Source organism: Triturus cristatus, chromosome 4_2 (assembly GCF_964204655.1).
Source record: "Triturus cristatus chromosome 4_2, aTriCri1.1, whole genome shotgun sequence".
In the NCBI taxonomy this organism is placed as follows: domain Eukaryota; kingdom Metazoa; phylum Chordata; class Amphibia; order Caudata; family Salamandridae; genus Triturus; species Triturus cristatus.
In genome coordinates this window covers 257,260,573-258,414,005 of record NC_140586.1, presented here as the reverse complement: position 1 = coordinate 258,414,005, position 1,153,433 = coordinate 257,260,573, and positions in this window count along the sequence as shown.

The window sequence follows — 1,153,433 nt, the reverse complement described above, 5'->3', positions numbered from 1 at the left end:
AGAGTTACAAACTATAGTTTTGTCGACTCGAGTCACTTGACTATGCCTACAGTCTAACAGTTAGTGCTGTATATGAGGAATGACAACAAACAAATCCAATCAATGCCGGCAATTCATGCTGAGGTATATGTTCCTTTGTTAAATAAAATAACCTCTGAAATAACCTACTCATGGGTGGGCAAGCAGAAGAAGATCATCGCTCTGCATTGAAATTGAAGTAGTGTTGCTTTCACCACATCCGCCCCAGCAAGTGTGTGATTAAGTATTGGTGTACATTTAATTTAGTTACACCTCGACAATAAGTCACACAGCCCGGGGGAAGAGGGTTAGGGTTTGTTGAATGGATGGGAAGGGGGATTTTGGGAAAGGTTTGACATAGAAAAACAGTATGCATACATAGACAAACAAACGACAATCATTGAAGACTACCATACCATATCCATTCCATATGTTAAGGGAGAAAAAGGCAATGCATGCATGATGATGAGACCCGGATTACATACACTTCTGTTTCTTGTTCTGTTCCGGCCTTAATACTTTAACAGATAGCAAATAGAAATTTTAAATATTGGTAGTGAAGAATCGTAAACACAGAGCAAACGTAATGATGATTGATAATAACAACTCCAAGAACACACTGTTGTAAAGATTGTATACAAGATATTAATCAAATTATTTAAAAGAAGTTAAAAGTGGATACTGTTACTGTCTTATCCTGGTCAAAAATGTGGACTGGTTTTTTGCATCTCGGCATTCCTCTTGCTCCTCTCGTCCATCAATCTTGGGTGTGTCGCCTCGCCACTCGCCACTGCCCGGCTGGAAAAAAAAGGTGATTGATTGGTAAGGTAATTAATATGCATTGTAATGTTTTACAAAGTTTTGGCCAAGGCCCGGCCTGTAATTTTAAATTGAAAACCAAAGGGGATATTGAGAAAGAAAGTGAAAACAAATGCACAAGTGATGGTGTAGTGCAACAAGAACACTTTCCGAGGTGGCATGTATGCATCTGCATCATCTCTACTCTAGTCTGTTTCCAGCATTGACCTTCAACAGTAACAGGAGAGATCAGGCCCACAGTGCTTACCATTAGCACATCCTACGTTAACACTTTAGAGTCCTTTTTTTTCTCTCAAAGAGTTGGACAAACGCAAAGCACATTATCCATTCCAAACATAGCATTTTACAGTTAAAGTTAGTAAAATCAATGCACTGCAGTCATCCCACCGCTACACTCTATTCAACTTCTACACAGACATTTGGGTCTGCTGTGGTTGTTGTTGACGTGTTTACCTTTAGGCTTTTCCGTTTTATGCCACTCCTGAAACATCCTCCTCCTGACTTCATCATCATCTCTGATACTTTTACTGACTGAAGATCGGCCTGCAGTACAAGTATAATTTTTATGAATCACCCAGAGTAGAAAAATAAATATTACTGACTTGAGTCATTCTTTATTGTGTACAGAAAGATAGATTACTACTAGTACACTTTGACATCACTTTGTGCACAACAAACAACGCAAACACAAAGACCAATAGCTCAGAGTCAGGTGTCCAATGCATGCCATTAATTGTCATCATTCATTACCTGTTCCTTCTCATCTTAAGTTAACGGGCCGTCTCTTTCGCCATCATCATGATGGACGGTGCTGTTAAGTCACAGTCATTTGCATTGCCCAGATTGAGTGAGTCCCCTTCCTGTATTGAATTAAAAGCAATGTATCACCAAGATGCAGGAGAAGTACACATTTCTTGTTTGCAAGAAGGGGAAAATTAGTGTGTTCTGTAGAAAGTTGATTAGTGGCAGTGCACAATTACATCAATTCATGCGCAACACACACAACAAAATCTACATCATTCAGTCTGCCATTCTGCGGCCAATGCATGGCATCAATCATTACCTGTTGCATCTCATCTCGTTAACGATGCAGGCCGTCTCTTTCGCCATCATCATGATGGACGGTGCTGTTAAGTCACAGTCATTTGCATTGCGCAGATTGAGTGAGTCCCCTTCCTGTATTGAATTAAAAGCAATGTATCACCAAGATGCAGGAGAAGTACACATTTCTTGTTTGCAAGAAGGGGAAAATTAGTGTGTTCTGTAGAAAGTTGATTAGTGGCAGTGCACAATTACATCAATTCATGCGCAACACACACAACAAAATCTACATCATTCAGTCTGCCATTCTGCGGCCAATGCATGGCATCAATCATTACCTGTTGCATCTTATTTTCAGTTAATGGCCAGTCTCTCTCGGCTCTGAAGGAGGATAGCTATAGAAGTCATCAGATTCATGGTCCACTTGTTTTGGAATGACGAGGAAAGTTTGAATTTGTTGTTACCATCATCCAATCATCATTCATGAGGGAAATGGAATTGACCAGGAGATGCAGTATGATCGAGCGGAGGAGCTGGATTCTGATGACTGTAGTGTCAAATGGCAGACACCTGAAACTTGTATCTTAAATTAGAAGAGTAGAAGACGGTGATAATGCATTTGTTGCGATTCACAAGTTTATAACCGGAACGACAGACACAAACAAAGGGGGGAAAAAGGGAGGAAGACAGTAAGTGCGAGCCTAATTGTCAGGGAAGTATAGCTCGTCCTCAAACTCTGGGGGATCTTCCAGTAGTAGGTAATCATCTGACACAATACTTCCGTCACCTGAGCCGCTGTCCTCATCTTCCTCTGTTGATTCATGCATTGTGTAATTCGGTGGTATGAAGTGCTGATTCATTTTGATCATTGTTAACCTCTCCACGTTTTTGGGAGATAGACTGGTCCTTCTCAAGGTTACAATGGAACCAGCAGCACTGAAAACACGTTCGGAAGAGACACTTGCGACAGGGCAAGCCAGATAGCTTATCGCCAGCCTGCTGAGCTGTGGCCAATCAGACCTTTTCCTATACCAATACTGCACTGGGTTTTGATCAACGTACACCTCTGTTGGGTCGTCCAGATAGGCCTGGACCATCCGCTCAATGTTCAGGGTTGCTGCTGGTAAGCTTTTGTGCTGTTTTTTCTGTGCATCAGCACTGTGCTTAAGGCCCATCTTTACATAACAATCTGATAATGATTGTACTCGGCCGAATGATCCAGTTATTGTTTTTGTAGTCGATGGTGATGGTGAGTGTTGCGATTGTGAGCCAACCGCACTGCCCTCAGCCGACAAAGTTGCACTTGATTCTGCATGGCCTGCTTCAGTATCAGTACTTGTTGTGGGTTGATGTGGCGGGCATTTAATTAGCAGCCCTTCGTTTTCAAACTTGATGGCTGCTTCAGCTATACAACTTTTGTAGCGGGCAACATCATTGTCGGAAAAAGAAAGGAATAGTCCTAATTTTGCACGTGGATCCAGAATTGTGGCACAAATGTAATGTTCTTGTGACAAAATTTTATTTTGTATCCTTACATTTTCTGATAAGCGCCTGGATAAGCTCTCCACCAAGTCATGGGCTTGCCTTCTGTCCTCTACACCTTTGTAGGATTCAGACACATTATTCAGGTCATGCTCTAGCATTTGCAACAATGGGATAGCTTGGCCCAATGTACAGTCCTCCTTGCTGACTTCACGTGTGAAGACCTCAAAAGGAGACAGCATCTCAGTCAGGCATTGAATTAGGGTCCATTGCTCCCTCTGAAGGGTCATGCCTTTAACACTAGCATCACTGCTTCTGTACCAGACATATTCATTGAGTGACCTGTGCTGTTCGTACAGACGATCAAGCATGTAATACGTTGAGTTCCAACGTGTTGCCACCTCCTGGATGAGTGCCTTGACTGGCATCCTAAGTTCACGTTGGATGATCCTCAGCTGCTTCCGAGCTTTAAAAGAATGGCTGAAATGAGTGCATATTCTTCGGCAGATGGCCAGTAAATTGCTTACTATGGGTTCTTTTTTCAGAAAGTCTTACACTATAATGTTTATGCAGTGTGCCAAACACGGAACCCTGAAATAGGAACCAAGTTCCATGGCCTTCAATACATTACTGCCATTGTCTGTGGCAACAAAGCCAATACCAAGCCCTCTGGGCCGCAGCCATTCCAAAACCTTGGTGCAAAACTCTTCCAAAATGTTTTCAGCCGTATGAGATTTCTCCATGGCGAACATGGCTACAGTTGCATGTTTCCGAGTACCTTCAAAAATCGCAGCTGTGTCAACAACACCTCGTGCAGATAGTTGATCTCTAACCCCCACAAAAGAGATCCAGTGTGCAGTGATGCACATGTAATCTGTGGCTTGGCAACTGCTCCACATGTCTGTTGTCAGGTGGATATTGTGCACAGCACTCTGCCGCAAACCATGACCAACCAATTCCAGCACATCATGATGTAGTGCCGGAACAGCAATTCTTGCGAAATAGGACCGGCTGGGAACTTTCCATTTCGGGCAGATGGCAGACACAAATTCAAGGAAACCCATCCCTTCCACAAATGAAAAAGGAAGAAGGTCCAGCTCTAACATTTTAGCCAGCTTCGCATTGTACAATCGTGCCGTTGGGTGGTTGCGTTGGAACTGCCCCTCCAACCTAAACATGCTGTCAATGGTAGGCTGGCTTACTTTCCTTAGTGGTGCTGTTTTCATTAACCCACTAAGGCTCAACGACACAGATTGTCTCATTGAGGTACTCGCCGGTCGCCTTGGTGTCTCACCCACACTCTGAGTATGGCTCTTTCTGCGGTGCCACTCTGATGTTACTGAGGAGGATGTGGGCATTACCACTGCAGTGACTGCACTACTGGAGACAGGGCTAGAAATGCCTCCCTGTTCTTCACCTGCCACCACAATAATATCGCTCCCTGATTCCTGACCAACTTCAAAGGGTTTAGTTTTTCTACTTTCTTTTAACTTACGTAGGTGATCCTCCCACACGATATTGTGGTGTATTTTTAGATGACTTGCTTGTCCTCCGGTACCATAGTTTGTACCAAGCTTACCACGCCGAACACCTTGCCGACAAATTGCGCATATAGCAACGTTCTCCTCCTTGGCGCTAACAGAAAAGAAGTCCCAAACTGGGGAGGAGAAATTTCTGGCACTGCTGGATGTGCCACTTTCAACACCAGATGAACTTGAGGGGGTGCTTGAAAATATGTGACCCTGTCCACCTACACTGTGACTTTTACTACCACTTCCTACTGAGATGGTTGAGCTGGATGTAGGTCCCTGCCGGGCCTTGGAAAATATGGCAGCTGGAGGTAGTGGTGGTGTAACCTGTGTTGGTGAGATCCGTTCTACATCCCGCTCAGTAGCAGCCTTTCTGGATAGGGTGAGAATGTCGGTCTCCAATCCCTTTGGGGCGGGAGTAATGTGCGTGATGACTGGCTCCTCTTCATCAACATCATCACCCCCCTCTTCTACATCTACCTCCATAACTCTAAGTTTTTCTGGGACCTTCCTTTTCAGAAGCAATGTCTTGTGGCGTACTTCACTCTCAGACCGAGCTGGTGGAACCCAAGTGTCATCACGATCATCAGAAGCGGGGCTTGAAGAAGAAGATGATGGACTAAGCCTCCTTTTCCATGCTGGTGGTCTGGAAGACAATTGATCTTCTGAAACAGTGGTTTGACTTCGCTCCACTTTGTCTGCAGGAAGCTCGATTTCCTGAAATGCCCCTACGTCAGGAGCAACAACTACTATGGTGGGCTGTTGCGGCGGCTGCTGCTGTTCTGGTTGCGGCGGCTGCTGCTGTTCTGGTTGCGGCGGCTGCTGCTGTTCTGGTTGCGGCGGCTGCTGCTGTTCTGGTTGCAGCGGCTTGACACTGATCTGCTGAGTTTGCGCCTGCGTTGAACTTGATTGTGTACTACTTTGCGGTAATGACATTTCTTCAACATCGCTGCTCGTTAGTAGATTGGCTATCTCTGCGACACTAAAGCCCTTGGGCCTAGGTTGGTGGGGTTGGACCGCTGTGCTGCTCCCAGCTTGGTTCCCGGACAATGCTTTGGTGCCAAAAAAAACATTGGCCGGCACACCACCAGTCGTGGTTAATGGCACTTCCTTTTTCTGTTCCTTCTTCTCACCGGCAACTTTCTTGGTACTGGACCTGGTACCTTTCTTTGGGGCCATCTTCTTCAGATGTCAGGCAGGAGGCAGATGCACAACAAGTTCTGGTCACACGTGGGCGTGATGCGCAGCAGGACTTCTGTCTGGCTGGCAGTACAACGGGTAGCCAGGTGATGCCGATGACACCTCCTACTCTGTCTTTTGTGCACCTAAAAGCAAAGAAGACAGGAGAAGAACATCAGTGAAATGTTGCATTTGTTTTTGTGGTTCAGTTACTTAGTACTGTACTAGTGCAAACAAAAGATAGTCTAGCTATTTATGACTATTTTTTTTAACTAGAGCTATGTTATACTACTAGTACTGTGTACAGCCACACACTACACTCTCAGGAAGGATAGGAAAGTTAATAATAAACAACAAAATAAAAAACTAATGGAAGTGGGGTGGACCATTGCATTATTTGAGCATCTCAGTATCCATGGAGCTGCTGCTGGCAAAGGGGGTGGATGGATGGAAGCAGTAAGCCAATAGGAAAACCATGCAGGCCTATATGGCAAAAGCAGGACACTAATAACTCCCAACACAAAAAAAGGCCACCAGCCACATGGACACTCACAAATCACTAACAAGCAGGGGGCCTGGGAAACACCAGGAGCTGACAAAAGGCCTATGAAAGTCAGGTAAAGGATGCATTCTGAAGCACACTGCTCTGCCTTTTTAATGCAACAAAATGCAAATACGAACATTCACAGGCCCCAAAAAGGTCTGCAGGGAGCATGCATCGCACACCAACACTCACCAGACACACACAACAAAAGCATGTCTTTAAGACAACCAACATCAGCAAGGCCACCCCAAAAAACACACTTCCCCAATCCAATGCCATCCATGCCCTAAATGATGTCTAAATTCAACAGAGAACACAGAAAACAGTAGATTACTAAAGCTGTGGCTACCTGCTCTGGTCCTAGTGGATGAAAGCAGGCCTGTTGGCAGACAAGGCCAGGCAAGCTTGCAGGCCTAGGCCTCAAAATGTCCACCAGCCACATGGCCAGGCCCAACAACATCAGCAAGGCCACCCCAAAAAACACACTTCCCCAACTCAATCCAATGCCATCCATGCCCTAAATGATGTCTAAATTCAACAGAGCACACAGAAAACAGTAGATTACTAAAGCTGTGGCTACCTGCTCTGGTCCTAGTGGATGAAAGCAGGCCTGTTGGCAGACAAGGCCAGGCAAGCTTGCAGGCCTAGGCCTCAAAATGGCCACCAGCCACATTGCCAGGCCCAACAACATCAGCAAGGCCACCCTAAAAAACACACTTCCCCAACTCAATCCAATGCCATCCATGCCCTAAATGATGTCTAAATTCAACAGAGCACACAGAAAACAGTAGATTACTAAAGCTGTGGCTACCTGCTCTGGTCCTAGTGGATGAAAGCAGGCCTGTTGGCAGACAAGGCCAGGCAAGCTTGCAGGCCTAGGCCTCAAAATGGCCACCAGCCAAAAAACACACTTCCCCAACTCAATCCAATGCCTTCCATGCCCTAAATGTGCTTGAAAATGAAATATATTCAAAAAACAAAAGGAACAGTTGCTTCATCATGCACACACACACCCATGAGGCCATGCCCATGGCTAGCTCGGGCCTACTACTACAACCCACAAAATAAAAAAAATAAAAAAAAGGAATGATGATAATTAATTAATTATCAAAAATAAATTGTAGTTACAGAACAACTGCAATGCCCACAATCAAACACAACAACCACTTACTTGTAAAATATCCTATTCCAAAAATCCTGAAATCCAATTGCAATGATGCAGCAGACAAAAAGAGTGATCTTTCCAGCTCCAAATCCAAAGGCAGAATGAGCAGGAGATGGACAAAGCACTGGGAGGAGCCTGCTGGACAGGAGCAGGAAGTTGGAGATTCTGTGTCACTTCCTCCCTCTCTCCACCTTGTAAAAAAATGACTCCTTGCACAAAAAAGGAAAGCCAAATGTCAATGTAAGGAGTTCTTTTCATCCAAAATCAGTATTTGCAGATGGTTTCATGCTGCTAGAGCCGATATTCCTCTCCAAATTGTAAATTTTACGTTGTTGAGTTCTCGAGCTTCACATTACTTCCGCCGGCGTGTCGAAAACGATATGATCGCGTTCTCTTCTTTGTCCCTGTCGCGTTGGATATGACGTGTTCGCGGTCTCTTTCTCCTGTTCGCGTTCGATTTCACGTGCCCGCGTCCTCATCCTCTGGCTCGCGATGTAGAATGACATGTTCGAGATCTCAATCTTCTCATACTCGCGCGGTGCATGATCGCGAGAAGAAAGACGTGATCGCGCGACAAATGACGTGATCGCGTGAAAAATGACGTTAATGCGGCCGCGAGACAGCGCAAAATGGCTACCAAAATCCAACATCTCGTGAAGAACGCGACCGGGTCAAGAAAACTTGTCGGAGAACGCAGGGATTCAGGTAAGGCGATTGCGCGCGCGCGAGAATGTATTATTTTACAGCGCGAGCAAGAAAGAAATTATCGCTAAGCTGCGGAATGCGGAAATTTTGACATTTTCGTGCTTTCCGCGGAACGCGAAAATGCCAAAATATCGCAATTTCCGCGAACGGAACGGAATTTTGGCCCAGGCCTACTCACGAGTCACAGAAACGTAATTCAAGACTATGACAATAAAAACATTGCTTCACTGTACCACAGATGAGCAAATATGCAATCCACATGACTACTGCATTTCTACAGTTAACATACCATTTTCTAGGTATTAATTTAAATATATCTCAGTAATTGTTCTTACTCAGGCTAAATGCCCTGTGCCAAGTGTCCTGCCACGGGCCAGGCCAGCCACGGCACAGCAGTGATGTACTAACGATTTATAAAGGGGAGGAGTTCGTCCTCCCATTAATAAGAAACTTATCATTTTTCCATTGTAAAAATGTTCTGCACTGTATTAAGTGTATATATTTGATTATCGGCCAGCTATTAGCAACAACATCATTTATTACCACCGCAATGCAAGTTAACGATAGTAACATGATACTTGATAGAGAACTTGAATAACAACAGTTCAACAGCAGCGGCCAGTGCAGGTAAGCGCGGTAGGGCGGGCACTGTGGGGGGGGGGGGGGGGGGATGTTGACAGACGACGGACTAGGGCAAATTAAATAAATAAATAAATAACTCCTATTCCCTCGTCTGTCGACACCCCCCCTGCAGTGCCCCGCCCCGTACCTCACCGACCGCTGCTGCAGTTCAGTAGCAATGCCATCAACTATTCCTGCCACAATGCACGATTATTGACTGTAGAATGTGTATTATACTGTCTCTGTTCAGATGATATGCATGAGAGCTTGAACAGCAATAGGTCAGTAATAATGACATCAATCAGTCTTGTTGTAATGCAGATTTATTGGCTATATATGTCGTTCTGGTTTTGTTGAGATACAATGCATCAAGATGATCTAGCCCACTGCTACATTTGATTACTGTGGGACATTTTAACAAGGAATTTTGACAGTTGATGTTTGGTCTTATCTACAAGGTATTTTGCTGTGTGTATATTGATGTAATATTCTCGGCATATTAGTATGCCTGTATATAAAACATCTTTCCTTTTCACCATTAATCATTACACCAGTAATATGGGCTATAGATACTACACCTTTTCCCTTACCATGATAAGCTTTCTAACACTAATCATGGCCGCAGTCTCTGAAAACTGGGGTCCTGAATCCTAACCATGTAAGACATTAACCAATTTACTATTCTGCGGCACCAACCCGATTGCAAGGCTATGTTTGCCAGCACCACCTTTCAGCATTATTTTTGTCTTATAAACTATTTGCTTTGACTATATTAGATCTTAACTTGTCAGACCTGTTCAATACAGGCATATTAATTAACCAGACCACTAACATAAACTGGGATGTACCTATCTGGTACATCCCTATTTATCAGCACTCAAATATTTCACTTTTCATTTGCCCAATCTTCACTTTGCACTTGGTGATAGATTCTCTTGATCTCAGTTGCAATGTTATCACTCATTATATTTCATCATGTTTGCTGCAGCCTTGAGAAAGCCCCAGGCCAATGGGCCATTGGGGGAGGGGGTAACAAGTGTCAGCTGCCTTGGCATCTGTTACTTTTGGAATACTCCAATAATGATGGACTGTTTAAAAAAATTTCAATGTGAATAAAACACACAACTGAGAGGAGATACAAGAAGTGATGTCTATACTTATTACAGTGCAGAACATTTTTAAAACAGCCTAATGATACATTTCATATGAATGGGAAGATGAACTCATCCCCTTTATAAATCCTAATACAGAGGCATGGAAGGTCCAAACCTCAAGTAGCGTTCCGCCCACAACAAAAAGGGTATTACTTAACAGGAAGGGAGAGCTGGACCTTGCACTATATCATTACAAGCACTGAAGATGAAGGGACATTGACCTTTCAGCAAGCCTCAAACCCCAGCAGAGGTCAAAACCTAATGGTCTAAAAATTAAAAGAGATGGGATATTTTTACCAAATATTAACGCAATACAGTGATACTTTTTTCAACCCAGGACTTTTAATGGTGTGGGATTCAAAGAGCTTTTGATGTCATTCAAGCAAAGCTTTTAATTTTAGTGAAAGGTTGCTAAATTGACACCTAACAACACGACCAATGCTAAATAAAATTGAACACATTACACCAATGTCAGTGTGTGTATTTATCAGCATAATTTCACTGAGGACAATGCTATATCACTAGACCAATATTTTGAAGAAACCTAGGTGCTTATATTCATGTTTGTCTTCATGGCGTTGCTATCTGCCATTTCAGGTCTCACAGACAGAGAACCTTTTGCTGTTGTTTGTCGAAGCCCTATTTAGAACATCATGCTACATAAAGAGGGCTTTGGGTCACCCTCTTACTCGTGATTGCATGAATTTGTTCTCTATTTCATCTCTGCTCCTCATTTGATGGCTTTCATCACTTTTCTTGTGCGTGTCCCGCTCAAGGGGCATTTTGGTCTCACATGTTTAGCTTGGATGGCTTGTATCATTCCATTGCTGAGGTCAGACATTGCATTGCATTAAATAGTAGGGACTGATTCCTCTCTCTCCCTATTTTACTTACTTTCAACCAACCTAATTCTTTATTAAAAGCAACCGCCTTCCTCCCAGCACCCACTTGCCACCCAGCCTTCTCACCTGCTGCTATGCCAGCCTCCACCTTTAAAAAATAAATCACAATATAAGATGCGACCTATATGTGTTAGCACAAGTAGGCTCAGCTGGCATCTTGAAATTACTTTTGTAATTATTTCAGAATAGCCACTCAAAGATGGCCAATTCCAATGTGTGTGCATCCATGGCGGCCATCTTGTATATGGGTTTTAAAAACCCATGCACAGATGACAACCTCAGAATAGCTGTAGCAGACACACATGCATCCGTGTCAGCCATCTATGGGGAAAAACATAAATTGACAAAGTCATTCGTTTTCTCGGGTGAGACTTACTGTCTTTCCCAGTGTGTGTTTACAATTGTAACGGATGCATGCATTGTTTTCTTCTCCTTGGTTGTTGCCCTACATGCTGTTGAATTTTCTGACACCAATGCGAGATGCAATTGGAGATGCAGGGGCAGTAACACAGCAGTGTATCCCACTGTTTTTGTTATTTTTGTATCTGCTAATTTCCACCTTAACACAAGACATTCGGAAGATGATGTCATAACTCCAGTAAAGAATGGAAAAAACAAAACACAAAAATATATATTTTATTAGGTCAGAAGTTAGCAAAACACACTTGTAACTGGAAACAGTGATTTTGAAAAAAATGCTATTGAAAGAAAACGCTGTTTTAGCACAAAATCTTCTCCAACCCCATAATGTCACTGGGTGATGGCAATAAATGTCCCTTTTATGACGTCACTGAGAATGACATTAATGTCTTTTAAAATAGTGATAGAGCGCCATGTTATTCTGAAATTTGTAGGGGTGCATCATAATCACCGTTAGTCAGCACCCACATATGTTAATGGAATTTATTAACGTGTGACTTAAATGTATTACTAAAATCTGCTTATATTAGTGTGATCAGAAATGTAACCATGCCATTCATGAAGAGCAATGTCGTAGTTAATTTTAAACGTATTTTAGTCAGTGCATAATGATTGATTTTCGTGTAATGTGATGCAATAGGTTTAAACGTGCATCATATTAAAGTTTGCACGTGTAGTTTGCTTATTCATATGTGAAGTGTAATGAAATTAATGCTTATAGTGTGGTTCTAGAAGTGTGTGTTTAAATTGTGTAAAGGCCTGATCGCATATACGTTTAAAGAGAAAGGCCTGTTAGTTTCTTATGTTCGCTAATATTTTTAAGGCCGAAAATGATTTCCCTTGGTAAGGCTTTGAGTTTCAGAGATGTTAGAAAATCTCAGAGAAGTGGAAAGTTTCCCGTTCCCATGTTTCTGTTGCAGGTGCAAGGACACCTAGCTCGTTAGAGAAATTAACTCTTTGTTTCAGGAGCCAGGATTGCCTGAGAAGCCAATATGGGAGTTTACTGGAATGTAGGGATGATACTTTCGGCAGAGAAGGTGCCTGGGACCCAAGGACGAGTAAACCGTAGTTGGAAGGGAGACAAGTTTCACTGGAAAACTACTGGGAGAAGACCTGGCTGAAGAGGTGTGCCAGAGGGCGTGCTCTACATTTTGGGGATTTTGAATTAGGGACAGTGCCCCGTGGGTTGAGTAGTTGAGGTTTAGATGGGAAGCTAGAAGGAGTATCTTAGAACGAGCTCTGACTAAGTGAGTGCACTTCTAAGGAAGTCTTCACTTCTGACACCTTTTTATTCTCTTGCCTGGGAAAATGCTAAGTAGGGATGTCACCTTAGAGATAGAGTAGGGACAGACTAACTGATTTTCTTTTAAGGTTAATGACTTCTAATTTAGAGATTGGAGTGGTTATCACTTGCCTGATGTTACTAGAGCTGACTATTCTTCTTATTCTGAGTCGGATGAGACTCCTGCGTAGCATATTTTTTGTATTAGTGCCCATTTATGTTCTTAACCTCGTGTTGAGTTGCTTGTATGTGCAGTTATTTTTGTCTTTGTAATAAATCCCTAAAATTTGAGATTCGGAGTCAGTGATCCTTTAGAGTTCAAATTCTATTTTCTTTGATTATGTGTTAACATTGGATTTCCTCCCCTCTACACTATTTAGCAGATAAAAAGATCCTGGCAACCTGAGAGGATTCCTGGTGATGGTAAGGTAGATAAGAATCCGGCTTTATCAATAGCATGAGTCAATGAGTTGCATGTTCAGTAAAAAAGCAAGTAGCACTTGTTGGCTGCACGTACCGCATTCGTTTTTTTAAAAGACAGAGGTATTTGCATTACAGAGACTACAAACACAGCAGAGGGGCTAAAATAATTTGCTTTAAGTTTCAATAAAAAAGAAAATAAACTAACATTCAAGAACAAAAAAATATTAAGGAAGACGCCAACAAAACATCTGTAATACTTGGACCTATAACGCACGTTGGCTGAGACATTGCCATATCTATAGGAATGAGAAAAATACCTCATGTATGTCCAAGTTAGCACACCGAAATGAAGCGAGACACATACTAAATGAATGAATGGCTAAAAAAGCAACCCACCAAGCAGTCGGGCACAGCAAACCTGCAAAGTTTGAAAAGGATTTTATAGTGTTGGAACAGCGTAATTTTGACTCCACCCTCTCATATTTCATTAGTCCACATATATGTGTAATTATGGCCTTGTACTTGTATGATGTAACATTATTAATGTAATGCTGTGCACTTGAACAGTTACAGAAAGTGCATCTACTGTGTAATCTCAGCATTTATATGAGTGTGCATATTAAAGTCTTTTTTACAGTAAAAACGAGTTGCATTTCTCACATATATCTACACTTGTGTGCTTTGAATAAGATAGTAATTCTTATATGTTCATGTAATCATTTCAAGAATACTCTGCATTTATTTTATAACTGAAAATGTATCCATTTGAATGGTGCTCTACATCTATATTGTAACCTTATATGTATCTGTAATCATGCATTTAAACGTGTATTGAAAGGCTTGCTGCACTAAGCTGACCAAGCGCCTTAAGCATTTGGATTTCTTAATGTTTAATTTTAATGTGAACGTTTGCTTTGGATGCAATGTTTTTCTCTCCTCTGCGGGTGCAGTTGCATGAGCTCATTGCTAAAGGAGGGCACATTATGTGAAAACAATAGTGAAGCTTGAACTGAGTATCTTTTGGCAAGGATAAGAAGATTTAACAAATGAAGGGAGGACTACTGTCTGTGCGGAATAGAGAGACAGGAGGAATCCAAGGACATTGAAATGTGTGGATCAAAGGAGAGAAATCTCGAGTGTAGTTGCAAGTTTTAGAGTTTGAAGATGGAAAATTATGAGACATGTGACATGGGATTCACAAAGGTTCTGTTGTTGGTATAATTGAGGATCACACTTTATCTTTACTGAGATTCCCTTTAGACTCTGAGAGGTACAGACCACTTTGCGACATCTCTGTTGTTTTGGTGTCATGCTATTCAATATGTTTCCCTTGAGAGAACTTCTACAGAAGTTCTGCTAGGCTGACTCATTTCTCTGCTTCCATTGACTTAAATAGGGTTTTCCTGATTGCTAGTTCAGAAAAGGTCTTCGTAGATTTACTTAGACAACCTCATGTATAGCCAGGAGGGTCAAGACTTTCAATCTGCATCCCAGACTTTGTTTCCCATCCTTTGTATTGCAGCTACAGAATTCCTCATTTGCTTTCTGTTATTGAGGAAAAACTTTGTAAGGCATTTCAGCTATCGTTTAGTGATTCTATATTTTTATAATATCTTTCTGAGACTGATTTATATCTGCTTGGCTTTGAATTAGTATTGAATCCATACTTAATCCTATCTTGTGACGCAGAGTTTTACAGTGGGGCCAATTGAGTTACACTGTAACTGTTAAATTGTAGTTGATCATAAATCCTTTTATTTCTCAGGTACCTATAACCTCCAATTGCAGGGGTCCAGGAAAAAGGAGTCCAAATTCTACGTGTTGTTATTGTAACAGTGGTTGGTGGTGCCTTGAAAGGACTGGGTTTTGTACTCAGCACCATCTAGCCAATAATGGTGTGACCTATAGCATATAAATACCTAAGCAGACCTTTCCACTTTCTCCAAATAACAAAGGCTTCTAAGTCTGTCACCTAACTCTTGGGAAGGTTGCTAACCTCATGATGAACGTCAGCAGCCACAGCCTCCAAACATGAGCTGGAAACAAACCTACTCTCTGCTTGGGTTCCGTGTGATATTGGCTCATGTGAAAAAGGAGCAGACTTTGTCGAAGACAACATCAGATCTTGCCTCACTAAGGTGTTCAACTGGCTCAAAATAAATCAGTTAAAAAGCAACCCGGACAAATCGGAGATTGTCTTTTTTGGTCAACCAACAGGGAGTGACTGGAGCACTTGGTGGCCAATGGAGTTGTCTTCCCTACAGTTGGCCCAAGAAAGGGTCAAAAACCTGGGCATTGTCATTGGCAACGCCCTTTCCATGGGCCCCGAGATTCAAACACTGATTGGCTCCTGTTTTGGTACACTTTGCATGCTATATAAATTCCTCCCTCTGTTGTCGGTGGACACGAGGACACGAGGAGGATCGTTGGTTCTGGCTTTAGTGACATCAAAATTGGACTACACTAATAGCCTGTACCTAGGACTACCTGACTATCTCACTCAGTGCCTACAAGTAGTGCAGAGAGCAGCGGCCAGAGCAATCCTTAGACCGAAGCCTAGATCACTTATGATTTCCATCCTCAAATGTCTGCACTGGCTTCGAATGAAAGAAAGAATCAAGTTGAAAGCCATGGTGATAATTTTTAGAGATCTCCATGGCTTAGGCTCTAAGTACCCTAAGAAGCGTGTCAACTGCTATATTCCGACTAGGTCCTTAATATACTCTACTGCAGATCATGCACACATCCCCTAAATACGCCTAACACGCATAGGGGTAAGATACTTCGGATTTCTACGTTGCACAAACATGGAACAGTCTACCTGCCTCATTGAGAGCCTCAGCTGACCTGCCAAGGTTCAGGAAACATCTTGAAACTTGGCTTTTCAAGAATTAGTCTCACCTCATTGACCTGCCACCAGTGTCCACCTCAGCACCAGGAAACTCTAGTTTGAGTAGCTGTGCGCTATTTCAAGTCCTTTTCATTCATTCATTCACAAGCAGGCCGTGTGTAGAGAGATGATAGTGTATAACACATAGTGGTACTGTATGAATTGGCACTTTGAGGACCCATCTAGACAATCTCTATACAATTGACTGAAAAATGATGTCCACAGGGCGGATGGGAAAAGAGCAGAATAGAAATATCAGCTGTTTTAAGGTTAGGGCATTGTCGGGTGTGGGACTGGTGAAATTAATTTATGCCAAGTCAAAAACAGTATTTTTTCATAAAGATATTGAAGACTTGCAAACATGTACATGGCATAAATTGAAACACAGGACTGACCTTTAGCATGGACGAACCTGGCCCAAGTGCAGGGTGTCAACGTTCACAGGGGCAAACAGATCAAGTACTAATCGCCCTCTAATTTGGATCAAGTGAAAACTGGTAGTAAAGCATTTTGCCTCCAACCACTGGTGCTGTGCTGATAAATCCCCAATCTTCGACTGTCCTCTCTTCCCCCCTTTTTATACCCAAACCTCCCATTGGATCCCTCAAGTAATTTTTGGTGCTGGTGTGAAACAGCTAATAGGAAGTTCATTTAAGGTGGGGTAGATGCATGCTCACAGAAGGCCAGTAGCTGCTCTGAGCCAGAGTCTGACCTGTGCACACAAAATGACCCATAGAAAGAACATCAGACATAGGGTGGCAGAGTGGGACAATCAGCATACTACTAAGGAGTCAGGGAAGTCATTGGGCACAGGGAAATGTCCAAGTTCAGTCAGCAAACAGACCGGGTGAGTGGAGTTAGGGACAAGGAGAGTGTGTTGGTAATGCCCTATTACTTACCAGTAATCTTCATTACTCCTGGTTCTCTTGTCCTCATCCCATTCATTACTTTAATGAGCTATATACCAATGCACAGAAAGAAAAAGAAAAAAGGAATGCTGGAATGCCCTGCCCCACCCCTCCCACTGGGAGTACTTAAGTCATACTTACCGAGCATTCCTTCTGATCCACAAAGCCCCACATATGAGAGACGGCCATCTGGAAGGGACAGGGGAAAAAGGGCCAATATAAATGTGATGAGAACTACAGAACAAGGAGTAATGAAGATGAACGGTAAGTAATAGGACATTACCCTCTAGGTACCCCTTGTCCTTGTCACATTCACTACATATTGGGAATACCCAAGCCGAGAACCTGGCATTCATATAGAAAGACAGCAGATAAAAATCACAAACACCATATCTGCAGCACACAAAAGTGATTTATTCAGACAGACAACAAAGGAAAAGGGGGATCGTAGCACACTGCCTCACCTCCAAGCATAGTTCGCCCCTTGGCATTGTGGTAAATGCATTTACAGTAAGTGCTTACTTGAATATTAGGTGTAGTGTTTCACCAACGTTAGTGGAGGTTAGTGCTGTAAATCTTCAGACATGTGTGTTTCTGAATATTAAACTATATCTGTAGAGAAAAAAACAAATTTGATCAGGGGTTGCTAAGAAAGCTGCCACAATCCTCTCAGGTCTCAGTGCCTCTCACTGGCGCAGAGGTGCATCTCCAAAAACCCATAAGTTCAATGGCTCAAGGGAGCATTTTCAAACAGAAGGGGGGGCGGGAGCACACTGCCTCACCACCCAGCACAGTTCACCCCTTAGCATTGAGGTAAACGCAGTTCAAGGTAAATGCTTACTTGCATATTAGCTGTAGTGTTTCACCAAAATTGGTGCAGGTTATTGCTGTAAATCTCTGGACACGTGTTTCTGGATATTACCCTTCATCAGTTAAGAAACAAAACGAATTTCATCAGGGGTTGCTGAGAAAGCTGCCACAAACCTCCGAGGTCTCAGTACCTCTGACTGGTACACAGGTGCATCTCCAAAAGCTCATCAGACAACAAAGCAAGTCAGGATATCACAGAATGCAATGCTCTCAACCCAAAATTGGTATCACTACACAAAGCATTCTGGAGATGATATTGCCTGACAAAGGTATTAGAGGGCGGCCAAGTAGCAGCTCTGCAAATCTCAGCGAGGGACACCCTTTCAACTCACCCCAAGTAGCAGCCACCCTCAGGTTGATCATCTGAACCCCAGCAGGAGGAGGAGACCCTGACAGAGAGTAAGCAAGAGCAATCAACTGCTTGCTCCACCGACTGATGGACAGAGAAGAAGACTTTTCTCCTCGGGAGGAAGACCCAAACAAAACAAAGAATCCATCTTCCAGAATTAATTCATCCACTCCAAACAGACCAACCAAGCACGCTTCATATCCAACAAGGATCACTGGTTTTCCTCAGAAGAACCGGGCTCAGACACCAGCGCAGGGAGAATCATCTCTTGAGTCTTATGAAACTGAGATGCCACCTTTGGCGCAAAGGTGGAATACAGCCTCAGTATGTCCCCATACTCTGAAAAAGACAAAAATGGTTCCCTAGCCATCAGGGCTACCAATTCACCAATGCAGCTAGCAGATGCGATCGCCAGAAGTTTGAGCCTGGGAAACCAAAAGCATTGTGCCAAAATAGCACCACAATCACCACTACCCTGGACTTTCCCAACAGCTGAGCCAGAAACTTTTGAATCAGATGAATCAAAACAAATGCATACAGCAGCTGGTCCGACCAAGGAAAGGCAAACGGATCCACTTCCCCAGCCCCCCTCTTGACTGCTGTGGGCACAAAATCTGGTAACCTGCGCATTGAGCCGGGAATCAAAGAGGTCTGGAAAGGAACACCAAACCTCACTCACACCTGGTGAGAGGCATTTCTTGGGAGGAAGGTAAAACCAGACTCAGAGAATCCACCAACCCACGGTCCACCCCCCTGATTTTGACCCCCACCAGAGACAACAGATGACCCACTCACCACTGAAAAAGCCGGACAGCCACAGCATTCAGGGAACTGGAACAGATGCCTCCTTGATGATTCAGATTTGCCACCGTCACCTTGTTGTCTGCCAAAGAACAAGAAGAGGAAGACTCCTGCATGTTATCCCCATGGGCCGGCATAAGTAGTTGTCCCAAATTATATTGAACAAACTGCAAAAGACAGCACTGGCTCACACAGATGCCCACTGCCAGTTCATTGTGCCTGGCAGAGCATGACATGTCCTCACAGGAAGCCAGGCACCTCAGGGTACATGCACCACGTCTCACTCCATCCTGCCAAAACACTGCCATTATCACATGCATCTCCCTGCAAGTCCTGCAGTCAAGGAGACTAGGCCTGGGTGGTAAATTCCGTTCTGCTCGCAGAATTTGCGGAATTTGGGAAATATCGTGTTCTGCGTAGAACGCGGAATAGCTAAAAATATTTTGCTTGTTCGCGCTTTCAAATTGCGTGTTTGCGAGATATTTCCCCCCGAGCATGCAAACAGTGTTCGCACACAGGAAAAAAGCATCGCGAACGGGCAGAACAAGCAATTCCATGTGTTCGCAGAACTCTGCGTGCTCGCGGAGATTTTTTACCGTTTCGCGGAGTTTTGCGTAGCGCGACTATGTAAATTCTGCCAACCCTATAAGGAGACGCGTCATTCCGATGGCTGTTACAGTCAGCCTGCTGCTATGACGGGTGAAAAACAAACCAAACACTGCTACTCCCGTCCCGCAGGAGCAGCTTCACTATCCTCATCCCTTCATTCTGTCAGCAGACAGAAAAAAGCACAGAAGGAATGCCTGGTAAGTACGACTTAATACTCTGGTGGGAGGGGGTGGCGCGAGGCATTCCAGTATTTCTGTTTTCTGTCAGTGAGATAGTATATATCTCAATATGTAGTGAATGGGACGAGTACAAGGAGGGCTTGGAGTAAATGTGGCCTAGGACCTGTACAAGGTCACACCTCTAAAGGTACTGAATGTTAGGTGTAGGCATAGATTTATTTCTCTTTGCATTCTGGTGCTTGAAGTTTTGCTTCTCCACATCATAAATGCAGGACAAAACGTACCAGGATGCAAATTAATAAAAGATTACCAAAGCCATTAGGTATGGCTGTGGCAAGTTGGTGTGGTGTTTATTTATTTGTATTTATTTATTGCAAGCATATGAAAGAAAAAGAAAACCAAACAAGAATGCCACTGCTGTTTATACATGGTGATTATTTCTTGCAATAAACAATGAAAACAAAAAATAATTACCATTGCATATAATTTCAATTGAACAAGATGGTGCTTCAGTTGGCAGACCAATGTGCTTAGAAAAGACAAATAACCTATTTTAGTTTCAATGCACATTCCAGAAAAATATGATTCTTAATGGAGCAAAATGAATTTTTGTTTTTCTGCTGCTTTTATCCTGAAGGCATAATTTAAACACACAAGGATTAAAACAAATAAAAGGACAACGGATGAAAGAAAGGGGTATTGGTAGAATAAAGTAGAAGTCCACGAGCCCTGGCGTGCTTTTTTTTAGGTGAATGTAAACAGATGATCAGAAAAAAATGCCAGCAGTCAAAGTCCCAGACAGAGGATAGCCGTAGTGAGCTAACCCACTGCCCCATGCTGTATGCCGTGGTAGGCAGATGCAAAATCTGAATGACACTTGAATACAGCAATGGATTAAGACGGCTAGATGAAGAAGCCTGACCAAAGAACCCTGTATGCATGTGTGTATGCATGTATGTAAGCATGTATTTTTGATTTATAGCTTTTTAATTGGATGAGGCTGGTGAGACAGTTAAAGCTGTACTTGGCCCAGACCTAAAAAAAGTATTTACTAAGATGGTGGTTCGCTCTTTCTGTTACCTCTCAGGCATGTGATAGCTATAGGCCATAGCAAGTACAGCAGCTAAGCCTAACTCCCTCATGCAGGCATAATGGTTACAACATAAGCAGGCAGCAGGCCATCTTTGTGGTACACACAGAAAACTTAAAGCACTCCAGCAGCAGTGGAAGCATTTTTAGCTTTATGAATACCTCAGTGAGTTGAATGCTAGTTACTGGCATATAAGGTGATGTGAAGATCACCAGTTCAAATCCTAACAACGCCCACTCAGCCTTCCACCCTTCTGAAGTTGGAATATTGAGGACCACAAAGTGGATAATAGTAGCTTCAGCTATTTACAGTGCTTAGAAATGGCAGAAGTACAGTGTGAATCGCTATACAAGAAACAAGTTATGATTATTCTACACACAACTGCAGAGGCAACAACAATGCACACATTGTACACACAGGACACACCGCACAGGCGGCAATAATATAGCCACTTTTGGATATAGGTAAATACCCAAAGGCAGCAGTGTAACTGTAACAGACAGATGTGCTACAGCACAGGTAGCATCATTATAGGTTTCCCTCGCACACAGGCCAGGCACACCCAAGGCAGCAGATGCACACAACGTACAATAAGCACGGACAAGTGGAAGCAAGCTTGCCTCTGCCTCAGATTGCAATGCAACCCTACAGGTGGCTAGACGCGTATCACACAAGCCCAGGCTGAGATATATGGATCCTGGGTATCAAGCTACAGTATCCCCTTCTCAGGTGAACTTGTACATAAGTTGATAAGAGACCTCAAAAGATTGAAAGTCGCGTATGTATTACCTGTAGGTTGCAAATCCTGATCGCAGCATGACGAAGGGCTTAAGAGGCTTGCGTCAAAATGTGTGTGCGCTACCTGATGGCCACATGTTTGTATTTCAATCCAAAGTAGTTACTATGATGATTCAATCACCCACTGCAGAGGGCCATCTGTGGATAAACTTAAGTTATAGGTTCTAATTCCCATGGGGTCAAAGAAGTCTCATATTACCCCAAGATTGACACATAAAAGGATTAGTAAATCAGTTTGGTAAGTGGCTATTGTGTCAAACAGCTCCCAGAGACAACTACGAAATGAGTGTAGTATTTTACACAAACTATAAAACATAAAGTAGGACCAGAGATGGACTGGCCTATAGGCCAATGGGCTGGTGTGACAGATCGGTGTGTGGGCTGTTTTTTTAGCAGGCTGGTTTTTACTGTTGATTTCCCTGATATTACCACAAGTATTGCTTGCAGCAAACACAAACGCATGGAGTCTTCCATACCTTGCAAAATACACATATAGTGTTCTAGGTCAACAAAAGAGAGATTGGAAGGTGCACTCGTTTCGGAGTCAAAAAATGAAGTAAATCACTTATTCCATACAAAAGTCCTTTTATTCAACAAGTTGTCCGAAACTGGCACACAGCCAACGCGTTTCGTTCCCAATTTTTTGCCAGTGGGAACTTCATCAGGGCTATAACATTATAGATAATAGACGACATAAATAACACATAATATTAAACGAATTAAACAATCATAATAAAACTGACACACATGTATAATATACATAGATGACCCAACGAGAAAAAAAATAAACACAATTAAACCAACCAACAAAACTAGACAGAAAAACTCTGGTGTAAGAAAAATCTCACCCTTAGGGTAGGATAATACAAACATCATATGGGACAAAGAATTATATTTTCATTTTGCTTTCATACGTCTTTTGAAATGTTATTTTTATGTATGCATATATTGTTGCTCATTCTTTGTGGTTGGTTTAATTGTGCTTTTTTTTTTTCTCGTTGGGTCATCTATGTATATTATACATGTATGTCAGTTTTATTATGATTGTTTCATTCGTTTAATATTATGTGTTATTTATGTCGTCTATTATCTATAATGTTACAGCCCTGATGAAGTTCCCACTGGCAAAAAATTGGGAACGAAACGCGATGGCTGTGTGCCAGTTTTGACAACTTGTTGAATAAAAGAACTTTTGTATGGAATAAGTGATTTACTTCATTTTTTGACTCCGAAACGAGTGCACCTTCCAATCTCTCTTTTGTTGACCTTGATACAACACCCTTGGACGGCGGGTGTGGGAAGAGTCTGCACCATCACATGAATCACAACTACATATGGACTGGAAGTGCTTGACCTTGGTTTGCCGCTTGCTTCTTTTAGTTTAACATATAGTGTTCTTTACAAGCTCAAAGCTAGCCTGATTTGCAAATGTGGGCTACTTATTTAGCTATCTGGTTCTCTGATTGAGGTCACTTTTTTTTTGGAGCCCGAGCCTATGTTTTTTTTGTCCCAGTCCAACCCTGTATGTTAATAGTGCTTCTTGGCCCATCTAGCATGGCTTAGTTTGCCTGCTTTATATGCATAGACAATGCTTGGTCACTGAATGTACCCCAACTAACTAAATGCTTCTAATTTGTGTATCTACCCCTCGAGATCAGGGTCTGCTACAGAACAGTTGCCCGCTCTACACACCTCACAGGAAGCACTGGCACAATCCCTCACCTACTTTCTATGGAAAGGCAATAGCCACTCCAAGCAGCATGAAGTCAGACAAGACGACAAATGACGCGCCACGTAACATCAGCTGACGCACTTTTAATTCACTTGGCGTCTGAAGCGCATTCCTCGTTGTCCTCTCTACAAAGAGTGCACCTAGGGGCATATCAACAACAACCGGTGATAATTATCGCTAAGCGCACTTAGCGCTAGGATAATTATCGCACGCTAGCGTGGATTTTTATCGCTGAGATAGCGTGCTATTAGCAACGCTTATCTCAAAAGCGATAAAAATCCTAGTGCTAACTGCCTAACGTGAGATTATCGCTGTAAACCCAGCGATAATCTCACAAAATGTGGCGTTAGCTTGTTGATAGGGCCCCACAAACTTAGCCATGATATCCACCCTCCATTGGATATCATGGCTAAATCAGTCCTGAAGCAGGCGTAAGGAAAGTAGCGATAACAGGGGTTATCGCTACTTTTCTTGCCGCTATGCTTCATAGCGTGGGGCTTGATGATAGGAGAAATGTCGCTTAGCGACATTTCTCCTGTCATGGCAGGTCAGGAACGCCCACTTTGCATCTCATTAGAGATGCAAAGTTGGGCGTTAAGAATTTGTGCACTAATGCAAGGTTTCACGCGTTAGCCTGACCTTGCTAATTAGGCGATAAAATTATCGCCGCTTTTCGGCCGAAAACGGCCGCAAAAGCAGCGATAATTTTTTATCGCCGCCTTGTAAATAACCCCCTAGTGCTTTGATACAAATACCTGTAATGAGGTGGATTACAATAAATTCATCATCTTACGTTTGCTATTTAACGCTTCATTTTCAGCAGCCGTGTAATGCCAAACGACGGTGCCCCCCTGTAGAAAGTAATGAGGGGCCGCAAGTATCCCATATGTCACAGATAGTCAATGGACTTGGCCTGAACGGTGGCCCCCTGAAGATTTTGGGGGCCTCCGAAAGGTTGGGGTGCCCCCTGCGCCACTGGGTATGCAAGTGCTTAGGTTACACCCCTGACTTTCTGTGTTTTCAACCATGTTAGAGGTTTATATTTTATTCTAAAACTCTCGTTGCTTTTGTGACAGACTACGATGATGTCACCCAACCTAACGGAAACGATGCTCGTGCACAGCAATGCTGCACAGGAAGGAATGCTCCGTGTTGGCATTTCCTCGCGCCTGAAGGCTTCCACGGGTTTCCCTGCATGCCCATTAGTGAGCTGTTAAGTATGAAAACAAACATTTCCATAGAGGACTTCGGATGTACGTTTCGGTTATTTATTTGTCCTGTCTGCCGAGTGCTAAATTCTTACCTGATTGTTATGTATTTCCCATATGTTTGTCACTGCAGATATTCAATGCTTATCGAATCACTACACATGTCCGAGTTCCTCACGATAAGGAAATGCCACCAGCATAACAACATCTTAATTATTGTGACACATGACGGAGAATGTAAAACTACTCTACAATCCTCCTTAATTAAGCACAGACACCTAATTGTTTAACCGTTACTATGTCCGAGATTATGAAATGTCTGTGTATAAAAAACAAGGCCTGACAGAAAATCGAAAAGAACACCCCAAATATTCGGGCCAAACCATCAGCGCTTTCTATGTTGCGAACTATAGCTTTGCTCCCACCATTGTGAATAAGTGTCAACAATTCCCCGCATGCAAGCTGCTTTGGTTAAAAAGTCGGCACTAGATAACAGCACTCTGGAGTAGTTACAGGATTCCTCTTTCTGAGGGTGGCGGAGTTTCCAATATTTTTGCTTAGAAGTTTTCGTAAAGTTTGCTTTTAATATCAGTTCGCTTAGTTGTGGTAAGACAAATGTAAATTGAACTACAGAACAAAAAGATGCCAACGGCTTTGAAACTTTTGTTAATTTTACCGGTGTTTGAAAATTTGTTTTGCACAGTACATAAAAATGTGTTTTTGTATTATACCTCATGTGTGCTGTTCCTAACTGCTTTAAATAGCAGGAGTTACTATTACTCAATGTAATGGTATTTAATTTATTGATCTGGTTCTTTGAAGGTCTTTATAGCGCCTGATATTTTCTTCTGTTTTTTTGAGTGAGTTAATTCAGGTCACCTTCTTCGTTACTTTGCCTTTGACTTTAGTTGTCCACCGTGGCATCAACTGAAAGTGTGGTTTGTGTCCACCCATAAGTTCAAAAAGTGTTACATCCGAGCAGGGCACAAGTCCTAAAAAAGGAAGTGGGGGGACGCTGACGTCACAACAGGAAGTGACGTCACGAAAGGTGGCTTGCACCATCAGACTCATTGCTTCCCCTCGCTCACCCCTTAGATGCGATTGCATCAGAGAAGCCAGCGCGTGAGCAGCGTTCTGAATGAGCTCCGATCTCGCCCCAGAGAGGCCAAAGAGTGAATGTGTGGCTCCATTTGCTCCAGTTATCGAGCTCCCGGTAAAATAAGTGGGGGGACGCCGCCCACCCGCGTGGTACCCCGACTCGAGCCGTGCATCCGAGCACTCCCTTGATGTTCTTCTATGTGCTTTCAGTATTTTCTTGACTGATTTTTCTACATCCATATAATTGGCTACATCCGTCTGTCTTGTCCCTTTCCACCATTCCGTTGTTCTCTAGGTGGTAAGGAGGAGTCCTTTGCTATCTGAATGGTAGGGAGTCGATTTTCTATGTTTTATATTGTTTCTTTTTAGAGAATTTCTGAGATTGCGCAGCATAAATTGAACTTGTTATTTCTTTAAGAAACTTTACTTCAATCCACAAATCTCTGATTCAGGGGAAGAGCATTCACTGGTCCAGTAAAGTCAATCTTTAACTTTTGCCACACATATTTTGGGATCTTCAAAATGCTGTGTATTTTTTATGTGTACAGAACATCTTTTCACTCTTGAAGCATGATAAGCACTACTCAATCCACTGCTACACTTCTCTATCTATTCCAGGCCATCAACAGTTCTCTTTTAGTCTCTGTTTGGTCAATGTTTAACCAAAGTGACCTTGGTGTGCAACTGTACCAATGTTCCCTTTAGCATTGTTGGAGGAACTAACTTGTATCCTCTTAAAACAAAATCATCATGCACTGATAATTCCTCTTGGACTTTCTAATATGGCTGGATGCTGAAGTCTGTGTGTTTCTTTCCAGATAGCCAGGTGCGTTCTATTTTTGTCTGCTAATGCTTACATGGTCTATTTTTTATTTCTGTTCCTGATGGCTTCCTTTCATCCCTTCCAAGGTCTCCCAGACACATCACAACTGTTTTGTAGTCTCTTTCGTTCTCCTTCTCGTCTCCTTCTGTAGAGTCCAGCAAACATGGCAGGAAATCTGCTAATTTGTTTTTCCATCCTGATAGGTAGTCTGTACTATATATAAATTCCTGCAGTCTTTACTTATGTAAATTTGATTTATTGGATTTTGCAGGTGATATGTAAATCCAGTGCTGCTTGCTCAATGATATTGGCAGAGTTAATTACTAATACACTCAGATACAGTTAACTATTATAACACCGGAAGCCGGGCTCAGAGTGTATAATAATGGAGTGCTCCAATCACTATCTCTCAGCTCGATTCATATATCTACCATTTCAGCCACCATGGTGGATTGTAACCATTTACCAAGCTCCCCCCTTCCACCGCAACAAATCAATAGGCAATCAGTTCGGAGCCCCCACGTGTCCAAAGTGGTAATAAATGTACATGCGATTGCAGAGGCGGGTATTTTCCCCACGGCACTCAGAAAACTTGGCACAACATGTTCCTAGATTGGCTATGTAGACCCCGGCCCATCAGTCCCCCTCTCCATGGAAGCGCTTAGAAGAGATGCCCAGTCTTCTGCCCTTGGGCGCCTACAGAGACTCCTGCCCTTATCCGCTCCCAACACTGTTTCCTGTGCTCTAGCCCAGCACTTCACCTCAGCCTGCCACCTGCAAATAAATTCCTGCATTTCTAATGCTAATCTTTTTTGTCTGGGTGAGACTTTATTTTGTTCCTGCAGTTAAATGTACCCTAAGCATGGGTTTGTGATCAGTGCAATATTAAATCTTCTACCCAAAATGTATACTGTGAAATGAGTTGCTCCCTCTCTTTGTCTACCATTGACCATTAATACTGTGTTTTTTTGACTGAAACGTGCCCTCTAAAGTTACAAAAGCTGTGCTGTTTTTCAATTCTCTGTGTAGTAGTACTTGGTGATAGGCTGGTTTTAAGAGTAGCATGATATACACAGTTATTCTTTCAATAGAGGATAACATCTCATTTATGTTTGGAAGTGGATAGGGGCCCAATATAATGTTCTTGTGCACTGCACAGAATTGCAAAGTCCAGCCCCTTCTCTTAGAGACTACTACCAGTGAAAGCCACTCCATTGTTTTCACTGGCACTGTGATGTCTTCTTCCATTCTCTGCAGCATTTCTTTCACTACTTACCTGATGCAGGAACAGGTCTAATGCAATGCATACTGGCACACAACCGGCTCTCATCTTCATCTTGTGCACTAAGCCCATCTGCATTCCAATTCTACTGTCAAACAGTCCCTGGTATTTCTTTCCATGTATTCCTTTCATCATGATCAACAAATGTTCAACATATCCAGGTTTTTTTCAACATGTTTCCTTGAGAGTTATGGCATATAGTGATGGGGTATCCACTCCTAATATCACTAGTTTATCATTTATTTTTACTTCAGCTTGGCTTCATGATTGTTGCACAGTCCTATTTTTAATCAACTGCATCAACAATACTGAGAACTATGGGGTATATTTACAACCCACTAACACCATCGGAGTGTCACTTTTTCTACCGCTCCAGTGGCGTTGCTCCATACCCCATATTTACAAGGTGGTGTTAAGCCCCTTAACATGGTTTAATGCCACCTTGTAAATATGCCCCTTTCCACAGCAGTCTGCTGCGGAAATGTCGCAGGCAATGGGTGTTGCTGTAGGCATTCCATCGCAACACCCATTGCTTTGTGACGCTGCCCCATATTTACAAGGATGGGGCAGCGGCAAAAACTAAGGCCAGCTAAAACCCGGTCCTAGGATGGTGATAGGACGAGAAATTATTATGTTCTCCTCTTATTTTGCTCTTTCTATGTGTGCTGCAGCACACATAGAAACAGCAAATTGCCTTTAAAGATTGTTTATGTGCAGGAAGGTGTCCCTTCCTGCACAATAACAATCGCCCCTGTAGCACAGGCACCCTTGCCACATGGCCCCAGGATGCCTGCACTGGCGCTAGGCAGCTTTTTTAGCGCCAGCGTTAGGGAAAATGCAGGGGTGCGCCGTATTTTTGTAAATACGGCACATTCCAGGATTTTGAAAATGTTAGAGTGTAGCATTGCCAAAGTTGACGTTACACCGCACAAAAACATTTTGTTGTATGTATCCCCCTATGTTCTGTATCTCTGGTACAATCTCCTTACCCTCACAATCCTTCATTTAGTTCAGTTTTTTGTATGATCTTGTTGATGGCCTATACTTACATGCAAAATAGCCTCTGCCATTTACTTTGTTACATCTTTTATCCTGTGCAGTACAAGCTTTACTATATGCTAGATGGTGTGCACTTCTATAACTATAGCAGCAAATGTTTTCCTGTCTCTCATTCTGTCTTTGTTTACTGCTCAATTACTTTCTTTCTTTAAAAGTTTCCTTCCTGGAATAATCAGTCCTCCTTTTAGTATGTTAACTTCAACCATAGCTTCCTCTTTATTTGTCTTTAGTTCTCTTACACACATTGAAAATGTTCTTGAATTTTGGGTATAGCAATCAGTTTTCTTAGTGTAGGATTTCTGTTTAAGAATAGTTGCTCTTGTGCTGTTGGATCTTTTCATTCTACAATTAATTGGTCTCATGCCAGCTGGTCAGTAAAATCACATGCTGCAGCTAGTTCCTTCAATATGTTCACAAATTGTTCTATATTTTTAATTGATTTATTTTGTAGCTTTGTATATTTTTGTTACAAAAGTTTCTGTGCCCCTTTATAAAGATCAAGTATTACATTGCCTACCATGTCTTTAACTGCACTTACTTTATTCAGATGTCCTTACTTTATTCAGATATTTTAGAACCATAAAATACATGAATAAATATAGAATTACACAGATAAATCGATTAAAAAAATCCACAACAAGTATATTAGTGAACAGTGAAATGTGCAAATACAAATTAGACTCTCACACATGAGCTACTGGTTGGTCACATTTTTTTTCCAAGGAAACGTCTTTTTCTTTTTTCTTACGGGAGGGTAAGAAATACCCTCCTTCTCAGGGAGTTGTATTCACCTCTGCAGTACCCACAGATGTAGGGATATCCAAAGATATTGGAGTAGACACCTCACTCACTTATCGTGACATGCTTCAGCATCAGCGCCTATCCACACCCTGTTAAGATGGTACCACCAGGGCGGACTCAACCATAGATAAACTGGGAGTTCTTAGATAAAGTCAAGCTGGACATGCAGAGATCCTGAAGAGTGATTATTTAAAAAATACCTCTAGGTATACCCAAAGATGCTTCTTTATTATTAGGGTACCTGGGGTATGAGTAAAAACATAAAGTTAGGGTTCTATTGAATGTAATCGTTCAGTATACCCTTGTTGCCAACATGTTTTGGCCCACTCAAAGAACCCGTTCGGGTGTGGAGCCTTCGTTAGGGCTAGGGTGACCAACCATCTGTAAATTTCATGGACCGTCTGTTATTTTATTATGATGTCTGTAAGGCATCCGTAATATGGGGACCCCAAATTACGGATGCCTTACAGACATCATACTATAATAAAATTGGGGAATTTCAGGAAGGTATGCTGATCCCCTGCGAGATGCCCCATGAGTTTAAAGGTTTTCACTCGGGCCTCTCGCACTTAGCTTTTTATCTGTAGACTGAGGCTACCCACAGCAGCCCCACCCGGAGCTTGCAAAGACTGTGGACTGGACAATTGTCATTCTGAGACTGCAAACGATTATCACAGAAAGAATTAAAATTGGCCCTATTATAGTGACAGCATGTGGTGCTCCTGCACAAATCTTGATTGCAAAAAGGGCCTTATGTCACTTTGCAAAGCTGTGCTCATACTGAAAAACTGTGAAGTGCACAATTGTCTCAACCTTATATAATCTTATTTTGACTTGTACTTATTTTGGTTGTCTATTTACTTATATACTATTGTGCGACCTCCTCAGATATGTCTATACAACGTATGTTTTGTCCTAAATTTTTGTCTTGAATTTTGACATTCTGTCCTGAAATTTTGTCCTGAATTTTGACCCTTTGTCCTGAGTTTTTACACTGACCGTCCTGAATTTGCACCTATGCCAGTTGGTCACACTAATCAGGGCTGAATTTGTGTATAAGAAAACTATGGCATATGGAAAAGGCTTCTCCTATGCCGTAAGGGCCGAGAGGTGGTTTTTAATGGGAGTACACCTTCCCGTGTAACTCTATTCCACATACAGTACCCCACAAGTTCGCAAACTCCGTTCGCGTGCCTAATTTAAACTCGGTTAGTTGAATAAGGGAAGATGGATATGAAGCTATTTAGTTGTTACCCACTAGATGGTGGGGAAGGAAATCATTCCTTTTGTTCTAATTACCCTCACAAACTCTAGTAGTGTCATGCTTCATCATCGGGTCACCCTGACCCCTAAAAGACAGGGTGGGCTCGACCGTATCCCAGTGAGCTCTTGAAAAGATATGGCAAGGGGGTATTTGAAGATTAAAAATCCTCAGACAGGTCTTCTAGCTTTTAAAAGGAGCAGCTATCTGCCCTTTTGAGGAACCAGGGATGAACCACCCCCCTTTTCTGCCCTGAAGAAAGTTCTGGACCATTAAGGCCATTAGTTGACTCAAAAACGTTGGCACTAGGGTCTTAGGACCATAATATTCCTATTGACCCCCTCTAGTTTAATATTTTAATATCCCTGACAATTCCATGAATAAAGGGATACTGGGATCTGTCTGAGGATTTTTAATCTTTAAATACCCCCTGGCCATATCTTTTTAAGAGCTCCCTGGCATACAGTCGAGCCCACCCTGACTTTTAGGGGTCAGGATGACCCGATGGTGAAGCATGACACTACTAGAGTATGTGAGGATAATTATAACAGAAATAATGATTTCCTTTCCCACCATCTAGTGGGTAACAACTAAATAGCTTCATATCAGCACCTTTTTCCACCACAAAATCAAGAGCATCTATGACAACTTCGACAAAGACAACCAACACACTGAACCCTCACCAACCACCCGACACCCGAAATCCAGCGATTGACAACTGGACAGCCCTCACCACCGAAGACACACTGAAAACAATGAAGTCAATCTAATCAGGGGCCCCCACGGACCCCTGCCCCCACCACATCTTCAACAGAGCCACCAACACCTTCACACCCATGCTCCGCCACACCATCAACTGCTCCCTGGCAACCGCCTCGTTCCCCGATGACTGGAAACACGCCGAGGTCAACCCCCTCCTAAAGAAACCCTCAGCGGACCCCACCGACCTAAAAAACTACAGACCCATCTCCCTGCTCCCGTTCCCAGCGAAAGTCATTGAGAAAGCCATCAACAGCCAACTCACTACATTCATTGAAGAACACAACATCCTTGACTCCTCACAATCTGGCTTCAGAAAAAAACACAGTACGGAAACCGCCCTCCTCACCACAACAGACGACATCCGCACCCTACTGCACAAAGGAGAAACTGTAGCCCTCATCCTCCTCGACCTCTCAGCATCGTTCGACACAGTCTCCCACCTCAACCCTAATACACAGACTCTATGACACAGGAACCCAGGACAGGGCCCTCGACTGGATCCGCTCCTTCCTCTCCAGCAGGACGCAGCGGGTCAGACTCCCCCCTTTCCTCTCTGACCCCACACCTACCACCTGCGGAGTCCCCCAGGCCTCCTCCCTCAGCCCGACGCTCTACAATGTCTACATGGCTCCACTCGCCCCATCGTCAGAACCTATGGACTCAACATTGTGTCATACGCAGACGACGCCCAACTCATCCTCTCCCTATCCAATGAGCCCAACACTGCCAGAGGCAACTTTTGAGAAGGCATGGAAGCCGTCGCCAAATGGATGAAAAACAGCTGCCTACAACTAAATACCAACAAAACAGAAGTACTCATCATGGGCCCAAACCCCGACGCCTGGAGCAACACCTGGTGGCCCCCAGCCCTTGGAAACCCGCCAACCCCCACAAGGACCATGCACGCAACCTGGGAATCATCCTGGACTCTGAGCTCAAAATGGACCACCAGATCAACTCCGTCTCATCTTCCTGCTTCCACACCCTCCGCCTCCTTCGTAAGACCTTCAAATGGATCCCCCTCAAACACCGAAAGACCGCCACCTACGCCCTGGTCCCCAGCTGACTAGACTACTGCAACAAACTCTATGCCGTAATAAACAAAAACCTCCCCCGCAAGCAACAGAACATCCAGAACGCCGCCGCAAGACTGGTCCTCAACCTGCCAAAATGCTGCCACATCTCCCAGCACCTGTGCACACTCCACTGGCTCCCCTTCGAGGCGAGAATCACCTTCAAAATACTCACCCACTCACACAAGGCCCTCCACGGCACCGGACCAGCATACCTGAAAAGCCGACTCAATTTCCACGCACCCCAAAGGACCCTACGATCAGCCCAGCTCTCCTACGCTGGTGTCCCCCACACCAGAACGACCAGATCGGGAGGCCACTCCTTCTCCTTCCTCGCGGCCAAAGCATGGAACGCCTTTCCGCTCCACCTCAGACAGACAACATCGCTCCCCATCTTCGCAAGAAACCTCAAAACATGCCTCTTCGACAGACCCCCTCCTTGATGGAATGGACCTGCACGACCCCCCCACCCCTAGCGCCTTGAGACCCTTACAGGTGAGTAGTCGCGCTCTAACAAACCCTTGGTTGATTGATTGATTGATTAATTGATTGATTGATTGATTGATTGATTGATATCCATCTTCCCTTATTAAACTATCTGAGTTTAATTTAGGCAAGCAAACGGAGTTTGCAAACTCGTGGAGTACTTTATATGGAACTGAATTTGTTTATCCCTGCTCTCTCGCCAAGCAAAAGTCTTTGGGGTCTTTGAGCAGTTTGAATTGCTTTGAGGGTATAAAATCAAAAAAAAAGAAAACAGAAATAATCCAGTGTGGATGCAAGCCCAATGTGTTACATTCTGACTTTTTGTCCTGTCTAAATTCTAAAACAAAAAGATATCTGGGGGTCTATTTTTCGTCTTAAATTATTGATTTAAATTATGCCCCGCGTCTGCTGAAAGTACAAGATTTACTGCCTCTGTGGAACTTGCTCCTGTTAACTATTATGGAAAGGGTCCCACTGATTAGGATGTCTGTTCTCCCACTATTTAGTTTTTTATTTTTGACAATTCCATGTGTTTTAACAGCCCCCTTTTTGCCAAATTAAAGTCCATGTTTATATCCTTTCTTTGGGGAATGAAAACTCCCCAAATTGCACTAAGTACTTTATATGAGGAGGTGGAGAATGGTGGGTTAGCTCCCCCTAATCTCAGGGATCACTATTTTGCATATTTTGCACAATATATGTCTAGGTTTGATTCAGATTTGAATACAGAACTATTCGTAAATTATTTTATAAATTTAATCTGTAAAGAGCATCAGATACGCTGTCCATTAAATTTTTTGAAATCCCCTTAATTAGTGCGTTATAAGTGCATGCAGTGGTTCTTTTATAAACATCAAGGCTTTTATAGAAGAAATACAATTCCAGTTATTAACTCGTCATCCCCGCTATCCGAATTCACTTCAGTATTTGGGGCCAGAGAATCAGCAGAAATTTTTCAAAAATTGACTAAGGCCGGTTTCCGGAAGATCTCAGATTTTATAAGGATCGATGAACATTTCTGAAATGTACAATCTAATTCTGAATGATTTCCTTCTTCTTGGGTCATTTAATATTCTTAGCAAGTTCTTTAAAAATCTGGATCTGATACAGATCAATGAACGTAAAAATCTGGCATATGCTCTTTTTGAAGAAATCACAGTTAGTAAACCGGGGGAGTGGACATTTTTTTAGCCCCTATCAGGGGTGCGGATCCCTCTGAGAAAGCAATAACAAAATGGGAAAAACATGAAGGCTTGGAGGTCACTGCGAAAATGTGGTCCGATTTAAATAAACGTAACTTTACAACATTAAGGGGAGCGAAATGGCGCCGGATGCTATTCTTCAGCAAATGGCTTCTACATAGAACCTCACATTTTTTAACCAAGGTTTACCCCAGCCAATCCGGTTAGTGTTTTTGCTGTTTAAATCATCACATAGCCAATTGGATGCATATTATATCAAAGTGCCCTTTATTTCAGGGGTTCTGGAATGAGATTTCTCTTCATCTGGAGGCTGAATGTTTTCATCATAATCGACTCCAATAATTAGCTAAGAGTACTTGGCTATGACCCTTCTTTGCATCTCTCCGATAACTTGGCTAAATAAATATTTATTACAATGGTGGTCGCCAGGTTACTCTTGCTTCAGAGATGGCAATCAGACCTGGTACCAACAAAAATGTGAATGGGTTAGAGAAATTAAACAGGTTAAAAATAGTGAGCGCTTGTATGCATTATGTATTGGAGGAATTAAGAAGTTTGAAAAAGTCTGGGCGGCCCATTTTAACTGAATTTTAAATAAGAGCTTACATTTTTGAATGGTTGCCCTAATATGCAGAAATTTTAACTAATGTTATATGTGTTGGCATGTTAGTATACTCGTTTGTCCTTTATTGCACTATAGACTCCTATTTTACAGCACTTTATTGCACAATAAACACTTTAGTCTCTCTGTTTCAAAAATGTTTTTTGTCAACAGGACAAAAACATGAATTATGACATATATGTTGATATTTTTGCATAAATTATTGGTTCTAATTCACAAGCTCATGATATGGCAGGCGACGTGGCAAAACACTATTAGTAGCCTTAATTTCAGCAATATTTCCACCTTTATCCAGCATTATATTTTACTGCTTTATGGACACTCTAATGAATATCTAGTTATTGATGAAAGAATATTGTATCTGATCTCTAATATTTTGTTTATTCTAAGGTCATTCTTTTTTCTTCTAACTATGGAACCTGTTCTCAACTGACTCTTTATCATTAATATGGCTATTGTGAAAGGTTTTTTGTATTGTGTTATTTGGATGAATTTGTAAACTCTTGATGGATCTCAATTTAAAAATAAATAAATGATTGCTCTTTCTCTGTAAGAAACTCAGAAAAACATCCCTCCCTGACCTTGTTTTTCACTGAAAAAGATCTGTACAGGGAGAGAAACAAATTAAAACCCTTACAGAGATCACAGATGTTATAGATCTTTGGCCAAATCTTAGCTCTGAAATGAATCTCTATGATAGACATGAAGCAGGGCAGTTTTGTCACCAGTGTTGATGGTAAAGAAGTCAACAAAAGATAGTTTCTACCCCAGTCTTTGCTCTTCTCTCAGTAACACAAATAGCTTTAGTACCTAAAAAAGTGAGATCGCAGAAATGTGGCCCCACCCCCAAACAGCAGTTTCTAAAGAATCATCAGACGTTATGTCCAAATCAAGTTTTTATTCCCTCAAATTCATGACGAATGAATACATGAAGTGAAAATACTCTCACGGAAGCAAAGGATAATTATAGATTTGTAGCCTGTACAAAGCTTCGATCTCAACAGGACCATTTTCATGTCTAGAAAATACATGGCTTCATGAATGGAATGGTTTCAATATGAGTAACATTGATTAATATGAGAGATCTTCTCACAGCCTCCATCTCCTGTGCTGAAATGCGCATAGTCTTAAAAGTGCTTTAAATTATATATATGTGAATGAGGTTTTTAGACAAAATAATGAATTTAAAGGAAACGTGGTTCTGTGAAGACCATTACCATGTAAGACCTGCCAGAAATAATAAAGAGAGTCCATTTGAGGGTTCACTAATGTTAACCACAAGTAGGGAGAAGAAAAGTGACCAGAATTTCTCAAAAGTATGAATTGAAATGAGAAACAGTTGGAACACCGCAGTCTCAACCATGCGTGTTTTCCGACTACGCAAGTGCTACATCGCTTGCCTTAACCACACATATGCATGGTTAAGGCTGTGTGTGGTCTAGCTGCTGGCTGATGCTCGGCGGAAGCAGGAAGATGCAGGAAGTAGTTTTAGAGCTGGTGGGGGGTTGGGGTAGCTTTTTTAAATTAGGGGTTAGGGAGGAGGGGGTTCGGGTTGGTGTTAGGGAAGTTTTAGGGACAGCGCAGGGTTGGAGGGGTTTAGGGTAATGTATTTAAAGAGGCAGGGTTTTAAGCCCCTGGGCAGGGGGGTAATAGGTAGTCAGGACAGTTTCTAGGGCTTAGGAAAGGGCAGGTAGTGTTTAGGGCTCAGGGGCGTCAGGGTAGTTTTTTAATTAGAGGTTAGGGTTTTAGGCCTTGGGGCAGCAGTTGAGGTGGGGGTAGTTTTAGGGACAGCGCGGAGGGTGGGAGGGGGCCAGGGTGGGAAGGTTTGGGGCGGCCTCAGGGCAGGGGTGGCAAGTAGGGGGGTTGTAGCTTAGGGCGGGGGAGGGAGGTCAGAGTAGTGGCAAACTTAGCCAAGCATACCCCTGTACCATTCATGCCTTTACCACGAAATTAAAGACTTGCATGGTAAAGGAATGCGTGGTTAAGACACATTCGTGGTTTGAGCTTCGTGGTAGACGCACGCGTGGTTTAGCTATGCGTGCCTCCATCATACAACCAATTGAAATTGCTATGTAAAATTGAATCATACCCTAATGTGGCAGAGGTCATTTTTCGAATTCTGATAAATGTTTATTTTGGGCAGGTAGGTCAAAGGGAAGGAATTAAATTGTATAAAAAATGATAGAGGTTTATGTGGTATTATTCCCAATTTCGTGAATTATGTGATCTTTTTAAAAAATCATTTTAATTTTCTCTTAATTGCAAATAGCATAACCATTACGTATGATGATGCATTGCTAGTGAATCAAATCCTTGTTGCAGTTTTTCCAAAATGTTAATCACCTAAGTGTGCTTTGGAATAGTTGGATTAAATGGTCGATTTATGCAGAAACCTGCAATACATACTTCTGGAATGGGTAATCAGCAAAGACCAATTGATTATATATTTATGTCAAGATGGTTCTTCCAATTAGTCTCTGTATTTAGGATTTTTAATCAAGAGGGGATTGACCATTGGACATTTCAAATTACAATTAACTGAAGCTTTGATTTAGCCCATCCAAAGGTTTCAACCTAATATTTTACATTTCCCTCATTGACTCATGACCCATTTAGTTGAAAAGTATCTTCAGCTACGGCCCCAGTAATATAATTGTATAAATAAAGATATAGATATGCGGATTGATTGTGGAACATCTGGTATACAGGAAAAATAAAATAGGTGGTTGCATGTCTAAGGATCAATATGAAGAAAACATATCTAAACAATGTAGGATAAATATATTAAAAAGAATGGCTGGTATGATGGACGGAGACAAGAGTCAAAAGGAAAGTTAAAGTAGAAACACTTAAAAAGAAAAAATAACTGGGTTCAAAATGTCCACAGAAACCAATTGATTCTTTAACTCCTAATATTCATATATGCAATATAGTTGTATATTATATTTTTGCCCTGGAAAGGGATTTTGGTGGTTGACTGAGAAGTGTTGAGGTGAGCAGATGCAGATGAGTAAATAACATACTATCCGTTTGTAAGCACAATTGGTTGAGGTTGGCATCTCGATTGGCCCATAGCAATATCCACAGGTAAGCAAGGCTGTTTAGGTCCAAACGCAAGCAAGATAAAAGTGCGTTTTCACATGGGGCACTTCTGACATTTTTAAGCACTGCAATCTACAGGTGTTACTATTACTCAATTTAACAGTGCTTAATTTACAGACTAGAGTAGAATTGTGGGCTATATCTAACTTACTGGTATTAAATCTCTTGACTTCTGGTCACCATTGATGTCAACAGCGAGCCTTAGCTCAGTGGCTAACTTGTCTGCAACTTCATAGAGATGTAGAACCCAGGGTGAGGGAGCAGCCCTTACTCATTCGCTGGGTCTCCCTAAAAGAAACCAGTATACCCCTGCCATGCTGCGAATGATAGTAGAAACACAGCTACTAACCGTCACACTGCTAAAAGTGTGATAATTCAGATCATTCCAGGCCCCCAGAGCTATAAGAATGGCTTGAACAGCAGGTAATAGTCATTTTAGTGTATATTAAATTAAAAATTAACTGTGTTTGTGGTCTTCTTTAAATTAGCCAGACTGTCACAAGCACTGGAGAAATTAAGTTCCGGTTAGGAGCGCGGGAAACCACCGGCTCGAATTAAGCACTGCCAGTACCATGCAACAGTAATTTTACAAATCAAAAGTGAGACGGGTAACATGTGGTGCAGTGATTTAACACTACTGCTTCATAATTTAACACTACTGCTTCATAATTTAACACTACTGCTTCATTTTATTATATCTGTTTTATTCTATCTGAGATATGGGTAACAATAATTTGTAAGAAACTGACAATTGGTTCCTTCACGAAATATTTCTTTTATCAGCTTTTAAAATCACCTAACTGCAGGGCTTTAAGTGCCCCGGGTCTCACCTGGTCTGAGCACCGGCAGTTTTTTAAGGGGGCCTCGAAACGGGTCTCTATCGGGCTCTGTTTTGTGTCCTGGCACAGGCGGTCCGTTTTTTTCCGGACTTCAGTGACAGCAGGCACATCAATGTGCGTTATTCACACTGCTCACTTCTCACTAGTGGAGAAGTTACAGCATGACATCATGCCAGGTGAGCTGTTGTAGGGGAAGGGAAATCCTTTAAAAAGAATCATTTTCTCTCTGGATTTCCCTTCTCTTTTTGAAACTCGGGAGCAGCAACATTGTCGTGGTGTCACCAGGGATTTAAGTGGAAGCTTTTTCAATATTATATACACGCTATATAGTTACTGCTTAGTTATCTTATGCAACTAACAACCATTGACAAAGCTAATATGTCCTGACTTGTTGTAAGTATGAGGGGGCATATTATCAAGAAACGGTGTTAAAATAATCGCCGCTTTAGCGGCAGAAAACTGCCGCTAAAGCGGCGATAATGGGCTTGATAATATGTCCTTGAAAATTCCAATAGAAGCCCATGTTCTTGTGTCAACATGGGCTTCTATTGGAATTCTCACGGGCATATTATCAAGCCCATTATCGCCGCTTTAGCGGCAGTTTTCTGCCGCTAAAGCGGCGATAATTTTAACGCCGTACTTGATAATATGCCCCGATGTTACTTGTATCATATATCTGGATGCAATGACAAAAAAGGCAAAATGCAAGACGGGCTTTTAGCTTAAGTGTTTTTAAGCTACGCCCTTAATTACATTGGCCACGCCCCTTTGAGAGACTCCTCAGTTTTTTCATCCCATTTAAAGCCCTGCCTAAATGTATATATCTCATATTATTTTCCAACCAAGTGCAGACATATTCATGCTGTCTAACAAAGTGTTTTCATAAATTATTTTTGATAAACATAGATTCATTTCCACCTGAGGAACGTTTTCAATTAACATGATTTAGAGACGCACATCTTATACTGAAGCTATTTCGAAAAATAATGTATTTTTTTCGAACATTTATTGAGGAATCACAACTTGCTTACAAACTTTGGGGCATATTATCAAGAAACGGTGTTCAAATTATCGCCGCTTTTGTGGCAGAAAACTGCTGCTAAGGCGGCGATAATGGGCTTGATAATATGCCCTTGAGAATTCCCATAGAAGTCCATGTTCTGGTGTCAACATGGGATTCCATTGGAAATCTCTGTGGCATATTATCAAGCCCATTATCGCCGCTTTAGCGGCAGTTTTCTGCCGCTAAAGAGGCGATAATTTTAATGCCGTGCTTGATAATATGCCCCTTTGTCATTATTTATAAACGATTAAAACCACAATCCACAAGTCCCCTAACCATGCCCACGTTATGGAGAAAATTAGGGGCAGATTTATGTTAGACTTGCGCCACTTTTACGCCGCCGTTGCGTCACTTTTGTGACGCAGCAGCGGCGTAAACCCTGCGCCACGTTGCGCACTATTTACATTGTGACGCATCTCTGGAGATGCGTCACGGTGTAAAGCCCTGCGCCACATTAAACCTGCGTCAGGTTTAATGTATGCAGGGTGGGCGTTCCATCGGAAAAAGCCTCGGAAAAGTAAAGCAGTGAAATCTACAAGATTTCACTCAGTCACTTTTCCGACGCTGCTGCGTCAAAACCTTGTGCCTGCTTGAAGCAGGCGTAAGGCATGACGCAGCATGTTAGGTATGGGCAGCCACTAAACATTGCTGGAGTTGCGTCGACTCCAGCAATGCGCCGCCCTTACGCCATCAGATGCGTCACGCATCTGTTTATCCTTGCGCCACGATGCGCTGCATTGTAAATGCGGCGCATCTGTGGTGGCGCAAGGGTAAACTTGCGTGACACATCTTTCCTGGCGCATCCCTGCTGATTTGCAGGGATGCGCCAGGAAACATAAATCTGCCCCTCAGTGCGCCGTTTCTGTGGTTATTTTTGGATGAATTAAGTCACATGCGCTTACTATAGCTACAGCGCGTAAACATCTTAAGAGGGCATTGCGTTGGGAAAGGCTAGGAACCCTTAGCCCCGGAGGAGGTAAAGTGGTACTCAAGGCCGGTCCAAAGGGAGGCAAAGTGACATCTGGTGCTTCTGAGACCTGGCACCTCAGCCATTTTATGCTACGGTGCGGTTAAATGTCTGTGCTAGTAATATGCATTTGTAAAACAAGTGGCCAAACACACGTAATCGTTTTTAATGTAATTATAGATTTGTAATAAAAATACCCGTACGGAAAAAAATGGTTAGGATAAGGATACTAACTTAAACATGGAATACAGGTTTGCATTTAACCGGCTTGGAAATTTCAGTTGAAGTTTTTTTTTCCCTGTGTTTTAAAAATAAAACATAGAAAGAAAATATAATAGTTCAACTGGAACATAGCGTAAACTTGCCCCATAGGCATCAAATGAGAACCAGAATATACAACACGTGTTTTTAAAAATATTTTTAAGGTCTGGGGAGATTAAGTAATTCGCTAAGACTCATACATAGGATGTTAAGAAGACGTTGGGATTCAAGCCTGGTCCTATAGTTCTAAAGTCAGTAGCTCTAGCCGCTAGGCCACATCTAATTAGAAGACGCCAGTGGTTGGTCTTTGAACTACATCTATCCGTTACATAAAGTGGAAATTACACTCGTTAAATAAAAATAACTGTCAGCAAAAATCACCAACGAGACACCAAACACCACTGCAGCAAGTACATGTACTACTGGAATTTTCTCCAAAGCACCCCAGTGGATGTCCAGATCCACATTTAAAAATCTGGGCCCAGCAGAAACCATTTGTAACTGGTCAACTGGAATTGCTAAAAGGCTAGGCAACGGTGGGGGTCACAGGTAGGGCACTGCGGGGCGTGGTGCACAGCTGCTGGCTCTAAAACCGATAGATGACGAGAAGGGCACTTTAGTGCAGACAATGGAGACAAATATTTAGACATAGAAGCTATCCAGTTTGCCTTTAATAGCAGTATTGCCGGTTCACAGAATGCACACTTTGAGGAGAATGAAATAAAAGAATGAAATGGGCAATGAAGGCGCGCGAGCGTACTTTCAGGTGACCCCAGAGCTTCAAGAATTACTGCCCTCCTGTTTTATTACCATTTAAAGTAACTAAGCGCACGAGGCGTGTTTGCATGTTGAATAAGTCAATGGAGTTAGTTACACCTCTGCTTTTACTGCCTTACCCCGGAGTATTATTAACTTTTTACACTCCTCATAAAATATGTTTTATCACCGGAACCATTTGCTTTGTGTCAGTGTGTAGCATGCTCTAGTGTCCCCTGCTCATTAAATGAGATATTTTTACTTAATGAGGCAGGGATGTTCTCTGCCTTTACCACTAAAATTGATTTCAGCGGGTCGATTTTTCAGCACTCTACCGGCAGCCCTGGCACGTGCACCACGTTCCCTTTGATAGGATAGGAGAGAGCACATTGTAGATAGGCCCACAAGAGCTATATTTACAGTATTGAGGAGGGAGGAGGCCGGTAACTAGAATGACGATCATTTGACATCTCTTTATGGTTACTAGGAACCCTTAAGGAAGTGCATACCTCGTGAGAATAATTAACTTTTAGAGTGTGTGAGCTTAGAAGCATGTGTGAGTGGCAAGTGGAACATAAAGAAATGTGGCCGGAAAATGGCAGATCAAAAGGGTGGCCAAAAGCAAGCGTTCATACGTGGTTAGCCATGTTTAAGCCAAAGATAGACATGGCGTGTCCATCAACTTGAAATAATTAGGGTGCACTATATGTACATGGGTTACCATTTGGTTAAAACCCTGGAAAAACTCTTCAAATGGATATCCAGCATCAATTATACTGTTGATAAGTCGTATCATAGCTGATATAATAACCATATTTGTTGGAGGAGGTGTATCCGAAGATTGGAAACATCCAAGTCGAAAAATTAAGAGCTACATTGGATACCAATAGGAAGGTGAAAGAACTGGGAATACATAGAAATGGGGTGATGGTGGTCACAATTGTAAATTTGTGGAAAGTGAGTATGGCAGAGTGAAAATCAGAACTGCATAAGAGACTGCCTCACTTGTGATTTTTTTTTGTGAAAACTCTATTTTAATATTTTATCTACTCAATACATTATCCATCTATATTTTGTACACTGGCTTACGTACAAAGACATTTCGTCCGACATCTCTACTAATGTATTTTTTTGTTTTTTGAAGGGGTATATTATACCTCCTGATACCTTCTCATAACAAAGTAGAATTTATCCGCTTTCACTGTTGTGCTATTTGGAGTTAACCAGCAGCAAATGAATAACAGTGCAGTCACAGAAGGAAAGCAACAACAATAAAAAGGTTGAATAATTCAACAACTTGCAGTTAACTTAATAAAAACATTTGTTCCGGTACCTATCTGAGTATTCGCTATTGTTAATATGTGTGCTGTTTTATACTGTTTTTCACATTCCTATTACATATTGTTGTAGTGCAACTCGTTGTTCCCCCCCCCCTCCTATTGTTTGTTGTTCCCTCTGGTTCACGCTGGTTTCCCCGTCTTTTTCTCCCGTCGCTCCAGCCCCCGGCCCTTTTGCCTCCCGGACAGACCTCCCACCTCTCAGGGCTACATAATAGAGGGCGCTATGCGGCCACGCAGCCGGTGAGCAGAGGTGCGTCACAGGCAAGCCCATCTGCACCTGTCTGATTCTGGACCGCGCCTACTGCCAGGAACCCTGGCCCATCGCACTCCCACAGATATTCCATCACAGAGCTCCATGCCCTGCACACAATAACAACTCGCCGTTGAATTTGAACACTACGTCTTTCTGGGCAACCTAAACTTCCCCCTGGATTACTCCACTGATATCAACACCACTGAGCTCTTAGAAAGACTAGACAACATCGGCCTAAATAGATTTTCACCAAACCCACAACAGAGCAGGACACATGCTAGACCCCATCTTCATGTCCAGCAACAGAATCAGATATAGCCACACCTCAGAACTCACCTGGACGGACCACTCTATCATGCATTTCACCCTCATCAGTCCGCCTCACACTGCCCCCAACCTACACAGCTCTCCCTACCACAGCTGGACGAAGGTAACTCACCAGCAATGGACCAACGGCCTCAGCACCGCTCATCCCAGCATCACCATCAACCTGGACCAGACAGTAGAGAAATTCAAGTCCTGGATCACCAGTGCTGCCAACCAAATCACCCCCACCAAACTAGTTACAACTAACAGACCCATCAAGTAAGCCAGCAGGTACAAGCCAGAACTCAGCACATCAAAACGCAGGTGTAAGCTACTGGAAAGAAGATGGCGAAACAGCAAGAATGACACCGACCAAGCCACCTACAAATCATCCTTCGACAAATACCACTGCCAGCTCAAAGCCACAAAAAAGGAGGCCCTGACATGCCGGATCGAAAACAGCGACAACCAAACAAACCAAGGTTCACCTGCCCTTCAGCAACAGAAAACTCTATCCATCCCTCACAAGAACTCTTCAACTCCCTCCCTGATCATTTCCACAACAAGATTGCAACCATCTAGAGAAACTTCAAACCCCAACCCTCTGAACTTTTCTGCAACCCCACAACCACTAACCACCCGTTCACCTCATGGAAGCAAATGAGTGCACCAACAACTGCCATCCTGATGAACTTCATCAACTCAGGATCACCCACCAACTCATGCCCCATTGATTATTCAAACTGAGAAGCAACGTGATCAGACACCAGCTCACCTCCATCCTCAATGTCTCCATAACTACAGCCAACTTTCAAGATGCATGGAAATGCACGGAGGTCAGAACCCTCCTCAAGAAACCTTCAGCAGACCCCAGAGAGCTCCAGAAGTACTTTCCTACCTCCCTCCTCTTATTACGACCAAAGTCCTGGAGAAGTCCATCTACCTCCAACTCACAGATCATCTCAAAAGAAACAAACTACCGGACCCACCCCAATCAGGCTTCAAAGCCAACCAAAGCACAGAGACAGCCCTGATTGCAGCAACAGATTACATCTGAGCCCTACTTGACAGAAGAGAATCAGCTGCCCTCATCTTCCCTGATCTCTCCACAGACTTCAACACCGTCTCCCACCACACACTCATTGAACGACTATGCCAGATTGGAATCACAAACAATGCACTCAGATGGGTGGCATCCTTCATCGCAGGACGAACTCAGAGAGATCGCCTCCTTTCCTTCACCTCGCAAACCAAGCACACCATCTGCGGAGTACCCCAAGGCTCATCCCGCATTCCTACCCTCTTCAACATCTACTTGATACCACTCACAGCCATCGTCATATTGCATGACATCAACATCATCTCCTACGTCAACAACACTCAGCTCGTCCTCTCACTCTCAGTGAACCCCACCCTAACAAAGACCAACTTCCACAACTCCATGAAGAACATTGCCATGTGGATAAAACGAAACTACCTCAAATTCAATACTGACAAAACTGAAGTTCTGATCTTCTGCGGACACACCGCCCTTTGGAACGACTCCTGGTGGCCAACGGAGCTCGGACCTTCCCCCACCCTGAAAGACCACACCCGCAACCTAGGCATCACACTGAACAGTGAGCTTTCCATGAACCGCCAGGTCAACACTGTCACCTCAACCTGCTTCCACATGATCCACATGCTCTCCAAAATCTTCAGATGGCTCCCCATCTGCACAAGGAAAACTGATGCAGTTCCTTCCTCACCAGCCGGCTCGACTACTGCAAACCACTCTATGCCGGCACCACCACCAAACTCACACAAAGACTCCAAACAATCCAGAACGCAGCAGCCAGACTGATTGTCTACCTGCCCAAGAGGACTCACATCACCCAACACCTAAAAGACCTCCACTAGCTCCACATCCAGAAAAGATGCCAGTTCAAGCTCCTGACTCACGCCTACAAAGCCCTCCACAACCAAGGACCACACTACATGAACTATTGCCTGATCTTCCACTGGCCGCCTAAGCTCTGCACATCACTCCTTTGCTCAGACTCCGAGCATACACTGCAGCCGTGCCAGAGGATGCTCCTTCACCCATCTCGCTGCCAAAGCCTGGAACACCCTCCAACTCTGCACCTTACCCTCGCTTAACCACTTCAGGAAGGTGCTCAAGACTTGGCTCTTAAACTGATACAAGCAGCACAGTGCCTGGATACCCCAGGGGTGATTTGCTGCACTATACAAATACTACTTGATTGATTGATTGATTCCCTCTAACCATAATATTATACCCGCAGCAAGCATTTCCCATTCTAGACGAAAAAAGGGAGAAAATCACAGCCAAAAAGAACAGACCCAGTGTCAATCTGCTCATGGCTAGTGGTTCCAACTAAACAATCATACTCTTCTGTTGGTCACTGGAAGTTATGACCCAGAAGTTATAAACCCCTAGTGGTTGCCCCTGACTGGATTGTATATCCTGGTGGTCTCCTCCTCCTCTTCTTGTCTCTCCATCTTCTAGTTCAACTCTTATCCTCCTGATCCTCTCCTCATCATCTCCCATCCCCCTCTCTTCACCCTTCTACCCCTCTTCCCTCTTTCTTTTCTTCATTCCCCTGACCCTCCTCTTACACCTACTTACCGTGTATTTACATCCATAAATGCTAAGATACCACCTCAAAAGTCCAGGCACAGACTCAGATGTCCAGACACAGCTTCTATATGCACAGATATACCCACATTCTCTGAAGCATAGGCAAATTCACATATGCTTGATGATAGCAAAATACGTCAAGTACAGCCTCCTAGTTAATAAATCCTTCTAATATGCAATGCAGAAATTCAGACCCATAGTGCATATTGCAGTCGTTCATGGTAAGCGCATACCACAACTAAACCACACTCAGAGAGATGTCAGTGGAAGGTTACAGCATCTAAACCCCTATGAGACTCCCTTTCAGGGATCTTGGAAAATGCAACAGAGAGCAACTTGCATTTGAGAATATACTGCTACTTTCAAAATAACCTAATCCCTGTCAATGGCCTTTGACATAGTGGTGTTTGCTCTACTGATCCTTTGACTGTTCAGGCATAGTCAAAGCACTGGCAAGTGGTAACGTGACCTTCGTATGAGTGGGGTGAAGAGTTTAGAGGTGTTTTGAAGCTGTTAACACAACTCAAGCTCCCCAGTTTCTCTGCAGTCTCCTCACTCTGGCCTGCATCCACCACCAACAATCAGAGTGAGCAAGGTGGTAAGGAACAGGGATTGCAGCCGATCCCAAGGAGGCTCTTGAGGGTCATGAGCAAAAGACCAGGCTTCCCTACCACAGCCATACTCCATATTGTGCTAGGCAAATGCTCTGTTAAGAGCACCCCCCCCCGATGGTCCTCAAGGAGCTGGATGGATTTTTTTTTATTTTTTTTTGTAATTTTTTTTTATTGAGCAGAGCAGAGCAACGACATAGCATCCATATACAGAGTACAATTTATGATGACAAGATGTTATAAATACAAAAATACAATAATTGAGACCTCTAAAAAGTCTTATATAGCCTTCCCAACTAGGTTCCTTCCTTTATGTTACTAAAAGTAATAATCCGAGATCTCATCCATATTGAGGAAGTAGCCTTAGATACACAACAGCAAACATGGATTATTGAAAGAGGGTAATTAAAGGTGCTTCCAGTGCCTGCACAATGTATTTCACAGGCTGCTACAGTGAAAGAGAGGGGGCACAACTTGAAGAAACGCAATATTTATTGAATCCACGAAAAACAGTCAAGATAATTTCAATACCATTATACTTCGAAAGCCAGTACATTATCAACTGTAGAAATTAGTGGGAATAATTGGGAACCTGTGTCCACAAAACCTTTGTACGTGGCTACATTTACCCACAGAGACCAAGTAGGCATGTGGGACACACACATTCTTTCATGAAGCAGGGTTTTAAAGTGAGTTTTCTCCGAAACCGCTGGGCAAATTTAGAAGAAGGTTATGGAGACTTACTCAACATAGTCTCAACTAGCAACCCCATTGATCACATTCAGGCTAGGATAGAGAATTGAATAATCTCACTGTCTTTTTGAGGGCTTCTAGGGGCATACTGAGGGTTATAGACAGAGGGTGATATCAAAAGAGTCCCCCTTCAGTCCACATGCAGAATTGATGTTCGCTGAATAGTTAATTCTCCTTCCTGCACACCAGAGCTATCCTATTCTAGACAGTTTCCTTCTGCAGTGGCACAGCTCAAACCTCCCCCCTCCCCCAGCAAATTGGCTTCTTCCTTCAGGGCAGCTCCAGACACCATTTCTCACAGGATTCCAGTTCAAAGATCTTTGCACAGTTTATTAGTTACCATGCCGCTTGGCTGAGAGCTGCACAAGGCAGATACTCTATTGGGGATACATTTCAGCGATCCCCTTTCATCAGCAACATCACTCCTTTTCTCAGGTAGGCTACAGCTCCCACTACAAGGATCTTGATCCGGATTTAGCCTCAACCTGGGGGCAAGTCAGCAATCAAAGATAATGGCTCTGGTACACAGATGCACAGAGGGTTTCTTAGTCACATGGGTATGTATCTCCTATTCATTGTCATGAAAAACTATGACACACTGAGCATGCATCTGCCCAGTATTTTTGCTTAGGTTTGCCAATCAGACATGCACATTTTACATTTTGGGCAACTCTTTCAATCACATCCTGCATGTCACTTGCATAAGTAGTGCTTGATATGGCCATGTCAAGGGTGTCTTTCACAAGAGCTCTCCAAATCTAGTTTCAGGCAGTTCCTGCTCTTTTGCTTATTAAACTCAGTCTGGTTCAACTACAGTGTTCATTGAAACGATACAGTCGAAAGAGGGTTCAAAGTTGGAAGTGCTGTACAGAGCGCAGGCGACTACATTTCAAAGTGAGACATGTGGTATCCTTACACATAGACTATAGAAATCTGACTACAGCGCAGTAAAAATCTGACTACAGCGAAGCTTCTGGGAAAAGGGGAAAGAGAGTTCCAGGGGCTATTTTCTCATCAACAAAGGAGCTGGGCAACAATATCTTGGCTTTTGTGTTTAGGTAGTCATCCACACAAAAGAATTTCAAGATAGATTCCAGTACCATCTCTTTAGAAAACACACTCAAATAGGCTCCACACTCCTGCCATACATATGCCAGGTGTACATATATTCATTCTCATACCAGTGGAGTGAAGTGCCTGGGTTAGTGGGACTAGAAGAACTTCCAATTGGAGAGGCCGGTAATCATCCCTCCCTGGAAGACGACCGGTAATATTGTCTATGACTTACACTATAAATCATTGCAGCCACCACTGCAGTTCCACCTCAGTCTGGTAACAAGACGGTAGTCACAGTTTCTGTGAGGGAGCACTTTTGGCACCACTGAGACCTCAGAGTCATGCAATTGGTCTCAGTACATTTAGAAGGGAGGCCTTCAACAAACATGCATTATTTTTCTGCTCACTAAGGCAGAAATCTAAAAAGCTGTGGGAGGCTCTGTCACTTTATCAGTAGCCTAGCATAGGGAAGGGGGGCATTTTCTCCGGAACTATGCAGGGGGTACTTTCAGTACCCCATATGAGGAGAACAAGTAAATGTGCAATTCATATCCTGACCAAAATGTCCACTTCACACAATCCTAGGTCATGCCCACGGGCATTCCAGTCCACTTTTACAAGACGCTGGAAAACACAGCATTGATTATTGAACTTGATACTTTACTGCTGAAGGAGGCAGCAAAGCCTTGGGATGGCTGGGGAAATGTGGTCAAGTTTCGTTTGCAGCTTCAGGATCTCTTTCTTCAGAGTCCCTGGATAGACTACAATGCAATAGCCCAAGGGTAAACCCAGAGCACTAATACATTTGATCCAGGATTTAGCATGGAAGATAGGAAGTACTCTCCTCACCCTCAAAGTCTGAAATTGGTATTCTTCATGACCGCCATGATGTGGTGTAAGGAGGGGAGACTCAGGCTCAACCAGAGCACACATTTGTTTCACTTTCACTTTCTGGGTTATTACCCAGTTCTTGAGTCGAGTTCTCAGATGATCTGCTAGTGCCGTTGTCTTTGGTTAGGGCACAATTTGATTCAGGTAGTTTTACTTTCTCCAAAATATGTCCCTTGTGCAATTTGAGATTTTCTTACTATTATTGTGAGAATTCCCACTGGAATATAGACCATCTGTATTATCTTCAGGAATTAGGAATTGCAACTGACGTTGTAAGATTATCACTACCATACAGCACATAAACATGTTGAACAGTGGAGGAGATAGTGAGGACCCCCGTGGGTGAAACATTTAATGGATGACGAGGCATTCCGAAATCTAATTTGTTTGCTTCAGTTTGATAAGGAGAAGAGTCCCTGCAAGCCAAGCATGTGGCATTGGCCCATGTTACCAGATGATCCAGAGGTTTCTTTTATCTGCTATGTCATAGTCTGCAAACAGATCAAAGATGATCCTAACATTTATCTATAATCAATCATATGCTCAGAATAAACTTAGCTATCCTAGTCGAAAGTGAGTAGGCTTAAGGGCAGGTAAGTACCTCGTAGAAAATCTAAGACTTTCTTAAATATCTAGAATTCTGACCAAACATATATCATACAAGCATGTTTATATTAAAAAAAAGTCCTCTACTAAAGAAAAAACAAATAAGAAAATACCTAAGCAAAAACCCTTTCTTGAGCGAAAACTGTATTAAAGAGACTGGATAACTCATAAATAGCAATATGAACAGCATCACGGGTGAAAAAAATGAAAACGATCTTTTGCAGAAAACTCAGTCTAGCCTTGTGCATTCTGGGCCACATTGCAGTCAACTACATTACTATAGATCAGAGCTGCACCGCCAGCCTACTGATGAATACAGGCCCCAGCTAGGCCCGCAGGACACAAGGGTTCGCTCTCCTGTAATGGAATCTATAAGGAAGTTGGCACGGAAACTGCAAAGTACAAAGACAGCATTTATTAACCCTTAAGGGTGGTCCTACAATCCACACAACACTCTTCAGTATTGCATAGAGTAGCACAAAGAACCTTCGTACATGGTCCCCTTTTATACACAGTAGAGGGGCTCATAAGTGGGTGGATACAACATGAGGCCGAAGAACATTACCATTTATGGTCATTTTCGATACTGAATCAATATGTGGGCGGAGCTAACACACTCCTTGAGCCCGCGAAAACATGGTCAAGCAAGGCTAACTGATAACAGATGTGGTCAAGTCTGGGCATATGCCAGATGGATAAAGGAGCTATTTATAGACTGTTACTAGGCAGATTACAAGAGCAACTAACACAGAGGTTGGACTCTTCTCGTGGGGAACACGTGGAAGCATGACAATACAAAATGGAGTCCAAGCTTCGGCCAACATAACAGAGAAAACACGATCTATAAAAGGGGAATTAATGTCTTTAGTAAATGCTTAATCACATCGTTGTTTCAATTTACAACAGACGACCCTTTCAGCATTTACTGAAGACATCCGGTTTATTAGGATAATCATCGTGCATGTCAATTGTCATCATTCCTTCAACTTCTTTAGCTAAACGTTTTTGGTGGGCAACATCGGCAATAACTTTCTTATCAGGGATACAGAATGATACACATAATGAGCAGAGCAAGGGACCACATTGAACGCAGATACAGCACGAAAGCAGAACCACTACAATAATGCAGAGACCAGTTAGAACCTTCCATCCCCAGGCGGTAATTAACGCCCAAAACCATCCAGAAAAGGACCAAGTGCCGTTTTCTGTATGGATCTCAGCTGCAATTTTATGCAGTTTATTGATGGCATTATAAACTGATGGCGTATGATCAGGGATAAACACACAACAGCTACTTCCAATAATTTTACATGCTCCTCCTCTGTCTGCTAGCATAACGTCTAATACCATACGATTCTGTAATGCAACAATTCTAGTAATTTGCAATTCCTCCGTAAGATTCCCAAGAGCAGCAGCAGTCTGATTTGTCACAGCTTCTACCACTCTTGTTAATCTTCGGATCTTCCTACTGTTCAGGGCAGCTCCAACAAAGAAAAACAGTCCTAAGTTAAAATCAATATACTGCTGCAGACTGGTGTCAGTCTGATCTACATCGTCAATTGATAAAGTACGTTTATACCTATTTACAGTCACATTATTCAATAATTTCAGATCCTTATGATAAGATGCGGGTGCTAGGAATACAGGAGGTAATAGAAATGATACATAGCATACCCCAGACCACCCAGCCGGCAGACGGTAATAACCTTTATTTCCACACACAAAGTACGTATTATGGGAGGCTAAGAAGGTACTATTGTTCAACCCATCAATATTCAGAACAGTAATGCAATCACTAACACCAACAGGGATGAAACCCACACTCTGGACACACAGGTCCGCCTGAGCTTGTGCTACTTGAATCACGAATTTGTCCTTTCCCATAGTGTCTCTTGTGTTCGTGAAGATGTAGGGAATGGATTCATTGTCTGGTCGGTACTCTTCCCACTCCCAAATTGTCCCATTCGCTTGTGGATACCCATTCTTGTCTTGATGACATTCTTTATTGAGTCTGAAGAGCAATCGTCCCACTGTCGGTTTCCGAGTGGCAAAAAGCAAAGTATACCATGCTCTACAAGAGCCATTATGAGAGAAAGGAAGTGGTATAAATGGCGTTCCTCCTTTCTTCTGATGAGCTGGCATCATCCCACATATCCAACAGTTCGTAGCATTCGTAGCAACGTGGGTATGATGCAGCATCTGGATAAAAGTGTTATTCAAGTAAGATTGTCGATGCTTCAACTCTTGATACGGTAATGTATAAAAGTAGTGCTCCTCAGGCACCGGAGTTGTCAACACAAGAATCTTCCGAGCGGGAGTTACATCCTCCACGAACCATGTGGTTATCCCAACAATGGCTACTGTCAACATGAACCCTAATGCACAAAGGATTTTCTTTTTCTCCATATCAAAGCAAAAATAAAACCCAATATCTTCCTGAAACTAAAAGTCTGTCAGAACTCTTCCCCTTGGGCAGCGGTTGATTTCTTCACCAGCGGGCCAAGACGGGTGTCGCTACACTAATGCAGGGCTGATCCCCCCCCCTTGCCTCATCGGCTCTCCGTTTCACTAACCCAAGGGCCGTTCTGACAGTATGTCCCGGTACTGGAGAACTCACTTCCTTGGTCGAAGATGATATCGCCTTCCTCCAGGAGTCGTGTGGTCCGGAAAGAGCTCCTCAGTGGCGTTTGGCTCCGCAGCACGGCCTGTCTCTGCAGCCAAGATTTCTCGTTGATCGGTCAGCACGGCAGGTTCCACCAATCCGGGCGGCACCTTCCTGCAGTGCAGAGAGTGGATCCAATTCTTTCTGTTGGAGACTCGCACAGCCGTCCTCGTTGCGAGGAGGACCTGCTCAGGGCCCACCCATCTCGGCTCCAAACTGTTCGTTCTGTCAAAGACTTTCACCATGACATGGTCACCAGGCCGGAGACCATGTCCTTCGCCGGTAGACCGATCAGGGAGCGCCTCCCGGACCTGTTGATGAATAGAAACCAAGTTATCCGTTAACTGTGCCAGATAATCACTCATCATCACACAAGGTACATCATACACAGCCTTAGGTTTTGGCGGACCCCAAATATTCATTGGGCGTCCGAAGACAACCTCATATGGTGTAAGGCCAGTTCGAGAGTGCGGTACTGATCTAATTGACAATAACGCCAGTGGCAGAGCGTCTGGCCAAGTCAAAGACGTCGAAGCTTGAATTTTGGCGATCTTAAGCTTCAGTGTACCATTATACTTCTCAACTAGGCCTGCAGACTGAGGGTGAAACACGGCGTGGAACTTCTGAGTGATGCCTAGGCCCTTCAAGACATACTTTATAACATCCGCTACAAAGTGAGGGCCATTATCACTCCACAGAAGTCTACAGACGCCATATCGAGGGAAGAACTCTTTCAGCAGCAGCTTCGCAGTAGTCATTGCAGTATTGTCTTTCGTAGGGTACGCTTCAACCCATTTGCTGAAAGCGCAGACCACTACTAGAACATACTTCAGATTATTACAGCGCTCCAGCTGGATGTAATCCATCTGCAGAACCTCAAAGGGTGCAGTGGGTGTCACAAATCCTCCTGCTGGAGTTCGAGTACCTTTTCCAGGGTTATACCTCAGGCAGATCATACAGGTCTGCACCACCCTCTTTGCTGTGCTAGCAATCTCTGGATGCTCCCAGACTTGGGTAAGCAATTTTACAATTGCGGAAGCTCCAACATGTGCTAGCCCATGTGCCATCTGAACCATCGGTTGTACAAAAGCCGTGGGTAATTTCCATCTATCCATCTGCTTATTTCTCCAGCAACCCTCATCATCCAATTCTCCCTCGCTAGCCCATTGTTCCCGCTCTTTGTCAGAAGCGGTCCTTTGCATTTCTCGCACTTCCTCCTTTGCATCATGCCATCTCTCCACCTGTGACTTCACTACATACATGGCAGTAGTACCGGGCTGCATCGCAGTCTCCCGTGCTACTCGATCCGCTAACGCATTCCCTTCTCCAACTTTATCAACCACTTTCCTATGGGCGCTACACTTAACGATGGCAATTTTCTTCGGGTATGTCAGTGCAGTTAAAAGGTTGTGAACTAACTCTCCATGCATTATCTGAACTCCATGTGACGTTAAAAACCCTCTCTCCTTCCAGAGTAGGCCGAAGTCATGCGCTACTCCGAAGGCATAGCGGCTATCTGTATAAACATTCACACATAGTCCTGTACTGAGCTCACATGCTCGTGTTAATGCTATCAGTTCCGCTGCTTGAGCTGATTTCTGTGGTATTCGTGCTGTCTCCACTATCGTTTGTAGTGTGGTAATTGCATATGCTGCTGAAGTCGTACCATCTGGTAGCTTCAAACAGGATCCATCCACCCACAGTTCTCCATCTACATCTGGAAAGGGCGTATCCTGGAGATCAATACGACCCTTTGTTTGTTCCTCAGTCACGAGAATACAATCATGCGCTTTCCGCGCCTCAGGCTGGGTTTCGGGGTATGGCAACAATGTTGCCGGGTTTAACGTTACGCACCTTTTCAACGTAATATGAGGAGCCAAAAGCGTCAACTCATATCCCGTTAAACGGGCGCTGGTCAAATGCTGCGTCTTCGTTTGATTGAGCAGGGCATCGACAGCATGGGGGACTAATACCAACAGCTTATGAGATAACACAATTCCCTCGCTTTGGCGTATTGACACAGCTGTCGCCGCAACCGAGCGAAAACACCCTGGTAATGCTCGAGCGACAGGATCAAGTACAGCCGAAAAATATGCACATGGGCGCTGCTTATCGCCGTGCATCTGCACTAAAACTGACAATGCACATCCATTTTTCTCATGCACATACAACGAAAAGGGTTTTGCATAATCCGGGGTCCCTAACACTGGTGCTGAACAAAGGGCCTGTCGTAGTTGCTGAAAAGCAGTATCACACTCGTCTGACCAAGGGATTGGGATAGGCGTGTCCTTTGTCAAGAGGGCTAACAATGGCTTAGCTATGTGCGAAAACCCCAATATCCACTGTCTACAAAAAGAAACAAGGCCCAAAAATGCACACACATCCTTCTGTGTGGACGGTCTCGGTGTATCCAAAATTACTTGGATACGATCCGGTGTGAGTGCACGTCCCTCCTTAGACAAAAGGTGACCCAAATAAGTCACCTTTGGTCTACAGAATTGCAATTTCTTCCTAGATACCTTATGATTGTGGGACGCTAAAAAGGAGAGTAAGGATAACGTACTTTTTTCACACAACTCTAGGGTGTCAGCCGCCAGCAAGATGTCATCAACATATTGAATGAGGGCGACCCCCTCGAGCAGAACAAAGGAATCCAATTGTCGTTTCAAAGCCTGACTGTAAATGCTAGGGCTTTCTGTATAGCCCTGGGGAATCCTACAGAAACGATAAGATCTATTATTCAATGTAAACCCAAAAAGATATCGGCTATCAGGGTGAATGGGAATGGAAAAGAAGGCATTCTTCAAATCAATCACTGAGAACATGGTCGCCGTAGGTGGGACCAAGGTAAGCAACGTCGTGATATCGGAAACCACTGGGTATTGAGGTATCACGATTTTGTTCACTTCTCTCAAATCAATTATAAACCGATAAACTCTGGCATCCGTATCCTTTTTCAGTATGGGAAGAATCGGACTGTTACAAATGTTGTAGGGGACTTCCTCGACTACCCCAACCGTTATCAAATCCTGCACTATCTGTATGAGAGCCTCCTCACCCTCCTGGGAAATACGGTACTGTGGGAGGCGTGGTAACACCGCCCCCTCCTGGACGCTAATGTGGACCGGTGGAATCACCATTTGTCCTACATCAGTATCCGAAGTTGCCCACAAAGCACGAGGGAGGGTAGATAACAGCGCATCCTCTGACATCGCACACATCCGTTCAGACCGGGGGTAGTTGTCATTCAATATTACCCGCACACCAGCAGGGGAGCAGCGGATAGTAGCCCTAAAATGCTTTAACATATCAAGACCCATAATATTGTCCGGTGTGTACGGGGCAAGCAGAAACGGACAGGGTGCAGAAAAAGAATCAACCTTAAACATGAGGGGCTGTGAAAGAGGGCTTCGGGAGAGTGTACCGTCAAACCCTACCGATGTGACCATTAAGCCGGATGGGGGAGCCCCCGGAACCAATTGCTTAGATAGCGCACTACGTGTCGCTCCTGTATCCACGAGGAACTGATCAGTAGAGCCCAAAACTTCAGCCGATACATAAGGGCCCTTCTGATCGACCGGCACCTCAACTGATTCTAACCCCCATCCAACGCATTCCTATGCATGCTGAGAGTCATGGTACCCCGACCGGTCAATCCCTGACGCTTGATACTGATGCTGGCGATCGAAAACATTTGATCTATCTCGGTGCTGCCCAGCAGAGTCAAAACGAGCCTGTTCGTTAGAGTTCCCTCGAAAGTTCGAGAAACCCCCTCTACCTCGCGGGCCACCGGGGGTATGCCCCTGACGCGATGCATGCAACACCGGGCAGTCCCTAGCCCAATGACCCAATTGCTTACAATACGCACATTGATTCCTATTCAAATCAGACCGGCCCGAGAGAGGACCATAAGTTCCTCCCCTACCTCTATTACTACCCCGTCGGGGCGGGCCATAGACTTGCGCCAACATCACCTTTGTTTTCAAATCTTTCGACTTCTTTTCCTCCTGGCCCTTTGCTTCTTGCTCCTGACGCTCATAATACTGGGCGATAGTCAGGAGGGCCGTCGGTGTAGCGGAGGACCAAGAACTTTCACTCGCTTTTAGACGGGCCGCAACTGCCGGCAGCAGATTAGCTACATATTTATCCGCAAAAAGGTGGCGTCCCGTATCGTCGGTAAGCGACTGTCCACTAAAATCATGAAACGTCTCCTCAAAGCGCGTAAAGAAGTCCGCAACTGACTCGTCAACTTTCTGTTTACATGCAGCTAACATATTCCAGTCAATCTTTTTAGGGGGGATAATTGTCTTCAACTTAGCCACAATAGCAGCAGGGAGATCTAAAATATTCTGGGGCGGTTTCTGCGCAGGCTTCCTCTCCCTATCCTCATCCTCCAGCTCAGACCATCGAGCCTTAAAAGTGGCAACATCATCTACCTTTCGCACAGATCGCCACATGTCTGGTGGTAGAATAAGCCCAAAGAACAAATCTATATCTGCTAAAGTCATAACGCAAGAATTCAAGGCCCCCTCAACTTCTTCATAGAAGGCCGCTGGATTCTTGCGGGGGTCGGGCAGCGCATTCTTCAATGCCATAACATCAGCCCTATGCCATGGAGTGTAAACCCAATTATACACAAAATATCCCTTAGCATCGGCGGAGGTAATATCCGAGCTAGTCCCCGCTCCTTTAGGAGGAACATACAAAGGCGCCGCCTCCCGCATTGGTTTAACATGCACTATGTCATCCTTATGTGACTGGGAGGTGGATGAGTGGCCCTCTGTTGTGCACGAATCCGACTGCTTCTCCTCCCCTGCTCGCTGACGCGCTTTCTCTTTAAAGACCAGCACCTCGTCCCGCAAGGGGAACAGCCGCCGAGCCGTATCTGGAGCCTTAGAAAAAGAGAAAACACCATTACGCAATGCTTTAGCATCCGATGACACTTCGTCGGGCTCAAAAACACCAGAACGTTTCCGAAAAGCATCAATCACTTCCTCCGCAAAATGACCCAGAAAATACAATTTATCTCTCTCCTGCCACGGCCCCCAAGTATGGAATAATTCCTCTATGGATATCTTGCCTTTAAGTGCACGGAAGGAAAGTTGCCGAAGCTCAGCCATTTGTTCGGCTGATAACATGGACCGCGTATCTACCTTACCCGGACCCGGGACAGAATCTTGCGGCCTTGGAGCAGATGCGCCGACATAAGGGGGCGGAGAACGATCTAGTAAATAAAAATCATCATCAAGATTATTAAGGACAGGATAAAGTGGCTGCCGAACAGCGTATTGACCCGAAACTTGTAGCCTACGCTCCTTCTCTTGCCTGTCCGTCTGCTCTCTGTCCTCCCGACGCTTCGCTTCCTGTGCTCGCACATGATCATTCTTCCGTTGTTCTTTATCAAACAGCGCTTTCTCACGCTTCTCTCGCTCACGCACCTCCTTCACCCACAACCGCACACACTCAAACATATCCTGACGAGCACGCCGTTTACACATACACTGTTCCACATACTCAATCTTACGTATATCAAACGATCCATACAAAGGCCATCGCAACTCAGGATCTTTTTTTGTATATTTCCTCCATACTGTGCTGTACATTATGGAAGAAAGACCATGCTTCACATACATATCCCTATTAGGAGTCCCCTCTGGGGGAGCTGGAGCAGATTCCTCGAGGTTCAACCGGTTCCCAAAACAGCAACACCACTTACGGAGTGCGCTGAAAGCAGGCATGCTCAGAAATAATGCAAAATATGCAATATTATAGAAAAATGGCACTTAATCGTTGCGCCGTTCAAAGTTACACAGCTCCGGAGAAATCTCTCCACATTACCTGCCTATATGTGTTGCAACGCATATATATTCACAAAGACAAATACAAAATATGACTAGTCATCACAAATCAAACTCAAATAGCCAGATCAGGCTTCAAAAACTCGGAGCAAGTACCGTACACCGGTTCTTACCAATCAAGAGTCCAGGTTCCAACTGCCAAGCTCCACAATCGCCCAAACGGCTTTCACGGCAAGACCGACAGAAGAGGTCTCAGTCGAGGACCGGCGCCACCCAGACGGTCAGCTCGGAAGGGAAGGAAGAAAAACCTCGGGATGCCAGGGCTAAGACGCCGCTGGCAGTGATCACGTCCCCGGCCAAATTCCTCACCTTCGTCGCGACCAGTCCTTCGAGCATCCGAGTCGCCGATGAGCCCCACGTGACGGGCGCCAATTGATGAATACAGGCCCCAGCTAGGCCCGCAGGACACAAGGGTTCGCTCTCCTGTAATGGAATCTATAAGGAAGTTGGCACGGAAACTGCAAAGTACAAAGACAGCATTTATTAACCCTTAAGGGTGGTCCTACAATCCACACAACACTCTTCAGTATTGCATAGAGTAGCACAAAGAACCTTCGTACATGGTCCCCTTTTATACACAGTAGAGGGGCTCATAAGTGGGTGGATACAACATGAGGCCGAAGAACATTACCATTTATGGTCATTTTCGATACTGAATCAATATGTGGGCGGAGCTAACACACTCCTTGAGCCCGCGAAAACATGGTCAAGCAAGGCTAACTGATAACAGATGTGGTCAAGTCTGGGCATATGCCAGATGGATAAAGGAGCTATTTATAGACTGTTACTAGGCAGATTACAAGAGCAACTAACACAGAGGTTGGACTCTTCTCGTGGGGAACACGTGGAAGCATGACAATACAAAATGGAGTCCAAGCTTCGGCCAACATAACAGAGAAAACACGATCTATAAAAGGGGAATTAATGTCTTTAGTAAATGCTTAATCACATCGTTGTTTCAATTTACAACACTACAATCCCCCCAGAAAACTAGATATAAAGTGTAGTTGGCTCAAAACTCTTTGACATCGACATAGAACCCAAATCCATGAAGAAAGAAGACACCCTGTACCAACAGTAGACACCACAAGTTGCCAGACAAACCCCAGTGTTGTTTTGATGAAAATTGCCTTCAAGAAAGCTGTGTATTGCAGCACAAAATATTTTGAGGCTCATGCTACTAATCTCCATTCACTGCCTTAACATTGTCCACTTGGCTGACCATGAGAACCTTGAGATGTAATAGAAAGCCCACAGTCTGATAGTTGATTGTAACAAGCATCACTGCTCAATAATGGGACACTACAGGTTAGCAGTTTGTTTGCGCACCACCTCTCTCACCACCATCCTGCACCTGGGCCTCTGTAGGACAATTAATGACACCACACTCTACATGGACCTCTTGGAAGACAGCAAGAGCGATAACAGGGCCCAGGCCTTGGTCTCTGATCCTCAAGCTACAACTGCCTTTCTCTTGAGTGATTAAAATTACTTAGAGATGGTAGGAAAAGGTTTTAGCCCTCAGAATGAGCTTACACATGCTGTGCTCACTGCATTTCTAGATTTGTGACCATCCACAGGGCTTCAAGAGAGTTAGAATAAGGTAAAGGAGTGAGTCCCTTGTAGCTAGAAAACAAGAAGCAGGAGATCAAACTCCATAGAATCCAATGGCCAGTGTCAGAAAAAATTAGACCATATGGCAACATCCCAAAAAATCACTCGCCAGAAGCCTGGCTAAGTCTTTAATTACTCAAATTCAATGACCTAAAGTAATTTGGACACCAAATAAAATGAAATACCTATGAAACAAAAGAATGTATTAACTCAAGATCTAATGCTATCACATACATTGAAACCTAAAATAAGGCCAGCCGTTCCACTGTAAAACTTTTCACACTATCTATGAACAGACAAACATAACCTGTAAACCCGCATTCTGATCTTCAGTTTCTAATACTAAACAGTGCCTTATACAGTCCTAAGTAATGCGCCATCCACATTAGTAGAGGACTTCATAAGGCTTAAACATGCAACTACTTGTCTTAGATCACAGTTAGGAGCAATTCCAAAATCAAAACTACTGCATTGAAGGGAAAAGATATTCTTTTTTAAAAGAACCCTACAATCTTGTGCATACATTAATCCGCTGGAATCGGGTACTTTCAAACTCAAACTCACGGCATATGCTGACGATATAGCGGTCTATGCAACTAATCCAAGTGAGGCTGTGATGAGGATTAAGCAAGAAGCTGAGAAATATGGTAATGTTTCAGGCTATAAACTGAATGTTAATAAAACTCAAGTGCTTACTACAGCCGGGATCTACAAATCTATTCCTGGGGCATATACAACCGTGACCTATCTAGGGGTAAAGATAACAGCTAAAGTTAATCAGATTATTGATCTTAATTATGTACCACTCTTACAGGCGACTACTAAGTTGTTCAAAGTCTGGCATAGGCTTCCCTTGGGACTGATTGGCAGATGTAACTTAATTAAAATGAAAATACTTCCCAAATTTTTATATCTATTTCCTTCAATTCGTTTGAAAATTCCTAATACTTTTTTTAAAAAACTTGAGGGTATCTGTAGTAGTTTTATATGGGGCTATAAGAAACCTAGGAGGGCAATTGAGCTACTTAAATCCTCATATGAACAAGGCGGACTAGGTTTCCCAGACTTCAAAATGTATTTTTGGGCCTCATTTACCGGACGTTTTCGTTGTTTGTTGGGTTTGGACCAGACAGATTCATTCTTTAAGTTTATTTTAGGTAATCAACGGGATATGTTTTTGTATGGAATAAATGACCCTAACTACTTCAAAAGAGTTAAGTTTAAGACTGTGAGGGACTCTGTGTATATTTGGAGAGATATGTCTTCTAAGTGTAAACTATCAATATTTCATAACAAATGTCCATTGTGGGGGAATCCTCTTTTTCCCGAGGTTTTTCAGGATCAGGCTGGTAAATCTTGGGCTAAGTATGGAATTACATGTTTGGGCGAGATTTATAATGAGAAAGGAATCAAATCATTTGAAAATTTGTGTCTAATTTATAACTTACCATCACATTTTTTAAAAAAATATTTGCAAGTAAGAGACTACTTGACTTCAAATCTTGGGACAACTGAGTTTATGCAGTCAAACGTTTGGGATTGTATATATGGAAGAAAGACCAAATCTCTAATAGGGCTGATGTATACACATTTACATGGTTTTAAATTAGATGGTAGCAAAAAATTAGCCGAATGTTGGAGTCAAACTTTGGGCATAGCGGTCTCACCCAGCATGATCAAACAAGCATTAGGGAATTTGATAGAGTCGGTCCATTCTGTTAATCTGCAACTTCAGCAATTACGTACTGTTTGTATGTTGTATTATACGCCGGCTAAAATAGCTAAATGGGCCCAAGGAAATGTGATGGGTGATAAAAAATACTGCCCTAAATGTGGATTATATGCTGCTAATTTACTACACATGTTCATATCATGCCCAGCATTGACGGTTTTCTGGCAGAAAATGGAACAACTATTACAGTCTAAACTTGGGTTGGATCAACCACTTACTGACTTAGAAATTATGTTGGGATATAGGGAGAATAATCCAGCTATAGCACGTCTTTTTTCAATTCTGATGGCTTCTGCTAGATTAACTATAGCCAGGTTATGGATTTCTCCCACACCTCCGTTGGTTGAGGATTGTTGGGTCATAATTAAAGAAACTTATGGTTTAGAGGCTGCCCTAGCAAAGGCAAGGGGAACTCGTTCTTTAGTCAAATTTGAAGTACTGTGGCGACCTATGTCTTTTTGATTATATAACTCTATATTACTCAAGTATTATATGAAACTTTGTTTATATCGTCCTCTTTGACTAATTTATGACTGTCACTCTCCTTCTCCTTGTAATTCTCTTTGTTCTTTTGATCTATTATTAAGGTGATGTAAAATTCTTTCTTTTTTTATGTTCTTGTATTATAGTACTTATGTGTCACTTGTGATGATGAAAATAAAAAAATTATTTAAAAATAAAAATAAAAGAACCCTCACTCACCAACCTAGTTGATAGCATGCTTCATCAACTCGGCGTCCCAGGTGGGAACCCAATGATGGAGAATGCCACCAACTAGGTTGGTGGGTGAGGGTTATTTTGCAAATATATATATTTTCCCTTCAATGCAGTAATTTTGATTTTGGAATTGCTCCTCCTTTGTTTATATTGGTATTCATTTGGGGACTAGGAGTAGTTCCTTTAATTCCCTTTCTCTCCTTGTGTTTTTCTTATATCACAGTTGACCACAGAACCCTACCAATACACTTCTATTTATCTTGTTATTCTACAACCCATGTGAGCACACAACCTTTGTGCCTTTATCACCACTACCAGTGATGCTAGTTGCTCTATTACACACATTTTACAAACCCCTTCCCCTGTGCTGAAACAACACACTGTCATTAGGCATAAATAAGCTCACCTTCAGTACGTTCCCAGGGCTTCTCTACAGACCAGGTTGCCCTCAACCATCACTCTCAACCATTCTAAACCAATTTGTTGTGCATTTAAAAAAATACAGAGAATCCCATACCCATGCTACCAATCTCCAAAAGACACATTCAACCCTTAATCAAGATCTGGCAATGCTGGTGTGAGAAAAATGTATTTCAAATAAAAAAAAGTCCTAGGCCAAACATTATGCCTCCCTAAAACACAAGTCATGCTAATGTACACCTGATCTACCCAAGCACACAAAGGTGACAGTACAGACCTCATACCACTTCACAATTTATATTTAATATTCATCAGTGAAACAGGCTTCATCAATATTGCCCTACTTTTGCTTAACATTGTAATAGCAAATAGCTACCCCATACTCCATTAAGGCAGACCTAAGAAAAAAGGAGGAGGCTTAGCCATTATGCACAAGATTGAGTAACACTTTATGGGAAGTGGTTCTTCACATTCCTTCAAACTGATGTCTATATCGACCAAACCAACACTGAACAAACCATCTATTTACCATAATATCTACCATCTTCTTGGGAATATTTCACCTTATTCTAGCACTATCGTCATTGGGTGCTCAAGCATTCTATTGAATATTGTGTAAATGTTGACTTCATGGCCTCTCCAAACACATATTTTCCTGAGACACAGCAAAAAGTACCTTTGGTCAAATTGTTTCCTCCCAACTTTCAGCAGTATTGAAGAGCTCATTGAGCTCAACTGACATACTACCATACCCATCCACATCTGCATTAGTTTCCTGAAGTTCTACAAAAAACAAGCAAAACCAAGGAAAACTAGCAAAAGATCAGTAAAAGACATTACTGTTCAAGAAATACCTGAAGATACCAAATTAATCGCATCAGATAGTTAAATATCTAAATTTATATAGGATCATGTTAGTTATTGTATTCTAACTAGGCCTGGGCAGTGAACTTCGCTCCGTTCACAGAGTTTGCGGAGTTTTCTGTACTACGCACTCTGCGGAACTCGCGGAGTGCAGAAAACTCCGCTTCGCGATGTGCAGCGGAATTCTTTCCTTGCTCGCGATCGCGAACAGTAAGTTCGCCATTGCGAACGGTAAGTTCATGAGCGCGAGCTGTCGCTGGGGTAGAATTTTTACACGAGGGGCAGGAATACCAGCACAGACTGCAGTTCACACTGCACTCCGCCACTCACGGAACTTCATGGAGTTTTTTTGTAACTTTGCGGAGTTCCGCGTAGCAAAACTCTGCAAACTACACCCAGGCATGATTCTGATCAGCCTAAATATGAATAAAAAATTGTCTCTCCGTACATGAAAACCCATAAGTAGATCCCTCAACATATGGTACTTCAGAGAATGTAACATCACAGAAAGGAGAACTACAAGTTTTGGAAAAACATGGAGAAAACTCAAAATATTTTAAAGCACTACAATCTCACTGAGACTAATGAGAAAAGCAACATTTCCATCATCACTATTACACAGTGAGATCACATCATTGATAAAGTAACCAAACCTACATTCTATGGATTTCTAAAACCAAAGACCAGTCTTTAGGTTGCGAAAATATAGAAAAACCAGTGCTGCAATAGCTCCTTCCACATGTATCCAATAAAGAGAACCTGAACTCTTTCTGGACTGAATTTCAACAGAAACAGTGGCTCTCCAAGTATTAGATCCCATTTTCATGATATGGGTTATAGTGATGTATCTTTCACAATAATGCTTGACTTATCAGCAGCATTTGAAACCACAAAACATTTCTCCTGATCCTGTCCAACTAGAATTAAAACTGAGCTTTAAGCGCTGATCTACTTCTCACCCGTCTTCTCATCAGGTCTCCTGCGTGCCCTTAAAATGTGGAGTTCAAAAAGGTTAAATCCAGCTCCCATTCCATTTAATATATACATGGAACCATGTGGTCAAATGCTCCAAGACAAGGGATTCAACATCCATCAATATGCTGAAAATACCCAACCAAGAGGTTCCAATCCATCAGACATCACAAACCTGGCAACTAGACAGAACAAACTATAAACTGAATGAACTTTTTCTCACTAGAAAGAAATCTAGCATAAATGAATTCGTCCATCTCTTTTCTAAAGAATCTTCTCACCATTTAAAAAATGACTTGAACAACTGTCATTAGCAGGCATATCCGCGCGAAGGTCCTCTCTGCAAATTTGCTAGGTTTCATAATTGACCCACATTTTTTTATTATTGCACATATAAAAGTGTGCTAAAACTTTATCCTCCTACTCAGTTAGCTTAAAAACTTGTCTGACCTAGTGACGTAATTGTAAGTCGTATATATGTGCAACCAATATGTCCTGATGATATATTAAATATATTATGGGGATGAGGAATACATGTCAAAAGAAGTCTCCCCTCCCCCAATTGCATGACAATCTATATGCACCCCATCTAGAGAGTGTTACTAACAGGAGTTCAAAGAAATACCCACTGTCAAGTTATTAAAACAGATCTTTCTCCAGGTGACTTCAGGACTGTGGTACAAGCTCTGGTACTTCATTACCTCATTGATTACAGTGCTCTATTTGCTCACCATTCCATAACCTATCTAGCACTGCTCCAGGACATTATCCATGTTGCAGCATTTCTCAGTAAAAGTGACTGGAAGGGAGGGTGTCCAAGATGGCGGCCGAGTAGGAGCTTCACTGCTCAGCTCAGCAGCCCAGGTCCATCAACTAGCAGTTCCAACCGCCATCTCTTACCAACAAACAATGTTCCTGTTATCCTACCCTCCTGACACCACCGGGAATCATTTTGGACCCGGTGCGGGTCCCAACAGAGTGGATTAGAGCCTCATAGTGACTGCAGAGGCTGCAGCCCACCCTCACAAATCTGCAGCAGTAGCCTAATGTGTGGGTGCCCCGCTCTGTGGCGATCTCAGTGATCCTTGGGGAGAGCATAGTGGAGAGAACTCCAGACCAAGGGACTGCCATTGAAGTTTACCCAGAAGCCTGGGAGCTTGTTGCAATGCAACTGAGTAGCGGGCGTGGGCCGGCCCGGAAAATAGGACCGGCATGCGGCGCAAACATGGACGGAGTGGGAGAGGGGTGCTGGCCCAGCCTTGACAGGAGACTGTTGGTGCCAGCAAGAGACAGCATATCCCCAAACTCCCTAGCGGATTCTACATTGACTGGTGGGAGACTCCCTAATTGCTTCTGCGGGGCTGAGAGGGGTCAATGCAGCGATGGAAAAAGAGAGCAACCCGACTGCCTGCGAAGTCACTGCGGGTGAGGAGGACCCCTCTCTTGCAGGTGGGTGATCCCCACAGAGGCAACTTCTGGAAAAGACTTGTGCCACACCGTCTTTGGGTGGGAGTGTTGGCGGCCACTTGCCCTTTCCAGAAGGATGCTCTTACAATCTGCAGAGTTGTGGAGGGGGTCCACTGAGGGGGCCACAACGCAGTCATTCCCAGCTCATGACAACACAGTGTGGGAGAAAAGACTCCATGCTATGAGACATGGTATCCAAGGCCGTGGCCAAAAAGGCGGACTCACTCAGGGTCCCGGGGTCTGGTGATACAGCATCTTCCCCCGCCACTCCACGCGACGCACAAGAGGAGGGCCCTGACATGCCCTTCAAGTGGTACTTCATGGAATCCCTCTTCCATATGTTGAGAGATGACTGCACTGCCCTGAGGTAAGAAGTAGCTCTGTATGAGGATGATGCCACAGTAACCCTCACTTCATGGTAACCCTCACGTCCCCAAGAATATCGGTCCCCCCCCCCCCACCCCCAGCATTTGGCATTTGGACAGGTGTCGAGCTTTAAGGCCATCATCCAGAGGTCCGTGATCTTGAATCTCTACACCCCACTGGACGACAGGGAATATCTGGAGCAGTTGTTTCCCCTACCATGGCCCACCATTGGGTATCTTACCTCAGCCTCAATATATGCTCCTCCTTAAAAAGGATGGCTGAGCGCAACAATACAGGCCTCCTTGCCATGATCCAGGCAGAACTACAATCCTAGTGCAACAGTGGCCTCTCCTGGCTGGGGAAATTGCAGCTGTCAAAACGGCCCTCCTTCCTCAAATCTTATATGTAATGCAAATGCAGCCATTACGGCCATCCCCTAATGTATTGGCCCAGCGGCAACATCTACTAGAGGGCTTTGTATGGGAGGGCAAGAGACCACGGATGGCAAAGAAAAGATCCTACCAATCAATGGCAGAGGGCGGCCTTGGCATCGCCCCTTCTCCACAACTGCTACATAGCAGCACAGCTGCGTTATATGGTGGAGTTGCTTTGAGCCCTTTCAGAGATGAACTGATGCTTCATTGATCAAGCTGTAGCTGTTATACACATCTGGAAAATTCAGTGGCTTCCTAAGAAACACAGGCCCTCAGCAGTGTATATATCGCGAGTGGTGAGAGCGACAGTGTAGACTTGGTACACTGCCACTTTCAAGAAATGCTTAACATCGCAGCTGTCCCTACTCACACTGACTATAGGAAAATTGCTTTCCTGCCAGCCTGTAGAGGCACAGAGTACATGGTCTGGCAAGAGGCGAACTGCAAAAAGCTAGGAGATCTGTTCGATCACGACGGCCTCCAGTCGTTCACCCAACTACAAACCTCGTATGGCCTTCCAGACCGGGAGGAGTGGCATTACTCTACTATTGTGCACTGGGCTACCGACCCAAGCATCCGTCCTCAAGCTAGTAGACAGCTGACGCCCTTCAAGAAATGGATTATAACATGCTCAAATGACAAATGACTCTTGTCCAATATCTGTGGCTCCCTGAATTCGGCTTAGTCCCCAATTAAGTCGATGACACAGAAAAGATGGGAATCAAAGACGGACCTCTCTTTTACAGCTAAAGAGTGGTTGGACATTCTTAAGAGGACTTGCACCTCTGCCCATTGTGCAGCTGGTCGGGAGACCCTTCTGACGATCACTCACTATTGTTACTATACCCCTGACAAGGTCATGAAATGGAGAGCCCCTTCCTCAGATAAATACTGATGCAACTGTGATGAGACTTCCACATTATTCCACCTTCTCTGGTGCTGCCCTAAATTGAAACCATACTGGAACAAGGTCCTCTGGCATATTAATAGCATCTTTGGCTCTGGCCTCCCACATTTCACTAGCAACAAATGCCCTGACCTACCCACTGCATTCCTGTCAAGGGAAAACCATTACATTGCCTCTCTGTGCAGCCAAGCAAGTCCTGCTTTCGGCCTGGGTTTTAAACAGAATTCTCACCCACCTTGAGTGGCTCCATAAAATGTGGGACTTAGTGGCACTAGAAAATCTGGCTGCCTCCCTTGAGAACAAACTTCCACCGTTCGATAAGACTTGGGAACCCTGCATACGCTTTCTGGTGAATTAATTCAGAGAACTCACATGTCCTATATACTGCGAGTGCAGCAACTTACGCCACCCACGGCCCCTACTGCTGCACATCGAGCTGATCCACCCTTGGACGCAGTGACCTAAGATACGAAGCACCACTGTTCTTCTCTACACCTAGATGGAGATGCACTCATTGAGGCACCGTACTTCTCCCTCCCTGCCAAGTTTCACTCCCTCCGCTCATCTCAACCTTCCTTTCCATCTCTTACCTGCCTTTCCTCCTCTCAATTGCCCCTTCCTGAATCCCCCTGCTCACTGACCTCCAGGATGTAGGTGAGCTTCTTTGTTCAATGTTAAACTTCAATAAAAAGATATGAACCATAAAGGTGACAAGAAATGTGACAAAAAGGCATCACTCCTGAAAGACCTTCGCTGACTTCTCTATGAAGCCAGAATTATTTCAAAATAGTCTATATCATACAGTGGCGTAATGCAGGATGACGGTGCTACCCATGCAGAATGTGATGAGAGGACCCCTAATCTGCCATTTGTAATGTATCCTTTGGATGGATCGGCCAAGGTTTCGGAAGCACATCGATAACCAGACAACAGTTAATAGAGGCCTTGCTTGATTCTTTTATTTCTTTGTATATAACTAGCTAGAGGAGCCTACTCACGAGGACCCTCTACACGTCTCTTCCTGTCCCCTTCCTGCAGGCCAGTCACCAACTTCCTGTCCCTTTGTTACTTGTCCAGGAAGTTTCAGTTAGTGGACAGCTAGAGGGCTAATTTGCCTTGCAGTCATGTCCTGCTATGAAGGACATTACATCACATCTCGCAGATATCAATAGTCCTTAAATATAATGGCAGCTCGATGAGGGTGTGACCCCCAGTGCACCATAGGGTCTGCGGGGGGCCTACGGTATTCCCCTACCATCATGATTATGGCTCTTCTTATGGCCTACTCAGCTGACTGATAGTACCCGACGTATTGCAGACGAATACACACAATCATCTGGACTGCCTGACTCAAGATGGATAGCCAGAACTTTAAATAATATTGAATGACAAACCGGCCTCAAGCCAAGGGAGGGCGCTCACGACTCACTGAGAATATGTTCATGGAACATTAATGGCTTGGCCTCCAAAATAATAGAACCAGAATTTATGACCTATATTAGAAACTTTGATGTCGTGGCATTTCAAGAAACATGGCTTGTAGATCCCCCGCACCTTCATGGCTACTTACGCTTCTACTCCACTGCAAAAAGGACAGCTAAATATGGGCACCCTCAAGGTGGCCTAGCAACTTACATATCGGCCATAAGCATCTTGACAGGAAAAGAAGTTGGACCAACTCCTACAGCCTCGTTGGCTATAAATATTCACCTGCCACAACTTAAAACAGGTACCGCTGAAACCGATTTTACCCTAATTAACGACTATATCCATCCGAGAAGGAAAAGAAAAGCAGCCAACGACCTTTGTAGCTTTATGGAGACTTCCATAAGGGAAAGACCCACAACAAATATTGTTCTTACTGGGGACTTCAATCTCAACCAAATGGGTGCTACGCAAGAAGATGAGTCACTAATCCAAAATGCAATCTGGGAAATCCCTTTACAAACGACTTCACAAATCTCCAAGCACACAAAACTAGGTAACAAGATTCTAGAAGATCTGGTACATTTTAACATCAGGGCCCTAAATGGAAGGACCTCTGGAGATAACCCCCCAGTGCAACTTTTCATTCAACAAGAACAAGCAGCATCTTAGATTATACCTTTATCTCATTACCACTATTCCAGTTCTTAAAATCATATCGGATAGGCCGCAGCGGAGACAACGATCACTGCCCCCAAGAAACCATCTTTAAGATTGTAAAACCTAACTTTGAGATATCGAAAGAACCAAAAGAGTCAATCCACACCGTCAACTTCAAAAAAATTAAATACTCAACAGCAATAGACGGAACTTTAGTGGAAAGGGCAAAACAGCATTTTTGGAGCTGCTCTGGATACAGCGAAATCACAAAATGGGAACAATTTACAAATACTATGTCCACGTATGCTACAAGATCCAAGCCACAGTCACAATTAGGCAATGAAAGACTGAGCAAATTCTCTCAAGAATATAAAGGAAAAATTAGAGGCATAAAAACCTCAATCTATTGTACAATGAGAGAACTTCAACAGAAACCCATGGACATAGCAAAACGCGACCAACTACGGAAATTAAAATTAACACTGAAAAAATCAAAATGGGAAGCAAATAAATCCGCTGAGGATAATCTATGGGCAAGACTTCACTCTGACATTAACTGGAACGATGGGGCAAGGTTCTGGAAATCAATAAACTCATTTATAAGACCTACGCACCATGGGGTCTCATCTAACATCTCAGAGGACACATGGGCAAACTATCTTGGTACCCATTTTAACCAGGCTGTGGGAAATAACCAGGACCACGAGTTTGCCACTTACAAAAAACTTCCAACGAGCAATGATATAAGCTCCACAGAATGGCACATTCCGAGCGAAAGAGAGAATCTGCCGAATTTACAAAACATCATTCAGCGCCTAATTAAGAAGGGAAGAAGTGAGGGAGCACCAGGGCCGAATGGAATCCCGACAATTCTCTACAAACAAGATGTGGTAGGCTGGGCAGCAGCCCTGGAACCCCTTTTTTTGGAGATAAGACATTTCAACATCCTGCCAAGCTCCTGGAAGGGCTCAATTATCTCCCCAATTTATAAGGCAGGAGACAAGGCTTCCCCTCAAAACTATCGATTGGTGGCTTTAATCGACAACGAGGCAAAATATTTTGCAGGTATCCTTTTAGAAGAGCTGATGGCCTGGGCAACAGAGAGATCCTTAATCCCGGCCAACCAGACAGGTTTCGCCAAAGCAGTAGGCACAATGACTAATATTTTGAGTATGGGCATGCTAATAGACAAGGCAGAATCTAACAAAATGCCCATTCACTTCTGCTTCATTGACTACAAGGCTGCTTTTGACCACATAAACCGGAACCTCTTATGGTCTAAACTGAACGACTGGGGGATATCGAGACCCCTTTTGGACCTGCTAATTAACCTCCATACAGAGACGTGGGTACAGATAAAGGTGGGGGATGGATCCGTTTTGTCCAGGCGCATACCGACCAACAAGGGCCTGAAACAAGGCTGCGTCCTGGCCCCCACCCTTTTTAACCTGTTGCTAAGCGATCTTGTCCCCATTTTAAACGGTTGCAACTCCCACGCTCCCAAGCTAGGAGGACTGCAACTACCTTGTCTACTATATGCTGACGATATCGTCCTTATAATCTATACCAAGGTAGGACTTCAGCACCTCCTGAATGCAACACAATGCTACTCAAATAAAAATGAGCTTACAATAAATCTTGAGAAAACCCAGACAATGACCATCAGCAAGAAAAAAAGGAAACTAACATCATGGTACTGGGACAAGACAAGAATTGGAGATACACCAATATATAAATACTTAGGAGTGAAGATCGACAACGGTGGGCAGTTCTCTGCCCAGAGAACGAGTATACGAGGGAAAGGGTTATCTTTGGCAATCTCGCTGAAGTCTCTAAATCGCAATCTTTCTGGCCCCTCTCTTCTGCCCTTGATGCAAGTAATCCGCGCTAAACTTCTCCCAACAATTACCTACGGGAGCGAGGCACTTAGAGGAAAGGATGCCAAGATCCTTGATAACACAATCACAGCTGCCTATAGAATCATCTTCAGCCTGCCCAAGCAAACCTCACCAGCTCAAATCAGGCTCAAATTTGGCATCGATCAACAGCTCCTGGCAAGGCAGGGAGCCTACATGATAGCCTGGGACAAAGTGAGGAAATCGAAACAAGGAACATTAAATGAACATTTGTGGATGGAGTTAGCACAATACCCGTCCTCAGCAGCAGCTAAGTTCCTAGGGAAAAGCCTGACAAACACGGGATTAGAGCAGCTCTGGGATACCCCAGTAAATCATATAACATTCAAAAAATTGGTCAAGAAATCGATCAAACAACTATCATGGGTCCAAGATAAGGCAGCCCTCTCTAAAAGAACGAATGGCTGGGTGACCCTAAACTCGTATACAAAGAAGGCACCACAGAGCTACTTTGGCGAGGGATACTCCAAATCCGTCAAAATGTGCTTCTTAAAGCACAGGCTGGGCCTGTTACCCTGTATTCAAAACCTTCCAAACTGGATTAAAATAAAAGCTGATCCCCTTTGTCGGCTCTGTGGCTTGGGGCAAGAGGATATGTTGCACCTGATATGTTCTTTCGAGAAACTACGTGATGAACAGAAACACTTGTTGATACACCACTTCAATCAGCAAGGGATCCGCACACGAAGGAAGGCAGTTCTCGCTTGTTTTTCTCCCCATGACCCTCGCTTGAACTGCAGCTTCGTAAAATTTATGAAGGCAGTGGGAAAAAAGATGCCAAAAATCAATCTATAACGGTCCCTGTATTATCGATTTAATATTGCTTTGTCGATTGACATTACTGACCCCATGAGCTCATGAGGATATTGGGAAAGAAGAAATATCTTACAAACACAAACTTGAACTATCCTTTTTAAAAACTTTATTGCTCATGAAGTTGTCGCGCGTACATTCAAACTTAGGAAATGTGAATGTTTTATTTTGATTTTATTAGAATTGTACTTTTATTACTCTCTGCTCTTAATCTATTTTGTATAGCAATGGTTTTAAGTAACTATGCTAAATAAATTACTTACTTACTCAGCTGACTGAAAAATAAATTCAGAACTCCAGGAGTAAAAAGAGAGACCTGGGGCAAATCCAGCCCTATTGGAAATCCCGAAGACCACAAAGTCCAAACACCACAGACAAGACTTTCCCTGTAATGTTCCCTGAATTTGGAACCGCTTACTTAAAGAACTTAGATGCCATAAAAACCTGCTCTTATACTACAAAGTCCTAAGAATACAGCTTTTCAAACGACACAGAGAGTTTGGATTGATTGCCCTTGTTCCACCTATCTTTTTGTTCTTCTTTTATGATACTTTAATTGTATTTTCTTGTTACTAGTAAAGCGCAGTGTTGTCCCAGTGACTAGGTTATCACTGGATAAGTATCGCAATATAAAGAATAATAATAATAAAATGCTAAATAAGATAGAACTCAAAAATTTCGTTTTGCAATTTAACTTCTAAGTTGTGGAATATCCGTCCTTTGACCATGTCTAATGCTTGTATTTTCGTAAGCAGCTAAAATCGGTTTTATTCCTACAACAACTGGTGGGACAAATGGACTTCTGTTGGCTTGTTTAGGTCTCGCCTACGCAGCGCGCATGCGCTGCTTAGAAAAAGACCTGTAGCAATCAATTCAGTTTGTGTCCCAAAAACGTGCACACGTTGCATTGCCTTCAATGGCAACGCGTGCAAGTTTGGCGATTCCCTTGCGGGAGCGATCTTTGACACCATATGTTTGTAATTAACTTGCAAACACATTGTGTCCCTGGCTCGCTCCCGCAAGGGAAACTCTTTGTGTGCTCTAGGCCACACTACCCTAAACCCTCCCACTTTTAGCGCGAGGTGAGCAATTTTATCTCACCGGTACTTTCAGATCCCTCCCGCCTCCCAACACAAGGGAAAGCGCCTTTATGTATTTATCATCACAGGCTTTTTTAGACCCCCTCCCGCCTCCCAAAACAGCATGGCAAAGCGCCTTTATTTATTTAATATTACCTGCGCTTTCAGACCCCCTCAGCCGGTCTCATAAAGCACACACTCAGGCGCCATGGGTGTGGCAGGAACCGCTCTGGCTTTGGACACGCGCAGCGGGTGCTGTTTTCATTTGGCTTTGATGGATCAGACCGCTGCTCGCTCCCCTAAGGGAAAGGCTTTTGATGGACTTTAACTTTTGCGGCCGCGTAGCCGCGTTTGTCTTTTTTATTTTTAAGTTGGCATGTCTGAGTATGCTGTCCTTTTTTTCCTCTTCTTTTTCTCTTCTCTTTCATGGTCTTAATCCACAGGGCAAATATTTACTCGCCGTTGTCTCCTCGGCTTGCCTCTACTTCGCCCTGGCACTGGCAGCCTGTCCCTGCCCCTCCTTTGAGGCTGTGTTGCCAACGGCCCTATGTGAAACCGAAAGTGAAAAGTGTCTCACACGCAGCGCAGCCGTGCTGGCGGCCGAGGGGCAGGGGGCGGGGGTGGAGGAGGCAGGCTTGTGTTACAAGGCAGCTCCCAGAGGAGGTGGAGGGACAGTTAAGGGGGAAGAGCAGGCTGGTGCATGTTAAAAGAAACAGCACCCAACTAGTAGATGTCAGAATAAAGGAAATGTGTGCACATGAGCTCTTGATATCTCACCGTCGCCCAGAGGCCAAAAAGGACATGTCCACAGTTTACATTCCTTTTGCGTTTAATACTGTTTGCTTGCCAGGTTGCCTGTATGACCAGGCGCTGGTAACAAAAAATTTGTGCCCAACAGTACCTGGTACTGTCAGCAGGTGGGGGCCTCTCTCTTGTTTGCTAATATGGTCACAGGCTTAAATTGCACTGTAAGTTTGTTAGACAGCGCCTGAACCCCATTTCAGGTGAAATCTGACAGGGGAAGGTTTCGCTCTGAGAGACAATTTAGGTATTATGTACCGACTGGATCCTTTGGTGCGTATTTGTACTTGGTGAGGTGAAATGCCAGCTTGGGTGGCACGCGTAACACCACTATAGCAAGAATTTAATAACGGAGAATTCTTCCAGCGTTAAGAAACTATTTACTTAGTAGAAAGGCAAAGGGAACTATCAAGACTGAGCGTTAGACTGAACAGCATCCGAATTTCAGCTGCTGCAATTTGGATCCAGAGCACAGGCTGAAAATAAGGACCTTGTATGATCACAGCTACGACATCATGCCACAAATCTTCACCGTTGATTTTGCTAATTACGCTATCGAATGACCATTATAAAGAAACTAAATGTACTTGTGTTCTGATATTGACATTTATGGGACAAACACTAAAAGTTTAAAAAAATACCAAAATTCTCTCAATTTATCAACGCTTTCTACACATATAATTCGAGTTTATATAACCACCATTTCCAGAAATCAAAGCGGCATCTATTTTTCCCAAAACACCTGCTGAAAGTCTGCTTCTTGGTCACCTGCACAAGCACTTGTGACTTGTTCCACCATCCTCCCCCCTTATAACTACAAATTGCTATAACATCTACAGGGACAAAGTTTGCATATAAACACCAACATTGTATTGTATTGTAATTGCATTTATATAGCACTTACTACCCCTGACAAGGCGTCCAAGCGCTTTTCTTAATTCTTGTCAAATAACCAGATTATGCTTTTATGTAGCTGGGGTTTGCTACATTTATGTAGCAAGAAAAGGCAAGCTCATCCTCATCATGTGGCACATTAAGTGACAGTACTATCTTGCTGTGTTTTAAAAATAATCTTTTATTTTTTATTTCAGCACACTAATACAAACATTTTCAAGTACATGTGAAACAGATTGACCACAATAACAAATTCCCACTCCATTACAACTAAATTTAAACTTTGTAGAAATACTGAAGTTCTCTGAGTAGAGAGATTTCGTTTGGTTCATCTAAAATCTACCCTTCATCACAACAAATTCTTCACACATACTCTCCCATACATTCTCGGTCTCTGGTGTATTCTTCTGTATGCACATGCCACCATACTCTGATCACATTTACATCATGCAAACTCAAAAGATGTCAAACTTTGTCGGTCCTCATTTAAAATAAAAAAAACCTGTTACCCCCTAGATGTTTTAAACTGTTCAAAACCCCAAGAACAAGCAGGCATTACTGCTCTCAATAGTCAAATAATTAGGCACTGCACTTTCCAATAAATGTGAGAAAAGTACTGGGATCTTTGTTCCTCCCGTACAATCAGTATTATTGGTATTGCATACTTCTAGAGGTCAAGGGATCCCTATTATTAAAGGTTGTCAAATCTTCTACCCTTCCATGGACTCGGTGGGCTCAAAGCATCCCCTGGACCATGCACTTCTAATCAATTTCTACTAGTCTTTCGGTGAAACAGGCAGGGGTCTGAGCTGTGCGTCCTCTTAAACAAAAACCCTCTAACAGCTATTCTGCCAAATGCATATTGTCACCAGAGTAGTGTTGTGGCAATCTCGGGAAAAGTCTTAAGCTCTAGAAGCCTTGCCATGGCCCACCTTGCTTTGGTGAGAGCCAGATGCAAAAGAAACAAAAGATGGATGGAATGCTGAACAATGCAAATATTCACCTCCGTCACAATGATCCGGGTTTAATCTATCGTTCTTTAGCTCACTTCGCCACCTCAGTTTGGACCCAGCCATATGCAAATCAGTCTTGACCCTGTTCCTCATGGGAAGAGTCCAGCCCAAACTGCCAAGCCAGGTCCTCCCTGGACCAGAGACAAGCGTACTGGGACCGGTTTCGTTGCATCACCCCTCATCAGCCAGACTAGCTTGATTCCAGTGGTGCAGTGAGCGCAGGACCCACATCTGGGCCATGACCATGAAACCAATGATTGATGGAATGCTGAACAATGCAAACATTCACACCCAGTCACAAAGATCTGGGTTTAATCCATCACATTTTTTCATAAGTACTTTTTTTTTAAAGTACTCTTAGCGGCGTCTGCCACCTTTGATTGGTAATGAAAATTAAAAATGGCACCTGCACCATTCAACAACAGCCATCGCATTGTGCCCCTCTCTATCAGCAAAAAGCATAGCTAATAGGTCTGCAAGGCAAGACCTGTTGGCTGTACCAGTGCTTGTTATGGTTGTGGGTGGACTGCTGATGGGTTCTTTCGTGGGGCAAGAGTGTGACAAGGTAATATATTAGAATCCAGGCATTTTCAGTGTCACAATATCCAACAAACCCTTGCCTATGTGTATCACTCAACATTTTTTGTAAATCTTCTTGAGCACACATTTTTTACTTCGCACATCAAACTTTATACAGCTTCTGATATTTAATTGGGCCCTATTTCTTCATGCTAATAATCTTCTTTTATAAGTTTATCTAAATCCACACTGCATTAATTATTGTAAGAATATGCTTACTTCCGTGTATGTCACACCTCACACAAGTATTTTAAACAAGCATTGGCATAGCCAATAGGTCTCGCTTTTGGGACCTTCTAAGTATTTAGTTATGCAGCACAATCTCCATGCAACAACATCAACTGTTGCATGGCTAAACACTTATAAGGTCCCAAAGGCGAGACCTATTGGCTATGCCAATGCTTGTTTATCACTGGGGTTCCCCGACCTGTGGTATTTTGGGGTTAGCCCTGAACATTTAAATGAAATATTTAGCAAAAGTGATATTAAAATATACTAATTTTGAGTGTTGACTTTCTATAGATATGTACTACAGCGCTCAAAACAGGATAACGTTTACGCTTTAACAGTCTCTTAAACATTACAAAGAAGTGCCCCAGTAAAGTGTCAGTTACACCACCCCTCCATCTCCTCAAAATATGGCTTTTTGCCTTCTGGTCTCGTGCGTTGATAATGGTTAACTCATATTTTATTCAGGCCAAACACTTTCAATACTGCACTCCTACGTGCGCTATTTCCTGTAAAGATATTAGTAACACGTCCTAAAATATAATCGAAGGGCACAGAGCATTTTTTGCTTGTCAATATCTGACTAAATTCGATGCCTTTGGCAATTACTGCCTTCTTAAACCATTTTTAGACGTCAACAATATTTCACTTAAATGCAGCGCGAAGTGCACTTATTTTGCGTTACGTCCTTCAGGAAAGGTGTTTTATCTCAAAGATATTGCCACCCTTTCCGTGTATAGCAAAGAATTAACGCAAAATCAATAAGCTTTTTTATTCGAACACAATTGATGCATAGCATTCTTCTTTGCAAAAGAGTGTAATATGTCGTGAATTAATGACCTGGAGTGACTGCTGGGTCAATGGACCTTGATATGACCAGGACGTGAGGCTAAAATGCTCCATTTGCTCCACCCAACAGGCCTCTTCCTATGTATTTTATTTGTGTCTGTTATCCCATCTTCTACAGTACAGTTCCTATAGAGCACTTAGTGCCCCACTGGCCATGAGTTGAAAACTAAGGCTTTGATTCACAAAGCAGTTTTCGCCAGTTACGCTATGGCCGTCAGTGGTTCCATTTTTGCGTATCTACAGCAGTACTGTGCAAAGTGCTGTGGGGGTGCAACGGGCGTTTGAGCCTGCTTTGCACTGCCCCAGGGCACTTTGGCATTACTAAAGGGGCTGCAAATGATTGGGAGGCCCCTTGTGTAATACAGATAGTGCTGGTGCACATATAATATCAGCGCCAACATCAGAGGGCGTACCCTCATTTGCGCATGGGGGCATGGCCCTATGCAAATGAGGAAATTTCTTTGTCTCCGCACCCGCACAGTAATGTAGACGGGGACAAAAAAGGGAAAGAAGCAGTCAGGAGGGGCTCTGACAGTGCGCTACCTAATAGGTGGCGTACTGTCAGTGTGCCCCCTGATGGCATCCCTCTGGAGTGGGTGAAGGGGATTCTATAAACCCCATAAACATCCTTTTACAGGTGGGTGCAGTCACTCACTACACCTGCCTGCAAGGGGATCTCTCAACCTCTTAAAAGTGCAGGCAGGTTGCAGCCTGCACAGTGAAACACAGAGTGGCTGCTTCAAAGCCGCATCGTATTTTACTTGAATGCGCTACCCCCAGGGCAGCGCGAGTTCACGGCTTTCCCTGGGGGCAGCGCATTCATCTTAATATGGCGCATTCTCCTTGTTTGCGCAGGGCGCACATTTTGAAAGATGTGACCAGAGCAAACAAGGAAAATGTGGCGCACTGTGTAATACGGTCCCTGGTAGCCGCAAAAAACATACCTAGCAGATGTAAATGGCTCTACTACTGTGTAATTGTAGCCATGACTGCATAGAATTACATAGTAGAAAACTTGCTTAACTAGTCCTTTACTGCAGCTGCGGAAGAGTGTAGTAAAGTACATGAAATGAAATTGCTAAAGTCCCAGATTTTCTGCCAGAGTAATACGGATCACATAAGTCAAAAGCAGCACCTGCTTCCTTTTATATACTTTTCTATGTAATTTAAATTTTTGTAATGATTTGCAATTATTTTTTTCTAGGCATATGGTAGAAATGAAGTTCTTGGTTGGCTGAGGTATGCACACAGGCAAGGCAGGAATCCTCACTCTAGTCAGGATAAGCTGATGAACATTAAAAGATAGCTTGTGCTCACCCTCTGCACGGAGCAGTCAGGCTTATCTAAAGAAGGAATATGTAAAGTATTTGACGCAGATTTAAATCAGAGAGGGGGTCACCATTCCCTAAAGCAGCCCATCACCCCTGGCAGAGGACTACACCGCTCAGCAGCAGCGCTGCATTGACTCATCACCGGAGGGGCGGGATCGCCCACAGCTAAGGCACACTAAGGGGCATCTGGGGTTAATGTAAAAAAAAAAAAAAAAAACGTGCTAAGAACACTCTACCTGACATGTTTAAGAAGAAACCCCAGGGCCATGTTCCCCCTGCTATTGAAACCACTATCCTAAAGAATACACATGTGGCATCCATTAAAGAGCACTCCACTCAATCAGCTCCACCACACAATATTCCCCTAGAGTCTGCTATATTTTGCAATAATAGCTTTCAGCCTCTGCAGGCTGTTCCCTCCATGGTAGGCAACACTGGTGATCCTGGACTGCCCTCTGAGCGTACTAGCAGTGGGGCAACTGCAGGGCTGACAGAAGTAGCTTCCGATCATTGTCTATAACCCTCTTTGAGATCGAGAGAGGAGGTAGGGTAAATGAAGGCCTTGTTTACAAATACTCTGAATGCAATGAATCACTTGACACAAGTTTTCATGGAGTTGCAAAAGGGAGGGAGATGCTCTAACACCCTAATAGGACAACTTTGTCAAATGCTGAGGAGAGGCTCAGCATTTTAAACATGAGACATGATCCTAGGAACCTTATAGTCAACATAAGCACACCGTCCCTGAAGCAGGCCCATCCTCACTCGCAGCCATGGACCTGTTTTAATTCACACAACCTACAAGAACCCTTGGGTGGCTGCCAGGGAGGCACAGCAGGGACCCCTTGTCAAGCCATTGCATGTTGTACCTGAGCATGTGTCTCAGATAAAGAGGAAGCCCACCACTACTAATCTAGGCCCGAACCTACTACGGCCTGGCAAGATCCACTTGATAAATGTTCAGAAGCTTTCTCTTTCCTCTAGCAATGAAGGCGAGAAGTCCCTGAATAACAAGGCAATTCATTGGATCCGGCATGTAAGAGGGTGTAGATCTGTAATCAGAGAAGACATCACCTATGAAAGGAGAAACCTCAGCCAAACACCAGGCTTTGATTCTATCAAACTGATATTTGCTGATAGTAAGATTGCAGACAGATATCTTAAAGGCAAAATCATGTCCAGGTCCCTTTCCACCCATACTCCCCCGAACTGAAACACATGTGCCAACACTAAACCCAACTCCAAATCGTCCCTCTGATTATGATTCTATCCGGGGTGATATCAATTGACTAAAGAGAGCACAAATACCCCTCAAATCACCTTTATCCGGGGAACATTTGTTACCCCTAAGCTCCACCTTGACCACATCCGAATCAACTTCCAAAGGTAATAACCAACTCGAAAATGCTCAAGGCACCACCTAACACTAGTCTCCTAGAATGTGGTAGGTGTAAAATCCATGCTACCTTTACCTGATTAGAACAACTTTATAAAAAGCTTTGACATCTGCCTACTCCAGGAGACTTGGAGTCTGAATCCCATATTCAGAGCCAGTTATTTTAATGACTGTGGTGTGTTATTAAAACAAAAAGCTAAAATTACTTGTAATATAGTTTTGAAGTCTCGTATGGATCTGCGGTTCCGTCACTTACGGTGCACGGTCCAGGCGCGACTCCAGAAAATTCCCAAAGCAATTTCGGTTCAGTTGGAGGTCAGTTGGCAAGGATTGATATGTGTAACCAATAGAAATGTGTTTTAGAATTTGAATTAACCTGGAAAGCAATGTGATTTGATATTTACATGTATATGTGTTGAGAATGAGAGGGAAACTTTGCCATTTTTTGGTTTTGCTAAGAGCAGTGCACTATATTAATTGTGTGCATAAGAAAATCTTGTGTGTGATTCTGATACTTCATAATCTACAAAGCAATTTGAAAGGTGAGTTATCAATGTGTGAGGTGTACTATGTGGTGCCTTTGTTTTTAAACATAAAAATAAATTATAACATTTGAAGTTTGAGATATGTTTTGTTATGAAGAAATATTTATTGCAGTTTTTTGTAATGTATTTAAATGTTGTTTAATATACATTTTGTATAGTATTATCTGTGTTTTTGGATAGGGATTGCTGATTATGACAGATTGTTTTAATGTGTGGATATGTACATTAGTAGTATACTGCATAACTTTAGGTGTTGATTTCAAATTGGAAATGTACATGTTGAGTTAAGGAATTAGTGATGAGACTAGTTTTTAGAAGTCTCTAAAGAGGTACCGTTAGAATATGCGACATAACTTTTGGTGTTTCGTTTCAATCGGAAGTTTGTTCTGTGAATTTATATGGTGTAGATAGTGTGGTGGTAGAGAGACACTCATTTATGTTTTTCAGTGATATGGTGAGAGTTATAGCAGAGAAATGTGAATGGTTTCTGTTTTGTATTTGACTAGGTATAATATTAAAAGTAGTTGTAGAAAAGTAAAGTATCAGTAGAGATGTATGCAGTAATTTCATGCTATAAGGAGTGTGCTTGCAGAGCAGTTATTGCACTGTTATTACTGAGACACTCCTCCAATCAACCATCGAGTATCATACACATATTCATTGAGTGCACTAATACCAGAGTACATATAAATTCACTATGCACTCTGTTTGCTGTTCTGTAATTATTCAAGTTTCTTGTCATGTACTTATAGAATGGTCTAGCCAGTAACAGTACTACAGGTATGTTATTCTGTGAACTATGCATGCACATGTCTAACCAGCTACATACTATTGATACACTCTTGTAAATACCCAGTTATTACTCATGCAAACTAGGAATGTCTCTGTCAGTGCCATGCAATTCTTCAATTACCCATTCACCCTATCTATTTATCCTCTCACTGCAGCAATACCTAAGCACTTATAAATTCACCATGCACTCTGTTTGTAGCACTGTAATTATTCCAGTTACTAGTTATGTAATTATGGAATGGTATAGACAGTAACACTACTACAGCTTAGATATTCTGTGCACTATGCATGCAGACCTCTAACCAGCTACATACTATTGATAAACTCCTATAAATACCCAGTAAATATCCAGTCACTGTCCATGCACTTGTACAATGACTCAGGCATTAAGATACACAGTGCTGCAGTCAAATGTGCACAATCTATGTGGTCCCATAACCCCCTATAGACTACTGATTCATTGCTGCAAAAATCCAAGTAGTAGCCATGCAAGTCAGCAATCACACTGTCACTTTCTGTCTACTCCTGCAATCATCCTGACAGAACCATGTTCTTATGTAATCACTGTGGTGAAACACAAGCACTTTTAAACTCACCTTGCTGTAAATTACCAGCACTCTAACTATCCAGTCACTGTCCATGCACTTGTACAATGACTGAGGCATTAAGATATGCAGTGCTACCATCAAATGTCCACAACCTATGCGGTTTCCTAACCCCCTGCAGAGTACTGATTCACTCCTGCCAAAATCAAGGTAGTAGACATGCAGGTCAGCAATCACACTGTCACTCTCTGTCCACTCCTGCAATCATTCTTACAGAACCCTGTCCTTATCTAATCTCTGTGCCAAAACACAAGCACTAATAAACTCACTCTGCTGTGAACTACCAGCACTCTACCTACCCAGTCACTGTCCATGTACTTGTACAACGACTCAGGCATTAAGATACACAGTGCTTCAGTCAAATGTGCACAATGTATGTGGTCCCATAACTCCCTGCAGACTACTGATTCACTTCTGCAAAAATCCAGGTAGTAGCCATCCAAGTCATCAATCACACTGTCACTCTCTGTCTACTCCTGCAATCATCCTGACAGAACCATGTCCGCATCTAATCACTGTGGTGAAACACAAGCACTTTTAAACCCACCCTGCTGTCAACTGCCAGCACTTTAACTATCCAGTCACTGTCCATGCACTTGTACAATGACTGAGGCATTAAGATACGCAGTGCTACCGTCAAATGTCCACAATCTATGCGGTTTCCAAACCCCCTGCAGACTACTGATTCACTCCTGCCAAAATCCAGGTAGTAGACATGCAAGTCATCAATCACACTGTCACTCTCTGTCTACTCCTGCAATCATCCTGACAGAACCATGTCCGCATCTAATCACTGTGGTGAAACACAAGCACTTTTAAACTCACCCTGCTGTCAACTGCCAGCACTTTAACTATCCAGTCACTGTCCATGCACTTGTACAATGACTGAGGCATTAAGATACGCAGTGCTACCGTCAAATGTCCACAATCTATGCGGTTTCCAAACCCCCTGCAGACTACTGATTCACTCCTGCCAAAATCCAGGTAGTAGACATGCAAGTCAGCAATCACACTGTCACTCTCTGTCCACTCCTGCAATCATCCTGACAGAAACCTGTCCTTATCTAATCTCTGTGATGAAATACAAGCACTTATAAACTCACCCTCCTGTTAACTACCAGCACTCTAACTATCCAGTCACTGTCCATGCACTTGTAGAATGACTCAGACATTAAGACACACAGTGCTACAGTCAAATGTGCATAATCTATGCAGGCTCCTAATCCCCTGCAGACTACTGATTCACTACTGCAATAACACAGGTAGTACTCTTGTAGTGCCCCATTCACATTGTCACTCTCTGCCCACTCTTGCATTCATCCTGACAGAACCTTGTCATTATCTAATCTCTGTACCAAAACACAAGCACGTATAAACACACCCTGCTGTCAACTACCAGCACTGTAACTATCCAGTCTCTGTCCATGCACTTGTAAAATGTCTCAGCAATAAACACACAGTGCTACTTTCAAATGTGCACAATCTATGCAGGCCCCTAAGCCCCTGCAGACTACTGATTCACTCCTGCAATAACCTCGGTAGCACTCATGGTGTGCCCAAATCACACTGTCACTCTCTGTCCACTCCTGCTATCATCCTGACAGAATCATGTCCTTATCTAATCTCTGTGCCAAAACACAACCCCTTATAAACTCCCCCTCCTGTCAACTACCAGCACTCTAACTATCCAGTCACTGTCCATGCACTTGTAGAATGACTCAAGCATTAAGACACACAGTGTTTCTGTCAAATGTGCACAATGTATGCGGTCCCCTAACTCCCTGCAGACTACTGATTCACTTCTGTAAAAATCCAGGTAGTAGCCATGCAAGTCAGCAATTACAATGTCACTCTCTGTCCACTCCTGCAATCATCCTGACAGAACCCGGTCCTTATCTAATTTCTGTGCTGAAACACAAGCACTTATAAACTCACCCTGCTGTCAACTACCAGCACTCTACCTACCCTGTCACTCTCCATGCACTTATACAATGACTCAGGCATTAGGATAAGCAGTGCTTCAGTCAAATGTCCACAACCAATGCGGTTTCCTAACCCCCTGCAGACCACTGATTCACTCCTGCCAAAATCCAGGTAGTAGACCTGGAAGTCAGCAATCACACTGTCACTCTCTGTCTACTCCTGCAATCAATGTGACAGAACCATGTCCTTATCTAATCACTGCACGAAAACCCAAGCATTTATAAATTCACCATTCTATTTCGCTGCAGTACTGTAATGATCCAGTCAGTATCCATGTACTCAGATAATGACCCAGGTACTAATACATCTAGTATTAGAATCATCTATCCACTATTGATGCAGTACTGTAAATACATAAACACTACTTATTCAGTTCTACAATTATCCAGTTAGTATCTGTGGTGCAGTAAATGGATTGTGATTTTAAAACAAAGTTTTTAAATGGTTTTTATACAGGTGTTTCTTTACTAATACAATAGTATTTTTTATAACTTTATTTTAATAATGTCAGAAATATATATATATTTTTACAGGTATTGTTGATCATCATGAAAAAATCTTACCATGACTAGAATAACACAAAAGAGGAAACAACAAAAAAATGAGTATTATTTGAAGAAAAAACAATAACAAGAAGTAGATGAAGTTCAACGTGTGGGAAAAAAGAAAAAGTCTTGCGGTAAGAGAACAAAAGAATTTATTTAAAAACTTTATAAGGCTACGAACAGTATGCACATTGTGGAAAGTATAAAGAATGCCTCAACAACAAAAAAGAATAAAAGAAACGAAAATAATGGAAAATAATGTTCTAAAGAAACAATGTATGGTAAAAGAAGAAAGAAGCAGTAGAAAGAAATTAGAAAGAGTATGTTTTACAATAGAGTTGTCTTTAATTTGTTGAAAAATGTGAAGAAATATAAAAGATCAGTATTTTATAAAAAGAAGAAACAGATTGAAACTATTGTTGAGAAGATTTTTGAATTAAAAAGGAAATTATTCATTTTAGTTTTAAACAGAATTCGATCACTAGATAAGCCAATACATTTTATGAAGGCCAAAAGTAAGAAGAAGAGAGTATTAACAAAACTAACTTTTGTGATATTTCTTTGGGTGAATGGAAACATAGTTCAAATTCAGAGCCTTTTTTTTATGAAGAGAGTTATTTTCAAACCAATATATTATTGCTTGAAGTTGATACCAGTGGTCGTGCTTATGAGGTTAGAAATGGGTGTCCAATTGAGAAAGAGAAGATGGTTCCCAGAAATGTAGAAGAAGTGATAGCTGATGAAGTTCTAGGGAAACGTACTAAAGCACCAGTGTATACTTGGGATTGTAGTAGTATTTGAAGTATACAACAGAAATCTATTGATATTTTACGGAATGTTTTACGAGTATATAGTAAAAAAAGTGTTAAACAAAAGATTAAGATGTTGCAAGGACTAGATCCTTGCAGAGTGAGAAAAAATACTGGTTTGCAAGGTCATCTTCTGGCTTGTCTTCCTAGAAAAGTATGTCAAAGTGTTTTTCGTCATTTAAGAATGTTAGCAGTACATTATTCTCAAATGCGGAATTTACTCAGAAGATTGTATTATGCAAAATGTCCAGCAATAATCTTAAATGACTTAAACAGTGCTCTTATGCATGGGTCAGTATCAGATGTTAAAAAAGTTTGTGATGAAATAGAGGTTCATTACTTTGGTCCTGAAGAAAAGAGTGGAGAAAGTGAGACATTGATAGAAGTAGGTGTTGAAGAAATTGTGGAAAATAGTAGTATAGAGAAGTTTGAAGAACAAATTACAAAGTTTAAGGTAATTTCGTGTGAGAGGCCAAATTATACTTGTATTTGTTGTCGACGATCTCACTATAAAAATCAGACTAGGACTGTTGATCTGTATTTAAATAGTGAAAGAGAAAATAATGATAAGTGGAAGGAATTTGTAACTTATTTGTTGGTAGAGGATTGCTTTCATTTGGGTACTGATCAGCGTATTTGTAAATATTGTTATAACAAATTAGACGATAATAAAATGCCTGCTAGAGCTGTCTATAATAATCTTGAGTTGGTAACTATTCCTTCAGAACTGATAGATTTAAACACATGTGAGTCTATTCTGATTCAATGTGTGCACCCATTTCAGGCTATTCTTCGAATGGAGTCTAAAACAGGTAAATTGCCTCCTACAGATTTACAAAGAGGATTAAAAGGTAGAGTTGTATATTTACCTCTAGATTTAAAGAAAAATATTGAAACTATTGGTGTACAGAAAGAAGAAAGTGAACCACTAATTCTTCTAGTTAATGGTGTTCCTACTAAGGGGCCGATTCCGATCCGGGTCTGAAAGCACTCTGACCGAGTCAGATCCGGAGTGTTTTCTGACCGAGCCGGACCCCTACTGTCCGACCGAGCGATGTGCACGTATGCTGTCGGACTCGGTTCGGTCAGACTCCCATAGAAGTCAATGGGAGCCAGTTGTACAACGCGTACATGTGCTCCCATTGACAGAATTGGTACGTCTCGAACAAGTGTGCCCCCTACAGTGGGTACCCGTCGGTGCCATCCGCGCCATACATGCCTGTGTTGGGGAGACCCATAGGTCTCCCCCTGTGTCTGAGTCGTAGGTCTGCGGATGTCAGGGGTCCGACGCGGACTCCCGAAGTCCAACTCTGGGAGCTTTTTTGAGCCGGACACTCCGGCTTGCACAGGCTGTCCGACGTGTGCATCGTACTGGCTCGGTTTTAAATCGCATCTATTGCACGCCACGGTTAGCTTCCGACCGAGACGTACGGAGCAGTTCGGACCCGGAAACGACTCGGTCGGTGAATCTCACGTAGCTCGGATCGTACTTGCTCGCTCGTACAGCTGTACAAGTCGGCCGGAAAACACGCATAAAGCTTGTAGTTTTTCCGGCTGGATCGCGTTCGGCGCCCTTCCGACCCGGATAGGAATCGGCCCCTAAGAGTAAGAAAATCTGGCAGGAATTAGTGGATGTCAGGAAAGTGCAAAAGGCAACATTATATCTTATAAAAAACATTGATTACTACAAAAATGTGTATGTGGAAGAAGAACAAATACTTTTAGGAGATGATAGTGAAATGTCAAGTGGTCAAATTGAGAAAGTGGACATGTCCAAAAGTGGAGAAATTTATGAACATTATAGTGTAATACCACTTCATTCAAAAGAAGTGATGGGGAATACTATTGAATTATTCCAAATGAAGAAAGCGAAGGGGACTCCCATGAGTGTTTGGAAATAAAGTTTGGAAGCTCGTTGTTTTCCGCAGCTGTTCCCAACTGGAAAAGGTGGACGATATGATGAACGATCAGTACAGATTCCTGCATTAGAATATCGGACAACAAGATTGTATGCAGGAGATGCAAGATTTCGACAATGTATCCCATATATACTTCATCTTTTGTTTGAGAGTGACTTGTCTGGACTTTCATGTGCAGTCAACTAGGGGTGGGCGGAATTTGCGAAATCCACTTTCGCAAATTATCGCGAAAATGTTAAAAATTATCGCAAGCACACGGAAATATCGCGAAGATGCGGACGTTTTTTTCCCGCATGTTCGCGAGATTTTATGCATGGTTGCGGCTTGCCAACTTACCCATGTGGTTGCTCGCGGGCACGGCCATCTTGTTTTCAGTTGTCTCGCGGTGCATGATCGCGAGAAGAAAGACGTGATCGCGCGACCCATGATGTCACTGCGGGCGCGAACTGTCGCGAGACAGCGCAAATGGCTAAACACAATACAACATCACATGGAGAACGCGACCGGATCAAGAAAACTTGTCGGCGAACGCAGGGATTCAGGTAAGGCGATCGCGCGCAAAAATGTATTATTTTACAGTGCGAGCAAGAACCAAATTATCGCTAAGCTGTGGAATACGGAAATTTTGACATATTCGCGCTTTCCGCGGAATGCGAAAATGTAAAATTTTCGCAATTTCCGCGAACGGAACGAAATTTTCGCCTAGGCCTACAGTCAACCACATATTAAAAACAGGAGTACATCTTCAAAATGTTTCTGCAAAGAAATGTATGGATAAAGTACATCAGAGAGACAATCATTTAGAATATCCACTGTTTAATTTGATGGCATGTCAGCGTGGTACTAATGAGTATTGGTATCGTCATCATGGAGAACTTAAATGCAGGCTAAGGAACTTAGGAACTCCTACGTGGTTTGTTACCCTAAGCTGTGCTGAATACGCTTGGGATGATTTACTTGAATTTCTTCGAGAGGCAAATTCAAATATTAAAAATATTGAACACAAGACATCTGGAGAATTGTGCTCTTTGGATCCTGTAAATGTAGGCAGATATTTCAATCATAGATTTGAAGCTATGATGTCTTTTATCTGCAATAAAAAGAATGCTTCTCTTGGAGAAGTTATTGATTTCTTTTGGAGAAAGGAGTATCAAGCTAGAGGTGCTCCTCATATACATATGCTATTATGGATCAAGGATGCACCCAAATTTGGAACTGATTCGGATTACACTGCTTTATCTTTCACTGAAGATTATATCACATGTGCTATACCAAAAAGAACAGAAGAAAACACCTTAAGGCAACAAGTGTTACGATTCTAAAGTCATCGATATGGCAAATATTGTCAATGAAAATACAAGTCGAAGGAAAAGTTTTATACCAAATGTCATTTTGGATTTTCATGTCCAGTAATATCCAGAGGAAGAGTAAACAGTTTCATGTCAGCAGTGAGACATACCATCACTAGAAAATCTCCCCCAAAAATGTACAATTTGAGAAGAAGTGAAGAATCAAAGTATATCAATAATTATAATCCAGTTATTCTCTCAATATGGAATGCTAATATGGATATCCAGTATGTTGCGGACAATTCCATTGCTGTTGCTTGGTATGTAACATCATACATAACAAAATCAGAAAAGACGGAGTTGAAAGAAATGTGGGAAGAAATTTCCCACGAGAAGAGCCTTAGTAAGAAATTGTACAGTTTTAGTTTGAAGATGTTATCCCATCAAGAGATTGTAGCGTACGAATGCTTGGATCGGTTGTGGTCTGCAAGTTTATATTCAAAGTCAAGAGGGATCATTTGGGTGCGTCTAGGTCTTGTTGCAGCGCGAAATCAAGTACTTAAATCTATACAAGCAATCAAATATTTATCAGTGATTGAACCAGAAAGCACAGATATTGTGAAAACGAAAATGTTGGATACTATCCAAATAGAAGTCCTCATCTTGAAAACATATGTCTCTATGAAGTGCTGGAATATTACAGTTTTAAGAGAAATACTACAGAGAACATAAATGAAGAAAAATATGCAGTAATTGGTTCAGAAGGATGTTTGGTGAAACATAGTACAGGAAATCTGATTAATCACAGGAAACTGAGTTGTGATACTTTTGATAAAAGAGAAATTTACTATTTAGCACTTTTGCAACTCTTCAAGCCTTGGCATACTGAACTGGAATTACTTGGAGATTTTCTGTGCTATGAAGATTCTTTCAATGCATGTAAAGATAGCATTAACCCTTTCGATGCGCATAACGGAGCGGTTCCGTCATGCGCATCGGTTGCGCTGTGCGCATGATGGAACCGCTCCGTCATGGCCCTGCCCGCGCACAGAACCTTCAGCACAGCGCGGAAATCCACGCCACGCTGAAGGGGTTAAATGCACAGTTTTTGCAAATTATCTCAAAATGTTGAATGAAGAAATTGATCAAGAAGCTACTATTGCAGCTGAGATTGCTAGAGACAGTTCTCAAGACAGTCAAAGTTCTGCTTCACTGAGTCAAGATCCACTAGGACAACCAATTCTTGAAAATGAAGCAGCAATCGCTATGAGTGAAGTGGAAACAGCAATGAATCAAGCTCAAGAAGATATTATGGACTTAGAAAACTTGGAAGAACAACTAAATATTGAACAGAAAGAAATATATCAGCAAGTTAGACAACAGATCGACCATGGTTTTCTTCATGAAAAGAAAGAATGCACATGCACATCATTTCAACCTATCCAAATGGATGTCAGTGGTCAAGCTGGTACAGGAAAAAAGTTTCTTGATTAAAGTTTTGAACCACTTATCTACGGAAAACAACTGACTCACATTTGTCTTGTGTTGTAACTGCTCCAACTGGGTTGGCAGCACACAACATTAAAGGAATTACATTACATTGTCTACTAATGCTACCTGTAGAACATGAAAAAAAATTGGAATATCACAAGCTATCTGTAGAAGGTTGTTATGAAGGTTCAAGAGTGCTAAAGAAAATTAAACTTCTGATTATTGATGAGGTGAGCTTGGTCTCAAACTTAATGCTTGCCTTTGTGCATTTAAGAATGCAGCAAATTTTAAAAACAGAATACGATGTCTTATTTGGAGGAAAATATGTGAAGTTTTTGGTGATCTACTGCAACTTACTCCTGTAAAAGGGCAACCAGTATTTAAAACGCTTGTGCATGAAGAAACCAGAAAGTCTTTGGGAAGTGTTGGAATCGTTAACATTTGGTCATATTTTGAATACAATGAACTCATTAAAAATATGTGACAAGCAAGTGATGAAGATTATGGAACCATTCTTCAAGATATAAGAATTGGAGTATTGACAGAACATGGCAAACAAGCTTTGCAAAGTTGGCTACTTACCAACTTGTTTCCAAATGAAAATATAGTTCCTGCAAAAATATACAAAAAAATTGCAGAAAATAAATCTATAATCTGCCTAATGCCAACAGTGTGCGAGTGTTATACATTCAATGAAGAACTTTTAAAGCTGGAAAATGAACAAATAATAAAAATGGAAGCCATTGATAAATTAGAGCATGAAGGAATTACTATTATTTTGACAGAAAAATTGAAAACAAAATTGGATTCTTTAGAAAAATCTATATCTAAAGCTGCTGGTTTAGAAAAGAATTTATATGTATGTGCAAACTGTCGGGTTATTGTACGGCGTAATTTGGATGTGGAAAAAGGTTTATTAAATGGAGCAATGGGAAAAGTTGTTGATTTTGTTAATTATCAAAAAAAGATGGAATTGAATGTTTGAAAATCAAATTTGATCTGATTAAAAAAGTAAAATAATTGCTCATTGTTCTGCTTGTTTTTTGCTTGTTAAAGATTTGTATGTTCGTAGAAAACAGTTTCCTCTTTCTTTGGCATATGCGGTGACTATTCATAAATCTCAAGGTTTAAGTGTAGACAGTGCTTTGGTAAACATTGGAAGTACTGTATTTAAAGAGGGTATGGCATATGTTGCTTTGTCCTGAGTCAGAACTTTATCTGGATTGCATTTGATTGATTTGGATGAGAGAAAGATTAGTGCAGATGTAAATTGTATAAGAGAGTATAATCGGCTAAGGAGACTGTATGCTCCCAATTTAGGTGAATATCCTGTATATGAAAAGCATGTAGAAGGTCGAAAAAGAAGGTATGAGAATATCTGTAGTGAAGTTAAAGAGAAGAAAAGAATCAAGGTAATGTTGAGATTCCAAGCAAAAAGAAAAAGGACACTACTGAAGAGATTGTCGGATATCAGTTAGAAAATAGTTCAGGTATCAACTGCTATGCTAATGTAGTGGTAAATATTGTATTTTTTCTAGAAAATCAGCAACAGCAAATTATGGAGAATCAAGAAAAAAGGTTTTGTTCCTTGTTGCATTCTATTTTTGAAAAATTATAAACTGATAAAAGTAAAATCCAAAGTGTTTCTGATATTCAGAATCTTCTGGATATATGTTCTGGTTCTACGCAATTTACACAGAATGTGCAACACGATGCTCAGGAATTTCTAATGTATATGCTTGTAGTATTAGAAGATGAAGGAATACAAATTCAAAATCTATTTGGACTTCGTTATAAATGGGAACATGAATGTGAAAATTGTAGGTTTACTTCTACCACTAACATAGACACTGAAAGATTCATATATTTAACAATACTAGACTGTAAAACAGTGTCTTTCAACAAATTAGTTAAAGCAGCAAATCAAAACATGGAGTGTAGCCAATGCAAATCAGAAATGTTATCAACCCTATTTATACAAAAAATGTGGACAATATATAATTTTAATGATATAACGTTGTACAGCTGATGGAAGAAAATTGGAAACTTTATTTAAAAATGTTGTAGCAAGTCAACTATCAATATCAGGAAGAACTTTTGTAGCAGTAGCAATTATTTTTCACGATGGTCCTTCTACAACATCTGGACATTACACTGTCTATTTAAAATGTAATAAAGGATGGACATATTGTAATGATACTCATTTTGTTTTTAGATATCGTTTGCCGAACAAATTACCAAATTCATCCCTAATATTTTTAAAGCCAAAGTTCTAAGAACATAATTTGGCCTATTGGGAATATGTTAAAATGTATTAATACAATTACTTTGAACAATTTCAGTATAAAGGATTTCAGGAATATCATTTGGCCTAGAGGAAAGATATTCATATGAATTAAGCACTTTTTCTGGGATATTCTGACAGCATATATTTTAAAGAACATCATTTAGAGTATATAGAAATTATAAAGAATTGTTGATTGAATTATTGTTTCGGTTCTTTCATATTGTAGTAACAAAATCCTCTTACAAAGAAGCATTTTATATATGTGTGATTTGTATTATATGCTATGTTATTGAAGATGTTATTTTTATGCAATGTGCAGAGATAGTTGACTCTGTTGAAAATATTTTTGACACAGATTTGTTTTTTTAAACGATCTTCTTGATTTTTTTGTTTTTTGCCCGCTGTTATGTGATGAGTAACATTGAAATCCCTATTTATAGTGAAATTCAATATATTCTGAGAACAGCAAAAAAGGCAAACAAAATAATTTATATTATGCTTAAATTATGTTGTGTTTATAAAATTATAATATTATATATTTTTCTTCTCTTTCACAGATCCTAATTCTAAAGTTCGAAATTTAAAAAAAATTTTTTTATAAAAAACAACTGCAAAAAATGTTTAGACTGTTTGGATATCTACTACTGTAATGGTAAGATTTAAAAATTCTAACACTATCCATGCACTACTACATTCAGCTGTGCACTATCTATATAAACCTGTAACCAGCTATTCACTAAGGTACTACCCATGCAGCCTTGGAATCTTCATGTCTGTCCCATGCACTTCTCCAATCACCCACCCAGCACTATCTACTTATGCTATCACTTTGACAATATCTATCCATATATAAATTCACCAGACACCCTGTTTGTAGCACTGTAATTATTCCACTTACTAGTCATGTACTTATGGAACGGCCTAGCTACTAACACAAGTACACCTACAATATTCTGTGCAGAATGCATGTAGACCTCTAATCAGATACATACTATTGGTACAGTGTACTAAATACCCAAATAGTACCCATGCAACAATGGATTTTTCCTGTCAATCCCATGCACTTCTCCAATCACCCATCCACTACTATCTACTTATCCTATCACTACACAAATGCCGAAGCACTTATAAATTCACCATGCACTCTGTTTGCACCACTGTAATCATTCCAGTTACTAGTTAAGTACTTATGGAATGGCCGAGCCACTAACACAAGTACAGGTACAATATTCTGTGCAGTATACATACGGAACTGTAACCACATACATACTATTGATACACTCTTGCAAACACCCAGTTAGTACCCATGCAGGCTAGGAATCCTCCTGTCAGTCCCATGCACTTCTCCAATCACCCATCCAGCACTATCTACTTATCCTATCACTCTGCCAATACCTAAGCACTTATACATTCACCATGCACTCTGTTTGTACCACTGTAATCATTCCACTTACTACTCATGTACTTATGGAATGGCCGAGCCACTAACACAAGTACAGGTACAATATTTTGTGCAGTATACATACAGACCTGTAACCACATGCATACTATTGATACACTTTTGCAAACGCCCAGTTAGCACCCATGCAGGCTAGGAATCCTCCTGTGCAGCCTTGCAATCCACCTGTCAGTCCCATGCACTTCTCCAATCACCCATCCAGCACTATCTACTTATCCTATCACTCCGCCAATACCTAAGTACTTATAAATTCACCATGCACTCTGTTTGCACCACTGTAATCATTCCAGTTACTACTCATGTACTTATGGAATGGCCGAGCCACTAACACAAGTACAGGTACAATATTCTGTGCAGTATACATACAGAGATGTAACCACATACATACTATTGATACACTCTTGCAAACCCCCAGTTAGTACCCATGCAGGCTAGGAATCCTCCTGTCAGTCCCATGGACTTCTCCAATCACCCATCCAGCACTATCTACTTATCCTATCACTCCGCCAATACCTAAGCACTTATAAATTCACCATGCACTCTGTTTGCACCACTGCAATCATTCCACTTACTACTCATGTTCTTATGGAATGGCCGAGCCACTAACACAAGTACAAGTACACTATCCTGTGCAGTATACAGACAGACCTGTAACCACATGCATACTATTGATACACTCTTGCAAACACCCAGTTAGTACCCATGCAGGCTAGCAATCCTCCTGTGCAGCCTAGCAATCCACCTGTCAGTCCCATGCACTTCTCCATTCACCCATCCAGCACTATCTACTTATCCTATCACTCCGCCAATACCTAAGCACTTATAAATTCACTATGCACTCTGTTTGCACCACTGTAATCATTCCAGTTACTACCCATGTACTTATGGAATGGCCGAGCCACTAACACAAGTACAGGTACAATATTTTGTGCAGTATACATACAGACCTGTAACCACATACATACTATTGATACACTCTTGCAAACACCCAGTTAGTACCCATGCAGCCTAGCAATCCACCTGTCACTCCCATGCATTTCCTCAATCACCATCCACTACTATCTTTTTATCCTATCACTCCACCAACTCCTAAGCACTTATAAATTCACCATACACTACTAATAAATTCTTGCAGTCAATCATGCTCTACACATGTATTCAAGAAAACTTTCAGACATTACCATGCAATTCTTTTTCTTTTTTTAACCAGATAAGGTCGTTCTGACAAGAACTTGTATTTCCTTCTTTTTTCTTTTGTATTTTTTGAACAATTTTGTATTTTTTGGTGTTTTTTAAAAAACTGAACAAAAAAGGAACAAAGTAAACAGGTAACTTTTGGAATTAGTTATCATTCCAAAAACAACAAAAAACAAAATAAGTAACAGCAGTGGTTGCCTTAGGGCAGCACAAACAGCATCCACCGACTGCTCGCCATAGCTGATGATTTTTTTGCCCTTCACACAGTGCTGCTCCAAAAAGGCAAATTCCGCCCTTATGTCCATAGCAGGTGTAGGTTGTGAGGCTTCAGAGGTGCTTGCAACTGCTGGTGCTGGATTTTCTGCAGCTCTCCTCATTTCCTCCCGAGCAAGATTGCGAGGAAGTACGGTACGCAAATGTTTGTACATGCTGGCAGTGCCGCATGAATACTTTTTGTTAGATCCTCTTGAGAGGACCCTCCCGCAAATCATGCATGTCACTTTTGTTGCATGAACTTTTTTTTCACCTTCGGGAAAAGTGAAGAACTTCCAGACTACAGATTCTGGTCTCTTTTTGGGTGGGTCTTCCTCCAACAGTTCTTCTTCTGAAGATAGTTGCACCTGCTGCTGCTCTCCAGATGCCATTTTTGTTCACAGTTCTCAAAAAACACCAAAAAAACAAACAGGTTCAAGTTGGAGAAGAGATGTTTCTCTGAAGATGCTCCAAGAAGAATGATTAAAATGGGTGGGGTCCTTAATAGTTGCTGTGGCAAATGTTATGAACCAATCAAATCCTTTTTTTGAGGTCACATGGGAATTCGCACCCAGCGCGCATGGAGAACGCACCCGACGCAACTTCACGAAAACATATTTAACAATATAAGTTTATTACAAGTAGAAATATATTATTTTTATGAATAGTTTAGGTAATCTCTTGCCCTAATATGTACATTAAAGACACATACATATCATTTTAGAATATAAAAACTTTTATGGGAATCGCACACCCAGCGTGCCCCAGCACGTATATGACGTCATGCGGGGCCCGCCACCACGCAAGCGTCGTGTACCGTAATGCGCAAGTCTCGCGAATACGCGGGAGAAAGAGTCGCGCATGCATAGCAATCGAGCACCATACATATATGAAGTAACTAAAAGCCACGCACCCGTTGCACACCGTACACGGATCCGTCACGACTTTTCCAAAATGGCAGCTAGGATACGCGCAACAGCCGTGTTAGGTGCGCTTTGGGTGCACGAATCCCACATTTAAAAAAATATATATATATATAATTTGTTAAAAAACAACATTTCATAATTATATTAAATAAAAAAAAAAAAAAATAATAATTATAAAATATTACACTTTAAAAAAAAAACATTGCAATTTCGAGAAAAGTATATAATATTGTTTAATAAATATTACATTTACAAATTAACAGCTACAAAACCATTACATATTCAGTGAAAAAAAAAGGTATAACAACTATTATACTAAAAATTAGCATTTAAAAAACCTTTGAAATTCACTTAAACAACTATAGATTTCAGATACGTTATAGTTAGAAATTAGCATTTAAAAAACCGTTGAACTTCACTGAAAAAACCATAGGTTTCAGGCACATTATAGTTAGAAATTAACATTTAAAAAACCTTAGTAATTCACTGAAAAAACCATAGGTTTCATGGGCGTTATAGTTAGTTGGACATTTCACTCATACAAAACCAATGAAATTCCCCCGTTAAAGTTAGTTCAGCTAACTATAACTTCCGCCCCCGCAATGCACTGCTGATGACATCACATATTACATCACTCATGACATGGTCAGTGACATCACTGATGACATCTAAAATGACATCACTCATGACATTACTGATGACATCATCCATGTGATAATTTCATGTATCTTCTCACACCCTAATATAACTTTTGATACACCCACTCTAAATTACAGACTGCCAAGTCCCGTGGGCAATATTTTTTTATGTAATGGGGGGCCCAGATGAGCCCCCCAGCCCCGGGGACCGCCACCCCCCTGGGCTTTTTGCAAATATGTGGGGGGGGCTCTCAGCCCCCCCAGCCCCGGGTACCACCAGCCGGGGCTTCAAATAGAAATGGGTGGAGGGGCTCAAAGGCCCCCCAAGCCCCAGGGACCGCCAGCCCCCGGGGCTTTAAAGTTTAACATGGGGGGCATCCAAGCCCCCCAAGCCCTGAGGACCGCTACCCCCGGGGCTTAAAATAAATTATTGTAAAGCAGGGGCCACACAGCCACCCGCTGCCCCGGGGACTGCCACCCCCCAGGGCTTTTTTTATTAAATAAACCTGTGGGGGGGGCTAGAGCCCCCCCACATGCCCCAGGGACCGCCACCTCCCCGAGGCACTAACTCTTTAAATTTGGGGGACCGTTAAGGACCCCCAAGCCCTGGGGACCACCACCCCCCAGGGCTTTAAAAATGTTGGGAGAGGGGCCGTGTGGCCCCCCTCCTGGAGCCCTTGAAGGCCCTGGGGACCGCCACCCCCAGGGCCAGCTCCTGCAGTGTCCCGGGGTGCCCGTCCCCAGGACACTGTAGTTTGCTATGGCAGGGCCTATCAGGTACCTCCAGTAAGCACCACCGAGCTGCGTTGCTGAGTGTTGTAAAAAGGGGCATGGCCTCTGAACACCTCTCTGCAACGCAGCTCTCTGGCGCATACTGGAGGTACCTGGTGGGCTAGTTGGCGCCCAGGGACCATCAAGATTGAGGAGGAATTCATTCTCCAACTTAAAACGCGCCACAGGGCATGTTTGCATACATGTCACATCAGGCCACGCCCCCTTCCTTCACCATTGTGCAAATGCGCCCGGTGGTGAGTTGTATGTTGGGGAATTAATTATCTTTCAATACTGAGGGTCCCTGAGGGCCAACTAGCCCAACAGGTATCTCCAGTATGTGCCAGAGAGCTGCGTTGCAGACAGGTGTTCAGAGGCCACGCCCCTTTTTACACCTCTCTGCAACACAGCTCTGTGGCGCTTACTGGAGGTCCCTAGTGGGCTAGTTTGACCCTAGGGTCCCTTAGGTTTCAAGGGGACTTAATCTCTCAATTTAGAACAGCCACAGGGCACGTTTACACAGTTGTGAAGGGAGGGGACGAAGCCTGAGGTGACGTGTGCAAACACGCCCTGTGGCGCCTTTTAAGTTGGGGAAATAATTCCCCTTCAATCCTGAGGGATCCTGGGGGCCAATTAGCCCACTAGGTGCTTCAGTAAGTGCCACTGCGCTGCTTTGCACAGAGGTGGTGCAGGCCGTGCCCCCTTTTACACCTCTCTGCAACGCAGCTCTGTGGCGCTTATTGGAGGTACCTAGTGGGCTAGTTGGACCCCAGGGACCATCATGATTCAAGGGGACTTTATCCCCAACTTAAAACGCCCACAGGGCTTGTTTGCACATATGTTAACTCAGGCTCCCCCCTCCCTTCACCAGTGTGCAAACGCACCCCGTGGCACGTTTTAGGAGGCAGTTTTAATCCCCATGCCGTATTATATACTAGGGGCTTACAGAGGAGGTCATGCTAATCACAGGGGCACCCCAACGCATAGTGTTCCCAAGTGTATGTAGGTGTTTTCACTGTATTCTAAGTGTCTTTTAACATAGTACTAGCTCCAGGACTGGTTAGTCAGACTCAGTTACCACCAGTATCTGTCTGAAAAAGTTGAGGGTACAGGATGATTTTGCAACAAGGCTTATTTCTGCTCTTCTGTTTGTTCTTTCTGCACGTTTTCCTTCTTCCTGCACTTTTCTTCGTCTTTGAGGACTTTTGTTGCTTCTTTCTGCATTTTCTTTTCTTTCTGTGCGTTTTTTCTTCTTTCTTCACATGTCCTATCTCTGTAGGCAAAGTTAGAAATTAGCATTTAAAACACCTTTGAAATTCACTGAAAAAAACATAGGTTTCTGGCACATTATAGTTAGGAATTGGCACTTAAAAAACCTTAGAAATTTACTAAAAAAAACATAGGTTTCAGGGGCGTTATAGTTAGCTGGACATTTCACTCGTACAAAACCACAGAAAATCCCCAGTTATAGTTAGTTCAGCTAACTATAACTAGCCCGCCCACAATGCACTGCTGATGATGTCACATATTACATCACTCATGACATGGTCAGTGACATCACTCATGACATCACTGATGACATCTCAAGAGGAGGATGAGACGGATGACAATGAGGAGCACATTCAGAGGAGGAAGAGGAGGAGGGAGAGTACACAACCCAGGGTCCTGAGCTGCCAAGAGGTCCAACTCGAACCCAGAAGATCTCTTGGATGCCCTAGATGACCAGGGAGCAGTATGTCTACCAGGGGCCTTACCCAACAGGAGGTAGAGGATAAGAAAGAAGAGAGAAAGCTCAAACTCAAGCTAGCTAAATTGAGACTAGAGAAGTAGAAAGCTGAGAGACCCTTAGAAGAGAAGAAACTGACTATGGAGGAAAGAAGGATGGCCCATGAGCTACGTCTCAGAGAGCTGGTTTTCAAAGCTAATCAGATTGATTCCAGTATTAATGGTGGCAGCATACCTGCAGTGTCCACTGGAGAAAGAAGGTGCCCAGTTATGCGGTCGGGATGACATTGACATGTGATTCTCAGCACAGGAAGTGGCTCTAAGGGTGCACAAAGTTCCTGAGGAATCCTGGGGAGGTAGCTTGTGGAAGTACATGCACATGATGGGGAGGGACACACTCCTAACACTAGCAGTAGTAGAACAGACACGGTACCCTCACATGAAGCCAATACTTGTTAATAAAGTTCCGTTGACCCCTGAGAAATACAGACAGAAGTCAGAGGCAGTCACACACTTCCAACACTGACCTGGGTGAACTTCCTAGATTATTCCAGTAAGGCACTGAAGGGCTGGGTGAAGGGAAGGAAAATAGGAGGCTATACTGAGCTGTACAATATAATTCTGATGGAGCACATGCTTGATATTTGTTTTACAGAGCGGTGCCAACACCTGTTTGATAGCACACTGATTGATCCCAAGGAAGCTTGCTAAGGAGATGGACATCTGGGTCAGCAGCAGAACGTCCGAGAAGGCATCTGGGTGGGCTACCAAAGGGGTGGTCAGGGTTCCCACCAGTAGAAGGGGGGAAGCAAAAAGAAGGGGTATTCCAAAGGCCCCCAAAACAGTTCTCAGGGGAAAGGGTCCCAGTTCCAATCTGGCCATCAGAAGATGATAAGAATCAGAACAAAACTCCCCCTGAGTGCTAGGAGTATGGACATTTCAAGCATAATCCCAAGTGCCCTTAGAGGCTACAGCCTCCCACTGGAGGAAAGACATCAGGTTTTGCTAGTATTGTGCTTGCGGAGGAGTTTGTCCCAGTCAGTGAAGTTATCCTAGGGTCCCTGGGTGATGTGGAGATGGTGCCCAAAGCCCATAAGCCTTCCAATACTGAAAAGTATAGGCAGTGGGTCACCATCAATGGGCAGCGAGTGGAGGTTCCGAGGGACACAGGAGCTACTATTACTACAGTAAGGTGTCTGCTGGTGGCCCCAAAGCAGACTATGCCCAATACATTCCACCAGGTTGAAGTAGCAGACAACCAGGAGGGTCACTACTCAGTGACTCTTGTTCCATTTGAGTGGTGGGGGAGTTTCAGGTCTTCTGAAAGTTGCTGTGAGCCCTGCCATGCCTGTGGATTGTGTGCTAGGGAATGATTTTGAGCACACTACCTGGAAGGAAGTGGATCTAAGAACACACCTAGAGATGTTAGGGTTGCCTTCATGAACTTGTGCAACCACCAGGTCTATGGCTACCCAGGAAGGGAGTCAAGTCAATCCGGAGCCTGGAACAATGGCCCAGACAGATGCCAAAAGAGGAAAGGGCAGGGGGAGCAAAGACCCAGCCACTGACTGTCTCCCAGTTGAGGTGGATGGGGCACCAGAGAAGAGTTACCTCGGAGCCCACCGGAGAGGACGTTCCCTACCTTGGTGACCTGCCTGAACTTGCTGAATGGCAGGCAGAAGGAAGATCTACCAGGGAGGAGTTCTGTAAAGAACAGGAGTTACCAACCCTGGAGGGCATTATGCAGCAGGTCCAAGTCCAGGCAGCTGCTAATGCCTCTGGAAATCATCACACCTATTGGGAGAAAGGCCTCCTATATAGTGAGCCTACGGTATCTGTGCATGGGGCGACAAGTGCACTGGAAGTTCTTCAATGCTACAAGGCCTTTTCTGATGGAACTGGCTCATAAAATTCCCCTGTCAGGACATCTGGGGCAGGAAAAGACCTTTGCCAGGCTTGTCCCTGACTTTTTTGGGGAATGAAGATTTCCTCTGGTACTTTCTGTAGGACTTGCTTGACCTATCAGGCCAGAGGGAAGACAGAACAGTAGCTGAAAGCTCCACATCCTGTGATTGGCCACTTGTTTGAAAGGGTGGGCATCAACATTGTATGGCCCACGGATCCTCTGCAACAGGTTTATACTAGTATTTGGTGGACCATGCCACAAGATACCCTGAGGCCAAACCTTCTGAGGACTGCAACTGCACCTGCTTGACTAGGGCCCTAATGGGGATTTTTACCTGAGTGGGTTTCCGCAAGGAAGTTGTGTCTAACGGGGCAGCAACTTCATGACTGCTTATATGCAGTCAACGTGGAAGGAGTGTGGTTACTTTTAAGATTTCCTCCCCGTACCATCCCAAAACCAATGGGCTAGTTGAGAGATTCAACAAGACCCTAAAGGGCATGATCAAGGGCCTGCCTGAGCCCATGAGGCATAAGTGGGACGTTCTCTTACCATGCCTGCTCTAAGCTTACAGAGAGGTATCACAGAAGTGGGTTGGATTTCGCCCCTTTGAGCTTCTGTATCATCAACCTGTCAGGGGACCTCTAGTCTGGTTAGGGGACAGTGCCATGGAGCCCAGGGAACTCCAACACCATTGAACTGGGCCGTATGAGATTGTTCAGAGGAAGGGGGAGGCCCCCTAGTTGGTGGACCTCAAGACCCTCAGACACCACAAAAGGGTTCTCCATATCAATCCTCTCAAACCACACTTTGAAAGGTCTGAGGTTACTATGTTGTTGGACCCAGATGGTAGGGAGGAAGAAGAGAGTGAATCTCTCCCTGAGCTCCAAGCCTCCAAAGAGAAGGATGGATCAGTGGAAGGTGTGAGCCTCTCCCCTACCCTGACTTCAGGGTCGCAGTCGGCGCCTAGCCCAAGTGAGGAAACGCTGGCAGGACATCCGGTGCTGGACCCGGAGGATCGCCCGGTGCCAACTGAAGGACTCACCTCCACGCAAGCACGGCGGGCGCCGACGCCTGACCCTCCAGATGAAGCATGTCCTGGCGGTGGTCTTCCCTGACTTGGATAGGCGGTTACAGGAGTTGCAGCAGCAGGTACATGTGGGTTTGTTGTGTGTCACCAGCTTTTGGAAGTGCTCAGTCGCCTGGATACACTGCAAGGGTTAATATGTGCAGTGCATATTATGTTCCCCAAAGTCAACCGGTGCTGTTCTTCCTCCCTTCCCCTCCTTGACATGTGTTCCCTGGTCTATGTGTAATCACTATTGCACTTGGTCATCTAGGCTGCCAGTTAATCCAAGTGCACATTGCTTTCTGCATCATGTGGGGGGGCGGGGGGGGGGGGTCTGAGACATGTGTTGTTACCTTGCCTATGCCCTGTTCAGTCATTTGGGGGTCCATATTAGTTGGCACTGATGCTGAGTCTCAACATAGGAGTGTGAGTTTTCAAATGAACAGACTTGCAGCATGCATGACCGATGTTGTGGCCTCAGACATGATGTGCATGAGTGGGAGATATGCATAGTGCCGGGATGGTAGCTCATGTTACAGTCAGATCATTCCAGGACCATGGAGCAGTGTGCCCACTACAGTCCCCTAAAACACCCTTGCAATCATGTGTGTCATCCAACACTGTGCCCATTCTCTGTGTGTTCAGCATAGGTTGGCCTCTGTGGCATTGTTTCCTGGCCTCATTTGTAATTATCTAAAGTGTGCTACATGTGCCCATTGTACAGGCTGACCCCATTTGGCTTGTGCATCCTCACACTGGGCAGTGCCTGTGTGTCTATGTACAACTATCTGTTGATGGTTGCTTGTCACAAATATGTGTTGGCAGCCTCACGAGGTGATATGGAGTACATTTAGGAATTCTTGATGCACATTTTAGTAAACCCAGATTCAGAGGTGTAACTTCTTTATCTGTCTCAATCACATTGTCTCAGGTATGGGGGGTTTTTGCGGGCAAAGCCTACATGTCCAAACCTTATGTCTCCTTGCCAGGTCTGACCTGTGTGTCATAATTGTCTGGACAGACACTCAACATGCAGTGACCCAGTCATGTTGTGCAGGGTTTAATGTTTGTGCTTTGCAGCATGTGTCAAAATTTAAAATACATGGGTCATGCTCATCCATTTTTGCCACCAGTGTGTGGTCAGATGCTACGTAGTTTGGTCTGTGTGTGCTGACATCTGTGTGGACATTCTTGGTTCCCATGAGGGTGTCTCCTCAGTGCAGGTGCTCCTTATCCCGACATAATTGCATGCCCATTAGCTAATGCATTGTCCTGTGTTTGGACATGTGTGCCACTCCACATGACAGGCAGTGGGTCAGATGTGTTGCCAACTGTGTCATCATGGTACGGAAGGCCATGTGACAGGTGGCATGATTCAAGTTGTTAGTCAAGAAGTATTGTACCTAGGCACTCACTACACTTGTCAACATGTCTCAATTTTTCATATGCTTGACTTTGCTGTTTTGTTGTGAAGGACAATAATGTGCCTGCATGACAGATGTCTCCCAAGGAAGTGCAAAAGAAAGTACCTTTACACTTTCCGGAGACACACTGGCACATTTTAAAGAAAGGCACAGTTCGATTACCACTTGTTTTCTGATTATACATATCCATGTTCCCACAGTGTGTTTGCATTTGGGTAAGTCCTTGGCTGTTGCTCATACCATATTACGAGTGTCAAGTCATCCAGACCACCGTGGTGCCATGTATATGTACTTACTGATACCCCATTTCTTCTTTACAGTAGCTTATTTGAATTCGGCAGGCAGCTCATACAATGACTGTGTAAATGTAGTTTTGTGTGCACCTCCTTGTGTGACTTCTGTTATACAGGCACATGTGTGTTCTGTTCACAAAGTGGCACATTCACACATTCTAAACATGTAGATTGTGTAAAGTGTTGTGAGTCCCAAGGCATCGCAATGTTTTTCGTTTGGGTTTCAGGTCTCTGAGTGTGGGGACACCTTCAGCATTGAGGTCTGTTATTTGGCCTTGGGTGCACCAATAGTGTTTCGTTCACAGTGAACAAGAGGTGGCATGCCTTCATAGTCTTGCTGTGCTCAACTGTTCCCAGACACTAGCTTCTCAGTATAATTCGGTATCAAGTTATTTGCTGTTGTGTCATAATCTCCATTGTTTCCAAGTGGCATGGTGGGTCAACCAACTGGGGAGTGCAGGGTTACATATGTGTGGAGTATTCTAGATGTTACTCATGATGCATTTCCTGATATGCACTGTGACATTTTTTGTTTGGACTCATGTGTCAGATGTATACAGGTGACTGATTATTTTCTGTATCTTCACCTTGCCCGCAGCATCATTGGAGGACACGGAGGGAGACACCTGCACGGACCTGGAGGAGGGATCCAGCACCGCTGCCACCACTGCTGGCGAGTCTGCGGGAGCAAGTGGCACGGAGGGCGAGGGGAGTCAGGCGGAGGACCTGTCTAGTGGCAACACTGACTACGACGCTGACGGGTCCGAGGCTGAACTCCTCGAGGGGGTGGAGGCTGCTACAACACCTGGCAGCAGCACTACATCTGTAACCGCCCCCTCCATTCCCATCACCGCCCTCCCAGTTGCTCCGGTCCCTTCTGTCCGTGCTAGGCAACACCGTGTCTCGTTCGTGCCAGGCACCGCACCCCCTGCCCCTGTCCCCCCTGCTGCCCTCACTGCAGAGTTTGTGGACATTCTGCGGCAGTTGCAGGTTGGCCAGACATCGATGCTGAATGTCCTCCATGGCCACACCAGACTGATGACACAGATGGTGTCGTACATGGAGGGTATGTCATCAGCGATGTCTGACCAACGGATGTTGCTGAGGTCCATGGACTCTTCACTGACAGCAGCAGTGAGTTTCCTGCAGCGCTTCATCCCCCCTACACCTGCAGCATCCACACTTCCCACTCCCATGCCTGTCCCAAGCACACCCAGACATTCCCAAGCACGCACCCCACCAGACACAGGCAGCACACCAACACGTAAGGGCAAACACACACCTCCTGGCACGCACACTCAGGGGGATGAAGGCACACCCACTGGGTCTGGGGCACATAGGCATACACGCAGCCACAGTCCGCGTCCGCATGCCGCACTACCCAGTCCCTCCAATGGCACTCCCCTCGGCTCCCCTGCCACACAATCTGACAAGGAGGCCTACTTGGCTGTGCTGGGCCTCAGACCCTCTGGCTCACCAGCCCGCAAACGGGAACGGCACTCCACGGGTAGGGGAGTTGAGTCCCCCCCCCCATCCACCCCCTTCCCCAGTAGCGCTGCAACCTATCCCTCCGACCCCCCCCTCCTTTGAGCCTGTGTTTTCTTCGGGTGCAGGGGATACGCTGGATGACCTGGCAGCAGTGTGCAGCGCCGAGCTGACCTCCACCTTTGGCGCTGCCCCACCCCCTGTGGTGGAGGCGTCAGTCCCTGCACCCACCACACCTACCCTTACACCTCCTGTCCCTGCGGTGCCTGGTCCTTCCCCACATGATGCCCCCCCCACAGTCGACGAACCTGAGGGTTCTAATGTGCAGGCAAGCTAGGGGAGACGCGTGGCCATGTGTCCCCCCCCAAGGACTTCTGATCTGGACTGGCCATGTGCCTTTGTAAATAGTGTCCTTTTATAATTTTGATTTTAATGCTGAATAAAGCATTTTCTTTTCACTTTGAACACTATTTCAATTTCAGGTATTGATGTGGGTGCTGATGCTCCAGGAGTTGGGGTTGTGGTAATGTGTTATGTTTCCGGAAAATTTTGTAGTCTGATGCTCATGGGGTGGACCATGGTATCTGCATGCCATCACAAGGTCTCTGCAAAGAATCTTTGGTTGTGTGTGCTATTTGTGTTTGGAGACATTGTCCCAAGGAGTGTTCCTTTCTCTGTGGCACCTGACATCTTCCCTGCAGGGAGTTGCACAATTGTTGTGCTGACCTCTGTCTACATTTCCTTTGTTGGTGATGGATCCCTTCAACTATGGTCATGCCTGCTCAGCAATGTCTCCGGCTGCATCGTCTGTGCCATCCTTGCTAGTCACTGTACTTGTGTATTGAGTATGTTGTAAGGCCTTAATGGCGAAATTCACCATTTTCCGCACTATGCATGTGTGTTATCCCAGCCTAGCACACAATTGGTACTTGTTCTGCAGGGTATTTGGGCAACTGACTGACAATTGTTTGTGAGCATTGTATCTGTGGGAACTCCACCCTATTCCTTCCATGAGAGGCAATATCTTGGTGGCTGTCCCAGCACCTGTACATTCCTAACAGTCCTGGGATGTGCGTGACAGTGTGTGTGCCCTTTGGCTCTCTTAGTTTAGTAGGCATTGACATGACTATACAGTCTTGTGGCATGATCTCTGTGTGTGTATTGTGCTGCATCCACCAGGGGTGGGTATGCATTTGTCCTCACACCCACATGTGGTGTGTCATGCAGTGGGAGAAAGACATCCATCCTCATGGGAGTGGGACACTGCTGTCAGTGATGTGTTGTTATGGCACTATCAACATAGTCGAACATTAGGGATGCGTACATACACCCATGGAGTTGTGGTCATCTGATCATGATGTACACACCCCCATGTCTCTGTCCACTGCTGGTATTCCTCTGCACCCACCCCTCACATGTCTCTGTCCACTGCTGGGATTGATAGGCACCCACCCCCATGTCTCTGGCCACTGCTGGGAGTGATAGGCACCCACACCTCACATGTCTTTGTCCACTGCTGGGACTCCTAGGCAGACACCCACCCACCCGCACCCTTGGTGCTGTACACTGTTGTCCTGGCCATGAACACACCCCAATATACTGGTTATATGCTGCACCAGGCCCTAAGCCAACATTTGTGGCGTGTGTACGCCTTGTATCACTAATGTACTGGTGCCCTAGGGGTACGGGTGATGCAGTCCGTACCCCCGCATTCATAGGTTGGGTACGGTCCGTACCACGCGTACCCCTACATCACCACTACAATGGTGGCACGGGCCATGCCCACGCCCTCAGAGCGTGTGTACGGCCCGTACCACGCGTACCCCTACATCACCACTACAATGGTGGTACGGGCCATGCCCACGTCCTTAAAGCGTGGGTACGGCCCGTACCAGCATTGTAGTGGTGATGTAGGGGTACGCGTGGTACGGGCCGTACACACACTCTGAGGGCGTGGGTACGGCCCGTACCACAATTGTAGTGGTGACGGGTACGCGTACGCGGGGATTGGTGGACACGCCCCCCGAAGTGATCAGACCCTGGAGGTAATGTATGGACAGTATATGGTATTTTTAAAATTAGGTAGAGGTTATGTTTCCTGCCCCTCGCCCCCCCTTTGCCCCTGGGTGTTGTGCTGACCTTCTGCGGCGTGCATGGCTGTTTTGGTGCACCAGGTCGTAGGCTAGGAGGCCCGGGATGACACGTAGGATGGGGTCCATGGCTGTCCGTTGTGTACCGCTGCTCCTTCTTCGCGTCGTCCTCAATTTCCCGGGAGTTTTTGGCTGCCGTAAAAAATGATCCGTGCGGAGTGACGTAGGTACGAATCGTACTTGCTGGTCCATAGAATGCTGCCTGACTCTGTCCGGACATCACGTACGCGATGTCCCGGATCGGAATTGTGGGTATTTTTTCGCCGCACATAGTTTTTTACGATTCGTACGGAAAAGGTATTTCTGTACGCATCGTACTTGCTGGTTTGTAAGTAGGATTTCCCGGTTACGAGTCGTACGGAGAATACGCTCCGTACGACCATTTGTACCCGGGTTTTACAGGATCGGAATCGGCACCTTAATAGTCTTTGGAGACCTGCTACAACTAACTCTAGTAAATGGACAACCTTTGTTCAAGAAACTACTACATAATGAAATTGGAAATTCCCTTGGGAGTATTGGATAACGACAGACTAACCAGTATTTACCAAAGAGAAGAGGCTATGCCCTCTGAGCGAAGAGTGGTAAAATGGGAGGACTCATTGGCGCCAACTTTGGTTGGCACCTGAAGTTATAGCTTCAGAAAATAGCTTTCTAATCAGACCACATTGCTTGAGGTCATACAACTCTGCCTGCTCACGGCTCCGTGGAATATCGCAGAGTTTTTTGGTAACTTCCTGGAATTCCCCAGAGTGCAACTCCACGAGCTCCGCCCAGGCCTAGTAATATGTGAGGCCATGAGCAGCGCATTGCAAAAACGTAAGTAATAGTTAGCTCAGTCAAATATAACTGCCTAATTTCACTGGTTTTGTGCATGTGAACTCTTAGCCTAACTATAACGTCCCTGTAACCTTTTTTTGTGTGAAAGTAAATAATAACATATACATATAAATATATATGTGTGTGTATATATATATATATATATTCACTGAAAAACCATAGGTTTCAGAGGCGTTATAGTTAGCTGGACTTTTCACTCGTACAAAACCATTGAAATTCCCCCGTTAGAGTTAGTTCAGCTAACTATAACACGCGTGCCCGCAATGCACTGCTGATGACGTCACATATTACATCACTCATGACATGGTCAGTGACATCAGTCATGACATCACTGATGACATCTCAAATGCCATCACTGATGACATCACTGATGACATCATCCAGTGAATGTGTGTTTTTCTGAAAATTACATATGTTTTATATAGGTCAATGGAAGAATAAATGGGTATAGAAGTGTCTAAATGGATGATTTGTTTTTGAGAAATATATTTTATAACTGACTGATTAAGTGTATCTTAGTGAATACATGGCTTAGTGAGTAATGTTTAAATATGTAAATATCTGTATCAGTCTCTCACTTTGTGTATAAGTAGCTGCATGGGTTGGTGAGTAGCTACATGAGTGTCTATATAGGTTATTAGTTGGTTTTTTGAGTATCAGTATGAGTGTCTGTCTGTATGGTTCGGTGGGGGGTATTACGTAGTGCATAGGTGCATGAATGAGTGACTCACTGTTTGTATGTGTTGAAGACAGCATGTGTGCAGGACTGTATGGGTGGATGAGTGTGTGCATGGGTGTGTTAGTGAGTGAATGACTGTCTCAATAGTATCTTTATGAGTAACTACATATGTTTTAAACTAGTATATGTGACTATTGGTGTATATAAGTGAGTATATGTGAGAGTGAGAGATTGAAAGAGTTCCTGTATGAATAAGTATGTGTTTCTATAAGTGATTGTTTAAAAGACTAAGTATGTGTAAGTTTCTGTAGAAGTAAGTGTGATGGTGTGTGTTTAACTGTATATGCAAGTAAATGGATATTTGATTCTTTATTATCATGAGTGACTATGTGTGTGAGTAACTCTATGGATGAGTGGCGTTGTGTAACAGGATGTATAGGTGTATGAGTACATATGATGAGTGAGTACATGTATGAGTGACTGTATAGGACTGTTGGTGAATGAGTGGATGTGTATGTGGATCTTAGAATTGCTGAATAGGTTGATGTAACTGGTATTGGTATGTCCATTGTTTTGAAAATTTTTGTTTCAATTTTGAATGTGTGTATCAAAGGTTATATTAGCGGGAGAGGAGGTCTGCCACTCTATCACAAGGATGGTGTCATCAATGATGTCATCAGTGATGTCATTTGAGATGTCATCAGTGATGTCATGAGTAATGTCACTGACCATGTCATGAGTGATGTAATATGTGACATCATCAGCAGTGAATTGCGGGCGCGCGAGTTATAGTTAGCTGAACTAACTATAAATGGGAAATTCAAATGGTTTTGTATGAGTGAAAAGTCCAGCTAACTATAACGCCCCTGAAACCTATGTTTTTTCAGTGAATTTCTAAGGTTTTTAAATGCTAATTCCTAACTATAACGTGCCTGAAACCTATGGTTTTTCAGTGAATTTCAAAGGTTTTTTAAATGCTAATTTCTCACTATGCCTACAGAGATAGGGCATGTGAAGAAAGAAGAAAAAACGCACAGAAAGAAAAAAAGAAATGCAGAAAGAAGCAACAGAAGTCCTCAAAGACAAAGAAAAGTGCAGGAAGAAGGATAACGTGCAGAAAGAACAAACAGAAGAGCAGAAAGAAGCCTTGTTGCAAAATCATCCTGTACCCTCAACTTTTTCAGACGGATACTGGTGGTAACAGAGTCTGACTAACCAGTCCTAGAGCCAGTGCTATGTTAAAAGACACTCAGAATACAGTGAAAACACCTACATACACTAGGAAACACTATGCGTTAGGGTCCCCCTGTGATTAGCATGACCTCCTCTCTAAGCCCCTAGTATATAATAGGGCAGGGGATTAAAACTACCTCTTAAAACGTGCCACAGGGCGTGATTGCACACGACACCTCAGGCCCCGTCCCCTCCCGTCCCCACTGTCTAAACACTAACCCTGGGCGAGACACTACGCTTCGCCCACGTAGTGTACGTAGCGCTGCCTGCTTCGCAGTTTTCGAAGTAGGCGAAGCAGGCTAGCGCTACGCACACCCAGGGCGAAGCGTAGCTGCCTGCCGCCGCCTCCCGCCTTTTAAATCAACCTGCATTTTAAAATAAATACCAAGTAAAGAGACTTACCTGGAGCGCCGCATCTCCAGGGCTCCCTCTTCATTATTTCCGACGTCTTCTAACAAATGCGCATGCGCGGACGCCCGCGCATGCGCATTTCTTTTGAGAAATGCGCATGCGCGGGCGTCCGCGCATGCGCATTTGTTAGAAGACGTCGGAAATAATGAAGAGGGAGCCCTGGAGACGCGGCGCTCCAGGTAAGTTTCTTTACTTGGTATTTATTTTAAAATGCAGGTTTGATTTAAAAGGAGGGCAGGCGGGAGGGCAGGCGGGTGGCGCGTAGTGGGGGCTACGCGAAGCACGTAGTGCGCGTAGATTTGGGCACACTACGCGCTGCTTCACGTAGCCCCACTACGCCCACTACGCCCAGCCTTAATAAACACGTCCTGTAGCCGTTTTTAGTTGGGAGATTAAGTTCATTTGAATCCTGAGGGTCCCTAGGGTCCAACTAGCCCACTAGGTACCTCCAGTAAGCGCCACAGAGCTGCGTTGCAGTGAGGTGTAAAAAGTGGCACGGCCTGGACCACCTCTCTGCAACGCAGCTCAGTGGAGCTTACTGGAAGCTTCTGGCGGGCTAGTTAGCCCCCAGGGGCCCTCAGGATTGAAGGGGAATTATTTCCCCAACTTAAAACGCGCCATAGGGCGTGTTTGCACACATCACCTCAGGCCCCGTCCCCTCCCTTCCCCACTGTGTAAACACGCCCTGTGGCCGTTTTTTAAGTTGGGAGATTAAATCCCCTTGAATCCTAAGGGTCCCTAGGGTCAAACTAGCCCATTAGGTACTTCCAGTAAGCGCCAGAGAGCTGCATTGCATAGAGGTGTAAAAAGGGGCGTGGCCTCAGAACACCTGTCCCCTTGAATCTTGACGGTCCCTAGGGGCAAAATAGCCCACTAGGTACGTCCAGTAAGCGCCATTGCAGAGAGGTGTAAAAAGGGGCACGGCCTGCACCACCTCTCTGCAACGCAGAGCAGTGGCACTTACTGGAAGCACCTGGTGGGCTAGTTGGCCCCCAGGGTCCCTCAGGATTGAAAGGGAATTATTTCCCCAACTTAAAAGGCGCCACAGGGCGTGTTTGCACACTTCACCTCAGGCCCCGTCCCCTCCCTTCACCACTGTGTAAACGCGCCCTGTGGCCGTTCTAAGTTGAGAGATTAAGTCCCCTTGAATCCTAAGGGTCCCTAGGGTCAAACTAGCCCATTAGGTACCTCCAGTAAGCACCAGAGAGCTGCATTGCATAGAGGTGTAAAAAGGGGCGTGGCCTCAGAACACCTGTGTCCATGCTGGACAAACCGTATGTACCTATCACCATGACGATTTGCGTGATATTCATTAAAAGGCGACTATGCATACAATGAATCCACGTGGAATGTATTTACACCGCTTGTGAAGCTCTGACGTTTCTGATGCCCTACCGTGCCTAATCCTGGCGCCCCCGCCTGTGGGTACTCTCCAAGTAGACACCCTTGTCGTTTATTTATACAAACATGGGTAGCTATTGATGGGCACATTTAATACACACGCACACCAAGCCATTCAAAGGGGATTCGACAAAAATTCGACCAAACTATGCAAGAAACCCCCCTCACGGTTAATAAAACACACATCTACAGCCGGATGTGTAATACTTTTTATTTTACTCTCTGGAAAGGAGACAAACTTCACTTGAGAGTCACAGCATGCTCCTGGCTGAGCCCAATGCTGTGTTACACCCACCAGTGCCTGCCGAGTGCCACACACCTCTGTGTTGTATTTCACCAGCTACTGCGTATGCTATGACACTCTTTAGCCCATTTGCACTGTAACACCACCCCGTGAATATGTCATGCCACACTTGCCTTCGCACGGGTTATATTGCCCCATCTAATGTGCCTTCCCCAATGCCTATGTTATAACGCACAGCGCTATGCCATACATATTATAATCTGGGATCCATATCTTTGTCACAGTGCATATGCAATGTTACACTCCCAGCACATATTTTATATTACAACTTTAGAGACTAGTTAGGTTACACAACACTGCCCTGTGCATATTACACTCCAAGGCGCATATCGCAGAGCACGCGCTAGTGCCTGTGCTATCTCGCGCTCTCCAATGAATCTGTCATTGCGCACAATGTATTGCATATTATATTTCACGCCCGGTTCATCTTATATCACACTTTTTGGTGCATAGTTTATACCATATACTATATCTAGTTTTCATTTTCAATAGTGCTCTCAGGACTATGTTCTATATAACACTGCGTCCACCTATTATTTTCATGGGCATTACATTTTGCGATGGGGGGTGGTGGGTCATGGGGTGTTTCTGCCAAGTGAGCCCGGAGTCAGAGTCACAAACGTCCTCTTCTTCCTGAATAAAAGTGAGATTATGCTGCATACTTGTTCATATTTTAAGTAGTTCGCACAGACACACATTTTAAAAACAATAAAGTTCCTAATACCCACCTTCTCTTAACAGTTAGCTTGCTGCCCCATCCACCTCCTCCCTATCCTCTGTTGTCTGAATCCATGGACTAGCCTCCTCCCTCCTGCCATGCATGGTCTGATGTGCTGCCACAGCCCTCCATTTAGCATGATGTACCAGTCCACTCCTCCTGCCCTCCATTGCCCAATTCTATGGCCCATTACTGACCTCCTGCTTAGCCTCTGTGCTTAGCTGGCTGCCCCTATTCTCTTTCCCCCTGCCCTCCGATGTCTTTGTGCATGCCCCTGCTCCATCTTTTTTACCCACCATGTTCCATGGACCTGCCACTCCTATCTACTCTGAGTGTTCTGTTGAGCTGCCACTCCCCTCCCACCTGCCTAGCATTGTCAGATGACTGTAACCTGTCCCTGCCACCTCCACCCTGCCTGTCCAAATGCCATGCCCCTAGCCCCTTCCTCCTGTCCTCCATGGTCCATTTTACTGACACACCCTTCTGCCCTCCCTGGTCTGTTGTGCTGCAACTGCTCCTCCTGCCTGCCCCGCGCGGTCTGTTGTGAGGCCCCTTCCCTTGAACTCTCTTGTCTGTGCCCAGGTCCTGACCCTCCCTTCTATCCTCCATGGTCCTTTGTGCATGCCCCTGCACCCTCCTTCTTGCCCATCATAGCCATTGTGCTGCCACTAACCCTCCCGCTTTCCATGCATGGTCTTCTGTGCTGCCATGGCCCCTCCCATCTTCCCTGTGTGGTCAGCTAGCTGCCCCTGATCCCCTCCCACCTTCGCTCCAAGGTCTGTGTGTATGCCTTCATAGTCTCATTGTTGCTCTCCATGGTGTGTCTTGTTTCTAGTACCCATCCTGCCTGACCTCCATGGTCATCTTGCTGCTCCTGCCCTGCCACCTTGCCCCCAGCCATCTGTTTCCATGTGCAGACCCCTATTCCCTCACTCCTGGCTTTTCTGTTCCATTGTAATGCCCCTGATCCGTCCCTCCTGCCCTTTATGGTCTGTTATGCTGCAGCTTTCTCTCCTGTCTGTCCATTATGGTCAGCTAGCTACAATTTCCTCTTTCCCCTCTGTTCTCTGTTGTCCATGTGCATGGTCCTGTCCCCTCCCTATTGCTTTCTATGGATTGTTGTGCTGCACTCCCATCCCGCATGCCCTGTGTGGTGTATTGTGCTGCTGCAAACCCTGATGCCTGCCCTGTAGGGTCAGTTTGGTGCACCTCTCCATGTCCCTCCTGTCCTCTGTTATCCGAGTCCATGTCCCTACACCAATTCCTCCTGCCTACCATGATCCAATGTACCATACTTGCGAACATTTTGAACTTGGTAAGAGGGAGATTTTGGAAAAAAACTGGGGTATTGATTTTCCCCTTTGAGTTACATTGAAAAAGAGGAGATTGTAGACAGGAGACAGATCAAATAAAGCCCATTTGAGCTTAGAAACATTGGATGTTTCCTGGCGGAAACGGGTCTGTTGGCATGTATGGTTGTACTACAACTGCCTCTTTCTTCTGCCCACAATGGTCTATTATATTGCCACAGCGTCTCTTGCCAGTCCTGTATTGTTGGTTTGTTGCCCCTGCCGCCCTTTCCACTGCCCTCCATAGTCTGTTGTGCTGCCACTGCCCTTCCTGCCTGCCAAGTGTGGTCAAATTGTTGCCTCTGCACTCTCCTACCTGCCTTCAATTTTCAGAGTCCGTGCCCCTGGCCTCTGCCTCTCAACAGTATCCCAATGTACAACTAGATTGCTAACATTCTATATTTATTACAAAAGTGTGGAACGCCTGACGTCATCTTGATGTAATCAAAACTGTAATACCTAGAGCATTTCCTTTAGAAATTACATATATGAGAGGGTCTTATTTGCATCAAAATTATGGTTAGTGCTCTAAAAAACTAAAATGAGGACATATTTTCTGAGTTTTCAAATAGCAACAAAGAACTTTTAAATTATTTGTAATCTTTATGTTTTTTTATCCAGTTGACCACTTGATTAAATGTTGCACCTAGGGGAGAGGATGTGGTGTTACTTCCAGAGCTGCAGACTTTGCAACTGGGGAACCAGGTTGGAGTTTCTGCTTCAGCTCAACATTCTGTGATTCTGGTCAAATCACTTAATCTCCCCATGTCTACAACCAAAATGAATTTGATCTTGTGTGATGTAACCAATGCTCATGTAAAGCACTCCAATACCTGACAAGTCTGCACTATATAAAACTGCAAATACACAAACAATAAGTGTTTTGCACACTTCTGTCATTGGGCTACATGTGGGATACATCTGGGTGACATTTGTTCTGCATTTGGGCTCTTTTGTTTCTGGTGGCCATCTTCGGAGATTTATTTGTTATGAAGTTTCCTAATTTCCTCATTTACTGCAGTCTCCTCAGTAGGAAATGCTTTCAGTTTTTTACTTTGATTCCATCAAGAAGGTATTCAGATATGTCACACATTTGCCATAAATTCTGAATGTTAGCACTCTAGTTGCTCATTAGATCACTGTAGTAAAGCTACTGCTCACCACGGAAGTCTGCTGCTGGTATTAAAAGTGCATGTTTCAGTCTGCATATCAGAATTTTTTTATGAAATAGAAGAGGATTTGAGAAGTCACTCAAACTGTGCCCTAATTTTTCTTTCTTCAGCCCTAATCATAATTTCTATGGCAAAATGAACCCCCTCATTGTGTTCCTTTTTAAATTAAATGTTTTAAGTGTTACCAGTTTAGTCCAATCAAGATGGCTTCAGGTGTGCCATACTTTTGTCATAAGTAAGACAGTAAGCGCTCTAGTAGTTCTTAAGAACACTCTGGAACATTCTGCCATTGGGCTATACTTGGGCTACATCTGGGTGATATTTGGGCTACATTTGTGCTCTTTTGTCTCTGGTGGCCATCTTGGGAGATTTATTTGTTATGAAGTTTCCTAATTTCCTCATTTACTGCAGTCTCCTCAGTAGGAAATACTTTCCGTTTTTTACTTTGGTTCCATCAAGAAGGCATTCAGATGTGTCACACATTTTCCATAAATTCTGAATGTTAGCACTCTAGTTGCTCATTAGATCACTGTAGTAAAGCTACTGCTCATCAGGGAAGTCTGCTGCTGGTATTCAAAGTTCATGTTTCAGTCTGCATGTCAGCATTTGTTTATGAAATAGAAGAGGATTTGAGAAGTCAAAATGTGCCCTAATTTTTCTTTCTGCAGCACTAATCATAATTTCTATGGCAAAATGAACCCCCTCATTTTGTTCCTTTGTAAATTAAATGTTTTAAGTGTTACCACTTTATTCCAATCAAGATGGCTTCAGGTGTGCCATACTTTTGTCATAAGTAAGACTGTTAGCGCTCTAGTTGTTCGTTAGAACACTCTGGGACATTCTGTCATTGGGCTATACTTGGGCTACATCTGGGTGATATTTGGGCTACATTTGGGCTCTTTTGTCTCTGGTGGCCATTTTATGAGACTTATTTGTTATGAAGTTTCCTAATTTTCTCATTTACTACAGTCTTCTCAGTAGGAAACACTTTCAGTTTTTTACTTTGATTCCATCAAGAAGGCATTCAGATGTGTCACACATTTGCCATAAATTCAGAATGTTAGCACTCTAGTTGCTTATTAGATCACTGTAGTAAAGCTACTGCTCAGCAGGGAAGTCTGCTGCTGGTATTGAAAGTGCATCTTTCAGTCTGCATGTCAGAATTGTTTAATGAAATAGAAGAGGATTTGAGAAGTCACTCAAAATGTGCCCTAATTTTTCTTTCTGCAGCACTGATCATACTTTCTATGGCAAAATGAACCCCCTCATTTTGTTCCTTTTTAAATTAAATGTTTTAAGAGTTACTACTTTATTCCAATCAAGAAGATGGCTTCAGGTGTGCAATACGTTTGTCAGAAGTAGGACTGTTAGCGCTCTATTTGTTCTTTAGAACACTCTGGGAAGCTGCAGTAGAACACAAAGGAATCAACTGACAGTCTCTGCCCTTGTTGGATGTACATGTTTTACTGAGAATGTCAGACCTCATTCTCACATGACTGAGAAAGATAATGAGAATTTACAGAAAATATGCTCTCAGTTTAGCCTATAGATCACCTAACCACACATCTCATCGTGAGATCTGATTGGCTATCAGCACTTCATCCAAGAAGTGTTGGCAGCCATCTTGGGACCAATATACATGATAGCACCTCATTAAAAAGCATTGCAGTTAATAGAAGGTTTTAAGACTTTAGTTACATTATCAATCATTTGTTGATGGTACCATACTCATTTTAGGAATTGTGGTGTGTTCTAAGGTGATTTTACCATGTGAAAAAGCCTTCTGTTGTGATATCATGAATCATGTTTGAGAGAAAACTATTTTCTCATGCTTTTCCCACAGAGGTTTGGAAGGTGATCTATAAGCTATCTGAGAGCATATTGTCTGTAAATTCACATTATCTTTCTCAGTCATGTGAGAATGAAGTCTGACATTCTCAGTAAAACATGTACATCCAACAAGGGCAGAGAATGTCAGTTGATTCCTTTGTGTTCTACTGCAGCTTCCCAGAGTGTTCTAAAGAACAACTAGAGCGCTAACAGTCCTACTTATGACAAACGTATGGCACACCTGAAGCCATCTTGGTTGGAATAAAGTGGTAATTCTTAAAACATTTAATTTAAAAAGGAACAAAATGAGGGGGTTAATTTTGCCATAGAAAGTATGATTAGTGCTGCAGAAAGAAAAATTAGGGCACATTTTGAGTGACTTCTCAAATCCTCTTCTATTTCATTAAAAAATTCTGACATGCAGACTGAAACATGCACTTTCAATACCAGCAGCAGACTTCCCTGGTGAGCAGTAGCTTTACTACAGTGATCTAATAAGCAACTAGAGTGCTAACATTCTGAACTTATGGCAAATTTGTGACACATCTGAATGCCTTCTTGTTTGAATCAAAGTAAAAAACTTAAAGTATTTCAAACTGAGGAGACTGTAGTAAATGAGGAAATTAGGGAACATCATAACAAATAAGTCTACCAAAATGGCCAACAGAGACAAAAGAGCCCAAATGTAGCCCAAATATCACCCAGATGTAGCCCAAGTATAGCCCAATGACAGAATGTCCCAGAGTGTTCTAACGAACAACTAGAGCGCTAACAGTCTTACTTATGACAAAAGTATGGCACACCTGAAGCCATCTTGATTGGAATAAAGTGGTAACACTTAAAACATTTAATTTACAAAGGAAAACAATGAGGGGATTCATTTTGCCATAGAAATCATGATTAGTTCTGCAGAAAGAAAAATTAGGGCACATTTTGACTTCTCAAATCCTCTTCTATTTCATAAACAAATTCTGACATGCAGACTGAAACATGCACTTTGAATACCAGCAGCAGACTTCCGTGGTGAGCAGTAGCTTTACTACAGTGATCTAATGAGCAACTAGAGTGCTAACATTCAGAATTTATGGCAAATGTGTGACATATCTGAATACCTTCTTGATGGAATCAAAGTAAAAAACTGAAAGCATTTCCTACTGAGGAGACTGCAGTAAATGAGGAAATCAGGAAACTTCATAACAAATAAGTCTCCCAAGATGGCCACCGTACACAAAAGAGCCTAAATGCAGCACAAATATCACCCAGATGTAGCCCACATGTATCCCAATGACAGAAGTGTGCAAAACACTTATTTTTTGTGTATTTGCAGTTTTATATAGTGCAGACTTGTCAGGTATTGGAATGCTTTACATGAGCATTGGTTACATCACACAAGATCAAATTCATTTTGGTTGTAGACATGGGGAGATTAAGTGATTTGACCACAATCACAGAATGTTGAGCTGAAGCAGAAACTCCAACCTGGTTCCCCAGTTGCAAAGTCTGCAGCTCTGGAAGTAACACCACATCCTCTCGCCAAGGTGCAACATTTAATCAAGTGGTCAACTGGATAAAAAAACATAAAGATTACAAATAATTTAAAAGTTCTTTGTTGCTATTTGAAAACTCAGAAAATATGTCCTCATTTTAGTTTTTTAGAGCACTAACCATAATTTTGATGCAAATAAGACCCTCTCATATATGTAATTTCTAAAGGAAATACTCTAGGTATTACAGTTTTGATCACATCAAGATGACGTCAGGCGTTCCACACTTTTGTAATAAATATAGAATGTTAGCAATCTAGTTGTTCATTGGGATACTTTTGAGAGGCACAGGCCAGGGGCACGGACTCTGAAAATTGAAGGCAGGTAGGAGAGTGCAGAGGCAACAATTTGACCACACTTGGCAGGCAGGAAGGGCAGTGGCAGCACAACAGACTATGGAGGGCAGTGGAAAGGGGGGCAGGGGCAACAAACCAACAATACAAGACTGGCAAGAGAGGCTGTGGCAATATAATAGACCATTGTGGGCAGAAGGAAGAGGCAGTGGTAGTACAACCATATATGCCAACAGACCCGTTTCAGCCAGGAAACGTCCAATGTTTTTAAGCTCAAATGGGCTTTATTTGATCTGTCGCCTGTCTACAATCTCCTCTTTTTCAATGTAACTCAAAGGAGAAAATCAATACCCCAGTTGTTTTTCAAAATCTCCCTCTTACCAAGTTCAAAATGTTCGCAAGTATGGTACATTGAATCATGGTAGGCAGGAGGAATTGGGGTAGGGACATGGACTCGGATAACAGAGGACAGGAGGGACATGGAGAGGTGCAACAAACTGACCCTACAGGGCAGGCATCAGGGTTTGCAGCAGCACAATACACCACACAGGGCATGCGGGACGGGAGTGCAGCACAACAATCCATAGAAATCAATAGGGAGGGGACAGGACCATGCACATGGTCAACAGAAAACGGGGAACAACCTTTACAACGCAACTTTTACAACGCACTACCATTACAACGCATTTTTTACAACGCATAATCCATTACAACGCATGACATTACAACGCATGACACTACAACGCATTTTTAAAAACTACCTTTACAACGCATTCCATTACAACGCATACTACCATTACAACGCATACCATTACAACGCATAATATTACACTATACTATCCAACACTTACCCTACTGATGCACCCCCTGGAGTTAGAATAGTAATTTTTACCCCTACACTATCCAACACTTACCCTACTGTTGCACCCCCTGGAGTTAGAATAGTAATTTTTACCCCTACACTATCCAACACTTACCCTACTGATGCACCCCCTGGAGTTAGAATAGTAATTTTTACCCCTATACTATCCAACACTTACCCTACTGATGCACCCCCTGGAGTTAGAATAGTAATTTTTACCCCTATACTATCCAACACTTACCCTACTGATGCACCCCCTGGAGTTAGAATAGTAATTTTTACCCCTATACTATCCAACACTTACCCTACTGATGCACCCCCTGGAGTTAGAATAGTAATTTTTACCCCTATACTATCCAACACTTACCCTACTGTTGCACCCCCTGGAGTTAGAATAGTAATTTTTACCCCTATACTATCCAACACTTACCCTACTGATGCACCCCCTGGAGTTAGAATAGTAATTTTTACCCCTATACTATCCAACACTTACCCTACTGATGCACCCCCTGGAGTTAGAATAGTAATTTTTACCCCTATACTATCCAACACTTACCCTACTGATGCACCCCCTGGAGTTAGAATAGTAATTTTTACCCCTATACTATCCAACACTTACCCTACTGATGCACCCCCTGGAGTTAGAATAGTAATTTTTACCCCTATACTATCCAACACTTACCCTACTGATGCACCCCCTGGAGTTAGAATAGTAATTTTTACCCCTACACTATCCAACACTTACCCTACTGTTGCACCCCCTGGAGTTAGAATAGTAATTTTTACCCCTACACTATCCAACACTTACCCTACTGTTGCACCCCCTGGAGTTAGAATAGTAATTTTTACCCCTACACTATCCAACACTTACCCTACTGTTGCACCCCCTGGAGTTAGAATAGTAATTTTTACCCCTATACTATCTAATACTTACCTTAAATGTAATTTAATATTATGCATTGTAATGGTATGCGTTGTAAAGGTAGTATGCGTTGTAATGGTAATGCGTTGTAAAGGTATTTTTTAAAAATGCGTTGTAGTGTCCTGCGTTGTAAAGTCATGCGTTGTAATGGATTATGCGTTGTAAAAAATGCGTTGTAAGTGCATGCGTTGTAAAAGTGTGCGTTGTAACGTCATACATCCACAGAAAACAGATGGGAAAGAGGCAATGGTAGCTAGCTGACCATAATGGACAGAGAGGCAAGAAAGCTGCAGCATAACAGACCATAAAGGGCAGGAGGGATGGATCAGGGGCATTTCAATGGAACAGACAAGCCAGGAGGGAGGGAATAGGGGGTCTGCACATGGAAACAGAGGGCTGGGGGCAAGGTGGCAGGGCAGGAGCAGCAAGATGACCATGGAGGTCAGGCAGGATGGGCACTAGAAACAAGACACACCATGGAGAGCAACAATGAGACTATGGTGGCATACACACAGACCATGGAGGGAAGGTGGGAGGGGGTCAGGGGCAGCTAGCTGACCACACAGGGAAGGTGGGAGGGGCCTTGGCAGCACAGAAGACCATGCATGGCAAGTGGGAGGGTCAGTGGCAGCACAATGGCTATGATGGGCAAGAAGGAGGGTGCAGGGGCATGCACAAAGGATGATGGAGGATAGAAGGGAGGGTCAGGACCTGTGCACAGCCAAGAAAGTTCAGGGGAAGGGGCCTCACAACAGACCGCACGGGTCAGGCAGGAGGAGCAGTTGCAGCACAACAGACCAGGGAGGGCAGAAGGGTGTGGCAGTACAATGGACCATGTGGACAGGAGGAAGAGGATAGGGGCATGGCATGTGGACAGGCAGGGTGGAGGTGGCAGGGACAGGTTACAGTCATCTGACAATGCTAGGCAGGTGGGAGGGGAGTGGCAGCTCAACAGAACACTCAGAGTAGATAGGAGTGGCAGGTCCATGGAACATAGTGGGCAAAAAGGATGGAGCAGGGGCATGCACAAAGACATCGGAGGGCAGGGGGAAGGAGAATAGGGGCAGCAAGCTAAGCACAGAGGCTAAGCCGGAGGTCAATGATGGGCCATAGAATTGGGCAATGGAGGGCAGGAGGAGTCGACTGGTACATCATGCTAAATGGAGGGCAGTGGCAGCACATCAGACAATGCATGGCAGGAGTGAGGAGGCTAGTCCATGGATTCAGACAACAGAGGATAGGGAGGAGGTGGATGGGGCAGCAAGCTAACTGTTCAGAGAAGGTGGGTATTAGGAACTTTATTGTTTTTAAAATGTGTGTCTGTGCGAACTGCTTAAAATATGAACAAGTATGCAGCATAATCTCACTTTTATTCAGGAAGAAGAGGACGTTTGTGACTGTGACTCCGGGCTCACTTTGGCAGAAACACCCCCTGACCCTCCACCCCCATCGCAAAATGTAATGCCCGTGAAAAGGGTAGGTGGACGCAGTGTTATATAGAACGTAGTCCTGAGAGCACGATTGAAAATGAAAACTAGATGTAGTATATGGTATAAACTATGCACCAAAAAGTGTGATATAAGATGAACCGGGGCGTGAAATATAATATGCAATACATTGTGCGCAATGACAGATTCATTGGAGAGCGCGAGATAGCACAGGCACTAGCGCGTGCTATGCGATATGCGCCTTGGAGTGTAATATGCACAGGGCAGTGTTGTGTAACATAACTAGTCTCTAAAGTTGTAATATAAAATATGTGCTGGGGAGTGTAACGTTGCATATGCACTGTGACAAAGATATGGATCCCAGATTGTAAAATGTATGGCATAGCGCTGTGCGTTATAATATACACATCGAGGAAGGCTCGTTAGATCGGGCAATATAACCCGTGCGAAGGCAAGTGTGGCATGACATATTCACGGGGTCGTGTTACAGTGCACATGGGCTAGAGAGTGTCATAGCATACGCACTAGCTGGTGGAATACAACACAGAGGTGTAAGGCAATCGGCGGGCACTGGTGGGTGTAACACAGCATTGGGCTCAGCCAGGAGCACGCTGTGACTCTCAAGTGAGGTTTGTCTCCTTTCCAGAGAGTAAAATAAAAAGTATTACACATCCGGCGGTGGATGTCTTTTTTATTAACCGTTAGGGGGATTTCTTGCATAGTTTGGTCAAAATTTTGTTGAATCCCCTTTGAATGGCTTGGTGTGCGTGCATATTAAATGTGCCCGTCAATAGCTACCCATGTTTGTATAAATAAACGGCAAGGGTGTCTACTTGGAGAGTACCCACCGGCGGGGGCGCCGGAATTAGGCACGGTAGGGCGTCAGACACATCAAGCCTTCACTAGTAAATACATTCCATGTGGATTCAATCTATGAATAGTCGCCTTTTAATGAATATCACGCAAATCGTCATGGTGATAGGTACATACGGTTTGTCCAGCATGTCCTAGGTGTTTCTATAAATATATATATTTTTAAAATAATAAAAAACAAAGGCCGGACCCGGGGGATGGGTTACCCGGAGCCATAAGTGGCCTGAGGAGGAGGGCAACGCAGCCCCCTCCTAAAGAATTTAAATAAAAAAAAGACCATGACCCGGGGGTTGGGGTCCCCGGGGCCGATTAAGGCCTTGGGAGGGCCAAATTAATTTTTTTCAACAAAAAAAATTAGGGTGCAGGCCCTGGGGGATAGGGTCCCCAGGGCCAGTAAATTAGAAAAAGAAGGGGGGCCACACTGCCCTCCTTCTTAAAAAAAATAAATAAATAAAAGACCGGCATCATGCTGGAGGCCACGCCCCCTCCTTGCAGCACTCTGCAAACGCGCCCCCTGGCCAGTTGTAAGTTGGGGAATTAATTCCCCTTCAATACTGAGGGTCCCTGAGGGCCAACTAGCCCAACAGGTATCTCCAGTGTGCGCCAGGGAGCTGCGTTGCAGACAGGTGTTCTGAGGCCATGCCCCTTTTTACACCTCTATGCAACGCAGCCCTGTGGCGCTTACTGGAGGTACCTAGAGGGCTAGTTTGACCCTAGGGACCCTTCGGATTCAAGGGGACTTAATCTCTCAACTGAGAACGGCCACAGGGCGCGTTTACACAGTGGTGAAGGGAGGGGACGGGGCCTGAGGTGACGTGTGCAAACACGCCCTGTGGCACGTTTTAAGTTGGGGAAATAATTCCCTTTCAATCCTGAGGGACCCTGGGGGCCAACTAGCCCACCAGGTGCTTCCAGTAAGTGCCACTGCTCTGCGTTGCAGAGAGGTGATGCAGGCCGTGCCCCTTTTTACACCTCTCTGCAATGGCGCTTACTGGACGTACCTAGTGGGCTATTTTGCCCCTAGGGATCCTCAGGATTCAAGGGGACTTAATCTCCCACCTTAAAAAACGGCCAGAGGGCATGTTTACACAGTGGGGAAGGAAGGGGACGAGACCTGAGATGACGTGTGCAAACACGCCCTATGGCGCGTTTTAAGTTGGGGAAATAATTCCCCTTCAATCCTGAGGGCCCCTGGGGGCTAACTAGCCCACCAGGTGCTTCCAGTAAGCGCCACTGAGCTGCGTTGCAGAGAGGTGGTCCAGGCCGTGCCACTTTTTACACCTCTCTGCAACGCAGGTCTGTGGCACATACTGGAGGTACCTAGTGGGCTAGTTGGACCCTAGGGACCCTCAGGATTCAAATTAACTTAATCTCCCAACTAAAAACGGCCACAGAACGTGTTTACACAGTGGTGAAGGGAGGGGACGGGGCCTGAGTTAACGTGTGCAAACAAGCCCTGTGGCGCGTTTTAAGTTGGGGAAATAATTCCCCTTCAATCCTGAGTGCCCCTGGGGGCTAACTAGCCCACCAGGTGCTTCCAGTAAGTGCCACTGAGCTGCGTTGCAGAGAGGTGGTCCAGGCCGTGCCACTTTTTACACCTCTCTGCAACGCAGCTCTGTGGCGCATACTGGAGGTACCTAGTGGGCTAGTTGGACCCTAGGGATCCTCAGGATTCAAGGGGACTTAATCTCCCAACTTAAAACGGCCCCAGAGCGTGTTTACACAGTGGGGAAGTGAGGGGACGGGGCCTGAGGTGACGTGTGCAAACACGCCCTGTGGCGCGTTTTAAGAGGTAGTTTTAATCCCCTGCCCTATTATATACTAGGGGCTTACAGAGGAGGTCATGCTGATCACAGGGGGACCCCAACGCATAGTGTTCACTAGTGTATGTAGGTGTTTTCACTGTATTCTGAGTGTCTTTTAACATAGCACTGGCTCTAGGACTGGTTAGTCAGACTCAGTGACCACCAGTATCCGTCTGAAAAAGTTGAGGGTACAGGATGATTTTGCAACAAGGCTTCTTTCTGCTCTTCTGTTTGTTCGTTCTGCACGTTATCCTTCTTCCTGCATTTTTCTTCATCTTTGAGGACTTCTGTTGCTTCTTTCTGCATTTCTTTTTTTTCTTTCTGTGCCTTTTTTCTTCTTTCTTCACATGTCCTATCTCTGTAGGCTTAGTTAGAAATTAGCATTTAAAAAACCTTTGAAATTCACTGAAAAACCATAGGTTTCAGGCACATTATAGTTAGGAATTAGCATTTAAAAGACCTTAGAAATTCACTGAAAAAACCATAGGTTTCAGGGGCGTTATAGTTAGCTGGACTTTTCACTCATACAAAACCATTGAAATTCCCCCGTTATAGTTAGTTCAGCTAACTATAACTCGCATGCCCGCAATGCACTGCTGATGACGTCACATATTACATCACTCATGACATGGTCAGTGACATCACTCATGACATCACTGATGACATCTCAAATGATATCACTAATGACATTACTGATGACATCATCCTTGTGATAGAGTGGCAGACCTCCTCTTCCCCTAATATAACCTTTGATACACACATTCAAAAATACAATGTTCAAAACAATGGACATACCAATACCAGTTACAACAACCTATTCAGTAATTCTAAGATCCACATACACATCCACTCATTCACCAACAGTCCTATACAGTCACTCATACATGTACTCACTCACCATATGTACTCACACAGTTATACATCCTGTTACCCAACGCCACTCATCCATAGATTTACTCACACACATAGTCACTCATGCTAATAAAGAATCAAACATCCATTTAATTGCATATACAGTTATACACACACCACCACACTTACTTCTACAGAAACTTACACATACTTAGTCTTTTAAACAATCACTTATAGAAACACATACTTATTCATACAGGAACTCTTTCAATCTCTCACTCTCACATATACTCACTTATATACACCAATAGTCACATATACTAGTTTAAAACATATGTAGTTACTCATAAAGATACTATTGAGACAGTCTATCACTCACTAACACACCCATGCACACACTCATCCACCCATACAGTCCTGCACACATGCTGTCTTCAACACATACAAACAGTGAGTCACTCATTCATGCACCTATGCACTACGTAATACCCCCCACCGAACCATACAGACACTCAGACACTCATACTGATACTCAAAAAACCAACTAATAACCTATATAGACACTCATGTAGCTACTCACCAACCCATGCAGCCACTTATACACAAAGTGAGAGACTGATACAGATATTTACACATTTAAACAATACTCACTAAGCCATGTATTCACTAAGATACACTTAATCAGTCAGTTATACAATCAATTTTTCAAAAACAAATCATCCATTTAGACACTTATATACCCATTTATTCTTCCATCCACCTTGAGATATACATATATAAAACATATGTAATTTTCTGAAAAACACACATTCACTGGATGATGTCATCAATGATGTCATTTGAGATGTCATCAGTGATGTCACTGACCATGTCATGAGTGATGCAATATGTGATGTCATCAGCAGTGCATTGCGGGGGCGGAAGTTATAGTTAGCTGAACTAACTATAACGGGGGAATTTCAATGGTTTTGTAAGAGTGAAAAGTCCAGCTAACTATAATGCCCCTGAAACCTATGGTTTTTTCAGTGAATATATATATATATATATATATATATATATATATATATATATATATATATATATATATATATATATATTACCTACTGGCGGTCGCCAGTAGGTAGTTATAGTTAGGACCACGTTTCCATAGGAAAACCTCAACATTCTATTTTGAATAACTTTGGCGCCGGTCGACGAATCCTCGCGAATTTCTCAAAATAGGTGGGGCGCTACGCTCCGCTCCTACCCTGAAAGTCTCGGGGGGATTCGTCAAGCGGGGGCTGAGATAAAAGGGGGGTCCCAAAACGCGTTTTTCCCATGCATTTTTCCATAGGACCTTTAGAACGAGCTACAGCCCGAACGGCTGAACAGAATTACTAGAAATTTGGCAGAGAGGTAGTCCCTAGGTCAAGGAAGTGCCTTTTGTAGGTTTGGTGTAAATCTGTTCAGTAGATTCTGAGAAAATAGCCTTTAAATCAATATATATATCTGAGCCCGCTTACGGTACGCTTACCGTACGCTTACCGTACGCTTACCGTAAGCTTACGGTGGCGTGCGCGAGCGCGATTCTGATTGGCTCTTAGATCTTAGTAAACATTCGAATCGGCCGAAACCAGGAAGCGGCGTCCGCCATTTTGTCTCTCGCACTGAGTGTTGTTTATCAAACATGATGGCCAAAAACATGTTACGGGGCTGTTTTGACAACTCCCTCCCACATAGTCATGTTGAGGGAGTCCCCAAACATCCCCCAAGTGCAAAAACGGTTTTATTTTTTTTTCGGCAATTTCGCGGGGTACGCTTACCGTACGCTTACCGTACGCTTACCGTACGCTTACGGTAAAAAAATAAAAATAAAAAAAACACTATCCATACTTACCCCACCCCCTGTGCTTTTGGTGGCCGCAGGCCACCAAATGTGCAGGGCTTATTAATAGAGAAAAAAAACGTAATTTTGGCAACATGAAATTATAAAATCGAAATAAAAAAAACACTATCCACATTGACCTCACCCCCTGTGCTTTTGGTGGCCGAAGGCCACCAAATGTACAGGGCTTATTAAAGTTGATAAAAACCGTGCACGGAACGAACTGCGTTAAGTGGGCGCGCACGCCACAAATGGCGTAAAGTAACTTAGCATTTAAAAAACCGTACAAATTCACTGAAAAAACCATAGGTTTCACACACGTTATAGTTAGGAAATAGCATTTAAAAAACCTTGCTAATTCACTGAAAAAACCATAGGTTTCACACATGTTATAGTTAGCTGGACATTTTACTGATAAAAAACCAATGAAATTCCCCCGTTATAGTTACTGTAGGCAACTATAACTCACGCGACCGTAATCCTCTGCTGATGACATATGTGTCTTTATGAAAAAAAAATATTTGTAATATATGTATAGCTAAAATTTAATGGAAGAAGATATGGGCAAATAAGTGTCTAAATACAGTATTAGCATCAGCAGAGGATTGCGGTCGCGTGAGTTATAGTTGCCTACAGTAACTATAACGGGGGAATTTCATTGGTTTTTTATCAGTAAAATGTCCAGCTAACTATAACATGTGTGAAACCTATGGTTTTTTCAGTGAATATATATATATATATATATCAAAGAAATACCCTTGCAGGCATAGAGTGACGAATAAATTATGCAAAAAAGAAGCAGAGAACTCTGGGTAGTTCTCAAGTTTAGGTGGAAAGCAGCTCCTGTATGGAGCACTCTCAACACCAGCGACACTCTAGATCTGCTCACCTCAAATGTCTGTTTTTCTATCAAAATCTTTAAGCATAGGATTAGCACAGTGCCATCCACGCCGAGATAGAAAAGGACAAAGTCTTTTGCCATTTGTACAGCAAAGTCTTTAGGCATAGGACTAGCACAGTGCTGTCCTTGCCGAGTTGTAAAATGACAAAAGCCAATTACCACTCCAGGCACAGTATTACAGCTTTGAATTGGTAAAATACCAATCAAGCCAACCTGAAATGAGTAAAAGCAACTCCTGACACAGTGTTTCGCTCTAATGATAGCTCTTCAGAGAGGTATAGCTTTGTCCAGACACAAGGAAGCACCCTGTATAAGTCAAAGAAATACCCTTTCAGGCATAGAGTGACGAATAAATTATGCAAAAAAGAAGCAGAGAACTCTGGGTAGTTCTCAAGTTTAGGTGGAAAGCAGCTCCTGTATGGAACACTCTCAACACCAGCGACACTCTAGATCTGCTCACCTTAAATGTCTGTTTTTCTATCAAAATATTTAAGCATACGATTAGCACAGTGCCATCCACGCCGAGATGGAAAAGGACAAAGTCTTTTGCCATTTGTACAGCAAAGTCTTTAAGCATAGGACTAGCACAGTGTTGTCCTTGCCGAGCTGTAAAATGACAAAAGCCAATTACCACTCCAGGCACAGTATTACAGCTTTGAATTGGTAAAATACCAATCAAGCCAACCTGAAATAAGTAAAAGCAACCCCAGACACAGTGTGACACATTTGAGGTGAGCAGATCTAGAGTGTCGCTGGTGTTGAGAGTGCTCCATACAGGAGCTGCTTTCCACCTAAACTTGAGAACTACCCAGAGTTCTCTGCTTCTTTTTTGCATATATATATCTATCTATATATCTATATATATATCTATCTATCTATCTATATATAGGAAATCCGCAACATTCTATTTTCTATTTTGAATAACTTTGGCGCCGGTTGACGAATCCTCGCGAATTTTTCAAAATAGGTGGGGCGCTACGCTCCGCTCCTACCCTGAAAGTCTCGGGGGGATTCGTCAAGCGGGGGCTGAGATAAAAGGGGGGTCCCAAAACGCGTTTTTCCCATGCATTTTTCCATAGGACCTTTAGACACAGCTACAGCCCGAACGGCTGAACAGAATTACTTGAAATTTGGCAGAGAGGTAGTCCTCAGGTCAAGGAAGTGCCTTTTGTAGGTTTGGTGTAAATCTGTTCAGTAAATTCTGAGAAAATAGCCTTTAAATCAATATATATATCTGAGCCAGCTTACGGTGCGCTTAAGGTGCGCTTACCGTACGCGTACGGTGGCGTGCGCGAGCGCGATTCTGATTGGCCCTTAGATCTTAGTAAACATTCGAATCGGTCGAAACCAGGAAGCGGCGGCCGCCATTTTCTCTCTCGCACTCTGACAGGGGGTTGAAAAACAAAGTGCAAATCATGTAAAGGGGCTGTTTACACAGCTCCCAAGCACCTAGCCATGTCGAGGGAGTCCCCAACGATCCCCCAAGTGAAAAAAGGCAATTTTAATTTTTTTGAAAATTTCGCCGATTACGCTTACCGTACGCGTACGGTAAGAAATAATAATAATAAAAAAATATATCCACATTCTCCCCACCCCGTGTGCAAACGGTGCCCGAAGGGCACATTTTGTGCATGGCTCATCAGAGATAAACAAAACATATATTTTACCTGTCACAACGATGCTCATCATATGACCTCCATGTGCGCACGGTGCGCGAAGCGCATCGTGCGTTCATGGCCCATCTAGCGCAACGTGGGCACGCGGTGCGCGAAGCGCACCGCGTGCTTACTGTGCGCGCACGGTGCGCGAAGCGCACCGTGCGCGCACGGAATGAACTGCGTTAAGTGGGCGCGCACGCCACAAATGGCGTAAAGTAACTTAGCATTTAAAAAACCGTACAAATTCACTGAAAAAACCATAGGTTTCACACATGTTATAGTTAGCTGGACATTTTACTGATAAAAAACCAATGAAATTCCCCCGTTATAGTTACTGTAGGCAACTATAACTCACGCGACCGTAATCCTCTGCTGATGACATATGTGTCTTTATGAAAAAAAAATATTTGTAATATATGTATAGCTAAAATTTAATGGAAGAAGACATGGGCAAATAAGTGTCTAAATACAGTATTAGCATCAGCAGAGGATTGCGGTCGCGTGAGTTATAGTAACTATAACGGGGGAATTTCATTGGTTTTTTATCAGTAAAATGTCCAGCTAACTATAACATGTGTGAAACCTATGGTTTTTTCAGTGAATATATATATATGTATATATATATATATATAAACACAAAGCTGGCTCCGTGTTGCGGACCCCTGGCGCTTCTATTATCCGGTGCGGAACCTCGGCAGAGCCACGCCGTCATAAATTCAACATCTCATCTCCATTGGAAATAAATGGCACGCACTCACAGGTTCTGAAATTAATATCCCCAATATTCTTTAATCAGCTCACAGCTTCAAAATTTGAGGGACAATCCAACGCGTTTCGCTATCAGCCGATAGCTTGATCACGGTCAGTGTATCTCATTCAAAACAACCAATAAAAACAAGGTGATGCAAGGTCATATGATTAATGATGTCATGTGTCCCACTTTCTTTTCCCAATGACTTATGGTCCCTGTAGTTAACACAAATTTATACTGTAATTCATACAGGTTGCTCATCTGTTTTTACAAACTGCTGTCTTTGTGTCATAAAAGATTCCCAAAAAGTCCGGTTCTTTCATATACAAAAATATCCTGTTTAGAACTTAAAAAACAAGTAATCAAATGGCAGACATATTGCTTAACTAGCGAAAATGATTCTCTTCCACAAGTATACGTTTCCGTCTACAACGGATTTTAACGTGTCTTGACAACAATAGGTTTTTACAAGATTTAAACTGTGTAGTTAGTTACTGTTAGTTGTTAGAATCTTTTGTCTGTTTAATTATCAGTAATATGCCCTCCGGTGGGCTTATGTTACTCATGTCAATTGTGACACCAACCGTATGAATTGTTAACTCTTGGACTTCATTACAGGGACACAATGGTTCTTAGCAGCCTAGGGCATAAGGGATGTGGGCTACAAACCATTACAGTTGACATTCTGGTATATACACCTGCCTACCCCTCTTCAAACCAGACTGTCACACAACATAGACACCGATCATTCGAAATTCTTACAGATGAACATATAATTCTTCACTTTGGTTTAAACCCCATGGGGTATAAGTCCTAAAGTTCAGGATTTGACGTGATTCACGGCGTCTTAAATTTTTTCACGGTCTCCTCCTCTAACATGTGCAGGAATTGTCTCCAAAGCATAAAAACTCGGTGATTTCCAGTCGCTTCCATGGTGGCTGTCCATGTGTTTGGCAACGGCGTTGCTCCTATCTTTGTTAACCGTAGCTCTCACATGTTCTAGTGTCCTCTTTTTTAGCTCACACTTAGTGCTGCCAATGTACTTGAGTGAGCACGGGCATTCGATAACATAAACCACGAACTGGCTTTTGCAGGTGATTAGTTCTTTTATTAGCCATTTTTTGTTACCATCCTGGAATGCGACCTCTGTTACATTTCTAGCTATTTGGCAAACTTTACACGAGTGGCACTTTTTGAAACCCTTGGTTGTTAACCATTGTGTTCCCTTCTTTTTGATGTTGTCCTGATGATGACTGTGCACAAGTTTGTCTCGTAAGTTCTTAGCGCGACGGAACGTGATATTGGGGTGTTTCCCCATAATTTCACTTACTACTGGGTCTAGTTGTAGAAGCTTCCAGTTCTTGCGTAAGATATCTCCTATTTGTTTTGCATCCTTAGAATGAGCCAAGATTAGTCTTATAGGTGTCGATTGGTTCATCTCTGTGCTTCTTCCTTTATTTTTTGAATTTAGGATAGTGAGTCTCTTCTTTTCATTGGCACGCCTCCAGCATCTTTGGATAATCCCTTTTTTATATCCACGGTGTTTGAATCTCATTGCTGAGTTTTTGCTGTGTTGTTCCCACTCATGTTGTTCCGAGCAGATACGGCGTAGCCTCAAAAACTCCCCGTATGGAATATTATCTTTTACTGCTGTTTGGTGGAAGCTATTTGCATGCAGGGTTGCATTGGTGGATGTTTCTTTTCTATGTAGTGTGGTTTCTAACTTGTTATTGGCAACATATATCTCTGTGTCAAGAAAAACAATTATTTTATTACTGATGTTATATGTGAATTTGATATTCGCATCCGTGGAATTTAAGATTTTAAAATATTCCTCAAATTCTTGTGCCGTGCCATCCCACACTATGAATAAGTCGTCGATATATCTCAACCACTTCATGATCTTCTCCACATATTTGTCATTGTTCGGATGCCATGCTACCTGCTGCTCCCACCAACCCATAGTGAGACATGCATATCCCGGACTGAAGGAGAAACCCATCGCACATCCCTTAATTTGTAGATAGATTTCTTCTCCAAAAAGAAACACATTTTGAGTAAGGCACATCTGGATCATGTCTATCAACATCTGGTTATGGTGTTTGAATTTGATGTCCCTTTCTTTTAGAAAAAAGCTACATGCAGTCAGACCAATGTTGTTGTCAATGTTAGTGTATAGTGATATCACGTCCATCGTGATTAACATGTATGAAGCTTGCCAAGGTAGTTCCTGCAGATGTCTCAGGAGATCAGTTGTATCTTGTATGTATGAGTTTAAATTGAGCACAAAAGGCATAAAAAAATGGTCGATATAACTGGCTACGGGTTCTAAAAGTGATCCCTTTGCTGTCACTATCGGACGGCCCGGTGGTTTCTGAGGATTTTTATGCACTTTGGGTAGGAAGTATATTGTTGCCGTAATTGGGTGTTCGGTGATCAGAAATCTTTTCTCATCCTCATCAATTAGATTTTGTTTTTGCCATTGGAAAATTCTTTTATCCAAATTTTCTTTAAAGGTTTTTGTTGGATTCCTATCTAATTTGGTATAATATTCCTTGTTTTCCAATTGAGAATGTGCTTCCATTACGTAGTCTTCGGTGTTTTGGATGACAATATTTCCACCCTTATCAGCCATTTTTATGGTAATGGTTTTATCCTCCATTAATGTTTTTAGGGCCATTCTTTCTTCTTTCTTCAAGTTGTCCTTGTACTTTGATCCGCTGATGTTGTAAATTTCCTGAACCACTGACTCTTGAAAAATGTCAATTTTATTACCAGGTGGTAATTGTGGATAAAAGCGTGAGGATGGTTTTTTCCCACTGAGACCAGCTCCCAATTGTGGGCATGCTGTAGATTCACCAACCATATCTGATTCTTCCATCACGTCCAAATTAATCAAGGTCAGGAGTGCCGGCATGTCGGTGGTTTTTAAGGATGATTTTTTAGAACTTAATTCAGTTCTCTCCTTATTTTGTTTCTCAATAAAGTTTGCCATTTCTTGATTTTCTTTAAAGATTTTTGCCAGTTTGATCTTTCTAACATATTTATAGAGGTCAATTCTGGTCTGTGCCAGGTCCATCGATTGTATAGGACAGAAGTTGATGCCATGTTTCAACAGGGATATTGTGTCATTTGTTAGTACGTGGTTGGATAGGTTCATTATTACCAGTTCTTCCTTATCCTCTGGGACATCCATCCAATCTATTTCGAGGTCTTCTGTCGCATGCTCCTGGTTTTGGTACCTGTCTCCTCGAATCCACTTTTTTCTTTTTCCTCTCCTTGTTGTTTTCTTATTTCTGATGTCGGTGTTCGCTGTACCCATTTTCGCCCTCTGCCTCTTCCTCTTGCGCCTTGAAATTGGTGTTGGTTCTGTTCCCAGAGTCTTTGTTGTAGGACCAATCTCATGTCCCCTAAAAAATTCCTCGTTGTTTGTTCCTCACTTGATTCACACTCCACGTCACTTGCTCCTGTTGATGTCAATGATGTTAGGTTTGTGGAGCTTTGTGCTCCTATTTCTCCTTGTCCTCGTTCCTTGAAGATGTCAAACTTCCTGGCATAAGTGAATATGCGTCCCTGCGCATAATCCTTCTTGTCCCTCTGGAATTTGGACTGCTTCCTAGTCTTCACCATCTCCTCATGTTTGTCAACATATTTGTCAAGATCTTCTTTTAGTTTGGCCATTTCAGGGTTCATTTCCATTGTCGCCAATTCCTTTCCAAGTTTGATAATTCCTCTTTAATTTTTGTTAATGAGATTTCAATGTGTTTGACCAAAATGGCTATCAAGCCCAATGACGAGTTTAACAGAAAATCCCCCCATTCTTGTAATAGTTCATTGCTGGCGTCTTGTTGAATTGGCCTGAGGGATATACGAAGTCCCCTTGGGACCCTTTGAACCTCCTAATATTTATTTAATGTTGTGAGTTCCCACCACTTATTGATTTCCTTTTTGCTCAATTTTCCCATATTTTAAGTTTGCTGCGTACGTCTGTTTTTTTAGACTCTGAATTTCGTTCTCTACGATTGGTGTCCTTTAATGATGCGTCCTGGTCAAAGAAAGAGGCCAGGTGTTCGTTACGTTTTGCATCACGTTTTTCCATTTCTTAACTCCCTCAAAATAATTTAAGCTGCAGACAGTTTCTTTAGCTGTTCCCACCGTGTAACAAACAATTGTATTGTCAATGACGGAGGCAGTTTTGTTTGGGGATTTTCAGAGCCGTCCGTAGGAAAGAAAGCGCTGCTATTGCCTCCTAACACCCGCTGCTTCCAATCAATGAATTATATTGCGGTATTGATACCAATGCAGACTTCTTCCTTAGAACGGGAATAACCAGTTATACGGACAATGTTGTCCCGAAGTTATTGGTGAATTGCTGAAACCTACTGACCACATACAGCATAGAAGGCTTACCTCCACCCTCCGATGTCAGCTCGCCGTCCTCCGCTGTTATGGGTTCTTCGGTTATCTTCCGCACATCCACACGCGTTGGATTGTCCCTCAAATTTTGAAGCTGTGAGCTGATTAAAGAATATTGGGGATATTAATTTCAGAACCTGTGAGTGCGTGCCATTTATTTCCAATGGAGATGAGATGTTGAATATATATATATATATATATGTATATATATATATATATATATATATATATACATATATATATATATATATATATATATATATATATATATATATATATATATATATATTCACTGAAAAAAACATAGGTTTCAGGGGCGTTATAGTTAGCTGGACATTTCCCTCGTACAAAACCCTAGAAATTATAGTTATAGTTAGTTCAGCTAACTATAACTTGCGCCCCCGCAATGCACTGCTGATGACATCACATATTACATCACTCATGACATGGTCAGTGACATCACTGATGACATCACTGATGACATCTCAAATGACATCACTGATGACATCACTGATGACATCATCCATTGAGTATGTGTTTCTGAACAGTTTTATTATGTTTAATATATATAGGGAAAGGCCTGTTGAAGAATAAGTGGGTGTACAAGTGTGCGAATGGATGATTTTCTAGGTGCGTAACTGACTCTATAAGTGGGTCATTAAATTTATCTTACTGCAGACTAGTAACTAAACTGTGTGAATGTCTGTATGTGTCTGTGTGTTGGTGTATAAGTGGCTGCATGGTTTTGTGAATAGCTATATGAGTGTCTATATGGGTTATTGATTGGTTGTCTGAGTATCTGTATGGGTGCCTGAGTGTTTGTGTGGGTAGGGTGTGTGTGACTCTGTGACTAGATGTGTGAGTGGGTGATTCAGTGGGTGCATGGTTTTAAGAGTGCATCTGTGATGGACTGTATGGTTGGGTGAGTGTACATATGGGTGTGTTAGTGATTGAATGTATATCTCAGTTCTACATGTGTCAGTAATTACATATGTGAAACGCAGTGTATATGTGTGTAAGAGTATATAACTATCTATATGTGAGAGTGTGTGATTTTGGGAGTGGCTGTATGCGCCATAGTGCAATGATATCTGTGTCATGTGCTGTTTATTTTTCTGCAGGAAGACACAGAATTTGTTAGTATTTTTGTGAGTAAGTGAACTTGAGTGTGTTTAACTGTATAGGTGAGTAAATTGGACTGTAATTAATTATTTGCATGACTGACTAGATGTGTCAGTACCTCAATGGATGATTGGCGGTGTGTGAGTGTCTATATAGGTATATAAATGCACAGAGTGACTGTAAGTATGAGTGACTGTACAGGTGAGTGAGTGGCCATGTATGTAGACCTAAAAGTCAATGAGTGGGTGTGTAGTTATTGGTATCGGAGTATCTATGGCTGTCAAAATGGCCTTTTGAAATTTTGAGTCGGTGTATCAAAGGTTATATTAGGGTGTGAGAAGATGTACTAATTTATCACATGGATGACGTCATCTGTGATGTCATCAGTGATGTCATTTGAGATGTCATCAGTGATATTATCAGTGATGTCACTGACCATGTCATGAGTGATGTAATATGTGACGTCATCAGCAGTGCATTGCGGGGGCTCGAGTTATAGTTAGCTGAATTACCTATAACAGGGGAATTTCTAGGGTTTTGTATGAGGGAAATGTCCAGCTAACTATAACGCCCCTGAAACCTATGGTTTTTTTCAGTGAATTTCTAAGGTTTTTTAAATGCTAATTCCTAACTATAACATGCCTGAAACCTATGTTTTTTTCAGTGAATTTCAAAGGTTTTGTAAATGCCAATTCCCAACTATAACGTGCATGAAACCTATGGTTTTTTCAGTGAATTTCAAAGGTTTTTTAAATGTTAATTCCTATCTATAACCTATCTCTAAAGATATTATGAAAAGCATTATTTTTTAAAAGTAGGGTGCACATTAGTTTTGTGGAAAAGCATCTTTGTGATTGGTTAAGAAAAAGCAGTTTCAACGTGGAGTACATATCATAGGATAAAATTTGCGCAGCTCAACCACACCTGCTACTTGCATTTGGAAGGCACTGTTCGAACTTAAAACAATCGTGAACTTTTAACCTGCACGTGTCGTTAAATGTTCAAGAAAATGTTACAAAAAAATATCGTTAAGTTTTAAAAAATTGATGAACTTTTAACCTGCACGTGTTGTAGAATGTTCTAGAAAGTGTGTTGATAGAATACGTTGCACTTCTGACTTCTATGTGTTGTTGCATATTAAAAAAATGGTTCATATGGAAAATTAAAAAGAAACCAATAGAGAAGTTTTGAAACCTAAAAGAATCAAGGAACTATTCTAATTTATTCTTTACTTGTATTTATGTGTGCAGCAACAAAATTAAGACACAACAGCACTAGGAAGAGGAAGAAGCAGGGAGTGGGGTGAGGGGGGAGATGGGCAGAATGGCACACATGCACAATTAAGTACAACACACATATAGACTAACAATGGCCACAATGAAACACACCAACAAGGAGCACAAGTCACACAACCCACCAACATTACAACACTGAACGAGCATAGAAGAGAAAACCACGCTGCATTCATACAGGATGTGTACAAAGGCCAGTCGTTGGTGTTGTGGGATGTCTGCAACCGAGGTCATCATGGATGAGATGCCCAGCATGTGGCACATGGTCGAGTTCACTGTGTGTTATGTTGCCCAACGGCTGCTCTTCCCTCCCACGAGCCCCCACACTTTTGTACGGTGCTCTGTTGTATCTCGTGCACTCGTACGGCACACCATTGTAATGCCTATTTGCGCGTGTCCTGCTACATTCCAACCACAACATCACAGTGCCGTTTGGAGGTGGTGCATGCCACTTTACAACATCGACTGCTGCGGCTCTTGTAGCAGGCCACACCAGAACACAGAGACACACTTACCGCACTTCCTGTACACGGACATGTCCGAGACACCCCGTTCCCCTTGCCGGTTAGGCACACCCCTGCACTGACCTGTGAACCCCAGACCAGCACACGCCAGTTGTGCATGCAGGAGGATGCGTATGTAGCTACACATCCAGGCTCACTGCCAACGCTGAGGTGACAGCACACTGTGATGTTGCAGGGCTCGTGCTTATCATGCTAAGACAATGACCACAGGGACACACTTACTAAGATGTGGGTTTGGGGGGCATTGGCGGTCCTGGAGTTGTTAAGATGAGTCTTCTGGCCCTCATGGGTATCCCTGTATCATGCTCATTGACTCTATGGCACCTGTGGGTGTTCTGGTGTGGCTCTTGGCTGTGTTCCCTTTCATGGTGCAGGTAGTTGTCCTGCTTAACACCAGCAGAAAGCAGGTGTAAAATCCCTGGTGCTAACGTGTCTTATCGCCGGAATTTGTTTTGCATTGTAATTGGTGTGAAAGTTGTGATGTGATTTTTTCCGTGTGCAGAACAATATATGAGCTGAGCAGTGTATCTCGTCAAGATCCAGCACCTGACGCACTATTCCCAATCAATATAAATACAATGAGATTTCTTAATAGATTTTGGTGCCAATTACGATCCTGTAAAAACCGGGTACGAACCGTCGGACGGAGCATATTCTCCGTCCGACGCATACCCGGTCGTAAAAAAATACAAACATGGAAGTACGATTCGCACGGGAACACCATTTCCGTACGAATCATAAAAAACCCCGACCGAACAAAATAAACCTACAAATGCGATCCGGGAAAGCGCCGACCTGACGTCGGGACGCTCGCAGCCTGCCATTCACGAACCAGGAATTACGATTCGCACCGACGTCATCCCGCACGGTGAATATTTTCCGGCTGCCAAAAACTGCCGGGAAATCAGGACGACGCGAACAAGGACCACCAGTACGCGACGGACAGAAAGGACGACGCAAACAAGGAGAACCAGTACGCGACGGACACACAGGACGACGCGAACAAGGAGGACCAGTACGCGACGGACACACAGGACGACGCGAACAAGGAGGACCAGTACGCGACGGACACACAGGACGAGGCGAACAAGGAGGACCCGTACGCGACGGACAGACATGGACCCGAACCAACGTGTAATCCCGGCCCTCATAGCAGTCGACCTCCTCTACAGGTTCCGACGCAGACGCCGCAGAAGGTCAGAACAACTAAGGGAGGGGGGAAAGTGGGGTGGGGGGGGTGGCAGGACCAGGGCAGGCCACAAACCCGCCACCAAAGTCACACAGCACACATGCCCTGGACATACCTGACTCCCAGGCCCTGGTCACTACGAGGGGGTGGGGGCGTGTCCAGCTAAGCCAGCGACCGCCACAACGGAAGTCCGTCACGACGCGAACCAGCAACACAACCAGACATGTACGTCCCGTACCCACGCCTGAAGAGCGTGGGTACGAGTTGTACCACGCCCACACCCACATCACCCCAACAATGGCGGGACGACTCGTACCCACGTGGCAAAGGCCTGGGTACGGGCCGCACAAGCATCACATAGCGTGGGGACGGACATGTACGGACCGTACCCCCACCCCGTATGCATGGAACGTACCCCCACCCCAACAGTATAAGTACGACCCGTACCCACACCCGCGTACGTATGGAGCGTACCCCCACCCCAACAGTGTAAGTACGACCCGTACCCACACCCGCGTACATATGGGGCGTACCCCCACCCCAACAGTGTAAGTACGACCCGTACCCTCACCTCGAATGCATGGAGCGTACCCCCACCCCAACAGTGTATGTACGACCTATACCCTCAGCCGCGTACGTATGGAGCGTACCCCCACCCCAACAGTGTAAGTACGACACGTACCCTCACCTCGAATGCATGGAGCGTACCCCCACCCCAACAGTGTAAGTACGACACGTACCCTCAGCCGCGTACGTATGGAGTGTACCCCCACCCCAACAGTGTAAGTACGACACGTACCCTCACCTCGAATGCATGGAGCGTACCCCAACCCCAACAGTGTAAGTACGACCCATACCCACACCCGCGTATGTATGGGGCGTACCCCCACCCCAACAGTGTAAGTACGACCCGTACCCTCACCTCGAATGCATGGAGCGTACCCCCACCCCAACAGTGTATGTACGACCCCTACCCTCAGCCGCGTACGTATGGAGCGTACCCCCACCCCAACAGTGTAAGTACGACCCCTACCCTCAGCCGCGTACGTATGGGGCGTACCCCCACCCCAACAGTGTAAGTACGACACATACCCTCACCTCGAATGCATGGAGCGTACCCCCACCCCAACAGTGTAAGTACGACCCGTACCCACACCCGCGTACGTATGGGGCGTACCCCCACCCCAACAGTGTAAGTACGACACGTACCCCCACCTCGAATGCATGGAGCGTACCCACATCCGTGCATGTCATGAGCGTACATATTGTGAAATTGGAGAGGTGGGTGCAGAGTCCTCCCAGCAGTGCCCTGAGACAGGAGGGGTGTGTGCAGAGACCTCCCAGCAGTGCCCTGAGACAGGAGGGGTGTGTGCAGAGTCCTTCCAGCAGTGCCCAGACACAGGAGGGGTGTGTGCAGAGTCCTCCCAGCAGTGCCCAGACACAGGAGGGGTGGGTGCCTATCACTCCCAGCAGTGCCCAGACACAGGAGGGGTGGGTGCAGAGTCCTCCCAGCAGTGCCCAGATGCAGGAGGGGTGTGTGCAGAGTCCTCCCAGCAGTGCCCAGACACAGGAGGGGTGGGTGCCTAACACTCCCAGCAGTGCCCAGACACAGGAGGGGTGGGTGCCTAACACTCCCAGTAGTGCCCAGACGCAGGAGGGGTGGGTGCAGAGTCCTCCCAGCAGTGCCCAGACGCAGGAGGGGTGTGTGCAGAGTCCTCCCAGCAGTGCCCAGACACAGGAGGGGTGGGTGCAGAGTCCTCCCAGCAGTGCCCTGAGACAGGAGGGGTGTGTGCAGAGACCTCCCAGCAGTGCCCTGAGACAGGAGGGGTGTGTGCAGAGTCCTTCCAGCAGTGCCCAGACACAGGAGGGGTGTGTGCAGAGTCCTCCCAGCAGTGCCCAGACACAGGAGGGGTGGGTGCCTATCACTCCCAGCAGTGCCCAGACACAGGAGGGGTGGGTGCAGAGTCCTCCCAGCAGTGCCCAGACGCAGGAGGGGTGTGTGCAGAGTCCTCCCAGCAGTGCCCAGACACAGGAGGGGTGGGTGCCTAACACTCCCAGCAGTGCCCAGACACAGGAGGGGTGGGTGCCTAACACTCCCAGCAGTGCCCAGACGCAGGAGGGGTGGGTGCAGAGTCCTCCCAGCAGTGCCCAGATGCAGGAGGGGTGTGTGCAGAGTCCTCCCAGCAGTGCCCAGACACAGGAGGGGTGGGTGCCTAACACTCCCAGCAGTGCCCAGACACAGGAGGGGTGGGTGCCTAACACTCCCAGCAGTACCCAGACGCAGGAGGGGTGGGTGCCTAACACTCCCAGCAGTGCCCAGACGCAGGAGGGGTGTGTGCCTATCACTCCCAGCAGTGCCCAGACACAGGAGGGGTGGGTGCCTATCACTCCCAGCAGTGCCCAGACACAGGAGGGGTGGGTGCCTAACACTCCCAGCAGTGCCCAGACACAGGAGGGGTGGGTGCCTAACACTCCCAGCAGTACCCAGACGCAGGAGGGGTGGGTGCCTAACACTCCCAGCAGTGCCCAGACGCAGGAGGGGTGGGTGCCTATCACTCCCAGCAGTGCCCAGACACAGGAGGGGTGGGTGCAGAGTCCTCCCAGCAGTGCCCAGACGCAGGAGGGGTGTGTGCAGAGTCCTCCCAGTAGTGCCCAGACACAGGAGGGGTGGGTGCCTAACACTCCCAGCAGTGCCCAGACGCAGGAGGGGTGGGTGCCTAACACTCCCAGCAGTGCCCAGACGCAGGAGGGGTGGGTGCAGAGTCCTCCCAGCAGTGCCCTGAGACAGGAGGGGTGGGTGCAGAGTCCTCCCAGCAGTGCCCAGACACAGGAGGGGTGGGTGCCTAACACTCCCAGCAGTGCCCTGAGACAGGAGGGGTGGGGGCCTATCACTCCCAGCAGTGCCCTGAGACAGGAGGGGTGGGGGCCTATCACTCCCAGAAGTGCCCTGAGACAGGAGGGGTGTGTGCAGAGACCTCCCAGCAGTGCCCTGAGACAGGAGGGGTGGGGGCCTATCACTCCCAGCAGTGCCCTGAGACAGGAGGGGTGGGTGCCTATCACTCCCAGCAGTGCCCAGAGACAGGAGGGGTGTGTGCAGAGTCCTCCCAGCAGTGCCCAGACACAGGAGGGGTGGGTGCCTATCACTCCCAGCAGTGCCCAGACACAGGAGGGGTGGGTGCAGAGTCCTCCCAGCAGTGCCCAGACGCAGGAGGGGTGTGTGCAGAGTCCTCCCAGCAGTGCCCAGACACAGGAGGGGTGGGTGCCTAACACTCCCAGCAGTGCCCTGAGACAGGAGGGGTGGGGGGCTATCACTCCCAGCAGTGCCCTGAGACAGGAGGGGTGGGGGCCTATCACTCCCAGCAGTGCTCTGAGACAGGAGGGGTGTGTGCAGAGACCTCCCAGCAGTGCCCTGAGACAGGAGGGGTGGGGGCCTATCACTCCCAGCAGTGCCCTGAGACAGGAGGGGTGGGTGCCTATCACTCCCAGCAGTGCCCTGAGACAGGAGGGGTGTGTGCAGAGTCCTCCCAGCAGTGCCCAGACACAGGAGGGGTGGGTGCCTAACACTCCCAGCAGTGCCCTGAGACAGGAGGGGTGTGTGCAGAGACCTCCCAGCAGTGCCCTGAGACAGGAGGGGTGGGGGCCTATCACTCCCAGCAGTGCCCTGAGACAGGAGGGGTGGGTGCCTATCACTCCCAGCAGTGCCCATGGAACGCAAAGGGTGGAGTAGTCACATATAGCATGCCCACAAATGTCAGTCAGGTGCACAAAGACCCTGCAGTAAATGTACCACATGTGTGCGAGGCTGGAAGTATACGCATGCATAGGGCCAAAAACAAAACATTTACACATGAAGTCATGTCAATAGTCCACATACACAAGTACAATGACTACCAAGGATGCCACGAATGATGCAGGTGGAGAATGGCTCAGCATGCATGTGCAAAGTTGAAGGAGTCCGTCACACACCCAGCTAATGTACTCACAGCTCTGCACTAAATATTGGGAACACCCTGCAGGGAAGAAGTCAGGGTACACAGAGGAAGGAAAACACCTTGGGACAATTGCAACATGCAGCAACTGCTTACATGAATGGAGAAAGGTAGCTAACACCGTGTGAGGCACACTGATCCCAGGGTCCCCCCTATGAGCAGCACACCACTACATTTCCCACACACCCAACACATGACCAACACCCACAACCATGTAGCAGCCCCACCAACAGCAATGCCAGCAATGCAGGAGTGTTCCAAGGGCAAAAAATAAATAGCTTTATTCAGCATGAGCAAAAAACTAGTATGACGTAAGTCCAATAATAACAAAGGCCATAGGGCAGTCCAGGAGACCCAGCTGGATGGGGGACACAGTGGGATGCGTGTCCCCTAGCTTGCCTGCACAGTTACAAGTCGTCGTCTTCCACAGGGGTGAGGGCATCATGTGGGGGGGAAGGAACAGGCACCGCAGGGACAGGAGGGCAAAAGGGTAGGCGAATTGGGTGCAGGGATGGAGGACTCCACCACAGGGGGTGGGGCAGGGCCAAAGGTGGATTCTAGGATCTCACTGCACACCTTGGCAAGGTCCTCCAGGGACTCCCCTGCACCCGAAGGAACCACAGGCCCCAAGGAGGGGGGGGTCAGAGGGATGGGTCGCAGCACCACTGGGGGAGGATGTGGACAGGGGGGGGGACTCAAGCACCCTGACCGGGGACCTCCTTGACCGCTTGCGGGGTGGTGTCAATGTGGGGCTCAGGGACAGAGCGGCCATGAACGAGTCTTTGGGGGAGATGTGGCCAGGAGAGCTGAGAGGAGGGGATTTGGAGGGAGTGGATTGGGTGGAATGCGGACTCCCACTCTGGCTGCGTGTCACACGTTTGCCCCCCGACCCAGTGGGTGTGCCTACTGCACCCTGTGTGTGCGTGTCAGGAGGTGTGCGGCGGACCTTCCCTGCTGGTGTGGTGCCTGTGTCTGTTGTGGTGGGTGCATGCTTACGTCTGGGTGTATGTGGGACAGGCATGGGAGTGGGAATTGTGGAAGGAGCAGGGGTAGGGGGTGGGACATAGCGCTGCAGGAGACCCACTGCTGCAGTCAGTGTGGAGTCTATGGACCTCAGCAAGTTGCGTTGGTCAGCCTGCGATGAATGAATGCCCTCCAAGTATGCCTCCATGTTGTTGAGGACCTGGCTGTGGCCATGGAGGACATTAAGGATCGCAGTCTGACCAATCTGCAACTGCCGCTGGATGTCCACAGACTCAGCATTGGCGGCAGCAGTGGAGACAGGGGCAGGGGGTGCGGTGCCTGGCAGGAAGGAGACATGTGGGGACCGGGCACGCTGGGAAGGGACACGAGCACGTGGGAGGCGGCTGATGCCAATGGAGGGGGCGGTGCCAGATGTAGGGCTGCTGTCAGATGGTGGTGCAGCCACCGCCCACTCGGAGTGATCCTCCTCGGACCCGTCGGCTTCATACTCTGTTGTGCCAGTCGACAGGTCCCCGGGTTCACTCTCCACCGCCTCAGTCCCACTCGAAGTGCCAGCCCCGATGTTACCGCTGGCACTGGTGCTCCGTCCCTCCGCGCCGTCTGTGTCCATGTCTCCCTCCGTGTCCCCCGACGATGCTGTGGGCAGGGTGAAGAGACAGAAAGTAATCATACACCTGTATACATATGTCACATGAGTCAAATCTACGTAGGTTACAGTGCATACCCTGATACAAAGGAAGAGTTACATCTACAAAACAAGGTACATATGTAGGGCATGCAAGACACAGTTTTTCGACCCACCATGCCATGGAATAACTATGGAGAGCATGACACACTAGCAAATGAGATGATATGGAATTTTGACTGAGGAGCAAGGCCCTGGGGACAATCCAGCACTGCATCTGCACCACACAGCGTGGCAGCAAATAGGGATGAGCAGGGACCATAGGCAGGAACAAGAGGCACATGCAGCATAGGTAATACTGATAACATGCCCACCCTGACTGGCACACTGCACCTTGAGTGTATGTCCAGGCAAACATCACACACTGGCCAGTCCTAGCAAGGAGATATCAGGTTGTGACATGAAGGCCATGCCCGCACCACCCACCCCCTACATGAGACTATTATTTGGAGACACAGGAAGCACTTACATCCCTTAGTCTGGGTGAAATACACATGGGATGCAACAAATCAAGGTTGCACACAAAATACCCAAGGTGCGCCTGTCCAAATAATCATGTACAAATGGGCATCATCAGATGATTGTAACAAGACACACAGGAAATGTCCACCGTGAGTATGAACAAGGAAAATCAGGTCAGTCTGTACAGTGGACACTTGTACTACATTTCACGTCAATATACATTTGGCCAGGGGACAATGGCACAGAGCACAACCTATGCTGTAGACACAGAGATTGTCAACATAATCGGATTACACACATGATACCTAAGAAAATATGCCCCTGGGGACAGTAGTGGCCACACAACTCCATGCTCCTGAATGGGAATGACTGCAACACACGCTAACATCCCTGCACTATGCGTATCGCACACTCATGCACATCATGTCACAGGCCACCACATAGGACATGCGTGCTGTAAGGCCTCACACTTGAGAGACTAACTCCCATGTCTGGACTCAGCATTAGTGCCAACTGACATGGATCCCACAAGTCCAGAACTGGACAGGGCACAGGCAAGGTCCCAAATCCTGTTACACACCACCCCCACACATGATGCTGCAGGCATTGTACACTTGAAGAAGGTGTCAGGCTACATGACCTTGTGATCGAGCGACTACACACAGACCAGGGAACACATTGCAAGGAGGGGAAGGGAGGCAGGAGAGCACTGCAATTCTGTGGGGAATAGGATCAGCACAGCACCATAAACCCTGGAAGTGTATCCATGGAACATTGCACTTACAAATGCTGGTGAAACACAACAAACACACACATGTACCTACCCCCTTCCGGCTGCTGCATGTCCTGTAGACGCCTGTCCAAGTCAGGAAAGACCACCACCAGCACACGTTTCTGGATGTGGGAGAGACGGCGGCGTCCGCGGTTCTTGTGGCTCTCAGGTGAGTCCCCCAGTAGGACCCGTGCGATCCTCCGCGTCCAGCACCGGATATCCTGCCAGCGTTTCCTCACCTGGGACATGCGCCGCCTCCGACCTTCCGCACTCCTCACGGCACTGACGGCGTCCAGCCATATCTGCTCCTTGGCAGAGGCGTCTACCTGTGAGGATGGACAAGTGACACTACATCAATACACCTGGCACATGTCACAGGGACACAGATTAGAACACATTCGCTGTTTACAACAAGGCCTAGTATGCATCCAACGCATTGCACCTTTGTCATAGGGACATGATCCTCTGGGGAAGGGCAAAATCAGTACGTGCCATTGAAAGGACACAGGTGGAATGAGGGCAACGACACAATCAAAGATCCAGCCTCACACTGTGCATCACACCCACCCCTCCTGTCTCAGGGCACTGCTGGGAGTGATAGGCCCCCACCCCTCCTGTCTCAGGGCACTGCTGGGAGGTCTCTGCACACACCCCTCCTGTCTCAGGGCACTGCTGGGAGTGTTAGGCACCCACCCATCCTGTCTCAGGGCACTGCTGGGAGTGATAGGCCCCCACCCCTCCTGTCTCAGGGCACTACAGGGAGGTCTCTGCACACACCCCTCCTGTCTCAGGGCACTGCTGGGAGTGTTAGGCACCCACCCCTCCTGTGTCTGGGCACTGCTGGGAGTGATAGGCACCCACCCCTCCTGTGTCTGGGCACTGCTGGGAGGACTCTGCACCCACCCCTCCTGTCTCTAGGCACTGCTGGGAGGACTCTGCACCCATCCCTCCTGTGTCTGGGCACTGCTGGGAGTGTTAGGCACCCACCCCTCCTGTCTCAGGGCACTGCTGGGAGTGTTAGGCACCCACCCCTCCTGTGTCTGGGCACTGCTGGGAGTGATAGGCACCCATCCCTCCTGTGTCTGGGCACTGCTGGGAGTGATAGGCTCCCACCCCTCCTGTCTCAGGGCACTGCTGGGAGTGTTAGGCACCCACCCCTCCTGTGTCTGGGCACTGCTGGGAGTGATAGGCACCCATCCCTCCTGTGTCTGGGCACTGCTGGGAGTGATAGGCACCCACCCCTCCTGTCTCAGGGCACTGCTGGGAGTGTTAGGCACCCACCCCTCCTGTGTCTGGGCACTGCTGGGAGTGATAGGCCCCCACCCCTCCTGTCTCAGGGCACTGCTGGGAGACATCAGGCATTCCCCCCCCTTGGGACCCCCCCTACAGTACATAGCATGTGTGTCACACCTGGACACAATGGCAGAAGTCACAGTCACAAAAAAGGGACACAGTCTGTGGCAGTGGACACTGCACTCACCTGATAACCTGGTCGCCCATACAGCATGGGGTACCGTGGGAGGATCACATCCACCAAAGCCATGTTCTCCTCCAGGGTGAATGGCTGTGACCTCTCCACAGCCCTTGACATGGTTCCAGGGAATCAGTAGCAGCAGCTGGGTCGTGGAATACAGAGATGTGCAGGCAAGTGCTCCCTCATGGGACCTGGCTGCCTTATATCTGCCTTGCTGGCCCATCTCATGCACAGGAGTACAGAGTGATTCGTCACTCACATTTGCATCCTATGTTTCCTCCAATCCCTTCAAACCTAGCAGTCTGTGGGTTCTCTATCGGTTTCATTCTCCTGCATGATGTCAGCCCCACAAACACATTGCAACAAAGTAGAAGAATTCCAACTGACTTCTGCTGTGCACCTTCCAGAACAATTTCGAAATTTGAACTTGGTCTCCATGACAACCAGCATGCATGTAGGCCTTAATACTTGTCCCCTATGTAATTTGGAGCGTCACACACAGGTACGGTGCGTTTCGGGGCCCTAGGGCACCCCAAATGCATTGCAACGGCCCGTACACGCGTGCCTACGTTCACTATCACTATGGGTGTCCTCGCGTATGCGTACTCGTAGTGATAGTGAGAGTACATGCGAGTGTACGGCCCGTACCACTACGAGTACGCATACGCGAGGAGACCCATAGTGATAGTGAGCGTACATGCGAGTGTACGGCCCGTACCACTACGAGTACGCATACGCGAGGAGACCCATAGTGATAGTGAGCGTACATGCGAGTGTACGGCCCGTACCACTACGAGTACGCATACGCGAGGAGACCCATAGTGATAGTGAGCGTACATGCGAGTGTACGGCCCGTACCACTACGAGTACGCATACGCGAGGAGACCCATAGTGATAGTGAGCGTACATGCGTGTGTACGGCCCGTACCACTACGAGTACGCATACGCGAGGAGACCCATAGTGATAGTGAGCGTACATGCGTGCGTACGGCCCTATCACTATGGGTGTACTCGCGTATGCGTACTCGTAGTGGTACGGGCCGTACACACGCATCTACGCTCACTATCAGTATGGGTCTGCTCGCGTATGCGTACTCGTAGTGGTACGGACCGTACAAATGCCTGTACGCTCGCCATCACGATGGGTACACATACGGCAGCACTCCCATAGTGATTTGGGAACGTACACAGGCCCTCTTAGCAGCAGCACGGCGGTTTTTACACATCACAGTGGTGATAGGCGGCACACAGGTAGGAATAGGGCGGACATACTTGTCCATGGATGGACATACTTGTCCATGGATGGACATACTTGTCCATGGATGGACATACTTGTCCATGGATGGACATACTTGTCCAGGAATGGACATCAAGCCATCGTCTGTGCATTACTACATGTGTGGGGCACAGGTGTGACAGGCTGTGATGTGGAACATTACTCCTGAGTGGAGAAGGCACCGGATGTATGATGAGATGTGTACAGGTGTGCTGTGTGACGGTGCAATGTGTGCCAGGCATGACCTTGACTCCTTTGACATGTGTGCATGTCGTACTGCACACTTGGGGTGAGCGTCACTGGAATGGCACGGACACCAACACACGGAAGTGTCCCCTGATGCCCGGTACAGGGGTTACCACACCTGCCTTGACACTACACACGGTGCACAATGTGACTATGTCATGTATGTGTGGGGGCTTCCCATCAGGTTGATGTTGGAGCACCCTCAAAAGCTGCAGCTGTTGCGGCAACCAACATGTGTCTGTGTGTAGATGGACATTGCACACTGTTCCGCACACCATGCCACATGTGGTATCGGATGTGAGGTGCACATGTATGCATGGGACACGGAGTAGCGTGACAAGGACATGTCTGCATCCTCACAATGATTGTGTGGTGAGTCATGACATGTGCACCTTCATGGCAAGGTGTGTGGGCTGTCCTAGTGTAATGTCATGTGACCTGTGGCTCTAGTGTTCCGCTACCAGTCTCTGCAATCGGCATCCTACTTCTGCTGATGTGTGGGCGTATGTCACTCCTGTGTTGCGTCTGGCTGTTCACATGCAATGGGACACAGCTATTCCCATGGCATGGCATGGGGCGGTTCTCAATCTCCGTGTGTAGCTGGGTCTTGGTAGGAGTGTCACCTGGCACCCATACGTGTCCTGGGCATGTAGCACATACCTGACTCCCTATGTAGCATATGTGTATTGACAGATTAACATGTGCTCAGTACATATGAATTGTTGTCGTAGTGCACTAACTCTTCCTTGTCACTTCCTAATTACTGCAGAGCGCCGCCTCTTGCCCGACCAATTCCGGACTTGGCTGACATGCGGGAGAATGACAGCATCCGTTGCTACCGCTTCCCCCAACCGTTGATTCTGGAGTTGACGGCGAGACTGGCACCACACCTGCAACCGCTGCACAGGTATCCTACGGCACTGACACCCCAGCTGAAGGTAATGGCTGCCCTACATTTTCTTGCCACGGGTACCTTTCAATATACCATAGCTCATGTTGGTGGCATGTCCCAGAGCATGTTCTGCCGTGTGCTGCATGATTTCTTAGAGGCCATGTTGATTCACCTGGATGACTTCATCAAGTTCCCAACCCCTGAACAGTTGACTGCGGTCAAGCGTGGATTCTATGCCCTGGGAGGGATGCCCCATGTCATTGGGTCCATAGATGGGACACATGTAGCTTTGGTACCACCACACGCACGGGAGGTAGCGTACCGCAATCGGAAGCACTACCACTCCATCAATGCCCTTGTGGTGTGTCAGTCCAACATGGTGATTTCACATGTCTGTGCTCGTTTTCCAGGATCAGCACACGATGCCTACATCATGAGGTGTAGCAGGATGCCTGAAATGATGATGCAGCTGCGCAACGAAAGAGCATGTGTTGTTGGTGGGTACAGTCTGTCTGTCCTGTATTTTGCATAGCCTACCAGCACGACCGCTTCACCAGTTCTAACGATGTCCATGTGCTTTCCATGTAGGGGACGCTGGCTATCCCAACATGCCTTGGCTGCTCACACCTCTCCGCAACCCCATCACGCTGGCCCAGCTCCGCTACAACTCCGCCCATGGCCGGACAAGGCGAGTGATAGAGAGGACGTTTGGCCTGCTGAAGAGCCGCTTTCGGTGCCTCCACAAGACAGGCGGCGCCCTCCCATATGCCCCTGCGAAGGTCTGCAAAATCTTCATGGTCTGCTGTATGCTGCACAACATGGCAGTTGAGAAAGCTGTGCCACTCATCCTGGATCAACATGACGAGGACCATCCACCCGTGGAGGACGAAGGGCTTGGCAATGGGGCTAGTGATGTGGAGGATGTGGAGCCGCAGGAGGACATCCGGACTCAGCTCATACGCGACTTCTTTGCTTAGTGGTGAGTACCAGTGTCTGAGTGTGCACGCATTTGTCCCCGTGTGGCATGTGTTGTGATGTGTGTGTCCACCTGCATGTATGGCACGTGAGTCAGAGGTGTGTGTGGGCGTGTCACTGGAGTGATGGTGGCAGTGATGTTTGTATTTCCCCAGTCATAATTGTGACCTAGCATGTTGTCATCCATACATGTGTCGAGTAAATGCACATGCAAGTGGCTGTGCTTTTTGTGGCTGACTTCTTGTGTGTCTCTCTTCCCCAGGTACTTGCGCATGACGTCTGCTGCTTGCATTGTTGTGGCACTGCTATTCCTCATGGACACGTCATCGTGGGCTGACTCAGCGTTACAGGCACGGACACGTTTGGAAGTCTCCATAGGGTAAGGGATGCATCAGGGGTGTATTGGGTGTGGGAGTTGGTCACGATGTATGCACACTGCCCCTGTCGATGTTTGGTTCCTCTGCAGCCATGTAGCATCACCATGGGACACGACATGCAGCTGTTTACACCTGAATAGATGGTCTGACTGGTTGACAGTCATCAGTGATGGGATAGTGGATTGTGATGATGGCATCAATGTGTGTGACACTGCCCTCGGACACATACGGTTAGCATTGGCTTGACATGGTGTGGGACTTCCACATCAGCGGATCTATGGTGTATGGCAGGCTCTCCGTGTGCAGCTGTGGGTGTTTAGCTGTTAGCCGACGCTTGTGTGCCAGTTCCATGGCTATCACGCATTTGTGCTGCAGAAGGGGGGTGCCAGTGTAGGACCCACATGTTACTCCACAAGATGTGTTCATGTGTACTTCAAGTTGCCTCTGCAATCCCGAAAACATGACTAATAAAGGTGTCCCTATGCCTCCAAGGTGCCTCTTCTCAGTCAATGCTGGTGTGTTGCCACGGTGCATCCAGCATGTCTGGCATGGTATTCCCTGATTGTGGCTATGTGTCAATGTGTCGAGTAGCAAGATGCAAGCTGTGTGTGTGGGCTGAGACTGTGTAGTGGGCATGATGTCCATGAGTGTGTGGGTATTGTGACATGTGCCATCCCCATTCATCCAACGTTGGCCAGGCCCCCATTCTCTGCATCCACCGGACTCAAGCTTGCAGGACATGGGTCTGCCACCTGTCTACACATACCTGGGTGCCCCCCAGGACACTCCACATGATCCCTGACCTCTGCGCATGACTGTTGCTGTACTCAATGTGTCTGTCGGCACGGTTGTGCGGCCACCCCCTCAGCTGGTTGGGCCCATCACGGGTGTGTATGGTGCTCCATGTCTGTCCTGCCTAATACACTGTGACCCGTGTGTCCTGTGCCAGACTCAGGCCCCAGGGTGTGGATGGTTGGAGTCAAAAGATAACTCAGGCATGTTTAGACTTTACAAGACACATGTAAGGTAATAATGCAACCAGCAGGCATCTTCTCTTCATGGTGTTATTTTTTATTTTCGTGGGGGGGTGGAGGGGGGTATAACGTGAGGGGCTTTCCGGGAGTTTGGAATCCAAAGTTCAGTAGGGGAGTTGGTGTCCTTGCCATTGGGAATCCTCATAGTCCATGCCACAGTCTTTGTCAACATTGGTCAGACAGTGACCAGCAGGGCCATGTGGCAGAGAATGTCTCGTGATGCTGTGATGCTGTTGCTCCAGTGGGCCAGGTGCCAGGCCAGGTGTCCTGGGAGATGGTGATGTTGCGCCGACCCTCACGGTCTTTTCCGTGGACGACCCGCCCTCTTGCGGGGACCCTCAGAAGCAGGCCGTGACGACGTCTGGGATGCTCCATCGGATGTTTCCTCCTCCTCCTCCTGATCCCTCCCTGTGGTGGTGATGTTCTCCGCCTTCTGGCACAGGGAGGGTCGGCCATGTTGTCGGCCATCCGACGGAGTGTATCGTGAATCCCCTGGAACACCGTCACTTGCTCAGCCTGTCTGTCCTCCATTCGTCCTTGGTGTCGCTGTAGACAGGCATGTTGCTGGGCCTGCTGGGTCTTTATCTCATCGAGGGTCCCCTTGATCTCATTGAGGGTGGACACAACCTGGGCCATGCCCGTGGTGTCCTGCCGGTATGTGTCCATGATGTTACGGACATGGCCAAATACCGGTTCCCCAGCCAACTGGTCAGGCTCGCGCCTCCGCCATCCTCCACTCCCACCACCCCTGCCCACTTGCACCTGGCCTGCCCTTGTGGGTACATCGGGTCTCCGGGACCCCTGAGGGGTGGCTTTGGCGTTGTCGGCTGCCTCCTCCTGGGTGCCCGGGACACCGTGTCCCTCCTGGCCAGCCTGGCTGCATTGTGGTGGTGGGGCAGGGATCCTGGGTGTCTCCTGGGATGTGGCAGGAGTGGGGGTGGTGGTTGGCACAGTTGTACCTGATGCAGGTGCTGCAGGTGGTTGGACACCAGAGGGGCCAGGTTGGTTGGGGTCGTCCACAGAGTGGTGAGAGTGGTCGCTGCCGGTGGGATCGGGCTCCTGCAGATCCGGGTCCTGTGAGTCTTCCCCCCCAGTGTTGGGGGGTGAACCACGACGTTGACCTGTGTGTGAGAGAGACAATGTTAATTTTGGTGCATGCTACATCCATGTTTCATCAGTTTCAAAGTTGGCACTTTTCCTCTTGGAATTAGGATCTGTCTTGCATTCCACTCACAGTGCACTTGTGCATGGGTGTGTCCCTTGGGCACCACTTTGGCCCCTTTAGCTATGTGTGGCACTGTCTCACTTGCTGCGTCAAGTGTGACTGCAGTCAGCAGTGGAGTGGGCAGGTGTGGCGGCCATGCATTGGCGCCTTCTGTGTAGCACTGTACATGTGCACATGGAGTGGATCCACACACTTATATGATGCAGGTAGCTGTTGTTGTGCTCGTGAACAGGTTGTGACATGGCCCTGTGTTTTGCCATGGAGAAGAGGGGGGGTTCTGGCACTGGCCACCCTTGTCTACATGCACGCAGTCTACCTGCTGACGAGCAGACATTCCCACACGCCACACGGCTGATTTGCTCTCCCTGTGTCTCGCTCCCTCTCTGTCCCCCTCTCCCTCCCTCCGTGTGTCAGCCTCCTCCCTCTGTCCGTGTCCCTGTGTCTCCCTCCCTCTCTGTCCCCCTCTCCCTCCCTCTCTGCCCCCCTCTCCCTCCCTCTCTGTCCCCCTCTCCCTCCCTCCGTGTGTCAGCCTCCTCCCTCTGTCCGTGTCCCTGTGTCTCCCACCCTCTCTGTCCCCCTCTCCCTCCCTCCGTGTGTCAGCCTCCTCCCTCTGTCCCACTCTCCCTCCCTCTCTGTCCCCCTCTCCCTCCCTCTGTGTCCCCCTCTCCCTCCCTCTGTGTGTCACCCTCTGTCACCTCAGGCCAGCTTCCTAGGCACACACTGTTAGCAGATCATTGAATGGCCCTTGGCTTGTTGAAGTGAGTTTGTTTCTGATCTCCAGACACCCATTGGGTGTAGTGTCTGTGTGTGCGCTGCTGCTGTGGTGGTGTGTGCTGCCACTCTTTCACAGTGTTGGCTGTTCATTAGCTGCTGTCATGTGCGAAACAGTGCCTTCACCCCCATGTGTTGATGTAAGGCATCCGCCATTTGCTGGCAAGTCTTTCCTGTGTGGGGACACACTGTTTGTCTGGCTGTGACCTAGGCCATATGGGCAGAGGGCATTGTTGTCTGCTTCTGAGTTGCACTATGTGAATTTTGGGGCCCACCCTCCCGCCATCCGGGTTACCGTGTCATGTGTTGGTGTCATCGGTGGCCTGTGACTTGACTTTGTCCAGCTGGGTGCATGGGGCATGGTGGCGGCAGTGGCATGTGCGTGTTCATGGAGTGTGGTTGAGTCATGCGATAGGTTGGGGTGGTTGCGTGCCTGTTAGTGATTTTGGTTGTGGATGACGTTCCCCCCATGTGAGGTGCGTAGTTTGTGTACTCACCCGGGTCTCGACTGCCTCCACCGGCAGTATGGCCATCACCCTCTCCTCCCAGGGCTGGTAGTGTACGGGTCTGCGGGAGGGCCCTCCTCCAGTGGCGTTGGCCTGGTTGTGTTCCTCCTGCATCTTGGCTCGGACCCTCCTCCGCAGATCGTACCACCTGGATTGGCATTCCTGCCTGGTCCTTCTGGTGTCCCCAACAGCATTGACAGCATCGATGATGGTCTGCCACATGGCTGTTTTTGCTGCCATGCTGGTGTTTCTGACCAATGTTCCAAAGAGCTGTGGCTCGACTCTGAGGATTTCATCGACAAGAACCTCCAACTCTCGGTTACTGAACTTTGGATTCTTGGTAGTGGGCATGGTGAGGGGTGTGGGTGTGGATGGTGGGGGGTGTGTGTGGATGGTGGGGGGGGTGTGTGGATGGTTGTGGGTGTGTGGGTGTGGTTGTGCAGGTGTGTGTGTGTGTGAATGTGATGAGGGAGTGTTTGTGAAGGTGGTTGTGTGAAGGTGTGCAAGTGTAGGGTGTGGTGAAGCTTGTAGTAAGGTGCTGTAAGTTGTCTGTGGTGTCTGGCAGCAGTGAGTCTGTTGCAAAGGCTCATGGTTTGTGTGTGTGGGCCCTTTTTATTGGTCCATTGGTGGGTGTGGCTGTGTTTGAAGTTTGGGTGGGTGTGTTATAAGGAGTGGTGGTGTTTAGGGCCTCTGTTTGTTTTTGGCAGTTGCAGGTCAGTGTATGTGTTTTTTTAGTGTTTGTTGGCCATGTTTAGTGGCTTTGTGCCATTCGAATAGTGTATTCTTGTGTTGTTTTGTTTTGTCCTGGTTGTGTACGTGCGTTTTGAGCGTGTGTACGGTGTGTACATGGGCCATTTGGTTGTAGGGTGCTGTCCTTGTGTGTGGCTTGGTACGACTCGTACATGCGGTAGTGATGTTGGGGCCTGGGGTGCGCTCCGTACTTAGGAGGTTGTGTTGGGTGTGCGACTGGAACGTACTGGGGTGTACATAGACGGTGGTACGACACGTACAGGGGTGGGGGGGTGTACATAGACGGTGGTACGACACGTACAGGGGTGGGGGTACGACTCGAAAGTACTGGGGTGTAGGTACACGGGGGTACGACACGTACAGGGGTGGGGGTACGACTCGAACGTACTGGGGTGTAGGTACACGGGGGTACGACACGTACAGGGGTGGGGGTACGACTCAAACGTACTGGGGTGTAGGTACACGGGGGTACGACACGTACAGGGGTGGGGGTACGACTCGAACGTACTGGGGTGTAGGTACACGGGGGTACGACACGTATAGGGGTGGGGGTACGACTCGAACGTACTGGGGTGTAGGTACGCGGTGGTACGACACGTACAGGGGTGGGGGTACGACTCGAACGTACTGGGGTGTACATAGACGGTGGTACGACACGTACAGGGGTGGGGGTACGACTCGAACGTACTGGGGTGTACATAGACGGTGGTACGACACGTACAGGGGTGGGGCGGTGTACATTGAAGGTGGTACGACACGTACATGGGTGGGGGTATGACTCGAACGTACTGGGGTGTAGGTACACGGGGGTACGACACGTACAGGGGTGGGGGTACGACTCGAACGTACTGGGGTGTAGGTACATGGGGGTACGACACGTACAGGGGTGGGGGTACGACTCGAACGTACTGGGGTGTAGGTACACGGGGGTACGACACGTACAGGGGTGGGGGTACGACTCGAACGTATTGGGGTGTAGGTACGCGGTGGTACGACACGTACAGGGGTGGGGGCACGACTTGAACGTACTGGGGTGTACATAGACGGTGGTACGACACGTACAGGGGTGGGGGTACGACTCGAACGTACTGGGGTGTACATAGACAGTGGTACGACACGTACAGGGGTGGGGGGGTGTACATTGACGGTGGTACGACACGTACAGGGGTGGGGGTACGACTCGAACGTACTGGGGTGTAGGTACGCGGTGGTACGACACGTACAGGGGTGGGGGTACGACTCGAACGTACTGGGGTGTACATGGACGGTGGTACGACATGTACAGGGGTGGGGGTACGACTCGAACGTACTGGGGTGTAGGTACACGGGGGTACGACACGTACAGGGGTGGGGGTACGACTCGAACGTACTGGGGTGTAGGTACACGGGGGTACGACACGTACAGGGGTGGGGGTACGACTCGAACGTACTGGGGTGTAGGTACACGGGGTATGACACGTACAGGGGTGGGGGTACGACTCGAACGTACTGGGGTGTACATGCACGGGTGGGGGTTCGACACGTACACGGGTGTAGATACAGGGGGGGGTGTGTACATTAACGGGGAGTGCGACTCGAACGTATGGGTGCTGGGGGGAGTGTTGGGCGCGTATGCGGGGACATGTCTCCATGGTTGCAATGGGAGTTTGGTGCGGACGGTGTTTTTACCATACGGTTGTGAGATCGGACGCACGGGTGGAATCGTGATTCCTCGGTCAGACTTCACTTTTCACGTTTGTACGGTAAATCGTCCGAGGACGTGTCGGACACATTTTCCAACCCGAGGACGTGTGGGGAATGATTCCCAATGCGGTTCGTATGGACTTTTTACCATGCGAATCGTGATTGCCAGTTCGTACGGCACTTGTACGATTCGTACGGTAAAAAGACCGGATACGAGTCGCACGGGGAATTTTTTTACCGGATCGTAATTGCCACCCAAGTGTGTACACTGTAAGTGCAGCCAATACCTCAGTGCAATTCAATACAGGATTTTAGTATTTAGAATAAATCGGAAAGGTGCACCTTGTGTCTTTTTGCACGGGAACGGCTACTCTCCATTTCATTATCAGCACTTTAACGGAAGTAAAGTTGAGATAAATCTAACACACTATTCAGAAGTTGGTTCAAACTGCAGATATCACCAGTATTCCAGCGATAAGTGCCCCAAAATGTAACACCATGGTGGACTCCATCAAATATCAGTAATAGGAACAAGAAAGAGTCACACAGCAGTTAAGAGAACAACCAAAAACGTTATTAATTTTTTTTTCAAGCTTTATTTTTTATAATAATAAATATATAAACGATAAACTATTTTCAAACTTTATTTTTGTATTAACATATATATGAACAATAAACTAATAAACAAAATGTAACAACATTAATACAAAACAACAAGGCAGAACACACCTGTGGGGACCATGGATGTCGACGACAGACCTGGAAAATCAGAAAGATTGTTAAAAAATAAACAACATGGTATTCTCAACAAAATACCACAAGAAACAAATCACAGATATATAAAATGCATACAGCTAACAAAATGTTATAAGTTTAACTTACAAAAACTGTAAATGTTGCCGCTTTAAAATATTTACCGAATCTGAGGATTTTTTTTTGCAGAAGGCACCACGCCCACAACGTTTTTCTTCAGTGGTGAGGACATTTTTTACTTTTCCCAAGGTGCAAACAAAGACCAATGCCACCTTCGTCACTCGCAAGATTTGCCAAAGAGTTCTGTTACGAGGGGATCCTAACAAAAAATACTCGTGCGGCACAGCAAGTATGATGAAACACCTAAGGACCCTTCATCCAAACAATCTTGCACAAGAAGAGCGCAAACAGATGAGAAACACTCCTGTATCTGTAAAAAAGAATCACAAATAAATGTATATTAATAACTTTCAAATGTATATTATTCCATTACTGTACAAACACATTTTATATAAAAACTGACTAAGAAACTATAGCCCTGAACCACAAGTGTGACGATCGGTAAAACACTACATGCATAGTGCATACTACTTTGAAGCAGTTCATGCCCTAAAGCCTACCTCACTAAAAGACTACATGCTAACTTACTAAATGATTACAGTACTTTAAGGAGACACACTGGGTGAGTGACAGGGTGTTTGCTAGAAGAGTATGAATACTAACTAGGGAATAGAAGGTGTGAAACACAACTGTGTAGGTGATTAGAGGACTGCATCCATACTGCATAGGAATTTAAAGCAGTCCATGTGTTAAGGCCTGGCTCACTGTATGACTACTTGGGTACTGACTGAATGATTAGAGTACAGCAAGGAGAGTGCCTAGGTGAATTTATAAGTGCTAGGCTTTTCGCACAGGGAATGGATTAGTGCTTGGTACTGAATGGGTCACTAGAGGAGTGCAAAGGCAGTGACAAGTGCTGGACTGCATGGATACTGACTAGGAAATTGAAAATGTGAAAGACAAGTGTCTAGGTGGTTAGAAGACTGCATGCATAGTGCATAGGGGCTTGAAGCAGTCCATGTGCTAAGGCCTGGCTCAGTGTATGAATACTTAGGCTCTGACTGAATGATTAGAGTACTGCAAAGATAGTATCTTGGTGAATTTATAAGTGTTTGGGTTTTAGCACAGTGAATGGATTAGTACATGGTGCTGAATGGGTCACTAGAGGACTGCAAAGGGAGTGACAGGGTATTTCCTGGAAGTGTATGGATACTGACTAGGGAATTGAAGGTGTGAAAGGCAATTGTGTAGGTGGTTAGAGGACTGCATGCATAGTGGATAAGGGTTTGGAGCAGTCCATATACTAAGGCCTGGGTCACTGGATGAGTACTTGGGTACTGACTGAATGATTAGAGTACTGCAAGGAGAGTGCCTGGGTGAATTTATTAGGGTTTGGCGCAGTAAATGGATTAGTACATGATGCTGAATGGGTCACTAGAGGAGTGCAACGGCAGTGACAGGGTGTTTGCTGGAAGTGAACGGATACTGACTGGGGAATTGAAGGTGTGAAAGACAAGTGTGTAGGTGGTTAGAGGACTGCATGCATAGTGGATAGGGGTTTGAAGAAGTCCATGTGCTAAGACCTGGCTAAGTGCATGAATACTTAGGCAGTGACTGAATCATTAGAGTACTGGAAAGAGAGTGTCTTGGTGAATTTATAAGTGTTTGGGTTTTGGCACAGTGAATGGATTAGTACATGCTGTTGAATGGGTCTCTAGAGGACTGCAAAGGAAGTGACAGGATGTTTCCTGGAAGTGTATGGACACTCACTAGGGAATTGAAGGTTTAAAACACAAGTGTATAGTATGTTAGAACACTACATGCATACTGCATAGACATTTGAAGCAATCTATTTGGTACTTAGAAACTGACTAAATAATCAGACTACTTCTAGGACAGTGCTTAGGTAAAACTTTTCAGTTCTGCCACAGTGAACAGAATAGTACATGGTACTGCACCTTAGTGTCAAACCCTGACTCATTTTATCAATGCATAGGCAAAGACTAGCTTCTAATGCTACTAAAACTTGACAACATGAGAATTTTTAAATTAGTTATCTGTCAGCAAATACACGATGTTACCAAATGCTTCTCTCACAGTGGTTCCCAAATGCACACAGACTCAAAGTGTGGTTCTAGAAAACAACCACTATACCTAGGAGTTTACCAAAAATCATTCACTACTGTGGAAGTGGTAAGGGAACTGCACACAATCTTCATATTTCAGGACTGCACTTTTATGTCAAAGCCTGACTCATATAATCAAAGCATAAGCAAAGACTGGCTTCTAATGCTACTAAAACTTGACATCATGACCGGTTTTAAAATAGTTATCTGTCAGCAAATACACAATGTTACCAAATGCTTCTCTCACAATCCTTACCCAAATGCACACAGACTCACAGTGTGATTTTAGACAAGCAACACTATCCTAGGAGTTTACCAAAACTCATTCACTAGTCTGGAAGAGTTAATGGAACTGCACACAATCTACATATTTAAGTACACCACATCAGTGTCAAAGCATGACTCATTTAATCAACGCATAAGCCATAACTGTCTTCTAATGCTACTAAAACTTGACAACATGACATGTTTTAAAACAGTTATCTGTCAGCAAATACACGATGTTACCAAACACTTCTCTCACAGTGGTTCCCAAATGCACACAGACTCACAGTGTGATTCTAGACAAACAACACTATCCCTAGCAGATTACCAAAACTCATCCACTACAGTGGAAGTGGTAAGGGAACTGCACACAATCTACATATTTCACGACTGCACTTTAGTGTCAATGCCTGACTCATTTAATCAACGCATAAGCAATGCCTAGCTTCTAATGCTACTAAAACTTGAAAACATGACAGGTTTTAAAAGTTATCTGTCAGCAAATACACAATGTTACCAAATGCTTCTCTCACAGTGGTTCCCAAATGCACACACACTCACAGTGTGATTCTAGACAACAACCACTATACCCAGGAGTTTACCAAAAATCATTCACTACTGTGGAAGTGGTAAGAGAACTGCACACAATCTTCATATTTCAGGACTGCACTTTTGTGTCAAAGCATGACTCATTTAATCAACGCATAAGCAAAGACTGGATTCTAATGCTACTAAAACTTCACAACATGACATGTTTTAAAACAGTTATCTGTCAGCAAATACACGATGTTACCAAACACTTCTCTCACAGTGGTTCCCAAATGCACACAGACTCACAGTGTGATTCTAGACAAACAACACTATCCCTAGCAGATTACCAAAACTCATTCACTACAGTGGAAGTGGTAAGGGAACTACACACAATCTACATATTTCACGACTGCACTTTACTGTCAATGCCTGACTCATTTAATCAACGCATAAGCAATGACTGGCTTCTAATGCTACTAAAACTTGACAACATGACAGGTTTTAAATTAGTTATCTGTCAGCAAATACACAATGTTACCAAATGCTTCTCTCACCGTGGTTCCTGAATGCACACAGACTCAACTCACAGTGTGATTCTAGACAACAACCACTATACCTAGGAGTTTACCAAAAATCATTCACTACTGTGGAAGTGATAAGGGAACTGCACACAATCTTCATATTTCAGGACTGCACTTTTGTATCAAAGCCTGACTCATTTAATCAAAGCATAAGCAAAGACTGGCTTCTAATGCTACTAAAACTTGACAACATGACCGGTTTTAAAACAGTTATCTGTCAGCAAATACACGATGTTACCAAATGCTTCTCTCACAATCCTTACCCAAATGCAAACAGACTCACAGTGTGATTTTAGACAATCAACACTATCCTAGGAGTTTACCAAAACTCATTCACTAGTCTAGAAGAGTTAATGGTACTGAACACAATCTACATATTTAAGTACAGCACATCAGTGTCAAAGCATGACTCATTTAATCAACGCATGAGCAAAAACTGGATTCTAATGCTACTAAAACTTTACAACATGACAGGTTTTAAAAAAGTTATCTGTCAGCAAATACACGATGTTACCAAACGCTTCTCTCACAGTGGTTCCCAAATGCACACAGACTCACAGTGTGATTCTAGACAAGCACCACTATCCCTAGGAGTTTACCAAAACTCATTTACTACAGTGCAAGTGGTAAGGGAACTGCACACAATCTACATATTTCAGGACTGCACTTTTCTGTCAAAGCCTGACTCATTTAATCAAATCATAAGCCATAACTGTCTTCTAATGCTACTAAAACTTCACAACATGACAAGTTAAAACAGTTATCCGTCAGCAAATACACAATGTTACCAAATGCTTCTCTCACAGTGGTTCCCAAATGCACACAGACTCACAGTGTGATTCTAGACAAACAACACTATCCCTTGCACTATACCAAAACACATTTCTTCATCTAGAAGTAGTACTACATTTTAGTATAGAAACATAACATAACTCATTTCACAAATTCATAAACAATGACTGGCTTCTAAATCTACCAAAATATAAAAACAGCACAGTTAACTGTCTACAAACACATGAAAAACACAAATGCTTATCGCAGAATGGTTTCTACATGCACACACATTGTAGAGAAAAAAAGTACTCCCTACACTTTAGCAGGAGAAATACATTAGTCTGATTAAAATCAAAATAGTCTACATACATCCCTTCACAAGTAAATAACTAATCTTTCAAGTTCTTTTGTAGATTAAGAAGTATATCAATCACTCACCATATTTTCTATTACAGAATCTCTGCACTGGTCACCTCTCAGCAAAAACAAAGAATGGAAAAGTTTCACTTTCATTTTGCACACATATACATGTAAACATCAAATCACAATCCTTCACACATAAACTCAAAAGCAAACAAACATTTCTATTGGTTAAACATTTCAACCCTTTCCAACTGAAATACATTTCAACCCTTACCCCAATCTGCCTTCTGCCTGTTACCATAGAAACAGGTCATGGAACACTGCACTGAGCTCACAGGTCACAAGTTCAGCACACAATATTACTAAACAAGACAGGAAGTGTGCTTGACTTTTCAACATATCAGCTTATCATATATAATGTTCCTTACAATCTGTTTTTGTTCACCAATAAGAATCATTCCTTTAAAAAACAGAAATATACACCCTACCTTTCAGTGTAGAAAGTAGTCATACAACCAATGATTTCTTGTCTTTTTTAAAAAAACATTGCCGTGGATCCGCGCACCCAACGCGTGAGAATCCGTGCACCCAACGCGTTAGGATGCGCGCACCGTGCGCGTATTTCACCGTTAAAAAAAAAACAAAAAGGGGGCCCCAGGGGGTCCTTCTGGGACCTCCTAAGCACCTCTAGAGGGTCAGAGTATTTCCACCCTGCCCCCTTTATATGTTTTACACACTTATTCCCCTTGCTTCTTCAGCCTCGCTCCTACCGAGGCAGAAAATGGCCACCAACAGTTCCTGGTTTCGCATGTAGAGAGACACTCGACAGCCAATTAGCATTCAGCGCGCGATTGGGAGGGTGCGCTTACGGTGCGGGTAGGGTCCGCGGATCCTCCCCGGCCATAGATATCACTAACTTTTTTTACCCTAATTTTCTCAGGAACTACTGAACAGATTCACACCATTTATGCAAAAGGCACGAGTCTGAACTGAGGACTACCTCTTTGCCAAATTTGGTGTTATTCCGTTCAGCGGTTCGGGCTGTAGCTGCGACAACAGATCCTATGGGAAATTGCATGGGGAAAACACGTTTTGGGACCCCCCTTTTTTCTCGGCCCCCGCTTGACGAATCACCACAAAACTTTCATGGTAGGAGCGGAGCGGAGCTGGCCAAAAGTTTGGAAAATTTCGCGAAGATTCATCAATCGGCGCCAGACTTATTGGGAATAGAATGTTGCGGATTTCCTATGGAAAATAGGTCCTAACTATAACTATCTACTGGCGTCCGCCAGTAGATAATATATATATATATATATTCACTTAAAAAACCATAGGTTTCACACATGTTATAGTTAGCTGGACATTTCACTCGTAAAAAACCAATTAAATTCCCCCGTTATAGTTAGTGCAGGCAACTATAACTCACGCGACAGCAATCATCTGCTGATGACGTCAGATATTACATCACTGTATTTAGACACTTATTTACCCATGTCTTCTTCCATTAATCTTTAGCTATACATATATTACAAATATTTATTTTTCATAAAGACACATATGTCATCAGTGATGTAATATCTGACGTCATCAGCAGAGGATTGCGGTCGCGTGAGTTATAGTTGCCTGCACTAACTATAACGGGGGAATTTCATTGGTTTTTTACGAGTGAAATGTCCAGCTAACTATAACATGTGTGAAACCTATGGTTTTTTAAGTGAATTTGCAAGGTTTTTTAAATGCTAATTCGTAACTATAACATGTGTGAAACCTATGGTTTTTTCAGTGAATTTGTACGGTTTTTTAAATGCTAAGTTATGTATTTATTAATTTTTTTGTTTTTTCCTGTTTTTCACCGTGCGCGCGCTCTGGGCACACGGTGCGCTTCGCGCACCGAGCACCCACAGTTCACAGTGCGTGGCGTACGCGCACTGTGCAAGCACCACGCGATTTTTTTAAACAAAAAAAATTGTTTTTTTCTCCCTTGGGGGTCCTTCTGTGACCCCCTGACCAAGGCTAGGGGGTCAGGAACTGTTCACTCTGCCCCCTTTTCACGTTCTCCGCCTTTTTTTTTCACCCCCTCAGACTGCGAGAGACAAAATGGCGGCCGACACTTCCTGGTTTTGACCGATTCGAATGTTTACCGACATCTAACAACCAATCAGAATTGCGCTCGCGCACGGCAGGGTGCGCGCACGGTGCGCGCACGGTGCGCGCGTATAGATATTGATATGCTTTTAAATGCTATTTTCTCAGGAAATACTGAACAGATTTACACCAGACCTGCAAAAGGCACTTCCTTGACCTTATGGCTACCTCTCTGCCAAATGTCACGTAATTTTGTTCAGCCGTTCGGGCTGTAGCTTGGACTAAAGGTCCTATGGAAAAATGCATGGGGAAAACGCGTTTTGGGACCCCCCCATTTTCTCAGCCCCCGCTTGATGAATCCCCCCGAGACTTTCAGGGAAGGAGCGGAGCGGAGCGCCCCACCTATTTTGAAACTTTTGTGAGGATTCGTCAATCGGCGCCAAAGTTATTCCAAATAGAATGTTGCGGATTTCCTATGGAAACACGATCCTAACTATAACTATGTCCCTGCAGGAGGAGCACTGAATAGCTGGTGCCGGCGGCGGGGTAAGGACAACCTCGCAAATGTATCAAAAGCAAGCTTTGAAAGTACAAAAACGCCGCACTCTTCCTGAATAGTTGAAGTTAGAGTTTTATTTTCTCTTCACCTACGCGTTTCGAACTATGGCAGTTCTTGGTCACGGTAGTATACATAAGTCCCTTTTCACTTTCAATATTTATACCAATTCTCCACTTTACCGACAATGAGGCATTATGGGTTTGGTAGTTTGTTATACAAAAAATGTATGAATTACATTAGGATTTAGATCGAGTCTGAGTGACTGTGTGGGCACTGATGTCATAATGTGATTAATGGTCCAAAATTGCATAACAATATGTTCTATGCTTAGGTTGACAATTAGAAACACTCAATAAGTGTCTAAATTTTGCGTTCAGTCGCAATTTGTATACACGAATCCTACGTGTATATTGTCAACAACCAAGGACTTACAATCTGGTCTTATGGCTAAGTGCCCTATATACCTCTATTTACCCTTTCATGACAAAATGACCACACAGCGGATCGGACAACGACAGCAATCCATTTCTATATACAAAAGTAATGATCTTAGTGACCAAATACACATTGAAATATTGCTCAATTGATTCTAATATGTTACAAAGAAACTGTTTTGATCAAGTTTTTAGTCTGAAATGTATCACCAATTGTACTTAATGTTCTTATAAGTGTACATAAAGTTCATCATCTCCGTTCAATCCTCCAGGGATTCTGGTTTTGAAACGGATTATTAATTTTGATTCCAGTCGTCTCAATTTTTGAGTCCTGTTCCCACCTCTTTCATGTTCCTTAATGCATGCAATGCCTGAGTACTTGATATCTTGCCAAGTTTTACCAGTATGACTCTGTAGGTGTTTTGTCATTGCATATGTCATATCTTCATTTTGGATTGCGCGTATGTGTTCTAAAATGCGCTTTTTCAGTGGGCAGATTGTGGACCCTATATATCTTTTGCCACAGAAACATTCAATCATGTAGACCACAAATTGGGTTTCACAAGTGATCTTATTTTGAATTACAAATGTTCGATCTCGTGAGTCTTTGATGGTTTTTAGATTTCTGCCTATTTTACACGCTTTGCATGTCATGCATTTTGTAAATCCTTGTTGTCTTGTTTCAAGCCAAGTCTTGGTTGTTTTGTTTTCAAAATGGCTATTCACCAGTGTGTCTTGAAGTGACGGTGCCTTCCTGTACGATATTAGTGGTTGACTCCCAATTGTAGGTCCAATATCTGGATCCTTCTTGATGATGTTCCAATATTTCAATAGGACCCCTCCACGGTCCCCAACGGAGAGGGCCAGCCCCGGGGGATGGCGTCCCCGGGGCTAGAAGGGGCCCAGGAAGGGGACCATGCAGCCCCCCTCCTCAAAAAGTAAAAAAAAAAAAAAGCAAAGGACGGCCCTGGGGGGGGGGGGGGGGTGGGGGGGGGCACTGACCATGTCATGAGTGATGTAATATGTGACGTCATCAGCAGTGCATTGCCGGGGCGCGAGTTATAGTTAGCTGAACTAACTATAAAGGGGGAATTTCAATAGTTTTCTACGAGTGAAATGTCCAACTAACTATAACGCCACTGAAACCTATGGTTTTTTCAGTGAATTTCTAAGGGTTTTTAAATGCTAATTTCTAACTATAACGTGCCTGAAACCTTTGGTGTTTTCAGTGAATATATATATACACTTGCCTTCCTTCAATATTTTTGTCCACAATAGTTTTACAGTCACAATATTTTGGGTTGAACAACCCCTACTCGGAAAATATGCAGGATACTACTCTGCAACATTATACTATATGAAGCTGTTCCATATACTACGGAAATATGGATAAAAGGAACAATAATTGTTCTCTGCATAGTATAGCTCTTCAAAAGCATTTTTTTTAAACTAAACAATGACATATACCTCATAAAGTAACATCCAGGTCTCAATTTCCATGCAAATATCTGAATTGAAAATCTTTGCAAGCTGCACATTTACACTGTTTTCAATAGATCTTTGTGAAGGTTGAAAAAGCAGAAACTTTGTTAAAACTTGGAGTTTTGTTTTACAAAGAAGTTTACTATAGAAAAGATTTCCGAGCAAAAGAGGAGCGGATGTGACTCCATGACATCCACAAGAGGACAAAGCAACTGTCAAATCACCGCGAACCTTACGGTGATCTATGTCCTCACGGAGATGATGTGAACCAACTTCCCTGTCCCTTTCCTCTTACTGACATATGTGTGTCAATAGAAAAAGGAAAAAGGCTGAGGAACGGGGGAGGAGGTCCTGGACATTCGGAAGTGGCATTCTGTCTATGTGTATGCTGTTGCACCTGAAAACAAAGAGGGGCATGTGGATATGCATCTGTTGGGGTGTTGGATGCTGACTGAGGTGACAAAGGTAGCAGGGTCTTAAAACCAACCAGGATGAAGGATTCTTGGTATGATAGACTTTCTCCTAAGTCCAAGAACCCAAAGGTATGACTCAGTTTGGACTTCCCTGAGTGTTGTACTCCCAATGTCACGCACTTCACTTGCATTTGTGATAAAAAATAAAAAGAAAGTGCAGTGAAGAAAAATATGAATGCTCTGATCTGTGCCAAGACCTTGTGCATCAGTTATGTTCACACTGATGTGTGTCTTGTCCAGCGTAGTGCACTTCTTGTGGTATGGGGCTCAGGCATGTCGCGTCATGCTGGGCAGGCTTTCCTCCTCCCCCGGGACAGACTGTGGCAGGCAATGCATCTTGTGGGCACCTCAGCAAACAAGGTAAACTGCATGCACAGTCACAGTCTCTGCCGTACCTTGAGAGTTGTCCTGGGCTTGTTTGCTAGCCAGTGGGGACCCCATGTCACGCTGTCCTCCTGTTCATGCCACCACTACACAGGCAGGTGACAGCTGGGGCATCCAACTTTGGGGGACAATCAGTCTCTCCTCTCTCTCTCTCTGCAGGGTCGATCAGCACTGCAGACAGCTACAGATAAGGCTGGTGGATGCCATTGTGATTACCCTTTAAGTGGCCTAATTCCTGCCCTGCTTCGGGTGCCGTCGTTCAGGCAGCAAGGCTGGGAGTTCCTCAAGCTCTGGCCATTACTCCCCATTCACTGCTCTCAGCTGCTGGCAGCAAGTCCAAAAGGTCCCCTAGACGAGGACTACACTTCCCCCCATGAAACGGAAAGGCAGCTGCAGCACACATGCAGATTTGGCCCGCTTGTTGTCATTGTAAGGGTTGGGGCCCTAGGCCCTCATGCAGTAATACAAAGACACATATAGTTACTGTTGCGAACTTGCCCAGGGCACGTCCGCCTGGCCCCTTTCATTAGCAGGGTCACCTTACCGGTGACAACCGTGATGGATGGGTGTGGGGTGAGTATGGAAGCCAGCCCTTAAGGAGTGGCTGGTGGAAACACATTATTGTGGAATCACTTGACCATGGCCAACCAGTCACTACATAAGGAGGTACCTGTATGTGGCTGTGCGGAAGCCACAGAAGACTGATCTCACAGAGAGTGGGCGGGATCCAGCGCCGAACGCTAAAAGGGAAACTCCTCAGTTTCCAGAGACAACATCAAGTAACGGTTTCTGCAGGTTGTGTCAGAGGGGAAGCAGCGTTGGGTCAGTGGACGTGGGTTAAATACATGTTCTGACGCGCCAGAACCCAGAAGTTTACTAAAACCAGCCTAGACCTCGCAGGATCTTGCCAAAGAGTGAACCGCTAACTTGGGAACAGTTTTGGATTCAACTAAACAGGTCCTATACAATCACAAGGTACTGCAATGCCAAGGAAGAAATTAATTCAAAGGAAATCGACTGCCGCCACACGCACATCATGCATACCATTCAACACATGCTAAACTTGAGGGGCCGGACAGGGTAGATCGCGGGTCAAGTTCAGAACCCTGACAACACATGCCTGATGGCTATCATACAATGGATTGTTACTTTAGTTGATTTCTTGTAGGAGTGTTTTAACTCAGTTCAGTTTCATGTTGTTGCAGGAAGCACAAACCCACCCTTTCATTTTGGTGACTTTCATGTTAGAGCTGCAAATTGCATCTAAATTCTCATCTTTATACAGAGTCGGTAAAGGGAAATTACATGAAACATTAGGTCAATTAGTTGGCAGATGGTATGTGTTTCAAATTTGTTATTATTACATCAGGTATTTTTTTTTTCTCCAAGAGATCCAGCTCAGCTGATGAGAAACCAGCACACTCATCCCTTGTGAATTAAAGCAATTTCTCTAAGAAAAAAAAATCTGAATTAAAACTCCAAAGATTATTAAAATCTTCAATTGAAAAGGGTAATGGATTTTTTAAGAAGTGCTGGGTCAAGATGTTTTCTTAAACTTTCCCATTCGGGGCTGCATTAGTAGCCCTGGGTTTGCATCAGCAGACAGCTGAGGCAGTCCCTCTGCAGCCGCCCAGTTCCAACGGTCCCAGACAATGATCAAACAACCAGCCGGGCTGCTATACATTGCTAATAGAGCTGGCCACTTATTGCTGATAGAGGCGGCTTGGATCCAGACAGAAAAGAGCTACTATTCGAGTCGAAATAGAGGAAAACTTGAAGGTAAACAACTGCTCAGGAAATGCCTTCCTGCAAATAGAATTCATTGCCCTCCGTGTGGCTATTGGGTTTCCTTTGGACCATGGTTTCACTGGATCGAAAGTTGCTATAGAAATTTTAGTAAACTGTACTTCTAGGGGCATATTATCAAGAAACGGCGTTAATATTATCCCAGAAAGCTGCCGCTAAAGCGGCGATAATGGGCTTGATAATATGCCCTTGAGAATTCCCATAGAAGTCCATGTTTTGGTGTCAACCTGGGCTTCTATTGGAATTCTCTGCGGCATATTATGAAGCCCATTATCGCCGCTTTAGCGGCAGTTTTCTGCCGCTAAAGCGGCGATAATTTTAACGCCGTTCCTTGATAATATGCCCCCTAGTGTTTTAAAATATGCAGAATTTATGACTGCTCAGAGCAAACAGATTCCCACAGTGTGCAAATTGCAACCTGTTTTTTAGAGTCGTAAGTGTGATGTATGTGTGGAAAAAGCAAGAATTTACAAATGCATATATTGTGCGGCATTCTCAAAACTTGAAGTATGCTAATTTTTGTGTGCAAGGAGAATCAGAATGAATACATGTGAGACACATGCATTAAACAGTCAGAATGCACATTTGTATAAATGTTGTGGATTGTCAAAGCATGACAGCTGTGTGATACATGTGGGATTCCACGTGCCGGTGGCTCATACATTCTCCGTGCACAAGTATTTCGAATGTTAGATAGGATGGGTGGGTGTTCCATGGGTATTATTGCTCCAGTGGTCCAGGCAATGCAGTCCACTGCAAATAAGGTGAAATTACACAGAAGTAGCCATGTTTATATTCACAAACAGATTGCAATACATTTCAGACAGCTTCCCCCTTTCACCAAAATGGTTAATGCATGGGTTTTACATGGAGCCAGAAAGTGCACAAACCTATGTTCTATTTACAGAGGTATGTCTATGAACGAGAAATATTAAATTTTCGTGCTACATTAATGGTCTAGGAGGTATTTACTCCACAGTGCCAACACAACAGTGTGCCATATTGTAAAAGATAGCCTGAATTGGCATTGCGGCCAGGGGAGACTAGCAAACTGCCGTTTTGAAAGAGGTTTTGGATTTGCTTGAACTGGGGTTGGAGATATGTATTGTAAATCAGGTCCAGCGAATACAAATAATTGTAAAAAAAAAAAACACGCGGCGGCTCCTCCTCTATGGCAGAGGATTTACGCTATGGCAGAGGAGCGTCGCCCTACCTGCTGAGTGCCAGGCAGCAGACAGAAATGGGAAAAATAAAATGATAATGAAACCATTTTATTATCATTTTATTTGCCTTTCCGCTGCAGGCAGCCACGTCAGAGTGGGGCGGGGCCATGAGGAGTGCAGGGGGTGGAGTAGTGCGCATGTCAGTTTGGCCGGCTGCCTAAGGTCTTCCAAACCGTCATGCGCACTTTGAGCTCCCTCCACTTGAGCTGTGTTGTACTGCCGAGGGAGTAGAAGCACAAGCTCCTAGGACCTGAGTGAGCCTTAAACAAGCCCACTCACACCAATCAGGGCCAGGCTGGGGGAGTAGAGGCACAGACTTCTAAGACCTGAGTGAGCTTTTCCCTCTACCCCAGCCCACCGCTTCCATTTCCCCGTCCCATCACTTGTACTGAAAGAGAGCCGCAACTTGTAAAAATAACAGCAATGCAACAATTTTCCTAACTTTACGTATACTACAGTTACAGTATGAAGTGCATTGAATGCAGATAAGTAGGGTTAGGAAACTAGGAGCAAGACATCAATGTATATAATTTTTTCCTCCCTTTAACATCCGACACTGAGCAATAGCTTTATTGTTTTCAGTATGAGCCATAACAATAAAAAGTAAATAACAATGGAATTAGAAAAAATAACAATAACAGCCCAATTGATATCCTTGACCCCTTCTATGCGCCGGACGGTTGGCAGCCGTCCAACGCTACAGTGCTCAGTTGTGTAGAACGACTCCTGGCCATCCGCGCACATGGCACCAGAGGGATTTCCTTCCTCCCCAAACAGCCTTAGGAGCTGGGGAAGCTTCCCCAGCTCCAGAAGGCTGTTCAGTTTTCTTTCACTGAAATGATGATCAGCGCAGACATCGGGCTGACATCATTCAGTGAAACTGAAGTGAGCCGATCGGCTTGTTTCAGTTTCACTGCATCGGTCCTCAGGGGGCTATCTCAGCCCAACTGAGCACTGAGGTAGATGGGAGTGGTATCATTGGAAACAGGAGAATCTCCCCTTTCCAATGGAGCCCCTCCCTAGTGGATACCTGCTTGGGGATCGCCGCAGGAGAGCGATCCACAAGCAGGGATCCACCACTAGACAGCAGGGGGGTGGCCCCAGTGGGCAAGGGCCTTTGCTCCCACAAAATACATTTGGGCAAATTCAGTCTTTCTGCTCCTAAATCTGCCCCCCACAGGGTGTAGCCAGCACACTAGATACCAGGGATTATATGTTTTATAGTAGTTAGGGGTGAGGGCTGCCCCAAATGGGCATGCCAGTGCCCCCCCAAACAACCTCCACAGACTAGGGGCAAATGAGGGGTATTACCCCGATCCGCCCCCCGGGGGGCAGAAAGCCCACTGGACAGCAGGGATTGGTTTTATTTTTTATAAAAGAGGGGTGGAGCCTGCTCACAAAGGGCAAGAACATGCTCCCCCCAAAATATTATTTGGAAACAATCGTTCACCCCTCGGGGGGGGGGGTTGAAAGAAAACTAGTCACCAGGGATTTTTATTTATGTACATTTAGGGGTGGGGCTGTCCAAAATGGGCATGCTAAAGCCCCCACTCCCCTAAAACAATTGCCACAGTATTTCTGCTCACCTGTGAGGCAGATGGGGCAGTAGTCCCTGATCTGTCCCCCCGGCAGGACGGAAAGCTTACTAAGCACCAGGGATGATGGTGGCACTATCATGCCCATTTTTGGCAGCCCCCTTCCCTACTAATTGGACAGTCTATCTGCCCCCTTTGCGGGCAGATGGGGAAATAGCCCCCAATCTATCCCCCGGGGGTGCAGAAAGCCCACTAGGTAGCCCAGGATAATTTGTTTTGTAGTTGACAGGTGGGGGCTGCCCAGAATGAGCATGTGAGTGCCCCCACCCCTCCAAAACTAATTGGACAGTCGTTCTTCCCCCTTGGGGGCAGATGGGGCAATATCCGTATTCGGGGTAGTAAAATGTTGGGAGATGTATGCAAGCCGCACCCCCCTGGACTCTACTGGGTATCTAGTTTACAGAAACGTCTGGGTTTGGTAGGTTTCCGTAGATGGCCGCTGAGCACGAGACCAAAAATATAGTTGACTCCCTCGTAAAATCAGGTTGTTTTGCAATCAATAATTTTGAAGTCTCCACAGTACGTTTTGGGCCACTTCCTGTTGTGGGCACTAGGCCTACCCTCACAAGTGAGGTACCATTTTTATCAAGAGACCTGTGGGAACGCTGGTTGTTAGGAAATTTGTAGCGGCCAGTGATCCCACAATTTCTCACAGAAAAAAGTAAAGAATGTAGCTAAATTTGAGGTTTGTAGGGGACTCTGGGTAGGAAAATGTTGGGACATCCACACAAGTCACACATCCCTGGACTCTCCTGGGTATCTAGTTTTCATAACTGTCTAGGTTTGGTAGGTTTCCATAGATGGCCGCGGAGCCTGGGACCAAAAAAACTGGCGACTCCCTAGCAAAACCAGGTAGTTTTGCGCTCAATAATTTTGAAGTCTCCACAGTACATTTTGGGCCATTTCCTGTCACAGGCAGTATGTCTGCCCACACAAGTGAGGTACCATTTTTATTGGGAGACCTGTATGAATGCAGGAAAGATGTGATAGGTCCATGTTGCATTTAGTGCCATTTCCTGTCGCCAGCATTAGATCTACCCACACAAATGAGGTACTATGTTCATCAGGAGACTTAGGGGAACACAGCATTGTAGAAGTGTTACTGCCAATTAACATTCTATGCATTTCTGCCTTCCAAATGTAAGACACTGTGTAAAAAAAAGTCACTGTGGAAACTGTCCTCTAGTTCACATGCTAGTATGGGTACCCACAATTTTCGAGATGTGCAAATACCTACTGCTTCTAAACTCTATATTTTGTTCTTATTCCGTAAATACATAGGTGTCCTTGAAACCTATTTTTCAGTCTTTATATTTTAACAAATGAATTGTCGGTATACGATGAAAACCCATTGCAAGGCACAGTTCAGTTATTGGCTCTGGTTACCTCGGGTTCTTGGTGAACCTACAAGTCCTATATATCACCACAACTAGAAGAGTCCAGCAAACGTAACAGTATATTGCTTTAAACAATCTGCCACACTTAAAAGAAGTTACAGATGAAAACTTTGGCACACATGATTCAACTGTCAGTGCCTATAGGAAAACCTTGAAGGATCTACATAAATGACCCCTTGCCCAATTCAAGAAATTGTCTAATTTCCAGAACTGTATAGCTTTCCAGGATCCATTATTGCTTTTATTCCCATTTCTACCACTAACTGGAAGGAGGTTGAAAGCACAAATAATTGTAAAATGCCAAAACTGTGTAGAAAATGTTGGGTTTCTGACAAAGTTCTGGGAAGATGGTGATTTCAGCACCATTAACCCTTTGTTGATACCATTTGCAGGGGGAAAAACAGATGCTTCCTTCTGCAGCACTTTGCTTCCATATTTCCTCCAAAAAAAACAAACTGTTGCTCTTATTTGGCTAATTTCTAGGTCCCCTCCAGGAGAATCCACTAACCCTGGATATCTTTAGAATCCTCAGGGTCTTGAAAGAAAAGGACACAATTTTGGCGTGAATACCTTATGTGGACAAAAAGTTACAGGGGCCTAAGCGCGAACTACCCTAAATAGCCAAAAAAGGCTTAGTACACGGGTGAAAAGGCCTAGCAGCAAAAGGGTTAAAATACATACATGAATTATCTTTTAAGTTTAAAAGCTTTGGTATTTATAATGAAGTACACACAGGTAAAACAGTGTCTATACTCATAGTACATGTTAGTTGCATGAGCTTCGTCCACAATAGTCTCAGAATGAACCACTCGTCCCAGGGATGAATAGTGCAGAATTGTCTGTTCTATAACACAGGTCAGTACATTCATGTTTGGTTTTATATGGAAATTTTTAAACAGCAGAACAAGCCATTTAGGATGGGCAGAACTTATCTTTGTGCAGAAATTCTTAAAGTGCATTGTTGTGCCTCATCTACCTTTTTGTAATTTCAAAATTTAAATCCCATGGGACCTCTGTTCCACATTGACAAATAATCTGCAGTTGGAAGGTGCCTTATCTAAATTTAAAATATAAGGTGCAACGAGGCAGAGGCTGGATACAATCAAAATAGTGCTCAAACCCATGTCGTCGTTTTATTAAAACATTACTTGAGGCCAACGTAGCTGACTTGGAGTACGGGTTCATGATTTTGAAGTTGTGTGACCACTTGCTTCTTTATCTATTGTGTTCACACCCAGAATGATTTTAGCTTCTACAAATGTCTGAACCCTGGGTCTGTAAGGGTGTGTTTTTTACCATGTGCTGTCCAATGACAGTCAACCACGTTACCCTGGGGAAATACTTCTGCTATAAAGTTTAGATATATTTCCCCATAGGGGTTGCTAGTCAGTCGTAGCCAGTGCAACAGTGATTTCAGTGCAATGACGTCAGAGAGAAGTGTGATGCATGTATTGATGTACAGGGTGCAAATGGAGTACCAGAGCCCACTTTAGTGAAGACCCTAATAATCCACTTTTGATTATTTGTAATCCCTGGTTTTAGTGTAACCCCAAGGTTCAGCACCATAGTTGCTACAGCTTCCTGCATGTCAACTCGTATCATTACACTAAGGGCCTGTTTACAAGGGGGTCGGTTAATATCCGACCCATGAGTAAATCCCTGTTCACACATGGGTTGGAATTACGAGTTTGAAGGAATTTAATGCATTCAATAATTATTGGATGCATTAAATAGCTCAACCTTTGTTAAAATTAGGCAGGCCAAAGCTGCCAACATTTAACAGGGGAAAAGGATATGGTATTGACCGTTTCATGGGGATTTTCGTGTGCTAAACACCCAAAATCTGCATGTTATTCCCCAAAAACTCATAATAAGTGTCATGTATCGCACCTGATAAATAGCACACCCTGTGGTATCGTTATTCGTCGGGTGCGTTAAGTAACACCTAAACTAGTAATCATGCCCTAAGAGATTGGCGCCTAATTTTGAGTTTAAGCCTCCATACAGCATTAGTTTGTTTTAGTACAATCACAACCATTTCTATGGTGAGCATGCCAGTCTACTTTGTGATTGAAGCGTATGCCAAGACATTCGAAGCTAATACGGACCTGAGGTGTTGACCATTTACCATGGGGTGCCATCTGAAGCATGAGGCTGGCCTCAGTACCATTAGACTGGTTTTGGCAGAATTAATGATCAGATCTGTCTCTTTAAAATAATTTTAAAATTCACACAAAATACTTATGGCTAGCGTTCTGTGTCTGTATAAACACAACGGCTTCATCTGCAAAGAGAAGTACTGGTATTGTCTTTTTGCACAGTTTAGGTACACCAAGGATGCCTTTATCTCAGTGCCTTTTAAAATCATTAAGAAAGATGCTAAATAAAGACAGAGCTAAGAAACCCTAGCCATGTGCCTTAGGGGATTGAGAAGGTGTTACTACAGTCTCCAGATGCACAGTAACAAACACAAGCATTAGTTTCCATGCGTAGGCCTTTCACTGACTACAGTAATGCTTTGCCAGATCCATGCCATGGTTTGGATCTATCGACTAAGTCAAATGTCGATTTTAGATCGATAAAAGACATATATAAGGGGTCTTTCTTTATGTTGGTGTATTTAATTTAAATCGCATGCAGCCAAATTGCATGATCAACCGGCTGTGTTCCCTTACGAATGCTAGCTTGTGTATCGGTGAGGATAGCGTGATGTGAACCCGGCTCTGCAGCCTGGGAAGCAAAGCTCAGCCAAATATTTTTCAAAACACCAAGTGAAAGAGATTCTGACCTGTAGTTTGGCTGGGTCCATTCATCATCCTTCTTGTGCAGGGGACTAGGATACCCGGCACGCCAAGATGCAGCTGTGGAGGTCGTTAACAGACTACATCCACTGGGTTAAAGTCTGGGCCCATGGGCTTTTTCATGTTCACTCTCTCTGTCTTGGGGCGAAGGATTGTCAGAGTAGGGATTGATTTTGCATCACTAATCTTGTCATGATGACATTTTGAGGTATCACTAAAAGGACTTGCGACAGTGCTGCTTTCACCATAGAACTTCTACAGTGCTGCAAAGCCGGCCCCCAGTACCGAAAGCAGCAGAGCTGGGGGGGTGGTTTAGTTAAGCAGCATGGCTTCATACTAGCACCCTCGACCTCCCCCCCCCCGCCCCCCCCCTTGTGTGGGATAGAATTGCCAGGGCTGCTTTGTGTTCTCCGTCCGGCCCCGCATATATTCCCTCTCATTGATGACCTCTTCCCAAATTCATGTGGGCAGTGCAGTATTAAAATCACCAAATATATATATTCAGTGAATGTTAGTTCATTGGATTTGCATTTAATGTTATGTCATTTGTCAGGCCTTCCAAAATTCTCACTTATTGGTGACCACCCGAAATGCGACCCGCTGGAATATAGATGTTCACGCAATCAATGATGTGTTTGGGCAATTTACACTTGCTAATCTAACATGTAGGTTGTTTGTTGGTACATTTGGAACAAGAAACCGCTGTGCTTAGCAGACTAATTTTTACTGAGATCCAAGTTGTTAGACACCTTCCCCTATAGGTTTCACTTTTGAGGATTTTATTGCTCAACCTGTGAATTCAGAAACGTTTTCTAGGGTGAGGTCAGTATCTATTTGTGATTCAACCCATATCAGGATTATCAAATTTGTATTTAAGCCAGCAATGTTTCAGGAATGAGTTGTCATATGATAGACCGATGCTTCTATAGGTATCCCATGGCCCATGCAATTGTTTCCTTCAACTGGCATGCGAGATAGAGATCCTGGAATGCTATAATTGGTGGTGGCTTCATCTTGTCTTTGGTTCTAGGGGCATAGTTTATAACTTCATGTCCACACATTTTCCACTGTATAAATTTGATTGCGATAGAAGTATTTTATATATAATAACTGCATTGCTTATACATTCATGGAGCAGGAATGTATGCCAATGCTTCAAACACTGACAAACTACAAGCATACATAGATGTAAGGTATTCATATTGTGGCTTGCAAGAATTTTTCCATCTTGCTGTGAAGAAGCCCACCCGTCTATACTTGAGACCTATGATGAAATAATTCCAGCCCTGATACCTCTACAAAGCAGTCTGTTTTCTCAAGCCTTATTTAATTAGGTAATTTCTATTAAATTCTTTAGAATGGTACTAAATCACACAATACAATGCAAGACGTCTTAGCATACACAAAGGGGTCAATTACAATGTGGGTCGGAAATCCTCCGAATGGGATTCGGTTCATCCAAATCTGATTCGGAACCCGTCTTTCTGACCAATTCAGAAAGCTTTCCGACTGACCGATTACAATAATCGGAAAGGGTTTGGACTTTCTGACTCGGTTCCGAACGGCAGTTGGAGGAACCGAGTCGGTCTGAGCCAACTCGTACAGGCCTTTTGACCGCGTTTCTGACCGAACGATCACAATGTCTGATTCGGAAAGCCTTTCCAAATCAGTTGTTCTGACACGGATAGGCTGCCAGAATCTGACTTTGGGGGATCATAGCAGGCCCCCTTCAGCCAGGGGGCTCTGAATGGGGCCCGTGATCGTACCCATGGGTCCCCCCTTTCTAAAAATGCACAGTTTGCCAGGCACCATGGGGTGCCTGCCACAGGGTGCACAATTTTCCGCAACCACCCCTTTTTTCAATGGGAACCTGTGTTGGTGGTCGGAACACAGGCTCCCATTGAAGTCAATGGGAGTCCGACCAAAAGGCATTTGGAAGCATTGTAATCGGTAGGTTGGACTCTCCGATTCCGATTCGGTTGGAAACCATTCCGAGACCGATTCGGTCGGAATGCTTTTCGACCGACATCGTAATTGGCCTCTGAGACGTAAAGGCTAGTGATTGTAATTAATGTACTCTCTGTTGACGCCTTGGTGGCATGATCTAAAAACTGTGTTGTTCAGAGATTTTGTACATTTGAGAAGGTTCTGCCTAGAACAGAAACAGGAGAATTTGAAGGGAATTGGGAAATTTTGCGATCGTCTGAAAGAGCATCTGATTGTAGGGCTAAGCAGTAGATTTTGCTTGACTGAGTAGAGTGGTCTGTTGGGTCGTGCAATGGATCTAAACAGGTGGACAAGGCTTAGGGGTCGATTCAGATCCGGGTCGGACAGCCCGACGAAAGCTGTTCGTAGCCTTACCTTGCGACTGACACGTCCCGGGAGCCGGTCCATCAGGGCAATGAAGTACGATGCGCATAACTGGCACAATTCCGTCCGACACGTAGGCTTCGATTCCAGCAGCATTTCCCGTACAAGCCGTACCTCCGAACGCCGATTTGAGTCGCCCAGAAGCAGTTCCCACAGCAGATTCTGGCTGGACAAGTACGATGCGCAGATCATTTGCGCCGGACGGGTCGCCACTAGCAGCACGTCACAGCATCAGGGAGAGCTGCATATCAGCTCCGATTCGCGCCACAACACGATCCACGGCTATTAGACGGAACAATTCACAACGTGTACGAGATGGAACAACGAGCAGCAAGTACGAGATGAACCAACGATGAATCCCATCACGCAGGTCATCCCAGTACTGTACATCTATGACCGGATCAGGAACAGACGCCTACAACGCAGACGGTCAGTCAGACACCCCCACAAACAAACGTCACGAACACGCGAAATGCTACACACACATGGGGGTTCAAATCCCGTACACCAGCAACAGCAAAACCACAGGGGTAGCATGGTCCCCACTACCAGCAGTCACCAAACCTAGGGGGGGGCCCATCACCACTCCCCTCCCCACTCATAGGGGGATGTATGCCCTGTATCACTACCCTCCCCACTCATAGGGGGCTGTATGCCCTGCACCACTCCCCACAACTCATAGGGGGATGTATGCCCTGCACCACTACCCACAACTCATAGGGGGATGTATGCCCTGCACCACTACCCTCCCCACTCGGGGAACAACCTTTACAACGCAACTTTTACAACGCACTACACTTACAACGCATTTTTTACAACGCAAAATCCATTACAACGCATTCCATTAAAACGCATGACACTACAACGCATTTTTTAAAACTACCTTTACAACGCATTCCATTACAACGCATACTACCTTTACAACGCATACCATTACAACGCATAATATTACACTAGACTATCCAACACTTACCCTACTGTTGCACCCCCTGGAGTTAGAATAGTAATTTTTACCCCTATACTATCCAACACTTACCCTACTGTTGCACCCCCTGGAGTTAGAATAGTAATTTTTACCCCTATACTATCCAACACTTACCCTACTGTTGCACCCCCTGGAGTTAGAATAGTAATTTTTACCCCTATACTATCCAACACTTACCCTACTGTTGCACCCCCTGGAGTTAGAATAGTAATTTTTACCCCTATACTATCCAACACTTATCCTACTGTTGCACCCCCTGGAGTTAGAATAGTAATTTTTACCCCTATACTATCCAACACTTACCCTACTGTTGCACCCCCTGGAGTTAGAATAGTAATTTTTACCCCTATACTATCCAACACTTACCCTACTGTTGCACCCCCTGGAGTTAGAATAGTAATTTTTACCCCTATACTATCCAACACTTACCCTACTGTTGCACCCCCTGGAGTTAGAATAGCAATTTTTACCCCTATACTATCCAACACTTACCCTACTGTTGCACCCCCTGGAGTTAGAATAGTAATTTTTACCCCTATACTATCCAACACTTATCCTACTGTTGCACCCCCTGGAGTTAGAATAGTAATTCTTACCCCTATACTATCCAACACTTACCCTACTGTTGCAACCCCTGGAGTTAGAATAGCAATTTTTACCCCTATACTATCCAACACTTACCCTACTGTTGCACCCCCTGGAGTTAGAATAGTAATTTTTACCCCTATACTATCCAACACTTACCCTACTGTTGCACCCCCTGGAGTTAGAATAGTAATGTTTACCCCTATACTATCTAATACTTACCTTAAATGCAATTTAATATTATGCGTTGTAATGGTATGCGTTGTAAAGGTAGTAGGCGTTGTAATGGAATGCGTTGTAAAGGTAGTTTTTAGAAATGCGTTGTAGTGTCATGCGTTGTAATGCAATGCGTTGTAATGGATTTTGCGTTGTAAAAAATGCGTTGTAAGTGCATGCGTTGTAAAAGTGTGCGTTGTAACGACATACATCCTCCCCACTCATAGGGGGTTGTATGCCCTGCACCACTCCCCACAACTCATAGGGGGCTGTATGCCCGGCACCACTCCCCTCCCCACTCATAGGGGGATGTATGCCCTGTACCACTACCCTCCCCACTCATAGGGGGCTGTATGCTCTGCACCACTCCCCACAACTCATAGGGGCATGTATGCCCTGCACCACTACCCTCCGCACTCTTAGGGGGATGTATGCTCTGTACCACTGCCCTCCCCACTCATAGGGGGATGTATGTCCTGCACCACTCCCCACAACTCATAGGGGGATGTATGCCCTGCACCACTACCCTCCCCACTCATAGGGGATGTATGCCCTGTACCACTACCCTCCCCACTCATAGGGGGCTGTATGCTCTGCACCACTCCCCACAACTCATAGGGGGATGTATGCCCTGCACCACTACCCTCCCCACTCATAGGGGGATGTATGCCCTGTACCACTACCCTCCCCACTCATAGGGGGCTGTATGCTCTGCACCACTCCCCACAACTCATAGGGGGATGTATGCCCTGCACCACTACCCTCCGCACTCATAGGGGGATGTATGCCCTGCACCACTCCCTACAGCTCATAGGGGGATGTATGCCCTGCACCACTACCCTCCCCACTCATAGGGGGATGTATGTCCTGTACCACTACCCTCCCCACAACTCATAGGGGGATGTATGCCCTGCACCACTACCCTCCCCACTCATAGGGGCTGTACGCCCTGCACCACTCCCCACATCTCATAGGGGGCTTTATGCCCTGCACCACTACCCTCCCCCCTCATAGGGGGATGTATGCCCTGTACCACTACCCTCCCCACTCATAGGGAGTTGTATGCCCTGCACCACTACCCTCCCCACAACTCATAGGGAGATGTATGCCCTGCACCACTACCCCCCACTCATAGGGGGCTGTATGCCCTTCACCACTCCCCACAACTCATAGGGGGCTGTATGCCCTGCACCACTACCCTCATAGGGGGATGTATGCCCTGTACCACTACCCTCCCCACTCATATGGGGCTGTATGACCTGCACCACTCTCCACAACACATAGGGGGCTGTATGCCCTGCACCACTCCCCACAACTCATAGGGGGATGTATGCCCATCACCACTACCCTCCCCACTCATAGGGGGTTGTATGCCCTGCACCACTACCGTCCCCACAACTCATAGGGGGATGTATGCCCTGCACCACTCTCCACAACTCATAAGGGGATGTATGCCCTGCACCACTACCCTCCCCACAGCTCATAGGAGGATGTATGCCCTGTACCACTACCCTCCCCACTCATAGGGGGATGTATGCCCTGTACCACTCCCCATAACTCATAGGTGGATGTATGCCCTGCACCACTACCCTCCCCCCTCATAATGGGATGTATGCCCTGTACCACTACCCTCCCCACTCATAGGGGGATGAATGCTCTGCACCACTACCCTCCCCACTCATAGGGGGATGTATGTCCTGTACCACTACCCTCCCCACTCATAGGGGGCTGTATGCTGTGCACCACTCCCCACAACTCATAGGGGGCTGTATCACCAGACCAGCATTTGTGACTACTGCACCCAACACCACAACCAATGTTTTGGCAATGTGGTGGTTGTGCCACTTACAAACATAGACATGAGAGGCAAAGAATGCTGTGTATCACAAGAACCCCCTCTGCCATGTGCAGACAAGCATTGGCCATGACCCCTGACAATGCCAACAGTGTACAATTAGACTGTGTGAAAATGGAGCATCAAGATGCATAGACATATGTCTACAAACAGACACACAAACTGCGGAATCCTATGGAGACTGTAGATGTTAGATGACAAAGTCACATACCATGACAGCAATGGGACATACAAAACATGATCAATGTGCAGGATGATGACCTACAAGACGCTTGGACAATAGGGACAATCACACAAACAACATCCCCCCCATTGGAACGCAAAAGCCACACCAATGCAGAGGCACAGATGCACAAACACAGACAGGCAGCCACTCACTGCATATCATACACAACACGTGTGTGTGTCACAGTCTCCCCAGGCTACTGCACAACACATGATGGTGGGCTGAACTACAATGACACACATGTGTTCACTTTGCCATACAAAAGTAAGTCTTTGACTGGGCACACCTGGGGGGGCAAGCAGGCATTGTCAGGTAAGCGGGATCCCAAAGGATTCATGTGACACAAGGTGGGTGGAACAGCTACCAACATAGCAAGAGACAGACCCAACACAGCACTACCCTTTAGTCCCCTATATTTGTGGTGACATTAGCCTGTACGCCAATCCCACTGTGATGATAAAGCTAGGTTTTCCCCATACTGCATACCACAGTCAGATGTGCGTCCTGGGTCATGTGTCCGGGACCACAAACTCATATCACACCTCCATAAACACAAATCACTGGCCATGGCCTGTAAACAATGGGCAAAAAGTAGTTATAGGCCTAGACATGAAACAACTCCCATTTTGCCAACAACAACACCACACACCTTGATCTGCAAGAATGTGCATCAGCTAGGCACACAGGGACCGGTGATATTGGTCATGCACACATGACAATCCAAGAGGGGGATCAAAGGTACCCACAAATCCTCTCACATGGGCTGACAACAACACCTGTGAAGGTCTGCCACACTGCACAGCATGCGGCACATCGACATTATGTGAAAACTACACAAGTCATTCCGAACCCTGCCAGACACCTACACCAATGTTGAACCACAGGATAGCCACAACGCACAAATGTCGACACCTTCCAACATAGCAGCAATGACCCTGATGATAGGGAGTAGTCACACACACACACACACAAGTGAGCTTGTCAATGACACATACCACATAGGGAAAACAACATAATGTTGCTAACACATAAGTGCCAATGGTAATCCAGAATGTGTCCCACGTGCGTAGGACAACAACCCTGGAATTTACTAATGAAACAGTCAGGGATGACAGCCCAATTACCAGTAGCGTGTCATGCACCTACATCCCAGAAAAGGCAGGGCAAAGAAGTTATATGAACACAGACCGAGTCAGCAAGTCCACAAAACAGGTACATCTGTCTGGAACACAGGCTGCATCCAGAAAAGGGAAGTGAACACACACAGACATGCTCACACAACACACACCATGTGCCCAGGCAATGTCATGGAATGACACAATGCCATGAAGGGACTTCACTCCTGGGGAAGGTCAGCTGTGTCACATTTTGTCTGTGCAGGCTCCTGTCATGCCAGCACAAGACTTGCCCAGTGATCCAACTATTACAACTCAAGAAAAGCAATGGTCACAGAAGCTTGTGTACGGGAGTCCTCCCTCAGTCATCTGCACATATGCAATACACATGTAGGCCAAGTTGGACCGATGACACAGATGACTTGTGTAACATGGATGCACAAACATGCCTGTCCAGTGGAGATTTTCCAAGTCAGGGTATCTTTCCATGTGCCTAAATGTAGGCACAACCTATGTGCAACAGTGTATGCCAAAGATGTCAAGTAGCAAACACAAAGATAAAATCCTGGTCAAAACATTTTGCCATCATTACACCCTGAAATTGCAGCTAAGGATGCCATGGATACATAGCAGAAAAGTACACATAACCCATAGACCACATGTAGTACATCACATCAACAACTCATTCTGTTATACCTTTAAAACACCGGTACAACAGCAAGTCCATGACGCCCATCATCAACATCATGTACATTTGAAGCAACACCACTGAATAACAAAAATTGGCTTTATTAGGCACATAACACATTGAAACTGTTAAGTCCACAATATCAAAATGCCAATGACCAGTCCATGTTAGAAGTTCTCACAGGGTGAAATGTGACAAGTTGTCACCCATTACTTGCCTGCACTGCTACGGGCAGGGGAAATCTCCCCTTGGAGGGGCATGCACAGGGGCAGTCCAGGCACTGCAGGGACAGGATCAGGGAACAGCGGAATGGGGCAGGGGAGGGCTGGTGGGTGCAGGAGTGTCACTGGCAACTGCAGTGGAGGCGTCTGACACTGTGGGCGCCATCACCACGGCAGGGCCCAAGTCCAATGTGGTGTGTGCTGACATCAATGCAGCGCCCAAGTCAGACGGGGTTGTTACCGGCACCACTTCAGTGGGCAGGTCAGATGGTTGGGAAGGGGCCTCCACTGCAGTGCAAAACTCCAAGGGAGTGTCATGGGGCTCAGGTGAGGTTGCCAGGACAGAGGGGGTGAAACGATCCCCACATCAGTGGTAGGAACAGGCTGAGCATGTGAGGTGGGGGTGGAAGTGCATGTGGTAGGAGCGGATTGCCTAATCATTTTGGGGATGCGGTATTGGTGTGTTCGGGAAGCAGGGGCAGGGTGTGGCGGGGGACCTGTGGAGTGATGGCCTGGGGGCTGCAAGAAGGAGAATGTGACTTTGACCTGCGGGATTGGGGGGGTCTCCTGCTCCGGGGGGACTTGCGGATGGGGGTCTCAGTGTCTGGGCGCCTGGGGGAGGGTGGCTGTGTGGCAGGGGCACTCCCCCCTGTGCGTGGTGACATCCTCTTCCCCATGTGCATCTGAGCAGAAGGATCGGTGGGGAAGAGGCCAAGGTCACAGAGGAAGAGCTGCTTGGCAGGTGAGGCAGGGGAAGTGCTTTTGGAGGGAGAGGCATCTGAGGTCTACGGAGTGCTTGTGGATGCCTGTTTGTGCGTCTGTGACCCATCCCCTGTGTGTGTGCCATCAGTCCCTGGAGTGTGCATGCCTGTGGATTTTGTTTTGGACTTGCGTGATTGTGTGCTGCCTGTGTCTGTTGTGGTGCATGCTGGTGCCAGTGTGTGTGTGCGTTGGTCAGGTAGGGTAGTGGGGACTGTGGGTGGTGCAGAGGTAGGAGGTGTGAGGGACTGTTGGAGGAGGGACACTGCTGCCGTCTGTGTGGAGGCCATGGACTGAATGATCCGATGTAGGGCAGACAGGTTGGATGAGATGCCCTCCATGAAGGACACCAGTTGAGTCAACAGAGTGGTGTGGGAATGAAGGACACTTAGCATCGCTGTCTGCCCTACATGGATCTGGTTCAGTACGTCCACAGACTCCACACTGAGGGCAACAGGGGAGACAGGGGCAGAGGGTGCGGTACCTGGACCAAAGGAGGCATTTTCCCTCACACTGGGGCCTCCACGGACATCTGGGATGGCGGCAGATGGGAGGGTGGAGATGGAGGTGGTGGCAGAGACAGACTCGCTAGGTGTTGTCTGGGGTCTGCTGACACCCGCCTCCACAAGGGAGTTCTCTCTGGAGATGCTGTGTTCCTCAGCAGAGGTGTTTGTAGCTTAGGTCTCCTCTGTGTGGCTCCCCTCACCCTCTGTGCCACTGGGTCCCTCCAACTCCTCTAAAGCTGACCCAGTCTGGCTCTGCGGCTCCTCTTGGTCCATGGAGCTGTCTCCTCCAGTAGCCGTCGATGTATCTGCAATCAGTCGGGATAAACAGATCCACATCAGTCACCTGTTTCACCTGACACATTACAGTCAGTACAGCACATCACAGAGTACGGCTTAGCATCAAGTGCCAGATATTGTGAACAGTGGAGACATCATTTGGAAATGACACCTGTCAGTCTGCAAGTCAACCATGCCCCACAGATCCTGCCCCTCCATGGACCCACCTGCCTGGGACATGTTGTCTGCCACTTCTCATATGTGTGCACAAGCACCACATAGACATATCTCTGAACTGCAGGACTTGTGATTTAAATCTGCCTGGACTAACACATGCCATCTCCTGCCACTGACTCAGTACATGTGTCATGAGAAGGGATGGCAAAAATCATTGTCAGTAAAATGGATAGGCTTCACTCCCAAGACACCATGATGTGCACATGTCTTGATGGTCAATACCACAATAGAGTGCATGCTGTACAACTGACATCACTGCGGGATACAGATCAGCAAGTGGGATACCATGCTACGGCCCAGTATGGCTAAGCAGCCAGCACTGGCTTCAGTCTCAGGGATAGTGCAGCCAAAATTAAACACTCTGCACTGTGTCACAACCATTAAAATGTATGAGAGTTTAAGCCCTGCAGATTTCAAGTGCACAGGGACACCCAGTGCTAACCACATCTTCAGGCATCTGATGATCACACGTAATAAAAATGCAATAGATGACTGACTGGAAGCACCAATCTGTAAGCATGATGACATCACAGCATGATGGCAATGATTTGAGACTGCCTGCACTGTGATGTACTATACAACATAATGCACCGTCAAGTGATTCGACACCTATGCATGAACCCATTGTGATGATCCATTTCCCACACCCCAGCTAGCTGCACAAACCAAAATGACCAACACCACAGGAGTCTAAGAGGCTAGACCACTTCACAATGACACCGATGCAGACACCATATAGCACACTTCACAATGCACTAATGTTCGGCTGACACACAGGAGTAGAAGAACAGAGTGTACTTCATGTCCGGAGTAGGGATACCTGTCCAGGAACATATGCAAAATGGGATTACCCTGGACACCAGGCATGTGTCCATGCATGTGTGAAACACATGATGTACATTTTTCTGAGGCCCATTAATTCTCGTTGCTGATACATGGCTGTGTGTCAAATACCCCTGACACATATGGTGTGCTAAAACATCAATTGGAACACATATCAATTGCCCACAAAGAGTACTTGTCTTTTTTTCAGGCAATGGGCAGACACATGGAAATCATGTGCATCACTCATGAAGACAAAACAATGCACTGGTCGCAGATGCTGTTCACAACGTTAGGTTTGTACAACAGCAGGGACACACAACCCAAGTTACACAAGTCACAGCATTAAAGGGGCACACTTGTGTATCAGCTGAGGATGGGACATGACGTAGTTTTGCCACATGACTCCTGTGCAAGCAGACAGGAGATCTGTGGAAGTATAACCAGGATGTGGGCGTGCAAAGGCCATGTGATACATTGGACACAGAGAATGCATGCACTTACCCCCTCCTTGCTGCTGTCTGGCCTTTAACTGCCCATCCAGGTCCGGGAAGACCACCACCAGAATCCTGAGCATGTGGGGAGTCAGTGTACATCGTCCGCCCCTTCGGCGAGGAGGGGGCAGCTTCAGCCGGACTCTGGCAATCCTCTGGGTCCAGCCATGAAGGTCCTGCCACCTCTTCTGGCAGTTGTGGATGCGGCGTCTGTGGCCCCCCACAGCACGAACAGCCTGGGCAATGGTCAGCCAGATCTCCTGCTTCTGGTAGGCATCAACCTGTGAGGATGACAAGGGTAGAAAAAGTCCGTTACCACACAAGCCACATGCTTGCGCATCACACAGTTGGATATACATGTCTTTCTCACAAGGGAATATGATGGACACAGGTAGTGCAGATATGGTGATTGACAGTTGTCCTGAATTTTCTTCAGGGAAACATTGCCTGAGTATTACAACCGTGTGAAAATGCAGTTTTCATGCACAGTACCTGTCCACTACAGGGACCTACACACCTTGGGGGTATGAACTACTCAGTGAGCATGCTAGACACTGTTGAACCCAATTTCATTGGTGCCAGTCAGACAACATACACAATGAATAAGGGATGTGAAGTGCACACTCACCTGCTTCCCTGGTGTCCCATATAGCTTGCTGTACTGTGGAAGGAGTCTGTCTAGCAGGGCCTTGTTCTCCTCCTCTGTGAAGGCTGGGGCCCTCTACACAGTACGTGCCATTCTTGGAGCCAGAGGATGCAGAGACAGCAGCAGTGGTAGCAGAGATGTCAATCGGGAGCATGTAGTGCAGGCAAGTGAGGTCACAGGTGAACAGACAGACTTATATCTGTACTGCAGAGGCAGATTCCGTCCCATGTGTCAAAAGCGATAGGTCCGACACGTTTGCATCCTATGAATCTTGCCAATCCATCGCATTGCACACCTCGTACACACCTTCCGCATCGTTTGAAATATTCAAAAGCATTACATTGACGACTCTGAAACATTGTTGCAGGCAGCCAACGGATTTTCAAGAAACCGATTCGTACCAAGCTCAAATCCACGTCTGTTCCTATTGAAGACATTGTGCGAGGTGTGTGTGCAAGGCGTGCGTGCGGCTCAGTCCACCCGCGTCAGTCCACATTGGTGACATTGTGCAATGCGTGCGTGCAAGGCGTGTGTGCAGCTCGGTCCACCCGCGTCAGACCACATTGGTGACATTGTGCAAGGCATGCGTGCAAGGCATGTGTGCAGCTCGGTCCACCCACGTCAGTCCACATTGGTGACATTGTGCAAGGCATGCGTGGGGCTCGGTCCACCGGCGTCAGTCCACATTGGTGACATTGTGCAAGCCATGTGTGCAAGGCGTGCGTGCGGATCGGTCCACCCGTGTCAGTCCACATTGGTGACATTGTGCAAGGCGTGCGTGCAAGGCGTACGTGCGGCTCCTTCCCTAGGTGTTCAACGCATCTTTCGCATTGGTCACCTGCGTCAGTCACCATAGAAGTAACTGTTTAAGGTGTGAAACACACCATAGCTTTCCATTGACCCATGGGCACAACAACAATGCACTCTGTAACACAGTAACTCAAAGTGCATGTCAGGCTGCATTACCTGTGTGTGTATGTGGGTAAACATGTGAATTTGTATGTTTCACTTAGTGGCACCCACTCCCAGGCAGGGCAGGTTGTCATGGGGACAGATCCAATTGTTGGCTGGACACATAACCACTGTTTTTCACGACAGAACATTTCAGTGCATGAGGCATGTACACAGTTCCCGGTGTACATTGTGTATTTCATGTGGCATACACCCTGACTCTTCAGTGGAATGGTGGGTGCCTCACAGGGGGTCACAGTGCCACATATGTGATGTTCATCCACAGTATGTGTGCATTGCCATGCAGAGATGACTCAGATTTCATGTGCTCAATGTCAAATGTTCACAACATCCCAGTCTATTGTCAATGTGAGTGGATGTTGCATCTGTGTGTCACAGACATCCATGTGTGAGCTGGCATGAAATCAGAGGGCACTTCATGTGTGTGTCATGTGTGCATTGTGTTGTGCACATGGTACGCCACATCATGATGGTGTCCATGTTGCGACACAAGGTTCCTGTGTGTCTGTCAGGAACCTGTGATGTGGGGTAGACATCTGTTCTCACTAGTCACTGTGGTGTGTGTCTGGTATGTGACACTCGTACTGATGTACTTTGACGGGGCCCATTGATTGCTCACAGCACAACAGGGACCTTGCTGTATGGCCCTGCAGAGCTGAGATGTCAGATGATGGGCATATATCTGATATGTGTGTCCATACCCAACAGCACACACATCATGTTCCTGTGTCCTGTAATGTGGTATCATGTGCTATTTGTCATGTACACTGGCACATAGATGGGGGAATGACAAACTGTCTTTGCTCTCCTATGTACTGCAGGAGACCAAATGTTCACAGACCGTTCCCAGACCTGGAGACCATGGCTTCACCAGGTGGGATGTCACCGACTATGTTCAGCCGTGTGCTTTGGGATGTGTTGACGGCAATGTTGCATTTCCAGGACCAGTACATTCATTTCCCCAAAGCACAACAACTAGCTGACATCAAGGGGAACTTCTGCTCCTGGGCAGGATGCCGCGTGTCTTTGGCTCTATCGATGGGACACTTGTGGCTTTGGTACCACCGCAGGCACATGAGCAGACGTACCGGAACAGGAAGCATTTCCACTCTATAAATGTTCTTGTGGTTTGTTTTGCCGACATGACCATTTCCAATGTGTGTGTAAGGTTCCCGGGCTCCGCGCACGACACCTACATAATGAGGAGTAGTCGCATCCCAATGATGATGGCACAGATGCAGTACCAGCATTCCTGGCTTGTCGGTGTGTACTGACTGCTTAGCATTCTGCGTGTTTGCTAAAGTTGATTTGCACACTATTTTCACGCTCAACTAATGTGCAATTGTCGCCCTGTAGGTGACTCCGGATACCCCAACATGCCATGGTTGCTGACACCCCTCAGGAACCCTGTGACACCAGCGGAGATGCGCTACAATGAGGCACATGGTCGTACCAGGAGAGTGATTGAGCGGACATTTGGCCTCCTGAAAAGCAGATTCCGATGCCTGGACAAGACAGGACCCTCCCATATGCACCTGCGAAGGTGTGCAGGATCATCATTGTGTGCTGCATGCTACACAACCTGGTAGTGCGGAAGCGGTTGCCTCTCATCCTGGATGACGATGGCCAACCTCCGCCAGCCATGGAGGATTCTGGTCTGGGGCATGATGCCAGTGATGATGAGGGTGATGCTGATGTTCGGAGCCAGCTGATCCATAACTTCTTCTCATGAATGTCAGTATACAGGTATGTGTTGTCAAAGTATTGTGTCGGCATGACCTATGTTGGTGGTGCACTGGTGCTGATTGAGTGTGGCTATATGCTTCTTGTCAGTATGCTTGCTGTGATGTGTCCTTTCTGGTAGTCTGTACTCCCAGTGTTTACCTAATTGTTAGGTTGTGTCTGGGTAGTTATTATTTTGTTTTGGGCATGTATATTGTTGTTGTTTGCTGTAAATCTGTGTTTTTGAGTGTGTTTTCTGTCTGTCCTTCACAGGGCACTTTGGATGCTGTGTGGTGCTGTCTGAACCCCAAGACATAGATCCTTGTTCCAGAGTGCAAGTATTCGTTGTCCCAACCAATGATGTGCCACACACCCCTGGACTTTCATCGTTCACCACATGTTTAATTTTCTGATCACTGTCACGTGAGGTTAACGTGCATTAGATGGAGAATTCTCACAATGTGAATATTTAATAAAACAGCCCTACACTTTGAGATGTGCTCCGTGTGTCCACACATCCAACAGTAATTTTCATCCTGTACCTGTGGGCTGCTTGCCAATGACCCAGGATGGGTGTTGTGTGTGCATTCCACTGTATCTCCTGTTGACATCAGTGTTGACGATGAGTTAGGGGCCCTGGTGAGTATGTGTTGTGTTGTCCTAGTGGTGTGTCTCCCTCATATGTGTCACATTCACATGACTCACATAACGGTGTTCGCATTGCTGTAATAGTTTGCATGCACGGTGTTCCTTAGCAGCTCATCTTCGCCATGGCACAAAGCAAGTAGAAATCACGACAGAGGCAAGTATTGTGTGATTGTGGATTTATTTACAAACATGTGTAAGGATAGTGAACGGATTTTGTAGTGCTTTGTACAATGTGATGGTAATCCAAAGTTCACAGGTGAGTTGGTAGTCTTGGTAATTGAAATATCCAGAGTAGAATCCACAGTCATTTGGTGCATTGTCACAACTTTGACCCTCCATGTCAAGTGGGTGATTTTGAGGTAGGTCGACAAGGTCCACTGGTTTGCACACAAAAGATGTTAACAGGAGCAGGTGTTGGGTGCCTGGGGGATACTCATGGCCGTCAGCGTTTCAATTGCCCTTCTTTGGACGACCGCTCTTCTTTCTCGGGGGACCCTCATGTGCAGGCTGCTGCGGTGCCGAGGACTCTCCACAAGAGTCCTCCTCCCTCCCTGTGGCTGTTGCGGATGTTGTGGCAACAGAAGTTGTGGGCGCACAGGGAGGTGTGGTCAGGTTGTTGCTGATCTGGTGGAGGCATGTCAGTATGTTCCTATGCACCACTGTTAGTTCATCCAATTTGTCCCACTTGGACTCCACCCAGGACATGTGGGAGTCCAAGCGGGCATGATGGGAAACCTGCTATTCTTTCAGTTCCTTGAGGATCCCCACGACCTGTCCAAACCCTCCGGTGCTTTCCTGGTATGGTATCTATGATGCGTTCCAGGTGTGGCTCATCATGCAGTCTAGCCCCCTCTGCAGGCCGTGTCCTCTGCCTGCCCACCCTCCCACCGACCTGACCCAAACAAGCAGGCCCTGACGTGGCCGGCCCAGCCGACACTGGGCCCCCTTGAGTGTTAGCACCGGTGATGTTGTCCCTTGCTTACGGGGGACCCTGTGCACCTGGTCCATTGTTGTTCTGGGGCCTGGGCCTGGTGTCCGATGTGGCAGGAGTGGTTGAGGGGGGTGGTGATGTTACTGCTGCTGGGGCTGCACGATGGCTGACGCTGGAGGGGCCAGGTCGGTCAAGGTCGTCGTCCGAAGAGGACGTAGAGTGATCCACACCCGGGAGATCAGGGTCCACCAGAGTCTGGAACTGGGACTGTTCCTCAGGACCTGCTGTGTCCCCAGCATCACCTGTGTTTGGAGGAGACACACAATGTATGTTATGTTTCTACAGACCTCAATGTTTCACACACATGACATTTGACACTGAACATCATTATGAGGGTCTGTACATTGCAGTGTCCTAAGTTGTGACAGACACAGGTTTATATTGTTGGAGCACTTTATAATGGCAAACTGGAGCATTTTGATGTGCACGTCAAGCTGTGTGCATGACCAGCTCATGTATTGATCAATTGTCTGTAGATGCCCATTGCCACTCAGGTCCCATCACATGCCTCACACTGCTGTATTGTTCCTGTCCACATTTGTGCTTTAACAATGACATACGTACTAATAGACTTGGGGTATGTTGCGAGGTTGGGGCATGTGTTGTGTGATTCTTTTATTTCCTCTATGCGTCACATTTGTGTGTCTGTGCAACATGGTTGCCGTACGGTATGCTTGAGATCCATTGTGAGATACTAATTAGTTGTCTGTGTTCCTAGTTCACATCTCTTTTCATACAAGTCATGGGGTTAGCATAGCTAATGAAGTTGGCGCTGAGTTTTGTATGTGCTAACACTTTCTATCTTGTCAAATTCATCAACAGTGAGAGGGATTGGGCACAGGTGCTCTCTTGCTTTTCAATGCTCATTACAGTGATGGGCAGAGGTGTGTGTGTTACAGTTCAGCTGCTGTAAGTTGCATGCCTCCTCAGATACAGTCCAGGTTAATCATTGTGTTTGGGGTCTCCATGACAGTAAATGATGTGTTGTATGAATGATGTGTACAACACAGGCCGATGTGGGATTGAACTGCATCTCACAACTGCGATTTTTTGGATGACACCATGCTACAGTGTCAGCTATGTGTGTGTCCATTCTAGTCACCGTCAGGTGTCCACTGTCAATGATGTATGGGTGACATTGTGTGTGCTTGTTGCTATGTACTATGCCTACATCTCCCCAATTGTCATCTACAAGACACACCTTCACAGCCAGGTCAGGAGACACCCCAGGGACACTGCATCTCCAGAGGGCGGGAGGATACCTACAGTTCCAATGGCTGTGAGTGTAAATGTGTTTGAGTTGGCCAGTGGTGTGACTTGCAGCCAATTCATACATCAGGACCATGTGTCAGCCATCTTGCCAAGGCATTTACTTTTGGAGTGACTGGTCCCAAGGGTGCACTTTGTTCTGGCTGAGAAGGTGTGTTTTGAGGCGGCCTTGATGGCAATTTGAGTCATTGCAAGACCTCCTTCACCCACAGAGGCCAGGTACTCCCCCATGTGGCATGCTTCCATTGCAGGGAGTCACAATTTAGGTTCAGGCTGTCAGGCATTGGTGTCCTGTTGTTAGTTTGAGCCCAAGTCCCAGCAGGGCCTTGTGCTCCCCACAGTAGGGCCTAGTGCCAGCCATCTTGGCAGTACTTTTGCACTCCCTGTGAGGTGAGCATGGTTCAGTGTGAGCTTGCTGAGACATGTGGGTGGGGGCCTGTTGGCTGTGACTGCAACTCCCATCATGCTTTTGGCTCCACCCACCTTTCCACAATACCTGGACTTCCTTCCTGTGACTCTGCTACCATGTGAGTGATTGAGACAGCAATGGCAAGATGACTGACAACGGTATCCAGTTGTTTGTGCACAATTTCAAGGCATAGCCTTGTGCTCCCCACAGCGGAGCACATTGTCAGGGTTCTTGGTAGAGACTTTTTACTGACTCTCTTGTGGAGCATGATCCCAGGTGTGTATTTTGGTGTAGGTGGGAGGGGTGTGTGTGACAGGGGCTGCTGGTAGATGTAGTCAGAGCTGGCAGTCCTCCTGCCCCAGTCCAGACATCCCACCATGCTGCATGCTTCAATTGCAGGGAGTAGTAGTCACCTTTCAGGCTGTCAGGCATTGGTGTCCTGTTGTTTGCTTGAGCCCAAGTCCCAGCAGGGCCTTGTGCTCCCCACAGCAGGGCCTACTGTCAGCCCTCTTGGCAGTACTTTTGCACTCCCTGTGAGGTGAGCATGGTTCATTGTGAGCTTGCTGAGACATGTGGGTGGGGGACTGTAGGCTGTGACTGCAACTCCCATCATGCTTTCTGCTACATGCACATTCCCAGCAGCCCAACCTTCCTTCATTTTGACTCAGCTTTCCTGTGAGGTGGTGTGACAGTGGTTGCAAAATGGGTGACAGTGTTTGATGGTTATTTCTGGTCATGCCTTGCAGTATTGGTCTTTAGGTTTGTACATGTTAGGACGCAGTTACTGGTTACTGTGGGATGGCAGGTATTGTGTTTGTGTTACTGATATACACATCACAGGATAGTTGTCTTTCCGTTGCTATGGCTTTGCTGGCGGTAATTTGTTTCACAGTGCTATATGTGTGTTGCCACACAATGTTGAGTGAATTGGTTGTGTACTCACCAGGCTCTGGCATTCCTGTTATTCAATGTATGCTCTCCGTTGGTAGGATGGCCAGTACCTTCTCCTCCCAGGTCCTGAAGTGTGTTGGTTTGGCAGGAGGGCCACCGCCAGTCATCCTGCTCAGAGTGTGTTCCCTGTCAATGAGCTTCTTGACCCTTCTGCTCACATCATAATACCTGCTCTGTATGTCGTTCTTTCTGCACACACAAGGTGCTTGTGTGTTGACCTTGTCGACAATCCTCTCCCACATCTTGGTTTTCTGTGACATGGAGGTCTGTTGGACCAATGTGCCAAACAACTGTGGCTCTACCCTGAGTATTTCGTCAATCATGACTTCCAACTCACTATCTGTGAACTTTGGATTCTTATTGGGGGGCATGGTGCTGGGTGCTTGTGGGGATTGATGGGAGGGGTGTATGTGTGTTCGGTGGGTGTGAGTTTGTCAGTGAATATGTGATTTAGTTTTAAGTGGTGCAAATGGTGTAATTGTGTGTTGTGTGAGTTGTGGTGTGTCTCTGAAATGTGGTAGTGGTGTCTGCTGTACTAAGCCTGTAGTTTGCAAAAGATCATGGTAGGGCTTTCTTGCCATTATATAGGTGGAGTTGTGGGTGTGTCTTTGTTCTTCCATTTTGTTATTTATTTATTGGCTTTGTCATTTGTTTTTTGGGCTTTTTTGTGACGTTTCCTTTGCTTTTGTTGTGCATGATGGAGACGTTTGTTTGACCGTGTCGGACGCTGGATGTGGCTCGCGCGGGCTAACCCGAGTCTGTCACACTGACATTCTGCTTTTTTTGGTGTTGTCGTACGCGTCGGACACAGAGGGGTCTGTTATTTGCTAGTCACTATTTGCTGTGCGTCTCGGTTTTCATGTTCCCGCTCCGTGCGAGTCGGTCTCAATTCACACGTTTGGCATCGTACTGCGCGGCTCGTGCATCGCAGGTACGTTTCGGTCAAGTTTATTCCTGGTGCGTGTCGGTGGGTAGGATTCCCGGTCATTTTACGAGTGACTCACTGATTTTTGTACAGGTCTGTCGTTCGGCTTGTGTTCCATGCGAGTGGGTTGTAATTCACACGCGTTGCATCGTACTGCACGGGTCCTACGGTGCCGGTCTGTGTCGGTCGGTCTCCGTCCCCGGTCCGTGTCGGTCTGTATGTTTTACGGCCGGAATCGGAATCGGCCTCTTTGTGTCTGGAAGAGAAACAATGTTTGTAATGGGAGCCAGAGTAACACTCTCATAATACATCTAGGTAATTTCCAGCGTTTCTTTACATTTTAAAATTTTCCATCTGTTTCTTGGAAGAGTTAGGTAAAAAGAAAGCAAATTCCATATGTATCACTAACAATTTATAGCAATAACTTGGATACATCTAAAATGATCCCCACCACTTCTCAAATATTAAAACCTGCTCCACCAATATACATAATTGTTGATGGATAAAAGTGAATTACACAGATGTTTTTCACCAAGGGGTTTTGAGTGACATCAAATAGAGAACGTGAGTGATTTGGGATTTGTCAAAGCGTGATGTTTGCAAAAATAATGGAACTGAAATTGGAATAAGAGCTTTCAGAAATAAAATAATAAAGTGTAAACATGAGAAATGATTTGGTAGACAACTTAGCCAGAGTTGGCTGAAAGAATCATTCTAGGAAAGAAGAGGGATCTCATTGTATGTGTAAAGTTTGAATAGCCCTATGAAGACACAGCAACCCTGCATTCCAAATGGAACCTTGGTACAACAGCAAAATAGCCATCAAAAGATGATTACAATATCCCATATGAAATTATTGTAAAAGAGCGTTTAAAAAAATAATATTAGTAGAAAACCATAAACTATTGAAAAATCAGTAGGAAGACTGACCAGGATGGAAGAAAGCAAACTTTAAACCTACCTACACCCATGAACAGGACAACATAATTTCAAGATAAGTACAGAAACAATCTGTTGGCAAAAATGACAAAAACTACAAACCGCTCAATAATCAGTGTTTGAGCGAGTGAATAGCAGAGCAGAATACAAATGATATTAAAATGACCCATGGTACAAAAAAGACCATTACTTGCGAGCTACAAATGCATGAACATCATTGTTAACAATCTGATTGTGAAGAGTTGTTAACGTTTTGTTCTACCTTTGGTCGGCAATTATTAGGGGCCATCTTCAAGGTAAGATGATACATAGAGGTACATTTTCACAATTCATCTCAACACATAAGAGAGTTAACAATAACAGAGACTTAAGCTTCAAAGATGTAGAAGCAGCAAACTTGATCAGTTTCAAAACTGACAATATATATATTACTTACTGGGGATTTGCCACCATCGAAAAACAGTGATTCAAACATTCGCCAAGACAATATTATTTCAAAATCCATCATCAGGACAAAACAATGCTGAGAGGTAAAGTTGCTAACATTCAGTTCATATGTGGTAGAGAGCTATCAAAAATGGACTGTTGACCCTGAAAGAGCTACTAGTAATGACCCCAATTAGTTACAAGAATGATTTTATCTGTAAATTCAGGGAGTTGGGCTGAGGGATTGCAGGCACCAACCAGCCGTGATTCAATGAACTTGCAACTATCAAATGATTGAGTCACTGGTGTTCTTTGCCCACATGCCTGCAGCCATCTTCCTTCAAATTATTGATAATATAAATATGTATTGACTTAACATTGATTATGTCCATACTTTAAGAGAGATAGGTTGTACGAAGCAGGTGCCATATAGTAACTATTCAATCCTTTGAGGGCTAGTTGATGTGTGCTTTCTGAACTTAAGCCTACTGGGTCCAAATCAGTTTGACAGAGGTCTTTATAGGCCTTTTGGAACCTTGATGGTGATCCAGCCGATTACTAATATAATAGTATTTTCTCCCAGTATCCAAAACAACATCTGACAGACCAATTAAATGTATTAACTTCAATGCAAATATGTTTACTGACATATTGACTAGGTAGTTAAAACTTTGGGCTCAGGAGGGTGTATATTTTTTATTACACCTGTGTAGTCAGCAAACCCATCTAAGAAGCAAATGGTGAATAAGCAGACTAGATTAGCCTACACTTGTTCATCATCACTGGTAGTTCCTGGTAAGTGTAGTTGCCAGGGACATGTTTAGTACATGCAAGGTGGTGACAGATGGGCCTTGTGAGCCTGGCAGTAGTGGAAGTGGGATTCAGAGCTAGACCAGAAGGAACTTGGCTTGCGGAAAGGTGCAGTCTTAGAGCATGGAACTGTAGGTGGCTTTTGGTTGGTACAGTCAACCCATTTCCCTGAGTAGCTACATGCAGCATCAGGTTTTGTTTGCTGTTGCCACAAAGGACCACTGACATTGCCTGTTATTTTTGAAACCATGGAAAGCTATACACTTTGGGTACTTAAAATAAATATGTGCATTGTGTGAGGTGGGACATTGCACAACCTTAGTTTCAACCCACCTGACCACAGTGAGTGAGCCTAGAATAATTGAGATTTGTGGAATGGAGACACACTCATAATATTAAAAGTGTAATTGACCTAGAGGCAAAAGCAGAAAGTATGGGCTACAATACTTTTACAGTGTCCTGGGATGTTAAAAAAGGCTTTTACCAAGTACCCCAAAAAATGAGTTTTGGAACTAGCTATAGGAAATAAGTATTAGCTAACTACACTGTAATATTTAAAGCAATGGGATGACATCAGGTAGAATTTGAGTTACTAAAGGAACAAGAAAGGGATGTTACTTATTATCTCTGTTATTGAGTCTGTCAGTTGAACCCCATCAAGTAACAATTGAGAGACAACAAAGTACTACACAAACTAAGTTTAGGTGGTATGTGGCACAAATATTTCATGTTTTCTGTTGATATTCTTGTGACATTGAGCTGCTCTTAGATTTCATTTCTGGCTTTGCTCAAGAAATCAGACCATTATGGGCATTTGTAAAGTGCACTGTCACCCGCAAGGGTATCCTGGCACTGAGCAGGTATGTGTGCCTAGCTCTAACTATGGTAGGTTGGTTAATTGAAAAGTCAGGTCTTCAGCTTCTTGCAGAATTCAAGAAGAGAGAAGGAACATTTTATATAAAAGGAGGGTTTCAAAGTGATCTTTGAAAAATCCAACTATTAAACCATTTTTTTATCTTTCTCCTATACCAGTAGGATGAAAGTACCAGGGTTCCAGAGAGTGCTTTGTACCTTGTTTCATCTAACAAATTGTACTATAATTGTGAACTGTGTACCATGGTTTTCAGCGTATATTAGGTAGTGCTAGGCCTTCATCACGTTAGGTTCATATAGCAATTTTATTAGGAGTTTTGCCTTCTCTCCTCTCCATTTCAATTTAATGTTCCATGTTTCTGAAAGGCCAAAGGGCATGAAACGTGCAATAACTGAGGCAATAATGTTACCTAAATTATTTCAAATCATTCATATCAAGAGATGAAGAGATAACACAACATATTAAGGTCAGCCCTTGTGACTTTACATAGGTGTGGAATGTTAGCTTCAATCATTCTGGATACGGGCAATTTGTACCACCAAATATGTAACATTCTGTGGTACCAATCAAAATAGTCAGTGTCTTCATCCAGCGGGGATAGCACAGTAGTGTGAAATGAATCAGCAATTCCAAACCACATCCCTGCCTTTCACAGCACTGGTGTGATTGTGAGGAACGGGACAGGGATCCAGCATAGGAATACGTTATATGTGACTTCATAAACCTCAGGATAGTGTCTGCGGGGTGTCTCTTTTTGTATGCCATATCCTGAATTGATGAATTACCTAGGTGAATCTCCTTCACCACCGTTTTGGTTAATGGTCATTCTGAGGATGTAAATCTAGATCCTGACAGACAGATTCACAAACGAAACATATACTTTTGAGTAATTAACACTTTAGAGTGAGTTTACCACTTTTTGCTTATTTGCAAAATATGAGTGTAAGTTACTATTTAAAAAAAAGCTCTATGTCCAGGACCATATATGGCCACTCCTGGTACTGCAACACCATCCCACAGAAACTATCATCTTTTGAGCTGAGGGAGAGAAAAAAGGCATCACTTTCATCACACTCAGTAACAAATCGAATCAGCAGCAGGTGAATGTCTTGACTTGAGGCCCACCGGACAATTATATACAAACACTCCCAGATTTTTTACCTCCGACTAGGATTCAAGGGGTGACACTAAAATTGTCGGCCACCATTGGAGCCCCCAAATCCCAAGTTGTTTGCATGCAGAAGAATTTTTGTCTTATAGGTATTTAGTTTCAGAAAGTTCGAGTGAATACAATTGGGTACCACTTCCACACAGATTTTAAAGTACACCAATGCCTTCCCAGCAGAGGACAGCAATAGACTAAGTTCAATTATAAATGTAAACTCTGTTCCTCTCATCTAAAACACAATTAAGGTTGTTATCGTACCTGTGAATTGCACTCAGGATTAAAATTCGATGTTTTCTAAACAGAGCTGCCTTCAATATTTCTGAATTTATATTTTGTACCTGGTTTATGTTCAAAGTAATACGTGAACAGCTATAGCATTAAAAGCAGTTGTTAGTACTGCATGTTTTATTTTCACCCCTGGCTAACATATATTTACTAACTTTGATATTAGCATTCTATACATTAATAATTGGGTGCCCATACACGTTCATTGCAATTATTAAAATAGTTCATAACTCACATGGTTAACTCATAGTGGATTCCTAAGTCATGACTCCTTTTAAAAACAAGCAAGTGTAGTAGGGTATGCAATCCTAATGAAAAACTATCTGAACACACAATCAAGTGCTAATAAATTCATAATCCTAATGGATGACTTCTTATGAACACAACAAGTGCAAGACTATATTCTTACAATATAATTCAAAATGTTTTTTATCGTCTTCACAGAAGAATAAGTGACAATATTACAAATATCAATTTCACCTGCAGCAACTGTCTGTCACGATTGCCAAGCAAGGATTCTATGGCCCACCAGAAACCTATGTACTCTGTGCTTTCAAGATGGATGCCACCATTGACATGGCTTGTGAGAATTCGGCAGGCTCATGGGACATGTGGTCCTTCTTGTATATACTCGGGTGTTTCCAAAAACTAGTTATTTTGACATGTGAGGCATCTGGTCAAGCAGTGTCCACACCTGGGGCACTCTTCTGTCCTCTTCTACTCCTGAAGACAAATATGTGCAGGAACCTCGGAGTAGTACGTCATGTGGAACCAACGCACATGGGTAAGGGCATCCCTCAATGCATCATGACACTATCAGTTGTTCACATGGGGCAGTTCATATCCCTGCTTTCATGGACTTGGATACTGTTATGATGACAATCCCATACACGCATCCATATCTCCATATGTCAACTCCACCTGGCCCAATAGAGCTCAGTTTCTTCATCCCCAATGCATAGCTAGATCACTGTTACACAATGTCATCAGTAGTTGTTTTCCTTTACCCAGGGACGTGCTGGTCCAGGGTGCTTCTACTTACTATATGGTCGATTGTGGTGATCTATTTGAAATATTGTTACATGGTGTGAAGGTGCATAGGGTAATGTGCATTGCATAGCAGTGGTAGCAATAACATGAGAATGTAGAGAAAGGTGATGGTTGAGAGGCATGTGCAAATGGGATGATTAAGAGGAAGGCATAAAGAGGAAAAGAGATATTCCTTTTTTCATTCTAGCAAGATAGAAGAAACCTGTAAGGGATGACCAAGGGGCAGAAAGTAAGCTAGAAAAGAAAGACATTGGTGAAGTCACAACACAGGTACTTACACTCTGTAGAAACCTGCGATAAACTTCTGTGATCCAACTAATGAAAGAATGCCCTGGAGAATCAGAAGGCCTTTTAATCACTGACAAGGATACATAATTAGCAAGACAACCTTACAGTAAAGAAGGTGTTAGGAATAGTTGCACCCTAGAGAAATGGTGACAAATACAGATTTTTTTAATATATGAGACATACAAATCCCAGCCATTAAGACCTGTGTCATTGTCCTTTATAATTTTGGGACACAATACAAAAGCAAAGACATACATAAAACAAGCATTGGCAAAACCATTAGTTTGCCTTATTTTAGGCATATTTGTCGCCTAGTGTAACAGCTGTTTGTGGCTATGGGACATGTTTGAAAGCAGATGGGATTCAAAATGGGTAGTAGATCTGCAATATGGTGCAAAGACTATTAATGGTTCTATGTTTAATCTGAGAGTGGACATAACAATTGGTCCTATTTTGAAAATGTGTGGAAATGAAAACTTTCTCTTAGAAAACATTCTCATTGGAAAATCTCACTTAAATGTTTAAGTGTAAATAACATGACTTCAGACTTGTTCAAAATTGTAAAAGTAAAAATTAAAAAACGGAATTTATTTTCTTCTTTGCTTAAATCATTTGGTGTAAATCATAGGTACTTGCAAACATTTACCCAGGGGCCAAAAAATTATGGTCTCCGGTGTGCCCGAGGGCTGCATTGATGCCAGCAGGGTGGGAGTGAGGCTTTGCTGGAGGGGGTGTGGGTTGGAGGCAAGGTTGGTGTTGGGGAAGCAAAGCATGTACTTGGTGTAGTCAGTGTGCCATAGAGCTATTTTGAGGTTTTTATTCCATGCTGCCATCTAAATTAAGCCCCTAGTCTCTAGAAGAGTCATAGATTTTAAAATACTGTGTTATGCTATATTTGAGATGCGCTGTCTCTACTACACATAAGGGTAAACCATATCAACTTGCTAGCACTACCTTGGGAGAGTTAAGTAACTAGTAAAAGACCTGACTGCATTATTGATTAGAATGAAATAGAATTGCACAATGTTAAAGCAAAAAAATTAAATCCCGGCTTCCCCACCTGGCCAAATTATGTGATCCTTGTCAGTTGTTTTGTTTCTCTTTGCCTCCATTTTCCTCATTATCACAAGTAAGATCACCATGAAATATATGCGTTCAGGTTATGCACTGTACAAAAACTTCTCTTGTGTTTGGTTTAAGAAAGTATAATGTTGTCCTTGTATAACAGCAACCCGGGTCACCCAGGGGGTTTGACATGACAACTGACTTGCATCTAAGTTCACTGTTGGCATTGTTGTAGGGTGGGAGTAGGCATGAATGTTTCTTTGTTCATTTTTTAAAACTATCACTTCTCAATGCACTTATGTAATCTTGTGGACTAAGGTGAAATACTTCTGCATGATAATTAAATACACTTTTTTGCATTTTGGAGAGAATTGTACATATTTTTAATCGTTTGTTGAAAGATGCCTTAATAAACGAATGAGTTTCTAAAGTTATGTGGTGCAGCATACCTTATTCGCTTCTTTTTTCTTACTTTTGCTAGCCTGAAAATGAACGCTTCCCCGTCTACTTAATATATTGCTGAGTATTTTTTTGTGTTTCAATTTTTTATTGAAATTTACAAAAGAATACATATAGTATAATAACTGTTTGCATTATCATACAATAAATATATAAGAACATTGTTATAATTAAGCATATAATAAAACTTTCTGAATAATTAATCATATTATATAATTTAATAAATACATAAACAGATCCATGCAAAGACAAATATTTGACTTTATATTGAGGCCATAAAAGAAGGAATTACGGGAAGGGGGGGAGGAGAGAGAAAGGGAAGGTAAAGAAGGGATCATAAAAGAAAACGATAAATGAAAATGTACACAAATATAAGACATAATGCCATATAAAGCTATATAAATATGTTCCTGAGAAAAGAAGACACTCTAGAAAACCAATAAGTATAGAGAAAAGATGAATATAAGGGATAATAATTTCACTTGATGTATAAATATATATATTAAAAGATACAGAATTATATGTAAGTGTTCTGGTGAGTAGCTATTAAAAACAACAACAAATAATAGGTAGACACAATATGTATTAGGATTTATTATCACCAATAATGAATAATGAATGAGAATGAAAAAGGATAAGAATTAAATTACTGCGTAGATTGGTCATTAACGTTAGCATCGGTATTTAAAGCTTGAAAAGGTGACCATACTCGAAGAAAGAGATCAGATTGATCCAGTATGTTGTATATAATACGTTCGTAGGAAGCTGTTTGAATCATGGTCACCATCCATATTTCTTGTGATGGTGGTTGAGGCGACTTCCATTGCCGTAGTATACAAATTTTGGCTGTAGCTAAGGCTGTGTGTAAGAGTCGGGCTTGTGGTTTAGAAAGTGATTGTGATTGACGTGTATCATGCAGAAGAATGGTAGCATGCGAAAGTGGAGTTTGTAGAGGCATTGTGGAATGTAAGGTTTTACCTATATAATTCCAAAAGGGTTGGATCACTGGACATCCGCAAATATTATGAGAAATGTTACAAGACGTACTATCACATCTCCAGCAGTTAGAATGGGGAAGCAAGCCAGCTTTATGCAGTTTTGTTGGTGACCAATGCCAATCATGTAAAATCTTGAATATGCAAAATTTCAATCGTGCTTCACGTGCACCCTTGTTGAGATTGTTAAGAATGTCAGACCATTCATTTTCAGTATAAGAGACTGATAATAAGGTTTGCCATTTAGTACGTAAAGTTTGCGATAAGGGTTGAGAAAAAAGATGCGAAGTGAGAGTTTGGTAAAAGCCAGATGTAGCTCCTTTCATCTTACCCCAAGTGTGGAGATATGTTACAATTGGTGAGTCAGGCAAGAGCCATGGTGGAGGTCCTAGACTCCTCCGTAAGGATTGTCGTAACTGGTTGTATTTTGAGACTTGTATATCAGGCAAATGGAATTCTTCCTGCAGGTGGGCAAATGATTTAATATCTCCGTTTGAAAAAAGTTGATCTAAGGTGGAAACACCTGCTGTTTCCCAAATAGGCCAAGATATTGATTGTCTATTAATACGAATTGCAGAATTATTCCATAATGGGGCTTTTCTATGAAGACGAGGATGTGAGCCCAGTAAGCGGTGTGCCCTTTGCCAAGCAGCACGCATAGCCGACAAAATAGGATTAGTGGTGGAGTCTCGGGGATGAAATTCCGAGCCGTATAAAACAGAAAGACCTGCGTTTGTTAACCCTTTCGCTGCCAGGCCTTTTCCCCTCCTGTGCCACGCCCTTTTTTGGCTATTTGGGGTAGTGTGCGCTGAGGCCCCTGTAACTTTTTGACCACATAAGGTATCCACGCCAAATTTGCGTCCTTTTCTTCCAACATCATGGGGATTCTAAAGGTACTCAGGGTTTGTGGATTCTCCTAGAGGGGTTACAGAAATGAGCCAAAATACAGCAACATTTTGGGTTTTTTCGGAAAAATGGGAAAAACAGGCTGCAAATGAAAGCATTTGGGTTTTTCCCTGCCAATGTTATCAAAAAAAGGTTTGTGGGGTTGAAATCACCATTTTCCCAGCTTTTCGGGGATACCAGACTTTTGTCAGAAACCCAACATTTTTTACACAGTTTTGGCATTTTTCTGGGACATGGCCTATTTTTGCTATTTTTTGTGCTTTTGACCTCATTCCAGTTAACGGCTGAAATGGGTACAAAAGCAATAATGGATCCTGGAAAGGTTTGCAGGGCATTCTGGGTAAGGAAACTTTGGGGGATCCACGCAAGCCATACCTCCCTGGAATCTCCCGGGTGTCTAGTTTTCAGAAATGTGTGGGTTTGGTAGGTTCCCCTAGGTGGCCGCTGAGCACCGGGCCAAAAACCCAGGTGACCCCCCTTGCAAAACCAGGTCGTTTTGAGGTAGGCAATTTTCATGTCGCCTCACTACGTTTTGGGACTTGCCTGTCGCGTGTACTTGGGCCTCCCACACGAGTGAGGCACCGTTTTTATCGGGAGACCCGGGGGAACACTGGGTGGTAGGAAATTTGTGTCAGCCCGGTGATGCCTCAACTTTCCCACACAAAAATGTGTGAAAAAGGTGATTTTTTCAGCTAAATTTGAGGTTTGCAGGGCATTCTGGGTAAGGAAACGTTGGGGGATCCACGCAAGCCATACCTCCCTGGAATCCCCCGGGTGTCTAGTTTTCAGAAATGTGTGGGTTTGGTAGGTTCCCCTAGGTGGCCGCTGAGCACCGGGCCAAAAACCCAGGTGACCCCCCTTGCAAAACCAGGTCATTTTGAGGTAGGCAATTTTCATATCGCCTCAATACGTTTTGGGCCCTTGCCTGTCACGGGTACTTGGGCCTCCCACACGAGTGAGGCACCGTTTTTATCGGGAGACCCGGGGGAACACTGGGTGGTAGGAAATTTGTGCCAGCCCGGTGATGCCTCAACTTTCCCACACAAAAATGTGTGAAAAAGGTGATTTTTTCAGCTAAATTTGAGGTTTGCAGGGCATTCTGGGTAAGGAAACTTTGGGGGATCCACGCAAGCCATACCTCCCTGGAATCTCCCGGGTGTCTAGTTTTCAGAAATGTGTGGGTTTGGTAGGTTCCCCTAGGTGGCCGCTGAGCACCGGGCCAAAAACCCAGGTGACCCCCCTTGCAAAACCAGGTCGTTTTGAGGTAGGCAATTTTCATATCGCCTCAATACGTTTTGGGCCCTTGCCTGTCACGGGTACTTGGGCCTCCCACACAAGGGAGGCACCGTTTTTATCGGGAGACCCGGGGGAACGCTGGGTGGTAGGAAATTTGTGTCAGCCCGGTGATGCCACAACTTTCCCACACAAAAATGTGTGAAAAAGGTGATTTTTTCAGCTAAATTTGAGGTTTGCAGGGCATTCTGGGTAAGGAAACGTTGGGGGATCCATGCAAGCCATACCTCCCTGGAATCCCCCGGGTGTCTAGTTTTACCAGAAATATGTGGGTTTGGTAGGTTTCCCTAGGTGGCCGCCGAGCACCGGGCCAAAAACCCAAGTGACCCCCCATGCAAAACCAGGTCGTTTTGAGATGGGCAATTTTCATGTCGCCTCACTACGTTGTGGGCCCTTGCCTGTCGCGGGTACTTGAGCCTCCCACACGAGTGAGGCACCGTTTTTATCGGGAGACCCGGGGGAACGCTGGGCGGTAGGAAATTTGTGTCAGCCCAGTGATGCCACAACTTTCCCACACAAAAATGTGTGAAAAAAGTGATTTTTTCAGCTAAATGTGAGGTTTGCAGGGCATTCTGGGTAAGGAAACGTTGGGGGATCCACGCAAGCCATACCTCCCTGGAATCCCCCGGGTGTCTCATTTTCAGAAATGTGTGGGTTTGGTAGGTTTCCCTAGATAGCTGCCAAGCCCGGGGCCAAAAACTCATGGGACCCCCGTTGCAAAACCAGGTTGTTTTGTGATAGGTAATTTTGATGTCTCCTCAATTGCTTTTGGGCCCTTGCCTGACGCAGACACTAGGCCTACCCACACAAGTTAGGTACCATTTTTCTCGGAAGACTTTGGGGAACGCGGGGTGGGTGGAATTTTGTGGACCCACGCAGATTCCAGAACTTTCCACCACAGAAATGTGAAGAAAATGTGTTATTTTGGACACATTTTTAGGTTTGCAATGGATTCTGGGTAACAGAACCTGGTGAGAGCCAGTCAAGTCACCCCATCCTGGATTCCCCTCGGTGTCTAGTTTTAAAAAATGTACAGGTTTGCTAGGTTTGCCTACGTGCAAACTGCGCTAGGGCCCAAAATCCACAGGTATGCACATTGATAAAAAATAGGCGGCGCCCAGTGGGCTTTCTGCCGCCCTGGGGGTAAATCGGGGAAGGGGGTTTCATCCCGATATGCCCCTAAAGGGGCAGAAAGACTGTGGCTATTTTTTGTGGGGGTGGGGGTGGGGGCATTGGTATGACCATTTTGGGCAGCCCCCACCGCCACGCATAAAAAAAGCCTGCATACTCGCTGGCGCCTAGTGGGGGGGCAGATCAGGGGCCGCTGCCACCAACTACCCTCCCAGGGGGGCTGAAAGACTGGAGTTTCTCTGGGGGTGGGGTGGGGGGATTGTCATGCCCATTTTGGGGAGCCCTACCACCAACACTAATAAAACAAAAAATCCATGGTTTCTAGTGGCCTTTCTGCGCCCCCCAGGGGGGCCAGATTGGGGGCTACAGCTCCCATCTGCCTCCTGGGGGGCAGAAAGACTGTCATTTTTGTGGGGAGGGAGGTTGGGGGCATTGGCATGCCCGTTTCGGGCAGCCCCCACCCTAAAAAAAAAACTAGAAAGTAATCCCTGGTATTTAGTGGGCTTTCTGCCCCCCCGAAGGGGCAGATTAGGGGCCAATGCCCCATCTGCCCCCCGGGGGGGCAGAAAGACTGTAGTAATTGGGGGGTGGGGTGGGGGCATGGGCCTGCCCGTTTTGGGCAGCCCCCACCTCTATTTTTTTATTTTTTTTATTCCCTGGTGTCTAGTGGGCTTTCTGCCCCCCCGGGGGGGCAGATTTGGGGCCGATGCCCCATCTGCCCCCCAGGGGGGGCAGAAAGGCTGTAATGGTGGTGGGTGGGTGGCAGCATTGGCGTGCCCCTTGCGGGCAGCCCCCACCCTAAAAAAAAAGTAGAAACGAATCCCTGGTTGTTAGTGGGCTTTCTGCCCCCCGAAGGGGCAGATTAGGGGCCAATGCCCCATCTGCTCCCCGGGGGGCAGAAAGACTGTAGTAATTGGGGGGGTAGGGTGGGGGCATGGGCCTGCCCGTTTCGGGCTGCCCCCACCCCTATTTTTATTGCTAAAAAACTTCCCTGGGGTCTAGTGGGCTTTCTGCCCCCCCGGGGGGGCAGATTGGGGGCTAATGCCCCCATCTGCTCCCCAGGGGGGTCAAAAAGACTAAATTTGGCCAAACTTACATGGGGGAGCAAAGGCCCTTGCCCAAGGGGCCGCTCCCCCCTCCCTGGTGTCTAGTGGGTGGATCCCTGCTTGGGGATCGCCCTCCTGTGGTGATCCCCAAGCAGGGATCCACTGGGGAGGGGTACCATTGGAAAGGGGAGATTCTCCCCTTTCCAACGATACCTCTCCTGTCTTTGTACGTGCTCAGGGCGCTGAGATAGCCCCCTGAGCACGTAGAGAGTGAAAGCTGAAATGAGCCTCTTGGCTCATTTCAGTTTCACTTTCACTGTAATGACGTCGGCTCGAAGTGCGCGCCGATCGTCATTACAGTGAAAGGGGGGGGGGGGGCCTCGGGAGCTGGGGAAGCTCTTCCTCAGCTCCCGAGGCTATTTTGGTTGAAAGGGAATCCCTCTGGTGCCCGCACCAGAGGGATTCCCTAGGGAATGCCTCATGACGAGCTGGACTCGTCATGGGCACAGCGCGACTGTGCTCCATGACGAGTCCAGCTCGTCATAGGCATAGAAGGGGTTAATGAAAGGTGGCGTTCAAGATGTACCCACTGTGGCGTATCCGATGAATGTGAAAGCATATATGACATTTGAGAAAGCTGTAATGCCAAAGCATAATGCTCCACTGAGGGTAGACCTATTCCTCCATAGGAGCGATGAGCCTTTAGTTTTGAAGCTGAGACACGGGGTTTGGCAGAGTTCCATATAAAGGATTTTATCTTAGAATCAATTGAACGTAGCGTGGTTAAAGGGATTTGAATGGGAAGCATCCCGAGGACATAAAGAAAACGGGAAAGAGTAACTATTGCTGAGTATTAGCACTCTCTCTCAACTAAATTGCAGATCAGTGCGGTCGTTCAGCAGGGGGACGCATGTGAAGGTCAGGAGGGCCGCATGCGTCCCCCAGGCCCTACTTTGAGTATCACTGGTGTAAATAATATCTGAATGCTATTTATGAAGCAGTAGTGGGTTAAGCATATTATCAAATGGATTAAGGCCTTAATTACAACTTTGATGCTCATTCCGTTTCAGGTGCAAAATCCTTTTTTTTAAAGTTTGAGTTTATTGAAAATCGAGAGAGAATGAACAGCATATATATTTAAGCTTAGAGAATCACAATTAATACAAGAAATATTAAAGAATACGAAAAAAATAACTAATATAACAATCATGCGGTATGTAGGAAAGTATTAAAACCAAGAGGGGAAGAAAAGGGGGCGAAAGGAGGAGGGAAAAAGGGGTAAAACATATTCTGACTCTACAGAAATTTTTAGAGAAAGAACAACAAGGTATCAGGTGCAAACTCCTATGCTGGACAATGTTTGCAAATACACTAGTTGCACATGCTATATTAACCCATGTGCAAATTAGCTACCTCATACTATTTGGCCACAAGCTTTCAGCAGAAATAACTGGTGTGAATCTTATTGGAAAATTTCATTTTATGCACCCTGGACTACGCAAAGGCATTCCAGGCTGAGCAAATCAGAACAACCGAAATTTCACGCTATTCGCCAATAAGATTCTCACCAACGTTTACCTGCCTTAAATCAGTAGGCAAATGTCACAGGTTAGGCAATTTGCACACCACCAATTAGCACATGGGCAAATACCATAGGACTTTGCATCTGAAATGGAATTAACTAGTTCATGGACAGCAGCAAAGCAAGAGTACCATGCATAGAAGTGTTGCACAGTGCAAAGGTCCTTCACACACACACATACACACTGAGCAGGTATAGCATAAGCAGGAATAGTGCACAATTAGTTTTAGTGTAAGCTCCACACACACATACACACACACACACACACAGACACACACACACACACACAGATAGACATTAACTAGATACTGTGAATGCAAGGATGGCACAAGCTTTTGTCACTCACACTAATACGTTACAACATAAGAAACGTATGTTCATATGTTTGTCTCTCGCTCTCTCTCAATATCTGCTTCATACACACACACACAGATATATGCACAACAGGTACAGCACAGGATACAGAGTCATACAGCAATGATGCACTGCAGCCCAATTTACTATATAATCTAGCATTCTCCAAAGCTCTATGAACAAGCATTTGCAATGCAATTGGTCTTGCCTTTGGGACCTTATATGTATTTAGCTATGCAGCACATTAGCCTGGGAGCTGAAACATCTACTGTTCTTTAACATGGAGGAAAAGTAAGCACCAAACTGTATGACATGCCAGGTATGGGAACACATGGAGAGAAATATTGCCTTTCAGCGGGAAATGGTATAGTCCAAAGATCTGTTTTTGCTATAAAATCAGGGCCTTTGGTGTTCATATCACTGAAAATACAAGATTTGAAAAAAATATTGTCTTCCAGGAGCAATAATTTATATGGCCTGGAATCTAGAGAATGCTAAAGTAATTCTAGTATTTTACTGACCTCTGCTGGACGTTTTCTATCAAGAAAGTTAAATAGAGGCAGTTGAACAGGGAAAAAAGTCCCTAAGCGGAAGCAGACAAGTCCTAGGGCTTATCTCCAGAGGCCACAAAGTACATACACATATAAGTATATACTAAAGTATATACTAAAGTATATACAAGAGGTCTCGAATACTCGACCTAAAAAGGGGACATTACTATTTGAATATTGAGCGCTCTAAAGATAGTGTCCATCCAGCATCTCACAAATTTATGCAAATTCTAGGAGTACACCTCCAGAGAAATGATTTCAGACTTTTAAAAATAGATTCGTTAATCAAGCGCTGTATTTTAAGACATAGAGAAAATTAAGCAAAATTAAGAGAATGGCGTTACTTAATGAGTACACACACAATTTAGATGGCCTTTTCATAGCTGCATGTTGTTCATCTGATTATAGCTGGCCCATCAGCAAGTCCCGGAGCAAAATTAATGGAAACACCTCTTCCTAGAAGACCATTGGGCACGTAAATGGCCATAGATGGACCTAAAATGTCTTCCCGCTCAAAATAACTTATCACAGAATAGCTGCGCAGTTGCAGCCCACCCAAAAGAGATGCTCACAGAAATGTTAGCTATTTCTTGGTGCCCTCCATGATAACTCCCTAAACTACCCTCCCACCCTTATTTTTTTATCCAAATGTGAATTCTGTAGTACCAAGGCAGCCCAAGACAAGCAATAAAGGATTACACCACAGACAGGGTAGGTGAATCAAACTAAAGGAAAGGAGTGTACACTGCTGAGTTAGATAACAAATATATTTCTATACTCATCGTAATCTTGTTAAAATAATATTTGAACAAGAAAAGCTTTTATCGGTGCAAAAAGTGTGACGTCACAGCGGCCAAATGATCCTTCTGATGTAAATGGATCTTCATGGACAAGGAAAAAAAAAACTTATTTTCAATTAAAAACAATGCGCTTAAGGACTGGTAGAGCGCATATTCCCTGAAGGCATTTCCCTTCTTTAAAGGAATGAAAGCCTAAGTAGGTTTCTCACTCCACATTAGTGATATTATACCATCAGCAGGAACGAAAGACAAGAAGTAATTTTGTGATTATAGCTCAAGTGTGAATTCCCCTCCAGTGCCCACAAACCATCCTACAGCGACAATAGAAGTGTCGCCTTACAGTAAGATTCAGTATGAGGCAATGCACCTCATCATGTTTCAAAGATGAGCGCTGTTGTGCCATGCATACCTCAGAGGAATTATTTATTCAAAGTCATAATTGTCAACTACAACCTCAGATAAATGTACCTTAGCTATGCCATCTGAGTATAAAGAAACTGAGTCTGGCCATACAGTTGTGTCCGACTTATCTTTCCAGAGGGGACTAAGGTTCTTGTAAAACAAGCGTTGGCAAAGCCAATAGATATTGCCTGTGGGATCTACTGGCTTTGCCAATGCTTTTTGCCTTCAAGGTGCTGGATAGCATGTCGAAAAGAAAATAAATAATAACAATGCCCTGCAACTGCATCATTTTGTAGATGTGATTTGAGATGGATCAATGAATACAAAAAACGTAGTAAAGTAGCGCTTTTAAGACAGATGGGCTAGTCCTCTGTCAAAAATAAAATTAAAAAATGATCAGAGTGGAGGAGGGGGCAGCAATGGGCGCAGGAGGGTGTGAGGGGTACAGCAACGAGAGCAGGTGGGGGAAGTAGAAGCAATAGGGAGCAGGCAGGTAAGAGAGGGAAACAGTACTTCAGGGAAAGGACACAGAGAGAAGAAATTCCAGTCGGGAGAGGCATATGAGGGCGAGCGCAGCACGGAAGGGTCCGGGGAAAGAACACTGGTGAGAGTGCAAGATAGAGCGTGGTGGAGTGTGGGGAAAGAGAAGCACACAAGGGGGCAGTTTGAAAACACATGCACACTCTTTGAGTGATTCACGTGTACCAGTGAACCCCCTCCCCCTTCCACCCAAAGTGTAATTGTAATCATGAGATAAAAAATAAAAAAATAATTCACTGAAAAAACCATAGGTTTCAGGGGTGTTTTAGTTAGCTGGACTTTTTACTCATACAAAACCATTGAAATTCCCCCGTTATAGTTAGTTCAGCTAACTATAACTCGCGCGCCCGCAATGCACTGCTGATGACGTCACATATTACATCACTCATGGGGGCGTGGTTTGGACGCTGGAGAAGATGGCGGCTTAGAGCGACGCTCCTCCCGTGGCAGGGAAATACGGAGTGATTTAGGAATTAATACCTGTCAAATAGGTGACAAAAATGAAGATTTCATCGATCGGAGGTTGAGCCCTACCTCTGGGTTGAATTTGAGTCGGTGAGGTGATCCTGGAAACAAGTTTGAGCGCGGTGCTCTGGAGACCGAACACGAGCGGTGTGCAGCGGTTGGAGCCTGCCGGTCCCGGACGGGCACTGATGCTGCCGCTACCTCACCGGAGTGCTGGAGAAGATCGGAAGAAGCACGTTGCCACAACATCAACAGTGAGTGGATCTGAGTGCGCATAGATCATTCCCGACACGCTTGGATACCGCCGATGTGTGGAGTGTGCAAGATGGCGCAAGATGGCGGATGTAGGAATTCGCTGAGAGTCTCTGTATGTCCCGAAGTGTGACGAAGATACGAAGACAGTCGAGGAGAGGCCAGCGCAAGATTATTGCTAAGCGCTTGAGATGGAAAGCGGATAATATTTTATATCACCCCAAACGTGCTGAGCAGGGCCAATAAACAGCGAGGTATGGAGGGGCAAAATGGCGGCTACAGGAGTCTCCGTAGCCCCTGTGTGTGATCGGGACGCGAGGGCTGCCGCCGGAGTGTAAGAGGGGCGACATACCCCACGACTAAAGCGGCATGAATACAGAGGCAGCTGGGTGCAGCAGCGTATCACAGGTAAAGCGTATCACAGGCAAAAGTGGTGTAAGCGGTGAAAGCGGTTTTGGTGCACACGATCACTCCCCTGCTCCTTGCAAAATGGCGGCTGTGACGGCGACTATTGAGGCTGTTGAGGCTCCTCTCGGAACATTGTAATAAGCTAATTAGCGTTTAACAATCACAGAGTCAACACATGGAGGGCCCATAGTATGTCTATATTTGAAGGCAAGATATACTGCAAAGGGGATGGATGGAGGCGTGGGTGCCATGGCTCTTCCCATATATGTATGATCACCGCCATTACTCTACGCTGCTGATCTGAGAGACCTGAGGGTCCTGGGGTTCTGAGCGAGCTGGAGGATCTGGAAATCTGAGAGAGCTGAGAGATCGGAGAGGGCTGAGAGATCTGAGAGAGGCTGCAGTGCCATATCCGAGTTTTGTGACACGTGGGAGTGGTGCAGTTGTACAGCGATGAAGCATATGCCCAACGACATGCTGACTACAGGTGATCACAAGTGACACAAGAGATCACAAGTGAAATTCTGAGGGGGACTCTGCAATTTTAAGTCGCTGATTACGCCACTGGCAGCGGTGGGAGGAGTTCAGGTGGAAACTCTCTTGCTGTGGTAATATCTTGTCCGTGTGCCATATTGTGTCTGGTGTCCTAGCCAAAAGTTATTTGGGTCTGGTTAGAATCATCAGTCTTAATGACCGTATCAAGTGACTTCCAACAGTGAGTACAAAATGGGGGACAAAGATACAAAGAACCTGAAAAGACTTAAGGCTGAACCTCCGGCTCCAATCTCACCTATCAAGGGTAAAAAGGATGTGACCGACACGATGGACATAATACTGAACAAACTAGAAGAGGTGAAGGAGATTGCAAGGTCTACAAAGGAAGAAATTGTAGCTATCCGTAAAGACATCAGAGACACTAATGCCAGACTTACAGAGTCAGAATCAAGAATCAGCTGACTGGAAGACTCAGAGACCAAAACTTGTAGTTCTCTTAAACACCTACACATCTCCACAGATCAAATGTCAAGGAAGCTGTCGGAATTGGAGGATAGAAACCGAAGAGGGAATCTACGCATTTTTGGAATACCGGAGGGGTCAGAAGAGCCATACGAGTCATGTGTCCAATTTATGGAGGCTTGGTTCTCACAGGCAACCAACCTTAACTTCCATCACCCACTGGAATTTGATAGAGCCCATAGGGTCCCGGGCAGGATCGTGCCGGGCCAAAAGGGTCCGCGACCTATTGTATGTAAGCCATTACGTTACCAACATGTGGAACAAATACTGTCATTTGTGCGCAAAAATAACCATGTACTCTGGAAATCTAGTAAAGTGTACATTTCACAGGATTACAGTAAAGAAACTGTCGACACAAGGAAAGCCTTTCTTGCTTTGCGACCACAGCTGAAGTCACTGGGCTACCAATTTGGTTTTGGGGGTCCAGCAAAGTTCCGTGTCTTTATTAAGGGTTCTCCGCAGGTCTTCGCAGATCTGTTAAAACTCAGGAAATGTCTGGAAGGAGGCGAGGAGCTACACATGGATACTTCATCGGCGGCCTTTACTTCCTCCACTAAACAGGATTCTTTGTTTCCGTAGCAGACTGTTATGTCGCTGTGTCATTGGTGGCCATATAATGTTGGGTCCTGATGTATGGCTGTGGTGTTGCAATGTTGGGCTCTGTTGTGGAATAGAGGGGGACGCAAGTCTTATCTTCTGTGCTCTTGGGTGGCTTGTGCCTTGTTCGAGTGTTGATTACTAGTCATGAATCGTTACTAACTACTATGCGTTTATTGGTCTGCAGTAGCGGTTCCCAACCAGTCAAAGAAGTAGGGAGGCGTATTTAATGCATACATCTAATGCAAGCATATAGGGGGATCTTGCATCGTATGGTGTTGATTTGTTTGAGGAAAGATTGATAGAGAGGAGGGCTACTCGGTGCGCCTTTTGTTAAAACAGGTTAAGGGCGGTAAAGGTGGGTAGCTAATGTTGATAACCCCACTGGAGGTGGCACAGCGGCAGCTCTATCTGTATATGTTAATCGCTACCTGGACGGGTTCTGCTGCCTTATGGGTGCACAGGTTTATGTTGTTTTATGTGTTGGGTTAATTCCCGAATTACTAACATGGATACGAGTTGAGGCCATGGGAGGGACACTCATTTTTCCGTGTCACCATGCCTACTAGCTTATCTCGGGGTGGAGGGGTGGGGGAGGGTGACCGGGAGGGAGAGGGGGAGGTGGGAGGTTGGGAGAGGGAGAGAGGGTGGGGTACGTGTTTGATCTCTGTGTTATTTTTTCTTTTTGTCGTTGTTTATGTCATGTTCCAATGCACGCCAGGTCCATCATCATCTTACTGCCAATGCCTATGCCGGTTGCACTGCCGCGACCCTGCTGGGGTTTATGTCATGTTCCAATGCATACCAGGTCCACACTCATTCCGCTGTCAATGCCTCTGCCGATTGTGCTGTCAGGATCCGAATGGTGTTTATGTCAAGTTCCAATGTACACCAGGTCTAACATCATTCTCCTGTCAATGCCTATGCCGATTGTACTTTTACCTTCATACTAGTGCTGTGAGAGCTGGGGTGTTCTGGGAGAGAATGAAGGAGGTCCAAGTAAATACATTTAAGTGTCGTTTATTAACAATTCACCATGTTAGCTATTGAGTGGCTATGTCGTTATCCGCAATTGACACTCCTATAGGTGTAACAAGAGTGAATAACTTGAAAATACTCTCTCTCAACGTCAAGGGTCTCAATCAGCCAGTCAAGCGTCAGAAGGTCCTGGAGTATTTACGTAGACAGAAAGGTGATATTGTATTATTGCAAGAATCTAAACTTGAGGCCTCACAATTTCATACTCTCAGGAACAAATTCTTTGTTGAGGTCGTAGGGTCAGAGGCGATAGGAAAGAAAAATGGGGTCCTGACATTGATTGCAAAAAATCTAACGTAGATTTGCTCTCCTACGCTTCTGACTCCAAAGGGCGGTGGGCTACGACCAAGCTGACTAAAGACGACACTGAATTTTATGTGACGAATGTCTATGCCCCTAATACATGTAACCTAACCTTTTGGTCCGATCTGTCCAAGCAACTAGAGACTATCCCTGATTCAGCCATACATATTCTGGCAGGAGACTTTAATCTACCATTAGATCCAGTATTGGATAGGGATTCCAGATGCTCCTATCGTAGTAATATATCCCATAAGGCCTTCACTAATCTATGTACTCGATTCCATTTGGTAGACACATGGAGGCTACAGAACCCTGATGGGAGGGATTATACCTTTTATTCTCCTCCACATGATTCATTTTCCAGGATTGACTATTTATTTATAACAAAGAATGGCATCCCTCGAATGGAAGGAACATCTATAGAACCAAGGGTTTTATCCGATCACTCATGTATTTCCCTATCCATCGCCAACGTCAAATCTTCTACTCAGCAAACAATCTGGAGGTTTAATGAGGAGGTCCTCGAAAAAGAACAACATAGGGTAGCGATCGAGACCGCGATTAGAGAGTACTTAGAACATAACGGCAGGGGAGACACTACTGATTTGATTCGTTGGGAGGCGCTAAAGAGTACGATAAGAGGGGTCGTTATTAAAATAAAATCTGCCATAAACAAAAACCACAATAAAGCTCTGGAGATTTTAGAGGGAGAAATTGCAGCGCTAGAGAAGAAACATTTGTCTGATAGAAAGGAAGAAAATATGAATAAATTAGCAAATAAGAAGTATGAATATAACAAAATAGTAAGTGAAAGAGCGGGGATTTGGTTAACTAAGAGGAAACAATTCAAACTCTGTGCATCCAACAAGGCGGGGAAGAGCCTTGCGGCATACCTCAAATTTAAAATACAGAAAAATACGATCAATTCCATCAAAGACCAGGGGGGAACAACACACTCGGACCCGGTCAAGATAGCGGAGGTATTCAAACAATTTTATGAGCAACTTTTTGCCAAGAATACAGAGGTAGTCGACTCCAAAATTGACGGTTATTTGGATGAGTGCAATCTTCCCTCCCTCTCCACTGTGGATCGTGATGACCTTAATGGTCCGATCACGCTTCAGGAAGTTGAGATGGTCATTAAGTCGTTGAAGTGTGGTAAGGCTCCCGGACCGGACGGGTTCACTGCTAGATTCTACAAGGGCTTTTCATCACTTTTATCGCAACCACGCTTGCACTTATTCCAGGAAATCAGTGCTATAGGGGAGGTGAAAGGTACGTTGTCGGAAGCCATTATTGCGGTGTTGCCAAAAGAAGGGAAAGACCCGGCGCTACCAAAGAATTATAGGCCTATCTCGCTCATTAATCTTGACTGTAAGCTTCTAGCCATGATTCTGGCTAACCGACTTCAAAAGGTCCTGCCCAAATTGATACATGCTTCACAGGCGGGTTTTTCAAAGCATAGACTGTCTAGTGATAACACCAGAATACTGGCACATGTACTTGAAAGAGCAAAACTGTTATCTACCCCTACTGTTGCAATCACACTTGACGCCGAAAAGGGGTTCGACAGAGTCGATTGGAACTATTTGAATGCGGTCCTACATAAGTTCAACCTGGGTCACTTTTTCACAAAGATGGTGATGTCTCTATATTCTTGTCCCTCTGCGAGAGTTAGAGCTGGCGGCTCATTTTCCTCAGCGTTTCAACTGCACCAAGGCACCAGACAGGGATGTCCTCTCTCGCCCTCATTGTTTTTGCTGGCCATTGAGCCATTTCTCTATCACTTGAGAACTAACGATGGTATTGCTGGAATCCCATTTGAAGATTGTGTAATAAAGTTGACCGTATATGCGGATGATGTCCTAATAGTATCAGAAAGGGCAGAAGAAGCTATACCGGCCCTCATGTCTACCATTGATGATTTCTCCAGGGTGTCGGGATACAAGTTGAATAAAGATAAAACAGAGGTTAAACTGTTGAATAATTTGGGTAACAGAGAGATTATGGGGGACTCTGGCTTGACGTGGCAGCCAGGCTGCTTTAAGTATTTGGGACTGGAATTTGATAAAGATCTAATCACAACTTTGTGGGTTAATGAAAGTTTGACTCTGAAGAAAATATCTAAATTACTAGAGGGATGGTCCCCGAAATTCCTTTCATGGTGGGGAAGGGCGGAAACCTTAAAGATGATGGTGACCCCGTTGGTAACTTATCTGGCAAGTATGTTGCCAATGACATTCTCGGAGGCCTTCTTGAAAAAGGTGGATGGGCTATTTGGTGGATTCTTGTGGCAGGGGAAGAAGCCCAGGATATCTATGAAGAAGCTACAGCTATCAAAAGGGAAAGGCGGCTTGGGTCTCCCTAGCTTCAGGAACTACCAGACGGCCTTTCTATGTAAACAAGGGGCACAGTGGTTGAATGAGGATGTGGATTATACTCCGCTGTGGATCGCAATTGAGAAATCACTGATTGGTAATGCCCCTCTAATAGCATTACTCTCAATGGATCTATCCCATCTCCCCCACTCCAAATACATCCTACTAAACACTAGAACAGCACTTCTGAGACTAGATCAAGCTCATAAAGTTGGTTTGCTGTGGAGGAAATCTACTATGGTATCTTTATGGTATAATCCATCGCTTAAGCTGGAAGGGAAACCTCTGCAGTGGGGGGGTTGGTCTAAGAAGGGCATTAACCTGGTGAAAGACTTATTTGAAGGAGGACATCCATTGCCGTTCTCCTCGCTCCAAGCCAGCCACAACCTGTCACCAATGGATTTCTATGACTTTTTGAAACTCAAGGTTACCCTGTCTACTCGCTCCCTCAACTTGAGTGACCCCTGGCTTAAGACCCAGGTTCCACGACTTTTGAAGTCAGGTCACTTTGTTTCTAAAATTTATAAGTTGCTTCTCCCTGCCCCAAGGAAGGCGTACAAGAAAAATGAATCCAAGTGGGAATCTGAGCCTAACTCTACCGGTTTAGTATTTGACTGGGATTTGATACACGCTGCTGCCCTAACGAATAAGATTTCCCCGATTCTAGCCCAAACCAAATATATGCTCATTAATAGGACATACTGGACGCCAGAAAAACTCCATAGACTCAATCTGAGGGATAGCCCCCTATGTTGGAATTGTGTTTCAGAGGTGGGAGACTTAGCTCATATGCTCTTTGGGTGTTCTGCGCTGGGATTATTCTGGGGGAAAGTGTTTGATTGCATAGATCATATCTTCAAGGTCAAGTCTAAACGAGAATTTGTCTATGTTATATTGGGGGCGCTGGACCAGGAGCTTCATAATGACAATGATCGCCAATTGTTACATATTTTGCTTACTCTAGCTTGCAAGGTGGTACTATGCAAATGGAAAAGCGCCTCTGAGGTCTCATTCAAGGTTTGGCAGGAATGGCTATCGTTTCTAAGAGGAGCTGACAACCCAGCTCTGCACTCATCCCCGTGGCGCGCTTCCCATAAGAGGCTCTGGAAATCCCTGGACAGATCTTCGTTCTTATTTGACCCGCCCTGAACGGAAGTGGCGGAGTTATGGCTGATAGGCTATAGAGTAAAGGGCGAGGTGGGGTAGGACAGGTAACACACATGAGATAAGGCATTGGCAGTCATGGCGCTCATTCACCATAGCGCAATCGGAGTTTGGGGGCTGAACTTGGTTTCATGACATATTTTAATTTAATTTAATTTGTTTTAAGTTCCTCCATGTTACTCGGACGTGAGGATCAGACTTATAGTCCGGACTTACGGATCTTATTACTATGTGTAGGAGGAATAGGACTTCATATATGTCTGTGTTGGGGGCGACTCCCCTATAGACTTGCCAGTTTTTAGGTCCTTTGGGTCTGTTTGTCGGGGATCGCACATGTCATTTATTGTCACTTATTGTCATGTATTGTATGTTTTGTCATTTTTCTATTTCTTTATCAATAAAAAAGATTTGAAATAAAAAAAAAAATACATCACTCATGACATGGTCAGTGACATCACTCATGACATCACTGATGACATCTCAAATGACATCATCCAGTGAATGTGTGTTTTTCTGAAAATTACATGTGTTTTATATATGTATATCTCAAGGTCGATGGAAGAATAAATGGGTATATAAGTGTCTAAATGGATGATTTGTTTTTGAAAAATTGATTGTATAACTGACTGATTAAGTGTATCTTAGTAAATACATGGCTTAGTGAGTAATGTTTAAATATGTAAATATCTGTATCAGTCTCTCACTTTGTGTATAAGTGGCTGCATGGGTTGGTGAGTAGCTACATGAGTGTCTATATAGGTTATTAGTTGGTTTTTTGAGTATCAGTATGAGTGTCTGAGTGTCTGTATGGTTCGGTGGGGGGTATTACGTAGTGCATAGGTGCATGAATGATTGACTCACTGTTTGTATGTGTTGAAGACAGCATGTGTGCAGGACTGTATGGGTGGATGAGTGTGTGCATGGGTGTGTTAGTGAGTGAATGACTGTCTCAATAGTGTCTTTATGAGTAACTACATATGTTTTAAACTAGTATATGTGACTATTGGAGTATATGAGTGAGTATATGTGAGAGTGAGAGATTGGAAGAGTTCCTGTATGAATAAGTATGTGTTTCTATAAGTGATTGCTTAAAAGACTAAGTATGTGTAAGTTTCTGTAAAAAAGAAGTGTGGTGGTGTGTGTATAACTGTATATGCAAGTAAATGGATGTTTGATTCTTTATTAGCATGAGTGACTATGTGTGTGAGTAACTCTATGGATGAGTGGCGTTGTGTAACAGGATGTATAGGTGTATGAGTACATCTGATGAGTGAGTACATGTATGAGTGACTGTATAGGACTGTTGGTGAATGAGTGGATGTGCATGTGGATCTTAGAATTACTGTATAGGTTGTTGTATCTGGTATTGGTATGTCCATTGTTTTGAAAATTTTAGTTTCTATTTTTGAATGTGTGTATCAAAGGTTATATTAGGGGGAGAGGAGGTCTGCCACTCTATCACAAGGATGATGTCATCAGTGATGTCATCAGTGATGTCATTTGAGATGTCATCAGTGATGTCATGAGTGATGTCACTGACCATTTCATGAGTTATGTAATATGTGACGTCATCAGCAGTGCATTGCGGGCACGCGAGTTATAGTTAGCTGAAGTTACTATAACGGGGGAATTTCAATGGTTTTGTATGAGTGAAAAGTCCAGCTAACTATAACGCCCCTGAAACCTAGGGTTTTTTCAGTGAATTTTTAAGGTTTTTTAAATGCTAATTCCTAACTATAACGTGCCTGAAACCTATGGTTTTTCAGTGAATTTCATAGGTTTTTTAAATGCTAATTTCCAACTATGCCCACAGAGATAGGACATGTGAAGGAAGAAGAAAAAACGTACAGAAAGAAAAAAAAGAAATGCAGAAAGAAGCGACAGAAGTCCTCAAAGACGAAGAAAAGTGTAGGAAGAAGGATAACGTGCAGAAAGAACAAACAGAAGAGCAGAAAGAAGCCTTGTTGCAAAATCATCCTGTACCCTCAACTTTTTCAGATGGATACTGGTGGTAACTGAGTCTGACTAACCAGTTCTAGAGCCAGTGCTATGTTAAAAGACACTCAGAATACAGTGAATACACCTACATACACTAGGAAACACTATGCGTTGGGGTCCCCCTGTGATTAGCATGACCTCCTGTGTAAGCCCCTAGTATATAATAGGGCAGGGGATTAAAACTACCTCTTAAAACGCGCCACAGGGCGTGTTTGCACACGTCACCTCAGGCCCCGTCCCCTCCCTTCCCCACTGTGTAAACACGCCCTGTGGCCGTTTTAAGTTGGGAGATTAAGTCCCCTTGAATCCTGAGGGTCCCTAGGGTCCAACTAGACCACTAGGTACCTCCAGTAAGTCAAGTCAAGTCAAGTCAGAGAATTTATATAGCGCACTACCTACCCAGAGGGTCTCAAGGCGCTTAGAAAGGGGAGGAGGATTACTTGTCAAATATCCACGTTTTAAGTTGCTTTCTGAATGCTAGGTGGTTCTGGGTGAGGCGAAGGTAAGCGGGGAGTGAGTTCCATGTTTTAGCAGCCAGGTATGAGAAGGATCTGCCTCCCATGGTGGTCTTGTTGATGCGAGGTACAGTGGTGAGGGCTTGGCTGGAAGAACGTAGTTGGCGGGAGGGGGTGTAGAAGGACAGTCGTGAGTTGAGGCATTCTGGTCTGATGTCGTAGAGTGATTTGTGTGCGTGGGTTAGTAGTCGAAAAGTGATTCTCTTATTGACGGGTAGCCAGTGGAGGTCTTTCAGGTGACCAGAGATGTGTTCGTTGCGCGGGATGTCTAATATGATCCTGGCTGAGGCGTTTTGGATTCGTTGGAGTTTCTTCTGGAGTTTAGCGGTAGTACCTGCGTAGAGGGTGTTTCCGTAGTCCAGTCGGCTCGTGACTAGAGCATGGGTGACTGTTTTCCTTGTTTCGGTGGGGATCCAGCGAAATGTTTTCCTGAGCATGCGGAGAATGTTGAAGCAGGATGAGGATACGGCGCTGACTTGTCTGTTCATTGAAAGTGAAGAATCCAGGATCACGCCTAGGTTCCGTGCGTGGTCTGTCGGGATGGGTGCTTTTCCAAGGGCTTCCGGCCACCAAGAGTCGTCCCATGCAGAGGGGGATGTACCTAAGATGAGGACTTCTGTTTTGTCTGAGTTCAGTTTCAGACGGCTTTGTTTCATCCATTCGGCAACCTCTTTCATTCCTTCGTGTAGGTTAGTTTTGGCGGTGCTGGGGTCATTGGTGAGAGAAAGGATTAGTTGAGTGTCATCCGCGTAAGAGATGATGTTGAGGTTGTGTTGGCGGGCGATGGCCGCGAGGGGGCTCATGTATACGTTGAAGAGGGTGGGGCTGAGTGATGATCCTTGTGGTACGCCACAGATGACTTCAGTGGCCTCGGACTTGAATGGTGGGAGGCGGACTCTCTGGGTTCTTCCGGTGAGGAACGAGGTGATCCATTCAAGTGCTTTTCCTTGTATTCCGATGTTATTGAGGCGTTGTAACAGGGTGCTGTGGCAGACTGTGTCGAAGGCTGCAGAAAGGTCGAGGAGGATGAGGGCGACTGTGTCTCCATTGTCCAGTAGAGTTCGAATGTCGTCTGTTGCTGCGATGAGGGCGGTCTCAGTGCTGTGTTTTGCTCGGAAGCCAGATTGTGAGGAGTCGAGGGATTTGTTTGCTTCGAGGAAAGCGGCGAGCTGGTTGTTGACGGCTTTCTCGATGACTTTGGCCGGGAATGGAAGGAGCGAAATGGGGCGGTAATTTTTGAGTTCGGTGGGGTCCGCTGTGGGTTTTTTCAGAAGGGCGGTGAGTTCAGCGTGTTTCCAGTCTTCCCGGAAGGTGGCGGAGTTGAAGGAGCAGTTGATGACGTCTCGGAGGTGCGGTGCTATGATGGAGTCTGCTTTGTTGAAGATGTGATGAGGACATGGGTCTGTGGGGGATCCTGAGTGGATGGAGTTCATCAGGCGGATTGTGTCCTCAGTGGAGATTGGGTTCCAGTCGTTAAGGGTGTTCACGGGGGGAGAATGTTCAGCAAATGGTTGGGTGGGTTGGTCTCTGGGTTGGTTGTCGAAGCTGTTGTGGATGTCTGCAATCTTGTTGTGGAAGAATGAGGCTAGGGAGTCGCAGAGGGCTTGAGAGGGGGTGATGTCGTTGGAGTTGGCCGAGGGGTTGGAGAATTCCTTGACGATGTTGAAAAGTTCTTTGCTGTTGTGGGCGTTGTTGTCGAGTCGATCCTTGAATGCTGTTTTCTTGGCTTTTCGGATTAGTTGGTGGTGAGTGCGGGTGGCGTTTTTGAAGGCGTCCTTGGTGCTAGTGGTTGGGTCTTTTTTCCAGGCCTTTTCAAGGGAGCGGCAGAGTTTCTTGGACTTCTTAAGATCATCGTTGAACCATGAGGCCTTCTTGCTGCCAGGTTTGCTTTGACGTTTTTTCAGTGGTGCTAAGGTGTCGGCGGTGTTGGATAACCATAGGGTGAGGTTAGCGGCGGCTTGGTTTGGGTTAGAGGAGTGGGCTGGGGTGTTTAGAAGGAGCGATGCGGAGATCTGGTCGGTGGTGATTTTGTTCCAGTTTCTTTGCAGAGTTGGTTGGAGGTGGTTGGTGGGTTTTGGCTTGTTGTAGGTGAAGTGAACGGAGCTGTGGTCAGTCCAGAGGAGATCCGTAGTGTGGCTGAAGGAGACGTGATTGCTGGAGGTGAAGATGGGGTCGAGTGTGTGACCTGCGATGTGGGTGGGGGAAGTGACTAGTTGTTTAAGTCCGAGGTTGGTGAGGTTGTCCAAGAGGGTGGTGGTGTTGCGGTCGTTGATCTTTTCAAGGTGAAAGTTGAGGTCTCCCAGAAGGATGTAGTCTTTGGAGGGGAGCGCGTGTGGAGTGACGAAGTCCGTGATGTCTTCACTGAATTTTGCGCGGGGTCCTGGTGGTCTGTAGAGGAGGGTGCCTCTGAGTGTGGTCTTGGGGTCGATGTGTATTTGGAAGTGAAGGTGTTCGGAGTTGGCGAGGTTGGCGTCAGAGCTGGTTGAGATGCGGATAGATTTCGTATGGACGATAGCGATTCCTCCTCCTGTGTGGCCGATGCGGTCCTTGCGTGTGATCTTATAGTCTTCAGGGATGGCAATGGTGATGTCTGGGGCGGAGGAAGCGTTCATCCATGTTTCCGTTAGGAAGGCGACGTCTGGAGAGATGGTGTCTAGTAGATTCCATAGGTCAATGGCGTGTCTGTGGACCGAGCGGGTGTTGAGAAGGATGCATTGTAGGTGGGTGGGGTCGGGAATCTGTGGTGTGGTCGTAGCGGAGATGCAGTTGGTGCCGCTAAATTTGCAGGAGTAGCAAGAGAAAGGTCCATGGGTGTGTCCAGGAGCGGCTTGGACGCAGTTGGGGGCGCGACCGGGGTTAAGGGCTAGGAGGGTGGCGGCATCGTAGGTGATGCGGGAGGGCAAAGCAGCGCGAGGGGCAGGGGGTCTGGCGCTGGGCGCGGTCCAGGCGCGGACGGGCGTAGACGGGCTTACCTTTGGCGCACCTTCGGCGTGGCCGTAGCGCGTGGACGCTGCGCGTGGGGACATCAGACATAAATGGAGCGAGGAAGGGGCTGCAGGGAGGTGTGATCGTGGTGGAGGGGCGGGCTGGCAGGCAGAACAACAAACAAAATGGCCGGAAGTAAATCACAGCAAATATTTTAAGATCGGCAGCCAGGGAAAAGAAACGTGCGAGTGGGCAGAGGCACAGTTAGACTTGAAAGCGGGCTGACACAACAATAGGCACAAGCGCTGCAGGCAATATGCAATTAGCTTTCAAAATCGCGCAGTTTCAAAGGTAATGAGCATGAGAGAATGTAAATCAAAATGCGGAGCAAAAATGCCAAGGGTGCAATCAGGAAGCTAGCGCTACGATACCCAGAGTTCAGGGAGCCTGGGGGAGCGACCGGAGCTGCGCGAGGCAGGAGAGTCACAGAGCGCCACAGAGCTGCGTTGCAGAGTGATGTTAAAAGGGGCACGGCCTAGACCACCTCTCTGCAACGCAGCGCAGTGGCGCATACTGGAAGCACCTGGTGGGCTAGTTGGCCCCCAGGGTCCCTCAGGATTGAAGGGGAATTATTTCCCCAACTTAAAACGCGCCACAGGGCGTGTTTGCACACGTTAACTCAGGCACCGTCCCTTCCCTTCACCACTGTGTAAACACGCCCTGTGGCCGTTTTTAGTTGGGAGATTAAGTTCATTTGAATTCTGAGGGACCCTATGGTCCAACTAGCCCACTAGGTAACTCCAGTAAGCACCACAGAGCTGCGTTGCAGAGAGGTGTAAAAAGTGGCACGGTCTGGACCACCTCTCTGCAACGCAGCTCAGTGGCGCTTACTGGAAGCACCTGGTGGGCTAGTTAGCCCCCAAGGGCCCTCAGGATTGAAGGGGAATTATTTCCCCAACTTAAAACGCGCCATAGGGCGTGTTTGCACATGTCACCTCAGGCCCCGTCCCCTCCCTTCCCCACTGTGTACACACGCCCTGTGGCCGTTTTAGGTTGGGAGATTAAGTCCCCTTGAATCCTGAGGGTCCATAGGGGCAATATAGCCCACTAGGTACATCCAGTAAGTGCCATTGCAGAGAGGTGTAAAAAAGGGGCACGGCCTGCACCACCTCTCTGCAACGCAGAGCAGTGGCGCTTACTGGAAGCACCTGGTGGGCTAGTTGGCCCCCAGGGTCCCTCAGGATCGAAAGGGAATTATTTCCCCAACTTAAAACGCGCCACAGGGCGTGTTTGCACACGTCACCTCAGGCCCTGTCCCCTCCCTTCACCACTGTGCAAACACGCCCTGTGGCCGTTCTAAGTTGAGAGATTAAGTCCCCTCGAATCCTTAGGGTCCCTAGGGTCAAACTAGCCCAATAGGTACCTCCAGTAAGCGCCACAGAGCTGCGTTTCATAGAGGTGTAAAAAGGGGCGTGACCTCAGAACACCTGTCTGCAACGCAGCTCCCTGGCGCATACTGGAGATACCTGTTGGGCTAGTTGGCCCTCAGGGACCCTCAGTATTGAAGGGGAATTAATTCCCCAACTTACAACTGGCCAGGGGGCGCGTTTGCAGAGTGCTGCAAGGAGGGGGCGTGGCCTCCGGTGCGATGCCGGTCTTTTATTTATTTAATTTGTTTAAGAAGGAGGGCTGTGTGGCCCCCCTTCTTTTTCTAATTTATTGGCCCTGGGGACCTCATCCCCCGGGGCATGCACCCTAATTTTTTTTGTTGAAAAAATTAATTTGGCCCTCCCAAGGCCTTAATTGGCCCCGGGGACCCCAACCCCTGGGTCATGGCCTTTTTTTTTTTAACTCTTTAGGAGGGGGGCTGCGTTGCCCCCCTCCTCAGGCCACTTATGGCCCTGGGGACCCCATCCCCCGGGGCCGGCCTTTGTTTTTTATTATTTAAAAAATATATATATTTATAGAAACACCTAGGACATGCTGGACAAACCGTATGTACCTATCACCATGACGATTTGCGTGATATTCATTAAAAGGCGACTATGCATACAATGAATCCACGTGGAATGTATTTACACCGCTAGTGAAGCTCTGACGTGTCTGCCGCCCTACCGTGCCTAATTCCGGCGCCCCCGCCGGTGGGTACTCTCCAAGTAGACACCCTTGTTGTTTATTTATACAAACATGGGTAGCTATTGACGGGCACATTTAATACACACGCACACCAAGCCATTCAAAGGGGATTCGACAAAAATTCGACCAAACTATGCAAGAAACCCCCCTCACGGTTAATAAAACACACATCCACCGCCGGATGCGTAATACTTTTTATTTTACTCTCTGGAAAGGAGACAAACCTCACTTGAGAGTCACAGTGTGCTCCTGGCTGAGCCCAATGCTGTGTTACACCCACCAGTGCCCGCCGAGTGCCACACACCTCTATGTTGTTTTCCACCAGCTAGTGCGTATGCTATGACACTCTCTAGCCCATGTGCACTGTAACACCACCCCGTGAATATGTCATGCCACACTTACCTTCACACGGGTTATATTGCCCCATCTAACGTGCCTTCCTCGATGCCTATGTTATAACGCACAGCGCTATGCCATACATATTACAATCTGGGATCCATATCTTTGTCACAGTGCATATGCAACGTTACACTCCCCAGCAAACACATATTTTAAATTACAACTTTAGAGACTAGTTAGGTTACACAACACTGCCCTGTGCAATTCACACTCCAAGGCGCATATCGCATAGCATGCACTAGTGCCTGTGCTATCTCGCGCTCTCCAATGAATCTGTAATTGCGCACAATGTATTGCATATTATATTTCATGCCCGGTTTATCTTATATCACACTTTTTGGTGCATAGTATATACCATATACTATATCTAGTTTTCATTTTCAATATACCACTGCGTCCTCCTGCCCTTTTCACGGGCATTACATTTTGCGATGGGGGGTGGAGGGTCAGGGGGTGTTTCTGCCAAGTGAGCCTGGAGTCACAGTCACAAACGTCCTCTTCTTCCTGAATAAAAGTGAGATTATGCTGCATACTTGTTCATATTTTAAGTAGTTCGCACAGACCCACATTTTAAAAACAATAAAGTTCCTAATACACGCCTTCTCTGAACAGTTAGCTTGCTGCCCCATCCACCTCCTCCCTATCCTCTGTTGTCTGAATCCATGGACTAGCCTCCTCCCACCTGCCATGCATGATCTGATGTGCTGCCACTGCCCTCCATTTAGCATGATGTACCAGTCCACTCCTCCTGCCCTCCATTGCCCAATTCTATAGCCCATCATTGACCTCCTGTTTAGCCTCTGTGCTTAGCTTGCTGCCCCTATTCTCCTTCCCCCTGCTCTCCGATGTGTTTGTGCATGCCCCTGCTCCATCCTTTTTGCCCACCATGTTCCATGGACCTGCCACTCCTATCTACTCTGAGTGTTCTGTTGAGCTGCCACTCCCCTCCCACCTGCCTAGCATTGTCAGATGACTGTAACCTGTCCCTGCCACCTCCACCCTTCCTGTCCACATGCCATGCCCCTATCCCCTTCCTCCTGTCCTCCATGGCCCATTTTACTGCCACACCCTTCTGCCCTCCGTGGTCTGTTGTGCTGCAACTGCTCCTCCTGTTGTGAGGCCCCTTCCCCTGAACTCTCTTGTCTGTGCCGAGATCCTGACCCTCTCTTCTATCCTCCATGGTCCTTTGTGCATGCCCCTGCACCCTCCTTCTTGCCCACCATAGCCATTGTGCTGCCACTAACCCTCCCGCTTGCCATGCATGGTCTTCTAGGCTGCCATGGCCCCTCCCACCTTCCCTGTGTGGTCAGCTAGCTGCCCCCGACCCCCTCCCACCTCCCCTCCATGGTCTGTGTGTATGCCATCATAGTCTCACTGTTGCTCTCCATGGTGTGTCTTGTTTCTAGTGCCCATCCTGCCTGACCTCGATGGTCATCTTGCTGCTCCTGCCCTGCCCCCTTGCCCCCAGCCCTCTGTTTCCATGTGCAGACCCCTATTCCCTCCCTCCTGGCTTGTCTGTTCCATTGTAATGCCCCTGATCCGTCCCTCCTGCCCTTTATGGTCTGTTATGCAGCAGCTTTCTCTCCTGCCTGTCCATTATGGTCAGCTAGCTACCATTGCCTCTTTCTCCTCTGTTCTCTGTTGTCCATGTGCATGCTCCTGTCCCCTCCCTACTGCTTTCTATGGATTGTTGCGCTGCACTCCCGTCCCGCATGCCCTGTGTGATGTATTGTGCTGCTGTAAACCCTGATGCCTGCCCTGTAGGGTCAGTTTGGTGCACCTCTCCATGTCCCTCCTGTCCTCTGTTATCCGAGTCCATGTCCCTACCCCAATTCCTCCTGCCTACCATGATCCAATGTACCATACTTGCGAACATTTTGAACTTGGTAAGAGGGAGATTTTGAAAAAAACTGGGGTATTGATTTTACCCTTTGGGTTACATTGAAAAAGAGGAGATTGTAGACAGGAGACAGATCAAATATAGCCCATTTGAGCTTAAAAAAGTTGGACGTTTCCTGGCTGAAACGGGTCTGTTGGCATGTATGGTTGCACTACCACTGCCTCTTCCTTCTGCCCACAATGGTCTATTATATTGCCACAGCCTCTCTTGCCAGTCCTGTATTGTTGGTTTGTTGCCCCTGCCCCCCTTTCTACTGCCCTCCATAGTCGGTTGTGCTGCCACTGCCCTTCCTGCCTGCCCAGTGTGGTCAAATTGTTGCCTCTGCACTCTCCTACCTGCCTTCAATTTTCAGAGTCCATGCCCCTGGCCTCTGCCTCTCAACAGTATCCCAATGAACAGCTAGATTGCTAACATTCTATATTTATTACAAAAGTGTGGAACGCCTGCCTTCATCTTGATGTAATCAAAACTGTAATACCTAGAGCATTTCCTTTAGAAATTACATATATGAGAGGGTCTTATTTGCATCAAAATTATGGTTAGTGCTCTAAAAAACTAAAATGAGGACATATTTTCTGAGTTTTCAGATAGCGACAAAGAACGTTTAAATTATTTGTAATCTTTATGTTTTTTATCCAGTTGACCACTTGATTAAATGTTGGACTTAGGGGAGAGGATGTGGTGTTACTTCCAGAGCTGCAGACTTTGCAACTGGAGAACCAGGTTGGAGTTGCTGCTTCAGCTCAACATTCTGTGATTCTTTTCAAATCACTTAATCTCCCCATGTCTTCAACCAAAATGAATTTGATCTTGTGTGATGTAACCAATTCTCATGTAAAGCACTCCAATACCTGACAAGTGTGCACTATATAAAACTGCAAATCCACAAAAAATAAGTGTTTTGCACACTTCTGTCATTGAGCTACATGTGGGCTACATCTGGGTGATATTTGTGCTGCAATTGGGCTCTTTTGTCTCTGGTGGCCATCTTGGGAGATTTATTTGTTATGAATTTTCCTAATTTGCTCATTTACTACAGTCTCCTCAGTAGGAAATACTTTCAGTTTTTTACTTTGATTCCATCAAGAAGGCATTCATATGTGTCACACATTTGCCATAAATTCAGAATGTTAGCACTCTAGTTGCTTATTAGATCACTATAGTAAAGCTACTACTCACCAGGGAAGTCTGCTGCTGGTATTGAAAGTGCATGTAGCAGTGTGCATGTCAGAATTCTTTAATGAAATAGAAGAGGATTTGAGAAGTCACTCAAAATGTGCCCTAATTTTTCTTTCTGCAGCACTAATCATACTTTCTATGGCAAAATTAACCCCCTCATTTTGTTCCTTTTTAAATTAAATGTTTTAAGAGTTACCACTTTATTCCAATCAAGATGGCTTCAGGTGTGCAATACGTTTGTCATAAGTAGGACTGTTAGCGCTCTAGTTGTTCTTTAGAACCCTCTGGGAAGCTGCAGTAGAACACAAAGGCATCAACTGACAGTCTCTGCCCTTGTTGGATGTACATGTTTTACTGAGAATGTCAGACTTCATTCTCACATGACTGAGAAAGATAATGTGAATTTACAGAAAATATCCTCACAGTTTAGCTTATAGATCACCTTCCAAACCTCTGTGGGAAAAGCATGAGAAAATAGTTTTCTCTCAAACATGATTCATGATATCACAGCAGAAGGCTTTTTCACATGGTAAAATCACCTTAGAACACACCACAATTCCTAAAATGAGTACGGTACCATCAACAAATGATTTATAATGTAACTAAAGTCTTAAAACCTTCTATTAACTGCAATGCTTTTTAATAAGGCGCTATCATGTATATTGGTCACAAGATGGCTGCCAACACTTCTTGGATGAAGTACTGACAGTAAGCCTGGGCATAGTACTACGCTTCGCTGACGGAACATGCATAGTTTGCATTACTACGCACAATGCACATAGCACAGTGCAAAAACTGTACTACAACACGTAGTGTAGCAGCAATATCAACAATACCCTCAAATGCTTTGCTAAAACAATTTTACATGCTATAAAACATATAACCAATTCACAAAAGTGAACTGTGAATGAAAATACTAGGCAATGAGAGAGGTGAAGATTTTGGGGTCCCCCATAAACTAGGGGAACGACCAAGCAGATGCCTTGAACACAAAGAGCATTTCATGCTGGTGAACGATTCTGTGGTTTTCCCTTCCTCCTAGGTCCACCCCAAGCACAGTTATGGGCAAAAATACAATCCCAACCAAAGGCCCTGCAAAGCATTATGGGACGAGATTAGCAGTGGGCAGTGAATAGTCGTTACTAGATGTCCCTCACGAGTCAAATGCAAAAGCATTGAAACCCTTTCATGAAGCTTTTGCATTTGACTCGTGTCGTGAGGGACATCTAGTAACGACGAGTGGAACTGCAGCTTGATGTAACAATAATTTCAATGCTTTTGCATTTGACTCGTGAGGGACATCTAGTAACGACTAGTTGAACTGCAGCTCTTTGTAGAATGATTTTAATATTGGATACTCTAATATTCACTGCCCACTGCTAATCTTGTCCCATAATGCTTTGCAGGGCCTTTGGTTGGGATTGTATTTTTGCCAATAACTGTGCTTGGGGTGGTCCTCAGAGGATGGGACCACCGCCGAATCGTTCAACAAGATGTGCTTTTTGTTTTCAAGGCATCTGCTTGGTTCTCTCCCTAGGTTAGGGAGGATCCCAAAATGATCACCTCTCTCACTGCTTGCTAATTTATCATTTTCACTTTTGTGAAATGACTATATGCATTTTAGTATATCAATCATAAATGCTTGTTTTATTGTAATTTGCAGTGTGCAAGATGCTGTTTGCAATTATTGCTCAGTGCAGAGAAGCACACAGTGCTATCAGCTACGCACTATGCAGTTTGAGGAGTAGCTGAACGTAGATCAAAGTGTACTTCGCGTAGCTACGTGTAGTGCTACTACACAAACTACGCCCAGGGTTAACTGACAGCCAATCAGATCTCACGATGAGATGTGTGGTTAGGCTCCGCCCAGATATATCTATCTTTTTAACTCTAATTTTCTCAGGAACTGCTGAACGGATTTACACCATTTAAGCAAAACGCACGAGTACTACTGAGGACTACCTCTTTGCCAAATTTGGTGTAATTCCGTTCAGCAGTTCGGGCTGTAGCTGCGTCAACAGGTCCTATGGGAAAATGCATGGGGAAAACGCGTTTTGGGACCCCCTTTTTTCTCGGCCCCGGCTTGACAAATCACCGTGAACTTTTCAGGATAGGAGCGGACCGGAGCTGGCCAAAAGTTTGCAAAATTTCGCGAAGATTCGTCAATCGGGGCCAACGTTATTCCAAATAGAATGTTGCAGATTTCCTATAGAAAATAGGTCCTAACTATAACTACCTACTGGCGACTGCCAGTAGGTAATGTATATATATATATTTAAATCATGAATGAACGTTAGAAACAACCTGACTAAGGAGAGCAAGACACACTTTGCACCCTTTACATATAGCTTGTTTCATCGTCAGACACCAACCCACCTCCAAAAGATCAAAAAAATGCCTGCTTTATAATCAAGTACTAAATGGTTTGATACCAATAACAATGCCCAAAATTTAAGCCACCCCATCACTTCATACCTTTACGGTACTGTAACTGGTCCTGATCTTTTCTTCTCTTTTCATCTGCTAGTCATTATTTTACAGAAGCCATCGGATGAACGTGGCTACATCGGAAAACCAAAGGAGACTTCAAAGAAAGGAAAAGGCCCCTTGTTGGGGGATTGTTCGAGATGCAGGACTGGGTAAGAGCTGATTTTTCAAAATGGCCCCAGTAGGTGTGCTAGTCCGATGAGTTAAATGGAGTCTAAAGAAAGAAGACTACAACTCCCAGAATTCATTTAGTTTTACGCGAAGGTTAGGGACTGGAAACAGCCTCCGCCATTGTGTTCCTTTTGCACCTGCGGCTCAGATTAAGCCATTTGCACATCGGCGAAGCATTCCAAGAACCGTTTTAGGGCGGTCACATACAATTCTGAAAGCGTGGGACAGGGTGGACTTTGGGGATAAAGGACAGTATAATGATCCTGAATCAACTACATTATTTTGCTTATCACTTCAAATGCTCGATTTGACCACCTCTTCCCAATTGGGTACCTACCAATGAGTTGAAAAATCTCCATTTTAAAGCAAACCACCACTAAAACGAATGTGCTGCTCGGACAGGGTATGCTATCCTCTTCACATAAGAAAACAAGAGGAAAACAAAGTGAAATACTTGCTGCCCCAGGAGTCGGCTTGGAGGACTTAGCGCACAACATGCGTGCAGCGTGAGTCTTTACAAAACATGCCGGTCCACACGGATTTCCCCAACAACAAAGGCACAATGGAGTGGATGCCTGCTTGTGCCCTGGGGGGACCGTAGAGTGTGTGCTAAAACAGGAACACTCTAGTAGGTCCCTGCTTGTGCCCGAGGGGCACTGTAAAAAGCACGCTGCGTGACCGGAATGCCGAAGACATGAATCGCGCTGTAAATGGAACCAACATACTCACTAAGTGAAAACGCCACAAGCAGGGAGGGACAGTTGCTCAACACCACCAATAAAAGGCCTGCATTTAGCCGGCATTTCTTAATGGCAAAAGCAACAGCCAATAGAAACCACTTTAAACCATATAGAATACAATACAACAGGTCTTGCAGACAGCGCAAGCGCTGTCGAGGCTCAACCTAAAAATTTATTCTGCACCTCATACATGGCTGAAGTTCCTAAGCTGGCTTACATTAGCTCATTGTGATTCCCCAATGGATAGGTCTATCACAAAAGTGACAGCTGGCAGCTTAGAATCTAGTCACTAAGCTCTATCTTCACATACAAACCAGTTATAAAGCAAGATCCATCATGCTTCAGATTTAGCTCTCGGCATGTCGATTGCTGCAGGTGGACGAAGAGAAGTCTCCTTCTTCCCAATATTGATGCATCATGTGTGCCAAGGACCTTCCTATCTCTGATCTAAAGTATTGTTTGTTATGCTCCTCACCTGCTCCCATTCCCCATCTAGGGCGAAAAGTGTTACAGCAAACAAATGATGGACGGAATGCTGAAAATGCAAACATTCTCCCCCAGTCAAGAGATCTGGGTTAAATCCATTGTTCTTTTGCCCACTATGCCACCCCTGTTTGGACCAGCCATATGCAAATCAGTCTTGACCCTGTGCCCCATGGGAACAGTCCAGACCAAACTGCCAGGCCAGGTCCTCCCTGGACCAGAAACAAGCATCCTGGGACCGGTTTCAGGGTATGTCACCCTTCTTCAGCCAGGCTAGCTTGAATCCAGTGGCACAGTGAGCAAGGGACCCACGTCTGGGCATATCCATCCCACTTAGGGCGAAAAGTGTTACAGCAAACAAATGATGGACGGAATGCTGACAATGCAAACATTCTCCCCCAGTCAAAAGGTCTGGGTTAAATCCATCGTTCTTTTGCCCACTAAGCCAACCCAGTTTAGACCCAGCCATATGCAAATCAGTCTTGACCCTGTGCCCCATGGGAACAGTCCAGACCGAACTGCCAGGCCAGGTCCTCCCTGGACCGGAAACAAGCTGGCTGGGTCCAGTCTTGACCCTGTGCCCCAAACTGGGGTGGTGTGGTGAGCAAAAGAATTATGGATTTAACCCAGATCCTTGTGACTGGGGGTGAATGTTTGCATTGACCAGCATTCCGTTCATCAATTGTTTCTTTTGCATATGTCTCCCATTCCCCATCAGCATTCCCGCAGGCTTTACACCAAGCCTGAGCTCAGGGGCCAGTCTGCCTCTCAAAGTGTTCAAGAGACTCACCAGGTATTCATGAATAACTTAGCAATTTAATCTCACCAGGTGGAAAAGATAGTATCGGCTCTCCCAATATGCAGAGCCTATCACTGATGCCTTGGAAGGAATATGGTTTTGGTAATGAGAGAGTACTGAGCACAAATAATCAGGTACACTCAAGAATGCAGGGGCTCAACCAGCAGTGTAGCAGCACCCATGTAACATGCACAGAATCTCTTATGATGTGTCTATATTTTGGGTGCGAGGTAGTGGGGTGTTTATTGGACCTCTACTTCAGCATCTGCAATTTGGGTAAGTTGCGTAGATACCCATGCAACCCCATGATATACAGACAAAGCTAGATGGCTAAGCAGAAGCTCTGGATCCCTAAGTAAATGCTGACTGTTTCCATTGATTCCCCATCAGGGGAGTCCAAGGCACGTGCACCCTTCCCACCAATCACTGAACCCTTCCTAGTCATGAAATCAGTGGGAAAGCAAGGTGCAGATCCAAGTACACAGTCTTCATGGTGATATTATATGGGGCCATCCTGTAGGAAAGGAGAGATTCAAAACTATGTGTAGGGTGGCCAGGATGTTTCAAGACTATTAGACATGTGTGGCTCTGACCATACAGCCTGGAAGCAGTAGCTCCTTCACAGTTGTGGTTAAGACAGAGAAACTGCTGAGATAGAGACTCTTTCAGCATGACCATTGGCTCATGCATATTGGGATGAGCCATGCGTTGCAGTGGCAGGCTCCATTTTCCAATCGCAGCTGCAAAATGTAAAACTGCACAATACTCAATGGGCTGACACAATGTTGCAAATGGCTAAAGGAATAATTCCAACCTTTATTAAAAAACAAAGATTCACAAGCATAGAAACCTCACAAACAACTCTCCAAGGTGGACAACTGGAAACCTATTGAACATTGACAATAATTGTAAGAGATAACTGTAATTTGCATTCAAAGTAGTAACATATGAAATGTTCACTATGCATGATTACCATCATAAATGAAGACACATAGAGCACATGGCATAAATATATACGCTGATATTTGAAATCAAAGTTGAAATAAAGGTGGCAGGCACGAGTGATGGGAAAACAGGAGTTGAAAGCTACTAATCTGTAATATGACGAGTATTGCCCTCTAATGCGTTTATGTATGCAATCACTTGTAACTCGGGAAAAGTTGGAAAATTTGCAATAAAGATATTTAAAAAACAAAATGCATGATTACCATCATAAATATATAAATAAATAGATACATAAATAAAGGATTACAAAAAGTTGTAATGGTCCATTGGATGTACTCTCAGGTATTCTTTGAACTTTCTGTTTTTGTCAAGCTACCAAAAAATAAGGATGATTGGTGGATTGCTTGCTGTAAGATACAGGGTACCAGAGCCCTTTACATCCAGGTTGTGGAAGACATAGTATGATAGCTGTGGGGAAAAAAAAAGAAACGCAATACACAACGGGAACAAGAACATCAATATACAACAGGAACAAAATGACATATTGGCGGGCTACATGGGCCGTAACAAAGGTCAGGTAGTAGCTAAAACAGCTAAACAAGATCAGAGGCACGAGGACAAAAACTTCTAGTTCAGCGCATTGTTCATTAAGAGAGCCTTAACTTCCCGTTTGAAGGCAAATGTTAAGGGAATCAGTCTTGTTTGCACGAGTAAGGAGTTCCACATTCTCGGGGCAATGCCAGAGAATGTACGATTGTAGGTTTTCTGTTTTTTAAATTTCTTCGGCTTAAGCAGCAGTGTGCTGGTGCTCCTTGAGGGCCGGTTGCAGCCGGAGAGTACAAGCTTATTTTTCAGGTGGAGTGGGGTATTGAAGTGTAGGGCTCCATGGGTGATATGCTTAAAATCCCCTAGAAGTTTTTTTATTTTTGACCCCATGTGTTTGGGGCTCTGCTGTGAATGAGGCTCACTGAATCTCAGTCAATTAAAGCTTATATAAAAAGGAATGGAGTGCTACCAAACAGTGGTATCAACCAGTGGCCGTCTTTGAAAATAGGGTCTGCGTTTACGCTACTGGAGTTAGAAGCTCCAAAAAAGAACATTGCTATTTCTTTTTGGCTACGTTACTGTGAGACCTTGATGTTTAGCTCTAAGTCTCTTCTGTTTTACTGTATGCAAATTTTGCATTAAATTGGCATTGGCTCAACATAGTGAAAAGCTTAAAGTCTTTTAACATATGTTTTAAAAGGTCCAGAGTGCAAATATAATATTCATTTGGCCATACTCACACTCCCTCATTTATTTTTGGGTATGCAGCATTTCCTCAGTCAGCCTTAATGAGAATTGGGCTTTGATCTACCCTTCTGGGCCAAGTTACTTCATCTGCAGACTAGTAGGTCAGTCAAAGCCTTCCTCAGACAATAGGTCCATTTGTTAGAGTTAGCCTTCTCCTGGCAGAGGAAGAGGGTGGGGAAAAATCTGCACAAGTTAATTAATTTTCAGTTACTGGTAAGGTTGGGCATGTCTTTTCTCATAGAGACAAATCACTCACTCCAGTGGCTTTCTTTTGAAGTTTTGGAAGTAAGGAACCAGTTTGCAGTGTCAGGTGGAGGAGTTTTGGGTTCTAGAGGAGAAGTTACTGACCAAAGCTTGATTTCAACATTTTGGAAAATCTCAGGATGCTATACAGGTAAGATGCATAGGATGGAGGTCTGAGGCTTGAGTCACAAAGGAAAAGTTACACCAAAAGTATAACTTAGACCAAAAGTATAACTTTACTACTTTTCGGTATTCACAAAGGTAAGTTACCACTAGTAACTTTATTATTAGTAACTTTACTAGTAGTAACTTACCTTTGTGAATACGGAAACGTTGCAAAGTTGGACTTTTGATCTAAGTTAGAATTTTGGTCTAACTTCACCTTTCTTAATCCAGCCCATGATATGGCATCTCTGGATCGGTCAGAGATGTTCGCCTCCTAGAACTCTCCACCTCTAATTATAAACCCATCTACAAGGGAAGGACTTTGAGAACTGAGAACTACAGAGGCAGGAGAATTCACCAGCTTGCTGATTAACCCATGCTTGGCAAGTACTTCAGGCTTGTACTTCTAAGGAATTTAGCAAATTCTTATATCTAGGGCCAGTGACTTTGTTATCCCCAATCCCTCTGGGACACAGTAGAAAATGGAGTTGCTGTGGTCCCTGGAGGAGAAGGTTCCCCTGGAAAGTTTGTAGATAGGTTCTCTGATGGATACCCCCAAGTGGATACCCCTACTTTGGCTGGACACGCAGACACCACGCGGGTAGAAAGGATTCAATGGAGTGTGGTGAGTGCAGGCAGGCAATGTAATCAACCTCTAGAGGCCCTGCGTGCTGCTGAAGGAAGAACCCAAGAAAACAGATTACCAGGAACCCAAACAGGACAGCAGGTGTTGAGCTCTTTGCAATTCCCTGATGTTGGAAAGAGGCCGCTGGGTTGTGAAGCTGCAAAAGGGGTCTTGTATATGCAAATAATCACTGCTGAAAATGTAGAGGCCAATAGGCTCTGAAAGATAGATTCTGGTGGCTAGAGAATGCCAACAGAAGCAGAATACAAAAATCCGTTAAACAAAGCCCAACTACACTGAAGACATCAGCATTTGTGCTGATCCTTCCGGCTGTGCCTACCAGTCATGTCCCATTTCTGTTCTTTCACCCCAAGGAGGGCTACTTTCATGGGGGTACTGGTGCCTGGAGCTCTCTCGCATTCCACTATTGAGAGCTCTCTGGTAGGTCTGGCACCACCTGAGGACTCTTTGTGCCTCCTTCAGTTCCTCAGTCCTGTGTCTGAGGGTAGCAGGGAGCACAGAGCCGTTCACATCCACCTGCATTGATAACAAGCAAATGAGGTGACAGTGGAGCCCTCACCAGCCCAAACAGTGCTGGTAGGTGGCAAATTGTTGAGACTTCATTTCCTTGAATTTCTGAGTGCCTCCTTTCCCTGACGTTGGTGCCCCACATGTGGGGTAAAAACACCAGAACTTCCAAGGAGAAACTCACACCAGCATTAAAAAAAAAAAAAGCTGAACAAAAAAGGAAAAATTCACAATCCTATAAGGGTCTATTCAAAGGGCTTATCATAGGTGGCAAGACTCGCCCCATAGGATATAAAGGCTATATAAAAATGTGTATACTTGTCCTAAGTGGTGCTCCAGGAGGGGCAAGGACACCTTCAACAAGCTGCATTCACTCTGGGGGCAGCCGTGAGAGCAATAGACTCCCACAGGAGCCTCACCTTAAGGTTTGAAATTCATAACTCTAAGGGGCATATTTACAAGCCCCTATCAACACCACAACGTCACTTTTAGTGATGATGTGAGGGTGATAGGAGCATTGCCCTAATGCTGCCTTGTAAATAAGGCCCCCTTTCATGCTACACTTAGGTGCCGATTCCGATCCGGGTCGGAAAACACTCCGACCGAGCCGGATCCGGAATGTTTTCCGACCGAGCCGGAGTCCTGCAGTCCGACCGAGCGAGTACGATGCGGCCGTATGCTGCCAGACTCAGTTCGGTCGGACTCCCATTGAAGTCAATGGGAGCCGGTCGTACGACGCGTACATGGGCTCCCATTGACTGAATGGGTATGTCTCGCACAAGGGCGCCCCCTACAGTGGGTATGCGTCGGTGCCATCCGCACTGTACATGCCTGTGTTGGGGGTACCCTTGGGTCTCCCCATGTGTCCGAGTCATAGGGCTGCGGGTGACAGGGGGTCCGACGCAGACCCCCAAAGGCAACCACCCGGACGTTTTGCGAGCCGGACACTCTGGCTCGCACAGGCTGTCCGACGCGTGCATCGTACTGGCTCGGTCGTAAATCGCATCCATTGTACGCCACGGTTAGCTTCCAACCAAGACGTACGGAGTGGTTCGGACCCAGAAACGACTCGGTCGGTGAATTTCACGTAGCTCGCATCGTACTTGCCCGCTCCTACAGCTGTACGAGTGAGGCTGAAAACACGGGTACGGCTCGTAGTTTTTCCAGCCGGATCGCGTTCAGTGCCCTTCCGACCCGGATCGGAATCAGCCACTTAGCGTGAAAGGGCCGGGCAATGGGTGTTGTAGTGGGCATTCCACTGCAACACCCATTGATTTTGACACTGTCCCCTATTTACAAGAGCAGCGTAAATAGGGGGCAGCGCCAAAATTCAGACCAGGGAAAACCTGGTCTTCAACAGGCGATACGAGGAGAAATGCTTTATTTCTCCTCGTTTTTGTTGTTTCCATGTGTGCTGCCTTGGGCATCACACTTAGAAACAGCAAAACGCCAATGATTGTTTATGTGCCGGAAGATCCCCCTTCCTGCACATAAACAATGATTTTTTTTAAATGCCGATTTGCAACTTTTATGAGTGCTGATTAAGCAGCACACATAGAAGTTACAAAACGGCATTTAAAGATTGTTTATGTGCAGGAAGGGGGACCTTTCTGCACATAAACAATCTTCCCCTCAACACAGGCACACTTGCACTTTGGTGGAAGGGTGCCTGCATTGGCGCTAGGCAGCTTAATTTAGTGCCAGTGCAGGGGGAAACGCAGGGCTGCACCATATTCTAGTAAATGTGGTGCAGCCCTGCATTTCTAAAGTGACACAGCATGTTGTTAGCCTTCTTGGCTTAACGACACGCTTCACCACTTTCTTGTACATATGCCCCTAAGACTCCCAGGTCATTGGAAGAGAGACCTGGAGAGAGTTTTTGATATCAAATCAAGCACTCATGGTGGTGGCACTTTTGTCCAGAGAAAAAGTTGTTGGGTAAGGGAGAACATAATTGCTTGGTTTTTGCATGTCTTGCAGACACAGTAAAGTTAGAAGAAAAGCTGTCACACTGCAATGTACATAAATATTGAGAAACGATTTGGAAAATACATTATTGATGCTAAATCACTGCCTATATTGTTTTCTGTCTATGAAAGGTTGTAACATCATGAAGGACTTCGAATAATGTTTTTTGTTGTGTTTGACTCTTTATTTTCCTGTACTTATTGTGGTAACACATTGACAAAGCCAGTAGGCTAGGAAACCCTTTTTGGTAGCTGCGCGCTTTACAAGACTATAAATCAAATAAAATTAAAGAAATAAATAGGCCTAATCAATGCATTCCTCATCTTGTGTCAGGCTTGTGTGGAGGGTGGGGGAGGGGGTCTTATTTTTTAGAGTGCAGGGCCTGCTGGTGTGCAGACTGTTACAGGTGTCTCCAGCTCATGGTTCCAGGGCACTGTTAGGCGGATACATGACCTGTTAGACCATTCTTTAATATGAAGCCACTATTGGTTGTGAGTCTCTTTGGAGGGTGTCACCAGGGCATTTCCATTTCCCTGATTTAGGAATGCATCCAATTCCTACTCCTCCCACGGGGAGGCATAAGGATGCACAACGTGGAGAAATACCTTTATTTCTCCTTGTTTTCCTTTTTCTATGTGTGATGCAATCTGCAGCACACATAGAAAGAGGAAATCACCTCTAATTATTGTTTTCGTGCATGAAAGTGTCCCTTCCTGCACAAAAACAATCACCTCTAGAACACAGCCCTCTTGCACCATGGTGCAAGGGGGGCTGCATTGGCACATGGCAACTCATTGTCCACCAGTGCCTGGGAAAAGGTCAAGAATGCTCTGTATCTTGTAGATACAGCACATTCCTACCTTCTTCTTTTGATGCTCGGCAGTGCAGCAGGGAGCCTTGTTCAGCTGCCATGAGGCAAATGAGGCCCTGAGTTTCTAGCCCACAACATCCCCAACACAAAACCTGGATTCCTCTGCATCACTGTCTTGATTGTCAAGTGCTAAAAGTGGTGCTTGGTCACCAGTTGGGAGTTCACAATAAAGTGTCCCCAGGATACCAATGCAGAGAAATCCTCAGTTGTTACAGTTGGGTCTCAGTATCTGCTGTCTGTCTGGCACCGTCCTACTCTGATTTCTTCCTCTTAACCCTCCATTTTCTTGAGGGATGCGAAAGAACAACATGGAGAGAGGTGGTATAATAAAGTGATCATCATTGAGTTCAAGCCTTTAACAAGGTCACTGATGGAAATAAATGTTTTGGAGGCCTATTTCTTAAAAATGTAGCTGTTATAGACTTTACAGACCTTGTGCTAGTATCTAAAATATGCGTTAACCTGCTCCCGGATACAGAATACTCATAACATGGTTTTCAAACATATCTTGTATAACATTTGACAATAGCAGATTGGGGGCCATGGTTATCCTTATTAACTGAAGGCATGGACGCGCATTGTAACGGGCATGGACCACATGTTCTGTTTTTTTTAAGTGATAATTATTAACAACATCAACCTTATGCAAGAAGGCTTTAATCGATTATTTTGGGACCATCTTTTTGGGGAGATTGCCTCAATTGAGGGTGTAACAGATGTTTTATGAATACCCACTAATTATGCAAGCAGCGCTTTTTAAGAGTGAAATTAGAAAGGAACTTGATCTATACCCACTGTTTAACATATAGCAAGGCAATTCGACTTCATTGATGTCATAAAACGCTGACATTTTGCTCTCTTATTCCTATATGCTGCTCACTTCTGAGCCCTCTTTAGGTCTCGCCTACGCAGTGCGCATGCTCTGCATAGGAGGACCTTTAGCCGTCGTGCAGCTTATTTTCAAAGCACCTACTCGTGCTTGTGGCGGCATACAGCTTGCGGGAGTGCGCAGCGGCGCGCCACAAGCACGAGTATGTGCTTTGAAAAACAGCAGACTACGTGCGCACAAGTACTCGTTAATTAACTTTCGCGGCCGCAGGGCTGCGCTTGTGTTTCAGCGCTTTTGTTTTGCTTTCAGCGCGTGATTGTTTTCAGCTGCTTGGACGGGCTGTCCATTAAAGCCATGGCCTTTTATAGAAGCTTCCCTTGTCCAAAGACTTCAAGAAGTAGTGTTGCACTCTCTTTAATCTCCATCTCTGCTGCTCCCAGTGCTCGCTTGCAGGACTGTCATTGCTTCTGGTCTTCTGCTTTACTCACTTTTCCTTTCCTTTTCCACAGTTCCCTGGCAACACTTGCTTTTTTCCACATGATTGGCGTTCCTTCAGTTCTGCTGGCACAGAGCATTACCCAGGTCATGGAGTGCTTCTCTATTCCCACTTTCCCCAACCATCATTGTTTGCTGCTCCTTCCCCCACTCAGCGTCATGTCGCGATGTGGGTTGTGCAGTATCTGATTCCCCATATCAAGCTTGGAGTGACTGGTTTCTACAAAGCTCCTCTGCCTCTACCACTGTTCTCCTTTCATTCTTAAGAATATGGAGCGATCAAACCACATGTTTGTGGTTGTCAGGTGTACACAGTGTCTTGCCAGGCACACCATGGTGAATTGCTGACTGCAGCAAAAGTCCCATTTTGCGACCATGAATATATCTGCATGATGTCATATGAGATGACGCTCTGTCAGTCACTCATGTGCCACCTTCCTTTGGGGCATATTATCAAGCCAGGCGATAAAATTATCGCCGCTTTAGCGGCAGAAAACTGCTGCTAAAACGGCGATAATGGGCTTGATAATATGCTCTATGGAATTCCATTTGAAGCTCAGGTTAGATGTCCTTCACATCTAACATGGGCTTCAATTGGAATTCCATAGAGCATATTAGCAAGCCCATTACTGCTGTTTTAGCGGCAGTTTTCTGCCGCTAAAGCGGCGATAATTTTATCGCTTGGCTTGGTAATATGCCCCCAAATCCTTTGTGTTCTCGAACCTTGCAGTTGCCTAATGCCCTGAAATCTTCCGTTCCACTTCTGCTTTTGCTCGCTGTGGGCCTGTTAGATCCAGTTTTGCGGGGTGCTGAGCTAGTGGGTGACAGTATATCTGCATCACCTCTGCTATATGTGTAACACTAATCAACAGATTTTTTTGTAAGACAGCTTTAATATTAAATCTGCAATTTTCCTTTTGTTTGAAATACAATTTATTAGACCACATTTGATCTACTTCAGAAAGGCTAGAGGCCGTCAGCAGTTCAAGCAAAATAGAGCTCCAAATCACTTGCCAGCAGGTTACGACCTCTTGGTGTTGGTCAGAGAAGCTCTTTCCTGAAGGTTTGGTCAAAGCTGGTATCCCATGCAAAGTGTGTATCACCTAATTATTATTTACAGGAAGCTATTTTGTGCACTGTGAGAAGAAATAGACAAATCGATGCAAATGAGACAAGGTTTTCACACATCCATGGCAGGCGACCTAGATGTATTTCAGGAGGTCTTGGAAGAGAAGGCACTTGAACTCCGCAGTTTGCGGTGGGACACCTGATTGAACTTCATGGGACCAGGCTCTTCTGGTCACACCGCTCTGAGGCCTTTACCTGTGCTCCATCATCCCCAAACAAACCAGAAGCCTAGTCCACTTCTCCTCCTTCCACACTGTCTACATAGCTTACTGTCTCAGTCTGTAGCCATCAGCTGCTTCCCCACATATACTTCGCACCCATTGCTTATGTTCACAGACCCTCATTCTTTATAAGAATTGTCAGGGTATGATTTCAGAACTCGGCTAATTCTTAGTTCTAAACATGATAACTGCATGACTAGAAATTGCATATCTTGATGTTTGAATCAAATCTAATAAGTCACCCATGCAAATTTCCCATGCAAACACCTTAAATCTAAATCATACTAATCAGCCCCTTGTGCTGATGGCATCAAAATTTAATGAAAAGACTCCCACATCAGGTATGTACGTCTCACAGTTAGTAACTTTCTTCTCTGTACTCTCAAATGACAGTTATGTAGCACCGCACTCAGAAGGTAGCCTGCTTCCATGCACACTAAAACTACAGCTCAATAGCACACTATGGAAGTAAAACCCTGCATCCATTCTCTCCCAAACCATAGCAGTAATTCATTATTTTTTATTGTGCTATTTAATACAGGCATTTCACAAAAGGGAAACACTTATTATTAATACAATTGAGTTAAAAAACAAAGTAGTCTGGCCCTCAAATACAAAAATGATAAACGGTTTAAACACAGGACCATCGTGATATATAACATAATAACAACTCAATATAGTCAGTTAAAATGCATATAGTCTTAAATTATAATCGTCCTATATCGCTCGTGCCTTACCCTATAAAGATCATAGAGCGGTGGGTCAGCAGATCCCTTACACTCTTCCTAGAAACCAACAACATCCTGGAAGAGGAGCAATTCGGTTTCAGACCAGCTCATGGAACCGAGTCAGCTCTGCTGACAGTTCTGGATGACCTGCGAATGAGGGCGGACAGGGGGGAATCAGCAATCATGATTCTGCTGGACCTGTCCGCCGCTTTCGATACGGTGAGCCACGACATCCTGCTGACAAGACTAAAAAACATTGGAATCGGCGGAGTGGCGCTTGATTGGTTTCACTCGTATTTAAAAGACAGATGGCAGGCAGTAGCCATCCCCCCATATCAGTCGGAATTTATTAAAGTCCCACATGGCGTCCCACAAGGGTCCGCAATCAGCCCAATACTTTTTAATATATATATGCAACCCCTGTTGGGCATTATCAAGGCCCACGGTATTAGCGTGATCAACTATGCGGATGACACGCAGCTGATGATTTCCCTTGATGGTGCCCAGGCCAACCCACTCACGGCTTTCCATACCTGTATGGCAGAAATGACACTCTGGCTAAACCAGAACTCACTACAATTTAATAGTGATAAAACGGAAATAATGCACTGCGCAGTTGGCAGAATTACCAGAAGTCTACCCACCGATTTTTGGCCCATGGACTTGGGGGAGTCATTAGCCCCAGTGAAATCAGTGAAGAATCTCGGAGTCAGCTTTAACGACCGTCTGAGCTTAGAGACCAATGTCAACAAGCAGATGAGTAGCTGCTTCGCCTTGATGAGAGGACTGCGAAAGCTGCTACCCCTCTTACCAGCGCAGGTCAGAACCACCATAGTTAGGAGCACCATTCTCAGCCGCCTGGACTACTGTAATGCTCTGCTTCTGGAATCCCCGGCCTATTTGATCTCCAGACTGCAAAGCATCCAGGCGGCAGCAGCGAAGCTGGCACTCTCCCGAGAGCGAAGATCCTCTACCACCCTCGCTCTAGCCGATCTTCACTGGCTACCTGTACATCAAAGGATCTGCTTTAAATCCCTCTGCATTGTCTTTAGGGCAGTACACGGAATGGGCCCCCGACCACTTCAAAAGAAATTCAAATGGTATATACCCACACGGTCCCTCTGTTCCTCATCTTCCAACCTGATAAGCATACCCAGAATCAGGAAAGCCACTTATGGCGGCAGAGCTTTCAGCTTAGCCGCAGCCCATCTGTGGAACAAATTGCCTATCGACATCAGGAAAACAGACGAACTGATGGCTTTCCGTAAAAAGGTGAAAACATGGCTTTTCCCCAAATTCTAATTTCACCAGAACTTTATACTCCCCCCTCCTCTGTTGCACAGTATTTTCAGCAATATGTACACAGCGCCAGGATGCCCGTAGGGTTACAGTAGCGCTCTACAAATGCTATAAATAAATAAATAAATAAACTCCAAGAGAACGTTTAACAGGCATTTGCAAAGCCACTAGAAAAATAAAGAAAATTTAGTAAACCGAAAGCAATTTTTTTAAAGACGAGGGATTAGCAGGAATTTGCAGCATGGTTCCTTCCCCCACCCCAAACATACATTTAAAACAAGTATTTGCAATGCAATAGGTCCCGCATTTGCAGAGTTTAAGCTGTTGGCATTGTAAATGACAATGCATTTTATTTATCTGTTTAAAAACAACACATAACTAAATGGCATTGTCATTTGCAATGCCAATAGCTCAAACTCTCGTAAATGCGAGACCTATTGCATTGCAAATGCTTGTTATCTTGAGGGAGGGTGACCAGGAGAAAAGAGTTGTGGTCAAACAAACTTTCCAGTATTGTGCAAGGCTAGTTTGATCAACTAGTGTCACTCCCCAGTACAACAAACTATGAAAAAAAGTTACTTTCACTCCCGAGATAAATGGCTGATTTAGAAAAGGGCAGGAATGGGTCTTCTGTTCAAATGGCAGGAGTGTGCCCACCCTCCTCTAGGTTTCTTGGACCTACTAAGAGCGTAATGGGTGCCCTCCACTTCTTGTGAAGCAGCCTCTATTGGTTGTCCCATTAGGAACATCATGAAAATGGTGTTACATCGGCCAACTTAAGCTGGCTCTATTTTGCCACTATTTTTGGCAGCACCTACTCGTACATGATTGATGTGTAAATCATATAAATCTTACACCAAATGCCAATGTGTTAAATGGTAGCGGCAATTTCAGTCGATAACCCTTCAAGTATTGCCCGGCGGTAATCGCCTCTCATACCACTCGATAATTTACCAATGAAAGAGGCAGGCGCCGGAGACTGGAAGGCAGGAAACAAAGTTTTATTCCGTCGGAGCAGAACACATCAGATCAGACAGCAAGGTATCGTCACGAGGTGCTCTAACTGCATCTCTGAGGCCTGGCCTCTTATACACAGGTTTATTGCTTTATTACACATGGTACATTCTTATTGAGACTTTGATGTACGGAAAGACATTCCTTGGAACCCCCACTTCAAACTCGTTCCCACACATATCTACAGTAGAAGTCCCCACCCCACCCATAGTAGGAGATGGCTATCACGCAGCTGGATATTCCGCCAATTCCCGGGGGTGTGTGCGACCGGCCGGGTCTCAGGGGGGTAGGGGCTTTGATCCACTGTAATCCCTTTGATGTGGGGTGTTTCCCTTACAGTAGGGGTAATAAACTGCATCCGCAGGGCTAGGTGATGGCCTGGGATCGGTTCGGACAATGGGGCGCAGAGGAAGGGGGTTTATCAAAGAGAGGCATGACCATGTATGGGATGTCGGTCAGGTGTGGGATGTGGTTCCATGGCAGGGTCGCGCAGAATGAGAGGGTTTATGGCCCGTGTATGAGAGAGCGGGGGTGGCCGGCGCGCGGGGGATGCTCGCAGCGCCAGGGGAAAGCGCTGGCGATCGAGAATGAGCGGGGAGAGAGTGGGGTGCCTAAAATGGCGGCCGTGCATTCGCTGTGCGTGGCGCTGGGGAGAGGCAAGATGGCGCAGATAATGTTCAGTTTGCAAGCTAAATTTCCACAGTCCTCCCTTTTAACATATCTCGCCAGCTTGCCTGGCCGACATTTACCTTCGTTAACCTTCAGCTATAATATCGTTAATGTCTTTCGTACATTCCTTAAAGATACAGAGTTTTTAGGGCAGGCAGGAGTAATCTGACACATTTGCACATAGTTACATACAGGTGATAAAGTAGGCGAGAAGGAAGTACATTCAAAATTACATTAGCTGCGCCGCATGTCAGGTCCAGGGATAGGAGGAGGGGAGTTCGTTTGAGCACAAATAGGATACTGTAAAGCAAACAGGATGTTTCTGGCAAAACAAGGGATATTTCGTACATTACTTAAGGCCCAGACTTCGTGTGGATCGAAAATAGTCAGTATAGTCGTGTACATGGCTGGTGTTGTATGAATGTCACTATACAAAGTTACATTTTCTTAACTTCTCAGTGTACAGTCGGAAGTGATTGATGCAACATCATGAAAACTTGATAGGAAGATAGTTAATATAAAAAGGTGGTTGGGAGAGGATTTTCAACTTGACATGGGTTCTTCTTTCCAGTGTCCTTTTTTTATAAAGAGCCTTCACTGGTAAGCTCTTATTGTTGTTCTTCTTTCGTTGGCACTGTTGAGCACCGGCGGTGGAGCTAAGGTCCAGCTCAAATCCAATTTCTCACGTGGCAGGGTGAGACCATTCACTGTTCTCCGATCACAGTCCTGTTCCTTAACACAGTTCGCCATAGGTACTTTGAGACAGGGTACCTGCTTTCTGTTCTTCTGTAGGTAAGTCAGATTCGTAATCCATATAAAAGAGGGAGAGAGAGAGAAGGGCGTGACGTGCTTCGGGATGCCGAGGGAAGAGGGGGTGGAGTGGGATCGGATCAAAAATGTGGACCAAGGGGAGCAGAAACTTCCAGCACTGGGCCCATCAATCGGGCCCGACGGGTTGAGACTTCAGGCACGCTGGTCAGTGAGCAGGGGGCCTCGATGTAGCCCTTCGCGCTTATCATCCTGATAATGGTGTCTCGTCTCACGCCCTTTTTGCTTCGTAGCTTCCCCCTTGGTCGATGTCATAGATGTTCCATGGTCTGCAGCCAGGCTGTGCGTCACGTCCGACCCCTCCCTTCCGATGGCAGCACGTTATCTTTAAATGAGTACAAGAAACAAAATCTTAGAGAGTTGGCAGGGAAGACATTTACATACTTCATCCTCTCTCCCAACCACCGAGTAGTTGCGGACATGCTTTTATCGGTTGCCGTATGATTGATGTCTGTTAACTCTGATGTTAGTGTGTGCCTTACTAATCTATTAATCATTGCTGTGGTGCAAGTTTCTGTGGGTGTCCCTGTCCATCGTCTGGCCTTCTAGGTGCTGATTCCTGTGCCCGATACTTGTTGCAGGGAGCCTGACATCCGTCAACCTTCTAGTCTATTAAAAATTCAAACCGGCTTCTCCGGTAAAGACTCGTTCATCTCAACATAAGTTTTGGTAATACACATTTTCCTCCGAGGACTACTAAGTTTATGAAAAAGTAAGCGCGAGGTGCTACTGTCATGCGTTCACGAGTATCCATTTCGGGGAGGAACATAAGCTAAGCATTATTTTTGCAGGGGACAATAGGTAACCCTTTATCAGTTTAGGCGATGTATTATTAGAAAATAGGGTCATCAGCTGTTTCGTTCAAAATACTCTGAGACGGCTAGTATAGGGCTGGGGTTATCTTTGGGAGAACAGGGTGCTTTAGACAATTCTATTTCGGGGTAATTGGTCAGGGGTAATTCTGGGTGGTGGAGATGGTGTCTTTAAAAACAAAAAACCACTGACATACAGTCCCCGTGTTGAGGGCCAGATTGGGAGACATCAGTCGTCTTACCTGTCCTTTCTTTCTCAGTCGATTAAGCTCAACATTTGCAAAAAGGAGAGGTAGTAACGTGGTAAAGTATGGTCGTTTTGTTTCTGTCAATTTGTTCGAACACCACCGTGTTTCAGGTCAATTATATACTTATCGGAGAGGTATGTGTCGTTAATTTATTCAAAAAGAAAGAGGGAAAGAAAGTCTTTGGTGGGGGAGGGGAGAGAGAGAGAGAGAGAGAGAGAGAGAGAGAGAGAGAGAGAGAGAGAGAGATGTGCATCAAGTAGGCTATCTGGCATACGTACGATACAAAACGAGAGAGAGAGAGACATGGGTAGGATAATAGGCCACTTGGTGCACACACAACATGGAGTAGCATGGGTCTGTTCTATGTAGGAAACACAAGCGGGGAAAAGACATAAATTCGGTGATCACGTACACACAAATGTGACAGTACATGCATCATGCGCAGAGACTTAAGACGGAGATTCAGGGCTACGTTGAGCATGGGGACCTCTCCTTTCCTGTTCTTTCCTATGCATGCTGCATATTTTCAGTATTTTGTAGTTTATCTTGGGGGGGGTGTCGGACCTTCTACTCTCCTCCCTTTGATCGATGGACGAGCACTTCAATCATACAGTGGCGCTCTCTTCAAGTGACCTAAGAATGAGATGCATACACATTCATACCGTATAATCATAGCACACACGCACAATCATGCCATACAGTTTCTCATGTTCTCAATGGTGGTCTGCACTTCACGCACTATCTCACAACGTTTGTCTATGTTTTCCCTGATATTGAACTCGGTGCGGTCCATGTCCACTCCATTCTTCAGTCTGAACTTCGTCGTGACCTATAGAGGGGAGAAAAGAGGGGAGGGGATATGCAGGATTCAAAGTACCTTAGCGCGCGTAGACACGAAAAAGTTCTACTTACCACGTACCAGGCTAGCCGCAGGAGTGGGTAATACCACAGACCTATTATTCCTTTTGTCCGAGATAAAGACGTTCTATTTCATTCATTTCCTAAATTCGGGTTCCCTGGTCGTACATGCATTTCTCAATAGGTCGTGTATTATGGTGCAAGGTACCATACCTTGCATTCGGCATACACCTTAAGCTATGGTTGACCATTTTCCGACAACTCTTAGAAAAGGACAGGCGTGATGGGTACAAATTCTGTTAAACAAAAAGATTTTAGGCAAATTGAGTCTGTATTATCTGTATTCTTTCGCCTAGGAGTAACAATCATTTATTCAAAAGAAAAACCTTCAATCAACCTAGATGATTTGTCATGACACTGATTCCGTAATTCCTTTTAAGAAGCCCTTTATTTAAGACAATGTCAGTATACAAATACGGGCCTACAACCGCTATAGGCCGGCCACGGCGTGAGAGGTGTCGAGCATCATGAGCAACACTATTTTAGCATCTAAAAATAAGAACGCTAAGTAAAAATGGGTAGGTCAGCAATCAGTAAGGTTGTACGTACGTTTGGTCAGTACCCTTCCTGTCCCTCCGCTCATCATGTGTGGAAATATCACATACATATCCTTTTAACACAAATGCCACGTGACTGGAATGCCACAAGGAGTTGTAGGCCTCTCCTACATCGGCGCCATTTTGGGGCGAGGTTGGGCCAGTGTACAGTCTAAGTCTTTCCATGAATTAGCTGTTGGACCAGAATTCCTTTCGGTAGTTCGAGAACTTTCGTTAGCGTCAGCTTGCGTCAACATGGCGTCACCGCGATCCTGTAGCAATGTCGTGGCCCGTTCTTGGGGCGGGGCAGCAGGCGGGTTCTTCCGCCGACGTCTTGAATCAGTCTTTCTAACTGCACCAAGCGGAGGCAAGGTGGCTGCTGTCCGGTGCAAAGGACGATGGCGGCGGTTTGTTCTTACCGGAAGTCCGCGGGAGTCGAGTGCCAATGACTCCCGCAGACCCTGCAAAGCTGAGGGGGCGCCTTGTCAAGGGAGGGGCCCACGCCCGAGCAGACAAGCTTTCGAGTCCAGAATCACCTCATGGTGGGCTAGGCCTGGATCCGGAGAACCGACCGCCGGAGTCCAGGGGCAGCAGTAGCAGCAGCTCTTCGGTACGGCCATCGGAGAGGAGCCAATAGCAGCAACAACAGCAGTTCAGATGGTATCGCCACCGGAGTGGGTCCAGTAGCAGCAACGACAGCAGTTCGGATGGTATCGCCACCGGAGTGGGTCCCCGATTACTTGGCTGCGGGGGCCCACTCCTCGCGTCGGGTGCTAGCGGCAGTCCTGGTGAACCCTGTGCTTGGGTGGTTGTCCGGCGGCCGCGTGCAGGGGCGCCAACTCGGCTGGCCGGTGAAAGAGACGGTTGGGGTGCCCTCATCTGCTGGTGAGCCTCCACCTGGGGAGGTGGGGGAGGCCCGTCCGCGTCGCCTCCCCCTGTCAGGGCACCCTCCGTTATTGAAGGAAGAAGAGAATGGGAAGATCCGCACAGCGTGTCAGGGTGCAACTCAGCAGACCGATGAAAAAGACGGCTGGGGTGCCCGCATCTGCTGGTGAGCCTCCACCTGGGGAGGCGGGGGAGGCCCGTCCGCGTCGCCTCCCCCCCCCACCAGGGCACCCGCCGTTATTGAAGAAAGAAGAAGAGAATGGGGGGTCCGCACAGCGTGGCAGACTCCGCCTTGGCGCTGCCAGAACTTCGGTGCTTCGTGTAGCCTCCGGCCTATTCGCACAGTCGTCCGCCACTGATGTCAATGGATTTTTGCATGGCTTTTATAGCCCAAAGTCGACTAAAAGGACCGCCCAAAACAGGCTAATGTTGCAATTTTGAGGAAGGAGAGGCGAGGGCGGTGTCACGTGGACGTTAAGGCTTTGGGATGGAGGTTGCAGCAGACTGTCATGTAAATAGTTGTTTAAAAACGTGTTTTAACCTGTTTACCCTGTTGGTGTGTTTGTTATATCTTTAAGTTATTAAAATGTTATAACTATACTACTTCGTTGGAGCGTTTGTACATATTTGCAATCTGGCGACGAACACAAGGATGTTACTGCGTAATCGGAAAAATAACATAGCCCAATTGTGCGCGATCTAGCCCTAGTTTGGTGACGTCGATGGTGGGTGTCAGCAGGCTTCCGTTTGTGCAGGATTTTGTCATGCTTATTGGGCGGGGTGGGCAGTGAGGCAGACATGTTTAGGTAGCGAGAGTAATGGAGTCGGGCTACCTCGTGGCCGTCTCGACTGTGAGCTTGGCTCCTTCCCTTGGTTTCATATTTCCCACAAAGGGCTATCTCCTAGCGTTACTTTAGTTTTTTTGTAAGGTCAAAAAGGATTCCACCAGTGCCTTTACTATTTTGTCGATTCCTGTTCGTTCATCCTTCGTTAGTCGATTCATTCTGGTGGACTCTTTCTTTCTCATCTCAGGGTCATCCAACGTCATTGCCGACGTTGTGTTCAGTACAAGAGGCTCGGCCGGCGCGGAGGCCGTGAGGGCCGAGGCCCCTGTACTGCTTTCGCTCGTGTTTGGCGGTTGTGGGTGTTGCACTACCGATTGGGAGGGTGCGTATGGAGGGGGCATGTAAATGATCGGGGGACCTAACAGTAATTCATCATTCGTTCGTTGCTTAGAGGACAACTCAGGGTAGAGCATAGAGGGGGTCCTAAACAGCGTACTGGCCTGAGGTTTCGGGCTCCTGTCTTAGTTTAGTTTCCCTTCTCTCCTTTATTTCTTCTTCTAACTTTCTAGCGGCAAGGTGAGCTGCCTTTCGTAATTCCTTTTCTGCTTTTACTTCTTCCCTCTTTTTCCGTTGCGTTGCTTCTTTGCGCCACATGCCGATACTATCAAGCATAGTAGGCGTCGTCTTATTGCTACGCAGAGCCATTTCTAGCACTTCTATCTTATGGTCGTCGAAGGATCCCATCAGTGGCCACTGACTCTCGGGGTCCTTCCTTGTATATTTATGCCATAGCTTGCTATAAGCTACGGCGACTAGTCCATATTTAGTGAACATGTCCTTATTAGGGGTGCCTTCCAGTGGAGCTGGATGGTCCACCTCTAATAAGCGGTCCGGGCAGAACCAACTACCAATCAGTGGGGAGAAGATAGGCATGACGGGTTTCAACGGGGACAAAAGTCAGCACTACCTATCTTTTCACTGCTTGCAAAGACTAGACAGAATATCTCTATTCCTCGTTATTTGTAAGCAGAGAATACCTCCAAAGAACCAATATCGAACAACTAGTGTTCGGACAATCAATCAATCAATCAATGGGGAGATAAAGATAGGCACGACGGGTTACAATGGGGACAAAAGTCTGCGTTACCTACCCTTCACTATTTGCAAAGACTAGACAGAATATTTCTATTCTACGTTATTTGCAAACAGAGAATATCTCAAAGAGCACTATTCTTCAAAACAATCAATGTTCGGACAATCAATCAGTGGGGAGATAAAGATAGGCACGACGGGTTACAACGGGGACAAAAGTCTGCGTTACCTACCCTTCACTATCTGCAAAGGGAGAGAGAGAGAGTATTTCTACTCCTCCCCGTTTGTAGACAGCGAATATCTCAAAGAGAACAATCAATGAGCACAATCAATGAGCAATACTAGTATTCCAAAACTTCAAACAATCAATCAATTATTTCGCAATTTGTCGTGTATCACGACCTTACCCGGACCGCGTGGACAGTTTCTCGTCTTCCGCCTCCAGCGCCCGATCGTCCTCTACTCTCCGTATTTGCCGCGGCACTCCTGATGGTTTCCAGTCAGGACCGTAGATCACTCGAGAGAGGTCTGCTCGGAACCAGTGAAGTTCGGATGATCGGCTGCCAGACGAGGGTCTATTGGGCAGGAGCTCTCCCGATCGTTGCAGTCGTTCACTCTGTCGTCAGGACCTCTCCCACTGGATCCACGTGTCTCTGATGGGCTCCACGCTTGGGACGCCAATTGTTAAATGGTAGCGGCAATTTCAGTCGATAACCCTTCAAGTATTGCCCGGCGGTAATCGCCTCTCATACCACTCGATAATTTACCAATAAAAGAGGCAGGCGCCGGAGACTGGAAGGCAGGAAACAAAGTTTTATTCCGTCGGAGCAGAACACATCAGATCAGACAGCAAGGTATCGTCACGAGGTGCTCTAACTGCATCTCTGAGGCCTGGCCTCTTATACACAGGTTTATTGCTTTATTACACATGGTACATTCTTATTGAGACTTTGATGTACGGAAAGACATTCCTTGGAACCCCCACTTCGAACTCGTTCCCACACATATCTACAGTAGAAGTCCCCACCCCACCCATAGTAGGAGATGGCTATCACGCAGCTGGATATTCCGCCAATTCCCGGGGGTGTGTGCGACCGGCCGGGTCTCAGGGGGGTAGGGGCTTTGATCCACTGTAATCCCTTTGATGTGGGGTGTTTCCCTTACAGTAGGGGTAATAAACTGCATCCGCAGGGCTAGGTGATGGCCTGGGATCGGTTCGGACAATGGGGCGCAGAGGAAGGGGGTTTATCAAAGAGAGGCATGACCATGTATGGGATGTCGGTCAGGTGTGGGATGTGGTTCCATGGCAGGGTTGCGCAGAATGAGAGGGTTTATGGCCCGTGTATGAGAGAGCGGGGGTGGCCGGCGCGCGGGGGATGCTCGCAGCACCAGGGGAAAGCGCTGGCGATCGAGAATGAGCGGGGAGAGAGTGGGGTGCCTAAAATGGCGGCCGTGCATTCGCTGTGCGTGGCGCTGGGGAGAGGCAAGATGGCGCAGATAATGTTCAGTTTGCAAGCTAAATTTCCACAAATGCGTGTGTGTCTGATGTGCCCGGAGGTGGCTACACATTGTGGGTACTGGTTATGTGTGTGTTGGCAATTTCACTTTGCCAAAAGGGCTGTAGAGAATCTCTCATAAGGTCACTCGCCCTGCAGTGTTAGAGGTTAATTTGGAGGTTAAACATGTGCTATTGTGGAAGCCCCTCACAATACTGATGGGCGTTGAGGAAATTCGATTTTCGATCTCAATCGTATTGAGCCGCCATTTTGTGTTCCGCTGCCATTTTGTGTTGCCCTCACTCAGGCAGCACGGCGAACGAGGTCTTTTCTGCTTTTCCTGCGGCATTGTGTCAAAATAGCCTTCTGCCTCTGTTTACGAACTGGTGTCAGGGACTGGCCGAGTCCACTAATCCCTGTCTGGTTTGACTAATCCCTGTCTCAACTATCTGTTGGTTCACACTATTCTCTCCTGACTTTATATTATCTTCTGGCCTTCGCTGTTCTCTGCTCGTATTCTCTCGTTTCACAACTGTCCTCCAAAGCACACAAATGTATCTTGCCATCTGCAAGTCAGTTACAGACACGTTAATGAATTAACCTGTGGGGAGGGGTGACAAACACAGTTGGAGGAGAGGCTTCTTCGGGTTACTCGATATCTTATTTCCCAAGCTCTTTCCATTGGTAATGTCTTGTTTTCGAACTTTTCTTATTGGCTCTTTATGTATGTATTGGGAGTGTTCTTGGTTAATCTGTATGTCATCCATGTACTATAAAAGATTGTGCGCCACGGAGTGAAGTGGCAGTCTCCTAAAAACATACCGAGTGTACTTCTGGGACAACTGTACTTAGCTGCAGCTAATAAACCTGATCTTCTACGCCCAACAGAGTGTCCTGTGTCTCTGTTAGATAAAGCAGGTGAACCCAGGAGATTAAGGCTTACCCTGCGCCGCCAGGTCCATAAGGTTCTGGTTCTTCACCGTTGTTTGAGGTGTGTGGGGGCACTGGGGGGTGTACTCGCCACTCAGGCTTCAGGAATGTTTGCATAGTAAGTTTTAAATGATGTTGTAAGTCTAATGGGATGAAATATTAGTAACTGACTAAAATGCTCCAAGGCATGATTTCAACAAGAGCGCCCAATGATCACTTCCAATAGAGCCAAGGGAAACATGTGTAGTCCCAGTAAGGTATAGTATAGCCACAATTGCTGATATCAGCAATACTTAATTTGTGAAAAAAAGGTATGCTTGCCCGACACAATGGACGTGCTGAATATTGCGCTTGCGACCCTGCACTGTGGAGAATGCCAGACCGATCTTGTAGCGCGGCGGGGCCACGTGGGTACTGGGCCGCTGCAGCGCTTAACAAAAGGTGAGACACACTACTTTGGCTATCTTGGCCGGAAGACCCCGAGCGGTCTTCCTCTGTTTATTTATCCCCTCGGGTCAAGCCCGCCCGAGGGGTGTATGCATGCGTGTTAGTCGACACATTGTAGGAGAGAGCCCGGGTGCCTCTCTACATCCCTCCTTTCTTTTAGTACCCGATCAGCAGGCCCTCCGGCTTCATGGAGAGGTGCATACAAAGTCTTTTAGTCTTTGACTTGGTGCAGGGTTCGGCCAGAGACCATACTTCTGGCTCCGGGTGCTGGAACTGGCTACTGCACTGGATGGGGTGTTCATGGGTAACTCTGTTGCTTCATCAGGACGAGCCGACCCCGTCAGGGGCACAGCCTCTTTGCTCACTCATCGTGAGCTCCTCGGCGACAGACTCAGTGTTCCTGGCGAGGCTGGTGGGGAGAGACCCAGGGTGTTCTCTGGATAGTCTCACATCTCTTGGCCAGAGTCACCATCGCAAAACTTCTTGAAACTTGGCACATTTCTTGTAATGGACTGCTGTCCCCGTTGGGCAGTGACCATGGTTCCTTGAATGCCAACGATGGTCCACTCTTCCGGCTCGTAGGGTGTCCGGAACTTCCAGCCGGGGTGTCTATCCTTGATCACTACACAATCTCCCACTCTCAGCTGGCCTTGCAGTTCGTCTTCTTCCTTCTTGCCTGAACCGCTTTGTTATCTCGTTCCAAGGGCTCCAACATCGGGTCCGACGGGATACTGTCTCACGGGGGCCACTTGAACAGTAGGTGAGACGGTGCGCACTTGGTGGTGCTGTGGGGCGTCTGTCGATAGGCACCAAAGAATTGGTCCAGAGCTGCCTCAGCGTCTTCTCCTGGGTCTACGGCAATACGCAGTGCTCGGTTAAGTGTTCGCATAAGACATTCCACCTCCCCGTTGGCTTGAGGCCACAACGGCGTGATCTTCCGGTAATGAATCGCCTTGTTCTCGAGGTGTTCTTGGAATTCCCGGCCCTGGTACGGAAGACCGTTGTCCGACTTGATTTCCTCGGGCAGTCCCATCATTGCAAACGTCTTGTCCAGAACTCTTTTTACATGTGTGAATGCTGTCGACGCCACCGCCTCCACAACAGGAAACTTCGAGAAAGAGTCAACCATTACCAGCATGTGATGCCCATCGGGGAAACTCCCGAAGTCAAGGCTGACTTTTGCTCAGGGGGTATCACTGGGTTCTTCGGTGATCACTGGCAACAGCGCCGGATCTCCCGCTGTGATTGTGCAGGCATGGCACTGTTTTACCATTTCTCACACCATGGAGTCCATTGCTGGGAACCAAACCTTGTTCCGCAGCCTGGCCTTTGTCTTGGCCATCCCCTGGAGTCCGACGTGTGCCAGTGTGAGAATCTGTTTTTGCAGCCTTTCTGGGATTATGATCAGATGTCCTCTTAAGATGACCCCTTGCTCCCCTACACTGAGTTTGTGGCGCACTTCCCAGAGCTGTTGTCGAGCGTGGCTGACTTCCGTCCTGAGAGTGCGGATTCCATCCATGAAATGTGCCCATCCACTGTTCTCCAGAGCGATTTTCACCCGGAATAGTGTCTCATCTTCGGTAGTGGCACGGCCGATCTCTTCGAGCGTCATGGCGGTGGGGCACGCTCCTTGCGACACCATCTTCACGAATGCCTCCACATTGCATGCCTCCGTTGAGGTTCCTGGAGACGACATGGACTCAGGGTAGCGCGATAGGTAGTAAGCCGGGTTGTGTGCCCCGGGATGTAATATGACCGTAAAATTGTATGACTGCAGCTGCACCGCCCATCGCTCAATCCTCAGGGGTGCCAGTCTGGACGATCCTGCAAAGAGCGGGAGTAGAGGCTTGTGGTCGGTCACCATGTGGAATTCTTGGCCGCACAAGTAAAGGTGAAAATGTTGACACGCCCATTTAATGGCCAGGGCCTCCCTCTCGATTTGGGCATATCTTGTTTCAGTGTCAGTGAGGGCCTTGCTTGCGTAGGCCACCGACCTCCAGAATTCATGGCTGTGCTCCTGAAGAAGGACCGCTACCAGGCCCACTGGGCTGGCATCAACGATCAGTTAAGTGCACCGCCCCGGATGGAAGTACGCCATTACTGTTTTGTGAAGCAGTCCTGCCTTGATTTCGTTGAACGCTTTATTGGTGGCCCCAGTCCACTCCCACTTGTGATCATTGCGTGTGAGAGCCCTGAGCGGCTCTGACATGGCAGCAAGGGTTGGAATAAATCTTCCACAGTATGTGGCCATGCCGAGAAAACTTCTTACTTCTGTGGTGTTCTTCGTGTGCTGGCTGCTCGGATGGCCGCAGCCTTCTTGGGGTCCACTAAGAGTCCCTCTCTGGTGAAGGTGTACCCGAAGAAATCGACGGATTCTTGGTAGAACGAGCACTTTGACTTGTGAAGGGTTAGCCCGCAGTCTTCCAGTCTCTTCAGGTGGAGATGAGTATGATGGTCTTCTAATGTGTCTGAAAACACCAGGATGTCATCACTGAGGTTGCTCATGCACTGCAGACCCAACAGTGCTTCTCTGATGGCGTTTTGGAAAACTTTGGCTGCCGACGACACCCCAAAACTGAGTCTCTTATACCTCCGGAGGCCAACGTGCGTCCAGAAGGTGGTGATGTACCTAGACTCGGGTTCAAGTTCTAATTGATGGTATCCTGCCCCTATGTCGTCCATGGTGGGTGTAATGTGGCGTTCTCTTTTGACAGCAGTGTTCCGTAGCCTCATGTCCACGCAGAGCCGGATGGCTCCAGGCTGCTTGGGTTTGGGAGCCACGACCAGCGGGGACACCCACGGGATGTGGCCAGAGACCTTCTCAATTACGTCGAGATCTTTGAGCTTTTTCAGCTCTTCCTTCACCTGCAGGTGAAGATTGAACGGCACTCGCCGGTGCCTTAGGGAGACTGGCCTCACTGTGGGGTCAATGTGGAGTTTGAACTTCTTCCCTTTGAGTTTCCCCAGTCCAGTGAATAGTGATGGAAACTCCTTCAGGATGGCTTTAGTGTGGGAGTCGTGGATCTGGTTGGCAAAGAAGATGAGCCCCAGGTCTTCAGCGGTATGGCAGCTGAGCAGTGTCCTCTTCCGTCCTTCTGTGATGTGGAACCTGGTTTCCGTGCTGTACTTCCCACTGGCTACTTCGGCATGGATAACTCCTCGGAGAGGAAGTGGATCCATCCCTCCGTAGCTATAAATCCGGGCCCTGGACGGTGCAAGCGGGGGCCGCGGCAACAGGCGATCATATTACTCAGAGTCCATCACGTTAACAGATGCACCGGTGTCGATAAGGGCCTGAACCGCCGTTCCTTCCACTGAGATGGAGCACATTGGTCGTGGCCTTCGGCGATGGTCAGTCCTGCTGACATACGACACGACAAACACCTCATCATCCTCATCATCAAGAGCGAGGCACCGTTCCTGCTGCGGGACTTCCCTTGACAATGGCGAGTCGTCGATGGAGACCTGGCGAAGGCGTTGTGACATACCTCGTGGCTTCGAAGGAGGTTGCCTGGACCATCCGCTGCAGCACACTTTGGTGTAGTGGTTGAGCTTGCCGCAAGGGGAGCATGTCTTCCCCTTAGCCCCGCGGATGGCAGTTGCTGCGTGATCCTCACCACAGTACCCACCCAGTCCACCAGGTGGCATTCATGGTGCTTGGCGGGTTGTGTTAGGGTGTCGTTGGATTGCTTTGACCTTCTCTTCTCTGATGGGCGCGTGTCTGGACGCATGAGACATGGCAACCGGCGTGTGTAGTGCAGCCTCCATTTCATCAGCTCACACATCCGACAGCTCGTAGGAGCGGGCTAGGACAAGGATCTCGTCCAGCGAGATCCCAGGTTGACGAAGGATCAGTTTTCGCAGGAGTTTGGACAACACCCCAGGATGATTTGATCTCGTATCTCCTCCCTATTCTCCGTAGCCCCACGTAGAACATGTCGACTGCGACGCCCTCCGGAACTTGAACTTCTCGAAGTCGGGGTTAAGCTGGGGGTCAAAGTGCCTGTTGAGCGCGGCAACCGCTGCATCGTAGTCGTCTTCGTTGCCTGTGTTGGGGAGTGTCTCAAAAAGGTCATATATCTCTGGTTCCACATAGTAGATGAGAAGCAACCGTTTCACAGTGCCATCGGTCTCCCTGGTACCTTTAAAGTAATGGTTGAGCTGTCCAACCCACGCTTTCCATCGTGGTGCAGCCGTGGCAGGGTCTGAGGCTTTGCTGAAAGGTGGCAGCGGCGCAACGGCCGTGTGGCTGTACCCTAGGGGTGGTGTGTTAGCCCCTCTGTTCGGATTGCTTCCCCCGGCCTGCTGGCTCACAGCGCCAGTCGGTGGTGGATTGCTCATGGCTACCGTGCGTCTGCGCACCGGTGTGAAAACGTTGCTTTGGTGCTGAGAGTCCGTGGGTGGATGTGCGCACTAGTGCGTGGCTACGCGCGACGAAGTGGTCTGGGGCCGTGATGGCACAGAAGAGGCGTCTTCTCTCTTTGGCGCTGACTGGGGTGACTGGCGTCTTCTAGTTGCGCTTGCAGGGAGGGAAACAGTCCAGGCGCCAAACCCTTGTTGGAGCAGGTGAGCCCTGATGAAACTCTGGTGTGCTTTCCCCTTTCCTTATTCTCCTCCTTGTTACTGTCATCAATGTCCTTGCCCTGCCAACTGAGAAATCCTCCTTTCACACCCTCTTTTGCTTCTCTGCCCCCTTGGCAGTTGCAGGCAGCAGGCTGGGCAGTCTCAGATTGTGGAGGCCTTGCAAACGGGCCCAGGCGCTGGCAGACAGAGGTGGGGGGGCTGAGGGCAGGAGCACGACCTCCAATGCGGGGCCAGCCAAACACAGTGAACGTGAGAGGCATCCACACGCACCACCGCGAGGTAGCCCAGCGGGAAAGACCTCATGCGGCAGGCACTCACCCCAGCAGACTTCGGCTGCAGCAAGCGCCGCCAGATGAATGCGATCCCGCTTGCTAGGGAGACGCGTGGGCAGGCGCAAGGCACAGCGGGCAGGGAAGTCGGAGCCGGTCTTCGTGGACGCCGGACCTGCAGTCGCGGTGTGGGCGGGCGAAGCAGGCCTCAGACACCAATGGAGGCCCATGGGGGTGCCAGGCAGCTCCATTTACTGCAGGCAGGAGCGGAGCGGTGTGGGTGGGCTCTGCAAGCTCACAGCTGATCACCAGGCAGAAGGCGATATACACGCGAGGCACGACCGGCCTCGTGGCCAATGTAGCGTGGCGGGGCCACGTGGGTATTGGGCCACTGCAGCGCTTAACAAAAGGTGAGACACACTACTTTGGCTATCTTGGCAGGAAGACCCCGAGCGGTCTTCCTCCGTTTATTTATCCCCTCGGGTCGAGCCCACCCGAGGGGTGTATGCATGCGTGTTAGTCTACACATTGTAGGAGAGAGCCCGGGTGGCTCTCTACAGATCTGTCTGCTCCAAACCCTGTGTGCCGATCATTCGAACAGCCCACCTCTTCTCCACTCCTTGAGGCAGTCGCTCATCTTGGTCAGGTTCTAATGCAAATAGTATCGAGTCCCAGCCCATCATGTAGGCAGCTTGCCTAGCCTGCCAACATGGTAGTTGTAGCACGTCATACTCCGTTTTCACCCAGTGGCGCACAACCACTCTACCAAGCTGCAAGCGGCGGCACCGAACTCGGACTCTAGTGCACAGCTATTGCACGTCTCGCCAGTGCTATGAGTCTGTTTCCCATCTTATCCGTCTTGGGGCGGGGCATCAGGCCGAGCAGGCATGTTTTAGGTGTGCTGATGTGTTATCAGCCCATGTCGCATGTGATATATGTGCGCACTGCAGCCCAGAGCAGTTGCAATACCTCACATTGCCATGCCATGTGGTAAAAGTCCTCTGGCGCATTTGTGTGGCACTGTGTCGAACATCCGATGAAGGTGTAGCGGGCGGGGTGAGGTACATGCAGTGGACATAGTTAAACTGCAACAGCTTCAACTGTGCATTTCTCAAGACTCTCGGAAAGTAGCTCAGGACTTTGCTTCAGTCTGCCTCTGTTAGTGCGATATGAAGGTCCAGGCTCTAACACTCCCTTAAGTGGCTGAGGGTTCCTTCCACCCCTCTCCTGAATCAGAGCCTTTTATATATATTAGTGATCCTGCAACTCTCATCAAGAGTGGTAACTTTTTGACCTTAGGGGCCTGTCCCCATATATCCATAATCATGCCCTCCCTTATCTTTCGGAGCAGTGGTTGGTCGTCTCGGGATGCCGCAGGAGTTATCCACGACATGAGCGATTGCAGTTGGTACGCAGGTAGTCTGGCCCTCCCAGACCGCCCACGGCAATTGGTAAACACAGTCTGCCCAGTGCCAAGCTGCGGTACACAGCAGATCAGCTCGGATAGACAGCTGTTCAAATTGGAAACACTTTGCGGGATAGTATTAGTCGCCCTCACAAATTTCCCCCGAATCCCGCTAGCCCTGAACGCCGAGAAACTGGAAAGTACATGTAGCTATGGGGACATCATATGGTCTAGCGTCCACCATCAGGGTCGAGCATCGGTCAGACAGTGAGAAAAGGTATAACTTGTACACATTCATCGGCAGTCCAGACAGTGTTCCAAGAGCCCAATAGTTGCAGTGTGGGTGTTAATTTGGAGTCTACATCATGCATAGTCACTCGCATAAAGGGAAACAGCAAGTGTACTGCCGGTTATTCATACCCATGACTCTGCCCCTGCATTTGCAGTCTGTGTGCCAGCAACTCCATGGCGAGTACAAACAACAGAGGCGACATCAGGTAGCCTTGGAGGGTTCCTCTGTGTATCAGCTATTGGTCCGAGTATTAGCACCCCACTCTGACCACGCTTCGAAAAGCAGTATTTTCCGTTATCAGTGTTGTGCAAGGAGAGAAACCTTAGCATAACATGCCAGGATCTCCTAGGTGTCTTGCAAACTCACATCATACTTTTGTAGGAAGCCTTACATGAAAAAATGTATGTGTGCAAAGCACATGTTTAAAAAGTGAACACAAAATAGGAAGCCTAAAACGAAACTGAGAAAGGCCAAAACCTAACAAGTGACATACGTAAAAAGTCTGCCCTTCACTGACTGTTGATATGGAACAATGATGTAAAATGCCATAATTGATAGTACAACTAACTTAAACTTTATCACAGCCCCAAAAAATGGGGGCATTTTAGTATGTATATGCATCCTGCCCACACTAAAACAAATATAATGCCATACTTCTTAAATAAGGACTTTTCTACCCTATCATCACTTCAAGGTTCAGTAAATACCTTTATTTAAACCCACTGTAATTACATTCAATTTTTATTTTCATCAGTCGTTGCACTAAATGACTTCACATTACAATTACTTTACAGCATACCTGCTTCTTTTCTGCAATGTGACATTTTAACCATCTTTCCATCTCCTCAATTTTCTTCTTGTGTACAGCAAGTTCAGCCTGTCATTACAAAAAGTCATCGATTAATGATACAGTTTACTCAGATCCCGGTCATTCCAAATGACTTTCTTTGAATTGGTAGCACCTTGCCCTTATTAAACTAGGACATTCAAAAGCATGTGAAAATGTCCAACAGCTTCACTACTCAATAAGGCATAACATCTGAAGTATTTGTTTTATTTGTATAATCAAACAGAGAAGCACAGAAACCAACCATATGCACATTACATTTACATACAAGATCTTGAAATGAAATACAGCATTAAAACATGAATACCAACAGTGCATTTTAAATATTTATGCAAGATAATAAGACCAAACATTACTCACCAATTGACTCTAAGGGGTTTATGGGCTAGTAGGGTGATTTCATTGAATTAAATCACTTATTTAAGAAAACAAATGCTAACCACTTTATTCACATTTTGGCCAAATGAGAGAGCTACCCTCATCACCATGTTCAGATTTAAGTTGCCTGAAACAATAGGCTTACACCTGGGTTTCTCTGTACAACCCAATATATCGACTGTACTTATGGACAGAGTCTTATCACCTCTTAGTACAAAATACATCAACATAATGCATATACAATACAAGTTAGAGACAAGTTTGTAATTCATGTTTTGAATCTTTTATTCAACACAAAGGTATGTATGAATGTAACAATAAATCGAGGGTTATTACTAGCGAGAAGAGAAATTTGTGTGAAATGGGTGAGTCAAGTCCCTCCCCTTCTTGGAGAATGGCTAGCTTCAATATTAAGAACCTATAATTTGGATAAAAGGAAAATGACTAGTAAAAAGTATACATTTTGGGAGATATGGGAAAATTATCAAAGAAACTAAGGCTGTCTACACTTCTGGCAATTCTAAAATAAAAATGGTCGGTACAACCTCTCTTTCAGTCCAATGATTATGCGATAGCAATAAGAAATCTACTGAAGGTTATCTAGAGTAGCCAGGATGGCTAGCTCGACTCCATCCCGATTTAACACCTTCAGAAGAGTATTGGAAATAAGGGGTGTCAGTCTTCCTTAAATCCGCAGGGGAACTGCCTAAACCCAGATCCAAAGGCAGAGATAGTCCAGGACTAGGGAGAAATGGGCCCCCGAATTCCTCTATACTAATACTATTGCTAAATGAGGACAAAAAACCCCCCAAAAAACAATAAATCGAGGGTCAAACAGAATTGCCACAAATCCGTCTCTGCATCAGCTCGCCCCATGATAACCAGGTTTCAGAGAAGCCTAATGGAGGATCAACAACCAATCAGCAAGAAGGAAGGGCTGGAGGTTTAAAAAGATAGGCACGCCCAGCTGGCAGCACCTGCCACCACTGCTGCTACACCAGAGCCGCCAAATATACATCAATAGTGCACTGTGCCTGCAAAAGAAGGATTTAAATTCTGGTACGTTCAATGATGACGTGCTTGTGTGCAGCAGTTCTGTTCTTTAAACATCACAACTACCATAATCATTATGTAAACCTCCAGCATCAGGAGATTTTTTAGGGTGTAGAAAAACACAGTCCAGGGTGGAGGTGAAGAAAGACCAAAATATCGTTTTTAACAGTTTCACAAATCAAGCGTGGAATAAATAAACAACAAAAGAACACAGCTGTCATACTTCCTAAATGCATCACTCCCACACTCATGTGGGAAAAGAGAATCAGAAAGGCCAGGACGATTTAATACTTTATAAAGAAAAATATCCTTATGAAATGGGTGAGTTCAGGTCAGGCAGAATCCCCTCTGTTGAATTCCCCCGAAGCTCCTCAAATCTTCAGATATCCTCATCTGACATCCGTTGGAGAACATGCAAGCCCTGGGTGATCAACTCTTTTATGATGAATTACAGATCCTGCTTTCTCACTAAAGATAAATGGCTCAGGGGCAGGAAAATGTGGATTCCTGCACCCCATTACCTTGTAGGTCCCTCTTTCTTATAGCCAATTCGCCAACCATTTCCCATTGCTTTGATCTGCCCAGTTACACAATTTAATAACAAGAACAATGGTTCATTTGGAAGAGATCTGTGGTTCACGGAGGGCTTGAGAAACCCACTCAAATTTATATATTTTATATACATCTATTGCTTGGAATCTAGACTCGTCTTATGGTCAAGCCACAATATTCACATCTATCTTTGTTTCAGAAGAGGCAACAGTCAAACATGATTTCTTAAGTGCTTGTGTTTCACCTTTTTGCACAGTGGTGAAGGGAGGGGGCGGGGCCTGAGGTGACAGGTGTGCAAACACGCCCTGTGGCGTGTTTTAAGTTGGGGAATTAATTCCTCTTCAATCCTGAGGGCCCCTGGGGGCCAACTAGCCCACCAGGTACCTCCAGTAAGCGCCACAGGCCTGCGTTGCAGAGAGGTGGTCCAGGCCAAGCCCCTTTTAACACCTCTCTGCAATGTGGCGCTTACTGGAGGTACCTGGTGAGCTAGTTGGACCCCAGGGATCCTCAGGATTCAAGGTGACTTAATCCCCCAAGTTACAACGTGCCAAGAGGCGCGTTTGCAGAGTGGTGGAGGAAGGGGACAGGGCCTTTGTCTACCTCTCACCAATCCCACTGCGTGGGGCTTACAGGAGGTAAAAGGTAGGCTAGTTGGCCCCTAATGGACCCCCAGCAGTGAAGGGGACTTCAATCCCCATCCAAGAGCATGCCAGGGAGCGCGCTTGTAGAGTGGTGGTTGAAGAGGGCGTGGCCTAGTACGAGTAGTTACCAATGCTGGTGTGTGGGACTGACTGGAGGTAATGGTTTGGGAAGTTGGCCCCCAAGGATGTCCTTGGGGGCCAACTACCCCTCTTGTTACCTCCAGTAAGTTCCACACAGTAGGATTGCTAAGACTTCTTCGGAAGGCCATGGCCCCCTTTCTCTACCACTCGGCAAACGTGCCTCCTGGCAGACTACGGGATGGGGGATGAAGTCCAATTTAGTCCTGAGGGAGTTTGGGGGCCAATAATCCCTCCTGGTACCTCCTGTAAGTCCTATGCAGCGGAATTCCTGAGCGATGGTTGGACGCCCAGCACCCTTTCTCCACCACTCTGCAAATGAGACTACTAGTTAAAGTAGCATATTTCTGCACCTCTGACTTAGAGGTAGTTTTAATCCCCCTGCCCTATTATGTACTAGGGCCTTACAGAGGAGGTCAAGCTAATCACATGGGTACCCCAACGCATAGTGTTCCCTAGTGTATGTAGGTGTTTTCACTGTATTCTAAGTGTCTTTTAGCATAGCACTGGCTCTAGGCCTGTTTAGTCAGAGTCAGATACCACCAGTACCCATCTGAAAGAGTTGTGGGCACAGGATGATTTTGCAACAAGGCGTCTTTCTGCTCCTCTGTTGGTTCTTTCTGCACATCTCTTCTTCTTCCTGCACTTTTCTTCATCTTTCTGGACTTCTGTTGCCTCTTTCTGCATTTGTCTTGCTTCTTTTTGCACTTTTCTTCCTCTTTTTTCACATGTCCTACCTTTGTAGGCATAGTTAGAAATTAGCATTTTAAAAACCTTTGAAATTCACTGAAAAAACCATAGGTTTCAGGCACGTTATAGTTAGAAATTAGCATTTAAAAAACCTTTGAAATTCACTGAAAAAACCATAGGTTTCAGGCACGTTATAGTTAGAAATGAGCATTTAAAAAACCTTAGAAATTCACTGAAAAAACCATAGGTTTCAGGGACGTTGTAGTTTGCTGGACATTTCACTCGTACAAAACCATAGAAATTCCACCGTTATAGTAAGTTCAGCTAACTATAACTTGCGCCCCCACAATGCACTGCTGATGACGTCACATATTACATTACTCATGACATGGTCAGTGACATCACTGATGACATCACTGATGACATCTCAAATGACATCACTGATGACATCATCCAGTGACTGTGTGTTTCTCTAAAGTTTAAATATGTGTAATATATATAGGGAAAGGCGTATTGAAGAATGAGTGGGTGTATAAGTGTCGGAATGGATGATTTAGTAGGTGCGTGACTGACTCTGTAAGTGAGTGATTAAAAATATCTTACTGAATGCATGGGTTAGTGACTAAACTGTGTGAATGTCTGTATCCGTCTGTCTGTTGGTGTGTAAGCAGCTGCATGGGTTTGTGAATAGCTACATGAGTGTCTATATGGGTTATTGATTGGATGTCTGAGTATCTGTATCGGTGCCTGAGTGTTTGTGTGGGTGGGGTGTGTGTGACTCTGTGCATAGATGTGTGTGTGGGTGATTCACTGGGTGCACGGTTTCAAGAGTGCATCTGTGATGTACTGCATGGGTGGGTGAGTGTGTGTATGGGTGTGTTAGTGAGTGAATGTATATCTCAGTGGTACATGTGTGAGTAACTACATATGTGAAAGGTAGTATATATGTGTGTTGGAGCATATAAATGGCTATAAGTGAGAGTGTGTGATTGTGAGAGTGGCTGTGTGGATGAGTGTGTGCTTGTATCAGTGATTGGATAAGAGCGTAAGAATGTGCTAGTATATATATGAGTAAGTGAGCTGGTGTGTGTATAAATGTATAGGTGAGTAAATGGCAGTGTGATTAATTATTTGCATGACTGACTAGGTGTGTGAGTACCTCTATGGATTAGTGGCGGTGTTTGAGTGTCTATATAGGTGTATGAGTGCATATGATAGTCCTATACTGAGTGACCATAAGTATGAGTGACTGTACAGGTGAGTGAGTGGATGTCTGTGTAAACCTAAGAATCAGTGCGTGGGTATTTAGTTATTGGTGTTGGAGTGTCTACGGTTTTGAGAATGGCAGTCTGTAATTTAGAGTGGGTGTATCAAAGGTTATTTTAGGGTGTGAGAAGATGGATTAAATTATCGCATGGATGATGTTATCAGTGATGTAATATGTGACGTCATCAGCCGTGCATTGCGGGGGCGCAAGTTATAGTTAGCTGAACTAACTATAACGGTGGAATTTCTATGGTCTTGTACGAGTGAAATGTCCAGCTGCCTATAACGTCCCTGAATCCTATGGTTTTTTCAGTGCATTCCTAAGGTTTTTTAAATGCTAATTTCTAACTATACAATGCCTGAAACCTATGGCTTTTTCAGTGTATATTACCTACTGGCGGTCGCCAGTAGGTAGTTATAGTTAGGACCTATTATCCATAGGAAATCCGCAACATTCTATTTGGAATAACATTGGCGCCGGTTGACAAATCTTCGCGAAATTTTCCAAACTCGTGGCCCGCTCCGGTCCGCTCCTATCCTGAAAGTCTCGGGGTGATTTGTCAAGCGGGGCCGAGAAAAAAGGGGGGTCCCAAAACATGTTTTCCACATGCAATTTTCCATAGGGACCGTTTAGTCGCAGCTACAGCCCGAACTGCTGAACGGAATTACACCAAATTTGGCAGAAAGGTAGACCTTGGTTCAGAGTCGTGCCTTTTGCTTAAATGGTGTAAATCCGTTCAGTAGTTCCTGAGAAAATCAAAATCAAAATTACATGTATATCTGGGCGGAGCCTAACCACACATCTCATCGTGAGATCTAATTGGCTGTCAGCACTTCATCCAAGAAGTGTTGGCAGCCATCTTGGGACCAGTATACATGATAGCACCTCATTAAAAAGCATTGCAGTTAATAGAAGGTTTTAAGACTTTAGTTACATTATAAATCATTTGTTGATGGTACCATACTCATTTTAGGAATTGTGGTGTGTTCTAAGGTGATTTTACCATGTGAAAAAGCCTTCTGCTGTGATATCATGAATCATGTTTGAGAGAAAACTATTTTCTTATGCTTTTCCCACAGAGGTTTGGAAGGTGATCTATAAGCTAAACTGAGAGCATATTTTCTGTAAATTCACATTATCTTTCTCAGTCAAGTGAGAATGAAGTCTGACATTCTCAGTAAAACATGTACATCCAACAAGGGCAGAGACTGTCAGTTGATTCCTTTGTGTTCTACTGCAGCTTCCCAGAGAGTTCTAAAGAACAACTAGAGCACTAACAGTCCTACTTATTACAAACGTATTGCACACCTGAAGCCATCTTGATTGGAATAATGTGGTAACTCTTCAAACATTTAATTTAAAAAGGAACACAATGAGGGGGTTCATTTTGCCATAGAAAGTATGATTAGTGCTGCAGAAAGAAAAATTAGGGCACATTTTGAGTGACTTCTCAAATCCTCTTCTATTTCATAAAAATATTCTGACATGCAGACTGGAACATGCACTTTCAATACCAGCAGCAGACTTCCCTGTTGAGCAGTAGCTTTACTACAGTGATCAAATGAGCAACTAGAGTGCTAACATTCTGAATTTATGGCAAATGTGTGACACATCTGAATGCCTTCTTGATGGAATCAAAGTAAAAAACTGAAAGTATTTCCTACTGAGGAAACTGTAGTAAATGAGCAAATTAGGAAACTTCATAACACATAAGTCTCCCAAGATGGCCACCAGAGACAAAAGAGCCCAAATGTAGCACAGATATCACCCCGATGTAGCCCAAGTATAGCCCAATGACAAAATATCCCAGAGTGTTCTAACGAACAACTAGAGCGCTAACAGTCTTACTTATGACAAAAGTATGGCACACCTGAAGCCATCTTGATTGGAATCAAGTGGTAACACTTAAAACATTTAATTTGCAAAGGAACAAAATGAGGGGGTTCATTTTGCCATAGAAATTATGATTAGTGCTGCAGAAAGAAAAATTAGGGCACATTTTGACTTCTAAAATCCTCTTCTATTTCATTAAAAAATACTGACATGCAGACTGAAACATGCACTTTGAATACCAGCAGCAGACTTCCCTGGTGAGCAGTAGCTTTACTACAGTGATCTAATGAGCAACTAGAGTGCTAACATTCAGAATGTATGGCAAACGTGTGACACATCTAAATGCCATCTTGATGGAACCAAAGTAAAAAACTGAAAGTATTTCCTACTGAGGAGACTGCAGTAAATGAGGAAATTAGGAAACTTCATAACAAATAAGTCTCCCAAGATGGCCACCAGAGACAAAAGAGCCCAAATGTAGCACGAATATCACCCAGATGTAGCCCAAGTATAGCCCAATAACAGAATGTCCCAGAGTGTTCTTAAGAACAACTAGAGCGTTTACTGACTTACTTATGACAAAAGCATGGCACACCTGAAGCCATCTTGATTGGAATAAACTGGTAACACTTAAAACATTTAATTTAAAAAGGAACACAATGAGGGGGTTCATTTTGCCATAGAAATTATGATTAGTGCTGAAGAAATAAAAATTAGGGCACATTTTGAGTGACTTCTCAACTCCTCTTCTATTTCATTAAAAAATTCTGACATGCAGATTGAAACATGCACTTTTAATACCAGCAGCAGACTACCATGGTGAGCAGCAGCTTTACTACAGTGATCTAATGAGCAACTAGAGTGCTAACACTCAGAATTTATGGCAAATGTGTGACATATCTGAATACCTTCTTGATGGAATCAAAGTAAAAAACTGAAAGCATTTCCTACTGAGGAGACTGCAGTAAATGAGGAAATTAGGAAACTTCATAACAAATAAATATCCCAAGATAGCCACCAGAGACAAAAGAGCCCAAATGCAGCACAAATATCACCCAGATGTAGCCCACATGTAGCCCAATGACAGAAGTGCGCAAAGCACTTTTTATTTTTTGTGTTTTTGCAGTTTTATATAGTGAAGACTTGTCAGGTATTGGAGTGCTTTACATGAGCATTGGTTACATCACACAAGAACAAATTCATTTTGGTTTTAGACATGGGGAGATTAAGTTGTTTGACCAGAATCACAGAATGTCGAGCTGAAGCAGAAACTCCAACCTGGTTCCCCAGTTGCAAAGTCTGCAGCTCTGGAAGTAACACCACATCCTCTCCCCTAAGTGCAACATTTAATTAAGTGTTCAACTGGATAAAAAAAACATAAAGATAACAAATAATTTAAAAGTGCTTTGTCGCTATTTGAAAACTCAGAAAATATGTCCTCATTTTAGTTTTTTAGAGCACTAACCATAATTTTAATGCAAATAAGACCCTCTCATATATGTAATTTCTAAAGGAAATGCTCTAGGTATTACAGTGTTGATTACATCAAGATGACTTTTGTAATAAATTAGAATGTTAGCAATCTAGTTGTTCATTAGGATACTGTTGAGAGGCAGAGGCCAGGGGCACGGACTCTGAAAATTGAAGGCAGGTTGGAGGTTGCAGAGGCAACAATTTGACCACACTGGGCAGGCAGGAAGGGCAGTGGCAGCACAACAGACATCTGGAGGGCAGTGGAAAGGAGGGCAGGGGCAACAAACCAACAATACAGCACTGGCTGTGACAATATAATAGATCATTGTGGGCAGAAGGAAGAGGCAGTGGTAGTACAACCATACATGCCAACAGACCCGATTCAGCCAGGAAACGTCCAATGTTTTTAAGCTCAAATGGGCTTTATTTGATCTGTCTCCTGTCTACAATCTCCTCTTTTTCAATGTAACTCAAAGGGGAAAATCAATACCCCAGTTTTTTTTCAAAATCTCCCTCTTACCAATTTTGAAATGTTCACAAGTATGGTGCATTGGATCGTGGAAGGCAGGAGGAATTGGGGTAGGGACATGGACTTAGATAACAGAGGACAGGAGGGACATGGAGAGGTGCACCAAACTGACCCTACAGGGCAGGCATCAGGGTTTGCAGCAGCACAATACACCACACAGGGCATGCGGGACGGGAGTGCAGCACAACAATCCATAGAAAGCAATAGGAAGGGGACAGGACCATGCACATGGACAACAGAGAACAGAGGGGAAAGAGGCAATGGTAGCTAGCTGACCATAATGGACAGACAGGGGAGAAAGCTGCAGCATAACAGACCACAAAGGGCAGGAGGGACGGATCAGGGGCATTACATTGGAACAGGCAAGCCAGGAGGGAGGGAATAGGGGTCTGCACATGGAAACAGAGGGCTGGGGGCAAGGGGGCAGAGCAGGAGCAGCAAGATGACCATGGAGGTCAGGCAGGATGGGCACTAGAAACAAGACACACAATGGAGAGCAACAGTAAGACTATGATGGCATACACACAGACCATGGAAGGAAGGTGGGAGGGGGTCAGGGGCAGCTAGCTGACCACAGAGGGAAGGTGGGAGGGGCCGCGGCAGCACAGAAGACCATGCATTGCAAGCGGGAGGATTAGTGGCAGTACAATGGCTATGATGGGCAAGAAGGAGGGTACAGGGGCATGCACAAGGACCATGGAGGATCGAAGGGAGGGTCAGGACCTGGGCACAGACAAGAGAGTTCAGGGGAAGGGGCCTCACAACAGACCGCGCTGGGCAGGCTGGAGGGTGTGGCAGTAAAATGGACCATGGAGGACAGGAGGAAGGGGATAGGGGCATGGAATGTGGACAGGCAGGGTGGAGGTGGCAGGGACAGGTTACAGTCATCTGACAATGCTAGGCAGGTGGGAGGAGAGTGGCAGCTCAACAGAACACTCAGAGTAGATAGGAGTGGCAGGTCCATGGAACATGGTGGGCAAAAAGGATGGAGCAGGGGCATGCACAAAGACATCAGAGGGCAGGGGGAAGGGGAATAGGGGCAGCAAGCTAAGCACGGAGGCTAAGCAGGAGGTCAATGATGGGGCATAGAATTGGGCAATGGAGGGCAGGAGGAGTGGACTGGTACATCATGCTAAGTGGAGGGCAGTGGCAGCACATCAGACCATGCATGATAAGAGGGAGGAGGCTAGTCCATGGATTCAGACAATAGAGGATAGGGAGGAGGTGGATGGGGCAGCAAGCTAACTGTTCAGAGAAGGTGGGTATTAGGAACTTTATTGTTTTTAAAATGTGTGTCTGTGTGAACTACTTAAAATCTGAACAGTATGCAGCATAATCTCACTTTTATTCAGGAAGAAGAAGATGTTTGTGACTGTGACTCTGGGCTCACTTGGCAGAAACACCCCCTGACCCTCCACCCCCCATTGCAAAATGTAATACCCATGAAAAGGGTAGGTGAACGCAGTGTTATATAGAACATAGTCCTGAGAGCACGATTGAAAATGAAAACTAGATATAGTGTAGGGTATCAACTATGCACCAAAAAGTGTGATATAAGATGAACCGGTGCAAAAACAACAATTGATGGACAGAATGCAGAACAATGTCATACATTCACCCCAGTACAGAGATCTGGGCCTAAATCCATCGTTTTTTTGCTCACCATGCCATTCCAGTTTGAACCCAGCCATATGCAAATCAGTCTTGACCCTGTGCCCCATGGGAACAGTCCAGCCCGAACTGCCAAGCCAGGTCCTCCCTGGACTGGAAACAAGCATCCTAGGACCGGTTTCGGGCTTTCAGTCCTCGTCAGCCAGGATAGCTTGATTCCAGTGGCATGGAGAGCAAGGGACTCACGTCTGAGCATACCCTTCCCACTCGGGGTGACAAATGCAAAAACAAAAATTGATGGACAGAATGCAGAACAATGTCATACATTCACCCCAGTACAGAGATCTGGGCCTAAATCCATCGTTTTTTTGCTCACCATGCCATTCCAGTTTGAACCCAGCCATATGCAAATCAGTCTTGACCCTGTGCCCCATGGGAACAGTCCAGCCCGAACTGCCAAACCAGGTCCTCCCTGGACTGGAAACAAGCATCCTAGGACCGGTTTCGGGCTTTCAGCCCTCGTCAGCCAGGATAGCTTGATTCCAGTGGCATGGAGAGCAAGGGACTCACGTCTGAGCATACCCTTCCCACTCGGGGTGACAAATGCAAAAACAACAATTGATGGACAGAATGCAGAACAATGTCATACATTCACCCCAGTACAGAGATCTGGGCCTAAATCCATCGTTTTTTTGCTCACCATGCCATTCCAGTTTGAACCCAGCCATATGCAAATCAGTCTTGACCCTGTGCCCCATGGGAACAGTCCAGCCCGAACTGCCAAGCCAGGTCCTCCCTGGACTGGAAACAAGCATCCTAGGACCGGTTTCGGGCTTTCAGCCCTCGTCAGCCAGGATAGCTTGATTCCAGTGGCATGGAGAGCAAGGGACTCACGTCTGAGCATACCCTTCCCACTCGGGGTGACAAATACAAAAACAACAATTGATGGACAGAATGCAGAACAATGTCATATATTCATCCCAGTACAGAGATCTGGGCGTAAATCCATCGTTTTTTTGCTTACCATGCCATTCCAGTTTGAACCCAGCCATATGCAAATCAGACTTGACCCTGTGCCCCATGGGAACAGTCCAGCCCGAACTGCCAAGCCAGGTCCTCCCTGGACTGGAAACAAGCATCCTAGGACCGGTTTCGGGCTTTCAGCCCTCGTCAGACAGGATAGCTTGATTCCAGTGGCATGGAGAGCAAGGGACTCACGTCTGAGCATACCCTTCCCACTCGGGGTGACAAATGCAAAAACAACAATTGATGGACAGAATGCAGAACAATGTCATACATTCACCCCAGTACAGAGATCTGGGCCTAAATCCATCGTTTTTTTGCTCACCATGCCATTCCAGTTTGAACCCAGCCGTATGCAAATCAGTCTTGACCCTGTGCCCCATGGGAACAGTCCAGCCCGAACTGCCAAGCCAGGTCCTCCCTGGACTGGAAACAAGCATCCTAGGACCGGTTTCGGGCTTTCAGCCCTCGTCAGCCAGGATAGCTTGATTCCAGTGGCATGGAGAGCAAGGGACTCACGTCTGAGCATACCCTTCCCACTCGGGGTGACAAATGCAAAAACAACAATTGATGGACAGAATGCAGAACAATGTCATACATTCACCCCAGTACAGAGATCTGGGGGAGAATGTATGCATTGTCAGCATTCCGTCCATCATTTGTTTGTTGTAACGCTTTTTGCCCTAAGTGGGATGGGTATTCCCAGACGTGGAACCCGTGCTCACTACGCCACTGGAGTCAAGCTATCCTGGCTGATGACGGCTGATAGCCAGAAACCGGTCCTAGGATGCTTGATTCCGGTCCAGGGAAGACATGGCTTGGCAGTTCGGGCTGGACTGTTCCCATGAGGCACAGGGTCAAGACTGATTTGCATATGTCCATGTCTAAACTGGGGTGGTGTAGTGGGCAAAAGAACGATGGATTTAACCCAGATCTCTTGACTGGGGGAGAATGTATGCATTGTCAGCATTCCGTCCATCATTTGTTTGTTGTAACGCTTTTCGCCCTAAGTGGGATGGGTATTCCCAGACGTGGAACCCGTGCTCACTACGCCACTGGAGTCAAGCTATCCTGGCTGATGACGGCTGTTAGCCAGAAACCGGTCCTAGGATGCTTGATTCCGGTCCAGGGAAGACATGGCTTGGCAGTTCGGGCTGGACTGTTCCCATGAGGCACAGGGTCAAGACTGATTTGCATATGGCCATGTCTAAACTGGGGTGGTGTAGTGGGCAAAAGAACGATGGATTTAACCCAGATCTCTTGACTGGGGGAGAATGTATGCATTGTCAGCATTCCGTCCATCATTTGTTTGTTGTAACGCTTTTCGCCCTAAGTGGGATGGGTATTCCCAGACGTGGAACCCGTGCTCACTACGCCACTGGAGTCAAGCTATCCTGGCTGATGACGGCTGATAGCCAGAAACCGGTCCTAGGATGCTTGATTCCGGTCCAGGGAAGACATGGCTTGGCAGTTAGGGCTGGACTGTTCCCATGAGGCACAGGGTCAAGACTGATTTGCATATGGCCATGTCTAAACTGGGGTGGTGTAGTGGGCAAAAGAACGATGGATTTAACCCAGATCTCTTGACTGGGGGAGAATGTATGCATTGTCAGCATTCCGTCCATCATTTGTTTGTTGTAACGCTTTTCGCCCTAAGTGGGATGGGTATTCCCAGACGTGGAACCCGTGCTCACTACGCCTGGAGTCAAGCTATCCTGGCTGATGACGGCTGATAGCCAGAAACCGGTCCTAGGATGCTTGATTCCGGTCCAGGGAAGACATGGCTTGGCAGTTCGGGCTGGACTGTTCCCATGAGGCACAGGGTCAAGACTGATTTGCATATGGCCATGTCTAAACTGGGGTGGTGTAGTGGGCAAAAGAACGATGGATTTAACCCAGATCTCTTGACTGGGGGAGAATGTATGCATTGTCAGCATTCCGTCCATCATTTGTTTGTTGTAACGCTTTTCGCCCTAAGTGGGATGGGAATTCCCAGACGTGGAACCCGTGCTCACTACGCCACTGGAGTCAAGCTATCCTGGCTGATGACGGCTGATAGCCAGAAACCGGTCCTAGAATGCTTGATTCCGGTCCAGGGAAGACATGGCTTGGCAGTTCGGGCTGGACTGTTCCCATGAGGCACAGGGTCAAGACTGATTTGCATATGGCCATGTCTAAACTGGGGTGGTGTAGTGTGCAAAAGAACGATGGATTTAACCCAGATCTCTTGACTGGGGGAGAATGTATGCATTGTCAGCATTCCGTCCATCATTTGTTTGTTGTAACGCTTTTCGCCCTAAGTGGGATGGGTATTCCCAGACGTGGAACCCGTGCTCACTACGCCACTGGAGTCAAGCTATCCTGGCTGATGACGGCTGATAGCCAGAAACCGGTCCTAGGATGCTTGATTCCGGTCCAGGGAAGACATGGCTTGGCAGTTCGGGCTGGACTGTTCCCATGAGGCACAGGGTCAAGACTGATTTACATATGGCCATGTCTAAACTGGGGTGGTGTAGTGGGCAAAAGAACGATGGATTTAACCCAGATCTCTTGACTGGGGGAGAATGTATGCATTGTCAGCATTCCGTCCATCATTTGTTTGTTGTAACGCTTTTCGCCCTAAGTGGGATGGGTATTCCCAGACGTGGAACCCGTGCTCACTACGCCACTGGAGTCAAGCTATCCTGGCTGATGACGGCTGATAGCCAGAAACCGGTCCTAGGATGCTTGATTCCGGTCCAGGGAAGACATGGCTTGGCAGTTCGGGCTGGACTGTTCCCATGAGGCACAGGGTCAAGACTGATTTGCATATGGCCATGTCTAAACTGGGGTGGTGTAGTGGGGAAAAGAACAATGGATTTAACCCAGATCTCTTGACTGGGGGAGAATGTATGCATTGTCAGCATTCCGTCCATCATTTGTTTGTTGTAACGCTTTTCGCCCTAAGTGGGATGGGTATTCCCAGACGTGGAACCCGTGCTCACTACGGCACTGGAGTCAAGCTATCCTGGCTGATGACGGCTGATAGCCAGAAACCGGTCCTAGGATGCTTGATTCCGGTCCAGGGAAGACATGGCTTGGCAGTTCGGGCTGGACTGTTCCCATGAGGCACAGGGTCAAGACTGATTTGCATATGGCCATGTCTAAACTAGGGGTGGTGTAGTGGGCAAAAGAACGATGGATTTAACCCAGATCTCTTGACTGGGGGAGAATGTATGCATTGTCAGCATTCCGTCCATCATTTGTTTGTTGTAACGCTTTTCGCCCTATGTGGGATGGGTATTCCCAGACGTGGAACCCGTGCTCACTACGCCACTGGAGTCAAGCTATCCTGGCTGATGACGGCTGATAGCCAGAAAGCGGTCCTAGGATGCTTGATTCCGGTCCAGGGAAGACATGGCTTGGCAGTTCGGGCTGGACTGTTCCCATGAGGCACAGGGTCAAGACTGATTTGCATATGGCCATGTCTAAACTGGGGTGGTGTAGTGGGCAAAAGAACGATGGATTTAACCCAGATCTCTTGACTGGGGGAGAATGTATGCATTTTCAGCATTCCGTCCATCATTTTGTAGTGAGTTCTCTCTGAATACGTACAGGCATTGTTAAGTTAGCATAACCACGTTAGATGTTAGAAAGCCATCTTTTTGCTTTTGCACACGGCACTGCGTTTACATGTTATTTCTTAAAACAAACTGCTGACTCGAGACTTGCTTCACACAAGCGCGATCTGTTGTTACTATCCCAAGCTCTGCGCAGCGACCTTGGTCTGTACATGGTGTGACAAACAGTCTGGGTTATTACACAATGCATGTTTTTCACTCTAGGTTGATCGGCCCACTATTTAGCCATAACACACGCGCAGCTGCAAATGCCTGAAAATTAGTGCTTTTAGTATCACAGACATCATTTTTATTATTCAGACCGAAGACGAGCCTTCCTGCGAGAAGACTCCTGATGCTCTTGTGATGTGATTTCACTAAGCTGATCTTTGAGGTATGGGGTCCCCTATTCAAGCCTAAGAGACCTTCTATTAGCATAATAATAATATTAGCTTCTTAGTAAAGGGAAGGTGGTAGTATCCACTGTCATTATAATATGATCACCCCTTTTATATTCTATGGTATTGTAACTATGTTGCTGGTTTTGATATTAATCATTTGTCTGCTTGTATTAGCCAAAGTACTGCATCTTAGGACACGTGGTCTATAAAAATAAATCCCTTTTATTTACAACGTGTCTCTGTTGATTATTGTTGTGGACTGATGTGAGAATAATATACGAACAGGTATTTCCGATTCCCACCATTCCTGAGTATGTACTGAGTCGCTTGTTCTGGGTTGTCTACACATTGGGACCGCCGAGCTAAATCTCGGATAACGAATGGGACACTTATGCTAGCCGGATACTGGGTTCTGGGTTCTGAGGTGAGTTTCTGGTACACCACAATTCACTGAGGTCCTGGGGTTCTTCGCATAGTTCTGTGTATCAGCAGAATCCCTGCAACATGGCGCACCTAACGTTTGGTCTATGAGTGGAAACGCCTTAGTAGTGCTTACATTTAGTCCACAGCACCCTCATTCTTGTTTCCGGATAACAAGTCTGACGGATTTTAAACCTACCTAGTTCTATTGATATAGGTTCCTTCAAGCTTGATTATTAAAAAGGTTATTGAACCCTTGTGCTACTGAATACTTGAAGTGTAGCTTGTCCTTATGGCAATTAATATTGCGGCGCATAGCCGTGCGGCCCTGAAACGTCACTTGACGCAGTATGGGGTGCCGGACGCGGGCATGGACGTCATCTTTGTGGTGGGAGCCGATGCGGCTCACCCCTTTGAGTTGTTCTACTCTTGGGTGACGATTCCGGCAGTCAGTGGTAATGATAATACATTTCATTCTTACACTGCCACTGCCGTGCCTGCCGCCTATGCGCCTTATAGGACACAGGAGATACCAATATCTGCTTGGCAACATCAGATTTGGTTTAATGGCGCCCTCCCCCATGTGGTTATACCGCCGAGAATGGGCCCTTTATCAATTGCGGGGGCCACTTGGCCGGTACTAGCCGGATTTACGCCTCATCCCCGTTACCTCACGGTGACGGTGGATGAATTGCGTGTACTACACACTGCCCTTATAACAGTATATAGGGCGTTAGTGCAGTATGTGTCGCGCACTGTACAGGCGGGGGCGCCTGTTAGTGCGGGACAACCTAGTGATCGTCACGCGGTGGTCATTAGTCCTGTTATGGTCAATTCTGTTGTGGGCAAGCGCCCCCTCACAAGGGATGATTATCCTTTTTGGCTTGCTGAAAAATTTGACCAAATAGAGGCGGTTTATCCGCATACAACTCCTGTGGAAAAACACAGGATCCTCACCATTAGTTTGCCTAAAGACTTGGTTCCCCATATAGATGACTGTGTATCCTGGGGTAAGATTTTTGCTGCGACGTACGCGCAGTGCTTCGGCACTCCATCTATGTTACAGCTGCCCTCCATCATTAAACAGGTTCAAGAGGACCATGGAGCGGAGTCTGCGATAGAATTGGGGATGCGGCTCCTCGGAGATTTTGGCCTGGTGGCTACCATGATAATGGGAAACCTTAAGGGTGATGCGTTGCACTTTCAGGTTCGTAATGAACTGAAGAAAGTTGCTGAAGAGGACAAGCCGCAGGAATTTGCTAAAATAATCGCAGAAGCATATCGTGATTTGGGTCGTAGCTCTTTAGGAGTTAAGCCTGTGATCAAGAATCCCGATTCTAAGCAGCAGGGTAAGGCAGGAACTTCTGGTAAGGATGAACGACCCTTTTTTCCAAAACAAAAGTGGCCGTTTAAACAACAGGGCAAGCAGCAGCAGAAACAGGGCTCTCGGCCTGCCTCTCCCGTACAGTCAAGTAGTGAACGCACTTATGATCTGCGAGATCGTGCTACTATTAAGTCTCCTGATAGATTTCAGGTTTCTGAACCGCGTTCTCCTCGTTCTTCACAGGAAACATCGGCTACACAGTCTGGTGGCGGAGGCGGTGGCAAAGGTCGGGGTGCTCCACAACAGCGTGACCAACCCCGACAGACTGAGGGTAAAGGCAAGCAGGACGAGTTTGCTCGACAAAGACCCCCGTTTCAGAAGAAGAAAGTGGCGGCTCTGACGGCAAAATATGCCTCAGATAGTGCGGACACAGCTTCAGAACCGGACATGGGCGCTGACGCTACTAGACAGCGCGGCGGAAATTACCATAGTCCGTCAAGCTCTGCGTCCATTTCTGGCGGCGACAGCAACTGATGTATTGGTTACTGTTGAAACAGCTGACACCAGAGTGGCTCCCCCTGATAGACTTTTTGAAATAGTCTTATTAATAGAGGGTGACATACAACGTACTATAAAAGGGATTTTTTGGGATAATCTGACCACCACCTATGATATCCTCCTAGCGGAGGCAGATTGGCCCCCGGCCTTCATTTTGGAAGCTCCTAGAGGGGAGGAGAAAATCCTCCCGTCCTTTGCGCACACGGTGCCTAAGGACCAAGCTGAAATGTACGCTGGTGAGTGGGCGCTGGCACTTGCGCCAGCGGTGTATCGTACTCAGGTGGGTTGGGACCGGTTGTCCCCCTGCCATGAGATTCCATTGCGGTCTATGCCCCAGCCACAGCCCCAATATCCCATGCGTCGTGAAGCTAGACCTCACGTCGCGGCGATCCTTGAACAATTGGAATATCAGGGTGTAATTGAAACATGTGTGTCCCCTATGAATAACCCTTTATTCACTGTAACGAAGCCTGACGGCTCGTACCGTTTAGTTTTGGATTACCGGCACCTAAACTCTCATTGCCGGACCTGCGCGGTACAAAATACACATAGCTCGGCTCTAGTCGACAGTCTCGTGCGTAAACGGTTTAAAACGACACTTGACATTTCCAATGGCTTTTTTAGCCATAACCTGTCCACACTGAGTAGCCAGTGGACAGCGTTTACTTCGGGCGGTAAACAAAAACAGTTTACGAGATTAGCCATGGGCTACAAAAATAGCCCTGGCGTCTTTTCCGCTCGCGTGGTTTCTCTCTTAGAAAGAATAGACCCCGAGGCATACTCCTATGTTGACGATATCTACCTCACGGATGACGAGCTGTTGCCGCATCTGTCTCGAGTCGACAATATTGTAGTGAGTTTTGCTGACTATGGCTACAAATTCAATTTTGCGAAGTCTCACATCGCGGAATATACAGTGTTGTTTTTGGGCTACGAGCTCAATAATGAAGGAAAGGGGTTAGCTCCCCACTTTCTGGAGAAGTGCGCATGCTTGAGTGCGCCAACGACACTAAAGAAATTACAATCTCTACTGGGCTTTCTGAATTTCGGCCGTACGTACATTCCTGATTATGCCCAGCGTATCAAGCCGCTTTACGCCTTGGTACAACCCACATTTTCGAAGTCTAGCTGGCAGCTGGAACATTCTAAAATTTTACAGTCTTTACAGGCTGACCTTCTTGCTTCACAATATTTGCTGACACGTGATAACCGCACCAACCTGGTAATAAGAATAGTGCCAGGCGCCGTGGGTTTCACGTATTTGACGTTTAATGAGGGCGATACAGTCCCCATTGCGTACAAATCCCACTAGTACACCTCTGCTGAATTACGTTTTTCCGCGGTCGAAAAAGTTCTGACTGCTGTACAGATGGCGATCCTTAAAGAACGCGCACTGTCACATGGGAAACAGATTCTGGTTGTAACACCCTATCCCGCCTTAGAAGCGGTGACAAAGGCAAGTGTACCAAATTCTAAAGCTTTGCATCCTCGGTGGATACAATGGGCCACAACACTGACGTCGCCAGACGTCACCTACATCTTTGATGCCTCATTACAGACTCAAGAGTTCTTGCAGTATGAATTCATTCATCCGGCTCCTCTGTCTTTGCGCCCGCTCGAAGAATACCATTGTGTCATATACACTGACGGGTCTGCGCAGCCCGCAATTGGATCAAAGCACGCCTACTCAGCGGCTTGCGCAATTGTCGTAGGTACTTTCGTAAATGGTGAATTCCAATCTGATGTAGTGCATACGCAGTCATTGGGCGATTGTACCGCGCAATTGGCGGAGCTTCGGGCTCTAGTGCTTGCACTGGAGTTTGCCGATCCCCGAGTCACTACTCTAATTGTGAGTGATTCTTTCTACTGTGTCCAGTCCTATAATGACAATTTACACTTCTGGTCTCAGAATGATTATCGAGACACAAAAGGTGGCACAATTAAGCATAAAACGCTTTGGGTTCGAGTGGCAGACTTTAAAGAACGTCTCCCACTCGTGAATGTAATTCACACTCTTGGTCACCAACGACTTGGTGTCCATGCTGTCGGCAACGGCTTGGCTGACGAGGCAGCAAAAACAGCAGTGGCTACATACTTAGTGGCAGCAGTAACCAGATCAAAGAGTAAGATTGATGATGACATCTTGGCAGCTATTGCTGCTACAGAAAAGGGAGGCGATTACCCGAAGGGTTTTCCTTCTCGTTACATTTACCATTTAAGTCCTGATAATGTCCCATTAGTGAGGATTAACGACGTTGGTGACAGAATTATTCCCAACGCGGACTGCAGACCCGCACTGATTCTGGCTGCTCATGAGGGGTTGGCGTCAGCCCACGCCGGAGTGTCAGCCACTATATCTCTGCTACAACAACGTTACTGGTGGTTCGGTTTATATAAACAAGCGCGCGCTTATGTTCTCGATTGTGACATTTGCCAACAGATTAAACCTTCTACTGTTGCGCGCCCATCACAAACACAGTTGTACATATCCAATAAACCATTTGGTTGTGTTTATTTGGATCGCTGCGGTCCTTTTTCTTCTGATACTGCGTACAAGTACATCTTGGTTGCAGTGGATTCGTGCACACGTTTTCTGTGGGTATGGCCACAAAGGAGTGCTGACTCGCGGACTGTCATCAGAGATTTGCGTGTCTTTGTGGGAACTTTTGCGTGTGGTACCTTCCATTCTGATCAGGGCCCTGCGTTTGCCTCTAAGGCTTACAAGGAGGCTATGAGAAATTTGGGGGTCCTGGTCAAATTTTCGTCCCCCTACCGACCTGAGGGTAATAGTGTGGTGGAGCGAATGAACCGTGACTTAAAGCAATCATTGACAGCCCGTGTTTTAGGCACAGGCCGGAACTGGCTAGCCCATTTGTATAACGTCCAACGTGCACTTAATAATCTCCCTAGAAGGTCTCTGGGTGGGCGGACCCCGTACATGATGCTCTTCGGAATCAGAATGTTTGTACCAGACCTTGATGGTCTAGACATGGCGGCGTCGACCGCACCCTTTGACGTAGATGATCACTGTGCTGTTTTACAGACTCTACAAGAAGCCAGAGACACTCTATCGAAGGAACACTTGCCCTCCACATCTGAAGTTGAAGTTCAGGTTCCGGTAGTCGGCTGGCTACCCCGAGTTGGAGATCTGGTCCGTGAGAAGGTGGAGAACAAGAAGGAGTTCGGCCCCTCTTATCGTGCACCAGTTCCAGTGCTTGGAGTGCAGGGTACAAGAACAGTCATTTTACCTCCACTTCCTGGTCGCAAAGAAAACAGGTACATCTCTATTGACAATGTCAAACTTCAGCGAGTGGCCGATACTTCTTAGCATGACTCCAGCAGTTTCATGCCAGACGATGCAAAGAAATTCAATGTTGACTCTTGCTTCTAACACCTTGCCTGATGTTGCCATCGAGATGCAATCGGTTACTGATCCCTTGTTGATACCATCGGCTGGTGGTTTGCCCGAAGAGACTGAGTATGCTTATCCTACACGTGGTCCCTCGCCTGTTTTACAATCTACGGCGCTTGGACAGTCCCGTTTCTCCTTTGACTCTAACTCATTGCCCTCAAGCCCCCCATCGAACATTGCAGTTTTTTTCAGCTGGTTTAAGAGACATTTTTTGATTGCCCCTTGGACATACATTTGGCTGTTGCTTTTCAGTGTTTTTTTGTTTATGTCCATTGGATTTGTGATAGTTTTTTTCCGTCTTGTGGATGGCCACTATCTGAGTGAGAGATCGACAATTAGACTTATCAATGGAACTTTGGCCCCCCACTCCTCGTCCCACATCATGAAGAGGGACCAGACTTTTGTGAATATTACTGCCTGGCCCGTCTTGGATGGAATCGCATGGGATGCTGTTAAATTCCAAATTCATGGGCCTACAGAGGTCATTAATGTACCTAATGTATTTCGTGTTTCTATGGGTGATGTGGTTAGGCAGAACATACGTTCTGATGATTGGGATGTACACGCCATTGAATCACTGTTTTCTGATTTGAAATATTATGCCGCTTTTGATGCTGAAGATTTATACGAAAATGCGGCTAATTATGCGGAACAGTATTGTTTTCAACATTATGGCAATCATTTCCTGCATAAAGCAAATACATTTAGAAATTTTGTAAATTTTACCCAATGGGAACACTGTCCTACTCCCGAATTCGGAAGTTCACAAACACTAGTTAACAAGTATTCATATTTTACCGATTTCAGTGTTTCCAACCCGGCAGCGTTTTATTTTAAGGTGCTGCCTGAGTCTGCCGCAAAGGTTAGACTGACACACACGAAGCTACTTTATTCTAAGTCCTTTATGGACGAGTTGTCAATCAAAGGTTATGATGTATGGAAGGCTACTATTGATCTAAAGTCGGTTTGGGGTTCCAGGCCGTGGCAGGTACAGGGTACAGAGGCTTTACATCGTGCCTGTCTTATACCAAATCATATTTTATTTTTAAATTCATCCATCTTCCAAACCACCTGTTTTGGATTGGCTACTTCTAAACAATTAAAGTCACCTTCTGTGCCAGATCTGGGCGCTTATCCCAATTGGGATAACCACACAGATCTGTCCCTTGCTGCTTTGCAATCCTTAGTTTCAAATACATCTTTCAATATTTCGAAAGTTAATAGTGAGGGTTGGTTAATTTGGCAAAGCAGTTCAGATATCTGTCAACGACGTTTTCTGGGGCTGACACCGGGGTATACTCAAGAACGCGTAGACCCTCGGTTTGAGTCGTCACATACTGTCACTACATACTCTGTGGGCAAGTTATGTCAATCTTGGCTGCGACATTCCACTTTGGCGTCTGTCAAAGTTCATTTATCACAATTACATGACAAAATAGATTTGAATGATTTTGTTAAGGGTCCTGTGGGTGGCAGAACCAAGAGGTGGGCGTATGCTATTTACAACGAAGTCTGGAAGTTGTCACAGATTGAGGCGGCTTCCAGATTGCGAGCTATTGACCAAGCAAACATGGAGAAGGTTTTGGCCGTTATAGATAATAGCATTAGCACTCTCTCTTCTAGGATTTATACATTAGATAATATTGTTTCATCAGTAGTTGATATTGTGCATGATGATATGTCTGTGTTATATCATGGTCAAAACCAGTTGCGTTCTGTTATGCAGTTTGCTTGGACATTGCAGACTTTAAAGGCAGGGAGAGTCCCTTGGGACTATCTTAACACTACATCGTTATTCCTTCCCTTTAACCTTACTGACAAGCAGCGATTTATGTCCATGAAGGATGCTACATATTCATTGTTACATATTGAAAAATTAGAACCGTTGCCTTTTTCTGTAGCGGAGATCAATTCGGCTACGTGGTTAGTCCACGGATTGATAACTCTACCTTTTGCGCTTTTTAAGTTTACGTCTTGTATGAAACACTATGCTTTGGGTAGATATGAACCGCTGGGCACCACTTTCATACATGAGGTTTGGTCCCTCCCCTTTACGTATAGATGTACTAGGGACGGGACTGAGGTTTATTTGAAGGGCGAGGAATGTACCGCGTCACCTGACCATTCCTTGGTATGTAGGCACATTCAATTACACGGCGCATGCAATGTACAAGCACCGAATTTAGCATGCATCCTACGGGGTGTCCCAGTGCCTGTGATTACGCCTTCTTTCACACTGCTTGCTAACGGTAGTTATTTGATTTTGAATAGTGAAGCTTGCTGTGGGATGTTAGTGGGAATCCCGTATATTGTAACTGTCTCGCAGAAAGTGGTCTGCTGCAATAATGTTCTCTTTCCACCCCCGCATGGGCGGCTGGATGCTTCCATCTGGCCTTCGATTCCAACCTTGAAAGCAGAGTGCAACAAGTTGAGCAGAATAAGAGCCCTATTGTCCCAAAAAGAGGTGTCTTTGACTTCATCACGTGAAACATTCGACCTTCACGTTGCTAATACGCGCACTGAGGTACAGGCGCTTCTGAATACTGACCTCCCCCTGCATTTCGGCTCTTTGATCCAAACTATTTTCAATGCCTCGTCCACGACCGGCCTGGCTCATTTTTTTAAACTTGTGGGCTCGGGTCTCGTGACCTCTTTCCAAACTATTTTTGGTGTGGTTCCGGGCTTTTTTCATTCACTTTTTTCGAGCATCTTTGGAGGTGTTCCGCTGCTTCTGGCACTAGTGGCGGGTGTGCTGCTTTTCCTTTTCATACTACGGAATGGCTGCTCCTTCTGTGCCACACGTGCACCTGTCCCGCCTGCATCTTCTTCGAGATAGGATGCTTGACTTTTATGGAACTCTGCCATTGGCGACCTTAAGCCTGGCATATGGATTGTCTTTCCGATATTGCTACTTCACCTGCGTGCAGCCTGTGCTTCACTGCCTGGATTGTCCCTTTGAATGGCCTTTGGATTTGTGCTTGACCAGCCTGGTGTCTCCGGTGCCGGATTTCGATCGACTAATGAGGCCCTTAGTGTCTCACGAGTTGACCTGTTCTGGTGTCCGGATAATGGCTTGTGGAGCAGCACATGGGATCCTGGGTAATTGGGACATCTCTACAGCTGCCTACAACTTCTTGGCTATGAGCTATTTGGAGGAACATTCCGGGTGCCCTCTGATCGTGCTGGAAGCTCCGCTGATTGAAGAACACGTGTGTTCCTTTTCGTTGATGGATTGGATGGCTGAGACTTTCACTGGCCCTGCAAATGATTTTTTGTTGGAAGCGGTTGCCACATATGCTGCCTATACATTCATGGATTGACTGAACTATCGTCCTTGGCGCCTGTCGCTCCTGGACAGCACCCTGCCGCGGCATTTCCCTTTTTTTTTTTTTTTTTGTTTTTTGCTTTCTCCCTGATGGTTGTTTTGAGTTTTTTTAATTGATTATATTTTTTTTTCCGGACACCACAGTTTCCCCTTTTGCTTTTCAATTTTTTTTCGTTTCAGACTTTAACTCATTCTGAACCTTTGGATTGGTTACGCCTTGTTCTGCTCTGACGAAACTGAACTCTGCGTTCTCTCTTTTCTTGCCTACTAAATAGTGCTTCGATCAAGGGGGCGTGTAGTGAGTTCTCTCTGAATACGTACAGGCATTGTTAAGTTAGCATAACCACGTTAGATGTTAGAAAGCCATCTTTTTGCTTTTGCACACGGCACTGCGTTTACATGTTATTTCTTAAAACAAACTGCTGACTCGAGACTTGCTTCACACAAGCGCGATCTGTTGTTACTATCCCAAGCTCTGCGCAGCGACCTTGGTCTGTACATGGTGTGACAAACAGTCTGGGTTATTACACAATGCATGTTTTTCACTCTAGGTTGATCGGCCCACTATTTAGCCATAACACACGCGCAGCTGCAAATGCCTGAAAATTAGTGCTTTTAGTATCACAGACATCATTTTTATTATTCAGACCGAAGACGAGCCTTCCTGCGAGAAGACTCCTGATGCTCTTGTGATGTGATTTCACTAAGCTGATCTTTGAGGTATGGGGTCCCCTATTCAAGCCTAAGAGACCTTCTATTAGCATAATAATAATATTAGCTTCTTAGTAAAGGGAAGGTGGTAGTATCCACTGTCATTATAATATGATCACCCCTTTTATATTCTATGGTATTGTAACTATGTTGCTGGTTTTGATATTAATCATTTGTCTGCTTGTATTAGCCAAAGTACTGCATCTTAGGACACGTGGTCTATAAAAATAAATCCCTTTTATTTACAACGTGTCTCTGTTGATTATTGTTGTGGACTGATGTGAGAATAATATACGAACAGGTATTTCCGATTCCCACCATTCCTGAGTATGTACTGAGTCGCTTGTTCTGGGTTGTCTACACATTGGGACCGCCGAGCTAAATCTCGGATAACGAATGGGACACTTATGCTAGCCGGATACTGGGTTCTGGGTTCTGAGGTGAGTTTCTGGTACACCACAATTCACTGAGGTCCTGGGGTTCTTCGCATAGTTCTGTGTATCAGCAGAATCCCTGCAACAATTTGTTTGCTGTAACGCTTTTCGCCCTAAGTGGGATGGGTATTCCCGGACGTGGAACCCGTGCTCACTACGCCACTGGAGTCAAGCTATCCTGGCTGATGACGGCTGATAGCCAGAAACCGGTCCTAGGATGCTTGATTCCGGTCCAGGGAAGACATGGCTTGGCAGTTCGGGCTGGACTGTTCCCATGAGGCACAGGGTCAAGACTGATTTGCATATGGCCATGTCTAAACTGGGGTGGTGTAGTGGGCAAAAGAACGATGGATTTAACCCAGATCTCTTGACTGGGGGAGAATGTATGCATTGTCAGCATTCCGTCCATCATTTGTTTGTTGTAACGCTTTTCGCCCTAAGTGGGATGGGTATTCCCAGACGTGGAACCCGAGCTCACTACGCCACTGGAGTCAAGCTATCCTGGCTGATGACGGCTGATAGCCAGAAACCGGTCCTAGGATGCTTGATTCCGGTCCAGGGAAGACATGGCTTGGCAGTTCGGGCTGGACTGTTCCCATGAGGCACAGGGTCAAGACTGATTTGCATATGGCCATGTCTAAACTGGGGTGGTGTAGTGGGCAAAAGAACGATGGATTTAACCCAGATCTCTTGACTGGGGGAGAATGTATGCATTGTCAGCATTCCGTCCATCATTTGTTTGCTGTAACGCTTTTCGCCCTAAGTGGGATGGGTATTCCCGGACGTGGAACCCGTGCTCACTACGCCACTGGAGTCAAGCTATCCTGGCTGATGACGGCTGATAGCCAGAAACCGGTCCTAGGATGCTTGATTCCGGTCCAGGGAAGACATGGCTTGGCAGTTCGGGCTGGACTGTTCCCATGAGGCACAGGGTCAAGACTGATTTGCATATGGCCATGTCTAAACTGGGGTGGTGTAGTGGGCAAAAGAACGATGGATTTAACCCAGATCTCTTGACTGGGGGAGAATGTATGCATTGTCAGCATTCCGTCCATCATTTGTTTGTTGTAACGCTTTTCGCCCTAAGTGGGATGGGTATTCCCAGACGTGGAACCCGAGCTCACTACGCCACTGGAGTCAAGCTATCCTGGCTGATGACGGCTGATAGCCAGAAACCGGTCCTAGGATGCTTGATTCCGGTCCAGGGAAGACATGGCTTGGCAGTTCGGGCTGGACTGTTCCCATGAGGCACAGGGTCAAGACTGATTTGCATATGGCCATGTCTAAACTGGGGTGGTGTAGTGGGCAAAAGAACAATGGATTTAACCCAGATCGCTTGACTGGGGGAGAGTGTATGCATTGTCAGCATTCCGTCCATCATTTGTTTGTTGTAACGTAATAAGATGAACCGGGGCATGAAATATAATATGCAATACATTGTGCGCAATGACAGATTCATTGGAGAGCGCGAGATAGCACAGGCACTATCGCGTGCTATGCGATATGTGCTTTGGAGTGTAATATGCACAGGGCAGTGTTGTGTAACCTAACTAGTCTCTAAAGTTGTAATATAAAATATGTGTTTGCTGGGGAGTGTAACGTTGCATATGCACTGTGACAAAGATATGGATCCCAGCTTGTAATATGTATGGCATAGCGCTGTGCGTTATAACATAGGCATCGAAGAAGGCACGTTAGATGGGGCAATATGACCTGTGCGAAGGCAAGTGTGGCATGACATATTCACGGGGTCGTGTTACAGTGCACATGGGCTAGAGAGTGTCATAGCATACGCTTACGCACTAGCTGGTGGAATACAACACAGAGGTGTGTGGCACTCAGCGGGCACTGGTGGGTGTAACACAGCATTGGGCTCAGCCAGGAGCGCGCTGTGACTCTCAAGTGAGGTTTGTCTTCTTTCCAGAGAGTAAAATAAAAACTATTACACATTTTGTGTTGGATGTGTGTTTTATAACCATGAGGGGGGTTTCTTGCATAGTTTTTGTCGAATTTTTGTCGAATCCCGTTTGAATGGCTTGGTGTGCGTGTGTCAATAGCTACCCATGTTTGTATAAATAAACGACAAGGGTGTCTACTTGGAGAGTACCCACCGGCGGGGGCGCCGGGATTAGGCACGGTAGGGCGTCAGACACGTCAGAGCTTCACTAGCGGTGTAAATACATTTCAAGTGGATTCATTGTCTGCATGGTTGCCTTTTAATGAATATCAAGCAAATCGTCATGGTGATAGGTACGTACAGTTTGTCCAGCATGTCCTAGGTGTTTCTATAAATATATTTTTTCTAAAAAATTATAAAAAAAAAAGGCTGGCCCCGGGGGATGGGCAACGCAGCCACCCTCCTAAAGATTTTTTTTTTTTAAAAAGGCCATGCCCCTGGGGTTGAGGTCCATGGGGCCGATTAAGGCCTTGGGAGGGGGGCCATGTGGCTCCCTTCCAAATTTTTTTTTCTAAAAAAAAAATTAGGGGGAAGGCCCTTGGGGATGGGGTCCCCAGGGCCAATAAATTATAAAAAGAAGGGGGCCACACAGCCCCCTTCTTAACAAAATAAATAAATAAAAGACCGGCATCGCCCCGGAGGCCACGCCCCCTCCTTGAGGGGGCGTGGCCTCCGGGGCACGCCCGCAATGCACTGCGCCCGCAATGCACTGCGCCCGCAATGCACTGCGCCCGCAATGCACTGCGCCCGCAATGCACTGCTGATGACGTCAGCAGTGCATTGCGGCGCGCGAGTTATAGTTAGCTGAACTAACTATAACAGGGGAAATTTAATGGTTTTGTATGAGTGAAAAGTCCAGCTAACTATAACGCCCCTGAAACCTATGTTTTTTTCAGTGAATTTATATATATATATATATATATATATATATATATATATATATATATATATATATATATATCTATATGTTCAAACAGGATTTCCTTCTTCAACCTCCCACCGGCGATGACGAAGGTACGAACTCCTCTTATATTTGGCGTGATATATTTTATTGCTCACTTACAAAGTCATACACGTTTCGGCCGGTAAGACCGGCCTTGCTCACATACATACATACATACATAAATACATATATATATATATATGTATATATATATCTTTGGGTGCAATAATTCATTATTGAATTTTCAAACCTTTAAGAGAATGCATGTTTTCCGAGCTAACCAAACAATAATTCACATTATAGTACACTTGACACTTCCATGTACGAATGTAAGAAAAATGTTCATTAAGAATGTTTGGTCTTTCCCAATGATTTTTTTGGAGCCTGCTGCTAAAGTTGCTAAATGCTGTGGTAGCCAAATACCAAGGCTGTCTAATGTTGATATCTCTGTCTTCCACCACCACACATTTCGTTTCTTTGTACTCCACTCTTGTAGGTTCTTTTTCATCTTTTTCTCCTCATTTTGCCACTACTTTACTATGTTTCCCTTCGTCCACCTTTCTCACTTTTCACCCTTTCTCTCTGTCACTCTGTATCAAAATCGGATAATGAAAAATGTCATGGTTCCCAAAAACGAGTGCTGCTGCCACCTGCACAAATTAAGAACTGACATCAAGGACCTGTCAGGGAATAACATGACTGATGTCCCTGGATATTTTAACAATCTGAAGGTATTGGAGCGCTTTATATGAACACCAGTTACGTTACATGAGGACACATTTATTTTTTGGTAGGTACGGGAAGATTAAGTGATTTGCCAAAAAATCACAAGTTGCTGGGCCGACGCCGAGGCTAGAACCTGGTTCCCCAGATCCCAGGTCGGCAGCTCTGGCTGTGAGGCCACATCTTCTCCCCAATGACCCCCATAAGCAAGGAGAAGCATTTCTGCATCTCACCACCACTGATTTTTTTCAGTAAAAAAAGCTTCCCTCTTGGTTATTGGCTTACTGAAAACTAAAAAAACTTTGCAGTGCAGCCTCAACAAAATGGTGCCCACTCAGCAGAGTTCAGTGACTAAAGCGGAACAGCTGCAATTTTAGCTCCACTGAAGGCAAGGATATCCGCCTGCTGGTGGGGGTCTCTACAGATCGAGTGGGTTGTACACTAAGGGTTGAAGGCCAGAGCCGCCACTGACCCGGTGAGTGGGAACACCGCTACCAGGTACTGAATGACCATGTAATGACTCCTGAAACCCACCATCCACAGTTGACTACTGCAAACGGTTTACATATGTTGTGTGGGGGTGGGACTACTACAAGGAGTTCTTCCAGACAATCATGTCATTATTAATAATTGCTACCCAAGCAATCAAACAATATATGAAAATGTTTGCAGTGGTGTATCCTTTATATATTTTTATTTCCTCTCCTCGGCAGTAGAGTTATTTTTATTGACAATTGTCTTTTTCAACCACACAGAAACTCAAGCTATTAAGATGTTTTAATTTTGAAAGTGTTTACTCTGGCTTAAATCGTTTTATTTTACCTGTTGCACTTTACTGTGGCCCCTCCTTCTGTAAAAAAATGCGACTCCGCCTTCTAGCACAAACTGAACATCTTGGTGAATTTATAGTAGCCTTAGCTCTACCTATATATCGTTTTGTTTGTACGAAACTGGGACTTTTTGCATGCTTAGTGCATATAATTCTTGCAAGAATTATACATAATATTCGATTTTTGCTCAAGTATTTGGTTGAAAGTTGTTCACAATTGTACACAAGACATACCCTTGCAAATAAAGATACACAGGAGATATTATGTAACATTGAGTTGGGTAACAATAAACATCTGTTATTCAGCGCCAAGATACCCTTGGGTAAAGGGGTGCTTTACAAATACAGGTAATGTTATGTTTACAAATGATATTTTCTCATTCTGCCCTTTAGGGAACCCTTAACTGGGTGTGCTGATCATGGTAGGTGCAGAGTGGGAAAATGCCCCTAATTAGGCGTAGTGTGCTGTTCAGAGGGCAGACAGGAACAGGCGTCTTCACTGTAAACAGCACCCAATGTGGTCCATCTTGGAGTGGGACATGGACCTGAATGTATGTTGCACACTGATACCACTGCAGGCCATACCGCTGGATTGCGTCAATCACCAGTGTAATGTTCATATCGAACAAAAGTGATGACAGCAAACCTCCCAGGGACCAAAAAGCATCCGGTCCACAAGTCAGATATGGGAACTTCCTAATCAAAGAGATTTCTGTCATGAATGTGGAGAGTTTGGGACTCTTGAAGGAGAGTGATTTGAAGGATGGATGTCATCAACCTCAACGTGGGATGTGTGCGCCCCTCTTTCCACACACTCAGATGACCAGGAAACTTTGCAGCCATGCTCTGGGGAGGATTCTGAGCAGAGGCGTTAAAAGGATTTATGTCACTTTTAAAGGAGATTTGAAACAAGGCGAAAAAAGCAATGGTTTGGGCCAATTACCAAAGCTTTTTCTATGAGCAGGTGTGACTCACTTCTGGAAATTCAGAAATGGGTTGGGCGCCTTCTATGTGAATAAGACCTTTTATTTTCAGCCATAAAAAGGCTTTGTAGATTTGAACGTATTACTTGTGCATAGGCCTTCACATATAGCTCCCAAGTTGTAGAACAGTCTGGGTTTGGAAAGAGATTCGAGCAATAACTTTTGCCTAAACTTCTAAAACATTTACTGACTATGTCCATCTAATTGTCTCAAACTGCCCACCACCATCGTAAGGCTGGTTTACATTCTGCATGGCTGGGGAAAAATGTGGACAGTTCAAAATCACACAATGGTCGTGACTGCTTCTATGGGATATTGATACCTGTCCTATGTTATAGTTGTACAGTGTCCATGAGAGTGGCTCCAGCGTTAGAAATTTATAACACCAAGATATTGGGAGGAGTCCTCTATGTGGCGGAATTGTGGGGAACTGGGAATACTAACTCCCTCGCACAGGCTGAAAATAGGTTAATTCGATCAATGGTAAACCTCCCCACTAGTACTCCCCTGGCTCTTTTGTTTTTAGACCTCGGCCAGAAAGCGTTAGAGCATAAATTGGGTTATAAGCAGATTATGTTTTGGCACCGCCTGTGGTCTGTAGACAAACTTATCCCATATAGAGCGGAGACGAATGACCTATTAAAGCGCCCCCATGTCAATTCTATCCCATGGTTTACACGTTTAAAGAAATTACTGATGGGCCTTGGGATGGATGAGTATTGGTCTACCCCCGAAAACTTGTGTGAAATCCCAAAATGCAAACTCAAAAAGATATACCGGGATAGTATCATGGAGAAAGAAGCAATCAAACAGGCGGGTTCTCTGACCGAAGTTTTTACAAATTTTAAATCTGTACCTTTTTATGAGGACGCTATTGATGAAATCGTACCGCCGTTGGCTCGGAAATTATTGATCTAATACCATTTTAAAACTTTGCCAACAAAAGTATTTTGTAAAACGTGGTGCAGTAATTTCTCTGTTGACGACAATTGCCCTGCATGTAACACTTGCTCAGAGACAATAGTCCACTTGTTATTTTTCTGCCCCTATTATAAAACCCTGCGAGCCAAGTGGATTGTGCCCTTATGTAGACTGGTAGGACCTGGGCATTATTTGGAGGTTAAGAGAATCGTACCCTCCGATACGCGCAGGGTGGTGCTCTTTGGACATATGCATTATGGATCAAGCGTTCCAAATGTTTTATTCTGCTCTTATAAACCGCTGCATTGGGCTATTTTTATCGAATTTTATCTTTGTATTTTATGTTTTTTAACCATTGCTGTATATTGATCTGTGTATCATTTTGACTGTGTATATCATTTTTATTATGTATGGCACTTTGCACTTTATAAGATCCTTGTGATCGAAAATAAAGTATTTGATGATGTTGATGATGGTTATAGTTGTATAGCCATTATTTTTAAAACTATGCAAACTGCCACAAAAAAGCACTTGTATCTACATGTTTCAGAAAGCAATGAGGGACAGCTGTTGTGCACTTTGATAACTTGTGCAAGCTATCAATGTAGAGTTGCACAAGTATTCTTAGTTTTTCAATAAGACAGCTTTATCTGCCTAGCAGAGCACATGGCTTCAGTATTATTTTCAGCTACTTTAACCATGAAGACACTAATTACGGAAAACAATGCCCTGCCATTTGTAGGCCAGATTCACAAAGGTAAACTTAGAGTTTGGTCTAAACTTAGACCAAACGTCTACGTTTACGACTTTGGGAATTCACAAAGGGCATTTACGAGTACTATCTTTAAGTCTGCACTCGGGGCAGAGATCCACCCCAAGTGTGGACATAAAGATACTACTCGTAAATGACCTTTGTGAATTCCCAAAGTCATAAAAGTAGATGTTTGGTCTAAGTTTACACCAAACTCTAAGTTTACATTTATGAATCTGGCCCCAAGTGTTTTATACAAATAGAACGTTCCAATAGGCAAAAGTGGGGGTTCTTGTGAAGATAAAACTTATTCATTATATACCTATTCGCAATGGAATTCCACCAAAATATTGTTTAAAAAATATTGTGAAACAAGAATATCATGTCAAAAATATTGTGCTGTGAAAAATATCATGGAACAGTATATAGAAGTTAAGGATATTGTTTTTCAAGTCTTTAATATTGAGTGAGCTTTATTTGCTTTTGTCTTATAAGTTATTATTTTAAGATTTAGCAAGTTTAATTATTTTTAGTGTGTTTTTTTATTTTACGGCACCTTCTTTTTGGTGGGTTGTTGGCCTTGAAGGATATTAAGTATTTATTTTTTAATTTATTATAAAATTTTGTTTACAAGTATGAAGTTGGTAATTAGGTAATTACATATATTTTTAGTTATTTAATATATATTTGTAACAATATAGCACTAATTATTTTTATTTGTTATTTATTTATTTATTTGTGCTATTTCTAGAGCGCAGTAGACCAGAAGGCATCAAAGCGCTATGAACGGAGTATAACAGAGTGAACCATGGCAACCCGAAACAGACATACCCACTGTAATACAAACCCTAACAAAGCCTAATCCACAAAAAGCCACATTTTAATTAGCTTAAAGAACAGCAGGTGCGAGCTCAGGCTCCTGATATGTTCAGGGCAGGAGTTCCACAGCCTGGCAGCAGCCACTGTGAAAGCACATTCCCCCACCTGGCTTTCTTGCATTGTGGAACCACTACCTTATGGCATCCCGCTGATCTAGAGGTCTCCTGGGAACGTAACAATTCATAGTTGTCCTAAGATAGCTCATAGCTCTATCCCTGAGAGCGGAAGACTCTATGCGTTAAGCAAAGTGTTTTAAAGCACACCTGTTTCTTTATTGGCAGCCAGTGAAGGGATCTCAAACTTTCCCTGACCGAGGAGTGTTTGAGTGCTCCCAGGACGAAGTGTGCGGCCGCATTCTAAATGATTTTGAGCTTGTTTAATGAAAGTTGGTTGATGTTTAAATACATGGCATTGCAGTAGTTTAGGTGGGAGGTGATAATTGCAATGACAACTGGTACCCTGAGCTCATTCGGAAGAAGAGGCAGTATTCTCTTCAAAATCCTAATCACGCAAAAACGAGAACTCACTGTTCTGTTGACCTGGGAGTCGAAGGACAAAGTGTTGTCAATCATCACACCCACAGCCGCTGCTGGGGCAGGTAAGGTACCACAAGTATCTGGCCACTAGAGGTCAGTCCATATTGAACTGTCCACTCCACACACCATGATCTCAGTTTTCTCCCCATTCATTTTGAGCCATCCACCTGCTAATCTCCATCATACAGGCCCTAAGCCTGTCCGCTACCTCTTCCCAGTCATCGGAGATGAGAATGATAATCTGGGTGTTTTCCGATACGATACTTGGAAATAGAGCCTAACAGTTTTGCTAGAGGTGTGACATATAAGGTAATTAGTGTAGGGTTTATGGACAACCCTTGGGGAACCCCACAAGGAAGCTGAAAGAGGCCGGCTGCTCTGAAGTCACTGCAACTAATAGTGATCGATCTGTCACACTGGAAAGACTCCAACAACTTAAGAGCCATGCCCTTCAACCTGGCCTGTTGCAGCCTTGCACCAACAGCGATGGAGATATGATGTCAAAGGCTGCTGACAGGTCTAGCACAACCAGCATAGCCGCTCATCCCTGACCCACTTGCCTGTGAATAGAATCTGCGGTGGCAATAAGCACTGATTCGGTGCTATGATTCTTCCTGAACCCATTTTGCGTAGGGTCCAGGAGTTCATGATCAAGGAGATATTTGGCTAGTTTCTGGTTTATATGCTTCTCCAAAATCTGTGTGGGAGCAGCCAACAATGAGATTGGGCGCACGTTTTACAGATCGCTAGAGTCTCCATCAGGCTTCTTCAGAGGGATGATAACTGCCTTCTTCCAACCCTGTGGGTACATCCAGGTTTAAAGAACCTCCAAGTAGATCTTTTCCATAGCCTCAGCCATAAGGTCCGGAACCAAATGCAGAACCCTAGGCAGACAAGGGTCGTCCGGAGAGCCTGAGGTGGTAAACACTAACAGAGTCTTGATCTTAGACAGAGGCAGTGGGTTGAGCCTGGCTAAACAACTGGGGATGAGATGTTCTAAAGCTGCCCGTCCGTACAACAGAACGACTGAATCCCAGAATCGGTGGTAGCTGGGGAATCTGCATGGATCTTCACAATGTTCTCTTTAAAAAACTCGGCTACCTTTTTGCAAAATGTTTGTGAGTACTCAACCTCCTGAAACATTGGAGGTGGCATAAGTGTGCACACTGTATTGAAGAGTTCTTTTGGGACATTAATGGCCTTATCCTCTGGGAGAAGTATGCTACTTTCGCTTCTTTAATTGCCCTTATGTATTGGAGAGTGAGCTCCATAAGTTTGATTTTCTCTTCCGGCTCAGTGGCAAATATCAATTTCTACACCTCCGTTCTGCACTGCCTTTGGAGCTCTGTTGGACTTGGCCTTTTTTGCAGGGTTATCCCCAAACCTTTTACTTCTTCCTCCTATTTTTTCCTGACCTGGTGTTGTTAGTTTTAGGACTCTGGGCACTTTACCACTGCTGATCAGTGCTAAAGTGCATATGCTCTCTGTGTAAATTGTGAACATGATTGGTTAACCATGATTGGCATATTTGATTTACTGATAAGCCCCTAGTAAATTGCTCAGAGTGTACCAGGGCCTGTAAATCAAATACTACTAGTGGTCCTGCAGCACTGATTATGCCACCCACATGAGTAGCCCTGAAAAGGTGTCTCAGACCTGCCACTGCAGTGTCTGCACGCAGGTTTAAACTGCCATGTCAACCTGGCAAGTGCATCCACTTGCCAGGCCCTACCCTTCCCTTTTGTGATATGTAAGGCACCCCTATGGTAGGCCCAAGGTACCCCCCTGGGCAGGGTGCAGTGTATGTGAAAGGTAAGACATGTACTGGTGTGTGTGACATGTCCTGATAGTGAAATACTGCCAATTTCATTTTTTACTATTGAAAGGCTATCCTGCCCCATAGGATAGAATGGAAAATGCTTTGTAATATATTCCAAGCATAACTTCCCATTGGGACAAGATAGAGAAATAATGTTTAGGCTCTCTTTAGTAAAGTTGGTTTTTAAATTGTCTGTTTAAAAATGCCACTTTTAGAAAGTAGGCATTTTCTTGTTTAACTATTGTGTGTGCCTCTGCCTATTTGTGTATTGATTGTCTGGTCTTGGAGTGACAGGACTGGGGATTTGTATTCTCTCAGATGGCCACAGGGGAGGGTGATGTGTGTGCTGCCTTTCCTGAATGAGTCAGGGCTGGGCTCAATAGACCTGGGCTGCATTCAGAGTATTGGGAGGAGTTTTCACTAGCACCAGAATAGGACTGCTCTTTATTTAGAGTGGTGGGCGGAGATTTCCCTTGCACCTGAATAGGGCCTGTCTCCCTTGCACAATGCTGTCTCTACCCCTATGGTCATACTGCACCACTGAGGACAGAACTGGTTTGGACAAGGCTCAGAGACACTTTCACAAAGAGAACAAAGACATTTTGGGGTATAAATATTAGACCTAAAACGCCAGAACTTTAGACTACTTCTGGAATCAAGAGGATCCTTTTCAATTAGAAGAGCTGGAGAACCTGGAGGAAGAGTACTGCCCCTTTGCTGTGTGCTGTCTGGGGTTGGCCTGCAGTAGCTGTTTCAGTCAAGGAAAGGAGAAGGACTTTGCTGTGTGCTGTGTCCCCCTGCTTGAGGAAGATCTCCAAGGGCTTGAGTAGAGCTTGTCTGCTGTACTCAAGTCTCAGCGACACAAAGCCTTCACCCCCAGCTCCCCTGAACTTCCTTGCTGGGAGATCTGACCTGCCAAGAGGGGCCTGTGTCTGTGTTGGGCCTCTGGAGCTTGTTCCTGCTGGAGAGTGCTGGAAAAGCAACGCAACTACAACTGAATCAACGCATCCCTCTTCTTGCGGCTGTTTTTCTGACACAACACCTCTGTGCGAGAAATATCTCCATGCATTGCCGCACCGCTGCCAAAACTGACGTAGCGTCTGTCGCCGCTGCAAGAACTGACGTATCGAGGGATCACGGCTAAAGAAACCGACGCAGTGTTGCTCGATGCCGCCTCATCGATCGCCGACGCATTCCGGATTTCCACGCACCGTACCTGTGCTGCAAGTTTTACCGACGCATCACCTGCGGACCAGAACCGTCTCAGAATCGAGGCATCACTTCCCCCTACAGACTGGATTCGATGCATCACTTCTCCTGCGTGCAGCAGAACTGACGCATCGCCTCCCCATGGTCTCAGGAACTGACCCATCTCTTTGTTTTCCGACGCTTTCCATCTCTGCGGCAGTTTGGCCTTGTAGATTTTGTCGCAACTACAGGTACTTTGAGAGAAATCACGCATCCATAGTTTTCTATGGGTCAATTTGTTTGAAACAGTTTTAAAGTCAAAGTCTTATTACATGTATGTTGGATTTTTGTCATTTTGGTCTTGTTGAGTTTAGATAAATGTTATTTTACGCCATTTTATATAGCGCAAACTTGACCCGAAGGTATCGGGTAGCAGAGCGCTTTACACGAGCAGCAGTCGCATTACATGAGGACACATTCATTTTTGTTAGGCACAGGGAGATTAAGTGATTTGCCCAGAATCACAGGATGTTGTGCGTCCTTGCCACGACACAAACCCGGTTCCCCAGATTCGAGGTCGACTTCCCTAACCATTAGGCCAACTCCTTTTTTTTTCTAAACTGGTATGGTGTCTATTTGTGGTGTTATCACTGTATTACTGTGTGTTTTGAGTACAAATACTTTACACATTGCCTTTGGGATAAGTCTGTCTGCTCTTGCTAAGCTACCCAGAGGATGAGCAGGGGTTATCTAAAGTGTGCATCCCCCTTACCCTGTCTAGAATCAAGGGTCCCTATTTGGACAAAGGTACCTACCTTTGCCAACTAGAGACCCCCATTTCTGACAAGCTCCTTAAGCTCCTCTGAAAACCACAGGGCAAATGGTTTCCTCTTACCCTATGAGCTCACTCTCGTCAGGGGGGCAACCTCTTCTATTGCCGCCGTAACCCAATTATTAAATATTTTTACAGGTGTGCCTGGACCGAAAAGGTCCTTCTATTTAAATTGATCCAGTTCATGAGTGAAATCCCCAACTACAATTTTCCCCCAGTTGCTATTGTTCTTAGCGGTGCTCTGCGTGCATTCCACCGCACATACGTCATGGACCTTAAATGAAACCAGTCTATAATCAGTCCACTCTAAATGTGAGCACTCGCTTGTAATCAAGGTCTCGTGACTGGAAAAAAAAACATCTAGTAGGTGTCCGGCTGTATGAGTCAAGAACTTTACCTGTTGGGTCAAGCCAAAACTGAGCATGAAATACGGAAAAGCCCTTGTGTGCCAGTCCAGCTCTACATGTAAGTGAAGATTGAAATACCTCAGAATAGTAAGGTTCTTACAAGAAATGAAGGGCTGGTGCAGTTGGTGCCAATTACATATGAATTGCTTTTTGGGCCCAGATGGGCGATAGATCAACTAACTTCCAACATAACTGCATTCTTATTTTTAATTTTGGTGTCCTACCTCACAGCCTCAATGGAAGTGTTAATGAGCTCCAGCATGCAACTCAGCTGGTCTCCAAAAATAATGGCAAGCCCTCCCCCCCCTGCGAGCAGTTCTGTCCAGTCTCACCAGCCCATAACCTGGTGGTGTGGCGATAGCAAAATCGGGGCCTGTGACCTCCTTGGCCCAGGTCTACGTGACGAACAGACAGTCCAACTGGGCTGTCTCTATCCTCTCGCTAATTTCAAGGCTGAGTTTAATCAGAGAGCGGGCATTTACCAAAGCACAGCAAAACGTTTACTTGGTCCCTAACACTCCCAACGTGCCCTTCACAAGAATTCCTAGGGGGAGCTGTATCTGAAAACAGCATTTCCCCGCCCTTGGCACTTCCAAATGTCCAGTTACAACAAGCGCAACACCACCGTCTCGCCCACCTTGGATCTATTCCACTCCCCCATATCTCACCTTAAGTTCTCGGTTCTTAAGGGCTTGCCTGGAGTAGGACAGGTGGTGCTTCCCTGCATTGAAACTGACAGCGTCCCTGGCCCCTTGGTTAATTAAATAATATATATTGTATTACAGATTTATGCTGGAGTGGAATTAGTAGTTCTGACACCTCCAAAATCCAACACTTTTGCTTACATTGGAGTGGAAATAGTAAATCTAACCTCTCCAAAGTCCAGCACTTTCCATAACCTCTCCAAAGTCTAACATGTTTCCTGCTGGTGCTCAGATTGGAGTGAGAATAGTAAATCTGCCCCGTCCAAAGTCTCACATTTTCTCTAGTGTTGCTCAGATTAGAGTGGGAATAGTAAATCTGACCCCTTGAATGTCCAACACTTTTCCTACATTTGCCGAGGCTGGAGTGGAAATAGTAAATCTAACCCTCCAAAGTCTAACTCTTTTCCTAATGCTGCTTACTCTGGAGTGCGAACTGTGAATCTGGCCCCCACTAAAGTCCAACATTTTCCTTATTGTTGCTTAGGTTGGGAGGGAATAGCACATATAACCCCTCATAGTCAAGCACTTTCTCCGCTTTTGCACACGGTGGAGTGGCAATGGAAAATCTGATGCCTCCAAAGTCTAACACTTTCCCTACTGTTGCTCAGTTTTGAGTGTGAATAGTAAATCCGACCCCTCCAGAGACCATCACTTTCCCTACTGTTGCTAACATCCAAGTAGGAACAATAAATTTAACCTCTCCAAAGTCCTACACGTTCCCTAGGGTTGCTTACATCTTAGTGGGAATAGTAAAATTAACCCTTCCATAGTCAAATACTCCCCCAATTGTTTCTTAGTTTAGAGTAGGAATAGTAAATCTGACCTCTTCAGAGTTCAACATTTTCAGTACCGTTAATCAAGTTGGAGTGAGAGCATTGAATTTCACTGCTGCCAATTTAGTTTTTTTAATCAGATTTTTTAAAGTTGTTTTAATATATATTTTTGTGTGTAAATATAAATAATGTGCATTAGTAATTTTACTTTTTTATGTTTAAATGTGATTTTTAGGTAGACATTTTTAATTCATATTTGCATGTCATGCGTTTTTGTATATTCTTCATAAGTATATTTTTATGTTTTATTATTTTTAAAGTTAAGGATGTTTTAAATTTAATATGGTGTGCAATGGTTGAAATTCAATATTACTTAACTAGCCTCAATATTTTTGGGGCTATATTTTTGTGACCGATATTTTTGTCACTGATAGCTGATCAAATAAGCTAAGCAATGTTTGAAGTACAGTGAAGTCATAATAAGCTGGTATCTTCTTTGGCTAATAAGTTCAGCAAGTATGAATCCACCTTCATGTGGCAGAACATAAAGAACATCAAAATACAACCTACCTCAAGTCATACATATTTCCTATATAGATTGATCTTTATGTACATCAGCAATAATATATGATAACCAAACAAAAATGGTCCCACTCTTGATAACAATACACCATGGAGCAGTGATACTCAATGTACGGCCCGCGGGCAGCCCTCCTGACATTTACATGCAGGCCCCTGGTCAACAGCAGCACTGGGCTGCTTTTTCTCGACTCGGCAATAAGGGTGAGAAATATGTTAAATTTACAGCTTAACTGACATTAAAGGAAGTAATTAAGGTGTCGAGCACCACTTAAATTTAGGAACACCTTCATTTTAAAGACATATTGCAATTGTAAAAAATTCTAAAAGTGTATTTCATTACCATGCAGACATGTTAATGAAACATTCGAATATATCAGTGCATTGAGAATTGTATTTCTTTAAAGTGATAGTTAGCAAAAATGAATTTAGAACCATTCATACTTCCCCTCTACCCTGGCAACACTGCAATAAGTGAACTAAGAGGCAAGTCATTTGTTTTGTTTATCATCTGAGTGGCCAGTGTTCCTATTATACATGGATAACATTATAGTTTAGCAAATAAAATGCAAGAGAAGGTTTCGTACAGTGCTCATCCTGTAGAAAAAAGTATTTCAGGGTCCTCTTATATGTGATAATGAAGAAAAAGAAGGTAAAATAAAATAAAAACAAATGTCTAGGATCACACAAGTGGGGAAGCCGGCATTTCTCCCAAGTTTTCTTTCTTCATAATGTGCAATTCAGCCTTTATATGTACACTCTTTGCTTCCCCCATGCCCACCTTACAACCCCCACCCGCCATCAATGCGGCCCTCGATCACACGACAGGCAAACATTTTGGCCCCCTGGAACATGTTTTCAAATACCCATGACATAGAACAAGATAAAGAGTTTGAGTCCTACAGGTGCAGCACTGGTGCACTAGCAGTGCCCATGGTAGCTTAAAGAAGAAAATCATTGGGTCTTGCTCCTCCCCCTGGTGGCAGACTCTGATGGATTCCTTGCATCACACTCCCAGCCAGTTCTCAAGGACACATGCCTCTGACTGACCATTAATGGGAGCCAGACATATCTCACGTGACTATGTAATCCGTTAAATAGTTTCACTAAGGGAGAAGCTATTGGTGAAGATGAACAACACCCTACAATTGAAGTGCGCCGACTGTAAGGGCACTTTGGAGATGCGCTCCTCCACCAGGAGAAAGAGTGCAAGACACGTGCTCTCACTCTCTGATGGCCCTCGAGTAAAGGGAATACCTTTTACTTGAGGGTACTTAGAGAATGAGAGCATAGAGGGTACTTTGGAGATGGGCCACATCACCAGGAGGAACTGTGCAAGACACCAGTGGCCTTACTCTTCGGTGACCCTCAACTAAAAGGAGTACCCATTTCTCAAGAGTGACAACAGCCCATCACAAAATAAAAGACATTTTTTTCCTCTTCTCTCTGTATAACCCAATGCAAGGGTGCATCTCAGGTAATGTTTATTGTCAAGGATTTCCTCTTTAAAAATAATGTCTTTCAGATGTGTACACTTTCATTTGAATGATGTGCTGAATGTAAACAACAATGCATTCCTTTCACCGTGCTTTTTTCAGTTTTGAAAAAGCAACTCTAATTCAGGTGCATAGTTGGGATTGGGGAATTTGCATCATTTTATTTTTCTTACCCTTAGGGTCTTCATGCAACTTTTTTTTCATCTGGAGATTAGGTCACAGCAGAGATTATCTCGCTGATACTGGGAAACATGGTGGGTTTTGTGGTCATAGGTGCTGTCAGCTCCCACAGAGGACTCTAGCAGCTGTTAGCTCGCCATATGCTGTATTACACTAGCAGCCCCAAGTGCACAACAGGTGCACACACACCCTTTTTGTGCTCCCAGGGCACTTTGTATTATAACAGGGGTCCTCAGTTCTTGCAGTTCAGATCAAGCCAGCGCTACACATGCGCCAATGTGATCTTGAGGGCACAATGAAAGACTTAGGGCCTAATTATGAGCACAGCGGTCCTCAGGACTGCTGTATTCATGCTGGTAGCCCAACCACCACAATCCTGGCGGTTCAACCACCGTATTAGGATTGTGGCGGCGGGACCACCACTTGACCACCGCCTCCGCCGGGATCAAGGATCCCACAGTGGCCTGTCAGCAGTAGGAATATGCAGGCAGTGTTGATGCTGGCACCGCCGAGCATATTCCGAGTTGCATTTCCACCAACCATTTCATGGTGGTGAACCCGCCATGAAAAGGATGGTGGACATGCAAGTAAGGGGGCCCTAATAGGGTCACCTTTCTCTTTAGGGTCTGGAGGGTGCAAGCTTGGGGTGGCACATGTAGTGCCCCCCTGGAATTGCTCCCGGTTCTTGCACAGTGTGGCATACATGACAAGTTGCATGCCACACCGTGCAGTAACATGCTGCAGGTGCTGTCACTGCAGCAGTCTGCTGATAAGGTTCTACAATGAGCATAACACAGCCGCCACTGTGAGACCACTGCAGCATCGCCGGCCCGTCCTGGATTCAAGTTGGAATCCGGCAGAAGGGTGCACCATGGGCTTGGCAGTCCTCCTGGTAGAGCAGCTGTGGCAGTACTGCAGGAGGACTGCCAAACACATAATAAGGCCCTTAGCCTCTATACCTATGTCTTACTACAGGCATGAGTACAGAGGCAAAGGAACTTTCAGAGGCAGCACTGACTGTGCACCACGTGGAGGTGGAACAGTCAGGGCTACCCCCCGCCCCCCATGACAGTGCCCCTAGAAGAGGGCAAAAAAAGACCCGAAGTGCTCTCAGACATCCCCCTGCAGATGGGTGTAGGCACTCACTGAACCCATTGGCAGCGGGGTCACCATCCTCCTCTGAAAAACATGCTGGGGTGCTGCTTGTAGTGAATGGCAAACCAGCAGCTTCAAATACCCAGTCTGTCTTTTAGTAATGTGCTGTTTACAACAAAGGCACATTTGTTGTGTCTGCTCTCTAAATGGTGCACTTACCGTGATAAGGTTCGCCGCCTGCACTTAGCTCTAGCGCACCCATTTAAGGGTGCACTATGACTGAGAGTGGGAAAATGCACCCTATACATAATACGGTCCAAAGTCAAATGTATGTCTTTTAAACGCAAAGGCATAACTTGTGCACAATTTTCAAACAGACGAATACCTGAGCAAAGTTCGGGTAACATTGATAATTCTAGCAAGAATTATACACATTATGCATGGAAAAAATCACAATTTTGCCCACCCACCGTCGGTGCAAACAGAGTACTTTACTACATTTGGACACATTCATCCCCAGCCAGGGCTTTAAATGGGGGGGTCTGTGGGGGTCTGAGCACCCCCAGTTTTTTTGGGGGGGCCTCTAAAGGGGTCTCTAGGGGTCTCTATTTTCGGGCCTCAAAGGTCAAAGGTAGGGTGACCAGACGTCCCGGTTTTTATTGGTGTTTCGGGTGAGCATGCGCGCATACTGCTTAAGGAGTGACATCATTGTAGCAGGAAGGGAAATCCTTTAAAGAGAGACACTTTCTCTCTGGATTTTCCTTCTCTCTGAACATGCAGCGCCACCTACGTCATCGTGCCAGCCATTGGCACAGCAACAGCTGCTTAGAACCGGCGCGACCCTGCATTTACGGCCTGCAGCAAGATTTCTCCAGCAACCAGTGTGACCCTGCCCTGCCTTAAAGCAAGCGAGGGACGAGGGTCTACAACAGAATCCAGCAGCAGTGAAAAGGAAACTGACCTTTGTGATGGCTCCCCAGCCCTACCAGCACCGTCGGGACCCTGCCTCTGCATCAGAACTGCCTCAGACAGGATCCTTCTAAAGCCACACAAGACTTGCCCTTCCAGCCTGCAAGCCCGCAACGTGAGTATTTTAATGGCCATTTTTTTAATTCCCTTCAACACAGCTTTCTCATTCTGCCGCAAAGCGCCATTCACCTTTTTCTAAACACTCTCACTGCCAATGCTGACTTGTTCAGAATATTGATTTATATATGCGATGGTAAAGCACCATCATAGAAAGCACTGAGTATGCGTAGAAAAGATTGAACAGCCCTCCGAAGGGAAATCAAGGCAAATATTGAGCGCCACTGGTTCCCCAGAATTCGAAAATATTGTTGCAATTGAGAATTTTAGTTTTACTTGTGGCTGCATTGAAAATGTTCAGGCACAATTCAGAAGTAAGTAGATATCTCAAGTCAATAGTAAAGCCGACCCAGACTGACCCCTTTGAGTTTAATTTTCATCTACTTTCACATTGCTCTGCTCTTCAAATGTTTAATATAGCCTTATAGCCCGCCGTAGCGGGCTATACCGGCTGTTAAAGGCCCGCTGCAGCGTTAAAGGCCCGAGCCGAAGGCGAGGGACTTTAACAAAGCAGAGGGACTTTAAAAGCCGGTATAGCCCTGCTACGAAGGGCTATAAGGCTATTAGAACATTCTGCCACTAGAGGGCAGAATGTTCTAACAAAACAAAGCCTTCAGGGAGCGCGAGGGGATTGAAATCCCCTCAGGCTCCCTTAAGCCTTTGTTCACAGCCAGAGCTGTGAACAAAGACACATTGGAATGTTGGTGCTCCGGGCTTATACCAGCCATTATAAGCCCGGAGCGCTCCATTGTTTTCAATGGAGCTTCCAACATTCCAATGTTCTAATAACACTGATATAATTAAGTTCTGTGTGACACTCTACACAGATGGGGAATATACAATCACACTGACTGGTACGAGGTATAAGGCTGATGTGTAACTGCGCTTCGACTCGTGATTTGACAAATCCATTACACTTGAGTTTCTCAGTGAGGGAAAAGTGATAGGTGGAATGCTTGAAATATACCATATTTTATGTTTTTGAAAAATGACATCAAACATCTTAAAGGAAACCATTAGTCAGCATCAAGTGCCTTTGTTAACTATGCAGTCTCAGCGAAATTGCTTAGTTACTACTGGGATACCAAATAACACTTACTTGAAATTAGACCGTTTCCCTTAAGTGTGTAATAAGAGAATAATTAAAGCAAAATGGGAAGGAATGAACCGCAAGTGCTCACTTAAAGCCTGCTCAACAAACTTTGGGCAAATTTGCACCGATTACGGTGGAATTTCTCTCTGGTGATGGTTAAGTTTGCTCCAGTCTTGAATTGGCATTTTCTCCAAACAACTGTTGGGAAATATCCTCTCCTAAGTACACTGTTAGTTTTTTTTTAACGGAGTTTTATATAGAGTGAACTTGACCCAAATCGGGTAACAGAGCGCTTTACATAATAGCACCAGTTGCGTTACATGACGATACAAGCATTTTTTTGTAGTTGGTACTTAATAAATATACCTTTTTGCCTATGTTATTATCCTTTGCTGGATGTGACTTTATGATTTTCTTAAGCACACAGTGCTAGTTATCTTGATTTAGACCACACACCTATTCGGATAGGCCACACCCCTTAAAGAAATTTTCCACGCCCCTTTTAGAGCACCCCCAGTTTTTTTTCCCACTTAAAGCCCTGTCCCCAGCTCACTTTCCTTTCCCAAAATATATATTGTTCCTTTCACCGTGCGTCTTTTTGCAATTGCGTCTTTCTGGCTTTAGCCAAGGCAAGTTTCTTCAGTTTTCTTTCATCCTGTTTCAAGTGTTTTGAGAGGGGATATCTTTCTGTCAGCTCGGCACGCAAGTGCCCCTGGGACATGAGCCTAATTTAGAAATACAGAGGGAAACAAAGGAGCCTGCTAATGGATTTGTGTGCGCTCACCTGTTGTTGTCGTTCAGTGCTTCGGTGCCAGGAAATGCCAAACGTCTTGCGTGCCTTGTTGGGGTATTCCAGGCCTCGGGAATGATTTGCATTCTACATTTGCAAATTGTTTTCATTTAACTTATACAGAGTCTCGTATCTAATTGTCATAGCAGAGCACACATGCATTTAACTGAAAAATATAAATGCACTTCCTGCAATAAAAGAATAAGAAGACGCATTTGCTATGTCTCAACGTTGCATTATTTGTTTTTTAAATGTCAACACATAAGTCATAGCTGATGAAATAACGGTGGCACTTTCAAGTCAATTGCCTGTCCTAGTTTTACAAATATATTTTGCAGGTTTCAGAATGTTTGAAAGGCCAATTCTATATCAAAAAGGGATGACACGGGGGCATAAGTGAGAGTGGAACATTTTTCTGGCCTGTGCAATTGGTACAGCCTGATGCAAATAACACCCGCAGCAGCGCTTGTCGATCCTGAAGCACGTCAGGCAGTGTGGCGACAGGTATGCCTTTAAGAACAGATGCACAAAGGCTGCCCCCTTTAGGCATGCAGCATATTAAAAAATAACATAGTTGGGGACCAATCACTATTGACTCGCAAAATGTGAGTACAGATTATGCAAATTTGCGTTATCGAGGGTTGCAGAGCTTGCAGCTAATTGCACGTTAAACGGATCAGAATGGGGATTAATTGGTTAGTCGCAGCAGTGCATGCACTATACCTGTGAATTCTGAGGGGCAGATTTACAAGCCCCATGCGCCACTTTTGCGCCGCCGTTGCGTCACTTTTGTGATGCAGCGGCGGCGCAAAGCAAGCGCCATGCTGCACCAGATTTACAACGTGACGCATCTAGGGAGATGCGTCACGTTGTAAAGCCCTGCGCCACATTAAACCTGCGTCAGGTTTAATGTATGCAGGGTGAGCGTTACGTCAGAAAAAGCCTCGGAAAAGTGACGCAGTGAAATCTACAAGATTTCACGCAGTCACTTTCCCGACGCTGGTGCGTCAAATCCTTACGCGTGCTTCAAGCAGGCGTAAGGCGTGATGCACCATGTTAGGGATATGGTAGATTGGAACAGTGCTGGAGTTGCGTCACGCTTGCGACACATCTTCAGCACTGCGCCAACCTTACGCCGGCAGATGCGTCATGCATCTGCTTGTCCTTGCGCCACGATGCACCGCATTGTAAATGCGGCGCATCTGCGGTGGCGCAAGGGTAAACTTGCGTGACGCATCTTCCCTGGCGCATCCCTGCTGTTTTGCAGGGATGCGCCAGGGAACGTAAATCTGCCCCTGAGAGTTTTGTAACCTGGGTTTGGGTGCACGCTAAAGTTTGCAAACAAAAAGCGATCTGTGGCCCAGTTGGTGGTCCTCTGTGAAAAAGTGCCAGCATTTTTTTGCCTAAAACCTGGTAGCGCAGATTCACAAAGCTTTCTTCAGGGGTAGTTGGGTCTTTTGCATATTGTATCCTTCCGCACACTGTACATGATTCACAAAACATGAAGCACGCAATGTGCAAGATTAAGCAATATATAGGTGGTCCTGATGCCTGGAAGCCAGTTGGCAACGCTTTATGATCTTTTTTGAAGTTGCTTATACAACAGATTTGAAGCATTCTCTAGTCTAGATCAACACCCACCCCACCCTTTACCCCCACCCGAACTTTCCAGACATCATTTTTAACATTTAAATCTCATGCAATCCCAGAGGGTGTGCACCATTTACACTGGTAAAGCATATCTTTTTTCACTCCAAAAACACTCTTCATATGACTGTCTCCTCGTAAATAAGCAACATTACACAAAATATATATTTGTGAAAGAGAAAAAGGTGCATTTCCAAACATCAACTCAGCAGCAGCACCCCACTGCGCCTGGATACCCCCACGGGTGAAAAGCAGCGCTCTACATATCCTGATTGTTTGATTGATTGATTGATGGCTCAGTGACTTAAATGCTCACCACTGAGATACACTGTGGCCTGTAGGTCATGAGTGTGAATCCGGGCATAACCAGCTCTTCTTTCCATTCTGCCAAGGTTAGTGAATCAAGTATCATTTATCCTTCTATTCTGCCAAGGTTAGTGAATCAAGTATCATTAAATTCGGGTAACAGCATTGCGAGCTATTTAAAGCGCTTAGAAACAGCAGGCGTTCTATAGAAAAATCAAGAAGTCGTATACAGCACACGTTATTATACGTTTCTTGACTTAATTGAGACTCGTTGATTCAATCTATGTCACGTAAGTTGAATAAAGCAAAGGAACGAGAGAGAAACAGTGTCCTTCAGAACTCAAAATGCTGATCCATAAATAAGAGTTCGTCTAGAACACTTGCCTGACCTGACAACTACAGCAGGCTAATTGAATTTCCAGCATGAATTGGCCTGAATACGAGTTTGGTGTTGCAGGAGCGGGACTGTCACGTTGCCGCCCGCTCCCGCACCGCCAAACCCGTGTGCTCACCATTCGCAAGATTATGACTTTTCTGGCAGGCGGTTCTTTGGCGTTCCCACAGCTGTGCCTATGAAATAGCACTGCAATGGGAACATCAAAGGTAGTCCCTGCACAGCATGAAGCATGGACTGGTGCAGCCCATGCTGTGCAGGTACTGAGGTGCATGAACAAAGGGGGCGCAACATGTGCCCCGCTGCATGCACCCCATGGCCCAGAGGAAACAGGGGGACCTGTAGGCCCCATTTGTTTCCTCTCTGCCACAGTTTTCATGGAGGAGGAACCGCCATGAAAACCGTGGGGAAGAGGAAACTCGAAAATATGCTCAGTGGTACCGCAGCGGTCTGTGGAACACCAGACTCATAATCAGGCCCTAAGTGTTAGCTGGAAGGGTATAACAGAGCAGGGACAGGGCCTTATTTTTCTTTGCATTAGCGCATGAGTGCCTCCGGAGCCAGTGTTGCCAAGTTTCTCTACGCTATAGTCCTAGCTTTTCTCTGCATGCTCAAAATTGCAGTTTTTCTCTTCTTGTTATGGATACAGACTCAAGTCCGCTGCTCACACTTGGCACATGAAAATATGATATCCTGGTCACCATGCTCACAAGTTACTATCTACTGGGTTGAGGTTCGGTTGATGACATTTTGATTCTTTTTTTTTAGAATGGTCTTCCACTGAAGCTTCTACTTGGTCCCTGCTGTGAAATATGCTTCAAATATTTTCTGCTCAGGTATGTTTCTGGTTCTCCTACAATTCCTACCTCTGAGTCTATAGTCAGGATTAATAGAATTTCTAGTAGATATTTGCAATTTTGAATGTATTCAGTACCTGTTTGGTAGTAAAAATTTGAATAGTAAGGTCCACAATTGCAGGGATTGGTTTTAACCCATCTAGTCTTGGGCAGTATAACCAAAAGTGAGCACTGGAAGTTCTAATGTAAGACAGGCCTCAGTTTGGGACTGACTTGTGTCTTAAATAGCAGCAGGATATTACCACCTTGGACAGTGGTAAATTGTTGTTTGTCACTGGAACTCTGAAGGAATGTACTGCTTTTGTCTGGAGAAAGTATCAGTATTTGTTAGCATCTCTAAAGTAAATTCGGCGCACAGTAGAACACAACACAATAACGTAACACAAAGCAAATTTAAAACACAACAAAAACACAGCAGGGCACAATGCAACAAAACAGTCTAAACAAAATGCAAGACAGCAACTACAGTTCAACACAACAATAATGCAATGCAATAACGCAGCACAAGAATACCTCCACAAATCTGCTTTCATAATTCGGTGGTAAAATGTGTTTGCCCCATGCACTGACTTCCTGACTACCAAGGATATGTAAAAGCATAATTCACTTTTTTTTTGATCCTCCTGTATCAGTGATATATTTTTTATTCGGTATCATATATTCAACTCAGGCAGATTTGACACCAAACCATCAGATTGGATCTTGACATTTACTTAGAGAGACATGAGAATATCAGGCTATCTTAGCATACACAAAGAAGATATATTGAGGCTTCATTGAACATTTTTTGTTTAAGCTTTCCATCTCCAAATTTCTCCTTGTAGAGCAGACCTAAAACATGCTGCCTTCTGAAATCAGGTGCAAAGTGTATTGTTTCAATCAAATGTATGAATTAATTCTATGGTAAGAATAGAAACTAGCAATAGGCTTGACTTTCTCGCTGACAGCAGCAAACAAAATTAACAATCAACCATGTGTAGTTGTAGGTCACAATATCCTATACAAAAATATCAACTAACAGAAATATTGTGCCCTGAATATTGTTTACAAAAAAATTATCCCATTGGGTGTAGATTTCATATTATTAACTTTAATATGGTAATATTGTGTAAACAATATTTATGTCAGATGATACTCTAAAAATGATATTATGGTACCACACCAAGGGCCGACCTAATTACATTACTCAGAAACATTTGGAAGTGATTGGCAGCCAGAAGTACAACACGAGAACCCTCCCAACCCCAGCCATAGAACAGTCTGTGACTCATTGTCCCTCACAGCAACTTTCCTTTCTTTGCTGCAGAAAGGAGGAGCTCAGTACTGCTGATCAAACAGTGTGTGTGAAAAATTGTTAATAATATGTGATAGATTTTGCTGATATAATATATGTTACACGTGCGGTTCTGTGGATAGGCCATTTTTATCCTCGCCCACTGTGACCCACCAATGCCATCCCCCTTGTACCAGAATAGAAGTCAGATTTTCATTTATGATAGACAATAAGTAGGAAATTCTAGATTCTAAACATTTCTGAAATCACGTGCCAGTGGAGAAACACAAGCCTACTTGGGCGAGAAAGAAAACTACGTTTTCTGCAGAGCATTTAAATAAAAAAATCTGTTAACGTTTACTTGAAGACAACAGAATGAAACTGCTGTGTAATTTTATGGGGTCATCATTCAAGCCATTCTTCAGATGCCACATAAAGTTTTCTCTCCACCTCTCCTGAGTGGTTGCTATACCGTCTCCACCTGTAAGATTTTATGTGTGGAAATGTTAAACCGCACGACTTTGGAAATCCATACCTTTGGCCCTGAAAAAAGAAACAGGCTGGTTCATCCCTAGGGGTTTCTTGACTCCAGATACGCATAGCTATAGGCACATACACCTACACATCCAGGTTAGGCCCGGTACATTTAGGCAAATTACTTAGGGTGTGCATTTTAGGAATATGCAAGTGCTACTGCTTGTATCTGAACTGCTTCTGTTTATCTTATTAGCACTATGGTAGAAATGTACCTACTATTTTTGATATTGGTACTGGCAATCTCTTTTGTATGCCTATGTCTTCTGATTGTCGCAGCACTTATGTGTCAATGGACCAATAAATACTTATTGAAACGTAGTAATCTCCATCCTGTGTATTTTCTGGGAGAAAGCAAGCACGAGTTTCTGAGCGAAACACACTATACTGTTTCCCATGATCCCTGAGGAATCAGGGTTGTCATGTTCAGTGGTTACCAGAAACTACCTACACCACTGTAGAATACAGGGGGGTGGTAGTGGCACTGTAGAGCTAGCTGGTCTAACGGCTGGCATATCATGTGGGGGTGTCCGGAAGCAGTTGGGACACTAAGCCCTCAGTTGAGGTCATCCAAAACGCGCAGGTCCTGGGGGACTCCTAGGAACTACACGACATGGCGCCTCCAACGCTGGTTTGGTTCTTATATTAACAGTGAAAATCTGAGTAGTTCAGTGGTGCTTTCTCAGAAAAGCTCTACTCACGTCTTTTCAGAGAAGTCTAAAGTGGGAAGGGAAATCCGCCTCAGCTGGGGAGATAAACTCTGTGTATTGGCTGAAGGTTTAGCAAGCTTGTAAGGATAAAAGGCTCCCCACAATGTGCAAAACCCAAAATTTGGAAAAACATTTAGGGGCATATCTGCAAGGAGGCGATATAAAATTAACACAGCTTTTGCGTCCGTTTTCGGACGAAAAGCGGCAATAATTTTATCGCCTTATCAGCAAGGTCACGCTATTGCGTGAATCCTTACATTAGCTCCCTTTCCCGTAACGCCCACCTTTGCATCTCTAATGAGATGCAAAGTGGGCATTCCGTCCCAAAATAACTGGAGAAATGTCGCTAACTGACATTTCTCCAATTATCAATGGGCACGCTAACAAGCACAGTGATAAGAAAAGTAGCGCTAACCTTTGTTATCGCTACTTTCCTTATGCCTGCTTTTAGTTTGACTTAGCCATTATATCCAATGTAAGGTGGATATCATGGCTAAGTCTGCCCTGCCCGTTCAACAACAAGCTATCGCCAAACTTTGTGAGATTATCGCTGGATTTCCAGCGATAATCTCACATTTGGCAGTTAGCGCTTGGAATTTTATCGCTTTTGAGATAAGCGTTGCTGATAGCACGCTATCTCAGCGATAAAATTCAACGTTAGCCGGCGATAATAATCCTAGCGCTAAGTGCACTTAGCGATAATTATCACCGGTCCTTGATGATATGTCCCTTAGTCTTCTCCATTTGAGAATGATTAAGTCCATGAGCAGTTGTTCAGGGAATGGGGAGGAAGAGTTGGCTAACGCTCTTAACATTACAGAAAACTGCAGACATGCAGTTACTATGAAATTGCTAGAGCGCGGCGTAGCAGCAACTGGTGGCTGTGTTACCTTCGTGATTGAGGCACACAAAGTTTTCGGATCAGAGGTATTCTATTCTTGGGTTCAGTTCCCACCTGCAGATCTGGTGACTAAATAGTTCCACACATACACTGTAGCGGAACCACCGGAAGAATACAATCCATACAAAGACATTGACATCCTGTTAATTTACCAGCAACATAAAAGCTGGTTTAAAGTAACCGTGGGCATAGTTTGCCTAGTAGCAGTACACGTAGCTACACGAAGTACACTTTGAACTACGCTCAGCTACTCCCCAAACTGCACATAGTGCATAGCTGATAGCACTGTGTGCTTGTTTGCTCTGAGCAATAATTGCAAACAGAATCTTGCACAGTGCAAGTTATGATAAAATAAGTAGTTCTGTCTTTATATGCTAAATTACATGTAGTCATTTCACAAAAGTGAAAATGATAAACTAGCAAGCAGTGAGAGAGGTGATGATTTTGGGATCCTCCCTAACCTAGAGAGAGAACCAAGCAGATGCCGTGAAAACAAAAAGCACATCTTCTTGAACGATTCGGTGGTGGTCCCATCCTCTTAGGACCACCCCAAGCACAGTTATTGGCAAAAATACAATCACAACCAAAGGCCCTGCAAAGCATTATGGGACGAGATTACCAGTGGGCAGTGAATATTATAGTATCCAATATCAAAATAATTCTACAAAGAGCTGCAGTTCAACTAGTCGTTACTAGATGTCGCTCACAATTAAGTCAAATACAAAAGCATTGAAATTATTATTACATCAAGCTGCAGTTCCACTCGTCGTTACTATATGTCCCTCACAAGTCAAATGTAAAAGCTTCATGAAAGGGTTTCAATGCTTTTGCATTTGACTCGTGAAGGACATCTAGTAACGACTAGTGGAACTGCAGCTTGATGTAATAATAATTTCAATGCTTTTGCATTTGACTCGTGAGGGACATCTAGTAACGACTAGTTGAACTGCAGCCCTTTGTAGAATTATTTTTATATTGGAAACTATAATATTCACTGCCCACTGATAATCTCGTCCCATAATGCTTTGCAGGGCCTTTGGTCTGGATTGTATTTTTGCCCATAACTGTGCTTGGGGTGGTCCTAGGAGGAAGGGACCACCACTAAATCGTTCACCAGCATGATATGCTCTTTGTGTTCAAGGCATCTGCTTGGTCCTCCCCCTAGGTTAGGGGGGACCCCAAAATCATCACCCCTCTCAATGCCTAATATTTTCATTTCCAGTTCACTTTTGTGAATTGGTCATATGCTTTTTAGCATGTAAAATTGCTTTATTAAAGCATTTGTGGGTTTTGTTGATATTGCTGCTATGCTACGTGTTTTGCACAGTTTTTGCACTGTGCTATGCGCATTTTGTGTAGTACTGCAAACTACACATGCTCCGTGAGCGAAGCGTAGTACTATGCCCAGGGTTAGTTTAAAGGTGCTCTCCCACACACAACATCTGTCGTGAGACTTCGTCCGCTCAGCATAGAAGGAGTGATCTGGCCTTTCTTAGCTACATAGACTCCACGTCCCGAGATAGATACACTACCAGTGGATGAAATCTGTGCAATATATGAAGACATAGTCAGGCTATACAGACACATTGTCCAGTTTGTCATGCAAACATTAACAGTCAAACCTGAGAGAAATGCTCCAACTGGTCCACACCATACCACACCTACGATTAACCCACAAACACTGAAATCAGTAAAACGGGAGTAAATTCCGTTCTGGAAAGCACAGAAAATTGCACAAAAAATTTCACAGTTGGAAGCAGTATTTCCCCGTACGAGTTCGCAGGAAAAACATAGAATGCTAACAATTTGCTTGCCAATGTGGATGGTTCTCTCGATGGAGGATTGTACCACTTGGGGAACAATATTTGCTGCTGTTTACATCAGAATACACGGTACTCCTTCCTTAGCAGTCGTTCCAGATGTATTGAAACAAATACAGAATGGGGACAGGGCAGGACCTGCTGTGGACGGTAGTGACAAGTAGGGGGACATCATGTAAAAATCTGAAAATTGCCATGATGCTAGGAGTGTGACTTTACACTATAAGTAGTACAATAGCCCATGCGGAAGCCCCTGCACACTACAAGTTAAGCATACACATATTCTCTTGTACTGTCTCAACGGTTCCTCAAAGTGGATTTTTAATACTCATTTTCAAGAGTGAATATTAAATACTGAATCACTCCCATCTTTTTTTTAAATTATGAATATAAATTAAGTATTTGTGAAAGTGCGAAGTTGAGTAAAATGTCAATTCAGTGCTTAACTTTCATTTCACCCATTTCATTTTTTCCAACAGAATGAAATCTGCTCAGATGGGGTAGACATGAGCATTCAACCAACAATAGGGACACAAAAGCAAAAAGCAAACTAGCGAACAACCGCACATCTTCCAAAGATGTTCACTCTGATCATTGCAGGAGGCCATCGAAGGGCCTGATGAACAAGGGTAAACGTACACTTTTATATAGGTTTTTTTTTTTTTTGATATTCACAAACTATGAGTTAAATGCAACTCCACACATAAAAAGTTAGACTTTTCCTATCTCTTTACATGCAAAGTTCTCCGCCCCGACTGAGTAGTTTCCACACTTGTAAACCTACTAAAATCTTATAGTTTGAAAATACTAAAAAAAACAGAAACTTATACAAAAATATAAGTTTACATTTGTGAACCAGGCCCTGAGTGTCTATGTATGGATCTTATATTTCTGTTTCATTAATCTAGCCTCAATGCTGCAGAGCATTGTACAGGACCGAAGGCAAAGATACCGTCAATGAGTGATTGGAGGGAAAGTTGGGTTCTACATAGCTGTTGAGTTTCCCAGGTCCATTTGCGATGTGCTGCTCTAGTCCAGGTTTTTTGTTTTGAACTCTGTGGCTTGTAATCCTGTTTTATAATGGAATAAAGAAGAATAAAAGTCCCAGAATTCCAAGAAAAAAAACGTTATTACATCACTCATGGGAATCTTGGTATGGCTTGTTCTGAGAGCAGAAGTGGATAGTTAATGCATCTTGATGTAGTGTTCTCTAAAAATGGGTATCTTTAGCTCATTCCTAAATTGGAGCAGGGTTGGAGCAGTCCTGATTTGTAGGGAGATATTGTTGCACATGCTTTGTGCTTATAGGGAGAACGTCTGGTGCCCTGTTCATTTTCTTTTTTGCATTTCCTTGTCTCCAATCTGAGGGCCCGATTCACAGAACTAACTTAAGACAAAATCCTAAACTTACTACCATTTTGATATTCACAGAAGGCACTTACTCATTTTGGTATTCACAGAAGGCACTTACTCATTTCGGTATTCACAGAAGTTAGGACTCCTAACTTTAGGACTCCTAAATGCCTTCTGTGAATACCGAAAGTCTTAAAATTAGGATTTTTCTCAGTTTAGTAGTAGTATAGTTAGGACTCCTAACTTTAGGACTCCTAAATGCCTTCTGTGAATACCGAAATTCTTAAAATTAGGATTTTTCTCAATTTAGTAGTCCTAAATTTAGGACTCCTAAGTTTAGGACTCCTAAATGCCTTCTGTGACTACCGAAAGCCTTAAAATTAGGATTTTTCTCAGTTTAGTAGTAGTATAGTTAGGACTCCTAACTTTAGGACTCCTAAATGCCTTCTGTGAATACCGAAATTCTTAAAATTAGGATTTTTCTCAATTTAGTAGTCCTAAGTCTAAACTTAGGACTACTAAATTGAGAAAAATCCTAATTTTAAGGCTTTCGGTATTCACAGAAGGCATTTAGGAGTCCTAAAGTTAGGAGTCCTAACTATACTACTACTAAACTGCGAAAAATCCTAATTTTAAGACTTTCGGTATTCACAGAAGGCATTTAGGAGTCCTAAAGTTAGGACTCCTAACTTCTGTGAATACCGAAATGAGTAAGTGCCTTCTGTGAATACCAAAATGGTAGTAAGTTTAGGATTTTGTCTTAAGTTATTTCTGTGAATCGGGCCCTGAGTGTCTTGCCTGCAGGTGCATTGTGGTTCACTGGAGACAATGAGCTTGGCATCCTAATGAACAGTGATGCAGGTCATGATGACTTTTTGTATACGCAGCTGGATTTGAACCTGGCAGCTATCATATCCATACTTTTACAAACTTAAAATGAGGCCCAAAGAATGCTCACCCTAGATGGAAAGAAGAGGACAGTTTTGTGGCCTACCCCGTATGCTTTCCCAAACTCCTCAGTTCCTTAGTTCCTCTGCCGCTAGTTCCCTCGCTGACCCCCTCAAACCTCCTTGCCGTCCCAGAGTGCACCTGATCCTTCTGTAGTATTTCTCCTCTTAGGTCCTCCTGTCCCGTCTACTTCATTAGAGTTCTTCTTGTTGCCTTACTGAGCTGAAAATTGCCTCTTTAAGCCCTTCCGTCCCACCTACATCACAATAGGGTCTTAGTTTTGCCATAATAGGCTGCACACATGCCCTCTATCGTTGTGCTCGTGTGATGGAAGCATCTATTATTAATACTCAAAATTTCATGAGATTTCACCGCCATCATGGTTGTGGCCACTTGGCGTGGCCAAAAATACTGCTCCCAGTCCACACATCTTTGCTTGGCTGCAAGGATTTCTCCCCAAGTAGGAGCTCACAGGTTTACAAAACTCAGAAGAACTTACCTGCCTGAAGCTCGCTGTGTCTTCGCGCTGGGACTCCCTTTTCACCAGCCCTCCTGGAGACTTTACTGGGCTAATCCTCCGTTTGGCATCTGAAAGAAAGAAGCAAAGGAATTTTAAAACAGAATGTAACTTTGATCTTACGTAAATAGATCCCGGAGTTGAGAAAGGTCAATCCTAGAGTAAGCCAGTCCTCCATGTTGGTAAGGAGGGCCAGATTCAACTCCCATTGGACAAGGACGAACCAGAGCTGCAACCAAATCCGTACATTCCCAGAACCCCCTTTCTTCTGGGAAGCAACCGCCAGTACCCATAGTAATTCTTGTGTTGAGGGTTGCTTAAGCAGGGACAGGGTGGACTCTCTTTTCTCCTGCAGACGCCAGCCATTCAGGTGAGTAGGTATTGACAGGAGAGAGATGTAATGATATTTCACGAGCTAACATTAAGAAAAGTCAATATCTTCGCCGAAGGAACAGGTGTAAATGCAGGTGCCATAAATCTGCTGCATGATAGCAATCCCTATCCCCATACAACAAATGGTTTATAGACCAAGTGTTGCTAAGGGGAACTGCTGCAGTCCTGTTTTACAAATTTGAAATGACCAGGCACTGAAAACAACAAGTTGCCTCATAGTTGCAGATACACTGTAAGGTCTGCACGCTGTCGCTAACATGTAAATAAGGTCCTTCATGTTTAAGCGGTGCATTGGAGATCCACACATCCAGCAAAAAGAGATCAGTGGCATTGTCATGTGGAGGTGCAATGCATAGTCAAATAACTTCCTAAAGATGGTGGAGATAGATACGTCCATTTGAGTGTCACCTGCATCTTTATGTTAGGAATCACCTTCATAAGACTGAACATCCAAAACTGAAAGAATAAAATCTAAGCAATTGAACAAGGTAAAAAGCCACCAAATATTCTGACACAGAAAGAGTCTTGCTGGTGTGTATAACTTTATCTATAGATTGCCCAGTCCAGCACTGTGCACATAGTGCTATTATTGTGCACGCCTTTTGGAGAGCATACAGTAGTGAGCTACCAGTCATGCTTAGACCCCAAAGGCCTGGCTACAACAACTGCACTGGTAGCATTAGGTCATGCCCAAAGAAAAAAATCACTGATGTGTGCCATTTTTAAAATTTCGCAAGCATTTTGAGGTTTCTGAAAATGTAGGACTGAATGTGTCTATGGAGATTTAATTCTGGTGAATTAAAAAGTCAGTGGTTCAGATGGGGTCACTTGTGCTGTGGACATACCCCATTAAGAAAGGTGCATCAGGACAATTGCCCATCCAAAAATGTAGATTACTCTTGTATAGAAGGAGGTTCTCTTCCCCTGCTATTTGGTAATACACAATGTTTACATGCATCACCCCTCTCTTACTTATAGCGAGTTGTGAATGATGGATAGGGCTTCTAGTGGCACTGAGTATGGGGTGAGTAATCACTCCTCATCATACACTCTGTCATCCAACAAAAGTAAATGCATGCCATAACCTAGTATATCCTATTCATCTTACAGCTGAGAAACGGTAGAATGTTTATATTAGGCAAGAATTTGTGGTTGAGAGAAGTTTGACATAGAGCAGGGTTTACACAACAACTAGGGGTTTGTGGTTGAGAAAGATTTATGAATGAGTAGGGTTTTGAAACTAAGCTGAATTTTGACACTGAATAAACATTTTTACAAGAACACAAGGGCAACACTGGGGTCGCTAGGGACCTAGGGTGTCAGAATATGTACCAAAGAACAATGGTTCCTATTTCAACAATAATGAAGCAAAATAAAGCAATACACAAAGTTTAATAAAAAATCCTAACAAAATAAAAGTATCAACAGAAATTGGAATCAATAGGTGGCAGTGAAAACAAATGTGCTCAATGCTAAAAAGGTGACACACAGTTAATATAGCAGCATTAGAGTGTGTCACAAAACATAAGCGGTGACTCGAGCCACCTGTGTATTAAGGAATTGCTTGTTCGGGTCCTTGACCATAGTCGATGGTGTTTCGATTTCTTTAGAGATACTGGATCATTAAACAGGTGCAAATGGAAGGGAGCCCAACAGCCGCGAGGCACTTGGGGTGGGAGCGAGCACAAATGAAGAATCAACCTGGGAGAATGTGTAAGGTAGTGTTTTGTTTACTTGCATTTCTAGGCTCAACCTCTCATCAATTATTACTCCCAGATTACGTACAGCCTCAGATGCTAACAGTGGCTTGTCCACTGGGATTGGCCAGAAATTTGCTGGGAGCTGACATGAGATTGGCTGGGCTGCACAGCATAAGATCTCAGTCTTATCACTGTTGAATTGTAAAGAGTTACCTTTAGGCCAACATACTGTGTCCTGCATACATATATGAAAGTTTTCCAGTGATAGTGATTGGTCCCCTTCTAGTGACAAGATGAACTGAGTGTCATCTGCACAGGTCACCAAACTAGCAATATGGGACTTGATGACAGAGATCAGGGAGCTTATGTAGATGTTAAACAGTGTTGGACTAATTGCTGATCCCTGAGGTACACCATGCTGAGTGTTAGTTAAATCTGATTGATATGGGGGTAGTGCGACTGCCTGTTGTCTATTTGACAGATAAGATTGAAACCATTTTAAGGCCGTGCCCGTTACCCCCATTTCCTTAAGTCATGCCAGGAGAATTTTATGGTTTACCGTATCAAATGACGCGGACAGGTCCAATAGAATCAGTATGACTTACTGTCCCTTGTCCGCTCACATTCGAAGTTCATCCAAGACTGTCACCAGGGCAGTCTCTGTTCTATGTCCCGTCCGAAAGCCAAATTGTACATCATCTAGCTTGTTATTGTCTTCCAAGAACAGTGAAAGTGTTTTGCTGACCAGACGTTCAATGATCTTCACAGGATATGGTAGAAGGGAGATGGGTCTATAATTTTTTGGACGCAAGGGGTCTTGATGAGCTTTTTTCAGAAGTGATGTTACTATCGCTTGTTTACAACTGGTCGGTACTATCCCGCTGCTCAGTGATTGTCCACAGATCTGTCGGAGAAGTGAAAAGAGCTCTATGCCCAATTCTTTCCAGATCCTGTGTGGTAGAGGATCCATTGCGGAACCCGAGGAAACGCTTAAAGCTAATCTGTAAACTCCTCCTCTGACGGGATCTCAAAATGGTCAAGAGTTACCAATTCATCCCTATCTACCCATTCCTCCTTCTGAGTTAGTATTGGTGGCCCTTCACTCATTGCTAAGGTCCTCCCCTTTGTCAAGATTGTCCACTCTTAGGCGTCAATGATTTTACTAATCTTTTCCTCAAAGAAGATCGCTAGGCTGTCACAGATGTCCTGTGTGGTGTTAATCCTATTTATTGTACAATCAGGATTAGCGAGATCCTTCACTATTTTAAATACACTTCTGGTACTATTAGATGCTTTTAAAAAGTGTCCGCATAGTATTCTGCTTGTAACTATAGAGATTTATTTTTTGTAGTTACTTCTTACTTTTTTTCAGGGAAAATTTGTCCTCATCTATATATTTTTTTCTCAACTTTCGTTCTGCCTGCATGCAATCCATTTTAAAGTGTTTTGTTAACTTTTCATTGTTTCACGGGGCAGCCAGTCTACAGGATTTTAAAAAAAAATTCATAGGAGCGATCTGGTCTAATATATTGCTTATTTGTTCACAGAGTGTCATATCATTTTCATCTACCTGTTCACTAATATCCAGAGGACTTTGCACAGGAAATATCGGGGATAGTTTTGCTTTTTTCAAAAGTCCTTTCCAGTCCCTACCAAGGTGAATATTTTCCTTAGTGGTGGCAAAGTCACTCTTTCTAGGATTGAATACCACAAACTTGATCAAATAATGATCAGACCAATCTATGGGTAGAGTATCCTTCAGTCCAATAACATTTTCCGCAGAGAAGATTAAGTCCAGTGTATGTCCTCCCCTATGCATTGGTTCTGTTACCCACTGTTGTTTTTGACCAATTTTTCATTGGTTTTAGGACTCTGGGCACTTCACCACCTATAATCAGTGCTAAAGTGCATATTCGCTCTGTGTACATTTTAGTATTGATTGGTGTATCCATGATTGACATATTTGATTTACCAATTTGTCCTTAGTAAAGTGCACAGGTGTGCCAAGGGTCTATACATCAAATGCTACTAGTGGACCTGCAGCAATAATTGTGCCACCCACACAAGTAGCTTTTAAAAGGTATCTCAGACCTGCCACTTCAGTGTTGCATGCACATTTTTAAACAGCCATGTCAACCTGGCTAGTGCACCCACTTGCCAGGCCCTAACCTTCCCTAACCCCTAAGGTGGGCCCAAGGTACCCCCATGGGCAGGGTCCAGTGTATGTGAAAGGTAGGACATGTGCTGGTGTGTTTTACATGTCTGAAATACTGTGCATTTTGTTTTTCACTATTGAAAGGCTATCTCTTCCATAGGATGACTATGGAATCCTGCCTGGCTCCTTCCTCCTGTATGCCTCACTTATTCGGCACTTATATAGAGTTTGGCTTACAACACACAGTGAACCGGAAACATCCTGACTCCTTCAAATCATAATTATACATGGGACTGGGCATCAAGCTATAACAATTTTATGTTATTCCATATGTGGGGACAGGGGCATCCCCCTTACTGCTCTCTGGTCTTATTTGGATGGGACGCTATCTACTACGCTCACCGATAAGCAGTCAGGGCTATGCCTGGGGGTACCAAAATGCATCTCTATGAACAATAGGCTTAAGTACACTCAATTTAATTATCTTCGTCATACATACCTTACGCCCCACAGACTTGCTTGTATGTACCAGAGCTCTCCAGACTCCTGTCCACGCTGCCACAATACTGAAGCAAATTTCATTCACATGGTATGGTCATGCCCACATTTGACATCTTATTGGGCAACAATAGCAGCAGTATTTTCTGAAGCTGCAGGTGACACTGTACACATAGAAGGTCCTAATTTTCTTTTGGGGATCACTTCCCGTATGGCAGAGCTAAAGGCCCCTAGCAAGTTTCTAGACCTGGCACTGGTGGTGGCCAAACGCAGGATAGCAATGAGTTGGAAATCAGCAGTATCACCGCCCATCAAGTTATAGATCTCTGATTTACATACTGGTATTATAACGGAACAGGAGATATTGCATGGCGCTTTGACAGGACACTCGGTCACACCCAACCCTCTAAATTGGCAGAAATATTTAGAGGTGGTAGAGGCCAGACTAGTAGGTGCTCATTCCTAAATAATTACAGGATACTGGGGGCTCACGCAGACCAGGGAAACGTGCAAACTGACCATGTCATGCCCTACTAGTGAGGCAAATCTATCCTTTCCCCCCGCACACCGCCTCCGATGACAATGGTTTGCCTCAACGTTTCTGCACTTGTTAACCTTCTCCTCGATCCGAATCATTGTCCCTGGCACTTTACTGCACTCAGTCAAGGTCACATAGTTGTTTCTTCCACATGTTAAATGTTGTGGGTACTACTTGAAATCTGTAATATCCAGTATTAGTTCTTGCTACTGTAAATCCATGTAAATAAGTAGATTGTGATGCAGTATACAACGTATTAATAATATAAACTGTGATAATCCTATCATTGGCAAATGGCAACCATTATGATGGCATTGTATGCATCTAGACTCTCTACTGAATATTATTTTCCCTATGGTTAGTCAAATAGTCAATATAAGAAATATCCAACAAAAAAAATATGTTGCAGTTTGGGATCTCTGAACTCAAAATTTAAAAATACATCCTTTAGTGAGGATGATTTTTAAATTGTGTGTTTGAAAATGCCACTTTTTAAAAAGTGGGCATTTTCTTGCTTAACCATCCTGTGCCCCTGCCTGCCTGTGTAATCAACATCTGTTTTTAGATTGACAGGGGCTTTTTTTTGCATTCCCTCCAGACACTCACACAAAGGGAGCTGAGGTGTGACGTGAATATGCTGATGGGCCATCCTGGGTTAGAATGGTGGGAGGAGTTGTCACTGACACCTGAATAGGTTGTGGCTGTTCTGCACAATGCTGTCTCCACCCCCTGTAGCGTGGATGGACAAGGGAGGACAGAACTGGCTTTGCTGAGCAAGAGAGACTTTCTGAACTAAGGCTTCAAAGAGAAAAAGGGATATAAGTATTAGACCTAAAAACCCAGAACTTTAGATCTCTTTTGGACTAAAGGACCTGCCAAGAAGAAGAGCTGGAAGAGCTGTCAGGAGGAGTACTGGCCCTTTGGTGTGTGTTGGTTTGTTGGGTTGGCCTGTAGGTGCTGCTTTTGTCTTGGGAAGTGAAAGGAATGGACTGAACTTTCTGCAACTTATTTCCTGAGTATCTCCAAGGGCTTGAAGTAGACCATGCCTCCTGTTAGAAGTCTCAGGTACACCAAAGACTTCATCTTCATCTGCCAACAGCACTGGGAACTGTGTGTTTTGTGCTGCAACATAAGAAAAAGTAACCTGATGCAGTCGATGATGCCGCTGCTGGCTCTGTGAACTGTGGCTACCGCCTCGCTTCATACCGCCACTCTGGTCTCATCGACTTCGCTGCTCCAAGCTGACCTCGATGCCGCTGCCTGCACCATGGCCTGGGAGCACCACTCGGAAGTTACATGACGCACCACCCAGTCCCACACCGCAGCCTTGTTCCACTGCCGCCAACTACCGATGACAGCGATTCAGCAAGGATGCTGCCGATGCTTGCACCGTGACCTGTCAGCACCACAATGAGCACCGCCCCACTTGGCACCACAGCCCTAGTCTCACCAACACCACTGGATGCTGTCACCGAGCCGCTGCCTACACCGTGGCTTGAGGGCACCACATGCTGCACAGCTCCACTTTACACCACAGCCCTGATGCCTGTCGACGCCAAGCGCTTCTGACTTCAACCTCATGGAGTTCAATCTGCAACATATGTGACTTCAAGGGCCTGACAACCCCTGCACTGATCTCCAAAACTGACGCCTGCCGATGCTGCCTCCTCTTCGGAGCTCATCGCAGGGTTCTCAACACTCTTCATTTCCAAGGTACTCTTTACAGGTCTTCCCAACACTGTAGCCGGCCCGCGACCTCGCAGTCAGCCTGAACTGCTGGATTTGTTTGTTCACAACAACGTGATAGCCCCAGACAGAGCTATCAACCTCAAGGAACTGTCTTTTAAGATTATCCTTGCTAAATTCATATCTCTATTACTGTATGTTGGATTTTTATTGCTTTGGTCTTGTTTTACACAGATAAATATTAGCTATTTTTCTAAAACTGGTTTGGTGTCTTTTTGTAGTGTTTTCACTGTGTGTTATGTGCAAATGCTTTATACATCGCTTCTGAGATAAGCCTGACTGGTAATGAGTCATGACACGCTACCAAGGGGTGAGCAGGGATTATTTTAGAAGTGTAAATCCCCTTACCCTTACTAGAAGGGAGGGTCCCTTCTTGGAGAAGGTGCACACCTGCCAACCTGAAAACCCCCATTTCTAACAAAGTGTGTTGTTGTTCTCTGTACAACTACAATATAATGTGTGATACTTTTCAATCTTGTCCAATTATTAGACTTAGTGTATTTTAGAAGAAAACCAATTTCATAGCTAAGCCAAACTTTTTTGATTTATTTAATTGATAATTAGTCATTTTGGAAACCCTGTAAATATCTTAACACTGATCTAGTCCTTAACAGTTATTTATAAAATGTACACTTCATCTTATTACATGTGGGTTTACACAAGAGAAGTTCTATACTTTATATTCATTGGGGAAAAATTCATTAAAATAAATTAGTGGATAAGTACTGTATGCTGCATGTTTATCATGGTCTGCATGCATTTTTGATGTGCTCTCTAGAGTAATAGCTAATAGCAATATTTAAAGAAATGAAAAATATTTCTGAGAAATTCCATACACAGCATAGGAGAACGTGGGCTCTTGTTGCATGTAGTAGCCCCCGTATGTGCTCACCCTTGAAGTGATGAACAACTGTATTATGCTTTTGAAGAAGACATCAGTTTTCCATGGAATAGTCCAAACTGGATGACTGGGTATTACATGGCCGTCAACCAAATGCAAACCATCAACAAACATACATGCAACCTCACCCCAGAAACAGCCAAACAACGTTAACAGCTAGTTCTTAGCTGATGAAAGATGTATTTCCTTAGCGACAACATCCTTTACATTTCTGGCAGATCTGAGCTTTGCACTCTAAGGGGCAGACTTACAAGCCCCTTGCGCCTCTTTTACGCCCCCAATGCGTCACTTTTGTGACACAGCGGCGGCGCAAAGCCAGCGCCATGGTGCTGGGTACTTACAACGTGACGCATCTGGGAGATGCGTCATGTTGTAAAGCCCTGTGCCACATGTAGGCGTTTCGCGCAAAGGGGATGTTCCGGCGCAGGAACGCCTGCTAAAAGTGGCTGAGTGAAATCTACAAGATTTCACTCAGCCACTTTTAAAGCCATGCTGCGTCAAAACCCTGCGCCTGCTTGAAGCAGGCGTAAGGATTGACGCAGCATTTTAAAGATAGGACCCCCCGAGCCTTGCTGGAGCTGTGTCGCGCTTGCGATGCAACTCCAGCAATCGCATCACGCATCGTCCATTTCTGCCCCATGGTGCGCCGCATTGTAAATGCGGGGCATCCATGGTGGCGGAGCCGTGGCGTACAATAACTGGCGCATCCCTGCTGATATGCAGGGATGAGTCAGTTATTGTAAATATGCCCCTAAATATTTTTTTACGTGTGTAATTATATGACATTGAAAAATAGGCCTGGGCCAAATTATAATTCTGCTCGTGGAGTTGGCGGAATTCGGGATCTCCACGCTACTTGTGTAACATAGAGTTCATGCTAAATTCCGCCATCGGCACATGGCAGTTATAATTCTGATGGCACTTGCGAGGCTTGTATATATATATATATATATTTATATATATATATCCAAGCTACCACTTCCACCAGCCTTGAAACTTCTTCAACTGCTTGCGAAGTAAGTACACGAGCCAGAATCAAGTGCAAATTTCATTTATTTGCCCAGAGCGACGGCCATAACGTTTCGGCTCCTCAAAGCCTTGCTCATATATATTATTCCAAAAACCCTGGCCTGTACCCCCTGTCTGCCATAGGTCTTTTATACCATGTAAGCATACCAATATTCACCTTTTTAAGGATTATTCTTTTGCCCCTGGCCTGCAACCCTTGCCTGCCATAGGCTTCGTAGGCCCTGGATGCCAATCAGCATTCACCTTTTTAAGAATCATTCAGTTTTTCCCTGTACCCGCCTGCCTGCCACAGGTTTCTCACCTTAGAGGCACATTGAGCTTACTTTTAAATGTGTATGTTGCTGTTATCCTGATATGAAATATTATGTAACGGTTTGGATTGGAATGGTGAATGGATACACTATTGTTGCAAATTATTTGGGAATGGGACAATCTCAGTAAATTATATTGTCTGTATGAATAATTCAAACTGCAAAAATGCACATTTGCAGCTAAGTGCCAACTGATAGGACTTGAAGATGACCCCAAAGAAAGGTGTTACTATCTGGCAAGTGGTTAGTGAGGAGGAGAAGAAGTGGTGGGTTGCCACCACTGGTGTACTGCTCTCCACCCTTTTCAGGAATTGTGGTGTGACTGCTGCACCGCCCTCGGGAGCAAGCCTGGAGCAGCACCCCCACATCAATGGCACCATCCCAACCTATGCCATGCTTCTCAGTGAGGCAGCCACTGCAATCATGGTGGCGGGCAGTGAGTCTGAATTGAATGTGTTTCAGCTACAAGGTATCTAATTGTTGCAAGAAACTGAGCAAAGTGGAAAACAGGAGCCCGGCCACGGACAGTTCATGTGGAAGTAGGAGCAGAACAGGAGGTCGAGGTTCCTGCTGAGCAGGATGTAGCTCTTAATGAACCATTGGCTTCCCGATCTCCAGCAAGAAAGGATTCTCTACCATGTTCTGCAAGCCTCCCGTCTGATGATCTGGACAAGGACTGGACCTCAGCCAAGAGCTTCCATAAGAGACAAAGAAAAAGGAAAGTTCCTGAAAGCCCTGCAATTATGAAAAGGGACAGTGATGAGGATGATCCAGTGATTGACAGTATGGAAGCCGGCTTAGAGGACAATGATATTGCACCTCCTATTCATGCTGCTCAAAGGGATGTGGCACTGGTTCCACCACCACCACAGCCAGCTTTCATATTTGTAAGGCCAAAGCTGAAACCTGCATACACCACTACCCCAGTCGAAGTACACACTGCAGAGAGGCAATCGTCACACCGACCTACCTCGAATTCTTCTTCAGGCACTGGCAGTGGCATACTAAATGGTTCTCCTCCTCAGTTTGGGACTTCTTTACGATTAGCAAGCAGGAGGATAACATTGCAATATACTTCATTTGTCATGCTAGTGTTTGCCGAGGTAAGCCTGGTTCACACAATGGTACTGGAGGCCCAGCTATCCATATTAAAAAACATCATGTATTCCGATGGGAGGAGCACCTAAAAAAATGATGGTGGTGGTGGGGATAAGTGCGGGAGATCAGGTCCAATCAAGGTGATTGGAAGTGATGAGGAAGATGTGGATGACAGCTTTACACCAAGCAGCCCTGTCCCCAGAAGTGTGCCAGCATCACCCTTATCAGCAACCTCCAAATGGCACAAGACTTAGATGCAGACACCACCACATACAGTGATGATTCCCCCAAGACGCACATTGAGTCTACTACCTCCTGGATCTCCCCAGAAGTCACCTGTGTCAGTGGCACCACAAAAGAAAGCAATACAAGCTACAGGCATGTTTAGTTAGGAGAGGCATTATGAACGCAACCACCCAGTGGCACGTTGTACAATAGGAATCTTGCCAAAATGTTAGCGCTGGACCTCCTTCCTTTTTTCCTTTGTGGAAGGAGTGGTATTTTTAGAATTTGTAGCGGCCATCTGCTGAAATTGAAGGTTCCCAGCCGGACGTATTTTGCCAGAGTTGCTGTTCCAGCGCTCCATCACAATGTGCTGCAATTGGTTGGACATGCTTTGCAGCAGAGTACAGTTCACACTCTCTACCTGACAACTGGCATGTTGTCCAGTTGTCAAGCAACTGATTATATGTGTATAACTACACACTGGCTCTCTTTTATGGGGGGTAGGCAACAGCTATCTACAGATCTCAATGCTGAAGAAAGTTTTAAGGGTGTCCAACGGCAGGCAGGTGTAGCGATGTGTGCCATGGAGAAATGTTCATCACAAAAGAGCTGCTCCTAGTGTGATAACCCAAACGAGTTACAAGAACGTTGTGAGTGTGGGCATCTCACAAAAAGATACGGACTGGTCTCACACACCACCTGGTGTCATGCTTCATCATTGACCAGTCCTCGCCCTCCAAAACCTTCGTTTGATGGAGGACGGGCATACACTTGACGACAAGGATGCACTTCTAAGTGATGGAGTGGGGGCCCGTGACTATGTGAGTGAAGTTAAAAATCATTATAGTAGTCAGTAGCAATTCTTTAATGTGAGATGAACACTATATGATATTAAAATATAAGTGTGACGGTGATTGGGATGTTTATTGTTCCCAACCGTCTAGTGAATGATCTTGTGGATGGTCGACATGTTTCTGCCTGGGTGGCCCCGAAGGGTCCGCGGCATTCATCAGGACCTAGATAGAAGAATAATGGGCTCCGTTCTTACCACAATTGGTAATGTGTCACCACTGCGGGAGTGTGGTATAGGTCACACTTCACCGTCTAAGGGCTGCTTCCAATAGTGAAGCCTGAAATAGAGTTTTATTAAGAAACAATGTAACTCGCTGGGTCATTTGTACCTGTAAAGAAAGAAGGAAGGAAAAAAAAAAAAAAAGAAAGAAAGGACAAAACAATGCATGCATTGGGTGTCGTGCGTGACACAAGTGTGTGCGTGACTTAGTGGCACTCTATTTGTGGACACTAGTGCGAAAATGTGGTGGCAGACAATGCTGCCACCAGGCTTACCCTAATAGTTTGGACAAGTTGCCTCATGGGAGAAGAGGCGGAGAAGAAAACCACAGTTGTGTTTCCTCTGTAAGAGAAAACATGACAAAACAATTCTTTAGAAAAAGCGTTATGTTAAAAGGGGATATGTCGTCATGTTTAGCCAGACTCATGAGGCGAGTCAGTATAGTTCCACCTTTTCACATACCCATGCTGTCTTGCTCACTCTACCATCAATCACTTCAGACACACTCTTACTGTAACTCGTGATCAGCGCGTCCTGCAACCTATGCGTCCGCTCCCGGTCCTCCCGAATGTGAGAATGTCAGGGAGCGGGCGGGGTATATAACGGTGACACCCCGGTGCTTAATTGGGAAGGGCGGAACAATTAGCGTGAATAGACTTCGCGTGGATGATTCCCGGTGTCCCCGGCTGCTGCTGCCTGGAGCAAGGATGTCGGACAGGGGCGTGTGAGAGCCTCAGGAGACGCACGTGAATCGAAGAGAGGAGGCTGGGTGTTAACGGCCAATAATTGGCGTAGAGAGATCTGTGCAGGCGATAGTGCGCCGATGGAGAGGTGCTCTCATAGGATGCACTGTAGAGGAAATTCTAAGACCCGCTCTGATAGGAGGAACTGAGGCGGGGGGCGTGGCCGAATAACAAAAGCGGTGTAGCCATGGATATTTTGTTGGCATGGAAACGCACAAGTGGTGATTGCTCATGGAGTGGTGGCGCGATCCTCCCGAAGTTGGACTCGGAGTGGAGGTAGCTCTGTGCTGGGTATGTGATATTGATGCAGACGATCATTGTGAGGGTCTCATGCTGGACACGTGCGAAGCAGATTCTATACCATGCAGTTGAGTGATGACTATACTTCATGCAGGGTCATGGGTGGCGAGCGCAACTCTTGGGTCCATAGAAATTTATATGGTCATACACAGAAGCGACCTCACGTACAGTGGACTCCTATGGTTTTTAAGGATCGCTCCCATACATACAGCAGTCAGGTGGCGCTGTGGTGAATAAAGTCTTAACAATAGTGTCTCAGTCATCATAGGTTAAGCCAGAGTGTGCACGTCCCATACACACTGATGCTCACACTGGGTGTTACGTATGGGAGGGGGTGCTAGAGTGTTGTGTAAGAGTCAAGACCATGGTGTGGCATGAGTTTATAGAAACACGTATGCATCATTGGAGAATGATAGTGTATACTAAGTACATTCATCCTTCTATCGTGTCAGTTGTAGCCATGGAATATCGTCGTTAAGACACCTCTCATGGGTACGGAGGCGGTAAACCCATCGTTGTTCTCTAAAAAGGAGGTTGGTTGTAAGGTCAGATTTCCCTTTTCTCATGACTTCAAGTACAGTCCAACTAAGGTCTGTTTCTTTATGGTTTGCTTCGGAGAAATGGCGAGTCAGCTTAGTATTGGTCTTTTTGCACCTGATAGTGCTTCGGTGTTCGTTGATACGGGTTCTTATCTTCCTAGTAGTCATACCTACATACTGGAGCATGCAGGGACAAGTTAGGAGATAGACAACATTCTCCGTATTACAATTTCTGAATGTATTGAGTTTCCAGGGTTTTCCCGTACCTATGTCAACCTCTTTGGTGTTTTTTGTGAGGTTACAAGAGTTGCACATGCCACAGGCAAAATGACCCACTACACGTGGTTGGTCCCAGAGTCTAGGTTGTTCAGTCTCCTCCAATGTAGTGATCTGGGCGTGTACCAGTTCATCCCTTAGATTTCTGTTGCGTTTGTATGCAAACAGGGGTGCTTCCCATTGTTTCCCAGCGCTGTTCAGTATATGCCATCTTTTTCTGATGATTTTCTGTATAGAGTTTGATGCTGGTGTAAATGTAGTGACACACACTTGTCTGTTCATTTTCACTTGTTCGGTGTCTTCCAGTAGGGCTTCCCTGGGGTTATTGCTTGCTCTTTTGTTGGCCCTCTTAACCATTTTTCTGGGGTAGTTCCGTGCGATGAGTTTGTTCTCAAGGTGTTTCGCTTGTTCTGTATAGGTTTCTTTTTCAGAACAGTTTCTTCTTATCCGTAGAAACTGGCCGACCGGAAGGTTCTGTCTGAGGGCTCTTGGGTGGTAACTTTCATATAAGAGTAAGCTGTTTTTGTCTGTGGGTTTATTATGGACTTTGGTTGAAAACCCTCTACCAGTGAATGTGATGTCTAGGTCCAGGAAGATAGCGTGGTCCTTGTGGATGGAATGAGTAAACTTTAGGTGTCGGTCTTGGGAGTTTACCCAATGTACAAAAGCAGTTGCATTTTCTTCTGTTCCATTCCACACAATCAGTACGTCGTCTATATACCGTTTCCAAATCTTGAGATGACTTAGAAACGGGTTCACCGGATTGTTAACAAAGTCATCCTCAAATTGTTGGACGTACAGACAGGCCCTACTAGGGGCAAAGGTGCTCCCCATCGAAGTTCCTGTTATTTGATGGTAGATGGTTTGTTCATATTGGAAAAAGTTGTCTGTGAGGGCCAGTTCGGCACATTCCATGACAAAGTGTTGGGGGGTGATGAAATCCCATTGCCTGCGTAGAATGATGTTTTCTACGACTTCCAGTGTTTTTTGTTGAGGTATGCTCGTGTACAGGGCTTCGATGTCCATAGTTATAAGCCAGTCACTGACGGGATCTATCTCCAGATCTCTTAGGAGGCAGAGGACATCTTTAGTATCCCTTAGATAGGACGCGGCCTCCTTCACAATTGGCCACAGGAACCAATCACAAAATTGTGATAGGGGTTCCAGCACGGATCCAATCCCTGATACGATGGGTCTCCCCGGGGGGGGGCATCCGATTCTTGTGGATTTTTGGGAGGATGTAGAATCTTGGCATCCTAGGTTCCGTATTGGTCAAGAAATCAGCTTCTTGTCTCGTAACCCAATCGTTACTGAGTCCTTCTTCCACTATGTTCTTTATTCTGTTCATAATGTGTTTAGTGGGATCTGTTTGATGTATAGCATAGCTGTTGGTATCCGCTAGCAGTCGTAGGCACTCTTCATGGTACATTGAGCGATCCAGGATGACAGTGGCGCCCCCTTTGTCCGCCGGTTTTATAACGATGTTATGGTTATTTTTGAGTTTTTGTAGGGCCAAACGTTCTCTCCCCGTTAGATTGTCAAACCCTTTGGTGTTCTGGAAATCTATTTTCTCAATGTCTCTGAGCACAACACGTTCAAATGCTAGTACTTCACACGAGATACTCTGCATAGGAGGTTGGAAAGTTGATTTTTTACGTAGCCCTGTTGATTTCCTGCCGTCTTCACTGGTTTCTGTTGTTTCGCCAAAGAAGTCGAGGAGTTTAAGTTTGCGAAAGAATTGGGCCAATTCCATATTAAGGCCAAAGGGGTCGTTTCTTGGTGTGGGAACAAAGCCCAGACCCTTCTCAAGAACGGACTTTTCTTCGGTTGTGAGGGTGTATGTACTAATGTTAACAATATTTGTTAATCCCTGCTGGTTGAGGGCATCTCCGTTCTCCCTCTGCTCCTGGTTGTCATCCCTTGTGGTTGTTGTTGTTGGTCTTCCCATTGGACCCTTGCGTTTCTTCTTTTTTGTCGGCCTCTCCCTCTGCCCCTGCCCTGGAATAAAAAAGAAGGGGGGCCGGGGGGATAGCCAAACCCTGGTGGGAAATACGGTTGTTGCCAGTAGCCGAAGGGCGGGTGTTGCGGTTGTTGGATTTGCATCAGAGGTTGATAGTGGGGTTGTCTTCCGAAAGGTGGTCCTGAACCTTCGTCACCGCTGGAATCGCTTCTTTCATCTCCTGAACTGAATGTCCAATTCTGTGGGGTAGGTCTGAAACGTTGTTTTCTCCCTGTTTGTTGGGGGGTTGGTTTATCGTAATGTTCATCCGTTATATATGGATAGACCGTTTCCTTACTGAATTTCAGTACATCTTTCTTCAGTTTCGTCAATTTGGATTGGGTCAGATATTCCTTGTATTCTGAGTGGTCTTTATTAATCTCATCCAACTTTTTCTTGAAGGTTGATAGTTGTACTGTAGTTTTTAGCCTACTTTCGCTCTGCTGGATTTCAACTAGGAGAGCATCGGCCAATTGTCTCGCGGTGTTAATAATCAGGATAAGCCAATCTTTCGTACATTTCCAAGCGATGCTGGACCAGTTAATTCTGAACTCTTTGTTGTTAAGGAAGAGTCTAGGCTCATTAGTGACAATCAATCCTCTCGGGCGGTGTTTTTCCGGAGGTATTCTGTCATGAATGCCCCATGGAGAGCTGTTCGTATTTGCTCTTTTTTCTTAGTGGATAACGCTTCCCATTCGTCTGAGTTTTGTACTGTTTGTGTAACAATAGTTTCCGCTAGTAGAGATGGTGTGTTCAAAATCTCTGCTAGAACTTCATCCCCAAATGAGAGTTCGGTGTCCATCTTGAAATTAGGGTAGTTATAGATGCGACCTTTAGTCAGATCTTAGGACTCGGACCTTGGTGCCCAAGCTCAGACACACGGTTTGTCTGGTGTGATAGTTCTATTTACAGAACGCTGTATAATAGAACAGATCCCTTATTATAGGGAAAGTACCCCTTGATTTGTTCCCACAGCCATCAGCTGTACATAATCCAATCACAAGAAAACTCCACTGGATGTGTGGAGGGGGGAACTAGAGGCATGGGGTTCTAGGAGCAGCAGCCTCCAATATTAAATGTTCATCACAAAAGAGCTGCTCCTAGTGTGATAACCCAAACGAGTTACAAGAACGTCGTGAGTGTGGGCATCTCACAAAAAGATACGGACTGGTCTCACACACCACCTGGTGTCATGCTTCATCATTGACCAGTCCTCGCCCTCCAAAACCTTCGTTTGATGGAGGACGGGCATACACTTGACGACAAGGATGCACTTCTAAGTGATGGAGTGGGGGCCCGTGACTATGTGAGTGAAGTTAAAAATCATTATAGTAGTCAGTAGCAATTCTTTAATGTGAGATGAAAACTATATGATATTAAAATATAAGTGCGACGGTGATTGGGATGTTTATTGTTCCCAACCGTCTAGTGAATGATCTTGTGGATGGTCGACATGTTTCTGCCTGGGTGGCCCCGAAGGGTCCGCTGCATTCATCAGGACCTAGATAGAAGAATAATGGGCTCCGTTCTTACCACAATTGGTAATGTGTCACCACTGCGGGAGTGTGGTATAGGTCACACTTCACCGTCTAAGGGCTGCTTCCAATAGTGAAGCCTGAAATAGAGTTTTATTAAGAAACAATGTAACTCGCTGGGTCATTTGTACCTGTAAAGAAAGAAGGAAGGAAAAAAAAAAAAAAAAAAGAAAGGACAAAACAATGCATGCATTGGGTGTCGGCGTGACACAAGTGTGTGCGTGACTTAGTGGCACTCTATTTGTGGACACTAGTGCGAAAATGTGGTGGCAGACAATGCTGCCACCAGGCTTACCCTAATAGTTTGGACAAGTTGCCTCATGGGAGAAGAGGCAGAGAAGAAAACCACAGTTGTGTTTCCTCTGTAAGAGAAAACATGACAAAACAATTCTTTAGAAAAAGCGTTATGTTAAAAGGGGATATGTCATCATGTTTAGCCAGACTCATGAGGCGAGTCAGTATAGTTCCACCTTTTCACATACCCATGCTGTCTTGCTCACTCTACCATCAATCACTTCAGACACACTCTTACTGTAACTCGTGATCAGCGCGTCCTGCAACCTATGCGTCCGCTCTCGGTCCTCCCGAATGTGAGAATGTCAGGGAGCGGGCGGGGTATATAACGGTGACCCCCCGGTGCTTAATTGGGAAGGGCGGAACAATTAGCGTGAATAGACTTCGCGTGGATGATTCCCGGTGTCCCCGGCTGCTGCTGCCTGGAGCAAGGATGTCGGACAGGGGCGTGTGAGAGCCTCAGGAGAATCACGTGAATCAAAGAGAGGAGGCTGGGTGTTAACGGCCAATAATTGGCGTCGAGAGATCTGTGCAGGTGATAGTGCGCCGATGGAGAGGTGCTCTCATAGGATGCACTGTAGAGGAAATTCTAAGACCCGCTCTGATAGGAGGAACTGAGGCGGGGGGCGTGGCCGAATAGCAAAAGTGGTGTAGCCATGGATATTTTGTTGGCATGGAAACGCACAAGTGGTGATTGCTCATGGAGTGGTGGCGCGATCCTCCCGAAGTTGGACTCGGAGTGGAGGTAGCTCTGTGCTGGGTATGTGATATTGATGCAGACGATCATTGTGAGGGTCTCATGCTGGACACGTGCGAAGCAGATTCTATACCATGCAGTTGAGTGATGACTATACTTCATGCAGGGTCATGGGTGGCGAGCGCAACTCTTGGGTCCATAGAAATTTATATGGTCATACACAGAAGCGACCTCACGTACAGTGGACTCCTATGGTTTTTAAGGATCGCTCCCATACATACAGCAGTCAGGTGGCGCTGTGGTGAATAAAGTCTTAACAATAGTGTCTCAGTCATCATAGGTTAAGCCAGAGTGTGCACGTCCCATACACACTGATGCTCACACTGGGTGTTACGTATGGGAGGGGGTGCTAGAGTGTTGTGTAAGAGTCAAGACCATGGTGTGGCATGAGTTTATAGAAACACGTATGCATCATTGGAGAATGATAGTGTATACTAAGTACATTCATCCTTCTATCGTGTCAGTTGTAGCCATGGAATATCGTCGTTAAGACCCCTCTCATGGGTACGGAGGCGGTAAACCCATCAATGTTCTCTAAAAAGGAGGTTGGTTGTAAGGTCAGATTTCCCTTTTCTCATGACTTCAAGTACAGTCCAACTAAGGTCTGTTTCTTTATGGTTTGCTTCGGAGAAATGGCGAGTCAGCTTAGTATTGGTCTTTTTGCACCTGATAGTGCTTCGGTGTTCGTTGATACGGGTTCTTATCTTCCTAGTAGTCATACCTACATACTGGAGCATGCAGGGACAAGTTAGGAGATAGACAACATTCTCCGTATTACAATTGCTGAATGTATTGAGTTTCCAGGGTTTTCCCGTACCTATGTCAACCTCTTTGGTGTTTTTTGTGAGGTTACAAGAGTTGCACATGCCACAGGCAAAATGACCCACTACACGTGGTTGGTCCCAGAGTCTAGGTTGTTCAGTCTCCTCCAATGTAGTGATCTGGGCGTGTACCAGTTCATCCCTTAGATTTCTGTTGCGTTTGTATGCAAACAGGGGTGCTTCCCATTGTTTCCCAGCGCTGTTCAGTATATGCCATCTTTTTCTGATGATTTTCTGTATAGAGTTTGATGCTGGTGTAAATGTAGTGACACACACTTGTCTGTTCATTTTCACTTGTTCGGTGTCTTCCAGTAGGGCTTCCCTGGGGTTATTGCTTGCTCTTTTGTTGGCCCTCTTAACCATTTTTCTGGGGTAGTTCCGTGCGATGAGTTTGTTCTCAAGGTGTTTCGCTTGTTCTGTATAGGTTTCTTTTTCAGAACAGTTTCTTCTTATCCGTAGAAACTGGCCGACCGGAAGGTTCTGTCTGAGGGCTCTTGGGTGGTAACTTTCATATAAGAGTAAGCTGTTTTTGTCTGTGGGTTTATTATGGACTTTGGTTGAAAACCCTCTACCAGTGATTGTGATGTCTAGGTCCAGGAAGATAGCGTGGTCCTTGTGGATGGAATGAGTAAACTTTAGGTGTCGGTCTTGGGAGTTTACCCAATGTACAAAAGCGGTTGCATTTTCTTCTGTTCCATTCCACACAATCAGTACGTCGTCTATATACCGTTTCCAAATCTTGAGATGACTTAGAAACGGGTTCACCGGATTGTTAACAAAGTCATCCTCAAATTGTTGGACGTACAGACAGGCCATACTAGGGGCAAAGGTGCTCCCCATCGAAGTTGCTGTTATTTGATGGTAGATGGTTTGTTCATATTGGAAAAAGTTGTCTGTGAGGGCCAGTTCGGCACATTCCATGACAAAGTGTTGGGGGGTGATGAAATCCCATTGCCTGCGTAGAATGATGTTTTCTACGACTTCCAGTGTTCTTTGTTGAGGTATGCTCGTGTACAGGGCTTCGATGTCCATAGTTATAAGCCAGTCACTGACGGGATCTATCTCCTGATCTCTTAGGAGGCAGAGGACATCTTTAGTATCCCTTAGATAGGACGAGGCCTCCTTCACAATTGGCCGCAGGAACCAATCACAAAATTGTGATAGGGGTTCCAGCACGGATCCAATCCCTGATACGATGGGTCTCCCCGGGGGGGGGGCATCCGATTCTTGTGGATTTTTGGGAGGATGTAGAATCTTGGCATCCTAGGTTCCGTATTGGTCAAGAATGGAGAAATCCCATACAGCTGCAAACATCTTGGAAGACTTTAACAGCAAGGTTTTTGAATGGCCGTCTTCTCAGAATTGGATTTGTTGCCACAGACAATGGCAGTAATATAGTCACCCCCTCCAAGCTTGGAGAAAAGACTACTTAAATAATGGGGTCCTTGGGTAAGGTTAAAAATACAGGTGGATGTTTTTTGTGATTAAATTGATCTCAAACATGTTTGAGATCAATGAGCATGTAGACTTTTCTCCAGGCTTGGAAGGGGGTCCTTGTTAGAATTTTAGAAAAACTCACTTCTCACCACTCTGCACTATGAACACCCGCTCTGCTGTAATCAGGCGTAGAAGCACACCTGGAATGCACTTGGCGTCCTAGGTGGGAACCCGATGATAAAGAATGCTACCAACTAGGCTGGTGGGTGAAGGTTCTGCTAAAAAAACGAAGAGTTTTCCCCAAAATACTAAACAAGTTTCTCATATTTTCAGTACTTTCTGTATGTGGTAGATTCAGTTAGGAGCTGTCCGCATTTGCTACAGGACCAGTTAAATAAGGTGTCAAAAAGGTTCACGGGTGTGAATGAAGAAGCATATTTTTAGCTTAATCCTTCGCTTGGCTGTTAATCCAAGGCTGCAAAGAGACATTGTGTCCTCCAAAGAGTTCATCTGTGCCACAATACTTGATCCAACAAAATACTGTCCGCTTTCCTTACTATTTTTTAGAAGAGGGTGTGTCACTCCACAAGATGTAGAATTTTGAGCAAGCAAGAGACCTGGGGAAGAACAGCAGGATGTTAGAGTCCAGAAGTTCTGGCGTGCAGCCTTCAACCTCCAGAGAGGGCAGTGCTTTTGTCTCAGAGCATCCAACAACAGCAACAATGAGGTTGGCAACAACAACACCAGCAACAGAAGAATCGGACCCAACGTCTGCAATGGCTTGGTTTCAAGTGGCAGGGCTTAAGTCGAGTGCAGAGTCAAAGGCAACAGAGGTCGAGCGAGTGACAGCATCAATAAGCATTCAGAGGATGGTCCAAGACTATCTGGATGACCCAAAAGAGTTCTTCATGGACCAAAATCCATTGGTCAATTGGCATAGGAAGATGCACCAATAGCCAGGGTTCAGCACACTGGTAATAAAGTATCTAGCTTGTCCAGTAGTCAGTGTGTCTGCTGACCAAGTGTTAAGTGTAGCTGGAGCAGTTATCACAGTCAGAAGGACCAGTCTCTCTCCTCAAAACAAGGAGAGATTGACCATGATTAAAATGAAACAATATTTCATACCACACAGATACACTGTTCCTGAAACACCACAGGAGGAGGATGAGAACGATTGGTCAGGCTCAAGTGCATTAGCTGACCAACATCTTGGTGAACCTTCTGAGTCTGAGGAGGAACTCTACTTCCCTGACCGAGTAGCCCACCATAGACCTTTCAGATTATCTTCGAACATCTTTGCCAACACAAAAAAATGGATATGTTTAGAGGACCTTTATTGAGATTGTGTCTGACTTAAGCTACACCACTATTTATTCATATGTATGGCTGGTTGGAGTGGGACCTGTGTGTAGTAAAGAAGCCTCTCCATTCCCTTCTAAGACATTGGAGACAATGTCTGCCTCTGTCCCATGTCTATCCTTCTTTTTTCCTTTAACTAGCTGGGCTGTCCCAGTAAAGATCATTCATTTACAGGACTTCCAATGTGTTGCTTCCATGGGAAAACAGGAGATACAATATAACAATTGTGTACCACCCTGCTTGGATTAGAACAGATCATTATTGCAACAATGAGTGACATATTATGGAGTAAGTGTGAGTGATGACTAATTTGCAAACTGTATTTCGATGATTTGCTATGTCTGGGGGCTAATAGGTGATTTTGCCTGAATGGGATTGGCCCTTTCACACTTGGCTAGATTCACTTGCTTGATCCACTCCTTGCTGTACTTTGTTTCTGGTTCCCCAGAGACCAGACCAGTTAGTTTAGTTAACAAATACAAATCTACACAAAATGTTAAAATGTTTTTGCTCTTCTTGTTTATCAACAGTGCACTACAGGGCTATCTTTCTCAATCTCATTTGGGTCAGAAGCCCGATTGATTTGTCACTCTGAGTCAGGACTCAGGGTGGAAGTACCTGAACAGCTAGAAGAAGGACATTGTCTACTTTAATGGGAAACCAACATGATGATGACTCTAAGAGGCCTACTCAGCCCTGTGGACTAGAGGGAGGTGAGTAGATTTGGGAAATGGCTCAAATGTCAGACTCCTCTATTATGTGGTTGTGGTCAGGGACAGGCTGTATGTACACTAAATATTTTAAATGCAATGTCGATAGAAATTGACTTTGGGAACATCTGAAATGGATACAATAAGTAATGTGCATGGGTTTCCAAGTAATACATTTAAACCATTCCACACGGGTGAAATAACATAGTTTTTGCACTCACATCAAAATGTCTGAACTATGAAATTCTGTATGTTCATGATATATCTAAAATATAGCAACAGTGGTTATTCGTATTGCTTTAATCCTTGATGAAGTCGTAGGGACACTTTCCGCAAATGGCAAAACACATGTTGGCTAAAGTTGTAAGGAGGTCTAAAGAAATTAAAAGGCAGAAATAAACAGGTAAGTCAAGAAATTAAGTTTTTCTGTTTTTTATACTGTATACCGTAATGAATTTGTTGATATTGATTGTGTGTGCCTCTTGAGGTTAATTACACTCTGCCAAATGTTAGGACAGCTCTGAGATTGATCAGCCAGGTACATGCATTTACTTGAATGGGATTGGTTATAAAATTGCTCTTTCTCAGTTAATCGCACATGAGTCATCATGAATGATTGCAGCAGTCTAATCTCTTGCTCTGCCTTTTGGGCCACTAATCATGAAGCTTACCTTCTCTGTCCATCTCCTTGACTCTAAAATAATGTTACTGTTTTACAATTCACAGGCCTGCTCTTCTACTGGCCGAAAGCTGCTTACTTTACTGGACCGGTTAAGCCAGGCACCCAAGACAGAAATTCTGAGAAGAATGCAGATTCACCACCTAATCTGGCATTTATAACCAGCATCATTTTGCTTTTAACAATCATAATTGTCAGAACTGTTTGGGTTCATGTCTCCATAAATTTGTATTCTTCAAATCTAGATGACAGAACATTCAGATATATAATAACTTCTGCCTCTTGGGCTGAAGGGCTGTTTTGATGCATTTAATGGAACTGTCATTCCTTCATTTCCAGATTTTATGATGATGTGCTGCTCATCTACCTGATAATAATTGTTGTTGTGTAGTGTTTGTATTTGCCACACCTTTCTCCAACTACCCATTCCCATCCATTCGTCAAGCCCCTAACTCTCTTCTCCCAGGTGAAAGCAACGCCAACTCACTGCGGGATCGTCTCTTACCTCGGCAATAGCACACGCCAGCCCCACTCACCCACCCACGCATAAAAGGGATACATAATTTACATACAAACATAATTCATCAACAATTTCATCTAGGCCGTGTGTTACATAAACGCTTAACTTTCTCCTGCATCCATTTCTCCTGACTCAAGTATTTCGTAAGTTTAGTTTTAATTGTTTAAATAAATTAATTAAATGCTAGCTCCCTGTTGGTCAGAAGAAGTTACTACGGCTAGTTTTTAATTTTGTAATAATATTAGGTCTTTTTATCATGGTGGTAGTCTGGTCATAGTCTTTAATAAGTTCTGATATAAATAACTCACTAAGTCTGTGCTTTCTTTCACTCTAGTTGCCTGTGATGGATAAATGTTCTGATTAATACTACAGTTGAAGTCCACCTAGGTTGGAGTGGACCTTGTTTATGATGTCTTCTCTTTTAGCACACTAACCTGCAACTACTAGTACCACCATTAAGAAGTCACCTTGGGAAACGCTGCAATAAGGTTTTGGAAGATTGAGAGAGATAGCAGCCTTTGCTTCATCTATTCCGGTAAGAGAACTAAGAAGTAAAGTGAACTAGTTTAGTTAATAACTTCTACTGAAGATTAATATTTTTTTTATGTATGTTGTAGTCATAGGTATACCCCCCAGTGGTCCATATAGTTACAGAGGGTAGTAGGACATGGGTATAACTAACTGGTATACATTTTGATAAGTGGCTGAGTACTGCAAAAGTGACAAAAGTTAACATCCTCAAGCAGCAAGACAGGCCTAGTCTGTGTCGTCACAAATCTGGCAGCTGGATATTGTTTGGATATAAGTAAAGTATGTGACCTCGCAAACAAATAATTATATGGCAAGGGAATTCAGAATTGGCTACGGAAAGTCTTGAGAGAAAAGTCGATGTACAGTATGTAACCGGTCAGAGGGCAACTTTTCGTCAATTAAAAAAAAAAAAGACTGTGCTAAAAGCAGTGCAAAGACAAAAGACAGATTTGCATTATATGAAGAAACAATTCCCATTTTCTTTTTTACAAATAAACCCACCCTCTCCATCTACAACAGACCCACCCTACTCCCGAAACAAATAAATAAATTGCCCCAACCAATGTCCAAAGTACGTCCAACTTCCTTGCCCCAAATGCCCTTCCCAATTCTTGCCCTCTCTACCCACAACAAAAATCCATCCCGCCAAAGAGATTATATCAAAAGAAAGCAGTGGTGGATCCTGACTGCTAGCAGGGCTGGCGATGGGACTGCGGTAAGCGGCACATTACTCTGCCTCCTCCAAAGCCACCAGCCAGAGCTATACAGCCTGGATGACCTCCAACCGGTGGTGCCGCAGCCGGTCTGCTAGCTCCTGCCATGATGGTGGACCAGCAAGACTAGGTATATCAAGAAAGAAAAAGAAAAAAGACACATTTTAAATAATGCTCAGTGCAAACACTTGTTTATATAGTGGCACAGTAGCAGAACATTGCAGGTCCCTTAGGAACATTGGAGTGTTTGATGTGATTAGTCACAGGACCAAGTTTTCCCTGCACATGCAACACATAAAGCACTGACTGCTAGGATTTAAGGCAGAATACCACCAAAATAAAAGTAGTTTTTTTTTTGTTTAAATGATTTCATAGTAAAAACTAAACAGACATGTTGTGTGTAAAAAGAAAACATTACCTCTTATTAATGAGTAAGGTATATTTGTAGTACAATCAATAGTATTCTTGTTGTGCAACATTAATGGAGGCATGCTAGCGTCTGCTACTCTATGCAGTTTGCTGCTGGGGCAGCTATAATACACTATTTATTATCTTACTTTAATTTCAATGGCTCTGCTCTTCCCTGACTGCCTTTGAATTGTACTCTGACTCCAAAGAGGCACATGAATAATAATACTATGTCACACACGTCAAATATAATGTGGATATCCTGTCTGCAGTAAATAGACAGTGGAAAAAACGATGCACTGCAGTACAGGGAAAGGAACTGGATATATATTTTATTTGGCACGTTCATCACAGAGTATCCCATCTGCCAAACTCTACACCAGGCACTTCCTGCCCTTACCCTCCACCACAAATTATTTCAACAAATACCTTCACTTGGCAGTAAGGACAGTTACTCTAATGCAAGGTAAATTACAGGGAATAAGCTGGGTAGAGGGTTTGCTATATTATAGTGTAGTGTCACTGATCATCATCTGCTAAGCTTTTGCTTAGTCAGTCACTGTAGATGATAAATGACTAAAAGGAAAAATTTGACCAAGTGTAAATCCGTCATGGAAGCCATGAAATATATAGACATAAATACTTGGCCAGAAAAATGTGGCACATGCCAAGAATGGATTTTTCAATTTTTAGTTAGGCTGGGTCAGAACTTAGGAGAGAATAATGACGTTAAGTACTAGCAGGAGGTGACTGAGTGGGCACTGGAAAAAACATCTTACTTTCGGTTTGTAATGCATTGAAAGCTTCATAATGCTCCATTAACTAAAGGAGACCCACATTGCAGATCCAACACTACAGTGCAAAATTGAACAATGCTGCAGTTAGCCCATGGGTGATGAAATGCCATGGGGAGGGAGGTAATGATGCTGGGTGGAATATCCGCCTCGCTTAACAAATACAGTATAATTAATTTGTCAATAAGCAAGCAATGTGGCTTACCACCATTCGTCACTGCCACTGCTGGGACTCCTCCGCTTCCAACCTCCTGGCCCACCTCCATCACACTGGTGCTGCCACTGGCCCCAGGACTGGTGTTCTGTGCCGCTAGAAAAACAATTACCCATTTAGATGCCAGATTCACCTCCTAAGCAATTGTTAATTTTTTTATAAACTACAACAGCAATACCTCACTACATTTCGGCTAACAGTCTCTCCTATTGAAACTAACACTGTGGCAGGTTTGTTGGCTGACATCTTAGAAAAGCCAGGTTGTCAAGCCAACCAACAAATGTTTTCTCTTAATGGAGGGACAGAGCTATGATGAGTCATTGAAGTGCAATGAAGGAGCAGAATGGGCAATGAAGGACATATGATCTTGGTTTGCAAGTGCAATGTGATCTCATTACTTTCCTGCCAAGCTGTACTGTCATGAAAACTGCTGCTAAACTGTATAAATGAACGTTAACACAACATTGGGGGGGAGGGTCCATGACCATGGCCACTCTCTTGTTTTGACTGTTTGAGCATGAGCATGAGCAAGAAGGCCTGCTCAACAAAAATGAGCGGTGAATAATAGCTTACTTGGGGCTGCAGTTGTCACAGTACTAAACGTCTGTTTTCTTAGTCGTACAGTACCACAAAACATATAAGAGGAGAGGGAAAGCTCACTAAAAAAGTAGAAGAAAGCTACAGAAATATGAAATATAGAAAAAAAGGATAATGCAAGGATGAGAAAAATTTAACAAATATTAGGTAAAGGAAGTTGGCAAAAAGGAGACAGTATGAAAAAATAAAGAAGGCAAAATCATTCTACTAGTGGAAAGAGATAAAAGTTAGGGAAATAATAATAACAGGACTTACTGGGGCCAGCAGAACCATCTGCAGTGGCCATGGCGTTTGTTTTGGTGGTTCCACCTGCTGTGGCGCTAGCAGCCCCTTCACCCTGCGCTGATGATGCCCTCCTACCCTTGGGTGCGGATGTAAGAAATACAGAAGATAAAACAAAGTTTACTGCTACAGTTAAACTCTAAAAATAATGTTTACAGGCAGACACAGTAGCATTGTACTTTTCTAAACCAGATAGCCAATTGCCCTCTTCCTAGTTTCCTAAACTTAAACCCTATTCCGAATTTCCAAAACCTAAACTACATTTTGAACTACTAATGCATTGCAATGAACGATCTTTCCTTCTCCACCCACTTTGATGGGCCGACTCAGTCTTCCTTTTCAATGCATCCTGCACATCACTAGGAGATTAGGACTGTATGAGCTGCATAAGGAAAGGTACAAAGAACTTTTACTCCCTGATATACTACTATCTTAGTGATACGACAGAGGAGTCTACATCACTTCTTTAAATTATCAGCCCAAGCAAGCGCCTGAGTAGGTAGTGCTGAGCACCTGGTTAGCTCAAACTGGTTCAGATATTATTCATAACATAAATTTAACTTACCTCTTAGTGTGAGCAGCATGCTATTTGAAAAACGATATTAGTATTTTTAGAAAACAAAAATAATTACATGCTGAGCCCTGCAACCTTGAAACACAGCAGGTCCTGTTCCGTGTCGATTATGTCCACCCATTGGTGCATCAGCTGTTTTGTTTGGTGTGCTGCACACCTGTTATAAGGTGCATGCACCAATGCACTCTCTCCCACAGCAGCCAACGCTCCCGCAGGGCGTACCCTTCCCCAGGCTCTGCCGCCTGCTGTCAGAATGGAGGGGAGGTGGCTCTGGACCCAAAAGAACAGTGCTGCCACCTATGCCTCAGTTAAAATGGGGCATGGCTGCAACACTGAGAAGCGCTTACAGGGTGTGCGACTAGTGGCACTAGTGCAGCTGTTTGCTGCTTGTTCTACCATGGGGCCAGGTAAAAAAAAGAAGTAGGACAACATAAAGCCTAATGGAAGAACTGAAAGAAGTGAAAACTCAACAAAAGGGAAAACAAACAAAAGTACAAAAAGTCACAAAAAGTGAAAATACATAAAATACATACACAGAAAGACAGACACAGATAAAAAATAAGTAAATGAGGGGTGGATGAGTGGGATACGGGGAAGATTGGCACAGATTCAACAGATTCAAAAATAGACCCAGAACCATGCACAGAACAGCAGAGAAAGCAGTTGAAACAAAATTGCCACACCCATGCGCACTGATTTTCAGCGTGAAATGCACTACTGGGGTGAAAAAACAGCACAAAGAGCTGGACAACTGTTATTCTGCCAGTTCGTACAGTTCCATGAAATCTCGCTGAGTTTTTTTGTAACTCTGCAGAATTCTGCGGAGCACAACTCCTCGAGTGCCGCCCAGGCCTATTGAAAACCCCAATCAGCAAAACATAAACACTAACAAATGTGTGTAAATACTATTGCTTTTTGATAATTTGATACATTAATTGTTCAGAGGAGTACGGTATAGAGGAGCTGCACTGACAAAATGCTATTAATGCAAAATAAGAAAAGAACTGTAAATAAAAAAATACAGAGAGAGTAGTAAAGCCACAGAGAAGGCAGGTTGTTGGTTTTTGGGCAGTGGGGGTCTCTCAATTGACAAAAAAGCATTGAAGTCTGTGAAATTTATTTCTAGCAAAGGAGCAAAAGCTGGTCACCTCTGATCTCAACCTTGACTGGCTTACTACAGATTGTTAAGCGCCACAAAATATAGATGGCAAGCCCAGCACAAAATAATCTGATGCACATCGTGAGGATTTATTGAAGATACACTAACCCTCCCACTCCCCACAGTCCACCATGTTCATCCACCATTGACTGCTAGAACTCTTTGTGTTGCATCTGCCTCCAATAATGGGATCATGCTCGAAGCATACATTCTCAATTCCATTCCTAAATTGCTAAGTGCTCCATCAAGAGCCAGGGCTGGCTCATCACCTGGATGGCATCCAGGACTTGAGGTTACACTGGAAAGCCAGCTCCTATCCCTTGCGGTTCACACATTGGGCAAACAGCTTTCCATAAAATTCTGATTTTAGCCTCACTGATAACCAAGATGGGACATCTAATGCTCAGTTAAATCTCAAATTGTCAGAGGGCCTGTATGGTGGAGTTGAATGAGCAATGTTCATTCATAAACTTGTATGTAATCGCAGCACAAAGGTGAAATGTTGCCAGACACTTGAACAGTACCCTCCCTGAGCACCACTGCCTCTTTACAGGTTAACAGGAATATGCTCCCAGCCCCAAGATGGCTCCTAAACAAATCCACTAGGCCCAACTAATGTACCTAATTAGGACAAACAAACTGCATCTTCTGAAGTAAATTTACTAGTTACTGCACAGGCAATTATCAAAGACTTTTTTTCACTGTCTGACATCCCCGACATGGGTTCTGACGTGGAAGATATTACAGACTCAGACTCTGAATTTGAAATTGATAATTAATCGCAGGGTCATGGACAGAATTAATAAAGCTCAAATGTTGTTAAATCAATCTAACAGCACACTCTCTGACAATAACTGATGATCAATGGGTGATTCATGGAAGGAGATGTACTTACCTTGAACTCTTGATCTATGGGAAAGATTTTCTTTCTCCCCCTTTTTTTCTTTTCCTTCTCGATGTCTTGAAACCTACGGAGGGGTAGTGGCTGGAAGTAGGGGCGCACACATAAACACATCATATAGTATATCAATATTAGAGATTGCAACATATTGAGATTAGGGTTGAATTTTACCCCTCCTTGGGATGACTCTTTAGTCTTCACTAAACACTCCATTATACAATCTTTGAAAAAGGGTAGGGTAGGTTTCATTGGGTCTTCCACCCATACAGGCCTACTAGGAGAGGATCAAGCGATTGGGGCACAAGGAGTGCTAGGGTCTTGAGGGTGTTTGAGTGGGAATGTGAAGAATGGGGAGGAGGTGTCAAAGGGTGAAAAAAGAGAGAAAACGCACACTAATAAGAGTTAGCACCTTCAGCAATAATGCATATTCCATTGAGTAGCCTAGATGGGCAGGGAATTAGCATCCTCACTTGGAATTTCAACAGTTTGTGCAGCCCAGCTGACCCATCCTTGTTTCAATAACTTTGCTTAGAGTTGGCCAGATGGGAAAGTCCATTAATCCTTCACTGAGATTTCAATTTAACTCTTGACCCATGGATTAAGTCTACTAATATTAACAAAGGTCAGTGGATGCACTCTTCATGCACTGCAATCTTGCACATTCTGAACGTATATGTTTTATTGAAAGCCATACTAGGCCTTGCATTTCTCAATCATTATCATCTTATGTTGCAGTTACTTTTTTCCTTGCAACTTATCTGATTATAACCCTATTGCTTTATTTATTAGAGATGGGAGTAACTCATGTAATTACGGGAAATTACAGCACGGTTACATAGAATTACACAAGGAGCTTAACCCAATGTTTAGCGCTATTTTTGAATTTCAAAATTCACTCTTGCATCCAGAATGGACCAGAGAATGCATTTTGGGCTAAGAAAATAGCTCTAAATGCAACAGAGCATGAACAGCATTAACTTTTCAAAAACTTTCCTCCTTGCGAATCAGAGGGGAGAGGGTACTGAGAGCTGGATTAGAAGGTCCAGAGTCCATGCTCCTAATGGTGAATTGAAGACTCAACTAATAGGGCAGCTGTTCCTAAGAAAGGAGAAAGATGATTTCCAGACAGGTATTTTCAGACCAAGATAATAGAGACAGGCAGTGTGATTGTCTAACGTTGGCCTAATACACCCCCAAGGGGATGTCTTCATCATATGGCAGTGCTCCTTATTGGGCTGGCGCAGCAATGCCCTACAGGTGCCCCGAAAGGTCACTTGGGTGGAGATCTTTTTAAGAGAAATGCCGTGTGATGAGGCCAACTGAGGTATGAATGGAGGAGTGAACGTGGTTGGAGATTAAAACTGAACAGGGAGGTCGTGGACAATCCTTTAATAAGTGGACCACCCATCAGGGATAAAAGGGCCTACAACAGGCAGGTGCTACCCTTAAGGTTTTTGAAGGAACCTGGGTAGTCCGTGTGTGAGGACTAGGAGGGAAAAGGTTCCTATAGTTGCGAGTTGGACACCTAGCTCGGGTCGTGTGCTCAATAGTTTGTCAACATTTTTTGCGCCTTACAAGTGGTCCTAAGGATTAGTGGCTCTTCTTCAGGACAATAAAACATATAGTGATAAACTCTGCCACACAAATATGGTGCCCCCTAGAGTGCTACCTAGTTTGTGTGTGGATCGAGGTTCAACTTTGTGTGTGGATCGAGGTCCTATCCAGAGTTATGTGGTTATTGCCACTTCAGTTGGTGTGGAGATGCCGTGTACAAACATGCCCCAAGTTAGTGGGTGCAGACCGTGTGCCTACACCTACCCTCTCATCTCCGCATCTCTAGTACTGAGTCTTCATAAACAGCAGTAGCCATCAGCTGCTTGGGCTCGCTAAGTTAATTATTCCTGTGCTGATGCAGTAGGATTTTTGTGCCAAATTACTCTCTTGGCGTACTGACCTATTTGATCCAGTATAGACTTAGAATGTGCAATGATTCTGCCTCTTACGCATGATTAAATGGCTTTCTTGTCTATTTCAGGCCCAAGAATCATTTTGGTGTCACTCTGTTTCTAATGGATGTGATGTAATGTTCCACTGCTGACTTCAGGACCTTACATTGCAGTGTATGAGGGATTATTTTCTCTAACTCTCTCTCAGTACATGCTTTCACAGACACTCTCTCCTCTTTACCACCCATGCTCTATATTTTTAAAGTGCTATCCCTCCCTCAATTTCTGCTTGCCCCCTGCTCTCCATCCACCACTCTATTAACGGAGGGCTACTGTTGAATAATTATTAAACCATTCCAAGATGTCTTGCCATGCGTTTGCATGCGTAGTCATGTGGATTTGCATGGTAGTTAGTCTGTCAATCTGTATCCCCCTTCCAATTATGAGAAATGGATACTCATTGTATTCAGTTATGTAAGATCCCTTGTTTTAATTGATAACGCTACAATGGGACTTTACCTTTCATGACCCAGATTAGGTTGGATGAGATTATTCTCCATAAATTACTGCATGCTGTAATACAGATAATTCTGGACAAATCTGCATGCACCACATTTAACTACACAAAGAATTCACTTCTCACAGTACTAGGAATACTAAAAGTGGTATACTTGTTAATTGGAATCACACATAAATGCAAATTTAGGGCAAAGATTAGCACATTTTATCAGTAATATGCACAATTCAGAAGTCACATTTTTAGGTCTCGCTGAGCCCCAGCGCTTGCGCTGGCTCGGAGAGACATTTTATAGTTGGGATTTTTACAGTGCTGCCTGCGGCCTAAAGCTTGAGTGCACGCAAGCGTGCACGCGCGCAGCCGCCAATCACTGCTGCGCGCGCACCACTCGCGTGCTTGCCACACAGCGCACCCGTCCAAGCGATCGCGATCACTTTAGCTTTGATCGCGATCGCTATTACTTTCGTTTTCACGGCCGCGTTACTTTTACGGCCCTGCGGCCGTGAAAACGAAAGTAATTGCTTGTTTTTTATGTCATTCAGGGAACACAGACTCCGTGCCTTTCTTCTAGAGGTGGGCGGAATTTGCGGAGTTAACCTTCGCAAATTATCGCGAGAATGTTTAAAATTATCGCAAACAAGCAGAAATATCGCGAAGATGCGGAAGTTTTTTTACGGCATGTTCGCGAGATTTTCTGCATGGTTGCGGGTCGCCAACTTACCCATGTGGTTGCTTGCGGGCGCGGCCATCTTGTTTTGAGTTGTTCTCGCGGTGCATGATCGCGAGAAGAAAGACGTGATCGCGCGACGCATGACGTCACTGCGGGCGCGAACTGTCGCGAGACAGCGCAAATGGCTAAAAACAATACAACATCTCATGGAGAACGCGACCGGATCAAGAAAACTTGTCGGCGAACGCAGGGATTCAGGTAAGGCGATCGCGCGCGCGCGAGAATGTATCATTTTACAGCGCGAGCAAGAAACAAATTATCGCCAAGCTGCGGAAACCGGAATTTTTGACATTTTCGCGCTCTCCGCGGAACGCAAAAATGTCAAATTATCGCAATTTCCGCGAACGGAACAAAATTTTTGCCCAGGCCTACTTTCTTCCCGCTGCTCATTTTTCTTTTTTTCTCCTTCTTACATTTACTTTCTTACGTCACTCTCGTTCCCTTCTAATATTTGCACCCCCACTCCCTCCACTGTCAAAATTTCTTTCATTTTTTTCTTTACCGTTCTAGAGGCTCGTCTGGCCGTCCACGAGAAAGTCCCGCTAGCCCATTTAAAGCACTGGTGCTTAGAGCTCGGGTTCGGTTGCTGCTTAGTATGTACCTGTGCTCTCTGGGAGAGATGCTCGAGTTGTAACTGGCCTGTAATGGAGGGAAGCTTACACCATTGCATTTGCTACCTGTGGTGTGTGCGCGTTTGGCAGAACTATTTCCGGTTCCTCTTGCTACTGTCACCGTTCCTGCACTGATTCTTTGTGTTAGGGAAGATTTCACTGCTGCCATCCATCTTGTCACAAGTCGTGTGTGTGTGAAGCTTGGTGTAAATATGACTACTGTATAGAAGCCAAACATTTGCCACTCTCAGTGCTTGTTTTAATGCATGATGTGAAGGAAAAAGTGAACCCTAATAAAATATGTTAACAGTTTACTTTTGGGTTGCGGTTAAACAAGCGGTTAAACAAGCATCCATCCATCTTGTCACAAGTCCTGCTAGCCCATTTAAAGCACTGGTTCACAGCTATTCCGCTTCAAGCCTTAAAGGCAGGACAGTGATGCGTTTCGGGTTTCACAGAGGACCGTGTTGCAGTTGTTTGTTCATTGCTGCTCTGAGGACATCTCTATAACGCCGGTGTGTCAGTCTGCAACCCTGTGGGCTTTGCAAAGATTCCCCGTCATCTAACATTTCAGACCTTCTTCTGAACTGTGACATCACTGCTGACGCCACAGTGCCACTCATTATTAGCAGGGGTTGAGGTATTGACTGTTATGTTCATTGTAGTGTTTTGTCTCGTGCTTGCAAGCACGAGTTCATGTGGTGTTGTGTTATGAACTCTTGGTTCTTGGCACGATCAGGATGTTCTAGATTAGAACACCTGATCGGGTCCAAGAATCAAGAGTTGGCAGTTGAGGAAAACCAGCCGGAGCTTGAAGACGTGTAACCGCTGGTGCTTCCTTTATTTCTTCATTGGAAATAAACTTATTTCTAAGTTTACCCAACTCGAGTACATCATCTTTACTCAACAAACTTGGCGACGATTTTTTTTAAAGGAAGCACTATTTCTAAGAACCTACGTGGAATAGGAAAACCTACAAGAATCTAACCCGGATATTTGAGGATTAAAATCTGTGGTATTACGTAGTTCTGCTCTAAGGTTATTAATTCGTCAATTTTTTGATTTTTTTTCTTCGCTGGATTTACTTCGAGTGGCCAGATTTCGTTTCATGCATCACAGAAGGATTTCGAATTGTTTGTGTAAAGAGGTCCTTTGAACTGTTGCGAGGAACTGGCTGAGTGCATCTGGATTCGTCATTTTATTTACTACGGGTGTGCTGACTAACGGAGGAGCTGTCAAGTTCCGGAGTTCTTGCCGTTGCAAGCATCGGAGTCAAAGTGTTCTTTTGAAAATTTTACTCAACGACTTCACTCACCTATTCCAACGGGGCATCTCGTTCTCATTCCTTAGTGGATTCTTCGAGTGGAGTGTTCCGTCTTCTCCTGCTGGCAAATGACGCGCGTGTGACGTGTGCTGTCCCACGTTTACGTTCAACGACGCAACACGCCCATTCACGTTTGATTTCATCTGTGGTCATCACATTTCCGTGTTTAAGTCAAGAACGAGGCATCTATTTTTCAAAGGTACAATCTATTTCTGTTTTCGTTTTTTTTTTTTTTTTCTTTCTTTTCTTTTATCATCCTGAAGATTTCTTGTGCTGGTTTAATGTACTAATTTCTGAGCAAAGTCTTCAGCGCGTTTTCAAGACTGCTTCGTTATTTGAAAAAACTTGTCCTTCATTTGTCTCTTCGGACAGTAATTCAGTGACACCTATCTACACATCAAACTGTGTTTGGATTCCGTGTTTTTTTTTACATGTTTTTTTTCTCTTCAAGAAAGACTTTCTCGTTATTTCAACATGATGGTGTGCCATCTAGTGGATATAATTTTTTCATAATTATTCTTATGCTATTCTAACCTTTTCCTTTCAGGTGCATTCTGCAAATTTCTATTTTGTGATAATATATGTGTAATTGATTTGTGGGCAATGTATAATTCGAATTGAATTTCTATTTCAGGCATTGTTTAAGGTAAATTCTTTTGTGTAGCTCGTTTTTTTTTGTGTTAAAAAAAAAAAGCATGAGTGCACAAGGTTATACTCTTTCTCCCCCGCAAGCGTACTGGCCTGCCGGAGGTTCACCATGTATGCCATGGGTAGAATGGAAAGGGTATTTTTTGAACTACATAGATACTTTAGATGCCAACGGTAAAATGAAACCTCATGAAAAAAAAGGTATTTTCTTACATTCTCTGGGTCCTGAAGGACTTAAAGCATACAATGAACTACCGAGTATTGAGTCTAGTGGTGACGGGAATGTTTTTGAAAAGGCTATTTCAGATTTTGATCGCTATTCTTCACCTAAAGTGTGTGTAGGTATTTCTAGGTATAAGTTTTTTCAAAGGAAACAGAGTTCTAATGAATCTGTTGACTCTTATGTTTCCGTGCTCAAAACTTTGTCGTTAGATTGTAAATTTGGAAGTTTACAAGAGGATTTCATTAGGGACCAAGTAGTGATGCATGCTAATAATTCCACTATTCAAGAAAGGTTATGGGTCAATGGTGATTCTAATCTTGAAAGCATATTAGCCATTGTGAGGAAATCAGAAATGTCTTGCAGAAGTGCAAAACAAGTCAAAGGCGAGTCTAACAGTAATAAGAATGATGTTGTTGCTAAAATTAATCCCAATAGTAAGTCACAGGATATTAAAAAAAAGAAGTCTTCTGGTGCCTATACAGGGAAAAGAGAAGATCAAAAAGATAATTTAAGGTGTTTTAGGTGTACAAGTAAAACTCACCTGGCCAACTACAAATTTTGTCCGGCCATTAAACAGAAATGCTCTAATTGTGGGGTTATTGGTCATTTCATGAAAGCATGTAACAGAAAGAATACTAATAATAAGGTTAAATGTATAGGTCAAACTGATGACAGCGATGATGAAGAACCTAATTCTGATTGCGGTGGTGCAAATTCGTATGTTCTAAATATAAGGGGTTCTGAGCTTGCTATATTGAACATTGACAGTTCTTTCATAAGAAAGAAACCTATATGTGACATGATTATTGGTGGTGTTGATACTAAAATGTATGCGGATTCTGGTTCACCATACTCCATTGTGAATGAGATGATCTGGAATTCACAATTTGTACCTAAATTAGGTAACGTTTTGAATCCTCCTGACATAAGTCCGGAAGGCTATTCTGGTGAGAGAATTGATATCTTAGGATACAGAACCCTTGTTTTCAGATTTAAGAATCGTGAATGCACTGCTAAGCTTTATGTGTCAAAAAAAGGACCTTCTGTTTTGAGCTGGTATGATCAGGGTAAATTGGACATTATGTTAAACCCAAACAGTTCCAATCCTGTCATGGTTATTGATGAGGTTAATGGTCTCAGCGAGTTGTTACTTCATAAATTCCCCAATGCTTTTAAGCCTGACATTGGCAAATTAATTGGCTTCAAACATGAAATCAAGCTTAAGAAAGATTCATGTCCTAAAATTCACAAAGCACGTAACATTCCTTTAGCTGTTCGCGAAGAAGTAAAGAATGAACTTGACTCCTTAATGAAAGATGGCATTATTGAAAAGATTGAATCTTCAGAGTGGGTTTCACCCATTGTCGTTGCTAAACGAGCCAATAGAAAAATTAGGTTATGCATTGACCTCCGCCATCTTAATAACAACATTGTCATTGACCAGTTTCCTCTACCTCGCATCTCAGAGATGTTAACCACTGTTAGGAATGCTAAAATTTTCTCAACAATTGATCTTTCCGCTGCTTATCACCAAGTTGAATTACATGAGGATAGCAAGGACTACACTGCTTTCATTACCCCGTTTGGGTGTTTTAGGTACAACAGAATGCCTTTCGGGTTAGCTTCTGCAGCAGCCATTTTCCAACGGGTAATGCAAGATATTTTAAAGAATTGTGATAATGCCATTTGTTTCCAAGATGACATTCTTATATTTGGAAGCAATCCTCAGATTCATTTAGCAGCACTTGAGAAGGTACTCAAAGTACTTTCGGATCATGGTCTGACTATAAAACATTCAAAATGTAAATTTGGCGTGAAGTCAGTGAACTATCTGGGTCATGAGTTATGCGAAGAGGGGATTAAACCAAAAAATGATTTAGTTGAAGCTATTCGATCTGCTCCTCATCCCAAATCCAAAGATGATGTTAGGTCTTTTTTGGGTCTTACCGAGTTTTACTCAAAATACGTGCCAAATTTTTCTTGTCGCATGTTCAACATCAGACAGTTGATCAAGGACAAGAACAAGTTTATGTGGTCTGAAGAGTGCGAAGCGGAGTTTGCAGATGTAAAAAAGGCGATTTGTTCAGCTACTGCTCTTTCTAGTTTTGATCCGTCATTATTTTGCATTATCACCACAGATGCTAGTGCAAGAGGTTTGGGAGCAGTTCTTGCTCAAAGATTAGATTCTGGTAAAGAATGCATAATTGCCCATGCATCCAGGGCGCTTACTCCTGCAGAAGAAAAGTATTCCACTATAGAAAGGGAAACCTTAGCTTGTGTTTGGGCGCTTGAGCACTTCAGGGTGTTCGTGTGGGGTAAGGAGTGTTTAATCAGGAGCGACCACAAACCTTTGGTACGGTTATTGACCACAGAGGGCATGTTGAAAGCTTCTGCACGCATAGCACGTATGTCTATGCGTCTTCAGGATTTCATTTATAAGATAGTTTATGTGCCTGGCAAAGAAAATGTTACTGCTGATTTTTTATCTAGGATGCCTTTACCACTTAAGGAATGTACCCACAATGAGTGGGATGATTTCCATGTTGCTCTACTTCATGATGAAGAGTCTGCACCTATTGATCGTGATGTTTGGTTTAAGGAGTTTAATAATGATCTAGTTTTAAAAGACGTGGAGAAGCACATTTTAGAAGGGTGGCCTAATAAAAAGAACATCAGTACTGAATTAAGGGGTTTTTGGGAAATCAAGGATGAACTTTTAGTAGCTGATGGTATTCTTAAAAGAAATGATCGTGCCATTCCTCCAGTTAGGTTGCGACAAGATATTGTGTCACATGGTCATGAGGGTCATTGTGGTATTGTGAGAACAAAACAAAGAGTCAAAAAAAATTTTTGGTGGCCCGGAATGGACATGTTCATAGAACGTAGTGTCAGGGATTGCATCATGTGTGCCAATGCTGATAAAACATTGATTACCCTCAAACCTAATCTTAGTGAGCATACCTTTCCTGATTTTCCGTGGCATCGCCATGGATATATTGGGTCCTGTAGGTCCCAATCAAAAATATGTTCTTGCCACCATTGATGTTTTTTCTAAATGGCCAGCAATTAAAATTGTGGGTAAGGTAGACACTGATGCAGTACTTTCTTTTTTGGATGAAACTTTCACAGAGGAAGGGTTACCGGTACGCTTAATTACTGATAATGGTGTCCAGTTTCTTTCTAACAAGGCAAAAGAGTATTTCAAAAGAGTGGGTATAATTCATTGTACCACTTCTTTATACAATCCCAGTGGTAATGGTGTAATAGAGAGATTCAACAGAGTTCTCAAGAGTGCTATTCAAGCCACGGGAATTAATAATGACAAGTGGGAGCTACAGATTTTTAAAACAGTGTGGATGTATAGAACGTCTACAAATGCTATGACTGGTTATTCACCATTTGAGATTATGAGAGGAAGACTTCCTAGAACTAAAAGTAACCCTGCTTGGTTGGCTCCTTCTACCAAATCAGATGTGAATTTAGAATCAGTGAAAGAAAATCTCATCATGAATCGTGCTGTCAGTAAAGAACAATTTGACAGGAAGAAGGGTTCTCCGCATGACCCGATTGTCAGTGTAGGAATGTTGGTTAAAGTTTAAAAACCGTGGAAAGTCAAGAAAGGGGAAAGTCAATTTATGGGTCCTTTTGAAATAAAAGAAGTTCTTAAAAATTCTGTTAGGCTTACTAACGATAAAGTTTGGAACCTTAGCAGAATTGCTGTTTTAAAAGGTGATAAGAGTGTATATTTAAATCTTGAAGAAGAACCTGAGTCTTTTAATGTATGTGATGAGGATGATTTTGTTGATTGTTCCAGCAGTAGTGTCAATGTTCCAAAAGAGTTGGATCTTAATGTAGATTCAAGAAAACGTCAAACAAGGAAACCTGGTTGGATGTCTGACTTTGTTTCCTTTATCAAAAACAAAATTGTTTTTTAAGTTTTTTTTATTTATTTATTTATTTATTATTTTTTTCATGGAAATGTGTTTTTTTTTGTTTTTATTTAAGGGAGGAAGATGTGTTATGTTCATTGTAGTGTTTTGTCTCGTGCTTGCAAGCACGAGTTCATGTGGTGTTGTGTTATGAACTCTTGGTTCTTGGCACGATCAGGATGTTCTAGATTAGAACACCTGATCGGGTCCAAGAATCAAGAGTTGGCAGTTGAGGAAAACCAGCCGGAGCTTGAAGACGTGTAACCGCTGGTGCTTCCTTTATTTCTTCATTGGAAATAAACTTATTTCTAAGTTTACCCAACTCGAGTACATCATCTTTACTCAACATTGACTACATCTTAACTAAGCAGCGGTTTCCGAAGAACGCCACTGTCACCTCAGCAACCAAGTGTTCTGTGCTAGTCATCTTTTTACACATTAATCACAGCTGAGGGCGAGAGTGACATTCTTATTTTAAGGGCGAGTCTGTGTCTTCTGACATCGCTCTGACTGGTACTTTTTGTCACGACACAAGATGCTTATTTCCTTTATTCTTTGATCTCATCAGGTACCGCCACTTATGCAAAGTGGAAACTGTGGCAGCTAGGTCTAGGTCCCACTCTCTGGGGTTAGCTGTTGGCATTGGGGTGCGGTGGGGCCAACTCCCACTGTGTCACTCTTCATGGTATTGAAACAAGCTCATTTAGCACAAAGTTGCAGTTTCAGTGCCTAGACGCGCAAAAGCGGGCACGAAGTGCTTCAGTCTGATGCACGCCTCCATTCCTTCTTTCAATTCCTTGTCCAATGAGCTGGACCGCGCTCCGTCCCACAACATTAATTTTGATTTGTAGGGAGCTGTGCCAACAGAATCTTTGCACCGTGCTTTATTAACCCCCTAATGCAAGACAATATACCGGCGCGTTCCATAGTGCAGTGCAGCGCTGCGCAAAGGTAGCACCGCATTGCTGGAGGCCCCATTCATCGATGCACGAGAGCTAAGACGTGATGTTTCCCAACAATTGCCTTCCTATAAATGGATGGAATGAAAGAAAAAAACACGCAAGCACATTGAATGCCAAGCTGATAGCAAACGGGAGTGAACTCCAGCCATCCTTGGCTCAGCTGGCAGTGAAACAAGGTGCATGCAGCTGGCAGACAGGGCGCGAGGAGGTGGCAAGGGGGTGTGGCTCTCCAACACTCGGTCGGGTGATAATGGGTCTCCTTGCCACCAGGTACGTCTGGATATTAGCTCCCAGCCAGCACACATAAATTTGCAGCAATCAGGAACAGTCTGCAGCTCTGGGATGAAAGAGCCCTTTCACATCACTCTTAAAAGCAAATAGTTACTGATGAACTAAGCCACAAATTTGCACAAAAGCTAGAAACCCGCTGCATGAAGCTACGCTTTAACTTTTCTGTGCCACCAATTGTGAATTGTTCATTGCAAAAGAACATATGGGGAGCACGTGGAGGCAATGGTGCCGTCCAGGGGGCTAAGCCAGACAAATGTTAATAGACTTAGCTCTTAAAAACAATCTCATTTTAGTTATGCATAATCTAACAACACCAGCTGTCAGGTATGCCTGTCTGCTCTCTCCCGCCTTCCTGCCATATTTCAATTGAACGTTAAAAAGGAAAGAAACACAAGTCTCAGCACGAGCAAGAAATGATTCCTACAAACCTGGCTGTGGGCTAGGGGCCCCCACATGCTAATGCAATAATATGGCATGCAAACACATACACTGCTGCCAGCCGCCTTACACGTTGCAATATACCCAGCAGGAGATAAATAGTAAGGTTTATATTATAAAATGTCTAATAAAACACATACAATTATTGCTTAGATACACTGGGTGCAAGTTTAAAAAACATACACTATATGGTCTACATTTTAATGAAAAATATACTTTACTAAGTGGTAGTAATAATGTCTACAATCTTAGACGCAAATTTTGTTGGTTTGTATTTGTCCCTCAATAAACTTTTGCCTTGCACTTTGGCCATTCCAGAGCTCAACTGATAGCGTGCTTAACAATTTAGTACAAAGAATATAAAGCTTCTTGGCTACTCTGTCTGTGCATTACTGTCTCTGTATCTCTGTGTAAGCGTCTTTGTATGGCCATCTCTGTTTTAGTGTGTGTGTCTCTGTCTCTGCGTCTCAGTCTGTGTATTACTGTCTCTGTATGTGCCTCACTGTCTTTGTGTTTCGTTTCCGTCTCAGTGTGTGCATCACTGTCTCTGTATGTGCATTACTGACTCTCTGTGTACATGACTGTCTTAGCATGTGGATCACTGTCTCTATGTTTGCATCTAGTTGTGTTTGTGTATCACTGTTTTTGTGAGCTTCTTTATCTTTGTCTTTTTTAACTGTCTTTGTGTGTGCCCTCTGTCTCTGTTTGTGCTTCCCTGTCGCACTGTGTGCCTTTCTGTCTCTAGGTGTGTTCGTTTGTCTCTGTGTGTGCGTCACTGTCTCTGTGTGTGCACCATTGTCTTTTTGTGTGCGCCTCTGTATGTGCGTCTCTGACTCTGTGTAAGGGCCTCTATCTCTATGTGTACGTCACTGTATTTTTGTGTGCATCAGTGTATGCGTGTGCGTTTCTGCCTCTGTGTGTACATCACTGTTTCTAGATGTAATTCCAGTCTTCATAATCTTTATTACTTTCCAGCCTTTTTTTGTCGATGCCAACTCCTCAATACCCCATACCATTTCTCTTCTTGCACTACTGAACCCTTAACTTTCCTACCCCTTTTTTTGTGCTACCTACCTATAAACAACTAAACACTTAAAAGCATACACTAATAATAATCTCCTTCCCCAAAGAAACAAAAACGACACTTTTTAACATGCCGAACAATAAAAATAAATTCTTACTTGCACATAACAACTCCTTTGTTTCACCATGCCAGTCTCACTTGACATGTGCCGACCTTTTTACCCCTACGCCCATTTACTCAAACTAATATAAACATTCTCTATTCTGCACAATAAATGCAAATAATATTTGGCAACAGATATTGACCAAAGCTTTACGACGATACAAAACATATTTCGGTACATTTTGCATGCAATTGCAACTACATAATTTTCATGCACAGTTGCATAACAACAAACTTGCATACCTGCATTAATATCTTACTTACATTACATGCTTCACAGTTTGCAATGTATAAACATTATCTTTGCATTTGGTAAAACTTATATTGCTAATGCCTCCAGCTCAACAAGTGTACAATATTCCAGTAGCAAACAACAATAAAGTTTTTGCGCCACTTACTATAATACCACTAACAAAATAATCATCCTCAGGAAATAGGTGTATTTTTATAGCATCCATCTACCTAGCTATACGCTGTTAATGGCATATTATTTAATACACAAAAAAAATACACTAAGTCCCACAGCAAGTATTAAAAACAAGCATTTGCAATGCAATGGGTCTCGCATTTACGCGAGTTTGAGCTATTGACATTGCAAATGACAATGCCTTTTATTTTTGTTTTTTTAACATAAATAAAAGGCATTGTCATTTACATTGCCAATTGCTTAAACTTGTGTAAATGCGAGACCTATTGCATTGCAAATACTTGTTATTCATGGTGCCATTTGAGAGTTTGCCAGCTGCATGGCAAGACTCACTTCAGAGGAGAGGAGCTAACAGGAAACCACAGGAAAACTGAGGTAACCCCTACAGCTTGTTCCAGAGCACAAACAGAGCTACAAACAAGTGTGCACCATTTTGTCAACAGAGTAGCTCAACCACCAGCATCTTCCTTCTGCAGCTATCTCCACACTGGGAGCTGTTAAGCTGGACACTAAGGTAGCATCAGGACAAGATAGGTGATATTTTTTGAGAGGGAGCTCAACGTGATTGCCGAGGTGGTGCAAAAGTAGACCAAACTCTTTGAGAATGTTATGGGGAAAAGTTCCCCAAGGCGTATGACACATTGTGATAGCACTTGACTGATAGGGTCAATGCTATGACCTCTGACCTCACAAGTTGAAGACATTAAGTTGAGATCGATTGGCCTCAAGAAGCGGCTACATGACCATCTGTCATGACACTGAAGAAGCAGCCTGTCCACAGATTGTTCCCCTGAACCCTGCCTGTCACCTGTGGAGGAGAGTGGAGGATCAAAACCATTGCAGGCATTAAGGAAGTCATCAGCAGAATGGAGGCTGATGGGATCACACAGCGAAGTGGACAGCAAATATACCACATTACACTACCATGTAGATGTGATATGGCAGTGGGAACAGTGCAGGCAGAGCAGTATCAGCCAAGGGCCAGTATCCAATCAGAGGGATACCAACTGCTAATAACTTACTAGGGGCTTTCCTTCATATTCTGGTGCACAATGTAAGCCTCATGCAGAGCATATGATGTGGTGTTAAAGTGTAACACACAACACCAATCACTTACCATGTACAAATGTTGCAGCCATCATCTAGACAAATGACATGTGCATGTGGGAAAGAGTGGACATTGGGAAATGTGGACATAACTTCAAATGTGCAAGTTAGTGTATTGTTTTTCCAATATTAGATTTATTTCACATATTTAAAACATAACACAAGTAGGTGAGTCAGACGGCACAAACTCATCAATGTAGTTTACTCCAAGGGTTACAGTAGGGAAGGAGGGGTGGGGCATCTGGTGAATTACAAAGGGAACTCAGAGGATTTATTAGGACGTAATGATGCAAATAGTGTATGAAAGAAGGGTGGTGAGCATACAGGAGGGGCAAGAATGTGTCAGAAACAAAATTACTCTGCCTAAGAAGCAATGGTGTCCCTTATCAGTCGGTGTAGGCTGTGAATACTGAATCACGAATATTGAAGGGACAGAATATCATTACAACAATATTGAGAGATGAAATATTGAAAGGCAAGTTTCTATACATTTTCTATACCTAAATCCACATATACATATCTTGGTAATGTTCAAGTTCATAGAAGTGCAGTTAAAAATAGTGAACCCATATCTCCCTCTGTGCACTTACATTTTCAGTATTTTGTCCCTCAATGTTGTAATGATAATTCTGTCCTGTTGGTATTCAGGGCTCAATATTCCCAGCCAAAATCGTCAGTCGGGACACCATGTGGGCAATGCTATTAAATTTAAGGGAATATTCAGAGTAAATATATTATTATACAAGCAACTGGGTGACATAATCTTGGGTAATGCCTGATGTCGCATTAGTAAGACCGGAAGTAAGGAGAAAGGCGAGTAAAGCAGTGGTAGTGTATGAGTCACCACCCAAAGTCATTCCAAACTTAATGACTCCCATTGGCTATCTGTTGACAATATTTCAATATCTGAATGGAAGAATTAATGGATTGGAAATGAAAATTTCCCCAAATGATATCTTCATTGTGCATTAAGGTATCATGCCCTGTATTATTTGAACCCAATGTAAAATGTCACTATGTGTGGGTCTTATATTTGTAATACCCAAACAGTAATACGCACCTCTCTTTGCAGGGCATTAAAGTCTGGGGGCTCTTTTATTAATAAATATTTAGAACACAGTTTTTTTGCAATTCACTATTGCTTGTTAAAGTGTCTGCCTCTGAAAGAAAACCATCAAAATACAAACCCCATATCTAATAACAAAAGAGTGTTGCATGTCTTGTTAAGGTAAATTACACCAAAATGAGCTTGTATTGGCTAGTTTGTCCACTGTCAAAGTAAGATGTAAGGATCTACTTAAAGGAAAAAAAAATCAGTTTTCAGTTAATTCCTAGGTTGCAGCAGCTAATAATTACAGGTTATTTTAGAACCATGATAGTTCTGAACCTGGCTGGTTACTTTAGAATCTGGCTGCCTCCAGTTCAAACTACGGGGCTATCTATATTGAAAGTATTTTTACCACCAACAGGCGAGCAAAATATTTTTCACAGTTAGATCTCAACCAAAGGCCACCCTTGTTGGGGTATGGATGGAAGTGATACTGACAACATGACTCTTTTTATCCTATGAGGGTTTATGCTGTCCCTGGAATAAAAAATCGAATGAATGACCTCGGCTTGATCCAGCCCCACTAGATATTTTGTTGTCTAAATTGCTTTTTTGGTTCCGACATTAATGCAGATCATAAATCGGGTACTTTTTAGAATCCAAGATCTGATTGTATAAGATTACAGCGATTAGTAGTCCAATATATATACAAATGAGAATAAAAGTGAACTATCTAATTACAGACCTGGATGCAACAGCCAAGATTTTAAAAGGACAAAAGGCGAATGTTTTTAAATGTATATGAACTTTTCATGGTGCTTGTAGACTTAAACAGCATCTTTGATCTAACCAACAGAGCAACTATGGCCATCAATAATAAATACTCCACTTCTACCTTCCTTAACACCCTTGGTTGCAGCAGCTATATTTCAAAATGTGTCCCATTGCTGCTGCCAGGAAAAAACAAAGGGGGAGGGCGGAAATAGAGGGGTACGTCCTTATCCCCAGATAAACAATCGAACAACAAAAGGGACAGACCATATGGGGGAATTCAAAGCACTGCAGCACTGTGCCAGGGAAAAATGGGAAGAAAAGCCATTAGGTTTTAAAAAGAACCCTCACCCACCAACCTAGCTGGTGGCATGCTTCTTTATTGGGTTCCCACCTGGGCTGTCGAATGCAACCCAGGTGTGCTAAAATGCCTGATTACAGCGGAGCAGGTGGTTTTTGTGAAGGGGGTGAGATCAAGGTGCAGAATAAAAATGCCTCTAGGATCCACCATCGAGGTAGAACATCTTTATTCTTGAGGTCCCTGGACAAAATTTAAAAAACAAAGGTGGATACTTTAAAGAAATTTATGATCTTTAATATCCAAAATAGTGGTTGTGGTCTACATGTTTCAGACTAACAATACACTCAAAAGGCTTTCATCAGGAGCAGGAAGTGGAGTGGGGCCAGATTAGGAGGCCACGTGAAATATCATCACACACTAAGGTGTGCTGTGAGTGCAAGGTTATTGCCGCACTTACGGTTCACACCGACAAGTTTAACTTCTGAAAAAACAAAGCAGAGCATGAAAAACATTCAATATTAGAGTATCCTGAGTCAATAATGGTCAGTGAGACAAATAAACCTCAATTGCTCTGTTCGATCCTGCCCATATTCCCATAGTCAAGTGCAGGCCAAACAAATAGATTCCCAATAATTGCCTCAAAGGCGAGCATGTGTAAAATGTGGATTAAAGTACACAAACTCAGTGCAATCGTATGATAAACCAAATGAACCATGTGCAAAAATAAATCCGACTCCTAGTAAAGATAAAGAGAAAGAGCCTCCTCACCCATCAATAGTGGGGGGGGTTCCATAGGTCCCAGAAGGCACTAGTATTGTCTTATGGAACCCAGAAAACCCATAAAAGTAAAGAAGAAAAAGCTAGAGAAAACTGTCACATCAAAGAAAAAGGATCTTACTAAGGCATAACAATTATGCAGTTACATTGTTCCCGGCCGGGGGCGGACATATGTAGTCACACACTATGAAAAAAATGTTTAAGAATTAAACAGGGTCCATATGTTAGCAAATGCCCGGGACCCCTAACCGCATTCGAGATAAAAAAGCTTACTTTGTCAAGGTAGTCCGTCCAAGTTGTAACCTACTTGGTCCAGCACGGGATCCCTGCGGTGCAGGAGCATTGAGGTGTGCCGATTTAAAGGCACAAAACCCGGAACGCGCCAAAAGTGGCGTAGCGTGCGTCGAATCTAGCGTCATAAGTTGCAATGACGTCAGACACGCTCCATAAGGGAGGCTAAATGGAAAAAGGAAAAAGGTGATTTTGAAATGCGGTATGTATGTAAAAATAATGTAGAGCCCTTCATAGGACCACATAACCGCAGCCGTAATTAGCAGTGCGCTATGTATATAAAATAGTGCAGAGACCTCCATATGGCTACATGTTAGGCCTAAAGGAGAAACATGAGTGGCAAAAGAAGAAAGGGGATGGGCGTTTCCCGCACCTAATTAGTATGTAGCAGTAATGCCACCTACAACAAAATAAAACATGGGCCGATGAACTCGATGAGACGTGTAAGAATGTCTAGGGAGCTCAAAAAACAGACCAGGGACTCGTAAAATTATTATAGCATATTGAAGGGTAGGGTTAATTAAGTGCATTCGATGTAAATTTCAAAGGGAAATAACCAAGACAGAATAGCTGGGGTGGAAGAAATTCCTACCCAAAGGTATCACAGGACCTAGATTAAGTGGGGCAGTAGTACCACTCTAATCAGGTATAAATGTACGGGAATTAAAACGTGCTATTTGAGGAACAGGTATTTAACCATTGTTGAGTACGTTCCAGGGAATGTTGTCATTCAGTCCATGCTTATGGGTTGACAGGCGGCTGCTCTTTCTCAAGTAGATGACTCTGTAAGTTGGCGAGGCCTTTGTCCAACTGTTCAGTGACCACCCAATGTAGGTCATTGGTCGTATGTCCGATGGTAAAAAAATGATTGGTCATTTTTGTGGTACGGCACCTGCATCTGATGTTACTGCGATGCTCTCAAACTCTCACTTTAATTTTCGGCTTGTCATGCCGATGCAGTGCAGTCCACATGGGTAGGTAATTAGATAGATCACATTGCATGGGTTGCAATTAGTATGTTTTGTTGGGTGCCACATCTTCCCAGGGTGAGTGTTTTTTCTGCCTTTGTCAGGTGACACACACTACTGTTACCGTAAGGGAAATGTCCTGTGACATTTGGCAGTCCCCATGCATTAAGAACTATGTGGGTCTGTTGTTCTTGTATTCTTGGTCGTGTCGACACTAAGCTGTCTTTCAGACTTCACGCTTTCTTGTAGGAAAACAGCGTTTTTTCCCAGTCTAATTTACCTGTTTGTAGGATCTTCCAATGTTTTTGAATGATTTTAGACACCTGGTTGGAAATGGTGCTGTTGGTGGTAACACAGGTAAGTGGTGTCACAGTGTCAGTCCTTGGTGTCTCTTCTAAAAGGTCCTCCCTGTTTTGATTTCTGGCCCGTTTTTGGGCAGTTCTAAGGATTTTCTCCGGGCACCCACGTTCTCTCAGTTTGGAAGAGAGGGATGATGCTTGCTCTTTAAAATCCTCAACATCACTACAGTTCCTCCGAATTCGAAGGTATTGACCAAAAGGCTGGTTCTCTCTTAGCGACCTAGGTTGGAATCTATCAAATTGCAGAAGAGAGTTTCTTGCTGCAGGTTTAAAATATGTTTTCGTCCTGAGTTTGCCATTTTCAGCTGTGATTTCCACATCCAAAAAGGAGATCCTCTTTTTATCCACAATGTTTGTGAATTTGAGATTCTTATCATGGTCATTGATCCAGTTCAGAAAGGGGGTAAGGGTCTCTTCCTGTCCTTCCCAGATCAAAAGGATGTCATCAATGTTTGTAGAAAATAATATTCTCTTTGAATGGCATGTTGGAATTGAGGATTGCATTTTTACTCGAATTCAAACACATACAGACCTGCCACACTCAGGGCGAAAGTACTGCCCATCCAAGTGCCGTAGGTCTGTAGGAACAGGTCACCTTTAAATTCATTTTTTTTGTTTCAGTGCCATTTCTGCACAATCTAGCACAATCTAGTACACATGACATTGGGGTGTTGTATTCCCATGTTGTTGCCTCCAGGGCTGTTTTAGAACCCTCATTGTATCGTCTTGTTGGAGGCTAGTGTATAGGCTCTCGATGCCAAGACTGGCCAGCAGTGAAGTTTCAGGGTTAAAGGTGAGTGAGTTCAGTTGTCTCAACAGATATTTTGTGTCCTTCAAGTAGGTGGAAGTAGCTTGAACTATTGGTTTTAGAAAGAAATCGCAGAAGCGAGAAAGGGGTTCTAAGAGGGAACCAATACCCGAAACTAAGGTTTTAAGTGTTTTTGGGAGTGTGTAGAAATAGGGAATTTTGGCATCACCTGCTGTCAAGAACTCAGCTTCACGTTTACTAATATCTCCCAGGGTTTGAGCGTTCTCAACTAGGAGTTTGATTTTCTCTTTCAAGCTCTCGTGGGATTGCTCTGTAGACGTCGGTAGTGATCATCTAGTAGGCGCCAGCACTCAACTTGATAATCTTTTTTGTTTTGGAGAACTACTCCACCCCCTTTGTCAGCTTGTTTTATGACAATATTGTTGTTGTTACGTAGGGTCCCTAGTGCTGCAAATTCTACTCCAATGGTGTTCTTGAAAATCTCTGCCTCCGTTGTTCTTTTAACCTCGTTAAAGACTGCTTGTTCAATCATAATCAGTTCCACTGGTATTGTGCTGGGAGGTGGACTGAACGTTGATGTGAGTCTCAGGTTGGTATTGCCTGTATTCTCTGTCTCATCTCCCGGAATATGGTTCTCAAAAAATGCTTTCACCTTGAGCTTTCTAAATAATTCTGTTAGTTCACAATGCAGCCTGAATTTATCCAGTTGTGCGGTGGGCACGAAGCCCAGGCCTTTGTTCAGTAGGTTTTCTTCTGCTTGAGTCAGAGTATGGGACGACAGGTTGGTCACTAGACTCTGTGAGAGCTTGGTCCTGCTTGGGGGTCCCTTGCTTTGCTCCGAGTGTTGGCCCCCGTATTTTGTTCTTTTAACAGGAGTATTATCTGGATCCGCATATGGATATGTTTTCGTATATGAAAACTTTTTCAGGTCTTTCTGGAATTTGTTTATCTTAGATTGAGTGGGATTTTCTTTATATTCTACCATTTCCTTATTCACCTCATCTAGCTTTTTCTTAAAGGCCGTTATCGTCGTCTTGAAATGGTTCTCCGTGGCTTGAATTTCTATTAACATTGCCTCTGACAACCTTTTAGCAGTCTGAATGATCAAAATTATCCAGTCCCGAGTGCAGTGCCACGCTATCTGTGCTCAGTCTTTCCTGAAGGCAGCATCTTCCATGTTCGGTTCCATTGCTAGTGGCGACTTAACAAAGGCATGGCTGTATGCTGACTCCAGCGTTGTTCAGTCTCTTTTTGAATGTCTGAGAATCTGTCTTAAGGTTAGAATGTTCGGGAATCTATCTTAAGGTGGTGGTGCTGGACACCACAAGAATCAGAAGGGAATCAGGGTCAATCCTATTATTTGGAAATAACATTACAATTTCTCTTCCTGACTCATCTCTCAAATCACAATATGCTTTGAGTAATCCTTTAGACTAGGAAAGAAGGTTCAGGTATTCACAAGTCTAAAACTAAGATTACAGACAAGGAGACGTTTTTTGGGCTATTTAGGAGTAATGTATTCACCTCATGCACACTGATGTGATCAGACTGAAACAGCTATAATTGGACACAAAGACGTCAGCACTCAGAATATGTATAAAGCAATGTCTGGCTCTCAGTTGGGAGACTAGGACTTTATGTGTGACATGTCAATCTCCTGAGGATCCGCCTTTGCAAGTAGTTCTGATGTCAGATCACTGTTCGTCTTATACACGTCCTGGATTCCAAATGTGTGTTCTTAAGACACAGCTCACAAACATCTCTTGTCCCCATTATGTAGGCAGATGCCATTATCTCTGTGTATATCACTCTCTACTTTTCAGTCATGGTCTAGCCTACTATTAGCCCCCTTTCCATAGTGTGACGCCCTAAAATCAAAATCACATCTAAAATTATGGAAAAAGAAAAGCAGGCATTGAAAAGGCATTTTCCTATCCCGGTTGTTATGGAAGAGCCCTTTCTATGTATTTCATTCAATTTTATTTATATAGCACAGCTACACCTAAAAGGCTTTAGCTCACATTTTATCAGCATCTCTGAGATGCAGGAATATAAAGAATTGTGCAGCACCGTATGTATTCACACATATTGACAACAACGTTGGCCTTTCTCATCCTTGTGCTGAAAAAGCTGTTGCAGTGTGATACTGAGCACTACACAATGACTTAAAAGTGGATAAGTGGTGTGTTGCAAAAAAATTGTAGTCAAGGCACACTCTTCAAAGCAAATTTGATGCTGCAGTTACCTGAAGATAAAATGTGTAATTTTATGGTGGTTCCAAATCTTGTGCGGAAGAATAGCCTGTTGTTTGTGGATCCTGAACATTGAATACAGAATATCCTGGGACACTAATATAGAGGACAAAATATCAAGGGCCAAAATATCAAAAGGTAAGTATGTATAGGTTTTCTATATCTAACTCCACGTGTATGTATCTTGTCAATTTATATTGTCAAGGTACATAGATGTGTAGAAAAGAATAGCAAATTTGCACTTATCTTTCGATATTTTGTCCATTGATATTTTGGCTATGATATTAGTGTGCTCTGATATTCTTCTACTCGATATTTCAAAGTACAATTGGCCATGAGATTCTGCTTGCCGATGGCTTGTGCCTTGCTTCATTTTGATCAAGATTTGTTTGCAAAGCCGGATCATGATATTTTAGTAGATCTAGCTTTGGAGGTGTTCCTCCTGAATACCAAATCTCCAATATCAAAGACATAATATTAAAAACAATATATAGACAGGTAAATCTAAATATTCCATACCTAATTCGACGTGTGTACCTACACAGTTCACATATATTCAATGTACACAAATGTAGATTTAGGAATAGCAAATCTATACTTGCCTTTTGATATTTTGGGGCATATTTACAATAAAGTGACGGAGCGCGTGTTAGCTCTAAAATAGCTAATCCCATGCTACGTCACTTTAGAAATGCGGGTATGCGCTGTATTTACAATAGGACGGGGCACAACTGCATTTCATCCAGCAAAGGCGCTAAATTCAGTTGCCTATCGCCAATGCAGGCACCCTTGCACATAAACAAACACAAATGGTGAATTGTAACTTCTATATGTGCTGTATTGTGCAGCACACATAGTAGTTGCAAATAGTCATTATTGTAATGATTGTTTATGGGCAGGTATGGACACCTTCCAGCACATAAGCAATCATTCATGGCGGTTTGATGTTTCTATGTGTGCAGCACAATGTAGCCCACATAGTAACAGCAAAAACGCGGAGAAATGCTTTATTTCTCCTCGTTTCGCCATGTTAAGACCAGGTTTTCCCTGGTCATAATTTTAGCGCTACCTCCTATTTACGTCACCCTTGTAAATAGGGGGCAGCGTCAAATCAATGGGTGTTGCGGTGGAACCCCACAGCAACACCCATTGCCCACCCCTTTCATGCTAAGCATAACGTGGAAGGTTGTCTTATTTACGAGGCAGCTTTAGGCCTCATTAAGGGCCATATGAAGGTAATTTCTATTTACCGATTCCTAAATACCGAATTTTACCGATTCGGTATTTAAGAATCGGTAAATAGAATGTAGGTAAACAATCGGTAAATTTTACCGATTCGGTAATATTCGTTATTACCGATTCGGTATTTACCGAATCGGTAATAAGAAATACATTCCCATTCATTCCTATGGGTCTGGAGGTCCATAGGTATGAATGGGAAGCCATTCACAATTACCGATTCAGTAAATACCGAATCGGTAATAGGGGGAGCATATTCAAGGGTGGCAGGGTGTCACATTGACACCCTGTTGCACCCCTGAATCGTGCATGTGTGCACATGTGGCGCACATACATGCCCTAAGGGCATGTATGTCTGCCACAAGGCACTTTTAACAAAGCACAAAATTGCTTTTGGAAAGGTATTCGGTATTTATCATTGTAGTTGGTGGTAAATAACAAATCCTTAAACCAAAAATGCACTCACTTGAGTGCTCCCTACATAGGATTTAAGGATTCGGTAATTTACCGATTCCTTAAAATAAACAATCGGTAAATTGTACCGATTCAGTAATATTCGTTATTACCGATTCGGTATTTACCGAATCGGTAATAAAAAATACATTCCCATTCATTCCTATGGGCCTGGAGGTCCATAGGTATGAATGGGAAGCCATTCACTATTACCGATTCGGTAAATACCGAATCGGTAATAGGGGGAGCATATTCAAGGGTGGCAGGGTGTCACATTGACACCCTGTTGCACCCCTGAATCGTGCATGTGTGCACATGTGGCGCACATACATGCCCTAAGGGCATGTATGTCTGCCACATGGCACTTTTAACAAAGCACAAAATTGCTTGTGGAAAGGTATTCGGTATTTATCGTTGTAGTTGGTGGTAAATAACGAATCCTTAAACCAAAAATGCACTCACTTGAGTGCTCCCTACATAGGATTTAAGGATTCGGTAATTTACCGATTCCTTAAAATACCGAATCGGTAAATTATAGAATCCTTAAATCCAGCCTCCTACATCGCAAAGGGCTAAATACCGGTCGGTAACAGGAAATTTACCGATTTTCGGCCGTTACCGACCGGTATTAGCCCACCTACATATGGCCCCAAGTGGCTTAACGCCGCCTTGTAAATAAGGCGAAGCCCCTATCACCATAGGAAAGTCGTAAAAAGCGACGTTTCTGTGGCAAAAGGGGCTTGTAAATATGCCCCTTTGTCTCTCAACATCCTAGTCTCGGTATTAGTGTACCACAATATTGTTGGTGTCGTTATTCAATAGTACAATTAGCTATGGGTGAAAACCTATAGGTGTTTACTCATAACACTCCCTGTTATACCCAATTTGTGTTGATAATTAGGGAGATTTAAGCTCTTCCAGACAAAGCCATTTTGTGCTGTGCTCGCAACAACTTTTCAAAGCAAAATAAATGTAATATTTTCAATCAGAAAGTTGATTGGCACTACCTTTTATAACTCTTTGCATCATGAAGCACCACTTAGTTTGATATGAGCAGCCGCCCTAAATAATATTAAATCTGTGTCCTAATTAAGTTCAGATGGAGATGGAAGAGATGCATTTTCAGACGTTTTTAACCCTGGACCTTTGACTGATGCCCTAAGTAAAGGCTGGGGTTAAAGGCTGAGGTATTTACAGGCGCCCGGTACATGTCGATACGCTGGGGTACAATATTTATGTGGTGCAGTAAATACATCAGGCATATTTACAAGCCCTTTGCACCGCCGATGCATCACTTTTTTTGACGCATCGGTGGCGCAGTTTGGTGCTCCATATTTACAAGGCCACGTAAGCCACCCTGAGTGGCTTTTTCGTGGCCTTGTAAATACGGCACCTTTTAATGCAGCACTTTGCGTGAAAGGGGCGTGCCATGAGTGGTTCTGTGGGTGTTTCCACGTTACATCCTTGGATTCTGCCGCATTCCCAGATTAACAATGTTTTGTAAACCTGGGAATGCGTCAAGGGAGGCGCAGGGAGGCGCGACGAGGAGAAATACTTTATTTCTTCTCGTTTTTTCCTCTTTCTATGCATGCTGCGTTCTGCAGCACGCATAGAAAGAGGAAAACACCTCTTGTGACAATCATCACCGTAACACAGGCACCTGCGTTGGCGCAGGGTAGCCAAAATATTCATCAGCACAGGGGAGAGCGCAGAGATCTGTTATATTGTTGTAAATATGACACTTCCCCTGTGCTTTGAAAGTAACGCAGTACAAAAAACAATGGTCCTGGACCAATTATTCATATAACGTAAAGATCCTCTTCAATTAAATCATTCTCCCCGGTGATTCCCTTAAGAACACCACGGTGAACGCGCTCCAGGTTCCTCTTGGCGAGACGCGACGTGAAGCGCGGAACCACACGAACCGAGGTAAACTCCCTGCGAAACCCCCCCCCCCCCGTTTTCATTCTATGACCCTGGGCATCACGGGACTTCGTCCTCATATATCCTTCATCTGTTCCCTTACAGTTCGGTGGAACTAACTGCACGCGAGACGATTAATTGATCTCAGCGTTCAAGTCCATGACATTGCAGAATTGATTGACCATGACGACTGCAGGTAATCTTTACGATACGCACACTGTCCTTGCAGTTTGGATATGTCTTCCAGGGCCCACCCAACCCCCTTCCCCTAACTTCCAATTTTGCTCATTTTAGCTTGACAGTTGTTGATCATACGACGACAGCACTACATGTATGCGAATCGTCCCTTACATATAACCAATCGGAATAGGACACCTGGACTTAGACCAGGTAAGCCAAATTCTTCACCTGTTGATGTCCAACAGTAGTAAATTCTACCATGCAACATCCTTATCACATCCTCCCTTCTTAATTCTTGACACACAGTCGAGGACCACGTCAGGTTGCCCCACCCCTCCCCTGTCCTGAAGAAGACCCGCACGGTCAAGGGTTCAAATTACCTCTGTACCATTAGACGGGTCGAAACGTCGACGCCCCTTTCTGGAAAGCCTGGGACACGTAACCCTTTAACGTGCTTTGTCAAGAATTTATTTCTGGTTGTAAAATATTCAAATGTTTGGTGATATTATTACCGTGACCAGGCTTGCTCTAAACGGTGATTGACAACCGTTTTCATTGTAAAGTATATTAATGTTCTTTCTACTGTCCTTCATACCACTCCCTCATCATTTACTTTTTCCTTAGCACCTTTACTTCATGCACGTTCCCTCTGGAGCAACCATGTGCCAAATACTAATGAATATAAGAATTTTTGTAATAAATATATGGTGATTTAAGAGTTGGATGTTGCACTTTTTCTCTGTTACTATGTTATATTGGATATCATGAGCTATTCCAAATTATTTCTGTTTTAATTAGCTCTCAATTGGAGAATGATTTAATTGAAGAGGATCTTTACGTTATATGAATAATTGGTCCAGGACCATTGTTTTTTGTACTGAGTTTACACCCAGGTCCTTGACTTTTGGGTTACCCCATTTTTGAAAGTAACGCAGCACTGCGCAGCAAAATGGTTTGCAGCACCGCACTGCGTTACTTTCTTGTAAATAAGTCCAATCAAATTCTGATAAGGACCAAATTGTACACACTTCTTGGCAGTGGTGTAACACAAAAGTATGAGGCCTCCTTGCAGAATGTGATGAGGGGCCACGAAACTCCCAAATCTAACAGATGTACATTGGTCTTTGGCTGAATGGGGTGCCCTGAAGGTTTAGGGGCCCCTTGAAAGGTTGGGGGCCCTCTGTGCCACAAAGGCTGCAGGAGCCTGCCTTACACCCCTGCTTCTTGGTTTTGAGTGAATGAAGCGAGACCTCTTCCTGACACTGTTTTTGCCCTGTGATGCTCAAGAGAGACGCTGTTCATGTAAATTACTTGTGTCATCATGGCTGCTGGCCTAATTAGACAGCTGCCGCTGCTGCTCCTGTTACCTGGCTCAAGCCGGTCACCCTTTCTTTGTGTAAATGCTTCACACTGCTTCACTACATGCACTCTGTGTCGCTGATCTGAAAAAGAAAGTCTGTACTAATTTAAAAACAATATCTGCAGGTTGCTTTAAAACATCTGTGCCCATTTTAAAATTAGGAATCTGGCAATAAAAATCCACATTATTAATATCCACATAGCAGTTGAATTGGCTTCCTCGTCACGTGTCTCCTAATTTTCAAATTCTATAAATGATACTTATGTTTAACAGCTAGTTCAGTTTGTGCTGATCTTCTGTTACTGTTTTGCATGCATAAAAAATCTCCATTATGTACTTCAGCAAATATATGCTCTAGCTGCTGGCTAAGTGTGGCGCTTAATGTGTATGAAAAACAGCTTGTTAATCAGTTCAATATACGTTTTTCCTGAAGAGATACTACCGAATTAATTGCAGTCTTTTGGTGACTTTAGCTGTGTGTGATCTGTTGCTTTTCTCATAAACTGTGTCATGAGGCAACCAGCTTGGTGTCTTCTTAATTATGCAAGACCACCTACTGTGCTGGGAACGTTGGAAAGATCAAGGGTAGAGCAAATATTGAAGATCTGAACTTGGTGTCCAGCTGTTTCAGCTTTCGGGGGTTGTATAGCACAAATACAAGGGTAATTAATTAGATTTTTCTTCTACAGCAAGTCACTTGTTGGTTTTAATAAATGGTGTAGTACACCAAGCATTTATTTATAAGTGTTTGAGGCATGCTTGCTGATCAGCATGCCATCTTTAAATAACCAGTTTTACTCGAACTATGACACAAAAAATGATGATGTGCTCTACAGCTTAAAAATACAATACACAGTTCAATTGCTGGTGGCTGAGTTAAAGTTCATAGGTCCTTATGGGTGAGGGCTGTCACAAGGGCGACCAGTGAGGGCTGTTTGCCCCAGGGCCCAATAGTTTCAAGGCCCCATTCTGCCAATACTAAATGCATTAATGTCATTAAAGCTGTTTATAGTGAGGAAGGCAAACTTAGCAACCGCTAGGTAGCGCCTTATGCTGGTATTGTTTTCAAATGTGTCCCAGAATTTGTTTTATTTTTTATTTTGACCTAACTGCTTGTGTTATTAGGAAACTAGAGAGGATTCACACATTGGGTTTGTGACCCAGGCCCCACAACGTTTTCTGACATGTATTTTGCACCTTCTTATACATGTAGGGGCAGATTTACAAGCCCCTTGCACCACTTTTGCGTCATTTTCAACATGGGGAAAATGACGCAAAAGTGGCACAAGGGGCTTGTAAATCTGCCCCGTAGTTTCCAATTACAGACTGGCCATTTTGTAAAGCTAACATTTTCATAGCTGGTTTCGGAGCAAGATTGGCTGCTATGACCCAACCAGGTCTAAGACATTCTAGTAGCCATGGCCTCCTGCAGTGTGGAGCTGGTTTGAACATTTTTACTAGAGGAGATTTTCGTTTCCTATCTGGCCCTGTCTCCATATCAAAGAAATTGCTCAAGTTGTTCGAGAACATGATAAAAGTGAGCAAAGATACAATGAAAGAAACAGGTCTGTAGTGATACAAAGAGGAGGACCTTTTCATAAAAATACAGTAAAACAACATAGCCAACCCTTGTAAGAAATTGGGTTACAGTTCGAGAGGGGATTAAACCCTTCTCGCACAGCAACCGCAATCCTTGTCAGAGTGAGGCACAAGCAAAAAACCCAAATTAACCTGTGCTCATGCCTCTGGCAGCTCGGCAAAGAGCAGTCAGGCTTAACTGAGAGGAATGTGTCAAGTATTATGCAGAATTTCAAACAGTAATAAAGTGAAAACACAAGAGGAATCCCCATCATTTTAGAAACATAATGTAAAATGTAATAAATAATTTAAGACAAAAGCGTAAAAAATGTCATCAGTAGAACCGGAGATATGCAATTTTAAAGATTTAAGTGAAAATAGCGCCAAAAAGCAAAAAACACTAACTGTAGTTATCTGGTCGCACAGAACTGGGACAAAGTCACAAGTTCGGGCTGACTGCAATGTAAGACAGGCCAACTACAGGGACTCAGTTAAACCCAGTAATCAAAAGTACCTTAAATCCTGGATGCAGTATCCTGTGCAGAGGATGCATCTCACTGCGGCAATTCCTAGGAGCTGCGAAGCAGAGATGCGAGGTCATGCGTAGTCGTCGAGGATGCTGTTGATGTGGGGCTTGCAGTGTGAATGTTGCACAGTCAACCAGTGCCCTGGGCACCCCCAGCTTTTTTGCTGACTGGTGCTGGTGGTAACTGACTCTGACTGACCCTGGGCTCTGCCTAGCCAGGACCAGGGCCAGTGCTTTGCTGAAAGAGACACCTGGAATATAATTTGAAAACACCTACATACCCTAGGGTACACAATGGGTTAGGGTACCCCTATGATTGGCATGACCTCCCCTATAAGGCCTTTGTACATAATAGGGCAGGGGGATTGAAACTGCCTTTACGCCCCTAGTATATAATAGGGCATGGCAATTTAGAGGCCAACAGCCCTTTCTGCAATTGCATGTGTGCACTGTTGAAGCCTGAGGTCAGTTGAAAAGCAGCCCATGTTGCAGAACTGCTTTTAAAATGCAAATTGTGCCCAAACCCGACTTTGGTGTTTGGGGCACTTAAAAATTGATAAACTACAATTTGGTACCCCAGGGTCTCCCCTAGGCGTCCCAGGGTGTAGTGCTAGAGGCACTCTTATGGTCTGACACCACGTGATGACCTTTGACTACCATCATTTTAATTGACTTTGGAGTGTTATTTTTTCCAAGCCTGAATGTACGACATCCTGCATATGCCTTGTTTCTCTTGAAGATTTATTCTCATAGTTGGGAGCTGTCACAGTAGAACAGCCTTGCCAAGAACAGGACATGTGGAATGTGCATTTGAAAGCATGAGAGATAGAGGTGTGGAATGTACTTTTTAGTCTCTAAGTGCAGTTTTATGAGCAGTGGTGCACAAATGTGCACTGTGTTGTACATTGGGAGATGAAGTATATGATTCTATAAGCAGTGGGGCACAAATGTGCCCTATGTTGTATATTCTGAGGTCAAGTATGTCATTCTATAGACAGTGGTGCAAAAATGTGCTTTGTGTTGTACATTGGGAAGTATTATGAAGTTCTTACTATTGGCTTTGACATGACCTCATGTCATCATGATTTCTGACTCTGCCTTGCTTGAGCTTTTCTGCGGGCATACACAGGCTTGCAAGTTGTCAGGGTTAATCACGTTCAAGGTTTGTTTTGGGAGAGATTGTTTAATGTACCTTGGAAGGCTTTCGTAAACTTCATCAAGATAAAGGCTGGAACATGTGAGAATGTAGAGGGAACGTGGGAACTCCTTCTTGACGTAGAATGCTTGCCTGAAAACTGGCCAGTTCCAGTAAGTTTCTTGGTACAGAGAAAAAGACTCTCGATCCTTCTAGTGTGTTTTGAGACTATAAAGCTGAGAGTTGTTGACAGCCAGCTTGGGAGTTCATTTGTAGAGTAGACGTACTGTCACAAGAATCTGGATTTGAGTCCTGATCGTGAGTCCATTGCCTGGCTGTTACAGGCTTCTCCAGCATGAGTTGGCAAGGATGTTGAGTGAACTATCAGGTAAGGTGATTTGTTTCTGACTAGTACCATTGTGATGCATGGTTCTAGTGGCTGTGGTCATTTAAGGTGTTTTCTTTGTGATGTGTGAGTGACTCAAAGTGCACATCCAAAGTAATCATTTAAAGTATTTAGTGTATATATATCTCACTGATCTCTTGCAGGACGCCCAGTATATTTTCTTGAGCTTTATCTCTTATTATTTGCTGCTTGTATTTTATATTATTAGCCATGCATTTAAAAGTTGAATTTACCAAGTGTGTTATACATATATATATTCACTGAAAAAACCATAGGTTTCAGGGGGGTTATAGTTAGCTGGACTTTTCACTCGTACAAAACCATTGAAATTCCCTCGTTATAGTTAGTTCAGCTAACTATAACTCGCGCGCCCGCAATGCACTGCTGATGATGTCACATATTACATCACTCATGACATGGTCAGTGACATCACTCATGACATCACTGATGACATCTCAAATGATATCACTGATGACATCATCCAGTGAATGTGTGTTTTTCTGAAAATTACATATGTTTTATATATGTATATCTCAAGGTCGATGGAAGAATAAATGGGTATATAAGTGTCTAAATGGAAGATTTGTTTTTGAAAATTGATTGTATAACTACTGATTAAGTGTATCTTAGTGAATACATGGCTTAGTGAGTAATGTTTAAATGTGTAAATATCTGTATCAGTCAATCACTTTGTGTATAAGTGGCTGCATGGGTTGGTGAGTAGCTACATGTGTGTCTATATAGGTTATTAGTTGGTTTTTTGAGTATCAGTATGAGTGTCTAAGTGTCTGTATGGTTTGGTGGGGGTATTACGTAGTGCATAGGTGCATGAATGAGTGACTCGCTGTTTGTATGTGTTGAAGACAGCATATGTGCAGGACTGTATGGGTGGATGAGTGTGTGCATGGGTGTGTTAGTGAGTGATAGACTGTCTCAATAGTATCTTTATGAGTAACTACATATGTTTTAAACTAGTATATGTGACTATTGGTGTATATAAGTGAGTATATGTGAGAGTGAGAGATTGAAAGAGTTCCTGTATGAATAAGTATGTGTTTCTATAAGTGATTGTTTAAAAGACTAAGTATGTGTAAGTTTCTGTAGAAGTAGGTGTGGTGGTGTGTGTATAACTGTATATGCAAGTAAATGGATGTTTGATTCTTTATTAGCATGAGTGACTATGTGTGTGAGTAACTCTATGGATGAGTGGCGTTGTGTAACAGGATGTATAGGTGTGTGAGTACATATGATGAGTGAGTACATGTATGAGTGACTGTATAGGACTGTTGGTGAATGAGCGGATGTGTATGTGGATCTTAGAATTACTGAATAGGTTGTTGTAACTGGTATTGGTATGTCCATTGTTTGGAACATTGTAGTTTCTATTTTTGAATGTGTGTATCAAAGGTTATATTAGGGGAAGAGGAGGTCTGCCACTCTATCACAAGGATGATGTCATCAGTGATGTCATTAGTGATGTCATTTGAGATGTCATGAGTGATGTCATGAGTGATGTCACTGACCATGTCATGAGTGCTGTAATATGTGACGTCATCAGCAGTGCATTGCGGGCGCGCGAGTTATAGTTAGCTGAACTAACTATAACGGGGGAATTTCAATGGTTTTGTACGAGTGAAAAGTCCAGCTAACTATAACGCCCTGAAACCTATGGTTTTTTCAGTGAATTTCTAAGGTTTTTTAAATGTTAATTCCTAAATATAACGTGCCTGAAACCTAGGGTTTTTTCAGTGAATTTCAAAGGTTTTTTAAATGCTAATTTCTAACTATGCCTACAGAGATAGGACATGTGAAGAAAGAAGAAAAAACGCACAGAAAGAAAAAAAAGAAATGCAGAAAGAAGCAACAGAAGTCCTCAAAGACGAAGAAAAGTGCAGGAAGAAGGATAACGTGCAGAAAGAACGAACAGAAGAGCAGAAAAAAGCCTTGTTGCAAAATCATCCTGTACCCTCAACTTTTCAGACGGATACTGGTGGTAACTGAGTCTGACTAACCAGTCCTAGAGCCAGTGCTATGTTAAAAGACACTCAGAATACAGTGAAAACACCTACATACACTAGGGAACACTATGCGTTGGGGTCCCCCTGTGATCAGCATGACCTCCTCTGTAAGCCCCTAGTATATAATAGGGCAGGGGATTAAAACTACCTCTTAAAATGCGCCACAGGGCGTGTTTGCACACGTCACCTCAGGCCCCGTCCCCTCACTTCCCCACTGTGTAAACACACCCTGTGGCCGTTTTAAGTTGGGAGATTAAGTCCCCTTGAATCCTGAGGGTCCCTAGGGTCCAACTAGACCACTAGGTACCTCCAGTAAGCGCCACAGAGCTGTGTTGCAGAGAGATGTAAAAAGGGGCACGGCCTAGACCACCTCTCTGCAACGCAGCTCAGTGGCGCTTACTGGAAGCACCTGGTGGGCTAGTTGGCCCCCAGGGTCCCTCAGGATTGAAGGGGAATTATTTCCCCAACTTAAAACGCGCCACAGGGCTTGTTTGCACACGTTAACTCAGGCCCCGTCCCCTCCCTTCACCACTGTGTAAACACGCCCTGTGGCCGATTTTAGTTGGGAGATTAAGTTCATTTGAATCCTGAGGGTCCCTAGGGACCAACTAGCCCACTAGGGACCTCCAGTATGCGCCACAGAGCTGCGTTGCAGAGAGGTGTAAAAAGTGGCACGGCCTGGACCACCTCTCTGCAACGCAGCTCAGTGGCGCTTACTGGAAGCACCTGGTCGGCTAGTTAGCCCCCAGGGGCCCTCAGGATTGAAGGGGAATTATTTCCCCAACTTAAAACGCACCACAGGGCTTGTTTGCACACGTTAACTTAGGCCCCGTCCCCTCCCTTCACCACTGTGTAAACACGCCCTGTGGCCATTTTTAGTTGGGAGAATTTGAATCCTGAGGGTCCTTAGGGTCCAACTAGCCCACTAGGTACCTCCAGTATGCGCCACAGAGCTGCGTCGCAGAGAGGTGTAAAAAGTGGCACGGCCTGGACCACCGCTCTGCAACGCAGCTCAGTGGCACTTACTGGAAGCACCTGGTGGGCTAGTTAGCCCCCAGGAGCCCTCAGGATTGAAGGGGAATTATTTCCCCAACTTAAAATGCACCATAGGGCGTGTTTGCACACGTCACCTCAGGCCCGTCCCCTTCCTTCCCCACTGTGTAAACATGCCCTGTGGCCGTTTTTTAAGTTGGGAGATTAAGTCCCCTTGAATCCTGAGGATCCCTAGGGGCAAAATAGCCCACTAGGTACGTCCAGTAAGCGCCATTGCAGAGAGGTGTAAAAAGGGGCACGGCCTGCACCACCTCTCTGCAACGCAGAGCAGTGACACTTACTGGAAGCACCTGGTGGGCTAGTTGGCAACCAGGGTCCCTCAGGATTGAAAGGGAATTATTTCCCCAACTTAAAACGCGCCACAGGGCGTGTTTGCACACGTCACCTCAGGCCCCGTCCCCTCCCTTCACCACTGTGTAAACGCGCCCTGTGGCCGTTCTAAGTTGAGAGATTAAGTCCCCTTGAATCCTAAGGGTCCCTAGGGTCAAACTAGCCCACTAGGTACCTCCAGTAAGCGCCACAGAGCTGCGTTGCATAGAGGTTTAAAAAGGGGCATGGCCTCAGAAAACCTGTCTGCAACGCAGCTCCCTTGTGCACACTGGAGATACCTGTTGGGCTAGTTGGCCCTCAGGGACCCTCAGTATTAAAGGGGAATTAATTCCCCAACTTACAACTGGCCAGGGGGCGCGTTTGCAGAGTGCTGCAAGGAGGGGGCGTGGCCTCCAGCGCGATGCCGGTCTTTTATTTATTTTATTTTTTTAAGAAGGAGGGCTGTGTGCCCCCCCCTTCTTTTTCTAATTTACTGGCCCTGGGGACCCCATCCCCCAGGGCCTGCACCCTAATTTTTTTTGTTGAAAAAAATAAATTTGGCCCTCCCAAGGCCTTAATCGGCCCCGGGGACCCCAAACCCCGGGTCATGGCCTTTTTTTAATTTAAATTCTTTAGGAGGGGGCTGCGTTGCCCCCCTCCTCAGGCCACTTATGGCTCCGGGGACCCTATCCCTCAGGGCCTGCCTTTGTTTTTTATTATTTTAAAAATATATATATTTATAGAAACACCTAGGACGTGCTGGACAAACCGTATGTACCCATCACCATGACGATTTGCGTGATATTCATTAAAAGGCGACTATGCAAAGAATGAATCCACATGGAATGTATTTACACCGCTAGTGAAGCTCTGACGTGTCTGACGCCCTACCGTGCCTAATCCCGGAGCCCCCGCCGGTGGGTATTCTCCAAGTAGACACCCTTGTCGTTTATTTATACAAACATGGGTAGCTATTGACAGGTACATTTAATACACACGCACACCAAGCCATTCAAAGGGGATTCGACAAAAATTCGACCAAACTATGCTAGAAACCCCCCTCACGGTTAATAAAAAACACATCCAACGCCGGATGTGTAATACTTTTTATTTTACTCTCTGGAAAGGAGACGAACCTCACTTGAGAGTCACAGCGTGCTCCTGGCTGAGCCCAATGCTGTGTTACACCCACCAGTGCCCGCCGATTGCCTCACACCTCTGTGTTGTATTCCACCAGCTAGTGCGTATGCTATGACACTCTCTAGCCCATGTGCACTGTAACACCACCCCGTGAATATGTCATGCCACACTTGCCTTCGCACGGGTTATATTGCCCCATCTAACGTGCCTTCCTCGATGTGTATGTTATAACGCACAGCGCTATGCCATACATATTACAATCTGGGATCCATATCTTTGTCACAGTGCATATGCAACATTACACTCCCCAGCACATATTTTATATTACAACTTTAGAGACTAGTTATGTTACACAACACTGCCCTGTGCATATTACACTCCAAGGCGCATATCGCATAGCACGCGCTAGTGCCTGTGCTATCTCGCGCTCGCCAATGAATCTGTCATTGCGCACAATGTATTGCATATTATGTTTCACGCCCCGGTTCATCTTATATCACACTTTTTGGTGCATAGTTTATACCATATACTACATCTAGTTTTCATTTTCAATCGTGCTCTCAGGACTATGTTCTATATAACACTGCGTCCACCTACCCTTTTCACGGGCATTACATTTTGCGATGGGGGTAGAGGGTCAGGGCGTGTTTTTGCCAAGTGAGCCCGGAGTCACAGTCACAAACGTCCTCTTCTTCTTGAATAAACGTGAGATTATGCTGCATACTTGTTCATATTTTAAGTAGTTCGCACAGACACACATTTTAAAAACAATAAAGTTCCAAATACCCACCTTCTCTGAACAGTTAGCTTGCTGCCCCATCCCCCTCCTCCCTATCTCTGTTGTGTGAATCCATGGACTAGCCTCCTCCCTCCTGCCATGCATGGTCTGATGTGCTGCCACTGCCCTCCTTTTAGTATGATGTACCAGTCCACTCCTCCTGTCCTCCATTGCCCAATTCTATGCCCCATCATTGACCTCCTGCTTAAACTCTGTGCTTAGCTTGCTGCCCCTATTCTCCTTCCCCCTGCCCTCCGATGTCTTTGTGCATGCCCCTGCTCCATCCTTTTTGCCCACCATGTCCCATGGACCTGCCACTCCTATCTACTCTGAGTGTTCTGTTGAGCTGCCACTCCCCTCCCACCTGCCTAGCAATGTCAGATGACTGTAACCTGTCCCTGCCACCTCCACCCTGCCTGTCCACATGCCATGCCCCTATCCTCTTCCTCCTGTCCTACATGGTCCATTGTACTGCCACACCCTTCTGCCCTCCCTGATCTGTTGTGCTGCAACTGCTCCTCCTGCCTGCCCCGCGCGGTCTGTTGTGAGGCCCCTTCCCCTGAACTCCCTTGTCTGTGCCCAGGTCCTGACCCTCCCTTCTATCCTCCATGGTCCTTTGTGCATGCCCCTGCACCCTCCTTCTTGCCCATCATAGCCATTGTGCTGCCACTAACCCTCCCGCTTGCCATGCATGGTCTTCTGTGCTGCCATGGCCCCTCCCACCTTCCCTGTGTGGTCAGCTAGCTGCCCCTGACCCCCTCCCACCTTCCCTCCATGGTCTGTGTGTATGCCACCATAGTCTCATTGTTGCTCTCCATGGTGTGTCTTGTTTCTAGTGCCCATTCTGCCTGACCTCCATGGTCATCTTGCTGCTCCTGCCCTGCCACCTTGCCCCCAGCCCTCTGTTTCCATGTGCAGACCCCCTATTCCCTCCCTCCTGGCTTGTCTGTTCCATTGTAATGCCCCTGATCCGTCCCTCCTGCCCTTTATGGTCTGTTATGCTGCAGCTTTCTCTACTGTCTGTCCATTATGGTCAGCTAGCTACCATTGCCTCTTTCCCATCTGATCTCTGTTGTCCATGTGCATGGTCCTGTCCCCTCCCTATTGCTTTCTATGGATTGTTGTGCTGCACTCCCGTCCCGCATGCGCTGTGTGGTGTATTGTGCTGCTGCAAACCCTGATGCCTGCCCTGTAGGGTCAGTTTGGTGCACCTCTCCATGTCCCTCCTGTCCTCTGTTATCCGAGTCCATGTCCCTACCCCAATTCCTCCTGCCTGCCATAATTCAATGTACCATACTTGCGAACATTTTGAACTTGGTAAGAGGGAGATTTTGAAAAAAAACTGGGGTACTGATTTTCCCCTTTGAGTTACATTGAAAAAGAGAAGATTGTAGACAGGAGACAGATCAAATAAAGCCCATTTGAGCTTAAAAACATTGGACGTTTCCTGGCTGAAACGGGTCTGTTGGCATGTATGGTTGTACTACCACTGCCTCTTCCTTCTGCCCACAATGGTCTATTATATTGCCACAGCCTCTCTTGCCAGTCCTGTATTGTTGGTTTGTTGCCCCTGCCCCCCTTTCCACTGCCCTCCATAGTCTGTTGTGCTGCCACTGCCCTTCCTGCCTGCCCAGTGTGGTCAAATTGTTGCCTCTGCACTCTCCTACCTGCCTTCAATTTTCAGAGTCCGTGCCCCTGGCCTCTGCCTCTCAACAGTATCCCAATGAACAACTAGATTGCTAACATTCTATATTTATTACAAACGTGTGGAAGGCCTGAAGTCATCTTGATGTAATCAAACTGTAATACCTAGAGTATTTCCTTTAGAAATTACATATATGACAGGGTCTTATTTGCATCAAAATTATGGTTAGTGCTCTAAAAAACTAAAATGAGGACATATTTTCTGAGTTTTCAAATAGCGAGAAAGAACTTTTAAATTATTTGTAATCTTTATGTTTTTTTATCCAGTTGACCACTTGATTAAATGTTGCACCTTGGCGAGAGGATGTGGTGTTACTTCCAGAGCTGCAGACTTTGCAACTGGGGAACCAGGTTGGAGTTTCTGTTTCAGCTCAACATTCTGTGATTGTGGTCAAATCACTTAATCTCCCCATGTCTACAACCAAAATGAATTTGATCTTGTGTGATGTAACCAATGCTCATGTAAAGCATTCCAATACCTGACAAGTCTGCACTATATAAAACTGCAAATACACAAAAAATAGGTGTTTTGCACACTTCTGTCATTGGACTACATGTGGGCTACATCTGGGTGATATGTGTGCTGCATTTAGGCTATTTTGGGTCTGGTGGCCATCTTGGGAGATTTATTTGTTATGAAGTTTCCTAATTTCCTCATTTACTGCAGTCTCCTCAGTAGGAAATGCTTTCAGTTTTTTACTTTGATTCCATCAAGAAGGTATTCAGATATGTCACACATTTGCCATAAATTCTGAATGTTAGCACTCTAGTTGCTCATTAGATCACTGTAGTAAAGCTACTGCTCACCACGGAAGTCTGCTGCTGGTATTAAAAGTGCATGTTTCAGTCTGCATATCAGAATTGTTTAATGAAATAGAAGAGGATTTGAGAAGTCACTCAAAATGTGCCCTGACTTTTTCTTTCTTCAGCACTAATCATAATTTCTATGGCAAAATGAACCCCCTCATTGTGTTCCTTTTTAAATTAAATGTTTTAAGTGTTACCAGTTTATTCCAATCAAGATGGCTTCAGGTGTGCCATACTTTTGTCATAAGTAAGACAGTAAGCGCTCTAGTTGTTCTTAAGAACACTCTGGAACATTCTGTCACTAGGCTATACTTGGGCTACATCTGGGTGATATTTGGGCTACATTTGGGCTCTTTTGTCTCTGGTGGCCATCTTGGGAGATTTATTTGTTATGACGTTTCCTAATTTCCTCATTTACTGCAGTCTCCTCAGTGGGAATACTTTCAGTTTTTTATTTTGGTTCCATCAAGAAGGCATTCAGATGTGTCACACATTTGCCATAAATTCTGAATGTTAGCACTCTAGTTGCTCATTAGATCACTGTAGTAAAACTACTGCTCACCAGGGACGTCTGCTGCTGGTAGTCAAAGTGCATGTTTCAGTCTGCATGTCATAATTTGTTTATGAAATAGAAGAGGATTTGAGAAGTCAAAATGAGCCCTAATTTTTCTTTCTGCAGAACTAATCATAATTTCTATGGCAAAATGAACCCCCTCATTTTGTTCCTTTGTAAATTAAATGTTTTAAGTGTTACCACTTTATTCCAATCAAGATGGCTTCAGGTGTGCCATACTTTTGTCATAAGTAAGACTGTTAGCGCTCTAGTTGTTCGTTAGAACACTCTGGGACATTCTGTCATTGGGCTATACTTGGGCTACATCTGGGTGATATTTGGGCTACATTTGGGCTTTTTTGTCTCTGGTGGCCATCTTGGGAGATTTATTTGTTATGAAGTTTCCTAATTTCCTTATTTACTGCAGTCTCCTCAGTAGGAAATACTTTCAGTTTTTTACTTGGTTCCATCAAGAAGGCATTCAGATGTGTCACACATTTGCCATAAATTCTGAATGTTAGCACTCTAGTTGCTAATTAGATCACTCTAGTAAAGCTACTGCTCTCCAGGGAAGTCTGCTGCTGGTATTCAAAGTGCATGTTTCAGTCTGCATGTCAGAATTTTTTTATGACATAGAAGAGGATTTGAGAAGTCAAAATGTGCCCTAATTTTTCTTTTTGCAGCACTAATCATAATTTCTATGGCAAAATGAATCCCCTCATTGTGTTCCTTTGTAAATTAAATGTTTTAAGTGTTACCACTTTATTCCATTCAAGATGGCTTCAGGTGTGCCATACTTTTGTCATAAGTAAGACTGTTAGCGCTCTAGTTGTTCGTTAGAACACTCTGGGACATTCTGTCATTGAGCTATACTCGGGCTACATCTGGGTGATATGTGGGCTACATTTGGGCTCTTTTGTCTCTGGTGGCCATTTTGGGAGACTTATTTGTTATGATGTTTCCTAATTTCCTCATTTACTACAGTTTCCTCAGTAGGAAATGCTTTCAGTTTTTTACTTTGATTCCATCAAGAAGGCATTCAGATGTGTCACAAATTTGCCATAAATTCAGAATGTTAGCACTCTAGTTGCTTATTAGATCACTGTAGTAAAGCTACTGCTCACCAGGGAAGTCTACTACTGATGTTGAAAGTGCATGTTTCAGTCTGCATGTCAGAATGTTTTAATGAAATAGAAGAGGATTTGAGAAGTCACTCAAAATGTGCCCTAATTTTTCTTTCTGCAGCACTAGTCATACTTTCTATGGCAAAATGAACCCCCTCATTTTGTTCCTTTTTAAATTAAATGTTTTGAGAATTACCCCTTTATTCCAACCAAGATGGCTTCAGGTGTGCCGTACGTTTGTCATAAGTAGGATTGTTAGCGCTCTAGTTGTTCTTTAGAACACTCTGTGAAGCTGCAGTAGAACACAAAGGAATCAACTGACAGTCTCTGCCCTTGTTGGATGTACATGTTTTACTGAGAATGTCAGACTTCATTCTCACATGACTGAGAAAGATAATGTGAATTTACAGAAAATATGCTCTCAGTTAGCTTATAGATCACCTTCCAAACCTCTGTGGGAAAAGCATGAGAAAATATTTTTCTCTCAAACATGATTCATGAAATCACAGCAGAAGGCTTTTTCACATGGAAAAATCACCTTAGAACACACCACAATTCCTAAAATGAGTATGGTACCATCAACGATCAATAATTTATAATGTAACTAAAGTCTTAAAACCTTCTATTAACTGCAATGCTTTTTAATGAGGTGCTATCCTGTATATTGGTCCCAAGATGGCTGCCAACACTTCTTGGATGAAGTGCTGACAGCCAATCAGATCTCACGATGAGATGTGTGGTTAGGCTCCGCCCAGATATATATGTGATTTTACTTTTGATTTTCTGAGGAACTACTGAACGGATTTACACCATTTAAGCAAAAGGCACATGCCTGACCTGAGGACTACCTCTTTGCCAAATTTCAAGTAATTCTGTTCAGCCGTTCGGGCTGTACCTTCGACTAAAGGTCCTATGGGGAAATGCATGGGGAAAACGCGTTTTGGGACCCCCCTTTTTTCTCGGCCCCGCTTGACGAATCACCCCGAGACTTTCAGGGTAGGAGCTGAGCGGAGCGCCCCATTAGTTTTGAAAATTTCGCGAGGATTCGTCAACCGGCGCCAAAGTTATTCAGTAGATAATATATATATATACATATATGTATATATATATATTATCTATCTATCTATCTATAACTATCTACTGGCGGTCGCCAGTAGATAGTTATAGTTAGGACCGTGTTTCCATAGGAAATCTCAAAATTCTATTTTGAATAACTTTGGCGCCGGTTGACGAATCCTCGCGAAATTTTCAAAACTAATGGGGCGCGCCGCTCAGCTCCTACCCTAAAAGTCTCGGGGTGATTCGTCAAGCAGGGGCCAAGAAAAAAGGGGGGTCCCAAAACGCGTTTTCCCCATGCATTTTCCCATAGGACCTTTAGTCGAAGGTACAGCCCGAACAGCTGAACAGAATTACTTGAAATTTGGCAAAGTGGTAGTCCTCAGGTCAGGGATGTGCCTTTTGCATATATGGAGTCAATCTGTTCAGTAGTTCCTGAGAAAATTGCAGTTAAAGTACATAAATATCTATAGCTGCGCACCGTGCGCGCACCGTAACGTGCGCGAGCATAATTCTGATTGGTGGTTACATGTCAGTCAACGTTCGAATCGGTCAAAATCAGGAAGTGTCGGCCGCCATTTTGTTTGTTTTGAGTGCGAGAGTGAAAAAGGAAGGTGGCGAACGTGAAAAGGGTGCAGGGTAGAGAGTTCCTTACCCCCTAGTCTTTGTCAGGGGGTCCCTGAAGGACCCCGAAGGCAGCAAAAAACATTTTAATTTTTTTTTTTTTAAATCGCGGGGTGCGCGCACCGTGCGCGCACGGTGAAAAACTTCCCAAAAAATATTGTCTAATACGTAGTTTATTGTAAAATAAATATAATAATAAATACATAACTTAGCATTTAAAAAAATGTACAAATTCACTCAAAAAACCATAGGTTTCACACACGTTATAGTTAGGAATTAGCATTTAAAAAACCTTGCAAATTCACTTAAAAAACCATAGGTTTCACACATGTTATAGTTAGGTGGACATTTCACTCGTAAAAAAACAATGAAATTCCCCCGTTATAGTTAGTTCAGGAAACTATAACTCGCGCGACCGCCACTCTATCAAAAGGATGATGTCATGAGTGATGTCATGAGTGATGACACCGACCATGTCATGAGTGATGTAATATGTGACGTCATCAGCAGTGGATTGCGGTCGCGCGAGTTATAGTTATCTGAACTAACTATAACGGGGGAATTTCATTGGTTTTTTACAAGTGAAATGTCCACCTAACTATAACATGTGTGAAACTTATGGTTTTTTAAGTGAATTTGCAAGGTTTTTCAAATGCTAATTCCTAACTATAACGTGTGTGAAACCTATGGTTTTTTCAGTGAATATATATATATATATACAAATATATATATATATATATATATATATATATATATATATTACCTACTGGCGGTCGCCAGTAGGTAGTTATAGTTAGGACCACGTTTCCATAGGAAATCCGCAACATTCTATTTTGAATAACTTTGGCGCCGGTCGACGAATCCTCGCGAATTTTTCAAAATAGGTGGGGCGCTACGCTCCGCTCCTACCCTGAAAGTCTCGGGGGGATTCGTCAAGCGGGGGCTGAGATAAAAGGGGGGTCCCAAAACGCGTTTTTCCCATGCATTTTTCCATAGGACCTTTAGACAGGGCTACAGCCCGAACGGCTGAACAGAATTTAATGAAATTTGGCAGAGAGGTAGTCCCCAGGTCAAGGAAGTGCCTTTTGTAGGTTTGGTGTAAATCTGTTCAGTAGATTCTGAGAAAATAGCCTTCAAATCAATATAAATATCTGAGCCAGCTTACGGTACGCTTACGGTACGCTTACCGTACGCGTACGGTGGCGTGCGCGAGCGCGATTCTGATTGGCTCTTAGATCTTAGTAAACATTCGAATCGGTCGAAACCAGGAAGCGGCGGCCGCCATTTTCTCTCTCGATTCCTGAGTTGGGCAGCAAAAACGAACCCCAAAAATGTGTAAAGACGCAGTTTCATGAGATCCGAACCACCCAGCATTGATACAGGGGTCCCCAAACAACCCCCAAGCCCAAAAATTTAAAAAAATTATTTTTCGGAAAATCGCCGATTACGCTTACCGTACGCTTACGGTAAAAATTAAAAAAAAAAAAAATTATCCACATTCTCCCCACCCCGTGTGCAAATAGTGCCCGAAGGGCACCATTTGTGCATGGCATATGACAGTTAACAAGTTAACAAATAATAAATTTCACAACGATGCGCAAAATATGTCCCCCATGTGCGCACGGTGCGCGAAGCGCATCGTGCGTACATGGCCCATCCCGCTTAACGTGGGCACGCGGTGCGCGCAGCGCACCGCGTGACCACTGTGCGTGCACGGAGCTAACTGCGTAAAGTGGGTGCGCGGTGCGCGAAGCGCACCGCGTGCTCACTGTGCGCGCACGGTGCGCGAAGCGCACCGTGCGCGCACGGAACGAACTGCGTTAACTGGGTGCGCACGCCACGAATGGCGTAAAGTAACTTAGCATTTAAAAAACCTTGCAAATTCACTGAAAAAACCATAGGTTTCACACATGTTATAGTTAGCTGGACATTTTACTGATAAAAAAGCAATGAAATTCCCCCGTTATAGTTACTGCAGGCAACTATAACTCACGCGACCGCAATCTTCTGCTGATGACATATGTGTCTTTATGAAAAAAAAATATTTGTAATATATGTAAAGCTAAAATTTAATGGAAGAAGACATGGGCAAATAAGTGTCTAAATACAGTATTAGCATCAGCAGAGGATTGCGGTCGCGTGAGTTATAGTTGCCTGCAGTAACTATAATGGGGGAATTTCATTGCTTTTTTATCAGTAAAATGTCCAGCTAACTATAACATGTGTGAAACCTATGGTTTTTTCAGTGAATATATATATATATATATATATATATATATATATATATATATATATATATTATCTACTGGCGGTCGCCAGTAGATAGTTATAGTTACAACCTAGTTTCCATAGGAAATCTCAAAATTCTATTTTGAATAACTTTGGCGCCGGTTGACGAATCCTCGCGAAATTTTCAAAACTAATGGGGCGCTCGGTTCAGCTCCTACCCTGAAAGTCTCGGGGTGATTCGTCAAGCAGGGGCCGAGAAAAAAGGGGGGTCCCAAAACACGTTTTCCCCATGCATTTTTCCATAGGACCTTTAGACACAGCTACAGCCCGAACGGCTGAACAGAATTACTTGAAATTTGGCAGAGAGGTAGCCATAAGGTCAAGGAAGTGCCTTTTGCAGGTCTGGTGTAAATCTGTTCAGTATTTCCTGAGCAAATAGCATTTAAAAGCATATATATATGTGGGCGGAGCCTAACCACACATCTCATCCTGAGATCTGATTGGCTGTCAGCACTTCATCCAAGAAATGTTGGCAGCCATCTTGGGACCAATATACATGATAGCACCTCATTAAAAAGCATTGCAGTTAATAGAAGGTTTAAGACTTTAGTTACATTATAAATCATTTGTTGATGGTACCATTCTCATTTTAGGAATTGTGGTATGTTCTAAGGTGATTTCACCATGTGAAAAAGCCTTCTGCTGGGATATCATGATTGAGAGAAAAATATTTTCTCATGCTTTTACCACAGAGGTTTGGAAGGTGATCTATAAGCTAAACTGAGAGCTTATTTTCTGTAAATTCACATTATCTTTCTCAGTCATGTGAGAATGAAGTCTGACATTCTCAGTAAAACATGTACATCCAACAAGGGCAGAGACTGTCAGTTGATTCCTTTGTGTTCTACTGCAGCTTCCCAGAGTGTTCCAAAGAACTACTAGAGCGCTAACAGTCCTACTTATGATAAACGTATGCACACCTGAAGCCATCTTGCTTGGATTAAAGTGGTAACTCTTAAAACATTTAATTTAAAAAGGAACAAAATGAGGGGGTTCATTTTTCCATAAAAAGTATGATTAGTGCTGCAGAAAGAAAAATTAGGGCACATTTTGAGTGACTTCTCAAATCCTTTTCTATTTCATTAAAAAATTCTGACATGCAGACTGAAACATGCACTTTCAATACCAGCAGCAGTTTTCCCTGGTGAGCAGTAGCTTTACTACAGTGATCTAATGAGCAAAAAGAGTGCTAACATTCTGAATTTATGGCAAATGTGTGACACATCTGAATGCCTTCTTGATGGAATCAAAGAAAAAAACTGAAAGTATTTCCTACTGAGGAGACTGCAGTAAATGAGGAAATTAGGAAACTTCATAACAAATAAGTCTCCCAAGATGGCCACCAGAGACAAAAGAGCCCAAATGTAGCCCAAATATCACCCAGATGTAGCCCAAGTATAGCCCAATGACAGAATGTCCCAGAATGTTCTTAAAAACAACTAGAGCGCTTACTGTCTTCATTATGACAAAAGTATGGCACACCTGAAGCCATCTTGATTGGAATAAACTGGTAACACTTAAAACATTTAATTTAAAAAGGAACACAATGAGGGGGTTCATTTTGCCATAGAAATTATGATTAATGCTGAAGAAAGAAAACAAGGGCACATTTTGAGTGACTTCTCAAATCCTCTTCTATTTCATTAAAACATTCTGACATGCAGACTGAAACATGCACTTTTAATACCAGTAGCAGACTTCCATGGTGAACAGTAGTTTTACTACAGTGATCTAATTAGCAACTAGAGTGCTAACATTCAGAATTTATGGCAAATGTGTGACATATCTGAATACCTTCATGATGGAATCAAAGTAAAAAAAACTGAAAGCATTTCCTACTGAGGAGACTGCAGTAAATGAGGAAATTAGGAAACTTCATAACAAATAAATCTCCCAAGATGGCCACCGGAGTCAAAAGAGCCCAAATGTAGCCCAAAATCACCCAGATATAGCCCAAATATAGCCCAATGACAGAAGTGTGCAAAACACTTATTATTTTGTGTTTTTGCAGTGTTATATAGTGCAGACTTGTCAGGTATTGGAGTGCTTTACATGAGCATTGGTTACATCACACAAGAACAAATTCATTTTGGTTGTAGACATGGGGAGACTAAGTGATTTGACCAGAATCACAGAATGTCGAGCTGAAGCAGAAACTTCAACCTGGTTCCCCAGTTGCAAAGTCTGCAGTTCTGGAAGTAACACCACATCCTCTCCCCTAAGTGCAACATTTAATCAAGTGGTCAACTGGATAAAAAAACATAAAGATAACAAATAATTTAAAAGTGCTTTGTCGCTATTTGAAAACTCAGAAAATATGTCCTTATTTTAGTCTTTTAGAGCACTAACCATAATTTTGATGCCAATAAGACCCTCTCATATATGTAATTTCTAAAGGAAATGCTCTAGGTATTACAGTTTTGATTACATCAAGATGATGTCAGGCGTTCCACACTTTTGTAATAAATATAGAATGTTAGCAATCTAGTTGTTCATTAGGATACTGTAGAGAGGCAGAGGCCAGGGGCACGGACTCTGAAAATTGAAGGCAGGTAGGAGGGTGCAAAGGCAACAATTTAACCACACTGAGCAGGCAGGAAGGGCCGTGGAAGCACAACAGACTATGGAGGGCAGTGGAAAGGGGGGCAGGTACAACAAACCAACAACACAGGACTTGCAAGAGAGGCTGTGGCAATGTAATAGACCATTGTGGGCAGAAGGAAGAGGCAATGGTAGTACAACCATACATGCCAACAGACCCGATTCAGCCAGGAAACGTCCAATGTTTTTAAGCTCAAATGGGCTTTATTTGATCTGTCTCCTGTCTACAATCTCCTCTTTTTCAATGTAACTCAAAGGGGAAAATCAATACCCCAGTTTTTTTTCAAAATCTCCCTCTTACCAAGTTCAAAATGTTCGCAAGTATGGTACATTGGATCATGGAAGGAAATGGGATAGGGACATGGACTTGGATAACAGAGGACAGGAGGGACATGGAGAGGTGCACCAAACTGACCCTGCAGGGCAGGCATCAGGGTTTGCAGCAGCACAATACACCACACAGGGCATGCAGGACGGGAGTGCAGCACAACAATTCATAGAAAGCAAGAGGGAGGGGACAGGACCATGCACATGGACAACAGAGAACAGAGGGGCAAGAGGCAATGGTAGCTAGCTGACCATAATGGACAGACAGGAGAGAAAGCTGCAGCATAACAGACCATGAAGGGCAGGAGGGACGGATCAGGGGCATTACAATGGAACAGACAAGCCAGGAGGGAGGGAGTAGGGGGTCTGCACATGTAAACAGAGGGCTGGGGGCAAGGGGGCAGGGCAGGAGCAGCAAGATAGCCATGGAGGTCAGGCAGGATGGACACTAGAAGCAAGACACACCATGAAGAGCAACAGTGAGACTTTGATGGTATACACACAGACCATGGAGGGAAGGTGGGAGGGGGTCAGGGGCAGCTAACTGACCACACAGGGAAGGTAGGAGGGGCCATGGCAGCATAGAAGACCATGCATGGCAAGTGGGAGGGTTAGTGGCAGCACAATGGCTATGATGGGCAAGAAGGAGGGTGCAGGGGCATGCACAAAGGACGATGGAGGATAGAAGGGAGGGTCAGGACCTGGGCACAGACAAGAAAGTTCAGGGGAAGGGGCCTCACAACAGACCACACAGGGCAGGCAGGCGGAGCAGTTGCAGCACAACAGACCAGGGAGGGCAGAAGGGTGTGGCAGTACAATGGACCATGTAGGACAGGAGGAAGAGGATAGGGGCATGGCATGTGGACAGGCAGGGTGGAGGTGGCAGGGACAGGTTACAGTCATCTGACAATGCTAGGCAGGTGGGAGGGGAGTGGCAGCTCAACAGAACACTCAGAGTAGATAGGAGTGGCAGGTCCATGGGACATGGTGGGCAAAAAGGATGGAGCAGGGGCATGCACAAAGACATCGGAGGGCAGGGGGAGGAGAATAGGGGCAGCAAGCTAAGCACAGAGTTTAAGCAGGAGGTCAATGATGGGGCATAGAATTGGACAATGGAGGACAGGAGGAGTGGACTGGTACATCATACTAAAAGGAGGGCAGTGGCAGCACATCAGACCATGCATGACAGGAGGGAGGAGGCTAGTCCATGGATTCACACAACAGAGATAGGGAGGAGGGGGATGGGGCAGCAAGCTAACTGTTCAGAGAAGGCGGGTATTAGGAACTTTATTGTTTTTAAAACATTGCGTCTGTTCGAACTACTTAAAATATGAACAAGTATGCAGCATAATCTCACTTTTATTCAGGAAGAAGAGGACGTTTGTGACTGTGACTCCGGGCTCACTTGGCAGAAACACCCCCTGACCCTCCACCCCCTATCGCAAAATGTAATGCCCGTGAAAAGGGTAGGTGAACACAGTGTTATATAGAACATAGTCCTGAGAGCACGATTGAAAATGAAAACTAGATATAGTGTATGGTATAAACTATGCACCAAAAAGTGTGATATAAGATGAACCGGGCGTGAAATATAATATGCAATACATTGTGCGCAATGACAGATTCATTGGAGAGCGCGAGATAGCACAGGCACTAGCGCGTGCTATGCGATATGCGCCTTGGAGTGTAATATGCACAGGGCAGTGTTGTGTAACCTAACTAGTCTCTAAAGTTGTAATATAAAATATGTGCTGGGGAGTGTAACGTTGCATATGCACTGTGACAAAGATATGGATCCCAGATTGTAATATGTATGGCATAGCACTGTGCGTTATAACATAGGCATCGAGGAAGGCACGTTAGATGGGGCAATATAACCCGTGCGAAGACAAGTGTGGCATGACATATTCACGGGGTGGTGTTACAGTGCACATGGGCTAGAGAGTGTCATAGCATATGCACTAGCTAGTGGAATACAACACAGAGGTGTGTGGCACTCGGCAGGCAATGGTGGGTGTAACACAGCATTGGGCTCTGTCAGGAGCGCGCTGTGACTCTCAAGTGATGTTCATCCCCTTTCCAGAGAGTAAAATAAAAAGTATTACACATCCGGCAGTGGATGTGTGTTTTATTAACCGTGAGGGGGGTTTCTTGCATAGTTTTGGTCGAATTTTTGTCGAATCCCCTTTGAATGGCTTGGTGTGCATGTGTATTAAATGTGCCCGTCAATAGCTACCCATGTTTGTATAAATAAACGACAAGGGTGTCTACCGGGATTAGGCACGGTAGGGCATCAGACATGTCAGAGCTTCACTAGTGGTGTAAATACATTCCACGTAGATTCATTGTATGCATAGTCGCCTTTTAATGAATATTACGCAAATCGTCATGGTGATAGGTACATATGGTTTGTCCAGCATGTCCTAGGTGTGTCTATAAATATATATTTTTTTAAAATAATAAAAAACAGTGGCCGGCCCTGGGGATTGGGGTCAAAAAAATATAATTAGGAGACAGGCCCTGGGGGATGGGGTCATCAGGGCCAATAAATTAGAATAAGAAGGGGAACCACACAGCCCCCCTTCTTAAAAAATTAAAAAAAATAAAAGACTGGCATCGTGCCGGAGGCCATGGCCCCTCCGTGCAGCACTCTGCAAACGCGCCCCCAACAGGCATCTCCAGTATGCGCCAAGGAGCTGCGCTGCAGACAGGTGTTCTGAGGCCAAGCCCCTTTTTACACCTCTCTGCAACGCAGCTCTGTGGCGCTTACTGGAGTTACCAAGTGGTCTATTTTGACCCTAGGGACTCTTAGGATTCAAGGGGACTTAATCTCTCAACTTAGAACAGCCACAGGGCGCGTTTACACAGTGGTGAAGGGAGGGGACGGGGCCTGAGGTGACGTGTGCAAACACGCACTATGGCACGTTTTAAATTGGGGATATAATTTCCCTTCAATACTGAGGGCCCCTGGGGGCTAACTAGCCCTCCAAGTGCTTCCAGTAAGCGCCACTGAGCTGCATTGCAGAGAGGTGGTCCAGGCCGTGCCACTTTTTACACCTCTCTGCAACGCAGCTCTGTGGCACTTACTGGAGGTACCTAGTGGGCTAGTTGGACCCTAGGGACCCTCAGGATTCAAATGAACTTAATCTCCCAACTAAAAAAGGACACAGGGCGTGTTTACACAGTGGTGAAGGGAGGGGACGGGGCCTGAGTTAACGTGTGCAAAAACGCCCTGTGGCCTGTTTTAAGAGGTAGTTTTAATCCCCATGCCCTATTATATACTAGGGGTTTACAGAGGCGGTCATGCTAATCACAGGGGGACCCCAACGCATAATGTTCCCTAGTGTATGAAGGTGTTTTCACTGTATTCTAAGTGTCTTTTAACATAGCACTGGCTCTAGGACTGGTTAGTCAGACTCAGTTACCACCAGCATCCGTCTGAAAAAGTTGAGGGTACAGGATGATTTTGCAACAAGGCTTCTTTCTACTCTTCTTTTTGTTCTTTCTGCACGTTATCCTTCTTCCTGCACTTATCTTCGTATTTGAGGACTTCTGTTACTTCTTTCTGCACTTCTTTTGTTTCTTTCTGTGCATATTTTCTTCTTTCTTCACATGTCCTATCTCTGTAGGCATAGTTAGAAATTAGCATTTAAAAAACCTTTGAAATTCACAGAAAAAACCATAGGTTTCAGGCACGTTATAGTTAGGAATTAGCATTTAAAAAACCTCAGAAATTCACAGAAAAAAACCATAGGTTTCAGGGGTGTTATAGTTAGCTGGACTTTTCACTTGTACAAAACCATTGAAATTCCCCCGTTATAGTTAGTTCAGCTAACTATAACTCGCACGCCCGCAATGCACTGCTGATGACATCACATATTACATCACTCATGACATGGTCAGTGACATCACTCATGACATCACTGATGACATCTCAAATGACATCACTGATGACATCACTGATGACATCATCCTTGTGATAGAGTGGCAGACCTCCTCTCACCCTAATATAACCTTTGATACACACATTCAAAAATAGGGACTAAAATTTTCAAAACAATGGACATACCAATACCAGTTACAACAACCTCTTCAGTAATTCTAAGATCCACATACACATACACTCATTCACCAACAGTCCTATACAGTCACTCATACATATACTCAATCATCATATGTACTCATACACCTATACATCCTGTTACACAATGCCACTCATCCATAGAGTTACTCACACACATAGTCACTCATGCTAATAAAGAATCAAACATACATTTACTTGCATATACAGTTATACACACACCACCACACTTACTTCTACGGAAACTTACACATACTTAGTCTTTTAAACAATCACTTATAGAAACACATACTTATTCATACAGGAACTCTTTCAATCTCTCACTCTCACATATACTCACATATATACACCAATAGTCACATATACTAGTTTAAAACATATGTAGTTACTCATAAAGACACTATTGAGACAGTCATTCACTCACTAACACACCCATACACACACTCATCCACCCATACAGTCCTGCACACATGCTGTGTTCAACACATACAAACAGTGAGTCACTCATTCATGCACCTATGCACTACGTAATACCCCCCACCGAACCATGCAGACACTCAGACTGATACCCAAAAAAACAACTAATAACCTATATAGACACCCATGTAGCTACTCACCAACCCATGCAGCCACTTATTCACAAAGTGAGAGACTGATACAGATATTTACATATTTAATTAATATTACTCACTAAGCCATGTATTCACTATGATACACTTAATCAGTCAGTTACACAATCAATTTTTCAAAAACAAATCATCCATTTAGACACTTATATACCCATTTATTCTTCCATCGACCTTGAGATATACATATATAAAACATATTTAATTTTCAGAAAAACACACATTCACTGGATGATGTCATCAGTGATGTCATTTGAGATGTCATCAGTGATGTCATGAGTGATGTCACTGACCATGTCATGAGTGATGTAATATGTGACGTCATCAGCAGTGGATTGCGGGCGCGCGAGTTATAGTTAGCTGAACTAACTATAACGGGGGAATTTCAATGGTTTTGTACAAGTGAAAAGTCCAGCTAACTATAACACCCCTGAAACCTATGGTTTTTTCAGTGAATATATATATATATATATATATATATATATATATATATATATATATATATATATATATATATATATATTCAAAAACTTGCTCCTTCCAACTGCAGGGGCCCCATGGGAGGTGGCGCATACGCCGGCGGAGCACTCCGGTTATTAATCCTCAAGCGCAACTCTTCCAATAACATGCGCTCTCAGCAACACAGAATCCGCCAGATTTGCAAAGTCCAAGGGTGTTTATTCACTTACAACATGTTTCGGCTTACACAGAAGCCTTGTTCACGTAAATGAATGTGTTGGAAAACAAAACTAATAAAGCATCAGGCAAGTGTTAAACACAAACATAAACGAAGGACTAGCATAAAGTACATAGGAGCAGATTTATGTTGCACTTGCGCCTCATTTACGCCGCCGTTGCGTCCCTTTTGTGACGCAGCAGTGGCGCAAATCCTGCGCCATGGTGTGGGGCATTTACAAACGTGACGCATCTCCCAGATGCGTCACGTTGTAAAGCCCTGCGCCACATGTAGGCGTTCCAGGGCAGGTGGGGGCGTTCCGGCGCAGGAACGCCTCCTAAAAGTGGCTGAGTGAAATCTACAAGATTTCACTCAGTCACTTTTAGGCCCATGCTGCGTCAATACCCTGCGCCTGCTTGAAGGAGGCGTAAGGATTGATGCAGCATTGTACAGATAGGGCCCCCCAGATCATTGCTGGAGCTGCGTCGCGCTTGCGACGCAACTCCAGCAATGCGCCACTTTTCGGCACAGATGCGTCACGCATCTGTGCCGTTTTTGCCCCATGGTGCGCCACATTATAAATGCGGCGCATCCATGGTGGCGCAGCTGTGGCGCATAATAACTGGCGCATCCCTGCTGATATGCAGGGATGCGCCAGTCGTCATAAATCTGCCCCTTAGTTTTCAACGTATGTGGCAGACATGTTGGTATGTTCGCAGAATATGTGAATGAGATGGCTCATATATGTATGCAGATCGTAAACTTTGCCACAGTTTTGTCACAAAAGAAAAAGAAACATGGTTAAACATTATCATCATGTAAGTCTTGTACTCGTAGATGAAGTGTTTAGAAATACAGCTGAAATGCAAATGCTTCAGGCGAATGCTAAACATAGACGGAGGACTGAAATCAGATACCTTCTACCAAAACGTATGGCAGACATACTATATTATGCAAAAAGCTGTATAAAAGCAAAATAGCTCATACATGCATATGGACAAAAACTGTTAACACATTAAGGTCCCAGAGACGACCTAATGCCACGTTCAACTGCTGTCATCAATACACTCAATAAGGTTTCCACAGTTGAAAATGTTTATGCTATAGACATAACGATGTAAAATGCAAAGTAAAATACATCAGTATACCCTTACAAGCATAACAACTAAAAGAGTGCCACACATTGTAATAGTGACAAATGTCACATCACATACATCACCCCACGTCAATGTTATTTGGCTGATACCCAAATAAATATATAAAGGCCGGACGGATGCCTGTTTGTCGTGTAATACGTCACTTGTGAACATGGGTCCATTCTAATGTGACAGACACAAAGTTGCCTACTCTCGAACAATTGCCAATTCGCAACTACGAGGACAAGGTCAAAAATAATAATGCGTTTGAGTTGCCACGTAAAATACGTCAGATGCGAAAGTTAAAATACACATGGAAATAATCCAATAAGACCAATTTGTCCAAGGGTTCACAAAGTCCAAGCTCGATTGATAGAAGGGATATATATATATATGAAAAAAGCCACTCACAATTTATCCTCCACAGGAAGTGAATGTCCTCAGCACGTGAAATATACTACTGACTAAATGTGCACATGATCAGAATCGCATGGCGTGGGTGAAAAGTGGTAATGACCATATCACATAATGGAATGCTTGTAAGAAATTGGAGACATCAGGTGGTACTTGCCAAAGATGCCCATCAGTGAAGAAGTGCTCGGTGATAGGATGGTGGAAAGGGTAGGTTGCTCGTGAGAAGTGAGTGTCGTGGTTGGGCCCCTTCCTTTCCTCCTGTTAGAAGAAACATAATAAAACAACGTCAATTATTATAAACTGGAATTAAAAACAATACAACAGAATAAAATTATTCTATGCTTTAAAATAAATGGTGAGGGAGAGACGAAAGAAAAGAGCAGACAAGGAGCAAACAGGTATACAATAAACCCGTAGGTAAAATGCAATGGAAACAAAAGGAGTTAGCATGAGGTCACGGTTACTCCCTAAAATGCACTGCTAGTTCCTCGTCTTGTTTAAGCCCCCCCGGTTCTTTAGACTGAAAATCAACAATATACTTAGACTCTCTCTGCCTGAGTTCTAACACCCTGTTGCCCCCTCTGGGGTTCCTGGTGATTTGTTCTAAAATAAAGAATCTAAGTAATGAGGTATTGGAGAAATGTTTGTCCCTAAAGTGCCGGGCCATCGGATATTTCTCATATTTATGTGTGATGGCTCGACAATGTTCAAGAACACGTTTCTTGGCTAGAAGGGTGGTACTCCCTATGTACCAAAGTTTACAAGGACATTCAATCACATAAATCACGTAGGTGGAGCTGCATGTGAGACTTTGTTTGATGTCTTTCTTAATCCCATTGTAGTTGACCATGTTGGTAAACGTGCTGTTATTACAAGCCTTACAATGGCCACAGGGCAAAAATCCCTTGAGGCCATGCTCGTGCCCAGTTGAATAGATGTTCAGATGTTCAGTCCTCCGTTTATGTTTAGCATTCGCCTGAAGCATTTGCATTTCAGCTGTATTTCCAAACACTTCATCTACGCGTAAAAGACAGATGATGATAATGTTTAACCATGTTTCTTTTTCTTTTGTGACAAACCTGTGGCAAAGTTTACGATCTGCATGCATATATGAGCCATCTCATTCGCATATTCTGCGTACATAACAACATGTCTGCCACGTACCTTGAAAACTAAGGGGCAGATTTATGTTGCACTTGCGCCACTTTTGCGCCGCCGTTGCGTCACTTTTGTGACGCAGCAGCGGCGCAAATCCTGCGCCATGGTGCGGGGTATTTACAACGTGACGCATCTGGGAGATGCGTCACGTTGTAAAGCCCTGCGCCACATGTAGGCGTTCCAGGGCAGGTGGGGGCGTTCCGGCGCAGGAACGCCTCCTAAAAGTGGCTGAGTGAAATCTACAAGATTTCACTCAGTCACTTTTAAGGCCATGCTGCATCAAAACCCTGCGCCTGCTTGAAGCAGGCGTAAGGATTGACGCAGCATTGTACAGATAGGGCCCCCCAAAACATTGCTGGAGCTGCGTCGCGCTTGCGACGCAACTCCAGCAATGCGCCACTTTTACGGCACAGATGCGTCACGCATCTGTGCCGTTTTTGCCCCATGGTGCGCCGCATTATAAATGCGGCGCATCCATGGTGGCGCAGCTGTGGCACATAATAATTGCCGCATCCCTGCTGATATGCAGGGATGCGCCAGTTAACATAAATCTGCCCCACAGTGCTTTATGCTAGTCCTTCATTTATGTTTGTGTTTAACACTTGCCTGATGCTTTATTAGTTTTGTTTTCGAACACATTCATTTACGTGAACAAGGCTTCTGTGTAAGCCGAAACATGTTGTAAGTGAATAAACACCCTTGGACTTTGCAAATCTGGCGGATTCTGTGTTGCTGAGAGCGCATGTTATTGGAAGAATTTCGTTTGAGGATTAATTACCGGCGTGCTCCGCCGGCGTATGCGCCACCTCCCATGGGGCCCCTGCAGTTGGAAGGAGCAAGTTTTTGGATACTGTGATTTGAGACCGCAATTGGACCAGCGGAACGTTTCTACAATTGAGAAGTACACTAGAGTTACACTGCATACACCAGAGGTGAGAACAAAAAGAGTGGGGTCCCGAGTGTCCGCCCTGATGGGTTGAGAGACGGAGTGACCTACCGATGGTTGGGTTTCCCGCCTGCTCCCCAGGGTAACGGCACGGAGACATGTGCACTCTCTTGTTATTTTTTTGACTCCCTCTGTGTGGACTCTGGAATTAAGCTGCGCGTTTACTGCAGGTTTTGCAGGCTTATTATTTCCTTAGCAGCAAAAATATTTGTGTAACTTCTGTGTGTGTTTTTTTCGGGATGATATCAAGTCCCGATGATGCCTTTGGACAGTAAGGTTTAAACCAGTATTTTTTCGGGCCACTGAAGCATTACGCAGGAGGAACTTGTCATTTTATACAGGGGCAACACAGCCTTGGCCAGACATATTTAGAGCAACAAGGGAATAGTGCATAATGGAGGAGGAGGAGGAGAGAAGAGCGGCAGCTCAGGTAATTTTTACCAGGAAGAAAAAACCTCAGGCAGTAACCGAGATCAGGACTGAACTCTCACAAACTGTGAGCGATAAAATCAACAAATTGGAGAAATTAAAGAAATTAAAGAAAGGCGAAATCTCGAAATGGCGGGAAGCCATTTCACTACAAAATTATATCGATCAGGAAATGGTTCCCAGGGGTCTTAGGATCTTTACCACACCAACGTACGAAACACCCAATCCTGCCATGCTCACGGAGTGGTCAGAGAATTCTGCTTTAAGTTCCAGAAGAATGTTGGAAATTCTAGTCAAGTATGCATGGATAGATAGAGATTTGCTTCTAAAACAAATACATGACATGATGGAAGATCTTAAAAAACAACCAGATGGTGATGCAGTAGAAAAACTCATCAATGCCATGAAAGAACGTTTAAAAAAGTTTGAAGAAAACATCAAGGCACGTAAAGAAAGGAAACTGGACCGTGACTACAATGACTACGAGAGTGGTAGAATTTTGACCTTTAGTCATAAATATGACCACCTGTATAATCGTAAAGAAACATCACTGACCATCCTTGAAGACAACGATGAAAACCAACAAGCCACTCTGTCTACAACAAGTGAGACCGAATCGGATATTTCCACAGAGGGGGCAACCTTGGGGGACAATATCTCACGTCCTGTGAATTTTTTAGAGGAATATCGTCATCTACGCCGGAGCAGACGGGCGATGAAAGAAACTCCAGCAACAGTGACAAGGGGACAGAGAGGCCGAGGACGCGGCAGAGGACGGGGAAACGTAGAAATCGAAGAAAAAGATTACAACAGAGATGGCAATAGAGGCAGAGCAAGGGGAGGCATGGGAAACAGAAGGAAGCGCCCCAGAAGAGGACATTAATGGATACTGATATGGTAAATAAGACTGTCATCAATCTATCCAGAAGAGATATGAGTGAGACAGAAAAAATTACATTATGTTTGGGGCTCTCATTTTGTCCGTCAATGCTTTTTGATTATACAGAGTCTAGAATAGATTTATTTAAATTTATTTGTAAATTGAAGTTAAAAAAGTGGCATAAGCTAAAAAGGCTAGGGGGTCCCAAGAAAACTAAATCCCCACATGCAATAATTTGGATAACATCGTCATTGGTGATGTAGACACCCTCATTAATATGTTACAACTTGAACAGGAGGGTGAAATTAATTCTGATGCTATCGATGACTATTGGTCAGAATTTGGAGAGGATGAATCTGTCTCTACCAACAGCACACAGATGTTGCAGAATGCAGATCTTGTCACTGACAGCAGTGCCGCCTCGGGTTTTAAACCTAAATCTACATTTTTTTCCACACTTCCCCATGATTCCATTGACACGTTTCATGACAGTGTCAGTACAGACTTTGGTAAATACAGGTGCAAGAAGAAAAACTACAGGTCCATTAACAACAATCTCTCGCTCCCCCAAAGACAGGCCATCAAATCTTTGATGGAGGACAACAGCATTGTCATCCGTCTGGCAGACAAGGGTGGCAATGTTGTTGTCATGGATAGGGACAAATATGTTGCTGAAGCACATAGGCAACTTGATGACCGGAAGTTCTACATGCCCATTACTTCAGATGCCTATAATAACAGTATCACTGATATGTGGGAAAAATTAACTACATGGAAGGACAAGGGGATTTTAGAGTGGGAAGAATTTAGGTACCTCAAAAATGACCACCCAGTCTTGCCTGTTCTCTATTTGTTGCCTAAATTACATAAAGACCAAGACAATCCACCCGGACGGCCCATTGTTTCTTCCAGGGGTAGTGTGTCTGAACATGTTTCTAAATATGTAGACCACTACCTCCGGGAATGGGTTAGTAATTTGCCCAGTCATATCAAAGACACTAAGGATTTTCTAACCAAAATTCAGGAGATACAGTGGGATGAGGATTGTCTCCTCATAACACTGGATTTCCAGTCATTATACACAATCATAGATCACCGTCAGGGCTTGGAAGCTTGTGATCATTTTCTCACATTTCGGCCCTTACGTTTCAGAGAACACAACAGAATGTTGTTGAGCATGATGGAATTCTGTCTTACCAATAAAAACATTTTATTTGATGGTGTCTTCTACAGACAGTTGGTTGGTACCGCGATGGGTTTGTGCTTTGCTCCCAGTTTTGTTAACCTCTTCTTGGGATGCTGGGAGCAAGAGATCTTTGCCAGCCCTGCTTATGCAGAGCATCTCATACACATCACCACTTGGTGGCGTTATATTGACGACCTTTTCGTCATTTGGAAGGGGAGCGAAGTGGAAGCTACGCGGTTCATTGATGAACTGAACATCAATCAAAACAACATTATGTTGACCAGCCATATCAGTAGAACCTCTGCTGAATATTTAGATGTCAGAATAGACATTAAGGACAATCAACTGCACACAACACTCTTTAGGAAAACCACTGCTGGCAACAGTATCCTGCATGCCCTCAGCAGCCATCCGGATACTCTTAAATGGAGTATCCTGTATGGGGAAATGCTGAGGGCCAACAGGAACTGCAATACAGAATTAGCATACCAGCAAGAATGCAGTGAAATGCTAGCACGTTTCAAAATCAGGGGCTACCCTAATTGGGTGCTTTGTAAAGCTAAAGATAGAGCTGATGATGTCCCTAGATCCCTGACTCTATCTGACAAATCTTCTGAAGCTGCAGATGATAAAGATTGTAACACCCGCCTGATTATGACTTACAATGTGGAATCAAAAAACATTTACAGGATATTGTCCAAAAATTGGGACATTCTCAAGTGTGACAACATAATTGGGGAATGTATTTCTAATAGACCTAGAGTGACCTACAGGAAAGGTAGAAGTATCAGGTACATGCTGGTACAGAGTGATGTTACAATCTATTCAACTGAGCACGAGCATGGCCTCAAGGGATTTTTCCCTTGTGGCCATTGTAAGACTTCCAAGAATGGTATCCATAAATGCTGGTATTGTTACATTTCTTCTAAAGTGTACATACAAGATGTTATAAGACTTTCTTGTTTGTAAGCCAAAAATCAGCCTTCCAGTCGTCTGTCCTGATTGGTCAGAATTCAGTGGATTAGCCAGGCTCCTTTTCATGAAGTGATAAATAGCCCCTGGAGTTAGACAGCTCTTCTGGGAAGGCAGGGTTCTGCTACATAGGAATGCCAGAGCATGGATAGGGGTTTAAACTATATTCTTCAATGGAAAGAGGGGGCAGGTCGAAGAAGTCAGTTTCAATTTACACCTCTCCTCTTTGAACCCAGACAGATGGTGGGATTAAGGACAAATGAGCAGAGACAAGAGGAAGAGACTATGGAGATTAACCATCCTGGCGGTGTGTTTATCTAGCTCTTCTCTACCTGCAGGAAAATCAGCCATTATGAATTTTGGAGAAGTGGTGCTCTCTGGGAGAAAATAGTGCCACACAAGGACTGAAATCCTTCTTTAATGACAACCTTACACCTGAGCGAGGAGATTTAGGGCTCAGACCTCCCTCTAGATTCACCCCTACAGCAGACATGGCACCAAGCGAGGTACCCTGGGTCGAACTGTAAGCTCCCTCTCCTGATCTGTGTTACCACCTTCTTATGACCCTACAATTTTTAGACTCCATTCTTGGCCACACCTAGGTCTTGTAAGGGCTGCATTAGGGTACAACTTCCCCCGACAGTCTTAGGCCCAGACCTCTCCCATGCACAGTCTTAGGCCCCGGCCTGCTCGCACCACTCCATATATACTTATAATATAACTGGGCCCTTCAGATCTTACGAGTGTGGGGACACCCTACTCCTTACAGGGCCTAGTTTACCTCCCTGCTGGAGAGTTAAGCTTATTTTCACATCACGACCTAGGCACTAGGTTAAATACTAGGTGATAGTCTTTCGTGACACCCGGGCACATTATGCTGTCATTTATGCTAATCTAGGGTGTTTCGCTCTCTCTATTTCCACATCATTTAACATCTCATGCCCCACTCCATCGGCCTTAGAAATCCATGACAACCACAACTGCACGCTTATGTGCGCAGGTCACTAAGAAATGTAGGCTTCTCCTTGTGCATGCACACTGCCTACAAATTACAACACTAGACGCCGGCACATGCACTCTAATCGTCTCCTTGACTCAGCATTCCGGAAGAAGTAACCGCCCCCAGCTATAATCATCGCTACTATATCTGGGCTCCCTGAGCCCAAGCCTGTTCACATTCGGGCAGGTGTCAGACGTGGTAGGTGCTTGTGTGCCGGCACCCTAGCAATATTGTAAGTAGCAAAAGGAGATATGGATCCAGGACTTTGCACAGTAAGTTGCTGTAGGACACTGGTTTTGGGACCTGCCTGTCTCCTTCTCACAATTTTCTCTATTATGTTGTTTTTTCCTCTTTAGCCAGGTAAGGTGCGGGCATCCTACGCCATTAGCCCTTGGAGCATTACTCCTTTTGATATTAGGTAAGGGTTTCCTACCTAACTGCTGACCGTTAAATGTCCTTTTTGAGCACATGTATTTTAAAGCATCATATCATTTGTCACACAATGCTGTTCCAGATATTGGGCAGCTTGGTTTACGACACGTGTCTGCTTCATCTGCGGTTACTGCTTTCAACATATATGTGCCAGCTGACCTTTTATGCTTATATGCCTCACTCTATGCATTTCCTGTGCGATTCTGACCTCTTATGCTGGGCATTCACTTACAAGGTGCCTTCACCAACAAAGGTTAATCCGGGGGAGCCGACAGTGCCACAGACGTGATCACCAGCTTTCTGGTATATCCTCCTGGTGGCCTGTTGCTCACTCCTGGGGAACCACCACGTTGGGTACCTGTCCCCATGGTACTATCATTCAGTCAGTCTCTTCTTTTAATGCACTAAGTGCCCTCGTTTGATGTACATTACTGAGGCAGATCTTGACGCCTCGTTCTATATGTCTGATGTATGTCTTGTTGTTTCTTTGTTTCCTAGGTTACATCAGGAGCATTTCGACTATTTAGTTACAGCCAATCTGTAGGGTTCACAGTTTTGGCCCGCCCTGATTCCACAGAGGGTTTTTATCCCTTTTACCTACCACTCACGTGCACTGTTCACATCACGCTCTATCTTCTGGTCCTGATGAAGCGCCACGGATCTTCATGACCACCTAGGCATGAAACATGCTGACCTCCTTTTTACCTAGGCACAGTGCGCCGATTGGGGTAACACTTAACCGTCAGGTTTTTTACTCTGACAAGGGTACCGTCACAAAAAACACATTTTTATGGTAACCCTTAGCCAGTTTTATCCTTGCACGCACTGACTCCCCCTCTATATAGTACTCACCCCACATACCTGCATGCATCATATCGCATTTTGCAAAAGATCTCCGCTAAAGCGACCCTTCAGGGGACCCATATGGCATTGCAGCGCCTCCCTGACGAGGAGCAAATGCCAGAAGATGAAGCATGACATCCTTCAGGGTGTATGAGGGCAACAAGAGGCAAGACTTGTTCTTCCTTCTTACTAGTGGGTTCTAGGCCTAGAACACCTCTTTCGATCTTCTTAACACTCTTGTTTACTCCTTTGAGTGAGGGGGTGACACGCTGCACCCCTCCCCTGGAACAGTGTCTCCCGTTTTTGATGTATTTGAATAAGCCTCCAGGGCCTGCAATCGCTCGAATACTCTATCTGGTGATTAGCCACGTTTTATAAATCTTGGTTAATTGATTGAAAAACACCAGCCATATATTAATTTCTTTTACAGTACCGTCTCCGGACTGGGAATCTAGGGAAACCTCAAAATGGACACTTTATTTGCTATAGCTCATGGGCCTTACAGCCATGTCTGCCACACTGGTTGTGGGCTTTCCCTAGCGAGTGGATGCACACAAGGTGAAATATGCAAAATCATCAATCTGAAAAGCACAACCGTGTGGAGCAGCGATACTCAAAGTACGGCCCAGGTCAGCATGCGGCCCTCCTGGCCTTTACAGCCCGCCCCGGTTGATCAGCAACATTCGGCTGCTGTTTACTTTGCAAAGCACTAACATTCATAAAGATATTAAATACAATAAAAAAAGTGTTTTTCATTAACATGCAGAAGCGTTTCACCCTAGTACATCAGATGTACTCACTGCATTGAGGAGTTTTCTTTTAAAAAATGTGACAGTTTACAAATATCAATTTAGAAACATTCATGCCTCTTGCCAACCTGACAACAATGCCAATAGTGTACTACGAGGTAAGTCCGTTGTTATGTGCACCCTCTGGCTGGCCTGCTTCCTTATTATGCATGAACATTATAGTTTATGAAATCAAACACTAGAGACTATTTTGTAAAGGGCACATCCTGGAGTCATGCATTTCGAGGTCCTCCTAGAAGTGAAATATAACAATTGCTTAGGATCACAGAATGTTGTCTATTGGGGAATCCGAGATTGATCCCAGGTGCAATTCTGCCACTAGATGTACTTGCGTCACTTCCCCTGCACCCACCTTATGCTTCCTCTGCCCCTGCCCTCCACCCTGCTAACATCAATGCGGCCATTGGTCGCATCACAGACTGAACTTTGTGGCCCCTGGGAAATTGTTTGTCAGCACCCATGCTGTGGAGGAATCAAAATTCGGATAAGCATCACTGAATATTAGACCCCCTTAAAGGTGCTTGGACATGCATCGGACAGAGTGAGGGAGAGAGAGAGAGAGAGAGAGAGAGAGAGAGATAGAAAGGGGGGAAGGGTACCTCTTCCAGACTAGAAATTATATATCTAAATGCCGGCTTTAGTCATCAAGCAATAACTCGTTAAATATCGCCAACAAGCTCTTATGACAAATAGGGCTTTTGACGTATTTGCCTTATTACGAGTATCCTATTTACAACTGAGATCAATTTACTTAACTTATGCTTTTTTTCGAGCTGTCCCCTGGGTAAAACACGAGTCGGATAATTGGCTGTGGGTCCATGGGTTTTTTATTAATAAATGCTGGTATAAATGTATGAGGAAGAACGGAGTAATGCAAAACAAATATAGCATCAGGCAGTATACACTGCTTCATTTGAAACCATCACTTCTCGCTATTTTAACAAAATATATATATATTCACTGAAAAAACCATATGTTTTAGGGAAAGTTATAGTTAGTTGGACATTTCACTCGTACAAAACCATAGAAATTCCCCTGTGATAGTTAGTTCAGCTAACTATGACTCGCGCCCCCGCAATGCACTGCTGATGACGTCACATATTACATCACTCATGACATGGTCAGTGACATCACTGATGACATCACGGATGACATCTAAAATGACATCACTGATGACATCACTGATGACATCATCCAGTGACTGTGTTTCTGTAAAGTTTAAATATATTTAATATATATAGGGAAAGGCTTATTGAAGAATGAGTGGGTGTATAAGTGTCTGAATGGATGATTTAGTAGGCGTGTGACTGACTCTATAAGTGAGTGATTAAACGTATCTTACTGAATGCATGGGTTAGTGACTAAACTGTGTGAATGTCTGTATCCGTCTCTCTGTTGGTGTGTAAGAGGCTGCATGGGTTTGCAATAGCTACATGAGTGTCTATATGGGTTAGTGATTGCTTGTCTGAGTATCTGTATGGGTGCCTGAGTGTTTGTGTGGGTGGGGTGTGTGTGACTCTGTGTATAGATGGGTGAGTGGATGATTCACTGGGTGCATGGTTTCAAGAGTGCATCTGTGATGGACTGTATGGGTGGGTGAGTGTATGTATGGGTGTGTTAGTGAGTGAATGTATATTTCAGTGGTACATGTGTGAGTAACTATATATGTGAAAAGCAGTATATATGTGTGTTGGAGTACATAAATGGCTATAAGTGAGAGTGTGTGAGTGTGTGATTGTGAGAGTGGCTGTATGGATGAGTGTGTGCTCATATCAGTGATTGTATACGAGCGTAAGAATGTGGTAGTATTTGTATGAGTAAGTGAGATGGTGTGTGTATAACTGTATTGGTGAGTAAATGGCAGTGTGATTAATTATTTGCATGACTGACTAGGTGAGTACCTCTATGGATGAGTGGTGGTGTGTGAGTGTCTATATAGGTATATGAGTGCATAGGTTAGTCCTGTACTGAGTGACCGTAAGTATGAGTGACTGTAAGGGTGAGGGAGTGGAAATGTGTGTAAACCTAAGAATCAGTGAGTGGGTATGTAGTTATTGGTGTTGGTGTGTCTATGGTTTTGAGAATGGCAGTCTGTAATTTAGAGTGGGTGTATCAAAGGTTATATTAGGGTGTGAGAAGATACATCAATTTATCACATGGATGATGCCATAAGTGATGTCACTGACCATGTCATGAGTGATGTAATATGTGACGTCATCAGCAGTGCATAGCGGGGGCGCGACTTATAGTTAGCTGAACTAACTATAACTGGGGAATTTCTATGGTTTTGTTTGAGTGAAATGTCCAACTAACTATAACTTTCCCTAAAACCTATGGTTTTTTCAGTGAATTTCTAAGGTTTTTTAAATGCTAATTTCTAACTATAACGTGCCTGAAACCTATGGTTTTTTCAGTGAATTTCAAAGGTTTTTTAAATACTAACTTCTAACTATAACGTGCCTGAAACCTATGTTTTTTTAAGTGAATTTCAAAGGTTTTTTTAATGCTAGTTTCTAACTATGCCTACAGAGGTAGGACATGTGAAGAAAGAAGAAAAACGCACAGAAAGAAGCAAATGAAATACAGAAAGAAGCAACAGAAGTCCACAATGACGAAGAAAAGTGCAGGAAAAAGCAAGACATGTGCAGAAAGAACCAACAGAGGAGCAGAAAGAGGCCTTGTTGCTAAATCATCCTGTGCCCACAACTTTTTCAGACGGGTACTGGTGGTAACTGACTCTGACTAACCAGGCCTAGATCCAGTGCATGCTAAAAGACACTTAGAATACAGAGAAAACACCTGCAAACACTAGGAAACACTATGCGTTGGGGTACCCCTGTGATTAGCATGACCTCCTCTGTAAGTCTCTAGTACATAATAGGGCAGGGGGACTAAAACTACCTCTTAAAATGCGCTACGGGAGCGTTTGCACAGTGGTGAAGGTAGGTGGGGGCCTGAAGTGAGATGTGTGCAAACACGCCCTGTGGCCGTTTTAAGTTGGGAGATTAAGTCTCATTGAATCCTGATGGTCCCTGGGGTCCAACTAGCCAACCAGGTACCTCCAATAAGCGCCACAGATCTGCATCCCTGGGGCTTGGGGGGGCCTTATCGGGCCCCCACACATTAAAAATAAGAAGCCCCGGGGGTGGCAGTCCGGCAAATATTTATAGAAAGGGGTGGTGGTCCCCAGGGGTGTGGGGGCCTCCCTGGGCCCCCGCAATTATATTAGTGAATGCCCCCGGGACTTGGCTAAAGAATAACGAAGCGCGGGAGTCCGCGCTTTGCTTTTTAAAAAAAAAAAATTCTGCCGAAAATCACGCTGGGTGCGCAAATCTCGCTGATTTGTTTTTTTTTTAAATGCTTTTTTGGGCCCTGGGGGTCCTTGTGGGAGGCCTAGGGGTTCAGGGTGTTTCTGCCCTGCCCCCTTTTCTTTTTTTTTTGCGTTTTTAGGTCTCGCCTGACCCAGCGCATGTGCTGGTCTGGCGAGACTTTTTGTGAGGGCTAAAAAAATGCTACCATGGCCAGCCTAGAGCTACAGTGCATGTGCGCGGGGGCGCGCTTAGGAGCAGAGGCTGGCAAACCTCGTCATGCTCATTATGCATCCGCGATCACTTTCACTTTCGCCCGCGATCCCTTTCGCGACGCCCCTTTGATGTTCTCTTCAAAGAACATCAAACATCATATATAACGTGTTGTTGTGTTAATGCTTTGCTGCGCCCGTTTGACTTACAATGTGCTTTCTCTTTCCACAAACTCGATGTTTGTGTTCCTTTATTTTGAGATGCTTTTAGTATTACTGTTTTGTGACTTAAAGAACATTAAGGAAATGTTACTGTGAAACTGGACAACGTTCACAGTGTTTATTTCTGATCACAGAGGCTGCTTCATGTCCGTTGCACCATTCAGGGAGTCCTTTCGTTGGCGCTTTCATGAGGACATGATGAGGAATCTGGAACTTTTTGGCACATTCTCTTTAAAAGCACAGCATGTTGGCGACTGCTTAATCGATTAGACCTATGTAGCGCTTTAGATCTCAAAGCGCTACAAAACAAAACACATTGGCTGCAATCGAACTCTTGAGATGATGGGCTATGTGTATCCATTATCAGCACTCAGTCTTTGCTAAGTGATCTTGTCTGTTTTGTTGTTGTGTTAATGCTTTGCTGCACCCGTTTGACTTACAACGTGCTTTCTCTTTCCACAAACTCGATGTTTGTGTTCCTTTATTTTGAGATGCTTTTAGTATTACTGTCACACACACAACCACACACACACACACACAAACACAACCACACACACACAACCACACACACTGAACCACACACAAACACAACCACACACACAACCACACACAACCACACCAAGCATTGGCATAGCCAATAGGTCTCGCCTTTGGAACCAAGGATATTGTGCTGCCTAACTAAATACTTAGAAGGTCCCAAAAGTGAGACCTATTGGCTATGCTAATGCTTGTTTTTTCTGTTTTCTTGTGCCTTGGTTACCAAGGCACAAGATGGCTGCCAACACTTCCTGGTTTGGATTGTTGACAGCCAATTAGAATCAAGCTCACGATCTGGAGGGTGCACGGATCCTCCGTGCCACTAAATATTAAAAAAAATATTTTTTGATTTTCTCTGCAACTACTGAACGGATATATACCATTTAAAAAAAGGATGCTTTCTGAAGCAAGCACTACCTTTTTGCCAAATTTGGTGTAATTCCGTTCAGCAGTTTCGGCTATAACAGTGTCAAAAGTTTCCTATGGGAAAAATGATTTTCCTACCTCTATTTTTTGAATTTCTCAGAAACTACTGAACAGATTTCCACCATTTAAAACAAGCATTGGCATAGCCAATAGGTCTCGCTTTCGGGACCGTATAAGTATTTAGTTATGCAGCACAATATCCTTGGTGCAACAACATCAACTGTTGCATGGCTAAACACTTGTAAGGTCCAAAAGGCGAGACCTATTGGCTTTGGCAATGCTTGTTTCTTCTTCTATTCCCCAGGGCTTTTGCTTGAGGCTCATGACACGTGGCTGATGCTGGCATTTCTTAGCTATTTAAAAAGCCTGTATTTAAAACTCCATGATCCAATTTAAACCCCTTCTCAGTTAGGCAACTGGAATTCGAAAATCAATATCTTGTTACTTGTGAATGTTCTCTGGACAGATATGCAAGTTTAACGTCTTCAGCAATACTTTTTCAACACATTATTAGATAGGCAATATGCGGTTAGGTTTGACACTCATAAAAAAAAAATGAGCACTCCTCCAGATACTCTAGTTTGGTGAAGTGCAATGACGCTTACTGATGATTGGATGAGGCGCATCACTTTGCTGACCGGAAACATTTAGCCTCTGATTTTTCCCCCACCCAGCTTTAATGTTCTTGTGTGCTGTCTAGTCCCAGCAAAGGTCAGTGAACTGATGGGCATTACAGAGACCAACACATCAATCATCTATGTTAACCATTGTCAGCATTGGGGAGAGCTTTCTGCTAAACTAAATATTTTATTTGTGAAAGAACAACAACTTTAGATCACTGCCACCCACATGGCCTACTCCCCACCTCCGCAGTCTTTTACGGGAACACAAATGTTAGACTAAACCCTTGTGAATCTGTGCTGCAATTTTAGCTGGGATCACTGTATGTAATACACCCCACACTCTCCCTTTGTTATTGTTGTAAATGCCCGCTCGAGCCCAAGGAAAAAAAAAATGAGCACTCCACCGAGTCTTCCTCTGGTTTGGTGAAGTGCAGTGACGCTTACTGATGGTTGGATGAGGAGCATCGCTTTACTGACCGGAAACATGTAGCCTCGGATTTTTCCCCACCCAGCTTTAATGTTCTTGTGTGCTGTCTGACTCACAAATGTGTGTGTCCAAGTCAAAAACAAAATTGAAGTTCTGTTAGCCCAATTTTTTAAAGAGCGCCTGTATGTCGCTTATGGTGTGGTAGGCTCACACAGAAACTGAAACCACTTGCACACTTCTGCAATTGGAGTGAGTTAGAGGGTGTTTCGAGTGCTTCTTTGTGTAAATCCTTAAGCCATCGTTGGTTTCAACACAATTAATTCAAACACAGATGTGAATCGTCGAGCCGCCTGTCTTCGGAAGTGGCCATACCATAGGAAGGCTGACCAGTGAGCACAAGTGCCAAGCTCATCCGCCCTCCAACAATAGCTACCAGGCACGCGCACAACATCTCGTCATTCATTTGTACCATCACCCACGTGGGTGAAGGGGTTGCATTCGTTAACTGTAGCAGTCCCCTCCAGTGAAAGTGGTGATATGAGCACAGGGAAGACGAAGGGCGCTAAAGTGCGCATCTCAAGCAGAGTATTTAATCCATACCAGCATTGGCCAAAAGCGAGACCTATTGGCTATGCCAAGCGGCCGTGCGGCCGCGAGGCCGCGAAAGTGAAAGTAATCGCGGTAAAACGCGGTGCGCGCGCCCGCCCACATGCACTGTAGCTCTAGGCTGGCCTGGTAGCACTTTTTGGAGCCCTCTCAATAAGTCTCGCCAGACCAGCGCATGCCCTGGGTGAGGCGAGACCTAAAAAGGCTTTGTAGAAAAATATATTTGCCTAGGATCACAAAATTTGGTCAAGATGACAATCCAGGACTGGTCCCAGGTTGTATGGTTTCATATTATACAATTCACCTATTTCTCTTCTTTTTAAAACCAAAGGTTTATGCTAGGTTTTTTAATCATGGCTCATAATTGTAGAGTGTGGGCGGCAGACAGAAGCCACATTAAAGCTTGGCTCGTTTTGGGCTGAAGTGTCCAACAGGACCTTGAGCTGAGCCAGAGCCATGCCTCTGGCTCGAGCCATAAGCGACTCACCAATTTATAGCTGTTGCTGTACGGTATACAACCTTTACAACGCAACTTTTACAACGCACTACACTTACAACGCATTTTTTACAACGCAACATCCACTACAACGCATTCCATTACATCGCAGGACACTACAACGCATTTTTAAAAACTACCTTTACAACGCATTCCATTACATCACATACTACCTTTACAACGCATACCATTACAACGCATAATATTACATTAAAACCGCTACACTATCCAACACTTACCCTACTGTTGCACCCCCTGGAGTTAGAATAGTAATTTTTACCCCTATACTATCCAACACTTACCCTACTGTTGCACCCCCTGGAGTTAGAATAGTAATTTTTACCCCTATACTATCCAACACTTACTCTACTGTTGCACCCCCTGGAGTTAGAATAGTAATTTTTACCCCTATACTATCCAACACTTACACTACTGTTGCACCCCCTGGAGTTAGAATAGTAATTTTTAACCCTATACTTTCCAACACTTACCCTACTGTTGCACCCCCGGAGTTAGAATAGTAATTTTTACCCCTATACTATCCAACACTTGCCCTACTGTTGCACCCCCTGGAGTTAGAATAGTAATTTTTACCCCTATACTATCCAACACTTACCCTACTGTTGCACCCCCTGGAGTAAGAATAGTAATTTGTACCACTATACTATCCAACACTTACCCTACTGTTGCACCCCCTGGAGTAAGAAAAGTAATTTTTACCCCTTTATTATCCAACAATTACTCTACTGTTGCATCCCCTGGAGTAAGATTAGTAATTTTTACCCCTAAACTATCCAATACTTACCTTAACTGCAATGTAATATTATGCGTTGTAATGGTATGCGTTGTAAAGGTAGTATGCGATGTAATGGAATGCGTTGTAAAGGTAGTTTTTAAAAATGCGTTGTAGTGTCCTGCGATGTAATGGAATGCGTTGTAGTGGATGTTGCGTTGTAAAAAATGCGTTGTAAGTGCATGCGTTGTAAAAGTGTGCGTTGTAACGACATACATCCTTGCTGTACAGCATTGCCAAAAGGCTGGTTCCAAAGGCGAGACCTATAGGCTTTGCCATTGCTTTTTGCCTTCCAGTTTAGGGTTTCTTAATAACGTAAACTTTAACATCTGGCAACCCCGAAGTGCTAACGATACCTGGGCAATAGCTCAAATCCAAAGGATGACAGATCTTGGCACTGGACAGTGTCGGACAGCATTCTCTCTCTGAGGGGAGAATTGGAGTTGCAAGAAATGCCTCTTCCCTCTCAAGGCAAAGGATGCACACATGAACCACGCACCTGTGAGTGGTCACGGCACTGTATGACAGGCGGTACCAAGAAAGCTCAAGATGGACAAGTCCTAGGAAGGTGAAACAAGCTAACAAACATAGACCCTGGGAAAGTGAGTGCATGTAAAGCCGAATCTCTCCTCCGCTCAACTGCATTGCAAATTCAACTTAGGCAACCCTCCTCTGGTCTTTGCTATGGATTTTGTGCTTGCACAAAGGTGAAAAGGTACATTTCCCAGAGGGTTGCTGTCGTGGAAATCATTGTGTGTCCCTCTCCAGGTGAAGGGTGGGGTCACAGAAGCAAGATTGAACAAGAAGTGGCGGGTGACTTGTGTTTCTCCGATGGCAGTAACCATCCTCCAGTCTTTTGTTACAGGTGCTGTGCGTGGACAACATTTTGTGGTAATACGGCAACTTCTAAATTCAGTACTGTTGTTATTGCATGCAAATATTACTCTACATGATTGACGCTTTATATTAAATATGCAAAACAAGGAAAAGTAGCTGGGAGTTCTGGGAGACTAGGAAAACTTCCCAGGTGAAATACAGCGACTTACCAGTGGCACTTTCATTTGGCAACTCGAATGCCTGTTTTCTGTCAACGTTCTAAAGCCTTTTGTTTGGAAAGTGCCATCCAGCACGAGTTGCCAACATGTTAGGCTCGCAGTGAAGTGGGTGGTGTTAGAATGTGCCCCAGTGGCAGCCGGGCAGATGAACGCATCTCATGTCTGCATAACTGAATTATCTCACAGGATGACGGGGACTCACAGCTGACCCTGGACATGACCTCTGCCCTGGGATACTCTGCCAGCACAGACAGGCCCAGCTGCTTCTGGCTCAAAGGTTGACATTAATTGTGACAGTTCACAGCTATTTCGCCACCCTGCTCTTTTCCCAGAAGGCAGGCCCCGCCACGTAGCACCCAAGGCTGGCAGAACACAAGGATGGATAAGGCGTCCTTAGACTCCACTTCATATGTGAAGATACTCGCCGCAGGGCAGCAAAGACCACCTCAGGTCTAGTGGTCAGTCAACTACAACGTTTTCAAATCTGATGTCAAATAAATGCGTTAACGGCAGTCACTTGACAAACTAGATGACAGCGCGGCTGCCGTCTTACACTGGTCATCCGTAGGCGGGAGCTACACGCCATATTGTAAACTCGGGTGGTGACATTCGGTGCCTCACCACAGCAGCAGGCCTCGACTTCGAGTAGACTGACAGGTGACGTGATTTGACCCCGCCACATTTGTATGCTTAGTGGGATCGACAGCCTGACAGTCTCCGCACGGAATGTGTTTGGCCCTTACCTCCATGGCTGGCGTGAATATACTGCATTTGTGAAATCTTTCCACTGTTCAGGGATTGGGACCCTGCAGATACAATGTGTAAAAAGCCAGGTTACAGCAGAAGATAGGTGGACCAGTTGTGACCCAGGTGACAATACAGTGACTATTCGCAGTACGAGAGCCCTGGGATGCGCACAGCTAAAATACAATTCCATTTCTAGGCTCAGAAAACCGCAGGAAAGTAAATCGTGCAGCCCTTGCTGGGACTGGACAGCAGTGCCAAAATGCAAAGTCAAAACAATAGTATCAAGGTCAGATTGAAATTGAATTAAAAGTTCAAAAACACTATATACAAGTGCACACATCTCACATTTTAGTGTTCACTTTTCAGTTATCTGTGTATAGTGCACCCCGAGCTTCTGGGACTGATCGCGATCAAGCTTCAAAGCGGCCGCGAAAGTGAAAGTAATCGCGGTAAAGCGCGGCGCGCGCGCCCGCCACATGCACTGTAGCTCTAGGCTGGCCTGGTAGCACTTTTTGGAGCCCTCTCAATAAGTCTTGCCAGACCAGCGCATGCGCTGGGTCAGGCGAGACCTAAAAAGGTCTCTTTCTGAACCATGGGCTACCTTCTTGCCAAATTTGGTGTAATTCCGTTCAGCAGTTCGGGCTGTAGTCGTGTCTAAAATTTCCTACTTGAATTGATATGGAGAAAACATGTTTTGGGACCCCCCTTTTTTCTCAGCCTCCACTTACCGAATCACCCCGAAACTTTTAAGATAGGAGCCGACCGGAGCGGACCATAAGTTTTGAAAATTTCACGAAGATTCGTCAACCGACGCCAAAGTTATTGGGAAAACAAAATCTTTTTGAATGGAAACAAGGTCCTAACTATAACTACCTACTGGCGACCGCCAGTAGGTAATATAACACAGCTGTGTTTCCAACGTTGCTATCAAGTGAGCACATGAAACAGATGTTGTGGGTGAGATGATGCTAATTTGTCTTACAAGATGATAATCACAAGGTGTAGATGATATTCTTTGATGGCCCACGATCCTATTTCTGTAAAGTGTACACCTCACTACCCAAGTGCAACCCAAACCACACATACACATAGGACCAGCAGCAACATGACCTGTTTAAAATGAATCCTATTGTTTTCTAATTAAAGGAGCACTCGCTTGAGATGCATCATTTCATAGACTAAGGGGCATATTTACAATAACTGGCGCATCCCTGCATATCAGCAGGGATGCGCCAATTATTGTGCGCCACAGCTCCGCCACCATGGATGCGCCGCATTTACAATGCTTCGCACCATGGGGCAAAAACGGCACAGATGCGTCACAAGCGCGACGCAACTCCAGCAATGCTCTGGGCGGCCCTATCTGGTTAATGCTGCGTCAATCCTTACGCCTGCTTCAGGCAGGCACAGGGTTTTGATGCAGCATGGCCCTAAAAGTGACTGAGTGAAATCTTGTAGATTTCACTCAGCCACTTTTAGGAGGCGTTCCTGCGCCGGAATGCCCCCCCTGCGCAGGAACACCTACATGTGGCGCAGGGCTTTACATCTCCCAGATGCGTCACGTTGTAAGTACCCTGCACCATGGCGCAGGATTTGCACCGCCGCTGCGTCACAAACGCAACAACGGCGTAAATGAGGCACAAGGGGCTTGTAAATCTGCCCCTAAATGTCCAACACAGAAGATTTCAGAAAGCATTTTGATAATAAAACAATGAAACTATTATAAACTACACAAATGACCATTCATAAAGCATTCGGTTTTACAAGTTACATTTGATTACAAATATCTTTTATCAGGATTTAACGTCCCTAGATGTGACGGCCTTTTTTCAGATTTCTTAAATATATATATAAATATTTTTATAAGATCTTTAATGGTATGTTTTATGTGCAGTATTATGTGCATCAGAATTAAGCTTCAGAAATGAACAGAAGTACATGAATAATGTTTATTTCGAGGGTGTGGGTAATACAAAATGGCTGTAAAATTGGAGAGTCACTTAACCAATGGTTGCTTGAATTCATCTTTTCCCAAGTACACAAAACTGTTGTGTATCAACTTTCCATTGAAATTGGTGACGTGACGTCTATCTGTAAAAGAAGATGGATCTTTAATGAGTCCTACCTTCTATGACATCGCCAGCCAATTAAAACCTCAACTGAATAAAATTGAAGTTTATAGTTCAGCATGATTGGAAAAACTGCAGAGGGCTTGTGACCACATTTGTCAGGCACAAATAGATTGACACTTGTGCAGAACACCCTATTAGTTTAGCACTCAGACCTATACTTTGACATTCACATGCTACTGTGCCAAGGAATCTGTTCTTGGTGTTGGCTTTGCCTGGGTCGTTCACTCAGGATCTGACCCAAGAACTCTTCGAGTTGGTTGGGATAACTTCCAAAGATTTAGGAGTCACTAGGGCACCTGAATCCCTCTGTGAGAGATTGTGGGGTGTTTGTCACCCCACTCCCCCAGCTTCCAATACAAATCACAGTTTACAACACTGATAGGAAGAACCTGCGCCCTACTGCGAAGTACGGGGCTCATACAGCCCCTGCATCACTTTTGCGCCGCCGGTGCATCACTTTTTGTGACGCACCAGTGGCGTAAAACATGCGCCACGATGCGTCATATTTACAAAGTGACGCATCTACCTAGATGCGTCACTTTGTAAACCCCTGCGCTACATTATACCTGCGTCAGGTATAATGTATGCAGGGTGGGCATTCCCACGTAAGTAAGCATCGTAGAAGTGACGCAGTGAAATCTACGAGATTTCACTGCGCCACTTCTAGGGTGCAAATGCGTCAATATCTTGCGCCTGCCTCACAGCAGGCGTAAGACTGACGCAGGCCCTTTCACATGGGGCTTGTGAAAGGACACATTGCTGGAGTTGCGTCACTTTTGTGACACACTCCAGCAATGCGTCATTTTTGCGCCTACAGATACGTCAGAAATACTGACGTATCTGTAACTCCTTGCGACATGATGCTTCATACTTTAAATATGACGCATCATTGGTGTCGCAAGGAGGGCGCAGTGAAAAGTGACGCATCGCTGTTTTCTCGCAGCGATGCGTCACTTCTCATAAATGAGGCCATACATATTTATTTATGGTTCAAAGCTCTGAACGAATGCCTGGTTTGAGTTGCCCACGGAACAAGTACAACCTCAATTTATATAAAAAATAAAATTATATTGACATTGTAACAGACACAAGCTCATGAATAGCTAGCTGTTTCTAGAGTGTTTCATACTGTACTCTTTCTAAGTGCTGTAAATAACCAACTTTACCATTATCCACCTAAGTATAGTCAATTTCCCGAACTACGGAAAAATAGAAGACTGAGTCAACTTGGTCAGGATTTCAACTCAAGACCTTCAGATCACTACCTTCACGGGGAGAATATGTACACACTGTAACGCCCTGCCTATTTGGCTGCTGTATATGCGTAGCACAAATATGTTTATAGTTTGCAAGTGAATGGTACTCATTTTGTCAAGCTTTAGCACTTATGGCGTCCGGTGCAACAATCATTTTTGGTGCTGAAGGGTGATAACCAGTTTCTTCAACCAGTGGCAGCAAGGGAGATGGGGGAGACACTCCATCTCATGTGATATATCACATGACAAATGTTTGTGTCTACTACATCAACTATTAGAACTTCGGAATGTGGAGCACTCCGTTGAATACAATTGAGTGCTCCCTGCTTGTACGGGCCGGTAAAAGCCCGCAGGCACAAAAGTGACGCAACGGCGGTGTAAAAGTGGTGCAAGTCCAATATAAATCTGCCCCCATATTTTCAAGAACACCGAGGAGCAGATTTACAAGCCTCTTGCGCCACTCTTGCGTCACTTTTCCCATGTTAAAAGTGATGCAAAAGTGGCGTAAGGGGCTTGTAAATCTCCCCCCTAGTATACAAATGTCGATCAAATACGTCCTTACCGTTACGTGTTTGTTTGGTCGTGTTAATGTGGTAACAGCAGAGCAGAAACTATCAATGAGAACACGCGGGAAAACGTCCGCTCTCTTTGTGTATCTGCTGTGTGGTAGTGCCTTTGCTTATTGAATAGTCTATATTTATCAAGAACCAAAACAAACGCCCAACTCCTGCTGGCAGAGAGTCCCAGTCAGCACAGCAGGTATCTATAACAGAAACGAACCCATTGCTTGTGAGATGGTGGCACCTGAAATACTTTTTTCACGTAAAAAATGCGATCGTGCTTTTCAAATTACAATTTTAAACAACATGGCTGACATCTAGTGGCTGTCTGCCAGATCTACTGTTACAAGTGTAACTCAGAAGTGCAGTCTGTTGGCAGGCACACAAATTATTTTACCGCAGACAGGCAAACAAGGAAGTGTGAGTGTTCGCCCCATTGAAGAAATGGTCCCTCTGTCTCATAAAAAAGTCTGAGATTTAGGGTTCAAAAGTCCAATCATTAGTGTCAGGCGATTTAACAAATAGCTCCTTGCTTCAAAAAATGGCCCACTTTCGCGAATCATGATTGGAGACCTTTCACAACATACAGGGTGGGAATTGTAGGAAAGTTTGTAGTTTAAAGTCTGTTATGGGCCAGTAGTGTTGGCCCAGTGCAGACATTTATCACACAACTATTTCAAGGTAGTAGCCAGAACATTTAAATTCCCCCTTCTCCCTGCCCCCACACTTTGAACCCAGGGCCATATTTACGGCCAAGTCACACGGTGCAGCGCAGCAAGTCACGTGTTTGATTGGTAACAAGAGATCAAATTTAACAGAGATTAAACCTACATTTTCATGATAGTAACAATTTGTCTGAGAATGCTTTTTGAGAGAAATGCGTGGCCCAGTTATTTGTGTTGATTCCGAATTTTCTTGAAGGGAGCAAGGATGGCATATAAAAGTAAGGCAAGTCTGACCATCTCAGGCAACAGAGAAAAAAGAACTAGTCAGACGTTACAAGCTCAGGCCAAGAGTTACCACTCAGGTTAAGGATAACTCACAGGTTCAGATTGCAGGTGACTCACACCAATTTTGCAGGATCAGGACCTAGACATCAGGAAAGAAAATGCCATAAAGATCCTTATCCGTATAGATGATGAAATGCATCTACACCAGTCATGAAAAACAGACATAGCAGTCGGTGCCACAAGGCTACTAGGAAACAGAATCAGCATCACATCTTTTGAGTTTCGCATGAATAGTCACTCAAATGTCGGTGGTAAATACATTCTAAAAACATAATAATTTTGTCTGCAAACATCAGCTTGCCAGATTCATTAAATATGGAAAGCAATATTTTTTAAAGGGGAGGACACTTCCAGGTAGTTATTGACTAGAGCTAAGCTGTGGGTCCTACTTTCCACCGGTCATTAACTACTTGGGAGTGCCTTTACACGCAGACAATATCGCTGTTGTAAATTAGTCAAGTAAATTATGTGGTAAAATTCACAAACTAGCTTGCAATAGTATGGCTTTCATGGTACTCTTTAGGTGGAAGCTAACAAGAAGCATACCTATTACATTTTTTTGGTAACAAGGCTCTGCCATTCTCACCTACTAAAATGCACTGCAGGTAATGTGTATTCTTGGGAATCACAAAAAGGAGCACGTAGAAAGTGTGATAACAGATTTTAACCGCGGTTTAAATAATGTATTGGTGGGTGCATTTTACTTTTAGGAATTGTGGTGAGTTCTAAGGTGATAATTCAGATCCTAAAATAAGGACACGTTCTCTAAATTCTCTATTATCACTCCCATCCATATGAGGCAAAAAGTCTCTATGTTCATGACAACAGTGAGCCAGTCCTGAACATGATGCTGCTGCATTAGGTATAAAATGTAAAGCCTTTCCTATATCCCTACTACAGACTGATAAAGGCGGCAGACTCCTGCAGTGTGTGGCCTATAGTCATGCAGACAGGAGTTTGTGTACTGGGCCTGGCATATGGCCAATGCCTAAGGATAATCCCAGAGCGACAGGCTGGGATTCATGAATCTTAAAAAGTATTTGGGAATCCAGTACAAGCTTTACATTCTAAATCCTCCATCTGAATTATGAGTCAGATTTCTGTCTAGCGAATCTCCAAAATCTAAAATGGCGGCCAGGGTGTGCAGTAATGAGACAGGTATCACGGTCGTTGCCCACCATTATAGGAGTCCTGCAACTTTTTACCGCTTTTAAGGTCCCCCCCCAGTGTGACAGGAGTGGGGCAGGGTGTGCCTTATCTTCCCTCTTATAAGCCATTTAAAAAAAAAAACTACAGGGCACAGGGACATTGCCCTGAATCCTATAATGGCTGCAGCAAGAGAAATATTCTGCTAGTGACAACCAATCAGATCTCTCAGATCCACAGTATTGATCTGAAAGAGACAATAAGAAAACATTCACCCATGGACGTCGATTCACCAAAAGGCCAGGGGTAGTGGAAGTGACATCATATACCCTTTGAGCTTAATGATATCATAGCAAGTGACATCATATGACCTTTGACCATGAATCTTCTAAGAAGTGATGTCACATGCCCTTAGTCTTGATGACATCACAGAAATCAACACTGCTGGACTTACATAATAATTGCAGAATTAATATAAGAACACAGCTCAAACAAATGTCTATTGTAGATATCATCTATGTAAAGGTGCAGACATGATATGTGAAGGGAACAGTTAGTTGAATTGTAGTAAGCAAGAAAAGTGAGCTGACGTCTTCTAGGGGAGATCGAAGGGTGGGTGTTTCTCTCCCCTGAGAAAAGTTTGAAAAAAATGGCCTCTAACACTGCATTTTTAGGCACAATTTTCACATAAATGTGCTAAAAGGCCATAAGCTTTGAAAAGACACATATCAAATATTCAAGTCCTTTCCTAATGTGCCAGGCTAACGAAAGCTGAGAGTCTGCATGAGTTTAACCAATTGTGCTTTTAAAATGTGCTATGGCTGCCCCCAAGCATTACATTCAATATCCCAGTGCCGTAATTTTGCTAATACTGCTATCTATATGCTTTGGAGGACAATTATGTCAATAGTTACATCTAATATGTCAAGGACCGCATTTTGTAATGGATGGCCCCATTACATTGTCACTGTTTTCCTCCCATATGCCATGAATTTCCTCCAAGGTGCTGGGACAAGCAATTTGCCAAAGGTGCCACCTATGCCAAGAATTTCCTCCAGTACGCCAGCCCTAGCATTTATTCATGGGTGCCCCATACCAAAATGTACCTACAGTGTGCCGCCACTAGCATTTTGCCATAGGTATCCCATAAGCCAGTATTGCCCCAGTATACCTGTGCCAGCATTTTGCCGAGGGTGCTTGCATAAGCCAAGAAGCATGCCAGGTCCATCAGCAGATTTGCAAGCTGAACAACACATTCTTACTCATGCTCACTTACATTCACTTACTCACACTCATTCTCATTCACTCATTAGTCTTCACTTGCACTCATTCAAATTCGCTCACTCTCTTACATTCGCTCTTACCCTGACTCAATCATTTGCACTCTCTCAGAAGCTAACGCACTTATATTTACTCACTAACTTTCACACACACACACAATCGACATACAAACATACATGCTCACACATACACACGTTCTCTCACACAAACTCACTTTCACCCACATGCAATCATACAACATACATTTAAAGCCATTTTATGATTCTCACCTAAGATGCCAGTGAAGGGCCTGATCCAGATCTTGCTGCTCCACTTTTTATTACACTGATAGTGAGTGATAGTCTATTATTCACTATGAATAGAATAAAAAGGAGCAGAAAACGAGTATGCAGCCTGACTCTGATAATGCAAGACACCCTTGTGTTTTTGGCACCAGTTTTATCACGACTGAGGTTAGGGGTTGCAAAGGCAGTGTCAGGGGTCGCAAGGGACAAGCCAGGGGTCACAAATATGACCCCTAAATACTGTCCATGCGGTCTCAATCCTCCAATCCCTAATCAATTGACCCTCCCATTTAACGTTGTACCAGACTTTGATCTAATGAAAGTTATAAGTGAATGATGTATTTATCCCCCCAGCCCCTCTTTATCCCCGCCCTCCCTTGATGGATCTTGTCTAAGCTGAACATTCCAAGAGGAAGCTAATTCTGATAAATATTTTCCTTTCTATAGAAACAGGGCCAGGAGCTTTAACAGCAGTTACACGAAGGTAGGTTAGGTACTTCAAATACAGTGCCAGTATACATCTGTGAAAGGTCCCCCCGGAGCTATGGTGTTAGTTTCACTCAGAAGACACTTATAGAGCTTAACAGCTATACAACATCGTGCAATCAATGCTCCACAGGGAAAGGAATACCACAAAGCCTAAAGTCAGAAGAGACAATACACCTTTATCAGGGATTCAGCTATTGAAAGACCTGTACATCACTTTATTGACTCTGAACCATCTGTTAGTGATCACGTTAAATGCATAGAGGTATTTGAAAAGGGGGGTGTGGCCCATTGAGATTACTGAAGATGTTTCCAGCAGAGGCCTAGTAAAGATGCCTTTGGTCATAAGCCTAGCAAGGAAACTGGAACCTCAGCCAACCGGTGGGTGGGAAAAGACAACCATAATTGTGGCCATCACATCCCTGGTCCCTGGAAGTTATGTGACTTTATAAACGATGTAGAAAAAGACTGATTAAAACAATTGCTAAATTTTGCTGCCTACTCCCCCTAAGGGGTCTCTGCGAATTTGACCAATTTCCCAAGGAAGACTGCGGCAAAAATAAATTCCAACCCCTCTTTTAGCTAACCCAGCAGATGCAAAAAACACATGCGAAAAAAACCTGGGGAGATATAATTTAGGAAAATTAGTTTTCAAATGGGTTTCCTGGAAAAACAATACCTGGAGCATACAGGATACTAGCCACCTTATTAAAGCTCCGTATTTAGATTTATTTAATAACCCATTAGCATTAATAGAGATAATGCAACACTTACTACTCATTTTACCCTGATTGTGGATAAATAGAAGTCAAAAAATCCAAAAAAAAGCATACCAGAATTGAAACATTTCAACACTCCCACTTTCTTAAAAACTTTTACTATCATGCCCATACTTCTGCTCTTTTTACTGCTATTCTTTTTAACCCTCCCTAACCCCCCCTAGACCTCTCAACCCAACCTAGCAATTTTACTGGGTGCCATGGATCTGCACCCTGGGTAACCAACCCCCCCCCCCCCCCCCGAACCAGCACACGGATACTATACACTAACTAACTGCCAAAAAAAAAAAAATAGAAAAAGCAAACAAGCAATAAGAAGTATGAAAATACAAACAATAGCTCGCTTTTAAACTCTAAAAAAAAGAAAGACTATCAAAAAGAAGAAAAACATTCTTAGTCGAGGCCAAATTAAACGGGACGACTTTACATTTTTTAAACTATTATGGCCTGATAGTAGATAGTTAGATAGATAGATAGTAGATGATATTAAAGCCCTACTTAAAATCAGTGAGCTACTCAGAGGGGCCCCGGGAAAAATAATCCTGGGCGGGGATTTCAATTTTATTCAAGAGCTGAAAAAAGACACCTCAAATAAAAATAAAAAAGAACTTAAACCCCAAACAAAGAAAGTCTTGGAAGCCTTAAAACAGGAACATCTACTCGTGGATCAATGGCGTCAACATAATTCGACTATTGTGAAATTTACCTGTTATTCTAAACAATTTCATACGGCTTCTCGGATTGATTTTTTTCTTATATCACGATCTCTTAAGGTCATAGATACCAATATAGGTGCTAGATTCAGATCATTCTCTAATTTCTCTAGAGTTTGAGATCGAAGGGGGAGCTAAGACTCAATCCAGGTGGCAGATGGATCGTCTACTCCTCCAAGATCCCAACTGGATAGTTCAAACCAAAGAGTGGATACTAGAGTATTTTTATTTAAATGAAGGCTCAGCAGAAATTTTTTCAGTCTGGGGCGGGTTTAAGGCAGCCATTAGAGGGCAGATGATTGCACGTTCAGTTGCTAAGTCAAGAGAAAGAAGGGAAAAGATCAAACAACTCCAACAGGCTGTAGATCATGCTACTAATCTGAGAGATACTTTATCGGTGGGGAGGGGAGATTCTGATTTACAGTTAGAAAGGGCGAAGGTAGCCTTAAAAGAGTTTTTTTTAATTGAGGAAATCAACAGTTCTAAAACTTTCCAACAAAAAGTATACGAGGAGAGTCAAATGGTGGGCAAAATGTTAGCGGGTCAAACAAAAACTAAACAGGAAAAAGCTTTAATAACAGAGATCGTTGACCCCAAGACTCAAAATATTATTAAAGATCAAGAAGGTATAGCTTAAGTATTTATGGATCACTACTCTCAGCTTTACTCCACTAAATACGAGGTAGGGGTTGATCTCATTCATAAATACCTTGATGAAGTTAATCTTCCTGTTTTACCTCCCTCGTTAGTTGATCAACTTGAGAGTGATATTCGGGATACAGAAATTTTAGATACAGTTAAATCTATAGCTGGGGCGAAAGCCTGTGGAGCAGACGGGCTCCCAATTGAATTTTACAAAATCTTTTCTAAAGAACTGACTCCTTTTCTGGTCAAATTATTTAATGTTGTTAAATTGGGAGGCATTGTCCCCCCCCCCCCTCCCCGAGGTTTAAGGAGTCTATCATCGTTAGTTTTGTTAAAAAAGGGAAAGATCATAAAGATGTAAACTCGTACAGGCCAATCAGCCTTCTTAATGTGGATTTCAAGATTTTGATGAAAATATGGGCCCAACGTTTTACCCCGATGGCCCACGCTTTAATCCACCCTGACCAGTCTGGCTTTGTATCTGGGAGGTCGATGTCGTCAAATACCGGGTTTTTAATCCAGGCACTTGATTATGTTTCTACCAACAAAATTCCAATTTTGGTTTCAATGGTCGATGCCGAAAAGGCATTCGACCTGGTAAACTGGGATGCTTTATTCCTCGGTATGCAAAATTTGGTTTCCCGGCCCAGATCACTACTATGTTGAAAAATATTTATCAAGGTGCCCAAGCCAGGGTGCTAGTTAATGCTAATGCAATAGGGACAATTAATATTAATCGAGGAACCAGACAAGGGTTTCCGATGTCCCCCGTTTTGTTTACTTTTTTTATTGAGCCTCTAGCAATAAGAATTCATGAAAATCCTGAAATCAAAGCACCAACAGAAGGAATGGCGAAATTAAAATTATTCGCCGATGATATAATTTTATATCTACGTCCTGATAAATCTAATTTTGATCAAGTTTTATTTGAATTTGGCCAATTTGAACAGATCGGTGGATATAAAATTAATCAAAACAAAACGGAGATTCTAGTATTGAACGCTGATTGTCATTTTTTGCCTTTAAATCTCAGATCTCAAGCACTAAAAACAGAACCGATTAGATACATGGGTATCTATGTTTCTAATCAGTTTGATCAACTATTCAGCTTGAACTATTTATTCATGCGCAATAAAATAAAAATTCTGCTTGATAGACAGACTCTTCTTCCTTTAAACTTAATTGGCCGTGTAGCATTAATTAAAATGTCAATACTCCCCTTATTAATTTTTCTTTTTATAAATGTTCCGTTAAAGATCAACTCCAATTTCTTTTGAAAAATTGAGTCATTGATCAGGGATTTTGTTTGGAATAAGAAAGCATCCAGGGTTAAGTTGTCAGTATTGCAGTTGGGAACCGCTTAAGGGGGTTTAGCATTGCCAAATATTCGTTTATATTATATGGCAGCGATTATGGATCTCGCAGCACGTTTATTAGATCCTAATGGGCTGCTTGATATGTTTTTTTATCATAGAATGATACAAGAAGCAGGTTCGCAAGTTCCGATTTTTTTAAAAACAGTCAAACTATCCAAAAAGATTAGGTATAAGACCATCCGGGAATTCTCCGATAGATTACAGTCTTGTTTTAAACTGGTAGGGTCCGGTGGTTTTTATTACTTAAAATTGGACGAGTGTAAGATCTTTGGGTTGCAAATTCATTCTAGTAAGCTCAAAATATGGAGAGATTCTGGATTGGGTGATTTGGGCTCGTTTTTTCTAAACCGGAAACTTATCACCTGGCAAGAGGTCCAGGTCAGGTCTAGTAATCAATTAAAGACGGGGTTTTTGGAATACTTGCAGATTGTAAATTTAATAAATAAATACAGTCTTTTGGAATGCGGGTCACCATCATCTCTGGCTAATGCCCTTTATAAAGCGAAATTGAAAGGAGTGGGGAACTGGTGTACCTTACTGAGTAAGGGCGAAGAGTCGTCTTTGGTTGAAGGTATCTTGGCCAAAATAACTAATGAAACTAACTGCTCCTTCTCGAGGCAGAAAGGGGAGCAGATCGCCCAGTTAGGAGGCAAGGCTCTTAGAGCTGCTAATTTCAAAAGGATGTCGTTTCTATCCCATTGGCTGGCTTATTTTACTCCAAAAGCTTTAAATAAATGCTTTCCGGGAGTCGAAAATAAACGCTTCCGATGCCAGCTTCAAGAGGGGGTGACTGGCTTCACATTTTTTTTACTTGCCCGAAACTCGAAATGTTTTGGCGTAAAAATTTTTTTATCAATAAGTCAGGCCATTGACAAAACGCTTGATCCTGAAGCTGAGGTTGCTTTATTTGGTATCTCAACAAAAAGATCTGATTTGTCCAAAGCCGAAGAGTTTTATACGGCGATTTGTTCTTTAGTAGCCCACTCCTTAATCCTTCAAAATTGGAGATCAGAGGAGATTCCTTCTTATCTAAAATGGGTGAATAAAATGAAAAGGACAACAAAGTTTGAAGAGGCCTACGCCAAAAGAGTTGGGGCAATGAACAAGTTTACTAGAAACTGGAAATTTTGTAATAGTGATTAATTAACGACCGGCACCTAGCACCTTGGCACAGGACACTTTATTTATGTCAGAAGTCCAGGATTAATAAATATGCACTTCTTTTTTGGGTTGGTAAAGGGTAACAATAAGAACTATAATATAGGGTTATCTATATATCCCTTGTTTAAGTATTTTGCACCATCTGTATCCTTCCGGAACTGTGATTTTAGAAACGACTGCATGTTGCACTTTTTGTATCGGTTTCCTGCTCTGTATCAACTTTAACTGCTAAATGTCATTAATTAATTAAGGATTTTATAAGATCTTGTTTGATGTTTTCATAAGTTTTACTATCCCCGATCATTGATTATTGTATAATGTTTTTTATGCCCATGTCAGCTGCTCAATAAAATTTAAAAAAAAATAAAAATAATTTTTGCAGCCTACTCAATCACCCAACTTAGTATGTATTGTAGGCCAACATTTGCTAACATGGGAAAATGGCTGCAGCATACAGGGAACCATTGTTAACTGGTCCTAACCATATTCTATGGCTATTGGAGCCTCAGATAGCCTCAAGAGGGTGCCAAGGGTCAACGACTAACAGCCAAAGAAGCCTTGGTGCTGGAGAAAAGGCTCCTTATAAAAGCAAAATATAATTTTTCCTGGGCTCCAAACAATCGTTGAGCCTTAATTGTTCATATGTATAGCCTTGAGAATGTCAGCAGTGATGTGCATCAGTTTCGTGGCTTGAAGAAATCATGTCTTTCCTGTCTTTGAATCATAAGGCCCCTATAAGTGGGGTGCTGACAAATTGTAGGTTAGATATTGCTAGTTCGCTGTATCTAGAGCTCCTTAAGTCGCTCCTACACTCAGAGCCGGACTGGTCGTAGCGGGCCTCGGGCGTTTGCTCTAAAGGTGGGGGCAGGTTCCGATGAAGCAATATCGGCCCCCAGTAACAAAAGCAGTAGTGCTAGGGGCTGGTTTTGTCAAGCAGCAGTACCTCACACTCACCCCCCATACTCCCTGCCCTCCTGGGGTGGGGGGGCGGCCCGACAAAATTGCCTGGGCTGCTATGGGTTCCCAGTCTGGCCCTGCCTACACAGACATCAGTTGGCCTAAAGTGAAACTGTCCATTTGGTGTCCAGCTTGAGTAAGCGACTTATGTTTCTGGCCCACATGGGACACTTCAATAGCGCCTGGTTAAGGACTGAATCATACTTAAGGTTGCCTGCCTGGCACTCAAGTGTGTGGTCGGAGCGGCACTCTCTGATCTCTCCTCCAAGTTCGAAGCACATACCTACTCTCCTTTCCATACCCAAGAGGCGCTGGTAAATCAGTGACATAGCCGGTGTGCCATGGGACCTAGTTCAAGGAAGGAAATGGGCCCCCTGGCTGCTATTTTAACTGTGAAATACAGCAATAATCAAGGTCCAATGGGCCTCTTTGGCCTCTGGGCCCGGTACCACTGTACCTGCTGCACCACCAATGGAGGCTACACGCCTGAGGCAAATCCCTTCTCTCTGTAGTGCCCTTCAAATTGGCTTCTTAGGAGAGAAGACCTCCCTCTACCCAGGATGCTCTGACTGCGACACCTGTTCTAGTCGATTGTCCAAGGCATTAGCGCCTTGAGATCTTTTTGGCGAAAACGTTGCTATACAGGTTCCTCTAATCAGACAGCATCCTGGCGTGATTCTGGAACAATTGCATTATTCATGTTCTCTTGAATCATAAAATATAACCGTCCTGAATGTTTTTGGAAATTTTACATCATGAATAATGCACCGAAGGATAAACCAGCCCTCAACACATATGTCATAAGACTTGGCTGAGTCTCCTAACTCAAATCACATCTTCCTAAATGCTATTTTTGGATTATTGCTCCTAGTCCAGCTCCTTTTAGAGCGCTCCGCAGGCACGAGGCTGGCGTCATCTCCCCTATTATTTCGGTTTCAATTTCCTAATTTCATAGCACCCACAACAACATTGATCCCCCGTGGTGGACATTGTTGAGTTTACAACATATCAGTTACAAATATGATTATGGGCGCCATTCTTCAGGGCTGACACCGGTTTCAAATTAGAAACTGACAGGCCTCACCTGCTCCTGGGTTCAGCCACAGGTCAGCCCGCTGTCATCTCAGCCCCTCTCCCATGAAAGTGACATCTGTGTTAATAAACAGTCAGAGGGACACTTCGAGCGGGTCGAGTTGTTGGGGAATAAGAAGTCCGTGTCACCTTCGCGCGTGATGTAGGGCTCGGTGGTGGGCTCTCTCGACGCCTCGCGCGCACCTGCCTTTGTTTCCAGGCTCAAAAATGGGTAAACGAGAGGGTTTACCAGTTGCTCGTTGTGTAACTCGAGCCTATACAGTAGTGCGCAATGCATATGTCTACCGATGAACTAAACTAAGGGTAGCCCTATAAAAAGCCAAGTACAGAAGAGCAGACTGCCAAAGCTACGAGCAAAATACCTTTAAGTACGGATGAATAAATAAATATATAAATTCATACATACATGCATACATACATACATACATGCATGCATGCATACATACATGAATACAATTCAACTTCTAACGTTTAAGTTCCGTCTTTCTCTAATTCACCACCCGTCACGCAATGCGATCATTTAAGAACAAAAAGTAAAGTAGTCTAAGCTCCTCTGAAGCTTTTGTGAGCTTGAGAGGGGCTTAAAGCGTGAAACCCTGCTCAAAATGGTGGCGTCCTGGGGCCTAGCAGGGGTAGGTGAAATCTGGAACCTTTGAAGTTAGTGTAATTCTTGCTCAGAGAGCCATCTGTCATCCCACTTCCTTCCTCTTTTATGGGATGCATTTGATCAGCAGTAGGAGAAAGAAAGAAAGAAAGAAAGAAAGAAAGAAAGAAAGAAAGAAAGAAAGAAAGAAAGAAAGAAAGAAAGAAAGAAAGAAAGAAAGAAAGAAAGAAAGAAAGAAAGAAAGAAAATCAAACAATCAATCAATCAATCAACATATAAAATTACATATGGCCACTGGTTATGTCACCAATTCCCCTTTATGTGTACTTTTACTCCTTCAACAGTTTTTTTGCCTGGCACATGTAGCATGGATCACTGGGCCTTCTTTGATTCCCCCTTTTTGGTGTACGGGCACACAACCTTCCTCTGTCCCTGTGCCTAAATTGGTTAGTCCCTATTACAAATATTTTTAGAATATATTGTTCATTCATTAAGAGCTTGGTGGCGTGGGATGTCCACCATAAACTGGTAAAGCACCAAACTCATGGGCCCCCACCCCATTTAGGCCCATGAGTGACTTATCCCCTCAGACCCTGTCCCCAAGCGGGACAGGGTCTTAGGGGATATGCCACTCTGTGTAGCTACACATGTTCTGGTTTCTTCTGGCCTGTAACTATCGGGTCCACAAATCTAGGACCAGATAATCCCAGGCCAAAGAAGTTGGTCCCGACTTTGATGATGCAGGGGTAGTGGCTGTGGGCAGTAGCACAGTCCAGACCCTCTCTGATCTCTGCAGCAGTACTTAGGGAGCAGACAATGGCCCACAGACAGACAACAGCCTATTCAGACCTCCCCAGATCCCCAAACCCCTCAGCCTTCTGCAGCTCTTTGCTGACTTTTTCCGCTTGCTTAGAGCAGGTGGAAAACGCCAGTGGTTCTTTTGCTGGAATGGGTAAAAATTGCTCAGTAAAGTGCTCAGTATATCTTTGTCTGAGCATTTATTACCCATTATGGGGAATTAACTCAGAATATTTTGAATTTTTGAGGCGTAGCAGACAGAATCGGATAGTCTTACCTCCTGATATCCCTGCATCAATTCCAGCCAACTAAAAATGAGGCTCTTAAAGGTGTGGGTACCCCCAGGTTTCAGATGGCATGTGTCTCTGACATTAGAAAACTTCGACCTGCTGCCTAACTGCTTTAGTACTGACACTGATTTTCATGAAAACAATGTACTTGACATGCATGGGAAATCTCCTTGCATGTGAGGGCCATTGTTATGCTGCTTTTCAGAATCAATCATCCAAATTCTAGGAGGAGTAATATAATATGCAAAGTTTCCTAAAAACAAGGGCAGTCAGTTCAGCTCTAAGTCATGAGAAACACACACACACCAATGCAGCAGATGCACTTTCGCCACTGAAATCCCCACCAGATCCCCACCAGTTAGGGGGGATCTCTACATGTGGCCGACAGCCCTCTGCTAGGGGTAGCAGAGGCGAGGATCTACATGACCTCATAGTCTGTTTATAGAACAAAGCTTTACGATGAAGCTTTTTTCACTAATATCATATTAATGACGAATGTGCACAATCATGTTAGCAGAGATTACATACATGATTTAGGAAAGCATTTGGACTTTTTCTTCAACAAGATGTTTTTTGCATGTGAAACAGTGGTTCATAGGCCCTGTTTGTCAACCAGCAGTACAGTGAAAATGACTGCTAGATGAAGCAAGGTCACCAAAGTCATCTATTTTCTTCAAAGAATACTCAGCCCAAAACACTCTCCCATCTATCACATTCTTATCCTGAGTTTTTGCTGTTTATTTTATTGCTTTATAGAAATCTTCAATTTCTAATAAATATTGACTGATTGATAATTGGGTGGTTCCTTCTTCATGCTGGAGTGAACTTGTTCCTTAGCACTCCCCAAAGGGAGAATGCACAGATTCCTTCGGTCGAAGATCAGTGGGGTTTTATGGGTAGTACCAAAAAACAAGGAGTTACCCTATAATACAACAATAGGGACAGGGTAATATAAACCAAGGAAAGATAGACAGGTATATTAGATTAGGGACCTGTCTGTCTTTCCTTGTTTTATGGGTAGTGTCCGCTGTGTCATGAGCTATGCAACTTTCTAACTCGGAATTGCAGCAGATTCTATTGTGGTTTTCCGAGATCCTTAAAGACCTATGGTCTGGATACTAACCTAGAATTAGATCCAACAAATGACTACTTGTTTTTCCTATATGAGAAATGCGGACATAGGAGAATCATTTGTGCAGAAAGACAAGGTGTGGGAAATGACAGTACTAGATACCCCACCGACCTTAGTGTGAAACAACAAAACATTCTATGCGCATTGGTGTCATGGAAGGACAAAGCTATGCCTAAGAGATAGGTGTGATTGACTCAAAGACATAGAGAACTACAATATATAAATATAAACCCTATTCAATCTCAAAATTAGGATATAACTTGAATCAATCCACAGTTCTCCATAATTGGTAAAGAGGACGCATACTAAAAATAACAATGTGTTTTCTACAACGTGCTATGATCTTAAAATTAAATAACACTATTAGTCCTCTTCTTGTTAAAAACAAGTGGGCAGATTTATGTTTCCTGGCGCATCCCTGCGAATCAGCAGGGATGCGCCAGGAAAGATGCGTCACGCAAGTTTACCCTTGCGCCACCACAGATGCGCCGCATTTACAATGCAGCGCATCATGGTGCAAGGATAAACAGATGCGTGACGCATCTGATGGCATAAGGGCGGCGCATTGCTGGAGTTGTGTCGCAAGCACGACGCAACTCCAGCAATGCTCAGGGGCTGCCCATACTGAACATGCTGCGTCATGCCTTACGCCTGCTTCAAGCAGGCGCAGGGTTTTGTCGCAGCAGCGTCGGAAAAGTGACTCAGTGAAATCTTGTAGATTTCACTGCGTCACTTTTCCGAGGCTTTTTCCGAAGGAACGCCCACCCTGCATACATTAAACCTGATGCAGGTTTAATGTAGCGCAGGGCTTTACAACGTGACGCATCTCCCTAGATGCGTCACGTTGTAAATAAGGCGCAACATGGCGCATGGTTTACGCCGCCGCTGCGTCACAGAAGTGACGCAACGGCGGCGTAAATGTCTCGCAAGGGGCTTGTAAATCTGCCCCAAGGTCCCTGCTTATCCAAAGCAGTTTAAACATTGAGAAAGGAATCTGTTCAAGTGTAATCCTTCCTGCGTTGGCCAAATAGTGGACCTTTAAAAATGGTTGATGCATGTTTCCTTTTGGTTTCTGTGTATTTTGTAGTTTAAAACTACAGTTTGTTTCTGCCTGTGATGGTTTTATTTTCTCTCCTAGTTTCCCCCTATACTGTGCTAAGGCCTGTAAAAGGCAATCCACATCCGTCATGATACAAGGTAAAATAGGCAAGATAGACCACAGAGGGTAACCATAGTGTGATTAAGAGACTGCTTAATCTCTTTCATTGTTTAAAATGTGTTTGGAAAATGTATGTAGCACTTGTTTCTGGCTAGAAACTGGATTTGTTGAACTGCCCAAAAAGCAGTATTTTTAGTGTCTTTAGAATTGGGCTTTACCTGTAGTGAAATGGAACTACAAATTGCGGCTTGAGCCTGTCTGTATCCACAGAGATTCAGAATTCAGGAGCACCTCCCTGCCCCCTACCCACCAGCCTGTGCTTTTCCGATTGGTCCTCCAGCTCCTAAGGAATTCTGAGTCCTCCTCTCACACCTGCACAGTCCCTTAAAGTTTATGAAGGGAACCCCAAGACAGCCACCTCCATTTTGTGGCCCCAGCTTCTCCGTGCCCTATATAGCCCAGTGAGCAAAGAAAAAGAAGGTGGTAAGTACACAAGCTTTGTGCTGTGGATTACTGAACCTTTAAACCTGCTGTTCCCTCTACCCTGTTTACATTTATCTTTTGGTTTCTGTGCATTTTGTACCTTAAAACTGCTGTTAATCCTGCAAGGTACTGTTTAAAATTATGTCCTAGTTTCCCCCTATAATGTGCTCAGGCCTGTGAAAGGCAATCCACCTCTTGTCTTGCAAGGAAAACAAGGCAAAATACACCGCAGAGGCTAACCCGAGTGTGTTTGAGAGACTGCTTAATCTGCTTTATGATTTTGACTGTGTTTGGAAAGTGTTTGTAGCACTCGTTTTTGGCTAGAAAAAGTGATTTGTTGAAGTGAGCGAAAAGCAGTTTTTAGTGACTTTAGAATTGTGCCTCACCTGCAGAGTTGAACAGAAACTACAAAGTATGGATTAGGCTTGTCAATATCCAAGGAGATTCTGACTTCAGAGCACCTCCCTGCCCCTGGCCCACCAGCCTGTGCATTAGGTCATTTACCCCTTATATAAGTTTCTTACATCCAAATATCCCTCAACTTAGTCTTCTTGGTCACTCTTTCTATTCTTGATGTTCTATGTCTTAGTGTTTAGGTCCGCTCTCTGATGCTGGCAGCGCCGGGACGCCCCTTTGCTGGGGCAGCTGTGCGCTATAGAAATCCGAGTAACATAACATAACATTACTGGTTGTTGCATCTGTGCTCTGATTGGCTCCTAGGGCTTGGGGTTCTATTAGACTTAGGACTTAGGGTAGGAGTTGTGATTTGCTGTTAGGGCTATGGTTCTGATTAGTTCCTAGGGCTACGTTTTCTATTGGACTTAGTGTTTGAGTTCTGATTGGCTGCTAGGGCTAGGGTACTGATTGGCTCCTAGGGCTGGGGTTACTATTGGACTTTATGCTTAGGGTTTGAGTTCTGATTGGCTGTTATGGCTAGGACTGTGATTGGTTCCTAGGGCCAGGTCTCCCATTGGCTCTCAGGTTTAGCTAGGGCTAGGTTTTCCATTGGTCAAGGGTCACTTGACCTAGAGCTATTTAAGCTTAGGGCTTAGGGTGTCTCAGCCTGAGCGTCGAGGCTAAGGGCAGCGAGGACAAGGGCAGTTGTCTGTTTGGGCCTGCTTGGGACAGCTCAGGCATATGGCTAGAAATGCAGGCATTTTTTCATTCACCAGCAACCACCTTAAGCCATCCACATCCACAAACATAGTAACACTCTCTCAGCAATGCACACTACTCACTAACCACAAACAAACACTTCGCACATTTCAATGCTTCAACAACCACTACAAAACTCAACAAACAAAACCTATACACCCTTTTACCCCAACTACCTGCCAATTGAACCTTCACTCTTACACAAAACACCACTCTGTCCTATACCACTAACAAATCCACATATCACCAACACAACACAAAGCTACATTATACATAACTTTAATTCATCCAGACACACACTCCCCATTCATACAAAATGCCATCTCTACCCTCTATCACCTCCTAGAAGACCCCTTTCTGTCACTACCAAACCTATACTCAGCCTTCCATCATATCATCCACCAACACCCTCTAGCTTATTTTTACCAAATACACACAATCAATCCTTAGACTCCACTCCACCACACAAATTACCTCTCCCAGACATCAAGTCTAACACTAACACTAACACTCATAACTCTTGTACATCTCCTCTCACACACCACATACACTCTTTTCCAAAACACATCACCACCCCTTTACCATTCAACTTCCACTCAAGAACAGTAGCTTTTCACTGACAACATTTTCATACAAGGGTGTAAGGTCCTCATCACCAGATGCAACTCTACTCAAACTTATAGTTTAGTTTCCCTCTTTAGCCTGTTCCCCTTGCTGCATTTATAGGTGTACACTACAACTGCTCTCTTCACTGTAGTTCCTCTCACCCACCCCTTCCCAAAAGCTAGGACCTCTCACCTAGAGCAAACCGTGATGCACTGTTCCCAGTGCCAGGCAATCACCAATGAACTCAACAGTCCCATCCTAGGGCCCAGCCCCACTTATGCATTGGTTCAGGCACCTATAGTTGTTAAGACAGTACATCCCTTCTCCTTGTTGGCCCCTGTCCACCTTCGTTCTTCACATTCACTCCTGCAGCACCCACTCTTAAGGAGCTGTCTGGGGTTGTTGTTGACGATACTCTCCTTGAATGTGAATGCCTATCCCATTACGTTAAACATAAGAAAAGCCTTCATTTTCTACACACAAAACTGACTGACATAGTGCTCCTCCAAGAAACCCATTTATCCCCCAAAAAATCGCTGAACAACTGCAAACTGGAGTGGGTGGGCACGGTCATTACCAGCAGTAGGTCAGTTAATGCGCTAGATAAATGTTCATACTCGCAAGGCTGCTCTAAGAAATGAAGGGCTGCCTTGCTTATTTGAAAAAACAAACCATGCAAAATTCTTAACACCTTGGCAGATGAGGAGGGCTGATGAATCTTTGCAAAGATACGTATCCTTGACAGAATCATGTAATGGACTCTATATATGCCCTCCCCCAACACATACGACTCCGGTCTTTGAGCACCTCTCTCGACTCTTAACCTCCTTCGGGAGGACAGCTGCCCTTCTGGGGGCAACTGTAATCTGGCTTCAGATCAGGTTCTTGATAGAATAGGGCATGCAATCTTCACAATTAGAGCTCAGCTCATGGACCTGTGAGTTGATCACACCATAATTTTCATCGGGCGTCTACTACACCCATCAGATAGGGACAACTCTTTTTTCTCTCTCCCCCAAGGCACTCAGTCATGCATAGACTTTTTTCCTCACATACTGGAGACTGCTGTTGGATCAGGGACATCGTAAGGATTTTGGGGGCCCTGGGCCAAATGTATTTTGGGGTTCCCTTTTCAGAACACCATTGAAATTTATGTTCCAATTTCAGCTCTTTCATTTCGATCTTTGGTCACACATGTCCAAATTCTAAATCTGTTTACATCTAATATTCAGGGATGGTGACGTGTGTTTTCAATCTTGTAACTAGGGGTGGGCGGAATTTGCAAAATTCACTTTCGCAAATTATCGCGAAAATGTTAAAAATCTCCGCAAACACGCGGAAATATCGCGAAGATGCGGAAGTTTTTTTCTCGCCCGTTCGCGGTATTTTCTGCGTGGTCGCAGTTTGCCAACTTACCCATGCGGTTGCTCGCGGGCGCGGCCATCTTGTTTTCACTTGTCTCGCGGTGCATGATCGTGAGAAGAAAGATGTGATCGTGCGATGAATGACGTTACTGCGGGCGTGTACTGTCGCGAGACAGCGCAAATGGCTACCAACAATCCAACATCTCGTGGAGAACGCGACCGGATCAGGAAAACTTGTCGGCGAACGCGGGGATTCAGGTAAGGCAATCGCGCGCGCGCACGCGAGAATGTATCATTTTACAGCGCGAGCAAGCAAAAATGTTCCGGTAAAATGCGGATTGCGGAAATTTTGACATTTTCGCGCGCTCTCCGCGGAACGCGAAAATGTCAAATTATCGCAATTTCCGCGAGCGGAACGGATTTTTAGCCCAGGCCTACTTGTAACACAGCAGCAGCTCACTAATATTACTGCAAAGAATCTCTGTGACACCCTCCCATTTTCTCATATGTGAGGTCTTGTTTTGATCTAAAAGAACTATTTTGATGAATGTTGCATGAAACATAAACACAACATTTCTCTGCAAAATGGCTGTAATAGAGCAACACATCTGCATTAAAAATGAGTTAAAGGAAAACGTTATTTAAAACAATCTGTTTAAACATTATTCAAGGTCATCAGGGCAAGACTCTGCAGAACAGAGCTGGCTCTTTCATGGGGCCCCCTGAAAGGCTGATGCCTCGGGCCAGAGCCCACTTTGCCCATGCCGTAAAACATCTCTATATCTGCTGTCAGGTTTTGTGATATACACAGTCCAGTGGTTTTGGGATTGGATTTGGGACTTACCCTATCTCCCCCTCCCAGATGGCACTTACCTCTAAATTCCCAGAGGATAAAGAAAAACTTTGAGACACACATCCAGTCATATCTCTGGGACAATGAGGTCCCGGTTAGCTCTAATAGTGTACTGCTGGTTGAAGGCAAGGTAATGTTATGAGGGAGTCTGATGAAGGACTCAGCAAATAGCAAAACATACAACTTGCACAGTTGCTGGAGGCAACTGCCGGAGACCTTACAGCCAAATACACAGCCACGCCAACCTCTGCACTGCAGGAGGAGCATGAGCAGGCAAAAATACACCAGAAGTCATTCTTTATATTGGAGTCAGAGAAAGCCTTGGTCAAGCTGTAGGTACATATATTAGCACAGAGATAAAGCTGGGAGTATCCTAGCCATGCAACTCCGGCAGAGAGACTTGCAATTGGACATCCTAGTGATATGCGATTCTGGAGGACTGCTGCTTACCTATTCCCTGGACATTGCGGCCCGATTGCCTCCTACTACTCTAATATTTGCATGCCAGTTCCCAAAACTATTCTGGCACAGATAGATGCTTTCCTGGCCCAACTGTGCCTCCCAAACAGGGTTGGATTGGGGTCACAATTCGGCCCAGGCAGCCAAAAAAAAGTGGCCCACATTCGCAAATCGCAACCTTTTGCAATACACTGATTAGTTAGGATAAGGGAAGCTAAATGATGACAAACATTGGCGGTAATAAAAGTATTTTAAGGCTTATAGAGCCACTACTACTTCAACAGGAAATTAACAATCCAATGAAAAATATATATTTTAGAAGCAAAGAATTATCAAAAATACTAGGAACTCACTTCTAATTGTGTTTTTTTTATCCCTGAGGAACATGCTATGGCATAGACCTAAACTGCCTTTTACACTCACTTTTTTATGATATTTCTTTTATTTTTTGCAGTACCTAAGAGAGGCCCTTCAATGTTCAGCGACTGGTGAAAGGTGCATCTGGGTTTTTTGTTTTACTTGCGGCTAGCATCACATGTACGTCCTGAGAAAGGAAATGATGCAAGTGTGTAAATACAAAAAGAAACAGAAAATAATGTTGTTTTCCCTACATGCAGTTTATATAGCATGAACTAGACCCGGAGGCATTGGAGCGCTTTACATGAGCACCAGATAACATTACATAGGGTCATTTTGTTTTATTTCAGGCAGATTAACCCCTTCGACGCGCATGACGGAACGGTTCCGTCATGCACGTCGGTTGCGCTGTGCGCATGACGGAACCGTTCAGTCATGGCCCCGCCCGCGCACGGAATCTTCAGCGTGGCGCGGAAATCCGCGCCGCGCTGAAGAGGTTAAGTGATTTGCCTAGAATCACAGGATGTCCAACTGACACTGGAACTTGAACCTGGTTTCCCAGTTTCAAAGTCAACTACAACCTGTCCCTGTTTATGGCAGTAGATTTATATCTGGTAGACAAAGAAGAAGAGCAGAGACTGATTTATCTCCAACTCTTGCATGGAGTGGAGGAGGACAGAAATAAACAGAGGAGCTCCCTTGCTGGCCCTCACCAACCCCCACCACCTGATGCTGCAGTCCTCTCCACTGCTGCAGTCCCCTAAAAAGTAAGTGCTAATGGCTTCCCATCAGCAGCTCCTTGCAGACTCTGCCGCACCTGGAGGGAGGTAGGCACGCCTCATGCTGTAACCGTCAGAGTGGAGCATCACTTTGTCATTCTGCCACTGACATTAGCCAGCTGGCCTGACTTCACATGCATGGTGTGGCAATTCCTGAGCCCCTGGATAGTGCTGTGAAGCATGTGCAGATTGACGGGCTGGAGCAAGGAGCCAGGAACAGGAGCAAGGAGTATGCATGAAGTGACGTCAGACGCTGACACTGAGGCACGGAGGCGCTCCAGGCTGTGTGCGGGCGGACAGAGGAGCTACGGCGGCAGAGTTACTGTGCTTCTCAATGGGTCATGAAGCCTGTGAAGCTGCGCAGCCACCGCGAGCCACAGGAGACGCGGGAGCACAAGACTCCCGATCAGACTCCCGACTGCCAACGAGGCCGCCTGCCGTGACGAGGCTACGGCAGGAGCGGCGGGAGCGGCAGGAGCAGAACGGTTCATTCGTCACTGAGAGCCACGAGATCCTCTGCATGCTAGGGGCCCTCAGTGTGTATTGATCGCAGTGGTGCTGTTGAAGAACGCACTGCTATACCACTGCTAAATGCAGTCAAGAAGTTAAATCCTTTTTTTTAAGAAGGGGGCCGTAATTCACTTATTTAATGTGACAGTGGGACAGTGGGAGCAGGGAGCTACGCAAAAGTATATTACAGAAAACTGTTGGAAAACTGTTGGACCCCCACCAGACCCTCTCAGCACACAGGGGGGTCACAAATTATTTGCAAGACAACCTGGAAGTTTTTTTTTCAACACTGCAAAACAACAAAACTTTTGAGGCAGGAGTTAAAATGTTGGACTCTATTTAACTCCTATTTAACTCCTATTGCTCCTTCTCCCCTCTTTGCCCCCCCTGGCCCCCTTGCCCTCGTGGAAGCGGCTAGGCTGTCCCCCAGTGAGTTTGAGACGGAACACAGCTTGTAGTGCGGCTTGCTGTGTGGCTTGCGGTGTGGCTTGTGGTGTGGTTCAGGGGTCATGGGGTAAATTGAGTGGCAGAACTGTGACAGAGCTGTGACAGAGCTGTGCAAAAAGGGATTGTAAATAAGCTGCGCAAAATAAAGTTTAATGTATGCTTTACTTGTACAACATGGGAAATTGAAAGCTGAAACTGAAAAAATTAAAATTTGAAAAGTCTTAGTCATAGTTGAACTTGGAGAACACGGAGGGTGCTGCGCTGTTTAAAACTTAAGTATTCTCTCCAAGAACAGCTCAGTATCATCCCTCTTGGGATATATTTATTAATTAAATTGTGACACACACGCAACATACCAGTGGTGCAAAGTATAAAGTACTAAGATATAACTGACCTCAATACGAGTAAACAACAGAGACATTGGGAAAGCGCTCAGGGAAGGAAAGAACACTGGGCCCTCCTACAAGATGAGCACGTAAAAAGCAAGTACCTAAAGTGTTAAAAAAAGCTAAAGCACAGATAAAGGGAGCAAATCAAACTTTAATTTCACCAATAGCACTGATGTTTGAAAAACCTGCAAAAATACCATAGAAATTTGATTTTATGAAAGATCCAACAGGAGCGATTATGTCAATGGAATCGGATGTAGAAAAAAACAGTTACAGACTCCAATTAAACCAACTAACATCTTGGAAAAAAATATACTAGCAGTTGGTGCAGAGTGGGAGTGCAACTATGTTAGCAATACACAAAATAAGGATCTAGAGGGCCAGATATTGGATCTAGAGAGCCAAATATTGGAACAAAGGGTGGATTTGGAATTACAAAACCCAGTATTGATATCTCAAACAGAAGAGACGGATATGGTTAAGAATGGGATGGAAACATCAACAAAAGATCTATCACAAGTCGATAAGTCTAAGAGCCAGATGGCTGCAGGGGTTCCATTACCACTAGAAGTTAAAGTCGAAATAAGGCAAAAAGGTGAACTAGCTAAAATCTATACATTACATAGTAAGTCACTAACTCACGAGCACATATTAAATAATGCCGACGAAGTCATACAAGAAAAGCAATTCAGAAATACTGATATAATGAATTTTGTATTGGTGACAACTATGCCAATAGGAAAGACTGGAGAAAGAAATATGGAATTGAGTTATGAAAATCAAGATTGTGACATTCCTAACCAGCTAAAAACAATGATTATCAAGGAAAAAATATGGGAAGCAATGAGCAAGTGGTATTTAAAACTGAATACACCGGTAAACATATTAACTCAGTTCAATCGAAAATTCAAATTAAAAATCAAGAAATCGCCAGGCTGACACTACACCCCCCCCCATTAGAAATAATGAAACACACATTGATAAAAATGCTAAAAATGTAGGCAATCACAACCTAGGCTCAATATGGGATATAATTGATCATACTTCAACACTAACTCTAGAAGCACTGACATATCAGTCGAATAAAATGAATACTCAAATTGAAATACTTGGAGTCATAGCCAATGCAGTCGCCGGAATCGATCATAAATTAGCTGAGTTAAACAGTCTAAAAATCAAAGCTCAAAAAGAAGCAGCCTCAAATTATTTTGATTGTACATGCGCACCTATAATTAACAAACTGGCAACTATCCCGGATGTAGTAACCACCATATTGGAAGATGTTAAAGACATCGTGCTAAAAAACAAGAAGATCAAAAAGAGGAGCTGTGTTACTCTGACAAATATCCATCTGCTTCTGTAGAAGAAGAAAAAATGAAGCAAATTGGTGACATAATAAACCAAACTTAGAAATAATGCAGAGGACACAACAAGAAACAAATAGGTTAAAAATTAAAGAAATACTGCTTGATTTCCCAGTACAGTTGAGTGAAGAAGGAAAGGATAATGAAGATCTAATAGCCTTTGAAATTACAAAGAGACAAAGGAAAAAATTACCTAAAGCAAGAAATAAGGCAAAAAGGGATAATGAAGTAAAAACATATTCCAAACCTGAAACACCTGCAGATATGACAAAAGAGGGGAAAAAAACTAAGGAAAATAGGTAAACAAGATAGTAATGTATCCGGGAGTCAGTCTGCAAAATTATTGGAAAAAAATAAAAGATACTATGATATATTTATAAAGCCTGGGAAACACCCTGCAGATTTAAAACAATTCCCGACCAATACGATTATATTAGCGGATAATATTGATCGACAAGCTGACGTAGTAAACCTAGAGGGGAAGAAAGCCCAAGATAAAGAAGAAAAACATGGACTAAAAGGAAATGGTTGTGTATTAACAAACAAAATTATGTGTGATATTCAAAGCAACCCGATTAAAGAAACGAGATCCTTAACCTCCCTTGATCCTAAAACCTCACTAAATAGCCAAAATGAAGAACAAAGGTATGTAAACAAAAAGGTAATCTAGTTACACAAAAACAATGGATAGAGGAAACTGAGAATAACTCTAGGATATCAAAAGAAACGATAGAGGATATGAGGCATAAACTTATAAGGGATGACCTAGTTATTATAAGAAATGGTCAAGATAAACAAATTATATGTAAGGAACACCAAACTTGTGAGGATAAAAATGGAGAAGTGTTGTTTTCTGAAAGGTCTGCCCAAATTACTCTTACACCAATATATGACTCACACGGCAACCATGATACTTTAAATAGAGGAAATATCCTTCGGTTGTTGAAATCAATATCATCACTGGAAAAAGTGACAACAGAATATATTGAATGTGTAGGATTTTTACAAAATCCTGAAGGCAGACAACCAATAACATTGCTAACTGTAAATACTGATTCCCTAGTGGGTCAAATCCTGCAGGAACAAGAACTCTTTCGTAGTTGGGGGATAAATATTAGGCAACCAGCTCCAAAGGTTTATCCAACTCCACTTACAAAAGAAGAAAGTCCAATGAAAAGGTCAAAAGGGATAAAAGACGATCTAGTCTATTCTATACTAAAAAATCCCCTGGGTAAAATATACTGTGATGACGAAAAGTCCACGGATGAAAAATAAGTTGGGAAAATAAAAGGAATAAACGAAAAAAGGATTCTGACAGCATTACACGGTAACAATGAACAATGACAGAATAGAGCACAAGATAAAACAGAAGAACTGAATACGGAAACTTTAACAATAGGAATATGCTCATGGAACATAAAGGGTTTATGTAAAAAGATGAAAATTCCCAAATAGATACATTATCTAATATCTTTCAAATTATATTATTGCAGGAAACATGGGCAATGGACCCTCTTTTGTTACAAAGATACAAAGGATACTTTGTCAGAACTAATTAAAGAATGTTTCAAAGATAACATCATGCGGTCTGCAATTGACCAATGGGAAACCTTTACACAGAAAATAGTTAAACTGTATGATACCTCTTTTCGGGTAGAGAAAAAACAAATGACTCAAATGGAGAAAGGAATACCAAGATCAACCTCCCACATACTATAAAAAAAATCAGGCGGACCCATAATAGACTTAGGAAACAGCTAATTAAGCTCCCAAATAATGAAGATATCCAAATAAAACTAAAACATTTCAATAATAATTTGAGGAATCTAATTTGGAGCGAAAAAAAATAAAGTCCGGCAGATTATGGACAAAAATCTTCTATGCTTGTTATCAAACTAACTCAAGGGAGTTCTGGAAAGTGATTAATGGCCTAACCAGGCCAAATAAATCTGTGGTAGCATCCGCCTTAACTGAAGATGAATGGTTTGCATTTCTCATCACAATCCTTAACCCTGTTACCAAAGCAAATATTGAGGAAGCCAAGCAGACAATGATGACTAAAACAGACTTAGAATGTGATGCTGAAATCTATATTACAGAAGCCCAAGTCGTTAAATTAATAAAGAAGCAAAAAGACGGAGCACCAGGACCCAATGGCATCCCACTTGCTCTCTACAAGGAAGATCCAGACTTTTGGGCTACATATTTAACAAAGGTTTTCAACAAAGCCATACAAACTGGGCTGATTCCAAAATCGTGGAGAGGGTCATTAATATCTCCTATCTTTAAGAAAGGAAATTGGCAATTACCGGAGAACTATTGTTTGATTACCCTCCAAGATACTGACGCAAAACCCTTTGCAGGGCTTTTATTATCAAGCTTAACAGACTGGGTAAAGGAGAAACGGATATTGCCCCTGAATCAAACTGGGTTTATCAAAGGTTTAGGAACCTCTACAAATATACTGATCTTATCGATATTAATGGACAAGGCACTTTTAACTAAACAGCCCTTGTATTTTTGTTGTGTTGATTTTAAATCTGCCTTCGATTGTGTGAATAGGTATCGTCTGTGAATAAAACTCAAAGACCAAGGAATTCCAAACTCACTATTAAAAATGATACAACTATTGTATACTGACAATTGGATCAGGTTGAGAATTGGGGATGGCCGAACACTAACTAATGAAATACCTACGGCTGGAGGATTAAAACAAGGGTGCATCCTTGCCCCACTGCTTTTTAATTTATTTTTAGAAGATCTCTCTACCGCATTGAATGAAGTAAATGCACATCCACCTAGGTTAGCAGATAAGCAACTATCTAATCTGTTGTACGTAGATGATGTTATGCTATTCAAGTCAAACTAAAGTTGGGTTGCAAAGGTTAATTGATCGTATAACACTGTACGCAAAAGAAAATGATATGGTAATAAATGAAACAAAGACCAAAGTAATGGTAGTTACAAAAAATAGAAGACTTAAAAATAAATACAAATGGATGTTGGAAGAAACTCGATTAGAATAGGTTGATTCCTACCGGTATCTTTATATTTAATGACAGTGGGAATTTCCTTCCGCAAAAAAAGATATTACAAGAAAAGCTAATACTTTGGTTGCAGCATTCAGGATTATTCAGAAATCATTAAGTAACTTGTCTTATCGTCCTTTGCTAAAGATCATTTCGGCAAAATTATTACCTACCCTGACATACGGCTGTGAGGTATTAAACAGGAGAGATGCAGAGATTATTAATAACGCAGTTGCAAAAACGTATAAAATCATGTTCTGCCTGCCAAATAATGCCTAACAAGCGCAGGTGAGGCTGGAATTTGGGATAAATAACCAGCTATATGCAAGAAAGGGACAAGCTCTTAAAGTGTGGAACCGAATAAAAAACGATCAAGAAAACCAAATGTCCCAGCTATTATGGCAAGAAGTCAAAAACAATAGGAAACTGCAGACCTGGTCTTATCTAAATAAAGCGAAGGATGAATTTGGTGTAATACCAATTTGGGAGAATACTATTACCCAGGCAAGTTTAAAAAAAACAATTAACAAACTTACTAATCAAGTGTCGCTGATAAAAGACAAAGATATTCTTGTAAAAAGAAAACATGCATAGCCAATTATAAACGGAATTATGAAAAAAAAAGTCCAAGAATATCTTCATCATGGTTACAGAAAAACAAACAAATCTTTATCAGAGCACGTTTTGGCTTAATGCCGGGTTTATGTCATTTACCGACATGGAAGAACACTGCAGAGAACACTGAGGTGCCGATTACGATCCTGTAAAAAAATTCCCCGTACGACTTGCATCCGGTCTTTTTACCGTACGAATCGTACAAGTGCCGTACAAACTTCCAAGTACGATTCGCATGGGAAAAAGTCCATACGAATCGCATTGGGAATAATTCCCCACACGTCCTCGGGTCGGAAAATGTGTCCGACACGTCCCCGGACGATTCACCGTACAAATGTGAAAAGTGAAGTCCGACCGCACAAGTACGATCCATCCCGTGCGTCCGATGTTACAACCGTATGGAAAAAACACCGTCCGCACCGAACTCCCATAGCAACCATGGAGACATGTGTCCACATATGCGCCGAGCCCCCCTCCAGACCCCGTGAGTACGCGCCGTACCCCCCCAGACCCCGTGAGTACGCGCCGTACCCCCCCCAGACCCCGTGAGTACGCGCCGGACCCCCCCCAGCCCCCGTGAGTACGCGCCGAACCCCCACCCGTGTATGTACACCTGTGTACGTACGAGTCATACCCCCACCCGTGTATGTACGAGTCAAACCCCCACCCGTGTATGTACACCCGTGTACGTACGAGTCGTACCCCCACCTGTGTATGTACGAGTCGAACCCCCACCCGTGTATGTACACCCGTGTATGTACGAGTCGAACCCCCACCCCGTGTACGTACGAGTCGTACCCCCACCCGTGTATGTACGGTGCGTACCCCCAGCGTGTAGCGCTGGGGGTACACACCGTACATACATGGGTTGGGGTACGACTCGTACGTACACGGGTGTACATACACGGGTGGGGGTTCGACTCGTACATACACGTGTGGGGGTCCGACTCGTACATACACGGGTGTACATACACGGGTGGGGGTTCGACTCGTACATACATGGGTGGGGGTACGACTCGTACGTACATGGGTGTACATACACGGGTGGGGGTACGACTCGTACGTACACGGGTGTACATACACGGGTGGGGGTACGACTCGTACATACACGGGTGTATATACACGGGTGGGGGTTCAACTCGTACATACACGGGTGGGGGTACGACTCGTACGTACATGGGTGTACATACACGGGTGGGGGTACGACTCGTACGTACACGGGTGGGGGTACGACTCGTACGTACACGGGTGTACATACACGGGTGGGGGTACGACTCGTACGTACACGGGTGTACATACACGGGTGGGGGTTCGGCGCGTACTCACGGGGGCTGGGGGGGGTACGGCGTGTACCGGGCCCCCTAATCTGCTCGTTTCGCGGCTTCGCTTTTCCGGCACTTTTTGGGTGCCGTAAAAATATTGCCGTCCGGACTGCTGTCGGTTCGATTCGTACTTCCTGGGTCGTGAAACGCTGCCTGAATGCGTCCCGACTTCACGTCGGAGCATTCCCGGATCACATTCGTATGTATATTTTCGTCGGTCGGTGTTTTGTACGACTCGTACGGAAATGGTGTTTCCGTGCGAATAGTACTTCCATGTTTGTGAAGTTTTACAACCGGGTACGAGTCGGACGGAGAAAAGCCTCCATCCGACGGTTCGTACCCGGTTTCTCCAGGATCATAATCGGCACCTATATGTAGGGTATGTAAATGCGGACAAGAAAACATTATACACTTATTATGTCTTTGCCCCGAATTAGAAATTGAAAGAGATTATTTAAGGACCGTGGAGTAAGGACATGTAGGCAAGCATTGATGGCATGCCTAAACTCTAAAGATATCTTCATGAACTCTGCATTTGTAAAATTTGCATGCGTTGTTAGAAAAAAATTAGGGAAGTAACATTTGAATTAATTATTCACTGTATCCTAAAATATACTGTGTATTGTATTTTAGTATAAGACATGATAATAATTGTGCATATAGTGTTTTAACCTTTATTTTACTTGGTGACATTTTAGCAATTCTTTTTTTTTGGTAAGATTTTAATTAATCAAACAAATAAATAAACTTGAACTTGAACGTGCATGGTGTCATGTTTTTGATGGCTGTAACAACAGCCTTTCATACTGTGCAATAGGGGTGGAGTCCTTGGTAGACCCAAAAACCATCCCAACAACTGGCATCAGCCAGAGGCCCATTGGCCGATGCGCGATCACCTGCCTTGCCAGTCCGTGGCTGCTCCTGGTCTTATCAGAAGAATGCTGAGACCTGCTAACAGGGAAGTGGCAGAGGAAATATCAGTTTCCCTACATGTAATCCCTCAGGGGAGTTTTAGAAGACTGGCAATCCCCTACTTGTACATATTTTCATGCATATTTATCAAGAGACAACTGAGACGGGACTCCCTGGGGGCCAACTCAAATAAAACTACTATTACACTTCTCCTTAAGAAAAACACTGATCCGTTGGAGTGTGCCAGCTACCACTCAATATCACTGCGCAATGATGATCTCAAGATCATGACGAAAACTTTGGCAACAAAATTGTGTATGGTGATACCTCTGCTCATTGAACCAAAAACGGGGGTCACTGTTCCAAAGGTGTGGGTGCTAAGTAGTCACCCTCACATAGAGAAGAGAAAAAGAGGAAGGAAAAAACGTGTTAGGACTGAAAGAGAGGTAGGTTAGTGGGGTAAATCCATTTCTATGGGGATGTCAGGGGACTATACACTGTAGTGGGTGAGGTGAATGCCTTATTATATGCAACCAATGTGTTACTCCTGCTATACCATCCAAAAGTTTCAATTGTTGCAGTAATGTCTTTTAATAATGATTTATCCCAGTTCTTGGGCTATAGGATTAATTGGATGAAGTGTGAGGCGGAGCCTGTGTCCAGAAGCACCACTAACGTAAGTTACCTCTCTGTGTAAGTATTTATTCAGCGTGCTACCCCTATGGAATTTCAGGTAACTCATGACTAGAATTGAAATGGACATTAACCCCTACCCCTGGACTAGATGGAAGACTCAGTTGAGGATATTTTGGTTATCGGCAGACACCACGGCCAGAGTCCTATGAGATCCCCCATATGTCACAAAACTACCTCTCCTTCTAACTCGCACAACTGGTCTCCTAAATGAGAACCCGCGCTGAAGTGCCACTCTGGACACAATAGGAATAGCATCTCCTGAGTTGCTTAAACCTACCTCTACCAGTTTATCTTGGCAAACTAGTTATTCTGTCGCTGCAAATTGGATCCTGAGTGCTATTGAGGGGAGGTGGGGCAGGGCTGGTGAGAGGCCCACAAACATGAATATTCACCCGTTCTTGCACCACAGGGCCCCACTGTGGGGCGATTGGGCATAGAGGATAGATGGCAAGTCAATTTATTGGTTGGCCTAGCAGGTGAAAGGTCTGCAAGAGGTAGATCAACTCCTTGATGATTAAGCCATTAAATTGTTCCCAGCAAGGCACTTAGAGTATGGTCTTGGGACAGCAGATCACTGGCGATTCCGACAGCTATCGTACACCTTGCACACTTCTATGGGGACCTCACCGGTGTTTATCTTGACCTACCTCATCCTCCATTACCTACAGATACGGGGCCAGTTTCAGTGACTGGTCTTCGGATTGTCTGGGTTGTATAGCATCCTCATAAATTCAGTATTCTCCAGCCCCAATAACAACTCCACCAGATGGCAGAACGCATTGGTAAAGAGTACTCCCTGGAAGATTGGACAACGCTAGTCCTTGATGATTATAGGGTCCTTCAGGACTCCAGGTTTAAGTATTATACTTCAGGCTATTGAATGACTGGTACTAGCCCCCTGGAAGTTATACAGTGCTGATCTTCTATATTATGATCTCTGATTACATTATACACCATATCCCCTGGACCTGCCTGACTCTGGTAGATTTGTGGGCCAGCTTGAGTTGGTCCAACTTTTTCCCAATGACTCTCCACCTCTCTGTAGGCCATCCTCCGGGACACATTCTAAATCCTGGACTTAACTCACACACATCGCTGGCTGGCCACATCACTCGCAGTAGCATTCTACTACACTGGCAACAGCTTTCCACCCTAACCTGCTCTGTATGGCTGATTAAGCTCAACCGAGTGGTCAGCCATCAACAAGACACAAATAAGCTTATTGACAATCTCAAAGTCTTTCCCTTGTCTTGGGACTTCCCCTCGCTCCCTATGGCCTCCCCCTAATAGCGGTGGTTTGACTCACTAATTGTTACAGCATGCATACTATGAAAGTGTTGGGGAGCTTCGATAAGTTCATGTCTCAGTTCTCGATGAGGTGGCACCTAACCTGGCCTGATGGAATATATTCATTGCCCCCTGAACCTCCTTCGACTCTCTACTTAGTACTCACACTCCCCCACTGATCGCTTCCCAGACTTGCAGTGGGCTCCATAGAATCTTTATATACATTTGCATGCTGTGCATACCCGGTTGGGAGCTCAATTTCGACTCTCAAGTGGATATTTGTTTTCTTTTATTGAGATACTGTACTATAATGACCCACTGGCCTGTGTACATTTGGGTTTCAAACACTGGTGCCGATTACGATCCGGTAGAAAAAATCCCCGTGCGACTCGTATCCGGTCTTTTTACCGTACGAATCGTGCAAGTTCCGTACGAACTGGAAATCACGATTCGCATGGTAAAAAGTCCATACGAACCGCATTTGGAATCCTTCCCCACACGTCCTCGGGTCGGAAAATGTGTCCGACACGTCCTCGGACGATTTACCGTACAAACGTGAAAAGTCAAGTCCGACCGAGGAATCACGATCCCACCCGTGCGTCCGAACTCACAACCGTATGGTAAAAACACCGTCCACACCGAACTCCCAGTGCAACCATGGAGATATGTGCCCGTATACGCGCCAAACACTCCCCCCAGCACCCATACGTTCGAGTCGTACTCCCCGTTAATGTACACCCCCCCTGTATGTACACCCATGTACGTGTCGAACCCCCACCCGTGTATGTACGCCCCAGTACGTTCGAGTCGTACCCCCACCCCTGTTCGTGTCATACCCCCGTGTATCTACACCCCAGTACGTTCGAGTCGTACCCCCACCCCTGTACGTGTCATACCCCCGTGTACCTACACCCCAGTACGTTCGAGTCATACCCCCACCCCTGTACGTGTCATACCCCCGTGTACCCACACCCCAGTACGTTCGAGTCGTACCCCCACCCCTGTACGTGTCATACCCCCGTGTACCCACACCCCAGTACATTCGAGTCGTACCCCCACCCCTGTACGTGTCGTACCACCGTGTACCCACACCCCAGTACGTTCGAGTCGTACCCCCACCCCTGTACGTGTCGTACCACCGTGTACCCACACCCCAGTACGTTCGAGTCGTACCCCCACCCTTGTACGTGTCATACCCCCGTGTACCTACACCCCAGTACGTTCGAGTCGTACCCCCACCCCTGTACGTGTCATACCCCCGTGTACCCACACCCCAGTACGTTCGAGTCGTACCCCCACCCCTGTACGTGTCGTACCACTGTGTACCCACACCCCAGTACGTTCGAGTCGTACCCCCACCCCTGTACGTGTCGTACCACCGTGTACCCACACCCCAGTACGTTCGAGTCGTACCCCCACCCCTGTACGTGTCATACCCCCGTGTACCTACACCCCAGTACGTTCGAGTCATACCCCCACCCCTGTACGTGTCGTACCACCGTGTACCCACACCCCAGTACGTTCGAGTCGCACCCCCACCCCTGTACGTGTCGTACCACCGTGTACCCACACCCCAGTACGTTCGAGTCGTACCCCCACCCCTGTATGTGTCGTACCACTGTGTACCCACACCCCAGTACGTTCGAGTCGTACCCCCACCCCTGTACGTGTCGTACCACCGTGTACCCACACCCCAGTACGTTCGAGTCGTACCCCCACCCCTGTACGTGTCATACCCCCGTGTACCTACACCCCAGTACGTTCGAGTCATACCCCCACCCCTGTACGTGTCATACCCCCGTGTACCTACACCCCAGTACCTTCGAGTCGTACCCCCAACCCTGTACGTGTCGTACCTCCGTGTACCCACACCCCAGTACGTTCGAGTCGCACCCCCACCCCTGTACGTGTCGTACCACCGTGTACCCACACCCCAGTACGTTCGAGTCGTACCCCCACCCCTGTACGTGTCATACCCCCGTGTACCTACACCCCAGTACGTTCGAGTCGTACCCCCACCCCTGTACGTGTCGTACCACCGTGTACCCACACCCCAGTACGTTCGAGTCGCACCCCCACCCCTGTACATGTCGTACCACTGTGTACCCACACCCCAGTACGTTCGAGTCGTACCCCCACCCCTGTACGTGTCGTACCACCGTGTACCCACACCCCAGTACGTTCGAGTCATACCCCCACCCCTGTACGTGTCGTACCACCGTGTACCCACACCCCAGTATGTTCGAGTCATACCCCCACCCCTGTACGTGTCGTACCACCGTGTACCCACACCCCAGTACGTTCGAGTCGTACCCCCACCTCTGTACGTGTCGTACCACCGTCTAAGTACACCCCAGTACGTTCGAGTCGCACCCCCACCCCTGTACGTGTCGTACCACCGTGTACCCACACCCCAGTACGTTCGAGTCGTACCCCCACCCCTGTACGTGTCGTACCACCGTGTACCCACACCCCAGTACGTTCGAGTCGTACCCCCACCCCTGTACGTGTCGTACCACCGTGTACCCACACCCCAGTACGTTCGAGTCGTACCCCCACCTCTGTACGTGTCGTACCACCGTCTAAGTACACCCCAGTATGTTCGAGTCGCACCCCCACCCCTGTACGTGTCGTACCACCGTGTACCCACACCCCAGTACGTTCGAGTCGTACCCTCACCCCTGTACGTGTCACACCCCCGTGTACCTACACCCCAGTACGTTCGAGTCGTACCCCCACCCCTGTACGTGTCGTACCACCGTCTAAGTACACCCCAGTACGATCGAGTCCTACCCCCACCTCTGTACGTGTTGTACCACCGTCTAAGTACACCCCAGTACGTTCGAGTCGCACCCCCACCCCTGTACGTGTCGTACCACCGTGTACCCACACCCCAGTACGTTCGAGTCGTACCCCCACCCCTGTACGTGTCACACCCCCGTGTACCTACACCCCAGTACGTTCGAGTCGTACCCCCACCCCTGTACGTGTCGTACCACCGTCTAAGTACACCCCAGTACATTCGAGTCCTACCCCCACCTCTGGACGTGTCGTACCACCGTCTAAGTACACCCCAGTACGTTCGAGTCGTACCCCCACCCCTGTACGTGTCGTACCACCATCTAAGTACACCCCAGTATGTTCGAGTCGTACCCCCACCCCTGTACGTGTCGTACCCCCGTGTACCTACACCCCAGTACGTTCCAGTCGCACCCCCACCACAACCTCCTAAGTACGGAGCGCACCCCATGCCCCAACATCACAACCGCATGTACGAGTCGTGCCAAGCCACACACAAGGACAGCACCGTACAACCAAATGGCCCATGTACACACCGTACACAAGCTCAAAACGCACGTACACAACCAGGACAAAACAAAACAACACAAGAATACACTATTCGAATGGCACAAAGCCACTAAACATGGCCAACAAACACTCAAAAAACACACATTCACTGACCTGCAACTGCCAAAAACAAACAGAGGCCCTAAACACCACCACTCCTTATAACACACCCACCCAAACTTCAAACACAGCCACACCCACCAATGGACCAATAAAAAGGGCCCACACACACAAACCATGAGCCTTTGCAACAGACTCACTGCTGCCAGACACCACAGACAACTTACAGCACCTTACTACAAGCTTCACCACACCTTACACTTGCACATCTCCACACAACCACCTTCACAAACACACCCTCATCACATTCACACACACACCTGGACAACCACACCCACACACCCACAACCATCCACACCCCCTCCACCATCCACACCCCCCCCACCATCCACACCCACACCCCTCACCATGCCCACTACCAAGAATCCAAAGTTCAGTAACCGAGAGTTGGAGGTTCTTGTCGATGAAATCCTCAGAGTCGAGCCACAGCTCTTTGGAACATTGGTCAGAAACACCAGCATGGCAGCTAAAACAGCCATGTGGCAGACCATCGTCGATGCTGTGAATGCTGTTGCGGACACCAGAAGGACCAGGCAGGAATGCCAGAACAGGTGGTACGATCTGCGGAGGAGGGTCCGAGCCAAGAGGCAGGAGGAACACAACCAGGCCAACGCCACAGGAGGAGGGCCCTCCCGCAGACCCGTACACTACCAGCCCTGGGAGGAGAGGGTGATGGCCATACTGCCGGTGGAGGCAGTCGAAGGATTAGAAGGACCCCGAGACCCGGGTGAGTACACAAACAACGCACCTCACATGGGGGGAACGGCATCCACAACCAAAATCACTAACAGGCACGCAACCACCCCAAGCCATCGCATGACTCAACCACACTCCATGAGCACGCACATGCCACTGCTGCCACCATGCCCCATGCACCCAGCTGGACAATGTCAAGTCACAGGCCACAGAAGACACCAACACATGACACGGTAACCCGGATGGCGGGAGGCTGGGCCCCAAAAATCACATAGTGCAACTCCGAAGCAGACAACAATGCCCTCTGCCCATATGGCCTAGGTCACAGCCAGATAAACAGTGTGTCCCAACACAGGAATGACTTGCCAGCAAATGGCGGATGCCTTGCATCAACACATGGGGGTGAAGGCACTGTTTTGCACATGACAGCAGCTAATGAACAGCCAACATTGTGAAAGAGTGGCAGCACACACCACCACAGCAGCAGCGCACAGACACACATCACACCCAATGGGTGCCTGGAGATCAGAAACAAACTCACATCAACAAGCCAAGGGCCACTCAAAGATCTGCTAACAGTGTGTGCCCAGGAAGCTGGGCTGAGGTGACAGAGGGTGACACACAGAGGGAGGGAGAGGGGGACAGAGAGGGAGGGAGACGGACAGAGGGAGGAGGCTGACACACGGAGGGAGGGAAAGGGGGACAGAGAGGGAGGGAGACGGACAGAGGGAGGAGGCTGACACACGGAGGGAGGGAGAGGGGGACAGAGAGGGAGGGAGAGGGGGACAGAGAGGGAGGGAGACGGACCGAGGGAGGAGGCTGACACACGGAGGGAGGGAGAGGGGGACAGAGAGGGAGGGAGAGGGGGACAGAGAGGGAGGGAGACACAGGGAGACGGACAGAGGGAGGAGGCTGACACACAGATGGAGGGAGAGGGGGACACAGAGGGAGGGAGACACAGGGAGACGGACAGAGGGAGGAGGCTGACACACGGAGGGAGGGAAAGGGGGACAGAGAGGGAGGGAGACGGACAGAGGGAGGAGGCTGACACACAGATGGAGGGAGAGGGGGACACAGAGGGAGGGAGACACAGGGAGACGGACAGAGGGAGGAGGCTGACACACGGAGGGAGGGAAAGGGGGACAGAGAGGGAGCGAGACACAGGGAGAGCAAATCAGCCGTGTGGCGTGTGCGAATGTCTGCTCGTCAGCAGGTAGACTGCGTGCATGTAGACAAGGGTGGCCAGTCCCAGAACCCCCCCTCTTCCCCATGGCAAAACACAGGGCCATGTCACAACCTGTTCACGAGCACAACAACAGCTACCTGGATCATATAAGTGTGTGGATCCACTCCATGTGCACATGTACAGTGCTACACGGAAGGCGCCAATGCATGGCTCGCCACACCTGCCCACTCCACTGCTGACTGCAGTCACACTTGACGCAGCAAGTAAGACCGTGCCACACATAGTTAAAGGGGCCAAAGTGGTGCCCAAGGGACACACCCATGCACAAGTGCACTGTGAGTGGAATGCAAGACAGATCCCAATTCCAAGAGGAAATGTCCCAACTTTGAAACAGATGAAACATGGATGTTGCATGGACCAAAATTAACATTGTCTCTCTCACACACAGGTCAATGTCGTGGTTCACCCCCCAACACTGGGGGGGAAGACTCACAGGACCCGGATCTGCGGGAGCCCGATCCCACCGGCAGCGACCACTCTCACCACTCTGTGGACGACCCCGACCGACCTGGCCCCTCTGGTGTCCAACCACCTGCAGCACCTGCGTCAGGTACAACTGTGCCAACCACCACCCCCACTCCTGCCACATCCCAGGAGACACTCAGGATCCCTGCCCCAACACCACAATGCAGCCAGGCTGGCCAGGAGGGACACGGTGTCCCGGGCACCCAGGAGGAGGCAGGCGACAACGCCAATGCCACCCCTCAGGGGTCCCGGAGACCCGATGTACCCACAAGGGCAGGCCAGGTGCAAGTGGGCAGGGGTGGTGGGAGTGGAGGACGGCGGAGGCGCGAGCCTGACCAGTTGGCTGGGGAACCGGTATTTGCCCATGTCCGAAACATCATGGACACATACCGGCAGGACACCACTGGCATGGCCCAGGTTGTGTCCACCCTCAATGAGATCAAGGGGACCCTCGATGAGATAAAGACCCAGCAGGCCCAGTAACATGCGGAGCAACATGCCTGTCTACTGCGACACCAACGGAGGATGGAGGACAGACAGGCTGAGCAAGTGACGGCGTTCCAGGGGATTCACGATACACTCCGTCGGATGGCCAACAACATGGCCGACCCTCCCTGTGCCAGAAGGCGGAGAACATCACCACCCACAGGGAGGGATCAGGAGGAGGAGGAGGAAACATCCGATGGAGCATCCCAGACGTCGTCACGGCCTGCTGCTGAGGGTCCCCGCAGGAGGCCGGGTCGTCCACGGAAAGGACCGTGAGGGTTGGCGCTACATCACCATCTCCCAGGACACCTGGCCTGGCACCTGGCCCACTGGAGCAACAGCATCACAGCATCAAGAGACATTCTCTGCCACATGGCCCTGCTGGTCACTGGCTGACCAATGTTGACAAAGACTGTGGCATGGACTCTGAGGATTTCAAATGGCAAGGACACCAACTCCCCTACTGAACTTTGGATTCCAAAATCCCGGAAAGCCCCTCACTTTGTCCCCCCCCCCCAATAATAAATCACACTATGAAGAGTAGATGCCTGCCATGTGTCTTGTAAAGTCTAAACATGCCTGAGTCATCCACACCCTGGGGCCTGAGTCTGGCACAGGACACATGGGTCACAGTGTATTAGGCAAGACAGACATGGAGCACCATACACACCCGTGATGGGCCCAACCAGCTGAGGGGGTGGCCGAACAACCGTGCTGACAGACACATTGAGTACAGCAACAGTCATGCGCAGAGGTCAGGGATCCAGTCCAGTGTCCTGGGGGGCACCCAGGTATGTGTAGACAGGTGGCAGAACCATGTCCTGCAAGCTTGAGTCCGGTGGATGCAGAGAATGGGGTCCTGGACAACCTTGGATGCATGGGGATGGCACATGTCACAATACCCACACAGTCATGGACATCATGCCCAATACACAGTCTCAGCCCACACACACAGCTTGCATCTTGCTACTCGACACATTGACACATTGACACATAGCCACAATCAGGGAATACCATGCCAGACATGCTGGATGCACCGTGGCAACACACCAGCATTGACTGAGAAGAGGCACCTTGGAGGCATAGGGACACCTTTATTAGTCATGTTTTCGGGATTGCAGAGGCAACTTGAAGTACACATGAACACATCATGTGGAGTAACATGTGGGTCCAACACTGGCACCCCCCTTCTGCAGCACAAACACCCACAGATGCTCACGGAGAGCCTGCCATACACCATAGATCCGCTGATGTGGAAGTCCCACACCATGTCAAGCCAATGCTAACCGTATGTGTCCGAGGGCAGTGTCACACACATTGATGTCATCATCACAATCCCCTATCCCATCACTGATGACTGTCAACCAGGCAGACCATCTATTCAGGTGTACACAGCTGCATGTCGTGTCCCATGGTGATGCTACATGGCTGCAGAGGAATCAAACATCGACAGGGGCAGTGTGCATACATCGTGAACAACTGCCACACCCAATACACCCCAGATGCATCCCTAACCCTATGGAGACTTCCAAACGTGTCCGTGCCTGTAACGCTGAGTCAGCCCACGATGTCATGTCCATGAGGAATAGCAGTGCCACAACAATGCAAGCAGCAGACGGCATGCGCAAGTACCTGGGGAAGAGAGACACACAAGAAGTCAGCCACAAAAAGCACAGCCACTTGCATGTGCATTTACTCGACACATGTATGGATGACAACATGCTAGGTCACAATTATGACTGGGGAAATACAACCATCACTGGCACCATCACTCCAGTGACACACCCACACACACCTCTGACTCACGTGCCATACATGCAGGTGGAGACACACATCACAACACATGCCACACGGGGACCAATGCGTGCACACTCAGACACTGGTACTCACCACTAAGCAAAGAAGACGCGTATGAGCCGAGTCCGGATGTCCTCTTGCGGCTCCACATCCTCCACATCACTAGCCCCATTGCCAAGCCCTTCGTCCTCCACGGGTGGATGGTCCTCGTCATGTTGATCCAGGATGAGTGGCACAGCTCTTTCAACTGCCATGTTGTGCAGCATGCAGCAGACCATGAAGATCTTGCAGACCTTCGCCGGGGCATATGGGAGTGCGCCGCCGGTCTTGTGTAGGCACCTGAATCGGCTCTTCAGCAGGCCAAACGTCCTCTCTATCACTCGCCTTGTCCGGCCATGGGCGGTGTTGTAGCGGAGCTGGGCCGGCGTGATGGGGTTGCGGAGAGGTGTGAGCAGCCAAGGCATGTTGGGATAGCCAGCGTCCCCTACATGGGAAGCACATGGACATCATTAGAAGTGGTGAAGCGGTCGTGCTGGTAGACTATGCAAAATACAGGACAGACAGACTGTACCCACCAACAACACATGCCCGTTCGTTGCGCAGCTGCATCATCATTTCAGGCATCCTGCTACGCCTCATGATGTAGGCATCGTGTGCTGATCCTGGAAAATGAGCACAGACATGTGAAATCACCATGTTGGACTGACACACCACAAGGGCATTGATGGAGTGGTAGTGCTTTCGATTGCGGTACGCCACCTCCCGTCCGTGTGGTGGTACCAAAGCTACATGTGTCCCATCTATGGACCCAATGACATGGGGCATCCCTCCCAGGGCATAGAATCCACGCTTGACCGCAGTCATCTGTTCAGGGGTTGGGAACTTGATGAAGTCATCCAGGTGAATCAACATGGCCTCTAAGAAATCATGCAGCACACGGCAGAACATGCTCTGGGACATGCCACCAACATGAGCTATGGTATATTGAAAGGTACCCGTGGCAAGAAAATGTAGGGCAGCCATTACCTTCAGCTGGGGTGTCAGTGCCGTAGGATACCTGTGCTGCGGTTGCAGGTGTGGTGCCAGTCTCGCCGTCAACTCCAGAATCAACGGTTGGGTGAAGCGGTAGAGCCGGATGCTGTCATTCTCCTGCATGGCAGCCAAGTCCGGAATTGGTCGGGCAAGAGGCGGCGCTCTGCAGTAATTTGGAAGTGACAAGGAAGAGTGAGTGCACTACGACAACAAATCATGTGTACTGAGCACATGTTAATCTGTCAATACACATATGCTACATAGGGAGTCAGGTATGTGCTACATGCCCAGGACACGTATGGATGCAAGGTGACACTCCTACCAAGACCCAGCTACACACGGAGATTGAGAACCTCCCCATGCCACGCCATGGGAATAGCTGTGTCCCAGTGCAAGTGAACAGCCAGACGCAAGACAGGAGTGACATACGCCCACACATCAGCAGCAGTAGGATGCCGATTGCAGAGACTGGTAGCGGAACACTGGAAAAACAACAATTGATGGACAGAATGCAGAACAATGTCATACATTCACCCCAGTACAGAGATCTGGGCCTAAATCCATCGTTTTTTTGCTCACCATGCCATTCCAGTTTGAACCCAGCCATATGCAAATCAGTCTTGACCCTGTGCCCCATGGGAACAGTCCAGCCCGAACTGCCAAGCCAGGTCCTCCCTGGACTGGAAACAAGCATCCTAGGACCGGTTTCGGGCTTTCAGCCCTCGTCAGCCAGGATAGCTTGATTCCAGTGGCATGGAGAGCAAGGGACTCACGTCTGAGCATACCCTTCCCACTCGGGGTGACAAATGCAAAAACAACAATTGATGGACAGAATGCAGAACAATGTCATACATTCACCCCAGTACAGAGATCTGGGCCTAAATCCATCGTTTTTTTGCTCACCATGCCATTCCAGTTTGAACCCAGCCATATGCAAATCAGTCTTGACACTGGAGCCACAGGTCACATGACATTACACTAGGACAGCCCACACACCTTGCCATGAAGGTGCACATGTCATGACTCACCACACATTCCTTGTGAGGATGCTGACATGTCCTTGTCACGCTACTCCGTGTCCCATGCATACATGTGCACCTCACATCCGATACCACATGTGGCATGGTGTGCGGAACAGTGTGCAATGACAATCTACACACAGACACATGTTGGTTGCTGCAACGGCTGCAGCTTTTGAGGGTGCTCCAACATCAACCTGATGGGAAGCCCCCACACATACATGACATAGTCACATTGTGCACCGTGGGTAGTGACAAGTCAGGTGTGATAACCCCTGTACCGGGCATCAGGGGACACTTCTGTGTGTTGGTGTCCGTGCCATGCCAGTGACGCTCACCCCAAGTGTGCAGTACGACATGCACACATGTCAAAGGAGTCAAGGGCATGCCTGGCACACATTGCACCATCACACAGTACATCTGTACACATCTCATCATACATCTGGTGCCTTCTCGACTCAGGAGTAATGTTCCACATCACAGGCCGTCACACCTGTGCCCCACACATGTAGTAATGCACAGACGATGCCTTGATGTCAATTAATGGACAAGTATGTCCATCCATGGACAAGTATGTCCGCCCTATCCCTACCTGTGTGCTGCCTGTCACCACTGTGATGTGTGAAAACTGCTGTACTGCTGCGAAGAGGGCCTGTGTACGTTCCCATATCACTATGGGAGTGCTGCCGTATGTGTACCCATCGTGATGGCGAGCGTACAGGCATGTGTACGGCCCGTACCACTATGGGTGTTCTTGCGTATGCGTACACGTAGTGGTACGGGCCGTACACACGCCTGTACGCTCCCTATCACTATGGGTGGCCTCGCGTATGCGTACTCGTAGTGGTACGGGCCTTACACACGCCTGTACGCTCCCTATCACTATGGGTGTTCTTGCGTATGCGTACACGTAGTGGTACGGGCCGTACACACGCCTGTATGCTTCCTATCACTACGTGTACGCATACGCGAGGCCACCCATAGTGATAGGGAGCATACAGGCGTGTGTACGGCCCGTACTACTACGTGTACGCATACGCAAGAACACCCATAGTGATAGGGAGCATACAGGCGTGTGTACGGCCCGTACCACTACGAGTACGCATACGCGAGGACACCCATAGTGATAGTGAACGTAGGCACGCGTGTACGGTCCGTTGCAATGCATTTGGGGTGCCCTAGGGCCCCGGAACGCACCGTACCTGTGTGTGGAGCTCCAAATTACATAGGGGACACATGAGGGACAAGTATTAAGGCCTACATGCATGCTGGTTGTCATGGAGACCAAGTTCAAAATTTGAATGTGTTCTGGAAGGTGCACAGCAGTAGTCAGTTGGAATTCTTCTACTTTGTTGCAATGTGTTTGTGGGGCTGACATCATGCAGGAGAATGAAACCGATAGAGAACCCACAGACTGCTAGGTTTGAAGGGATTGGAGGAAACATAGGATGCAAATGTGAGTGACCAATCACTCTGTACTCCTGTGCATGAGATGGGCCAGCAAGGCAGATATAAGGCAGCCAGGTCCCATGAGGGAGCACTTGCCTGCACATCTCTGTATTCCACGACCCAGCTGCTGCTACTGATTCCCTGGAACCATGTCAAGGGCTGTGGAGAGGTCACAGCCATTCACCCTGGAGGAGAACATGGCTTTGGTGGATGTGATTCTCCCACGGTACCCCATGCTGTATGGGCGACCAGGTTATCAGGTGAGTTCAGTGTCCACTGGCACAGACTGTGTCCCTTTTTAGTGACTGTGACTTCTGCCATTGTGTCCAGGTGTGACACACATGCTTTGTACTGCAGGGGGGGTCCCAGGGGGGGGGATGCCTGATGTCTCCCAGCAGTGCCCTGAGACAGGAGGGGTGGGGGCCTATCACTCCCAGCAGTGCCCTGAGACAGGAGGGGTGTGTGCAGAGTCCTCCCAGCAGTGCCCTGAGACAGGAGGGGTGGGTGCAAAGTCCTCCCAGCAGTGCCCTGAGACAGGAGGGGTGTGTGCAGAGTCCTCCCAGCAGTGCCCTGAGACAGGAGGGGTGTGTTCAGAGTCCTCCCAGCAGTGCCCAGACACAGGAGGGGTGGGTGCAGAGTCCTCCCAGCAGTGCCCTGAGACAGGAGGGGTGTGTGCAGAGTCCTCCCAGCAGTGCCCTGAGACAGGAGGGGTGGGTGCAGAGTCCTCCCAGCAGTGCCCTGAGACAGGAGGGGTGGGTGTGATGCACTGTGTGAGCCAGGATCATTGATTGTGTAGTTGTCCTCATTCCACCTGTGTCCTTCCAATGGCACGTACTGCTTTTGGCCTTCCCCCACAGGATCATGTCCCTATGACAAAGTTGCAATGCGTTGGATGCATACTATGCCTTGTTGTAAACTGCAAATGTGTTCTAATCTGTGTCCCCGTGACATGTGCAAGGTGTATTGATGTAGTGTCACTTGTTCATCCTCACAGGTAGACGCCTCTGCCAAGGAGCAGATATGGCTGGACGCCGTCAGCGCCGTGAGGAGTGCGGATGGTCGGAGGCGGCACCTGTCCCAGGTGAGGAAACGCTGGCAGGATATCTGGTGCTGGACGCGGAGGATCGCACGGCTCCTGCTGGGGGACTCACCTGAGAGCCACAAGAACCACGGGCGCCGCCTTCTCTCCCACATCCAGAAACGTGTGCTGGCGGTGGTCTTTCCTGACTTGGACAGCCGTCTACAGGACATGCAGCAGCTGGAAGGGGGTAGGTACATGTGTGTGTTTGTTGTGTTTCACCAGCATTTGTAAGTGAACTGTTCCATGGATACACTTCCAGGGTTTATGGTGTTGTGACGATCCTGTTACCCACAGTGTTGCAGGCCTCACCTGCCTCCCTTCCCAACCTTGCAATGTGTTCCCTGGTCTCTGTGTAGTCACTCCATCACAAAGTAATGTAGCCTGACACCTTCTCCAAGTGTACAATGCCTGCAGCGTCATGTGTGGGGGTGGTGTGTAAGAGGTTTAGTGACCTTGCCTGTGCCCTGTCCAGTTCTGGACTTGTGGGTTCCATGTCAGTTGGCACTAATGCTGATTTCAGACATGGGAGTTAATCTTTTGAGTGCGAGGCCTTCCAGCAGGCATGTCCCATGTGGTGGCCTGTGACATGATGTGCATGAGTGTGCGTTACGCATAGTGCAGGGATGTTAGCGTGTGTTGCAGTCATTTCCATTCAGGAGCATGGAGTTGTGTGGCCACTACTGTCCCCAGGGGCATCTTTTCCTAGGTATCATGTGTGTAATCCGAGAATGTCGACAATCTCTGTGTCTACAGCATCGCTTGTGCTCTGTGCCATTGTCCCCTGGCACCATGTTTATTGACGTGAGATGTATTACAAGTGTCCACTGTCCAGCCTGACATGATTTTCCAAGTTCATACTCACGGTGGCCATTGCCTGTGTGTCTTGTAGCAATCATCTGATGATGGCCATTTGTACATGATTCTTTGGACAGCCGCACCTTGGGTATTTGGTGTGCAATCTTGAATTATTGCATCCCATGTGTATTTCACCCAGACTAAGAGATGTAAGTGCTTCCTGTGTCTCCACAGATGTGTCTCATGTAGGGGGTGGGTGGGGCGGCCATGGCCTACATGTCAAGACCTGTCATCTCCTTGCTCGGACTGGCCAGTGTGTGATGTTTGTCTGGACATACACTCAAGGTGCAGCGTGCCAGTCAGGGTGGGCATGTTCTCAGTATTACCTATGCTGCATGTGCCTCTAGTTCCTGGATTTGGTCCCTGCTCATACCAATTTCCTGCCACGCTGTGTGGTGCAGATGCAGTGCTGTATTGTCCCCAGGGCCTTGCTCCTCAGTCAGAATGCCATGTCATCTCATTTGCTATTGTGTCATGCTCTCCATAGTTTTTCCATGCCATGGTGGGTCACACAACTGTGTCTTGCAGGGCCTACGTATGTACCTTGTTTTGTAGTTGTAACTCATCCTTTGTTTCAGGCTATGCACTGTAACCTACGTAGATTGTACTCATGTGACATATGTATACAGGTGTATGATTACTTTCTGTCTCTTCACCCTGCCCACAGCATCGTCGGGGGACACGGTGGGAGACATGGACACAGACGGCGCGGAGGGACCGAGCACCAGTGCCAGCGGTGACATCGGGGCTGGCACTTCGAGTGGGACAGAGGCGGTGGAGAGTGACCCCGGGGACCTGTCGACTGGCACAACAGACTATGAAGCGGACGGGTCCGAGGATGATCACTCCGAGTGGGCGGTGGCTGCACCACCATCTGACAGCAGCCCTACATCTGGCACCGCCCCCTCCATTGGCATCAGCCGCCTCCCACGTGCTCGTGTCCCTTCCCAACGTGCCCGGTCACCACATGTCTCCTTCCTGCCAGGCACCGCACCCCCTGCCCCTGTCTCCACTGCTGCCGCCAATGCTGAGTCTGTGGACATCCAGCGGCAGTTGCAGATTGGTCAGACTGCGATCCTTAATGTCCTCCATGGCCACAGCCAGGTCCTCAACAACATGGAGGCATACTTCGAGGGCATTCATTCATCGCAGGCTGACCAACGCAACTTGCTGAGGTCCATAGACTCCACACTGACTGCAGCAGTGGGTCTCCTGCAGCGCTACGTCCCACCCCCTACCCCTGCTCCTTCCACACTTCCCACTCCCATGCCTGTCCAACATACACCCAGACGTAAGCATGCAACCACCACAACAGACACAGGCACCACACCAGCAGGGAAGGTCCGCCACACACCTCCTGACACGCACACACAGGGTGCAGTAGGCACACCCACTGGGTCGGGGGGCAAACGTGTGACACGCAGCCAGAGTGGGAGTCCGCATTCCACCCAATCCACTCCCTCCAAATCCCCTCCCCTCAGCTCTCCTGGCCACATCTCCCCCAAAGACTCCTTCATGGCCGCTCTGTCCCTGAGCCCCACAGTGACACCACCCCGCAAGCGGTCAAGGAGGTCCCCAGTCATGGTGCTTGATTCCCCCCCCCGTCCACACCCTCCCACAGTGGCGCTGCGACCCATCCCTCTGACCCCCCCCCTCCTTGGGGCCTGTGGTTCCTTCGGGTGCAGGGGAGTCCCTGGAATGTAAATGTAAATGTATGTGTCTTGTAAAGCGCACTGCTGCCCTGAGGCGTCGTGGCACTGTAGACCGCTGGGGAACCCGTCCTGGCTATCCCTGTGAGATGGTCCCTCCTGGGTATCTCCAAGGTGAACCCAGGCATCCCTGGCGAATGTGGGGGGCCGTTGTGGAGATGAGGCAAGCTAATGCCCAGAGTTGCCGAGTGTGTTCCTGGTTAGAGTAGGTACCGAGGCGAGAATTATCGAGTCCGTTTTGACCCTAGTCCACGACCCTGCCGCGTCGGGAATTGAACCCTGGTCCCTGGCCGATTCTCTGCTTGCGGATCTGCCGCCTCTAACCAGTGAGCCACACCTCTCCTGGAGGACCTTGCTAAGGTGTGCAGCGAGATCCTGGCCTCCGCCTTTGGCCCTGCCCCACCCCCTGTGGTGGAGTCCTCCATCCCTGCACCCACAACACCTACCCTTCACCCTCCTGTCCCTGCGGTGCCTGTTTCTTCCCCCCCACATGATGCCCTGACCCCTGTGGAAGACGACGGATTGTAACTGTGCAGGCAAGCTAGGGGACACGCATCCCACTGTGTCCCCCATCCAGTTGGGACTCCTGGACTGCCCTATGGCCTTTGTTGAAATTGGACTCACGTCATACTAGTTTTTTTCTCATGCTGAATAAAGCTATTTATTTTTGCCCTTGGAACACTCCTGCATTGCTGGCCTTGCTGTTGGTGGGGCTGCTACATGGTTGTGGGTGTTGGTCATGTGTTGGGTGTGTGGGAAATGTAGTAGTGTGCTGCTCATAGGGGGGACCCTGGGATCTGTGTGCCATCACACGGTGTTAGCTACCTTTCTCCATTCATGAATGCAGTTGCTGCATGTTGCAATTGTCCCAAGGTGTATTCCTTCCTCTGTGTACCCTGACTTCTTCCCTGCAGGGTGTCCCCTGACTTTGGCACAGAGCTGTGTGTCCATTAGCTGGGTGTGTGACGTAGTCCTTCACCTTTGCACATGCATGCTGAGCGATGTCTCCACCTGCGTCATTCGTGGCATCCTTGGTAGTCATTGTACTTGTGTATGTGGCCTATTGACATGACTTCATGTGTACATGTTTTCTTTTCTGCGCTATGCATGCGTATACTCCCAGCCTCGAACACATGTGGTACATGTACTGCAGGGTCTTTGTGCACCTGACTGACATTTGTGGGCATGGTATCTGTGATTACTCCCCCCTTTGCGTTCCATGGGCACTGCTGGGAGTGATAGGCACCCACCCCTCCTGTGTCTGGGCACTGCTGGGAGGACTCTGCACCCACCCCTCCTGTGTCAGGGCACTGCTGGGAGGACTCTGCACACACCCCTCCTGTCTCAGGGCACTGCTGGGAGTGATAGGCACCCACCCCTCCTGTCTCAGGGCACTGCTGGGAGGACTCTGCACCCACCCCTCCTGTGTCAGGGCACTGCTGGGAGGACTCTGCACACACCCCTCCTGTCTCAGGGCACTGCTGGGAGGACTCTGCACACACCCCTCCTGTGTCTGGGCACTGCTGGGAGGACTCTGCACACACCCCTCCTGTCTCTGGGCACTGCTGGGAGGACTCTGCACCCACCCCTCCTGTGTCTGGGCACTGCTGGGAGGACTCTGCACCCACCCCTCCTTTCTCAGGGCACTGCTGGGAGGACTCTACACCCACCCCTCCTGTCTCAGGGCACTGCTGGGAGTGATAGGCACCCACCCCTCCTGTCTCAGGGCACTGCTGGGAGGACTCTGCACCCACCCCTCCTGTGTCAGGGCACTGCTGGGAGGACTCTGCACACACCCCTCCTGTCTCAGGGCACTGCTGGGAGGACTCTGCACACACCCCTCCTGTGTCTGGGCACTGCTGGGAGGACTCTGCACACACCCCTCCTGTCTCAGGGCACTGCTGGGAGGACTCTGCACCCACCCCTCCTGTGTCTGGGCACTGCTGGGAGGACTCTGCACCCACCCCTCCTGTCTCAGGGCATTGCTGGGAGTGATAGGCACCCACCCCTCCTGTTTTAGGGCACTGCTGGGAGGACTCTGCACACACCCCTCCTGTCTCAGGGCACTGCTGGGAGGACTCTGCACCCACCCCTCCTGTGTCTGGGCACTGCTGGGAGTGATAGGCACACACCCCTCCTGTCTCAGGGCACTGCTGGGAGGACTCTGCACCCACCCCTCCTGTCTCAGGGCACTGCTGTGAGTGTTAGGCACCCACCCCTCCTGTCTCAGGGCACTGCTGGGAGGACTCTGCACCCACCCCTCCTGTGTCAGGGCACTGCTGGGAGGACTCTGCACACACCCCTCCTGTCTCAGGGCACTGCTGGGAGGACTCTGCACCCACCTCTCCAATTTCACAATATGTACGCTCATGACATACACGGATGTGGGTACGCTCCATGCATTCGAGGTGGGGGTACGTGTCGTACTTACACTGTTGTGGTGGGGCTACGCTCCATGCATTCGAGGTGAGGGTACGTGTCTTACTTACACTGTTGGGGTGGGGCTACGCTCCATGCATTCGAGGTGGGGGTACGTGTTGTACTTACACTGTTGGGGTGGGGCTACGCTCCATGCATTCGAGGTGAGGGTACGTGTCTTACTTACACTGTTGGGGTGGGGCTACACTCCATGCATTCGAGGTGAGGGTACGTGTCTTACTTACACTGTTGGGGTGGGGGTACGCTCCATACGTACGCGGGTGGGTACGGGTCGTACTTACACTGTTGGGGTGGGGGTACGCTCCATACGTACGCGGGTGGGTACGGGTCGTACTTACACTGTTGGGGTGGGGGTACGCTCCATACGTACGCGGGTGTGGGTACGGGTCGTACTTACACTGTTGGGGTGGGGGTACGCTCCATACGTACGCGGGTGTGGGTACGGGTCGTACTTACACTGTTGGGGTGGGGGTACGCTCCATACGTACGCGGGTGTGGGTACGGGTCGTACTTACACTGTTGGGGTGGGGCTACGCTCCATACGTACACGGGTGTGGGTACGGGTCGTACTTACACTGTTGGGGTGGGGGTACGCTCCATACGTACGCGGGTGTGGGTACGGGTCGTACTTACACTGTTGGGGTGGGGGTACGCTCCATACGTACACGGGTGTGGGTACGGGTCGTACTTACACTGTTGGGGTGGGGGTACGCTCCATACGTACGCGGGTGTGGGTACGGGTCGTACTTACACTGTTGGGGTGGGGCTACGCTCCATACGTACGCGGGTGTGGGTACGGGTCGTACTTACATTGTTGGGGTGGGGCTACGCTCCATACGTACGCGGGTGTGGGTACGGGTCGTACTTACGCTGTTGGGGTGGGGGTACGCTCCATACGTACGCGGGTGTGGGTACGGGTCGTACTTACGCTGTTGGGGTGGGGGTATGCTCCATATGTACGCGGGTGGGTACGGGTCGTACTTACACTGTTGGGGTGGGGGTACGCTCCATGCATACGGGTGGGGGTAGGGTCCGTACATATCCGTCCCCACGCTATGTGATGCTTGTGCGGGCCGTACCCAGGCCTTTGCCACGTGGGTACGAGCCGACCCGCCATTGTTGGGGTGACGTGGGTGTGGGCGTGGTTCGACTCGTACCCACGCTCTTCAGGCGTGGGTACGGGACGTACCTGTCTGGTTGTGTTGCCTGTTCGCGTCGTGACGGACTTCCGTTGTGGCGGTCGATGGCTTATCTGGACACGCTCCCACCCCCTCGTAGTGACCAGGGCATGGGAGTCAGGTATGTCCAGGGCATGTGTGCTGTGTGACTTTGGTGGGGGGTTTGTGGCCTGCCCTGGTCCTGCCACCCCCACCCCACCCCACTTTCCCCCCTCCCTTAGTTGTTCTGACCTTCTGCGGCGTCTGCGTCGGAACCTGTAGAGGAGGTCGACTCCTATGAGGGCCGGGATGACTCGTAGGTTCGGGTCCATGTCTGTCCGTCGCGTACTGGTCCTCCTTGTTCGCGTCGTCCTGTCGCGTACTGGTCCTCCTTGTTCGCATCGTCCTGTCTGTCCGTCGCGTACTGGTACTCCTTGTTCGCGTCGTCCTGTCGCGTACTGGTCCTCCTTGTTCGCGTCGTCCTGTCTGTCCGTCACGTACTGGTCCTCCTTGTTCGCGTCGTCCTGTCTGTCCGTCGCGTACTGGTAGTCCTTGTTCGCGTCGTCCTGATTTCCCGGCAGTTTTTGGCAGCCGGAAAATATTCACCGTGCGGGATGACGTCGGTGCGAATCGTAATTCCTGGTTCGTGAATGGCAGGCTGCGTGCGTCCCGACGTCAGGTCAGCGCTTTCCCGGTTCGCATTTGTATGTTTATTTTGTTCGGTCGGGGTTTTTTACGATTCGTACGGAAATGGTGTTCCCGTGCGAATCGTAATTCCATGTTTGTATTTTTGTATGACCGGGTACGCGTCGGACGGAGAATATGCTCCGTCCGACGGTTCGTACCCGGTTTTTACAGGATCGTAATCGGCACCAGATTATATTACTCAATACATAAATAATTGTATCCAGTTGGATGTGAAGATTAGCCTCTATGCGAGTGTTTTTGATGTAGTCTGCATGTGAATGGTTCTACGCCCATGGCAAATATCAGTGGGGGGCAGGAGACATCCCTGTTGTATGTCCCAAGACAAAGCCAGTGGAGTGGAAAGTGCATTATTTACAAGAACCCAGGTTGTGGACTCTGTGTACTCTGTGTTGACAATTTACCCTTTCTGCATTGCCACCCAAAGTTTTATTTTTCCTTTTTGTTGAACCCAGATTTTGCTGGCTATAGAACTCTGTGCACTTTACTCCTGCTAACCAGTGGTAAAGTGCTTGTGCTCCTTCTACCATGGCAAAAGTGACATACTCCTGATTGGCACATTTGATTTACTCATAAGTCCCTGGGAGCAGATTTACAATAAACTGACACATCTGTAGAGATGCATCCAGTTCCCTGCGCTAGCCTGTGATAGCCTTGCACCACGATGGATGCGTCGTATTTACAATACAACGCACCATGGCGCAAGGATTGACAGATGAGTCTGAAATTCTGATGCGTCTGTTGGGGCAAAAGTCACGCAGTGCTGGAGTCATGTCACAAGCACAACGCAACTCCAGCAATGCACGGGAGGCCCATAATTATTGTACTGTGTCACTCCGTACGCATGCTTCAAGCAGGCATAAGGTTTTGACGCAGTGGCATCCTAGAAGTGGATCAGTGAAATCTTGTAGATTTCACTGTGTCACTTCTATGAGGCTTTCCTGCGTGGGAACACCCACCCTGCACACATTATACCTGACGCAGGTATAATGTGACGCAGGGCTTTACAACGTGACGCATCTACCTAGATGCATCACGTTGTGGAAAATAGGCTGCAATGTGGCGCATTGTTTACGCCACCGTTGCATCACAAAAAGTAATGCAACGGTGGCGCAAAAGTGTCACGACGGGCTTGTAAATCTGCCCCCTAGTATTTATCCCAAGTGTACCCTGGACTTGTAAATTAAATGCTACCAGTGGGTTGCAGTACTCATTGTGCAACCCACTACAGAAGCACTGTAAAACCTACAGCCAAGCCTACTATTGTTGCCTGACTGTGTAGTTGTAAACCTGCAAATTCGACCTGTCAAAGTAACTCCTTTTTTACAATCCTACACCTTCCTTTTAAATATTATTAAGTCACCCTTCTGTAGTCCTTATTATTCACAAGCTAGGGTGCATGGTATTTAAAAATAGGACATGTAAAAGTTTAATATTAAAAATGTCCATACAGTGAAAATACCCTGAAAGCTATTTTCACTGTAACAGGGTTGGCTGTTCCATAGGAAAACATTGGGATACAATATTAGGTTAAATAAATGTTATCTCTGCTTGGGAAGCAGCTACAAATTACATTTTTGGGACATTTTGAAGTATTTCCTACCAGTCCAATTCACTGGTGAAGTTAGATTTCTAATACATCTTTTGGAAAGGAGGCTTTTAAGAACTCACATTTGCCCTGCCTGCAGTCCCTGGAAGCCAAAGCTGCATTCTGTTCTTCCTCATCTGCCAGTCAGTAATTAGCATTTCAGTAGGTGTAACTGAGGTGTGAACTTGATCCCACGATAGGGGCAAAAGCTCTTGGGCATGTGGAGGTATTGCTGTGCCCTTTACAGGATGGCCTGTGGTCTGAGCCAAGAACGTGATTAACTTCATGGCATCCTGCCATGTCTCAAGCAGATATAGCTAACACCCAGTCCTGCACCCTTTTTTGTCACTCCAACCAGACTGGCCCCCACCACAGTGGTCCTCTTGTTGATATCACAGTGTCAGATTCTGCTGGAATGTCAAGATCTGCTTGACAGGTCTGCTTTGGTTTTACATATCACAATTAGAAAGCACTTCAAAGGGCAAAACAGGATGGAAGAACAATTCTTGTGTATCCTCCCAGCTGGTGGTAAAGCTTTGTCCTACTACCCTTCTGATGGTGTTCTGTGTCCAGGGACTGCTTCAAGATGGATTTTCATGATAGATGGGGGAAAACACTATTATTTCCATAGTACACTCCCCAGACACACCCCGAGCCTTCAGAGCACAGGTTTAGTGTGGCCAAATACTTCAGCCACCTTGACAGTGCCCAAAGTGAGTAGGGGTATCCTTGGGAACCTATACCTCATTGGTTAGGGCATTCTGGGGACAGCTGCAGGTAAGACCAGTGGGGCCAGGTGAGTGGGGATTTCAAGAGACGACCACGAGGGAAAATGTATTATTTATTTAATTTTCCCTTGTGGTCGTCTCTCAAAATCCCCCCTCTCCCGGCCCCACTGGCCCAGAACTCTTACCTGCAGTGGCCGCGCTGCTCAGGGGTCAGGACACAGCTTATTCAAGTGTAAGTAGGGTTGTGCCCAGGTTCTCCCTCCCATCCTGCAAGGGATGGCCCATCCAGTCACATGCATTCTCCCATTGTATGTGGCTGTCTTGTAGGAATACACAAAGCCCAACTGTCCCCCACATCCAGTCATTTGACCAAGAGATGGACTGCAGGTACTCAATGGCAAGAAAATGCCAACTTTCTAAACGCGAATACAAAAAGGAGAACCTGGCTCCGTTTGACGTTATGCTCTTATTATTTTTGAGCAACAAACAGACCACTATCTTTTCTGTTTGAATGGCATTTTTATTATGCCATTCCTTTCTTTGCAATTGTTTGTATTTACCAAAAAGATTTTAGTTGCATGAGAAGTGAAGAGACACACATTTTTCAAATTAACATACAAAGTATGGAAAATACTTATGACAATTCAAAATAGACAGTGCATGAAATACTTATATACAAACACATTTATATACAACAACGTTGGACTTTTGCATTATAAGATCAGAAACTATAATACTCTTATCGCTATCTTGTTTTTGGGGCCAAACATGTGCCAAACACGGAAAAATGTTAAGAGTGTGTGCGTGGTGCATACAATTCAATACAAATCCCTCACGTCACAATAAGTTTATTCAAATTCCTCCGTGTTGAAAAAAGTGCAGACGCGTTTCAAGACCCAGTCCTCTGGTACCGGGACTCTCATCAGGTCTTCATGCTAATGGTCAGCAATTTCTAAAAAACATAAATGAATGATGCAAACTCCGCATCAGTGAAAATGAAAACTAAACACTACTCTCCTTAAATATGCTTAATTCAATTTTTCTGTACCTGATTGCCTGATTCTCGGACAGAGCTGCAGCTCTGACTCCTACTTGCGTGGTAACCAGAATCTCTCAACGGAAATTACTTCAGTGCGCTTCGTAGTTTATGCCGGGGGGAATTTCTACAGGACATTAAAATTATTGTGTCTATTTTAGTATATTTAAATACATGGACATAAGTCTACTCTGTGCTATAGCTAACAAGGTTTGAAGTTTAGGTTTATTTAGGTCCCCTCTCAACTAATAACCCAATTTCTTACAATGTAGCTTCATTCAAGACAAGAATTTCGACACCGAGGTCCATCGTTTCTAATAGTTCGAACATATAATTCCACCGAAGGGAGCCAAATGTTTTGGTTGCGCCTAAAAATACTGCCACCATCAGTAAATCTAGGTCCAACTGATGCAGCATTGCAAACGGTGTTCACGGGTTATATGAGGTCAATTTCCAGGGTATGAATCCAGCCTGTTCCGATAGCACCAACTGAGGCATCAGTGGCATCAGACATCCCGCCAGTATAATGGCTTGGATTTTGCTATCCAAATGTATCAAGGGTAAACAGACATAATATCGAATAAAAAATATCGACTGGACAGAATATCGAGTTTTTAATATAGAATGGACAGAATATCGAATTGCCAAAATATAGTGGTGAAGAATATCGAAAGTCAGGTAAGTAATATCGATTTAAATAATATAGAAGTAAGTAATATCGACAGTCATAATATAGTTGTTAAAAATATCGATTTTTTTTATAGTGTTTTAAGTGTTAGAATATGTGTTAAAAGTATGTATTAATTTTGGAATGTATCTTTGAATATGTTTAAAGTAATTACATTTATGTTACTTAATTTTTGTGTAATTTAATTCCATAGCGGGTTGTGGGTTTATAGGGGATTAGGGTGGGAAGTAATTTAATTATAGTACATTAAATAATAATATTTAGGAATTATTAATTATTTTAATTTTAATTTTGCGTTTTACTTCTGTAGCGGGTTGTGGGTTTATAGGGGAATAGGGTGGGAAGTAATGTAATTGTTATTAGGTAATTATTAATTGGTATTGAAAATTAATTGGTTGTTGATTAATTATTAATTGGTAAATAATTTGTATTAATTGGTAATTCATTTGTATTAATTGTTTAATTGATAATTATGTTAATTGTATTAATTTATTTTTTGTAGCGGGTTGTGGGTTTATAGGGGAATATGGTGGGAAGTAATTTAATTGTAAATAATTAATTATTGAAATAATTTTTGGATATTGTTAATTAATTTATTATTAATTAATTATTAATTGGTATTATTTGTATTTATTAATTTTTGGCATAGAAAATTAATTGGTTGTTAATTAATTATTAATAGGTAATTAATTAAAAATATATATATTGGTATTACCTACTGGCGGTCGCCAGTAGGTAGTTATAGTTAGGACCCCTTTTCCATAGGAAATTCGCAACATTCTATTTTGAATAACTTTGGCGCCGGTCGACGAATCCTCGCGAATTTCTCAAAATAGGTGGGGCGCTCCGCTCAGCTCCTTCCCTGAAAGTCTCGGGGGGATTCGTCAAGCGGGGGCTGAGATAAAAGGGGGTCCCAAAACGCGTTTTTCCCATGCATTTTTCCTTAGGACCTTTAGACAGGGCTACAGCCCGAACGGCTGAAAAGAATTACTAGAAATTTGGCAGAGAGGTAGTCCCTAGGTCAAGGAAGTGCCTTTTGTAGGTTTGGTGTAAATCTGCTCAGTAGATTCTGAGAAAATAGCCTTTAAATCAATATATATATCTGAGCCAGCTTACGGTACGCTTACCGTAAGCTTACCGTACGCGTACGGTGGCGTGCGCGAGCGCGATTCTGATTGGCTGTTAGATCTTAGTAAACATTCGAATCGGCCGAAACCAGGAAGCGGCGGCCGCCATTTTGTGTGTTTCACTCAGAAAAAAAAGAGTGAAAACAAGAAAAGGGGGCAAGGAGGAGAGTTACAGACCCCCTTACATTTGTGAGGGGGTCAAAGAAGGACAGAAAAGTACAAAGAAAACATTTATTGATTTTTAAAAAAATCACGGGGTACGCGTACGGTAAGCTTACGGTAAGCGTACGGAAGAAAAAAAAAATTAAAAAAGAAATGAAATGCAGATTTAAGAGTTTAGATATTAGGGGGCTCTAAAAAGAGCCGTTGTGTTTATGAAGTGATTTTTTAAGTGGTACCTACAAGTAAGTACCGATGCAGAGTCTAAGGTTCAAGAGGAAGACTCTGTTCCCTTCATCATTGAAGTGCACACCATCTCCTCTATAAATGTCTTGCATGTCATAACGCAAGTTGTTGTGGTAAATGGCACCCATACCATAGTCACGGAGGAAAGCAGAAACAGATTTGTTGACGTGCTTTCTTGCTTTGTCAATTTGCGGACAGAAATGATTGGACCAGTTCCATTTTTGCCTTTGGCATATGTTGGAAAACACAAAGGCAGTTTTAGGGAAAAGTGAAAACAGTTGTGCAAAGATGTCCTTCATAAGCATTTCCAGACCTACCCCAGTCAAAGTGCCTAGGTCATTGCCACCACAGTGCACTATTATGAGGTCAGGGTGTTGGATTTGCATGAAGGATTTCACCAATGGCATCAATTGGTGCCACTTTAACCCTCTCTGACCAATCCATTTAATGTCTACATTTGGCAAAGCAAGGTCTCTCACCATACCTGTTTTCTCTGCAAACTTTTCACTCCAGAAGACATAGCTGTGCCCTACAATCCATACTGTGAACATCTTCAAAGGAGAACTGGATGCACTCAGGAGGTGTCTTTCAGTAGAATGGCAATATGAAAAGAAAGACAGTTTGGAAATGGAGGCATACATATTTTTTTCAAAACAAAAAGAACTGATTGGCTGTTTCATACCATTCTAGAATAAAAACTAGGCTGTATGTGTAAATTAATAGAAGCATGTTTTGTATTGGTACAGAAAAATGTGTTACCAAAGAACAGTACTATGGAATTTCTGTTAGGTTTGAAAAGTCAAGCACTCTTGCTCTGTGGAATTGAAACATTGTGTGGCGAACTTCTGACCTAACTCCACACAGCAGTGTTCCATGAGCTGTTGCTATGGTAGCAGGCAGAAGTCAAGTTGGGGGAAGGGTACTAGGCAGAAGTCAAGTTGGGGGCAGGGTACTTTTGGAAAAGGGTTGGTTTTCAACCAATAGAAATGTGTGATTACATTTGAAAAAAAGGGGGAAGCACTGAGATTTGAAACTTACATGTATATGTGTGGAAAAATAGAGGGAAAGTTTGCCATTATCTGGTTCTGCTGAGAGGAGAGAGGTGTAGAGAACAGAGATCCTGGCTCTGATAATCTGCTGTTTGAGTGCCACATTTCTTTCACAACTAACTAATTTTAAAGGTGAGTTTAGAGTTTGAGAGGGGATGTATATGGTAAATTAAGAAATGAATAATAGAATTGGAATTCCTTTTGTAGAAGTTGTGTTTATTATTTTCTGTTTTGGGAGAAATTTAAATGTGAGGAACATGTAAAATAATATGGACTATTGTTTCATGATAAATTAAGGTGTACTGGTAAAAATAAGGAATACTTTAAGGGTTTGAGGTTGCAGTCAGTAATGCAAATACATTCAGCATCACTAAGGCTGGTTGCCCTTGCTGGAGTGTAGGCAGTCACCAAGGATACACATGGTGGTGGTCTGAAAAAGCAGTCTGGACATGTGCAATTAAAAAAATCTGAAAAGTGGTTTCATAATGTGTCAGTCTGTAAAAGTGATTTTCACTTGCCAAAAAAAAAGAGCAGTAAGTGTGCATTCAAATTGGCAAAGAAATTTCGTTTTGGGACTAATGTGAAAACATGACTCTGTGTGCAAATAGGAATTACAGGCAGAGATTTATTGCGTTTTGCTCTGGTGATTTCACAGTTGCATTAGTAGGAAAAAGGGGGAACGATTTTTTGGGGGAAGAAGCAGACTCTTAGCACACACCCAGCTCCTTTCCATGTATAATCATGCACAGTATTTAGAAGCGAGTGGGGTTTTGAGGTTTCAGTCTGTAATGCAAATACATTCAGCATCACTAAGGCTGGTTGCCCTTGCTGGAGTGAAGGCAGTCACCGAGGATACACATGGTGGTGGTCTGAAAAAGCAGTCTGGACATGGGCTTTTTTAAAAAAATCTGAAAAGTGGATTCATAATGTGTCAGTCTGTAAAAGTGATTTTCACTTGCCAAAAAAAAAGAGCAGTAAGTGTGCATTTAAATTGGCAAAGAAATTTAGTTTTGGGACTAATGTGAAAACATGACTCTGTGTGCAAATAGGAATTACAGGCAGAGATTTATTGCGTTTTGCTCTGGTGATTTCACAGTTGCATTAGTAGGAAAAAGGGGGAGCGATTTTTTGGGGGAAGAAGCAGACTCTTAGCACACACCCAGCTGCTTACCATGTGGAATCATGCACAGTATTTAGAAGCGAGTGGGGTTTTGAGGTTTCAGTCTGTAATGCAAATACATTCAGCATCACTAAGGCTGGTTGCCCTTGCTGGAGTGAAGGCAGTCACCGAGGATACACATGGTGGTGGTCTGAAAAAGCAGTCTGGACATGGGCTTTTTTAAAAAAATCTGAAAAGTGGTTTCATAATGTGTCAGTCTGTAAAAGTGATTTTCACTTGCCAAAAAAAAAGAGCAGTAAGTGTGCTTTCAAATTGGCAAAGAAATTACGTTTTGGGACTAATGTGAAAACATGACTCTGTGTGGAAATAGGAATTACAGGCAGAGATTTATTGCGTTTTGCTCTGGTGATTTCACAGTTGCACTAAAGGAAATGGAATCAGTTATTTGAGATATAATATTGTGATTATACTTCTGAAACAAAAATATCAGACGGTATTTTAAAGAAATAAGTATTGTTTTTTGATGACATTTTTTTAGAATATAATGCATTTCTGTAATGTTAAGTTTAAGTGAGAAGAGATTCTGGGCTTTTTTAATACAATCTTTGAGATTGTTATTTTTTTTTTGCCCGCTGTTAAATGATGAATGCAATTGCTTTCACAATTTAAAGTGATATGCAATATATTCTGAAAACAGCAAAAATAAGGCAAAAATATTTTTTGGTAAATATGTAAATACGAGTACTGTATTTTAAAATGTTTAAAAAATATTAATACTTTTTTCTTTTTTTTCAGATTGATATAGAAAATTTTCGAAAACTAGAACCATTTTTAAAGCAATTTTTTTTAAAAAAAACAAATGAATAAATATTTTTTTGAGTGGGTATGGTAAGTCAATAATAATAATTGTAGTGTTTCAAAGTCCTTGTAATGTGATTATTGATTCTTAGTGTTTTTAAAAAAAAAAAAAAATTACGCGCACCGTACGCGTACGGTAAAAAAAAAAAAAAAAGTTTTTAAAAACATCTATAAAAAAAAGATGAAAGATAAGGTTGGCTCTTAAAAGAGCCGTTGTGTTCATGCAGGGAGAGAGGAAAGAAAGAATGGGAAAATTAGTCTCTGTGACAAGTGTGCTGATCTATTTTGAGGTTCACTAGGGAAACACTGGTCTCCCTATGACAAATTAGATCATGACAAGAGGCACATCGAATATCAACCCTCAGAAATCGAGGGTTAATTTCCAGAGGGCCAGCAAAAGGAGATGCTCCCCCCACAGATGAAGGGCTCACCTGACCTGCAGAAGAAGGAGTCAGCCCTGCAGATGATGGTCCAGGCTGAGCTGCTGTGGATGTGCTTGGTTGACTTTCTGAAGGGTTACCTCCAAAAAGTCGAGCATGTGTCCTTCTGTGTACATCCCTGAGGTGCCTCATCATGGTATGATTCCCAAAGGAATACTTCCTGTCAGGATTACCTCTGGAAAGTACACGCTTACACAGCTTGCAAGTCACTAAGGGTGCATTTACCTTTAGCTGGCCTTCAGGAAAAGTAAAATAATCCCATACATAAGAGGTCTTTTGTTTCCTCGCTCTCTGCCTCAAGGTAGTGCTGCTAGTGCTAGCCTCACTCTCAGAAGAGCTCTGCTGTTCTGCCATCGTATCACAAAGACAACCCAGCTCCTTCTCCTAAGGGATCACAAGCAGAAATGAGGGGAATGGGTGTGGTGTAGGAGAGTTCTAGAACTGAAAGTAGTTTCAACCAATCAAAAGTTGTGTTTCATGATCACATGACCTACCGTACGCTTACGGTACGCTTACGGCAAAAGTGCGCATGCGCGTAAAAAAGACACGCGCTTGCGCGCATGCGCATAACAGTCACTACCCGACACCTCCGCGTAACGTGCGCGTGTAGCGTACACGCGTACGCGTCCCACGCGGAGTACGCGCGGCTACGCAAATTGCGTAACTATACGCAAACAGCGTAGATAAATTACGGGCATTGCGTAAACCGTACGCTTACCGTAAGCTTACGGTACGCGTACTAAAAAAAAAAGGAAAAAATGTACTGGAAAAAATTATAACATGTTTATTTTATGAAATATATTTAAAAAAACATAGTAAAGAATTTTAAAAATTTAACCATAGTCTTTATAAAAGGTTAGAACATTAAATTAAAAATATGTTTAAAAAAATAGAAGAAAAAAAAAAATTAGCATTTAAAAAACCTTGCAAATTCACTGAAAAAACCATGGGTTTCACACACGTTATAGTTAGGAATTAGCATTTAAAAAACCTTGCAAATTCAATGAAAAAACCATAGGTTTCACACACGTTATAGTTAGGAATTAGCATTTAAAAAACCTTAGAAATTCAATGAAAAAACCAAAGGTTTCACACACGTTATAGTTAGCTGGACATTTTACTCGTAAAAAACCATTGAAATTCCCCCGTTATAGTTAGTTAAGCTAACTATAACTCGCGCGCCCGCAATGCACTGCTGATGACGTCACATATTACATCACTCATGACATGGTCAGTGACATCACTCATGACATCACTGATGACATCTCAAATGACATCACTGATGACATCACTGATGACATCATCCTTGTGATAGAGTGGCAGACCTCCTCTCACCCTAATATAACCTTTGATACACACATTTATAAATAGAGACTAAACTTTTCAAAACAATGGACATACCAATACCAGTTACAACAACCTCTTCAGTAATTCTAAGATCCACATACACATCCACTCATTCACCAACCGTCCTATACAGTCACTCATACATGTACTCACTCATCATATGTACTCATACACCTATACATCCTGTTACACAATGCCACTCATCCGTAGAGTTACTCACACACATAGTCACTCATGCTAATAAAGAATCAAACATCCATTTACTTGCATATACAGTTATACACACACCACCACACTTACTTCTACGGAAACTTGCACATACTTAGTCTTTTAAACAATCATTTATAGAAACACATACTTATTCACACAGGAACTCTTTCAATCTCTCACTCTCACATCTACTCACTTATATACACCAATAGTCACATATACTAGTTTAAAACATATGTAGTTACTCATAAAGACACTGTAGAGACAGTCATTCACTCACTAACACACCCATACACACACTCATCCACCCATGCAGTCCTGCATACATACTATCTTCAACACATACAAACAGTGAGTCAATCATTCATGCACCTATGCACTACGTAATACCCCCCACCGAACCATACAGACACTCAGACTCATACTCAAAAAAACAACTAATAACCCATATAAACACTCATGTAGCTGCTCGCCAACCCATGCAGCCATTTATACACAAAGTGAAAGACTGATACAGATATATACATATTTAAACATTACTCACTAAGCCATGTATTCACTATGATACACCTAATCAGTCAGTTACACAATCAATTTTTCAAAAACAAATATTCCATTTAGACACTTATATACCCATTTATTCTTCCATCGACCTTGAGATATACATATATAAAACATATTTAATTTTCAGAAAAACACACATTCACAGGATGATGTCATCAGTGATGTCATCAGTGATGTCATTTGAGATGTCATCAGTGATGTCATGAGTGATGTCACTGACCATGTCATGAGTGATGTAATATGTGACGTCATCAGCAGTGCATTGCGGGCGCGCGAGTTATAGTTAGCTTAACTAACTATAACGGGGGAATTTCAATGGTTTTTTACGAGTAAAATGTCCAGCTAACTATAACGTGTGTGAAACCTTTGGTTTTTTCATTGAATTTATAATTAGTTAATTATTAAATATTGTATGATTGGTCGATAATTGTAATATTTTTTGGGGGGTATTAATAATTAATTTATGTTTAATAAAATCTTCAATTATTATTTTCCCTACTAGTGCACTCACTGGAGTGGGAATAGTAATTTTTACCCCTACGCTATCCAACGCTTTCCCTACTGTTGCACTCTTTGCAGTGGGAATAGTAATTTTTACCCCTATGCTATCCAACGTTTTCCCTACAGATGCACTCACTGGAGGGGAATGGTTAATTTTACCCTCCCGCTATCCAACGCTTTCCCTACTGTTGCACTCTCTGGAGTGGGAATAGGAATTTTTACCCCTACGCTATCCAACGGTTTCCCTACTGTTGCACTCTTTGGAGTGGGAATAGTAATTTTTACCCCTACTCCATCTGACGTTTTCCCTACTGTTGCACTCACTGGAGTGGGAATAGTAAATTTTGCCCTCCCACTATCCAACGCTTTCCCTACTGTTGCACTCCCTGGAGTGGGAATAGTAATTTTTACCCCTACGCTATCCAACTCTTTCCCTACTGTGGCACTCTCTGGAGTGGGAATAGTAATTTTTACCCCTACGCAGTCCAACGCTTTCCCTACTGTTGCACTCTCTGGAGTGGGAATAGTAATTTTTACCCCTACTCTATCCAATGCTTTCCCTACTGTTGCACTCTTTGGAGTGGGAATAGTAATTTTTACCCCTACGCTATCCAACGCTTTCTCTACTGTTGCACTCACTGGAGTGGGAATAGTAAATTTTACCCTCACGCTATCCAACGCTTTCCCTACTGTTGCACTCTCTGGAGTGGGAATAGTAATTTTTACCACTACGCTATCTAATGCTTTCCCTATTATTGCACTCTCTGGAGTGGGAATAGTCATTTTTACCCTCTCACTATCCAACGCTTTCCCTATTGTTGCACTCTCTGGAGTGGGAATAGTAATTTTTACCCTCCCGCTATCCAACGCTTTCCCTACTATTGCACTTACTGGAGTGGTAATAGTAAATTTTACCCGCCCGCTATCCGACGGAAAAAATATTGAATATTTTTAATTAATATTACGTTAATATATATGTATTAAAAAATTGTTTTCTTTACTTACATTAATTATTTATTACTTTTAAAGTTATTTAAGTATTTTTAAGTATGTTTTAGTTAATTATATGTATTATTTCCTTAATTTTACATTATTTTTTAGACATGTAAAAAATTCGATATTTTGACCAACTATATTTTTTACAATGATATTTTGGATTCTATATTTTTGTACTTACCTGTTTGGAGATAGGCATTCGATATTTTGGCATTCTATATTTTTTCCTCGATATTTTTGTAGGTCGATATTCTCCTCGATATTTTGTCAGTGATCCGTATCAAGAACAACAGCGAGAATGAGGATCATTTTGTAGGGCCTTTGGTTTAATATATGCTATTTACCGGGTTTTTTGCATCTTGGGTAGTAAAACTCCCACCTTTCCTGCATCTTCATAAGTGGACAAAAAATGCAGAGCAAGAGTGTCAGCCTATCAGCCGCGGTCCATGCAGGTAACATCGGTGAGGCGGTGGGGCCTTCTACGGGGGGATTTCAGGGGACGTTGCCTTTGCATCGTCCCTCGAAATCCCAACTTAAGAGGCCCCACCTCTGTTACCTGCACGGACCGCGGCTGCAGCCTATTCTTTGTAGAACTGTCACTTCCTGGAGACTTACTTGCAGGTAGATTTTTAATTGTCTGTTTAATATCCTCTTTCAGGATTTGTTGTGCCAAGTACTCTCTGTACAAGCTCTCTAACCAGAAAAGGCCTATATCCTCCAGGTATTTCCTCCAATCTCTCTCTCAGTGCACAGTAAGTGCAATGTATAGAGATCAGTGTAAAAGCTTGTAAATTCACAATGTGTTTACAGTGTCATATATTTTCTTTACACTACTATCACACAGTTCTGCAACAAATGTTTGTGAATTGGCACTGCAAATCAATCCCGCTACAACCTACTGAGTCTCTTCCACTGGCCATACTTGTGAGCAGTAGCATACTTGCCCATATCTCATTTCTTCTTGTCTACTATGTGCGCATAGTCCCATTTGAACTCCAGTATCTGTTTTGTGAGGAATGAACCAGGTTTAGCTAAGATATAGCACCTCTCTTTTGTAGTAATTACTCAAACTTGGCTTACGATTATCTTAGTGATTTAAGAATCCCTTCATGTTTAGCAATACAGTTACCTCGCATGTATGCCTTAAAAGCATCCCACACCACCGCTGGTCCGTGTCTTGATGGTGCATTTATTTTGAAGAATTCTACAATGGCTTTCTGCACCTCGCATCTAAATACTCAGTCTAGTAGTGCCTCTAATGGAAATCAACAGGGTCTAAGCTGCACTTCTACATCTAGCAGTCAAAAAGAAATACTCATCGGATCAACATCCAATAAAGTACGAGACAGATGTTTTTTGGGACGTAGTAGAGAGTAGCCACAATTCGAGTCCAGAAACATATTATACCTGGTGGAATAGCAGGTATAATTCCTTCTGTCTAGGTACCTAGTGCGTCAAACATCTATAAGTCAATGTTCCTGGATTATGTGTTGCAGTGTCTTAGCAGCAGTTTGAAACAGCTCATGTGTCAAAGAGTGTCTACCAAAGAGTGGGTTCACTGTGAGATTCTCTGCTTCCCCACATGATCTATTGTCATATCTTCTCCCGCCGTGCTCCCACACATGTTCCCAATCACCATAGGCCCAAAAACATTAGTTCCATCTGTCTAGTTAGTTGGGTCTCTTGGATGATTGCAATTGAAGCACCACATGCATTTTGCAAGGGTTATTTAGCCCTCTAATATTCCAAGTGAAAAAGTTTACCAGCATCTTAGATAGCTGTGCCATAGCTGAGGTCTATTAGTAGCTACGTGTCTATCATGCATCGCACCATTATGGCATCTCTGTATTTCTGTATTTTGCTGTTATACAGTGTTATTTACATATAAGCAAAATAGATAGACTAAACCATTGCTGCGTCCTCTCCTTACTCACTCCCACACAGGTTCCCAATCTGCCCATGAAATTCTTCACCCCTCATTGAAGTCCCAACAAAATATCAATATGACAACTTCAAAGTGAGGTTGCTAACCTTTAGGACGCCAGCAGATCGCTCCCCACTCAACTGCAGATTTCAGTGTCCACAGGAGACAGCATGGGGCTGATTCACAGAACTAACTTAAGACAAAATCCTAAACTTACTACTTTTGGTATTCACAGAAGTTAGGATTTTGTCTTAAGTTTGTCTTAAGACAAACTTAAGACAGACTTAAGAAAGTCTTAAGACAGACTTAAGACAGTCTTAAGACAGACTTAAGACAAACTTAAGACAGACTTAAGACAGACTTAAGACAAACTTAAGACAAACTTAAGACAAAATCCTAACTCAAGTCTGTCTTAAGTCTGTCTTAAGTCTGTCTTAAGTCTGTCTTAAGTTTGTCTTAAGTCTGTCTTAAGACTGTCTTAAGTCTGTCTTAAGACTGTCTTAAGTCTGTCTTAAGTTTGTCTGAAGACAAACTTAAGACAAAATCCTAACTTCTGTGAATACCAAAAGTAGTAAGTTTAGGATTTGGTCTTAAGTTAGTTCTGTGAATCGGGCCCCATATGTTTATAACACTCCATTGCAGTCAATCTTATCATGCTACAGTGTCCAACACTCTAGGACACATCATGTAATATATAATTATCATTAAGCAATCGCTGCATATCATTCTGTATTATAGTATGGTTCATAGAACAGACCCCGTTGAGTTCCTAGCCTGTGGTTTCTTTGGTTGTTGTTCTGCTTGTGAGCCCAATATGGGTGGTGATGGACAAGAGGTTCTGTTGTCCCTTCTGGTTGGTTTCAGTTTGTTAACAAAACAGCAGCACTTTGCGCCTCCTTAAAGAGGTAATGCTTGCTTGTCAGTTAATCGTGAGTAACTCTGGGTATAACATTGCTGACAGCTGAAGTTTTTACTAAACTGACAGGAAGGTGCAGTTTGCCTCTTGTACTGTTTGTGTAAAGATAGGATGTAGTGCAATTTTAGCACCATAGTGGAACAATGCTTGTCTTTCTCATGACATCTAGGGGGAGATTTACAAAAAAGTGACACAAAGCAGTGCACCCCCCCCCCCCGCGCGCGAGGCTGCGCTGTGTTGGGCGACAGGGAGGGAGCAGGAGAGCACTATATCTTCAGAGATATGGCTGATAGTAACACTGAACCACCATCAAAAAATAGAAAGGGTCGGGGACCGCAGAAACAAGAACAAAAATCGTCAATAGCCATGAATCATGGAGCCATAACCAGAGGTGGAGACCGTGAACTGGGGGCCAATCTAACAGGGATGGCTAATGAATCTGTTACTCTACCCCCTACGATGAATGATGTGGAGTTCTGGAAAGGGTTTGAGACTATGGTGTCTGTTCTGATCGATACTCTGTCACAAAAAGAAACTCAAATCGAAGCTCTGGGGCCTCGGAAAGCTTGGGAATGGGAACTAGGCCCGTTTAACTGTAACCAACCCTGAGGGTGGTCAACAACATTATGTAAACACCAATGACATTGTTGTTGAAGCTTCAGCTCAATCACATTGGCAAATGCCCTACCCACAACCCTTAGAACCTACTAGGCATTTGTCTAGTATAGTAGGCCCTACTATCCCGTGTACACAGGATGGTAATACCGTTAACAGGACCGCCCCAAACAGACGGGTACCACTGTTGGGTGATATAGGGAGAGATGCCAACCCACAGAACCCACATAGGCCTAACCTGAGTCATACTATCAACCGAAATCAGCCCCTGCACCTCCTGCCATAAGATACCCCTTATATGATTGTGTTGGCAAACGTCCCTCCTCTCCTTCCCCATGCCCTAGAACATTGGACAACTTTGAGGAATAAGTCATTATACCTGTTGAGCACCATAACTGGCCTAACTGACATTCTCTTTTCGGAATTTAAAATGGTTAGAAGAATAGGATGGGTCGGTAAAACAAATAAACACCTAGCAGGTGATTGTGATTTAGATCCCCCAAGGATGACCCCGGCAGCTATCGCTAATGAGATGCAGAGTAGGCATCCCGAGCAAAAAGCTGCGACAACACCACACCACAACATTCACAACGACCAGCCACATCACCGATAAGATCACAAAACATGCGATAAGGCGCGTTAGCACCAGGAAACTAACACCTGCTCAGACCTGGTGCAAAGTCAGACCACAGCCTGCACCACAAAAGCGAGCCCAGCCCAGAGCCACACCTGAAGACCAACAGATGCCATGGAGCCACTGAACATGCGTGCTGGACACCCAAGAGGGCCACAACACCCACCGCCACCACCCCCAGGAGCCCAACCCCCAAAAGGCCCCCCCCGGACCACCACAGAGGCAGTGCAGACAAAGACAGTGGACCCCAGGAAATGCACCAGCCTCGCAAACCCAACACCTGACAATGTCATTAACCACTACAGGCCCAAATAGACAACCATCCTAAGCATCTTGACCATCATCGCCCAACAGGCTGACGGCACTAGCACAGCGGACAACCGACATCCCACCTCACACAAAGCTGCTGGCTGTGCTGCACCTGTTGGCCTCTGGCACCCCCCAACCAACACATGCCAGAGTCGGAGGAGTCTTACAGCCAGCCCCATCCAAGTCCCTCACACCTGTCCTGGACATCACCATCAGCCTGCTACCCCAGTCGCTATATGTCCAACACAATGTGCAGGATCCGCTGGATATCAAGCAAGGACCATACACCATAGCTGGATTCACGCACATGTTGGGGGCAATCCACAGCACACATGTCATACCTGTGATCCCTGGTGACACAGCACACAATCACCTCAACAGAAAGCACACATCTCACATCAATGTGCAGGCAACATACGAACAACATGGAATCTCCACAAATGTCGTCGCCAAATACCCAGCCAGTGTGCATGATTCCATCATCCTCCTACAGTCCAACTTCAACCCGCGCTCCCAGGATGGCACAAAGGGAAATGCACAGACCCTTGGCAAGACCCAAATGAACACCCCACACACCTCAACTCCACAACCATGCAACTCACAACTCTGGTAATGCATATGTCACAAAATCACAAACAACATGCTAAAACAACATGCCTACCCACCAGACACGACAGACCAACTTACTATGGTAACCTGGTCAAGCCGTGAACATGAGCCATCAACGGCATGGCACCTCAGCCACACAATAGCGGAATGAGGGGAGTGGTGGGAACCAGGCATGTGTGAAGGAGGCAGAAGAACCATGATTGAGAAAGCACACAATGCCAAGAGTGGCGAAGATGTGCTGGACAGACCGCAGTATGCATAACACACCCATATCCATGGCGACATACACCGCTGGTTTATGGAGTGTAGTGGACAGTGGACGCAACCATGTCACCCCAGCCAGTGGGGGAGTTCACGGAAATGTTGCCTGTTACGCCCCCCCCCGTAAGCATGAGCAGAGTGGCCAGCGTATGGGTGTGAATAAAAAGCATGTAGCCCTGGGCGTGCTCCTCTTCCGGAATGCCCAACGTCTCTGCCAGGGCGGCACATCTCACCCCGCCACGAGGCCTACGCCATACTTGTGAGCGGATTTGCCTGCGATCCGGTGCGCCTGCTGTACCCTGGCCTGCTGGACCCCGAACCCACAGGCCCTCCCCTGCGCAGACAGGCCACACTGATCACCTGCCAACACCGGCGTGTGTCAAGGAGGGCCCACCACGTGCTGGCGCAAGCTCCAAGCCCGAGGCCCACGACCTTGGCAGCCTCCTCAGACCATCAGGCCTCCATGACACAGGCCCGCTTTAGTCCTTTCTCGATGACGTACTCTACTGCTGCCTCCGGCCTACACTACGGTCAAGTAGGTCACACATTTGGAACTGGGTCTTGATTACACAATGGCAGAGTACATATGTTCATTGCAGATTTTACATCAGTGTACTCCCTTCGACGTGGTACCACCAACTCTGTGCAAGGCATGCTCACGACACATGTCTCCTGCTGACTACTGCTTCCGGCCTTCACTACGGACAATTAGGTCACACATTCAGAACTGAGTCTTGATCATACATTGTCCATGTACGCACAACAATGAAGATTCTACTTCACTGTACTCCCTACGATCAGGTGGCAGCAACCATGTGGCTGGCCTCCCAACCACACGTGTCTGTGGGCCCTTGATGACTACCCCTTAGGCCTACACTGCGGTCCAGCAGGCCTCAGGCCAATCCAATCCAGTACGTACCAGGCAGGACACGTCATCGTCGCTGACTGAACACCTGATCGGTTCTGGTGCTTTTGCCTACGTCAACCACAAGTCACCCCCAAATGTCATCTCAACGTCGTGTGTTAGAGTTCCAGGAGGGGCTAGCTGAAACGCGTCTGGCCCTTGCTGATCGCTGCCTCTGGCCTACACTGCGGTCAAGTAGGTCACACACAATTTTGAATTCAGCCTTGATTTATTTATGCAAACACAATAGTTGATGGACAGAATGCAGAACAATGTCATACATTCACCCCAGTACAGAGATTTGGGCCTAAATCCATTGTTTTTTTGCTCACCATGCTATTCCAGTTTTAACCCAGCCATACGCAAATCAGTCTTGACCCTGTGCCTCATGGGAACAGTCCAGCCCGAACTGCCAAGCCAGGTCCTCCCTGGACTGGAAACAAGCATCCTAGGACTGGTTTCAGGGTTTCACCCCTCTTCAGCCAGGATAGCTTGATTCCAGTGGCATGGAGAGCACGGGACTCGCGTCTGAGCATACCCGTCCCACTCGGGGTGACAAATGCAAAAACAACAGCTGATGGACAGAATGCAGAACAATGTCATACATTCACCACTGTACAGAGATCTGGGCCTAAATCCATTGTTTTTTTGCTCACCATGCCCTTCCAGTTTGAACCCAGCCATACGCAAATCAGTCTTGACCCTGTGCTTCATGAGAACAGTCCAGCCCGAACTGCCAAGCCTGGTCCTCCCTGGACTGGAAACAAGCATCCTAGGACTGGTTTCGGGGTTTCACCCCTCTTCAGCCAGGATAGCTTGATTCCAGTGGCATGGAGAGCACGGGACTCACGTCTGAGCATACCCATCTCACTCGGGGTGACAAATGCAAAAACAACAGTTGATAGACAGACTACAGAACAATGTCATACATTCACCCCAGGACAGAGATCTGGGCCTAAATCCATCGTTTTTTTGCTCACCATGCCATTCCAGTTTGAACCCAGCCACATGCAAATCAGTCTTGAGGCGATGGCCTTGAGGTCATCAATGCCATGTGTCTGTGGCCCTGCACTGTCCGCTGACTCCGGACTCAACTGTGGCCAACCAGGGCTCACACATCAAATCAAGTCCTAACCAGCCCGGACGTGGCATCACTGCAGGAGGCACACGCCACCACCCCAAGGACCACTTCCAACTGCCATCTGCCAGAGTCGAAACGGTGATCCTGACAGACTTACAGAGTTGCTCATACCTGTCGTGGATGCCATCATCGGCCTGATACCCTGCTCAGCACTCCAGGTGCCACTAACTCAGTGCACCGCAAGCCATCGTCTGTTACTGGTTGAGTTTTGTGCTATGGAGAGGTCGCGCAGCAATGTCATCTCAAGCAGTGTGGGTGACCTGGGACGTTGATGAGGAAGATGATGCAGACCTGACACACCCCACTGCATCTGCATCAGGAATATCTCGAAGGGACACAATCAGAAACTTTTTCTTCACATGAGCGCACTCATCTCTAGTGCCCCAACCACAGTGCACTGCAACTCACGGACACTTCTGTTTGCATGTTGGGTGTCCTCTGGACTGTCTCCGGCTCCCTCCATGTTGCTCAGCAGTTGACTCTGTTATGCAGGTGTTTTCAGTTTCCATTGCACTGGTGTCCACTGTTCAAGTGGTTGCCAGCACCAAGCATTCTGTGCGTGCTGGCTTACTCTCACCCCACACACATCCAGCACAGGCGTCACTGTACATGTGGCCCTGCCAATAAAGGGGTAGGGCGCACGTGCCCGTAGCTAGTTCAACATGATATATGCGAGTGTCCCTTTGGTCTTGTTGTATGCATGAGGGCCCTGGGCCCTACGACATTGTATTGTGCTGTGTACAGCGGACGCAGACATGTCACCGCAGGCAGAGGGTTAGAGCTTGGACATGTAGCTTTGTCGTCACCCACTCAATTCGTTAGGGGAGCGGCCTGGGCCGTCGTACGCAGAGCCAACGTTGGTGTGTGACTGCTATTTGCATGCCCCTAGACGTGGTTCTGTACTATGAATGTGCATCTGCATGTGTCTATGGCAGTGTGGGTCTCCTTTGTGGGGTGTAGGTGGTCCCTGAAGGGTAATAGACACCAGCATATGTGATCTAGTTCACCTTCCATGGGTTCGGAGCCCACCCACACCTGTTCGGCCACCTCTTTTTGGTGTGCTGACACATGGAATAGGGGTGCCATGGGTGGGTGAAGTTTTGTGAGCCAGCTGTGCATTCGGGTGCTTCCTGCTGTGTGGTCTGTTGCAGGCTCTGTGTTGACATGTATGTTGGCGCATTGTTCTGGTTTACATGCAGACTGTTTGACAATGTATATTGTGACTGTTTGGGAGGTGCTGAGTACTGCTGTGGGACAGTGTACATTTGGACTACATGACGGATGTGAGGTCGTACGCGTACTTTTCCATTGCATAGTTTCCTGCCCTGTCAGATGTAGTATTTATCAAAAACAACAGGGTTATACCCAAATCACCCTATGATACCTGGGTATGGGAGACAATATATATATGTATGAAGAAAAGTATCACGGAAAAAATATATCTAACAATCGTTCATGAAAAAGGCACATTTAATTACCCCTTCAAAAATATCAAATAATCATATAGAATACATCTGGCATCATTTACAATATATCACATGTCAGATGTAGTAGGCATGTTTCTGTGCGTGTGCGGAGCCAGTTGTGTCCTCTGTTCTGCAGTGTCGGCTTTGTGCATTGTACCACGTTGTCATCAATGTGGGTGTGCTGTTCTTGCTATGTGTGTGTGCTGCAGTGTGCCAAGGGGATCAGGGACATCATCCAGGGTAATTCTGGGTGTGCAGTGTGCTACACCTCGTTGGGCATGTGTGCCATTGTGTCCATCTCTCCCCGTCCCTGTTCGTTACTCGCCCTGTTGATGTTGTGTCCAGTCCTCTCAGGCTGTGTCCGTACTCCCTACTCCTTGCACCATCTCCACACTGATGACTGGGGCCTAGCTTTCTTCCAGCTCCTCCTGTGGTGCTGGAATGCCACCTCCTGTCGCCGTTGCAGCCTTCCTGTTTGTTGTGAGTTTGTGCCTGATTTAGGTTGTCACATCATGCCAGCGCCTCTTGGCCTCCTCGATTGGCCTCCTCGGCACGCCAACTGCATTCCAGTTGGTGTACTTGTGGGTCAGTTGATGGTAGTGTTCTGTCACCTTCGTGACGCTGATCTGGGTTTGCTGTGGACTGCACCCAGTCTTCCTCTCCCTCTTCTCAACGGCCGTCCCCGTCCCCGTTTCTCCTTGCTGGTGGTCTGTGGGGGTTGTAGGGTTCGCATTGGCCTCTACGCTGGGTCAGGGTGCATCCATGGTGCTGCGCACTTTGGATTGTTTCTGGAGTGTTTTTCTTGTTCTTCTTTTATAGTGCATTTTACCGCCAGACGTGTGGGATTTGTAGGCCTGTGACTGGTTTTTGCAGCTTTTTGTATCGCGCTTTGCCTCATCGCAGCTTTTTAGGCGTTCTTGTTTCGCATTTTTGTGGCGTGGCGTTAATTTTAACGCGACCATGTGGCGCGTTATCCGGTGACTATCGCATGGTACTGCCATGTTGTGAATACTTAGTTAACACGGTGCAAATTTCCTGCGATAGACTGTGATGTTGTAGGTTGCGCTAAGTAACTTTTGCGATGGTTGTCACACGTTCTTGAGAATATGCCCCACAATGTTTCTTGTAACCTGGTTTTCTGGAACATCTCAGGTATAAGGTCAAAGTTGGATAACCCTCTATGGTGTGACTTTATATCAAATTTTGATATAATGTGTCTACAAGAAACCTGGGTAAAAGATGCAGTTCACATCAATGGTTTTAAGACATTTCATACTGCAGCTGTTGATGTTATATGTGGGAGGGAAAAGGTAGGGCTGTGTACCTACTTATCCAACAGGGTAAAAGTGAGAAAAATAGAGCTGTATATAGAAGAGATCTATTATCAACTGATTTTAATCCATGTTGATAGGAAGCACTGCATCGCCCTGATACATTTCGATAATAACATCCCCCTGGATCAAATTGGAGTAGTGGTCAAGAAATTGGGCAATGATTTGAAAACAATCTATAGTGACAACGCAAATTATATATTTATAATCTTGTGAGGTGATTTTAATGCCAAAACGATGGAGGGAAATTATGTGGATTTATAGATGAGGACGGGACCAGTCATACACACTTTCAACATTCAAATTTCTTAAGAAAGTGATGTTTAGTCTTGATTTGGGGTTTGCAAATGAGTTGTGTAATATACCTACCCAGATGAGTTACACTTTTAATTTGCAGAGGATGCCTTACCACTATAGACAATACACTGTTGTCAAATAGTCACTTGAGTAGACTTCAATCATTCGCTACTCATGACAATTCATTGAGTGATCATTTTCCACTGAGTATCACAGTCTTACTGACGAAAAGACAATTTGGTACAGGGGATGGAAATGTACATGTCGCACAAAATCGAACCATTGATAAAACAGATGGTTATTCACTGCGTTGGTTGATCCCCTAGTAATTTTAAAACATGTGATAACTAGATGTAAAGTAGCTTTTGAAGTGTGTTTGAGTGATATAGCTCCACCTGACAGTGTTTTAACTTCTTTCCAAGAAATATCGGGAGTCTTAAGGAGGCTGTAGTTGTCCAGAATAGTAAACAAGCATTTGCAATGCAACAGGTCTCGCATTTACCTGAGCATGAGCTATTGGCATTGTAAATAAAAAGGCCTTTTATTTATGTTTTGTTTTTTGAAATATAAATAAAACGCATTGTCATTTACAATGCTAATAGCTTAAACTCGCGTAAATGTGAGACATATTGCATTGCAAATGCTTGTTGTTACCAGTCATTGGTACATGCTTTTTCATCCTTGCCTCATCTGTCGACGTTCCATTTATAACCAAAAATTATTCCACCAGTTTATCTACTCATGATCTGTATTTTCTGTTAACTTAGCTATCTGACACATGCTGGTGATCCAACATCCTTAAAATTATTAGCTGATTTTGCCTCAACCACAACCATAAATGTTTTCTTAATGAGCATTACTAACCCTAATGCTGACTAGGCGAGACCTAAAAAAATATGTTTTGTGGTGCTAAGAAAGCAGTTTATATTCACTTTATGCTGTGTAAAAAGCATATTTGAGGAAGGTTGTTAGCAATGTATGGTTTACCACATTTTGGAAATCAAGCATTGGTTTTGTAGCCATGAATACAAATTAGAGACTGAATATTTTTTACATTTTGCATTTTTTCCATCAGGGAGCAATCACAAGGAGGCAGTGCCACCTATCGCACCACCATAAGTTTAAGATGTGGTTATAAATATATGGATCTCGGGAAAAAGAGTGTGTGTGTGTGTGCGAGAGAGAGAGAAAGAGCGAAAGAAAGAGAGAGGGGGAGGGAGAGAGAGAGGGAGAGAGAGAGGGACAGAAAAAGTGAGAGGGATATAAAGAGATGGAGAGAAAGAGAGAGGGAGAAAGAGAGAGGGAGAGAGAGAGAGGGGAGAGAGATAGAGAAAGAAAGAAAGAGAGAGAGGGGGAGAGAGAGAGAGAGTAGAGCGAGAGGGAACGAAAGAGAGAGAAAGAGAGAGGGAGAGAGATAGAGGGGGAGAGAGAAAGGGAGAGAGAGAGGGAAAGAGAGAGGGAAAGAGAGAGGGGGGAAAGAAAGCTAGAGTGGGAGAGAGAAATAGAGAGAGAGAAAGAGAAACAGAATGAGAGAGGGAATGAAAGGGAGGGGGGAGAGAGGGAGAGAAAGAGAGGGAGAGAGAGGGAGAGAGAGAGAGAGGGGGACAGAGAAAGAGAAAAAGAGAGGGAGAGGGAGAAAGGGAGAGAGAGGGAGAGAAAGAGAAAGAGAGAGAGTGAAAGAAAGAAAGAGAGAGAGAGGGAGGGAGAGGGGAGGAGAGAGACAAAGCACAGTGGGACAGCAAGAAAGATGGAGAAAAGTCATCATGGAAGAAGCGAGGGGGGAGAGAGAGAAAGAGAGTGGGAGAGAGAAAGAGCGAGAGAGAGGGAAGGAAAGAGCGAGAGAGAGGGAAGGAAAGGAAAGAGAGAGAGAGAGAGAGGGGGGAGAGAGAGAGAGAGAGAGAGAGAGAGAGAGAGAGAGAGAGAGAGAGAGAGAGAGAGAGAGAGAGAGCAATCACAAGGAGGCAGTGCCACCTATCGCACCACCATAAGTTTAAGATGTGGTTATAAATATATGGATCTCGGGAAAAAGAGTGTGTGTGTGTGTGCGAGAGAGAGAGAAAGAGCGAAAGAAAGAGAGAGGGGGAGGGAGAGAGAGAGGGAGAGAGAGAGGGACAGAAAAAGTGAGAGGGATATAAAGAGATGGAGAGAAAGAGAGAGGGAGAAAGAGAGAGGGAGAGAGAGAGAGGGGAGAGAGATAGAGAAAGAAAGAAAGAGAGAGAGGGGGAGTGAGAGAGAGAGTAGAGCGAGAGGGAACGAAAGAGAGAGAAAGAGAGAGGGAGAGAGATAGAGGGGGAGAGAGAAAGGGAGAGAGAGAGGGAAAGAGAGAGGGAAAGAGAGAGGGGGGAAAGAAAGCTAGAGTGGGAGAGAGAAATAGAGAGAGAGAAAGAGAAACAGAATGAGAGAGGGAATGAAAGGGAGGGGAGAGAGAGGGAGAGAAAGAGAGGGAGAGAGAGGGAGAGAGAGAGAGAGAGAGGGGGACAGAGAAAGAGAAAAAGAGAGGGAGAGGGAGAAAGGGAGAGAGAGGGAGAGAAAGAGAAAGAGAGAGAGTGAAAGAAAGAAAGAGAGAGGGAGGGAGAGGGGAGGAGAGAGACAAAGCACAGTGGGACAGCAAGAAAGATGGAGAAAAGTCATCATGGAAGAAGCGAGGGGGGAGAGAGAGAAAGAGAGTGGGAGAGAGAAAGAGCGAGAGAGAGGGAAGGAAAGAGCGAGAGAGAGGGAAGGAAAGGAAAGAGAGAGAGAGGGGGGAGAGAGAGAGAGAGAGAGAGAGAGAGAGAGAGAGAGAGAGAGAGAGAGAGAGAGAGAGAGAGAGAGAGAGAGAGAGAGAGAGAAGAGAGAGACACTGACAGGGAAAGAAGAGGGAGAGAGAGAGGGGTAGAGAGAGTGACAGGGAAAGAAGAGGGAGAGAGAGAGGGGTAGAGAGAGTGACAGGGAAAGAAGAGGGAGAGAGAGAGGGGTAGAGAGAGAGGGCGAGAAACTGACAGGGAAAGAAGAGGGAGAGAGAGAGGGGTAGAGAGAGAGCGAGAGAGAGAGGAGAGCTAGAGGGAAAGAAAGAGAGAGAAATGAAGGGAGAGAGAGAAAGAGAGTGAGAGAGAGAGAGGGAGAGAGAGGGGGAGAGAGAAAGAGAGAGGGAAAGAAAGAGAGAGGGAGCGGGAAAGAAAGAGAGAGGGAGCGAGAGAGAGAGACAGAGACAAAGGGAGAGAGAGAGAGAGACAGAGAGAGAGAGAGAGCGCAGTGGGACTGCAAGAAAGAAGGGGAAAAGTTATCATGGAAGAAGAGGCTGAGATAGGCAAAGAGAATGAAAGGTAATAAAAGTGGAGAGAGAGAATGGCGGGAAAAAAAGATTTGCCTATTAGCTGAAAATATAGACTAGCATAGGGTCTAAAAATTCCATCTAATCCCGCGTGAGCCGTTTGTGTGCCTGTCTGGCTGATCGTATGCGTGTGTCTGTGTGAGCGATCACGTGTTTTGATCTGTGCCGCCGTTGCTGTAGACGTCATGATTAATGTTCCTATTCCAAAGTGTGTTTCAGCAGATGCTGGTCGCAGACTGACCACTGGCCCAATGGTGCTAACAGTGCTGTTGCCAGGCAGGCTTGGTACTTTAAAGGCTTCTTTCTTCCCCTGTGTGACCCCTCTCTCCCCTGCACGTCTTCGCACTGCTCTTCATTAGAATAATTAAAGGTTACTGTCTTCTCCATGTCACCTTGTAGAGAAAGGCTGGCCTCTCAAAGACACCCCTTCCACACCATACTCCCAGTGTGCAGCTGCCTCCAGCCTGGGCCTCTTCGTGTGTTTTGGTCCTCTGCTGCTGTCGGCTTTGAAATTCAGCAGCCAGAGAGAGAGGAAAACTGGAGATGCACTTTCAGTTTATTTAATAAACGGACTCAGTATTATGCCAGTTGCAGTGTAACGTCATAACAATCACATATGCATTCTTTACATCTGGCTAACTGTGAAAAGTTTTCTGTCTTGTCATCAAGACATACATGCCTCTACATCTGATGCCATCACATTTAGTGATCAGCGAGGCTGGTAAATACTTAATGAGACATGCACTCAATTCCCCGTACATAATGTTGGTGCAGTAGAAGCCCTTGTCTCTTCATATAGTTTTTCTTAACAAAAGTGATCAGCAATCACTATTTATTCTTTTACAGAAATTATTGTACATTCCAGAAGTTAACCGCGAAGTGACAGAATCTTGCCAAATTGCATAACGGGAGCTTGTTAAAGTGCGGCCCCGAAAGTGAAAGTGATCAAACATCAAAGCGGCCGCGAAAGTGAAAGACAACGAGTGCTTTCAGGCTGCCAAATGGTGCGCGCGCCCGGAGCACATGCACTGTAGTTGGCGGCCTGAAAGCACTCGTTTGCACTTCCAAAAGTGCTTACTATAAGTCTCGCCAGAGCAGCGCTAAAGCGCTGTCTCAGGCGAGACCTAAAAAGGAAAACACAAAGGGTGGTTTGACTCTAAGGTGCCGATTCCGATCCTTTAAAATAATTTACCATCCGACTCGAATCCGTATATTTTTACGTACGAATCGTACAAGTCCCGTACAAACGGTGAAGTACGATTCGTACGTGAAAAATACATACGAATGACCTCGGGAAAAGTCTACGAGACGTCCCCGGACAGTTTTCCGTACGAGTTGTAAAACTGAAGTCCGAGCGCACAAGTCCGATCCGTACCGGCGTACCGAATACACAAGCGTATGGGAAACGTCCCGTGCGGAGCGAACTGTGCACGACCCCTACCCCGGGTACACTTGTGCCCGGGGTACGAGTCGTACGGCCCCCCCAGCCTCCCACCCCTCCCGCGTACGTCCGCACTGTACCCCCAGCCCCCCGTATGTACGCACCATACCCCCAACCCCCCGTATGTATGCACCGTACCCCCAGCCCCGTATGTACGCACTGTACCACCAGCCCCCCGTATGTACGCACTGTACCCTCAGCCCCCCCGTATGTACGCACCGTACCCCCTGGCTCCCGTATGTACGCACCGTACCCCCAGCCCCCCGTATGTACACGCCGTACCCCCAGCACGTAGCGCTGGGGGTACGGTGCGAACATACGGGGGGCTGGGGGTACGGTGCGTACATACAGGGGCTGGGGGGTATGGTGCATACATACGGGGGGCTGGGGGTACGGTGCATACATACGGGGGGCTGGGGGGTACGGTGCGTACATACGGGGGTGGGGGTACAGTGCATACATACGGGGAGCTGGGGGGTACGGTGGGTACATACGGGGGGCTGGGGGTACGGTTCATACATACGGGGGGCTGGGGGGTACGGTGCGTACATACGGGGGCTGGGGGTACGGTGCGTACATACGGGGGTCTGGGGGTACGGTGCATAGATACGGGGGGCTGGGGGTACGGTGCGTATATACGGGGGCTGGGGGGTACGGTGCATACATATGGGGGGCTGGGGGGTACGGTGCGTACATACGGGGGTCTGGGGGTACAGTGCGTACATACGGGGGGCTGGGGGGTACGGTGCATACATACGGGGGCTGGGGGTATGGTGCGTACATACGGGGGCTGGGGGGTACGGTGTGTACATACAGGTGGCTGGGGGTACGGTGCGTACATACGGGGGGCTGGGGGTATGGTGCATACGTACGGGGACTGGGGGGTACGGTGCGTACATACAGGGGGCTGGGGGTACGGTGCATACATACGGGGTCCTGGGGGGTACGGTTCGTACATACAGGGGGCTGGGGGTACGGTGCGTACATACGGGGGCTGGGGGTTACGGTGCGTACCGGGCCCCCTTTTTCTTGTGCATCGCGGCGTACTTAGCTTTTCCGGCACTTTTTGACTCCCGTAAAAATATAGCCGTGTGGAGTGCTGTGGGTACGAATCGTACTTGCTGGTCCGTAAAACGCTGCCTGACTCCGTGCGGACGTCGCGTACGTGCTGTCCAGGATCAGAATTGTATGTATTTTTTAGCCGCACAGTGTTTTTTACGATTCGTACGGAAATTGTGTTTCTGTACGATTCGTACTTGCTGGTTTGTACGGCGGAATTCCCGGGTACGAGTCATATGGAGAAAACGCTCCATACGACCATTTGTACCCGGGTTTTACAGGATCGGAATCGGCACCTAAGTGTACGCGAGCCTATGCCAATCTAAAGCATGAAATATATAAGACTCCAAGGAATCCAAGTAATATCAGACAGGGCAGAGGGGATTACAGGCTAGCACTCAAGGAACATAAAGTATCTTTGAGAAATGACGCTTGGATAGCATTGCAAAACTCCTCTCTATCCAAAGATAGCTCGGCCTTTTGGAAAGCAGGGAAAACCCCCTTTTTGACACCCGAGGATGGCCCTACCATTGAAATAGCCATTACAGAAGAACAATGGATTGAGCACTTCTCCACGATGTATAATGGTGACGCCAGTGCCGATTCTTTTGGTACCCAAATTTATGGGGAGGATGCCCTGGTACTCCAGATACAAAATACTGATCTCCATTTTTCTCTGGATGAAGTAAATCGAGACATCTTAGCAAGTTTAGGGGGTAAGGCTCCGCGGCCTGACTGGGTCCCAGTAGACTTATATAAGTCAAATATGACATTATGGGGCTCGTTCATAACCCAGGTAATCACTGCAAGTTGTTGTTCTTCTTTTTTAACAAGCTGGTTGGAATCGATCATAGGGCCTATTTTTTTAAAAAGGAGACCGTCAGGATCCTGGCAGTTACAGGACAATATCATTATTAGATTCCCTTGTAAATGTGTCAGTCAGAAATTTTATTAGAACAACTACAGGACTGGGCCCAGGATAATGTTAACTCTGATATTCAGTACGGTTTTCGTGAGGGCTTAGGAACAGTCGAACAGAGTCTAAAATTAACCATCATTAAAGGGAAGTATGTTCGGGCCAAGACGGGTAGGATGTTCTTAGCATTTGTGGACCTCACAGCAGCTTTTGACTGCATCAGGCATAGTAAGCTCTGGAAGATCCTCGAGGATCTGGGAGTGGATAAACAAATTATCCATTTTCTTAGATGGTTATAGTGTTGCGAAGGCCGGTTCGGTGTAAATGGTGAATGCTCTGCCCCGTTTTCAATAAGGAGGGGGCAAGGTAAGGTTGCGTGCTAGGCGCCTTTCTTTTCAAACTTTATATCAATGGATTGGGTGAAGCTTTGGTTAAGGATTGTCAAGATCTCCCACAAATTGGCGGACGCCCAATACCAGCTCTTTTATATGCGGATGACGCAGTCCTGATGTCGCGGACCCAAGTGGGATTGCAAAGGGTTATAAACAGTTTTTCAGCTTTTATGTGCAACTTGGGACTTATGGTGAACACGTCAAAAACTTATATTATGAGATGTGGTAATGGCAGCAAAAAGTGCAGGGAAATTTATATCGTTAAAAAAAGATAGAGTTTGCTAAGAGATTCTCATATCTTGGTAAAATTTTTGATCAGAATGACTCCTGGTCCCAAGCATTGTTAGCTAAAAAACTGGCTTTTCTGAAGACCCCAGCTGCCCTTGCTAACTTTTCAAGAAAGTTGGGTAGGTGGCCGCCGGTGGAGCTTATACAGAGTTATAAGGCAAAATGAGTCTCCACTGCGATGTATCGGGCAGGGGCAGGGGTTTGGGGTTTTGTTGACATGTACCCCCTACAAATTGTGGAAAATGTGTTTTTAAGGTACATCTTTGCAGTCCTGAATAGCATGTCATCGCACGTTTGCCATTCTGAATTGGGCATGCCATATATTGCAGATCTTTTAAAAATGGAACCCATTCTTTTATGGCATAGGATATGGTCATCGGCAAAAACTATGCTTAATCAGGATATTTTAAAGGACAGCTTAAAACTGGAGAGGGCTCTGACTATTCCCTGGTTAGGATAAGCTCAGGATTTTATGTGTGATCTAGGCCATTTAAACTATTAGACTGAGCCTAATACTATGTCTACCATTACAAGAAAAGAGTTAAAAAAGAGGGCCTAATGTTATTAGAAACACTTAGATTATGGGCAGGGATCACAAAGCTCACTGTGCTGTCCAAACAACTGATTTTAACAACTTTTAGCATTCAACCATATCTAAAAACGGTACCTGGTGGCTATGATAGGTTTCTATTGACCAGATTCAGACTTGGGATTCGTCATAGACTTGTAAGTTTCCCAAAAATGAATGACGGGTCGCGAGTAATGCATTTGTGTCCTTGCGATAATCACTCAGAACAATCCACCATACATGATTTTCTATTGTAGATTTTATGTCGAATTGAGGAAAATGTGGATTGTTCCAATTTTAAAATCTTTGGATATCAGGCAATGTCATCCTGCGCTCGTTGTGTTACAATTTCTGGAAAACTATCACATAGTTTGGAGGGTAGACTTTCATGAACAAGCAGACACCCTGGAAATGAAACTCAGAGCAAGAAATTACCCCAAAAAATTGGTCAAGAATGCCAAAAAAAGAGCTCGAAACAACCGGGCAGCTCTTTTAGAAAATACGCCAAAGGAGCCGGCGAACCGGATGGTGTGTGTCACCACCTTTACCCCAGCGTCCAACAAAATTCAGAACATTATTCAAAAGAAATGGCGCATATTAAACACCAGCGACAAAGTCTGGACCCAACCCCTATTTGCGTACAAACGCAGTAGGAACATCAAGGATGAACTAGTCCATACAAAACCACCAGCCGCTACAGATGACAACCAACTGACACTATGGGGCCACCAACGACCAACTGGACATTACCCCTGTGGCGATTGCGTATCATGCCAATTCACGGCCACCACAAAAGAAGTGGACATAGGTACTGAGCGGCCATGGACTCAGAAGAACTTCTCTAACTGCAACACAGAAAATGTAGTGTACCTACTCAAATGCCCTTGCCAACTCATGTATGTTGGCATGACTACTAGGCGTGTAAAGATCAGAATTAGTGAGCACCGGAGCACTATCAGAAGGAAGAAAGATAACACCAAATTAACAAAACACTTCCTTGAGAAAGAACACTCTGATAAAGATCTAAGATGGACGGTACTGGAAGTAGTACAGAAGCGCAATGGCTGCCTCTCACATGTCTTACATGTTAGAGAACAGCGTTGGGTGTTTCGCCTTGGGACATGGAAAAACGGATTGAACGATGATATCCCATGGCTACAAATGAAGTAACTTCCCTTAGCGCTCACTAAAACATACACTTTAACAGTACCCATTATAAAGACAAAAACACAAACAATAGACACAGTAATACATGTGAATAGAGCTACACGCAGTTTCCCTTACTCCCTAAAACTAGAATCATCTTGATCAACAATCATGCGGTATCTGTAAAATCAACTTGTGCACTAATTGTAGGTTTAACCACACCGCCACCCTGACTGTAAACAATCTGGGTTTGTTTTCTCTTCCTTTCTTCTGTGTAAATACTCGTAACTGCTCCCGTCATGAAATAATACTCATGAGCAGGGCACATGTTCCCCATATTTCTATATAACTTGTCTACACACGTTAAATATCTCCAGAAACTATGGCAGGCGCTCTCATTGGACCACAGCTGGTCCCGCCCCACCCCAGGCAATCATCTGAGGTAATGACGGGACACAGGAAGCGGCGTGTCATAGAGCAGCGCCATGTGCTGACACACCCCAACGAGGGTCAGGCAACAAACAGGCAACGTGCAGTCCTTTCTGCATGCTTCGCTCAGGACACAGGAAATGCAGCATCATCACTGTGCGCCACGCTCACCTGAAACCCATATCACATGCCACGACCCCACCCAACAGTATAAAAGCTTGCTGCGCACTACACTTAATGTCACCGGGGAGGAGGCTGGACGCATGCAGCACTAGGTTTTCTAGCGGGGAGTACGCCTTGAACTGTAAGTCATTGTTCTGATTTCTTCTTCCAACAGGTTGAAACTATAGTAGACCAAGCATGCCCTGACGGTTTTTTCTGCTAACTAATTCAGTATCTTTGATATACCTTCCCAACCAGTCTGGTTTTTAACCCTTTTGTCTTCATCCTTTATCGTCTCCCACCAGAATGTGGCCACAAGGATTTCCCCCCTACCCCTCCCATGGGGCAAATAGGTTTTTCCAATAGGGTAAGACTTCTATATTTGTTTCACATGAATGTCAGAGTGAACACAGATGCCTGACACTCATATACATATTTCACCTTTTCACTTTAGGAGAGAGCAGTAAGTATGGAGCGTGACTGTGACACATCAAGGTCTACCGAATGACAACCATTTTGAGTATTTTATGTTTGTCTCACCCCCTCTCTCTTACAGGTTTCTCTAAACAGGTGGCAGCTGGCTATAGGCCTACGCCCCCAGTGGTAAGATTGGAGCCCAATATTTAAGGTCCTGACGAATGCCACGTACCCAAGTGGACAATACAGGCAGAAACATGTTGACCCCCTATTAACAATCACTGATTCACAGCGGCGACGGGATGATAAGGTCCCCACTCACCGCACTTATATATTTTAATCCCACATAGTAACCCCATAGAATAAAAATTGTTCAGGTATACTATGATGGTTTTTAAATTCACTCACTCCTTTTTTGTTTGGGCCCCCACTTAGTCTAGAAGTGCATCCCTGTCTTCAGGTGTATGCCCGCCCTCTATCAAACGCGGTTTTTAGAGGGCGAGGACTGGCAGATGATGAAGCATGACACCTGGTGGTGTGTGATGCCAGTCCGTCAATTTTTGTGATTTGCCCCCACTAAATTGGGCATCTCTTAAGACACAACTAGGGACGGTCCTTTCTGTGGTTCATAGCTTTGGTTGGAGGCTGACCGTTCTCTAGTGCCCTAACGCCTCTAGTTCCCTCCCCGGGCCAGACCCTGGGTGTAACTGTGGTTCTTTGGCTATTAGCAGGGCCATTAGAATTATGTGGCAGGGGAGCACCAAATGTTCCGGCAAAGTTAACTAAAAAATGCAGCAACAAAAGGCAAATTATTCACCATAAAGCAGCAAATTATTTTGATAGTATTACTTCATCATTTGTTCATTTTTACATATGGTACAACTGCCTGGGCAAAGATTTGACCTCATTAGTATCGGTTTTACAACCAAATACAGCAATAAGCAACTGAAAGATAAACAGTTATCCTCTGTGAAGAGCCTTCCACTGCACGAGAACCCGTCGCCACATTGTTAGTAACTTTCCATCTGTTTGAGCTAGACACCTTTTTTTGTTAAAATATGAAGTTTATGCAGCAGATGATGGATTGTGTGGTAAATCCATAACTATGCAAAAATGTCAAAATTGCAGAATCACATAATTGCAGTGGCCCTAGCAATAAGTGTATGTACAGATGAAAAACCAGAGATGCTCCAATAGACCTCTCTGAAATGGGCCATACAATGTAACCAACAACAATGTTCTAAAGAGGGTTAACTTTTAGGATTATTTTTGATTATTAAACACAGTGATGATTCATTAACTTAACTAATAGATTAGTTATCAGAGTAAAGTAAGTGTGTAATCCCGTCTTGAAGATGACCCTTTACTTGATTTGGGGGCGAAAAGCCATTGTTGTTGTTACAGAGGATTTTTCCTCAACAATATTTAAATAAATTTGTGCATATGTGAACTAGTTTTCTGAAACACCATTGACAGCAATACTCAAGTTGTTTTATCTTGCAATTGTGCAATCACAAAAAAACCAGAACACTGTCACTGTACAGGTTTTTTATAGTAGTTTATAGCTCCTTTTAAATTGGACTGTTTTCATTAGACTTTTTCCTATTGTTGAACAATAACAATGCAAAATATGTCAACATTATGGTACTGCATGTGCTGTATTTATTAGTTACCGTTTCTCCCTACATAATTAGTCCACTGTTTTTTTTCCATGAACCATACCAGTCTTCAGCTAAAGAAATCTTTAAATTAATCCTCCTTTTACAACATTTTTGTTCTTTACATAGGTCTATATCCAGTGTAGTGGCTGAAAAGCTCCTGTTGCATTAATACCTTCTCCCCCTCTCTGAAGCACTCCATTTCTATTTGTAGCTAGGTCTTAGATATAGGATGCACCTTAAGTAAGTAAATAAAATAGTTAAAGTATGCGACTCAGCTTGTGCAGTATAGTCTATGCCAGCCGCGGTCGGTAGTAGGAGTGACTGCAGGGCGGTGACGTGGGGAGGGGCAGGGTGGGGGGTAGTAAACTATGGATTACGGAGGTTTACAGGTAAATTAACATATAAATTAATAAAAACAAATTTTGTTGCGTGCACTGCATCCCCAAATGCGATGCAGTGCACGCAACGAAATTCGTTTTAATAATTTATATGTTAATTTACCTGTAAACCTCCATAATCCATAGTTTACTACCCCCCACCCTGCCCCTCCCCCTCCCCACATCACCGCCCTGTAGTTACTCCTACTACCGACCGCGGCTCGTCTATGCAAGTTATTACAGAATCAGCCACAGGGCCTCGAAAAGACTTGGACGAAACCTCAGAAACACGTGCCGCCTACAAAGCAGCCACCACCTCACACCACCAGCTCATCAAATCCAGAAGGAAGAATTCCTTCCAAGACATAATCCTCACCAACGCTCACAGCACCAAAGAACTCTTCTCCATCATCAAGGAATTTGCCAAACCCTGTAGCCAAACAACAGACATCCCACCTTCCCAAGACCTCTGCATGAGACTCAGCACCTTCTTCCACCATGAGATTATGATGATCCACAACAACTTCGACAACCAAGACCTCCTCATGGCTCCAGCCCCCCCTCCATGCAACGCCACCCAACAGACCCTGCTCAAATGGACCCCCCTCACGCCAGAAGGCACCTTGAAGACCATGGAAAGCATCCACTCCGAAGCACCCCTGCCCACACCACATCTTCCACAGAGTCACCTCCGTCATTGAACCTGAAGTATGACACACGATCAACTGCTCCTTCGAGACCACCACCTTCCCGAATGACTTGAAACACGCCAAAGTCAACACCCTCCTGAAGATACCCTCCGCAGACCCGACGGACCTCAAGAATTTCTGGCCAATCTTCCTGCTTCTATTCGCAGCCAAGGTCATCGAAAAGGTCGTCAACAGCCTGCTAGCTAACTTCATCAAAGCTAACAATGTCCTGGACATCTCCCAATCTAGATTCTGCAGAAGCCAAAGCACCGAGAAACCCCTACTCACCACCACCGATGACATCCTCAACCAGGGCAAAATGGAAGCTCTTATCGTCCCAGACCCCTCAGTGGCCATTGACACCATCGCCCACCGCACTCTAGCCAGCAGACTTCATGAAGCCGGCATCCAAGGCAAGGCCCTCAACTGGATACCTCTCCACCTGTCGGAACCAACAAAGACCAACGGTGGAGTGTCCCAGGGCATCTCCCTCAGCCCAACCCTCTTCAACATCTACATAGCCCCCCACGCAACCATCATCAGGAACCACAGGCTTAACATCATCTCCTATGCTGACGACACCCAGTTGATCCTCTCCCTCACCAACGAACCCAACATCACCAAACACAACTTCCAAGACGGGATGAAGCCATTACCACCTGGATGAAGAACAGCTGCCTGAAACAACTCCAAGAAAACAGAGGTCCTCATCCTTGGCTCCAACCCTCAGCTTGGGACGACTCCTGGTAGCCCCCTGCCCTCAGAAATCCCACCACCCGATGGACCACACACAAAACCTTGGCATCAAACTAGACTAATCACTCACGATATCCGCTTGGTCAACACTGTATCCTCAACCTGCTTCAACGCCCTCCACCTACTACAAAAGACATTCAGATGAATCCCACCGGAATACAGAAAAACTGTCACTCACGCGCTTATCAGCAGCAGACTGGACTACAGCAACACTCTCTATGGTGGAATCAAGAAGAAACTCTTTCACAAATGCCAGAATGTCCAGAACGCTGCAGCCAGACTAATCCTCGACATCTCCTGTCGCAGTCATATCACCCAACACCTCCGCAACCTCCAATGGCTCCCAGTCAAAAGAAGAATAACCTTCAAACTCCTCACCCACGCAAACAAGGCCCTTCACAACACCGGACCACTTACCTGAACAACTACCTCTCCCTCCATGCACCCAAAAGACACCTCCGTTCAGCCGAGCTCTCTATGACCACCGTCGCACGCATCTGCAAAACCGGAACGGGAGGGAAGTCCTTCTCCTACCTCGCAGCCAAAGCCTTGAATGACCTCACCCTCAACCACCGACAAGCTCCAGCATTTCCCCAGTTCAGGAAAGACCTCAAGTCCTGTCTCTTTGGATTACCCCAGCACTCAGCGGAGCCCCTCCCTTCTCCCCAGCACCTTGAGACCCTCACCGGTGAATAGTTGCACTTTACCAACCCTGATTGATTGATTGAGGGACTGCTCTGTAATGCTGAATGTGTGACAGTTCTAGCAACCCACAATCAACAGGGGCATACCTCATTTGCATGGGGTTGCTTCACTACTTTTCAGTCTTCTCTGTGGGTCTATACCACGCAGGAGCACCTCAAGTACTTCTGCTTTTTAGATAGAATCAGGGGTGTAACGCAAGGTCCTGGAGTCCCTGCAGTGCGTGTGTGTGTGTGGGGGGGGGCATTTAGCCCAAGGCCAGTTAATGTCTGCGAGATATGGGAGACGCGTGGCCTCTCATCACATTCTACAGTGGGGCCCATTCACTTTTGCGTTAGCCACAGGATAGCTTCTTTGTGGAACAAAGCTTGTGTGTGCAAAATGTTGTGCCACTCCATGAAAAAAATTGATAAAGTACCCTAAATTACATTTGCTTTTTGCTCAATTGGTCATTTTTAAATTTGATTTCCCACAGCATTATTTTCTATGTAATGTTTTTACAAATCACAGTAGTACTCAGAGAGACATAGGCACTTTGGGGCAGATTTACTAGCCCCTTGCAACACTTTTGTACTGCCATTGCGTCACATTTTTTGTGACGCAGCAGCGGCGTAAAGAGTGCGCCACATTGCGGCCCATTTGCAACGTGATGCATCTAGGGAGATGCGTCATGTTGCAAAGCCCTGTGCCACATTATACATGCGTCAGGTATAATGTATGCAGGGTGGGCATTCCCATGCAAAAAGCCATGTAGAACTGACGCAGTGAAATTTACAACATTTCACTGCGTTACTCTACGCCTTCACTGCGTCAAAATCCTTACGCCTGCTAAGACCTGGCATAAGGAATGACGCAGAGCTTTGAGAATGGTACTCAACTATCTGTTGTGGCGCAGTGCTGGAGTTGCATCACTTTCATGCGCAACTCAAGCAATGCGTCACTTTTGTGCCAACAGATGGGTCAGAATTTTAGACGCATCTGTTAATCCTTGCGCCATGGAGCACTGTAATGTAAATAGAGTGGGGCAGATTTACAAGCCCCTTGCGCCACTTTTGCATCACTTTTCCCATGTTAAAAGTGGGGCAAGGGGCTTGTAAATCTGCCCCAGTGCATCCATGGTGGCGCAAGGACATTTGGCGCTGGCGCAAGGAAACTGACGCATCCATGCAGATGCGTCAGTTCCTTGTAAATGAGGCCCTTTGTATTTAAAGAGAATATCAATACTTGGTGTAGAGTAACATAGGTTTATCGGTATCCACCCCACTTGTACTCATTTCATGGACCTCACGACGACGAAAGGATGAGTGGACCGGCCAGTATTCACACGTGACTATGGGGTCAGACGTAAATCCCTGCCGTAAATGTATTAGTTTACTGAGTCACCAGAGCTACCGCTCAGTCCAATACATTGGAAACCCCGGGCTTAGGGCACACACGATGTCTATGCAGAATCCTAGTTATTTTTCATACCTGCACTTTGCAGTTGCATTTTCTCTCTGATCAATTGTTTATGACCTATACGAGGATTTGTAAAAATCGCAAAGTTACCGAATATATTACAGGAAGAAATAATTACACATTGCACTCATTGATAAATTGGATTCCCACAAAATGTTTATTTATTAAACGTTCTTATGTAGCACAGTTGCACTCAGAGAGACTTAGGCACTTTACATTTAAACACAATAGCAGTCCCGGAAATGGTGTCATATCCCCCTGCGCTTTTATATCCGAAAGGAAAAAAATACCGCGAGCCTTTTTTTTTTCCTAAAGAAGTAGTTTGGTCAGAAAGGACAAGAGCGGGAATAAATGTATTAAACTTAAACCCGTTTGCGATTTGTATATTGATCATTTTTAATCTTGGTCTCAGTTCAGCCCGGAGATGTATTATGATGTGAGCCGCGGTGAGAAGCGGGTCTGTTCCTTAAGCTGCTTCAATTCACTTGGACAGATCCGCTATCTCCGGGGATTCACCCGCAAAGTCCATTACAGCCTCCGCGTAGTCAGGTCAAATCAATTGTCCGCACGGCAGACAGGCCGACCATCACTTACTGTAATTCACCCCGTCACGGCTGAGGGGAGGGAAGGTTACAAGCTGTATTACGGCGAGGAGGCCTCATCTGTCTTTCAGTATACTGGGAAGACCTAAACATTGCTTAATGAACAGATTTGTACGTGTTTTATGACCTCAGACCGCTTGATACTGGATGTGGAGAGCGGTGGTTGCTTGTGGGGCTACAAGTTGTTTGGATGTGGTGTGTGAGCCATCCCATAGCTCGCCTTTTAGTCCTCAGTTGCGAGTGCCCTATAGGGGGTGGGGCAAGGGAGTAGCCAGAAAGTTAAAATGCCCCCACTTTGATCCTTACCTTGAATGCCATCAGATGAGCAAAGCAAGTACGCCCTACCGAGCCTAGATGGGGTCCCTTCAGCCCACCTTCCTCTATCTAACTCTCCATTCTTCAACACTTTCATGCATCCATCCATCTATCCATCTTTTCATGCTTCCATCCTTTCAACCTTCCAACCATCCCCTCACTTTAACATCTGTCTAGCTACCCTTTCTTCATTACACTTTTCCATCAATCATTCGATCTTTTCACTCACACTTCCAGTCGTTCATCCATACTTTTTCCATCCATACATACATTCTTTTTCATACATCATTTCACCCTCCTTTTATCAATTCACCCATCCATCCACACTTCCATCCATTTATTCATCCACTCGTTGATCCAGCCTTTCATCATTCCAGCCAATCTTCTTTTCACCCACCGATGCAAATATCGTGTTACACTTCCAACCATTAGTCCTTTCACACTTGTTTGCATCTTTTCATGGGTATTGGACTTCCTTCTTGTCAGTTTCTCTTCTCTTTTATATGCCCTTCATTTCACTCTCTGTCATAGTCTCAGTAGAGTGGCCAGTGTGTTGCTGCACCTGCTACACCTTCGGAAGCTGCGCCTCTCCAAACTCTTTTCCTCTCTTTCCCTCATCATTTCACATCTTGGGCCTCTTTTTCTATGACTGGCTTTGCATCCTGGACCTCTTTTACAGTTTCCCCATACTTTGTTTGCTTAAGAGCTTCTCTCTGCAGAGCTGCAGACAGGACAGGCTCCTAAATAGTTATATGCAAACCCCACACCCGCTTAAGCTTTGAAAGCTGGGGCTCACCGGGTGGGGGTATTCACTGCATCAGGCAACTACAAACCCTGGAGTAAGGAATGTACTGAGGGGCATATTTTAGAAATTGTCATTCAGTACAGCGCAGCAGGTCACCTTGCTGCGCTGCACTGCATGACAGGAAAAGGGCAGAAATGTGTTGTATTTAAGTCAACACAGCGCATTCCTGCCTTATCCCCTGTGCTGGCGCCCTTTTGGCCACTTAGCGCTAACACAGGCACGCTTGCACCATAGTGCAAGGGTGTCTCCATTCCATGCAGGATTATTTTTATGCAGTAGGGGGGACCTTCCCTTGCAAAAACAATCCCCTGAGGCATATTCCTCTTTCTATGTGTAATGCAAAATGCAGCACACATAGAAAGAGGAAAAAACTAGGAGAAATAAATATATTTCTTCTCATTACCCTCCCCTGGGGAGACGTATCTTTTGGGCGTATTCTGCCAAATCTGGCAAATCTGTGATTGCGTCAAAATCCATGGGAGTTCCGTGGAAACACCCTTGCAACACCCATGGGATGCCTTTCCAGAGCAGAGTAAAGCAAAGCAGCGATTTGTGCTGTGTTACTTTACTCCAGATTTATGGAGCGACTCAGGGCCACACGAGGTAGCATTGCATGGTTTTATAAATGTTAAATAAGGCTTGCATCATCGATGTGCCATGATACGCGGTGCAAATGCTACGCAAACCAGGTCATCAATATGCCCCTGAGACTGATAAATATATCCTATTCGAGTAGTCCCCAGAGAAAATGATTACATAAGACTTTGGTGCATTCGCCATGAAATTTCTCACGCATTAGAATTTATCCTACATTCTGCCCTCTAGTAAAAACCATCAGGTTTGATCTGACAACATTTACTAGGGTAAAAATGCAGTGAGGAGGCAGCATTTCCTTTTAAGCTTGGAATTTCGCTCAATGTTTTACCTGTAGTTACCACAAATTTAGTAATTCAGCCCAATGACCTTCAGGATTAGATTAGAGAAGCAGCTCATATGGGCAACACCCAACAGAGCCCTTCACTGTACAGACAAACGTAGCAAGGTCATAAAGGAGAAGGTTATGCACAGGGCTTTAAGTTTGGAAGAAAAAGTGAGTGGTCTCTAAAGGAGGCATGGCCTATGTAAATAAGGGCATGACTTCAACATGTAAACTAACGCCAGATGTATGAACACATTTTCCCATAAACACAGAATGGGTAAAACTGTTTGATACACCTGGGCCTAAGTTTCTGTAATTTCCAGTGTGCCACCCGACTGGCATTTTGGTGCCTCTCTGAGCTTTCTATTATTGCATCCAGATATATGACACTACAGTTGACATACACCTAAAAACAGGGCTAATAGCATTGTCAATGATTTTATTGTAAAAATAAATATAGAAAAAGTTTTCTTTATGGCACGGTGAATTAAACATTACTGAGACATGTGGAAGGGGTAGTGGTCTTTGAAGTGCCTCAATCACTCCTGTCCTGTCATGTTCACTCAGTGTTAGACATTTACATCCTTTTCCTCTCCACATCTTTTCCATCCATATGTTACACCTCATCTCTCTACTCTTCAACACCCTTTTTTAATTCTCTCCTTAATGCACTTCCTCTCATCTCCTTCACTTCATCACTCCCAAACACCCAAAGCACCCACTCACCAATAAGCTCTGCATTTTCTTTTACTTTTGCCTTGTCAATATTGTGACATTTGTGAATCTCCTTCACACATATTTGCACAGAACACAATTGCATTTAGAATACATGATCAGTACGCTGTGCGCTCTGCAGAGAGGCCAAGGACTGGATGACCATCTATGATGAATACCTTTCAAATCCACTGACCGGCACTGTGTGGAACTCTCAGTGCCTTCAACCTCAACTCTAAAGTGCTCAGTTGTGGCCCATTAAAAACACCTGGGGGTGACTTCAAATTATGCGCTACTCAGTAGCAATAAGCTAAATGCAACAAATAAAGAAATACATCCTCCTGGAAATACAAACACTCTTAAAAAAATGCAAGATTAAGTAAAACGTGAAACATAAACCGGAATTAAATTGCTGACATATTACCTTAACGTTTTTCACATTTATTTGTCAGAAATCAGTCAGTGTTATTGCCTGTAAAGTTCAAGACATGGATGTTGGGCCTTATAGGGACCCGTTTCGCTCTCTATTTTTAATTACTACAGAGTCTGTGACCTGGGCGGACTGGGCCCACTTAAAGCCCTGGTTATGCATGGAATTAAGCGGAAGCATTCACGAGGCGACATAAAGGCTATTTTAATTAAGCCTGGGCAAAGCACTACACTACGCTCGCGTAGTTTGCGCTACTTCGCACTACGCGAATTGCACGTAGCACAGTGCGAACACGCGTAGCGTAGTGTTGCGTAGTGCAGCATTCATTTTTCGCTTGCTCGCGGTCCTCAACGTCAAGTTGGCGACCGCGAGCAAACAAAATGACATCCCGACGAGACTTTTTCCTCGTTCGCGATCAGCAACATCAAGTTGGCGATCGCGAGCATGTAAAATAAACCTCCCGGCGAGATTCTCAACGCGAGGAGGTCAGGTTTCTCATTGCGAGTGGTCGCGTATGCTCGCGACCGCTCGCGATTAGAAACTACCAGTCTGCGTTGAGAAAGCTGCCGCTCGAGTAAAAATCTACTCGAGCAGCAGAAAACTACAGCTCGCACTGTGCAAGATGCCGTTTTCAATGATTGCACAGTGCCAGTTGCTTGTCCGCACTGTGCAATCATTGAAAACGACATCTTGCACAGTGCGAACAGGGTACTACGCAGTTCGCGAAGTGCTACGCGTAGCTCGTGTAGTGCGAAGTGCACTTTGCGTAGCTTCGCGTAGTGCTACTTTGCAAACTACGCCCAGGGTTAATTTTAATCAGAGCCCTACTGAGCACATCCAGGTAAACGCACAACTGTCAAGATTCTATTCTGCAACTAAAAACAGAAAAGAAAGGACTTGCCAGGACCAGACTGTCCATCTTGCCACTCACATATTGCCATGGTAGGCGACAGGCCAGAAGGCTGATTAAGAACGGGATAGGCTGCCATGACCCAACCATGCCCCCGTTGGCCCATTCTAGCCCCAACCCCCTGCCATGAGGGACTGGTCTGCACCTTTTTGTCAGAGCTGTTTTACCAGACTCCATTTCCAACCCGGAGAGTCGAGTGCACAGTGTAGAAAAAAACATTTTACAGAGCCTACAGCTCATAAACACAGGGCAGTGACTGCCACTCTATGTATTTGAGATGTGATGTCTAGTATAGTTGTTTTAACTCACAGAGTTCCAAAAATAAAGTCTGTGTTTCATTTCCACAGTGCATCGGTCTTCCTGGGTGTAGTTTGTGAAGGTTCGGTACGCAGAACTCTGCAAAGTGACAAAAAAAACTCTGTTGCACTACGCGGAGTTCCGGGAGCAGTGGAAAGCATAAGGGTCATGCCGTTCGCGGTGATTTTGAGTGCCGGGTGTTTGTCCTGCGCTGCAAAAGCATCGCGAACAGCACCATGAACAGCGCAAGAGGGCGCAGCTTCCTTTCTACCGCTGGAGTAGATTTTCCACTCGAGCGGCATCTTTCTCAACATGAACGGAAGGTCTCTCAACGCAAGTGGTGGTGACCTGCCGCGACTACTCGCATAGAGAAATCTGACCTCCGGCGTTGAGAAATCTCACCAGGAAGTTGATTTTCCTTGCTCACGCTTGCCAACTAGACCTTGGCAAGCGCAAACAAGGAAAAATCTCACTGGGAGGTGAATTTTCCTCAATCGCGCAAGGAAAAAAACTCAGCAGAGTGGAGTTTTTGGGAACTCTGCATGCTCCACGGAGCGTGGAGTGCAGCAAACTCCACAAATTCCACGAACGGAGTGGAGTTCACTGCCTAGGGTTACTTTATATATCAGCAATTCAGTACATTGATGTTAATGGGTCACCGTTTCAAAGTTGCCTCAAGTGTACTGCACCATTTCCTCCCTCATCTTTCCAGATTGTTTTCAAGTAAGATCTAAATACTGGCCAATTGTTTTTGTGTATGAACTTAGCAATGAGCACTTCAGCCCTCATTACAAGAGAGATGAAAGGGGTGAGGTATTTATCACAACCAATAAATACTATTTACCCTGAGTAAGGTTTTCACCGGTTGCAGTAAATGCCTTCTTTGCAAAATGTTTCACTTGGAAATGAGGCATAACGTGCCAATTTGGTATTTGAAGGATAACATTTTACGTAGTGTCCTTTTTACCGGGACTTTTAAAACTATACATTCCAGCAGGTTTGCCACAGGGAAATCTGTCAGGTGCAAACAGGTGGGTGGGATCATTATCACACACTTCAGAATCTGCACAACATCCGAATTTACACCTCTCTTCCGATCGGGGCCTATGTTGAAGGAATCCTCGACTTCCATAAAATGCCCCCCATTTCTTCATTCCAATGCCCCTCACCTGTATCCAAGGTAACACGAATTGTTCAGGGCCTAATACTGTGGCTCTTGAAGAAATTGTGAGCTCAGTTAAATAGTTTGCACCAGAGCTGGTTCAACGGTGGCACCAACATTTCCAGATTACAAACGTTGCAGTAGACCTAGTACACATTCGCACTGATATTTGCACCGTAAACAAGCGCGCAAAATTAAATTTTAAGGGGCATATTATCAAGCCAGGAGATAAAATTATCGCTGCTTTAGCGGCAGAAAACTGCCGCTGAAACGGCGATAATGGGCTTGATAATCTGCTCTATGGAATTCCAATTGAAGCCCATGTTAGATGTGAAGGACATCTAATTGGAATTCCATAGAGTGTATTATCAAGCCCATTATCGCCGCTAAAGCAGCGATAATTTTATCGCCTGGCTTGATAATATGCCCCTTAGTGACAGCATAATGCAAAAAGAAAATTCTGCACTGGTCTTCCCAACTGTTGGTGTAAATTTCACCCTTATAAATCCAATAAATGTAACCAACAAAAGACAGTGTCAAATTGCCATGACGCTGGTGCAGTCCGTGTAACATCTCCGGCCAACAGTTTCAAAATAAACCGGCAGGCATCCGAATGAAAGCAGGGATTAGGTTCCTGTTTAATGTTTGAGATAGCATTGTCATTACTCCAACCTACAAACTATGAATAGCACGTCAGCAATACGCCAGATGCAAAGTCAGCAGTTGAATGGGTATGCAGTTTACATTTACATTGATAGATGGCGTTACATTTACTGGCCTTAGCGGGTGTAATTTATAGATTGTGCACATAGTTGGATTATTAAATTACTTATCATTTGTATAGCGCTATCTCTGTCCAAAGGCCATTCTGGGCACTTCCCAAGGCAAAGGAAGGACATAGGTTCATCAACCAGAACGTGACTGGTCACCGGAACCAAGGACAGGCAACTCTAATGTGGTCTAAAGGACTGTCAGAGTAGGTGCATATTTTCAGGACTTTCCTGATTTTCAGAAAGTTGTCTTTTTTGCAATATAATAGGTCTCGCATTTACCAGAGTTAAAGCTATTGGCGTTGTAAATGACAACACCTTTTATTTATGTGTTGGTTTTAAAAAAGATAGATAACAAGCATCGGCATAGCCAATTTCTGGCAGGCTAATAAGCTGCAGAACTCCATCACAAGCGTAAACAAAAATACTGCCGCTGCAAATTTAGAGGAAAAGAATTGGCCTCGGTGCCCATTCACAAGCATCTGTTGCAGAGTCAGATGAAAATAATTTATGCTAGTAGTTCCCAGTCTAAAACACTACTAAGAAATTACTTCCCTACAGTCTGAAACAATGAAAACATTGTACGTTGGAAGGTATATCTGCAACAACTAAAATAAAATGTCCTCCACAAGTTTATTTTAACAGCAATGCATCATTTAATGTGACTGATATGCCACCCACCTTTCTCGACCTTCCTCACTCTCCTGGTTACTCTCATAGAGCCTGAAAATACCTCAGTCCACTAAAAACACCGGAGAGCTCAGTTGGGATATGATGGGCTGCTGAAAGTCAGGGTGTTGGAGGGGCTGGGCTACTCTCTGCCAGCCCAATGTATTCTGGATTCACCGTCGTGTTGGCAGCAGTTTTTAATTTGTAAAATAATAAGTGTCAGGGCTCAAGTTATTTCTCAGGAGCCCACTGCTGCTTGTGCCACTTCAGGTCCCTTCCAGCACTGCCAGGTACCAGTACCGGCAGCCACTTGCTATTAAACTACTCCAAGTGTTAGAAGTTGGACTGCACCACGTGACTCAAAGCTGTAACAATGGCCTGAACACGCTGGTGTTATTATTTTAATCGGATAGTTTATCGTTACAGTTTGCTCATGTTGTTGTTTTTTTAAGAGAGTGAATGAACCACAATGTGGTGGACTGACTTAAATATGTGGCGGTTTTAAGATAAAAGTGTCGGCATCGAGCACCGGAAAACACCGGCACAAATTAAGCCCTGGCTAGAAGGGGTTTCATCGCCAAAGAGACTCTTGCCTGCATGGTGTGAGCTGCTTTGGTGAAAATAAAAGTGGTGGCATGTGGGACATGTCACCCCTTGTGTTTGTTCTTCAAAGTCTGAACCGCCCCTAGTGAGGGCCTTTCTTTGGGAAAATAAAAAGCAGATGTCCCAGTCAGCTCATTGGTTGTCCAGTGACGCAACGCAAAATTATGCTCCCCCCTGCAGAATGAAATGTGAAGAGGGTCCCCGAGTCTTCAAAATCCCACAGATATTAATTGACCTGAATGTAGGCTCCTTGAAGGGTTGGGGCCCCTGAAAGGTTGGAGGCCCCCTGCACCGCAGTCCACAGAGGCTGCAGGGGCTGCTTGCGCTTGTCCTCTCCAGGAACACCATAGTGCTTACGGCACATCTACATAGGCAAAATGCTGTCAGACATAGTGTTGGAAAGCTGCTCTATGTCGATGATGGATTTGCCTGGCAAAAAGGAGTTTCCTGATGTAGGAACTGATGGTGGCCCCATCGGTGGGAAATCTGTGATCCTGAAATCTATATAAGACTGTGGAGTGATAAGGTGGTGGTCGTGAAAACTGCCAATTTTTGGCAATGTTCTGTTACTGCCCAGCTCTAAATAAGGCATTTGATCTGTCAAGAAAGGCAATTAATACAAGACCGCTGCAAACCGTTCACTAATGCCACCCACGACCTTCCATATTGCGCGTGCTCTTTTGCATTATGCTTGGCTAACAGATAGCATATCTCGCATCATGAACTGAGCCAGCTCTAAATGCTTCCTATAAGATTAGGCATAGCACAGGACATTATTTGTCCAGGATCACACACATTTGGTATAGTGGAGAAGCAGAGATTCAAAGAAAATGCCTTCATGCTGAAAATTGCAACTTAGCCAATAACCCACATCTAGACCACATCTCCTCCTCAGCTACCTTTGCTCACATTTGGTTACACGGTGACGTCAAAAGTATATGCACATTATTCCTCATTTCAAAGTGTTCTGAGGAGCACTGTCTCTCACTTGCTGTATTAGCACTGTATCTAAAAGTAATACCTGAGACCTGTGTGGTACAGAGTAGAAAAATATCTGATAACCCAAGTACGGCACACTCTTCCTCTCTGCAGAGTTACCAGCACCTTCATGAGGGCCGTAGTTGGGAGATCTTTATGTCAAATGGACCATTTGCCACTGTTTTAAAATCAGGGTTATTGTGCTAGGGAGAGTTCCAAAATCCCTTTGCGTGGCCAGGCATGTACGCTGCAAATGCTCCCTCAGTGACACACAGATGATGGGTCCCCCAAATTTGCCAGATACAAATTAGAAGAAAACACAACAATGTAGTGCACATATTTCGACTTCAGTTCCACAGAAGCAGATGGGAAACAACCAAAGCAGTCTTGGTTACTAAAGCACCTTTTTTATGCTGTTAGGAGGGCGATTGAAGGGGAAACAGTACACGAGAGGTTGGGGGAAAACCAAAGCAACATGGGGAAGAATGTGTGGGGGCGCAAGGTGAAGCGAATGAGGAGGGAATGCCAACACAAAGCAGGTGGGGATGAGAAAGCAACAGGTGGGAGGGAAAGCAAAACAGGGATTTGGGGAAACACGAATGGGATGGATGGCGAAGTAATTAGTAGAAGCAGTCAGGCATCAGATAGTAACATATTGAGTCCACGGGGAGAGACATGCATGAGCGAGTCGGCTTGAAAACACATGCACTCCAATGGAGTCAAAAGAAACAAGCATTTGGCGAAAGTGACGCGGCCTCGAAAGTGAAAGTCATCGCAATCGCGGGCTGATGGCTGCTGCGCGCGTGCGGCCGTGAAAGTGCGAGTGGTGCACGCGGCAAAGGAAAGCCAAAAAGGAAAGCCAGGGCGTTAAAAGCTGGCGACAGCACGCGCGCATGAACGCAAGCGCTAGGCCGTGTAGCAGCACTTTTAAAAGCCCTAACTAAATGTCTCGCAGGGCAGCGCATGCGCTGGCTCAGGCGAGACCTAAAAAGCAATGTCATTTACAATGCCAATAGCTTAAACTCTCACAAATGTGAGACCTTTTGCATTGCAAATGCGTTCGGCTCCCGTGCTATATACAATGAGCATTGGCATAGCCAATGGGTCTCGCCTTTGGGACCTTATAAGTGTTTAGTTATCCAGCACAATATCCTTGGTGCAACAACATCAACTGTTGCATGGCTAAACACTTATAAGGTCCCAAAGGCGAGACCTACAAAAAGTTATTAATGAATTTGAAAACTGAGTAGTTCTGTGTTCTTCTGTGAAAGGCTAATGAATGGCTCAATACATTTAAACTGTATACCTTATGTAACTAATGTCAAGAAGCATTAAAGCGCCTGCAGGAACAATGGGTCTAAAAACGTCATCTATTGCAGAATAAGGAATTCTCCATTCACTGTATCTTTTGTTATCAAGACCCATAAGTGCCACTCTACACATTGATTTTTGCAACGAAACTCTTAATTGAGACTGGAATGGGAAGAATACTTTGTGGGTATGTTCTCATGAACTATTTGTGTTCCTTTTCTGTGGCACACAAAGCAATCGTTTACTCTTCGTTTGGATATTTGCATATGCCGTTTGCCTACTTTCAATAGTTATGGGAGTAATCGGTATCTGTTGCCCTGGAGGTATGTTGTGCTTTTTTTATATAAAAGATTTATTGCAGCTGCGTCTCATCTTTAGGATACAAGCAATGCACTGAATCAACACTAGAATAATACCTAATCCTGCCAGTACAAAATGCTCCCACTCATGGGTTGAAGCCTTCGAGAATATTCTGTGTCAGCTGTGCGCCCTTAACTAACCTCCTTACTCACACTCACACTCCAAATGCGTGAGGCACACTTTTACTTCAGCGTTGTGCTGTTTCTCAATCCTCAAAATGGCAAAAGGATTTAATGATGATTCTGTAACGGAACTAAAATTAGTAAGTGTCCGACTTGAACCCCGAACCTAGAATTACCATGCTTCTCTGGAAATCCTTGGGAAGGAGTCATGATTCTAAGTGGCCACCATATAAAATGATGCTTGACGGTGGTTCTAGACATGTTTCGAAACACTTTGTGTTGCTGCCAAATACGGGACTAATGGATGCACAGTGAATTGAGCTGCTTTGCCCATATTAGATGGTGTGGTCAGGAATAGAGCACATTAAACAAGACAAAAAAGAGAGACAGGCCTTACCATTGTGTCCTTGTCTGCATGAGAAGGCGATGATTAATGCCGTAATCGCTGCAAAACTCCGCGCCATGGGCCATTTCAGGCCCGACATGGATTTAGCATAGCAATTTGACGCTCAGTTTTTAAGCCAAAATGTACTGTTCTTTTCTCAGCTGATGATGCCACTGAGCGAACATTGTGAGTGGATGGGAGAAGGTGCGCGGGGTGAATGAGGCGAGAGGTGGCACGCACTCCAGGCCGGGGCGCGCGAGGCATCGCTGCTTCAGAAGCAAAGTGCCGCCGGGGGAGAGGTAAGCCGGGCGGATGATTGCTGGCGATTTTTCTGATGATTTTCCACGGTGTTAAAGCAACTGCGAGCAGGCACATGCCAACACCTCTTTTCAAGCACTCGTGCTTGTGCTGGCATCCACCTTGCGGGAGCGAGCAGCGGCGCGCGGGCCATATGTTTTCAATTAGCGGGCGTGCCGCTGCTCGCTCACGCAAGGTGGATGCCAGCACAAGCACGAGTGCTTGAAAAGAGCTGACCGATTCCTAAAGGTCATTCCTTGTGCAGCGCTGCATGCTACGCTCTAGGCGAGACCTAAAAAAGCATTATGAGAGAGTGTGTCCTGCCTGCAACAGCAAGCAGGAGCAAGCTATTTAAGAAAATAGTGCACGGAGGCTGTAATTAAAGCCTACCGAGTAACAACACCTGTAATGGGGGTGTCACCAAGGAGGTATTAAGGAGGGACTACAAAGCCTATTGACCAATGAACAACCACAGTTTACAGTGGACAGTGACATAAGTCAACAAAAAATATGGGCGGAGAGTGGGTGGAGAATCAAGTCCCTACCTGAATACAGCATGTCTCGCAGCGCAGAGCATGCACTGCCCCGGCGCGGCCTAAAAAGGAGCGTCTTTCAGAGGATGGGGCCATGTACAGGCAAGATTCCGCCCCAAGAGTGTCATATCTCATTGCATGTACTTCAAGTCTGATCTTACCGGAATGGCCAAAGGCATATTAATTGTAGTTTTGCTCCAGAAGCAGAAATCCTAGAAATGCCAGTTATTCATTTGAAGGGAAATTAGGTGTCTATTTTACAGGCGCTGTGTAGGACTCTTTATACAGCAGAAAAAGGGGTGTCAGTGGGGATTTTGACTGTGTTCCCCATTTTGGAATCACTTGTTAGGAGAGCAGTTTAGTCAGGGCTTTTAGTGGGCCGGGTCCTGCCAGGTGCTCAGCACCAGCAGTTCTAAAAAGCAGGTGCTGAGACGGGTCCCTAGCGCTCTCATCATTTTTCCCTCACCCTCAGGGTTCTTAATATTAAAAGCTGACAGTGCCATCTGAAGGTGTGCCCGCTGCTCCGGTATCAACATGAAAATAGAGAGCAGGCGTCGCTCCACAATATGTTTTGATATAGTGAGCAAAGTTTTGTTTCAGTTGCAACAACAGGAACTCATTTGTGTGCATCATGAAAGGAATTGGGAATAAATATAAATGTAGAACGTGTTTGCAAAATAATACCCAATTCAATGACATAAAAAATTATGTTTTACAAAGATACATCATGGTTACTAGCAAGATAATGCCCTACAAAATCATTTTTGCTCGTGGAAAAACTGAAACTAACATTGTATGTGGTTAGAGAAGGGAAGGGAGCAAGGCTCCTTATATGCATGCATGTGTGGTACAATAAAAAAAAAATAATGACCAATAACAGACTTAAAAATATATGTGAATATTTGTGACCATCAACACAGAAGAAAAGATTGATACAAAAGAATATGCATGAAAATGGAAATGTCCGTTTTGTTTAGGTAAGACAGCATACATCGTGTTTATGATGATCTAAAAAAGAAGCATATAGGTAAATAATATTACATCACAAGGCTATTTTTCAAGGCGCATCTCCAAGCTGTATTTCAGGTACAATCTCCTGATGCACTAGGCATGTGTTAGAAATGGGGGTCTCCAGTTGGTAGAGGTTTGTACCCTGTCCAAGTAGGGACCCTTGTTCTAGTCAAGGTGAGGGAGTCACACAGTTGAGATAACTCCTGCTCACCCCTTTGATAGCTCGGCACAAGCAGTCAGGCTTATATCAGAGGCAATGTGTAAATCATTTTTACAAACACACACAGTAACACAGTGAAAACACTACAAATGGACACCACATCAGTTTAGAAAAATAGCCAATACTTATCTGAATCAAAATCAAACAAGACAAAAACAACAAAAATCCAACAAACAGAAGTAGAGCTATCACTTTTAAAAGGTTCAAAACAGTTCAGTTCATAGAAATCTATGAATGCGTAACTTTTAGCATCAAAATCAAAGATGAAAACAGGCGCATAGGAGGTGAGGCGCCGGAAAAGCAAAGAGATACATCGGTACCTTACTCCCAGAGGAGGCGAGGTGATGCGTTGGTTCCTTACTGTCAGGGAAAGTGATGCATCACTTCCTTATTGTCAGGGGAGGTGATGCATCGATATTTGGGCATGTGGCCTCGGTTCCTTACTGTAGCAAAGTCGATGAAGAACTTGACACCCAGGGATGATGCAACAAAAATCCACGCACGCGGTGGCGGTGGAACAGGCGCTGCATCGATTTAACAGCCGCAAAGCAGGGTCTGCATCAGAGTCGAAGTGGGTGCCATGGACATCAGCGACATCATGCTCGGGACTCAAGATGTGGCGGTTCTTAGCAGCGAAGCTGAGGGCTCAGGAACTGAATTTGGCACCACTTGACCGGTCAGAACTCCTAGCAGAGGAGTTCAGGGGCTGCAGATGAAGTCTTTGATGATCCTGAAAGTTTTTAACAGGCAGCAAGCACACACAAGCCCTGGGAGAACCTTGGAATTAGGATACAGAAAGAAAAGTCCAGTCCTTTCACTGCCCAAGGCAGAAACAGCAAGCAGCGAACAGCACAAAAAAAGCAACCAGCAGTGTCAGTCCCTCCTACAGCATCCACCTCTTCTTCCTGGCAGAATTTCCTTTGTTCCAGAAGTATTCCTAAGCTATGGTGTCACAGCTCCAGTACTTATACCAATTTCAGCCTTTGAAGTAGGCAAACTTTAAAATAAAAGTCTCTGTAGTACACCAGACCCTGCCTTACCCTGACCTGGCTCCAAACACACTACAGGAGGGTGGAGACAGCTTTGTGTGAGGACAGGCACAGCCCTATTTAGGTGTCAGGGAGAACTCTTCCCACCACTCTAGCTCAGGAAGACCCATCAGCCTGGTGATGGGCCCTCAAAATGTGCATGGCCCACCTCAGCTCCCTCTGTGTGACTGTCTAGAATGAATGAACACATAGCCCAACTGTCGCCCTCCTTCAGAAGTGGATTCCACATACAGACAGAGGCACATAATGGTAAAGCAAGAGAATTAAAAATCTAAACGTGGCATTTTCAAACACACAATTTAAAAACCAACTTCACTAAAAGTTGTATTTTTAAATTATGAGCTCAGAGACCACAAACTCCAAATCTCAATCTCTTCCCGTTTGGAAGTTATACTTGCAAGATGTTACAAGGCCGCTGCAGTGAAAACCTAGGGGAAAGATGGACCTTGGAATAGTGAGAACGAAATTAGCAGTATTTCACTATCAGGACATGCGAAACACACCAGTACATGTCCTACCTTTGAAATACACTGTACTCTGCCCATGGGGCTACCTTGGGCCTACCTTAGGGGTGCCTTACATGTAGAAAAAGGGAAGGTTTTAGGCCTGGCAAGTGCTTGCCAGGTCGACATGGCAGCTTCAAACTGCCTACACAAACACTGCAGCGGCAGGTCTGAGACATGTTTGCTGTGCTACTCATGTGGGTGGCACAATCAGTGCTTCAGGCCCACTAGTAGCATTTGATTTACAGGCACTGGGCACCCCTCGTGCACTTTTCTAGGGACTTACTAGTGTGTCAAATATGACAATCATGGATAAACCAATTACAGATAAATTTTACACAAGGAGCTCTTGCACTTTAACACTGTTCAGCAGTGGTAAAGTGCCCAGAGTTCTAAAACCAGCAAACATGAAATCAGAAAAGCCAGGAGGAAGGTCAAAAGTTTAGGGATAGCCCTACAAAAAGGGTCAGGTCCAACAGCATGGTATTAATTTATTTTGGACATGTAAAAGATGCAGAGCTTTTATTTTGGGTATTTAAAAAATGCGGAGCTTGTTGCCAGGTGGCCCCTTTAGAGAGTGAGCCTTTCAATGTTACTTATTGTATTATATATCTGGATGCAATGACAGAAGCAGCAAAATACCAGCCGGGCAGCACTCTAGGCTAAGAACAGATTTTTTGCATACGTGTTTTTAAGTCACGCCCTTAATTACATCGGCCACACCCCTTTGAGAGATCCCCCAGTTTTTGCATACCCACTTAAAGCCTTGAGTTTAGTGTTGTTTTCCTCTTTAATGGAGGATTTCAGTGCAAAGACATATTGTGCTTGGCAGATGTTTTGTCTACTTGGGAAACCTTAGTTTCTGAGCCACGTATGAGTATAATTATGAGGAGGTTTGCATCGTGTTTGCACCAAGCAACGTGGCACACACGCGGCTCAAACCTAAAGTAAGATTTATGAATCCACACAAAGCCACTTTGCGCGGCTCTGAGTGGCTTCAGAAATCAGGAGTAAATTGCTGCATTGTGTTACTCTGTCCTAGGAAGGCATTCCATGGGCGGGGATGTTCCCACACAATTCCCATAGTTTTTGACGCATTACCAGATATCTCTATTTCTTCTTGTTTCTTCCTCCTTCTATGTGTGTAGCATTCAGCAGCACACATAGAAAGAGAAATATGCCTCCCAGGATTGTTTTTGTGCAGGATGGTGCCCCTTCCTGCTCAAAAACAATCATGCATGTTACACAGGCACCCGTGCACTATGGTGCAAGGGAGCCTGCGTTAGCACTAGACAGCCCATTGTGTGTCAGAGTATTGGAAAGGACAGAAATGCTCTGTATTGCCTTAAATACAGCACATTCCTGCCCTTTTCCTGTCACACAGTGCAGCGCAACAAGGCGACTGGTTGTGCTTCACTGCTTGACTATTTTTTCGGAAATAGCCCCGGTGTTTAGTGTTTGTGGGTAAAGCTTTATAGATTGCAGGTAGCTCGGAGATGGCAGCCATCTTGGAAGGACGACATGCTGCTAGAGGGCGATATTCGCGGGGAGTCAAAAGAGTGGACAAATGTTATTGTATAAGAGACAAGGCAGTCATTAGAATATAGTATGAGAGGTACAAAAGATAGTTTGGGAATAATGATAAAGAAAATATTATCACATTCTTTGAGTGAAATACTGTGAACTGTACTGCTAACTTAAAATTTGATTTAGGAATGAGTTGTCTAATGTTATGTACCAGTCTTAGAGCCTGACCACGGGTTGCACGATGAAAGGGGCACAGGAACAACTGGACTGGAATTACCATTTCTAGGTGGTATTCCCACCATGGTACTGTGCAAATATGAGTTTCAGGCTCGGAATGGAGAAGAACATATGAGTCTTGGAGTATCTGAGCCTTTTCCATATGCGATTTCCGAATTGCAGACATAGTCCTCATATTCCTCATACAAATTACACAAACTTTCAGCAGCTGGAATTTGTGAGTAAAAGACTAGTGGGGTGCTATCAGGTGTATGTACACCCCGGGTAAACTGATAATCATGTGGTATGGAATTTCTCCATCACTCATTATCCACTACTTTGTGGAGATCTGGCGCATGTGAGTCATGACATAGGGTAGAGTACGGGATAAAAACACGTGATTTTGAGGTATATACAATTTTGTGGCAATGACATGGCTTTTGTTTGAAGGGACCAGCTTGACAAACCTTTCCCACTATTTTTAGGGTACAGCAAATGCAGAGGGGAGAGCAGGAGAAACTATGGGGCTCATTTACAATATTTTGCCATATGGCGGCACCGTAAGTATTCTCGCTGTGCTGCCCTACTGCAAAAGAAAGGGTCAGGACTGCGCCGTATCAGATACACTGCATTCCTGTCCTCTTTCCCTGTGCTGGCCTTCAGTTGGCTGCCTTGCGCCAATGCAGGCACCCATGCACCATAGTGCAAGGGTGCCTGCATTTTAGGGATCATTGTTTTTGTGCTGGAAGGGACACCTTCTTACACAAAAACAGTCAGTGGGGGAGATTTCCTATTTTCAGCATTTAGCAGCACACATAGAAAGAGGAAAAAATGAGGTGAAAGAAAGTTATATCTTCTTGTTACACCTCCCCTGGGGAGGCGTAGGCTGTTGGCGCATTCACAGGTTTACAGCTTATTTTAAATCTGGGAATGTGTCAAATGCCATGGGTGTTATATGGGGACACGCACTGTAACACCCATGGCATGCCTCCCCATTGTAATGTGAGGCAACACAGTGACTTGCGCTGCGTTGTCTACACTCCATACCTACAAGGCCATGAAAAGCCACACAAAGCGGCTTCACGTGGACTTGTAGATATGGCTACGACCTGTGCACCAGTGGAACGTCACAAACAGTGATTTTCTAGTGATGCACAGGGCTTGTGAATGAGTCCCTATGAACTTTTGGGGGTTTCATTGAAGTTTTATTGGGCCATCCACAATTATATCATTTTGAGACTTGAGGTCAAAGCGTAGAGTCTAAGTGGAATTCATCTGGAAATATAACTGATTGTAATCTTTGTGCCACAGAAAAGTGACACCTACCTTCTGCAGTTAGGTATTCAACATATACTTTGAACATGTAGAAGGGCCATTGGGAAGGACAAAGACATTACTACTATAAGTACTGGTGCTGTGACCCCATGTCTGCTGAGCTTGCTTGGAACAGCTTGAACTGGAAATTGAAGAGAAGACACTGCGTGGGACCTGGAGCCAGCCGCTGCTGGCTCCACAGACTGTACCTGAGGAGAAGCTATTAGGTTACCAGGAGGAACCGCCACTGTGACCTTTCCTGGTGTGCTGGCCTGTTGCCTCTCTTCCTGAATCTGTGTACCCCGAGTGCTCTCAAAGGACCTCAGTGCAGAGTGAGTGCTGTGGACTGCTCCCAGTTGTTCCCCACAGCTGGGAATTCATTACCTTGCCGGTAGAAGAAGCAGCGCAGGGATATCCTTTCCAACCTTGTCCATGATCAGTGCGTGTGAGCGCTTTATTGCCGGCTTCGAGGGTGAGGTCTGCTACTGTGTCCTCCCCTGTGGCAGCGGGGAGAATTCCCCTCAGTGCACATTTGACGGGGGTGCTCTCCTGAGTGCAGGCAGCACTCCCCCTTTGGCCGCCTTTGTGCCACAAGCTATGTGGCTTGATTTCCTCCTACGCCCCCCCCTTTGGTAAAGGGGGCCGCGACTTGTGACGGCACTGTGACTGGTTGCCGGGAACTGCGACACCATCGGTCAGGGATCCACCCTGGTAGGGCCTCACCTCATTTTCCAGGAGGGAAAGACCAGTGCTGACTCGTGAGGGGAATCTGAAGAGCTCTGCATCCTGCTGTGGGTGGGATGGAAGGCATGCCAGTCGTCTAGGGTAACCGGGAGCCAGTGAGAGCTCCGGGCTTATGAGCGACTAATATCAAAACGCTGGTGAGAAGTACCAGTAACTGCAGCATCTGCCCGAGGTAACGTGCGGCCACACTTCCTCGTTTCCTCAGCAGGGGACCCAGGGCGGTCTCCCCCCCCTCAGGGGCATTTCATGGAGGAGAATACGGAATTGCTCTTGTTAGGGGCATGGCCGGCCACATTGGCCTGAGCATTCTCTGTGGTAGGCGGGCAGCTCGCCCAGAAGCCTATGTTGGGGGGGGGGAGATGGCTGCATCATTTTCTGTATTCTGCGGATTAGGCACTGATGTGGATATATGTAATGATGCTGTTTACGCCTATTGCCTGAAGTGATGTTGTGTCATACTGCACAGTTTATGCCCTGAGGCATACATTTATGTGGGTTTGCATTACCAAGGAAGGCACCCAGATGTGCAGTATTGGTGATCTGCATATGTCTAAGGTGGGCATGAGGTGCTCTTGATATGGGTACTGTGGCAAGTGTTTACTATGGTGCACTGCTAATTACATTCATGCATAATGTGTGATGCTAAGTACAGTCCCTACCAGTAATTACTGGTTGCCCTAACTGTAATGTTTATGACAGTGGCCCGATTGGCCTAGTGATTTATGTTATCCCTGTGGAGCTATGACAAGTGCCTAGTGGCACCGTAATATATGTGATTGTGATCTAATGTGTTTTAATGGGTAATACAAAGGCTATTTTTATATTATAACGTTGTGTGGAGTTTAATTTGTGGTGTGCCTATTGTGTCGTTGCTATATGAGTGTGTTGCGCAAACCCTTTACACATTGCCTGTGGGATAAGCCTGACTGCTGTGCCAAGCTACCAAGGGAGTGAGCAGGGGTTATCTTCAGCGTGTAACTCCTTTGCCCTGACTAGAGTGGTGGGTTCTGCTTGGCTTAGGCGCACACCCTTGCCAACCAGGAACCCCATTTCTAACACAGGGGTATATCGTCATCAGGTTGTAAGGGACATACAGAATAGCCTCTTACTCAACATCTGACTGCCTATCACCTTTGTCCCTGGTCTGTGGCCAAGGAGGATTTGAGGACAAAGGAGAAAGACAACAATTCTTTTACATTCTGATGTCGACGTGGCCACACATAACAATTAGTAGTAATGCACGCTTCAAATTAACATAGAGGGCATATTAATTAAAGAGTTGCCTCACCCTTACAAAATGCAAAGGGGCACAAGAGCGACGCAACTCTTAAGTTAGATTTATTAAGCCACGCAAGGTCACCTTGCGTGGCACTACATGGCTTGATAAATTAAGAGCAACACAACGCATCGCAAATCACTGTGTTACGTTACTCTGCCCCAGGGAGATGTTAATTAGGTGGAGTGCGGTTGTTCCCACGCATCTAGTAATGGATTTTGGAGCATTCCTAGATTTACCAACACTGGTAGACCTGTGAATGTGTCAAAATGCTACACCTCCATATTTTACTTACTCTTTCTATGTGTGCTACATTCTGTAGCACACTTAGAAAGAGGAAAATGCCTCAGGGGATTGTTTTTGTACAAAAAGGTGCCGCTTCCTGCCCAAAAAGCAATCCTGCTTACAATACAGGCACACCTGCTTTATGGCGCAAGGGAGCCTGCGTTGGTGCAAGGCAGCACATTGTGCATCAGTGCAGGGAAAGACATAAATGCTCTATAATGTTAGATACAATGCATTCTTGCCCTTTCCCTATCACGCAACAAACAACAATGTCTCAACAGGTATTATTTTCAAAAGACAATTAGATAGGGTGCAAAATCAATTGCAAATGAACAGAAATGGGAAACAACATCAAGGTTGGATAATGTGGTCTGTATCAAAGCTCTTAATACAGTACGTTTAGTTATGTCAGCAATATTACATCATATGCAAGTGTAATCTAAACCTTTAGTGCACACAAAGTGCTTGTCAAAAGGTGATCGGCCAAGTGAGACACATGATATAGTGGAATAAGCAGCAAAATGACTCAATATTTTAAAATGGATACATAATATGAGCAGTGAAAGAACAGTTAGTTAGGAACATGTTAGGAACCAAGAAGGCCAAGAGTACGTTAAGTAGTTGACGGCGTTTCGACCTCTATGAGTTCAGGTCATCATCAAGACAGGATTACACATTGAATCAGCAGTTGCTGAAGGGCCTATCCATGAAAGGACTCCTAATTGAATCAATATAACTCCAGGGGGGCGATTCAACCCAGTAGTTGATTAGAAGGAAATCTGGTAGGGTGCGCCATTGGCTGCACCTGTGGAAAGAGGCACAGGCTGTGCTAATTGAAATGTATTCAAGGAGGCTAAGAGCGATGAACCCAAGGCACCCAGAGCTCAATAGGCAGGTGAGTGGAGGGATACAGTGGTGTTAATCCAAGACAGAAGATGCAACAAAATCATCCGGAGTCGCAGGCTCGTTATTAAGTTACTTCATCAGAGCTTTTCCAGGAAGGGAAAATGCTTGAGGGTAAACTCCCAAATCACAAGCATTCAATTTAAACCGTATTGCAGCAAGGTGACTGGCTGCGCTGTGTGATTCTTTAATAAATGGGACCCTGAATGACAATCTTTGAGCTCGCAGCAATGAACTAAATGAGCGGTCACGCATTCCATACCAACGTGAGATTCACACCAGGTTCTGTTACAACCTAGGCAGGTTAGCATTGGGATCTTATATCAAATCACTTTGCCACACCAGTAATACGCTTTCTTTGATGACATCTAGCTGGTGGACATGTGAGAGCTGTTATCCTTTATCCACTTTAATTGTTTGAGAAACTGGGCCTATGCTAACATGAATCCATATTTTCTCTGTCCTCCATCTTGAATCACTGTTGTAGTATACCATGTGATGTTTAGTATTACTGTTTCTTGTTCTAAATAAAGAAGTGCAAATCTATTCTAATAAATGAAAAACGTTCCCAGAGATTCCCCCCAGCATCATGCCTAACCAAGGCTATTCTAACTGTTTCAGGTTATTAGTTTACAATATATCAACCAGTATGGTTGAATAAAATTGTAAGAACAACCGAATCCCATGCAAGACTACTGTGAGAGAATACTCAAATATTGTAACTGTATGGTAATTGTATTTATATAGCACTTACTACCCATGATGAGGCGTCAAAGCACTTTTTGGTGAGGAGCACACTACTCCGGAACCCAAAGAGGCTTAGTGATGAATTAGTATAGGGTGATATGAAATTAATTTGAGCAGTGGACATGCACGTTTGGTATTTGGATTGAAAAAGGATAGTGGAGGGATAGAAGAGGGAAGTGTTTGCATTCAGTCCAAAACACATGACACCAACTGGATCCAGTAGACTCATTTCCACTGATTAATGGATTTTCAGACAGTGCTCTTTGCAAACCTGCATGTTTTATTAAGCATGCAAGCCTGGTCGTTAGGACAACATGTCATAAGCAGAATATGGTGGAGCTCAACCAATCTAAATGAGACAGATACAGGAGGAGTAAACAGTGCGTGCAGTAATTAGCTCACAGGGAAGGGTGGGGAGAACTTGTTTTCCATGCAGCGTTAGTAAGTTCAGACAAGTGACAATGGAGACAGGTTACCGATGGGCACAACATGTTTATACTAAATGCTAAGGGGAGAGGATGTAGCCTTACGGCTAGAGCGGTCGACCTCAAACCTGGGGAACCAGTTTTGAGTCTCAACATCCTGTGATTTTGGGCAAATCACTTAATCTCCCCGCGCCTAACAAAAATAAATGTGTCCTTGTGTAATGTAACTGGTGCTCATGTAAAGTGCTCTGATACCTGATATCTTCGGTCGAGTACGCACTATATAAAACTCTAAAAATAAATAAATAAGACACGGTGTGAAAATTGACAGGGTGCACTTGCTGAGCGAGAGGCAGCTGGAAGCATTAATAAAGTTTGGATGCTGGCTGAAACAATGTTTTCTGAGCCAACACCTGGCTCTTACGCAGCAGTCTTGGCCAGCGTAAACGCAGGGTTAACAAAATAATATTAATAATAAAGAACATGTCTGTTTTCAGTCCGTAAACCACCCTGTCCCCTTCAAAATCCTCAGGCTCATACACACATCTTATAGACCAAACAGACATAGCCCCTAAACTAGTATCAGACCACTCTTGCATTAACACCAAGCTAGCAGGTACTCATTCCATTCTTCCTCCTAAAAGGTGGCGTTTTAACGATGAGGTACTCTCTGACACAGCAGAGAAAGGAAAGATCGATTCTGCTATTCAGGATTACATTAAATATAACGATCTCCCAAACACAGACACATTCACATTGTGGGATGCACTAAAGGCGACCATCAGGGGGGTCATCATTGGAATTAAAGCAAAAATCAATAAAAAAACTAAATTTAGAATTGGATACACTGGAGAAAGAAATCAAACTCCTAGAGACATCACACGCCGAGGTGTTAGACAGCAAAGTTACCCTAGACCAACTCGTTAAGAAAAAATATGAATATAATAAAATAGTGAGTAAGCCGGAGGGAGTGTGGATCAACAAATTCAAGGCACTCAAGCTCTGCGAAGGGAACAGAGCGGGCAAACTATTAGCCTCTTACCTCAAACACAAACAGAGACAGATTACTGTTTCCTCAATTAAAGACTCTAATAATAACATCCAAACAAAACAAAAAGAGATCCTGTGCGCCTTCCATTCCTTCTATGAGGATCTATATACAAGTAAACAAACAATAAACTCGGAAGAATGTACCAGTTACTTAGACTCACTAAACCTACCGAGATTGTCAGAATCAGAAAATGCAGCGCTAGGGAAAACCATCTCTGAAAAGGAATTAACCAACTCTATCAAATTTCTCAAATGCAACAAAGCCCCGGGCCCAGACGGCTTCTCAGCCTCCTTCTACAAGGCGTTCGGTGGATCCATTCAACCAACCTTATTAAAAGTATTCAATACAATTGCTAGAGAGGGATGTACATCAACATCAATGAGAGAAGCCAATATTATCGCCATACCAAAGGAAGGGAAAGAAGCTCTTCTACCAAAAAACTATAGGCCAATCTCACTGATCAATGTGGACTGTAAAATATATGCAAAACTCCTAGCTGTGAGACTGAATGAGATTCTCCCTAAATTGATCAGTAACTCCCAGGTTGGCTTCCTCAAATACCGAATATTAAATTATAACACTAGGCTTTTGTGTCACATACTTGAGCAGGCAAAGATGACATCTGTCCCCTCTATCGCCATCACCTTGGACGCTGAAAAAGCATTTGACAGGGTGTCATGGTCATTCTTGAGACACTGCATGTTGTCCTTTAATCTAGGTAGTCCTTACATAGACATGGTTATGGCTATGTATTCAGATCCCACCGTCCGTATTGCGAATAATGGGACCCGTTCGGATGCCTTCACACTAGAACAAGGAACCAGGCAGGGTTGCCCTCTCTCCCACTCCCTTTTTCTCCTAGCTCTAGAACCACTAATCCAAGACATCAAGCGCAATAATCAAATAAAAGGAGTAACTTTTGGAGATTCTCAAGTGAAACTTGCCGCGTATGCGGATGATATTCTTATAGTTACGGAGGACCCGAGCTTGTCCATTAAGGCCCTGGTGCATACCATAGAAATGTACTCAACCCATTCTGGGTATAAGTTAAACCGGGACAAATCCGTAGTTAAACCCCTGACCATCCACTGCACCCGGGAGGTACTGGGAGATTCAGGTCTTACATGGCAGCCGGAATTTATCAAATATCTGGGGATGGAATTCGGTAGCAAAATCTTAGAGTCACTCCAACGTAATAAAACAAACACCCTGGGGAAAATCAAAGCTCTCCTCGAGGCATGGTCCCCAAGATTCATCACATGGTGGGGGAGGATAGAGACCATCAAGATGATGATTATGCCCCTAGTGAATTATTTAATTACTATGCTTCCCCTCACACTGTCGGACGAATTCCACCACAAGTTGGACGCCCTGCTCTCAAATTGTTTATGGAAAGGGAAAAGAGCCAGAATTGGTCTGAAGAAACTCAGATTAGACAAATCCATGGGGGGGGGGGGTCAACCTAGCGGACTTCAAACTTTATCAAACAGCATTTCTAGCAAAACAGGTTCGTATTGGCTCATCCCACCGAAGGAGTATACCCCAGTCTGGCTAGAAATAGAAAAATAACTACTTAAAAACCTCTCCCCAGCAGCCCTTCTAACCTCAAACTTCACCAACGTCATGTGCTCAAAGTCCATTTTTAAAAACACAAAGGCTGCGCTACTGAAAGTGGACAAACAACTAGAAACCAGCATTCGAAGATCTAATCTTGAGTCCCATTGGGATAATCATAAAATAATATATAAAGGGAATACACTGCACAATGAAACCTGGATTGACAGAGGTATTTTTTTTCCATACCAACTGTTCGACTCAGCTTACCCCTTAACATTCAAGGAAATTCTGACTAGATATAACCTAGACCCCTTAGAGTTTTATAACGTTTTGAAAATAAAGGCAGCACTGACGAAAGCTAAACCTTTGCCCTTATCACCCTCCCTGCCACAATACATGGCGAGAATACATACATTAGGGCATCAGGTTTCTTGGATCTACAATTTAATCCGTCCACAACACTCTGCCCTCAACAAGAAGATTATATCCTTCTGGGAATCACACTCCTCTTCCCCGATCTCTGATGCCGACTGGTCCAAAACTTGGAACTCTGTCTCGAGGAATAAAATCTTACCAGCCCTGTCCCAGACTAAGTTCTGGCTTCTAAATAAGGCCTACTTGACACCAGCCCGATTACATTCACACAAGATTCGTGATGACCCTACCTGCTGGAATTGTAGTGAAGAGATAGGAGACCTAGCCCATTTATTACTATTTTGCAAATGTGTGGAACCCTTTTGGGACAGAATTTTTGACTTCATCTCTAATCTCTATTCATGCTCCCTCAAAAGGGAACTATCCACGCTGACATTTGGCTTCCTCAGGATAGAATCTCTGAATGACAAAGATAGGGCGCTTCTAGACCTACTCCTGACAGCAGCGATTAAGATCATCCTAAATAATTGGAAAGACACGCGAAAAGCGTCTTTCAAATGCTGGTTGAACTGGGTCTCCAACACAAGGGGTGCTGACAACGTTGCTCTCCAGAACTCTCCATGGAAACCCCCCCTCAGACACATGTGGGATAGCCTTGATTGATACTTCAAATCACATAAACCGCCATGATTTGCAAAACACGGAGGTCTGACCAACTAACCACTTTACTGTGATGCTCTCGCACTGGATCACTGTATTTTAAAAGTGTATAAATACTGTCAACGCATACCTTAGTCCAGTAGATACCTATCGTTAGCTATATATTTTGCTTTACTGTACTTTCTCAATTTTTCACCACACAGAATATGTTTTTGTACATTATTGTATGTCGGAGGTTATATAAGGTGACTCCTACAGCCATATGTCTATTTTAACTTGTAACTGACATTTTACCCTGCTTGTTGCTCCTAGATTGCCATGTTGTCACCTTTAATTCAATCATCATTGTATTATATCTTTATTGATTTTATATTGCTTATATTCATTTGTCTTTTCATATGTGCTTATTGTCTGTTCTGATCTGGCTAAAAACAACCATTAAAAAAACTATTGAAATAAAAAAATAAAAAAAATCCTCTATAGACATCCCACACAGCAGACACCAGTCACACTCCAGCAGGGAAATACAAATATACAAATTAATCGCCCACATCTTGAGGTCAAAACAAGCCCCCTCACCAAATACCCCTCCTGTGACTGGGGTCAGGCTGTCGTCAGCTGTCCCGTTAAGAAAGATAATGTGACAAGGATGGTCCAAGCAGCAGAAGCAAACAGGATAATGACCAACACGAAATCACTCCAGTAAGGGCTAACTGTACGTCCCGGGGTAGCCGCAGTGGGACGGGGCGCACTGCCTACGCGAGTCCCCGGCTCAGGTGGGGCATTAAGCCCCTCACGCTCAGCTGTCCTCCAATGGGCAGAGGGTCCAAGTGATAGGGAAAGGCTACCTGTATCAGGGAGAGATTGGCAGCCATGTGGTTTCGTGCCCCCATGAAGCCCATCATGCACTGTGAAGGAGGAGGAAGGTTCGCAGAGTAACAAAAGTTCAACAACTTCTCCTCCCCCAGGAGGCGATTATAAATCTGTGCAAGGCTTCATGTAGAAACCACAGAGGCATGCAGTGCAAGTGCATTCCAAAAAAAGAGAAAGAGAAGATGCACTAACCAGCTGAAGTGTCATTAATTAGCTGTAAATGAGTGGAGCGAAAAGAATCCAAGTCTCCATGTTTTCGCTGCGCTGCTAATTGGCAGGGAAGCATACCTTTCATGTTGCATCTCAAGACCATGACAGTTATTTTAACATGCGGCTTATCTGTGTGTAAAGTGGCGAAAGCTTGATTGCTTTGTTCTCTAGGCCGTACTGGGAACCGAAACCGGCCCTGCCAAACTGCTCGGCCGGCCCCCCCATTGGGAGAGGGGTGGTGCAGCTGAGCTGTTTGCGAGGGTCGTTTTTTGGCCGATTTTGTTACAGGGGGCCGGTATTGCCGACCCTCGGTAACAGAAATGGCCCCCCAGGGACTCAAAACCGGCCCCCACCCTGGCGGCCCACCAGGGAAATGCCCGGTGTCCACAACGGCCAGTCCGGCCCTGACTGCCGGTCGATGTCCACAGTCCAGCATAAATTGCTAGCTGCAAAGTTAATAATCCCAGTAGCTACCTTCCTTATGTGCCGGTGTGCAGAGAGCACTCCAGGACTGCAGCCACTCCTGTTCTAGCAGTCCCTTTGCAACGGCTTTAAGAAACAACCTAGTGACAGGTGTGGCCATGACCTCCACCAAGTTGGCCGCATACTTGTGAGGCTTCAGCCCGGCCGTTCCCTACCTGCTGTTTGCCACTGCTGAGGCCCTCAATTCTCGGCATGCACGCTTAGCTGGGGAAGCCATGGACCCGGAGACCACGGAAATGGTGTCTGGCCGTAGGTTTTATGCCATATTTGAAGGAAGAAGGGGAGGCGAGCCTGTGCAGCCGACGAGGCGTCGGAAGCCCCGCAGCAACAGGGGCCGCGGGTGAGTCTGAGCCTCCTCTGTTTCCACATCGTGCTGCAGGAACAGGCATCCTCTCCCCACGGGATCCACTAATCGCTCCCCCCAGACCGGGAGCAGCGAAGTTGTGGATTGCTGCAGCCTGGAGGAAAGAAGCGTGCCCGATGAGACCGGGGCCCGTCTGGGTGTGGTGGGCTGCTCAATATCAGCCGGACTATGATTGAGGCCGAGGCCTGCTACCTGCCGGCACGCCTGGCCTCAAGGAGATTACAGTGTGCCTGGGCTGCAGCTACCAAACTGGGGTGAGTGCTCTGCCCATGCAGGTATCGACCCTGACTGCACCACCGCCCCGGCGCCAAGGATGAAGATAGAATCGTGGTGTGCCGCCATTGCTCGCCGGGGCCTATATAGAGCTACTAGGCCCGCAGAGACCCAACAACCAAGCTGTGGCATTGGCTGTGAGTGATCGTTTCGTAGACTGCCATTACCTTAACTTTACTGTCCAGTGCCCTACCTGCTACACCCATCTGCTGCCTACTCTTCATTGACACCCTCCAACTAGGAACACAGGACTATTGTGCCACCCGGTGCGATAGGTACTCCCTGTTAGTGTGCTTCCCTGAACAACGAGGTCTGGGTCTACTGCCTGGTTCCCTTTTTCCATCTGCGCAGGCAAAAGCGGGGGAAGAGAGGACAGTAAAAACTAATTAAAAAAACAGGCACCACCCTTGGACTATTGACTGCACTGCGGGGGTGCTACATCACTGGGACCCCACCATGGGCCGCTCGGACCCTAAACAGAGAAGACTCACTTTTGATCATGCTGGCCCTGCTGGGAGCCGATGCTCCCAGTCTGACTCTGAAGAGGCCCCTGGCAGCAATACGGAAGAGGCCCCCGTGTGACATTTCCGCTGTAATGGCTGAACTCAGGGCTGGCTTTGGTGCTATGGAAGCGTGGTTTGACACACTGGCAGGCTGCATAGACAAGATGGGTGAGCGAATGGACAGACAGGGGGCCCGGATCAATGCGCGTAAGAAAGAATCTCCAGCCTAAAAGACAACACTGCAACAATGTAAAAGCACCTGGATAAAAAGGAGCGGATACTAAAACAGATGGCAATCAAGAATGAAGACCTAGAGGCTCGCTACCAAAGGAATAACTTCCACATCTCTGGTATAGCGGAAACCACCATTGGGCGGCCCGAGGACTTCATGGAGCAACTCCTAACAACTCTCTTTGAGCACTCCAGCTTCTCGACGACCTTTGAGGTGGAGTGGGCACATCGCTCCTTGGGACAGCGCCCCCCTGAATACGCCACACAACGATATCTTATAGCCCGTCTCCTCAACTATAGAGACAGAGATACCACACTTCGGATGGCCCGGAAAAAGGGGCCCTTGCAGTATCAAGGCTCAAACATCTCCATGTTCCCAGACTTCACTCCAACTGTACAAGAAGCTAGGCGGAAATACAACCGTGTGAAAAACACACTTTGCAAGCTGGACGTTCACTACTCCATGCTTTTCCTAGCTCACTTGAGGGTGGACCACGAGGGACACCTTAAGATCTTTGATACCCCAGCACCTGCAGAGGAATTCTGTAAAACTGTTCGTGTGGGATCCCCCGTGGTCATCCCACCAATCCTGGGCCGTGACGGACCAGGGGGTGTGAGCACCCACCATCGACCTCTCACGATGGAGCTATATGAAATGGCCTGACTCTAAATGGAGAAATTGCAGCTGTTGAAACTACAGACATGTATGCCGGGCACTGCTGTTCCTGATATTGCACCAAGCCAAATTTATTGTACCCAATAACGGCGAGTGCACCACACTAGTATGTATAACTGTTCTTTATGGGACTGCCGGTGTCAGAGTTTTCACCACACCTTCATGGTGTTCACCAACTTTTTATTACTTGGGATTATGTTTTTTTTTTCTTACTGGTTCAATGGGATTAACTGGATGTTCTTAAATCTGGTGTGGTTGAGGGGTGGAGATTTTTTTTTTTCCATTGGGGTTGAAATGTTTACTGACAATGCACATCACGCTCTTATTCATAATGCCCTCATCTTCACATATTGTCTGGGCATCATGCCTGAGCTTCATCCCTATACCTGCTCCATAGCACGGCTAAAACAGTTGATCTATCGGCCATTTCATGGAACATACATAGTATCAATAACCCGCGTAAAAGGACGCAAAGGGTTGTCATATCTTAATAGACACTCCACTAAAATTGCCTTCCTTTAGGCAACACATCTTCTCCCATGCTCTGAGCATGTCTTAACCAAGAACTGGGGCACACACTGCTATTTTTCATGTTACAGCTCCTATTCCAGAGATACCTGTATTCTTATTCACAGGACACTACCAGGAGGCTGGTATTTGTTATTGCACAGAACGCTCATGGACAGAAGCATTTTGTTAGTATACATTTATGCTCCAAACATTGATGACCCTGACTTTTTTTCGGGACCTCTATTTATTTGGCGCTACACTCCGTTTGATCACGGTTAGATTATTGATTTCTCTCAGCTACAGTGGGTGTCTGAGGTCATTGTGCTCCCACGGACACTTTTAGATCACAAACCCATCCTTTTGAAACTCCGGATCCCACACGGATGTGGCCTTGAATACAGCTGGCAATTCCATGTCGATGCGCTCCAGAACCAGGTGTTCCCAAGCAAGCTGCAAGGCTCAATCCTTGAATATTTCAAGTTCAACGCCGGAACCATGCCCACAGAGGCCACCCTGTGGGGGGCCTTCAAGGCATAAGTCCGGGGTGTATGTATTTCCAAGCATGTGGGTATCCTTCGGGATATCCGCACACAACTGGGCCTGGTAGAGGAAGAAATACAGGACCTGGAGCTTTAAACAATAGCCGACGGGGATCTTCGTTGCATACACGGGCGGAGCTTTTGCCTGAATATCGGGATTTAGCAGAGAGAGAATTTGCGCACATGGGTAAACAATACATACTCAGGCACGTCGCTATAGAGAGGGAGAGAGACCAGGTCACACCCTTGCATGTATACTGCGTCCCATTAGGTCGCTTAATTTCGTGGCGGAGATCCGAACTGAGGACGGGGAGACTGTCACGGGTGGGGAGCTCATCATTACCAGGATTTGTACGCTTCTCATACCTCTCATGACCCTGATACAATATCTTCATATCTCGCAGACATTGCAATGGAATGGCTTCCAGACAGCCAGAGGCAGTATCTGGGTGAACCACTAACTTTGAAAGAAGTGACACAGGCCATTGATGCTTGGATTGGTCTTAAGCCCCTGGCCTCGACGGACTAACTGGGGCCTTTTATAAAGCTTTTAAGCAACATATCCCCCGCACCTTCTGGCATTATTTAACGAGGTCATACAACTGGCACCCTACCTCCCACACTCCGTGAGGCAGTTCTGACCCTGCTGTTGACATCCAGCAAGAACCCTGGCTATTGTGCTTCATACCATCCCCTGTCATTACTAAACTTAGATAATAACATTTTGGCTAAAGTACTCGCAACCCGACTAGACCTGCAAATGGAACAGCTTATCTCCCCTGCCCAGTCTGGCTTTGTTCCACATAGATCCACTTCCCTAAATCTTAGAAGAGTCTTTGCGGTGCTCAAAAAAATCTCCTCCTCCATTCCCCCGGAAGTAGCCCTGTTGGATGCAGAAAAGGCTTTTGAGTCTCTTGAGTGGCCTTTCCTCAGGGCAGTTCTGAGTAAACTTGGTGTCCCCCCTGTTCATTGCACTAATCATACTCTTATACACCAACACAATGGCCCGGATATAGGTAAACGGCGCCCTGTCGGATGCGTTTCCGATTCTACGCCGCATGAGACAGGTATGTCCGTAATCTCCCCTCCTATTCATCATGGCAATGGATCCCCTAGTCTGGGCAATGCAGGAGAGTCATCTGCATCGTGGACTGCAGCTCACTCATGGGCCCATTTTGATGTCACAATCCACGCATGACATCCTGTTATTTATTCGGCACCCCTAACTCAATCTCCCCCCACCTATGCAGGAGATAGCGTGATTTGGTGAACTTTCTGGCCTTGGCATAAACTGGGCTAAGTCAGAACTGTTTCCGCGGACGGAGGCACCTCATCCACCACCAGCGGAATTCCCCCTAAATTGGGCTGTGGATGGTACAAAATACTTGAGCATACATAACTATAGAGACAAGGAACAAGACTTACAATGTAATTATGGCCCAGCACTGGCTGATTTTAGCATGCAGGTGGATCGCTGGATCCGACTCCCCTTTCTATGGAGGGACGAGTGGACATACTAAAAATTGTTGTCCTGCCCTGTTTCTTGTACCTGCTCTCCAATATCCCTTTACCCCTGTCCCAACACTTTTTCTGTACACTGTGTGGAGTTCTAATACGGCTGATGTTTTTCCCATGAACGTGGAGGCCTTGGGGTCCCAGATCTACACCTTTATTACTCAGCAGCCCAGTGCCACTATTCATATCGCTGGCACCATCCAGATGCCTGGATGCCTAATCTGCGCCCGGAATGTGCGCTGTTGGAGTGAATTCTAGATTTTCAGTTCCTACCCAAGGGCATACCACTAGACACCGAAGACATACAGATGGTATCCACCACGTGCTGCGGAGTGACCCTCTCTACTTCAATGCTATCCTGGTACATGATAACCCTTGGCTCCCGCTCACCCGGAAGAAATGAGTACAACGTACATTACATCGGCATAATATACACACTATGGGGGACCTGTTTGCATCCTTGGTAGATGGCAGGTGGGTGAGGTCCCACTCGTTGAACATACTAGCTCGACTAATGCCTTATGCGAGATGTACACGTAAGCTCCAAGACTACTACTTCTATGGCCTGGCAACACATGTATATTTGAGATGCTCAACTGACTATGGAAAATGTAGCCATTTAATTTGTTGGTGATATAAATATGTCTATTTTTCCTTTTCCTCCGGGATGATATGCAAACGTCTTGGTTGTTAATTTGTAAAAAATAATCAATAAAGAAATGTAAAAAAAATAAAGCTAATATGACACAAAAAAAGAAGTCTAGTGGGAGGAGCCACCTGGCACTATAGCCCTGCTCCAGAGCGGCATCCGAGGATGAGAACTCACAGGCGCTACACAAATAACATTACCTGTAAAGAGACATAAAAATCTGTCGGAGGAGCGGTACAGGAGGTGAAGCTGCATCGCCAGTGAAAAATGTCAGAGGAGGAGGGGACAAGCAGGGGTACAGCACTGTAATTTTAACAAGCACACTGCAAATAGTTCCACAAAAGCTGAGGGAAACAGAATGTCAGTGCAGGAAAACTGATAAGAAAAGTACAAGGAACAACACAACGGAACAACAGAAAACAGTATGCCACTACCAATGGACGCAGAGGAAAAGTATGTGGCAAGCATAGATGCTAATGAAAAGCAAGGAAAGCAAGGGGGTGGGATGCAAGCTCCTTTTAAGATTTATATTAAATACAATAGATTTCACAAGCACAGCGCAAGCGCTGTTCAGGAGAAACCTGATCATGACCACAGGGCAAGCACTGTGCAGGCGAAACCCAAAAAGGGCATTACTGTGATGTTGCAAATAGATTTTATGTTTATGACAAGTCAAGTGAGACCTGATCCTCCACACCTAGAACATAAATTCAGAAATCAATAAATCATTAAACAGAAAAAAAGTGTGAAGAAAAATGAAAAATTGATTTTTCCACCAAAAAAACAGGTGACCAGAATTGTGATCACCTGTAGATCACACAATAATATCATTGAATTTATCAGAATCACATTCATTTTAACTCTGGATCTGTGTATCTGCTTTTAAAGCCACACCAGGACCTGATGGATAATATGTAGTATCTTGCTTGTTCCTCACTGGTGCAGATCCTGAGAACCTTGTACTCGTACAGAATTGTATAAAAAACATTTTCTAAAGTCCTATAAAAGTACATGCATTTCTCTGCACCCCAGAGACCCCTACTTCCTACCTTTATTAGGCAAATCTATGCTGGATTTCATTCAGAACTTTACTGAGTTCTTTGTACTTATGAATTGAATGCTTTGATGCTAAACCCATTGATGGCATATTTAATGTATTTTGCCTATTAAGTCTATAAATATTCAAATGACAATTGCTGTCTGTCATTTTATTTAGAATGCCTCAGTACTGATTGCTCGAAATTGATCCTAATGCATTATCGACTGATCCAATCTGGGACCACCAAAGTCCGCATCAGGGGTCTACACTGCCCCAGATCTTAGCCGTTGGCACGGTTTTGGTATGATCATTTAGTATAGATTAGCACACCGACCGATCTGGTAGCAAGGGTGATAGTTCCTATTGGAGCAATCAATAATTGACAAATCAAATGTCTATAGAACCTACTACTGCACCTTCTTTCTCCACGCGGTTTCCCCCTATATTTAAATTGTCCCAGTCCCAACCTGATCCTGGTTCAGGGAGACAAGGTGGCTAAACGAGGAATGACACAAGTATGTGAAAAATGAGTTGGTTGCAGAGCAGCATATATTGGTAGTTGTAATAGGAGCATTGTGGTGAAATGCAGTGGACAGATATTGAGAGTAATTATTATGTGGCTTTGATCTTTGAAATCACTGGAGCGATAGTTGTTGTGTTCTTGATGATGTTCTGTGATTTTTTTTTAAATTGACCAGTTTTATATGCATTTGGTATAGAGCTAATGAGAGGTACCTCAAGTTTGAGTATTGAACTGTTACACTTGCCTGCTAAGGTGAGGTGGACTGTGAAGCACTGTCAGGTACACGAAGCTAGGGAAGTATTATTTTCAGATATGATGGTATTAGTTGAACTCGGTGGTAGTTCAATCCTTTGTGAATGGGAGTGAACGCACCAGGTACAGTGACTTTCTTAGGTTGAGGGTCCATTGTTGGATCACAGTGGGTAGCATTCTTTCTATTGTAGAGATTTCTGCCTAGTTGGAGCAGGTAAATGGTGAAACATTTGTGAAAATTGGTTCAGAAGAAGTCTGACAGTATTCGAATGCTGCGTCACCAAGGTGCCGTGCAGGGATTGGCTGGCGGATGCAGTAGCAGCTCTGTGATAGGGTGACCTTTGACAGAGATGTGCTGGTATTGGTGGACAGATCGTTAACCCATTAGTTTAGAGTTAGTGAGTGACTGATACAGAGAATAACTGAGGGCTTGTCAGAATGGGAAATCCCTTACCAAAGAAGGAGAAAGACGTAAATAAGGTTGATATGTTTCCCCCTGAAAGTACCCCGGCTAAGGCAATGGTGGTCAAGAAAGGGTTACACACGTGTATGTGGCTTAGCCAGTGACACAAATATAAATCCAAGGATGAGGAACTATGATTCCCACTGAGCCTGTCCCTCAAATAGAAAATCCGAGGAGGAGAATGCATGCCTTAAAAACACAGCTTAGACCCACACAATTTAAAGCCTTAAACCTTTGGGAGCAAATGACAAGTGAAAAGAAAAGAAAGAAGTTTGAATTGAAAGTACGTAGTAGGGCTCATGCATGGAGAACCACACAGGATGAAAAAAGACAGAGAAAGTGGAAGGAAAAAGTCTTTGAGACCATTTGGACTTATCCCTGAATTGAAAGTGAAGAGAGGAAAAAGGAAAAATCAAAATGGGAGAAAGAAAGTGAGGAGGAAGACGCCTTCATAGATGAGCTCCTCAGCATAAGGCCACCTCCATACAGTGAAGCAGGAGCTGCTCCGAGCACTGCTGCCCCAGCGGTAACCAAGACTGACACAGTTTCAGAGTCCCCTATAGAAGCTTGTGCACCCCCAAGCTACTCAGACACTGCTGTCTTATTCCATGAACACAGGCAAGGCAGCAGGTCCCTTGCCTGTGTTGAGCACTTTATTTGCTTCCCTAGTCCAGGCACTTACCAAGTCAACCAATCCCAAGTATACCTTAGTACTCTGCACTGAGGCCTGGAGGGATGGCGTTAGAACTCCCGCAAGGAGAGAGCTGGGTCGGCATTGGGACGGGAGGTCAGACAACTAATACAGGCTTACCACATAATTCACCAAGCACAGGGCCAACCTCACAGCGACTTAATGTCGCTCAGCTGAGAGCAGAATTTGAAGAAATTGTTCATGAAAATGTGGGAATGGACTACCTTAGGCAATACAGTGAAAGAAAATTGGTGTACATGAGCAAGGAAGGAGCAAGAGTGGAGAGAGAGATAAGTGCAAGGACGGAAAAAGTGGCAGATGACAGTGGGATTGGTATAACCCAGAGAAAGAAGTTTTGAAAGAACAAGAAGGAGTTAAAACTGTCGAAGTTGAGCGTTTTGAGGACACGTAGGGGAATTGATTGAGAACATTAGAAAATGGAGTGAGACTGAGAAGTTTAGGAAGTTGTGGTACAGGAAGGAGAAGGTCAAGATGAAACATGAGAAAGAGAGCATGAAGAAAGATGGGGTAAGAGCCAAGGGGGAATGATGAAGGAGTATCTCTTGAGAAAAGAACAGGGAGGAGCATATGTACATGTCCCATAGTCACCATCGGCCCTTTTTCATTTGAAAAAGTCCCTTCCCAAACTCAGGGAGAATCCTGATACGTGGTATATACAGATGGAACAGATTGTGACCATCAGCAATGTCCAGTGGAAAGATATGGATGTATTATTTGAGGTGGTGGTCTTAAAGGACCTGTGGACAGGATGCATAAGGGCAGTTGTTTGGCCCATGCATGAACCTCCTAGGGTAGCAGGGAAGAATGCCCCTTTGCCCATAGCCAAAACCGAATATGACAAAGTCATAAAGCATGTAAGAGGAAAGTCCCCCAAAAGGAGATGAGTTGGTCTAAGATTTTTTTAATCTCTCAAGAACAGAAAGAATCAGTGCAGGCCTACTTTGAGAGGTTGATGCGGGTGTATATGCAGCACAGCGGAATGAACAACCTGCTGGGGGATAATATATGGGAGGGTTTCTTGACTCCTTTGTGCAAGGACTAAGACCCGAGATCAGCAATCAGATCATCCAAGGTGTCCTCTACTGGCAAAGCAAACCCACTGATAAGATTTAGCAGTACGCAAAATATTGCAGTGACAAGATGGAGACAAAGTGAAAGGGGCTTTAGGAGAAGTATATAATAGCCCAGACACAGGTGGCACAGAGTGGGGGGACAAAGGAACTTAAAGTTCTGCTACAAGGACCCAAAATACACTCCAGCAGTGGGATTGCAATGCAAGATGTTTCCATGACCTACAGCGGGAGCATCCCCAGAATGGGGAAAGGCCAAGGTAACATGTCAGGGACCAGCATAAGTGACCTAAAGAAGGTTACCCCATGTCACATTTGCAACAAAGTGGGGAATTGGAACCGGAAGCATTGTTACAATCCAGACTGAGTCATTACCGAACCCCAAGCTATGAGTCCTGTAGCACAGGAAGAACTTCTCTCAATACCTAGACCCTCTTATTTAGCCCTGAAGGTCCCTAAGTCTGGCATGCTGACAAGTTATTTTAACCCAATTATTTTAACCCAATGGAGATACAGGGAGGGATTCAACATTCCCAGGTGAGCAATAGGGTACCACAAAACCCGATGATGTTTCAGAGCTGCCCAATCTCCATGATGTTTGACACTTCCACAGACTTTAATCCGGACAATAATGGTGTCTGAGTCGGGAGGAGGAGAGTGTCCTATGCACAATCTCTGGATAGAATTAAAGGCATCCTGTATCTTTCATAATAGACACAGGAGCCACTCGTACTATGGTTGAGGTGCCTAAAATACCACTCTCAAAAAAGGAAGTCTAAGATGTAGTTATCACCAACCCACAGTGTACCAATCAAATTACCGCCCCTGTTCCTGTAAAAATAGGAGATATCAAGGAGCAACATCAGTTTGTGACCTGTTATTCTAGTCATAAACTTGTTTGGAAGAGACCTTTATTGTAAACTCTGCTGCATCATCTATTGTATGCAGGACAGAGTCAGGATTGAAACCCAGGCAGCAGATGCTGAGTTCAAGTTACAGTCACTAGACCCTATCATCAGATTATACCTGGTTTTACAAAAGAGGACCTATCAACTGATTTGAGAGAGACAACTAAAGAGAATGTATGGGATTTCAGAGGGAGCGAAATTGGTTTTTATAAAAGGCTCCAAACCCCTAAGGATCACTCTCTGACCCAATGATGTTTTTCCACAGACCCATCCTTATTAAATGGCTCCAGATACCATTGCAGGAATTACCCCTATCATTGAGAGCATGATAGAGCAGGGCATTTTGAAGAAAGTTATGAGGAGTCCATGCAACTAACTGATCATGGCTTTACAAAAAGCAAACAAAAAATGGAGGCTAGTTCAGTACCTTCGAAAAATTAACTAATTTGTAATTCCATGCTATACTGTGGTACCAAACTCTGCTGTGATCTTGTTCCTAATTCCCCCTGAGGCTAAGTCGTTTATGGTCATTGACTTCTGCAAGCCTTCTTCTCGGTTGCCTCACACGAAGAGAGTCAGTTTCTCTTTGTGTTCTGGTTCCAATAGAATACCCTTGTGTGGTGTCATGCCCCACAATGGTTTACTGAAAGTCCTTCCTATTTCAATCAGATACTCAAAAAGCATCTAGAATACTCTGCAGCTAACATGTAGGTCAACCCTTGTACAATACGTCAATGATCTCCGGATTGTATCGATGACCAAAGAAGCTTGCAAACAAGACACCATTGCTCTGCTCAACCATTTGACTGAAAATCGAGCAGAAGGTCTCTCCTGAGAAATTACAATACTGCCTAAGAGAAGTCATGTAACTGGGACATCAGATATTTAAGGGAGTGTCTCATGAATGCACAGAGACAGTTCTTAAGATATAGTTCCCAATCACACAGAGAGAAGTGTGAATGTTCTTGGGCATTGTTGGCTATTGCTGTCAATAGATCCCAAACTTTTCTACTGTGTCAAAGCCTTTACTGAGGCTGACACACACCGAGGTCAATGACCCATTACGAACGGGTAATGAAAGCCCGAAAGCCTTCAAGGAGCTCAAAAACGCACTTTGCAATGCACTTGCTCTTGGATTGACAGACTATACGAAAGAAGTTGTACTCTTTTGTCATGTAAGAGATGAGTGTGCACTGTCGAGGTTTATTTTCCAAGCTTGCGATCGGCAACTTGATGTTGCTGATCGCGAACGAGGAAAAAGTCTCACCGGGATGTCATTTTGCTTGCTCGCGGTCGCCAACTTGATGTTGAGGACCGCGAGCAAGCAAAAAATGACCGCTGCACTACGCGTGTTTGCACTGTGCTATGTGCAATTCGCATAGTGCGGAGTAGTGCAAACTTTGAAAACTACGCGAGCGTAGCGTTGTGCTTTGCCCAGGGTTATTTAAGATTAGACTTGGCTATTTGGGGCCCCCAGTCCATATTTTTAGTAAGTGTAAGGCCCAGGTAGTCAAATGTAGATGCCAGGTCAAGAGGGGTGACATTCATGCATGGGTTAGGGCGGGTTGATCTATTGGGGTTGAAGACCATAAATTTGGATTTTTGAATGTTGATCTCCAGCTCCCTAGACCTGCAGAACACACAAAACCCGTCTAAAATTGTCTGAATTCCCATAGGAGATTTGGAGAGGAGTAAAGTATCGTCAGCAAACATTATGGCCGGAATTTGCTTGTGTGCTAGTTTGGGGACGTTTATATCCTTGAGTTCTCTCAGCGCACTTACCGGTCCATTGATGTAAATGCAGAACAGGGTAGGGGCGAGCACACATCCCTGTCTTACCCCCCTGTTAATGGGGATGGGCGGCGTGAGTTTCTCATTTTTCCCATACCGGATTTGAGCATAATTGCCAGTATGTAACCTTCTCAGGATGTCTAAAAGATAGTAGGGTAGCCCAAGTTCACTCAAATCCCCCCACAGGGCATCTCTGGGTACCAGATCAAATGTACTCTTGAGGTCCACGAAGACCAGATACAGGCTACCCACTTCAGAATGTACTGATTTCCAATAAAGAAGGGTCTTGATTTTGCCCTAGGAAGAAATTCTTCTGAAGTACGAGCTAAACCAAACCATGGTTCTGAAAATGAGGGTTAGTAACATTGCAGTCATTTTACACTGATTTCTGGTCTATACACTGCGAATCAGCCTTTACATTTGATAATTTCAGCTACAGAGTAATTGTGACACTGTGGTATCAAAAGTAATGTTAACAAGCCTTGACTCTGTTTCAGGAGCGTAAGAGTGCCTCTCTTATATTGCAGCCTTTCCCCTCTTCTTAGTTTCAGTAAAGACATCTATAGCAGCCTGTAATTCACTGGAAAGCCCCAAAATGAAATTCCTTCAGTGGAAAACCTACATTTTGTCTTCAATTCATTTATTTAAGGGCATATCGTTTCTGACTTTAATAGTGCTGTACTACACACTTACGTCTCCATGTCCATCAATTTCCTGCCATTACCGGAGAAAAAATGTGTTCATACAATCGGTCTGATGCCATAAGCTGAGTATCACTGTACCAGATGGCGCTCTTGTGTGTGGAGTATAAACTAAAAGTTATTAGCATTTATGTTTCCTTTGTTCCCACTGCTCAAAGCAGTGGGGCGACCTTCCTCCGCCATAGTGGAGGAGCCGCCCCTGGTTTCACACCGTTATCATAAGGTCCTTCAAACTGACTTTTGTGGAATGAATGTATATATATATATATATATATATATTCACTGAAAAAACCATAGGTTTCACACATGTTATAGTTAGCGGAAATTTTACTGATAAAAAACCAGTGAAATTCCCCCGTTATAGTTAGTGCTGGCAACTATAACTCACGCGACCGCAATCCTCTGCTGATGCTAATACTGTATTTAGACACTTATTTGCCCATGTCTTCTTCCAAACATTTTTAGCTATACATATATTACAATTATTTTTTTTTCATAAAGACACATATGTCATCAGCAGAAGATTGCGGTCGCGTGAGTTATAGTTGCCAGCACTAACTATAACGGGGGAATTTCACTGGTTTTTTATCAGTAAAATTTCCGCTAACTATAACATGTGTGAAACCTATGGTTTTTTCAGTGAATTTGCAAGGTTTTTTAAATGCTAATTCCTAACTATAACGTGTGTGAAACCTATGGTTTTTTCAGTGAATTTGTACGTTTTTTTTAATGCTAAGTTACTTTACGCCATTCGTGGCGTGCGCGCCCACTTAACGCAGTTCGTTCCGTGCACGGTAATATTTTAATTTTTCGTAATTTTTATAGTTAGGAATTAGCATTTAAAAAACCTTGCAAATTCACTTAAAAAACCATAGGTTTCACACATGTTATAGTTAGGTGGATATTTCACTCGTAAAAATCAATGAAATTCCCCCGTTATAGTTAGTTGAGATAACTATAACTCGCGCGACCGCCACTCTATCACACGGATGATGTCATCAGTGATGTCATGAGTGATGCCACTGACCATGTCATGAGTGATGTAATATGTGACGTCATGAGCAGAGGATTGCGGACGCAAGAGTTATAGTTATCTCAACTAACTATAACGGGGGAATTTCATTGGTTTTTTACGAGTGACATATCCACCTAACTAGGTGTGAAACCTATGTTTTTTTAAGTGAATATATATATATATATATATATATATATATATATATATATATATATATCTCAATCAATCAGGGAATTGTAAGCGCGCTACTCATCCGAGAGGGTCTCAAGGCACTGAGGGGGGGGGTCCGCAGATCTGTTTAGCCGAAGAGCCAGGTCTTGAGGGTCTTCCTGAAGGTGTTCAGGGAGGGGATGCGTCTGATGTCTGCCGGTAGCTTGTTCTAGGTCTTGGCTGCAATGTGAGAGAAGTATCTTCCGCCTGCTCTGGATCTGTGGATGTGCGGGTTTCAGCCAGTGCTAGGTTGGAAGATCGGAGGTTTCGTTTGGGTACGTGGAAGTTGATTCTGTCGTTGAGGTATTCGGGTCCGTTGTTGTGTAGGCATTTGTAGGTGTGAGTGAGGATTTTGAAAGTGACTCTTTTCTCCACGGGGAGCCATCGGAGATTCTGTAGGTGTTGGCTGATGTGTTCGTGTCGGGGGATGCCGAGGATGCGTTTGGTAGCTGTGTTCTGTATTGTCTGGAGTTTGCGGAGTAGGGACTTGTTGATGCCGGCGTAGAGTGCATTTCCATAGTCCAGTCTGCTGGTGATGAGTGCGTGGGTGTCTGTCTTCCTTGACTCAGGGGGGATCCACTTGAAGGTCTTGTGGAGGATGCAGAGGGTGTTGAAGCAGCTGGAGGTGACGGCGTTGACCTGTCGGTTCATGGTGAGTGGTGAGTCCAGTACAATGTCGAGGTTTTTGGCGTGGTCTGAGGTGGTAGGTGAGCTTCCGAGAGCAGTCGGCCGCCAGGTGCTGTGCCATGCAGAAAGGGTGGTACTGAGGAAGAGGACTTCTGTATTCTCGGCGTTGAGCTACAGGCTGCTGTTGGTCATCCAGACTGCGATGTCTTGCATTCCTTTCTGGAAGTTGAGTTTGACAGTAGTGGGGTCTTTGTTGAGGGAGAGGATGAGCTGGGCGTCGTCGGCGTAGGACACGATGTTGAGGCCATGTTGTTGGACGATGGCTGCGAGGGGGCCATGTGGATGTTGAAGAGGGTAGGGCTCAGGGATGAACCCTATAGGACTCCACAGGTGATTTTTGTGGGGTCGGAGAGGAAGGGTGGGAGTCTGATGCTTTGGCTTCATCTGGTGAGGAATGATCGGATCCAGTCCAGGGCTGTACCTTGTATGCCTGCGTCGTGTAGTTTGGCGACTAGTGTGTGGTGGGAGACGGTGTCGAAGGCCGCTGATAGGTCGAGTAGGATGAGGGCTGTGGAGTGGCCTTGGTCCAGGAGGGTGCGGATGTCGTTTGTGGTGCCGAGTAGGGAGGTCTCTGTGCTGTGGTTGTGTGGTTGCTTTGGAATCCGGCTTGGGACGGGTCGAGGACGGCGTGCTCTTCAATGAATCGTGTCAGTTTCCTGTTGACTGTTTTCTCTGCAACTTTGACTACGAAGGGGAGGAGCGAGATGGGCTGATAGTTCTTGAGGTTGATGGGGTCAGCTGTGGGCTTCTTGAGCAGGGGTCTGACTTGTGCGCGCTTCCAGTCGTCTGGGAAGGTGCCTATTTTGAAGGTGGTGTTGATGGTGCGTTGTAGTTCGGTTGCGATGGAGGCCGCGGCTAGCTATATATCTATATATATATATATTCACTTAAAAAACCATAGGTTTCACACATGTTATAGTTAGCTGGGCATTTCACTCGTGAAAAACCAATGAAATTCCCCCGTTATAGTTAGTGCAGGCAACTATAACTCACGCGACTGCAATCCTCTGCTGATGACGTCAAATATTACATCACTGATGACATATGTGTTTTTCTGAAAAAAAAATATTTGTAATATATGTATAGCTAAAAATTAATGGAAGACGACATGGGTAAATAAGTGTCTAAATACAGTATTAGCATCAACAGAGTATTGCGGTCGCGTGAGTTATAGTTGCCTGCACTAACTATAACGGGGGAATTTCATTGGTTTTTCACGAGTGAAATGCCCAGCTAACTATAATATGTGTGAAACCTATGGTTTTTTAAGTGAATTTGCAAGGTTTTTTAAATGCTAATTCCTAGCTATAACGTGTGTGAAACCTATGGTTTTTTCAGTGAATTTGTACGGTTTTTTAAATGCTAAGTTATGTATTTATTTATTTATTTATTTATTTGAAGGTTTTTCACCGTGCGAGTACCGTGCGGGCACGGTGCGCTGCGCGCACCGTGCGTGCGCTGTGGGCGCTCGGTGCGCTTCGCGCACCGAGCGCCCACGTTACATAGTTCGCGTAATTTTTTCGTTTCTACCGTGCGCGTACGCTACGCGCACTCCGTGATTTTTCATAAAAAATTAAAAATACATTTTTGCCCTTGGGGTCCTTCTGGGACCCCCTGACCAAGGCTAGGGGGTCAGGAACTGTCCAGCCTGCCCTCTTTACACGTTATCCACCTTTGTTTTTCACCCCCTCAGACTGCGAGAGACAAAATGGCGGCCGACATTTCCTGGTTTCGACCGATTTGAATGTTTACTAAGATCTAACAACCAATCAGAATCGCGCTCGCGCACGGCGGCGTGCGCGTACGGTAAGCTTACGGTACGCGCTCGGAGCGCGCCTATAGATATATATATTGATTTAAATGCTATTTTCTCAGGAAATACTGAACAGATTTACACAAGACCTTCAAAAGGCACATCCCTGACCTGAGGGCTACCTCTCTGCCAAATTTCAAGTAATTCTGTTCAGCCGTTCGGGCTGTAGCTCGGACTAAAGGTCCTATAGAAAAATGCATGGGGAAAACGCGTTTTGGGACCCCCCTTTTTCTCAGCCCCCGCTTGACGAATCCCCCCGAGACTTTCAGGGAAGGAGCGGAGCGCCCCACCTATTTTGAGAATTACGCGAGGATTCGTCATTCGGCGCCAAAGTTATTCAAAATAGAATGTTGCGGATTTCCTATGGAAACACGGTCCTAACTATAACTATCTACTGGCGACCGCCAGTAGATAATATATATATATATATTACGGTACGGTACGCGCACGGTGAAAAACCTTAAAATAAATAAATAAATAAATAAATAAATACATAACTTAGCATTTAAAAAACCGTACAAATTCACTGAAAAAACCATAGGTTTCACACACGTTATAGTTAGGAATTAGCATTTAAAAAACCTTGCAAATTCACTTAAACAACCATAGGTTTCACACATGTTATAGTTAGCTGGGCATTTCACTCGTGAAAAACCAATGAAATTCCCCCGTTATAGTTAGTGCAGGCAACTATAACTCACGCGACCGCAATCCTCTGCTGATGACGTCAGATATTACATCACTGATGACATATGTGTCTTTCGGAAAAAATAATATTTGTAATATATGTATAGCTAAAAATTAATGGAAGAAGACATGGGTAAATAGGTGTCTAAATACAGTGATGTAATATCTGACGTCATCAGCAGAGGATTGCGGTCGTGTGAGTTATAGTTGCCTGCACTAACTATAACGGGGGAATTTCATTGGTTTTTTACGAGTGAAATGTCCAGCTAACTATAACATGTGTGAAACCTATGGTTTTTTCAGTGAATTTATATATATATATATATATATATTATCTACTGGCGGTCGTCAGTAGATAGTTATAGTTAGGACCGTGTTTCCATAGGAAATCTCAAAATTCTATTTTGAATAACTTTGGCGCCGGTTGACGAATCTTCGCGAAATTTTCAAAACTAATGGGGCGCTCCGCTCAGCTCCTACCTTGAAAGTCTCGGGGGGATTCGTCAAGCGAGGGCCGAGAAAAAAGGGGGGTCCCAAAACGCGTTTTCCCCATGCATTTTCCTATATGACCTTTAGTCGAAGGTACAGCCCGAACGGCTGAACAGAATTACTTGAAATTTGGCAGAGAGGTAGTCCTCAGGTCAGGGATGTGCCTTTTGCATATATGGAGTCAATCTGTTTAGTAGTTCCAGAGAAAATTGCAGTAAAAAGCACATACATATCTATAGCCGCGCACCGTGCGCGCACCGTGCGCGCACCCTAGCGTGCGCAAGCATAATTCTGATTGGTTGTTACATGTCAGTCAACGTTCGAATCGGTCGAAATCAGGAAGTGTCGGCTGCCATTTTGTTTGTTTTCAGTGCGAGAGTGGCAAAGGAAGGTGGCGAACGTGAAAAGGGGGCAGGGTAGAGAGTTCCTGACCCCCTAGCCTTGGTCAGGGGATCGTGGGGATGCGCGCACCATGCGCACACGGTCAAAAACCATATAAAAAAAATTTCAAAAATTGAATACGTAGTTTATTGAAAAATTCATATATAAAAAAAATAATAATACATACATAACTTAGCATTTAAAAAAAACATACAAATTCACTTAAAAAACCACAGGTTTCACACACGTTACAGTTAGGAATTAGCATTTAAAAAACCTTGCAAATTCACTTAAAAAACCATAGGTTTCACACATGTTACAGTTAGGTGGATATTTCACTCGTAAAAATCAATGAAATTCCCCCGTTATAGTAAGTTGAGATAACTATAACTCGCGGGACCGCCACTCTATCACAAGGATGATGTCATCAGTGATGTCATGAGTGATGCCACTGACCATGTCATGAGTGATGCAATATGTGACGTCATGAGCAGAGGATTGCGGTCGGGTGAGTTATAGTTGCCTGCACTAACTATAACAGGGGAATTTCATTGGTTTTTCACGAGTGAAATGCCCAGCTAACTATAACATGTGTGAAACCTATGGTTTTTTAAGTGAATATATATATATATAGATATATAGCTAGCCGCGGCCTCCATCGCAACCGAACTACAACGCACCATCAACACCACCTTCAAAATAGGCACCTTCCCAGACGACTGGAAGCGCGCACAAGTCAGACCCCTGCTCAAGAAGCCCACAGCTGACCCCACCAACCTCAAGAACTATCAGCCCATCTCGCTCCTCCCCTTCGCAGTCAAAGTTGCAGAGAAAACAGTCAACAGGAAACTGACACGATTCATTGAAGAGCACGCCGTCCTCGACCCGTCCCAAGCCGGATTCCAAAGCAACCACAGCACAGTGACCTCCCTACTCGGCACCACAAACGACATCCGCACCCTACTGGACCAAGGCCACTCCACAGCCCTCATCCTACTCGACCTATCAGCGGCCTTCGACACCGTCTCCCACCACACACTAGTCGCCAAACTACACGGCACAGGCATACAAGGTAAAGCCCTGGACTGGATCCGATCATTCCTCACCAGATGAAGCCAAAGCATCAGACTCCCACCCTTCCTCTCCGACCCCACAAAAATCACCTGTGGAGTCCCATAGGGTTCATCCCTGAGCCCTACCCTCTTCAACATCCACATGGCCCCCTCGCAGCCGTCGTCCAACAACATGGCCTCAACATCGTGTCCTACGCCGACGACGCCCAGCTCATCCTCTCCCTCAACAAAGACCCCACTACTGTCAAACTCAACTTCCAGAAAGGAATGCAAGACATCGCAGTCTGGATGACCAACAGCTGCCTGTAGCTCAACGCCGAGAAGACAGAAGTCCTCTTCCTCAGTACCACCCTTTCTGCATGGCACAGCACCTGGCAGCCGACTGCTCGCGGAAGCTCACCTACCCCCTCAGACGACGCCAAAAACCTCGGCATTGTACTGGACTCACCACTCACCATGAACCGACAGGTCAACGCCGTCACCTCCAGCTGCTTCAACACCCTCTGCATCCTCCACAAGACCTTCAAGTGGATCCCCCCTGAGTCAAGGAAGACAGACACCCACACACTCATCACCAGCAGACTGGACTATGGAAATGCACTCTACGCCGGCATCAACAAGTCCCTACTCCGCAAACTCCAGACAATACAGAACACAGCTGCCAAACGCGTCCTCGGCATCCCCCGACACGAACACATCAGCCAACACCTACAGAGTCTCCGATGGCTCCCCTTGGAGAAAAGAGTCACTTTCAAAATCCTCACTCACACCTACAAATGCCTACACAACAACGGACCCGAATACCTCAACGACAGAATCAACTTCCACGTACCCAAACGAAACCTCCGATCTTCCAACCTAGCACTGGCCGAAACCCGCACATCCACAGAGCCAGAGCAGGCGGAAGATACTTCTCTCACATTGCAGCCAAGACCTAGAACAAGCTACCGGCAGACATCAGACGCATCCCCTCCCTGAACACCTTCAGGAAGACCCTCAAGACCTGGCTCTTCGGCTAAACAGATCTGCGGACCCCCCCCTCAGTGCCTTGAGACCCTCTCGGATGAGTAGCGCGCTTACAATTCCCTGATTGATTGATATATATATATATATATATATATATATTCACTTAAAAAACCATAGGTTTCACACATGTTATAGTTAGGTGGATATGTCACTCGTAAAAAACCAATGAAATTCCCCTGTTATAGTTAGTTGAGATAACTATAACTCTTGCGTCCGCAATCCTCTGCTCATGACGTCACATATTACATCACTCATGACATGGTCAGTGGCATCACTCATGACATCACTGATGACATTATCCTTGTGATAGAGTGGCGGTCGCGCGAGTTATCGTTATCTCAACTAACTATAACGGGGGAATTTCATTGATTTTTACGAGTGAAATATCCACCTAACTATAACATGTGTGAAACCTATGGTTTTTTAAGTGAATTTGCAAGGTTTTTTAAATGCTAATTCCTAACTATAACGTGTGTGAAACCTATGGTTTTTTAAGTGAATTTGTATGGTTTTTTAAATGCTAAGTTATGTATGTATTATTATTTTTTTTATATATTAATTTTTCAATAAACTACGTATTACATTTTTGAATTTTTTTTTATATGGTTTTTGACCGTGCCCGCATGGTGCGCGCACCCCCACGATCCCCTGACCAAGGCTAGGGGGTCAGGAACTCTCTACCCTGCCCCCTTTTCACGTTCGCCACCTTCCTTTGCCACTCTCGCACTGAAAACAAACAAAATGGCAGCCGACACATCCTGATTTCGACCGATTCGAACGTTGACTGACATGTAACAACCAATCAGAATTACGCTTGCGCACGCTAGGGTGCGCGCACGGTGCGCGCACGGTGCGCGGCTATAGATATGTATGTGCTTTTTACTGCAATTTTCTCTGGAACTACTAAACAGATTGACTCCATATATGCAAAAGGCACATCCCTGACCTGAGGACTACCTCTCTGCCAAATTTCAAGTAATTCTGTTCAGCCGTTCGGGCTGTACCTTCGACTAAAGGTCATATAGGAAAATGCATGGGGAAAACGCGTTTTGGAACCCCCCTTTTTTCTCGGCCCTCGCTTGACGAATCCCCCCGAGACTTTCAGGGTAGGAGCTGAGCGGAGCGCCCCATTAGTTTTGAAAATTTCGCGAAGATTCGTCAACCGGCGCCAAAGTTATTCAAAATAGAATTTTGAGATTTCCTATGGAAACACGGTCCTAACTATAACTATCTACTGGCGACCGCCAGTAGATAATATATATATATATATATATATAAATTCACTGAAAAAACCATAGGTTTCACACATGTTATAGTTAGCTGGACATTTCACTCGTAAAAAACCAATGAAATTCCACTGTTATAGTTAGTGCAGGCAACTATAACTCACGCGACCGCAATCCTCTGCTGATGACGTCAGATATTACATCACTGTATTTAGACACCTATTTACCCATGTCTTCTTCCATTAATTTTTAGCTATACATATATTACAAATATTATTTTTTCTGAAAGACACATATGTCATCAGTGATGTAATATCTGACATCATCAGCAGAGGATTGCGGTCGCGTGAGTTATAGTTGCCTGCACTAACTATAACGGGGGAATTTCATTGGTTTTTTACGAGTGAAATGTCCAGCTAACTATAACATGTGTGAAACCTATGGTTTTTTCAGTGAATTTGCAAGGTTTTTTAAATGCTAATTCCTAACTATAACGTGTGTGAAACCTATGGTTTTTTCAGTGAATTTGTACGGTTTTTTAAATGCAAATTTTTTTTTGAGATTTTTGGTAAACCTATGTATAAAATAATATATGTACTATATCCTGCATTATGGAATGGTTAATTTTTTTTTTTATGCATTTTTTTCCGTGCGCGTACGGTAAGCCCTCCGTACGTCATAAGTACGGTGCGCTTACGTGATACGAAGCGCGTACGGTAAGCTGACGCTACGCGCTCCGTACGTCATAAGTACAGCGCGCTTACGTGATACGTACGTGACGTACGCGTACACGCGGAAGCAACGTTGCGGTTACGCAGGGGCGTGTAATGCGCATGCGCGAGTGCATTTTACGTACGCGCTCCGTAAGCGCTCCGTAAGCGTCACGTTCGCGCATGCGTACTTGTTTCCGAGCACGTACCGTAAGCTTACGGAGCGCGCACGGTAGGTCATGTGATCCACAAAGAACACTTTTCATTGGTTGAAACTACTTTCAGTTCCAGAAACTTCCCACACCACACCCATTCCCCTCATTACTGCTTGAGATCCCCTAGGAGAAGGAGCTGAATTGACATTGAGATACAATGGCAGAACAGCAGACCTCTTCTGAGAGTGAGGCTAGCAGCACCACCATCATCCAGAGAAGGAGGAAACAAAAGAATTCTTTTGTATGGGAGTATTTTACTTTTCCAGAGGGGGAGAAAAAGGTCAATGCTCCATTGGTCACTTGCACACTTTGTGACCGTGTTTTATCTAGAGGAAATCCAAGGAAGAAGTATTCCTTTGGAAATCACTCTATGATGAGACACCTTAGGGATAGACATCCCAGGACCTTGGCTCGACATACTGGAGAAAACTCTTCAGTAAGTCACCAGAGCCCAACCTCAGAAGCTCAGCCGAGTACATCATCGGCAGCTCAGCTGAGCCCTTCCTCTGAGGTGGGAGCATCACCTTCTTCTGCTCCTCTGGACGTTAACCCTCGATTTGGGAGGGTTGCAATAAGGTGTACAACGTGTTGTGGTCTTATTGTTTTTGGTGAGACCAGTGTTTCCCTTATTAACAATAAGATAGACCAGCACGTTTGTAGACGCTCATAATATTCCCATTCTTTCTTTCCTCCATCCCTGTATGAACCCAACGGCTCTTTTAAGAGCCAACCTTACCTCACAATTTTTTTTTATTTTTTTTTTAATCTTTCCTTTTTGAAAACATTTTTTTGCCGTGCGCGTACGGTACGCGTATTTACGCGAAGTTCGCGGAATTTCTCCGTTTACGCCGTGCGCGTACGCTACGCGCATTCGCCGATTTTTCGAAAAAAAATTTAAATTAATTTTTGCCCTTGGGGGTCCTTCTGGGACCCCCTGACAAAGGCTAGGGGGTCAGGAACTGTCCAGCCTGCCCCCTTTTCACGTTATCCACCTTTGTTTTTCACCCCCTCAGACTGCGAGAGACAAAATGGCGGCCGACACTTCCTGGTTTCGACCGATTTGAATGTTTACTGAGATCTAACAACCAATCAGAATCGCGCTCGCGCACGGCAGCGTGCGCGTACGGTAAGCTTACGGTACGCACTCGGAGCGCACCCATAGATATATATATTGATTTAAATGCTATTTTCTCAGGAAATACTGAACAGATTTACACGAGACCTTCAAAAGGCACATCCCTGACCTGAGGGATACCTCTCTGCCAAATTTCAACTAATTCTGTTCAGCCGTTCGGGCTGTAGCTCGGACTAAAGGTCCTATGGAAAAATGCATGGGGAAAACGCGTTTTGGGACCCCCCCTTTTTCTCAGTCCCCGCTTGACGAATCCCCCCGAGACTTTCAGGGTAGGAGCGGAGAGGAGCGCCCCACCTATTTTGAGAATTTCACGAGGATTCGTCAATCGGCGCCAAAGTTATTCCAAATAGAATGTTGCGGATTTCCTATGGAAACACGGTCCTAACTATAACTATCTACTGGCGACCGCCAGTAGATAATATATATATATATATATATATATATATATATATATATATATATATATATATATATATATATATATATATATATATATATATATATATATATATATATGTGTGTTAGTTTCTGATTTTAGCAGCCAACTATACCATCCTTTCATTAAATATTTCAGTGGCGTATAGAGGTAAAGTGTCAAAGAAGGATATAGGTATAAAAAGAGATATAGCTTAATGGATATATGGATGGACGATCGTAAAGGCAGACTAATTTCCTTAAAATATGTTTTAACATTTAGTGGTGCTGAATACTAGTATTTTTCCATTTTATTGTTTAATTAGTAGTTTTAAAAACAAACTTGATCCAAAGAAGCTAACAACAGTGTAATACTTTTGTTCATATATTCAACATCCTAAATAGTGTCACACAGGATTCTATTTTTAATGTATTTTGGAGCTTTATTGGTGAAAGGAGGAAGTCCCTGTAGGGTGACCAGGCGTCCCGGATTTGCCCGAACAGTCCCGGTTTTCCGCTAGCTGTCCCGGCAGATTTCAGGAAATTAATTAAGCTCATGTCCCAGTTTTCAGAGAGGGTCGACTGAAAACGGCGGGAGGGATCTTTTTATGTTTTGCAAAGCGGGAATAATTAAAAGCTGTTATAAGAAAGCAATTTAATTTACAGGCATGCTACTGGCTTTAAAAATGGCATTTTATGTATGTTCTTACTGCCTCTTCTGTAATTCTCTGCTAAGGAGCACTGTCATTCTGTGCACTGGGTTGAAGTAAAAATGTAGTCCTTTTCTTCTATTTTTGGGAAATGTCCCGGTTTTTGGCTTTAAAATTCTGGTCACGCTATCCTTAATGACTTTAGAAATCTGCTTTCCTGGATATTCGTTCTTTTCGGTCTGCTTTTATGCTGTGTATTGCTTTGGCCTTCATTAGCCTGTGACCGAGGACAGAGCGCCCTCTGATGGCTATCGTTAAGAATAGACTATTACACAGAGAGACTTCTAAGTCTTAAAGCATTCTTCTCCAGCATTAGTCATTTTTTAGACAAATGTTATTCAGAGATACCTAAAAGGAACAATGCAGCGTACCTATAAGAATCATTCCCAGGTGCCACTGCACCTGCTGCATCACTGATAGAAGCGCCCTGCAATAAAGGATTGCCAAGGTTTCATTGTCTTTGCAATGAAATGCAGAATGGGCTTTAAATAAGGTTGAGTACCAATAAATTAGGCAATAGTAACGCCGCTTTTTTGCATCCTTAGGGGCATATTTACAAGGGCTTTATCTCCGCTTTTTTGGCTTAAAAAGCCAAAAAAGCGGAGATAAAACTATCACCCTATTTACAAGAGGGTGCTAACATGCATAATCGCTTGTTAGCACCCTTTTACCCAACGCCTCCATCTGCATCTCTAATGAGATGCAAAGTGGGCGTCACTGGGCGTACCCCAGATGGACAACCTTGTAAATATCGCTGGTGATCACATTGCGATATTTACAAGGCTGCCCCAGCATTTTAGCAGACGTTAGTTTTTGGAGAAAACAGCTGTTTTCTCCAAAAACTAACATCTGCTAAAATGCAGATTTACCTATCCCCAGCATTGGGGTGGAATATGCTGATACGACCCTGTGGGTCGTATCAGCAAGGTTATTGCCGTTTTGCAGGGAACATCGCTGGAAAACCATCGATTTTCCCTGCAAAACAACGATAACCTTGCTATCGCTGGAATTTTTATCGCCCTGGAGTAACGTGTTGTCAATAACGCGCTACCAGGGCGATACATTTCAGAGATAGCCTGCGATAATATATTTATTGCAAAGCACGGCCAGCGATAATTATCGCTGGCCGTTGTTAATATGCCCCTTAGATATTGCACTAGCGTAGTATGAAGCAGTGTGCACATAGAGGGGCATATTTGCAAAACATTCACGCAGCGCAGCATGTCAGCTTGCTGCGCTGCACCATAGCATGGGTTGCCAGCACCTGGGGCAAGACAAGTATTGCTCTCCCAACCCGTGGACCATTAGCAGTTCCTGGTGCAAAATTTGAAAAGAAAAAAGAATTGGTAGTACGAATTCTTTTTTTTCTTTTAAAATTTTGTTCCCCCTAACAATTTTGCACCTGGGGAAACTGCCCCTGTGGACACCCCCACACTACGCCACTGGCCCTGCATGACAGGAAAAGAGCAGGAATGCCCGAATTTAAAAGAATGCGACTCACTCCTGTCATTGTCCCTGCACTGGCGCTGTTTTGGTTTCCTAGCGCCAACGCAGGCACCCTTGAACCATGGTGCAACGGTGCCTGCGTTGCAGACAGGGTTGTTTTCCCACAGGAAGGGCACCTTCCTGCACAAAAATAATCCTGGGAGGCAAATTTCTCGTGTGCTGAAGAAGTAACAAGGAGAAATAAAAGTATCTCTCCTCATTACACCTCCCCTTAGAACACGTAAGATTTTGGTGCATTCCCAAGTTTATAAGTTCTTGTTAATCTGTGAATGCGTCAAAATACATAGGAGTTGTGTGGGAACACCCACCGCAACACCTATGGGACTCCTACCCACGGCAGAGTAGCGCAACGGAGCAATTTTCTCTGTGCTGCGTTGTGCTACTCGAGATTTATGAAGCTACTCAGAGCCAAGCAAAGTGACTTTGCGTAGTTTCATAAATCTGTCGGAGAGTTCTGCTTCGCTCATGCACCACGTTGCATAGTGCAAACGCGACGCAAGTATCTCATAAAATATACCCCCGAATATCGAAACCAGAATATCGAGGGAGGTAAATATTGAGGACAAAAATATGGAAAGGTAAGTAAGTTTATCTGTTCTATACCTAACTTCCCATATGTGTACCTTGACAGTATATATATGTGTGTGTGTGTGTGTGTGTATATATATATATATATATATATATATATTATTTTTTTTAGGTGCATAGATGTGGCCTTAGGGACAGTGAATCTATTCTTCGTCAGTATGCACTTGCCTTTTGATATTTTGGTCTTCGACATTTTGTCCACGATATTCTTGTAACACGGTATTTATGGCCTCCATCTTTAGTAGTACTATCGCATGAAGTACTATATTAAAAACAACTCTCACTAATAGTAGTATTAAGATAATGCCAATGATTGTTATTATATAACTATATGAAATCATTTGCTGCAAACATGCTCAGGGATGGAGTCAGAACAATTTGATTCTGTGTGGACGATAACTGTGTCCAGACAATTACAACAATGTTATTGTTCAGGCTGTTTGATTGCCATCTTGAGCCTCTTTCTCTTTAGGATCATTTAATATTAAAGGCCAGTCTTTGCTCGTCTCAGGTGCATTAATGGCGGAGTTCCCCTGGTATCCCCTCTTGCTGAATCTATTTAAATTGCTTTTACCAGGCACTATGGCGGACAGGCAGACTCTGAGTGCTGTTACCTTGGAGCCAATACGTCGTGCATATGTAAAGAGCGAAAGTGCAGTGGGTTCAGTGGTGCAGCTAGCAGTGGTGCAGCAGGTGCAGTGGCACCGGGTCCACAGATGTTAGGAAGGACCCTGTCTGCCCTGCATCAGCTGCACTTAGAAAAAGTTCACCAGCTCTAAATAGTTTAAATAAAGAGCATACCTGGGACCTGACGCCTACTCTTGGGAGAGGGGGCAGAGAGGAAGGGTTAGGTGGAGAGAATAAAGGATAAGTAAGAAATGGAGAAGAATTACGAAAGGAATAATATCAAAGGAAACTGTAAAAGATAAACTTAGAGGAAATTGGTTCATAAAGGGAGAATGAGATATGGATGAGGAAAGGGGACAGAGAAGAGTAAGAGGGCTGTAGGGGAACACGCAGAATGAAGCTGATGGAAGATAGAGAAAGAAGATAAAATATAGATATGTGAGAAAAGGAGGAGATAGAACAATTAGATCAAGGGGAGACCAGAGATCAAAGTAAAAAGCAGGCAGACTTGGGGAAGAGGGGAAGAATTGGCACGACCGTCAGGGAGATTTTGGGGGTGTGAATCTCAAATTTCCCAACTTAAAAAACAGTAGACTGCATTGTAAATTAGTGAGAAGACCAGCGCTCAGAATGGACTGTTCCAAGGAGGAGCAGGGTCATTACTGATTTGCATTAGATCGTCCTCTATGGCTGATTTAGAGTTTGACTGAAAGATACTCCATTGAAACGACAAGAGAGTACCTGTCCGTCAAAGTTAAGGTCCGCCTGTGCAGTTTACTCCATTGGTGTAAAACTTCCTCTGATGACCTGACAGATTAGGTGACGTGGCTGTGGTGCCAGCGATGGACAGTAAAATAAAGAAAAATGAATGCCACACTAGCAGTGGTGGCCGGGACAGGTAAGAGCGGTAGGGGGTGGCAGGGCGGGGGGGGGGGGGGGGGGGGAAAGTCAACAGACAACGGGTTAGTTAAAATTAAATAAAAAATAAATAAAACCCCACCTTGCGCTCACTGAAACGCCGACTCAGCGATGTGGTGAGTGCAAGGTAAGTGTTTTATTTTATTTTTTCATTTAATTTTAACTTACCCTTCGTCGGCCAACTTTCCCCTGCACCACCCCACAGCCCTATCATTCTTACCTGTGCTGACCGCCACTGCACACCATGGGAGCAGACTCCACAGTGTGATGGTGTGGGGGTCATTACTTCTTTTTTTTTCTGAAAACAAACTCCCACTTTGGGAGGTTGTTTTTGAAAAATAAAACACCTTTCTACATTGACTGTAACCACCATGACAGTAGTACCTGCCAATGTATAGAGATGTCTTCTGAGCCAGTGGACATGTCTAAATTCAGTGGGCAGAGTAAGGGCTGGGTGGCAGATGTAAAGTCTTCCACCTTCTTGTCTGCCTTTACTCTGTCTGACACACCCAAAATTGATTCCTCTGTCTAGTGGCAGTGAGTGAAAAACAATAGTGAGGAATGCTGGACTGTTTGTGGCTAAACTATTTTCAAACATTTGTCTCATCCCCTCTTTTGGTGTTTCATTGACAGTAGGATGCCTGGAAAACTGAGACTGCCGCAGTTTTTTATGCCTACTACTGTAAATGTTTGTGAACTCTAATTAGGAGTATATTTACATCCATTCAAGGAATACTTCTATGGCTGCAGGTTTGCTCCTTTTTTGGTAAACCAGTCACTATATATATTTAAGTGCTGACCCAAAAAATGAAGGCTTCTTAGTGAAATCAGGATAATGAGAAAAATCTATACAGACATAGCAGACCCATTTCCTAACTATAACTTCCCTTTAACCTTTGGTTTTTACAGTATATTTTTGAGGTTTTTCAAATTCAATTTCCTAACTATAATGTCTCTGTAACCTTTAGTTTTTTTGTTTTCTTTTTTTTTACCAATCTTTTTATTAAACAATAACCGGTGAATGGTACAGTACAGTGGAGCCATGCAGTTAACACTTTGCACAATGTATGAATGGAAGGATATACAGACAGTACATATGAGAGGAACATCACGGCAAAATAGGGTCATCATGATCATTTCGAGGTGGTGCGCATATCTCTCCTCTAAAAGTGTTCCATGGGTTCCAAATAAGTGACCACTTCCTAGGGCACCCTCTTGCCAGATACACTGTCTTTTCTCTAAACATACACCAATCGAGATTTTTTTCCCAACCTTCCAATGTGGGTGGGTGAGCTGCCCCCCACGGTTGAGCGATATTTCGTTTTGCCAGCATGTACCCCAGAGTGGCCCACTGGGTCTGTGAAGTGTTTAAGTCCGTGGGCTCCCAGATATTCAGGAGGCACCGTCTCACCTCGGGGCGGAGGGAGACATGTAATACTTTGTTAATTGTGTCATTCACCTGGCGCAAAAAAAAGGCTGATATGTGAGCATTCCCAGATGATGTGCATAAATGTTCCGGTAAGGCCACATCGCCGTCTGCATTCCCCTGCATCCGACCACCCCATATGCACTAATCTAGGTCCTGTTATGTAGGTTCTATGGAGGATCTTAAGCTGAACCAGTCGCAAACGTGCCGGGATGGCCACCACTTTGGGGGAGGAAACCGCTGCCTGCCAATCTTCATCGTTAAGCTCTACCCCATCCTGCACCCAGTTATCTCACAATAGTGTGAGGGGGTCTGCCATATGGTTAATTAACTTTTTGTATATTAATGATATCGTTTTATCTGGGAGGTAATCATCTAAGACTCTGTCCTCCAGGGTGGAGGCCTCCGGGGGATCGGCTCCTCTAGGCAATGAAGACTGAAGTGAATGTGAGACCTGTATCTAGCGAAAGCGCTCAGTATCTGCCAAATCATATTCACTCTGAAGCGCGCTGAAGGTCTCAATTTCCCCCCTTCCCCAAACATCTTTAATCGCCGAGATCCCAATAAGGTCCCACTTATCGAACCCCTTCGTCCTCCACAGGTCGCCCAACTTCTCTGAATCCCAAAAAGGGGTGGCTAATGTTAGTCTGTTTTTCCACCCAAGAGAGTTAGTAACATTGTGCCAGATTTGAACCGAATGCTTCGTGGGGCCTGTTAGCCTAAACCGCTGAGGGCGGGAGTATAGCGCCCTACCATATGTGCCGCCCGAAAGGAGCCATCTGTCCATGGCATAACCTGGGTCATCCGCCCGACCATATGTGCCATGGTTGATAGCTGCCATATGAGAGGCCCAATAGTATTTCTTAATATCCGGGAGGCTAATGCCTCCATCATACCAATGTAACATTAGCTTATTCAAGGCGATTCGAGGCCTTCCGTCCCATAATAAGTCCCTCTGTAGGTTCGCAACCTCCCTGAAATATCGTGCTGGAACTAGATCTAGGGTATTTTGCAGGGCACACAAGAACCATGGTAATACCATCATTTCGAACAGAGTAGCTCTGCCCAAAAGAGAAATGGGGAGAGTCTTCCAGCTAGCAATGTCACTTTTAAGTCTACGAAGAGGGGGAAGGAGATTCTGGGCATAGCAGACCGAGGGGTCCAGCGAGACAAAAATCCCCAAATACTTAAATCCATCCAAGTTGATTTGTATTGGGCAGTTCCGTGGAGGGACGGGAGGGTCCCCACTAAGAACAGACAACAAGGATTTACCCCAATTAATGGAAAATCCTGAAAATCTACCAAAAACTGCGAGAATGTCCAGCACCACTGCAAGCGACCTCATGGGGGAGGCCAAATAGAGTAAGACGTCGTCTGCATATAAGGATATGCGGTCCTCCCAGCCGGGTGACCACAGCAAACCCCTTATCATTGGGTCCCAACGAATCCAGGCGGCTAGGAGTTCCAAGGCCAGAGAAAAGAGAAGGGGGATAGTGGGCAACCCTGACGAGTTCCCCGACCAAGCACAAAGGAGGCTGAAACCTTATTGTTTACCACAACTTTAGCCAGTGGTTCTGAGTATAAAAGACGTACCCACTGAATGTACTTCGGGCCAAGTCCCAGTTTTGCCAGAACCGCCCACAAGTACGGCCACTCGATGGTATCGAAGGCCATGGTTGCGTCCAACGACACGATCACGGCCGGCTCCCGAAGGGTATGGGCTCTGGCTATCACCTCATGAACTCTACGCAAGTTCAAGGCTGTATTTCGATGCGGCAAAAAGCCGGATTGGTCCGGGTGTACTAAGCCACCAATCACCTTCACTAAACAGTTAGCTAAGAGTTTGGCCAAAATCTTAGGTTCAGCGTTTAAAAGAGAGATGGGCCTATACGAGGCACAGTCGGATTTGGCCTTCCCTTCCTTGTGGATGGTGACAATAGTTGCTATTCTTTGTTCCCGGGGCATCATTCCCACTTCTCTAGATTCTTCAAACATAGACTTTAAATAGGGGGCTAGCTTATCCGGTTTTAGCTTGTAGAGCTCAATGGGAAGCCCATTTGGGCCCAACGCTTTACCAGAATTCAGGGAGCGGATCGCTTGTGCGATCTCATCGGTTGTAAGAGGGCTATCCATAAAATTCTGGTCATCAAGGGAGAGACAAGGAAGCTTGATATCTCACAGTAGGTTCTGAGAGTCCTCTACAGTGTGGGAGGACACCGCTGTATATACTGAGTGGAAATGTTCCGCAAACCGGTCCACTATGTCCTGTGGCTCTGTGATTGAGACACCTCCCTGCACCCTGAGCTCCGGGACCAATCGACTCGCCCATTCCTTTCTGTCTATCCACGCTATGAGCTTCCCGGCGTTGTCTCCCAAATCATAAAGTCTGCCTTGCTGCTCTCTACTCAGGGCCTTGGCTATTTCTGAGGTCAATGCTTTATAGTTGTGCTGTTTCAGACTCAGCAGATGGAGCTTTTCCGGCGTGACACCCGACTCCAAGTCCCTTTCCAGTCTATATATGTCTGCTTCAATCTCGAAGACCGCTTTTTGTCTGTCCTTCTTGGAGCCAGATATCAATGACAGGGCTTGTCCCCGAATTACAGTTTTAAATGCTTCCCATAGGGACCGCGAAGAGGACACTGACCCTTCATTTTCTGAAAAATAGTTGTCAATAGCTTTGAATAGCTCTTTACGGATCTTGGGATTACGAAGATACCAAGGGTTGATTGGGGCCAATCTACCGACTCCACTCATACTTATGTGCAAGCGGACCCAATTAGGCGAGTGGTCTGAGATACCTCTGGCCAAGTGCTTAATTTCGTTGATATATGTGGCTTGTGCCGCTGGCCCCAGGTAATAGTCTAGGCGAGAGAGACTGTTGTGCGCCCCAGAGTGAAAGGTGTGCTGAACCTGATCTGGATGATATACTCTCCAGCCATCAACCAGTCCCATCACCTCAAGGAAGTCCGGCAGCCAACGGGCAGACGGTCGCACCTCTCGAGGGGGATATCTATCCAATATACCTGAGACCACTACATTAAAGTCCCCCCCCAAGACCAGGAGCCCGTCCAGAAGTGTGAGCAAGGCTGCGCCAAGATCGGCAGACGTTGTACCCTGTAGGCCTGGTGGAACATGGACAGACATAAAGGTGGTGAGCCGTCCCTCCCATACCCCGGATATACCAACATATCTGCCTCTATCATCAACCCATGTGGAGTTGATTGTCAATGGGAAGGTGTTCTTCATCATAATACCTACGCCCCTAGATCCTGATGTGAAACCAGAGTGCGCAATGAGTTTGTATCCTCCCCTGTGCATCGCCCTACATAAATTTCCGACCAGATGTGTCTCCTGGAGTAGGACTATGTCCGGAGAGTGCCTCTTAATGTATTGGAGAACCAAGCTTCGTTTGATTTTATCACCTAAGCCGTTAACATTCCAACTCAAACTTTTTACGTTTTATCCCCCATCCTGCCTCCAATGCAAACCGTAAGTCAAAAAGCCCTTGGCTTGTATTCTTTCTGCGACTCCTCTGCACATGCACCCAAACATTGCACCGACAAAATAACTGTAACAAATAACAAATAACCAACTACCCCTGTCCAACAACCCCCCACCCCGCTGCCCTGCACTTTGGGCTCAGAACTGCCCATTGGGAACCTGCAGAGTGCCTGTCGCCCTAACGAGAAGTTCAAAGGAAGAAAAAAATGGGGGAATAGCGTGCTCCGTGTCCCTGCCCCTACTTATGTGAAGTGTGACACCCCTGATAGAAAGGGAACTCAAAACATAGATCATATAACCTTTCGTTTTTTAAGTGAATTTCTTTGGTTTTTTAACTAGTAGTCGCATTTACAGAGTGGTGGAGAAAGGGGACAGGGCCTCCGACTAACTCTCAAGAATCCTACTGTGTCAGACTTACTGGAGCTAACATGAGGGCTTCTGGGTCCACAAAAACCCTCAGCATCCAAAAGGACTACATTCCCCAACCAGTAGTGCTCCAGGAGGCGCATTTGCAGATTGGTGGAAAAAGAGGGTGGGGCCTCCGACCAGCTCTCAGCAATCGAACTGTGAGGGACATACTGGAGGTAACGGGAGGGGATTTTTGGACCCAAAGGGCCCTTAGCTTCCAAGGGAACTTCATCCCCCAACCAGCAGTGCTCCAGGAGGCACGTTTACTGAGAGGTGGAGAAAGGCTGCGTGGCCTCCAAAGTTCTCTCAGCAATCGCGCTATATGGGACTTACTGGAGGTAACAAGAGGTTTTGTTGGCCTCCAAGGACCCTTGGCAACCAAGGGGACTTCATCCCCAACCAGCAGTGTGCCAGGAGACACGTTTGCAGAGTGGTGGATAAAGGGGGCGTGGCATCTGATGACCTCTCAGCAATCCCACTATCTTGGACTTGCTACAGGTAACAAGGAGGCTTGCTGCCCTCCAAAGACCATCTCAAACCAGTGGGACTGCAAGCCCCTAATAGTAGTGTGCCAGGAGGCATTTTTGCAGAGTGGTGGTGAAAGGGGATGGTGCCTCTGTGCATTGCCAGGGGCTTTTTTTAAATGTATTTATTTTTATTAGTGGAGGGGGCCCACGTGCCTCCCTTTCCTGGGCTGAATTCGGGGACCCCATCTCCCTGGGCTAGGCCTTTTAAAAAAAACTATTTGGGGGAGTGGGGCCACGGGGCCCCCCTCCACAGGCTGATTTTGGCCAATGGACCCCATCCCCCGGGTCCCGGCCTACCTGTAATAGGGGCGAAGGCCATGCCTCCACACTCCCTGGGCTGATTTCGGCCCTGGGGACCCCACCCACTGGAGCCCGGCCTAGCTGTAATTGGGAGGTGGCTGCACAGCGTCCCTCCCTGGGCTGATTTCGGCCCCGGGGACCCCCATCACCTGGGGCCTAGACTTTTTTTATTTTTTAAATATTTTAGTGGGGCTGCACAGCCCCTCTCCCCAAACCAATTTTGTCCCTGGGGACCCCATTCCCAGCAGCCCAGCCTTTCACAAATGGTGAAAGCGAGCATTGCGGCCCCTCTCCATGGGCTGATTTTGACCCCAGGGACCCCATACCCCGGGCCCTGACATGTCTGCTGGATGCCCCTAGGGCACCCTGTCTCCACAGGGACGGCAAGTGGAGCCTGAAGGCCCCCGCTGTCCCTGCTGGCTCCTGTGGGGAGCCGACATTGCTTTTAGACAGAGGGAGCTGCTGAACATGCCGCTCCCTCTGTCAAAAGTAATTCTGCTCTGCTTCCAGAAAGCAAGAGCATTTTTTATGCTCTTGCTTGCTGGAAGAGGATTATTTGCTGTGGCTTGGCTGTAGCAGTAAAGCTCCTGCAAAACCACAGAATACAGCTATGTCCCAGGGTGGGCACCCTGGGGAATACCAGGAGGTGGCCCTGGCGGGTGACAGTCCCCAGGCCATCTATGGTTCCAGGAGGGGGGCCACGCAGCCCCCTCCATTCCATTACTTAGCCCCAGGGAGGTGGTGATCCCTGGAGCTGCAGGGGGGCAGCCCCTGCATTAATGTTATGTTTAGCCCCAGGGGAGGTGGCGGTCACTGGAGTTGTGGGGTGGCCGCACACTCCCCATTAGTGTTATTTTTAGCCCCAGGGAGGTGCCAGTCCCCAAGACAGTGCAGATTTGCCCTGGGGGGGTAGCGGTCCCCAGGACATGTGGGTTGTCGAGCAGACAACCCCGCATAGATTAAAAACAGTGCCTTGGGTAGGTGGCAGTCCACTGGGCTTTATGAGCCCTAGGAGGTGGGCCCCATTCACCCCCTTCCTACATATAATGTGCATGCCCACAGGGCCTGGCCCACCCAGAGGCTCAGGATTATAGAAGCGCGGGAGCCCACGGGAGCATGCGCGGACGCCCGCGCATGAGCATTTCTCGTGAGAAATGCACATGCGCGGGCGTCCGCGCATGCGAATTGGTGAGAAGAAGTTGCCGTCAAGCTGCAAGAGGGAGCCCTGGGACGCCGCACCACAGGTAAGGCATTTTATTTACTTTTAAAATACTTTAACTTATTTTAAAATGAGGGCGGGCGGGAGGCGGGCGGCGCGCAGTGGGGCTACGCGGAGCGCGTGAGTGTGCGTAGATTTGGCCACACTACGTGATGCTCCACGTAGCCCCACTACGCCCAGGGTTAATTAGCATGAGTGACTATGTGGGTGAGTAACTCTATGGATGAGTGGCATTGTGTAACAGGATGTATAGGTGTATGAGAACATATGATGAGTGAGTACATGTATGAGTGACTGTATAGGACTGTTGGTGAATGAGTGGATGTGTATGAGGATCTTAGAATTACTGAATAGGTTGTTGTAACTGGTATTGGTATGTCCATTGTTTTGAACATTTTAGTTTCTATTTTTGAATGTGTGTATCAAAGGTTATTTTAGGGTGAGAGGAGGTCTGACACTCTATCACAAGGATGATGTCATCAGTGACGCGGGCGCACGAGTTATAGTTAGCTGAACTAAATATAAGGGGGGAATTTCAATGGTTTTGTACGAGTGAAAAGTCCAGCTAACTATAACGCCCCTGAAAACTATGGTTTTTTCAGTGAATTTCTAAGGTTTTTTAAATGCTAATTCTTAACTATATCATGCCTGAAACCTATGGTTTTTTCAGTGAATTTCAAAGGTTTTTTAAATGCTAATTTCTAACTATGCCTACAGAGATAGGACTTGTAAAGAAAGAAGAAAAAACGCACAGAAAGAAAAAAAAGAAATGCAGAAAGAAGCAACAGAAGTCCTCAAAGATGAAGAAAAGTGCAGGAAGAAGGATAACGTGCAGAAAGAACAAACAGAAGAGCAGAAAGAAGCCTTGTTGCAAAATCATCCTGTACCCTCAACTTTTTCAGATGGATACTGGTGGTAACTGAGTCTGACTAACCAGTCCTAGAGCCAGTGCTATGTTAAAAGACACTCAGAATACAGTGAAAACACCTACATACACTAGAGAACACTATGCGTTGGGGTCCCCCTGTGATTAGCATGACCTCCTCTGTAAGCCCCTAGTATATAACAGGGCAGGGGGATTAAAACTACCTCTTAAAACGCGCCACAGGGCGTGTTTGTACACGTCACCTCAGGCCCTGTCCCCTCCCTTCCCCACTGTGTAAACACACCCTGTGGCCATTTTAAGTTGGGAGATTAAGTCCCCTTGAATCCTGAGGGTCCCTAGGGTCCAACTAGCCCACTAGGTACCTCCAGTAAGCGCCACAGAGCTGCGTTGCAGAGAGATGTGAAAAGGGGCATGGCCTAGACCACCTCACTGCAACGCAGTGCAGTGGCACTTACTGGAAGCACCTGGTTGGCTAGTTGGCCCCCAGGGTCCCTCAAGATTAAAGGTGAATAATTTCCCCAACTTAAAATGCGCAATAGGGCGTGTTTGCACACATCACCTCAGGCCCCGCCCCCTCCCTTCCCCACTGTGTAAATGCGCCCTGTGGCCGTTTTATTTCAGAGATTAAGTCCCCTTGAATCCTGAGGGTCCCTAGGGGCAAAATAGCCCACTAGGTACGTCCAGTAAGCGCCATTGCAGAGAGGTGTAAAAAGGGGCACGGCCTGCACAACCTCTCTGCAATGCAGCGCAGTGGCGCTTACTGGATGCACCTGGTGGGCTAGTTGGCCCCAATGGTCCATCAGGATTGAAAGGGAATTATTTCCCCAACTCAAAACGTGCCACAGGGCGTGTTTGCACACGTCACCTCAGGCCCCGTCCCCTCCCTTCACCACTGTGTAAACACGCCATGTGGCCGTTCTAAGTTGTGAGATTAAGTCCCCTTGAATCCTAAGGGTCCCTAGGGTCAAACTAGCCCACTAGGTACCTCCAGTAAGCGCCACAGAGCTGCGTTGCAGATTGCTGCAAGGAGGGGGCGTGGCCTCCTGCACGATGCCGGTCTTTTATTTATTTTTTGTTTTTTAAGAAGGGGGGCTGTGTGGCCCCCCTTCTTTTTCTACTTTATTGGCCCTGGGGACCCCATCTCCCTAGACCTGCCCCCTAATTTTTTTTTTAGAAAGAAAATTAATTTGGAAGGGGGCCACGTGGCCCCCCTCCTGAGGCCTAAATCGGCCCCGGGGACCCCAACCACCGGGGCATGGCCTCTGTTTTTTATTTTTTTTATATATTAATAGAAACACCTAGGACATGCTGGACAAACCGTACGTACCTTTCACCATGACGATTTGCGTGATATTCATTAAAATGTGACTGCACACAATGAATCCATGTGGAATGCATTTACACCACTAGTGAAGTTCTGACGTGGCTGACGCCCTACCATGCCTAATCCCAGGGCCCCCGCCGGTGGGTACTCTCCAAGTAGACACCCTTGTTGTTTATTTATACAAACATGGGTAGCTATTGACGGGCACATTTAATACACACGCACACCAAGCCATTCAAAGGGGATTCGTCAAAAATCCGACCAAAACTATGCAAGAAACCCCCCTCACGGTTAATAAAACACACATCCACCGCCGGATGTGTAATACTTTTTATTTTACTCTCTGGAAAGGAGACAAACCTCACTTGAGAGTCACAGCGTGCTCCTGGCTGAGCCCAATGCTGTGTTACACCCACCAGTGCCCGCCGAGTGCCACACACCTCTGTGTTGTATTCCACCAGCTAGTGCGTATGCTATGACACTCTCTAGCCCATGTGCACTGTAACACCACCCCATGAATATGTCATGCCACACTTGCCTTCGCACGGGTTATATTGCCCCATCTAATGTGCCTTTCTCGATGTCTATGTAATAACGCATAGCGCTATGCCATACATATACAATCTGGGATCCATATATTTGTCACAGTGCATATGCAACGTCACACTCCCCAGCACATATTTTATATTACAACTTTAGAGACTAGTTAGGTTACACAACACTGCCCTGTGCATATTACACTCCAAGGTGCATATCGCATAGCACGCGCTAGTGCCTGTGTTATCTCGCGCTCTCCAATGAATCTGTCACTGCGCACAATGTATTGCATATTATATTTCACGCCTCGGTTCATCTTATATCACACTTTTTGGTGCATAGTTTATACCACACGCTATATCTAGTTTTCATTTTCAATCGTGCTCTCGGGACTATATTCTATATAACACTGCGTTCACCTACCCTTTTCACGGGCATTACATTTTGCGATGGGGGTGGAGGGTCAAGGGGTGTTTCTGCCAAATGAGCCCGGAGTCACAGTCACAAACGTCCTCTTCTTCCTGAATAAAAGTGAGATTATGCTGCATACTTGTTCATATTTTAAGTAGTTCGCACAGACACACATTTTAACCCCTTGTGTGCCCCGTCCTTTCCCCGCCCTGTGCCGGGCGTTGAATTAGCGGGCGGGGTTCATGACGAGATAGTCTCGTCATGGGCACAGCGCAACCGCGGCCCATGACGAGACCATCTCGTCATGGGCACTCAAGGGGTTAAAGACAATAAAGTTCCTAATACACGCCTTCTCTGAACAGTTAGCTTGCTGCCCCAGCCACCTCCACCCTATCCTCTGTTGTCTGAATCCATGGACTAGCCTCCTCCCTCCTGCCATGCATGGTCTGTTGTGCTGCCACTGCCCTCCATTTAGCATGATGTACCAGTCCACTCCCCCTGCCCTCCATTGCCCAATTCTATGCCCCATCATTGACCTCCTGCTTAGCCTCTGTGCTTAGCTTGCTGCCCCTATTCTCAATCCCCCTGCCCTCTGATATCTTTGTGCATGCCCCTGCTCCATCCTTTTTGCCCACCATGTTCCATGGACCTGCCACTCCTATCTACTCTGAGTGTTCTGTTGAGCTGCCACTCCCCTCCCACCTGCCTAGCATTGTCAGATGACTGTAACCTGTCCCTGCCACCTCCACCCTGCCTGTCCACATTCCATGCCCCTATACCCTTCCTCCTGTCCTCCATGTTCCATTTTACTGCCACACCCTTCTGCCCTCCCTGGTCTGTTGTGAGGACCCTTCCCCTGAACTCTCTTGTCTGTGCCCAGGTCCTGACCCTCCCTTCTATCCTCCATGGCCCTTTGTGCATTCCCCTGCACCCTCCTTCTTGCCCATCATAGCCATTGTGCTGCCACTAACCCGCCCGCTTGCCATGCATGGTCTTCTGTGCTGCCACGGCCCCTCCCACCTTCCCTGTGTGGTCAGCTAGCTGCCCCTGACCCCCTCCCACCTTCCCTCCATGGCCTGTGTGTATGCCATCATAGTCTCACTGTTGCTCTCCATGGTGTGTCTTGCTTCTAGTGCCTCCATGGTCATCTTGCTGCTCCTGCCCTGCCCCCTTGCCCCCAGCCCTCTGTTTCCATGTGTAGACCCCTATTCCCTCCCTCCTGGCTTGTCTGTTCCATTGTAATGCCCCTGATCCGTCCCCCCTGCCCTTTATGGTCTGTTATGCTGCAGCTTTCTCTCCTGTCTGTCCATTATGGTCAGCTAGCTACCATTTCCTCTTTCCCCTCTGTTCTCTGTTGTCCATGTGCATGGTCCTGTCCCCTCCCTATTTCTTTCTATGGATTGTTGTGCTGCACTCCCGTCCTGCATGCCCTGTGTGGTGTATTGTACTGCTGCAAACCCTGATGCCTGCCCTGTAGGGTCAGTTTGGTGCACCTCTCCATGTCCCTCCTGTCCTCTGTTATCCGAGTCCATGTCCCTACCCCAATTCCTCCTGCCTTCCATGATCCAATGTACCATACTTGCGAACATTTTGAACTTGGTAAGAGGGAGATTAAAATAAAAAACTGGGGTATTGATTTTCCCCTTTGAGTTACATTGAAAAAGAGGAGATTGTAGACCGGAGACAGATCAAATAAAGCCCATTTGAGCTTAAAAACATTGGACATTTTCTGGCTGAATCGGGTCTGTTGGCATGTATGGTTGTACCACTGCCTCTTCCTTCTGCCCACAATGGTCTATTATATTGCCACAGCCTCTCTTACCAGTCCTGTATTGTTGGTTTGTTGGCCCTGCCCCCCTTTCCACTGCCCTCCATAGTCTGTTGTGCTGCCACTGCCCTTCCTGCCTGCCCAGTGTGGTCAAATTGTTGCCTCTGCACCCTCCTACCTGCCTTCAATTTTCAGAGTCCGTGCCCCTGGCCTCTGCCTTTCAACAGTATCCTAATGAACAACTAGATTGCTAACATTCTTAATTTATTACAAAAGTGTGGAACACCTGACGTCATCTTGATGTAATCAAAACTGTAATTCCTAGAGCATTTCCTTTTAGAAATTACATATATGAGAGGGTCTTATTTGCATCAAAATTATGGTTAGTTCCCTAAAAAACTAAAATGAGTTTTCAAATAGCGACAAAGCACTTTTAAATTATTTGTTATCTTTATGATTTTTTATCCAGTTGACCACTTGATTAAATGTTGCACTTAGGGGAGAGGATGTGCTGTTACTTCCCGAGCTGCAGACTTTGCAACTGGAGAACCAGGCTGGAGTTTCTGCTTCAGCTCGACATTCTGTGATTCTGGTCAAATTACTTAATCTCCCCATGTCTACAACCAAAATGAATTTGTTCTTGTGTGATGTAACCAATGCTCATGTAAAGCACTCCAATACCTGACAAGTCTGCAGACTTGGCAGGTATTGGAGTGCTTTACAGTAAGCGCTCTAGCTGTCCTTAAGAACACTCTGGGACATTCTGTCATTGGGCTATACTTGGGCTACATCAGGGTGATATTTGTGCTACATATTTTGTCTCTGGTGGCTATCTTGGGAGACTTATTTGTTATGAAGTTTCCTATTTTCCTCATTTACTACAGTCTCCTCAGTAGGAATTACTTTAAATTTTTTACTTTGATTCTATCAAGAAGGCATTCAGATATGTCACATATTTGCCATAAATTCAGAATGTTAGCACTCTAGTTGCTCATTAGATCACTGTAGTAAAGCTACTGCTCACCAGGGAAGTCTGCTGCTGGTATTCAAAGTGCATGTTTCAGTCTGCATGTCAGAATTTTTTAATGAAATAGAAGAGGATTTGAGAAGTCAAAATTTGCCCTAATTTTTCTTTCTGCAGCACTAATCATACTTTCTATGGCAAAATGAACCCCCTCATTGTGTTCCTTTTTAAATTAAATGTTTTAAGAGTTACCACTTTATTCCAATCAAGATGGCTGCACGTGTGCAATACGTTTGTCATAAGTAGTACTGTTAGCACTCTAGTTGTTCTTTAGAACACTCTGGGAAGCTGTAGTTGAACACAAAGGAGTCAATTGACAGTCTCTGCCCTTGTTGGATGTACATGTTTTACTGAGAATGTCAGACTTCATTCTCACATGACTGAGAAAGATAATGTGAATTGACAGAAAATATGCTCTCAGTTTAGCTTATAAATCACCTTCCAAACCTCTGTGGGAAAAGCATAAGAAAATAGTTTTCTCTCAAACATGATTCATGATATCCAAGCAGAAGGCTTTTTCACATGGTAAAATCACTTTAGAACACACATCAAGAAATGATTTATAATGTAACTAAAGTCTCAAAACCTTCTATTAACTGCAATGCTTTTTAATGAGGTGCTATCATGTATATTGGTCCCAAGATGGCTGCTAACACTTCTTGGATGAAGTGCGGACAGCCAATCAGATCTCACGATGAGATGTGTGGTTAGGCTCCGCCCAGATATATATGTGATTTTACTTTTGATTTTCTCAGGAATTAATCAACGGATTTACACCATTTAAGCAAAAGGCACAACTCTGAACCAAGGGCTACCTTTTTGCCAAATTTGGTGTAATTCCGTTCAGCAGTTCCGGCTGTAGCTGCGATTAAAGGTTCCTATGGAAAATTGCATGGGGAAAACACGTTTTGGGACACCCCTTTTTTCTCGGCCCCCGCTTGATGAATCACCCCGAGACTTTCAGGATAGGAGTGGACCGGAGCGCCCCACCAGTTTTGAAAATTTTGCGAAGATTCGTCAACCGGCGCCAAAGTTATTCCAAATAGAATGTTGCGGATTTCCTATGGATAATAGGTCCTAACTATAACTACCTACTGGCGACCGCCAGTAAGTAATATATATATATATTATTATTTTTTTTTTTTCACTAAAAAAACAAAGATAACAGGGACGTTATGGTTAGGAAGTACAATTTAAAAAACTTAGATATTCACAAAAAAAAGTTAAAGTTAGAGGGACATTATAGTTAGGTTCATATTTTACATGCACAAAACCATAGAAATTCAACAGTTATAGTTATACTTATCTCAAAAAACTTGTGCTCTAACGCAACTATTACTTGTGACCCCACCATGCATAATTATCTCATCAATAATTTTATTGCAGATGCTGCAGTTATATTATAAAGGATGTCATAGAAGGTCGCATTACTGATGTAATATGTGTAGTAAGTAGCAGTGCATGGGGAGGGTGTGAGTTATAGTTAAATAAGAGCACGAGTGGGGCCCTGTGGTGGGAACCCAGGAGGGACCCCACAGGCTAAAAATAAATAAAAAATAAGCAATTGATGTGGGATTGCAGCAAAAAACAAAACAAAATGGTGGCCACCATATTTTATATTTATATATGTATATGGGAGGTGTGAGTAGGGGGCCCTCCTCCCCCAGACATATCGGACCCAAGGACCACATCCCCTTCGGCCCAATGCATTTATTAAGGGGAGAGGGGTGTGAGGTTCCCCTCCCTGAGCCTAAGGAGATACTAAAAAATAAAGGTGAGGGAGCCTCGTGGTCCCTTCCCCAAGTCTTAAAAGGTCTTGGGGACCCCATTCCCAGGGTTGTAACTTTAATTAAAGGGGGGAATGCCACGTGACACCCCTCCCTGGGCTTTTAATGGCCCCAGGGACCCACCTCTAGGAAACAGTAGCTTCCCTGCCTGCACTACAGCTGGCAGGGAAACGTGTTTGCTCCTATCTGGCAGAAGTATTTTTAAATATCCTGCCAAACTGGAGCAAACACTAAGGACTTGATTTAAATCTTGGTGGATGGGTTACTTAGTCAGAACGATGAAAGATATCCTGTCCTCCGAAATATACATCCCATAGGATATAATAGGGTTTATATATCGGCTGATGGGAAATCCATCACCGTAATGACAGAGTAACCCATCCTCCAAGATCTAAATCAAGCCCTAAATCTGCTCCCGGCTGGCAGGAGATTTAAAAATGCTCCTGCCGGCTGGGAGCAGACTTTTGTTCAAACACAACTGATATTGCTCCCGCCCGGAGGGAGAAGCATAGAGAGCTGGTCCCTCTGGTCATCGGTCATATGAGATGTCATCAGTGATGTCATAAATTATGTCAAATAACATGTCATGAGTGATGTAGTATGTGAGGTCATAAGCAGTGCAAGGGGGGTGCAAGTTATAGTTAGCTATGTTACATTCTTCTGCCAGCCTAATTTCTGGCAATAAGATTAAATATTTTAATCCCACACCAAAATCTCTACATTGGATGCCAGTTAGCCCCTATCCAGTTTAGGCTGACCTGTCTTATTTGCAAAGCTCCATCCTGCATCAGTCCTCATATTAACCTGGAAAGCTTCAGAACTCTAGAGGTATGTAAATCAGTTGCAGTGAAAACTTGGACTGACTCAAGATCCCTCAAGAAATCCTGCACTTTCAGTCAGGTGATTTTGTTTGCTATTCCCAAACACTTGATTCCTTTTTCTCCATCTATCAGAATTGCCTCAGTCTTTTGGGCATTTTGAAAAGAGATAACATTGTTTTATTTAACAAGTATTTGGCTTAAGTGTCTGAAATCTATCCCTTCTTGTCAATTTCCTTATGGTATAACAGAATATTGTTCTAGTTTTATGTTTATTTTCAGGGCTCTACCATCGATTGGCAAGGTAAGCCACAAATATAAATGACAGTAAAAGAAACTAAGGGGCTTATTTACAAGAAACTGATGCATCGCTGCGTTAAAGCGTCTTGCAAGAGAAACCATTGCGCCACCATGGATGCGCCATATTTACAATACGGCACACCATGGTGCAAGGATTGACAGATGCATCAGAAATTCGGACGTATCTGTCGGCTTAAAACCCTTGCATTGCTGGAGTTGTGTTGTAAGCCTGATGTGACTCCAGCAACGCATGGGGGAGGCCTATTCATATTGCACTGTGTCACTCCTCACGCCTGCTCCAAGCAGGCGTAAGGTTTTGATGCAGAGCCGTCCTAGAAGTGGCGCAGTGAAATCTTGTACATTTCACTGTGTCACTTCTATGAGGCTTTCTGGCGTGGGAATGCCCACCTTGCAAACATTATACCTGACGCAGGTATAATGTGGCGTAGGGGTTTACAAGGTGATGCATCTGCCTAGATGCGCCACTTTGTAAATAGGGCGCAACCTGGCGCATTGTTTACGCAGCCGCTGCATTGTAAAAAGTGATGCACGGTGCCGCAAAAGTGTTGCAAGGGGTTTGTAAACAAGCCCCTAAATGTTGTGCTTGAATGAGTCCACCAGTCCACTTATAACTGAATAAACGGTTCTGTGACTCCATTCCAGGGTGGGAGGAATATATGTGACTTGACACCTTGGGTTTTGGGTAAATTGACTCCACTCATTTTAGTATTGTTGTTCCACTAAAGAACACTTAACCCCTTCCCTGCTCATGACGGAACCGTTCCGTCATGAGCCACGGTTGCCGTGTGCTCATGACGGAACGGTTCCGTCATGACAATCCTGTCGGCGGCCGCTCCGCCTGCGCGGCGCTGTTTCCCCGCCTGTGCGGGGCGACAACGCAAATGGGCGGAGTCATGACGGAACCGTTCCGTCATGAGCACAGCTCAACTGTGGCTCATGACGGAGCGGCTCCGTCATGAGCACAGGCCCACCGCGCTGCCCCCCTGCCCCCCCCCCAGCGCTGCAGCGGAATGTCCGCAGCAGCGAAGGGGTTAAGGAGGACACGTAATAATATTTTGGTCAGATTCCATAGTAAAAATTAGCAGAAGGATGAGTTAGGAAGTAATAGTTAACAAAATATAATACTGAAATACAATGACTTGATATTTTTTAATCCCTATCCAGAATTTGATAACACAATGATTAGTAGTTTCATTAGCTTTTATTCTGTTGATAATATAGCACTTAATGTGAGAATAAATTCAGATTAATTTTACAGATGTATCTAAAGTCTTGATGTTTGATGTATTTGCTATGTTGCTTTACAGTTAAATTACCCAAAATAAACGTGATCATAATGATGATGGTGAAGTATTGTACATTCTTGGAGAGAAACAAGAGTGGATTCTGTCAGATTTTTGACCATTGCCACAATTTATGGCTTTAGATGTGTGCCAGTATGGGTGACCAAACCGTTGTTGCTGTGAAAGTTCAGGACTGACTTCTCTATGCTACTTCAAGATTACAAATGTGCTAGATATGGTGTGTTATGTGTCATCATTATCATCATCCTGTACATTCAGAGCTATCATCACTCCCCCTGTCCTAGGTCCTGCCATTCCCCACCCACACGTCCACACTGAGGCAAGCTTGTAGATACATCAACTGGTAAGTACCATATCTACCCAACTGCTTGCTTCCTCTCCTCTAGTCAAGCACTGGGAAGTACACTAGCAAGCAGGCAAAATCTGCTACGTTTGCACACTAGTCAAGTGCATCCTGGAGGCTAGTAGGGTTGAGTACCATTCCCAAGCCAATCACTAATCTGCTATTCATGAACATTAAATACTTTGAGTATCAACCAAGAGATCAAGGCCTATGTCCCACCTTTGCATCCTAAACAGATTACAAGAGTCAGCAAAATGTAATAATGCCAGATTTCTTCCTCATTTTCGCTTCTGAAGCTCATAACTATAATTTACCAACTGGCACATGCATCAACAAAGACTTTTGCGATTCCTAAATTGCGATTTTTAAGGAATCGCAATTAAGGAATTGCAAAAGCCTATGCATGTAGGAATCGCTATAAAAATAGCGATTCCTACAAATTCCTTAATTGCAACTCGCAAATTGCGAGTCGCAATTAAGGAATGCCGTCCCAATCATTCCTATGGGCCTCCAGGCCCATAGGAATGAATTGGAGATTGCGGGCCCGATTCACAGAACAAACTTAAGACAAAATCCTAAACTTAGTACCATTTTGGTATTCACAGAATGCACTTACTACTTCTGGTATTCACAGAATGAACTTACTACTTTTGCGATTCACAGAATAAACTTACTACTTTTGCTATTCACAGAATGGATTTAAGACTACTAACTTTACGTCCGCACTCGGGCCGGAAATTTCGGCCCGGAGGCGGAGCTTCCGGCCCGGAGGCGGAGCTTCCGGGCCGGAGGCAGGGCTTCCGGCCCGGAGGCGGAGCTTCCGGCCCGGAGGTGGGGATTCCGGCCAGTGGCGGAGCTCCACCTCTGGGCCGGAATCCCCACCTCCGGACCGGAAGCTCCGCCTCCGGGCCGGAAGCCCCGCCTCCGGGCCGGAAGCTCCGCCTCCGGGCCGGAATTTCCAGCCCGAGTGCGGACGTAAAGTTAGTAGTCTTAAATCCATTCTGTGAATCGCAAAAGTAGTAAGTTTATTCTGTGAATCGCAAAAGTAGTAAGTTCATTCTGTGAATACCAGAAGTAGTAAGTGCATTCTGTGAATACCAATATGGTACTAAGTTTAGGATTTTGTCTTAAGTTTGTTCTGTGAATCGGGCCCTGCATGAGCAAATTGCGAGTACCAGTAGGTACTCGCAAATTGCTCATGCAATTTCAAGGGTGCAAGGGTGTGAAAATGACACCCTATTGCACCCCTGAAATTGATCTGTGCACATATGTTGCACACACACATGCTCTAAGGGCATGTGTGTGCGCAACATGAAACTTTGAAAAATGCACAAAAGTGCATTTTTCAAAGTTTTTGCAAATTACCATGAAGTTCAACTTCTTGGTAATTTGCTCCCCCTATTAGCGAAATCACCACTTTTTTTCACTTTAATGCATTGCATTTAAGGAATCTCAATTTGGGATTCCTTAAATGCAATTGCAATTTAAGGAATCGCTATTTAGAGATTCCTTAGTTTGCGATTTTTGCATTTGGGATGATGCATCCCAAATGCAAAAATACCGGTCGCAAATGGGCAGATTCTGCTTATCTGCCCGTTTGCGAGCAGTTTTCTCGTTGATGCATGTGGCCCCAAGAGATGTAGAAAAAATATACTGACAGCCAGACTAATCTTTCGCAATGAGTCAAAATATTGTTTTTGGTGATAAGGGACCTATTCATCATACATAGACACAAGAGGAATAGATTATTCTTTTTGGAATCACTATTACTTTTATCATCATTATTATCATTATTATAATTAATAATTTTAAGGGGCATACACAACTTAGTTGCCTGTCATTGGTTACTTTACAGAGGCAGGCTCAAAACACTTAGGGGCCCATTAGGATGTCGGGCGGTGGCACCACCGCGGTGCTGGCGGTGCGGAAAAAAGTATGGCCAAACATAGGCCATTTCCCGACCGCCGCAGTGCGACGTGCACCGCCATCAAAGTGCGCCCGCCACCACGGTGGTGTGAGCCAATGGAGACTCTCCACCGTTCGGAATGACGTCCGCCCCGCTCCACAAATTAGGATGACTCAAACAAGCAGACGCACCGCAGTGGAGATACCGCCCAACCAGAGACGGTGGAAGCTCGACAGCGGAGCGCGAAACCAGAGTCCCGGTCACGACCGCCATGGACCCAGCTCTACACGTCTTTCCGGTGCTGCACCTGCTACATCACCAGGAAATCATGGACCACCGCGGACGCCACCGCAGGTATGCAACAATACAAACACAACACACAACACACGGGCAGACACAGGGTCCAAATCCACATCAGACACCCTGGGGCGGATCAGGGACACATCCACAAGGGCACCCACACATCACCCACCTGCCACAAAGTCACCCCTCTGCATCCTGGACACACAGCTACCGCCACCAGGCAGCAATGTCCTGGTCATGGTACCGCAGCGGCGAACACAAGAGAATGCATGCACACAATGCAGAAGGCAGTGCCAGGAATGGGCATGACACAAAGAGTACAGGGCCACACCCACAACCACCACACACTAGCAAAACGCCTGAAGGCACATGCCATGTGTCCCTCCAGGCCCCCCATGCACAACAACAAGCCAGGTCAATACACACTCTGCACCACACAACAAACAATCATTGAGACAGACATTGCAGGAGTGTCTGCACAGTAACACACAACACACAGCACAGCAGCACAGAGCCAGGGAAACACACACACCACCACCACACCACACTCAGGGAAATAAAAATGGGGACAAGCACCAAATGAACACATACAAGGAACCAACATCCAAATGGACACACAGCCTGCACAGTCACACATACATACCACAGACTGACACACAGACACATACACACCCCACATGCCAACAGCAATGAAGCACAACAAACAGGGAAACCAAAGTGGGCTGCACACAAATGGAAGGCCATGGAGACACACAACAAGCATGTGTACATCACATCAACACAAGGAACAGAGAACAACACTCTCACACCATCAAAGCACACATGGCTGGTACAGTGAGTGAATTTAAACCACAGACAGCTCAGTGCAACAACACAGGGAGACAGCAAGGCAAACCACGTATAGGCACACGGATGAAAGGAAGGCCCTGAAGTCAAACTATGAACAGCCACACATCCATACATCTACTTCACAGGAGTACACCAGCAGCACTACACACTGGGCCGATCTATACACCTCAGGACTGACAAACACCAGTAGAATCTACTCACATACCCCCCTCACACCAGCAGCACACAACACCAGTGCCAAACATACTGAAGGCTGGCAATACTTGCCAGTCAATACACACACAAACAACCACACACCGTGGGGTCAGCCACAAACATCACACACACACACAGGGATGCCACAACAAATGTCGAAACAAATACAACAGACAAACACATAACCCAACAGAAATACACACAGAACCACAACAACAACAGACATGCCCTGTGCAGCTAAACTGTGGAAAGGCAATGGGAACACAGACACAACAGGAGTGCATAACCTCATCACTCAGGAACAATGCACAGACAACATGCCACAACACACATAAGAAGTGCACCATCACAGAACAACACAGCCACAGCAGACAAACAGATGCACAGGCAGAACAATCACATAGCAAACACAGCAGGACATCAGGGAATGCACACCAGGCAATCACAATGCAACATACACACACAGCACTGCATGCACAACAAGCTTTGTGTGCACACCAAGCATACCAGCCACACACAGACATCAGTGACAGAACAGCAACCCACACAACACCATACAGCACAGCACAAAGACAACAGCACACCCAGGAAGTGAAGCAATAACAAAACCAACACACATACATCCAACACAACACCCAACAGATGCACAAGTCTGGGACACAAAGGTGGAAACAACTTTACCAGAGGACTGGGCAGCACACACAGTTGAACTGCATAGGAGCAACCATGACTGACAAACAGCACCAGAACATCACACATGACCCATTGGGGAAATGCCCTGAGTGACACATTGACCCTGGCCAAAGAACTGCACCACAAAGCACAGTGTCACAAATGAAGTCATGGGGAGGCACACACACATATAAACCAAGGGGACAGCTGACACCAAAGTGAAGTGTACTGCTTGTCAGTAGGGGACATGGCAGGAGTGGGAGTGCAGACCCACAATGGGTAGGCAGCTGAAGCAGAGATAGGGGATGGAATGACAACACACACAACATGCTACACTGGAGGCAAGAAGGCACCATGTGACAGCAATGCATGAGAAAACACAACCACAATGACAGTGTGGAGCAGCAGGTCTGCACATTCTCCACAAACAGCAACAAGACACATGGATGTGCAACACAACACAACACTGACTTGCCAGTAACACTCTCTGCATACACACAAGTGACAAAAACAACAAGTAGGAGTCAGACAGAACTGCAAGGACACACCAACACACTGCACAGTGCACAACATACAAATCACACATGGGCATACAACCACATCCACAGGGATGAATAATCAAAACAACAGGCACACAACTCCTGGGTGACACGTGTGTAGTTGACAGTGCAGAGGCATGTACACATCAACACTCCCCACAAACTCACCCCCTTCACACTACACACTACCTGGCTATCCAAGAGCACAAATGGAAAATAAGCCATGGGACTAGGATGACTGGCCATCACAAGATGACCACACACATACACCACTGGGCACACATAAAGGAAGAACACACATACATGATGACCCTGGCCAGCCTGTCTGCAATACTGTGTGCAGAAACCCACTCTGTGCTGGCAGTGCCCCCAGCCTGACATGTGACAATATAGCCAACATGAACTAATGAAGTAAATGACTACTGCTATCCACTGTAAATTGACACTATTGCCCACACAAATATCTGGGTCAAGAAGAACTGAAGACCCTGTCACCCCTGAAAAAAGAGAGTAAGTGATCCCAAAAATTGACTATGTTGAAGTGGCACACAGACCATGTGGCACAGTAAACCATATACACACAGCAAAATAACTTTATTCAGTAAGGACACTGACAAAATAGACAAAAGGAGCAACTGTCTTTATTCACATATTGCACAGATAGGTACCATGAGAAGAGAAGAGCAAGGCACAAGATGCAGAGCATGTCCATGAGAAGCTGCACAGGCAGGGGGCACACAGCAGTGAACGACAAGGCCAGTGGGCAGTCCAAGGTGCAGAGTGAGTCCATGAGAAGCTGCACAGGCAGGGGGCACACAGCAGTGAACGACAAGGCCAGTGGGCAGGGCAAAGTGCAGAGTGAGTCCACGAGAAGCTGCACAGGCAGGGGGCACACAGCAGTGAACGACAAGGCCAGTGGCCAGGACAAAGTGCAGAGTGAGTCCATGAGAAGCTTCACAGGCAGGGGGCACACAGCAGTGAACGACAAGGCCAGTGGCCAGTCCAAGGTGCAGAGTGAGTCCATGAGAAGCTGCACAGGCAGGGGGCACACAGCAGTAAACGACAAGGCCAGTGGCCAAGACAAAGTGCAGAGTGAGTCCATGAGAAGCTGCACAGGCAGGGGGCACACAGCAGTGAACGACAAGGCCAGTGGGCAGTCCAAGGTGCAGAGTGAGTCCATGAGAAGCTGCACAGGCGGGGGGCACCTAGCAGTGAACGACAAGGCCAGTGGGCAGGACAAAGTGCAGAGTGAGTCCATGAGAAGTTGCACAGGCAGGGGGGACACAGCAGTGAACGATATGGCCAGTGGCCAGGACAAAGTGCAGAGTGAGTCCATGAGAAGCTGCACAGGCAGGGGGCACACAGCAGTGAACGACAAGGCCAGTGGGCAGGACAAAGTGCAGAGTGAGTCCATGAGAAGCTGCACAGGCAGGGGGCACACAGCAGTGAACGACAAGGCCAGTGGGCAGGACAAAGTGCAGAGTGAGTCCATGAGAAGCTGCCCAGGGAATGTGTGCGACTGTACCATTCCATGGTCAGCAACACAGTCAGGGGGCAACAATGTGCAGTACAGGCCCACCTGTGTGAGAAACAGGTGTGTGAGGGTGACTACCACTCAGACTTGGCTGTCAGGCGGACTGGGAGCTGGCTGTGTCTCGGGGACTGTCGGGGCACTTGACCGGGGAGAGAGCGGACCAGCTGAGGTAGAGCAATCAGTGGCTTGGCAAGCCGGAGGGCTCCTTGGACCAGGTAGTGTAGTGGCACGTGGAGGTGGAGTCATGCAGACGGGAGACACGGTGGGGCTGGGAGATTGTGGATGGGTGCCCTTCCACTTCTTCGAGATCCTCAATGGCTTGCCTGACTTCGGATCAATGGGAAGTGGTGTGGGCACAACAGGCACACTCACCACCACAGCTGCAGCAGGTGCAGGCTCTGGCAGCCCCTCTGGTGATGTGCTGGACCCAGCGGAACTGTTTGCCTGGGTTCACCTCTGCCCCCCTTCCCCTGTTTACTAGGTGTTACCCCTACAGTGCCCTCCGGCCCCTGCTTCACTGGGCTTGGAATGGGAGTCGAGGTGTTTGGTGATTCTACCTTGGAGCAAGCAATGCATTACAAAAGATGACCAAATCTACATATTGCACACCAACATGTGCAATAACATCGTGCCAACTCACTATATTGACTCAAGCAGTGTGTGGAAACTGGAAACTCATACATGTGTGAGCCATGTGATGACCACACAGCACAATACCCTGCTTGTGGCTCTTTTCAAACAGAAAATAAGGTAAGCACACTCCTGGAGGGGAGGGTGTCACTCGTTGCACTCAAAGAGAGAATCAATTCTCCTTGTCCAAAGATTTATTTCCAAACACTGAAACGGTGATTCAGAATTAATTAAATTTATTTGTAAAGTTCATCCAAAGATGTAGAATTATCATCATTCTATCAATCTCGACTCGTATATCAAATATTCAAATATTCATTGATCAAATGCCCAATGCATTTCGGGCCATTCAAGCCCTTCATCAGGGGCGGCACTGTGGAGGAGACAAGGGAGCAGCACTCATTTATCACATTATACATAGGTTTAAATATGCATGACAAATTAAAACATGACTTGTGTAACAAGGTACGGTAAACAATAAAGTTATTTAAATCGAAAGTGAAAAAACTGGTAGTCCAAATCAGCGTGTTCAAATAACAGCGGGTTTCCATTGAGTTACAAACCACCGGGTGTGTTAGCGTTAGTAAATGAATTCAAATAGTGCTACTGGCTCTGAAACACGTGGTAAGATTAAGGAATTTCTTAATAACGAACAAACATGCTATGTCCGAAGGTGGTGATGCTAAATGGGTGTGTGTTACAAAGGTCGTAGAGTCAATATCCATTAGATTAAAGATCGTGGGTCGCTGGGGTAAAGAGTGGGTCGGTAGGGAGCTCTCATCAAGCGGTCTCAGCGCGAATGGTAAAGCGTTCACTTACGTTCGAATCTTAGAATCAAAGTCCCATCACTTAGCAAGACGACGCTCACGGGTGCTGCGGCAGTAGTGAGGTTAGTGAATCGTAATCATGTGATCAGGGAACGTGACCATTTGAAAGGGAGTAAATTGCACGTATGCGTGAACTACAACGGTAGACATAGAAAATAAATTTGTAGTTCGTGGAACGGACAGAGAAAATTAAATCACCTGTGTGAGTAGGAGGAGTCTATGAAAGGGCTGAAAAAATGTAAATAAGTGAACGATATGGAAACACAAAATATCTCATGGAGAAAACGTGATAAATGAAGTAGGGGAACATGAAATAAATTGAATTAAAGGGAAACCTTGTCACTTCAGGAAATTATAAATTGTAAGATAAGTTAACAGTGAATTCCAGAGGTACATATTAAATACAATCATCAGCTCATCGATGTAGGAGGTCGGATTACAAGTAGCAGCCTAAATCATAACGTTCATTCAAACCCTTAGGCTGGGTAGAATTCAATTTGTGGATCCAATAAATTTCTCTCTGTAACAGAAATCTGTTATTGTCTCGTCCTTTCAATATAGGAACCTGTTCAAGAATCAGGAAACGGAGTTGACATATGTTATGATGGTGTTCGTGAAAGTGAGTCGCAATGGGTGATTTGGCCTGTTGCGTTCTTATGTTGCTTTTATGTTCGTTTATTCGAATGCGGATTTTTCTTTCGGTTTTACCCACGTATGCAAGGCCACACGGGCATTTCAGTAGGTAACTGACATTTTGGCTGTTGCAGGTAGCACTGACTCTGAGCTTAATAGGGTAACCATGTAGTGGATGTTGGATTGTAGTTCCCTTAATGATGCAATTGCAGTTTCCACAATTGAGACAGGGTTGAGTACCTTTGTAAGGACTTATGGTAGAATCCCGAGTTTTGGAAAGGATTTGTTTAAGATTGCGTGATCGTTGATACGCAAATCTAGGAGGTGTCTCAAAAATGTTGTTGAAGTCCGCCTCAGTACTTAGCATGGGCCAGTATCTCAGTATAGTTTTCTTGATGGTAAAACTCTCGGTGGAGTATTTGGACACGAATGTCATTCTCTGTGGTGTGGACATCGGTCGTTTGGGTTGGAGGAGTGTCTGTCGGGAGAGTCTGTCTGTCTTCAGCACTGCTTTTTCCAGAATGTCACTCGGATATTTGCGTTGTTTGAATTTAGAAATGCACGTGTTTCTACTAGACTCATACAGTTCATTGGTACTGGAAATCCTTTTTAGTAGGAGCAATTGTGAATATGGCAGGTGATTTTTGAGTGATGGCTGGTGGAAACTATGAAAGTGAAGAAGGTTATTACGATCTGTTGGTTTTGTGTACACTTGAGTGGTAAGATTACCTTGTTGGATGGTAATGCAAGTGTCCAGAAAAGTTATAGATTCTGTATTGGTAAGATGGGTGAATTCAATGCGTTGGTCGATGGTATTGAGCGTGGTAATGAGAGATTCCAGTTGTTGAATTGGACCATTCCACTAAAGAAAAATGTCATCTATGTACCTTTTGTAGAGGGTCAGGTGTTCAGTCCAGTCGTTGTTAGTTAAGATGTTATCCAATTCAAATCTGTGCATGTAGAGATTCGCGTACGATGGGGCAGCGCAATTTCCCATGGAAGTGCCTGAGCATTGGATGTAGAAAGTGTTAGACCATTCGAAGTAGCTGTGATACAAAGTGAAATGCATCAGTTCCATAAGGAACACTTTAAGATCATTGGGTTTATCTGTGTTGATCAAAAAAGATTCAATAGCTTCAATCCCTTTGTCATGTGGAATGGAGGTGTAAAGTGATTTCACGTCGATTGTACATAAGATGATATCTGTAGTTATCGATCCGCGGATGGATTCCAAAATGTTAAGGAAGTCAGTGGTGTCCTTTATGTAGGTAGTCATAGATTGTACTGAAGCCTGAAGATGTTTATCCAAATATTTTCCAATGGGTTCATGGAGTGAATTGATGGTAGAAACAATAGGTCTGAACGGAGGTTTTGTGGCATGCTTATGGATCTTAGGCAGCATGTAGATGTAGGGAGTAGATGGATTGGTTTTGATGAGATATTTTTTATCTTCTTCTGAAATAGTCCCTTGTTCAAGAGCGGTGTTAATGATGGTTTTGAGAATGTCAAGAAAGTTATTTGTAGGGTCAGTAGGTACGGGCATATATGTTCGTGCGTCCTTGACATGTTCATCCACACTTTCAACATAGAAGGTTGTATCCATGATTACTAGTGCCCCTCCTTTGTCAGCTTGGCGTATGGTAATTTCAGACCTGTTGGCTAGTGTATTTAGAATTTGTTCTTCTTTTTTTGTGATGTTTTTGAATTTGTTTTTATTGTGGTAACCAATTTTTTGGAGCTCTTTTAAGACGATTGTCTCGAAGGCGTCAAGTACTTTATGACTAGTCGGTGCGTTGTAGGTACTTTTATTCCGAAGTCCTAACAAGGTGTTTTGTCTTGGAATATCCGGCAATTTCAGTATATTGTTGAAGTAGTGTTTGAGTCTGAGTACACGCAAAAACTTAAAGAGACTGATTTCAGTTTCCAATGCGTTTGAATGGTAGGTGGGAACAAAGGAAGTTCCTTTTTGGAGAGTCATAATTTCAAATTTGGTAAGATCATAACTAGAGATGTTGATCACAAGATTTTCTGGCTGCGTGTATTCTTCGCTACCGATTTTGTGTGTGTTTTTCCTCCTGGATCTTCTAGTGGTCTGGTGCCTGCCCCTAAAAAATGCGGTTGTCTAGGTACACTGGTGGTGGGTTCCTCGTTGGCTGCTGATTGCAGATCTCCTGTTTCAGTTGGTCTTTCTTTTGGCTGTGAGGTTGAGAAAGTTCTGGGAGCCCTGTCCCTGGAAGAAGAATCATCAGAAGACGTTGCATCTGTCTCAGATCTTTGTCCAGTTTGTTTGCGTTGATGTCTTTTGTAGGCGTAAGCCTCGGCCCAGGTGTATACCTCTCCTAATTTGTAATCCAAATTGTCGCGTTTGAATTTTCTTAGTTTTCTTTCGTTGATCTCTTTAGTATAGTCATCCAGTTGTTTATTAAGATCTGCTAAGGTGGCATTCCAATCTGTGTCTGACATTTTGTTAGAGATTTCTTGCCGAAGTTCATCAAGTTCTTTGTTGAGGTCTTCAAGTAGTATAGATAATTCTTCCACAATAAGTAGTATTAAATCCAAGGAGCATTTGTTGAGGATCGCTTCCCATTTTTCAGAAAAACGTGAATTGTTTTTACACAAGGTGGACTTTAGGGCAATTCTGAGTCCTCTTGGAATTCGCTGAACTTTATGGTATCGTATGAGAGTACTCGCGTGTAGTTTTTGGTTAATTGCTCGTTTAGACGTGTATAATAGTTGTTTGATGTTTGATTGAATGGATGTGATACTGGTGCTGGGTCCTGTGGTGTCCTCGAATAGTGCATAGATGCGTTGAGTTTCTTCGTTGGTATACATAAAGGTATTCGTTCTCCGGTCGGATATATTTTCAAATTCATCCATCGTGGTAGTGGTGCGCTTTCTGTGTTACTCAGGAAACGGGGTAATACACAATAAGAAAGAAACAGAAATGGGCGCACTCCGTGTGTTAAACAATGTAGTTGAGTTAATCAGGTCGCAGGTGCAAAACGAGTATGTCCCCCTGGGTTGGGACTCAATGAAAATAAGGTAAGCACACTCCTGGAGGGGAGGGTGTCACTCGTTGCACTCAAAGAGAGAATCAATTCTCCTTGTCCAAAGATTTATTTCCAAACACTGAAACGGTGATTCAGAATTAATTAAATTTATTTGTAAAGTTCATCCAAAGATGTAGAATTATCATCATTCTATCAATCTCGACTCGTATATCAAATATTCAAATATTCATTGATCAAATGCCCAATGCATTTCGGGCCATTCGAGCCCTTCATCAGGGGCGGCACTGTGGAGGAGACAAGGGAGCAGCACTCATTTATCACATTATACATAGGTTTAAATATGCATGACAAATTAAAACATGACTTGTGTAACAAGGTACGGTAAACAATAAAGTTATTTAAATCGAAAGTGAAAAAACTGGTAGTCCAAATCAGCGTGTTCAAATAACATTGGGTTTCCATTGAGTTACAAACCACCGGGTGTGTTAGCGTTAGTAAATGAATTCAAATAGTGCTACTGGCTCTGAAACACGTGGTAAGATTAAGGAATTTCTTAATAACGAACAAACATGCTATGTCCGAAGGTGGTGATGCTAAATGGGTGTGTGTTACAAAGGTCGTAGAGTCAATATCCATTAGATTAAAGATCGTGGGTCGCTGGGGTAAAGAGTGGGTCGGTAGGGAGCTCTCATCAAGCGGTCTCAGCGCGAATGGTAAAGCGTTCACTTACGTTCGAATCTTAGAATCAAAGTCCCATCACTTAGCAAGACGACGCTCACGGGTGCTGCGGCAGTAGTGAGGTTAGTGAATCGTAATCATGTGATCAGGGAACGTGACCATTTGAAAGGGAGTAAATTGCACGTATGCGTGAACTACAACGGTAGACATAGAAAATAAATTTGTAGTTCGTGGAACGGACAGAGAAAATTAAATCACCTGTGTGAGTAGGAGGAGTCCATGAAAGGGCTGAAAAAATGTAAATAAGTGAACGATATGGAAACACAAAATATCTCATGGAGAAAACGTGATAAATGAAGTAGGGGAACATGAAATAAATTGAATTAAAGGGAAACCTTGTCACTTCAGGAAATTATAAATTGTAAGATAAGTTAACAGTGAATTCCAGAGGTACATATTAAATACAATCATCAGCTCATCGATGTAGGAGGTCGGATTACAAGTAGCAGCCTAAATCATAACGTTCATTCAAACCCTTAGGCTGGGTAGAATTCAATTTGTGGATCCAATAAATTTCTCTCTGTAACAGAAATATGTTATTGTCTCGTCCTTTCAATATAGGAACCTGTTCAAGAATCAGGAAACGGAGTTGACATATGTTATGATGGTGTTCGTGAAAGTGAGTCGCAATGGGTGATTTGGCCTGTTGCGTTCTTCTGTTGCTTTTATGTTCGTTTATTCGAATGCGGATATTTCTTTCGGTTTTACCCACGTATGCAAGGCCACACGGGCATTTCAGTAGGTAAATGACATTTTGGCTGTTGCAGGTAGCACTGACTCTGAGCTTAATAGGGTAACCATGTAGTGGATGTTGGATTGTAGTTCCCTTAATGATGCAATTGCAGTTTCCACAATTGAGACAGGGTTGAGTACCTTTGTACCTTTGTAAGGACTTATGGTAGAATCCCGAGTTTTGGAAAGGATTTGTTTAAGATTGCGTGATCGTTTCTTTCTTATTGTGTATTACCCCGTTTCCTGAATAACACAGAAAGCGCACCACTACCACGATGGATGAATTTGAAAATATATCCGACCGGAGAACGAATACCTTTATGTATACCAACGAAGAAACTCAACGCATCTATGCACTATTCGAGGACACCACAGGACCCAGCACCAGTATCACATCCATTCAATCAAACATCAAACAACTATTATACACGTCTAAACGAGCAATTAACCAAAAACTACACGCGAGTACTCTCATACGATACCATAAAGTTCAGCGAATTCCAAGAGGACTCAGAATTGCCCTAAAGTCCACCTTGTGTAAAAACAATTCACGTTTTTCTGAAAAATGGGAAGCGATCCTCAACAAATGCTCCTTGGATTTAATACTACTTATTGTGGAAGAATTATCTATACTACTTGAAGACCTCAACAAAGAACTTGATGAACTTCGGCAAGAAATCTCTAACAAAATGTCAGACACAGATTGGAATGCCACCTTAGCAGATCTTAATAAACAACTGGATGACTATACTAAAGAGATCAACGAAAGAAAACTAAGAAAATTCAAACGCGACAATTTGGATTACAAATTAGGAGAGGTATACACCTGGGCCGAGGCTTACGCCTACAAAAGACATCAACGCAAACAAACTGGACAAAGATCTGAGACAGATGCAACGTCTTCTGATGATTCTTCTTCCAGGGACAGGGCTCCCAGAACTTTCTCAACCTCACAGCCAAAAGAAAGACCAACCAAAACAGGAGATCTACAATCAGCAGCCAACGAGGAACCCACCACCAGTGTACCTAGACAACCGCATTTTTTAGGGGCAGGCACCAGACCACTAGAAGATCCAGGAGGAAAAACACACACAAAATCGGTAGCGAAGAATACACGCAGCCAGAAAATCTTGTGATCAACATCTCTAGTTATGATCTTACCAAATTTGAAATTATGACTCTACAAAAAGGAACTTCCTTTGTTCCCACCTACCATTCAAACGCATTGGAAACTGAAATCAGTCTCTTTAAGTTTTTGCGTGTACTCAGACTCAAACACTACTTCAACAATATACTGAAATTGCCGGATATTCCAAGACAAAACACCTTGTTAGGACTTCGGAATAAAAGTACCTACAACGCACCGACTAGTCATAAAGTACTTGATGCCTTCGAGACAATCGTCTTAAAAAAACTCCCAAAAATTGGTTACCACAATAAAAACAAATTCAAAAACATCACAAAAAAAGAAGAACAAATTCTAAATACACTAGCCAACAGGTCTGAAATTACCATACGCCAAGCTGACAAAGGAGGGGCACTAGTAATCATGGATACAACCTTCTATGTTGAAAGTGTGGATGAACATGTCAAGGACGCACGAACATATATGCCCGTACCTACTGACCCTACAAATAACTTTCTTGACATTCTCAAAACCATCATTAACACCGCTCTTGAACAAGGGACTATTTCAGAAGAAGATAAAAAATATCTCATCAAAACCAATCCATCTACTCCCTACATCTACATGCTGCCTAAGATCCCTAAGCATGCCACAAAACCGCCGTTCAGACCTATTGTTTCTACCATCAATTCACTCCATGAACCCATTGGAAAATATTTGGATAAACATCTTCAGGCTTCAGTACAATCTATGACTACCTACATAAAGGACACCACTGACTTCCTTAACATTTTGGAATCCATCCGCGGATCGATAACTACAGATACCATCTTATGTACAATTGACGTGAAATCACTTTACACCTCCATTCCACATGACAAAGGGATTGAAGCTATTGAATCTTTTTTGATCAACACAGATAAACCCAATGATCTTAAAGTGTTCCTTATGGAACTGATGCATTTCACTTTGTATCACAGCTACTTCGAATGGTCTAACACTTTCTACATCCAATGCTCAGGCACTTCCATGGGAAATTGCGCTGCCCCATCGTACGCGAATCTCTACATGCACAGATTTGAATTGGATAACATCTTAACTAACAACGACTGGACTGAACACCTGACCCTCTACAAAAGGTACATAGATGACATTTTTCTTTTGTGGAATGGTCCAATTCAACAACTGGAATCTCTCATTACCACGCTCAATACCATCGACCAACGCATTGAATTCACCCATCTTACCAATACAGAATCTATAACTTTTCTGGACACTCGCATTACCATCCAACAAGGTAATCTTACCACTCAAGTGTACACAAAATCAACAGATCGTAATAACCTTCTTCACTTTCATAGTTTCCACCAGCCATCACTCAAAAATCACCTGCCATATTCACAATTGCTCCGACTAAAAAGGATTTCCAGTACCAATGAACTGTATGAGTCTAGTAGAAACACGTGCATTTCTAAATTCAAACAACGCAAATATCCGAGTGACATTCTGGAAAAAGCAGTGCTGAAGACAGACAGACTCTCCCGACAGACACTCCTCCAACCCAAACGACCGATGTCCACACCACAGAGAATGACATTCGTGTCCAAATACTCCACCGAGAGTTTTACCATCAAGAAAACTATACTGAGATACTGGCCCATGCTAAGTACTGAGGCGGACTTCAACAACATTTTTGAGACACCTCCTAGATTTGCGTATCAACGATCACGCAATCTTAAACAAATCCTTTCCAAAACTCGGGATTCTACCATAAGTCCTTACAAAGGTACTCAACCCTGTCTCAATTGTGGAAACTGCAATTGCATCATTAAGGGAACTACAATCCAACATCCACTACATGGTTACCCTATTAAGCTCAGAGTCAGTGCTACCTGCAACAGCCAAAATGTCATTTACCTACTGAAATGCCCGTGTGGCCTTGCATACGTGGGTAAAACCGAAAGAAAAATCCGCATTCGAATAAACGAACATAAAAGCAACATAAGAACGCAACAGGCCAAATCACCCATTGCGACTCACTTTCACGAACACCATCATAACATATGTCAACTCCGTTTCCTGATTCTTGAACAGGTTCCTATATTGAAAGGACGAGACAATAACATATTTCTGTTACAGAGAGAAATTTATTGGATCCACAAATTGAATTCTACCCAGCCTAAGGGTTTGAATGAACGTTATGATTTAGGCTGCTACTTGTAATCCGACCTCCTACATCGATGAGCTGATGATTGTATTTAATATTTGCCTCTGGAATTCACTGTTAACTTATCTTACAATTTATAATTTCATGAAGTGACAAGGTTTCCCTTTAATTCAATTTATTTCATGTTCCCCTACTTCATTTATCACGTTTTCTCCATGAGATATTTTGTGTTTCCATATCGTTCACTTATTTACATTTTTTCAGCCCTTTCATGGACTCCTCCTACTCACACAGGTGATTTAATTTTCTCTGTCCGTTCCACGAACTACAAATTTATTTTCTATGTCTACCGTTGTAGTTCACGCATACGTGCAATTTACTCCCTTTCAAATGGTCACGTTCCCTGATCACATGATTACGATTCACTAACCTCACTACTGCCGCAGCACCCGTGAGCGTCGTCTTGCTAAGTGATGGGACTTTGATTCTAAGATTCGAACGTAAGTGAACGCTTTACCATTCGCGCTGAGACCGCTTGATGAGAGCTCCCTACCGACCCACTCTTTACCCCAGCGACCCACGATCTTTAATCTAATGGATATTGACTCTACGACCTTTGTAACACACACCCATTTAGCATCACCACCTTCGGACATAGCATGTTTGTTCGTTATTAAGAAATTCCTTAATCTTACCACGTGTTTCAGAGCCAGTAGCACTATTTGAATTCATTTACTAACGCTAACACACCCGGTGGTTTGTAACTCAATGGAAACCCGCTGTTATTTGAACACGCTGATTTGGACTACCAGTTTTTTCACTTTCGATTTAAATAACTTTATTGTTTACCGTACCTTGTTACACAAGTCATGTTTTAATTTGTCATGCATATTTAAACCTATGTATAATGTGATAAATGAGTGCTGCTCCCTTGTCTCCTCCACAGTGCCGCCCCTGATGAAGGGCTCGAATGGCCCGAAATGCATTGGGCATTTGATCAATGAATATTTGAATATTTGATATACGAGTCGAGATTGATAGAATGATGATAATTCTACATCTTTGGATGAACTTTACAAATAAATTTAATTAATTCTGAATCACCGTTTCAGTGTTTGGAAATAAATCTTTGGACAAGGAGAATTGATTCTCTCTTTGAGTGCAACGAGTGACACCCTCCCCTCCAGGAGTGTGCTTACCTTATTTTCATTGAGTCCCAACCCAGGGGGACATACTCGTTTTGCACCTGCGACCTGATTAACTCAACTACATTGTTTAACACACGGAGTGCGCCCATTTCTGTTTCTTTCTTTTCAAACAGACACACAACTAGCTCTGAGCACACCTAGGGACATGATGGGGCACAGTACTTGTTGCCAATGACAGATCTGGATGGAACAGGAGGGGACAACACAGATCCAGACTACAACATGACAGTCCACAATGGACATTAGCCCATGCCACCCACCATGTCGTACCTTGGGGACAATAGAATGGTACACATTGTAGTCAGATGTGTAGGTCTCCCCAATCTGGGTGCATGCAATGGACGCATTGATGAAGGCACAGTCAGATCGGGCACACTGCCGTTCCCTCCCATGGGATTCCCAAGACTACCCCAATGCAGAAGAGCACAATCCAGAATGTAATATGAAGGCACAGCATCCAAATCACTGTTGTAAGTACAGGTAGGTCAAATGCATGCTACTGGCACCCAGGCAAGCAGCCACTTACATGCCACAGCATCACACTACCAACATCACATAGGCCAGCGCTGGCACAGGCTCTGTACACATGCAGCCACTCCCAGCCAAAGTCAGACTCCCCAAATGCTCACCCCTGGCTTGCTGCTGATGCTCCTTCAAACGTGCATCCAGCTCAGGCTGTGTCACCGCCAAGATGCACCCCATTAGTGGTGTCATGCTGTGCCGTGCCAAATGCCCAGTGCGAGGAAGCAGCCCCAAGGACATCTGCGCCACATTCTTTGCCAGCCGGCTGATGTCGTCCCATCTCTTGTGGCAGTGGGTGCGCCGTCGGTTTGAGACCCCCAGAGCTCGCACCTTACACTGGTGTACCTTGAGCTGCAGGCATGGGAGACAAGATGGGGAAATGATCAGTGACACAGTGTCATGTACCGACATCTATCAGTATAGCAGCAAGATACAAAATCATCACATATCCAACGATATGTCAATCAGAGACTATAGTACAGCTCACATGGGACACCTTCATGGGAAAAGCTGATGATAAAGCATGCAGGTGTGAGGGGGAACACAGTCCCTGCACATCTCATGCACATGTAGGATGCCAGCACTGAAACACCTATGTAGCCAGCCCACATCTCCAGTCCATTGTTGGCTTGAGCAACACATACATCACATGTCAACCTGTGTTTGGGGGTGGACTCACTGTGTCCAAGACTGCACAGCCATTAATGTCCCTGTCCTGTGGATAGATGAATGTGTCATGGTGGTCACATTGAGGGACATGATCTCACAAATACAAAATGCCATTCACAAGGGCAGTTGTGTGCAAACTACAGTGCTGAGATGGCCCATAGCTGGAGTGCAATGTGAAAAGACTGATGTCATACTCTGTAAGTTAAGTGAGGTGTCCTTGTCTTTGTAGGTGGGGACTGTGCAGGCCAGCTGGGCTCACACTGAGATGGACTACAGGGCACACACAGCCATCCAGCCAAGCAATCACTGTCCTGACTACAGCATGAACAACCTTCTGTGTCACTGTATGGCTGACAACACAACACAGGTCACTCATACATACATGTGCAAGGAGGCAAACCTGTGGCATTGGGTACACACACCCCCTGGAGACAGCATGTCAGGCAGTGCATGACACTACCCCACACTCCCAGGCACATACTGCATCAGTCCAACTACATGTGTGGCCCCCCTGCCCTACCCCACCACTGTCGAAGACTTACCACAGCATTTGGGGCACCATATATCCTTGGGTACTGTGTGAGCAACTCGTCCACCAGAACCTCCAGCTCCCCGCTCATGAAGGGACTGGCACGGATCTTCTCTGTCCTTGCCATCACTGTGGACATGAGATAACAGCAGCAGAATTGGGTGGTGAGGGGTCTCAGGCAGCAGTCTCTGGAGGCAGCAGCAGGTGAGTGGTCTCAGGCAGCAGTCCCTGGAGGCAGCAGCAGGTGAGGGGTCTCTGGCAGCAGGCTCTGGAAGCAGCAGCAGGTGAGGGGTCTCAGGCAGCAGGCTCTGGGAGCAGCAGCAGGTGAGGGGTCTCAGGCAGCAGTCCCTGGAGGCAGCAGCAGGTGAGGGGTCTCAGGCAGCAGGCTCTGGGAGCAGCAGCAGGTGAGGGGTCTCAGGCAGCAGTCCCTGGAGGCAGCAGCAGGGGAGGCGTCTCAGGCAGAAGTCTCTGGGAGCAGCAGTAGGCGAGGGGTCGCAGTCAGCAGTCCCTGGAGGCAGCAGCAAGTGAGGGGTCTCTGGCAGCAGGCTCTGGGAGCAGCAGCAGGTGAGGGGTCTCAGGCAGCAGGCACTGGGAGCAGTGGAAATGTGATGCTCACTCCCACACATATATGGCCCCCTGGGGATGTTTCAAAGGTGCCAAGCTGCAGCAATTGATGGTCCAGGTCTGCCTCTTTCAAATGCATCCAATGACCGCCTCCGCAGTGGCGGAGCACGCCTACCGTGATCTTCAAAATTGCATCATGCCACCGCAATCATGGCTCCCATTTGCTGTAAGGGCATGCTCCATGGTGGTGACACAACGCTGGGGCCCGGGGTGCGCTACCGCGATGGTGCATCTTTCAAATGCAGCCAATGACCGCATCTGCGGTGGTGGAGCACGCCTACCGCAATCTTCAAAATTGCATCATTCCACCGCTATCGAGCTTCGCATTGGCTCTAGGGCAAGTTCCATGGCGGTGACACACTGCTGGGGCCCGGTGTGCGCTACCGCGATATTAATGGCAGAGCATGCCATTAGCCATTTCCACATGTCTCCATGCCTATCAGTACTGAACTTGTGTGAATGGGGGTGCTGGTGACACACCGCCGGGGCCAGGTGGTGGTTTCCGCGATTTGGGTGCCATACATTGACATGAGGCTCCGCCATTCAGGTAGCAGAGCATACCAACCACTATTTCCACATGTCTCCATGCCTATCAGTACCGCACTTGTGTGAATGGGGGTGCTGGTGACACACCGCCGGGGCCAGGCGGTAGCTTCCGCGATTTGGGTGCCATACATTGAGACGAGGCAACGCCATTCAGGCAGTGGAGCATGCCAACCCCCATTTCCACATGTCTCCATACCTATCAGTACCGCACTTGTGTGAATGGGGGTGCTGGTGACACACTGCCGGGGCCAGGCGGTAGCTACCACGATTTGGGTGCCATACAATCGCAATGGCCATCTGTCAAACATCAACAGGGCACAGTGCCAACTTGGTCAATGGAACATCATCGTGCACACGATGCCAATGTTCTATTTACTCCACTGATGGCTACACATGCCATGTTTGTGTGTGTGTTTCGTAGATTGGCCTGTACCCAGTCACATGTCACTTATGGATTTGATGTTGGTGTAAGCAGGACAGTGTTGTTCTGGACTCTACAATGTGTACACATGTCAATGTGTTGAGGTGCAGTGACAATCACAGCGATGCTCATCTCAATGAATGATGAACTACGTTGTATTGCCTCTCATGTCTGCTCATGCACACATTCGTCATTCCAGCGCCGACTGTGGTCATTGTGTGGTGGATGTGTGCCAGGTTGTAATGACGCATTGAGGTGTGACAGGCGCAGCAGTTAGGTATGAGACAGTGGGTTTGATTAGTTACACATATGCTGAATACTATACTCCCAGGCGTGCCCATTTGAAATGTGGCCATATCCCTATGTGCATTCACATTGACCAAGGTGGTGTTTGAAGTACTTGTCTTGTGTAAGTTGACAGGTGTGGCCTTTGTATACATGAAAGTGTCCCTACATGTGAGCTGGTCTGTTAGTCAAGATTAATGTCAGTCATTGTTGTCGTTGTGTCATCCAGAACGTGATATGCTGTGCACATCTCATGATGTATTACATTGACAAGTGTTCCCTGTGATCTGAAATAGGAGGCCAATTTTGATTTGTCACTTGACGGTGCTGGGGGGACATGGAGGATGTTGCGATCATATGGAAATGCCGTCTGGACAGGTCCACCCTGAAAACCCTTTGTGATCTGTTGGAGCCCCACCTGCTGCCTCGCCGAACACATCCAACAGCTTTCACCCCTACTTATAAGGTGATGGCGGCCCTGCATTTTTTTGCCACTGGATCATTCCAAGAGACAGTGGCCAGCACTGGTGGGATGTCACAACCGATGTTCAGCATGGTGCTGCGTGATGTACTGTCCGCCATGATGCTATACAAGGACAGATACATCCATTTCCCCAGGGGTGCTGAATTGCCAGCTGTGAAGGGAGACTTCTATCCCCTTGGACACATCCCCAGTGTTGTTGGTGCCATTGATTGCACCCATGTCGGGCTTGTGCCACCACAGGCAAGTGAGCACATTTACCGCAATCGTAAGCATTACCACTCCATCAATGTGCAGGTGGTGTACCTGGCAGATATGACCATCTCCCATGTGTGTGCCAAATTCCCAGGCTCGGCCCATGACTCCTACATCCTGCGGAACAGAACTGTGCCCCAGCTGATGGCTAATCTGCTTCCCGAGCGTGCATGGATTGTGGTTGAGTATGCCTAGTCGTGTGGCGTGCTGGGTGTGTGACCTGCTGCCCTCAGCCTCTATGACATTGCAATGTCTATTTGTGTTTGTCATACCTAGGTGACTCTGCATATCCCAACCGTACCTGGTTGCTGAGCCCACTGAGGAATCCCAGGACCCCGGATGAAGTCCGCTACAATGAGGCCCATGGGAGGACACGTTGTGTGGTGGAGCGTACTTTTGGTCTGCTCAAGTCACGTTTCCGCTGCCTGGACAAGACCGGAGGTGCACTGGCATACTCGCCTGGGAAGGTGTGTCAGATTGTAGTGGCATGCTGAATGCTCCACAACCTAGCCATTCGCAAGGAGATTCCCCTGCTCCTGGATGATGGTGAGGACCCAAGGCCCCAGCCTGCAAACCAACCCATGTACAGTGATGAGGACAGTGGAGCGGAGGAAGGTGTTGACCTGCGTGAGCAGCTCATCACCCGCTACCTCACTTGAAGGTGGGTGACAATGTGCAACATACCCATTGTCTGCTGATATTGCTGTTGTCGTGAAGGGGCATGTGAGAATTGTAGCAGCAGCCAGTTGTAGACTTAGCGGTGTTTGGCACTGTTTCTGGGACAGGTCATTTGGGAACATCTACGGGACGTGTATGTTGACACTTGTTGCCCATTGTGACGTGTGCATGTTGGGTTATCCTGATGGTAGGGGTTGTGTGATGTCTGTGATGCCACACCCAGACCAGTGAAAGTAGTTCTGTTGTGTTTCCCTAGGTGCCTACAACTTCTCCTTGCCTACATACAGCCCATGCCCCTGGTACGTTGTGATCATGTTGAAGACTGTATATCCTGCAATAAAGACGGAGCAGACACGACAACATGTGTGTAAGGATATTTTATTTGCAGTGGTGAGATGCGAGGGGGAGTGTACATTTCCACTGTGGGGGGGTGGAGCAGTGAGTTTACTGTTGTGGTAAATGAGATAATTGAGTAGTCAGCACATTGATGTGGTGACCCAGTCCAACAGACAGATGTCATTCACAAGGCAGTGAGGGGAAGGACAGTCCAAAAAGTCAATGCAGTGGTGAAGAGGGTTGCCATCATGGCTGGCTCCGTGACTGGCGTCTGGCAGGTGCTTTGCCTCCAGATACTCCCAGGGTCTTCTTAGGACGGCCCCTTCGTCGTTTGGCAGGGGGGCCCTGCTGCAGGGCCACTGGGGTCTGAGGACTCACCCCTCTATGTGGGCGCAGGGGAGGATGGTGAACTGTAATCCTGTGGCCCACCAGAGGGAGGTGGAGGTGTTGTTTGTGGCGCAGGCCTGTCCCTCAGTACCGCCACTTTCTGGCCCAAGAGGTCAACTATTTGTCCCATGCGGGTGTCAATGGACCTCATCAGCAGGATGACCTTGTGTAACAGTTCGTCTGACCGGCCCGTTCGTCCCTGGGCCTGTTCGTATGCACCAAGGACTCTGGTGATGTGTAGGCCTGGGCCAAAATTCCGTTCCGTTCGCGGAAATTGCGATAATTTGGCATTTTCGCGTTCCGCGGAAAGCGCGAAAATGTCAAAATTTCCGCATTCCGCAGCTTAGCGATAACTTGTTTCTTGCTCGCGCTGTAAGAAAATACATTCTTGCGTGCGCGCGATCGCCTTATCTGAATCCCTGCGTTCGCTGACAAGTTTTCCTGACCCGGTCACGTTCTCCACGAGATATTGGATTGTTGGTAGCCATTTTGCGCTGTCTCGCAACAGTTTGCGCTCGCATTGTCGCACGATGACGTCATTTGTTGCGCGAACACATCATTCTTCTGCTTTCATCCACTAGGATCAGAGCAGGTAGCCACAGCTTTATTAATCAAGTGTTTTCTGTGTGGTCTGTTGAATTTAGACTCCATTTAGGGCATGGATGGCATTGGATTGAGTTGGGGAAGTGTGCTTTTTGGGGATGGCCTTTCTGATGTTGTTGGGCCTGGCCATGTGGATGGTGGCCATTTTGAAGCCTAGGCCTGCAAACTTGCCTGGCCTTGTCTGCCAACCGGCCTGCTTTCATCCACTAGGATCAGAGCAGGTAGCCACAGCTTTATTAATCAAGTGTTTTCTGTGTGGTCTGTTGAATTTAGACTTCATTTAGGGCATGGATGGCATTGGATTGAGTTGGGGAAGTGTGCTTTTTGGGGGTGGCCTTTCGGATGTGGTTGGGCCTGGCCATGTGGCTGGTGGCCATTTTGAAGCCTAGGCCTGCAAGCTTGCCTGGCCTTGTCTGCCAACAGGCCTGCTTTCATCCACTAGGATCAGAGCAGGTAGCCACAGCTTTATTAATCAAGTGTATTCTGTGTGGTCTGTTGAATTTAGACTTCATTTAGGTCATGGATGGCATTGGATTGAGTTGGGGAAGTGTGCTTTTTGGGGGTGGCCTTTCTCATGTTGTTGGGCCTGGCCATGTGGCTGGTGGCCATTTTGAAGCCTAGGCCTGCAAGCTTGCCTGGCCTTGTCTGCCAACAGGCCTGCTTTCATCCACTAGGATCAGAGCAGGTAGCCACAGCTTTATTAATCAAGTGTTTTCTGTGTGGTCTGTTGAATTTAGACTTCATTTAGGGCGTGGATGGCATTGGATTGAGTTGGGGAAGTGTGCTTTTTGGGGGTGGCCTTTCTGATGTTGTTGGGCCTGGCCATGTGGATGGTGGCCATTTTGAAGCCTAGGCCTGCAAGCTTGCCTGGCCTTGTCTGCCAACAGGCCTGCTTTCATCCATTAGGATCAGAGCAGGTAGCCACAGCTTTATTAATCTAGTGTTTTCTGTGTGGTCTGTTGAATTTAGACTTCATTTAGGGCATGGATGGCATTGGATTGAGTTGGGGAAGTGTGCTTTTTGGGGGTGGCCTTTCTGATGTTGTTGGGCCTGGCCATGTGGCTGGTGGCCATTTTGAAGCCTAGGCCTGCAAGCTTGCCTGGCCTTGTCTGCCAACAGGCCTGCTTTCATCCACTAGGATCAGAGAAGGTAGCCACAGCTTTATTAATCAAGTGTTTTCTGTGTGGTCTGTTGAATTTAAACTTCATTTAGGGCATGGATGGCATTGGATTGAGTTGGGGACGTGTGCTTTTTGGGGGTGGCCTTTCTGATGTTGGTTGTCTTAAAGACATGCTTTTGTTGTATGTGTCTGGTCACTGGTGTGTTGGTGTGCAATGCATGCACCCTGCAGACCTTTTTGGGGCCTGTGAATGTTCATATTTACATTTTGTTGCATTAAAAAGGCAGAGCAGTGTGCTTTAGCATGCATCCTTTACCTGGCTGTTATAGGCCTTTTGTCAGCTCAGGGTGTTTCCCAGGCTCCCGGCTTGTTTGTGATTTGTGAGTGTCCATGTGGGTGGTGGCCTTTTTTTGTGTTTGGACTGGGAGTTATTAGTATCCTGCTTTTGCCGTAGGCCTGCATGGTTTTCCTATTGGCTATTTAGCTTACTGCTTCCATCCATCCACCCCTTTGCCAGCAGCAGCTCCATGGATGCTGAGATGCTCAAATAATTTATTGGCAAATAGGGTCCACCCCACTTCCATTACATTTTTATTTTGGTGGTTATAATTAACTTTCCTATCCTTCCCGAGAGTGTAGTGTGTGGCTGTACACAGTAGTATAACATAGCCCTAGTTAAAAAAAAAGTCATAAATGGCTAGACTATCTTTTGTTTGGTAGTATGGAGGAAGCGCAGCGGACGAGCGCAGCGGGAGCACCGTCTTCGCGCCGAAGTCGCGCACAAGTCAAGCCCGTCTGCGCCCGTCCGCGGCCGACCAGGCCCAGGGCCCTGCCATAATGCCCAATTTTACTCATATTCCTCCTGTGATCTCCTGAGACTTAAATCTACAGGACCTATACCTGCCCGCGCTGCTAGTATGGCCCAGGCATGTGACATTTTTGTTCCCTCTGATTGTCCGATACTTGGTACTCCCCCCAATCCTTCTCTCCCAACACAGCAGACCACCTCCTCTTTACTCATTTACTACCTTAACACTCGTTCACTCATCTGCAATCAGCTTGAGATCTTTCAGTTACTGCATCAGAGCTCTATTGATGTCCTCCTACTAACAGAAACCTGGATCTCAGAAACTTCGGCCCCTGATATCCTTGCAGCAATCCCTACGGGATATTACATCATACAAGCTAACCGGCCTGCAGGGAAATCCGGTGGTGGAGTGGCGGCAATCATCCGCTCGACCCACATCTTTTCGGAGATTACTGTAACCCCGATTCCCAATATTGACTACTTAGCTTTAAAATTTACTTCTCCTAAGTTATCTTTTACTTGCCTTCTTGTTTACAGACCGCCTGATCATATGCCCTTTTTTCCTAAACTTTTCAGCGACTCCATCGCCCAATTAGCAATTAGCCATGCTAATATTATGGTAATTGGCGATTTTAACTATTGGCCTTCGGACATCCATGAAAGCCAATCATCGCTGGAATTCACAGACCTATTAAAAGGAATGAATCTCTCCCAACACATTCACACTCCTACCCACTACAAAGGTCACATACTAGACCAGGTCTGGATGTCTGACCTCGACATCTCACCCCCTTTAGTTTTTCCCTGTTCTTGGTCTGATCATCATTTTATTTCCTTTGTCCTTCACTTACACACTAGGTGTCCCCCCCCCGTATCAAGAATTTTAGGGCCCGAAACTGGAATCGAGCGAATCTAGCTGAATTCTACGCCTCACTAGCCTCTACTGCACCTACCTCTTCGACCACACTTAAAGTTCAGTCTGACAACCTCGATATTTGGTTACGTCAGGCCAGCGACAAAGTAGCCCCTTTCAAGAACATCAAAGTTAAGCGCCCTCACGACGCTCAACGCTGGTTCACGGACCAACTTAAAGTGGAGAAACTCGCCCTGCGGCAATTTGAACGCCGCTGGCGTCGCCACTATGACCCTCAGCTTAAATTAGTCTACACTGAGGCGTTGAAGTCGTACAAACTATCGATCCTGGCAGCCAAAACGGCATATTATTCTAAACTTATTTTGGACTCCAACAACAATTCGAAAACCATCTTTTCTGTTGTAAATGAGTTATCCCTGCCGGATAGGGTTACCCCCCAGCCTCTGCCAACTCAATCCCTCTGCGACTCACTTAACTCTTACTTCATAGAGAAAATCATCACAATAAAAAACAACATTCCGGCCCCGGCATCTCCCACTCCCCCTCTCCTTCCCCCAAAAAACACTAGTTCCTTGTCTAAGTTTCCCCCCATCTCTTCACAAGAATTCGTTTCCCTCCTTCTTAAAGTCAGATCGGGTTCCCCTAACGATTGCTGCCCCCCTCAGATCCTGAGAGAAGCCTTCCTCACATGTCCAGGCCCCCCCCTTGCTCTTCTCAATAACTCTCTCGCTACAGGGGAGGTCCCTCTCTCCTTTAAGCAAGCATCCATCGTTCCTATTTTAAAAAAACCTAACACTGATCCCTTAACACTTAGTAATTATAGACCCATTTCCCTTCTTCCTTACTTGGGAAAAATTTTGGAGACCCATGTTACCCGCTGTTTGAGTTCATTCATAGAGGAATCTGGTTTTTTGGACTCTCAGCAGGCGGGCTTCAGACCCCTCCACTCCACCGAGGCGGTCATAGTAGCAGTCATGGACACCCTTAGGAAGGGTGCCGACAATAACACCTCTCAGGCCCTTGTCCTTCTGGATCTCTCGGCGGCTTTTGACACGGTCGATCATACCATCTTGATCGACCGTGTCCACAATGCCGGAATCCAGGGAGTGGCCCTTGACTGGCTTAGATCCTTTCTTCACCAGCGATCACAGTCCGTCCATCTCTCCTCCTTCCCGGCCCCTTACACTTCCCTCACTTGCGGCGTCCCACAGGGCTCCGCATTATCTCCTCTTCTTTTTAATTTGTACCTCCAACCCCTCCTAGCTTCCCTCCGCAATTCGCCAGTTACAATTTTCAACTATGCTGACGACCTTCAGTTGATCTTTTCTATCGACTCTTCCCCTTCCTCCTGTCTTAACTTCCAGTTTACTATGTTGTCCATTGCGGAATGGATGTATCATAGTCACTTGAAGTTGAACCCTACCAAGACTGAGCTCGTCTTGGTAGGCAGCTCCAATCATCCTTGGAATTCCTCATTTTGGCCTTTATCTCTGGGGACTGCACCGGCTCCTGTGCGTTCAGTCAAAAGCCTGGGGGTGATTATCTCTGATGATCTTTCGATGAAGCCACAAATCAACTCGGTCACCTCAGCCTGTTTCTTCCATCTTAGACGGGTCCGTAAGATCAGTAGGTTTCTTACCAAAGAAGCCCTGACTTTAGTTGTTATGGCACTTATCACTTCCAGGCTCGACTACGCCAACTTACTGTACGCTGGCATCCCTGCCTGTCATCTTCACCGTTTACAGCTGGTGCAGAATCAAGCCTCCCGCCTGATCTTTCACCAGCCTAAATTCCAGCATGTCACTCCCCTCCTTCACAGCCTTCATTGGCTTCCTATCTCCAAACGCTGCATTTTCAAAATGGCATGTTCCACCTATAAGGCCCTCTCACTCGCAGCCCCGGCCTTTATTTCCTCAAGCCTGTCCCGTTACACTCCTTCTAGAACCCTCCGATCCTCTTCTCTCAACCTCCTTGAGATCCCCAAGTATAAAAGGAAAAAGCATGGTGGCCTATCCTTTTCTGTTTTGGCCCCCTCCACCTGGAACTCTCTGCCTTCTGCTCTTCGCATCTGCCCCAAGTATGACTGCTTCCGTAGACTCCTAAAAACCCTGCTCTTCCAATCTGCATACGGCTAATTATCTCATCCTGGCTCTCTGTCTTTTGTCATTCAGCGCCAAGAAACCGATGGTGAAAGTGCGCGGTACAAATATTTTAACATAACATAACATAACATTGTTTGCACTAGTACAGTACTAAGTAACCGAACCACAACAACAAACGCAACATTTCACTGATGTTCTTCTCCTGGCTTATTTGCTTTTAGGTGCACAAAAGACAGAGTAGGAGGTGTCATCAGCATCACCCGGCTACCCGTTGTACTGCCAGCCAGACAGAAGTCCTGCTGCGCATCACGTCCACGTGTGACCAGAACTTGTTGTGCATCTGCATCCTGCCTGACATCTGAAGAAGATGGCCCCAAAGAAAGGTACCAGGTCCAGTACCAAGAAAGTTGCCGGTGGGAAGAAGGAACAGAAAAAGGAAGTGCCGTTAACCACTGGTGGTGTGCCGGCCAATGTTTTTTTTGGCACCAAAAAAGTTACGCCTGCAGCAGCGTTGTCCGGGAACCAAGCTGGGAGCAGCACAGCGGTCCAACCCCACCAACCTAGGCCCAAGGGCTTTAGTGTCGCAGAGGTAGCCAGTCTACTAACTAGCAGCGATGTTGAAGAAATGTCATTACCGCAAAGTAGTACACAATCAAGTTCAACACAGGCGCAAACTCAGCAGATCAGTGTGCAGCCGCAACAAGAACAGCAGCAGCCGCCGCAGCAAGAACAGCAGCAGCCGCCGCAACAAGAACAGCAGCAGCCGCTGCAACAAGAACAGCAGCAGCCGCCGCAACAAGAACAGCAGCAGCAGCCGCCGCAACAAGAACAGCAGCAGCAGCCACCGCAACAAGAACAGCAGCAGCAGCCGCCGCAACAAGAAAAGCAGCAGCCGCCGCAACAGCCAACCATAGTAGTTGTTGCTCCTGACGTAGGGGCATTTCAGGAAATCGAGCTTCCTGCAGACAAAGTGGAGCAAAGTGAAACCACTGATTCAGAAGATCTATTGTCTTCCAGACCTTCAGCAAGGAAAAGGAGGCTTAGTCCATCATCTTCTTCTTCAAGCCCCGCTTCTGATGATCGTGATGCCACTTGGCTACCACCAGCTCAGTCTGAGAGTGATATACGCCACAAGACAATGCTTCTGAAAAGGAAAAACTTAGAGTTATGGAGGTAGATGTAGAAGAGGGGGGTGATGATGTTGATGAAGACGAGCCAGTCATCACGCACATTACTCCCGCCCCAAAGGGATTGGAGACCAACATTCTCACCCTATCCAGAAAGGCTGCTACTGAGCGGGATGTAGCACGGATATCACCAACACAGGTTACACCACCACTACCTCCAGCTGCCATATTTTCCAAGGCCCGGCAGGGACCTACATCCAGCTCAACCATCTCAGTAGGTAGTGGTAGTAAAAGTCACAGTCTAGGTGCACAGGGTCACATTTCAAGCACCCCCTCCAGTTCATCTGGTGTTGAAAGTGGAACATCCAGCAGTGCCAGAAAGTTCTCCTCCCCAGTTTGGGACTTCTTTGCTGTTAGCACCAAGGAGGAGAACGTTGCTACCTGCTCAATTTGTCATCAAGGTGTCCGGCGTGGTAAGCTTGGTACAAACTATGGTACCGGAGGACAAGCAAGTCATCTAAGAATACACCACACTATCATGTGGGAGGATCACCTACTTAAGTTAAAAGAAAGTAGAAAAACTCAACCCATTGAAGTTGGTCAGGATGAATCAGGGAGCAATATTATTGTGGTGGCAGGTGAAGAAGAGGGAGGCATTTCTAGCCCTGTCCCCAGTAGTGCAGTGGTAACGCCCACATCCTCCTCGGTAACATCAGAGTGGCACCACAGTAAGAGCCATACTCAGAGTCAGGGAGAGACACCAAGGCGACCGATTACCTCAATGAGACAATCTGTGTCGTTGAGCCTTAGTGGGTTAATGAAAACTGCACCACAAAGGAAAGTAATCCAGCCTACCATTGAGAGCATGTTTAGGTTGGAGGGGCAGTTCCAACGCAACCACCCAACGGCACGATTGTACAATGCGAAGCTGGCTAAAATGTTAGCGCTGGACCTTCTTCCTTTTTCATTTGTGGAAGGGGTGGGTTTCCTTGAATTTGTGTCTGCCATCTGCCCTAAATGGAAGGTTCCCAGCCGTTCCTATTTCGCAAGAATTGCTGTTCCGGCACTACATCATGATGTGCTGGAATTGGTTGGACAAGCTTTGCAGCAGAGTGCTGTGCACAATATTAACCTGACAACAGACATGTGGACCAGTTGCCAAGCCACAGATTACATGTGCATCACTGCACACTGGATCGCTTTTGTTGGGGTTAGAGATAAGCTATCTGCACAAGGTGTTGTTGACACAGCTGCGATTTTTGAAGGTACTCAGAAACATGCAACTGTAGCCATGTTCGCCATGGAGAAATCTCATACGGCTGAATCCGCACCAAGGTTTTGGAATGGCTGCGGCCCAGAGGGCTTGGTATTGGTTTTGTTGCCACAGACAATGGCAGTAATGTACTTAAGGCCATGGAACTTGGTTCCTATTTCAGGGTTCCGTGTTTGGCGCACTGCATAAACATTATAGTTCAAGACTTTCTTAAAAATAAAACCATAGTCAGCAATTTACTGGCCATCTGCCGAAGAATATGCACTCATTTCAGCCATTCTTTCAAAGCTCGGAAGCAGCTGAGGATCATCCAACGTGAACAAAGGATGCCAGTCAAGGCACTCATCCAGGAGGTGGCAACACGTTGGAACTCAATGTATTACATGCTTGATCGTCTGTACGAACAGTACAGGTCACTCCATGAATATGTCTGGAACAGAAGCGGGGATGCTAGTGTTAAAGGCATGAACCTTGAGATGGATCAATGGACCCTAATTAAATGCCTGACTGAGATGCTGTGTCCTTTTGAGGTCTTCACACGTGAAGTCAGCAAGGAGGACTGTACAATGGGCCAAGCTATCCCATTATTGCAAATGCTAGAGCATGAGCTGAATAATGTGTCTGAATCATACAAAGGTGTAGAGGACAGAAGGCAAGCCCATGACTTGGTGGAGAGCTTATCCCGGCGCTTAGCTGAAAATGTAAGGATACAAAATAAAATGTTGTCACAAGAACATTACATTTGTGCCACAATTCTGGATCCACATGCAAAATTTGCACTGAAGACATTCTTTGCTTTTTCCGACATTGATGTTGTCCGCTACAAAAGTTGTGAAGCTGAAGCAGCCAGTAAGTTGGAAAACGAACGGCAGCTAATTAAAAGCCCGCAAGATCAACCCACAAGAAGTACTGAAGCAGGCCATGCAGGATCAAGTGCAACTTCGTCGGCTGAGGGCAGTGCGTTTGTATCACAATCACAACACTCACCATCACTATCGACCACAGAAACAATAACTGGAGTACAATCATTATCATTACAGGATTGGTATCTAAAGTTAGGCCTTAATAAGCACAGTGCTGATGCACAGAAAAAACAGCACAAAAGCTTACCAGCAGCAACCCTGAACATTGAGCGGATGGTCCAGGCCTATCTGGACTACCCAAAAGAGGTGTACATTGATCAAAACCCATTGCAGTATTGGTATAGGAAAAGGTCTGAATGGCCACAGCTCAGCAGGCTGGCGATAAGCTATCTGGCTTGCCCTGTCGCAAGTGTCTCTTCCGAACGTGTTTTCAGTGCTGCTGGTTCCATTGTAACATTGAGAAGGACCAGTCTATCGCCAAAAAACGTGGAGAGGTTAACAGTGATCAAAATGAATCAGCACTTCATACCACCGAATTACACAATACATGAAGCAATGGAGGAAGATGAGGACAGCGGCTCAGGTGACGGAAGTATTGTGTCATATGATTACCTACTACTGGCTGAACCACCAGAGTTTGAGGACGAGCTATACTTCCCTGACAATTAGGCTCGCAGTTACTGTCTTCCTCCCTTTTTTCCCCCTTTGTTTATGTGTCTGTCGTTCCGGTTATAAACTTGTGAATCACAACAAATCCATTACCACCGTCTTCTACTCTTCTAATTTAATATACAAGTTTCAGGTGTCTGCTATTTGACAGTACAGTCCTCCGAATCCAGCTCCTCCGCTCCATCATACTGAATCTCCTGCTCAATTCCATTTCCCTCATGAATGATGATTGGATGATGGTAACAACAAATTCAAACTTTCCTAGTCCTTCCAAAAGAAGTGGAGCATGAATCAGATGACTACTATAGCTATCCTCCTTTCAGAGCCGAGAGAGACTGACCATTAACTGAAAATAAGATGGAACAGGTAATGATTGATGCCATGCATTTGAAGCAGAGTCGCAGACTGAATAATTTAGATTTTGTTGTGTTTGTTGTGCATGAATTTATGTAATTGTGCACTGCCACTAATCAACTTTCTACAGAACACACTAAACTTAACTCAAAGTAAATTCAATTGTCGCCTTATTGCAAATATTAAATTTGTACTTCTCCTACAGCTAGGTGATACATTGCTTTTAATTCAATACAGGAAGGGGACTCACTCAATCTGCTCAATGAGTATGATTGACACAACAGACCCGTCCATCATGATGATGGCGAAATATACGGCCCGTTAACTTAAGATGAGAAGGAACAGGTAATGACAATTATTGGCATGCATTGGACACCTGACTCTGAGCGATTGGTCTTTGTGTTTTCGTTGTTTGTTTGTTGTGCACAAAGTGAAGTCAAAGTGTACTAGTAATCTATCTTTCTGTACACAATAAAGAATGACTCAAGTCAGTAATATTTATATTTCTACTCTTGTTGTGTCATAATAATTTTATTTATACTGCAGGCCGATCTTCACAGTCAGTCAGTAAAAGTATCAGAGATGATGATGAAGTCAGGAGGACGTTTCATGAGTGACATAAAACGGAAAAGCATAAAGGTAAACATGTCAACAACAACCACAGCAGACACAAATGTCTGTGTAGAAGTGGAATAGAGTGTAGCGATGGGATGACTGCAGTGCATTGATTTTACTAACTGAAACTGTAAAATGCTATGTTTGGAATGGATAATGTGCTTTGCGTTTGTCCAACTCTTTGAGAGAAAAAAAAGGACTCTAAAGTGTTAACGTAGGATGTGCTACTGCTAAGCACTGTGGGCCTGCTCTCTCCTGTTACTGTTGAAGGTCAATGCTGGAAACATACTAGAGTAGTAGAGATGATGCATACATGCCACCTCGGAAAGTGTTCTTGTTGCACTACACCATAACTTGTGCATTTGTTTTAACTTTCTTTCTCAATATCCCCTTTGGTCTTCCATCTACAATTACAGGCCGGGCCTTGCCCTAAACTTTGTAAAACATTACAATGCATAATTACCTTACCAATAAATCACCTTTTTTTTCCCAGCCGGGCAGTGGCGAGTGGCGAGGCGACACACCCAAGATTGATGGACGAGAGGAGCAAGAGGAATGCCGAGATACAAATCCAGTCCACATTTTTGACCAGGATAATACAGTAACAGTATCCACTTTTATCTTCTTTTAAATAATTTGATTAATATTTTGTATACAATCTTTACAACAGTGTGTTCTTGGAGTTGTTATTATCATCATTAGGTTTGCTCTGTGTTTACGATTCTTCCCTACCAATATTTAAAATTTCTATTTGCTATCTGTAAAAGTATTAAGGCCGGAACAGAACAAGAACTAGAAGTGTATGTAATCCGGGTATCTCATCATCATGCATGCATTGCCTTTTTCTCCCTTAACATATGGATATGGTAATCTTCAATGATTGTCGTTTGTTTGTCTATGTATGCATACTGTTTTTCTATGTCAAACCTTTCACAAAAACCCCCTTCCCATCCATTCAACAAACCCTAACCCTCTTCCCCCGGGCTGTGTGACTTATTGTCGAGGTGTAACTAAATTAAAAATTAAATGTACACCAATACTTAATCACACACTTGCTGGGGCGGATGTGGTGAAAGCAACACTACTTCAATTTCAAGGCAGAGCGATGATCTTCTTCTGCTTGCCCACCCATGAGTAGGATATTTCAGAGGTTATTTTATTTAACAAAGGAACATATACCTCAGCATGAATTGCCGGCATTTATTGGATTTGTTTGTTGTCATTCCTCATACAGCACTAACTGTTAGGCTGTAGGCCTAGTCAAGTGACTCGACACAACTATAGTTTGTAACTCTGTCTAATAGGCTATCCCAACCACCATTATGTTTTTTTGTCAAATATTTGAGCATATTATTGTTGCTCGGTAAGTTCTGTACTGTACTTCATTCTACTACTCCTCTAACGGTCTCTCAAAGGCGATTGACTGTCTCCTTTATTTTTTTGGGAAATGCTGCCGCCCTGCCAGTGTCTACTACTACTACTATGCTACCACCACCACCACCCCAATCATGGCATGTATGAAAAAGGAAACCATCTTCACCATGCAGCCAGTGCTGTGCCACAGTTGAACATAAACATCAAGCACCGGTAAGAGAGAAGTTTGGGGGAGGCTGAATTAATAATGGACATGTTGTCAATGATTTCATTTTCACACACCAGTACAAAGAATGAATAGACTAGAGGACAGACTGAAAGTACTAGAAGGACAAGTCAATGAGTGAGGTGTGTCGCATCTATCTGTTTGTGTCTTATACAGGCAGCCAATTATTTAAATCAAACACAGGCTATGGGCGGTCATGCACCAGCAAGGAAACAGTGTGATGTAAAACAGTTACCCCACCTACAAAACATTAACAACATTGCATGTAACATAGAAAAATATATTTAATCTACCCTAACAAAAATAAACAAAACCCACAAAAGCTGACCCACCCCCTCCCTAACCCCAACCAATGTCCATAGGAGAAAAAAGTCCGTAACGCCCAAACAAGTTCCCACCCACCCACCCAAACAAGAATTAAAAAAGGGGAAGAACAGGATGACAGGGACTAAGTGGTGGGGCGGGACTTAAGGAGGACACGCATCTGGCGCATCTGGCACTCTAAAGAGGCGACGCGGCGTCTAAGGGTGCAGCAGTTACAGCCACAGTGGGGGGGGCACCGGAGATGGCACTACGGTGGCGGCGGGCAGCCGCCAGACGGTGGCGCCGTACCGCTGGAGGGCGGTGGCTGGGGCCCGGGGCACTGGAGGAGGCTTCAACAATTGCTGCCGCAGTCTCCTCCTCCACCTCGGCTAAGACCACCAGCCGCCGGTATTCCCACTGGATGGCCTCCAGCTTCCGGCGCCGTGCCTTGGCGGCCAACTCCTTTCGATTTTGTTTCGGAGTAGCTGTGTATCAAAAAGAAAAAAACAAGACAATTGTAAAATATACTCTTAGAAAAACAGTAAGACAAGTTAATTATTTATACACATAGTGGCATGGTAGAGTAGCACTATAAAACACAGTAGTACATAACATTTTAAATCTCGCCCGTCCTTCTTCCTTCCACCCGTCTTTCACTTTTTAGTTGAACAGTGCACCAGGTGCTCTTCTCCATAAAACCTTCAAAGCGGAGGTGAAATCAGATAGATGAGGCCATTGGTTACTCAATACTCCCGCTCCTATGCCAATTAAAGGGAATTCTAGTCTTCTAGTTCACTCTTCAAATGTCACCAACAACTCATACTTAGTTACGACATCGGATAGCGGGTGTACTTTGTCCGCCCGCCATCCTCACGCTAAAAAGGGTGGGGGTCCCGTGGGGACAATTAATTAGGATGATGCGCCCGGCAGAGTGGCGGGTGCATCCTATTTTTTTTACATTCTGGTTGGCGTTGCCGAAAGCAATGCTAAAAATACATGTTGTGCTGCTTTTGCAAGCACAACATGACGGGCCCCGCACGGAGCCTGTCACGTTTTGCTTTGAAAGGCGGGGGGGGTACCATAGCATAGGTACGTAACCTCCATGGGGGCCCCCAAGCATACCCTGCAATGTCTGCATGCCCACGCAAAGGCATTCCAAAATGCAGATTATATGGCTGGCGGTGTGTTCAGAGTGACACCACCGCCATATTGAACCCTTTTCCGCCTGGTCGACATGTGGGGGGTCTGAATTTTTTCTACAGGGATGGCGGGAAGTTTGCCCCTGCGGTGTCGGCAGTGAATTCCAGCCGGCCCAGGGGGGGCAATACGCCCACCATCCTAATGGGGCCCTAAGTCACAACTGTACAGTATACATATACATACAGTACACCCTTGCAGTGAGTGTACTATCAAGTTCAACAATAGTTAAGGATTATGAATCTAACTTACCACCGCCTGCCACTGGTGCTGCCCCTCCCCCCTACTGCTCCGTTGCTATCTGCAGCAACTGCCGCATCCTCGCCCTCCGCGTCGCCTTCGCTGGCCCCGGCAATGGTGGTCGGTAGTGCGCCTAGAAAACATTACACATTTATTAGGCGTCATATACACCTCCCCCCTATTGATCAGTAGCAAGGTTGAAACATGAGTTAATACTAACATACATCACTAGTACAAATCAGGTAGTAGTAGAGTAGACACTAATAGTTATATATGATCATTGTAGCCTTTGCTTAATTAGCCCTAGCCATGCTACCATTTTACCTTTGTGTCTTTTATTTTTGCACATGTGACGTTACCTTGCAGCTTCTTGTATAAGACACCTTTGAGCCCACATGACCTGCCTCACACTGCTACTGTCTAGTCTACGCGCTGCGTACAAGCTGTCAACAAAAACATTAACAAGCCACTTTTTTAGGAAGTATGGGTGTACTACTGTTACTGTTAGTCCATATTGCTTATCCATAAATGCTACACTTTTTGGCACGGCTGAGAAATGCTTGCAAGTTGCAATATACTAACGCACACCATTTCATTTTTCGCATTACAGACGGAAGATTCCCTTCTACGAACCAGAGCTTCTGAATGATGCAACAACTACCAGTACTAGGTTCTTCTAAGGTGAGGGGTCCCTTCACTCACATCTTCATTTATAAATTTATATAAACTAAATTCCTAGGGGATGGTGGTGCTGCCTTCCACCACTGTTCAGTTATCATGATTTAATCCCCAACTGTTTAAGTGTAACAATGTATATTGTTTTAATGTTATTGATTTTCCAGTTGGTGCTACATTTTATAATAAAACAGTGTACAGAGCTTCTCAATTTGAAATAAACATTTTGAACTTACATAGACTTGGTGGTATTTGGTGTGGACTAACTTACACGAGTGAGCAAATTAAAGTAAGGGTGTGCATGTGCATTGCTTCCACGACTGAGAGGTTGGGTGTGTTATGTTCTGGGTTGTCTACTTGTTGGGTATCTTGGGGGGAGGGTTCCAAGACCTAATAGTTATGACAAGACAGTACTATAGTCAAGCAGTGGAATTGTGGTGGGTGCGGAATTTCTGATTGAGGTGTGTGAGGAAGGTCAAACCTACCATCACCAACATCCTATTTTCTTGTGCAAAGGTCTGTGTATGTGCAAGTTCCCTACAACAGTAGTAGTATGTCCTATATGCTATCAAAATAGTAATAAATCTGGTTGGCCTGTTGTTGCTGTGAATTTTCAAAGCCTCAAGATTAACAAAGACTCAAGATCAATAAGAGTAAAAGTAGTACAAGACGACGACCCAAAGGATTGGACTCAATGGCTAGAGCTACTGGTGAATATATGAGTTTTATATTACAACCTTTCACATAAAGAGTGGCACTGGCCAACTGGGCAAGACTAGCTACTACAGTACAGACAGACTGATAGTATGTAGTAGTAGTAGTACTGAGAGTCATCATAGCGGAGGCAGGGATAAGATTTTTGAAACCGTACAGATAGAAGGATAATTTGTGGTAAAAAAATAGCATTTGGAAACAAACAATAGTTCGAGAAAAATATGGGGCAGTAAAAGTTATGAAATAAGAAATATTATTAAAAACAAGAAGACTTACTGGGGCCAGCAGAGGAGCCCTCAGCGGTGTCCTCCTGGTGGTGTTCTGACTGTCCCGCCGACTGCCCACTCCCTGTCTGTCTGCTCCTGGGTGCTGATGAACAGGAAAGATATAAGAAAGAGACAAACATTGATGGATGGTGTCAAACAAATACAATATTTTTCAACAACGGTCAAAAAACACTTATGTAAACAACAATTGCAATCACTAAATTGACCGATCTCATCTGGTCAACAAGTAATATCGGGGGATTCGCAGTTCGACTACTTAAGTTACTATTTATCAACAGTAATCCAGTCTGCCATTCTGATTCCAGAATACTAAGTTACAACTAAGCCTAAGTACGACGTACCACCCAACCTAGCCCACCTATTCCAGGCAGGCCAATTGTACATTAATTATGCATTTCCACTGTATTCCTCAGCAATGCATATGGTCAAATCATGGAGGACACATGACTACATTTTTTGTATACACCAAATTTTGGGTTGATTGATTGATGCTGATCTGCTAGTGCTAAGCCTACCACCACTCATTGAACAAACTAGAAAAGGTTCTAATAAAGACTGCCGTACCAGCAGCACGTCACGTAACTGAGTGAGGGGGCATCACGCATGCCACTAACAAATTAGAAGCTCATACAAAGTACCTAAACCTAAGTATCAATCCGCCCCTATCTATTAGTGACAGGACAAAGAAAGGAGTGGACTAGAGTCACTGTAGCATTACGTAACTTAATTTCTCTAAAATAAACTCGTAAAGAATCACGCTAAGCAAGCGCAAATGCAAAGCTGCAAACAAGTAAGATTAGTAGTAACGTAGAAGAGCACCTGTGTCATAATCACAGAAGACTTTTAAACGTAATTAACCTGGAATGTATTGTAAGCAGCAACATTCTAGCTGGTTGGAAGGAAAAAAAGATATTCGCAATATGTAACACAGAGCAGAAGAACAGACACAAAGTTGTAATAATTAAATAGGTACTCACCAAGCCCCGGGACCACCACTCCTAGCAGGTCCAGCAGGTCCTGCTCACAGTCCAGGATGTCGGACCACCGGTGCGTCAGCTGCGCCTGGGTGCGCCGGACCCCAGAGAAGTGCGACACTGCCCGGCGCACCTTCCCCCACCGCTGCCGATGCTCCCGGAGGCCGTACCCGGACCCAGGCCTGCCACCTGCTGCCAGGGTTGAGGGGAGGTGGCACTGCACAAAAGAAAATTAGTGCAGCCAACTCCACCTCCCCTAATAAGGCCCGTGCCTGCACCCCTTGTGGGCGCCGCCTTCCGCAAGGAAGGCGGTCGCGGCTCTGGCTGCGACGGCGAACAGCCCTACCCTTAGACATGGTTCTGGGGACGGGGCTGGAAAGAAAAGGTAAAAAAAATAAAGGAGTAAAGGAAATAAATAACAGGAAATAGAAAGAGAGAAAAAGTAGCTAAAAAACAAAAAAAAAGTAGACAAAAAACAAAACTATAGAAGCAGGAAAATAGTTAGAGAAATAATAAGTAAGAAAGATAAAAAAAAAGTGGCTATAAACAAAGGATTGAAAAGATTTTGGGAGGATTCCAAATCAGGCCCCAGAAAAATGCAATAGAGTGAAAAACAAGATGGCCGCGCCCATTGCGACCACGTGCGCAAGTTCGCGCGATATTTTGTCCCCGAGCAAGCAAAAAGCAACGCGATCAAGTAAAAGCGGTCGCGAACAGGAAATAACTACCGCGAACGGGAGCGAACATGCATTGTGCGACCCGGAACAGGAAGTAAGCATCACGAGAGGGCGGGACAAGTGAAAAGAAGATGGCCGCGCCCGTGAGCAACCGCATGGGTAAGTTGGTGACCCGCGATCACGCAAAAAATATCGCGAACAGGCGGGAAAAAACTTCCGCGTCCTCGCGATATTTCCGGCGTGTTTGTGGAGATTTTCAGCATTTTCGCGATAATTTGCAAAAGTTAATTTCGCAAATTCTGCCCACCCCTAGTGATGTGTTCCAGGGATTGGGTCCCAGCCTCCTGGTGTCTGTGGATGACCCTGCCCCTCCCACCTGCCGTGCTGCCACGGACCTGTTGCCTCACCACTGTGGGCACCCACATCCTCTCCCTGCCCTCCTCCGTCGGTGGTGTGTGCTGGTCATCTTCTGGGACAGGGAGTGTTGTTGCATGCAGCAGGGGTCTGCAGTGAAGTTGTTGTTGGTACAGATGTGTTGGGGGGACGATGGGGTCCTGGGACCTGCAGCTTCCTTCTTGGCACACCAGATGTGCCGGCTCCGAGCTCTTTGTCCATGGAATCTTGGGAGTCAACATCTGAGAGTCCATGTACCGGGAGGGGGGGGGGGGTAGACTGGCTCTGCAGGTTGCTGGTGTTGTCCTCTGCAGTGATTTCTTGGTCACCTGTGGGTCAGATGGGAAATGGTCGTTGTAGTGCACCTGGCAAGCTTTGTATTAGCTTTGTGTCATTCACTGCTGCTGCTCCCTGGCACACCAGATGGGCCGGCTCCGAGCTCATCGTCCATGGAATCCTGGGAGTCAACATCTGAGAGTCCATGTACCGGGGGGGGGGAGACTGGCTCTGTAGGCTGCTGGTGTTGTCCTCTGCAGTAAGTTCTTGGCCACCTGTGGGTCAGATGGGAAATGGTCATTGTAGTGCACCCGGCAAGCTTTGTATTAGCTGCGGTGGGCGGAATTTGCGAAATTCACTTTCGCAAACTATTGTGAAAATGTTGAAAATCTCCGCAAACACGCCGGAAATATCGCAAAGACGCTGAAGTTTTTTTCCTGCCTGTTCGCGGTATTTTTTGCGTGATCGCTGCTCGCCAACTTACCCATGCGGTTGCTCACAGGCGCGGCCATCTTGTTTTCACTTGTCCCGCCCGCTCGATATGACGTGCCCGCGTCCTCACGCTCTCGCTTGCGGTGGAGAATGACGTGTTCGAGATCTCAATCTTCTCATACTCTCGTGGAGCATGATCGCGAGAAGAAAGAAGTGATCGCGCGACAAATGACGTGATCGCGCGACAAATGACGTTAATGCGGGCGCGAACTGTCGCGAGACAGCGCAAATGGCTACCAACAATCCAACATCTCGTGGTGAACACGACCGGATCGGGAAAACTTGGCGGCGAACGCGGGGATTCAGGTAAGGCGATCGCGTGCACGCGAGAATGTATTTTTTTACAGCGCGATCAACAAAAAAATTATCGGTAAAATGCGGATTGCGGAAATGTTGACATTTTCACGCTTTCCGCGGACCGCGAAAATGCCAAATTATCGCAATTTCCGCGAGCGGAACAGAATTTTGGCCCAGGCCTAGTATTAGCTGTGTGTCATTAATTTTTTTAACACTGTACAATAGACAGATCATCACATTGTTTACTATGTGCACTACTGTGCTTTCTGACATGATGCAGTGGTACAGGCAATACTTGTCCATGGTGTGAGGTGTCAAAGCATACCATGCGACCCATGCACAATTAATGATTACAGGAACTTGTGTCCATCTAGGGCCTGGCACAACATGTTTTTAATTGAGGACTCATTGTTGATTTGGGTGACCTGGCAGGCATCACATCTGGCCATGGACTGGCCATTGTCATCTCCTGCATACCTTTGTCCAGTCATGTGCATATCTTGATTTGTACCACCACACATACTTTTGTATTTTGCAAATGGTCCTTGTTGCACTTGCCCCATGGCGATGCACATGTAAATAGGTGCTGTGCATGATTGTGCCCTGACTTGCTTCTACTTGTGCATTGGTGTGTCACACTTTGGTAGCTGTGACAGTTTCCTTAGTATACCTGTGTGCACATTGTGTTTGGCAATGGGGTAGGCGTGTCTTTTTGTGCAATGAGAGGGCTGGTGATGTCATATGGCAGCATTTAAATTGTGACAAATCGGTGGGTGCACGTACTGGCTACTTACCTGTAATGTGCCCACATTTGTGTTTGTGATGTCACACATGTGTGTGTGCATGGTGGCGGGTTACATCCTGCTCAGTGGGGTCACAGGACAGATTCATATGGCTACCTACCTGTAAGTTTACCTGTAAGTTTGATGAGAGTAATGTAATGGCTGAGACTTGCTTATGGGTGTGGTGGGGAGGGCTCCATCCTGCTGAGGTGTGGGCCAGGGGGTATGGTGGGAGTTGTAGTGCTGGCCTCCCACCCACAAACACCCTCATTGTGAAGATGGCTACCTACCTGTAAGTTTGATGAGGGTAATGTAATGGCTGAGACTTGCTTATGGGTGTGGTGGGGAGGGCTCCATCATGCAGAGGTGTTGGCCAAGGGGCAGGGTGGGAGTTGTAGTGCTGGCCTCCCACCCACAAACACCCTCACTATGAAGATGGCTACCTACCTGTAAGTTTGTTTGGTGTATTGCAATGGCTTCCAAATGCTTCTGGATGGGGTGGGGGGAGGGCTCCATCCTGCTAAGGTGTGGGCCAGGAGGTATGGTGGGAGTAGTGGTACAGGCCTCCCACCCCGGACACTCTCACTGTGAAGATGGCTACCTACCTGTAAGTTTGTTTGGTGTACTGCAATGGCTTCCAACTGCTTCTGGATGGGGTGGGGGGGAGGGCTCCATCCTGCTGAGGTGTGGGCCAGGAGGAATGGTGGGAGTGGTGGTACAGGCCTCCCACCCACAAACACCCTCACTGTGAAGATGGCTACCTACCTGTAAGTTTGATGAGGGTAATGCAATTGCTGACACTTGCCCCTGGGTGTGCTGGGGAGGGCTCCATCCTGCAGAGATGTGGGCCAGGGGGCATGGTGGGAGTTGCAGTGCTGACCTTCCACCCACAAAAACCCTTGTTGTGAAGATGGCTACCTACCTGTAAGTTTGTTTGGTGTACTGCAAAGGTTTCCAAATGCTTCTGGGTGGGGTGGGGGGAGGGCTCCATCCTACTGAGGTGTGGGCCAGGAGGTATGGTGGGAGTGGTGGTACAGGCCTTCCACCCACAAACACCCTTATTGTGAAGATGGCTACCTACCTGTAAGTTTGTTTGGTGTACTGCAATGTCTTCCAATTGCTTCTGGGTGGGGTGGGGAAGAGCTACATCCTGCTGAGGTGTGGGCCAGGAGGTATGGTGGGAGTGGTGGTACACGCCTCCCACCCACTAACACCCTCACTGTGAAGATGGCTACCTACCTGTAAGTTTGATGAGGGTAATGTAATAGCTGACACTTTGCCCTGGGTGTGGGGGGGAGGGCTCCATCCTGCAGAGGTGTGGGTCAGGGTGTATGGTGGGAGTGGTGGTGCTGGCCTCCCACCCACAAACACCCTCACTGTGAAGATGGCTACCTACCTGTAAGTTTTATGAGGGTAATGTAATGGCTGAGACTTGCTTATGGGTGTGGTGGGGAGGGCTTAATCCTGCTGAGGTGTGGGCCAGGGGGCATGGTGGGAGTTGTAGTGCTGGCCTCCCACCCACAAACACCCTCATTGTGAAGATGGCTACCTACCTCTAAGTTTGTTTGGTGTACTTCAGTGGCTTCCAAATGCTTCTGGATGGGTTGGGGGGAGGGCTCCATCATGCAGAGGTGTGGGCCAGGGGGCATGGTGGGAGTAGCGGTACAGGCCTCCCACCCCCAGACACCCTCACTGTGAAGATGGCTACCTACCTGTAAGTTTGTTTGGTGTACTGCAATGGCTTCCAACTGCTTCTGGATGGGGTGGGGGGGATCCATCCTGCTGAGGTGTGGGCCAGGAGGTATGGTGGGAGTGGTGGTACAGGCCTCGTACCCACAAACACCCTCACTGTGAAGATGGCTACCTACCTGTAAGTATGATGAGGGTATTGTAATGGCTGACACTTGCCTCTGGGCGTGGGGGGGAGGGTTCCATCTTGCAGAGGTGTGGGCCAGGGGGCATGGTGGGAGTGGTAGTGCTGGCCTTCCACCCACAAACACCCTCATTGTGAAGATGGCTACCTACCTGTAAGTTTGTTTGGTGTACTGCAATGGCTTCCACCTGCTTCTGGATGGGGTGGGGGGAGGGCTCCATCCTGCTGTGGTGTGGGCCAGGAGGTATGGTGGGAGTGGTGGTACAGGCCTCCCACCCACAAGCATCCTCACTGTGAAGATGGCTACCTACCTGTAAGTTTGATGAGGGTAATGTAATGGCTGATACTTGCCTCTGGGTGTGGGGGGGAGGGTTCCATCCTGCTGAGGTTTGGGCCAGGGGGCATGGTGGGAGTTGTAGTGCTGGCCTTCTACCCACAAACACCCTCATTGTGAAGATGGCTACCTACCTGTAGGTTTGTTTGCTGTACAGAAATTGCTTCCAAATGCTTCTGGGTGGGGTGGGGGAAGGGCTCCAACCTGCTGAGGTGTGGGCCAGGAGGTATGGTGGGAGTGGTGGTACAGGCATCCGCCCCCAAACACCCTCATTGTGAAGATGGCTACCTACCTGTAAGTTTGTTTGGTGTACTGCAATGGCTTCCAACTGCTTCTGGGTGGGGTAGGGGGAGGGCTCCATCCTGCTGAGGTGGTGGCCAGGAGGCATGGTGGGAGTGGTGGTACAGGCCTCCCACCCACAAACACCCTCACTGTGAAGATGGCTACCTACCTGTAAGTTTGTTTGGTGTACTTCAATGGCTTCCAAATGCTTCAGGGTGTGAGGGGGAGGGCTCCATCCTGCTGAGGTGTGGGCCAGGGGGCATGGTGGGAGTTGTAGTGCTGGCCTTCCACCCACAAACACCCTCATTGTGAAGATGGCTACCTACCTGTAAGTTTGTTTGGTGTACTTCAATGGCTTCCAAATGCTTCTGGGTGTGAGGGGGAGGGTTCCATCCTGCTGAGGTGTGGGCCAGGGAGCCTGGTTCAAGTTGTAGTGCTGTCTGTCTGTACACATGCCCCCATGCTAATGTTGGTAGCTACAGTTGGGGAGAATGGGAGTGGGTGAATGTTGGATCTGTGAGACATGTTATTGTGAGTGTTTGGTGCAGATGGATGGGATTTGTCCTAGATGGTGTAGCTTTGTAGTTGTGTGAGACAGTACATAACAGAGTGCTGGTAGTCATTTGTTTGTACTTACCAGCCTCCACTCCCCCGGCTACTCCTGTGAGACTCTCTGGATGCAGTATGGCAAGCACCTTCTCCTTTTTCCACACACTTGTATCCAAACCCAGAATAGCTCTATAAGCCTCTAACACTCCTATTGTTTGATAAACTCCGCTGTCGCAGGAAGGAAAAAATCCTTTTGTTAATTAACCCTCACACACCCTATTGGTGTCATGCTTCATCATCGGGTTCACCCAGACTCCTAAAGGTCTGGGTGGGCTCAACCATCTTTCAGGGAGCTCTTAGAAGATAGAGGCCAGGGGGGTTTTAAGATTAAAAATCCTATTGCTTCCCCAGGTATCCCTTTATTTGCGGGGATGCAATGGATATTAAAAAATGAAAAAACGGGTCTCTTCGGAATTGATGGCCCTAAGACCCTAAAGAGTTTGCCAACATGTTTCAGCCCTCTTGAAATCGCCAAAAAATGGTCAGGGGCTTTCGTCAGAGCTCAAAAATAGAGCTTTCCCTCCCTGTTTTTTTTAAATGTTGACGTATAGTTCAAACATTTGAAGGTACAGATAGCTGTTCCCTTCCAGACACACCAAAAATGTTGATGTTAATCACACAAATCTTCTTTTTTCAAAAGACATGCATAATTAGGAGAATACTTATCCTCCTGTCCTCTGTAGCATAAAAAATTCCACCTATTTGGAGAAAATGAAAGAAAAAGAAGAGAAAGAAAGCAGACAAAGAAAAACATCAAATTTCAACAGTAGTCTTATGGCGCCGCTTCAATCCATGCCTTTGTGCACATCGCAAAGTCATGCATGATCAATCATATTGTTAAATCGACCTTTTAGAGCCATAGTGAATTAAATTCATTCACATTACCCCAATTCGGGTGTAGTGCACAATATCACGTCGTAACCAGAAAACATAACCAAGAAAATCACTTGTTAAACCACCATCAACGTCATCATAGTTAAAACCACTGTATTGGTGATGATCATATCTCCCACAAAGGTGAATGTATAATCATTTTGCATTATTAGAAAACACACCCTGATGTTATCAGATGTTATCTTCACACATACGTTCTACATGCCCCGTTATTTCAAACAAATATCTGCATTATTAGAAAACACACCCTGATGTCATCAGATGTTATCTTCACACATACGTTCTTCATGCCCCGTTATTTCAAATAAATATCTGCACCCATACATATTCACATTTCCTTACCCAACTTCTCCTTCTCCACCCATGGTGTGAATGTTTTTTGTGGAATGGGAGGGTCCCCGCCAGTCCTCCGAGCCAGCTCACGGTTCTTGCTCCTCCTCTCCTTGACAACCCTCTTCAGATCATGCCACCCCTTCATGATCTCCCTTTTGGATCTTGGGGTGGTCCCTACTGCAGTGACCCTTTGGACTATCCTTGCCCACATAAGTGACCTTGTGGCTAATGGTGACTGTTGGACCAGGCTACCGAAACGCTGTGGTTCCACTCTGACTATCTCATCTACCATGACTGTCAACTCACTCTCTGCGAATTTAGGCCTTTTCTGTGTGGCCATGGTGTGTGGTGTGCAAAGTGGTTGTGGGTGCAGGAGTGTGAGTGGTGGGTGTGGTTGTGATTTGTATGGTGTGTGTTGTGCAGGGGGGTCAGTTGTGCAGGTGTGAAAGTGGTGGTGGTGCTGTGTGTGGTGTGGCCAGTGATGTTGTGTTGTTTGCCTCTCCTTTCAGCTGGGTGGTGTGTCCCTTCTCTCATGGAGTATTGCAAAGAATTGTGGTCAGGGAAGGAGCTGTTTTTATACTCAGCTATGTGGGTGTGTTGAATTGGGGTATTGCTGTCAGGTGTGTTGGTCTGGGATTTGTATATTTCTCTTTTGCCATGTGTTTATGTAAGTGGGGTGTGTTTTGTGTATTTGGGGGCCATGGCTAGTTTGCTGTGTTTACTTTTTGGTCTTGTTGTGGATTTTTTGCTTCGTCCGCCATATTTGTCACGGTGCATCCGCAGCGGTGGCTGTGCTGCAGCTCTTCCGCTGGCTCTCCTATTCATCCCATTGTGCGACCGCGGCAGTCGGAGACAGCGGTACATACCGCGGGACCGCCGAGGATATCCTAATTTCCCGTGCGGTGTCTCTGCTATACTTGCGGTGGGTTGGTGTTTTTCCGTTGAGGATCTGATCGCCACGGACGGATTTTGGCCATCTCCGCCCACTACGGGCAGTTTTTCTTGGCCCCGTTCCACCACGGTCGGTGCTTGTTGGCGGTTGATCCTAATTTGGCCGCCGGTTTTTCCATGGTGCCGGCGGGTGGTTGTTTTCTGCTTCCATGGCAGTCGGGGTGCTTTTCCGCCCACCATCCTAATAGACCCATAAGTGGTAAAAAATTGTATTAAATTTTATCAGGCCAGTTTCCAGTCTGATGAGGTTGCACACTGACCCACCAGCAAATTCCAAAGTATCTCCACCTGCGACCAGCCACTGTAGCTAGTTTATGATTAATTTGGTTTAGAACATTTCTGCTTCTCACTGATACCATTTTGAAGGGGTTGTATCATGTGATTTCATCAATTAAATGCCTAGGGGCTATACCTTTATTACATTTGAATGCTATGCAGAGACATTTACATTTTACCCTTACCTCCACGGCAGCATGACAAGAGCTTTTCTTTCTCTTTAAACATGATCCCTTTTATTTAAGCCAGCCTTCGTGTCAACTTCCTTATTCTGGACTTTTGGAAGAAATTCAAGCTTGACTTTGTAATTCCCAAGTATTGGGGAATTCCATAGTCTGGACTAGAGTTCACTACTGAAACAACTACCACCATGCGGAATGTAGAGGGAATACATTGAATAACTTTTAGGTATCAGTGAAAAAACTTGGTTGTACTGTGGTTTTAACCTTGGATTTCATCAAGAGGATATCGTCCAGAGAGCATCCTAGAATATTCACTTTCTCTTTGGGTTCAATGATTTGCCCAAGCACCTATGAGATCTGAGGGAGTATATTCTGTATCTGGGCCTAAAAACCAACAATTAGGAGAACAGACTGACTGCTACTGAACTGCAGAGTTCTTCTTCATCCTTACCTAGACAAAATTGAGCAAGTCCATTTATGAGTTGCTTTTGTCGAACCATGCGAAAATCTTCCTGTCACCAGTGAGTGGCTAGAACTACAGTATCATTTCCTCAGAATATCCTTTGGAGGGTTCACATAAATATTAAATACACCTGTTAATAAAGGTGATCCTTCTGGAGGACTACATGCAATGAGGGAGCCCTTGCACTTTCTTACCTCTGCCATGGAGGCAGAAGGTAGACCATCTAACAACTTTGGTGCCTACTCCTGCATCTTTAATCAGTGGGTGAGCCATGCTGTCTATACAGTAAAGTATGCAGTATATGTTTCCATAAGGGACAACCAAAAGAGAGGGCACTACCACACCTTTAAAACACCTAGAACATTGTTTCCATGTCTTTTGTTTATCATGACTTCTCAGTAGAGAATGGATCTCTTTTTAGATCAATGATAAGTTCTAAAACTTTCCTTCATAACATATGAATCTTGGTCATGTTAGAACCTTTACCTAAAGTCGTGTACAGGAACTCAATTTTTTTGGATGAGCTGAACTTTAAAGGAAACCCCTCAAAAGTATGATATACATGCATAGATTTCTTTCAAAACTTTTAATCTGTACACCTGAAGCTGACCCTTGAAGGCAGTTTAGAATGTTTCCATAGGAGACCTTCCAAAAAAGCAAGCTTAACAGTGGCGGCTGCCACTGGTAAGAGCGGTGATAAAGTGTGGTGGCGGCGGGCAGGGTGGGCGGATGGAACTTGATAGACAACGGGATAGGTAATATTGAATATAAAAAATTAAAAAAAACACTTACGACAATGCCACAATCACAAGTTAAGTGTTTTTTTTATTTTTTTATTTATTATTACCTATCCTCTTATCTGTCGAGTCCACCCGCCCACCCCTCCGCTCTTACCTGTGCCGGCCACCACTGATATCATGCCCCATTGCCTTGAGTTCATGAAAAACAGTGATAAGGAAAAAGAACATACAAACCAAAACATCTGCACATGCATAAGTTATCTTTGTTACTTGAACTTTTCCTTAGGAGTGTCCCTCCTATGTGCAACTATGCGCCAAAGTATACCTAATAGAAAGATTGCATGGAAGTCAATTAGGGGTAGTCATGAGTGAAAACTTCTCCCCCTGCCTGCATTTGGTAACCCTTACACCGCATTTGCTGTCTCTTATCTTATGCATCACGACAGCAGAAAATAAATATGCTTATAGGAGACCTTTCCGTTCTTAGGTTTTCACTACTTGCCATAGCCCCTCAGAAGCAAATAGAAGGATGTTTAGGGGTGAAGGACAGAGCAAAGGGTCAACCCTTTGATATCATAAGGTTTGAAAGAGTATGTGCTATTACTTGAGATTTTGATAAAGCAATTTCCATGTAATGATTAGTCCTACTACTGTTTTTATTACACTTAGGGAAGGAAAATTCAGTATTATAGAATCACCCATCTACAGTTTTCATTACACCAGTATGTCACGCTCACATTTGTTAAATTTGCGGTTGTGTTTTGCTTGTCAAGTTTGCTAAAACCTTCACAAATCCAACTGATGAAAACCAGAAAGAATCGCAAATGTGCTTAATGTAGTAATAATTGCATCACGAAGCTTAAAGGAGCAATTTTCAGTAGGCCTACACCGCAGATCAAAGGCTGTGTGCTGCAAATTGTGACTGGCCAAGATTCTGCCATTTTGGGATGTTGTTATACAGTCTGAGTCTTATGTGATTTTAAGTTCACAGCTAGACAGGGAAAATGCCTTTTGTTTTACTTAACACCGCTCCAGATTGCAGCTTGACAAAAGAAATAACCACTTCCCTTGCTAGATTTGCCAGATATTTATCCAGCACCACCTGTTAAGCTCTTAGCACTTAAAAAACATATAGTGTAGCAGAGGTCGAAAATTAGGGAAGGCACATTCCAGACATTCACAGCGCCAACAAAAACATAACGCATACTCTGCACTGAAACTCTTGGAAAGTGAATTGCAAACTGCTCACTGTAAAAGTTGAAGAAAGTCATATCTAATTATAAAAAAAGAAACGTGGGGGCATATTATCAAGAAACGGCGTTAAAATTATCGCCGCTTTAGCGGCAGCAAACTGCCGCTAAAGCGGCGATAATGAGCTTGATAATATGCCGCAGAGAATTCCCATAGAAGTCCATGTTCTGGTGTGAACCTGGGCTTCTATTGGAATTCTCTGCGGCATATTATCAAGCCCATTATCGGCGCTTTAGCGTCAGTTTTCTGCCGCTAAAGCGGCGATAATTTTAATGCCGTGCTTGATAATATGCCCCTAACCTGTTTTACAAAATGTAAGGGTAAAGAAGGGGGCAAATACAATTCATTCATGCAGTTATATTTTTGAGAAAACATTATGTGATAAAAACCAGGGGGCTTTTTTGCGAGGATGTCACGCAGCACAGTACAGCAGTCACCTTGCTGCACCACACTGCGTGACAGTGAAAGGGCAGGAATGCGCCATATTAAGGGCATTACGGCGAATTCCGGACTTTTCCCCTCTGCTGGCGCCCTTTTGGTGGCCTAGCGCCAATGCAGGCACCCTTGCACCATGGTGCAGGGGTGCCTGCGTTGCATGCAGGATTGTTTTCGTGAAAGAAGAAACACCTTCCTCCACAAAAACAATCCTGAGACGCATAGTCCTCTTTCTATGTGTGCTGCAGAATCCATAGAAAGAGGAAGTATCGAGGAGAAATAAAGATATTTCTCCGTGTTACCCCTCACCTGGGAAGGCGTATCATTTTGGCACATTCCCAGGTCTATCTGTCCTGGTAAATTTGTGAATGTGTTAAAAACCATGGTAGTTACGTGGGAACACCCACCACAATGCCCATGGAATGCCGTCCCAGGGCAGGGTAAGTCAACGCAGCGATTTGCACTGAGTTGCTTTACTCCAGATTTTTGGAGCCACTCAGGGTCATTCTAAGTGGCCTTTCGTGGCTTCATAAATCACATGTAAGTTTTGCATTGCTCTTGCACCACGTTGCCTAGTGTAAGAGAGATGCAAACCAGCAAAGGCGCCCAAGGGCATTGTTTAGGTAAACATTTGCATCTGTGATGAAGAAACTGTGCATTGTACATTAATGCCCAATGCGCCAAACACACATGCTCAGTATTAACAAAGAGGACCAGCGTATTGTGGGAAGCCTTAAAAGGGCTATACACCCCACATATGAAAAATGTCTGCGTGTGCTGGATACTTACATACAAAAAGCAAAAATACAAAAAGGTGGCAAAGCACTTGCTTTTCTTATAGTTCTTTCATGGGTTTCCGACGCAGGTTAATTCTACAAAACTGCCCTTTTTTAATCAGAGCACGGCACGCACCACATGTTCTTCTTTTTAAATGATCGCACATGTTCAGAAAATAAAAAGTAATGTTTCGTAAATCGTGGCCCTTATGTCCTATTCAATACATAATATTCACCTGCTGGGAGGGACCACTAAGGTCGCTGTTTTGAAATGATATTTTTCTGCAATTCAATTATTGTATTCATAAAGTCATGTATACCAATATATAATTATATATATTTAATCTTTATTTCGGCCAATTTGGCCATAAAAGATATACAAAAGAAACACATATGAAACATGTAAAACCATCAAGGAAAAATAATTAGGAAACACATCAGATAAAAGGCCATGCGATTAAAATTTTGACTTAAAATTAGGTGAGAGCCTGCGACTTTAGAATACGGGTGCGAATATACCAGACATTAGTAAGAAATTTGGCTAATGCAAACACAATTGGACCTGAAACGTCAGTTTTTAAAATTCTATACACCGGGAGGTACTCCCTAAAACCAAGGTTTCTAATGAGTGGTAGGAGCCAATATTTCCTGGCGGCCTTGTAAGTTGGACAAAACAAGACCACATGCAGATCGCTTTCCTCGGCACACACACATGCCGGGCATTGCTTGGTAGAGGGCGGTGTTGCCCAGGAGCAGGTGTAAGATCGCAGAGGCAATGTGCCATATCTCCATTGGAGAAATAGCTTCCTGGCCAACACAGTAGACATAGCGTCCAGAACCCTCTCCAGCCTGTATGAGTCCTTGCTTTGCGCGAATACAAATGTTAATGACCCCTCATCCTTGCAGTCTAGGGCCATAAATAATTTCTGCTTGTGATAAGCATTGACCAAAGCTCTTCGTGGGATCCTTAGTGAGGCGTTAGCTGGATCCGACCACAGGTCGGGGAGCCCCAGTCTCACACAGGACTTTTTTATATATTTTATCCACGGGATCTGTAGAGCTTTAGGGTGGGTTAGAAACTCCCTCAGTTCCGCCCTATAAGAAGAAAGTTCTTCACTGCTCCATAGCCTTCGCCAGAAGACTATGGGTCTGAGACCTAGTTCATCTGCTATTGGTCTCAGTCCCAGATCCATCCTCATGGGGAGGAGCGGAGTGCTGGACGGGAGTGCTACTATCTGTCTAATGAAGTTGTTCTCAGTTATAGACAAGCTGCAGGAGGCTGTATGACCCCACAGTTCCACCCCATACATCAGAGCTCCTCTAGCCTGTACCTTGTATATCTGGATAAGCGGCCCCAACGGTCGATATGTGGAGCTTTTCATCAACCGAGCAATGCCGCCAGTGGTCTGCACTAATTTAAGATTAACTCTAGTCTGGTGATTTCCCCAAGACATGGTTTCATTCAACGTTACACCTAGATATTCAAAGGTGGAGACTCTCTCTAAACGTGATGCTCCCAGTAGGGGGTTCGGGCGTGATCTTAGGGTTGGGTTCAGGACCATAAACTTGGTTTTGGTAGCATTGATTTCTAACCCCCTGTCTGTGCAGAAAGCCACAAAAGAATCAAGGATCCTCTGTATCCCCGTAGGGGTTTTGGGCAGCAGCAGGGTGTCATCTGCAAACATGATTGCAGGCACCCTGCTGCCATTCAATTTTGGGGCGTCAGTGTATTCAGTTCCATTGAGATGGGCGATTACCCCGTTGACAAAGAGGCAGAACAGGGTCGGTGCCAATACACAGCCCTGTCTAACCCCCCTGTCAACGGGGAATCTGTCCGTTAATTCCCCAAGTTTCCCGCACCTGACCCGGGCATAGTTATTATGATGCAATCTCTTTAAAATTATCAGGATATCTGGGGGGACCCCCATCTCAGCCAGAACACTCCAGAGTTTCCCTCTGGGCACGAGGTCAAAGGCGGCCCTCAGGTCCACAAATATGGTGTATAAACTGCCACCTTCCAATATCGCTGCCCTCCAATAGATAACGTTCAGACGAAAAACCTGATCCACTGTAGAAACTCCCTTCCTAAATCCCGCCTGGTACGGACTGAGGGCGCCCGTTTCCTCCACCCAGTCCTGGAGCCGATTCAGCAGTATCCTGCCAAACAGCTTCTGTGACACGTCAATTAAGCTGATTGGTCTATAGTTGGCTGGGAGCAGGGGCGAGCCCTTTTTAAATATAGGAACCACCTCTGCCCCCAGCCAAGTACTCGGGATTTCCATGCCATGCAAAACTCCATTAAACACAGCGGCCAGATAGGGGGCCCAAACATCGGGCTCCTGCTTAAACAGGTCCCCGGGCAGGCCATCCAATCCTGGCGCCTTTCCACCTTTAAGTCCTATTAATGCTACCTTCACCTCCCCCACTGTTATCAAGTCCCCGTCATACTCTGCCAATCCAGTACCGATGTCAATCTTAGTTTCTCCCAGCTCAGAACTGTAGAGAGACTGGAAGTGTGCCTGCCACACCCCTGCTGCAATATTTGGCTCTATTGCCGAATGGAGGTTCCCCGACCCCCCATTTACTACTCTCCAAAACATTCGGTGGTCTCTTATTGCGAGGGAAGTGGTGAGCTCCTCCCACTGGTTCTCCTCCCATTCGGTTTTAGCATGGGTGACTAGTTTTTTATAAGCCCGTCTACTTTCTCGCAGCTTCTCTCTGCCTGTTCCCTCCTTGATGCTTCTGAGGAGTTCTCCCTTTGCCTTCCTGCAGGCTGCATTGTACCATAAGGACTTGTGTTGCTGGGCCCTCCTCTGATTCTGGACCTTGCTAAAAAGCTCAGAGGCCGCTCCCTTTATAAGGTCCTCATGAGCCTGATATAATTTCTCATGGTGGTCTTTATTGCCCACATCGTTGGCTAGATCTCCCACTGTTTCCAAAATAGGAATTAAACCTGCGTAGAGCTTCGAGAGTTTCACTTGGCTCGTAGCTAGTTTATCCCACCTGATTCTTCTCCTGTTATTATCTAATAGAAGTTCAGGTTTGAACTCCTCAAAGGTTGTTATGGAGGCCTCTAGCCCGGGATGACTAAGATCGAGTTCAAGGGCGTTATGATCACTATCTAGTCTCTCCATAACCCTAAAGTCCAAGATAGAAGACCAGTTCACTATCTGTACAAGGGCATAGTCCAAGCGGGACTCTCTTCCCACTCTGTTATACGTCGTTTTGCTTGGTACATCAGACTTAATACGTCCATTGCAGGCTCTAATTCCATGCTTTAGGGTAAGGGCAGTAATCTGCAGTGCTACAGGCGTCCATGCCTTTGGGGAGGGTGCTACAACAGAGGGTACTGACCAACTGGACTCTTCTTCCATGGGGAATCCCTCTACGAGGCCGACCAGCGGCTCGAAATGGGAATTTAGATCCCCTCCCAATATATAATTAGACAAGCAACTGATCTAAAACATATCTATGTGTGCACATTTCCATGGTAACCGAATAACTCTTTTTATTTGATACAAGTAGGGAGGAAAATTAAGACGATGTGGAGTTTCAGAGTCACCCGAAATCTACTTTTTTGCTCTTGAAAGTTGTCCCAAGAGTAACGCACATGGCAGTTTGTACTGTTTTATGTTACTTTGCGTCAAGGGGGCGTTCATTGTTGGTACTCAGGCATTCCCATACTATCACTCATGGTTTTTGATGCAAAGCCCTATCTACTCAAAATAATAGGCAGGGGGCTTTGTGACAAAACAATGCCTCTTCGAGGCAGTTAAAATGGAGAAATGATTCAATTTCTCCTAACTTTTCCCACATTGCATGTGTACTGCACTGAATAGCACACATCCAATGTGTGAACAGCTTTTAAATGAGTCTAAGTACAGTGTTGTGGTCCCTTCCAGGACAAAACCTAAGTTAGAATTCATTCACGTCTACACCTTTGCATTATGGTGCAAAGGTGTGTGTGTGTGTGGGACTCAGCAGCCTGTTTGCGCTCCATAAAAGGAGAGAGCGGCAGCGCCATATATGTCTAAATATGGATCTGTGATGCGCTCTCTACCTAGCGCAATGCAGGGCAGCAACTTTGCTTGCTGCGCGGCACTATTTCATGATAAAGGCGCCCCTCAATATTCAATAGTTTACTTTGAAATTGATCTTTATCCACAAATTTGCATTAACGTTGTATGTTTGCTGGCGTGGGTAAAGATGCAAGACTTCCATCCTGTGCATTTTCTGAAATTGTCTTCATACCTTTTCTGCAAAATGAGTTTTCCTGGCGGAAAAAACCTGAAAATTGAATGTATTTATATTTATTTATTTAGGTATTTCAGCTATCTGTCTAGCACCTTAATTAAGATAAAATGCACAAGGGACATTTAAAAAGTGTACGTGGAACAGCGGGAATGGATGCCTGACTGTTTGCTTTACAGCCTGGACTACAGCTAGTTGTGGTAGTGGCGGGACAATGACATTAAGCAGATCCTGTGTGGGTCACCACATGCTAATGTAAGTGACCCGAAGGCGACAACCAATTCTTCTCTGTGGGCTTGAGTGATCCCCTCTTACAAATTGGAAAGGGGATTATTTGCTGAACCACTGCCTTGTTAGGGGATGGGGCTCAGCGATGGTTGACGTGTTCATTTTCTGCTCACTCACGGCCTGTGTAAATTGATCGATTACAAATACAATGATATAGAAAGACCTATGCCCATTTAAATAGTGGAAAACAAGTGCAAATAGAACAGTTTACTGGGATCCTCAGTGCTGCATTGTTAATTGCATGTTTATCACTTTCGAAGCCTTGGTGTTTCTTCTCGTTATGTCTTGATTCATCTTCCCGCCTTTTGGGATGCGTTCCTCTTGGTCTCACACCAGGGATCAGTGACCTCTTTCACTTAGGCTCTTTTTTAGGACTACTGCTTTCTTTGCAAGTCTTTTCTGATAACTGGTCTTTACTTATATTACTTATTTACTTATTTATATCCTGGCTTCTTATATTGGTTCTTTTTCATTGTCTTCGAGAGGTGTTGCTTCCTTAGTTCCTCAAGGTCGATTCAACAGAAGAGTATGTGCTCTAATGAATCATCTTAGCCAAGGCCACCAAGGTTATATGGGGAACTCTTCCCTGTGGTCTGTTTCCTCCAGTACTTTAGTGCCTTGGATTAGAGCAGATTCATTCTTGCTAGGGCAAAAGGTATTTTTTCTTTGGACGCAATTAATGAGTACAAAGATGAAGAATCAAGCCTTTGTGCCTTATAGATTTTCTTCCAAAGGAATTTCTCCTACCTGTCAAGCCTCTTGTGCGATTACTATTTTCTCTTTAATGTACTGTGTTTAGAACCATTAGCATTGCTTTTGTGGGATCAGTGGTTTCAGGGCAGAGTTTATTTTTAGGGTCTCATTCATTAGCCATTTTGGTGTTGTGTTGGTTCCTTCTTGACCAGGTTGGCACATAAGGGACTTGCAGGTTGTTGCCTTTTGATGAGGTTTCCTTGATTAAATTCCATAATAATGTTGTTGAAAGTTCTAGACGTGTCCTGGAGTCACAACCTGATGGTTCTTTTTCACAGCATGAAGGCGTAGAGGGGATAGAATTTGTCATTTCAGTCAATCAATTAAACAATAGTCCCTGTGGACATGTAGTAACCACAGACAACTAGAGTAAGGTTAGTTTGATTTATTACAAAGCCAAAAATAACTGAACATAGAGACACCTCGATATAAGAGTGTAGAAATACATCAGAATTAGCATAAAGCCAAATTTGCGTATCCAATTGAGACGATGAAGCATAAGCAAAACAATTAATTCAAGAAACAGAATGCAGAGGATCAGAAAGCATGAGTTCAAATTTTCCTGCATCGAGGACTGATGAGTGAAAAGCATTCATCTATCCCTACGCTAACACTAAAGTGATGTCCCTACTTAAGCATCCTCAGGAAGAAGGATAAAAGGTGTCAGCCTGTGGAGTCTTCCTAAGAAGTCTCTCCACAGTAATGGGTCATGTAGCACACAGCTACCAAGATAGAGCTTGCTCTAAGATGCTCTCTCTCCAAGGCAAAGAAGAAGTGGCCACTCTCCCTAATTCCATTGTCACATTATTGCAGGTAGCTTTCCCAAGATTCATTGCAGATCACGCTATCTGCTCTGGGTACAATCCGGAAGGTAGTTTTCCATGGACAGTGGTGTTCTTCTATTGCAACATTTTGTCCTAGATTCCCAGCCTTTCTCCTATTGGAAGCACAATGACCTTCCTTTATTGACTCAGGCCACACAATTGTAACTTCTTCTCTCCTTGCCTGACTAATAAAACAAAGACATTATTTTAGCTAACATGAAATTCAAACTGTTAATTCTAAAGCAAGAGTTTCCTGGGAATTTCATTTCAGGACCTACAAAGTTTGGTTAACATAAGAAAGCATCATAGGAACTTTACGAAATTGCATAGAAAATAAGGCACTTTCAATTAGCAGATTTACCTACCTGTAAAGCGGCACAAATAATAAAAATTTTTAGTTCATGATTAATTGTCAGTTTCACAAAACAAGTTCTTCACATTAATGTTTTCTGCTAGTTACATTCACTTTCTACGTTACTTCTCAATGTTACTTTCCAATTGCCTATCCACATCACGTTTCATATTAATACATTTAAAAATTCTAACTCTTCCTGTTAATACAAGGGATTATATGTGGGTGTGCTGTACGCATGTGATTATAATGCACCCCTACAAATAAAATGTGATTTCCTCTACATCACTCTCTTTCCCTATTTGGAGATGCGTGCACATCAACAGTCAGCACCGCCTGTCTGCCTGCTTGATGCAGACGTAGGGCCTTTTTTTCAGAAATGCCTCTGCACAATGGCTAATCTTTCCACTTGACTAGTACACACCCTAGATTTCTACTCCTCAGTGAGGATACTTCCCACAGAATGCATTTATTTCCGAACATGAGAAAAACAACAAGCATTGGCAAAATCAATACATCTCACCTTTGACACTTATTTGTTCCCCAAGTGCCTTTAGTTCACGCTGTACAGCATCTGTAAAATGCCAGTGCTGTACATCATGAACAAAGACAAAAAAGGTGTTATGACGCACATGACATTTTTTAGGCACACAAATGCATCATGACATATGCATGCACATGAATCATGACATATGCGCATGATGCAGGCACCTTTTTAGGTCTCACTGAGCCAGCGCATGCGCTGCTCTGCGAGAAATTTTGTAAACAGGCTTTTAAAAGTGCTACCAGAGGCTTTTTCTGGCCTCAAGCTTGCGTGCATGTGCACGCGCGCAGCCTTCATGTGGGTTTCTGTCAAGACTCATTAAGCCTTGTGTGCCTCTCTCTGCGCTTCAATTCCCTCCCCCTCCCCAGCACAGATCGCGTCACTCTGCTTTCATGGCCGCGCGGCCGCGTTACTTTTACGGCCGCGCGGCCAATGCTTGTTTTCATTTTATTCTTGCTTGCGCGATGCGCCATCTGGCTTTCCCTCGCAATCCCTGTGCACGCGCGAACCACTCGCGTTTTTTTCATTTTATTCCTGCTCGCGCACGCACACAACTCCCGGTCGCGGTCACATTCCCGTCGCGGCCGCACTCCCGGTCGCAGCCACACTTCCTGCGGCCGCCTCGGTGCTGCTCTGTGGCTCAGCATCCATCTGTGGCCCTAAATATATATTACGGTAAGAGAGTTTGCATCGGTACCTACGCAATGTCACAAGATGAATGACCAGTATGATACTGCAGAGGTGAGAAGTGGGTTACAGCATGGCACCCGTGCCTCATGTGCAATAACACCCAACGAAACCTCATAACATGCACTTGCACCATGAAAAGAGAATTACTTTGCTAAAGCTGAAGTATTTTGCTGTCTGATTTTCAGAAATGTGGCAATTCCCATTTCTTGCGTATGCACGTGCTGAAAACTGGTGGCCAAAATAGTATTTCCGCTGGCCGCCGTAGTACGGCATGCCTTTAAAAACAGGGCAGTGATACATTTTCTGTTGCCTGTTGCATGGTCCGCGTTTCGATAGTCAAATCCAGCCTTTCTATCTCACATCATTTTTGACAAAACTACAATCTTAATTGGCCCACCTGCTGACAGTCTCTCCAGAGAGGCCCAGGATTTCGAGCATGAAGGCTCCCTCGTATCTAGCAGCAGGAGTAAGGGGGAATGGCTGAGAGAGGCCGAGCCACAGAGGAGCTTTGCTACCGATGCACCAAAGCCAACCCCTCCTGCGTCGTGCGCTGTATGTGTAAAAAAAACTTCAAGCGAGCTGGTATCACGCGCCTATCTCAAAGGCTAATAAATGCCACATGTTCTGTTCCGGTCATTGATGCTGAGAAGGGCCAGCTGTTCCCAATCATAGAAGCACTGCCTTCCAAGTCTTATGTTTTCCCTGAAGGAGAATGTGAGTTTGGGGCCCGCTGGTAACCATTAGGAACTTCGGACTTGATAGGAGCTTCAGCCTGCGGAGTTTACCATTATCCTTGCCTAATCTAGCTAGGCACACCAACCCTCTTACATGGTGTTTGCTTGAATCTTTACTTGGTAACTTCTAGTGCATCCATGTATGTGTCCCTTGCATGTTTGAGTCGTTTACCATTTGTGTTTCCACTACTTGATCTGAGAGACTGTTTCATGCATTCTCTACCCATATTGTAAAAATATATTATCTAATGTTATCCCTAGTAAGCTCCCTTCTGCCACGTCAGGTCTAATTTCCCAATAGCTAGTTTTAGTTTATTGTATTTTTTTGTTTGCTCCGGAAATGTGCATATTCCTTTTAGGAGTTTGTCCTTCATACCTTCGTATCTTTCCGCTGGATATATGTATATACTATGTGACTCCTTTCCTTAAGGGGACTGCATTTTTAATTGTTTATCATTCTTTTCGACGGTCTCTGGGCGGCTCCATTCTATCTTTATCCTTCTTTATTCTATCATTATTCTCCTGAAGATTTCACCCTCCATAACCCAAATGTCACACTATACTCGAATTCAAGCCTCAGAGGTGAAATGTGCAGTGGTATCTCCCAGTCCCCCTTTTTGGGTGTTTCTGCTTTTCCATTTAACCACTAGTTAATCCTTTGTTCCCCCAATATATTGTCATATTTTATTTTATTTCCAGATTGAAGCTATCCAGTTTAATCAGTGCTTCATTTTTAATCTGTGTGATCACTTTAGATACCTCTCCTTCCATCTGTAGCTACTCCTCACAATGGGTTTGACGTAAATGCACGGTGCACCACTTTTCACTTGGCTGCTTCAGACTTAGGTTGCTACCTCAAAGTATAATATTTTAGCTGATCTAAATATCCTATACCTTTGGCTTTTAGCCCTGAAGTATCAATCCATTTACAGATTTTGCATCGTCTGCAATGAAGCAAGCTTCCATCTCTGCTCCTCCGCAATGTGCTTTTGTAAGGTCATTGAGCACACATACAAGGGTGATTGTGTGGCCCCACTTATCTTTCTTTCTCAAGGACAATGTTGAAGGGCCTCATATAGTTACACCCTGAAGATGATGAGGAAAGATATTCCGTCCAGCTCATTTCTCTTTACTTTCACCTCAGTGACTAGGTGGTGGACCACACCTTTTTAAAACACAAGAATGGGGTCCTGGACCGTCCTGCTTGCTTCTGGAGCAGTACAATGTGTTCACCTCCACAGAAGGAAAATGATGTTGTCTAGTAGAAAGTAAGATCCCTTAATTAACTTCCTATGTGGGTGTCATGCTCTTCATTTTCCGCTACAGTCATGAAATATGGTTATGCACCGTGTACCTAAATGTGAACTCATAGGAAGTAGGCAGTTTTTCTGTCCATGGAATCACATTAACGATTCAGTGCTTATCCATTTAACGTCATTTCCTTCTAAATAGATTGACAAATTAATAAACGAAGGCTCATTTCTCAGTTGAATAGTTGATTTCTCAAAGAACGCCCTTCATAGGTGGGCAGATAGTGGTACATATTCAACTACTTGACTACTTAACTTGAACAAACAGGGCACATATTTCTCTTTATGTATAGTGCTTTGATGACCTCCACATCCCCTATTTGGCGAAAGTTCTCCCCATTTCTTATTTGGAATGCTTTAATGTCCTTCACTTGCTATCTTCAGGCTACCCTGTGTTTATCCTGGAGTGAGTTGGACAGTCATATGAGTCTTGATGATGTTTCCATGTTGCTTTTAGTTTTAATGGACAGCAGAGCTGAGGGATGCAGCCAAAGTATACTCATTTTCTGAGTAATAGTGGCTACCACCCTGTTTGTATGCTGCAGAAAAAGGTGGTGTCCTCTTGTGTTATTTTGGCGATGCCGATCTTGGACTTCCAAGCCTGCATTCACACCCTTCCTGTCCTTCGACCAAAAGCCTATGTACCTGGTGGGTGTGGGAGTGCTTACATGCAACGGTTGATGTTGTTGCACTAAGGATATTGTGCTGCATAATTAAATACTTATAAGGTCCCAAAAGCGAGACCTATTGGCTATGCCAATGCTTGTTTTACTTCCGTGATGGATCAGCAAGTAAAATAATATGGAAATAAAGTAGTGCAAAGGCATTTTTACTTACAAAATGGAAGGCCTGGCAGCATTTTACTACTTGGTCCTCAAAAAAATACAACATTGTGGCAAAAGAAGAAGCACAGAGCATGGGGGGAAGAGAAGCACACAGGTAACAGAGAGCAACATGGAGTGTGAGGGGGAGAGAATCAAACAGATGAGAGACAGCAACACGGGGCAAGGAGGTAAGATGCACACACAGGAAACAGCTAGGAAACATGCACATGCTAATAGAATCCTTAATCAAAAAGAGAAAAGTAATTCCCTAAAACTGATCAAATGAAGGACACAAGTAATAAAGCAATGCTCCAAGAGAGGGAAAAACACATGATGGACATGGCTAGCCATTAAATAAGAAAGCAAATGAGAGTGACAATAAAGCCAACCAATGGAAAGAAATGGGCAGGCCTTAAGCCTCTGCTCGGCATAAAAAGGTGATGGTGAAGTGCTTGAATTTATCCGAGCCACTGATAATTAATCTGGGCCGCATTCCGGTCCATCATTTTTCCCACTGTGCCAATCCAGATAGGGACCAGCCATTTGGAAAACAGTCTTGGTCCTATACCAATAAAAGGAGTCCGGACGGGGAAACATCGTTTACAACGCATGCGATACATTGCATGCCATTACAACGCAAGTCGTTACAACAACGTGTTGTTATATCGCATGCCATTACAACGCAAGACGACTTGCTGTAGGGGGAAGAAGGTGTTGGATTTGTTGGATTTTTAATACAACACCTTCCCTACTGTTGCAAACACTGGTGTTGGAATAGTAAATTATACTATTCTAAACTCCTGCGTCCACCCTACAGCAAGTTGTTGTAACAACTTGCGTTGTAATTTCATGCGATGTAACAACGCGTCACTGTAACAACTTGCGTTGTAATTGCATGCGTAGAAAACACATGCATTGTAATGAGTGCTATTCGTCAAGACAAACTTCCAGGCCAGGCTGGTTGTCTACAGTGGCATAGGGGAAAAATAGAGGATCTCCAATGTAGTCTGAGAAAGTACCACTGCCGGAGTTTAATTAATTCTTTGCACGCATCACATTTTTTTAAAATTTGTTTAATTTTCTTGTTTTGTTTTTGATTCCAGATTTAGGAACAAAAAAAATCATACTCTTCACTAAATGTGCAGTGTTTCTAGGAGCCATGGCCATTCTAGACAGCAGAATGTTTGGGCTTCCTCCAAAGGAGACCCCTTCTTGACTTTTTAAAGTGACGCATTCTTAAGAGATTTTTACTCATTTTGCAGATCGTTTTTGTAGCAATATCTAGAGAATTTCATCAGGGGGATATTTAATAAAAGAAAACAGCAGTCTCTGCTGTACCTCGCAGACCCCGCCCAATCCCGTCCCAGGTGCCTGCAGATACTACACTCCTTTGAACAAGTTTCAGGTCTGCACCTGAACTTGGCCAAGTCGACCCTAATCCCTCTCCATCTCTCACGGGAGTGCTTCGACTGGCAGTCCACCATCCTCATTCAGAGGCAATCCTTCAAATACCTAGGTATTTGGGTTGCCCTTCTTCATGACCTAGCCTGGGCACTCAATGTTACTCGCCTAGTCACGAAAACTAAGCTGGACTTGCAGAAATGGCAACAACTACCACTTAATCCACTAGGGAGGATAGCACTATTTAAAATGATGATCCTCCCTCGATTCCTCAACATCATTCAGAATACTCTGCTTCACTTCCCGCGAACATGGTTCAGAGGAATAGACGGTCACATCACAAAATTCCTCTGGAGCGGATGACGACCGCGCTTGGCACTCACGTGCTGCCAGATCCATCCCTGTGACGGCAGAATGGGACTCACCAACCTCCACCTCTACTATCTTGCAACCCACCTTCTGGTCCTGCATGATTGGTTTAATGGGTGGTGGTCTGATCCCGTATACAGAATCAAACTAAAAGACTTGGATTTCTCACAAATTCAAGCCCTGATGTACGGATCACCCATTCCCCGAGATCTCTCCATGGTGACTCGGGCAATCCTGTCAGCATGGAATACTTCCCAGCGAGACACCACATGGAAAAGCAAATTGACACAGCAAACGCCCTTATGGCACAGCACATGGATGCGGGAGGTGAGCGGCCTAGAGGGTTTTAGGAGTTGAGACCTCATCGGTATCACCCTGCTTGTAGACAAGTGGGTCAGTGATCATATCCGCTCATTTGCAGATCTGCAACTCAGACACTCGATTCATTCATCCCAGTTTTACAGGTACTTGCAACTCCGTCATGCCCGAGACACACACATACAAACATGCACATCCCTGCCAGAACACAGCCCCCTTGAAGCTCAGATCACAATGGGTAACCTTGGCAGAGGAGGGGTCTCACGTATATACCGCTCTCTGACCAAAAACGGTCCAGCATCCCTTGACTTGTTGAGAGCCAGATGGGAGGTATGGCAGGGCCCTCTGGAGGAGGAGAACTGGAGGTATGCTCTGATGGCCCCCAGAAGTATCACAACCTTAGCCAGGCTTCGCCTGGTGCAGCTTTGCTATCTCCATGCCTCCTACCTCACCCACAACCTCCTATACAAGGCAGGCCTCACCTCGAGCCCCTCCTGTACAAGGTGAGGGACCGAACATGAAGACTTCTTCCACATGGTATGGTCTTGCCCACTTATAACTTTATACTGGAATACCCTGGAAACTGAGCTCACAGAGGTACTGGGGTGGGAAGTCCCACATAACCCACTAAATATATTACTGGGTGTCACAGATGGGTTAGACACATCAAGAGCAGACAAGATGTTCCTTGGCACTGCCCTGGTAGTAGCCAAGCACGATATAGCAATGGCTTGGAAATATCCCTCTCCACCCAAGGTCTCTCAATGGCGCAGGGGGGTGGACTGGTGTGCTACGCAGGAACTCCCTCTAAATGAAGCCAGGGGCTGCCCGGTCAAGCATCGCAGGGTGTGGGGTAAATGGCTAGACTTACCTAATTGATTATCACCCTTGTTTCCCCAAGACCATTCCGGGGGCTGTTGGAGTACAAATTAAAATGTATAATGTCACAAATGTGTTTGCTTACAAGATGTCACATGTTGTGGTGCTGTTCATACCATGTATTCACCTTGTTTTTCACAAAATCAATAAAATGGATTATCAAAAAAAAAACAGCAGTCTAGCATTTTCATTAAATTGTAAAATTACATTTTATACTTTTCAAACCTGTACAAATCTAACCCCAAAACGATTTACCTTTCCAATGGGAAAGCCTGACTGGTCTTCAGTGTACAGATGTTCTGCTTTCAAATGATAACATAAAATCTTGCAAAATAGATTGTATGTGAAATGAAAGATCCCAGCTCTGAAATCTGCAAGATTACCACTGGAAAAGACTTCGTTTTTCTTTTTAATGATAAATGTTAGCTAACTCTTTCTCTTTACACTAACACAATAACACTTGTTCTGCTGCACTGATATAAAACAATGTTTCCCATTTATGTCTGATTCATCAGGTTTGCTTTGAAATATTTGATGCTGAGATCCTGTCTTGCTTTTATAATAGTTTTATACTGTCATTTTTTCATACTGAGAGAAAAATAAGTGTTTCAAACTCATGGTGTTCAATTGCTTATATTTCACCACGGAATGCTTACAGGGAATGAAACATTTTCTTGATAACACCACATACCAGATGTAAGAAAATTGCTTTCTGTGAGTTCACCCTCACTATTCTGCTCCACATTTTGACTAACAAGAACTGGTGTAGTGGCTGCACCAAGCACTGCTGTCCATACCTCAGTACAAGTGCTCTAATCCTTAAAAGTGTATATTTAATTGGCTTACCCCTAACTGGCATGAGTTAAATTACTTATAAGTCCCTAGTATATGGTACCAGGAGTACCTAGGGCCTGGAAGTTAAACCCCACATGGACTGCAGCACTTATTGTGCAGACACAAGTGTGACAAATGAAAGCATGTCTCCGAGTCACTGCATACTGCCAGAGCAGCTTTATACTGCTAACTCGGCTTTGCCTTTCAAACATACAGCAAAGCCCAAACCTTCCCTTTTAATATATAATGTCACCTCTAACACAAACCTATTGAGCCCTAAAAAGAAGGAAATGTGATTTTGTAACTTTACTTGTCCTGACAGTAAAAACCCAGCATTGTTGTTTTTATGTTGAAAGGCTAGTAGCCCCATTGGCAAGTACGGGCTTACACGCGTCAACTCAGCAGTGCTAACTTCCAAATGGGACTACAAAATATGATTCTTCAAGGTATCAAATTAATCCTTGCATTAAACCCGACTTGATGCCCAAGATGAATTTAAAGTAACTTTTGCACAAATGGTAACTTTAAAAAGTTGCCACGTTGTTGCCCAATGTTTCCAATGATCGTTTACTGTTGCACACAAGCTGCTGTCCTCGAGACACCTTCTGCCCTCCTCGGGAGAGGTGTTAATGACTCTCAGGAAGGAACAAGGGAAGAGGTGTGACCTCCACATGGCAGGATGGCCAAACAGGGTGTGAGGTCAATAGTTGAGCTTGAAAGTGGAAGCCATCTTTGAGGGACAAATGGTAGTCACACACGGGAGGGACTAGTCTTTTGTTTTACAAGACAGCCTGGAATTTCAGACAGAGTGGGAGAAGCTGTTGCCAAACTGTTTCTTCCTTGCGTGTGTAGCCCCCAGGTAGCCACACCTCTATAATGGACTAGAGAGCTCCTCACACCAAGAGAAGGGGTTTGTGTTATTGAGATTGGACAGAATGGTACAATCTGGGCTAGCTATATGCTACACTTCACAGGAAGTCCTCATTAGGCGGGAGGGAGAGTGATGGCTAATTAGCTAGTAATCACCACAGCCCCCAAGTGCAAGATATGGTCAAAAAGTGGCACCCAGACCTCAGATCAAGTCTGTACTGAGAGGACTGAAGAAGGACTGCCCTGCTGTTCCCTGGACTCAGCAAAGAGAGGCTGAACTAAAGACTGGACTGTAGCTGTTGCCTATGGTGTTCCTGCTCGAGGAAAAGTCACCCGAGCCCCAGACAGAGAAGATGACTCCAACAGTTAGTTGGCTGACTCTGGAAGCCAGAGATTGTTTTAGAATGGAGACAACAAGTGTTTTGCAGCATGTTGCTGCTTCCTCAGCATTTGCATAGGGTCCATGGCCTGATAACAAGTAAAGGTGCTATTTATCACACAGTGTAAATAATACCATGGGATCTGTTATTTATCGAGTGCGATAAATAGTACATATTACAAGTTTCTGGGAAATAACATGCAGAATTTGGTTGGTGTTTAACGCACCAAAATCCTCATGATGCGGTAACTACTGTATGGTTTTCCCCTGTTGAATCATGGCAGGTTTGCCCAGCCGCAAATTTAACATAGGTTGAGGTATTTAACACTTCCAATCATTATCGAATGTGTTAAATGACACTCAACTCGTAATTCTTGACCCTGGCCAAGCAGGGGTTTATAACAGGGGTCGGAAATTATTAACCCACTCATGATCAGGCCCTTAGGGGCCGATTCTGATGTCGGATGGACTCAGGTCCGTCCGACATCAGTCAGGAGCCGTAACCGACCGACCTGCTGTCGTCGGTTACGGCCCTGCAAGTACGATGCGACAAACAGGGTTCGGTCGCACTCATATACTTCACAATGCAAGCATGCATTCTGAGTAGAATGCATGCTTGCATTGTGAAAAGCAGGGGTGCAGTTCATCCCTGCACCCTGTGGCCGACACCCCAAGGTGCCTACCACCGGGTGCAGGGATCCACCATAGGTGCCTCCAGGCCGCCATTTGGCAGCCTCACACCCATGGGGGCCCTACTGGGGGCCCCCAAAGACAGTTTACAACTGCCTTTTCGTGCCGGAAAGACCGGCACGAAAAGGCTGTGAAAAACTGCCATTGTCATAAAGAGGTGGCCGGGGGAGTACTGAGGGATTTCCGGATGGCAGACGGGCTCTCCGAGCCTGTCGTCAGCCATCCGGAAATCCGAGTCGGATTCCTTTCCGACCGAGCCCATCGGAATGGCTCGGTCAGAAAGGAATCCGGCCGACACATTCCGATTCGGTCAGAAGGGCTCCAACCATCGTTCCGCCCGAAATCGGAATCGGCCCCTTAGTGTTGCTATACAATCTGTAGTGGAAATCATTATTGCTACTGGTGAAATTCACACTCTCTTTGAATTTCAGAAGTAGAACTACACGTCTCTCCTGAACAAACAGGTTGTGGACAATCTTTAATATGAAGCACACTTTGGCTCCATTCTAAAAAAATCTCTGGCTTCTAAATGGCAGAGGTTCATCACATCACATGCAGGGTCTGGTCAGCAGCATGGAGGAAAACAAATATTAATATATGGAATATTTGAATTAATCTCAACCACTGGTGATTTAGTTAAGGCTGTATTCTACTGCATTATTTTTTGTCCATGATTGTACTCTAAAAAGGGAGAAGCCGTATGCAAATCAGCCATGGTCCTGTTCCTGTAGGAAGGACCAGCCCGAACTGCCAAACCAGGTCTCCTCCATACGGGAACACAAGCACCTCCAGAGTAATTTCAACCTATTTAGGCTTCATTAGGAAAGCACAACTTGATTATTGTGGCATTGTGAGCATGGCGACCCAAGTCTGGGCATACCTGTTACAATTAAAGACATAACATTCCAGAAAACAAAATTTGATAGGATGAATGCCTAAATTAATCTCACATTAAACAATAATGGGATGATCCTGTGTTCCTCCTTTGGTACACAAACACAATTGGTTCTATCGTAATGAGCATGTAGCACATACACTTCTCTAATTAACACATATGAGTAAATAAATACAAAAGAACAAAAATAAACAAAAAAGCCCACAAGGGTCTGTATAAATAAATGCATTACATGTATTCTACGAAAATTCTGTCTCAATAACATTAAAAAAAGGTGCTCCATATGTATCAAGTGAAAAATTGGTTTTGCAGTGCATATGATAAAAAAGAGTGACAGTACACATAAACAGAAAAAAACAAGATTTTGCAATGCAATCAGTCTCACCTTTGGGACCTTATATGTATTTAGCTATTCATCACAATAGCCTGGGTGCTGAAACATCTACTTTTCTTTAACATGGAGGGAAAGTAAGCACCAAATTGCATGACACGCCAGGTATGGGTACACATGGAGAAAAATATTGCCTTTCAGCGGGAAATGGTATAGTTTAAAGCTCTGTTTAATATAAAATCAGGGCCTTCGTTGGTCATATCACTGAAAATACAAGATTTGAAAAAAATATTGTTTACGGGTGCTCGTGGAAGACAATTTATATGGACTGGAATCTAGAGAATGCTAAAGTGATTCTGGTATTTTACGGACCTCTGCTGGTTGTTTTCTAGCAAGAAAGTTAAATAGAGGCACTTGCCAGAAAAATTAAAAAAAGAAAGTCCCTCAGCAGAAAGCAATTCTGGTATTTTACTGACGTCTGCTGGTTGTTTTCTATCAAGACAGTTAAATAGAGGCAGTTGAACGGAAAAAAAGTCCCTCAGCTGAAGCAGACAAGTACTAGGGCTGATCTCCAGAGCCCACAAAGTACATACGCATATAAGTATATACTAAAGTATATATAAGAGGTCTTGAATGCTCAACCTAAAAATCAGATGCCTTAATGGGCCTGTTCAATATTTACAAATTTAGAGTCTCTCATAGATGGGCTCCTTTTATCTCTCCTATGATGCCCAAAAACTGGAGATATAGTACTGGCAGCATTTGAACTTTATTGAGGTGTCAGCCCTCTTGTGCGGGTGTGCTTTCTCTACATTTAAACAAGTCTTCATCAGGACTAAATTTGGAACAACCTGTGTATCAGAATATATTCTATCAGACCTTGCGAGTTTTAAAGCCAGTTTTTATTATCTCTTTTGGAGGTAAAGACACACTTGGAGTCAAAGGTAGACAATTAATTGCTTTCCTGTACCATAAAGCATGTGTCCCAGACAAATCAGACAGATAATCATCATCCTGCTAGTGACAGCTTGGTTTGCTTGTCAATTGAAAGAGTCCCCAGGTCAGAGCGACTCATACAAATGTGAAAACTAATAAACCAAATTTGAATCGCCCACTGTTGGGAAGATGAAAAACAATGGAATACATCTGTTGAAAAAATTGACACAAAGTGGGGTATAGAAGGAAAGATGTTTTCTAATTTCACCATACCTCCTTGAAAACAGCTTTCTCCCCTTCAGTGAGATGCTATTAATGCACTCACCATCAATGAGCTAACAGATTAAGCAGAAGCGGCACACTGATGTGTGTGCACACGTCCAAGTTGAGTGAATTGCCTTAACATTTAGATGTTTTGGACAGGGTACAAGATTAGCCTTGATCACTTTTAAGTGGTTAAACAATAGGCCACCGATATTCAGTTCAGTTTATCCCAGAGCAGGCAGGAAAATATTATTTTTGACATCACCATTAAGGTGGAAAATGAGAAGCTCAATACTACACTATTCCGAAAACCCACTGAACTGGATACACTGTTGAGATATTGGAGCCATCATCCAAGGAGTCTGCGGGATAATCTTCCCTATGGACAATTCCTAAGGCTCAAAATAATTTGTTCACAATAGACTGTTTCAGTGAGTCTGACACCTTGATTCAGAAACTGCATGAGAGAGGTTACCCCAAAGGACTATTTAAACGATCCCACAAAAAGGCTTGGAACTACCTGCCATAGACGTTGTTACAGCCCAAGAACAGATTACATAACTCCAAATAAAGAATGCTATGCTTAACAACTTTTTGCACTCACATTAATGTAATAATATTAAGAGAATCATTAATAGACACTGAAACCTAGCCTTGGAAGAATTGGATACAAGTGACAAACCATTGGTTGCCTTTAAGATAGGCAAATGTGTCAGGGACCATGTTGTGAGTGACTTGCTGAAGATATTAGATCCACCTGATCACTTCAGGCACGGTAGATGTAAGGTAAGAAATGTAACCCTAGAGAATAAAGAATTCTTACACAATGCAAGGAAGTACACCCTTAGGAACCTGACCAATTGCAGCAGTACTGATGTTACCTATGTAGTCAAATGCCCATGTGATATGGCATATGTTGACCAGACCCTTCAGAAAGTCAAAGCTAGAATTCTGCTTCACTGTAGCAGAAGACAAAGGGCCCCACTAGTAAAACACTTCACCAAATGTCACCAGCAACCCAGAGGTGGGTATTTAAGCAATACAATGACATTCAGAGAATGTTAATGGATACATTTGCTTGACACTTTCAATAAGGAATTTAATGAATTTGAAGAGATTACAAAACAGGTGGCCATTTTCAAAAGGTGCTAAAGTTTATAATATTTCTAATTGCTTGTATGCTTTGGCATTTCACAGAATCCTAATGTTTCAGATCAAATTTAATATTTCTTTGTAATTATGTTCCCACACTTGCTGACAATGGATATTTCAATATGATATTTTTATGTCTGTGGTTGTATTTCTCTGTATTAGTTCGCTGTATTATGATTGTGCATGTTTGTTGCCATTACGTGTTCCACAATGTGTGTGCAATACCCAATTATTTGGCGTAGCTCTAAGAGAATCTTGCATCAATATTTAAGTGGCTAATTACTGTTCCCGCTTTTATATTCTTTCTTAATTCATTCATTGTTGTCAATGTAGAACATAAGTTAAACAACACATATGTATTTGTGTAGACACAGTAGGGGGTCTCCTTGTTACTATGGACTCCTTATTTTTAATTTTGTAATTCTCTCCATATGACCCTCAGCTCTCTGGATTGATATTTTCCTCTGTGCAACAGCTGTGTAACAATCACTGTATTAATTACTTTTGAGCAAATGTTCCTACAATTCACGAGATACACTGTATCTAACAGTATCTTCCTCACAAATGCTCATGCGCGGGTGCCCGCGCATTTGCATTTTTGAGGAAGAAGTCGGCGAGAGAAGGAAGAGGGAGCCCCGGAACGCCGCAGCTCAGGTAAGTTACTTTAATTACTTTAGGCTTGTTTTTTAAAGTTTTGGATCATTCTCACTGCATTTGAAAAGCCAGCGGGAGGGAGGTGGGTGGCGGGCAACTCACTCGGCCGTAAGTGTGCGTAGCCTGTCTGCCCTAAGCCTACTTCGGGGATCGTGAAGTAGGCAAAACTACGCACACTCCGCGGCCGGAGCATAGCACTGCGCCCAGGCTTAACTTCAATGCCGACAGGGGCATCATCACCGATGACCTTATCTTCTATACTAGGAAAACAGCATTATGGCACACGACTATACTCAATGTACTTAGCGTACACACTGCCAGGAACATCCCCTATGGCTCTAAACTCATAATCGTGCCTTCCCAAACCCTTAAATCCAACCTTACCATTACCGCTTACAAAAACGGCATCGTCATGATCCAAGCATCTGACATGGATCTCAATAAATTCGCTGAAACTCTTCCCCATCCTCAAGAAACAAGTACTTCACTCCTCCATGCACTTCCTAGGCCTGCCGTCGCCCTCTGACTCCCCTCGCAGCGCTGGCTCACTCAACTCCAAACCCACGAGTAAGGGCCCCCCATCTAGACCTACTAATGTGGCTTCCACTCCCCCCTCCACACCCTCTCTCACCCCAACAGGTCGGATTGGCACGAACCATCCCAATGTGTTCACCAATCTGTCCAAACCCAGAGGTAATATCTCTCCTATTGTGCTCAGAGACCTCCCCTCCACTCCCCCCAACCTCTAGCATCTGCCAATAAGTCCTTGCTGCCGACCCACCTCCCATCCCCGCACCTCACCCTCTCGCCTAGCATATAACAACCACTTCACCCCCAGCTCACATAACTTTCCCCGTAACGGTCCCAGATCCTCCTCCTCTCAGAGCTTGCCTAGTCCTCCTCACTTCCCACCTCCCAGTAACCTAGCCATAGGGGGGTTGAGCTCCCCCACCTGGCCGCCGCCTCATGCCAACAGACCCTGTCCCCCTGGTCCCTTGCCCGCAAGCACATCCTACACCTTTAGACTTTGAAACCCTGAACACAAGAGCATCCACCATAGTTCAGAGATTCCAGAAATCCCCGTGTGATTTGAAGAACATCCTTCTCCTCACTGAACATTCTATCACCACCTTCAAGCCCTCCCTTAACTCAGTCCTTCCCTTGCTCACCATACCCAGCCTCCAGCCCATGCCGCTGACCAGCAGACACCTTTGCCCTCTCAAACTGCCAAACTAACTCTCGGAGGAGGAAACTCTAGCCCTCCTCTCATCCTACACGACCTCCCTTTACGCCCCTAGTCCTCCTGACAACGAAGTCAATTGCCTGATTCCCACTATCACAATCAATACCAATAGATCATCATCCCTCCGTAATAGAGGGGTAAACTGCAACAACCTAACACAAGTACCTTTAACCTCCCCTTCTTACAACACTCACACCGGTGCTCCACTCTCTGGCCTCCTTTTTAACTGCCGCTCAGCTGCAAGACACGCCTCGGACATCGCTGCCCTCATCCTAAGCCATAAAACTGATGTAGCCATCCTAACCGAGTCATGGCTCAATGATTCCTCATATCCTCACCTTGACTTACTGGTCCCACATAACTATAACATCATTAGACTTGATAAACAAATATAAAAAGGTGGCGGCATTGCATGCATCTACCGCTCAGACCTCCTTGTCGCAGAACTCCATGCAGAACCCACAGACTCCTGTGAATATCCTGCTCTCTCCATTAGTAACAACTAGGGGTGGGCGGAATTTGCGGAATTAACCTTCGCAAATTATCGCGAGAATGTTTAAAATTATCGCAAACAAGCAGAAATATCGCGAAGATGCGGAAGTTTTTTTCCGGCATGTTCGCGAGATTTTCTGCATGGTTGCGGGTCGCCAACTTACCCATGTGGTTGCTTGCGGGCGCGGCCATCTTGTTTTGAGTTGTTCTCGCGGTGCATGATCGCGAGAAGAAAGACGTGATCGCGCGACGCATGACGTCACTGCGGGCGCGAACTGTCGCGAGACAGCGCAAATGGCTAAAAACAATACAACATCTCATGGAGAACGCGACCGGATCAAGAAAACTTGTCGGCGAACGCAGGGATTCAGGTAAGGCGATCGCGCGCGCGCGAGAATGTATTATTTTACAGCGCGAGCAAGAAACAAATTATCGCCAAGCTGCGGAAACCGGAATTTTTGACATTTTCGCGCTCTCCGCGGAACGCAAAAATGTCAAATTATCGCAATTTCCGCGAACGGAACGAAATTTTTGCCCAGGCCTAGTAACAACACTACTAAGTTATGCAAATTGCACGTCTTCTACCACTCCCAGACAAGATTGACACTTTCACGGATCTCCTCATGGAAATCATCACTGCTAAGGTCTACCCCCACTCCAATGACGTCTTACTCTTTGACTTCAATCTGCATTGGAACGACCCCAATGATCCCCAAGTCAACACCATGAAAGTCTTCCTTGCCGACCAATCACTCACCCAGGCATGCACCCTGCCTACCCACACAAAAGGCGCCACTTTGGATTGGATAATCGCTAAGGCATCAGCGATCAGACTGAATTCAATAGTGTCATGCGACTGGTCAGACCACCACGCCATCACCTTCACTATGCCTAACCACCGCCTGAAATGTCTTGGACAACCGGTAAAACCAAAACGCTGGCTCAGAGACACTAAGAGCCTTGACCTCGAGATGCTGACTGCTCACTGCGAGACCGACCTACACACCCCCTCAATCTTTCTAAAGTCTCTGACCTCACTGAGCACTACAATTCGACTATGACTAACATTCTGGATGATCTAGCCCAGCTAAAACTCAAAAGGTCCCAAATCAAAGACAAAAACCCCATGTTCAGCGGACCCCTCAATAACGAAAAGAGAGCTCTCCGACTCAAAGAAAGAAACTGGAGGCTGCACCCCTAAGCTTCCCATCCTAATCTACTCCGCCAGGCCATAAATACTTACAACAAGCATCCTCTTGTCCAAAAAAGAGTTCTTTAAATCAGAACTGGAAAATGCCATTAGCAGACCACGCAAACTCTTCAAAATAGTCAAACTTCAATCAAACAAACTAGCGTAGTCATCAAAAGAAACAACAAAATCCCTAATAACCTGCGATGAGTTCTCCTCCTTCTTCACAACCAAAATCAACTCGCTAGTCAACAAACTCAATGCCACCTCAAACTTCCCTCCTCCTCCTTCTGGGACTTATCTCTCCTCTCGTCCCCTCCAAGCAAAACCCAAAACAAGGCTCACTGGTCCAACTTCGAACTTTATGATGACCAGTCCATCTCAAAAATTCTAGCCTCCTTAAAACCGAACACCCACTTCAACAACCCTCTCCCTGACAACTGCTTGGCAGCGACCTCCCCACTCATTGTTCCCATCTGGACTACAATTATCAACGCTTCCCTTCTTCAAGGATCCATACCTGACTCCCTGAAATCCGGACAAGTCATCCCCATCCTAATAAAACCCACTCTGAATCCTGACATTCCAGACAGCTTCAGACTTATTTCAAATATTCCCTTTCTTGCAAAAGTGCTGGAGAAATGTGTGCAGCTAAAAATAAGTCAACACATCGATAACTTCAATTTACTTGACGATTTCCAATCTGGGTTCAGGCCTGGGCACAGCACTGAAACTACTATTCTTCATATCGTATACGATGCTCTCCTAGCCCTTGACCAAGGCAAAACCTCTCTATTGATCTTTCTGGATCTCTCCTCAGCATTTGACACAGTCAACCATGAGAAATTTCTTGAACGCCTCGAACACAGAATGGACCTAGGAGGTACCGTCAACAAATGCTTTGGTTCCTTCCTCCAGAACCGCACCCAGAGATTCTTAGTCAACAACAACCTATCTGCTCCTTCCCTGATCTCTATCGGTGTCCCTCAAGGCTTTACTCTGTCCCCTACCCTTTTTAATCTCTACCTTGAACCATTAGCTGAAATTCTTCGGACGGCCAACATCTCTTTCCACGTGTACGCCAAAGATACTCAGATAAACATCAAAATCTCCTCTCTCGAGGAGATTACCTATCTGAATGATGCCCTGAAATTGACTGTTCAATGGCTCGCCAACAACCAGCTCAAACTGAATGCCCAAAAAACAGAGTTCCTTCTCATCTCTGCCCAAAAAGTCCAATGACATCCCTGAATGGATTAACTCGATCACAGCACTCAACTGCACACCGACCATAGTGGATTCAGCCAAATTCCTCTGGATAACGTTGGACATTAATCTGAATATGCACAAACACATCAACTCGATGGCCAAAACTGCCAGATTCCATCTGAGCTACTTGAAAAAAGTAACACCTTTCCCAGAAACCGCCGAACTAAAAACCACAGTTCAGACGGAAGTTATTTCCAGAATTGAATATGGCTGCTCTACCCTATCTGGCCTAACAAAGACTTTGACAGCCCCCCTGAAAGCTTGCCTCAATGCTACAGCTAAACTCTTATCTGGCTCAAAAACATTTTGCCCACATTTCACCAGATCTGAAGGCCTTGAACTGGCTTCCTCTTGAAGGCAGAATCCAGCTCAAACTGGCCTGCATCACTCACAAAGCCTTGTACACAAACTCCCCGAAGTATCTCGCCATGAAAATTGTGATATCCGGGAGAACCAAAAACTCCCGGCCCGCCAAAGACCGTGTGCTCCAGCCACCCTGCTTCCGCAATGTGAAAACATATAACCGAGCGTTCTCTGGGGCCGCACCAAGAATCTGGAATTCACTACCTCCCTCCATCAGAAAAATTCCTACTTTGTTGCGCTTCAAAAAGGAAGCGAAAACATTCCTGACTAAATTCCTCCAATACTGCCCCTTTGCTGCGCTTAGCACCTTTTTATGGCTTTGTGTCTCTGCATAATCTCCTGTATTCGCTTGGCCCTCTCCGTATATTAACTGTTTGTCCTGTTTTACTGCTTACATGTCTCTTGCTGTTTTTGTACTGGACTACTTATTGTATGTAACTCTTGCTTTTATCCTACTGTAGTCATTTCCCTAACCCTCATCCCTATATTTTGCCAATGCCTATCTTGTCCATAACGTGTTTTTCCCTGTAAAGCGCTCTGATACCCTAACGGGTCATGTTCGCGCTATATAAAACCTCAAATAAAATAAAAATGTCAAATAAGCGTAAATACGGCGGCCTTCATGCAGCACTTTTTAGATCCTTTTCCTTGTCCATGTCGTTAGGCGTTGAAAGCAATAGGTTTTGAAAATTAACAGTGACACACCATCATGTGTAATGCTATTGAGTCGGCCGCAATCAAGATCTTTATGATAACTCTGCTCCCCTTAGCACAATGTATATTGTACTTAACAGCTTGGTAACATTTACCTTTAACGTTCATTTTAACAGGGAGGCTGGTGTTATGTCACTGTTTATCCCTATGAAGGCAGGGTCTTACTATTTTTCATTTGTTGCCCAACACACTGGAATGCAGGAACATATCAGCTGGTAAGAAGTACATTCTAATATTTCTCCCTTTTCTTACTTTTGTACATCGCACTGTATGTGAGGGGCAGTTTTGCCTTGCATATCCCTGTTTTTCTTTGCGAACAACATACCGCACAGAACAGTTGGGGCTTGATTAACCTGCAGCGCTCATATTGATAGGGCGGTTGGAGTTCCATATTTTCCCACTATGGCAGCTAATGTTTTCCGTGTTTGGCTCTTAGGATTATGGCCCTATCCTCTGAAGCTGTTGTTAGAGAGTAAAGCGTATCCACGCAATATCTTAAGCCATCAGTGATTCCTTCTGAGTCGCATAGCTATTGGGTAGGTCTCGCTCTATCACATGAAGGGAGTCCTCTCACATAACCCTCAAAGTTAACTAAGTTATTATACAAATATACTTATATATACCATAACCACATTACCTGTGGTCTACAGGTTTACTTGCGCATTCTTCAGTGGCCCCCTAATATTTACATTATGTTCTCCTTTATCAGAGGCAAATACACATCAATGCTGCATCAATACCAGTGCTCCTGTTCACTTACATCAACCTGGCACTGAAGCAAACAGTGCTTTCCTTCGCCTAAATGTCCCTTTGGAGCCCTTAGTGATAGAGACAGTAATACCCAAGTTTTGAGGCTCCTACTATTGTCTTTCAATTTACTGTATAGCTTATCTTTCAGTATTGCCCCTGTTCTTTCTCTCCCTTTGCATCTAGGACATTGCATATCTTCAGTCTTGGAACCTTGGATGTAACCTTGAGGGCCAGCATACTCTTTAAGGCCTCCCCTTGAATTGGCCATTCACCTCTTAAGAGGCATTGGTTACTGAATCGCAATTTTAGGTATATTGTTAATTTCTATTGAGTGTCACTCAAGCATGACCACTAGAGTCACGGTAGGGGTGGGTGGAATTTGCGAAATTGCCTTTCGCAAAATTTCGTGAAATGGCAAAAAATCTCTGCGAACACGTTGAACACCGCTGGTGTGTGGGCTGGAGCCAAACGGGCGGGGCTTCTATGCAGTTCACATGCCTCTTGTTTTTAAAGGGTCAGAGAATGACCAGAGCAGCAGATGAGGAGACAGAACCTCCTGGTGTCAGGAACTACACGGGGATTGCGCTCGAGAAACTCATGGATGCACAGACCTCCATCAAGGATTACTGAAAATTGTTGACGGTAGATATGGGGAGAAAGCACACCTGCCTAGCCTCCACCATGCTCACGAATCTTTTGTGCTGATTAATGCGTTACTGAATTTGACCTTCAACTCAGGCACCTGCTTTATTTATATCTGTAAGTGCTTCCTGTTGAGGTTTAATGACAGGAGCATCATGCCAGAATGAATCCTGCCCTGCATATTTCCGTTCCGCCGCGGATCGCGGAAGTTTCAACATTTTCACGTTCCACACGGAACGTGCAAATGTCGAACTTTCACCAGTTCCGTGAGCGGAACGGAAATTGTCGCCCACCCTTACTACTGTACCCTAGATTTCCCCACTTTTTAGACTTGCTATGCTCAAGCACTTTTAATTAGTTTGAACTATGTACATGAATATTGTTGTATTCGTTTCACATCTAAGGGATTGTGGGTCTTTACTTGTTAGTCACGACCTTGTCTTGTTTTCACCAGCACGGGTGTTGCAGTTTTCAGCTCTTATTTGCATTTTTCCCCTTTTTTGTGGTGGCAGCCGGATCTGCATTACAATTGCAGTCATTGAACAAGTCAATTCAAGGCTATATCTCTATGGTCACACTGGCTTCAACTTACCTACCGGGTTTTTAAAGAAAATATTATGATATAAAAAAAAAAAAAATAATAAAATATATATATATATATATATATATATATTCACTGAAAAAACCATAGGTTTCACACATGTTATAGTTAGCTGGACATTTCTCTCATACAAAACCAATGAAATTCCCCCGTTATAGTTAGTTCAGCTAACTTTAACTCGCACCCCCGCAATGCACTGCTGATGACGACACATATTACATCACTCATGACATGGTCAGTGACATCACTCATGACATCACTGATGACATCTCAAATGACATCACTGATGACATCACTGATGACATCATCCAGTGAATGTCTGTTTTTCTGAAAATTAAATATGTTTTATATATGTATATCTCAAGGTCGATGGAAGAATACATGGGTATATAAGTGTCTAAATGGATGATTTGTTTTTGAAAAATTGATTGTATAACTGACTGATTAAGTGTATCATAGTGAATAGATGGCTTAGTGAGTAATGTTTAAATATGTAAATATCTGTATCAGTCTCTCACTTTGTGTATAAGTGGCTGCATGGGTTGGTGAGTAGCTACATGGGTGTCTATATAGGTTATTAGTTGGTTTTTTTAGTATCAGTGTGAGTGTGTGTATGGTTCGGTGGGGGGTATTACGTAGTGCATAGGTGCATGAATGAGTGACTCACTGTTTGTATGTGTTGAAGACAGCATGTCTGCAGGACTGTATGGGTGGATGAGTGTGTGTATGGGTGTGTTAGTGAGTGAATGACTGTCTCAATAGTGTCTCTATGAGTAACTACATATGTTTTAAACTAGTATATGTGACTATTGGTGTATATAAGTGAGTATATGTGAGAGTGAGAGATTGAAAGAGTTCCTGTATGAATAAGTATGTGTTTCTATAAGTGATTGTTTAAAAGACTAAGTATGTGTAAGTTCCCGTAGAAGTAAGTGTGGTGGTGTGTGTATAACTGTATATGCAAGTAAATGTATGTTTGATTCTTTATTTTCATGAGTGACTATGTGTGTCAGTAACTCTATGGATGAGAGGCATTGTGTAACAGGATGTATAGGTGTATGAGTACATATGATGAGTGAGTACATGTATGAGTGACTGTACAGGACTCTTGGTGAATGAGTGGATGTGTATGTGGATCTTACAATTACTGAAGAGGTTGTTGTAACTGGTATTGGCATGTCGATTGTTTTGAAAATTTTAGTCTCTATTTTTGAATTTGTGTATCAAAGGTTATATTAGGGTGAGAGGAGGTCTGCCACTCTATCACAAGGATGATGTCATCAGTGATGTCATCAGTGATGTCATTTGAGATGTCATCAGTGATGTCATGAGTGATGTCACTGACCATGTCATGAGTGATGTAATAGGTGACGTCATCAGCAGTGCATTGCGGGGGCGCGAGTTATAGTTAGCTGAACTAACTATAACGGGGGAATTTCATTGGTTTTGTATGAGAGAAATGTCCAGCTAACTATAACATGTATGAAACCTATGGTTTTTTCAGTGAATTTGCAAGGTTTTTTAAATGCTAATTCCTAACTATAACGTGTGTGAAACCTTTGGTTTTTTCAGTGAATTTGTACGGTTTTTTAAATGCTAATTTTTGAATTATTTAATTAAAAAAAAATTTTTATATTAAAAATAAAATTCCTATGTATTCATTTATATATTATCTGTATCCTTTTATTTGTTTTTGCTTTTTTAAAAAAAATTTCAATTAGGATAAAGTTGAACAGTTTTTTTAATTTTTGCAATTAATTTTTCTCCACTTTTTTTTTTTTATATAAATTCTTGGGGTGCGCGCTCTGAGCGCGCTCCTAGTACAATTTCGTACGTTTTTTATGAATACCGTCGTACGTTATTTACGTAGGCATATATACGTCATAGTGCGCGCTGGGAGCGCGCACCCAGTACGTATGCGTACGTACGTACGCATGCGTGCGTGCGTCCTACGTGCTCCATGCGGTTTAATTCTGCATACGCTTAAATTACGCGCAATAACGTTCGCGTATACGCGTGTTCAACGTATGCGCGCTACGTACGCGCATATGACGTATGCACATGCGCTCCTACGCGTTCGCACAAGCGTAATCACGAGGTGCGCGCTCGGAGCTTGCGCAGTGCGCGCACCTCGGGTTATATGCTTAATAAAACAACACTTCTTATTGGTTATCATTACTTTCAGTTTCTGATTGTTTCAACACCACACCCAATCCCCTCATGGCAAGTCATGTGATCAAGAATCATCACTTTTGATTGGTTTGAAGTACTTTCAGTTCCAGATTCTTCCCAAACCACACCTACTCCCCTCATTATTAGTTCTCATTCCTTTGGAGAAGGAGCTATTCTGTTGTTGAGAGACAATGGCTGAACAGCAACCATCTTCAGACAGTGACCAGGACACTCTTGAGAGGCAGAGGAGCAGGAAGCAGAAAGACAGCTTTATATGGCAGTTTTTCACTTTTCCAGAGGGACAAAAAAAGGTAAATGCACCTAAAGTTACATGTGTACTTTGTCAAAAAGTCTTGTCACGTGGGAATCCTAACAAGAAGTATTCTTTTAGCATTCACACTATGTTGAGGCATGTTGACAAAATGCATCCAGTGACTTTTCGTCGAGCTTCTGGAGCAAACCCTCCACCTGCTCAACTGACGACATCTGCAGCAGCTCAGCCGAGCACATCTTCGGCAGCTCAGCCGAGCACTTCTTCTGCAGTGGTGCCTTTGCCTTCTTCCACACCTCGTTTTGGACCACCCTGTTTTGCGAGGTTGTCCACACGCTGCACTGATTGCGGTAAACTTATTTCTGTGTGTGAGACCAGTCTTGATCTCATTCAGAGAAAATTTGATGCGCATGAGTGCAGTAGGCCATAGATGTTTTTTCTTTTTTTTCGTTTTTCTCTTCCTGGTTCCCTCCATTAACTCAAGGGCTCTTTTAAGAGCCACTTAAAAACTAAACCCCAAAAATTTTTGGGGGGGATTTATTTATTTATTTATTTTTTGGTGTGCGCGCACCCTGCGCGCACCCAAGGTTTTTTTTAAAATTTTTTTTTTTTTTTTTTTTAATTTAATGTACAAAAAGAGGTGAAGAAATGGAAGCATGAAAAGGGAGGATTGAGAAATACAAATATTTTTCACTTATTTAAAAAAAGAAAAAAAGAAAAATTGGAAAAACTTTTTTAAAGTATTTTGCAAGGGACCAGAATTTTTTTTTTTTTTTTTCTTTCCAGCTCTGCGAAAAAAGAAAAAAAGTATTAATATTCAATCATACATTACAAAAAGCATTACATGTTTTTACATATTTTACAAAGCAATTTTTTGCCCTTTTTTTGCTGTTTTCAGAATTTTTTATTTTTCACTTAAAATAGTGAAAACAATTGTATTCATCATTTAACAGCGGGCAAAAAAAAAACAATCTGAAAGATTGTTTAAATAAAGCCCTAAAACTTTCCTCACTAAAATATACCTTGTTAGAAATATTACATATATATTACAAGTACTTTTCTAGATGAATAAATTTTTTTTAGACAAACCGTCTTTAAACCTTGTCGCAAAAGCACACATGCCAAAATAATTTCTGTCAAAGGAGTCCACAATTGTTTTTATTACTTTTCCTTTAGGCCAAATAGTAATTTCAAAATCCTTTTTAAGTGATATCTTCAATTATAATCCTTTAAAATTACAAAAAATGCTTTGTTCAGATGCAGTTTTTAGTTTTCAAAATTTAGGTTTCAGAAAAATTAAATAAGAATTGGGTAAATCATAAGGCAAACGTTGCTTGAAAATCAATTGGGAATCATTACACAGTGTCCAGCCTTTTTCACATTTAAGATAAACTGTGTAATGTCCAGAAGTTACAGTAGGTCCTTCATGAAAAATTATTGCAACTGTAACAAAAGTTTTTCCAGAAATTGATAATTGTTGTCCTGTAAACTTCTTTATTAAAGTATCCAATTTGGAACCATCAGCTCTACAACGTTGCATCATTAAAATTACATACTGACCATATTTCTGTAAAAATAACGTGGAAAACATGTCAGATTTACATTCAGAACATTCCATGTTGTGATTGGCATCTTTAACTAATTTACTAAAAGTCACTGATTCACTTTGTGGTAATGGTAAAAATATGAACCTTTCTGAATCAACATTAATACTACATGTGTTCATACAGTTTTCACAGCAATGTTCCCATTTGTAAGAGACACCAAATAAGTTTTCTACTTCTACTCCTTCATCTTCAAGTACACTCAAAATATATATTAGGAATTCCTGTGCATCTTGCTGGACATTTTCTTTAAACTGTGTAGAACCACAACATACATCTAAAAGATTTCTAACATCAGTAGCACTTTCTATTTCAGTTTTATCATTACTCAGCTTCTCATAAAGGAGACTCAGCAGAGAACACAATCTTTTTCCATGATTTACTATTATCTGTTCTAGCAACTTTTCAAGATAAAATACAACATTCAGCACTACATTTGCATAGCAGTTGACACCAGAGCTATTTTCAAAATGGCAACCAACAACCTCTTCAACACTGTCCTTTTTCTTTTTCCTTGCTATCACATCACTGTCCTTTTTTTTTTTGTTCTGTTCATCCACATTACAGATATTTTCAAATCTCCTTTTCCGAGAAACAACATGTTTTTCAATCACAGGATACTGACCTAAATGAGGAGCATAGGTTCTTCTTAATCTATTATACTCCTTTACACAGTTTGTATCAGCACTAACTTTTGAGTCATCAAAGTCTATCATAAATAAACCAGATAATGTTTTCCATCGTGACAAAGCAACATATGCCATACCTTCTTTGAACACAGTAGAACCAATGTTTACAAAAGCACTATCTACAGTCAATCCTTGAGACTTGTGAATAGTTACAGCATATGCTAGAGAAAATGGAAACTGCTTCCTACGTACATATAAGTCTTTCACAAGCATGAAACGAACTGAACAACGACAAATGTCTTTAACTTCTTCTATCTGATCAAATTTTATTTTTAAACATTCAATTCCTTCTTTTTTCTGATAATTAATAAAACCCACAACTCTTCCCATAGCTCCATTCACTAAACCTTTTTCTACATCCAAATTTCTCCTTAAAATCACTCGACAATTCATGCAAACATATAGATTTTTTTCTAATCCAGCTGTTTTGGAAATGTTCTTCCTAGTGAATCCAATTTATTTTTCAGTTTGCCTGTTAATGTAAAAGTAATTCTTTCATGCTGAATTTTGTCCTCTGCTTCCATTTTCTTAATCTCTTCCTTTTCCAATTTCAAAAGTTCCTCATTGAATATTGAGCACTCACGTAGTGTTGGCATTAAGCAGATTACAGTATTTTTTTCTGCAATGTTCTGGTATATTTTCTCTGCAACTATTTCTTCATTTGGAAATAAATTATGTAGCAACCGACTCTGTAATGCTTTTTTGCCAACTTCTGTGAGTAGTCCAATTCTGATATCTTTCAGAATACTTGCATAATCTTCGTCGTTTGCTTGTCTCATATTGGTAGTGAGTTCTTTGTACTCAAAGAACGACCAAATATTCGCATTACTAATGCTTCCTAATGACTTCTTCGTGTCTTCATGTGTCACAGTATTAACCCCTTCTGTGCCACGCCCTTTCCCCCTCCTGTGCCGGGCGTTGAATTAGTGGGTGGGGTTCATGACGAGATAGTCTCGTCATGGGCACAGCGCTACCGTGCTCCATGACGAGACTATCTCGTCATGGGCACTGAAGAGGTTAAACACTGGTTGTCCTTTAACTGGAGTGAGCTGTAAAAGATCTCCAAAAACTATGACGTGTTTACCTCCAAATAACACGTCATAGTCTCTCTTAAGAATTTGTTGCATTCTTAAATGCACAAAGGCAAGCATTAAATTTGAAACCATGCTCACCTCATTAATAATGAGAACTTGTATCTTCTTCAACACTCTTGAAACTTCGAAGCATGCTTCTCCAGTTAGCTTGTGGTATTCTATTTTGTTCTCATGCTCCACTGGTAACATTAGCAAGCGATGTAAGGTAATTCCTTTTATGTTATAGGCTGCTAACCCAGTTGGAGCAGTTACCACACAAGACAAATTTGAAGCTGTTTTTTGCTGTAGGTAGCTTCTGATGACTTTTATTAAGAAACTTTTACCAGTTCCAGCTTGTCCACTCACATACATCCTGATTGGTTCAAATGATGTGCATGAGCACTCTTTCTTTTCATGTAGTAATCCATGATCAATTGTTTTGGTGACTTCTTCATAAATTTGTTTTTGTTCTTCATTCAGTTGTTGTTCCAGATTTAGTAAGTCGGTTGAATCTTCCTGTGCTTGATTCATAGCCGTTTCTACTTCAGTCATGGCTACTGCAGCTTCATTTTCTATGATTGGTTGTCCTAGGGGATCTTGACTAAGTGTTCCTGAACTTTGGCTGTCTTGAGAACTGTCTCTAGCTACTTCAGCTGCAATTTTTGCTTCCTGTTCATTTTCTTCATTTAACATTTGGACATAAGTTGTGAAAGTACTGCATTCTATGCTATCTTTGCTAGCATTAAAAGAATCTTCATAGCTTTGAAATTCTCCCAGTAGTTCGTCCTCTGAACGCCATGGTTTAAACAGCTGTAAAAGAGCCAAGTAGTAAAATTCCTTTTTGTCAGTAGTGTCGCAACTCAGCTTCCTGTATTTTATCAAACTTCCTTTTGTTTGCTTCACCAAACATCCTTCCTCACCAATGACTTTATATTTTCCATTGTTGATGTCTTCTGTGGCTTTCCGTGAAAAAATGTAGTTCTGCAGCACTTCATAGAGACACATGTTCTCAAGATGATGACTTCTTTTTGGGTAATATGTGTCCAACATGTTTGTTTTCAAAATATCTGTACTTTCTGGGTCATTCTCGGCCAAATATTCAATTTCTCCAACAGATTTCAGTACCCGATTTCTCATTCCTGCAAGGCCTAAGCTTACCCAAATTATTCTTCTGGATTTCGAGTAAAGACTTGCAGATGATAACCTATCTGAGCATTCGTAGGATCCAATTTCTCGATGTGATAACATCTTTAAACTGAAACTGTACAGCTTCTTACTGACAGTCTTCTCGTGAGAAATCTCTTCCCACATTTCCTTCAATTCTGTTTTCTCAGATTTAGTGATGTAAGATGTGACATACCGAGCAACAGCAATAGAATTGTCTGCCACATACTGGTTATCCATGTTAGCATTCCACATGGATAAAATGACTGGGTTGAAGTCATTTATAAATTTTGACTCTTCTTTTCTTTTTAGGTTGTATGTATTTTTGGGAGATTTTCTGGTTATAGTATGTCGCACAGCTGACATAAAACTGTTGACTCTTCCTTTTGAAAGAACAGGTCTAGGAAATCCAAATCGACACTTTGTGTAAAATTTATCTTTGGTCTTGTACTTCCGTCGACAGTATTTTCCACACCGATGACTTTGGAAACGTAAAACTTGTTCTTTTAACTTTTTCTCTTCTGTGCTTTTAGGTATAGCACATGTTGCATATTCTTCAATGAAAGATAACACTGCTTCATCAGCATCTGTTCCAAACTTTGGGGCATCCTTCATCCACAACAGCATATGAATATGAGGAGCACCTCTTGCCTGGTACTCTTTTCTCCAAAAGAAATCCACTACTTCTCCAAGAGGTGGATTTTTTTTATTGCAGATGAAGGACATCATAGCCTCAAATCTATGATTGAAATATCTGCAAACATTAACTGGATCCAATGAGCACAGTTCTCCTGCTGTCTTGTATTCAATGTTTTTAATGTTTGAATTTGCCTCTCGTAGAAAATCCAGTAAATCATCCCAAGCGTACTCGGCACAGCTTAGGGTTAGAAACCATGTAGGAGTTCCTAAATTCCGTAACATGCATTTTAATTCTCCATGGCGTCGGTACCAATATTCATTTGTCCCACGCTGACAAGCCATCAGATTGATCAGTTGTGTTTCCAAATGATCATCTTGGTGCTGCACTTTCTCCATAAAATCCTTAGCAGACACATTATGTAGATGTACTCCACTTTTTAAAATGTGATTTACTGCATAAGATAATGCAGACAAGTCGCTTTCAAATAAAAGATGAAACAAATAAGGAATACTTTGACGAAATATTGAATCTTCAGCATATAGTCTTGTAGTCCGATACTCAGAAGCTGGAATCTGTTCTGGGCGTTCATCGTATCGTCCACCTTTTCCTGTAGGAAACAGCTGAGGAAAACATTGAGCTTCCAAGCTCTTCTCCCATACACTCACTGGAGTTCCTTTTGCTTTCTTCATCTGAAACAGATCAATAGTGTCTCCCATAACTTCTTTTGAATGAAGAGGATGTATGCTAAAATGTTCATAAATTTCTTCTTCCTTTGACTTGTCCACTTTTTCAATTTGTCCAGTTGGTGTTTCTGTGTCTTCTTGTAAATCTTCTTCTTCTTCATCTATATAAATTGATTCATACCATTTATTATTCCTTTTCAAATATAAATTTGCTCTTTGTACTTTCCGTACATCTACCAGCTCCTGCCAAATCTTCTTATTCTTTGTAGGTACACCATTAACCAGAATAACTAATGGTTCAGTTTCCAAAGTATCTGCATCAATAGTTTCCATATTTTCAAATCCAAGGGCAAATACACCACTCTTCCTTTTAAACCTCAGTAAATCAGAAGGAGGTAATTTACCAGTTTTGGGCTCCATACGTACTATGGTCTGGAACGGATGAACACATTGAATGAGTATAGACTCATATGTATTTAATTCAGAAAGTTCGGCAGGAATAGCATCCAATTCTAAATTATTATGTACAGCTCTGGTCGGCATTCTATTTTCTTCTAACTTGTTATAACAGTATTTACAAATACGCTGATCTTCACCCAATTCAAAACAATTTTCAAGAAATATATATGTTGCAAAATCCTTCCACTTATAATTATCTTCATTTTCACTTTTTTTATACAGATCAACATTCCTTGTTTGAATTTTATAATGGCTTCTGCGGCAACAAATAAAAGTAATATTTGGTCTTTCATTAGAGATGATAGTAAATTTTGTCATTTCATCCTCAAAATATTTAGTAATAATGAGTTCTACATTCTGTTCCTCATTTTCCTCATTAACTGTGTCCTTTTGTGCACTTTCTTGTTCTGGACCAAAGTAACAAAACTGAATCTCATCAGTAACCTTCACTACATCTGATACAGATCCACGGAACAGAGCATTATTCAACTCATTTAACTTTACTGCTGGACTTTTAGCAAAATACAATGTTCTCACAAACTTTCTCATTTCAGTATGATGAACAGCCAGCATCCTAAAATGATGAAAAACACTTTTACACACTTTTCTAGATAGACAAGCCAGAGACTGTCCCTGCAAACCAGTTTTCTCTCTCACTCTGCATGGATCTAGTGTTTGAAGCACCTTCATCTTCTGTTTTACACTCTTTTTACTATATTCTCTTAGAAAGTCACGTAATTTATCAATAGATTCCTGAAGCACAGTACAAATACTACTACAGTTCCAAGTGTACACTGGGGCTTTTGGACGTCTCCCCATAGCCTCAGCAGCCATTACTTCTTCCTCATTTCTTGGGACCATTTTCTCTTTTTCCATCACACAACCATCCTTAACTTCATATGCTCTACCATTGGTGTCAACTGCATGCAACAAACTATTACTTTGAAGATAACTCTCTACATTAAAAAATGGTTCAGTACTTGAACTGTGTTTCCATTCTCCCAAGAACAATTTACAAAAGTTACTTTTTTTCACTTCTCTTTTCCTTTTGCTTTGTGACTTCATTGCATTCACTAATTTATCTAATCTACGCATCCTATTCAAGATTAGAATAAAATGTTTTCTTTTTATTTCCAAAGCCTTACTTACAATATTTTCTATAAATTTATTTTTCTTAATAAATTTTGATTTTTTCTTATATTTTTTCACATCCTTTAGCAAATTTAACATCACTCTTCTCTGAAACATTTTTCGACGAATGTTTTTAAAATCTAATTTTCGTGTTAAATCAGTTTGACATACTTCTGATTGTACATTAGCTTTTGTTTTTTGCTGTTGATTCTGTTGTTGCTTTGTACATAAAACACTGTTTGTTTTACATTTATTTTTGCCATTTTTTTGTTTTCTGAAAATCTTTTTTAAGAAATCTCTACTCTGCTTACCAGTAGACTTTTTCTTTTTGCCATCACCAGCTTCTCCTCCTATTTTTTTTTCCAGTTTTGTCCAGATATACTTGTTGTTGCTTTTCTTTCCTCTTTCTTGTCCTTAAAGGCATTTTTTGATTTTCTCACTGTTGCTCAGCAATACCTGCAAGAAACTTTAAAAAAATTCCTTTTTGTAATTATAATTCATTAAAATATTTTTTTTTGCTTTTCATTAATTTCAAATGTTTTTCCATTTGCCTCTCATTTGTGATTTACTAATTTGTGCACAGTGCTAACCACCACAGTTGAAAAAAAACAAGCTGCCCCTTTCCTGCAAGTGCATGTTTTACAGAACAACTGCAACACAAATTATATCTGTGGCCACAATTCCTGTGCGCACACAGCCTCATGGTGTGCTTCTAAGCAGAAAACAGAATTTGATTTGCAAATTCAAAGCACATTTACTACTCTGGTAGATCAAGTGATAATTGCTGTTACAGCCTGACACATTTTCCTTATAGTTTACAGAGACAGAAAAGAGCACATTTCCTAACAGCTACTTCATACCATAAGCATCTGCAACCTGGGTGAGTGTTTAGAGTAGAGCAAAGAAAATGAGACCTTGATGACGTTGAATGTGTTTGCATTACACACAGACCTGAGTACTACGCATGGGAGTGTTGGAGAAGCTGCTGCGTGTGCCAAGAGTGTGTTTCTGCAGACTATGTATTGTCAGCTGCAAGAGAGATGATCAAGGAGACTTCCAGAACTGCATGAAGACTGCAGGGATGTATGTAACAGTGCATGTGTGCTAAGGGATAATTTGGGTAAACACAACAGGCTGCCCCTTTCCTGGGAATGCAATTCTTACTGAACAACAACTTCACAAATTAAATCTCTGCCCACAATTCCTGTGCGCACACAGACTCATGCCATCATTTTAGGCACATAACACAGGCTGCCCCTTTCCTGGGACTGCATTTCTTACTGAACAACAACTTCACAAATTAAATCTCTGCCCACAATTCCTGTGCGCACACAGACTCATGCCATCATTTTAGGCACATAACACAGGCTGCCCCTTTCCTGGGACTGCAATTCTTACTGAACAACAACTTCATAAATTAAATCTCTGCCCACAATTCCTGTGTGCACACAGACTCATATCATCATTTTAGGCACATAACACAGGCTGCCCCTTTCATAGGACTGCATTTCTTTCAGAACAACAACTTCATAAATTAAATCTCTGCCCACAATTCCTGTATACACACAGACTCATGCTATGTTTTTTGGAACAAAACAGTGTTCCTGAATAGTACCAAATTACTGTTACAGCCTGACACATTTCCCTTATCATTTACAGAAGCAGAAAACAGCACATGTCCTAACAGCTCCTTAAGACCATGACCATGTGTTACAGGGTGAGTGATTAGACTAGATCAATGTAAATGAGGCCTTGGTGACGTTGAATGTGTTTGCATTACACAGTGCTATCTGAAACAGCACACAGAGCTGAGTACTACACATGAGAGTGTTGGAGAAGCTGCTGCGTGTGTGCCAAGAGTGTGTTTCTAGACACTGTGTATTGTCTGGTGCAAGACAGATGAGCAAAGAGACTTCCAAAACTGCATGAAGACTGCAGGGATGTATGTAACAATGCATGTGTGCTAAGGGATAATTTGTGTAAACACAACAGGCTGCCCCTTTCCTGGGACTGCAATTCTTACTGAACAACAACTTCACAAATTAAATCTCTGCCCACAATTCCTGTGCGCACACAGACTCATGCCATCATTTTAGGCACATAACACAGGCTGCCCCTTTCCTGGGACTACATTTCTTACTGAAAACAACTTCACAAATTAAATCTCTGCCCACAATTCCTGTGCGCACACAGACTCATGCCATCATTTTAGGCACATAACACAGGCTGCCCCTTTCCTGGGACTGCATTTCTTACTGAACAACAACTTCACAAATTAAATCTCTGCCCACAATTCCTGTGCGCACACAGACTCATGCCATCATTTTAGGCACATAACACAGGCTGCCCCTTTCCTGGGACTGCAATTCTTACTGAACAACAACTTCATAAATTAAATCTCTGCCCACAATTCCTGTGTGCACACAGACTCATATCATCATTTTAGGCACATAACACAGGCTGCCCCTTTCCTAGGACTGCATTTCTTTCAGAACAACAACTTCATAAATTAAATCTCTGCCCACAATTCCTGTATACACACAGACTCATGCTATGTTTTTTGGAACAAAACAGTGTTCCTGAATAGTACCAAATTACTGTTACAGCCTGACACATTTCCCTTATCATTTACAGAAGCAGAAAACAGCACATGTCCTAACAGCTCCTTAAGACCATGACCATGTGTTACAGGGTGAGTGATTAGACTAGATCAATGTAAATGAGGCCTTGGTGACGTTGAATGTGTTTGCATTACACAGTGCTATCTGAAACATCACACAGCGCTGACTACTACACATGAGAGTGTTGGAGAAGCTGCTGCGTGTGTGCCAAGAGTGTGTTTCTGGAGACTGTGTATTGTCTGGTGCAAGACAGATGAGCAAAGAGACTTCCAGAACTGCATGAAGACTGCAGGGATGTATGTAACAGTGCATGTGTGCTAAGGGTTATTTTCAGTTTTGAACATATGGCATCTACATGTGCCTTTGCTATTTTGAAAGGGAAATCTACCCTGTTGGTTTCAAATGTTTTAGCTTTTGTCTCCCATTTGCGATTAAGTGATTTCTGCTGAGTGCTAACCACCACATTTGAAGAAAACAAGCTGTCCCTTTCCTGCAAGTGCATGTTTTACAGAACAACTGCAACACAAATTACATCTCTGGCCACAATTCCTGTGCGCACACAACCTCATAGTGTGCGTCTAAGCAGAAAACAGAATTTGATTTGCAATTTCAAAGCACATTTACTACTGTGGTAGAACAAGTGATAATTACTGTTACAGCCTGACACATTTTCCTTCTAGATCACAGAGGCAGAAAAAACCACATGTCCTAACAGCTACATCATACCATGAGCATGTGCAATCTGGGTGAGTGACTACACTAGAGCAAACGAAATGTGCCTTGATGACGTTGAATGTGTTTGCGTTACACAGTGCTATCTGAAACACCACACAGACCTGAGTACTACACATGGGAGTGTGAGAGAAGCTGCTGCGTGTGTGCCAAGAGTTTGTTTCTTGAGACTGCGTATTGTCTGGTACAAGACAGATGAGCAAAGAGACTTCCAAAACTGCATGACGACTGCTGGGATGTATGTAACAGTGCATGTGTGCTAAGGGTTATTTTCAGTTTTGAATATATGGCAACTACCTGTGCCTTTGCTATTTTGAATTGAAAATCTACCCTATTGGTTTCAAATGTTGTAGCTTTTGCCTCTCATTTGCGATTTAGTGATTTCTGCTGACTGCTAACCACCACATTTGAAGAAAACAAGCTGTCCCTTTCCTGCAAGTGCATGTTTTACAGAACAACTGCAACACAAAATACATCTCTGGCCACAATTCCTATATGCACACAGACTCATGCTATGTTGGTAGGCACAAAGCACAGGCTGCCCCTTTCCTGGGTCTGCAATCCTTACAGAACAACAACTTCACAAATTAAATCTCAGCCAACAATTCCTATATGCACACAGACTCATGCTGTGTTGGTAGGCACAAAACACAGGCTGCCCCTTTCCTGGGACTGCAATTCTTACAGAACTAATGCTAATTTCAAATGTGCTACCATTTTCCTCTCTTTTCTTTCAAAGTGATTTCTGCTAAATCCTAACCATCACAATTAAAAAGAAGCTGTCCTTTTCTTTCAACTGCAAGTCTTACTTTTCAACAGCAACACAAATTAAATCTCTGTCAACAATTCTTCTCTGCACACAGACTCATGGTTTGATGGATGGTAGGCACAAAACAGTATTCCTCATTGTTACCAGTACACATTAACTTATGGTGAAAACATACTCCTTAATATCTTACAAGTTCAAGACAGTTAAATATCTCCCAAACCTCAAAATGTAAAACATAACTTTTGAAGAAGATTCACAATTCTAATATTTTTCTCAAAAAATCACCACATACTTCCCCTCTCAAACTCATAACTCACCTTTAAAATTAGTTACTTGTGAAAGAAATGTGCCACTCAAACAGCAGACTATCAGAGTCAGAATATCAGAGCTCTACACCTCTCTCCTCTCTGCAGAACCAGTAAATGGCAATGTTTCCCTCTCTTTTTTCACACATATACATGTTAATTTCAAATCTCAGTGCTTCCCACTTTTTTTCAAATGAAATCACACATTTCTATTGGTTGAAAACTTCAACCCCTTTCCAAATGTACCCTTCCCCCAACTTGTCTCCTGCCTGCTACCATAGCAACAGGTCATGGAACACTGCTGTGAGGAGAGAGGTCAGAAGTTCAGCAGACAATGTTTCATATCCAAAGAGCAAGAGTGCTTGACTTTTCAAACCTAACAGCCAATCCATAGTAATGTTCTTTGGTAACACATTTTTCTGTACCAATACAAAACATGCTTTTTAAAATTTAAACATACAGCCTAGTTTTTAGTGTAGAATGGTTTCAAACAGCCAATGAGTTCTTTTTATAAAAAAAACTATGTGTGCCCCCATTTTTCAACTGTCTTTCATTTCATATTGCCTTTCTACTGAAAGACACCTCCTGAGTGCATCCAGATCTCCTTGGAAGATGTTCACAGTGTGGATTGTAGGTCACAGCTATGTCTTCTGGAGTGAAACATTTGCAGAAAAAAGAGGTATGGTGAGAGACCTTGCTTTGCCAAATGTAGACATTAAATGGATTGGTCAGAGAGGGTTAAAGTGGCACCAATTAATGCCTTTGGTGAAAACCTTTCTACATCTCCCACAGCCTAACCTTATTATTGTGCACTGTGGTGGTAATGACCTAGGCACTTTAACTGGGGTAGGTCTGGAAATGCTTATTAAGGACACCTTTGTGCAATTGAGGTCGCTTTTTCCACAAACTGCCTTTGTATATTCTAACATATGCCAAAGGCAAAAGTGGAACTGGTCCAACCAATTTTGTCCGCAGATTGACAAAGCAAGGAAGCACGTCAACAAATCTATTTCTGCTTTCCTCAGAGACTATGGTATGGGTTCTATATACCACAACAACTTGCGTTACAACATGCAAGACATTTATAGAGGAGATGGTGTACACTTCACTGATGAAGGCAACAGAGTCTTCCTCTTGAACTTTAGACTCTGCATCGGTACTTACTTGTAGGTATCAAAAAACACACAATAAACACAAGGGCTCTTTTTAGAGCCACCTTATATCTTTTTACTTAATTGCGAATTTTTTTAAATTTTTTTGTTTTTAAAATTTTTTCGGGTGCGCGCTGGGTGCCCGCACTCGGCGATATTTTTTTTCAAAATATAAATCTTTTTTTTTGCCCTACAAGGTCCTACTGTGACCCCCTTACAATGCCTAGTGGGTCAATATCTCCCCACTCTGCCCCCTTTTCAAGGTCTCCCCCTTTGTTTCTCACCCCCTCTTTATGCGAGAGACAAAATGGCGGCCGCTGCTTCCTGATTTCCACCGATTCGAATGTTTACTGACATCTAACAACCAATCAGAAGTGCGCTTGCGCACGGCAAGGTGCGCGCACAGGACTTGCTCAGTGCGCGCACGCTGCGCGCTTACAGATATATATATTGATTTAAATGCTAATTTCTCAGGAAATACTGAACAGATTTACACCAAACCTGCAAAAGGCACTTCATGGACCTTATGGCTACCTCTCTGCCAAATTTCACATAATTCTGTTCAGCCGTTCGGGCTGTAGCTGCGACTAAAGTCCCTATGGAAAAATGCATGGGGAAAACGTGTTTTGGGACCCCCCTTTTTTCTCGGCCCCCGCTTGACGAATCACCCCAAAACTTTCAGGGTAGGAACTGAGCGGAGCGCCCCATTAGTTTTGAAAATTTCGCGAAGATTCGTCAACCGGCGCCAAAGTTATTCAAAATAGAATTTTGAGTTTTCCTATGGAAACACGGTCCTAACTATAACTACCTACTGGCGACCGCCAGTAGGTAATATGTATATATATATCATTTGTGGGCATACATATTTTGTATCAAACAATAGGAGAGCGAGGAAAAGAGGGGGAACCGTCCCTATCCCCTGTATGAATCAAGTAAACAATGTGGACGTCCCCAGACCTGTGTAGGGATTGGACTCACTGTAGTTGATTTACAGTGGCAAGGAATCCTTAGATTCTTTTTAAAGACCCCTCACACAACAACCTAGTTGGTGTCATGCTTCATCATCGGGGTCCCAACTGGGTGGCCGAATGCCACCCGGTTGTGCTACGACGCCTGATTACAGCGGAGCAGGTGTGGTGCAGTGGTGTGATGAAGTGTGAGTGAAAAATACCTCTGGGAATCCTGACCATGGGAATTTTATTTGTGGTGGCCCAGGGTATGTTAAAAATGACGAAAGACAACTTGTGGAGTGATTAGTCTCTTAGTTGTCGACTTGGGTCAGCATGTTTCAGCCCACAATTAAAGGCTGCTGACAAGACTGCAGCCGGGACCCAGGGAGCCACAGTAGGATTAAAGTGGGAACCGCCAACAGTCCCAAAGTGGGACCAGAGGCAGTTCCTCTCCCGGCCTCCGATCGGCTGCCTAACACTTCAATTTAGTGTACCTCAATTTCCGTTGTTTGGCGTCATCCAAACACTCCCATTTTTCCCAACACACCTTAGTGAGTGTGTTGTGGCCATTCTACACACATGGCGTAATTTTGCCATCGACTTTTTCACACTTTTCACCTGGTCCTGACGAAAGCCCCTCATACCTTTAATTGTGGGCTGAAACATGGTTCTAAGAGACTAATCACTCCACTAGTTGTCTTTCGTCACTTATAACATACCCTGGGCCACCACAAATAAAATTCCCATGGTCAGGATTCCCAGAGGAATTTTTAACTCACACTTCACTTCATCACACCACTGCACCACACCTGCTCCGCTGTAATCAGGCGTCGTAGCACAACCGGGCGGCATTCGGCCACCAGGTTGGGACCCCAATGATGAAGCATGACACCAACTAGGTTGGTGTGTGAGGGGTCTTTTAAAAGAATCTAAGCATTCCTTGGCACTGTAAATCAACTACAGTGAGTCCAATACATATTTTGTACCTATGAGTTTTGAAGTAAAAGATGTGACGGCTTCCTGATGAAGGCATTCCCTCCGAAACGAGCGTAGTGTCAATATACCGTCATCTTTTTAACATCTGTGCCATGTACATTGTGAACTAATTGTTATTGCACTCTGGTTTGATAAACTAATGCATTGTGTATTTAGTCAGATGTGCTCTAATTTAGCACACTGATTATGATTTCTATGATTGATAACTATCCTAAGATCATAATGTATAATTCTTTGTACTAATCATTGTACAGGACACTGTGTAAAATAATCATGTTTTTATTGTGGTGATTTTTTCACATTTTCAAATGTTATATGTAAACATTAAAAATAATTTTATGATAACAGCATAAGCAGCCATTCAAGTCATTTGATGTTTTGCAACTATGTTAATTGCTGCATCTTAGTCTCTTGCCCAAGTTTGTTATCTATTCTAAATCTAACAGTGAAGACACTTACAACTTCCTCTAAAGCATGGAATGCATACCTCTGAGCAGCCATCAAGGAAGCAGGCAATTCACTCAACTGGGAAGCATGCACCTATACGTTGGCGTGCCACTTCTGCTTTATCTATCAGCTCGTTGAAGGAAGTATGTAAAAATGTACAAAAAATATTTCCTTCTACACCCTACTTTGGGGCCGATTCCAATCCTGGAAAAAGGCTGTACGAATCATTGTACGGAGCGTTTTCCCCATACGACTCGTACCCGGTAAACTTTCCGTACAACCTAGGAAGTACGATTCGTACAGAAAGCCTATTTCCGTACGTTTCGTACAAAATACCGTACGGGTAAAAAAAAACTACGATTCTGATCCGGAACAGCTTGTACGTGACGTCCGGATGTATTCAGGCAGCGGTTTCTGGCTCAGCAAGTACGATTTGACCCTACGTCACTCTGTACGGCTCTTTTTTTACGGGAGCCAAACACAGCCGGAAAAGCAGAGTCCGAGGTGAACCGCTACGCAACGGAGCCCCGGTACGCGACGTACACGCCATGAACCCCATCGTACGTGTCATCTCGGTCCCCCTAGCCTAAGACCTGGTGCACCGGACCCGACGCACACGCCGCAGAAGGTGAGAACAACACCTAGGGGCCGGGGGGGGGTGAGGGGCAGGAAACATACCCCATACCCAAAGCCAAACCTATAATATGGAACCCATACATTACCACCAGGGTCTGGTCACTTGGGGGGCGTGGCCAGCAACCCCTGCGTACCGCAACAACGGAAGTGGACGTGTACGGTGCGTTGCACATGTACCCCTACGGCACAAGTACAATAGTGATATGGACTGTACACACGCAATGAATGCGTGGGTACGGTGCGTTGCACATGTACTCCTACGGCACCAGTAGAACAGTGATACGGACCGTACACACGCAATGAATGTGGGTGTACGGTGCGTTTCACACATACCCCTACGGCACCACTACAATAGTGATACGGACCGTACACACGCAATGAATGCGTGGGTACGGTGCGTTTCACACGTACCCCTACGGCACCACTACAATAGTGATATGGACCGTACACACGCAATGAATGCGTGAGTATGGTGCATTTCACACGTACCCGTACGGCACCACAACAATAGTGATACGGACCGTACACATGCAATGAATGCGTGGGTACGATGCGTTGCACACGTACTCCTACGGCACCAGTAGAACAGTGATATGGAACGTACACATGCAATGAATGCGTGGGTACGGTGCGTTGCACACGTACTCCTACGGCACCAGTAGAACTGTGATATGGACCGTACACATGCAATGAATGCGTGGGTACGGTGCGTTGCACACGTACTCTTACGGCAACAGTAGAACAGTGATACGGACCGTACACACGCAATGAATGCATGGGTACGGTGCATTTCACACGTACTCCTACGGCACATGTACATTTGGGATACGAGGCGTACACACGCCAGGAATGTGGGCTTACGGACTGGCCCTGCATGTTACCTTCATATTGGTGTGTGCGTAGGTCCAGGCCAGCAGTGTACTGCTCCAAGGGGGTGGGTGGGTGGGTGCAGAGGATTCCCAGCAGTGGCCAGCCATATGGGGGTGGCTGCAGATCAATATCAGCAGTGGCCACACATATAGGGGTGGGTGCAGATGAATACCAGCAGTGGACAGAGACATGGGGGGTTGCAGAGGACTCCCATCAGTGGACAGAGACATGGGGGTGGGTGCAGAGGACTCCCAGCAGTGGACAAAGACATGGGGGTGGTTGCAGAGGACTCCCAGCAGTGGACAGAGACATGGGGGTGGGTGCAGAGGACTCCCAGCAGTGGACTGAGATATGGGGGTGGGTGCAGAGGACTCCCAGCAGTGGCCTGTAATATGAGGGGTGTGTGCAGATGAATACCAGCAGTGTCCAGACATATGGGAGTGGGTGCACAGGACTCCCAGCAGTGGACAGAGACATGGGGGTGGGTGCAGAGGACTCCCAGCAGTGGACAGAGACATGGGGGTGGGTGCAGATGAATCCCAGCAGTGGACAGAGACATATGGGGGTGGGTGCACAGGACTCCCAGTAGTGGCCTGCAATATGAGGGGTGTGTGCAGATGAATACCAGCAGTGTCCAGACATATGGGAGTGGGTGCACAGGACTCCCAGCAGTGGACAGAGACATGGGGGTGGGAGCAGAGGACTCCCAGCAGTGGACAGAGATATGGGGGGTGTACATCATTATCAGATGACCACACCTACATGGTGGTATGGACGCATCCCTAACTTTGGACTATGATGATAGTGCTATAACAACACATCACTGACAGCAGTGTCCCACTCCCAGGAGGATGGATGTCTTTCACACACTGCATGACACACCACATGTGGGTGTGAGGACATATAACACATGCATACCCACCCCTGGCGGATGCAGCACAATATACACCCTGATATCATGCCACAAGACGGTATAGTCATGTAACTGCCTACAAAACTAAGATAGCCAAAGGGAACACACACTGTCACGCACATCCCAGGACTGATAGGAATGTCCAGGTGCTGGTCCAGCCACCAAGATGTTGTCTCTCACGGAAGGAATAGGCTGGAATTCCCCTAGATACAATGCCCACAATTGTCAGTCAGGTGCCCAAATACCCTGCATAAAAAGTACCATTTGTGTGGTAGGCCTTGATTACACACATGCATAGTGCTCTGAAAAGGGGGAATTTGTCCCTGAAGGCATTCCTACATACTCAAAACACAAGTACAGTGACTAGCAAGGATGGCACAGACGATTCAGTAGGAGACATCGGTGAGCAGGCATGGCCATTGTTGAAGGGATCCGTCACCAACAAAGGAAATGTTGACACAGGTCAGCACAACAATTGTGCAACTGTTTGCAGGGAAGATGTCAGGTGCCACAGAGGAAGGAACACTCCTTGGGACAATGTCTCAAAACAAAATGAACACACACTACCAATGATTCTTTGCAGAGACATTGTGATGGCACACAGATACCATGGTCCACCTCATGACCATCATACACAAATATTTCTCAGAACCCTAACACATTACCAGAACACCAACTCCAGGAGCCTCAGCACCAACATCAAATACCTGAAATGCAATAGTGTTGAAAGTAAAACACAAGGTTTTATTCAGCACCAAAAAAAACAACGAAAAATAGACTATGTACAGAGGCCAATGGCCAGTCCATATTTCAAGTCCAAGGGGGGACGTAGGGGACCGCGTCTACCCCTAGCTTGCCTGTGCAAAGGAACCTCAAGGTTTGTCGACCGGGGAGGGCATCATCTGTCGCAGTACCAGGCACCACAGGGACAGGAGGGGGAAGGGTAGGGGTGGCGGGTGCAGGGGTGGATGTCTCCACCACAGGGTGTGGGGCAGCGCCGAAGGTGGAGGCGAGCTCGGCGCTGCACACTGCTTCTAGGACGTCCAGCCTAACCCCTGCACCAGAGGATTCCCCAGGGTCAACGGAGGGTGTGGTGGGTGAGGGATGGGGTGCAGCGCTCTTGGGGGAGGGGGTCGACATGGTCGGGGACTCAACTCCCATGCCCGGGGACTTCCTCGCCCACTTGTGGGGTGGTCGCTCAGTGGGGGCGAGGTCCAGCTCACCCATAAAGATCTTCTTGGGTGAGCGTTTGGCAGGGGAGCCAAGGGGAGTGCTTTTGGAGGGACAGGGTTGTGAGGACTGCGGACTGCGACTGTGGCTGCGTGTATGTCGTCTGTCCCCAGAACCTGTGGGTGTGCCTACATCCCCCTGAGTGTGCGTGCCAGAAGGTGTGCGCTTTGCCTTACTTGGGGGTGTGCTGGCTGTGGCTGGTGGGGTGCGTGCTAATGACTGTCTGGGTGTGCATTAGACAGGCATGGGAGAGGGAAGTGTGGATGGGTCTGGGGTAGGGGGGGGCGGAGCACTGCAGGAGAGTAACTGCTGCCGTCAGGGAAGAGTCCATGGACCGCAGAATCCTGCGTTGGTCAGACATCGTTGCTGACATGCCCTCCATGAACGACACCATCTGTGTGAGAAGTTTAGTGTGTCCATGGAGGACATTCAGCACCGATGCCTGCCCAACCTGCAACTGCCGCAGTATGTCCACAGACTCTTCACTGAGGGTAGCAGGGGTGACAGGGGCAGAGGGTGCGGTGCCTGGTCCGAAGGAGACATGTTGGGCCTCTGCACGGACAGAAGGGATGGGAGCAACTGGGAGGGCGGAGATGGTAACGGAGGAGGCGGGGACAGATGTGGGGATGCTGCCAGGTGGTGTTGCAGTCTCCGCCTCCTCGAGGAGGTCAGCGTCAGACCTGTCGGCGTCGTACCTGGTATCGTGTCCAGACAGGTCCTCTGACTGACTCCCCTCGCCCTCCGTGCCACTGGCTCCTTCTGACTCTACAGCACTGGTGGCACTGTCGCTGGGTACCTCCTCCAGGTCCGTGCAGGTGTCTCCCTCTGTTGCGGATGATGATGCTGTGGGCAAGGAGAAGAAACCGAAATGCATCAGTCACCTGTATACATCTGACACATGAGCACAAAAACAATTGGTCACAGTGCATATCAGGCAATGCATTATGAGTAACAGCTAGATTACTCCGCAGACATGTAAGCCCTGTACTGCCCAGTTAGTAGACCCACTATGCCACTTGGACACAAGGAAAAAAAGAACACACCAGGCCACAACTTGAATGAGAAATACACTGAGAAGCTAGTGTCTTTGAACAGGTGAGCACAGCAATACAATGAAGTCATGCCACCTCTTGTTTACCTTGAAAGAAACAGTAGTGGTGCACCCAACGTAAACTAACACACCTCAATACTCAAGGTGTCACCACACTGAGAGACCTGTAAGTACTTTGGAACACAAAACGAAAAAATGTTGGTACCTTGGGACTCACAATACTTTACACAATCGACATGTTTTGAATGTGCCAATTCGCCATTTCGTGAAAAGAACACTCATGTGCCTGCATGAAATATGTCTCACAAGGCAGTGCACACAAAACTACATTTACACTGTCATTGAAGAAGCTGGCACCTTTTCTAAGAAGCCACTGTTAGAAATGAATGTTGTTGCAGAAAGTACATATACATGGACCCACGGAGGTCTTGATGTCTTGAGACTTGTTAGTTTGTATCACCAACAACAAAGGAGTCTCACAAAATCAAGACCACTGTGGGAACATGTATATGGAGAATCTGCAACACCATTTAATTCTAACAGTGGCTTCTTTGCAAAGGTGCCAGCGTGTTCCATGAAAGTGGAAATGTCGCTTGGTGTGTACTTCCTTGGGAGACATCTTTCATGCAGGCACATCAGTGTTCTTAACACAAATCATCAAATTACCACATTTAAAACATGAAAAACTGTTGACAAGTGCTGTGAGTGCCAAGGTACAATTTTTTTACAGTAACAACTTGAATTATGTCAGTTGTCACATGGCCATCCGTCACCTGATTACACAGTTGGCTACACATATGACCTACTGCCTGTCATCTGGAGTGGCACCAATGTCCACACCCAGGACAATGCATAAGCTACTGGGCCTGCAATTGGGTTGTAAAAAAAAGCATAGCTGTACTGTGGAGACACCGTCATGGCAAGCCAGAATGTCCACACAGATGTCAGCACACAAAGTCCAAACTGCATTGCATCTGAACCACACACAGGTGCCAAAAATGTATGAGCAGGAATCATATTTTGAAAAAAATGACACGGGCTGCAAAGCACGAACAATAAGCACTGGCCAGCATCACAGGGGCACTGCACGGTGATTCTTTGTACAGCCAATTCTCACACACAGGTCAAACCTGGCAAGGAAAAATCAGGGTTGCCCATGTAGGCCTCTCCCGCACAACCACCCATACCTGAGTCAATGTGATTGATACAGATCAAGAAGTGACACCTCTTATTCAGGTTTACAAAAAATGTGCAGCAAAAATTGCTAGATTTACACAACATCACCTACTGGGGCTGGCAACACATATTTGTGACAAACAACCATCAACAGATTGTTGTGAATAGCCACACAGGCACTGCCCAGTGTGAGTATGCACAAGCAAAATGGTGTATCCCTGTCCAGTGGACACATGTAGCACATATTTTAAAAATACAAACTAGGCCAGGGAACAATGCCACAGAGGCAGACCTATGCTGAACCCACAGAGAATGTGCACAGTGTTGGATGACACACATGATTAGGAGGCCAGGGTGTCTCAGGGGACTGTAGTGGGCACACTGCTCCGTGTTCCTGGAATGAGCTGACTGTACCATGAGCAACCGTCATGGCACTATGCATATCTCCCACTCATGCACATCATGTCTGAGGCCACAACATTGGTCATGCATGGTGCAAGGGTGTTCAGTTGAAACCTCACACTCCTATGTTGAGAATCATCATCAGTGCCAACAAATATGGACCCCCAACATAGTGACCAGATCATGGCACAGGCAAGGTACCAACACAAGTCACAGACCACCCTCCCACATGATGCAGAAAGCAATGTGCACTTAGATTTACTGGAACCCTAGATGACCATGTGCAAATGTGATTACACACAGACCAGGGGACACATGTCAAGGAGGGGAAGGGATGAAAAAGAGCACCAGGTGACATTGGGGAACAGAAAATGCACTGCACATATAAACTCTGGGAGTGTATCCAGGCTACAGAGCACTTCCAAAAGCTGGTGACACATAACACAACAAACAGCCATGTACCTACCGCCTCCTTGCTGCAGTCTCTCCTGTAACTGCCTATCGAGGTCAGGGAAGACCACCGCCAGGACACGGCTCATGTGGGGGGTCAGGCATCGGCCCCACCGTGGGGGCGAGGAGTGTCGATCCCCAGCTGGACCCAGGCGATCCGCCGGGTCCAGCACCGGATGTCCTGCCACCTTTTGCGGACCTGTGGCAGCCTCCGACTACGATCCCCCACAGATCTCACGGCCCTGACGATGTCCCGCCAGATCTCCCCCTTCTCGTAGGCAGTTACCTGTCAGGATGACAAAGTGACACAACATCAATACACCTGCTCCATGTCCCAGAGACACACATTTGAACATCTTTGAAATGTTGAACAGGGCATAGGATGCTGACGGGAATTGCATCATTCTCAATGAGAAATTGGCCTGTGTGCAAGCCCCAATGCACTACATGGCATTGAAAGTCAACAGGTGGCATGAGGGGTGCAACACACTCACTGATCATGGCACATACTGTGCAGCACATACAACAGCAGGCTGATGGGCAGCACGTGTCAAGCAGTCACATGTCCCACTCCACTGACGCACCCTCAGCAGACTAGACAGACACACCCAGGCACAGATCACTCGCCTGTCATTGACAACAGCGGATACAACCCTCACTCTGCACATGTGCCACTTGCCAGTGGGGTGTCACAGGTGTCATGCTAGCTCTGCAAGTCAGACACACAGCACGGCTTACTTGTCACATCAGATGGGTAGAGCTGTTGCCTCCTCCATGCAGCTGTGGTGCAACACTTCACATAACCTAACAAATAATGCCTACTCAAGACCTGTATTTTAATTTCTTATATTTAGTCAAATATTGTTAAAACATATAAGTCAACATGGGCTTTTCAACAAACAACACCAATTTACCACTTTAATTCAATTCTTTACTCCTGTTTATTGTATTTTTAAATTATCCTTTTTTAATAATTTTTTTAAAATGTATAAATCAATCTTCATTTATGACATCACCATTATATTTTGCACATTGTTTATATCAATTCCCTAATACAAAATTATTATTCTAAATCAAACCCAGGAAGAGAACACTAAACATTCATACTATTCATTCATACATCCACATACCATACACATCCTATAAATAAATCTCAATAGCTGTCCCAGTTAGCGCTTATTAGTTGTTAACAGTCTTTATAACCCCTGAGGGAGAGCTACTACAACAATTGGAGGATTTCCAGAAAGACTTGGTCAACGCGTTTCGGTGGCATAAGAAAACGTAGAAACCACCTTCATCAGGACCCGCTACTTCTCATATCACAGGTTCTCAAACCCTGGGATTTCCTAAAAAAATATATATAAAACAAAATTAATTACTAGCCCAAAAAAAACTACTAGCTAAATTTAAAAAGACACCGATTGGACCAAATAATACATATATACCATATATACCAAATAATGTAATGCACTGGTAGCAAGGTTATCCCTTACAACGTAACCCTATATAATGACCCCAACATACATGGTGATACACTTAGTGTTACCTTGCCTAACAAGAAGAGATTTAAAAAAAAAAAAGTAATCTAATAAATCTAAGGGAGGACTTTATCAACGTGGAACTATACTGCATGAGGGAGAATGTATCTCCAAAGTGTAACTTTAGTATTAAAGTCTAATCCTACCATAAGTTTGTAAGTAAAATACTTACTAGAATGATACTGGCATACAATAATTCCTGATATTACTAAAGGAATCACAGTTTCTTCCTGTGTGACGATACCCTAGCAAGATCAGAACAAAAAGACAACATCAGGGTAGATGCATTTATATGTTGGCTTTCATTTTACTATTCTAATCTTTATAAACCTTTCTTGTAATTAAACACAGTACTTACATACCCACAAAAGACACCTTATATTCCTTCTAGTTGTAAGGCAGAACCCCGATACAGCCGGTATTTATTCAAAAAGTTCTCCATATGTCTGTATGAAAGAGTTATTATATTCAGCATTACCACCTATCTTACACTATAGAAGGCATCCTTACTATGCTCTGTCTCCAAAGAGGAAAGTAAGCTGATCATAAATACCTTTGAGTAGTATATCTTATTGAAGTCACAAAGGTATTCCCATTTCATCCGTGTCCAAGTCTGGAAAAACCCTGGATAGGATACACGATTTTAAAATTCTTCGTAGTGTCCCTATAGCAAAGAAGGGCAAGACAATGGTAGTATATTTTGCTACAGGAGGAAAAAGGAAGAAGCAGGAGAAGAGAAAAAACAGCGAACGGAACCTCAAACCTGTACGTCATGTGTTCTAAATTACCACAATCTAATATCTAATTCCCATGGATAGAAAAGGCAAAAGAGTCCCTAGAAGCTCTAAGCTGCTCAACATAGACTTCTACCCACATTCCTTGCAGGGGGGAGATCCAAAGCCCAGTCTCTTAATAATACAAGATACCAACCCCAATATCCAACGAAAAACACGGAGGCTAGGTCAAGAGATTAACAAGTGGAGGAAGTCTCAGATTTACCCCCAAAAAAACACTGAATCCAACCTATTCCCTCCTAACTCACCATCTTTTTTTGCGTATCAATCCTTCAATCGCACGTTGGCGTCATCGGGTCTCCTTCCTGTAGGTAAGTGAGACATATCCCAAATACGTGTCTCTATTTATACCATTACGGTCTACACCGCTCCACAAGCATAATTGCCTGAGCAGCTTCACCTGTTAATTCCATAGAAACAGACAGAGGACTAACTACCTATACTACTACAAGCGCCATCTTAAACAAGTGTGTTTCATACAACGTCGTTGCATAAATGCCTATTATTGTTGACGATTTGTAACACACTCACTCAAGATGGCGCTTGTAGAAATTTTGGCAGAGAGTCCGTCATCTTTGTGGGCTATCTTGAACAGACGAAGTCATTGTGGCAATTTGATATGTGGTACACGATATGTAACATACTTGTTTAAGATGGCGCATATAGTAGTAGAGGTAGTTAGTTCTCTGTCTGTTTCCATGGAATTAGCAGGTGAAGCTGCCCAGGCGATTATGTGTGCGGAGCGTTATAGACCGTAATGGTATAAATAGAGATACGTACTCAAGATAGCGCTTGCAGAAAATTTGGCAGATAGTCCGTCATTTTTGTGGGCTATCGTGAACAGACGAGGTTACTTTGGCAATTCGATATGTGGTATACGATATGAAACACACTTGTTTAAGATGGCGCTTGTAGTAGTATAGGTAGTTAGTCCTCTGTCTGTTTCTATGGAATTAACAGGTGAAGCTTCTCAGGCAATTATGCTTGTGGAGCGGTGTAGACCGTAATGGTATAAATAGAGACACGTATTTGGGATATGTCTCACTTACCTACAGGAAGGAGACCCGATGACGCCAACGTGCGATTGAAGGATTGATACGCAAAAAAAGATGGTGAGTTAGGAGGGAATAGGTTGGATTCAGTGTTTTTTTGGGGGTAAATCTGAGACTTCCTCCACTTGTTAATCTCTTGACCTAGCCTCCGTGTTTTTCGTCGGATATTGGGGTTGGTATCTTGTATTATTAAGAGACTTGGCTTTGGATCTCCCCCCTGCAAGGAATGTGGGTAGAAGTCTATGTTGAGCAGCTTAGAGCTTCTATTGTCTGCTTCTTGGGACTCTTTTGCCTTTTCTATCCATGGGAATTAGATATTAGATTGTGGTAATTTAGAACACGTGACGTACAGGTTTGAGGTTCCGTTCGCTGTTTATTCTCTTCTCCTGCTTCTTCCTTTTTCCTCCTGTAGCAAAATATACTACCATTGTCTTGCCCTTCTTTGCTATAGGGACACTACGAAGAATTTTAAAATCGTGTTTCCTATCCGGGGTTTTTCCAGACTTGGACACGGATGAAATGGGAATACCTTTGTGACTTCAATAAGATATACTACTCAAAGGTATTTATGATCAGCTTACTTTCCTCTTTGGAGACAGAGCATAGTAAGGATGCCTTCTATAGTGTAAGATAGGTGTAATGCTGAATATAATAACTCTTTCATACAGACATATGGAGAACTTTTTGAATAAATACCGGATATATCGGGGTTATGCCTTACAACTAGAAGGAATATAAGGTGTCTTTTGCGGGTATGTAAGTACTCTGTTTAATTACAAGAAAGGGATTACCTTGCTACCTGTGCATTACATTATTTGGTATATATGGTATATATGTATTATTTGGTCCAATCGGTGTCTTTTTAAATTTAGCTAGTAGTTTTTTTTGGGCTAGTAATTAATTTTGTTTTATATTTTTTTTTTTAGGAAATCCCAGGGTTTGAGAACCTGTGATAGGAGAAGTAGCGGGTCCTGATGAAGGTGGTTTCTACGTTTTCTTATGCCACCGAAACGCGTTGACCAAGTCTTTCTGGAAATCCTACAATTGTTGTAGTAGGTCCCCCTTGGGGGTTATAAAGACTGTTAACAACTAATAAGCGCTAACTGGGACAGCTATTGAAATTTATTTATAGGATGTGTATGGTATGGGGATGTATGAATGAATAGTATGAATGTTTAGTGTTCTCTTCCTGGGTTTGATTTGGAATAATAATTTTGTATTAGGGAATTGATATAAACAATGTGCAAAATATAATGGTGATGTCATAAATGATGATTTATTTATACATTTAAAAAAAATTATAAAAAAGGATAATTTAAAAATACAGTAAACAGGAGTAAAGAATTGAATTAAAGTGGTAAATTGGTGTTGTTTGTTGAAAAGCCCATGTTGACTTATATGTTTTAACAATATTTGACTAAATATAAGAAATTAAAATACAGGTCTTGAGGGAGCATTATTTGTTAGGTTGTTTATTATTTCCCCTCTCCTCCCTGACCTTTTGGAAAAGTATTTTGTCTAGAGGGGGTCCCAATATTTCTTGCATTGCAACACTTCACATAGACACCCACCCACATGACAAGGAACATTCACACACATCAATGTCCATGAGGTCGTACACATCATTTGGACACTCTCACCACAGGTCCACTCAACTCATACACATCTGTGGGTACAGTCACCTGTCACACCGGGGGGACCACTGAATCACCTCAGTACAATAGGAAAAAAAGCCACCAAGGATTTTCTAGGCTGAATGTGTCATGCACTATGCAGTGAAAGTCACAGTAAGCACAATGCAAGTGAGGAGTGCACACAGGAACTACATCATGCTCTGCATGAGAGACATCAGCATGTCCCTCCTGGGACCCACTCTAAACAACATTGCATGTCTGTCCCACCTGGACACAATATTAACAGTCACACAACAGGTGCATAGGCAAAGGTAGTGGAGTCAGCACTCGCCCTCTCCCCTGGTCTCCCATACAGCTTGGTGTACTGTGGGAGGAGGCAGGCCAGCAACACCTCATTCTCCTCCAGGGTGAATGGCTGGGCCCTCTCCACAATACGTGACATGGTCCAGAGGAAGCAGAGACAGCAGCAGTGTGGTCGACTCAAAAGTTGTGCAGGCAAGTGCCCTCTCATGGGTTCTGGCTGCCTTATATCTGTCTTGCTGAGGAGCATTCATTTTGAGGAGTACATAGTGATTGGTCAGACTCATTCGCATCGTACGTTTAATCCCTTTAAACATACACCAATGACACGCATTCGCATCGTTCAAATTTTGAGCATCATGTCTAGTCAACAACCACTTTGCAACATTGTATTTTGTGGACAACTGACTGTTCCAGGACACCTGATGGACACATTTCAACTGAAAACTCTGTGTCCATGACAAACAGCATGCATTTAGGGCCTAATACTTGTCCCTTATGTGTCCTATGTAATTTTGAAATCCACACACAGGTACGGTGCGTTTCACACGTACCCCTACGGCACCACTACAATAGTGATACGGACCGTACACACGCAATGAATGCGGGTGTACGGTGCGTTTCACACGTACCCGTACGGCACCACTACAATAGTGATACGGACCTTACACACGCAATGAATGCGTGGGTATGGTGCGTTTCACACGTACCCCTACGGCACCAGTAGAACAGTGATATGGACTGTACACAGGCAATGAATGCGGGTGTATGGTGCGTTTCACACGTACCCCTACGGCACCACTACAATAGTGATACGGACCATACACACCCAATGAATGCGTGGGTACGGTGCGTTTCACACATATCCGTACAGCACCACTACAATAGTGATATGGACCCTACACACGTAATGAATGCGTGGGTACGGTGCGTTTCACACGTACCCGTACGGCACCACTACAATAGTGATACGGACCGTACACACGCAATGAATGCATGGGTATGGTGCGTTTCACACGTACCCCTACGGCACCAGTAGAGCAGTGATACAGACCATACACACGCAATGAATGCGGGTGTACGGTGCGTTTCACACGTACCCCTACGGCACCACTACAATAGTGATACGGACCGTACACACGCAATGAATGCGTGGGTACGGTGCGTTTCACACGTAGCCGTACGGCACCACTACAATAGTGATACGGACCGTAAACACGCAATGAATGTGGGTATACGGTGCGTTTCACACGTACCCCTACGGCACCAGTAAAACAGTGATACGAGGCATACACACGGCAGGAATGGAGGGCTACGAGTCGCACAAGGATGTCCATCAAGTGCTTGTCATTGCATACTTTCATGTGCAGGCCCTAGGTGTGTCAGCCAGTGATATTGCACAGGTCCACTCATCTAGTTGCACAATTGATGTTTGATGACCTGTGGACACATGTCGTGTGATGGGGCACTATGTGGCACACATCACCTTGACACTTGCCACATGTGTGTCTGTAGTCCAACTGTGTCATGCACAGCAGCAGTGGGATGGCACAGTCATCCCCACCCGCACCTGTCTCCTGATGCCAGGGACAGGGACACTCTATCAACTGACATGTCATGATCAGCGTGCCCCTATGTGACTATGTCAGGTGTGTGTCATGTGTTCCCATGAACTTGCTGTTAGTGTTCCGTCAACTGCATCTGCTGCTGGCGCATCCAACATGGGTCTGTGTGGAGATGGGCATGGTACACCTCTACGCACACCATGCCACATGTGGATTCCCACGGCTGTAGGGTCTGTGTGCATTGGACATCATATTTTCCCAGGCATACATGTCAGCGTCGTCTCAATGGCTGTGTTTATTTGTTGTCACGTGTACTCCTTCATCGCAATGTGTTTCATATGTACATTTGACATTCCATGTGACCTGTGCGTGTGCCTTGCAGTCAACTGCCTGGATGAGATGACATCCTTCAAATGCTGCTATGTGGATGTGTGTCACTCCGGTGATATCACTGGCTGTTCACTCAGACTTGCCCCCAGCTCATTTCAGGGCATGTCATGTAGACTTGACAATCAACAGGTGTATCTGGCTTTTCGTAGGAGTGCCAGCTAGCTGGCATATGTGTCCTGGATGTATTGCACACACCAGACTCCATAGTTACCTGATGTTTAGTAGCAGTTTAGCATGTGCTATGTTCATTGACATTGATGTTGGCAGACTCTCAATCTTCATTATTCCTACCAATGTCTTGCAGGGCACCGCCTGTCCCAAGAACAATGCCAGACTTGGCTGCCATGAGGGAACGTGCCTGCATCTGACATTACAGATTCACTCAACAGTTGTTTGAGGACTTGACCGACAAGCTGGCACCACACCTCCAACCGCGACACAGGTATCCTACTGTGCTGACCCCAAAGTTGAAGGTGATGGCAGCCCTACATTTTTTTGCCACAGGTACGTTTCAATTGACCATAGCTGATGTTGGTGGGATGTCACAGACAATGTTCAGCCGTGTCCTGCGTGATGTTTTGGCAGCCATGTTGGAGCACCTTGATGAATTCATCAAATTTCCTACTCCTGAGGAGTTGACAGATGTGAAGGGTGATTTCTATGCCCTGGGAGGGATGCCCCATGTCATTGGGTCCATTGATGGGACACATGTGGCTTTGGTATCACCACAGGCACAGGAGCAAGCCTATCGCAACCGTAAACATTACCACTCAATAAATGCCCTTGTGGTTTGTCTTGCTAACATGCTGATTTCCCATGTCTGTGCACGTTTTCCAGGATCAGCACACAATGCCTACATCATGAGGCGTAACAGGGTGCCACAAATGATGCTGCGGCTGCACAACGAACGAGCATGTCTTGTTGGTGGGTATACTCTGTTGGTCCTGTGTGTTGCGGTATCTTTGGCTCTTATGGCATCTCCTGACCCACTTATTTACATGATGTTTCCATGTAGGGGACTCGATATCCCAACATGCCATGGCCAATGACACCTCTCCACAACACAAGAACAGCTGCAGATCACAGGTACAACAATGCACACGGGCAGACCAGGTGAGTGATTGAGAGGACGTTTGGCCTCCTGAAGAGCCGATTCCGGTGCCTTGACAAGACAGGCGGGTCCCTCCCATATGCACTGGAGAAGGTGTGCAAAATATTCATTGTGTGCTGCATGCTGCACAACATGGCCATTGAGAAGGCAGTGCCACTCATCCTTGATCCTGATGAGCAGCAACACCCACCCGTGGAGGATCCAGGGCTTGGTCACGAGGCAAGTGATGAGGAGGAGGAGGATGATATCCGGAGTCAGCTCATACGCAACTTCTTCTCATAATGGTGAGTCACTGGGTATGAGTGTGCAAGCTTGTAGCATTGAGTGGCATGTGTTGCAATGTGTGTGTCCAGCTGACTGAATGCAAAGTGACTTTGATGTGTGTACTGATGTGTCACTCGAGTGATGATGTCATGCCACACAGTTCTGCGGAGAGACTTTCTTTGAAATTTGCATGTGTCCAACATTGTTCATGTTTCCTAACTGACCATGTGTGCGGCGAGATTTGTTTTAGGTGACTTCTTGTGTGTCTGTCATTCCCAGGTTTTTGCGCCTGTTGTCTGTTCGTGTCATCTTTAAGCCTGGGCGTTGAACTACGCTCCATTGGCGGAGCTTGCGAAGTTTAGGCAACTTCGCGATTCGCGTAGAGCGCGAAGTTGCAGATTGCTACGCAATCTAGCGCGTAGCGTAGTACTTTTGCTTCCTCGCGCGCTCAATATTCATTCTGGCGCGCGCGGTAACGTCTTACCGTGATTCTGCGATCGCCAACTTGCTTTTCTGTCCGTTCGCGAGCGCCACGAGATTTGTAATATGGCTGCCCAAGCCCGCGAGCGCGAACACGTCATTCGGGCGCGCGAGCTGACTTCCGGCGGCTGTCTTGGTTAGATCGCGACCCCTAACATGCAAAAACTACAATCTGGCGAAGAATATCTCGCGAGCTTCATAGAACCTTCTCTAAAATGATCATTTTGCTCAGAAAAACTCCTCAGATTGTGATTTTGCTGTAGTCTTTTGTGTAAGGAGAGTCCTTTAATTTTTTTAACTCTTTTTTTCAAGAGGAAGGAAGTGCCCCTGAGTCTACAACTTCCTGTTCCTGTCCAGCAGGCTCCTCCCAGTGCTTTGTGTATGTGCTGTTCACTTTCATTTGGATTTGGAGCTGGAAGGTTCACTTTTTGTGTCTGTCTGCTGCATCATACCATTGGATTGGATTGGATTTATTTGAGGACTTTTTGATTTGAGATTTAATTTACTACAAGTAAGTTGGAGAATTGGTGTGTTTGTTTCATTGGGGCTTGTTTGTACCTACATTTTTCTGGGATTTTCATTGTTTTTTAAAATTATTGTTGTGGCGGGTGGCCTGTACTTTCAATAGGGGCCTAGTTGTTTTTCTCTGCAATTTCTGCCAGTAGGGTACCCATGGGTCCATGTTTCGTGGTGTCTGTAGAATTTTCAACATCATGTTGGGCATGGATGGCATAGGATTGAAATGCTAAATGTGGCTGTGGTGTATTTGACTGTTGGTGTGTGTGTGTGTGTGTGTGAAATACCTTTGTTGGATGTGTGTGCTTGATGTGTAACTTCTTTCCAATCCTTTTGTAGCCCTGTTGATTTTAATTTTTGGATTAAAGCTGTGTTGTTTAGCAGGCCTCCTTTGTCCCATCATCTATTATAGCCCTGCTTCAGTTCATTTTTTTCCATGGCCTGTTGTGACTGTGAGTGCCCATGTGGCTTGTGGCAATTTTGTGGTGGTAGTTTAGTAGTGTGTGCTTCTTTTTCCATAAAGGCCTGCATTTCTATTATTTGTTCCCCTTGGCTTATGCTTGTTGTTGTTGTGTCCTCCTGGCCATGTGTGTGGCGGCCATTTTGTGAAGGCAGGCATTGTGCTTTTGCCATAGGCTTACATTGACTGTTCCAAGCTTGTGGCCTAGTCTGCCAGTAGGCCCAGAGTTAGTCAGCCTCAAATCTTTGGTGCGTTATTTAAATTTACAGTTTGTGTTGTCTGTTGATTTTTTTTTTACACCATGAATGGCTTTGGATTTTATTGCAAAATGTGTTTTTTGTGGTGGAATAGCAGTTTTTGGGTGTGTGTTAAATAAATAGGGCTTTTCAGCCAGTAGGTAACCCTAGGGATTCAGCTCGCGTACTTCCGGTAACTCTGCACAGCGCGACAACGCGGACTTACAGTTTTCGGCATTTTCGTGCTCTCAATATGCGGGTTCGCGCACGCGATAAAGCATTTTTGTACAGTTCGCGATCCCGAACACGCAGCATTTGCAATCTGGCAAACAACATCTCGCGAGCAACATAAATCCATCTCGAAAATGCTGATTTTGTGCATTTTGCTAAAAAAACTCCTCAGGTTGTCATTCAGCTGTAGTTTTGGAGCACGGAGAAGCTTTTATTTTTTTTCAAATATTTTTTATGAGAGTAAGTAAGTTCCACAGACACTACAACTTCCTGTTCCTGTCCTTTGTAATCACTTTTTGGTTATTATTGTGGTAGGTGGCCTGAGCATGTGTGTGGTGGCCATTTTAGGAAGGCAGGCATTGTGCTTTTGCCATAGGCGTACATTGACTGTCTTCCATTTCTTGTTGTTGTGGGTGTGTGGTGGCCATTTTGTGGAGCCATCCAAGCAGTGTGCTTGCTTTTGCCATTCTGTTCCAAGCTTGTGGCCTAGCCTGCCAGTACGCCCAGAGGTAGTCATCCTCAAATCTTTGGTGCATTATTTAAATTTACATTTTGTGTTGTGTGTTGAATTATTTTTTTACACCGTGTATGGCTTTGGGTTTCATTGCAAAAGGTTTTTTTTGGGGTGGGATAGCAGTTTTTGGGTGTGTGTTAAATAAATAGGGCTTTTCAGCCAGTAGGTAACCCTAGGGATTCAGCTCGTGTACTTCCGGTAACTCTGCACAGCGCGACAACGCGGACTTACAGTTTTCGGCATTTTCGTGCTCTCAATATACGGGTTCGCGCACGCGATAAAGCATTTTTGTACAGTTCGCGATCCCGAACACGCAGCATTTGCAATCTGGCAAACAATATCTTGCGAGCAACATAAATCCATCTCGAAAACGCTGATTTTGTGCATTTTGCTAAAAAAACTCCTCAGGTTGTCATTCAGCTGTAGTTTTGGAGCACGGAGAAGCTTTTATTTTTTTTAAAATATTTTTTATGATAGTAAGTAAGTTCCACAGACACTACAACTTTCTGTTCCTGTCCTTTGTAATCACTTTTTGGTTATTATTGTGGTGGGTGGCCTAAGCATGTGCGTGGCGGCCATTTTAGGAAGGCAGGCATTGTGCTTTTGCCATAGGCATACATTGACTGTCTTCCATTTCTTGTTGTTGTGGGTGTGTGGCGGCCATTTTGTGGAGCCATCCAAGCAGTGTGCTTGCTTTTGCCATTCTGTTCCAAGCTTGTGGCCTAGTCTGCCAGTACGCCCAGAGGTAGTCATCCTCAAATCTTTGGTGCATTATTTAAATTTACATTTTGTGTTGTGTGTTAAATTATTGTTTTTACACCGTGTATGGCTTTGGGTTTCATTGCAAAAGGTTTTTTTTGGGGGTGGGATAGCAGATTTTGGGTGTGTGTTAAATAAATAGGGCTTTTCAGCCAGTAGGTAACCCTAGGGATTCTGCTCGCGTACTTTCGGTAACTCTGCACAGCGCGACAACGCGGACTTACAGTTTTCGGCATTTTCGCGCTCTCAATATGTGTGTTCGCGCACGCGATAAAGCATTTTTGTACAGTTCGTGATCCCAAACACGCAGCATTTGCAATCTGGCAAACAATATCTCGCGAGCAACATAAATCCATCTCGAAAACGCTGATTTTGTGCATTTTGCTAAAAAAACTCCTCAGGTTGTCATTCAGCTGTAGTTTTGGAGCACGGAGAAGCTTTTTTTAAAAAAAAAATATTTTTTATGAGAGTAAGTAAGTCCCACAGACACTACAACTTCCTGTTCCTGTCCTTTGTAATCACTTTTTGGTTATTATTGTGGTGGGTGGCCTGAGCATGTGTGGCGGCCATTTTGTGGAGGCAGGCATTGTGCTTTTGCAATAGGCCTGCATTGTCTGTCTTGTATTCCTGACCTTTTCTTGTTTTTGTGAGTGGCCTGGCCTTGTGGTGGCAGCTATTTTGTGGTACCAGCCACTGTGCTTTTTCCATAGGCCTCCAGGCTTGTGGCCTAGTTGTACAGTAGGCCCAGGGGTACTACTCATCAATCATCATGGGTGCATGGAATTTAAACAACTGTTTTTGTGTTGTGCGTTAAATTTCAACATCATGTATGGCTTTGGATGGAATTGTAAAATGTGGCCTTTACTTTTTTTCGGGGGTAGATTTCACTTTTGGGGTGTTGTAAATAAATGCCTTTAGTTTTTATGTGTATATGTTCGTTGTTGTTGCTCCCTGATGCTGCATCCATCCCATAAGATGCACACATTTTTATTTAGGGCAAACAGGCTAGACTACATTTATGTTTTTGTTCTTTGCTATTCTTCTTCCTGAGTGTAAACAGTACAAATACACCAGGATCCCTGGCCTTGTCAGTCTCTTTAATGGTTGGCTATACTGTTGTTGTTCACTGACTTTATAAAATGTAATAATTGTGACCATCCACCAGACACTAAGAAGTTATATATTATATTATTGATCTTTTGACTGATGTTCTTCTGGCTTTTTTGCTTTTAGGTGCACAAAAGACAGAGGAGGTGTGTCATCATCATCGACCGTTGTGGTGCCAGACCGACGTCCTGCTGCTGTACACGACGTGACGTGTGAGTGACCTGACCAGGCATCTCTGCAACTTGTGCAACTGAGTGCTGTTTTGACATCTGAAGAAGATGCCCCCAAAGAAAGCAGGTAGCAGGTCCTCCGGTACCAAGAAAGTTGCCATGGAGAAGAAGGAACAGAAGAAGAAGGAAGTGTTACTTCTGGTGTGCCTCCCAAAACCTTTTTTGGAACACCAAAAATGACGCCTGCAGCAGCGGTGTCGGGGACCAAGCTGGGGGCAGCACCTCCACATCAGTGGGCCCAACCCACCAACCCAGGCCCAAGCAGATGAGTGTGGAAGAGGTAGCCAGCCTTATGGTGGAAAGCAGTGATGTTGAGCCTGAACTAAACTTATCGCTATCTCAAAGTAGTACACAATCAACGCAGGAGGGAACACAGCAGATAAGTGGTCAACAGCCGCAACCACCGCCTGCATTAGTATCTGTAGTTCCTCCCAAAGTAGGGGCAGTTCAGGAAATTGAGCCTCATGCAGAGGAAGAAGAGGAAGCCACTCCTTTAGAAGTTCCATTGGCTTCCAAATCCCGAGCAAGGAAAAGGAGGGTTAGTACATCAAGTTATTCACCAAGCCCCCCTTCTAATGATCTAGATGCCACTTGGAAGCCACAAACTGAGTCTGAGAGGGAAACAGGTCACAAGAGCAGGCATGGGAAAAGGAAGGTTCCAGAAAGCCTTACACTTATGGAGGTTGATGTAGAAGAGCAGGAGGATGATGATGATGATGATGGTGAGCCAGTCATCATGAACATCACTCCCGGGCCTGAGGAGATGGAGACCAACATTTTTACACTATCCAAAATGGCTGCGAGGGATGTAGCATGCATACCTCCAACACAGGTAACACCAACACGACCTCCAGCTTCCATATTTACATTAGCAAAGGGCCGGCAGCGTCCTACATCCAGCACAAGCACCACCTCAGCAGAAGTAGGTAGTGGTACTGCACAGAGTCAAATTCAACACACACCCTCCAGTTCATCCGGCATTGGAAGTGGGAGTGGCACCTCCAGCAGGAGACAAAAGTTAAGCTCCCCAGTGTGGGACTTCTTTACGGTTAGCGGAAAGGAGGAGAACATTGCTATATGCTCCGTTTGTCATACCTCTGTTAGTCGTGGTAAGCTTGGTACAAACTATGGTACAGGAGGCCAAATGACCCATCTGAAAAAACACCACGCAATCCAGTGGGAGGAGCACCTTAGTCGCATGAAAAAAACTGGAACCATTGCTGTTGGGCATAAACGAGTAGAAAGTCCGCTCACGGTGGAACAGGAAGAAGAGCGAGACATTCTCTGTGCTAGTGGCACACAAAGCAGCCCTGTCCCCAGCACTGCAGTGGTAATGCCCACATCCTCAGCCACATCTCATTGGCACAAGAGTAAGAGTCAGCCTGAGACACCAAGGAGTACTGCTGGCCCAAAAAGTGCGACGTTGACCACAGGAAGGAATACCATGCAGCCTACCATTCTTAGCATGTTTAGTAGGCCGGAGGGGCAGTACGAACGCAACCACCCAATAGCACGTTTGTACAATGCGAAGCTGGCTAAAATGTTAGCACTGGACCTTCTCCCTTTTTCTTTTGTTAAACGGGTGGGTTTTCTTGAATTTGTGACCACCATCTGCCCAAAATGGAAAGTTCCCAGCCGCTACTATTTCGCAAGAGTTGCTGTTCCAGCACTACATCACAACGTGCTGGAATTGCTTGGAAAAGCCTTAAAACAGAGTGCTGTTCAGAGTATACACCTGACAACAGACATGTGGACCAGTTGCCAAGCCACTGATTACATGTGCATCACTGCACACTGGGTCTCTTTTTCGAGGGTTAAAGATAAGATATCTGACGGTCTTGTTGACACCGCTGAGATTTTTAAAGACACTCGCAAACATGCAACTGTAGCCATGTTTGCTATGGAGAAATCTCATACTGCTGCAAACAGTTTGGATGAGTTTAACAGCAAGGTGTTTGAGTGGCTGCAACCAAGAGTGCTTACCATTGGTTTTGTTGCCACGGACAATGGCAGTAATGTTGTTAGGGCCATGAAAGATGGTGGCTATTTCAGGGTCCCATGTTTGGCACACTGCATTAACATTGTTGTTCAAGACTTTCTGAAAAATGAAAACAAAGTCAGCAGCTTACTGACCACCTGCAGAGGAATATGCACACATTTCAACCATTCTTTTAAAGCCCGGAAGCAGCTGAGGGTCATTCAACGTGAGCATAAAATGCAAGTCAAAGCACTCATCCAGGAGGTGCCAACACGTTGGAACTCAACGTATTACATGCTTGAGCGTCTGTTTGAGCAGTACATACCACTTAATTCTTATGTCATGAAAAGGTCAGGGGATCCTACTGTGAAAGGCATGAGAGTTGAGATGGCCCAATGGGACCTCGTCAAATGCCTGACAGAGATGCTACTTCCTTTTGAGGTCTTCACACGTGAAGTGAGCAGGGAGGACTGTACTATGGGCCAAGCTATCCCTTTGTTGTACATGCTAGAGCAAGAGCTGAAGGAGGTGTCAGAAATGTACACAGGTGTGGATGACAAAGTAGACGCATAATATTTGGCAGACACCTTAGTCGCTCGCTTATCTGACAATACAAGGATTCAAAATAACATTGTGTCACATCCACATTACATTACTGCCTCAATTTTGGATCCACGTTACAAATTATTGCTGCGCAGTAATGAAGTAATTCCTTTTTCAGAAGTGGATGTTGCCCAGTACAAAACTTTGATAGCTGAGGAAGCCACTGGCTTTGAAAACGAAAGGATCTTAATTAGAGGCCCGCCCCCCCAGGGCAGAAAAAGTACTGCAGGGCACCCAGAGTCAAGTTCTACTTCAGAGGCCGAGAGCAGTGCGTTTGCCTCCCAGCAGTCAACAACACTGCCAGCAATAACATCAACAGCACCAACAGGATCATCAGGCACATTTAAAAAAAACAGCAGGGGATAGGTTTCTATGGAAAGGGTTTTGTACGTCCATGACTGATGCAAAGGCAAAAGAGGCCAAGCAAATCGGAGCACCCCTGAACATTGAGCGGATGGTTCAGGCCTATCTAGATGACACAACAGAGGTCTTCATGGAGCAAAGCCCATTGGTGTATTGGTATGGGAAAAGAAGCCAATGGCCAGTGCTCAGCAGGCTGGCGATAAATATGTGGCTTGCCCTGTTGCAAGTGTCTCTTCAGAGCGTGTTTTCAGTGCTGCTGGTGCCATTGTTACTGTCAAAGGGACCAGTCGCTCGCCCAAAAGCGTTGAGAGGTTAGCCATGATCAAAATGAATCAACACTTTATACCACCGGAGTACAAAATACGTGAATCACAGCAGGAAGAGGAGAGCGACTTCGATTACATAAGTAGTGGGTTGTTAGACATACTTATGTCCGAACCACCAGAGTTTGAAGATGAGCTCCTCTTCCCTGACAACTAGCCTTTCAAATTGTTCTCCCTTCCTTTATTTGTGTGTGACTGTGTATCTGTTTTTCTGGTTCAAAATCTAATCACAACAAATCCATCAACAGTCTCCTCTTTTTATTTCCTTATTGGAGTTGCACGTCTGTGCATAACTATCCACTCCACTCCTCAGGGTCCTGCTCCATCTTCCTTACTCTCCCTAAGTACATTTCAAGCAAGCCAGACATTGGATGGAGATGGAGAATAGTACAATACATGTTGCCTCTAACAGTCCCTCCATAAGAAGTGAAACGTGACTCCAGCTAAATTCCGTTTTGTTTCCAAGCCAAAAGAAACTCATCACTGACTGTCAGAAGGATAGGCAGGCATCAGATCTGACAGCCAAAGAGAACAGCAAGACAGGTAATGAGTGATTAATATTGTGAATGATGGCACGCATTGCATTGGATGCTGTGTGACTACGAATAATTGTGCATGCCATGATGTAGAACTATACTAGTTTATCGACAAAGTAAAAGTGAGTCAGGTGTGGTGACAGTTAATGTTTCCTTGTTGTTTAATAATAACCACATTGTACTCCTACCACCTCAGGTGCCAGCCAATATCCGTTGCAATTTTGTAATATGGAATATATTATACTTAATCAGTCACTACAGACTGAGTTGGTGTTGGAGAATACGTACCACACGGTCATCATCATGATGCTGCTGAGCATACTATCTTTGCACACAGTCAGTTGGATCGGAGAAAATTGATGGAATAACTGCGTTTCATGGGCTGACTTAAAAGGTAAACAGTTTGAACAAGAACCACAGCAGACCTAGGCTAGATGTCCGTTTAGTGGTGTGGACTGGAGTAGAGTGTAGTGGTATGAGGGACAGTGGCGCATTGATTTAGTCACTTCATTTGGAAAATGCTAGGGTGCTGCAGTGCATATGACATTTCTCTGGCTCGATCAAAATGTAAGTAAGGGGTAGGGTGCCTGGCCTGTGCCGCAGTTCTCCTGTTCTGTGGCTGTGCTGGCTCCTGAGTCCTGTCCCGTTGTTGTTGTAGCTTAATGCTGTAGAGTAGACACTATGTATCCTATCCAAGCTGCCTCAGTCTGAAAGTGTTCTCTCCAGAGTCTTGTCTTCTTGTCTTGCACTCCACTGTAATTGAGTTTATTGTTTTAAATGCAGTAATTTTTCAATACCCCGTTTGTTTTTCCATCTACACTAACAGGCTGGCCTTTAACCTGTGCTATAGTGGGAGAAACGACTCATACTTACCTTACCAATCCGCATCAGGCAGGCAGTGGTACCCAAGATTGATGTGCGGAGTGTCCATGGAAGGGAGGACCAAGAGGAATGACGAGAATGATGCAACTCCACATTTGGACCAGGGTAATACAGTAACTTTAGTATCATTCATCATTCGTCTTTAAATTTATTTGATTGCTTTTTTCTATTCAATCTGTGTGTTGTGGTTTGTTTGTTAATTGATCCCTACAACTATTTTTTAATTTGCTTTGGTAGCTTGAAAAATAAAAGTAAGCCTGGTACAGCATGTAATTTGGTTCGGTCTGAGCTCTGAGAGCGGCAGACAGGCAAGGCAAATTTCATATTAATAATTTCTTACCTGTACTGTCTCATTGGGTAATAGTAGTTATAGTAAGTACAACTCATTATCATTAACCATCAAGTTATCTTCCTCAGCATGCATGCATTTGCTTTTTCTCACTTTATACTTTGATTTCTTTGATAATGGATCATGGTCGTCTTACAAGATTGTGTTACACTTTTGTTGTGTCCATGCATACTGTCTGTTTTTCTTTCTCAAACCTTTCCCAAACCCCACTTCCCATCCATTCATCAATCCCTAACCCTCTTCCCCCGGGCTGTGTGATTTATATTGAGGTGTGATGTGATGACTACATTAAATGTACACCAACAATTGATCACACGCTTGCTGGGGCAGATGTGGTGAAAGCAACACTAATTGAATTTCAACTAAGGCAGGGCAAGGATCTTCTTCTGCTTGCCCACCCATGCTGTAGTTTACTTTGTGTTCTGTTCTACTACTCCTCCCACAGTCTCTCAGTCAAGTGACTTTCTCTTTCTTTTTTCAAATGCTATTGCCAGTGTCTACTACTACCACCACAATAATGGCATCTTCTCCGTTAATTTGGGAAACCAACCATGCAGCCATCAGTGTGCCGAACTTCATCATCAATCACAGGTAAGATAAGTTTGGTGGGAGGTATGGACTAGGAGGAGAGACTGACAGTACTATTATGACAATTCAAAATAACTCAGTGAGGGGTACTGCATCTATCGGTTTGTGTGTTACAAAATCGGCAGATCTTTTCAATCAAACACTGGCTATGGGCATGCAGCAGCACGGAAACAAAGTAACAAACCATGTAACTTTGATTGAATTCTGAAAACTGTAACCCATCACAAAACATTAACATCGTATAAGTAAATAGAATAAAATGTAATATCCCCTAACAAAAATAAACTATCCCACTCTGACCTAACCCACCCCCCTCCCTAACCCCAACCAATGTCCAAAAGGGGAACAGCCATTACAACACGGTTTTTACCACGCGCAGCTTTTACATCGCATGCGTTACAACGCATGCGATGTTACAACGCAATGCCATTACAACGCAAGTCTTGACATCGACTTGCGCTAGATGGCGTGCTAACATTACAAATAGTGTAGTTTACTATCCCAACACCTTCCCTACTGTTACGTGGACTGGAGTTGGAATAGTAAATTACACTTTTCTAATGTTAGCACGCCATCTAGTGCAAGTCGATGTAAGGACTTGCGTTGTAATGGCATAGCGTTGTAACATCGCATGCGTTGTAACGCATGCGATGTAACTGCACGCGTTGTAATGACAAGCATTGTAATGTCATACATCCTGTCCAAAATGAAACGAAAGTCCAAGATTACCAATGTCCGAACGAATCCCCAACGCCCAAAAACCCACCCCCCAACAAAAGGAATTAAAAAAGGGGCAAATGACGAGGTCCTCTATTGTCGGCGGGCCTTGAGGTGTTTGTCCACCAGGATTTTTACCCGCTCCTCCAGGTTCTCCTCTAAGCGGGCCATCCGGCGGAGCAGCTGGCGGCGAAATGCCCTCCAGTTACATGCAGGGTGGGGGGCAGCAGTGCTTGAAATGGAGGCGCGGCGGCGGGCGGCTGCCGGACCACGGCGCCGTGAAACTGGAGCCAGGGCCTGACTGGGGCCCGGGGCATTGGAGGAGGCTGCAGCTGCAGCCGCCTCCTCCTCCTCCGCCTGAGCCACCAGCCGGTGATAATGTTCGCAGATGGCCTCCAGTTTACGGCGCCGGGCCCTAGCGGCCAACTCCTTCCGAGATGGTTTTGTTGATGTGGAAGGAGTATCTATATCAAGAAAGAAAAAGAACATGTTGTAGCCAATACTCTTAGCAAAACAGAAACACTAAAATCATTCAACACATAGTGTCACAGTATCACTAACAAGCACAGTTCATAACATTTGTGATTTGGTGGTAAGTATCTCTACTCCTACTGCCTTGGAATCTCACATTTGTGGGAGTTTCCGACATTATAAATATAATCGTACTATGTACTCCGGTACATCAGTCGTGTTGTTCTTATCTGTAGTTTAGCCCAATTACATAACCTTGTTGTAGCCGGCATGCCAGCTCAGTCAGCTAAGCTTGCACCCAAGAAAAACAGAAATGAGCCACATGATGCAGACTCACGTTAGTTTTATTTACTACTACTGTCTGCAGTTGGGGAAGCTCATATTTTTGTATGACGCCTTACGGCTGGTGGCACTGGCCATACTCTGTCTGTTACATGAGGGCAAATGCACAATTTCACTTACACCCTGCCCTGGGAACTACAAAAAGGCTTATTATTAATGTGATTCAATGATCATTGCTTATATTCATATTATAGATGCTAATACGATACGACATCAGGTCAGTAGCGGTCGGTGGTGGGAGTGCTGCCGGGCTGTGACGTGGGAAGGTGCAGGGTGGGGATAGTAAACTATGGATTAAGGACAATCACAGGTAATTAAACAATACATTAAAAAAAAAAAAATTGCACGCACTGCATCGCATTCGGCGGTGCAGTGCGCACATTGAAAATAATTTTATTTATTTTTATGTTGATTACCTGTATTTGGCCGTAATACACAGTTTACTCGCCAGTGCCACCCACCCGTCCCCTCCCCATGTCACCGCCCGCCAGCACTCCCACCACCAACCGCTACTGCAGAGGGTACTTTGCTTTCATTGATTGTGTAACCAACCATAAACAACAGATAGGCCACCCTTTGCAGGCTGGCTGACCCAATCGAAATACATAAATAATAATAGGTAGGGAGTGGTCCCCAGAGTGGGAGGAAGGCGCTTCCGCTTGATAATATATATATATATATATATATATATATAAATATATATGACGTGCTTGCAAACTACTGCAAGTCTACTGTATTCTTCTGATAATACTACCTATATTCCCCTACACTTTGCTACTGTTGCGCAGTTTCTTTTACATTTTCTTCAAAGTAAGAATCTCCAGTGACAGTTTCCACCTATACTGTCTATTGATGATGATAGTAGTAGTAGTACATCCAGGCATACATCCATTAAAGTAAACGTTTATCCTTCTTTTTTATATATCTCATACTTAGTTGGTTTCACCAACAACCACCCAACCACCCATGCTTCCGCTCCTTCCTTGCTTGCCTTGGCTTTGAGAACCAAACAATGCTGATTCTTGCTATCTAGTGCTATCCACCCATACTGTGTCGCCCCCCCAGGCAGGCATTCTCTTTCACCTTCCACCCATCCTTCAACAACCCATGCATCTGATCTGATTACTATCAGCCACCTATGCATGCTTCCAACAACATATCCTTCTCTGCCAGTCAGTCATATTATTTATCTCGCCCGTCCTTCCACCCTTAGTTCTTTCCCTCTTTGTTCAACACATCCATCAAGGTCATCTGATCTGAGTTTGTCTTCACAGCTGATTTTGGAGTCAAATACAAGAGGCCATTGGTTACTCAACTCACGCTGCTAATGCTAAGTAAAGGGTGTCTTCTTCAATCGTTGTATAATGTTCACTACAACTTAATAAGTTGCACAGTACAGTGAAATAGTGAACACACTTCCATCTAGTAGTAATGTCAAGAAGTAATGAATATAACTTACTGCCGCCGGCCACTGCTGCTGGCTCCCCCCCTGTCTCTCCTGCAGGTGCCGCCAGTTCTCCTGCCCCCTCCGGAATGGCCGCATCGCCGCTGGCCCCGCCGGCACTGGTGGATGGTAGTGTGCCTAGAAAAAAACAACACACATTTTTAGATGCCTGGAAACCTCCCCCTTTTAAGTGTTCACTTGGACCATTGAAAAAAAGTTAATACAACATACATCAGCACTAGACAGTAAGTACAGTCAGTAGACAGACACTAGTAGTGATATGGTTCCTAGGGTCATCTAGTCCTACTCTACTCTTTTGCAAGTTAGCCTGAGCCATGTGTAACCCTTTTAGATTCATCATGTCGACTACTACTCTTTTGGCGCATATTTAATTATACCTGCCAGCTAATTGACATGTGCAGTAGATGCCTTTGAGGCCACTTGACTGTTGCGTACAAGTGAAGAGGTCGAAAAACAACCCACTTATTGAGTTTGTTTAGTCCATATTGCTTAGCCATCACATACATGTTACAGTTTTTGCCATGACTGCAAAATGCTTGCATTCACCAGTATATTATCTAACGGCTAACGCGCATCATTTTTCTCATATAATAGGCAGAAGATTCCCTTCTACAAACCAGAGATTTACAGAGCATATTGGATGCAAGATGATGTAACCAGTATTTCTAAGTTCTACAGTGAGGGGTCTTCCAGAATTCAAAAGATCTTGGCTCTGGGTTCTTGTTGTCATGCACTTGTAAATGTTTACTGTTTTAATGTTAGGCTTTTTGCTGGCTTATTGACTATGGCAGTAGTAAATTAAATTTCATATTAACGATGTACAGAGTTTGATACTTGTTTCAAATAAACCTTTTGAACTTACACATAGACTCAGTGGTATTTGGTGTGGTGGGGTGGACTTACACAAGTGAGTGAGCAAAATGGTGTTATTAATTATTATGTTCTGGGTTGTCTGTCTCAGTCATCATCAACATTGTGTATCTTTTTCGTGGGGGGGGGGTCGGGAGTGGGACCCTAATGTGAGACACTATAGCTAGTCGGTCAGGGGATCGTGGGTTCTTCGGACTGAGGTGTGATCAGTAAGGTCCAACCTCCCATCAGCAACATCCTATTTTGTTGTGCATAGTTCTGTATGTGGCTCTGCAGAATCACTAGACAATAGTAGTATCATGTACTATCCGATCAAAAATACTAGTCAAATATCTGGTTGGCCATTTTGTTTGTGGTAATTCTCAAAGCCTCAACATTGAGAAGACTTGAAGAGGACAACCCAAAGGACAGGACACAGTGGCTAGAGCTATTGGTCAATCAGAGTTTTATTATTCCAAAGAAAACCTTCTATAAAGAGTGGGCAACTGTGCAAGCTTCGCTACAGACAGAGTAATAATAGTAATAGTAGTAGTAGTAGTAGTAGTACAGAGAGTCATAGCAGAGGCAGTTAGAAGCAACTTAGTTAGAGGCAGGGATAAACAGAATTTGGAAACAGATAGTCAAGGTCAAAGAAGTAAGCTTTTGTAAAAAATAGAATTAGAAAGTGGAACCATAATTTATAGTTCGGAAAAAAAAGATGCAGTAAAAGTTAGGGAAATATAACCACTGGAGGACTTACTGGGGCCAGCAGCAGGAGCCTCGGTAGAGGAGCGGTCCTGTGGTTCCCCCGCCGACTCCGACCCCGTCGTGTTGCCCCTGGGTGGTGCTGATGATCATGTAAAATATAATAAAGAAAGACACACATTCAGGAGTGCTGTGAAACAAATAATAATAAATCATTTTGAAAAATAAGTCAAACAACATTTTAGGAAACAACAATTGCAATAAAATTTACCTATCTAATCAGATGGATCGACTACTGTCTTCTTCCTGCATTCACGGATCGTCTACTTATTTGTGAACACTCCAGTGTTCCATAATCATTCTGATTACAATACGAAGCCTAGTAAGTACCACCTGACCTACACCACCTATTCCAGACGGGCCAATTGTTCACTAAGTCTGCATTTCCATTTTTTTCAGCCATCAAATGCATAGATGAGATGGAGGACACATGCATTAGTGCATACATACATACAACAAATTGTGGGTTGGTTGCATGATTCTGATCTAGTTCTGCTACTGACTGACCATGCTAAGCCTACCACTCACTAAACAAAGTACAAAAGGTTCGACGGAGGACTGGGGTAAGCAGCAATCAGTGACAGAGGAGGCGTCACGCAGACCGCATAAAACAATTATTAACTAATACTAACAGACTAAACCTAGTATCCAATATCCATCCACCACTATTTCACAGTAGGACAATGGAAGGACTAGATTCTCTCTAGCAAATCGCATTACCTAACTTCAGTTCTATATAATAAACTTACATAATCAGCATCAGCAGCACAAGCTAGCGCAAACTAACTTGCAAACAAGTAAGAGTACCACCGAGCACCTGGGTCCTTGGCTTAAATCAAAGAACATTTTGCTTTTTGGAACGTAATTTACCAGCAACGCTTGGCACGCAGCAGTAATCTTGTTGTTCATCAAATTTAATATACACAATCAGTTACTCACCAAGCCCGATGACCTCGACACCTAGCAGGTCCAACAGGTCCTGCTCATGGTCCAGGATGTCGGACCACCGGTGGGCTAGCTGATTGTGGGTGCGTCGGACCCCAGAGCACCGGAACACGGCCTGGCGCACCTTCGCCCACCGACGGTGCCGCTCCTGGGTAGCGTACCCGGAGCCGGGCCTGCCGCGTGCTGCCAAGGTCAAGGGGAGGAGGCGCTGGATGAAACAAAACAAGGGTGGCCACCTCCTCCTCCCCAAACAGTTGCCGGGCCTGCACCCCTGCAGGACGCATTCTGCCGCAAGGCAGGCGGCCCTTCTCTGCTCCTGCAGGTCCCTTGCCCTTGGCACTCGGACTTGGTGTGCCCTTGGCCATGGTTCTGGGGTGGGTGGGAGGCTGAAAAGAAAAGTTAGAAGGGGAAAAAAAAGTTAGGGGGAAGAAGATAGAAAGAACTTTATAAAAGTAACAAAAACACAGTAAAAGTAGAAATAAAATGCAAAATATCAACTTAGGCAAAGAGAGAGATAGATAATAACTAAAAAAAGTCAGAAAAAATGCTTAAAAGACAAAGGATTGCAAAGATAAAGGGTAGATACAAAAGTAGGCCCAGAACCATAGCACAGAGTGAAAAACAAGATGGCCGCGCCCATTCGCGACTGCGTGGGTAAGTTCGCGCGATATTTCTCGCGAACATGCACTATTCATCGCGTACAAGTAAAATGCGCTCCCGAACACGTCAATGCACATCGCGAACATGCTATCTGCGACCCGGAACAGGAAATAGGCATCGCGAGCGGGAGGGACAATTGAAAAACAAGATGGCCGCGCCCGTTGGCGACCGCATGGGTAAGATCACGAGATATATCCCCCGAGCATGCAAACAGCTCCCCGAACACGCTCACCGCGCTCCCGAACAAGAAAAAGCCATCGCGAACGGGCGCCCCAAGCAACTACGCAAGCTCGCGAAGCTACACGAAGGGTTAGTCATCTTTGTCCTCCTGCTATTCCTCATGAGGATTGCAACGTGTGCTGAATCAGCGTTCCATGCACGGACATGTGGAAATGTCAGTTTGGGTAAGGATTGTAGCAAGGCTTTTTGGTGGTGGTACAGGTTGGGAATGTGTGGGGACTGCTTCTGTGCATGTTGTGGTACCATGCATACATGTCTTCTCACCATGGAGCATATAACATGTAGCATCACTCCCATGACATGATAGTCACCCTTCTTGACAGTCATCTGTAGTGGAGTGTGGAGTCTGATGAAGGCATCAATGTGCGTAAACCTTGCCTCTGAAATATTGCTGATGCTATGGGTGGACATAGTGGGGAGCATCACAACAACAGGCTCTATGGTGATTTGCAGCCTCTCCGTGTGCAGCAGGATGTGTTTGGCTCAGCCCCTTAACTTGTGTGCCAGTTCATTGGGATTCACAACATCCGTGTTGTGAAGGGGGGGTCCAGCGTATGTCCCACATGTTCTGTCAACTGACCTGTAAGCAGCCGCGGTCGGTAGTAGGAGTAACTGCAGGGAGGTGACGTGGGGAGGGGGATGGGCAGGTTGGGGGTAGTAAACTATGGATTACGGAGGTTTACAGGTAAGTTAACATATAAATTAATAAAATGAATTTCGTTGTGTGCACTGCATCGCATTTGGGGATGCAGTGGCTCTCCATCAGGCCCCTTCCCACACAACATCTCAACCACATCATTCCCCATCCTTGAAGCCCACCTCCAGCACGTCATAAATTTCTCCTTTGAGTTTGCAACATTCCATGGGAGCTGGAGGCATGCAGAGACCCAGGCCCTTCTTAAACAACAGACAGCAGTACCGCAGAAACTCCTGGAACATCACCCTGCTTCCCTACCCAGCAAATGTCATCAGGAAGACACTCAACGAGCAACTGACAAACTTCCTCCACGCAAACAGCTCCAGGCAACCGGCACCAGACCATCTTCCACAGTAATCACACCACTGCAACCGTCATAATTGCCACCACCAACGACAACTTTGCCCTGTTCAACAATGGTGAGACCACCCCCCTTGACCTCTCAATGGCATTGTACACCATGTGCTACCACACTGTCAGCTCACACATCTCCAACACTGGTATCCAGAGAAGGGCCCAGGATTAAATCAACAAGTAGCTCACCAGCAAGGCCCAGGGAGTCGGCCTCCACCCTTCCGCATGTGGTACACTGGGGTCATCTGGCCCATGCCCCAGGGCTCATCTCTCAGTGTGACGATCTTCAATGTCTCCATGACCCCCATCTCCACCATCACATGCGCACACGTCCTCATCATCATCTTGTATGCCATTGACACCCATCTGCTCCTCACCCTCACCAAAGACCCAGCCATTGCCAGATCCAACCTTCAAGAAGGCATGAGATCCGTTGACGAATGGCTGAACATCAGCCACCTGAGGCTGGACTTGGACAGGACTGAGGTCATCATGTGAGGATTGTCCCCTTACGGCTGGGTCAACTCCTTGTGTCCCACCGGCCTGGGCACCGCACGCAAGCTGGTGTTCATCATGGACTCATCGCTCACAATTACCATGCAACTCAACACCATCTGTACCTCATGCTGCAACACCCTCCCCATGCTGCAAATGATCCACAGATAGAACCACTCCAAGGCAAGACAGACCGTCCCCCAGGTCCACGACACCAGCCGGGTCAACTACAGCAACGCCCTGTACGGAGGGACAACAGCAAAACTGCAGGAGAACTTGTCCACATCCAGGGTGCATCCGCACACCTCATCTTCAACATTCCCCGCCCCAGCCACATCACCGTCCACCAGAGATAGCTACAATGGCTCACTGTCTGCTGCAGGATCACCTTCAGACTCCTCACCCACACTCAGGAGGCAGTCCACAACCCCAGACCCAAAACCGACCTTGGACGTCTGTCATCCAACACCCTGTTGGCCCAACTCCGTGCAGACAACTTTGCCCTGGCCACCATTCATCACATCCACAGAACAACTGCATGCAGGAGATAGTTCTCCCACCTCGCCAAACAGACCTGGGACTCCCTCCCCGGGCACCGCCACATGACCCATGACCTCTACGCCATCATGATACGCTTCCAAATTGGTCTGTTGGAGCAGTATTGCAAGCCCCCCCTCAGCAGCTTGAGGCCATCACAGGTGAGTATTGAGCTCCATGTCTGTATTTGATGATACATTGTGACCCATGTGTGTCCTCGACCGGACTCAGATCCCAGTGTATGGATGGCTGGAGTTAGTTCCACACTCAGGCATACTTTGACATATCCCCACACTTATGTTGTGGACTCATGCAAAATGACTGCAACATCAAATACATTTTTGTTTTTTATTATAGGTCTGGGCCGTGATTTGTGCAAGAAAAAGGTGCAATACAGGGACCATAGAATCCAAAGTTCCCAGGGGGAGGTGGGATCCTTGGCATTTGAAAGCAGCAGAGTCCAGACCACAGTGTTTGGCATCATTGGTCAGACTGTGACCAGCAAGTCCATGTGGCAGAGAATGTCAGTCAATGAGGTGATGCTGTTGCACATGAAGGCCAGGTGCCAGGCCAGGTGACCTTGGAGATGTGGATGGCCCGCTGCCACTCACGGTCTTTTCCATGGACGACCCACCTTCCTCAGGGGACCCTCAGATGCAGGCCTTGACGATGCTTGGGACGCTCCGTCGGACAAATCCTCCTCCTCCTCCCTCCCTGTGGCTGGTGGTGGTCTTCGCCTGGTGGCACAGGGAGGGTTGCCCATGTTGTCTGCGATCCGACTGAGAGAATGGCTTATGTCCCTTTGCACCGCAAGGAGCTCAGCCAGTCTTGCCTCCATCCGTCCTTGGTGTTCTTGTTGACTGGCGTGTTGCTCGGCCTGCTGGTTCTTCATCTCTGTGATGTTCCCCTTTATCTCTGTGAGTGTCCCAACTACCTGGCTGATCTCCCTGGTGTCACGCCGGTATGCCTCCATGATGTTGTGTAAGTGTGACATACCGGTCTCTTCAGCTGGCTGGTCAAGTTCTCGCCTCCACCTGCCTCCACTCCCACCACCCCTGCCCACACGAGCCTGGCCTGCCGTTGTGGGCACATCGGGTCTACGGGCCCCCTGAGGGATGGCAGTGGTGGTGTTGTCTGCCTCCTCCTGGGTGCCCGGCGAACCTTGTCCCTCCTGGTTAGACTGGCTCAGTTGTTCATTGCGGGCAGGGCTCCTCGGTGTCTCCTGGGATGTGGCAGGAATGGGGGTGGTGGTTGGCACAGATGTTCCTGAACCAGGTGCTGCAGGGGCTTGGACAGCAGAGAGTCCAGGTCGGTCGGGGTCATCCGCGGAGTGTTGAGAGGTGTCGCTGCTGGTGGGATCAGGTTCCTCCCGAGCCTGGGACTGTGATTCTTCACCCCCATTGTCATGTGAGAGACAGTCAATGTTAATGCTGTTTCATGCAACATCCATGTTTCATACACATTCTAGTTGGCACTGTTCCTCCAGGTAGTTGTATGTGCCTAGCATTCTCCTCAATGTTCACTTGTGGATGGGTTTGTTGCGGGGGACAGATTGATATGTGTTCCTGAGTCTTTGACTTGTTGATTTTTGGCTTGGATGCTTCTTCATCTATGTATTGGTCTTGTTGTGTTACATGTCCATTGTGACAGCGGGTAAATCCATTGCCTGTCCCGGGGGTGTCTGCTTGTGTAAGGGGTGTGTGTGACAGGGCCTGCTGGTGGGTGTAGTGTGATTTTGCACTGGGGCTCCCAGGTGATGTAGCTGTCCCCCCATGGAGCATGCTGCCATGACAGTGAGTGTGAGTTCCTGTCCTAGATATCTGACCTTGTTGTCTTGGTGTTTGTGTTTGCACTGGTCACAGGAGGGCCTTGTGCTGCCTACACCAGGGCCCAGTGTCAGCTATCTTGTCAGTACTTTCACAGTCCCTGTGCATTGAGCATGGTGCATGGGTATGTACCTGGGCCATATGGGATGAGGGCAATTGGAGTTCAACAATGCGTTTTGTGACACCCACCCTCCCAGCGTACCGGACATCCATTCTTGGGTTAGTGCTTCGTGTAGCATGGGACATAGCATGGCCTTGCTTTCTCGATGGGGCATACACATGTTAGTGGCATTGGCATTGTTTTTGACTATGGTTCTGGCCAGTGAGTGTTTGGAGGTAGTTGCGTACATTTTGTGTAGTTGGGGTGTGGATGCCATTACCCCATGTTACATAAGTTGTTTGTGTACTCACCAGGCTCTGGAACTCCTTGAAGTCCATGTACTCACACCGGCGAAAGCAGGGCCATCACCTTCTCCTCCCAGGGATGGAAATGTACTGGTCTGCGGGGCCCATCACCTCCAGTGATGTTGCTCTGGGCGTAGTCGTCATTCATTTTACGCTTGACTGCCCTCCGCAGATCGTACCACCTGGCTTGGCATTCAGTCCTGGTCCTTCTGATGGGTGCAACAGCATTCACCCTATCGACGATCCTCTGCCACAGGCGTGATTTTTCGGCTATGCTGGTCTGTCTGACCAATGTTCCAAACAGCTGTGGCTCGACTACATTGACAAGCATCTCCAGCTCCTCCCTTGTGAACTTTGGATTCTTGTCTGTGGGCATGATGTGGGGTGAGGGTGTGGATGGTTGTGGGTGTGTGGGTCTGAATATGAAGTTGTGTGTCTGAATGTGAAGAGGGGGGTATGTGTGAAGGAGGCTGTGTGAAGGTGTATATGTTAAGGTGGATGGGTGCAGTTGTTGGTGTGTGCTCTCTAGCTGCAGTGAGTCTGTTGCAAAGGCTCATGGTTTGTGTGTGTGGTCCTTTTTTATTGGTCCATTTGTGGGTGGGCCTCAGTTTGAATTTTTGGTTGGTGTGTTATAAGGGGTGGTTGTGAGTTTGGCCCGCTGTTTGCCTGTTTGGATGTGGCCAGGTCAGTCATTTCCATGTTTTGTGCACTGTAGACATGTTTTGTGGTGTTGTGCGAGTCGAATAGACCCTTCTTGTGCTGTTTTACATTGCCTATGTACGGTGCGTACATACGCGATGTTGTTGTGAGGTGCGTACATACGCGATGTTGGGGTATGCACCGTACATAAGCGATGATGTTGTTGTTAGGTGTGTACATACACGATGATGTTGTTGTGAGGTGCGTACATACGCGATGTTGGGGTACGCACCGTACATACGCGATGATGTTGTTGTTAGGTATGTACATACGCAATGATGTTGTTATGAGGTGCGTACATACGCGATGTTGGGGTACGCACCGTACATACGCGATGATGTTGTTCTAAGGTGCGTACATACGCGATGTTGGGGTATGCACCGTACATACGCGATGATGTTGTTGTGAGGTGCGTACATACGCGATGTTGGGGTACGCACCGTACATACGTGATGATATTGTTGTAAGGTGTGTATATACGCGATGTTGGGGTACGCACCGTACATACGCGATGATGTTGTTGTAAGGTGCATATGTACGCAATGTTGTTGTGAGGTGCGAACATATGCATGGGGGAGCCTGTACGACTCGTACCCCTGTACAGCTCGCACCCCGGGAACTACTTTTCCCGGTATACGAGTCGTAAAATGTTTGCTTTGTAGCGGGTGAAGTCATTCCCTGTGTACGCTACATTTTCCGTACGAATCCTAAATCGGAAAGCCGGTCCGGATCGTACTTGTATGGTCGTACTGTATTTTTAGGCTTCGTACGGAAAAGTGTCCGGGTCCGTCTCATACAACTTTTCCCGATCTAATTCGTACAGATCGAGCCGATCTGTATGTATTTTTCCCGTACGAATCGCACTTCACGGGTGGGACGGGACTTGTACGATTCGTACGGGCAAAATTAGGGATACGAGTCGTATGTAAAAAAAAAATACATGATCGGAATCGACCCCCTAGTGTCAATTGTTTCAACTGATATATTCCATACTTTTTTCATCTTCTCATAAGAAGCACCGAACAGGATATGATGAAATCTTAACTCTTCATGCATCTCTCTGACTATTTTGTGAGTTTTTGCATGTTACGTTTTTTCACTAAGCTCTTGCTATTTGTGATGCGTAATTTACGGAAATGTAGTTTCTTACTTCTCACATTTGTAGGAGTCATTCTGACAGAGGACTCTTTCAATTGATGAGCAAACCAAGCCATCACTTGCAGCAAAGGAATGATATGCCTGATTTATCTGGGAAATTCATTGTCTTCATTCAACTCCAGAGTCGAGTTAATTATTATTATTTTTAGACACAGGAAGTCTGAAGCATATATTCTGATACACAGGTTATTCCATATTCAGTCCTGATGAAGACCCGTTTAGATGTATTGAAAGCACACGCGGCATAAGAGTGATGAAACTTCAATGACGGTTATATGCTGCCTATACTGTATCTCCACTTTTTAGTCATCATAGGAGAGATGAAAGGATCCCATTTATGAGAGACTCTTAATTTGTAAAGTTTGGACAGGCTCATTAAGGCATCTGAATTTGTTGTATTTTTATATGTAGTTACTCCTTTTTATGTGATGCACTGCACAAACACTTTTTCACTTGACACGTAAGGTGCACCATTTTGAATTAATTACTGTAATTGGTGTTTCATTGAAAATGTGTAATAGATTCATTTGTACAGACCCTTGTTTTATCTTTTTTGGGTTTTTTTGTCTTTTGGATTTATTTTCTCATATGAATTAATTTGAGAAGTGTATGTGCTACATTAATTTATCAGTCAATGCCCAGGGTCTCATTGTCAATAACAGTATGCTTTTATGGAGAGCATAAACTTTTGTAAAACCCAAACCCACAATCTCTAGGTTTGGAGCCTGCTAGCATGGAACATGAAGTCTCTCGCATAGATGGGTACATGGATAAGTACTCTCATGACAGGTCTGCCTCCAGCCTGCAATGCTTATATCAGAATAAAGGAAGATAGAGTTATTACCAAACAGGAATTGCTACTTAGACTTAATGTTTAGGCGATGCCTGGTGTATAAAGGAGAATTGGGTGTGGGAGTATTTTTCTCTTCCACCCATGAGAAGCGCCTGGATATCCTCACATGGGATTAGTGTGCTCTGCAAGCCAACATAACACAACACCACACTACATCACATGAGAAGAAAGTCAATGCCTCGGGGGGTGGTCTGGAAGGATTGCAGCTAAGAACCGTGCTACAGAAAAGCACAGGTATATATATTTATATTAAGCACTCTGTCCTGTCATTTGAGCTCATTGATACACTGTCCATGGTGAGAGGGAGATAAGGCAAGAAGGTAAACAGAAAGGCTCGTAGTAGCCAAAGGCCCACCACATTTTCACAGACCTAGATTAGGAAGAAACATTGGAAACTGATCCGGATTAGTATAATGTATTAAGGTTTCTGTCAATATATTACGGCGATACGGCTTCATTAGCTACAAAATGGAGCCTGTCTCTTGCATCTGAGATTCTAATCTCAGAGATTCAGAGCGCAATAGAGATACTTGATCGATCAGTATACTCTGCCAATTTAATATTGTAACAACTTTGGACAATCTATTTTGTATATAATACCCTGGATAAAATCTCTCTATGGAGAGTTAATTCTACCCCAGATAAGACTAAGGGCCCAATTAAGACTTTGGCGAAACGGCTCAACACCAGCTGCGCTGCACCAAAGCCGCGCAATGACCGCAGGCAGTATTATGAGTCAAAAATGTGTAACTTGTAATTCTGCTGGCGGTCCTTTGGCTTTCTCATGGCATTGCCCAGAAAAAAGGCATGCAATGGGAATGGCAAGAAGTTCCAGCACAGCATGGACGGTGACGTCCATGCCGCGCTGGAACGAGTGGGAATACAGACTGGGGACACATGTTGTGCCCCTCTGAATGTATCCCCACGGTGGGAGGGCATGGGGGCCTTGTAGGGCCTCCTTTGTCTTGCACCACCAGTATTTTCATGGCGGGCTCCTCCATGAAAAGGCTGGAGGTGCCAGAACTTGTAATATGCCTAGCGGGACTTCACCAGTACCTGCTCAGCATAAGGTGTTGTGGCGCAGCTGCGACACAGACAGGGAATGACTTTTCCTGGCGCAGCCAGTGGTCCACCCCAGGTACGACATTAGAAGTCGTAAGTGGCACGACGGTGTACCACCACTGCTGCTCCACTGTGAGTCTGGCTGTCACAAGACCGCCAGACTCGTAATCAGCCTCTAAATGTCCTAAATGTAATCTACCTGCTGCAGATATTGTACATATGTTTGTGTTATGTCCTGCCTTACAAGAATTTTGGGCTGGAGTAATTAAGTTTATGTCATACAGTTTGGGCCACAGTGTTTTACTTTCCACCAATGAGTTAATGCTAGGCGTTAAGTCTGAGTATGAGAGTGGCTTACAGTGCTTAACCACAATAATGTTAGTTTACACCCAGCTCTGCATTGCAAAGTGTTGGGCCTCCCGGCCCTCATCCACCGTATCCATGACTCAGAGTTAGCCCTGGCAAAAGCTAGAGTTTTCTCTTCCTGGAAAAAAGTTGGCCAAATTTAGATAAATTTTAGCTGGGAGTGTGTAAATTCAAATCATGAATAATACTGTAATTCCTCTATCTTATACTTTTGATCTTTATGTTTCATCCTATGCCTTTCAATTTTGTGATTTAAGTATGCTGAACAATTCTGACTTGAATAAAATCAAATTAAAATAATAATGAAGTTGATTTGGAAATACAGAAGATGGCATTATGTTGAACCGAGTGTGAAATATTCATTTGGTACTGGGAGCAGAACACTTAGATTCAGCAGAAGATTTAACAGAAGCTACTCAATGACCACAACAAAGAGTTTTGTCTCTGGTTTGTTCCCGTTTCGTTTTGTGTGCCCTTATTGCACCAAATATTTGTTTAAAGTTAAAATGGTTGTTTTCACTTATATATTATCACAATTTATAAAAAACAAGACAGTTGAAAAAAATGAGAAACACGAATCTTTGAAAACAATGATTCACTTTGAACGACATTTAATTGTAAAACTTTTCATAAAATCATAGTTTTCATTGTCTGCTATATGGTATTATTTAACAGTGGTACAAACCATTCTGTTATTGGTGAAAGGAAATAGTCATCAGCTGTATCCTCCTGCCACAGCCCAGGCCCTTTCGTCAACTGTTGCTGCAAGCAGCAAGTGGATACATAGAGCAGTAGCTGATTATGCACTTTGTTATGCTGTACTTTGGCCCGGCTCTGCACCGAATCCATCAGATAGTCACACTCAATATACATGGCTGCTGATTGTATATAGGAAGGGGACTGGTCCTGCAGCCATCCCCTTGGGAGTAGCTGCTTTTGCTTTCATAGAAAATGGATGCAGTACATTATCAAAAGCTCAACCAGAAAGGAAATAAAAAAAGTACATAAAAGGAAGTTATGATTTATTCTTCTTGCGGCACAGTAACATATGTTTAACAAAATACTTACATTTTCTTGAACAAATCTCTCCGGTGGGCAAGGTGAAGACGTCATTCATCCAATGATGGTAGTGCAGGAGAGTCCGGTGTTGTGGCTATAGTTGAAGTACCCACTGGCGGAGGTGACGTGCCGACCCTGTGTCCTGCTATGTGGCCTGTTGAGGTGACTTGCTGCTTGCGTCTGATGTCGGTGACCTTCCACAGGAGGGGGTGGTGCTCTGGTCACTGGGGTTGCCCAGGTGGAACTTGAGTGCACCGAGTTGATTGTCATTGGTGGATGGGAGACCCTGGGGTGTAATGACGTCCTAAATGGGATTGGAGAATGGGGGGTCACAGCCCGGGGGGCCTGCACATGAGGGTGCTGCAGAGAATGTTCTTGGGCTTGGTCCTGATTTTGGAGTTGACGTGGTCCATGGTCACCCTTGGCACATTAGAGTGCGTGATCAGTCAGAGTGTGCCCCTGTAGGTCGCGGCAATGCCTCCTCCTTGACAGTCAGGGTGCTCCTTGCAGGTGATATTGCAGCCGTCTGTGATGGCGAAGGCGAAGTCCAGTACTGAGCAGAGGTAGGTCCTGGCAGGCGAGCTGGAGTCCAGGGTTGAGGGAGAGGAGGGTGCAGGCGTCGTAGCGGTGGAGTGGCCAAGAGGAATGCTCCTTTGTGCTGAGCGCGGTCCAGGGGCTGATGGATGCAAACGGCGTAGCCAATGGGTTGCCTTAGGTACGGGAGACAACCATTACAATGCAGGCAGTACATCGTTCACAACGCAACTCCGACAACGTGGGTGCCTTAACATAGCATTCAATTACAAAGCATTGTGAGGTCAGTTATGGGGTAATTTTAACTTTTCCATGTGTGAATGTGTTTTAGATGTCAGAAATGAAATTTGTTGTTTTTCTGGGGGTCAGATTTGAAGAATGGGGTGTGCTTTTGGGGTAAAAATATGAAATTTGGGGTGTATTTGGGGGTAAAATATGAAATTTGGGGTGTATTGGGGTAAAATATGAAAATTGGGGTGTATTTGGGGGTAAAATATGAAATATGTGTTGTGGGATGAAATATGAAAAATTGGGTGTGCATTTGTCTCACATGTGATTTTCCGGTGTGTTCTGAGGGTTCTAAAAAGGGATTCAAGGGTTAATGTTAGGTTTTGTTGTGCAAAGGCTAGTGTTGGGTTGCACTCCCTGAAGTGGGAACTGTTGCAATGTGCCTAGTATTAGTATGCATTGGAATGGAATGCGAGATCATGGCATGCGTCGCAACTACGTATGTGCCTTTGGTACACGAGTGGTATGCCCACAGTGCATGGGCGCACAGCGGACAACAGTGAGAAGTGCAGGGGTGTCTGGACAGCTGTGTGGTGGTAAACGCCGGAAAGAACACTGGATGGTGCATGGACGTGGAGATGTGTGTGTGAGCGGGTGTTGAGAAAATGTATTGAGAGAAGTCTTACCTCCAAGCCGGGTCCCGTGTCTTCTTAGCTCCTGCTCTCCTGCATCTGCTTCCAGGAATAGGAAGTCGCCAGCCAGGCTCCCTCCCCGGAGTCAATCACAACGCTGCAATGTAGTGGTGGGATTGGTAATTGGCAACGGGACAAGTCATGCAGCCCAGGACTGGAGGGGTGGGCATGGGCTCCATGCAGGCTTAATGCAGCCTGCATTGCAAACAGAGAAGTGTGCATGACTGCATCGGGCAACCTGAGTGGGCCGAACAATCAGTAGTTGCACACTTGAGTGGGCATGCCAATCCGCCCATGCCCTGCTCCGTGTTTGGAGCAGTCCTACCCACCCTCCCCCCGAGGATACATAGCATGATTACATCAGTTAGTTAGCCCTTGTGTTATCCCTTAATAAATGATTGTTTGGCTTCTACTGAGCAGAGGTAGGTCCTGGCAGGCGAGCTGGAGTCCAGGGTTGATGGAGAGGAGGGTGCAGGCGTCGTAGCGGTGGAGTGGCCAAGAGGAATGCTCCTTTGTGCTGAGCGTGGTCCAGGGGCTGATGGATGCAAACGGCGTAGCCTATGGGTTGCCTTAGGTACAGGAGACAACCATTAAAATGCAGGAAGTACATCGTTCACAACGCAACTCCGACAACGTGGGTGCCTTAACATAGCATTCGATTACAAAGCATTGTGAGGTCAGTTATGGGGTAATTTTAACTTTTCCATGTGTGAATGTGTTTTAGATGTCAGAAGTGAAATTTGTTGTTTTTCTGGGGGTCAGATTTGAAGAATGGGGTGTGCTTTTGGGGTACAAATATGAAATTTGGGGTGTATTTGGGGGTAAAATATGAAATTTGGGGTGTATTGGGGTAAAATATGAAATTTGGGGTGTATTTGGGGGTAAAATATGAAATATGTGTTGTGGGATGAAATATGAAAAATTGGGTGTGCATTTGTCTCACATGTGATTTTCCGTGTGTTCTGAGGGTTCTAAAAAGAGATTCAAGGGTTAATGTTAGGTTTTGTTGTGCAAAGGTTAATGTTGGGTTGCACTCCCTGAAGTGGGAACTGTTGCAATGTGCCTAGTATTAGTATGCATTGGAATGGAATGCGAGATCATTGCATGCGTCGCAACTACGTATGTGCCTTTGGCACACGAGTGGTATGCCCACAGTGCATGGGCGCACAGCGGACAACAGTTAGAAGTGCAGGGGTGTCTGGACAGCTGTGTGGTGGTAAACACCGGAAAGAACACTGGATGGTGCATGGACGTGGAGATGTGAGTGCGAGCGGGTGTTGAGAAAATGTATTGAGGGAAGTCTTACCTCCAAGCCGGGTCCCGTGTCTTCTTAGCTCCTGCTCTCCTGCATCTGCTTCCAGGAATAGGAAGTCGCCAGCCAGGCTCCCTCCCCGGAGTCAATCACAACGCTGCAATGTAGTGGTGGGATTAGTAATTGGCAACGGGACAAGTCATGCAGCCCAGGACTGGAGGGGTGGGCATGTTCTCCATGCAGGCTTAATGTAGCCTGCATTGCAAACAGAGAAGTGTGCATGACTGCATTGGGCAGCCTGAGTGGGCCGAACAAACAGTAGTTGCACACTTGAGTGGGCATGCCAATCCGCCCATGCCCTGCTCCGTGTTTGGAGCAGTCCTACCCGCCCTCCCCCCGAGGATACATAGCATGATTACATCAGTTAGTTAGCCCTTGTGTTACCCCTTTATAAATGATTGTTTGGCTTCTCTGAGTCCACACTTCCCGCTGCTGCTGCCCCGCACCCCTGTCCTCACCCATTACCGCCTCCCAGCTGATCGATCCTCCACCCTCCCCTCATACATGGTGGACGCTGCGCGGTTGCGCAGCGGACACACGCTGCGGACGCACAGATGGCGTGCCTAATACAAGCCCGTCTGCGCCCATCCGCAACATAACCATGACAGAGCCAGGGACCCTGGATCACAGGCCACCCACTGCTACAGCACAGCCACCCTCCATGCACACAACCCTGGAAAAGTCAGAGACCGACAACAGGCCTCGGCTAACACAACCCACGTCCAGTTATCCTGCCTCCACTGCCGCCAGAGCGTAATCACTGCCCCGGACTCCAACACAGCTGACCCCGGGAAACATCCTTTTGTTCGCGGTCATTACACCGCGTACCATTACTACGCATGCTTTACTATGCATGCGCTGTAATAACGAGTAGCCATTTCTACGCATGTTATTACAACGCATGCGTTGTAAATTGAACTATATAGTTGTGAGGAAACGGAGGCGCTTCCTCACAACGACGTGCAACGATGACTGCCTCTCTGAAGGCGCAGGATGGAGAACAAAGGACACGAGGAGAGAGAGGTAAGAGGGGCTATTTTTAAGGGTTTAGGGTAGGGGGAAGATTAAGGTAGTGTTGTGTTTGATGACTAGTGTTTTGGGGTATAGGGTAGTGTCGGGGGGTCGTGTAGGGGAGTGTTTGGGTGTAGGGACAGGATTGGGGTAGGTGGAGGGTCGTGCTGGGGGTAGTGTTTTAGGGTTTAGTGTGGTGGTGTTTGAGTAGTGTAGGGTAGTGTAGTGTTTGGGTGTTTGGGTAGTTCTTAAGAGTTTATTTTGTGTAGGGTAGTGTATTTGTTTTTAGTATTTAGTGTAGTGTTGTGGTAAATGTCTGTTTTTATTAATATGCAAGTTTTAGGGTTTTGTGTAGTGTCGGGGGTTGTGATGGGTAGTGAATGAGTGTAGGGAGCGCAGTGGTGGAATGCGTAGGTTCGTGCAGGGGGTAGTGATTTAGGGATAAGGGTAGTGTAGTGGTGTTTCAGTAGTGTAGGGTGGTGTAGTGTTTGAGTGTTTTGGTAGTGTTTTCCATTTTTAGATGTGTAGGGTAGTGTATTTCCATTGTTGTGTTTTAAACATTTTTAAAATGTGCTTAAATGTCTTTTTTTAATATGACACGTTATTCCGCATACCATTTTTATTACTAGGCAAGTTTTTACTTCGTATACATTAACACTTTCAATGTAATGGTATGCGAAGTAAAAACTTGCGTAGTAACAGTTATTGCGAAGTAATAACCGTGTAGTAATGGCATGCGAAATAACGTGTCATATTCGCTGACCCCACCGACCTCAAGATATACCGGCCCATCTCGCACCTCCCATTCGTGCACAAAGTTGCAAAGTGAACAGTCAACAGGGAACTGACATGATTCATTGATGGCAACGCCATCCTCGACCTGTCACAATCCAGACTGCAAACCAACCACAGCATCAAGGCCATCCTACTCACCGCCACAGACAACATCCGCACCCTCCTGGACCAAGGCCACTCCGCAGACCTCATCCCACTCGAGCTTTCAGTGGCCTTCTACACCGTCTCCCACTGCACAAGTGTCGCAAGAATTCACGACGCTGGCATACAAGGTACAGCCCTAGATTAGATCCGATCATTCCTCCCCGGAAGAAGCCAAAGGATCCGACTGCCACCCTTCCTCTCCTATCCCACTTAAATCACATGCGGACTCCCACAGGGGTCATCTCTGAGCCTGACCCTGTTCGACATCTACATGGGCCCCCTCGCCGCCACCATCCGACAACACGGCCCCAACATCGTATCCTATGCTGATGACACCCAGGTCATCTTCTCCCTCACCAAGGACCCCACCACCGCCAGACTCAACTTCCAGGAAGGAATGCAGGACGTCACAGTCCGGATGACCAACAGCTGCCTGAAGCTCAACGCCATGAAGACAGAATGCCTTGGAATCACCCCTTCAGCATAGGACTACACCTGGTGGCCTTGTTGCAGCGCGGAACATCAAATTCCCCCTTCGGCACAGACCAACTACCTCAGCATCAGATTCACTCAAATACATTCATTGGTGGGGCCCATAACACCAATATACTTACACTCCGTTGATCTGTTTTCTGAGGGAAAATACGCTTCCAAACTCTGACATGGGAGGAATACCTTTACCTTACCCTTAAACACATTGCCCTCAGACTCTTAAGATATCCCTCTCATAAGGAGATGGATCATTTAGTTGTTATTTATGATTTTAATGAATAATGCTCATCTATCTACACATTACTTCTTTACCACATTTCTCTTATTCAAATAATCAACACAACACATTTGTCAATTAATCAAATATTCTTTATCTAAATTATATTGCAAGAAAAGTTAGAAGTCATCATCAGCATTTCAGTGCATCATATTTACCTATTCTGGCTAAAGTCCTCTAAGTCAATCAGTCAAAGAAGAATTTATTCAGCAAAGTTAGGCCGCAATTCAGTCTCTCAAAGATTCAGGATAACAGCTGTCCAGCAGTGTCACCGTCCTCTCCGTCAGCATAACGTCGGGAAATCGAGTTCGTCAAAGAAGAGCAAGCGATCAGCATCAGCGCATCGTCTCGTAGCCTTTCTATCCTAATTTCCTACCTACTTTTATAATGAAAATAATATCAAAATGTATCAAGATCGGGGTTTAGAGAGTCCGGATTGGTCAACTTGGGGTTGGTGAAGTTCTCACATAGTCCGCAAAATGAGGTCATTGCACTTGCTGGTTCCGGTTTTTAAATCAAGCATTGTCCTTTGTATTGGATGGGTTCCCGGAGCGTCCTTGGAGGGTACATGTTCTCCCGGGGTCAGGTCCAGGCCACTTCTGCTGGCGGTGATGCCTGCGCACTTCACCCAGAACCTCGTGTTGTCAGGGCAGTCACATTTAACGTCTCGTTCAGCCATCTTGTATAGGCCGAAATGGTCAACTTAAGCAAAAGAAACACAAAACGTAATTAAAACATGGAAATGGATAATAAAATGTTATCCCCTTGTTAATACCCATATGTGTGTGTATTTATCTAGCAGAAGCAACACTCAGAGCAATTTATACTCACTGAATAAAGCACAAATCACAAATACATCACCAAAGCAACATATAACATGCAATATTCTAGTTTTCTATTATTAATATGCGTACTCAAGTTAGTTTACAATTAATATAGCCATGCAAGGTGCAATTCCCACGTGTAATTCATTTGTTAATATAGTTGGTGAGTTATCACTTCAAACAAATTAATAATATTACAATTAATTGATTATTCATCTAATATAAACATGCAGAAATGGGGGGTATACAACATTTTGTATTACCCGCTCCAGCAGCCTTCGCCCTCGTAAGCCCACCTACCCACTCGGACCACGCCAGAAACCTCAGCATCCTACTCGACCCATCCCTCACCATGTACAGACAGGTCTACGCCGTCACCTCCAGCTGCTTCAACACTCTCTGCATCCTCCGCAAGTCCTCAAATGAATACCCCAAGAGTCAAGGAAGACAGTCACCCATGCACTTATCACCAGCAGAGTGGACTATGGACATGCACTCTACGCTGCCATTTACAAGTCCCTACTCTGCATTCCCCGGCACTAACACATCAGCCAACGCCTACGTACACTCCACTGTCTCCCCGTGGTGTAAAGAGTGACCTTCAAAATCATCACTCATGCCTACAAATGACTACACATCAATGTAAACAAATACCTCAACAACAGTATCAAATTCCAAGTACACAAATGAGACATCCGATCTTCCAACCGAACACTGTCCGAAACCCTGCACATCCACAGAGCCAGAGCAGGTGAGAGATCCATCTCCCACATTGCATCCAATACCGTAAACGAGCTACCGGCAGACATCAGAGGTGCCTCCTCCCTGTACACCTTTATGAAGACCCTCAAGACCGGACTCTTTAGCTAACAGATCAGCGGCACTCCAACTCAGTGCCTTGAGACCCTCACGGGTGAGTAGCGCGCTTACAATTCCCCTGAGTGATTGATTGATTGTGTTATCATCATGTGATGATTGTTCCTGCTTGAGGTGGTGAGGCAACGCTCTTCCAACATAGCAGTAGAGCCGCCACTGGGGGTGTATCATCTACATGTGATAGGCATGAGCAACTCCCCCCCGGCCCTCCTGCACTACATGTCCTACCTTCTCCTTACCTTTACATTGACACCATGGCGCTGTCCACTGCACTCTCTCCAAATCTGTGACTCAGCCAGCAAGAGCCTCAACCAGTTGTGCTTTCACTGGGATGGGTACAGCAGTCACCACGTTGTCCACTGGTGGACCACCAGGTGCTGTTAAAGCAGCAGGGCTCCCTTAGGTGTGTAGTTGCAGCGCTCAGACCACACAAGTGCTGTGTGGCACAGGGGCCTCACCCTCCAGAGCATCCGGCCAGCCCAGCATCATCTGTCCTGGGATGCAGGGAGACGGCACCTACCATTGGTGATCCCCTCCGTGCACCCCGGTGTAGGGGTGGATTGTAGTATTCTATGCGGACCCCACTACATTGGTGCGCATGGGCGCCACTACCATTAACTGCACCAGGGTGAACAAGGCAGACTTCTCACACAGGTCAGCAACGTGTCTCCATGCGACCTGCCAGACTTCACCACCAGGTACGGGTGATCGGTGCACATCAATGTCTCCAGCTACGGCTCATCGACTCCACGGCTCCTCCACATCCCACTCGAGGCACCAGACGCAGGTCCAGCAAGGCATCCAGGCACCAGACGCAGGTCCAGCGAGGCATCCAGGCACCAGACGCAGGTCCAGCAAGGCATCCAGGCACCAGACGCAGGTCCAGCGAGGCATCCAGGCACCAGATGCAGGTCCAGCAATGCATCCAGGCACCATACACAGGTCCAGCGAGGCATCCAGGCACCAGACGCAGGTCCAGCAAGGCATCCAGGCACCATACACAGGTCCAGCAACACATCCAGGCACCAGACGCAGGTCCAGTGAGGCATCCAGGCACCAGACGCAGGACCAGCGAGGCATCCAGGCACCAGATGCAGGTCCAGCGAGGCATCTAGGTGGTCATCCTGGATGTTGGATGGCTTGGGTGGGTTGTTGATGTGTGCTGCACTTGGCCCTGGAAGCTGCATTCAACTTTTTTTGTTGTGCGTCTTTTGTATGGGGGTGGACTGATTGGCTATTTTTTCCACACTTGCTGCTTAGCGTGCATTTTTTTATCGCTGATTGGCTTCATCGCTAAATTCCGCCTGCTATTGCCTATTTCCCTATCGCCGTCGCTCTGCGGTTAGCGGCTGTTTTCGGCGCTGATCCCCGAAGCTATCGCTTGTTAGCGACGTGTTGGTAATACGTCGCTAACATGGCGATAACTATCAGGGATCGACGGCGATAATTATCGCCTCTTCTTGCCAATATGCCCTTTAATTTGTAAAGTTTGGACAGGCTCATTAAGGCATCTGAATTTGTTGTATTTTTATATGTAGTTACTCCTTTTTATGTGATGCACTGCACAAACACTTTTTCATTTGACACGTAATGAGCACCATTTTGAATTAATTACTGTAATTGGTGTTTCATTGAAAATGTGTAATAGATTCCTTTGTACAGACCCTTGTTTTATCTTTTTTGGTTTTTTTTGTCTTTTGGATTTATTTTCTCATATGAATTAATTTGAGAAGTGTATGTGCTACATTAATTTATTAGTCAATGCCCACGGTCGCATTGTCAATAACAGTATGCTTTTATGGAGAGCATAAACTTTTGTAAAACCCAAACCCACAATCTCTAGGTTTGGAGCCTGCTAGCATGGAACATGAAGTCTCCCGCATAGGTGGATACATGGATAAATGCTTTCATGACAGGTCTGCCTGTCCAATGCTTATATCAGAAAAAAGGAAGGTAAAGTTGTTAACAAACAGGAATTGCTAATTAGACTTAATGTTTAGGCGATCCCTGGTGTTAGATTGTCAAGTATAGTGTGCAAATTTAGTAAAGTCATATTCCTTTTCGATGTTTTGAGGTTGCGTGCCTAGAAGCAGAAGCCCACAAAGTGAAAAGAGGAAGCCAAGCTTTCAGATATCATGTGCCGAGGTGGGTGTTCCGACTCGAGCGCGGGGGCTTCCACTTCAGTTTTAGAAAAAAGACATTTAAAGTTAGTATAACACATACATTACTAATTAGACCTATTGCCTATGATCACGTTGTTGAATATCATGTGTAAAATGATACCCCTTTCTAGAGTTATGAGTTTGAATGCATGGAAGTGGAAACTTCTAAGCTAGAAAAGGAATTCCTTCCTCAAAAGATCTTGCATAGGCTTACAGATTTCCATTTATGGGCTTGCAAGCTCAGTAAATTGCAGATAACAAGAGCTCTCACTGAATAACACAGTAATATTCTTCCAAAATAATAAATAGCTCCATTAAGATAAAGATAAAGATCTGGCTTTAAACCATTTGTACCATTCAATTTACTAGAGGGGACAGTTCACATAATGTGAAGATTTAATGATTTCCAATGGTGAAGAAAATAGGCTGGCTCACAGTAGGACACACCTAGAGAGAGAGGCTAGACCACAACACCAGGAGCAGAATTTTCTGCTGAAGTATTTCTGTGGAAGACTTTAAAGTAGAGGCAAAAGAAATAAAGGAGAATTGGGTGTGGGAGTATTTTTCTCTTCCACCAATAAGAAGCACCTGGATATCCTCAGATGGGATTAGTGTGCTCTGCAAGCCAACATAACACAACACCACACTACATCACATGAGAAGAAAGTCAATGCCTCGGGGGTGGTCTGGAAGGATTGCAGCTAAGAACCGTGCCACAGAAAAGCAGAGGGATATTTATTTATCTTACGCACTCTGTCCTGTCATTTGAGCTCATAGATACACTGTCCATGGAGAGAGGGAGATAAGGCAAGAAGGTAAACAGGAAGGCTCGTAGTAGCCAAAGGCCCACCACATTTTCACAGACCTAGAATAGGAAGAAACATTGGAACCTGATCCGGATTAGTATCATGTATTAAGGTTTCTGTCAATATATTACGGCGATACGGCTTCATTAGCTACAAAATGGAGCCTGTCTCTTGCATCTGAGATTCTAATCTCAGAGATTCAGAGCGCATTAGAGATACTTGATCGATCAGTATACTCTGCCAATTTAATATTGCAACAACTTTGGACAATCTATTTTGTATATAATACCCTGGATAAAATCTCTCTATGGGGAGTTAATTCTACCCCAGATAAGACTAAGGGCCCAATTAAGACTTTGGCGAAACAACTCAACACCAGCTGCGCTGCACCAAAGCCGCGCAATGACCGCAGGCAGTATTATGAGTCAAAAATGTGTAACTTGTAATTCTGCTGGTGGTCCTTTGGCTTTCTCATGGCATTGCCCAGAAAAAAGGCATGCAATGGGAATGGCAAGAAGTTCCAGCACAGCATGGACGGTGACGTCCATGCCGCGCTGGAATGAGTGGGAATACAGACTGGGGACACATGTTGTGCCCCTCTGAATGTATCCCCACGGTGGGAGGGCATGGGGGCCTTGTAGGGCCTCCTTTGTCTTGCACCACCAGTATTTTCATGGCGGGCTCCTCCATGAAAAGGCTGGAGGTGCCAGAACTTGTAATATGCTGAGCGGGACTTCACCAGTACCTGCTCAGCATAAGGTGTTGTGGCGCAGCTGCGACACAGACAGGGAATGACTTTTCCTGGCGCAGCCAGTGGTCCACCCCAGGTACGACATTAGAAGTCGTAAGTGGCACGACGGTGTACCACCACTGCTGCTCCACTGTGAGTCTGGCTGTCACAAGACCGCCAGACTCGCAATCAGCCTCTAAATGTCCTAAATGTAATCTACCTGCTGCAGATATTGTACATATGTTTGTGTTATGTCCTGCCTTACAAGAATTTTGGGCTGGGGTAATTAAGTTTATGTCATACAGTTTGGGCCACAGTGTTTTACTTTCCACCAATGAGTTAATGCTAGGCGTCAGGTCTGAGTATGAGAGTGGCTTACAGTGCTTAACCACAATAATGTTAGTTTACACCCAGCTCTGCATTGCAAACTGTTGGTCCTCCCGGCCCTCATCCACCGTATCCATGACTCAGAGTTTTCTCTTCCTGGAAAAAAGTTGGCCAAATTTAGATTAATTTTAGCTGGGAGTGTGTAAATTCAAATCATGAATAATACTGTAATTCCTCTATGTCTTATACTTTTGATCTTTATCTTTCATCCTATGCCTTTCAATTTTGTGATTTAAGTATGCTGAACAATTCTGACTTGAATAAAATCAAATTAAAATAATAAGGAAGTTGATTTGGAAATACAGAAGATGGCATTATGTTGAACCGAGTGTGAAATATTCATTTGGTACTGGGAGCAGAACACTTAGATTCAGCAGAAGATTTAACAGAAGCTGCGCAGTGACTACTACAAAGAGTTTTATCTCTGGTTTGTTCCCGTTTCGTTTTGTGTGCCCTTATTGCACCAAATATTTGTTTAAAGTTAAAATGGTTGTTTTCACTTATATATTATCACAATTTATAAAAAACAAAAAAGTTGAAAAAAAATGAGAAACACGAATCTTTGAAAACAATGATTCACTTTGAACAACATTTAATTGTAAAACTTTTCATAAAATCATAGTTTTCATTGTCTGCTATATGTTATTATTTAACAGTGGTACAAACCATTCTGTTATTGGTGAAAGGAAATAGTCATTAGCTGTATCCTCCTGCCTCAGCCCAGGCCCTTTCGTCAACTGATGCTGCAAGCAGCAAGTGGATACATAGAGCAGTAGCTGATTATGCACTTGGTTATGCTGTACTTTGGCCCGGCTCTGCACCGAATCCATCAGATAGTCACACTCAATATACATTTCTGCTGATTGTATATAGGAAGGGGACTGGTCCTGCAGCCATCCCCTTGGGAGTAGCTGCTTTTGCTTTCATAGAAAATGGATGCCGTACATTATCAAAAGATCACCCAGAAAGGAACTAAAAAAATTACATAAAAGGAAGTTATGATTTATTCTTCTTGCGGCACAGTAACATATGTTTAAAAAATACTTAAATTTTCTTGAACAAATATTAGTTTAAGTGCTGCTCTGACTACAAAGTAAAACCATCATACCATTGGAATTGTCCAGTCATGATTAGTTACAGAAACCATAATTCAGTCCCCACCTTAAAAGCTATAACTTGCCCACCAAATGCAAAACTTACAATCGCGTAGTATGTATGCCAATAAAGAACTAAAATCTACACCTTAACATAATAACATAAGGACACTAATACACTCTAAGAAATAATACTAGATCCATAGTGATATTATTCATAATGCCTATTCTGAGGTGATATACAGTGTCAGTAGTGATGCCATCAGCACAAATTGTGATGTTACCTGTGCATCATCTGTGAGGAAATAAAAAAACAAAGTGGATACACAGTCCCAAGGAGGAAGACCTAGGAAGACAGAAGGAAGAACAAGGGAAGGAAAGACTGAAAATAATAAATATTTCATAAAGAATATTAGCAGTGGAGAAAATTATGGTGTTGGAGAAAGTATTGTGTTTGATCCTGAAACTCACTCTGATGTGGCACAAACTAGAATTGACATAGCTAAAGTACATAAGAAAAATAAAGTTGGTAAGATACCATGCTATGTAAAAAAGAAAACAACTAGTGGGGAAATAAAAAGACTGAAAGGATTTACATTTAAATATGATGGACCTTGAAATATTTAGAACATTGGATGAATTGCCTAAGGAAGACAATGATAGCATAATACAAGCTACACCACTGATATCTGAGCTGGACATAGAAAACAATCGGAAATCCTTAGGGAATTAAAATATAAGTTTCAATTTTGTACAATATTATCTGAGGGCAGCAAATTTGTTGTATGTTATGATGTGATAAATAAATAAATAAAATGAGTGATGTAACTGACAATAGCAAAAATAAAATTATGACAGACGTAGTTAGATCAGCCTTAATCGCACTTCAAAAAGACCAAACAATTGCAATCCATCCGTCCAGCAAGAGCAGTAAGTGACATTGCAATTATGAGTAAGGAATAATACACAAGAGAAGCAGTGAGACAAATGAATGAGCAAATGAATTATCAGATTTTACAAACACATGTAATGGAATCCCAAAAAGAATGATTTCATAATAGGCTATAACTATGAAGAGATCTAATTTCTCTAGATGAATTAGCAGCTCTCCCGTATAACATCCAATGATGCTTACTATAGGCTTCCTCGAATTCCACAAATGTACCACAAACCCACTAGGTTTACCAACTGTATTGGCATGTTTAACACCATTTGAGAAAACATCTATAATTTTAGATTTTATTTTATTTAACTTATTGTAATGTGCTAAATCTACCCTTGGTCTTCTTGGTGCTCAAGAACCATATATCCAAGCAGGAAGAAGAGCTAACCAGAGATTTAACAAAGAACTGAAAAGCATTTTAAAAGTTATGTAATGCTTCATTTGTGTAAGATACAGTGGAAATTGATTCCAGAGTCGGGTACCAACAAAATTGAAGGAACAACTGCTTATATGGGCCTATCAGACAGAAGGTACTTGAAGTATAAATAAAGATTTTGAGTCAAGAGACCAATGTGGAAAATAGGCATGGAACTGTTCAGATAAGTAAGACTGTTCAGAATTATGGTATACCTTGTAAATTAGCAAAGGCTGGTCAAAAACTAGAAATGTAATTATCGTAATGGTAATTACATTAAGTACAAACCTGGCTATTTGAAATGAATATTCACGCCTTTGAACCCAGCTTTGACTGAATGCCAAGTCATCATCATCAAGAATGACTGTATTTCAGTTCAAAGAACCATAAAAGTTTGATAATTTCAGAAAATGTACAACTCATAAAACATCCACAACGGAAAAGTTTAAAAACAATTCATAAAATTTCAACAAGAGCAATTAAAAAACCCATCATATTATGTACTTAAAGGAGACAGTTTAAGCAGCAAAATAACACCCTGGTGATCTTATACAATAGAGCCCCTTATATAGTTAGCTGCCACGATTCAAATGTCAGAGGAAGCCAATGTCTGCAAAAAATTGAAACCATCAATATATGAACAAGGATGAATATTTCTTAATAATGGAAGCAAAACTGTAGTTCTCATCGATTTGTATAATGTGCAAAATAATACAAAGTGCACCGTGCTTTGGCTGGACAAATTATCACAAGGACAGGGCATTAGCTTGTGGCGTGGAAACTCCAACAAAAAGTGCACAGTGCGTAAACTGAACCTTGTTAGATAAAAAATAAACTGAGAATTGGTAGAAAAAGTTAGATAACATTGTAAAGGGGCAGGAGACAAGTGGGGCACTCCCATATCACCTTGTTGCTGGTAATTACGCATATTGCCCCTAACGGTATATGCCTCTCTGATAATGGCCTTGGAGTTTGGAGGGATTTTTTCAGGATTTTCAAAAAAGTGTCCCAGGCCTATCTGATGGTATTTTTCCCTCAGGTAATGAAGTCAGGGTTTATTTAGGGCATTATCTGAGTTTAAGCTACCTGGGGTGACAACTCTTGAAAACATTAGATCATCTGAAAACCAAATCTTAGCCCATAAATACAGAGGGGCACTACCTATCCGGTCTTCTATAAACTCTAGGCCCAGTTCAGTATGACAGCATAAGGTGGTGGCACATTTTGGTGTCATCAGTAATCTTTTGGTAAATGTATTCTCTATTAGTTGGAGCTATTGGCTTTTATTGTTTCCCCAAACCCCAGGCCCATATGTGGCAATAAAGAGACATTTAGCTCTGTAAAGAGTTAATAATTCCTTTACCGGTTTGTGCCCCAATTTACAGGCAAACCGGTATAATGCGTCCACAGCCCTACTTGTATGCTGTGCTCTCGTGCTTAAAAGTGGTTCCCACTTCATCTGGTTGTTGAATAAATTGCCCAAGTACAAGAAATTATTTACTTTTTCTATCTTATTTCCCTGAACAATAAAAGTTTAGATATAATAGGGTGAAAAACACAGCGCTCACCACGCATTGTTCCAAATCTATCAGGGCAAGCCAAAAAGTCCTGGGATATCATTGGGGCCTGAGCAGAAAGGAGGCTCAGGTCAGCACACAGGGTGCTTGCAGACAAAGAGGCACTCTTTTTAGCAGGCCAGCACAACAAGGTAAAGTCCAGATGGTGGCTCTGTGGCAGCACAGCAATCCTCTGGGGCAGCTTACAGAACCAGCAGCGTCTGGTTACAAGCCCACGCAGTGTCTCTAATCATGGGGTCACAGCCCCTGTACTTATAGTCCACTAGTCTTCGTTCTGGGGGCACTTCAAATATTTTTTAGAAGTGCACAACACCCCCATTCACATTCCAAGCCCTGGCCCCAGACACACTACAGGGGGGCAGAGCATTGTAGAAATCAGGCACAGCTCTAGTCAGGTGGAAGTGCAACTCCTCCTACCACTTTAAAGCAGCCAAGGTCTAAACAACTCCTCCCACCACTCTAAAGCAGCCAAGGTCTAAACAGCCTAGTGCTGAGTCACCCAGGAAAGGTAGGACACACCTCAACCCAACTTGAGACTGTCTAGAGTGAATGTACATCCCCTTTCTCCTGCCAATTGAAACCAGATGGTGAATACACATCCAGGCAGGGGACAAATACTCATCAACACACAGAAATGCCCACTTGGCATTTCTAAAATAGCGATGAAAAATCCGCTTACACCAATAAGCAGAACTATTATTCCAAACATACCAAACATGGCCTTGCCTCCCCTTTCATATCAGGAATTACCACTGAAATACATATTAGGGAATTCCCACTGCAAACCTATGAGAGGAGCAGCCTCACAGCAGTGAGAAACCAAATAGGCTGCTTGTCACTACTAGGACATGCCACACAGTTAAGGCACATGCCCTACCTTTTACCTAGACAGCACCCTGCCCATAGAGCTAGCTAGGGCCTCCTTCGAGGTGACTTATATGTAGTAGAAGGGGAGTTTCAGACGGGGCAATCACTTTATATGCCAAGTCATTGCAGCAGTAAACTGAGCGTGCGGCCCCTGCAGCGGCAGAGGCCTGAGACAGGTTTGAAATGCTACTTCGGTGGGTGGCGCAAGCAGCGCTGCAAGCCCACTAGTAGCATTTAATGTACAGGCCCTGGGTATATGGGATACCACTGTACAAGGGACTAACAGATAAACTAAATATGCCAAACCGGTGTAGACCAAAATTACCAAGTTTACAAGTGAGAGCACATGCACTTTAGCACTGATCAGCAGTGGTTAAGTGTCCAGAGTCATAAAACCAACAAAAACAGGTCAGAAAAAATACAGGAGGAAGGCAAAAAGTTTGGGGCTGACCCTGCTAAAAGGGCCAGTTACCACACTCACCTTTCAAACGAACATTACATAACAATGCATTACCAGCAGCCATTGTGCAGCGCTTGCAACAAATCAGAAGTTTGAGGAATAATGGACTTTCCTGATGACAAGAGGCTGCTGAAGTCACTGGAGACATTTCATGAGGCCCAGTATCCGGTAGCTTTATGAAAAGATTGTAATACAATAGAATGGGAACATTTGCTGGTAACTTACTTACTAGAAACATTTCCCTTTGCTGAGAATTACCCACATGTTTAGAAAAAACCTTAGTTGGGTCTTACTTTTTTAAATGAACACACACTAGCATTTGTCTTTAGTAGAGTAACTGTAAGCATTGAGGAATCAACATTTGGAAATAACATCTCCACTCACCACTGAAGGGATTATGTGTTCATTCCTCAAGGACTCTGTGGTAGCTTTTCTAGACTCATTGTCTCGGATGAACTGGCAACATTGTTTGATGAATTCAAAGAAATTGCTTTGAATCTTCCCATCTTGACCTTATTGTGTGGTTTAAACACAGCACAAAAAAAATAAAAATGGCACACATTCATGATGAAAATGACTGTATCTCAAGTTCAACTAGGAGTCATCTTATGCTTTCCAATTTTAAAAGTACATGGGCTTTGACTCCTAACTGCAGCAGTCCATGCTGTGCAGGTACTGACTTTGACATTTCCATTGCGGTGCCTATTTCATAGGCACTGCCATGGGAACACCAAAGAATCGCTGCCAGAGAGAAAAAAACTCCTATTCTGGCAAGCAGTTCAAACAGGGGTTTAGCAATGTGGGGGCATGGTGGTCCCACTCCCACACTGCCAAATTCATAATGAGGCCCTAAATGGTAATATCATACACTATATACATTTAAAAAGATATATTTACTCAAAAAAATAATTACATATGTAAAAAATACAAAAAAATAGCTTACAACCATAAAATGAAAAAACATGCCTTAAATTAAATGTAAACAATTATAAACATAACATATAAATAGTCAGAATAAATAACTAAACATTGGCTCGAAAATAAAAATACTGATAATAATTTAAAATACTTAAAACCACTATTTACCAAAATATGTATATATTTAGTACAATTATTAAAATGAAAAATAAATATTAGAAATAATCTTACACCAAAAAATGCATGTTCCTATAAAAAAATAACTTTTTTAATTAAATCACAAATCTGTATTTAAAAAAAATTAAAAACAAAAATTCACATAAAATAAAATACACTTGCAGGGGTCAAATTTTCTCTTTCCACTACAAAGAAAGCAAAAATATTTAAAGTGATGCACTTTGGAAGGGGCATATTTATTATTTAGACTCCACCATAAACAGCAGCATTGAAAGTGCTCAACTTTGAAGGGGTCAGATTTACTATTTCAACTCCAACGTAAACAGTAGTAGGAAAGTACTGGACTTTGAAACAATCAGATTGCTGCTTTTCTCTCTTGACATAAATTGTTTTAAATGACACTGTTAACATTATTGATCTCTTTAAGGTGTGGAAATGTATATGTGGCAAAATCCACATATAATCAAGCAATCCTTGAGCAGAGATTTTGTAAAACATGTCAATTTCTCGATTGCTTGAATGTACACACATGGAGAGCAAATGTGGATCATTGGAATGGAGAAATTAGTTATTTTGCCAGTTACCACTTGCATAAAGTTCTGTGAGTCCATATTAGTGGCTGAGATATGGTGTCGCACAACGTAAATGGGCACTGCTTTGTATAGCCCCATCATTGATTGGAAATTGAGAATTACAGCTCCCCCTGTTGCACAGCATAAATGAGTCTTACTTTGTCAAGCCCAATGATTATATGGAAATTGAGAACTACAGCTCCATGATTGGTTAAAAGGTAAACACAAGGAAAACCAAAATTATGCGGTGAATCATGAATGGATGTTATGCTAGGATTGTAGCAGCAACTGCTAAGAATAAATACTTGTGAGTGAATGTAACTCCTCCTAACTGTATGACAACGTGGAATAAGATAAGAATATTCCTGTACAGGAATTACCATTTACCATTAGCTCTCATTGATTGAGTTAATTATGTAAAGATGACAATTCATAACATTGTTTTGTCTTATTTCTACACATGCCTACTCATATTTCTCCCTGTTCTTTTTTAAAAATAGAATTGCAGATTATGAGAAAGCTGATTATTAGTTGGGGTAGATGGATGTCCACCGCAAGTAATAATGGCACCAATCTACTTAGGCCCAGTAAAGGTTTCAGTAATTTAAGCGTGAGCTCAGCCCCTGTTAGCTATGACACAAAGCAGACAAGATTAATTTAGGAAAATGTGTAAAGCATTTAGAATTACCAAGGGGCATATCATCAAGGCCATGCGATAATTATCGCTCAGCGCTCTTAGCGCAAGGATAATTATCACCGGCCAACTCTGAATTTCATCGCGGAGATAGCATGCTATTAGCAACGCTTATCTCAAAAGCAATAAAATTTAGAGCGCAAGCTGCCAATTGTGAGATTATCGCTGGAAATACAGCGATAATCGCACAAGGTTTGGCAAAAGCTTGCTGATAGGGCAAGGCACACTTAGCCATGATATCCACCTTACATAGGATATCATGGCTAAGTCAGTCTTGAAGCAGGCGTAAGGAAAGTAGCAGTAACAGAGGTTATCGCTACTTTGCTTGTCGCTCTGCAGGTTAGCGTGCCCATTGATAATTGGAGAAATGTCGCTTAGCGACATTTCTCCAGTTATGTCAGGGCTGGAACGCCCACTTTGCATCTCATTAGAGATGCAAAGATGGGCGTTGGGGGAAAGGGCGATAATGCAAGGATTCACGTGATAGTGTGACCTTGCTGATTAGGCGATAAAATTATCGCAGCTTTCCATCTGAAAACGGACGCTAAAGCGGCGATAATTTTATCTCCGGGGCTTGATGATATGCCCCCAAAACTGTTAAAAAGTTCAAGCACCACTCAATAAGAATCTCATTCCAATTTAAAAAAATAGAGAATATTTCAATGATCAAAATAACACTAGAACAACAAAAATCCAATAAGGAGAATTGGAGATATAACTTTTTAAAGCCAACAAGTGCAAACCTCCAACTGCAGGATACTGGTCACTCTGGACTGTGGAAAAGTCAAAAGTTAAGGCAAATGGTGTTTGATCACTGGTCAATTACAGGGAATGGCTTTGTCCTGGGCAAGCTTACCTTTTTCCCTTTGTAACAGTTCTAGATATCGATGGGTTGTTGATGTGTTCGTCAGCATCAGAGGCCGCAGGCTGAGTGCGAAGCAGGGCTTGATGGGGAGATGTTGCAAGAGTATGGGGTCCCAGTGCAATCATCGATGAAGGCTTCGAGCGCAAGTTCACAATTGGACCAAAAAATAGCCTTTACGTCAATCTAGTGTCATCTGCAGCAGTCCCTGAAAAGTTTATTTGCTGTCAGTCTTCAACACTTTCATGGAGCTCGGGATTTCATCGGCGGAGCAAGGCTGCAGGCCAGAACAAGGATAGGGCTCGACTTCAGCCCGTTGTGCTATGGGGGCTGCATGCGCTGCCACTTCTAGGGTCTCCAAAAGTCTCTGCCTGGACAAAGTCCCTATGTAGGTCTGCCCTTGCATCCACAACTGCATGGATGCACTGACCTCGAAGCACCACCTGTAGTGCCACCCATTCCACAAGCCTGGAGGTAGCTGTGCCCCAGTTCTCTGTCGGGTAGTGGAATAGTGCCTCTTGTGACGTGTACCCAAATGTCAGGTAGGGATAGCAGCAATCACCATGTGGGCACCGGTGGGCACGGTGCTCCCCATTCAAGATATAATTGGAGCAGGTTGCAGTCTGAGAATGTTTTCCCTACATGTTTGTCATTCCTAGCTGGTAACTGAGTTGCTTGGTGATGGAGTATGTAATCCAAATGCATGTGAAGATCATGCAGGGTAGAATATTAGGAATACTTTCTGGTGAACGGGTTGAGGGCACGCCAGCTAGCCAACAGGTACCAGTGCGTAAGGGAATGGGACAGGCAGTGGCAGCTTAACAGGAGAGGTAGGCAAGGGAGGATGTAAGAGTTCGAGTTGTGGGTTCAGGACACAGTTCAAACATCCCCTGATGACCCAGGGGATATGAGCCCATCTGGTAAGGACAATCGAGAGGTGTTCCAGAAAGGCTTGCTGTGCTGCATTTGGTACATACATACTACCTAGGGGCCGATTCCGATCCGGGTCGGAAGGGCACCGAACGCGATCCGGCTGGAAAAACTACGAGCCGTACATGTGTTTTCAGCCCGACTCGTACAGCTGTACGAGCGAGCAAGAACGATGCGAATTAGTGAAATTCACCGACCGAGTCGTTCCCGGGTTCGAACCGCTCCGTACGTCACGGTCGGAAGCTAACCGTGGTGTGCAATGGATGCGATTTACAACCAAGCTAGTACGATGCACGCCTGTGTGAGCCGGAGTGTCCGGCTCGCAAAACGTCTGGTTGGTTGCCTATGGGGGTCCGCGTCGGACCCCCTATCACCCGCAGCCCTATGACTCAGACACAGGGGGAGACCCAAGGGTCCCCCCAACACAGACATGTACGGTGCAGATGGCACTGATGCGTACCCACTGTAGGGGGCGCACTTACCCATTCAGTCAATGGGAGCCCATGTACGCGTCGTACGACCGGCTCCCATTGACTTCTATGGGAGTTCAACCGAACCGAGTCCAACAGCATACGGCTGCATCGTACTCGCTCGGTCGGACTGCAGGACTTCGGCTCGGTCGGAAAACACTCCGGATCCGGCTCGGTCGGAGTGCTTTCCGACCCGGATCGGAAATGGCACCCTAGTAGGAGGGGCCTGCCATCAAGCTGTGCCTCCACCAGGACATATCGCCTCTCAGGGCCTTTCCATGGCAATGCATTTAAAAGAAGCCGCTGGTCTAACCCATATAAGAACCCCCAGGCAAAGACAAAATATGTAGTACTGTAGCATTGACCTTGCCAACGTTTCTATATGCATGCGTCCTTCTCTCCAGATACATGCATTCTGGGCATCTCAGCTTCTAATGTATTGCTGCACTGAATGTTGTTTGTGTGCTGTCCCAGTGCCGCAAATATTCCACATTAGTTTGCACAATCTATCCATAGCGCTCTACACAGGAGGGGAGAGAGGGAACCAGGGGGGGCCTCCACGATATTTCCCATGTGTGTCAGCATGTGGAGTAGGTGACACTTAGGGCTGGACAATGTCACACTGTGTGACCTTACAAACATGAAAAGCAAAACCCTTAACTCCCAACTCAAGGCAGCCGAGCAACCTCCAACTGCCCAAACAAAGAACGAAAGTCTCATAGATGGGATTCTCCGGGATGTGTATTAGTTTATAGAACATCTACCATGGAGAGTGTTTAGGGGGTGATGAAAATGCTGCTGCCATATGTGGCTCAGCCATAAATCACATTGGCCATATATAATTCAAGGGTGGGGTTGTTGACCCAATTTGTCTTAGTGAGAGTCAGGAATAAAAGAAATCTGAACTGGGCCCCGCACCAGCTCCAGTCTTGAATGGGTATCCATGAGTGGTGGGAAAGGAATGGCGGCCAATATCACTGTACCTCTATGAGGAGGTAGGTAACCTCTCCTCCTCAATCAATCGTAGGGACGGTTAGAACAAATCACAATCATGGCCCGCATGTCTTATCTGTGAGCGCCTTACACCGTAGTATCTGCAGTCTGCTGAGTTCAATCTGGAAGGACTACTGATGTGGCACTGCTCATCAAGGCAATCAAAACTGTCTAAGAGAGCATGTCCTCGAGGGCCTGAATCAGTGGGCAACACCGTTCTGCCCACAAGTTGGTTGCAGTCAGCGGTGCCTGGAGCTGTTACTCATGGGCCTGTGCTGGAGTGAGGTGCCATTTATTCTGGGAATAACTCGAACAAAAGTGATGCTCTACCTGTTTAAATAAAGATAGATCGAATAGATCTAACTGATAACTCACCCAAAAGGGGTCGCCTACGGTCACACCATTAGGAAGAGAGCACACAAACAACTATAAATTGTGATTGAAAATTATATTTTTCTTTATTCTTTTTGTTCAATAATTTTTTTTGATAAATATACAAAAAAAATGTGCTCAAAATAAGCAAAGGGTAGATTTTTTGAAAGGATATATGCAAAAAACCAAACTAGGCCCCCACAGGGGGGTTAGAGGAGTGTATAAGCGGTTAAATCACAGTCATGCTCATCAAGCAACCCATACAATCTTACACAATCAACCCATACATTAAACATACATTTGCTCTACATTTAAAATATTTTTATATACACAAAAGAACAATCTCCTCACAGTCTTGGAGTGTCTAATTTGATGGACACCACTAGATCGTACAAAAAGACACGCCAGATCGTACAAAAAGACACGCGGACGCGCGTTTCGGTGGAATCACCCAACCATCAGGGTGCCACCTTCATCAGGGCGTTTTCTGTAATAACAGGGGGCCTGCGGATAGGTAAAATTCAAAGAAAAAAACATCTCATTGGGAGTAATAAAATGATTTATCAGTTGTTATCATCGTGTACATCAATTGTAAGTTAAAGAACATCAATAAATGAGTAATATTTGTTAGCGAATCAATTTTTGACCAAAATGGTGTGGCGAGCAGGCGCTCAAGTTGGGTTTCAATTTAACGAAACAAAAAACTGATAAATGAACATGTACAATAAAAATAATAGGAACGTAATAACCAAAGCAACTGCACATTTGTATGCCATCTCTCATAGGATAGGTTAACCATAGAGGAACCGAAAGAGGGAATACAGGGAACCTAACATAATTAGTGCTATAAATGTGGAGATAACAACAACAAAAAATAGAAAAAATAGAAAAAAGAGTAAATCTATGGTATACTGTATGGAATTTAAACCTCACCTAAGTTCAAATCCTAAGGAACATCAAATAAGATAGAGAAGCGATCACAGGGAGGGATGTGAGAGGAACCACTACTATAAGTGTCCTAAAATGGGATAGAATAGGAGAAAAGAAGCACCCATTAATGAATCATTTAACACAGGTTGGGCTTAATTTGTACAAGAAAAGTAAAACAACAACTGCTTGCCTTGCAAGTTGTGCGGTAAAGGCTCAGATCGGGAAAGCTTCAAGATCGGTAAAGACCCCTTGTTCTGTTCATTCAGGTGGTTGATTCCTTTAAATGATTACAGGCTAGAGGAAAAATAGAATTAAACAAAAATATGAGCTGAAAATAAGAAGATCCTGGGCGATGATAATAAAGAGCTCGTGTCTGATAGCCAAAGAACCTCAAGGGACAAAATCTGAAAGCTAACATTTCGTAAGTTATAAATTGTCCTGATAGAGAAAGCGGTGATGAGGAACAACTATTTGCTAAGATCTAGGACAAGGCGGCATAATGGAGGCGTAGTAATGGAGATAAGAGATTAATTTCCTTATATGTCTGGACAATTAGAGAAGTAATGGCAATTTAAGTTGCCTAGTTAAAGCTTAAGGATCCCATTTCAAAAGTAAACTAAACATGAATGCAACTAAATGGGTACATTTCAAGAAAGCGAAAGATAGCTAATTGCTAGCGGCTTCGAGTTAAATGTCGGGAGATTCAATCATACCTTAAGATCCATAACGCGATAATAGGATGCCAACTGGTCACGTCACGGTATCACAAGGTACTTAGGAACAATATATACCGGGAGCAACCGCTCATATGAAAATATTGGTTATAACGAGGCAATGAAGTTGAACTAAATGAGAAACGATAAAAGAATATAATCAACAAACATTATTGCTGAGCGAATAACCCAAAAGAAACACTGGGTTTATATCAGTCATGTAAGTATCTAAACTCCCGTTTCAAGTGCTAGGGTGAAAAAGAAATCTGCGCGTCTGGTTTTATACCTCATAAATAGGTTCCTGATGTGTCAAGCCGATGCGTGGCAGGGATAGCGTGATTCCGAATGAGTGGTTACCGCTGCAAGCAACCGCGCGAACGGCGGGTGTATAACTGGGTCTTTAAATACAGAAGTCAACCAATGAAAAGACAACAAAGCTATGTCGTCAGAGAGCACGTGATGTTGGCTTAATAATCATAATGCCGATTGGTGCTCAGTGTTAACCGGGAAGGTAAGTTAAACGATCTATTGGTTCCCTGTATGGCGCGATTGATTCATCAGCCGGGAGAGAGGGAAAACATAATCTCAGACGTACTCGGAATGCACGCGATGATGAAATGAAATAAAGATGTTTATCAAGAGACAACACAGAAGGTTCATTGGATGGAATCGAATCAGAAGTAAAACAATATATTAATATGTAAAAAAGAGATATTTTTTTAAAACAAATACAAAGAACGAAGTTCAGTTACAAAAGTCAATAAGTGTGATGGGAGAACCTGACCATGGAAAAATCAATCAAAAGGGTTCACTGCAGTCAGGAAGGTTGCAGAGATAGAATGTAATTAAGCAAACTGAAAGGGGAGGTAATCTAGGAGCGTAAAGGGTGTGCCCCACATATAATCCCCAGATGAGTCAACGTTAAACGGGCCAATAGAGATGGTTTAAACCAGGCCAACAGGGTGAAATCCAGCCAGAGAACAATAAAAAAGGTTATAATATCGCGTTCTCCCATTTATTCTGGGATCTCCATTTTCACGGTTATGGTGTTTCCCACCCTCCTGGCCTTATCTGTCCAGGGTCGTGGTGGCAGCATTGATGGAGTCGAAGACTCATATAGGCGCTGCTCCACCCAGTCCCAGGCATCCAAGACGTAGCTGGACCTATTTACCATGACCTTCAACTTGGCTGAGAATAGCAATGAGTAAGTTAAGCTGGCTTGTTCACTCCCAGGAAGGAGAATCTGCTGCATTGCACTGCCAGAGTGTAATCTGGAAATATGAATATTAGTGCGTTTTCATACAGATTCAGCTCCGCGGTCAGACTGTAAAATGGCCTCTTTGTCTCCATAGTTCATCAGTTTGGCCCCCCCAGCCTGGTGGGGTGCTCCTGGCAGCGTTCTTGTGTTTGTACTTGATGGGTACTTTCCACTAGATTGTGAGCTGACAGCTTCAAGGGCACCACCACTTACCCCAGCCACATCTCAAAAAGAATAGAACTGGGTCAGAGCCTTCTTCCCACTTGGGGAATCTCACGATTCAAAGGTTATTGTGGTGGGACCATCCTTCAGAGTTCTCCGCCCTGTTCTCCAGCTCCTGGACTTTGGCCGTGAGGACCGCAGCTGCCCTTATAGGCCAGACACTGTGAGTCAATGTTTGTCTTTGTGCTTTCTGTTTGTGTGACGAGGGGAAGTGAGTTTTCTTAGGTCATCGAAAAGTAGTCCCACATCAACAGCCACCAATTCAACCATACTGCATAGATCTTGCCTGGTTTTGGCAATGGCTGCAAGAATTTTATCTAGCGTAGCATCCACTAGGGTTGTGGGTTGTTCTTTTGGTTGTTCCTTCTGTTCAATCCAGTCAGTGGTCCTGACATCTGAATACCCCACCTACTAGCGGCCTGCTCGTCATCCCATCTCATGTGGTACACCGGCTAGTGCCTGAGGGACAGCAGTGATGCTGGGTTAGCAGACTCCTGAAAGGAAAGCAACGTACTTCAGTGGACTGTCACTGTCTACGGACCTGCCTATCCCCCGGCCCCCATTGTAAGACCTCGTGGCTGGGCAGCACGTGCAGTCCAGGCAGGTCAGAGTTCAATTCGCCGCGTGCCTCGATGAGTGTCGCTGGTGAGTTGAAGTGGCATCCTGCATGACTTGGGGCACTCTGAGACAGTAGGGGCTGCTCAGAGGAAGGCGGTGCCATCTGTAGTAAGTTTCAATTGGAAGTCTTGGTTGCAGCCCCCCCTGGGGTCCACATATCTGTTTAGCTGGGACCAGTCTTATCCCTTAAGGCTAACCAAGGTGCGACCATAGGGTCTACATTGGCCCCCACAAAGGCCGTCAGGGTTGCAGCACTCTCTGAGCTGATAAGTACAATAAGAAGAAAAATGCCCCAGATGTAAACATTGTCCATGCAATGTCGGGGAGGAGAGTTTCTTTTGGGTGCCTAGGGACGAACAATCAACTTCATGACTGCCTCGTGATGCAGGCCACTATCCATGATACCTGGACATTTCAGGGTTCGTTGACCACACCACTAGTGCTCAGCAGCCCGAGTGTGGCTCCTGTAATGGGCCCTATCCATCATGCCAGCACCCAGAACCCTTAATACCATTCAGGGACTGAAGGTGCAACACCCTAAGTTGGTCAATGCAGCTGATCTTAAAATATCCCCAAGACAAACAAAAAATGTCCAGCCCACAGGGGGTGGGAGTCTTCCTCAGGGGTCTCTGTATCTCCTAAAGATGGCCGTAACTAACGCGCTATGTAGGCCACCACTTCAAACGCCCAGGCCTGCTGGGTCACATTGCTGCTCTTGCCTTCAGATCAGGCCACAGAGCACATGGCATGCGTACTTCTCCGTGCCATTGCTCAAGGCCCCCCATATCAGCCAGCACACTGAGCTGTCTGGGATGCTCATGAGGGGGGACCCTCTCAGGGAGCAGAGTCATTAGCCAAGAGGCCGAGATGATCACATGGTGTAGGCCTCTGCCACAAATTGCCTGGGCCCCGGAGGGATAACTTACGGCTTTTGACAACCATGTCCTTGGTCTTCTTTGGGGTGTGGACACCTGCATCGCGCGCTCCAGGCCAAAGAGGCAGTCTCAATGCCTTGCGGGCAACTGCCGTAGGCCTGGAGGCTTGTGCGGGCCACTCAGGCTCACCCCTTACTACGGGCTGGCCCGTGTACAGGCCGTGAAGTGGCCACAGTGATTTATGTCTGTTTCCCAGCACACTCCACAGTGCCAGAGGTCATCTGCTCAATGTCACTTATCTTGCACGCCACAGGCTTCTCTTGCCAAGGCAGCCACAGCTCAGAGCACATAAGATCATGATGGACCATGGGTCGCTGGCTGGAGCAATCTCAAAACACAACAACTATCTTGCCACGGCTAGCCATGCACGCCCACAGTTCTCTTCTATATCCACATTCAAGAAGACAGAGCCTTTCTTCCCTTGTGCAGAACTACAGTGCCCACCCTAGAAGTGTGACCGTGGAAAAGAGCGACCCCATCTCTGTTGTCACTCAAAACCGGATCTGGGGGCAGCTCCTCTCCCACTAGGATTGGTGATTGAATGGCTAGAAGAACTGCCACATCTCACTCCAGGGGAGCCATCAGGGGCCAGGTGACAACTGGACACTGACAGGAAAGTCTTTTGGTTTTGGGAAAAAAAGATAACGTTCTAAGGAAGTGTCTGTTCCTGAATAGTGAGATAACATCTGACCATAATATTGGATTTTAAATTATTATTTAAAATGAGTCATTGACCCATTTTTTCTGGCAAATCCTAAACAGAATTTAGCACTTATTAAATCTATTAGTATGAATCAGTGTTAGCCCATGGAAGAGTCAGCCTTCCCACAGTGAAAAACGACTTTGGAAGTTTTTCACAGCCCGGGCTGGTAATGTGTTAAACATACATGTCCTACCTTTAAATACTAGGCATTCAGACTCATGGGCATGTAGGTTCTACCCTAGGGTGGCTTCAAAGTATTGAAAAGGAGGGTTTAGGCCTGTCAAAAGGTTTATTTTGACAGTTTGAAATGGCAGTTTTCAAACTGCACCAGCAGGCTCCAGTGGCAGGCCTGCAGACAGGTTTTACCTGGTCACGTTAATGGTGGCATAATAAGTGCTGAAGTCCACTACTGACCGTTAACTTACAAGCCCTGGGTATAATTTGTACCATATACTAGGGACTTACAGGCAGGATAAATATGGCATTAGGTGTACACCAATTTTCACATGCTTTATGGTTCATAACACATGCACTGGGCCCTAGGCACTGGACAGCAATGTCCCAGTAGAAAGAGTTAAACAACAGCAATAAAAACCTAGTAAAATGTGGGGGTGACCAGACAAAAAGGGGCCATCTTCCTACAAAGATCAATATCATCATGTGGTGCAATCGGGGCATAAAGTAAAGCAGCCTGCAAACAGTCATTTTGAAATCTTTTTCATCAAGCGGGTGCTCTTGAAACCTAAATGTACAAGTTAAATTTCTATTACCGCACTGGTGTTCAGCGAGTACATGTGAGCTGTAATTCCTTGTGTTTCTCTACTTATATGCATCCTGTGCTGCTGCTTTTCAAATTTGGATATCATGAATCCTATCCAAATGTATGTCCAAAAATCAATAATATGTTTACCTGGATGGAGGTCAGAAATATCTCTTGAACACCCAGCTTTTCCCAGATTTCTTATTGGGTGACACTCTTACATTCCTTTTTTGCAGAAATATATGGGGAAATAAGAGGAATTGAGAACACTTTGGACTTTTTTGCCTGGGTGGTTCTCTGCAATCTTTACCAGAGGTCAAGTTAACTACTTGAACTCAGCCCCCTTTTAACTTCTGTCCTTCTTCCTAATGTCAGACACACAAATGATGTCCAAACACTACTCCAAGTAATCAAATTGACTGTTTGGTTAAGGAATTTGTGTGATATGACATTTTGAGGGAGGCCACGGACACATCAGAGAATGAGTGGGTTGCTTCTGTACTCACTAAGGTAGGAAATATTTCTGGGAAATTTAGATCTGGTGAAGCCATTGCTATAAGAACATTTTAAATTCCCCAAAATTGTAGTATTTAGTCTCAATTTATCTAGGGTATTTTACACTTAAAAGGCTGAACAGAATCAACCAGGCATAATGCTAATCCAGATGTGGGGAATAAAATTAGGTACCATAAGGAGTGCTATCACTGCAACTCTCAACTGATTGTGTCCGCTACTTTTTTTGTTTCTATGAATTTTGCAGTATTAATGCTCACTCATGACTGGAAAGGGAGCAGGGTATCAAATTAGCATGAATGGTTATAAAAGATCTTACTAATTATCAATTTCCATATCATTTCATTTAATGTTGCACTGAGTTTTCAAACTCATTAGAAGATAGAATTGGATAAACCTTTGGAGCTCAGTGGTGGATAAGTATGAGTTGGCACTTCTCGTATAATAATGCTATAATTATTGTTCACAGTGGCATGGTTGGTCATGAGCTGTTTTTGATTTCTGTATTTGAATTACTTAGAGGGTGTCATTTTAGACACAACTTTACGTCTACTTATTTGGTTACCTAAATTTGATTTTGTGTTTAGGGATAAAAAACTAGGCCAATTCAATAAAAGTGCTGTTGAAGGTGACCCCTCAGGATCAGAAATTTGCACATCTGACTAATGATATTCCTTAACTTATATGAGGACATAAAAAGGTACAAATTTAGTTATAAGAAGCAATGTGAGTAGCTTGCTGTTGGTTGCTGGGCAGATGTCACTAGACTATGGCAGACCCAAGGACCATTTTCTCTTCCTTCAGAATTTGTCATGGATTTCTGCACTTCCAAAACAAGAAGCAGTTATAAATTAAAATAGAAAATATCCAGAATGGATATTTGGATCCTGTAAAGACCTATGCAGGGGCAGGTGTGAGATTACTTGTTTGCATTTTTCCTTTCAAGATTTTGACTACTCAGCAGTCACCATGTTCAGATCAAAGTTTACAAAATGATGCTGATGCTTGTGTTTTGTTCAAAATTACTCTCTAATGTCTTTTATGTGACTTTTTCTGTCAGCACACATTTTTGAATGCATGAGAGATATACAACTAGCAAGATCAGAGAGAGCATGAAAAGAAGGAATTCCAGGAATGCTGATGCTCATATTAACATGGAGGGCGATCAAAAGTATTTATTCTATCTGCTCCACTTGTCACATATTGTGTTTTGAGATCTGCAAAAGGATTCAATCATCAAATTGAAGGTTGCAATGCAGATGATATCTGTGGATTTTAGTGATACCATGAGCAGGTCATATTTTGTAATGGTTTTTCCAGATCCTGCAGATAATGTAAATTCTATTTGAGTTTTGCAAGATAGAGAGTAATGATCTTTCAGATCTTGTTTCCATAGCTACCCAGATGCAGTTTATCAAATTGTACTTAGATGATTTAACAGACTGGAGTGTGATCAGAGATGGTTTGATGTTAGAGAATGTATAATGACATTCTGGAACTGTCACCACACTAAAAAAAATTGAAATGGGGATCAGGCAATTCAATTAAAAAACAAAAGTATTTTCCATATGCATTTCACGCTGATAATCAAATGACACATTTCCTCTTTCTCTCATAAGCATAAATCAACTTTATTTCGGCTCATTTGAACCTTAAAACTGCACATAGCAGAACAGTATATATAATTAAAAACATTATAGAAAAGTATCCAATTCATAGCAATACATTAAATTATCGTACAACATCAATCACCAAAAGGAATACCACAAAGCTCAGATAAAATCAATGGAACAAAAATCTCAAATGTAGTCCTTTCTCTCAGCTCACTGTTTGTCCACTTACTGGAGAACCATGGGTGGCCAAGATTTCTATCTAGTCTGAAATATTTAAATGTGCTTCCTTTTCCAATGAGAGCTACTTTTAATAGTTTAACGCAGCTGTATAATAGTTGGGTTTTCTCTCAGTCTTTCCCAATGCTATACTTTTATATGTCAAATGATTTTAGCCCCCACAGTTGCAGAAATGAAGCCACACTGTCATATTCAATTCATTTTATTCTAGGAGAGTTCTCAGCTGTGTTTGTCAGCATTCATTATAATGGTGGGCTAATGGAGATTTGAGCAGCTAAAGGTTTTTGTTATTCTAAATAAAGATCTGTAAAAGCTCTTGTCTTCAAAATGGCCCTCCTTAATTAATCCTAAACTTGAAATACACATTATCAATGCTTTTATAGAACAACTCTGTTATATGCTGCTGCAATGTAACCACCTCCCCAGACTACTTTACTGTAAAAGCATTTCCATATATTTTTAGTGAAATCTCAAAGTGTTAACTTCAGACATAGAACCCCGAGCAGTGATTTTGTGCAAATATGTTATAATGTTATATGTTATAATGAGTGTTTATATTTGCACAGAATCACTGCTCGGGGTTCTATGTCTGAAGTTAACACTGAAACATGACTCAAAATATTGAAAGGACATTTTTAATTTACCTTAACATACATTAACTTTTTGTTCTTACTTTTTGTTAGTAGTCCCTGATGATTACTGAATGTGTGCATAGCATAGGTGAAAAGCCTAATTCCGCATCTGTGATGACTAAAGTTAATAGGCTAACATGTGGATGAAAATGTCTGGTTATTGAGGTACAGTCGCATTTTGCGGGTTGGGCAATGGGCAAACAGTAGTATTGTAGATATTTTTCATAATACTAAGTTCAAGGTAAAGTAAAGACATATGTGTGGAAGTACAAGTTTTGAGTGATTCTGAGTTGCACTAGGCATGAATGTATTGGGAAATGAGGACAGGGTGTACTTGTGTGTGTCCTGTAGATGTGCATTCACTGGGTTTGTATGTTAGTGGTGCAATGATTGAATGAGTAATTGCGTGCTCTTGCCACAGTACAAAAGCCCTGATTACAAGTGGACATGAGGAGAATGAGATACTCATTGCCCCTTGTAAAATCCAATACCCTTGAGTTCGAGTTTAATTTGGTGTGATAACTACCTCCAATTACAAGTTCTGCCCAGTAAATTAGGCATTACATGGAAATGTTGCTGCTGTCTGCACCAAAATCTGCAGGCACCAGTATTTTCAAAGGCATTTTCCAGCTGTATATGTTGGTAGGTTTTACATGTTGATATATTTCAGGGAAAATAATTAGTTTTGGTAAACTTCTCACAAGTCATAATTGTAAACCCTTCCTAAACAGGGATTTGAGCAGAGATCAGAACTGCCCAATTTATTTGTAATCCCATTTGTAATCAGGATTTTATGTCCTGATTACAAGAGGGCCAGACAATTAGAATCCCCCTCCCATTTATGTGCAAGGATTGATTCATATTCTTAAATATAGTCTTTTTTATTCAGGCAAATTTCATAAATAAACTCATTGCAGCCACATATTCATAGGTAGGGGCAAGTGGTAAGTACTGCTACATATATGTTATTAGAACATTGGCGTATTGAGCGCTATGTTAAAGACAACAAAGTGCTTACAGCTGATTATGGCTGGTATAAGCCTTCCGTTGCACCATTTCAATGTTTGTCTTTCCGTTTTTTCTCTTTTTAACTGAGAACATTCTACCCTCAGTGGGTAGAATGTTCTAATTGCATTATAGCCCTTCTGCCTCAGTCTATGTTGGTTTTTAAAGGCCCTCTCCCTCGTTATAGGCCCCCTTGTGTGTCTCAGGCCTATAATTCGAGTTTAGGGCTTTTAACAACTGGTATAGCTCTCAGCAGCAGGCTACAAGGCTATATTAGAACACTGGTGTTGAGAAATCCTCAGAACACAATGAAGTGTCTTAGGGTCTATAATGATGGTATAGGCCTTCTGCTCCAACATTCCAATGTTTGTCTTTCTTTCTGTCTTCCTGCACAAAAAAATCCAGCTTAAAATGAAGGCACCCTTTCACCATGGTGCAAGGGTGCCTGCATTGGCGCTAGATAACAATTGTGTGCCAGCACTGGGAAATTACAGGAATGCACCGTATTTTGCTAAGTACTGTGCGCTCCTGCCCGTTCCCTATCACGCAGCGCAGCAAGGTGACTTGCAGATTTGCGCTGAATGATTATTTTATAAATATCCCACTATGTGTTTACCCAACTGGACATCTTTCATCAGTTATTTTAATGGTATCCTTCAACAAGAAAACAAGATAAAAATATTAGTTAATGATGATATTTTGTGGGATTTGAGGTATATAATGCCCCAGATTTTTTAATGAGAATAATGACACTGTGGACCCCCAACTATTATAGAATGTTTTTAAAATACACCTAAGAAAGGCTACAAGAAGACTTAAAACTGAAGGACAATATTTCAGAAAAGAAGATCAAGAAAAATTATGAAATCCAAACTGTATTATAAAGAGCCATTTATAAAGAAACTACAAGTAATCAGTTAATGGGAGACAACGGCACTGATTGAGTTAGATCAGGGTAGGAAAAGTAGTCATATTCTCTTAAGGAAACTTAAATTAAAGTGCTTCCATTTCCTTTCCTTTATAAACTTTATTTTGCAGTTCAGTGAATTGCATAAAAGTACACGTTAAAATATATTACATTATAAAAGGTTAAAAAATACTGGCAATCAATTGATTCTATAAAAGTTAATACAGTACAGGTAGTCACAGTTGTTCGTTAAATAAAGTGTTCAGGCTGGTAGTGCAAACATAGTTATTTAAAAAAAAAAGAGACATCAGCAGCAAAGATTTAAAGTGCTATAGATAAAGTGCAACAGGCCTTACGGATTCTCAGAGAAGCCAGTAGAAGGGAAGCAGGGAAGCTAATGCAAAGCAAACCAGTGGGGTATCTAAAGAATAAAATAGCGTGAGGGCTGCTGCCACTGTTCGAATAGGGAATTTCCTTAAAAGCAGAATTATAAACCTTTTCCTCTTTTTTTTTGTAATGTGTGCAAAAAAGAAGAGTGTGATGTTGAGTGAACTGACTAGTTGTCACAAGTGCAAGAGGATACATTCCGAAGGACAAATTGATTGTTTGGATAAACAAGCATAAACGGAATTAGGTTCAGTCTGAACCTTGTCAAAATAAATCAATGCTGGTTGTTTGTCACTATTTGTAAATTTGAGAAAGAATGATTTAATATCTGTGGTAAAAATTCATAAAACTTAATGGATTCTTTTCCTTTGTGATTATTCTATCGGTCCTGTTTAACTTGGTTTACAAAGATAGCCTTTAATCTTGTTCTAGGGAAATGTTTGCAGAGAGAGGGTGTATCAAACAGAAACCCAAGACCCAACACGTTAAATTTATCTCTGATATAGGTTAACCATTGGATTCTGTGGGCATAATCCAAAAATAGAATATCTTTGACGATTTTTGATTCAGGCCCACAGTTTCCCTTTTCCAAATAGATAACCAGAGAGCGAGTGGGGCTAATCTGATTGCGTTCGTAATGTAGGGGGTACAAGCTTCTTTATGGGCTATAAAATTAGTAGTTGAATGGGGAATTGACAGTAATCTTTTGATGAATTTGTCTTCCTGTTTTTGCAAAATGGTTACGTCAGTAATTCCCCAAATTTCTACTCCATAGGAGGCCATTAAAAGCTTTTTAGCCTTATAAATTGTGAGCATTTCCAATATGGGCTTGTGGCCTAGTTTTTTGGAAAACCTAAATAATGCAACAATGCATTGAATCATAGAGTTAGCTCTATTTTGCAGCATCTCCTTCCAGGAGAATTTATTGTCAAATGTAACCCCTAAATAGTTTAAATGAGATACCTGTTCAATTTTTTTTTCACCTAAATTAAAACTCAATTTTTTAATTTTATTCTAACCTATTGGCATTACATAGGATTTCGTTTTATTAACTTGCAGGTCCAGCTTCTGCATAAAATCAGTATACTGGGAAACAAGGTTTTGCAGTGCCATCGGAGTCTCCACTAATAAAACGGCATCATCTGCATAAAGCAGGATCGGGAGAGCAGATGATAATACTGACGGGGTGTCTCTGGTTGTCTCAATTAAGGCATTGCTTAATCTGTTAGTATAGAGAGCGAACAGGAAAGGGGCCAGGACACAACCTTGCCTGACCCCCCTCTCTATATTAAAGCATTCGGTGCATTCACCATTTCTCCTGTATCGCACCATTGCTGAAGCACCCTCGTAAATCTCCCTTATAAAATTGTTGATACCCTCGTCCACTCCCATTTCCTTTACAATTTCCCAGAGCTTGCTGTGGCCCATGCAGTCGAAAGCCTTAGATAAGTCCATGAATGCCAGATACATTTGTGAGTTTTTTGCATTTGTGTATTTACCAGTAATTAAAGTCAAATTTAGACACTGGTCCAACGTTCCCCTACCATGTCTAAACCCACACTGGACATGCGATAGAATGGCCCTTTCCTCTGCCCATAGTTCTAATCTATTTAGCAGTACATGACCCATTAGCTTGGCTGAGCTATCGAGCAGTTAAATTGGTCGATAGTTGGCAGGTGCAGACCATCCCCTTTTTTATATATCGGAATAATCATGGATTGTTTCCAGGAGGGGGGAGGACCATTCACAGCTATAGTGTTAAAAGTCACAGTTAAAAGCGGGCCCAAAATGGAGCGTTGGCTAGAAAAACATCCATAGGAACTCCATCAGGACCCTGTGCTTTGTCAGAAGGAGATTGGATCAGGGCTAATTTGACTTCTTCCAGATCGAATGACAGGTATGTAGAAGGATCTGAAATAGATAGGTCACATGTACTTGTAGAAGGTTCCAACCTTTGGAAAATATCCTGGAAATGTTTTACCTATGATGCTTCATCGATATGATTATCTAATGGAGGAGTGTTATTGCTACTTAGGAAGGGCATATTTACAGTTTTCTAAAAGGCTGTATGGTCCAGAAGGAGGGATGCTTTTTTGAGGCTCTCCCATGCCTCTGTTCTAAGCTGTTTTAGTCTGTTTGTCCTGGCTGACTTATAACTTTTCCTGAGAGTACGAATCTGCTAAATATTTCTAGGTATAATTTTGAGTGCCTTGCACAAATTTTGCAGAGCGTCTGTGCAGCGCTTGTCAAACTACCAGTTAAATGTGGGCTCTCTCACTGTAGGCGAGTGTATCAACTTTGATCTTAAGAACTTTAATAACATATTGAACGCCGCGACTATACAGCAATAACTAATGAAGGATCTAAACAGATATATAGACTCTCTGGGTTAGCCCAGACTAAACTGGTAAAGAGAGGGTCCACATCGACCATATCCGATTTCATACTTAAGCCGTCTGATCTACTTGTTATTGGTTTGGAGAAATTGATGCCGTTACGAGGCTCATTGGCTGACAACAACAAGGCACTTGACAAAATTGCGTGATCACTGAGTTCTGTGAAAGAGGTATTAGGTTTGACAAACCTTGAGCTTAGGGACTCACATAGAATAATGTAGTCTAATGTAGAGAAATATTCACCTCTATGAAAGGTTGGGGAAAATGACCCAGTGTGTGGGCCTTTGGCATTATGAATTACAAGTTGCCATTTCATTAAAATAGTATAGAGCGTGTTCCCATGAATATCATGATGGAAATGGTCAATGCATTCATTTTTATGATCCAGAATTCCGCATAACTCTGCGTAATTTCGGGAGCAGGGTTTTAAATTAAAACCACCCAACCAAATTACGTATAGTGTCTTGTGGTGAGACTCCACCAGTTCTTCTAACATGTTATCTAGAGACTGGGGAACCACCTCTGGATATAAAAAAATATTATTATAATAGTTTATCAGTAAAAAGTCCCAAGCTGCAGGTCCTTCAATCACCAGGATGTGGAAATTTTGAGATGTATTTACAAAAGTAAGAACTTTACAGTCCACCACATTAGAAATCAGTGTTAACAAACCTCCCCTTGACCTTCCCCCTGAAGGAGGAGAAGCCAGAGTTTGAAAGGATCTATACCCATCAATGTATATTGAGTTCATCTCCTAGGTTTCTTGCATTAAAATTCTTTAGTAAGTAGCCAGTGTAGACAGCCATTCCTCATTATCGTTGTTGTATCCTACTATATTCCAGAATCAGGTTAATTCTGTGAGTCCCTACAAGAGAATGGAAAGGTCTTAGATGCGTGAACTAATAAGCGTGAATCAGTGTAATCCTGCTGTTTATTGACTTCATGTAAACACTGAGAAAAGGCAGTTAAGGGCACACATGCCGCCTGGGCAGTGAACAGTGGTAGACTATCATCCGGATGTCAGTCGCAGGAATCCAAACCTGAAAAGGGGGAAAATCTGTTATAAGTGGGATAATGCGCTTTATATCTCAAGAGGTTCCCATGCCCTTGTGCAGGGAGATCTGATGATAAATACTAGACCCATCTCGGGTGTGGAATAGCTGGTTTGTAGAAGAAGCCCAAGGGTGCAGTGACAATCCCGGTCATGGAATTAGGACTAACAAAAGGTTGTGAGAGTAGGTCACTTATTAAATGTGGGTTGTCAAAATTTAAGACCACACAATCACCCTCGTAAGATTTAGGAGAGGGGCCCACCCAAGGGGTTCTCCATGCCATTAACAGATGGTTCTGTATCAAGGGTCCCGGCCTCGTATGAGTAGTTAACCAATGGCGCGCCTTTGCCATGAGTTGGGAAGGAGATTCCTTTTGGAAGGGGTTGAGAGCGGGAACATTTAATAAAACTAAAACATATGGAGTGGCTTCAGGCGGGAGATCTAAGTTAGATTGTGCAGATATACACTGCCTTGAATCTGTCTGGAGCTTAGTAACGTGTCGTTGGATAGTGTTTCCAGCCCCTCTTGGAGAAATGGGTGTGTTCGGCCTATTCAGGGAATCAAGTAGAGGAGGTATTCCAGGTAAAGGGTCAGAAATGTGAATTCGATCGCCTGTTATTGTTTGTTTCCCCCCTCTTTGAGATGGTTCTACTTGCAGAACGCCCCCTTGCGTGGCCATAACACGAGGTTGGCCGAGCTAGGGTGTGGCGGTGATCACGATAAGCGATAGATTTAATGGTTGCATGAAAAGAGGGGGAGGAGGTGAATGTACTGGAGCTTTATATTGACCTATAAGCCTGTCAATTTTGTGCTCTATATCAGCTAAATGCGAAAGTATGGGGCTAATCATGATGGAAAGTCTAGCACATAAGTCCTCTATGGTGGTGATCAATTGATGGGTTACATGTGATTCAATGTTAGACCGAGGTCCATGATGGGAGTAAGGGGATTTCCTAGTTTTCTTTGCTCTAGCAGTGGAAAGTTCATTGTTTGGGCCTTTCTTCCTCTTGCCATACGAAATTAGCAAGGGTAGAGGGTCGGTTACAGTAAAATTCGTGGATAAAGTAATACAATCAGCAACAGGAATAGAAGCATTAAGTGGTAATGAACAAAGTTCGCGTGCGACTTGAGTAAGATTCTGTATATGGGGCTCGTTTATGAGTTCTGCAGCGACAGGTAAGTCTGTAGCTGGTTCAATAGTCCCAGAACTTGCATCATACACACCATCCCCCAAGGAAAGCCTACACTGTAAGAGCTATCTCTCAAGAGATGGCGCTAGTCACCTTGGTCAAAAAGGAGTCAATGATTGAGATCATCATACCTGGATTTTGCGAAGTAACTTGTTTATTCTAGCCCATCTTAAAACACACGCTGGATGGCAGGAGTTAGAGGGATGGCCCAGCCCAGCCTCCTCTGGACGTGATGGGCGTGACTGAGTCGTTGCTCCCTGAAATATTACCGGTGGATAGGAACAAACGTATACAAAACCGCTCGGTTGTCCTTTATGACAGAGGCGCAACTAGAGCAAAATTTCGGGGGGGGTAAGAAAAAATTTCGGGGGGGGGCTGAATCTTTAAGCAATAGGCAGAGTGGAGCTGATTTTGGGGGGGGGCTGAATCTTTAAGCAATAGGCAGAGTGTAGCTGCAGGGGCTCTTAGAAGGGGTGAAACAACAGCAAGGCCTCATTAACATGCAAATGGTATTTTAAAGACCTGTGAAGTGCTCGGGTGCGGCTGTGTGTGTGCCCGGGAAGCTGTCTCATCCCGGGCTGCCACACAAGACCGGGGGGCTGAAGCCCTTTGAGTCCAATGGGTGTTGCGCGCCTGCCTTATGAGCACCTCATGAGCGCATCTCTGGTGCAGAGGGTACTGGGAAACTGAGTCCTTGCTCCCTGAGATTTTGCCAGTGGAAAGGAACAAACTTTGGCTGTGTACCCTATTCAGTTTCTACAAGACTCTAAGAAAGGCTGAACTCGATCAGTTTAATCTGTTGTCAGCAAGCACAGTGGCTTGCAATTCTCATAGCAGTATAGCAAGAGGGAAGGGCAGCGTTTCCCAACAGCCGGTAGCGACATGTGAGTAGCATCTAGGGGCATATTTACAACAAGGCGATAAAAAATTATCGCCGCTTTGGCGGCCGTTTTCGGCCGAAAAGCGCAGATAATTTTATCGCTATATTAGCAAGGTCACGCTAACGCGTGAAACCTTGCTTTAGCGTGGGGATTTCTAACGCCCAGCTTTGCATCTCTAATGAGATGCAAAGTGGGCGTTCCTGACCTGACATGATAGGAGAAATGTCGCTAAGCGACATTTCTCCTATCATCAAGCCCCACGCTATGAAGCATAGCGTCAGGAAAAGTAACACCTGTTATCGCTACTTTCCTAACACCTGCTTCAGGACTGACTTAGCCATGATATCCTATGGAAGGAGGATATCATGGCTAAGTTTGTGAGTCCATATCAACAAGCTAACGTGAGATTATCGCTGGGGTTCCAGCGATAATCTCACGTTAGCCAGTTAGCGTGAGGATTTTTATCGCTATTGAGATAAGCGTTGCTAATAGCACGCTATCTCAGCGATAAAAATCCACGCTAGCCGGCGATAATTATCCTAGCGCTAAGTGAGCTTTGCGATAAATATCGCCGGTTGTTGTTGATATGCCCCCAAGGGGCATATTAACAAGCCAGGCGATAAAATTATCGCCGTTTTAGCGGCAGTTTTCTGTCGCTAAAGCGGCAATAATTTTATCGCCTGGCTTGTTAATATGCCCCCTAGTGAACCAGGTGAGTCCAATGCAGGCTAAGCGTGTAGCGGCAGCAGGGCTCTCAGCCTGCCACATTCAACTCTCCCTTTGCGGTCAAGCAGCTCCTTTTCGAGTGTGTGGTGACAGCGGCAGCAGCAGCCGCGGAGCTCTCGGCTGATTCAAAGCAGTGTCCCTCTGAGCGTGTGACTGCAGCAGGGGCTCCCGGCTTACCGCTTTCAGCTATCACCCCTCTGTGAACAATGGCGTTGAACCTAGTTCAGGTGGGGATGCTGTGACCTGTCCGCGTCCCTCCGGAGCAGTGCACCCTCCGCGGTGCGTTCCTTCACTCCCTCGGTACCTGCACTTGTGCCGCCACTGAGCGTGGAAATACGGCAGGTATTCCGCAGCAGCATCCAGGACATGGTTCTGCAGTTGAGGGTAGGCAAGTGCTGGGCTAGCAGAGCAGCTACTGTCCGTCTCCCTCTGCGTGTTCCGCAACCCCCGAATAGGAAAAATTTAAAATGACACCCCATATGGGAGAAAACTATGGGGCATATTATCAAGCCAGGTGGTAACATTATCGCCGCTTTAGCGGCAGAAAACTGCCGCTAAAGCGGCGATAATGGGCTTGATAATATGCTCTATGGAATTTCAATTGAAGCCCATGTTAAATGTCCTTCACATCTAACATGGACTTCAATTGGAATTCCATAGAGCATATTATCAAGCCCATTATCGCCGTTTTAGCGGCAGTTTTCTTCCGCTAAAGCGGCGATAATTTTATCGCCTGGCTTGTTAATATCCACCTTATTTTTGGAAAGCAAAATAACTTTGCTGAGTAGCCTCACTAAACAGGGCTGCTACTTTAGAAAGCTACAGTGTCTTCAGACGAGCCAGGACTGACTTAGCCATGATATCCTATGGAATGTGAATATCATGGCTAAGTTTGTGAGTCCATATCAACAAGGTAACGTGAGATTATCGCTGGGTTTCCAGCGATAAGCTCACGTTAGGCAGTTAGTGTTAGGATTTTTATCGCTATTGAGATAAGCGTTGCTAATAGCATGCTATCTCAGCGATAAAAATCCGCGCTGGCCGGCGATAATTATCCTAGCGCTAAATGCGCTTTGCGATAATTATCGCCGGTTGTTGTAATTATGCCCCAAAATAAGTCCCACAGCTATGAAGCAACACCTTTGCAGGGCTCTAGACTTTTTTGTTACAAGGAAATGTGAATTAGTGAAACAAAGAAACAAATTAACTGGACGGAAATTCAGGGGATCAAGATACGTATGACCTTTTCCTATGAATATGCCCATAAATAGACCTGGGCATCTGTTAAAATGGAAACAGGCAAGTTAAGCTAAAACATATTTTGCTCAACAGTGTTGTTACAAATGGTGAAGTAGCAAAAGTTTGTCATTTGCTTTGAAAAGATGGAAGAAGCAGCGATACAGCCTCCAGCGAGACAGTGGCAAGTGCGGTTACAGGAAGAAGAGCCACAAATGTTATGTTAGGTATCTTTATGCATCTTAAAATTTGATGTTCAATCAACTTGTCTATAATTCATTCACTTTTACACTTTCAATAGGCATCATTGTCTAATGCTAACATAAATTGGAGAAACATCTCTGTAATAAATTGGGTTATTATCTGTGCATAGCATTAGACCTGCACAAGTAATAGGCCCACAATACTCTCCTTACTGGGAACCAGGTACCCCATTAAGCACTTGACTCACTCAGGGTAGTGAAGCAGGGGAGTCCAAGGCCCACTCGAGGGAACCAATTTGGGCTAGTAATCTCCATCCACTGGCAGACATAAACAACACTCAATACATTATTGTCCAGTCAGGGCCTTTTCCTTGAAAAATGAAAGGTATTTTTTATTGCACACGCTACTAAATACTATGCATAAATTTACAAATATATACATCAGGCAGATGTCAATAGGTTTGATAAATCATGTGACATCTAGTGGGTCATGAACTCCATAATCACAATAACCCCCACCCTTAGCAGATGTTACATTGCACTGTAAGCGGGTATCACTGTTAAATAGAGCAGGCCTTTTGTCTTTGTCAAGGAGGCACCACATCAAAGAAAACAACAGTCAAATATAAAGGATCAGCATTAAAATCACTGTACCTAAAAATCAGTCATTAATAATATCTGTGTTGCAATGTTCACTGAAATTAATTGTGAGACGTATTTTAAATAAAGAATTGAAAATCACATTAACATGTATCAGAGTCTTTCTTGCACACCTTAATGCCACAAAATGTTGCCATAGAACCAACTAAAGGGGACCCTACACTCCTGAGCTTAAGAACAAAATCTCCAGCTCCAGGAACGCCTAAACATAATAGGCAAACAATCCAGGAATCATGATTGTAATGACCCAGGAAACTCAGTTTAAGTTATATAAAACCATGGCCGGGGCTGCTGCACTAATGCAGCCTCCCAAAGCACTTAATGATGTTGATGTTCTCCCGTCAACGGGATGTGCAGGCAGAGTGCAGTCAGTAGAGTGACCTCCACCCACCAGACATGGGCACGGGTGCAGTGGAGGCACTCAGTGTCACTCTTTGTCATATGGCCACCCTGAGAGCAGCAGTTGGTGAGCGGATGGCATTCGGGACCCTTTGGGGCCTTTCCTCAATGTGCTTGGTCTCGGAATACCTTTTCTCTGGAAGTTGGGCCATATGCATGCCCCTCTCCCCAATGGGTAAACAAATTAACCTTGCGACAACCCCCAGGCATGGCCCACCCTGGGTGAAATTCTGTAAAAGGACAATAATGTGGACCCCAATGGGCCAATTTTCTTGATCTTTGTCTCATTTTACTCTTGGTGGAGAACTCCAGCCACAGTGAGCATATTCAACAGGCATCCTGGTCTCTAACAGCACATATTTTGCAGAGAGCTGGACTCACTAGCTCCCTGCACTAATCTTGTGGCTCCGGGTGCATCTCTCCTGATGTGGACATCCTGTGGAGCCCCTCCATTACCGGCCAGCAGGGCACACTCCTGACCGCACTCCCAAGCTCCAGAGCCTCCTGGCTGTCTGGCAAGGCAGTTAAAGTGGCAGCAAAATCTATATCTTCCCTAAACTGGTCCTCAGGTGGCATAAAGGGCCAGCGCCACTGGCCCGTAGAGACCTATTAAGCCCTGGGGTAGCTGCAGGCAAAGTCCTTAATCCATCTTTGCAAGGCTTCTTCTCCCAGCAGTTCATGATACCATTGTTGTTGCCGTCCTGGTCTAGGGGCTGGAAAGTACTAGGTGCCAAGTCCCCCTGGCCAATCCTAGGTTGCCTTATTATCCCTGCCCCCTGTCCCAACTCTCCTGCACACCATTCTAGGACATTCCAATATTGAATAGCCCTTCTTTCCATGGTCAGAGCTCACTGTGCCCTTACAGAGATGTGGCTATGGTAATGCGCAAATCCTCCATTGTGATCACTCCAAACCAGATCTGGGGTAGGTCCCCCTCCCATTGTTTTGGAGCCATGTTCGCTAGAAGGACAAAGGTAGTGGGCAGGCCTGGTGCCACTCTCCTCTTTTTGTGACAGGGAAGTCCCGTTTGTAGTGTAGCTTGTCTTTGGGCACATCCTTCAACCCTTGATCCTCTGTCTGGGAGCAATCCATATCTCACCACAAGGGAGCTATTGACAGTTGAATGTTTACAGAAAGCCTTTGAGGTTTTATCCCCAAAATTGTAACCTTTATATGTACCTGTTGCTGAATAGTTAGACAAAATTCGGTGTTACCATTAAATTGGATTTTGAAATTAGTCCTTGAAATAATTCTCTAGGTGCTACTAATCCACTTTCAGCCTTTATTAATTGTTACCATGTATCCCCCTGTCTACCTATAGAAGCAGCCAACCTTGCTATACTGAACATATCTTTTGGATTTTGGATTTAAAAAGGTTTAGGCTTGTCAAAAGGGGTGATTTCGGCAGGTCGAAATTGCACTTTATAACTGCCACAGGCATTCTACCAGTGTGCAGCTACCAGGCTGTGCATGACTGCAGTCTCTCACCTGCAGCCTGCATACATTTGCACATGCATGTGCACAAGTGTTCACATGTAAACAGTCTTTTGCCCTTTACCCTAGCTGTGCCTCATTAGACTTATCTTTAAAGACAGACACTGGCTGAAAGCAGGCTCAGTCCAATTACCATGAACCTATCCTGAGTGACACCCAGGTAATGAGAGTCACCCACAGTAAATGTACTAAAACAGGAGATCAAAAGCAAAAAAATCCTGGCAGCTAAATGGGAGAAACCCATTTGCAGCAACCTCCATCCATGAAACCTTTACCAATGTCAAAAGCAAAAGACTGTCTATGTCCACATGTTCCTTGAACAGCTCAAGTTGCCTGCATTTTGGAAAGCGTTTTGTGGAATAATTGACATAATGAGAGATGGTGAAACTGAAGCAAATTTAGATTGAATAATATTTGGGGTCTCAGATGCACAAGGGTCAAGGAGTAAATAGATGTTAATTTTGATGTTTTTTGCGAGAGTACACATATGTCTCCGCTCGAATGAGTAAACACTATCAAGGCATGAAGGTTCAACTTCACATGTCTTGACATGCATTAGGTGCAAAAATGACTTTTAGGTCTGATGATTATCCAGCCAGCCAACCTAACTACTGCTTAATCTAGAGTTGGAAATGCAGAAGAAGTTAGGGCCTTATTTACAAGAACTGGTGCATCGCTGCGTTGCATCAGCAATGCGTCAAAATTAGTTACGAATCGCTGCATCACATTTATGTGCAATATTAATGGTATGGCGCACCATGGCGTAAGGATCAGGCAGTGTAAAAAACAAGTTGATGCTGCTGCGGAGGTGTTGTTGCAGCAGAAACTGATGCATCAGGAGGAAAACTGATGTAAGGCTGGTTAGCAGCATATAAAGTGATGCAAACCACCATTTCATCAATTTTCATTGTGCCACTCATCAAAAAACGTAGAAAAATGACACTTTGAAAATAAAAACATTGCACACTTCACAGAGGGAAACCATGGAGCAGGAAAAACAGAGCGGCAGCCTGTACAAGAACCCCAACAACCCCAGTGTGACATCACATCATCCTAGGTCCCACGTGGAACCTCGCTATGTAAGAGGGTTCCTCACTCAGCACCAGCCTGGATGTCCAGACAGACTCCCAGGAGAAGAGGAATAGAAAGTGCAACTTCAGTGAGGAGGAGAATGAAATCTTGATCACTGAGGTGACAGAGCACCAACAGTAGCTCTTTATCACCTCAAAATTGCCATTAGGATAGAAAGAGGCATTTTGGCACTCAAGAGTGGCCAAGATCAACAGTGTGGGACAAACCAAGAGAGGACAGTCACTGACTGCAAGAAACGCTGGCACGATTAAAAGCGCAGGATGAAGGAGAACTGGCGCACAACCTAAAGGCAGCAATGTAAACTGGAGGTGGAAGCCCAGCGCCACAGGAGGCACTCTATGCCTTGGAGGAGAGGGTGGCGGCTGTCATCCCAGAGGAGTTGTCAGTTTGTGATAGGAGTTCCAGGAGAAGACGGCAGTAGTGACCGGTCCTCTGCCGAAGTGGTGGGCAGTCCGGAGGAGGGAGGGGGAGGGTTCGGGGACAAAAATAAATAAATACATAACTTACCCGAATGCCGCCGCTGCCGCCAGCCGCAGTGCGCCCTTTCTTCTACTTCTTCTTCTGGACACGGGCTTCCAGACTGCACTGCGCCAATCCTGACGCTGTATGAAAGCAGCGTCAACATTGGCCTGAGCATTGTCAACTTGCGCTCCCAGGCAGACTGGGAGCCTGTGCCTTCTCTCTCCAGCCCCAGCAACGCAGCTGGGGCTGGAGAGAGCTTCAGTGAGCATCACATTTTGGCTGGCCTGAGACGGCCGGCCAAACCATCATGTTCACTGTAACAGTGCCCACTACTCCCCCACTGTAGATTTACCCTTCTGGACCCGCCCCCAAGACTCATCAGTCCTAGGGGCGGGTCAAGGGGAATTAACATAAAACAGTAATAAAATGGGCTAGAAACCTGTTTTATTATCAGTTTATTTGAGGGTGGTGGCAAGGGGTGTGGCGCTCCTTTGCCCTGATGAAGGGGCCACCGCTGCAAGACAGTGAAGCCCATGAGGAACAACAAAACCACAGGGTAAGTTACAACAAGGGGCACTGTGGGACAAATGGTCTATTTGTGCAGTGCCGCTAGCTAGGTCCCAGCGCTACACTGCGCTGTGTGCAGACCCACAGGGCAGGAATTTGGGTCATGTACCAATAACCATCACATAAGTGTAAGTCACACTGCCGTGGCGCAGCTCAGTCCAGCTCCCTCATATTTATCCCTTCCATGTGGGAAGTACAGCACCAGTCCAGGTTTACCTTTGTATACATGCACTTGTAGTGCAATGTATAACATGAGTCTCTAGAACTACAAATTCCACAATATAAAGCAAAAAACATGGTATCTCATGAACAAGAGGGCTGCGCTGCATCACTTTTTATGATGCTCCGGTGGTGCAAGCCTCCCAATTCTATCTATGAGGTGATGCAAAGCCACCCTGTTTGGCTTTGCATGGCATCATAGATATCAAGTAAGGCAAGCCAGAGCAAAGTGCTGCCTTGCCTTATCACTATGTCAAGGAGGCGGTCCGTGGGCATTTTTTGTTTTGGGTTCACTCACCCAACACCCATGAGTTTTTAAACATTCCCAGATTTAGAAGCATCTGTAAACCTGGGAATGCACCCAAAATGTGGGCCTCCCCAAAGGAGGCGTAAAGAGGAGAAATAACTTTAAATCTCCTCATTCATTCCTCTTTCTATGTGTGCTGGGTTCTGGAGCACACATAGAAAGAGGAAAACACCTCTATGGATTGCTTTTGTGCAGGAAGGTGTCCCTTCCTGCACAAAACAAATCCTAGCAACAATACAGACACCCTTGCACCATGGTTTAAGTGTGCCTGCATTGGCACTAGGCACCAATTTGTGTGCCACCAGAGGCAGAGAGGAAAGGAATGCTCCGTATAATATTAAATACTGGGCATTCAAGCCATTTCCTTTCGACTTAGGGCAGCACAGCAAAGTGACTTGCTGTGCTGCGCTGCGCTGCCCTCCCCTGGGTCCACAACTTTTAAATGAGGCCTGGAATGGAACAACACATCAGGCATGGACATATTAACCATGCCCAACTTGACTATTCAAATGCAGGCCCAATGCACAATAATCTGGACTGTAAACCAATGGAATGCAGGGGATTATCAGAGGAGAAAGTGCACAGCTGAGAGTGTGACAGATGTGGGGCGTGTGAAGGATTAACACATACGAACATGCCAAGAGTCACATGTATAATAAAATGCTTGACACTACATAGCATGTGTATGTCCTGACGTGGGGGGTGAGAGCACACATGTGTCAGCTCACACTTTAGGGAGCTGCCAAACTCCTGTCATAACCAAAATCAGACTGGGTGTGGGGGTGAACGCAAGCAAGGCACACCAGAGTACCATGTGTGTTGAAACAAAAGATGGTGTGTGACCCTGGTGGGCCCCTGGTAGTGCATTGCATAGAAGGCGCTGCTGAGCATGTCGAACTCCCACTGTATCTGAATGGTGAGACATTTCATAGCAAGGATGTAAGAAGGGGTATGTGTACTGCAAGGTAGCCTGACCAAGACACATGCACTGCTCTGTCTGACAGTCCCAAACGTGTGTCGCAGGTGGGAAGGGATGATAGAGAAGAGGCCATTGTGGAAGCACATCCTACATGTGATGTGTGTCTGGATGAAGATGTAGCACATGGCAGGAGGGAGTCAGAAGGCTAAATGTCTCACCATACCACATGTGTATAAAGTCGGAGGATGTGAAAATCTGTTAAGGTATAGGATGAACTAGTTTACCACCACAAAGGTAAGAGTCAGGGATGGTTGGAGACTGATGTGGATGAGCCCAGTTGTGTCTCAAACTGTGGTAGGTGTATGTTATCAATACCAGGACTAGCATCATGTGGGCTACAGCTCATCCCATAGCCCTCAAAAACCGCCAGTGATGTCAGTCTATTGGATATGGTCACGCATATTGATGGTGTTGTAGGGACATGAGAGTTAATTTATCATCTGGGTACCATCAGTGTGTGGCAGTAGGTTGAGTGCCTGGCCCAAAATCAGGTTTGGTGGAGGCAGTATATAAATGTACAAGTGAGAAGGCCTGAGCAAAATGATGTCTAAAACTCTGCAGAGGGCCTAGTCTGTCTATGATGATATAGCCTGAGTGTCAGTGTTAGCAATCTTCCTAGTGTGACTGGGCCCATCCCCACAGAGATGCTACGCATTGCCCCTGTCCACAAATATGGAGCCACCTGTGTGTGTTATGAACTCACATGAGTATACCCAAATAGGAATCCCATGGCAACTACATGCCCTCACACTTTCCTGCAGTGTTGCAAGGATGGAAGTTGTGTCAAGGTGTGCTTGATATGTGTGAAGACCTGAACCTTTGGCCACACAAAAGCACAATGTGCATGCAAGACAGCACAACTAGGCAGAATGTTGTGGTGTACTGTGTGAAAGGCAGACTGCAGGATCATCACAAATATATGACCAAACCCACTTTATCTTCACAGGGGTTGTGGGCAGTATACTATTCACAGGGAATGCAGGCACCCTGGGGACTAGGTGCAATGTGCACAGTAGCGGTGTCAATACGGCAAAGCACTTTCAGTCTAGGCATTGCAAACAAGAAATCCAATCACCAAGTTAGAGTTGGACTGTACCTTATATTACACCAGGGCAGGGACAGTGAGCTGTGTAAATGTATTGCAACATGTGTCATGACACGACAGGTCAGCCCTGTTACACAGTGGTTGCTTGAACAATGCAGAGATACTGCTATCTGAAAGGCAACTACACTGCCGATTGACCTCTAAACCTATGAGGAACAGATGTCCTAAGCATTAACTTTGACCTGACAGGGAATGAGTAGGAAGTCAGAATGTAAACCAGATTACTCATGTCATGTCACCATCTAACATAGACCAACAACAACATATCTTTATTTCATTGCAGAGTATATACCAACCACTTCTGACCCGCTGTATGTCCTGGATACAGATCCTGCTAAGGATGAAAGTCTGCCAACCCTCGACCAAGATACCATCCAGCAAATCCTGTACTCCATTTGGGCACCATTCCAGGTGCCCGGTCTCCCATCACCCAAAAAACACCACCAGCCAGATCGCCCTCAGCCCTGGACTCTGTGGACACCCAAATTGAGTTCCAACTTTGTGCATTTGGAGTCCAGTAGGAGCTGGCACATGAGGTGCAGATGGGGATGGAGACCTTGGCGGGCATCATAGAAGGAGTCCGTAGGTGTCTCAGTCCCAATAAGAACGCCTTGAAGGCCATAAGAGGCACCTATACTCCGCTCCATGGTTTGGAACAGTTCATTGCTGCTGTCATGTGGCAGAGGCACAAACAACTGTCAAGCTGAAGTGGCACCAGCGAGATTGCCAACCAGCTGGGGGCGATCCACAACATCCTGGAGTCAATGGAGAGGAAACAGGACTCCTATATAGCGACAATGAGTACTTACACCACAACATTGTTGCTGGGCTGGCAAACTAGGAGGCCCTTCTTAGTGCTGTGCTAACTTACTAGTTGGTTCTGAGAAATGCTGCTGGTGATAGAGGATCCACATCTTCAGCTCCTGATGTGTGTGCACCTCCATCGCCATCAGCACCTACAACACCCTACTCACAGGAGACACAACACACATCAGAGGATGAAGATGTGGATGTTCCCTCTTTCCAATGAAAACCTGGCTGGTAGCATTTCTCTGTGCTACATGGCCAGTTTCCCAGTTTATCTGTGCTTATGGCCATGTCAGTGAACTTCTCAATTGGTACTGTCCTCCATTTGCTTTTCCACTTGTTGATCTCACCCATTTTATTAAGCCTGGGCAAAGCACTACGCTACACTCGCGTAGTTTGCGAAGTTTGCGCTACTTCGCACTACGCGAATTGCACGTAGCACAGTGCAAACACGCGTAGAATAGCGTTGCGTAGTGCAGCGGTCATTTTTTGCATGCTCGCGGTCCTCAACGTCAAGTTGGCGACTGCGAGCAAGCAAAATGACATCCCGGCGAGACTTTTTCCTCGTTCGCGATCAGCAACATCAAGTTGCTCAGCAAATTTATCCACTGATTGCTGTGGTGTTGCCACCATTCGCATCAACCATCTGAAGTTCCAGCCCTGCCAGCCTCAATTTCATGTCTGGATTGTCCTTCAGGGCTTGCCTCTCAAAGTCCATAGGCTGAGCAGGAGTAGGGAACACTGCCCGTGGTGCAACTTCTGGGGATGCTGTGGAGGGTCCTGCTAGTGCACCAGAATCAGCCACATGGTAAAGGTCAACTTCAGGCCTGGTGCTGGTCCTGTCTTGTGCTTTCTGGTCCCTAGGTGGTGACTTCCAGGCTTCTGCTGCCTTTGGCTTTTCATACCAGCTCCCTATTTTCTGGAAGGCCTTGGCCATGTGGCAGATGTGGTGGTGCCTCTCCAATCTGATGCAAATGGTTTTGCTGCTCACGAGTTATGTTGTCTGTTGGAGAGGAAGGACATATGTATCAGACCGAGCTGAAATTATCCATGTTTTCATCTATTATTTGCATAAATTAAAAGTAGCTGCACAAGTGGCATGTCCAGGCAAATATATGACATCTATGGAATAAATCATGACTACACGTCACAAGAGGCATGTTCATCCCGAAAAGTTACAATACAAAAGTGCTCAGGTCTTGGCCATGTAGGTACAGGAAATAGCAGTGTCTGACCTAATAAACACTGAGCCATGTGCATATTAAGACAGATTCTGCACAGTGATGTTGTGTACACATGGAATGGTATACATGGTCCATCTAGGTACTCCCTGGGGATAGTCATGCATCATTCAAGAGGTTACAATCAATGGCTTATCACCTATGTTAAATTAGTAATATGTAGCATGTACACATATTGTGCCCCAGCAATGCTTTACTGTAATGGCAGATGCAAAAGGCCACACACATTGCAGCATAGAGTGACACTGCATGAGGTAGTTGAGACATAGAGAGAGTGTCGCTAGCTAACTCCGAATCAACAGACCTGTTGGAAACTTCTCCAAGGATGACACATGGACATTCCTGGTACACTTTAACCTAGACCAAGTAATGAAAACCTACCAAAGGCATGTGGGCCATCACATATCCAAGAGTGTGTCCATAAATCTCTGTACGGATTGTTACCTAGATGCACATCAACTCAAACTAAATACACATGATGAGTGTGTGCATGCATGCTTCGGATCTCATATGTATGACTATATTGAGCAGTATCTTGCAGATAATTGGCAAAAAAGGTTCAATTGTGACATTCCATGGGGAAGACAGTATAGATCATGGCAGCAGTAGGTGGACTGTGAAATGGCCTGTATGCTAACAACACAGAGCATACATGCCTGTGGTACTTAACACATTGGCCTTATGTCTCAAAAAACATGACAAAGGTATGGACATGTGTCTATTACAGGGCATTGGATATATGGTGCAGGAGTCAGGCAAGTAACAGCATTGGAATGTGTGGACTGGTGACGTGTTCCGCATCCATTTATGCCCCTTCTGTATGCACAGGTGTAAGATTCATCACAGCCTGTGTGGGCCTGCCACACAAAAAGTACCATACATTCCCATGTGTACGTCTGCAATAGCAATTTCCAGGAGCCAGGCAGATTTAAGTTTCTCCCTCCAATTCCATGTTAACATTGACTTTCATCACAACGTCCTTTGTACCATCATGCCATTTTGCCAATATCTCCTCTTGCAACCCATGTGACAAGTCACTGATATGCAGTACTCGGAGGGAATGTCTGGTGCCCATGATACAGGATGACAGTTGCCTCATATTATGATCAATGTGGGCTAAGGGGTGTACCCAGTAAGTAACTGGCATGGACAATAGACTTATGACCTCGCTGTAACAAATGGGGATATGTAACTTGCCCAATGGTTATTCTATCATGAATGACACATGTTAACTACGTCACCCCCTATACTAGGATGGAGTCTTGTTTTGGTATGCCAAGCCTGCTCACATGGTAACCCATGTCCATTGGAGTCCAAAATGTGGCTAGGCACTGTACTAAAGGTACATGTACAGATCCCAAAACAATTTGCTGGTATTGTATGTATGTTGGACTTGTAGCATAAGGCAACGTTGGAATGCCCTCAAAAGGGGTATACGTATGCAATGTTGCAGTGTATTCAGATGATGGTAGGCACATCACATATGAGGTGCACAGAGTATAGACAAGGTACAAGACCAGCATAGCTTGCAACATGGCGCAAGGGTGGCTGGCTTTGATGGCAATGTGAACAATCTAATTTCATTAACCACACTCTGCATAGTATGATAATTATGGGGCCTTCTCAAGTCAGAGAGAATTCTTTACAATGCTACTCACATCAGACAGTACCCATTCTTATTTTTCTTCTTCACTAAGCTCCTTACATGTGACCAGTGCACTGTCAATGAACAATGATCAATCAAGGCCCATACAGTTTAATCAAGAAATGAATATCAGTTTTTGACACACTGACATATGTGTGACCATTGGGGATGATTCAAACAGTCTGTGCCACCAGTGGCCTGATGACTTGTGAATGCGCTCCCCTGCAACATACATGGGGGTGGCCCCACAGTTCAAAGTCAGTAATGACCTACCAGGCCGGGTGACAACACTCCCTGAACAGTACCGATTGATCCCACATCACCGATGGCCCTCCCTTGCACTGCATGGTATGTTTTGGCTATTGTGATGCCCTTGTGAACAGACAGCTGTGGCATGTTCAGTGTATGTAATGGAGCTAGCCCATATCATAAAAATCAACAAGAGGATATCCCCTACTACACGGAATGTAAATCTGATCACTACAATCATGCATCCCTAACAAACACTTATGAACTCCATATTCTCATCACACTGAACCCAAATATATGTAAAAAATGTCTGATATTTGTTGTGTTAATTCAACGTACATGTAAAAAAAAGCTATTAAAAAGTTTTATACTACAACATCATATAATTCATTTCTCCTCTGCACATGATTTCCTCTACCCCCTTATTTTCACATTAATCGAACAATCCAGTGTATTCAGAGGAACATACAAAACAGTTGATCTTCTTTGAAAAAAAGTCTGTAACTTTTTCCAAGTGCAAATCAGTAAAGAAGAATAAGCAAAATTTCATCAAACAATCACAAGTGTTATTCCAAAACGTTATACAATAATAAGTTGTTGACGCGGCGTTTCTGTGGACGTTATCGATATGCCACCTTCTTCAGGACTTTAGTAAGTGACAACAATCATCATTTATTATGATTGTCCAAGGTCAGCACTTAATAACTTTCATGCTTCTCAGCAGTTGTTCACTCTCCTGATTGGTCTTTATATCTTAAACCACAGGTATATTTTTTAATGAATCCTTTTGCGGTCAACAGGGCCTTCAATTCAATGAACCTGTTCCACCCTTTTTTTGTTCAGATGTGGTCAATGATTAAAAACTCCTTTAAAATCAATTGCGTTGCCAAACCGCCAAATTTCTTTATTTTATTGGTCAGTTACACCTTTTTTTATAATTACAAGTGTTTACTCAAGACCGACGGCTGTTCCTGCTTGTTTCTTTCAGAGGAGTCACTTTTCCTACAAAAGAGTCATGTTTACAACAAAGGCGTCACCTTTTCTACTAGAGTGTTACATTTCCTACTCAAGCATCATGTTTTCTGGTAAAGCGTCCCATTTCCTGCAAAGGCGTCACGTTTACAACAAAGGAGTCACCTTTTCTACTAGAGTGTTACATTTCCTACTCAAGCATCAGGTTCTCAAGTAAAGCGTCACTTTTAGTACAAAAGTGTCATTTTTCCTACAAAAGCATCACATTTACCACTAAAGTGTCACGTTTCATACTATAGTGTTACATTTCCTACTGAAGTGTCATGTTTCCTACTAAAGTGTCATGTTTCCTACTAATAATTCATTTCTTTCTGACATCTGCTAGGTAATTAGCTGAGCCTCAAGTTACACACAACACATGGCAATGCACAATGCATTGCTCCTTAGGCTTTGATGTTGATGGCAGGCTTCTGAACCACACAATCCGTTATACTATAGACCAATATGTATTTGTTTCCTTGATGCGACTAGTCCTTCATGTGTGGTACGGTGTATTGATAGGTTCAATGCAGCTAAACATTCCCAGGGTTCTATCTACTTGCTCATAATTTCTTGGCTGACATCATTGTAGACTTGGGATGTGTTGCATGTGTATGTCAACAGTGCACTGATGTGTGACTCCTTGCATTCATGTTGTGGGCACTGGAACATGCAATATATTGCTGTGATGACAAACAGAGACATATTGTCAATTGTACTTATCTTGACATGATCCAATTGAATTACAGTTTGTATGATACTGGCCATGATGTAGGTATATGTGTTGTTAGCATTTTGTTTTCATGGGCCTGTGACATGCACACAAAGACAGGTAATGGGTTCAAACATGTATTGCCATGTTAGATCTTCAGTACATATTGGTTCATGCTTCATCCCAGAACATGTTATTCAGGCAAAGAAATGCTGCACTCTGTGTGGGCGTCTGCGATTTCCAGCCACGGTATGGTAGATGTCTCCACCATCCGCCTCCTCCTCCTCCATCAGGTCCTGTTGCCGGTGGTCCATGTCCCATATATTATGCAGTATGACACAAACTAGGAATATTTTACACACCATTGGGGGTGAGTAGAGTAATTTCCCCCATGAGAAGTCAAGACAGTGGAACCTGGCCTTGAGCAGGCTAAAGCTTTGCTCCACAATTTTGCATGTTTTGCTGAGTGCCTGGTTCTGTCAATATGGGGTCATTACCCACATAGCCCATATCCCTGGTCAACTGGAATTCAAGAGAAGAAAGGACAATTGTAAATGCTTTTGCCCACTGTTACAGATACATTTCAGTCCATGTGTACAGTGCAGGCCACATGCAATGCTAGAAAGGTTTTGAGAAAAGAAAAGTTCTCTCAAAACATGCCTGCCCTGAGGAGGTGTAAATGTAGGGCACAAATTTTGTCTACCAATATTCGTAGATACGGATTTAGAATGGGAACCACAATATTCCATTCCTGGAATGTCCTCTTGATGGAAAGTAGCTCATAGTGATACTTTGCTTTAATTTAGGCCATTGTACAATGCAAATAAGATTTGTGTTGGAAAAGTAACCTCAACACAACATTTTGGGCTGGGTTTGTGATGTAAACCTAGTGCAAAATGTTGATAAACTTCTCACTCGATGTCTAACAAGTCTGCCATTTGTAGGAAGTACACATTAAGTGGATGTGTAGTGGTCTAGTGAACAATATAAAATAGGACATTTGCACACTGTACTTGGAATTGTGGCATTCCTGTTGCAGCAGTGAAAATCAAAGCACTGCTCTGAAGATTTTCACCGTTCCACTGGGTGAAAGCAGATAAGAACGTTTTCTCCATGTTTCTCTTCCCCTCACTAGTCCCAAATGTTTTCTTTCTAAATGGCAATTCTTTTGCTAGACTTGGACCTCTGTTTGGTAAGAGAAATGGGAAAAGAGTAGGAGATAGTAGAAACACAGAGAGGTAAATCGTATGGTATAGAAGTGAAGTGAGGTAGAGCAAGAGATGAAGAAGAAATATACATAAGTAGAAAGAGAGACAGAGGGTAAAACATACAGAGGTAGAACTATCTAAAAGTGGGTAGATAAAGAGAAAAAAGGATAGGTTTTAGAATGAGGTAAGGAGAATTAAATATAGAGGTAAGGAAAGTAGGGGTACACACAGGTGTGAGGCAGAGAGAAAGGTATAGAAGAAAGATTAGTTAATTAAAGAGAGATAGGGGTAGGTGAAGAGATGAGGTAGTGAAAATTCAATGAAGAGATGCAATGGACAGAGTCTGGTGAGGTAGAAAAATAGGCAAACTGAGAACAAGCATTGAAAGATGGACCATGTAAAGAAAGTACGGAAAGTAGTGAGGCATATAGAAAAGTAGTGAGTGGAAGGTGGAAGGGAAGATGGTGTGCCTAGAGAAAACAAATAAAAAAAGAAACAAGTGAGGTAAAAAAGAAATATGGGTGAGGTGATACAACAGAAGACAGAGAAAGGATGGGATAGTGAAACTTTTTGAGGTAGATAGAGAGGTGAGATTGAGAGATGTACAAACAGAGAAAGGAATACAGACAGGTGATGATAGGAGAGTCTGCCAAAATAGAGCAAGAGGTGTAGAGATAAAGGATACAGTAAGGTTGAGATAGTAATGATACAAAAAAAATGTAGCAATAGAGAACGTGAGGTCTTAAGAAAAGAGTAATTGTTAAAGAGGTGAAGTAGAAGGAACAGAAATAGAAAGATAGATGAGTGAGAGTGGCTAGGTAAGGAAGGGAACAAAAGGAGAGTACATTGAGAGGATAGATATAGGGGAGGCGGGAGAAGAGTCACTGAGAAAGATTTGAGGTAGCGAAAGAAATAGGGTGCAGAAAGAGATGAAGTGGAGAATGGTTGCAGAAAGCGGCTGAGAGAGGCACCCAAAGAGTTGAGCTACAGAGAGATGGAGAGAGAGGCAGAGAGATGAGGTAAAAAGAGACGTGAGCTTAGGAGTGGGAAAGTGAATTTAGAAGTGCTACAGAGAGGTTAGATGAGAACAGAGCAGTGGGGTACAGTAAGAGATTTGAAGTGGAGAGGGATCTGAGGTAGCGAGGAAGAGATGTAGAGGTAGACACAGAGAGATTGAGATGAGTGGGCTCATAACGGTGAGGTAGAGGCATATGGGTAGAGGGGTGAGATTGAGAAAGTGAGAGACAGGGGATGCGGTACAGAGATATGTAGAGACGGGTAGGGACTGAGAGAAAGAAAGGAAGAAAGAAAGAAAGGGTTCAGTAGAAGCAAAAAGTAGAAGTAAGGATAATCATTTTTATTTGATTGTCACCAACTGCTTGAAAGTACGAGTTTACAGTTTGCAAGGCCAGGAAGCCCAGCAATCAAATTAAACAAGCATTGGCAATGCAAATAGGTCTTGCGGTATAGTGGAGTTTAGTGCGTGGATAGTAGTGAAAAGTAGTGTTAGGAATTAGGTTAAAGTGTTGTGAACTATGTGGCATGGTGTGACATGGAATTATGTGGATAGTAATTATGTGGTATTGAGTGTACTGAAATTATGTGGAGTGGGATTGTATGTCACTGGCAGTAATTATGTGGTTTTGTATTTTGTGTTATGGAGCAATATGTAACGGAGTTTAATTATTTGGCTGTTGAATTTTGTGGCATGAGGTGGAATTGTGCGGAGTGGATTGTAGTGTGTTGCGAAATTGTGTTTTTGAGTTGAATTATGTGGTACTAGGGGTTGTGAAAAATCAAAGCATTACACAACAAACTCCTATATCAGAGGAGACATGACTAGCAGAAAATGGCTGGGTAGCAGTGTGTGTCTAGTGGCAAATTGTGCAGCACATTGTTCCAAATATATGACTGAACCATGGTGCCGCAATGTAGTGCTGCACAGGAGCAGAACTTAATTTATATTAAAAAATGCAAGTGCAGGTGGCAAACATTTTTCTTCAGAGGCATGCTGCCCAGTTCCACCACTGGCATGAGTTGTTAATTGATAGGTGCTTCCATATACTGTGACTAAAGCTGTACTTTGATTATGGTTGACTACAGGCCACTTAATACATTCAGCCACAGTACCATGTCGGTCAGAATATATGACGTTTCCTTTGAATGGTGAACGTTTAGTGTCATGTAGCCCTAGCACCCTTTGGTGTTCACCACATCAGCTTCTCCTGAATATTTGGGGCACATGTTGACATTTTTATTCAGATACTGGGGGGAATACGGTCAGGCTATGAGCCCATTCAACCCTTGGCCTCTCTCAGAAGGTGGGAACAAACTCCAAGAGCGTTTTAGAATCTCTTCCTGGACTGTCGCAGGCGAGAGGGCTGCCTTCTTTTTGCAATCCAGGCAAATCTATGCATATCTCCCCCTCGCCCAACCATCACAGAAGAGGCAGCGGGGAGCGTAGGGTATGGGGGAGGGCGGCAATTGGGGGTTGGCTCAGATCCCACTCTCTTGCTTTATCACTCGGCCTCTTCTGGTTTAAACTAGGGAATTAAGCACATCACCTGTGGACATTGCAAAACAGGCAGGCAGGAATTCTGATACCAGAATATTCACTTGGATAGATTGGGGTTATCCAGAGAGCCACAAAACATGGAACTGGATGAATTGTTTACATACGAACTGTCGCAGAGTTAAGAGTTTTTTTGTCACTCTGAGGGTGAGGGCAAAAATGAAGAGCCTGATAGGTACCCGTTTCAGCACCTGCATTTCAGAACTGCTGGTGCTGACCACCAGCAGGACCCACCCCACCTAAAGCCCTATCCTTAATCAGGGGGACTCTGGACTGTAGGAAACTGCTTTTGGAGTGTTTCCTACTGGAAGGACATGAACCAACTCGAACATCAGGAAACACACATGGGCAGAATTCTTGTCAGAGTAACAGCAACCGCCTTAGGGCCTTATTTATGAGGCCTTGCTACACTTTAGCGCTGCCGTTGCATCCCTTTTTGGGACGCACCGGTGGCGTAAAAAATGCGCCATGTTGCGCCCTATTTACAAAGTTACGCATCCAAGCAGATGTTTCACTTTGTAAAGCCCTGTGTTACATTATACCTGCATCAGGTATAATGTAACCAGAGTGGGCGTTCCAACTTAAAAAGCCTCGTAGAAGTGGCACAGTGAAATCAATCAGATTTCATGGCGCCACTTCTACGGCGCCGCTGTGTCAAAATCTTATGCCTGCCTCACAGCAGGCGTAAGACTCACATAGGCAGTTTCACATCCCCATGTGAAAGGCCACATTGCTGTAGTTGCGTCACTTTTGTGACACAATCCAGCTATGCGTCATTACTGCACCTACAGATACATCAGAAAAACTGACGTATCTATAACTCCTTGCGACATGATGCGTCATACAGTAAATATGACGCATCCATCATGTCACAAGGAGGGCGCAGTAAAAACTGTTGCATCGCTGTTTTCATGCAGCGATGAGACAGTTTTCATAAATAAGGCCCTTTGGGGGATATTTACAAGGAAGTGGAGGAGAGAGGCTTTAGCCTTCCTGTCTTATTGCCTCTCTCCTCCACTTCTGAAACGCAAGGCTGCACCATATTTACAAGAATGGGGTGCAGCCATGCGTTTCCCCCTGAGACGGCGCTAAGTTTAGCAACTTAGCGCCAACGCAGGCAGCATGCAGGGGAGGATTGTTTATTTGTAGGAAGGTGTCCCTACCTCCACATAAACAATCCTAGAAACGCCACCCTGTCACTTTCATGCGTACTGCTTCATGCAGCACACATGAAAGTGACAACGTTGATTTTTTTTAGAAGTTTATGTGCAGGAAGGGACACCTTCCTACACATAAACAAGCAATGGCATTTAGCTTTTCCTATGTGTGCTGCACATGGCAGCACACATGGAGAAAGCAAAAACGAGGAGAAATAATGCATTTCTCCTCGTTTCTCCATCTTAAGACCAGTTTTTACTTGGTCTCAGTTTTGGCGCTGCCTCCTATGTACGCTACCCTTGTACATAGGGAGCAGCATCAAAATGAATTGGTGTTGCGGTGGAACACCCACCGCAACACCCACTGCCTATCCCTTTCACTCTAATCGTAGCGTGAAAGGGGGCCTTATGTACAATGCCACGTTAACGCTGCCTTGTACATAAGGTGCAGCTCCTATCGCCACCAGAACACCAATATAGGTGACGTTGTCGTAGCAATAGGGACTTGTACATATGCTCCATAGTTTTTAAGGGCAGAGCAAAAGGTCTAAACTTGGTGACAGCTTACCTATATCGTACCTGGCAGCATTGCCACATTGAATGTCTAATGCAATAATGTCTAAAAACCAGAAGAGGGCAGTGTTAATCTTACAATTGTAACAAGTGGATTTTAAAAGCCGTAAACGCTTATAATCCAAACTCGGTTTGTTATGCTAATAGTTGGCTGTACCAACATAAACGAAATATTTATAAGTATAGTTGGAAGCACACACAGAGTACAGAGCCAGGTCTACATATTTAGTAAGCATATTCATGTTAAAAAAACAGAATGGTTAAAGTTAAATATGAATTTTATGAATCTATGTAAGAGCTGTAAAGTCTTAAAATAGGTGTATATTTCGGATTAATATTTGTGTTTAGAAGTTAATGCATTTTTTAAAATGTTTGTACTGCAAAGCAAGCTGTACAGGAAATGAGTAGGCTTCATTACTGCTAATAAAAACATGTATGCACTACTGGAAGGAGCGGGCCTGAACCTCAGACCATGGGCGTCCGCAGAAATTTTTCCAGGGGGTGGCGAACCTGGTAAATGAAGGGGCGTGGCTAATGTTAATCAATAGGGGCGGGGCTAAAATGGCAGACAATCAGGATCGGGTAATGTTCAGGCCAACCTGAGAAAAACAAGCATTGGCATAGCCAATAGGTCTCGCCTTTGGGACCTTATGACTGACTCACTGACTGAAGAACTTATATAGCTCACTTTTGCCGAGGCGTCTTGGCGCTGGGTAAGTATGATGCCGGCAGTATAAGTATTTAGTTCTGCAGCAGGTCCCAAAGGCGAGACCAATTGGCTATGCCAATGCTTGTTGTTATATCTGGGCATGTTGAGAGGCTAGGGGACTGGGTCTCGATGACTGGTTGGGAGCACAGCAATGACCTACTCAATTTGAATGCATAGGTAATACAACCGGAGGGGTGAAATGAAAGGTTCGCTACCAGGAATAACAGGAAGGTAAGTTAGGCTGGTTAGAAAGATAAGGAGGGGTAGAGACAGGCATGGTGGTGAGGGGAGAAACAGATGCATGCTAGGAGAGCGCTGTGAGGGAGTGAGGCGAAATGGGAAGAGGCACTGAAAGGTGGGTCGGGTAAAGACCGTAGTAAGGCAAACAGAAGGGTAGCGAGGGGTGAAGGGTAGACAAAGAAGTGAGGTGTAGAAGAAAAAGATTCAGGAGCAGAGACAGGTAAATCAAAGCTGGAGAGGGGAGAATAACGCAGTCGTAGAACGTGAGGGGGCCAGGTAGAGAGAGGGAGAGGTGTGTCATAGACATGTAGAGACAGCTGAGGAAGAGGGAATAATAAAGACTGAGGTAGACAGGTGAGGTAGAGGGGTGCGTTGATATAATGGAAGTGCAGAGATGTGCCACAGATGTTACTGAAGAGGAAAAGAAGTAGAGATATTGAGAAAGATGTAAGGCACTAAAAGAAGTAAGGGGGTGAACAGAGGTAGAACGAGTGGAAGGGGAGAGAACACGTAGAAGATGAATGGCAGGGTAAAATGAGCGATCAGGCAGTGAGTGTGAGGAGTGGGATACAGAGGCATATGTGGCAGTGAGCGTGATGTGCGTGGTACAGAGGGATATGTTGTGGCAGTGTGCACAAGGTGCGGGATACAGAGGGATATGTTGTGGCAGTGCGCACAAGGTGAGGGGTACAGAGGGATATGTTGTGGCAGTTAGCGCAAGGTGTGGGGTACAGAGGGATATGTTGTGGCAGTTAGCGCGAGGTGTGGGGTACAGAGGGATATAAGGCAGTAAGCGCGGGCAGGGCCGGCTTAAGCGCTCGTGGCGCCCAGTGCGACAATGCTTTTTGGCACCCCCAATGACCACCTCCACTACAGGTTCTTCATAACCATCCTTTCACAGCGCCCCTCAAGCCTCCGTAACCATTCAGTCTCAGGTGCATTTAATTCATTTTATAGCGCCGCTCCTATCCGTGTAAGGTGTCAGAACACTTTACATTACACAGATTACATAGAGACAATCAATCATAAGTGTGTAAACAGTGCATAGGAAATGTTACATAAGAGAGAGGACAAGAAGGTGTAGGAGTCACAGGTCATCCGTACAGGTAGGCAGGATAGTTTAAGAGGGCTTGGCCAGGAGAATCAGAAACCTAGAATTTAAAACCTAGCACCATGGATGGGGGGTTCCCTTTATTAATAAGAATTGATTTCTACCCAAATTAACCCATTTTGCCACATTAGGATAATGAAAAGCTGGGGGGAAATCATAACGCTCTAGCCCATACCCTACAGTTTGCATGCATCTTTCATAACAGTTACTTGCTCACTGTTCCACATTAGGATTTTAACTCATAAAGCGTTATCAACAATATGGTCTCTCTGACAAAAGTGTGACCCACTGACCTATTTACATTACATTATACGCACTTTTTGAGCTGCACGTTCTTTGCAGCAAGCATAGTAACCCTCTGCGCTACCTTAGGATGAGTAGAAACTTCCATTACACAAAACTTCGATCTCTCCCTCTCTAAGAAGTGCATTAATCACTGCAGTCATTTAGACATTTTTATTGGTGGCTGAAAATTTCTAGGAGTCCAGGAAAGAAGCAGGCGCTTTTAAAATCATATTAGGGCCCCCTACACAAAGTCAGCACCCGGGGCGGTGGCACCGGTCGCACCGCCCTAGAGCCGGCCCTGAGCGCGGGGAGTGGGGTACAGGGGGATATGAGGCAGTGGGGAGTGGGGTGCAGGGGGATATGAGGCAGTGAAACACAGGGTTGGCATGTCCTGCCAGACATGATAGGGAGCATACTGGCAGATAGATATGTTATTGACACGAGTCTGTGTACGTTTTGGTGGGATCTGGAATTCGGGCTATGGCGAAACCTCCATTTTTGACTTGGGAGAATAATGCATCGACCCCCCCAGAACTTCATTCAGAAGACCTCTTGCTCTCAAGCTACACTGTGTTAAAAGGAGGTCTTTGTGTCCAGACCTAACAACTCGTGCTTGTGGCGCGCAGCTCAAACTGGCCATTGTCATTCTGTTTGTGATAATCAGCCACAGACAGAATGACAATGGGCGGGAGGGGCTGCGAGGAGGAGTGCGAGGCGCCCGATCAGGGAGTTGAGGCCTCTGGCAGGGAACAGCTCTGCTCCCTGCAGGGCCCGTAATTACAGACAAAAGGCGTCCGTAAAAGCATGGATGGCCGCAGGGGGGGCAAGGAGGAGCACTCCAGGGGGGGGGGGGGGCAAGCGCCCCTCCTTGCCCCCCCCTGCGGACGCCCATGCCTCAGACATTTCTATATCACCTCTAAATATCGATGTGTGCTGTTTGGGAAATCTAGACGGCTGTGTAAAACAGGCGTGTGTGAACTGTATAAAGAAAATTGTTTGGTGCGGGCTATGGTCCTTCATACGATGCATGTTGTCATCTCCTGCTTCTTTAATGCAATCAAACTGTTAAACTTCTAATCATGGAGGTCAATTAGGGGTCGCCAGGGTTCGCAACTACGACCCCTAAGCCACCCGTTGCAACCCCTGCCAATATACTTGTGACCCCTGACTGGAAATCACTCAGCCAGTGTGAGCAGCACTGTATTGCACTGCTGAAAGAAGCTCTGAGTGACTACATCATGATTGCAGATTGTCTGCGAGGTGGCTGAGCCCATCGGCCGGGCCTGTGCAGAACTCATCCTCTCTGCCGTTGCTATGGTGACCGTGGGCCAGCAGGCGGACAGTCCTAGACTTCTAGATACAAGTGTATGTATCTGCTGCGCTGCGTGCCTGGGCCCGCCTCATTCACTTGCAGGGCCGTCAACTTAGCAGCACGCGAAAGCGCTGCTACCAATGACGAGCCTGGCAAGACTTTCCTGGAGCTGTGCTTGTGTGATGATGCGTGTGTCAGACTCTAGTGAGTGACCAAGTTACGGCCGAGTATGTAACTTCTGCAGCTCCCTAATTACATAGGACCTCCATGTTTTTCTGTTATATGATATGCTAAATGATTGGTTAGAAAGCAATTTTCCAAAGGTCGAATTGGTGTGTGTCTCAGTACATTGTAATAGGGAAATTCCAGCTTTAATTTCCTAAATTTGAAGAGACATTTCACATTTGAAGCTTTCTGGACCTCAAAACAAATGCAATGCAATGGATATGAGAAAGTACACTCACACCATTGTTTGATGCACACAATAGAATGCACAGATGGATTATTTATGTATTGTTTTTTTCCTAACCGAGAATGAATGGCGTCAATAGCATGTTGTGGCAGCCTTTCACATTTTACCTAAATCGTTGAGCAGTGATACTCAAAGTAAGGCCCAGTGGCTGCATGCGGCCCTCCTGACCTGTACCTGCAGCCCCCTGGGCAGCAGCAGCACTGGGCTGCTGTTTACTCAACTCAGCACCAACATGAAGAAGAATGTTAAATATACAATAAGAACTTATTTAAAGGTTAATTGCAGTTAGGGAAAGGCAGTAACTAGGCTCTTAACTTTAGGAACACCTTCATTTTTTGGTCGAGCATTCAAGGCCTCTTGTATATACTTTTTTAGTGTTCAACTGGCACCTATTTAACCTTCTTGATAGAAAATGACCAGCAGAGGTCAGTAAAATACCAGAATTGCTTTCTTGAGAGACTTTCTTTTTTTCTTCTTTTCTGGCAACTGCCTCTATTTAAGTTTCTTGATAGAAAGCAACCAGCACAGGTCAGTAAAATACCAGAATCACTTTAGCATTCTCTAGATTCCAGTCCATAAAAATTGTCTTCCACGAGCACCCGTAGACAATAATATTTTTTTCAAATCTTGTTTTTTCAGTGATATGACCACAGAAGGCCCTGATTTTACATTAAATACAGAGATTTGGACTATACCATTTCCCGCTGAAAGGCAATATTTCTCTCCATGTGTTCCCATACCTGGCGTGTCATGCATTTTGGTGCTTACTTTCCCTCTATGTTAAAGAACAATAGATGTTTCAGCACCCAGGATAAGGTGCTGCATAGCTAAATACATATAAGGTCCCAAAGGCGAGACCAATTGCATTGCAAATGCTTGTTAAAGACAGCAAATGTGTAAAACTACGATAGTCTTTTAAAAATTCAAAAAGTGTATTTAATTAACCTGTAGAACTATTTCACCTTAGTAAATCAAATTATAGCAGTGCATTCAGAAGTATTCTTCTTAAAGTGATGTTTTTCAAACATGAATGTAGAAATGTTCATGCTGCCCTTCCCCACCCTGACAACAATGCTATTAGTGATTACATCCAAGCACAGGAGATGGTTTTGAACAGCACACATCCTTAAGTCGTGTATTTCAAGTTCCTTTTAAATGATAATGAAGAAAAAGGAGGGAAATTAATGTAAAACAATTGCACAGGGCCACACAATTTGGTCAAGTGGAGAAGCCGGGATTCATCCCAGGTTTTCTGGTTTCTTATTGCACAGTTTCATTCAGCCACTAAATATACATGCTTTGCGGCCCCTACACCAACTTTACACCCCCGATGGCATCAGTGCGGCCCTTGGTCACACCAACGACCAAACTTTGCGGCCTCTGGGAAAATGTTTGTGAGTACCCATGCCATTGAGAGTAACATTTAAACGCTATGCTCGTTTTTAGAGATCAGTCTGTCGAAAACAACTAATTGAGTTTAAAATTGGTTTCAAAGTCTGCCTGTTGGCACCAATGCAAGGTGTCATGGCTCACTGTTGTTCGAATTTCGTCCAACGAGTTGGTGGTTCTGTAAACTATGTATATGGTTGTGGTAATTTGCAAGGTTTTTTATCTTTCATATAGTATATGTTTGGGCTATGTTATTTATCCTAATACTATTTTTTTTTTTAAGTTTTAAATATCACAAACTCGAACTGAAGGTATTAGAGCGCTTTGCATGAGTACCAGTTGCATTGCAGATGGACACATTCATTTTTAGGCACAGGTAGATTAAGTGATTTGTCCAGAAGCCTCCCGCTGAGATGCGAACCCGGTTATCCAGCTTCAAAGTTGGCTACTCTTGCCATTACCCACATCCTCAACTGCTGAGCAGCAAACACTAATCAGACCCGGCCTCTGCTAAGATATCGCCCTGGGTGGAGAGAAATTCAGCACCCTTGCTGGTGCTATTGAATTGAACAAGGCTGCAGGGGCCTCTTGTGTGTTCACTGGTCAGTCCCTAGCTGAGCAGAGACTGGCCCCTGAACACAAACATCTCTGGAGCTCCCCAGCTTACCTAAATCACTGATAGCTTTAGTGCCTGATGCTGATGAGGGTGTTATTAGTGTATGTCAGCAGGGGTGAGAGGATGAAGGGAGGGCAAGAAAGGGGACTATTGGGCAGTTAAAACATTGCCCACAGTATAATGAAGGATTAAAACAGCTTTATTCCTGCAGACCGCTTTAAACATGCAATTTAGACAGAAACAAACATTCAGGAGCATGAACAAGACTGGAGCTAGATGACAGGGGTGCTGCTGTTGAAATAAACTTAATGCACCCAGCTCCGTGTGCTTCTCAGAATATTAGCACCTTGGGGCTGGGCGCAGCTGCTCGTCCATGCTAAAGGCTGGCACTGCTGCTAATCCAGCATAAAGCACTGTTCAGCCTTATTGTTCACCTGCTGCTTGATAAACTATGTTTAACTGCGTTCAGTTCCTAAATAAAAACTGCAGGCGCTTTGTGGTGGTATAGAATTGGAAAGGGCTTGTTGCTCTAAGATTAAATGATTCCCATTGGCTCGGTGTAGGATGCTTGCACTCTTTATAGTGTATTAAAACAAAATACACTGTACAGAGAGTTCAGTGAATCCCCAAACGGTATACAGAGTTAAAATCAGATAATTCTAATGCTCTTTTAGTGTCAGTATGGGTGAGCAGTTAGGCTTATCAGAGGGCAGTGGTAGGCATTTGTTGTACTCACAGAGAAATACATGAGACACACAATCAAAGAATACATTTGATACCACGTTATAAAAATAATATTGATTTGTATGTAATGTTTAAGACCAAGAACACCATTCTAAGGTAAATATTTTAGGAGTTATGATTTTTCAAAGTTCAGAAAATATATCACTTCTGGGGGAAATTGTGCACCATAGAAAACAATAGGGAAAAAGCTGAAAAATGCATGTAAAATCAGGAAATACTTTTATGTTTTAGGCCGATGTCAGGACCAGGTCCAAAGTTTCAGCAGGAGAAGTTCAGAAGTGTCCAGGTTCGGCCAGGGCCAGAGTGCTGTGAGTCTTGGAAGCCGGTGCACAAAGACGAAGGGGGCCACTTGAAAACACACTGCACAAGAGGACTTACAGGTAAGTCTGGTGGGTCTCCTTGGAGGGAGGAGGTCGCAAGAGCTTTGGGAACAACAGGAGAACAGCTGGTTGGTCATTGCCGGGGCCAGTGGGGTCAGGTGCAGACCAAACAGGTCAGCTGGGCATCGTGCATTTTGAGACCCACGCGGTCAGGAGCAGGGATAATGGAAAGGTGGTCTCCAAACAGATGGGCCACTCAGGAAGTGGGTCTCGGGAGTCTCAATGTCCCTCAATGTGTGCTTGCTTCGGGTATCTTGGGAGTTCAGTGTGGATTCTTCTTCTTGGTGTTTGCCTTTTGGGTTCGGGTACCGCAGGTAATGGTGCGCCGTAACTTTAGTAGGTCCTGGTGTCACTAAACCTGGTGTGGAGATAGATCTGACCCTCCAGAGCTGTTGTACTTTTTCTTGCTTTGGTTCTGTGTCAAGTTCATTGGGGAGCAGCAAGTCGACAAACCAGAGGTCACAGGATTGGTGCCTGCTTTGTGCAGGGTAGTGATGCCTTCACTCTGAGGGAGCTTCTCTGTGATTTCTTGAAGGCTGGTAGTGGTCTGGGGTTCTGGTAGTCCTTTCAGGTTCAGGGCAACACAGCAGGCAGTGATTGTTGAGTCCTTGAGGCAGCTGGCTGGGTTTGGTGCCTTTTTCTTCTGCAACAGGGCTTCAGTTCTCATGCAGCAGATCTTCTTCATCCTGGTCTTCTCTTGTCCGTCAAGTCTGATGTTCAGGTTTTGGTTTTCCACCTAAATCCTGAATTTAGGGGTGTTACAAGGGGAGACAAGATGTAGCCAATGGACTACCTACCTTTAGGGTTTCTAAACCCTCTAATGACCACTTCATGTGAGAAGGGCCCTACCCTAGCCCTGATAGGTTGTTTCTCCATCATCCCAGAATGGTGGAATTTCAGGAGAGGGGTTCACATTGCCTGACCTGTCCTAGGGGTGGTGTAGGCTAAGTGGGTACCCTTTTACTAATGTAACTAATTTCCCCTCTTTTTTCCTACCAAAAGTGGAGCAGGAAAGGGGGCTTGGCTTTTCCCACTATCTGCAGGTTCCTGTTCTTTTGCAGACTTTTATAGCGCAAACTCAACCCGAAGGTAATGGAGCGCTTTTTAAGAGCACCATTTACTTTACACAAGGACACATTCATTTTTGGTAGGCTAATATGGAGCTAGCAGTATTATTTGTGAAATAGACAAGTTATCAAAAATTGACTCAAAGTCTGGATTTGTTATGCTCAGGTTAGGCGGGTTGGTAATGGGCTGGTGTGGGCTACTGCCTTGAAGATTCTACAGTAAATTTGTGTTGCTTTCACCACAATTGCCCCGCCAAGTGTGTGATCCATTGATGTTGTGATTTAAGCCACAGCTCAATAAATCACACAACTCTGGGGAAGAGGGTTAAGGTTTTGATTAATGGATGGGTAATGGGATTTGGGAAAAGGTTTTACAAAGACAAACACTACAACACAAGGCCAACATTCATCTGGGCAATAAACAGCAGCATATCATTCACCATCAATCTGCTGTTAGAAGGAAACAAAGGAATGAGAATGAAAGAGTACAGATACATGTATTGCAAACAGTCCTTATGCCCCTGAGACCCAATTTACCATATATCCAAATGTTCTGTCTTCTAGGTTAGGAAGTAAACCCACCCACCCACTTCTCTTAGTTAATATGATTGTTAAAAGAAAATTGATACTGTATTGCAAAATTGGGTGGTGCATCTGCATTCTCCTCGGGAATATCCACTCTTTGTGGCCTCTCTGCACTGGTCCACCTTTCGTTAATGAAGGAGACTAGAAGAGGAGAAGGACAGAAGCTTCATGAGGAGTGTATCAAGAAAAGAAGACTCAGAGGAAGTGCAAAATAAACAAGAGAGTGGCTCAGAGTTTCACTTTTGCCACTAGTCCAACACACACACAGCAGCATTTCACAAACACACCTCTCTCTATTCCAAATAGTACTAGGTCTCAGACTCTTGGTTTAGCTTTAAACGGAAGCTGATACTCAATAACTTCTTGCTGTTGATGAGGTAGTCCTGCAGCTCCCAGTCCCGCCCTGAGTTCAGTCAGTCAGTCAAAAATCTTTATTCGGCTGAGTGCCAGCCATAAAAGAATACATCTTAAAAACAACATTTCAAAGGAATTGACCGAATACGACCAGAGCCATAGAAGTCTCCTAATTTTCAAATGCCAGCCAGATGCCATTGTCGTAAATATATATTTTTAAATATAAGTGGCAGATCATCATTGTTTCTAATGGCAGTACAGAAATTAAGCTTGGCAATTCCGAATGTTTTACGAATATTACTAAAGACCTGGTAAGCATTGATCATCATCTTAAATCTAACTCGCTTATAGTAGCTGAATTCCAAATGTTACCACAGACACCCCCTTACGTTGTCCCCTATAAGTAAGAAATAAGGAGAGGGCAGGCCTGACGGGCTTAAAGTGTGATTCTCATACATCAATTCGCTACAATGTTGTAAAGAAGCAGCCCAATAATATAGTTTTAGATTAGGAAGAGCCCAGTCTCCCTTCTCCCTAGGTAGAGTAAGAAAGCTAAAAGCCCTTCTTGGCTGTGTATATGCTCAAATATACTGAGTAAAAATTTGTTGAAAGACTAAGAGCATACGACTATTAAAATGCCAATGGAATTGTATGAAAAAAGTAGAGCAGTTTGGGAAAGTAAGTAATTTTTAAGATATTACATCTTCCCCCGATAGTTAGATGTAAGTTATCAATTTTCCTAAGTGATTTCCTCATGTCGGTAGCCAGTGGTGTCACATTTTCTGTGACCAGAGTATCTAAATCTGAGACAATGTTAACTCCTAAGTATTTTGCTTTATCAGTAATTCTGTTATCTACCCAGGTTACTTTTTTATTAACGACAATCTGCGTTTTTGTTCTATTTAAAGCATAGCCAGAGATCAGTCCAAATTCCAGAGTTTCTTGCTCTAAAGCCCTGATGGCCAGCTCAGGGTCAGGGGTTACTATTGCTATATCATCGGCGTAAGCCATGATCTTTGTGTCAACGCCAAACCTAATCATTCACGGGTGGGATTGAGGGATTAGCTTTGATTCTTCTTATGAGAGGGTCTATATAGAGGGCGATGAGTAGGGGCGAACAGATGCAGTCCCGGTATTAATATAAAAAATTCCCGTATCCATTCAGCCATATATTCCCGATAATTATTATCATATAACAAGGCTTTTTCAAACGTCCGATTCTGGCTTAATCCCTGGTTCCCCCATCCCTCTAAATTTAAAATAAGTGGGTTATGATCCGACAATAGGGGCGATATCGATAGAGCAAGCACATGTAAGAGCAGAGGAGATAAAAAAATAATCCAGTCTGGCTAACGACTGGTGTGGAGCGGAGAAAAAAGTAAAACCATTCTGATCTGACTGAGCCCAGACGTCCTTCAAGCCATGAGTGATTAATAAATTGCGCGGAGCTTGAGAGACTTTGGGCTTTCTTCCTTCATGGCGCCAAGAATTATCTAAGTCCCAAATACTGGGTAGATTTATATTAAAATAACCGCACAGAATTATCGGGGGTGGCCAGAGTGCTAGCTCTTGATTAACATGATTTATCACGCCAGGGTCATCTAGGTTACTCGCATAGACAGAACAAATCGTAAATACGAGACAAGAAGATAAAGATCACCTCACCAGAACCCATCTTCCTAATGGGTCAGATTTGACCTGATTCACAACTAATGGTAGTGTTTTATGTGCCAAAATCCCAACTCCCTTTACTCGGGCCCCTTGCGTAGGTGCCCCGATTAATTTAAAGCCTAAAGAATTCAACAAACATTTCTGGCCAGCTTCAATGTGAGTCTCTTGGAGACATACTATATCTGCCCCCATCAGTCGTAGTGTCTGCGCAGTTTTCTGTCTCTTTAATAAATCATTCAAGCCGCAAATATTTAATGAAATGATTCTAAGTTTACATTGAAAATTAGTTATAATCTGAATAACAACCAGATATTTCAATATAATGCCATCATGAATTATTTAGTCAATAAAACTGGAGGATCTTCGGGGCTTGTAGCAATTGGCCTTATAGATAAATTGCTCGGCTCTAATCTACCAAGGATAGGAGATGTTTACTGTATAATGAACAAATTACAACGAGACGATTTAAGTAAAATAGATGCTAAATGGCAGATGAAATTAAATACTCCACCTAATGCCTTTTGTACCGCCTTGGGCCTAGCACACACATATTTGTTATCTCCTAAATTGCAAGCGCAATTCTATAAGACAGGATATTTTATGTATATAACCCCTAGTAGAGTTGCCAAATGGACAACCGGCCCCAGAACTACCTGCCCTTGTTGCTCAGAATATAGTGTAGATTCTGTTCACATGTTCGCTATATGCCCAAAATTGGAGATGCTACTTAAAGACGTACAATTGTTTCTAAGTAGAGTTTTCTTGTTAGGTATTCAGCTTGTGCCAGCTACTATTATGTTAGGGCTGTATAATCAACTTGATCTCCAAGAAGGGGGCGCACTACTGTTTGTTGCAATGACCATCTTATGAATTTGTATTGCTATGTACTGGAAAGATCTGAACCCTCCATCTTTCAGCCAATGGCAAGCTAAATTGTTTGCTACTTATCGGCTTGAGAGAGCAATCTATGCTAAGAAGGGAAGAAAGGCAAGAAGAAAAGACCTGATGGTATGGGGCCCTCTGACCAGATGCTTCAACACCCAGAATATTTCATTTGTATAAGGATTGTTCTTCTCCTTTGACTTTTTCACTCCTTTTTCTCTCTCCCCTCTGCCCCCTGTTTTCCCCCTTATTTTCCCCCTTTAACTCTCCGCACTTCTCTTTTATATAAGATAACTAATCTCGTATTCACACTGTATGATTATGTTTCAAGTGTGTAAACATTATGTGCCCTCTTTATTTAATGTTTTTTTTCTTTCTGGACCCGGGGTGGGGGGATGGCGGGTTGCTGTTAAAAGATGAACTAATTGATTTGTGATGTGTTGGAAATATAAAAAAAATAAAAAATCCCCCCAAACAATCAAAGGAATTGACACTTTAAAATGTAACCAACATAATCAGTGCAAAAAGAATCATTTCCCAATGATATTACGGAGCTGTACAGCAGTAGAAATATACATATAAATCATCAGACATGGTTCTTCCATGATACTCCTCCAGTCCTGAGTGACTCTGAGTAACCCCGTACCAGACCAGTCCTCATCCTCATCATGAATCGTGCAGACCCGAGCAAGATAGACGTGGAGTGCAGTGCACTGCTATTGAAGAACAAGTAGAGAATGAAACAGAATTTTCATATTTTGCATAGGTTTTTGTTTGATAACTGAAGTGACTGTTCTGGTGTCTAAGAACCAGAGAGAAAGAAGAACACCCCTGCAATTAATTAAATCTGGCTTGTGTGAAAGTGCTGATCATCATCTACAGGGAAAATGAAATAGACACCCATCACTGAAGCCCCAAACAATGCAAATCAATAATCATCTCAAGAATTTTCCCATATTACAGTTCAACACGCACCCTCCCTGAGTGTGTGCCACCACATGAATCATCAATCAACTTAAATCATCACTCATGCAGTCAGTCACTCACAGTTGCAATAGTTTAATTTATCTCATCCAATACAAGGCAAGCACGGGTAGTTCAGGTATTGGGTATTCAATCATCTTTGATGCAGGCAACACTTTTGAATTTGGTATTGGCAGGCACTCCTGTACATAATAAATGATTTTATGAAGCAGCCGTTCTAGTACTAAGTAATGTAAAAAGGGATAGGCATTAGGCAACAGGCATGCAAGGGGGACAGGCATTGTCCCCAATGACATGAAGCAATTGTTAAGGCTTCTTCCATGCACACTGGTCCAACTGCAATCGCAAATTATGTGACTCATACCAAAAATGTGGGGCAGCATAAATCTGACACAAAAATAATATTGTTCCTCTAGCTATTTAATTTCTTTCTTTTTTTTACAAAGAAAAAACAAAGTTCAACAAGAACATTTTAAAAGTTTTATGAAGGCACTGGCATACTTAGTCCAGTTAGTAGAGTTCATCCACAAATTCAGGTGGTTCACCCAGAAGTTGGCCAGCTAACAAATTTGATTCAATTTTGGGCCAATCACGCTCTTCCTCTTCCTGTGCTGCTGTTTTAGGAACTGTGGAATTGTGCGATCTAAAATGTTGGTTCATTTGGATCATAGTCAATCTCTCCACATTTTGAGGCAAGAGACTGGTCCTTCTCACTGTGATGACTGCACCGGCTGCACTGAACACACGTTCAGCAGATACACTGGTGGCAGGACAATCCAGATACTTTATTGTCAGCCTGCTGAGCTCTGGCCATTGGCGCATCATCCTATACCAATAATTCAATGGATTTTGATCCACATAGACCTCTTTTAGATCATCCAGATACTCCTTGAATATTCTGTGGATGGTATTTGGTGCTGCCATTTGCTCTACCTGTTTTGCCATTGCTTCTGCACTGGACTTGAGCTCTGCCACTTTAAACCAATACAGTGCAGAGGTTAAGTCAGGTCCTTTTGCTGTTTTTGCCGGTGTTCTGGTTGATGGTGTTGTTGGCTGCTGTGAGACAAGACTGCACTCTCTGGGGAAACATGGCGGCCGCTTCGTACGCGGTCATGGAGGCTCCCGATGAAGGAGAACATAATGCGGATTTAAAGGCGAAAATAAAAGGCCCATAGTATCTGTAACGGAGGAGACGACAGCTAAAGTTCAACGCGGTAATGCGATAATGCCAGAAGTGGATTAACAGTTTGCCAAAAAGTAATACCGGATGATCTGTGCTGCACGGCTTCAGCTGCAGCTTTAGCGGCTTGCTCGCCATTCTCTGACGGCTCTTCCTGCTTTTCTGCCTTCGACAGCTGTTCTTCTCTTTGGTGTGCGGCAGACGACGTTGTGTTGTGTTGGGGTGAGAGGAGTCACGAGAAAGGAGACACGGGAGCAGTAACAGGTGCGGAAGATGGATGCGCTCGCAGGCATATTGGTAGAGGTGGAGGCTGGAACCCTGGGTGCCCTGGACGGTTTGCGGGCTTCAGTGGAGATTGCAGGGTCTCAGATCCAAGACCCCTTCTGGGCCCGAGTTGCTCGTGAGCTCGGTAGGGGCAGGAGGGTGTTAGTGCGGCGGACCTGTCATGGAGACCTGCATAGAGTGAGGAGAATCACGTTAGGCACAAGGGCAAGTATGGAGGCTGAAGACGGCTTCTGGGAGGAGAGCAGCACAGGTCAGTGCAATAACAGACAGGAAGAGAGAGGAAAGGGAAATGCTGAAGGGAAAATAACAAAGGAGGATAACAGCGGGGACTTAAATATTTATGCAAAGAATCTGTGTACATTCCCAAAGAAGAGAGGAGAAGGGGAAGACAGCTTAATAACAGTAGGATTTCAACCTGTAGGAAAGGTAGGAAAGGGGAAAGGGGCAGAGGCTGTGAAGACCCAGCAAAGTAGATATAATTTAGGAAGTGGAACCGGGAAAAGTCGTATGAGGGGGGCCCAAGTCACGTCACAAACAAACAGTGAAACAGAAGAATCACCTTCTCTGAAGCAAAGGGATACGGGCACGGGAGAGTGGGTAACCCCTAAAAAGAGAAATTCCAAGGTGAAGAGAGGAGAGTTACAAGCATTGTAGAAATCAAAACCTTCTCAGGGGCTTCACTGATACACCTGGTCCTTTTAAACCAACAAAGAAGAGATTGTCACAGAAGCTGTAATATAAAAGACATCTTTTTATTTAACCTCTAAAGAGGGAAAAAATGCGTCACACAGTATTCTCAAGTCACTGTATGAGAAATTTTCTAAGGAGTACAGAGAACAGGGGCATTATATACCCACACAGGGGCTGGAAAAAGGCGGTACAAGTACACACGAAAAGAGTTATGCACATAGATGGTCATACAGAAACTGCACAGTCAACAAGTAGGAGGAGTAATAAGTTGCTGACATCAGTTATAACAGCCTGAGAGTTCTCTACTAGGAACAGGTGCACTCTACTAGCTAGGCCCATCTGAGCATGTGCAAGACTCTGGGAGAGGGAAACAGCAAATGGGCAGCACATAGCTAACTAAAATGGCTGCCAAGTACAAAATGGCTTTCTGCTCATGCTAAGAGATTAATGCAATCTTCAACAGATGGTCCTTTTAGCATGAGCTAAAGACATTTCCCATAATCCAGTAGGAAATATGCATATTCATTTTTTTCATAAATTTATCAATATCCTAATTCATTGCTTGGTGGGCATTTCTCATTCTAAATATTGTTAAGCGGGTATGTATAAGGTATAAGCAGGAGTACAAAGGGAACCGAGCATTGGGTCATACAGCTAGCAGGAGAGAGTAATTACTATTATCAGAAACAGAACTTATTAGTTTTCTAGTCCTAAGCAAATCCTAGAACCATCCAGTAAAATCATTTTCAAGGCTCCTATGCATTTCAGTGACCATCAATTTCAACTTCAAAATAGCCAACAGCACATATCTAATAAAAACATTTTCGCTAGACTTTTCCAGTGTTTCCTTTATGAGGGCTAGAGTATCAATCAAGGAAAGGGTAAAGTAACATTTGTCAACTGCTCAGAGGAACTTTTCTCTCGTAGAATAAATATTATTCCTAATACAATTATGAAAGCAGTCAGACATATTACTACAAAAATGATCCTGGATCCAGAGGACCAGGAGGACCACACAGGACCATGAGAATTAGGACAAAGAGCTGCAAAGGGCTGCTCCTCTTCGAAAATGGGACGACCAATGGGGTACATTTTCAACAAAAAAGAAAAAGAAGTCCTTGGGAAATTAAAGCCGTTGTACAACCAACCAGAGGGGAGTCTTCTCCCTGTGTCCGTTTGAGCCTCACAGGCAGGCTCTTGTTGTTCCCACGGTGGAGCTGCACAACTCGCAACTGAGGAATCATGGCCCAGTTTCAAGGGAAAAGTTTCTTCTTTCAGGATAGGCCAATCACCCACCAGGGCAAATGCTCTCAGCGATCCTGTCCAGTGTCTCAGGCAGTGCACCAGTTTTCTTCATTTCAATCTAACAGGCACCAGAGACACAGCACCTGTACCCTGAACTGAAGTCCTTCCCTAACACCTGTATTGCTTTGCTGGCACACTGCTCTTTCGTTGGGGCCATAGATTGCATTCAGTGTGCCCAGGTATCTCTTGACCAACAAAGGTGAAGACTTTACAGCCACTTTGGGACCAGGATTCAGAGGCCTGATGCTAGGATCTCTGAAGCAACCCTTGTTTCAAAGGGGGTTACCTCAAGTAAAAACTTTCTCGCCTTCCTGGTCGGTCTGTGACTCTCGGCTGGGCATCAAAAACTTGATCCACGATTTCTCCTTTCTGATTTGTGACCCCGTCTTTTGCCCAAGACAGTGGCAGGGGTACACACTTCACATCCCAGTGCTTCCGGCCTTCTACCTTCACTGAGGTCCTGGTTGCCAGCAATGCCTGTGCTGGATACCTTCACTTTGACTTCAAGCTGGACTGGTGCTGACTCCTCAAGCTAGATCTGATGTCCGCGCCCCTCTGGCAATGGTTGTAAGGCAGCAAATATCTATTGGTGGACAGAACAAAAGGTCTTTAGACAAGGCACAGAAATAATTTATCAACAGAGAGGTTAGTCTCAGAATACTTCCTAGTCTAGGGACGCCCCATATATTAGCAAGGCACCCAAGAACCACTTTCATCTATGTGAGAGTAAAAAAAAACAACAGCCTCGACCTATTGGCAAGTATAAAAGGAACTCTTTGGTGAACTGACAAGAGTAATACGTCACCCAATCCCAAGCAGGCAAGGAAGTCTGTGTTCATTTACTAAATTCTGAGGAAAAGAGAAAAACAATACAGACATACTCCAAATCCTTACATCTGTATATTCCTATCTTAATCATCTAAAGACCATCAAGAAAAAAGGAAATGTTCTACACTTTTACTCATAGACTTTGCATTACTTGTACAGGACTGCAGACACTTCTAAAATGATTTCTCTTAATAAAAGCACCTACATTGTATGCTTAGGACCGTGCTCTCATGTTATAGGATCAACAGGAAAATCTAAAACTGCTAATTTAGCAGGGATTCCTATTACATAAAGAACTAAAAACTTCAACATAATGGGTACATTTTCACCAGCAGACCATCTTGTGACAAACAGACTCTTATAAAACAATATTTTCCTCAAAAATGTTTGCTAAGGATCACATGGGCATCTTCCCTGCATTCTATTTTTCACAATCCAAACTATGCAACATCAGCTCTAGTAAGGACTGTCAGTTTATTTACACAGACTAGCTAATAAAAACTAGCAATGCCCTTGCAAAACTGTATGTAGCATGAGAATAACAAACAATAGTGGTGTTATCACCTGAGAATTTCTAGAACAAAAACTGCCCACAGCTAGTTCCCCTTAAAGATCAAATAAGGAAACCACAATCTAGACTACTCATCCTTTCATAATTTCATCAGACAGGATGGGCAGTAACATAGCAAATTTATTTATTCATTGTATTAATGCTAATAATGTTTAAAACAGTATTACTGAATAGCCAATTAAATGTCTCATGGCTATTTCACAGACAGTTTAGACAGGCTCAAAAGAAATTGAGAAAAAGAGAGAGAAAAACATACATTTGCCTACCGTTAATTTGCAGAGGAGCTAGCCTCCTCCCCCCATTTTTGACAGTAGGAAACCTGTAACAGGTTTCATTCTGTCAACACTATCAACCCCAATTTGTAGCAACTGGGCATAAACAAACTCTGAGGAGCTAAATAGCACATTCAGCTAGCTAAAGAACATATTCCTTTAGCAAATGTACAAGTGTAACACGAGGGCACATGAATTCAAACTAAATCCCATTGCTTCCTTAATTCAGCCCTAAAAGCATTAGTGCTATACATATGGCAGAGCCATTGTCTTAATAAAAGCTCACATATACCATTATTATTCAATCTGTTCATATGAGTGAACAAAAACTTGCTTTTGCCAAAAAAAGTAATCAAAACCTCTTTCTTTCCCTGCCCTGCCATTTCGTCTTTCAAATGTCGAAATGTCAAAGCAAATGTTGCGCTGAGCCCTGCTTCTAAATGTAGAACTTCGACCTTTAACCTATTCGCAGCTGTTCCATCTTGTGTACAAGATTTTCATGCGGTTTTCCCAATTCAAAGTGACCCTGGAAACTGAGAGTGCAACAGCAACCCACTCCATTCCTGTCTACCAGCAATTCAGTGGTAAGCTTAATAACTTCTGCCAGTTTTTTGTACATATTTATATTTGTAAGCAGTGTGCTGAGTGCTTGTCTAGCAGTATAGATGTCAGCTATTCATTCTATACTTACATATGTGCATTTACTGGAGCCTAAGGCAGTTTAAAAGCTGCTCTGATTGGAATAACCTCATTTAAATAGTGAATTTTACTCAATTTCGACTTTGATGTTTGGGGCACTTAAAAATGAGTATCCTACAATGTTTTTGCATAATAGTCATCCCCAGAATGTCCTCTACATATCCCAGAGATGTGGCATCAGAAATGTATAATGTATTCCTTTATAAAAATGAGTTTTTTACGCCTGGGTAAAGTGACATTTCACATGTAAGTGACCCCCTATTGCTGTATAGAACGGCTTAAATTCAATTTGGATGCTAGGAGGTCACAGCATCATTATTAGGCATTATAAATATTAAAAAAACGAATTTAGCACCTATTTTAAATAACATTTTTTATATAATCAACATAATTTTTTTTTTTTAATAAATCCAATCATTTTGATGAGTCCACATATGAAAAGCAAGCTGCATCCCTTGCCTTTCATATTTAAACGCATTCATTCATAGCCCTAAGAACAGAAGCTTAACTTAAAACATCTTAAGTCTGCGCCACTTTTAAAGAACAGTCATAATTATTTAACATTAAAAACCACTCTTATCCTTATTTAAAAAGGCATTAAGAAAATAAATCCCTACTGTAAATCTGTCCTCTGTTTATCAAAAATAATGAAACTATATTTCTAACTTTTAAAACAGCAGTCTGAAATGCAGGATTTTACACCGTGTTTGACTTCAGCTGTTTTCTGTGGCCGGAGTCAGAAATAGTCTTATGTTTACACAGCTGCTTGACACGAAAAGTCGTCAAATTCACAAGCCTTTCAAGTAAGCCTTTCGAGCCAGCACAAATCTGTCGTTCTGTAATGTGTATTCAGATCAGCAACAACCAACTCACTCAGATAATGGGAATGCCTTTTAATACCTAATACAGAAGGATAAATGCTGTGACATTTTGTATCTTAATTTTATCTATTGCAAAACACACAATTTCGTTTTTCTGAAGCTTTTTTATTCCTATTCAATGTGGATTCTAATTTTATCTTTAACATTGTGGCAATTTGCACACATGTATAGTGTCTTACTCTGTCAATTTAATGATAGCGTTCAGCTATTTAGCATATATTATATAATTCATTGCTGGATTATTTTAAAATATATTTTATTTTAATGATGTTTTGTATAACAGAATGATGACAAAAAAAAACATTGAGCTCATTCCAGACATTTCAAAATGGTGTCATACACATAATACAGGGCACTTAAGGCTAGCCATTCTTGCACCAAGAGCACAATCGCTACTTACTCACACAAGTACCACTAATGACAAACCACAGACATTTAAACACACATTTAACCCACAGATCAACACTTAGGACAGAAACAAAAGACAGCCCACAGACTGTACTTAAACCAAACTATTTGTAAATACTAGTTGTAAGTCATATTCACTAGATTTGGCTGGCAGAACACCAGGAAAAAAACGCTCTGCATATCACCACTTATGAATGTTACTAAGTGCACAGACCAGGATCCTTTCTATGTACATATTTAGTTCCTCGGGGTACTAGTCACCAAGGAAGAAATACGTTTTTATACCTAAACCTAGTTAAGTATCCCCTCTAGGGGAGCCGGCTAATTCAATACAAGTTCCAAATGGTACCTACAAACAAAGCAACACATTCTACGATGTGTGCTAAGAACAAGCATGCCAAAAATATTGCAGCATATACAATATTATACACAAAGTAGCACTTAACTCAAAGTGTGCCATTCAAGTTTACAAAAGTTTCTCATTACCTACCTACATAAACTGCAGTTTACATATTTCCAAATTCCAAATATTGGCCAATTTCCATACAAATCCAAAAAGCGTCGTAACAAACGACCTTACCAAGCACAAGTTTCCAGATTCTAACTGCCAAGTTCTGAGTGACCAAACGGTCATTTTTAGAATACTCACGCCAAAAATGTTCTCAATCAGGGGTGGTAAGCAGTTGGAGGAGTCCAATCAGGAAGACCAGAAATATACTGGGCTGCAGAGACAGAATCTCAGTTTTAGGGTACCTTTTTACTAGAATCCTGTTCTGTCCTCCTCAGTAGATTCCTGTCTCGCATCAGGATCACTCCCTTGGATAGCCACTTCTCTGATGAGCCTCACAGAGGGCACCAATTGTAGAAATCAAAACCTTCTCAGGGGCTTCACTGATACACCTGGTCCTTTTAAACCAACAAAGAAGAGATTGGCACAGAAGCACCAATATATAAAATACATCTTTTTATTTAACCTCTAAAGAGGGAAAAAATGCGTCACACAGTATTCTCAAGTCACTGTATGAGACATTTTCTAAGGAGTACAGAGAACAGGGGCATTATATACCCACACAGGGGCTGAAAAAAGGCGGTACAAGTACACACGAGAAGAGATATGCACATAGATGGTCATAAAGAAACTGCACAGTCAACAAGTAGGAGGAGTAATAAGTTGCTGACATCAGTTAGAACAGCCTGACAGTTCTATACTAGGAACAGGTGCACTCTACTAGCTAGGCCCATCTGAGTATGTGCAAGACTCTGGGAGAGGGAAACAGCAAATGGCCAGCACATAGCTAACTAAAATGGCTGCCAAGTACAAAATGGCTTTCAGCTCATGCTAAGAGATTAATGCAATCTTCAACAGCATCAAATCTTAAGATTACTCCCTCATTGAGGACCTTTTTCAAGGTAGTTCCAAAAACGCTGGTGTTAAAAAATCCTGTTATAGCACTCCCCGGGACAGGCTCATTAAGGGGGCAGGACATAGTAAATACTAACAAATGTCAGATTTTGGCAGAGATTTCTAAATTCCAGGAAAGACTATCTATAAAGAGAGAGCGGGCTCAAGTAGGGATAGAGGCGTTTCCTATTCCTGGAAAAATGTAGTCACAATCTGTGCAGACTCAGTCGCAGCCGCAGATTCAGTCTCAGAGTCAAATATGGGCAACATCCTCTGAAGACCTGATTAAATCTTCTAAAGAAATTTCTAAAGAAGGGGGAGATTCGCGCTTATCTGAAGTAACTCAACTAGGAAACCAACCTCAACCACAACCTCAACCTCCGCCCCAAGCACAAGGTCAGTCACAATCAGTTGCTGAGTTGATTCAACTACTGACAACTGAAGTAAGGAATAGATTTGAAACATCTGAGCTGAATCAGAAAGAGATCAGATCTGTATGTGAGAGTCTGGGAAAAAAATTGGATGACGTAGCTGCTAGAACCTCACAGTTGGAAGCTGAAATGAAAGATCTAACGCTTCAAACGGAGATTAATACAAAAGAAATCAGTGACCTTAGGGGGAATGAGAGGCAACTGAAGGAAAAAATAGAATCACTGGAAAAAAATCAAAGGAGATGTAACCTCTGTGTTTTAAAGGTCTCAGAAGGAGCAGAGGGAGAGGACATTAAGGCGTTCGTGGTACATTTGATCAAGGAAGGGCTGCAAGTAAAATTGTCAGAAGAAGAATTAACTAAAGACATATAGAGGGTCCGTAGAGATCCCTATAGAAGGAATGTAAACAAAAGCAAGCCGAGAAAAATTCTGGTAAACTTCCATACCTATAACTTAAAAGAAGAAATTCTTCTGAAAGCACTGAAACAGAGATTACTGACTGTTGACGGCATTAATTTCGAGATTAGGTCAGATATCTCCCAATTTACGGCAAATAAGCAATGGGAATTAGGAAATATGATTGAGCCTTTTAAGAATCTGGATGCGACAGCACAGTTCAAATTTCCTGCCAGCCTACGTGTAATGCACAGCAACAGGATGCAGACCTTTAGCAGAGTTGAGGATGCGGAGGAGTTCCTAAAATCAATATCAGGAACTGGTACAGGATAGGTGGGACATAATTTAATTCTGCTATTTCTTTTGGCATAATATGTTGAGATATTAGGTTTTTATTTTTTATTTTTTTTATTTTTGCGGTATACCATAAGTTATAGGGGCACGATATGCAGTTGGAACAGATCTCTGGAATCTGGGCCTTCCTAGGCCTTGGCCATCAAGAAAGAAGAGGAGGGATTCCCAAGTGGAGGGGGGAAGGGAGAATGGGTAGTCATTAATGCACGGGTGTGGGAGCATGGGGAAAAAAAACAAAAAAATGTTGTCCTCTATATACATCAAAACCCAGGTTGTAACAGTGCCACAAAATTAAGGAATAAAAAGAAATTACAGCAAACCAGAAGCCACAGATAGAATTTCTATTGTGGAATGTAAATGGCCTTACGGTGAGTCATAGGCGTGAGAGGATTCTGCAGTATCTAAAAGATGCTTCAGCTCAAATTATACTACTCCAAGAGATGCATCTAACCAGCAATGAAATGAGAGAGCTGTTTGAAAAAAGGAAATGGGTACAGAATATGGTGTGCACTGAGCAGCAACTCACTATAAGAGGGGTGGCGATTTTGATAAAAGTCAACTCCCAGATTGAGATAGTGGAAAGTAGAGTGGATAAGGCTGGAAGGTGGGTGATTGTGAAGATGAAATGTTATGATCAATTATATACAGTGGTGGGTTATTATGGGCCTAATATTGACGACCCCACGCCATTTGGCAATTCACTCTCAGAACTGTTAGATTTTCCTGACCCGGTCATAATGGCAGGGGATTTCAATGTGGTTTTAGATGATAGTCTAGAACGATCCACTAAAAGCAGAAGTATAATACATAATAATTCAAGATCATTGATAGTAAACTCGATTAAGAACTTAGGATGGTGCAATATTTGGAGAGAAAAGATGAGATCTCTAAAAAGTTTAACTTTTAACAACCAAAAATATGGACATCAATCCAGAATAGATCTGTTTTTAGTTAACCAAAATATAAAGAACCAGGTTGGGGATGTAAACTATGTGGGAGCACATATGTCCGATCACTCCACCATAACGCTGATCTTGGTCCCCCCGAGCTCCGCAATACAACGGAGATGGACTATGGATCGTACCATACTGACCGATGATGATATCATGAACAAATTAGGGTTGGAGTCTCAGGATTCTTTTTATAACAATCTGGGCAGCGCTTCTATCGGAATAGTTTGGGATACATATAAGGCCTTTTTAAGGAGCAAAATTACATCATTTACAGTCATATAAAAGTAAACAGAGAAAGGCAGAAATTCTAAACATAGAAAATAAAATCCAAAGTTTTTAACAAAAGATACAACGTAATGAAATACAATATGAGGGAGGACAACTATCTATTAAGTCCCTTAAAACCAACCTTTTGGCGGTAGTGGAAAGGCGGCTACAAGAAAGATGGCAAGCAAGTAAAATGGCTCACTTTAACTACGGGGAAGGGCGTAGCAAGTTACTTGCATGGAAGACAAAAATGATCTGGCAAAAAGTTTTATAAAAGAGCTACATTTTGGTAATGCTGGATCTCCAACAAGAGCGGGGGACAGTATAGAGGCTACTATATTTTGGGGAAGTGTATACAGAGAATCTAAGTACAACAGGAGGCGAGGTATTAGAATGGTTAGAACAAGAACTCCCTCATAAAGTATCCGAGTCTCAAATAGACGTCATCAACGGTGCGATAACTGAGGAAGGAATAAAGAATGCCATTAAAACAGGGAAATCGAGTAAGGCAGCAGGCCCAGACGGTCTCCCTATGGAAGTTGATAAAAAATTAGGAAAATATCTAATGCTGGTTTTCGGTAGGCTGCTTTCAGCAGTATTTGAAAATGGAGAAGAGATTCACCCCTCATGGAATGAGGCTACTATCACCTTGATACTTAAACCGTATAAACCACCAGACTGTTGTGATTCTTACAGGCCCATCTCGCTATTAAACTCGGATTATTAGATCTATTCGAAAATACTAGCAGATAGATTAAATGGGGTAGTGGGAACACTCCTTCACGAAGATCAGAAAGGTTTTGTGCGAGGCAGAAGTATTAAAGATCTAACTTATAGTCTTATTGGTGCCATTGACTTAGCCTCTATAGATAAAGAGCCATTAGCTGTTATCACAGTGGACACGACCAAGGCGTTTGATCGCGTAAACTGGTGTTATCTGCAGGAAGTTTTGAGATTGTCCAACCTGGGGGAAAACCTTTGTAGGGCCATAAAGCAGTGATATAAAGTTTCTCAGCTAAAATATTAATAAACGGGAAGTTATCCAAGAACTTCAACATCTGTAGGGGGACAAGACAGGGATGCCCGCTATCCCCACTACTTTTTAATCTTTATATTGAACCCCTAGCCGAGAAAATCAGGAAGCATGCCAAGATAATTCTTTTTCAAGCGAGGGGCTGGCAGAAGAAAGTGGGACTATATGCGGATGACCTGGTGGTGTATACATCAAATCTCAGTCTTGCATTACCAATAGTCTAAGAGTTGGCTGTGGGTTTTGGGAAGATCTCAGGGTATGAGATAAATCAAAGTAAAACGGTCATAATGGTCTGAAATATCACTACACAAGCGAACTGTGTTAAAAAGGAAATGAGGTATCTGGGCATCAGAATTGTCCAGAATGTAGAACAAATTCCTGAAACCAACTTTCAGAAGATTAATAAGGAAATTGGGAAACTTCTGCTGGGGTGGTCTCATCTGCCATTATCCATCTACGGAAGAGTTATTATTATTAAAATGACAATCCTTCCAAAAATCACTTTCCTATTTCAGAACATCCCCATGGCATTTAAGGAAGAGTGGCTTAAAAAGTCCCAGTCAAAAATCACCAGCTTCATATGGGCCTCCAAAGGAGTGCGTATCTCATGCAAAAAAACTGAAATGACAATATGAGAAAGGGGGTTTGAGGTTGCCAGATCTATCTCATTATGCCTGGGCTTTCCTGTTTAAAGGAGGGAAAGATCTGTTTAATGCACCAGATGATTCGGAAATCGGAAAGATGTATACAGCAATGCTAAAAGATGTAAAAGGGGGAGAATATGGTTTTATTTATAAATACGGAGACCCGTGCTATTTAAAAAGATACGTCTGAAAACCCTGTAGGGCTTAGCAATAACATGGTATAAAGTCAGGAGAGAACTAAAAATCAACTATTATAGCGGGATGGTGCCAATCTTTGACTCTCCAGGTGGTCAAGGGAATGTTTGGCGCGTCCATTAAAAGACTCAGGAATAATTACCTGGAGCCAATTGATGAAGAATGGAGCCTTAATATCATGGGAAGAGGGTAAATGTAAATGTAAATGTGCAGGAATTTATATAGCGCAAATCACCAAGCGGTCTCTAAGCGCTTGCTTAGGGAACCCGTCCTGGTATTCCCCTGTGAGATAACCCGGCAGGGCATCCGCAAGGTGAAAGCCAGGCATCCCGCCGCGAGGGGCCCATGTGGAGATTAAGCAAGCTATTGCCCAGAGTCGCAGAGTGTGAACCCATGAATCGAGTATGCACTGGAGCGAGAATTATCGAGTCCATGGACATTTATGGACTCAAGACCCAGCCGAGCCAGGAATTGAACCCTGGTCCCGGGCTGACCTCTGCTTCCAGGTCTGCCTCCTCTAACCAGTGAGCCACACTTCTCTCAAGCATTAGTCAACAGTCGACTATCAAGATTTAAGTATCTTCAAATGTTGAGTTGGAGTCTCACAGACGGTCTTGGAGCAGGACTGCCTAATAAATTGGAATCAAGTTTGGTAGCCGGTGCAACCCAGAAAAAAGAGGTGGCGAATGGGTATTGGCTGTTAATGGAGATAGCAGATGGCGATTTCAACTTGCCAACGGTGCTGTGGGAGAAGAGCTTGCCAGGAGAGCAGACCGAAGATTTATGGCAAGTAACTTGTAACATGTTATACTCCACAGTACGACCCGCAAATTTAAGGTGGAACCACCTCTTTTGTCTTCACAGGGTCTATTGGACGCCACACAAACTATCTAAATTGGGGAATGGAGTTGTGCCAAAATGCCCTAAATGTGGTAAAGAGAAAGGTGATGATATCCATATGTTTGTAGAATGTCCGGCGATTCAAGGTTTCTGGCTGGATGTGAGTAATAGAATTTTTTTAATACTTGATGAAACGCTCCAGGTAAGCAAGTCTTTGTTTTTTTTGGGCTTCCCGATAACTATGAATCACTGGCAAAAAATACCAGAAAACTGTTATTTTTTTTAATACTACTTATTCGTAGGGAAATATGCAAAAATTGGGTCAAAGTTACTCCTCCTAATAAAATAGAATGGTGGGCCTCAATAAAGTATATCAATGCGTTGGATAGAATACGTAAATGTAAGCGGAACGATTTCTGGCTTCCTTATGAGAACTGGGTACAATCATTTATACAATAGTCCAATGATTAGGCCTCTATATCATATTGCTAAAATACTCTGGTGGTGGCTTACAGATGATTTGACAAATTAGTCACCGATGGTTGAGTAAAGAACGCAAGGTGTAGAGTGTACCATCCCAGTAAACAAGATCACTGGTTGGCGCCATCTCGGAGGTGATCATGGAGTAAATCTCCGGTATTCCTGGGCAATGAGGATAAAAAAAAAAAAGACTGCACACTCAGTAAGTTGAAGGCGGCACCCCAGAACTGTGGGGTGTGATTCGAAGTTCCAGCTGTTCTTCTTCCAAGTCTACAGCTTGCGCTACAATACCTCTTGTATTTTAAAACATCCTGTAGTGTAGTTCCTAGGAATCCCCAGGACCTGCACATTTTGGATGAATTAAACTGAGGGCTTGACTTCCGGACACCCCCACAGGATATGTCAGACTTTAGACTAGCTAGCTCTACAGTGCCACTACCACCCCCCTGTATCTTACAGTGGCTTACAGTGGCGTAGGTAGGCTCTTGAAACCTCTGAGCATAACAACCCTTATTCCTCAGGGATCTAGGAAATCCGTACAGTATGTTTTGCTCAGGCACTCTTTCTTGCTTACTCTCAGAAAATACACAGGATGGCGATTAGGACGTTTCAATAAGTATTTATTGATCCAGCGTCAGCCTTGTGTAAAACATATGTGCTGCGACAATCAGGAGACAGAAGCATACCAAAGAGATCGCAAGTACCAGTATAGTAAATATTAGATACATTTCTACCATAGTGCTAATAAGAGGAACATAAGCAGTTCAGATAAAAACAGTAGCGCTTGCATATTCCTAAAATGTGCGCTCTAAGTAATTTGCCTAAATTTACCTAGCCTAGTTCTGTATGTGTAGCACATATATGTGTATCTGTATGCATGGGTAGCCAAGAAACCCCTAGGGAAGAACCATCCCCCTCACCTGATGGTTGAGAATGAAGGACCCCGTCTCTATGTCAAGGATGACACCCCGCAAGGGATTTCAGACCGATGCGTGTCGAAGATTTTAGCATGCAGGACCCTGTGTCAGCTTGGAAGGAATTCTCCTCTAATTTATAGGGGGGAGTGAGGGCCTTTTATACTAGAGTGGTCACTCCAGGGATTCTTCTAGAATCAATATGTTTTGAAAACAACCATAAATGTTTTGGAAACAATAATGAATGTTTTTCCAAACAAATGTGATCATGCACAGCTGGCTGTTGGCCATGGATGAAAAAAGTGGTGACTCTTATACAGAATAATTATACCATGCCTAAGGACATGTTTATGTACGTCAGGTACAGGGATTATGTTACAATGCCAAGAGCCTGGTGTCGAAGAGACAGGAGCAAGCTACTAGGTAAAGGGTCACCTGTTTAGAATCGTTATTTTTGTGTAGATGGGATAATGTATGAAAAATGGGGTATACATGACAAGACTATCCTAAAGGACATGACACCCACTCCTCATCAAAAGGTCCACAGGGTCAGCTAGAGAATAATAAAGCTAATGCTATTAAAAGGCATAAAATAATTTATGATAAAACATATTAAAAGCACTTTAAAAGCCTGAAAAATGTCCATAAAAGAAAAGTATTTTTTCCCCAAAAGCTTTCAAAAGGTCCTCTGAACTTGTATTATGTGGTTATTATTACACTGAGCACCTTGAAAGCCAGTACACTCAGTTCAAGCAGAAGAAAAATATTAAACAAAGTCAGTTTCCGACCTTCAATTTGGTAAATGTTTAAAAAGTTGCCAAACGGTTCCCAGCACAGGAGAGGCCAAATTGTTTAGGAATCTTGTGCTGAAGACTCAACATCGCTGAACATTATATACGCAGGTGGCAATCCCTCCAGAACTTCCAGTATCATGTCGAGTATGCAAAGATGTTCATCTCTGGTTCCCACAGAAGGCGCCGGGGAAGAATTAGATGCCTGCACGCCTGATACCGATGCCTGTACCATTGGAGCAGAGCTGATTTCCCTTTCAACAGGAGCGGAAGCATCTCTTGAAGGCTCTACAAATGTCGTCATCAGCATTGGAATACACTGGGCCTGCAAAGGTTCCAGGAGCATGTCTATGTCTGGCAACACAACCGATGGAAGTGCCAGACACAGATCCAAAATGCATCCGAAACCACAAAAGAGGCAGCGGAACACAGGTAGGACACAGTCTAGCCAGACCGGTGTAAAGAACAGGAAACAATGCTCACTCAGCTCTCGAAGCCTAGGCGTAGTCAGGTAGAACACCATACGCTCATGACAACGTCGTTCCAGCAGCGTTCTCTCCATTTCTTGAGGGATTGCAACGTCCATTGTGCAGCAATAGAATTAAAACCAGGATGCAGGCTATTGATAGCAGGACCAATGGAAGTCCTCTAAAACCCTTCCAAGTACGTAGTGTATGAAGGCTGAAATTACTCTGTGATGATCTGAAAGGTGGTTAAGAGACCTGATCCAGGTCACTTAAATAAGTGTACGATCCCACTTGTATCAGACATGTTAAAGATACAATGAACCATTTCTTTGAAATGGATCAGGAAGTGCAAATGGACCAGGGCCTGTATCTCTGCTGAAGACCTTGCAACCTGAATATCAAAATTCTCTTGGGCTGAAGTTAAGGCCACATTTTGTTGAAACAACATGGCATTCAGTCTCCTCAATGAACCAAACCGTATACTGGAAACATTCAATGAAGGCAACAGTGGTGCCTCCCTAAGTGTGTAAGCCGGGGGAAACAATACTTGCTTATAGCAAACAACTCTGATGTTTACTGTGACTAGATATGCAATGCCTGGCACCATCCCTCAACAGCCTTGATCATTCAGCATTAAATAACTCCCTTTTGAGAGTAACTCAAAAACTGGATAAATCACTGCAGCTGGGGAGCCTTTCAAGTAGCAAGATAAGTTCGCTTTTGACTCATTACATACCCCATGAAGCGACACTTCTTTGCACACTAAAGACCCACTTAAAGCCTTCACGCAGTCTGCACCACTTAAGAAAACTTCAGTGTCCGTAATCCTGCACCTATATCTATAAGGTAACTCCCAGGTTTCCTGTATTCACCCTTCACCTAATGCTTCATACCTGCCTGCTTTGATGCCGCTTGCAGCCAGCAGCCTTGGGGGACTCGTAGCCCCTTAACACTTTGCGCCTGGAGGTACCCACGCTGTTTCTCTCACCCATGGAGGCGCTTAAAGAACACTCGTGGCTCCCGCAGCGCGGGAGCAACTTGCAGCCAGCAGCCTTGGGGGACTCGTAGCCCCATAACTCTTAGCGCCTGGAGGCGCCCACGCAGTTTCTCCCACGCCCGGAGGCAATTCAAGATCACTCGTGGCTCCCGCAGCACGGGACGCGTGCTGGCGTGCCCGGGCCAAGAGCGGGCCTGTCTGCGCCCATCCGCGGATGGCTAAGGCCGTGCAGGGCTTACTCTCTTGGTTTGTGGGCTAATTGGACACTTGAAGTTGGCTATTGTACTGTTTTACCTGTTTTGAAAAGATCAGCCATCGTGGACGTAACCTGATCAATTTTTCCTTTTATTCCTATTGCACTCCAGAAGACGGTAATGGCCGCTCTTTTTATGTCTAGACTTGACTATTGCAACACTATGTTCTTGAGCATTGATAAGTTTCAGATCAGCAAAATTCAATCCTTGCAGAATGCCGCTGTTCGCGTTCTGTTACAAATTCCGAAGGGCCATCCCATCTCCTCTGCTAGGAGATCACTGCACTGGCTCCCTGTCCAACAGAGAATTGAGTTTAAGGCACTATGCCTGATACACAAGGCACGATGTGGTGGTGGTTTCACCTATTGTCAGAATCTGTTCAGACCCTATGTCCCCCGACGAGATCTACACTCGGCTAATCTGGCCTCATTTGCACCTCTAGATATAGATGTGCTAGATGGGGTGGCCGCACATTATCCATCTGTGCCTCCCAACTATGGAACAAGCTTCCAGCCTTCCTACGCCTCCAACCAGACCTCCTTTCTTTCAGGAAAGCGTTGAAGTCTAGGTTGTTTAACGTCCTTTAGCTCTCTTAGCTCTATCCTTTTCGTTGTTCTTCTCACACCTCAGCGCCAAGACACCGTTTGGCATTCAAGCACTTAATTAGCCTCTTTATACTTATACTTATCATTTGCAGTTCTAAGGTACTTTATATTGATTGATCCTAACAACGTGGGGGCTGGGCGTGCACTATGGGCAAAAGGAAAACGGTGGAGGGAGGACTGGTGGTAGCCCATAAGGACTGGTGGTAGCCCATAAAAGGACATTGAAAAGGAACTCAGTGAGGGGCAGCCCCGTTGGTAAAAAAAAAAGTAGTATGTGTTTGTGTTAGCAGCCTATTATCAGACTGTGAGGTCTTACTCAACCCAGTAGTCTCAAGTAAGCCGTCGTTATCTACCGCTCAGTCTGATACTAGTAATTATGTTGAGCCTAAGCTCATTCCTACCATGTTCAAGAAGCCCCAAGGCCCAAATCCAGGATCACATCAGTTAACTTCATCAGTGCCCACTCCTAACCTGTCACTAATAGAAGTTTTTCCTTGCAATAACAGATTTACGGTGTTACAGGCTCAGATGCATTTCAGCCCCGGATGCCTCCCTAATAACTCAGATAGCTGTGTAACAAACTAAAGCAGGCTGAACGGCCTACAATCTGAAAGCCAAGGGTATATTGCCTGGACACTGTACCTACTACTGTACAAATTACCCCAGTGGTATCACTGACACAAGGAAAGTCTCCTAGTCCCATGATTGGCACAGTCTCTGGTATGGACTCCTCCTGTAAACCTCCTGAGGCTCAGGTATTAGATCGGGTCCAGGTAGTAAAACATCTTAAAGCCCTTGTTAGTAGACTTTTAGACTCTTTGTCCATATCCCAATTCAAGATACACCAAATGAAAAAACAGATGAGCTGTCCTCTCACAAGTTCAGTTTTAGTGCCGGGGGGTGGGTAGATGGTGGAAGACCAGTTAGAGAGTTTCCAGAAGACTCATTAGAGGGGGCCTCCGGACCTATGAGGGAGGGAGGGAGGGGGGGGAGGAGGGAGAAGGCCATAATCCCTATCATGGCACCAAATTGAGCAGCCGAAGACAGTGTACACAAGAGGAGTTGGGTACAGGGGAGGTGGCGTGCAATATCGCCCCAATTTAGACTCAGCTATAGCACCCTATCATGCACCTTATGTTCCATGCGTAAAAACACCTAACTCAGTTAGAAACATCTCTAATGCCACTATCAAGGCAAAGGCAAAAGTGGTATATCTAACAGGGGTCCCTAAACTTTCATCTGACACCTGGAGAGAGGACGAGACCACCCTAATTAATAAGAGCATCCAGTGGATCCGGCATTTAAGAGAGCGCCGGTCAATCGTTAGGGAGGACATCAAAGGGGCATATAGACATCAAATCAAGGGGGGTCCCACTGATGACATAGTACTTACATTTTTTGATCAAGATTTGGTTGAAAATTTGGTGGCATTCGATTTTCGTACTCACCATCTAACTTATTCCAACATCCGTATTTAACATTCACTCCCTGAGCTAGTTTCCCCTCTTCCTGCTAACTTATCCGATACTGGCTCTTCTCCCCTTCAGGAAATTGACTGACTACCGTATTCCATCTCCTGTACAGGGAAGCAAATGTCACTACCGGCGCAGGAAAGGAACCTTATCTCTCAACCAGCAAGCATAGTTCCAGATGACGTGCAATTCACCTAATTTAACAGTTTATAGCTCCAGTGGACACACAGAAGAGAGATCCCTAATAGAGAAGTTAATTAGTGCGGCTGGTAGTTATTGTGCACCTCCACTTGTATCAAACCAAACATGCTACACATCATGGAACATTGCAGGGCTTAGTTCCAAAATTGTCACTGAGTACTGGAACACTTTTATAGAGCAAAATGATATTTGCTTGTTTCAAGAAACGTGGTCTGTTGTCCCGGTCTTTCATTCAGGATATCTTAATTTTTATATTCCAGCTATTACTGGTAATAAGGGGCATCCTTCAGGGGGACTAACGATATGGATTTGTCAAAGTATTGGCCTTTCGAATCAGGAGCTCCCACAGGCAACCCCGATATCTTGGCCATTCGACTGTTCTGTAGTCCCACTAGCATCCTTGATATTTACAACAATATGCGAGAGGGGCTAGAGGTGGGAGGAAGTCTAATACTGTTGAGGCTCTTAGGAGCAAGATTGGGGGAATAGTCGGTCATAATACAAGGTGATTTTAATACTACTTTTGAGCCGCTGAACTGGGACGATAGTGATTTCTCAGGGGATGAGAATGGCGTCTGGGGTATTCCTAAATTGGAGTTAGACCCAATAAATTGGTGGACTGAAGCAGGTTTGCAGTTAAAGACACTGTCTAGATTGAGGTCTTAGGGCTGCCAATGGTAGGACAACATCAGATAGAATAGAGGCCAATACATTCAACAATGGGTTCCATACTAGTCAAATAGATTATCTCCTCATAGATTTAACCCTATGGCACACACTAATCGATTATAGAACGAGATGTGAGTGATCATAATCCATTCTCCTCGTCTTCTTTTCTCCTGCCACTGGATGAATCAGCCCAGCCAGTTAATTCAGTGTCTACTAAAGACCTAGTGGTCAGTAATGACATGAGGAGAGTTAAGTGGTCTAAAATTAGCAGTGATCCGGAGGCATTGTCCACGATTAGTAGGGAAGTTGATGAGGCTGTTGTTGCACTAGAGACCATTGCTGCTAGTGCTCAACCGGTAGGCCTCACTACTACCACCATTCATGTCTCGCTATTTGACAAAGTACGAACCAATTTTTTGACACCCTGTAGTAATAGAAGCACACCTAAACAAAATCAACAAACTTGGTATAACAAAGAATGTAGAGATGCTCGTAAATCCTTTGGGGTAGCAATTAGAACTAGAAAACCAAACTCTATTAGAGAAACAAGGGATGCATACAGAATTGCACAGAGTAAAGCTAAAAGGGAGTGGGATGAAAGAAGATGGGAGGAATTGAAGGGAGCATGCTTGAGAAGCAACACAAAACATTTCTGGGCACTTGTAAAATGGGGTAGTGAGGCATCTCCTCCCCCACCCGAAAATCATGTAGCCCCCGAAAAATGGGTAAAATATTTTTCCGAACAGTATTCATCAGATGATGTAGGGATTCCTGAACCTCCACTTCACATACCTAGCGACCAGAGATGTCTAGTATTTGAACCCTCGGAAGTAATGGTCGCTCTTCATGCCATTACGGGGGGTAGAGCTCTGGGTATCGCTAGCATACCCGCAGATGTATTTCTATATGACAGGAAAAGGGGGTGCAGGTATATTACACTGCTTGCAAATTGTCTGGCCCAGGGTGCCCCCATTCCTGAATTGTGGAAGGGGGCTGAGATTATACTAGTCCACAAGAAGGGGGACAGATCGCAGCCTGCTAACTATCGACCCATTAGTCTTATTGATTCGATCCAAAAGGAGGTGGCACGCCTTGCCCTGGGAAAGGTACAAGAATGGGTTGATGACAATAGTATTTTAACTCCTAATAAGGCTGACTTTCGGGCCCATATTAGTACAGTGGATCAAGTCTTTAGATTTATTCAGATTTATTGGCGGACCATGGTAATAGGCAAAGGCAGTATGTACACAGTTTTTGTGGATTTAAAGACGACCTTTGATTTAGTTTCACGTAGTAAATTATGGGAGGTGCTGCGGGATTTGGGTATGCCGGCCAATCTGCTAGTCTTTCTAATGCGCCTGCACCAGAGTAATTTTGCCCATATACATTGGGGTAGTCAGGGGGAAATCACAGAGCCATTCAAGGTGGTAAAGGGAGTGTGCCAAGAGTACGTCTTGGCACCCACGTTGTTCTCCCTTTTCGTTAACGAGGCAGCTAAATTCTTAGCCCAAACACCTACTGATACCCCGACCCTTGCTGCTCCAAGGTCCCAATTCTTATGTTTGTTGATGACACCCTTATCATTTCCAAGACTCCCAGTGGATTACAGCGTGCATTGGCTTTGTTTGAAAATGTCTGTGACATTAGAGGGCTCGAGATTAATGCAGATAAAAGAAAACTTATGTCTTTTAACAAACACCGATCATACAGGGGGAAAATCATGATGGAGGGGGTGGCTCTAGAGGAGGTAGATGCGTTTACGTATTTAGGCGTCACCATGGAGAAAAGAATGAAATGGAGTCCCCGTATTGATAGGATGGCACTAAAACACAGGCAATTAGCTGGTGCCTTAAGTAAAGAATTCCACCTGTCTCTGACTAAACCTGTAAGCCCTGAGTTAGAGATCAATAAGACTAAGGTGATCTGCTCTGTTTTATATGGTTTGGAGCTGTGGGGGTTTGGAAACCTTGTACTTCTAAGTACTGCTGAAAATAAGTTATTTTGTGCAACTTCTAGCCCCCCTAAATCACACCTTCCCTCCCATTGCTTAACGACATGGGAAGGCACTATGTGGCAGATTTAGCTAGACTAAGCCCCTTATTATACTGGCGTAGGATTTGGGTCACACCTGAGATAACCACCTACTCAAGCGGCGTAAGGGATGTTCTAGATGCCGACTGTTACCATAAAATAAGCTGGCTTAGAAATATCAAGGGGACACTGTCTCTAATGGGCCTGGAAAATATGTGGGAGAACCTGGCTGACCTAGTGACTATTTTTAAAGCTGTATTAAAGAATAAATACTGGGATATAGTGGGGTACAATTATAGTAGATTGAGTGACAGTTCAACTCTGACAGGGAGGTTCTTGCTAGTTAAACCCCGCCCCTTTCTCAAACCATATTGGGATACCATCTCCAAGCCCCTCGACCGTGAACTCTACCTCAAATTCAGAGTTGGTACTTTGCCTATAAATACCTTCACGCAAATCGGTCAGAAGCGGGAGATAATAGTGCCCTTACTGTACTGATCACGCAGAAACGTACCAACATGTTTTTTTGTATGTCCTGCCTACGCTACTCCACAAAAGGTTTGGCTTGTGTTTATGTGTAAGAACTTGTGCACCAGGCAAAGCAGCAAAGCTTTAAGAATTCTGAGAACTGATCCCTTGCTCCCCTAGCCAAATATCTAAAGTGGGTTTGCTGTATTAGATCAAAAATAGCACCAAATGAAAACAATCTAGCAACTTTGCCACTAGGTTCTCCTTCTGCTGAAGCATCAATTTGATCTTTATATCGTGATATTGAATCCCACTGTCTAAATTTTTATAATTTGTATTTTAGCTTTGTTTAATAACTTTTTTACCAGTTTTAAGTATGGAGTTTTCATGAAATATTGACTGTATTGACATGATACATTGTACATTAGGTGGCTTACCATGTGTTTTCAGGATTGTGCCCCCTCGAGTTTTGGTATCTTACTACATTATACATCATGCTTGTATTGTATGGCATATGTTATATGAATTTTGTGGTGATACCATTGATGAAATTGCCCACTTTTAAACCTCTAAGATGTATTGATTAATTATGTTTGTTTTCTCACCGTTGATGTATAGATCAAGTTTTAGTCAAATTTTGTATATCATGTTGTTTTGCTTTTATGACAATATTGTCGATATAAAGCTTTTTGAAGTGAAGTGGGATGTATCTAAGGCAGTATTGAACTGGAATGTTGTGATTGGCAGTGTAATATAGCCATGAATTAACCATTCTGTAGACAGTGACTCTGCTATTATAAAAAGGTAACTTCCCTAATTTTTCAATGAGCAGCATGGTGTACTCTGCATCTCTGCGTGGAAATCCCTAAGATCTATGTTGTCTGCTAGAAAGGACAAGTGTTATTTCACCTGTTGTAGTGCTGAGGTTTTTTGCCATTCTAGGCACAACTTCCCAACACTATAAGAAGTCACTACCCCTGGGTCGACTGTGTGCACATAGTGCGGGTCGGGCCTATGGATACTAAACCCTTCGGTGGTACCCTTAAATCTTGACTGACACCTATTTGTGTCGATAGGCCAAACTAACCATCCCTTCCATTTGGCAGCTGATGAATTGTATGTACCATTCTGCACCATTGCACCAAGCATCTCTTCACTTATTAGTGTGTTATTCAATAGACCTTGAATAGGTATGGGTAAAGGGATGTGTGGTGTTCTCAGGTCTTTTATTTTTGCAAACCCATAGCAGGTAGTCTGTTGCACTGTTCTGTTCAGGAATATTATCTGTAATGGTACGTGGAAAGCTATAAATAAAGCCTCAGATCCTTGAACCTGCCAATATTTTCTCCCCCAGATGGATTTTGTGTCTATTGTGTCCCTCCAATAGTTGAAACCTTGTATAGACAGTTTGGAGATAAAAGGTGCTGAATATGTGATTGTGGTATTTGTCATCATCATTTTCTTCGCAGTTGCATTTGTTTGTGTAATCTTATAATAATATGACATCGGGTCTGATGTATTAAGCCCTAAAAAGTATGCAAATTTCTGGTCAAAAGTGGCAGAACTACCTTTCGGTGGTGTCGAGCAATGTTCCCACTGATGGTAAGTGTTAACAGTTCGTGGGACACTAGCTCCGTACAAATAAGTGATGACTAAAATGCTGGTAACAATACATACTGTCAAAGTCAGGTGTGTCTTCATACAATTTCCGGTAAGAAAATACAGCAGATTGTTCTAAATCTGAGAGCATAGTATTTACATGCTCAATGTCCCAATTATTAAAGAGTGTACTCGGGGTGATGAAATCATTCAATGATATTTTAAATAAGTGTGGAATTTTCAAATGTTCAGTAGGACCAAATACATCATATGAAACTCTATTTTAAACTATACCATCCGGTACTGGAACTGCTGTAATGTTCACTAGGGACAAGCCTATTTGATCACGGTGTGATGGCGTATGTGGTTTCAGGACCAAGTTCACATGTTGTACTGCAGAGCGTGGTGGGAGGTAATGTCCATTTAGTAGTAGGAAAAAGACAGTTACTATACCAATCCAAATTAAGAGGAACAGGATCCATAAAGCAAGCCAAAGATGAAACCAAGGGGACACAAAGTAAGTCTTTTTCTGCCAGAGATAGAACTGTCTAAATTGTTCTTTCTTGGAAATGGGTGGCGTTTGCTCAGGTTCACTTGGATCTGAAGAAAAGTCATCGAAATTGATGAAGTAGCCAGATGCAGTTCGATCTATCTTTGGGAGCTCAGCAGTGTTTGTCGCACTGGCAGTTGCTTCTTGTGAAGGCAAGTTGATGTAAAATTCATTATTAGGCTGAATTGCATTTTGCTTTTCAGTTTCATTTGAATGTTGTTCTGTTTCAACAGGTGTAAATTGTACTCCGTTATTGGCTACTCCAGCATCTTACGCAGAGGAGTCTTGAAACGTTATTAGTCTTTCCATCTGAACTTTCTGTATAGTAGCGAGAGGAGATCTACGGCTATTCAGGACTCCACGCGGCCTGCTGTTGGGAATCGGCCACATAGTGTGGTTTGATCAGATCAATGGAGATGAATGTTGTTTCTTTTTTGCCGGCAAGAGGTGGAAGAAGTACTGTTCTTGTTCCTTGAACTACCAGGACAGGTACAGGTGTTCTGTAGGATGGCCCAAACCCCTTCTTGTCCTTGATCTTTTTTTTGACCAGGTTCCCTATCTTTGGGACCCAGACAGGTCTTGCCGGAACCAGTTTCACTTCCCCAGTGGTGGTGCATTTTACTTGGACGTTGCTTTGTAATGCCCGGAATTCATTGAGTTCCTGTATCCCCCACTCCTGGAATTTAAGCATAGGGTGTGTTTTGTGCATCTAATTTATAGGAATATTTGAGAAGAAAGCCCTTCGGAATGGCAAAGCTGTTCTTTGAGGCATTGACAGCTATCAGTATGTCTTCATCTATCCTCGTGCTAGAACAAGTGATTGCAGCAACAGTAGCAGTTTGCACTGTCGCCTTGGCGGCTTCATCAGCCAGTCAATTCCCTTCAACGTGTATGCCAACTTGAGCCTGTGGCCGGCATGCTTTCAGTTTTGCCACTTATTCCCATAACAATTTATGTTTAATTGTGCAACCCTTGGAATCTCTAAACCCATTCTGGACCCAGTAATGAAGACATTCATCATAAAATTGCACACAGTAAAATGAATCGTACACTATCAGTGTGGGGAACTCCAGATCTGTATACTGTAGCACTAATATCAGGGCTTTCAGCTCTGCCAACCATGCTGTACAATCTCCTAGAGACTGTGTAGTTGTTGTGCTGAGATGGAACTTACCATCCCGCATGCGTTCCATCACTATAGCACATGCTGCACTATACTGCTGTTTACTTCCTACGGCAGGCTGAGCAGATCCATCAGTATAAATGATGTATTCATATTTTTCTAGAGGCAAGATTTAATTTGGGAGAGGGTATTCTTGTTCGTACTGCAGGAACGCTTGCGTTTTCAGTGTAGAATCGCATATGTAATCTCCATCTGTTGCAGTGAGAGAATTAGCCCATTGTATCCATCGTGGATGCAGTGCTTTCGCATTTGGAATGCTCGCTTTGATAACAACTTCTAAAGTTGGTACCGGAGTTACAACAATAATGCGTTTCCCCTGTGCTAGTGCTCTTTCTCTTATTACAGCAGTCTGTAGAGTGGTCAATTTTTTTTCAGTTGCCGCAAATCGCATTTCAGCATTTGTGTATAAATATGATTTGTATGCAATTGGAACTGTCTCACCTTCATTGAAAGTGGTATTGGTATATCGTGATAAACCCGGGACCACCCGGACCACCAAGTTAGTAGTATTTACACGTGTGTGCAAATGTTTAGATGCTATCATGTCACCCTGAACTGAACGGAGAGTATCTGTGTGTTGCTGTGTACACTGGTGTGGTATGAAATCAGGTCTGATTAAGTCATAGAAAGGTTTTTATAGAATGTATGTCTTGCCAATATTTAGAAATCCTAATATGGATTTCAAACCTTTGAGAGTCTTCGGAGGTCGGAGCACCGCACACTTTTCAAAAAGGTTGGCTGCTAGGCTCTTGCCTTCACTTGAGAGCTCATATCCCAAAATCAGGACACTGAGATGTGCAATTTTTTATTTTTTTTTATTTAAATTTGCAGCCCAAATTGGCAAATTCCACAATTATGTTGTTCACCCTATTCAATTGTTCAAGCAATTCATAGTCCGTCAGATAGATGTCATCTACATAGGACACTGCCTCCTCATCGCAGGTTTGTAATATTTCTGACACTCTTGCAGAGAATAGCCCCAGGCTGTTCTTATACCATTGAGGCAAACAACGGAAGTGACGCTGAGTGCCAAGGGCAGAACATGCTGTCAAATATCTGCTGTCTGGAGCTATATTTTGGCAGAAAAATCCATTTGAGATATCTAATGTTGTTTTGTATTTCTTCCACATTATGTTATTCATTAATGCGGTGCTGTGTGCGGTCTGAACTGCAAATGTTCATGTGAATGTGTTCAAATGTCGGTAATCTAAAACTAGACGAGATGTGTTGTCAGGTTTCATTACTGGAAACAAAGGATCATTCATCGAGAAGGTGCAAGTCTCAATCATACCTTGGTATTCAAGTTGGTCTAGAATTTCTTTGACCTCTCTTTTTGCATCGTTTTTTATAGGGTACTGTCTCTGTGGATTTGGAGTAGATTTGTGGGATTTTGAGGTGAGTTGACTTCACGTCCCACCCTAAATGGTTGCAGTATAATGCCGGAGCTAGCGCTAGCGCCCATTCCTGCGCATATGAATGTTTTTAAGGATTCTGGAAAGAGGTTGGAGAAAGCAGGCAAAATGGCGCTTTCCCCTTTTGGGCAATCCATAACAAACTCAGGCGGCCAATCTTTTTCTGCTAGCAGTATGTCATATCCATATGTTGAGTTCTCCCAAAAGAGACCTTCAACCTTTCTTGAGATGTCCCCCTGTATTTGGAGTGTAATTTTGTGTAATCGATGTGGAACACTAACTCTTGTATTAGGTGTTTCCACCATGATGTGTTCATTCAATACTGCTGTAACCAGAAAATCCTTCAACTTCTGGAGAGTTATTGTTACTTATGCCGCACTATCTAGCATCATCAGAGCCCATTCCCCGTTCAGAAGCTGAGTCCTCAGTAACCTGAGCATGTCTGATTTTTTTAAGCCTGCTACTTTCTTATTTTCTAATTGAGCTTTTGCTTTAGGTTGCTCTTCCTGTTTGATAATATAATCTGAAGTACAATGTGTTTCCCTTTTTGTCTTTGGTCAATCTTCTTGCTTTGGTTCTGATCGCCCCTCCCTCTCCAAGTTTTTTGATGAACCCTGAAAGGAACTAAAGGAACATGTATCAGTGTCCTGATACCTGCCAGGTTTCCTAATATTACCTTGATTCCTAAGGTTATACCGCTGTTCAGAGGACTCCTGTTGGGGAGACACACCCCATGATCATGAATCCTTTTCTGAATTGTTATTTTTAGAATTTTTGTTTTCCCATTTCTTTTCAGAAGAAGTGGGTCCTTGCTTCGAATTGTCCTTGTCGGGACTACCCGCCATTGGTGGTTTCCCTGCTTTGGTTCCCAAATTATCTCTACCTAATGCAGCATAGGTTTCTTCAACAATTCTTGGTAATTCTCGCTCCTTATTTTTAAGTGCTATTTCCTTTAGGCGGCTGTGTATGGTCACTGCTGCTGCCTCCCCCTTTATGTTGCTTAGTATTATTGCAGAGACTTGGGCAAAATTACCCAGCAGTTTTATCCCAAAGTCCAGGGCTGGTCCTGCCCCGTACTCATTCTGAATCTGTTTTAATACCCCTGTAACAACTGCTATGGAAGGGGTACCATGTATTCTAATGTATATGGCAGCAAAGATTGTCCCCCAAGTGGTACAATCCTCGATCGAGGGAACCATATCCATAGGCAAGCAAATGGTTAGCATTCTGTGTTGCTCCTGCAGACTTGTAGGGGGAAATATTGCTTCCAGCTGTGCTATTTTTTTGTGGATTCCAGAATGGAATTTGCACTAGTTTGGAGGGAATTGTCCCTATTACTGATTTCAGTGTCTGTGGGTTAATTGTACGTGTGGTCTGATGTGGACTAACTAGAGCATTTCTCGCAGGTTGGACAGTTAATGTTCGCATGACGAACTGGACTATGTGTCTGTAAAGCCTTACTATGTCTTTGTATATTGTACGGACTTCATCCACTGGTAGTGTATCTATCTCGGGATGTGGAGTGTATGTTGCTAAGACTGGACAGGTAGCTCCTTCCCTGCTGAGTGGACTGAGTCCCACAACAGATGTTGTGTGTGGGAGGGCATCTTTAAACCAGTTTACATGTTGCTGGTAAGTTAACGGGACTTCAATGTCTTCGTATGGAATGTATTCTTCTGGTGGTTCAACTACAATGTATGTGTGGAACAAATTAGTCACCGGATATGCAGATGGAAACAACCCAATAATAGAATACCTCTGATCTGAACACCTCTTGTGCCTCAATCACAAAGGTAACACAGCCTCCTGTTGTATGTACGCCGTGTTCCAACAGCTTTATAGTTACTGTGATGTCTGTGTCTGTGATGTTAAGAGCTTTTGCAAATTTGTCTTCCCCCGACCCGAACCACCACTTGATGACTCAGACATTCTCAGGAGAAGAAAATCTTCAGTTACTGAGCATGTTGTACAATGTGGGGAACTTTCTATCCTTTCAAGCTTGCTAAACCTTCAGCCATTACACAGAGTATATGTGCTCAGCTGAGGCAGATTTCCCTTCCCACTTCAGACATCTCTGAAATAGTGTAAGTAGGGCTTTCTGAGAAAGCTTGACTGAACTACTCAGATTCTAACTGTTAATATAAGAACCAAACCAACGTTGGTGGCACCATGTTATGTAGTTTCTAGGAATCCCCAGGACCTGCGCGTTTTGGATGACCTAAACTGAGGGCTTAGTGTACCAAGCGCTTCCGGACACCACCACAGGATATGTCAGCCATTAGACCAGCTAGCTCTACAGTGCCACTACCACCCCCATGTATCTTACAGTGGCGTAGGTAGTCTCTGGCAATCGCTGAACATGACAACCCTGATTCCTCAGGGATTGTGGAAAACAGTATTGTACATTTAGCTCATGCACTCATGCTTGCTTACTCTCAGAAAATACACAGGATGTCGATTAGAATGTTTCAATAAGTATTTATTGATCCAGAATCAGCCTTGTGTAAAACATATGTGCTGCGATAATCAGGAGAGAGAAGCATATAAAGGAGATTGCAAGTATCAGTATAGTAAATAGTAGATACATTTCTACCATAGTGCTAATAAGATGAACATAAGCAGTTCAGATCAAAACAGTAGCACTTGCATATTCCTAAAATGCGTGCCCTAAATAATTTACCTAAATGTACCTAGCCTAGTTCTGTATGCGTAGCATGTATATGCGTATCTGTATGTATGGATAGCCAAGAAACCTGATGGCTGAGAATTGAGAATCCCGTCTCTGCATCGAGGATGACACCCGCAAGGGATGTCAGACCGCTGCGTGTCGAAGATTCAGCATGCAGGACCCCGTTCAGCTTGGAAGGAATTCTCCTCTAATTTGTAGGGGGGAGTGAGGGTCTTTTATACTAGAGTGGTAACTCCAGGGTTTCTTCTAGAATCAATATGTTTTGAAAACAACCATAAATGTTTTGAAAACAATCATGAATGTTTTTCCAAACAATTGCGATCATGCACAGCTGGCTGTTGGCAAAGGATGAAAAAAATGGTGACCCTATAGAGAATAACTATACCGTGCCTGAGGACATGTTTATGTATGTCAGGTAAGGGATTATGATACAGTAGCGAGAGCCTAGTGTCAAAGAGACAGGAACAAGCTACTAGGTAAAAGGTCACCTGTTTAAATCGTTATTGTCGTGTAGATGGGACAATGTATGAAAAATAAGGTATATATGACAGAACTATCCTAAAGGTCATGACAATCCCCTTCAGAAAAAGGGATGAAAGTGCCAATGCCTGAAGATGAACTGAAGGTAGGTTGGCACGTCATCGATTCCCTCTCTGCTTCTCCTGAGTCAAGGGTTGGTGCAGGTCTCAGCTGGGGCTTTGTAAATATGGGAGATGGTGGCGGTGCAACCGGTGCCACATCCCTCGGAGCTGGTTGAATAGCAATGTCAGATTCCTCTGTGTCACCTTCCACCATGACTACCTCGTCATCCTCCTCTTCATCCCCTTCCATAAGTCTAAGTCTTTTTGGAACTTTTCTTTTCCCTTGCCTCTACTGTTGTATCATGGTCTCTGTTGGGATCGACTCCATGTTCCTATCATCATCATCAGAAGTGGTGCATGGAGAAGATGGTGCTGTAGTACCCTTCCTTTTCCTTGCTGGAGATGAGGGGGGCAATGATTCTACAAAAGGAGGTTAAACTTCTTGTTCTGAAGGAAGCTCAACCTCCTGTTCAAATCCAACATCAGACAAATCCATTGCTGGCTGCGGTTGCTGTCCACTTTGCTCTGCATCCTGAAAAGACAGTATATTACTTTGAGAAAGGGACAAATCCAATTCAACATCGCTACTTGTCGGTGTCGACATGATTGCACTGGCTGCCTCACTGATGGACATGGTCCTGGGCTTAGGTTGGGGAGGTGGTGCTGTTGATGGAAGAGTGCTGCTCTCAGCTTGCTCCCCGGAGGCCGGTGCGGCCTACACAACTTTCCTGAAAAAGTTTGCGGTCGCACACCAGTGGTGGGCATCTGCTTCTTCTGCTTCCCACTAGCCACTTTCTTGGGAGCACCTTTCTTCGGGGTCATCTTGAAGCTGTCAGTTAGCAGTGACACTTAGCTTCACAGTAAGCTGAAGAGATGACCGTGTTGCGTAGTCAGTCACATGTCAAGTCGTCTAGAGGCCATCTCTCTGGCACTACTGTGGGTGATGTCTCTTCTCTTGTGAACCTAAAAGCAAACAAGCAAGAAAAACATCAGTGAAACGTGGCATTGTTACAATTCAAGTAGTAGTACAAACAAACAATATCATTTAGTGTGGTTACTTAAGTTATTTTAAATAATTAACAATAGTAGACACAGTTCATTCTTAAAACGGACAACTGCACCAACATAATCTTTCACGGTGACTGTACACTCAGGAAGGATTAGAAAGAGCAAAAACAACAACAATACAGATGTAACTGTTTGCTTTATGTGCAGTGCATCACATGGGATGTGGCATGCAGGGAGGTGCAGCTGACAAATACATTGGCAAGTGAATAATCCTTACACAATGATTGCTGTTGTGCACCTGTAGCAGACATGGGGTTGATTCATTAATGCCAGATGTTATGACAATGGTCAAGAAAATGTAAACAAAATAATTATAATATATATATATTTTTTTAAAGCACTAAAATTGAAAAGAATTAAAATTATGAATAAGTGATATTATCCTCAAGCATGTCATTCATTTTTATTTATTAAACTGCTCTCTTTGCCCAACCATCCATGCAAGCATGTGGCAAAGGGCCACACTGGCTGGACACTCAAAATGGCTGCCTGCCATTGCCACAAGGTCATCAACAACAACAACATAGAGCAAAAAGGCAATGGGAACAAAGAGAAGACATGCAGGTCTATGGCAAAAGCACACTGGCTACCTACACAAAATGGCCACTGACCAACCACATGGTGAACCGCCAAGCAAGGAGGCATGGCTGCAACACAATGGTAGAAGAACAACACATGCAAGCCTATGGGGAAAGCACACTGGCTGGCGACACAAAATGGCCACGAGCCACATTGTCAGATAGCAACCAGCAAGGGGGCATGGCCACAAACAAAGAAGAAATGGAGGCGTATAGGGAAAGCACACTGGCTGGCTACACAAAAGACCAGCCACATGATCACAACAACAAAAACAAGCAGGAGGCCTGGAAAACAAAAAACACATGCAGGCCTAGGGTGGACACCGACTATACAAAATATCCCCTGGCCACATGGCATAATGATTCTTGAACAACAAAAGCAAATGGTGGCTTATGTCAAACCCTCATACACACACAGTGGCCAAACAAAAGAGACATGGTAACACAGAAACACAGCATTAATTCAGCATTGCCCAAAATGAAAAATAACAGGGCTAAAAGTGTTCACAACAACAGACATTCTCCAAAGGCATTACCCAACCTCAACACTGTTTGCGTGGAAAAAACATGAAAAACTACCAAAAATCCACGTTTTTTATATTAATCCAAAGCCATCCATGACCTAAATGAAGTTTCAATTCTACAGACACAACAGAAACAGTTATTTCATGAACCCATGAATATTACAGGACCTGCTGGCTGGAAGGCTAATTGGCAAACTAGGCCACATAGTGAATTAATTAAATCAATCAATATTGCACACTTATTAAAAAAAACATGGAGAAGAAAATGTACTGAATTGTGCGACATTTTTCTTTTACAGAAGGAGATACATCTCATGCTCAAAAAAACTAGGCCTGTACAAATAAACCCAGGTGCATGTCCACAGTCAAACAAACAACACCCTTATACACCAGTTTTTCAACTTACTTGTGAAATCTCAAAAACAAAATCCCTCAATTCAATGGTATATTCGCAGCAGACAAGGAGAGTGATCCTTCAAGCTCCAAATCCCAATAAAAAAGTGACTAGGAAAGTGACAAATTACTGGGAGGTGTCTGCTGGACAGGAACAGGAAGTTGGAGTCTCTGGGGCACTTCCTTCTGGTTAAAAAAATATATATTTTTTTTAAAATGGCTTTTTGCACAAAAAATCAAGTCGAATGGCCAGTTTGAGAGGAAAATCCACTCCAAAAGCCTCTCAGCTGAATTCTCAAACAGAAAAGCTGCCGGACCGCTCTATTTGCAATCGCAATCGACTCTAAGAATGCTAGATTGGTGCTAATCGCGGCTGGAAGTCTTGCGAGTGAGCATGAAGTCTCGTGGGGGATTTCTGTGGATGTGAGAAGTCTCTCGAACCTGCCCGCAAGCGGCCTCAGAGTCTTGGCACTTGCGGTTGAGCGCCAAAATAAAAATTGAACATGCAAATGGAAAAACAAACTCCGCTTCTCGCCCGCATGGTGGAATTCAGGAATTCTGCATTCCTCCGCAGACCACGGAGTGCTGGAATTCCTTAAATTCAACAAGCAGAGCAAAGTTTACCACCCAGGGTTAATGGTAAGCCTGACTGTTCTGCACCAAGCTACCAGACGGTAAGCACCATTTATCTTTGATGTGTAATTTACTTGCACTGACTAGAGTGGTGGGTTCTGCCTGGCTTAGGTGCATATCCTAGCCAAACAGAAACCTCATTTCTAACAACTAGTATGATCTTGTAGACAATAAGAGGCTAGTAGAGTGGTCTTCCCCTGGATTTATACCAGCAGTGGAACCAGAACTTCAGGACCCCAAACACCTGCTCAACGACATGCCTTGTTTTGGTCAGTGCAGAGTTTAACTTTTTTTGCCTCTCTGGCTGTGGTTTTTGGAATAGGGTCATGGCCATGGCTTCAAATCATATCCTTGTTCACCTGAAAAGTGGAAAATACCAAGAGTCAATGTTTTGGTATATTGCTACTTAGATATAAAAAAAAACTATGTATTTTATGTCTGCAGGCATACTCATACACATTTCTTTAACTTTACAGATATGTCTTAGGTACTGTTGACCATTGCTTGTTCAACTTATATGTGTCATTGCATATAATGTCCATGCAGTGAAACATACAATACATCAACATGCTAACTTTCATGTTTGTGCAGTATATTACTATGATACGTACTTTAGAAAGCAGTTAACGGATATATAAGATTTGCACTGAAAAAGTATATATGCAAAATATCAAACTTGTTATTAGATTGTCTTGCATACATTCAGCCCTATATAGCTAATGCCAGTGACATTCTGTTGTACACTCACACAGACATTTGTCCCTTTTCACCTATGATGCCCTTACTTGCCTACATGACATTTGCCCTGGCCTTTTATTTCTAAACTTATTTTAGCATGGCTATTTGCTTAGTATGTGTAACCATTTTCCGACATGTGACATGGATATTTCAATGTAATTTATCAATACATCAGCTAATGCTTTTTGCATGGCAAGTTGTCTTGCTGAATTTAGATTGACATACAGGTATGGCAATGTGAGCCTTTATCAGATTGGACAACATGATGTAGATATTGCTACTTTATGCTTCATATCAGTACACCACACTTTCTGTATTCCCATGTATGTATGTAATTTTGCTTTGTAGGTGATTCTGTAGTTATATACCTTTAATCTGACAGCATTCATTTAGCATGAGAGAGTTCAGATTTGGATCATGATTACACTGTGATACCTTACCTTGGTGTCATTTCACCTAGGTTATTTCATGGTGTATACCATCTTTCACAACCTATTTATTGACTGTGTCAGTTTGACATTGATGGACTGACATGCAAGAAATTTAGGTAACTTGAGGTATATTCATCACAGTGATGAGGTCTGTCAAATGGCTTATTATCTATGTGTATGTTTGCACCTAGGATGTTGGTATGCCTGACAAATGTTTGCACTTTGTTCTTTTGGTATCACATATGCACCAAGAATTGCCATTCCACCAATATTTGATGCTACACTTTCAGTGCATGACATACATGGTATTTAGGACTTGTTTTTCCATATTTCCTCCTGATACTTTGGTCAGCCTACAGTTTGCCTCCTATATGTGACACATATGCTTAGGAACACATGATTTGTTCCACATCCGTTATTTTAGTGGAAGTTTCACTAATAATCCAAACTTGACAGACCATTGTGCATCCACACGTCTCATAACTAGCTAAGATGTATATTTTTTACTTGTATTAATTTTAATTGTGGACTACATGATTTGTGGTTTGATTTGTTCAGCATTGCATGACATGTAGTTGTGTACACTCAAGATGACACAATACTTCTTTGTGGGATTTTTCCTATTTCCATTATAGGATTTGTGAGGGAATGCCACAATGGGACATCATTGACTACATGTTGAAGTAAGTTCTTGCTACTATGTGCACATGACATGAGATCCAGACACAAAGACAGCGATGGCTATTAAGTCATATGTTACAACTTCTTAGTTAGTAATAAGTATCTTTCTGCTTTTCTTCCCAATGAGTAGGCCATTCCAATATCTGCCATTCTGAAACGGCTCATTGATGGTACTGTGGTGGAAGATGTTGCATCATGTACACTTCCTGGGAATTTTGTCAGTGTAGTCAATGGCACCAAGCACATTGGTGAATCCGGCAATGGAATAGAAGCCTTGCTTGGCATTCTGCTGTTGTTGGGTAGATTTTGAGAAGAGCAGATAGTGGGGGTGTGAGCTTTATGATGGCATCCAACACAGATGGTAGAAAAGCAGAAAATGTTCCCTCTGAGATGCCTGACAATCTGTAAACTCTGGTTTGGAAGGATCCTAATGCCACCATGTGTAGCACAGCTAACAATTTGTAGTGAGCTGGAATTGCATGGGTCCTTGTAGTTGCTGCCTGGAGACTTGGCCCTTTCTTCTCTAACAATTCCATGTTGGACTCCCTTTTCAATCTGTAAAACCGTTTGACCTCCTTCTCCCTGGCGAAAATGAGCGATATGCATAGGAGGAAAATATGTTCCTTTCTCCTTGCTGCCTACGTAGTTCTCTCCGAGCGGCTCCCAGTTGTAGTATGACGATCTCCATGGCATGGTTGAGCTTTTCAAAGTGTTGTGTGATGGTGGGGAATTTGTACAACATCATTTCCTTCCCTTGGGTTGCCGATGCACAGCAATTCTGGTGCATTTCTATCTTTGCCTAGCAGTTGTACATGATGTGTGGCACAGTGGTACACTCATAAATTCCACTGTGTCACGGTTGCATTAGATTTTGCGAAGGAATGCCTTTGTTGCGTGCATTATTTCTTGCTTAACGCAGTAGGATTCGGCGCAGGTTTTGCACCATGCAATACTTAAAAAATGACTCATTTCTATAGATGTATCATTTTCTAAACATGACTTACTACTTGTGCAAATCCTAGATAAGTATGACCCATCCTTTTTATACCATTGTGGTATCCTATGGCTTTTGCAGACATCAGTGAATATTTACTTAGCAATATTGATCAAATTAATACCCATTCAAAGCAAACTGATCACATGTCCACCTCAAAGGTTTGGTCAACATAAGTAGACAATCTCCTTGTATATGAAGGCTTGATTTGGTATTACGGTTTGGTGGATTAACCAGTGACTGTATGTCAAGGCTTAAGTCCTGGGTAATTAGGAATATATTTATCTGTGAGTAATTATATCTTCTGTCATTGGTAACTCCCTCTGGAAAGGGTGATCGTAAGGTCAGTACAGGGAAATATTACAGTCACCATTGCACATGAGAGAAAGTTAATAATCACCCGTATGTCGTTCAACCATGTTTAATCTATAAAATGAGTTGAACCTATCTCCCAAATTTGTCTGTGCCAGTTGTTTAACTATTTTTAATCTGTTTTACAACTGCTTAGGGAAGGAAAAGGTCCCATATACATATTTTGCATATGGAATGATCCAGCAGAATTATTTCATTGACCTAACAATGTGGGGCTTTATAGACTGATTTTGGGCTTATATAATGCTACTAAATAGGCACATTCACATTTGGAAGTGGACCATGCCACTCATGCCTGATCGGTAGGCTAACATCTGGATATGCATCACCTACATGCCATTTTGGAGAAATGTAAATTCCATGTGGTGTTAAGTCCTGACATTTTTGTGATTCATAAACTCATAACACAGAATTATGGAGGACCTTTCTGACCTAACCACCCCCATTTCCCAACCCTTTTAAAAATGGGTTTCTGGACCTGTTTCAGTTTTGATTCCATAATAGCTCAGGAAATCCAGATTTAGGATTGCACTGTCTAATCCAATGCTTAACATTTGGTGTTGTACTATTTGGACAGAAAAACTCTGAATCTGTTAATAACCAATTATAGACTATTATTCAAGAAGAGGGAACCCTGCAGAAAAAAGTAATGTAATTGCTGATCATGAGGTAGTGTCTATCAAAGACACCTTTCAGGAGTGCTGCTGCTATTTTATTTTTTCCTGAATAATGGATGGGAGATTCTCATATATTATGGTTATCACAACTTACAATACTTTAAATCTGCTCTCCATTTCCACAGACCAGCTGGACTGGGCACTCTATATGCTCTGAGTATGGCTTTATCATAACATATCATTTGCAGGTCTATAGTACGATACCATATACTCTCTCCACTGCTCTAATCACGATGGCAATCTGACTGCACACCTTAAATGTACAATTCGGTTCAAACAGACAGTGTGCCTAACCGTGGACTTCTGCAACAACGACAGTGAGCTAAAAAGAATTAGATGTAAGTCTAAACTGTCACAACAAAAGTAACAATTCCAAAATAGGTCCATTCTGGATGGGTAGCCACCTTTACGGTAAGCAGGACTACGCCGAAAGCACAAGAGAAAAGAAAAGGGAACAAAGTGCATAAAAGTTATGTCGAATGCATTCTGAACATGTTGAAGAGTTCTCATTCTACCTTGGGTAAAACCCAGGTGGAGCATGTTGCAGTAGTCCTACCTGGACACCAGTAGAGCTTGAAATACTGTCTTTCTGGCCACGTCCAGAAGTGACCCAGGATTTTACCGAGCATCTATAAGATGCCAAATCAGACCCCTGCAAGGTTGAAAATCTGATGATCGAAAGCGAGATTGTCGTCAAACCATATTTCTACATTTTTTATCTTGGATTTTGGAGTTGGAATAAGTCCCAACTCATCTGATAACCATGCGGTGGACCAGATGGAGGGCTGTTTCCTCACAATCAGCATCTCTGTCTTTCCAGCATTAAATTTAAGGCAGCTTTGGTCCATCCAGTCAGCTGAGCTTACCAAAATGTTTTTAAAATTGACTGCAGAGAGGCCTTCATCCTGGGATAGGAATATGATTAACTGGGTGTCATCTGCATAAGACATGGTACTGACACCGAAACACTCCACCACATCCTCAAGAGGGTACATGAATAGATTGAAATGGGTCTGAACCCTGTGGCACCCCACTACTGGAAGGAGAAGATCTCTGAAGCAAAAGGCTGTTGGATCACCTGAAAGGTGCAATTTTGGAGAAAATTGGCCATCCAGCTTAAGGCTAAACCTATGACACCAAAACCCCAGAGCCATTCAAGAAGAAGGCTGTGAGACATGGTGTCAAAGGCTGCACTCAAATTCATGAAACCAAGGCAGCTGTTCTGCCCACATCAGCCATGAGTCTTAAAGACTTAGAGGCAAGCAGGAGTGCAAATTCAGTGCTGTAGTAGGGTCGACTCGAAACCCAGATTGAGTCTTGTGCAAAAGCTTTTTCCTCTCCATATATTCCATAAATTGCTGATTGACATGCTTCTTGGCTATTTTAATGAAAACTGAAGCAAAGATGCAGGTCTAAAATTGTCAGGTTTTTCCGGATCCAAAGAAGGATTTTTAGGGAGGGGGACCACCACTGCATGTTTACACTGAGCTGGAAACTGGACAGTTGTAAAGGATTGATTAAGCAATTCATACAGAACAGGTCATATAACCCCCATACCTGATTCCAATCTGATGAGTGGGGCAGGATCCAAAGGAGAACCTGATTTGATTTTGAGAATAATAGACTGGAATTCTGGAATGGAGAGGGTATTTATATGAGAGAGATTCTCCAAAGAGTCAAATGAAGAAGACCACAGGACACAAAGCAAAGCCTCTCTAAATTCTCTTGGAAAAGAAATATAGATCTTCTCTATCTATTTTGTCAGAGAAAAACTGAGAAAATGGATTGCAAGTTTCTGCAGAAGGAGTAGTAACTGAAGAGACGTGCTACAAAGAGGAAAGTGATTTTACTGATCTCATGTGGAGAGTTTTGGAGAGCTCAAACTTCTGAACAAAAAACTGACTGCCCATATGTCAGATTAAAACGTGATATTCTTTCAAGGCCTTGCGATAAAGGCCTTTATCTGTAGAGTTCAGTAGCGGTCCGTGGTGGAAGTTTGGTGGGGCAGAGAGGCGGGGCGGGGAAATGTAAACACCGGAATATGGATGAACGGAGGTAAGTACACATTTAAATAAATACAACGAATTTCGTTTTTTGATATGCAGCGCGCGCAAAGGAATTCGTTTTATTTATTTATATGTGTACTTACCTCTGTTCATCCATATTCCGGTGTTTACATTTCCCCACCCTGCCCCTCCCCCGCTCCGCCTCTCTGCCCCACCGAACTCCCTCCACGGACCGCTACTGGTAGAGTTACCTTTTTTATGACATAGTCCTTGAAGATGTTTCAAGATTTCTTCTTAAGATGTAGCTCCTCATGAACCACTCCTCAGAGGGGTTTGAGTGAGCTCTACTGCCCTCTTTATCAGGCGAAATATCATCGAGAGTCTGGAGAATTCAGGTATCCATCTCCAAATCTGTTAGGTGGGTCTACTCTTTATGCAAGGGACACTTGGATTTCAGAGCTGCTGTAAATGTGGTTGCACATACCTAAGCCCAATTCCTAGTTTTATGGTACCGGTCCACAACCAAGGTGGTAACTGGAACAACCATGGAAACATAAATGGGTATAGCAAAATTATCTGACCGTATCACTGGCCCAGGAGGCGCTGTGCTGATATGAGTAGAATTCAGAAAAATAGTATCAAGAATGTGACTGCATTTGTGTGTAGAGTGCTGACAGAATGAGGGCCCTCAGAGGTTTGGCTAAATGTCCACCCACTGAATTTAGATGAGCAGACATATAGCCATTTTCAAAGCCCATCTCTGCCAGGAAAAACCTGGCTGTAAGGGGTACTGAAGTGTTCAATTCCTCTCTTGTCATAGAAGGACACTCCCATGTCAAGAGTTTCTTCATTTTCAAAAAGAAAATCCCTCTTTGTGATCTTTGTGATCTTCTTTTAGAAAAAAAATGTTTTTTAAATGTGATGTATGGCTTGTCATGTTTGACGGAGCTGTCCGGCAAAGTTACAATGAATTGGCAAGAACCGCCATGACGGCGGTTCCTGTAAAAGCTTGAAATGTCTGCTAGGCCAGCAGACATTTCTTAATTTGGAGGGTGGCACCTTTATCAGGGTGATGGAATAATTTGGTCTATGGCCTTGATGGAGAACGGGCCCATAATTTTTAATGAAAAAGTGAAATAATGATAGGCAGCACATAATTGAGGTTTATGTACTCCACTAATTAATACTAAGACCAAGACTAGGCAGGAACCCATACTGATACACCTTGTGCAAGAAGACACCAACACAATAAAATGCAATGCTCAGGAGATGTGAGGTAGTTGAGTAGGGAAATTAGAGGTCTTGTGGCAAAGGCAAGGTAAATGGATGTCAATGCCTTCTGCCATTCAGAAATCCATCCAAAACAAGGTACAAATTGAGGTCCTCTGTTGAAAATCAAAATGTTAGGTAGGCCTCGGGGGCATATTATTTGTGTAGAAACCTGTCTGAAAGATCTTTGCAGTGGGGTCTTTAGAAATTGGAATTCAATATTACATTTTAGAAAAATTCTCCTGAATGGTTAGTGATGGTGTTAGGCCTTTTCAGTTTGTCAAACCAGTGAATAGATATATAGATGATTTGTGCAATGTCTGGAGTGGGAATGACAAATGCTGTGATACACCCTTGGGGGTTACCAACACATTCTTGCATCATGTATAGGAATTGCCAGTCTGAAAATACGTTTTCAGTATTGTAAGGGTTCAAAGGCACCAAACGTTGAAATGCAGAAGACGCACTAAATTTCAAAATGGCACGAAAAATGTAGACATAGAATTTAGATTTTCTTATTTAAAAGAAGGCAAAGTTATGAAAATACTCTTTATTCTTATAATCGAAGACACAAGGATAGTAAATCCCTATCAGAATTTTTTGTTTCTCTTTAATATGTGCAAATTTCATCTTTTGCACTCACCTAGAATGGCTAAATTTATTCTAGTTATTAATGAGCCTTACATTGAGATAAAACCCTCAGGCACAATATTGTGCGTAAGTGGTCAATGCCACAGATATAGTTGGTTAATAATCCTATTATTTTTTTGTGAAATGTCCAATGAGACGGTTCTCTTTAGCCACTAGCTTACTTGCACCAGGAATGATAGCAAATTTCCTGGTCACGCATGGACATCCATCTGAAAGATTGTGCACTTCAATGTCAAGACATTTGGCTCAATCACTTCTATCATTTTTTCACTTTTTTTTTAACTATAAATTATTGTTTCGATTTCATATGCTCGCAAAGAAGTGCACTCTTAAGAAATCCAGGCCTAATGGTTTTGTCAGTACTTGTTTTAATGTGATATGGGGTTTTACTGTTTATTTTGAAAACTTCCTCTGTTTGATTCATTGTGAGGAGAAAAATCTCTGTGAGTACAAATAAGTGCATGCATACTATTCCCATACATAGAATCACACAGAGGCCTCACAAAGTGGTGTGTATGTCAATGGGTGTGTAATTGTAGAAGATTAAAATGTTTGTATGTGTTGACCTGTTTGTGGTTTTATCTATGTTTCCATGGCACAGACGGAGATGACACATGCACAGATCCAAACTACTGCCAGGGGTGATTGGGATCTCTTTCTGTGTTCAGTTTTGAGGGGACGGACGCGTTTCCCAGAGTCAGGCGCATATACTGTCTATCCATGAAAGCGTATGCTATTTCATGGAGTCACAGGATGGGCTGCATGACTGTTTTTAAAATTCTTCCATAAGGGAATGTCTACTTGGGGATAAATGCCTTCTTTTTTGCATGATTTTATTCTTTAAATTTGAATAAAGTATTTGATGATGATGATGAATCACACCACATCATTAATATTAACACAAACTTACAATCATAACTTCCTATGGTTTGCTAGTGTGTGTGCTTCCCTTAATGTGTTTTGGTTTTATGTTAGAGTTGTTTGAGATTTATCTCTATTGTTCTGTGATGTTAGGATGAATCTGCTTGCGTACAAGATGCAGGGGCATATGTACAAGCCCCTATCGGCACATAAACTTCAATAGTTGTGACGTTCTCGTTGCCATAGAGGCCTTGTCTTATGCACAACGCAGGGTTAAGCCACTTAATGTGGCTTAGCGTTGCCTTGTACATAAGACACCCTTTCACGCTATTTTTAGCGTGAAAGGGGCTTGCAGTGGGTGTTGCGGTGGGCGTTCCACCGCAACACCCATTGTATTTGACGCTGACCCCTATGTATAAGGGTGGTATACATAGGAGGCAGCACCAAAACTATGACCAGGAAAATTCTGGTCTTAAGTTGGTGAAATGAGGAGAAATGCATTATTTCTCCTCGTTTTGCTTTTTCCATGTGTGCTGCCTTGTGCAGCACACATGGAAAAAACTAAATGCTATGGTTTGTTTATGTACAGGAAGGTGTCCCTTCCTGTACATAAACAAACCTTTTAAAAAAATACCATTTTGTAACTTTCATGTGTGTTGTATAAAGCAGCACACATGAAAGTTACAAAATGGCATTTAAGGACGTTTATGTGCAGGAAGGAACACCTTCCTACACATTGTGGGGCAGATTTAGGAGGTTTTGCCATAGGGAAGCGCAGCAGGCCTTCCTGCTGCGCTTCCCTACGGCAAAAGAAAAGGGTAGGGATGCGCCGTATCTATAAAATGCGGCGCATTCCTGTCTTTTTCCCCTGCGCCGGCGCACAATGGGTTGCCTGCGCCAACGCAGGCACCTCTGCACCATGGTGCAAGGGTGCCTGCGTTGCGGAGATGAATATTTTTGTACAGGAAGGGTAACCTTTCTGTACAAAAATAATCACAAGAGGTTTTCCCTCTTTGTATGGGTGCTGCAGAATGCAGCACACATAGAAAAAGGAAAAACGAGGAGAAATAAAGATATTTCTCCCCGTTGCGCCTCCCTTACGCCTCCCCTGGGGAGGCAGAAGCTTTTGGCGCTGCCTCAGATTTACGATTTCTCGTAAATCTGGGGCAGTGTCAAAAGGCCATGGGTGTTGCTGGGAACGCCCCCAGCAACACCCATTGCACGCCCCTTTAACGCAGAACACTGCGTTAAAGGGACTGATATTTATGAGGCAGCATTAAGCCAAAAAAAGTGGCTCAGTGCTGCCTGATAAATATCACGCAGGCTTCTGCGCCACGGAACGTCACAAAAAGTGACGTTCCGATGGCGCAACGGGCCTCATAAATCTGCCCCAAAGAATCCTCCCCTGCACGCAGACACCCTTGCACTCTGGTGCAAGGGTGCCTGCGTTAGCGCTATATCGCAGGGGGAAACGCAAGGCTGCACCACATTCTTGCACATATGGTGCAGCCTTGCGTTTATGAAGTGGCGGAGCGTGTCGTTAAGCCCAGGAGGCTAACGAGATGCTCCGCCACTTCATTGTACATATCCCCCACTGAGACAAGCACTGATTACCACTTACATACAGTCCTAGAAACAGGCACACAGAGTTAGATTTAGGCTTATATTTAGGTATTAGGCAAGAGGTGGTGTAGTGGGAAGATTAGGCTAATGGGTATGGTTGGGCTGTTGGGTTTACCCTTAAGGTTAGGGTCAATCGATAAGTCAATAGTAGGGTAATGGAGAGTTTAGGAGTTAAAATTAGGACACGTGTTAGGGTTTTAAATAACAAAAGTTAGGGTCATGATTATTAGTTTTAGGATCGATACAGAGGATGTGGTGGGGTTTCTTTAAGAACTATTTGCATTATATACAAATATGGTTGATGTAATAGGCGTAGCTGTAATAATATTAGTAGTGTATTTTATGCAGCTTTAGATCTGTGAGCGGTATTATATGTTGTGAGGTACAACTAGGAGTGTGTGGAATGTGAGTAATTATGTGACATTCCGACTAAATTACACAACATTATTCGTAGTTAGATGAATTGCAAACCCATCATTTAGCAGTTAAAAAAAGTCCGAGAAGCACTGCGAGAAAAAGCTGCTCACGTTCTGTTGTACACATGCATTTACTGTAACATTTTACCACGAATAGCAGTAGTAAATTGTAACAGCAAATGGCATGTAATTACACAAAGTGACTTAACAGCCTACTTCCGAGAATTTAGCACAAGAGTGACACAAAATTCCTGAAATTACAAGAAATAAACTGTCATATTTTAAAATAAAATAGGCTTATGTACAACTTCAATAATGCTTTGTGAAATATTCATAGGAATTACACAGTCAGTACACTCGACGACAAATGCTCTTCAGTAACTCTCACACGTCTAGGCGCTTCTCTGCCTTGTTAGATCTCTTTTAGGCATGTAAGGCCGGCAAATATACGGATGTAAGATTTTACTGAGCGCCTATCTGCCTGTAGCTAGAAGTAAAGTAACTTGTCTTATGCTGTTCATTATAAACAGATACTAAAATAAAATATAAGAATATTCGATTAACATATTCGATTTAAGGAGAGCGCCTATTCTAGGGGACGAAATGGAATATTAAACGTCCCCCTGTTAATCTCTTACATGAATGCTTGAAATGCTTTCACACCAAAACAATTTAGTCATGCGTCCATGTCTGCACCATTATATAGGATCGGTTTTCATATAAATTAAAACATGGTGCTGAAGAAAACCGCATTTCTTGCCTGAGGAAATGAGGCAATGGAAGGGATTTGTGAGCTAATCGCTGTCCTTGGCAGGATGTCTTTCAGCTGCTGAAAATATCGCGTTACCAATGCAATATATCTAGATAAACATTTCAGAAAGTGAAGGAATTTAAAAGCCCTTTTAATAGTTTCAAGTTGTTATAGTGTGCCGTTCTTGTTAATGGTGAATAATATCGCAATTGTGTAATAAACAAGGACAATTCTGTTAATTCAATGTTACTTTTATTGGGCAGGGCAAAACAGCAGGGAATTCCAGTTGATCAGTTATAACTGGTTTTATTTAACTTCGTTGCTGACTATGTGATGTACTGTACTTCATCAATGTGAAATTAATTTGCTGTGATTGTATTGTTTTCATTTTTACAGGCTCTGGGCACGATTCACAAGGCAACTAAATATAATATGAAATCCCACTTGTTTACAGCTCTGTTTGGAGTAGATTTACAACTGTTGTGGTTTTCATGAACACCCTCAGACGTCTTCCTAGATGTCAGTACCTCATTAGGTTTCCCACTAGATGCGGCATTCGCATGAGTGAGGCGTACATATACACTTGTACATTTAACTTTTTTCTTTTTTTCTCCACAGGGAAAATACTTTGCCCAGTAAAGAAGCCCTTTTTTCTACACCCCTGTGAAATTTAGTGGCATTCCTTGTTTATTCCCATTTTGTAAAAACTTTTACTTGAAGCTGTTTTAGGACTAACACGTATTTCCAGGGTGAGACATGCTGTACAAAATGTTTGGTTTACTCGCAGCCTTTCGAGTTAGTAATTTCTTGGTTAGTTTTATCATTCATATTACAAAGCTTAATTGCAAATTAAAGACATCTTTAAAGTGACCAATAAGTAAAAATTGACCAACTGCATAAACAAAAATAATAAGGAAGCATAAAAGAGGATCAAAATATATACAATACATCAAGCAGATGAGAACAAATATACTCATGAGCATATGAGGCTAGCTCAATCAAGCTAAAACATTCAGGCACCATAATAAAAGCAGCTGAAGTTACCTACATGTGATTGGCAGCTCCATTGAGACAATGCCTTTCCCATTCACAACCAGAACCTAAGGATGGTGGAAAATCTGCCGATTTGACAAAATCCTAAATGCATATGTGAATCAGGAAGTGAAATTAGTGACATACACCCTTGTTAATCCACATTTATGTTTCAGTTTAGTGTGTAAACACCTTTGAGAACTGGGCCCAGTGTAATCAGGGTGCAATAAAAGATAGATGCATCATTCTTTCACCTTTATTTAACATTACTAATCAACATTACAGGCTTATAAATGTAGTTAAAAAAAGTTTGATACTACGAGGTTCAGATTTTTTGAGGTCTCATAATTAGCCTTTATTCTGAGTTTTCCCAAAATAATGAGGGATAACCTGCTAGTTTGCAATTCAAAATCAACAGTCTGGAGGATTACAAGGCCTTTTTTCCAATCCAGTTTAGTAGGTTTCATCCACTGAATGTATCATTTGAGGTAAGTACTTTATCACGCACACAGGCCTATACACAAAGGTAAATTTATGTGTGAGCAAATCTGAATGTGTACATTTACTCTTTTACTTTGGTGTAAATTTACTACTTTTGTCTATTCATTGTTTTTGAGTGCAAATTTACTCTAAAGTATTGCATGTCTCCACCACTTGTAACCAGGGTTGGAGCTAAATTTATGGGTGAAGTTAATATTCATGTAACTTTTCACATGTCGATGAAAATCTCCGTCACCTTGGTGGAGATGTCTGCGCCATGTATGAGATTTCCCTACGGGAAAGAATTGGGATAATAGTTACATTTCATGACTTATTTAATACAAGTATTTTATTTATTTTATTGGAAAATATAAATGAAAAATAAATTAAAGTAATAATGCTTACCGGGAACAAATAAAATAAAATGTTAAAGCACATTACCTTTCAAAATAAAGGCTTATTAAATACTTACATAATTTATATGTAGGAATGTATTTTATACATATTAATTGTGTTTATACAAAATTAAATAAAAATACTCTAATTGGAAATGTTAATACATATTTAACAAATGTAATTAAATGTTGTGTTTAATTAATGTAATCTATATTTTAATTTATAATGAACGTTACAAAATGTAATGTATTTTTTAAGTTGACTATTAACTAAGTTAACTATTAATTTGTATGCTATTAAAGTATTTAATTATACATTTTGAATAATTTGTTAAGATTAAACATTTATGTAAATTTACATTATTTAAAAGGCAACATAATTCAATATTTTTAACAATATTTCCTATTGTTTGCTATATTAAGTCCTTGCCTCCATGTTTTCTAATGCATGCAAGAGCATGCATTAGAATGGCGCAGAAAGACAAATGCTTTTATTTCTCTACATTTTTGCCTTTTCTATGTGTTCTGCATTCTGCAGCACACATACAAAGAGCAAAAATCCATTAATGATTGTTTATGTGCAGGAAGATGCAGGAAGATGTCCCTTTCAGCATATAAACAATCACTAAATAGTGACGATTTGATACTTCTATGTGTGCTGCAGAATGCATAGAAATAACAAATAGCCTTTATGGACTGTTTATGTACAGGAAGTGAAACCCTCTTGCACATAAACAATCATTCCCTGCAACGCAGGCACCCTTCAACTATGGTGCGTTGGTGCTAGGCAGCTGATTTTAGCACCAGCGAAAACACAGGGGTGCTCCGTATTGTAGTAAAAGTGGCGCATCCCTGCGTTTTCAAAATGTCATAGCACGGCGCTCCCAAATTTGGCCCAGCTCTGCGCTCTGACATTTGCTAGTAAATATACCCCATAGTATCAGTAACTCAGGGTAAGGAATCCTGGGTCGATTAGTGGTCCACATTTGGTGGACCCTTAGCTTATAACTTAGCTGTGGATTTCCATCAACACCAACTTACCTTTGAAAATGATATGCTTCTATATTTCTAGCCACCATTATTAGGTACTCTGTATTTTTATTTAAGGAACCCAGCTCAGATGGGTCACAAATGACCTTCCTAATGATTAGCATCTACGTAGTTTACAATTTGAGACCCCTGTGAATGGCTACACATGCAGGGACGGATGCTTGCAAAGGACAACAGACCTCTGCCCCTGCATTTACAATTCCAACCAGGAAGCTGCCCATGTCCATTAAAGAAACTAGTGCACTTTAAAAAAATAAGTCCTGTTTGTCAATACATGGCAGAGAACAAGTTCCTCTTGATAATGCTATCATGATTCCCAAAGGGGAAGCTGCCGCATGGGGACAGCTTCTACTTTCCAAATCAGATATCACCCCCTCAGCGGTGGCTGCTGCCAATCCGACTTGGGGGGGCAACATGGGTAAAAAATAATAATAAAAAAACACACTTACTTTTTGCTGCCGGCTGCCTGATCTTCTGCTCCCCCGCCGCGCCGCGCTGCTCCTCTGCTCTGTGGCACTACACTCCCAAGGTGCAGAGGATCCCGGACTCCCTATGCAATCCCAGTGCTTCTCTCACTGAATTACTTGCAGCATGAGAGAAGTGCTGGGATTGGGTGGAGTGGGCCAGTTTAACACTCCTGAAGGGACTGGGAGCTTGTGTCCCTGCGCACTGATGATATCTCCCAGGAACAGCCTGGAGATATCAAAGTGCGCATGTCGATGTGGACGGGCACCAAACCAACATGCGCACTTTCAGTACTTAAAACCATTCCTCCCCTGCTGCTGTAGCCGAGACATGACCCGCCCCTCTCCAGACTCACTAAGTGAAAAATAAAATGACAATAAAATATTTTTATTGTCATTTTATTTTTCTTCTGCCTGCAGCATTTCACCAGTGGAGCGAGGCTCCTCCGTCATAGTGGAGGAGCCAACCCTGGAACCCCTTTGAGGTATCAATAGCTGATCAATGATTTGCAACCAAAATTGTGGCCACACACCACTATCACAAAGCATATGGAATCACAACTGGTAGTGGGCGGACCTTTCACACTCCTGAATTACGATTCAATTTGGGTCAATAAACACACTTAGAAAATCAAATGATTTTCTGACTTGTTAAATGGCTTTAGTATATACAAAAATCCAATGGCTATGGTTTTGTGATTCGCAGGGTTTGCGACCGTAAAATGGCTTGGTACACTAAGCGCACAGGTCAAAATTATTAAGAATAATATTTTCTTCCTTCTACGTTTCCTACAATGAAAAACTTTGTTTGAGGAATATAACATTAATGGTTAGTGCAACCTTCTTTTGTGACTCCAGGCCAGGCGAACACATGAGCATGAAGCTGCTCAGCACGAAAACAGTACATTGCATACGATTCTTGCTGAATGACTTTTCATTTGGCTTCCCATGTTGTACATTTAGTAGTCAGCAATAGAAAAAAGAGCAGACATCAGGCCTCTTGTTTGTTCTGCCTGCATGTTGCAGGGAAGTACCCAATGCGCAGCTTGTCCTCATTTTGTCTGAAAGCTCTTGTATAATTCATCCCATACAGCACTCTGAATGAGTCATCCCAAGCTGAATATTTATGTTTGGGCTGGCCTCAAACGTCCTCGGCTCCCTGGAAGGTTTCTTGAGGTGAACATGGACTGCTGCCACGCAACTTTTCATTTTTTTCTCATTTTCAACGACTTAATGATAATGCACTTCAAAGGCTAAGGATTCAAATGCACACAAACACACATGTAGTCGTTACCAATTGGTAAGGATATTACCATTTCTAATCCATACCTGTTGACAAATTTGCACTTGTAGATTTCCAACAGATATTAAGGACCAAGCCACAGATATTCACCAAGCCACATAAAGCCGTAATTATTTGTTTACAGCTCTGCATGGCAGGTATGCACAAAGTGATACCTGAGAATAGTAAATTGTTTTACTACGCAGCCGCAGCCCGTGCAGGTAAGAGCAGTGGGGTCGGTGGGGTTGGGAGGGGGATTTCAAGAGACGAAGACAGGGGAAAATGTATTATTTATTTCATTTTCCCTCATGGTCGTCTATCGAATGCCCCCCCAACCCGGCCCCACCGCTCTTACCTGCACGGGCTGCAGCTGTTACTATAGTTTTATTTTACACCACTACTGCATAGAATTGTGCAAAGATAAGTGAAGTCACAGATGACGGAATAGGTACAATTAAATAAATGAATAAAACCTACTCCATCGTCTGCCGACTTCCCTCCGCCCCGCTCCACAGCCCCGCCACACTCCACTGCCCCGCCGCGCTTACATGCACCAGCCGCGACTGGTCAAAGCAGTTTCACAATGCAAAAAAAAGAAAAATGTGAATTTGTACTGTGGGTTCACTTTCCCTAGTGGGTAGCTATAATGTGCACGGAAATAGCAAATGTCACATGACATTCTCAGTAGCAGGCCCGGAAAATCAATGTCTGGCTCATATTTTCAGACCTACTACTGGGAAAGTTTGTGAATTCCCAAAAGTCATACATTACATATTTGCTTAGGAGTCCCTGTACAGGTATGAATTTGCATCTTTTTATTGTGAATTCGGTTTGCATTACAAAAGAGCGGCATACCGGCAAAAGGTGTTGATTTTGGGATTTACTTTCCAATGTAAATCCTGGTATGCGTTGGAAAGTAGCCTAAAGGAACGCAAAACAGCAGTTTGCGGTACTTTGCATCAAGGGGCATTTTAAATGTGGAACCTGGGCATTCCCACACAACCACTGATGGGTTTTGGCACAAATCCCTATACACCTAAAATGATGGACAGGGATTTGCATCAAAATGATGCCACATTAAGGCAACCAGAAATTAGGAAAAACATTTTGGGCCATATTATCAAGAATGGCGATAACATTATCGCCGCTTTAGCGGCAGGAAACTGCAGCTAAAGTGGCGATAAGGGGCTTGACAATATGCTCTTGTGAATTCCAATAGAAGCCCAGGTTCTGGTTGAAGGACATCAACCCTGGGCTTCTATTGGACACGATTCACTAAGGTAAACTGAGACAAAAGTCTAGCTTTAGGACTTTCGGTGCTCACAAAGGTCATTTACGAGTAGTAAAGTTAGACTTTTGTCTCAGTTAAACTTAAGTTTTGGTCTTAAGTTTCACTGAGACCAAAACTGAGACAAAAGTCTAACTTTACTACTCGTAAATGCCCTTTGTGAGCACCGAAAGTCCTAAACTTAGACTTTTGTCTCTGTTTAGCTTAAGTTTTGGTCTTAAGTCTAACTGTGACCAAAACTTAAGTTAAACTGAGACAAAAGTCTAACTTTACTACTCGCAAATGCCCTTTGTGAATATAGAAAGTCATAAAGTTAGACTTTCGTCTCAGTTTACCTTTGTAAATCGGGCCCATGGGGCCTCATTTATGAGGTTTTGCCGTAGGGCAGCACCGTAGGCCCTCCTGCTGCGCTGCCCTATGGCTAAAGCAAAGCGCAGGAATGCGCCGAACCTCCCCAGCGCCGGCACACAATTAGTTGCTGTGCACCAACGCAGGCAACTTTGCACCATGGTTCTAGGGTGCCTGCGTTGCAGGGATGGTTATTTTTGTGCAGGAAGGGAAGCCTTCCTGCACAAAAACAATCACACTTGGCTTTTTCCTCTTTCTGCAGCACACATAGAAAAAGGAAAAGCAAAGAGAAATAAAGATATTTCTCCTCTTTGTGCCTCCCTTATGCCTCCTATGGGGAGGCATATGTTTTTGGCGCTGCCTCTGAGTTACGATTTCTCATAAATCTGGGGCAGCGTCAGAAAGCCATGGATGTTTCATGGAACGCCCCCAGCAACATCCATTGGTCGCCCCTTTAACCTAGATATTTACGAGTCAACAGTACGCCAAAAAAGTGGCTTTTCCGTGCCTCGTAAATATGGAGCAGGCTCCTGAGCCACGGAACATCACAAAAAGTGATCTTCTGGCGACGCAAGGAACCTCATAAATGAACCCCAGTAGTGATACAATTCAATGAAAAAGTTTTTCACTGTACCCTATCTCTTGATCACCTACTGACTGTGCCCATTTTCCATTCTCTTCTGGGAAAGCCCTGTAAGTTTCCTTCGTAAGCATGCCCTAGTGAGCCACAACAGCTCAGTTCCCCATCTGTGATCAAAACTATGATTGTTTTTTCCAGTTACGCTGCTCTTTCCAAAAACTCTTTGGTTATTTCCACATAGGTGCATATGTGCAGTCTAGTAATTTACATGAAAAAGTACCTGTCTGAAAAATATATTTAGTACAAAATCCATAATATATTATGATATTTTTCTATTAGGTGTCCCAGTTGGGATTGGATGTTATCTATTGAATTTAATTAATCACATCTGACCAAAATATCAATCCTCCAGTTTGCATACAATATTTTTGTCCGCTAAATATTGTATAGTTCGGAATATTTACTAAATTACAAATGAGATACATTTTTGTTGGCTACATTTGGGCTGGAAGCCTATTAATTAATCATATCTCTTTTTGAAGGCAACTGTCCTATATTAAAATCAGAGAGGATTTATTTACCGGCTTAATCCTGCAGGTTTGTAATTAAATCTGGTATATAGGGCTGAGAGTGGAGGTTGCCATGATGGGGAGAGATGTAACTTGGACCATCAAGAGATCATGGGAGGCATTGGGACAGGTGAAGAGGCAACTAAAATAATGGGGTGGAGGGGCTATTGGGCAAGCAAGAAGCATGGGTGATGGAGGGTGAGACCAGACAGCCAGGGTGACCAGGAGAAGCAGGAGTAACAGGGAGTGGCAAGGAGTGAAAGGGGGTGGCAGACATGGACATCAATTGGGGTAGTCAGCGATAGCATCTGGTATATTTTGCTCCCCTACTGGTACCTTTCCACTGCCCTACTGAATACTGGTCATAGGGGTTTAGAGCACATGAAGAGAGCATAAACAGAGCTTAAAACTCTCGGTATACTTCCTGTTTACTGAAGAAGCAAATAGGAGGCTTTGAGGGACTAACATTTGGATTAGCAACCAATCCTCTGACATCAGAATGTGTCAATAGGTGAGTGGTGGCATAAGTGCTTAATTAGTAAAATAATAAGTGCCAGGCCCATGACCAGGATGCCACTGCAGCTTGCCCCACCCATCGCCCCTGTCATCACTGCTAATCCTAATTTCCTTTACCCTACATGTAAGCGCTGAGCTGACCCAAGTGCTTAATCCCCCTGAATGTCTGCCCTTCCCCATTGTCGATACGTCCTCCCTAAAATGTACATAACCCATCTGATGCACCTATTCAATGGACCATGTCTTCTGAAATAGGCAGAAGTGATGGATATCAATGAGCCGGGCACATTCTGGGCAATCTAGTTTAGATGCTAACCCTGCTATGTACCAGGAAAGCAGTTTAGTGAAGGGTGTTGGCTGGCTTGAATCGGAATAATTATGATTTCCTGACCCTGATGTCCCACCCTGGTCTTCAAATCAATTAGGCCAGGCGGTGGAAACATCATTTGCCTCGGTTTGGCAACCCTCTCTCTTCTATCAGACGTGATCAGTGACTGGACGGTGGTCCCACATACCTTGTGATTCAAGTTATATTCCATCCTAAGGACTGGCAGGTGCTCAGCCCTGACAGTTTGATTTTCAAATTGTTCTTCAGTGGCCCAGTTTGCACCATTACTGAATTGTTACCATAACATCACGCAACCTGTTTCTCAATTGTATCTACTTGCTGGTTACTACACCCTTGGGTTGAAATATTGTAATTCTGCTCCCTGTCAATGCCCTGTGACCTAGTCATTTCCCCCCTACTTCCTTCTGTGGTTGATACATATCAGTCGGATGTGATGGTACTCATAATGTGTGTCAGTAAATCGACTCCCACTAGAGCATTATAGCGGTTAGATGCGGGGACTCTAAATACAGCCTGATCTCTTACAGAAGAAGTAAGAAACAAGTTTATTTAGACAATTGTCCATAAAATATTTTAAAAACACATAACCTGTTAAAATCGATAAGAGGGCCCTATCTTGGCAGCCCAACACCCCCTTCCTACTACATGATCTCTTACAGGGCCAGTAGAGGTAGAAGCCATTGACAGTAATGACTGTGATTTTTGTGTCTTTGTGTTACAATTTAGCGCAAAATATTAGAAGGATTTGTAGAAGTAGCCCAATGGCAAACGGTTGATACTTGACTCTCCTACACACTTACTTAAATGTTTAAAAGCAAACTTTGCACCACCTGTGGTGACGTAAAATTGACAACTAGACAATCTCCAGGGTGGTTAACTGGCCCTGGTCCTAACCATCCCACCCTGCGAGTTAAGAGAATGTTGTTCACCCAGGAGAGGGGAAAATCCCTATGCCATACCAACCAGTTCAGTGATTTGTTTGTAAGCTCTTCAGGTGCCTCCCTCTTCACATAGGGCAGGATGTGGGTGGGCGGTTAATCACAGGCTGTCTCTTGTCTAGTGTGTGGCCATTTAGCAAGAACTTCCCTGCTACACAGTCCTTGCAACAATCCTTTGGCTCCCCTGGGGGTCTCATTTTAGCACTTCAGAGGTGGATATCTGTAGACTGACTGGCATGTGAGCTGACTGTCTAATTGGTGGCTGTTCTGTATATTTCTATGAGACAAGGCACCTCCTACCGGCTGCTGACACTGCAGATTGGTTCGACACAATGACCTGGCCAACTTTAAACACCACACTGGGAACTTGAGGAATTGGAATCTGTGATTGCTTGATATCCCTGAGCCCCTGTTGGCTGGGTCTAAGCTGGGGTGGCATCATGAGCAAAGAACAATGGATTTAACCCAGATCTCTTGACCGGGGTGAATGTTTGATTTGTTCTGCATTCTGTCCATTATATGTGTGTCTCTTGCCTGTTCAATTGCATGATTAGGAAAAGATCCGCAGACAATATATCTTTCATTTTGGTAATATAGTCCTCCATCAGTAGTACAAACCACAATGGTTTGGATGCTGGACCCTCTTCGTGAAGGCTGTGCGTACATTGCTCCAAAATAGGAGATACTGTAGGAGAATCATCTTGAGTGCTGGTTGCTTTGGATTTGTTCTGAACCAACCGCCTGGGCCACTTAACTGCTACAGAAGACTGGGTACATACTTTGGGGCATGCCTCAGAGGAATGTGCTGCAATGGGTGAGCTCAAATATTGACCTCGACTCCCATCCACAGCCTGTAGCAAGCCTGGGGGTACAGCCTTAGGGGCAGGGACTCAGCTGGCATCAGTTATTGTAGCTGGATAATATTTTTGAGCCCAAAGACAGTCTCCTCTCGCTCAACTCGATTTCTGTTGAGATGACCAACATATCCCTCTGTAACATTCTATCTATGGAGGTGGTTTTTAGAGATGGATGTGGTATGGAGGGCCCTTGCACTGCTTTAATTTTGTCCATAGTGCATACGTGTTTAGTCCAGGGATCATCAAGAAGCTGTAGACGGGAAGGCCGGTGCTTTCAGGGGAATATGAAGATTGATTCATGCAGACGTACACACTACAACCAATTTGGCCAAGCCCGCCCAGCTCCTAGCTACACAGAGATTTCTCAACAGTAAAGGAGCCCCCCACTCAAGTAAGTAACAAGAGCTGAGTAATCTGAGTATAGGCTGATAGAATTGTCACTCCCTCTAAGGAAACAGACTTAGATGGGTGGTCCAGCCCAATTTCGTTTGACCATGGACAGGTGCAGGCGGGCCCACCCTTGGCCTGGGCTTCACATGGGTGTGGCCCATGTGCGTACTGTGCTGCAGGATTGTAAAGCGCTTAAGAGCCGGTGGTAGGAGGCCCTAGGTACGAGAGGCTGCACCTGTGCCTCCTGGGGCATTAGGTGACGAGAGAGTGAGTTCTCTGGTGTCTTTGTGGTCCAACGAGGTATTGCACCCCCAAGACAGCATTCGGTGTTGCGCGCGCTGCTGGATTGTCAAGTGCTTAAGAGCCAGGGGTAGGAGGCTCCACCCCCTTAGGACAAAAGGCTGCCCCTGCATCTTCTGACGCATTGGTGGGTGGGAGAGTGAGTCCCCTGGCATCTCTGTGTTCCACTGGGATAGTGTACCCCAGGGCTTTAAGTGGGATGAAAAAACTGGAGGGTCTCTCAAAGGGGCGTGGCCAATGTATTTAAGGGCGTGGCTTAAAAAAGGTAAGCTAAAAATCTGTGCTTAGCATAGTGTGCCGACATTCTCGAGTTTATCAACTAAATACTTGCATCAGGAACACGAGGGCACCTTCACCTTTCAAAGATGGCTGCTCCATTTTATTTTATTTTAGTCGAACTGATTGGCAACATTATAACCAAAGTGACCAATCACAGAACAACTGAACTTCACTAACGTGTTTTGAACATTTGCATTTCTCGCGCCACCTCTGCAATGTTATGTATTTAAAAGCAACCGCAACTCGTCCGTTTTCGGTCTTTCATTGTGAAGAAGACACGGGAGATGTCTTTTCGGTCGCATCGAACACATTACGCGGTAAGTTTCTACCTAGATGGTTCCAATACTACTGATTACCCTCCGAGTCGGGACCATCTCACAGCGAAGGTCTTACAAATGGTGACATCGGTCAATGACCCCTTGCAATCTTTTTGAGTATCTATAAACGTCCATTGGTACATCTTGGTGCTGGGTTAGAGGGAACTAGCTAACTCTTGAAGCATCTCTCACATGCCAAGTCATGCCCTATAAGGCCACAACGACATCTTCTTTAAAATGTATATTTATATAAAAAAGTTAGTAATCACTTTTTCGAGCCTAATCCCTCAATGAAGTGTTTTGAAACTTTAAGCTTCACGTGATTAGCGCATAAAAATGCAATCGTATAAATTCGAAAACAATTATGAATAAAGCTCACTGGTCCCTCTTCCCCGACCGAGTTAGGTTGAACCAATTGACCTTTGAAGGATTCTTTACATGTAATTTCATGCCCCATGAGACTATAATACTATTTGTTTTTCTAAGACTCATGCACATTAAGAGTTAGGAAACACCTTTTATTTAAGCTTAATCACGCAATGGAAAATTCCTTTGAAACATTCAGCTACACAACTTAAGCATACAATATTTTAATCAGCTATGTTTGAATAGCCATGGATACTTTCCTATAGTTTATGCTATCTGCTTCCAATTGCTCTGTTATGTATTTCCGTTTTTATGGCTTGTATTATTTTGTAACCAAGTCATGCTTAGCTTGAAATATATTCTTAAAACAACATTACCTTCGTGTATCTCAATACATCCTTTCTCCTGACCCATTTTCTTTTGCAGGGCTCACCATAGCCGGTTTTTTGACCCCACTTAGCATGGCGGAGCCAATGACCATATGAAGTAAGAGGGTTTTTAACAACTTGTTTTAACTGAAATGATCATTGTGTTTGGAGATCTCATTTTTTCTATTACTCTTTCATTATTTAGGAACCAATAATTAAATAATCACACGAGGAATGTGACAATGTCCACTTATCCGAAAAGACAACATAACCAAGTACTCTGACCATAGCACATCACAGTTTGGTCTATAATTCCTCTACCTTAGGTATAATAATGTACACTTTTATGCATTAGACTTACTCAGTCTTTCTTTGTCTTTTTATACCAATTTTTCACTTATTTCATTTGTTTTTTACTTATATTAGTTACAACTGATGGAGACTCTATAATCTTCAAGACAAGTTGTACAAACACCAGAACCATTCTTTAGGAAACAGACAATACTTATAAACAACTATAAGGGTAATGATTACGGGAGACCTACCCTCTTTTTTCTAAATTAAATACTTAAATCTCTCAACCAATTATATATATTAACATTAATTGGTTCTCTGTTTTTTTGTCTATCCATAATGTAGCTCTCTTTTGAACTTTATACAGAATCTCCCTTATTCTTGATTGGAGTTTTGGAAATATCTTTGGGAACAAGTTTAAACAAACGACTGTTACTCATATTGTCTCTACTAACTTATAATAAAAGGTTAGTACCTATGCTTGACTTGGGATACTTACCTAGTTACTCTTATTAAATGACCCACTTTTTTCACACTTGGTATGGTGATGGGATAAACAATAATTTTTTCTCTATACTGCTTTCTTTTCTTACTTATTTCTGATCGCTAGATATCACTTCTTTGGCTTGCTTCATACTCAGTAGGTTCTTTTAATTTAAAAAAAATTCTTTCTCTCTTGGGTTTCTCTTTTTTTCCCATTCTTTATTCTATGAATCTCCAATTTTATAATAATAAGTTTTTTAAGATTAGTAAAAACTAGAAAAGTGAATGTATTAATCGCATGATGTATTCTACTCAGTCAATTAAGATTTTGATATTTTTTCTGTAGCCCTGAGGAAGTCACTATACGTGACGAAACACGTGTCGGCTGTTATCCATCTGGACTAAGATTTGGAGACTGCATGGTCTCTTTTCATGAAATATTGACTGTTACCCACTGTATTAGGGATTTCTGAAGTGTACTCATGATTGCGATTCCTTCCTATTTTTGTAAAAATTCGCAATTAAATTATCCTTTTTTCTACATATTACTGTGAGGACCTAATCTGTTCTGTAGCCAGTCTCATTATTAATATTCTGTTCTATGCTTTTGTGGTTAATAACCAACACAAATTGCAACTGTAACTTTGGAGTGCCGGGATATCGTTGTTTAAATGCTTTCAGGGGAATATGAAGATTGATTCATGCAGACGTACACACTACAACCAATTTGGCCAAGCCCGCCCAGCTCCTAGCTACACAGAGATTTCTCAACAGTAAAGGAGCCCCCCACTCAAGTAAGTAACAAGAGCTGAGTAATCTGAGTATAGGCTGATAGAATTGTCACTCCCTCTAAGGAAACAGACTTAGATGGGTGGTCCAGCCCAATTTCGTTTGACCATGGACAGGTGCAGGTGGGCCCACCCTTGGCCTGGGCTTCACACGGGTGTGGCCCATGTGCGTACCGTGCTGCAGGATTGTAAAGCGCTTAAGAGCCGGTGGTAGGAGGCCCTAGGTACGAGAGGCTGCACCTGTGCCTCCTGGGGCATTAGGTGACGAGAGAGTGAGTTCTCTGGTGTCTTTGTGGTCCAACGAGGTATTGCACCCCCAAGACAGCATTCGGTGTTGCGCGCGCTGCTGGATTGTCAAGTGCTTAAGAGCCAGGGGTAGGAGGCTCCACCCCCTTAGGACAAAAGGCTGCCCCTGCATCTTCTGACGCATTGGTGGGTGGGAGAGTGAGTCCCCTGGCATCTCTGTGTTCCACTGGGATAGTGTACCCCAGGGCTTTAAGTGGGATGAAAAAACTGGAGGGTCTCTCAAAGGGGCGTGGCCAATGTATTTAAGGGCGTGGCTTAAAAAAGGTAAGCTAAAAATCTGTGCTTAGCATAGTGTGCCGACCGACTTGTATTTTGCTGTTTCTGTTATTGCATCCAGATATATGATACAACAAGTAACATCATACCTACAGCAAGTCAGGACTATTGGCTTTGTCAATGGTTAGTTGCCTAAGATAACGATAAGTAAGCGGAAACTATGGCTTGTATGTAATATTGAAAAAGCTTCCACTTAAAGCCCTGGTGACACCACAACAATGCTGTTGCCCCTTAGTTTCAAAAAGAGAAGGGAAATCCAGAGAGAAAATGACTCTCTTTAAAAGATTTCCATTCCCCTACAACGCTCACCTGGCATGACGTTAATCCGTAACTTCTCCACTAGTGAGAAGTGAGCAGTGTGAGCACGGGCACAACGATGTGCCTGCTGTCACTGCAGTCCGGAAAAAAAAAAAGACCGCTTGTGCCAGGGCATAAAACAGAGCCCGATAGAGACCCGTTACGTGGCTCCATTAAAAAACTGCTGGTGCTTAGACCCTGTGAGACCTGGCCCACTTAAGGCCCTGGTGTACCCCCAAGACAGCTTTTAGCATTGTCTGCACTTTGGGATTGTCGAGCGCTTAAGAGCTGGTGGTATGATGCCCCGCCCCCTTGGGATGAGAGGCTGCACCTGGGCCTCCTGGCCCATTGGTGGGTGGGAGAGTGAGTCCCTTAGTGTCTCTGTGGTCCAGTGGGGTAGTGTACCACCAAGACAGCTTCCATTGTTGGCCACGCTGAGGGATTGTCGAGCACTTAAGCGCCAGTGGTAGGAGGCCCCTCCCCCTTGCGATGAGAGGCCACACCTGCATCTCCTGGCACGTTGGTGGTTGGGAGCCAGTGGCGGCTCCTCAAGGGAGTGCTGCGGTGAGGCGGGGTGGGGGAGGGGCAATGTGGGGGGTAGTAAACTCCGGCATACGGCCGAACAGAGTTGTATAGAATAAATAAAACCAATTACATTGCGCGCACTGCAACGCCAAATCTGCGATGCAGTGCACAATGTATTTCGTTTTATTTATTTAATTAGTGACTCAACTCCGTTCGCCCATATGCCGGAGTTTACTATCCACAACATGTGCTGAAACTGAAGTCTGTTTTGGGTAGTGAAAGAAATGTGGGTGAGGGAGAGAGTGAAAGTGAGTAGGAGACTGGATATGTCAACTCTTCAGTCTGATTAACCCAGGAATGCTACTTCCATCATGCTGTCTTTCCATGTGCCTAGTAACACAGCTTCAAGTACGGCTTAAAGGAGTGCTCAACATAGCACTAGGCACAGGGCATTCCCATTCTAGTACCAATTAAGCAAGGCTTGGAGTTATGGCCAACAGCTATCAAGTCATTCTGTGTGCAACCCTAAATGCCCACTGGAGTAGGCATGTGACTGTGGCCAACTGGTTCTCACTAGCCATGGTTTTTGGACCAGTAAGAACTGATACACACACTTAAATCAGACCTCTAGCGGGCATTGCCTTTGACCAAACCCATCAGCAACTCGTTAAATGGTCTGATCTTTGGCCCAATCCTTTTATCCTTCCTCATGACCTTGTAATCCACAGGATATGGCCTTCAAGTATACCCATGGAGCTCTGGGGACAGGTGCTGAACGATCGTCCAGTTGGGTCAACAGAAATGTTCTCCATAACTGGAGCCAAACTGTTTGTAAAGGCTCACAGGTCTGAAAAAATCATTATCACTGCAAAATTATCAATTTTTCATACACGTTCAACATTCTGGTGAAGATCCAGATGGCTGCAGTCACCTGCTAAACTCGGAAAACTTACCATCTAGATAAAGGCATACATTTATGTCATCTTTCCTTTTAGCAAATTTCTCAAAAGTACTGGATGGATATGCATGAAATCACAAAAATCACAAAGAAGTTATTTGGCATCTGCCTTTATGCCATGTTTGGTGATGTGGTGGCCATCATTCTCTTCAGTAAAATCTCCTGCAAAGTTTTGTACATTTTCCCTCTGCAAATTAAAATGTATGAATTATGTTTATCCCTTTATAACTTTCCCCACCAATGACCAATGTGTGCAAAACATAGCAGACTCAACTAAATGAAAAAATCGTTTTAAGATTCAATGCATATTTGTTTAGTGGTACCAATGTGATTAGCAAAACAAACCACCATTGGCAATAGGATTCACTTTTTAAGCAAGCATGCTTATTGCTAGTAAGTGTGGTTTTGAACTGAAAATTCAAGAAAAATTAGGAAATGTCATTTCATATTACATGCTCAGCCTACTTATTGCCATTTTTTAAATTTTGCAACTAATTAGGACAAATAAATTAAAAGAAACAAAAACACATAAAAAGCCCAGAAACAAATGTAGCATTCACACAGGCTTTGGAAAATCTATCATCTGTACTTTCTTTATGCAGGCTACCACACCTTATGCTGTTATCAGAAGTCCCTACAATCAGACACAAGTCTGATTGCTCTGAAAACCATCACTTGTACACTAAATGCAATGTAACACTCAAAAGGACAACATCATACTGAAACGATTAATAATACTATTCATAGTTGTCTCATTGATAGAGTTAATGCTACTGTGATAAGTAAATTGATTTGTATATCTTTAAAGACATTTGTAGTTACATCTGTCATATCATGGTGGGGACAAGAGAACTGCATATGTTGTGTGAGTTAAGATTTGCATGACTGTTATGAGAGGTATGATTTGTGGAGCTAACCATATCTAGTGAGTTTCAGTGTTTTTTTTTATTCAATTCATATTAAATAAATGTGTTAATTTCTGGAATATTGAGGAATCCATTGCATGATGGTTCGCAGGTCCTTTATTCACATTCAGCTAACTCTAATGTATAGTGGTAAATCTTGGCACACTGAGAGCATCCACATCATGAGAGGATGATACATGGCATGTGTGAGAAGGTGGTTCTGCCAGTCTAATCCACCCGGATGTTTTGCTCTTTGATACCCTGGTTTTTTACCCTTTTCTGTGGGGAGCCTCATAACCTGTAACTCACCCACGGTAAACTCATGGTAACATGGACTGCGTGCGTTTACCGCCAGTGTCCGCCTTTAAAAGATAAGGCTGCTGAGACACAGCAAGAGTAAGAGGCACTTGGCTAGTTACATGTGAACATGTGTGCACACACATGTGCATATGTATGAGGACTTCTCGTGGAAGTCTCATGTCATGTGCAGTCCAGGAACTCTGCATAGGTAACCTGGGGCAGAAGGAACTCTGCAGGGTTGGGTATTGGCCTGGTCTACACCTGATAATGTAGGTGTATACAGATAGGAAACATCAGTGTCCCTCCATTATACAAGAAATACTGCTGTATAGTGCAGCTCTACTTCCCCTTGGTCTAAAGACACCAGGATTATACCAATGTGAGGTGTAACCTGTCTGAAAAGAACAATTCTGTAAAGTCCAAAGTCATAGTGTACAGCTTCTGGGTCATTCAGGAATGTCATGTTTTTCTGGCTCAGCTCAGGATTAGAGCCTAGGCCTTTTGTCACCTTGCTGGGCTGAGTTAATTACTTTTCTCTCCAGCAGCAAGAACAAAGGCCTCCGCCCACAAAAGGAGCAATTCACCTTGATAAGGTCAGCTCCTTAGCAGGAAGGGGTGGTTGACTGCTCTGCATCAATCAGTCAGCTGGTATTCTGTGCTTGAAAGTGGGCTGGCACAAGACCACTAAGCAAAGGGAGGAAGCCTAGACCCTGGAGCCTACCCAAGAGGTCGGCTCTTTTGAAGGTTTGCTGTGGTAAGCCCTGGTGGTGATGTCAGCAAGGGATGGAGCTGAGATCCTTGGAGCACGAGTGGCAAGTGACTCCTGAGTGATGCCATCTTGAAGTATCCCAGAACGTTGTGCAGGAAGGTTGAAACTGGGGTGCAGAGGTGACGTGGCAGTTCAGTATAGGCATCCTTATCCATTTATGGTAGTAGACATGTGAGAGCTTGATGGAAACTATAAAGTGATGTTGGATGCTGAGCATCTGTTCCTTAAAAATAAAAAGGTGGTATTTCAAGCTACAAATAGTTTTTTTAATGAAATTTGCAAGCCTGTATTTGTGAATCAAGATTATTATTCCAAGAAAAAAAGTAGTTATTCGATAGAAACTACAAACAGATATCTGGGGACACAATTCCTGAATTTTCAAATACACATCTAAAGCACATACTTGAGTGGTAAGAAGTACTGTTGTCTGAGGACTGCTGTATGAGCCTGTAAAATCTGTCTAGGTTCGTAATGTACTGCCTGAGATTGTATAATCTATATATTTTCCTCACTCTACCTCTGTTTAAATAGATTATCAGTTATAACATGTACTGTAAAATGTATTCAGAAACAGGCAGAAAGGAAAAATGAAAGGGAATTAAATGTAAAATTTTAGCTTGATGCTGTGGTAAATTAGAGGCCATGTAAATGGCATTTACTTACCAACACGTTTAATTTGTAGGTTTTAAGGGTTTTTTTTTCAGTGACATCTTGAAAAACGCACTATTTTGACACCATTTTTCGAAATATTCTTAATGCAGGAGAACCTGCAACACACCTGGAGTGGGTCGTGTTTACGTGGAAAACTATGAAAGTACAGCAATGATTAATGAGTTACCTTTCAGTGCTTGTTAACACAGTTATGTGACTATGTGGTTTCAATTATAACCTATTTCACCCTATTTCTCACATGCTCATTAAAATTCATACAAAAGTGCCATGTTTCACCACTTTCAAAGCTCACCATCCAGCATATGTTGTTATGTGATGTTAAGCTATGTTATGCCATGTTATGCGCCCTCTAACAAATCAGCTCAGTAGATGTAACTAAGGGGTGTACATTTCCATCCTTTTTTTTGCAGTGGCAGGAACACTACTGTGAAAAACTAAGGTTAGGATAAAACAGATCATATTTTGGAAACTGTGTAAAAATAGAAAAGAGAACCAACTGACCTTTTTTTTAAAAAGAAAATTGTTTTACTGCACTCCATCACTCATTTATTGCAAATGTATCTCTTCTACTTTAGCATAGGAAGTCAGTGTAGACATAAAAACCACTCACCCCCATACTATTACTCAACTGGTCTACATAGGATGGGTGGCGAGGAAGGGTTAGAGTGACGCGGTAAAACTGGTAAGATAAAAAGCACTGGGCCAGATGAGTTAGGATACTGGTCTCAAAAAGTGGGCTCAATTTGTGATTCTTCTTTTTGCAGCAAGTATTTTTTTTTCAAACCAGCCTATGCATTAATGGGTCAATTTGCAGATTACTGAATAATAGAGGAAACCAACCTGCTAATGAAAATTAATTAAGTAGGTCACAATTTGTGACCCAATACGACTAGCCACAATCTCAGGGATGGTGGCCTGCAAGGGATAGCAGGCTTCTGTATCAGTAACTGCATTTAAAAATTAGAAAAATAAAAAAAAGAAGCCCTATTTTCTTTAAGGAAATAAGACTGCTTAAAAAAAAGAAGATTTAGGGCCCGATTCACAGAATTAACTTAAGACAAAATCCTAAACTTAGTACCATTTTGGTATTCACAGAATGCACTTACTACTTCTGGTATTCACAGGATGAACTTGCTACTTTTGCGATACACAGAATAAACTTACTACTTTTGCTATTCACAGAATGGATTTACGACTACTAACTTTACGTCCGCACTCGGGCCGGAGCTTCCGGCCCAGAGGCGGAGCTTCCGGCCGGGAGGCAAGGCTTCCGGACCGGAGGCGGGGCTTCCGGCCCGGAGGCGGAGCTTCCGGCCCGGAGGTGGGGATTCCGGCCAGTGGCGGAGATTTAACCATGGCCAAAATCTCCACCTCTGGGCCGGAAGCTCCGCCTCTGGCCCGGAAGCCCCGCCTCCGGGCCGGAAGCTCCGCCTCCGGGCCGGAAGCTCCGCCTCCGGGCCGGAATTTCCGGCCCGAGTGCGGACGTAAAGTTAGTAGTCGTAAATCCATTCTGTGAATAGCAAAAGTAGTAAGTTTATTCTGTGAATCGCAAAAGTAGTAAGTTCATTCTGTGAATACCAGAAGTAGTAAGTGCATTCTGTGAATACCAAAATGGTACTAAGTTTAGGATTTTGTCTTAAGTTTGTTCCGTGAATCGGGCCCTAAGTGTTTTAAACATTTCAGTGTGAGTTGACAGTTGTTCCTTGGACCACTGCCTACTCCCCCCTAAACTGCCATCCCGACTTTGCAAAGTTGAAAGGGTTGCACTGGAATTCCAATTGCAAACCCTTGAAAAATATGCTGCCAATTTGCAATTCGGAAGGGACGCCCACAACATGCCCCTTTCAAATTGTGAATTATTAAGCATTTGGAATACTCATTTTAGGAGTTTGTAAAAACTTTTTTTACATCTGGCTTTTTTTCCCACATTAGTTGGCACAAAGTCAGCCTGCATATCTCCCCCTCATTGGAGAAATCCCGATCAAAAAACTGTGCTCCTGCTGGAAGAATATCTCACAGCTTCCACAAACCATCACCTGCTATCAGCAGGAGGCAAAATTTCAAGGGATGCACTACCCGAGTACAGCTGTGCAAACACACATTTCTCCTCTAGGTAATCCAATTTCAGGTTCACCAGGAATCTCACTGATGCTCTCATGCCTCTCAACATTAGCCCTCAACTCACTTTCATAGGAGCCTTTTTCCTAAGTAGTCTCTCGTCACCAGTGAAGACAAGAGGTCTGTCCTCATGTAACAACACCATGGATTTTATGATCGCTGCTGTCAACTCCTTTTCCCTCGACTTTTCAGTTATCAAGGTCACCACCAGAGTGTTGCCTCTCTCCAGATTGCTAATTCCTCCGCTATATGGCAGCCAAATTGCACTGCACACTACCTTGTGTATATCATCCTCAGCTGTCAAGGCCAGCAAATCTCCTAAGACCCCTCTCCTTTTTGCCAGCTTTTGTTCCACAGTTATTAACACCAGGACACCCACCACCCTCAGGCATGTCCCTCTACACGGGTTTTCAAGTTGCTTTCACTACATCAATGTAATGTGCTTTAATACATTAGACTTGAAGGGCACCAAATCTTACATCTCCTCACTAATTTCCTTGATCTCATTTTCCACTCCAAGGATTCTTTTCACAATCTGCATCAGTTCCTTCTCTATGACCAACACCTTTTTAGCTAGCCCCTCCAGCTTCTCTTCAAACTCACTCACTGCCTTTTCAATGAATTCTGATTTTACAGCTAGGTCAGCCTACGGGATTAATATTGATCACTGCAGGGCTCACTTTCTTGCCATAATCTCCTCGCCATTTGAAAGGTCTATGGCAGGCTATCCATTTTCCTTCCTCTAGACTCTTTACAAAATTACTGTATCTTCTCTGTGACATCTCTTGTAAGCTCACTCACCAACCTGGTTGGTGACATGCTTCATCATCGGGTTCCCACCAGAGAGGCCGAATGCCTCCCTGGTGTGCTACGACGCCTGATTTACTTGAAAACCTGTGTAAGGGACATGCCTAAAGGTGGTGAGTGACCTGGTGTGAGTAAATGTGGAACAAAAGCTGGCAAAAATGAGAGGGGTCCTAGGTGATTTTCTGGCCCTGATAGCTGACACCAGGTAGTGTGCAGTGCAATTTGACTGCCATGGAGCGCAGTAACTAGCAATATGAAGAGAGTCAACAATGTAGGGGTGACCTTGATAATTGAAGAGTTGAGGGAAAAAGGAGTTGACAGCAGTGATCATGAAATCCATGGTGATGTTAAATGAGGACAGACCTCTTGTCTTCACTGGTCTGATTGATGAAAGACTACTGAGGGAAAAGGCTGCTATGGAAGTGAGATGAGGGCTAATGCTAAGAGGCATCAACGCATCAGTGAGATTCCTGGCAAAGCTGAAATTGGATTACATAGAGGAGAAATGTGTGTTTGCACAGCTGGAATCAGCTAGTGCCTTCCTTGAAATGTTGCCTCCTGTTGATAACAGGTGATGTTTTATGGTAGCTGTGAGGTGTTCTTCCAGCAGGTGCACAGTTTGTTGATCGGGAATCCTCCAATGAGGGTGAGATATGAAGGCTGTCTTTGTTCCAACTAATGTGTTAAAAAGAGGCAGATGCAAAAAACGTTTTTGCCAACTCCTAAAATGGGTTTCCAATTTGGAAGGGGCATGTTGTGGGTGTCGCTTTCAAATTGCAAATTGGCAGCATATTTATCAAGGGTTTGCAACTGGAATTCCAGTGCAGCCCCTTCACCTTTGCAAAGTAGGGTTGCAGTTTTAGGGGTAGTAGGCAGGGGTCCAAGGAATGAGTATCAACTCACACTGAAATGTTTTTAAAAAATGAAAGCTTTTTTTTTTCTTCAAGCAGCCCCATTTAAAAGAGACCATTTGCTCAAAGGAAATAGGGCTTCTTTTTAAAAAAAAAAAATGTTTCTACTTTTGAAATGCAGTTACTGGTATGGTAGGCTGCTGGAATTTGCAGGTCCCTATCCTTGAGATTCCAGCTAGTGGGAATGGGTCACAAAATGTGACTTACCTAATTGATTTTCATTAGCAGGTTGGTCTCCTCGATGATTCAGTCATTTGCAAATTGCCAACAGAAGTAGGGCAGAGTTGCATGTACAATTGACAGGGCCAAAGTGCTATGTTAAATCATTTTCAGTTTATGCAGGCTCACATGATGGATGGCTCCTACTATGCTGTGAAATTGTTGTGGCAGATATGGTGTGGATGCTTCTGGCACCTGTGCCATCTCCTGCCCCAAAAACAAATGTTGGTATTTTGTTCTGATGTCTCACACCCATATTATGGACAGAAAGCGTCAGAGCAAGTTGTGGCAGACCTTGCTATCTATGGGGGTGGACAGGGACATCATTTTCTTCCTACAAGATCTCCATCGAGATATGAAGGCGGAGGCCAGATACGCCAATGAGTTTAAGGTCAAGCGCCTGTTCCCCATACAGACAGGGGTGCAACAGGGTAGCATTTTGGACCCTTTTCTGTTTAATTTATATGTAAACAATCTAGAGAAGATATTACTGGAGACCAAGGTGGATTATCTTCACGTGGGCCGGCGTGGCCTTCCAGTCCTCTTTTATGCAGACAATGCCGTCCTGATGGCTAGGACTGAGAGGGGTTTACAAATGCTGCTAAACTCCTTTGCTTAATTTATGGAAGAGCAGGATCTGTTGGTCAACAACTCCAAATCCTATGTGATGCAAGTAGGTGCCCGTTCAAGTAGGCCCTATACCTTCAAGGTCGGGTCCACTCCTGTCCCTTGGACAAGTGTCTTTTCTTAATTGGGGTTCTGTTGGATGCCAAGATGAATTGGTGGACCCTAAAAATGTGTAAGAAAAGCGACCTCCCTCGGGCAAATGCGGCTATTTTTAATTTTGCCTCTAGATTAGGCAAAAGACCGGTTTGGGCAATATTGCAGCTCTACAGGGCCAAGTGCATCACAACAATGTTGTATGATAGGGAAATCTGTGATACCACCCTTGATGATCTCCAAATTGTCAAAAACATCTTTTTGAGACAGATTCTAGCCATACCTCAGGGTACACCCACCTAAACTGTACATGAAGAACTTGGTATGGTCTATCTTACTGACTTGCTAGCTTTTCACCCTCTTTTATTATGGTTAAAAATCTGGATTAGCATGGGAATTTAATGAAATAAATTGATCTTAAAGGACTCTTTGGCCCTTGATCATGCCTCCCATATTTCATGACTTAAATACATCAGGGAAAGCCTCGTGAATCTGGGGAGAGCAAACCTCTTTTTAATCCAGAATCCAGTAATGAGAAAGACCTTGTCAGAATCAAGGCGGCCTTTTTTAGAGACCAGCTAGCAGCCAGGGAGGATAAGGAGCTATAGAAGCCTAGTGTATGTCTCTTAATCATGTTAAGAACCACGCAGATGAACAGACCTTACTTGTTAGGGTTTGTTAATTCATAAAATCGCTTTTTATTGAGCAGGTTCTGGTTCGACCTTTCCCATCTTCTTCCGGCCGACCGAAGGGGCCAGTGCAAGGGATAGAGTCTGTTGCCCTGTGGCTGCGACGGTAGGTCTCCACAGGATATGCTTCACTTTTTGATGTTCTGCAGCTTTTATGATCTACCCAGGAACTCTTTTATCATTCCGAATTAGAATAAGGCCAATTTTAGGCAAGCTAAAGATTTGTATTAATGCTCACGGGTAGTACAGTTTTTTATGTGCTTAGTTTTTAAAAATCTACAGTCAGGCTTACATCTAGCTGTGATTAATTAGTGCGTTCTTAATATAATACTCATGGCACAATGCACTTTACAATGTCCTGCACTTTTTTGCTGTTTTATGTGATGTGAAGAGCTGTTTTTATCCGGGCTATCTCATCTTACTTTGTTTTGTCTGTGTGAATCTGGTGTTCTCTGTACCTTGACTTCCATATTTAGCCTAAGTTTCTATTTTTAAGTGGTACGTTTTATTTGAGGACGTTCTCATTTGTATTTAATGTGTGCTTTAATGGTTTTTGTGCAAGACACCAGATAAAGACTAATGATGATGATAATGATGACAGAAAGTGCCAATATGCAATCAGAAATATGTGACAAAAATGTTTCGTGGGATAGGCTGTAATTTCCCTGACACAGTATGTTTGACTAACTCCAACATTGCGCAGGACACAGGTGTGGTTGGGTTGTACCACATATCACAGGCCATACTTCCATTTGTCAACAGCGCATTTAATGTTTACATGTGTACAGTAAACATGTTTTCTAACTTATATGTCCTCACATTGTGAATTCACATCATACCATGCACATGCCTGCAGATTACATCCCCCCACCCTGCCAAAATTGGTACAGTCTAAATGAATGAAGGCATGTCAGACATTCATGCCACTCAAACAGCAAATTGTTTTATGATCCATACATGTACCTGTAGTACAGCATCATACATATGAGATCTACAGCATGCACGCACACAATCATCACACAGATTACGTGTGAGTTGATGTGCATCTAGGTAACAATCCGTACTGATATTTATGGCCAGACTCTTGATCAGTTAAAGCAACACATGCTATCAGTAGCTTTTCATTATGTGATCTAGGTTAAAGTGTTCCGGTATGTCCATGTGTCATTCATGGACAAGTGTCCAAAAGGTCTGTTGATTTGGAGGTAGCTAGCCACACTCCGTTTAGGTTTCAGCTACCTGGCACAGTGTGAATATATGGTGCAATGTGTGTGGGCTTGCGTATTTGCCAGAACAGAGAAGCATTGCAGAGGCACAATATGTGTACTTGTTATACATTAATTGCTTCACATAGGTGATTGGCCATTGATTTTACCCACATGCATGCTGCCTGACAACCCCCAGGGAGTACCTAGATGGACCATGTGTACACAACATCATTATGCAGATTCTGTCTTAATATGCACATGGGTCTACTTTTATGAGACCAGACACTGCCATGTCCTGTACCTACAAGGTAACTACCTGAGTAAATTTGCATTGTAACTTTATGGGAAGTACTTGCCTCCTATGACGTTTGTTCATGATTGTTTCCCATTTATGTCTTATATTTGGCTGGACATGCCACTTGTGCTGCTAATAGTAATTCATGCATGTAATTGATGACAACGTGGAAACTTTCAGCTTGTCCTGGTGCATATATGTCCTTCCTCTCCAACCGACAACATGACCCTTGAGCAGGAACGTAATCATTGGAGTCGCCTGGAGAGGTACTGCTACATTGGGCACATGGCCAAGGCCTTCATGTGCATGGGCCACAAGTATGAACAGGCAAGTGCAGCAGGGGCCTGGAAGTCACCACCTCGGGACCAGAAAACACAGGCCCTGGAAAGCACCAGGGCAGAAGTGGGACTGTCCCTGCTGGTACAGTAGCAGGACCCTCCAGCACCTCCACAAGTGGCACCACAGCCGGTCAATACCCCACCAGCACAGCCAACATACTACCAGAAGCAGTCCCTGAAGGACAATGCCAATGTAATACTGAGGCTGGCAGGGCTGGAACATCAGGTGGCAACACTGATTAGGATGGTGCGGACCCTACAGCAATCAGTGGACAAAATAACTGTGCAAATTTAGGCCCTCCCTCTAGTGTTCTACCCCTACCATCACTATGACTGCACAGGTATTCTACTGAGGCTCCTGATGGATTATGGGACATGTAGTATGGCGGCAGGAAGGCAGGGGACTTCATTACTCACACCTGGGACACTGCACATGTGATGCACCTCTGAGGAAGGCAATTCGCCGAAACGCGTCAGGTGCCTCACCATCGTTGTTGCCTGCACCAATTGAAATAAAGCTTCTTTCTCCAGAACCAGGTTATGGCGCTTTTTTGTGTTGATATTAAAGTACGGGAAGTGCTGTCTCTCGCATGCCACGACCGCCCTGCAGGGTTGGGGGCCCCCGACGACAGCGAGCTGTTTTTGGATATTTAATAAGGGGGGGCATGACCTGCTTGTCCCACTGTGAGCCTGAGGATTACTGGCGATTTTTGCAGTGAAAGGCGAGAAAGGGAGCTGAGTGAGGCTGATGCCTCTGCTTGGCGGGTTCTGGACATAGCGCCTTATGGACATTGTGGGGCTACAACAGAGAACTTGTGTGCACCAGTGTCTGCCCAAGCACCATACTTACCTGCAAACATCACGCTGGAGCTGACAGTATGGCCGAACATCACTATGACTGCACAGGTATTCTACTGAGGCTCCTGATGGATTATGAGACATGTAGTATGGCAGCAGGAAGTCAGGTGACTTCATTACTCACACCTGGGACACTGCACATGTGATGCACCTCTGAGGAAGGCAATTCGCCAAAATGCGTCAGTTGCCTCACCATCGTTGTTGCCTGCGCCAATTGAAATAAAGCTTCTTTCTCCAGAACCAGGTTATGGCGCTTTTTTGTGTTGATGTTAAAGTACGGGAAGTGCTGTCTCCCGCATGCCACGACCGCCCTGCAGGGTTGGGGGCCCCCGACGACAGCGAGCTGTTTTTGGATATTTAATAAGGGGGGGCATGACCCGCTTGTCCCACTGTGAGCCTGAGGATTACTGGCGATTTTTGCAGTGAAAGGCGAGAAAGGGAGCTGAGTGAGGCTGATGCCTCTGCTTGGCGCGTTCTGGACATAGCGCCTTATGGACATTGTGGGGCTACAACAGAGAACTTGTGTGCACCAGTGTCTGCCCAAGCACCATACTTACCTGCAAACATCACGCTGGAGCTGACAGTATGGCCGAACATCACTATGACTGCACAGGTATTCTACTGAGGCTCCTGATGGATTATGGGACATGTAGTATGGCAGCAGGAAGGCAGGTGACTTCATTACTCACACCTGGGGCACTGCACATGTGATGCACCTCTGAGGAAGGCAATTCGCCGAAACGCGTCAGGTGCCTCACCATCGTTGTTGCCTGCGCCAATTGAAATAAAGCTTCTTTGTCCAGAAGCAGGTTATGGCGCTTTTTTGTGTTGATGTGAAAGTACGGGAAGTGCTGTCTCCCGCATGCCATGACCGCCCTGCAGGGTTGGGGGCCCCCGACGACAGCGAGCTGTTTTTGGCTATTTAATAAGGGGGGCATGACCCGCTTGTCCCACTGTGAGCCTGAGGATTACTGGCGATTTTTGCAGTGAAAGGCGAGAAAGGGAGCTGAGTGAGGCTGATGCCTCTGCTTGCCGGGTTCTGGACATAGCGCCTTATGGACATTGTGGGGCTACAACAGAGAACTTGTGTGCACCAGTGTCTGCCCAAGCACCATACTTACCTGCAAACATCACGCTGGAGCTGACAGTATGGCCGAACATCACTATGACTGCACAGGTATTCTACTGAGGCTCCTGATGGATTATGGGACATGTAGTATGGCAGCAGGAAGGCAGGTGACTTCATTACTCACACCTGGGACACTGCACATGTGATGCACCTCTGAGGAAGGCAATTCGCCGAAACGCGTCAGGTGCCTCACCATCGTTGCTGACTGCGCCATATATATATATATATATATATATATATATATATATATATATATATATATATATATATATATATATATATATATATATATATATATATATAATACCAGCCTGGCAGCGTCCAACAAACAGGCACCGACTCCGTGAGTAATTCAGCAAAGAAAGAGTTTATTCCAACGCATATATATATATATATATATATACTACTGGCAGTCACCAGTAGGTAGTTATAGTTAGGACCAAGTATCCATAGGAAGAAGATTTTTTGTTTTGCTGATAACTTTGGCGTCGTTTGATGACTCTTCATGACATTTTCAAACTAATTCTTTGTTCATATCAGCTTCTATGTTGAAAGTTTGGGCGTGATTCCTCAAAGGGGGGCCGAGAAAAAAGGGGAGTCCCAAAACATGTTTTCTCCATGTTAATTTCCATTGGAAACTTTAGACAAGGCTACAGGTCGAACGGGTGAACGGAATCACCAAAAATTTGGCAGGGAGAAGGGTCTTGGTCTAGAAAGCATGCTTTTGTTTATTTGGTGTAAATCCGTTCTGTAGTTTTGGAGAAATATCGAAATTTACAGATGTCGATATGGGAATTCTGCCTTCTGATTGGCTGAGGCGTTACGAGCACGAGCTTGCTGCTTATTGGCTGCGAGCGATGCGAGCGGTTGCAACTAGGAAGTGTTGGCAGCCATTTTTTGATTCCGTTGAAGCGAGTAATGGGAAAAAAGGGCAAAAAGAGTAGGAAAGAGGAGGGTAGGAGCGCTGTAAGGTCTGTGGGGTGGTTAGGGTGTGCTATACAGGGAGTGTGAAGCGATGTATTCACCCCTATTGGTGTGAAAGTGCTGTTTTGCCCAGAGTGAGATGGTGCTGAGGTGAGGTGCCGGTACACTCGGGGATGAAACCGTGAGCTGATTGCTGTAAACTGATGTGCTCTGGGCGCTTTAGCATACTGGCCACTGTAGCATAGCTGTGCAAGTGGTATTAGTATGGGTTTAGAGTATAGCGCTGTGAGGTCTGTGGGGTGGTTAGGGTGTGCTATACAGGGAGTGTGAAGTGAAGTATTCACCCCTAGCAGTGTGAAAGTGCTGTTTTGTCCAGAGTGAGATGGTGCTGAGGTGAGGTGCCGGTACACTCTTGGATGAAACCGTGAGCTGATTGCTGTAAACTGATGTGCTCTGGGCGCTGTAGCATACTGGACGCTGTAGCATAGCTGTGCAAGTGGTGTTAGTGTGGGTTTAGACTATAGCGGGAGTGGGAAGCAAACTACTCACCCCTACCGGTCTGAAGACTCGAATGAAGTGTTTTAGCAAGCAGGAATAAAGAAATAATTGTGAAGAATATAATGCAGAATGTTGCAATGCCACAGAAGACAAATTGTGAAATCAGGTGTGTTTAAGAAAGTGGCTGTGTGGGATACAGCGATGGAGTCTGCAAGTTATATAAAAAGTGTATTTATGTAAGTGCCATAAATGGAACCACTGGTGCAAGAGCTAAGGCATCCAGCTGAGGCAAACTCCAACCGCTTCTGCTGCTTTCAAACCTAAGCTCCTGCATCATTCAATTCCACATTACAAGTTACAGCTCCATGTGACGTAAATAATACCTATTAGACATTAATGACTGTAAATTGTAGAATGAAAATAAAGGTAGGATACGATTACCACACTGTGCCAACCAGTTCCTAAACAATGCCTTGTTTTTTGATCTTGATCACCAGCTCGTGAGCAGAGGCTGAGGATGAGCTAATTTATGTGAAAAGGCTTCGTGGATAACAGGCTGGCAGAGAGACGTGTGTACAAAGAATAGATATGGTTTAAAATGGATGTCGGGTTAAGGCTAATTTAGCAAGTAAATAGCGTATTTGCATAGGCCATACATCGTTCATCCCTGGTTAGTGTGGAGACATAAGGGCCAATATTGAAAACAGAGTTCAAATGCCTAAGCATACTTAGAAAGTTATTATATGAAAATAGTTCAATTGAAGTGTATTAAAAAATGTAATAGGAAAAAGTAAAAAAAGTTGGAAAAAATCAACCCAAGAATAAAGTGAATTTCTTACAAGTCTTGGAGATTGCAGTCTGTAAGTTCTTCAGCAGCTTGAGATGCATAATGTTCCAAGAGGCGATTGTTGCCATCGTGTGAGAAAAGCGAAGCGATCCAATTCATATCCTCGAAGGGACAGTAATGTTCCTCGAATGTTGGAGCGGCAATTTGAATTGGCAGGCAATCTGCGATGTTGTCAAAGGTTGCACGTTGCAGGAGATCTTTCGCGGCTGCGCAGAAATCCCATTCCGCCAGGATACCTTTTTGCATTGCATCCGCCATTGCTCCACTGCCCGAACAATCAAGTTCATGGTTTTCAAGATACTCCATTACCTGCTGGATATCGGGAGTGTTTGCTGGGATGTTGGCAAGGCATAGATACATTCGCCAGTCGATTGGGCATGTTTTGCAATAAAAAGATGGCTGCACGCAGATTGTATATGTGTAAATAAATGTCATGTTGTGGCTGGCTCCGATAATAGATAGAGGTAGGCAGCCGAAAAGTTGTTCCATTTTTTCACGGTATTGATGTAGATTCGCATAGAGGCGTATTCTGTCGGACATGCTTGTTACCACAGGGAGCGCAGCCATTTTTAACAAGCTAAAATAGTGGTAGGATGGCCGCAAACAGAGCGAGAATTATGGGCACTGTTGCTGTTATTCCAGAGATGATCGAATGAATGAAGTCTGGTATTAGACTAAAAACAGTTTGAAAGCCTGTGAAAAGGCCGGAGGAGACAGTGTTAAAAAAGTGTGCCAGACCTTAAATGTCAGATGTGTTGAAAATTGTGTAACAATTCACAAAGTGTAATGGGAGGTTCGTATTTAAAAGGGAGTGTATTTTACTTGAAGTTCGTGCTATCTGCAGTCGATAAATTACTTTTGGAGAAGTGAGGGACACTTCTGTTTGAAACAAAAGCGCTTTCAGTTTGCTCCGTTTAATAAAATCTGTTTTCAAAGTAGGTATTGAAGGCCAAGTTGAACTTTGGGAGTTACTTTGTGTGGGTGGGAATAGAGATTGCCAGAGGAAGTTATCCGGTTTGAAACAGTAAGGACATACGGTATGCCAGCTCACATTGCGTTGCAGTCCATGCTATTAAGAACCAGATAACTGCCGTTAGAAAGCTGTTTGAATGTTGGTCTGATTGTGGGAGTTGGCGTGCTTCTAAGAAAGCACGCAAGATTGGGGGCTGTAAGCTTAGAAGCGTCGTGCAGTTAGACATTCTTGCATAGTAATGAATGACTGCCATTGTGGTCCCATTTTTCACCTGTGAGAAAAACTTCGGTATCCTTAAGACAGCGATATGTAAATGGGAGAAACCACTGCTCGTAAATAAACGCGCTACCTTATATAATGACATACAACATGACAAACAACATGTACACCTAGCAGACACAACGACACTACGTACTGTGGGAACTGTGGCTAGCCATGTACACAGACCAAACATAGCACCTCTGCCACACAATGTAGAATGCGTGGAGAGATGGGAGCAAAGTATGTGCGAAGGTGGCAATTGATTCTCGATTATAAAAGTATACAATGCAAAGTGTTAAGGGGATGTGCCGGACAGACTTGAGTATGCAGAGCACAGACATGTACATGTCAACATACACTGATGGTGTATTGAGTGAAGTGGACAGTGGACGCAACCATTATAGTACAGTCAGTAGGGAAGATTACGAAAACATAGCGCGTACGTGCCCCCTCCCCCCCAAATCTTTAGCGTAGTGGGCTGGCTCGGCGTACGCAAGGCTAGCATAAGGGTATGAATAAAAGGCAAGTTCCTCTGGGTGTGGTTCTCTTCCGGAATGGCAAACATGTCTGTCAGGTCTGCGCAGCTTACACCACCACGAAGCTGACTCTATGATCAAAGGTGGCTGCGGGAATAATGCTCTCAGCCTGCTGCTTCCCAGAAACTGTCATGGCCGCTGCGACGCACATATTCCCCACAGTTCACCTTTCAACACCGTTGTATGTGAAAGAGGGCCCACTACATGCCGGCAGAAGCTCCTTGGCCGAGGTCTGCGAGCTGGGAATGCTCTTGAGATCAACGCTGGCTACCGCGAGACAGGCAGACAGCGCCCAGCCTGAGGCCCAGCACCGTGGAGTGCTCTGTATACTACTAACACAGTAGTCCAACAGGTACCAACAGTGGAATGGTGTCTTGATCCCACAATGGACGAGGTTAGAACTGCATCTGAGAGTGCAGATGAAGGTACTCCTTTTGACCAGCTGTAACCAACTGTAGGTCCCAACAGTGGAACGGTGTCTTGATCCCACAATGGACGATGTTAGAACTACATCTGAGAGTGGAGATGAAGGTACTCCCTTCAACCAGGTGCAAGCAACTCTAGGTCCCAACAGTGGAATGGTGTCTTGATCCCAGAATGGACGATGTCCGATATTACCTGCTGCTTGGTTTTCAGAGAACTCCCTCAGTTGAGGTGCATCAGACTCTGTGCTTCCGTAGCTAAGTGCTGCACATGATCATTGGGCTTGGCTGAGTGCAGTCGCTGGAGTACACCGCGGTACAGCAGGTCCGAACAGTGGAACGGGGTCTTGATCCCAGAATGGACGATGTTAGAACTGCATCTGAGAGTGGAGATGAAGGTACTCCCTTCGAACAGGTGCAACCAACTCTACGTCCCAACAGTGGAACGGTGTCTTGATCCCAAAATGAACGATCTACAACATTACGTGCTGCTTGTTTTTCACAGAACTCCCTCCGTTGAGGTGCATCAGACTCTGTGCGTCTGTAGCTAAGTGCTGCGCACGATTATTGGGGTTGGGTTACTGTAGTCGGTGGAGTACACCGCGGTACAGCAGGTCCGAACAGAGGAACGGGGTCTTGATCCCACAATGGACGATGTTAAAACTGTATCTGACAGTGGAGATGAAGTTAGTCCCTTTGACCAGGTGCAACCAACTCTAGGTCCCAACAGTGGTACGGTGTCTTGACCCCAAAATGGACGATGTCCGATATTACCTGCTGCTTGGTTTTGACAGAACTCCCTCCATTGAGGTGCATCAGAATCTGTGCTTCCGTAGCTAACTGCTGCACATGATTATTGGGCTTTGCTGACTGCAGTCAGTGGAGTACACCGTGGTACAGCAGGTCGGAACAGTGAAACGGGGTCTTGATTCTGTGATTGAGGATGTCAGAAGTTAAAGTTTGTGATGATTTGTGTGTACCCCCTCCGATCAGATGCAACCAACTGTGTACTTCCGAATCCAACGGCACGTGGCTGTGAGGCGTTAATGACCACTGACTCTGGCCTACACTGTGGTCAGCAGAGCTCACAATTCAGATCGAGTGGTGATTGTTTAATTACAGAATCCAGTAGGCAACTAACTACAACGTCTATTGAAATATACACAATAGCCTTTTACTATACTTGCTTGAAGAAGTTTTTTAAGATGACTTATAGGTCTAGTACAATGACCAAATTCTTCTTGTTAGTGGTAAAGAACACTGAATAACAGTGTACACAGTGGACAGCAGAGATCGCAATTCGAATTTTTTTATTTATTTATTGCAGAGTTTTGTGTAATTTAAGTTGTTGTATTTTGTGAAGAGGAAGTGAGAAAAAGTATTCATGGAAGACTGTGCTCACTACTGCCTTCAATTTACACTGCAGACAGCAGTGTTCACAATTCAGATCTAGTCGCTATTGTAGATGACGCAGTCCTGTAGGCAAAAGACATTGCTCCAGTGCGCTCTGTCCGCACCACGCATACGCATCATCACAGGGTCCACACACGGTTTTTGTTGCTTCGTGTACGGCAAACTGGGCAGCTCAAGTCAACGCCACGTGGCTGTGGGCCCTTGCTGACTGCTCTCTGGCCTACACTGCAGACAGCAGTGTTTACAATTCTGATCGAGTCACTATTGCAGATGATGTACTGTTGTAGGCAACAGACATTTCTCCTAGTACGGCCCGCCCGCAGCACGCATCATCGCTGGCTGTGCACATGCTGAATGCTCTTGATGTGGCTATCTAAGTGCACTAGACCTGATGGACCCTTTATGATACAATCATTTTGTGTATTATCTCAGATCTACTGCCTGTACCTCAGTATTCCACAAGTTATGGTTCTTTTATGATAGAATCTTTTCTGTGTTATTTCACATCTAGTGTCCCTACCTTACTGCAGCACAAACTATTTACCCTTTTATTATTGAATCTCTGTGTGTGATCCAATGATTACTGTTGTAGTTGAGGCTAGCAGCAACCATTCCCTGAGGGCTTGTTTACACTCACCCCACACGCATCAAACACAGAAGTCACTGGATATGTGACCCTGGTAATGAAAAGGAGTCGAGCGCAAGTGCCCATACCCACTTCCACTATCTATCTGTGTCCATGTGTTCATTATCTATGTATGATACTGCCCCTGGGCCGTACCACATTACATTGTGCTGTGGACAGCGTATGCAACCATGTTACCTCTGGCAGTGGGGAAAAGTTCTGTTATGTAGTTTTTAGATGCATGGCTATCACAGGTGGAAGGCTACTTTACAGAGCATGAATATTGATGAAGATGATAGTTGCATGTTGTGTGTAGTGTCAGATATGTGTACATAGCAAAAAGTTTTCAAAAAAGCTCTGTAAGCAGAAGAGGAGTCTCTCATCAAACGCTTTAGAGAGAATGACTAAAATGGGTGGGGTCCTCCAACTGTTACAATGGGAAATGTTATGAACCAATCAAATGCTTTTCTTTAAGGTCACATGGCAATCGTGCACCTGACGCGATTTTGAGAAAATATTACCATAATATACATTTATTACAGTTAGAAATATCTAAATGTTTAAAATATTTTAGATTATCGGTTGTTCTCATATACACTTTAAACTTATTTAGATATAGTTTTGAGACAGAAAAAAATGAGGGAAAGGCATTCCCGGCGCAACACCATGTGTCTATGATGTAACACAGGGCCTGGCAGCGTGCACTCGTCACATACGCAACGCGCAGCGGCCGTGACCCCATACATACATGACGTAAGACACGGCTTGGTACTGCGTACCCATCGCATACCAAAGTAGCAGCTGGCGCAATCACGTACATATATGGATTACGTGGGACGCAGTGCCAATAACCTGTCAGGTATGAAATGCGCATCCTTTACGAGTTTAGCAATATGGCGGATAGGATTCACGTGCTGATGGAGCTTGGTACACTACCGGTACTGGACTTCAGTTTTCTCCCAAAAAAGAACAAAACGATATACATACTTTTTTTGAAAGATATAAAACATTACATATTTTTCAAATAAAAAAAAGGATAATAGAGTTCCAAAATATTTTTTTTTTAAATAGAAAAAATATAGGTTTTATAAATATTAAAATATGAAATTAACATTTAAAAAAACCTTTGAAATTCACAAAAAAAACATAGGTTTTACAGATGTTATAGTTAGGAATTAGCATTTAAAAAACCTTAGAAATTCACTGAAAAAAACAGAGGTTTCAGGGACGTTATAGTTAGTTGGACATTTGACTCGTATAAAACCAGAGAAATTCGCCTGTTATAGTTAGTTGAGCTAACTATAACTTGCGTGCCTGCAATGCATTGGTGATGATGTCACATATTACATCACTCATGACATGGTCAGTGACATCACTGATGACATCTCAAATGACATCACTGATGACATCATCCAGTGAATGTGTGGTTCTGTAAAGTATAAATATTTTGTGATGTCACTGACCATGTCATGAGTGATGTAATATGTGACGTCATCACCAGTGCATTGCGAGTTATAGTTAGCTCAACTAACTATAACGAGCGAATTTCTCTGGTATTATATGAGTCAAATGTCCAACTAACTATAACGTCCCTGAAACCTATGTTTATTCAATGAATATATATATATATCCAAACATATATGTATATATATATATATATATATATATATATATATATTAGTGCTGGGTGGTGAACTCCGCTCTACCGGTGAAGTTTGCAGAGTTTCTGCTACTCCGCAAACCATAGCGAAGCGGAGTGCACTGACACCCTGAGCCCTTAACTGTGGATAAAAATGAGGAAATATACATGGGAAGAATGCATTTCCCAGACTGCTGGAGGTGGCGTCATTGTGAATGTAAAAGCGAGGCATCCTTGGCAATCCCAGAATTCTCAGAGGTAGTATTCTGGGATCATGCAGTTGCACCCGCACTGTGGCCCCCGCAGTCCGCCATGAAGGAAACCACAGAACTCCCCACAGCCAGCCCAGGAAGCATTGCTTCTGTTCTCCGACTGTCACCTACAGTTCAGGGAAAAAAGAAGAAGCTGATGCAGCTGTCACGGGAGCGCCTTGACGGACTCCAGGGGTGCTTGCAAGTAAAAAGGGAGCCAGGACGGGGGGAATGTGAATGCAATGGGGCCATTGTTGCTCAAAGATGAAGGAGGGGCAATAACACACATCCATCCCTTTCTCTTGTAAGATGTGCAAATTCAGATGTGGGGCACAGTTTTTGAAAAACCGCCAGAGCACCAGACGGAGTGCCGTGGATTAGCAGAAAATATTATAGCAATTCATGGCAGTTGCTTTGTTGTACTTTGTTGACATCACTGCACTATAATGATAGTAATAGCAGGTATCAACGAGCTGCTAGTAGCCTCCTTCCTTCGTGCCTTTGTTTCAATTTGCTGCAGTGAAGATAAATAAAAGTTAATCACCCTGCCTGCTTCATATGCACTGGCCGCAAGAAATCAATCAAGACACGGCTGGGTGGGAGTCGGCTCACTCTGCCCACATGCCAAGCTCACTCCAGTTTCTTGGCAACTCAGTGGAATTCCGCGTAGTGAAACTCAGTACACTCTGCCCAGCCCTAATATATAAGTGCAGAACCAGGATGTATTATTGATTCCATTGTGCTGCATGATAAAGCCTGGATGGGCATGTGTACAGCATCTGAAGCTTGTAATTAAGAATAAAAATTATTAACATGAAGAAAAATCGTATTACACATTTCATTCAACTAATCTACGCTGTGCAGCTTGTGACTGGAGCGAAAAATGGCCCCAGCTTAATTTGAAGTGCAGAAAGAAGCAACAGTGGTGCAGAAAGAGGCAAGAGAGATGCAGAAAGAAGCAATAGAGGTGCAGAAAGAAGCAACAGAAATGCAGAAAGAGGCAAGAGAAGTGCAGAAAGAACCAACGGAGGTGTAGAAAGAGGCAAGAGGGATACAGAAAGATGCAAGAGAAGTTCAGAAAGATGCAACAGAAATGCAGAAAGAGGCAAGAGTGATACAGAAAAAAATAAGAAAAGTGCAGAAAGAAGCAAGAGAGGTGCAGAAAATGGCAAAAGGGATGCAGAAAGAAGCAAGAGAGGTACAGAAAGAAGCAAGGGAAGTGCAGAAAGAAGTAAGCGAGGTACAGAACGAGGAAGGAGAAGTGTAGAAAGAGGCAAGGGAGGTGCAGAAAGAGGCAAGAAAGGTGCGAAAAGAGGGAAGAGGGGTGCAGAAAGAAGCAAGAGAGGTACCGAAAAAAACAAGAGAAGTGCAGAAAGAAGCAAGAGAGGTACAGAAAGAAGCAAAAGGAGTGCAGAAAGAAGCAACAGGGGTGCAGAAAGAAGCAAGAGAGGTGCAGAAAGAGGCAACAGAGGTGCAGAAGAAAGAAGCAAGAGAGGTGCAGAAAGAAGCAAGGGAGGTGCAGAAAGCAGAAGAGATGTGCAGAAAGACGCATTAGAAGTGTAGAAAAAGGAATAAAAGTGCAGAAAGAAGCTAGAGTAATGCAGAAAGAGGCAAGAGAAGTGCAGGAAGAACCAACAGAGGTGTAGAAAGAGGCAAGAGGGATACAGAAAGATGCAAGAGAAGTTCAGAAAGAAGCAACAGAAATGCAGAAAGAGGCAAGAGTGATACAGAAGAAAATAAGAGAAGTGCAGAAAAAGGCAAAAGGGATGCAGAAAGAAGCAAGAGATGTGCAGAAAGAAGCAAGGGAAGTGCAGAAAGAAGTAAACGAGGTACAGTAAGAGGCAAGAGAGGTACAGAAAAAAGCAAGAGAAGTGCAGAAAGAAGCAAGAGAGGTGCAGAAAGAGGCAAAAGGGGTGCAGAAAGAAGCAAGAGAGGTACAGAAAGAAGCAACAGAGGTGCAGAAAGAGGCAACAGAGGTGCAGAAGAAAGAAGCAAGAGAGGTGCAGAAAGAAGCAAGGGAGGTGCAGAAAGCAGAAGAGATGTGCAGAAAGACACATTAGAAGTGCAGAAAAAGGAATAAAGGTGCAGAAAGAAGCTAGAGTAATGCTGAAAAAAGAATGAGATGAGCAGAAAGAAGCAAGAGTGGTGTGTGCACCATTAGTACCAATTTAACATCCACATTTAGCAATAAGTAACAGGTGACCATTCCAGATTTGTAAAGGGCCTTCCAGCACGCTGTAACACTGTCGCTGCATTCTTGGTAATGTTTGAGCTGTTTGAGCTAGAAACAAGGTTTTTTTGTTCAAATCTTCAGATTATGCAGCAGATGATGGATTATGTGGCAAATGCGGAAAATGAATAATTATGCAAAAATCGGTACAGCCGAACAGTCACATAAGTCCAGCGGCCCTGCTCATACCTCTGACTAGGTCAAGAAGTGCTCCTCAGTGGTGCCTTCTTTTTTTGTCTCAATGAGTTTATAGTTTAGCATCTAAGGAAGACTAAATCTGAGGTTTCCACTCCACACCACAGACTACCATACCACATAATTACTCTCCATAATACATAATCCCATTCTGCATAATTCCTATACACTAAATACCACGGGCCTTATTTATGAGGCCTTGCGACACTTTTAGTGACGCATCGGCGGCGTAAAACATGCCTCCTTGTGCACCCTATTAACCAAGTGACGCATCTAAGCAGATGCGTCACTTTGCAAACCCCTGCGCTACATTATACCTGCGTCAGGTATAATGTATGCAGCGTGCACGTAAGTAAGTAAGCCTCATAGAAGTGACGCAGTGAAATCTACGAGATTTCACTGCGCCACTTCTAGGGTGCAAATGCATCAATATCTTACGCCTGCCTCACAGCAGGCGTAAGACTGACGCAGGCCCTTTCACATGGGGCTTGCCCCATGTGAAAGTACACATTGCTGGAGTTGCGTCACTTTTGTGACACACTCCTGCAATGCGTCACTTTTGCGCCTACAGATACGTCAGAAATACTGACGTATCTGTAACTCCTTGCAACATGATACGACATACAATAAATATGACGCATCCATCAAGTCGCAAGGAGGCCACACTGAGAAGTGACGCATTGGTGCTTTTATGCAGCGATGCGTCACTTATCATAAATGAGGCCCTACATACTTTCCATCCACATAATTTCACTGCACAACATACCATATAATTCACACAACGTACATCCACTCCACTCCAAAAAACATTAGTAAAAAACTTTTACATTTACAACACCAATAGCTCTAACTCTTGGAAATGCGAGACCTATTACATTGCAAATGCTTCTTTAACTAGTAGTCGCGTATGGAGAGTGGTGGAGAAAGGGGGCTGGGCCTCTGACCAGCACTCTGCTGCATAGGACTTACAGGAGTTACCAGGAGGGCTTCTTGGCCCACAAAGTCCCTCAGAAGTAAAGTGGACTTCATTCCCCAACCAGTAGTGTGCCAGGAGGCGTGTTTGTAGGGTGGTGGAGAAAGGGGGGCGTGGCCTCCGAAGACCTCTTAACAATCCCACTGTGTGGGACTTACTGGAGGTAACAGGAGGGATAGTTGGCCCCCAAGGACATCCTTGGGGGCCAACTACCCCTCCTATTACCTCCAGTAAGTCCCACACAGCAGGATTGATAAGTTCTCATAGCAGGCCACACCCCGTTTGCCCAGCACTCGGCAAACACACTCCCTGGCATGCTCTTGGATACGGATTGAAGTCCCCTTGGCTGCTGGGGGTTCTTGGGGGACTTCTAGCCTACGTGTTACCTCCAGTAAGTCCCAGACAGTGGGATTGCTGAGAGGTGGACACAGGCCATGCCCCCTTTCTTCACCACTCTGCAAACGCACCTCTTGTCCCCTTTGATGGAGCAGGTAAAACAAAATTTTGTATACCTCCTCTAATTTGCATGAAATCAATTACGTAATCATTCTAAATCTAACTTGTACTAATTGGTTTGAAGTGAAATATTACTAATCAACATTACGCCTTGATAAACACGAGATACACATGGGACTAAATTGCAAATTGCCTGGCAGGATAATTAATTAATTAACTATGGTACGCAAACTAACTTTCGATTGTGGTGAAATAGAAAACTGCATGATTTATGTTGCTTTGTGATTGTTTGTCCTTCCAGTACTACAAAATGGTGAGTATTATTGCTTTAAATGTTGCTACAAGCTAGGTAAATACTAATATACATTGGGATTTGTGTGGGTTTAAACATTAGAATCTCCATTTCTATATTTTAATTACTGTTATGTCTGTTTTTGCATAAGTTGGCATTTGGGCCTACTAGGCCGTAGTACCTAAGATGGAGTCCCTACAAAACTGCCACCATGTGAGCGCGATGACTTCTGCGCAGAATCGGATGGCTCTGGAGATCTCCAAGTGACCTCAGCTCTGTGACACCGTTTTCCCTGTCAAGGATATGAGCATGGTTGCCTGCCAACTGACGGACAGTGTGAACAGCAAAGCGGACAATACAGAACCTGTACTGAAATGTCTTCTCTTCCAACAAACGTTACTTTCGAAACTTTCACCAGGGAGCTGAATGAATAGTATAACATTTGCACTTTTCTATGCCAAGTCTCATGGAGAACCAGTTTACCCTGGTAAAAAAAAAATTACATTACAGATAACCCCGGACTGTCCAATCAGAACATTTCTCTATCCCTAAAATGTTGCGTGTTAAAATGAAGTAAGAGTGAAAAAGGGTATAAAATGCCCTCATCCGCCAAAGGGGATGGTTTATCGGGCTGATCTTTCATGGCGTTGGGTCTGCATTGAGCTGGTAAAGATTTCCATTGTTTGCCATGGGTTTCTTTGATTTTCGGGAAGTTATTTCGTCTGAAGGTTTGATCATTGCTGTGGGTCGGACAGCTTATCCCAGATACTATACCAGAGGATGCAAACAGCTCCTTGTTTTATTCAGAAAGTTGCCGACGTGTACTAATGGTAATTATTAAGTGCACTTTCTAAATCTATGCTTATTTACCAGATGTTCGATTTCTCTTTGAAATAAACTGAATTTATACTATGACCTGTAGTGCATAAATGCTAAGGCAGAGGAAATGATTATTAGATAAACAAAATTTGAATTAATAAGAAAAGAGTTTGTGGTTCTTTAATTGATTACAGAAAATAATCAAATGTTTCCTAGGCTTTAATTGTGTTTTAGCTGGTTCTAATTCACCATCAACCAGTCCAACTAATTGGTCCATCGACCAAGTGGTGGAGTGCCTCGATGTTAAGGTCAGGATTCTATAGGTGCACATGTATATAATGTATATAATGTAAAGAAATATAATCCTGATAGGTAATAAGGTACCCACATGTCCAGCGCTTTTTCTCCTCTGTACGCATTTGAATGAGACGAGTGCTTGTTGGTGTTATGGGCCCCACCAATGAATGAGTGTATGGATGAGTTGTTGTGATTACGAATCTGTAACATAGGGAGAATATGTAAATTGTGCCCCTTGCGCTGCATCAGATTTCTTGGTAACAGATTGATGGTTTTATTGCATTGGTTTGGTGATTATTGATTTATGTTTAAACTTTATGTTGAGTAGTGTCTACGTTAAATGTAGTCGGAAATTTGAAGCTTCCGTGGATTTATGTGGCAAGAGAAGTCACATTGAATTGAACATTGTCTGGTTTCAAGAATTGTGATAACACGGAATTGTGTTATGTTAGGGAAATCTGTGTGTGAATGTGAGTGAGTGACATGGTAATAGGTTCTCTTGTGAAACTCTGGCCTTAATTCTCAGGAGCATTGTAGTCTCCACATGGGTTGTTATCCCCAGAGAAACAGTTTACCTTTTGCCTGTTAGAAGGGTAAGGTAGAGGGAAGTGCGCAATGGAAAATTCTGTGGTACGGTAGAGGTAAGCTCTGCCTACTTGAAAGACAGAATTCTTGTGTAAATGAACAAAACTATCTCTTTGGTTTAGAGAACCAGGCAATGGAGATGTTTATATGTTGTTACTAACAGATTTTGATTAAAGAAAACGTAAGAAAAGTTTGCCGATAAATTTTGTAAAGGAGGTGTCAGCAAGAGCAGGAGTAGCGAGAAAGGCTGACGTCAGAAAGACCGCCCTGGGATTGTTCAGCTGTAGAGAGACGAAGCTTCCACTGATTGGAGCGTTAGTGTGAGGTGCGCTGGGAGTGGAGAAATTACCGGTGTGACGTAGATGCCCAGGATTGGTGCGTTAGTGTGAGTCGTGCTTGGAGTGGAGGGTTTCAGGAGTGACGTAGACGCCCAGGATTGTTGCGTTAGTGTGAGTCGTGCTGTGATTGGACAGAGTATGGAGAAGCCGTGAAGGAAGTGATTTGAAAAGCTTAGTTGATTAAGAACTTCGAAAGATAAAAATGATGTACTATGATCCACCTGAGAGAGAGAAAAAATCATGGTTTGGGAAAATTAAAGACCTATTTAAGAAGGATAAGCCGATTGTGACTAGGAAAGGACAGATACTTCTTCCACCGAAATCGCCTGCATCTTTTATGGTAGCGAAATATGGTTATCATACATGTATCTGGTTAGAGAATTGGGCAAAGTATACCAAAGAGGATGGAGTACTAGCATTTCGAGAAAATGTTTTGTTTAGTTTGGCAGTATTATGAAATTTAAGAGACAAGATGATGAGGTTAGAACCGAAACCCAGACCTACCCAATTCGAGACTTTGACTGAATGGGAAGAAGAGATGTATGAAAGGAAAAGGCATCGGAGTGGAAAAAGGTATAATTAAATGTTAGGTAGAAATTGTAGTCAAGAAAGTCATGATGACAGAATGAGAAGATGGCGGAATGCGAGTATGACTGATGGTATGTGAACTCTGAGAAATGTTGAAGAGACGAGTGGCAGGAAATATACAGAAAAGAGAAATAACACAGGGTGAGAAGGTTACAGATGTGGAGTGAGTGAATTAGAAGATGAACTGCTGGAAGACATGTTTTATGAAAACCCACCTCCATATCAACCGAATTCCACGTTAATGACGCCGAGTGCACCGGCAAAGGAGCCTGTAATTAATAAAAATTTTGAGCAAATGCCACCTAATTTAGGAAAAATTAATCCATTTAAAGATTATGAAATGTCACAACCCGATAGGCCTGGAAATTAAAATTCAGCAGAGTTAGCTAGAACTACACTGGAATTAACTGAGAGAATTAGAGAATTAACTAAGAATATGGAAGCAATGACAGTACCTGTATCTATAGGACCGGTGATACCTGTTTTTGATAAACAAAAAGATAGTGAGCATTGTTTAACAGTCCCATATAATTGTGGTATGCAAAAGGAGAAAGAAAGGAGTGGTTCCGGAGAAAATGAATGGAAGGGTATGGCAGGAACATCAGGATTAAGTACCCCTAAAAATGTAACTGTATATCAAAGTCCAACGAGTAAGACACCTATGACAACAGAATCAGCAACCGAAACCCCAGAGAGAATGATAGATAAAATAAGAACAGAGACAACCCCTGTCGAACCAACATCGGAAGAATTAAGAGAATGGTTAAGAAGTTTACAGAAAAAAGATACAGAACCACAACCTTTATATGTAGTAAATTTAAAAGTAACATTAGAAGAGTTAATCGTAGGAACCATTCCAACTGAAAAATTAAACGCATATCAGTATGAGGAGTTAATGTTTCTCTGCAAAAGTATAACTTGGAGAGCAAGTACTTTGCATGAAAAGTTAGAAGAGACAGCGAGTGAAATGGGAATCGATTTCGAGAAAATACGGTCATTACAGAAGCCATATAGGGTAGATTTTTCCGAAAAGGATATTGAAAACTTGAACACTACAGGGAGGTTGACCCAAATTAAAGAACTGTTTGCTTTGCTAAGGAAATGGGGTGATGTGGATCGATGGAAAAGTAGATTGTTCAGAAAGAGAGAGGAAACTACAGATAAGGCCTTCTCAGCATTCCCAGTGAGAGAAAAAGAGCCAGTGTTAACAGAATGTCCCATGAGATAAATTCCTGGAGGAGGATATGTGCATGTTCCATGGACTAGACAGGATATTTTGTCATTTACCAATGATTTTCCAATGTTAAGAGAAAAACCAGTTGAATGATACCGACAGGTAAAAAGGTTTGTCAAACTTTCAAAGGTATTGTGGATAGATCTGAACAGTGTTTTTGATATAATTGTACCTGCAGATTCATGGGCAGAATGTAAAATTACAATAGATTGGCCAACGCAAGAGTATCCTAGGTATCCTAAGACGGTAGCCCCTGATTCAGAAGGAATGAAAAAATATGATCAGGTAATTACTTTTTTGAAAAATAAAGTACCTCCGAAAGAAACTGACTGGGTAAAAATTGACAGAACTCAACAGGAGGATAAAGAGTCAGTACATGCGTATTACGAAAGGTTATTGTTGGCTTTTAAACAATACAGTGGAGATGAGAAATTAAGCGAAAAGGCTTTGAGTCATTCTGTGTACAGATTTGTTTATGGTTTAAAGCCTGAAGTTAGTGACATGATTAAACAGCATACAGTGGATTGGCAGAACAAAAAGATAGATGAAATGTTACGACATGCAAAATAATTTAGTGATGAAATTGAAGCTAAACAGCGTAAACTGAAAGAAAAGGCGATGTGGGCACAGGTTAAGGTAGCCGAGCGACAAGAAGCCCAGTTGATCGAGCAAGCAAATGGTATGGGCAAGCAAAACAAAAGCCTAGTATTGGAAAAGGAAAAGGACAGATCAGCATAGAGGAAACGAAAAAGAAATGGCCATATCATAATTGCGGAAAATTAGGGCATTGGAAATCAGAGTGTAAATTGCCACCGAGAGCTAATGGTGATAATTCATCATTGAATCCACAGGTGCAGAATGAGGTGAGTTGCCAACCTCTGCGACAGCAGCAGGTTGTTACCCAACAGTGTCAGGTGCCAAAGCCACCTTTTCCACAGCACGTAAATCCTCAAAGATACAGTAATGAGACAGTATTCTACACCGAAAAACAGGTATCAAAGCTACCGCGCGCTGGTGCTGTTTCGCAGTATTGGCTGCAGCGCGATGAGAGTAAGTCAGAAGAGAGTTATTGACGGTGCCCAGGAGAGAAAGAGAAGTGCGTACTTGGTGCAACTCTAGAGGTAGACCAGTCAGGACCCTTTGTGGATGGAAAGGTGAATGAAGTGAACATTACTTTCCTAGTGGATACTTGTCAGGATTCTTACCTTGGTGCCAGAATTTCTTCCACAGAAGCAGATGACAAGTCCCAAATCCCCAGCGCTGTTGCCGAGACAGAATAACTCTATCACGACACCCACGGGGGAAAAGGGGAATGGGAAAAGAAAGAGAGACTGCCTGTGATCTCAGGAGCTGCCACCTTCTCTATTCAGAATCTTCTATATTAATTTTCACCTTGTTCCTTCTAGATTCTGGACAGATCTGGCGAACCTGCAGAAGAGGGGGAGAAGAACAACCTTACAATTCTATGCTCCCTATTACCTAGGATTCCTCTCTCTCTTCATGTTCGAACGTAATCTACCTGAAGTTGTCACAGTCTTGCCTCTCTCTTGTCGGTAGTGTAAATGGTGTTCCTGAAGTGTTGCGACTTATGTTACACCTGGAGCGAGAAGGGAATAATTATGTCATTGAACTAAGCCTTATCTAAGCCTTAACCCAACTCTCCCTCCCAAGGGATACTGGTTCCTATCCTGAGTTGCTGTACTAGGCCTATCTCTCTGGAATGTTGAAGAACTGCTGCGCTCTCCTAACAGTCTTCTTGCTTCAATATAGTCACTAGATAGGTGAAGCACTTGCCTTCTGAAAAGTCATTTATATACATATATCTCTTCAGTCTCCTGTACCAATACAAGATGTCTCTGCCTTACTTGGTCTCGCTGTGTGCTTGAATGCTCTCTGGACTCACAGCCATGAACTCTGACTGGAAACGGAAAATCTGCCTTCTGAACTCGACGAAGACTCGTTACTTGAAATTCTCTCTCTGGAACTCTATCCTGGGGAACGAGTTCCCGGTGTGCACACCCTATATATTCTAACAAAAAAAATTAGGAGGGGGAACACTGACTAGAATTAAGTCTTTTCACAGGAACAGCTGAGAGACACAGCTGTCGACGCCGGATTCCTCAGTTGAAGTGCGCGGCTCACTGGGCGCTCACGCGGCAGATTGGCTTGAGCTCGAGCCTTTCTCCTGAAGACTAGAGCGGGTCATATTGAATGAATGGCAGCCGCCATCTTGGATGGGGTTCAAGCTGGTTTGCGCAATCAACAGGAGCAATTTGTTAAACAGAAACCACAGATGGGCATGCAGCCTTCTAAGCTTAACGTGCCGAAACACCATAGTCTTTCTAGGAGCAGAAGTGGTAAGTGTGCAAGCAATCGAGTTCCTGACAGTACCTCCCTTCAAGGATCGCTCTACCAGTTTTGGTTTGTTAGGAAAGGTGTCATGAAATTGGTTCACTAATCTGGAAGCGTGCACATTTCCAGAGGGCTCCCAAGATCTTTCTTCTGGGCCATAACCCTTCCAGTCAATTAAATAATATAGTTTCCCTCTCTTGATCTTCGAGTCCAGAATTCTTTTGACTTCATATTCGGACTGAGAATCTATGGTAACTGGATTCGGTGAAGAGGTTACTCTTACATTTGCTGGCCCCTTTTTTAGCAATGACACATGGAAAACAGGATGGATCTTCATTTGGGAGGGAAGGGAGAGTTTCACAGTTACAGGATTAACAATTTTGTTTACTTTGAAGGGGCCCAGAAATCTAGGTTGAAATTTTTTGTTTCCTTTAAGACGTAAGTGTTTAGTGGAGAGCCAGACTAAATCTCCTCTTGAATATTTTGGGTTTGACCTTCTCTTTAGATCTGCGTACGTTTTATAAGAATCTTTAGATTGTGCCAAGTGTTTTCTGGCTGACTGGTATGTCTCTAGTATTCTCTCACTGAAATCTTTCACGGCTGGTACCTTGTCATTAGATCGTCTTAAAATTATGTTTGGATGCCTGCCTGCATTCAAGTAGAATGGAGAAAAACCTGTGGAAGCATGAACCGCATTGTTGTATGCAAATTCCGCTGCCCAGATAAGTTCTGGCCATTCCCCATCTTGATCTATAAGGTACAGACGGAGATATTGTTCAATTTCTTGATTCACCCTTTCCGTCTGGCCATCTGTTTCTGGGTGATAGCTTGTGGAGAGTCGTGAATCGGTTCCCAACCGCTGCAAAAAGGCTCTCCAAAACCGAGAAAGAAACTGAGGTCCTCGATCAGAAATCACAACTACTGGGATCCCATGAGCTCTAACTATGTGTTGAGTGAACAACTGTGCCAATTGTTGGGCCGTGGGGATTCTTTTTAATGGAATAAAGTGACTCATTTTGGAGAACGTATCCACGAAAACCAAAATGATATCAAAACCTTGACTGCTTGGCAACTCCACAATTAGGTCCATGGTGACTGTGTGCCATGGGTATGGTGCCGTGGTTAGGGGCTGTAGTTCTCCCTCTGGAGCCTGTCTATTGCTTTTTCCCCTAATGCATTTCTCACAAGAGCGGATGTATTGTCTCACCCCTGCATTTCTTCCTTAGACATTGATTTCCGAATCTTTTCTTTGATTTCCGAGAATTGCCAGGCACATATGAATTTTTCTGCTGGTATTATCGCTTCATCCTTGGGCTCCTTGAGTTTTGGAATTGTTCCCAATCTAGACAATGCATCTGCCTTCCCATTCGCCGATCCAGGACGATATGTGATCGTGAAATTATAATCAGCAAAAAAGAGTGACCATCTCAATTGTCTGGCTGTTAGGGTCTTGGCTGACTTAAGAAATTGTAGGTTTTTATGGTCAGTGAACACGGTGACCACGTGACGAGCTCCCAGCAGATAATGCCGCCATTCCAAAAAGGCATCCCTCACAGCACGCAGCTCCTTATCCGCGATGGAATAATTTATTTCAGGAGGAGTCAACTTTCTAGATCTAAACGCCACTGGGTGAAGTTGACCCGTCTCCTTGTATCTTTGAGATAATATGCCTCCTATGGCCATTTCCAAGGCGTCTGCTTCGACATAGAAAGGTTCTCCGGTATCAGGGTGAAGAAGAATGGGTGCAGAAGTAAAGGAATCCTTGAGAAATTTGAAGGCTGCCTCAGCTTCACTGGACCATTGGAAGATCACCCCTTTTTTCAAAAGTTTGGTAATGGGGGTCACTTGTTTAGAGAATTCTTTGATGAAGCGTCGATAAAAGTTGGCAAAGCCAAGGAAGCTTTGTACTTCCTTAACTTTCTTAGGAGATGGCCAGTCCAAAATTGCTTGAATCTTAGAGGTGTCCATGGAAATCCCTTCTTCTGACAGAACAAATCCTAAGAATACAACCTTGTTCACATGGAAGGCGCATTTCTCAAGTTTCACGTATAAGTTATTTTCCAATAGTCGTTGAAGAATTGCTCTTACATGTTGCACATGTTCTTGAGGATTCTTCGAGAAGATTGAGATGTCATCGATGTAGACCACAGCCGTGTGATCAAGGAATTCCCTTAACACGTCATTAACAAAGTGTTGAAACACGGCTGGTGCATTGCATAAGCCGTACGGCATCACTTGGTATTCGAATAATCCAAATCTGGTCCGGAAGGCAGTCTTCCACTCCTCTCCTTCTGCAACTCGAATCAAGTGGTACGCTCCACGAAGATCCAATTTAGTGAAAATCCTGGCCTCCTTCACTTGATCAAGAAGCACAGAAATGAGTGGGAGGGGGTACCTATTCTTGACCATGACCTGATTCAATGCCCTATAGTCTATACACGTTCTTAACTCCTCCTTCTTCTTCTTAGGGACAAAGAACAAAGGAGAGGAAACTGGTGATTGGGAAGGAAGGATGAATCCATTGGCCAAATATTGGTCCAGGTATTCCTTCAAGAACTGATTTTCCTTTTCTGTAAGCGAGTAGATCCTGCTACAGGGCAGATTTGCTCCCGGCTCCAGTTCGATTTTACAATCGTAAGGCCTGTGTGGAGGAAGTTCTTCTGCCTTAGCCTTATCGAATACTGCCTTCAAATCTTCATACTCCTGAGGAAAGGACACTGTTTCTATTGCTCCAATTACAACTGGTTTATCGGCTAAAGACTTTGCCAGGGAAATCTCACCACGCTCAGTCGGGGAGTCGTAACAGTGTCTTTGACAGTAATTAGAATTAAGTTTAACAGTCCTAAATTCCCAATTTATCTCTGGGTTGTGTTCCGTGAGCCATGGTAAGCCTAAGATTAGCTGGAATTGAGGGGCATCTATGAGGTTGAAAGAGATATGTTCGAGATGTCCTTGACCATGTTTTAACTCTACAATTTTGGTTTCATCTGTGATTGGTCCGGAGGTCAAATTAGTACTATCAACAGCACGGACTGGTTCTGCAAACTTCTTTCGAACAAAACTTATTCCTAATCTTTTGGCATATTGTATGTCACAGAAATTTCCGGTCGCTCCTGAATCGATCATCACCAGTACATCCTTAAACTCCTTTATTCCAAATTTTAGGTTAAATGATACTGTAAGATGTGGGGATGCGGACTGTAAGGTATTCGCCAAAAGTAGGGGTTCAAGAGTCGACTTGGGTGGGTCTACCATCAGGGCAACTCCCTTCACTGATGGGACTTCTCTTTTAACGGATAATTTGTCTTGGGTTTTTTAGGACATTCCCTTACAAAATGCCCAGATTGTCCACAATACAAACATAAATTCCCTGATCTTCTTTTCTCTTTTTCCTCCTTGGAAAGAGGCCCTCGTACACTACCTATTTGCATAGGCTCTTCGGCAGTTCGCACGTCTAGGTTCTTGGTGGTTTCTGATTTACTCCAATCGAACCGGGGAGGAAATGGTTTGAACTCTCGCCTCCGTTCTGATTTTCTCTCGTAAAACCTTTGGTCTATTTGCAATACTAAATTGATCAACCTTGAAACTTCTGTAGGTCTATCTGGAATTTGCGCTAGTGCGTCCTTCAATTCGTCTCTTAGACCCCTGTAGAAGATTGCAGCTCTTTTTTCTTCCGGCCACTCCATTTCAACTATTAGCTTATTGAATTAGGCCAGGTAAGAAATTAAATCTCGATTTACCTGTTTTAAGTCTAGCAACTCATTATCCGTGGCTTGTGAAATAGCTCGACGGTCAAAAATACGGAGAAATTCTTTTATAAAATCCTCAAAGTTATATAACACTGGGTCATTGCGAGAGACAATAGGCAATGACCAGGATGCTGCGTCACCACTCAAGAAAGACAATACAAACGCTGTTTTAGACTGGTCATCGGCAAAGATAACCAGCCTACAAAGAAAATGTAACGAACATTGGGTCAGAAATATTTGCGCCTTTTGAGGGTCCCCATTGAAGCGTTCAGGATGTGCTAAAGGAATTACTGGGGAAATAGAGTGTACTACCTGTGTAGTTATTTCTGAATTTGAACTAGGGAATTCCTTTCTTTCTGGTCCTCTTGCCTGGAAGGAGGGACTCGAGGTCAGGGCGTTTAATTTCTGTATTAGTTGTTGGTTCTCTACTTGGGATCTTTTCGTACTCTCTTTTAATTCTTTATTCTCCTCCATAGCAAGCGTTAGTTGGCCCTGCATGTTTTGAACTAGGATTGCTAAGGCGTTAAGATCAAGCCCTTCTGCCATCCTGCTTGGGTGGAAATAAATGGCAGTTCAATCTGTCAGGATTCTTACCTTGGTGCCAGAATTTCTTCCACAGAAGCAGATGACAAGTCCCAAATCCCCAGCGCTGTTGCCGAGACAGAATAACTCTATCACGACACCCACGGGGGGGAAAGGGGAATGGGAAAAGAAAGAGAGACTGCCTGTGATCTCAGGAGCTGCCACCTTCTCTATCTCTATTCAGAATCTTCTATATTAATTTTCTCCTTGTTCCTTCTAGATTCTGGACAGATCTGGCGAACCTGCAGAAGAGGGGGAGAAGAACAACCTTACAATTCTATCCTCCCTATTTACCTGGGATTCCTCTCTCTCTCCATGTTCGAACATAATCTACCTGAAGTTGTCACAGTCTTGCCTCTCTCTTGTCGGTAGTGTAAATGTTGTTCCTGAAGTGTTGCGACTTATGCTACACCTGGAACGAGAAGGGAATAATTATGTCATTGAACTAAGCCTTATCTAAGCCTTAACCCAACTCTCCCTCTCAAGGGATACTGGTTCCTATACCTGAGTTGCTGTACTAGGCCTAACTCTCTGGAATGTTGAAGAAATGCTGCGCTCTTCTAAAAGTCTTCTTGCTTCAATATAGTCACTAGATAGGTGAAGCACTTGCCTTCTGAAAAGTCATTTATATACATATATCTCTTCAGTCTCCTGTACTAATACAAGATGTCTCTGCCTTATTTGGTCTCGCTGTGTGCTTGAATGCTCTCTGGACTCACGGCCATGAACTCTGACTGGAAACGGAAAATCTGCCTTCTGAACTCGACGAAGACTCGTTACTTGAAATTCTCTCTCTGGAACTCTGACGGAAACTTTTAGACGAATGCCTCACTCGAGCGTAAGGAAACACAAAAACTAATGAACTCTATCCTGGGGAACGAGTTCCCGGTGTGCACACCGTATATATTCTAACGGAAAAAATTAGGAGGGGGAACTCTGACTTGAATTAAGTCTTTTCACAGGAACAGCTGAGAGACACAGCTGTCGACGCCGGATTCCTCAGTTGAAGTGCGCGGCTCACTGGGCGCTCGCGCGGCAGATTGGCTTGAGCTCGAGCCTTTCTCCTGAAGACTAGAGCGGGTCATATTGAATGAATGGCAGCCGCCATCTTGGATGGGGTTCAAGCTGGTTTGCGCAATCAACAGGAGCAATTTGTTAAACAGAAACCACAGATGGGGATGCAGCCTTCTAAGCTTAACGTGCCGAAACACCATAGTCTTTCTAGGAGCAGAAGTGGTAAGTGTGCAAGCAATCGAGTTCCTGACAATACTGGTGCTACTCGTTCAACTGTTAGATCAGCTGAAGTTAAAAATCTTCCTCTCTCGGGTGAAACAATCCAAGTAGTCGCAATTTCAAACAGACAGATAAAAGCTTATCTTACTGATATTGTAAAGGTTAAAATAGGGAAATTCACTGATATGCATCGATTTGTCGTGTGTGACACTAGTCCTGTAAATCTGTTGGGGAGAGATTTTGCACCATCTTCTGTACCCCTGATGGCATAGCTTTTGAAACTCCCGATGAAGATGTATTGTATAGAATGACAATGGCAAACTTAGAACCTGAAATCACTGAGGCATTTGTTACATTTAATCCGGAAGGATTGCCTCTAGAGTTGAAGGAAACAGTGAAAACCGAAGTGTGGGCTTTCAAAGGAGAGGATGTTGGATTAATGAAAAGAGTAGATCCTGTGAAAATAATTGTAAAAGAAGGAGTAAATTAGCCGAATATTCCTCAGTATAAATTAACACCAGAGATAATTGCAGGAGTAACGCCTGTAATAGACAGAATGATTGAACAAGGAATTCTGAGAGAGATAATGAGTAGTCCATGTAACTCTCCGATCATGGGTTTGAAAAAGCCAAATGGGACCTTTAGCATAGTACAGGATTTGAGAAAGGTGAATAAAATTGTTGTTCCATGCTGTCCCATTGTGCCGAACCCTTCGGTAATTCTATATCAGATTCCCCATGATGCAGAATGGTACATAGTCATTGACTTGTCTCATGCTTTCTTTTCTATTCCATTGCACCCTGATAGCCAACAAATGTTTGCGTTCCTGTTCAGTGAGCGTATTTTGGCATGGTGCCATATCCCTCAAGGGTATACGGAAAGTCCATCAATATTTAATCAGACTCTAAAGAAGTCACTGGAAGATTTAAAAATGCCCAAACGTTCAGTTCTTGTGCATACACCGATGACCTATTGGTGGCATCGAAGACACGAGAGGCAAGTGTGGTTGACACAATTGCACTGGTGAATCATTTGGCCGATGAAGGACTCAAAGTATCCCCATCAAAATTACAGTTTTGTCAGAAAGAAGTACAATACTTAGGCCATAAGATTGAAAAGGGCCTGAGAAAGGTGACTGTGGACTGAATTAAAATAATAAAAGGAATGAGCGCACCAATGACACAGAGAGAAGTCAGAATGTTTCTTGGAATGGTGGGATATTGTCGACAGTGGATCAGCAATTTCTCGCTGATTGCAAAACCACTGGTACGTTTGACAAAAAGTGATGTGAAAGATCCCCTTGAGCTGAATAAAGAAGAGATGAAAGCTTTTAAACAACTGAGAGACAGCTTGTGTGAAGCACCAGCTCTTGGAATGCCTGATTACGAAAAAGAATTCAAGCTCTATTGCAGTGAGAGAGATGGGTGTGCCCTTTCCGTATTAGTGCAGAGACATGGAAGATTGAGACCACCGATTGCGTATTTTTCAGCTGTTTTAGATCCGGTGGCTGTAGCTTTGCCCGGTTGTTTGAAAGCCGTAGCAGCCACTTGTAAAAGCTTGGAACAAAGTGAAGTAATTGTAATGGGATACCCTGTGAGAGTGTTTCTACCCCATGATGCGGCAATCCTTGTGACAAGAAGTAAAACACAGTTTATGACGCATAGTCGTCCAACTAGATATGAAAAGGTGATTTTGGGTGCTACAAATGTGAGTCTTTGCCAACAAGTAAGGCAGCACTGCACTAAGGAGGGCCTGCTGATTAGCCAGCACAGCAGCAACATTACAGTGATAGGCACCCATTGTTGCGATGTAGGAGTCCTGCTTGTGCTCCATGGACTCCAGGGTTGTGAGGATGACCTCCAGCTGGTTGCCAACCTCACTGATGCCTCTTTGGCAAGGCAGTTGTTCGTGCCTCTGCCTCATGACATCTGCAATATCAGTCAGGGACTGTTCCAAGTCATGGAGCGGAGGGTAGGTGCCTCTTATGGTCTCTGAGGTGAACTTATTGGGTGTAAGGTAGATCCTCTGGAGATGGTGCAACGCTGTAGGCCCTTCTTGCAATCGGGGATGGTGTCCGAATGGAGTACAGGATATCCTGGAGGATGTCTTGGTCGAGGGTTGGCAGGCTGTCATCATCAGCAGGATCCTCATCTAGGACAAGGCAGCTGGTCAGGAGTTGTTGGTACATCCTCTAATAAAATAGATACATGTTGCTGTTAATCTATGTTAGATGGTGACATGAGTAATCTGGTTGACATTTAGACTTCCTAGTAATTCCCTTTTAGGTCAACATTGATGCTTAGGACATCTGTTCCTGATAGATTTAGAGGGTGAGTTTCAGTGGAGCTGCCTTTCAGATGGCAGTATATCTGCATTGTTCACACAACCACTGTTGACAGGGCTGACTTGTCGTGTCATGACACATGCTGCAACACAGTTACACAGCTCGCTGGCCCTCCCGTTCCTGCACATGTGATATGAGGTATGGTCCACCCCTGCCTTGGTGATTAGCTTTCTTTTTCATGATGCTTATATTGATTGTGTGTTGACGTCTTGACACAACAGATCACACGTAGGAACTAATTCACACAGCAAAATGAATTTGTATATTCTTTTATATTATTAAAGTAGTACATATAACATGGGTGCTCCAAAAGTGAGTGCATAAGAAAAGGTGCTTAAAAAAGTGGTCAGGTGTAAGGTGATAAAGAGAGAAAGAAATAAAAATGATTTTCAGGGTATACTTTTATTTTGTTTTTCACCAATGACTCCTAAGAACTGAATCAGCCAAGGTGAGGAGAGCCTGTTCGAAAAAATACATTATTTTGCGCAATGGCAAATGTCCCTATTCGAGAGAAAGTGGTGGCCAAATTTTAGCACAACATTCTGTGGGACGTGTATATTCAATCCAGGCTAGAAACAGAAGTAATGATGTTTCGACCCAACCTACTGCGTGAGGCGAATTTGGCCCTTGCATGCGGGTCTTCATCAGGATGGTAGAGTGAAAAGAGGATGGCATCCTAAAATAAAAAAACAAATTAGTGAGGGATAGTGAGTGCTCTCTAAAAATGCCAAGAATTCAATCCAAAATGCTGACCTATGATGGTGCAGCCGCACCGTAGGTGTTCCACTCAGATACACCTTGCTATCATGGCCCGATGTTCAAAGACCAGTGAATACTCCAAAATGGTCTAGAGTTAAGAATGAATGAAATGACACTACATTAGTATATATGGTTTTAAGTGTCAAAAACCTGAAAGACACTCGATGCCTACAAAGGCTTACCTCAGTTATGGAAAGCTGATTGTAACGATTCATCTCTTGAGTCAAAATTCAACATTGTCGGACAGGTCTAGTTAGGACCCGTCTCATTACCACTTAATGGAAACCAATAACTGTGAAGATAGTATGATCACAAATCAATCATAACTGTAAATAAATACAAAGAGACCTCAAACTGTCCTGGTAATAAGGTCTGAAAACATTAAACACAACAGAAGATACAATAAGCCTCCAGACGAGTGAACATACTTCCGCGCTTACCTCCCTGGGTCGCCCGACCCAGACTAACAACTTAGCAGTCTGAAAGCGCTGAGATGCTCAAATATTTAGAGAAAATCAGCGTGCACATCGAGCATGCACGTCCACTCAGCAAAATTAACGGCGGTAACTGGCGAGCTAATGCGGCCTGTCAGTATAAGCACGGGCCTTTTCAGGCATGCCGCCAATTTGAATGTACTCGGGTATGCCACTTGGGCTACTTACTGGTCCCCCCACTGGGTACTCTTGAACCTGCCAGCTGACCAAGTTGTTGGGCATATAAAACCACTGATTGACTAGGGAAATCCTTGTTGTCACTGATATACCAGGAAACACTGCTGAGCATGTCATGCACTTGCATCGCTGTCGTGTACTTATTCCCTTGTTTCATAGCTGGGCCCACTTGTCTACAGTTGCTTCCTTGGACACCACATTAGCTAAAGACTGAACTTTCAACCTGCAGGTTCTTCTGGGTACCTGAGAAATGAGACTGTGGTGAGAACCCAGCAAACATTGTGCATTAATGTGACAGATGTGAAATTGACCCAATATGAATAATCATATCCTCATGCAATGCGAGCAATCCTGGCCCCCCTTAGCACACGCTGCCTTCTTTTTATTGTGTGGCAGCCCCTGCTCCTACATGATTTGACTTCAGATGAGTTCTCAAGTGTGCACTGCTATCTCTCATTGGCTCCGATATCAAAGACTATTCAAGACTTATGAGTGACATCATTCCTCCACCTTCAACGTGATCCAAAATGAGCTTCAAACACCGGTTGTTAATGCATTTTCCTTTCCTTGGAAACTGCCTTTTCCCCCCAATGGAATATTTTTCCTTTGCTTTAAATAGGTTACCATCCCATCTTAGGACTATTGACATTTCCTTCCCTTAGTTTGCATCAAGGGTAACTTATAACAAGTTAAACCCCCTGGTAAATAGTACCTCCTCAAAAGGGGGAATGTTGTATCGACCCCCTCCCCCTTCAGAAGGAGTAGTGCTGTGCTAAACCCCATGGATTTCAAACGCTGACAGGATAGGTCACTAGACTCCCATGCGATACTTGTCTGTCTTTTTGTTATCTGAGATGCACTAGTTGAAATCAACTGTACCCAACCAGAACCAAATTCATTGCAAAATAACTCCCTTGTTATGCTCGTTTCTGAAGACATGTTAAGCCTGTGGAAGATATAGCTGCAAGTTCAAAATATACTCCTTCTTTCCAAGGACCCTTATACCTATTTAAGTCCTTTTTAACTATAGTGGATCACACCAACACGGCAGGACCAAAGCTGAATCCACAACGATAGGGTTCCAGCTGAATATGAACTGAGGGGCAGATTTACAAGACCCTTGCGCTGCCATTACGTCACTTTTTGTGACGCACTGGCAGCGCATTTCTCTACCCCATATTTACAAGGACAGGAAAAGCCAACCTGCATGGCTTTTCCTGTTCTTCTAAATACGGCCCCTTTACATGCAGCACTTTGGTGAAAGGGGCGTTCCATGGGTGTTGCTGTGGGTGTTCCCTTGCAACACCCATAGTACCTGACACATTTCCAGATTTATGAGGAATCGTGAACCTGGAAATGTGTCAGCATGCTACGGTGGCATAGCGAGGCGCAACGAGGAGAAATGTTTTCATTTCTCCTAGTTTTTTTCCTCTTTCAATGCGTGCTGCATTCTACAGCACCATTGAAAGAGGAAAATACCTGTAGTGATTGTTTTCGTGCACAAAAACAATCTCCCCATGACACAGGCATTCTTGCACCACGGTGCAAGGGTGCCTGCGTTGACGCATGGCAGCTGTTTGTTTGCCAGCGCAGGAGAGAGCACAGGAATGCGACATATCATTGTAAATATGTTGCATTCCTGTGCTCTGAAAGTGCTGCAGTGTGGCACAGCCAAATGGCTTGCTGTGCCGCACTGCAGCACTTTCTTGTGGATCTGTCCCAGAATCTTTAGGTGCGTACGTCTGCATAGCAAACATTCAACAATGAGCCATGCTTCCAACGGCAAAGCTGGTAGTCGTGCACCAAGTTCAGCGGCACCAAGACACAGGGGAGCAGATCTACAAGCTCCTTGTAACAATTTTACGCCACCGTAGCGTCACTTTTGTGATGCAGCGGTATCGTAAACAATGCACCAGATTGCAACACATTTACAACGTGATGTATCTAGGGAGATGCATCAAGTTGTAAAGCCCTGCGTCACATTATACCTGCGTCAGGTATAATGTATGCAGGGTGGGCGTTCCGGCGCAAGAAAGCCTCATAAAAGTGACACCGTGAAATCTACAATATTTCACTGTGTCACTTCTACGATGCCACTGCGTCAAAACCTTACGCCTGCTTGAAGCAGGCATAAGGAGTGATGCACCACAATAGGAATAGGCATTCCTGAGCATTGCTGGAGTTGCGTCGTGCTTGCGACACGACTCCAGCAATGCGCAAGGTTTTTTTTTGCGCGTTGCAATTAAACTGACACATCTCTGCTAAAATGCAGAGATGTGTCAGTTTCTTGTAAATCTGCTCAAGGGTTTTTTGGGAGCACACAGTAACCGTATTATAGATGTACTTGCATACCTCAGAAATCTGGAGAACCATTTTTCTTGGTTGCTTTAGGACCCATGACATCCTTACTACGCTACCACCATCTCTTGAGAACTTCATACATTTCGAAATCCAGTGTGTCAGTACCCTTCAGCCCAAGAAGAATGAAATGTGATGGGTTACTGTTACGCTGAAAGTGGTCATTTTTTCAGCATTCGGTTTGACTGCTACCTAGGAGTTTTGTGAACAAAAAAGGTGAAAGGCTTCCCTGAATGTTAAGGAACTTTACTCGGCTGCACTGACGCATCTAATAGGCATTAAACAATGGAAAATTGGGTAAAGGCCTAGCCAATGTTAATTCTCATATTTGCCTCCAGTGATTAGCCCATTTGGGCACGTAAAGGGTTGCCTATAGTATCACGTGTGATAGCTCAGCAGCATAGACTGTTACTTGTTTGACCTGATTCTGTAGCCGCCTGACCCTGTAAGGACATATGCTTGTTTAGCGGTAACCACAGCCGCTATTTGCTTGCTGAGACTCAAAGCAATAACTTCCCAGGCAAATAAAGCTCTAGGAAGCTATTTGAGTCATTCCACAGTAGTTTCCTCCCGACTGTATACATGCCTCGACAACTTACAGAGGTGATGTGCCAAGTTTACCATACTATAGCATACTATGGGGGAGATTTAATAAGCTTTTGCTCCATGTTTTCGTCACAAAAGTGACGCGAAACAACGCAAAATCTTTTTTTTGTAATTGACTTTCCAGCACGCTGGAAATAATGTAAAAGTAATGTGAAGCTGCTTCACGTTACTTTGCGCCATGGGGGCGTACCAAGGGTGGTGCATGGACGTTCCCATGCAACCACCCAAGGTTTCTCACGCTAAACTCCATTTTACTAAAAACAGTAGATTGGGTTTAGCCTGAGAAAACTGTGCTCATTTCAACTAGGCGCAAGGAAGGAGAAATGCTTTCATGTCTCCTTCCTTTTCTGACTTTGCATGCGCACAGTGCAGCATGCATACAAAGCGGGTAAAGCTTTCCCTTGTGTCGAGCATAGTATTTTGTACAGTAAGGGTACCCTTCCTGTACAAAACCTATGCTGGACTCATACACACACCCTAGCACTCCGGCGCTAAGGTGTGTGCATGGCGCACAGCAGCTGTAATCAGCGCCGGGGCAAGGAAAAGGGGAGGAGAGAGCCATATCTTTGAAGATATGGCGCTCTCCTGCTCCCTCCCTGTCACACAATGCAGCGCAGCCTCGCTGAGGGCTGCGCTGCATTGCGCAGCTTTTTTGTTAATCTCCCCCTATGAGTATCACCTGGACATCAAAAGATGGAGCCCCGTTGAGTTGTCAGCATTTACTCACCAGCTATCAAGGAAAAGTTATTAAAACGATTAGGAGTACTAGCTGTGGCTCTGGGAGAGTGATGTAGAGTGGCCTCCATTGGTGATCTTCCCTAAACATACAAATGTGCTCATCTCCGTCCTCACATTTCTGTGTGGACACTATTGGCTTTCTACTTAAGAAGGCTCGATCACCCAAGTAAGTACAATGTTTGTGTCTCGTTAACATCTCTAGAGTGGCTTGGGGACATGTTTTTTTTTTAAATTGTCAATACTAAGAGAATACAAACAGAAAATGCCTCCATAGTAATAAGTGGCAAAGAAGTCCAGCAAAAGTATCAAGCAATCAGCCTTAAATCACTCTGAGGTCACTGTAACAAGAATATCAAAGTGCTGCTTAATTTGTCACAACTGCAAGTCAATATGATAGTCACAAATGGCAATACATTTGGCTGTACCATGAAACATTCCTCCCTAATATATAATGACATTCTACTGCAGAGAATGGTGAGGCTGAAAGAATAACAAGCATACTTGTAAGGTACCTTGAAAAGTTCCATGGTGCTTCTATGCACACCGAAATACAGCTATTGCTTTTAATTCCCTTAGATATTCAGTGAGATGCCCAGTAAACACTTGGGGCATATTATGGCCCCATCCACAAGCAGGTGCTAACAGCCCATAGCACCAGTTTACCTGCGATAGCAGGTGCAAAAAATATCTCCACAGATGACCCCCGCAACTATCGCTAATGAGATCCAGAGTAGGCGTTCCCGGGCAAAAAGCCACAACAACACCACTCCGCAACATTCTCAATGACCTGCTAGATCGTCGATAAATTCACAAAACATGTGATAAGGCGCGTAAGCAGCAGGAAATTAACACCTGCTCTGACCAGGTGCAAAGTCGGACAACGACCGGCAACAGACAAGGGAGCACAGCCCAGAGCCAAGCGTGAAGAACAACAGATGCACCCGAGCAACTGAACATGCAGCCCAGAGCCCCAATAGGGCAACAACACCCACGGCCACCACCCCCATGACCCCCCAGGACCCCTCCCTTCCCCCTGCCCAGACCAACACTGAGGCAGCGCAGACAAAGATAGCGACCTGCTGAAAACACACCAACCTCACAGACCCAACACCAGGGAACGTCATTGCCCACCACAGGCTCAAAAGGACAACCATCTTATGCATCCTGACCACCATTGCCCACAGTCCGACGGTACCAACACAGCGAACAACCAACATCCCTCTGCAGACAAAGCTGCTGGCTGTGTCACAGCTGTTGGCCTCTGGGACCTGCCAACCAACAACCACCAGAGTCGGAGGAGTCTCACAGCCAGCCATATCCAAGCCCCCCACAACTGTCTTGGATTCCATCATCAGCTTGGTACCACACTACTTATCCTCCCCCCACACTGCACAGGAACAGCTGGATACCAAGCAAGGCGTCAAAGCCATAGCTGGCTTCCCTCACGTGTCAGGGGGCAATTGAATGCACACATGTCCTACTAGTGCCCCCTGGTGACACTGCACACAACATCCGCTACCAAAAGCACACGCATACCATCACTGTGCAGGCAATAGTGGACCACCTGGGACTCTCCACCACCCTCGACGCCAACCACCCATTCCAAGTGCATGAGTCCTACATCTTCCGACAGCCCATCATCACCCAGCGCTTCCTGGCTGGCTCCTACGGAAATGCGCAGCTGGTTGGCAAGTACCAAATGAACACACCACACACCTCAACTTCACAACCATGCACCTCACAACTCTGGCAATGCACACATCACAAACTCACATACAACATGCCAAACAACATGTCCACTCACCAGACATGACAGCACAACTCACTCTGGCAACCTGGGCCAGCCATGCAGATAAGCCATCATGTCGGGTGTACTGACTTTGTGGCGAAAACGATGCTGTGGCATTCCACTCCTCCATTTGCTGCTTCCGGACAGCTTCCACCCTCTGCATCACGCCCTGGAGGACACCTTCCACTGTCCTCCACAACCCTCCACCACATACACCTCGGACATTGATGAGGACCCACTCAGCTCGAGTGGCCCATCTGACTGCACAGCAAGTCACCGTCCCGTGGTGGGGTGCCTGTGCTGGCCGCAGTGCATCCGGGACCACTAACTCTATGCTGGTCAGGTCCAGGACCCCTTCTTCTGAGATATTGGATGGCCTCTGAGGCGATGGTCTTGGGGTCATCAACGCCATGTGCCTGTGGCCCTGCCCTGTCTGCTGCCTCCGGCCTCAACTGCGGCCCACCAGGGCTCACACATCAAATCGAGTCCTGACCGGCCTGGATGTCTCATCACCGCAGGAGGCACACACCGCCACCGCCAGGACCAACTCCAACCGCCAACTGCCAGTGTCAAAAGGATCGTACTGGCAAACTGACAAAGTTTCTCACACCTGTCGTGGATGCCATCTTCTGCCTGATCCCCTGCTCAGCACTCGAGGTGCCACTAACTCAGTGCACCATGAATCATCGTCCATTACTGTTTTGACTATGTGCTGTGGAGAGTTCACAAAGCAATGTCACCTCAGACAGTGTGGGAGACCTAGGACGACGATGAGGAAGATGATGCAGGTTAGACACCCCCCCACTGCAGCTTCATCAGTAATTTCCCGAAGGGACACAATCCTAGACATTTTCTTCACAAGCGCGCTCAGTTCTTGGGCCCCAACCTCAGCGCACTGAAACTCACGAACACTTCTGTTTGTATGTTGGGTGACCTCTGTACTTGCTCCAGCTTCCTCTATGTTGCTCAGCAGTTGGCTCTGTTATGCAGGTGTTTTCTGTTTCCATTGCACTGGGTCCACTGTTCAAGTTGTTGCCAGCACCAAGCACTCCGTGCGGGCAGGCTTATACTCACCCCACACACATCCAGCACAGGCGTCACTGTATATGTGGCACTGTACAAGGGACCGGGCACACGTGCCCATAGCCAGTTCAACATAATATCTGCGTGTTTACCTGTGGTATTGTTGTATGCATGAGGGCCCTGGGCCCTACGACATTACATTGTGCTGTGTACAGCAGACGCAGACATGTCACCGCAGGCAGCGGGTTAGAGCATGGACATGTAGCTTTGTCGTCACCCACTCAATTCATAAGGGGAGTGGACTGGGCCATCGTACGCAGAGCCAACGTGGGTGCCTGACTGATATGTGCGTGCCCTTGGGCGTGGTTCTGTACTGGGAATGTGCATCTGCATGTGTCTCTATGTCAGTGTGGGTCTCCTTTGTGGGGTGTAGGTGGTCCCTAAAGGGAAATGGACACCCATATATATGTTCTAGTTCGCCTTCCATGGGTTCGGATCACAACCGCACCTGTTCGGCCACCTCCTTTTGGCGTTCTGACACCTGGCATTGGGGTGTCATGTGTGGGTCGGTGAAGTGTTGTGAGCCAGCCGTGCTTGCGGGTGCTTCATGCTGTGTGGTCTGTTGCAGGGGCTCGGTTCTCCTCTAAGTAGCTTGTCAGCCCTGGTCCTGGTGGTGGGTTGCGTGGGATGTCCATGGGCTGTTGTAGGGCGTCGGTGTCGAAGGTGTGGTGGTCTTCTCCGGCATCACTGATGGGTTGTCTGGTCTGACCTGCTGGAGGTGTTGTTCGTCCCTCTGCAATGTGAAGGGGAGATGCATGTTGACATTGTGTTGACATTTGTGTTGGCACATTATTCTTGTAGACATGTAGACTGTGTGACAATGTACATTGTGACTGTTTGGGCGGTGCTGGCAATTTAAGTTGGGACAGTGGACATTTGGGCTACATGACTGATGTGAGGTTGTACCCGTACATATGCATCTCACAGTTCCCTGCTCGCTCCAATGTGATTGGCCTGTTTCTGCGCATGTGCGGACCCAGTTGTGTCCCCTGTTCTGCAGTGTCGGTGTTGCACTTTGTGCTACATTGTCAATGGATGTACTGTGATTGCTATGTGTGTGTACTGCAGTGTGCCACGGGGATGGGGGACATGTCCCTGGGTAATTGTGGGTGTGAAGTGTGTCACACATCGTTGTGCATGTGTGCCATTGTGCCCATCTCCCCCGTCCCCCCAGTCCCTGTTGATCCTCACCCTGTTGTTGTTGTGTCAGGTCCTCTGGGGCTGTGTCCTGACTCCCGCCTCCTTGCACCGTCTCCACACTGATGACTGGCCTCCATTTTCTCCAGCTCCTCCTGTGGCGCAGGACTCCCACCTCCTGTCACTGTTGCTGCCTTCCTGTTGGCAGCAGATTTGGGCTTGGTTTAGATTTTCACGTCATGCCAGCACCTGTTGGCCTCCTCCATTGGCCTCATCGACACTCCGGCTGCATTCAAGGTAGTCTGATTGTGGGTCAGATGCTTGTAGTGTTCTGTCACCTCCGTGACGCTGGTCTTGTTTTTCTGCGGACTGCACCCCGTCTTCCTCTCCCTCTTCTCCTTGCCCTTCCCCGACACCGTTGTTCCTTGTTGGTGGTCTGTGGGGCTTGTGGGGTTCGCGTTGTCCTCTGCGCTCGGTCAGGGTGCATCCATGTTGCTAAGCACTTTGGATTCTTTCTGGTGTGTTGTTTTTGTTGCTTTTATAGTTCCTTTTCCCACCAGAAGCGTGGGATTTGCAGGCCTGCCGCTGGTTTTCACGGCTTTTGGTATCACGTTTGGCCTCATCGCAGCTTCTTTGGCGTTCGTGTTTCACATTTTTGCAGCGTGGCGTTGATTTTAATGCGGCCATTTGACGCGTTATCTGGAGACTAACGCATGGTACCGCCGTGTTGTGAATACTTGGTTAACACGGCGTAAATTTCCCGCGATAGACTGCGATGTTGGAGGTTGTGTTAAGTTACTTTTGCGATGGTTATCACACGTTCTTGAGAATATGCCCCACAGTGTTATATGGGGAAATCATTCTGATTCCCGGATTGTTGTTATACCTGATATTTTATGCACAGCACCACATGTTTCACAGTAGGGTGACTTTAGACTACTAGAACTGAGCCTCACATTTGGCGTTCTTCTGAAAAGCGACCCAACAAGCTATTCCTTCCCTCAAGCAAAAGTATGACAGGCTGCAGGCCTGCTAAAATGGCAGAGGTAGATTGCCGGAAATGGCTAGACAGGGAAGTACTTGTAAACTCCAGACCAGTTTATTAGTGTACGGAGAGGATAAGAAGGTTGCCCAGACTCACCAGGTGCTGAACCTCCCATGAAGACTCGAACCTAGGTCCCTGCCTCAAGTACCTGCATGCAATTTACCTCGCAGTAATGATAGCCCTTCCAGTTTGTTGTAGTCCTCAGCAATCATCGTAAAATCACAGACTCAGCTCAGTGTCGGTGTGGCTGTTCGTGCTCCTCCATCCTGTGTGGAGCTGCCAGTCTGGCACTGGCCGGGAAGGCGAAGCCTAAGACCAAGAGACTGGCGAGGAATGTCTCCCGAGGGCGGGGCCTCACAGAGCCAAGGAAATGCCAGCGAAAAGAGCAGGGCAACAAGAAGGAGGGAGCAGACGAATGGCCGGCCTGGGACGAACCCACCAATCAGCCTGGGGTGTTGGTGAGGGCAAAAGGGGATAAGAACGGAGCAATGTCAAGGAAGCCATATTCTTGACCGCCCGAAGTTGGGGGGGGTCGTGAGGCATGGCCTCATTAATCTTAGAACGGCTGGGTATTACGACGCAGGGGCACTGAGGGAGCAGGGGAGGGGCCAGCATGGGGTCAGCAGCAGGCGGTCACAGCACATGCAGCCCCGGTAGGGCCTGATGGGCACCCACACAAATTGGCGGTCGCAAGGGTAGCCTGGAGGCTGCAAGCGCTAGGTACCAAAGGAGGAGGGGGTTGTGCTGAGTGTAAAGAACAATGCATCAGAGTGTGATAAGTGTGTAGATGTGATGCAGTGCGGAAATCATGGAACGTATGGATGACCATGGAAATGTGATGTTTATGTTTCATGCTTTCAAAATAAATTACAGCCCTTATGCTCCAGCTATGTCTCTGACTCCTGATATGGGGGAGATGGCTAAGGTGCACGAAGGAGGCCACGGGCGGAGAGGGGTAACTCGCACGTCTGGGAGGGGTTATACCATACAATGGCTAGAGCCATCCTAGCCCATCTCGGCCATAGAGGACATGGAACAAACAGACAAAGAAACGGTCAATTGTCCCTGCTCCAGTTAAACAACTATCTCCAATTTGTAATTTTCTAAATAGAAATACCAAATGACATCATATTCAACTAATAACCTTTAAAAAGTCAAACAATACAAAATGCTTTTTGGTACTTAAGTTTATTACTAACGGATGGAAACTATTTTTCCACCCTAAGAATAATGAAATATTAAGTTTAAAATCTGCAGTGATTTAGTCTTGCATCTTGTAAGTTGTATTCAGTTATTTGCAGCAGAGGCATAAGTCACTTACATGAACTTGTGACCTTTAGTTTACACAGGGATCTTGAGACAAAAACTCCACTGGTAGAGATTTCTTCTTTCGCTTTTCATAAAATGATTTAAAATGGACAAGGCGTAGAAAAAAACAGTATACATGGCAAGCCAAAATACCCACATAGTTTTTGTCCGGCTAAACAGCCCGTTATGAGCACAATATTTTCTCAATTTGTTGCTAGGCAGTCTATTTATGTAAATGTGGTAGGGCTCTCAAGAGTCAAGGGGACTCAAGTTGATTTGATTTTTCTTCTTTTAATAGGTAGTACTAGATGTGGGTGTTATATCGCTGGATGCGGGGTGAGTCAGTAATATTTCTTACATTTCCACTGCCTTGGAAAATAGGAGTTTTAGTTTACACAAGGATCTTGCGACACAAACAACCCACTGAGCTATCTTACACATGTACACATTTGTGATCTGCACTACTAACTCGTGTATCTGTTTTATGATGACTAAAACATGCGACCAGATATTACTCTCACACACAACTGACTGCAATCAAGTGCAATTACACCCAAATTATCTTGCCAGTACCATACCTGGAATCATGCAGAAGAGGGCCCACTGATTTTTGTTTTTTTTAAAGTTTATTTAGAGCGACCACGATCCAAAGGTATCAGGGTGCTTTACATGGGCACAAGTTGAATTACTGACAAACACATACTATTGAGGCAGGGACAGACTACGTGATTTGCCCAGAATCACAGGATGTTGAGCCGACCCGGAGACTCGAACCTGGATCCGAAGCTTCGAAATGGACCGCTCTAGCAGTTAAGCCACATCTTCATCCCTGAACAGATCCACATTACTGCAGCATCTGCCTTAATTCCCTGTACTAGTTTAAAATATTACCAAAAAAAGGAACCGAGTACAGCTTCCCAATAACATCTTCCACATTGCCACAATTATTCGGCAGCAGACTTTGTTAAAATACTGAAGAGGCTGGCAGTCACTGACTGCTGCTCCTCGTGACGCCGCACTCTATCTTCCGCCACTCACCAACCCTAGTTATTTCTTCTTTGAGTATTTTCTCCATTTCAAGCTCTGTTGCAAACGATTTTATTTAGGTTCTGCTAATTTAATATCAAGAAGATGTATTATGCAACGATTATCCTGCAGTGTTGAACACAGGACTCCTACCGCACTACAGTTTCCGGCACGCTAAGTCCACAAATGTGACATCAACGTGTTCCTGATGTTAAAAACTGGAAGCTCCACAACAAACTCTGATGTGATATGGCCTGTAGCACCCAAGTGCTGTGTGCATCTGTGTTTTATCAAGGGTCTGGACATTAGCTCTCTCTTCAAGGACTCGATCCGGCACTGCACTTCACACATGGAAGGGATAAATGTGAGGGAGCTGGACTGAGCTGTGCAACATGTAACTGGGCAGTATGACTTACACTTATGTAATGTTTAAAGGTACATGACCCAGATTCCTGCCCTTCGCCCTGCACACAGCCCAGTGGAGCGCTGGTGCCTAGCTCGCTGTGCTGCACGACATGACCTTCTTGCCCACATTGTACCTTGTAGTGACTTACGCTGTGGGTTTTGTTGTTCCTCGTGGGCTGCACTATCTTGTCATGGAACTCCTGCAACCAACTCCTCTGGGATGACAGCTGTCACACGTTACTCCAAGTCATCCAGCTCCTCCTGTGGTGCCGGGCTTCCACCTCCAGTCTGTATGGCTGCCTTCAGGTTGTTGGCCAGTTTCTCCTTCATCCTGCACTTACAGTCATGCCAGCGTTTTTTTCAGTAGGTGACTGTCCTCTTAGCTTCTCCCACGCTGTTGATCTTGGCCACTATGGACTGCCAAATTGCCTCTTTCTTTCCTAATGGCAATTTTGAGTTGACAAAGAGTTGATATTGGTGCTCTGTCACCTCAGTGATCAAGATTTCATTCTCCTCCTCACTAAAGTTGCACTTCCTCTTCCTCTTACCCTGGGAGTCTGTCTGGACATAATGGCTGGTGCTGAGGTTGTTGTGGTTGTCCTGGCTGCTGCTCTGTTCTCCCTCCTGCATGACTGCCTTCTGTGAAGTGTGCCAATGTTTTCTTTTCCCAAAGCATCATTTTTTATATGCTTGACGTACTAAAAAGTGATGCTAGGATGGTCAGCGTCACTTTGCGTGATGCTATTCAGCCTTAAATCAGTTTTGCTCCTGATGCGTTAGTTTCCGCTGCAACAAGACATCCTTGGTAGCATCAATTGTTTTGACGCAGCCTGATCCTTATGTCATGGCTTGCCATTTCATAAATATGGTCCATCCATGGCATTTAAAAATGACGTAGCAAATTGCTTGACATTTTTACGCATCGCTAACGCAATGCAGCGATGTGTCAGTTCTTTTAAATGAGGCCCTTAGTTCCTATTTTGAGCCAATGGTTGCTGGTGAGGACCACTGCCATTCATTTTTGGGGACTGGCCCTTATTTTACCTCATCAGACTCGTCCTAAGAACAATAGAGGCAAAAACACAGAAATGTGAAAAAAAGGAAGAACAGAAAGAATGAACAATTGTCAACACTGGAGGAAGCAGGAGTTTGTAAGACTGAGATAAAAGGACAGGGAATGTCTGGCAGTGGATTAATGAGGCACACGTTGGATTTCAGACTAAGCAGCCTGTGTACTTGGCACGCTGATGATGTTCAATAGCTCTGCCCGTGGTCATCTGAGCAGTGCTTTGGGCACCAGCACTCCTCATTTTACAAATTATACACTGGTGGTACTCAGTGGTCCCGGCTGATAAATGGCCCAGGATTGTGTCACTCCTGACAAGACCTTCCCGCGCTCAACTGAGTGCCATCATCGTCGTCCTGAGGGCCAGTTTTTCATTCACTCTCTCCTCATCTGTCCCGGCCTGCGCTACCGAGGCGGTGCTGTGTCTTTCAAGCTAAGACACCACACACCGGGGTCGATAGCATGGCCAGTGTTCCTCACTCTGTGGGCTTCCTCGCTCCTCCTCAGGAGGTTACAAATTAAGAGGCCACTTCTGAAACCCAATGTGCCTCCAACGAGGGGGTAACTCAGGCCCCTCCAGCCCCTGTTCCAGCCCAAGGTCAATGAATGTCTGCGAGATATGGGAGACTCAGGAAGCCCTCCTCACATTCTGCACTGCCTCAACGTAACCTCTACTCCTCTATAGATCAGGGCTTACCCTCAAACCACTCTCAAGCGCCCAGGGAAACGCTCAATAGGTGAGAAATCGGGACCTCGACGAGGAGTCCCAGGAAATGCCATCCTCTTGAGCACCAGGCGGCCCCGCAGCAATGCATTTTACAAGAATAAAGAAAATAACGTGACTGAAATCGTTTACTCCTACGAAGTAAAGTAGAATACAAAACTACATATTTCGAATGCGTATTCAGAGAGTTATATTCGATACCAAATAATAACAGAATGCCTCACAGTTTGTATTTACTTTCAAATTATGTATCTCTTCAAATAACACATGAACATCAACATTATCAAGGATGTGACTGTAACAAAACCAATGTATTCTTGTTTAGCGTAGCCATTTAAATATGATATGGTTCTGCCAATATTTAATATTGCATGCTGTTCATACTAGTGCCACTGGGTGGCAGCATCTTCGCATTAACAATAAGTCTGCACTGTTAGTGAAGTGCTTTTCACAGTAAACTGTTCCCTGCAGCTCTCATCCGACTTCTGTAATTCAGCTTTTTAGATCTCATGTTCCACAAATATTACCACAAACTGTTAAATGCTCATTACCATATGTTTAGTACAGTACATCATGTTTTTCTAGTTGCGGTAACAAAGCAAATAGAAAAAATGTATCAGCCAGGCAGAACTTACACTATTCAATATGAAATTGTACCATTATGGGAGTTTGAAACGTCGCACTTTATTTTGCAAGCTTGGGCAGCTGACAAGCGAAAGACGTCGAGACATTATGGAAGCCGTTCAAGAGATACAATTAAATATTACGTAATTGTGACATAATGTGCTGAAGTGAACTGGGAGGGTTGGAACTTCTGGTTCCGTACCTGTGGGCAGGGCCGGCTTTAGGACAGTGCGACGGGTGCTGGGCGCTGACCTGTGGAGGGGGGCGCTGTGTTTAGCAATATATTATGTCAGGAGAGATGGGGGGACTTTTGCCCTGTGGCAGTGAGAGAATTCGAGGAGGCGGTCATGGTGCATAGGAGGCTCCAAAAGTGATTGTCGCACAGGGCGCCACCAGCGCTGAAGCCGGCCCTGCCTATGGGGGTTATCCACTAAGCCTTGTCTGGGGGCTCGTGTGGAGTAAATACATTGTGAAAGTCCTCTGGCGCAGCATTAAACTGTGAAGTTTATCACGAGACCACTGACAAAGTAGGTCACAGTCTGTTGCTGCAGACCATGGCCGGATTCTGATGGGCTTATTTACAAGCCCCTTGAGCCGCCGGTGCGTCACTTTCAATATGGGAAAAAGTGACTTACCGGCGGCTCAAGGGGTGTGGAAATAAGCCCCTGAATTTTGCTGTATGCAGTAACGGCTCCTGGAGGGAGTGCTGTGGGGCGGTGGGTAACTAACTAAAGAAATAAAAGGAATTACGTTGCGCGCTGCATCACCGGTTTGAAGTTGCAGCGCGCGCAATGTAATTTGTTTTATTTATTTATTTAGGTACTCAACCCCGTTCGGCCTTAATCAGGAGTTTACTACCGCCCACCCTGCACCTCCCCCTGCCCCACCGCCCCGCAGCACTTCCCCCAGGAGCCGCTACTGGCTCTATGCAGGAGCACTCTGGGCCTCATATGCAATCTTTTGACTTAGGGCAGCGCCGCAAGCATTCCTTGAGCGCTGCCCTATGTCAAACGAAAAGGGCAGGAATGCGCTGTATCTGTCCTTTTCCCCCCATGCTGGTGCACAAATGGCTGCCATGCGCCAACATAGGGACCCTGCACTTTAGGGGAGATTGTTTTTGTGCAGGAAGGGACACCTTCCTGTGCAAAAACAGTAAATGGAGGCGATTTCCTCTTTCTATGTGTGCTGCAGAATGCAAGTGGAAAAAACGAGGCAAAATAATGTTATTTCTCCCCGTTGAGTTTCCCCTATGCCAACCCTGGGGAGGCATAGCCTTTTGACCTATTCCCAGATTTACGAATTCTCGTAAATTTGGGAATGTATCAAATGCCATGGGTGTTACTTGGGAACACCCGGGCATCATTTGTAAGGCCCCTTCCCTGCCGTTACACCCATGGCATGCCCCCCTATCACAGGGTGTGGCAACGCAGCTACTGGTGCTGCGTTGCCTCAGTCCATATCTACAAGGCCATGAAAAGCCACGCAAGATAACTTTACATGGCTTTGTAGATATGGCCCTGCAGTGTGCACTACCCGACCGTCACTAAAAGTTGTGTTCCGACAGCTTCGGGGCCTTGTAAATGAGGCCCTGAGGTTTTTAATTGATATACTTTGCAGGGGAGCGGGAACACAACCTAATCAGAAGAACAGTGTAGGAGACTGGGTCCCCATGATTAGAGCGGGGCCGGCCTTAACGCTAGTGGCGTCCCCTGAACAATCATGTTTTGGTGCTCCTATGACCTCCTTCACTACACATGACCTCACTACAACTTCCAACAGTGCCCCTCATCTCTCCACAGCCTCTCTACCCAATGCATTTCATTTGTTTTATGGTGCTACTCATACCAGTGTAAGTAAGTAAGTTAGATTTTTATTGTTTCTATTTATTTAAAATCATAACAATTCATCAACACCAATATAAAATATCACCATAAACACAGAACAACCATAAAAATCATGTTTTCCAGTCCAAAGAATTGAACTATTCTTAGAGACATGTACTACAACCTTCATAAATAATACAGTTACGGCGTAGTTTGATATATAGCCACTCGGTCACCACTCGTCATACAAATAGTTGTGAAATTAATAAAAAATACATACATAGTGACGTACGAATAAAGTGCATTATGTTTTAACCATATTTGTTCACTTCTAGAATCGCAATGCAGGCAAAACATTTGGAGTAAATTATGATATTCTAATGACTCAGCCATCAACTATTGGAAGCAACGAAATAAAGTACATTATACTTTCAATATTTACAGAGTTGTTAAAGTTGCAGTAGCAACAAAGCAGTGGCAGTTCAATCTAGTATCTAGTACTTCAGCCACCTTGCATCCTTTTTGACTCAACACTTCTAAAATTAGCATTGGGAAATCTAATTTGTGCAATAACCACACTCCACGTTGTTGTATTAGCGTAAAAGGCCTTTTATTAGGACAGGAATGCTAACATTCTATTAAGCTTTATTAACATCAACAATATTTCAACTTCATGCACCTTGACATATACCCGGACATTTAATTCTCCCCACACCATTCACACTCATCCGCTTTTAATTGCCCAGATAGTCCATATCCTTTCCTTCATTTCTTCATTCCTCCCCATTTCACTCACTGACCTCATTCCATATACCCTGTCATTCCTTCACTTGCCCTACAAACATCCTCCCTTGAAGATCCTTCCCTCGGTCGTCGCATCCCACGCGCCTCCTTCAGTCACCTTTACTCCCTTCCTCCCTCCCCGAGGGGTCGATCTGCCTGCTTGTGACTCACCACTCCCTGTTGAAAAAACATTACTTTCTAACCTATACTATGCAATTTGCATGCATCTCTTTGATGGCAGCTCATAAGTTGCTCTCATATATTAGGATTGAAATATATGAACTGCAAAGATAAAAAGGATGTATGGCAAAAGCAGTAACACACTGGGCTATCCACATAAAATACAGTTCTGTGATCTGTATGGTTCATGTTCTTTGCACCAGACACATCAACACTCTGCACTACTTTAGGATGAGTCAAAACCACCACTAGACAAAACTCCACCGCTCTCTGGCAGGAACAATAATCAACAGGGTTTTCTTGACATTTTTATTGTTTCCTTAAAACTGCTGGGCACACAAGGAACTGAGAGCAGATGCTTTAAATTCATAAGTTATTTCTAAACACAGTGCCCCACCCGCCCCCTTGAGGTCAGTCCCAGTTGCTGCTGCACTGGCTGCACCTCCCTAAAGCCAGCCCTGGTTTAGATCATGTTTTTTTAGCTGAGCCCAGGCACACGCTACAAGCCAGTGTTCAACAGAGGCTAGAGATGCTTCCTTCCCCAGCAGGAAACACAGAAAGATGATGAATCTATGGAGGCCTTTGATGCCGGCTCAGAGAACTCTTTAGTAAGTGTGCACTCAATGACACGGATGATTAAATATGAGGCAGTTCATCCACGGTTATCTGTCCCTACCAAACTAGCATGAGTCATCCTATCCAAAACTAGGATCTCACTACAGGACATCATATCCCTTAGTTGGTCACACTAGCTGTCCCGCGAGCGCACCACCCTGATAGAGTTGGTTTTCACCATCAACTCAGAGTCACAAAACCACGTTGCAAGACTGTCACTCCCTCAACCAGGCCCTCTGTGGGATAGATAGAGGTCTGCATGTGGCACATATGCACAAGTAGCATGGATTATCTGCTAAGGGTAAGGCATGTTCTGCATGAAGCAAAAGCGCCCATTTCATCTAGGTGGGTGGAACCAAATTTAATTGGCCATCAGGACAAATGTTTGTTCTATTCATTCAGGCGATTCTATGGGAGTACGGGAGGCTGCAGATTATGTCATTGCTTCTTCACTTTTTATTCTCAGCAGTCATGAAATATATAAACATAACAGAATGTATTCATGTAAAAAAGCTACAATACATGTGAATTCAGTAAAACTACAAATCCCTGGAGTCCAATGTATAATGACCAATCCCCATCGAGGTGACCACAGACACCATAGTGTCCAATAGAGATCTTCCTCTTCTTTCTGTGAGGATCCATGTTTTTAATGGAATACCGTTTTGTTTTTCATGAATGCTACAAAATGTTAAATTCTCTGTCAGGACTGGAAGTTTTAGATTATGCAAGTAGAAAGCTTTTCAGTAATTAATGAAAATAGTTTACTTACTGGTTTATAATAGAACTTCTTCAACAGAGAACCAGAAGACCAAACAGCCATGTGGGTGAGGTCTGCCAGAGGAGTACCAGCATCAAAAGATTTGGCACCCATTTCCCCTCTGACAGAGTGAGCTCCAAATATAGAAGAGTCAATGCCTGCTTCAGATAGAATCCACTTAATCCATCGGGCCAACGTAGAGCAAGAGACAGGAGCATAAGGACGCACAAAAGAAATAAGTGTTTGACCTGAAGGAGAAGTTCTGAATTCTTCAGTAACACTGTTCTAGCAATCAACAGTAAATGAAAGACAAAAAGAACATGTTGCAAAATACCACGTTACTGATTGTACTGTACAATGTTATAAAGATGTTATAATACCAACAGCAAAGGATGAGAAAAGACATAAAACTGCATAGGTGTAGCAGCATTTTCAAATGTACATTTGTGCAATACTTCTATCTGAAACAACAAGACACCACATGAAACAACGCTTCTGTTAATACCCATACACTGAAATCTAGTATCAGCAATAGCTGCACAGTGGGTACTGCATTCACAAAATTACTAAACATAAAAGTGAAATATCTGCAAAGACCTTTACAGATATGTTAGATGACAGTGGCACTCATACAACCAAAATCTCTAGCTGCAGATTGCATAGAAGGTTGGGGAAGAAATAATGCACAATCTGTACTACTCCTTGGTCCAAATGCAGGGAGAAGGGTAATTAAAGCAAAGGGGTAGATTATTCGAGGTGAAGATTATTCGAGGTGAAGTGTGTCACATCCTATATTGCTTCTTGACCACTTTACAATGGTGACATGACCATTGTGTAAGCCAATGTCCAGTCCTGCCAGGAGACTGAGCAGTTATTTATGGGGAGTGTCTGAAGAAGTAAACAGATCCCAAGAACATGACGGCCTGGTCTTGGGCGGGTGGGTGCCACACTCAATGCGAGGTGGAATTGCAGCTGAATCACACATGCACATTCGGGTCATAGGATTGCATCATGCAGTGTTGTGCTTGGCAGGACCGATTGTTGAAAGAGGAACAGGCTAGATCAAATAGTAATCATGTTTTAAACTGGTATGTTTGTTTATCGTTTCAAAGCGTTTAACCTAGCTAATCCAGTATGTGGTCAGGCTTAGTGATGAGATGCTGAAAACAGAAAGGCTTCAAATTACACCAAATATCTAAATGATACAAACTGGTTCTGATGTGCAAATGAAAGACCTACCTGCAGTGGTGGAAAGGTGGTGGCTTGTCACCCATCCCAGCTCCCATGTGTCTCCTGCTGATCAAGAGTTTTACTTAAGGACTTCAGCCTACCTTAACAGTACTACTCCGATGCATACAGAATCCCTGGGTCTGGATACTTAGGTCCCAATTACAAATTTTGGCAGAGGGGTGGCGCGGCAGTTCAAACCACCGTGCCACCGCTCCACCAAAGGTAACCCACCCACCAGATCCCGACTTTTCAGTGGTCGGGCGGGTGGTGTGGCAGTACCGAGGAATTGCCTCTTTCAAAGGCAGTGGTGCCTTTGAGAAAGGCACCACAATGGGACTGCACTACAAGGTTCCTGCATGGCATGGACTTGAGTCCATGCCGGGCAGCACCCTATGTGCAGTCACACAGGAGGGCACATGTTATGCCCCCTGTGTTCATCTATATGAGGTTGTTTTCTCTCCTCCAAGGTTCATGTGGAGGAAGAACCTCCATATAAACCCTGGAGAAGAGAAAACTGCGAATATGCTTTTTGGGACCGCAGTGGTCCTGCCAAGTATATTTCAGCCTCTGTCCACCGCTCCAGTGCAAGATAACGGCCATTGCCTGACGGAGCTGACAGTCCCAGGACGATCTGACCACCCAACTTCCAGTGGGGCAGTCGGACCACCGGTGCGGCGGTGGCTGGATCGACCACTGCCACGCCACCACAAGGTTTGCGTTTCTCTGACCGCCAGACTCGTAATAGGGCCCCAAGTGATGACGGTCGCCGGTCTTACCAGAACAAAAAACAGCCTCCAATGTATTCAGCCTTCAGATTAAATGAAATGTCCAGTGCCCAACATTGCCTATGAGACCCTGATGCTTACTGCTCTGTGTGGCTCATGCCTTGGGTGCGGTACTCCAAACCTGCTTGCACTGAACTTATTTCAGCAAAACAAAGCTGGAGTCATCACTGAGTACTGTCAGGACTGAGGCTTCATGTGCACAGAGGACATGCTACTCAGTAGCATACTGATAGGAAACTACAATTCCCAGCAGAAGACAAACTCAAACCAGAGAGATGGCATCTATCTTGTGTTTGGCTGAATAACTTCCCTGGTGGTTCACAGCACTCTTTGCCAGGTAATTGTGATGCAATGATGCTCAGGTCAGGACCTCACTAAATGGATGTCGGATTTCTGTTGCTAAGACATTGCTTCCTAAGGAGTTGTATTGATAAACATTGAGGACACAGAGAAGTATTCAGAAAGGTCATCTTCTTGGTAAAAGTGAACTTTGAACTAGCTTCTTGGACATTTACTGAACTCTTATAAAGAAATATGTTGTTAATTGGCAGTAAGAGTTCCTGTGATAAAACAGGGAGGAGTCTGAGATTGGACTGTATTGCACATGTAAATATGAATGTCGTGCACATGGTATCATAATTCTAGTATGCACAATCAAATTATTAAGATTAGAGAATGAAACAAGTTAAAATTCGTGGTTATTCTGCAGTTTTACAGAAGGAAAGCAGAAACGTTAACTTATCTTAAAAAAGAAAGCATTTAGTGACAAAAGTTGAGATAGCTATTCTAACAATATGATGAAATTCTAGCAATTCAATGCACATGTTAAGGTGCTCATTCTTTGAATGTTTAGTTTTCAGGAACTAACACTTTTACATCAAACTAGAGAGAGTCAGTTGCATATAATCAAGGTATATCCAATCATTTTCAAGGGAAGCCTAGAAAGCTAAATGACAAGTTACTTAAGCATGTCTCTTTTCTTGCAGAAATCTACTACATATTGCAGACATCTTTGACCAAGAGAAGAGTGACAGTGGTGGAATCCTGTGTTTCTGTTTTCTGTTTTCTCCTATTCCCCTTTCCCATCTTCTACCGGAGCCCCCATATTCCTGTGCATTTGGTCACTGGTGGTGGTGGTGAAAGACAGAAAAGAGCATTGCTCCAATTGGATACTGTGCACAATTGATCCTTCTTTCCATAGAAAGCAATTTCCAGGTTACCTTTTCTCTTTACGAATCAAATTCATTAAGATAATACCCCTGTGAATACATGTAAACGATGAAGATGGCTGTTTCCGGAGACAATGAACAAGATAATTTTATTGCAAGTGGCAGAGAAGAGTACGTTCAGATGACTATTTTTCATTCTTGTAAAAATACAGAAACATCCCACAGATTATCATCCAATTCGCACCTGTATCAATGGTCAGGGGGAGAGTTTTAGCATACTCCTTACCTACCAGCATGGAGGAGATGCATCAGTGTTAGCAGAAACATGATTGGCCAAAGACAAGAAGATGGAAACTTGACTACAGGTCAGAGAACAGGTTTGTGTCTGGAACTGACATCCATAAAGCCAATTTTGAACAACATTTGAGCCAGCATTATAGGTCATCATATCTGTAAATTCAGCCTTGTCGCAGCCCAGTAAAACTGTGGCCATGTATTCCAAGCTATCTCATGCTTTGGGGGCCTATGCTTAATCAGAACCCCATGACTGCCCAGCAATATCCTGAGAATGTTGGGCAGAAACTCCCCATAAATCTCTTGTCGGCATTAGCCAAAGAGAATCGCCCACAGTGATGCAGCTCAGAGAGTGGCAATTATTGTATGGCATACCGATACATCTTCTCTGTCTATCCTATCCAGCCAAAGGATTGAAGTACTATGGGGCCAATTAAGATGCAGCCCGGAAGGGTCAGACCAATGGTCAGAGCCTTCTGAGCTGCATCATAATGGGCTCCTCGGTTTACTTTCCGACTGCCTAATTAAGATATAGGCACTCGGAAAGGAAACCGGCCAGTCATTCTGGCTGGCTTCCGATGGGCTTGGGATCCAGCCAGTAATCTCAAGGGCGGCCCTATGCACTCTTGAGATTTCCGGCATGGTGGACTGTCCGACATGGAAATTATTTCGGAAAGCATGTTTGGGGGTCCCCAGCAGGGCTCCCTTTGGTGCAAGGCCTCTGGTTGGAGGCTGAGGTGGCACCATTGTTGAACCCTGGTGCCTGCCACGGGGAGCAGGGTTGAACCACACCTCCCATTTCACTATGGGAGCATGCATTATGGCTGGTTTACGGCCGAAATGCATGCTCCCATAGTAATGTAGGAATGTGACCGAACAGAGTTTCTAATGAGGCAGTCTGAGTGTCGGACGGTCTCTAGACTGAGCCGGTGTTGGGTGGAAGCAATTTCACCCGACATCAAAATCAGGCCCTATATATTTCAATCAGTGGATGCCAATATCAGAATTAACCCTGGGCAATGAACTCCGCTCCGCTGCCGGAGTTTGCAGAGATTTGTTAACTACACATTCCATTAAAACCACGGAATTTAGGCAAAAACTTAATTCCATGTAGCGGAGTCAGCTACTAAACTGCTCCCACAAATTCTTTGATAAAGCAACTTTACATGCTAAAAAGCATATAATCAATTCTCAAAAGTGAACTTTGAAAATGATAACTATCAGGCACTGAGAGAGGTGATGATTTTGGGGTCCCCCCTAAACTAGGGGGAGGGCCAAGCAGATGCTTTGAACACAAAGAGCACATCATGCTGAACGATTCAACGGTGGTCCCATCCTCTTAGGACCACCCCAAGCACAGTTATGGGCAAAAATACAATCCCAACCAAAGGCCCTGCAAAGCATTAGGGGATGAGATTAGCAGTGGGCAGTGAAAAATATAGTATCCAATATCAAAATAATTCTACAAAGAGCTGCAGTTCAACTAGTCGTTACTAGGTGTCCCTCACGAGTCAAATGCAAAGGCATTGAAATTATTACATCAAGCTGCAGTTCAACTAGGCGTTGCTAGGTGTCCCTCAAGTCAAATGCTTTTGCATTTGATTCATGAGGGACACCTAGTAATGACTAGTGGAACTGCAGCTTCATTAAAGGGTTTCAATGCTTTTGCATTTGACTCGTGAGGGACACCTAGTAACGACTAGTGGAACTGCAGCTTGATGTAATAATTTCAATGCTTTTGCATTTGACTCGTGAGGGACACCTAGTAACAACAAGTTGAACTGCAGCTCTTTGTAGAATTATTTTGATATTGGATACTATAATATTCACTGCCCACTGCTAATCACATTCCATAATGCTTTGCAGTGCCTTTGGTTGGGATTGTATTTTTGCCCATAATTGTGCTTGGGGTGGTCCTAAGAGGATGGGACCACCACCGAATCGTTCAGCAAGATGTGCTCTTTGTTTTCAAGGCATCTGCTTGGTTCTCTCCCTAGGTTAGGGAGGATCCCAAAATCATCACCTCTCTCACTGCTTGCTAAATTTTCATTTCTACTTTTGTGTAATGACTATATATGCATTTAAGCATGTAAAGACAGAGATACTTGTTAGTTTACCAAAAGTATATGAGGATTCTGTTTTATTAATTGGGAGTCTGATGGAATGAAGTTGCAGAATTCATGGAGTTGTTATTCAACTTCGTGGTATTCTGCGAAATAGTATTCTGCCAATTACGCCACCCTTAATCAGAATGACTCATTTAGACATCATCACATTTAGCACTTTCTCATCTAGATGGGACGGTATGATTTGTCAACAAACATGGAGGAATATCATCAAGACAATTATCGCTGCTTTATCGGCCGTTTTCAGCCGGAAAGCGGCGATAATTGTATCGCACTATTAGGAGGTCACGCTATAGTGTCAAACCTTGCCTCAGCGCCCTTTTCCTTAATGCCCAGCTTTGCATCTCTAATGAGATGCAAAGTGGGAGTTCCTCCCCAAAATAACAAGAGAAATGTCGCTAACCGACATTTCTCCTATTTACAAGCTGCACGCTAAAGAGCATAGCGATAAGAAAAGTAGCGCTAACTTTGGTTACCGCTACTTTCCTTATGCCTGTTTTCAGGTTGACATAGCCATTATATCCAATGGAAGGTGGATATAATGGCTATGTCCACCCTGCCCTATCAGCAAGGTATCGCCTGTTTTTTGTGCGATAATTGCTGGTTTTCCAGCGATGTTCGCACATTTTGTAGCTATCACTGGTATTTTTATCGCTTTTAAGATAAACGTCGCTGATAGCGCGCTATCTCAGCGATAAAATACAGCGATAGCAGGCGATAATTATCTTAGCGCTAAGTGCGCTTAGCGATAATTATCGCCCCCTCTTGATGATATGCCCCTAGGTGCCATCAAGTTGCAGTCAGCCCAATCACCTTTATGCAAAAAAATCTGTCAAAGTTTCTCCTAAGGTACTTAGGAAAAGAAAGGTTGCTGGCTCATTCTCTACCGGCACACAAACACCTGTGTTTGTGTGTGCTCCTCTGCAGCCTCAATGTATGTGCCTCTGATGTTCTAGAGACAACATTAATCATTTTGCCTTGGGCAAACCACTCCAATATCAACTGCATTTTATTCACAAATTAGGCATTTACATATTTAAATAATCTGGGCACATTTTAGAAAGCTGAAGGAGATTTGATGCTTACAGTTCTAAAGGCAGTTTGTTAGTCATTCTACTTACAGTATTTCAGTGGATACTAAACGTAATTTGCAAACATGCGTGTTCGCACTGCTGAGATGGAGTTAGCCAAATGTTCATTGTCTAAATACATAATTTCTAGGGGGTGTGGCTTGACGCCCACGGGAGATGGTGGCGGTCTTCTGAGCTCTGGCGCGGCAGCGTGGACGAAGGCTGTTTTCCCGCGGGTCCCTCGACCCATTATCTTCGTGAAGTGCGGTTTTCTGTACATAAACCATCCAGCAATGAACTGGCACAATAATGAACTTACCAGCAATGTTTTTTCAAGGTATTTGGTGCTTCTCTATTTTCGCCTCATTGGCTGCCACCATTTTGTATCACAGCCGCGATATTCCTATAATTACTGCCCTCATGGAGCTGCATTGGCTCAACTTACATATTTAATTATTTCGCCTCCTGAAGCAGCTGTAAGCCTCTCGCATATGCTTTTAAATGCCTATTCATGATGGTTTCCTACTACTTCCAGGCTTACCAGCATTACAATACCAAAATCTCATTGGTGTCTACGACTACCTCTCCTTCCTGCATCAATGAGGCTGCGTCTCCTGGCATTTTGTGATGTATTGAAGACCTGCGCCTACGTCACTTCATTGTTTTTTCTTTCTTTTTCTCGTTACTTTTATCTCGTTTGCTGGAAGTCTCTAATTTTTTGACACCGAGTGGTACTCTCTTCAGTCAACATTGCTCATTATTTTTGATATTACAAAGAACTGTGCCTCAATACTAACTATCCGCTGTTCCTTGTTTTCATCCATTTGCCTCCTCTTGCTCCTATAAGTGACTTTTTAAGTTGACCTGTGACTAGTTCAAAGACATTCTCACACTGTTTAAGGGTAGGTTAAGGAGATTTAATTCCTCTGTTTACTCACATCCACAAAACTACATCAAGAACTCAAAACTTTTCACAAAACTATCAATAATGGAGTCTGCCTCTGCTTCCCAATCGAGGGTTTCAAATCTATCGAACCCTGTTAAGTCTAATCCCAAGCGCCTCAAAAAGAATATTCCCTCACCGGCAAAGTCACCACCGCCTGCATCATTAGACTTACTACTGGAGGAGATACATGCCTTAAAACCCTTTATGGAAGAGTCAAATTCCAAACTTCAGTTTCTGACAGACCGTTGGTCCCAACTAGATGAACGTCTTGTCGCAGTGGAACATACGGTTTCCTCTTACAATACAACTGAGGATAAAGTTCATGCTCTTCAGTCACAGGTCACCTCCCTACAGAAACATGTTGAAGACTTAGAAAATAGAAATCACAGAAATAATTTAGGCATTTATGGATTACCAGAAAATACGGAGGGTACAGAACCTCTCTCCTTCTTTAAGTCTTTCCTGCCTAAAGTCTTAGCCCTACCTCCTGACTCGACCTTGAACATTCAACGTGCCCACCGATTAGGCCGTCAGCATATGGACACTTCTGGTCCTAATCGTCCTCGTGGAGTCATCCTGTACTTCTTGGAATACACAGACCTTCTCAAAGTTTTAGCAGCCTCAAAGAAATCACCTCGCATTTCATGGTTGGGTCACTCATTGTTTTTTTCACAGGATTATGCTAAATCTACTGCGGACAGATGAAGAGAATTTTTGAGTATGAGGCCAGACCTTCATGCCCTTGGTGCTCGGTATGGCCTTTTCCATCATTGCCTCTTTAAGGTCATGTACCGGAATAAAACAACTTCCTACGAAGATCCTATTAAGCTGAGAAGTTTTCTCAACACCTGCAGAATTGAGACTATGGATACCTCTGGTGCCTCGTCTTCTCAAACTGGTTGAATGTTCTGTTATACCTTATTGATATTGTTCTCTCTACATTTCATACTTTAAATAGATATTGTTTCTGTTTACTGATGTTCTGATATCCTATGTTTATCATATTACCATTTCGCAGTTTAATTATATTTTTTTTCTTTTATAGATATTGTCGTTCTGTGTACTTCCTCTTGTCTCGCACCATGTTGTTTCCATTCTTCCCTGTGCCTCCTTCTGTGAGATCCAAACACACCATCCTTCCATATGGTTTCACCCACACCCTCATTTTTTGATTCTTATAGGTATGTGTTTTCTCTCTTACTTTTTTCTACTTTATTCATCTTTTGTTCTTTTTACTTCTTTTTCTGTCTTCTCTACTTTCTTGCTAGAAGCTTCATTTATCTACTCGCCTTTCTCTGAATTATTCACTTTTTTGATTTTTCTCCCTTTTACTTTTTCCTCTTTTCATATTGCATTTTCACTTATCTACATGATGTTGTGGTCTTTTTTGTATCCATTTAATCTTTTGTCTGGTATAATTCAAATGAGTTTTTCATTTATTTATCTATGTCACTGAATATTGTTATTTGGAATGTCCGAGATCTGCATTCACCAATTAAAAGGCAGCGTGTTTTAATGCACCTATCTAAATTGAACACTGATATTGTACTGATTCAAGAATTGCATCATACATAATCAGAAGCCTTGAAATCAAAAAGGGCCGGGGTTGGTGACATCTTCTCCTCCCCAGGTGATAGTAAACGCAATGGTGTTGTTACGCTATATCATAAATCTCTCCACGTCAAACTTATCTCTCAGGAAAAAGATGATGTAGGACAATGGTTGTTTACAGATTTAACAAAAGTTGTTGCATTACTCTCATGAAAATCTTATTTTAGCTGGAGATTGTAATCAGAATATATATCCCTTTATAGACCGAAACTCTGTAACCTCCTTCATTCCCTTAAAGCCCACAAATCATTTTTACAGTCCTTCCAGCATAGACACTTGACAGATGCCTGGTGTTTATGTAATCCTACCCTGAGGGAATACACTTACTTCTCACCAGTTCACAAGACACAATCACGTATAGATCACATTTTCATTTCTCATGACATTGCACAATCTATTTTATCTGCAGAGATTGGTTCTATACTGATATCTGATGATGCTCCTGTTTCTATTTCATTAGATATGCTTCATACTTCTTCTGCGCCCTGGCATTGGCGGTTCAATAATTCCTTGTTACTTGATCCTGGGTTTACCTCCTCTTTTACCACATTTTTTGACAAATATTTTAGCCTTAATGAGTCAGACAATCTTCTTTTTCATACGATTTGGGATGCCTTTAAGGCTGCGACTCGCGATTTTGTTATTAATTTTGTTTCTAAGAAACGTCATGCAGCTTGTAAGAAACCCACAGATCTTTTCCCATTGATAAAGAAATGAGAATACTCTTGTTATACCACTAAGTCAGAAGACTCTTTAGCCGAACTCATAGCCACCAAACTTAAATTTAATAAAGAATCCACTGATATTGCTTACTTGTATCTTCTTAAATCCACAGCAAAATTCTATGGTGGCCAAAATAAATCTGGAAAATTATTGGCAAACTATCTTAAAGTTAAAAAACAGAAGTTTAACATCGAGTCGATACTTGATGATCAAAACTCTCCCAAATATAAGGATTCTGAGATTTTGCAGGAATTCTATAATTTTTATGAATCTCCATACACTCCTGATTCCTCTCCTGCAGATAACTCCGTCTCAGACTATCTTTCGTCCATCAATAAATCCTTTGATATTTCCTTAAATTTTGATTTAATGGCATCTGACATATCTCTAAAAGAATTACACAATGCGCTATTTATGCTTTTAAAGGATAAAGACCCAGTCCCTGATGATTTTACTGTTGAGTTTTTCCAACTCTTTTCTCAGTTTCTTCTCCTTAAATTACGTAGGCTAATACTTTCTTTTTCGCTGGTAGGATCTTCCTCTGGTTCATTTTTGGAAGCCCTGATTTGCCTCATTCCCAAAGAGGATAAAGACCCCTATTTCTGCAAAAATTACAAGCCCGTCTCATTAGTAAATATTGATTATAATTTTTTTTCAAAATCTCTGCCCATTCGATTAGAATCACTTCTTCATAATTTTCTGGGTAGAGAACAATCGGGTTTTGTGAAAGGTCGATATCTAACCGACATTACTCGTTTGTTCTTTGACATCCTCTCCAAATCATCCCATATTTCTGAGCCACAAGCAGCCATTGCTGTAGACGCAGAAAAGGCGTTTGATAGAGTTTCTTGGCCTTTTATCTTCTCAACTCTTAAATGGCTTGGTTTCGGACCCAAAGTTATTAACTTAATTTCTCTTTTATACTCCTCTCCTAAAGCAGCAATCTTTGCAAATGGTCTTACCTCCTCCTATTTTACCTTAGATAGAGGTGTTAGACAAGGTTGTCCCTTATCCCCCTTTCTATTCAACTTAGCCTTAGAACCTTTTTTATCAAAAATTCGCCAAAATTCGGATATCTTTGGATTCATTGCTGGTGACACTCATATCAAATTGGCAGCATATGCAGATGACATTCTTTCACTTCTCCCAAAACCCCAATCTTCCCTTCCACAGTTTCTTCAAGAAACAATGACCTACTCTGCCGTTTCCAGCTATAAACTTAATAATGACAAGTGTGGGATTTTACCCTTGACTAAATTCACCTTTAAGGATGACTTTAAATCTGCTAATTTTAAATGGAACTGACATCATATCAAATACTTAGGTATGTATTTTTCCTCTTCAATCAAAACGTCAATCTCCATTAATCTCGACAAATGTTCTTTAAAAATCTCCTCCTTGATAGATAGATGGCATCCTTTGTATCTTTCCTGGTGGGGAAGGCTGGACACTATAAAAATGATGCTATCCCCAATCGTTCTTTTCACCATTTCTAATATCCCATTGTCTATTCCTCAAAAGTTTTTCAAAAAATTAACTCCCTACTTTCATCTTTTCTTTGGAATAAAAAGAAGGCCCATATGTCATTATCAAAACGTATTCATCCTAAATTGGAAGGTGGTGTCAATTTCCCCGACTTTCCTACTTACCACAAAGCATTTACTCTGCGTCAATCATCTCATTGGTTACATGATCTCTCAATTGACTCTCCTCTATGGGTTGCACTTGAACACTCTTATCTTACCCCTTTTTCTTTTCAAGAATACTTATCATTCACACAAAAGCCTGAAAAGCTTTCTAATCCTATTTTTCAGTCAGCACACTAACAAACTATTAGGCCCAATCCTGTCTGGTAACCACATTGATAGAGATTCTCTTATACAGTCCACTATTTGGCATAATAGACATGTACTGATAAATGTTAAACCCATATATTGGACATCTTGGAGACAAAGAGGTCTTATTTGGGTTAACCAATTTATTCTTAATGATACAATTTTGCCTTTATCTCAGGCCAAGATTATCTTTGATCTTCCTCTCTCATTCAACAATAAATATCACTTACTGTTACTCAATTTGCTCATTCTCCTGCTTTGCCTAATTCTACCATTAATATCTCTTGTGAATTTCTCAGCACCTGTCCTAAAGCTTCAACCATTTACGCTCGTTGAAGTATTTCAAATTCCACCAGGGACAAAACTAAGGTATAACTGGATTGGGAAAGTGACTTAGATACAACCTATCCTCTCCCATTATGGAATACAATTTCCCTCAATTTACACAAATCCCCAAGGGCGGCTAATGCCACACAAACACTTTTCTTTATTTACAACAGATTACTCCTTTCCCCGGCCCTTCTTCATAAAATAAATGCTGACACTCCTAATACCTGCTGGTCCTGTTCCTCCATAAATGCTGACTTAAAACATTTGCTTTTTACTTTTCCTTATGTACACAAGTTTTGGTCATGTGTATGGAAGCAGATTACTTCCATTTTTAATTCTTCAGTACCTCTTTAACTTTCTAATATATTTTTGGGTTCCCTTTCTGAAGATTGGTCTCACTCTCATGTAAACATGCAACTTTTGTACTTACTATTGTGAGTTGCATTTCAGCAAATTACCAAACACTGGAAATCTTTATCTGATTTATCCTTCCAGGCTTGGTGGTACGCGGTTTGTCACAATCACAGACTTGACACAGCATATGTTTACCCTTTGGTGCCGATTACGATCCGGTAAAAACCGGGTACAAACCGTCGGTCGGAGCGTTTTCCCCGTCCGACTCGTACCCGGTCGTAAAACTTTACAAACATGGAATTACGATTCGCACGGAAACACCATTTCCGTACGAATCGTAAAAAACACCGACCGACGAAAATATACATACGAATGTGATCCGGGAATGCTGCGACGTGACGTCGGTACGCTTTCAGGCAGCGTTTCACGACCCAGGAATTACGATTCGAACCGACAGCAGTCCGGACGGCAATATTTTCACGGCACCCAAAAAGTGCCGGAAAAGCGAAGTACGGCGCAAATCGACCAGAGTAGGTGGCCCGGTACGCACCGTACCCCCCCAGCCCCCGTACGTATGCGCCGACCCCCCCCCAGCCCCCGTACGTACGCGCCGACCCCCCCCAGCCCCCGTACGTACGCGCCGAACCCCCCTGTATGTACACCCGTGTACGTGTCGAACCCCCCCGTGTACGTTCGAGTCGTACCCCCACCCGTGTATGTACGGTGCGTACCCCCAGCGCGTACGTACGGGGGCTGGGGGGGTCGGCACGTATGCGGGCACGTCTCCATGGTTGCTATGGGAGTTCGGTGCGGACGGTGTTTTTTCCATCCGGTTGTAACCTCGGACGCACGGGATGGATCGTGATTCCTCGGTCGGACTTCACCTTTCACATTTGTACGGTAAATCGTACGAGGACGTGTGGGACACATTTTCCGACCCGAGGACGTGTGGGGAATGATTCCCAATGCGGTTCGTATGGACTTTTTACCATGCGAATCGTGATTGCCAGTTCGTACGGCACTTGTACGATTCGTACGGTAAAAAGACCGGATACGAGTCGCACAGGGAAATTTTTTACCGGATCGTAATCGGCACCTAAATCTCTTGTTATAAAACGTTCCCAACTATGGTTCCCAGTCACACAATTTCTCGATTGTCATGCCAATATTTCTCATGCGCGTACCAGTTCTGCACAAGAAGTCCTAAAACCTCCTTGACATTCTACTTTCTCTTATCAGTTTCATGAATTAGAGTCATTAATAATATGTTGTTGTATATTTAATAACTTGCTCGTCCTGCTTCATAAATTTGTATTGATGATGTTTCCATGACTTCATGTATATGCATATGATCCTTTTTTATACTGTATGTTTACTTTATATTCTATCTTACATGCTTGTTCTTTTTCTTTTCTTTTCTTTTTGTTGACTGACCTCAATAAACTTTATTTTTTGAAACTTAAATACATCATTTCTGCATTTGGTTGAATGGCTAATATTGTCACTCTCATCCTGTTTGAACTTTAATTATCAACTATGTTTTTAAGTCAAGCAATAACAAAATATGTTCTAAGTCTTCAACATACTTATTGATACATAGGGCATGATGGCAGAAGAACCTGGTGCGGGGTATCTTGCTTGCTCATTTCTATACCTATTCTTGACATGCACATACTGTAGATGATAATCAGAAAGTCTGTGCTGCGGTGTTTAGCCAAAATATCGAGTTTTAAATTTCGACCTACAATAATATCGTGTTTTTAATATCGTAGGTACAGAATATCGAAGTCAAGAATATCGATGGACAGAATATCGATCCCAAGGTAAGTAATATCGAAGTTAATAATATCGAAGTACTTAATATCGATGTAAGTAATATCGTAAGTAAAAATTTCGATGTCAATAATATCGATATTTATTTAGTGTAATGTCATTTAATATGTATTTTATTTGTATGTTAAAGATTATTGTAATGTATTTTAATACATTTAAAAATAAATGTTTAGAGATTTATAATTATTTTACATTTAATTTAGCGTTTTAGTATCAGAGCGGGTTGTGGGTTTATAGGGGAATAGGGTGGGAAGTAATTTAATTATAATTAATGAATTAATATGTATTGTTTAATTGGTATTTATGATTAATGAATTGGTAATTAATTAATAATTGGTAATTAATTGATTAATTAATTGTTAATTAATTATTAATTGTAAAATTATTTTATTAATTGGTTAATTATATACATTATAATTACTTTATTATTAATATTTATTTATTGTTATTGTTAATTAATTAATTGTTAATTAGTAATTAATTGGTGATTTAAGTTTATTAAGTGATTAATTGATAATTAAATTAATTATGTGAATTTTTATGTGTAGTGGGTTGTGGGTTTATAGGGGAATAGGGTGGGAAGTAATGTAATTATAATTAATGAATTAATATGTATTGTTTAATTGGTATTTATGATTAATTAATTGGTAATCAATTAATAATTGGTAATTAATTTGATTAATAGATTAAATAATTTTTAATTAATTATTAATTGTAAAAATAATTTATTATTTGGTTAATTATATAAATTATAATTAGTTTATTAATAATAAATATGTATTGTTATAGTTAATTAATTAATTGTTAATTAGTAATTAATTGGTGATTTAATTTTATTAAGTGATTAATTGATAATTAAAATTAATTATGTGAATTCTTATGTGTAGTGGGTTGTGGGTTTATAGGGGAATAGGGTTGGATGTAATTAAAATAAAATAAATAATGATATATTTTATTTATTTGTAATTATTATTAATTAATTGTTATTAGTTAGTTAAATATAGTAAATATAAATAATTGATTATTGTATTTTATTTGTTGTTATTGCTAATTAATGTATTGTTAATGAATAATTAATAGGTGAATATTTGTAATTTCGTAGTTAATATGTATTAATTAGTGAATTAATAACTATATTAATTATAAAGAATGTATTATTAATTGTAAATAAGAGATAAATTGATATTTAAATCTATTGTGTATTTTGTATGTGTAATGTGTTGTGTGTTAAAGGGGGAATAGTGTGGGATGTAATTTAAATTTATTTATTTAAATATTTATTTTACATAATTGGTATTTAATAATAATTATTTTTTTAAAACATTGTAAACATGCAATTTTTTTATAACAAATTATTGAATTGGTTATAATGTTCATAGAATCACTATGCTATCTAGTGCTTTCCCAACTGTTTTACTATCTGGAGTGGGAATAGTAATTTTTACCCCTACGCTATCCAGCGCTTTCCCTACTGTTGCACTCTCTGGAGTTGGAATAGTAATTTTTACCCCTACGCTATCCAGCGCTTTCCCTACTGTTGCACTCTTTGGAGTTGGAATAGTAATTTTTACCCCTACGCTATCCAACCTTTTCTCTACTGTTGCACTGTCTGGAGTGGGAATAGTGAATTTTACCCTTACGCTATCCAACACTTTCCCTACTATTGCACTCTCTGGAGTTGGAATAGTAATTTTTACCCTTACGCTATCCAACACTTTCCCTACTATTGCATTCTCTGGAGTGGGAATAGTAAATTTTACCCTTACGCTATCCAACACTTTCCCTACTATTGCACTCTCTGGAGTTGGAACAGTAATTTTTACCCCTACGCTATCCAACGTTTTCCCTACTGTTGCACTCTTTGGAGTTGGAATAGTTATTTTTACCACTACGCTATCCAACGTTTTCTATACTGTTGCACTCTCTGGAGTGGGAATAGTAAATTTTACCCTTACGCTATCCAACACTTTCCCTACTATTGCACTCTCTGGAGTGGGAATAGTAGATTTTACCCTTACGCTATCCAACACTTTCCCTACTATTGCACTCTCTGGAGTTGGAATAGTAATTTTTACCCCTACGCTATCCAACGTTTTCCCTACTGTTGCACTCTTTGGAGTTGGAATAGTTATTTGTACCCCTACGCTATCCAACGTTTTCCCTACTGTTGCTCTGTCTGGAGTGGGAATAGTAATTTTTACCCTTACGCTATCCAACACTTTCCCTACTATTGCACTCTCTGGAGTGGGAATAGTAATTTTTACCATTACGCTATCCAACACTTTCCCTACTATTGCACTCTCTGGAGTTGGAATAGTAATTTTTACCCCTACGCTATCCAACGCTTTCCCTACTGTTGCACTCTTTGGAGTTGGAATAGTAATGTTTACCCCTACGCTATCCAATGTTTTCCCTACTGTTGCACTCTCGGGAGTTGGAATAGTTATTTTTACCCCTACGCTATCCAACATTTTCCTTACTGTTGTTTTTGTTGAAGTTGGACTAGTAGTTTTATTGTGTCTGATATTAAATATGTTTTGTAATATTTTAGCTATTGTAATATATAATTAATAATAAAAATTATTCAAATTAAAATTATTGATTATTATTTGCTATATGTAATTATTTAATATTTATTAATGTTATTGTTTTATGTGTATAGATGTATTGGTAATTTAAATAAATATTTAATAATTTATATGTTACAGAAATTATTATTAAAAGTAATTATTAAGTAAGTGTATATATTATATATTATATATATATGTTTCATTAAAGTTTCATTTAATTATATATATTTATTATACATTTTACATATTATACAATATATTTAATTATGTTTCTTTGATTTATAAGTATTATTTGGTTTATTTTACATATATTTTTAAACTAAAAAAAAAACGATATTTTTGAATTACGATATTTTTGACATCGATATTAAATTATCGATATTTTTATACTTACCATGTTGTAGATAGGATGTCGATATTCTTGACCACGATATTTTTGTTGCGATATTTTTGTAGGTCGAATTTTTGTCTTTCGAAATTATGTCATACAATCCTGTGCTGCACCACTACCATTACTCCTTTATTTCTATTGCAGAACATTTTGTTTTAACAAAAACCTTTACTCCAACACCAAAGGGCAATCTGTGCATTTAAACCTTTATTTTGCAATAATATCTAGAATAAACTAGATCCTAGGATCCTATGCTCATGCTCGGGCACTGGTAGTGCAAAGTACCATCTTAAGTAGATTGGACTATTGCAATGCCTTGTTACTGGAATCCCCGCGATATCTAATGGAGAGGCTTCAGAGGATTCAAACAATAGCAGCTAAACTAGCTTAGGGGAGGTCAAGATGCTCCTCTTCCTCTGCGGCTCTGAAGGAGCTGAATTGGCTCCCGATACTACAAAGAGTCCAGTTTAAATCCCTCTGCATAGTATTCAAAGCCTTGCATGGGTTTGGACCGAAACTAATACAGAGGAAATGTGCTTGGTATGTGCCTGAGAGAAGCCTCCGTTCTTCCTCAGCTAGAATGGTGAGGGTGGCAAGATTACAAAAAATAAAAACTGGAGGTAGAGCCTTCAGTATCTCCGCTGCCCGACTATGGAACAAGCTTCCATTGGAGCTGAGACAACTGGAGGAGCTCCTCCCATTCAGAAGGAGACTAAAAACTTGGCTCTACCCTAGTGTTTAATGGGTTATTTCTGACAATTCCCTGGAACATTAGTCTTTTGTGCACCTTTATGTCAGCGCCAGGATGCCTGTTAGGTGATTGAGCGCTCTATAAATGCTGAAAATAATCCTATATTTGGTCTCAAACCCTCAGTGGTTGCTCATTAGTCATCATGAGGAAGGCTATATTGACTATTTGTGATTCTGTCATTGGTAAATATTCTACAACAGGTGGGCTTACTGAGTTGTTTTATGAATTATAAAGTACACATTGGTTTACACACCTGTTACTACTGATTTTTTCTTCAAAATCAAGGTGCAGGCAAGAGCTTACAATTCTCACTGAGGAATGCCCTCTTCTTTCATAATTTCCAAATAAATACCAATATAAATGTCACTAGGGAAAGACAGTGTACTTAATAAGTGGCATTGACAGTCAAAGAGAGATTTATTAATTGCAGGTTTGAGGATATCTTGCTTACTTGTGCTTCGCTGGACAGTCTCATGGGCAAGTCTCCTGTCCAGTACGAGAAGATCACTGTTTCCTTGCTGTGGGGATCAGGGGGACGGGGCGATATGTTGCTCTACGAAAACTGTGAAAGAGTGTGCTGGAGCACTCCAGGATTGACATCCAGTGCATACATGCACCAGCTGCTCAAAGTCGACCACCAGTGCATCTATGCACCACCCTCTCAGGGTCAACCACCAGTGAATCCATGCACAAGATGCTCCGGTTGACCACCAGTGCATCTATGCACCAGCCTCTCAGGGTCAACCACCAGTGCATCCATGCACAAGATGTATGTATGTATGTATGTATGTATGTATAACATATTTGTAAAGCGCTCCAATCACCCAACGGGCATCCTGGCGCTATAATCCAAATAAACCTGTGTAAGATGCTCCGGTCGACCACCAGTGCATTCCATAAGTGCTCAAGCCACTTAAGGCACATCAGCAGCACATCAGCCAACACTCTATGAGGTTAGGTCAGCATGAGGTGAAGTCTTACAATGGGTGAGACCAGTGGTTCTTAACCTATGGCACGGGAACCCCCGGGGCTCCTCGACACCTATTCAGTGGGTCTGTGACTGATTAGAAATTGAAATAATATTGACAGATTAATAGACTGTATTATTTATAAAGAAGCAAAATGTAAAATCTAAATTTATAAAACGTTCTGTAAATGTGAAGAAATTTGAAATGGAAGGCTAAAAATCACGTGAGAGTCCTCAGATTGACTCGTGGAATCTGTGCCAGTGCAGAACAGAACATAGTATGGACAATGGGTGGCCTCAATTGGATTTAGAAATGCTCCAACCTTCCCTTTGAAATTAAAACCTTGATTTTTTCATAATTGTTTGTGAATTAAAAAAATGTTTCATCAATTGTATATTTCTTTGATGAATACGTATTTCCATATCTTTTTGTACTGTTTTGCGGTTCAGATCATTGAAATGTTGTGGGCCACATTCCCTGGATTCCAATAATGAATCCGGAGGAGTACCTAGGTTCCAGTATTGATTAGGTGGAGGTCCACAAAAGTCAAAAGGTTAAGAACCACTGGGTTAGACAATGTAATTGAGTTGGAATGGCCCAAATACCTCTTCAGCATCATCTGTGTTACTTTTCTACAATGGGCTTCGTAACAGGGACATGTGAGGATGCATTGAGGCTTATTTACGAGAATGTAACCTTGGTGCACTGCACTGCATGACAGCGAAAGGGCAGGAATACACCCTTTTTAAGGCAATATGACACATTCCTGCCTTTACCCCTGCAATGGCTTCTTTTTGAAAGCCTAGCACTAACGCAGGCACCCATGCACTATGGTGCAAGGGGGCCTGCATTGCATGGAGGATTGCTCTCGTGCAGGAAGGGGCACCTTCCTGCACAAAAACAATCCAGAGAGGCATGTTCCTCTTTCTATGTGTGCTGCAGAATGTAGCACACGTTGAAAGAGGAAGTAACAAGAAGAAATAAAGATATTTCTCCTCGTTATGTCTCACTTGAGAAGGAGTATCTTTTTGGCCCCTTCCCATGTCTACCAGTTCTAGTAAATCTGGGAATAGCTAAACGACCATGGGAGTTGCATGGGAACACTCACACAGTCCCCAGGAAATGCATTCCCAGGGCAGAGTAAGGCAACACAGTGATTTGCACTGCATTGCCTGACTCCAGATTTATGGAGCCACAACGAGGGCTATGCAAAGTGGCCTTGCGTGGCTTCATAAATCACATGTAAGGTATGCGTCACTCAAAATTTACGCAAACGGGCTCATAGATAGGCCCCATTGTTTCCTGGCTTTACTCCTGTTCAGCTAGCTATTTATGCCATCTGTCTCAGCTGCCTGTCTCTGCCAGTGCAATTCATGTCTACCACTACATTCAATTTTTGACTCTTGAGAAAAAGACCATGTTGGTAAAATGTACTCAATACTAGAGAGGGTCCTTCATGCTGAACGTCCTGAACAATTAGTGGCAAAGTGAACTGTTCAGTCAGTCTATAAAAGACCATCTACAAAACGTCATAACCATACCCAGTTACTTCTGCATTTATTTTGTAGCATGACTGTAAAACATGGCATTGTTTAGTATTTTGCTTCCTGACTGCTGAACAGCTATATCCAGAGTTGCAAGGGACAGTAGCAGCAGGAGGAAGAGAGGAGTGTGATTGGATTACTGACTGCCTCTTAATGTACGATTATGTGTTGTCTTTTTCCTAGAATATTGCCTAGGTTCCTGCTTCTGACAAAACTTCATTTCTATCGATTAATTTGTGTTTAGGAATTATTTTTCATCCTCACATAGTTACCCAGGGAAAAGGAGAGAAAGGCAGAAAAGGGAGAAACAAGCAGGAAGAGAAAACCAGTGGCAAGGGGCGAATGCAGAGATGAAAAAGAATGTGCACTGGAGAGGTAATGAGGCAGATATTGCAGGATGGAGAAGAAACATACATGAGGTGCAATAAAAAAAAATCTGCTCTAGCAATCACCAATTCCAGAACCGTGCAGTGTTGGCGGTGGGCTTCTGAGAAATACTTTGGGCCCCTGCACATATTTTTTTATACAAACTATGTCATTATTTTGGATCCATTATAATTTTTCCCTACTATCCAGTGATAAGTCAGAAAATTAAAGGGTGACCTGATCTAATGTTGCACAGATTGAAAGGCAGAAGCCGAATAGTCACCCTGGACAAAAGAATCCAGGCATTATACATTCGGCAGTGCGAACTATCACTGTCCAAGGTGGGAGACTCCTGAAATGCAGGCACATGAGTCTGGTTGCTCCCTTATTGGGGTTGTATGACGGAACCATGCAAGCAATTATATTGCATACCTTACAATACCATCTCCACTACAACAGCATGCATGGCTTTACAATGAATTTTGTTGTAAAGGCATGCTTGGTAAAGGCTTATGCGTGGTAAACATTACATCCCAGCCACCCCGCCATGAGCCTTAAAACCCGCCCCCAGCCCTGCATAAGACCCTGCCCTAAAAATTATTCCAACCTCCTCTCTGAGCCCTAAAACCCGGATCTAAGCCCTAAAAACTACCCCTATCCCAGCCCCCCCTGCCCTGAGCCGTAAAACATGGCCCCAGCTTTAAACACTACCCCAACACCAGCCCTAAAACACCTCAGCCCCCGCCCAAGCCCTAAAACCAACCCCCAGCCCTAAAAACGACCCAGATCCCCCACCCTGAGCCCTAAAACACAGCCCCCAGCCCAACTTTCCAAGCCTCGTCCCGCTTCTTCCTGTCCCAATCCTTTCTGTCCTGATCCTTCCTGTTCCTTTCATTCTCCCCGCCCACCCACTCTGAATCTAGAGCGCTGACTGCCTTTACTACGCATTTGCGCGGTAAAGGCAAATGCGTGGTAAAGGTGAGCATGGTAACGCTAGTGCCGTAACAGAACGCATGGTTCTGTCCACGTTGTAAATGCTATTTCCCCGTTATTGACTGACAGCCTCATGCATCAACCCAAAATCCAGTCGGTAAAATACCGATTCGGTAATAGCTCCCGGTATTAAGTAAAAAATACCCAATCCCAATGCATCAACCCAAAACCAGAAATCGCTATTTAAGGAATCCTTAAATAGCGATTCTTTAAATAGGGATTCCTTAAATACCGATTCCTTAAATAGCGACTGCATTTAAGGAATCCCAAAGTGAGATTCCTTAAATGCAATGCATCAAAGTTAAAAAATTAGCGATTTCGCTAATAGGGGGAGCAAATTACCATGAAGATGAACTGCATGGTAATTTGCAAAAACTTTGAAAAATGCACTTTTGTGCATTTTTCAAAGTTTCATGTTGCGCACACACATGCCCTTAGAGCATGTGTGTGTGCAACATATGTGCACATATCATTTTCAGGGGTGCAACAGGGTGTCCTTTTGACACCCTGGCACCCTTGAAAGTGCTCCCGCTATTAGCGATTCGGTAATACCGAATCGCTAATACAGACTGGCTTTACATTCATTCCTATGGGCCTCCAAGCCCATAGGAATGAATGGGTAGGTATTCCTTATTACCGATTCGGTATTACCGATTCGGTAATAAGGAATATTAAGGAATCGCTATTTGAATAGCGATTCCTACATGCATAGCCTTTTGCTATTCCTTATTAGCGATTCCTTATTTTTCGCTAATAAGGAATCGCAAATGGCATTGTTGATGCATAGGCCCCTATGTCCAGATGATGGCCTTCAAAATAATTATTAATGTCAAAGCTTCAACAATATAACAATCCGGCTGGTTCCTTTCGCTAATAAAATGAGACCGGACCAGGTATCCACATTCAAGGATCCAGAATTTCTCTGCTGACCAAAGTACGTTGTTGTGCACTTATGCACACTTTCACTTTTTGACATTACTTATCACTGAGTGATTACTGTGGGCACCAATCAACTTATTTGCTGCTTTTGTAGTATATTCATTTGTTATTTAGAAAAGGTACCTTTGTGCTACTTACCTTTGCTCTGGTAGATTTATTACTATGATAACTGATTTACCAGAAATATAGTGAACCATTCTTTCTTAAAACTTCCTGGACCTAAGTTCCTATTAGACAAAAGGCACAGTATGTTGGCCTATAGCTCCTCGAGTCCTAATATGCTGAATATATCTGGTTCAGTTTGAACTAGAACAATGGAAGAAGGATGACGTCCTGCCACTTTATTCATGGACATGTTGCAGGGACGGAAATAAAACAAATATTTCCAGAGCCATCCTGAATGTTGACAGTAGCAGACATGGAACACTGGGCAGTCACAAATCGGGTTAATGAAGCTCCACATGTTGGTTCCTTAAGTGAATCTCATTATTACCCTTTGTTTTCTGCATTGCGATTCTGACATCTGACATGGCGAACCCAGCCTCATTATCTAGATAAAGAAATGAAATGAAAATGAAAAAGAAATGAAATGAAAATGAAAAAAAAATAAATAAAGGTCTCCTAAATCAAACATAGGGGTATAATTACTAACATTTGAGCTAGAATTTCCAGGGCTGTTTTGAAATATGATAAATAGACACTCCAATTGTCATTGATTTACGCTGTTAGCTCACACACAACATTTTTGTCTCTGGCCAATGTCTCATGCAGGGAGACACAGTTGACGGGCAGCATCAGAGCACTGCAGTCCCATACTTGCTTCGGCCTCAGCCCCTACCACATCTGGGGCCTCATGTAGGTAAATAAATTTTACCGGTTCTTAAATACCGAGCCGTACCGAATCGGTAAATTAGAATCGGTAAGTTATATGTAGGTAAAAATTCGGTAACAGTTACCGATTCGGTAACATTCGGTAAATACGAATCGGAATTCACCGATTCGGTAAATACCGAGGTGATAATTACCGAATCGGAAAATACCGAGGTGGTATCTACCGAATCGGAAAATACCGAGGTGGTATCTACCGATTCGGAAAATACCGAATCGGTACGTACGGATTCGGTAAATAACATCACATGACTTGACGAAACAGCTAATCCTGTGCAACGACAGCCCACCCAACCAGGAACTGCCCACACCCAGGCAGGTGTACACAATTAGCCGAAGTGGCCACACCCAGGCAGGTGTACATAATTAGCCGACCCTGGAGAGGCCTGGAGTGCAGAGGAGAGGCAGGGAGCAGTTGCATGTGCGAGCGGGAAACGAACAGCATGTCCAGCCAGAGAACACAGAAAGACGGAGGGGAAAGGAGGAGGAAGCTCAAATTCAGCCCCAAGGAACTCCAGGTGCTGGTGGAGGAGGTGGTGAAGCAGCACCAGAAGCTGTTTGGGAGGCAATCCCTGCAAGTGCCTGAGGCCGAAAAGCGCAACATATGGCTGGCCATCCAGGCGCAGGTCAATGCTGTGGGAGTGACCCACAGGGACATTGAGGTCCTCAAAAAGCGCTGGTATGACCTGAGGATTGTGACCAAGAGGAAGATGGGCGACATCCAGAAGGAGGCCAGCCAGACCGGAGGTGGAACCAACAGGGCACCTGCCCTCACCGAACTGGAGGAGCTGGTGGCGGCCACACTCGAGCAAGAGAGCGTCGTGGGTCTTGGGGACGCCGACAGCTCTGCCAGAGCCGCAACACACCAAGGTAAGACGAAAGCACAGCAATGTAGCCTCCCCTACCCCTATCCCACATCCCCCATTGTGAAACGAGAATCACACTGCAGTCCACACGTGTCAGTGCAGACAGGCAATGCATTCCGGGAGATGTAGTCAGGGCAACACTAACCATGACGTAAATGTCACAGGGCAACAAGGCATGTCACGCACTCGAGGCACAAGGAGACAGAGGACAGATTGGAATGTGAAATGATTTATTGTGACGCTTGCAATGCAGCCCTTCGGGGACACTGAGCCAATGTTGTTTTTCTGTCCACAGATGTGACATCATGCAGTACAGGGCATGCTGCAGGGGAGACGGCACACCGGCCACAAAAATCACCTCTAGCCAGCACGAGTTCAGACCAGGGAGCAGGCCCACTTGCAGCCGCACCACCTACGCAGCCAGCCTCGCCGCACACAGAGCCAGCATCACCTCACCGAGAGCCAGCATCACCACCACCAGAGCCAGCATCGCCACTCATGTTCGATTCACCGGCCACATCTCCGCTTGCAGGTGTGAGAATGAGGAGGCGTCCAGCAGCCAGGCTACGAGCCTTAGACACCTCGTCAGACGACAGCATGGGCCCAGAAGACCGCACCGGGCCCCAGGAAGGGAGCCATCCCACTGTGCCCCACACCTCACAGGCAGCACAGACAGGAGCAAGAGGGCGCCGCAGGTCGCGTGTCCAGAGTCCACCAGCACCCACTGACGGCCATGGTGTCTTCTTGGGGCTCGAGGGCCAAATGTTGAAGCAACAGCGCCTGCAATCAAAGGCAGTTATGTCAGTCCAGAGGCACATGCGGGTGATGAAGACAAGCTTAGTCAACATGGACACAAACATTGGCGGCATGGCTGCGGGCATTCGGGACATGTCCCAGTCAATCCAGCAGTTGTGCAGCAAATTAGATGCTGACATCGAAGCACGGCGCCGGGAACGCCAGCGAAGGGACACTACCAGCAGGGCACTCAACCGTCTGGCAACTGCGACTTCCCTACTTTGCCGGCGCTCTGTGACGATGCAGGAGGGCCTAACACAGTGCTGCAGCGACCTGTCTCGGGGGATGGTGCAGGTGACAAGTGCACTAGGGGTGCTATTGAGTAGTCAGGCGTCGACAACTGCTGCAGGGGATGCTGCGGAGAGCATCGACACCAGCAGCAGCATCACACCCCCCGTCCCCGAAGCACGCAGGAGCAGCAGGCGGCTTGGGGTTGGCTCTAGTGAGGATGCACAGGCCGTGCAATCCACCACTGCAGCGCGTATGCGCAAACATTGATGTGGCCCTGCTTATCCACTTGCCATTGGGTGACGTAACCCTGGACATACTCATTGTATAGATGGCATATTGCCAGATTGGCCTGTTCATGTGTTCATGGCGTGGTGCCACATTAAACTACGTCATGACTTCTCACAACTCGCTGTGTCCCCTCACTTACTCAGAAATAGTTGCATGTGATCTCTGCCCGTCTCTCTCTCCCATCGACTGCAGTTGGCACTCTAGCTGCGCTGCCCTCTGGCTGGCCTGACTCATCCTCGTTGTCCTCAAAATATGTTAGTTCCACATCTGTACCTTTTTTCGTGGCAAGGTTGTGCAGCATTGCACAAGTGGCAATTATCTTGCAGCAGGTGATGGGTTTGTACTGGCGTGCGCCTCCGCTCTTGTGGAGGCAGCGGAACCTGCTCTTCAGTAGTCCAAACGTGCGCTCCACCACATTGCGTGTAGATTTGTGGGCCACGTTGTATCGTCTCTCACTCTGGGTTGCTGGGTGTAGGTAGGGAGTGAGGATGAATGACCGGCATGCATATGCACTGTCGCCTGGATGAGTAAAAGGGAACCATCAGTTACATGCCTCTATACACTCTGATTTGCAGGTTTCAAGGGGCGTCACTGTTACTTACCCAGCAGGTATCCCTCTCCGAATTCGCCGGCACTCAGTCGTGTGTAGATCCCACTATTCTGGAAGATGTAAGAGTCGTGGGTGCTCCCAGGAAACTTTGCAACAATATCTGTGATGATGTTCCCTGCATCACAGATCACCTGCACATTGATGGAGTGGGTGGACTTCCTGTTCCTGTAGATGTGCTCTGTATCAGCTGGTGGACAGATTGGGATGTGTGTACCATCAATACAGCCGATGACATGGGGGAACTGTGCCATGTGATAAAAGTCTGTTTTTGTTTTCTGCAGTGCAGCCTGTGTGTTTGGGAAGCTTATGTAGTGGTGCATTCTCTGCATCATGGCATCCAGGAACTTCCTGAAGAAACGGGACAGGCAACTCTGGGATACACCACCCACCGCAGCTGTCACCACCTGATAACTGCCGGATGCCAGTAGATGTAGGCTGCAGAGCACCTGCACATGTGGTGGTATGGCGTGCGCCCTTCTTGTTGGCTGGTCCAGGAGTGGGTGCAGGTCCCTTATCAGGTCCATGATGGTTTCGGGGTGTAGCCTGTACCTCTCATGTATCTCTGCATCAGTCAGCTGGAATAGTGTGATGCGCTGTCTGTAGATTTGTTCCTCCCGTCGCCACACCCTCAGTCCTGCTGCCTGTAGACGTAGGCGCCTTGCAATGACGTACATGGCGGCCATGTTGTCCACGCTGTTGCATTTTGGGATTGCTTATGTGCATTGTTGATGGTTACCACCTGCTTTCCATCCGTGTTACTTACCGACTCTTATTTACCGATTTTCCTGGATTTCTTAATTACCGACTGCTCCTACATGTCATTTTAAATTTTTACCACTTCATATTTACCACTTCATATTTACCGATTCGTTAATTATGTATTCGGTAAATATGAATCGGTATTTTAGAATTCGGTAACTATGAATCGGTATTTACCGCCTCATATTTACCGAAAAGTGGTTTTTGGACTCCTACATCTCACTTGTCTGAATACCGGTCGGTAACGGCATATTTACCGAAAATCGGCCGTTACCGACCGGTATTTCGCTACCTACATGAGGCCCCTGGAGAGGAGATCATAGGGGCCAGAGCAAGTTGCAAATCAAGCCAAAAGGGCCCACTTTAGCCCTCCTGCTGTTAGTTCACTTCCTGGGTGGGGACAGGTGTCTTAACCTCTGACGTCATCAAACGTAATTTCCTATCACCCATCAACCTTCAAATCCCATAAACCAAGATATGTTTCACTGGGAACCAGTTTTATTAACTGTATAAAGAATAGAAGTGTGTAACATGGCATTTCATTACAAATCCCGGCAATCTAACTGGATATTTCATTACTAATTTGAAATACTGAACTGGAAGAATCAATAAAGATTTTAAGCCATGATGAAGTGGGTTAACTACAAAACACCTGTTGTCTGATTGCATTTGAAGGTTGAGATCTGATGGGAGTTGAAGCTTAGTGGCATTAAAAGAGTTGATGGGATCTGTAGTTTGAACAAATCAGAGATAAAGAAACTGAAGAAAACATGAATGAATCGACTACTCATTGGTAATCTAAATTACTCTTAGGGTAGCGCTCCTCTTCATAGTGCTGACATATGAGGCCGCTCCCACGCTCCCACAGGGATTACTACCAAGCTTGGTTATTACACCAAACCTGATTGGTGTATAGGGTTTCGTTGCACCCAACACACTTTTTGTTAAGTAACCAAGCCTTAAAGTTGTGTCCAGGAATTGTTTGGGCAGAAGGTAACCTAATATGATGAGGAGGACTATGTTAGGGGTGATAATGAATGTGGTAAGTAATGGTTTCATTACCCCAAAGTGCAATCCTCCTCGTCATAGTGCTGAGGCTATATTAAAACCAAAAAGGTGACAGACACTATTTTATGCTGCTCAAACTGCTTAAAAGTTAAACCTGGAGACTGAAGACATTTGGTTTCAGAGGGAAAACAAAGGCCTCCTTGGTTAAAAGGGCAGGAATCAGGATTTCTATGGCCTTCTCCCTCAGAATCCTCAGAAGCACCTTCGAAAGAAGGGGAATCAGTGGGAAGGCATACAAAGCATCAAAGAGTTGAAAGAGCATCTCTCCTAATACTTCTTCGCAGATTGTCTCAGAGCAAAAGAGGGGAAAAGGGATTCAAGGAGGATGCAAAAAGATCTGGGGCCGATAACCACACTGATTCTTATGTACTTGAATGCTTCTTAGCTGAGGTGCAAATTCATAGAAGATGGTAAATTCTGAATGAGGCTGTCCACCTGGGATTTCTCCATCCCCGGTATGTAAATGGCTTTGAGACACAGGAGGTGCAAGTCTGCCCAAGAAATATCTCTTCGACCAAATTGGCTAAAGCTAGAAATTTGGCCCTGCCTGCTTGTTTGTTTAGGACTTTATGACCTGATTTTCTGTCCTCCCTATCTCAGGCTTATTTAGGAGGAGATCCTTTAAAGAGAGTTAGCTTTGTTAATTGCTGCTAATTCTCCCCGATTTTATGTCAAGACCGGAGGCTCCTATTATGCTTACTTATCTTGCATTTTATTCAACAGCAGCCAAGATAAGTGAGAAAACTACAGTTCCCAGGGGCCCAGGAAGACCAACTGGCCAATGGGAACACAGAAAAAACGAGAGTTAGGAACCAATCATGAGCTAACTTGTCCGTAAAACGTCACATCTGACTGCGCAGCTTCCTCTTTTCTTGCTGCTCGCAGTCAGATAAGTGACTTCCTTGACTTCTTTAATACTTGTACTTAATATGTTGACTTGGTTTATGTGGTAATACTACTTTTATGCGCTATTTATTGGTAACACACTTGCGCTCTTGAGCGCTGTTTCCCTCTGTCTTCCACGGTCCCGCTTTCAGCTCTCCCCCTCCCCCCGTGGGTTTTGCCCCGTGGTTCGGGCCGACGCGCTCTTCCCGCTCCATCTTCCCTGAGCGCTCACGCCTACCGTTAACGGTCTCCACACGCGCATTGTTGATTCCTTTGCCCCTTCAGCGCTCCTGACTCCAGTGCTGCTCGCGTTTGAGTGTTTTCTGCCGTTTCAGCACTCCTGGCACCCGCGCTTCAGCCCCTTCACTCCCGACTGCCTTCTGAGCTCCGGTCACGCTCGAAGGCTAAGTCACGCCCCCAGGGAGTGTTCTTTGTGCCATTGTGTCCCTCCCACTGCCTGACTGTTAACCCTTTCTTGCCTTGCACATCTTGACTTCTGTGTTATGGAGTTAGACAGCTCCCCTGAGCATGTTCAGCTCAATGAGGAAGGCGAAGCCTTCAAACATGATTTAAATAAATGTATTAATTCCTCAGTGGAGAATGCTGTGGAGGCATCCATGAGGCGCATGTCCAAGGGCATGGAGAATTCCATGTTAAATCTCTTGTCCAAAGCTCTGGCCCAGTCTGCGGGGGATAGCAGATCAAAAAAGGTGGTTTCCTCTGTTTCTTCTCATGCTTCAAAAACTGCATCATTGTTGACTGGCGAGGTTTCCTCGCGCTTGAATGAGGACCTAGTTCCTCCCAGGCCTCCTTCTAAGGAGGGGACTTTAGGTGCCGAGGGCAAACGTAAACACAAATCCAAGCATGCAGAGTTACCCCAAAAATTGATTATTTCCACCATTTTGGACACTGATGACGACATGGCTGACGCAGATGAACTCTTTGATCTTGTTGATGTTTCTGACCCTCCCTCTCCTCCTTCCAAAAAATCTAAATTGGATTATTTTGCTTTTGAGCCAGTGGTAGACTCCGAGGGCGTCCCTATGTTCGATCCCTCGTCTATACGTCATCCCAACTCCACTGAATGGTTGCCTGCCTCCCATTTGGGAGATTACATTTCCGCCAGACTTCGCCTCCCGTTAGACTCTTCGGTCAGGTCAAGGTTGAAATCAGAATGTCCCAAACCCTCCTTGCCCGAACATATTACCATGGTCCCTGCTATCGACCAACCCTTACTTACCTTCTTCTCTAAGTTTGGTAAGGACCCGCGTAAAGGAGTGGACAAAGCCTGGTCCACCTGTCAGGATAAACTCCTCGACGTGGTGGGTCCTTTGGCGCGCATTTTCGATATGGCCGAGGCTGCTCGCTTAGAAGGCTCTGAATTGTCAGCTGGGGATGTCTCTTTGTGGGTCCAACGCGCCTTCTGTCTGCTTGGGAACACCGATGCCGCCATCACTCACGAACGCCGCAAAGGCCTGCTGATCATGTTGGACCCCAAGTTGGCCAACTTAGCCCCTCAGGATCTGGGCAGTTAAGCTAATGGTCTTCTCTTCGGAGAATCTCTAATTAAAGATCTCAGCAGATTTGTTTCCACTTTCGTGTCTCTAGACAAGACGCAGCAATCTATAAAAAAGGTTTTTTCACCCGGGTTTTTGGACTGGCCGGCAGAGGCAGGGGTCGCTCTTCCGGCCGTCCCTATCACAACCAAGGCTCCAGGGGATCCTCCTCTTTCACCCAAGAATACAAGCCTCAATTCTACCCTCAGCGGGGTAGGGGTTTCCGAGGTCGAGGCCAGAAGAGTTATCGCAACAACAACTTCAACCAGCAAGGTAGGTCCTTTGCACCTTCCCCCTGTGGGAGGCCGCTTAAAACTGTTTCTTCCAAAATGGCAAACAATCAGCTCCGATCCTTGGGTTCTAAATACTGTTCAAGGCTATCTTATAGAGCTTTACTCGCCGCTTTCCCAAACTATGTTCCCCCTCCTCTAGTTTTTTCAGAAAGCATGGCTTCTCTGATCTCGTCGGAGATCCACGCCCTTCTCCAGAAACAAGCCATTCAAATCGCTCCTTTCGATCCTACGGGTTTCCTAAGTTCCATTTTTCTCGTTCGAAAAAAGAACAAAAAACTTCATCCAGTGATCAACCTGAAATAGTTTAACCAGTTTGTGGTATACAGCCACTTCAAAATGGAGACCATTCTACATTTAAGGGATACCCTTCGTCCAAATGATTGGATGGTACGATTGGACTTGCAAGACGCTTACCTCACGGTTCCCATTCATCCTTCTCATTCCAAATTCCTTCAATTCCTGTGGTCGGGCGTGACCTATCGTTTCACCTCTCTTCCTTTCAGCCTCTCCTCAGCACCCTGGTGCTTCACAAAACTTTTAAAACCAGTGGAGGCGTTCCTACGATCCCTCGGGATCAGACTGATCATTTACTTGGACGACATTTTGATCATGAATTCAGACAAACAACTCCTTCTGTCTCAACTTGGCACCACTCAATCCTTGCTTTTGGATCTGGGTTTCCTCCTCAATCTCGAGAAATCTATGCTTATCCCGTCTCAGAACATCGAGTTCTTGGGTTTTCTAGTGGATTCCGCGGCTGCCTCTCTTCTTCTTCCTCAGTCAAAGGTCTCAACATAATCAAGGCGGAAATTTCTTCTGTCCTTCGGACCTCTCTCATCTCTCTAAGATCGCTGGTGAGAATAGTCGGTCTCCTTTCTGCGTCCATTCAAGCCATCTTTCCGGGCCCCCTGCATTATCGGGCCCTTCAACGCCTAAAAATCAGACACCTTCGCCAGGGCTTGGCTTACGCCGACCTTATCGTCTTGGATCAAGAATCACGCGAAGAACTGCAATGGTGGATCGACCATTTAGATGCGTGGAACGGGTGCACTATCTTCGCTTCGGCCCCAGATCTTGTATTAGAATCCGATGCAAGCCTGGCGGGTTGGGGCGCCCGCTGTGGTCCAATCTCGACTGGCGGTACATGGTCTCGAGAGGAGTCAAAATTGCACATCAACTGTTTAGAGATGCTTGCAGGTTACTTTGCAATCCAAAGCCTTTCAAAGAACAGAGTTCGATGTTCCATCCTCCTTCGCATGGACAATGTTTCTGCGGTCCGTTACATCAACCATCTCGGCGGTACCAAATCCAAACCCCTGGCGGAATTGGCAAAGAGCCTTTGGGAATACTGTCTGTCAAACCAACTATCCTTGATGGCGGAATATCTTCCGGGAAATCTCAATTCGGTGGCAGACTGGCATTCTCGATATCTTCGAGATTCCAGCGACTGGAAGCTGCTGCCATCCGTCTTCCGATCCCTTTCTCTCAAATGGGGTCCTTTTTATATAGACCTCTTCGCTTCCCGTCTCAACTCTCAGTTACCCCGCTTCTTCAGTTGGCGTCCAGATCCTTCAGCCCTTGCGACGGATGCTTTTCTTCAAGAATGGTCTCTCCACCTCAACTACGCTTTTCCTCCTTTCCTCATGATCAACAGGGTCCTGTCCCAGGTGTGTCGTCAGTCGACATCCCTGGTCCTGGTCATCCCGTTCTGGCAATCTCAGATTTGGTTCCCGTCTCTTTTAGAGATGGCGGAGGACTTTCCAGTTCTTCTTCCAACACGCGAAGACTTACTTCTCAATCCCCTGGGTCAGCCTCACAGCCTCATCCTGAACAATTCTCTGAGTTTGTCCGCCTGGAAGGTTTCCGGTCTGCCCCTTCTGACATCCTCCTTTCGCAGGAAGCTCCTCTCTTTATCAGCAAAGCCTGGGCCCCTGGGACCTCAAAAGCTTACAAGTCCACTTGGTCTCTTTGGGCAAGCTGGTGTCTGGAAAGGCATGTTGATCCCCGTTCAGCCCTTCTAAATTTTGTAGTCAATTTCCTGGCTTCTGAAGCTAGTACGGGTAAGTCTTACAGAACAGTTAATTTATACCGATCTGCCATTTCCCCCAACCACTCTCCTATCGACGGCAAACCAGTTGGCGCTCACCCTTTGATATGTCGCCTTCTGAAGGGAGTTAGTTGTTCCAAACCTCCGTTGGCTAAGTATTCCAGTTTATGGGATGTTTCTGTAGTGCTCAAGTTGTTTTCTGATTGGCCAGACAATGCTTCTCTTTCTCTAAAAATGTTGTCTGCTAAACTTACCATTCTTTTGTGCCTTGTTTCCATTAAACGTGTTTCTGATGTTAAAGCGTTAGATATTTCAGGTCGTAAATTTTCTCCTACAGGTGTTGTGTTTCAGATTCATAGACGAACCAAAACAAATTTGAATTCTGTGTTTTATCCTTACTTTCCATCGCATCCCAAACTATGCATAGGCCAATGTCTTAAAATGTATGAACAAAGGACTGCTGATCTCAGAAGGCCTTCTCATTCCCAGCTTCTCATTTCTTTTCATAAACCTCACCTTCCTGTTTCTTCTGCTACTCTTGCCTGTTGGGTTCATTGGGTTATGTCCCTTGCAGGCATTGATGTCTCAGTTTTCGGAGCTCATTCCACCAGGGGAGCCATGGCTTCTAAAGCCTTTTGGGCAGGCTCCCGCCTTGAGGACATTCTGAGATCATCCGACTGGACTAATGACAACGTTTTTCGTATGTTTTATTGCAAACCTATTGATACTGTGGCTTCTTTAGTAGTTGATATGCTTTAAACAAGCATAATAGGAGCCTCCGGTCTTGACATAAATTGTAGATTTTCCTAGTTTTTATGACGGAAAGTCTTAATTTGATTAAAGACACGGAGGCGAGTATTATCCCGCCTCTAGTCCACTAACCTGTGTTCTCCCTCCCTTCCAGCGAATCCAGCCTTGCCACCGGCATCTTCGTAATGGTCCAGTTCATCACCGGATGTGGTCGTCTCCTCATCAGAGCATCTCTCCTTTCTGTTTGGAGTCATTCTCGGAGCATCGGGTTGTTCGTTTCCTCTGGATGGACCTGGTTCAAGAAGTTTGTTCCTGGACTTTGGTGTTCGCGATAGTTTTGGCGATTATTCCACTGTTTTCTGACTTTATCTGATCTGCTCGTCAGCAAAAAGAGGAAGCTGGGCAGTCAGATGTGACGTTTTACGGACAAGTTAGCTCATGATTGGTTCCTAACTCTCGTTTTTTCTGTGTTCCCATTGGCCAGTTGGTCTTCCTGGGCCCCTGGGCCCCTGGGAACTGTAATTTTCTCACTTATCTTGGCTGCTGTTAAATAAAATGCAAGATAAGTAAGCATAATACTCGCCTCCGTGTCTTTAATAAAATTAAGACTTTCCGTCATAACAACTAGGAAAATCTACATTTGATGATTTCTGGCTTTCTGCATATGGCCCACTGGCCACACCCTCCAGAGCCTTCAACGTTGGCCCCATCCCCACTGACCTACATCCATTGGTAGCACCTGGGGAACAGGTTCTAACATTTTTCATCCCTCTCTGAAGATTTGACTGGATCAACCACCTCTGGAGATCTTGGATTATCATTTGTGATACCAGAATCCAATACAGGGATGACAGTTAAACAGGGCATGAAGGGGTTTTAGGTGGTGATAGGCCTATGGAATCATTGCCATACAAGAGGCCTAAGACCTTGGATTCCTAGCCATTGCCAGGCTGAACCCACTTGGCTTTGAGCAGGCTTTGCAATTCAGATCGAAGGTTCACTCTGCAAGATTCTATGACAAAATACCCTTGATGCTTTTGTGTCGAACAGGGTCCCTACTGAGGTGTTGTGATTGGCTGGAAAAAGACTAGTGTGGTACCGATGAGATTTGTTTGTTCCTCTGCCTTAGAAGACCATATTCTTAAATAGTACAATCAATGATAATAATATGTCTTATTCATAAATGTTTGAATCCTGAAATAAAGAAGAGAAAAACAAAGCCAAATATGTTCAAAACGAGACAGTACCCATTTTTATAATTATGCAGATGTAATATTTAATATTAATTGTAGGCAATTATTCAATTCAAAACATACAATTTATTTGAAAAGATGAAAGGGGGTTACTGCCAGGAAGGGTGAAGAAGGTGAGGGATTGGGGCTCATGTGAAAGGGAAAGAGTCAAAGTAATTAAGAATACAATGATTTCACTATCTAAGACATCCGCTAAGGCCGAAGTCCTTAGGATTGACAGGCCTGCCCCTATTAACGAATGATTTTTTGAATGACAATGCACCTAGGATCTGGAACTCCCTTCCCGCATTAATCAGAATGAACCCTTCAATCAATCCTTCAAAAAGAAGTCAAACTACTTTTAATGAACAGTTAGGTACTAATCAGACGCAGCCCACCTACCAGGATCTGCCCTTGACTCTAAGTTCCTTATCTACAACGAGTACTGACAACTTTTATGTTTTCCTGTGATGCCCTCATATACCCAGTTTTTCACTCTATTTGTTGCAGTCTACAACGAGTACTGACAACATCTATGGTTTCCTGTTATCTATTCATATAAATGTTCCTAGTTTTTCACTCTATTTGAAGCAGTCTACAACGAGTACTGACAACATCTATGGTTTCCTGTTATCTATTCATATACATGTTCCTAGTTTTTCACTCTATCTATTTGATGTTACATTTGTAAAGCACTCTGATACCCTTCCAGGGTCTAGTTTGCGCTATAAAAAACGTTATAAATAAATAAAATAAATAAATATAATACTCCCTGTGTTTGGCTGCCAGTGCAGAATAGGATGCCTGAAAGGCACAACTGATGTTCATCCCTGCATCTGCTTTGCAAAACGGGAAACTGCTTTTAATAAAAAGAAAAAATGCAGCATGTGTCCCTTAAAGGAGGAACAGGTGCTGCTTTGAAACAAAAAGAATCCCATTTGAGAAGGCATCTGGGGCAGCAGACAGTGGTCTATAGGATCTCTATGTGCTTCACTCCCCTCCACCCCCCCCCCCCGCCACAAACATGATTAAAAAAACAAAAGGTGTCCCAAAATGACTCCTTTCTCTTCACCAATCAGTCATACATGCCCCTGCGAGCGGTGACTCGTTATTAGGAAGGGACTCTCAAATCCAATTTAATAGCTTACCGCATCGCATATAGGGCTTTGTACATTTAAAAATGCTTTTTTCAGGTCGCAAATGGCCCGAATCTGCGAATTGGGCCGTTTGCAACCTGAAAAATCTTCGTACATCAGGCCCTAAGAATCAAAAGTCTTTCTCCCAACTTTGTGTTATGTCTGTGCATACATTAAAGTAGAGCCAGTTCCTTGAATCTAAATGAATGCTATCTTTTTACTCAGGGAATTTATTGAATCCTCCCAGGCTCCTTTTCGCAAATCCAATATAAAGTAGAAAAGCTGAGCCTGTTTCCGAAAGCAAAGCTTTTTTCAACAAATGCTTCAATGTACTATAATAAAGGAGCGCATGCATTGATTTTTTTTCTATAAAACAATATATCACAATGGAAAAAAGCTGCCTGGAAATTCTGGCTGCTTGTTGAATACAGACTGATGAGATCATAAAATATCAAACTCTTTACATTTTATTTTCCTTGGGTTGTTGTTACGATTACACAAGTTGCTGGTGTTGTTTCATGTAAGAGGAGAAAGGACAGTTCTTTTCAACTTTCATTTATCTCGCTTCTTCTAAGTTTGAGTTCCCATTATGAAAGGAATGTGGGGGCATATCAACAAGGCGGCGATAAAAAATTATCGCCGCCTTAGCGCCTGTTTCCGGCGATAATTTTATCGCCCTATCAACAAGACGACGCTAACCCCTGTTAGCGTTACTTTTCCGGCGATAGCGACCGGAATTTTATCGCCTTTCAAGCCAGCAATAATTAACGCTAATGACGTACAAAGTAGGCGTTCCTGACTGAAATTTCACGAAAAAAGTTGCTAACAAAGCTGCTCACAATTAACAAGGTTATCGCCAAACCGCTTAGCTACAAAAAAAAGCACGCTAACTCCAGTTTTTAACACCTGATAAAAACCTTACTTACACTGGAGATAAGGGGGAGTATATAAGGGAGAGTTGGCCCGAGCCTTCCCAGAACAGCCACAGAAGCCATGGAGATAGTCATCATGCAGATTGGAGTCCCACCAATGCAGCAACAACAACCACCGCCAATGCCACCACCACCAAGACCACCACCACCCATGCAGCGACGAAGAAGACAGCGGTCACTGCGCAGACGTGTCTACCTCACAGACTTAAGGCAGTCATAGCCCACTACAGGCTCAAAAGGACATCCATCCAGCACATCCTGACCCTCATTGCCCACAGGCAGACGCCACCAACACAGCGGACAACCAACATCCCTCCGCAGACAAAACACAAAACTGCTCGCTGTGCTGCACTTCTTGGCCTCTGGGACATTCCGACCAACAACAGCCAGAGTCGGTGGAGTATCACAGGCATCCTTCTCAACCTTCCTCCCCACTGTCTTGGATGGCATACTCAACCTGATTCCTCAGCACCTACACTTCCCCAACACTGTGCAGGAGCAGATTGCCATCAAGCAAGGATTCCATGCCATTGCTGGCTTACCACAGGTGATCGGTGCAAATGACTGCACACATGTACCATTTGTGCCCTCTGCGGACAGCGAACACATCTACCGCAACAGGAAGCACACCCATTCAATGAATGTGCAGGCAATAGTGGACCACCGCAGACTGTTCACAAATGTCATTGCCAAATTTCCAGGGAGTGTGCATGATGCATTCATCTTCCGACACTGCATCATAAACCAGTGCTTCCAGGATTGCACATATGGAAATGCATTGCTTGTCGGTAAGTACCAACTGAACACACCACATGCACAAAAAACACAAAACACAATCATGTTGACCCATCAAGAGGGAGGATGTAAATACATTGCCTAGGTACTGATTGGGGGGTGCACAAAATGCATGGGCACATGCTGATGTATTGTGTACGAGGATGAGGTATACAGGCTCCACTGTGTAGAGCACTGCTACTCATAGTATGGCCCACGTGCTGCCAGCGGCCTAGCAAACCTTTCTTGTCGGGCCATGGACCTTGACGACATTGTACCTGTGTGCCACGTCTGCAGATTCCATAAGAGTGCCACCAAACACTGCCGCACCAGCACGGACTCCGAAAGACTCTGCACCATGGGGGCTGTGCTAGTCCAGCGATAGTCAGAGTGGAGATGCATGTGCGCCACGAGGTGAAAAAGAGAGAGAGAGTTGTGTGTCTGCTATTGTTGATGAAGATGATCATGTTGCAGTTCTTGTTGCCGGTGACCTATTGGGTGAGCCAACGTTTCACAAGTACTCACACATGTACAATTAGTGTGTCAATTCTGAAGTTTGTCGTGACCAAGGTTGTAACAATACACCTTGATTGTAGGAAGTGCAGAGTGTGGCAAATGTGCATGCATAGGCCGGAAATTGTGTCATGAAACCACCATACTGCACCATTGGTGTTGACTGCAGTGTTGTTGGTGCTGCTGTTGATGGTGTCTAGTAGTATCTCCTCTCTCACTCTGCCACACATATTTCTCATTCCCAACCCTGTGATATGGTGTGTCATGTGGTTGCCCGATGAGTAAGTGGATGTGTATTCGGTCACTACTTGTGTCTTGAAACTGATCTGTCAAATGCTAGTCCATTACAAATGCTAAGAAGTGTGGAAAGGTGAGCCATGCCATGTGTATCAGCGTGGTTAAGTGTGTGGACAGTCTGATATTGTCGAATAAACCACATAATGAAAACGATTTTGAGAAGTTGTGTCATGTGAGTCTTATGCTCTGCTAGTGACAGATGACGCAGGCCAGTAAGTTTACGTTGTGTCACAAGTTATTGTTGATGGTGTGTGCAAACCTTCACTGTCCCCAGTTGGCCCTGCAGGTGAGGTGGCTGTGGTCTGTTCCTTCGTTTTAACTCTGGACATACAATTGCATGGCTTGTGTGGTGTCACAGGTCTGCCATCAGCATGAGATGCATGTCTGAATGTTAGCTGTGCCATATGTGTCCTATGTCATTTGAACATTCACATGGCGGTGACTGCAAGGAGTGTGGATCAGTGCTATGGCTAGATGTTAGGAGAGCCAGGCTGCCTGTTGGTGTCTGTGGTTTTTGTGCAGGTATCATTCCCACTTTGTACACTTGTAGTGACACTTATGCAACCGTGCAGCAAACACCAGCAAAAAGGATGGTTGGAGGATCAACACTGAGGCAATGTACTCAGCATTGATGCCGCTAAATAGCCAGAAGCAACACATGTCTAACCTAAGTCTAAAAATAGCAAAAATCACAATAGAAAAATATGTCAATACTGCCAACATAGTATGCCTAATGAATCATGTACACATCTCCCTATTACATCTCATAGGTGATCAAGGATATGCTCTCTGCCCGTGGATGATGACACCAATATGAAACCCCACCACCCAGGCTCAGAGGCAGTACAATGCTGCACATCGACGCACACGTGGTATCGTGGAGCGTACATTTAGTGTGCTCAAGTCATGTTTCCGTTGCCTGGACATTACAGGTGGCAAACTGCTGCACAGCCCAGAAATGGTCAACAAAATCATACTAGCATGTTGTGTATTGCACAACATTTGTGTCTGCACAAATGACCCCTGGATCCAAGTGCCTGCAGCACCGGGCGATGGCCAGGATGATGACGAAGATCAACGAGGTGGCCCACACACCACAGCCACTGCTGCTGGAATTACCCGAAGGGACAGGATAATAAACAATTACTTCACTTCAGCACATCACATTGTGACTGACAAAAACAAAGACATGTATATGGAAAATTACCTCAAGAACTGTTTGTGACAATAAACAAACTCAACACACATACCCTGTCTGCAAGTTACTTTCCTGCATCAGTATATCACTATGAAATGTTACCATTGTACAATAATTGCAAGTAAGAGTCCAAAACTAAAATCCTGGTGTGCATGTTGCAACTTGACTTTACAAGGAGTAAAATCGGGCACACAATTCATCAATGGTTGTGTCAAATAGCACGTAAATCATGATCCACAGGGTGTACTTATTATTAAAAATTGAAATGTATGGGTTTGTAAGTGCAAATAATGAATTTCATGGTTAATTCGGTGTAAAATTTTCTGGACAAATAAGAAAATTGGGTGTGGAATGTTGCTCAAATCTGAGAAGTGGGTGTGGAATGGGGCTCAAATCTGAGAAGTGGGTGTGAACTGTGGGTTGAAGCAGAAAAATGGGTGTGAAATTGGGGCTCAAATCGGAAATATGGGTTCTAAATTGAGGGCAAATATGAAAAGTGGGTGTGAAATGCTGCCAATTCTGAAAATATATCTCTGCATGCATCCAAGACATTGAATGAGTCACCATCAGAGCTCACATGCACACCATCCCTGGACACCTTCAGGAAGACCGTCAAGACCGGTCTCTACGTTGAACAAATCGGCTCATTGTCAGTATGACCCAACAGACAAGATGAACTATCTGACCATCTCCCTGCAACCCATGGTGGACAAAGTCACTGAGAGACACATAAACACCCAGCTCACTGGCTACATTGAAGAGAACTCCATCATGGACCACTCCCAGTCTTGTTTGGGTATCAAGCACAGCACCAAGAACGTACACCATGCTGACAATGCTTAAATATGCATGCCACTTGACCTGTGTCACATTGTGGATAACACATCCTACTACTCCTCTATGCAGCCTCAAACACCCTCTCACACACCACACCCCAGATGCCAGACACCACCACAAGGGGATACAAGGAACAGCCCTCATCTGAATCCACTCAGTCTTCCATGCAATAAGCCAAAGGCCCCTCACCCACCCCTATCTCCTAAACCACAGGCAACAACTGCGGAGTCTCCTCCACCTGCTTCAACACCCTCTGTATGCTCAACAAGATCTACAGATTGATCCCGACAGACACCCAGGCCCTCGTCAGCAGCAGACTTGACTACGGAACCGCACTCCACGCCGGAGCCACCACCAAGCTCATCAACAGACTGCAAAGAATCCAGAATGCCTCTGCACGCCTGATCCTCAACGTCCCGCACCGCAAACACATCACCCCCCACCTGAGGAACCTGCACTGGCTCCCCGTCGATAAAAGAATCTCCTTCAAACTCAGGATCCACGCACACAAGGCACTCCTCAAGATCGGACCGGACTATCTCAACAGTCGACTCTCCTTCTACGTACCCAACAGGAAACTCCGCTCCGCAGACCTCTCCCTGGCTACCGTCCCACGCATCCGTAGAACCACAGCAGGAGGCAGATCCTTCTCACACCGCGCCGCCAAGACCTGGAAGACCCTCCCCCTCAACCTACGACAAACCGAAGACCTTCTAACCTTCAGGAGACGACTCAAGACCTGGCTGTGCGACCAGTAGCAACAGCATCCCCCCTCTCCCCACCCTCAGCACCTTGAAACCCTTGCGGGTATGTAGTGCGCTTGAAAAATTATTTGATTGATTGATTGATTGCTTGAGTACCACAAGGAGCGTCACTAAGATACACCTTTTGCTATATGCACATGTCCCCACTCGCTGCCATTGCTAGACAGCAGGGGGTAAGCATATCATCCCACACAGACAACACACAGCTCATCCTCCCCCTCACGAATAACGCAGAAGACACAAAAGCCAGCTCCCAGGAATGAACGTCGGAACTAGCAGATTGGATGACACACCTTTGCATAAAGATCAACTGTGAGAAGACTGACCTCCTCATCTCCGTTCCATCCACATCCGCATGGGACAACCTCTGGTGGTTGTCTGCCCTTGTGAGCCCGTCCTCACTGACAGACCATTCACGCGAGTTTGGCATCATCCCAAATCCACCATCATCCTGCCCAGCCAGATCTACTCCATTGCATGCTACAGCTGTCTACAGATCCAACCAAATCCATCACAATGGCTAACCCCAGGATGCATTACATTTGTCACAAACACACTCATCCCCAGCAGACTGGACTACTGCAACAAAATCTATGCGTGGAGATACAAACCGCCATTACAAAAGTTCTAACACAGCCTGAAAGCTGCAGACACACCTGTCTTCAGAAACCCACATCCCAAACACAAGAGGCAACACATACAGAACATCCAATGTAGCACCAACAAGGAGAAAGCAAGCCGCAAACTACTCACACACACCTACAATTCACTACACATCATCAGCCACAAAGACATCCACGAGAGAGTCAACCTCAACATCCCCAAGAGGAACTGCTGCTCTGACAACCTTGCCCTTGCATACTCGACCGGGATCGGAAAATCACAAGGCAGAGGAAGAGCTGCCACCTACGCCACCAGCAAAGCCACGGACAAGATGAAAGTCAACTTCCAACAATCTCACACCCAGCATGCTTACATGCTGAACAACAAGACATGGCTATTTGGCTGAGGCGGAGCTGCACTCCCACTCCCCACAGCGACTTGGGAGCCTCACCTGTGAGTAGGGCACATCATGCCCACCCTTATTGTCGGATTGATATGCACTCATACTCATCACTTACAGACCACCCCATGCGAGTGGTACCCTTACAATTCACATCTCTTTTTTGAATGAATATCTGTGAAATTACCAAAAGATGTGGGGATGAGTAATGTCACATGCCATTTTGGGTGTCAACTGTCTTGGAACATAAAAGGTAGTCTGTGTATACCCCTGAGGAAGTGTTGGCTATGGAACAACAATTCCCATTCTGTTGGGTGCAGGGGGATACACAGTACCTGGGCATACAACATGCTCCGACTCTTGCCTGTCCAGCGAAGCTCAAATATTCAACACTGTTGGATGAGACGGAAAAGGCGCTGGACGCCTGCTCAAAACTGAGCCTCACATGGTTTCGATGCATAGCGGGAGGGAAAATGTAGAGTTTTCAACGCATTTCCTATGTATGTCAATTTGGACACATGGTGTCCCACCCCGTGCACTCACACAATTGCAAGCCCTCATTAATAAGTCTGTCAGGGAGAGCATGCGGACTTGCCTCTCACTTGTGCAGCTTACAAGGCCGAAAATTCAAGGTTGCCTGGGATTTCCCCTCATTGGTGGCTACTAACAAGCCACATGCCTTTGATATATAGTTGAATGGAATAGGCTGCTATCGGAGAAGCAATGGAACTTCATGGACCAGTCTGTGGCGGGCAAAAACATCTGGATCTAACTGTGGCTAGCCCTTAAGCACTGGCCCTGGGGCTTGTACTCTTTGCTGGTTAGAGCGCCCACCCACAAGGTCTTGGACAGGGTGGCAGTATGGAAGGGGTGGGCCTCTTTCCCCTTACCGACGAACTACAGCGTGTATAACCCGGACTTGCCCCCGGATCAGGAATCAGCGATATTCCATCCCTGGAAAGGGCTGCAAGAGCATAGGGTCTAGCTTTGATCTAGAAGGGCTTGTGCCATATATGCGACCCATACAGGATTATGAATTTCCCGCTGCTGTTGTTTATTCATAATGCCAAATAACACACTGGGTCACGGGACTCGACGTTGGTTACGTCATATGCGAAGTGGTTAGCGCGTAAGGAGGACAAACATTCCCTCATATCTGAGCTGTACAAAATGCTTTTCACCAGTCTGAGTGGCCAGTGCACAAAAGTGCAGGTTTTGTGGGAAATGTAGCTGGTGAGGCCAATTTCAGCCAAGGAATGGGAACGTATCCTGTATTGCGCACACCACACTGCGCACAGTGTAGCGGGGGCTGGAACCCCCCTTCAAAGTTTGCTCTCATTGGTGTTTCACACCTGTGCAAGTACATGTCTGGGACAAAAGCAAGCCAGATCGCTGCTGTCGGGGATGCTGGATGACTGGTACCCTCGTGCACTTACTCTGTCATTGTCCAAAATTGTAGAGATATTGGGGTGAGTCCTTAGATAACATAGATACAGCGTGCGACATTGCAATACCCGGCGCACCGGAGTACACTCTCCTTGGCCTCTCACATCCGAAGGCCTTCCCACTAACATCCCTCAGGGGTAGGCAAATAGTCCCAGCGTTGCTGGCGGACAGGCCGGTTATCCTAGCACAGTGGGGTACAGTGGCAGTTCCAGGGCTCCTGTCCTGGTTACAACGTCTAAGGAACCTATTAGCTCTGGAGCATCAGTCTCGGGGTGCAGAGGGAAGGGTGAGAGATTTTGAAACTCCGTGTTGCCTCTTTGTGATTTCATTGTCCAGAGATATGAGGGAAGTCACATGCCCAAAGTACTTGCAGGTCTGACGCATTCCACCGATGGGGCAATCATCCTCCGCCACTCACCCAGTGGAGTGACGAGGGGGCTCCCTTTCACACATACTGTGTATGCTTACTATCATCTAGGTAGGCTGCAACCAGTGTGGAAGGTGGGGTTGTGGGAGGGTTATTGGGAGAGGGGTGTCTTTTCTCCCTTGTTCTTGATTGTTTCACTTGTCTGTTTTACATGGTTATTCTTTGGAAAATGGAAGATGCTCTTAGTGGCTTGTTCGCTCTTCCGGTATGTGGCCGGCCTCCGGGTTGCGGCTTAAACGCTGTGTAAATGCTCACAATGCTTGCACGGCCGGCATCCGGATGTAGCCAGCAAGCTGGGTTTGCCACATTAGCCTGCCTTCCTATAAAAATATGTAACCTTAAAATGGAGTCGGCCTTCATTGTGCAAACCTACCTTCACATTGAATTATTGTGCTGTGACCAGAGTTTTGGCCTGACTGTCCATCATTGCTATAAAAATGCCGGGCCGTGAGATTCTTATCGCAAACACGATGATATGTCCCCCACGTATTTAAAAGGACATGGCTGGACACACTTCCCAATACTGTATCAGCATCAGGTCAGTTGCAGCCTCTTAGCGTGAAGAAACCCATTGCAAACTATGAAACATGCCGCATACACATTACAGTAAGCCTATGGACATTAGCGGGCCCTTAGCGTGCAGATTCTGATCACATGTATTCAGTCTCATGACTTTAGCTGCCCCTTAGCTTGTAGATTCTGATCACATTTCATTAAACTGGACGCATACACATTACAGTAAGCCTATGGACATTAGCGGGCCCTTAGCGTGCAGATTCTGATCGCATGTATTCAGCCTGATGACATTAGCTGCCCCTTAGCGTGCAGATTCTGATCACATTTCAATAAACTGGATGCATACACGTTACAGTAGGCCTATGGACATTAGCGGGCCCTTAGCGTGCAGATTCTGATCGCATGTATTCAGCCTCATGACATCAGCTGCCCCTTAGCGTGCAGATTCTGATCGCATTTCATTAAACTGGGCGCATACACATTACAGTAGGCCTATGGACATTAGCGGGCCCTTAGCGTGCAGATTCTGATCGCATGTATTCAGCCTCATGACATTAACTGCCCCTTAGCGTGCAGATTCTGAACGCATTTCATTAAACTCGACGCATACACATTACAGTAGGCCTATGGACATTAGCGGGCCCTTAGCGTGCAGATTCTGATCGCATTTCATTAAACTGGGCGCATACACATTACAGTAGGCCTATGGACATTAGCGGGCCCTTAGCGTGCAGATTCTGATCGCATGTATTCAGCCTCATGACATTAACTGCCCCTTAGCGTGCAGATTCTGAACGCATTTCATTAAACTGGACGCATACACATTACAGTAGGCCTATGGACATTAGCGGGCCCTTAGCGTGCAGATTCTGATCGCATGTATTCAGCCTGATGACATTAGCGGCCCCTTAGCGTTCAGTTAGCCCCTTCACGTTCAGTGTCAGAATGGTGACACTCATCTATCTAAGTGGGGAAGTGCCTCTCCAGCTATCGGTGAGGTAAAGCCAGTGTAGCCCGTGCGAGGAAAGCCCCCCATACCCCAGACATGACACCCATAATGTGAGAGCGTTGGCCAGCCGTACACAAGTCGGGATGAACACAGCAAGGGGGAGGAGACCCCAACTGTGAAAACAACAAAACCCACAGTGAAACAAAAACATGAGCCAAAACAACAAAAATCAATGTCCTGAGTGTCCTGCTCTTAGGAAAAAGTGAAGAAAGGGGTACCAATGGCCTATAGCTCCCCGATCCCACCAGGCAGGCCCATGAAAACAACAAGACTAGCAGGGTATCTCAAGATAGCAAAGTAGAGCTGACACTGTGGATGGAGCAAGAATTGCATCGTTCCGCTGATGTTCCAGCAAGAGTCGACAGGAGGGCTTGCCGTTCCTTGGCTATAGTGTCCAGGTCAGGGCATGCTGCCGGGCTGGGAGGTTCAATGGTGGTCCATCCATGATCGCTCCGGCACCTGCGAGGGCGTGAGTCCATGGGAGGCCGATCCGTCACGTAAGCGATCGGAGTTGTCTTAGTTCCCCTTTGTAGTGGAAGATTAACCTAAACGAATGTCCCCAAGAGGACTTTATGCCAGAATCCCTTAGGTGTAGTGTGACTAGCCTGAAGGATTTACGTTTAACTAGATGGGAAGCAGCGAGGTCCTGAAAAAGCGTAGGTTTCTGTCCCTGATACGTAAAATCTGAGCGGCTGCGAGCCTCGCGAAGAATCCGTTCTTTCAGTTGATAATCGTGAACACAAGTCAGTATGTCCGCAGGAGGTGCGGAGGCCGCCCTCCTAGGGCCCACCTTATGAGTGCGATCCAGCTTTATCAGAAACTCTGAGGATTCTCCAAGAATGGAACGGAAAAGGCCCGTGACCAGTGCCTCAATGTCACCATCGCCTTCTGCGTGTGACAAGCCTCGGTTGCGGATATTATTCTGCTGGGACCTGTTCTCTAAGCCCTCGGTGTGGGCCTGTAGATCTCGGTTCTGTTCCTGCAGACTTAGCACTGCTTGTTGGAGGTGTTCAATTTCTTCATCACGGCCTGTTTCGTGCTCCTCAAGTATGTGGACGTGCTATCCCAGGGAGTGCAGATCCCACCGAACCTCTCGTAGATCAGCCCGCAGCTCATGTTTCATGGTGGACAGGAGAAAAGTGATTCCAGGTTGGAGCAGCTGATCGGGGTCTCCAAACTCTCACTCCCCTCCGTGTTGTTTGCATGCCCAAGTCCGGGCTGGCTGTCTGGTTGTTGCGCAGTTTTGAGCAGGAGGTCGTTCACCGACCTGTCCTTCCTGCCCTTAAGGGCGGCCATGGCCCTGCTTGTGTGAAAGTCGCTGTTGTGAGAGGGGCAAGCGCACTTAAAGCGACAAGCGTGAGAGGCCCGGAGTGAGAGCAGAGGGACAATATAGCAGCCAGAGGAGTCACCACAGCACGCCCCATCCACAAAAGACTCATACCACCTCCTCAGATCGGACCCGAGGGGTACAGGCACTGGTGATTCTAGAGTCCTGTTACAGCTACCCTGACTCCCAGCGGTAGCTGCAGTGGCGGGACGGTTTCCACAGCGCGTCCGGGTAAGGGACAGCAACCCCTTCAGTAAAGACCCCAAGGGGGCCCCAGGTCCAGGCAGCAGAGGAACAAAGCCAGTCACACACCTCCGCTGGCAACACAACCACTCCTGCGGCCCGAGCTGCCCCTCTATCACTCCAGCCCCACACGTGGGCATGCTGTTTGCCCTAATGAGCCAGCACCTAGGAATGCCACGTCGACCAGGGCTCTACATGGACGTTGGGCAGGCCGATGTGTACCTCCACTTGAGTCGTCATATGAGGGGAAGCGCCATGCAGAGCGATACCATGACGAAGCACCTCAGAAGCTACGGGTGCTGCGGCCCCTCCCCCACCTCACCTCCAAGGCTGCGGCCCTCTCAGGTCATCAAAGCCGGGGCCTCGCGTGGCAGTCGTGATCCGAGGCCCCACTCGCCTGACTCAGTCACAGGTCGTTGTCCTCTACTCAGGGGGATGCTCGCAGCACAGCCAGTCCTGCACCCTCGCCTGCAACTTGGCCTCCCCCGTGGCCCGAGCGGTCTCCGGACCTCTCCAGACACACACGTGGCCACTCCAGTCGTTCTAACGGGCCGGCCACAGGATCTGCCACTCTGATCAGGGCTCTGCAGGGCTGCTGGGCAGGCCGATATGCGCCTCTTCTGGGTGCCGTGTAAAGCTAGATGGCAGCTGGGCACCTCAGGTGTTGCAGGCGCTGCAGCCCCCTCCCCCACCTCACCTCTGAGGCTGCGGCCTTCTTCGATCCGCTATGCCGGAGCCTCGCGTGGAAGCCGCATTCCAGGTCTCCTCCCACCCAGGTCTGCCGTGGCTCATGGTCTGCTGCTCAGGGGGGAGTTTATCTTCAGTGCATGTTGCAGCGACCCCCAGATCGTGAAGTGGCCGCCGAGCACCACCAAAGTTGCGGCGCACATGCCGGAGGGATCGTCAACCCTCCTGGGCAGTTGACAGCTCCATGCGCCGCACATCGTTCCGGCTATGCACCGATCAGGGGGCCCAAGCCGTGTCCACCTATATAACACGAGGGTATGGTGCTGATCGGAGGTCAGGGTCGCCCCGCTTAGAGCCTGGTCGCTGCTAAAATTGCCATAAACGGCCCGGTGGGAGCGGAGAGCTCCGAGAGTGCATCCTACAGTGACGTCATCTTGGTCACACCCCAACAACATCTTCCTTTTTGACGGCACCCTATTTAAACAGGTCTTGGGGACCGCGATGGGCACTTGCTTTGCCCCAAGCTTTGCTAATCTCTTCCTGGGACAATGGGAGGAGGAGATATTTAGAGACAGTGCTGGCTTCCCAGAAACTGAACGGGTTCTACTATGGCTGAGATACATAGATGACCTATTCATTGTTTGGAAAGGCTTGGAAAGAGATGCCAACAGGTTTGTGGACAAACGCAACAAAAACAACTGCAACATTACCCTCACTCGCACCATAAGCAGGAAGAAAGTAGACTTTTTAGATACCAAAATCAAAATTGTTGGTGACAAAATTCACTGCTGGCAACGGCCTACTTCATGCTGTCAGCAGTCACCCTGATACCCTTAAGTGGAGTATCCTGTATGGGGAACTTCTGAGAGCAAAACGTAATTGCAATACAGATCAATCATTGAAGGCAGAGACTAACACCATGATCTCAAGATTTCGAGAAAGAGGATACCTACAATGGGTTCTGAATAAAGACAGAGTCCAAAGGAAAGAAATTCTATTTACACCGACACCAGTTGAGGTGGTAGAAAGGGACACTAACACCAGAATAATCCTCACATTCAATGACAGCTCACACGAGATCAAGCGCATTCTCACGAAAAGCTGGAATATACTTGCCAGTGATCCTACTATCGGACACATGATTCAGTAAAAACCAAGCATTACATATAGGAAAGGGCGCAGCTTGGGGGTCACCCTGGTTCACAGTGGCATAACCAGACACAATACCTACAAAGTTCAGGGATTGAAGGGATTCTTTCCATGTGGCCACTGCAAGTCGTGTGAAAACAGCTATATGAAAAAGGAAGCTACCATGGAAAATGGTATCAGTAAACCCATAACACAGTTCCTCATATGCAGCACACCTTTTGTCATTTATATGTTGAAATGCCCATGCAAATTGAAGTATATAGTCAGCACCAACCAAATGGTTAGGAAACGGGTACTGGAGCATATGAGGGCCACAATAAACAGAAACCAGCTCTATCCAGTAGCCCACCATTTTCAAAATCATCACTTTTCTTACAGTTCATTGCTAAGTTTTCTTGCCATTGAACATATCCTCATATCACCTGGAGGGTAACAGAACCCTTAAACTTAGACAAATTGAATCTAAATACATTTTAGCATTTCAAACTAAGAGTCCTGGGGGTCTCAGTTTGGACAAGGAACTTGGAGTCCATTTACATGAAGCTTAACGTGTTCAGCTCTTTCTGTAGATCCCTCCTTCAGTATTTTGCCTCTAGGGAGAGAATTCTCTGTTGCCAGTTACCTGCATGCTGTTCATGTTGGTATCTTTTTATTAATTATATGATACACTTATTCTGTTACTCATATAATTTTACGTTTTCTGTTTTGTTTTTCCCACAGGAGTAAAGGAAAGGACCCACCCTGCGACGGCAGATCACTAGCACGGGTTCCCTACCCTTTTCTGCAGAGGCACAACTAGGTGCCACGTTTTTTCAGATAAGATGATGCACTTTTACAGAGTTTCATATGTGATCAGTGTTAACATTTTTGATACTGTTAAACCATTAATAGGGTATACACATTGTGTGGCTTAGCACAAGATCTGGGGGTGCAACGCAATGTGTCAGGCTGAGCTTGGTCGGGCACTTGCCCAACTTTGTTATGCCATGTTCTTCGAACTGGTAGGTCCCAGAGTATTTACCTTACAGAGGCTACATAGAACCTGTACCATTATGGAGCTACAGTCCCATGGTTTTCCATTTGGAAATCACTAGTCGTAACAGGTTCTTCATTATGGGCAATGGCCCGACAATTTTGGAGTATTGTTTGCTATTTCTAGATATTTTCTGGTCTCACCCTGTGACTAACAACACAGGTTGTTGGTCTTAATTCTCAAAACGACCCATTCGGGGATATTTACGTGGTCTCTCTGACTTTCCTGCAACTATTGTATACTCCCACATGCCTTTTGGCACTTGGGATCTTGGACATCTCTTGCTACACACTTATATACATACTTTGCTCTGCTTTCTATTTTGTAACTTTATTGTCCCACACAGGGAATCGGACACATAGGGATACCATTGTTTGCATGGCTACACATGATATTAATCCTTGCGCTTACAGAACATTTGGATTTTGAATTTGTTTGGTAACTTACAATTCGAGGAATGTTGCATAAAGAATCTATGTATTTTCCTTTCCTGTTATGTTGGTATTTTACTCCTTTGTGCATGCAGACATTGGGAGACCGCTGGCTCTGATTAATAATGAGTACACCAGCAGCAAGCTATCATGAACAGTTTGAGTTATATCTCATATAAAATGAATGTATTTGACGTTCTGCTGTTTCATAACTTTTCTCATCACTCTTGTGTCCGTATCTGAGGCCATCGATATTAACTGTGATACACTCCAAGGTGGCCGACATGCATGTTAACATTTTTGATACTGTTAAACCATTAATAGGGTATACACATTGTGTGGCTTAGCACAAGATCTGGAGGTGCAACGCAATGTGTCAGGCTGAGCTTGGTCGGGCACTTGCCCAACTTTGTTATGCCATGTTCTTCGAACTGGTAGGTCCCAGAGTATTTACCTTACAGAGGCTACATAGAACCTGTACCATTATGGAGCTACAGTCCCATGGTTTTCCATTTGGAAATCACTAGTCGTAACAGGTTCTTCATTATGGGCAATGGCCCGGCAATTTTGGAGTATTGTTTGCTATTTCTAGATATTTTCTGGTCTCACTCTGTGACTAACAACACAGGTTGTTGGTCTTAATTCTCAAAACGACCCATTCGGGGATATTTACGTGGTCTCTCTGACTTTCCTGCAACTATTGTATACTCCCACATGCCTTTTGGCACTTGGGATCTTGGACATCTCTTGCTACACACTTATATACATACTTTGCTCTGCTTTCTATTTTGTAACTTTATTGTCCCACACAGGGAATCGGACACATAGGGATACCATTGTTTGCATGGCTACACATGATATTAATCCTTGCGCTTACAGAACATTTGGATATTGAATTTGTTTGGTAACTTACAATTCGAGGAATGTTGCATAAAGAATCTATGTATTTTCCTTTCCTGTTATGTTGGTATTTTACTCCTTTGTGCATGCAGACATTGGGAGACCGCTGGCTCTGATTAATAATGAGTACACCAGCAGCAAGCTATCATGAACAGTTTGAGTTATATCTCATATAAAATGAATGTATTTGACGTTCTGCTGTTTCATAACTTTTCTCATCACTCTTGTGTCCGTATCTGAGGCCATCGATATTAACTGTGATACACTCCAAGATGGCCGACATGCATGTTAACATTTTTGATACTGTTAAACCATTAATAGGGTATACACATTGTGTGGCTTAGCACAAGATCTGGAGGTGCAACACAATGTGTCAGGCTGAGCTTGGTCGGGCACTTGCCCAACTTTGTTATGCCATGTTCTTCAAACTGGTAGGTCCCAGAGTATTTACCTTACAGAGGCTACATAGAACCTGTAGCATTATGGAGCTACAGTCCCATGGTTTTCCATTTGGAAATCACTAGTCGTAACAGGTTCTTCATTATGGGCAATGGCCCGGCAATTTTGGAGTATTGTTTGCTATTTCTAGATATTTTCTGGTCTCACTCTGTGACTAACAACACAGGTTGTTGGTCTTAATTCTCAAAACGACCCATTCGGGGATATTTACGTGGTCTCTCTGACTTTCCTGCAACTATTGTATACTCCCACATGCCTTTTGGCACTTGGGATCTTGGACATCTCTTGCTACACACTTATATACATACTTTGCTCTGCTTTCTATTTTGTAACTTTATTGTCCCACACAGGGAATCGGACACATAGGGATACCATTGTTTGCATGGCTACACATGATATTAATCTTTGCGCTTACAGAACATTTGGATATTGAATTTGTTTGGTAACTTACAATTCGAGGAATGTTGCATAAAGAATCTATGTATTTTCCTTTCCTGTTATGTTGGTATTTTACTCCTTTGTGCATGCAGACATTGGGAGACCGCTGGCTCTGATTAATAATGAGTACACCAGCAGCAAGCTATCATGAACAGTTTGAGTTATATCTCATATAAAATGAATGTATTTGACATTCTGCTGTTTCATAACTTTTCTCATCACTCTTGTGTCCGTATCTGACGCCATCGATATTAACTGTGATACACTCCAAGATGGCCGACATGCATTTTCTGAATTAAGATATGTTTTGAAGTCCCTTGTCTCTTTTGAAACTATATTTATGTCATGCACTTTGTTTAGTTTTCTACGTTATGAGGTATCATTAAATCATAATTCTTGAGCAATTATATATATATATATATTCACTGAAAAAACCATAGGTTTCACACATGTTATAGTTAGCTGGACATTTTACTGATAAAAAACCAATGAAATTCCCCCGTTATAGTTACTGTAGGCAACTATAACTCACGCGACCGCAATCCTCTGCTGATGCTAATACTGTATTTAGACACTTATTTGCCCATGTCTTCTTCCATTAAATTTTAGCTATACATATATTACAAATATTTTTTTTTCATAAAGACACATATGTCATCAGCAGAGCATTACGGTCGCGTGAGTTATAGTTGCCTACAGTAACTATAACGGGGGAATTTCATTGGTTTTTTATCAGTAAAATGTCCAGCTAACTATAACATCACGTTACACTAGATGGGCCATGAACGCACGATGCGCTTCGCGCACCGTCCGCACATGGAGGTCATATGATGAGCATCGTTGTGACAGGTAAAATATATGTTTTGTTTATCTCTGATGAGCCATGCACAAAAGGTGCCCTGCGGGCGACTTTTGCACACGGGGTGGGGAGAATGTGGATATTTATTTATTTTTTTTAAATATTTCTTACCGTATGCGTACGGTAAGCGTAATCGGCGAAATTTACGAAAAAATTAAAATTGCCTTTTTTCAATTGGGGGATCGTTGGGGACTCCCTCGACATGGCTAGGTGCTTGGGAGCTGTGTAAACAGCCCCTTTACATGATTTGCACTTTGTTTTTCAACCCCCTGTCAGAGTGCGAGAGAGAAAATGGCGGCCGCCGCTTCCTGGTTTCGACCGATTCGAATGCTTACTAAGATCTAAGGGCCAATCAGAATCGCGCTCGCGCACGCCACCGTACGCGTACGGTAAGCGCACCGTAAGCGCACCGTAAGCTGGCTCAGATATATATATTGATTTAAAGGCTATTTTCTTAGAATCTACTGAACAGATTTACACCAAACCTACAAAAGGCACTTCCTTGACCTGAGGACTACCTCTCTGCCAAATTTCAAGTAATTCTGTTCAGCCGTTCGGGCTGTAGCTGTGTCTAAAGGTCCTATGGAAAAATGCATGGGAAAAACACGTTTTGGGACCCCCCTTTTATCTCAGCCCCCGCTTGACGAATCCCCCCGAGACTTTCAGGGTAGGAGCGGAGCGTAGCGCCCCACCTATTTTGAAAAATTCGCGAGGATTCGTCAACCAGCGCCAAAGTTATTCAAAATAGAATGTTGCGGATTTCCTATGGAAACGTGGTCCTAACTATAACTACCTACTGGCGACCGCCAGTAGGTAATATATATATATATATATATATATATATATATATATATATATATATATATATATATATATATATATATATATACATATATATATATATATACACACACACATATACATAAATATACATATATATATATATATATATGTATAACTTCTTTCCAGCAAGATTCCGGATAAACAGGAAACTAGTGATGGACACAGACCCAAGATAGGTGCTTATGAACTTATGAAATATTTATTCTTCCATTGTCGTCAATACACATTTCAGCTCTTGCGAGCCTTGTTCACTCTATATATATATCTCTTTTTCCGTGGCTGGTGGCAGAATCGCGGAGTGGAAGAGTGCTTGAGGATATATATATATATATATATATATATATATATATATATATATATATATATATATTACCTACTGGCGGTCGCCAGTAGGTAGTTATAGTTAGGACCCTCTTTCCATAGGAAAACCGCAACATTCTATTTGGAATAACTTTGGCGCCGGTCGACGAATCCTCGCGAAATTTTCAAAACTAATGGGGCGCTACGCTCCGCTCCTACCCTGAAAGTCTCGGGGGGATTCGTCAAGCGGGGGCTGAGAAAAAAGGGGGGTCCCAAAACGCATTTTCCCCATGCATTTTTCCATAGGACCTTTAGACACAGCTACAGCCCGAACGGCTGAACAGAATTACTTGAAATTTGGCAGAGAGGTAGTCCTCAGGTCAAGGAAGTGCCTTTTGTAGGTCTGGTGAAAATCTGTTCAGTATTGCCTGAGAAAATAGCATTTAAATCAATATATATATCTGTAAGCGCGCACCGTAAGCTTACCGTACGCGTACGGTGCCGTGCGCGAGCGCGATTCTGATTGGCTGTTAGATCTTAGTAAACATTCGAATCAACCAGGAAGTGTCGGCCGCCATTTTCTCTCTCGCACTCTGAGGGTGGGGAGGAAAAACTAAGTTGGATAACAACGAAAAGGGGCAGACTAGACAGCTCCTGACCCCCTAGCCTTGGTCAGGGTGTCCCAGAAGGACCCCCCAGGCCAAAAATTAAATATTTTTATTTTTTTTCAAAAACGCCGAATACGCTTACCGTACGCGTACGCTAAAAAATAAAAAAATAAAAAACAAATTCCACATATATCCCCCCCGTGTGCATGGCATATGATATATTGAAGAACATGTAAGAGCTACCCTTTCACATCGATGCGCATAATATGTCCTCCGTGTGCGGACGGTGCGCGAAGCGCATCGTGCGTACATGGCCCATCGAGCGTAACGTGGGCACGCGGTGCGCGTAGCGCACCGCGTGCCCACCGTGCGTGCACGGCACTAACTGCGTAAAGTGGGCGCGCTACACACGTTATAGTTAGGAATTAGCATTTAAAAAACCTTGCAAATTCACTGAAAAAACCATAGGTTTCACACAAGTTATAGTTAGCTGTACATTTCACTCATAAAAAACCAATGAAATTCCACGTTATAGTTAGTGCAGGCAACTATAACTCACGCGACCGCAATCCTCTGCTGATGACATATGTGTCTTTATGAAAAAAAAAATATTTGTAATATATGTATAGCTAAAATTTAATGGAAGAAGACATGGGCAAATAAGTGTCTAAATACAGTATTAGCATCAGCAGAGGATTGCGGTCGCGTGAGTTATAGTTGCCTGCACTAACTATAACGTGGAATTTCATTGGTTTTTTACGAGTGAAATGTACAGCTAACTATAACTTGTGTGAAACCTATGGTTTTTTCAGTGAATATATATATATATAAATTTATTTATATACCCACCAAAAAACAAAAAAACTTTGCAAAGAAGCTGGAACGCACTCCCGAGCAGGAAAATTTATCATTTTTTAATTTACTTCTTACAGAGACCACTCAACCCTACGTGTTTCGGTCTATCTCAGAGCTTGGTCACGGGTAGATGTGAAATTACCCAGAACAAATATTTAAAGTGACAGAGTACTAGCATCATTTCCTGTTGCACGCAACCAAGGATTCTGGTCAATGTAGTACTTTGTGAATGTAAACGTGCCAATTAAAGAGCATGAAAGCAAATACATTTTGACAATTATAAGAACGCAGAACGCATGATTTTTTACCTGTCCCTAAAAACCATTTGTAGATACTTTTTCATCAATTGAATACTGCATATACAAATATAAATATAATTATAAACATGATCATAAAAACAAGTATAGATATATAGTGCAATTTGTGCTTAATTTTAACCTTTCAATTTTCTGGGTTAAAAGACCCTTTTATGGTGAAATCTAGGAAAAGATGGGGTTTAGGTAGCTGCCCCAAACTGATAACCCGATTATTCTATTCATCCAATCTCATAAATGTAATGGGTTCTGCAACTTATATTGTGCACCCAAAAATATATTTGTTCATTGCAATCAAAAAGATTTTTTTAAGTAAACATTCTAGGTGGCAATGCTTATGTTCTATACTGTAGTGTCAAAAATGAATGAAAAGTGACTAGTGCAACAGTGAAACTTGAAAACAGTTCATATCAGTTCATATTTTTTCTCATTCTTTTCCTCTTTTACTGTACTACTTATTGTCTCTCATTAGAACCCGGATGAGGGAATTAAAAAGAGAAACAGGCCTTCTTAATACAATCCCAGTCCATACGGCCAATCATAAATGTGTGTACAATTCTTCATTCTGACTTAAACCATGTGGCGTAAGGGAACGTAGGTTTAGAATATGTCTCGATTCACATTGCCTTAATTTGAGTTCATGATCTCCTCCTCTTTCATGATTCCCTATTTGTTCAATCAAGTAGAATTTCAGGGTCTTCCAGTTAATGTCATGATGGGACTCCATATGTTTAGCTACTGCGTTGCTTCAGTCCTTATTGATTGTAGCTCTTAAGTGTTCCAATATACGCTTTTTGAGCTCACATATGGTACTTCCTACATACCGCAGGTCGCATGGGCCTTCAATGACATATACCACATATTATTGGCTTTTCCAGGTAATATGTTAATTTATTGTCCACCATTGTTGGTTTACAAGGTTAACCTTTTTCTGCTGCTTAGCGATTTTACACACTTTACAGTTGTTGCATTTAAAAAAAACCTGTTTCAACCAATTTGAGACACCGCTTTTTTCTTTGCAGAAATGGCTATGTATGAACTTATCTTTTACATTTTTGTTTCATCTAAAAGTTACGTTGGGGTGATCACATTGTGAGTCACTGGCCAAGCATTTCATCAATAAGGTGGAATGCATCTACAGTGCCCTGGAATCAAGGGTAAGAGTCCTCAAACCTCCAGTGAAGCCCTCTATGACAGTCACATCGTATTCTTTACAAGATCTGTGACCTATGTCTCCTGAGGATTTGGAGGTGCTTGCACGAAGATCAAATCTGGCCCTCCTGACGACCCGCTAAAACCTGACCTTTTTAGGAAATTTCATGACTGCCTCCTGACTGAGGGTCCGTAATTGACTCTGTGGAGATTCCTAAGTCATGGAAGCACGCGAAAGTTATCCATCTGCCAAAGAAGCCCACGCTAGACACTTCTCTCCCGGAGAACTTCCGCCCAATCTCTTTATCTCCCATATCTGGCTAAGATCATGGAGTCACATTTAAACACCACCCTGACCTATTATATTGAAGCAAATGAGATTCTGGACGGATCACAAAATGGCTTCCGGTCCAGACACAGCATGGAATCTGCCCTACTGGCAGTTACAGAGCAGCTATGTCTCCCACACAGTCTCCCATAAGATCTTACATCAATGGTTAGGGGAGATTGGGGTCAAAGGTAAGGCTTTGGCCTGGTTTGCATCTTTTTTGACCGAGTGCACTTTTCAGTTCCACGCCCCTCCCTATTGATCCAGTGTCTGTCCCCTTAGCTGTGGTGTCCTGCAGGGCTCTGCCCTGAGCCCTACATTGTTTAATGTATATGTTCGCCCATTGGCCCTCTTGGCAAAAGCACGGAACATCAAGATGGTATCATGCGCTGATGATACCCAGTTGGTGTTTACCTCTTCTAACAACGTGAAACAGGATCGAGTAAAATTCCAAGAGGATCTCCTGGCCATCTCAGACTGGATGGCAGATAACTGCCTACAATTGAACTCCACCAAGTCTGAGGTGCTTTTGGTAGGTCGGGATATCCGTCTATGGGACAACCAATGGCGGCCGAGGACTCTAAGCACTCCTCCTCAACCTAAAATTGCAGTCAAGAACCTAGAGGTCCTGATGGACAATGCCCACTCATTTGAGAACCACGTGAAAAAAGTGGTGGGGACTTGTTTCAGCCTTTTACGCGGTCCGAACCCCATTTTGGGCTTCTTTGATGCATCTATCCGCCAAACGATTGTACAGTCAGTAGTGCTGTCTCGCCTGGACTCCTGTAATGAGCTCCTACTTGGAGCTAATAAAGTTGTCATCAAAAGTCTCCAACAGGCACAGAATGTGGCAGCACGTACCCTCTTTGCCTTACCAAAATACTGTCATGCTTCTAATCTCCTTCGCCGTCTCCACTGGCTGCCGATTGAGCAAAGAGTCCAGTTTAAGACTTTCTGCACTACTCATAAGATCTTACATGGCCAAGCCCCCAAATCTTGCAAGGGCTCTGTTCTTCATACGTTCTGGCACGGGCTCTGCGCTCTGCCAATTTGCACCTGGCCAGTACTCCAAGAGTGCATAGGCAAAGAGCGGGAGGATGTTCCTTTAAGGCACTGGTCCCCGCCCTGTAGAATGCCGCCCCTCTTGCTGCTTAGAGCACACTAGATCACTGGGCTTTCAGGAAACTGATTAAAACATGGCTTTTCTCGTCCCTTTAGTTCATTCTCCCTGCCCCTCCGTCTGTTAGCGCTGGGACGCCCCGATGTTGGGGCAGCCATGCGCTTTATAAATCTGCCGAACATAACATAACATAACATCACCCATGATGTTGGCTACAGTGTGGTCCAATCTCAAGATGTTGCAGTTTTATCTTACGATCCTTTTGATGCTTTTTGCTCCGCTGAGAATGTTGTGATCAAGCGGATAGGATTCTTTTGTTTAGAACTCATTGTTTTTTTTCTTATTTTCAAAAGGTCGGCTCTTTTCTTGTTTGTCATTCTGTTTAGACAAGAGGCTATTATTTCCTGTGTATAACCTCTCCTTTGGAATCTCCCAAAAGTGGCATTGCTGTGTCTCTTCCACTTCTGTTCCTGTGAACAGATCCTGCGTGTTTTCAGAAATTCACTGTATGGAATATATTCCTTATGACCGATGCTTGATGGAAGCTTTGTGCATGGAGAATTGAGTTGGTTGCAGTTGTTTTTCTGTATAAGGTGGTTTGAATTTTATTATCTTGAATGTAGACGTACGTACCTAGAAACGCAACGTTTGATGTACGTATTGTGTATGTCTATTTTAAGAGGGTTTCTTTTGAATTAAGTATTTCAAAATAATCTGCAAATTCCTTCCCCGTTCGGTCCCAGGTGATAAAAAGATTGTCAATGTATCTCAGCCACATAATGGTTTTATCAACATACTGGTCAAGTTGCAGTTGCCAAGCTAGTTGTTGCTCCCACCTTCCCATTGCCAAACAGGCATAGCTAGGACTGAATGAGAAGCCCACAGCCGTCCCAATTGTCTGCTTATATAGGTCGTTCCCAAAAAAAAGATGCTTTGAGTCAAGCAGAGTTGGATCATCTTGAGTAGCATTTGGTTATGGTGAGTAAATTGTATGTTCCTTTTGTTGAGGAAGTATTCACAGGCTGTAATACCGATTTCATTTTCAATATTCGTGTATAACGAAATGACATCCATTGTTATTAACTTAAAGGTGTCTTGCCAAGGGATTTCTTGAAGATGTCTTAAGAAATCGTTGGTGTCTTTCAAATATAAATTTAGGGTAAAAACCGACGGCATCAGAAAATTGTTGATATAATTCGCAATTGGTTCTAGAATGTCCGCTTTTGCTGAGATTATGGGTCTTCCTGGCGGTTTGTTGGATGTTTATGAATTTTAGGTAGGAAATATATGGTTGGTATTATAGGATGCTCAGTTAACAGATATTTCAATTCATCTTCGCCTAATAGGTTGTTGTTTGTCCATTCTTTCAGATGATTGTCTAAATTCCTTTTGTGTTCAAGTATTGGATTTGTTTTTAATTTTTTATAATAGTTTGTGTCTTTCAGTTGAGAAAGGGCTTCCTTCGCATAATCTTCCTTGTCCATTATAATAACATTTCCTCCTTTGTCAGTAATCTTAATTTCTATCGATTGATCATTTTGCAAGTTATATAATGCTTGTTTTTCTGCTTGAGTTGAATTGCTGATGTATTTTTGTCTTTTCATTTTGTAAAAATCTTGTATCACTGATTCGTGAAAAGTATCGAATTTGTTACCTGGGGGAAGTGGTGGATTAAAGAAGGATTTTGTTTTTTACCACTAATTCCTGCCCCTCTTTGTGGGCATTGGTTGTCAATTTGGGAAATGACCATTTCTTCTCCATCCTTTTCCAAACTCATCAACGTTAATAGTCCTTTTGAGTCTTCCACGTTCAAACTTGTACTAGGTATAGATGATTTCATTTCCTTATGTCCCTTCATTTTGTCATTTTCTGCAAAGGTTTTAGCTAGTTTGATCTTTCTAACGTATTTATAGAGGTCAATCTGAGGTTCTGCTAGGTCCATATGATTTGATGGGCAAAAATATAAGCCTCGTTTTAGGAGTGACAGTTCATCATCTGTCATGGCTTTTTTAGAAAGATTCACAACAACTAGATCATCCTCTAGATCTTTTATGTCCCCTTTTGTTTCATACTCCTTGTCATTGTTCCAGTTTGTTCTCTTGTTGTTGCATCTTTTGCCTCTTCGCATTTGTTTCCTCTCCCTCTGCCACTTCCTCTTCCTCTGGACGTTTGTGCTGGGGGCTCCCATGTTTATCTCACACTGTTTTCATAGAAGTGGCAATCTCATATCAACTAAAAAAATGCGTTTTGTTCTTTCTGCTGTTTGATCTGTTTCCCTCTCGCTGAAATCCGAGGATGTTAGAGATGACAGACTACCAGATGCACTCGTTGCGCAATCTAACTTGTCTTCTTGTTTCCAAGTATCAAATTTTCTGGCATAGGTAAAGATTGATCCGTCGCTATAATCTTCTTTATCCCTTTGGAATTTCGTTTGTTCATGTGTCTGTACACTTTCCTCATGTTTCGCAATTCGTTTTTCTATTTCCTTTTTTAGTTTTTTCATTTCTGGGTTCAAATCCAAGTCCGTAATTTCTTTTTCCAATTCTTTTAGTTGATCATGAGTTTTTTTAATGCTATCTCCGTATGTTTGATTAAGATCTCAATTAATCCCAATGAAGAATTAAGAATATGTTTTCCCCATTCTTGTAATAATTTATTGCTGATGTCCTGGTAGTTTGACATTTACCTAATTCGGAATCCTCTGGGTACTCTTTTAACTTCAATATATTTTTTGAGTGAGAGTACTTCCCACCATTTGTTGGTTTCTTTTTTTTGAGAGCTTCTCTCAGAGTCTTAGTTTGTTCTTAATGTCTCATTTTGGTTGTTTAGGATGTTTATCTGAGTCTTTAGTAGTATCGATATCCTGAACAAAGACATTTGCTTTAATCACATTCTGTTTTGCTTCCCTACTTACCATGTTGGTTCCTTTAAGTATTTTTTCCTTTTTTCCTCCGTTTTTACATTTATTTTATGTTATTTTATATTTTCTTAGGTAGAACAGTTCCTTTTCCTCCCCTTTGTATAATTTATAATTATTTATTAGTTTTATATCTTTTTTGTTTTTAAGTAATATATATATATATCTATATATGAAAAACACCAGAGTTCCCACTGCTATATTTCCCAAGTCGGGAACGAAGATAGGGACACGGACTCCAAGTAGGTGCGTAATTTCCTTTTCTTTATTTAGATAGGCAGACGCTTCGGCATGGTGGCATGACGCGTTTTGCCCAACAAGTGAGCTTGATCACATAACGAAACTCTCGTCTCCCACAGTATATATAGCACTTTTTCAAATACCACTCATTGCGTCACGTGATGCAGTGAAAGTAGAAGAAATACTAATTAATGGGTGATTCTTCTGAATTTGTTTTGATAATATATACAATTGGAATCAAATGGCTATGAAAATATATATTGGATAAATCCCACAATGGTTATATAAATTATATAAATTACAAAGTGCAATGTGCAATGTGCAAATAGATGATCATTGAATGATTGACATTGTTGGTGGAATAATCAAGCATGACAGACTGCCACAGTAAACTACAAGCCACTTGAGATTTATGAAAAGCAGATAGCAGGCATTATACGACGAATTACTGTGATCATTATCATTGGGACTCCAAATACCAGCAGGCCACTGATATGGCCACGCCCACTGGGGCGGGAGCAACACTTTAAAAAGCTGCCGTGATTCCTGTCTCGCAGCATGGCCCGCAGCCCCTGAGGAAGTGATTTTTATCACGAAACGCGTTGGGCTTCATTTTTATGTGGAACACTGCAGGTCGCCTGAACACTGTTTACCACCAACCAATAAAGAAGGCATGAATTGGATTTACCTGTGTTGGGCCTCCTTTCAACAGGCAACTTATTGTTGGATGTGATTGCGGCCCCGCCTGAGCCGGGAGGAGTGCTCCGCTGCACGCTGTGCAGTCCCGCTGTGGTGCCAACCTGCGCTGCAGCTTCGGAACAGGTTTGTCGCCGAGGGTGGAATAAACAAGCATGACCGACTGTTATAGTTATCTGAACTAACTATAACGGGGACATTTCATTGGTTTTTTACGAGTGAAATATCCACCTAACTATAACCTGTGTGAAACCTATGGTTTTTTAAGTGAATTTGCAAGGTTTTTTAAATGCTAATTCCTAACTATAATGTGCGTGAAACCGGTAGGTTTTTGAAGTGAATTTGTACGTTTTTTTAATGCTAAGTTATGTATTTATTAATTTTAGGTTTTTTTTTCAAGGTTTTTCACCGTGCGCGCACCGTGCGCGCGAGGTTCACTGCGCGCACCCCGCGATTTTTTTGAAAAAAAATAAAATGTATTTTTTGCCCTTGGGGGTCCTTCTGTGACCCCCTGACAAAGGCTAGGGGGTCAGGAACTCTCTTCCCTGCCCCCTTTTCACGTTTTCCACCTTTTTTCCCCCTTTCCTTTTCAGTGCGAGAGACAAAATGGCGGCTGACACTTCCTGATTTCGACCGATTCGAATGTTTACCGACATCTAACAACCAATCAGAATTTCGCTCGTGCACGGCACCGTGTGCGCACGTGTGTGCACTGTGCGCGCACGGTGCGCGCGTATAGAGATTTATATGCTTTTAAATGCTATTTTCTCAGGAAATACTGAACAGATTAACACCAGACCTGCAAAAGGCACTTCCCTGACCTGAGGACTACCTCTCTGCCAAATTTCAAGTAATTCTGTTCAGCCGTTCGGGCTGTACCTTCGACTAAAGGTCCTATGGAAAAATGCATGGGGAAAATGCGTTTTGGGACCCCCCTTTTTTCTCGGCCCCCGCTTGACGAATCACCCCGAGACTTTCAGGGTAGGAGCTGAGCGGAGCACCCCATTTGTTTTGAAAATTTCGCGAGGATTCGTCAACCGGCGCCAAAGTTATTCAAAATATAATTTTGAGATTTCCTATGGAAACACGATCCTAACTATAACTATCTACTGGCGACCGCCAGTAGATAATATATGTATACTGTAACATAGTTAATACAAAAAATATTTATTTAACATTATATTAATGTTAATAATATTTTACATTTAGTGGTACAAAAATAAATAGATGTATATTTTTAAATTAATAAATGTTAAATATAAACACATTAATATAGTCTAAAATAAATATTTGTAATAACTATATATATATTCAATGAAAAAACCAAAGGTTTCACACATGTTATAGTTAGCTGGACATTTCACTCGTAAAAAACCATTGAAATTCCCCCGTTATAGTTAGTTCAGCTAACTATAACTCGCGCGCCCGCAATGCACTACTGATGACGTCACATATTACATCACTCATGACATGGTCACTGACATCACTCATGACATCACTGATGACATCTCAAATGACATCACTGATGACATCACTGATGACATCATCCTTGTGATAGAGTGGCAGACCTCCTCTCCCCCTAATATAACCATTGAAACACACATTCAAAAATAGAAACTAAAATGTTCAAAATAATGAACATATCAATATCAGTTACAACAACCTATTCAGTAATTCTAAGAACCACATACACATACAGTAATTCACCAACAGTCCTCTACAGTCACTCATACATGTACTCACTCATCATATGTACTCATACACCTGTACATCCCGTTACACAATGCCACTCATCCATAGAGTAACTCACACACATAGTCACTCATGCTAATAAAGAATCAATCATCCATTTACTTGCATATACAGTTATACACACACCACCACACTTACTTCTACAGAAACTTACATATACTTACTCTTTTAAACAATCACTTATAGAAACACATACTTATTCATACAGGAACTCTTCCAATCTCTCACTCTCACATATACTCACTTATATACACCAATAGTCATATATACTAGTTTAAAACATATGTAGTTACTCATAAAGACACTATTGAGACAGTCATTCACTCACTAACACACCCATGCACACACTCATCCACCCATACAGTCCTGCACACATGCTGTATTCAACACATACAAACAGTGAGTCACTCATTCATGCACCTATGCACTAAGTAATACCCCCCACCGAACCATACAGAAACTCAGACACTCATAGTGATAAAAAACCAACTAATAACCTATATAGACACTCATGTAGCTACTCACCAACCCATGCAGCCACTTATACACAAAGTAAGAAACTGATACAGATATTTAAATATTTAAAGATTACTCAGTAAGCCATGTATTCACTATGATACACTTAAACAGTCAGTTACACAAAAAAAATTCCAAAAGAAAGTATCCATTTAGACACTTATATACCCATTTATTCTTCCTTTGACCTTGAGATATACATAAATATAAAAAATATATAATTTTCATAAAAACACACAATCACTGGATGATGTCATCAGTGATGTCATCAGTGATGTCATTTGAGATGTCATCAGTGATGTCATGAGTGATGTCAGTGACCATGTCATGAGTGATGTAATATGTGACGTCATCAGTAGTGCATTGCGGGCGCGCGAGTTATAGTTAGCTGAACTAACTATAACGGGGGAATTTCAATGGTTTTTTACGAGTGAAATGTCCAGCTAACTATAACATGTGTGAAACCTTTGGTTTTTTCATTGAATTTCTAAGGTTTTTTAAATGCTAATTCCTAACTATAACGTGTGTGAAACCCATGGTTTTTTCAGTGAATTTCAAAGGTTTTTTAAATGCTAATTTCTAACTATGCCTACAGAGATAGGACATGTGAAGAAAGAAGAAAAAATGCACAGAAAGAAACAAAAGAAGTGCAGAAAGAAGCAACAGAAGTCCTCAAATACGAAGATAAGTGCAGGAAGAAGGATAACGTGCAGAAAGAACAAAAAGAAGAGCAGAAAGAAGCCTTGTTGCAAAATCATCCTGTACCCTCAACTTTTTCAGACGGATACTGGTGGTAACTGAGTCTGACTAACCAGTCCTAGAGCCAGTGCTATGTTAAAAGACACTTAGAATACAGTGAAAACACCTACATACACTAGGTAACATTATGCGTTGGGGTCCCCCTGTGATTAGCATGACCTCCTCTGTAAGCCCCTAGTGTATAATAGGGCATGGGGATTAAATCTACCTCTTAAAACAGGCCACAGGGCGTTTTTGCACACATTAACTCAGGCCCCGTCCCCTCCCTTCACCACTGTGTAAACACGCCCTGTGTCCATTTTTAGTTGGGAGATTAAGTTCATTTGAATCCTGAGGGTCCCTAGGGTCCAACTAGCCCACTAGGTACCTCCAGTAAGTGCCACAGAGCTGCGTTGCAGAGAGGTGTAAAAAGTGGCACGGCCTGGACCACCTCTCTGCAATGCAGCTCAGTGGCGCTTACTGGAAGCACTTGGTGGGCTAGTTAGCCCCCAGGGGCCCTCAGTATTGAAGGGAAATTATATCCCCAATTTAAAACATGCCATAGTGCGTGTTTGCACACGTCACCTCAGGCCCCGTCCCCTCCCTTCACCACTGTGTAAACGCGCCCTGTGGCTGTTCTAAGTTGAGAGTCCCCCTGAATCCTAAGGGTCCCTAGGGTCAAACTAGACCACTAGGTACCTCCAGTAAGCGCCACAGAGCTGCGTTGCAGAGAGGTGTAAAAAGGGGCTTGGCCTCAGAACACCTGGCTGCAGCGCAGCTCCCTGGCGCATACTGGAGATGCCTGTTGGGGGCGCGTTTGCAGAGTGCTGCACGGAGGGTGCATGGTCTTTTATTTATTTTAGTTTTTTAAGAAGGGGGGCTGTTTGGTTCCCCTTCTTATTCTAATTTATTGGCCCTGATGACCCCACCCCCAGGGCCAGTCTCCTAATTATATTTTTTTGACCCCAATCCCCAGGGCCGGCCACTGTTTTTTATTATTTTTAAAAAATATATATTTATAGACACACCTAGGACATGCTGGACAAACCGTACGTACCTATCACCATGATGATTTGCGTGATATTCATTAAAAGGCGACTATGCATGCAATGAATCCACGTGGAATGTATTTACACCACTAGTGAAGCTCTGACATGTCTGATGCCCTACCGTGCCTAATCCTGGTAGACACCCGTGTCGTTTATTTATACAAACATGGGTAGCTATTGACGGGCACATTTAATACACATGCACACCAAGCCATTCAAAGGGGATTCGACAAAAATTCGACCAAAACTATGCAAGAAACCCCCCTCACGGTTAATAAAACACACATCCACTGCCGGATGTGTAATACTTTTTATTTTACTCTCTGGAAAGGGGACGAACATCACTTGAGAGTCACAGCGTGCTCCTGACAGAGCCCAATGCTGTGTTACACCCACCATTGCCTGCCGAGTGCCACACACCTCTGTGTTGTATTCCACTAGCTAGTGCATATGCTATGACACTCTCTAGCCCATGTGCACTGTAACACCACCCCGTGAATATGTCATGCCACACTTGTCTTCGCACGGGTTATATTGCCCCATCTAACGTGCCTTTCTCGATGCCTATGTTATAACGCACAGTGCTATTCCATACATATTACAATCTGGGATCCATATATTTGTCACAGTGCATATGCAACGTTACACTCCCCAGCACATATTTTATATTACAACTTTAGAGACTAGTTAGGTTACACAACACTGCCCTGTGCATATTACACTCCAAGGCGCATATCGCATAGCACGCGCTAGTGCCTGTGCTATCTCGCGCTCTCCAATGAATCTGTCATTGCGCACAATGTATTGCAAATTATATTTCACGCCCGGTTCATCTTATATCACACTTTTTGGTGCATAGTTTATACCATACACTATATCTAGTTTTCATTTTCAATCGTGCTCTCAGGACTATGTTCTATATAACACTGTGTTCACCTACCCTTTTCACGGGCATTACATTTTGCGATAGGGGGTGGAGGGTCAGGGGGTGTTTCTGCCAAGTGAGCCCGGAGTCACAGTCACAAACGTCCTCTTCTTCCTGAATAAAAGTGAGATTATGCTGCATACTTGTTCATATTTTAAGTAGTTCGCACAGACACAATGTTTTAAAAACAATAAAGTTCCTAATACCCGCCTTCTCTGAACAGTTAGCTTGCTGCCCCATCCCCTTCCTCCCTATCCTCTGTTGTGTGAATCCATGGACTAGCCTCCTCCCTCCTGCCATGCATGGTCTGATGTGCTGCCACTGCCCTCAATTTAGTATGATGTACCAGTCCAGTCCTCCTGCCCTCCATTGCCCAATTCTATGCCCCATCATTGACCTCCTGCTTAAACTCTGTGCTTAGCTTGCTGCCCCTATTCTCCTTCCCCCTGCCCTCCGATGTCTTTGTGCATGCCCCTGCTCCATCCTTTTTGCCCACCATGTCCCATGGACCTGCCACTCCTATCTACTCTGAGTGTTCTGTTGAGCTGCCACTCCCCTCCCACCTGCCTAGCATTGTCAGATGACTGTAACCTGTCCCTGCCACCTCCACCCTGCCTGTCCACATGCCATGCCCCTATCCTCTTCCTCCTGTCCTACATGGTCCATTGTACTGCCACACCCTTCTGCCCTCCCTGGTCTGTTGTGCTGCAACTGCTCCTCCTGCCTGCCCCGTGTGGTCTGTTGTGAGGTCCCTTCCCCTGAACTTTCTTGTCTGTGCACAGGTCCTGACCCTCCCTTCTATCCTCCATTGTCCTTTGTGCATGCCCCTCCACCCTCCTTCTTGCCCATCATAGCCATTGTGCTGCCACTAACCCTCCCACTTGCCATGCATGGTCTTCTGTGCTGCCATGGCCCCTCCCACCTTCCCTGTGTGGTCAGTTAGCTGCCCCTGACCCCCTCCCACCTTCCCTCCATGGTCTGTGTGTATGCCATCACAGTCTCACTGTTGCTCTTCATGGTGTGTCTTGCTTCTAGTGCCCATCCTGCCTGACCTCCATGGCTATCTTGCTGCTCCTGCCCTGCCCCCTTGCCCCCAGCCCTACTCCCTCCCTCCTGGCTTGTCTGTTCCATTGTAATGCCCCTGATCCGTCCCTCCTGCCCTTTATGGTCTGTTATGCTGCAGCTTTCTCTCCTGTCTGTCCATTATGGTCAGCTAGCTACCATTGCCTCTTGCCCCTCTGTTCTCTGTTGTCCATGTGCATGGTCCTGTCCCCTCCCTCTTGCTTTCTATGGATTGTTGTGCTGCACTCCAGTCCTGCATGCCCTGTGTGGTGTATTGTGCTGCTGCAAACCCTGATGCCTGCCCTGCAGGGTCAGTTTGGTGCACCTCTCCATGTCCCTCCTGTCCTCTGTTATCCAAGTCCATGTCCCTATCCCATTTCCTTCCATGATTCAATGTACCATACTTGCGAACATTTTGAACTTGGTAAGAGGGAGATTTTGAAAAAAAACTGGGGTATTGATTTTCCCCTTTGAGTTACATTGAAAAAGAGGATATTGTAGACAGGAGACAGATCAAATAAAGCCCATTTGAGCTTAAAAACATTGGACGTTTCCTGGCTGAATCGGGTCTGTTGGCATGTATGGTTGTACTACCATTGCCTCTTCCTTCTGCCCACAATGGTCTATTACATTGCCACAGCCTTGAAGGAGGGTAGATTTTGTATCACAGAGGGCCCCTGGCCCGTTCTGTCCACACCTGAAGTATGAGACCCTTGTCCTTGCCCTGCCAGCTGCATTTGTAGGCCGTATTAAATTGACCAGCGGGTCCTGTATTGCTATATAATTATCCTGAGACATCCTTACCACTCAGCCAGCATAAAACCCCTGTGTAGGCCCTTCTGTTCAATATGTAGGCCTCTTTGTTAAATTGACCATAGCTCTGCAATTTTAGTGTATAGCAGTCTGAAGGCAGGTCTGCGAGGCCTTCTGATCCAAACTAGTAGCCCCCACCCTACCCGAGTGCTCCGTGCTCGGTATCAAAGTTCAACATCCCCCTGAAGCTGTCGACATACAGTAGGCTGCATCCTGGACTGGTACTTGCTTCCTGGGCAGGTTTCCCGCTTTTAAGGAAGTGGCAACCGCAGAGCGTCAAGTTAGGAGAACTGAGGAGATTTTATACATGAATATATTGAATTCCCGTACAATACCCATTATTTTCTGCTTGCTCTATGGAACTTACGATAAGCGATTGGCCTGAGAGACTGACCTTTTCACCCAGTCCATTGTCAGCATTAAGTGGGTAAATGACGAAATGTCTGGTAAAATCTGCAGTCGAAGCTTTTGGGTAGCATACGTAGGTAGATGTAGCGTGCAAAGGAGCCCACAAAATGATATAAAAAGGGAGCACCCACAGATATCGACGGACTACCTCGCCGTCTGTATGTAGGTTAACAGGCAGTGCAGGTTTTCCCCAAGAGCTGGGAGCTCTTGTCTTCCTTTGCTTAAAATGTCTTGCTCTGCTTTGCTTGAAGTATCTTATTCTATTTTACCTATATGAAATGTCATGTTATGTTTAACCATTGTTCTCTTTACTTTTGCATTTAAAAGATTTTGTATTGTAATTGCAGGAATGCTTGCTCTAAGAGTAAACGTGAGTGTTCCTAGGTAACATTTTCCTTGGTGTAACTTGTTTCTCATGATGCATTTATAGATGTGTTTTCTCTCTCTCTCTGTCAGTACATTAATTGAGATACAGAGAATATTATGACAGCTGTATGATTATCTGGATTCTGTTTTTTGTACTTTATGTCTCTATTCTGCGGTTTCTTTGAAGTTGCATCTTCTCATTAAACTGCCATTGTATTCTGCCTCCAATTCCATGTCTCATATGTCTGTTTTCTTCATTTTTGGAGCAAGCGTTCCTAGGCAACCCGGCTCAAATTAAGGTGCCCCTTTTGTCCCTGACTCACTCTCCTGCTCAGTTCTGTGGTGGCTCCCGGGGATCTGGGGACCGCCCCTAGCTTCCTTGACCCGTAATAGATCTTCCCTCCAACAGCCTCTCTTGCAAGTCCTGTATTGTTGGTTTGTTGCCCCTGCCCCCCTTTCCACTGCCCTCCATAGTCTGTTGTGCTTCCACGGCCCTTCCTGCCTGCTCAGTGTGGTTAAATTGTTGCCTTTGCACCCTCCTACCTGCCTTCAATTTTCAGAGTCCGTGCCCCTGGCCTCTGCCTCTCAACAGTATCCTAATGAACAACTAGATTGCTAACATTCTATATTTATTACAAAAGTGTGGAACGCCTGACATCATCTTGATGTAATCAAAACTGTAATACCTAGAGCATTTCCTTTAGAAATTACATATATGAGAGGGTCTTATTGGCATCAAAATTATGGTTAGTGCTCTAAAAGACTAAAATAAGGACATATTTTCTGAGTTTTCAAATAGCGACAAAGCACTTTTAAATTATTTGTTATCTTTATGTTTTTTTATCCAGTTGACCACTTGATTAAATGTTGCACTTAGGGGAGAGGATGTGGTGTTACTTCCAGAACTGCAGACTTTGCAACTGGGGAACCAGGTTGAAGTTTCTGCTTCAGCTCGACATTCTGTGATTCTGGTCAAATCACTTAGTCTCCCCATGTCTACAACCAAAATGAATTTGTTCTTGTGTGATGTAACCAATGCTCATGTAAAGCACTCCAATACCTGACTAGTCTGCACTATATAACACTGCAAAAACACAAAATAATAAGTGTTTTGCACACTTCTGTCATTGGGCTATATTTGGGCTACATCTGGTTGATTTTGGGCTACATTTGGGCTCTTTTGTCTCCGGTGGCCATCTTGGGAGATTTATTTGTTATGAAGTTTCCTAATTTCCTCATGTACTGCAGTCTCCTCAGTAGGAAATGCTTTCAGTTTTTTACTTTGATTCCATCATGAAGGTATTCAGATATGTCACACATTTGCCATAAATTCTGAATGTTAGCACTCTAGTTGCTCATTAGATCACTGTAGTAAAACTACTCCACCATGGAAGTCTGCTCCTGGTATTAAAAGTGCATGTTTCAGTCTGCATGTCAGAATTTTTTAATGAAATAGAAGAGGATTTGAGAAGTCACTCAAAATGTGCCCTCATTTTCTTTCTTCAGTATTAATCATAATTTCTATGGCAAAATGAACCTCCTCATTGTGTTCCTTTTTAAATTAAATGTTTTAAGTGTTACCAGTTTATTCCAATCAAGATGGCTTCAGGTGTGCCATACTTTTGTCATAATGAAGACAGTAAGCGCTCTAGTTGTTTTTAAGAACATTCTGGGACATTCTGTCATTGGGCTATACTTGGGCTACATCTGGGTGATATTTGGGCTACATTTGGGCTCTTTTGTCTCTGGTGGCCATCTTGGGAGACTTATTTGTTATGAAGTTTCCTAATTTCCTCATTTACTGCAGTCTCCTCAGTAGGAAATACTTTCAGTTTTTTACTTTGATTCCATCAAGAAGGCATTCAGATGTGTCACACATTTGCCATAAATTCAGAATGTTAGCACTCTTTTTGCTCATTAGATCACTGTAGTAAAGCTACTGCTCACCAGGGAAAACTGCTGCTGGTATTGAAAGTGCATGTTTCAGTCTGCATGTCAGAATTTTTTAATGAAATAGAAGAGGATTTGAGAAGTCACTCAAAATGTGCCCTAATTTTTCTTTCTGCAGCACTAATCATACTTTTTATGGAAAAATGAACCCCCTCATTTTGTTCCTTTTTAAATTAAATGTTTTAAGAGTTACCACTTTAATCCAAGCAAGATGGCTTCAGGTGTGCCATACGTTTATCATAAGTAGGACTGTTAGCGCTCTAGTAGTTCTTTGGAACACTCTGGGAAGCTGCAGTAGAACACAAAGGAATCAACTGACAGTCTCTGCCCTTGTTGGATGTACATGTTTTACTGAGAATATCAGACTTCATTCTCACATGACTGAGAAAGATAATGTGAATTTACAAAAAATAAGCTCTCAGTTTAGCCTATAGATCACCTTCCAAACCTCTGTGGTAAAAGCATGAGAAAATATTTTTCTCTCAATCATGATATCCCAGCAGAAGGCTTTTTCACATGGTGAAATCACCTTAGAACATACCACAATTCCTAAAATGAGTATGGTACCATCAACAAATGATTTATAATGTAACTAAAGTCTTAAAACCTTCTATTAACTGCAATGCTTTTTAATGAGGTGCTATCATGTATATTTGTCCCAAGATGGCTGCCAACACTTCTTGGATGAAGTGCTGACAGCCAATCAGATCTCAGGATGAGATGTGTGGTTAGGCTCCGCCCACATATATATATGCTTTTAAATGCTATTTACTCAGGAAATACTGAACAGATTTACACCAGACCTGCAAAAGGCACTTCCTTGACCTTATGGCTACCTCTCTGCCAAATTTCTAGTAATTCTGTTCAGCCGTTCGGGCTGTAGCTCGTTCTAAAGGTCCTATGGAAAAATGCATGGGAAAAACGCGTTTTGGGACCCCCCTTTTATCTCAGCCCCCGCTTGACGAATCCCCCCGAGACTTTCAGGGTAGGAGCGGAGCGTAGCGCCCCACCTATTTTGAGAAATTCGCGAGGATTCATCGACCGGCGCCAAAGTTATTCAAAATAGAATGTTGCGGATTTCCTATGGAAAAGGGGTCCTAACTATAACTACCTACTGGCGACTGCCAGTAGGTAATATATATATATATATATATATATATATATATATATATACATTGTAATACATTTAAAATATTAAACCATTTGTATAATGTAAAATACATATTTTTAATAATTATGATACACTAGATATATGTATATATATATGAATATATCCAAAATCCGCAAACGCTTCTTCCGGACAGCTGGCACCCTTGGAAAGTGGCGTACACGCCGGCGAAGCAACCGGCAATACTATCGTCAAAGTGCAAAAATACGTGCGCTCTCAGGTAAGTAAACGACACATCCGAGTTGTAGTAGTGATCAGGTTTATTCCATAACGCGTTTCGACTGCGTCCGCAGCCTTGCTCACATGGAACCGTGTACTGGAAAACTAGATGCAAATGTATACACAGGACACAACTTAGAGGGCAGTGGAGTCAAAATAGGACTAAGAGAAAGAAGGCGTCCGCCATCTTGGAAAGGTCAACATTGGTGAACATAGTGAAAGGCAAAATGCAAAGCAAATTCATAATGACGTAATGTAAAAACGACTAACAGTACAATTGCACGAAAGAACATACTCCACTGTTACATATGTAATCGGTCAATTGACCGCACAAAAGTGTATGGCTCGAAAAACAATAATATATCGTAGCACTTGTAGATAACTCACAGTAAACTTAACGTAAAATGAATACCTAGTGGACTGCGAGCATCGTGATCCTGCGTCTTACATATTTGGAAACGCTAGGCCAGTGTGGAAGCACTGCAAAGTAATAGACTTCCGCTCTGCATGGAATGGTGGCTGAGTAGCCAGACAAAGTGGGGGGGAGAGCTGGACCCCTGACGAGTTATTATATAAAGGATGGTGTGGTGATAAGAAAGAGTCAGTGATGGCATAGTCAACTGAGCAGTGGTTGCAAACCAATGTCATGTCAATGCGCGTTGCACGAAGTGCAAAGTTGACCCAAACATAGTTCATGAGCAAGCGAGTCCATGATCTGACATACATGCATAGTGCTCGTACAGTGCAAGACATCTGGTTTTTAAACATGGAGGAATAAAATAGGCAGTGTGCCAAGATAAGAAACAAGTTAAGAAACATGTTAGAAAGACAGTGATGAGCAAGTGCCCTGGGTCAAAAGATAACCAAAAACCACTTATCCTGTTGCTCTCAAAGCCCTTCATGAAGTGTCCAGTTGTGAATCAAGTGCCCCAATTCTCTAAGTGAAGGTGAAGACGTGACTCCGAAGAGAAGGTTAGGCACCTGTGTGGTGATTAGGTGCCTTCCTTATCTCCTGCAATTAAAACATGAGATAAACATTAGCTGACAAGTAGGAGAAATATTCAAAATACCAAGGCCAAATAAAATAAAACAAAACACAAGAAGGTACATCCTAGAAAATACAAGACAACCCCAGTAAACTGTCGGAACGTAAATAATTACTCTTTTTTCAGATGTATTGACAGTTCCTCATCCTGGTTCATCCCGCCAGGGGCCTTAGTTTGGAGATCTACAATGTATTTAGACTCTCTCTGTCTGAGTCTGAGTGTCCTGTTACCCCCTCTGTGATCTAACCGGACTTGTTCCAAAATGAAATACTTCAGTAGTGAGGAGTCAGAATAGTGTCGCTCTTGAAAATGTCTCGCCACCGGGTATTTGGGGTCTTTATTGGTGATGGCCCGTTTGTGTTCAAGTACCCTTTTCTTGGCCATCAGTGTAGTGCTGCCTATATAGTACAGTCCACATGGGCATTCTATCACATATATAACGAATGTGGTACTGCATGTGAGGAACTGGGTTATTGCTCTCTGATTGTGACCTTGTTCGTAAGTTTTACGTGATGTACTGGCCGAACAAGCCTTGCAGTGACCACATGGGAAGAAACCTCTGAGGTTCTGGATACCTCTGTCTTGAGTCAGAGTGATATCACTGTGTACTAGTATATCCCTAAGGTTTCTTCCTCGCCTATATGTGATATTGGGTCTGTCCTTGAAAGTGTGTCCTATGCTGTTGTCATTCTTAAGTGTGTTCCAATTTTTTGACAGAATATGTCTAATGCCATCAGACTCCGTATTGTAGGTCATGATCACCCTGGTTTCTGTATCCCCAGTTTCCTCCATTCCTGTGGTCTTGTCCCTGAGTGTGTCTGTTCTATCCACGGACTCTACTCTGCAGATCGCTTTCTTGAGGACCCAATTGGGGTAGCCTCGAAGTTTAAATCTTTCAATCATGACTTTGCTTTCTTTCTCGAATGCTTCTCTGCTGCTACAATTTCTTTTTGCCCTCAACAGTTCACCAAAGGGGATACTCCATTTAAGGGTGTCCGGGTGGCTGCTGAGGGCATGAAGGATACTGTTGCCTGCTGTACTCTTGCGGTATAATGAGGTATGTAGTGTGTTGGATCTTACCTCTACCTTCACATCTAAATATTCGACCATGTTGTCGCTAAAATGACCGCAACATACATCTCACTGGGTGCATTAGCGACAACATGGTCGAATATTTAGATGTGAAGGTAGAGGTAAGATCCAACACACTACATACCTCATTATACCGCAAGAGTACAGCAGGCAACAGTATCCTTCATGCCCTCAGCAGCCACCCGGACACCCTTAAATGGAGTATCCCCTTTGGTGAACTGTTGAGGGCAAAAAGAAATTGTAGCAGCAGAGAAGCATTCGAGAAAGAAAGCAAAGTCATGATTGAAAGATTTAAACTTCGAGGCTACCCCAATTCGGTCCTCAAGAAAGCGATCTGCAGAGTAGAGTCCGTGGATAGAACAGACACACTCAGGGACAAGACCACAGGAATGGAGGAAACTGGGGATACAGAAACCAGGGTGATCATGACCTACAATACGGAGTCTGATGGCATTAGACATATTCTGTCAAAAAATTGGAACACACTTAAGAATGACAACAGCATAGGACACACTTTCAAGGACAGACCCAATATCACATATAGGCGAGGAAGAAACCTTAGGGATATACTAGTACACAGTGATATCACTCTGACTCAAGACAGAGGTATCCAGAACCTCAGAGGTTTCTTCCCATGTGGTCACTGCAAGGCTTGTTCGGCCAGTACATCACGTAAAACTTACAAACAAGGTCACAATCAGAGAGCAATAACCCAGTTCCTCACATGCAGTACCACATTCGTTATATATGTGATAGAATGCCCATGTGGACTGTACTATATAGGCAGCACTACACTGATGGCCAAGAAAAGGGTACTTGAACACAAACGGGCCATCACCAATAAAGACCCCAAATACCCGGTGGCGAGACATTTTCAAGAGCGACACTATTCTGACTCCTCACTACTGAAGTATTTCATTTTGGAACAAGTCCGGTTAGATCACAGAGGGGGTAACAGGACACTCAGACTCAGACAGAGAGAGTCTAAATACATTGTAGATCTCCAAACTAAGGCCCCTGGCGGGATGAACCAGGACGAGGAACTGTCAATACATCTGAAAAAAGAGTAATTATTTACGTTCCGACAGTTTACTGGGGTTGTCTTGTATTTTCTAGGATGTACCTTCTTGTGTTTTGTTTTATTTTATTTGGCCTTGGTATTTTGAATATTTCTCCTACTTGTCAGCTAATGTTTATCTCATGTTTTAATTGCAGGAGATAAGGAAGGCACCTAATCACCACACAGGTGCCTAACCTTCTCTTCGGAGTCACGTCTTCACCTTCACTTAGAGAATTGGGGCACTTGATTCACAACTGGACACTTCATGAAGGGCTTTGAGAGCAACAGGATAAGTGGTTTTTGGTTATCTTTTGACCCAGGGCACTTGCTCATCACTGTCTTTCTAACATGTTTCTTAACTTGTTTCTTATCTTGGCACACTGCCTATTTTATTCCTCCATGTTTAAAAACCAGATGTCTTGCACTGTACGAGCACTATGCATGTATGTCAGATCATGGACTCGCTTGCTCATGAACTATGTTTGGGTCAACTTTGCACTTCGTGCAACGCGCATTGACATGACATTGGTTTGCAACCACTGCTCAGTTGACTATGCCATCACTGACTCTTTCTTATCACCACACCATCCTTTATATAATAACTCGTCAGGGGTCCAGCTCTCCCCCCCACTTTGTCTGGCTACTCAGCCACCATTCCATGCAGAGCGGAAGTCTATTACTTTGCAGTGCTTCCACACTGGCCCAGCGTTTCCAAATATGTAAGACGCAGGATCACGATGCTCGCAGTCCACTAGGTATTCATTTTACGTTAAGTTTACTGTGAGTTATCTACAAGTGCTACGATATATTATTGTTTTTCGAGCCATACACTTTTGTGCGGTCAATTGACCGATTACATATGTAACAGTGGAGTATGTTCTTTCGTGCAATTGTACTGTTGGTCGTTTTTACATTACGTCATTATGAATTTGCTTTGCATTTTGCCTTTCACTATGTTCACCAATGTTGACCTTTCCAAGATGGCGGACGCCTTCTTTCTCTTAGTCCTATTTTGACTCCACTGCCCTATAAGTTGTGTCCTGTGTATACATTTGCATCTAGTTTTCCAGTACACGGTTCCATGTGAGCAAGGCTGCGGACGCAGTCGAAACGCGTTATGGAATAAACCTGATCACTACTACAACTCGGATGTGTCGTTTACTTACCTGAGAGCGCACGTATTTTTGCACTTTGACGATATATGAATATATATAAACATATATATATATATTTTGTTTGTTTATATAAGTGTATATTTAAATATAGTAATAAATATTAGTGGAATGTATTTAATTTACATTATATTAAAATTATATATTTTTTAAACTTAACATTTACTTCTTTAAACTCTATATTAAAAATATCGATATTTTGTATATTTCTGAATGATAGTGTCAACTGTATTTTTTTCCAATATTTTTGTACTTACCATTATAAGTATAGGATTATGATATTGTGGTAAACGATATTTTTGACACAATATTTATGTTAACAATATTGTTTACCACGTTATTGTGTCAGTGATCCTGACAATCACAATTAGCAAATATGTCTTGTAAAATGCTATAAAACTGAGGCTCCTTGCCGGACAATGGGCATGTGGCAAAGGAGGCCAAACTCATATTATCCCACAACACTTTGCTCTCACCTCCTCCCTGTACTTCAATTCTATGATCATCAAATTCCCATAGTTTGAAGTCTCTGACCAGTTTTGCCTGCAGTCTCTGTGATGTTGTCTCATGGGACGAATCTACTCTCAATTGTGCGTTTCTAGCTTATCTGTGAGTTTGGCTTTCTACTCATTTCACATTATCAGTGCAATCTGAACTGTGCACATCCCGCCTTTCCTGTGCTTTGCACTTCTTTAGTTGCACATATGTCATTTTATTCCATGGACCAATATTTTTCGTCACACACCCCATATTCCTCTCATTCGTCGACCTTGATTTCTTACTTCCTATTGTATTCGTTGCCTAATGAATCACTATTCAAATTTGGGTGTAGCCACATAGGCGTTCTTACACTTGCCTATCTACTACCAGTAGTGTAGAGACCATTCCAAAGCTCCCTCGTGCAAGTTCCCCTCATCACGTAGGTACCTTTTTGTCTCTCAATCCTAGCCGAGCTCCCTTTAGGAATCTTTATAATCATGTATATTCTACTTTTCACTCCAACAGAAAATAAACTTTCAAAGGACTCCAGATGTGTGGTATCTAAAAATGATTTATTAAACCCTGAAGTCTTGCATTTTTTCAGGAGTTCTTCTAGTAATATATTTCACACACCATTGAGTTGGACCTAAAACAGACATCTCCACTCAAGATTCTATTCCTTATGGTGGAAAAATAGGATACATCAAATTAGTTTCAAAATCTCATCCTTGCAGGGTTTGAAAAATAGTTTTTTTAGTTTTCTCGAGATAACTGATTTCTAATATCAATTAAGCAGACAGGTGAATGTGGAAGGTTTGTTGCCATTGCATAGATGTAGTGCTTTGCTGCTACTGGTGTCATGTGGTCATATTTAGGCCCGGGTAGGAACACCACAATTTTACCTGCTGAAATTTAAACATGATATATTTTCTTGAACGTTGAGTCTTTACACACTTTTTGGTTGCATGCGTGTACGAATATTGTTCCATGAAATAACTTTGCTTACATTTACACATCCTCATAGTCACATTATCAACGCCTTGGACATTCTGTACGAAAGCTAAAGTTCACTGCATAAAATGATGTTGTTTATTATTGCTCACTTGGCGACAGCTTTGTCAGGGTAGAATCAATAATGGCAGCCTCAATGGGAGTTTGACATGGCAACATGGGAGATGTTTATTATATAAACGGCAACACGATTTTGTTTAGTTAGAGGAGCATTTTGCTGGTACTGTGAGGTCCTCCTCAATGGAATTAGTTCCTTGACCGTATTGGTGGCTCCAAAACAACGCATTTATTAATTTTGAGTGCCGCATAAAAAAGTAATTTCCAGCCTTAAGTGAATTCTGAAGAAGGTTCCATTCGCAAGAAAGATAACAAAAAATCGCCCGATTTTCCGTTAGAAAACTCTTGTCCTGAAGAAGGTGTTTTCATCAAGTTACACCGAACGCCGCATCGACTCGCACAACACCACAAAACACGTCTACAGGACAAAAAACATCTAAAAGACTGACCTGGCACATCCAAACAGGCAAACAGAGGCCCAAACTCACAACCACCTCTTATAACACACCCACCAAAAGTTCAAACCCAGCCACACCCACAAATGGACCAATAAAAAGGGCCCACACTCACAAACCATGAGTCTTTGCAACAGACCCACTGCTGACAGACATCACACACAAACAACTGCACCCATACACCTTAACTTACACACCTTCACACAACCTCCTTCACACATACCCCCTCTACACATACACACACACCTACACATTCACACCCACACACCCACAACCATCCACACCCACACCCCACACCATGCCCACAGACAAGAATCCAAAGTTCACAAGGGAGGAGCTGGACATCCTTGTCAACGAAGTCATCAGAGTCGAGCCACAGCTATTTGGAACATTGGTCAGACAGACCAGCATAGCCGAAAAAATACGCCTGTGGCAGAGGATCGTCGATCGGGTGAATGCTGTTGCGCCCATCAGAAGGACCAGGAATGAATTCCAAGCCAGGTGGTACGATCTGCGGAGGGCAGTCAAGCGCAAAATGAACGAGGACTACGCCCAGAGTAACATCACTGGAGGTGGGCTGCCCCGCAGACCGGTACATTACCATCCCTGGGAGGAGAAGGTGATGGCCCTGCTTCCGTCGGTGAGAGTACACGGAGTCGAAGGAGTTTGAGAGCCTGGTGAGTACACAAACAACTTACGTAACATGGGGGGAATGGCATCCACACCCCAACTACAACAAATGCACTCACCTACCCCCAAGCCCTCAGCGGACACAACCACACTCAAAACAACGCTCATGCCACTAACATGAGTATGCCCCATTCACAAAGCAAGGCCATGCCATGTCCCAGCCTACACAAACCACAAACCCAAGACAGGATGTCCGGGATGCTGGGAGGGTGGGGATCACTAAACATATTGTACAACTCAGAAACAGACACCATTGCCCTCAGCCCATATGGCCCAGGTACATACCCATGCCCCATTCACAATGCACAGGGACTGGCAAAGTACTGACAAGGTAGCTGACACTTGGCCCTGCTGTAGGCAGCACAAGGCCCTCCTGTGACAACTGCAAACTCGAACACAAACACAACAAGCTCAGATATCTAGGACAGGAACTCACACTCACTGACATGGCAGCATGCGCCATGGGAGGACAGATGCATCACCTGGGAGACCCACTGCCAAATCACACCACACCCACCAGCAGGCACCGTCAATCAATCAACAATCGATCAGGGTACTTGTAAGGCGCGCTAATTACCTGTCAGGGTCTCAAGGTGCTGGGGGGGGGGGGGTTCCACCTCTGCTCAAAGAGCCAGGTCTTGAGGAGTCTTCTGAAGGCAAGAAGGTCTTGGGTCAGTCGTAGGTGGGTTGGGAGGGTGTTCCAGGTCTTTGCGGCGAGGTAGGAGAAGGATCTGCTGCAGGCGGGCGTACGTTGGATGCGGGGGACAGCTGCGAGGGCGAGGATGCCGGAGCGGAGCCGGCGGGTGGGGGTGTAGAAGCTGAGTCTGATGTGCAGGTAGGCTTGTCCTGCGGTGTGGAGTGCCTTATGTGCATGGGTGAGGAGCTTAAAGGTGATCCTGTTGTCGATGTGGAGCCAGTGCAGGTCACTCAGGAGGGGGGTGATGTGGCTGTGGCGGGGGGCATTGACGATCAGTTGTGCGGAGGCCTTTCGGAAGCGTTAAAGCCGCCGTTGGTGTTTGGATGGGAGCCCTGTGTAGAGTGCATTGGCGTAGTCCAGTCAGCTGCTGACGAGGGCCTGTGTCACTGTTCTACTTGTTTAGGTCGGGATCCACCAGTAGATCCGGCGGAGCGTGCGTAGGGTATCGTAGCAGGAGGAGGAGACGGCGTTGACCTGCTTGGACATGGAGAGGGAGGATGCGAGGATCAATCCTAGGTTGCGTGCATGTTTGGTGGGTGTCGGTGATGTCCCCAGAGCGATCGGCCACCAGGAGTTGTCCCAGGCTGAGGGTGTGGGTCCCAGGATGAGGACCTCTGTCTTGTCCGAGTTCTGTTTCAGATGGCCGCTCCGCATCCAGTCGGCGATGGCCCTCCGACCCTCGTGGATGTTGGTTTTGGCGGTGTGAGGTTCCTTAGTGAGGGAGAGGATGAGCTGGGTGTCATCGGCGTAGGAGATGTTTTAGAGGTTGTGGTGGGGGGCCACTTGTGTGAGGGGGTATTACAGGAAACAGTGGTCCCTGAAACCAAACGATAGAGCAAAAAATGAATATAGTCAAAATTGGAACTATATTATAGCCAATGTCCAGCCGGGCATGGCAACTTTAATAAGTAGAAGTTCTTAACAGTGAACCAGGAAATGTAAGTAGAATTTCGGTGGGACACAAGCCTGTATCCTATGATTTACATACCAAGTAGACAGAAAATGATAAAACACATTCAGGCAATTACATTGATGTTTCTTTTTGGAAATAATGAATAGCGAAACATCTGGTATTCAGATTGCCACCTTCACACTATATTACATACAGCAATATTTAAGGTGTAGGGTGGGCAACAGAGTCGACGGCGTTTCGATCCTTATGAGAGAGATACAGGATCATCATCAGGACTTAATTAGTTAAATTGCCCTTAATTAGAATGCCTGAGTGAACATCGGACAATAAGGCAAACGTGAAACCAACATAGATATGGAAAAAATAAAAAATAAATAAAAGGGAGGGAAGGGAAAAAGGGAAAGGAAAATAACAATCAATCGATTTGTAATTACATATAAACATAACATTTCGCATCAAAATGACACTACGTCAGATCAAGGGCTCGTTCCAGTGTGCATTCTCATGCAGAAGTGACATCGCGAGCATTTGTCTTATGGCAGCCAATGTCTAAACAGAAATAGACGCTGTTTAAAGGTAACGCTATAGAAATGTAAAAGACCTCATGTCAACCGTGGTTTGCTAGTCACTATCACTAGTTGCGCGGTGCGCTGTGAACCCGTGAGGCGTACGAGGGTGCTAAGTGAAGAAGCCTGTGGTATCTGAAGGGTAAAAGGAGGGGTGACAGGGAACGGCAGTGAAGTGGGGGTGAGTGGATGGGGGATTACCTCATGTTGCCAAGGAGGCAACGGAGAAGGTGCCGATTCGCGATCTGGCAACGTTGCGTGAAAGATATAGGTTAAGGTAGGACAATGCCTGTGAAGAAATGGATAACATTAGTGGGGCGAAGCGTAGTAGTAATTGCGTAGGACGTGCCGTAAATGAAGGGCTTACCTACGGACAAATACTTCCGGGAAGAAGGACACGGATAGGTCTAGTGAAAGAAAGTGAAAGAAATAAATAAGGATCCGAGTATAAGGAGCGGGACATCCGGATCGCGGGTCCGTGGTGGCAAGGCTTACCTCAATAAACTGGCAGAAATGGGTTCCGTGGCCATGCAGTGTGTACGGACGATGCCGGATCAACTGTGGGGGCAGAGATGTGATGCTACGTAATGTAGGTGTTTAAGGTCATGTGGGTGGTCACATGGTTGATCATGTGATCAGGGAGCAACGACGTGCGAGTGAGAAGGCGAATGTCGATTGAATCAAGGCGCCATGTTGGAAGGGTGATTAGATGATGGGAAAAGTGGCCGGCGAGTAGAGGGGTGAATAGAAGAGAAGAGGAATATAGCAAGAAAGTGAATGGTAACCGTAAATCGCATACTCCAAAAGATTTTCCTTATATATATACATATAAATTAAACATGTAATTTAGGTGGAACAATAACCATCAGACATCCTGTAATGGGAAACGAATAACATTAATCACGGAGCCTGGCGACGTGGTGTGGAACCCACGAGGGTGTGACCTAGAGTAGGTATTAGTCATTGTTCAGAAAATTGTAGAGTGAAATGAATCCAAAAAAGTTCATAGCAAAGCGGTCCAGTCCTCAAGGCGATTCAGCCCACTGTGTATGCTTCCTGTCTTGAGAATCCATTTCAATTCTTCTTTGTTCAACAGTTGGGCGAGATCAGCGCCCCTGGGTGGGATCTTTACTACAGAGATTACTGTCCAGCGTATTTCATTCTCAGTGTGGCCCTTGGCCTCAAAATGTTCGACCAATGGAGCGTTTGGAGTTTTGCATCTTAATCTGCTTCTGTGTTGGCAAATTCGTACCCGGATTTTTTGTGTGGTCTGACCTATGTAAATCATATCGCAGGGACATAAGATAGCATAAATCACATTACAGGTGTTACAGTTACTGAATTGTGTGAGTGGTTTACGTATATTTCCATATACAAATTCCTTGCAGTCATTGGTAAAACCACATACAGAACAATTGCCACATTTATTATGACCAGTCACAGATGGTAACGACCAATGGTCATGAAGGGTACCCGTGTTTGTGGTGCTAGGGAGAGCTGCTCTGACCAAGTGGTCCTTAATGTTCTTGTTTTTCTTAAAAGCAAAGAGAGGTTTCTCTAGGTTAAGTATTCCAGCATTAACTACACTCCAATGCTTCAGAATGCTTTTCCGTAGTTTGTGTGAGGAGAGGGAAAAAGTTGTAACGCATACTATGCGATTCTCTGATTTTTTGTTTTTGGGTTCCAAGAGAGTGTCCCTGGGACAGTACCAAGCTCTTTTGAGGGAGTTTCGGATCAGTCTTTTGGGATAGCCTCTGGAGGTCAGTTTGTTGCTTAATACTTTAGCTTCCCTGAAATAATCCTCCTTAAGGGTGCAATTGCGTCTGATGCGGAGATACTGAGAATAGGGAAGGGAGTCTCTAAGAGCTCTGGGATGATTGCTGCTGTATTTCAACAGAGTATTGCGCTCAGTTGGTTTTCTGAACAGGCTAGTGATCAGATACCCGTCTCTGTGAATTATATTGAGGTCAAGAAAAGGAATGGATATTTTGTTGTGTGTGAGTGTAAATTTCAAACCACCACAGTTGTTGTTCAGCCAGTGAAGGAAATTTTCGAGCATTGTCTGGGTGTCATGCCAAATAAGGAAAATATCGTCTATGTATCGTTTCCAGAGTGACAGGGCAGAGAAAAAAGGATTGAGTGGGACCAGTATACAGTTCGTCTCCAGAGCATTCATGTAAAGGATCGCCAGATTCGGTGCAAAAACTGCTCCCATCGATGTTCCTTTAGTTTGCTGATAGTAATGCCCGTCAAACAAAAAGAAATTCCTGGTCAGGCAGATCTCAAGAAGTTGCAAAATAAAAATAGTTGGAACTGCGTGTGGTCTGATGCGTGTCTCTAAAGTTTCTTCAATATCGAGCAATGCATCTCGTTGGGGGATGTTAGTGTAAAGAGACTCAACATCGAGAGTGCAGAGTGTATCTGTCGAGGGATCAAAACTGTGGTTTTCTACCAATGTAATCATCTGCATACTGTCTCTGACATAATATGGTGTAGATGGGACGAACTCCTTTATGAAAAAATCTACATATAAGCCTAGTGGCTCTAGAATGGAGCCGCAACCGGAGACGATAGGACGTCCAGGGGGGTGTTCAGTGTCCTTGTGGATTTTGGGTAGGGTGTAAATAACTGGTATCCGAGGAGCCTTAGCATTCAAAAACTGGTATTCGAGTTTAGAAAGGAAACCTTCATCTAGACCAGATTTGGTGGTTTGATGGATCATTTGTTTAAGTTCATTAGTGGGGTTAGTGGGTAGTCTACAGTAGTGATCTGTATTCCCTAGCTGTCTTAATATTTCGTTTTTGTAGGTAGTGGTTTCCTGGAGTACTATTCCACCCCCTTTATCAGCAGGTTTGATGACTATCGTGTTGTTATTCTTAAGAGTCTGAAGTGCTGATTTTTCTGCCAGTGAGATATTGTAAGGAATATAGTGGTGTTCTTTGGCCAGTTGTGACAGGTCATTTAATACCAATTTTTCAAAGGTGGAAATCTCCGGTGGGACCATATTGGCCGACGGGGAGAAAGTAGAAGGAGGCCTCAAAGGAGTGTTAGGTGCTTTGGGTGAAAAAGGATTTAACAGGAAATAGCTGTGTAATCTCAGTTTGCGAAAAAATCTCAAGACTTCTGTCTGTAGGTCGAGAAAATTAGTTTTTGTGATGGGTACGAATGACAAACCCTTGCTAAGTATCGATAATTCTGAGTCATCCAAGTGGTGTTCAGTGAGATTGAATATAGGGAGTGAGAGATTGGATTGTATCTGGGTGAGGGAGGTGGCGGTGTCCATGTGCTCTGATTGGTCTACCAGCGGTAGTAATTGCGTCGGGTTTGCCGTTCGCCTGGTTGGTTTTGCCAATGGGCACGTTTCAGACCCCCTCTCCTTGGTGGCTCGTGCTGGCCACGTCCTAAAAAAGAGGTTGAAGGTTGTGGATTAACTGGTGTTCTATTGGCACTACTGGTCCCTTCGCCTGGGTCTGAGCTATCAGAGGATTCTACAGAAGTGTCAGAGAATCCAACTAGAGTTTGTCCTCTATTGAAACGCCCCCAGGGGCGGTTGTTGCGTTGGTTATTGTAGGATCGATTGACGTAGAAATCTTTGGTGAGATGGGGTAAGTACGTTCAGTAGAATAGCTTTTAATATCTTTCTTTACTTTTGTAGATTTCTTATTCTGTTCTATTCTATAGAATTCTTCCACTGTTTTTTGAACTTGTTCTAGCAGCTGCTTACTGTCAGAAATCGTGTCGTTGCTTGTTATTTGTCTTTCAATATCTGTTATCTCTTCAAGTAGTTTTTTGAGTTCCTCTGTGGCTATGTCGATACCTAGGACCATCCAGTGCCTAGAGCACGTTGTGCTAATGTAGCTAAAATTTGTGATATATTTGGGAATGTCGGTGAAAATTCCAGGTATGTTCCTGACTTGGAGGCCTGCGGGGATAATATCAGCTTTTAAATACTCTGTGAGCATTCGTATCATAAGTTGTAGCCTGACTGATTTCTTTTTTGTTTTCTCTAATTGTTCTGGTAATGTGGAGCCAGTTTCTTGAGGAGCATTGGCGGAGTCAGAGAAGAGGGAAGGACCTTCTAAAATCTTTTTAATGTATTCATCGGTGTATAAGGGTGCGTGATCTGACATGACACGAAGTGATGCGAGGGAAAACAAGAAAGAGTTATGGATATGGTAGTCGGTAGGGAAGGAAAGTGACCCACTATCTAAACAAGAAGGGGAAATAGGACCATGAGCCCTTGCAATCCAGCGATTGCGCTTACTATATCAAAAGAGGAACAAGGGCACCCAAAGGAATTAGACAGGGACCTTGGGTAGATACGTATTACAGGAAACAGTGGTCCCTGAAACCAAACGATAGAGCAAAAAATGAATATAGTCAAAATTGGAACTATATTATAGCCAATGTCCAGCCGGGCATGGCAACTTTAATAAGTAGAAGTTCTTAACAGTGAACCAGGAAATGTAAGTAGAATTTCGGTGGGACACAAGCCTGTATCCTATGATTTACATACCAAGTAGACAGAAAATGATAAAACACATTCAGGCAATTACATTGATGTTTCTTTTTGGAAATAATGAATAGCGAAACATCTGGTATTCAGATTGCCACCTTCACACTATATTACATACAGCAATATTTAAGGTGTAGGGTGGGCAACAGAGTCGACGGCGTTTCGATCCTTATGAGAGAGATACAGGATCATCATCAGGACTTAATTAGTTAAATTGCCCTTAATTAGAATGCCTGAGTGAACATCGGACAATAAGGCAAACGTGAAACCAACATAGATATGGAAAAAATAAAAAATAAATAAAAGGGAGGGAAGGGAAAAAGGGAAAGGAAAATAACAATCAATCGATTTGTAATTACATATAAACATAACATTTCGCATCAAAATGGCACTACGTCAGATCAAGGGCTCGTTCCAGTGTGCATTCTCATGCAGAAGTGACATCGCGAGCATTTGTCTTATGGCAGCCAATGTCTAAACAGAAATAGACGCTGTTTAAAGGTAACGCTATAGAAATGTAAAAGACCTCATGTCAACCGTGGTTTGCTAGTCACTATCACTAGTTGCGCGGTGCGCTGTGAACCCGTGAGGCGTACGAGGGTGCTAAGTGAAGAAGCCTGTGGTATCTGAAGGGTAAAAGGAGGGGTGACAGGGAACGGCAGTGAAGTGGGGGTGAGTGGATGGGGGATTACCTCATGTTGCCAAGGAGGCAACGGAGAAGGTGCCGATTCGCGATCTGGCAACGTTGCGTGAAAGATATAGGTTAAGGTAGGACAATGCCTGTGAAGAAATGGATAACATTAGTGGGGCGAAGCGTAGTAGTAATTGCGTAGGACGTGCCGTAAATGAAGGGCTTACCTACGGACAAATACTTCCGGGAAGAAGGACACGGATAGGTCTAGTGAAAGAAAGTGAAAGAAATAAATAAGGATCCGAGTATAAGGAGCGGGACATCCGGATCGCGGGTCCGTGGTGGCAAGGCTTACCTCAATAAACTGGCAGAAATGGGTTCCGTGGCCATGCAGTGTGTACGGACGATGCCGGATCAACTGTGGGGGCAGAGATGTGATGCTACGTAATGTAGGTGTTTAAGGTCATGTGGGTGGTCACATGGTTGATCATGTGATCAGGGAGCAACGACGTGAGAGTGAGAAGGCGAATGTCGGTAGAATCAAGGCGCCATGTTGGAAGGGTGATTAGATGATGGGAAAAGTGGCCGGCGAGTAGAGGGGTGAATAGAAGAGAAGAGGAATATAGCAAGAAAGTGAATGGTAACCGTAAATCGCATACTCCAAAAGATTTTCCTTATATATATACATATAAATTAAACATGTAATTTAGGTGGAACAATAACCATCAGACATCCTGTAATGGGAAACGAATAACATTAATCACGGAGCCTGGCGACGTGGTGTGGAACCCACGAGGGTGTGACCTAGAGTAGGTATTAGTCATTGTTCAGAAAATTGTAGAGTGAAATGAATCCAAAAAAGTTCATAGCAAAGCGGTCCAGTCCTCAAGGCGATTCAGCCCACTGTGTATGCTTCCTGTCTTGAGAATCCATTTCAATTCTTCTTTGTTCAACAGTTGGGCGAGATCAGCGCCCCTGGGTGGGATCTTTACTACAGAGATTACTGTCCAGCGTATTTCATTCTCAGTGTGGCCCTTGGCCTCAAAATGTTCGACCAATGGAGCGTTTGGAGTTTTGCATCTTAATCTGCTTCTGTGTTGGCAAATTCGTACCCGGATTTTTTGTGTGGTCTGACCTATGTAAATCATATCGCAGGGACATAAGATAGCATAAATCACATTACAGGTGTTACAGTTACTGAATTGTGTGAGTGGTTTACGTATATTTCCATATACAAATTCCTTGCAGTCATTGGTAAAACCACATACAGAACAATTGCCACATTTATTATGACCAGTCACAGATGGTAACGACCAATGGTCATGAAGGGTACCCGTGTTTGTGGTGCTAGGGAGAGCTGCTCTGACCAAGTGGTCCTTAATGTTCTTGTTTTTCTTAAAAGCAAAGAGAGGTTTCTCTAGGTTAAGTATTCCAGCATTAACTACACTCCAATGCTTCAGAATGCTTTTCCGTAGTTTGTGTGAGGAGAGGGAAAAAGTTGTAACGCATACTATGCGATTCTCTGATTTTTTGTTTTTGGGTTCCAAGAGAGTGTCCCTGGGACAGTACCAAGCTCTTTTGAGGGAGTTTCGGATCAGTCTTTAGGGATAGCCTCTGGAGGTCAGTTTGTTGCTTAATACTTTAGCTTCCCTGAAATAATCCTCCTTAAGGGTGCAATTGCGTCTGATGCGGAGATACTGAGAATAGGGAAGGGAGTCTCTAAGAGCTCTGGGATGATTGCTGCTGTATTTCAACAGAGTATTGCGCTCAGTTGGTTTTCTGAACAGGCTAGTGATCAGATACCCGTCTCTGTGAATTATATTGAGGTCAAGAAAAGGAATGGATATTTTGTTGTGTGTGAGTGTAAATTTCAAACCACCACAGTTGTTGTTCAGCCAGTGAAGGAAATTTTCGAGCATTGTCTGGGTGTCATGCCAAATAAGGAAAATATCGTCTATGTATCGTTTCCAGAGTGACAGGGCAGAGAAAAAAGGATTGAGTGGGACCAGTATACAGTTCGTCTCCAGAGCATTCATGTAAAGGATCGCCAGATTCGGTGCAAAAACTGCTCCCATCGATGTTCCTTTAGTTTGCTGATAGTAATGCCCGTCAAACAAAAAGAAATTCCTGGTCAGGCAGATCTCAAGAAGTTGCAAAATAAAAATAGTTGGAACTGCGTGTGGTCTGATGCGTGTCTCTAAAGTTTCTTCAATAACGAGCAATGCATCTCGTTGGGGGATGTTAGTGTAAAGAGACTCAACATCGAGAGTGCAGAGTGTATCTGTCGAGGGATCAAAACTGTGGTTTTCTACCAATGTAATCATCTGCATACTGTCTCTGACATAATATGGTGTAGATGGGACGAACTCCTTTATGAAAAAATCTACATATAAGCCTAGTGGCTCTAGAATGGAGCCGCAACCGGAGACGATAGGACGTCCAGGGGGGTGTTCAGTGTCCTTGTGGATTTTGGGTAGGGTGTAAATAACTGGTATCCGAGGAGCCTTAGCATTCAAAAACTGGTATTCGAGTTTAGAAAGGAAACCTTCATCTAGACCAGATTTGGTGGTTTGATGGATCATTTGTTTAAGTTCATTAGTGGGGTTAGTGGGTAGTCTACAGTAGTGATCTGTATTCCCTAGCTGTCTTAATATTTCGTTTTTGTAGGTAGTGGTTTTGTAGGTTGTGGTGGGGGGCCACTTGTGTGAGGGGGGGCATGTGGATGTTGAACAGCGTCAGGCTGAGGGATGATCACTCACCCCTTACACAAGCACACACCCCTGGGGCAGCCAATGGAGTCACCCACTCTCACAATGGACATGTGACACAACAAGATCAAGCCACAGCCAAAAAAGCATCCAAGCCCAAATTCGACATGTCAAACACCCTGGAGACTATTTCAATCAGTCCCCTGCAACATACCTATCCACAAGTGAACATTGATGTGAATGCTAGGCACATACAACTACCTGGAGGAACTGTGGCAACTAGAATATGTATGAAACATGGATGTCGCATTAAACAGCATTAACATTGTCTCTCTCTCACACACAGGGCAACGTCACGGATCGCCCCCCAACAATGGGGGGGAAGTACCACAGTCCCAGGCTCGGGAGGCACCTGATCCCACCGGCAGCGACACCTCACAACACTCCGCGGATGACCCCAACCAACCTGGCCCCTCTGGTGTCCAAGCCCCTGCAGCACCTGCTTCAGGTACATCTGTGCCAACCACCACCCCCATTATGCCACATCCCAGGAGACACCCAGGAACCCTGCCCACACTGAACAACTGAGCCAGTCTGACCTGGAGGGACAAGGTTCGCCGGGCACCCAGGAGGAGGCAGCCAACACCAACACTGCCATCCCTCAGGGGTCCTGTAAACCCGATGTGCCCACAACGGCAGGCCAGGCTAGTGTGGGCAGGGGTGGTGGGATGGAGGCAGGCGGAGGCGAGAACCTGACCAGACAGCTGAAGGGACCGGTATGTCACACGTACGCAACATCATGGAGGCATACCGGCGTGACACCAGGGCCATCAGTCAGGTAGTGGCGACCCTCACAGACATAAAGAATCAGCAGGCCGAGCAACAAGCCAGTCAACAACAACACCAAGGATGGATGGAGGCAAGACTGGCTGAGCTCCTGGCGGTGCAAAGGGACATGAGCCATTCACTCCGTCGGATCGCCGACAACATGGGCAACCCTCCATGTGACACCAGGCGCAGACCAGCACCAGTCACAGGGAGGGAGGAGGAGGAGGAGGATTCGTCCGACGGAGCCTCCCAAACATCGTCAAGGCCTGCATCTGAGGGTCCCCGGAGGAAGGTGGGTCATCCACGGAAATGACGTGAGAGGCAGCGGACCATCCACATCTCCCAGGTCACCTGGCCTGGCACCTGGCCTTCATGCGCAACAGCAGCACATTATTCACTGACATTCTCTGCCACATGGACTTGCTGGTCACAGTCTGACCAATGATGACCAACACTGTGGTCTGGACTCTGATGACTTCAAATGCCAAGGATCCCATCTCCCCCTGTGAACTTTGGATTCTATGCACCCGGTAGAGCACCTTATTTTTTCTACCAAAACACGCACCCCACCGACAATAAAACTATTTATTTGTCATGAGATGTTGCTGTCATTCTGCATTAGTCCACAACATACGTGTGTGTAAATGTCAAACTATGCCTGAGTGTTGAACTAACTCCAGCCATCCATACCCTGGGATCTGAGTCCGGTACAGGACACACATGGGTCACAATGTATCATCCGATACAGCCTGGGATACCAATACTCACCCGTGATGGCCTCAAGCTGCTGAGGGGGTGCTTGAAATACTGTGCGGACATCCCAATCAGGAAGAGGATGATGAAGGCCTAGAGGTCATGGCTCATGTGGAGGTTCCTGGGGAGGGAGTCCCAGGTATGTTTGTCCAGGCGTGAGAAACATCTCCTTCATGCCGGAGTGTTGTGGATGTGAAGAATGTTGTCCAGGCCAAGTTCGGATGCATAGAGTTGGGCCAACGGGGTCTTGGATGACAGACGTACAAGGTTGATTTTGGGATATGGGGTTGTTGACTGCCTCCTGAGTGTGTGTGAGGAGTGTGAAGGTCATCCTGCAGCACACAGTGATCCCTTGCAGCTATCTCAGGTGGACGGTGATGTTGATGGGGTGCGGGATGTTGAAGCTGAGTTGTGCAGATGCACCCTGGATGTGGGCAAGTTTCCCATGAGTTTGGATGTACTTGCTCCGTAGAGGGCGGGGCAGTAGTTGACACGGCTGGTGTCGTGGACCTGGGGGATGGTCTGTCTTTCCTTGGAGTGGATCTATCTGAGGATCATGTGCATCATGCAGAGGGTGTTGCAGCATGAGGTACAGATGCTGGTGATTTGCATGGCAAATGTGAGTGACAAATCCATGATGCACACCATCTTGTGTGCGTGCCCACTGGGTGCTTGTGTAGGGCCCCTGCGGGTGGGACATAAGGAGTTGAGCCAGTTGTAAGGGGACAATCCTCAGATGATTACCTCAGTCCTGTACAAGTCCAGCCTCAGGTGGCTGATGTTCAGCCATTCATCAACGGACCTCATGCCTTCTTGAATGTTGGAACTGGCAATGGCTGCATCTTTGGTGAGGCTGAGGAGCACCTGGGTGTCAATGGCATACGACATGATGTGGAGGTTGTGTGCGCATGTGACGGTGGAGAGGGGGGTCCTGGACACATTGAAGATTGACACGCTGAGAGATGATCCCTGGGCCATGTGCCAGATGACACCACTATACCACATGCTCAAGGCTTGAGTCCCACTCCCATGGCCTTGCTGGTGGAGGGAGCCTGTGTGGAGCAGGAGGGACATGATCTGGTTGGTGTGACAGGGCCTGGAAGGCGGGGCAGCGCTGTGTAGCCAGTTGGAGTTGCACACTCAGCATGCAAAGGTGTTCTGTGTGCGGTTAGGGTATGCCTGAGAGCAGGCGGTTGAGTTTTGGATAGATATTGCTTGGAGGGTGGCTACAACATCAGACTGTAGTGTGATGTGGGTCATGCAAGGACATGAGGGTCATGCAATGTGCACGTTGCATGTGCTGACGGTCCAGCCTTTGGCACCGCGTGGCCGTAACAGTGGTACAGACAAGATGATGACAGCCAAATGAATGGGTTGAGGGAGGCAGGGAGGAGCATCTTTGAGGCGTGTGTGTTGCCGACTCCCGCTACTTTTTGGACCCTTGCTACAGGGGCTGCAGCAGCAGGCGCCATGCCCTGGAAAGTATGCCAAGAGTTGCACACAAAGACAAGGATGTCAGAAAGGACAACTGCAACAGGCGTATGTAAAGGAAGGAGTGTCCGGTCACCCATGGCACACCCCGAGAGAATGGATGCACAATCACCAAAGATGACTGACACAGGATCAGGAAACAGAAGGCCGAGCTGCGCACAGGAGACACACCCTCAGCAGGTGTTGACGGCCTGTTGTGGGGACCAACATGCCCAAATACATACACAACCATGGACTTCATGCACAATACAGATTCAAATCCATGAAGAACTGCATGCATGTTGCTAAACTACACATAGACTCATATGCACTATCTTTGACAACTATGCCAGAGATGCCACATGCAAAGTGGCAAGAGACCTGCATTGACAGAGATGAGGCACCTTGGAGTGTGAGGAACACCTTTATTACTCAGGCTCACACTAAGGGAAATGCATCAATATGAACAGACTCACAGGTCATTTGGCTGAACATGTGGGACCTACACTGGACACCCCCTTCACAACACAGATGTTGTAAATCCAAATGAACTGGCACACAAGTGAAGGAGGTGGGCCAAACACCCTCTGCTGCACACGGAGAGGCTGCAATTCCCCAGTGAGCCTCCTATGGGGATGTCCCACACTATGTCCACCCGTAGCATCCTGTATGTGTCTGAGTGAAGTTTTACACACATTGATGCCTTCCCCAGAATTCACAAACCATTACAGATGACTGTCACGAAGGGTGACTATCAATTCATGGGAGTCATGCTACATGTCATGTGCCCCATGGTGAGTCGACATGCATGCATGGTAACACAACATGCACAGGAGCAGTCCCCAGACATTCAAAACACGTAACACCCCCAAAATGCCTTGCTGCAATCCTTCCCCAAAAATTATTTTCAACATGTCCGTGCATGGAACGCTGATTCAGCACACGTTGCAATATTCATGAGGAATATCAGGAGGCCAACGATGGCACGAGCAGACAACATGCGCAAGACCCTGGGGATGACTGACACACAAGGAGACAGCGAAAATATTGTTATCCGCATGCATGGTCATTTACTCTTCATGAATAATGTTGTCACCATGCTAATTTAAAATTTAGTGTCTCTGCTAAAATGTGTGGAATTACATCATCACTCGAGTGACACATCAGAACACACCTCTTATTCACTTAGCATACAGTCAGATGGACACACACATTGCAACACCTGCCACACAAGGCTCCAAGCGTGCACACTGATACCCAGTGACTCACCATCATGAGAAGAAGTTGCGTATGAGCTGACTCCGGATGTCCTCCTCCGCCTCCTCCTCACTTGCCTCATGACCAAGCCCTTCATCCTCCACGGGTGGATGTTCCAGCTCATACGGATCCAGGATGAGTGGCACTGCCTTCTCCACTGCCATGTTGTGCAGCACGCAGCACATGAGGAAGATGTTGCAGACCTTTGCCGGTGCATATGGGATGGCCCAGCCTGTCTTGTGAAGGCACCGGAATCGGCTCTTCAGGAGGCCAAACGTCCTCTCCATCACTCTCCTGGTCTGCCCGTGTGCATTATTATAACGGTGATATGCAGCTGATCTTGGGTTGCGGAGAGGCGTCATCAGCCATGGCATGTTGGGATAGCCAGAGTCTCCTACATGGAAACATCATGTGAAGAAGTGGGTAAGGAGATGCCGTAAGATACAAAGATACCCAACACACAGGACAAACAGAGTATACCCACCAACAAGACATGCTCGTACGTTGTGCAGCCACAGCATCATTTCTGGCACCCTGCTACGCCTCATGATGTAGGCATCGTGTGCTGACCCTGGAAAACGTGCACAGACATGGGGAATCAGCATGTTAGCAAGACACACCACAAGGGCATTAATAGAGTGGTAATGTTTACGGTTGCAATAGGCTACCTCCTGTGCCTGTGGTGGTACCAAAGCCACATGTGTCCCATCAATGGACCCAATTACATGGGGCATCCCTCCCAGGACATAGAAATCACCCTTGACACCTGTCAACTGCTCAGGAGTCGGAAAATGGATGAATTCATCCAGGTGCTCCAACATGGATTCTAAAACATCATGCAGGACACGGCTGAACATCGTCTGAGACATGCCACTGACATCAGCTATGGTGAATTGAAACGTACCGATGGCAAAAAAATGTAGGGCTGCCATCACCTTCATCTTGGGGGTCAGCGCTGTAGGATACCTGTGTCGCGGTTGGAGGTGTGGTGCCAGCCTGGTGGTCAAGTCCTCAATCAACTGTTGAGAGAATCGGTAACGTCTTATGCAGTCACGTTCCCTCATGGCAGCCAAGTCTGGCATTGGTCGGAGGAGAGGCGGTGTCCTGCAGAAAATTGGAATGAATAACGAAGAGTGAGAACATAACAACATCAATGTCAATGAAGTGAGCACATTCTCAACTGCTACTTCACATCTGCTTAATACAGAGTCTGGTCTGTGCAATACATCCAGGACACGTATGCCAGCCAGGTGATACTCCTACGAAAAGCCAGAAACAACCGTTGATTGGCAAGTCTACATGACATGCCCTGAAACGAGCTGTGGGCCAGTGTAAGTGAACAGCCATAGACATCACAGGAGTGACATACATCCACATATCTGCATTTGAAGGATGTCATCTCATACAGACAGCTGACGGCAAGCTAGACGCACAGGTCACATGGAAGGTCAAATGTACAGATCACACACATTGCGATGAAGGGGTACACGGGAAAACTGAAAACACAGACATTGAGACAACGCAGATATCTTCTCATGTCAAGATCCCATGTTCAATGCATACAGACACACGTTACGTGGGATTCCACATGTGGCATGGTGTGTGTAGATGTGTGCCATGCCCATCTACACACCGTCACATGTTGGATGCAGCAACAGCAGATGCAGTTGACGGGACACCAACTGCCAGCTCATGGGAACACATGACACACATGACATAGTCACATCGTGGCACGCTGGTCGTTCAATGTCAGTTATCATTGTCCCTGTCCCTGGCATCAGGCGACAGTTGCCATACCAGTGATGCTGTGCTTGACACATTTGGACTACATGCACACATGTGCAAAGTGTGAAGGGGAAGTGTGCCACATAGTGCCACATCACAAATGACATGTGTACACAGGTCATCACACATCTATTGTGCTTAAACATGAGGAGACATGTGCAATATCACTGCCGGACACACCTAGGCCCTGCACATGAAGGACATTAATGACAATGACTTGATGTACAGCCTTGTGCGAGTCTGAGACCTCCATGGATTTCGTGTGTGCCCCCTATCACCAGTGTAAGCATGTGAAACGCACCGTACACACACTCTGAAGGCGTGTGTACGGTCCGTATCACTATAGTAGTGTTGCTGTAGGAGCACACGTGTTCCGGGACGTACACATGTACGTGTACTGCCTTAGTACACGTATGTGTACAACTAGTGCGTACACGTATGTGTACTACCTCAGTACATGTATGTGTAGTCACTAGTTGTACACGTACATGTACTGAGGTAGTACACATACGTGTACGCACTAGTTGTACACGTTCGTGTACTGAGGTAGTATATGTACGTGTACTACCAGTGCCTACACGTACGTGTACACGTACACGTAGGCACTGGGAGTACACGTACGTGGATGCACTAGTTGTACACGTACGTGTACTGAGGTAGTACACGTACGTGAACTACCAGTACCTACACGTACGTGTACACGTACGTGTAGGCACTGGGAGTACACGTACGTGTACTGAGGTAGTACATGTACGTGTACTACCAGTGCCTACACGTACGTGTACACGTACACGTAGGCACTGGGAGTACACGTACGTGTACGCACTAGTTGTACACGTACGTGTACTACCAGTGCCTACACGTACGTGTACATGTACGTGTAGACACTGGTAGTACACGTACGTGTACTACCTCAGTACACGTACGCGTAAGCACTGGGAGTACACATACGTATACGCACTAGTTGTACACGTACGTGTACTGAGGTAGTACATGTACGTGTACTACCAGTGCATATACGTACGTAGGCACTGGGAGTACACGTACGTGTACGCACTAGTTGTACACGTACGTGTACTGAGGTAGCACACGTACGTGAAGGCACGTACGTGTACTACCAGTGCCTACATGTATGTGTACACGTACGTGTAGGCAAAGGCAGTACACGTACGTGTACTACCTCAGTACATGTACGCGTAGGCACTGGGAGTACACGTACGTGTACGCACTAGTTGTACACGTACGTGCACTGAGGTAGTACACGTACGTGTACTCCTAGTGCCTACGCGTACGTGTGAAACGCACCGTACCTGTGTGGGCGTTTGAAATTTACATAGGGGACACATAAGGGACAAGTTTTAGGCCATAAATGCATGCTGGTTGTCATGGATATCGAGTTTTCTGTTCAATTTTTTCCATCAGGTGGCCTTGAAAAGTCAGTTGGCCACAAAATTACATTGTTGCAAAGTGGTTGTTGACTTGACATGATGCTGCTAATTTTAACCATGCAAATGCTGTCACTGGTGTATGTTTAAAGGGATTGGAGGAAACGTAGGATGCAAATGAGTCTGACCAATCACTCTGTACTCCTGTAAATGAAAGGACCCAGCAAGGCAGATATAAGTCGGGCAGAACCCATGAGAGGGCACTTGCCTGCACAACCTTTCAGTTGACACCACTGCTGCTGCCTGTGCTTCCTCTGGCACCATGTCAAGGTCTGTGGAGAGGGCCCAGCCTTTCACTCAGGAGGAGAATGAGGCTTTGCTTGATGTCATCCTCCCACAGTACCCCAGCCTGTATGGGAGACCAGGGGAACAGGTGAGTGCTGACTCCACTAGCTTTGACTGTGCACCTTTTTTGTGACTGTCACTTCTGGCATTGTGTTCAGGTGTGACAGACATGCAATGTTGTTTAGAGTGGGTCCCGGGGGGGGAATGGCTTATGTCTCCCATGCAGAGCATGATGTAGTTCATGTGTGCACTCCTCACTTGCATTGTGCTTACTGTGACATTCACTGCATTGTGCATGACACATTCAGCCTGGCTAATCCTTTGTGGCATATTTTGTCTATTGTCCTGAGGTGATTCAGTGGTCCCCCTGGTGTGACAGGTGACTCTTCCCACAGATGTGTCTGAGTTGAGTGGAGCTGTGGTGAGAGTGTCGAAGGGATGTGTACGCCCCCTGGACATTGATGTGTGTGAATGTTCCTTGTCATGTTGGTGAGTGTCTATGTGAAGTGTTGCACCACAGCTGCATGGAGGAGGCAACAGCTCTACCCCTCTGATGTGAGAAGTAAGCTGTGCTATGTGTCTGACTTGCTGAGCTAGCCCCACACCTGTCACCCCCCACAGGCAATTAGCACATGTGCAGAGTGAGGTTTGTATCTGCTGTTGCCAATGGCATGTGATTGATCTGTGCCTGTGTGTGTCTGTGTACTCTGCTGAGGTTGCGTCAGTGGCCTGGGGCATGTAATTGCTTGGAGGTGCTGTCCATAAGCCTGGTGTCTCTTGTGATGCACAGTGTGTGCCATGTTCATGGAGTGTGTTGCACCCCTCATGCCACCTGTGTACTTTACATGCCATGTAGTGCATTGGGGCTTCCACAGAGGCCAATGTCCATATGACTAAGATGCAATTCCTTGGCAGCATCCTATGCCCTGTTCAACATTTCAAAGATGTTCAAATGTGTGTCTCTCTGACATGGAGCAGGTGTAGTGATGTTGTCTCACTTTGTCATCCTCACAGGTAACTGCCTACGCCAAGGGGGAGATCTGGAAGCAGGCCGTCAGGGCCGTGAGATCGATGGAGGGTCGCAGTCTGCGCCTAGCAGAAGTGAGAAAACGGTGGCAGGACATCCGGTGCTGGACCCGGAGGATTGCCCGGGTCCTGCTGAAGGACTCACCTCCACGCCGCCACGGCGGGTGCCGACGCCTGACCCACCAGATGAAGCGTGTCCTGGTGGTGGTCTTCCCTGACATGGATAGGCGGTTACAGGAGATGCAGCAGCAGCAAGGGGGTGGGTACATGTATGTTTGTTGTGTGTCACCAGCTTTTAGAAGTGCTCAGTCACCTGGATACACTGCCAGGATTTATATGTGCAGTGCATATCCTTTTCCCCCAAGTCAACCGGTGCTGTTCTTCCTCTCTTCCCCTCCTTGACATGTGTTCCCTGGTCTGTGTGTAAACACTATTGCACATGGTCATCTAGGCTGCCAGTTAATCCACATGCACATTGCTTTCTGCATCATGTGTGGGGGTGGTCTGTGACATGTGTTGGTACCTTGCCTGTGCCCTGTCCTGTTCAGTCATTTGGGGGTCCATATTTGTTGGCACTGATGCTGAGTCTCAATATAGGAGTGTGAGAATTCAAATTAACAGACTTGCAGCCTGCATGTCCGATGTTGTGGCCTCAGACATGATGTGCATGAGTGGGAGATTTGCATAGTGCCGGGACGGTTGGTCATGTTACAGTCAGATCATTCCAGGACCATGGAGCAGTGTGCCCACTACAGTCCCCTGAGACACCCTTGCCTCGGAATCATGTGTGTCATCCAACACTGTGCCCATTCTGTGTGTGTTCAGCATAGGTTGGCCTCTGTGGCATTGTTCCCTGGCCTCATTTGTATTTATGTAAAGTGTGCTACATGTGTCCACTGTACAGGGTGAACCCATTTGGCCTGTGCATCCTCACACTGGGCAGTGCCTGTGTGTCTATGTACCACAGTCTGTTGATGGTTGTTTGTCACAAATATGTGTTGGCAGCCTCACGAGGTGATGTGGAGTACATTTAGGAGATCTTGATGCACATTTTAGTAAACCCAGATTAAGAGATGTCACTTCTTGATCTGTCTCAATAACATTGTCTCAGGTATGGGGGGGTTTGTGTGGGCAATGCCTACATGTCCAAACCTTATGTCTCCTTGCCAGGTCTGACCTGTGTGTGATAATTGTCTGGACAGACACTCAACATGCAGTGACCCAGTCATGTTGTGCAGGATTTAATGTTTGTGCTTTGCAGCATGTGTCAAAAGTTGAAATACATGGTTCCTGCTCATCCATTTTTGGCACCAGTGTGTGGTCCAGATGCTACGTAGTTTGGTCTTTGTGTGCTGACATCTGTGTGGACATTCTTGCTTCCCATGAGGGTGTCTCCTCAGTGCAGGTGCTCCTTATTCCGACACAATTGCAGGCCCATTAGCTTATGCATTGTCCTGAGTTTGGACATGTGTGCCACTCCACATGACAGGCAGTGGGTCAGTTTTGTTGCCAACTGTGTCATCATGGTACGGATGGCCATGTGACAGGTGGCATGCTTCAAGTTGTTAGTCAAGAAGTCTTGTACCTTGGCACTCACTACACTTGTCAACATGTCTCAATTTTTTCTATGCTTGACTTTGATGTTTTGTTGTGAAGGACAATAATGTGCCTGCATGACAGATGTCTCCCAAGGAAGTGCACAAGAAACCACCTTTACACTTTCCGGGGACACGCTGGCACATTTTAAAGGAAGGCACAGTTCGAATAACACTTGTTTTCAGATTATACATATACATGTTCCCACAGTGTGGTTGCATTTGGGTAAGTCCTTGGTTGTTGCTGATACCAACTTACGAGTGTCAAGTCATCCCGACCGCCGTGGTGCAATGTATATGTACTTACTGAAACCCCATTTCTTCCTAACAGTGGCTTATATGAATAAAGCTGGCAGCTCATACAATGACTGTGTGAATGTAGTTTTGTGTGCACCTCATTGTGTTACTTCTTTTATACAGGCACATGTGTGTTCTGTTCACAAAGTGGCACATTCACACATTCTAAACATGGAAATTGTGTAAAGTGTTGTTATTCCCAAGGGATCACAATGTATTTCGTTTGGGTTTCCAAAGTACTCACAGGTCTCTGAGTGTGAGGACACCTTCAGCATTGAGGTCTGTTATTTGGCCTTGGGTGCACCAATACTGTTTCATTCACAGTGAACATGTGGTGGCATGCCTTCATAGTCTTGCTGTGCTCAACTGTTCCCAGACACTAGCTTCTCAGTTTAATTCAATATCAAGTTATTTGCTGTTGTGCCCTAATTTTCCTGGTTTCCAAGTGGCATGGTGGGTCAACCAACTGGGGAGTGCAGGGCTTACATATGTGCGGAGTATTCTAGATGTTACTCATGATGCATTTCCTGATATGCACTGTGACATATTTTGTTTGGAAGAGAGGAGGACAATGGGAGAGCTAGGGAGGCAAGGGTGCGTCCGTATCCCCTGTAGTATATATGAGATCAATCAAAAGTGGACAGACCCATTGGTGTTGGTACGAACACTGGCAAGCAGTGCTTGGGAACCCACTAGGTGGATAAAAGGCCCCTCACACACCAACCTAGTTGGTGTCATGCTTCATCATAGGGGCCCCAACCGGGTGGCCGAGCGCCTCCCGGTTGTGCTGCAACGCCTGACTACAGCGGAGCTGGTGTGGTGTGATAGTGTGATATTGTGAAAAATTAAAAATATCTCTGAGAATCCTTGCCGGGGGGACTTTAGTGGTGGCGGCTCAGGATATATTAAAATTAAAAATATGTGTAGTAACTAAGAAAAGGAATTAGATTTCGTAGTTAACTATGTGTGTGGTCTACATGTTTCAGCCCGCTTAAAAAAGTGTGTGGGGCTTTCTTCAGGACCAGGAAGTGCAGTGAATGGCAAAATAGTGCCACGTGAGTAGTGAAAAGAGAAAAAGGGGGTAATTTACCTACACACTCGCTAAGGTGTGTGGAGGCGATATCAGCTCATTGGCAGACACCGCAGCGAAAAACCTGTGGGAAAGAAAACAATACACAGACATAGATGCAGGAGAGATGCTGAAATACGTAACAATTATAAAATGCAATCTTTGACTGACTGTGGAGAGCAATCTTACAGGGCAGGTGGTCGTACAGATGGTAACACACACGTGGTGGCATGCGGCTATTGGCTAGTGCATCATAAGATCAGATGTTAGGGTGGGCGGAGTGCGCCCTTGGTGAGCTAATGGTGAGGCCAGCAAGGAGCGTGTGGGTCGCTCTCGTGAGGAGTGGCAGGCAACTGTAAGCCCGTGATGGCGTGTGGCCACAGGCTAGGGTGGTCGGGCTCCAATGCGCAATGGCGAGACTAGAATGTTCAGATAAACTGTACGTGTGCCAAGTGAACTATGGGGCACACTGTGTAGAGAAGGGGCGATTACCCTTGAGTGGCGCTCTACAATTATATGCTTAAGGTCAAAGCAAGAAGACAAAAAGGAAAATATATTACACTATGGCTGAGTATTGTTCGCCGATCAGGAAGGGGGCCCCTATGATGAAGCATGACACCAACTAGGTTGGTGTGTGAGGGGCCTTTTATCCACCTAGTGGGTTCCCAAGCACTGCTTGCCAGTGTTCGTACCAACACCAATGGGTCTGTCCACTTTTGATTGATCTCATATTTTGTTTGGACTCAGGTGTCAGATGTATACAGGTGACTGATTATTTTCTGTATCTTCACCTTGCCCACAGCATCATCGGAGGACACCGAGGGAGACACCTGCATAGACCTGGAGGAGGGCTCCAGCACCGGTGCCACCACTGCTGGCGAGTCTGCGGGAGCAAATGGCACGGAGGGCGAGGGGAGTCAGGCGGAGGACCTGTCTGGTGGCGACACCGACTACGATGCTGACGGGTCCGAGGCTGAACTCCTCGAGGGTCGGAGGCTGCTACAACACCTGGAAGCAGCACAACATCTGTCACCGCACCCTCCATTCCCATCACCGCCCTCCCAGTTGCTCCGGTCCCTTCTGTCCGTGCAGGACACCACCATGTCTCCTTCGTGCCAGGCACCGCACCCCCTGCCCCTGTCCCCCCTGCTGCCCTCACTGCAGAGTCTGTGGACATTCAGCAGCAGTTGCAGGTTGGCCAGACATCGATGCTGAATGTCCTCCATGGCCACACCAGACTGGTGACACAGATGGTGTCGTTCATGGAGGGCATGTCAGCAGCCATGTCTGACCAACGGATGTTGCTGAGGTCCATGGACTCTTCACTGACGGCAGCAGTGAGTCTCCTGCAGCGCTTCGTCCCCCCCCTACCCCTGCACCATCCACACTTCCCACTCCCATGCCTGTCCCATGCACACCCAGACATTCCCAAGCATGCACCCCACCAGACACAGGCAGCACACAAGCACGTAAGGGCAGGCGCACACCTCCTGGCATGCACACTCAGGGGGATAAAGGCACACCCACTGGGTCTGTGGCACACAGGCATACACACAGCCACAGTCTGAGTTCGCATGCCTCAATACCCAGTCCCTCCAAAGGCACTCCCCTCGGCTCCCCTGCCACACAGTCTGACAAAGAGAGCTACTTGGCTGTGCTGGGCCTCAGCCCCACTGGCTCACCAGCCCACAAATGGGCAAGACACTCCACGGGTAGGGGAGTTGAGTCCCCCCCTGTCCACCCCTTCCCCCAGTAGCGCTGCACCCCATCCCTCCGACCCCCCCTCCTTTGTGCCTGTGGTTTCTTCGGGTGCAGGGGATACTCTGGACGCCCTGGCAGAAGTGTGCAGCACCGAGCTCACGTCCACCTTTGGCGCTGCCCCACCCCCTGTGGTGGAGGCGTCCAGCCCTGCACCCACCACACCTACCCTTCCCCTTCCTGTCCCTGCAGTGCCTGGTCCTTCCCCACATGATGCCCCCCCCCAGTCGACGAACCTGAGGGTTCTAATGTGCAGGCAAGCTAGGGGAGACCCGTGGCCATGTGGCCCCCCCAAGGACTTATGATCTGGACTGGCCATTGGCCTTTGTAAATAGTGTCCTTTAATTATTTTTCATTTAATGCTGAATAAAGCATTTTATTTTTACTTTGAACACTATTGCATTTCAGGTATTGATGTTGGTGTTGATGCTCCAGGAGTTGGGGTTGTGGTAATGTGTTATGTTTCAGGGAAATGTTGTAGTCTGATGCTCATGGGGTGGACCATGGTATCTGCGTGCCATCACAAGGTCTCTGCAAAGAATCTTTGGTCGTGTGTGCTATTTGTGTTTGGAGACATTGTCCCAAGGAGTGTTCCTTCCTCTGTGGCACCTGACATCTTTCCTGCAGGGAGTTGCACAATTGTTGTGCTGACATGTGTCTACATTTCCTTTGTTGGTGACGGATCCCTTCAACTATGGCCATGCCTGCTCAGCAATGTCTCCGGCTGCATCGTGTGTGCCATCCTTGCTAGTCACTGTACTTGTGTATTGAGTATGTTGCCATGCCTTCATGGAGAAATTGTCCCTTTTCTGCACTATGCATGTGTGTAATCCCAGCCTAGCACACATATGGTACTTGTTCTGCAGGGTATTTGGGCACCTGACTGACAATTGTGGGCATTGTATCTGTGGGAACTCCACCCTATTCCTTCCATGAGAGACAACATCTTGGTGGCTGTCCCAGCACCTGTACATTCCTATCAGTCCTGGGATGTGCATGACAGTGTGTGTTCCCTTTGGCTCTCTTAGTTTAGTAGGCATTGACACGACTATACAGTCTTGTGGCATGATCTCTGTGTGTGTATTGTGCTGCATCCACCAGGGGTGGGTATGCATGTGTGATTTGTCCTCACACCCACATGTGGTGTCTCATGCAGTGGGGGAAAGACATCCATCCTCATGGGAGTGGGACACTGCTGTCAGTGATGTGTTGTTATGGCACTATCAACATAGTCAAAAATTAGGCATGCGTACATACGCCCATGGAGTTGTGGTCATCTGCTAATGATGTACACACCCCCATGTCTCTGTCCACTGCTGGGAGTCATCTGCACCCACCCCTCACATGTCTCTGTCCACTGCTGGGAGTCCTCTGCACCCACCCCTCACATGTCTCTGTCCACTGCTGGAGTGATAAGCACCCACCCCTCACATGTCTCTGTCCACTGCTGGGAGTGATAGGCACCCACCCCCATGTCTCTGTCCACTGCTGGGAGTGATAGGCACCCACCCCCATGTCTCTGTCCACTGCTGGGAGTCCTCTGCACCCACCCTTCACATGTCTCTGTCCACTGCTGGGAGTGATAGGCACCCACCCCTCACATGTCTCTGTCCACTGCTGGGAGTGATAGGCACCCAACCCCATGCCTCTGTCGACTGCTGGGAGTCCTCTGTACCCACCCCTCACATGTCTCTGTCCACTGCTGGGAGTGATAGGCACCCACCCCTCACATGTCTCTGTCCACTGCTGGGAGTGATAGGCACCCACCCCCATGTCTCTGTCGACTGCTGGGAGTCCTCTGCACCCACCCCTCACATGTCTCTGTCCACTGCTGGGAGTGATAGGCACCCACCCCACACATGTCTCTGTCCACTGCTGGGAGTGATAGGCACCCACCCCCATGTCTCTGTCGACTGCTGGGAGTCCTCTGCACCCACCCCTCACATGTCTCTGTCCACTGCTGGGAGTGATAGGCACCCACCCCTCACATGTCTCTGTCCACTGCTGGGAGTGATAGGCACCCACCCCCATGTCTCTGTCCACTGCTGGTATTCCTCTGCACCCACCCCTCACATGTCTCTGTCCACTGCTGGTATTCCTCTGCACCCACGCCTCACATGTCTTTGTCCACTGCTGGGAATCCTAGGCAGACACCCACCCACCCACCTGCACCATTGGTGCAGTACACTGCTGTCCAGGCCATGAACACACCCCAATATACTGGTTATATGCTGCACCAGGCCCTAAGCAAACATTCGTGGCGTGTGTACGCCTTGTATCACAAATGTACTGGTGCCCTAGGGGTACGGATGATGTGGTCCGTACCCCCGCATTCATAGGTTGGGTACGGTCCGTACCACGCGTACCCCTACCTCACCACTACAATGGTGGTACGCGCCGTACCCACGCCCTCACAGCGTGGGTACGGCCCGTACCACCATTGTAGTGGTGATGTAGGGGTACACGCCATACCCACGCCCTCAGAGCGTGGGTACGGCCCGTACCACGCGTACCCCTACATCACCACTACAATGGTGGTACGGGCTGTACCCATGCTCTGAGGGCATGGGTACGGCCCGTACCACCATTGTAGTGGTGATGTAGGGGTACCCGCTACCCGCCTTACCCACGCCCTCAGAGCGTGGATATGGCCCGTACCACCATTGTAGTGGTGATGTAGGGGTACACGCGGTACAGGCCGTACCCACGCTCTGAGGGCATGGGTACTGCGCGTACCCCTAAAACACCACTACAATGGTGGTACGGGCCGTACCCATGGCCTCAGAGCGTGGGTACGGCCTGTTCCACGCGTACCCCTATATCACCACTACAATGGTGGTACGGGCCATACCCATGCCCTCAGAGCGTGGGTACGGCCCGCACCCCTACATCACCACTACAATGGTGGTAGGGGCCGTACCCACGCTCTGAGGGCGTGGGTATGGCCCATACCACCATTGTAGTGGTGATGTAGGGGTACGCGTCGTGCCCACGCCCTCAGAGCGTGGGTACGGCCCGTACCACCATTGTAGTGGTGATGTAGGGGTACGCGTGGTACGGGCCGTACCCACACTCTGAGGGCATGGGTACGGCCCGTACCATCATAGTAGTGGTGACGGGTATGCGTACACGCCCACTGCCGTTGTAGCGGGACGCAGGGATTGGTGGACACTCCCCCCGAAGTGACCAGACCCTGTAGGTAATGTATGTACAGAATATGGTATTTTTTAAATTAGGTAGAGGTTATGTTTCCTGCCCCTCGCCCCCCCTTTGCCCCTGGGTGTTGTTCTGACCTTCTGCGGCGTGCGCAGCAGTTTTGGTGCACCAGGTCGGAGGCTAGGAGGGCCGGGAAGACACGTAGGATGGGGTCCATGGCTGTCTGTCGCGTACCGGTGCTCCTTCTTCGCGTCGTCCTCAATTTCCCGGGAGTTTTTGGCTGCCGTAAAAAATGAGCCGTACGGAGTGACATAGGCACGAATCGTACTTGCTGGTCCGTAAAACGCCGTCACGTACGCAATGTCCCGGATCAGAATTGTGGGTATTTTTTAGCCGCACGTAGATTTTTACGAATCGTACGGAAATGGTATTTCTGTACGATTCGTACTTGCTGGTTTGTAAGGAGGATTTCACGGGTACGAGTCGTACGGAGAATACGCTCCGTACGACCATTCGTACTCAGGTTTTACAGGATCGGAATCGGCACCTGTGTGTTGTAATTAATGGAATGTTTTAATTTTGGATGTTGATATCATGTCTAGTTTTTGAGATAAAACGTTTCAATCAAATATTTTTAATAAATTTGAAATTTGTATTTCATTTGATCTTATGTTTATTTTGTGCTTATTTACCACTGGGAATCGAGATACAATTTGTTATGCTCAACACATGATCCAGATAATTTGCCCCAGGGACTTGTCTGTTTCTTGCTGGCTCGATGAAGAAACATCATTGTCTGAGAGGCAGGCTGCTTCACCAGTGTTCTGTATATCATGTAGTTTAGCCCTGTGAGCGCTGATAATAGTTTCAATGTCACAGTTGCCCTTCAACTCAGCTTTTCCCATAGTTGTTGCTTCATGCATGACCTCAAGCTCTCAGTGACAGCCTGGGACTGGATGGATACTCAGGGTCTCTTCTTTGTTCCGTTGTGGAGACCTGCTGAGACAGGCCCCAAGATGTGGCGTGCCTGCTGTCACCATCAAAGGGATAGGGGGCTGATTGCCATCACTTCCACCCTCAATCAAGATGCTGCAGCATCAGCAGGTGGCAGTCATGAGGGCGATCTCCTTCCGGGGCCCCCTCATGCTAACCTTGTTATCCTCGAATTCTTCGGACAATGAAGTCCTGTCCCAGACCCCATCCCTTCCAGGAGACTCAGTGGATTCTTCCCCCCACACTGAGTGTCTCTCCACAGACTATCTACTCTAATCCCTTCAATATACCTTTGGGTGCAGGAGTGGGACCAAATATCGGGAGCCAGTCAGAAGACCTACAGTTGGAACTTACCTTCACATGTTGGACTTTAGGTGCCTGTTTTATGGATAATCTTTCCTGCCCCACATTCACTATATACCCATTACTGTGAGCACTGATGATGTCCCCCCCCAGTGTCTATCCGCCCCTCCACTAAACATCAATGAACCACATTGTGTCACTAGCTACGTCAAGTGCTGATCCTTCATAGGATAACTGATTCCAGTGTGTGCCTCTAAATGGTAAGTGTTTGGTACTTTTAATAGAACCCAATGAAATATGTTTGGGGGTACGCACCGTACATACACGGGTGGGGGTACGACTCGAACGTACAGGGGTGTACATACACGGGGGAGTACGACACGTACAGGGGTGTACATACACGGGGAGTACGACACGTACAGGGGTGTACATACACGGGGAGTACGACACGTACATGGGTGTACATACACGGGGGAGTACGACACGTACAGGGGTGTACATACACGTGGAGTACGACACGTACAGGGGTGTACATACACGGGGAGTACGACACGTACATGGGTGTACATACACGGGTGGGGGTACGACTCGAACGTACGGGGGCTGGGGGGGTCGGCGCGTACATACGGGGGCTGGGGGGGTCGGCGCGTACATACGGGGGCTGGGGGGGGTACGGCGCGTACCGGGCCACCTACTCTGGTTGTTTCGCGCCGTACTTCGCTTTTCCGGCACTTTTTGGGTGCCGTGAAAATATTGCCGTCCGGACTGCTGTTGGTTCGAATCGTACTTCCTGGGTCGTGAAACGCAGCCTGAAAGCGTCCCGACGTCACGTCGCAGCATTCCCGGATCACATTCGTATGTATATTTTCGTCGGTCGGTGTTTTTTACGATTCGTACGGAAATGGTGTTTCCGTGCGAATCGTAATTCCATGTTTGTAAAGTTTTACGACCGGGTACGAGTCGGACGGAGAAAACGCTCCGACCGACGGTTCGTACCCGGTTTTTACCGGATCGTAATCGGCACCTATGTGTTCTGCATTAAGCCGCACACATAGAAGTTATAAAACGGTTTCCCCCGCACGCAGACACCCTTGCAATTGCTAAGTTACTAAACTTTACGCCAACGCAGGGGGAAACGCAGGGCTGCACCATATTCTTGTAAATATGATGCAGCCCTGCGTTTCAGAAGTGACAGAGAGCTGCGTTAAGCCAAGGAGGCTAACAACACGCTCCACCACTTTCCTTGTACATGTGGCCCAGAGTGCCTAAAAGGAATAACGGACGAACACTTCATTGGGGGTGGGGGGTGAAGGTCAGTGGAAATTAGCGCTGAATCTGCAGGATTTCAGAAATTCGAATACTTGGCCAAGGCCAAAACATTTGCTAAACAATGGGGTTAAAATTGAAGGAGGGGAATCAAACCAAAAAAAACCTTCATACCCATGCCCTAATCTTTCAGCCTGCTCATTGTCAAAACCTCTGTTACTTTTTCCGAAGTTCTCATTTTAATAACATTCTTCTATTATTTAAAAAAAAAAATGTTCTCGAAATAATAACAAAATCCGTATTACTTTGGCCAAGCTCTACTCTGTTTTTGTTCTGTGAAGCATTCGGAATATTAAACCAGCCAGATGAAGTGCACCATTCTGTACTGAAATACACATCCGAGTGCTGCCTACTTACTCATAATCCTTCACCTTAAATGACTTGCCTGGAAGGCCTTTCCAGACATGTGCTAGTGGCAGAGCACAAAAAGCAGTTCCTCGTGCCTGATCTGATTTTTTTCCAAAAGTCATTTGAGGTTCCCAGCAATATGACTTGCATTAAAAGCTAGCACTCTGCATACTTTAAAATGTGACCTCTGTTTTGCATGTATACTTAATTCCAAAAGCTGTAGATTGTTTTTCTATGGCCCCTTTATCTTCTTTTTTCTGAATGCATACATTATATTATAACTGTTGAAAAACTATCGAACTGTAGGCAGAGCAAATGATTAGAATCTCTATAAATTATGGGGCATATTTATCAAATTTTCACGCATCGCAACTCAGCAAACCATCTTGCCGCACTGCGCTGCGTGAAAGGGAGAGGGCAGGAATGTGCCATATTTAACATTATACGGCACATTTCTGTCTCTTTCCTACTCTAGGCCTGCTACCTATAGCTAATGCAGGCACCCTTGCACCATGGCGCAAGTGTGCCTGCGTTGTAGGCAGGATTGTTTTTGTGGAGAAAGGGACACCTTCCAGCATGAAAACAGGGGCCTACTTACGAGACGGTTTGCACCACGTATCGTGGTACATGCGCAACGCAGTACTTAAATGCAATTTATGAAGCCACGCATGGCCCTAAGTGGCTCCATAAATCTTGGGCAAAGCAACGCAGCATACATTGCTGCGTGGACTTACTCTGTGTAAGGGAGGGGTCCCATGGGAGTTGCGTAGGTTGACATCCTACTCCCATGGTTTTTGGTGCATTCTCAGATTGACCAGAACTGGTAAACCTGGGAATATGCCAAAAAGCTACACCTTCCCAGGAGAGGTGTAACAAGTAGAAATACCTTTATTAGTCCTTGTTACTTCCTCAGGCTATATATTCTGCATTCAGCAGCAGACATAGTTAGAGGAATATGCCTATTGGGATTGCTTTTGTGCAGGAAGGTGTTCCTTCCTGCACAAAAACTATCCTGCAGGCAAAGCCGGGTGCAAGGGTACCTGCATTGGCGCTAGGCTGCCAAATGGGCACCAGCACAGGGGAAAAGGCAGGAATGTGCCATATTGTCTTGAATATGGCGCATTCCTACCATTTCCCTGCCATGCAGTGCAGCTCAGGAAGGTAACTTGCTGCACTATGTGACATTCTAGTAAATAGGCCCCACAATCCTTAGAGGCATTTTCCTCTTTCGATATGTTCTGCACAATGCAGCACATGTAGAAAGAGGATAACATTAAGAGAAATAAACACATTTCTCCTCTTTACGTCTCCCCTGGGTAGGCACAGTGGTTTGACACATTCCCAGGTCTACCACTAATGGAAAATCTGGGAATGCGCAAAAATACATGGGTGGATGTGCGGGAACACCCATGCTCCACCCAAGTAACTCCTCCCTAGGGCTGGGTAATACAAGGCAGCGACTTGCGCTGCCTTGCATTACTCATTATAAAGAGTCCTGGACTAATTATTCAAGGAAGAGTTAGATTAACAGAATTAACAATTTATTTGAGCTCACATTACTCAGCTCCCAAATATCTGTAAATCGTGAAAATAAATGTGCAGAAAAACCACTAATTATTATTACAATATATTTATTTAGTCATTTAAAGGAACAATCATTAGAGGGTCAAGAAGGTAGGAAAATGTTCTAGGGAATGTGTGGCCGGCCAAACCATCATGCGCAGTGAAAGGAGTGTACCTATCACTCCCCTCAGTGTCTGTCACCCCCAGGCCCTGCCCCCAAGTTTCGTCAGGAAAGGAAGAATAAAACAAGTGATTATTATTGTTTAATTTGTCCTTCCCTGACGTTTTTGAGGGGTGATACACCTCCTCCGTAGTGGATCACAGGATCAATGTCTCATTTGAGCTAATAGGTATTTAGCAATGCTTGACACTGACTAACTTCAAGGGGACTGGCGTCCTGAGGCGTGGGATCAGCAGGGTCACCATCGTTTTAAGTTTTATGCCCTCATCAGCCCCTGTGACTTAAGTCATTGTTTGGGGTCTGCAATTTCGAATGAGGAAATTGATTTGGATACTCCTGAGACCCCAGACAAAGTCAGACTATTGAGTCGGAACACAGCCGGAATCCACCCCGAACTTGCTATGCACAATTGGGTGGAGTTTATTCAGTCACATGATATTGTTCTTTTGCAGGAAACCTGGGCTACAACCAATGCTTTTTGTGATGTTTTTTCCTGTTTTTCTGTTGCTGCTACCACTGTTGCCTCTAGTTGCAACAAAGCAGGGTTTGCTGGCTGGTTCAAAATGAGTCTTGCCTGTAGTATTCGCCCCATCCCAGTAAGTGCAGCCTGACCCAAGCCTTTTATTTATGCTGGCGGTGAAATTTTAGTTCTTTTATTATCAATTTTTATAATGATAATTTTCACCACACGAACGACCCCTACTATGCCGCATTGTATGCTTTTATTAGTAAACCCATCAGCAAACATTCCGAGGCTGGTTTGGGGAATAACTTAATTCTGGCTGGGGATTTCATTGCCGAACTGGGGAACTCCCTTTAGGACAATCAGATTAATTTGTTCGAGCCCTTTTGGGTTGAAGGGGTACTTCATGGTCAAGATCATAGGGCGCACCAGCTTTATTCTCATCTGGCTGCTCTTTAACTCTGTAATGCAATGGTGGTGGCTGGTTCCACCCCATTCCACAGCGCAAGGCCGGAGCTAGGCATGGACAGTGCAGATAGCTGCCCAGGGCCCTGCGCCTGTTAACATACAAGAGGGCCTTGCAGCAGTGTCTTTTAAGAGATTCTGTTATGATGGTGGTGCAGTTCTGTGAGGCTCGCAGGAAGTGGCCCCCTCCCCTTGGCAGGGCTGGCTTTAGCGCCGGTGGCGCCCGGTGCAACAACCGTTTTTTGCGCCCCCCACACCCTATGACTGCCTCCTCGGATTCTCTCACTACCACGGACAAAAGTGCCCCTCATCTCTCCAATCATAAATTATTAGTAAACCCCGCCCTCAGTGAGGTCAGCGCCCCCCTCCACAGGTCAGCACCCAGTGCGACCGCAGGGTTGCTCTGCCCGTAAACCGGCCCTGCCCCTAGGCTTCACAGCCATTAGCGGAAAGGGCTTCAGTAGTCTCATTGCTACTTCTGGATGGATAGGTATGTATATGGATGGTAATATGGATGGATGGGCATACAGAATGGTAAAAAACTGAATGATGGATGAAAGAGTGAATGGATGACACAATGTAAGGGGAAAATGGCAAAAATCAGCAGGTGGATCAGAGGATGAAAGGGTGAATGGATAGATGCTTAGATGGAAAAGACAAGAGAGCTCTTCTGGGGAGGGTTGCAATGACTTGCTTGGTGCCATAAATGCCTTGGCTCAATGTGGGGGGTATTTACATTTTCTGGATATCCCTTACCTATATGTGAAATTTTTGTATTTGCCTTGTGATTAATTATGGCATATCTACATCATATGTATGACATTTTGAATGTCACCAAACAGCAACTTGAATTTTACACTAGCAATTGTAAATTGTAGCATGTTTTGTTTTAAGTGTAAGGTCCTAAGGAGAGATGTATAGTCACATGAGCTGTGCTTGAGGTGTATATTGTGCTTGTAGCAATAGGCAAGTGTCCAAAATAAATAATGTAATAGTGCTTTCTCTGTGCCTTCTTCAAGAGAGCAGCAAAGAAAAGCACCTTTCTGACCCTGTCAGCCAGTGTTAGTCTCCTGGCATGGCAAACGTGTTGCAGCTCAATGCATTGTTTCATACACAAAGTCTGACTCCCTATTTTAAGTCCCACTTGTTTGTACCCTTATAATGCACCCCCTTAAGTGGGTCCTCCACAGCAGTCCCCCTCTTTGTTCGCCGCCACAGCAAGAGCTCTCTAGTAACATCCCCTCAGCAATGCAATTTAAGAACTTCTTAATGACTCCAAGAGTATATAAGACCAATTTTCTGGGGCTGAGTAAGGCATCAGCTTCCAGTTTCTAGCTACGAAATGGAGCTGTTCCGCAGTAGTCTTGAGGCAAAACCTAAGCTGATATTGTTTCTCTGTCCAGATGACACAAAGGCCTAAACTCAAAATAAGTGAATCATTAAACTTTTTTTCCAGTTACAGTGGAAGTGATTTATATGAAAATTGTAACTCTCATTAGCACAGACTTCCACCAGAGGAGGTCTCAAGTTACCTCTTTGCACCACATGTAAGTAGTTCTGATGTTTTTATCTTGCATTCTGGAACTTGAGTTTTCACTTTTCCATCATAAGTGCAGTAGTAAAAGATCCAAATGAAAAGAATAAAACAAATTACATATAAGTTTGGGATTTGTAAATACTCACATTTTAAACAGCCTTTTTAGTACAAGGGTGATTTTAACCCTTCACTGATTCAACCTCGCATGGAGGCATGGCACTTGTCTACAATACATGCTTTGCTTTGTTTCTACAGAGCTCTGCTGCCCTTTTAGTTCTAACCTATGATTTTTAGAGCTTTCAAATAAAAAATGAAAAGGTACATGTATTTGAACTCCACTTTATTTTGCTACATCTAGTTGCATCATTTTTGCTATAGTGATACTATTCAAATAATATTTTGCAGTGCTATGAACCTTTTCTCATGCACTGATCTGGAGATGGTCAGTTAACACTGAGTAAGGAAGTCCATCTTTATGAGACCTATCCCTAGCTTTTCCGTTCAGTGTGACTAATGTAATCCACTTAATACAGCTTTTAAATAGCTGGACTTATTTCATATGGGTATTTATCTTTTTTATCCAGGTTACTGATATGCATACACCTGGTCCCTTGTCCATACCAAAGAAGATTAGAAGTCCAATGATTTCACTTTCTGTGACATCACTTCGAGTGATGTCACATGTAAACTAGAGGGGCCTCACTTCTTCCCATTTGCCTGGGGCCCCAAAAATCCTAGGACAGGTCCTGAACTGTTACTTACATGGAAAGGGGGCACACCACTACTACTGACTATAATTTTACTTTGAGACTCATTATGCATTGGGTTAGTGATGGAGCTGTTGAATATACTGTTTTTAGTGATATCAGTGGTCTGGCGATCTCCCTAGATTAGTTTGGGGACAGCCTCAAAAAGCCCAGGGTTGTGTCTGGGACTTACTCCTCACAAGAACAGGGAAGAAGAGTAGCCTGGCAATCAATTGACATGAACGAGTTTATTAGGAAACTGGGCACAGAACATCTAGCTTTCATTTTTAGCTGTCTCTCATGTGCACAGGAGTGCAGGAAAGATACACAGGATATGTTAGATTGGGTTCCGTAATTAATGAAGCATTTACCAAGTCTCTTAGGACCAGGCCTGATATACAACCCTCTTGGTTTGGTGGAACCTGCTGGTCAGCCAATAAACAACTCGGGGAGGCCCTACACTCCATCCCCCAAGATAGGGTCTGATTGCTGATTGTCTTAGGACTTATAAGGGGGCACTGTGTGAGAGGAAGCTGGAAGTGCAGGCCAATACATGTCCTAACTTGCTGTCTGCATGCAAAAGTAGAAACACTCCCATGTTTTGACGACTTGTTAATGACAATAATCTGTTGACCGGCAACAAACGTAGTATATGCATGAATATCAGTTTAAGGCATTGGGCAGTTCAATAAAAAAAAGATACAACCCCACCATAAGCTCCATGACAATTGACATCCTTGCTTCCTTCTATCCCATTGCTATAGAGCCTGATTTAGACCTCGGTGGATAGGTTACTCTGTCGCAACTGGTATGGATATTGCACCTGCCAAAGTGTAAATCCCATTGGTGATGATGGGATTTATATTTCAGTCGATAGGATAGCCATCACCATTGTGAAGGAGCAACCTGTCCGCCGAGATCTAAATCAAGCCATCAGTTCTTTAATTGTCTGAAGTCCATACGGCTATTTCTACTAGTCCTGCAAACAAGACTCCGGGGCCAGATGGTGTTCCCATGATCTTTACAAGGCTATCCCAGACTTGAGGTCACCCTTACTCAGCAATTACACCAACGCTGTGTGTTTCTGGGTTTCCACAGTCTTGGCACTGTGTCATCATTGTTCCTATTTTTAACCCCTTCTGTGCCCATGACGAGCTGGACTCGTCATGGAGCACAGTCGCGCTGTGCCCATGACGAGTCCAGCTCGTCATGAGGCATTCCCTAGGGAATCCCTCTGGTGCGGGCACCAGAGGGATTCCCTTTAAACCAAAATAGCCTCGGGAGCTGGGGAAGAGCTTCCCCAGCTCCCGAGGTCCCCCCCCCCCCCTTTCACTGTAATGACGATCTGCGCGCACGTCGCGCCAACGTCATTACAGTGAAAGTGAAACTGAAACGAGCCAAGAGGCTCATTTCAGTTTTACTTTCTACGTGCTCAGGGGGCTATCTCAGCCCCCTGGGCACGTAGAAAGACGGGAGAGGTATCGTTGGAAAGGGGAGAATCTCCCCTTTCCATTGGTACCCCTCCCCAGTGGATCCCTGCTTAGGGATCGCCACAGGAGGGCGATCCCCAAGCAGGGATCCACCCACTAGACACCAGGGAGGGGGGAGCGGCCCCTTGGGCAAGGGCCTTTGCTCCCCCCATGTAACTTTGGCGCAATTTAGTCTTTTTGCCCCCCCTAGGGGGCAGATGGGGGCATTAGCCCCCAATCTGCCCCCCCCCGGGGGGCAAAAAGCCCACTAGACCCCAGGGAATTTTTTATCAATAAAAATAGGGGTGGGGGCTGCCCAAAACGGGCAGGCCCATGCCCCCACCCCACCCCCCAATTACTACAGTCTTTCTGCCCCCCCGGGGGGCAGATGGGGCATTGGCCCCTAATCTGTCCCTCCGGGGGGGCAGAAAGCCCACTAATGACCAGGGATTCGTTTTTACTTTTTTTTTAGGGTGGGGGCTGCCCGCAACTGGCACGCCAATGCCCCCACCCACCCGCCACCATTACAGCCTTTCTGCCCCCCCTGGGGGGCAGATGGGGCATCGACCCCCACACGAGTGAGGCACCGTTTTTATCGGGAGACCCGGGGGAACGCTGGGTGGTAGGAAATTTGTGTCAGCCCGGTGATGCCACAACTTTCCCACACAAAAATGTGTGAAAAAGGTGATTTATTCAGCTAAATTTGAGGTTTGCAGGGCATTCTGGGTAAGGAAACGTTGGGGGATCCACGTAAGCCATACCTCCCTGGAATGCCCCGGGTATCTAGTTTTCAGAAATGTGTGGGTTTGGTAGGTTTCCCTAGGTGGCCGCCAAGCACCGGGCCAAAAACCCAAGTGACCCCCCCTTGCAAAACCAGGTTGTTTGGAGATAGGCAATTTTCATGTCGCCTCACTACGTTTTGGGCCCTTGCCTGTCGCGGCTACTTAGACCTCCCACACGAGTGAGGCACCGTTTTTATCGAGAGACCTGGGGGAACGCTGGGTGGTAGGAAATTTGTGTCAGCCCGGTGATGCCACAACTTTCCCACACAAAAATGTGTTAAAAAGGTGATTTTTTCAGCTAAATTTGAGGTTTGCAGGGCATTCTGGGTAAGGAAACGTTGGGGGATCCACGCAAGCCATACCTCCCTGGAATCCCCCGGGTGTCTAGTTTTCAGAAATGTGTGGGTTTGGTACGTTTCCCTAGGTGGCCGCCGAGCACCGGGCCAAAAACCCAAGTGACCCCCCTTGCAAAATCAGGTCGTTTGGAGATAGGCAATTTTCATGTCGCCTCACTACGTTGTGGGCCCCTGCCTGTCCTGGGTACTTGGGCCTCCCACACGAGTGAGGCACCGTTTTTATCAGGACACCCGGGGGAACGCTGGGTGGTAGGAAATTTGTGTCAGCCCGGTGATGCCACAACTTTCCCACACAAAAATGTGTGAAAAAGGTGATTTTTTTCAGCTAAATTTGAGGTTTGCAGGGCATTGGGTAAGGAAACATTGGGGTATCCACGCAAGCCATACCTCCCTGGAATCCCCAGGGGGTCTAGTTTTCAGAAATGTGTGGGTTTAGTAGGTTTCCCTAGGTGCCGGCAGAGCTAGGGTTCAAAAACTACAGCTAGGCACTTTGCCAAAAAAAGTTCATTTTTCACAGCGAAATTGAGGTGTGTCCACGATGCATTTTGCGCAGTTACCTGTCGTGTGCACTAGGCCGACCCACACAAGTGGGGTACCATTTTTCTCTGAAGACTTTGGGGAACACGGGGTGGGTGGAAATTTGTGGATCCACGCAGATTCCAGAACTTTCCACCACAGAAATGTTGGGAAAATGTGTATTGTTTGGCAATTTTTTTAGGTTTGCAAGGGATTCTGGGTAACAGAACCCGGTGGGAGGCAGTCAAGTCACCCCATCTTAGATTCCCCTGGGTGTCTAGTTTTCAGAAATGTGTGGCTTTGCTAGGTTTCCCTAGGTGCCGGCAGAGCTATGGTTCAAAAACTACAGCTAGGCACTTTGCCAAAAAAGGGTCATTTTTCACAGCGAGATTGAGGTGTGTCCACGTTGCGTTTTGTGCCGTTTCCTGTCGCGGGCACTAGGCCGACCCACACAAGTGAGGTACCATTTTTCTCGGATGACTTTGGGGAACACTGGGTGGGTGGAAATTTGGGGATCCAAGTAGATTCCAGAACTTTCCACCACAGAAATATGGGGAAAATGAGTTTTGTTTTTTTTGGCATTTTTTGAGGTTTGCAAGGGATTCTGGGTAACAGAACATGGTGGGAGGCAGTCAAGTCACCCCATCCTGGATTCCCCTGGGTGTCTAGTTTTCAAAAATGTATAGATTTGCTAGGTTTCCCTAGGTGCCGGCAGAGCTATGGTTCAAAAACTACAGCTAGGCACTTTGCCAAAAAAGGGTCATTTTTCGCTACGAAATTGAGGAATGTCCATGTTACGTTTTGCGCCGTTTCCTGTCGCGGGCACTAGGCCGACCCACACAAGTGAGGTACCATTTTTCTCAGAAGACTTTGGGGAACGCGGGGTGGGTGGAAATTTGTGGATCCACGCAGATTCCAGAACTTTCCACCAGATAAATGTGGGGAAAAAGTGTTTTTTTGGCAATTTTTTAGGTTTGCAAGGGATTCTGGGTAACAGAAACTGGTGGTAAGCAGTCAAGTCACCCCATCCTGGATTCCCCTGGGTGTCTAATTTTCAAAAATGTATAGGTTTGTTAGGTTTCCCTAGGTGCCGGCAGAGCTAGGGTTAAAAAACTACAGCTAGGCACTTTGCTAAAAAAGGGTAATTTTGCATTGTGAAAATGTGGTGTGTTCACGTTGGGTTTTGAGCCATTTCCTGTCGTGGGCACTATGCCTACCCTTACAAGTGAGGTACCATTTTTATCGGGAGACTTAGGGTAATTCAGATTTGTAAAGGAACTGTTAGTACCTATTGACTTTCGATGCATTTCTGCCTTCCAAATGAAAGACATTGTGTAAAAAAGAAGTCATTCTAAAAAATGACTGATAATTCTCATGCTAGTATGAGTATTCCCAATTTCGGAAATGTGCAAATATCTACTGTTTCAAACTCTATATTTTGTTCCCATTTCAGAAATACATAGGTGTCTTTCATACTGATTTTTCCATGTACACATTTTTACAGAATAATTACTATATACCCGGTACATAATAAAAAACCATTGCAAGTTGCTGCTCAGTTTTTGGCTCTGGGTTCGTTGGGTTCTTGGTGAACCTACAAGTCCTATATATCCACACAACCAGAAATGTCCAGCGGAAGTAACGGTATATTGCTTTCAAAGAGCTGTCATAATTAGAAGAAGTTACAGGTGAAAACGTTGACACAAAAGTCTTTTTTATTCAACAAATTTTCCATTTATCCTATATTTAACTGTTAGTTTCTATAAAAAAACCTTGATGGATCTACACAAATGACCCCTTGCTGAATTCAGAATTTTGTCTACTTCTCTAAAATGTATAGCTTTCCAGGATCCATTATTGCTTTTGTACCCATTTCTACCATTAACTGGAAGGAGGTAAAAAGCACAAAAAATAGCAAAAATAGGCTATGTCCCAGAAAAATACAAAAATGGTGTAAAAAATTTTGGGTTTCTGACAAAGTCTGGTATCCCCTACAAGCTGGGAAAATGGTGATTTAAGCCCCACAAACCCTTTTTTGATAACACTTGCAGGGAAAAACCCAGAAGCTTTCATTTTCAGCCCGTTTTTCACATTTTCCTCAAAAAACCCTAAATTTTGCTGTATTTTGGCTCATTTCTGTGATCCCTCCAGGGGAATCCACAAACCCTGAGTACCTTCAGAATCCCCATGATGTTGGAAGAAAGGACGCAAATGTGGCGTGGATACCTCATGTGGTCAAAAAGTTACAGGGGCCTCAGTGCGCACTACCCAAATAGCCAAAAAAGGGCGTGGCACAGGAGGGGAAAAGGCCTGGCAGCGAAGGGGTTAAGAAAGGCAATTGGGAGGTCATCGGGCGATCAGTGCTTAGCCGGCAGATTACATGGAAGGGCAAAAATCAAACTCTCTAAGTTGCAGTATGGATTCTGTAAAGGCCTTGGTACACTGGAGCAGTCATAATCTTTATCTACTGACTAGTAAATACACCATCACTATGTGAGGGTCATTCTACCTGGCATTTTTGGACCTTTCCTGTACCTTTGATAGCATTGTGAGAACCAAACTCTGGGAAATCTGGGTGGGTTTGGGATTGACCAAGGCATTGTTACATTTTCACGTGCCCTTCACTGTGACTTGGAAGACTTTGTTAGATATGGCATTAATGGAGAATGCACACATCCCTTTAATATATCTCAGGGAGTGAGATAGAATTGCATGCTCACCCCTGTAATTTTGTTTATGCCTAGACTGCGAAGGGTACAGACATGCCAAGGGTCAAGGACAAGGTGGTTTCTGTCCTACTGTATGCTGATGATGCCATCCTGCTGGCAAGAAACGCCAATGGGCTTAAATATGTTCAACACTATTGTTGATTTTATTTCTAAATTAAACCTTGAAACCAATTTAACCAAGACTTTTGTCATGGCCTGTGGCTCTAAGAATCGCAAGTGCTGAAGTTTCGCCCTACAGAGAAAACCCATTACTATGACACACAAATTCTCCTACCTAGGTGTCACATTTAATTTCAAAGGCAGCTGGGATTCATGCCTGTCTAAACGGGCCCTGAAGTTTCCCAACGCTGTTGGACTTTTATTCAATTTGGCTCCCTCTCCCAACTGTAAACCGTTAGGCCCCTGCTGTAAATTTACAATAGGAAGTGTATACCTGTTTTAACATATAGCTCTGGGGCTAGACAGATGTGAGAGCCCTGCAGTTGGCGGAAACCTGGTTTTGCAGACACTCTTGGACTTGCACGCTAGCTGTCCTGCTTTTGTTATTTGTGAGGAGTTAGGGCTTGCTTCTGTGGAGGACTCAATCAACCTTGCCCTGTTATCATTATGGTCCTCAGTCTGGTGCAACCCACAGGTGGCTCTTAATAGGGAAATCATTGAGGATTGCCTGTCTTGTGATCTTGGGCTTTGAATGCCATGGTTTTCATATATGCAACTCAATGCTGATAAACTGGACAAACGCTCATTATTTCAAATCCCCAAAGCCTAACTTCCAAAGACAAAGCTGGATAAAAAGTAAAAAAAAATTCAACTTGGAGGGAAGCCTCAGACTTAACCAAGGGCAGAAATTCTGAGCACTTTATGATCTGCACATCTTTGGGAGCAGAACCATATCTAGCTAAGGCTACCCATAGATGGGACTGGATCTGCCTCACTAAATTAAAATTTGGCTTTACACAATTTGTTTAATGTTTTCCCTTGGGGCAATTTGATCGGTCAGCTATTATGATTCGTCCTTCTGATGAGTCCTCTACAGCAGTTTATTGCATTTTACTTATTTGTACATTTTATGCAGTATACACCAAAAGATTTATAATTCCTATCTTGAGAAGTCACCTGTAGGGCCACTTTATTTTTCCAGCAACTTAGCCCATCCCTTGTTTGTTCCTCAGTTAGTTCTACAGATGCATGTCTTGTCTACACACAGAAGCTGCGGGTTGCATGTCATGGAAAACTAAAGAAAACTTGAAGTGGGTTATTCTATCAGCTAAAATACCTTAAGTTGTAAGACAGGACATGAGTGCATTTGATCATTATTTCGGTTTTTGCTAGGGTATATAATACTTGTCCGAGATGACTGAATCCTTGCCTATTTTTATGATAAGCTGTCTTCTTTTGAAGGAGGTCTCTTCGTGCACAACTCTGTATGAGCGATTAGCCTTCAAGCTGTGATATCTCTTATGATTTCAATTGTCTGTAAATCGATTGTACAATTTAAATTATTCCATACTCTTAAACGTTATGCATGGTTTAATTGGATGAATTAATTGGATAAATGTATACACATATCTATGAATTTGTTGAATAAAATGTTTTTGAATTATCTCAAATATCTTTTTATTTCATGCCATACATGTTAACTTGTTTAATCTATGTTACATTGGGACCCTGCATGGGGAGAATTTAACATGAATATATCGTACTTGAAAATCGTGAAACAAAACAAAATCAACATTCATCATAGTAATATGCAGAAGATGAAAGTAGGGAGGCATGGTTGAAACAAAGTAATAAGAGAAACAAGTAATGTATAACTTAGAAACTTGGAGCCTAATTCACAAAGGTAACTAATTTTTCTGAGCAAGTGTACATTTTTTAGTGCGTTTACTACTTTTCTACTCATGGCCACCCACTGGTACTGCAATCTCCTCCCGTAAAAAATAATTGAGCTAAGAACTTAAAATAAAATCCCATGCGAAATAATGTTAAGATAAATTATTTAAAATAGTTATAAATATAAATACATTTAATAAATTAATGCAACAACATGCTAGATATATTTTTAAGTCATGAAGGGTTATTGAATATTTTGTAATTAAATAAAAAATATGTACTTTTTAGATATATATTTGTAACCATCATTTTTTAAATTTATATATTTATATTTTCAACTATTTTAAAGAATTTAATTCATTTGTTTTTAAAAAATAATGACACAACATGTTCCCTTAGTTTTAATATTCCAAATAAGGTACTAAATATTTTATAATTATATAATAAATATGTACTATTATCATATTTTTAGCATTTGTTCATATCTATTTATATTTTAACTGCTTCAACTAATTTAAATTAATTTAACAATAAATCCTATGGCGTTTTATTTTAAGTCCGTACCTCCACTATTTTCTATGGGAAGGTGTTGCAACGGCTGGCAATGTGCAATTCTGGACTTAATACAAAAATTTAATTTACTACAAAAATGTAAGTTTCTTCAAAAGTGCAGTTTGTGAATAACAAAAATTAGTACAGTTATTCAAGAGTGTAACTTACTCAAAAGTGCAGTTTGTGAATCAGGCCCTCAAAGCTGCTATACACAGTAGAAAAGACCTCTCTGGGCAACTGTATGCGTCTTGGAGTTCAGATTACACGCCATCTTGGAAACACTTGTTTATATGTAAAGAATTAGTAGTCCTGCTTTAGTGTCAGGATCCATGTGTAAGTAATCTGTAGTCGATAGTTTGTGTCCAATATCAAAAATATGTTTGGGTGCCATGTTGGATATAATGTCAACCAGTATCTATTGTGATTGCTTGAGCATACCGACAGAGGTTAAAGGACACATAGTATCAAAATGGGCAGGTGATCTAGGGATTGCATACTATCAATTACAAAAATAAGTTTACATTAATAAAAATACGAAAGACCAAAGACTTAATGGAAGACACAAGTGCACATTATCTGGATGCACGTGGTTGGCAAAAAAAGTCCCTCATTCGTGCCTTGCATATATGTATAAGGAATAAGCAGTTCTACGTTAGCGGCAGTAAGACTGTGAATGACAAGACCCAAGTATAAGCGGGTACTAGTCCTTAGTATGTTTGTAATGTAAGGAACATATGTATGTTTGGGCACCATGTCGTACGTAATTGCAACCAATGACTGTGGCGACTGCTAAAGCTCATCAATGGAGGCCAAAGTATATAAAAAAGGACATGAAAGCTAGAGGTAGATTTCCGAAAAGATGGCACCAGTGCTTAGTAACACAAAGTGACATAAAGCAGTACAAACTCTTGCTAGAGGATTCACTTTCCAGAGTGAAAGGTATTTTGCACTAGAAAGGTGCCCTTTTTCATCTCAAATTGCACTTTGCTGCATTGACTGATATTATGTTTAAATTTGACAGGAAAGTGCCCTTTTAGTATGGCCACCGCCCCACTCACATTTTGCTCCAGTGCTAAGAGGTATGACTCTGAAAGTGCACTGGAGCCTTCTGCCTGAGTCCCAGTACCAGTGCTCTCTCCCTAAAACTGATATGTGTGAATTGGTAACCCCAATTGGCAAAGGACTTCAACCCCTCTATAAGTCCCTAGTATATGGTACCAGTGGTACCCAGGGCATGGCTTTTAAAGTGGTCACTAGGCCTGAAGCACTGTTTGAGCCACCCTGAGTGACTCAAGGAAACTACCGACAGCAGGCCTGCCATTGCAGACTGCAGGAGCAGTGCAAACTACTAGAACTCAACTTTGCCCTCACCAAGTGTGGCAAAGTCAATGCACTTTTTAAAATATATGCCAGTCACCCCTAAGGAAGGACTCCTGAGCCCAGGAGGCAGGGTGCATTGCATTAAAGGTGTTAAAATGTAAGTACAAACGTATATGTCCCTGAAGTGACCTTTGCCATTACAGGACACTATAAGTGATAGACAGTCCATAGGATGACATGGGCTGTTACCCAGACAAACCATAGGTTGGAAGTGCCGCCCTGCTCTTCCTCGATCTCTTGGCAGCATTTAACACTATCTCACAAAACACCCTGATCAATAGGCTTCATCAGATCAGCATTCAAAGATGATTCCATCAAATGGATTGCATCCTTCATCTCTGGCAGAACTCAGAGAGTCCTCCTCCCTTCCTTCACCTCAGACCTAATAGCACATTCTGCAGCGTCCCTCAAGGCTCATCCCTCAGCCCCACCCTTTTTAACACCTACATGACTCCCCTGGTCAACATCATCAGAAACCATGGGCTGAACATCATCTTTGATGCCGACGATACCCAGCTCATCTCATCACTACCCAAAAAACCCTCCACCATCAAGGCAAATTTATACCTGTGCATTACTGGGGTTGTCCACTGGATGCAAGACAAATGCCTCAGAATCAGCAGATACAAGACGGAAATCCTGATTTTCACAGACACCGCCACACTGTGAGACAGCTCCTGGTGGCCCGCTGACCTGGGACCCCACTCAACCCAACAGACCTAGCCCAGAACCTCGACATCATCTTGGACAGCAAACTCATCATGAAAGAGCCAGATCAATGCAGTCTCCTCTGCCTGCTTCCTCGCCCTCCACATTCTTCAAAGGATCTTCAAGTGGCTCCCAGTCACCATCTGGCAAACTCATCTCCAGCCTCCTGGACTACGGCAATGCTATTTTCACTGGAATCACATCACACCTCCTGAAGAGACTTCAGACCATCCAGAACTCGGCAGCCAGACTCATCCTTGACCTCCCCAGATGGACCCACATCAAACCCCACCTGAAGAAACTCCACTGGCTCCCCATCCCCAAGAAATCAACCACTACCTGAGCTTCCACCGGCCGTCCAGACCCCTGCGCTCAGCCTCGCTCTCCCTCATGGACACGCCTGCATCTGCAGTAGCAGCGGTGAAGGTTGTTCCCTCTCCTACCTTGCCGTGTAATCCTGGAACAGACTCCCCATCCGCCTTCGGATCTCTCCCTAACTTCAGGAGTTCAGAAGGGGACTCAAGACCTGGCTTTTCGACTGAAGCCCGTAAGCAGCCTGGACGTAATGCCTGGATACCTTCACAGGTGATTAGCGTACTCTGCAAATCCTCCATACAGCTAGCCACACCTCTTGGGTGGGTTTCCTGGTCTGTACAGCTAAGAAAGACTTCTGCCATTTTTAAAATTGGTAGAATAGAGAGCTTTTGGTGGAAAATATGGCTTACACCCCTGGATGTGGTCACCTCAGGGACGGATTAGCCACTGGGGTCAGATGCCCATTGACCACTTGCACTCACTCCTCTAACGGCCTTAAATCTAGTATTTAAGAGCTATCCGTGACACCAGAACCTCAGCCTTGATCTGACTTGTGATATGGACACAAGAAGAGACCCGAGACCGCGACAGCAGGAGCCGCTCAAACCAAAAGCTTGATACTCTGCACCTATGGCAACCTTCTGGAACTGCATGACTGTGACTCATCCAGGACCAAACCTCAGGTCCCCCAGACAGATGAACCCCTGTGAGAGCCAAAGGCATCACCAGAGTCCCCTGAACTAGTGTGACACCAGTCCCCTGCTACCGCAGGTAAAAACAACGTACCAGAAACAAAGAATCGCTGGCCATCTGGCCATACAAGGGATTACTGAGAATTAGATGGTCTAGTAAATTGTGGGAAATGTAGTCCTGACCTCCATGAAGTTTCAGATGGTCACCATGTTCCCCCAGACCTCGGGACGTCAAATTAACTTTCTTCTGTGCTTACAGCTGCCAAGGCTTGTTGGTCAGTAGTCTGGCAACTATCCCCTTTACTCTATGCTGCACCTCGAGGGAAGTCTGCAAAACCTTCATACGACATCAGCAGAAGCTTTGTTGTGGATGTTTTGCACCCTGTTCCCCCCCAGCACATAGTAAGCGGTAAAACCAGTTTTCCTGCAGCTCCCTCTTCAGCATCAAGGACAGTCAGGACAACTCTGCACCTGGGCTTCTCAAACCAGGTAAAATCAAATGGACTCTGTTGTGGCATGGTACTATGACCTGCCTCACCTTTACCCTCCTTGTTTTCCGCCCAACTCGACCTGCAAGTGACTGATTGTCACCAGTGATTTTTCCCATTGAACGTAATGATAACATTTTGCAGAACTTTTTTGCACTGATTTAATTACTGCTTCTAAAATCCATAATTCCAGTTATACTTATCTTATTTACTTTGTAATGGGATCTAAAATAGCACAAAAACCTGATTCATTTTTAGGTCGAGCCTAGGCAGCGCGCATGCACTGTCTGCAAGACCTATAGTAATTAGTACAGTAAGTGAAATCCCGCCTTCTGCTCACCTCCTGCTTGCCATTAGTTCATGCTCCTGTTGCTCTTCCTTAGCGGCTCCTTATTTGTTGTTGGTCCCAATACATAAATTCTGTTTTGCACGGAGCAGCACCGACCAAATACAGTTTACTTACACTGTAAACTGTTTATCTGGTACTACAGGGACTATTTCTTTTAATTTCCTGCTAGCCATGGCGCCCGTTTCAGTATGCACAGGCGCTGCGTCTTAATGATTAGTATTACCAGGAGCCGCCAAGCGCATCATTTTTACATGCACGCCGCACTTACATGTTAGGACGGCGCCCTTTTATATTTGTAACATGGGCGCCGCCGCATTCGGCAAGTATTTTTTATATGTAAAGCCGAGGTTGCATTCACAAGGGTGGCCGTCTTTGAAGCTGGGAAACAGGTTCAAGAGTGGCGGGGGCTCAAACATTCTGTGATTGTGGACAAATCACAATGTCCCGGTGCTGAAAAATGCTCTGTAATGCAATTGGTGCTCATGTAATGCGGGCTGATACGTTCGGGTCCCGTCATGCTATCTAAAAAAAAGATGGGAACGTGTATCTTTTAATTTTGTTATATTCCTCCAGTGGAGAGGCTTCTTTTATTTACATTAAATGATGGCACCACACATCATCTTGTGCGCAACTCACCCGCATCGTTTTTTTTAAACATTCAGGAATGGCAACTGCACATCTCCTTGCAGCGGGTTGCCCAACTTGTGTTTCTTTTGATAACTGTGGCCCGCCCAATATCAGGAAGCAGGCATACCGAACCAGCACATCCTCACCACTTCCAACCAGCCAACAGCAACCCCCATGCCCGGCATGCACAGAGGACTACGCAGCCATGACACAGCCCTACCGACTGCCTGCCTTCCTGCCCCCGCACTGATAACCTGTGGCACAGCCACTGGACAGTGGCTACATTACCCTTGTCTACCCCGCAACACGTTGTTCCTGCCATGGAGGTTTCCCACAGCCGGTTGCAGTTAATCAGTACAGGAACCCAAAAGCATGTGGCATCGCAGAAAAAGAACGGTCGTGGTACAGGTAGGCTTTTTTTAAATGTATTTATTTGTTTGCACTTTTATATAGCGCAAACTTTACCCAAATGTATCAGAGCACCATAAATCAGCACCAATTGCATTACAGTCAGACACAAGCCTAGCATTAAAGAGAGCAGGCATGCACAGCGGGGGGGCAGCCGGCATTTATAAAGTATGCGCTAAACCACAGTGCGTGTTTGGTGAATTACGTAAAACTGAGCAGCCTAAAGGTGGGATGCCGGGGTGGGCTTGTACTGGTTCTAAAGTGCACCACGTGAAGTGCACGGGTGTAACACAGTTAAATCCCATCATGGAAGATCGACAAGGTCCTCAGGAATGTATTTATAAAGGGCATTTACAATGCAATAGGTCTTGCATTTGCAAGAGTTTAAGCTATTGGCATTGTAAATGACAATGCCTTTTATTTATCAGTTTTAAAAAACACATAAATAAAAAGCATTGTCGTTTACAAATGTGAGACCTATTGCATTGTAAATGCTCATTATAAATTGGTTTCAGATTTCTTTTAAGTTGTGCAAACTACATATCATCCATGTTGGTACTCTGAAATGCTTAACATGCTCCTCTGGTAAAGCCTGACTGCTCTTTGCCACACTAGCAGGACTGAGCTACAGATTTATTATTGTGAATCCAAGGATCATCTTTGTGGTATTGTGAGTGTATTGCATGGTGAAGCCTAACCAACATTACCACATAATACTCCACCTTCCTATAAATTTCATAAAATGGGTGGCTACAGTCAATTTAAAAAGTTTGGTTCAGATATTGCTTTTATGTTCAGCTAGCCTCACCTTTAATATTCTGCTGTTTTTCCTACATATAGGAGTTCACATGGACATTTTAATTGGTTTACACAGCAGGTGGTGTCGCAAGGGGTGTACTCTTTTAATTAAAATCTTATTTCCACTGTGTGTGTGAATAATGTGTTAGCCACAAGTTATATTGTTAAACTGAATGCAGTGGAAACACTTTTCTAACTGTGATTTCAATAGTCTTTTACTTGGTTTGTGTTCTCATTCCTCTGATGTTCTTAGAGCACTGGCATGGAAAATATTTTCTTGGTGAAAATTCAATTTTATTGAGGTTCAATTTGCAACATTTTACAGTGTTTATTAATTATTCTTTTGACATTTTTGCTTGAAGTGGGGAATTTGGTTATAATCTGCTTTTGTTACTTTGGTACTTTTGATTATATCAAATTAAGTCTAGTATTTGAATGGATACATTATTTAACTTCATTAATAATGTTTCCAGGAGATTTCTCACAAAATGTTCTCTCTTTTTCTTTATAATTCTGTTCTTGTGATGTTATTCATTATAATCTGATTAACTGGGAATTGAGAAGATGTAGTTTAAGTTTTGCAGGATGAAATCTCTATTGTAGTTATTTCTGTCTACTGTTTTTTGATACATAATAGTTTGAAGTTCATTGTTGCCACTTTTAATAAGTACATCCACAAAGGAGATCTTGCTGTGGCTTATGTTCTGACTAAATATGATTTGATACTTTTCATTATTTATTAAAAATAATTGTTTAATAATGTTTTTTGTCCCCTCACCAGGGTATGAGTATATTATTGATAAATGTCATGTATGTGATTAATGTATTTTACCATTCACCATCCCAACGTATATGCTCTTCTTCAAATTGTTTTCATAAAGATATTTGAGTGCCCCACGAAATCCCACTGATGTTCCCTCCCATTGTTAAGTGTAGTATTCTTTCCATCTGAAGTAAGTGTAAAATTGTAGTAATTCTAATAAAAGACCTTTGGGGTTGATTATGAGTTTGCCGGTCCATTCAACCACCATATTTTGAGTTGAGCGGATGGACCGCCATAGGACCGCTGTTACCACCAGGGATTTGTGATCTCTGGTGGTCTCGCAGCAGTCTGAGGCCCGCAATATGCTGGCAGTGCCACTGCAGCACTGCCAAACATATTACAAGTTTCCTCACCACCACAGTTTTCATGGGGGTGAGCCCTCATGAAAAGTGTGGTGGTGAGGAAACTAAGCCTCAGGGCCAGGGGATGCATGTGCACCCCTGTATGCATGCATCCTCAGTTCCCACACAGTATGGATTAACAGTCCATGCCATGCAGGAACGTGCTGTGGCGCTCACATTACAGTGCCTTTCTAAGGCTCAGATTTGAGCCTTTGAAAGGTACTGCCGTGGACTGCCACCGCAGGACCACCCGACCTGTATTCCAATCGAATACGGCAGGCATCAGACTACAGGTTTGGCGGTCTTGGAGTGGAGCACTCACTTAGCAACCCTCTTAAAGACTGCCAAACTTGTAATCAGGGCCTTTGTGAACTCCTTTGATTTCATTCTGCAATAGTGTTCACTCAAATGCCTCCAAATCATTTTGGTCGACGACGACTTGCTAATATATTTTGCTCGTGAACTGGGAATCAACTGATCTATCTGAAAATTACACAGCAACTTCATCTGCTTCCATTTGGACTTATTTTGGAAGTAGGATAATGAATTCATATTTGAAAGGCTTTGGAAAAGCAAGTTAGTTCCGGTACTTACGTATGGTCATCTATGACAACCCTACCAAGACGGGAGTCCTCCTCCTGTGCAAGCCTTTTTTTTCTTTACTAATACCCTTCTTCTAATATATTTTTTCCATACTCCTTTTTCTTGTTGGTTAAGTTATTTGCTTAGCTATTTTTTCCATAGTTCAATGTTCTAATCTAATTAAGTATCAGTTTTTTCTAAATTATCCAGTACTTTATGCCTGTGAGGATATAACAATGTTTGTTGTCTTAAACTCCTTATATAGTAGTTCCTCCTTCACTTGGCTTTCGTTAAAAATATTATTGAAAATTGTTTCAGTCTTAAAATTTACCATAAAGTGAAAGACTGTTATTTCTGTTTCAAGTCAGTGTTGACATGCGGCCACAAATGATCTGCCATCTGTTAAAGTTATAATTTCTAGATAACTCAGTTCCTAACTTGAAATTTTCATTACTATGCATGCGGTTGGAGGCAGCAGGCAGAGGGACAGTCTGACGCTTTCCGACAGACTCCTTCGGAGGGTCAGTAATCCCTACAAGAGGGGCGGTGCCTTCTCAGGCACTGTGGTAGGTATTACAATGTCCCTTTCCACCTGATGTTTCATGGCGGGCCCCTTTCCCCTGGCGCACCACTATGGGCCTGGGGGGCACCTATGGTGCCCCCCTAAACAACCCTGCACCATGTGGCAGGCACGGCATGGTGCCTGAATCAAGGTTAAGGGATGTTTTTAAAGTTTATATTTTCTATTGTGGCTCGTGTTGTTCCCCCCAGCACGAGCCGCAGTAGAAAATATACACTTTGCGAGTGCTGTGAAGGCGGTCGCATTATAATTAGAGCAGGGGAACTGGTGACTCATTGTCAGATGGCCCCTCTTCCGCTACAGTGCCGGTTGGATATGAGTCCGACCTGCATCGTAATGATGCCCTAGGTTTGTACCTGGCTCCGTAACAACATTTTGTCTTTTACTTTTGCTCCACCTGTTTTTATGTGGTTCCCTGGTTTCTAGTTTGCTCCTGGGCTTCTTGTTTTAAAAGCTTGATCTTTAGATGAGCTAGCTCTTGTCCGAATTTCTTTCTTCCTATCAATCCTTAAAGATTCAGCCTTAGCTTTGTGACTTTGTCAAACCTCTGTTGAATTACCCTCTAATAGGCTGCTCTCGTTAGAACTTTCTTTCTTCTTTTCTTTTTTTTTTCAGGTAGTATATACTTCTGCCCACTTAGTAACATCATTCAGCTGTAGTGCATAGTGTCTGTCTCAAATGTACACAGAATAAGTTTCTAGTTTCTTATTAATGATTTCTGGTATCATGTTCCATTCATTTAGATTTTGTTTTTAAAGTTTCCTGTTCGATTTGGCCGATTTCTTTATCACCCAATTCCTTCAGTGGTGCAGCTAATTCTTCAGGTATTATTAATATAAGAATCAGAACAAGCTTTATTCGATTTTGTACAAGTAAAATCACAAAAGCAAATACAACAGATATAAACAGTTCATCTTGTAAAAGGACTTGATTATAAACAAATAAAAAAGAAATAGCTTTTAAAACAATATCTCACAGAATTAAGTCCATCATAGAGTGTCAAAAACCCATGTCCTTGCGAGATTTAAATAGTAATAGTCTTTCTGATTCTCAATATACTTTTTAAAAAACAGGCAATTGGTTCAGTAAAGCATTCGTTGTCTAAAGATTGCAGAAATAAAAACAGCGGTCGACATTGGGTCTACCCACCTAACCTTACAATTGAAAGAATCCACCTCATTCTCTGTTTTTTATAAAATTTGCAATATAAAACTGCATGCAATGATGATTGCAAAGACTGATCATCGCATGAACAACGGCATAGCTCTTTTGACCAGTTATTTATCTCGGAAAACTTATCAAAAGTTTCCAAATCTAAGTCGGGTCAAAACACATCTATCGTACCCGCTTAGATTATACAATATATTCGGCTGTATAGCGTGAGTAGTTAAAATCAATTGGTGCCGTTGTACTGTCGGCTTATTTGCTTCTAGAGTAAATCTATTTGCCTCCAGGTGGGTCATACAAGTTCTTTTAAACTCCTTCCTGGAGTTAATGGATTCAGGGGAATTGTAATATTCAGGGTGCCCAAGGTCGAACATGAAGTTTTTTACGTATTTCAACCAGGCGATCTTAGTGGCTTGGTCCAACTTCATGCTGTCTTTAATAATATCTTGGTTAAGACCAGTTATGGTAGAAGTCCATATCCCATGCCATAGTAGAGCAGGCTGAGCTTTAATAATATCTGTAATATATGAGACGTCCAGCTCACTATGGCAATTGTAAACAGAAGTACTAGCTGGGACCGCCAGGAGAAACTTTAAAAAGGCATTTTCAAAACTCTGAATTGGTTGGGAGCCTTGAAGAACCCACACACCCGCCTCGTAGGTAGCCATAGTCACACATTTAGTCTAATAGATCTGAAGGAGCAGCGCAGCAGGCCTTCTACCCAATTATTTTTCAAAATTGGCCACAGCTGCCGTCGATTTTATGAAAAGAAGACTCCTACTTTTGACGGCCTGACGCCAGGATCCATTAGAATCAAACAAGATACCTAAATATGAAAATGTCTTGGTAGATTCTACCCTGCTGCCCCCTATGGACATGCTCCTACATTTCTGGCTTCCCTTCCCAGACCTCATTATGTAGGTTTTTGTGGCGTTCAAATTTAGGCCAAGATTGTCCATAAATCCAGTATAGGTGGAAAGGGCCTTTTGTAGGCCTATCTGTGTGCGGCCCATCAACACTGCATCATCCGCATACAAAAGTGTAGCTATCGGGTGTTTGTTAATATATGGCAAATGCTTTACCTTTTCCACCATCACTTATTCCAAGGCATTTAAAGTGAACAAGAACGGTGCCAGGACGCAGCCCTGTCTAACCCCCTTTCCACTTTAAACGATGCAGTGCATTCTCCCCTAGTTCCATATCGAAACTTGGCTGTCGCCCCGCTATACAGCTGTCTCAGAAACAGGAGCTGCGGGGGATGCACCCCCACATCAGTTAAAATGACTCATAGTTTGCTGTGTATAACACAGTCGAACGCGGCTGTGAGGTCAACAAATGCTAAGTAAAATCTCCCTGTTTTGGCCTGAGTGTATTTCCCTGTTAAAATACTAAGATTAAGAGCTTGCTCCATAGTGCCCAGCCCCTGCCTAAAACCATATTGTATGTCTGATAAAATATGTTTTTCCTTTGCCCAATTTTGGAGCCGGTTTAAAACAATCTGCCCAGCTACCTTCACCAAAGAGTCCAATAAAGATATTGGACGATAGCAGGCTGGGTTTTGCTGGTCACCTTTCTTAACAAGCATTTGCAATGCAATAGGTCTCACATTTGCGAGAGTTATTGGCATGAAAACAAAAATAAAAGGCATTGTCATTTACAATGTCAATAGCTCAAACCTGTGTAAATGCGAGATCTATTGCACTGCAAATGCTTTTATATAGATGTTCTGTGCACTTCCTCATATTGGGACTTTCAGCTGTATGCTAAGAAGTGTAGAACTACAAAACCATCATACATATAATCTGATTTCATAACATAACCTAATTTTGTTTATGATATTTGCCTTTCACATGAGTGAAGATGTTAAATGCGCTGAATTCATATGTTACATTTATATGTGCACGTTAGTGTATGAAATATTTTGTGCACATTGTTTTCGTCCTTTTCCCTCAGATAACCCCCTTCTTTGTATTATTTATTTTGATTCATATTTGGTCAATAGATAAAATAACACAATCTTGAATATTTCCCTACAATTGAAGCAATAGGTGTTGACTTGTTGGCACCCTATTGCACGCTTACTATACGTCTTGTGTGTAAGTTTGCCATTCAATTTGTTAAAAAATATTTAAGGAAAAGAAGCACACACTATTGCTAACATTACTACGAGACTGTTTTGCATGAGTATAAGACTGAATACATGCACCTTAGATTTGGAATAAAAAAACTCAAATAATTATGTGCTCTTCCCGAAAGTAACCTTCTGCCAACTTCTGCAGATATGTCCCAATTCATAGCTTATGTTTGGCCAATCTGAATCTTTTGGTCTCTCCCAAACCTCCAGGGGCAGCTTCTAAGTTTCGGTCCTGGCTTTTTTTGTGACCCATGCTCTGAAGCTCTCTTCCAGCTGAAACACCTTACTATCTTCTTGCTCCTTCAAGACTGCTCCTAAGGATCACCTCTTCTTAGGTGAATGGTCATATGTAACCAAACACCAACCTCACTTTTTCACTAAATCGGGCCTGTAACTATATATACAGAAATAATTTGCACTGCCTTCTCTATGCTAAGCATCGACCACATATCACCCCCATAACCGTCTCTATGTACTTCCATACCAACTCATAAAATATTTGTGTATTGCGCAACCCTTGCAAAGGTCAGCACTGCTGGTCAAAATGCTTTTGCGGCAACTAGTAAACAAATAATGATGTGAGGTGAAGGCGAAAGCAAGGCGCTTTATTGCTCAATTTGGAGCTTTGTGCAGGAAAAACGGAGGAAGATCCCTAGCATAGCTATGCCTGTCTCTCACAGGCCCCAAAACAACTTTGCTAGTCTTCGCGTGCCGCTGAGCCAACACTGTAATATTGAGTATCTGCCTTAACCCGTTTGTTTCTCCTTATGGTCAGGGAGTAAAAGCACCTGGATATCTGTTGTAGAAGTTTATGTTGCAAAAACCTTAAAATGCCTCATTTAGTCAGTTCAATTCCATACAGCACACTGACATTTACATTTTGAGGCTTTCCTTTTTCAGTTATAATGTTCAACAGAAGTTACACTCAAAAAAACACCTGGCTTCAGAGAGATCAAGGTTACAACCATATGACATAATATGTGTGCTACTAATAAAACACGTATCTTTCACAGAAAAAAAAATAAAGTTCCAAAGAAGGTAAGATTATGATGGGAAAGCAATAAAAGGGGAGTTCTGTTTTACGTCGCTGAGTCACTACAGAGTCATCCTCGTCAACGAATTGAAACCCCAGGTGCACACTCACATAAAGTACGTAATGAATATTAATCAATGCTATTTTACGTTTACATGAGTTATTTCGATTGCGTAACATACAGGCCAGTCCCTAACAGCAATGGCCACAGCACCGAAAAAACAGAACAGGAAAATAGGGCTTTGGGGGGGCGGCCGACCAGCGGGGGGGCTTTGGGCCGGGGGGGGGGGGCAGCCGGAGCACGGGGGCGGGTTGGGCGGTATTTGGGCTACTTGGGCTGGTTGGGCTTTGGTTGGGCTCGTTTTGGGCTGGGGACTATTTCGCCGGCCATTTTGTGTGGCGACCAACCATTTCGGTGGATCGTGACACAACGGCCAGCTGGGTTTTTGGTGGCGCGAGCTTTGTCACGAGCTTTGTCGTGTTTGGGCCTGGGCGGTGTACGTTTGGCGCTTTCTGGCAGCGGTATGGCGAGTCGGGATGACCCGAGGGTGATGGAGGCGGGGGGGCGTAGCTGCGTGGCGGCAGCGGCACCGGCTCGCCGGAAGCGGGGGGGTGTCGGGGCACAGCGGCCTATGCTACAGTTTGTTGGGGGTGGGGGGGGCTCACCGGGGGCGTGAGGGACAGGCGTTGGCTGGGGTGGTGGTGCAAGCTGGGGGAGAGGGTGCTCGGGATGCAGGTTTGCGGCTGGGGGAAGGGGGAGTGACGGCAGTGAGTAGTGGGGGTGGGTCCTCCCCAATATTAATTGAGAGCTCAGAGGAGGGGGGATGCAGGGGGGTGCCCGGCGGCCAGTGGGGGGTGCGCGAGAGACGAGGTTGCGGAGCCCGGAAGGGGGGGGAGCAGGACGGGGGGATGCTGGGGGGGGTTGGTAGCTGGGATAGAGGGGTGGGGGGCGGGGAGAGGCGGGGGGGTGGTCCCAGAGGTGTCGCGTGGGCGGTCCAGCGGGACTGGGGGAGGGGAGGGACATGGAGGGGAGCGAGGGGGCGCACAGGGAAGTGGCTTGGGGGGTTCCGGAGGGGTCAGTGGGGTGGGGGCGGGGGCAGCACGTGGGGGTAGGGCAATACGGCGGGAGTTGGATTCACTGGAGTGGAGTGAAGGGGAGGATGCAGCGGGAGGGTGGGGGCGGGGGGGAATGTGGTGGGTGGGATGTGTGGGGGTGGGACGTGGGGGCATGGCGGTCGTCTCCTGCGTGGCGGGGGGTCATTCTTCATGGGTCAGGAGGGGCGGGGGAGCGTGGGGGGATGCGGCGGCCCATTTTAACCCCGGCATGTTGGACTCCACTTATTTGTTTCCACAGGACAGGCCGGCAAGGCGCTCGGGAGAGCTGCATGCGGCTCCAATCCGCCGAGGGGATGGGCCGGCTCAGCCTTATGCGGGCGGTCGCGCTCCAACGAGGGACCTGGCAGCGGTGGCACAAGAAAGGCAGGGCGGTAAGTCCCCGCCAGCCCCGCCCCAACGGGTAGATGCGGCCACTGGGAGACGGGGGCAGCGGTCCGTCCGCTTAGATCGGGACCCCAAAGAGCGGCACACCAAGCGGCGGAGGGAGAGTGTGGATCTTAGTGAGCTGCTACACACGTGTAGGGAGCGGGCGGGTTTGAGCAGGCTGGAGCCCGCGGAGGGCGGCCTATGGCAGGACCCAGGGGTAGATTACGAGGATGGGGGAGTGACGCTGGATTAGGAGGAGGAGAGTAAAGAGGAGGGGGAAATCCGTGAGCGGGGGGGGAGCGGAGTAATGCCTTGTCTAGTACCTTACAGGAGGCGCCCCGTCGGAGCAAGGCGGCGAGAGTGACGGCCCCCCCTGTTCCACTGGTGAGGCGGCGGGATCCGGTGCGGACACCGACCTTGACGCCAGGTAAGGCGGAGAACGGGGCAGGGAGGGGTTCAAGTGGGGACATGCGCACAGTCTCGATAGGCACGGATGCGGGGGGGAAAGGGGGAGTGCGTCTGAATAAAGGCACGTACGTGTGCGACGCGGGGGTGGGACCGGACGGCGCGGGTTCCGCCGGGGGCTCTGCGGCTCCGGAAAAGGATGGGGAGAAGGGGAAGGGCGATAAGGCTGGGAAAGAGAGCCATGAGCTGCCGGTGCGTAAGCTGCCTTATATGGGCATTACGAAACCTTTGGGGGCGCATTTGTCTCTGGCCACTAAGGAAAAGATTTGGAAAGGGGACTACGTAGACATCCTGAAGCTCCTGCATAGGGAGCTGACGGCGAAGGAGGGGTCCAAAGAGGAGGAACAGGAGTTAGCCAAGCGTCCGAGAGTGCCCCTGAATATAGAGAATTGGTCCGCGGGATTTTTGATTTTCGCCAGTGTTTATTGCGAAAAATATCCGGAACGGTCCGTCGCCCTTTTTAAGTACATGGATGTGGTCCGAAGGGCACAGGTTACATATGGGGGTTACGCTTGGTCGCATTACGATGAGGACTTTCGGGCGCATTTGGCCTGGGATCCGGAGGCAAACTGGGGGGAAATCGATTTGGATCTGTACCAGCAGACCATGGGGGGCAAAGTTTGGTAAGACGATCTATACGGCGAGCGAGCTGCCTCTTGCGCCCCGCCCCTTTCCCAGCTGCCCCACCCATGGAGGGGTGGGGCAAGGCGACAATACCGGGGGGCCCACGGTGGGGGCATGCTGGGACTTCAACAAAGATCTTTGTGTGCGGCAATATTGCAAGTTCAGGCATGAATGCTCCAAGTGCGGGAAACATCACCCGGTGGTGCAATACTGGGGGACGGGAGGCAACCAAGGGCAGCAGCCTGCTTCGGGGGGTCAACAGGCGGGCAATCGGGGAGGTCGGGGGGGACAAGGGACTGTGGGAAAGGGCTTGTACGCCGGTTAGACAGGATCGGTTGGAACCCCTGCTGGCGTCTTATCCACGGACCGAGGACGCGGGGCTGCTACGGCGGGGTTTCCGGGAGGGTGTTCGGCTGGGCTACGAGGGTCCGCGCATCGCCCGGTGGGCGGAAAACTTGAAATCGGTTGCGACGCATAAGTCAGTGGTCCAGGAAAAATTGGACAGGGAGGTACGGGAGGGGCAGATGGTGGGGCCGTTTGGGGAGGCGTCGATACGGGATCTGATAATCTCACCCATCGGAGTGGTGCCAAAGAAGGAGCCAGGACAGTTTCGCCTGATCCAGCATCTGTTCTGGCCGGAGGGGGCGTCAATCAACGATTACATTGCGGCGGAATTGTCGTCAGTATCGTACGCATCTGTGGATGTGGCGCGGCGTTTGGTGACGGCAGTGGGGCCCGGCGCACTCATGGCGAAGTGCGATATCAAGTCGGCTTTCCGTTTGTTGCCCGTCCACCCGGATGATTATCAACTGTTGGGTATACAGTTCGACGGGGCCATTTTTGTGGACAAGGCTCTGCCAATGGGGTGTTCGATTTCTTGTGCGTTGTTTGAACGCTTCAGTACCTTCTTACAGTGGGCATTTGCATGGCACACGGGGAAGGTGACGATGACGCACTGGATGACTTTTTTCTGGTGGGACTGCCCGGTTCGGCGGACAGCCAGCAACAGCTGGACAGTTTTACGGAGCTCATGGGCTACCTGGGTGTGCCCCTGGCGCCAGAGAAGACACAAGGTCCCAGCACGGTGCTGTCATTTTTGGGCATTGAGCTAGACTCGGTGGCCATGGAGGCTCGGTCACCGGAGGAGAAGTTGTGCATGCTGGGTTTGGTGGACGACATGATGGGGCAGCGGAAGGTGACGGTGCGGGAGGTGCAGGTGCTTTTGGGACATTTGAATTTCGCGTGCCGGGTGGTGCGGGCAGGGCGTACATTTTGTAGACGGTTGGGGTGGGCCCTGGCGGGAGGTATATTGCTGCATCATCATATGCGATTGTCAGCGGGAACGAAAGAGGATCTGCGTATGTGGCGGGCGTTCTTGGCGCATTTTAACGGGATCCCGATGGTGCCCCCAGAGGACTGGGAGTGGGACGTCACCATCTCTTCAGATGCGGTGGGAGTGGGTGGTTTCGGTCTTTTTTGGCAGGGGAGGTGGTGCGTGGAGGAATGGCCACCGCATTGGCAGGGCGGACGGAGGAGCATCGCATTTTTGGAATTGTTCCCGTTGGTGGTGGCGGTGACGGTGTGGGCGCGGGAGCTGGCGCACAAACGGGTGATTTTCAAGGTGGACAATATGTCAGTGGTACATGTCGTCAATCGACAGTCCGCTAGAGATCTGCAGGTGCTCAAGTTGTTGCGGGTGTTTGTGCTGCGTTGTTTGGAGCATGATATCTTGTTTCAAGCACGGCATGTGCCGGGGGTGGACAATGACATTGCAGATGCTTTGTCTCATTCACAGTGGCAGAGGTTCCATGGGCTAGCCACGGAGGCGTACGAATTAGGCCTGGGCCAAAATTCCGTTCCGTTCGCGGAAGTTGCGATATTTTGGCATTCTCGCGTTCCGCGGAAAGCGCAAAAATGTCAAAATTTCCGCATTCCGCAGCTTAGCGATAATTTTTTTCTTGCTCGCGCTGTAAAACAATACATTCTCGCGCGCGCGCGATCGCCTTACCTGAATCCCTGCGTTCTCCGACAAGTTTTCTTGACCCGGTCGCGTTCTCCACGAGATGTTGGATTTTGGTAGCCATTTTGCGCTGTCTCGCGAGAGTTCGCGGCCGCATTCAAGTCATTTTTCACGCGATCACGTCATTTGTCGCGCGATCAGGTCTTTCTTCTCGCGATCATGCACCGCGCGAGTATGAGAAGATTGAGATCTCGAACATGTCATTCTACATCGCGAGCCAGAGAATGAGGACGCGGGCACATGAAATCGAACGCGAACAGGAGAAAGAGACCGCGAACACGTCATATCCAACGCGACAGGGACAAAGAAGAGAACGCGATCATATCGTTTTCGACACGCCGGCGGAAGTAATGTGAAGCTGGAGAACTCAACAACGTAAAATTTACAATTTGGAGAGGAATATCGGCTCTAGCAGCATGAAACCATCTGCAAATACTGATTTTGGATGAAAAGAACTCCTTACATTCACATTTGGCTTTCCTTTTTTGTGCAAGGACTCCAGGAGTCATTTTTTTTTTACAAAGTGGAGAGAGGGAGGAAGTGACACAGATTCTCCAACTTCCTGTTCCTGTCCAGCAGGCTCCTCCCAGTGCTTTGTCCATCTCCTGCTCATTCTGCCTTTGGATTTGGAGCTGGAAAGATCTCTCTTTTTGTCTGCTGCATCATTGCAATTGGATTTCAGGATTTTTGGAATAGGATATTTTACAAGTAAGTGGTTGTTGTGTTTGATTGTGGGCATTGCAGTTGTTGTGTAACTACAATTTATTTTTGATAATTAATTATCATCATTCCTTTTTTTTTTTTTTAATTTATTTTAATTTTGTGGGTTGTAGTAGTAGGCCCGAGCTAGCCATGGGCATGGCCTCATGGGTGTGTGTGTGCATGATGAAGCAACTGTTCCTTTTGTTTTTTGAATATATTTCATTTTCAATCACATTTAGGGCATGGATGGCATTGGATTGAGTTGGGGAAGTGTGTTTTTTGGGGTGGCCTTGCTGATGTTGTTGGGCCTGGACATGTGGCTGGTGGCCATTTTGAGGCCTAGGCCTGCAAGCTTGCCTGGCCTTGTCTGCCAGCAGGCCTACTTTCATCCACTGCTACCAGAGCAGGTAGCCACAGCTTTAGTAATCTACTGTTTTCTGTGTGCTCTGTTGAATTTAGACATCATTTTGGGCATGGATGCCATTGGATTGAGTTGGGGAAGTGTGTATTTTGGGGTGGCCTTGCTGATGTTGTTGGGGCTCTCCATGTGGCTGGTGGCCATTTTGAGGCCTAGGCCTGCAAGCTTGCCTGGCCTTGTCTGCCAACAGGCCTGCTTTCATCCACTGCTACCAGAGCAGGTAGCCACAGCTTTAGTAATCTACTGTTTTCTGTGTGTTCTGTTGATTTTAGACATCATTTTGGGCATGGATGGCATTGGATTGAGTTGGGGAAGTGTGTATTTTGGGGTGGCCTTGCTGATGTTGTTGGGGCTCGCCATGTGGCTGGTGGCCATTTTGAGGCCTAGGCCTGCAAGCTTGCCTGGCCTTGTCGGCCAGCAGGCCTGCTTTCATCCACTGCTACCAGAGCAGGTAGCCACAGCTTTAGTAATCTACTGTTTTCTGTGTGTTCTGTTGATTTTAGACATCATTTTGGGCATGGATGGCATTGGATTGAGTTGGGGAAGTGTGTATTTTGGGGTGGCCTTGCTGATGTTGTTGGGGCTCGCCATGTGGCTGGTGACCATTTTGAGGCCTAGGCCTGCAAGCTTGCCTGGCCTTGTCTGCCAGCAGGCCTGCTTTCATCCACTGCTACCAGAGCAGGTAGCCACAGCTTTAGTAATCTACTGTTTTCTGTGTGTTCTGTTGATTTTAGACATCATTTTGGGCATGGATGGCATTGGATTGAGTTGGGGAAGTGTGTATTTTGGGGTGGCCTTGCTGATGTTGTTGGGGCTCGCCATGTGGCTGGTGGCCATTTTGAGGCCTAGGCCTGCAAGCTTGCCTGGCCTTGTCTGCCAGCAGGCCTGCTTTCATCCACTGCTACCAGAGCAGGTAGCCACAGCTTTAGTAATCTACTGTTTTCTGTGTGTTCTGTTGATTTTAGACATCATTTTGGGCATGGATGGCATTGGATTGAGTTGGGGAAGTGTGTATTTTGGGGTGGCCTTGCTGATGTTGTTGGGGCTCGCCATGTGGCTGGTGGCCATTTTGAGGCCTAGGCCTGCAAGCTTGCCTGGCCTTGTCTGCCAGCAGGCCTGCTTTCATCCACTGCTACCAGAGCAGGTAGCCACAGCTTTAGTAATCTACTGTTTTCTGTGTGTTCTGTTGATTTTAGACATCATTTTGGGCATGGATGGCATTGGATTGAGTTGGGGAAGTGTGTATTTTGGGGTGGCCTTGCTGATGTTGTTGGGGCTCGCCATGTGGCTGGTGGCCATTTTGAGGCCTAGGCCTGCAAGCTTGCCTGGCCTTGTCTGCCAGCAGGCCTGCTTTCATCCACTGCTACCAGAGCAGGTAGCCACAGCTTTAGTAATCTACTGTTTTCTGTGTGTTCTGTTGATTTTAGACATCATTTTGGGCATGGATGGCATTGGATTGAGTTGGGGAAGTGTGTATTTTGGGGTGGCCTTGCTGATGTTGTTGGGGCTCGCCATGTGGCTGGTGGCCATTTTGAGGCCTAGGCCTGCAAGCTTGCCTGGCCTTGTCTGCCAGCAGGCCTGCTTTCATCCACTGCTACCAGAGCAGGTAGCCACAGCTTTATTGATCAAGTGTTTTCTATGTGATCTGTTGAATTTTTAGACATCACCTTCCTGAGAGTGTAGTGTGGCTGTACACAGTACTAGTAGTATAACATAGCTCTAGTTAAAAAAAATTCATAAATGGCTAGACTATCTTTTGTTTGCACTAGTACAGTACTAAGTAACTGAACCACAAAAACAAATGCAACATTTCACTGATGTTCTTCTCCTGTCTTCTTTGCTTTTAGGTGCACAAAAGACAGAGTAGGAGGTGTCATCGGCATCACCTGGCTACCCGTTGTACTGCCAGCCAGACAGAAGTCCTGCTGCGCATCACGCCCACGTGTGACCAGAACTTGTTGTGCATCTGCCTCCTGCCTGACGTCGGAATAAGATGGCCCCAAAGAAAGGTACCTGGTCCAGTACCAAGAAAGTTGCTGGTGAGAAGAAGGAACAGAAAAAGGAAGTGCCATTAACCACGACTGGTGGTGTGCCGGCCAAGGTTTTTTTTGGCACCAAAGCGTTGTCCGGGAACCAAGCTGGGAGCAGCACAGCGGTCCAGCAACCCCACCAACCTAGGCCCAAGGGCTTTACTGTCGCAGAGGTAGCCAGTCTACTAACGGGCAGCGATGTTGAAGAAATGTCATTACCGCAAAGTAGTACACAATCAAGTTCAACGCAGGCGCAAACTCAGCAGATCAGTGTGCAGCCGCCGCAACAAGAACAGCAGCAGCAGCCGGCGCAACCAGAACAGCAGCAGCAGCCGGCGCAACCAGAACAGCAGCAGCAGCCGGCGCAACCAGAACAGCAGCAGCAGCCGGCGCAACCAGAACAGCAGCAGCAGCCGGCGCAACCAGAACAGCAGCAGCAGCCGCCGCAACCAGAACAGCAGCAGCCGCCGCAACCAGACCAGCAGCAGCAGCCGCCGCAACCAGAACAGCAGCAGCAGCCGCCGCAACCAGAACAGCAGCAGCCGCCACAACAGCCCACCATAGTAGTTGTTGCTCCTGACGTAGGGGCATTTCAGGAAATCGAGCTTCCTGCAGACAAAGCGGAGCGAAGTCAAACCACTGTTTCAGAACATCTATTGTCTTCCAGACCACCAGCAAGGAAAAGGAGGCTTAGTCCATCATCTTCTTCTTCAAGTCCCGCTTCTGATGATCGTGATGACACTTGGGTCCCACCAGCTCGGTCTGAGAGTGAAGTACGCCACAAGACATTGCTTCTGAAAAGGAAGGTCCCAGAAAAACTTAGAGTTATGGAGGTAGATGTAGAAGAGGGGGGTGATGATGTTGATGAAGACGAGCCAGTCATCACGCACATTACTCCCGCCCCAAAGGGATTGGAGACCGACATTCTAACCCTATCCAGAAAGGCTGCTACTGAGTGGGATGCAGCACGGATCTCACCAACACAGGTTACACCACCACTACCTCCAGCTGCCATATTTTCCAAGGCCCGGCAGGGACCTACATCCAGCTCAACCACCTCAGTAGGAAGTGGTAGTAAAAGTCACAGTGTAGGTGGACAGGGTCACATATTTTCAAGGACCCCCTCAAGTTCATCTGGTGTTGAAAGTGGCACATCCAGCAGTGCCAGAAAGTTCTCCTCCCCAGTTTGGGACTTCTTTTCTGTTAGCGCCAAGGAGGAGAACATTGCTATATGCGCATTTTGTCGGCAAGGTGTTCGGCGTGGTAAGCTTGGTACAAACTATGGTACCGGAGGACAAGCAAGTCATCTCAGAATACACCACACTATTGTGTGGGAGGATCACCTACTTAAGTTAAAAGAAAGTAGGAAAACTAAACCCTTTGAAGTTGGTCAGGAATCAGGGAGCGATATTATTGTGGTGGCAGGTGAAGAACAGGGAGGCATTTCTAGCCCTGTCTCCAGTAGTGCAGTCACTGCAGTGGTAACGCCCACATCCTCCTCAGTAACATCAGAGTGGCACCGCAGTAAGAGCCATACTCAGAGTGTGGGTGAGACACCAAGGCGACCGGCGGCGAGTACCTCAATGAGACAATCTGTGTCGTTGAGCCTTAGTGGGTTAATGGCACCACTAAGGAAAGTAAGCCAGCCTACCATTGACAGCATGTTTAGGTTGGAGGGGCAGTTCCAACGCAACCACCCAACGGCACGATTGTACAATGCGAAGCTGGCTAAAATGTTAGCGCTGGACCTTCTTCCTTTTTCATTTGTGGAAGGGGTGGGTTTCCTTGAATTTGTGTCTGCCATCTGCCCGAAATGGAAAGTTCCAAGCCGGTCCTATTTCGCAAGAATTGCTGTTCCGGCACTACATCATGATGTGCTGGAATTGGTTGGACAAGCTTTGCAGAAGAGTGCTGTGCACAATATCCACCTGACAACAGACATGTGGACCAGTTGCCAAGCCACAGATTACATGTGTATCACTGCACACTGGATCTCTTTTGTGGGGGTTAAAGATCAACTATCTGCACGAGGTGTTGTTGACACAGCTGCGATTTTTGAAGGTACTCGGAAACATGCAACTGTAGCCATGTTCGCCATGGAGAAATCTCATACGGCTGAAAACATTTTAGAAGAGTTTCGCACCAAGGGCTTAGTATTGGTTTTGTTGCCACAGACAATGGCAGTAATGTACTTAAGGCCATGGAACTTGGTTCCTATTTCAGGGTTCCGTGTTTGGCACACTGCATAAACATTATAGTGCAAGACTTTCTGAAAAAAGAACCCATAGTAAGCAATTTACTGTCCATCTGCCGAAGAATATGCACTCATTTCAGCCATTCTTTTAAAGCTCGGAAGCAGCTGAGGATCCTCCAACGTGAGCGTAGGGTGCCAGTCAAGGCACTCATCCAGGAGGTGGCAACACGTTGGAACTCAACGTATTACATGCTTGATCGTCTGTACGAACAGCACAGGTCACTCAATGATTATGTCTGGTACAGAAGCAGTGATGCTAGTGTTAAAGGCATGACCCTTCAGAGGGAGCAATGGACCCTAATTCAATGCCTGACTGAGATGCTGTCTCCTTTTGAGGTCTTCACACGTGAAGTCAGCAAGGAGGACTGTACAATGGGCCAAGCGATCCCATTGTTGCAAATGCTAGAGCATGAGCTGAATAATGTGTCTGAATCCTACAAAGGTGTAGAGGACAGAAGGCAAGCCCATGACTTGGTGGAGAGCTTATCCAGGCGCTTATCAGAAAATGTAAGGATACAAAATAAAATTTTGTCACAAGACCATTACATTTGTGCCACAATTCTGGATCCACGTGCAAAATTAGGACTATTCCTTTCTTTTTCCGACACTGATGTTGCCCGCTACAAAAGTTGTATAGCTGAAGCAGCCATCAAGTTTGAAAACGAAGGGCTGCTAATTAAAAGCCCGCCACATCAACCCACAACAAGTACTGATACTGAAGCAGGCCATGCAGAATCAAGTGCAACTTCGTCGGCTGAGGGCAGTGCGGTTGGCTCACAATCGCAACACTCACCATCACCATCGACTACAAAAACAATAACTGGATCATTCAGCCGAGTACAATCATTATCAGATTGGTATGTAAAGATGGGCCGTAAGCACAGTGCTGATGCACAGAAAAAACAGCACAAAAGCTTACCAGCAGCAACCCTGAACATTGAGCGGATGGTCCAGGCCTATCTGGACGACCCAACAGAGGTGTACGTTGATCAAAACCCAGTGCAGTATTGGTATAGGAAAAGGTCTGAATGGCCACAGCTCAGCAGGCTGGCAATAAGCTATCTGGCTTGCCCTGTCGCAAGTGTCTCTTCCGAACGTGTTTTCAGTGCTGCTGGTTCCATTGTAACCTTGAGAAGGACCAGTCTATCTCCCAAAAACGTGGAGAGGTTAACAATGATCAAAATGAATCAGCACTTCATACCACCGAATTACACAATGCATGAATCAACAGAGGAAGATGAGGACAGCGGCTCAGGTGACGGAAGTATTGTGTCAGATGATTACCTACTACTGGACGATCCCCCAGAGTTTGAGGACGAGCTATACTTCCCTGACAATTAGGCTCGCACTTACTGTCTTCCTCCCTTTTTTCCCCCTTTGTTTGTGTCTGTTGTTCCGGTTATAAACTTGTGAATCGCAACCAATGCATTATCACCGTCTTCTAATCTTCTAATTTAAGATACAAGTTTCAGGTGTCTGCCATTTGACACTACAGTCCTCAGAATCCAGCTCCTCCGCTCGATCATACTGCATCTCCTGGTCAATTCCATTTCCCTCATGAATGATGATTGGATGATGGTAACAACAAATTCAAACTTTCCTCGTCCTTCCAAAACAAGTGGACCATGAATCTGATGACTTCTATAGCTATCCTCCTTCAGAGCCGAGAGAGACTGGCCATTAACTGAAAATAAGATGCAACAGGTAATGATTGATGCCATGCATTGTCCGCAGAAAAGCAGACTGAGTGATGTAGATTTTGTTGTGTGTGTTGCGCATGAATGAATTGATGTAATTGTGCACTGCCACTAATCAACTTTCTACAGAACACACTAGTAATTACTAATTTTCCTCTTCTGGCAAACAAGAAATGTGTACTTCTCTCCTGCATCTTGGTGATACATTGCTTTTAATTCAATACAGGAAGGGCACTCACTCAATCTGCGCAATGCAAATGACTGTGACTTAACAGCACCGTCCATCATGATGATGGCGAAAGAGACGGCCTGCAGCGTTAACGAGATGAGATGCAACAGGTAATGATTGATGCCATGCATTGGCCGCAGAATAGCAGACTGAATGATGTAGATTTTGTGGTGTGTTTCGCATGAATTGATGTAATTGTGCACTGCCACTAATCAACTTTCTACAGAACACACTAGTAATTACTAATTTTCCTCTTCTGGCAAACAAGAAATGTGTACTTCTCCTGCATCTTGGTGATACATTGCTTTTAATTCAATACAGGAAGGGGACTCACTCAATCTGCTGCGCAATGCAAATGACTGTGACTTAAACAGCACCGTCCGTCATGATGATGGCGAAAGAGACGGCCCGTTAACTTAAGATGAGAAGTAACAGGTAATAAATGATGATAATTAATGGCATGCATTGGACACCTGACTCTGAGCTATTGATCTTTGTGTTTGCGTTGTTTGTTGTGCACAAAGTGAATGATGTCAAAGTGTACTAGTGTTAATCTATCTTTCTGTACACAATAAAGAATGACTCAAGTCAGTAATATTTATATTTCTACTCTTGTTGTGTTCTAAAAATTACACTTGTACTGCAGGCCGATCTTCAGTCAGTAGAAGTATCAGAGCTGATGATGAAGTCAGGAGGATGTTTCATGAGTGGCATAAAACGGAAAAGCCTAAAGGTAAACACGTGAACCACAACCACAGCACACCCAAATGTCTGTGTAGAAGTTGAATAGAGTGTAGCGGTGGGATGACTGCAGTGCATTGATTTTACTAACTTTAACTGTAAAATGCTATGTCTGGAATGGATAATGTGCTTTGCGTTTGTCCAACTCTTTGAGAGAAAAAAAAAAAGGACTCTAAAGTGTTAACGTAGGATGTGCTAATGGTAAGCACTGTGGGCCTGATCTCTCCTGTTACTGTTGAAGGTCTATGCTGGAAACAGACTACAGTAGAGATGATGCATATGCATACATGCCACCTCGGAAAGTGTTCTTGTTGCACTACACCATCACTTGTGCATTTGTTTTCACTTTCTTTCTGAATATCCCCTTTGGTTTTCAATCTAAAATTACAGGCCGGGCCTTGTCCAAAACTTTGTAAAACATTACAATGCATATTAATTACCTTACCAATCAATCACCTTTTTATTCCAGCCGGGCAGTGGCGAGTGGTGAGGCGACACACCCAAGATTGATGGACGAGAGGAGCAAGAGGAATGCCGAGATGCAAAAAACCAGTCCACATTTTTGACCAGGATAAGACAGTAACAGTATCCACTTTTCACTTCTTTTAAATAATTTGATTAATATCTTGTATACATTCTTTACAACAGTGTGTTCTTGGAGTTGTTATTATCAATCATCATTACGTTTGCTCTGTGTTTACGATTCTTCACTACCAATATTTAAAATTTCTATTTGCTATCTGTTAAAGTTTTAAGGCCGGAACAGAACAAGAAATAGAAGTGTATGTAATCCGGGTCTCATCATGCATGCATTTCCTTTTTTATACCTTAACATATGGAATGGATATGGTATGGTAGTCTTCAATGATTGTCGTTTGTTTGTCTATGTATGCATACTGTTTTTCTATGTCAAACCTTTCCCAAAATCCCCCTTCCCATCCAATCAACGGACCCTAACCCTCTTCCCCCGGGCTGTGTGACTTATTGTCGAGGTGTAACTAAATTAAATGTACACCAATACTTAATCACACACTTGCTGGGGCGGATGTGGTGAAAGCAACACTACTTCAATTTCAATGCAGAGCGATGATCTTCTTCTGCTTGCCCACCCATGAGTAGGATATTTCACAGGTTATTTTATTTAACAAAGGAACATATACCTCAGCATGAATTGCCGGCATTGATTTGATTTGTTTGTTGTCATTCCTCATATACAGCACTAACTGTTAGACTGTAGGCATAGCCAAGTCGACAAAACTATAGTTTGTAACTCTGTCTAGTAGGCTATCCTCATAATATCCAGCATTCATTTTTTTTGTCAAATATTTGAGCATATAATTGTTGCTTGGTAAATTCTGTGATGTACTTCATTCAACTACTCCTCTAACAGTCTCTCAAAGGCGATTGACTATCTCCTTTTCTTTTTTTGGAAATGCTGCTACCCTGCCAGTGTATACTACTACTATACTACCACCACCACCCCAATCATGGCATGTATGAAAAAGGAAACCATCTTCACCATGCAGCCAGTGCTGTGCCACAGTTGGACATAAACATCAAGCACCGGTAAGAGAGAAGTTTGGGGGAGGCAGAATCAATAATGGACATGTTGTCAATGATGTCAGTTTCAAACACCACTCCAAAGAATGCATAGTAGGACCAGTCAATGAGTGAGGTGTGTCGCATCTATCTGTTTGTGTCTTATACAGTCAGCAAATTATTGAAATCAAACACACGCTATGGGCGGCCATGCACCAGCAAAGAAACAGTGTGATGTAAAACAGTTACCCCACCTACAAAACATTAACAACATTGCATGTAACATAGAAAAATATATTTAATTGACCCTAACAAATAAACTAAACCCACAAAAGCTGACCCACCCCCCTCCCTAACCCCAACGACTGTCCATAGAAATAGAGAACGCCCAAACGAGTGAGGAAACAAACAGGAATTAAAAAAGGGGCAGTGACAGGGACTAACTGGTGGGGCGGGACTGGAGGAGGACACGAATCTGGTCCTCTAAATGGGCGACGCGGCGTCTAAGGCCGCGGCAGGTGCAACCACAGTGGGGGGGGGCACCGGAGATGGCACGGTGGCGGCGGGCAGCCGCCAGACGGTGGCGCCGTACCGCTGGAGGGCGGTGGCTGGGGCCCGGGGCACTGGAGGAGGCTTCAATTGCTGCTGCACTCTCCTCCTCCTCCTCGGCTAGGACCACCAGCCGCCGGTATTCCTGCTGGATTGCCTCCGGCTTCCGGCGCCGTGCCTTGGCGGCCAACTCCTTCCGGTTGATTTTCGGAGTAGCTGTGTATCAAAAAGAAAAAAACAAGACAATTGTAAAATATAGTCTTAATAAAACAGTAGGACAAGGTAATTATTTATACACATAGTGGCATGGTAGAGTAGCACTATAAAATAAAGCACAGTAGTACATAACATTTTAAATGTCGCCCGTCCTTCTTCCTTCCACCTGTCTTACACTTTTTAGTTGAACAGTGCACCAGGTGCTCTTCTCCATAAAACTTTCAAAGCGGAGTTGAAATCAGATAGATGAGGCCATTGGTTACTCAATACTCTGGCTCCTAGTCCTATACCAATTAAAGGGAATTCTAGTCTTCTAGTTCACTCTTCAAACGTCCCCAAGAACTCATACTTACTTACGACATCGGATAGCGGGCGGACTTTGTCCGCCCGCCATCCGACTGCTAAAAAGGGTGGGGGTCCCGTGGGGACAATTAATTAGGATGATGCGCCCGGCACAGTGGCGGGCGCACCCTGTTATTTTAAATTTAAATTCTGGTTGGCTTTGCTGAAAGCAATGCTAAAATGTTGTGCTGCTTTTCCAAGCACAACATGACGGGCCTCGCACGGAGCCTGTCACGTTTTGCTTTGAAAGTCGGGGGGTACCATAGCATCGGTAGGTACCCTCCATGGGGGCCCCCAAGCATACTCTGCAATGTGTGCATGCCTTTCCGTGGCGGACGGTAATGCCGCCACGCAAAGGCATTCCAAAATGCAGATTATATGGCTGCCGGTGTAGTGAGAGAGACACCACCGCCATATTGAACCCTTTTCCGCCTAGACATGTCTGAATATTTTCTACAGGGATGGCGGGAGGTTTGCCCCTGCTGTGACGGCAGTGAATTCCAGCCAGCCCGGCGGGGGCAATACGCCCACCATCCTAATGGGGCCCTAATTCACAACTTTACAGTATACATATACATACAGTACACCTTTGCAGTGAGTGTGCTGTCAAGTTCAACAATAGTTAAAGATTATGAATCTAACTTACCACCGCCTGCCACTGGTGCTGCCACTCCCCCTCCGTTGCTATCTGCAACTGCCGCATCCTCGCCCTCTGCGTCGCCTTCGCTGGCCCCAGCAATGGTGGTCGGTAGTGCGCCTAGAAAACATTACACATTTATTAGGCAACATATACACCTCCCCCCTATTGATCAGTAGCAAGGTTGAAAAATGAGTTAATACTAACATAAATCACTAGTACAAATCAGGTAGTAGTAGAGTAGACACTAAGTTATATGATCATTGTAGCATTTGCTTGATTAGCCCTAGCCATGCACATGTGACGTTACCTTTACCTTGCAGCTTCTTAAGACACCTTTGAGCCCACATGACCTGCCTCACACTGCTACTGTCTAGTCTACGCGCTGCGTACAGGCGGTCAACAAACATTAACAAGCCACTTTTTTAGGAAGAACTGGTGTACTACTGTTACTGTTAGTCCATATTGCTTATCCATAGATGCTACACTTTTTGGCACGGCTGAGAAATGCTTGCAAGTTGCAATATACTAACGCACACCATTTCCTTTTTTCGCATTACAGACGCAAGATTCGCTTCTACGAACCAGAGCTTCTGAACGATGCACCAACTACCAGTACTAGGTTCTTCTGAGGTGAGGGGTCCCTTCACTCACATCTTCATTTATAAATGTATATAAACTAAATTGCTATGGGATGGTGGTGCTGCCTTCCACCACTTCAGTTATCATGATTTAATTCCCAACTGTATTAGTGTAACAATGTATTTTGTTTTAATGTTATTGATTTGCCGGTTGGTGCTGCTAAGATAACAGTGTACAGACCTTCTCAAATTGAAATAAAAATGTTAAACTTACATAGACTTTGTGGTATTTGGTGTGGAGTGGACTAACTTACACGATTGAGCAAATTAAAGTAAGGGTGTGCATGTGAATTGCTTCCACGACAGAGGTTGGGTGTGTTAATGTTCTGGGTTGTCTACTTGTTGGTTGTCTTGGGGGGAGGGTTCCGAGACCTAATAGGTATGACAAGACAGTACTATAGTCAAGCAGTGGAATTGTGGTGGGTGCGGAATTTCTGATTGAGGTGTGCAAGGAAGGTCCAACCTACCATCACCAACATCCTATTTTCTGGTGCAAATGTATGTGCAAGATCCCTACAACAGTTGTATGTCCTATAGGGTATCATATCAAAATATTAAGAAATCTGGTAGGGCTGTTGCTGTGAATTTTCAAAGCCTAAACATCAACAAGAGTAAAAAGTAGTACAAGACAACGACCCAACGGATTGTACGAGCTACTGGTGAATATGAGTTTTATATTACAACCTTTCACAAAGAGTGGCACTGGGCAAGACTAGCTACTACAGTACAGACAGACAGACTGATAGTATGTAGTAGTACTCAGTCATCATAGCGGAGGCAGGGATAAGCTTTTTGAAACCGTACAGATCGAAGGATAATTGGTGGTAAAAAAATAGCATTTGGAAACACACTATAGTTCGGGAGAAATGGGGCAGTAAAAGTTATGGAATAAGAAATATTATTAAAAACAAGAAGACTTACTGGGGCCAGCAGAGGAGCCCTCAGCGGTGTCCTCCTCGTGGTGTTCCTGTCCCGCCGACTGCCCAGTCCCTGCCCGTCTGCCCCTGGGTGCTGATGAACAGGAAAGATATAAGAAAGACAAACATTGATGGATGGTGTCAACTTAAGCAAATACAATTTTTTTCAACAACGGTCAAAAAACACTTATGTAAACAATTGCAATAACTACATTGACCGATCTCATCTGGTCAACATGTAATATCGGGGGATTCGCAGTTCGACTACTTAAGTTACTATTTATCAACAGTAATCCATTCTTCCATTCTGATTCCAGAAAACTAAGTTACAAGTAATCCTAAGTATTAGTACAACCTACCACCCAACCTAGCCCACCTATTCCAGGCATGCCAATTGTACATTAAGTATGCATTTCGACTGTATTCCTCAACAATGTGTATGATCCAATCATGGAGGACACATTAACATGACTACATTTTTTGTATATACACAATTTTGGTTTGATTGATGCTCATCTGCTACTGCTAAGTAACTGCAAAGCCTACCTCCACTCATTGAACAAACTAGAAAGGTTCTAAAGACTGGCGTACTAGCAGCACGTCACGTAACTGAGTGAGGGGGCATCACGCATACCACTAACCAATTAGAAGCTCATACAAAAGTACCTAAACCTATGTATCAATCCGCCCCTATCTATTAGTGACAGGACAAAGTAAGGAGTGGACATGAGTCACTGTAGCATTACGTAACTTAATTTCTCTAAAATAAACTCGTAAAGAATCACGCTAAGCAAGCGCAAACGCAAAGCTGCAAACAAGTAAGATTAGTAGTAGCGCAGAAGAGCACCTGTGTCATAATCACAGAAGACTTTTAAACATTATTAACCTGGAATGTATTGCAAGCAGCAACATTCTATCTGGTTGGAAGGAAAAAAAGATATTCGCAATATATAACATAGAGCAGAAGAACAGACACAAAGTTGTAATAATTAAATAGGTACTCACCAAGCCCCGGGACCTCCACTCCTAGCAGGTCCAGCAGGTCCTGCTCACGGTCCAGGATGTCGGACCACCGGTGCGTCAGCTGTGCCTGGGTGCGCCGGACCCCAGAGATGCGAGACACTGCCCGGCGCACCTTCCCCCACCGCTGCCGACGCTCCCGGAGGCCGTACCCGGACCCAGGCCTGCCACCTGCTGCCAGGGTTGAGGGGAGGTGGCGCTGCACAAAGAAAATTAGTGCAGCCAACTCCGCCTCCCCAAATAAGGCCCGTGCATGCACCCCTTGTGGGCGCCGCCTTCCGCAAGGAAGGCGGTCGCGGCTCTGGCTGCGCCGGCGAACAGCCCTGCCCTTGGACATGGTTCTGGGGACGGGGCGGGAAAGAAAAGGTAAAATAAATAAAGGAGTAAAGGAAATAAATAGCAGGCAATACAAAGAGAAAAAGTAGCTAAAAAACAAAAAAAAAGGTACACAAAAACCAAAAATATAGAGGCAGGAAAATAGTTAGAGAAATAATAAGTAATAAAGATCCGAAAAAAGTGGCTATAAACAAAGGATTGAAAAGATTTAGGGAGGATTGAAAATCAGGCCCCAGAACCATGCAATAGAGTGGAAAACAAGATGGCCGCGCCCGTTGCGACCACGTGCGCAAGTTCGCGCGATATTTTCTCCCAGAGCAAGCAAAAAGCAACGCGATCAAGTAAAAGCGATCGCGAACAGGAAATATCGACCGCGAACATGCATTGCGCGACCCGGAACAGGAAGTAAACAACGCCAGAGGGCGGGACAAGTGAAAACAAGATGGCCGCGCCCGTGAGCGACCGCATGGGTAAGTTGGCGACCCGCGAACACGCAAAAAATACCGCGAACAGGCGGCAAAAAACTTCCGCATCTTCGCGATATTTCCGGCGTGTTTGCGGAGATTTTCTGCATTCTCGCGATAATTTGCGGAGGTTAATTCCGCAAATTCCGCCCACCCCTAGTACGAATGCAAGACGACGGTGCCGGCAGGGATGTGGTCGGTAGGAGAGAAAGGGTCGTACAACTGGTAAGAGGGTCGGTGGCCAGGTCAACGTGGAGGACATACGAGCAGTCGTGGCGGGAGTTCATGGACGGTGTGGTGGGGTGGCAGGGTGATCGGGGGGGTTCGGTGTGAGCAGGTTGTGCAGTTCATGCTGACATTGATGGACAAGGGGATGTCGAAGGCGACGATTACGGGAAAGTTGTCGGCCATAGCGTTTATGGGGAAGTTGTGGTGGGGCTATGCGCCGTCGGCGGGGGAGTTGGGTGCCTGCTTACTGGAGGGCTGTTTGCAAGAACGAGGGGCCACGGCTCGTCAGCGTCGTCCTATCACAGGGCGCTTGCGAAGGAGTGTGCTACAGCGCCTGCCTGGTTTCTGCCATAATCGGGAAGAAATTCTGTTGTTTTTCACTCTTATGTCGTAGATGTATTTTGGGGCTTTCAGGGTGTCCGAGCTGGTGGGGCAGAGGGAGAAGCCAGGGGTGTGCTGGGAGGCGGTGGAGTTGCGGGCCGGGGAGGTGGCGGTTTGCTTGCAGCGCTCGAAGACAGATCAGCGGGTGAGGGGAGCTGGATGTTTCTGGGGCCCGCATTGGAGCAGGACATCTGCCCGGCGGTGTGGGGGGGGAGGTTGGCATCCCGGTTGCGGTCAGTGGAGGGGGAAATATTTTGCCGGGTCACGGGGGAACGGGTGACGGTGGCCCAGTTGCTATGGGTCCTGCGGCACGCCCTGCTCAGCATGGGTGAGAAGCCTACATTTTTCGGGACGCATTCTTTTCGCATAGGGGCAGCAACCGATGCGGCTCGCCAGGGGTGGGGGAGGGAGGACATTATGCATTTGGGGAGGTGGAAGTCGGATTGTTACCAGACATACGTTCGGGCGCAGGCTTCAGAGGTAGGGGAAAGTAGGTGGAGTACTTCCTTTGTACTGACATGTGTCTCTTTCCAGGTGCGGTGGTGGGGCCGGACGTGGCCGGGTTGTCCATCCTCATCCTGGGCCACTCTTTCGTCAAGCGAGCGGAACGATATGAATGGGACAAGAGCAAGAACCTAAATTTAGACTTGGATCCTAGGTTGTTTCGATGTCAGTGGCAGGGGACAGGGGGTATGAGATGGCATGAGCTTTTTCCGGTACTGAACAGGGCGGTGAAAGGCGGAGTGTGTCCTGATGTTTTGGCCATCCAATTAGGGGAAAATGATTTGGTGCAGTGCAAAGGCCTGGCGCTGTTGAAGCAGATGAAAAGGGATCTGCTGGAGATTCGGGCACAGTGGTCAGGTTGCTACATAATTTGGTCAGAATTCATTCCGCTGAGAATTTGGAGGGGGGCTGCGTGCCTGGCGGCCATAGATAGGGCGCGCCGGAAGATTAACAGGGACATGCGGGTTTTTTGTGACAGGGAGGGGATAGGTAGGATGGAACACCCGGAATTACGCTATGCGGCAGTGTATTTTTTTAGAGAAGACGGGTGCATTTGTCTCGGTATGGCCTGGAGCTATATATTATTCAGCTGAAGGAGGCGTTGGACAGGGCAATGGGCGTGTGCAGGTACCCGAGGCGTCAGGAGGCCTAAAGGGGGGGTCGAAAGCCGGCAGTTCCGGCTTTCGAGTGGCGTTTTTCCTAGGTCGTGGGAGACATATACTGAGTTATGGTTACGGTGGGATAGAGCATAAGAAGTTACCTAGTTAGGTAGGGTAGGAAAGTTAGGAATTGTAAGTTGTGTTATGATGGTTGCAGGGGGGAAAACAATTTTAGGGGAGGGGGTGGGGGGCCAGATAGGAAGGATATATTTAGTGAGGATTAGTTTTGTACGGCACAGGCCAAGGTATGTTTTATGTAAGGTGCACCTGTTTCCAATAAAGCGGCCTTTTTCACACCAACATGCTAGCCTGTGGTCTGTGCTGCCCCCCCTTTAGGGCCAAATAGGGCTTTGGGGGGAGGGCCGACCAGCGGGAGGCTCGCCCCCCTGGGGGGTTTCGGGCCGGGGGGGCAGCCGGAGCATATAGGCGGGTTGGGCAGTATTTGGGCAACTTGGGCTGGTTGGGCTTTGGTTGGGCTCCTTTTGGGTTGGGGGACTATTTAGCCGGCCATTTTGTGTGGCGGGGTGGACAATGACATTGCGGATGCTTTGTCTCATTCACAGTGGCAGAGGTTCCATGGGCTAGCCACGGAGGCGGTCGAATGCAAGACGACGGTGCCGGCAGGGATGTGGTCGGTAGGAGAGAAAGGGTCGTACAACTGGTAAGAGGGTCGGTGGCCAGGTCAACGTGGAGGACATACGAGCAGGCGTGGCGGGAGTTCGTGGACGGTGTGGCGGGGTGGCAGGGTGATCGGGGGGGTTCGGTGTGAGCAGGTTGTGCAGTTCATGCTGACATTGATGGACAAGGGGATGTCGAAGGCGACGATTGCGGGAAAGTTGTCGGCCATAGCGTTTATGGGGAAGTTGTGGTGGGGCTATGCGCCGTCAGCGGGGGAGTTGGGCGCCTGCTTACTGGAGGGCTGGGTGCAAGAACGAGGGGCCACGGCTCGTCAGCGTCGTCCTATCACAGGGCGCTTGCGAAGGAGTGTGCTACAGCGCCTGCCTGGTTTCTGCCATAATCGGGAAGAAATTCTGTTGTTTTTCACTCTTATGTCGTAGATGTATTTTGGGGCTTTCAGGGTGTCCGAGCTGGTGGGGCAGAGGGAGAAGCCAGGGGTGTGCTGGGAGGCGGTGGAGTTGCGGGCCGGGGAGGTGGCGGTTTGCTTGCAGCGCTCGAAGACAGATCAGCGGGTGAGGGGAGCTGGATGTTTCGGGGGCCCGCATTGGAGCAGGACATCTGCCCGGCGGTGTGGGGGGGGAGGTTGGCATCCCGGTTGCGGTCGGTGGAGGGGGAAATATTTTGCCGGGTCACGGGGGAACGGGTGACGGCGGCCCAGTTGCTATGGGTCCTGCGGCACGCCCTGCTCAGCATGGGTGAGAAGCCTACATTTTTCGGGACGCATTCTTTTCGGATAGGGGCAGCAACCGATGCGGCTCGCAAGGGGTGGGGGAGGGAGGACATTATGCATTTGGGGAGGTGGAAGTCAGATTGTTACCAGACATACGTTCGGGCGCAGGCTTCAGAGGTGGGGGAAAGTAGGTGGAGTACTTCCTTTGTACTGACATGTGTCTCTTTCCAGGTGCGGTGGCGGGGCCGGACGTGGCCGGGTTGTCCATCCTCATCCTGGGCCACTCTTTCGTCAAGCGAGCGGAACGATATGAATGGGACAAGAGCAAGAACCTAAATCTAGACTTGGATCCTAGGTTGTTTCGATGTCAGTGGCAGGGGACAGGGGGTATGAGATGGCATGAGCTTTTTTCGGTACTGAACAGGGCGGTGAAAGGCGGAGTGTGTCCTGATGTTTTGGCCATCCAATTAGGGGAAAATGATTTGGTGCAGTGCAAAGGCCTGGCGCTGTTGAAGCAGATGAAAAGGGATCTGCTGGAGATTCGGGCACAGTGGTCAGGTTGCTACATAATTTGGTCAGAATTCATTCCGCGGAGAATTTGGAGGGGGGCTGCGCGCCCGGCGGCCATAGAAAGGGCGCGCCGGAAGATTAACAGGGACATGCGGGTTTTTTGTGACAGGGAGGGGATAGGTAGGATGGAACACCCGGAATTACGCTATGCGGCAGTGTATTTTTTTAGAGAAGACGGGTGCATTTGTCTCGGTATGGCCTGGAGCTATATATTATTCAGCTGAAGGAGGCGTTGGACAGGGCAATGGGCGTGTGCAGGTACCCGAGGCGTCAGGAGGCCTAAAGGGGGGGTCGAAAGCCGGCAGTTCCGGCTTTCGAGTGGCATTTTTCCTAGGTCGTGGGGGACATATACTGAGTTATGGTTACGGTGGGATAGAGCATAAGAAGTTACCTAGTTAGGTAGGGTAGGAGAGTTAGGAATTGTAAGTTGTGTTATGATGGTTGCAGGGGGGAAAACAATTTTAGGGGAGGGGGTGGGGGGCCAGATAGGAAGGATATATTTAGTGAGGATTAGTTTTGTACGGCACAGGCCAAGGTATGTTTTATGTAAGGTGCACCTGTTTCCAATAAAGCGGCCTTTTTCACACCAACATGCTAGCCTGTGGTCTGTGCTGCCCCCCCTTTAGGGCCAAATAGGGCTTTGGGGGGAGGGCCGACTAGCGGGAGGCTCGCCCCCCTGGGGGGTTTCGGGCCGGGGGGGCAGCCGGAGCACGGGGGTGGGTTGGGCAGTATTTGGGCAACTTGGGCTGGTTGGGCTTTGGTTGGGCTCCTTTTGGGTTGGGGGACTATTTAGCCGGCCATTTTGTGTGGCGACTCACCATTTCGGTGGATCGTGACACAACGGCCGGCTGGGTTTTTGGTGGCGCGAGCTTTGTCCCGCCCTCCCTCCCTAAGATTTTGTGGGCGCCCCACCCCTTTTTTGGGGGTGGGGGTGTCGGTTATGGCTTGGCAGTCGGGGTGGTTTTCTTGGGGACAGGTGCATCGGGGGGAAAATGCTTTGTTGGGGGGTTGTCGCTGGAACAGGTGCTGGTGTGGTGCGCAAGAATTTGGGGGCGTTTTTCCTAGGTCATGGGGGTTATATACTGAGTTATGGTTACGGTGGGATATAGCATAAGAAGTTACCTAGTTAGGTAGGGTAGGAAAGTTAGGAATTGTAAGTTGTGTTATGATGGTTGCAGGGGGGAAAACAATTTTAGGGGAGGGGGTGGGGGGCCAGATAGGAAGGATATATTTAGTGAGGATTAGTTTTGTACGGCACAGGCCAAGGTATGTTTTATGTAAGATGCACCTGTTTCCAATAAAGCGGCCTTTTTCACACCAACAAGCTAGCCTGTGGTCTGTGCTGCCCCCCCCTTTAGGGCCCAAAAGACGTCCTACGCACGGTAAAACGGTTACCGTGCTACTTCTTTCTGTGTTGGATGAAGAAGTTGTCAGCAAGGAGAAAAACAAGAAGCATGTGTGCTCAGTTAGGATTGGGGAGGGGCTGGGCATGGAAGAGAAGCTGTAACTTACTTTTAACATCAACGAATCGGGTGGTAACTACACTAAGGGGCATATTATCAAGCCAGGCGATAAAATTATCGCCACTTTAGCGGCAGAAAACTGCCGCTAAAACGGCGATAATGGGCTTGATAATATGCTCTATGGAATTCCAATTGAAGCCCATGTTAGATGTGAAGGACATTGTCGCCGTTTTAGCGGCAGTTTTCTGCCGCTAAAGTGGCGATAATTTTATTGCCTGGCTTGATAATATGCCCCAATGCGATTTACCTTTTCGCGCTACATGATTTACTCAAATCTGCTGCATAATTTGAGTCATCCCTGCCGCATAATTCTAGTGGAACTGCTTCTATTTTTTCATTAAATGACACTGGCCCTTTCACGAGTAAAGCTTCTAAAGTCCAGCAGTGAAGATTCGAAAGTCCACCTCCACCAAAAGAGATGAGGAAAAGTAAACGGCGGTCCTTGTGCAGAGAAGTACAGTAAATATTCACCGCTCCTCAAAGCAAACCGTTTCTCTCTTATCGAGCAGCGCCAAAAAAAGAGTGTTTTGGCAATGTGGTCATTCGTTGTCGGAAGGGAAAGCCTTATCTGCTGAGTTCCGTTCCTGCGATTCCTGGACCAGGGCATGCTTGGGATTAGGCCTGGGCCAAAATTCCGTTCCGTTCGCGGAAATTGCGATAATTTGGCATTTTCGCGTTCCGCGGAAAGCGCGAAAATGTCACAATTTCCGCATTCCGCAGCTTAGCGATAATTTGTTTCTTGCTCGCGATTTAAAATAATACATTCTCGCGTGCGCGCGATCGCCTTACCTGAATCCCCACGTTCGCCGACAAGTTTTCCCGATCCGGTCGCGTTCTCCATGAGATGTTGGATTGTTTGTAGCCATTTGTGCTGTCTCGCGACAGTTCGCGCCCGCAGTAACGTCATGCGTCGCGCGATCACGTCTTTCTTCTCGCGATCATGCACCGCGAGACAAGTGAAAACAAGATGGCCGCGCCCGCGACCAACCGCATGGGTAAGTTGGCGAGCCGCGACCACGCAGAAAATACCGCGAACGGGCGGGAAAAAAACTTCTGCATCTTCGCGATATTTCCACGTGTTTGCGGAGATTTTTAAAATTTTCGCGATAAATTGCGAAAGTGAATTTCGCAAATTCCGCCCACCCCTACTTGGGATGTGCTTGCATAGACAGCTAGTGGAACACTACAGTGGGTTGAGCGCTTGCTGTAGCAACATAGCATGCAAATTGCAGACCACGGGCTGGAATGTTGCCAGGGGTGTCTCAACTGCTCATTCCGCTACAACAGATAACATTTAACACGGGAGTTGCTATATTACCAGTTATCAAAAATAAAACTAAATTTAAGGAGTGAAGGACATAAACGACTCTCGCAAGCAATAGTTCACCTTCCCCAGTAAAATAATTTAGACTGTAGAGGCTCAAGAAATGTACGTTTTATACCATCAGCCCCAGCAGCAGTTTACAGCAAGAGCGTCAGTCACATGACAATACAAAAGCACAATACCACACTGAAAGCACTCAAAGGAAAGCAACAAGTGCACCCTTCACCAGCCGATAGTAACGTTTCATATAGCGCTTACTATCGCAGTCTTGCATCTTTATTCGACTGTAAAACTTAGGTGCTGATGAACGCTAGGAAACTCGTTTTATCACATCAGAAAGTTGGAAGGCTATGTCGGCCTCACTAATCAAACTGGTGACTTGATGGTGAGCACAGAGCTCAGCCACAGCAGGCACATTAACTCGCCAACCTACTTTTCCGACAGAATACACGGCGCGTTCTTAAATAGGTGCCCTCCAGAGGCCCAGACCTGCTGCTCCGCGGTGGATGATGTGCAGAGCCTTAGGTAGCGGGACCGCCCCGGAGCGCACGGGACCTTCTCGGACACTTCACTGGCAGCTTCCAGAGGAGGTTCAAGAACAAACTTTTCCCTGCAGATTTTGTTAATGAGATGTTGCTAATCATAAGCTTGAGCTGAATTCTACAGTGCTTGTGTCCTTGTGTGCCACTATGACGTACGCTTAATGAGCGTCTTTGGAAAGGGTATGCCCAGGACAGAGGCCTGATGTTAACAGACGACGAGTCCAGTCCGGGTGGGCGGGGCCTAAGGGAGACAGGGCGGACACCAACCTCACTTCCAAAGAAACCAGACAGAAAACCAACGGCTATAGATTTCGCAAGCGGGCAGCGCATGCGCTGCAACTCAGGAGAGACCTAAAAATGGGTACTATATTAGACTCGGACCAGGTCTTAATAAAACCCTCTGAGCAACAAGCATGCAGTACCCGTGTCAATAAAGGAGCCCAGATGGGCAGATTTGATTTACACATGTGAATTGGTACACCGTCTGGGCCAGGAGCCTTGCCGCCATTACTCTCATTGATTGCACCTATGACCTCATCATGTGTAAAATAAAGGTCTAAAGGAGGTATTTCATAGGAAATGGCTCCCAGCTGTCTACAAGGGGACATTAAACTTACTTAATCTGTATAAGAATTATAGACCTTAGAAAAGAAGTCCACCCATTGCTTTTCATCAATCGCATCCTCTATCGACGGTTTATTAGGGACAGTAAAAAAAGCATTCACCGCCCACTAAAAGGCAGTACTATCTTTGTTCCGCGAGGCTTCATAAAGGGTAGCCCAAGCATTCTCTTTTAGCTTTTTTTTGCGTGTTTTTAGTGCTTGGTTATATTCCCTCCTGCACTCCCGAATTTCCACACTGTCCCTTACAGATTTATGAAGAGCCGTCTTTACTTTAGTATAAGCTTTCGTACATTTTGTATCAAACCAACCCTGGCTGCGTGTTTGTGCTCCTTTACGCTCCACCCTAAGGAGATTTTGTATTTCCAATGTAAGTTGAGCACAGGCTTCTAACATAATATCGTGGGGACTGGATCCCTCAAAACAGGTTAAATTAGATTCTTTATTTTACAAAGTTTTATATAGCGCAAACTTGACCCGAATCGGGTATCAGAGCACTTTACATAGCACCAGTTGCATTACATGAGGACACATTCATTTTTGTTAGGCACGGGGAGATGAAGTGATTTGCCCAGAATCACAGGATGTTCAGCGTCATTGCTGAGACTCGAACCCAGTTCCCCAGATTCGAGGTCGACCACCATAACCGTTAGGCCAACTCCTCTCCCCAATTGATAGCACTTGGTCACGATTTGTTTGGTGAACTCTATAGGTTCGCAACTGGACCAGTGCAAAGTATATCCATTACTCTTCCCCAATGATAGATTCTTATTAATATCAAATCCCAAAAATATGTATTGTTGCATATCAGTGTTCTACGATTTTTCTTTTTTTATTAGTGTTGCACTAAATTGGTTTCTGTGCCATGCACAATACTCAAACCTCTGGGTATTTGCTTTGACGTATCTCACCAAATGAGAGTTGTGGCATGTAGATATCGGTTTATCTCCATCTCAATAAATATTCCAATTGCCTAATATTGTTACCTATGTTTCCCATTGACTTGGTCACCTGCCTTAATTTAGAGCCCATTTTTATAGCGCCTTCATGCAAGAATACTTCTGTGGCCGCACGGATTTCTGTTAAATGTGATATTTAGAGAATTTCCATGACATATATAAACTACTTAAATGTAATAATTCTTAATTAAAACCATGGATAGATAGTTGATAGCCCTAACATTTGTCATGGATTGATTCGTGTACACCCATGCTTAGCAGAGAGTTCTCAAAGTACCTAAATTCAGCATGAGAAGATTATCCAGTCTGATTTCTTATTTTGCATTCTGGGAACTGTAGTAATGTAAAAAAACATACTCAGCAAATTAGGAATGCAAAGAAAAGAAAAGAATGATTAGTTACTTGCTCAAGAACCTGAGAAACTTTAGACCTCATTTTTGGAGACGTGTTTGCTCAACGGAAAGAAATTGGAGAAAAGTAGAATATTATAATAAAATAAATATAGAATACATTACTTCAAAAAAAATTACATTCTGATTTGAAAAGACCTACAGGATAGGCTTGTCACAATTGTTATAGATAAGGAATCTCTTATTTTGCCCTGATTCTCATACCGCACTATAACCTGGTACTCTCATTAGGTCTCAGCAAAACTTGGGAGATCAGCACCCTTTTATGAACAGGATTGGCCAAAGATGGGATCAACCAATGGTGTCTAATGTGCATCCACAGGTGTAATAAAGCTACAGACACCTTTGACAATTTAACGTTATCCATTTACTTGTAAAGTGTTGGAAATCCAATAGTTATTGATTTCTTCAATGTACACATTACATTCAACGAGGAAAAGGAGATGGTGCTCTTTTCTATAGCAAAGTTCTCAAGACAGTCTACCTGTGCTCTACAGTGTAAGCTTGAGACACATTGCCTGATTTATAGTTTAGCAGCAGCAATTAATCTGCCAGGGTGACGGAGTAAATTACTCTAGACCTGATTATGATGTCGGGCGGAAAGCCATCCGACAGCTCCTCGGAGGCTTTCCGCACGACATCAAAGGTTTCCGTCCGACCGTCGTATTATGTGACTGGCAGCCGGAGGGCAACCAGTGAGGGAATTCCGCTCCACTTCCGACAGGCTCACAGACCCTGTTGGGGCCGCGGAGGAATAGTAATCCAAAAATGACAGCGGAGCCAGCCTCGGCCCTGCCGTCAGGATTACGATGTTGCTTTCAACATGCCCTTTCACAGGGGCCGACCTGCCATAAAAAGGCAGGCAGAAAGTGACTTTTGGGGGCCATGAGCAGGGCCCCCTTCCCCCCTGGCCCTCCGCTATGTGGTCTGGGGGACACCTATGGTGCCCCCTAAACATATTCCTGCACCAAGTGGCAGGCACCGCATGGTGCATGCCACACGGTGCATGGATGTTTTGTATGTGTATATCTTCTATTGAGCCTGGTGCTGCAACCCGCAGCACAGGTCTCAAAAGAAAATATACACTTTTGGACCATTGTGAAGGTGATCGCATCATAATTGTGGAAGCGGGATGGCCGACTCCCTGTCGGCGGGTCCGTTTCCACTGCAATGTCGGTTGAACGCTCGTCCAATTGACATCGTAATCAGGGCCTCTGTTGCTTTAGAAAGTTGCCTAAAATAATGCAAACTAATGCTCTGCATTGCTTTAAGCTGCTTTGCCCAAAATTTCATCAAGCAGGCAAACAATGGGTGGTAGGTGGGCATTCCTGTGGTTTTTATGTAAATCTCTATCTATAAACATTTGTAGACAGAAATTTTGACAAAATGTATGCATCCTTGAGGGGAGCATAACAGTGGAGTCACTTTTAAGGCTCACATTTTTCCAACTTTTCATGTGAGTGCACTGTACAGCACACACACAAAGTGGTAAAAGCATTAAAACATAGATATATTGTACTGGTAATATAACCTTATAGTACAAAACGTAGGTTTGTCAAAACTCACACACCCTTACATTATGGTGCAGGGCTGTGTTAATTGGTTCATTGCAGCCTAAAGTGTGTCACCACTGAGAATTAGTAAAACAGCACCATATCTTAGTACATATGATGATGTTTACCCTCACCTTTTAATGCAATGCTTAACTTTTCAAGGTTTAACCTAGATACTAGCTCCTACGCCCAGACAACCTTGTGAAAAGTCTTTTTGCTCATTGTGTTACTTCAAAAACCATTAAGGCAATGGAAGAAATGCTTGAATTAATTTTAGCCTCGGGTGGTTGCTCTGGGCTGCATTCTAGACAATTGTTTTTCACTCACTGGGCCATTCTTGACAAACACTCATCTTAAGCAAATTAGTCTTGGTCCTACTCCAATAGGGACAGTCCAGCCTGAACTCCTAGGACAGATCCCCTTCAGATGGAGAATATATGCAACCTCAGACCGGTTTTGGTCTACTTAGATCTCATCTGTGAGCTATAGCTTGAGTTCTATGGCACAGTGAGCACAGGACCTATGTAATGCGCATGTTTGTCACACTTAGCGCAGTTACTGCAAAAAACAACAAGATGATGGAAGTAATGCTTTAATTAATCTCAGCTACGAGGATTGCATTAGAGGAGTCTTATGACTTCTAGACTGCCCTCTTGATGCTTTAGTCCCACAGGAGGTTGTTTGAGATAGTTAAGCCCAGGTACCTAAATGTGTTTACCTGCTCCAGTTTTTTGTTGCCTTCCTGTTGCTCCTGAACATCATGATCTTTGTCTTTTGGGTGTTTATATTCAGTCTGTACTACTGACAGTACTTTGGCATTGCTCTAAATTGGACTTGAAGGCTCTTCAGTGTTTGTGTAAACAGGACGGAGTCATCTGGCTATCACGGTGCAGATACCAGGAAAGTTTTGTATGTCAGAAGATCCAGAGAGGCTTTCAGCATTTCCCTGTATAGTTCATTTCTGTACAATGAGAATAATAGTGGTTCAAGTAAACAACCTTGTTTTTCTCTGTCTGGCATTGCAATTTTCTCCCTCGATAGGCCTTTCTGATTTAGCCTAACTTGTGTGGTGTTGGTATACAGCATCCTGATGAGAGATAGTAGGGCTGGCTACAGGCACATGAATTGTAGCTTTTTTCAGAGCCTCAGCTTTGGTATGGGGTTAAAGGCTGCTTTGAAATGCAGGAAAGCTATGTAGAGTGGCATTTTCTTTAGCATGCTACACTTTCAGGAAGAAGGGGTAAAGGAGGGGAAGCGATGTCAGGTCAATACAACAGACATATTGAGATGGCATTAAAAAGCAGCATCTGAAATATCAATGTGACAACAGCAATCATTCAAAGAATTAAGGACAGGACGTAATGAAGCTCAGCCCCTTACTGAATGCTGGGACGTGTATCATTGCACCAAATCAAATGTCGCACACTCCAGCCCATGTAGATCCACTTAGAGGGGTACTGCCTCCTCGGAAGCAGGGTCTCATTGTTGTAAGTACAAGTGAAATGGTTCCCAAATGTCTTTCAAACTAGATGTTTGGGGCATTAATTCCCAATAGTTTGCCAATTGCGCCTGTCTGTGGGCTGCGTCCACAAACCTCACCTCAACCCTGGGCGCAGGGTTCCTCCGCCAGTGCATGGAAACTCGGCGTTTAGCCAATACCAGAAGCATAGCGGTGAGTCAACGAGTATCAGGGGGAATGTCTCTGACATAGCCTAAAAGGCACACTAGTGGTGTCATCAGTATGAGATGTCCAGTTGTCTGCTGGAGAATATGGCACACTGAATGGCAATAGGTCATCACTGCCAGGCAGGCCCATGCAAGGTGCGCAAAGGAAGCCTGGGACGATTGACATCTCACACAACATGCCTCCACCAGTAGTCCCATGCACTGCAGCTGCAGCGGTGTGCGGTACAGTTGATGGAGAAACTTAAAGTGTATGAGTCTCAATCTATAGTTAGGCAAACGGGCCGCAAACCGATCACAACAATATGACCAATGTTCATCTGTGATGGGAGATTCCTGGAGAATTTGAAGATCTTTGCTGGAAATATATTCGGACCTGGGTATTTCCCTTGTCGAGGTGCTTTATTGCTGTTAGTATTTGGTCCTGCCTGAAAATGTGTTCCATGAGGGATATTCTGCTGGTCAGGTATGTTCCACTAGCGTCTGGTGAAGCCTCCAAGACACTTTTGAGATTGCATTTAGAGGACTGATCTGTTGATCCAAATACAGAGAAGAAGTGGTTACTAAAGACTCCATCTAACATATTTGCTCCTAGGATGTTCCTTTTTGCCCCAACACAATTGCCTATTTTCTGCCAGAAGATCCAGAGTTTGTTTCAAGCTCTGTTTTTTCCAGGGCCTTTCATGCCTTTTGCTTTTCTTCCTAATCAGGAATTTGAAGCAGGTTCTTGCTTTCCTTATTTCTCGGGGGTTTGCTTTGGCATGTTTCAAGGTCTTTACAGAATATGAACTCATCATCAACCCACCCTGTCATACTGGAAGTTCCTGAAATTGTTTTTTTTTCCAATAGTTGGCCTTATCAGAAGAGGTCAAAAGACACACAAATGGCTGGGTCCAATCTGGAATGGCATGGTGAGCAAAAAAACGATGGATTTAGGCCCAGATCTCTGTATTGGGGTGAATGTATGACATTGTTCTGCATTCTGTCCATCAATTGTTTTTTTTACATTTGTCACCCCGAGTGGGACGGTTATGCCCAGACGTGGGTCCCGTGCTCTCCATGCCACTGGAATCAAGCTATCCTGGCTGAAGAGGGGTGAAACCCGGAAACCAGTCCTAGGATGCTTGTTTCCAGTCCAGGGAGGACCTCCCTTGGCAGTTCGGGTTGGACTGTTCCCATTGGGTGCAGGGTCAAGACTGATTTGCATATGGCTGGGTCCAAACTGGAATGTCATGGTGAGTAAACAACTGATGGATTTAGGCCCAGATCTCTGTACTGGGGTGAATGTATGACATTGTTCTGCATTCTGTCCATCAATTGATCTTTTTGCATTTGTCACCCTGAGTGGGACGGGTATGCCCAGACGTGGGTCCCATGCTCTCCATTCCACTGGAGTCAAGTTATCCTGGCTGATGAGTAGTGAAACCTCGAAATTGGACCTAGGATGCTTGTTTCGAGTCCATCAATTGTTCTTTTTGCACTTATCGGAAGAGGTAGCAGAGATGTTAGGAGGTTTGGTAGTTAGACAGTCAGACTGGAAGGATGTCAGGATTTTATGTGATGGCTTTAGAAAGATTTTCAGTTTAATTATCTATTAGCCATTCATGTATCTTTAATAAAGAACACCAGGGAGCACCCAAATTAACATTAATCATTTAGGGCCTGATTACGAGTTGGGCAGTCCGAGGACCACCAGACTTGCTAGGGAGGGGCGGGAGTGGTCCAGCCCCCGCCGCACCATTCGTCTGAGCACCCTATTAGGACTTTGGCAGTCGGACCGCAATTGCAGCACCGCAACTGCCAGGGAACCACGTTCCTTGGCAGTCCTGCAGTGGTCTGTGGGCCACAATATGCTGGGTGGTGCCTGAGGCACCACCAAGCATCTTACGACTTTCCTCACCACCAGCGGTAGTTGCTCTTGTCCACTGTCCTCGTCTGTTCCACAGGGTTCTTAGCTATATGTACCTAGCGCCAGGATGCCCGTAGGGTTGCAGTGCGCTCTACAAATGCTATAAATAAATAAATAAATAGAGGTTCTTCCCCCCTGTAACTGCTGGCATTGAGGAAGAAAGGGGGTCCAACAGGGCCCCCTCTTGCCCTGTGCACGGGGGTGCATGCAGGAGGGCACATGTTGTGCCATCCTGTACTTTTGCACCCCCAGATCCTGCAAGGGAAGGAATGCACGACATGGTGCATTCCTTCCCATGCAGGAACATGCACTGGCAGTCCGACTGACGCGTTGTTTAAGGCTCACAAGGAGCCTTTAAACAGCACTGCAGTGGGACTGCCACTCTGCCCACGCACCAGACCACAAAAATACTTGTAATTCAATTCAAAATATCTTTTTTCGAATATAGAATATCCACTGTCCCTTCCATCAAACGGGCTAGAATTGGAGGTCGCTCTTTTCGTCATCTGGCACCCCAATGTTGGAATGCTCTACCCGTCTCCTTGAGGAAAGTCAATAACTTGCTGACCTTCCGAAAAGAGCTGAAAACATGGCTTTTCTCTCAGTAATCTTTGGCTGCTCCATCTACCCTGTTCTACCTCACGGGTTTTTGCTAAAGCGCCGGGACACTCCTCGGAGTAGCCGTGCGCTATAAAAATCCCGTTTTAACATAACATAAAAGCACAACAAAAAGAATAAAAACAATCCATACATAGAAGGATAACAATTTAAAACAGTGACTAAAATGGACCACAATTTACGGGTTGTATCATATATTCAGAATCGATAGGGTGCGTTTAACAACATTACAATGATATACAGTTCTGGCCACCTTCATTGGTCATACATAGTTCTGCATGACCGTACAGCTGACTTCAGGAATGAACCAACGCGGAAGATTAGTTCATCATCTCCAATTTAAACACTTCTGTGTAGGCTACCCTGAAGTCGTAAATAGCAAGTTTTTTAAAAAGAGGTATCAAAAAGCCTTTTGTGAATTTAGAATAAAAACTACAATAGAATAAAAAATGCAACATTGTTTGATTACTATGTGCGTTGCATGGGCAGAGCAGTGCATCTAGATCAGCAGTATAGCCGAAAGGGAAACATAGTAAATATTTCATAGTGCCTGCCCATAGGCGAAATAGCAACCCTCTTTCCCAGTGTCCTACTTATAATCTGGCAGTCGTGTGGCAGTAAATGTTGGCGGTGCGGGGTGCGGCGATCGCCTGCCACCCGCTTCCTCACCGCCAAAAGTCATAACCAGGCCCTAAATGTAATTCATGTGAAATCAGTATATATTTGTTGAAGTAAGATGAAATGATTTTGTAACAATCATGAAATCAAAATGAATAAAATATTAAAATATATATTTTTTTTAAACAGAGGGAACTGTACCTCTCCAGCATTGATTTATTTTTGCAAAATAGAGACAACATAATAGGCCATATCTTCTCTTTATGGGTTAGAAGTAATAACTGTAGGTTGGGAATTTGAAGGGATGTTAAGTTCAGCTAATATTCAGAATATCTCTTCAGTGATGTAGGACCAAAAACATGATGCTGTGTCATGCAAGCAGTTTTCTCATTATATATAAGTGATTAGAAATGAAATCTTCCTTTGTTAAGGGATCCTCGCTACTTACTTTTTACCTTCTCACCGTGAACCTGAGCAAGAGGAAGAAAGTCAGAAAAGGAGGAAAGAACATAGAAAAAGAAATGTAGGACAACAGTGCCAAATGAAGAATGTAGGGATGAAAAAAAACTTGTGTGAAAAAAAAGGGATATGATGTGCAGAGTGGTTGAAGAGACATGATCTGAAATCTAAATCAGGATGCCTTGGAGTGAAGCAACCCCAAACTTTAGACCTGACTATGTATGTATGTAAGTATGTATGCATATATGGATGGATTTATTATTATTGTTTTTATTGTTTTTTATTGTTATTATCGTCATTATTATTAGTATTAGTATTATATTTTATGAATCGAGCACTAATTATCTCCTATCGTGTGCTAGTGCCTTGTTTTGTACTTTTATATGTCTGACATATTAATAGGTAATCCATTGTTGTCATGCCTTTAGGCAACATGATACAAGCTCTTAGACATTTAAAAAAAATATCGGATGGGCTTTGCAAAACCCCATTTAATGCTGAAAAAGTTACTAGTCTGTGGGAATTCACTTGATTTGTGTGGCAAGCCCTATTTCATTCCTCCAGCAATTACTTTGTAAGGCCAATGTTCGAAGACTCCGTTTTGAAATAACGTGCACGTATTACACAGCGCGGCCCGTGCAGGTAAGAGCGAAATGTATTGTTTTTTAATTATCCCTTGTTGTCGTCTGTCAAAATCCTCCTCCCCCCCCCCCCCCCCCCCCCCTCCCCTAGACTGGCTACCAGGCACTTTGTCATGCTGCCGAGCTGATGTCACTGCGGTGGGTTGATGGAGACCTGCGTGTGCTTCGAAATAAACAAAGCGAAACGAATTTCGCTTAGCACATGCAGGTGCCCATCAATGAAATCGGCCCCCAGCTCTGCAGCAGGTCAAAGCCCTCCCCCCCCCCCCACACACACACAAGGTTACACCGCTTCTACCTGCACAGGCCGTGGCTGGTATTACACTCGTATTATGAGTACATTAGGCACATAAAGAATGTCTAGTTTCTTTTATGAGTAGTAAGCACTTATCTCACGATTCTACTCTGTGCCTAGTCAGCAGTGTATTGTTTTGTTAATGCCTAATGTTTATATAGCACTTGGGGGCATATTAACAAGGAACAGGGAAAATTAGCGCTAAGGGCGCTTAGCGTTAAGTTTTTTAACGCCTCGCTGGATAATATTGCCTGGTTATCGCGTTATTAACAACGCTAACCGCCTAGGCGATAAAAAATCCAGCGATAGCGGCATTTTGGGAGGTTATCGCTGGTAATGCAGCGATAAAACTACAAGGATAGGGATATCCTTTTTGATAGCCCATGGTGGACTTAGCCATGTAATCCACCTCCCATTGGATTACATGGCTAAGTCTGAAAATTAGCAGACGTAAAAAAGCAGCGTTAACCGTGGGGTTAGCGTGAAGCTTGATAAGAGGAGAAATGTCGCTTAGCTGCATTTCACCTATTATTTTGCTCTGGAACGCCCACTTTGCATCTCATTAGAGATGCAAAGGGAAGCGTTGTGAAAAAGGGTGCTAACATGCGATTTTGCATGTTAGCACCCTGTTGTTGATAGGGCGGTATTTTTATCTCCGCTTCTTTGGCTTTTAAAGCCAAAAAAGCGGAGATAAAGCCCTTGTTAATATGCCCCTTAGTACCTTGGTGAGGGTTCCTTGGTGCGTACATGCAATGCAACTATTCTACTAGGTATTGTTTTAAGTTATAACTGGAAAAGCCTTCATAGATTGGCTTGCAAATGTTTCATTGAAAACTACATGATGTTACTGAACTTTTCCTAAGTGCATTAATCCTGTTTTGTTTGTGGCTGCCACTACCTTCAGTCTGAGTTTTCTTTTCCTTTCCCTATATTTAGGCTTTCGCTCCTATGTGAAAACTGACAAGATGGCCCATTGAGTTAAGTGTGTGCTGGTGTTTGGTGGTGTGACCTGCAATCCATGTGTTTGATTAGCAACCATACACCCTTAGAAGCTAGAGGCATTGAATCCCATTAAATTGAGGACAAGTAAACCCAGTTAATAACGAATAATGGATTAATAAGTGCTATATACAAATTTTATTATGCTATTATTAGTTTTTCGCAGTTTCTATTTCTCTTCAGGATCCTTTACTTGTGTATTATGAGAGCCCCTCAAAAATGCAGTTCTGCGTAAAAAAATGCAATTGTCTCTCTTGCCATATAATTCACAACTTGCTGCATAATTCGCCGATTGATTAAAAGGTGTTATATTCAATACGCAAAGTGTACAAATTTGAACTAACGTATTGCATTGGTTAAACTGGTCAAGAATCATATATTCACTCCTATTTTCATAGATATAAAAACCTCATAATTATGCTTTGTGTAAATATTCACACTGTATTGTGTGTGGTGGCAGGGGAAAGGGCTTTCACAGCAAGACACCAAGAAATAAATACCTACATGTTAGTTTAAGGAGTGGAACAAATTATTCCTTCTTTGTTAAGTTGGAAAAAAACATATTTGTATTTAAGACACTGTTCTCAAAGCAAAAACTATTTCAGTGAGCATTCATTGTGATAATCTAAGGCATGCTGCTGCTCTTTCTATGGTCACCTCTATTGATTTGTAAAGTGCCCCATAGGGTAAATATTACATAATAAATGAGGGTGCTTTTCTGCTTTGCAGGACTGTTTCCTGATGAAAGGAAAGATTGTTTCAACCTATTGTGAGAACATTGGATAAACTTCGTCCATTCCAGGATTTCCAGGATTTCCAGTTCACCGGCAGGCAGTGAGACAGCAGCAGCGGAGAGCAGAGAGGAGCCAGATCGGAGTTGGAGACAAACGGAGAGAACTGGGGTGGCAGAGTGGGCTAAAGAACGGTGATGGATCAAACCCAGATCTGTTGACTGGGTGTGAGTGTTTGATTGGTTCTGATGCTTCGTCCATCACCACCCCCTTTTGTACCAAGACAAGACAGGTGACAGGTGAGCGAGGAGCGACGAGTGGCCTGGTTTGTCCATTGGGTACATGAGTACGGGCGTTAGCCAGTCGCCCCCACCGCTCCTGTTGCCTGCCGCCTGTTGCCCATTGCCTGTCGCCCACCTGTCCACCTCCGATAGCGGATAGAGAGAGGGCAGTCAGTGGCAAGCGCGGCCGCCCTTTAGCAGGCGGCCAAAGTGAGTGTGTGCCCCCGGTGGTATTGCGGAGGCGGCCTGATTAGTTTCAGGTGCAGTCTGCAGTCCCGCCTCAAGTACCTTGCTTGCCCTGCCTCTGCTCCTCCGTGCCCCCCTCAGTGCATCAGCTTCATGCGACCTCGCCATTCATTACCTTACCAACTGTGACCGGATTTGATTTGGAATCCATCCAGTACTTTGCTCCGCCAATCCTGCCAATATCAGCACCGCGGTTGTCTTTTTGCTGGAAGAAGCCTTGGCCTAGGTCTTAGGTCGCCCTTAAGCCACCCTCCTGGCAATCCAGCACAAGTAGAACCACTGAACCAGAACCACCAGAACTTCGGCGCCCAGCCAACACAATTCATCCGGCTATCATAATCAACAGGCCCAACCAGGTCCTCCGGTCGGCTCCCAGGTCAGCTCTCTGCCTCTAGATCTTAGCAGATAACAACGGCCTTCCGACCATCTTAACTGAAAAAAAAAACAGCGCTGCCTTTAGCCACGCTCAGCATTTAAGAGCTTACCGCAGGAAGACGGGGGGTATTCCAATCAGCAGAAGCTCCCAAGAATGAGATCTGGCAGAGTGAGGAAAGTTTCAACAAAGCCCCCCCAAAAAAGCATCAAGACGAAGGCTGCCCCTGCAACCACGGCCGTAGCTTCAACTGCCCCCACGCAATCAACACCAATAGTTATATTTAATTTGGGCCCAGACTCAGGACACGGGCCCCAATTTTGGCAACCCTTGTCTCCAGTTCATCCTTCTCAAGGCCCCTTTTCAATCCACGTTGCACGGGGCTGACGCAGGCCTGGTAGGCTTAAAGCACAATGAGCCGAAATTGGGTTCCTTAGTGCCCACAAATCCCCAGCCCCCTCAACAAAAAAGACCTAATTGAGGGACTATTTTAGGAACTTTTCAACAGTAACAATCCCCAAGCACAGCCCCAGCACCCCGACACACTCCTGGATCTCCCTACAACCACTCCTGAGGCAGTCTTTCACCAAATACTAGTTCAGCCAATGATCCGCGCAGTCTCTGGTGGGTCTGGCTGCTTGTCGTCTCCAGGTCTCTCAGTAATGGTACAATCTCCATCTAAAGAAGTCCTCGGTAACAGCTGTGCACCCCCGGCCTCTGATCAGCAAACTTTAGACTCGGTGGCTGCTCACGCTCACACTCTAGCTGCACCAGCTTCCCTCCAAACAACCACCCCAAATGAGGCCTTTTTGTCTACTTCCCAGTCTGCTCAGAACCCAAACTGGACTTAAAATGATCTTTGGTCACAATTACTATAAACCCTACAAACCACGGCAACAGCACTGACATATCACTCAGATAAAATTGACTTGAAGGTGGACCTTATAAACACCCTTACGGCGTACACAGCTGGGTTTGACCAAAAATTTGAGGCGCTCAACCTATTGATAACAAAAGCCCAATCCCAAGTCCAACTCATTCAGTCTGTATGCTGCTGCTCTCCTATCATTGATTCTTTATCCTCCCTACCTCAATTCCTCTTCTCAGTTTTATCAGAAATTAACAAGCTTCCGTCCCAAGAGCCACCCAACCCTCAACCTCATATCTAAGCTTGGGCAAGGCCGAATGGCCAACTCTCGCGTAAGTGCAACCCCGACTACCCTCTCCGCAAAGTAAGGCACCTTTAGATTCCAACGCATCTCCCGACGCACCATCACCCCACCATAAAACTCATCAGTTGTCGAAGCGGGAAAAAAAAAGATTGCGAAAAAGTCAGAATAAACAAACAGCGGAAACTAAAAACACTATCACCAGCTATTTCGCAAAGGATAACTCCGAGACTTCACAGGAATCACCCATAACGCTCGAAGCCAACACCAGTTCGCCACCAGCAGCGCAACCTTTAATGCCTCAAAAAGCATTTTTTCAATCGAATAGTTCACCAACAGCAGACCCACCTCAAGCCCTAAGGCTCCCCTTGCAGCCACTCACTCATGTCACATAGGGATTCAATCAATTTCTACCTGCAGAGGAGTTAGCAACTGGCAAAGGGCCAGCTGGGACCGCTAATCCCCAAAAGTTACTACCTGATTTCATTGCATCTTGTCCACTATCAGCGGGGGTTAATGGATCAGCCCTAAAAAGTGTAGTAAAAGTGCTCGATGGTCAGTATCCACCAACCCAATCTAGCCATCAACTGTTGGAGGCAACGTGTAGTGTATCCCCTGTTTTATCACCAATCACTCATCGTCGAGAACTGATTTCCCCCAGTCTAACACATGTACAACCAAGATGGCACCAGTGGTAACCTCTAAGTGAAATAAGTCCCCAAAAGTAGAGGAAGCGCACAACCAAGCAACTAACAGCTCCGAGACCAAATTGCTGTTAACCCCAGAATATGTCTCAAGAGGCCCTCATGACATTTTAATCGTTGGAATATTCTCTTCAAATTGTTCCCGGATCTAAGTAGCCTGCAATCAAAAGACATAATTGCCATTGAATTTATATCCAGTGAAGGTACTCAAGTAGGAGAAGCAACTCGAATTACACTAGCATCCTCTGCTATACGGGAATTGGGTTCATTTAAAAGCAAACCAATTTAAAAACTGGGGCAAAATATAAACAATGCCCAGTGTCCCTCGCTATCCTCCAATACTAGAAAACACACAGTCCCATGCTTCTAGCATAAGCCTAGCCCCTTTATCAGTTCTAAAGTCTGCTAGAAGTCGCTCGCCAGCTGCTGCCCCAAAGCAAACAACTATTCAGCTAGTCACCCAAGAAGCTGATTGGTCAAGGCTACCAGGAGCTTTATCTCGGATGCGGAAAGATTGAAACATCTCAAACCATAGTTTAACAATATGTTCCTGGAGTGTTAACAGATTGGGTTTGAAATGTCAATCCGGAGTCACTCTTGGCTTTATAAAAAAACATGACATTATACTTCTCCAGGCAGCATCCAGCATCCCCATTGAAGGCTATTTAGAGTTCTTGTCACCTGCCTCTAGACAATCCAAGTTCTGAAGGCCGTGCGGTGGACTTTTAATCTACGCCTCTATTAAACTCTCTCAATGCATCTAAAATTCAAAATAGATTGGGTGGCGGGAATCGTGGTGGGAAGTCCAACCTCAGTCAACTAGCTGCTCCTCCTCAATGTGTATATGTCTCCGCTAACCACTAAGAAAAAATCGAAAATGGACCAATTGACAGACATCTTCTGTAACCTACTAAGAGATTACAGCAGTATAACCAGCATCATCTCAGGGGATTTCAATACAAACCTGTTCTGTAATGCTTTAGAGGATACTGGGATCATTCCCCCAATGGTTCCCCAGCACCTTGCCCCACAATCAATTCCCGTAGGACACAGACTCTTGAAACTGGACAAGTACCCAGTCCTCCAGCTTAGCAGAGCAGGGTACACCGTATTGAAAGGGCGCTTTCCTACGGACACCCCTCCCGCTTGGACACGTTCCGACGGTCAAACTCACTCTTTTCTAGACTTTACTTTAGGCTGGAGTGAAATACTCCCCCTGATGGAGAGTTATTATATCACATCGCAAGGTGAGAGCGACCATCGTCCTCAAATTATAAATCTAGCCTCTAGCATTCCACGTCGGCAGGAACTTGCTCATACTGTCTCAGGCTGTCACACAGAGAACCTAAGAAGAATGAACTGGGCGGATAGAGCTGCCTATTCCATGATAGATAGATGCAGAGCTCTTTTACGTTTCCCACCAGACAAAGACGTCTCTGTTATTCATGGCTGGGCTAGCCTGCCAAAACAATTACTCAATGAATTTCCAACTAAGAGGAGCACCTGGCATCATGTAACGCAAAATTGCATCTCATTAGCAACAAAAAAACTAAAGCTTCAAAGAAATCAGGCCCTCCGTCTGTCCAGGAAAAGCCCAGGAAACAAAACTTTATTTACCTATTATAAGCAAGCACAAAGAGCCTTTAAGTCCTCTAAACATAGGGACAAACAAGCAGCCTCTTACGAGTTTTGGCTGAAACTAGTTCATGAAAGCAAGAACACAACACAAAGCAATTTTGATCTCTCATGAACAGGGGATCACACAGTGGAAGTGGTCATAGTAGTGCTAACATTAGCGCAGATGAATGGACTCAGTTTTTATCATCTCTTTTTAATGATCACAGAAACAGTGATGACCACCTCAATCCCCCTTCATCACCCACCCGAGTCATCACCCCGAGAAGTAAAGCACCCAAGCTCGTCCAGCCTCATCACCCCAGCCAACAATGTTATGGTTGAACCAAAAAACTAGGGCCTTGAGAAGAGTGATCACTCAAAGACGGAGATCCCATTGACATTAGAGACACTAAAAAACAAGATCTCACGTTCAATTAGGCAAGCCAGGGATGAAGGAGCACCAGGGCCCAACGGCCTTCCCCAGGCCCTGTTCAAATCAGACATTGACCTGTGGTCAGACCACCTGGCCCCCCTGTTTCTCCACTGCAGACTAAATAATACCATCCCGGAGTCCTGGAAAGTTGCTATCATCCATTCTATCTACAAAAAAGGCATGAGAAATGCCCCTAACAATTATAGAATGATAGATCTCCTTGACGTCGAGGCCAAATACTATGCCAGCATTTTACTGGAAGAGGTGTTGGCCTGGGCAGACACAACAAAGCACCTTCCGTTTAACCAGACCGGTTTCGTGGCCAACTCCGGAACAACTATTAATTTATTCACCCTATCCGTCTTGATAGAGAAAGTGGTAGCCCAACACACCCAACTTCACTGCATCTTTGTTGATTTTAAAGCGGCCTTTGATCGGGTGCCCCGGGGTCATTTGTGGCAAAAACCTGAGCTCTGGGGAATACCCCTGGCCCCTTTTATACGCTTTAATTCAACTTCACTCGGAAACATGGATAAGAATTAAGTTGGGAGAAGTTTTCCATGTTTACAGGAAGATTGAGACCAAAAGTGGAGTCAAACAAGGCTGTGTGCTGGCCCCTCTCCTTTTTAATTTGTTCATCTCGCATCTATCCCCAATACATGACAGTGTTAACAGCCACCCCCCCCAATTAGATGGAACCCGCATCATTAATTTGTTATATGCCAATGAACGTGTGCTATTAAGTCACACAAAATTAGGCCTACAGAGGCTACTTGCCGAGCTGCTCCCCTATACCACAAGAAACCTCCTTGAGCTGAACTTGTCTAAAACAAAAACAATTTCTTTTGGGAGGCAAAAGCGGCAGCGTGGAGGGTGGTTCTTTAACAATGCAAAGTTGGAATCAGTGCCTCACTATCAGTATTTGGGAATTTACCTTGACACCAGGTGCTCATTTTCTAAGCAGAAAGATGCATTAAGGGCCAAAGCTCTTACACTTGAGGTTACCTCAGCAAAACTGTCGAAACAATTACTTGGTCCGAGTGTAGCTCCGAGGCTGAAGGTGATCAAGGCAAAGATAACAAACTCTCTGTCGTACGGGCATGAGATCATGAAGGGTGCAATAAGTATTTTATTAAACAAACTAACCACAAAAAAATTGTAACACGCCTTCTGTCAGTCACGATCTGCTTCGCCAGCCCAAGTAAAACTCGAACTAAGGTTATTAGACCATCATGGTGTCGAGGCTGGTTAATTTATAAAGTTCTGCAATAGACTGTGCAACGCCCGGTTGGGCAGCCTGGAGGCCAGACTCTGGAACGAAATATCAAACCTCCACTTCAGCCATAAACAGCGGCATCACCTGGACTACTGCCTTCAACTACTCAGTGTCAAGGAGTATTGGGGAACAAACCCCTCCCAGCCGGCACTAAAGGCAGTCATTAAGAGAAGCGTCTGGCTGTGGTCTTTCCATTCAGATAGGGCAACACTGTCTAGAAGGAAACACGCCTTGGCAATAATCTCTGATTTTAAACCGGGGGTCGAATTATCCTACTTATCTAGCAAGTTTGCACTTTTCTGGAAACTAAAGTTCATGGCCCTGAGGATGAGAGAATGGCCTTTTTTAAAGAACCTGCATGAACGGCGCCGCCCGACACTAGTATTAAATGCAGGAAGTGTGGCTATCACTCCGAAGCTATGGAGCATATAGTCTGTGTATGTCCCGCTATGCTCATTGACAGATGGTCTTTATTGCGGGATGAATGGAACAACCTCGGAATACGATCCTGCCGCCAAGCCATAATCGCTGCTCTAAACCCAGACAATACAAAGCTGAACATTCGGTTAACCAAATTTGTAAACAGAGTGGCGAAAATGTTGGGAGATTACAGAGCTGTAAATCTCCATCATCCCGGCTGAGTTGTAACCTTGCTCCTGGTTCAATTGATGAACTTTTGATTCCTAATTTCTGTTGACAGGAACATTGCACTCTGCTTAACATTAACAGTTTATATGTCCCTAGTGAACTTTTGAAAACACCAGTTTAGTCGTTTCTTATAAAAAGAGAGGGGGAGATGCCCTGATTGACCTGACACCTCAGTATTGGACCGCCATAGATAACCATTATCGTGAGGGTGTCTTTATCAATCCCCCCCATTTTTAGAGTCTTTTAGTATTAACCTTAGTCTTTTTAATGCCTTATCTCCTGCATATAAGAACTGTATGAGTTTTTTTTAATGTAAAATTGAATGGTTTTAAGTAATTCAATTCAATTCAATAATATTTATTCGGATAAAAAATGTCTATAAAAACACAAACAATTCTCACAAAGTTAATCACTTAAGCATTTACATTAAAAAACATCATCTGAGTTTATAGCATATATAAGAACAGGGCAATGAATCGTCATAAAGTTGACACAGAGGCCAACAAATTTATCAAATTATATAGCAGCATCATATAATAAAGTACAAAGTGCAAAGTGCAAATGGTTTTGGGGGAGAGTAGCCGCAGGATTAACTAAGCTATTAAACCCCATACATAAAACTCCGCAAATGTTGGACATAGGTCAAAAAACTTAAAGTATATTCTTTATCAGCGTAAAACCAAGAGTTGCATGTGATACAATCAAATCCACTTATCAGGGGTTCATAGAGGCACGTGAACGAATAGCCGTTTTCAAAAAGGTACAGACATGAAATGTTAAGTTTTCCCCATTAAGCTGAAGGATAGTCCCTTAAGCAACCTTGAAGTCTGCTATTCCACTGGCCCTAAAGAAGGGAATCAAAACTTGTTTGCTGTACCTTTGATAGAAATTACAGAAGAACAGGAAATGTAACATGGATTGCTTACCTAAGTTGCCGCAAGGGCAAGGCAATTCCTCAATATTGGGCTGGAAGCCTAAGGGGAAGCACAACAAATATTTTAATGTGCCCGATCTAAGGCGAAAGAGCAAGCTTTGGTCCCAGCAGGTAATATCTCTTAAAAGTTAACTAACTGGTAAATAGGAGGGGGAGCCTCCGTCGTCCACCATTGATATATAACGTGCGACGGATACTTTGGAGAGCTCTTGTGCGAGTCTTATGTCCCCGTAGTATTTATATGTAGCTTCTTGGATAGTCTTTTTGTTAATACCCTCTAACTGGTCTGGGTTATGAAAAATGTGACCAAGATTTACTCTAGTTAAACTTGCCCTTACTTCTGCAAGCCACGGTATATCTCCGCCTTTGTCACATTTTAAACAGTCGACTATAATTTCCCTGGTTAGCGAGGCTGCCGGATTTTGCCAAACCTTCAACCATAACAGGGCAAGGCGAGACCTGATATAATCTTCTACATAAAATAATTTTAACTCGTTATGACAGACAAAGGATGAAGAGGAGATAGGTATCCCCAAAATTCTCCTACACAATTAATTTTCTTCGACCTGGATGCTTTTAGAATTTATAATTTATAAAGCCACAGATTTCGGCCCCATATGTTATAGTGGGTACACACTGTGTTCTATAGATTTTGAGTAGGGACAACACTACCTCAATTCTTTTCGGTTGGGGGAGATTTAGAATTGAATTAACTGCCTTTAAGAATTTACTTCGCCCGTATGCCAAGTGGGATGCCCAGGATCCATTGTCTGAAAATTGTAGGCCCAAATATGGAAAAGTGCGTGTGCGTAGCAAAGTTTCAGAACCAGAAGTAATAGCATTAATAAGACATTTTTTCGGACCACAGCACATTAAAAATGATTTCTTAAAATTCGTTCAAAGGTTTAGGCCAGTCATAAAATCAACAAAACCCCTAACTAATATACGCAGTGCATTAGGTGTACGGCCCATTAAAACCGCGTCGTCCGCATATAAAAGGGCGGGCAGTTTATTACCATTAATCATTGGGACATCTGTGGTCAGGTCAGACAACACATTATGTAACTCATTAATATATAAAATAAACAAGAGTGGGGCTAAGACGCACCCTTGTCTTACCCCTCTTCCAACCACTATGTCCCCTGAAACTTCCCCATCTGTGCTAATTCTCACCCGTGCCCTTAGGTCCCTGTGTAAATATGCTAAAAAGTGCACTATGTCCTCATCCAACCCATAGTTTAAAAGGCATGTCCAGAGCAGTGATCTATTAACAAAATCAAAGGCCGAGGTAAGGTCCATGAATGCTAGGTAGATGGGGCCGTGTCGAGCTATGGTATATTTACCTATGATCAAATTAAGGTTAAGACACTGTTCCACCGTTCCAAGATTGCTTCTGAAACCTAGCTGACATCTGTTTAAAATATTTTCCTCCTCGGCCCAGGTTCTGATTTTGTTGAATAATACCCTCCCCAATATCTTAAGTGTATTGTCAATTAAAGAAATTGGTCTATAACAACTCGGGTTGGATCTGTCACCCTTTTTAAAAATTGGAACAATCTAGCGCGCAACCAAGATGGCCGCGTAGGTGCGAGGCTCCCGAGGACCTCCGTGACCTCCTACATAAATCCTGACAATATCCTGTCCTAGATGAGGGGACTGTGTTGGTGAGCCCGAGCTGAGGTGTCACCCGTTTTCCGCTTCCAAATTGGACCTCGGACACCGGCAGGAGCACCGAGTGAGGTTTGCGGCCTTCTCCACGCCGGCCCCCCGGATTGGAGTTGTGGGGCGATCCGGAGACAAAGTGATCAACAGCGGCGGGCAGGGCCGGGCGACTCGCGTACCCCGCACTTTCACTTTCGCTTTTGCACCCTCCTTGCTGCGTAGGCGAGGTTGGGTTGCGGGGCGGTGTGCGGTGGTGTGGCCTCGTTGGGGTGCCCTGCCGGCCCGCCGGCTGTGATCCATCCTGTGGACCTGTGGTTGCCCCCCCCCGAAGCCCGTGAGCTGGTTTGTCGGCCTTTTCCGAGGTGATTGGCACGATTTGGGGACTGAAACCATGTCCACAAAGCAAGATGGCGACCGGGCAAAGGTGAAATCGACCCGCCGTGGCGCAGCCCATCAGTCCAACAACATGGACCGCTGCACCCTCCAGAAGGGATCTCCTGAGGTGCCGCGTAGGTCCCCTGAGGGCCCGACTGATGCTCCTGCTCTGCCCGCGGATCTGACCCTGCGAGATGTCATGGGCGCTATCGCCGAGATGAAGGCCTCGGTGGACCAGCGCTTTGACACACTGGCGCAGAAGATTGACTCGGTCCACGTGGATGTTGGCCTGGTGAGGGCCGATCTATCCAAGACCAATGACCGGGTCGATTCTTTGGCCCACACCACCTCGGGCCTCACAACGGACGTGGCGGCCCTCCAAAAGGAGGTGCGCCGGCTTGGCCAGGCGAGCGCCCTGATGGATCGTCGACTGGAAGATTCCGAGGGTCGGGCCCGGAGGAACAATGTCCGCATTGTCGGGGTGCCGGAGGGACGTGAGGAGGCGGCGGCGGACCTGTTTGTGGAGGACCTGATTCTCACCCATCTCCAGCCCCGGGGGCTGAGTAAATTCTTTGCGGTGGAACGTGCCCACAGGGTTCCCGGAGGAAGACCTAAGGCCGGAGCCCCTCCGAGGCCTCTCATTGCCCGGATTTTCAACTTTCGGGACAGAGACGCTATCCTGCAGACTTCTCGGCTACAAGGACCGGTCAGACTCGACAATATGGACGTAAACTTCTATCCTGATTTCACCCCAGCGGTCCAGAAGCAGAGACTGAGCTTTCTCGGAGTTAAACGTCGTCTACGGGACCTGAACCTCAAGTATGCGATGCTTTTTCCAGCTAAGTTGCGGGTGGAGGTGGATGGCCGCACGCACTTTTTTGATCGTCCAGAAGCGGCCGGGGACTGGTTGGACTCTTTGCCCGGGGATCGGGGCCGGGGGGGTGGGGGGGCGCGGTTGGAGGGGAGGGCTCGCCGGATCAGGACTGAGGGACTAATAGTAGGCCTCGCTCTGGACAACATTATCGTCACTTTTGACTGTTCGTGTAAGTTCCCCTCCTGTGGAGGTAGTACGGGGTCTCCTGGGGGCTCTCCCTCCTCCTCTGGGGGACTAGTTAGTTTAATCATTTATGGGGCGACAGGCACACTGCACTTTGGGGGGGCTGTTTGGGCTCATGCAGGGGTGCAGGGAGGGGGGAGTTCTGTTGGGATGGGTGGGTTGGGGTGGGGTGTTGTTTGTTTTTACCGCAAGGCAAACCCTTTATTGTATTGGGGTTTTTAAGGTGCTCTCAGGGGGACGAATGATGGCTTCTGTACGTGATGGGGGGTAGGGACCTGACTTTATTGTCTTGGAACGTTAATGGACTGGGGGATAGGATCAAGCGAGGTGTGGTCCTGCAGTATCTGAAACGAACTTCGCCAGATGTGGTCTTCCTGCAGGAGACGCACCTTATTGGTAATTCCTTTTGTGCCATGAATCGGCGTGGCTATCGTTTGGTGGCCCACTCGGGCTTCACGTCGGGCTCACGGGGGGTGGGCATCATGGTGAAGAACTCGCTCCCGTTGGAAATAGACGAGGTGCGCCATGATGAGAGGGGACGCTACACTGTCTTAGTGGGGAGAATGGAGGGCAAAGTAGTTGTCTTTGTATCAGTGTACGTCCCACCGGGGTTACAGTCTACCACTTTTGCAGACCTGGGGCGCCTCCTTCTTGACCTTCCGGGGGGGCTTCTGGTGGTTGGGGGGGACTTCAACGCGGTGGTTTCTGGGACCGTGGATCGCCACCCCCCTAGGGACCTCCCCCGGGCGCAGGCGTGGCTGTCCGGCTTTCTAGATACACTGGGATTGGTGGACTGCTGGCGCTTAAAACATCCCACGCAGCTGCAGTACACTTTCCACTCGGGTGCCCATGGTAGCCTCTCTCGGCTTGATTATGTCCTTGTCCCTGCGGCCTATGTGGGGAGGGTAGGAGAGGTACGCCATTTGGCGCGGGGTATTTCAGATCACTCCCCGCTCCTGTTGCACTTTGATGTCTTCCCGAGGGGGGAGGGCAGGGTAGCTCCAATCAACGCCTGGTACCTGCGCGATCCCACCATTCGCGCTGATTTGATTAAATCCTTGCAGCGGTATTTTGATGAGAATGTGGGGTCCGTCCCTTCGGCTATCTCCCTGTGGGAAGCCTTCAAGACAGTTCTTAGAGGGGAGGCCCTCTCCTTTATCTCCCATGCCCGGAGGCACGAGCAGGAGGAGGTGACCCGGGTGGAGGCCGAAATTGCTGAATTGGAGGGTGATATAGGGGGTGGGGTGACGGATGCTGCACTACATGTCCTACAACTTAAGCAGGCGGCCTACAGGGCCCTCGTCACGGAAGCGGCCAGGGGCCTCAGTAGAGAGCAACAGGGGCGACTGTATGATGTGGGTGATAAGGCTGGTAAACTGCTTGCGTGGTTGGATAAGAAGGAGAGAGCGAGTCGTGTGGTCCCGCTGATTGAGAGGATGGATGGTGTGCGTGTCACCGAGCCAGAAGACATTGTCTCTTGTTTCGCGGATTATTTCCGCGATGTGTATTCCCCGGTTTCTCCCTGCTCGGAGGAGGATTCTCATGCCCTGCTTAGGGATATCGCGCTGCCTTCCCTTTCGGTGGAGGACAGGGTGTCGTTAGAGACCGCTCCCACCTCCGACGAAATTGCCCTCGCCATACGCTTGGTCGCATCCGGCAAGGCCATGGGCCCGAACGGCATCCCTATCGAGTTGTATAAGCTGCGACCGGATGTACTGGCACCCCATCTCCGCGCGATGTTCCTGGCGGCCCACTCGCTGGGCTCCCTCCCGCCAGACCAGCGTCTGGCTACAATCGTGGTGATCCACAAGGAAGGGAGACCCCGGGACCGGGTTACATCCTATCGGCCCATCTCGCTCTTGAATGCGGAGCCCAAAATCCTTGCCAAGGTGCTAGCCAACCGGCTGGTCGGCTGGTCGGCGTGGTGGGCGATCTGGTCCACCAAGACCAGTCCGGCTTTATTCCCCATCGCAACACGGCCCTCAATCTGCGGCGCTTGCACGGGGTGCTCGCGCGTGTCCCGTTTGTGCGGGAGCCGGCCGTATTGGCGTCCTTAGACGCCACCATGGCGTTTGACACGCTCGAGTGGCCATACATTTGGGCGATGCTGGCGAAGTTTGGATTTGGCCCGGGGTTCATCAGCTGGGTTAAATTGTTGTATTCGGGCCCTTTGGCGCAGGTGGTGGTGAATGGAAGAGTATCGGTCCCATTCGAGCTGGGACGGGGCACGCGACAGGGCTGCCCCTTGTCGCCGCTCCTGTTCGCGCTGGCCTTGGAACCCCTGGCGGAGTGGCTGCGGTGGCACCCTTCCATCCGTGGTCTCCGTTGGACCCCCGAGTATGAGGACCGCGTGTCCCTATACGCTGACGATATCCTTTTGTACCTAGCCTCCCCGCGTAAATCACTGATTGTCCTGGTTGATGTTTTGTGCTCCTTCGGCCGCAACTCAGGCCTTGTCATCAACTGGGCTAAATCATGTGTGTATGTGCTTTCCGGGGAGGCTCCCGTCCTCCCGCGGGGCTGTCCGATCCAGATTGCCTCTCAGGGGTTTCGGTACCTGGGTGTTTATATTACTCTGGACCCGGAGGCCCGCTACGAGCGGAATTTGCTTCCCCCCCTCCAGCGCTTGCGGGAGGACGTCGCGCGCTGGCGGCGCCTGCCGCTTTCGCCGCTCGGCCGGGCGGCATTGTTTAAGATGATGTCGTTGCCACGCTTCCTGTACGCTCTCCAGAACACTATGGATTTAGTCCCAGCGCGCTATTTCTGTGAGGTGGAGAGTCTACAGCGCCGCCTGTTCTGGGACGGGAGGCCGCGTATTGCCCTGGCGAAGTTGACGCTCCCATGGTACGACGGGGGGATTGCCCTCCCGGATATTAAACGGTATTACTGGGCCTCCCAGCTAGCTGCAATTAACCATGGCCTTTACGGGCCCGCCTTAAACCCGGCATTTGAAATGGACAAGATGCTCCTGCCTGGTGGCGACTATAATCGAGCGCTCTACTCTGGCGCGCCCGGCCCCCGCCTAACGGGACCTACGCATGTCATGGTGCGAGTATGGCACGCGGCTAACGCAGCTATGGGGTGGAAGGACCGTTTGACCCGGGCATCACCGTTGTACGCGTCTGAGAGATTGGGCTCCCTGTGGACCTCGAAGGGCTTCGAGAAGTGGGACACGATAGGCATCAGTAAAGTGGGGGATCTCTGGACGAGGGGGGGATTTAAAACATTCGAGACGCTGCAGACGGAGTTTCAGCTGCAGGGCAGTGAATACTTTCGGTACTTGCAGGTCCGTCACGCACTGGGCTCCGTCTTCCCAGACGTCGCCTCCATCCCGGAGTCTTCCCCCCAGGAGGATAGGGTGCTGGACGGCCACGTTCCGGACAGCACGATCTCCCTTATTTACAAAAAATTGATTAATGACCGCTCGGGCTTGCTGACTGGCCTCCGCGAGGCTTGGGTTGCCGATGGGCTGGAGTTGGACGACGAGGACTGGATTTCAGCGGTGGCCTCTCCGAAGGAGGTGGCCATACCGGCTCGCCTTCGCTTCGTCCAGCTTAAGATACTCCACCGGGTTTACATGACGGGGCCAAGGCTTCTGCGTATGGGCTATGCTGAGGATGGGTTGTGTAAGCGTGGGTGTGGTGCGTTGGCTACTTTTTTGCATATTTTGTGGGAATGCCCGAAGGTGGAGCGATTCTGGCGTGGTGTGCATGAGGTCCTGCGAGTGGTTACGCATGTCGCGCTGCTGCCTGAAGCGAGGAGATGCCTGCTGAATGTGTGGGAACCAACTGACTACTCGGTTCCGCAGACGCGATGGGTGACTCTGGGATATATGATTGCTAAGCGTGACATTGCTCAACTGTGGGGATCCCAGAGGCCCCCGGCGGTGTCGGCCTGGAAAGAACACATGGATTGGTGCATGTTCCGAGAAAAGGTGGTGTATGTGGCGAGGGGTAAGCCTGGGGCATGGGTGAAGGTATGGGGCCCCTGGAACGCCTACCGCGGGGGTATCTGCGCGCCACCACTGCTGCCTGCTGCCTCACCAACCCCGTCCCCTTAGTTGACTCCTTTCCCCAGCCCCGGGCACAGAGTTCCCCCAGTCCTCGATCTGTTCCCCTTCCCCTCTTTAGACTCCTGTGGATGGCTGGGGTCCCCCATTCGGGGAGCACGTGCTGTTACTTTCGATTGCGGGTTGCCTTGCGGGTGTGATTTTTCGTGTTGTTTGTATAAAATGAAACCGTATTGCGGGGTCAGAGTGATGTGGCCCACGACGTTGATACCTCCTGATTCTGCTTCTCTGCAAGGCCAAGTGTTTTTGAACGTACGTCATATGCTCCTGTCATTCTAGCGGCCGGCCGGAAGGTTGTAGGCCCATACTTGTATATTCTTGAGATTGCAATAAACGGTTTCAAAAAAAAAAAAAAAAAAATTAAAAAAAAATAAAAATTGGAACAATAACAGATGTAGACCATGTATTGGGAATTTTAGTTATTGTCAAGTTATTAAAAACATTAAGTAAAAGAGGGGCCCAAAACTCTGACCTAAATTTTATGAGGTCAATAGGAAGCCCGTCTGGGCCAGGGGCCTTATTACCCAGACTTTGGTCAATAGCATCCTCAACCTCACACAATGATATTTGAATTCTGGGAGGCAATGAGATTATCAACAGTATCCTCGCACTGGGACGTAGCAGCATATATATTGGAAAAGTGGGCAACCCAGGCTTCACTCGTTATATTGCAACTTAAAGGGGTGAGTGTATTGCCCAATGATCTTAGTGACTTGGTCGCTGTCCAAAAGCCATTTGAGTTGTTAAATCTTGCAGCACAAGCCAAGTTGTTCCAATGTTCTTTTAGGACCTCGTCTTTCCTCAGCTTAGTAACTCTTTTATATTCATGCCTCAGTGATCTAATGAGGTTAGAATCCCTAGGGGTAGCTGAGAGGGCAGCTCTAAGCTCTCTGTTTGCCCGCGAGCAAGTGTTGTTAAACCACCTAGGGTTAGAGTTGGGTACAAGTGCGGGTCTTGAGAACAATTTTTTAATACCTGCATATAGTTGAACAAAAGCAGAAACTACTTCTGGATTAGGATCAGCGGGCGAAAGACAAGTCTCACAGAGTGATCGATAAGTTTTTATTATTTTTTGGAACACGCTGCTATTATTAATACCTTCACATTTGACCCCTAAATTGTCCATTTGAGGATACTAAGTTACCGGCCCCTATCTCTTTTCTAGGACCACATCTGGGGGCGACCCTGAATAAAACTGAAATTGGGTTATGATCCCCAAAAGTGGATGGTTTAACCTCTGCTTTAACTAAGTAATCTTCTAATGTGGTCGTTATAAAAACGTAATCTATTGTTGAGGCGCAGCCATGACCTCTATAGGTGGGTATTGGGCTGTCCCCATTGTTTGTAGCTGCAATATCCATTACGTTTGATAGGCTACTATTTAATAGAAGGTCCAATAACTCAAGCCCCCTTTTACATGGATTGACCACAGGGTGATAGAGGGGAGTTGAAATGTTTCACCCCTGCATTCTTTGCATTAAAATCACCGCCCAAACAAATACCTGCAAGTGTTTGATTTTCCATAAAATTAGGTATATCCGAAATAAAGTTCAAAAGGTTGACAAAATTCATGTTAGGTGTGATTGAAAAATCATTATTATAAAAATTAATAAAACAAATCGAGACCCCCCGTGTGTATATCAGGGCTTGGATGTTAGCACTGTTGGTGGGGATTGTTTTTACACTACCACCCAACGAAATGGTCACCCAGGTGGATAAACCACCAGAAGGTCTGCCTTGTTTAGGGGGGTGAGGTAATATTGAGGCATTCATACCCTTCAAGATAAAGCTCTGTTGTTGCCCAAGTCTCTTCAAACATTAGGATATCATATTTGTTTACCATCATGACCCAATCATCACCACTTAGTTTGGAAGCCAAGCCAGCGACATTCCAGCTTAGCACATGTAACATTGGGTCATAAGGCTCCGAACCGTCATTTTCTGAGATGGCCAACATAGGTGTCAAAGGGGCGATTTCAGTAGGTTTTGGTATATATGACGGTCAATCTAAGCTGTCGAGATCAGAAAGGGCAGAGAACCTATTTACGGACAGGTATGAAGGGGTAATTGAGGGTAGCTGCTCAAAATTTGGTTTATAAAAGAAACCAAGAAGCAATGCCCCGATATTTGTAGGTAAAGAGCAATAAATCTCCTTTGCCATCAGTATTGATCTAACAGGTGTTGGTCGTCGAAAATTGATAACAATGCAATCTCCCTCAATGGTCTTTTCTGAGGGTCCAACCCAACCAACTCTACGTACCATTATAATGTCATTTATATTAATCCTCCTGAACCCTTTATGTTTAGCAAGCCAATCAATATTTTTATTCCGTAGTTGGTCCCAAGTCTCAGATTTGTTCCTCTCTAATGAGGGAACACCTGCGAGAATCAGGACATACGGGCAGGCTGCTGTCGGTAAACTTAAACATCTTTGCTTGCCTCTGCGGAACCGCTAGCATTGTAACTGACAGTATTGGCGGAGGCTGTAGGGAGAACACGATCGGAAGTCTGGCTAGATTGATATAATGTAGTGGTAATGGCTACATTTTGAGTTTTAACAGAGTCGGGGGGAGGTTTAAGAGGGATACAATCTTTGGCTTTTCTGGCAGATGTCACAAGAGACAAGAGGCTGCGTGGGAATTATACTCCCCTGTTGTACTTCAAGGGTTCCATCACTCAGGGTCTGTGATTTAGAAGTGCAACCCTGTAGAGATGTCTGCTTAGATACCTTACTAGGTGAATTTAATTTATTAGTTAGAGATTCTAAGAGGTCTAAACGCTTCCATAATGCAGCAAAATTCTTGTCTACAGGCTCTTTAACTCGCTTGTACATTGTGTCTATGATAATATCAATAGCAGTATCCCCAAGTCTGAGATTAGAAAAAGGTGTCGGTGTTGATTCAGTTTGAGTATATACAGAGTCTTTTAATGTCTCTGAGGATGTTAGATCAACAGAAGCGCTAACAGATACTAAGTTGACTGGAGCTGTCGGACTCTGAATCCATGTAGTTAGCGCAGTGCGTTGGGGATTCGATCGTGGGGGTTGTTTCCGTTTCGGGCAGACCTGCTTAGCTGTTTTCCTTTTTCTTTTTGCCCCGGTAACTTCAGGGTTTGGGGAGACAATCACAATTGGCAGTGCAAAAGTGTCCTTAGAGTAAGCCATGGATGCGGAATCCTCCATTGCCTCAATATGTCCGATGTCCACAATTCCCTCAGCGCCCAGTTCGCTTTCTCGGGCCGACAAATGTAAATTATAATCAACTTGTGTAGTCAACATTGGTTGAGAGTCACTATTATCAATATTCTCAGTTCCTCGTCCCACCAGGGGTAATCAGGAGTTGCTGTGTTGCGGTGGCGGCAGGGAGGCACCACAGACACCACGGGCTGGCAAGAGAAACCATAAAGGCGAAGACTCCCACCAAGTCTGAAGGGATTGGAAGTCCTGGAACTTGCAGAAACCTTCCTGAGGTAACATGCTGGTTCTGTAGGCAACCCTACAGTCGTGAAAATACTGCCAGATTCTCTGAGCCTTTCACCGGCTCCTTGGGGAGTTGAAAAGCGACCCGCAGGCCGCGAAGGAAACATAGTACGGGCTGCCAATTGCCCAGGACAGCTCGCCAGAAGCGCTATAGCGCGGTGTAAACACAAGGAGCTCTGGCATTCCAGGAATCCATCTCACGCACCAGTGCGGTGGAAACGTTTCCTGGAGCTGACCCAGAGGAAGACCCAGAGGAAGAATGCTTGGAGCTTACTGCGGCTCGTAACCACGCTCCAGCGCGGCAGACCCAAAAGTAGTTCCGTCGAGCGTTGCTGCTGCTGTTAAGTAATAAAACAATAAAGAATTATTATTATTATTATTATCATTGGATAAACTTGAAAATGAAGGAAACATTTCGGACATAACTAGGATGTACTGGATAAATTATGCATACATTTAATTGCAAGAGGTGTGTGCATGAGGTTGGTTTGCTACTGAATGCAACATTTTCAAGAGAAAGCAACAGAACATGTGTTTCAAACTATCTATTTTACTGCTGGAGAACGAAAAGTCGGTCTTAACAAAAGGGCATTCCTCTACTTCTAAGTCAAGCAAGAGGACATAAATTCCCATCAGCCATCAGCACAAGAAGTAACATCACTGGATCTTCCATCATACATCTGCACAGGAACTGACATCAATGGATTTCCCATAATTCATCTGCATAGGAAGTGACATCACAAGTTTCCCACCCACAGCACTGGGCACTCCTCCCCCTCCCAGGACCTACATAATGGCAGCTGCAATGCAGATGTGCAGTGGACGTGTGGAGCAGGTGCACCACTGGTGAATCGAAGGCTCACCAAAGGCAAGCCCATCTGTGCCCGCCTGATTAGCCCCAACAAAAGGAACCCTGGTTCTCCCCCTACCCACCTCTACCCTGTCATGCTCCTCCATGCTCCCAGCCCCATCCACTGCTTGGTGCACTGCCACCTCCCTGCACCACACAACACGGTAGGAGCATTCACATGCACCTCTCTTGTCCTCTCCCACATCCTAGACCCACCACTCCTATACCAACAGCACCAAGCACCCCACTTGCTCACACTCATACAAACCAGCCATCCGCTCATGCTCACACAGACCAAACACCACCCACACAACATGCCACACTCATGCATGCTACTCATACCCACTTGCTCATCAAACATGCCATTGAGGTATAGGGCTTACTGCATGACCATGCTCCAGACCAGTTCTTTAGGGAAGCATGGCTAAACACAATCTCTGCATTGGGCATCACTACAGCTATCCTCTTAGACTACAATATTGCCAGGCAAGACTGTCAGCATAAGCCCGGAGGTGGAGTTGCCATCATATTCAACAAAACCATCAGCTGCACCACCTACACGGACACCCCTACCAGTTACATGGAACAATAAGGGCATTATTATGAGTTTGGAGGTCCATAGGACTGCCGAACCCGTGGTGGTGGTTTGACCACCGCCACACTTCGGGCCCACCTGCAGTATTATGAGTGTGGTGGTCAGACTACCACAGGACCACTGTGACTGCTGGGGAGCAAGGATCCCTCTGCGGTCGCGCAGTGGTCAGGAGCACTAATGTGCTGCCAAGCATATTAGGAGTAGCCTGTTCACCACCCTTTTCATGGCGGTGAGCCCACCATTAAAAGGGTTGCAGAGAGGCAACAGAGGGGGCCCTAAAAAGTCCCCTTGCCACTCCTCTACCTGGGTGTGCATGCAGTGGGCACATGTAGTGTTCCCCTGGTTTTGCACCACCAATTCCTGCACGGTGTGGCATGTATACCACACCATCCAGGAAGGTGCAGTCAGCGCTCTGAGAAGGGCGGGCTGCATTTTAGGCTCTTCTATAAGCCTAACAAACCGCCACTGTCAGACTGACACAGGACCACCCGCCAGACCAGGATTTAACTCAAAGGCTTTGCACAAAGGCTTTGGTAGCTCTACAGTTAACGGCACGTTGCACCGTCCACTGTAGGACCGCCAAAGTCGTAATAAGGACCTAAATGTTCAAGATACAAATCACAGCCAAGTTCTCCCTGGGCGAAACTCTTATACACAGACCACCAAAACACCGCACCAATTTTTCAGAGATTTCATGGACATTGTGGCACCCCTAATCAGCAATGCCAGCACCTTCAACCTACTCAGAGACCTTAACATTCACGTAGAAAATCACACAAGCTATACTCTATGGTCCATCTAGAAAACCTTGCAACCTTGCCCTCACTTAGAATTTTACCAAACCCACCCACACTGCCAGATAAACTATTGTTCCTGATTTTCTCTTCAATCAGCAACATCTCAGTTGACACACTAGCAACTATGGCCTGGACAGACCATGCCCTCTACAGTTTCAGCATATCCATCACACACCACCACAGACCTAAAACCACTGGAAAGCCCACCTCAGCTGGAAAAGCATCACAGAAGAGGAGTGGGCTTCCAACCTCTCCACACACCAGTCTAAGCATACCAGCCAAATGCCATCAAGAACTTCATGATCACCACTCACAGCGACATCCTAGCTTCCATCAAGCTCAACCCAATTGCAAGACCCCAACCAAAGGCCAATAGGAACTCAGGCTGATGAAACACCACCAGAAGCAACTAGAGTGTAAATGGAGAACAAGTCAAGACATCCCAGATAAAAACATCTTCAAATCAGTCCTAAGACGCTACCCCCAGAAGATACAGAACACCAAGTGCACAGCTCTCAATCGCATCAACTGCGGCATTAACAGCAGCTAGTAAATCTTTGCCACTATCAAACATTCTACCGTGCCTTCTACTATCTCTGACAACATCACTCCTCACAAGACCGTTGGAACAAGCTCTTGGAATTGCCTTCATATACAGCGCCTTCAATCCTCAACTGAACCCTGTTACCATTAACTTCCCATCATGCTACAGAATGAACACTGACCTCGTGGCCCACCCTCCCCACCCTCAAAATTGGTGCAACCATGACGACCATCCACTTGAGTGTCTCATCTGACTCTTGCCACCACCATGCCTACATCAAACCTACCAATCAGGGAAGCACTACTACCCATCTTAAATGCCTCCATTGACTCAGCAACATTCCCAGACACCTGGAAACATGCCACCATCATGCCCCTGCTTAAGAATCCATCTGATGACCCAGCAGCACTTTCAAACTACAGACCCATCCCCCTCCTACCATACCCAGATAAGGCCTTAGAGAAATTAGGGGCATATTATCAAGCACAGCATTAAAATTATCGCCGCATTAGCGGCAGAAAACTGCAGCTAAAGTGGCGCTAATGGGCTTGATAATATGCCCTGGAGAATTCCCATAGAAGCCCATGTTGACACCAGAACATGGGCTTCTATGGGAATTCCCAAGGGCATATTATCAAGCCCATTATCGCTGCTTTAGCGGCAGATTTCTGCCGCTAAAGCGGCGATAATTTTAACGCCGTTTCTTGATAATATGCCCCCCAATCAGTTGGCACCCCAGTGACTACCTCAGCAATCACCAGCTCCTCAACACCATGCAGCCCAGAATCACAACCAAGCACAGTACAGAAACAGCACTTGTCCACACTACAGATGACATCCCTATGATTTTGACAGAGGAGACACAGTAGCCCTTATTCTTCTGGATCTCTCTGCAGCATTTGACACAGTCCTACACCCCATCCTCATCAGGCACCTGCACGAGATAGGCATCCAAGGACCCTGGATCTACTTCTTGAAATGGATAGGACACCTCCTCTCAGCCTGGCACCTTACTCCTCAGAAGCCAGCAAGCTCATCTGGGGAGTGTCTCAAGCTTCATCACGCAGCCTCACCCTCTTCAACACACACATGATCCCTCTAGCCAACGTTATTCATACACATAACATCAACATTCTCTATTACACTGGCAACAGCACTTCATACTCGTCCCTTAAGTTAAGACATCCAACACCAGAAAAAAGTTCACCACCTAGATGGCTGAAATTGTTAGCTGGATGAAAGTCAACTGTCTCAAGCTCAACACCTACAAGACAAAAGTAGTGATCTTCAGCAAAAATACCACACCATGGGTCTTCAACTGGTGGCTAGATGACCTCAGACCCACACCCAGCACCCATGCCGGGAACCTCTAAATAATCAGCAACAGCAACTGGACATTACTACACAAGTCACCATTGTCACTGCATCCTGCTTCCACACCTTGAAAATTGGAGGTTTCTTTAGAGGCTGGGACCTGCACACGTGCTCGGCCAGCTTGACCTATTGAGAAATGGAGAATATTCTTATTTTTACATTAAAATCTTTAGAGACAAACAATGTCGATACCTGGAAGACAAAATAGGTATAGATTATTGTGATCATAGCTTCCAGTGGTATTGCACATAGTAACCTAACGTTTATCAATTTCAAACAGTACAACTTCAAATCAGCAGGTAATAGGATGTTCTGAAATGTCCATGAAGTGATTAGGGAGCATCACTAACATCTCCCAATTATTCAACCGAACACAGTGGAGAGGTGAAAGGTGTTATTGACAATTCCAAGGACTAGCTGAATGCAAAACAGACATTTCCACTACTTGGACGAATGTTTGGCATTAGTCATCACGTGAACATTGCAGTGTTAAATTTAGCAAGTACCACTTATATTCATCAAAGTAATTTCATACCTGACGATTTTTTTGTCAACACAGTTTATTAGTGAAACTCATGATATCAATACAATTGGTTAAGAAGAACAGGACAACATTCAGAAGACAATACAAACCATTTTCAGAAGAGAGCATTGAATAGGGATTGATCACTACATGACACTTTACCATATGTTGAAATCTGTTAAGAAAGAGAGAATGAGCAACATGACCTAGCACTATTCTTTTGGAAAAACAAAAACAGGGCATTATGGTAGTTGTAGTCTTTTTTAGACAACTTCCCAACACTTGCAAAGTGGTTACTGGAACATATATGTGTAAAATATGTAGTGGAAATGGACTTGGCACTTACATTTTGACACACATATGGGTAATGGGTTATTTGGTGTTCTAACACTTATAGGCACCATACCATTATGTGACATGTAATGGAAATGTACACTTGTAATCTTAGATGCAACACAATACATTCACGCAAACAATCTAAATTATCTCATACTGATACTTTGTATGTTAGGGAAATATATGCAGGGCACATTGGCAACAGCTGAGTTAAAAGCAAACAGGACATTGAGGTTTATTGAGACTTTGTAATGTGCAGCTTACCAGACTCCGCTCCATCAGAAATTCCTGTCAAGCTTTTAGAATGTAGGATCTGCAAGTCCTTCTGCTCCCAGGACATGAATGGTATTGGGGGCCTGGGAGAATGGCCACCAGTCCTCTTGGTCTCCATGTGACGCATGGAAGCCAGTTAACACACCCTCCCCCACAGGTCATCCTACCTCTTCCTAATTTCCTTCTGTGTGCACAGGTTGTTTGCTACAGCATTCACTCTGTCGACTATTCTGGACCAGGTTTGACTTTTCTGGGATAGAGGTGTATTTTGGACTTGGGCTCCAAACAATTGTGGCTCTACTCTTAGGATTTCATCCACCATGACTGATAATTCTGTCTCAGTAAAACATGGACTTTTGAGTCTGGCATTGTGCAAAAATTAAGAACAAGCATTTGCAATGCAATAGGTCTTGCATTGCCACAAGTTTAAGCTATTGGCATTGTAAATGTCAATGCCTATTATTTTTGTTTTTTAAAACATAAACAAAAGGCATTGTCATTTACAATGCCAATAGCTTAAACTCATGTAAATGCAAGACCTATTGCATTTCAAATGGTTACGTTTAAAATAAAGCGCGGCGCCGCTTCAAGGACAACGCACTGAGTTTCTTTTTTTATTTTTAACTTTAATACTGAGCGCGGTGTCCCTGAAGCGGGCACTGCGCTCAGTGTTAAATTAAAAAAAAAAAAAAGAAACCGAGCGCAGTGTCCTTGAAGCAGCGCCGCGCTCAGTTTTAAAATAAAAAAAAAACCAGAGCGCGGTGTCCCTGAAGCGGGCACTACGCTCATTATGAAAGTAAGAAAAAAAAAATTAAACAGAGCGCGGTGTCCCAGAAGTGAACGCCACGCTCAACATGAACGTTAAATATAAATAAATAAATAAAGTGAGCGCAGTGTCCCTTAAGCGGGCGCCGCACTCATAAAAGTAAAAAGCATCCAATTTAGAGTGCATAGCACAGCAGCCGCCATTGTTCCCATCAGAGTCCATTGTCAAAATAGTGCTCACCCACCAGATAAAGACCACCGTGTAACAAGCCAAGTAAAAGGTCCAGCCCTTATGGGCTTTAACAAATGGAGACAAGGCGGTACCAAGGCGGGACTAACAAGCCTCATAATCAATCAAAAGCCAGCATTTTCGAAGGACAATTACACAAAGCCAATGACAAATATGGGCGGAGAATGGACGAGGCTTCCACAGCATACCCTACTGAAGCATGCCTCACAGAGCGAGCAGCGTATGTGCGCTGCCACTAGGCTCAACCTAATAAAAAAATTATTGACTGCAAGGTACTAAATGTAAGGGGATAAAGGGACAGGAGACAGGAAAAATTAAAAGAATCCTCACTTGAGTGGCAAAGCCTCTGGCAGCAAATGTCATGGTGGAACTGGAATAGCCAAGGATCATGGGCTGAAATGGGATGTGTTTTATAGTGTGGTATGCAGGTGTTTCCATTTCGCTAATGGACATCAGGTATGCCCACTAGCATCCATCCAATGGCCATAGTGATGGAGCATTGTTGAGCGTGTACTGCGACTGACTCACTCTATTTGGGAACAGCCACCAGTAGACTGCCAGCACAACTGTGAAATCTAAACCTACTTGGTGGGAACCCGCCGCCCTCACGGCGATGGAGTAGTATTCACCAGCATTGGAGTCCGCCGCGCCGGCGGTGATGTGCAGCTACTGCGGCGGGAAACACTGTTGACGCAGACAGTGAGGCAGACTGCATGCATCTGAATGCTGCAGGTTAAAGACTGTCGACTTGGAGGAGTATTAGAGACCACCGCCAAGGTGGAACGTCGGTAAGACCATCAAGATCAAAATCAGGCCATGTGTTGCACGAGTTGATCTCAGGCTCAGCAGTAACACATGCAACCCATTAAAGTACTGAGACCACATAACCCTTGGAAGGACAAACATGCTTGCACCTTTCTCTTGTTCAACACAGCCTGGGTATTCTAATATCAAAAATGCTTTCTTAAAGGTTACTACTTAAAAATAAATGATCGTTAGACTGGTAAATAATTCATAGCATTTCTACAAGCAGATAAACCGAAATTTGCAGTTCAGTTTCTGCTGGTTGCATGAATTTTGCAATGATTTGAATGGGTAATATTCACCATTTTGTGGCTCCGACAGTTCTTTAAATCAAGATGGCCCCAAAGGGCAGTTTATTAAAATATAGCACAATGCAGTGCATCACTCAAAGATGATGCGATGCTTTTTGCAAGGAGAAGAGAGTCTCAGAGACATGTTTAATACAAGCATTGGCATAGCCAATAGGTCTCGCCGTTGGGACCTTATAAGTATTTAGCCATGCAACAGTTGCATTACTAAATACTTATAAGGTCCCAAAAGCGAGACCTATTGGCTATGCAAAGCGGCCGTACGGCCGCGAAAGTGATCGCGATCAAACATCAAAGCGGCAGTGTGGCCGCGAAAGTGAAAGTAATCGCGGTAAAGTGCAGCGCGCGCACCCGCGCACATGCACTGTAGCTCTAGGCTGGCCCGGTAGCACTTTTTGGAGCCCTCTCAATAAGTCTCACCAGACCAGCGCATGCGCTGGGTCAGGCGAGACCTAAAAAACGGCTGCTGTAGCTGTTAACCCCTGCACTGGTGCACGGACAAGCTGCTTAGTGCACACATTTCACACATTAGAGGCCAGGTTAATCATTATTGTAAGACAACTTGCTGAACACGTCAAATGGAGAGGGTAGGAATGCACCATATTTACCGAGATATGGCGCACTACTGCTCTCTTCCTTCGCTGGTGCAGTATGTGCTGCCTAGCACTAACACAGGCACCCTTGTGCCATGGTGCAAGGGTGCCTGCCTTGCAGGCAGGATTGTTTTTGTGCAGGAACAGACACTTTCCTGCACAAAAACAATCCTAAGAGGCTTTTTCTTCTTTCTAAGTGTGCTGCAGGATGCAGCAGACTTAGAAAAAGGAAACAATGAAGAGAAATAAAGATTTTTCTCCTCTTTGCACCTGTATTGGGAAGATGTGCAATTTTGACACATTACAAAGTTTACTTGTCTTGGCAAATCTGGGAATGCACCAGAATACATGGGTGGATGCGTGGGAACACACACGCACCACCTATTAAATGCCGACCCGCCGCAGAGTAATGCAAATAGCCACGCAGGGTCACACATGGTGTCTTTGCGAAACTTGGTCAATCTGACATAAGGATTGTGTTGCCATTGGGCCACCTTTCATGACGCAAGTGCAACACAATCCTTTGATAAAACTAGGCCGTTATGTTTGCTGTGTCTGTTGCAGCACACATTAAATGTGTAAAATGTTTGAAAAAATAAACGTTTTATCCAACTTTGCACCTGCCTTAAAAAGGTGTTATTTTTGTGACACAAACCCTACCTGACAATATTTGTAATATGGAGAGTCACTGGAATTATGTGGCAGGGAGGGCCCAATTATGGGCAGGGTTTGACTAAATTATATGCAAGAAAAGGCAAATTATGTGGCGTATTTTGCCATATATTGTGATAGTTTTGCTCCATTATTTTCAGATTTTCACTCTTTAAAATTGTCTGGGCATAGATTCCACCTCTTTAGTACTGGTTTAACACCCAAATGAAGTAATTAGCAAGAGAAAAGTGACCAGTCAACTTTTGCAAAGGGCATTCCCCTGTGCAGTAACACGTCTCTGCGTTTTTAGTAACTTTTCAACCGTTTGAGCTAGAAACATTTTTTTTCTTAAAAACTGCAGATTATATGGGAGACGATGGATTGTGTGGCAAATGTGGCAAATCCATAATTATGCAACAACCGCCGCTGCCGCACAATCACATAATTCCAGAGGCCCTTGAATATGCCTCAAAAACATGGATGCTTGTGCTAGAAAACTCGAGTACCTTGATGCCAGTGGCTCAAAACAGCACTATTTGCACTGAAGAAGAGGCACTTTCAAGCCTCCCCAAGGGGGAGTTTTACTAAGCTTTAGCGCCGTGTTTGTGTCACAAAAGTGGCGCAAAACAAAGCGAAATCTATTTTTTTGTATTTACTTTCTAGCGCTTAACTTTTTTAGCGCTGGAAATAACGTAAAAGTAATACGAAGCAGCGCATTCGCTGCTTCGCGTTACTTTGCGCCATGGGGCGTACCTAGGGTGGTGCATGGGCGTTCTCTTGCAACCACCCAAGGTTTCTCACGCTAAACCCAATTTACTAAAAACAGTAGATTGGGTTTAGCGTGAGAAAACTGCGCTCTTTTCAACTAGGTGCAAGGAAGGAGAAATGCTTTCATTTCTCCTTCCTTTTCCGATTTTGCAAGCGTGCTGCACTGTGCAGCACACATACAAAGGGGAAAAAGCTTTCCCTTGTGCCGAGCATAGAGGCATATCAGCAACAACCAGCGATAATTATCGCTAAGCGCACTTAGCGCTAGGATAATTATCGCCGGCTAGCGTGGATTTTTATCGCTGAGATAGCGTGCTATTAGCAACGCTTATCTCAAGAGCGATAAAAATCCTAGCGCTAACTGCCTAACGTGAGATTATCGCTGGAAACCCAGCGATAATCTCACGAAATGTGGCGTTAGCTTGTTGATAGGGACTCACAAACTTAGCCATGATATCCACCTTCCATAGGATATCATGGCTAAGTCAGTCCTGAAGCAGGCGTAAGGAAAGTAGCGATAACAGGGGTTATCGCTACATTTCTTGCCGCTATGCTTCATAGCGTGGGGCTTGATGATAGGAGAAATGTCGCTTATCGACATTTCTCCTGTCAGGTCAGGTCAGGAACGCCCACTTTGCATCTCATTAGAGATGCAAAGCTGGGCGTTAAGAATAGGTGCGCTAATGCAAGGTTTCACGCGTTAGCGTGACCTTGCTAATTAGGCGATACAATTATCGCCGCTTTTCGGCCGAAAACGGCCGCAAAAGCGGCGATAATTTTCTATCAGTTAAACAACTAAAGAGTGACAAGGGAAAAAGAAGGAGCAAAAAGACACGGGCAAAAACCAAAAGGTGAGTTTTACCATTTTGATCTCCACAGGTTAGGGTGCGCCTTAGCGTGCGCATACCGCCGTGGAGGCCCTTGTGGTCCTGATGGAAGCTTAGCCAATTGGGCAAATTTAAGCAGAAACATGTCATGTCGACCTTATCACTAATTGGTTAAGCTCTGGTTAACCTAACAAGCCAGAACTTGCCCAATTCACGTTTTTATTGGTCTTTGGTTTGCCGACATTAAATAAGTTGATGGTTAAAACCATTTACCTTTTAATTCCACTCCCCTCCACATTCAAAAATCCAGCTCCGCTGTAATTCAGGCGTTGTAGCACACCAGAGAGGCACTCGGCCTCTCTGGTGGGAACCCGATGATGAAGCATGTCACCAACTAGGTTGGTGAGTGAGGGTTCTTTTAACAATTCCTTTTGGTTTTTGCCCGTGTCTTTTTGCTCCTTCTTTTTCCCTTGTCACTCTTTAGTTGTTTAACTGATTTAACCCTGGGGGAACAAGAGTGATATTCCCTCACCCTCTTAGTGCTCTTGGAGATAATTTTCTATCGCCTCGTTGCTGATATGCCCCATAGTATTTTGTACAGGAAGGGTACCCTTTCTGTACAAAACCTATCCTAAACTCAGATACACACACCCTAGCGCTATGGCGCTAAGGTGTGTAATCAGCGCCGGTGAAAGGGAAAAGGGAGGAGAGAGGCATGTCTTTGAAGATAGGGCGCTCCCCTGCTCCCTCCCTGTCGCGCAACACAGCCTCGTGGGAGGCTGCGCTGCTTTGCGCAACTTTTTTGTAAATCTCGCCCTTGGAGTGACTGCAGCAGCGCAAAATCTTGATAATTCCGCCCTCGAAAGCTAATTAGAACTGAAGCGCGTTACATTTTCGACAAAGCACAGCTTGAATTCGGAGAATTGTTAAACACAGTAAAATGTATATTCAAAGAGACACCAAAAGGTTCCAGAACAGCATATATTTTGGAAAACCTGAAATATCTAGCCAATTTAAAGTGACCCGTGTTTAAAGCGCCTTTCTTATATCATTCATCAGAGCAAATTGACAAGGTATAAAAAGGACGCTGTTTTTTTCGTGTTTAATTGGGCAACTCCCCTCCAGGCCTCAGCTGCCCAAAGGTCACAAAGCAGCGATACAGCGGGGCCTGTTTTGTCTGCAGAGATGCTCTACTCACAGTAATGTAAGCAAACTGATACCCCCTCTGCGGACGGCAGAGCAGTGACCCCGGAATCGAATGTCTGACCCGGCCTGACCTCGCCGCAGCCCCAGCCCCATCTTTTCAATTTAAAAGCCCCCGCCCCTTCTTTACTCTGTGAAGAAAAGTGCCCATATCACATTCATCTGCTGTTTCCGAGGTTGTTTGACACTTTCTAGGAAATTAGAGAATAGCCACCCCTTTCCCAGCCCCAATGTATCGAACTTCGCTTTTCTCCCTTAAACAAAATGCATCACCCCTCTACACAAGCTGACATTTTGGTTGTTTACTTTTCAAGTTTTACCCTCGCTTTGGAGAAAAATAATGTTTCTACGTTTTATGAATATGACGTCATAGGTAGTATGTGATTGCTTGAGAAAGGCTAAATGTACTTTACTTTCAAGAATATTTACCGATATAGGTGATTCAGTGCACTACTGTTGTAACCCGCTATGCCCCGATGGCAAGTAACTGGCTGGTTGTTTTATTCCAAGGGGCATGAGTAGAACACTTTGTGTGAGACATGCCTGTGTTTCCTGTTTATTGTTAAAGATTGTTGTCGCACTGCTGCCTCGCTCCAGCTGAATGCAGTCTCTTTATCATAGTGTGCTTCAAGGCCCTGGTGGGCTATCCAGTTGAGAATCTACAAATTCTTTCTACAAATTTATTTGAAGCACATGGGTTTGTAGACTTCAAATTAACTGTTTCTGGACAAAATTCTGATTGTGGGATTGGCTGTTCATTCTTAGTGGTTTGGTGTCTACGGGTTCCAGTTGCTATGTATGAATTTTCTTCTTTTATGTATGGGACCTATCCAAGAACCTATTTTTTTGTTTTTAAAAAAACGCTTTTATGCAGTTTTTCATGCCTCACTAGTGTCCTTTCTGAGAGCTGTAAATGCCAGGGGCAGATTTACAATTTCTTTACGCAACACAGGTCAGCAAGCAAAGCTGCTGGGCTGCATTGAATAAAAAGGAGACTGCAGAAATGTGCCATATCTAATAAGATATGGTGCAGTTCTGCTGCCACTTAGTGTTGGTACACAGTGTGCAGTCTAGCATCAACGCACGCACACTAGCACCATAGTGCCTGCTACGGTTGTGTCCCTTCCTGCACAGAAACAATCCTAGGAGGCATTTTCCTCTTTCTATGTGTGCTGCAGAATACAGCACATGTGAAAAGAGTAAATATCAAGGAGAAATAAAGATATTTATCCTGATTACACTTAGCTTGGTAAAGCATAAAATTTTGATGCACTTCCAGGTTTGCTACATTTAGGAAATTTGGAAATGCACAAAAATCCATGGGTGAATGCAAGGGAACGCGCATGCTCCACCCATGGAACACCTCCCAGGTTGAAATGTAACATAACACAGCTCAAGCTGCTGCGTTGCATTACATTTCTTCACAAAGTCATACAAGGCCATGCAAATCAGGCCTTGTGTGGCTTTGCAAATCAGACTGAAGCCTTTGCGTTGTCCATGTGTCACCTTGCGAGAAGCAAGGGCAAAGCAAAATCTTCATAAATATGGGCCCAGGTGTTTCTATTGTTTGATTACATGATAAGTAGTTTAACAACCCCAAAAGGGTGGAAGGCTACCTTGGTCTTGCTAGAATTTGAATTTGAAACTTAAAAAATTCAGACAAGATATTAGGAGTGAGAGTTAACTTGCTGAGCCATCTTCGAGGTTTCAAGGCCATTTACACAGTAGAACTAAAAGGATACAAAGATGTCTGACACATGTTAACTGTATCTTTAAGACTTATTCACCCATGGTGTTACCGTATTAAAGTCATCCGATTTTATGCACAACATATCCAGTTAGACAGCTCAGTGGGATGAGGTCTAACCACCCTGCCAGCATCTTCGGTGTGTGGCAAACAATTTGAAAAGCTGGATCAGGCTTCCCCTAGTATTACATCTTAATAAAAAGCAGAAATGTGAAAAAGAGATAGATTAAACGCTCCCAAAATGGGGGACAGGGCATAAAATGTAAAAGCTTAGATACCTGTTGTGTATGAGATAAGTAAAGGCATAATCCTGTGGGTTTCACTGCTTTACAATGTGTAAATATTTTTGGGTTGGTTGTTAGACACAACTGCAAAAATAAAATGAAGATTCCCTTAGAGTTAGTTCACATGACACCACATTCAAGCATCAACAAAATGTACTCCTTACATATTTAGTACAACAACAACAACAGGGGAAACAAATATAATTATAAATGTAAGCACATGAATATAATAAATAAAGTAATTTTTTTTAAAGCTGTATGAATTTATTATCAATTGATATGTAAAGTAAAAAACACGACATTACAAATATCTGCCAATGACATTTTTTAAATCTTTTTTCTTATACATATAATAAGACAATTAACAAGAAAGAGACAGTGACAAGTGATATCTTACAAAATCCTCAAACAAACATTAATTCGTTAGAATCTGATAACAATCAAGTCAGAGTCACATAGGTAAATGCTGACAAAATAGTTCCTCGAATTGAAAAAAAACAGTAGCGTGGACGCGTTTCGGTGTGCTGCCTGATATGCACCACCTTTAGCAAGACTAATCAGGATGCTTGTCTCTTTCATAAAATGTATTTTCATATATATCTAAATAAAAAACAAATACATAAAAAAAAACATTATTGCAATTTATTAAAATACATCACATGAGTAAATCACAAATAACCTATATCAAAAACAAATCTGTAAATATCCAACATTAAAAACCGTCAACTAGGTTTTACCCATGGTTAACAAAATGTGGTGGGTACGTTCATAATTATAACAAGGTTCTCCTAAGTTTGGCACTCTACCACACCAAGATTTAATTAAAAAAACATACACAACCAATCATTATACACATAGAGATATGTGTATCAAAGCTACAAGTTAAACGTATCATTTCTTTAATCTAAGTCCAAAACGGTTGAAAGGCTTAAACTGAGCCAATGATCCACCTACAGGAAATTATCCATGGAGAAGACCGCCAAAGTACAAACCAGGTGATACCTTTATACCATCTTTAAAAGGTTTAAGGCTACTGATAGTTACTGACTCACCATACTCTTGTTGTGCACACCTTGTGCACACCTTGTTGCAAGGCCAACCCTTTCTTTGTAGGCAATACAAGAGAATATTCCAACTTAGAAAACGTCCATCTAGAGTACAAAAAATTGCTAATTGTAAAAACATGCTATTAGTAGTTCGATAATATATTCCAAGGTCAACTTTCTAATATTTACCGTATGGGAATAAACAACTGGGAACATCTTATGAATTCCAGCTATTTAGACAAATTTTACGACTCCGTGTGGAATCACATCAATCGAAGACACAAATTGGACTAAACAACTAAGGCTCCTGTGGTGAAATGGCGAAAAGACAACTATTAGGCGTCAAGACATTGATGAGCGGGTATTATTCAACAAGTGTAATGCCCCAAACTATGTATTTGTAAAACTTCATACCTGTGTGATGCAACTGCTGCACATCTTTACACTTATTGAAGCCTGTGTCTTCTTGATGAGTGTTCTACTGGGCAGTGTAGGAGCTCTGACACTTCAAGACTAAGGCTTCTCTCATGGCTAGACTGTTAGGGAATCTGTCTGCAGCCTGTTATCCACCATGCTATGAAACCACAAACACTCTTCAATATGTGCTATAAATTACAAGCTCTTATCAATTAAATTATAGTGATTCATTAGAGATCTGGGTGTCATTGGCATACAAGTGGAATTTGAGATGAAGGTGTAGTATGCAACAATAAAGGACGTGATGAAAAGACTGCTCCTATCTCAGCAGAGGAACGTTTCACAAGAGGATGATTGCAGTCGCTGTGAGCGGTTTAAGTAGGCCCATTGGCATCAGTTGCTGTAAGTATTGAAACCATTTAACACCTCTAGGATCAATTTTTTCAGTTTCAGAAATCCATGTGGCATACAAAATCACACTAAAATAGCATTTCAACTTCACTATGCATGCAGCGAATGGAATCTTGCAATAATGATGTTGCATGTGATTGCTTCTTTGCAACTCCTTTGTATCTAGCATCAGGAAGTCTTTACTGAAAGGTCAGAAATTCCTTTCTGAACATAGATGACATCTCTAATTGTGCAATGCACCATGGTTCTTTCAATTTGGTAATGATCCAGATTACTTCACTGAAACAAAGCAACCTAAAGCAAAGTGGTAGTTCACAATAATAGCAGTGATTAGAAGTTTCTAAATCTGGTTTGCATAATGGCACTTTTAGAACTGTCCCACATAATATGGCATGGAGGTTGCATTCGGGATTTCTAGTAGGGTCACTGAACTGTTGCTAGCCCTTCTTTCACTCAAATCATATACTAATGTAAGACAGCAACGTGGTTGCTTACTGAGATTTATAAATAGAGGGCATAAAAAGAAACAAACACATTTTAGAGTACATCACAATTACTCAGAATATTTCCATGTGGAATCGCTCAAACATTGGCAAATGGGCTGAGCAGCAAATGAGTGCTCATGCAGAGGGAGCACATAGTATGCACCCATTATTGCCCTGCTGCTAAGGGTAATAGGATATAAGAATCATCATCTCACTTTCTAATCACAAGCACTCCATGTAAGCAATGTCCCACAGACCTTCTAGTAACAGATTAATATTCTGGCAACTGTTGCCCTAGTCACTTTGCCACCCCACAGTCTGCCACCACTCCACTCCACCTAGCTGCATCTCATCAATGCTGAAACCTACAGTTTCACCTTGCCCAACCCAGACTTTGAGTACACCCTTCTGCACCTATTTGCCATCTGGTCCAATCATGGCTCAATAGCATGAACCTGCACAGATTTGAAATCCAACTTTCTCCCAATGCGAAGTCTCTCATTTACCCTGGTCACCAAAGTCACCCTCAAGGAACACATTGCCAAGAAAACTGACACAGCCTGATTCCAGGTGTCTCTACTAAAGATACTAAAAAATGTGAACCATTTCATCACAGGAAGTGACTTAGAACCACCATTTAAGACCTGGTACTCTTGCATCAGGATGGTAGCAATGCCTACCTCCCCAGCCTCCAAGACTCCCCTGTTGACATCCAGAAAACAACAGCACGCTTCATCAAAGGCCTGAGGAATATGACCACAGCACCCAAATCCTGATAGAATGCAGCTGGCTGACCATACTAGCTCAGAACATTCTCAAATCTAGCTACAGCATCGACAAAGCCATCATGACTGGCACCTGAGCTTAGGCTGAGAATGTCACCATCTCTGGAAGCTCTTGACACTTCTGCAGCCAGGACGCTTTCATGCTGGAGACGAAGATGCGCCAAAAACACCTGTGCACTTAGGAGCTGGTATGATAGCCCCATATCCAACAACACTGCTCCAAACAAGTTCATTTTTATGCAGGCTAGTGATAATGAGCTTTTAAAATTACAGCAAGGGAAAGACTTACTTACATCACAACCTCTCGTAAATTAAATTTGAGACACAATGGGCCGAAGAAAAACAAACTTCACTATTCTATAGAGGACTTAAATAGGAACTAAAAGACTCCTTGGCTCACATTGATGACCCTTTGACAGATTGGTCAGAATTTATTGATCTAGTAGTCTGGTGAGATAATTGACTTATGGAGCATAAGGGTCAGTAACCAGATGTGAGCTGAGACCCTTGGTGTTTCAGCCTGAGCAAAGGGAGACTGACGTTAAACCTGATGACTCAGTAGAACCCATGCAAATTGGTGGAACAAGAGGGCCAATTATTTAACAGCAAAAAGGTACACAAAAATAGAGAAACATCACCGGGTAGACCCATTGTCTCATGTTGTGGATCTGTTCTAGAACCCCAATGCCAAGACTTGTTCCTGCAACCATGGGTATCTGAAACACGATCCTACATTTGCGACACCATGGAAGACATCAAATTGCTTGAAAATCAATCGTTTGACAAAGACAGACAGCGATTGGTTACATTAGATGTAGCTTCCCGCTACACCAGTGTCCCACAGAAAGAAGATGTAGAGGTGGTCCATGAGGTCCTTGAGCATAGGCAGAGGTTTCACTGGGTCCCCACTGAATTCATAGTGAGTCTTCTTGAGATAGCGATGACTAAAAATGTCTTTGTATTCAAGAACTACTTTTTCTATCAGATGAAAGGTGTGGCCATGGGAGCGGGGTTTGCTCCACATATAGCTAATTTATTCACGGACACCTAGGAGGACAGACATATATATAGTGTCGAGATTGAGAATCCCTTTTCTGATAACATCACTTTTTGGAAGAAATATTTTGACGATGTCCTTATGAATTGGACAGGCGATCAGAATAGGCTACAAGAATTTTTCTTATGGTTGAATAACATATCGACAGACATACAATTCACTATGACACACAGTCATGATGAGATTGACTTTTTGGATTTAAGGATTAAGTTAATGGATAATACATTATATACCACACTCTTTAGGTAGCCCATGGAGCACAACACACTACTCAGGTACTCTCGCTATCCCCCAAAGCCCCTACACAACAACTTACCTTATGGTCAGTTCTTGAGACTCCGCAGGAACTGTACACAAAGGTCAGACTTCTTGAAGGAATCTGACCTCCTTATTAGACGACTCAGGGATCGTGGCTACCCTAAAGGCCTACTTAAGAGAGCTAGGAAAAAGGCCTGGTAGTGCCACAGAGAGACATTATTGTAGGTTAAAAGTGACTTCAATAGGACGAATGACAGGGTTGTATGTGTGTCCACTTTTTGAAATACAAGCAACGAGATCAAAAAAATTATTAACCAACATTGGTCCCTTGTCTCGGATGAGATTGATACCACAGAACAACCCCTTTTTGCCTTCAAGAGGGGGCGCAATGTCTGCGACCTTGGGATCGGCTCATACCTTAGGACTACTCCTGTTACTGACCTTAGAGCACAACTGCTACTAACCCTTAGTGGGCCATTTCAAATGTAATCACTGTAAGGCATGTGACCTTACGGTTACGCAAAAGGACTTTTGCCACTCCAGACAGTGTGTTACATTGAAGTATAACATGAACTGTAATACAAAAGATGTTGTCTATATCATCATGTGGCCATGCAGCAAAGTAAATGTAGGGCAGACTAGGCAGAAAATCAAAACTCCGATTCTACAACACTGCTCAAGGATACGTTGTAAGGTCCAGGGGGCACCCTTAGTTGAACACTTCAGCCGCATGCAACACCCAATAGACAGCTTAAAGTTGTGGGTGCTTGAAAAAGTCATACAGAACTCAAGGGGAGGGGATTTGACATCTATATCAAAACTTCGTGAGTGCAAATGGATACACTCTCTGCCCTCAGACAGCAAGGGGTTAAATGAATTGGAGAACATTTCAAGACAGGTCTCTTTATTATGCAAGGGTTAAACTCTTTGAGATCTGTATGTTCTGGCCATATAAAGAGACTATGGTAGACAATGTCAGCATTCATATTACACAAGTGTATTATGAGAGAAGTTCTGGTTTTTGGGGTATCATATTTCGAATAATTTAACATCTGTATCCTTGCTAAGAATGTAATGTGTTATGTAGTTGTAGCAAATGATTATGAGCAAAACACTTAATGTAAACACAGCCAGTAAACCACATTATATATGATACATATTTCAGTTATGTATTTTGAACCATAGATATAGATACCTTTGTTTGCGTTTTAAGTATGTGTTCATGAATGTAATATTGACTGGTATATATGTTTCATTAATATTTATGCCCAGTATACAGGCTTTGTCATCTTACTGCATTTTGCATGAGTCTAACCTTTGCCCAGTCAATGCTAGCGTGTTTGTGCCTTTGGTTGCAGTATCCGGCGAAATACGCCTTTCACTGTCAGTTGTGTAGGTGTTAATATATGAGTATTCGTATTGGGCGTTGCCTAACAAACTGTCCATTATACATCCACTTGCAGCTGGACTCCGATATACGGATTACTAAGCCTCACTTTTAGATGGACTTCTTACTATAGACATCATTTAGGTAACGAGAGGTTGGTACTCCCGTGGGTAGCAAGATTAATAATTTACTCCTATTTTTATCTTGGATTCAGGCATCTGCATATTGCCCCGAGCTCCATCTGATTGAACGACTATTACCGTGCTGACCGCCAGGCAAGTCACTGATGGCTGTCTTTAGGTCTCACTGAGCCCAGCGCTTGCGCTGGCTCGGAGAGACATTTTGTATGTGGGATTTTCTAACTGCTGCCTGTGGCCTAAAGCTTGCGTGCACGTGAGCGTGCACGCACGCAGCCGCCACGTTTCTTTCCTCTGCAGTACTTGATCGCGATGCGATCACTTACACTTTTGCGAGCCGCGCGGCCATGTCACTTTCACGGCCACACGGCCAATGCTTGTTTTCTTCAGCAATGATCGTTTTGATGAAGAGTATCCTAAACGTTTGTGTACCTCCTTTTCGAACTGTACAATAACACCTTCTGAGTATTCAGAAACCTGTTTGTGTCCCCTTTGCTCTGCGCTAGTGTGTGACTTAAGCGCCGAAATGCGAAAAACGAGTGAATGTAGAAACAAATTCATATCTTAAATTTCTGGATACTTTACCCTTAAATTATAATCTGAAAGTGGCTTGCCACCTTCGTTTTTCCACCAGCTCTTTCCATCTGAGTTTGTAAGAGCGGTCTGTTGAATGTGACCATTGAATCCAGGGCACTTTTTGAGCGCATAAATAGATTGTTATCCATATTTTCCTTCAGTCTTTTAGTTTTGCCAATGACCTTTTAATACTTTCTATTTCGAAATGTCTCACTGCTTCATTACGTTGTGAATTTGGGCAGCATTTACCAGCATGCATTCATGTTCTATTAAGTTCACGTTAGAATTTAGACAGCCAGTCGCAAATGTAAATTACTACCTAACTGCACACTTACGTTCAGAGTCAGACACGATAATATGATTTTTTTTAAAGCATTTTACACGCTAGGATCCGACCCATACCCTACTCTCTTGAATTTGTGCAATTTGGCTTTGTATTAACATTGCTTTTCCATTCACACATTTGAGAAGCATTAATTTCTCACGCAGAATGTTTAGGTGTTAAAATTCGTGGCTGGCTGTCAGTTTACTTCCTGTCTAAAATTTGGCCATGTCTAGCTTTGGTATGTTTACTGAACTGCTCATAAATCGCAATGTAAAACGCATCATCGATGACATCTGCTGGCTGGTCCCTACATTTTAGAGCTCACTGTGCTTACTATCGATTTCAGTTTTAATGTTAAAATTGTAATGAAGGGGGAGGTATCGGTTTGGTGATGTTGATTTCCTGTTTGTTAAATTGCTCCCCCCCCAAACACCTCCCCCCCCCCGCTCAACACATTTGACAGTTCCAAAATTCTATAATGTTCGGGAAGTTTAAACAGTCTTCTTTTAGTTAGTATTGTCTTTTTTAAACCTTACTTTTTGCCATGTTTTATGGTTCTGGATGGGCTTAGGCAAACCCTTGCTCATATCGTTTTAAACTCATTTGTCTAGCGGATTTCCACAATTTCATCGTTCTTCGGTGCTTTCCAACAGTGTGCCAAATTGTGTTCAGGGTGTTCTCCAAACGAAAATTATTTTGTTGTGGTATACTCGTATATTATCGAAAAAGAGTCCAAAATCTGGGCAACATTGTTAAGCGTCATTCCAGAGGCATGGGGAAGCATCACATTAGCTATAAAGTTAATGGTCAGGAGTTGGAATTTGAAACAATGCTTGACTTTGGGAGATAAAGTGTTGATTCTCTGTGAGGGGAATTAGACCTCTGTTCCAGTGGCATTGCATTAGTGACCACAATTGTATTGACGTTATTATCTTGTTTCTTGTTCTTCTGAGCTCCAATGTGACACAATGGCCTGTGTCCATCAGATTATTTTTTCTCTTTTTCTGTGGGGAAAACTCTATTGTCTGTTACCTTCCTTATTTTCTCCTGCTATCCCCAGCTCATCCTCTTTGCCTTCAATGAACACCTTGATTTCTCGATACGTTTGAGCTTGGTACTTAGCAGGTATTGTCGTTCACAAAAAAATGGTCGAGGTCTGTGGACAACATTTCAGACACCTGCAACTGAGCCCTGGGAGACTTACAGACAATAGCTTATTTCATGCTTCAATGTACCAACACCTTGCTACACAGAAGGTACTTTTTCTGTCGCTTGTTTCTAAAATATAACACACAGTGCTACAAGGAAGCCCTCGAACTTGGTTACAGGAGGGACTCAAGGGAAATGTACCTTGCAGTAGCCGCATATATTTACTCAGCATGGAAAGCAACAGGATCTCATTTGAGATGAGCCAGGATTATTTGGCTGCTGAAGTGTACAAAATGTATTTTTCTTCTGGCAGCTTTTCTGACTCTAGAAAGTTCCATACAAACAGCATGAATGTACACAGTTAAATTATGAGTAACTGTTATATTAGGTTAGGGTTTTTTAATCTATGTGGGTAGATCATGAAATTGGGGTTTTAAATCAAGATTGTTTTATTAGATTTTTTATAATGAATTGTATTTATATAATTGTGTTGAATGGAGTTTCTATATTTACATTGCAACAACTGTTAGTCATTTTGCACATCATTAATTATAATGCATTTTTATTGTATTGCTATTTTGACTAAAACAATAAAGGTAAGTTTGCGACAAAGGCATTTAGATAACTGTTTTGTGTGTCTTGAGGCGTCTTCATATGGACCCACACCAGGGCTCCACCTTTGTGTGTTGGATATAAGTCTTCTCTTGGCTTTTGTGTATTAATGCAGGCATCATGTTGAGTTCAGGAATTCTATAGTAAGATAAATTTACAGCATTTTAGGGATTTCACTTGAGGATTCACCTGCCATTACTGGAGTTTGATTGGTACAGCAGAATAGCTCTCATCCTCTTGTGGTTCTTCACTTCACTCTCTTCAGTTCTTTTCTAAGAAAGATTACATTCATTACTTCCCCCCCCCCCCCCCCCAAACATTTCAGCTTGGACGCCTTGAACTGCTCTCGAAATTCACCTTTCCAATTGTGCTGTTCCTGTGACTTCTCTTTCCCTGTTGGTCACAGCTGTTCATACCACTGCACACACTCACTGTCTCACATCGTAGCTGCTGCTTGCTGCTATTTCAGCAGTAGAAACTAGTGCTTCAGTATTTTCTGCTCTTCCACCAGATCGCTGTGGGGCTAGGTTGATTTTGACTTAAGAAGCTATAACTTGTGACAGATATATATGCTTTCTTTTCTTACTCAGTACTGTGGTGATTCTGAATAGCATACTGCTGATCATTTTATGTATTCTTATGTAAAGGGCTGTAGATGTTTTTGTGGGTTGACATTAGGTGAAACGTCTGTAGCAAGCCAAACTTATTTTACCTAACTGTCTGGCATCTTGAGGATTGGCTGTGAGATACAACAAATATGTGAGCTCAGGCAAAGCTGAGTGATGGAGTCATGGGCAAAATTAATTCTGGACCTAGAAGCACTTTGTATGTTGATCACACTCCCTTCTGCATTTAGCCTCTTCACTGATAATCATCCAAATCAAATAGAATGGTTGGGAAATGGGGAGAAATAGGGGTGTAGAAGCTTCCTGCAGATCTTGCTCCTTGTTCGGTGGTGGAGTCTGGGCTCATTATCTCACTTAGCTTTGCCTGCTAGTCCAGGACCATTGCCCCTTTCTCGTCTCTCTTCCATTTAGTCCCCTACCCACTCCACTGCCCCCCACTCACCTAAGGGGAGATCCACAAAAAGTGAGAAAAATATCACACAGTGCTGTGAAAACGGCCATCCACTGTTGGGTATTGACAAGGCAATAGCAACATTTAAATCCATCCCATTGGTCCTTGTTATAAGGGGTGAGAACAGAGATCTGCAGGCTGCAGTCATTCATTTGTCAGTGACTGTGCCTGCAAGACTTGTCAGTCTGTTTTGTAGACTCATCGAGCACTGCCGGCAGGACATTATCTCTGATGTGGTGTTGGGAATGCAAGGGCAGCATGTTACTCTGAGCCTGCTTCAGTCAGTGTGTGAAAAAATGAATAAGAATTTTGTATAGAACAGTTTTAACCAAACTTGGCACCAATAGGAATCGATGTCACCTAATCAGACAAGCATCGGGTCCTTATAAGTGTTTAGTTATCCAGCACAATATCCTTGGTGCAACAACATCAACTGTCGCATGGCTAAACACTTATAAGGTCCCAAAGGCGAGACCTATTGGCTATGCCAATGCTTGTTTCACATGCTGCCATGATCATTTTTTTTTTCTTTTCAGAGTTTTATATAGCGCGAAATTGACCCGAATCCAATCAGGTATCAGAACGCTTTACATAGCACCAGTTACGTTACATGAGGACACACGTTCACTTTTTGTTTTTGTTAGGCACGGGGATCACAGGATGTTTTAGCGTCGTTACTGAGACTCGAACCCAGTTCCCCCAGGTCCGAGGTCGAGCGCCCTAACCGTTAGGCCAACTCCTCTCCCCTGATCTGACCGCAAGATTGCGGTTGTGCACGCTGACATAGCGGCTGACCGCTTAGTTTTTATTTTCCCCCTTCGGGCATTTCTTCCTTCACTTTTGACGGGACACGCTACCAAGCAGACTGATTAGCTCAGCCCTCCGGAGTTAAACTAAGACATAAATTGAAGGTATCGTCCTGGAACACTATTTAGTCTGGCCATTGTTCTTATGTTGCTCCTATTGACACTGAGAGTATTGTTTGCGAACATGCTTTCACAAGATTATGCATCAAGTAAATCCTGCATGGGGGGCGTGGCTAAGCCCCGATCATGGCGGACGTGTTCTGAGCTAGCTCCATAGCCCGAGCTCAGAAATCCTGTTTTAGACCGCCATTTCACCCACTCTGCGGACTGCTGTAACGGCGGAATGGAGAGGGACAGGAACACTGAATACCCTACTGCCAGGATTGTGCAAGCGCACGGAGGAGACCGGGATCCTGGGACCGAATTGTGGGATGGCCGCTTCCTGAGAACGGCAGCGCGGGTGGCCTATGAGAGCCTGCACTGACGACCGTGCCCTGTCCGACCGACTGTAAACCTGGAGATCGGCAGTGCAAGAATATAGGGGGCAACATTGGGGGCGATTGACGGAGAGCAGTGGACCGACCCCCCCTCCCTTGCCCCACCGGGACATCTGAAGTTGGCTCCTGCGGCTCACGTCCGCTGCCACAGAAGGCCGTAGCTGCGTAGCTACGTGAGGACGGGGGCTGGGGCCTGCTGGAAAGAGGCCGCAGCGGTGAAAAGCAACAGAGGCGCAGGTGAGCTCTGCCCCATGGAGCGGAGGAGAGAGGGGCGGGTGGAGTGCTCACTTGCTGTCATAGTCGATCCTGGTGGTGGCTCTAACACGGATTTTGCACCTACACCGTGGTCGCCTCGCACCTCGGCAGGCGGACTATGGGGACGTCACCGGGTGCGGCAGCGAGTATTACGGAGTTGTAGAAGAGTCCCCAAGACACGCTGCCAAACGGTGGAGTGAGCGGTGTGGGCGGCTATGTGCGGCCGATCTGAGGGGCCTGGACGGTGCCTGTGATTGAAGGACCACATGCGCGGAACGACGATATGGGAGACGGAGTCCTGTCCAGATGGGAGCTGCTCTGAGGATTGGCAACAGGAGGCTGACGTGATCACCACCTGCCAATATCGTATATAACGCCTGAGGTGGGGATGATGCACTATGTCATGGGTTCCTCGTTGCAAGGCTGAACAGAAATGCTGGGACCACACCAGCTGGGGCGCTGGAGACCACTGTTCCTCGCTTCTGCTGAAGGCTCTCCACAGCTAGGGATCTCCGTTGCCCTGCCAGAATAATAGATTAGGAGAAGTGTTCTGCCGGACGGCCTTATCTGCTCCACCATAGTGCACGTTTCAGAGGGGCCGCTGCGGTGTGGGGTGTAACGAACTGACCTGGGCCTGGATCCTCCCTGTCCCGACGAGGGAGTGATGCCACTTGAAAGGGTACCTGGTGAGGGCTGACAGTAGACGATCATGGGGCCGTCCCAAATGGAAATTACAAGAGGCAACTGCCCCTGCCCCCAATGATACAGATGATCAGGACTCAATTACCACAGCACAACTACCTGATTACGTGCCCCCAACAAATGCACCTGAGGCTCAGTATAAGCTGGACTTGATACTCAGCGAAGTGAGAGAGTCTAGAAAAGTCATTGAGCAGCAAGTGGGCACCCTCACCACTAATTTCACTCTGCTCAAGGCAGATCACAACAAATTAGCCGCCACGGTGAAGGACCACTCCCTAACCCTTGACGAGATAGTGCCACAACATAAAGAACATGCGAAACAATTATAATTTTTTCAACAGCAGGTCACAGGGCTTGTGGAAAGGGTGGAGGATGCAGAAGGTAGAGCCCCATGCAATAATATATGCGTCATTGGGCTACCAGAGCGCAGTGAGGGGTCAGATGCGGCGACCTACATGGAACAGTGGTCCCGAACTCATGTGGCCCCGGAGGGGCTCTCTAATTTTTTCTGCATCGAGAGGGCACATTGTATCCCTACAGGGAGGCCGAGAGCGGGGGCACCACCGAGACCGTTGATTGTTAGGATCCTCAACTATAGGGACCACGATGTCCTGCTGCAGAGGGCGCGAGAGAAACCACAGATTCATTTTGAAAACTGTCAGGTGTCGCTGTATCCTGACTATATGCTACTGGTCCAAAGAAGGCGCTCTTCATACCAGATGGTCAAGTAAAAGCTGCGAACAATAAACCTCAAATATGCCTTGCTATTTCCTGCGCATTTGAAAATATTATATGATCAGAAAACGTACTTCTTTGAATCTCCGGGGGATGTGGAGGAATGGATTTAGGTAATGAACCCAACACAACTGTTGGGTCGACCTCTTCAGAAGCTCCTCCATAGCCCAGGGGAGCCCGGGGACGACGCTCACAGAGGACTGCAGGAACTACAGGCAAATTGGTGTTTCCAGGCCCCACACAGGAACAAGCACAGCAAAGCAAGGAGCTGGCCCTGGTAGTGGCGACCACTTTCAGGAACATAATGGCACGTCGAGACTCGGCGTCATCTGAACACAGAACTGTCGGCTCAGACTCAGAAAACAGCCTGACACTTTTCCCCAGCGTGACGCCGCAAACGGCTGATAATCTACAAGACACATAGGTGTCCTGTTCTCTTTCTCCTCCAGAAGTGGGCGCTGTAGCCCGATGTGACACTGGCACTGAGACTTTAAAATAATTATATCCTTTTGTTGTGGTATTCTATGTCATAAATGGTCTATCATAATTATCCTTTTATACGTTCGGGCTCAGAGGAGCTCTCAAATGTGGATTTTACCCTATAATTGTGTTGGCTGTTGGTCTCCCTTATGCGAATGCTATTGTTTGCTTAATAACAGTTAACTGTGTGCAATCTTTAGTTTGGCTTTGTTTAGTTCACCGTCAGGGCCTGGTATTCAAGTTAATAGGCGGGTTTCTGGGCTCTGACATGAAGCAATTGATAAGTCTCACTGATTTGGTTGGTTCCCCTCTTGAGATGCATTAGATGCGAATTGTACCCAATGCACAACTTAGACACTTATAACATTATCACATGGTCTGGGCTCAGTATATAAGAGGCACAGGGTTTACGCACAACTGCTGCGACAAAAGGCACATATTGTTTTCCTCCAGGAATCACATCTGACAGATTCGGAAGCCACAAAGATGCGCAAATAATGGAGAGGACAGGTTATATCTACTAATTACTCGGCCTTCGCCAGGGGAGTCACTATATGGATAAGAGGGTGGACACTCAGGGCAGATATTTATTTTTAAGGGGTACATTGGATGAAATACCTGTTGTCTTGGGGAATGTATATGCAACATATTTTGATCAGAACAAGCATTTTTTAGGCCTGAATTCTATTTTAGCAGGCTGGGAGGCAACCCCATGGATAATCGGGGGCGACTGCAATGCTGTCATGGATGTCGGTCTTGACCGCTCACACCCTCCCCTGAATGGTACGGTAGCTAGTAAACAGGCTGATGCTTTGCGCAGCTGGGTAGATGGCTGGCTACTACACGATGTGTGGAGGCAGAGGAATCCATTGGGCAAAGAGTACTCCTTCTACTCCCCTGTGCACCAGCTGCACACACAAATAGATAGGCTCCTGTGTTCTCACTCCCTAGCTGATCAGGTGACACACACCACCTACCTGACCAAGACCTTCTCTGATCATAACCCCTTAGAGACTACTATTACATGGGGCAGAATACCTACACCGGTTCCTACATGGAAACTCTGGCCCCAATTACTTGAGGACACAGTATTTCACAGTACTCTCTCTACAACACTCCAAAACTATTTTTCTGAAAACACAAACACTGCATCCACCATCCTAGTTGAGTGGGACGCACTGAAAACAGTGATCAGAGGGACGGGGTTTAGCGCCACAGTGGGCGAAAGGCAGGAAGTACACAGGAACCTAAAGGCAACTGAGGATAGGATGACGGTTCTGGAGCAGGAGGCAGTGCACGATCCCGATAAGCAAACTAACTTGCAGGAGACACGCATCACACATGCGGAACTGCTGGAAACACTCCGGCTGATTGATTACTGCTCCTACACTCAAATAACACACTCTGATGCGGATAAATCAGTTACCCTATTAGCCAAATTAATTAAGAATGACCCACCCACTACCGTCATCAGCCACATCAACCTACCTGTAGGGGACACAGTATGTACTCAATATGCTATAAACAAGGCCTTCTGTGTATATTATGAAGGGTTATTTGGGGCGACACTGCCATTGGACGAAACACATATTGACGATTTTCTTGAAGACTTACCGTTCCTGCAGACCCCGGAGGATATGCAGAACATGCTCTCGGGGCCCATAACTAGAAGAGAAATTAAAGCAGCTATTTTGGTGCTTTCACTTAATAAAGCGCTTGGCATGGATGACCTACCAGTGGAATTCTTTGAGGCTTATTCGGATATACTAGTACCCCAGCTGGAGGCAGTGTACAATAAATCTCTTGAGTCAGGGCATCTACCCCATACCATGGTCCAGGCGCTGGTGGTATTGCTACCAAAGCCAGGGAGGAACCTGGCTGACATGTCAGGCTACTGCCCCTTGTCCTCATTGTCCACGGAATACAAGATATTAAGTAAAATCCTAGTTAACCGGATACAACCATATTTAAACAGGCTACTCCACATTGATCAATTTGGCTTTCTACCGGAAAGAAGTACAACACTAAACATACGGAGGCGGCACCATATAATGTCCTCAGATCTAACCCCTTATCAACGAGCTGGGTGCATCTCATTGGATATGCGACAGGCATTTGACACATTGTCCTGGGACTATATGTTTAAGGCCTTAGCACGCTTCGGCCTCCCACCCGATTATATTAAATGGATATGTCTCTTGTATGAGGTCCCGACGACCAGGGTAAGGTCCTGGAAACATATCTCACAAGAATATCGTATCTATAGAGGCACACGACATGGCTGCCCCTTGTCCCCAATATTATTTGTGTTGGTGCTGGAGCCATTCGTTTTGAGGCTACGATCAGAGGCGTCCCAGTGCGGTATCCCGATCAACACATTTATACATCTGGTGTCGGCGTACGCAGACAATTTGATTCTCTATCTGTCGGACCTCTTGGGAGGCTTAGACCTCATGCCGAGAATATTTGCTGACTTCGAGAGGGTCTCTGGCTTAGCAATTAATGAATCCAAATCAAACTCTTTCTTTTTTCATGAACAGCCCCACCCAGACACTGTTCCCTTTGGGAGATTGACTTTACAAACGGCCGCACACACTTTCAAATATTTGGGCATTAATGTCTATCGCTCCCATGAGGACATGCTAGAGGGTAATCAAGGCAGTTAGAGGTATAAGATCCCAGGTGGTGTTTTGGACCACACTGCCTCTATCGGTCATGGGCAGAATAGCTATATCTAAAATGGTGGTGCTTCCGTATACTATATTGTTTTGCAAACTTACTGCTGGTGGTGCCCCCACCTCTTTTTAACACTTTGGATACTATTCTGCTGGACCTTGTAAGGGGGACAGGATATCACAGAATAAGCCTTAAGAAATTACAGAATGACACGCGAGGGGGTGGCCTGGGTGCACCAGACTTTAAAACCTATTATTACTCCTGCCAACTGCAGTGGCTGTCCTACTGGACGGCGGAAAGTAATCTGCAAGAGATCGGGTATACCACGAAACACCTCGAACAAGGGCTTTTGCACACTCTGTTACTACTGCGTAGCAAAACCCGCCCGGCCTTGCCACCACTGTTGAAGACAGCACTGGACTGCTGGAAAATGGCCTTGAAATATACATCTAAGTGTAGTCCATACGCAGCTAACATTCCGCTGGTGGGGATTCCGCTTACGAGCAGCAGACTAACGACACAAGCGCTTGGTCCATGGTTGGAAGCGGGGGTGGACACGATTGGGTCGCTATTCGAATGTGAGACACTTATGGACCATGACAATTTCACACAGGAAACCGGGGCTCCCAATACCCTGTACGTTACACATGCTGCGCTAATACACTATATAAAAAAACAATGGTCCCCTGACCGGGTAGAACCGCAGATGCATGAACTAGTTAAAGCACTTTATCTTATGGGCCGGGGCAGCATTCTTATTAAATGGTTACATTTGAGTGTCCGCACACATGTGAAGCTCCCCCTCGAGACGCTCCGAGCGCACTGGGCGACGGATATAGGAAGGAAATTCACGGATAAAGAATGGGCAGGAATCTTAGATTACCCCAGCAAAGTTTAAATTTATACAATGCATGCTAATACACCGACACTACCTGACACCACACAGACTGCAGAAGATGTATCCGTCCACCATCAATCTCTGCCCTAGATGTCAAATGTTGGAGGCCGACTTACTTCATATGCTATGGGCATGCCCGGGTTTGAGAGCTTTTTGGGAAAAGGTGATACAAACAGTTGAGACGGTTAACCACCTTGATATAGGGGACTCGGCATTAGTGTGTTTACTTGGTCTCCGTAAACGCAGACCAGTGCAAAAAGTTCAGTTACGCTTATGCACCATGCGTTGGAAATTGACTAAGGCTCCTTCATCACACACATGGCATAACAAAATGGTTAGATGGGCAGGGCGGAAAGTGCATCCCTGCGTAGGGAGGAAGCCAAGAGGCTCCAGAAAAACCCAATATCCTTAGAGTGGGATGTCATATTGGAGGCCTTCAAAGGTAGCAACCCAGAGGGTATATTGGATGTTACACAATAGCAATGAGTGCATACAAACCACAATTAATCAGGACTATAGCGGGGGGAACTTCTTTATGCGGAATGGGCAAACCCCACTCAGGATTTTGGAAGGGACGCAAATATGACTTAAGAATTATTATAGTCAGGGCCCAGGGGGAGGGAGGGTAGTATATAGGGGGTAGGGCGAGGGGAGTTTACCGGGTTCCAATTGAAATGTCATCATTTATGTCATGGATGTATTTGAACGCAACAATGTGTATAATGTTGAAGATTTTATACTATAATACATGGCTGGCAAGACACTGTATCATAGAGAAAGGCGTAATAAGCAGATGTTCATTGTATAGAACATGTATAACAGTGAAGAAATTACTTTGTGCACTATTAAAAAAAAAACAATAAAGTTTGTTTAAAAAAAAAAAGTAAATCCTGAGTTATTTTTGTTTTTGTTTTTATTGCTACACGAAAGCCCAGGGAATGTTTGCTGCGCCTGGTTTTGGAAGCCATCGCTGGTGATATTTCCTACGAGGTGGCCCCACGTTGACTGTAAAGTGATGCAAATTTGGCATAACGGAAGCACCTATACTGCTCCTTTTTGAAAAGGGACTTAGACGGAATGATTTCATCCATTTTCCAAGGTCTGATGTGTTCACTGCCACAGTCCTCTTACATCAATGGCTCTCTCTTCGGTGAAATAGTACATTTCTGAGCTTGTTAGTTGTTGTTTTAAAACACACGCTATTTGTTATGATTCAGGTATCAATTGATTAGAGAGGAGAGTGCATGATCCCTATTATCTGACTTCACACAGAGAAAACTACCACTAACAGGTTAGATTAAAGTTTTAGTTTCCACCTGGCAAATTGATCTTAGGCTCCTCAATACACTGACACTCAGTTTATTTCTTTACTTTACAGGCTGTTCACTATGGTGTACATAGTCCTGAGGAAGACCCCTTGATGATTTTATTCAACTGCACTCATTTCTTTAGGGGTCGGAACGTCGACTTAAATTGAACAAGTGTTCCATGCCTGATTAGACATATCCATGTCGGAATGAAAAACATATGTCTGTCTAGGGATCATTAGTGTTTTTAGAAGCTCCAACTATCTTTGTTTATATGTTGTTTCTGTTAAGTGTCTACATAGTCCATTGTGTTAGCTTCTATGTAATGTATTAGGCACATTTGTTTGTAATTTTCAATGTTGTGCATCAGTCCTGTCTTTTGAATATTGATATGTGTGTCATCGTATATGATATATGATTTTTTTAAATATTGCTCATATTTTTGCAGTCCAGAGTGTCAGTTTGATTTATTTTTGTAATTCATGGTCTGTTTTGTATTTTGATGTATCATTGATTTCTAGTCCTAAATAGCTGTGGGCATACCCAGTAGAAAAGCAATTATGTCTTTCATGGCATAACCTCTGTCTACATACTGTTAGAAATCCCCAGGTTATGCATGATACTGGGAAGCTCCATTGATGTTAATGGACCAAACCAAAAGAGGCTAAAAAAAACATAGCAGTCATCACAAAAAATAATTAGGAAAACTAGCAAGTTTGATCATCACAGAGGCCGAGTGGTTGAGAAAGTCAAATACACTGACCTCACAATACATGGCTAAATTGAATAGGTAAAATTCCACATCAACCTACTATTTCTTTAACCATTATATTTCCCCCACAACAACGTACGTTTCTGCTTATACTCCTGGATTCAGGAGTGTGACTATCCGTAGGTTTTAGCGTTCAATCAAGCACCCGGGATGGATATACTTTCCTTATACTTTATTTCAGAGAAAAGAACAATTTTTGTCAAAATTGAAATTAAAGTCCCAGTCCTGCATTTAATAGCGTCATCTTCTTTTCCAGGTCCTTCGGAGTTCCTCCTCCCCAGCACCCTCGACAGAATCAAAGAAGCAGGTAAGTGTCTGCCCTTATTTCTCTTTAAATAAGTTGGATTAGTGGGGTGACCGCTTTTCTGTCTTCTGGGAAATGTGCTTGTTAGAAAAACAAAAGAATAAGGAAAGAAAAACATCTAGATAGTCCTAAAATAATTAACTTAGTTTAGTTTTCTGGGTTCTAATGTCTCTTTTCTTTGTAGCCTTGATTTATTTTCTCTTTTCCGTCTCTCCATTCACCCCTCCCTTCCTTTTTTCTCCTTTAACTTTGTTAAGTACTTTTGGTTCCTAACTAGGAACCGGGCATGCACCTTGTGAAGCCACGTCCCTCCTGGGACACAGCGGGGCTCTGCGGACAACCGGCGGGTAGGAGGCTCAACTTCTGCCGCTGCTCCCTTCTCCTCATTCGGCATGTCAGGTTCCGCATAAGTTGGCTCGCCGCTCACTCTTTCCCCTGCGGCTCCTTCAGTTACTCCAACTTCTCCACGCTCACTCCCCTCACAGCGCTGTTTGCTTCCCTCTTCTTCCTTGCGTTCCCTGAGATGCCGCCCTTCATCTCTTCTCCCTTTTGGGTCGGGAGTGTAGACGTGACTCCTTCCCTGTGCGTGACTTCCGGTACAGGCAAGGAACAATGAGCCAGCCGGTGCGTTGGATCCGTCAGGTTGGTGACAAGGAGCTACTGGGAATTTCTTGGATTTAACCATTGCCAGTTCTTTAAATATTCCTCAAGTTAAAAAACAAGAACCAGAGGTAGTAAGGTCAGTTGATGGCAGCGAATTGTCATCAGGATTGATTGTTCCCATAACCCTTGTTTGTGAAAATGGGCACACTGAAACATTGTCTTTTAACCTGATTGATACGCCCACATTTGGAGCCATTCTGGGGATACCCTGACTACAACTCCATAATCCCCTCATCGACTGGCCGTTACACCGGGTAACCTTGGGATCATCATACTGCTTTTCAAATTGTTATAGCATAGCAGAAGATCTAACCTCACTACGAACATGCGCAGTAGTTGCTCCGGAACCCCCAAATTCTCTTCCAAAAAAATACTCAGATTTTCAGGATGTGCTTGATGAAAAGAAGGCTACTCAACTGCCCCCTCATAAGGAGCTTGACTATCGAATCGATCTAATCCCAGAGGTGAAATTTACCATGGAGTTGCATTTACGGCTTGTCAGAAAACAAGACTAAGCATCTAAAGCAATATCTAGATGAATTGCTAGCCTTAGGCTTTATTTGTCAATCCACCTCTCCTGTTTCCTCTCCCCTCTTCTTTGTCCCAAACAAGAATGGTGATCTACACTCCTGCATGGACTATAG